At 47.6% G+C, this 1,153,433-nt stretch overlaps 2 protein-coding genes across 6 annotated transcripts in view; both read right to left on the bottom strand.

Annotated features, from left to right (window-relative positions):
• Window positions 1-291,428: 291,428 nt before the first annotated feature.
• On the bottom strand, window positions 291,429-786,763 carry TCAIM (T cell activation inhibitor, mitochondrial). 5 transcript variants are annotated; one of them, XM_086942095.1, is made up of 13 exons: window positions 786,685-786,742; window positions 778,478-778,556; window positions 777,690-777,786; window positions 749,356-749,411; window positions 734,306-734,426; window positions 658,756-658,909; window positions 629,432-629,684; window positions 622,639-622,761; window positions 509,425-509,522; window positions 476,546-476,637; window positions 475,821-476,053; window positions 437,380-437,511; window positions 291,429-292,436 (listed from the first exon to the last, which is right to left on the bottom strand). In XM_086942095.1, the coding sequence occupies exons 4-13, from the start codon at window positions 749,382-749,384 to the stop codon at window positions 292,211-292,213; spliced, it is 1,461 nt and encodes a 486-aa protein (XP_086798221.1). In that variant the 5' UTR covers window positions 749,385-749,411; window positions 777,690-777,786; window positions 778,478-778,556; window positions 786,685-786,742; the 3' UTR covers window positions 291,429-292,210. The 5 variants fall into 5 exon arrangements, with proteins under 5 accessions (XP_086798221.1, XP_086798220.1, XP_086798222.1 ...); XM_086942094.1 differs by lacking the exon at window positions 777,690-777,786 and having other exon boundaries at window positions 786,685-786,752; XM_086942096.1 differs by lacking the exon at window positions 777,690-777,786 and having other exon boundaries at window positions 749,356-749,430; window positions 786,685-786,740.
• Window positions 786,764-1,060,242: 273,479 nt separating this feature from the next.
• Window positions 1,060,243-1,153,433, bottom strand: part of TOPAZ1 (testis and ovary specific TOPAZ 1) — a 1,918,280-nt gene continuing 1,825,089 nt past the window's right edge. The window contains exons 19-20 of the mRNA XM_086942092.1: window positions 1,076,424-1,076,607; window positions 1,060,243-1,060,549 (exon numbers count right to left, since the gene is read on the bottom strand). Coding sequence (XP_086798218.1) covers window positions 1,060,339-1,060,549; window positions 1,076,424-1,076,607 — 395 coding nt within the window. The 3' untranslated portion in view covers window positions 1,060,243-1,060,338. The remainder of the gene's footprint in view (window positions 1,060,550-1,076,423; window positions 1,076,608-1,153,433) is intronic.

Raw genomic sequence — 1,153,433 nt, 5'->3', positions numbered from 1 at the left:
TGAACGGTCAGCTCGTCCCTCTTCCGTTGTCGCTCCCTGTTTTCGGCTGAGGAGATGGAGATAAATTCCCCTCGGAGGACTGCCTTCAATGCCGCCCACTGTGTCGCCTGGGAGGTGTCGGTGTTGTTATTGTGAATCAAATAGTCCTGAATGACCTCCCCAATGCGTTTCACTACAGACTTTTTGTGCAAAAGGGTATCTCGAAGGCGCCAGACCCCCCGAGAGGGAGAGGCCGCCGGCCACTTGAAAACGCCAGCGACTGGTGCATGGTCAGACAGGGACAGGACCCCAATGTACGCCGCTGTAGCGGCAGCGTGCATCGGACCACTCACTAGGAGATAGTCCAGCCGTGCATAAGTGCGGTGTGCGTGTGAAAAGTAGGAGTAGTCCTTATCAGAGGGGTGCATGGAGCGCCAAAGGTCGTGCAAGTCCATTTCCGCAATCCGGACCTTCACAGCCTGGGACAGTTCCCCCGTCTGCGGAAAGCGCTGCGCCGACCTGTCCATCACCGAGTCGAAGACAATATTAAGGTCACCCCCCAAGATGACATGGCAGTCGGGCGAGGCAGTGACGTCCACCAACACGGAGTCCAAGAAACGTTCTTGGTGGTCATTTGAGCTGTAAACAGAGCCAACCGTGAACGCTATGCCTCCTAAGCGCATGCGATAGGCAAGAAGCCTCCCCTTCTGTTCAGCGTACTTATACAAAACCTCCCCCCTAAAGGAGCTCGCTAGAAGAATGGCCACCCCCGCGGTCTTGTTCGCAGCCGAGGAGAAGAACTGGGTGGGGAACTTGGCAGAGCGCAGCCTATGGCAATCCCGGGACAATAAGTGGGTCTCCTGCAGGAGGCAGATGTCCGCCTGCGTCCCCTCCAGCAAAGATAAGATCGCTCTGCGCTTCACAGGGTTATTCAGGCCCTTAACGTTAAGGGTCACTACTTTTAGAGATGACATTCTTCTCGGGGATCAGGGACGCTATGCACAGGGCAAGGGATCAGCGGGAGGGGCGCGCGGGGCAGCAGCGCAGGAGAAGCCAAGACAGACGCAGCGCGGGCACAGACAACTTCAGACGGGACCCCCTTAACAACAGAACAACCCTTACACCCACCCCAAACACAACCATGGCAACTAGCCAAATGTAAACTTAAACACCCCATTGTCTCAGTCTGGCCCCAGAAAGGGCAAGTCCGTAGAAAGAAAAAGCAAAGTGGGCGTTCAGCCACTCACCTCCATCCCCTCCCTCCCGACCTCCCCGACCCGAACCAAGCATCAAAGAAGCTGAGAGTATCTCCCCCCGGAGTAAGTGTTAGGCCGCCATGGCCACCTCGGGGGAGCCGGCCGAGCCCCCAGCAGCTGCCCTCAAAGCGTCGGCCATGTCCGCCCTGATGGTAGGGGAGTCCGGGCGTCCTGCGCTGGCCGCAGATTGTCTCCTCGTCGACCGTCGCCGGCTCCGTCGCTCTGAGCGCCTCCATGACGGTGTAGCTCCTTCCTCCTCCTTCGCCGCAAGCCCCAGGACCCCACAGACGTCCTGCAAGGAGCGCAGCTGATGCAGCACCCCATTCCACCGGAAGATCAGGCGGAAGGGATGTCCCCAAGAATATGGCATCTCGTGTTCGCGCAGAAAGTCAGTGGCAATCCGGAAGGACCTGCGTTTCTGCAGCGTGATGGCGGATAGGTCCTGATAGAGCGCCACAGGCCGGTCCCGGAGAGTCAGGGGCTGTTTCCTGCGGGCCTCAGTCATGATGCGTTCCTTCAGCGGGAAGTCGGGCAGGAAAGCCAAAATGTCCGGTGGGGGCGCCGATGACTGGCGCTGTCGGCCATCCCTGTGTGCCCTATCGATGCGAATAGGGAAGTCCGCCGCTTCCCCCAGGATCTCCCGGAACAGGCCTTGCAGATAACCCACCAAGTCGGTCCCCTCGTCCGCGGGCGGCACACCACGTACCCGAATGTTATTCCTCCGTGACCTGTTCTCAAGGTCCTCGGAGTGGGCTTGGAGCTCAACACACTGCTCCCGGAGGCGGAGAACGTCCTGTTGCAGATGGACTATCTCTTCGTCCCGGCGCTGGGCCGCCGTTCCCACCGTTTCAACTCGCTCGCCGAGGCCCTCCACCTCCCTACGCACTTCACGGACCTCACTGGCCACTTCCCGCTTCAGCGTTTGGAAGTCCTCTTTGAGGGAGCTAAACAGTTCTTCCATAAAGGACCACGTGACCGGTGGCTCCCCTCCATTCGCATCCGCCGAGGCCCGGGAGGATCCCGGCGACGGCTGTGTCCTGTCTCGCAGTTGTTGGGCCCTGCCAAGCATGTCCGGCAGGGTGCGGTCCCCCTTCCTCGAACCGCCTCTTCCAGCCATCGCAATCGTAGGAACCGATGAATGGGCACAGGGTCAGCCGCCTCGGGGATGTCCAGCCGCCGGCAAGCGCCCAATGCGAGGATCTCCTGGCAGGCAAAGTCGCTGCGCCACAAGCGACAAAATGGCGGATCAGTCCGGGCACTGCCAGCCGCGGCGCCTCAGCCGAGACGGCAACGGAGAGCCAAAGCAGGGGGTCCCCCACCAACACGCCCCACAGAGAGGGAGCCCAGCAGCGGGCACAGACTCCCGTAGCAAGGGGTTGCAGTGGAGGCCGGCGATACTGATCCCTCGGGGACAAAATGGCGGCAGGGCGGGGCAGGGCAGAACGGCCAGGTCCGGCGACCCCACCGGGGGTCCCCCAGAATCACAGCAATCGGAGAAGTACCACAGCCAGTGTTCGTGCAGTCACACAAAAGGGCCCAAATGGTCCGTCCTTGGCAATAAGTCCGCAAAGCTTCGCCTACTGGGGCCGGGCCCACACAGCGTGGGGCACCGCCGACACAAGTCCGGGCGCCAAAGCACACGACCAAAGTCCACCGTGCCGCGAGGGCCCTGCCCGCAGCGTTCCTTTATTCTCCGTCGAGCTACGGGTCCGGCTCCTTCCCGATCGTCAGCTTTCAGCACCAGGCCCAGCCAAGGCGTCCGGACAGCTCTCCACTTCGCTCCGCCTCCCAGGCTCTACGTCGCTCTTCGATCTCGATCGGGTTTTTGAGATACTTTTCCCGAGGCGATCAGGGCCAAAGTGACATCAACGTGTGCGCCTGGTGCTCCGCTACTCTCCTCTCACACGCTGAGCATCAGCGGGGGGAGATAAGCGTAAGAAAAGGGCTCGAGCTCAGTCGGGCGGGAGGAAGCGTCCGCTCACCCCGCCATCTTGGCCACGCCCCCCTTCTTTTATTTTAATCCAGGTTGTGGAACCTATTAATAAAGTTTTGTTTGGTATCCCCAAACCAGTTTTAAACACTTCCCAATTAACTGCACGTGTTGTACACCAGTACGAGTCACAGGGTGACGTTCACTGAACACTTTCTGTTGTGTATATATGTTATTTGGTCTTTTATTGTTTGGTCTTTTATGTAACCCCCTCCCTTATGCTCCGTCCAGAGTGTGGCTACACCTGGGCGTATTGTAAGCAGACCCGATGATGAAGCAGGTCACACACTTCGGTGTGTGAGTGAGGGCAGTATTTTCAAAACAGTTATATTTTTTCTGTTTTGTGATGTTATATGCGGCATTTTTTTAGTCTCTCCACCCCTTTATGTGTGTATGACTGTGGTTCAGGGGGTTCAGGGTGGTAGAGTTGTAGATACAGTTGACCCTCTTCCCTTATTTGTGTTGAATGAGTTCTCTTTTAGCTGCAGCAGCCCACAGAACAAATTACAATGATTTAAAGTTAGCCAAGGTGCGGGCACTCGGCGACAGCAGCTCTCTCTTAGCTGCGTCGACCCACAGGACAAATCACGATGATGCAAAGTTGTCCAAGGTGTGGGGACTCAGCGGCAGAAGCTCTCCCTTAGCTGCGGTGGCCCACAAGACAAAGGATGATCTCGACCAGGCTGGCACAACGGTGGGCACTCAGCGGCTACAGCTCTCTCTTATCTGCGGCGGCCCACACAGATTCCGCGAAGGTTCCGAAGGTTCAAATGAAGGCGGGCTCTCAGCGGCGGCAGCTCTCTCTTAGCTGCAGCGGCCCACACAGATTCAGCGAAGGTTCTGAAGGTTCAAATTAAGGCGAGCTCTCAGCGGCGGCAGCTCTCTCTGCAGCGGTCCACACAGATTCAGCGAAGGTTCTGTAGGTTCAAATTAGGGCAGTTCTCTTGTAGCTGCAGCGGTTCACACAGATTCAGCGAAGGGTTACCAGTCCGTGTTCCTCACAGTAGAACTAGAGGCTCCGGATTACTCGACGGAGGCCTCACCTGCAAGTAGAATTCCTCTCACAGGAACTCCAATGGCTGACGGGGTGAAGTCTAATGTCCCTGGGACTTCAGAAGGAGGCGCTCTCGATTCAGGCGTTCTGGTAGTTTCTTCAGCAAGCTTGGTGAAAGTTTCAAAGTCCTTTCCTCTGTTCACTCCGACAGAGTTTCGTTTTGACATCCAGTAGGAAAACACTTGAAAAAGGTTTTAGCGCAGCGTTTTATACCAAAAAAGTATTTGTTCTCTAAAGTCACAAATCAGTAAATCGAGCCAGAACCAGTTTGGTGGGGTCGGGGAGCACTTGGTTTACGAGGTGACATCCTGCCCTTTCAGAATGAGGGGGGTCTGCTATCAGACGCACCGTGGGAGGTGGAGCCATCATTCACCTTGCCAGGCACAGCCCAGCTCAGATCTCTCTCTCCAGCCAGGTCGGACCCAGCTGGTCCTGCTGCTCCAAAACCAGACGGCCAATACACATACTAGCAAAGCCTACAGGAAAGCTTAGGAAAGAAAATACCTTGTTTCCAGAAGAGGCATTTTCGAACAATGGATATATAAATGGTCCTTACTAAAAGGTGCATCTCACTGTCCTGAGCTCAAACATATAAAATTCGAATTTCCTATCAGGTTCCTGGGGTAAGATAGGATTATGGAAGCTAATCTTCAGCCTGCCTATTCCGGCCTATGAGATCGGATAGCTTCACAATAGTAAACAGTGAAATGGAGGGTGACTCGCTATTAGAACATGCTACACAGACCTAGGCATCATGGTTATCCTAATTCATACAGTCATCTTTACACAGGGAGCATTCGCGCTGTGGCACAGATTAGCAGTGGCATACTGCCCAGAGCACCTAAATCCAGGCAACATAAAAGATAGGAAGCAAAAAGAGGAAGGGAGACCCACACCAATGATGCCAGGTCTAACAAAGGTTATATCAGAGAATCCATGAAAGAAAGTCCCAGATTATCTTAGACAGATACCTGAAGAAGCAAATTTTAAAAGGGAATTAAAGACATTTTTATTCAGATGTTAGCAAGGAACGATGGCTTCTATCCCGGTGCTCTCTCCTTTGGGCATACCGAACAACAACAGGACACTCTTTATGAGTTGCTGTTCGCTTTAGAAATGTGCAATTCAATACAATTTTATTCAATATATATATATATATATATATATATATATATATATATATAGGTCACTGTACATGGAAGAGGCCTTTTTACAATTGAATAATGTTTTGTGCTATAAACAAAGCAATCTACAAATTGTAAAAGCTTCTTGGTTGAATTATTATGGTAGATTGGTTGCATGGAAAAGTGGTGGTTTAATCAGCAATGATGAATATCTTTTTTTAAGGAATGCCCATCTGATATTTCCATCTTTATACTTTCTGCCAAAAGTCCATAAAAATAATCAGAGGCCACCTGGATGGCCAATCATTTCTGCAATAGGTAGTATTATGGAAAATACATCAAAGTATGTGGATTACTTTTTGCAGGAATGGGTTACATCTCTACCGTCCTATCTAAGGTATACCACAGATTTTTTGCGTAAAATTCAGGACATACAGTGGGGGAGTGATTTAATTCTCATTACCATGGATGTTACCTCTCTATAAACCTCTATTGGGCATCTTGATGGGGTTAAAGCAGTTGAACACTATTTAAACCGCAGACCTGCATGTTTTTCACTGCACAATAAGATGCTTATTGACATGGTTAAAATGTGTCTAGAACACAATTAGTTTTGCTTTGATAATACTATCTATCAACAGATAAGGGGAGTTGCGATGGGGGCCTGCTTATCCCCCAGTTATGCTTGTTTGCATATGGGACTGCGGGAAGAGCAGGTCCTCTAACAGCAACATGAGGATATCTTAAACAGGCATGTACCCCTATGGCTAAGATATAAAGACGACCTTTTCATTATTTGGAAGTGGTCGGAAGAACTAGCCAAACAATTTATCGAGCAGTTGAATATTAACCTTTTGAATCTGGAATTCACCGCTCACATGAGTAAGGAATCAGTTGTCTTTTTAGATACGGAGGTCTTTATATCTAATGGTACCCTATCTACAAGACTTTATTGTAAGGCCTCTGCTGGTAATTCACTGCTGCATGCGTTTATTCACCATCCGCAGCACTTGATCCAGAGCATCCCCTACGGGGAGATGCTCAGGGTAAAACGCATTTGCAGTAGTGATAAAGAATGCAAACTAGCTCAGGAAGCTTGCAAGAAGAGATTCCTTTTGAGAGGTTACAAAGCATCAGTTATTGATAAGGCAATGAACAAGACTAGATCTCTCACTAGAGAACAGACACTAATCCCGAAGGAAGCAAATCCAGGTAATACAGATATAGAGTCATCTAAAGTTAGAGTCATCCTGACCATTAATAAACAGCATGGGGCTATCAGGAAGATTCTTAAACGACATTGGAATTTGCTCCTCAGGGATCCAGTAATCGGTGAGGACCTAACAAAGCATAACCGTTTGCCCCAGTTGACGTTCAGAAAAGCTAGGTCTATGGGCAATTGTCTTGTTAGAAGTAGCCCCGAGATCAAGTTGCCATCCAACTGGTTATCTAAACAAAAGGGATTCTACAAATGCCTTATCTGCAAAGCGTGTAAACATGCGAAAAATGTACAATACTCCATTTTTACCTCGGTTAGTGAAAATGAAAAAATAAATCACCTGCAAAACCGAATACTTAGTATATGTTTTAGAATGCCCATGTGCACTAGGTTATGTGGGCAGCACAAAACTGCCTGTGCATAGAAGAGTCCTTCAACACATACGAGCAATTGTCAACAAAGATCAAACATATCCTTTTGCGAGGCACTTTAATGCAGTTCATGGCAGTGACCCGGCCCATTTAAGTTATTCTGCTATAGACTGCATACCGTTATCCCGTAGGGGGGTAATCGGGAAAGTGCACTCCGTATACTTGAGACCAAGTACATATTAGAGCTAAATACAAAGTCCCCTTTTGGATTGAATGCAACTGAGGATTTATATACATGTTTATGAGTTAGTTTTAATCAATGATCATTTGTAATTTTAGCTCTAATGAAATTTGACCGCTAGGCAGATCGTGATCTCTTTTTATGAAACTTCGTCATAACTGTGTACTATGAACTCGTGAGATTGTAATTTGAGATATTGTTTTTCCTTTTTCACTTTAACTTAATTTAACTTAATTTTTAGCAAGTACCCCTTTTGCCATTGGCTAAGGGTTTTCTTTGCAAGTTCAGCCAGTGCTTTCGAAAAGCTAAACTTAGCATACTGTGCTTGCCCACTTGGGCACTATTGAGAGATCTTGATAAGATATGGTTATTTCCAATTTTTGATAGACTGTAATGCAAATGAATGCATGGCAAATTTAAAACGTGGTTAATGTGAACACTTGGCGAAATGTTGGTTGGTGTTTCTATTCTGAGGCATCCAGCCTTTGATATTTCTCATTCTAATATGTACATATATTTGAGAGTTTTCAAATTGGACATCGCCTAGTTTTACCGCTTGTACATTTGAATAGTGGTTATACATGTTTATTTAACTGTAATTTTATAAATTTTTCTAGAAATATATTTATAATTGTATACACATATATACCCTTTTATATCTATGTACCATGTTTATGCCAGATATTATGCATTTTAAGCAATTATTTATTGGTTCTTTTATAACTATTTATACATGAATTTAAATGTGATATTATTGAGCATTCAAGCCGATATTACACATGTATAGTCTGTTTTTCCTTACAATCATGGCACAGCACAGCTGAATGTAATTTGAGTTGCACTAGCACTTTAAAAGGTCTTTTCACTGCACGTAACGCGTCATGTGATCAAGGTCCAGGAGGGACCGAAGCGCGTCATGGCGGCATTGATGCAGGGTGTTTGAAATAAACTGCACGAAGAACTTTGGGTCCGCGTGTTCATCCTTTTTCTAACTGCATGAGAAAAGTTTGGGTGGAGAACGACTATATATATATATATATATATATATATAGATATATATATATATATATATATTCACAGAAAAAAACAAAGGTTCCAGGGAAGTTATAGTTAGGCTTAAACTTCACTTGTACAAAACCAGGGAAATTCAGCAGTTATAGTTACTTGAGCTAACAATAACTTGTGCCCCCGCAACTCACTGCTTATGACCTCACATATTACATCACTCATGACAAGATCAGTAATATCACTTATGACATCACTGATGACATCCTTCAGTGATTCTGAGTGTTTTCTAAAGGTTTATGAGTGTTAAACATACATACTAAGGTACTCCAAAAGTTAAATTACTATACAAGTGAACTACTAATGAGTGATACTACTTCCAACAAATATTATGTGAGTGGTTGTGTGACTATGTGTGAGTGGATGTCTGAGTGGCTGTATAGGTTTGTTAGTGACTGTATGGGTGAATAAGTGGGTGTGGTTTCATGTCTCTTAAGATAGTCTCATCGATGTATACCCCATTTTACATACATTATCACATCCACATGACTAACGATTCTAAACAGATGACCTTTTACCTATTAGCTTGCTCCTGTCTCTCAATCTTCTATCTGAATCCCTGTACCTGACATACATAAACATGTTCACAGGCACTGTAGATTTATTCTGTATAAGGGTCACCACTTTTTTCATCCTTGGCCAACAGCCAGCTTAGCATGATCACACTTGTTTAGAAAAGCATTGGTGATTGTTTTCAAAACATTTATGATTATTTTCAAAACATCCATGGTAGTTTTAAAAACATATCAATTCTAGAAAAACCCCTGGAGTGACCTGTTTAGTATAAAAGACCCTCGCTCCCTCCTGCAAATTAGAGGAGAATTCCTTCCAAGCTGAGACGGGGGTCCCGCATGCCGAATCTCTGACAAGCAGCGGTCGGACAGCCCTTGCGGGTTGTCATCCTCAACGCAGAGACGAGCTCCTTCATTCCAAACCATCAGGTGTGGGGGCTGGTTCATCCCTGGGGGTTTCTTGGCTACAGATACACATAGCCATACGAACATACACCTACACATCCAGGTTAGGCTAGGTACATTTTAGCAAAATTACTTCGGGCGCGCATTTTTGGAATGTGCAAGTGCTACTGTTTTTATCTGAACTGTTTCTGTTCACCTTATTTGCACTATGGTAGAAATGTACGCTACTGTTTATGATATTGGTATTAGCAATCTCTTTCATATGCTTCAGTCTCCTGATTGTCTCAGCACATATGTTTTACACAAGGCTGTGACTGGCCCACTAAATACTGATTGAAAAGTCCTAATCGTCGTCCTGTGTATTTTCTGAGAGCAAGCAAGCACAAGTGTCTGAGCGAAACATACCGTACTGTTTTCCACGATCCCGGAGGAATCAGGGTTGTCATGTTCAGTGGTTGCCAGAAACTACGTACACCACCGTAGAATACAGGGGGTGGTAGTGGCCCTGTAGAGCTAGTTGGTCTAATGGCTGACATATCATGTGGGGGAGTCCGGAAATAGTTGGGACAACAAGCCCTCAGTTTAGGTCATTCAAAACGCGCATATTCTGGGGGACTCCTAGGAACTACACAACATGGCGCCGCCAACGTTGGTTTGGTTCTTATATTAACAGTAAAATCTGAGTAGTTCAGTCGTACTTTCTCAGGAAGCCCCACTCACACCTTTTCAGAGACGTCTGAAGCGTGGAGGGAATCTGCCTCAGCTGAGCAGATATACTCTGTGTATTGGCTGAAGGTTTAGCAAACTTGTAAGGATAAACAATCCACATAGTGCAAAACCCTACCTCTTAACTTTCTCTTCTCCTTCAAAAATGACTGAGCCCGCGAGTAGCTCGGAAAGATGTATTGGCTAACGCTCCTAACATCACAGAAAACTGCAGACATGCAGTGACTATGAAATTGTTAAAACACGCCATACCCTTAACACGTGGCTGTGTTACCTTCTTTATTGAGGCACACGAGGCGTTCTATTCCTGGGTTCAGCTCCCACCTGCAGATTCAGTGACTAAATTGTTCCACACATACATTGTCGTTGAATCACCTGATCAATACATTCCATACGAAGCCACTGAAGTACCATTAATGTACCAGCAACACAGGAACTGGTTTAAAGGCGCCCTCACACCACAACATCTGTTATGAGACTCAGTCCGCTCAGCATGGAAAGAGCGACATGGCAGGTCTTAGTGAGATATACTCAACATCCTGAGATAAACTATCAGTGGACAAAGTATGTCCAATATACAAAGACACAGTCAGGCTTTACAGACACATTGTCCAGTTTGCCATGCGAACATTGATAGTCCAACCTACGAGACATGCTCCAGCTGGTCCACATTACGCAATACCTATAAATAACTCACAGACACTAAAATCAGTTATAGGAATAATACCTTCCAAACAGGAGCCGATTCCGTTCTCGATAGCACAAAAAGTTACCCAGCTGGAAGCAGTGTTTCGCCTTACAGGCCTGCAGGCAAAACATAGAATGCTAACTATTTGCTTGCCAATGGGGATGGTTCCCTCGATTAAGGATTGTACCACTTGTGGAACAGTTTGGGCTGAAGTTTACATCAGAGTACACAGTACCCCTTCCTTAGCAGTTGTTCCTGATGTATTAAAACAAATACAGAATGAGTAGGGGGGTATACAACGTTTAGCACGCATTTTTTACAACGCACTACCATTACAACGCAGGCATTACCACGCATACCATTACAACGCATTGCGCTGGGGGGGCGCTCTAGGATAGGGAATAAGTTTAATTTTATATCCAACACCTTCCCTAGTGTCCATGGGGACTGGAGTTGGAATATAAAATTATACTTACCACTATCCAGCACCTCAAAGCACTATGCGTTGTAACGGTATTCGTTGTAAATACCGCGTTGTAAAGGTATGCGTGGTAATAGTATGTGTGCTAACGTCATACATCCGAGTAGGGGCAGGACCTGCCCTGGACTTGGGAATGAAACTGATGGGTAATTTTGCTCAAGTCTCTGCAATCATGCTGTGCAATATAAAGGGGAGGCAGCAGTAGCAGTGGCCATACACAGCCGCCTAAGGGAAACAGCTCCTATCAATAGGGAGCGAGAATTACCAAAAATTATCGAAGAAACCTATGCTGCATTAGGTAGAGATAATTTGAGAACCAAAGCCGGGAAGCCACAAATGGCAGATAGTCTCGACAAGAACAACTCGAAGCAAGCACCGGAAAACCAAAATTCTAAAAATAATAATTTCGATAAGAATTCAGGATCAAGAGGTGGGTCTCCCCAAAGGGAGTCCTCTGAAAAGAGTTACAACCTTAGGAATTGTGATAATATTAGGAAACCTGACAGGTATCAGGACACTGATACATGTTCCTTTCGTTCCTTCCAGGGTTCATCAAAAAACTCGGAGAGGGACGCGCGATCAGAGCAAAACAAAGACAAAAAGGGAAACATATCGCATGTAGAGGAGTTGGCCTAAAGGCTAGGGAGGTCGGCCTTCGAGCTGGGGAACCAGGTTTAGGTTTCACAGGGACACGCAACATCCTGTGATTCTGGGCAAATCACTTAATCTCCCTGTGCCTAACAAAAAGGAAGGTGTCCTCATGTAACCGAACTAGTGCTAGTCTAAAGCGCTCTGATACCAGATACCTTCCGGTCAAGTTTGCGCTATATAAAACTCTGTTAAAATAAAAATAAAACTTCAGATTACATTATCAAACAGGAAGAAGAACCTAAAGCAAAACCTCAGTTCAAAAAGAAGAAAGTAGCTAGCTTGAAAATTTGACATGCCCAGGTTACTGCGGGAGAAGTAACAATAGCTCGCCAGAACCTGAAGGATTTTCTGGTGACAGCAGTATTGAATGAACATATCACAGTGGAAACACCTGATACCAGAGAGAGTGTCTCGCACAGATTATAAAAAATTACACTCACTCCAAATAGAGGGGGACATCTCAAGAAAACTTTTGGGGAGAATTTGACATTTGGATATGATATCCAAAAAGATTGGCCACCAGAATTTGTGATGGTTGGCCCAAAAGGAGAAAGGAGAAAGCGTAATTTTGCCTGCTTTTCTCCGACCTCGTCCCAGAATCTTTAAAATATTCATACGCGCAGGAGTGGACGCAAGCGCTAGCTCCTGCATTATACCGCAACCATGGAGGGTGGGACGTGGAGTCTACCCACCACGAAATCCCATTAAAATCTACTCTAAATCCACAGAGACAACCCTATAAATAATGATGCAAAAAGACAGGTCAAAGAAATTCTAGACCAAATCGAATACCAAGGTGTAATTGAGACTTGCACCTGCACAATGAATAATACTTTGTTTCCAGTAATGAAACCTGACAATTCATATCATTAGCTTTAGATTACCGACATTTGAACACATGCACACACACACATTTGCAGTTCAAAATGCACACAGTGCTGCATTAATAAATAACATTATGCTTTAAAAATACAAAACAACATTAGATATCACGAAGGGATTCTTCTGCCAGAATATAGCTCCAGAAAGCAGATATCTGACAGCATTTTCTGCGCTTGGCACTCAGCAAAATTTATGTTGTTTGCCTCAAGGGAATAAGAACAGCCGAAGCTATTCTCAGCAAGTGTCAGAAATATTACAGACATGTGATGAGGAGGCAATGTCCTATGTAGATGACATCTATCTGACGGACGATGAATTACTTGAACACTTGTGCAGGGTGAACAACAAAATTGTGGGATTCACCAATTTGAGCTACAAATTTAATTTAAAAAAATCTAAAATTGCCCATCTTAATGTCCTAATTTTGGGTTATGAGCTTTCAAGTGAAATCAAGAGCTTGGCAGCCAACATTTTAGAAAAGTGTGCGCTGCTCCAACCTCCAAAGACTCTCAGAGGTTTGCAATCCAAATTAGGATTTCAAAATCTTGGCAGAACATACATTCTAGATTACGTAGAAAGAGTAAAACATTTCTACAATTTAGTCAGACCTGATTTCACACCACATCAGTGGACGCAGCAACACACAGATACTCGCTGTTCAGTTTAGGCTGACACAATAGCATCTAAACACTTGCACACTAGTGTAAATTCTACAAACTTGGTGATCCGGGTCGTCCCCAGATTCATAGGATATGCTTACCTCACTTTCAACGAATGCGAGACAGTTCCAATTGCATACAAATCACATTTATACACAAATGCTGAAATGTGATTTGAGGCAACAGAAAAAATATTGACCGCAGTACAGACTGCTGTAGTGACAGAAAGAGCACTAGCACAGGCGAAACGCAGGATCATTGGTATCCCGGTACCAACTTTAGATACGATTCTACATTAAAAACACAAGCACTCCTGCAGAACGAAGACGATTACCCTCTCCCGAATGAAATCTGGCCTCTAGAGAAAAATGAATACATCATTTACACTGATGGATCTGCTCGGCCTGCCATAGGAAGTAAACAGCAATATAGCACAGCATGAGCGATAGTAAAGGGACGTACGCAGGACAGTAAATTCCATCCCAGCAATAAGACTACGCAATCTTTAGGAGATTGTACAGCACAATTGGCAGAGCTAAAAGCCCTGATACTGGCACTACAGTATATGGATCGGGAATTCCCCACACTGATAGTGTGAAATTAGTTTTACTGTGTGCAGTCTTACAACGAATATCTTCATTACTGGAGACACAATGGGGTTTGAGTCTTCAAGGGTTGCACAATTAAACATAAATTGTAATGGGAACAAGCGGCAAAGCTGAAAGCATGCCTGTCCTGGGCTCAAGTTATTCACACATTGAGTCACCAGTGTGTTGGCATACACGTTGAAGGGAATTCACTGCCTGATGAAGTTGCCAAGGCGACAATGTGAACTGCTACTGTTGCTGCAATCACTCGTTCCAGCACGAGGATACATGGAGACATACTGATAGCTGTCAAATAACGGCTAGAACGTTCCAAAGGGCTTTCCACTCAAATATATTCCTATAAATTAGATGCGCAAAACACACTGTATGCTCAAACACCAGGAGTGGGGGATAGAGTTATACCAAACACTGATCGCAGATTAGGTTTAAAACTAGCTGCACACGAGGGTCTGGGCTCAGCACAGACAGGAGTCACTGCTACAGTTTTGTTACTAATGCACAAGTTACTACTTGTGTAACGATATATCTGTAAGAGACATTAGTTAGTGATAGATTCCTTACCTTAGAATATCCCCAGGCGCCAGACTGGATCCGGAAACTTTTGCGTAGCAGTACCCTTGCGTGGCAGTAGGCGTCGTCTGCGGCTCCGCGTCCGACGTCGGCGCTGTGATGATGTCGTCGGAGTACTTAGACGCCGCCTCCGCGTGCTGACGTCAGTTCTTAGACACAGCTTTTCCGCGCCAGAAGCGCAGAGCCATGCCAAAAACCAACACTGGTGCCATGAAACTAGGGCCCTGAAAGGGGATGACCTTAACCCTAGATATCGGTTCGCAGAACAGGGAGGATGGGCGGTAAGGAATCTATCATTAACTAATGTCTCTTACAGATATATTGTTACACAAGTAGTAACTTGTGCATCTGAAAGAGACACGTTAGTGATAGATTCTTTACCTTACAATAGATACCCCAGCAATACTAACCCCGTGGTGGTGGGTCTGCGAACCAATAATCACACCAGAAAGTCCTGGAGGACAGAACGGCCAAAGTAGCCATCAATTCGGACTTGACTGTCCAGGCAATAATGTTGCGCAAACGTGTGCAGCGAGGCCCATGTAGCCGCCTGGCAAATGTCCTGCAAGGGCACACCTCGGCCCAAGGCAGTTGTAGTTGCTGTGGCTTGAGTAGAGTGAGCCCTCAGCCCAACAGGGGGTTCCTTCTTAGCCAAGGAGTAACACGCCTGAATACACAAGATGATCCACCGGGAGATGGTCCGCTTGTGCACCGCTTTCCCCTTCTTAGCGCCCGTGTATCCAACAAAGAGTTGATCATCCACCCGGAACTGTTGTGTGCGATTCAGATAAAATGAGGGGGCACGTTTTGGGTCCAGACGGTGGAGGCGGAAAGAAGGTGGGCAGGGTGATGGATTGCCCAATGTGGAAGGCCGTGACTACCTTGGGTAGGAAGGAGGGCCTCGTTCGTAACACAACCTTGTTCGGATGGACTGAAAGGAAAGGAGACTTACAAGATAGAGCCTGGAGCTCACTCACTCTCCTGGCAGAGGTGATGGCTACCAGGAAGGCAGTCTTCAAAGAAAGAAGGCGAAGGACAGTTGTGAAGTGGCTCAAAGGGAGAGCACATCAGAAACGTAAGAACCAGGTTCAAGTCCCACTGAGGCATCACGAAGGGAACAGGAGGAAACGTATGAGTGATGCCCTTCAGGAATCGATTAACGATAGGGGACTTGAACAAAGAAGGTTGATCAGGCAGCCTCAGAAAGGCTGAAAGAGCTGAGAGATAGCCCTTGACAGTGCCCAGAGCAGAGCCCTGCTGGGCAAGGGAGAGAAGAAAGAGGAGAACCTCCGAAAGAGGGGCATTAAGGGGATCCACAGCCTTTGCTGTGCACCATGCCACAAACTTATTCCACCTGCAGGCGTATACCGACTTTGTGGAGGGAAGCCTGGCTGCCAGAATGATGTTACAGACTTCAGGAGGCAAGTCAAATGGCCTCAACTGTCGCCGCTCAATCTCCAAGCATGGAGGTGGAGACTGGACAGGTTCGGGTGGAGGACCTCCCCTGCTGCTGCGACAGAAGGTCCTCCTGAAGAGGCAGAAGAACCGGGGGATCGACTGACATACTGAGTAGCTCGGGATACCAGTACCTTCGTGCCCAGTCCGGAGCCACAAGGATGACTTGTGCCCGGTCGCGCTTGATCTTCTTCAGCACTCTGGGCAGAAGTGGTATAGGCGGAAAGGCGTACAACAGACCGCAACTCCACTCGCGACGAAAAGCATCTCCGAGCGAGTGCCGCCTTGGAAATTCCAACGAGCAGAACTGATGACATTTCGCATTCTCTTCGGTGGCGAATAGATCTAACCAAGGCTCTCCCCACTGCAGAAAGAGACCTTGCGCCACGTCGGAGTTCAGACGCCATTCGTGATCCACCAGAGCCTGTATATCCCGAACCCGCTGGTCGGGCGGGTAAACCCGAAACTGCGCTGAGTCGAGAACCGCTCCGATGAAAAGGAGCTTCTGAGAGGGACACAGGTGTGACTTCGGCACATTGATGGAGAACCCCAGCTGGTGCAGGAGATCCGCCGTAGTCTGGAGGTGGCTGACGACCGTCTGGGGCGAGCCCGCCTTCAACAACCAGTCGTCGAGGTAGGGGAAGACTGAGACCCCTAACCTGCGCAGATGAGCTGCGACCACCGCCATCACCTTCGTGAACACCCGTGGGGCGCTGGTAAGGCCGAAGGGGAGCACGGTAAACAGAAAGTGCTCGTGGCCTACCGTGAACCGCAGGTAACGCCGATGGGCCGGCAGGACCGGGATGTGGAAATACGCGTCCTGCAAGTCCAACGCTACCATCCAGTCTCCTGGGTCTAGGGCAGCTAAGACCTGAGCCAGAGTCAGCATTTTGAACTTCTCCTTCCGGAGGAAGCCGTTGACGTTCCTCAGATCCAAGATAGGGCGTAGGGCCCCTTTGCCCTTCTTGGGCACCAGAAAGTAGTGGGAGTAGCAACCACGTCCTACTTCTGGCCCAGGAACGCGCTTGATGGCCCCCTTGGCCAAGAGGGCCGAAACTTCCTCCTGCAGGAGCCGCAAGTGATCCCCCGATACGCGGTGGTGGTGCGGTGGCATGGCTTGAGGAGTCGTCTCGAAGGGGAGGGAGTAGCCCCTCCGGACCATCTGCAGCACCTACCTGTCCGAAGTGACAGTGCGCCAGTGAGAGTGGTGATGGCGAACCCTGCCTCCCACTGGCGTCACATGGGCCGAAAAGCACGGACTAGGAGGGTTTAGAGGCGGATGCTGCGGGGGAAGGTGAGGACTGACCTCGCCTGTTTCCCCGACTGCCACCACAGCGGTTTCCACGGCCGCCGCCGCCGCGCTGGATGTTAGTCTGCAGCGAGTGGCTGGCGGCACGTGTGGGGACGCCCCTTCCCTGGCCACGAAAGGAGCGAAAGGCACCCGTTTGCTGGCGCGGGGCCGAGAGGCCCAAGGACTTGGCCGTAGCCCTGGAGTCCTTAAAGCGCTCAAGCGCGTGGTCTGCCTTGTCGCCAAAGAGGCGACGGCCATCGAACGGCATGTCCATCAGAGTGTTCTGGACATCTGCCGAAAAATTGGCGGATCTCAGCCAGGCGTGGCATCTCACCGCCACTGTCGTAGCCATTGCTCTGCCTGGTATCCAGCCCACACCTGATCGAATACTTGGCTGCATCCCGGCCCTCCACAAGGGCTTGGCCGAGTTTGGCCCGTACCGCCAATGGGCACTCTGGCAGCACCTCCGCCACCGTCTCCCACAGAGAGTGGGTGTAGCGGTCCAAGAGGCATGCGGTGTTGGAAGACCGCAGTCCCAAACTAAGGGGGGAGAATATCTTTTTACCATAATTCTCATACCTCTCGGATTCCCTGTCCGGCGGGGCCGTCGGGAATGCGGTCTGGGAATTAGAGGCCTGGATAACCAGACTCTCGGGGGTGAGGTGGGAGGACAGGAAACATGGGTCACCCGGAGCCGGGCGGTGGCGTCTGGCCACGTTCCTATCTACGGGCGAACCCGTAGCGGGCCTGGACCAAGTGCCCAAAGGAACGTCGGTCAAGGCCTCATTAAAGGGCAGCAGAGGCTCAGCCGAGCATGACTGCGGTTTAAGGACCTCTGTGAGGAGGTTAGTCCTCACGGCCGCGATGGGGAGCTCAAGGCCCAAGGCCTTGGCAGCCCTCGTCAACACCACACCATAGGTAGCCCCCCCTCCGAAGCCACGGAGGAGGAGAGACAAAACCAGTGTATGGAGAGGTGTCCAGGCCACTAGCCTCCCCAAGGTCTCCTGCCCAATCCTCATGAGACTGACACTCCTTGGTCAGAGGGTCCTCAGACCCCTCCCAATCCTCCTCTTCACCCATCTCCTGAGACTCAGGGTTGTAATTGAATGAGGTCGGTTCATAGAAGTGGAAATCTCCAAACGGCGTCATGTGCGGCGCCCATTGGTGCCGCTCCGACGTCGGAACCGAAGCAAATGAGGTATCGAGGTGACACCTGACGGACCGACGCTGGGGGGGTCGTAAGGTCCACCGGTGACGATCCAGAGCCCGAGGAAGGCCCAGCGGCGTACCGCGGCACCGGGCCCGAAGGCGCCGGAGCCGCTGTTCCCTGGCGGTGTCGGGATCGTGGGGCCCTGCGGCGCCGGGCCCGGCGGCCTCGGGGCCGAAGCACCCGACGGCGTCGGGGTGGAAGCCCCCGACCCGCTAGGGCCCCTAGACGGGTCTGCTGGGCCCGAAGGCGCCGCTGAGCCCGTCGGAGGAGAAAGGGAACTCATGGCCATGAGGAAGCGCTCAATCTTTTCCGGTGTCGCGTCCTGCCCAGGGACCGGAGGGTGTGGGGCGGGATGAGACGCCCGCGACTCAGAAGGAGCCGCGTGGGCGGTGTCACCCGAACCCCCGGACGCATCGCGCGAGCATCGGGGGAGTCAGAAGAGCGATGACGTCTCTTCGACTTCTTGTGCTTCTTACCTGACGACTTGGACCCGGAGGAGTGGTGCTGACTCCCGGAGCTGTGACAGCTCCGTCCCCGCGACCTGTCCCTCGACCTTCCATGGGACCGGGATCTCACTCGGCGCTGGGCCAACTGCTGGAGTTCGAGCTGCCTGCGGGACCGCTCCCGCCTAGCTTTCCTCAAGAGGGCCCGACAGTCGGGGCAGGCCTTGTCGTCGTGGTCGATGCCTAGACAAGTTAGGCACAGGCGGTGAGGATCCGTGACCGACATGGTGCGGTCGCAATCATCACAATGCTTGAAACCAGGCATCCCTACGGCACCGATCGGAGTCGCAAGACTTCGAGAAGGATCAAAAAGAGATCTCAAAAAAGTCAGTCAAAAATTGACTGGGTTACTGCTTTTTCCAGATCTGCGCTGGCTGGCGCGTAAAAAAGAAGAACTAACGTCAGCACGCGGAGTCGGCGTCTAAGTACTCCGACGACGTCATCACGGCGCCCACGACGCCGACGACGGACGCGAAGCCGCAGACGACGCCTACCGACGCGCAAGGGTACTGCTACGCAAAAGTTTCCAGATCCAGTCTGACGCCTGGGGATATTCTAAGGTAAGGAATCTATCACTAACGTGCCTCTTTCAGATGCAGCGATACTGGTGGCCAAGTTTGTCTAAACAAACAAAGGCTTGTGTCTTAAATTACGACATCTGTCAGCAGATGAAAGGTTCCACCGAAGTACGGCCACCATGAACACCATTACTCATTTCAGACAGACCTCTCGCATGTGTTTTTTTGGATCACTGCGGCCCCTTAAATTCAGACAGGGCTTATAAGTACATCTTGGTGGCAGTGGATTCATGCTCCAGATTTCTATGGGTTTGGCCTCAGCGCAATTGGCACGTTACATTAAAACTGTGGCCCTACGTTTAGCTCTCGGACTTTCAAGGAAGCCATGAAAAGTATGGGCGTGTCCTTGAGGTACTCCTCCCCCTACCGTCCGGAGGGAAATTCGGTGGTGGAGAGGATAAACCGGGACCTAAAGCAATCCTTAACAGCAAGGGTATTAGGTGCGGACAGTAGTTGGGTGGGCGGTAGTTCGGTCAATCACCTATATGGGGTCCAGAGGACACTGAATAATATAATAAGAAAATCCTTGGAAGGACGTACCCCCTTTGAGATACTGGGTGGGACAAGAATGTTGGTACCTGACCTCGATTGTGCCAGCACATTGGCTGATGTAAAACCATTTGAATTGAATGATCGTTTGGCTGTTTTACAGGAACTCAATGAATGCCTGCCACTACAAAGCAACATCCAAGTAAACGCACCGCCAGTGGGGAAGTGAAACCGGTTCCGGCAAGACCTGTCTGGGTCCAAACAGTTGGGGACCTGAGAAAAGATTGTGGACAAGAAGGAGTTTGGGCCATCTTACAGAAGACCTGTACCTGTCCTGGTGGTTCAAGGAACAAGAACAGTACTTCTTCCGCCTCTTGCCGAGAGAAAAGAAAAGAGATTAGTCTCCATTGATCTAATCAAACGATACTATGTAGCTGATTCTCAACAGCAGGCCGCGTGGAGTCCTGAGTAGCCGCCTATCTCCTCTCGCTACTATACAGGAGGCTAAGATGGAAAGACTAATATCGTTCTAAGACTCCTCTGCGTAAGATGCGGGAGTAGCCAATAATGGACAACGAATTACACCTGTTGAAACTGAACATTCAAAGGAAAATGAAACAAAAATTGCAATTCAGCCCAATAATGAACTTTACATCAACATGCCTTCAAAACAGGCAACATTCAGTTCTACAAATACTGCTAAGCTACCAAAGATAGATTGAACTGCGTCTGGCTAATTCGTCTACTTCGATGACTTCTCTTCAGATCCAAGTGAACCTGAAAAAACGCCACCCATTTCCAAGAAAGAACAATTTTGACAAATCTATCTCTGTCTGAAAAATACTTTGTTTGTGTCCCCTTGGCTGCATCTTTGGTTTGCATTAGGGATCCTGTTAATTTGGACTGGTACAGTAACTGTCTTTATCCTACTACTGAATGGACATTACCTCTCACAACGCTCTGCAGTACAACCTGTGAACTTGGTCTTGAAACCACATACATCATCACACCATGAACAAATAGACTTGTCCCTAGTGAACATGTCAGCAGTTCTAGTACCGGATGGTATAGTTTGGGATAGAGTTTCATATGATGTATTTGATCCTACGGAACATTTAAAAATTCCACACGTGTTTAAAATTTCAATAAATTATTTCATTGCCCCGAGTACACTCTCTGATGATTAGGACATTGAGACTGTAAATACTATGCTTTCAGATTTGGAACAATCTGCTACATTTTCTTACAGGGAATTGGATGAAGATACACCTGACTACGCTAGTATGTTTTGTTACCAGCATTATGGTCACCACGTTTTGCACACAGCTGAAGTTCCACGTGTTGTAAACACTTACCACCAACAAGAACATTGCCCGACACCACCTAAAGGTAGTTCTGCCATAATATTTAACAACAAGGGGTGGTGATGGACAGAGTTTCTGAATTAAGCAGAATACTCTCACCCAGTCAAGAGATCAGGGCTAGATCCAACACCGTTTTTTAGCTCACTGCACCATCCCAGCTCAGAACCTGGCTATATGCAAATTAGTCTGTTCCTGTCCCAGTGCATGATGGGAACAGGGCAAACCAAACTACCAAGCCAATTCTTACACTGGGAAGGAAACAAGCTTCCGGAGACCGGTTTCTGGCATTTCAGCCGTCGTCGGCCCGGCTTGCTTGAATCCTGATGGTGCAATGAGCAAGGGACTCACATCTGAGTATACCCTTCCACGCTTAGGGTGGACAAAATATTTAACAACAAGGGGTGGTGAAGGACAGAGTTTCTGAATTAAGCAGAATACTCTCACCCAGTCAAGAGATCAGGGCTAGATCCAACACCGTTTTTTAGCTCACTGCACCATCCCAGCTCAGAACCTGGCTATATGCAAATTAGTCTGTTCCTGTCCCAGTGCATGATGGGAACAGGGCAAACCAAACTACCAAGCCAATTCTTACACTGGGAAGGAAACAAGCTTCCGGAGACCGGTTTCTGGCATTTCAGCCGTCGTCGGCCCGGCTTGCTTGAATCCTGATGGTGCAATGAGCAAGGGACTCACATCTGAGTATACCCTTCCACGCTTAGGGTGGACAAAATATTTAACAACAAGGGGTGGTGATGGACAGAGTTTCTGAATTAAGCAGAATACTCTCACCCAGTCAAGAGATCAGGGCTAGATCCAACACCGTTTTTTAGCTCACTGCACCATCCCAGCTCAGAACCTGGCTATATGCAAATTAGTCTGTTCCTGTCCCAGTGCATGATGGGAACAGGGCAAACCAAACTACCAAGCCAATTCCTACACTGGGAAGGAAACAAGCTTCCGGGGACCGGTTTCTGGCACTTCAGCCGTCGTCGGCCCGGCTTGCTTGAATCCTGATGGTGCAATGAGCAAGGGACTCACATCTGAGTATACCCTTCCACGCTTAGGGTGGACAAAATATTTAACAACAAGGGGTGGTGATGGACAGAGTTTCTGAATTAAGCAGAATACTCTCACCCAGTCAAGAGATCAGGGCTAGATCCAACACCGTTTTTTAGCTCACTGCACCATCCCAGCTCAGAACCTGGCTATATGCAAATTAGTCTGTTCCTGTCCCAGTGCATGATGGGAACAGGGCAAACCAAACTACCAAGCCAATTCTTACACTGGGAAGGAAACAAGCTTCCGGGGACACAAGCCAAACAGTAGCAGAAGCACATTGCTGGCCCGCGCTTACCTCTGTTGGATACTGTGAGGATCGTGAGGAGCAGCTGTTAAATCTCGCCGCACCCGCTCCGCGGGTGCCGCATCGCCGACCATCGTGTGGAGGAGGAGCTGAGCGAGAGCTCATCAGGGGACGAGAAACTACTCACGGCAGAGGGCTGCAGGGCTGCGAGCGTACCAGGGACTCCAAATCCCAGGAGTCCCTGATAGACCGTTGACAACATCCGGTCCGCCCACCGCCCACTGGAGGGCTTTTTAAATCCTGTGCTGCATAAGCCTAATTGGGACACAAGCCAAACAGTAGCAGAAGCGCATTGCTGGCCCGCGCTTACCTCTGTTGGATACTGTGAGGATCGTGAGGAGCAGCTGTTAAATCTCGCCGCACCCGCTCCGCGGGTGCCGCATCGCCGACCATCGTGTGGAGGAGGAGCTGAGCGAGAGCTCATCAGGGGACGAGAAACTACTCACGGCAGAGGGCTGCAGGGCTGCGAGCGTACCAGGGACTCCAAATCCCAGGAGTCCCTGATAGACCGTTGACAACATCCGGTCCGCTCTCCCTGCCGGCCCGCCCACCGCCCACTGGAGGGCTTTTTAAATCCTGTGCTGCATAAGCCTAATTGGGACACAAGCCAAACAGTAGCAGAAGCGCATTGCTGGCCCGCGCTTACCTCTGTTGGATACTGTGAGGATCGTGAGGAGCAGCTGTTAAATCTCGCCGCACCCGCTCCGCGGGTGCCGCATCGCCGACCATCGTGTGGAGGAGGAGCTGATCGAGAGCTCATCAGGGGACGAGAAACTACTCACGGCAGAGGGCTGCAGGGCTGCGAGCGTACCAGGGACTCCAAATCCCAGGAGTCCCTGATAGACCGTTGACAACATCCGGTCCGCTCTCCCTGCCGGCCCGCCCACCGCCCACTGGAGGGCTTTTTAAATCCTGTGCTGCATAAGCCTAATTGGGACACAAGCCAAACAGTAGCAGAAGCGCATTGCTGGCCCGCGCTTACCTCTGTTGGATACTGTGAGGATCGTGAGGAGCAGCTTTTAAATCTCGCCGCACCCGCTCCGCGGGTGCCGCATCGCCGACCATCGTGTGGAGGTGGAGTGAGCGAGAGCTCATGAGGGGACGAGAAACTACTCACGGCAGAGGGCTGCAGGGCTGCGAGCGTACCAGGGACTCCAAATCCCAGGAGTCCCTGATAGACCGTTGACAACATCCGGTCCGCTCTCCCTGCCGGCCCGCCCACCGCCCACTGGAGGGCTTTTTAAATCCTGTGCTGCATAAGCCTAATTGGGACACAAGCCAAACAGTAGCAGAAGCGCATTGCTGGCCCGCGCTTACCTCTGTTGGATACTGTGAGGATCGTGAGGAGCAGCTGTTAAATCTCGCCGCACCCGCTCCGCGGGTGCCGCATCGCCGACCATCGTGTGGAGGAGGAGCTGATCGAGAGCTCATCAGGGGACGAGAAACTACTCACGGCAGAGGGCTGCAGGGCTGCGAGCGTACCAGGGACTCCAAATCCCAGGAGTCCCTGATAGACCGTTGACAACATCCGGTCCGCTCTCCCTGCCGGCCCGCCTACCGCCCTCAGACACTATCACTACTATATCTGGGGCAATCCCTCCCGCAGCGCGGGACGCAGCCCGGAGCAAAGACCGGGCTAAGACCGGGCTAAGACCGGGCTAAGACCGGGCTAAGACCGGGCTAAGACCGGGCTAAGACCGGGCTAAGACCGGGCTAAGACCGGGCTAGGACCGGGCTAGGACCGGGCTAAGACCGGGCTAAGACCGGGCTAGGACCGGGCTAAGACCGGGCTAAGACCGGGCTAAGACCGGGCTAAGACCGGGCTAAGACCGGGCTAAGAGCGGGCCGTTTGAGGCCGTTCGAGGACGGCAGAGGACGGCCCCGGCCCACAATCCTTGGCTTGCTGTGACATAAGTAAGATAGGTGATATTGTGACCCAGAGCTGGTTTGGGCATTAGAGACTCTGTACTGACTGACAGTGGGGACAATTAAGTTATTATCCCATTTGTGTAAAGAGCGTGTCTAGTTCTGATTACTGAAGTTGGTGCAATTCTGAAATCATGGTTTTAAGATCTGGTAAAACACGCAATGTCCAAATTCAAACACCCACAGGAGTGGTATCAGGTCCATTGGACGCTTTTATTACACGTGCCGCGGGTATCCTGGAAAAGGAAATAGCAATGGTGGAAAAGCGTCTTTCCATTGACTTAGTCAGCGGAAAACGCTCTTCACTAGGTAGGCTGGCCAAGATTCCTAGTCCCGTGTCTCCTGCACAAGCACATGCAGCTTTTAATTGTATACACTTAGACACTACGGAAGCCATAGTTCATATGGATAGTGAGGGGACTGATCCCCCTGTTCACACTACACTTTTTCCTAAACACCCCCTGGACGACCACGAAGTAACAGGGGAAATTGAAACTCAGGATGGCCAAAACTCCGAACACAGTTCGGAATCTGTTGACTCATACCTTGACTCACCCAAAGTAGATTCTAACGACCCAGTCCACACAGATTCCATAGGTATAGACAAGGTTTCGAGGAAGAGAAAACAAGATACTAGTTATAAGGGAGGGAGAGAATGCAAGATGCCTAAACTAAAAGACACCGTTGGTAATCCTACATCGGGATTAGGCCATCCCAGCGAAAAACAATGTACTAACACACTGACTAATGCCTTATGCCCCTCCCTCATCTCCTTAGGTTCCTCGAACCCATGCCCAACATGCCTAAGCAGCGATGATTCCCTGTTGGCAAAGATTGAGGCTTTAATGAAAAACCTCTTATCACCTGTCTTGGAGCGGACTAGATTAATGACATTGAAAATAAATTCTCTGGAGGCTGTAGTTAATGCGAATTCTGCCATATTATTGTCTTTATCCGATATAAATTCAGGGGTGGTCAAACCCCCACTTTCGGCCCCAAAAACATCTAATATTCCAACTAGTCTCATTGATAACCCCAGCAGTCACAAACCCCCAGGGCCAGTAATTGATAGATCAAACAGAGGTGGTGCTCACAAAAATATTCCTAGCAAGGTACCAGAGGCCCCGCCCCAACGCACTCACACGATGAAGCCCATGAATAAACCGGTTAGATCAACCCCCGTTAGACGCCAAACAACCAAACCACCCCCTCAGGCAAAACCTAGTAGAGTCACCCATAGCCTTCCTCCCCATGGGCCCCCAGTAAACCACCAAAATACCCTAAATCCTTTGGTAAGGAAACAACCCAGGCATCCAACGCCCCGGGTTGACATCCCCATAGAGGCTACACCATATACCATGGTGTTGACTGGTGTAGCCCCACTGCAATCTGGTAAAAGGGAGACTCATGGTGACCTGCGTAACAAGGTCATTTTCTGGTTGAATAAAAACAGACCCCTACCTCCATCCTCGCCAACAGAAATCTTATTTGTAAGAAGGGTTGACTGGGTGGGCCAGGGTATTAAAGATTTGGAGGGTGACTGCATTCTAATATCCTTCAGGGATTCCTGGGTGGTGGACACAATTTGTAGAGAAGCTAGGTTTGCCAGGCAGGGGGACGTCCAGACACTAGACCTTTCATATTTTTATCCTCAAAGACAGGCTTATACCCTGCAGGCCCCCAAACAGGGACGATCCACCATTAGGAGCTACCCCATGATAAGGACACCGCAACTACCGATATTCCCACCTCTATTCAATCATTTTGGCCCCATGTCTGATCTGGAGGCCATTGATTGACTTCAAAAACCTTCTCAAACACCAGAATCCGTAGAAAATGCTGACCCCGGGGTAGGGAGCAAGAGGCAGGGCCGGGCGTCCCCCCAGCCCACAACCATGGCAGAGGAGTGTAAGAGGGTCCCAGCACCAACAGGGAGGGACGCACCATCTTCGAGGGCAGGGGGAACTTCCTTGTCGCTGATTGAAAACAGTCTCGTTGGGAGATCTGAAAATGGGCTGGATGTTGGGGCTGGACAGGACAAGTTTGTAGCTTCAGAGGTGGTGGCCCCCACCGTGGTACCTACATCGGAAACTCTTGCCCTAGTGTCCTGGAATATTGCTGGGGTTAAAAGTTGTATCCATTCTGGAGACTGGCTCGAGTTCATGGACAAATTTGATATCATCTTACTCCAGGAAACTTGGGCTGTTGATCCAATATTTAGGCGGGGCTATGTAAATTTTCACAAAGCTGCCACTCGAAGCGCTATTGGAAACGCCAAAGGGAGAGCCTCAGGGGGGCTACTGATCTGGGTGAAACAATCCCTGGGATATTATATTACGGAGATATGTGTACAAAACCCGGACCTCCTCATTGTTAGGCTGAGCAAGACTGGCTATCGGGACCTGATCCTGTTTAACATATATGCACGAGGTCTGCCGGGTGGCCGTACGCCACCCTTGTTGGAGGTACTGGATTCTATTCTGGCAGCCCTTGTTAACAACAACGTCATTCTTCTTGCTGGGGACCTAAATTGCTGCTTCAAACCTTTATTAGACCCAGGGGACTGTTGGGGTTCCGTGGAGGATGCAGTATGGGGCATACCCGACCTGCTGCCCGTCAAACCGGTACCCGCCACAGAGGCAGCGGTGAATTGGATGGCCTTTTGTTTAAACAGTGGCTTTCGGGCCTGCAACGGTCGAACAAAATCAGACCAGGAAGCCAACTGCACATTTGATAATGGGTTAAGAAGAAGCCGCATTGACTATATCCTGTTGAAAGTAGGAGACTGGTCCCTGTTGGTGGATATGGAGGTAACTTCCCGTCCAGAAAGTGACCATAACCCCTTGACCTTGCAACTAAGGTTGCCAGGACTTGCGAGACTAGCGGAACCCGGTACCTCTCAGACGGGGGACACCTATCTAACATACGATAGGAAGAGGGTAAAATGGTCAAAAATTGAGGGGGATGAAATATTGAGGAATAAGGTTATTAGCGTGGTTAAATAATACTTATAACGAAATGCTGACCCACGCTGAGTTGGGGGACAACCCCGAAACAGCTGACCTTATTATAAATCTTCATAATCGTTGTTTTGACGATTTAAAATCTCTGCTTTCGCAACCTCGCCGGCAGGGAAACAATACAGCATCTATTCGCCCTCATAAATGGTACAATAAAAAATGTAGGGAAGCACACACCGACCTGGTTAAAGCAGTTAAGTCTCGGAATATGGGTTTAGTGAAAGCGGCCAGATTAACCTATAGGAAAATACAAGGGGAAGCTAAACTGGAGTGGGAGGATAAGTACTGGTTAGACCTCTTGGAAGCCTCCCTGTCCAATAACCCCATTAAATTTTGGGAAATAGTTAAGTGGGGGAAGGACCCGGACGCACGCATCCCCACAAACCATGTGCCCCCCAATGACTGGGTGACTTTCTACTCAACCCAGTTCTGTGCTGTGAATTCCATGCCACCTAGTACTTTGGAAATGACATCCCACCCCACCACCCAAAGCGAGACTATCATCTTCACAGAAGGAGAGGTCGAGCTGGCATTAAATCTTACCATGCGAGGGAAAGCGCCAGGTATGGATCTTATACCCGCCGATCTGTTTAAAGCAAATCCCGCCCTGTGGATACCATACATTATCACGGTGGCAAACTCCATAGCTGCAGGTGCAAGAATACCCAAATCTTGGAAGGGGGCGGAGATCCTACCGATTTACAAAAAGGGCAATAGGTCTAACCCGGGTAACTACCGCCCGATTAGTCTTATTGACTCTATGCAAAAACTCATCGCTCGCATGGTTCTGGGCAGGGTCCAAGGCTGGATCGAGATGGAGGACATTCTATCTCCAATGCAGGCGGGCTTCAGATCGGGAACCAGCACCATCGACCAGGTGTTCAGATTTTGTCTGATCTACTGGAAGGTGGTGCAGCTTGGCGGCGGTACCATCTTCGCAGCGTTCATCGATCTGAAGTCCGCCTTCGATCTAGTACCGAGGGAAAAACTGTGGGGAGTCTTGAAGAACCTAGGAATGCCAGTAGAACTGCTCGATTTGATAATCAAATTGCATGAGGAGAATTTTGCGAGGGTAAGATGGGGAGGACAGGGCCAAGTGACAGAACCCTTCCCAGTCACCCGAGGTGTTCGCCAGGGTTGCGTACTGGCACCCACTCTTTTCTTATTGTTCATTGACCAAGTGGTAAAATTCTTTGAATCGACCCCAACAGATGCCCCTATGCTGGCAGGACAGCGTTTCCCAATGCTCATCTTTGCTGATGACACCTTACTCCTCTCCAGAACATGCAGCGGATTACAGCAGGCCCTGGACCGCTTTGAGGAGTTCTGTGCCATCAACGATCTTAAGGTGAACGTGGGGAAAACCAAATTTATGGTGCTAACTAAGAACTGCCCTGTCCGGAGTTCAGTTAGTATGGGTGGTGTCAAACTGGACCAAGTAGAGAATATGACATACTTGGGGGTTATGCTAGATAGTCGCCTGAAATGGAAAACACAAGTTGATGCCCAACATCTTAAGCTTGCCCGACTCACTGGCTGCCTCCTCAGTGAGCAAAGGAAATCCATCACCAAGCGGGTTACACCAGCTCTTAAAATCTATGATGCAAAAATCAATCCTGCGATTCTATATGGTGCAGATCTGTGGGGCCATATGGATCTTACGGGCCTGTTTAAAATACAGTGTAAATTCCTCCGCAATTTGGTAGGCTTGCCACAGTCGTCCCCCTCCATTCCCCTTTGTTTGGACTTAGGATGTCCTCCAATTAACGAGATGGCCAGATTTAGACTGGTTGCCTTTTGGAGGCGCCTATGGACCTCGCCCGACCTTATCCTATTTGCAAACGGGGTAGTAGAAGTTAGGTCAATTAGGGGATCGGAGAAAATCCCCTGGTTCCGAATGGTAAAATCCATCCTGATGGATATGGGTCTAGAGCAGCTTTGGATATCCCCTGCCACTAGTACCTTTCCAACTAAATTGGCATTTAAAGAATTGTACTGGTCCACGCTTCGTCTGAACAGAATCAATGCCTCCAGTTCTACCAACCTCACTGGTAGGTTCCTCTGCTTTAAGTTGGACCCCACACGTGAACAATATTGGGACACGGTTTCTAAATCCCTAGACAGGAAACTTTTCCACCAGTTCCGGGTGGGCTCATTGCCGTTGAATTCCTTTACGAAAAATTGGTCATCAAGCACCACGGATCATTGTAAATGGTGCCCAGGCCATAAGGAAACAGAGGGCCATTTTCTGTTTGCTTGCCCAAGATACCATGCACCAAGGGCCAAATGGCTAAAACCACTTTTCCAGTGCCTGCCCATAAGAAAATCAGTAGAGGCCATCCATGTATTAAAAACTAACACACTAGAAATGATTACAGTGTGCATAGCCAAATACCTGGGCTGGGCCTGGATACTCAGGGCAAAACAATAGTTTAACCTTGGATTGTATTAACATACTGATGGCTCGTGTACCCTCCTTTTTGTAAGCTTGCACACTTGTTCCTGCTACTGAATACTTTTGATCTATTAAATATTACTGTTTGGAATTTATTTGTAATCCTACTCCCTCCAAGGAAAACTTGTTTCAGGACTGTCTTTAAACTGTTTAATTCCTTCTTACTGTCAATGTATGTGTATTTATTGTCAATTAATTAATGTTTGTTATTAATTGTCTTTTATGATTTCTTTTTAAATCGAAATAAAGACTTTAAAACCTGAACCTGAATATTTAACAACAAGGAGTGGTGATGGACAGAGTTTCTGAATTAAGCAGAATACTCTCACCCAGTCAAGAGATCAGGGCTAGATCCAACACCGTTTTTTAGCTCACTGCACCATCCCAGCTCAGAACCTGGCTATATGCAAATTAGTCTGTTCCTGTCCCAGTGCATGATGGGAACAGGGCAAACCAAACTACCAAGCCAATTCTTACACTGGGAAGGAAACAAGCTTCCGGGGACCGGTTTCTGGCATTTCAGCCGTCGTCGACCCGGCTTGCTTGAATCCTGATGGTGCAATGAGCAAGGGACTCACATCTGAGTATACCCTTCCACGCTTAGGGTGGACAAAATATTTAACAACAAGGGGTGGTGATGGACAGAGTTTCTGAATTAAGCAGAATACTCTCACCCAGTCAAGAGATCAGGGCTAGATCCAACACCGTTTTTTAGCTCACTGCACCATCCCAGCTCAGAACCTGGCTATATGCAAATTAGTCTGTTCCTGTCCCAGTGCATGATGGGAACAGGGCAAACCAAACTACCAAGCCAATTCTTACACTGGGAAGGAAACAAGCTTCCGGGGACCGGTTTCTGGCATTTCAGCCGTCGTCGGCCCGGCTTGCTTGAATCCTGATGGTGCAATGAGCAAGGGACTCACATCTGAGTATACCCTTCCACGCTTAGGGTGGACAAAATATTTAACAACAAGGGGTGGTGAAGGACAGAGTTTCTGAATTAAGCAGAATACTCTCACCCAGTCAAGAGATCAGGGCTAGATCCAACACCGTTTTTTAGCTCACTGCACCATCCCAGCTCAGAACCTGGCTATATGCAAATTAGTCTGTTCCTGTCCCAGTGCATGATGGGAACAGGGCAAACCAAACTACCAAGCCAATTCTTACACTGGGAAGGAAACAAGCTTCCGGGGACCGGTTTCTGGCATTTCAGCCGTCGTCTGCCCGGCTTGCTTGAATCCTGATGGTGCAATGAGCAAGGGACTCAAATCTGAGTATACCCTTCCACGCTTAGGGTGGACAAAATATTTAACAACAAGGGGTGGTGATGGACAGAGTTCCTGAATTAAGCAGAATACTCTCACCCACTCAAGAGATCAGGGCTAGATCCAACATCGTTTTTTAGCTCACTGCACCATCCCAGCTCAGAACCTGGCTATATGCAAATTAGTCTGTTCCTGTCCCAGTGCATGATGGGAACAGGGCAAACCAAACTACCAAGCCAATTCTTACTCTGGGAAGGAAACAAGCTTCCGGGGACCGGTTCCTGGCATTTCAGCCGTCGTCGGCCCGGCTTGCTTGAATCCTGATGGTGCAATGAGCAAGGGACTCACATCTGAGTATACCCTTCCACGCTTAGGGTGGACAAAATATTTAACAACAAGGGGTGGTGATGGACAGAGTTTCTGAATTAAGCAGAATACTCTCACCCAGTCAAGAGATCAGGGCTAGATCCAACACCGTTTTTTAGCTCACTGCACCATCCCAGCTCAGAACCTGGCTATATGCAAATTAGTCTGTTCCTGTCCCAGTGCATGATGGGAACAGGGCAAACCAAACTACCAAGCCAATTCTTACACTGGGAAGGAAACAAGCTTCCGGGGACCGGTTTCTGGCATTTCAGCCGTCGTCGGCCCGGCTTGCTTGAATCCTGATGGTGCAATGAGCAAGGGACTCACATCTGAGTATACCCTTCCACGCTTAGGGTGGACAAAATATTTAACAACAAGGGGTGGTGATGGACAGAGTTTCTGAATTAAGCAGAATACTCTCACCCAGTCAAGAGATCAGGGCTAGATCCAACACCGTTGTTTAGCTCACTGCACTATCCCAGCTCAGAACCTGGCTATATGCAAATTAGTCTGTTCCTGTCCCAGTGCATGATGGGAACAGGGCAAACCAAACTACCAAGCCAATTCTTATACTGGGAAGGAAACAAGCTTCCGGGGACCGGTTTCTGGCATTTCAGCCGTCGTCGGCCCGGCTTGCTTGAATCCTGATGGTGCAATGAGCAAGGGACTCACATCTGAGTATACCCTTCCACGCTTAGGGTGGACAAAATATTTAACAACAAGGGGTGGTGATGGACAGAGTTTCTGAATTAAGCAGAATACTCTCACCCAGTCAAGAGATCAGGGCTAGATCCAACACCGTTTTTTAGCTCACTGCACCATCCCAGCTCAGAACCTGGCTATATGCAAATTAGTCTGTTCCTGTCCCAGTGCATGATGGGAACAGGGCAAACCAAACTACCCAGCCAATTCTTACACTGGGAAGGAAACAAGCTTCCGGGGACTGGTTTCTGGCATTTCAGCCGTCGTCGGACCGGCTTGCTTGAATCCTGATGGTGCAATGAGCACATAAATTTGCATACTTTTCAGGGTTCAATATATCAGACCCAATGTCATACTATTATAGGTTAGTACAGACTAATGCACCTACGAAGAAAGAAATTATGCTGACAAACACCAAGCTCATATATTCAGCACCATTCATCTCCCAACTGTCTATACAAGGCTTGGACTACTGGAGGGAAAGGATATACTCAAACTCCATCTGGGGGACGAAAGATTGGCAAGTTCAAGGAACAGAGGCTTTATTTAGAGCTTTCCTCATACAGTTACAGATAATATTCCTGAACAGAACAGTGCAACAAACTACCTGCTACGAGTTTGCAAAAATTAAAGACCTGAAAACGCCGCACATCCCCTCGCCCATACCTATTGAAAGTATATCGAATGACACTCTGATTAGTGAGGAGATACCGGGTACAATGATACTGAATAGCACATCCAATTCTTCCTCTCCCTATTGGAAGGGATGGTTGGTTTGGACTTTCGACACAAATAGGTGTCAAGCGAGATTCAAGGGTAACACTAGAGGGTTTAGTATCCATAGGCCCGAACCCCGCTATGTACCCACAGACGACCCAAGAGTAGTGACTTCTTATAGTGTTGGGGAGTTGTGCCTAGAATGTCTAAAAAACTCAACACTACAACACGTGAAACAACACTTGTCCCTTCTATCATACAACATGGATCTTAGGGGTTTCTTGTAAGGTCCCAAGAAACCGCATAAGAAACTCTTCTTTTATACCATCTACAATGAACAGTGGAAAGTGTCCCAACAGGATGCTGCTGAGAGATTCAGTGAATTTGATAGGAGTAACCTAGAAAAGGCCCTGACTGTGGTAGACAATGGTATGACCACATTCTCTTCATGTATTTATTCACTGGGCAACATTATGTCCTGGGTAATCAACATAATGGGACAAGATTTGTCTATTTTACAACATGGGCAATCTCAATTGAGCTTCATTATGCTTTTTTTTGGTTTAAGATTTCTTTTATTGATTTCAAAGACAGAGAAAACAACGAACAAACCAATTTGCTTTACGGTCATCGGGATAAAACCCGGCACATACAATCAAGGTTGGCCAAGTGGAGAACAAAAGTAACAAAGAGGAGAACACCCAACCTACCGCCAGATGCGGATTGTGCTTCAGGAGATGGTGACAATCAGGTCAATCCAGGGAAGACCCTTAGGAAGAAATGTGTGTGGTCACGGTTGGTGACCTGTGGGGATCTGCAAGTCTCAGGAGTCGCAAATATTTGGGACAAGTAAGCTCCGTGTAGTCAGACTTTTTTAGGAGCGTGAGGAAAGGTTCCCATAGGTCATGAAGGGAGGCCCAGGATGAGTCAAGGAGAGTGAAATCCTTTCCATTCCCAAGATGCCCCACAGCCTATGGAGCCATTCCAGCCAGATTGGCACTGTTTTAGTGCCCCAGTGACCGAGGAGATTCTAGACCGCCGCTCCCACTGCAAGTGCCATATGTTTACCCCTTCGGGATTTGAGGGAAAAGGTAATAGGGTCAGGGAGGCCCAGAAGGACATACACCAGGAATCAAGGACCTGCTGGCAATACGTCCCCAGGGAAGCGCAATCCCAGAGCAAGTAAGTGAGGGTTCATAACTGATCATAGGCTGGCCAACATTGCAGGCTACTCGAGGGGTTGCCTCTATGAAGTGTACGGGAGTGAGGTACCAATAAGTGGCTACTCTAGTAGCCGTCTCAACGGAAGACATATTACGGGCGGTGCAGCGAGCCCTAAAATAGATGTCATTCCACTCTTTCTGCGTTAGGGCCCAGAGTCCGAGGCGCTCCTAGTAAACTTGTATAAGTCCAAAGTCAGATGTGCAACAGTATGGCGTGTAAGAAGCCACCTCTCGAAAGGAGTAAGGTGTCTCTCCGCGCCCTCCCGTACATAGCCATGCAACACCCAAAGATGAACCTAGAAATAGCGGTAACGCTCTGATTCGGAGATCAGTAAAAGAGCGGGGACCAGAGAGATCAAAAAGGTGCCTGACGGAGCAACATGACTCTTTGGTCCAGTGTCGCAAAGTCTCAGAGTTGAGGCCTAGTGTAAAATCGGGGTTATGAACAATTGGCTTGATCGGGGAAGGTCATTAGCCCTTGAGGGGCCTTGACCTTGTCCCATGCTAGCAGGCAAGGTCGAGTCACCTCAGAGAGGTATAGGTTTCGAGGCCATCCCGCGCGAGAAAGGAAGGGAACACCCCACAGAGGCTGACCAGCCAGCGACCTATCCATAAATAACCAATGTTTCTTGGACTCCGGACGAGACCACTCCACCAGAGCTCGCATCTGGGCTGCCCGCCAATAAGGAAGGAGATCAGGGAACACGAGGCCCCCATCAACAGGGTCTCTGGAAGTGTACTCCCGACATAGCCGAGCTATTTGGTCACGCCAGATTAAGTGTTCTATGTCCCGTTGCAGTGAATGTATAATGCCAGGCGGAGGGACAAGTGGCAATGTGTGGTCCAGGAGAGAGTGCGGTATCAAGCGCAAGATGGCAGAAATGACTTCCTCTAGACGGATAGGGGCCGCAAGCTCCTCCGCCTAACTAGGCAGGAGTTTGGATGTGGCAATCTCTTGCAGATAGCGGATTGTCTCTTCTTCAGGCAGAGCCTGGGCTGTATATAAAGTCTCATAAAAGTGGCAAAACTCCACAATATCTTTGATCAGTAGTGCTGTCCTTCCCCTGTTGGCCCTGGATCGGTGTGACTCGGGACGCCTGTCGCTGCGCACGTAATCGATGGGCAAAAAGCCACCTACATCTATCTCCCCTACATAGAAAGCGTGTTTCAGGCGAAGGGCTGAGTATTCAGCCCGGACAAGATCCACTCCCGCTAGCTGCGCTCTAGCTGCCTTGAGCTGTTTCCAAACTCTAGGCGCCCCTGTCCTCTGGTGGATGTGTTCTAGTTCAGACACTTCCCTGGACAAACGCTCCCTTTTCTCTCTCCTGTCCTTATTGTCTTCTGCTGCTGCTATGCCCAGGAATTCCCCTCTAACCACCGCTTTCAGTGCCTCCCAGAGGTTGTTGTTGAGATGGGGGTGGAGTCATTGAGGTCTAAGTAGTTAGTTATGCATTGTTGGATTTGCTATGCCTCAAAGAGGCGTTACAGCATGGTCATGCGTAGGCGCCAGAACCGCCTGGGCCGGCTTTGATGTAGGGATGAAGAGATCCACACCGCTGATTGATCTGATAGGGGCCAGGGAAATATTTCAACATCTTGGGCATGTTGGGTCAAGGTGTCAGAGGTGAGCATGTAATCAATTCTAGCATACGTCTTGTGAGGGTGGGAGTAGAAAGTGAATTCCCTTGACCCTGGGTGGTGCAGCCGCCAAATGTTTGTGAGCCCAACCTCTGTCAGGAGTCGTCTCCCATCCTCAGAAAGAGCCCTAGTCTGTCCCCGCCTGGGAAGCTGCCCCTGATTTCTGTACGCTGAAGCCAGGAGTCAGTTTCCCGAAGCAGCAGGAAAATTTCCGTACGCGGTTGAAGCCGCGAGTCATTTCCCGAAGCAGCAGGAACGGCCAAACATTTTCTTACACGGTAGAAGCGGCGAGTCATCTCCCGAAGTGGCAGGAGCCGCCAAACATTTCCGCACGTGGCTGAAGCCGCGAGCCAGTTCCCCGAAGTGGCAGGAGCCGCAAAACATTTTCTTATGCGGCTGAAGCCACGAGTCAGGTCCTAAAGCGGTAGGAGCCGCCAAAAACTTTTCCGTACGCGGCTAAATGCTGCGAGTCCGTTTTCCACAGTGGCAGGAGCCGCAAAGCAATCCTCACACAGCTGAAGCCGCGAAAACATTTCTCTGCAACAGCAGAGGTCGCAAGTGAATTCCTCACCACGGCAGGAGTCGCAAGTTCAGTACCGCAACTGTGGTAGTTTTATCTATTCTTTTTCCAAGAGGCGCACAGCAGGAGCCGGCAGCATCGCCTCCTACGTGAGGGCCCTGTTTGTTTTATTTGTGGTTTTGTGTTCAGTCAGGAACGACAGACAAAAAGAGTTGCCAGCACTTTTGCTCAGTGACACCTCCCCTGAGTTGGAGCTCTTTCTTGGACAAGCTGCCGAGAGATTTCCTGGAGCCTCCCTAGTGTCCCTGGTGTCCCGGAACTGCACTAGAGGCTCTGTGCTCCAAGCTAAACCACAAAGCCATAAAGTGAGCTGAGTCCTGGGTCCTGGAATCGCGGGACCGCGAGTGCGGCTGTCGTTAGAGGCAGCTGCCAAGTAAGAGCCGGGGGGCGGTGAGCCAGGCAGGGCTGACTAGGTCCAACTCTGCCCGAGGCCCGCTCCTGTGCGCTCTGCTCGCTTTTTACTTTGTTTTTGCGGTCTACCAGCGTCCCCTCCATTAGAAGGGCCCAGGTCCCCCACAAAAGCTCCTTTTCAAAGCGCCCAAGCACTAGAATATTAGAAATCAACAGAAATCACCAAAACTGCGGGCAGCAACAATATTTCAACTTCCTAACATTTCCTAATTCTTCCAACAACTAGAAGCAGCACCGGTTCCCTCTTTACTTTGCTACGATGCGCACTAGGAGCAGTCTTCAACTGCAAAATACCCACCGTCCCCATAAGTCCGCCAAGCACCAGAAGTCTAAGCTGCTATATCCTCAAGAGGCAGGCAGGGGCCCTCAATCTTCTCCCGGCCAATTGCACCTTGAGCGAACAGAAGAGGTGGACAAGAGCCTCCCAAAGCCCTCCCGGGACTCTTAAAGGGCGATAAAATGCTTATCAATCATACGCAATCTGCTAGTCTCCAATACCCTTCAAAAATCAAAAACAATAGCTCCGCCGATATCAGAGAGCACTTTTTTCGGATCAGCAAACTAAATCAATCCGCCCCTCATCTCCAATGCGACACGAATGCAAAATTTCCCCAACAACCAACAACCTCACCAGCTTCCCCCAACCTGATTTCGTTTTATCTCAAAATAATTATCCAATGCAAGACCTCAACCATTCCTACTGCCTTTGAGCTGGAAAAACCACCATCAAGACACCTCCCCCCTGATTCGACACCACCCCTGTTTCCCCTCGAGTTCCAATCACTACAGTTGAGCATCATCAAATCACCTGAAAATCTACGCTCTTTGGCAGTCCAAGCTCTCTTTGCTCTGCCGCCCCCCCAAGAGCCTATCCAGCGTCTCTGAGTCTGAGAAAGAACGTCCAACTCCCAAGTTGCTAAACGGAAATTGTAAATACAAAGACGAAAGCACTGCACGTGGCAATGACGACGCGACAAATTCATTGAAGGGCCCTTTGAACGACTCTCCTCAAACACACAGCTTCGATCTCCCGTCACAAACATTTTCTCCGTTTCTCAGCGGGGTACCAGACTTCGCCTTCTCCAGAGACAATGATCTGCTCGAGGCGGCGATCAAAGCAAGCCCATTAAAAGTGCCATCAGTAACCAGCAGTAGCCACAACGCTGGCACCAAAGACTGTAGTTTTACCTTAAGTCCAAACAAAAACTATCCAAAGGAACAAAATAACACATTTATCAACTCACCCCCGGACCATAATTATCCTACTGGAAAAAATCTCCTCGCAATGGATCCTGGGCAAGAGGTCTCCCAATCCAACCCAGGAATGCTCAAAATCGAAGCACTTCTGGCAGTCACCAATAGAGCCCTGAGTGCCATGAACAGTGTTGCTCACATGTATGCCGATAAACTCGACACCCAGATACCCATTTTACAACTAGTTGCCGACTCTATAATGGGAATGGATTCAAAATTAGATCAACTAAATTCGCTAATACGAAGTGGCCCAAAATCACACCCTTGACGGGATTGCGAGCTTGGAACCAACTACAAATGCAGCCGCTCAACTAAATCATGTCCAAAGCAGCTGCATATATGAGCCTCTACTAAAAAACTTGAAACACTACCCGAAATAATGTCTACACTAATAGAAGACCTGAGGCTAAAGACCCAATCCAGATCACTGAGTCTTAGCACTCCCCCCATCTAATTCCGAATTTTGGAAACCCAAGATCACTAGAACCAACCTCTAACAATTCAAACCGCTTTAATAACAATAATATCAGTCTAAAATTGGAACAGCCTCCGCTCAAAGTCGCACTAAATAACCATCTGGAACAGCCTTCCCTAGTACTTCCGGACTCTGCCATCAATCCCCCTCACAAACACTGAACGTTGCAAAAACAACTACGCAACCCAATACTGAAGTATGTCCACCTACCTCACCAAGCCACCATATTCCTATAACTAAGACCAATCAAGATCCAAAGGCAGAATTCTTCCTGTCCAGAAAGAACAAGAAGAAACTGAAGAAACTAAACAAAGCAAAACAAAAGGGCAACGCGCTAACACAATGGCTTGGAACAAATACGGGCGAGTCACCCACTGACCTGACTAACCAGGCCGAAAAACCAGCAGCACCTCAAAAAGATAAAACTGAAAATCCGGAAACCGCATTAACTTATGAGCAGCCATTAGCAGATCACAAGTCTCCCGGCAATCGCCCGAAGCAATATGACAACCCCATCAAACTTCTTGATAAAAGCCCCCTTCTCACAGTTGTTGAAATACACAATTCTGCTACTCAAGAGCTAGGTCTAAAAGCAAGAACAGCCACTGAAGAAACTTCATTGCAACGATTAGAAGAGGAAGAGAATCACTACAAAGCAACTACGGATGCGGCTAGTACTGGCAAAAAGATGCCCTCCCCCTGAGGTTCCGTGACAATTGTAAGTGGTGTTTTCGACTCACACGAATATGGTCGAGTCTGGTATCTATGAACCGCAAATGACGAGTTTAGTGGGTGTACGCGTTTTCGCTGTGCTAACCTAAACCGTTCGTTTGTTTCGTGGGTTTCTTCATCTGAACCCACGGGTTCCATTTTAGATACGGCATCCATTTTGTTTCTTGCCCTCAAGTAGCCAGCGAACGGACGCTGTCCGCTTCGCGATCCTGGGATTCCCAAACTCTTGCGGAAGACACGTTTCCTTTGAAGGTGTCTTTATGATGAGGGGGATGACACTGTAAGGCAGATGGCCCCGCTCGAGGCCCATCTTGCCGTGCTGGTCTATTGTCTTAGTTGTGCATTCATTAGGCACGTCCCCTTTGATGCCTGCAACTCGTGTTTCCTGATACCACCCCTTTTTACACCCTCTTCGATCTGTTCACTGTTCTCGTCTTCCTCTGCACCTGTTTCTGTCTCTTCCTCGATTCGTTTACAACTGAACGGAATGTACTCATGGTGGGAAGATGTACTTTTACAGTTGGGAACTGCCAAATGTTACTGTAATTATGTTCCGGGCCCTGAATACATGAAAGCGACCCCCTATGACCTTTACGATGGGAACCAAGTTGTAATCTTTTGTGTACCATGTTATCCTATGCTCAAAAACTGTATAAGAAGAGCGATCCACAGATACAATTTGAAACAGACTCCTCGAACCTGCACACGTTGTACTTCCTGTGACTTCTGTGTTCCCTGCAGTAATAAACCTTGAATCTTTGACGCCGAAGGAAGTGTCCCGTGTCTCTGTCATTTGTACGCCGGAACAGGTTACCCACGAAGGTTTTAGGTGTTATCCCTGGCACCGCTGGGCATTAGAAAAGCCCAGTCCTTCAGTTGGCGCCCAATGTGGGGCTGCATCAGCGGTACCGGTTTAAAGCCCGACGATCGTGAGGAACTTCGTGTGAAATCTCCGAGGGAAGGTGCACCCCGCTTCATCGATCCTGTTGTCGAAACAAGTGGCCCGACGACTTTTCCCGCAAAGATCCCCGCCTCCTGACGGCTGCGACGGACTGCTGCCCTGACTGTAGACCTGTTTTGGCGCCTGGCGTAGACCTTGGTACAGCGAGACGATTGACGGGCCTTCCTGGTGACGCCATTGATCTTTGAGTTAAGTATTTGTGGGTCGCTCCCAGAGTCCTTTGTTGTGGGTGCTTAGTTGTTGCATGGTTCCATTGCATTTGTGGTTCTTGGTATTTTGTTCTTTGTTGTGATATTTGACGTCTGCAGTCGCCAAAAACCGAGGGGTTTTGCTCTTTGCAGGGACATTGTAATCCTATAACCCTTGACGTTTGTGAAACTCGGCTAGTGTGCACGATGCCTGGCCGTAGTACTTTGTTCAGTTGCTTTAGAGGTTGTGGTGCGGATTCCCGACTGGAGGACTCGTGTCCGATACCTCCGGTTGGAACTCCAAATTATGAGTTGTATAGTCGACACGGTTTGGGTCCTATTACATTCAATGAGTGTTGGGTTCGTTACACTAAAAAAGACGGTGTCCTTAGTTGGCCACCTCATGGTAGTTTTGAGGCCCCGATATTAGATAATCTTGAAGCTAAGTTGTTCCAAAGAAAAGCAAGGCCGGCCATGTTTGATTCCTTTAGGTTGTGGCGGAAAGAAGCCAAGCAGAAAGAAATCAAGCAGCTTAAACGTGATAAGAGAGAAGGTATCGCTTCAACGGAGAAAAATGCAGAGCAGCTTCAGCGTGATAAGGAGGAAAAGGAAAAGGAAGTTTTTGATAGGTTGCAACGAATGACTGTCGATAAATGTTATCCCGCTTTACTGACGGGTACGGATAAGAAGGGAGAGGAAGCAGTAGAGGACTCTTTGTTGTCTTATCTCTTGAAGTCACCACCTCCGTATGCACAGGGTACCGCAGTTCCTGTGGTTCCCCCTGTTCCTGTTCCTCAACCTGCTCCTGTTCCTGTTCCCCAACCTGTTCCCGTTCCTCCACCTGTTCCTGCTCCCTTACCTGCTCCCGTCCCTACTGCTCCCCCACTTGTACTTCCTCATACTCCTGCTCCCGCTGCTCCTACTGTTCTGGTTACTCCTGCTGTTCCTTCTGTCTCTGACACTTCTATTGTTACCCCCTTGCTTCTCTCTTCTTCCTCGCCTGTTGGGCGGCGTATTCCTCATATTGCTGCTAACTTCTTCTCTTCTCTTGGACCAGTTCTTGGGTCCGCTGGTTCTAATGCTCCCCAACTACGGAGTCAGCTTCCTCGCGGTAGGGAGCGTGATACTCTGATTAATATGGCGACAAGCTGGATTAAATACCCCCTTAGGAATCCTCCACGTGTGGTTGCTGACACATTCTCTCAATTCAATGAGCCGACACAAAGATTCGTGTTTGAAGAAATGTGTAAGTTCTTACGCGATGTGATATCGGCTGATGCACCTGACGATGTATTGACTGCTCTGACTGACCTTCAGCTTCAGTTTTCGAGCGGAATAATGGTGGGTAGCAATGTTCGATGTGCTGTCGAACAGCTACTGTCTTTCCGTCCCACTATGACGCCTCGGGCATTGTTTTTAGAAGACATTGAGGAACCGCCAGCAGCGCCTGGTCAGTATCCCATGCGCGAAGTTCCACCGGTGTGGATGCCTGGCGATCCCAATGCTAATCCCATTATTCCGCCATATTTCCAGAGAGTGTGGATACATCTTCCGTGGAAACGATCGGAAGTTTTGCAGGTTAAGCAGACTTTGCCCGACCCTCGCAAAAATCCTGCTGGGTACTATAAAGAATTGTCTCAGCTAGTGGATGCGACGGTGATGAATCTTGCCGACATTGATATGTTGTTTGGCAATGTCGTACCGCAACCAGTCTGGGCAAAGATTCGTCAGGAACATCATGCGGCAGAATTAGGCGGTGACTGGGCTGCACTTCTTGCTGCGGATGCCTTGCAAGTTGGTGGGGCTAAGCCCGAACAGCTGATTGCTAATCTCCCTCAGAGAATAATAACTCTTATGAAGACGCTTATGCCAGCTATGAAGGTGAACTGGGACAAGTTGTCCGCTTGCAAGCAAAAGAAGGATGAGAGTGTCTCTGATTTCTTTACGAGATTTGAGGAGGCATTCATTGATCATAGTGGTCAAGATATGGGTACGGAGGGAGGCCAGAGATTGTTCGTGGACAAATTCGTGTCGAATTTGTTGCGGGACCTTAGTAACAAATTAAGGAATTCAGAGAGTGCGTGGGCTGTTTCCACTTCTGCTCAGATATTGGCTACGGCCCAATATTACGAGAATAGGGAGAAAGAGGAAAGTGATTGTGCGGATAAAAAGACGAAAGAGCTCAAAACGAAAGTGTTGTTTTAACAAGCGTATCCTCCACGTTCGAATCAGAATGATTCGCAACAGCGGAATCGATCGCAGTCTCAGTCGAATAGGTCGCAATCACGAAATGACTCCTCTTCGCAGAAATCTATGTTGGGGTACAATCAGTGTGCCTATTGCAGAAACGAGGGTCATTTGAAATTCGATTGTCCAGTTTTGCGTGATCGAAATAGTGGTAATTCATCTAGAGGAGGTCGTAGCGGTCCTCAACAAGCATCACGTGGTAGAGGTCGCGGTGCTCAAAATGATCGTTCTGATAATTCTTCCGATTCTAATAATTGTTTCGATCAGCGTGGATCGTCGCAAGGCAGATCTGCACAGTACAATGTTGTCGATCAGAACGCTGACGACGGTAATTACTAGGACAGCCATGGACAAGGAGAGGGAGTAGTATCAGTTCCGGTTGATCAGAGAGGGCCTTACGTCGCAGTTGCCACCTCGGGCGTCGTTGAGCCTTTTCTGTTGGACACTGGTGCAGCGAAAAGTTCCATCATGCATTCGAAACTCCCTGGCGCACCTTTGTCTGGCTTAACAAATGTTTCCGTTGGATTCTCTGGCGCCCCTGTTAGCAATCCGGTTTCGCGCCCTTTGCCCCTTACAATTGGGCCTCGTGAGCTGAAAGCTCCTTTGATTTTGACTACTGGTTGTGGTGAAAATCTTTTGGGCCTGGATTTGCTAAAACGTCTGTATGCGACTTTGTATTGTTCTCCTGCGGGAGTGAAGCTTACGTTGGGTGAGAGAGTTATCTCTCCTATGTACTTGTCCATCGATAAGCTTCCACCGGAATTGAGTTCTCTTCCTGCATCTTTGTGGGCAACAGGTCCCAATGACGTGGGCCTGCTTGACATCTCCCCTTATGTTGTTCACCTGAAATCTAATGTGCGTTTGCCACGTATTCCCCAGTATCGTATCTCCCTTGATGGTGAGCGAGCGCTGTTAGCGATCATCTACGATTTGATTGAGAAAGATGTTATCGAGGAGACTCGGGGAAACGTGTGCAATAGCCCTGTGCTGCCCATTCTGAAGCGCACTGATCCATCAAAGCCTCCTGTTTATCGTTTTGTCATCGATTTACGAGAGGTGAATAAAATTGTGATTCCTCAGTTCCCTGTGGTGCCCGACATTACGGCGCTACTCACTCTGATTCCAGCCTCTGCATCTTGGTTCTCAGTGATCGATCTGAAGAATGCTTTCTTCAGCATTCCGATTGCTGAGGAGAGTAGGGACCTTTTCGGTTTCTCTCTTGGTGGCCGCAGCTTTAGGTTTAAACGCGCTCCTCAGGGCTACTGTGAGAGTCCATCGATATAAAGTCAAGCCTTGAAGAGTCAACATGATGCGTTTGCGTTGCCGGCCGGTGCGGCCTTGATCCAATATGTCGACGACTTATTGGTGGCTGCGGACACTCAGGACATTTGCAAAATTGCCACGGTGTCGTTGTTGCAGCATCTCTGTGACTTACATCACAAGGTGTTACCTTCTAAACTGCAATATTGTTGCCAAGAAGTAACCTATCAGGTCACTTATTGTCAAAGGAGGGAAGAAGGTTGACCCCAGAGAGAATTGCAGCGATTGCTCGAATGACTGTGCCAACAACTTAGAGAGATGTGCGTGCCTTTTTAGGTATCACGTCATACTGCAGGCAATGGATTCCAAATTTTTCATTGCTAGCGAAACCATTGGTGGCTCTTACGTGCAAGGATGTTCCAACTCCTTTGCCATGGACGGAAGAATGTCAGAAAAGTTTTTCTGAACTGCGTGACGCGTTGTGTTCGGCCCCTGTGTTAGGTACCCCTGACTACAGTAAGCCGTTTACACTATACGTTCACGAGAGGGAAGGTTGTGCGTTGAGTGTTTTGACGCAACAATTCGGTGGTAAGCAGCGTCCATGTGCATATTTTTCCTCGACCTTGGACCCAGTAGCTAGAGCATTGCCGAGTTGTTTGAGAGCAACAGCGGCAGCTGCGGTGTCCATCCGGCAATCTGCAGGATTGGTCATGGATAATATGCTTACGGTGATGGTTCCGCATGCAGTTGACACTCTCTTGAATCGTACGAAAACTCAACACCTGACGAGTGCAAGGTTGTCTGGGTATGAGCTGACGCTTTTGGCAAGTCACATTCAAATAAAACGTTGTAATGTTCTGAACCCGGCGACTTTGTTGCCAATCAGTATGGAATCAGATGAGGTAGCACCCCACGACTGCTACTTACGAACTGAGGAGGAAACAAAAGGTCGTGTGGGGTCCTGAAAAACACTCCATTGGAAAACCCCGATGGTACCCTGTATGTGGATGGTTCGTGTTTTAAGTTGCCGAATGGTGATGTGACGACTGCGTATGCTGTGGTAACGTTGAGTACGGTTGTGGAGACTGCGAGATTGAATCTGAATTCTGCACAGGCGGCAGAGCTGATTGCCTTGACTAGAGCGCGTGTGTTGTCGAAAGGGAAACGGGTGAATGTGTTTACGGACAGCCAGTATGCATTTGGTGTTGCGCATAGCTTCGGACGTTTGTGGAGAGAGAGAGGTTTCATGACGTCGCATGGTACAAAGATTCAGCATGGACAACTTGTGAATGATCTTTTGGATGCACTTACATTGCCCGAGCAGGTGGCGATTATTAAATGTAGTGCACACCGTAAGGTGACGGATGATGTTGGTTGTGGCAATGCGTTTGCGGATGAGATTGCTAAGGAGACTGCCCGGAACCTTAGCACTAAAAAGTATGTGACGAGTTCGGTAAGGTGGCCTGCAGAAACTGGTATGTGTGAGGACACTATCGAGAGTGTGAAAGCGATTCAGAACGAGGCCACCGAGACTGAAAAGGCGAAGTGGAAAGAGAATACGGGAAAGTTGGATGCGAATGGCTGCTGGATTGATTTGTCGGAGAATAAAAGGTGGATGTTGCCGGATGCATATGTGCTAGCTGTTGTGACGATGGCACACGGCTTGGCACATATTAGTGCGAAAGGTATCTGCAAGTTGTTGTCCCCTGTATGGAAGAATGATGGTATTGCTAAGTGTGCTGAGAGATTGGTTAAGAATTGTATATGTATGATGTACAATCCTGGTAAGGGAACTCCTACACCCCCTGGCCATTTTGCTCCCCCTTCATGTCCCTTTGAGGTAATTCAGTTAGACTTCATCCATATGGAGCGATGCAATAACTTGAAGTACGTTTTAGTTGTGGTTTGCGTGCTCTCCCGATGGATTGAAGCCTACCCTCTCAAAGACAACACTGCTCTGTCCACTGCAAAAATCCTACTGAAGGAATACTTTCCTCGGTACGGAATGCCACGGATTGTATGGTCAGATAACGGAAGTGAGTTTGTGGGGAGTGTGATGAAGAATGTGTGCAAGGGCCTTGGAATTACACAAAAATTCCACAGCGCCAATCATCCCCAGTCAGCAGGTTTAGTCGAAGGGTATAATGGCACCCTTAAATTGAAACTAGCGAAGATTCAGGCTACGACTGGTCTCTCGTGGCCTGACGCTTTGCCCTTAGCTCTTCTGTCAACTAGGGCGACTGTACACTCCCGAGTAGGGCTCAGTCCCTAGGAGATTGTGTTCGGCCGCCCTGCCAATGTTTGGGGGGTCCCCAGACCCAGTGTGTTCTCTGATCTTGATTACCCAATGTTGATCGATTATCTTCATGATCTGACTGCTAAACTGAGGTTAATTCATCAACAGGTCTTTGAAGCACTGCCGACGCAGACGGAGGGTCCAGGCCACCAGCTCCAGCCCGGAGACTGGGTCGTGACGAGGAATTTTGGCCGAAAGTGCAACCTTGAGCCTCGTTTCACCGGACCCTACCAGGTGCTCCTTGCCACGAGGACTGCTGTTCGTTTGGAAGGGCGTAAGCACTGGGTGCATGCCACCCATACAAAAAAGGTACCTATACCTTTACCAGCGGACTCGTGGGTAAGGAAGGGCATCGCCTCGTCTGAAGTTGAGACTGTGCCGAACTTTGTTCCATTCAGCGACGCTCAGCCTGTCGGAGATACCTCAGTGCAGCAGAACGATATTGTTGAACATTTGTCATCACAAAACTCAAGATCTGAACAATTGACTGGTCAACAGAACTCTGTGTCATCATCGGACCAATTATTTGACGAACAGACTCGTCCTAGGAGAAGCCGATATTTTCTTCGCTCCAATACTAGAGACTAATAAAAATCTTTGCTTTCTTCCCTGACATCCACGTTACCCCATTGCCACTATCCAGTCTGAACGCACTTGCATAATTGTGATTTTGTAAATTTTGAGTCTTTTTCCACGTATGTGTTTTTGCTTCCACAGCTAGGAGATTTTGTATATATTGTCGATTAAAAATACCTTACATCCGGGTGGACCGTAGGGCCGCGCGGGTACTTCCTTCTGGTTAGTAGGTCTCGACACTAGGTCAGAGACCGTCGATTCCTAGGAACTCCTGGGGATTGACTACTGCTACACAGAACGAAGTGTGTCAAGAACGTAGCGGACGGTTTTAGAGGATGGCTTTCTCGAAGCTGTCGGACTTGGAAAAGGCTCAGGCCCAAAGATTCGAGATACGAAGAATTACACGTACAAAATGCTTCATGTTTCAGGTGTTCCTCCTATTCCTAACTGTTTCTTCGTTATTGTGGGTGGGGTGTATTACATGATACAGTCATTGTTGCCTTCTGCCTCACCTACCCCTTCTTCTGAGCCTGAACTTACCTCCACTGTCTCTCCTCATTCCTTCCACATCTTACCCCAACACGAGCAGGTTAGACGTGCGGAATTCATGAACAATTCTTTCGTTCAGCTCCTTCATCAGCATCAGTTGGTGATGAACACTACCAATTGTTGGGTGTGTGGTTTAATGCCACATACCACCGATAAGGGAATTCCGTACTTGGTCCTTCCTTATAGTTCCCAGGGTTTAGCTCGAGCATTCCAAACAATGTTTCGAAGCGCACTAGATTCTTACCCCAATCGAGAGCCACGTTCTCCACACTTTGGTCCCGGTCCGTACCATAAGTCTCTGGCAATAGCGATTGCTGATTTAGATAGGGATATCTATGAGCCGTCGCTCATCCCAGAGGAAGAGGTGCGAGCCTATAGGGATCTGAGTGAGGCTGAATATAGTGTGCTCGTGGGCGATAGACAGCTTAGAAGCTCATCTCCAATATGGATTGTACCCCACCTTGGTAATTTCTGTCTGAAAGGCCGTGGCCGAAGCCCGAGAGCTCACCTCGGGGAGAGTGCTTGCTCTGAGACGTACGTTTTACCAATGCTCTCTTCCCCTGTTCTCCTGACTGCCAAGGGTACGTACTTTGTCTGTTACGACCGTGCATATACATGGTTGCCCCTTGACTTAGCGGGCACCTGTTATATTGCAAACTTGTTGCCACCGACTTTTACAGTCGCCTCCGATTATCACAAGACCAGAGTTGTGAGGGGCGTGATTAGCAAAGAGGACACTGCCGGTCAAGAGGCAGGAGACTTTTTCAAGGGTTTCTTGCCGTTTTGGGGGCCTATGATTAATAGTAGGAACCTGAGACAGTTGACTCGAGTGGTGGAATCGACAGCTAATATCACTGCCAGTGCCCTTGGTAATATCACAGCAGAGCTTCAGGCGGATAGGCTTATGACGTTACAAAATCGTATGGTTTTAGACGTTGTCTTAGCAGATCGAGGTGGAGTATGTAAAGTGATCCATTCGAGTTGTTGTATATTCATTCCAGACAACGCTCCGACTGTCTATCAAGCCATCTCGAAGTTGCATAAGATCTCTGAGTCCATACACGTGGACGTAGGGGATTGGACGCTTCTTGGGTGGTTTTGGGGCCTAATGTCGACTTGGGGTTGGAAGATTCTGATGATCATTGGGGTTGTTGTAGCATTTCTGTTCACGTGTTGCCTTTGTGTGCAGTGTGGTCCTGCCTTATGTGGCCTCTGTGCTACGACGTGTATAAGACAGCCGCCTGTTACCAAAGGAACTCTGATGGATAGAATTATGTTGCAGCAGCATCTAGATGGTCTGATGAATATCGAGATCAATTCTGATTCCGACTAGTGCTTGCCTACATGAGGGCAAAAGGAGCGTCTGAGGTTCCGTGACAATTGTAAGTGGTGTTTTCGACTCGCACGAATATGGTCGAGTCTGGTATCTATGAACCGCAAATGACGAGTTTAGTGGGTGTACGCGTTTTCGCTGTGCTAACCTAAACCGTTCGTTTGTTTCGTGGGTTTCTTCATCTGAACCCACGGGTTCCATTTTAGATACGGCATCCATTTTGTTTCTTGCCCTCAAGTAGCCAGCGAACGGACGCTGTCCGCTTCGCGACCCTGGGATTCCCAAACTCTTGCGAAAGACACGTTTCCTTTGAAGGTGTCTTTATGATGAGGGGGATGACACTGTAAGGCAGATGGCCCCGCTCGAGGCCCATCTTGCCGTGCCGGTCTATTGTCTTAGTTGTGCATTCATTAGGCACGTCCCCTTTGATGCCTGCAACTCGTGTTTCCTGATACCACCCCTTTTTACACCCTCTTCGATCTGTTCACTGTTCTCGTCTTCCTCTGCACCTGTTTCTGTCTCTTCCTCGATTCGTTTACAACTGAACGGAATGTACTCATGGTGGGAAGATGTACTTTTACAGTTGGGAACTGCCAAATGTTACTGTAATTATGTTCCGGGCCCTGAATACATGAAAGCGACCCCCTATGACCTTTACGATGGGAACCAAGTTGTAATCTTTTGTGTACCATGTTATCCTATGCTCAAAAACTGTATAAGAAGAGCGATCCACAGATACAATTTGAAACAGACTCCTTGAACCTGCACACGTTGTACTTCCTGTGACTTCTGTGTTCCCTGCAGTAATAAACCTTGAATCTTTGACGCCGAAGGAAGTGTCCCGTGTCTCTGTCATTTGTACGCCGGAACAGGTTACCCACGAAGGTTTTAGGTGTTATCCCTGGCACCGCTGGGCATTAGAAAAGCCCAGTCCTTCACCCCCAAGAACCTCTAAAGGGAAGTGATCCATTTAGAAGGGCATGCCCACTTATTACAAAACCGAGTACACAAGACAACTCGGAGTTCCCGGGCAATGACTCTGTTGTACCCAGTGTAGGAGAGTAGGGTCTGCAATCCTATGGTCACCCCCGATTTTTGCTTTTTGCTTCACTGGTTTACGACTTTCCATGGCTGTGGGCCTGCTATTCAGACCCACAGCTTAGCTGTTCTCCCTCTAAATTGACAACCATGTACCTTAGGTGCATTTACCAATTGGTACTGGGCCACCTTATCAGTCCCTGTACAGTGTACTATAGGTATCCACGGCATAGGTGTACCCAGGGCCTACCAGGGGCTGAAGCATGTATTATGCCACCCCTGGCTGGCCATCTACACCGACACAACTGGCTGCACGACAGCTGGGACAAGGTGGTGTAATCACCTTTTGCTTTAGATATAGTTACCTATATCTAAACCTAAAATGGACACATATATTCCTATCAGTCACTCCTATGGCAGGCCTTATCAATCCTGGAGGCAGAGTGCTTGGAATTATGTGAGATGGTGCTCTGGCATGAGCTGAGCCCGTTTGCAGCTTGCGGAACCAAGTCCTAATAGCTGTTCCATGATAACACTATACCATTTACTCTTAAGTGCATTATAATCCTCGCGGTTAAATGCTAACTTTGATATAGCATTATCAAAACATGTCGAGTAAGGTGTCATACGAATTGGAATACTACCCCCTCGCCAATTCTGGCGACGGGGTAGCATTCCACCCTTCTAGAGGGACACGACATGTATGTAACTGTGAACCCCGGTTGAAGTTAACTCGAGCCTCAGCATCACAAAATGGATGCTGCCACCACAGACACAAGTCTGACCTCCTGCTGCTGGGAGTCCTTCGAGCGAGGGAGGCTTGGACAAAGGGTTTCCTGCCTTGGGAGGTGCTAGCACCACCCCAGACAGGATTTTGTGTATTAGGTAGGACAGGGCTGAAAGGAATGAGACATGCCTGGGTGTCCCTGTGCATACTCTGGTCTAAACCAGTTCCTGGGGCACTCCAGCCCCAGAGCTGGCGCAAGACCGGACAAAGGATAGGGGGTGTAACCACCCCCCTTCCTGGTCCCACCCAGAGGAGGGACCTAGTCGTTGTACAGCCCCCTTTAGCCGGATAAAGGTAGGATCTAGTCCCATTCCAAATTAGATTATCCTGATCAACTTTACAAGAAGAAACTCTGGACATCGACGTTCTGCTCCACAGAAGACTGAAGAAAATCTCCCTTGTGGGCAAGGAGTGTCCACCCTGCAGAAGCAGGCACCATCAGCGTACAGCGGCTTCCCTTTGTCGTCTTCCTGCAAGGATCCAAACTTCAGAGCCCAACGAGACCCGGACTCCCAGACTTCTCCGACCTCTACCCACATCTGCAGCACAGCTGAGACCCGTGGGTGCGACGAGGCACGTGGGACCGGCCATCTTGAAAGAAGCAGCACTTCGCTCCAGCACAACTTCAGAGGCATCCTCGTCCAAGTGCTTTGGGGACTGAGAAGCCCCGACCCCGAGCAGCTCCTGCATCGAAGACCAGCCCTCCAGCCTCCACGAGATCTGCGTGGGGCCCTTCTGCCTGTTTGCTGCTCGACGCGTTGTCTGGTCACTTGCCGGCTGGCTAGTAACCTCCTAGACGACGAACTCCGACAACTTCACTGCTGGTCTGGTTGCTCCAGACTGGCCCGTGCTCCCTTCCAAAAGAGGAGCACCCCGGACCCTCCTGGTCCACTCCAGATGCCGTTTCCACTCACCGCGTGGGTTGCCTTTGCCAAGGCCTGTTGAACCCGAATCCGGATACGACACCGCCGACAGCGAGAGCCTGCGTGGGACAGCTCGTGCCTCCATCCTGGTCGTCGAAGACACCACCTGGTCCACGTGGCTGCAGAGACAAGCGTCCACCTTCACCTGATCGCGACAACGACATCTGGTTCCACTCCTGGTTCCACTCCAGTCACTGGCTAGTGACTTTGAACATTGTCCCCTCTGCTTTCAGGTTCTTCTCTTCACTGATCCTTGGATCACACCGGACATCTTCCTCCTGACCGCCTGCAGCATCTTTTCCTCCAGGCTCCATAGACTTCAACGCTGGAACCCGACACGACTTGGCACCTATGCACCCGCAGCCTGTGGGTGAGGTAACACGAGCATCTCGGTGCTCAAGGGTAGCTTGGCTCTCCTAGTGTCCAGTTCCACAGTCGTTTTTGTCCTATCTAGTCAGGGACGTCCGTACTCACCTTTTCTTAAAACTGTACTGTCCATAGACGTTGGTACGCATCTCGCGTGTGAGTTCACACTCTGCACACGCGTTCCGTGGGCCTCCTAGTACTTACCTCAAGTTAGTATATAGCGTGGTCCCAGCGATCCTACAGCCTCTGGAAAGCTCCATTCCTTTGATTGACTTTCACATTCCACTTACTTAGTATATGGTTTGTCGTGCCCCTAGGGCACCATTGTAAATCGTGCAACTTAAACGTATTTTTCCTAAGAGTTTGTCATGTGCTCAGCCCTCTGACCTCATAAAGAGTTCAGAGGTGTATGTTAGTTAATAAATACTTGTTTATTTTCATAACAACCTGTGTGGTGTCCTTTCACTTGGTATTCAAGGGCTTATATGTGGTAAAACAGCTGGCTCCACATGCCAAAAGAGTTTAGCCTAAGACTGCTTTGTCCATGCTACCACTAGGATAGCTGGTTTATAAGGTTGACTTACAACCAATCACCATAAGGGTTGTTTGGACTGATACAAGGTGATCACTAGAACTAGTGAGCATCATATATCAGGCCAACTTCTCACACCCAGTACTAACCAGGCTCTACTGCATCAAGAGCCTCGCCCGGACAACAACAGTACAGAAAAATACTGCTACACCCAGAGTACGAATCGCAGGGACAATGGGACATCTTAAATAGAGGTAATATCTTAAAGTTATGTCTACATCTGCCAGGCTTAGAAAGCGTGAATTCAACTGACATTGAGACAGTGGCCTTCATAGACCCCGTTTTGGGACACAGAAATGAGTCCACATTGGTAACCTTCAATCCAGAACGGGGAGCAACGTTGAGGAAGACCATAAAACAATTGAATGAATGGAGCATTCAGGCTAGCCCCTATACCCTCACTAACTACCCGTTCTTTTTAAAAAGCTCTCCTGACACCCTAATGACCGTCAAAATCAGACCAGACTTAAAACAAGAAAAGCATTCAACAGCCATCCCCGATGCTGCGGGGCCTCCGACAGGAGCCAAAAACAGCTTCATTGATCGAGAATCCACTTCAAGTAATTACCTCTACAGCAGGAGGACCATGCAAATGCATACTAATACTGCACAAATCCGAAGACTGGTCTTGGCTCTCCCAGGCGTTAGGGTAGTGTGACGAGACCCACGCATGATAACAAATCTACTCACGAGACGGTTCATCATTTAAACATATGCTCTTGGAACATCCGGGGTCTAACAAAGGAGAAAACAGAACGATTACCTTCAGGCCTGTAGAAGACCATGACATCTTCTCTATCCAAGAGACTTGGGCCTTGGAAAACACCATCTGGGAAGACTTTACCGTAATAGAATCTACTACTACTCCATCTAAAGTAGGCGGTCATGCATCCGGGGGTGTGCTGATCGCCGTGAAGAACTCACTGATTGCGAAGCTAGAAACTCTCCACGGCAGAGTCGGCGATTTTATCTTCATTAGCATAGAGATCGAGAGGCAAGTAAAGGGGAACTCAAAGCAAAAAATTATCCTTGGATGCGTCTATTTACATCCAACAAAAACGAGACGAGAGTCTACTTTGAGTAATATACTACCACTAATAAATAATCTCGAAATGTTATACCCAAATGATCTGTGGTTAATAATGGGCGACTTTAATGCAAACTTAATGGATCTCACCCAATCCTCCCAAATAACATCATTTAATGTAATGTGGGCAATCCCGGAGATAAAATCCCAGTACTACCGAAATCATGTGAATGGAATGAAACTGGCAACAAAACTGAATCATCTTGGTCTGCGCATCCTCAACGGAAGGATTGCTACAGATCAACCGGCCGCATATTCCCATGTATCCCCTTCCCGAATGGCCACTCTAGATTATATATGGATATCGCTTACGGCCTTCCATCTGGTATGCCAATTCTTGGTAACACCATCTCCCGATAGCGATCATGCCATTTTAACATGCAGTATTGCTCTTGGGCCACTACATCGCCCGAACACAAATCCGATAGGGACAGCTTCAAGTCTACAGAATGTAAGGAAACTCCGATGGTCAGAAAGTAACCGGGATGTAATTGAAAAGGAGGTGGACAAGCTTTTGACCAGATGGCCCCGGGCTGGTATTAGTCACGTGACGGCTCCCATTTGGGAAACTATACTGACCAATTTTAGATATCACTTCATCTCAAAACCTATAAACAACCTTTCGAAGGACATTCCAACTACGACAACTCTGTCAGTGCGAAAACAACACATAATTACTGTAAAGAGTAAATTAAATAAGCTACAACGAACAAACCTCAATAATGAGAGTGAACATAAACTTTTGAAGGAGGCCATCATGGCTGCGGGAAAAGCCTATACGAAGGCCCGTTTTTCCCTAAAGAAACTGGAAGAAGAGCAGCACTGGGCAACAGCTTTCGAGATTATAAAAACTAAAGACCAAAGGAAATTTTGGAACTTGGTTAACAAGGCCAGCAAAGCTACTAAGCCCCCTACCGCAACTAACATTACCCCCACGGATTGGGAGACCTATGTAAAACTGCTCTCTACAGCACCGTATGGTCAGATCACCAATAGTACGGCCATCCTTGATCAACTAGTTTACCAGGACGGAACCACCCCCACCGCCAATATATCAACAGGAGACATAACAGGTATAATAAACAATATGCGCTCAAGCGGCGCCTTGGTCCCAACGGAATTCCGACTCAAGTATTTAAAGCCTCTGCTGGAAAATGAGCTCAGATACTGACACCTCTTTTTGAAGCCGCAAAACTGGGCGGCACCATCCCGGCTTCTTGGCAAGGATCACTTCTCGTCCCCTTCCATAAGAAAGGCTCGAGCTCTAATCCCGATAACTATCGGAAGATAGCCCTCCTAGATGTGGACGGGAAGGCATACGCCATCACTCTTAACTGCACTCACTAAGTGGGCGGAAACCAACAACCTAGTCCCCTTCACCCAAACCGGCTTTCAAAAAGGGTGCCACATCGAAGACAATTTGATTTGTATTGCTCACCTGATGGAAACCACCCTAGTTGCAAAAGGTAAATCGTTACACCTTGGATTCATCAACTTTTGTAAAGCTTTTGACAGCGTAAGCCGGCCAAAACTATGGGAAAAACTCGCAAGATGGGGCATTCCGCAGTCGCTACTGAAAAGCACTAATTGCCTTACACACTGACACCCGGGTTAAAGTGAGAGTTACATCAAGATAGTCCACCTCTAAAACTATACGACCAGAGGTTTAAAACAAGGGTGCACCCTTGCACCTATGCTTTTTAACCTGTATCTTGCAGACCTCCCCGAATGGCTATCACGTACCCGTGCTTTCCCTCCGGGAATTGAATCAAGAAAGATTCAAACTGCAATATGCGGACGACACCATTCTGCTAGATCAAACCCAGGTGGGCCTCCAAAGACTGTTTGATTCCCTCGATCAGTACTGCAACATGAACATGCTCGAATTAAATGTCACCAAAACCAAAGCAATGATAATATCCCCTGGAAAAACCAAAAAGAACACGTGGTTTATCGAAGGGAAGAGACTGGAAACTGTCACTGCTTACAAGTACTTGGGCGTGTGGATCGATCACAAAGGGAGATCCTCTGCGCACATTACCGAAATGCAGGCTGTTGCTCGTAGCCTACAAGGGGCCTTCATAAGAACGAAAAGCACTTTGCACTCCCAGGATTTAGTACCATTAATAAAACTGATCAGTGCAAAACTACTCCCTACAATCTCCTTTGTCGCAATAATCTTTAAGGATAAAATGAACATTTGGCTGGACAGAGCGCAATCGTCTTGCTATCGTAGGGTTTTCCGTCTGCCTAATTCAACCGTCCATGCCCAATTCAGAAAATAATTCTTGCTATCCTCCCAGCGATGGGTTATGAGTGCACGCTTCATCAGCTATTGTTTAAAAACTAAACAAGCCAGCCCTCATACCTTAAAGAGCTGCTTATGGTTAGTCTTCATTAACCCAAAAACATCGTGGAATAAATATTTGATGTCATGCCTCGATTCCCTCAAAGCAAAAGACATATGGCTATCCCCGTTGCCCATCAAGGCGAAAACAAAACTCTTATCCAAGCATGCAAAAATTCTATCAAATGACCTTGATGAGCAACGGGTCATCCAGCTCTTCCACGGTTCCTGGGCCTCTAAATGATACACCCCGAAAACCCTTCCGTCCTACCTTGCATCTTCTGTGAAAGTCCACATAAAACTCCAACTAATGAGACTCCATTTCGGTTTAATCCCATTGATGGCATACAAGTTTGGCCAAGGATACAGGAAAGAGGCATCCTCCCAATGTCGCTTCTGCAAACAGGACGAGGAAAATCTTATCCATATCCTGTGCATCTGCCGAAAACTCCGAGCCCAAAGAAACTTCTGGCTGCGCCCAATCTGGCTCCTTCTTAACATCAGGACTTGCCAGGAAGCACCAGACGCATGTTGGCGGCACGTTTTGTTAAGCTTATTACAGAAATCAATTCTCCAAATCTGCCCTCTGTCAAAGCTTGAGTTCCTTTTCCCCCCAGTGACATTCTTTCGCCCTTCTTAATTCAATTTGCAACCTCTTTGTTTCTAATTGATTTTTATATTGCCTTTACTTTTTAATCTTTTACTCCTCAAGGTTATTCCTGAGTGTGTATCTTGCAATGATTTTAATTAATTGTGTAAATAAAATTTACTGTTTACTGTCCCTGCCGCTGTCCCGACCTGTCCATCGAGCTGTCAAAAGCCAAGTTAAAATCCCCCCTAAGAGCACAGTCTGTCAGGGAGGTGTGTGAGCTCATGTACTACAGTTCAGGTGAATCCCTCCTGACAACTGTTGGGAACATATACAGTCTCTACCGTGAGAGTGTATGTGCCCAGGGTGAAGGAATGTGCCAGGAACCTGCCTTTGATCTCGGCTTGTTTGCGACCAAGCAGACCCGGGAACCGAGCTGAGAACAGATCGCCACCCCTGCAGTTTTAGAGGAATAAGAAGAAAATAATTGAATGGGAAAGGCCCTGGACCTCAGCCTATGCGTATCAGTCAAGAGAAGGTGTGTTTCTTGGAGCAGGCAGATGTGCGCTTCAGAGTGTTTGAGGAAGGACAAGACTGCTCGTCGTTTGATGGGGTTGTTGAGCCCCTTCACGTTAAGGGACAGAATGTTTATATCAGACGGCATAAGAGAAGACCCTAGAGTGGGCTGCTATCAGTCGCCCCTGGGCCTGGTGGGGAGGGCACAAGGGACCAATTGCAAAAACCATCAATCCATCGTGGCTAGGAGGAGGAATGTACCCCAAAACCCATAACGAAGAGCTTACAACTGAGAACATAGTCCATGAAGTCCACAAGTGTCCCGGGCGAAAAGCCCTTTGGAGTGACGTGAGATGAGAGCAGGAGCTCCCCGCCGCCCCAACCCTGCACACACAACACCCAGCCAGACAAATCAAGGTGGATCCCAAAGTGTCATAATTAGTGGTACCAAAGGCAGCACAGTTCAAACTGCAGCATGAGATTCGTCTGGCAAAGATTGAAGCTCAGCCGTGTATTTTGTGGAGGTGGTCCCCAGGGCCCAACGGCAATGAAATCAGGATGAAACTCAGGCACATGTGAAGGAACGCCCTCGCCGCCAACACTCGTCAATCTGCAGGGTTCAAATCTTCTGACAAGGATTGCAAAACGGCAGAGCGTTCCTTAGCTATGGTATCGGGGTCCGGGTGCAACCCCTGTGGGGGGGTCCCAACCCTTTGCCACCGCTTGGGGTCGGCTCTGCGTTCCATCTGGGAAGCCCGCTCCGGGGCAGCGTGGTCGACCTGCAGGAGATGTAAGAGCGATGAGGCCTCCTCGAAAGAGCGAACCTGGTGGAGCCTGACCTCCCATTTAAAAATAAGTCTGAATGGGCGGCCCCAAGAGTAAGAAATGTCCTTTGAGCATAGAAAAGCTGTGACGGGACGGAACTTCCGCCATTTCTGCAGAGTAGATGAGGCTAGGTCTTGAAAAAGAAGGAGTCTGCAAGAATGGAATTCAATAGGGTGCTTATCCTGTGTCTCCCGCAGAATGTGCTCTGTAAGCTTAAAGTCATGGACGCATGTGAGGATATCGGGGGGGGGCAGTCGCTGATCTTCTGAGTCCCATGCTTTGTGTCTGATCAAGTTGGATCTCTTGATCTGGAGGGCCGCCTAGAATATGGCAGAACAAGTCCGCGACGAAGGCCTCAATGTCCTGCTCCTCTGTTCCCTGAGGCACCGCCCGGATCCCGATATGGTTTCGGTGGAAGCAGTTCTCCAAATCCACCGCGTGAGCCTGGAGATTCAGTTGCTGGTCTGGGAGTCTCAGGACCTCCTGTTGAAGCTGGGACAACTCTTATTCTTGGGCGGACATTTGGTTCTCCAACTCGTCGACCCTCTTCCCCCACCAACTCTATATCTCTGCGCAGCTCCCGGATCACTGTGGTCAGGTCCTTCTTCATGGCGTGAAATTCTCACATGAGATCCGCAAAGAGAGATTCAAGGATGGTGCGTGTGACAGGCCCCTCCGGATCGTCCAAGCCGCGTTTCGCCATCGCATCACTCTGCACCGGCATAGCCTCAGCACCCCCAGCTCCAGACTTGAGCAGAAGTTCCTTGTGGAGAGATCCTTCCTCGATTTGTTGATGGCCATTTGAAGCTGCTACTTCTTTGTGTCGTCCAGCAGAGGTGGCGGGGCACCTGGTGAGGGGGCTTGCACTGGAAGCCCCCAAGTCCCCCACTTGGGTAGGTCCTTTGGTCGTCGCCACCTAGTGTGCTCCCCAGCGCCTGGGACCAATGGCCAGGTGGGCCGTCAATGGCAGCAAGGCATCTGGCCTGTAACTTTGGTGATGTGCACACAGGGCGCCACCTTCAGCGTCCCTGGTATGTGCACCTCAGCAAGAACTCCCACAAATCTCAAGCACTCCCTGATGTGGCCGCCGGTGGAGGTGTGTTGGAGTAGGGATGCAGCAACTCTCCCAGAAGGATGGTGCAAGGGTGTTGCGTGACTATGCCCCTCTCAGCAGGGCCGTACTCCCAATGAGCACATAGTTCGTCATTACCCGCGCTGACGATAGGGCCTCCACGCGGGGCGGAACAACAGCTGGAGAGCCAGGCACAGGACCGGCAGTCCGATGCCCCCTCTGGAGAGCTCCCAGGTCCAGGAGCAATGCAGGCTGTGTATGCGTCTCGCCGCAGTGCTGGGGGCAAAGTTGCGTTGTTGCTCCCCGAGGCCGATCTCTGCTGCCAAGCGGCTCACCTGTGCCAACTGTCGGCCCCGCTCCTCTGCCGAACCCAGGCCCGCGCCACCCCGCAGCTGCAGTAGCTGAGGCTGCACTCCACCACTTTCAGGCACTTGTTGTCCGCTGGGGCTTGGTCCACTCAAACCCCTGCCCCAGGTGTCAGCGCACGGGGGGAGGCCTCCGGTAAGCGCCCCGCGAGGCTCGGCCACTCTTGCTCTCTTCACAGCACGTCCACGAAGCAGGACACAGGTCGCACCCGGCCCGGAACTCCACCACCCCAGGCACTGGATAACCGCCGGGGGGGGGCAGGTCCACTCAACCCCCCCGCCCCAGGTGTCAGCACACAGGAAGGGGGGGGACTCCGGCAACCACCTGCGATGCTCGGCCACTCTTGCTCTCCTCACAACGCGGCCACGAGGCAGAGGGGGCCGTTGGCAAGAGAGCAGCTCTGCAGCGGGTCCCGGGTTCAAATGGGGACTGTGCCTGCGTTTAAGGATTGTCTATATGCCGCTGTGCAGGCAGGGCCCGGGCATAGGAGTCGGAGCAACAGGTAGGCACGTCCTACGCAGTCGCTACCTTGGCCACACCCCTTTCATTATGCTTTTAAGCTGGACGTTGAAATGATTGCGTTCAGGCCAAGTGCCATGGAAATACATTAACAGCACAAGTTTGCTCTTGGCTTACAATCTGACGACAGACAGTTGACTATGGCATGCAGAGTTGCGAAGTAAACCATGCTGCCCATTGAGAAATTAGAGACGTTACCTTTCACTGTAGCAGAGTCACCATCTCCAGAATGGTTAATTCATGGCTATATCACACTGCCAATCACAACATTTCAATTCCAATACTGACTTAGAAACATCCAAGCTGGCAGGTATGAAGCATTGGGTTAAGGGTACATACAGGAAACCTGGGAATTACTGTATAGATATAGGTGCAGAAATAGGGACACTGAAGTTGTCTTAAGTAGTAAAGACTGTGGGAGGCTTTAAGTGGGTCATTAGTCTGCAAAGTAGTGTTGCTTCAAGGAAAGTGTAATGCGCTAAAAAGCGAACTTATCATGCTACTTGAAAGGCTTCCCAGCTGCCGTGATTCACCCAGTTTTTTAATTACTTTTCAATGCAAGTTATTTAGTGCTGAATGATCAAGGCTGCTGTGGAATTGCACCAGGCATCACATATCTAGTCACAGTAAACTTCAGGGTTGTTTGCTGTCAGCAAGTATTGTTTCCCCTGGCACGCACAGTTAAAGAAGCACCACTGTGGCCTTCATTGAATATTTCCAGTATACAGTTTGATTAGCTGAGCAGACTGAAAGCCTTGTTGTTTCAACAAAATGGGGAAACAGCTGTTACAACGTGGTTTTTACCACAATGTACCTTTACCACACATTTTTTTACTATGCCTGTTTTTAGAACGCATATGCTTTTACAACGTATGCCTTTACCATGCATTTAAGGTAAGTGGTGGGCTGTGGGGGGGTTCTCCACCCACAAATACATTGTATTTATATATAAATATGTATATAAACAATGTGTGGTAAAGACATACGTTGAAAAAGCATATGAGTTTCAAATCCATGCGGGGTAAAAATGCACGATGAAGGTATGCAGAGTAACTTCAGCCCGAGAGACTTTTGATCGCCAGGTTGCAAGGTCTTCAGCAGAGATACAGGCCCTGGTCCGTACAAACTCCCCCATCCATTTCTGAGAAATGGTTCATCGTATCTTTAACATGTCTGAAACGAGTGGGATCATACACTTATTTAAGCGACTTGGATCAGGTCTCTTCACCAACTTTCAGACCATCTTCGGACTAATCTTAGCCTTCATACACTCCATACTTGGAAGCGTTTATAGAGGGCTTCCTTTGGTCCTGCTTTCGGTAGCGGGCATCCTGATTTTAATACTCTTGCTTCGCAATGGACGTCGTAATCCCTTCAAGAAATGGAGAGAACACTGTAAGAACAACATTGTCATGACACATGGTGTTATACCGGACGATGCCTCGGCTTCGAGAGCTGAGTGGGCATTGGTTCCTGTATTTTATATTGGTCTTGCTAGATTGTGTCCTGCCTGTGTTCCGTTGCCTCTTCGGCGGATTTGGCTGCGTGCTGGACCTGTGTCTGACACTTCCATTGGTTGCTCCGCTAGAAATAGAAGCGCTACTGACGCATTTGCATGCCCACACGTGCAGTTGTCCATGTTGATGACAGCATTTCTAGAGCCTCCAAGGGATGCTTCCGCTCCTGTTGGAAGGTATATCGGCTCTGCTCAGAAGGACATGCATCGGCTTTAGGAGTGCAGGCATCCAACTCTTCCCCAGCGGCTGTCGTGGGAACCAGAGATGACCATCTTTGCTCACTGGATATGATACTGGAAGTTCTTGAGGGGCTGCAACCTGTGGATACTAAGTTCAGCGATGTTGAGTCTTCAGTGCAGGAGTCAAACAATTTGGCCTCTCCTGCGCTGGGAACTGTTGGGCAACTTTTTAACATTTACCAAATTGAAGTTCCAGTGTGACTTTGTTTTTTGTTTTCTCTCTTCTCTGCTCTAACTGAGCTTCATGGCTTTAAAGGTCCTCAGTGCAATAATCACAATATGTACAAGTTTAGAGGACCTTTTGAAAAGTTTGTTTAGGGAAAAATTACTTTCTTTTATAGACAATTTTGCAAGGCTTTTAAAGATGCTTTTTAGTATGTTTATAATAAGTGATTTTTTTGCCTTTTAATAATGTTAGCTTTATCATTACCTCGCTGACCTTGTTGACATTTTCACGAAGAGCGGGTGTCATGTCTTTTAGGATAGTCTCATTGATGTATATCCCATTTTACATACATTATCCCATCCACACGACTATAACGATTCTGAACAGGTAACTTTTTTCTTGATAGCTTGCTCCTGTCTCTTCGACACCAGGCTCTCAATCTTCTAACTGAATCCCTGTACCTGAAGTACATAAACATGTCCCCAGGCACAGCAGATGTATTCTGTTTAAGGGTAACCACTTTTTTTCATCCTTGGCCAACAGCCAGCTGTGCATGATCACACTTGTTTAGAAAAGCATTGGTGATTGTTTTCAAAACATTTATGATTGTTTTCAAAACATCCATGGTTGTTTTAAAAAAATGATCGATTCTAGAAAAAACCCTGGTGTGACCACTTTAGCATATAAGACCCTTACTCCCCCCTACTAATTAGAGGAGAAGTCTTCCCAAGCTGAGACAGGGGTCCTGCATACCGAATCTCTGACAAGCAGCAGTCATACATCCCTTGCGGGTTGTCATCTTCGACACAGAGACAGGGTCCTTCATTCCAAACCATCAGGTGTGGGGGCTGCTTCATCCCTGGGGGATTCTTGGCTACAGATACACATAGCCATACGCACATACACCTACACATCCATGTTAGGCTAGGTAAATTTTAGTACAATTGCATGGGCGCGCATTTTAGGAATATGCAAGTGCTACTGTTTTTATCTGAATTGTTTCTTACAGTTTTTACGATATTGGTACTAGCAATCTCTTTTGTATGCTTCTGTCTCCTGATTGTCGCAGCACATATGTTTTACATGAGGCTGTCACTGGACCAATAAATATTATTGAAACGTCCTAATCATCATCCTGTGTATTTTGTGAGAGCAAGCAAGCACAAGTGTTTGCGAGAAACCTACTGTACTGTTTTCCACGATCCCTGAGGAATCAGGGTTGCCATGTTCAGTGGTTGCCAGAAACTACCTACACCACTGTAGAAAACAGGGGGTGGTAGTGGCTCTTTAGAGCTAGCTGGTCTAATGGCTGATATATTCTGGGTGAAGTCTGGAAGCGGTTGGGACACCAAGCCCTCAGTTTATGTCATCCAAAACGTGCAGGTCCTGAGGGACCCCTAGGAACTACACAACAGTGTGAGTACCTGTATGGGTGAATAGGTGGGTGTGTGAGTGGCTATATGGATGAGTGAGTGAGTTTGCGAGTGTCTGTATTGGTGTATGAGTGGCTGTATCGGTCTGTGTGTGGATATGTGGGTGACTATTTCAGTGACTAAGTGGCTGTATTGGTGAATGACTGTGTGTCTAAGTGGGTGTTTGGGGGGGATTTAAGATACTATGGGCCCGATTAAGACGTTGGATGGAAAGCCTCCGGCCAGCTGTGAGAGGCTCTCCGTCCGACATCGTAGGTTTCAGTCCAACTGCTATATTAGGATGACGGCTGTTAGAAATGGCGATTTCCGGTTGGCTGAGGCTTGCGCTAAAGCCAGACAGAAACCACCACTCTACGTCAGGGCAAGGAAGTAGAGAAGTGTGGCTCAATGATTAGAGCGGCATACCCTGATGCAGAGGTCTGGCCCGGGACCAGAGTTCAATTCCCGACGCGGCAGGGTCTTGGCTCAATGTCCGCGGACTCGATAATTCTCACCTCGGTGCCTACTCTAATCATGGGTCCCACTCTGCAACTCTGGACAATATCTTGCTTAATCTCCACAACGGCCCCAATAGCGCTGGGGATGCCTGGCTTCACCTTGGGGGTGCCCAGTAGGGAGCATCTCACAGGGAAAGCCAGGAAGGGTTCCACAGCGGTATACAGCGCCAGGATGTCCTGAGATGGGGCGGCAGTGCGCTTTACAAGTATACCTACATTTACAAGTCACCCGCCAAAGATAACCCCTGCTCAGCCTCTTGGTAGCTTGGCACGAGCAGTCAGGCTTATCTCAGAGGCGATGGTAAAGCATTTGCGCACGCACCAACCAGCAACAAACCCCCAGGCCCCCCACAAAAGGAACTCCACACAAGGGTATATCAAAAATAGCCTTTGTGTTATACCAAACATTTAAGATAATAGACACACAATTTACGGGCGGAATTTACAGGGGATTATGTACATAAAACAGGGCCACATGCACCACTGTCAGGATTAAGCACTTGGTAGAACTAGCACTTAGAACATAGAACAATTGTAGCACCAAATAGCAAATGTAGCACACAACTAGTAACCACTGGTAAAAGGTAAGTACACCCCACGCAGTCCTGAACACTTTAGGCAAATATCACGCAGGGAACCATGAACTCCCTAGTAGGACCTATACTAGGAAAAAGAACCTCCTGAGCATGAAAACACATTCCGAGGTATAGGCAAGAAGCTTTGCACACGATGCATAAAAACACATTCAGAGGTATAGGCAAGCAGCTTGGCACATGATGCATGAAAACACATTCAGAGGTATAGGCAAGCAGCTTGGCACATGATGCATGAAAACACATTCAGAGGTATAGGTAAGCAGCTTGGCACATGATGCATAAAAACACATTCAGAGGTATAGGCAAGCAGCTTGGCACATGATGCATAAGAACAATTGTTACATACCTGCAAACAGGTGGTTCCCAGTATTGGTGTCTTTCATAGATTCACATGCTTGAATATTCCCCGTCGTCGAAGTGGGAGTCCCACGGTAAATAAAATAGCAATAACATACCAATAACATATGTATGTAATACATAACACATGAAATAGTAGTAGTAAATACATAATAAAGGCTCAAAAACCAATTCCTACATAGGAATACATGAGAGAGAAAAAACACTTGTAATTCCTGTCATTATGTTAGTCCAAACTACAGCCAATCAGGCGCCAGCACCCTTCCAGAACCTTCTCCTCAGAGCTCAGACCCTCAGATTTTCGTAGTACAAGAGTGACAAAAGAGTTGATGAGGAGAAGCGAGCCTCTGAGGGGAGGAGGGTGGGTCGCATGTGAATCTATGAAAGACACCAATACTGGAGAACCACCTGTTTACAGGTAAGTAACAATTGTTCTTCTCCAGTATTAGGGTGTCTTTCATAGATTCACATGCTTGGATAGAATAGAGAGCAGTAACATCCGAAGAGGCCCGATTGCTATGGAACAGCATGGAGAAAACTAAAGAGACAGTAATAATACAGTCATGTAAGTACTGATAGCAATCATAAAAACCATAGCGGAGGAGGGAAGACAGAGGCTCACCTTAGTTAAAAAGATGACGAAGGACAGCCTGTCCCACTGCTGTATCCGCCTAGTTGATGGCATCCAAGCAGTAGTGCTTTGTGAATGTTTGCCTGCTGGACCACGTGGCTGCTCGGCAGATCTGATGAAGTGGCACACCAGCAAACAGGGCGGTAGAGGAGGACATCGCCCTGGTGGAATGAGCCCTCACTGTAAATCGTAGAGGCTTGCCGGCCTGCTGATGGCAGAAGACAATGGCTGAAGAAATCCAACGTGCAATAGTTGGCTTGGAAACAGGGCGCCCTTTACGCAAGCGTCCGTAGGCAAAGAACAGTTATCGGACCGGCGAAAAGGGGCAGTCCTGCTGATGTAAAATTTAAGGCATCGTTTGATGTCCAAAGAGTGCAATCGTTGCTCTGCCGGAGATTGAGGAATCGGCAAGGAAAACAGGCTCATTTACATGGAAATCCGTAGGCACCTTCCGCAGAAAAGTTGGGTTGGTGCGAAGCACCACACAGTCAGGTGTAAATTGAAGAAAAGGAGGTTTGACAGTGAAAGCGTGAAGATCACTCACGCGACGAGATGATGTCAGAGCAAGGAGAAGGGCTACCTTCCAGGTTAGAAACTTTAAGTCCGCCCTATGGGTAGGCTCGAAGGGCGCCTTCATTAGTTGGGCTAAGACAACATTGAGATGCCAAGTGGGAGGAGGACGCCGAAGAGGTGGGAACTTCCGGAACAGTCCTTTGAAAAACTGACAAATAACTCTGGAAGAGCAGAGAGAGGAGAAGCAATCCTGCCCGAAACGAGAGATTGCCGCCAAGAAAACTCTCAAAGTAGCATGGGAAAGCCCGGATTGAGCCAGGTCCAGAAAGAACGGTAGTAGCTGCTCCGGAGTGGAATGGATAGGATGGATATTCGTAGCCACACACCAATGGCAGAACCTCTTCCATTTGAGCTTGTAAGTCTTAATGGTAGACGGAGCTCTGGCCTGAGCGAGAATGCCTCGGCATTCCAGCGAGATATTTAAATGCGCAAATTCAAGGTGCTCAGGTTCCAGGCCGACAATTGTAGAGAGGAGGGGTTCCGATGGGAAATGTGACCCTTGTCCATCGTCAGGAGGTTCGGTCAAGGATGCAGGAGGATGGGCTCGCACTGGGACAGAAGGAGCAACTCCGAGACCCATGCCTGACGGGGCCATCTGGGAGCCATCAGGAGAATGTGGCAGGGCTGCCTCCGCATCTTCCACAGCACACGAGGCACCAACGGAATCGGAGGAAAAGCGTAGGCGAATAGATCGCACCAATTCATCAAAAGGGCATGCCCGCACGACCCGTGGTGGGGATGCAAACTTGCGTAAGATGGGCATTTCCGGTTATCCGGCGTTGCAAAGAGATCCAGAGACGGACGACCCCATCGTTGAAAAACGAGGTCGAGAGTCGGTTGATGAACTCCCAATCGTGGCCTGATGACGTGGACCTGCTGAGGGAATCCGCTAGGATGTTGGAGACGCCCGACAGGTGCACAGCCGTTAGGGAAACTTGATGACGGATTGCCCAATCCCAGATCGACTGAGCCAGCCGAGACAAGAGGGGAGACCTGGTTCCGCCCTGCTTGTTGACATAGTGCATAATGGTGGTATTGTCCGTCTGAATGAACACTGATTCCCCTTGAATCACAAGAAGGAACGACTTGAGCGCCAGGAAAATTGCCATCAGCTCCAGCCTGTTGATGTGCCAGGAACGATGAAGCGGAGACCATTTGCCTTTGATGGAAAGGCCTTGAAGGTGAGCGCTCCAGCCTTCTAATGAGGCGTCTGTTGTGAGCGTGAGTTCTGAAGTGGTGGAGAGGAAAGAAGTTCCTGTCGCAAGGTAGGATGGTTGCGCCCACCAGTGGAGAGCTGATCTCATGCGAGCGGTGACGTGCACAAGGTCGTTGAAAGAACCGGGGACCTGACGCCACTGTACGTCCAACTCCTCCTGAATGGGGCGAGTCCGAAGTCTGCAATTTGGGATCAGTGCAATACAAGACGAAGCCATCCCCAGAAAAGACTTCAAGATCCGGACAGAAACGGATAGTCTTGCTTGAATCAGAGACTCCAACCGAAGGATCTTTTGTTGACGCTCTTGGGACACGAATGCCTTTGAAAGCACTGTGTCCAATGTTGCTCCCAGAAAATTTCTGCTTTGAGCCGGTTCGACCTGAGACTTTTTGACATTGATGGTTAGGCCGAGAGATCGAAACAAGTCCTGACAAAGACGGGTGTGTTGAAGCAGCTGTTTGCGAGAATGTGACTTGAGGAGGCAGTCGTCCAGATATGGAAAGATTTGGACGCCTCAGAGACGCAGGTAAGCCACTACTGGAGTCAATACTTTCGAGAAGACACGAGGGGCGGATCAGAGGCCGAAAGGCAACACCCTGAACTGGAAGTCTCTCCGTCCCACCCAGAAGCGCAAGTCCTTCCGATGCTTTTGAAGAATTGGAACATGGAAGTAGGCATCCTGTAGGTCGATGGTGGCCATGAAATCGCCCATGGAGAGCAGACGCAGGATCTCTACCAGTGTAAGCATACAGAAGGATTGGCTCTTGAGGTACCTGTTGAGCACTCGCAAATCCAGAATTGGTAGCCAGTCTCCCGTTTTCTTGAGTATTAGGAAAAAACGGGAATAGAAACCCTTTCCTCTCTGAGACTTGGGAACCACTTCGACGGCACCTTTCTGAATTAGAAGACAAACTTGATGGAAAAGCTCCTTGAGGTGGGGAGGAGACGGGCCAGACGGTGCAGTGGGAGGAGGAATCTTGATGAACACTAGGGCATGGCCCTTTTTGACAATGTCCAGAACCCAGCGGTCCGAGGTGATGGAGGACCACTGGGAAAAGAACAGAAAGATTCGACCTCCAACGCTGGGGGAGTACAAAAGTCATTGACGTTTGGGAGTGGATCCTCTATATGAGGACTTTCCCCTGTAGGATTTTGATGACTGCTGTCGGGAGGACGGCTGCTGGTTGGAAGAGTAACGTTGGTTACCTTGATGGTAGGAGCGGTATTGAGAGTTTTCTCCACGAAAAGTTGAGGAGGTGCTGCGTCCGCGAGCACCACAAAATGGCTGCTTTCGAAAATGTAAAGTCCCCAAAGAGCGAGCAGTGTCAGTGTCCTTTTTAATGGCCTGCAAAGCGTTGTCTATGTGCGCTCCAAAAAGCGAATCACCGCCGTATGGCATATCCAGAATCTTGGATTGAACTTCCTGGCGGAAAGAGGTGGACCGTAACCAGCCCTGTCGTCGTAAGACCGCTGCACTAGCAAGCTGACGAAAGCCAGTACACACAATGTCAACCGCACAATCAATGAATTCCTCTGACGTCCTCTCTCCGTCCTGCAGGATTTGCAAAGCTTCAGCCTTGGAAGTGTCAGGGATGAGGTTCACCAGGGCAGACAAGTCCGACCACATCTGGCGGTCGTAGCGGCCTAAGATGGCTAAAGCATTAGCCGCCCTCACCGTAGTGGATGCAATCGTGGAGAACTTGCGTCCAGGCGCCGACCCTCCCTATCTGGAGGAGCTGAAATTGGCAATGCCGGATTAAGGGACGACGTTGTGCTGCTTGAGTGACCACTGAGTTGGGTTTTGAATGAGCGACAAGGCACGCTGGAGATCCTACGGGCGCCTTATATTTTTTCTCAAGGCAAGGCAGTTGAGCCGGCAGTGAATTTGGTGTTTGCATGAGCTTCACCCCTTCAGCTCATATAAAGTCTATGATGGGTATAGTGTGGACTTGTTTGAGTGGCTGATTTTTGAAATCATAGAGGAAACAATCCTCCTCTCTCTGGACTCTAGGCAATTTGAAACGTTGGGCCACTCTATCCATCAGCTGATGGAAACTCGCAATGTCCACCGGAGGCGAATCCCCGGGCTCTACCGGGGGAGGGGAAGACGTCTGGATCCGGTAGTCGTCCCACTCAGCCATGTGGGTGGCTGCGTCATCATCATCATCATGGACTTCACCATATTCCCGTTCGGGAGCGACGTCATCATCGTCAACGGGGTACACAGTAGTGTGGATCTTCACGGACGTCTGGATCTGTGGTGAAGGTGTTGGTGGCAAAGGTGGCGGAACAGAGACAGGAGCCGCCGCATTCGCAGACACATGAGGCATAGGCATACCCTGCGGAGAAGGCGGGAAGCGCTGGTTGTAGTCATCCAACATATGTTGGGGATTTAAGATGAGCGACAATGGCAATGTCGCAGCAGGAACTTGTAAGGAGTGCTCTTCTGCTTGAGTTTACTGGTCGTCGTCCTCATCATCATCATCACCGTAATCTTGGCACTTAATAACCAAATCCGACGGACTGCGTGCCACTCTGAACGAATCACCCTCATCATGATCAGAGTCAGAATCCGGCTCAGAGCCTGTGGCGAACATGGGCGAGGGAGGCTGTGGATCCGGTAAGAGATAGTTGGTCAACTGGCCGTTGATGACGAAGGTGCAACGGGTCGGCGGTGAAAGAGCCAGACCCAGTGGAAGACAAAGGCACCAAAGGTAATGAGGCAAATGACGAAGGAACCACCGTCGTGGGGTCGTCGACGGTGCCAACGACGACGTTGGTAAAGGCGTCGACGAAGTAGTTGATGAAAAATCCGTCGTCGCGATGGAGAAACCAACGTCAACAGAGTTGATGTTGACTGAGCCCTCGTCGACAGGACCGTCGACGAAGAAGACTTCTTGTGAGCAATAGGTATCGTCGACGATAAAGTCTTGAAGCTGAGTGATACCTTAGTCAACATGGACAACGTCGACGTAGCCGTCGTCAACGATCGGAGGCTGATGTCGTCACTGTCGCCGACCCGGAGACGGCTGATCTCATCGTCTGGACGATCGTCGACGACAAAACATGTTTCGGAGCAGAAACATGATGGGAGGCAGCATAAGACGCCTGAGAGCTAGGTCTTGTGGGCGTAGCAGTAGTAGGAGGTGGTGAAGACACCGCAGGAGCCACAGACATGGAAAGTTTTTTCCTTTTCAGAAAAGGTGAAGGCATATCCTGCACACTACTACGCTTGAAAGCTGCATGAGATGGTCCATAGTGCAAACTATCTGCATCTGACAAAGCCGAATCCTTATCCTTAAGACGTTGGAGCCAAATGAGGAGACGGTCTTCTCTGTCCTTAAGGGTCTTTGTAGAGAAAGTCCTGCAATATTTACAGCTACCATCTTCATGGTCGGGATAAAGGCAATAAATGCACTTTTTGTGGGGGTCTTCAGAGTAAAGACGCAGTTTCCCACCAGAAGAGCAAGGTCTAAATAAAGACTTCTTAGTTGACATGATGAGAAGACAGGAAAAACTTGAAGAAATAGAGAAAACTGAGCAGAACTCAGTGAGACTCCCTTCGCACGAAGTGCGGTAGAAAATCTGAGGGTCTGAGCTCTGAGGAGAAGGTTCTGGAAGGGTGCTGGTGCCTGATTGGCTGTAGTTTGGACTAACATAATGACAGGAATTACAAGTGTTTTTTCTCTCTATCATGTATTCCCATGTAGGAATTGGTTTTTGAGCCTTTATTATGTATTTACTACTACTATTTAATGTGTTATGTATTACATACATATGTTATTGGTATGTTATTGCTATTTTATTTACCGTGGGACTCTTCAACGACAGGGAATATTCAAGCATGTGAATCTATGAAAGACACCCTAATACTGGAGAAAAACACATTCAGAGCAGCTTGGCACAAGAGGCATAAAAGCACATTCAGAGGTATAGGCAAGCAGCTTAGCACATGATGCATAAAATCACATTGTAAATGTAAATAAATAAATTGATACTTATATAGCGCACTACTCACCCGCAAGGGTCTCAAGGCGCTTGTACGAATACCGCTGTGGAACCCATCCTGGCTTTCTCTGTGAGGCGTCCACTCCTGGGCACCCCCAAGGTGGAGGCCAGGCATCCTTAGCGTTGTGGGGGCAGTTGTGGAGATTAAGCAAGCTATTGCCCAGAGTTGCAGAGAGGGACTCCATGTTTGGACTAGGCACCGAGGCGAGAATTATCAGGTCCGTGGAATTTTGAGCCCAAGACCTGCCGAGGCGGGGAATTGAACCCTGGTCCAGGGCTAGTCCTCTGCATCAGGGTCTGCCGCTCTAACCATTGAGCCGCACTTCTCAGACGTATAGGCAAGCATCTTGGCACATGATGCATGAAAACACATTCAGAGGTATAGGTAAGCAGCTTGGCACATGATGCATGAAAACACATTCAGATGTATAGGCAAGCAGCTTGGCACATGATGCATAAAAACACATTCAGAAGTATCAGAACACAGGGTGAGCAAAACATACTACACACAGTACATTTCCTAACACCCAAAAAGCAATAGCACATGAATCATAACCGCACATAAATCATATTAGGGTCCAGGTTGCGCCACTGCGCCAAAACCTAAACGTAGCAGCTTCCCACTACTTGCTGGGCAGCTGAGGACAAGAACAGGGCCTAAAAACGCTGCAGCTGGCACTAAGTGCTGCGCAGCTGGGGAAGGCCAAGATAGGGCGGAGTCCAGAGAACACATGTCCCTAGAGTAAACCTAAACGGTGCAGCTGCCCACTACTTGCTGGGCAGCTGGAAATGATAACTACGACCGGGCCCTCACTGGCCCTAGGACAAAGACTGCCACATGTTGGAGCCTTCTAGGCTCTAGCAATAAACAAAGGGGCCCTGATTTGGAGCCCCACCAGGGCTCTGGAATCAGCTCTGCCCCTGGGAAGAACTGTGGGGGAAACATGGGCCCCTCAGGATATACTGCGCCACACAGCCATCTGGCTCTGAAAATAAAGCGGGGGGGCTTTGTTGGAGCCACGAGGCTCAGCACGTCACTAATAACACACATGGCCCCCTGGAGCACTCTGGCTCCCTAAATAACCAGCATTGGCCCCTCTGGGCCGAGGCAGACAGGTATGGCCAGACGTTCGAGCCACGTCTCAATCAAAACATGCCCTAACTCGTTGGAGCCCTCGGGCTCGGAGAATCACTGGGGCTTGACACTGCCCCTGGCCCCACTTAGGTGAAGAAAGGCCCCAACCGTTGGAGCCATCCGAGGCTCGGGGAAGTCCTACATGCACTCCTGACGCTGTTCCTTACACAGGCACCGTTAAAATGGAGAGGCCCGACTTACCGGTCTCTCCTGGAGGCCGCGATCTCCTGTTCTGCCCAGTGCGGCGGTAGCGCTTTGCGGGGCTCTCTCACCACATGAGAGCCCGCCTTCACAAGGCACCCGGCCCACTTCACCTGGTCCCCATCTCAGGACCGGGACATTGAAAATGTCTGCGACGTCTCGAGGAGGCGGGGTCTTTCTGGCGGCCTCCCCACGCAGCATCAGCTCCTTTTTGGGCGGCAGGCAGCATCTCCTGTCTCCCTCTCGACCCGAGAGACCGGCAAGGCGGCAATAGTTTCCCCCAGGCACGAGGGAGCGGAAGTGACATCTTCCAGGCCCCGCCCACAATCAGGCGGGCTCTGGCCTGGCTTCTGGTTTTGCCGTGGCGACGGCACCGGCATTTTCTTTCTCGGGGGGATACGAGGGGTAGAATCCCTCGTTATTAAAGTAGGAAGTAGAAACAGGGTGGGCACCCGTAATTAAATAAATAAAACAGCTAAGAGATGCAGGGTGGGCACCTGCAATTGCGGCAAATTCAGGGGAATCCCTACACCGGGGATTCCCTCAGGGCAAAGGGTAGCTAAGCGCTGCCAGGCTAAAATAAAGCGCTCCCGAGGCGCTGGGGGCACCACAAACACACAAAGGTCCCAGGAATGGCCCCTTAAGAAAACAGGCCCCAGCAACAAGGTCCTCCTAGGTGCAGAGGACAGGAGGGTCCAAAAGAAATCCTCCAGGGCATCCAGGGGATGGGCAGGGCCCAGGGTGACAAGCCTTCCCCTGGGCCCCAGCAGCAGCACGCCCCTGGTAGATTCCAGTCAGAAACAAGAACCTCTAGCATGAGGTCACAGCCTCTTTTTATACGCAAAATCCCTTTGTCTCCAGGGTGTAGGGTGGGGAAAAAACCAGACGCCGCTGGTTTTGGAGCACTCTGTTGTACTCAGTCCCTCTTTCCATTCACTGGCCAGGCTAGGGTCATCAGTCGCACCACAGTGGCGGAGCCAGCATTGTGTAGGAAAAGCCCTGCCCTATTCAGGTCCCAGGTGCACTCCTCCCTCACATCATTCATGCAGTTCTCTCCACTCACGACCGGGGCAGACCCATCCAGACTCCTGGAGCCAGGCTCACCAGCCAGATCCAGCCAATCACAAGCCAGACAGCCAATTCACATAAACTACACAGACATGCCAACTTCTAGAAGTGGCACTTCCACACTAGGTACATTCACGCCGCACACATCATCGTACAGCATTTAACCGCAGGAGTCCGCACATACCAAACTCGCACCTGCACTCCCCACGCATCAGGAACTATAAGTGACACATACATTCCTCATGCATTCCTACGGGAGGGCAAGCCAACCTCACTACACGCACGCACTTTACCCTGGGACACAGTGGTAAAGTGTGCAGAAGCCAAAAATAACTAACACCAGGTCACAATTAAAAGCAAAAAGTTCAGGGGTGAACCTGCCAGAAGGGCCAAGTCCAACACAACCCCCTTTCAGCCAAAACGCAGGGCAGACCAATCACAACTGTGATGGGCTACCCTGCTTAGGGCAATATAACACGGACGCAGGCCCGCACTGCAGGGACACCCGCCGGTTCTACGCCATGTTGATCCATAAACAAGCACACTTAAAAAAAATTCAGCCCCAATTAGGCTACCCCACTGGTACTCCTTAGTGGTCCACGGCTAGGACCAGGCCCTAGGCCACCCAGATACTACTGGTCCTTGCCAATCCACAGAGTGGAGGGTAGTAACCCCTGGCATACAATAGCCATTCTCCACCCTCCTTCTCAGTGTAGTTCCAAACTACCATTGATCCTTCAACCTAGGGTCCGTACCCTCAGGCTGACCAGAGGTCACGGGCAAGAATGCCCCAACCTACCTCTACTTCTGGGGTTGCGCACTCTCCCAGGAGAAGCACCCTCCGGTACACAACTCTCCCCCCAGTTTAGGACCTCTCTCCCTCAACTGGTCCCCCACCTGGGATCCAAATTCACCGGATGCAATGGGGTCAGACTCCCTCTGACCCCCTACCAGAGTTCTGCACCCTTCCAACTGGAGCGGTACTGCCAGACAGCAGAACTACTAGAGCCCTGCTTACAGGCGCTCCACGTTTTCTACACCCTGGGAGACCCTCCTCAAATGGCCTATTAGTACAGCCTAGGCCCGACCTGATTTTCCCTTAAGAAACAATCCAGGCCCTGAGACTAGGTTTCGGGCACCTGGAGACACGCAGTCCCACCCACTCCTTCTCCTCAGAGACAGGACGTGGGCCCCTACACCGGGACCTAGCTGGGCTACTCTGAACCTCTTCCACCACGCTGGGCTGGAAAACACCTCAGCCACTCCTTTTGGAATCACTCCACCTCTATGTCTCTCCCTTCAAAGAACCTTACCAACTCCAACATACTGTATCTAAACAGACCACAGAAATTAAAAGCAGGCTCCATTTTGGCAGACGTTCTCTAGAAAAGTTTAACACAAGGAACATAGGTGTCTGAGCAAAAACAAGAGTACACAACAAAGTATTCAGCAAGCTCCGTATCCCAGAGAACTCACACCCAATTATTCAGCAAGCTCCCCATCAAAGAGAACTCACACCAATGTCCAGTGCAACACACCATTCATCCACACACAACCCCCCTCGGAGTGGTAAGACAGTTTCTACCGCCCTTGATTTCTCAACCTGACCACCACGTGACACAGGTACCATTACTCCAGGAACGGGACAGGGAACACATGCACTGGAAACAGTTTCGCTGCCACCACTGGATCCCACCCTACTGGATCCCACCCTAATGGTGAACCCAGAAAACTCACACTGCACTTAGGGGATGATCTACACTCCCGAGCTAGGAAAACCTAACTCACAGTGCACAAGAAACACATTTCAAAAGAAATGACATTTAGAACAAACTTAGAAACAATAATACCTTTCCATGTGACTATCTAAAATGCTGAGTTTTGTAGTGAGGCCAGTTGCAGCTGTGCAACTGGCAAACACAAGTCCATTTCCCACTGCTGGCCACCAATGTTGGAAATGGCGATTTCCGGTTGGCTGAGGCTTGCGCCAAAGCCAGACAGTAACCACTCTACGTCAGGGCAAGGAGGTCACCCGCCAAAGATAACCCCTGCACACCCTCTCGGTAGCTTGGCACGAGCAGTCAGGCTTATCTCAGAGGCGATGTGTAAAGCATTTGCGCACGCACCAACCAGCAACAACACCCCAGGCCCCCCGCAAAAAGAACTCCACACAAGGTTATATTAAAAATAGCCTTTGTATTATACCAAACACATTAGATAATAAACACACAATTTACACTGTGCCACTGGCACGGGCGGAATTTACAGGGGAGTATGTACATACGACAGGGCCACATGGATTACTGTCAGGAATAATCACTTGGTAGAACTAGCGCTTAGAACATAGAACAATTGTAGCACCAAATAGCAAATGTAGCACACAACCAGTAACCACTAGTAAAAGGTAAATACACCCCACGCAGTCCTAAACCCTTTAGGCAAATATCACGCAGGGAACAATGAACTCCCTAGAAGAACCTATACTAGGAAAAACAACCTCCTAAGCATGAAAACACATTCCGAGGTATAGGCAAGAAGCTTTGTACATGATGCATGAAAACACGTTCAAAGTTATAGGCAAGCACCTTGGCACATGATGCATAAAAACACAATCAGAGGTATAGGCAAGCAGCTTGGCACATGATGCATAAAAACACATTCAGAGGTATAGGCAAGCAGCTTGGCACATGATGCATGAAAACACATTCAGAGGTATAGGCAAACAGCTTGGCACATGATGCATAAAAACACATTCAGAGGTATAGGCAAGCAGCTTGGCACATAATGCATGAAAACACATTCAGAGGTGTAGGCAAGCAGCTTGGCACATGATGCATAAAAACACATTCAGAGGTATCAGAACACAAGGTGAGCAAAACGACTACACACAGTACATTTCCTAACACCCAAAAAGCAATAGCACATGAATCAAGTCAAGTCAAAAAATATGTTTATTTAGATCATAATCTTTAAACAGGTGCAAAGGCATAGCTACTAGTTTAAAATATTCTACAGAAGAAAAAATAATTGCAGATAAAAATGTTCCACTACAGCATGGGTACTCACAAACTTTCTGTCGGGGGCCAAAATTACAGTGTGGTTTGTGGCCGAGGGCCGCACCAGAAGGGGCGGGGTCAGTGGGGGCGGGGCTAGAGTAAAACAAATGCTGTATTTCAAAAGCAGATGTAACTACAAAGAGCACATTTTGACAATAAATTTTTTAGCAGACAATAGCAATCTTAAGAGGCATTGCAAAGCTTCATACACACTTTGACCCCAATTCCATCACAGACTCTCTCTCACTCTGTCAGTCAGTCTCTCTCTCTCTCTTTCTCTTTCTCCGTCAGTCAGACTCTCTCTCAGCCAGTCAGTCAGTCTCTCCGTCTGTCAGTTTCTTTCTCTCTCTCTCTTTGTCTCTCTCCTTCTGTCTCTCTGTCAGTCTCTCTCCCTCCGTCCATCTCTCTCTCTGTCAGTATCTCTGTCAGACAGTCACTCTCTCAGTCACAGTCACTCTCTCAGTCACAGTCACTCTCTCAGTCACAGTCACTCTCTCAGTGTCAGTCACTCTCTCAGTGTCAGGCACTCTCTCAGTCACTCTCTCAGTCAGTCACTCTCTCAGTCACAGTCACTCACTGTCAGTCTCTCTCTCTCTGTCAGTCTCAGTCAGTCTCTCTCTCTCTGTCAGTCTCAGTCAGTCTCTCTCTCTCAGTCTAAGTCAGTCTTTCTCTCTCTGTCAGTCTCAGTCAGTCTCTCTCTCTCTCTCTGTCAGTCTCAGTCAGTCTTTCTCTCTCTCTGTCAGTCTCAGTCAGTCTCTCTCTCTCAGTCAGTCAGTCTCTCTGTGTCAGTCAGTCTCTCTGTGTCAGTCAGTCTCTCTGTGTCAGTCAGTCTCTCTCTGTCTCTCATAGTCCGTCTCTCTCACTCTCTCCCTCAGTCAGTCTCTCTCTCTTTCAGTCAGTCTCTCTCACTCTGTCAGTCAGTCTCTCTCCCTCTGTCAGTCAGTCTCGCTCTCTCTTTAAATAGCAGTATTTCTCTACTATAAACAGACACGCAACAAAACCTAAACATAGATTTTTAGATCGAACTCGGGCGATGTATACGCATAACTGACACGGATCGCCTGGGCACAGGTCTTTAAGTGGGATGAAAAACTTGGAGGTTCTCTAAAAGGGCCATGACCGATAAAATTAAGGGCATGGCTTAAAAACATGTAAACAAAACATGTGCTTAGCATCGTGTGCCACCCTACAGGTATTTTGCTGTTTGTCATGATATATCAGATACAAACAGTAACATTATACCTGCAACAAGTCGGGACTATTGGCTTTGCCAATGGTTGTTAGTTGCATAACATAAATAAGCAACAACTATGGCTTTGTTGTATATATAAATTATAATATTGAAAATGCTTCAGCTCTGAAAAGATGAGACAGTGAAAGAACTAAAACTAGTATAGTTGAAATTACATCAAAATCTTTGTGCAATGATGCTAACTGAGATTTTTTTTTTGTTCACTATGAGGGCGAAAATGGAGACCCTGATAGTTAGTTGCATAAGATAAATAAGCAACAACTATGACTTTGTTGTACATAATATAGAACATTTAAAATGCTTCAGTTCTGAAATGATGAAACTGTGAACAAACTTAAACGAGCCTATTTGGAATTACATCAAAGGCTTTGTGCTGCTGTCGAATTGAGATTTATCTAAGGGACCTAAAATGGAGACCCAAGTGGTTGTTAGTTGCATAAGATAAATATATAAAAATTATGGCTTTGTTGTATATAATTGAAAACGCTTGAGGTCTGAAATGATGAGACTGAAAGAATGAAAACAGTCGATTTGAACTGACAAAGGTTTTCTGAGCAGTAGTTGCTGCCGAGTTGATACTTATATTTTTTCACCCTGAAGGCAAAAATGGAGCCCCAATAGCTATCGTGTCAGCACCTGCTTTGAAGCACCTGGCCCACTAAAAACCCCTGCCTGTTATCTCGGGGAGAACTAACTCACATAAAAAGTCAATATCAGCTGATGATAAATTGGTCACAGATAGCAGCAACAGCGCCATCTACTGTCACGTTAATCTAAATTAATATGTAAAACCTAACCACTCGCAATGAATCAAAGATAAATACATACATATCTCTGCCCAATTTTAAGCCCCCTCGAAAACCACAAAGGATATCTTTACTTTTTGTGTCGGTGCATGAACAAGGAGTTTTGCAACAGAAAACCACAAAATATGGGCCCAGCAATAACAATGATGGCATTGGCTTAACTTACTGCTTTCAGAGGCGAGGATGCTGCAATTAGTGCCAGGGGCCTGTGAATCTCGGCTCCATTTCAGCTGGGCACACACTGCTTCTACCGGCGCTGGGGTGAGCATGTGAGACACTTTGACCTTTTCCTGGCAAATGCGCCCCCGACGAATTACAACAGCAGGAATGGCCGAGTCCCCTGACTGTTGTTGTTTTCAATGGGGGCCTCAAGGGAAGGTCTGGGGGGCCGCATGGGAAGGTCTGGCGGGCCGCAACTGGCCCGCGGGCCGTACTATGAGTACCGCCGCACTACAGGTTTAAAAATCTTACACACACTGTATAGATATCTTAAAAGCACGCACCAGTAAAATACCACTTTCTTAAGCAAGTCCTTACCCTTTAAAAATTATTATTACATTAAAAACAGCCTTTTCTCTTAGACAAGTTATATAATTCATTTGTTTTAAAATTTCTAAAAATTACTCCTGGCTTATTTGGAATCTCTGGACTACCTTCATGTACTTCCCTAGAACAATAGCAATTTCGATAGAGAGCATTTCTGTTAGAAGATTGACCGCTTGTGCCCTTGTTCTTATATTGTATTTTAAAAATATTGGGTGCAGCCACAATTTACGCTGTTCTAATATTGTTAGGCAGTCAAGAAGGATGTGCACTAGATCTCCTTTGGTGCCCAAGCTACACCTACATGGTCTAACATTTTCGATTTAAGATCTTTATTTATCAACCACAGATTGATCCCAATTCGCATCCTTAGGATCTCCTGCCTATACCAGCGGTTTGGTAGGATATCTACATAAGGGAACCAGTTTTCCTTTGACCAAGAGTGCATCATAAATTCTACAGATTTTTTCTTAGCCAGGTATCCCATGTCAGTCCTTCTAGATACTTCTTGCCCATTAAATTTCAGATCACTCTTAGTACAGACTATTTGTTGGATTTCTTGGCACATCTCCATCTTTAGCCCCTCACAGGCCTGCACCATTCTTTCCCTACAAGCTTTTGCCCATTTTAGGTTACTGGTTTGGATCTCTTTCCTACACCATTGTGCAACTTTTTGGCCTTTTTTATTTTCCAATCGTTTCCAAAATCTGATTACCGCTGTTTGTACTTGTACCCCCCAAGACTTGGTTCCTATTTCCGTTCTTATTGCTTGGGCCATTGATGATTGGAGGAGGGATAAAAGGCTTTTCAGGCATTTCCCTTCCTCCAGGTCCCAGACTCCCTTACCGTTCAAATAAAGGATTTTTGCGCCGTAGAGAACTTGCGGGGGTATCATTGCACTAAAAGCTTTTAGTAATGGACGGTGAGACATATCCCCGTAATCCCGGTTAAACATTTGTAGAACAAAGATTGATGTGTGTGCTTTTGCTTTTTGGGCTTCCAAATGAGTATGCCAGTTTAGTGTCTTATCGATCCACATCCCTAGGTAACGATATTCATTAACCGTTTCCAGTTTAAGATCGCCTAAAAGCCAATTAAACTTAATTGCCTTTTTACCAAAACATAACATTTTTTTCTTGTCTAAGTTTACTATTAAAAATTTCCTAGCACAGTATTCATTTAAATATTTCAGCTTTCTTTGGAGGCCTGTGTCAGTCTGGTCTACTATTACCAGGTCGTCTGCATATAAAAGGCAGGGCACCTTTTTTCCGTCCATTCTGGGGCTTGCACTACCCTCAACCTCTAGATAGGTGGGTAGATCTGACAGGAATATAGAGAATAACTGTGGGGCCAGAACACAGCCCTGTCTCAGGCCATTTGCGAAAGGTATTTTTTGTGTTAAAGACCCTTCAGTATCCCTAATTACTTGGGCCCAATTATCTCAGAGTAGTTCTTTTATTATAGTCAGTAGGTCTTTGGGGATATTTTTCTTCGTGAGAGTTTCCCATAAGCAGTCCCGATCTACTGAGTCGAACGCTGCTCGGAAGTCAACGAAACAACAGCAAAGCTTGCCATTTTGTTCCGTTGACTTCCTTGCCATTGCCCACAGTGCAAAGCAGTGATCTATCGTGGAGTGCCCCTCTCTGAATCCTCCCTGTTCAATGGGTACGATTGAGAACTCGACCCATGTATTTAGTCGATTTAACACAATTTTTGAGAATACCTTCTCTCCTACATTTAAAAGGTTAATCGGTCTGTAATTTTGTGGTGCGTCCATGCTACCTTTTTTATGGATCGGCCTGATTACAGCACCCTTCCAATTCAGTGGCATTATGCCTTCTGATAGTATTAAATGGAACATCTGGGCGAAGAGTCTTGCCCACCACTTTAGCTCTGACTATAATATTATTGCTGGGAGATTATCAGGGCCTGCCGCACGAGTTTGCTTCAGTTCTCTTATTATGTTTTCTACTTGCTGTTCGTTGAAATCTAGTTTGAGATCTTCCGATATTTCCTGCCACGTTTGGGGCTCTATGTGTCCTTGGGGATCTCGTGCCCCATACAATTCCCTTAAGTACTTCTCCCAGGCTGCCTCACTAACAACACATTTCATTTCTCCATCTGTTGGAGCGGACGCTGCTTTTACCATTTTCCAGAATTGTCTTAGGTTTTTATCTGCAATTGATTCTAACAAGTTTAACCACCATTTCTCTTTGTATGACGTTTTTGCATCAGTAACCATTTTTTTTAATTCAGCTTTCAGCTTATTTAAATATTTTTGTCTCTCTTGGTTAATTTTTTCCTTTGACTTCTTAATACTGCCCGTATCTCCCTTTTTTTAGATTGGCAGTTGACAGAAAACCATTTCACTCGGCTAACCGGGATTTTTGTACTATTTCTTTTGTCCTTTTTTAGTTCTATCCTTAGGCACTTAACTACTTGGGCTATCTTCTCTATAACCATTCCAAGTTTTTACTCCCAAGATCTTCTGGTTCAATTTTAAGTTGAAATGCCTTTAGTCTTTCCTGATACTCCTCAGTTAGTCTTGTTGTCACATGTTTGGGGTAATCAACTTCTTGTGGAATCACTTTATCTCTGGGCACCTTCCTTCCCCCAAATATCGTTAGGTGCAGTGGATTATGGTCACTAATTTCACTTTGATGTATCTTGAATTCCCATACTAGAGGGAAATTCCAGGCTAGCATAAACATGTAGTCAATTGGACAATTTTGTGAACCTATTTTGAAGGTCTTCCCCGCCGGGCAGTCTGTTTTAACTCTGCCATTTAAGCAGAGAAGACCCCTTCCTCCTAGAAAGTTTACTAGTTCCATATCCTGTTTCGAGGGATCACATACTGGGGAACTAGCGTAATTTATTCCATACACATCCAACAATTCTCTATTCCAGAGATCGGCCTTCTTTCGGTATAGCTTATAGTTAAAATCCCCCATGATTATCAGTACATCTAAGACATATTTTTCTAATACGCAATCAATGTCCTCTTTAAAATTCCCCACCTCAATAACATACTCTGCCGCATTATCCCACTGCATATATACATTTATAACAATCAACATTTTGTATTTCTTTTCCAAGGTCAGTAGGTATAATCTACAAGCCAATAGCCATTTACATTTCATTTTTAACGGTGTTACTTCTCTTAGTACTTTTGTTGAAACAAGGGTCATTATCCCCCCCGATTGGCGACCGAATGTTTTTCTCTTGGCCGGTCGATTTAGTTGTAGGTAACCCTCGATGAATGGGGTTTTGTCGCATATCCAAGTAGGCAGGCAATTTCCACTTTATTTACTACTTCCTTTATATACTCTTGTTTTATCTCATTGCCTAAGCCATTTACATTCCATGTCAAGAGACTTAGACTGTGCGACACCCCTCCATCCTATTCTACCTCACTTAGGCCACCATCTTCTGCCCTTTCCTCCATGTCTCTCTCGGATGGTTCTCCCACGTAACTTCTTTGGCTCCAGTTATCCCATGAGTCATTCTTTCCTGTATTATTTACCACTATATTCAGGCGGCTACCATCTTCTTCGTTATCTCTTAGTAACTTCACTTGTCTCCTCCCTAGACCGGCATGGCACTTTAGAAAGCTACTTCCTGAGAGGCCATTTACTTCCGTCTCTGGTATTATCCTTATTCCTACTTGGGTTATCTCACTAGTAGCTTTTATAATTGCCATTTTTACCAGGTCCGAGTGAAGTAATACTTTTGTTATTTCCTTACCATTTTTATTCTCGATTAAGCCCACTTGCCTCCAGTCTTTTGTGCCAATCCCACTCAGGCTTCTGCATTTGGCAAAGGAGGTCAAAATCTGTACCCTATTAAGTGGGTTAATTTTCCTCAATTTCTTTCCCCTCTGCCCCGCTTGCACCGATTCCAGGTACAACTATTTATTGTTATCCACCTCTAATACTTTCTTGGAGGTTTCGGGTTTTATCTGACTTCCCTTTAACCTCCCTGGAAGCCTCATTTTACTTTCCACTCCTACTAGATCTTGGAGTTGTGAGCTATCAGATCTTTGGGGTTGTTCCCCTGGGGATGCGTTTACTCTCTGATTTACAAAGTGGATTTTTGGGGGTTTCTCATTTAAACCCTTACTACTCTGGCTCTTCCTGGTGCCTTTGGAGTGTTTTATGTTTTAATCTCGGATCGCGGGGGTCTAATCGGTACATAGGTCAGGGCAGAGGAATTTAGGCTTGACTGTACCTCGCCCTCCGGTTTCTTCCCTTTTCCCTTTATTGTTGTTTAAGGAACCCGCTTCTTGCCTGCCTTACTTTTAGTGAGAACCCTTACATGTTCACAACGCCTTTTTATCAGCATTGGGTGTTTGGAGATATATACATTATCTAATGCCTCAACAGATTCACTCACTATACTTTGTTCTGTGGGCTAGGGGGTAGCTACTGGTCTTAACTTGTGTGGCATTTGGCTCTTAATTCCCACTAACTCCTCTTCAATCTTTTTTAAGAACAATTTTTGTGCTTTTAAAACTCCATTATTCAATAATGTTACTTCTAGAATTCCTTGCAGTGTTTTCTGTAACATCAATAGTAAGTCCATCATGGAGGATGTGGGTGTTGCGGAAAGGTCAGTGTCCTGTAGATTATTTCTTTCCGAGGTCGCTTGGCTTCCAGTTCTTACAATGTCCTGCTGGGTTATATTTTTTTGGCCATTTAGATGTTGTAGAACTTGGTCGGGTGCAGCCCCCAGACAAAATTTGGGCTCTGACTTCCATTTCCCAATTGCCCTTCATTTTCTGAGGTTTGCAGAGAGAACAGTTTTGGAGATGATGAGCGACGTGGTGCTGCTATTTGAAGATTTTGGCTCAGAAGGGTGAGGTTTATCAGTATGGGGTCCCCCAATTCTTCTTCAATTTCTTCTTCTGGGGGCACTCCCATATCTTTCCCTGTCTGACTCTCCTCCTCAACCCCGAGTTTCTTCCGTTCTCAGCGCGGTACTCCTCCTCATTTTCCAAATTTATTACAGGCGGCTCTGTAGTTTTGTAGTGTTTCCCTACAAAGTCCTTTATAGATTTAGAGGCTGCAGTGCTAGCTAGATGTTGATCTGCAAACCCTTTTGGCTAGCGGGACGTATTTAGTGACCCTTTTAACTTTCCTCTTCTTATGTCGTCCCTTACTATTGTCCATGGCGGAGGCCTGGCTTTCCTGGCTCTCTTCCAGGGACTTTAATCCTTCCATTAACTCACTCCTACCTAGGCTTTCTTCAAAAGCTTCCCTGCACAGTTTTTGCCTTCTTTTCGGGGCCATCTTTCTTGCTGCAGTTGTTCCCTATATACTCCCAATTCACAAGTTTATAGTTGTCGGGTGGTGGGTTTACTGTACATATACTAATTCTTTTTCCTCATGCATTCACTTACCTCTGTTGTGCCTTTTGTCTGCCAGCCTGCCTTGCCGCACTTTTAAAACACTTTTCCTGGGCGCCTTCCCTGGGACACTTTTCTGGGCTCTCAGCAGATAGTCTCCTTCGAGGTGCAGTGCTGATGGTCTAAGGATTTATTGCCCTGAGTGTGATTGCCCGCGATTTTGCTCTTGGCTCCTTATCTCTTGGCTCCTTAGCTCCTCGGGTACCACCTCACTGTTGGTGCTCCTGGGCCTGTCTCCACCCCCCTTCCCCCCCCGGCCGAACCGCTATTACGCGCCCGGTAGGGTCGGGCAACGCAGCAGTTCCCGGCAGGCTCTGAGAGAGCTCTTGTGCTTCTCGGGGGCTAGGGAGGGTTTTTAAACGTCTTCCGAATTTCTACCGCAGGCTTCTACCGCGGTTCTGCAGCCGTTTTGACTGCCGTTGCATCCGAGGTCTTTACACGACAATCCCCTCTGCGCTCGACTATCGGGGCTGCGCTTCTCTGCTCTCCTCCTTCGTCCTCGCGTCCTCACGTCGGCTGGGCTGGCTAGGCAACAACAGAGTCATGAATCATAACAGCACATAAATCATATTAGGGTTCAGGTTGCGCCACTGCGCCAAAACATAAACGTAGCAGCTGCCCACTACTTGCTGGGCAGCTGAGGACAAGAACAGGGCCTAAAAACACTGCAGCTGGCACTAAGTGCTGTGCAGCTGGGGAAGGCCAAGAAAGGGCGAAGGAATTCGACTCACTCCATGAGTCCAGAGAACACATGTCCCTAGAGAGAAAACCTAATCGGTGCAGCTGCCCACTACTTCCTGGGCAGCTGTAAACGATAACTGCGACCGGGGCCCTCACTGGCCCTAGGACAAAGCCTGCCACACGTGGGAGCCTTCTAGGCTCTAGAAATAAACAAAGGTGCCCCGCGTTGGAGCCCCACCTGGGCTCTGGAATCAGCACGGCCCCTGAGAAGAACTGTGGGGGCAACATGGGCCCCTCAGGACAAACTGCGCCACACTGAGCCATCTGGCTCTGAAAATAAAGCGGGGGGGCTTTGTTGGAGCCATGGGGCTCAGCACGTCACTAATAACACACATGGCCCCCTGGAGCACTCAGGCTCCCTAAAAAAACAGCATTGGCCCCTCTGGGTCCAGGTAGACAGGTATGGCCCGACGTTGGAGCCACGGCTCAAACAAAACATGCCCCAACAAGTTGGAGCCCTCGAGCTCTGAGAATCACTGGGGCTTGACACTGTCCCTGGCCCCATTTAGGTGAAGAAAGGCCCCGACCATTGGAGCCATCCGAGGCTCGGGGAAGTCATTAACAAAACGTTGGGGCGGCCCACTGCCACCCGGGGCCGCCCTACATGCACCCCTGACGCTATGCCTTACACAGGCCCCGTTAAAATGGAGAGGCCCGACTTACCGGTCTCTCCTGGAGGCCACGATCTCCTGTTCTGCCCAGTGCGGTGGTAGCGCTTTGCGGGGCTCTCTCACCACATGAGAGCCCCGCCTTCACAAGGCGCCCGGCCCGCTTCACCTGGTCCCCCATCTCGGGACCGGGACTTTTAAAATGGAGCCCGCAAGGCTCCACGACGTCTTGCTGCAACTCGGGGAGGCGGTGTGGGCTTCCGGCCTCCCCACGCAGCACCAGCTCCTTTTTGGGCGGCGGGCAGCATCTCCGGTCTCCCTCTCGACCCGGGAGACCGGCAAGGCAGCAATGGCTTCCCCCAGGCAGGGGGAAGCGGAAGTGACATCATCCAGGCCCCGCCAACAGTCAGGCGGGCGTGGGCCTGGCTTCCGGTTTTGCCGCCGCGGCAGCACCGGCATTTTCTTTCTGGGGGTGGAGGGGAGGGGATACGAGGGGTAGGCTCCCTCGCTATTGAAGTAGAAAGTAGAAACGGGGTGAGCACCGGTAATTAATTAAATAAATAAAATAGCGGAGTGATGCAGGGTGGGCACTTGCAATTACGGCAAATTCGGGCGAATCCCTACACCGGGGATTCCCTCAGGGCAAAGGGCAGCTCAGCGTTGCCAGGCTAAAATAAAGCACTCCCCGGGGCGCTGGGGGCACCACAAACACCCAAAGGTCCCAAGAATGGCCCCTTAAGAAAACAGAGCCCCAGCAACAAGGTCCTCCTAGTTGCAGAGGGCAGGAGGGTTCAAAAGAAGTCCTCCAGGGCAAGCCTTCCCCTGGGCCCCAGCAGCAGCATGCCCCTGGTAGATTCCAGTCAGAAACAAGAACCTCTAGCATGAGGTCACAGGCTCTTTTTATACGCAAAATCCCTTTGTCTCCAGGGTGTAGGGTGGGGGAAAACCAAACGACGCTGGTTTTGGAGCACTCTGTTGTGCTCAGCCCCTCTTTCCATTCAGTGGCCAGGCTAGGGTCATCAGTTGCACCACAGGGGGCGGAGCCAGCATTGTGTGGGGAAAGTCCAGCCTATTCAGGACCCAGGTGCACTCCTCCCTCACATCAATCATGCAGATGTCCCCACTCACCACTGGGGCAGACCCAACCTGACTCCTGGAGCCAGGCTCACCAGCCAGCTCCAGCCAATCACAAGCCAGAAAGCCAATTCACATAAATTACACAGACATGCCAACTTCTAGAAGTGGCACTTCCACACTAGGTACATTCACGCCGCACACATCATCGCGCAGCATTTAACCACACGAGTTTGCACATACCAAACTCGCACCTGCAGTCCCCACGCATCAGGAACTACCAGGGACACATACATTCCCCACGCATTCCTATGGGAGGGCAGGTCAACCTCACTACACGCACGCACTTTACCCTGGGACGCAGTGGTAAAGTGCGCAGAAGCCAAAAGTAACTAACACCAGGTCACAATTAAAAGCAAAAAGTTTAGGGGTGAACCTGCCAGAAGGGCCAAGTCCAACAACGGCAGTTGAGCTGAAACCTGCGGGGGGATTCCAAGGGGCTCAAGGAGCCGGTCAGAGCGTCAGAAGCCAACAAAATCCCCTAATGACGGCGGAACCAGGCTCAGCTCAGCTGTCTGGATTATGATGGCACTTGCCGACAGCCTTTTCATGTCAGACTTTCTGACATTGAAAGGCTGTTGACAAGTGTCTTTGGGGGCCCCTGGCAGGGCCCCCACTCCCTGGCCCACCGCTATGGGTCCTGGGCAGCACCTATGGGCCTTTTCCACCCACCGCACAAGCTGCCATTATAAAATGGATGTTTCTAAGAACCCATAGGGCGGTCGCATTCTATTACTGAGGTCGGAATCGCTGACCTAAGATTGGGCGGCTCCAAAACGGTACGTCCACCCGACATTGTAATGAGCCCCTATATTGGGTAACTGCAGATACTCTACTTATGTGGGAAGTTGGCTGTTTAATGATTTAATTAGTTGTGTTACATGCGTTTACTTGATGTAGATAATGAATGAGCTTAATGATATATTTGAATGCTTTTTTTTTGTGGTCATAACAATTTTATGTTATCTGGGCTTATGCAATATTTAATAGCGTATGTAATCTTTTTATATACCTCAGAGTAAGTTCTTGTATGTGTGGTTGTATGGGTAAGTGGGTATGTGAGTAGGTATATGGGAAGTGAGTGGCTGTATGGGTGAGTGTGTGAGTAGCTCTATGGATCAGTGAGTAGGTATGTGATCAGATAACTATAACTTTTGAAATTCACTGGTCTTGTATGAGTGAAATCTGAGCCTAACTATAACATCCCTTTCACCTTTTTCTGTGAATTTCTAACGTTTTTTTAATTCTGTTTCCCAGCAATAACGTCCCTATAACCTTTGGTTTTTTTTCAGTGAATTTCGAAGGTGTTTTTATTCAATTTCCTAACTATAACGTCCCTGTAACCTTTTCTTGTGAATTTCTAAAGTTTTGAAATGTTATTTCCTAACTAGAATGTCTGTAACCTTTTGATTTTTTTAGTGAATTATAAAGTTTTTTTAAAAATTGTATTTCCTAAGTGTAGGGTGTCACCTTTGAGAGTAGGTGTGAGAGTGGCTGTATAGGTCAGTGAGTTGGTAAGTGTCTGAGTGGATCTGTGAGCTGCACTCTTTGTCTGTGAGCAGGTGTGTGGGTCTGCAAGTGGGTTCATGAGTGGATCTGTGACAGGGTGTATGAGTGTCTTAGTAGTTCTGTGAGTGGGTGCATCAGTGTCTGAGTGGGTCTGTGAGTGCATGCATGCCTGTTTGAGAGGCACTCTAAGTGGGTGCATCAATGTCTGAGTGGGTGCATGAGTTAGTGAATCTCACTGGGTGTATGAGTGATGAGTGTCAGAGAGAGTATGTTAGTAGGTGTGTTAGTGTTTTAGTGTGTCTGTGAGTGGGTGCATCAGTATCTAAATGGAACCGGTACCTGTACCCTGACCCCTTATACCACTGTTCTTTATTTTCAGCTCCGGGAAACATGTCCCGTTACTTAAAATGGCGGCACAAACTTTCTGCTCAGGGTGCATTCCTGTTAGCGCCATTTGCGATTCGTCGTGAATTAGGTGCTACCCTAGATATACAAATATGAATTTCCTTTAATGTTTTGAAAACTAATTAATGGATTTACATCAAATAACTAAGAGCATGCTTTCTAGACCAAGAGCTACCTTTCTGCCAAATGTGGTGTCATTCGGCCAAGAGGTTAGGGCTGGAGTCATGTTCAAAATCCCTATAGGAATTAACAATGGAAACACACTTTTTTTGTAAACCCTCCCCCGTTTTTATTGGCCCCCGCTTGATGGATCTCCCTGAAACTTTCCATGTACAACAACACCCCAGAGGACACTTTTTGGGGGGGGAAATGTCATGAAGTTTGTCAAACTGCGCCAAAGATATAACCAAGTCAAAAACTGCTTTTCCTGTGAGAACTAGGTCCTAACTATAACTAACTACTGGCGACCCCCAGTAGGATATTATATATGTGTCCTGTTCAGCGTTCCGTCTTCCCAACACTTCATGCAGCGGCACAGTCCAAGAAAGACAGCATTCAGGTGATGAGTTCTATATTTGTTTTTTTATTATTCCATTTATCTAGACGCAAAAATAATACACAGTTCTTTGAAAAATGTATTTCTCTCAGACCGACGTGTTTTGGCTGACACTTTCTACTGGTACTCGCTGGCCTACATGGTGTGCATGATTTTATTCTTGGTCCTTTTTCTACTTCAGTGATCCCTGAATGTCTAGAGCAGCGATTTTCAAATAATAAAGAGGCCTATTTCTTCCCCCATGTTCCTATTTACAAGTTTCTATGTGCAACCAACACTCTACCATGGCATTTTTACCAGTGACAAACATTTTCAAATAGAGTTGTATTCTGCTTTAATGACAAATATATTATCAAAAGTGTCTCAAATTCAAAATTAATTCCCGATCCCATCACTGAATCAAGTTGTAAACATCAACGTATCCGTTTTTAAGGGGGTGATACTTAACTTCATGGATAATAAATATATCCTCTTTTCATAACGGTATGCACCTTATGAGATGTACTCCTCCAAATCAAGAGAGGTTCATGATCTTTCATCTTCACGAGTCCTCCAAGACTATGTAAGGACGCGTCCTCTTATTTCTTACGTAAATATTTTTAACTACCTATGAAGTGCACACTGCCGAGTATAGTTGCCTCAAGAGAGATTCTAATCCCTAGCATAATACTGCAGGTGTCATTGCATTGTATTATATTGTAATTGCATTTATATGGCGCTTACTACCCCTGACGAGGCGTTGAATCACTTTTTCAGCGAGTAGCGCGCTACCCCGGAACCCATAAAGGATTAGTGGTAAATTAGTATAGTAAAAATATGAAAAAAAGGTTTGGATTCATACAGAGCTTGCTACCCTTGATGGGGTGTTGAAGGGTTTTCTGGGTTAGTAGCACGCGACTTCTGAAACACATATATCATAAATGTGAATTAGTATAGTGAAAATATGAAAGTAATTTGAGTGGCGGATACGTTAGTCAGTTATTTGGATTAAGAAGGATAGCGGAGGAATAGAGAACGGAAAAAGGCCTGCATTTATATAGCACTTGCTTCCCCATATGGGGTTCTGAAGTGCTTATTCGTCGAGTAGCATGCTACACCGGAACCCATAAAGGATTAGTGGTGAATTAGTATAGTGAAATATGAAATTAATTTGAGTGGTGGACTTGTTAGTCTATTATTTGGAGTGAAAAGGATAGTGGAGGGATAGAAAGGAAGAATTTCGAATTAGCTTCTTTGTTTTGGAGGTCATAGCAGTAGGAGGTTTGGGATGAGTAAAAGGGAGGTGGAGGGGAATTAGTAAAAGGGGGGTGGAGGGGGGAGAGTCAGAGGGAGGGTTTAGGAAAGCTTGTTTTGGAGGATCGGAATAGTAAAATGAGGTATGAAAATGATGCAAGATGGGGGGAGTAGGGAAGAATCTCGAAAGGGTTATTTTCGGGATCATAGTAGTGGTATGGGATGAATGAGAGAGTGAAGGTAATGGATATATTAAAAGAGGTATAGGGTGAGAAAAAGGGTAGTGCATTGGAAAGAGTAGAAGAAAGAGGTTTGAGCTGAGTCAGAAAGTTAAGAGGATATATTGAGAGGTATATGGTGAAAAATAGGGCAGTGCATTGGATTTGCTGAATTAGAAGACAAGTAATAAATAAGTATCATGCCTTTCTAATACCCCTTACAAATACAAAATAATGGCCCTATTTCATCCTCTTATTTACATAAAGCGCATAACCATACTTCTTGCAAAAAATGTATTAACTGCAATTAAAGTGCATGTTGCTTTGTGCATGATGCAATTACCTCAAAATCAATTCTTAATTCTTCACTTTCAAGAATGTTTAGTTTGCATATAGTGCAATATGTTATACATTAAGTGCATAGGTCAATGTAAATAATGCAACCTTTGTTATATCTTATGTTAAAATACAACCAACTCTTAAAGTGTCACATATATAAACTGCTGCGTTCCACAATTGAAATTATATCGTTATTTCAAATCTTTTTAATCTATTACCCTCAAAGGTCCATCTTTAGAGGACACTCATGAACAAGTAATTCAATAAAAAGGACATTATGTCCCAAGTCGAGAGAGGAGAGGGATGAAAGAGGACATATTATCACAATTATAAAAGTTATAAAGAGTATATAGGAATATAATGAAATCTCAGTTCGGGACATCTCTAGAGAGAAGGGGATTCATGTTTTTTTTAACCATCTATATATAGGGCATATATATATATGACTTAAAGATAGGCACCTTGATCGATAGCCATTTTGTAGTATTAGTAATCTAGCAATCAACAAAGCAATCATAAATTACTGTTGCAATACAGTGCTATTGCTAGGTTGTGAAATAATTCCCAACAAAGATTTTGACTATTAAATCTGATATTTGATCACAAAAATAATGTTAATACGGACAGGTAAAGCATATATGCAAACCGTCACTATTACACATCTAAAGCACGCCACTGAAAGTGCAGGATACAACTTATGGATATGATGTGCAGTGTAATATAAAATCCACTTACTGAAAATGAAAACACTTCTTTAATTCATAGCACGGATGTCTCAATGGGCAATTTTTTTATACAATACCCAAAAATGTTGATTGATTGTACAATTTGCGGTAGCGCCAATGGTATCTAGAAGGGAGGTATCACTTCATCCAGTTTCTAGTGCAGCAGATGATACCAACTGCCTATACCTTTGAGTCAGGTTACAAGTAGGCTTTAATAATGCTTTCTGCTAATGTACCACATACCTGTCCACTCGCTCAAAGAAAATTTCATATTTTTAAATATGTGAACCACCAATTAGGAGCAATTTCAGGGTGATTATTGAGTAGCTGTTGCCATGATATTACTGAACTGGCTACAGTAAAATCTACAAGCTTAGGACACCCCTAAGGATTACCATTGTGTATTTTTTTCTTCTCTCTCTCTCTCTCCCTCTCTATTTCTACCCCCCTATTATTATGAGGACCAGCCACTGCCCATAATGAAGTGTGTATTTACTATTTTAACTCCATGCACACTTTCATAGTAGGGTAGGTTATAAAGCAGGCAGAGACAAATATACCTACACTTGTAGTTTTTCGATACACTCACTCGAAAGTTCCTCCTAACACGCCGTTCCTCACAGATAGAGTTTGTCTGCTTCTGTCAGGGTTTACACACGCTACACAGATCCGGTCCTCACAGCATAGGTTATGCATGCCCACACACACCCTTCCTCCCGCCCTCTTAGCCCAAGTTTAGTGTGGCTGAAAACTTTTGCCATCTTGAAAATGCCCATATTGGGTAGGATTGTCCCTGTGAATGTTATTCTATTGGTTAGAGCATGCCTAGTAGCCATTCTCACCCACTAGCTAGTGGCAGGCATAAATGCGGCACCTCCAGGCACCCACTTCAAAGCACTTCTAGGACCTACAGAAGACTGGAACAGCTGTCTGGCCAGAGAGGAGCCCTAAAGGACTGGGGATGCTACTCATCGTATTTCATCACAAAAATAATGTTGATACGGACAGGTAAAGCATATATGCAAACAGTCGCTATTACACATCTAAAGCACGCCACTGAAAGTGCAGGATACAACTTATGGATATGATGTGCAGTGTAATATAAAATCCACTTACTGAAAATGGAAACACTTCTTTAATTCATAGCACGGATGTCTCAATGGGCAACTTTTTTATACAATACCCAAAAATGTTGATTGATTGTACAATTTGTGGTAGCGCCAATGGTATCTAGAAGGGAGGTATCACTTTTTCTAGTTTCTAGTGCAGCAGATGATACCAACTGCCTATACCTTTGAGACAGGTTACAAGTAGGCTTTTATAATGCTCTCTGCTAACTTACCAGATACCTATCCACTCTCTCAAAGAAAATTTCTAATTATTAAATATGTGAACCACCAATTAGGAGCAATTTCAGGGTGATTATTAAGTAGCTGTTTCCATGATATTACTGAACTGGCTACAGTTAAATCTACAAGCTTAGGACACCCCTAAGGATTATTTCCTCTCTCTCTATTTCTACCCCCCTATTATTATGAGGACCAGCCACTGACCATAATGACGTGTGTATTTACTATTTTAACTCCATGCTTTTATAGTAGGGTAGGTTATAAAGCAGACTGAGACAAATATACCTACACTTGTAGTTTTTCAATACATTCACTCGAAAGTTCCTACTAACACACAGTTCCTCGCAGATAGTGTTTGTCTGCTTCTGTCAGGGTTTACACACGCTAGGAGGGCCGATCCAGTCCTCACAGTATGGGTTATACACACCCTCCCCCAGCCCCCTTAGCCCAAGTTTAGTGTGGCTGAAAACTTTTGCCATCTTGAAAATGCCCAAATTGGGTAGGATTGGCCATGTGAATGTTATTCTATTGGTTAGAGCATGCCTAGTAGCCATTCTCACCCACTAGCTAGTGCCAGGCGTAAATGCGGCACCTCCAGGCACTCACTTCAAAGCACTTCTAGGACCTACAGAAGACTGGAACAGCTGTCTCTGACCAGAGAGGAGCCCTAAAGGACTGAGGATGCTCCTTATCGTACCCAGGACAAAGAATTTGACACCAAGAGTTATAAAGCTGACATCCTGATCAAGTTACGAAATACAAAAAGCTACAAGCGGTCTTTTCTGCAACTGCCCAGCTCACCAGTAAGCAACTGGAGCTGGGTGATTACCTACTGTTGGCCTCTGCCTGACACACTGTGAGTCTCTAGGTGTCTCCCCTGAAGTCCTATGAAGCATTAGAAGGCTACTCATGTGGTGGACGGGGGCTGAAAGAAATATATTAGAAGGTAACATCTTTGACCAGGAAAACTATGGTTGGTTTATCTGACTTGCACTCTATTCTGGCCATTCTCAACTTGTACCAACGTCCTGGTGTACTGAGACCATTGACCATTGGCGCTTTGTGGCACTATTCCTACTTAAAACCTTTAAAATTTGTATCTCTGGATCTTAGCCCTGTCTCCTAGGTTACTCTGCTTCACAGCCAGAGGGTAACCAGGTTCACAAGGTGGGTTAATGCCAGACGCCAGACCGCGGCCAAGCCGAGCACAGCAGAGCAGAGCAGAGTGGCGCGCAGAGACCCAGCCTTCTGCCTAGCAGCTCCGCCCATCGCCAAACCTTTTCACCCCGTTTCAGGCGTTCTTCTTCTCGGGCTGACCCCCGGCTCGCAGCTCCGCCGCCCCGTTTTCGGTGCCAGAGCCGGGGCGACATGGAGTAGCAAATAGCAGGATAGAGCTCCAGCCCCCTGCGACTCAGCCGCCTCGTTTTCGGGGCCTGGGAGGCGTGGAACAGCTGAACAGCACGGAACAGTACGGTACCTACAGGCGGAGAGGAGCATTGGCAGCAAGGTGGCAGGAGGAAAAAGCAGACGGCAGGAGGTAAGGAGGGCAGTGAGCGCTGCCACCATTAGTAGGTGGCGGCGGAGTGCGTACCCGGCGGACCCATAGAAGTGACCCAACTAGGTTGGGCACAGCTTGCAGAGACAGTCTGAGAGACCTGCTCACCTTCCCCCCTCTCCCTATCCCTCTCTCTCCCAGTGACTGTACACCCCCCCCCCCTCCAAAGTGATCTCTGGAGCCGGTTCCCAGGTCCTGGCGAAGGAGATTGGTGGAAGGATGTGGGAGTCCGAAGGTACTATAGAGAGTTCCACGACATGGTGGAAGCAAGCACAAAAGCGAGGAGCGGCAGGTCGCTAAGTCACCGTGGAGAATCGTATTCTGGTCTCCCCTCCCCTCTATCTACGTCATAAGACTGTCACAAGTCCTTGCAGCACCATCAGAACTGGCCCCCTGCTGCGAAGAGCTTCCAGGAGGACCGGGCGCCAGCAGGACTCAGCACTCCAGGCTATCTGAATCCAAAATTCAAAATCAAGGATACTTAAGGAACACAACAGCAATGAGATCAGGGAAAGAGAGACGGTCAGTTACAACTATACTCAGTAAGAGGAAAAGGAAGAGCAAAGGCCTCAGTGAGATCTCCAGCAACGAGAAGCAGGTTATGGAAGAGAGCACAACGCACCAGAGACTGGTGGAGCTGGATGACACCCAGACTCAGAACCGGCAGAGGCGGCTTTCAGCCTAAGATCTATTCAAAGTTCTCATTCTAAAAGGACACAGGGGCAGTGCTAAATCTCAATAACGAAAGCCTGAGCGACCTTCCTTCCCCACTCTGCCCAGTGACAGCAACTCACTCAAATCATTGTTATTCAGTAAAGAGAGAACATGAAGAGGCGAGGGTGAGAAAGGAGGATTAACTGTCTCATGCCTGGATGGCCCCCAAGAAGGGCCAACTTTAAACGAAGGCCGGCACATTTAACAAAGACCTTCTGACTCCCCTAATATCCAACTTGAGAGGCACATATGTCGGTATAATCCAGGCTGCTCCAAGAGTCTTAGACGCGACGCCGGAGTCAAGAATAGGTCAACTACTTGAACCCTCGGTCATAGTATTGACAGGAAGAGAAGATACAAACTCTAAGCACTCACAGAATTTCAAGGAGGGGCACACGATTATAGCCACAGTCACTTCTTCTTCAACCACAGAGGTCATCAACACTTCACAAGAGATTACAGTACAGTGCACCACGACAAGAGATGAACAAATATCAACAGCCGAAGAGCCTATTTTTTCGCCAGGGGTACAGGGAACCTCAGAACAAACTTACTCCATCTTGGAGTCAGACTTGGTCGCCCTGTGGCTTTCAGGTAGTCCTGGAGGAGAGGGGGAAGAATGAGGTGAAGCAAAAAGAGGAACTCAGCGCTACGGGCCAGATGCCAAAACATACTCTATAACTGAATCCTCAGGCATTGAGTCCAACCGATCTCCTGAAAGACCAACAGGAATTATTCCGGCACAAGATTGGGGAGAATTCAAAATTTGCAAACATACGTCACAAGAATTTTCAATTCTATTAAGGACAAGGAGGCGAGGATTATGCTATTCTCATTTCTTTAATGAAATGCCCAGCAGCCAAAGAAACAAATAAAAAACCACAATACCCATGAACACTTGGGTAACAACCATAGAGTCAGCAGTATATAAGGCCATATAGAGAGTCACACTTCCTCTTTCTTTTGTGAAAACAGATCCAGTAAACCAGAAAAATCCAACATGGAAAGTCAAGTAAGGCAAACACCATCACCAAACTAGGAAGTCCAAGGAACATCCAGAATGCAAACGACTGAAGAGTACTGGAGCCACAATCCCCGAAGGAGCAGGCAGGAAAATCCAGGCATCCTTGAAAAGTCTTCATTTGGGATCAGATCCTGAAAAGAGACATAGAGCCGTAATACACATGCCATGCAAAACATGAGCATAGAAAGAAGGGGGGGGGGGTATAAAAACCAAGGCAGGTGCATCAAGTCTACAATAAGCATAAAGCCAACATGTTTACAGCTGTAATGAATGCATACATCAATGGTTGGGATAATCCTCTCCTTGTCCTTAATAAAATTGAAAATTCTTGTCACGTATGTTTGCAAATTTTCAATTCTATGTCAGGACAGGAGGCTCAGATTATGCTTGTTTAAAGCTGATCCACCACTACAGAAGCAACACGAGCAGTAGATTTAAAGTAAAACGTTTTAAAAACAGAATCAGAAGACCAATCAGCGTCCTTCATAATATCAAACAAAGTGACACCCATCGAGAAAGCTTTAGAAGCCATTGCCCCTCGAGCGGAATGTGCCCTAAATACAGAAACATCAATACCCGCTTCCGCCATGAGCCAGCGTACCCACCGAGCCAAAGTAGCCGGGGTAACGGGACGAAAGAAGGGTAAGTAATGGACGCAGTATTCGTCTTAGTACGCCTAGAGAGTTGAAACGTGACGCCCTCAGGCGTAAAACTGCGACCGGCCAAATCCAGAGCACGGACATCAGAAATCCTCTTGCAGGAGACAAGACACAACAACATAGTCAGTTTGGCCGATAGTTGTTTACGGGACAGTAAAGAATTGGCAGGCCAGGCTTCCAGAAAACATAACACAACCGACACGTCCCATAAAGAGACGTATTTAGGACATGGAGGATTTGTGAGGCGGATACCCTTGAGCAATTTAGCAATTAAAGGGTGTTCACCCGCCGCCCTTCCATCCACCTGGAGATGGCCCGCGGAAATGGCAGAACGGAAATTGTTCACTGTACGATAAGCCAAACCAGACTAAGCAAGGGAGGCCAAAAAATTAACCATCACAGAGACATCTGCTGAAGTGGGATCAACTTTGCGTTGAACACACCAGTCACACCAACGCTTCCAGGATCCCCTGTAGCGTGTTAGGAATTAAGTACACTTAGGTTCTGTATGCACTCTGAGTAATTTCAGTTAGGCAATGTCTTAATTGTCAGGTTTTATTTTGTTGTTGGACACTTGGTATCAAAAATAGTGATTACTGTATAATACTTTTATATTTGCACAATTGTATTGGCCAATGCTTATTTAAATCCTGTTTCCAGTCAAACCTTTGAACACAAGTTGATTTAGCCGCACGTGTAAACAGTTTTTCAGGTTACGATTGCAGCATGTGTTTTCAGAAAGCCGGCAAGTATAAAAGCCAGCTTGCAATGCACGAAGATGCTTTGCTTCATCTGAGCGTCGCTACGAGAGCAGCTGGCAACTTCCTCCGCCCTCTGCCCTTCCGCCCTTCCGTCGAGACTGGTTCAAGGAAATCTCCGTTCATCGAGATTTAGAAAAGCCGGTGTGCAGTGTTTCAACTTACCTGAGTTTCTTTCCTCTCCGAGTTCTGGAATATCTTCCGGTCATTTCCGCTTCCCTTCAGCATCGCGTCACCTCCGGCCTCCGGCTACTGTGTATAGTAAGATTAACCCTTTCATCTCCTGATAGAAGAAACGATCGTAGAGACTTGGTAATTATTGAAACCTGGAAATCATAGGAATTTGAGATCGTTTTGAGACTATAAAGCATTTACTTTTGAAAACCTCATGTCAGCAATATAAACATTGGTTTTGCATGATAAAGGAATGAGAATAATCATTTTCTGACGAGATCTTTTGAGAAACCAAACATTGATACAACCAAATTAAACAAACTGATTTAGGGCCCGATGTAGGTAGGCCGTTACCGATCGGTAACGTCCGAAAATACCGATTTTCGGCCCTTACCGATCGGTATCCAGCCATCGAGATGTAGGGCAATGAAAATCGTCCAAATCGGTATATATACCGATTCGGAATGGCTACCGAATCGGAAATAATCCGAATCGGAAATACCCCGAATCGGTAAGAGAACGAATCGGTAACATACCGATTCGATAAAAATACCGATTCGGTACATGTACCGAATCGGTAGTGACACCGAATCGGAAAAAATACCGATTCGGTCCATGTATCGAATCGGTAGAGACAGCGAATCAGAAAAATTCCGATTCGGATAACCTACCGATTCGGTAGAGTTACCAAATCTGTAAATCTCCGATTCGGACAGAGAGAGAGATGTAGGGAAGCATAGAAATACCGATTTTGGCTCAAAATCGGTATTTGAAAATCGGTATTTACCATGGATTCCAATCAGGTGGTAACCAACTTCAACCTATAAAAATAGACCCAAAATGCATTGCAACTTGCAGGATGGCTGCTTTTTATGTCATTGCAAGGCGGCTACGGCTACAGCAGGAAGGAGAGAGGGAATGGCAAAGAGAGGAACAGGTTTACAGACAGAGGATCACCCTGTTCATGCTCACAGAGGCAGAGATCCTACAGAGGTACAGGCTGGACTCAGACACCATTCTGGAGCTCATCAGGGACCTCAAATCACTGTTGGACCACCCCACCCCAAGGGCACACGCCATCCCAGCGCACGTGCAGGTGCTATGCTGCCTACACCTGCTTGCGTCTGGCAGCTATCAAAGTGGAGTAGCTGCGGTAGGAGGGGTGACCCAGAGCAGCCTGTCAAGGTTTTTCCACAAATTTCTTGACGCCATGATACAGAGGATGAACCAATACATCTCTTTCCCTGCAACCCACGAGGAACTGGTACAAACAAAAGCTGACTTTTACCAGATGCAAAAACAACAGGTGATGGACCGAATGTGGATCAATGTCACACACTCAACCCAGTCCAAAGATCTGGGCCCAAATCCATCGTTTTTTTGCACTCCACATCACCCCGGGTTAGACAATGGCGATATGCAAATCAGCTCTGACCCTGTGCCCCATGGGAACAGTCCAGTCCGAACTACAAAAGCCATGTCCTTCCCAGAACGGAATCAAGCATCCGAGGACCGGACCGGTTTCAAGGTAACACCTCTCATCAGCCCGGCTAGCTTGACTCCAGTGGTGTGGAGTGCCTGGGACCCACGTCTGGGCATCCCCAGCGCACTTAAGGGCGAAATTTGCAAAAACAACAGGTGATGGACCGAATGTGGATCAATGTCACACACTCAACCCAGTCCAAAGATCTTGGCCCAAATCCATCGTTTTTTTGCACTCCACACCACCCCGGGTTAGACAATGGCGATATGCAAATCAGCTCTGACCCTGTGCCCCATGGGAACAGTCCAGTCCGAACTACAAAAGCCATGTCCTTCCCAGAACGGAATCAAGCATCCGAGGACCGGACCGGTTTCGAGATAACACCTTTCATCAGCCCGGCTAGCTTGACTCCAGTGGTGTGGAGTGCCTGGGACCCACGTCTGGGCATCCCCAGCGCACTTAGGGCGGAATTTGCAAAAACAACAGGTGATGGACCGAATGTGGATCAATGTCACACACTCAACCCAGTCCAAAGATCTGGGCCCAAATCCATCGTTTTTTTTGCACTCCACACCAGCCCGGGTTAGACAATGGCGATATGCAAATCAGCTCTGACCCTGTGCCCCATGGGAACAGTCCAGTCCGAACTACAAAAGCCATGTCCTTCCCAGAACGGAATCAAGCATCCGAGGACCGGACCGGTTTCAAGGTAACACCTCTCATCAGCCCGGCTAGCTTGACTCCAGTGGTGTGGAGTGCCTGGGACCCACGTCTGGGCATCCCCAGCGCACTTAGGGCGGAATTTGCAAAAACAACAGGTGATGGACCGAATGTGGATCAATAACACACACTCAACCCAGTCCAAAGATCTGGGCCCAAATCCATCGTTTTTTTGCACTCCACACCACCCCGGGTTAGACAATGGCGATATGCAAATCAGCTCTGACCCTGTGCCCCATGGGAACAGTCCAGTCCGAACTACAAAAGCCATGTCCTTCCCAGAACGGAATCAAGCATCCGAGGACCGGACCGGTTTCGAGGTAACACCTCTCATCAGCCCGGCTAGCTTGACTCCAGTGGTGTGGAGTGCCTGGGACCCACGTCTGGGCATCCCCAGCGCACTTAGGGCGGAATTTGTAAAAACAACAGGTGATGGACCGAATGTGGATCAATGTCACACACTCAACCCAGTCCAAAGATCTGGGCCCAAATCCATCGTTTTTTTGCACTCCACACCACCACGGGTTAGACAATGGCGATATGCAAATCAGCTCTGACCCTGTGCCCCATGGGAACAGTCCAGTCCGAACTACAAAAGCCATGTCCTTCCCAGAACGGAATCAAGCATCCGAGGACCGGACCGGTTTCAAGGTAACACCTCTCATCAGCCCGGCTAGCTTGACTCCAGTGGTGTGGAGTGCCTGGGACCCACGTCTGGGCATCCCCAGCGCACTTAGGGCGGAATTTGCAAAAACAACAGGTGATGGACCGAATGTGGATCAATGTCACACACTCAACCCAGTCCAAAGATCTTGGCCCAAATCCATCGTTTTTTTGCACTCCACACCACCCCGGGTTAGACAATGGCGATATGCAAATCAGCTCTGACCCTGTGCCCCATGGGAACAGTCCAGTCCGAACTACAAAAGCCATGTCCTTCCTAGAACGGAATCAAGCATCCGAGGACCGGACCGGTTTCGAGATAACACCTCTCATCAGCCCGGCTAGCTTGACTCCAGTGGTGTGGAGTGCCTGGGACCCACGTCTGGGCATCCCCAACGCACTTAGGGCGGAATTTGCAAAAACAACAGGTGATGGACCGAATGTGGATCAATGTCACACACTCAACCCAGTCCAAAGATCTGGGCCCAAATCCATCGTTTTTTTTGCACTCCACACCAGCCCGGGTTAGACAATGGCGATATGCAAATCAGCTCTGACCCTGTGCCCCATGGGAACAGTCCAGTCCGAACTACAAAAGCCATGTCCTTCCCAGAACGGAATCAAGCATCCGAGGACCGGACCGGTTTCAAGGTAACACCTCTCATCAGCCCGGCTAGCTTGACTCCAGTGGTGTGGAGTGCCTGGGACCCACGTCTGGGCATCCCCAGCGCACTTATGGCGGAATTTGCAAAAACAACAGGTGATGGACCGAATGTGGATCAATAACACACACTCAACCCAGTCCAAAGATCTGGGCCCAAATCCATCGTTTTTTTGCACTCCACACCACCCCGGGTAAGACAATGGCGATATGCAAATCAGCTCTGACCCTGTGCCCCATGGGAACAGTCCAGTCCGAACTACAAAAGCCATGTCCTTCCCAGAACGGAATCAAGCATCCGAGGACCGGACCGGTTTCGAGGTAGCACCTCTCATCAGCCCGGCTAGCTTGACTCCAGTGGTGTGGAGTGCCTGGGACCCACGTCTGGGCATCCCCAGCGCACTTAGGGCGGAATTTGTAAAAACAACAGGTGATGGACCGAATGTGGATCAATGTCACACACTCAACCCAGTCCAAAGATCTGGGCCCAAATCCATCGTTTTTTTGCACTCCACACCACCCCGGGTTAGACAATGGCGATATGCAAATCAGCTCTGACCCTGTGCCCCATGGGAACAGTCCAGTCCGAACTACAAAAGCCATGTCCTTCCCAGAACGGAATCAAGCATCCGAGGACCGGACCGGTTTCGAGGTAACACCTCTCATCAGCCCGGCTAGCCTGACTCCAGTGGTGTGGAATGCCTGGGACCCACGTCTGGGCATCCCCAGCGCACTTAGGGCGGAATTTGCAAAAACAACAGGTGATGGACCGAATGTGGATCAATGTCACACACTCAACCCAGTCCAAAGATCTGGGCCCAAATCCATCGTTTTTTTGCACTCCACACCACCCCGGGTTAGACAATGGCGATATGCAATTCAGCTCTGACCCTGTGCCCCATGGGAACAGTCCAGTCCGAACTACAAAAGCCATGTCCTTCCCAGAACGGAATCAAGCATCCGAGGACCGGACCGGTTTCGAGGTAACACCTCTCATCAGCCCGGATAGCTTGACTCCAGTGGTGTGGAGTGCCTGGGACCCACGTCTGGGCATCCCCAGCGCACTTAGGGCGGAATTTGCAAAAACAACAGGTGATGGACCGAATGTGGATCAATGTCACACACTCAACCCAGTCCAAAGATCTGGGCCCAAATCCATCGTTTTTTTGCACTCCACACCACCCCGGGTTAGACAATGGCGATATGCAAATCAGCTCTGACCCTGTGCCCCATGGGAACAGTCCAGTCCGAACTACAAAAGCCATGTCCTTCCCAGAACGGAATCAAGCATCCGAGGACCGGACCGGTTTCGAGGTAACACCTCTCATCAGCCCGGCTAGCTTGACTCCAGTGGTGTGGAGTGCCTGGGACCCACGTCTGGGCATCCCCAGCGCACTTAGGGCGGAATTTGCTAAAACAACAGGTGATGGACCGAATGTGGATCAATGTCACATACTCAACCCAGTCCAAAGATCTGGGCCCAAATCCATCGTTTTTTTGCACTCCACACCACCCCGGGTTAGACAATGGCGATATGCAAATCAGCTCTGACCCTGTGCCCCATGGGAACAGTCCAGTCCGAACTACAAAAGCCATGTCCTTCCCAGAACGGAATCAAGCATCCGAGGACCGGACCGGTTTCGAAGTAACACCTCTCATCAGCCCGGCTAGCTTGACTCCTGTGGTGTGGAGTGCCTGGGACCCACATCTGGGCATCCCCAGCGCACTTAGGGCGGAATTTGCAAAAACAACAGGTGATGGACCGAATGTGGATCAATGTCACACACTCAACCCAGTCCAAAGATCTGGGCCCAAATCCATTGTTTTTTTGCACTCCACACCACCCCGGGTTAGACAATGGCGATATGCAAATCAGCTCTGACCCTGTGCCCCATGGGAACAGTCCAGTCCGAACTACAAAAGCCATGTCCTTCCCAGAACGGAATCAAGCATCCGAGGACCGGACCGGTTTCGAGGTAACACCTCTCATCAGCCTGGCTAGTTTGACTCCAGTGGTGTGGAGTGCCTGGGACCCACCTCGGATGCTTGATTCCGTTCTGGGAAGGACATGGCTTTTGTAGTTCGGACTGGACTGTTCCCATGGGGCACAGGGTCAGAGCTGATTTGCATATCGCCATTGTCTATCCCAGGCTGGTGTGGAGTGCAAAGAAACGATGGATTTGGGCCCAGATCTTTGGACTGGGGTGAGTGTGTGACATTGATCCACATTCGGTCCATCATCTGTTTTGTTTGCAAATTCCGCCCTAAGTGCGCTGGATATGCCCAGACGTGGGTCCCAGGCACTCCACACCACTGGAGTCAAGCTAGCCGGGCTGATGAGAGGTGTTACCTCGAAACCGGTCCGGTCCTCGGATGCTTGATTCCGTTCTGGGAAGGACATGGCTTTTGTAGTTCGGACTGGACTGTTCCCATGGGGCACAGGGTCAGAGCTGATTTGCATATCACCATTGTCTAACCCAGGGTGGTGTGGAGTGCAAAAAAACGATGGATTTGGGCCCAGATCTTTGGACTGGGGTGAGTGTGTGACATTGATCCACCTTCGGTCCATCACCTGTTTTGTTTGCAAATTCCGCCCTAAGTGCGCTGGGGATGCCCAGACGTGGGTCCCAGGCACTCCACACCACTGGAGTCAAGCTAGCCGGGCTGATGAGAGGTGTTACCTCGAAACCGGTCCGGTCCTTGGATGCTTAATTCAGTTCTGGGAAGGACATGGCTTTTGTAGTTCGGACTGGACTGTTCCCATGGGGCACAGGGTCAGAGCTGATTTGCATATCGCCATTGTCTAACCCAGGGTGGTGTGGAGTGCAAAAAAACGATGGATTTGGGCCCAGATCTTTGGACTGGGGTGAGTGTGTGACATTGATCCACATTCGGTCCATCACCTGTTTTGTTTGCAAATTCCGCCCTAAGTGCGCTGGGGATGCCCAGACGTGGAACCCAGGCACTCCACACCACTGGAGTCAAGCTAGCCGGGCTGATGAGAGGTGTTACCTCGAAACCGGTCCGGTCCTCGGATGCTTGATTCCGTTCTGGGAAGGACATGGCTTTTGTAGTTCGGACTGGACTGTTCCCATGGGGCACAGGGTCAGAGCTGATTTGCATATCGCCATTGTCTAACCCAGGGTGGTGTGGAGTGCAAAAAAACGATGGATTTGGGCCCAGATCTTTGAACTGGGGTGAGTGTGTGACATTGATCCACATTCGGTCCATCACCTGTTTTGTTTGCAAATTCCGCCCTAAGTGCGCTGGAGATGCCCAGACGTGGGTCCCAGGCACTCCACACCACTGGAGTCAAGCTAGCCGGGCTGATGAGAGGTGTTACCTCGAAACCGGTCCGGTCCTCGGATGCTTGATTCCGTTCTGGGAAGGACATGGCTTTTGTAGTTCGGACTGGACTGTTCCCATGGGGCACAGGGTCAGAGCTGATTTGCATATCGCCATTGTCTAACCCAGGGTGGTGTGGAGTGCAAAAAAACGATGGACTTGGGCCCAGATCTTTGGACTGGGGTGAGTGTGTGACATTGATCCACATTCGGTCCATCACCTGTTTTGTTTGCGACTTTTACCAGATGGCACAATTTCCCCAAATCATCGGCTGTATAGATGGCACGCACATTCCGATTTGCCCCCCTGCTGACACAGAATACATACACTGCAATAGGAAGTCTACGCACACCATCAATGTTCAGGTGATCTGCAATGCGAAGTGCACCATCACAGACCTGGTCGCAAAATTCCCAGGGAGTACCCACGACTCCTACATTTTTCAACAGAGCGGCATCTATGCACGGCTGACGGCTGGCGAATTTGGTGAAGGATACCTCCTAGGTGAGACACATCATCAGTAATGTTACCCCTTTTCCTTCTAGGCGACAGTGCATATGCCCTCCGCTCATTCATACTCACCCCCTACCTCAACCCCTCTACACCCAGCCAAAGGAGGTATAACCGGGCCCACAAAAGCACAAGGAATGTAGTTGAACGGACCTTTGGCATCTGGAAAAGCAGATTCAGATGCTTGCACAAGAGTGGAGGTGCAAGGCAGTATACCCCCATAACCTGCTGCAAGATCATAGCTGTCTGTGCAATGTTGCACAACCTTGCGGTGAAGAAGGGCACTGAGGTGGAGTTGTCAGACTACGAGGACCATGACGACGACGTTGCTGTGCCACAAACACAACCTGCTGGGGTGTCTACGCCAAGTGATGGCAGACACAGACGTGAGGAGATTACAGAAAACTATTTCTGAGTGAGTACAGATGCACAGACAGGTCAATGGATGTTAGGAAATGAAATATTTAATAATGTTGCAACACTGTTACTGCACTGATGTGCAACAAAAGAAAATGTGAACAAAAAGTGGTTAAATGTCAATTGTCCGGGTTGCCTCACCCGCCCTGGCAGTCTTATTTTTTGCTGCGCTTAGCAGCCCCACTGGGATGTGCCTCTCCCCCTTCTGCATGTCCAGCAGCTTCAGCAGAGAGCCTGCTGCTCCGGCGCGGCTCTGACACTGCACTGGCCGGGCTGCTGCGGCTGCTGCTGTCCCCAGCCTCGCCCAGGTCCAGGGCTGGATTGACAACAGTGTTCGAAATTATAAGTGCCTCCATGGCGGTCGTAATGCGGGCCGTGCCCCTGGTGACCTCTGCCGTGTTCTGGGTCAGGCTGGCCTCCATATTTGCCCCACGTTGGCATAGCTGGGCGGTAGCAGCAGCAAGGCGGTTGATTGACCTATTATGCATGCAGGCATCCCTGCGGCGAGAGAGCTCGTGCTCATCCAGTTTTGTACATAGCTGCGTGATGGCAGTGGTCATACGGCCAAGACCTGTAGCAATGTCCTTATTGCTTTCTACAAATGTCTTAAACCCCATCTGCAGGTTATGCAGCCGCAACTGGCGCTGGCAGGCCAAGATGGATTTAGCCTGCATCCGCTGGATCTTTACCATACTGCCCTCCAGCCCTTGAAACACGCTGCCCTCCCGTGCTGGAAGTGCACTGCTGGATGTTCTTCGCCTCCGGGGATTGCTGCTGCCCTGCTGTGTGGGCTGGGGTGCCACAGGTGTAACTGTGTTGCTAGCTGGGGCCTGACCCGCTGCTCCCTCGATGGGGTTTAATGGAGCTACAACAATACTCCTGGCAGGAGATGTGGCAGGTGCAGGGTGGCTCTGTGGTGGTGAGTTCTCTGGGGAAAACTGCAATGGGGGCATGCCAGATAGTCGGGGGGAGTGTAGAAATGTGAGGGAATGTCCAAGGTCTTCCTCATTTCCCAGGGCACTGGTGTTCTCATCCTCCTCCTCCTCCTGTGCTGGTTGACTGGTGCTTGGCCCTGCCACCACACTGGCAGATGGTGCTGGTGCTGGTGCTTGAGTAGCTCCTGCTCCTCCGCCTGATGGTGCCCCTAGGTATAAAGAAGCATTTGTGAATTGAGTGCTAATGTATTACAGTCACTACAATTAAAGCATTGCACATATAATTTCAAATACTTTGATTCAGTTTCACAGTTCTTTTAATTATGCTTCTGCACTGGCATTTATTCCTAGTTCTGCTGACTACATTTACCATGATGCATTTCTCATGTCTGTTGGTAGCAGTACTGGGCTGGGGTTTGGCTGTGCATTGGGTCTAAAGGGGAGGTGTCTGGTAGGGTGTGTCATGATGCGCATGCTTCTTACCTTTAGCTGTAGCACTGGCTGAGCTATCCAGGTCCCCAACTCCAACCACACTCTCCCTCTCGATGGTAGTCGCCACTAGTTCCTCCAGGTCAGTGAGGGGTGGCGCCGGGTTCCTGCCTCCACCAGAAAGTCCTGCTTGCCTCTGCAGCTCTGCCAGTTTCCGCTTTGTTAGGCTGCGGATATCGTAGAACCTCTTCTTGAGGTCGTTAAGGCTCCTGGGGGTGACACCAACCGCGTTTACTTTCTCCCCTATATCGCTCCACAGCCTCCTCTTAGTGCTCTCAGGTACAGTGAGGGACAGCCTCCCAAACAGCTGCCTGTGTACCCTCACCACCTCCTCCACCAACACTTGCAGCTCCATGGTGCTGAATTTTGGTTTCCTCTTGTGCACAGCCTTCTGGCTCTCAGTGATGCTAGCCATCTTTCACAGTGCTCTGGATCCTGCTTCCACTGCTGCTCACTGTGAATGCTCAGCTCAGGCTGCCTCTCCAGAAAGTTCTTAATGAGCTGCACCTGCCTGGGTAGCCACTCCCTGCTAGGGTGGGGGAGGGTGGTTCCACCTCATTGGCTGTTGTCTTTGGTTTCAGTTTGACTAGCTTGCTGAATCGGCATTCACCGATTCGGTATTTACCGAATCGGATTTTACCGATTCGGTAAATCCCGATTCGGTATTTACAATGCGTTCCTATGGGCCTTTTAGCCATGGGGGTGTATTGCGATTACCGATTCGGTATTTGCCGAATCGGTTGTAGCCAAATCGGTAAATTCCGATTCGGTGAATGCCGATTCGGTACGTATCGAATCACAATACCGATTACTACCGAATCGGTATTTTTCCGATTTTTTTTATCTACATCTCATTTTCCGATTTCAAAATACCGATTCGGTGCAATTCGGTATTTTAAAATCGGAAAATGCGTTTTACCTACATCGGGCCCTTAGTCTTTTGTTAAGGCTGTATGTAAAAACGCTTGGTTTTTTGAGTTATTGGCATATAGTTTAATGTTGTAAAGTAGATAAAAACAAGCATTGGTAAGGCACAGAGAGTGCTATGATTAGGATGCTTGGTATTTTCTTGTTTTCTACTTTTCAGATCAGAACCCCATTATCTACCTCTTGACAACAATTGATCAGGTATGAAACAGTAGGTGATGTTGATTTAAATCCAAAACTAATAATACTAACTCATTGTGTGAATCATTTACTAAATAATGCAAATAAGTATAGTGAATTAAGATTCATGCTGTGTATTTTATTTTAAAGGCTCAGTCTCAATAAAAGGAGCTTTGATAGTTGTTAAAGTGTAAGCCAGAGCCAGAAATTAAGAGGTATGTTCATTACACTCATGTTAAATAATTGTATAAGGAAGGTTTAACTGATTACAGCGTTTACAATGATTATTGTTTGCATCGCAGCAACAGTCAATATCGAAGGACCGGCACACTTACTCTGAGAAACATGGCTGGATCAAAGGAAGCAGTGTTTGTTTTTGTTTCTCACTCCACTTCCCCTTTCCCTTGCAGAAAAATCAGAGTAGTCAAGAGTTTTTTAAAACCTTGGGGCATATTACCAAGCAATAGCGATAATTATCGCTATTGCTTGGTTAGAGACAAAAATTTACAGCTGAGCTGCGGCGATTTTTATCGCAGATAAACCTTGATATTACCAAAGTTTATCGCAAATGCGATAAAAATCGGCCGCAATGCATGAATATCGCTGAAAAGTCCGCGATATTCATGCATTACCGAGCTAATGCTCTTAGCCATGTTATCCACCTCCCTTTGAATAACATGGCTAAGAACTGCTCAGGGCAGGTGTTAGCTTTTGGAGATATTCGCGCTTAGCGCAAATATCTCCAAAAGTTGGGAATAGGAGATAGCGATGTTAGCGACTGTTTCCAGTCGCTAACATCTTGGCACGCCCACTTTGCATGTCATTAGTGATAAATATCACTGACATGCAAAGTGGGGCCCAAGATGGTTGCTATCTCCTACTAGCTGTCGCTAACTGGTGTTAGCGACAGCTAGGTAATAGGGTGATAATTTTATCTCCGCTTTCTTGGCTTTTAAAGCCAAAAAAGCAGCGATAAAGCCCCTTGATAATATGCCCCCTTGTTACCTGGTCAGTCCAAAAGGGAGTTGGGAGTTTGCAGCTATAAAAGAAACAAACTCAGCAGCCTCGTGGTGAAAGCTCAACATAGCGTTTGTGGGTACTTGGAGACCAGGTGTCACTAATGAATTTGGAAGCGTCCGCAGAAAGTCCTGAGACCGACCAACGTTCCCCGAAATCCGCCACGCCAGTAGAAGGAGAGGTCCTGACAGAATCAGGGGATGTGGATTGCGAAGAGGATCTAGCAGGAGATTCCACTTCTGGGGAAGAAGGAGCGGCACTGCACAACTCATTTCCAGGAGAACCGGGAACCACGCTTGAACTCGCCACAGAGGAGCAATCAAGATCAGCTCCGACTGATAACGTTTCACGCAGGCCGGAACCCTGGGTAACATCATGAAAGGGGGAAAGGCATAACACAGAGTCGTTGGCCACTGTTGAAGAAAGGCATCCGTTGCAAGAGCCTCCGGATCCGGTCTCCAACTGAAGAACAAAGGGAGCTGAGCGTTGATGCGAGAGGCGAACAGGTCTATCTGACACTGGCCCCATGACCGGAGAAGAGCACGGAACACGCGGGGATGAAGCCTCCAATCGCTGAAGTCCCTCAGGTGTCTGGAGTGCCAATCCGCAATCTGATTGTCGCGGCCGGGGAGATACTCTGCAATAACTGTGATCTTCTGTTGCAGACAAAAGTGCCAAAAATCTTTGGCAATCTCCGCCAGTAACTTCGAGCGAGTACCGCCCAATTTGTTGATGTAAAGGACCGCCGACGCGTTGTCCATGCGGAGAAAAATACAACAATTGGGTCGAAGGGGAGAGAAGCACCTGATCGCAAAGGATCCTGCTAGGAGCTCCAGGCTGTTGATGTGCAGAGAGAGCTCCTGGGGAGACCACCGACTCCTCGTCGAGACGGAGCCGCACTGGGCTCCCCAGCCCCACCGACTGGCATCCGATTCGATCACCAGCTCCGGCAAGGAGCCGAACAGGGCTCGGCCATTCCAAGCCTCCATGTGATCCAACCACCACTGCATCTCCCACCTCGCCTCCCCTGAGAGCGGGATCTGGTCCGAATACCGGAGACCTTTCTGGAGACGACGTATCTTCAGGCGTTGTAACGCTCTGTAATGCAGAGGGGCCGGGAAGATCGCCTGAATGGAAGAGGCCAACAGACCGACAACTCGTGCCAATGACCTCAACGACACAGTCGGTTTGGAAATAACTGAAGTTAACTCCCTCCTGATGTACCGAATTTTCTGATTGGGTAACAGAAGTTGACACGTAAGAGAATTGACCTGGAATCCCAAGAAGTCTATTACTTGCGACGGAACTAAAACCGATTTCTGGACGTTCACCAGAAAACCCAGGGATTGCAAGAGATCGATGGACCATTCCAGGTGAGTCAATACCTGGAGTGGAGACTCCGCCAAAATGAGGATGTCGTCCAGATAAATGATGAGACTAACACCCCGAGTGCGCAAAGATTCCACGACTGGCCTCAGAAGTTTTGTGCTGACGAGAGGCCAAACGGGAGAACTTGCTATTCGTACAACGCCCCTGCCAATGGAACTGAAGGAACCGCCGATGAGGGGGAAAGATCGGGACGGACAAGTAAGCGTCCTTGAGATCGAGACGAACCATCCAGTCCTTCTCTCTCAGACGGTCCCGCAACAGATGGATGCCTTCCATCTTGAAATGCCTGTAAACTACCCCCCCCCCGTTGAACTCCTTTAGATTGAGCACCAATCGGGAGCCTCCTCCTTTCTTTTCCACCAGGAAAACCGCGCTGACGAACCCCTGAGGATGGCGCACTGTCGGAACAATCGCAACAATGAACTCTTGTTCCTGAAGGGAAAAGCAAAGAGGAGAGGGAGGATGAGACTGTCGCGGGGTCTGATAAAACTCTATTTTGTAACCCCGGACTGTCTCCAGTACCCAAGCATCGCTGGAGATCAATCGCCAATTTTCTAGGAAAAACCGTATCCTGCCCCCCAGAACCACACTGCATGCAGGAATTAGGCTCACCTGAAGTATTGGAGTCCTTGTATCCACCATAGGCTCCTCCGGAACGTGCTATCTGGTACTGACCTCGACCTTTTTTAGAAGGATATAATTTTGATTTCTGGGAATATCCGGTATCTTGCTGGCTGCCTCTGAGGGACTGGTTTCCCCTTTGGTTGGATTGACCACGGCCGAACTGGCGAAAACCGTACAAAACGCCCGCCGTAGCGAGGCTTGAACTTTGTCTAGTCCACTGAATGTATTTACAAACTTGGTGAGTTCTTTTAAGAACGGCTGACCGAAGAGGAGACCCTGAGCCTCAGGACCAGACTCCGACGTGCAAAGCTCAGCAAGCTTTGGGTCAAGCTTCAGGAGGATCGACCGGCGTCTTTCGCTTTGAAATAGCACAATTCGCATTTCCAAGCTGGCAAATGTCTCTTTGAGCCCATTCTATGAGCTCATCTAGATCTACCAACGCCGATGACTCTTTGGCCATAAAGCTAAGATCCAGAATCTTTGTGAGTGGACCTAGCAAATCAAGAACCTTGTCCTGGCAGGACCACCAAAACCGGTCCAAACCCTTTTTGGGATCCTTTGTGTATTTGCGAAGGTAAGTAAGCATCGTGGGATCCACCTCAGGGGTGTCCTCCAGGTGATCAGATACATCAGGTCTAGGACATTCCGACCGAAGTCGAGCCCGTACGTCTTTGTCGAAGGGCTGACTGATATGAACTTGCACATACTCTGCGACCGCTGGGGACGGGAGTAAGCATGGGCGGAAAATCCGTTCCGCTCGCGGATTTTCGGTAAATTCGCAATCCGCGAACTCTCGCGAATTTACCAAAAATCCGCAAATTCGCACGCAGCGGATGTTTTTTCTTGGTGATACAATATTGCGGCGTGCGGCGTTCACTTACCGTCATTCAGCGTTTGCCGAGTTGTTTTTCTCGATATTTTGCGAGTGCTGCGCCATTTTGGATCTTGCTGCGGGATCCCGCTGGAGTTTGGCGACCGCGATTACGTAATCACAGCTTGCCACCTTGCACAGCACGCATCGCGAGAGTTCGCAATTACAAACACGTAGATGCGGCGGGCAGCAACAATCTCGCACTCGCGAAATGCAGAATTTGCAATTCTGCACAAGAAATCCACCAGCAAGCAGCATAAACCTTCTGAAAATGATGATTTTTATCAGAATAACTCCTCAGGTTGACATTCGCCTGCACTTTTTTTTGCAAGGAGTCCATTTTGGGGGGGGGGGGGAAGTAAGGAAGTGCCCCACAGTCTCCAACTTCCTGTTCCTGTCCAGCAGGCTCCTCCCAGTGCTTTCTTCATGTGCTGGTCACTTTCATTCGGATCTTGACCTGGAAGGATTACTTTTTGTGGATGCTGCTGGATATTTGGATTTGAGGCCTTTTTGACTTTCTTTGGATCACTTTTGGATGAGAAATTTCACAAGTAAGTTTGTTTGGGGCATTACAGTCGCTGCAACTACAATTTTGGAATTTTCGATTTTTGGGCTGTTGTTGGGGCCTTTTGACCAGGGGTAGTGAGTGGTGCACGGGCCTAGTCTTTCTGTGGGGTGTCTTGAATTTAAACATCATGGAGGGCATGGATGGCATGGGATTGTGCTGATTTTTCAGTGTTTTTCGTTTTTTGGGCTGTTGTTGGGGCCTTTTGACCAGGGGTAGTGAGTGGTGCATGGGCCTAGTCTTTCTGTGGGGTGTCTTGAATTTAAACATCATGGCAGGCATGGGATTGTGCTGATTTTTCTGTGTTTTTCGATTTTCTGGGGTGTTCATGGGGACTGGCCATGTGGGTGGGGGCCATTTTGAGTGCTGGTACAGGCAGGCCCTGGCCATGTGCTGGGAGGCAAGGGGCCATTTTGAATGCAGGCAGTGTTCTCAGGCCTGCACCCATTTTCCCTAGCTTTCATACATTAGGCCCAGGGGTAGTGAGTGGTGCATGGGCCTAGTCTTTCTGTGGGGTGTCTTGAATTTAAACATCATGGAGGGCATGGATGGCATGGGATTGTGCTGATTTTTCAGTGTTTTTCGATTTTTTGGGCTGTTGTTGGGGCCTTTTGACCAGGGGTAGTGAGTGGTGCATGGGCCTAGTCTTTCTGTGGGGTGTCTTGAATTTAAACATCATGTAGGGCATGGATGGCATGGGATTGTGCTGATTTTTCTGTGTTTTTCGATTTTTTGGGGTGTTCATGGGGACAGGCCATGTGGGTGGGGGCCATATTGAGTGCTGGTACAGGCAGGCCCTGGGCATGTGCTGGGAGGCAAGGGGCCATTTTGAATGCAGGCAGTGTTCTCAGGCCTGCACCCATTTTGCCTAGCTTTCATACATTAGGCCCTGGGGTAGTGAGTGGTGCATGGGCCTAGTCTTTTTGTGGGGTGCCTTGAATTTAAACATCATGGAGGCATGGATGGCATGGGATTGTGCTGATTTTTCAGTGTTTTTCGATTTTTGGGCTGTTCTTGGGGCCTTTTGACCAGGGGTAGTGAGTGGTGCATGGGCCTAGTCTTTCTGTGGGGTGTCTTGAATTTAAACATCATGGAGAGCATGGATGGCATGGGATTGTGCTGATTTTTCAGTGTTTTTCGATTTTTTGGGCTGTTGTTGGGGCCTTTTGACCAGGGGCAGTGAGTGGTGCATGGGCCTAGTCTTTCTGTGGGATGTCTTGAATTTAAACATCATGGAGGGCATGGATGGCATGGGATTGTGCTGATTTTTCAGTGTTTTTCGATTTATTGGGCTGTTGTTGGGGCCTTTTGACCAGGGGTAGTGAGTGGTGCATGGGCCTAGTCTTTATGTGGGGTGTCTTGAATTTAAACATCATGTAGGGCATGGATGGCATGGGATTGTGCTGATTTTTCAGTGTTTTTCGATTTTTTGGGGTGTTCATGGGGACAGGCCATGTGGGTGGGGGCCATTTTGAGTGCTGGTACAGGCAGGCCCTGGGCCTGTGCTGGGAGGCAAGGGGCCATTTTGAATGCAGGCAGTGTTCTCAGGCCTGCACCCATTTTGCCTAGCTTTCATACATTAGGCCCAGGAGTAGTGAGTGGTGCATGGGCCTAGTCTTTCTGTGGTGTGTCTTGAATTTAAACATCATGGAGGGCTTGGATGGCATGGGATTGTGCTGATTTGATTGTGGTTTTCGAGTTTTTGGGGTGTATAACTGAACTGATGTTCCTCTGTCTTCCATTGCTTTTAGGTGCACAAGACTCAAGAGAACCACCAGTGCCAGGAAGAAGTCCTGCAGCGGTGTGTGTGTGTGCAGCATAACATCACGCGACGTCACGTCTGGCCACAGACAACTCTGCAACTCGTGCAACTGCGGCCTGCTGTTCTGACCTCTGAAGAAGATGGCCCCAAAAAAAGTTTCCCGTAGCTCCTCTAGCAAGAAAGTTGCCAGTAAGGAGCAGAAGAAGCAAGTTACCAAGGAGACTGGTGTGCCGCCCGCCACATTTTTTGGGAGCAAAAAAAATACGTACGCCTGCAGCAGCAGCGGGATCTGCTGGGGACCAAGCTGGGAGCAGCACCTCCGCACCATTGGGCTCAATGCCACCACCACCACGCCAACTTAAGTCCAAGCCCTCGAGTGCTGCAGATGCACTTAGTCTAGTTGTTCAATCACCATCGACCAGTGATGTTGGCTCATCGCAAGAAAGTAGCAGCAATGTCCCTCAATCAACACAGGTTGTTGTAACTCATCTGACGAGTTTTGAACAACCACAGCCACAACAACAACCACATGCAAGTACAAGCCCAAGTACATGTGGAAGGAGAGGCAGCGCAAGGAGATGCGCATGGAGGGTCACAAGTGCCCACAATAGTTGTTCCTCCCGAAGTAGGGGCACATCAGGAAATCGACAATCAAGCCACTCCTCCTGATGATCATTCATTGTCTTCCACATCCCTAGCAAGGAAAAGATCAAGGGTGGTGTCTACATCTTCTTCAAGCCCACCTCAGTCTGATGATATGGATCAAAATTGGGAACCACCAGCACTGCCGTCTGAGTGAGGCACACCATGATCTGACAAAGGTAGCTAAGCGTAAAAGGAAGGTCTCCGAAAGTCTCGTACTTATGGAGTGTGATGATGACGCTCAACAAGAAGTGGCGTATACTCCTGCTGATGAAGACTCTCACGACGACGACGCAGTCATCATACACGTCACTCCAGGCTCAGCGGGCATGCAGCAAACAGACATTTTGACCCTAGCCCGAAAAGCTGCTGAGCGTGATGATGTTGTCGACGAGGAGGCAATGGCAACAGCACAATCATTGGAGTTAACTAGTACACCACCATCAACCACTTCCATATTTCTTCCTCGCCAGAAGGGACCTCCATCCACCTCGACCTCAATTAGTGGTGGTGAAAGTGCACAACGTAGTAAAGTTCGGCAATACACATCCTCCACTTCATCTGGCATTAGCAGCATGACCACCACCAGTATCGCCTCCTCCCGCCCCCACAGACATTTCAAGTCCGCAGTTTGGGACTTCTTTAGTGTTTGCCCAAAAAAGGAAAACTTCGCCATTTGTAGCATTTGTAAGCTTGCAGTTAGTCGTGGTAAGTTTGGTACCAACTATGGTACCGGAGGCCAGAGAGGTCATCTTAAGAGACAGCACGCTGTCCAATGGTTTGCGCACCTAAAGGAGATCAAGGAAGCCCAAATTGCAAGTCAAGAAAACGTTGATGTTTCATCTGATGATGACGAGGAGGAAGAAGTGTCAAACACTTCACTTACACCCAGTACCCCTGTCAGCAGCACACCCCCTGTGAGCCACACTAAGAGTGTGGGAGAGAGTGAGACACCAATGCGAAAAAGTTCATCAGCGAGCGTAACTGGGTCGAAGAAGTCATCATCATCATCATCCCGTAAAAGCATGGTCCAGGCCAACATTAGAACCATGTTGTTTTCAGAAGCGCCATATGATCGCAACCACCCACTGAGGCGTCTGTATAACACTAAGCTGGCTAAAATGCTAGCTCTGGACCTTCTCCCTTTTTCTTTTGTAGAAGGGGTTGGTTTTCTAGAATTAGTGGCAGCGCTCAGCCCTAAGTGGAAGGTTCCTAGCCGGTTCTATTTTGCCAGAGTTGCGGTTCCAGCACTACATGAAGATGTGCTGGAGGTGATTGTGGCAGTTTTGCAGAAGAGTGCTGTTCACACTATACATCTGACAACAGACATGTGGACCAGTGGCGCAGGCGCTGATTACATGTGCATCACTGCACACTGGGTCTCTTTTTCAGGGATTAAAGCAAAGCTAAACGCAGGTGTTGACCCGGACCAAGTTTTTAAAGCTGCTCGGAAACATGCAACACTAGCCATGTTTGGCTTGGAGAAACGTCATACAGCAGAAAACATTTTGAATGAGTTTAACACAAAGGTCTTTCACTGGCTGTCCCCAAAAAAACGCCAGATTGGTTATGTTTCCACGGATAATGGCACCAATGTAGTTAAGGCCATGGATCTGGGTCACTATTTCAGAGTGCCGAGTTTGGCGCACTGTATAAACCTGGTTGTTAAAAAATTCTTGAGTGAAGACAGTCCAGCGTGCGAGTTAGTGGCCACCTGCCAAAGAATGTGCAACCATTTAAGCCATTCTTTTAAGGTCCGGAAGCATCTGAGGAGCCTGCTACATGAACGTCGAATGCCAGAGAAAGCACTCATCCAGGAGGTGCCAACACGTTGGAACTCAACCTTCTACATGCTTGAGCGTCTGTATGAGCAGTGTACGGTACTCGATCACTATTTCTTAACACTGGGTACAGCTCAGAAGGACCTGAGGCTAGATGCGGCGCAATAGAAGCTAGTTAAAAGCCTGACCGACATGCTTCGTCCTTTTGAGGTCTTCACGCGTGCAGTCAGCAGGGAGGACTGTAATTTGGGAAAAGCTATCACATTGTTGCGCATGCTGGAGCACCAACTGAAGGCGGTGTCTTCTATGTTTCAAAAAGATAAAGAAAAGAAAGACGCTTTTGTTTTGGCGGAGAAATTATTAGAGCGCCTATTTGGCGATGAACGTCTTAAAATGATCCACTCAGAACAGCATTACATTTGTGCTACTATTCTGGATCCACGCTACAAAAAGGCGCTGGCAGGCCGAGCATTCTTTCCTTTTGATGATGAAGATGTTACAAAGTACAAAGGTTGGCTAGCCTTGTCAGCCATGAGGTTTGAAAGAGAACTGCAGAAAATTGAAGGAAAAGGCAGTACATCAGCATCAGCAGGCCATCCCCTGTCAAAAGAATCCACTTCTGCACCTGTGGCTGTGGCAGAAGTGACCTCTCAGCCGTTAAAGACACCGGCAACCGGATTATCTGCACCAGACACAACAGTACCATTGGGTGAAGAAGAGGATTGGCTAACTCTGCTTGGGTTTGGTTCTCAAAAGGTCCCAGCAAAAAGTAAGCAAAGTGGAGGAACCTTGGAGAACCTTGAGTCGATGGTGCAGGACTATCTGAATGACTCAACAGAGGTCTATGTTAATGCTGACCCATTGGCGTATTGGCATGGGAAAAAAGAATTGTGGGCACAGATCTCCAACCTGGCTATAAACTACTTGTCTTGCCCACTCGCAAGCGTGTCTTCTGAACGTGTTTTAAGTGCTGCTGGTGGCATTGTAACTTCCAAACGGACCCGCCTCTCGCCCAAAAATGTGGAGAGGTTAACAATGATCAAGATGAATCAGCACCTCATACCACCAGATTACAAAGTACGAGAACACACGCCGGATGAAGACGAGGAGGACAGCAACTTAGATGAGGGAATTTCTTCTCTGTTAGGTGACACTGACCTACTCCTACCTGAATTCGCAGAGTATGAGGACGAACTCTTATTCTTATTCCCTGACACCGAGCCCAGAAAATGAACGAATGAATCAATAACTTTCTTTTTCGTCCTTATTTCACTTTTATTCCTGTGTGTCTGTCTTTCTTTGTTTTGCATAGTTAATATGACTAAAACTTTAATCACCTAATCACAAAAACAAGCCCATCAGCAGAACTGTCTTCACTTGTTTGCTTATTGATTTGAAGGTGCCGCAGTCTGCATTCCTCAGGTTCACAAGTTCACAAGAACATGCTCCTCTATCCTCCTCCTCCAGACTCCTATTTCCCTCAAGGGCTGGATTACGCCCAATGAAGAAAGACTCTGCACTTGTGGGGGTGTTCTACTTCTTTGTGGGTGAGTTGGCGGGTCTTGGGGCATTGCTGGGAAGCTCTAATACCGGATAAAAGTGGTTTGGACCAAATCGGAGGCAAAATTATTTTTGCGTTTTTGCTGACTTGCTTGCCTTTGAGGTGCTCTTTGGGGGGGTTCCGGGTGTTTGTGGGTGGGTTTTGGGGTCTGGGAGCACTGCTGGGACAGTCTAATTTTTATTGCATTTGCTTTTCAGGAAATCCGTGGTGGAAAACGGGAGTTATGAACTAGCTGCACAGCGCGTTTGGACCGAAGGCTGATAAATATTGTAAGTATGAGATTTTCCTTTTTGGCTGTTTGGGGGTGTTGTGCTTTTTTGCGGGTGGGTTGGCGGGTCTTGGGGTATTGCTGGGAAGGTCTAATACCGGATAAAACAGGTTTGGAGAAAATACATGCGGAAAAGCCTTTTGGCACTTTTTGTAACTTAGGGTTCGTTAGGGTTAGCCCTAGCAGCAGGATTGCATGTGTTTCGGGATGTTCTAGATTTTTGCAACTGAGTTCTGGGGTCTTAGAGCACTCGTGGGAATGTGTAAATTCCACATAGCATGGATAGTGGGAGGCTCAGGGGTTTCGAGGAAGGAACGTACCACATGATCTCTGATACTTTTCGATTTCTTGAAGGAATGCATCGGTAGTTGATTATAATTCCTTGTTGTTTTTAACCCGGCTGGGTAATGTTTGGATGCTATTTTCATCGTTGGCACATAATATGTACTTCACATTTGTGGGTGACGTGATTCCAAATTCTAATCTAGAACTCAATTGATAGTAACCTACCTTTTGTAGGTTGACGCTCTCCTTGTTCTCCGGAGCCTTCGGGCCCTCCGCACGTTCATAGAAGGGGCCACGCCTATTCAAGTGGCTTTTAGGTAATTATTTCGGACACAGGTAGCACCATTTTATTAGTCTGTAATGTCTTCCCCTGTCTAAAACATCCCGTTTTTAATCACAGGTACCCGCCCAAACCCTTCACCACCCTGTCCCCACTGGTCCTGATGAAGACCCCGCAGTAGGGCAAGAATCAGCCTACAACCTTGGGGTCGAAACGTCGACACAATCCTACTGTCGCCTAGCCAATAACAACAGCTCATTTTTTGGTTGTGTTAATTTGTTGGTATAGGACTATGAAAGCTGAGAGTAATTATTTGTTTGGCAATATGAATATGCCTCTGTGGTATAATTTCTAAAATGTATAAATGACCACCCATGATTTCTTTTGCAACTTGTCTATACCCGCACTACCTGCACTACCTTCCCCCCTGTCCCTCTTTCACCTTGCCCCCCCTTGGGCACCGAGGACACCTGTATTATTTTGAGAAATGTATGTGTAACCAATCTATAATCGAGGATGTGAATTAAAAACATCTCTCTTGCAATACAATACCGATTTTCTTGATTTTTTCAAAAGTATTTTTTTCTTTGTGTACTAAATTCTGTTCCAACTGGGACCCCTATGTATGTAACACTTTTGCACTACACAGCGTACATACCTTATATTTATCAGTGGTGTTCTAATATCACTTCCTGTTTTTCCATCAATAATTACAGGCCGGGTTTCAGTCTGTGCAATGGGAAAAAAAGGATGAAGTCAGGCTTCACATTAGCGAGCCGCAATTCAGCATCCGCCAGGCAGGCAGTGGACAGGGTGTCTTCTGGTCACCAACATTGATGGATGAAGCGTCAGCTGGAATGGAGGAGTGCCGCTAATAAGAGGAATGGTTTGATGCGTGCAACTTACTTACCAAATTCAACAGGACAACTACAACAACATACAGATACAGTATCCATTCTTTTCAAATTATTTTTTAAGTAATGTTATTGCTGTGAACTTCTATGAGTGTGACTCTGCATTTCTTGGATCTCTCTCTGCTTCTAAATTGATCCCTACAGCCATTCTATAGGTTTTACTTCGGCTAGTTTTTAAACCTAATTTAATGTAAGAAGTGTTTCTCTGAGTGCAGAGATAGGCAAGTGAAAACGCTGCAGCCCTGTACTGTCGCATTCTGTCATTCACGGTTGTCGAAAGTACTACTTACTTTTCAGTAACAATGCATGCAGTAGTGCATGCACTTCCTTTATGTCACTTAAAAGTTTTATGATCAGCTTTGTACCCAAAGATTTCTTTATCTTCAATTATTGTTTGTCCATGCTGTGCTTTGATTTTCTTCTCTCAACAAAACTTACTCAAAAAAAAACCCCATTCCCATTCATTTTCCAAACCCTAACCCTCTTCCCCCAGGCTGTGTGGTTTTGATTGATGTGTGACTAAATAACAGCAATAATTCCACACACTTGCTGGGGAGGATAAGGTCATAGCAATAGGCCGGTGAAATAATCCGAGGATATATTCTAGACTTACTCAGCTTAAGTTCTATTTCTTGTAGTAGTAGCCAATGTCAAAGAAATTCAACGCAAGTACTAGTTATACTTTCAATACTTTACCATTTGTTAGGCTACATTGTGGCACTGTTCTAGTGTACTGTCACCTGCTATATTCTCTATCGTACCGTTCTAATGCTACGGTAAGGACAAACAAGGTTTCATTTTGTTTTTTTTCAGATGCTGCAACTGCCACTGTGTAACACCACTAGTACCAACGCAATGATGACATTTCATCCGCCCAGGATTGCCATATCGCCATTTGACGTGCAGCCAGCCCTGTGCCTAGCCCTATTTTCAAACACAAATTACAGGTAAGATAAGCGATTGGGGGGAGGAAGTATAATGGAGTATTAGGAGAAACGAGAGACTGACGCTAGTACTAGTAAAGTCCTAGGACTATTGAATTCACTTACTCTGTGAGAGGCACTTAGTTTTGAAAACATTTGGGCAATTAATTACACAACTTGAATCAAGATGCCACTTAAGTGTCACCAAAACAAAGTTACTGTTAAACCCCCACCCACCAGCCTCAAAAGCAGTAAAAAAAACATGTATGCTAAGATAAAGTTTAAAGTATATTTCTATCCCTGACAAAAATAATCTCCCACAAGACCCAACCCACCCCCACTCCCTAACCCCAACGAATGTCCGTGAAAAGTCCAAAAAAGTGAAAAAACCCAACTCCCAATTCCCACCCCCCAGAAGTCTTTAAAAAAGGGGCAAGGGACAGTCTCCTCCTACTGCTGGCTGCTGCTGTTGAATTTCCGGGCCAGGTCGGAATGCTCCTTGCGGAGGGTCTCGAGCAGGGTTTTGGTGTTGAGCAGCTCCTGCTCGAGGTAGGAAACCCTCAGGGAAAGGCGGTGCATACGTTTCTTGCAACTGCTGTGGGGGGCAGCTGATTTCTTTGCTCGGCGGTGGCGGGTGGCTGCGGTACCCCGGCTCCGTACCGCTGGAGACCTGCGCCGTCTGGGTGACCCATGGAGCGCGGAGGAGGATGCAGCTGTCCCGGTAGATGTTGTCGTAGACTGCGTGTCCCCCTCCTCCTGGGCCACCAGCCGCCGATATTCAGCGACAGTGGCCTCCAGCCTCCATTGCCGGGCCCGTCTAGCTAGCCCCTTCCGGGTTGGTTTGGAAGGAGCATCTATATGAAGAAAGAAAGACATAGTATGTAACCAATGCTCTTTAAGATTAACAAAAAATGATTCAGCAGAAAGTTGCGTCACAGTAGAACTAGCAACTTGCAAGTGCAGTACATAACTATTGTGGCCAGTATCTATCTAACCTCCCACTTCTTCACCCTTGCTCTAACATTAGTGGGAGTTTAAGGAATCAAATCTACGAGCACTATGGACTCACTCCATTAGAGTCGACTATGACAGTACACCAGTCTTCTTCTTCTTCTTCTCTCTTGTTTAGCAAAATTGGTACGTTAACTTCTGCAAGCCGGCATAATGCCAGCGCAGTCAACTTGTACCGAGGAAAACAGACGCCCGCCATGATGAGTGAGACAGACTTGCGTTACTGTACCAGTCCAGTACATACAGGTGGTGATGCTCTTATTTTTCTATTACGGGTGGCACTGAGAATACACTGTTACAAGGGCTACTGCTTAATTAATTTAAGTTTCACCCTACAGAGCCAATGAATACTAGAAAAGGAAAATGAATAAGATAAATAATCTGATTATCTATCACTGCACATGGTATGTATTTACTTACATATGGGATGACTTTAGGTGCTTTGCTTTTTATTGAGTGAACAGTGATACATCCACACACGAAAGACCGAGTTCTACTAAACTTATTAACAGAGGTAGTGAGTGGCCATCGTAATAGCCGGATATATGCTGTGCTTGCAATACAAACTACTGCTACTATGCATGGTAGTATTCGGACAAAATTACAACTTCTTTTCCTTGCCTTTCCTACACTGGGACAGACGTGCGGGTGCGGTGTTACATGCTCTTCAAAGTAACACTTAGTTCATCCAGTGACCTTCTACTCTCTCTAGATACACATATGCTATCTAAGAGTCAGATAGTACCATGATCCAGGCATCCATCCATTCAAACTATGGCGCAGATTAGGATTGCGGATTTCCCGCATCCTCCAGGCCGGCGGAATCCACAGCGGACTGAAAAAGACCCCCCGCCAGATTAGGATGGCTGGGGGATCGTTTTTCAGTCCGCAGCTTTTCCGCCATGGTCGCCTCCCGTCCGCGCAGGAAAAGCACTAACATGGCTGGTGGTGTCTATCAGACACCGCCAGCCATATTAGGATGTCTGGAGGAACACATGCCTTTACACGGCGGCATTTCCGACGTGCAAAGGCATACAGATTTTTGTTTGGGGGCCCGTTGCGGGCCCCCAGAGGTGAAGGGGGTGTGGGGGGTGCACATGGGGGGTACCTATGGTACCCCCGTACATTTGCCTGCACAAAGCGGCAGGCACCACGCAGTGCCTGCCGCTTTGTGCATGCAAATGCACAACTTACATTTTTATCATTGCGGCGGCAATGATAAAAATACAGGATGCGACCGTCAGGGTGGCGGTCACATCCTAATTACCACGGAGGGACCGCCACTGCCCCTGCGGACGGTCCCTCCTACTCTATGGTGGCGGACAGACTCAGGTCCGTCCGCCATCATAATAGGCCCCTAAATGTCAATCATTCTTCTTCATGTCTCTCATCTGGACAAACCTTACGTTTTCTCACGGGGAGCAGCAGACTATGCAGTCTGCAATTTCAATAAGTAAGGAATAAAAGAGCTTACCACTGCCCGCCACTACCATGGCAACCCGAACAGCAGTTTGGTCCGGCACTTGCACCGCCTCCTCCCCAGAGCATTCCTCCTCCACCTCCGCGCTGGGCCCAGCACCAGATGTTCCACCTACAAAGTACATTTAAGAATGTTAGATTTCATAGACATACACCACTCACTAGAATTTTGTCTAGGAATGAAGAAATGTGAATACAGAAACCAATCTAATAATTTGTGACTGTCTACTCTAAAGTAAAATTTTCCAGTGAAGGGTCCTGTCTTGCTGCACTTTTTGGCACAACTGATGAATGCTTGCTTTTTAACACGCACCATTTTTCTCATAACAGACAGAAGCTTCACTTTTAAGAAAAAATCATCATCACCACCACTAGGACAGAGGGACCAACGATTCATCACCAAAAAGAAAAATTAAAGTTCAAACCAGGTGAGGGCTCGGCTCGCCCACATTAAATGTGTGAAATAAATCACTATTAGCACTTTTCCATTTTTAATCAACCGTTTCTGTTTTATGACAAGCTTGATTTTAATAAATATTTTTACTTTTAATAAAGCTTTAAAACTTAAATAGACTCTGTGGTTTTTGGTCATGAGTGAATGAGCAAAAGGTTTTGCAATTTGCAAGCATGAGCCCGTGCCTCTGACACTTCTGGACTCTGACTCCGTACTCTTGTCCTGCGTTGGATAATCATCATTGGGGATCAATCATCGATGAATTCGGGAGCTAAATGACTCTGCCACACTATCTAGTCAGTAAGGAGATTGGGGGTTCTTCAAAGTCTGATATCACTGAGGTATGTGGAAAGTCTACCTGCACCTATTATAATTGATAAACAATGCACTATTTAGTGTCCATAGTTCTGTTTGTGCAGATTTGTCCCTGCAACCTTAGTAGAATGGATTGTCCTCCTATCCAAACCAAAAGTAAAGTAGTATCTTATTCTTTCTTGGTGGTCAGTCACCTTTTTATTGTTGGCAATTGTCAAAGCATAAACATTTAGAAGACTTGAAAAGACATTATGGACAATCCCAGAGGACTGCACTCAGTGCATAGAGCTATTTCTGACTAGAATGGGAGTCCAATGGAATTGCCAAATGTGCAATCTTACTTAGCTACACAGACAGACTAATAAGAATAATATAGTAATACCACAGGGAGTCATAGTCGAGGCAGGATAAGAATTTAGATACAGTCTACAAGAAGATCAAAGATGATTTAGAAAAAATCGAATGAGGAACGCTAGGAAAAAATAGGTACTCTATATTAAAATTAAAACTTACCAGGGCCAGCAAAGAGCCCTCGCCTGACCGATCCTGTTCAGCAGCAGCAGCAGCCTCCTCCAATGCCATCTTGCCCCTAGGGGGAGCTGATGTACAACATGAAAGAAAGAAAGACCAGAAAACATGGATGATATTTGTCAACCAAATCAAACATTTCAAAAGAACAATAACAAAATATTTTGGCGAAATAGCAAATGGACAACTATTCCACGGGATATATTGACCAATCTCATGTGGTCTACTACGTTATTAGTATTGCTTGATTTGCGGACCGTCAACTTGGAAAGTTCTTATGTAACTCACTAAACAAACTACTAAAAAGGTTCGCCTAGGACTGGCAGGCAGCAGTCCGCAGCACGCGAAGTGACAGACAAAGTCCATCGTGATTGCAGATCAGCGACAACACTAAAAAGTTTCCTACTACATTAACCAGTCATTAAAATACTCAAACTATCAATCCACCACCACTATTTCTTCTTATCGCCATGTGTACAAAGGAGGGACTGGACTTGAGTCTGTAGGGGCTGATTTAGAAGCCCCTTGCGGCTCTTTTGCTCCATTGTTGCGTGACTTTTGTGACGCAGCGGCAGAACAAAAGAGGCGCCATGGTGCGGCGTATATTAACAACGTGACGCATATGGGAGATGCATCACGTTGTAAAGCCCTGCGCCATCAGGGGGCATTCCGGCGCAAGGGAGGGCGTTCCTGCGCAGGAACGCATCCTAAAAGTGGCTGAGGGAAATCTACAAGATTTCAATCAGTCACTTTGAGGACAATGATGCGTGACTCAAACCCTGCGCCTGCTTGAAGCAGACGTACGGCTTGACGCAGCATTGGGGAGATAGGGCACCCCAGAGCATTGCTGGAGCTGCGCCATCGTTGCGACGGAACTCCAGCAATGCGCCGCCTTTACGGCACAGATGCGTAACGCTTTGGTGACGTTTTGGGCCCATGGTGCGCCACATTGTAAATACGGCGCACCATGGGTGGTGGTGGTGGCGTGGCACACAATTACTGGCGCATCCCTGCTACTTTGCAGGGATGCGCCGGTAATTAAAAATCTGACCCTTAGTGTCTAGCATTACGCAGTTCTTTAAACTACACTCATACATAATTTCACAGGCCAATGAAATGAACACAAAATCGAAAACAAATAAGCATAGTAGCAACGCTACTGAGAAGGAGAGCAGTGCACCTGAAATGCACAGAAGATTTTTAAATATAATTTACCTACAATGTAATCAGCAGCATTAATGCTCTTGGTAAAAAACAAAAATTTGCAATATAATAACACACAGAGCAGGAGAAAACAGAGTAGTAAAGAAATAGCTACTACTACTCACCAAGCCCGGGGATCTCAAGGCCGAGCAGGTCGAGCAGATCGCGTTCCCGGTCCAGGAGATCCGTCTAACAGTGGGTGGCCTGGTTGTAGGTGCGCCGGACCCGAGAGTGTTGGTACATGGTACTTCTCCCACCGCTTCCGGCGCACCTGGATCTCGTACCCGCTAGCGATCTTGCCGCCTGCCATGATGGTCCTGGGGAGGCGGCGTTGAATATAAAAAATTAGTGCGGCACCTCCTCTGCGCTGAAGATCTCCCGGGCTATGACTGTCTCCCCCCTCAAACGCCCGCACGGGAGCCGGGCACGGGGTGCGGGACCCTTCCCCTTCTCAGGATGATTCCCGGCTCCCTTTACCATGGCCTGGTCAGAAAGGAAGCTAAATAATAAAGAAGAAATGGAATAGGGAAGAAGAAAAGAAAAGAGTTTACAAAAGTAGTTTAAAATTAACCAAAAGTAGCAGAAAACACAAAAATATAGAGCTAGAAAAATAGAGGGATAGATAATAAGTAAAATAGATTAAAAAAAACTTCAAACAAGCAAAGGATGGCAGAGATTCAGAGAGGATACAAAAAGCATGCCCAGAACCATAGCAATGAATGAGAAACAAGATGGCCGCGCCCGTTCACGACCGCGGTGGTAAGTTCGCGTGAGATTTTCCTCGCGATCACACGCGAAATTGTACTAGCGAGCCGCACACTTTGCGAGATTACACATCGCGCCCGGAAACGAAAATACGTCATGCAAACAAGATGGCCGCGCCCGTGAACGACCGTGAGGGTAACTTCGCGCCGTTGCGCTACAAGCGGCTCGCTAAAACGCACAAAACCTTGCGAACTAACACGCCGCAAAAACAAATTGCATATTCGCACGAATTCGCGGCTTCCGAATTTGATCTCGCACAAGTTTGCGCCAAGCGAATCCTGCGAAATTGCAGAAAAACGAGTTTTGCAAAACTGAAAGCACTCAGGCAGGTGCAAAAGTTCAAACTCATCATTAGTAACCATTCCCTGTAGTGCTTCCTGAGGGGCCAATCCAGAGTTCAGTTGCCTACTTGCAACTATTCTATGACCCTGCTCTGACCCTCAGAGCAGGCTCATAGAATAGCTACAAGTAGGCCACAAAAGTCCTGGAAAAAAAATTGCACTGCAACAGAAAGCAAATTACAGATAAGGAAGCAGGTGCCAGACTGGAATTTTAAAACAGTGACACATTAATAAATCAACCCCAAATTAATTCATGTCAGTTGAAGCAGGGCAGGTGTGCTTGCTTCCCCCCCCCCCATAATCTACAGGGATGAACCAGAGGGTGGCATTGATGTACCAGAGGGTGGCATGGGTGAAACAGAGGGTGGCAGTGGTGAAACGGAGGGTGCTGTGAACCTGTGATGATGAACCAGACGCAGAAACAACATAGTCGCGACCGTTGCAAGCAGACAAGTAAGTCCGCAATTGCGAACTGGTACAAAACCCTCGCAAACTGGCAGAAACCCTTGCGAACACACAAAAAAAAACATCCGCAAATTTGCGAGAATTCGCGGATTGAGAGTTCGCAAATACGCAAATTCGCGAACGCCAGATTCGCAAAATTCACCCATGCTTAGACGGAAGCCAAGACGAGGAATTGGGATGGACAATATCCGAGGGATCAAAAGTAGGGACAGGGGGATGAGTGGGCGCATCTACGAAATGCTCTTTACAGGATTTCTTCTTAGGGGGAGGATCCGTATGATCAGATGAGGAGGAGGAATGCTGGTCGTCTGCATCATCTGGAGGAGCAGACGACGCACTCACCGAGGGCTTGGGAGTGACAGAGTTTTAGCCAACCTTTGAAAGTCTGAAGAATGAGGATTCTTAGGAGTGGCTGAAGTCGAACGGGAAGTAGGCACCCATCCCTGTTGCTTTGCATACTAAATGACGCTTCAGAGGCGTTATGGCTCTCACCAGAGCCTTATTCACGGAATGTTGCACTCCCCGATCAAGAGCTTCCGCCAGACCCTGCTCTAGGGACTCAGAGGCGTCCTCCTCATCATAATAGTCATCTTCACAGTAATATTCACTCATAATTGACACTGTGTGTCAAACGATATGCCCACTAGATGACTGAAATCAGCAATGCCAAAGGCAAAAGTCAGGGGGAAGTGTAAAAACCCCACAGCAAACCAAGAGGCGTAGAAAAGACTGCTAAACAGTTCAAACGTGGAGGGAGGGCTAGCTGTCAACAAAAAAACACTCTAGGCAAAGCCTATGCAATATTATCCAGCCTAAAGCACTTTCCTGCGCAAAAGGCGTCACAAGGGGTTAATTCTGTGGCTTGTCTGCGTATACGCTATGGAAAGACGTCCCTCAGAGGCTCCGGTGAGGTGAAGAGAGCCGGGTGCCGGAAATTGCAGCCGCGCATGCGCGAAAAGCACCGGTAGCCAACAGAACCAGAGAGGAGCTCGCGCCGTAGCGCGCGAGTCCTCTAAACCCCTGACTCCCACTCCACCAGAGCACAGACACGGGTGCTGCGCGCCCGGTCGACAGGGAGGTCGAACACACGCTCCCACAATGATTACCGAAGTCGGAAGAATAAATCGACAAAAGCAAGCTGGCAACACGCACACACAGCAGCGCTAGAGCGCGTTTGAAATAAACGACAAGCAAGTAGCCAGCAAAGCACAATAGGACATGCAAGAACAGTAAGGTAAGAATAATATGCACTTAACTGGCTGTGGAGCAGCAAAGAAAGAGGAAGTGTGACTCTCTATATGGCCTTATATACTGCAGACTCTATGGTTGTTACCCAAGTGTTCATGGGTATTGTGTTTTTTTATTTGTTTCTTTGGCTGCTGGGCATTTCATTAAAGAAATGAGAATAGCATAATCGGAGCCTCCTGTCCTGACATAGAATCAGAAGTGCCATACTCTGAGCCCGATAACAGTGGGCTTGACATGCGGTCCGAACAAGAGTGGCACGATCCATTAAACATTTCTTGCATCAGGCAGCCTGAGATGCCAAGCAGGCATCGAACCCGTCCCAAGGAATTGGATGGGCTAGAAACAGGTAGGCAGTGGTCGTCCCTACTGGATTACATGCAGCTGTCCATCAAGACAATGCAATTTCACTTGGACAAAATGGACATCCAACTAACTATTCTTAATTCAGTCGCTAATCATGTCGCAAATATCGACCACAGACTCAGGAACAAGGCCAAATTGATCCACAGGGTGCAGGAAGGAACACAACTAATGCAAACACAGAGTACCTTCTATACCGTAGTGGACAAACTGTCCACACTCCAAGCAGCAATGGGGGAACTGGTGAGTGACATCAGGTACCTAACGAACAATGCCAGGACAAACCCCCAAGAAACCTTCAAAAAAGACAATACAGAGGTAATCACTAGTGGAGAAATAGCTCCAGAGGACAAGGATAGGGGCAATACCCCCTTAAAGGCTTCTACCAAGGATGATGGATCTACTATCTGCCCAAGACCCAGCCGGCTTAATACATCAAATGTCGCAGAGGGCCAGCTAATAGAGTTACCCTAGGCGGAAAGGTTAAGCAGGTATGACGATAAAGCAAAAGAAGCGAGTGGCAATCTAGAACAAAGCGATCGCATACAACAGTCAGAAGGGGAATTAACAATAATACAAGCCACTATCCCTCAAGGCCTGGAAAACGGACAAGGCAAGGCGAAGCAGACTCAAAACCGCAAGAAAAGGAGGAAAGGGAGAAACAGGAAGAAGATTATAACAGACTACTTTCCTTTAGAAAGAGCATAAGATAAAAAAGCTGCTCGATATCGTTAGTTCTGAATCCTTGCCGTCAAAGACAGAAAACAAAGTGGGCCATTTAACTATGATAACTCCCGGGGGCGCTAGAGGGCGCACAAACAGAATGGCCGCCTAACGGTTAGGCTCCTGTTCCCTGGAACATACATCCTCTAATAATCCTACCTTACTGGTGAATTGAAAGTCTCAAAAGCAATTTTTCCTACATCACATCTCGAGACCCAGACTCGGTCTGAATCTGGTGAAGCTTTGTGCAGCGGTGCCCGAGAAAACTGCCCTGCAAATCCTCCCCGGAGCTGACGCCGGATCTGCTGAGAGGTGGAAGGCGGGTGGCGAACTCTACGCCAGGCTTGGGACTGCCACGAGGGAGAAGGCCCTGACCGCCGGATTCCACTGCAGACGCTGCGGCGCTTTTGTCAAGAGCCGAGACAGAGGTACAGATCCCCCCCCCCCCCCCCAAGATCCCCCTCAAATGGTCGACACCCCGGGGGCGGCGCGGGAACTGCGGCAATTCAACCAGGCATGATCGGGGGCCGTCGGGACACCCAGGGCGGCCCGCGACCATTACAAGGGAACAGATGCATAGCTCCCGAGGGTCTGAGTGCTGAAGCCCGCGGAAAGGCACAGCGTAGCCAATGCAAGCACGCAGACTTCAACGGGTACAAGCGGCGCCCTGTTGAGGAGACGAGAGAAGGGCCTCGCTGTGACAGGACTGAGGTTGTGGCGCATGTAAACGATTGCTGCAGCAACTCACAATCTGCGATCTTTTGCGCCACGTCGATGGGCATGTTACAGCTGAGCATGCTGGACAGAGAACTAGCCTGTGAGGCTGCTATTAAGTAAATCGGCGATTAGCAGACGATTGGGCTCAGCTACATTGTACTGATCAGGGGAAGTCACCATCGTCCTGCCTGACACGAAGCTTACCTGCTACTGGTTGGTGCTGGTGATTAGAGACTTCCAACTGCAATTGCTAAGGTGCCTATCGCAATAACTCTGCTCGCGCACGGAGGCTCTAATGTTGCATGGCGCGGGGCTGCTACTATCTCAACTGACATATAGGTAGCACATACTGCTGGGGGACGGACGACGGGCTGGGTCAGCCTTAAACCTTTGATGGTAGTGGCCAGCGAGAATCACCTGATACGCGGGAACCCCCCCATCGGCATCCACGCCTTGGCCCGGCAGTGCACAGTGCTGCTTTTACGTCCGCGCCGAGTTCATTGGCCGGGGGATGAGCGCGACACAGATCTAGAAGAGTACATGGAATACCGGTATACTAGCAGCCGCCGTACCACCCCATTTAGCTGAAGGGAGAGCACTGCAGTGCCTTTTGGCCCCAAGGTGGCGGGTAGCGAGAGGCGTAGAAACACGATGGTGCGCCCAGACAACCGCCAAACCAAAATATCCTTTGAAAACGCGAAAAAAGGGTCGAAGACGGTACCGGTTGAATCGGGGCCCAGCGGGGCAGACCCTGCCACCACGGCCTCCCATCCTAAAGAACTGGACATACACCGTTTCTTACAGGAGATGCGACAAGGCTTTGCTACCGTGGTGGAGAAAGTGGACAGCATGTCTTCCAGGCTAGACGCCCTTGTGCACAAAGTGGATCGGCATGAGGAGCGAATAACGTCGAAAGAACAATGCATCTCGGATAATGATGACGTCAATGCCTCCCATACATCTCAACTTGCCCGCATGGACAATCTACTACGGGTCATAGCTGCCAAAAATGAGGATTTGGAAGCCCGAAGTAGACGCAACAACATCCGCGTTACGGGCATTCCGGAGTCCACGGACACAGGCAGGTTGGAACTATACGTGGAGAAACTCCTCCGGGCCTCGGTGGGAGAAGATGCCTTCTCACCCCAGTTCATTGTCGAAAGGGCACATAGATCTCTTGCTCCTGTGCCTAAGCCTGGAACTCCGCCAAGGCCTATTATTGCTCGACTGTTGAACTATCGGGATCCAGACGTTGCTCTGAGGGCGGCTCGGACCAAGCAGAACCTGAACTACAATGGCATTACCTTCTCAATCTATCCGGACTTCACTCCTATGGTGCAGGAGGAGAGACGCAAAATCCTGCCCATCAAAAAAAAGAATTGCGCGAAGCCCAGATAGACTATGCATTGCTTTACCCGGCGAAGCTGCGTGTGACACACCAAGGAAAGCAGCAGTTCTTCACGAACCCGCAAAAAGCAGAAGATTACCTGAAAATGATTCGCAAAGCGCAAAGAGGCGACAGGGGCAACCATCCAGACCCCGAGGATGACCCACCGATAGCGGATGATGAGAACTGATGCTGTAGGCCTACAATAGACCAGACTTCTCGGAACCCCATCCTTGCCGGCTGGAATCTGGCACAATTGTATACGTCTGATCAGATGCCATGCCGAAGTTGGGGACTATTGAACTCATCCAGTGGTAAAGTATTCCAGGGACCACTATCCCTGCCTTGACCTCCACCAAGGGCTGTACAGACCAGGAGGTCGGCGTAGGGAGAAGTGGCTGTGCGTCCCATTTATGGAAATAAGTTGTGGAAGTTACGGGGAGTTGGAGGGAGGGGCGGGTTGGGAAAGGATGGCTGCTGGCATGATTGGGATGCAGTAGTGGGAGGGGGGGGAAATACTGTTGTTATGGAAGCTGAGGTTTACAGCGTGGGATGGCGATTGTTGGAACTTTGAGGTAATCCACATCACCTGAGAAGAGATGGTTCTACAGAGACTGCTAATGCATGTTGCAATTTGATTATTTTTTTTAGTTTATAGCGGGATCGGGTACTGAGGCGCAATTGAATTGTATGTCATGGAATATTAGGGGACTTAACAATGCTAAGAAATTTAGAAATGTGATTGCATACTTGGACCGTCATCATGTCCAGGTCGCCATGTTGCATGAAAGGATTAGTTACTTACCAGTAATCCTAGTTCTCTTCCAGGGGTATACTCATCAAAGTCATAAGCACTGAATAGTCCCGCCCTCGTGCGGGACCCCGGAGCAATAGCCAATAATATGCATATATCTATATATATATATATACATAAATACGCATAAAATAACTATGTATATATATATATATATATATATATATATATCCTCTGTTCCTGTGCCGACTTGACCTTTGGTCTGACTCGGAAGTGGTGTGTGGAGTCTTCGTGCATATATATATATATAGATAATATGCATATACATATACATATGCAACCCAATATAACCATACTAGGCTCAAAAAACTGCCTCCAACCCCCAAATGCCTGTAAAATCTTTACATTTGTTAAATAAAGACATATAAATTACATTATATGAAAATGCAAAGTAGAAAGCACTGCCTTTGTTGTCTTTGAAACACACAACCTTTATTTTCAAAGGTAAAAACAGTCAGGATCATAGAGGCAGCTTTAGCCTAGATAGGCTGCATTGTAATAACAGAAAAAAACTGGCGCCGTGCCTTTAAGACCTCTGTGAGCCTCCAGGCTCCCATCATGCACCACAGGTGAAAATTAGGTCAGTTCTTTTGGATGGCGTATAACAGTGTGATTACAGCATGGGCAATATGTAAAATAGCCAGTTCTGGTATTCGCACGGGGAGGAGGATGGGTGTGCTTATGACTTTGATGAGTATACTCCAGGAAGAGAACTAGGATTACAGGTAAGTAACTAATCCTTCTCTTCCAGGGGATACTCATCAATAGTCATAAGCACTGAATAGAGTAGCAAGCCTATCCCATACCCTGCGGACGAATACCAGACCCTCTAGACAGTACACTACTATATGTATTACCTAAACAAATTCCTCAGGGATGCCTGACCAACTTGGGCATCCGCCTGAGTATCAGAATCAAGGCAGTAATGGCTGGCAAAGGTGTGAACAGACCGCCACGTAGCTGCCTTACAAATTTCATGTACAGGAACATTTTTAAGCATTGCTATAGTAGCAGCCTTTCCTCTAGTGGAGTGCGCTCTCGGTCTACCCGGGAGCTGTTTTTGTGCCAACTGATAACATAACAAAATGCATGACACAATCCATCTAGAAATGGACCTCTTAGAAGCAGGCAAGCCCGTATTCAGAGGACCGTAGTTCACAAACAGATGATCAGTCTTTCTAACACTTTTAGTTTTATCAAGGTAAAACTTCAAAACTCTTTTCAAATCCAAAGAGTGCAGAGCTTTTTCTGCTGAAGAGCTCAGATTAGCAAAAAACGTAGGTAGTGTCACTGACTGGTTAATGTGAAAATCTGAGATTACCTTAGGAAGGAATCTTGGATGAGTCCGAAGCACCACTCTATTCGCATGGAAAACGAGATAGGGTTCTGTTGCACAAAAAGCCTGAATCTCGCTCACCCTGCGCGCAGAAGTGATAGCTATAAGGAAGGACACCTTCCACGACAGATGTTGAAGGGAGGCTTTATGTATAGGTTCGAATGGGGGACCCATCAATTTAGACAAAACCACATTAAGCTCCCAAGGAGGTGAGGGAGCCCTCACAGGAGGATACACCTTCCTGAGACCCTCTAGAAAATCCTTCACAACTGGCATTTGAAAGAAAGAAACCTGAGTAGGGGACTTTCGATATGCTGTTATTGCTGCCAGGTGGACCTTAATACATGAATACTGTAAACCTGCTTTAGCCAAAGAAAGAAAGTATTGTAACAGTACCTGTTCCTGACCTCGAATCGGGTCATGGCCCTTAGCAGCACACCACATGAAAAACCGCTTCCACTTGAAAGCATATGTCTTTCTTGTAGAAGCTCTCCTTGCCTCTCTTAAAATGTGCATACAGTCCTGCGAGAGACCTAGATGACCATACTGGACGAACTCAGGAACCATACCGCTAGCTTCAGGGACGGCAGGTTGGGATGGAACACCCTGCCGTTCTCTCTCGTCAGCAGATCCGGACAGCACGGAAGCCTCCTGTGCGGCACTTTGCAGGAGATCCGGGTACCACCATTGGCGAGGCCAATCCGGAGCCAGCAGAATCATGTCTGTCTTGGACTTGTACAACTTCTTGATCACCAAGGGAATGAGTGGAATCTGATAGTCTCTCCTCCGAAGGATGCGCTTTTGCGTCCTTTGAATCCAGAAGTGCGCCCTGATAGTGTATCCTCTGCGTGGGATTGAGGATAGACTTTTTGAAGTTCACGTGTAGGCCTAGTCTCCGCAGCTGATATATACAGAACGTGAGATGTTGCTGAAGAAGAATCGGAGAGGCACTCTTTAGCAGCCAATCGTCTAGATAGGGATAGACGAAAATATGTCTCTTCCGTAGGAAAGCCGCTACGACTGCCATGCACTTTGAAAAGGTGCGAGGAGCTGACTTTAGCCCGAAGGGCAAGACTGCGAACTGGTAATGACTGGTTTGTATGCAGAACCTTAGAAATTTTCGATGCTTTGGGGCAATGGGGATGTGAAAATACGCATCTTGAAGATCTATGGAGCACATCCAGTCCCTTTGATGCAGAAGTGGAATTATTTGATGTAACGCCAGCATTCTGAACTTTTCTCGCCGAATGAACTGATTGAGGCGCCTGAGATCTAGTATGGGCCTGAACTCCTTGTTTGGACCTTTCTTTTGAACTAGAAAGTATCAGGAGTAAATGCCTTGCCGACGCTGTGTCCTCGGGACCTCCTCAATGGCTTTCTTTAGGAGTAACACAGACACCTCCTGCTTCAAAAGATGAAGTCGATGGAATACAGTCTTTTGAGGAAGAATGGAAGGAGGAGGAGACTTGAATCTGATTGCATATCCATTTTGCACAATATTCAGCACCCATTTGTCGTTTGTGATGTTTTTCCACTCCTCCAGGTAAAAAACGCACACTTCCCCCCCACCGGAGTGGTCAACGGGCTCAGGGGAAGCAAACACTCACTGCTTTTGTTGTTGCTGCTTGTTTCCAGGAGCAGACTGTCTGGATATGCCGCCTCTTCCTCTACCAGGACGACGCTGGGAGAACTGAGATCTTCCCTGATTTTGTTGTGACGACCATTGAGGGGTTTGAACCCTCTGCTGGCTCTGTCTCCGATCATAAGGACGGTATTTCTTCTTAAAGTTGTCCTTTCTCTTTTCGAGACCAACAGCTCTCACAGTATCCAGCTCCGTCTTCATTTGTGACATCTCATCGTCAGCATGAGACCCAAAGAGCGATTTACCATTAAACTGCAGATTTAGAATTCGGTGTTGGGCTTCAGGTTTAAGACCCGTAAGCCTTAGCCAAGCTGAGCGCCTTGCACAAAGACCATGAGCATAAACATGCGTAGACAGATCGGAAGCATCCGTAGCTGCACTAAACCTGATTAGCCACTAGCCCACCTTCATGAAGGATTTCCAGAAAATCATTCTTGTCTTCTTTTGGAATTTTTTCAGCGAACCGGGATAAGGAATCCCATAGTGCGCGGTCATAGCGACCCAATAAAGCGGAGGCGCTGGCGACCTTCATGCAGGAAGCAGAAGTGGCACACATTCTCTTCCCCACCGAATCCATAGTTTTGCTGTCTTTGTCCGGAGGAACAGAGGATGACGTCGCTCCTGTCTGATTTTTACGTGCCGCTGAGACGATGACCGAATCAGGTTGTGGCTCGGTGATATCCTACTTGGAGGAGTTGATGACAGCGTCGGTGAGTAATGCCTCTTCGAATCTGTAGACCTTGTCGAAGATCTCGCATCACGTCTCTTGGATGAACGGTGATGTGAAGACCTCGGAGAGGGTGAAGTCCGTCTCCTCACTGATGGAGACTTCCTCGGCGGAGTACGGTCACGCCTTCTTGGAGAATGGACCACTCGTATAAGAGGTGACCTTGATCTCGAAACAGGTCTTTTCGACACAGGAGACCTGGACTTAGACCTTGGAAGGTTGATTCTTCTTATCTTCCAGTCTCGGAGTTCTTCCAGCCATCGTGGTGAGATATTAGCCCCTGTAGGTGAAGGCGCTCTTGAGGGCTCTGGAGAGATTTCTACAATCTTCAGCCCAGGGGAGGAAGAACTCCCAGAAGACACCACAGAAACCTTAGATCGATCTTTGGGCACCGTTCTAGGCCTCTTAGCTGCAGGAGACGTCGACGACAGACTCCTCAACGTCGATCTTTCCAACGGCGATCCTCTCGACGACGTTCTTCTCGACGACGACGATCTTCTCGACGGCGACCTCCTCGATGGCGATCTCCTCGGCGACGACCTTCTTGGCGACGACCTCCTCGGCGTCGACTTCCTCGGCGGCGACCTCCTCGGCGTCGAGTGTCTCTTCGGCGTTGACATCATGCGCCTCGACGGCGATGATTTTCTCGGCGTCGTGTGCCTCAACGCCACATGACTTGGGCTCTTCGACGTCGAAACCTCCACTGCCCGGTTCGAAGTCGACGTCATAGCGCCTCTCGACGGCGACCTTGACTGATCTTTCGAGCCTCTCGGCGGTTACCGTCGACGTCGATGAGACGACGTCGAGTCCCGTCCTCTCATAGTCGTAGGAGAGCCAGACTTGGATCGCCTACGCTCATGACGCTTCTCACCTCTCATCGACGGCGAATTCTTCTTCGACGGCGACTTCGACGGATGTCGTGACGCCGATTTCGACGATTTTGAACATACCGGAACTTTAGAAGAAGATCTGTCCCTCGAAGTTGAAGGGGAACGAGGTTTTCTCTTCTCCCCTCTTTCCTTACGCTCTTTTTGCTGAGAAGAAGGTTTCCTGGAGTGAAAATCTTCTCTGCCACTCACTGTTTCTCCTCTGTCATGCAGGGACTGAAGCCTGCTCTTCTCTCTCTCTCTCAAAGTTCTGTTTGACAACTTGCTGCAATGGTAGCAGAGTTCTGGCTTGTGTGTAGATGGAAGACAAGCCACACAGACCGGATGTGGGTCTGTCTTGGACATTTTTTACCACAGGCCGGGCACTTAATAAATAAGGCCGGCATTGTGACTGGAAAAAAGGCCAAAAAACCACAATTTTTTTTTGATTTAGTCAGATAATGACTAATGACGTCGAGTAAAGACGAAAAATTTGAAGAACTACCAGAAGAAAGTGAAAAAATATCACCAACTGGCGAGCTCAATGCTCCAGGATCCTTACAGAAGGAGCCGGAAAAAAGAACTGACCTAACTGTCACCTGTGGTGCATGATGGGAGCCTGGAGGCTCACAGAGGTCTTAAAGGCACGGCACCAGTTTTTTTCTGTTATTACAATGCAGCCTATCTAGGCTAAAGCTGCCTCTATGATCCTGCCTGTTTTTTCCTTTGAAAATAAAGGTTGTGTGTTTCAAAGACAACAAAGGCAGTGCTTTCTTCTTTGCATTTTCATATAATGTAATTTATATGCCTTTATTTAACAAATGCAAAGATTTTACAAGCCCTTGGGGCAGTTTTTTAGCCTAGTATGGTTATATTGGGCTGCATATTTATATGTATATTATATATATATATATATATATATATATATATATAATATATATATATATATATATATATATATATATGCATATTATTGGCTATTGCTCTGGGGTCCCGCACGAGGGCGGGACTATTCAGTGCTTATGACTATTGATGAGTATCCCCTGGAAGAGAACACACATATCACCGCAAGCACGCACAAACTTCGCAAACAAATGGGCAAATGCTCGTGTATTTTCCTCCTACTCCTCCTATGAAAGGGGAGTTGCCATCCTGATTAGGCGAAATGTGCCATTCCAAGTGTGTGGCGAATTGTTGGATGCGGAGGGTAGATATGCTCTGATGTGGGGACGTCTTGGACGCGATACCATCACGTTGGTGAACTGTTATGCACCTAATGTAGATACCCCTACTTTCTTTACTACATTATGGGGCTAAATTCTGGATGCAGGTTCCCGACATATTATCTGGGGTGGCGACTTCAACTTAGCTCTGATTTCCCACCTAGATAGGGCAGATGGGGTGACACATTTCAAGCCAAGGTCCAGGGAGGCTCTGATGGGTGTTATATTGGAGAGTAATTTAGTGGACAGCTGGCGTTACTTGCACCCCTCTCGGAAAGAGGGCACACACTTTACATCACTGACGGGCACATGGGCACAACTAGATTATTTCCTTATGTCCAGAGAGATTAGCGCTGGGATTACCGGTATGGCGCACCTCTCTAGGACATACTCGGATCAGAGCCCAATCCTGGTGCACCTACAGGTACCTGGATGGGACAACCCCAGACCACATTGGAGGCTACAGCCGGCGTCCCCTACTCCGTTTATCCTTCAACTGGCAGTGGAGGACTGGATAGCGAACCCCCTTCCCCTCAATGGGCTCATACACTGCCCTGTGACGTCCATAGAGACACCACATACTTCCGTCACATGCACAATGGACGCCTGGCACCGCATCGCAAGGAGGTTGGAATGCACCTTGCCGTATTCCCCACGGCTGCCGCTGGCATACCACCCTAAGCTTGAACTCCTACAGGAGCATGGTTTTAGATTGCTCTGTCATCGCCTGCGTATCACTTGCTGGGGTGACCTCTTCTCTAATGGCCAATTCAATTCTGCAGATCTGTTTTGCACCTCTCACGAACCTACTCCACTCGATATGTTTTATTACATGCAACTGCGTCAGGGGATGAGGGACATACTGCCCGATTTTCCCAATGAACCCGAAGTCCTATCTACGCTGCACTTTATGTTGTGCTCACAGGATGGCGCACATCTTGTGTCGGGCATGTACCTGGCGCAATAGGATGTGCGGCCCGTATACAATGGGCAGCTGACCTGGCCACAGAAGTCACTGACGAACAATGGCTATATTGTTGTAACCTAACGGCCCGTATATCGGCGAGTAGTAGGCTCAAGATGATCCACTATAAGTTCTTGCAGCGGATGTACTATACGCCGGTCAAAAAATACAAGCTCCGTCTGTCTAGCGACGATAGGTGTGAACGCTGCCGTGCGGAGTGCGCTGGTTTCTTGCACCTCGCCTGGGAATGCCCCATGGTCTACGCCTACTGGCAGCAGGTGCATGGTGCTCGAGTCAATGCTTGGGGAATCCATAAATCCTGATCCATTACTTATGCTTCTGGGACACACACCACACATCCCGAAAACCCACAGGAAATTCCTAGACATAGCTCTGCTTCTCGCAAAGCGGCGCATTGAGTGTAGATGGGGCCGTGGCAGGGCACCAAAGTTTAAGGAATGGCTTGCAGATATGTCCCACTGCCAAGAACAGCATGCGTCCTTCGCTGAAACGCTTCCAATATCTAGTAGGCTGAGCAACATCTGGGGTCCTCTAGTTGAATATCTGCTGGCTCAGGGAGACGGGGATGAAGGTTCGAGCAGCAGAGAGACTCGGACCGGTGTTGACAGTCAAAAGTGATGTGTTGTGCTGCCCACGAATGGCGTCGAACTGGGCGCTTGTACTACGTAAGCGTCCATTTGGCCTAACAACTAACATAATCTCTCAATGCTTCACCGCTGTCATGTAATAAAGACTGCTCAGTACTATCTGGAACCCTAAAATGGCAAACTGTAACATGACGTTCCCGTAATGTACAATGACAATCAGAAACTGTTCCATGCTTGACATACACTGTACCTACCCTGTTTTGACCGCCTATCACTGTATGAAGATGCTGAATTGCTATGTGCTGTCTATACTGTACGATCCAGGTGTTAATACTGTAAACCACAATACCAACCCTTGTACTGCTTTAGGTTTAAAAACTCAATAAACAAAGTTTAAAAATTTTTTTTTTTTTTTTTAAACTATGATAACTCTCCAGGAGACGCCCCTCGAGTCATCTCAGGAGACGGCAGAACCAGAGGCGGAAGCCGCCCGAAGTAGAACGGCCGAGGCAAAATCGCTCCACGGGAGGCAAAAGCATACCGACCGTCAGCAACAGCAACCCGGTTTGCATAATTAACAACACACAGACACACTCATATGCCTCTTCTAAAACATCTGACAGATACAAGCAGGCTGCCGGGAGTACAGCCAGCCCTACAAATCTCCCCCCTCTAACAGGCCAGTTAAACCAGAACAAGTATATTATGCCCAATAATACCTTGAACCAGAAAAGCAGCTCAATTCTATTCATTCCTGAATTTAAATCAAGAGGCCAGGGGGGATATCCTCAATAGAGGGAATATCTTGCGTCTGATCCAATAAATCAGGAGCCGGGCAAACATTAATTCAGCGGATCTTGAAGGAATTGAGTTCAAAATCAAGAAAGAACTCTCAAGAAGAGAGATGACCAAGGCAACTTGGGCCTCAGAGGAAACTACAAGGAGGATCCTCATGGAGGATGCCCAACTAAAAGCCTGGGGAATCAAAATACTCTTACACCAACAACCGGGTTATTCCTAACCTCTTATACTCAACAGGCTGGATCAATCAGACCATCCACATGCCAAGAACGTCCAATCAGTCCTCAAAGGAGTGCGTAGCACGGGACGTACAACCCCCGGGAGGGAAAAGTCAGGACGGAGTAACTCCGCAGGACGACTGAGCCTAGTTAGCCAGAACAATAAACCCACAAGGAGAGGGTACTTGACTGAGCTCTACACAAGCTCCTGAGGGTGGCCTGCAACTCCAAATCTGCTTGTGCAATGTATATGGCGTAGAAAGCAAGGCATCGGACACAGAATTTCTCTCCTATATCCAAGGTTCTGACTTAATCTTAATGCAGGAGACTTGGTTGGAAGAACCTCAGCACCTACAAAACCCATCACCTCCCAGCAACCAAAGGAGTCAAATTTGGATACCTGAAGGGCGGCCTATCTATCTACTCATCAATAAGCACCATAAGGGGGGCAAGAGTAGTTGATTCCAAGGAAGGGTAATCTCGTCTCCTTGCAGCGAAGAGCTGGAATAAGCTACCGCTAGAGCTCCGCATGGAACCATCGGAGGTCAGGTTTAGAGGAAAGCTCAAAATGCATCAATTTGTGCAATAACTTGGTGCAGTGAGCACTCTGGGGGGCATGTCTGTTCAACTCATCACAGCGCGGGGACACGCCGGTGTGCGTAACCAGGCGCTTTATAAGATTCCCTAGTATTATTATTATTATTATTATTATTATTGTATGATGCGAAGACAGATCAAATCGCAAGATTCTGGCGAACAATATACAACTTAGGTAATGCCAACGTGCAAGGTATCAACTCTCACATAACGGAAGAAACTTGGGTATGCAACCTCCTGGAACATTTCAACTCAAAGGAAGAAAGCCCTGCTACAGCATAACCGGGGTCCGGTCAGCCTGACAAGCTGAGCCCCTATGGAAACACCAGCAGAAGGCCAACAAGCGACCGTCACTTCACGATTTTGCAGATTAAAAACTGAGTAGCCAAAGGCAGGCCAGAGGGCGCACCGGGCCCCAACGGGATCACCCCAATTTTATTCAAAACTGACCTGGACTATTGGGCGGTCGCGCTTCTATCAGTGTTCAAAAACATAGGAGTAGGGGGCATTATTCCAGACTGCTGGAAAGGGTCTATAATATCCCAATTTACAAGAAGGGAGATAAGAAGAAAGCAACCAGCTACAGACTCGTAACCTTAATTGACGTTGAGGCAAAAAACTATGCCGGTCTCCTCCTGATGAATTAACAGCATGGGCAAATAAAAAAGCCCTCATTCCCATCAACCAGACAGGCTTCTGTAAAGGCACAGGGACCATCACAAATCTACTCGCCCTGATGCTACTGATGGATGCGTCAAAGTAGCAAATTTCCCCCTTTTCCTTTGCTTAATTGATTATTCTGCTGCTTTTGACAGTATAGACAGGAACAAATTGTGGACTAAACTAGAGAAGACGGAAAAACCAGAAGCACTATTAATGCAGATAATCCTCCTACCAACCAACACGTGGGTTCAAGTAAAGCTAGGAACCGTTACTGTATGCAGACGACGTTGTGCTGATCAGCTGAACTCCATTCGGACTTTAGCACCTGCTAAACACAACTATAAATCACGCAGCATCTAATGGTCTAACTATCAACCAAGAGAAGTCGAAGGGCATGCGCTTCAACCCGAAAAAGAACACAACTGGGTTTCGCTGGTACCTTGGTGGCGCACCTATGGAAGTCGTGGCTGAATACAAGTACCTAGGGGTGATATTTGACCAGAAAGGTACTTTTAAACCACACAAATAAGCCATAAAATGGAGAGGAAACTCAATAGCGGTAGCTCCAAAAATATCTTAAACTTAAAACTGCCAGGCCAAGCTTTAACTCACTAGTACAGGTTTTACAAGCAAAGTTAATCCCAGCTATCACTTACCGGAGCAAGTGCCTCAAGGGAAGAGATGGGGATACTTTGGAGCAAACCGTGTCGAGATCAGCAAGAATAATCTTCAGCCTCCCAAATTATGTCTCTCCGCTGGAGTTTGGTTTACAATCGCAAAAAATATCTCGAAACAGCGCCTCCATGAAATGCTGGTATAGGATCAGAAGGTTCAAACTAAGGGGCCGATTACGATGGCGGGAAATCCGTGACCGCCAGGCCGGCGGTGAGGGCCGCCAGCTCGGCGGTCGCGGATTTCCCGCCATCTTCCTGAATATTCCCACCCCAAATTAGGATGGCGGTGGGAATGGGAAAGGTACCGCGGAAGACGGAAAGACCGTCCGCCGGGTTCCCGCAAGGCGGTCCCTTTCCCCCCACCTTGCAGGACCCGTTACTATGGGGCTATGGAGGCGTGCCGTACAGGCACCGCCGTGGGCATTATGATGCCTGTCTTTTGGGGCGGAGTTCCCGCTGCAAAAAGACAGGTGGAAAATGCCTTTGGGGCCCGTTGCGGGACCCCAGGAGGGTAGGGGGGTGGGGTGCTGCACGTGGGGGGTACCTATGGTACCCCACTACATTTGCATGTACAAGGTGGCAGGCACCACATGGTGCGTGCAACGTTGTACATGCAAATGTAAAACATATTTTTACATTGTGGCGGGTGCTGTCACACGCCACAATGTAAACATACAGGGTACCCCCGCCAGTGTGGCAGGCGCATCCGAATTAGTTTTGCGGGACCGCCGCACCTATGATCCCCATTATAAAATCAGCTATACAATGCTACTAATCTAGTAATTTTTTTAAAATACATGTAATCCATAGGATCCATTTTAGTCATGTATTTACTTGACACAGCCCCTTTAGACTGTCTTATGGGGAGATTAAGGTCCGCCCTAAGCACATCAGACAAACAGATACTCCGTCGGAGCACGGCACAAGCCAACTGAACCGAAAACGTTGGGTTAACTCAAATTACCCCACAGTTCTTTTTTATTGTTGGACTCCATAAATGATGAAATTGCAGTTTTATTTGTTGATCTCTCGCCTCGAGCAATTTCTTTTTGTAAAGGTTTTAATTAACGTATACAATAAAATGTACTTACTTATCTCTGGATCACCTTATTGGATTTTTGTCATTTTTCGTCTCATATTATTTATTAAATGTTACTCTATTTTTCTAACTCCGTTTGGGATTTCTATTGTTTTGCATTCTGACTTTATTACTGTTTGGTACTGTACAAATACTTTACACTGCATTTTTAGGTCTGTCTACTCTGTATCAGCTACAAGGAGATTGAACTGAGGTTAATTTAGTGATGTTGAGGGTTCAACCTGACAAGGGTTGTGAGTGTTCCTTAAGGCAAATTATTCATCAAATTTGTTATAGGAATTATTCTATTACAAACAAATATGAAAGACTGCAAAATCGTCAAATTAGTTGTTGTTCTCTGTCTTGTACCAAATAGGTTATTTTCCTTTCTTTTGAACATGCATCAGATGTATTTTTAGGTCTCGCGCCTAGCGCTGCAGTGCGCAGCACTGCAAGACCTCTTGTACAGGTTTTAGAAAGCTACCCACACACTCGGGCGTGTGGTTTGTTTTTCCCGTCTGCCATTGGCTTTCGTGTGCTTTAAAAAAAAAAAAAATGGCACGCTATTGGGCAAAGGCGGGCACATGTCACGCCTTTGCTCCGCCCATTCCGTCCGTGTCTAGGATGCGCATCAGCATGCGGTACAGACGACAGGCTCCCTCGCACCCCCGCTCCTCTGTGGTGCGCACGCACAACTAGTTTCGATTTTGGCCCTTGTTTGCTTTCTTCGTTTAAGTAGGCCTCTCCCGCTTTTTTTATCTGAATATTTTTTATTTACATTGTTACCTTCCTTCCGCGTCGCAGTTTGTTTTCATCGCGCTGCCCCTCCTTGTTGTATTTGCGGTCAGCTCTGTCCAGACGTTTTTCCGTTCTCCCCCCGCTCATATGCATGCGCAGATCAGAGGCCGCTGCCCGCAATCCAATGCCATTCGCCCGCTGATGCCTACAAAATCCATTGGGAAGAGGCCTCATCAACCCTCCCCCCGCTTCTCATAGCTGACCCCCATTTCTAATCGGGCAGTGCCCCTTAAGCTAGGAAAAAGTTACAGAGTGAGCCAAGAGCACAGCCCTCCCACATCGCTATTGCTAGCTGCAGTCTTAGCCCGGCCGCCAGCATCCAAATCTTGGCTTCGTTGACACAGTTAGGCTGGGTGCCAACGCACGCACAGGCTAGTTCAGCAGTTAACCCAATACATCCCGTCCTCCACAGATCCAGTGGCAGCAGGGGCTTCCGCCACAGAACACCCAGTACAGGATGGCACAGAGGTGGTTTACACCTTGATTTTTACTCTCTGCAAGCAGCAGTCCTACGCCCCACCCTCTCTCTGGGTGAGTCGGACATTGGAGAGGCCTGCAGGGCATCACCTTCCTCTTCCTCCACCCTGGCTTTCTCTATCCTTCCCGTCTCGTGCACAAACACACAGTGTAGTAACCATGCTTGTTCCGGTGTTGTGCTCAGATGTTGCACATGATCTTTTGGTTGGAATGGGCGGCTTGGTGCCGAGGACACCCGGGGATGAATGGGGCCCTGAAACCCGGGTGTTGTAAATATCTTGCGAGCACTGAATTGCAGCACTGCTGGTTGGCAATGCTTTAAGTGGGCTAAAAAAGTTTTTTGTTCCCAAAACCTTTATTGATGACAAATAAAGAGTACACAGCTTCTCGCCTACAACCTGAAAGATCAGGCCGGCAGCAACATCAGTGTCATTAATGTAAACTACTTGCTGGAAAGGAACATATAGCTAACACAGCATGCCGCCTACAACCTATATGCGGTACAAAAGGGGGTGGTGATGGACGGAGCATCTGAATCAATCAAACACTCGCACCCAGTCAAAAGATCTGGGTTTAATCCATCACCATTCTTTAGCCCACTCTGCCACCCCAGTTCAGACATGGCGATATGCAAATCAGTCCAGCCCGAACTGCCAAGCCATGTCTTCCCTGGACCGGAAACAAGCTACCGAGGACCGGTTTCTGGCATTCCAGCCGTCTTCAGCCCGGCTTGCTTGAATCCAGTGGCAAAGTGAGCAAGAGACTCACGTCTGAGCATACCCTGCCACACTTATAACGGCCAAAAGAGGTACAAAAGGGGGTGGTGATGGACGGAGCATCTGAATCAATCAGCCGAGTGCAGTGTCGTCAAGATAAGTATTTAAATTGATCGGATGGTTCTCTGGGAAGTGTAAAGTGTAGTGTAGTGGTCAGTAAGGACCCAGAGTTGTTCTCGTAGGTCCCTCTGTGGCACATTCTGTTCATCTAGCAGGGTGGCAATATAGTTGTGATACCGAAGGGGAATAACAGCGGACGCCAGTGCCCTGCCCGGTCTGTCGCCCTCACCATATCTACGCGCAGTGTGTGTTTTACCTAGGAACCTACATTCTTTCGCTGCCACCTCAGCATATTCATTCAGTTTCTCCTGGAGTTGGGCCTTGATTACGTGGCCGCGTGTGGTGTGGTTAATACCACGTTCCAATTGACGTAGCTCTGATTCCAGCTTGCGCAGTTCGTCCCGTAGGGATTTGAGGACTCCTCCCCCTTTAGCTATGCACCACCCCCTCACAGTGACCTTAAATGCTTCCCAGACTGTTGTGAGGCTGGACACTGACGATATGTTACGTTCAAAGAAGTCTTTTATGTCATGTTCAAATTCCGCCCTAAAGGCCGAGTCAGTAAGGTGTGCAGGATTGAGACGCCAGCCTAAATAGGGGGAAACATCTAGAGGGATGCGCAATGACAGGAGTACCGGTGAGTGGTCAGAGAAGGTACGGGCAAGGTGTGAGGCCTTTGCCAGCCAAGGAGCAAGGCCCGCTGTCAAAAATACATAGTCAAGACGTGCCGAGGTGGAGTGAATTGCAGAGAAGTGAGTGCCCTCTTTGAACGAGGGATGTGCGTGCCTCCAAGCGTCAATCAAATGGTGTTCCTCCACAATGTCCAATATGGTACGTTGAGTGTGCGTATAGTGTGTCGCCTGTGGGTGAGATCTATCCATGCTTGGCCGAAGTGCGGGATTAAAGTCACCTCCCAGAATGATATGAGCAATACCCAATGATTGAATTTTGCCCTAAAGTGTAAGGAGTGCGGTCGGATCGTCCGTGTTGGGTCCGTAGTAGCATGCAAAGAGGACTGTATATGAGTGAAGTCTGCCTCACACCATGCAATACCTACCACTCGCATCAGCTTCAGTCCCGCCGGTATAAAATGCACACCCCGCCTGACCAAGACCGACACACCCCTAGAGTAATTCGAATAAGATGAAAAAACTCTACATGAGGCACAGCGAGATGCGAATAAAGGGGGGTTGCCTGACATTAAGTGCGTTTCTTGGAGCATGGCAATGGACACTCCCTGTCTGTCTAGGTAACCTAGAATCTGCCTTTTTTTCCTCGGGTTGTTAAGCCCGCGTACATTCCATGAGATCAGCTGTAGTTGTTGGGCTGATTGCGTGTCTGTTACGTCACCCATTCCCAAAGATACAGAAAGTTGTGGCATGTAAGCATGGCATCAAAGTTCACATAATAAACATCGTCATCTGTGCACCCAAAAATCCCGCTGCCCTCCCTGGCAATCCCAACCCACTTGAGCGCTATTGATGCTTCAACAATCACAGTAGTGAGTCGGAAAAACCTCCCTCCCACACCAGCAACCCCAACCCGCCGGGCAGATAATACCCACCCAACCACCCTAAGCCAAAGTAAAACAAAACAACATGCTACATATGCCCCTACCCTATGGAGGGAGAGTTTGCAAAGGGGCTCGCCCGTTGGGGAACCGTATCTAGGGGCGCCCGACCTGCCCTCCACCTCCTTACTCACACCCATAAGACACCTGGGAGCAACCCGGTCGTCTATCATGGGACGGAGGTGGGCGACGGAGCACAAAATGTTACATAGACCAGTGAGTAGTAAGTCAGTAAAAGTACCTCACCGGGGACACAGTGCATCGTGGCCGATCATGATCAGCGATAAGGGTTATATGTAACCAGTCAGTTTCTACACCATTTTCAGTCTTGCTGCTGCTTCGGTGAGCGCGATCTGGAGCGGCGTCCCTCCGCATCTCCCCCGGCCCGGTCTCTCTTATGTTGTTTGAGAAAGTCCTCCACTTGTTGTGGATTTGCAAACAAGTGATGTTTGCCTTGATAAGAGACCTTTAATTTCGCAGGGTAAAGCATGGCGTATGGGATTTCCTGGGCTTGTAGCTTCTTTTTGACCGCCACAAATTTACGCCTGGCCTCCTGTACTGAAGGGGTAAAATCTGGGAAAAAGGATAATGTTGTGTTGCCGTAGCCGACCGTGCCAATCTCTCGCGCACGTCGTAGTACAGCGTCGCGGTCCCTGTAGTTGAGAAAGCGTGCAACGATGGGCCTTGGTGGTGCCCCTGGAGGAGGGCGAGCGGCAAGGGATCTATGGGCTCTCTCCAAAATGAGGTGTGAGGAGAAGGATAATTTCCCAAACAGTTCAGTCACTAGGTTCTCCACAAAGGGCTCCATTTTCCCCGTGTTTGTAGATTCTGCCAGGCCCAAAATGCGGACGTTGTTCCGGCGGGACCTAGCTTCCAAATCCTCATTCTTTTCTGCAATTATCTTGAGGATCCTGTCCATTTACGTCACTTGACGGTTGGTAGAAGTGGTCCCATCTTTCAGTTCGGAGATCCTGTCCTCAGTCTCATTGATACGGGTATCGGGTTGGTCCAGTTTCGCACCGACGCCATCCATGCGGGCATTTATGGTGTCAATCTTGGAATCGATTGTCGAGAGGCTTTGTTTCATGCCTAGAAGTAGGGTCTTCCAATCCTCCTCTGGGGGGACCGACGTGGTAGGGCTCCCCTCCAGCCCCAGCATCGTTCTGGGAGTCTTCCTGGTCTCAAACGGTATTTTGGACTGTTTGGCGTCGCCGCGGCCCATGACGCGCATCGGCGTCCGCGATGTCGCGGCCGTAGGGTCCGCCAGATCCGTGGTAGTCTTAGACCGGGGGTGGCTTCGGGCCCAGTGGGGCGGATGGGGTTGTGTGCAATCCGCTCGGCAACCCAGGTAGCAAGTAATTGGTTGTTCAGGACCCCGCAGTATGTCGTCGTAAGCTATAGGTTGGGACGTGAGGTTGAATTCTCGAGCCTCTGGAGTGACTCAAGCACCTTTGGTGGTCTCGTTTGTGCAATATAGCTGAACCGGGGTGGACCACCTTCCAGGGCAGCACGCGGGTAGTAGCCCAGGTTCCCAGGGGGATCTGAAGAGGTCCGGAGAGACGGATAGTGCACTGCCAACACTGTGCGGGTGGGAGAGGGCCGTTGTTGAGGGCGTCTGACCGCAGAGCTTCAGATATAAGCGGTGTCGCCAATATTACAGGCCTTGAACAAGCGCTGGTGGCGCAGGCAGAGGCACACGATGGGGGTGCAATAGCCCGATGGAGGAAACGTGGCAAGGAGGATAGGTCGTGGTGAGGCGCCGTGGCAGTCAGTCCGCGCCACACGTCGCCTCAATCTTAACGGGGGCAATGCGATGTCGCTCCGGGCCTACACCAATATGGCCGCGAAGGTGGTGCAAGGTATCCCCAGGGTGGCGGCACACGTGGCAGGAGTCGCAATGGGTGCATAATCGCCGGTTGTGGGCTGCGGCGGCTCAGGGAGTACAGGCAACATGTGTTGGACATCAGCTTGGGATAGCGAGGACCGTCACGGGCACGCTGATAGTCCGGGCAATATGCCACGTGGGGAGCCGGGGCGGCCTTGTTCCATTTACCCCTGTGTCTGTCCCCCCGTAGGGCACCGGGGCCGGCGTTAACGTGGGACCCTGGAGTAGCGGTGTGCGCTGAGTGGTGGAGGCCAAACAGGAGCGGCAGCCTCGAGGCACGGCCTAGTGGCGGGCCTGGGCCGGTATCTCCCAGCGAGCCCCAGCAGGAGAAGGAGGGCCTCCCGGGCCAAGGAGGAACCGGTCGTCAGCAACGTGTTGGCAAGGGGCCTCTCACCTCTTCATTCGGCCGCTTCTATGAGTCCCACAGCCGCAGGAGAACTTGAGCGCCACAGCCGCAGGGGACACAGTAAACTCTGCCCATGCCTCAGATCCTTGGCCTCTCCCAGCGGGCTTCCCAGGCGGAGAGGCACCTCGGGGTAGCGATGGGAGCCGCTCGCGGGAAACGGGGCAGATTACTCCGTCATCCGATGGGTCCCACAGGAGATGCAGGTATCGCCGTCTGCCCCACGATAAGGCGGTTCAGGGCGTGATAAAGATAATGCGCCTACTCAGGTCAGGATGGTATTAGAGGATGAAATGGAGCTCGGCCAGGCGAGAGCTTCACTCAGGTGCAGCCATCTTGGTCCGGCGCCACCTAGCGCCCCCTAAGTGGGCTAAAAAAGTTGGCGGGTCGATAAAAGGGCCATGGCCAAAAAAGCATAATTACAATTGCCACATATGCGTCCATCGCTCCGCAGAGAGGCCAAGATGTGGATGGGCATGTACTATGTACACGTTTGTGACCCACTGACTAGTACTATGAAAACTGACTGCTGCCTCAGCTTCAGAGCTCTCAATTGTGAACCAATATAAACACCTGTGCTAACCTGAAATTACTCGGAAACATGTCGACTCAGTATAGTATTTGTAGGAGAGTAGGGTCTGCTTCCTATGGTCACCCCCACCTTTTGCTTTGCTTTACTGGTTTTCGACTTTAGTGTGGCTGTGGGCCTGCTGATCAGACCTACAACCCAGCTGTTCTCTCTCTAAATTCAAACCATGTACTTTAGGTACATATCCAATTTGGAATTGGGTCACCTTTGTGTGCCCCTGTATAGTGTACCTTAGGTACCCAGGGCATAAGTGCATCCAAGGCCTACCAGGGGCTGCAGCATGTATTATACCACCCCTGGCTGGCTATCCACATTGACACAACTGGCTGATTACTCAGCTGGGGCAAGGTCGTGTAATCACCCCTTGCTTAGATATAGTATTCCTATATCTAACCTTATATATAGACACATATGCACCTGTAAGTCACTACTATGGAAGGCCTTAACAATCCTGAAGGTAGAGTGCTTGGTTTTATGTGAGATGAGACTCTAGCATGAGCGGAGTCTGTCTGCAGCTTTTGGAACCATGTCCTTATAGCTGTTCTATGATATAGCCATACCATATACTCTTAAGTGCATTATAATCCTCGCGGTTATGCTAACTTTGGTTTGGCTTTATCAAAACATGTTGTGTAAGGTATCATACGCTTTGAAATACTACCTGCTCGCCAGTGCTGGCGACGGGGGTAGCATTCCACTCTTCTAGAGGGAGAAGACATGTTGTTCCTGTTAATCCCGGTTAAAGTTAACCAGAGGCTCAGCATCACAAAATGGATGCTGCTGCCACAGACACAAGTCTGACCTCCTGCTGCTGAGAGTCCTTCCAGCGAGGGAGGCTTGGACAATAGGTTTCCTGTCTTGGGAGGTGCTAGCACCACCCCAGACAGGCCATAGTGTATTGGGGCAGGGAGGGCTGAATGAAATGAGACACTGCCTGGGGCACACAAGGTGCTCCATGCATAGTCCGGTTGAAACCAGTTGCTGGGGCACCCCAGCCCCAGCTCTGGCGAGAAACTGGACAAAGGGAAAGGGGTGTAACCACCCCCTTCCCTGGTCCCACCCATAAGAGGGACCTAGCAGGTGATCCAGCCCCTTCAATTTGTATAAAGCTAGGAGCTGAGTCTAGAGACTTTAGATTTATCATGAACTGAAACTTGAAACGAAACTCTGGACCTTTGACATTCTACTGCAACTAGAAGACTGAAGAATCTCCCTTGTGGTCAAGGAGTGACCACCTAGTACAAACAGGCACCATCCAGCGATCTGCGGTTTGCTTTCTCGACGCTCCCGCCAGAGCACAGAGCCCGACAAGAACTGGACTTACAGACTTCTTTGACCCCGATCCACAGCCACAGCAAAGCAGAGACCCGTGGAGGCGACGAGAGACGTGGGACCGGCCATCTTGGAAAACTTGCTCATTGCTACTTGTGCAGTTTGCTTCTGAGGCACCCTCGAAGTTGTGCATTGGAGATTGAGAAGCCCCAGCCCAGAGCACCTTCTGCACCGATGCACAGCCCTCCACGAGTGCCGCTTGGGGCCTGCTGGTACTTTTGTGCTCGACGCGTCTGTCCGGTCCCTTGCCCGTTGGCTAGTGGCCTCTGTGACGACGAACCTTTGAACTTACACTGCTTGCCTGGTTGCTCCAGGCTGGCCTGGCTTCCCTGAAAAGGAAAAGCCCCCCAGACCTTGCTGGTCTGCAACAGAAGCCATCTTCGATTCCTGCATGGGTTGCCTTTGCCAAGGCTTGTTGACTCCAATCCGGAAACCAACGCTGCCAACAGCGAGATCCTTCGTGGGACAGTCCGTATCCAGCTCCTGGTAGTCATCGACGCCTCCTGGTCCACGTGGCTGCAGAGACAAGCTTCACAACATCACCTGATTGCTTCACGACATCGCCTGGTTCCTTCCTGGTCACTGGCTAGTGACCCAGACTCTGTCCCCTCTACTTTCAGGTACTCTTCATCCTCGATCCAACCGGACACTTCTCTCCTGGTCGCCTACAACATCTTTTCACAGGTCTCCATAGGATTCAGCGACAAAACCCGACAGAACTGGACACCTATGCACCCGGCTCCTGTGGGTGAGGTACCGCGAGTACTCCGGTGCTCCAGTGGGTATTGACTATCCAAGTGTCCTAGTTTTCAGTAGTTTTCTCCTAGTCCATCCGGAAGTGTACTAAATCAACTAGTTTCTAACTTCTATGTTCCCATTGTATCCCTATGGTAACTCGTGTGTGTGTTAAGACACTGCACACGCTTCCCGTGGGCCTCCTGCTTCCTAACCTTTGGTAGTTCAGTGTAGACCCAGCGATTCCCTAGGCCCTAGGTCTACTCCTTGTTCGTGACGTGGTTCTTATACCACTATTTTAGTATATGGTTTGCAACGCCCCTAGGGCTCGACTGTATTTTGTGCAACTTATTGTATGATAATAAGTATCTTGTTATGTGCTTGTGTCTCTGATCTCATAAAGAGTTCAGAGGGGTTGTGTTAGTAATAAATACATATATTTTATATATAACCTGTGTGGTGTCCTTTCATTTGGTATCAAGGGGCTACATATGGTAAAACAGCTGACTTCACATGCTCTCTGAAGTTTTAGCCTAAGACTGCTTTGTCCATGCTACCACTAGGATAGCTGGTCTATAAGGTTGACTTTACAACCATCACCATAAGGGTTGTTTGGACTGATACAGGGTGCCCACTAGAATAGTAGACATCACACATCAGGCCAACTTCTCACATTGGTGTGCAGCAGTTGGGATAAGAGCTTGCTGTTGTTTTACCAATTGTAATCTTAAGATATCATTTGAAAGATCACATTACGTACCTATAGGTACATATAACAAGTCTTATAATACTTAAGTTCTACTGAACTTAGTTGTTGTAGAGCAAAGGGCTTAGCACACCCTGACTACAACCCCTAGAGAGGTTCTAGTAGGAAACACTTAGTGTAGGTAGGTGCACACACCACACCTCACTAGATCATGTCTCTGAGAGCAGAACCAAGTGGTTCTCTCCCAGTGGAGGTAGATCCTGTAAGGATACCTTCCAGATATGATACCCTAACTTTCCATGATTTAAGGTACTTGTGCACTTCAAGAAAGTTAAAACAGGGTTCCAACCCTACCCTCAAGCACCTGATAGAGCTTATGGAAGAATATGATGCTCAGAAAGCCTCTAACCCAGGCCCCTGAGGTAATACAGATGCGAACCTACCCTCAACAGATGATGCCCCTGACCCTACTGTCATAGAAGATGAGGAAGAGGTGGAGGAGGAAGATTCTGGGGAGGAAGTAGACAGCCAGGTCCTAGTTAGAAGACTTAGCCAGGCTAACCTAAGCCTACATGGGGATGGAGACGGGCTAGCCCCATACAGGCCCCTAAGTGGACTTAACCAGAGGTATAGGAGGGGAAGATTCGACTCTAGGGAACTTCTCCACTCTAATGCTTCAAGAGGCTCTAATGCCTCTGCTCAGATGGGAGTGACTTCTCCTCAGAGAAGAGAGAATCAGGCCAGATTGAAAGAAGTCAATCTGAGGATTGAGAGGGAAGAACTTGCCCTCGCCAAAGAGAGACTTGCTCTTGCAAGAGAGCAAAAGTTGAGTGGGTTAGAACCCACTGGTGGAAGCAATATCTCTAAGGATAAAAATAGGTCCTATGATAATAGAAACCTAAGCAAGATTGTCCCATCCTACAAAGATGGGGATGATATCCACAAATGGATAACTGCTTTGGAGAGGGCCTGCAAAGTACAGCATGTACCCCAAAGTCAGTGGGCGGCAATCTTATGGCTCTCCTTTTCAGAAAAAAAGGTAGAGATAAGCTCCTCACAGTTAGAGATGAGGATGCTAATAACTACAAAGTCCTGAAGAGTGCTCTGATTGATGGGTTTGGCTTAACCACTGAGCAATATAGGTTGCTGTTCAGGGATACCCAGAAGAGACAGACTCAGGACTGGACTGATTTTGTAGACTGTGCTACTAAGGATCTTGAGGGCTGGTTATTGGGCAGCAAAGTACATGACTATACAGGATTGTATAATTTGATTATGAGGGAGCAGATCCTTAGTAATTGTCAAAACCAGCTCCTAAACCAGCACCTGGTGGACTCTGATCTGACCTCTCCACAAGAATTGGGTAAGAGGGCAGACAAATGGGTCAGAACCAGGATTAGGCCCAAAAATCAGGGTGGTGACCAGAAGAAAGATTCTACCAAGCCTCAAGAGAAAGGTGGGGATATATCCAAGGACAAGTCCCCTACAGGGCCCCAAAACTCCACTGGTGGGTCCCATAAAACTTCCTTTAACCCTAAGAAACATTATAGCCATGTCTGTAGACAACCTGGCCACTGGAAAACTGACAGCAGTTGCCCAAAAGCCAACAATAAGGAAAATGTTCCCCCAAGCAATACTCCCAGACCTCCTGTTACTATTAGTAGTAATCCCTCAGGTGGTGGGAGTGCCCCCAATAATTTGGCTGGGTTTACTTTGGGAACCTGTGGCCAAAACCAAGAGGTGGATGGTCCTGGTGTCAGAGCAGTGGATTTGACTTACTTTTACCCTAGGCCTGCTGTTAACTTTTTCAGGCCTGTCACTAGGGAGACTTGCTACGGCCCTAGTGGAGGCCCACGCTGTTCTGTGGCGCCCCAGTTCTATCCTCAAGCTGGGTGGCCGGAGACGGCCTGGGGCTCCAGGAGCTATTGACTTGAGGGCAAGGGTGGGATGGTAGAGGGGAAGTTGAGAGAGTCTTCACCCTCTACCATAGTGCAGTCCTTATCCCCATCCCCAATCAAAACCCATTCTATACTACCCGATGTCGGGGAATGGTAGAGACCCATGAAACTACTGGTGTAAGTGGAATATCGGTGGACCCGCAAGGGGCGGCCCCCTGTCATGACCTTGTATCCGGTAGCGTCCCAGCTGTGACGGACCCAGTCTTTAAGGTCTTCAGCTGGAACGTTGCTGGAATTTCAAGGAAGCTGACACTGCCCGACTGGAATGCATTGGTGGACGAGCATTCCATATGCATTTTCCAGGAGACATGGAGCACGGAGCCCACTCATAAGGCGGGTTATTCGGTCTATTCTATCCCAGCAGTATGCTCAGAATCGGGGAGGGGACGCCCCTCTGGTGGCCTCCTCATCTGGGTTGCTGGTTCATTGAATTGTAGGATAGTGGAGCACCAGACCGGTTGCCTGGACCTCCTTAATATTACCCTGAAGGACTCCAGGGGCCGTGCTATTTTAAATATTTACAATATTTATGCACGAGGTACTAAGGGGGGAAGGCAGTCCCCAACAATTGCACTTCTGGAGGGCCTCTTAAGATCAACCCCATACAAGGCTTGCACCCTGGTTGCTGGTGATGTCAATTGCACGTTCGAGCCCTTAGGCTCGGACGTCTCCCTGGACCAGGATGAAGAGGATGCTAGGAGGGGGATTCCCGCTTTAGAGATAGCTCCCATCAAGAGGTGGACAGAGGTGGCCTTGCAGGTGTATACCCTCAGTATAGAGTACAACTTGAGGGCCCTAAACGGGAGGTCAGAATCGGACAAGGGGGGAGCCCACACTTACAACAGGCCCAATCACACATCAAGAATTGACTACATCTTGCTTGATGTGTGTTTGTGGAACTCGGTGAGGGACATGGTTGTGGTCCCCTCAGTAGAGAGTGATCACAACTTACTTTCCCTCACTCTAGTCTCCTGGTGGTTAGCCGGCAGGGGAGGATCTGCTCCCTCCTCCACAACAGATCTGGGTGAGTCGCAAGTATCACTTTGTGGGAGGCGAATGAAGTGGACGAAACTCGCCCTCTCTGTGGAGAAGGTTGCAGCAATAACCCATCTCCTAGCCCAAGCACAACTAAATCTGGGGACCACTACGGGAGGGGTGGGGGCGGCCTGTGGGGTTTTTTGTGACCTTACCGAGGCCCCAACTAATCTGTTCACTGCTCACCCAAGTAGATCAGGGACCAAAGAAAGGCAAGTGAAAGTTAAGGGATGGTACACCCACACATGTAGGGTGATGAAGACTAGACTGGTAGAGGCAGTCAAATCCAAATCGCAAATTAAGACCAGGGAGGCCAGAAAGGCTTACTCCAGGACCCTCCAAATTGCTAAGAAGGAATGGGAGGTGGGCTCCCGTAACAGACCCGACGAGACCATGAGGACATGTAACATCCCTCCCCAGAGCTGGTCAAAACACTTTGGGGCCTTATACTCACCGGTAGAAGGACCCCTAAATGACCCAGCACCATTCACGTTCTCGCTATGGGATGTCACTCTTGACCTTTTTACGGCACGGGAGGTAGGGAAGGTTATCAAGTGGGTGGCACCACGGAAAGCTGCAGGACCGGATGGGCTTCCAGGAGACCTTTTGCGTGCATATCCATCTGACTGGAGCATTGTAATTTCTGCGCTTCTAAATGACATCTTGAAGGGTGGCCCAGTACCAGACTCATGGAGAGGGGCGGTGGTCGTTCCCATTTATAAAAAGGGTTGCAGAGATAGCCCAGGGAATTATAGGCCAATTAGCCTGATCGACTCCACGCAAAAGGTGGCAGGAAAGGCAATTCTGGGAAGGATTCTCCACTGGGTGGACGAGGACAGAGTGCTATCTGATTTCCAGGCCGGATTCCGCTCAGGAACGGGCACCATTGAGCAGGTTTTCATGCTAGCACTCTTAAACTGGAAGGTCGTGGAACTAGGCAAGGGCAGTCTTTACCCGGCCTTTATTGACCTTAAGACTGCCTTTGACCTGGTCCCTAGTGAGGAACTCTGGAGGGTACTACAGGGCCTGGGGCTGCCCCCCTACATTTTGTCCCTACTCATTAAACTTCACACCAGCAACTATGCCCAGGTCCGTTGGGGGAAAAATGGGGAAACAACGGATAGGATTCCGGTCGGTAGGGGTGTCAGACAGGGTTGCGTGCTAGCTCCCACACTCTTCTCGTTGTACGTCAACGGTGTGGTTGAGCATCACCAGCAAGAACCAGCGGACGCACCCTGTCTGGGGGGTGTACGGATTCCTACTCTGCTTTTTGCAGATGATACTCTCCTCATTTCAAAGACTCCCCAGGGGCTACAGAAGCTATTGACCCGCTTCCAGGACTTTTGTTCATCCAGAGGATTGGTAATCAATGTGGATAAAACTAAATACCTGATTTTGCATCCTCCAAGGAAACTAGGACACCCGCCTGCTTTGAACACCGTCCCCTTGGAGAAAGTTTCCGAATTTGATTACCTGGGGCTACGCATAACTGACAATATGAGTTGGTCCTCCCTTACTTGACAAGATGGTCCTGAATCACAAAAAGGTAGGGGGTGCTCTGCTTAGGGAATTTCGAGCATCACCCAAACATTTCGTGAGACCTGCAATCGAGATTTACAAGGCCAGAGGCGTAACATCAGCATTGTATGGGGCAGAGTTGTGGGGCCACTGCAATTTGGAGTCCCGATCCAAGGCTGAGAGCAAGTTTTTGAAGGACCTCCTAGCTCTCCCCTCGAGCACCCCGACAGTCCCGGTGCTCTTGGACGTGGGTTGCAAGAGCATTAAAGACCAGGCTCGCCTTCGACCACTGCTCTTATGGTCCCGCATATGAAGGGTCCCGGAGTTAAAATCTTATGCTGACGGCTTGGCGGAGGTAATGAGCATGGGAGGCTGGGCCAAGATAAAGTGGCTGAGGGACACCAAACATCTTTTGGGGGAGCTGGGCCTGGGGGACTGTTGGACTACAAAATCTGCTCCACCAAAGGCTGTCCTCAAAAAACTCTACTGGGACTGGGTCTCTGGCCAACTTATCGGGAATCCAAACCACTGTAACTCGACTGCAGTATTTTTGAAAATAAAGGATGTGGTAGCCTACGAACCCTACCTGGACTTAATCACCTTGCCAGTTGATAGGACTCTGTACTTTAAGCTCAGGGTAGGCACCCTCCCGATCGGGGCCTTTGTGTCAAAATGGAAATCCGGTGCTCATTTATCGCCCTTCTGTGCCCTTTGTCCATCTAGGCTTGAAACGGTAGCACACATTTTCTTTGAGTGCACGGACTATATTAATTCTAGGAGATACTGGCTCAAACCTCTACTTAGACGCCTGGGAACAGGTAGGCATTTTCTTGCACTACGTATTTTATTGACTGATACCTCCCCTCCAATTGTTTGCAATGTCTCCAAATTCTTAAAACGTTCATGGTTGATTCGCTGCAAGAGATTGTCAATTTCAATTTAATTCACTTTTTAGCTAATTTATCTAGGGTTAAATCCTATTTTATTGTCTTAGTATCTAAATGTTGACATATCTATTTACTGTTTTGAAATGCTGTTTTTATATGTATGTATGCTTTCAAGATATCTTGCATATCAAATAAAAGCTTTTCAACCTACTTTGGGAACTCAGGTGGACTCTGGCCTAACCAGGTCCCCTACCATAGCCACTCTTGTCTGTGAAAATGGCATGGGGTTTGCCAACTTCACTGCTTGCCCCAACACTTTGGGCAAGTACAGACAGGCGCCCCTCATCAATGGCCAGAAAGTTGAAGCCTATAGAGACACAGGGGCTAGCATTAGCATGGCGACTAACAGTCCAGTCAGGACAACCTTAGCCTGGGGTCACCTATCAGGTGGTCAACATTGATGGAGTGCAGACAGATCATCCCATGGGAGTAGTACATTTCAGCTGGGGAGGTGTCACTGGCCCCAAGAGAGTGGCAGTGTCTACAAACTTGCCTGTAGATTGTCTACTGGGAAATGATCTAGAGATCTCAGCCTGGGCTGGGGTAGAACAAGAAACCCATTCCAAAATGGTAGGCCTTCCAGAAAAGGTCAGTGGGGCTGTGATGGCCACAGCCCCAGCTCAAGCAGAATTCCTTCCTAAAGAGGTTGGAAGGGCTGTGATGGTCACATCCCAAGCTCAGGCAGACTTCCCTGAAAAGGTTGGCAGGGCTGTGATGGTCACAGCCCAAACCCAAACAGATTTTAGTGTGTTGTGAAGCCTGAAACTATGGATCACTCCACTCAGACAGAGGTACAAAAGATGTTGGAGCTGGGAGTTATTGAGCCCTCAGAGAGCCCCTAAGCCAGTCCAGTAGTCCTTGTGCCAAAACCTCACACCACAGATGTTAAGAGAGAGATGAGGTTTGTGTGGAATACAGAGGTCTCAATGCTTTCACCAGGACATATGCCCACCCAATTCCCAGGGCAGATGAGCTCATAGACAGATTGGCTTCTGCCACGTTTTGAGCACATTTGACCTGACAGCAGGCTACTGGCAGATCAGACTAGCTGATGATGCAAAAGCCAAAACAGCATTCTCAACCCCAGGAGGTCATTACCAATTTGTGGTGATGCCCTTTGGCTTGAAGAATGCACCTGCCACTTTCCAAAGGTTGGTGAACCAAGTTCTCTCTGGGTTGGATGACTTTTGTGCAGCTTATCTTGATGATATTGCTGTCTTCAGCTTCACCTAGGAGGATCACCTGATCCACCTGAAGAAAGTTTTGGGGGCCCTGCAGAAGGCAGGCCTGACTATCAAGGCTACTAAGTGCCAGATACGGCAGAGTACGGTTGTGTACCTGGGCCACCTTGTAGGTGGGGGTCAGGTTCAACCACTGGAGAGCAAGATCCAGACCATCAAGGACTGGGCTCCTCCAACCACCCAGACACATGTCAGAGCTTTCTTGGGTCTGTCTGGTTACTACAGAAAGTTTGTTAAGAATTATGGGTCCATTGTGACACCACTTAATGACTTTACCTCAAAGAAAGTTCAGTGGACAGTCAGCTGTCAGAAGGCATTTGATGACCTGAATCAGGCCATGTGCTCTGCACCTATTCTGCAAAGTCCAGATTACTCCAAAGAATTCATTGTCCAAACAGATGCTTTTGAGTTGGGTGTGGGAGCTGTTCTTTCACAATTAAATAAAGATGGTCAAGACCAGCCCATTGCTTTTATTAGCAGAAGGCTGACCCCTAGAGAGAAATGTTGCTCAGCTATTGAGAGGGAGGCCTTTGCTGTGGTTTGGGCCCTGAAGAAGCCGAGGCCAAACTTGTTTGGTACTCACTTCAAGATTCAGACAGACCATACGCCCCTCTTGTGGCTTATTCAGATGAAGGGTGAAAATCCCAAACTGCTTAGGTGGTCCATTTCCCTACAGGGGATGGACTTTACAGTGGAACATAGACCTGGGACTGACCATGCCAATGCAGATGGACTCTCTAGATATTTCCACTTAGAACATGAAGACTCAACTGGTCAAGGTTAGTTTAATGTCCCTACGTTTGGGGGGTTGTGTAGGAGACTAGGGTCTGCTTCCTATGGTCACCCCCACTTTTTGCTTTGCGCTACTGGTTTTTCGACTTTAGTGTGGCTGTGGGCCTGCTGATCAGACCCACAGCCCAGCTGTTCTCTCTCTAAATTCATACCATGTACTTTAGGTACATATCCAATTGGGAATTGGGTCACCTCTGTGAGCCCCTGTATAGTGTACCTTAGGTACCCAGGGCATAAGTGCATCTAAGGCCTACCAGGGGCTGCCATTAACAAAATGGGGTGACCCAAAAAAGTCATAGACCTGGGTATAGTACGGTATTGAAAACAGTGGTCCGTGACCCTTTCCTTCGTAAAACTGAGTCAATCAGTACATAGTCAATATTTCTATACCATTTCAGGGTGTGTCCCTTAGATCAACCCTAATCAATAAATGCACAAAGTTCACAAAAAGAAAATGCAACAGTGATAATTACAAAACCGGAGACAATTTTAATTCATTGAATCTCCATTAAATGCGAAAAAATCATAATTATCCAATGATAGAAGCATATAGGTTGCCCCAAGGGAGCGTGCAAAGAGCAAAGGGTGATTGGGACAGTGTAAGGTGATTAGGGAAGGAAGAATTCAGATAAGGACATAAAATTATTAACAAAAATACTGTACACAGGACCGGTTACACAGTTCACCGTCCTACAATGACCTGGACTCAAATATCCATTCTATACACATTTTTCAACAAGCATTTGCAATGCAATAGGTCTCGCATTATTAAAGTTTGAGCTATTGGTGTTGCATTATTTAGCAATGCCAATAGCCCAAACTTTAATAATGCGAGACCTATTGCATTGCAAATGCTTGTTCTCCTTAGTCTTAAGAAACACATTAAAAAAGCATTTGCAATGCAATAGGTCTCGCAGTAAGGAGAGTTTAAGCTATTGGCATTGTAAATAACAATGCCTTTTATTTATGTTTTTTAAAAAAGAAAACAAAAAAAAGGCACTGTTATTTGCAATGTCAATAGCTCAAACTCGCGTCAATGTGAGACCTATTGCATTGCAAATGCTTGTTTTTGTTCCGTTGGGAGCTGAAGCTCACTATGTAAATCTTGTGGCGAGGAAGACTTATGAGGAGGTAAAAAGTGTTACACGTGAGTAGTGAGCGGTGTTACAGGAGTAGTGAGAGGCGAGTAGTGGTAAGCGTTACATGTGAGCAGTGTTACACATGACCACTCAGGCCCTGGGCGGGTGATCAGTTAATATTCCGAACTCTGCTGTTGTTCGAGGTCGGAGCCTCGTCACACAAGTAGTGTCCAAAACCCTCATGTGCTGCGCTTTTCACGATTATTACTTTACCACATAAATCGTGCATACTGTAAGCTGTGCAGGTTCACGGCTGCCAATCAATGTGAATTCCGGCGTTCGGTTTGGTTGTGAAAGTGAGAATAACCAGGTGCTCAAGAGGTTTCTTTGCACTAACTTCTCGCTCGGCACTACTGTCCTCCTCACAGGAAGAATTGTGCAGACCTCGTCCCCCTTGCTCGGGAGGGTTCCTGGGTGCAATGGGTAGGGGGGTGGGGCAGGAGGCAAAGAGCCAGTATTCTCTGGAACAATATTGTGTAATATTCTACTACCATGCGCCTCCCTCCAGGTGTCAGGTCTCTCAGCACTATTCAGCTGCCGGACAGCGCGGCAAGGGCGGGAGGGATAGATGGGGCTGGGGTTGCGCCAAAGGGACCCAGGGACAAGAGTGCACTCCACCCCCACCACAATTCAGACAACAAGCGTAAACCATGCGTTTCTGCAAGTGTAAACTCTGCAAAAATAAACTCGAAAAACAACACCGCCAGAAAGAAATGTTTTAGAGAAATACAGTCATGCTATTTTTACCATGACCTGGTTTTAACTACAAATAAGTACAACCTTCAACAGTGACAACAAATTAGACATATTTTGATTTCAGAAATAGTAAAAATAGAAAAAACAAAACAAAAAATCACAAAAGATTTTTTTTTTTAACTCGAACATGAGACCTACTTGTCCAAAGACACATTTAATAATGTAAAACAAAAGTAGATCATCATTTAGTAGGGCGCTCTACTTACGTCGTATTTCTTTACTAACTCATACTTGGGACAGTCATGAGAGCGGCAGAAGCAAGGAGTATTCCGATCGGCGTCTGCAGATCTTGACCCGAGGAATAAGTAGCACTGAGAAGCAGCAGCAAGACACCCAGATTGCAGTTCATTTTGTTTTCAGGCACAACTAAATAGCATGCAAGCACCAGCTCGGGTTTCTACAGAGCAGCAACAACAAAATGCCTATTAGTTAGTTGCTCTGTGCTGAATTTATAGGTTCCCTCCTCCGATGGTTGTATAATCAGGGAAAGGGTTCTACGCACTCATGCGTACCATATTTCAACAGTATACCAAACATTGAAACATTCCATTGTATATGAGGTGCGCAAGTCATATTTTGCATGAAATACATCTGCATGTGACTTTCATGCTTTTACTGTGAGTAAAAGCTCATTCAACCCTCGGGAAACATGGCTTGTTTATGTGAGATTACCAACCTTGTGGTAGGCAAGGCTAGAGCCCATGCAGGAATGGGAAAAACCTACCTAGACCTTCCACCAAGGACACCATTTCAAAATAGATGAGAGGCTTCTGAGTCGGAAGTGATCACTTCAGCAGTCTGCAGCATTTCCAGCAGTAGGAGAGCAGAAGCGGCAGTGGTTCTCATCAGCTGAGTGGTTGGTGTACGGAAACAAAACTTGGCTCCTTTACTCCAGTCAGTGCCCGTCTTTGTTTAATACTCAAGGAGCTGGTCGCTCTCCTCCCTGTACACCCAGTTTTAAATGATGCCCAGGCCTTTGAGAGAGGGCTGTGTGCAGGCGTCTCCAACCAGTATTCTTTAAAAATGTCAGTGTAGGAAGGTAGCTCTAGCTAAAGGCACTGTGCGACTAAAGAAAGTTTGTTTACACACAGCATGTGCTTGAAAATGCAAGCTCTCAAAGCATGCGCCGAGGTCATGATCTTAAAGCATTAAAAACAATTACACATTAAACATGGTACCCGTCAATGAAGCGGGTAGCGTGCAACAAAATAAAATTTGTTTAAACACGCTATTTGTTTGGAAATGTATGCCCTGCAACAACTGAAAGTTTGTTTGCACACAGCATTTGTTGGAGAATTCAAGCACGCTACGCATGTGACGCGGTCATGATCGTAAAACATTATAAACAAGAACAAAACAGAGCTGCTCCAGCAACAGGAAGGAGGGGGCCACTCAGCGAAGCTTTTATCGGCGCCGCGCGCCTCTCTGCAGACTCCCCCTGCATTCCAGAGAGGCGCGCGACGCGATCCGGTCTGCCATGCCATGGAGACAAGACCTGGCCGCGCGCACAACGTTATCCTATGGGGAACGCTGCGCGCGGCCAGGTCTTGTCTCCCTTCGTCGTTCTCAGACTGCTGAGACGCCGACTATAGTTCTCGCTGCGAGAACGCGCTTTCAGCGCGTTCGTCGTAGGTGAGACCTAATAAAGGACATGGCTTCCAAAATTATTTGCACATGATAAAGTGTCATAGAATCCAGGTTTCAAAGAAAGAGCGTTGACGTTTCGACTCGTCTTAGGGCCTTTAGGTAAGTTGGACCTGGGCCATGCGAGTCTTCATCAGGACTAAAACAGAGGGCAACCCATGGATCTTGATGACCCTGAAAGGAGGGAGAATAAAAATTCAGGCTGTTGCACTAGATTGCGACTAAAATCAATCTCGCAAAAGGGGGATTGAAATGCTTACCCTAAAATGGGGGGACCAAGTGGCGTATCTTCACTAGTTGTCCCAAAGCTAATGTTAACACCTAAAAGACAAAAAGGTGTAATCAGAGACGAGTCATCATCCCCGTAACCTCAGGGACAATTTGCGATTTGGCCAATTTCTGAGGTTACGGAGAAATTGTACCAAAAAGGAGAACTATTTTCACGAGTCCTCTCTCTTGATCGCGAGATTGAGTGAACGGGGTTATCCCCTGCAAGTTTTAAAAAAGGCTCGGAAGCGAGCATGGCATAATCACCGGGAACATCTGCTTATCCCAAAACCTAAAAAAGAGAGCGAAGACCGGTTGGTGTGTGTTACTACATTTAACACAAAAAGCCCAGGTCCAGCTTACCTATAGGCCCTAAGACTAGTCGAAACGTTGACGCTCTTTCTTTGAAACCTGGATCCTATGACACTTTATCATGTGCAAATAATTTTAGAAGCCATGTCCTTTTTTGAAAAATGTGTATAGAATTGTGATTTTTTCGCATTTAATGGAGATACAATGCATTAAAATTGTCTCCGGTTTTGTAATCATCGCTGTTGCATTTTCTTTTTGTGAACTTTGTGCATTTATTGATTAGGGTTGATCTAAGGGACACACCCTTAAATGGTATGTAAATATTGACTATGTAATGATTGACTCAGTTTTTCGAAGGAAAGGGTCACGGACCACTGTTTTCAATACCCTACCAGGGGCTGCAGCATGTATTATGCCACCCCTGGCTGGCCATCCACATTGACACAACTGGCTAATCACTCAGCTGGGGCAAGGTCTTGTAATCACCCCTTGCTTAGATATAGTATTCCTATATCTAACATTATATATAGACACATATGCACCTATAAATCACTCCTATGGCAGGCCTTAACAGTCCTGAAGGCAGAGTGCTTGATTTAATGTGAGATGAGGCTCTAGCATGAGCTGAGCCTGTCTGCAGCTTTCGGCACCATGTCCTTATAGCTGTTCTATGATATAGCCATACCATAAAATCTTAAGTGCATTATAATCCTCGCGGTTAATGCTAACTTTGGTTTGGCTTTATCAAAACATGTCGTGCATGGTGTCATACGCTTTGGAATACTACCACCTCGCCCGTTCTGGCGACGGGGGTAGCATTCCACCCTTCTAGAGGGAAAAGACATGTTGTTCCTGTTAATCACAGTTAAAGTTAACCAGAGCCTCAGCATCACAAAATGGATGCTGCTGCCACAGACACAAGTCTGACCTCCTGCTGCTGGGAGTCCTTCCAGTGAGGGAGGCTTGGACAATAGGTTTCCTGTCTTGGGAGGTGCTAGCGCCACCCCAGACAGGCCAAAGTGTATTGGGGCAGGGAGGGCTGAATGAAATGAGACACTGCCTGGGGCACACAAGGTGTTCCATGCATAGTCCGGTTGAAACCAGTTGCTGGGGCACCCAAGCCCCAGCACTGGTGCGAAACTGGACAAAGGGAAAGGGGTGTAACCACCCCCTTCCCTATTCCCATCCATAGGAGGGACCTAGCAGGTAATCCAGCCCATTTAATTCGTATAAATCTAGGAGCTGAGTCTAGAGACTTTAGATTTTTCCTGAACTGACACTTGAAAACGAAACTCTGGACCTTCAACATTATACTGCAACTAGAAGACTGAAGAATCTCCCTTGTGGTCAAGGAGTGACCATCCTGTGCAAACAGGCACCATCCAGCGATCTGCGGTTTGCTTTGTCGACGCTCCCGCTGGAGCCCGAGCACAGAGCCCGACAAGAACTGACTTTCAGACTTCTTTGACCCCGATCCATAGCCACAGCAAAGCTGAGACCCGTGGAGGTGACGAGAGACGTGGGACCGGCCGTCTTGGAAAACTTGCTCATTGCAACTTGTGCAGCTTCTGAGGCACCCTCGAAGTTGTGCATTGGGGATTGAGAAGCCCGAGCACCATCTGCACCGACGCACAGCCCTTTACACTCCACGAGTGCCGCGTGGAGCCTGCTGGTACTTTTGTGCTCGACGTATCTGTCCGGTCACATGCCCGTTGGCTAGTGGCCTCTGTGACGACGAACCTTTGAACTTACACTACTTTCCTGGTTGCTCCAGGCTGGCCCTGGCTTTCCTGAAAAGGAGAAGCCCCCCAGACCTTGCTGGTCTGCAACAGAAGCCATCTTCGATTCCTGCGTGGGTTGCCTTCGCCAAGACTTGTTGACTCCAATCCGGAAGCCGACGCGCCAACAGCGAGATCCTTCATGGGACAGTCCGTATCCAGCTCCTGGTCGTCGCCGACGCCTCCTGGTACACGTGGCTGCAGAGACAAGCTTCACGACATCACCTGATTGCTTCACGACATCGCCTGGTTCCTTCCTGGTCACTGGCTAGTGACCCAGACTCTGTCCCCTCTGCTTTCAGGTACTCTTCATCCTCGATCCAACCTTTGATCCAACCGGACACTTCTATCCTGGTTGCCTGCAGCATCTTTTCACAGGTCTCCATAGGATTCAGCGACGAAACCCGACACAATGGACACCTATGCACCCGGCTCCTGTGGGTGAGGTAACGCGAGTACTCCGGTGCTCCAGTGGGTATTGACTATCCAAGTGTCCTAGTTTTCAGTAGCTTTATCCTAGTCCATCCGGAAGTGTCCTAAATCAACTAGTTTCTAACTTCTACGTTCCCATTGTATCCCTATGGTAACTCGCGTGTGTGACACTGCACACGCTTCCCGTGGGCCTCCTGCTTCCTAAACTTTGGTAGTTCAGTGTAGACCCAGCGATTCCCTAGGCCCTAGGTCTACTCCTTGTTTGTGACGTGGTTCTTATACCACTATTTTAGTATATGGTTTGCAACGCCCCTAGGGCTCGACTGTATTTTGTGCTACTTATTGTATGATAATAAGTATCTTGTTCATGGTATTTAGTTTTAAGCTGTATTATGGTTTTATTTTAGAATCCTGCAAACATGTATTGTGAGTTTATGGCAGATTAATTGTTTTGTTTTTAAATTGATGTATACTTTTATGATTTCCTTGTGGAATCGAAATAAAGTTATTTGAATCGATTGAATCGTATCTTGTTATGTGCTTGTGCCTCTGACCTCATAAAGAGTTCAGAGGGGTTGTGTTGTAATAAATACATATATATTTTATATATAACCTGTGTGGTGTCCTTTCATTTGGTGTTCAAGGGCTTACATATGGTAAAACAGCTGGCTACACATGCTCTCTGAAGTTTTAGCCTAAGACTGCTTTGTCCATGCTACCACTAAGATAGCTGGTCTATAAGGTTGACTTTACAACCATCACCATAAGGGTTGTTTGGACTGATACAGGGTGCCCACTAGAATAGTGGACATCACACATCAGGCCAACTTCTCACAGTATTCACTATGCGAGAGTCATGTGTTGCATGAGCAAATACAGGAACACATCTTGGGGAGGGAAACGGGGGGCAAATACGCTTACGGAAATCCAGAAGAAGCAAAACGTGAAATGTAAATGGGGATCGGTGATGTGGAGTCCCGCAGGGTTCTTTTTACAGTCATTGTGGAGAAATCGATCAGTCTTTTTGCCAGTAAAGTACATGAGTGTACAGACAGGTTCAGACCAGTTTCGAATTGAGATTTTAATTTGATCTGGCAGGAGCCGACACTCCAGAATTGAGCTGATAAAACCCTTATATTCATTGTGAAGCTTTGTGTGACTCCCTCAATTAAAGCCTGTCCTGGATTCCAAGCAGTCTTTCCTTTTAGTGGTTCACCTCTTGCACATATTTTTATTTCTTTTGAGTAGCAAGCCCCCTTGCTAGAAGTCTCTTTTCTTCATTTGCTGTCTGCCTTCCTTTGGCTTCACCATAGGAGACCCCCCACCTTCGCTTTCAGCTGGAACACCTCAGGGTCGTCATTAACGGTCCCGGGATATTTTTTTATTTAACAAAAATGATGGCCACTGTTTTGTAAAATTAATAAACATTGCACAAGGGTTGCTGACTTTGGCAATGGTGGGAGCAGGTTCGAGTCTGACATTGGCTCAACATCTCGTGATTCTGTGCAAATCAAATCACTTAATCTCCCCATGCTTGCCAAAAATTAACGTGTCCTTGTGTAACATTACTGGTGCTCATGTGAAGCCAGGGCTTTAAGTGGAGCGGGTCTTGCCAGTGCTTAGCACCGGCAGTTCTAAAAAGTAGGTGCCGACATGGGTCCCTATCGGGTTGTCAATTTTCACCCTCACCCTCCATGAACAGATATATCTTAACTCTGCGGCAGTGTCACTGCTCACTGCCTTTAAGATAACTTCTAAGAGACTCGTTCTAGTTCTTTCACAGTCTCATAATTTGAAAATGGAAGCATTTTCAATATTCTGTATGCAACAAAGCCATAGTTGCTGCTTATTTATCTTATACAGCTAACAACCATTGGCAAAGCCAATAGTCCGGTCTTGTTGCTGTAGTATATATCTGGATGCAAGGATAGAAACAGAAAAATCCCAAACGGGAGGCACACTATGATTAGCACAGATTTTTGCGTGTGTATGTTTAAGCCACGCCCTTAATTACATTGTCCACGCCCCAGAAACCCTCCACAGTTTTTTCATGGCACTTAAAGCACTGTGTAAAGCTCTCCAATACTTTCAGGTCGAGTTCACGCTATATAAAACTGCAACAACAAAAAAAATAATTGTGCATATACAATGCTTGCTGACAAGGCCTGGCTTTAAGTGCTGTAGTAGCAGATGCCGCATCGGAGACGCTGCTATTTACACAAATCAATTGTACGGTAGAAGTGAAAGGTTGAGCCAGCCGTGGCAGAGCCTGAGGCCTGTACTAAAAACACACAGCACTGCAGCATGTGCACAAACTCTCTGAAGGTCCTTACTCCATGTCAGTATGTGGGCTAAAAAAAAGCATTTGCAATGCAATATGTCTTGCTTACTGAATGTTTGAGCTATTGGTGTTGCAATATTATTAGCAATGCCAATAGCTCAAACTTTAATAATGCGAAACCTATTGGATTTCAAATGCTTGTTTTTACAAAAGGTTACGGAATCGTTTCAAACTCAATCACTGTTCAGTTGTAAATTCACATCTACCGAAGTACCATATTGGATGATTGAGTCGCCTTCTTTATCGAATCAGACAGTTATAATTGCATTGGATGCACAGTTGCTGTTTTCTTGGAGAAAAAAACAGGCTTAGATCAATCAAAGGCTTTTTTTTTTTTACTTATGACATGGTATGTTACACCGGTTTGCCCTCTACTGTGGCAACCTTTATTTTCGACACGATTATTCCCTTCTTTGTTGTTCGTGACAAAAAATGACCGATTTAAATCTGTGCACGTAAGGGATTGTTGTTGTCAGGGTTCCTTTTGTATGCTATATAAGTAGAATTTGATCTTTAAGTAGTGTGTGTGTTAAATTACTAACGTTCGCTATAAACTGCATGCTTTATTAGTACGTAGTGCTCGGATAAAAAAGAAAAGAAAAAAGCAAATCAACTCCTCTGGTGCAAAAAAAGAACGCGCATATACGAAAAGATTAAAATTAAAAGGCATTTGTAAAGTATGCCATTTTACAACAGCACGTAGAAGAGAGAGGATCTAGCGTCATGGCCACAACTCTCGACCTGGGATCTCGGTTAAACATCCTGTGAGGATTCTAGGCAAATCACTCAATCTCCTCGTAAGAAAAATTAATGTAATCTTGTATAATGTAAGGAGCTCTAAAAACCAACGAGTCGTGTAACTCGCGTTCGCTCTAAATAAAACTGCAAAAAATGTTTTAAAAAAGTTAACCGAGCCACCATCGAGAAGCCGTGAAATAAACAAAATAGGATACATATTGAGTGTATACGTAGCAGATACCGCATTTCTGTGATTTGTTTTGAAAGTCAATAAATGTGGTTGATGTTGCATTTACTAATTTCAATATTGTTTTTAAACTAGTGTTTTCGTGTCCTGAAATAAGGCAGTTCATTTGGGATGAGAGGATGTCACGAGATCAAAGGCCCCGAAGCACTTCCCCTGAACTTAGCGAGTCTTTAATTGATCCGATGTTGCAAGGAAGGGTCAGGCGTTTTCTTTTCCCTCTTGTCCCTCCCCCCTAGGGTTTGTCCTCATCAGCTCTGCTATGATTAGGGGGAAGGGGAACAAATCTGAAACCTCATTAACATATTTGCATTGGAATTCCCTACATTCCTTCAAGGAGGAATGCAAGGAATGGAATGGGGCGGGGGGTCATAAGGAACATTAAAGTCCCCCTTCCGGCTATTATGTACCGGGCCACACACGTGAACGGCAACCAACACGTGTTACCAGTGAACTCGCGAGCACTTCTAAATGTTGCTTCAACTTATTAGAGGCGTTGAATTTAGAGTCCGTAGTAAAACAATAATGAAGATTTTCTCTTCCGAGACATCTTAAAAAAACTGGTTAAAAAAGAATCGATTTTACATACTAAAGTTTAGAGTGTTCTCATTTTAAATGTATACAAATAAATGTAGTTTATTTGTAAACACCAACTGATGCCACCAATCCCGTAAAACAGCGCCGTACAAGAAAGTGTGACCGACCCGCACAAGCTCTACAAAAAATGTCCAAAATAAATATACAAATATATTAAAAAAATTATTTAGGTTCCTGTTGCACTGCACCCACTCAGACAAACGATCTTCAATCCCAATTTAAGAAAAGTTGAATTTGTGACCTTCATTTCTAGCTGTCAAAATACACTGAACGAAGAGATTGTTAACGCATAGTTTTTTAGCTTAGAACAGCGGAATGACAACGCGACAACTGTACACTTTACGGACCTATATTTTGTCATAAATGTGCGTTTTATTTCGGAACGCATTGTGAGAGAAAATTAACTAAACATAAGAATTCGTATAGGTGATATGTAGAGAGCAAATGCCGCCGCGCCGGGAGGCTTGTTCAAAATCGCCGTCGAAAAATATACCAAACATATATTATACGTTTTTCCATTAAGTCTTTTTGTGTTTATACGGAACACACTTATTTATACCTACCTGTACGAGTATCGGACCCGCGCTGCCACTGATAAACCGTTGACGAACGTTCGCGCCCCCCAGTCCAAGACTACGCCCTCTTAGCCCTCGAGCCGGGAGCGCGCGCTCCCACCACGTGATCCCACACCCCTGTCTTTTACCGCGGGTCTGGCCACCATTTTGACTTTAGCGACATTGCTGCGCAAAACTGTTACTGTGGCGTGTTTCTTATAGGTTGTAACGCGCAGTATGGGCCGACAATGAGCTTGGTACGCGGTGTCTGTTGCAACCCAAAACTTTTGTTCAAATGAAGAAAATGGTTAGGATGAAACAAAAAATTGGGCCGACGTTGCCGAACATGGGCGTGAATGCTTACAAGACACAAACACGTTTATACCGTAATTTATTTTTTTCGTTTCCTTTTGTGCGTTTTAAATAATAATGTGAGGAAAAATGCAGCAGTAAAAAATAGTACACACATAGTAGAGAGTGGCATGAAAACATAGCCGCCAAGAGAGCTACATTATACATGCCAACATTTCAAGAGAGAAAAGTGGGAGATTAAAACAAAAAAAATCGGGAGATTGGGACTTTGAATCGGGTTACTGGCATGTATGGGCTTTGGAAGTGGCTGCTGCAGGATCGGACACTTGAAACGTAAATGCACGTTTTTTTCTTACCTTTCAGAAGCATGGAGCGCAATGGCAGGCAGAGAGGGTGATGCAAGTGTTGGGCCCTGGCCTGGCAGGTTGTTGGCAGTGCATGCACCCCCCACCCCACTGTGGCAGCCCAGGCTGAAACAGTCCCCCCCCACCCCCCAGTACTATGCAGGTCTTTAAAAGACGATTCCCTTGTTAATGACGCTTTGTTGGTTTTTCACCCCTTCGAGAGCCCCTGCATCGCCACTCTTTGCTGGAAGAATTAGCACTTTACACAATACCAAGCCCTGTCAGCTGAAACCCCAGAGGAATCGGGTTTTTGCTTGTAGGAATCGGGAGGCGGGAGACTAGCCTTCAAATCGGTAGTCCCACGCCTGAATCGGGAGGGTTGGCATGTCTGCAACATTGTGGCGCTCACCTCAAACAGACACCCAGTTACGCTGCTGCTAACTAGGGAGTTGCCTCAAGCGGTCACCCCGCCTTTTATCCCCTTGGTCCGCACCAGCTCTGCGGGTGGAAGTTTGTGCCAGCTCTCCGGGTGGAAGTGTGCAGCAAATTATAGTAGATGCCGGGTGGCAGAGACTCTACATCCTTGCCAAATTGTATTAACAAAGACTCATCTCTTCTTTATTCACATCCTGCATACATAATCTCTTAGTCTATAATTTGGTGTGGGATTTGGATGAAGTCCATACTTCTGGCTTTGGCTTCCATCTTCTTCCTCTCTGGTCATGGGGGTGGTCGCATTGGCTGCCCTGGTACCAGTCTCAATGCATGGAGGGGCCGTTGCACTCATGGGTCCACCAACCCCGATATGGCTCCAGAGTTCTCAGAGCATCTTTGGTTGTACCCTTCGTGGTGGCTGGGTGTCACCGTCTCTTCCCACTGCATTTCATCCAAACCCTCTGGGTCATCATCTCGTTCCCTTGCCAGAGGAGGTGGGGGGCAGCAACTCGCTTGAACTACAAAACATTTCTGGCCACAGTTGTGTGACACCGCTGGACAGTGATCATCGTCCCTTGAATGTTCACAACGTTCCATATCTCTTTCTCAAACGTTGTGCAGAATTTCCATCCAGGGAGTCGATCCATCATGATGATTTGATCACCAACCAACAGGTCAGGACTCACCACTCGCTCACCGGACCTGACCCGCTTGTGTATCTAGGGTAACAGGCTTCCAGCTACGCCCTTCAGGGATGCAGTCTCTACTAGGTCTTCTCAGCAGCAGATCCATCGGGCCACAGTTTGTGGTGCTATGCTGCATCTGCCGGTATGCCCGCAGGAATGTGTGAAGGCAGCATTCAGCAACCTCACCCTGCTCAACTACTATCCAGAGTGCTCTGTTCAGCACATGTATACGGCGCTCTTTCTCCCCATTAGCTTGGGACTATTGCAGAGTCACTTTCCTGTGTCTCATGTTGAGAAGCAGTAGGTACTCTTTAAACTCTTGCCCCTGGAATGGGGCCCATTGTTGGTCTTCACCTCCTCTGGTAGCCCAAGCACGGTGAACACCTCCTCCAGGACTGGTTTTACTTTTGAAAATGCTGTAGACTGCACCAGTTCAACTGTCGAAAATTGGTATGACCGTCCACTAATACTGCTGTGAGCCAGCCACCTGGGAAACTCCCAAAGTCCATACTTACCCGGGACCACAGTTTTAAGCACAGTTCCTTCGTGATCACTGGTGCTGATGGTGGTTCCCTGCAGGAGATCATGCAGGATTGGCAGCCCATACCTTCTCATCTACCAATGGGTCCATTCCAGGGAACCATACTTTTTCTCTTAGTATTGCTTTGAGCTTTACTACGGCTTGGTGACCTTGATGAGTCAGATCGCCAACCTGGGCCCAGAGACCTTGGGGTATCACAATCTGCCTCCCCTTAAGCAGCAGCCCTCACCGCTGGTGCTCAGCTCAAACCGGACCCTCTAGAGTTAGCCCTGCGTCATTTGCTCAGTGGACTCTTAACGACTTGGCTCCATCCAGGAAGTTGCACCATTGCTTCCTTATCAGCGCCTTTCTTGGTCTTTGACAGATTCGCTTTAGTCATTACCACTTCCTTGACCTCCTGGGGTTATGCATCATGCACAACTATCCTCACAAACTCTTTGGCCCCTTCATCTTCCTCAGCCTCCCCAGGGTGGGTTGCATTTGTGGATGTTGCCACAAGTAGTCTGCTGGGTTGTTCAGTCCAGTGGCAGTACACTACATCAAATGAGTACGGCTGCAGCTGCACTGCCACAGCTTGATGCAGGAAGGAGCGTGCCAAGATGTCCACACAACCAGTGGGACCAGTAGCTTGTGATCCATAATGACTCTGAATTGCTGCTCACAAAGGTAGAGATGAGAATGGCGGAAGGCCAATCTGACCACCAGCGCCTCATGCTCAATTTGAGCATATCAAGCTTCTGTGTCTGACAATGCTCTGTTTGCATAAGCAATGGGAACCCATGAGCCTTCACTCTTCTCCTGCAAGAGGACTTTCCCTAGTCCTACAGGACTCGCATCAACCACCAGTTCTGTCTGGTGCCTCGGGTTGAAATTTGCCATGGTGACATCCGCGAACAGCGCCTCCTTCACTTGGTGAAACGCCAGGTCAGTGTGCGAGTCCCATCCCCATGGGATGTCAGTCCTTGTTAAGGATTTCAGTGGCTCAATAGGGTGGCCAGGTTCGGCATGAACCAGCCGCACTATGTTGCCATTCAAAGGAAACTACTCACTCTAGTGGCATATTGGGAGATCAAAACTTTCCTTATTTCTTCCACTTTTTCTATGCACAGTCCTTCTCTTGAGAACACATACCCAAATAACTCAACCAAGGTCTCATAGAATGAACACTTCTGCCTGTGTAGTGTCAACCCACAGACCGATAGCCGCCTCAGGTTTGGTCGGAGCCACACATGGTGCTCCACAAAAGTGTTGGACAAAATGGTTTGGGGTTATGCACAATTACCAGAGGTGAGATCTAGGGAGTGGGGCCAGTGACCATCTTGATCATCCCTTGTTTCTCCAGGTTCCTAAGCTTTTCTTTTCACCATTGGCCACTTCGGTTATGGAGCGCCGTGGGCCTCACGGTATCGTTGATGTGCAGCCACATCTTGATGCCCTTCAGTCTCCCAAGCCCCTCAGACTGCTGGGAAAATTCCTGCATGATGGCAGCAGCATGTGACTTGTGGATCTGCCTTGCATACAAAATGAGCCCCAGGTCCTTCGCTAAATGGCAGCCTAGAAGGGTGCCGGTGTCCACTTTTGTGACATGCAACTGGGCTAGTAACAACCTTCTTTCCCTCACTACCATGGCCTCCACTACCTCCTATCAATGGCTACGGCTCCGTATCACCGCAGGTGTATATTCTTGCCCTGGTGGGAGCTAGCTTAGGGTGTGGTGTTATCCTGTTGAACTGAGCGAAGTCCATAATCTTGACAGAGGCACCAGTGTCTATCAGTGCTTTCACAAACGTGCCTCCGATCTCCACAGTGCACTTTGGTTGTGGTCATTTCCAGCTGCCCTCCTTACCAGCAAACACCTTGTTGTCATCATCAGCATAGGCCCTCTGATTATCTCCTGCTGAGGGGCCCTCTGTCACTTCCCCAATGATCGACAGCTTTGCTCTTGTACCCTATTCTTGGCCCCTGCCATTCACTCCAGAACACTATAGGGAATTGGTTCATTAATAAACATCGGGAGCACGAACGCCTTCAAGCGGGGAAGACATTCGGTGCTCTAGGTCGCAGTTGCTGCCTCTTCCTTCAAGCAGATTTTGCATGTTGGCGGTACAGGGGCAAGCAGGCTGTCTCTGAATGGCATCCACCTGCTCTGCCTTCAGCTTAACGATATAGGTACCCCATCCAGGGCATGCATAGAACACGTCAACCAAATCATCTTGTCTGTCGCAGCTTAAATCACCGATAGTCTGGGTTGAGCTGAGGGTTGAAATGCCAGTTCCGAGCCGCCACTATGGCATCATAGTGAGTGTCCCTGTCTGTGTTGAGAAGGTGCTCAAACAGGTTGTATAGTTCTGCCTCTCCAAAATGAAGCAACAGTGACCTCTTTATCGCTCCATCCGTTTTGCTGGTGGCACAAAAGTAATGTTGCAGGCATCCAACATATGAGCACCAACATGGTGCTGCCATGGCTTGGTCCACTAGCTTGCTGAACAGCGGCAACGCCGTAACCGATGAGTGGACACAGGGAGAGGATCTCTACCGGGATTCTGTTGTTGCTCTGACAATACGTTTACCTCGTGATCTGCGGATAACTTCTGACTCTAGGCATCTAGGTCACTGCGCGGGGAAGCACGAAGCTGCGCGAGGTGGCGGTGTGCCTCCTGAAGGCCCTCCTCACCCCGGTGCAAAACAGTTCAGGTGCAGCCCTGCAGGTGGTATGCTGAGAACTTCCAAATAACCACCGGGGTGGCACCTGGCTCTGAGATGGTCTTGACACTCCTCAGTGGTGTAACGAAACTTGAGGGGGCCCCCCTGCAAACTACATGGAGGCCCGACCCCCCCATTCTCCGTGCCATTCTAGAGCTCTCAGGCCAACGACCCGCCATACTGCAGGGGATGCGAGGCTATTGTTACGCCACTGTCACCAATACAGCTGTTATAAGTAACACTGGTAAGTAACACTGGATGGTAGAGTTACAGGTTGGGCTTAGTCTGCCAGCAGGCTGTCATAGGTGGTGGTCTATTCATTACAGGGTCCCTACCATCAGTAGGCCAGGGAAGTTTGCCCAATTTTAGGTGGGTGTCCCTATGCAGACTCCTGTCATGATATACAACATTGGGCCCACTCATCGTTCAGTTTTGACAAAAGTGCATCCACTGCTCCTTCTCGTTTTAAAGCATTAGAAAATGCGACAATGCAGTATTTCAAAAGCAGATGTAACTACAAAGAGAACATTTTGATAATACATTTTTATTAGTAGACAATAGCATTGCATAGCTTCATACACACTTTGACCCCAATTCCATCACAGTCTCTCTTTCTCTCTCAGTCAGTCTCTCTCCAAGTCAGTCAGTCTCTCTCTCTCTCAGTCAGTCAGTCAGTCTATCTCTCTCTGTCATTCAGTCTCTCTTAGTCTGTCAGTCAGTCAGTCTCTCTCTCTCTCTCTCTGTCAGTCTGTTAGTCAGTCGGTCTCTCTCTCTCTGTCAGTCTCCCTATCTCTCTCTTTCTGTCAGTCTCTCTCACTCAGTCAGTCTCTCTCTCTCTCAGTCAGTCAGTCTCTCCCAGTCAGTCTCTCTCTCTCTCTCTCTCTCTCTCTCTCTCTCTGTCAGTCAGTCGGTCTCTCTCTCTGTCAGTCTCTCTCAGTCAGTACCTCTCTCTGTCAGTCTCTCTCAGTCAGTCTCTCTCCCTGTCAGTCCCTCTGTCTGTCAGTCTCTCTCTCTGTCAGTCTTTCTATCTCTCTCTTTCTGTCAGTCTCTCTCAGTCAGTCTCTCTCTTTCTGTCAGTCAGTCTCTCCCTTTCTGTCAGTCAGTCTCTCACAGTCTCTCTCTGTCAGTTTCTCTCAGCCAGTCAGTCTCTCTTAGTCAGCCAGTCTCTCTCTCTCTCAGTATGTCTCTCTCTCTCTCTCTCTCTCTGTCAGTCTCTCTCTGTCATCCTCTCTCTCTCTTATTCTCTCTCTCTCTCAGTCAGTCTCTCTCTCTGTCAGTCAGTCTCTCTCTCTGAGTCCCAGTCTTTCTCTCTCTCTGTCAGTCTCTCTCTGTCAGCCAGTCTCTCTCTCAGTCAGTCTCTCAATCAGTCTCTCTCTCTCAATCAGTCTCTCAGTCAGTCAGTCTCTCTCTCTCAGTCAGTCTCTCTCTTTGTCATTCCCTCTCTCTGTCAGTCTCTCTCTCTGTCAGTCTCTCTCCCTGTCAGTCCCTCTCTCTGTTAGTCTCACTGTCAGCCTCTCTCTCAGTCTCTCTCTCTCAGTCAGTCAGTCTTCCAGACAGTCTCTCTTTCTCCCTGTGTCAGCCTCTCTCAGTCGGTCATTCTCTCTCTCACAGTCAGCCAGTCTCTCTCAGCCAGTCTCTTTCTCTCTCAGTCAGTGACTCTCTCTGTCAGTCTCTCTCTCTGTCAGTCAGTCTCTCTCTGTGAGTCTCTCTCTCTCAGTCAGTCAGTCTCTCTCTGTCAGTCAGTCAGTCTCTCTCTCTGTCGGCCAGTCTCTCTTTCTCTGTCAGTCTCTCAGTATCTCTCTCTCTCTCTCTCTCTCTCTCTCTGTCAGTCTCTCTCAGTCAGTCTCTCTCTCTCTCTCTCTCTCTCTCTGTGAGTCTCTCTCTCAGCCAGTCAGTCTCTCAGTCTCTCTCTCTCTTAGTCTCTCTCTCTCTCCATTCCTGACCTCACTGCACACAGTTCGAATAGTCTCTATTTGGCCACATTCCGATCACACAGCCCACTCCGCTCTTCCTGCTGCACCAGCCACATTTTGGCCTTGAAATGGGTGGCAGAGAATGGTGCAAGGCATCCATCTGCCTGTAGGGGTGTTGCCTCGCATTCCTCTGCTGCATTAGGTTTCCTGCACTGTCCACCTGTGCCACTGGTAGGTCCTCCATTGCCTCCGGCACCTCACCCGCCTCCTTCAGATGGCCGGCCGGCGCGGGAGGGACCACTCCTCTCCTGATATTCATCGTGGCCTGCCAGGCAGAAGACATGCAGGCAGGTTACCGCAGGGGAGGTGTAGCTCACCTTCCCTTGTGAAGCAGGGGTGGCCTGCAAGGTTGAGATGGAAAGCCCTGCAGCCGGTCGACTGCCGTGAGGAGGGGGTCACTGTTATATTTATATCAGCACATGCATTGCTCGCCTCTGGCTGCTGGGCTCGTGGCATGGGACGTAGCTAGGTTCTATGTATCCTTGCTGGGCTCGATTGTGTGGCAGTTGAAAGCAGGCGGTTTTCCCTGGCTCTTGTGGTCGGTTGTCCGTGCTGTCTCCTAAAATAAATATACTTCCAGTTATTACAAAGAAGTCTCTCCTCTTCATTTACAACATTTTTGTCGACAATCTCGATCGAAGAGAGACAGCGGGAGACAGCATCACGGATCCTCTTGCCAGAAGGCGAACCCACGTGTGCTGCTCCACCCTAAGACGATTTCCATCTGTGGGAGCGCAAAATTCACGTTAACTACATACGCCAGCGGTGGTAATTCTGTTTACTTTCTACAAACAGAAGGTACGTTTGCCTGCTTGAAGTTCTTATTGACTCCGGTGTACCCTCAACGCGTCAGGTTGGCACTCTTACTGCTGCTTCCTATGCGCAGTAACTTTCCGCCTTGCAGTTCCTGATAGAGGCGGGGCTAGTTCAGGCTGCTGTGTACGGATTGGAGTCTCCTCTGAGGCGGTATTTAAAGGTGCAGCATTCCCTGCTACAAGCGCGTGACTGGCTGTGTGGCATCTTCTGGTACTGCAAGAGGCAGAGCGTGTTACCAGCTTCCAGAGGCAGAGTGTGCAGCCTTTTGACATTGTTACGCTGGCTTATCAGCTGGTGTACCCTCCGCCTCGTTTATTGTAACAGTGTGTTGCCATTGGTTACAGCCTAAGCTGTGTCACGCACACCCTTTAAATTTGTCCACCGCATGTCATAAGCCATTTGGAATGATACGCTGCGGTGATATGCACACCAGAGCCAGAATTTAATTATTGTTGGGAGTTACAGCGGTGACTTGCACACCTGTGTTTTTTTTTAGCAAGATGCAAGTCCATACTTAGTAGCCAATGTGAATGTAGCGGTGACACGCACCCCAGATAATTGTACAAATAGCGTGTCACAAGTTACTAAGATATACAGTAGTCTTACACTGAGTTAATTACTGTGCATTTGTACCTGTTTGTTTAAGGTTTACTACTGGTCATTGGTATATTTGTTAAAATGAATATTGCAAATACAATTACTGCACCACCTCCATTTTCAGTCTCTGCTGGTGAACCGTCAATGGAATGGGAGAATTGGTGCGATTGCTTTGAGAATTATCTGGCGGCGCTAGATGGTGCAAAATTTTCTTCAGTACGTAAAAATGCATTATTACTAGGGGCATTAGGAAAAGAGGGTCAACACATCTTCAAATACCTTCCAGCTGTAGCAGAAGTAGATGATGGTTACAAAGATGCTATTATCAGATTACGCACTAGATTTGCTAAACAGGAGAATATTGTGATACGAAGACACAAATTCTATACACAACCTCAAAAAGTTAATGAAAGTGTAGATGAATTTGTATCTAGGCTAGAGGAGCTGTCTACCAAGTGCCCATTTGGTCCCATGCAAGATAATATGATTAGGGATCATCTAATTGTTCAATGTTACAGTATAAAGGCTCAGGAGAGGTTTTTAGCGGCTAGCAATCCTACATTAAACGAAGCCATTACAATTGCTAAGGTGGTGGAAGAGTCGGAAAAGTGTATGCGAGATATGAAAGTCATCCAACAAGACAAAGGTTTGGAAGTAGCTACTTTACATAGGGAGTTGGAGGATGTTAATGTGGTACGTAGTAAATAAAGTAAAGGGAGTGCCACTAGTGGAAAATTCAAGCATGGGAATTTTTTTTACTTGGTATGACAAAGAGGTTCAAGTCGTATTTGTCATAGATGCTGCAGTACTTTTCATTTGGCGGATTCCAAAAATTGTTTTTCAATAGGTAAAGAATGCCTTAAGTGTCGGAAGAAAGGACATGCCCGCATGTGCAAAGCCTCAGGGAAGAAAGTTGCACTGGTGGAGGAAGAGGATGAAAATGAAGTCAAAATGATGGTTCTTAAGGGAGAAGGGAACGATTCCAATGGTTAACGTAAGAACAGAATTTGCCCTAAAGCTGATTTCTTAATCAGTGGGCACATGCTGTCGCTTATGGTGGATACTGGATCACTGAATAATATCATTCAAAAATCCCTTTTTGATGTGTCTCGAAAGGTGTTAACTTGTTCCCTTCTGATGTTGTTTTGGAGGGTTATGAAGAGTCTGCCGCCTCTAACCAGTGACCAGTAGTGTGGCTCACTGGTTAGAGGCGGCAGACCCGAGAGCAGAGGACGGCCCGGGACCAGGGTTCGATTCCCGGCGCGGCAGGTTTCTGGACCAGGGTCAGCGGACTCGATAATTCTCTCGCCTCGGTGCCCACTCTGATCAGCGATCACACTCGGCAACTCTGGGCATTAGCTTGCCTCATCTTCACTAACGGCCCCACCAGACCGCCGGTGATGCCTGGTCTCACCCTGGAGATACCCATTAAGGGACCATCTCTCAGGAAGGGTTTCGCAGCGGTCGAAGCGCCTTGGGACCCTACGGGTAAGTAGTGCGCTATATAAATGCCTATACATTTACACACCAACATTAGTGTTCTGGGTTATATGGAAACAAGGATTACATTCCAGGACAGGCCACTGATGGGAAGGTTTATGTTGCCCTGAAAGGTCCAGCCATTTTAGAGTGGCAGCACCAGTACGATCTAAACATTAGAGTTGATCTGAGAGCTGAACAAAGGGTGATGTGCATTCATGATGATCGCGTTCAAAGTATTTTGCAACGGCATGAAACGTTTTTAACATGGCCTTGGGGGAGGCGGTTGGATTTCAATACAAGATAAGCTTAAGAAAGGATGCCATACCTGTCAAACATATTGTCAGAAGGGTTCCTTTGGCTGCTAGGGCTCAAGTTAAGGATATTATCAAACAAATGTTGGCTAAAAAGGTCATTGAAGTTGTGGAAGCGGCTGAATGGTTCTCTCCCGTTGTCACCTTGAACCAGGATGGTTCTCTTCGTTTTTGTGTGGATTTGAAGACTTTAAACAAGGCTGATATCATAGATAATTTTCCTCTTCCAAACATCAACGAGATCATCTTGAGTCTGGCTGGTGGTCATGTTGTCTCTAAATTAGACTTATGCAGTGCGTACCATCAGATCAAACTCCACATGGACTCAAGAAAGTATACATCTTTTATTACAACTGAAGCCAGTTTAATAGACTCCTGTTTGGTCTTTGCTCAACAGCCAGCGTTTTTCAATGTATCATCACAGAGATTTTGAAGGGGATTGATCGTGTAGTATGTTTTTCAAGATGACATTTTAATACATGGTCAAGATGCTAAAGATCACAATATCATCTTAGATCAAGTCCTATCTCGGTTGACCAATGCTGGCTTCATATTACACAAAGACAAGTGTGTTTTTGGAGTTGGTGAAGTTGACTATTGGAGTTATCATATCACACAAGATGGCATCCAACCCAAGCATGATTTGGTCAGTGCTATAGTTAATGTGAAAGTATCGGATGACAGAGACACATTGAGATCATTCTTAGGCATGGTGGAATATTATGCAAAATTTGTTCAAGACTTTGCACACAAAGTAGAGCCATTGAGGGAGTTATTGAGAAAGGGCAAGAAATTTGCTTGGGGTGCTGAACAAGAAAATGCTTTTAATGTTGTCAAAGAGAGCATTGTTAACGCTAATATCCTGGTACCATTCACCCCTGGGTTGCCCACTATTTTGACTGTTGATGCTAGTTCCGTAGGTCTTGGTGCAGTATTAGCTCAAAAACATGATGGACAAGAAAGAGCTGTAGCTTTTGCTTCGCGTTCTTTGACCAACACCGAAAGGAACTACTCGGTCATAGAGTGGAAAGTGTTAGCCTCTGCCTGGGCCACTAGACATTTCAGGGTAGTCTTATGGGGTGTCACCTTTACACTTCGCACTGATCACAAACCACTTTTAAAGATGTTTGGTCCTGATGGCACAAGGAATTGCTCTGCCAGGTTAGCTCATCTGGCTGTCAGATTACAGGATTTCATGTGTAGAGTAGAGCATGTTCTGTGTTGGAGTAATAGTGTAGCTGACTGTTCGTACAGGCTATTTATTTATTTATTTATTTATGTGATCAATTTTTAGAGCGCGCAAATACCTCAAGGGTGTCTCAGCGCTAAAGTTGCAGAACTTCCAATGGATCGGAGGGAGTAATCAGGCTGAGAACAACCATGTTTTTAGTTGTTTCCTGAATTTAAGGAGTGTGGGCGCAGTTTTAATGTGGAGGGGGAGCATGTTCCACAGCCTGGCTGTAGCGACAGAAAAGCGTTTATCTCCCCACTTAGCTCTTCGTGTTCGAGGGACTCTGAATAGATGAGCTGTAGATGAACGTAAAGTTCTGAGGTGTTCAAGTGGCTGAAACGCTTGTTTTAGGAATAGAGGGCCTTGGTTGTGGATAGCTTTATATGCTATACATAGAGCCTTAAATTTAATTCTACTCCTCACTGGTAACCAATGCAATTGTTTGATGTAGGGGGAGGTAGGTGCAAACTTAGGGATGGATAGCAGTGTCCTGGCTGCAACATTTTGCACCGTTTGCAGTCTATTAAGAACCCTCTGTTGTGCGTTCAGTAGGAGGGCATTGCAATAGTCTATTTTGGAAAAGACTAGTGTGCTGACTAAAGTTTTGCCTGCTGATGGAGGGAGATAAGGGATTATTTTTTAAAATCTTTTTTAAAGTGTAAAAAGAAGAGGAAACCACTGCATTCGCATGATGCTGGAAGGACATCTTTGTATCAAAGATGACGCCTAGGTTTCGTACCTTGCTCACAGGTTCTGGAGGTTGTCCCATTTGAGCAGGCCACCATTGCGGAGACCATGTGGGTTGCAGCCTCCCGAATGTCATCACTTCTGTTTTATCAGAATTCAGTTTTAAGCAGTTGGATGACATCCAGGAGCTTATTGCATTCATTCCTTTTTGGAAATTGGCTGCTACAGAGGCGCCGTCATTATATACGGACAACACTAATTGTGTGTCGTCAGCATATGTAGTCAGTGAGATTCCGTGGGATTTTATGACCCTCGCCAAGTCCGACACATATATATTGAAAAGTGTCGGGCTTAACGAGGATCCCTGCGGTACTCCACAGGGTAGGGAAAACGTCTGGGAGGTATAGTTGCCCATCTTCACTGTTTGTGGACGGTTGGATAGAAATTAGGCAAGAAGATCTTTAGCCTTGTCCTTTATTCCTATGGCCGCGACACGGTCGATCAGAGTGACGTGATCGACCGTGTCGAATGCTGCGGAGAGATCTAGGAGTATCAGAATTGCTGAGCCTCCATTGTCCATAGTGGACCTTATCTCATCCGCTGCTTTTAGGAGCGCAGTCTCTGTTCCGTGGCCCTGTCGAAACCCAAACTGGGTGTCGTCCAGCAAGTTGTTATTATGTATGTAGGTTGACAACTGGATGTTCATGATTTTTTCAAAAATCTTAGCAGGGAACGGGAGACATGCGATGGGCCTGTAGCTAGCAGGAAGAAGGGGGTCTAGGGTAGGTTTTTTCAAAAGAGGTTTGATGGTAGCCTCCTTCCATACAGAAGGGTAAATGCCCGTTGTAAACATTGCATTGCAGATGGTGGATAGTGACGGTGCAATGGCTTCAGAGATAAGATTGCAAACGCCCGGAGGACAAGGATCAAAAGGTGATCCTGATTTGGTTTGGGCTATTAAGGATTGAACAAGTTCCTGCGTGGTAGCTTGAAAAAATGAAAAAACTGGGTCGGTTTCAGTGGTCTCTTGCCGAGTGATGGTAAGTGATGGATCGGGAGAGAAAGTAGTGAAGATAGTTCTAACTTTATTTTCAAAAAAATTGGCCAAGGCATCTGAGAGAGTCTGTGATCCTTCTGGGCGAGGTGCAAGGGGGTTGGAGAGGTAGTTAACTACCTGAAATCGTTTGCCTGTACTATTTTTAGCCTGATTGATTTGGTTAGTGTAGTAGATGGTTTTCTCAGCTATTATAAGTTTTTTGTAATTTGATAAAGCATTTTTGTATATGGTCTTTTCGCCGGGATTGAAGTGGCGACGCCACTGCCTTTCTAGATTCCTGCAGTATTGTCTCTGCAGTCGGAGAGGCTCGGTGAACCAAGGAGACGATGGGACTTTTCTATTTCTGTGAGAAATTTTGCTAGGTGCTAGCTCATTGCAGGCTGTCTTTAGTTTGTTAAGGTAGGTAGCAGAGGCTATCACGGGATCTTGTTCATTCGGCGTGTGGCTATCTCGCATTATTTGTGCGAGAAGGTCCAGATTTATGTTTTTCCAATCTCTGAAATTCATGGGTGTAGATGGTATGAACAGAGGATTGTTAGAGATTGTTGGAATGGAAAAGCATACAGCCGCGTGATCTGTCCAGGCTAGAGGAATGACCTTGCTGATGGCAATCTGTAAGTTACTGGTAAATAGTCCGTCCAGAGTGTGTCCTGCTTTATGTGTTGGCTCTTTGACCGGATACTAAAGTGGTAGTGTTGGATTTATTTACTGAAGAGGTTGTGGCTACTCTGGAGGATATCACGGAGGATGTTGGCAAGGCCATTTCTAGGCAGGATTGAGTGTAAGGGATGCATACGGATATTATCCTGGTTGGTGTAGTGAAAGAGAGCACTGTCTCACCTGGTCTTAGACCCTTCGTTCCAGATGAACTTTCCATTAAGAGTGATTTTATTGTGACGAGGGGCAAAAGATTAATTCCTCCTGAATCTGTCAGGGTGATTGGTTTAGCACATGAGGGACACCTAGGCCAAACCCTTACTGCTAGGCGCTTAAAAGAAAGATTTTGGTGGCATGGAATGGATAGTCAGGTCAAGGCATGGGTAAAAAATTGTACTGGTTGTAAAGAATCTGAGAAAAGGTTACGTGTTGGCTTAGATAAACCTGTTGCTTCGCAACATATCATTGGTTTAGAAGGTGTTTGGCAAAAAGTGTGTATGGATTTTATTGGTCCCTTCAATGAATTGCATGGTTGTGAAAGGTTTGCTTTGGTTTTAGTGGATTCCACTTCAAGGTGGGTGGAGGTGGGCTTTATGAGAAATATTACCACTGAGTCGACTATCAAGGTTCTCAATAAGGTGTTCAGACGGGAAGGTATACCTGCTATGTTGCTTACAGACAATGATACACAATTTACCTCTAAAGAGATGTTGGATTATTATGGTGGGATTGGTTTGAGGTACTTGTGTACTTCTGTTTTTAGTCCTCAAGGTAATGGACTTTGCAAGAGGGTGAATAGACTTGTTAAAGGCAGCATGCAATTAGCTTTATCATCTAATGTTTCAGTTCAACAAGAAATCAAAGAAATGTAGTGGGCGAATCGAACCACAATTCATCAGGGCATTGACAAGTTTCCCTTTGAATTAATGAGGGGCAGGTAAGCTGGCACAAAGTTAGTTCCAACTTGGTTACTCAAGAATGATACTGGTTCTCGCGCAACCTCGTCTTGTGATAACAGGATGCGGACTGCAAGAAATATCCAACCTGGTGACTTGGTAAAGGTCAAACCTGGTGGTGTTAATAAAGGTTTCAACAAGTTTAGGGGTCCTTTTCAGGTAAAGTCGACAGGTGGATGTTGGGTCAAATTACACAATCGGCAAACTTGGAACCTTAGGAGGGTGGCTTTGTACCAGAAAAAAACTAAGCTTTTGCAGAATTTCTTAACCTCTGAGGTTTTGGGTGGACCTAAAGTCAATGATGGGTCTGTTACTTCCTTTGCTTAGGTTGGTGTTCCTGAGGGAAGAGTTGTGAGGGTACGCAAGACGGCTGAGTATCTAAAAGACTTTGTTTGTGATTAAGCTGTTAAGGAAGGGAGTGGGGAGTTGTATTATTGTAATACTGTTCACTTTCATATTAGTGTACATTCCACCACTTCCTCATTGTATGTACCATGCCAGCAAGAGAGCCATCTGGTTCACCGACAAGCTGCAGACCTCCAAACGCGTATGCCGGAAACTGGAGAAGATATGGCTCCACGAAGGCATACCGGACAACCACACAGCCCACAAGGATGCCACCTGCAGACATCACCACCTCATCAGATTAGCCAAGAGATCCTCCTTCAAAGACCGCTTGGATAACAATGCACACGACAGCAAAGAGCTCTTCAGCATAGTAAAGGAACTCTCCAACCCCAGCGCCAACACCAGCGACATACCGCCCTCACAAGAACTGTGCAACTCACTAGTCATCTTCTTCCACCGCAAGATCGCTGGCATCCATGACAGCTTCAACACCATGATCGCCACGACTACGCCGGACCCCACCTCCACTGTGAACAGCGCCAACTGCCTGACATTCTGGTCCAACGCCAACGAAGACGAGACACGCAAGGTCATGAAATCCATCCACTCAGGCTCTCCATCAGACCCGTGCCCACACCACGTATTCAACAAAGCAGATGCTGCCATCGCACCCCAACTACGGAAGGTCATCAACATCTCCTTCGAAACAGCGACATTCCCGGAAAGCTAGAAACACGCCGAAATCAACGCCCTCCTCAAGAATCCCAAGGCGGACCCCAAGGACCTCAAGAACTTCCAGCCCATCACCCTGCTCCCGTTCCCTGCTAAGGACATCGAGAAAATCATCAACATGCAACTGGCCCGCCGCCTGGAAGACAACATCATCTTGGACCTGCCCAGTCTGGGTTCAGACGAAACCACAACACCGAGAAAGCCCTCATCGCTGCCACAGATGACATCAGGCGCCAACTAGACAACGGCGAAACATCAGCCCTCATCCTCCTGGACCTGTCAGCCGCCTTCGACACGGTCTGCCATCGCACTCTAAAGACACGCCTCCTACAAGCCGGAATCCAAGAGAAGGCCCTTGACTGGACCACGTCCTTACACTCCGGCAGAACCCAGAGCGTCCACCTCCCGTCCTCCCGAGCCGAGGCCACCGACATCATCTGCGGCGTGCCCCAGGGCTCATCCCTCAGCCCGACGCTGTTCAATGTCTACATGGCCCCCCTCGCACAAGTGGCCCGCCAACACGACCTCAACATCATCTCCTACGCCGACGACACCCAGCTCATCGTCTCCCTCACCAAGGACCTGCACACTGCCAAAACCAACCTCCACGAGGGAATGAAGGCCGTCGCCGACTGGATGAGGAACAGCCGTCTGAAGCTGAACTCGGACAAGACGGAGGTACTCATCCTGGGACCCACCCCCTCAGCCTGGTGAGGAAATATAAATTTTATGGTCAAGAAATGTTCCCTAACGTGTACCCCACCATCTCCATGTACAAGCTTAAAGTGCATGTAACTTCCCTCCTGTGCCAGCTATGAAGACGCAAATACATTTGCGTCCAACGTTAACATGTCCTCTTTCAGACCCACCCTGAATGGGTTGGATATTCCGTTCCTAAGTATGCCTTGCCAACGTCTTTATGTGATGTACTTTACACGTTTTCCAGCCCAGGCGAAGTAGGCCCTGAATTCTGCCTTCGAGCCTTTTCCTGCCTTCTGACTCTGAATGCCTCAGCCTGGGCCTGCCTCTGTATCTGTGACCTCTACCCTACTCCCTGTGCGGCTAACGGCGCTTAGCTCAGCCTGTTGCCTGCCAAGACTGTATTCAACCTTCAAATTATCTGCTCCGCTCCTCAAAAATACATTCCTGCCTACTAGTTCAGGTAAACATCCTTCCAGCTGCAGAGCAAAGGGCCCGGCCTCACTGTCTCCATGCAAGTAATTCATAGCTCCTGTTACCATGGTAGGCCCATGCCCCCTCGCATCTCATGCAGACACGTAGACGCTTATACACGCACTCACAGTCAGTATAGAATAGCCTCTGCCCAAGAGACCTTTCCTTCTAGATAATATGGTTCCCAAACATCAGATATCAGATATGATATAGGAACGAGTTGATCTGACATGCCAGACTTCTGTCTCTTTCCTCTAGTGTAAATGTCAAGTCCCCTGCACCCTCTAGCTTCACGTCAATCACACGTCATGCAGCTGCGCGCGCATCCAAATCTCAGATTTCTGCTGACATTGCAAGATTCTGCTATGTACCCACCTACTTGTGACACTTTCATGTGACGTTTCTAGCACACACCCCTATGTTCACGCCTAGTTCACGCCTTTTGATTACGTATTGCTAACACGTGTATGCTTTTATCTTGTTTCTCTCAGCTGTTACGCCTACTGTATTGGTTTCCATTATATGATTTAAGTATAAAAGTTATGTCTTGTCAATAAAGTATGCTCTATCCCTTCCTGAACCCCAGTGGTGTCAGGAACCCGATATCCGGTTCAAGAACCATTCCTTTTTAAGGAATAAAACCCCTAAGAACTCTAACACCACGGACTCTGCGTCTTTCTTTCCGATTGAGTTATTCTATTTTTAGTACTTACCTGCATAGAAATTAAGACGGTAATTAAATATTTACCACATTATTTTGGCGCCCGAACAGGGACCCCTCCCCCACCTTACGCGCCGGTTGGTGCGTTGCAACCTTTGCCCCCTGCCTTAAGTCAAGACGGACAATTACGCGTACCCGCAGGATTTCCTGTATCTCCCTCAGGCCTACGGAGGTGACGGAGACTGCTATCAGCACCCAGACGAGGCGGTGAGGAGTGCGGAGGATCCCGACCAGAGCCTAGCCGAAAGAAGCAAGGTCCGAGGTGTCAAGAGGCCCACCAGTTCCGAAGTATTCACGTATCGAGCCGAGTCGAGTCCAGTCCGGTCCAGTCCAGTCGAGTTTTCCGAGGCCTTCTGTTCCGTGCTTCCCGGTGAGTACCATTGCTGGGGACGCATCTAGACGGGTGCATTATTATGTATCCGGTAAAGACGGGTTTGGGTACACAAACACGGTCTGCACTGTTTTAGACAGTGTATCTGTGCTGTTTAGCAGTACATCAGTCATTCAAGTTCTTGCACTGTTCTCAACAGTGTATCTGTGCTGTTTAGCAGTACATCTAGTATCAAGGGTAGTCATGTGTGTTCAAAATGTTTTCATGTAATTAATGTCGTGGTATGAGTGATTGTTTGATGTACATTACTGTGTTCAGGTACAGATACCGACTCCACAGACACACCATGCTCAAGCCTCCGTCTCAGGAGGTGCGACAGGGGGTCTACAGACTCCGCCATCAACACACAGATTGAACTTTAGGGACATAATGAAGCAACGTACACCGCAAACACCACGTTTAGACATGCTTAAAGAACCCCTTCCAATTTGCAGATACGATCCAGTACCCGGTAAAGACGACAGAATGTTGTTAGCATCACTACGCTTACGAAAAGTCGCAGATTACCTAGTGTTATTTCCAGGAATGACTGAACACCTAGATAGAATATATCATTTTATCCAGACTGGGGAAAATCCTGAAAGTATTAAAGAGGCCCTGGCTCACCAGAAAGTTGACACTCAAGGTTGTATATTACGTTTCTTCATAAATTGCTTAATAAGAGAACGAGACAGGCCTGGAGTAGACCAGGAAGAGATGGAAGCACTAAACAGGTGGGGTCAAAATATAGCCGACGGAAACCATGATAAACTGAATTGTATAGCAAGCATGTACAAGAAAATAAGAAAAACAGTAATAGAAATACACGAAAAAGAAAAGGAAAAAGAAAGTGACAGGAATGACTCCTCCGAGGAGGAAGGACCTGAAGAACATGACACGGCTAAAGAAATGATAGCATATGTGGGTAAGGGAAATTACCTTAGGAAAGGCATTCGCCCAGAAAGCAAGAGAGTTTTTCTCTCTGGCATATCAAAACCGAGTTCTCGTGAATATCTCTTTCAGGGTACCGATAAAATTCTTCAAGAACAAATGGGGTACCATGTACTCAATTCTATTGATGAACAAGAACTAGCCCGGTCAGCAGTGCTATGGGCTGACAATTCTAGCACATACAATGATGATACAGTAGCACAGACATTTCTGAACCTTTCTCCAGACGAGCAGAAATTAGCTGGTGTATACATGATTCAGCATCTCATCACGCTATACAGACAACAACATTCTGATCCAGGTCCCTTACCTGATACATTAGAAGCGCTACTTATGAATAGATGGAGAGGCCTAAGTACCAGATTAATTCAAATAATTCTAGAACAACGACGCAAATATAACGCTTTCTTAGGCCCACAATATGTTTCAGCTCCGCCCCCAGAAAGAAAAATGTTTCATTTTGACAGGCAGAATCCTTTACGAGAAGTACACCCAGTTATGAATGCCAATCATGCCTTGGAACGTGTGTTTGTGTACACACCTTTAACAAAGTTGGAATTGTTAGAAATGAAGAAACTAGTACCCTGTCATGATAAAGACCCTGCAGGTTTTCACCGAGAACTTAAAGACATGTTACTCATGGGAGATTACACGTATACGGATATTATGAAATTGTTAAAAGTACTGCTGCCCACCGACATTTACGAGAAACTAAAGGAAAAAGAATGGGAGGTGGGAGATAAAAAGATTATCTGGACTGAAATAGAAGACGAGGAAAAAGGTCGTACCCCAGGGCTAGGCCTTGGGGACAAAGCTAAAGCATTACCAGGTTTAATAGTACAGGTTTTGCCAAGATTATTGACAACTAAAAAGGAAGACTGGGACGCAATCTCAGCCTGTAAACAGAAACACGATGAAGATACTAGTGACTTCTATTCAAGATTCGAGAAATGTTTCATTATTAATAGTGGCCTGAAACCAGGTAGCGAGTCATATCCACATCTTTTTGTAACAAAACTAGTCGAGAATTCCCTGACACAAGTGAAGAACCGTGTGTATAAGGTTGAAAGTACATGGCAAGCAAATACGCCATCCCAGATGTTACAAATGTTACAATACCACCAGAACAGAATTAGAGAAGAACAGGATCACGAACAGAGACATATGAAAGACACGAAAATGAAAATGTTAGTGGCCCAGTCGGTTCCAGCCGACGGTCAGAGAAAGGGTGCGACCCAGACAGGTAATTCCGCAGCTCCCGTTAAAGGGACATGCAACTATTGCAAACAGCCAGGTCACTACGTACATGAATGTCCAGTCCTGAAACACAATATATCAACAGGTAAAACTAAAGAAAGACCGCGTCAGCCTAGACAAGACCAGGTTCAGCAACAGACTTCACAGAATTCACAGCCTATGCATGCTCCACCACATACAGCACAGACCGCAGCGGTATCACAGTCACAGCCACAGCCCATTGCCGCGACGCAGCAAGTTTCACGGCAGATGAACCAGTATGCCCAATCTGATTATCCCGATTATCAGCGATACACATGAAACAGCCTAGAGAGGGAGGTTGGCTTGCCTCTTATTGAGATTCCTGTAGATCAAGAGGGTCCTTATGTACACAGTCAAGTATTGGGAAAAGACAGAAAGTTTTTAATTGACACAGGGGCAAGCCGCACAACAATAAGCCATGATGAAGTCCCAGGGGCACCCCTCTCAGGCTCACAGAATGTTTCCCTTGGTTTTTCAGGACAGCCTATTGTAAATGAAGTATCGAAACCAGTCCCCCTAGCAGTAGGTCCATTATCACGCGTTACAGACTTGTTACTCACGAAATCATGTCCAGAAAACTTGTTAGGTATCAAAACATTGAAGGCTCTAGGAGCTGTGATATGTTGTTCTCCGGAAGGAGTTAGACTTTTTCTGCGTGACTTTAAGGGTCACTATGTATTACGAGAGTTTGATGTCAGATTGAAAAATGTACCGAAACACCTGTGGGCACAAGGCCCAACCGATGTAGGTTGCATGCACATCACACCATACCGTGTTACACTTAAACCAGGAGTTGTTTTACCACGAATCAGACAATACAAGTTACCACCCGATGCTGTAGTGGCTTTACTGGAAATCGTTGAAGAGCTCATTGCCCAAGGAGTGGTCGTAGAGACCGACTCCAATATCTGTAATTCTCCTATCATTCCGATTCTTAAACGTACTGATCCCAATGCACCGCCAGTATATCGGCTGGTGATTGATTTACGAGAACTGAATAAATGCATTGTTCCACAGTACCCTGTGGTTCCCGACATCTCATCCTTATTGACTGCTATTGATTCAGAAGCAGCGTTCTTTACCGTAATTGACCTCAAGAACGCCTTCTTCAGTGTACCCATTGATCCAGAGAGCCAATATGTCTTCGGATTCAGTTTAAATGGACGAAGTTTCAAATTTTCACGCGCACCTCAAGGATTCACAGAAAGCCCCAGCATCTATAGCCAAGCACTGAAAAGACAACTTGACTGTATCCAAATGCCAGTTAACACTGCCTTACTACAGTACGTCGATGATCTGCTGATCACCGCACGAAGTGAACCCGAATGTGAACAAGCATCACTGACAGTTTTACATTTTCTGGCCGACAAGGGACACAAGGTGTCTCCTTCGAAGCTACAATTCTGTGTTCAGCAAGTTGTGTACCTGGGTCACTTGCTGTCCAAAGTGGGGAGACAGCTCACTCCTGACCGCATCCAGTTAATTGTAAACATGCCACAACCCCAGACACAAAAGGAAGTGCGGGCCTTTATAGGCCTCACCTCGTACTGCAGACAATGGATTCCTCAGTATGCATTTCTAGCTAAACCACTCATTCAGTTGACAACACAGGAGGCAGCGACTTCGACTGCCCTCCCTTGGACTCAGGAACATACACAGGCTTTTGAGGAATTAAAGAAAGCTTTATGTCAAGCACCAGTTTTAGCGACACCATGTTACAGCAAACCTTTTACACTTTTTGTTACAGAACGTGATGGTACAGCGTTGTCTGTCCTCACACAAGATCAAGCAGGTTCACATAAGCCTTGTGCTTATTTTTCAAGTACATTGGATTCAGTGGCCCAGGCTTTAAAATCAGTAGCAGCAACAGCTCTAGCAATCAGACAAAGTGATTCAATAGTATTAGGACATCCATTAACAGTACAAGTTCCACATTCTGTAGAGGTCCTTCTAAACCGAACACAGACTCAACACCTGACTATAGCACGACTGACAGGTTATGAATTAACGCTATTCCAGCCACACATAGAAATCAGACGCTGTAACATTCTAAATCCTGCAACATTGTTACCTTCGATTATGACAGATTCAGCCCCGCATGATTGTATAGAGATCATTAATGCAGTAACAAAGCCCCGACGAGACTTAACAGATGTTCCACTGACAAATCCAGACCTGACACTTTACGTGGACGGTTCATGTATGAGAACAAACACAGGAGAATTAGTGGCCGCGTATGCCGTGACCACCGAGACTGAAGTCAAAGAAACACATCGTATAGATACACTGTCCGCTCAAGCAGCAGAGCTTATTGCTCTGAGCCGAGCCTGTATACTAGCCAAGAACAGAAATGTTAACATATACACTGATTCACGTTATGCTTTCGGAGTCGTACACGACTTCGGAGTGTTATGGAAAGAACGAGGTTTCTTGACCTCTCACGGTGCCAAGATTCATCACGGTCCTCTTATTCAAGCACTGTTAGAAGCAATACATCTGCCTTCAGGCATATCCATCATGAAGTGTAAAGCACATACTAAAGTTACAGATTCTATTTCCCAGGGTAACGACCTGGCAGACCAAACAGCAAAACATACAGCATTGACTCACGCCCAGACAACTGATGTGACAAAGATCATAGTGCCGACACATTGTATGACAGTTAGGGATCCCACACTAGACGTAATCGACATTCAGACACATGCTACTCCAGATGAAATCAAGAAATGGACTGAATTAGGAGGGATCCAGACAGATCAGGGATGGATGACGAAGGGAAAATATACATGGTTTCTCCCCGATTCTATGGTTCAAGTCATAATAAATACAGCACATAGTCCTGCACATTTAGGAGAAAAAGCTATGTTGGACAGTTTACAGAATCTCTGGTACAACAAACATTTGCGAGCAGCCGCAAAACAGAAAGTGCGTACTTGCATGATCTGTTGTCAGTTCAATCCAGGTAAAAGCGTCCCTGTAGAGCAAGGTGGATTTCATCCTCCCGATCACCCTTTTGAAGTCCTCCAGATGGATTATATCCAGATGGACCGTTGTCAAGGATTCAAGTACGTCCTCGTAGTTGTTTGTGCACTTTCCCGTTGGACCGAAGCATATCCAGTCCCAGATTACACTGCCCCGACCACTGCCAAGCAGCTGGTTCGTGAATTCTTCCCACGGTACGGCTTGCCTCGTATCGTGTACTCAGATAACGGACAGCCATTCTCATCCGAGCTCATGAAGCAGGTTTCACTTCTGTTGGGATACCAGTGGAAATTCCATTGCGTCCGACATCCCGAGGCAGCTGGCCTTGTAGAAAGACACAATCAGACACTGAAGACACGTCTCGCCAAAATATGTAAAGAGAAAGGGGTCGACTGGATAGTCGCCCTGCCAGTTGCACTATTCTACATGAGAATGGTCCCCCATTCGAGATCAGGACTATCCCCGTATGAAGTGGTCTTTGGCCGACCACCAAATATGTGGGGGACGCCCATGCCTAAGAAAATAACCGATGTTGACTGTAATATGCTGACAGATTACCTTGCCTCCTTGATGTCTGCACTCCAATCATGTCGTTCACAGGTTGCCGCAGCCTTTCCCGACAACACTGATGTGAAGCCACACGATGTCCGTCCTGGTGATACTGTCCTGATACGAAATTTCGATAGGAGGAGTCCGCTGGAGCCCCGTTGGCAGGAGCCGAAGCTCGTCCTTCTGACCACGAGGACTGCAATCAAGGTGGAGGGCCGAAAGGGGTGGATCCATACGAGTCACATTAAAAAGTGTAATGAACTGTTGCCAGAGACTGACTCTTCCACCCCCTCAAAGGACTGCCCCGATTCTAGTGACTTTAAAGTTCCCAAGAGAGAGAAAACTCCGCAAGAGGAGTATAAATTAAAATTGCGGTCTAGCAAGTCAGACAGTTTAATTGTTTAAGTCCTCCCCTAGGTGAATCGGTTAAATTAGTTTCTGACATGTATCCCCTAGACCGAGATAGAGAGAGAGAGAGAGAGACAACTCAAGAAACATGCATATTGTAAATCACTTCGTAGTCACTGTATAGTGACATTATTGGTTATGTTTTTTCTAAGTCTTCTGACGATTGCTGCCAGTATATTGCTGCATATATATTACCCTATCTTCAAGCATACCCAATCTGCTTACAATGTCACTGCCGAACATTCTTTTAGCGAATTACCCCCTCACGAGTTATCTTACAGACTTGCGCTGCGCAACAATACATTCATTAGTATGTTACATCACTCCCATCAGACTAATAATGCTACAAACTGTTGGATATGTGGCCGACTCCCTCCCTATCAGAAATACAAGGGAGTTCTGCCTCTCTTTCCATACCCGTTCACTCACAATGGCTCATGTGGAGCATGGTTTAGATTAATTAATTCTTTAGATTCTGATATTGCTGTTTTCAAAGGGAATTGGGTTTGGGGAAACCTGAACTTAGTTTTGCTTAAAGCCTGTTACCCTGACAAGAAGGGACTTCCCACTAGGACAGGAACTGATCTAGAAAATGAAGTATATGGATTAGGTAATTACACAATTAACCTCATGATTCTTACTGTTGAATCCGAAGCTGCACCAGTTCTCCCTGCTATGTCAGTATTACCAGTCACGGGTGAATTATGTGTCAGGAAGAAGGGTTCACTACACTTAGGTCATAGTAAATGTACTACTGTGGTCGAATTCAGTGATCAAGGCAAGTCTACATTCAGAGCTACTCGCCATTCCTACTTTGTTTGTGGCCATACCGCATACATACGCTTACCTCCAGGTTGGGATGGTACCTGTTACATTGCCTTCCTTCTGCCACCTGTTTTCCTAGCCCCTCCTGATTATCACAGAAATACAAATCTAGTAACCAGTAGACTCCGAAGAGATCTCCCGATTGTCGACTATACTGAAACGGCATGGGAGCAATACACAGATTTCAATAAAGGTTTCTTCCCCTACTTAGGTACTGTCTTTAATAGTAAACTGATACGAAAATTAACTAGAACCCTCGAAGCAGTAGTGAATGAAACTACTTCCGCTCTAGGCAACTTAACAGAGGAGCAATCTGCCATGCGGGTTGTTGTTCTTCAAAATCGTCTTGTTATTGACGTCATCCTAGCAGATAGGGGCGGAGCCTGTAAGGTCATCGGGTCGAGTTGCTGTGTTTTCATTCCAGAAAACGCGCCAACAGTATATAAGGCTATTACACGTCTTCATAAAATTGCAAGTTTGATACATCAGAATCCAGGCACCTGGACTTGGTCCAGTTGGTTCTGGACAACGTTGACCGCTTGGGGATGGAAGATCTTATCCTTCCTAGGCATTGCCCTTCTCATAGTATTCAGTTGCTGCCTGTGCCTACAATGTGGGCCAGCGATTTGTGGTCTGTGCGCCACATCATGTATTCCGCATTCAAGTTTCCACTCAAAACGCGAAAAGAAGAAAGAAGAACAAATGATGTTACATGAACAGACTGATCGGTTCATGAGGATCGATATATCATGAAGGGTCCGTAGGGAACAAGGAGGGAATGAGGAAATATAAATTTTATGGTCAAGAAATGTTCCCTAACGTGTACCCCACCGTCTCCATGTACAAGCTTAAAGTGCATGTAACTTCCCTCCTGTGCCAGCTAACGCGTCCAACGTTAACATGTCCTCTTTCAGACCCACCCTGAATGGGTTGGATATTCCGTTCCTAAGTATGCCTTGCCAACGTCTTTATGTGATGTACTTTACACGTTTTCCAGCCCAGGCGAAGTAGGCCCTGAATTCTGCCTTCGAGCCTTTTCCTGCCTTCTGACTCTGAATGCCTCAGCCTGGGCCTGCCTCTGTATCTGTGACCTCTACCCTACTCCCTGTGCGGCTAACGGCGCTTAGCTCAGCCTGTTGCCTGCCAAGACTGTATTCAACCTTCAAATTATCTGCTCCGCTCCTCAAAAATACATTCCTGCCTACTAGTTCAGGTAAACATCCTTCCAGCTGCAGAGCAAAGGGCCCGGTCTCACTGTCTCCATGCAAGTAATTCATAGCTCCTGTTACCATGGTAGGCCCATGCCCCCTCGCATCTCATGCAGACACGTAGACGCTTATACACGCACTCACAGTCAGTATAGAATAGCCTCTGCCCAAGAGACCTTTCCTTCTAGATAATATGGTTCCCAAACATCAGATATCAGATATGATATAGGAACGAGTTGATCTGACATGCCAGACTTCTGTCTCTTTCCTCTAGTGTAAATGTCAAGTCCCCTGCACCCTCTAGCTTCACGTCAATCACACGTCATGCAGCTGCGCGCGCATCCAAATCTCAGATTTCTGCTGACATTGCAAGATTCTGCTATGTACCCACCTACTTGTGACACTTTCATGTGACGTTTCTAGCACACACCCCTATGTTCACGCCTAGTTCACGCCTTTTGATTACGTATTGCTAACACGTGTATGCTTTTATCTTGTTTCTCTCAGCTGTTACGCCTACTGTATTGGTTTCCATTATATGATTTAAGTATAAAAGTTATGTCTTGTCAATAAAGTATGCTCTATCCCTTCCTGAACCCCAGTGGTGTCAGGAACCCGATATCCGGTTCAAGAACCATTCCTTTTTAAGGAATAAAACCCCTAAGAACTCTAACACCACGGACTCTGCGTCTTTCTTTCCGATTGAGTTATTCTATTTTTAGTACTTACCTGCATAGAAATTAAGACGGTAATTAAATATTTACCACACTGGGACGACTCCTGGTGGCCGACCACACTGGGAACAGCACCGACACCAACCGACCATGCACACAACCTAGGATTCATCCTCGACTGTCATGTCTAAACAGGTCAACGCCGTCTCCTCCTCCTGCTGCTGCTACAACACCCTCCGCATGCTCACACATGAACCCGACCGAAACAAGAAGAACGGTGACACAAGCCCTCGTCATCAGCAGACTGGACTACGGCAACGCACTCTACGCAGGAATCCCAGCCAAACACCTACGACAACTACAATGCATCCAAAACACCTCCGACCGACTGATCGTCAACGTCCCCCGCCGCAGCCACATCCCCCCCACCTGAGAGACCTACACTGTCTCGCCGTCAACAAGAGGATCACCTTCAAACTCCTCACCCACGCACACAAAGCACTCCACAACGCCGGACCAGCCTACCTGAACAGCAGACTTCTACACCCCAACCTACCAACTCCGCTCCGCCAGCCTCGCCCTCTCTGCTGTCCCCCGCATCCAACGAACAACCTCCAGTGGCAGATCGTTCTCCTACCTCGCCGCCAAGACCTGGAACACCCTCCCTACCCACCTATGGCAGACCCAAGACCTACTCGCCTTCAGAAGACTCCTCAAGACATGGCTCTTCGAGCAGTAGCGGCACCCCCTCAGCGCCTTGAGACCCTCACGGGTAAGTAGCGCGCTTTACAAGTACTCTGATTGATTGATTGATTGATTGTAGATAATTATAGTGTCTTCTTTCTATTGTTTTTATTTGTTTTACTTTTTCTTTTATGTTTTGCATTATCCCCTTAAAGGGAAGGAGATGTGTTATATTTATATCGGCGCATGCATTGCTTGCCTCTGGCTACCGGGCTCGTGGCATGGGAAGTCGCTAAGTTCTATGTCTCCGTGCCGGGCTCGATTGTGCGGCAGTTGGAAGTGGGCAGTTTTTTCTGGCTCTTGTGGTCGGGTGTCTGCACTGTCTCCTAAAATAAATATACTTTCAGTTATTACAAAGAAGTCTCTCCTCTTCATTTACAACAGTTACAGTGTCAATGGCATCCACATCTGCTTACTCATGCTGGCTGGGCAGTGACAGCGGCACTCACAGGCTGCTACCGGCCTCATCGCCAGTGTGGTGTCCGCCTCACTCGGACACCCAGGTACACAAGCACTGCAAATTACTGACGTGCACGCTGGTTTATACTGCTTGTATCTGCAGCGTGGCATCGAGAGGCCACAACGCCCTTTATTTATCCCCTTGGCCATCATACGGCCCTCGGGGTGGAAGTGTGCTACAAATTATAGTAGAGGCCGGGTGGCACACTAAAAGCATGACAAAACCAGTCCTGTTTTTAGCCTAATAGGCCGTGGCATGTTTTTATTTTTTTAAGCTTAAATAATGACAAACACAAAACGAACATTTCCAGAATTGAAAGTGTTGTTTGCTTAGATGCAACATCTGTTTGAACATGGCACTGCAATGTAATTATGTAGAAATTAAAACATGGAGTTAGCTATCAGAAAATAATGAATTCAGATATACTAAAGGCTAACGCCACCATAAAAAAACTAAGCGCTGAACCTGGCCTGGATGTTTGTAGGCTAAATGTAGAAAATTGAAGCACTGTAATCTGCACTATTGTACCAGAGGTTCGCAGGCGCATTAAGTGCATGCAAGCCAATAGACCCGATTCAAGCAGAGACCAATATTTTTGTAGCAAAAAAGGCTTCATTTTAGGTGCCTCCCACCTGAATTTGCCTCTGCTTTAATAGAAGTCAATAGGAGAAATACATTATCCAGATTATTTTTCCTCCTCAGTCTGAATTGTTGGCATGTGTACTAGATACCACATTTCAGTAGTTAAAATGTATTTTCCTGGCAAATCAATTAAGTTGTTTGATGATGCTTTTTGTGACATGTCTAATCTCAATATTTTTTCAAAAGAGTGTTTGTTTTCAGTTGGTATTTTTAATTAGCCTGTATACCGTCTGTTGTCTATTTCTCTAGTGAAATGTAATCCATTGTTAAAAAAAATCTAATGCAGTTGAATCCCTGTAACCAAACAATCCCTGTAATTTAGAGCTGCCAGTATTAAAAGTCATTGTAGGTTCTCTAGGGTAATGGGGATGTGATGGCAGCTCACAGTTGACTCAAGTTAGAAGCATAACAACTGTCTGCTTAGGTCCTAACAATTGGTGGCAAAAGTTATTCAGGGTACACACAAGCACTGCCACATTACATACAAGCCTTTTATACTGGTGAGAATTGAAACATTAATTATCCAGGCCACAAAAAAGAGTGTTCAGTGGGCCTCATTAGCAGACTGGTGCCCTGATTACGAGGTGGGAGGGAATTCTGATCCTTAGTTAAACAGGCGGCCGAATGAGTGTTCCAGTTTTCTAGGTCTTGGCCTAGCATACACTGCGCAGCAGTGTCGCGCAGCAGAGATTTTAGGTTTACAAGTATGGGGGCTTGAACTCGCCCCTCCTCTCCATTGGCTGGCTTCCTAAATGGAGTCCAGCCATTGGAGGAGAGGGGCGTCACTCTGTTCAAGCCCTGTCTTTTTTGGATTCGGGGGCGTGTTTTTTGCAGTTTTTAACTCCGTGACGTCATCCGTCACTCAACAGCAAAAACCACGCCCCAAATGCGAAAATGGCGACGCTTTTCTGACACCATTTCTGCCCGACCGCCGCCGGAAGAAGTCGAGAAGCTGCCGAGTCCTCTGGTGAGTGCTCGCTTTTCTTGCCTCTCTTCCCTGATTGTGCCCGTGTTTTAGCCTCTGTCCCCTCTGTTGTGCGTCTGCCCCCTCGTTGTGCTTGCTCTCCTGCCCCTGCCCCCTCGTTGGTTCTGCTTGCTCTCCTGCCCCCGTTGGATCTGCTTGCTCTCCTGCCTCTGCCCCCTCGTTGCTTGTGCTTGCTCTCCTGCCCCCTCATTGCTTGTGCTTGCTCTTCTGCCCCCTCATTGCTTGTGCTTGCTCTCCTGCCCCTGCCCCCTCGTTGCTTGTTGTGCCTCTTTGCCCTGCTTGTGATCCGTTTTCTGTGCCTCTGTGCCCTGCTTGTGATCTGGTTTTTGTGCCTCTGTGCCCCCTGCCCCCTCGTTGCTTGTGCTTGCTGCCCCCTCGGTGCTTGTGCTTGCTCTCCTGCACCTGCCCCCTCATTGTTTGTTGTGCCTCTGTGCCCTGCTTGTGATCCGTTTTCTGTGCCTCTGTGCCCTGCTTGTGATACGGTTTTTGTGCCTCTGTGCCCTGTTCGTGCATCTGTTCCCTGCTTGTGCCTCTGTGCGCTGTTTGTGCCTCTGTGCCCTGCTTGTGATCTGGTTTTTGTGCCTCTGTGCCCCCCTGCCCACTCGTTGCTTGTGCTTGCTGCCCCCTCGTTGCTTGTGCTTACTCTCCTGCCCCTTCGTTGCTTGTTGTGCCTCTGTGCCCTGCTTGTGATCCGGTTTTTGTGCCTCTGTGCCCTGTTCGTGCCTCTGTTCACTGCGTGTGCCTCTGTGCCCTGTTCGTGCCTCTGTGCCCTGCTTGTGATCCGGTTTTTGTGCCTCTGTGCCCTGCTTGTGATCCGGGTTTTGTGCCTCTGGGTTCCCTGCTTGTGATCCGTTTTTTGTGCCTCTGTGCCCCCCTGCCCCCTTGTTCCTTGTGCTTGCTGCCCCCTCATTGCTTGTGCTTGCTCTCCTGCCCCTGCCCCCTCGTTGCTTGTTGTGCCTCTGTGCCCTGCTTGTAACCCGGTTTTTGTGTCTCTGTTCCCTGCTTTTGATCCTTTTTTTGTGCCTCTGTGCCCTGTTCGTGTCTCTGTTCCCTGCTTGTGCCTCTGTTCCCTGTTCGTGCCTCTGTTCCCTGCTTGTGTCTCTGTGCCCTGCTTGTGATCAGGTGTTTGTGCCTATATGCCTTGCTTGTGCCTCTGTTCCCTGTCCTGCTTGTGATCCGGTTTTTGTGCCTCTGTGCCCTGCTTGTGATCCGGTTTCTGTGCCTCTGTGCCCTGCTTGTGATCCGGTTTTTGTGCCTCTCTGCCCTACTTGTGATCCGGTTTTTGTGCCTCTGTACCCTGCTTGTGATCCGGTTGTTGTGCCTCTGTGTCCCCCCTGCCCCCTTGTTGCTTGTGCTTGCTGCCCCCTCATTGCTTGTGCTTGCTCTCCTGCCCCTGCCCCCTCTTTGCTTGTTGTGCCTCTGTGCCCTGCTTGTGAACCAGTTTTTGTGCCTCTGTGCCCTGTTCGTGCAGACTCTGTTCACTGCTTGTGCTTCTGTGCCCTGTTTGTGCCTCTGTGCCCTGCTTGTGATCCGGTTTTTGTGCCTCTGTGCCCTAGTTTTTGTGCCTCTGTGCCCCCCTTCCCCCTCGTTGCTTGTGCTTGCTGCCCCCTCATTGCCCCTGCCTCGGCCCCCTCGTTGCTTGTTGTGCCTCTGTGCCCTGCTTGTGATCCGGTTTTTGTGCCTCTGTGGCCTGCTTGTGATCCGTTTTTTGTGCCTCTGTGCCCTGCTTGTGATCCAGTTTTCGTGCCTCTGTGCCCTGCTTGTGATCCGGTTTTCGTGCCTCTGTGCCCTGTTCGTGCCTCTGTTCCCTGCTTGTGCCTCTGTTCCCTGCTTGTGATCCCTGTTCGTGGCTCGGTTCCCTGTTCGTGCCTCTTTTCCCTGCTTGTGCCTCTGTTCCCTGCTTGTGATCAGGTTTTTGTGCCTCTGTGCCCTGCTTGTGCCTCTGTTCCCTGCCCTGCCTGTGATCCGGTTTTTGTGCCTCTCTGCCCTGCTTGTGCCTCTGTTCCCTGCCCTGCTTGTGATCCAGTTTTTGTGCCTCTGTGCCCTGCTTGTAATCCGTTTTTTGTGCCCTGGTTTTCGTGCTTCTGTGCCCTGCTCGTGCCTCTGTTCCCTGCTTGTGCCCTGTTCGTGCCTCTGTTCCCTGCTTGTGCCTCTATTCCCTGCTTGTGCCTCTGTTGCCTGCTTATGATCACTTTTCGTGCCTCTGTTCCCTGTTCGTGCCTCTGTTCCCTGCTTGAGCCTCTGTTCCCTACTTGTGATCAGGTTTTTGTGCCTCTGTGCCCTGCTTGTGCCTCTGTTCCCTGCCCTGCTTGTGATCTAGTTTTGTGTGACTCTGTGCCCTGCTTGTGATCCGGTTTTCGTGGTCTGTGCCCTGATTGTGATCCGGATTTCTTGCCTCTGTGCCCTGCTTGTGATCCGGATTTCTTGCCTCTGTGCCCTGCTTGTGATCGATTCTCGTGCCTCTGTGCCCTGCTTGTGATCCGGTTTTCGTGCCTCTGTGCCCTGTCCATGCCTTTGTTCCCTGCTTGTGCTCTGTTCGTGCCTCTGTTCCCTGCTTGTGCCTCTGTTCCCTGCTTGCGATCCCCGTTCGTGCCTCTGTTCCCTGTTCGTGCCTCTGTTCCCTGCCTGTGCATCTGTTCCCTGCCTGTGCCTCTGTTCCCTGCTTGTGCCTCTGTTCCCTGCTTGTGATCCGGTTTTTCGCGCCTCTGTTCCCTAGGGCGTTACTGGGCAGAGAGCTGTGTGTGCGGCTCTGTCTGTGTGTGTGGCTCTGTCTGTGTGGCTCTGTCTGTGTGTGTGTGGCTCTGTCTGTGCGTGTGGCTCTTTGTGTGTGTGCGGGTCTGTCTATGTGTGGCTCTGTGTGTGTGTGGCTCTGTGTGTGTGGCTCTGTGTGTGTGTGGGGGTGCGTGTGGCTCTGTGGGTGGCTCTGTGTGTGTGTGTGGGTGCAAATGCAATAGATCTCGCATTTGCGAGAGATTAAGCTATTGGCATTGTAAATAACAATGCCATTTATTTATATGTTTTAAAAACAAAAATAATGTCATGAGCAATGCCAATAGCTCTAACTTTAACAAGGACGAGACAATTACATTGTAAATGCTTGTTGTATATTGTATGGTATTTGTGGTAGCAGTAGGGAGTAGGAAAGTAATTGCTATTATATTGATTCCAGTTAGGTATTTATTTTATTCTGCCTGGGAATAGAGCTTGTTTTTAAATTCTTGGTGTCACAGGCAGAGAGTGGAAAATCAAGTCCCCTCTAATTTACATCTGGTCTGACATGGCAGGAAAAGTGACTTTATAAAAAAGTAACTTCCCTCTTGGGATGCCAGTAACATGAAGAAAAGCGTAAATAAATCAAAGTTAATTAAAAATAAATACCTATAGTCTAATGTTCTACTAAGTGGATACAAATGACACTAGTCCCACTGGATAGAAAATATACTCCCAGGCCTCCCAACACGGCCATGTTTACTCCAGTGTTCACTGTTTCCGAATTATCCTTTTACCAACTCCTAATGCTAGCCTTGACTGCACACTATCTATACTACTATAATAAAGGAAGAACTTTGCACCTTTGAGGCGTGTAAACTCGGGAACCACAGCGCCAATCCACACACCCGATACATCATTGTAATCGTCAGGGTGTGCAGATGGACATAGGCTATTTAAATAAAAAAAATATACGTTATTTAAAGAATTGACGATAAAAAAAGTAGTCCCTTGCAAGTAGCACCGGCCGTGACCTGCGTGGTGACATCATGAGCGAGGGGAGGGGCAGCGTGCAGGAGCGGAAGAGGAGCGGCGGACATGGCGCGGGGGAGGAGCAGTGATGAACGGCGGAATGGCGGAGATGACCAGCGGACAGGCCAGAGGAGCGGTAAGCGGCGAGGAGCGGCGGAGCAGTGAAATGAGGAGCGCGGGGGAGGAGCGGCGGCTAAGGTAAGGCTCCGGGCAGGCGGGGGTCGGGGCAGGGGGGGTACGGGGAGGGCAGGGGCCTGAGCTGCTTGACAATGTCAGGGCGGGCGGGGTCCGGGCTGCTGCACAATGTCGGGGCAGGCGGGGGTCCAGGAAGCTTGATTGCTCCAGGGGGACGGGGCGGGCAGGGGCCCGAGCTGCTTGACAATGTCAGGGCGGGCAGGGGGCCGGGCTGCTGCACAATGTCGGGGCGGGCGGGGGTCCGGGAAGCCTGATTGCTCCCGGACAAGGTCGGGACGGGCTGCTAGTTGTACAGTAAAGCAGAGAGTGAGAGTAAGTTAGATATCCAGTTGGAAATAAATAATAAACAGTATCCACCATATACTTTGCCCAGTAACCACAGAGAAGGCCACCTAATTCCCTTCTGCCTTTACTCTCTGGGTTCTCAAAGAAAAAGGCTCAATTTAGGCAGAGGGTGTAGTAACAAAAACCTTGACAAGACCTTCAATATGGTTGGCAATTCACTGAGTAGGTAGGCAGTCCCACAACCCCTACCACTAGAGTAGTTCCAGTGGGCAGGTTTTAGTATCGAACCAAGAGACGTGACATCCAATCCTAGATTTGCTACTTCACCAAACAGCCTTGTAATAAGCCCTGTATTAAAAACCTGGGCAGGCCCCCTGAAGCAGTGTCAACAAAGACTTTACCTCTGGGCTCCCCAAATGTCAGCTTTGTCAATTTGCCATGTTTAGGAACCTCCCCTGAGGCGTGAGTGTTTTATTGAACCTTGCAAGCTTGCCATTCAATACCTAGGACTTCACTGCCCTTATATGACCTAAAACACTTTCACTGTCTGGCTAATTGTCCTTAAGTCATTTGGTTGATGTCCACAAAGAAGCAAAGCAGAAAGTTATTTTTTTAAATATACATTACACTTTTACACAGGACCATTAGCAATAATACATTTTGTGAGACCCATGCAGATTTCATAGCTCTCTACAAATAATGATAACTCTACGTTCATCCCACGGGTTATGCCTGCAGTTCCTTCTTGACACAAAAATCAATGCATGGGGAGATTGCTTTAAGAAGCTAAGTGCTCTTAAAGATAAGAAGGAAAAACTCCTGGGCCGTGCCGGAAAATTGACGGGTAAAACCCCGCTTTGGGTGGGTGATCCTTTAAGCGAAGTTGCTGCGCTGACGGGCTTTAAAGGATGGAAATTGATAGGTATAGCATATCTGGGGGATGTATGGAAGGGGGATTCACCCCTTACGTTCGAAGATCTCCGAAAAGAGTATAACTTACACCAATCGCAGAGGTACCCACATCTGAGACTCTTACATGCTCTGCGCACATATATACAAGGTGGGGTTTCACTTCCAGACTACTCCCCGTTAGAAGATAGGATACTATTAGATCCCATCACGGAGAAACCAACCTCCACGATATACCGTAAATTGATAAATAACATACCAGACCCCTGATTGCTTTTAGAGAAGCCTGGGTCAAGGATCTTGGGACCATAGTCAACAAGGAGTGGAAGGTGGCGGTTCAGAGCCCTAGAGAAGTTGCAATACGCTCCAGATTTCGCCTAGTGCAGCTTGAGATTCTACATTGCACGTATTATCCTCGCTCTCACTTATCTATACAAGGCACTTTGGAAACACACTCAGCATTTGCTCTTGGCCCTGTGCTCTAGCCCCTCATGCAACCCCCTCGCCTGCCTCAATACGGGACGCGGGAACACTTTCCCCAACTCCTAAGCACTCCAGCCACAAGACCCCAGTCCGATCAACAACCCCCAGAGACTCTCCCCATACCACACTGCACCACAAGGGCAGGTGTGCAGCTTGAGTTCCCACCTCTCCATGCTAAAGCAGTGTTTACAGTATTCTTCCACAAACTCGTTTTCTGTGATAAACAGGCCTTTAAATCTTGTTCTTATCTCGTCACATTTGCTGGGCACTTAAAGACTGAGATCAAAAGTTAAGCTTTACATCATTATATGTATTAGAGAGCGTGAATGATGCAATGAATATGAGTTGTAATAAACTAGGTCTGACATGAGAGACACATGATTGATAAAGGGGACTTTGACATTATGTGTAAATAAACGTAAGAGTGATTTGACCTACACTTCAACTAGCAGTATAATAGTGCGGCGTCACTTATGTTACGGTTATGGAAAGAACATGAGTGGGAATTAGGAACATTTTGTTTTTTTGCTTAGGATGTAGTTATGGATAGGAATGGCAAGGTTTATGATGCAACATTGGTGCGTGTTGCTATCTCATAGTATTTATACAGTCCTTGATGATATGATATGATCACATGTATAAATATATGTATATATATTACCTACTGACGATCGCCAGTAGGTATATATAGTTAGGACCTAGTTTCCATAGGAAATCCACAACATTCTATTGGGAATAACTTTGGCGTCGATTGAGGAAATTGCGTGAAATTTTCAAAAATGTTGGCCAGCTCAGTTCTGCTCCTTCACTGAAAGTTTTGGGGGGATTCGTCAAGTGGGGGCCGAGAAAAAAGGGGGGTCCCAAAACGTGTTTTCCCCATGTTAATTTCCATAGGACGTTCAGACACGGCTACAGCCCGAACCACTTAATGGAATTACACCAAACTTAGCAAAATTGTAGGGACTGGTACGCAGAAGTGTCTTTTCTATACTTTGGTGAAAATTGCTCCAGTGGTTTTTATGAAAATTAACTTAAAAAACACATACATATCTATATGCGCGCTTCGAGCGCTTACCTGTATGCGTACCGGGGAGCGCACCCGGCGCACCACGGAAGTGCGCGAGCGGAAAGCTGATTGGCTCTCGGGTGTCTGTGAACATTCCAAACGGTCCGGAAAGTCCGCCATCTTGTGTCTCGGTATAACCGAGACACAAGAGGTGAAAAACAAAAGGGGAAAACTATAAAAGGGGGCAGGGTAGAGACCCCCTGACCCCTTAGGTTTTCTCAGGGGGGCAGAGGAGGACCCCGAAGGGCAAAAAACCTATTTTTTATTTTTTTTTATTTTGCGGAGTACGCGCTGGGTGCGATGCCATGTACACTTACAGGTACGCGTACCCTGAGCGTACTACGGGGAAAACCAAAAAAAAACAAAAAAAATTTGGGCCTGGGGGGTCCTTGTGGGACCCCCTGAGCAGGCCTTGGGGGTCAGGGTGCTTCTACCCTGCCCCTTTGCGTGTTTTGCACCTTTGTTTCACTGCTTTCATTTGCCTTGGTTCTACCGAGGCACAAGATGGCTGCCAACACTTCCTGGTTTGGAGTGTTGACAGACAGTGGCAGCCAATCAGTATGCCTTTCACAGGAAAGCAGCATGCTCATTGGCTGTCAACACTTCTAACCAGGAATGTTGGCATTCATCTTGTGCTAGGTAGACCGAGGCACAAAAGAAGCAGAAAAACAAACGTGTAGAATGCAAAAAGGGGGCAGGGTAGAAACCACCTGACCCCCTAGGGCTGCTCAGGTGGTCCCACAAGGATATTAACATATTTAAACGTTATCCGCTAATAGAATTAGCATTTAAAAAACCTTGTGAATTCAATGACAACACCATAGGTTTCAGGCCTTATATAGTTAGGAATTAGCATTAAAAAAACCTTCCAAATTCACTGAAAAAAACATAGGTTTCAGGCCTTATATAGTTAGGAATTAGCATATAAAGAACCTTTGAAATTCACTGAAAAAACCTTAGGTTTCAGGCCTTATATAGTTAGGATTAAGGGGTGGGTCACGCCGCGGACATGCCACAATGGGATTACCTTATTGCATCATGGTAAATGTAGTTTTCAAAGTTGCTTGCTTCAGATAAGTTTATCAAGTTTCATGGCCAGTGCCCGTATCCCTATACACGTGTTTCGAGATTCTTCTCTCTTCTGTAGGGAAAAAAGTTCATAGGTTCCTGTGCATGCTGCCGTCATCTTATCAGGGATATTACCACTCTCAGCATGCGTTGCGCGCCCCTGAGCTCGTCAGCTCGTGGCCCGTGGGAGCCATTTTAAACAGTCAGGGAGGGTGGGGCACGCCGCGGACATGCACAACGGGATTACCTTATTGCATCATGGTAATTGTAGTTTTCAAAGTTGCTTGCTTCAGATAAGTTTATCAAGTTTCATGGCCAGTGCCCGTATCCCTATACACGTGTTTCGAGATTCTTCTCTCGTCAGTAGGGAAAAAAGTTCATAGGTTCCTGTGCATGTCCGCAGCATGCCCCACCCTCCCTGAATGTTATCCATACAGTCACTCACACAATCATTGAGTCTTATGTCTACTTACTTATATACAACAACTGACACATACACTGCCTTTTATTTTTCTAGTATTTTTCTAGTTTGTTGGACATGTACCATTGAGAAATATATTTGCTCATCACCACACCCAAAAAGAGATTCACTCATCCAAACTGTTAGAACATGTAGTTTTAACTTCATGTATCTACTGAATCAACTATTCACACCTCTTTGGACAGTCAAACACCCCCCACCGAACCACATACACTTTCACACTCCCATACAAATACTCAGTTAACTAATCAATAACTAATATAGACTTTCACATAGCTAGTAACCAACTGTAGAATCAGTTTACACAACAACTGACAAAGTGATACAGATATTCACACAGTTTAGTCACTATCCACTATATTTAGTGAGACACTATAAATTGGTCAAGTAAACAGTCAATTACACTGCTACTAAATCCTACATCCAAATATTTATTTATATATATCCACTCATTCTTCAATGCAAATTGCTATATATATAATGCATATTTAAATAACAAAGCAAACCACATTCACTGGATGATGTCATCAGTGATGTCATTTGAGATGTCATCAGTGATGTCACTGACCATGTTATGAATGATCTAATATGTGACATCATCAGCAGTGGATTGCGGGTGCGCGAAATATAGTTAGTACAACTAACTATATAGGAGCAATTTCCAATTTCATTGGTTTTTTAAATGCTAATTCCTAACTATATAAGGCCTGAAACCTATGTTTTTTTCAGTGAATATATATATATATATATATATATATATATATATATATATATATATATATATATGTATATATATATATATAATTTACAGATAGTATACTTGGAAGACTTTGGAGAATTTTGACTGTGATTTGGGTTGACAGCCACGTTGATGAATACAGTAAGGAGCTGACCCTTATGGGGCTTACAGTGGACTAGAACTCTGCCTAACCTTGAAGCACTAATGACATTACTCTATCCATTTAGGACATTGAAAGGCAGTATACGTTACTGTGTGCTTGTAACAACAGTACCATTACAATAGAAATAATAGGTAAGTAGGTGTGAAATGGTATCAGTTTGTTATGGCTGATCTTGGAGTTCGAACACAACATAGTGGAAGTGTGGCACAACTTGAATTTTGATGATAGAGTTTATGAGGCTCTCCTCCACCTTTCCTTTTTCTATTTATTTTCTCTTCTTTTTATTTCTGCTCAGCACAAATATTTTGTTAACTACAGATAACAGGATTCTTTTTTTTGGGGGTGTAACCGTGGTACTAAAATATGGTCACACTGGATGTTTTATGGCAATTTCTATATACTACTCTCGGCTTGGAGTCTACACACTCTTCGCTAATGGTTATCATCATTTTGTTGATAATTTTGGATTAGAACAATGATGTGACAAACTAAGGATGGTTATGATTTATCTTGTAGCCCTGATAAAGTCATTGTTATACCTACCATAAACGAAACATGTGTAACTACATTTCGTTATGGATGTTTTGGATGCATATGAAGATTGAAAATAAAGAGAAGAACATAGCCACATCAATTTGTTGTGGAAACTCTTTGATTTGAACATTGGTGTTCAGGATTATATTGATTGTGGTTGGTGACAGTCTTGTCGCCTATGTAAAAGCATGGAGTAGCCGCTTCACATCCTTGGAACATCATTTTGGACTTTGTGCGTTAAATATTTAACACGATTGTGCGCAGAAATTACCCTGCTACATCATTTTCGTATAGTTGAACCTCCATAACAAGTCACTAACACATTCATCTGAGTAGTACAACACCCCTACCAATCCCAAATGATCCATATGGACTAACTTGTATCACGCAAGAAACACTGACATGGGTTAAGAAATCCAACATCCAAATCTCCACTGAGAGCACCACTCAAGTAAGTCAACCAAACACTCCATATTCTCAGAGGTTAGGTTAGGTCACTAAACCCATCTTCCCGTATGGAGCACCTCCAAAAGAATAACCACACAGTCCAAGCCACTCACCAGAACAGGGCTCTGAATGGGTTACCTCCGGAAAAGGCCAACTTTAGGAATAAGAACTGCAAGCAGAAGTGTGTGAAAAGCAACAGGAAGCAATATAATTCCTAAAGGCTGACAGAAACTCACCATAAGACATCAACTGAGGTCAGAGGTCTGCTGTATATGTTCAGAAAACAGTATTAACACTATATTTTCAACCATGCCTTTCTTCCCTGACTACAAGCCTGACTCATCATAGCCATTGTAGGAAAGTAGGATCTGCTTTCATGGTCACCCCTACTTTCTGCTGGTGTCATTATATTTTACTGACTCGTCTGACTGGGATCCTGCTAATTAGGACCCACATCTCTGTGCTTCCTCCCTAAATTGGACATAGTGAATACTTAGATACCCACCAAATTGGCTACTGATGTTCCCTTATAAGTCCCTAGTATATGATACTAAGGTACCCAGTGGTCTCCCATGGGCTGTAGCATATATTATGCGGCCTATAGGAGACCGCTCAAATTGTGACTCCAGGCCATTGCAGCCTGTGTAAGCTGGAGTTAGCACCACATACGACAGATATAGGGTTTCCTATATCTGAGGTCACTACACTTAAAACCTATAAGTGACCCCTAAGGGCAGCCTTTCAATCCTACAGGCAGGGTGGATGGTTCTAAGTGCGAGGGTGCCCCTGATTGAGCAGGCCACCCCTACAACCTTCGGAGTCCATTCTCCCGGGATGTAAGTGAATCAGCTATTAAGATACATAGAGTGGCCATGCGTCATTATGTGATGGCTATCTCTAAACTTGCTGGAACAAACCCTGTCATGTTTGGTACAACTGCCGGAGGCCCTCAGTGCTCCCGGTACCAGTCCTCTAGACCCAGACAGCAAGGCTGCTGCTGACCAGAGACATAATTCTGCCCTCCTGCTGCTGAGCCAAGCTTAAGCAGGGGAAGACAGAACAATAGGTATCCTGTCACAGAGAGGAGTGACCACCTCCCAGAAATAATTTCGTGTATTGGGAAAGGGTGGGGGTTCTTGCCAGCGCCACTAGACTGCTTTGAAGGGCACATTTGGTGCCCTCCTTGCAAACTCCAGTTGAAACCAGTTCAGGGAGCTGTTGGCTCCCGCTCTTTCGCAAAACTGGGGGAAGGACATGGGAGTATACGCCAAAGGGCGATGGACAGAGGATGGCGGAGAGATTCCAAGGTGGGATGATTGCTATTGGCGAGTGGATGGCAAGGAATTGCCTGAAGCTTAACTCCGATAAAACGGAGGTGGTTATCTTTGGCAATCTCTCCCCAGTCTGGTCGGCAACCTGGTGGCCATCGGCCCTGGGCACTCCTCCCCGCCCCACGGTCAAAGTCAGAAACCTAGGTGTTACCTTCGACGACCAGCTCAACTTCATGGCCCATGCAAACAAGGTGGCAGCCAACGCCCATTTCAAGCTACGAATGGTAAGAAAAATTATTCCTTACTTAGCAGCAAAAACATTAGTCACCTCTCTAGTGCTTTCCTCATTAGACTACTGCAACGGTCTGTTGCTTAATGCCCAGAACAGAGTCACCAAAAAATTACAGACCGTGCAGAATGCTGCTGCCCGCGTACTCTCAAAAAAACCTAGATTTGCACCCATCTCGGACACGCTTAAAAAATACCACTGGCTGTCCATCCACAACAGGGTCAAATTTAAATCTCTGTGCACAGTCTTCAAATCATTACAGGATCAAGGACCTCGATTCCTTAAAAAGCAACTGATTCCTTATAACCCTCCAAGAACGCTCAGATCCACCTCCCTTAACCAACTAGTGGTTCAACGCAGCCGAACAGCCTCCTGGGGCGATCGCCGCTTCTCAATCGCGGCCCCTAGACTCTGGAATTCCCTTCCTAGTCATATAAGAACTAGCCCCACTCTTTTTCAGTTCAGAAAAAAACTGAAAACATGGCTATTCAATCAGTAACCCACATCTCTGCACTTCCTGATTAGGGTGAGACTTCAATGCAATTTCAGCGCCGAGACGCCTAAGGGTAATTGTACGCGCTGTACAAATGGCATTAATAATACAGTCATGGCCCCTCCTCTAGGAGGGACCCCCTAAATCATCCCAACCTTTTCCTTAGGGTACTTAAAGGCTTACCTGTGGATGGGTCCCTAGATCAATTGTGGGACAAGATTCAGATCCAACGCCTCTTCAACTTCAACCGTCTGGGTACTCTGGACTTTGCTTTGTGAACAGAGACTGCAACAGGGAAGACTCCTGCTGCTCCTGGTCTCGTCGCCCTGCCAGTCTTCTGCAACGTCTGACCCTGTGCTCCATAGAGGTTCTTCACCAGGCCTGTGGACATCCAAGACACCAAAAGGAATCCCCCCTGGAGGGAAGGAGTCACTCCCCTGCATCTGCAGGCACTGCAATGCAGCTGACTGTTCCGCTGGTCCTGGGTTCCCACGGACTCTGAAAGGATCAGCAACACAGGTGGTGGTTCTGCAACTCCCTTGAGGCCTACACTTTCTTCTCACCAAGTTGGAGGGCAGTATCCCTCATCAAAACTGCTGGAACAGAATCCCTGTGCACCACGTTGACTTGCCGTTGCCAAAGCTTGTTGACTCTCTCCTCCAGAGATATTCGGGCTCCAAGAAGCTCCAATCTCAAGCATCTCCTGCAACCAAGACCTTTGCCCTCACCGTATCCTCTGCACCTTGGGCCTCCTTCATTGGTGAGCTGCTCGAGGGCCTCTGGAGACTCCTGTGCCTCCACCCTGTGGGTCCTCTTGAGGGTCTTCTTTGATTCCAGTGGGCTCCCATGCTTGCTCGGGCCTGCTCTGACTTACCTGATCATGGTGAGTCACTTGGCCGTTGCTGGTCCCGACACTGCACCTTTTTTGATGACTACGTTGATTGCTGTTGTCAAGGCTTGTTGGTGCCCCTGCCGGACACTGACCGCCTTGCTCCCAACATTTAACATGGAACAGCTCATGAACAGCTCCTGGTCTTCCACAGCATTGTCCGCACAGCTGCACCTTCAAGGGCACTGTCAACTCTCCTGCATCTACCAACGTCGGTGGGCATTCGTCTTACATGCCTCCTGGTCACTGCTGAGTGGCATATACTCTCTCCGCTCTGCTTGCAGGTTCCCCTCATCTTGAATCCACATTTGGGTTCCACCGGACTCCTTCGTCTTCTTCTCCAGTGACATCTTTCCTGAAATCCTCCATTATGATCTGTGGCGGTTTCCGAATTCACTTTGCACCTATGCACCAGGCTTCCCTGGTGTAGCTATCCTGGTTCCTGGGGTATCCCTGTGTGGGGTGACTCTTCAACCTTTCATGGAGTTCTTTTAGGGTCTGCTGGGAAGGGTCCCTTTTCTTTAAAACTGCAACCGCGACTTACCTATTGACTTACGTTGAGCACGCATTTGTCTTCCCACTCTGAACACGACCTCCGTGGGGTTCCTAGATATTCACCTTGGGTGGTTCCTTGAGTCCTCGGCTCTTCTTTCGTCTTCTGGGTCCAGTCTCGACTTAAGTCATGGTTCGCATTCTACTATTTTAGCATATGGTCTGGTCTCTTCCTGGAAACCACTGTGTATTTGAGTTACTTACGTGTTCTATTTTCAAATTATTTGTATGCATTGTGTGTATATATCTCCACATAGGAGATATTGCAATGTGTTAGTGAGTGTTTATAATAAACACATATTTTTATACCTACACTGTGTGGTTCTTTTTCACTTAACCTATACCATAAGATTAAGTACTGGTAAATCAAGCTGCTTTACACTCCTTCTGGACTAAGCCTGAAAGCTGCTTGTCACAGCTACCACTTAGAGACCTTTCTAAGGTTGTTTAAGACCACTAAAATCACCATAAGGGTTTTCTGGATTAGTGCAGGGTGCTTCACTTAGATAAGTGTGCACCATATATTAAGCCAGCCTCTCACAGCCACCCAACATTCAGCATAACGGTAACAATGGGTGGTGGCAAGCTTGACAGAAGATAGTATCTGGCATATCTGAACATAGGTTTATTAGTAATTAGAGACACACAACATGATATTGCAGTCAACTTCTCCTTAAAGGTTCTCCCCAAATATGATGGCAAATTGCTACAGACCTATCTTCTTCAGACTCTGAGCCCCTCCCCTGCCAATGCATAGGCACTGCCTTGCATTCAGGAGCATAAAATGTGTGAAATGTGCTTTTCCTGACACATCCAGAGACTGGAGTTACCGTATTATGTCGCATCGTATTATGAGTATACACATATTTGTAAACCGCCTTTAGGTAACTAAAAGTGCTAAGGGCCTGATTCAGAAACTGCACTTTAGAGTATGTAATCTAGCATTGCAATTGCACCACTCGCATACTACAAAATGCAATTCATAAACCTAGGGCTGGAGACAACTGCCTCTCTTGAGCACACAGCTTATACAAATTAATAGTAAAAGTGAGCTAGGCAAGGAAAACGGGGAAAAATGACTCCAAAATAGGAGGAGTTTTAGGAAATGTGAGAAGGGGGTTAGGAGAGACATGCTAATACAAAATACATATCCACAAAAGAGTTTGACAATTGCAATTCATAATAGAGGCGTCTACAATTATTACAGCCTCAAAGGCATCAAAACAGGTGTAAATGTGCTTCAGGCCAGTCTTATAGTAAATCATGCACCTGGCCCATGGCCAACCACTGGTACTGCAACACACTCCAATAGAGTCATAGAATTAAAATAACACCCAGTAGGACCAAATGTTAAATTACATTAGTGTTCAACATAAATGTTATATATGTGTGTGTGTGTGTGTGTGTGTGTATATATATATATATCCACCTCACAAACTGCTCCCCCGTTGAAGCGCCCACACAGCGTGATTCATTACACCATATTTATTCAGCCGGCAGTAGCGAAAAAACAGCATACTGGGTCAAACACATTATCTTCAAGCCTTTTGCCGACACGTTTCTGGACTTCATCGTCCCTTAGTCATGGCTGGCTCCGGAGGGAAGAAATGGCTGACTTGTATTTAGGTGCTATTTAAAGTGCAATGTCCCGCCCCCTTGGGCGTGCCTTAGTGTGGCATTCTGGTTCTCGTAGTCAGGTAAGTTAATCCGTAGTGGTTACAGCCATCAGTTTATTTTGGAAGGGTGGGAGATGGCTGTAACCACTACGGATTAACTTACCTGACTACGAGAACCAGAATGCCACACTAAGGCACGCCCAAGGGGGCGGGACATTGTACTTTAAATAGCACGTAAATACAAGCCAGCCATTTCTTCCCTCCGGAGCCAGCCATGATTAAGGGACGATGAAGTCCAGAAACGCGTCGGCAAAAGGCTTGAAGATAATGTGTTTGACCCAGTGTGCTGTTTTTCACTACTGCCGGCTGAATAAATATGGTGTAATGAATCACGCTGTGTGGGCGCTTCAACAGGTGAGCAGTTTGTGAGGTGGATAGTATGTGGCCCGCGTGGTCACGAAGCAGCCCCACTGCTGAGAAAGCGGGTCCGGTTGATAAAAGATGCAAACAACCACGAAGGAGCAGCGCGGCCTATCCAGGTCGGCACAAGTTGAGTGGTGAAAACGGCAGTTTGTGGATCATGCAGCCTGATGGACAGTTTATTTTGGAAGGGTGGGAGATGGCTGTAACCACTACGGATTAACTTACCTGACTACGAGAACCAGAATGCCACACTAAGGCACGCCCAAGGGGGCGGGACATTGTACTTTAAATAGCATGTAAACACAAGCCAGCCATTTCTTCCCTCCGGAGCCAGCCATGATTAAGGGACGATGAAGTCCAGAAACGCGTCGGCAAAAGGCTTGAAGATAATGTGTTTGACCCAGTGTGCTGGTTTTCACTACTGCGGGTATATATATATATATATATATATGAATACATTCTTCACCAGAAAAGAAGGAATCCAGTCACACCAACAGGGCTATTTAACAAGGTATCAACGGAAATTGTGTATATATATATATATATATATATATATATATATATATATATATATATATATATATATATATATATATATTATATATATATATATATATATATATATATATATATATATGTATATATATATATATTTATATTATATATATATATAATATATATATATGTTTATAAACCTTTTACATTTTATGAAGTTGAACATACATTTTTGAAATTCTTTATAAACGGAAATCATAACAATTATCTATATTGTTATATATATAACAATAACATTATAGATAATTGTTATGATTTTTTATGTTCGTTAAGGATTTCAAAAAGGTACATTAAACTTTATGAAAAGTAAATGATTTTTAAACATATACAGGCAGATGCATCAAAGAAAATACCGGGAGCAAACGGGGGCGATTCTTAGAATCTGGCCGTTTGCTCCCGGTATTTTTGCATTTGGGATGCATCATCCCAAATGCAGAAATCGCAATTTAAGGAATCTCTAAATAGCGATTCCTTAAATTGCTTTTGCATTTAAGGAATCCCAAAATGAGATTCCTTAAATCCAATGCATGATACCCAAAAAAATAGCGATTTCGCTAATAGGGGGAGCAAATGACCATGAAGTTGAACTTCGTGGTAATTTGCTAAAACTTTGAAAAATGCACTTTTGTGCATTTTTCAAAGTTACATGTTGCGCACACACATGCCCTTAGGGCATGTGTGTGTGTAACATTTGTGCACAGGTCCATTTCAGGGGTGCAACAGGGTGTCCTTTGGACACCCTGGCACCCTTGAAATAGTGGAACATTAGCGATTCGGTAATAGCTAATCGCTAATAAGGAATGGCTTTCCCATTCATTCCTACGGGCCCATTGGAATGAATGGGAAAGTCATTCCTTATTATCGATTAACTATTACCGAATCGCAAATAAGGAATCTGTGTGTGTAACATTTGTGCACAGGTCCATTTCAGAGGTGCAACAGGGTGTCCTTTGGACACCCTGGCACCCTTGAAATAGTGGAACATTAGCGATTCGGTAATAGCTAATCGCTAATAAGGAATGGCTTTCCCATTCATTCCTATGGGCCCATTGGAATGAATGGGAAAGTCATTCCTTATTAGCGATTAACTATTACCGAATCGCAAATAAGGAATCTGTAGGAATCGCTAATAACATTGCGATTCCTGCATGCATCCCGTTTTGCGCGTCTTTAATAGCGGTTCCTTAAAATTCGCTATTAAGGACTCGCAAAACATAACTTTGATGCATCTGCCAGCTAGATATATAATATAAAAACAAATCAGAAAATTATAGATAGTTATAATTTTTTGTTTCATAAAGAATTAAAAAATAAACATTAAACGTTATGAAATGTAAAACCGTTTTTAAACTAATTAACTATCGAAACATTGAACCAAGTTTACTGACTATTAAATAATAATGTAAAATGTTGATATTGTTGTTTATAAATGTAATTCATATATTTAAATTATGTTATTATTTAATACACATTTAATGTGAGACTTTAAAGTTCTGTAAAATATTACTTTATTACTTATAGGTTAATATTCATTTTAGTAATGAAGTTATATTATACATTAAAATACATATATTTTTGAATAATCTATATTAACTTTTCTTTCCCTATATTTTCTCATGTAGTAACCTTACGGTTGTATTTGTAAATACAATGGAAGAAACTCGAGCTTCTCCTTGAAGGAAGTGGAAGCGTGTAAGTATACCCAGAGATGTAAATCTCCACTCGGAAACGGTAAATATTCACGTCTATATTCGCTTTAGTGACTAGACCTTACATGTTTTCCATTCCCACTCCCACAGGCAAGACATCGTTCTAATATCGAAATGTATGATTCAAGTCATGTCAAATGCTGCCCTCTTGTGGAGATCTTTGAGAATAACGTGATTATTTTTCATTCAACATGACCTATAATAATTTATTTGGGACACACTAACATTATTAAGGTAACACAAATGGCATATGCTTCCTTTATAAGTACACACTGTACGGTAAGTATTAGAACAAGAATCCTGCCGCTTGACAGACAAAAGCCAATTTTTTCTCTTGGAATTTCACTACAACAGTAATCATTCTAAGAGCATAAAAGGGGGCAAATCACTATATACAAATGGCGCACTCTTCCTGACTTACAACAGTAAGCTTACATTAATGAGCTTGTGGAAAGCCAGTATGAGTTCAAAAACCACACCGAACCACCACACCGAATAGTCATCACACTTGTCAGGCATTAGTATAGTTCTCTGCCTACACTGTCTTAGTTTCCCCCTCACATTTTCTACATTTGCTCTCAAAACCTCTCCAGTTTACTTCTTATAATTTGTCTTTATTCACTACCCCTCTTTGTGAGTTCCATACCATTCCATCCATAGTTTTGACCACTCTGCTCGCTCTTTCTCTTTCACTTGAATAGGATTAAAGAATCTATCATTCCCTCTTGCATCAAAGCAGGTAAGTCTCTTTGGGACACAACAGCCTACTTTCACTCCACCTGCCTGTCTGCTCACCTAGAAACCACTCTTCTCTAGGAGGCCCTCATGACTGGAGTACACTAATGGGGTTTATCTTGGACTGATGGAGTCTTTTAAAAAGCATCCAAAGGAGGTGACCAAACTGGTATCGGGATCTGACCGGGGTGCCTGTTGCCGCTGTTTGGTAGTGGTACATCCTTGAGTTGGAACCATGTCTTCTGACTCTCAATCGTCATAGATGACTAGCCTCCCTGCATTACACGAGTCACACATTATACTGGAATCAATAAGGTGAAGTAGAAACGGTGGCAACCGCTACCCCTCCCCCACCCAAAAAAAGAATGCACTGTTTAATCTTTCGACTTGTTTCTTCAGCGTTATCAAGCTGATTAGTTAGCGGACTACAACACCTGATGCTCCAGGGGCTTAGGTCGACCAGTACAAAAGTTGTGAGCTGTAGTTAATGTCGGATATTGGGCGAGGACCCCAAAAAAGATGTTGTACTTTGTACATGAAGACTCTGGTAGCCAGGTTGTAAGTTTCTAAAGTCTTCTTTATTAATCCATGTCTTGTAGTATCAAACAGGGATCAGCCATGTAACAGCTCTTAACGGTGCTCGAATATCTCCTATGTCCCAGGATTCTTGTTCTAATACTTACCGTACAGTGTGTACTTATAAAGGAAGCATATGCCATTTGTGTTATCTTAATATAAGTGTGTCCCAAATAAATGATTATAGGTCATATTGAATGAAAAATAATCACGTTATTCTCAAAGTTCTCCACAACAGGGCAGGAATTTGTGTGTGTGGTTGTGGTTGTGTGTGTGTGGTTTTGTGTGTGTGTGTGTGGTTCTATGGTTGTTGTGTGTGTGTGGCTTTGGGTGTGGTTGTGTATGTGTTTGTGTGTGGTTGTGTGTGTGTGTGATTGTGTGCGTGGTTGTGTGTGTGTGGTTGTGTGTGTTTGTGTGTGTGGTTGTGTGTGTTTGTGTGTGTGGTAGGGTGTGGTTGTGTGTTGTGGTTGTGTGTGTGGTTGTGGTTGTGTGTGTGGTTGTGTGTGTTTGTGTGTGGTTGTGCTGTGTGGTTGTGTGTGTGTGGTAGTGTGTGTATGTGGTTGTATGTATGGTTGTGGTTGTGTTTGTGGCTGTGGTTGTGTGTGTCATTGTGTGTGTGGTTGTGTGTCTGTGTGTGTTGTGTGTGTGGTTGTGTGTGTGTGGTTGTATGTGTGGTTGTGTGTGTGGTTGTGTGTGTGTGGTTGTGTGTGTTTGGTTGTGTGTGTGGTTGCATGTGTGTGTTTGTGGTTGTGTGTGTGGTTGTGTGTGTGTTTGTGGTTGTGTGGTTTGTTGTGGGGTTGTGTGTTTGTGTGGTTGGGTGTGGTGTGGTTGTTTGTGTGTTTATGTGTGTGTTGTTGTGTGTGTGGTTGGGTGTGGTTGTGGGGTGTGTGTGTGGATGAATGTGTGTGTGGTGTGTGTGGTTGTATGTGGTGTTGTGTGTGTGGTTGTGTGTGTTTATGTGTGTGGTTGTGTGTGTGTGTGGTTGTGTGTGGGGTTGTGTGATTGTGTGTGTGTGGTTGTGTGTGGTTGTGTGTGTGTGTGTGTGGTTGTGAGTGTGGTTGTGTGTGTGGTCAGGTGTGGTTGTGTGTGTGTGGTTGTGTGTGTGTGGGTGTGTGGTTGTGTGTGTGGTTGTGGTTGTGTGTAGTAGTGTGTGTGTGTGGTTGTGTGTGTGGTTGTGTTTGTGGCTTTGGTTGTGTGTGTGTGGCTGTGTGTCTGTGTGGTTGTGTGTGTGATTGTGTGTGTGGTTGTGTGTGTGTGGTTGTGTGTATGTGGTTGTGTGTGGTTGTGTGTGGTTGTATGTGTGGTTGTGTGTGTGTGGTTGTGTGTTTGGCTGCAGGTGTGGTCGTGTGTGTGTTTGTTGTTGTGTGTGTGGTTGTGTGTGTGGTTGTGTTTGTGTCTGTGGGTGTTTATGTGTGTGGTTGTGTGTGTGGTTGTTGGGTTGTGTGTTTGTGTGGTTGGGTGTGGTTGTGGGGTTGTGTGTGTTTATGAGTGTGTGGTTGTGTGTGGTTGTGTGTGTGTGGATGAATGTGTGTGTGGTGTGTGTGGTTGCATGTATGTGGTTGTGTGTGGTTGTGTGTGTATGTGTGTGGTTGTGTGTGTGGTTGTGTGTGTGGTTCTGTGTGTGCGGCTGTGGTTGTGTGTCTGGTTGTGTGATTGTGTGTGTGGTTATGTGTGTGTGGTTGTGAGTGTGGTTGTGTGTGTGGTCAGGTGTGGTTGTGTGTGGTTGTGTGTGTGGTTGTGGTTGTGTGTGTGTGTGGTTGTGTGTGGTTGTGTGTGTGTGGATGAATGTGTATGTGGTGTGTGTGGTTGCATGTATGTAGTTGTGTGTGGTTGTGTGTGTATGTGTGTGGTTGTGTGTGTGGTTGTGTGTGTGGTTCTGTGTGTGCGGCTGTGGTTGTGTGTCTAGTTGTGTGATTGTGTGTGTGGTTATGTGTGTGTGGTTGTGAGTGTGGTTGTGTGTGTGGTCAGGTGTGGTTGTGTGTGGTTGTGTGTGTGGTTGTGGTTGTGTGTGTGTGTGGTTGTGTGTGTGGTTGTGTGGTTGTGTGTGTGGTTGTGTGTGTGGTTGTGCGTGTGGTTGTGATTGTGTGTGTGTGGTTGTTTGTGTGTGTGTGGTTGTGTGTGTGTGTGTGTGTGGTTGTGCATGTGGTTGTGGTTATGCGTGTGGTTGTGGTTGTGTGTGTGTGTGGTTGTTGTGTGTGGTTGTGTGTGTGTGGTTGTGTGTGTGGTTGTAGATGTGTGTGTGTGTGTGGGGGGGGGTTGTGTGTGTGTGGTTGTGTGTGTGGTTGTGTGTTTGTAGCTGTGGTCGTGTGTGTGTATGTGCGTGGTTGTATGTGTGTGTGGTTGTATGTGTGTGTGTGGTTGTGTGTGTGGTTGTGTGTGTGATTGTGAGGTTGTTGTGTGTGTGGCTATGGGTGTGGTTGTGTGTGTGTGTGTTTGTGTGTGGTTGTGTGTGCATGTGTGCTTTTGTGTGTGTGTGGTTGTGTGTGTGTTTGTGTGTGTGTGGTCAGGTGTGGTTGTGTGTTGTGTGTGTGGTTGTGTGTGTGGTTGTGTGTGTAGTTGTGGTTGTGTGTGTGTATGTGCATGGTTGTGTGTGTATGTGCGTGGTTGTATGTGTGTGTGGTTGTGTGTGTGTGTGGGTGTGTGTGTGGTTGTGTGTTTGTAGCTGTGGTTGTGTGTGTGTATGTGCGTGGTTGTATGTGTGTGTGGTTGTATGTGTGTGTGTGGTTGTGTGTGGTTGTGTGTGTGTGTGGTTGTGTGTGTGGTTGTGTGTGTGATTGTGAGGTTGTTGTGTGTGTGGCTATGGGTGTGGTTGTATGTGTGTTTGTGTGTGGTTGTGTGTGCATGTGTGCTTTTGTGTGTGTGTGGTCAGGTGTGGTTGTGTGTGGTTGTGCTGTGTGTTTGGTTGTGTGTGTGGTTGTGTGGTTGGTTGTGGTGTGTGTGGTTGTTTGTGTGGATGAATGTGTATGTGGTGTGTGTGGTTGTATGTGTGTGATTGTGCGTGGTTGTGTTTGTGTTTATGTGTGTGGTTGTGTGTGTGTGGTGTGTGTGGTTGTGTGTGTGGTTGTGTGTGTGGTTGTGTGTGTCATGTGTGTGTGTGGTTGTGTGTGTGTGTGTGGTTGTAGTTATGTGTGGTTGTGTTTGTGGTTGTGTGTGTGGTTGTGCGTGTTTATGTGTGTGTGGTTGTGTGTGTTTATGTGTGTGTGGTTGTGGATGTGTGTTTGTGTGTGTGGCTGTGGTCGTGTGTATGTGTGTGGTTGTATGTGTGTGTGGTTGTATATGTATGTGGTTATGTGTGTGTGGTTGTGTGTGCGGTTGGCTGGTTGTGTGGTTGTTGTGTGTCTGTGGCTTTGGGTGTGGTTGTGTGTGTGTGTTTGTGTGTGGTTGTGTGCGCATGTGTGTGATTGTGTGTGTGTGTGTGGTTGTGTGTGTGATCGGGTGTGGTTGTGTGTTGTGTGTGTGTGGTTGTGGTTGTGTGTGTGGTTGTGTGTGTGTGGTTGTATGTGTGGTTGTGTGTGTGTGGTTGTCTGTGTGTGGTTGTGTGTGTGGTTGTATGTGTGGTTGTATGTATGGTTGTGTGTGTGTGTGGTTGTGTGTGTGGTTGTGTGGGTTGTGTGTGTCGTTGTGTGTGTGTGGATGTGTGTGGTTGTGTGTGGTTGTGTGGTTGTGTTTGTTGTTGTGTGTGTGGTTGTGCGTGTTTATGTGCATGTGGTAGTGTGTGTTTATGTGTGTGTGGTTGTGTGTGGTTGTGTGTGTGGTTGTGTTTGTAGTTGTGTGTGTGGTTGTGTGTGTTTATGTGTGTGTGGCTGTGTGTGTTTATGTGTGTGTGTGGTTGTGTGGTTGGGTGTTTGTGTGGTTGTTTGTGGTTGGGTGTTTGTGTGGTTGTGTGTGGTTGTGTGTGTGGTTGTATGTGTGGTTGTATGTGTGGTTGTGTGTGTGTGTGGTTGTGTGTGTGTGTGGTTGTGTGTGTGGTTGTGTGTGTGGTTGTGTGTGTGTGTGTGGGGGTTGTGTGTGGTTGTGTGTGTGTGGTTGTGTTTGTTGTTGTGTGTGTGGTTGTGATTGTTTATGTGCGTGTGGTTGTGTGTGTTTATGTGTGTGTGGTAGTGTGTGGTTGTGTGTGTGGTTGTGTTTGTGGTTGTGTGTGTGGTTGTGTGTGTTTATGTGTGTGTGGCTGTGTGTGTTTATCTGTGTGTGTGGTTGTGTGGTTGGGTGTTTGTGTGGTTGTTTGTGGTTGGGTGTTTGTGTGGTTGTCTGTGGTTGTGTGTGTGGATGAATGTGTGTGTGGTTGCATGTGTGTGGTTGTGTGTGGTTGTGTGTGTGGTTGTGTGTGCGGTTGTATGTGTGTGCTGTGTGTGATTGTGTGTGTGTGGTTGTGTGTGTGGTCAGTTGTGGTTGTGTGTGTGGTTGTGGTTGTGTGTGTGGTTGTGTGTGTGGTTGTGTGTGGATGTGTGTGTGGTTGTAGCTGTGTGTGTGTGGGGTTGTGCATGTGGTTGTGTGTGGTTGTGTGTGTGGCTGTGGTTGTGTGTGTGTGTATAAGTATGTGTGTGTATGTGTATGTGTGTGGGTGTATGTGTGTGTGTGGTTGTATGTGTGTGTGTGTGGTTGTGTGTGTGTGGTTGTGAGTGTGTGTGTAGTTGTGTGGTTGTTGTGTGTGTGTGGCTTTGGGTGTGGTTGTGTGTGGGTGTGTGTGATTGTGTGGGTGTGGTTGTGTATGTGTGGTTGTGTGTGTGGTTGGTGTGGTTGTGTGTTGTGTGTGTGGTTGTGTGTGTGTGGTTGTGTGTGTGCGTGTATGTGGTTGTTATTTAAAATTTGTAAAGCGCACATACGCCCAGGAGCTTCTTGGCGCTGAAGAGAAATAAAAAACATAACAAAGGATATACCAACAAGAGTCACTATTTCAAATAGGCCTGTGTGAAAAGGTGGGTCTTGAATGCCTTTCTAAAAGCAAGGAGATCCTTGCTCTGTCTGAGGGTCAAAGGTAAAGAATTCCACAAGGTGGCTGCTAAAAAGTGAAAACAGCTGCCTCCCTGTCGCTGTTTCTTGAACCGTGGTACCTCAAGTAAATCTTTATGGGCTGATCTCAAGCTACGTGAGGGGATGTATCTTCCAATCAATTGCCTGATGAACAGGGGGCCCTTACCTTGCAATGCCTTGAAGATGATGCACCCGGCTTTGAATGCGGCTCGTTGAGCTCTTTGAGCTACAGGTAGAGGGTTGTTGTTGTGCTGAGTGGTTGTGTTTGTGTGGTTGCGTATTGCCTTATGCCCACCTGCTCCATAAGTCGGCCCTTGCAGACCTGGGGAGGATCATTCTAGATTTACCAGTTGAATTGTTAATCCTAGGAAGAGACTTTAAAATGACACTAGATGAATGTATAGATTGGCAGCCAGCGTACACCCCAGCCCGAAACACTACATTCCTCTTAGAATTTTCTCAGCGCTATGGGCCTAACGGATGTATGGCGTAATTTTAACCCCCAAGCTTCCCAATTCACTTTCTTCTCGGGTGCCCATAATAGCCTCTCTCCTATAGATTATATTATAACACACACAGCAGACATAGGCAATTACATGCAGGGAACTGTGCTGCCTCGCACGTGACGTGTCAGACCACTCCCCTGTCTGGGCCACATTTACCCTCAACAAACATCGACATACACCCAATATAACACTTAAACCAAGGCTTCTCAAAATTCCTTGCACAAAAGATAACCTGATACAATATACGGACTACTATTTCAAAGAAAAGATAGGCTTGATAGAATCCGCGCAAACGCTGTGGGAGGCCTTCAAAACAGTGCTAAAAGGCCACGCAGTAGCAGTCAAGGTGGGATACATCAGGAAGCAGAGGGAAAAGGCAGAACAACTCGAGAACGAGCTCCAGAACAGTGAAATGGAGTACGTGCAGACTTCAAATGAAGCCAATAAACCCAAATTAAATATTAAGCAACTCGAGTACAAAGCCTTAGTGACAGAGATGGCCAAAGCTAAGTATATGACAGTCCAACATAAACTATATTCCTAATTGGGGGATAGGGCAGGTAAACTTCTGGCCTGGCTGGAAAAAAGGGAGCAAGCTGCGCGTTGGGTCCCCAAACTATACATAAACGGCGCTGGCATCATTACAGACCCACAAGAGATTGCAGGGGCCTTTGCCGATCACTTTGAGGGGCTATTCACCCCAGTAGTCACCACCACGTCAGAAGACTCACAACAACTACTTGCAGACATTCCTTTACTAACCCTGTCCCCCAAAGACAGAGGCTCGCTTGAAGGAGACCTTTCTTTGGAGGAAATCTGCTCAACAATTAGCAGTATACAATCCGGAAAAGCAATGGGGCCTAAGGGTCTCCCTATCGAATTTCTCGAACTAACAGCATCGCAGGTCACGCCATACCTACGGGATATGTACCTTGAGAGTAACGAGAAGAACAATAGTAGTCATACATAAGAAGGAGAAACCTGCTGAAAGTTGTGGCTCCTACCGACCTTTCTTTAATAAATGCTGAGGCCAAAATTCTAGGCAAAATACTAGCCTCCGGACTTGCCTCCATCATCACTAAAATAGTACACGCGGCTCAATCCGGTTTTATGCCCGGCCGAAACATGGCCTTAAACATCCGTCGACTGCATAACGTCCTGGGTAGGAAACATGTAATAGCAGAGGATGCTGCAATACTCTCGTTGGATGCCAAAATGGCATTCAACACAATTGAATGGCCGTATCTCTTCGAGGTTCTGCTCCGACTTGGCTTTGGCCCAAAGTTCTTGGGGTGGGTCAAGCTCCTATACACAGACCTTAAGGGTCAAGCTAGCCTGGCTAATGAGGGGTGATACCCAAAAACCGGTCCCAAGATGCTTGTTTTCGTCCCAGGGTGGACCTGGCCTTGCAGTTCTGGCTGGACTGTTCCCGTGAGGAGCGGGGTCAGGACTGATTTGCATATGACTGGCTCCAAACTGTGGTGACGTTGTGGGAAAAAGAATGATGGCTTAAACCCATATCTCTTGACTGGGGGCGAGTGGTTGAAAAGTTTCAGCACTCCGTCCATCACATTAGCACAATGGCTAAAACTGCCCACTTCCATCTGAGCTATCTTAGAAAACTTAAACCTTTAATTTCTACATCAGACCTCAAAACGGCAGTCCAGGCACTGGTCATCTTAAGGATTGAGTACGGATAGACGACTTTATCAGGTCTACCCAAATTTCAAAAGCTCCACTACAAGCCTGTCTCAATGCGGCCACAAGACTCACAACACGCTCCAGAAAGTTTGACCACATCACCCCACACCTGAAAGCGCTTAACTGGCTTCCTTACGAAGCAAGAATCCAGCTAAAGATGGCTTGTATCTCACACAAAGCAATACACTACAAAACCCCACTATACCTAGCCCAGAAAATCACATTGTCAGGAGGCAGCAGATGCTCTTGGAGCAATGAAGACCTCTTACTGAAACTTGCCCTCTTCCATAAGAAGAGAGCATATGGCAGAGCATCCTCTGGCGTGGCACAAAGAATCTGGAACTCACTCCCCCCGAGCATCAGAAAGATCTCGTCCACATCAGTTTTCAAAAAAGAAGCGAAGAGCTTTCTTATGGGCAAATTACCTACCATAAATAAAAAAAGTCCAGACACTATTATGATACCTTTCAGATCACAGTCTGTTTCCACGGATCACTGACAAAATATCGACCAAGAAAATATGGACCTATAGGAATATCGATGCAGAAATATCGTAGGCAAGAATATCGACATCCTATCTACAACATGGTAAGTACAAAAATATCGAGAAAAAAAATATTGATGTTAAAAATATCAAAAATATAAATGTAAAATAAAGTACATTACACTAATAAATAAAATAAACATAGTTAAAAATATCTAATGTTTAAAATTAATAAATAATATATATATAATAATACATTAATTAAACATATACAGAAAAAATATAATATATACTTTATTAACAATAAGTTGTAATAATTATTTTAATAATTTATAAATTAATAAAAATATTATAAATTACAAATACATTTACAAACATAAAACAAAAACAAATAAAAAATAAAGAACTATGTTTAATAAATTTAAAAAAAATACTTGTAATATTTTTTTAATTTATTATATACTACATTATCTAAATGTATACAAAAAAATTAATAGCTAAATAAATAAAAATATTATTCAAAATCCATAAGGAAAAAAAATACAGTAATAAAAATGTTGGATAGCATAGAACTTAAAATTACCATTCCCACTCCACAGAGTGCAACAGTGGAGAAACCATTGGATAGCGTAGGGGTACAAATTACTATTCCAACTCCAGACAGTGCCACAGTAGGGAAAGCGTTGGATAGCGTAGGGGTAAAAATTACTATTCCCACTCCAGAGAGTGCAACAGTAGGGAAAACATTGGATAGCGTAGAGGTATAAATTACTATTCCCACTCCAGAGAGTGCAACAGTAGGGAAAGCGTTGGATAGCATAGGGGTAAAAATTACTATTTCCACTCCAGAGAGTGCAACAGTAGGGAAAGCGTTGGATAGCGTAGGGGTAAAAATTACTATTCCCACTCCAAAGAGTACAACAGTAGGGAAAGCGTTGGATAGCGTAGGGGTAAAAATTACTATTCCCACTTCAGAGAGTGCAACAGTAGGGAAAGTGTTGGATAGCGTAGGGGTAAAAATTACTATTCCCACTCCAGAGAGTGCAACAGTAGGGAAAGCATTAGATAGTGTAGAAGTTAAATATAACATACTTATAAATAATTGTTGTAAATAAAATAATTAAAATTTAAATTTTTAAATACCCATTAATACCCAATAATTAATATTTACTAAAACATAATTACAATGGAATAATTAATTAACAATAAAATAATTAATTAACAACAAAATAATAAATAACAATAATATTAAATAATAAATATAAATTACCAAACAATTACCAATTCAAAATATGAATTACCAATTAAAAAAATGTAATTACCAATAAAAAAAATTAATCACCAATAAAAATGTAATTGCCAATTACAAACCTTAATTTCCAATTAAAATTTTTTATTACCAATTAATAATTAAGTAGAAAAAAAATAATTATCAATACCAGTAAAAAATAAAGAATTACTTAATTACAATTAAATTACTTCCGACCCAATTCCCCTATAAACCCACAACCCGCAACGGAACTTAAACTCAAAAATGAATACAAATTAATTTACAATTACTAAAAATTAATAATTAATTTAAATTATTAAATTACTTCCCACCCTATTCCCCTATAAACCCACAACCCGCTCCAGTACTAAAACATAAAATTAAATTTAAAATAACATTTTTAATATATAAAAAATAGTACACCTATAATTTAAAACAAATAAAATACTTAACAAAAAACAAATATCGATATTAGTAACATAGAAATTAGGGACATCGATATATTTGATATCGATATTACTAACTTCGATATTACTTACACCGATATAAAAAAAATAGATATTACTTACCTTAGGGTCTATATTCTGTCCAACGATATTCTTGACTTCGATATTCTTCACCTTCGATATTTTGGACTCGATTTTACTGTAGGTCGATAATAGGGAATCAATATTTTGACTGTGCACCGTTTCCACAGATAGATCTTTAGTAATTGTTAGGAATTGTATGTATGCTATAGTAAGCACAATTGCCCAATCTGATTATTTACGTTTGTTAAAGTTTTCATCTGATTATTTACCTTTGTTAATGTTAGCTTAAAGGTTTGTGCCAAACCGGTCATCGAAAGTTTCTTGGTTACGGAATTGTGAAGCGCTCTGATACCCTGATAGGATCATGTCCACACTATATAAAACTCTAAATAAATAAATAAAACCTTCTAATAAATCTCATTACTTGTGGGTGGTCTGCTGCATATATCTACTGCTTGTGCCTTGCAGTGTCTTTGCATTAGCAATCTCTTTACTGAAGTGTTGTGACTTAGGCCTTTCTCTCCATAAAATTGCGCAATTTGCTATGCAGAAGTGTCCACTAAATTAGGGCCAGTGATACTAAAGCATTTGCTGTTGCAAACCCTGCAACTTACAAAATCACAGGTTGTGCAACCACAAAATGTTATGGTAACCCCTGTACTAGGTCATTTTTAGGTTTCACCAATAGGGCACAAGCGCTGCCATTGAAAGTTATTGTAATAATTTTAAAAAGCTTAAAAACGGGACTAGACAGCCCATTACATACAGATACTTACCATTGGTTGCCTTCCACTTCACTCTGGCTTCCTTGCTTCTTACTGGTCATGGCTCCCACCAGCTGCTCACCTCCTCCTGCAGTCTTCTCCAGGCTTCTGTACATGCCGTGGAGCATGGACCAAGCATAGTTTCCTGTTCACGGCTAGTGTCCTCTCACTAACCACGTGTTTCTCCAGGTACTTAAAACAAATATTTTGTCTATGCAACCGCTGGCTTTCCCACACCCATCCACGTCTGTTTACCTCAAACCCCCTACTGTCCATTTTGCCCTATAACTCCCAGCTGTCCATTTTGTTTTCAACTGCCCTCCTCCCTCTCCCCCGTTTTGTTTTTACACATATTGCACAGCAGCATGCAACAGTGACAAAACCAATAGATCTCACAAAGGCAAACCCTATTGGCTTTGCCAATGCTTGTTGTAATTCGAAAAAACCTTTCTGAATTGGAAAAGGGGTTTTGTAACTCATTCTAAATTGTAATTAAGAGGGGGCATGAAAGGACATTGGACCGCTTCCCCCTTGGGAATTGTTTGGGGTGACTTCGGGGAATGAGGTGGGGGTGGCAGTGGTCCTGTCAAGAAGACACCAGCCTGCTCCCTCTGATGTTTTCCCAAACAGGATTTTTTTTTTTAAAAGCAGCGCCAGTTAATTTAACTCCTTCGACGCTCATGACGAGCTCAGCTCGTCATGAGTTACGCCTGTCGTATGCTCATGACGAGCTGAGCTCGTCATGAACCGCGCGCATGGTGTTAAGGAACATGGGCAGCTTGGAAAAAAAACCGTTTTGGTATTTGGGACTGTGAATGCAGGGACGTTATTATTATTATTATTATTAAATGGGTTTTATTAAGCGCAGACTACCCGGAGGCCTCGTAGCGCTGAGTGTGACTGGGGGGCAAGTGAGGGTAGTGTGATTTACGTGAAAAGGATGGTTTTTAATTCCTTCCGGAATTTTAGGAGATTAGGCTCACCGCGCAGGGAGACTGGCAGAGAATTCCATGCCTTGGCCGCATTCCAGGAAAAGGAGCGGCCCCCCCATCTGGCACGTTTGACTTTGTTCTCAGTGGCCAGAAAGGCTGTACTGGAGCGCAGCGACCTGCGGGGGAGATATGGAGTAGCCAGCGAGCAGATCATTGCTGGCGCTTCCTTCCACATAGCCCTATGCATAAAGCACATTGATTTAAACAGTATTCTAGCCTTAATGGGTAGCCAATGGAGTCTTTTTAGAGCAGCAGTCCCTGAATCCCGCCTGTTGAGGCCCAGCAGGAGGCGGGCTGCTGCGTTTTGCGTGACCTGGAGCTTCTTTGTTGTAGTGGCTGGAGCCCCTAGGTACAACGCATTCCCGTAATCTAAACGGGACAGAATAATGGCTTGCACCATGATCCTGCGGGCTTGTGGGGGGAGAAGTGGTAATACTTTTCTAAGCATACGCATCATGCCGAAGCAGGTGGCAGATACGATCGTTGCTTGATGATTGAAATTAAGATTAGCATCAAGCCAGATGCCCAGGCTCTTTATTTGGGGTTTGGACTGAGGCTGGGTGCCCATGCATGGGGGCCAGTTCGGTAGCGGGCAGGGGATGTTTGGGTTCCCAAGAATCATGAGCTCCGTTTTATCACCATTGAGTTTTAGGTGGGAGCTGGCAATCCATTTATTAACTGCCACTAAACAATTCCTAAGATTAGGCGAGGAGGTGATAGTTTGGTTCAAGGAGACGATCAATTGAGTATCGTCAGCATATGTGACTAACTCCAGGCCAAATGAGTGGACAATGTCTGCCAAGGGGAGCATATATATGTTAAAAAGGGTGGGGCTCAGGGACGAGCCCTGAGGCACACCCTGATCGAGAGGCCAAGTCCTGGATTGCGTAGTGCCCTCAACTACTCGGAAAGAGCGATTTTCTAGGAAGGATTGTAGCCATCGAATGGCTATTCCTGATACTCCTATTTGCTTAAGACGGTGGATGAGGATGGTGGTATTTACAGTGTCGAAAGCGGCACTAAGATCAAGCAAAATAATTGCTGTAGTGCCGCCTAAGTCCATCTGTTTCCTGGCTAACTCGGTCACTGTCAGAAGGGCCGCTTCCGTTCCCAACCTGGGGCGGAAGCCTGCTTGGGAATCGTGAAGTATACTGTTTGATTCCAGGTACTGAGTGAGAGATGTATTGATGTGTCTTTCGAGCAGTTTGCTAACCCAGGGGAGCAGGGATATTGGGCAATAATTGGCCATGTTGTCTGGATCTAAGGTGGGTTTTTTCAAAAGAGCTCGTACTTGAGCTTTCTTCCAGGCCGTAGGGACTATGCCAGTAGTGATGGAATTGTTAAGGATGTTAAGAATAACTGGCAGTATTGTGTCTGTGATCTTTTTTAAGTGGCATGGAGGTGCGGGATCGCTTGGGGATCCAGATTTAACTTTTTTCATAATGTGCTCCAGAGCGTCAGCTCCTACTGAGGGGAACTCTACTAGTCTGTGGGGTGTGATGCCGGGTGGCATGGTTCCTTCCAGGTCAGCTAGATTTGGTGCGACAAAGGCCGATGAGATTGTTTGTATTTTTTTATAAAAATATTCCGCTTGATTATTGCATCGGAATTGTGCTTTGCTGGGATCCGGAGGGGTGGACGGGGTGTCAATTAGAGATTTTGCAATTTGGAATATTTCTCTGGGACAGTTATGGGCGTTATTGATTTTGTCTTCAAAGAAACGGGCCTTGGTTGAATTAATCTCTGCTTTGTATTCTTTTATGGCATCATGATGGTTTACTTTAGCTGAGCTGCTGCGAGATGCCCTCCAGGTTCTTTCTAGCTTCCTACAATGTCTTTTCATTTCTTTAAGTTTGGGAGTGTACCATGGTGATTCCTTGGAGCAAGAATGAAGATGGGGGAGGACTGATATTGTCTGTTTAGAGCTGTGGTCAGTAACTGAGAGTGAGCCACAGGATACCTAGGAATAACCATGAGCAGAACCTACCTGTAGAATAAAAACAGTTTGTAAAGTAAATATAAATACAATAATACCAGTAATGTAGAGGGAGCAATACCAGACAATATCACATCCGAGAAAACATGTGCCCTGTACTGCACAGCGTATGTAGTGACACCTCGTCTTACACCAGAATTACAATAAGTGTGAATCAGGCAGGGACATGCCCAAAACATATATCATTCAAGAAGAGAAATTATGCATCAATGTCACTGATATTGATGTGATGTCCTTAATTAGAGAAAATGCCAATAAAAATGATTTTATAAAAAGAAATGAAATTATGCATCCATACACCAAGAAGTAATGGAAGTCGAGGAGATAACAGAAGGTAAGCGAGCAAGACTGCCAATCATGCATAATAATATAATTACAACAAAAGATATGAACTGAGCTATACTTTGGATGTGCGCAACCCATCTTGAGACAGAGTCAGCCACTGAGAATAAGCACAAAGACCAGGATAGGAACCATTGGGTAGAAATGAAGATTGGACTGGATCCCAACTGAGCAGGAGCACTTTTAAGGTAGGTGAGAGACCAGGTAGAGATTCTGAGTCCATCCGAGATTCGGATTGATTATCAAGGAAGGCTGAGAGGTCAGCTGGTTAATGAAAGATTTGTGGATGACCCTTGAATTTTGAAGGGCCTAAGAAGGAATATGGGATTCCCATATCAATAAGTCTCTTTCGCAGGTTAAGGAACCCCTTCCGGTGAATTACAGTATCTCTGACATTGTCCCAAGAGATAAAGAATTTGTGACCTTACCACAATGTGGGTGTGTGAATGGTAATTCCGGGGCTCTGGGTATGGTTCAGTACATGAAATGTGCAAATGAATTTGTCTCTGTTACAGTGTGGGGTGTAGGTGGTCCCTGATGGGACTTAGACATCCTGTATGTAATGTAGTTTGGCTTCCATGAAATCTGACCTCACCTGCACCTGTTCGGACACCTCCATTTGGCATTCTGACACATAGCATTTGAATACAATGCGTGCCTCTGTGGCGTGTTGTGAGCCAGCTGTGGTGGCGGGTGCTTCCTGCTGTGTGGTCTGTGCAGGGGCTGGGGTTTCCTCTATGTAGCTTGGCTGCCCTGCTCCTGGGGGAGGGTTGCCTGAGATGTCCATGAGCTGTTGTGGTGCGTCGGTGTCGAGGGTGTGGGGTCGTCTCAAGCATCACTGATGGATTGTCTGGTCTACTTGCTGGAGGTGTTGTTTGTCCCTCTGCAATGTGAAGGGGAGACATTCTGTTGACATGTTTGCTGGCGTATTTTTCTTGTTGACATACAGACTGTATGACAACGTACATTGTGACTGTTTGGGCGGTGCTGGCAACTTGATGCGGGACAGTGGACATTTGGACTACGTGATGGATGTGAAGGTGTACACATACATATGAATCTCACAGTTTCCTGCTCTGTGATGTGATTGGCCTGTTTCTGCGCATGAGCAGACCCAGTTGTGTCCCCTGTTCTGCAGTATCTGTGTTGCACTTTGTACCACATTGTCGTGGAATGTGCTGTGATTGCTATGTGTGTGTGCTGCAGTGTGTCACAGGGATCAGGGACATGATCCAGGGTCAATGTGGGTGTGCAGTGTGCTACACGTCATTGTGCATGTGTGTCATTGTGCCCATCTCCCCCGTACCCCCAGTCTCTGGTCGTTACTCACCCTGTTGATGTAGTGTCAGATCCTATTGAGCTGTGTCCGTACTTGCACCTCCTTGCACCATCTCCACACTGATGACTGTAGCCTCCATTCCCTCCAGCTCCTCATGTGGAGCAGGACTTCATCCTCCTGTCACCATTGCTGTCTTTCTGTTGGCAGCGGGTTTGTGCTTGGTGTGGCTTTTCACGTTATGCCAGCGCTTCTTGACTTCCTTGACCCTCGGACTGCATTCACATTAGTCTCATTGTTGGTCAGTTGATGGTAGTGTACTGTCACCTCCGTGACGCTGATCTGGTATTGCTGCAGACTGCACCCCGTCTTCCTCTTCTCCTTGGTCTTCCCTGACCCCGAAGTTCCTTGCTGGTGGTCTGTGGGGCTTATTGGGTTCACGTTCACTTTAGCACTCGTTCAGGGTGCATCCATGTTGCTCCGCACTTTGAAATGTTTTTGGTGTGTTTTTTCGGTTGCTTTTATAGTGCATGTTCCCACCAGACATGTGGGATTTGCAGGCCTGTCGCTGCTTTTTGTATCGCGATTGGCCTCATCGCAACTTTTTTTGTGTTTGTGTTTCCCATTTTTGTGGCTTCGCGTTGGCATTTCGTGAACATTTGACGCGATGTTGGAGGTCTATCGTATGGTGTCTCCGTGTTGTGAATACTTAGTTAACACGGCGTCATTTTCCCACAATAGACTGCGATGTTGAAAGTTGCGTTAAGCTAATTTTGCAATGGTTATCACACGTTCTTGAGAATATCCCCCTTTGTGTTTAGATGACAACTATACATAGAACAGGGTGTAGTCTTTTAAGTTGTTCAGGAACACCCTGTTGCCTGTGTTTGTTATATAGACTCCGTCTTTTCAATATACTCCATCCATGTTGAAGAGTACATTGTTATGGTATATAAAGCCCATGTTGAAGTCTTGGAGAAATGCATAAACAGCTTTACTGACATGTTTCCTGTTTTTATTTATTTGCGGCCAAAATTGGGTTGACCACTGATACTTTTGCCTTTGGCATATATTGGAGAACACCAAGGCAGTATGTGGGAAAAGTGTCATTATTTACCAAAAGGTATGCTTCGTTAGGATTTCAAGTCCTACCCCAGTAATTGTACCTAGGTCACTGCCACCACAGTGCACAATCATGAGGTCTGGATGTTGCCAATCCACAATGCTTTCTACCAAAGACAGCAATTGATGCCACTTTAACCATCTTGGGCAACCCAAGTAATGCCTACATTATATAAAGCTAGGTCCCTGTTAATGCCACTCTTTCTAGAACTCTCTCTAGCAGAAACCAAAAAATTATGACCCACAATCCAGATTCTGACCATTTTGCAGAGTAGGAGTAGCACACAGGGATGGGCTGTAGTAAAATGAGGCAGTTTTGAAGATGAAAGGCCACCTAAAGCAGAACGCGCCATGAGGGGAATGGCTTGTGGAGACTTCTGGGCCAGCACCACTTCCCCTACCGTCTCGCGCCGTGAGGGCAACGGCTACCGGACACACCACACTGGAGCAGCGGGAACTACATCCCCCAGCTGCCCCGGCCGGCGCAAGACCCGTGACGCCATACCAGCGCCCGGAGGCGCTACAAGTGAGCGAGGAGCCTCCCGCTCCGCGGGATGCGCGCGGATGGCGCCGGGCTGAGCCCGGGCAGAGGGCGGGCCGTCTGAGGCCGTCAGAGGCCTGAGGAGACTGGGCTGGGCCAGTTACCCTGGTCCTTTTGAACTGACCCTAATTTTGCAACTATCAAGTGAGCCTTTTCTTAACCTTCATAATTACTGTGTTCATATTGCCACATATTTTGAATTACGTTTTGCCCTATCAGTGTCACATGATGTCTAAATCTAAAAACGACAAACCTGCCACTGGCTCTGGTACCATTGATAATTATATGGTCAGAAAGGTTTCCCAACTCAACAATGAACGACGGGCATCGCTGGGGAAGGGGAGTACCGCAATATGTGCGGCTGAGCCCCCGCAGGCAGTGGGGGAAGCTGTGATAGAAGCCAACTGCAAGGTGGTGAAGTGCCTCTAACACCCATTGTGGTTAGGGCGGAGGTATATTCAGACCATCATGATGTTTCTAGTGAAGAGCGGGAGGAAGTTCCATCTAGTACAAGGCCAGTAAGGACCTGTAGGAAAGTATTGTCAAAAAGGGGGGGGAAGCAGAAAAAGAACGGTGGTGTTGCAGAACCAAAAACTAATACTGCCCCAGGGATTAATCCCTTTGTATTCACGGGGAATAAGGACGGTAGCTCTAATTTGAACATAAATTTTGAACAGTTTACTACTCTTATTAAAAACCTGGAGTCTAAACTGGAGACAAAGTTAGAAGAGTCACTCAGACCACTGGTTGCCAAGATAGACACCCTGGCTACGGAAGTGGCTAAGCTTAGTAGCCTGGTCTCCCCTCAACAAAGGGCAACGACAGGTATAGGGGCAAAACCGGGGGAAGGAAGGCAGGCAGCGGTAGTGCAAGGCAAAAACCAGCAGAATACCAGCAATGCTGTGGTAGCGGCCAAAACCGTTAGTAGCAGGCCTTCAATAACACTAATTACCCCAGTTCAACTGGAATCCTCAAATCTGCAGTCACAACCGAATCCAACTGTTTGTAATAGAGGGGATTCTAGAACTCAAAGAAGTAACCAAAGAAGCAATCGTTACCTTAACCTACCACCGGATTGTGTGCCATTTGTGGTAGTTCTGACCAATGTTCCACCTGCTGGTACCCATCCTGCTTCACCGTATGGTGAGTCGCACACCTCGCTTAAAAATAAAACAGTGTCCTGGCTGAATAAAAACTGTGGCTTTCCGATTGTGTACTCAGACCAGGTAATGGCGGTAAGGAGGGTGAACTGGGTGGGACCGCCTAAAAAAGTAGGCAGTGGAGATTGTATCGTGGTGAACTTTAAACATCCCCAACATGTGGCCACAGTACTTCTAAGAGCATCTTCTTTAATATACAATGAGGATAGCATATGTGTACGCCCGCTAGGGTATTTCTACGCACATCTGTGCAATAACCGCCCCCAACAAAGGCTTGCGATACCCTTGTGCGATTTTCAGACCCCGGTCAATGATACGCGCTTTATGTATAATATTGTAAATTCATGTGGATCTGGGAATGTTACAAATACTCATAACAGACCTTATTTCACTGGGAACTATCAGCAGGGATTTAATGTCAACACACAGAACAGGTATGAGCTTTTATCAGGCCTAGAGATGTGTGATTGACATGAGACACCTGTGGGTCAGGACATGGTAACCTTAGATGGTCTAGTACCCACTATGGACTCACAGGACAAAGGTGGACGCAGGAATGTTGTTTCATGGAATGTGGCGGGGTTGGCTGCAAAAATGGCAGATGTAAACTGGCTCACCTATATCAAACAATTTGAGGTCATTTGTCTCCAGGAAACATGGCTGGTAGAGTGTGATTTGTTTTTAGAAGGGTACAAGGCTTTTTATGTACCTGCTACTCCATCAATTAGAGGCAGGCCAAAGGGTGGCTTGGTGACATTTGTCTCTATTCTGGTCACCTCGAAAATTAAAAAAATGTATGTATATCAATCAGGCGTGCAGGGTATAGTCCTAAATGGCAAAAACAGGAGGGTTGGTCTGGTAATTTTTTATAATGCTACTAATGATATTACGATTTACAAAAAGGGGGTGGTGATGAACAGAGTGTCTGAGTTAAACAGACCACTCTTACCCAGTCCAAAGATCAGGGCTTGATCCATCACCGTTATTTATCTCACTGCCCCATCCCAGCTCAGAACCTGGCTATATGCAAATCAGTCTGTCCCTGGCCCAGTGCATCATGGGAACAGGGCAGACTAAACTACCAAGCCAATTCTTCACCAGAAAGGAGACAAGCTACCGGGGACCGGTTTCTGGCATTTCAGCCTTCTTCGGCCCGGCTTGCTTGAATCCTGATGGAGCAGTGAGAAAGGGACTCATGTCTGAGTATACCCTGCCACACCTATAGTGGCCAAAAACGATTTACAAAAAGGGGGTGGTGATGAACAGAGTGTCTGAGTTAAACAGACCACTCTTACCCAGTCCAAAGATCAGGGCTTGATCCATCACTGTTATTTATCTCACTGCCCCATCCCAGCTCAGAACCTGGCTATATGCAAATCAGTCTGTCCCTGGCCCAGTGCATCATGGGAACAGGGCAGACTAAACTACCAAGCCAATTCTTCACCAGAAAGGAGACAAGCTACCGGGGACCGGTTTCTGGCATTTCAGCCTTCTTCGGCCCGGCTTGCTTGAATCCTGATGGAGCAGTGAGAAAGGGACTCATATCTGAGTATACCCTGCCACACCTATAGTGGCCAAAAACGATTTACAAAAAGGGGGGTGGTGATGAACAGAGTGTCTGAGTTAAAAAGACCACTCTTACCCAGTCCAAAGATCAGGGCTTGATCCATCACCGTTATTTATCTCACTGCCCCATCCCAGCTCAGAACCTGGCTATATGCAAATCAGTCTGTCCCTGGCCCAGTGCATCATGGGAACAGGGCAGACTAAACTACCAAGCCAATTCTTCACCAGAAAGGAGACAAGCTACCGGGGACCAAGTAGATACCCAGTCAATAGATCAAGCCCTGATCTATTGACTGGGTATGAGTGTTCTGTTTAATTCAGATACTCTGTCCATCACCACCCCCTTTTTTGAATACTAATGATATTACAGCATCTAATCAACTTCTTGCACTTCATGCTTTTATTACTACTTCTATGAAGGATTTTAGTCATAACCTAATGATTATGGGAGATTTTAATGTGCATTTGTGTGGCGATCCACTTAAGAAATGTATAGCGGACCTGCACTGTGAGCGTATTAATGGTCTACATCTAGAACACAAAGTGGACGGGGAACTGTGCAATGCTTTACTAGATAATTTTGATCTGTCTTTGGCAATGATACTTAGGGATCCCCTAAGAAGTTTTGAAACTCCCACATTTAAGGGGCACGGCAGGGGCACATTCATTGACCATATGTTACTATCACAGACAATGTTGCCCTTCATGGAATCTTTCGATATTGAGAAAAACGAATTTAGTGATCACAACCCTCTTGTAATTTATTTGAAGGGATTGGGGATAGCCAATGAAATGCAGACGAGTACTGCCGGGAGGCTGAATACCACAGATGGGAGGCGGCGACTTAAATGGTCAATGGTTACCCCGGATCTTCTGTATAAAAACATTGAGGAAAATTTTACAGAGGATATTATTAACTGTACTCAGAAGGGGGCAGAGCCACGGGAGGTTTTAACTGCTTACCAAGATCTGTCGCGGAAGGTGTCAGACCTGCTGACGGTCCCAGTTAAAAAGAGTATGGGGAAAGGTGGGCCAAGGTGGTTTAACCACGACTGCTCTAAAGCGGCCCGGAATCTTAGGCTAGCATTGTCAGCTTCCCCAAGAATCCAGGAGAATATTAGAGTATGCCGCAAAGTATATAAGTCTGTCCTTAAAACCCATAAGGAGTTTTTGAGAGAAGAGGCATGGTGTGAGATACTGGACCCATCCACTCTAAATTGCAGCTCCAGGTTCTGGGCATTATTTAAAAAAACGTTCCTGGCTGAAGAGCCAGGTGACGGCCTGGATGGCAGCATAACTAAGGAGGAATGGGAGCAGCATTTTAAAAAACTGTATCGTTCAGAGGGAACTGTAATAGTGGAGTCAGCCACTGCTGGTAGAGGAGGAACTATTGAATTTGACATTAGGGAGGTGTTGGAGGCCATAGAAGGACTGACAGCAAGAATGGCTCCCGGACCGGATGGGATTCCCCCAGACTTGTTCAAGTCTAAACCAAGTTTTTGGGCGCCTATTTTGGTGGGAGTCTTTAATGCTGCTGCCAAGGCAGGTTGTCCGCTGGCTTGGGGACTATCGACTATTGTGCCAGTATTTAAAAAAGGTGATAAGGGTAGTCCCCATTGTTAGAGGCCAATCTCATTAATTGACTCGATGGTTAAAATTATCGGGAGAATTCTGTTGCAGAGATTAACATGCTGGGCGACCGACAATAACATCATGTCTATCTCCCAGTATGGCTTTTGTGTGGGGAGTTCCACCACAACCCAGTGTCTTAACTTGTTTCTCGTCCTGAGTAAATACACGGTGGCTCAGAGGGGAACTGTCCATCTCGCATTCATGGACCTGTCATCAGCCTTCGACTGTGTTAACAGGGGAAGGCTGTGGCAGTACATGAGGGAGAGAGGAGTGGACACAGGGACTGTTGACTTCCTGGTGGACATGCACAGTCACACTAGTGCTAATGTCAGATATTCTGCAAATGGCGACACTACTGGCAAGTTTGATATTAAAAAGGGAGTGCGACAGGGATGTATTCTCGCTCCATTTCTTTTTAATTTTTATATAAATGAATTAGATGCTACTTTACAGAAGGTACAGGCAGACTGTCCTAGAGTGGGCAGGCGGGGCATTCCAGTTCTTTTATACGCAGATGATGCGGTTTTAATTTCAAGAACGGAGAGGGGACTCCAGGTGCTTTTAAATGCTTTTAATGTTTTTATGACCAACAGGGAGTTACTGGTCAACAATTCGAAATCATATATTATGCATGTGGCCGGCAACCAAAAAAGAATTTTGTGTTTAAACTTGATGATGTGCCAATTCCGGTTACAGAAACGTTTTCTTATCTTGGCGTTTATTTGACACTACACTCAGCTGGGGCCCTCACTTGGCCAAGAAAAAGGGAGAAATGGCGAGGGTCAACGCATCCATTTTCAATTTTGCCACGAAACTGGGGAAGAAACCAGTTAGTGCAATGGTCAAGTTATATAACGCCAAATCAGTAGCTACAGCAGTATATGGTAGCGAGCTATGGGGCTATGCAACAGGAGAACAGTTACAGGTCGCTGAAAATAATTTCCTAAAACGTCTCCTATGTGTGCCCGACAGTACCTCTAATCTGGCAGTCCATGAAGAACTAGGACACAGTATTTATGTGACAACTTTGCTCTAAGGCCGTTGACCTGTTGGCTTAACCTGTGGTTAAATTAGGATATACCTCTTACTCATCAGATTGTAATAGATCTTGTATCTCAGGACAGTTCTATGTGTATCCCCTGGTTAAAATATTTAAAATCCTGCTTTGAAAGGCTGGGACGCCCAGAACTGTTTGACCATCCTAGTGGGATTGTAAAGGGTGATGTAGCAGCCATTAAATACGCATTCTGTAATGACAGGCTTGCCCAAAGAGAACGTGAGCAATTGTTGAAGCCTAGTGTTAGGAACTATGTGATGTTAAAGACCTGTGACAGCATGGAACCTTATTTAGCAGGATCGTTTACCTCACATGAAAAATTTCTGTTGTCAAGGTTCAGATTTATCATTTTTCATCATCTTTTAATCAGACCCAAGTCAGATACTTTTAATAAGTTTGCAGCGCCCTGTGGCTGCGACGGAAAGTCTCCACAGGATATGCTGCATTTTATGTTTTTATGTAAATTTTATGAATATCCCCGCCAACGTTATCTTGTTGCCCTCCTAAGAAGACTTCATTTTAACCAAATCAGACCAGCTCTTATTTATCTGCAACTCTTGCACAGTGACAGTGTTCTCCAAATAATAGCGTTTTTAAAACTAGCTGTTAGACTGAGACTCTGTCTGGACCAATGACCGCTCTACTTCGTCTGACTAATTGGCTAGTTCATGGATTATATAAACTTTGCCCTCTGCACTTTACTTTGCACTCTTGCACTTTTCAGCCATCCCGTTCATCTATTGTTACTGAGACATGTGTAATATGACTTTTTATTGTGGATATAATCTGTGGAAATAATGTGAACAATGTCTTTTTAATTGTATTGATTATATGTGTACTTTTATGGTTTGAAATATAACCGAAATAAAGTCTCTTTTGATTTGATTTGATTTGAAGATGAAAGGCAGTTAAAATGGAGGACAGTAAGTAAATTATAAAACAAAATATTTGATTGGATAGTGGAGATGTGCAGGGAACTAAAATTAGGTAGTGACTTTAACAAAAAAAAGTAACTACCTTTGTGAATGGCTTTAGAAAAATAAAAAAAAGTTATGTTTTTTGGGATACGCTTGGTATTACTAATAGTCAACCACACCTGCTACAGTTAATGTGAAGCTAGTATGCTGTTAAAAGAAGGTCTTTAAATCTTTTCGCTTACTAGTAGGAAAAGACATGGTTACTATGGAAACAGAGGTATAAAAGAATGGGGTGGAGGGAACAAAAGAGACTGCAATGTGACACTGAAAAGCAGACTGGTGTACACAAGATGCTCAGTAGGGAGTGTATGTTTTGTAATTGACAATATTTAACAAAATGAAACATAAATAAAAAGCATTAACTGGAGATTGTCGAATGGTTTTAAAGGCTATCATGTGGTTCTGAGAATCCACCAAGGATTTACACAGGGGCCGTACTGAGTGCTGCAGATTGGCGAAAAACCCACCAAATTGGTCCTTTTTACAGGAAACATGGAAAGGATTAAAAAATGGCGACTATTTAGGAGTGGTATAACAGAAATAAAAGATTAACAGAAAATCTGTGATTTGCTGAGTACAGGAGTATGAGTAAGAGCACATGGGGAACAGTAGATATTTTAGGTGCTTTTCTACTGAGCGTGGAGGAGGATTGTCATAGTTCTGACTTGAGACTTGCTGGGAAAACAGATCTTAACAGATTACAATAAAAGTTGGACAACATCAAAGTAATTTTACAGGTCTATTACATAGGTTGCATTATTAAAAAGCATATTAAAAAAAAACTGAGTGTATATATGCTGGAAGAAAATGTGTAGCTTCTAAATACTACAGTAAAAGGCAAAATAGAAGGGAGCTTAGATGAGAACATTACCAAAAATATAGAGAGCAGCAAAGGAGGAAGAGGACTTGCTATATTGAAAATATAGTTATTTTATTAAGAAAGTATGAATGAATGTGTTAGAAATTAGATGTGGGTGCTTGCTTATAGTAAAGTAAAGTAAATAAACTTTATTGTATAGTTAGTAAAAACCATTACAAAAAGTAGAAACAGGGGCATTGGTTAAAATGAATTATCAATGTGCATTCATGATTTAGACTTAGTAGCATTAAAAAACAAGATGACATACAAGGAACGTCAAGTGCCAAGGCAATTCAATTATATATTGTCCATTTACTTATTGTGGAACGGTGAGTGAAACTCATCTTCCATTGACTGGCAAAGAAGAAACAGCAGGTGCAAATCTTACGTAACATTAAAAAAGAGAAAACTAAATCTTGTTTACTCTAAAATTAACGGCATATCTAAAATAATTTCAATCTTGTGCAGTAATACCTCTTTTGTTCTCAAAGTTCATGACAAATTTGACTAATCTGCAGATTAATTGTGGATCCGCTGTACACAAGGCTTGTTTGACAGCAGAGCGACAGGTACGTACTCTATATTCAATAAACTTTGTCTTTAACCAGTACCGTCGTTCCTGATCCAGTGCAGGACAGATGCAGAGTAGGTGGATAAAGTCTTGTTTTGCATCGCCACACAGATCACACTCCTTAGTGTCTGGTTTCCTCCAATCCGGTTTGTCTGCATTTGTCGGCAGATTACCCATCCTTAAATTAAGGTATTTCGTTTTGATATATGAGGAAAAGGAAAGCCCAAGATAGGCTGCAGGTTTAAGCACTTTGTATGATTGGATTATCATCCAGGCATGCGCTCGGTAACTGAGGGTTAACTTGTCATTGATTAGCGAGTGCCTGTTTGCAGCCTTTTTAATCGCTAGCTTGAATGATGATACCAGTAACTTAGTTTGCCACAAGGATGTAAGTTCAGTAGTGTCGAGGGATAGTTTTAGATACTTAGCGTACTGAGAGTTGGGATTTTTTTGCATTGCTTCCCACGTGGCTTGGTGGATTCCTGTTTCCCTGTTCATCCAAATATCGTACCAGAATTTAATGGTCTCGTACTTTTTTGCAGGTCTTGGGATTGCAGGCCGAACTCCAGTCAGACCTGCGCAGGTGAAGCATTGGACGACACACTAAAAACCCGTATGTAATTTAATAATATATAAATTGCACTCACTCACACAGTCAGACAGGCACTAACTTACCCAGTCACACTCCCACAAAAACACTTACGTACCCACCACTCATATAGCAAGACAGTGACTGATATACTCAGTTGTGACCCAATAAACCAATTCACCCATCCATTTACTCACCTATACATCCACTTACATAGTCATTCACACACCCATACAGGCACTGTTACACCCACTCAGACACCTATACAGCTATTCATATAGCCATCCCTCAGACAGTCAGTTACACACCAAGTTATACACTCAGGCACCCACCCATACAGCCACTCATACCTATTTACAAAACCATATATCCACTCGCACACCCAGTCAGACGGTGACAGAGGCACTTATATATACATTCACAAACCCACCACTATTACACACAGTTACACACCCTAACACACACTAATGCAGCCAGTTACCAATCCATACAGCCACTTACATACCCATTTAGACACCCGTGGTCACTAACACACTCAGTACCACACCAGCACTGCTACTTACACATCCAGTGACACAACCACATAGGCACTATACACTCACTCACATAACCACTCAACCACTCACTGAGGTTCTGTAATTCTCGAGACTGACTCCATTTTATATTGTGCCACCATTTTGTGTTGCCCTCACGTAGGCCTGTGAAGGTAGCCTGGCGAACAAAGTGGCCTGGCCTTCTTAGTCCATGTATACATTAACTAGGTTTCTTTCTGACTCTGGAATGAACTGTAAGAAACTGACCTCTTCACCTGAAACTGACCTCGCAAAGCCAATTTCCCTGATCGATCTTTGTCTGAGATTGCCAATCAATGTTCAGGACATCGTTAACTTTTAGTTTCCTTGCACATGCCATATCTTGTTCATCATCTGTTACTGTTTCTTTTTTATGTTTCTTCATTACATGGGTTATGCTTTCAATTATAGGTTTGTCCGGCTTTTGGAGGTTGAATTTGGGACATTCTTAATGATTAACTTTTGGGTTGGGATACTGTACATGTAATCATGCCATGCCCTGCAGTGCCATCTAAATCAGATTAACCTTTGTGAACTATGTAATTATAATGTTTGTCCCATATCCTGCTAAAACTCCAAAGGCTACTAACCTGCTGACCCTCCAGATTTTCCATTTGTTTAGGAATGTAATTGGTACAACTCCCTTACATGCCTGGGGCAGGATAAAGAGTATATAAGACGTGAAGTAAGACCATTCTAACAGACTACCTCATTCAGTTGCTAAGGCTTCTGTGTGACATAGTCTCACTCATTTGAGGTTAATAAAAATGTACTTTTATATTCCAGCTTCTGTGTCAAGTTCTTCTTTGTGAGTTTAAAAGGACTAAGTATCAGTGGAACCCCTGAGAAGTGGATTTTTGATTTCTACAAATGGCGCGGCCAACGCGGGCTTCATCAGAGAAGTGGCTATCTGAGGGAGTGATCTTGTCAGAAGACAGAAATCTACTGATGAGGACAGGACTCTACTAAGGAGGTACTCTGTGCACAGAGGTTCTGGGGATTCTTTGTCTCTGCAGCCCAGTATATTTCTGATCTTCCTGATTTTGATCCTCCACATGATGTCACTCCTGAATGAGAACCTTTTTGGCGTGAGTATTTAAAAAAAAAAGACCGCTAGGTCATTTAGAACTTGGCAGTTAGAATTTGAACAACCATTTGTTTGGTATAGCTTTGGAATTTTGGAATTTGTGTTGGCCAACTTTTGGATTTGTATAGGTTTGTATATGCGAATTGCAATTTGTATAGGCAGGTAATGAGGATATTTTTCTCTATCTGGTTTTGTTGAACGGTGCAACGTACAAAGAGTACCTTAAGCACTACTTTGATTATAATATTGCATATTCTGCATTTTTGGCATGGCTGTTTTCAAAGCTCACATTGAAGAATGTGTTGCTTTTTCTTGGAGGTACCATAGTGTGATGTGAAGTAAATTAGCCGGTTCCCCTAGAGGGAATACCTAAATAGGTTTAGGTATAAAAACATATTTCTTCCTTGGTGATTCTGTATCCCCAGGGAATTAAAATATGACAAAATACAAACAAGGATCCTTTGTTCTGTGCAATTTTATGAATGGAGATATGCAGAGCGATTTTTTTTGGTGTTCTGCCAGCCAAAGCTAGTGAATTGAGTGTATCTTGGCTTCTTAGAAATAAAGGTCTGTGGCGCTGTTTTTGCAGTCTTTTGGAACCCTATTAAGAAGCGTTTCTTGTAAATATGACTTACAACTAGTATTTACAAATGGTTTGGTTTCAGTACAGTCTGTGGGCTGTCTTTTGTGTCAGTCCTGTTGAGTGTTGATCTGTGGGTTAAATGTGTGTTTAAATGTTTATGTGGTTTTCCCATTAGTGCAACTTCTGTAAGTAAATAGCGATGGCGCTATTTATGACATGAATGGCTAAAGCGAGCCGCATTGTGTGTCCTGAGTGTTTGACCCCTTTCTGTTTGTCTGAAATGAGCTCAATATGTGTTTGTGGTCTTTCTTGTTGTCTTCAGTCTGTAATGCAAAATGTTAGTTAATTAATATTAATTAGAAATTAAATAAAAATCCTGAAATGAACATTGTGATATGCTAAAATAGCTATATGTTGCTATATAATTTATAGAGTAAGCAATTACACACATGTACAAACTGTTAAATGCTTAAAAAAAATAAAATTAACATTCACTAGGAATAAAAAAGCCCTCAAAAACGAAATTGTGTGTTTTGCAAAAAATAAACTTACAGCATTTTCCTTAGATACATTGTATTAGATATTACCAGGCAATAACATCATCTGAATACATTGGATTTTGCTGTATTGCACACACATTTTGAAACTTGAAATGTCTAAGTTTTAGTTTTAAATAGACAGCCACCGTGCCCACGTTTTCAACACTAAGAAACAGCTGTTGCTACTGCTAAGAAAGCAACACGAAGCAATCACGAATAGACAGGAATGTTTACTCAGGCAGGACTTTCAGAATGTTGTTTTAAAAAGGTTCCAAAACTAAGGTTCATTATTTTGTATTGCAGGAAGACATTTTATTTAAGGGTTTCCTCTCTTTAAGCATTTTTATAAGAATATTCTTGGTTCTAATGTTAAAATAATTGTCCTTCTTAAAAAATAAAAAGTGGCGCAAAAATGTGTCATGTTTCAATTTAGGCTTATGTGCTTAGGCTTGTGAATGAATGGGTCTAAAATGATAGGCAAGGGATGCAGCTTGCTTTTATATGTGGAATTATCAAAAATGATTGGGTTTATTAAAAAAAATTATTAATTATGAAAAATAATAATTAAAAATAAGTGCTTCTAAATTCGTTTTTTACTATTTATAAAGCCTAATACTCATACTGTGACCTCCTAGCATTATAATTTAATTTAAGTTGTGTTGTACTCCATAATGAGGACATTTGCATATGGAATTTCACTTGGCGCAGGTGTAAAAAACTCATTTTTCTAAGGATTTACATGAGATATGTCTAATGTCCAATCTCTGCAATCTGTAAAGAACATTCTGAGGATGATTAATATGTAGCACAATTATAAGATATTTATTTTTAAGTGCCCCAGGTGGCAAAGTCGAAATTGGGTGAGGGCACTATGTAGGCAGCATTTTTTTTCATTTAGAGTAGCTTTTAAAGTGCCTTAGGCTTCAGTAAATGCATACATTTAGGTATAATACAAATTTGCAGGTTGTTCTTATTTGGGGTTGCTTTTAGTGGCTCAGTGAGCCAATGTGCCCGGTGCAGAGGTTTGAGTTTAATATCAGGGGTGGAGGTTTTAACTCTAGCTGGACCTACTGAGACGTTCATCCATTTAAGGTTGGTGAAATGAGTACCATTGCATAGGGTGGTAACAAGCATTTGTTCTAAAGCTGGTATGTTGTGTTGTGTTCTGTGAATTATTCACAGTAGATGTTTTTGAGTCTGGGAATAGGAGTGAATTGTGGCCATTAAAGGGAGTAATATATATGGTATGTGGTTTGGGATAGGGTTGGTTATTGCACGTTAGAAAGAGTTAGGAAGGCTTTTTGTCTTTGACAGCTTCAGGGCGAAGAGAGAGAGGGCTGAGGAGAGGCAAATTTTGACCTTGAGGTCAGTAAGGTGGGGGTTAGCAGTATGTTGAAAACAAGATGAGTTTTTGTATGACTCCTTTGAAGAAAAAGTGTTTGTGTGTTTTTCACGTTTTTGCATTTTGTCCTTCTATGAATTGTTCCTGCTGGTCCTGTGTGTCAGAAGCGACACAGTAAGTTGTATTTGACAGCTGATCACCACTAACTGTTGACCAGTTGTCAAAAGGAGGGTGCGGAAAGTAAAAGAAAGTGTACTTTTAATTTTAAGCCAGACAAATTAAGTAGGCCCGAATATTGGGTTTTGGGCTGCATGAAGTGCGTGCGTCACCGCTCATTTACATGTGCTATTGTAATTTGTCTATGCTTTTTGTGCTTGGTATACAGCACGTATATCTGATGGCTTGACATGTGTGTTTTTTTATTTGATGTATGTTTTTGTTTCATGTTGTTGCTTCTGATACTATTACAAGTTTTCCTGTGTTGTGAGGGGATGTCATGAGGATGTACATCTTTGAGCAACAGTTGGTTGAACTTGCTCTGATACAAAATTTCACAGATATGATATTTTCATACTGTGAACAAGACAGACAACACTTCACCAGTGCCTCATGTCTATTTGGCTATAATGGTATTAAAGAAAAATAAAAGAGATATACAGGATCAAAGTGTGTCACCTGCAGTTAGTCACATTACTGCCCCTTCCCTCAAGGAACAGGCAGCCCTAGATTTATGTTTCCTTGATTGGACCTAAGGATAAAATTATAGATCTGTGACTTTTGTACAAGGTAACTTAATTTCTATATTGCATTAGTTAATCATATTCTGCTTCCTAAGTACCAGGTTTCATTTTCACCGGGGAAGGAACTGGAACAGTAGGCAAGATTACCTTATATGGTGTAGCGGCCAGCGGTAGAGTTAAAATTTGTGTAACTTTGGCCTTTTGTGTATCACCCGTACTCTTGGTGTTGTGTCACATGCCTGACTATCACCCAAGTAATTTCTTGTCCTTCCTATAGATTTTTCGTTTGCCGCTTCTCCCCTGATCAATGTCACATTGTGCCTAGTTATTGGGGATTTTAGTTGTGTCCTAGTCCCATTTCCCTTTTCCGTATTCCTTTCACCAGTCAGCCCATTTATTATTGTTGGTGTATTGTTCAGGTTCACACTTCCAGACTGCAGTGATGTACCAGGGACCCCCATATTATGTATAATTCCCTTTTGTATGACCAGATGGGTTTTTCAAGAATTTTACTTCATGCCTACTTGGATGTTTTTTTTATATAGTCTGACTGTCAGATTAGTGATGGAATGCACAGTTATTAAAGGGAGGTATGTCAAGTCCCTGATAATCTGTATCATATGCTTTCTCTTTTGAGGGGTTCTAGATAAGCAATTTAGGAACACCTAGACTTAATCATTGAGGAAAATATGTTTTCCCCCATTAGACAATGCAACTACGTGTGAGGACATCCATTCAGATAGAATTCCCATGTAACTATCTACCCCTAGATGGTAGAGGATATGCTCTCACATTGAAGCCACTCCTTTGAAGATTGCAAGCCTAATTCCCATGAGTGACAGCTACAGATGAGGGCCAGAGGTCTTGGCCCTACAGTCCCAGCACCCAGAAAAGTAGCAAGGCTGGACAGTGATCGCCAGCGCACCATCAATGGTATCTCCAAAGCATCGTGCTTGCTTCATCAGAAGGCGTTGAACATCAGAAAAGAAGGAGGAGCTGTTGATGGCAGGGTTGATTTGAGCCTTGAGTTTTCTACCTGTCATGTGCTGGTAATCTCTGACAGTGTGCAGTCCCTTGAACCCCTTGGCCTGAGTTTTGGCCACCCCCCCCCCTTTTCTTTGCTCCAATGGAAGGGCAGTGCACCGGAGGATCCAAGATTGACAAAAGGCACTACATTATGGTACCCATGAAAGAGCAGCCTGAGCATCCTCTGACACTGAATAATGAGTGTTGGAGCATGAGAATGTAGACCCGGGTTCCCATGACCAATGAAGAGCACAATATTTGTAGTGTCTGCCGCAGAAGAGAGACACTGGTGCACTGCCTTGAGACATTGAGACTTTCGAGTGAGCTGTGAATGTTTGCCAGGAGGGCACTCCAACTAAGCAGTACAATTTTCATGAAGACGCCTGAATCGAGAGGCCCAATGTGGAAGAAGACAATGGAAGAAGATTTGATGGACGATAGAAGCCTGCCAGAGAGGCTTTGAACAGACTTTGGGCACAGTTGTACAAGCGATTCCAGTGCAATTGTATAAAGTAAATGTTAATTAAGTTCTCATTTGACTGAATTGCCATGGAAGAGGAAGTGGCTCCGCCTCTAGCATCCAAAAATGGTCCACCAGAAGTGAGTCATTGTGCTACTATGTGTGTTCAGAGACCTGTCCCGAGAGAAGTAGAGAATAATAAGATGATGTTACAGCAACACCTTGACGACCTTATGAATATCGATATAGACCTAGATTCAGATTAACATGAGTCTTAGGTTATTGCCTACGTAATGGCAAAAGGAGGGTCTGAGGTTCTGTAATTCTCGAGACTGACTCCATTTTATATTGTGCCACCATTTTGTGTTGCCCTCACGTAGGCCTGTGAAGGTAGCCTGGCGAACAAAGTGGCCTGGCCTTCTTAGTCCATGTATACATTAACTAGGTTTCTTTCTGACTCTGGAATGAACTGTTAGAAACTGACCTCTTCACCTGAAACTGACCTCGCAAAGCCAATTTCCCTGATCGATCTTTGTCTGAGATTGCCAATTAATGTTCAGGACATTGTTAACTTTTAGTTTCCTTGCACATGCCTTATCTTGTTCATCATCTTTTACTGTTTCTTTTTTATGTTTCTTCATTACATGGGTTATGCTTTCAATTATAGGTTTGTCCGGCTTTTGGAGGTTGAATTTGGGACATTCTTAATGATTAACTTTTGGGTTTGGATACTGTACATGTAATCATGCCATGCCCTGCAGTGCCATCTAAATCAGATTAACCTTTGTGAACTATGTAATTATAATGTTTTGCCCATATCCTGCTAAAACCCCAAAGGCTACTCACCTACTGAGCCACCAGATTTTCCATTTGTTTAGGAATGTAATTGGTACAACTCCCTTACATGCCTGGGGCAGGATAAAGAGTATATAAGAAGTGAAATAAGACCATTTTAACAGACTGCCTCATTCAGTTGCTAAAGCTTCTGTGTGACGTAGTCTTACTCATTTGAGGTTAATAAAAATGTACTTTTATATTCCAGCTTCTGTGTCAAGTTCTTCTTTGTGAGTTTAAAAGGACTAAGTATCAGTGGAACCCCTGAGAAGTGGATTTTTGATTTCTACATCACACATCCAGTTAGCTACCCGTGCAGCCACTCATATGCCCATTTATAGACCCATACCAGATACTCACACAGCCTTATGCACGCTGACATAACCACTTATGTAGCTGCGCACTTGTTTATAGTATGTAATCTAATAGTATGTAATATCAAGTTAAATGTATTTTATATTTGCTTTTCAGATTTCTACTTGTGTTTAAGGAGCAATGAAAGATGAGGTGATAAAAATATTAGGAATTATGCTTCTTGAAAGCATCCATAAAACTGGGTAACAGATGACATATTTAGTTCAACTGGCATATGGCGTTTGACATAATGAGTAATCATGTCTTGCAGTTTTGAAGAAACAGCGGGTTGGTAAGTATCTAGTCAGGTGGTAAGGGTCCCACAGATTGTCCAACTGCTTTTGATATTGCAACACCTTCCCTCTTTCTTATCATTCTCTGATATATCCTTGTATGTATGGTTTTCAGATGTTTCCAAACAGAAGATGTGCTCTGTGAACACTTCTTCACAGTACCTCTGACAGTTTTTTGCTGCTTAGACTGTATTGGAAAATGTTGCACGAACTTCGTTCTCTTCTAAAGTGATAGAGAAACTGATTTACTGTATGGTTTTCAATGTGGATTGGAGGACACATTCATGGTGGCATTGAAGCAGAGCCGCAGATCCATAAAATCAATAGAACACAAAGAAAGACTTTGTGTTTTGTATTTTTAAAAAGTTTAATGTATGTTCATTTATTAATTGTTTGTTTAAAAATGTATAATAATAACAGCGTAAATAAAATGTATTCATAAATTTGTAAAAATGTATATTATTAAATTGAACTTACAGGTAAAATGGTAGTACAATTTATATTTTTAAAAAACAGGTGAAATAGTCTCAAAAAACAAAGGTTAAAGGGACGTTATAGTTAGGAAATAGCATAGAAAAGGTAGAAATTCACACACAAAAAATTGCTGGGACATAATAGTTAGAAAATAGAATCATGAAAAGGTTAGAAAATCACAGAAAAACCAAAGGCTACAGGGGCATAATAGTTAGGTTTAGATTTTACACTCAACACCATAGAAATTTAGCAGTTATAGCTATCCAAGGTAACTATAACTTACACCCCTGCAATGCACTGCTTATAACCTCACATATTACATAACAAATTACATGGTAAATTACATCACTGATGACGTCACTGTTGACACCTAAAATGACATCACTGATGACATCATCTAGCAAAGTAAACTTGAATATACTTCATGAAATACCACTTACATTTTTTAAAAGTAAGAAGACGACATAGGTCAGAGATGTGCAGCTCAGAGCTAGATGTAACCTTATCAAACACGACACTCACTTATCACATAAGAAACAGATCTCAGCGGATAGTTCTGTTTTTTCTAAACCACTACTGTAAAAACTAATGAGCAAAATAAAACGTCTACCTGTATAGGCTAGTCTATTGCAAACTACACCACCACCAATCATGAACCTGAAAAGAGGTTTTAGTGCAAATGTTAGATTTACACAAAGCACTACAACATACGACTAGTAGTGAGGTGTTAGCAGACAGGTTAATGTGTCACAAACCACTAGTAAAATGATCCATTATCATGGAGAAAGGCGTGAGCAGAAAGGTGCGTCTGTTGTAAATGTCTACTACACTGAGCCACCCCCCTAGAGAAAGGTCTTAGTGAACAGATGAATTCATTGTAATCTACTACTACCGGAGGCGGCTGGTCCATAGGGAGCACTGAAGCGGCACCCCACTAGCATCTACAGAAAAAGAAACTGCTTGTTGCAGTTCGGGCCACAGGGAAAAACAAGGGAACCCTACTCCCTACGGAGTGTTGCAGTTCGGGCAGCAGGAATGTAAGCAGACAAATTGACAGCTTTCACAATTCATCAGTTTACTTTTCAAGGCCTCGCTTCACACAGCTGGAAGTTAGCATGTCAATGCACAAGGCAGGAGAATGATGAACTGTCTATTTTAGGTTTAAACCTATAATAACTGATAAAAAACCACTGAAAGAGAAATAGCCCTCTCCAGTGAAAACATATAAACACTAAAAAAACACCTGCACTACCACAAACTAAATTCCATTCAAAGAAATAAAAAAGAGAGTGAAAGTCATTTTTTTCTTCCTGAAGGGGCCAATACAATGTAACTTTGTTGTACAAGCTAGCAGCAAAAAAAGACTGGGCTAACATTATTCTGCTTGAGTTTTGTTGCTTAGGGATGCCACTAAAAAATTGTTTGTTCTTCCCTTTACTTTTTTTTCAGTTTTGTGGTCTTTGGCCTAAAGATACAGGGTTTAAAAGCATGTTTTGGGTCTTCAGGAAATATCAAAATGATACTTGATATTTTGGCTGCGCTTGATTCTTTCACTGATAGGTAAAATAGTTGCGACTCTTTCCCAATATGTGTCATGACATTTACCCACAGAGATTGGGTAAAAACCCTTTATACATCAGCCCCCAGTTTCTAGTGAGTCAGTATTGGTAGTAAGTGAATTGCCAACACCTCAGGCTTAAAACATTCAATGCAAGATAAAGTGACAAGTAAATGTGAAAAAGTGCTATCACCAAGCATCTGGGATAGTGGTGAAAACATGACACCAGAAGTTTGGAAAACAGCGTGGAATGCAGTGTCACTTTCAATGCTCTACAAAAAGGTTCTTTCCAAGTTCAACAAATATTGGAGTGATGTTGTTTGTATTTGCAGTGATTCAGCTACATTATGAAAAAGTTGTGTGATAACCTGTCAAAATCAATACCTGAGCCGAAGTTCTTCCATGCAAGAGATCCTTGCCCTTGTTAGATGGTATGCTGAAAGCAACTTTACAATCTTCAGAGTTAATGAAGAATGCTATTGACAATTTAGTCCATTCTGGTGCACTGTTTTCTCATGCAGAGGAACTAAAATGCAAATATTTCTAATTTCGTGCTTTGTGTGGCATCAAAGACAGAGTCATTCCAACTGTGTCACTTAGATGATGGTTGTCAGTCCGAGGGGCTATGAATGCTATATGTCCAAGGGGCTATGAATGCTATATTATCCATGTGGCAACCGGTTACAGATGTTTTGCTGAGTGATGATGCCAAAGGCAAGAAATGTGAGGATCTTTTGTTGCATATTGATAGTAATGTGAAAAAAGTACACTCTACGGCAGTGGTTCTCAAACTTTTCACTCCTGAGAACCCCCATTGAGTCACCACTGGAAGCCGGGGACCCCTAAGCAATTTGTATGATTTAAATTATAACAAATATTAAAACAGTAATTAGAAAAAAACACGTGTGCACACAAAACAAATACTCAAATTACAAAGAATTTTGGAGCCAGATGTATGACCATTTCATTTTGTGCCTCACAATTGGTGACACATTGAAAGTGGCAAATTGCGAGTAGCTAAATGAAATGTACAAAAGTGTGTTTAACAATTGTTGGACACGGCCCCGTGGCGTGGTCCCACTCCTCCCGCATGGCGAGCCCTGGACGACATCGTCCCCTGTCCTCCGGCCGGACGATACCCCCACCAACCTTCACAAGAGCCGCCACCCATGGCAACCACCGGCTCTCCCCCTCCAGAACATGGCGACCCCTACTCGCCCCACGCTACGGGTCCGACCCTTGTCCCGGACCACCCTCTCCGGCCCCGACTCCATCTTGGACCTTCCATGTCCAGGCCCCGTGGCCTCGGCCTGACCTCAGCCGCGGCCCCAGCCAAGCCCCGACATCGATGCACCACGATCCGACCAGGTGGTAAAGTGGCCACTTGTCCAATCAAGGAGGAAAAGAGTTTAGATGGCCCTCCAGCCGTCCTCGGACGCCTGGTTTCGATGGCCCTCCGGCCTCCCTGGGCGCGGGCTCCACCCCCCTGCTGGTTGTCTGGACCCTCTCATCCCGTCCCCTCTGACCCCAGGCGTGAGGGTCCGGACATCAAAGGACTCCAGACCTATATCTGGGGCAACTCTGGAATAGGACAGTAGTTGTATCCTGGAGTCGAGAGACCCTGAGACGAACTCGCCTACTTCAACCCCCAAAACCATCTTTGGAGCCCTGCTGGCGCTGCCGCGGCTCAACCTCGCTGAAACCATCTTCGGAGCCCTGCTGGCGCTGCTGCGGCTCGACCTCGCTGAAACCACCTTCGGAGCCCTGCTGGCGCTGCCGTGGCCCGACCTCGCTGAAACCATCTTCGGAGCCCTGCTGGCGCTGCCGCGGCTCGACCTCGCTGAAACCACCTTCGGAGCCCTGCTGGCGCTGCCGCGGCCCGACCTCGCTGAAACCATCTTCGGAGCCCTGCTGGCGCTGCTGCGGACCGACCTCGCTGAGACCACCTACGAGCCCTGCTGGCGCTGCCGCGGCCCGACTCCGAGGAACCCCCCAGCTCGAGGATTGAGAGCTGAGCGCCGGGTATCCCTGTACCAGGCTGGTACCAAGACTGTCCCGCTACCCCCTTCCCTCCGTTACTAAGACTTTAAGGATCCCTCGATCCCTCTTGTACATATTCTACCGAGATACTTGCTTGATTACTGATAAAGACGTTAAGAATCTATCCTTGTGTGGTGTCCATCTGTAATGCTGTGATTACTCGCCTGTACGATCTTAGGAGAGGAACCTCGCCCGGAGGTGTCTCGGCAGAGCTCGGCCAGTCTCATAGGAGAGGTGGGTCTCGGGGTGGTCGGCCAGATAGTCTCTGCCTCCCCCCAGAGATCCCCTTTCTAACATTGGTGGCAGGCGGTGCGATCCGAGCCAACGCAAATCGTACAGAGAGTGACTCACCCACTACTGACAGAAACACACTACGACCATGACTACCAAAGAAACCAGACCGACCGCGGAGTTCCAGAAGGAACGGTTAGAAGACTATAACCACAAAGAATTGAAACAATTCTGCAAGGACCTGGGCATCGCTACCACTGGACTAAGCACCAAGGACGATTTTAAGCAGGCCCTACAAACATGGGTAGAGACCGGAGCAACGTCACCCCAGAACGAAGATAGCACCATCCCTTATAGGCAACCGGGAACGATCACGACCACAGCAGAAGAAAGAAATACCAACGGCAACACAGGCCTCTTCCACCAAGACGCCCAAGAGCGAGAAAGGAGCCGGCTCCACGAATTGGAGCTGGCCCGACTCCGTCTGGATGGAGAACTACAGCTGGCCGAGAGAAAGATAGCCCTTGAGCAACTACGGCTACAAGGGGACCTGGAGGAGAAACGAAGGCAGAGGGACTTAGAGGAGAAGAAGCTCACGTACGAACACGAACGTGGTTTAAAAGAACTTGAGATCAAGGCTAAAAACGGGGGGGCCAGCACCCCCGGGGACCGGAACCCCCCTCCTCCTGCCGACGCAAAAGTCCACATCCCCAAAGATGTCGTCAAAGAATATTACAAAAACAACGACATCCAACAATGGTTTAAGGCCTTCGAGGTGGCCATGACCTCGCACCGGGTGCCGCAAAAAGACTGGGGTGCCAGCTTGTGGGGAAAGTTCGTCAACGAGGGGAGAGATGCCCTACTACAGCTCCCAGACGCCAAAATGACCTCTTTTGAACACATGAAAGCAGCCCTCCTTACCTGCTATGGACTCACCCCCGAGATGTACCGGCAGCGATTCCGAGACTGTAAGAGAATTCCCGGTACTACCTGGGTGGAGTATGTGAACTACTATAGTAGAGCCTTGGAGGGGTGGATCAAGGGCAGCCAAGTAACCACCTACGAGCAGCTGTTCAACCTTATTGTATGGGAGCACCTCTCCAACAACTGCTTTGTTGAACTCAGGCAGCATCTCCTCGACAGTAAGCTGACGGAACCACGTAAACTCGCCATTGAAGCCGATCGATGGGAAAGCACCTGGGTCTCCCGGAACTCAATGGGAGACTCCGGCCGAGCTACCCACGGGCCCCACCGTCCGCGAGGCGGCGGAGGAGGTCAGAACCGGAACCGGGACACCCCCGTGGTGCCTCCCCCGACCAACACTTCGCCCTCCTTGGCCAGAAGAGCTGCCCCCCCAGCACGGCCGGGGCCCCGCTCGAACGTTATTTGCCACCGATGCCAGCGACCCGGTCACTACGCCAATGACCCCAATTGCCCAATGAACCAGCGAGCCAGCAACACTGTTCAGCCCAACTGCCAGATCGCCGCCGCCTCCCTGGGAGAGGAGGGGGGGCAAAGAAGAGGGCTATGACCAGGACCAGACTGAGTGGGAGCCCGCCGTCATGTCCCTGGTCTGTCTGGGAAAGAGAGACATGGTCCCCCGGGCCACGATCCCGGCCAACACTCAGAAGTACAGCCAGTGGGTCACCATCAATGGACACCGGGCCGAAGCCCTCCGCGACATGGGAGCCATTTTCACAGCCGTCCGTTGCCACCTAGTGACCCCTGACCAGATCCTGCCCAATGTACTGTGCCCAGTGCGGTCACGGACAATTCAGAGAGCCTGTGCCAGATGGCCTGAGTCCCCTTTGAGTGGGGAGGAGTGTCGGGCATGCTGAGAGTGACCGTCAGGGACGATGCCCCCGTAGACTGCCTCCTCGGGAACAACCTGGAAAGTTCCCCCTGGGCCGACGTCGAGCAGAGGGAGCATCTGGGGATGCTAGGGCTCCCTGAGTGGGTCTGTGCCACCACCCGATCCATGGCCGCCCGGGCCACCACCCCAACCGAAGAACCTGAGAGGCCCGAGCCTCCGCCGCCCGCCGTCTCCGAAGACTCCGACACGGAGCCCGGCCCCCGGGGACCAAACCATGAAGAGATTGCCCCACTCAGCGACCTTCCGAAACTGGTCCAATGGCGCCAAGACGGTGGCCCCACGCAAGAACAGTTCCGACAAGAACAGAAAACTTGCCCCTCCCTCGAAGGGGTCCGGCAGCAAGCTGCCGCTCAAGCCGCCGGAGACACCTCGGGGTCCCACTGGGTCTATTGGGACCACGATCTCCTCTACAGTGAACAAAAGATTGCCGAGTTGGGGGCCAGTCGGGTACTGGTAGTCCCCCTCCGGTACAGAGACTTCCTCCTGAATCTGGCACACGATGTGCCCCTCGCCGGGCACCTGGGGCAGGACAAGACATACAGCCGCCTGGTGACCCACTTCTTCTGGCCCAAGATGAGGAAGGATGTAGGCAATCACTGCCGGACCTGCCCCACCTGCCAAGCCAGTGGGAAAAGCGGCGGGAAGCACAAGGTCCCCCTGCAACCATTCCCAGTCGTCAACACCCCCTTCGAACGGGTGGGGATCGACATCGTGGGACCGCTGGAGCCCCGAACCTCCCAAGGTCACCATTTTATTCTCGTCCTGGTGGACTATGCCACCCGTTATCCCGAAGCCATTCCTCTCCAGACCGTGACGGCTCCCGTGGTGGGCCAAGCACTAATGGGGATCTTTTCCCGAGTAGGTTTCCCCCGGGAAGTCGTCAGTGACCGGGGTACGAACTTCATTTCTCGCTACATGAAGTCCCTGTGGCAACAATGTGGGGTCACGTACAAATTCACGACCCCCTACCACCCCTAAGGGAACAGGCTGGTGGAGCGCTTTAATCGAACACTAAAAGGGATGATCATGGGCCTGGAAGAACCCCTATGACGCCAATGGGATGTGCTGCTGCCCTGCCTCCTCTTCGCCTATCAGGAGGTCCCCCAGAAATCCCTGGGGTTCAGCCCCTTCGAACTGTTGTACGGGCACCGCGTCCGGGGTCCCCTAAGCCTGGTCAAGGAGGGCTGGGAGGTGGCCACCTCGGGTACTCCCCCAGACGTATACCGGTACCTCTTGACCCTCCACAACCAGACCCGGCAGTTCCGGGAACTTGCCAAGAACAACCTCGAAGCCAGCCAAGAGGAGATGAAACGCTGGTATGATCAAAACGCCTCTTCCATTGAGTTCGAGCCGGGCCAGCAGGTCTGGGTCATATCACCGGTCGAACCCTGCGCCCTCCAGGACAAATGGACTGGGCCCTTCAAGGTGGTGGAGCGCAAGGGCCCTGTCACATACCTGGTGGACATGGAGTCCCCCAGGAACCCCCTCCGGGTCCTCCACGCCAACCGGCTCAAACCCCACTTTGTCCGGACAGAACTTAGCCTCCTGATGGCCACTGACAGCGGGGCCGAAGACGACTCTGAGCCCCTACCGGACCTCCTGAGCACCTCCGAGAAAGACGGCTCAGTGGAGGGAGTCAACCTCTCCTCCGCCCTGACCCCAGAACAACGCAGAGACTGCCAAGAGCTGTTGGGACAATTTGCAGACTTGTTTTCTCTCACCCCCGGAGTCACCCCGTGGTGCGTCCACGATGTAGACACTGGGGACAGTACACCGGTGCGACACCGGGCCTACCGAGTTCCCGATCGAGTCCAGACCTGCATCCAATCGGAGGTCTCCAAGATGCTGACTCTGGGGGTGGTCGAACCCTCTGACAGTCCATGGGCCAGCCCTGTCGTCCTGGTCCCCAAAGCCGCCGCCCCTGGTGCTCCTCCTGAATTGAGGTTTTGTGTATACTACCGGGGATTGAATGCTGTCACTCGGACCGATGCACACCCCATTCCCCGGGCTCATGAACTGATCGACCGCCTGGGGGCGGCCCGCTACTTGAGCACATTCGACCTAACCTCCGGGTACTGGCAACTAGGACTCACACCAGGCGCCCAAGAGCGCTCAGCTTTCTTAACCCCCGATGGCCACTACCACTTCAGGGTGATGCCCTTCGGGATGAAAAACGCCCCCGCAATGTTCCATCGGCTGGTAAATGAGGTGCTGGCGGGACTCGAAGAGTTCAGCGCCGCCTACCTGAATGATATCGCGGTGTACAGCCTCCAATGGACCGAACACCTCCAGCATCTCCGGGAGGTCTTGGCGGCCCTCCGCCGGACCGGTTTGACCATAAAAGCAAGCAAATGTCAGATCGGCCAAGGTTCCATGACCTATCTGGGACACCAAGTGGGGAGCGGCCAGGTGGCCCCTCTCCAACCCAAGATCGACGCCATCTTGGCCTGGGAACCCCCGGTCACCCAGACAGCAGTTCGAGCCTTCCTGGGCTCACTGGGTACTACCGACGCTTTGTGAAGAACTATGGCAGCATTGTGGGCCCCCTCACTGAACTCACTTCTAAGAAGCAGCCACCGAAGGAGCACTGGACACCCGAGTGCCAGGCCGCCTTTAAAACCCTAAAGACAGCAATGTGTACCGCCCCCGTGCTCCAAGCCCCCAACTACAGCCGGGAATTCGTGGTCCAAACGGATGCCTCCGAGCACGGTGTCGGGCTGTCTTGTCCCAAATCAACGCGGAAGGAGTTGACCAGCCGGTGGCCTTCATCAGCCGACGTCTGCTGGCCCGAGAGCAACGCTGGAGCACCATTGAACGAGAGGCCTTCGCCGTGGTGTGGGCCCTCAAGAAACTCTGACCCTATCTCTTTGGCACCCACTTCCGGGTGCAAACGGATCACCGACCCCTGCGGTGGTTGATGCAGATGCGAGGGGAGAACCCTAAGTTGCTACGCTGGTCCATCTCCCTCCAGGGGATGGACTTCACTATGAAGCATCGCCCCGGCAGCGACCACGCCAACGCTGATGGCCTATTCCGCTTCTTCCGCCTCGGCGAGGAGGACCCCCAAGAAGATGGGTGACTCTCCCTGCCTTCAGCTGGGGGGGGGACGCGTGTTGGACACGGCCTCGTGGCGTGGTCCCACTCCTCCCGCATGGCGAGCCCCGGACGACATCGTCCCCTGTCCTCCGGCCGGACGATACCCCCACCAACCTTCACGAGAGCCGCCAACCATGGCAACCACCGGCTCTCCCCCTCCAGAACATGGCAACCCCTACTCGCCCCACGCTACGGGTCCGACCCTTGTCCCGGACCACCCTCTCCGGCCCGACTCCATCTTGGGCCTTCCATGTCCAGGCCTTGTGGCCTCGGCCCGACCTCAGCCGCGGCCCCAGCCAAGCCCAGACATCGAGGCACCACGATCCGACCAGGTGGTAAAGTGGCCAGTTGTCCAATCAAGGAGGAAGAGAGTTTCGATGACCCTCCAGCCGTCCTCGGACGCCTGGTTTTGATGGCCCTCCGGTCTCCCTGGGTGCTGGCTCCACCCCCCTGCTGGGTGTCTGGACCCTCTCATCCCGTCCCCTCTGACCCCCAGGCGTGAGGGTCCAGACATCAAAGGACTCCAGACCTATATCTGGGGCAACTCTGGAATGGGACGGTAGTTGTATCCTGGAGTCGAGAGACCCTGAGACAAACTCGCCTACTTCGACCCCCAAAACCATCTTCGGAGCCCTGCTGGCGCTGCCGCGGCTCAACCTCGCTGAAACCATCTTCGGAGCCCTGCTGGCGCTGCCGCGGCTCGACCTCGCTGAAACCACCTTCGGAGCCCTGCTGGCGCTGCCGCGGCCCGACCTCGCTGAAACCATCTTCGGAGCCCTGCTGGCGCTGCCGCGGCTCGACCTCGCTGAAACCACCTTCGGAGCCCTGCTGGCGCTGCCGCGGCCCGACTTCACTGAAACCATCTTCAGAGCCCTGCTGGTGCTGCCGCGGCCGGACTCCGAGGAACCCCCCAGCTCGAGGATTGAGAGCTGAGCGCCGGGTATCCCTGTACCAGGCTTGTACCAAGACTGTCCTGCTACCCCCTTCCCTCCGTTACTAAGACTTTAAGGATCCCTCGATCCCTCTTGTACATATTCTACCGAGATACTTGCTTGATTACTGATAAAGACGTTAAGAATCTATCCTTGTGTGGTGTCCATCTGTAGATCGTACTCGCCTGTACGATCTTAGGAGAGGAACCTCGCCCGGAGGTCTCTCGGCAGAGCTCGGCCAGTCTCATAGGAGAGGTGGGTCTCGGGGTCGTCGGCCAGATAGTCTCTGCCTCCCCCCCGGAGATCACCTTTCTAACAACAATGTTTTGGATTCCCAATGGGATCGCAAATTGACAGGCTCATTAATATTACCGAGCCTCTCGCAATTTGCAAGCCCATTGGGAATGCCAAACCTCCCAGGGATGGTGGCCTGCTGGACTCTGCAGACCACCATGTCTGGGACTTCTTTTAAATAAAGCAGTTTTTGAAAAGAAAATGCAGCCAGTTTTCCATGCATTTAAAACAAAGAAAATGAATCTTTTTTGTTTAAATTTTTAAGGGCAGGCAGTGGTCCTTGGGATCACTGCTTGCCCTTAAAAAATAAATTTGCATGCATTTGCAAAGGTAAGGGGTCTTCAGTGGATGGCGTGGACAGGCCGAGCCGTGCTATCTGGTAATATAAAGGCAGGTCGTCAGGTGCCTTGCACCAAGTACAGAGGCACCATACTTACGTTCCGGGCATAGTCAGACGAGTGCTCACAGAAATCACTTCATGATTACTCAGATACTGATTAAAATTGTTTTTGAAAACATGGTTTGCAAGTCGGCAAATTTGTATAACTCTTTTACTGGTATTAAATTGTTTCCTTAGTAACAGCCTTGCAGCTCTTCGATTTTAGAGACACAAGCCGGCCTTTACTCGTCAGATTGCTCAGAGTCCCAGAGTTGTGACTTCGTGCATAATGGCATATAATGGGTGTAATTGTTTTTGGTGCCTTGTGATTTCAGACATAACAGCTCTAAGAGTGCCCAAGATACTAATTTCACTAGTCCTCGTCCATTTCATTACTGAAAGAGCCCTTTGAAGCTAAAACACACGATCTATAAATTGCCTCCTGAAATGTTTTATTTTGTAGAGGTATGAATCTACCATAGGGGTAGGAGGGAAGGGGCAGCTATACATCTTGCATGGAAATTGCAGGCCCTGGAAAGCAGGGAGTTCAGTATTTTTATGGAGAGACATAGATTGCCTTATCTGAGCAGATTTGCTTTCAGATTAGATCTGTCCAGCTCTGATCTTTCTATAACGCACTGGAGGTGCAGGGAGATATGCTCCTGCCTGGCACCATATAGTAGCGCAGAGGGTTAACATGCCTGCACCAAAGAACGTGTACCTTGCCATCACCGAACTGTATTTTATGTAGAGAGCTCAGTGGGTTATTGCTCTTGCCACAGAGATCCTTTTGGAGGGGATGCTGTGCTTAGACATAACATTTGGGTGTAAAAGCTCCTGCTGGAGAGTTACTTGTCTAGTAGCAGTTTTGACTCACCCTAAAGTAGCGCACATGGTTAAAATACATGCTGCAAAGATCACTTGCTTTGAACATGTTTCAAGATCTTCTTAGAGTGTCTAGTTGCTCAAATGGGTGTAATTGTTTATACTTATGTTTTCCCAGTCTTAATTGCTTGATTTTTTTCAAGAGAAAGTGTCGCTCATAGTCGTTGAAATGTCACTCATAATTACACTGAAATTATGAAAATGTCACACATAGAATCTGAAACTTTGGCAGCTATGCAAAATGTGCCCCATTGAGCTTTTCAAACGTGATGCTCTGATGTTTCACAAGCTAAGTAGAGGGAAGGGGATAGGTCTTTAACAGTGACACAATACTGATCAGTGGCCTCTGGTCACAGTGATAATTTCTCATTCTAAGTCCTCTAGACAGTGCTACAGCTGCTTCTCTGGTCCCAGTGGTAATTCCTCATTCTTAGTCCTCTAGGCAGTGCTGCTATGTCTCTGTTCTCAGTGGTAATGCCTTGTTCTTTTTCCTCTAGGCAGTGCTACTAGCTGCTTCTCTGGTCCTGTCGGTAATTCCCCATTATAATTTCTCTTGGCAGTTCTGCAAGCTGCTACTCTGTTCTCCGTGGTAATTCCTCGTTCAGAGTCTTCCAGACAGTACTGCTAGCTCCTACCTGGTCCCGTTGGTAATTCCTCCTTTTAAGTCTTACAGACAGTGCTGCTAGCTGCTACTCTGGTCCGGTCGGAAATACCCACATTTTAAGTCCTCTAGGCAGTGCTGCTACCTGGTTCTCATTGGTAATTCCTCATTCTAAGTCCTCTAGGTAGTGCTGCAGCTGTGTCTCTGTTCATACATCCACTACACTCCAAACCAAAACACACAGGTAAAAAGACATTTTCATTTACACCAATAGCCTTTTTTTTATTAATTGGGGATGCAAGGCCCCCTGCCCCAAGCCTTATCTGGTCCTTGGGACCCATTCCCTTAGGGCCCTTTTTAAATAAGGGGGAGGAGGGGCAGCGGGTCCCTCTTCCCGAACCTTGTTAAACCCTGGGGACCCTATCTCCAAGGGCCATTACTAAAAATTAAGGGGGGGCACGCAATCCCCCTTCCCGAGCCTGGTTAGGCCATGGAGACCCATCCCCATGGCAATTTTCTAAAATTAAAAGGGGAGTGGAGACACATTGCCCTCCTCCCTGAGCCTTGTTAGGTCCTGGAGACCCCATCACCAGGGCCATTACTAAAAATAAAGGGGAGGGGACCGCACAGTCCCCCTCCCTCATCCTCATTAGGTCCTGGGTCCCTGTCTCCCCTGGCTGTTATTTTCAGTAAAAGGGGAGGTGGGCCATGTGGCCCCACTACCCGAGCCTTTTTAGGCCCAGAGGACCCCATCCCCCTGGGCAGTTTTCATTTATTGAAAGGGGGGGGGGCTGTGTGGCAGGGGTTGGCCACAGGGCCTGGCCTGAGGCCAACACCCCAAAGGCAGCCAACCTCAGTGCACACAGCCTGGGCCTTGTGAACCACGTTCCCCAGGGCCCTTTTATTTTTTTAAAGGGGAGGGGGCTTTGTGGTCCCCCTCCCCGAACATATTAAGGCCTTGGGGACCCCATCCCCCCAGGGCCATACAGATTGTAAAGAGGAGGAAGGCTGCATGGACCCCCTCTCTGAGCCCCATTAGGGCTTCGGGACCCCATCCCCCAATGCCTTTTTTTTTTATTAAGGAGGAGGGACTGCTAAAAATTAAGAGGAGGGGGCCACGTAATACCTCTCCTGAGCCTGGTTAGGCCAAGGGGACACCTCCCCCAGGGCTGTTCTTTTTTTTAAATAAGAAGAGCCACGTGGCCTCCTCCCCAAGCCTTTATTATGTCCTGGGGACCCCATTACACAGAACCATTACTAAAAACAAGCATCTGCAATGCAATAGGTCTCGCATTAGTAAAGTTTGAGCTATTGGTATTGTAAATGACGCATCTTTTATTTATGTGTTGGTTTAGAAAATAGCGAAATTATTAGCTTTGTCATTTACAATGCCAATAGTTTTAACTTTCGCAAACGTGACACCTTTAGCATTTGTAATGATATATGTGTTGTATTTACGTGACTTAGATGTATTGATATTACAAATAACAATGGATTTTAATTTTTTTAAATAATTAATACTTAAATAAAAGTTATTATAATTTATAATGGCAATAGCTTAAACTTTTGTAAATAACTTTTGTGAAGATTATGTTCATGGTATTTTTATTGTGACAAAAATCCAAGAACAAAAGTGAAATATTAACATCTTTTTGTGACATTTGTAATAAAGCTTGAAACATTGACAGAACATATTTGAACCAGTTGTTGTTGAATGGTTGCACAGATTGATGCTGTGGTGGCGCTGAGTGATTTTGTGGTGGTGACGAGTGATATTGTGGCGTTCAGTCATGCTGTAGTAGTGCATAGTGATGCTGTGGTGGTGCTGAGTGATGCTGTGGTGATGCGATAGAGTGAGGGCGATAGATGGATGGAGTGAGGGCGATAGATGGATGGAGTGAGGGCGATAGATTGATGGAGTGAGGGCGATAGATGGATAGTGGGGACACGTCCAGTCAGAGGATGAAGTGTGAAGGGGGTGTGAGGAAAAGGGGGAGACGTCAGGGTAGGAGAGGATGAGTGGGATATGGGAGATGTAGGAGAGTAGGGTCTGCAATCCTATGATCACCCAGATTTTTTGCTTTCGTTTCACTGGTTTACGACTTTCTCTGGCTGTGGGCCTGCCAATCAGACCCACAGCCTGGCTGTTCTCTCTCTAAATTACGACATGTACCCTAGGTGCATTTACCAATTGGTACTGGGCCACCTTCTCAGACCCTGTAACTCAGGGCATAGGTGTACCCAGGGCCTACCAGGGGCTGAAGCATGTATTATGCCACCCCTGGCTGGCCTCCTAAATCTGACACAACTGGCTGCCTGACAGCTGGGGCAAAGTCGTGTACTCACCCTTTGCTGTAGATATAGTATACCTATATCTAACCCTAAAAATGGACACACAGATTCCTATCAGTCACTCCTATGGCAGGCCTTAACAATCCTGAAGGCAGAGTGCAGGGAATCGTGTGAAATGGTGCTCTGGCATGAGCTGAGCCCGTTTGCAGCTTGCGGAACCAAGTCCTAATAGCTGTTCCATGATAACGCATACCATATACTCTTAAGTGCATTATAATCCTCGCGGTTAAATGCTATCTTTGGTATTGCTTTATCAAAACATGTCGAGTAAGGTGTCATACGAATTGGAATACTAACCCCTCGCCAATTCTGGCGACGGGGTTAGCTTTCCACCCTTCTAGAGGGAAACAACATGTATGTAACTGTGAACCCCGGTTAAAGTTAACTGAAGCCTCAGCTCCACAAAATGGATGCTGCCACCACAGACACAAGTCTGACCTCCTGCTGCTGGGAGTCCTTCCAGCGAGGAGAGCCTGGACAAAGGGTTTCCTGTCCGGGGCGGTGCTAGCACCATCCCAGACAGAGTTTTGTGTATCCTGGGTAGGCAGGGCTTTACAGGAAGGTGACTGCTGAGTGGCACCCCGGTGCTCACTACGCATAGGCCGGCCAGAACCAGTTCCAGGGGCACACCAGCCCCTGGCCTGGGGAAGTCCGGCATGGGAGAGGGGTGTAACCACCCCCTCCTAGTCCCACCCATAGGCAGGACCTAGTCACCGGGTCAGCCCCTTTTCTTAGTATAAAGATAGGAGCGGGCCCCCTGTTCAAATTAGATCATCTTTGGAATCAAGACACGACTTTCTGCGAAAGGACTTCAAGATTTCTTCTTCAAGATTCTCCCTTGTGACTAAGGAGTAGTCACCCTGCATCCGCAGGCACCATCTTAAGAACACTGCGGTCTGCTGCAAGTCCTTCCTCCGGAATCCGACTGCCCAGCTCGACGAGAACCGGCTTCCCTGGCACCTCTGACCTCTACTCACCTCTACAGCCAAGCTGAGAACCGTGAGTGCGACGAGACCTCGAGGGACCGGCCATCTTCAAGACTGCACAACTTCTTTCCAGCACGACCGCCGAGGGATCCTCTGGTGAGTGCTTTGGGGTCCGAGAAGCCCCGACCCTGAGCAGCTCCAGCACCGAAGTACAGCCTCCCAGCATCTCCACGATCTGCGTGGGGCCCTTCTGCTTTTTGCTGCTCACCGCGTTGTTTGGCTACTAGCCCGCTGGCTTGTGGCCTTCTTAACGGCGCCCGACGACATCACTGCTGCTGGTCTGGTTGCTCCAGACTGGCCCTTGCTCCCTTCCAAAAGAAGAGCACCCCGGACCCTCCTGGTCCACTCAAGACGCCATTTTAGGTCCACCGCGTGGGCTTGAATTAGCCAAGGCTTTGTTGCCCAATCCTGGGTCCAGCGACGCCGACAGCTTCATCCATCGTGGGACAGCTCGCTCCTCCATGCTGGTCGCCGACAACGCCTCCAGGTCCGTGAGATCTGCAGAGCCCAGCGTCGCCCACTCACCTAGTCGAGGTGACTACCATCCGGTGCCCTCCTGGTGCCACCTGATACTGGCTAGTAGTCACGAACTTGGTCCCCTCTGCTTTCAGGTATCGTCCATCTTCAAGATCCAGGCTTGGATCACTTCGAACTCTCTTCACTGGTCGCCTGCCAGCATCTTTCTTCCAGGCTCCTGGTCCGTCTACGAGGATTCCCGACGTCTTTTGAGACCTATGCAGCTGCAGCCCCTGGGCTAGGTAACTTCGGCATTTCGGTGCCCCAGCATAGCCTCACTATCCAAGGGTCAGAATCCACTTTCGTTTTCCTCCTACCAGGTCGGGTTCACCCGAGAACACTAACTTTGCTTTTACTAGCTACCATAGACTTTGTCCCGCATCACGCGTGAGAGTGCACACTCTGCACCCGAGTCCCCTGGGCCTCCTAGAAGTAATCTAACGATTCTATAGTCAAGTCCTAGCGATTCCAAAGCCTATTAGTACTGTACTTACCTGCTAGTAATTTCGCATTCCACTTCTAGAGTATATGGTTTTCCGTGCCCCTCGGGCATTTGTATATACTGTGCTAACTTAAGTATTTTCGTAAGAGTTTTGTGCTTAGTACCCTGTCCTCATAAAGAGTACAGGGCAGTTGTGATTCTAATAAATACATTGTTTATTTTCATAACACTTGTGTGGTGTCCTTTCACTTGGTGTTCAAGGGATATATGTGATGGTATAACAGCTGGCTTAACACGCCCTCTCGAGTCTTTAGCCTTAGACTGCTCGTATCCACGCTACTAGGATAGCTGGTCTATAAGGTTGACTTACAACCAATCATCAATAAGGGTTGTCTGGACTGATACATAGTGTTCACTAGAATAGTGAGCACTGCATATCAGGCCAACTTCTCACATTGGTGAGCAGCGGTTGGGATTTGAGCTTGCTGTTGTTTTACCACACGTATCCTAAGAATATCTTGTGAAAGATCACATAAGTACTTCAGGTACATATAACTTAGCTTAGAATACTCTGAGTTCTACTGAACCAGCTGTTGTAGCTCCTCAAGGCTTAGCACACCTTGGCTACAACTCTTAGCAAGGGATCAGTAGGCAAACACATAGTGTAGGTAGGTGCATCACTTACACCACCCTAGAATCAGCATGTCAGACAAAGGAGGAAACAATGAGTCTCCCCTTGTGTCAGTCGACCCTCCACAGGTCACTTCCAGATATGCTGCTCTTAGCTTCCAGGAGATGAGACAAGTGTGTACCTCCAGGAAACTAAAACAGGGGTCTAACCCCACAATTCCCTTTCTGATTGGTCTCTTAGAGACTTATGATGCCAGGAGGGCTGGTAACCCAGACCCTTCTAATCCAGATGGGAACATGCCTCCCCTAGAGGGAACCTCAGGTGACCCAGACCTTATCCATCTCTCTGCAGAAGGTGAAGAGGAGGATGAGGATCTGGAGCCATCTGATGATGAGGCAGACAAAGGTCCAGAAGTAGTTAGCCAGCTAACTAGGGACAACTTAAGCAGGCATGAGAATGGTACTAGGAGACCCCTGGGACCCCTCTCAGGCCAGCTTAACATTGGGAGTGGACGAGTTAGGTCTCTATCAAGAGGCTCTAGCAGATCCATTCAAACCAATGGCTCTCAGGCCTCTGCTCTGAGGAGGATGACCTCCCCTCAGAGGAGAATCTATGAAGCCAAGGAAAGGGAAGTCAATCTGAGGATTGAAAGGGAAGAACTTGCCCTGGCCAAAGAAAGACTTGCCTTTGCTAGAGAGCAAGAATTGAGTGGGTCAAAACCCACTGGTGGCAGCATTATACCTAGCAATAGGGAAAGGAGTTTTGATACAAAGCACCTGAATAAGATAGTGCCCCCCTTTAAACAAGGGGATGACATCCACAAATGGATTACTGCTTTGGAGAGGGCCTGCACTGTACAGTGTGTCCCCCAGAGTCAGTGGGAAGCTATCTTGTGGCTCTCCTTTGAAGGTAAAGGTAGAGATAAGCTCCTCACTACTAGAGTGGAGGATGCTAACAATTACCAAGTCCTGAAGAATACACTGATTGATGGGTTTGGCCTAACCACTGAGCAGTACAGGTTGCTGTTCAGGGATACCCAGAAAACTCAGTCTCAGGATTGGTCTGATTTTGTAGATTGTGCCACTAAGGCTTTGGAGGGCTGGTTGCTGGGCAGTAAGGTTACTGATTACACAGGATTGTATAATTTGATCATGAGAGAACAAATTTTAAACAATTGTCAGAACCAGTTGTTGCATCAGCATCTTGTTGACTCAGATCTGACCTCTCCCCAAGAATTGGGAATGAAGGCAGACAGATGGGTCAGACCAAGAGTTAAGCAGAACCAGGGCCAGAATCATGGTGGTCAGAAGAAAGCAGACCAGAAGGGTAAAGAGTCTAAGGGTGAACAAAGTGACCAGAAGTCTTCAACAGGTCCCCAACAACCCAAAGAGGGTGGGGGTCAGGCTCCCCAGAAAAAGAAGAATCAAGAAGGCCAATCTAAAAGGTGGTGCCAATACTGCAAAAGTAAAACTCACTGGTTTAGTGAGTGCACCAAGAAAGGAGGAGGGCAGACTCCTGCCACTGCAGCCCCTAAGGCACCTGTGCCCCCTAGTACAGTCAGCAGTGGTAGTGCATCTCCTAAGGGTTTAGTTGGGTTAACCCTGGGTTCTGAGGGGTATGACAACTTAGTTAGCACACTCACTCAGGCTGTCCTTGTCTGTACAGGGGATGTGGATATATCCCCTGATGTCAGTCCCAATACTTTGGGCAAATACAGGCAGACACCTTTCATTAATGGAAAAATGGCTCAGGCCTATAGGGACACTTGTGCCAGTGTCACCATGGTGACACCTAACTTTGTGGACCCTGGACAGATCATGCCAGGTACAGATTTCCTGGTGACCAATGCAAGCAATGTCACTACCAGTCATAGTATGGCAATTGTAGCTTTCTGCTGGGGAGGGGTAACTGGCCAAAAGAAGGTTGTAGTTAGTTCAGACCTCCCAGTGGATTGTTTGTTGGGCAATGATTTGGAGTCATCACATTGGACAGAAGTGGAGCACAGGACTCACATGGAGATGTTAGGCTTGCCAGCACATGTGCTTGCTGTGACTAGGTCACAGGCCAGAAGATGCCCCACTGAACAGGTGCTGGATCCTGGAACAATGGACCAGACACCTTCCAAGAAGAAGAGCAGTAGGGTTAAGGCATTGCCTTCGCCCTTGCCCCAGGTTGTGGATCAAGTCTCAGAGGAGGCTGACCTACAGGAATTGAGGGAAACTGAGCCTAAAGAGTTCGAACTTGATCAAGTTGAATTTCTGGGTTCAGGTGGCCCCTCAAGGGAAGACCTGGGGAAGGACCAGTTAGACTGCCCTTCCCTTGAACCCCTCAGACAGCAGGCTGCTGCTGAGGCTGCTGGGAACGCCACAGGTACCCACAAGGTATACTGGGAAGATGGACTCCTGTACACTGAGGCAAGAGACCCCAAGCCTGGCATGACCAGGAGGCTGGTTATCCCCTTGTCTCAGAGAGGTTTCCTCCTTACCTTGGCCCATGAGATTCCCTTAGCAGGTCACTTAGGCCAGACAAAGACTTGGGACAGGCTTGTCTCACACTTTCACTGGCCTCACATGAATGAGGATACCAAGGAGTTTTGTCGCTCCTGTGTCACTTGCCAAGCCAGTGGTAAGTCAGGTGGCACAACAAAGGCCCCCCTTATACCAATGCCTGTGGTGGGGGTGCCCTTTGAAAGAGTGGGGATTGACATTGTTGGTCCAATGGAACCCCAGACAGCATCAGGGCACAAGTTTATACTGGTGGTAGTGGATCATGCCACCAGGTATCCTGAAGCTATTCCACTTAGGACCACTACAGCACCTATAGTGGCAAGGGCCCTAGTTGGAGTGTTCTCCAGAGTGGGCTTCCCTAAGGAGGTTGTCTCTGACAGAGGTGCAAACCTCATGTCAAGCTACTTAACTGCTATGTGGAAGGAATGTGGTGTTAACTACAAGTTCACCACACCCTATCACCCACAGTGCAATGGGCTTGTTGAAAGGTTCAACAGGACCCTAAAGGGGATGATTCATGGACTACCTGAAAAGCTCAGGCGTAGATGGGATGTCCTGATTCCCTGCCTTCTGTTTGCTTACAGCGAGGTCCCACAGAAGGGGGTTGGCTTCAGCCCTTTTGAACTTTTGTATGGGCATCCTGTAAGAGGACCCCTGTGCTTGGTGAAGGAAGGATGGGAGAGACCTCTCAAAAAGCCTGCAACCAGCATAGTGGACTATGTACTTGGTCTCCGCTCCAGGATGGCTGAGTATATGGAGAAGGCATCTGAAAACCTTAAGGCCAGTCAAGAACTCCAAAAAGCTTGGCATGACCAAAAGGCTGTCCTGACTGTTTATCAGCCTGGACAGAAGGTGTGGGTGTTGGAGCCAGTGGCCCCAGCAGCACTCAAAGACAAATGGTCTGGGCCCCACACAATTCTTGAGCAAAAGGGAGAGGTCACCTACCTGGTGGACCTTGGAACTCCCAGGAGCCCCCACAGGGTGCTCCATGTCAACAGGCTCAAAGCATATGTCGACAGGAAGGACATGAGCTTGCTCATGGCCATAGATGAGGGACAGGAGGAAGAGAGTGACCCTCTCCCAGACCTGCTCACTCAGAATCCTGATGATGGGTCAGTAGATGGTGTTGTCTTTTGTGGCAGCCTCTCTGAGCATCAACAGAAAGACTGTAAACAGGTTCTTCAGTCTTTCAGACATATGTTCTCTCTGACACCCAGTCAGACCAATTGGTGTACCCATGAGGTTGACACTGGTGACAGCTTGCCAGTCAAGAGTAAAATCTACAGGCAGCCTGGTCATGTTAGAGACTGCATCAAAACTGAAGTGCAGAAAATGTTGGAGTTGGGAGTCATTGAACCCTCAGATAGCCCTTGGGCTAGCCCAGTAGTTCTAGTGCCAAAACCTCACACCCAGGGTGGTAAGAAAGAGATGAGGTTCTGCGTAGACTACAGGGGTCTCAATGCAGTCACTAAGACTGATGCCCACCCAATACCAAGGGCAGATGAACTTATAGATAGATTGGCTTCTGCCAACTACTTAAGTACATTTGACCTGACAGCTGGGTATTGGCAAATCAAGTTAGCTGAGGATGCCAAGCCCAAGACAGCATTTTCAACCCCTGGTTGACATTATCAGTTTGTGGTAATGCCCTTTTGTCTGAAAAATGCACCTGCCACCTTCCAAAGGTTGGTGAATCGTGTTCTCACTGGGCTGGATGACTTCTGTGCAGCATATCTTGATGATATTGCTGTCTTTAGCTCCACCTGGGAGGATCACCTGGTCCACCTGAGGAAAGTGTTAGAGGCTCTGCAAGCAGCAGGCTTCACTATCAAGGCCACCAAGTGCCAGATAGGGCAGACACAGGTTGTGTACCTGGGCCACCTTGTAGGTGGAGGCCAGGTTCAGCCACTGGAGAGCAAAATACAGTCAATCAGGGACTGGGCTCCTCCAACCACCCAGACTCAGGTTCGAGCTTTCTTGGGCCTGACTGGTTACTACAGAAAGTTTGTCAGGAACTATGGATCAATTGTGACTCCATTAAATGAACTGACAAGTAAGAAAATGCCAAAAAAGGTTCAGTGGACAGCAGGCTGTCAAAAAGCATTCGATGACCTAAAGCAGGCCATGTGCACAGCACCTATCCTCAAGAGTCCAGACTACTCCAAACCATTCATTGTCCAAACAGATGCTTCTGAGTTGGGTGTGGGAGCTGTTCTATCTCAACTGAATTTTGATGGTCAAGACCAGCCCATTGCTTTTATAAGCAGAAGGCTGACCCCCAGAGAGAAGAATTGGTCAGCTATTGAGAGGGAGGCCTTTGCTGTGGTTTGGGCCCTGAAGAAGCTGAGGCCATACTTGTTTGGCACTCACTTCAAGATTCAGACCGACCATAAGCCCCTCTTGTGGCTAAATCAGAAGAAGGGTGAAAACCCCAAACTGCTTAGGTGGTCCATTTCCCTACAGGGGATGGACTTTACAGTGGAACATAGACCTGGTACTGATCATGGCAATGCCGATGGGCTCTCCAGATATTTCCACTTAGAACAAGAAGACTCACCTGGTCAAGGTTAGCTTATTGTCCCAAACTTTGGGGGGGGTCATGTAGGAGAGTAGGGTCTGCAATCCTATGATCACCCAGATTTTTTGCTTTTGTTTCACTGGTTTACGACTTTCTCTGGCTGTGGGCCTGCCTATCAGACCCACAGCCTGGCTGTTCTCTCTCTAAATTACGACATGTACCCTAGGTGCATTTACCAATTGGTACTGGGCCACCTTATCAGACCCTGTAACTCAGGGCATAGGTGTACCCAGGGCCTACCAGGGGCTGAAGCATGTATTATGCCACCCCTGGCTGGCCTCCTAAATCTGACACAACTGGCTGCCTGACAGCTGGGGCAAAGTCGTGTACTCACCCTTTGCTGTAGATATAGTATAACTATATCTAACCCTAAAAATGGACACACAGATTCCTATCAGTCACTCCTATGGCAGGCCTTAACAATCCTGAAGGCAGAGTGCAGGGAATCATGTGAAATGGTGCTCTGGCATGAGCTGAGCCCGTTTGCAGCTTGCGGAACCAAGTCCTAATAGCTGTTCCATGATAACGCATACCATATACTCTTAAGTGCATTATAATCCTCACAGTTAAATGCTATCTTTGGTATTGCTTTATCAAAACATGTCGAGTAAGGTGTCATACGAATTGGAATACTAACCCCTCGCCAATTCTGGCGACGGGGTTAGCATTCCACCCTTCTAGAGGGACACGACATGTATGTAACTGTGAACCCCGGTTAAAGTTAACTGAAGCCTCAGCTCCACAAAATGGATGCTGCCACCACAGACACGAGTCTGACCTCCTGCTGCTGGGAGTCCTTCCAGCGAGGAGAGCCTGGACAAAGGGTTTCCTGTCCGGGGCGGTGCTAGCACCATCCCAGACAGAGTTTTGTGTATCCTGGGTAGGCAGGGCTTTACAGGAAGGTGACTGCTGAGTGGCACCCCGGTGCTCACTACGCATAGGCCGGCCAGAACCAGTTCCAGGGGCACACCAGCCCCTGGCCTGGGGAAGTCCGGCATGGGAGAGGGGTATAACCACCCCCCTCCTAGTCCCACCCATAGGCAGGACCTAGTCACCGGGTCAGCCCCTTTTCTTAGTATAAAGATAGGAGCGGGCCCCCTGTTCAAATTAGATCATCTTTGGAATCAAGACACGACTTTCTGCGAAAGGACTTCAAGATTTCTTCTTCAAGATTCTCCCTTGTGACTAAGGAGTAGTCACCCTGCATCCGCAGGCACCATCTTAAGAACACTGCGGTCTGCTGCAAGTCCTTCCTCCGGAATCCGATTGCCCAGCTCGACGAGAACCGGCTTCCCTGGCACCTCTGACCTCTACTCACCTCTACAGCCAAGCTGAGAACCGTGAGTGCGACGAGACCTCGAGGGACCGGCCATCTTCAAGACTGCACGACTCATTTCCAGCACGACCGCCGAGGGATCCTCTGGTGAGTGCTTTGGGGTCCGAGAAGCCCCGACCCTGAGCAGCTCCAGCACCGAAGTACAGCCTCCCAGCATCTCCACGATCTGCGTGGGGCCCTTCTGCTTTTTGCTGCTCACCGCGTTGTTTGGCTACTAGCCCGCTGGCTTCTGGCCTTCTTAACGACGCCCGACGACATCACTGCTGCTGGTCTGGTTGCTCCAGACTGGCCCTTGCTCCCTTCCAAAAGAAGAGCACCCCGGACCCTTCAGGTCCACTCAAGACGCCATTTTAGGTCCACCGCGTGGGCTTGAATTAGCCAAGGCTTTGTTGCCCAATCCTGGGTCCAGCGACGCCGACAGCTTCATCCATCGTGGGACAGCTCGCTCCTCCATCCTGGTCACCGACAACGCCTCCTGGTCTGTGAGATCTGCAGAGCCCAGCGTCGCCCACTCACCTAGTCGAGGTGACTACCATCCGGTGCCCTCCTGGTGCCACCTGACTACTGGCTAGTAGTCACGAACTTGGTCCCCTCTGCTTTCAGGTATCGTCCATCTTCAAGATCCAGGCTTGGATCACTTCGAACTCTCTTCACTGGTCGCCTGCCAGCATCTTTCTTCCAGGCTCCTGGTCCGTCTACGAGGATTCCCGACGTCTTTTGAGACCTATGCAGCTGCAGCCCCTGGGCTAGGTAACTTCGGCATTTCGGTGCCCCAGCATAGCTTCACTATCCAAGGGTCAGAATCCACTTTCGTTTTCCTCCTACCAGGTCGGGTTCGCCCGAGAACACTAACTTTGCTTTTACTAGCTACCATAGACTTTGTCCCGCATCACGCGTGAGAGTGCACACTCTGCACCCGAGTCCCCTGGGCCTCCTAGAAGTAATCTAACGATTCTATAGTCAAGTCCTAGCGATTCCAAAGCCTATTAGTACTGTACTTACCTGCTAGTAATTTCGCATTCCACTTCTAGAGTATATGGTTTTCCGTGCCCCTCGGGCATTTGTATATACTGTGCTAACTTAAGTATTTTCGTAAGAGTTTTGTTTTGTGCTTAGTACCCTGTCCTCATAAAGAGTACAGGGCTTTTGTGATTCTAATAAATACATTGTTTATTTTCATAACACTTGTGTGGTGTCCTTTCACTTGGTGTTCAAGGGATATATGTGATGGTATAACAGCTGGCTTAACACGCCCTCTCGAGTCTTTAGCCTTAGACTGCTCGTATCCACGCTACTAGGATAGCTGGTCTATAAGGTTGACTTACAACCAATCATCAATAAGGGTTGTCTGGACTGATACATAGTGTTCACTAGAATAGTGAGCACTGCATATCAGGCCAACTTCTCACAGGAGAGGCGGGGGGATCGAGGGATGAGGTGCGTAACAGAAGTAGAGGCTAGAGGACAACGTAGAAACTGTAAAATGCAGAAGGGCGAGGGGACAGAAATATGAAAGAAAATAGCAAAGAGGTGAATGGAAAAATAGGAATGAGCAGCAGGATAGAGGAGTGGTGGTGAAGAGGCAAAAATGGATGAGACGGCCTGAAAGGAGAAGGGGAATGAAAATAAAGGAAACAAGCCTGACCAAAAAAGGGCCAGATTGAAAAAGATGTCAAACAGCGTTCCGTATTCTACAGATCCCTTCAACATTTTGAGCCCCAGTTTAGCATCATATGAAGAATGCAACACATTTCACAGATGTTCCCGTTTCCAGAAGTAACCTGCCCACTAGGGGTGAGTTTTATGTACCATTAATGCTGCAGATCAGGGCTAAACACCCAGCCCATGTGTACATATTGACGGTTACATACTCACTATCATCATATTTATTCATGTATTTTATTCATGACTATCAAAAAGCACACTGTCACCTCGAGCGGTAGCAGGGGTTCTGTGTACTAAAACTCCTGCAGTTGTACGAAAAAGTGTTACATTTGACCACAAATTAAAGTGCAATAAAACTATAATCAAAAGATTAGAAGCAAAATGCAATACAAAAACCCTAAAAATATCACTTCGAAAATAACATCTGACAAATAGTTGTTACAGGTTAACAAAATCTGAGATGTTCTAGGCCGGAGATGAACAGAATAGGAGAAAAACACTGTTAGAAGCCTAGGTCTGGCCCTGGGGATTTCTAATTTAGACAGCGTCTGACTGCGAGCCAACCTAGACGGATCCTCCGGATAGGTAGAGTTTTGGGGATAAACAAGCATGTGGTTTTTGTGGGCAAGAACTTGTATGTTATCCATGTACATTTAAATTGGGAAGGGAAGTGCAAAGCCAATGGCGAAAAATAATTAAAAAAGAGTGTCGAGATTAAATCTCTAGAGAGCAACAGGGTGAAAACCGGTTTCAGAGGCTAGAGGGGGACAAAAAAGGACCTACAAAAAGTGCATTAGCATTGTCCAGCAAAGAAATAACTGCAGCTGAGACAGCATAAAAAAGTTATTTGTGAAAAGAAAAGGCGTGATACTTGCAGTGTTCTGCAGTTCCCAAGTTCAGATCCCGCCAAGGTGGACACAGGCCTCCATCCTTCCAGGGTCGGTAAATTGAATACCATTGTAGTGAATAAAAGTAGCACCTGTCTTAAACAGCGCATCAAAATGACCGAAGTGTGATATGAAGCACTATCTAACCCAAAAAGTCAGTTGCTTGCGGGACAAATTCTAACAGCCACATAGTAAGGATGTTGGCTGGACTCCCTTAACTCCACGTTCCCCAAATGGTCTGTCTGGCGGGCAACAGAGCTTCATGACTGATGGTGGCAGAGATAGGGCTGGGCGACACATCCCTTTGTGAGCTCCTCTGTCTGCCGGCCCTGGAACAGAAACACGGCTGGTATGTGTATAAAAGACTGTCAAGAAGAACAAGCATTCTGGGAGGAGGGGGAGAAGCGCGAGTGGTGCGCACGCACGCGTGGCGGCAAAAGTGAAAGCCGCTGCACGTGTAAGGGTTGCTGTAAGGCACGGACTGTAGCTGGAAGAGGCTTGCGTCCGTCACTTTATAAAACAAGCATTGGCTACAATATGTGGTGGGGGAGGGGGAGAAGCGCGAGTATAATATTTTGACTACAGCGCTTCTGATTTACCGCTACCATTAATTATTTAAATCAGGATGGTTGGTCGAAGGATGCACGCCTGCCTGCTCGATTTGTTTAAACATACAACTGTGCCGCGACTTTAAACAAGCCCTCACCCAAATGAAAACAAGCCACAAAAGTGAAAGTTAAAGTGATCGGATAGAGGCAGAGGGGAAAGCAACTTAATGACCTGTGACGGAGGAGACAGATGGCGGCTGCGCGTGCATGCACACATGCACTCATGCTTCAGGCCAGCTAAACTCTGGTAGGTAGCACTTTTTTGCCCTTTACAAAAGATCGAGCAAGCAGCACATGCGCTGTTGTAGGCTCGACCTAAAAACAATTCGCTTTAGAAACATCACTTCCAGGCGAGGGAGCGAGCCAGAGATGATAAAAGGCTTCCGTGTGAACCAAACAGGCATGCTTCAGAAAAGAGAACAGATTTTTACAGTTCAGTGTGGCTCCCATGATTGAACACAGGGCTCCAGGGTGTTTATTTACTGCAACAACTTGAAGAAAGGTCAGCATAACAATCCTCACACACGGACATGTGGTTCTGTACGTAGGCAAACAAATACCTATAATGAGGTGTATAAACTCTGTCACGTGTCCTAAGAAGATGGAGGTATTGTGCATAAGAACCCATCATGATGACATGAAACTAAAAAGAACAGCGCTGTTTATGCAATCGAGAGAATTTAAAGACATGACAGGCTATTAAGATGGCTCGTTTAGTCCAGAACAGGAGGCCGCCTACCACCCGGGTGTGCCAGTCGAGGCACTTAATATCACAGCTTGTGAACAACTGAGGAGAAACGTCTAATCCATTCACGAGCCACGATGCAGTCTTTAGCGCCCATAGCCTGTAAACAAAGAACAAGTTGGCAGTTTGGGAGATGTGGCATAATTAACAGAACACTCAGTAGTGCTGGCACTGCTGCTCCTACGGCTCGGGATGAACTGGTTGATATACTTGGGCATCGGGCAGTGTTAACTGGGCGGGGTTTGGCATTGGCGCATATTTATTTAAAGAAAAGAACATGAATGACGTGTTTGAAAAAAAAATAGCGTCAACGGATCGCAGCAATGAAAATAACCAGCGTGTTTATCAAATAAAACCAGTTACGTCGTACTCCTGCCTGCAAGTCGTTGGTACCAGCCGTGGCGGCAGAAGCCACATAAATCACAAAGAAACCAATTCCCAATCGGGAAGGAGGTGGCACACCCGTATCAGCCAAGGAAATGTATTTAAACAAAAACGGGTTTCAGCCGCACAGGCCTTTGTCGCGTTAAGAAACACTCACAGTTGAAGCCATTAAAAGCTCTAGCGTGTATGGAAAAAGATGAAATACTACAAAATCATGGTATCGTCAAATTGTTAAGAATATCGAAAAAAAATCAAAACAACATTTAGGGTGGTTCCGCATTATCCATATCACTGGCACAGTTTCACATTATCGCATCATGTTTTATCAATAAAGTTCATTGAAAATCATAGCGAACGCCTTTACTAACGGCCTGTATGAGTAGAAAGTGACATGGCGTTAACTCCTTCATAGATATGCATGAAAGACCTAGAATGAACGTGATTGAACCAGGATCCATACGATTGTAAAGACACTGCTACCTTGTAATAAGGTCGGAAAGAAACACTTTCATTTCGATTAATACAATTCGTGTGCAATTACATAAACGGGCTACATTCAGCATGATGTAAAGATTAAATACCTTTTGCCTAATTTGTGACCAATAAATAAATTTGGAAACTGAACTGAGAGACAAATTAATAATCCGAACATTTAGGCTGTCATGTACTCCAATATTAAAGTTTGCGAGGCCGGGTAATCAGAAAAAGAGTAGGTGTGTGCTGGGCCAGCCTTAAAAAGATATGGACACTGTTGTAATGAATTCCTATATGCACAGTGCATCGCTTGGAAATGGCCAACTGGTGTGTGTCTGGGTCGATACTTTATCTGTGATATAATAACACCATAAATGAATTAAGGAAAAAAGTGTGAATAAGAAAACTATGTGAGTGAATGCATGGGTGTGGTGCTGACTGTTGTCTCTGCATATTAATACAATGCGGACAGAAGCCATACAGATGGCATCAGTAGTTTACTAATGTTGAATGTACTCCTCTATTTGGTACACGTGACTGTACAATTGTACATATCTGACCAGAATCCCTATTGGGCATGTGTCCATACTGGTTTGTATAACTACTGTCAGCTATCTTACATCATAGTATGTGGGCCCACACAACACACATAAATGACAAGTGGTGCGTTGTTTTTGTTTAAATACATTTCCTTGGCTGATACAGGTGTGCCGCCTCCTTCCCGATTGGGAATTGGTTTGTTTGTGATATATATATAGAGCATGTTTACAAACACAGTAATTTTAGAATAACATGCACTTTAAACATTGCTCTTAAACGTGCTGAGTTGCATGCCCAAATTATGCAGTTGTAACTGAAAAGTGTTTAGTGTTTCTCTCTCTAGATCTGAACGCACAAAGGTGATGCACTTGTACTTTGGTTGCCAGATACACAACATTGTTAATAACGTCTTACAAATTTAATCAAAAGTCCACTTAGTTTTAAAGTAGACGTGAACACAATTGTGAATTGATGTCTGTCAATTACCTGAAAAGTAAAACAAGATTTTCCCTTTTCGGTTATCTTGACAGTGTGGCAGACCTGTGTTGCCATTTTGATGTTTTATCAATGCGTGTAATAAAATTCCAATTTGAAAAGAGCGAAGGAGAGAAAAGTCGCCGCCGAAAGAAGCTTTTAGGGGCGGGACTGCGGATACCTTTGAAGCACGGCCTCATGGCCGTGAACAGGGATGTAATTAGGGGGGAGAAGGTGGGAGGAGAAGTGGATAAGTGAGACCGAGCAACAGATGCCTTTGAAGTGGACGCGCTCGAGGCAGGCGGATGGAAAGCGCGTGCAGCAGGGGGCGGAGCGGATCCCTTTGAAGTGACGGTTAGAGTTGCATCAGGAAAGCTAAACCAGCAGGCGGATGCACGTTCACGATCAAATGCACTTGTGGAAATCCGCCGGCTGGTTTAGCTTTCCTGATGCAACACTAAAATTCTCCCCTATCCATTCCTGCGGAATGGGATAGGCTCGACCTAATAAAGAGGAGGGGACCACACAGTTTCCCTCCCGGAGCCTTAATGAGTTCTAGGCACCCTGTCCCCCAGGACTGTTATTTTCGATTAAAGGGGAGGAGGGCCATGTGCCCCCTCCCCCTCCCGAGCCTTATTAGGCCTTGGGGACACCATTCCTTAGGGGCACTACCTAAAATAAAGGGGAGAGGGCCCACAAGGCCCACTCCCCGAGTCTTAATAGGCCCTGAGGACCCCATCTTGTTTTTATTTTATTAAAGGGGAGGGGTGCTGCGTGGCCCCCCTCCCAACCCTTCTTAGGCCTCGGAGACCCAACCCTCTGGGACATTTTTTATTTAAAGGGGAGGGGTGGGGCAGCGTGGCCCCTCTCCCTGAGTCTTGTTAGGCCCTGGGGACCCCAACCCCCAGAGCCATTACTAAAAATTAAGGGGATGTCTTCAGGTCCGCTATCCAAGCCCTGACAGGCCCTGGGTACCACATCTCCCAGGGCCCTCTTTTATTTTATAATTAAAGGTGAGGGGGGGAGCTTGCGTGGACCCTTCCCCAAGCCTCGGTAGGTCCTGGGGACTCCATCACCCATGGCCATTAATTTTATTAAAATAGGAGGGGGGCCACATGGTCACCCCTCTCCAAGCCTTCTTAGGACCTGGGGGCTCCATCCCAATTACTAAAAATTAAGAGGAGGGGGTTGTGTGGCCCTCCTCCCTGAGCATTTATCGCAACGGGTACCCCATCCCGTGGGTCCGGACTTCTTAAAGGTGGGTGTCCTGGTGCCTTCCCAGGGCACCCACCATATACTAATTGGTCCCGCTGGCTCAGCCAGCTACCTGCATGCAGCGAGAGCTGGCATTGCTCCTCCCAGGAGGGAAAAGCTACTAATGCTGCTTCCTCCGGGCAGGAGCAATATTTTAATCTGTTTTCCTGCCCGCGTAAGTGCAGGCAGAGAAACAGCAAAAGTCTGCTCCTAAGCGGCAGGAGCAGAGTTCGTGTTTTCTCCCAATTGGCAGGAGTTTTGAAAATGCTCCTGCCAAGCGGAAACAAACAAAGGTTTCACTGCCCATGCCGGTGCAGGCAAAGAAACCGCTTTGTCCTGAGGTGGGCTTCCCAGAACAAAGCATGTGAGCCGGCCCCAGCAGGTAAGAGCAGGGAAGGGCACTGCCCTAAAACTCGTTCCGCTGGGTGTGGATCGGCACCCCCCCCCCCCCCCCCCCCCCCCACCTTGCCACCCCACTGAATCAATTACACCAGTGTAAATCAGTGTCTGGGAAACCTTACATAAGACAGACTGGGGATAAAATCATAACACTCTAACCTATACCATGCAGTTTTCATTCAGCTCCTTGATGACAGTTAATTGCTCACTGTTCTACATTAGGATTTTAACTTATAAACTGCAAGTAACAATAGGATGTCTCTGACAAAAGCAGTAACCTACTGACTTACTTATATTATATGCTCTTTGTGATGTGCATTGTACACATTCTTTGCAGCAAGCATATTAACCCTCTGTGCTACCTTATGATGAATCAAAAACTTCCACTTGACAAAGATCGGATCTCTCTCTCCAGAAAGAAGAACAATTGTTACTTACCTGTAAACAGGTGGTTCTCCAGTATTGGTGTCTTTCGTAGATTCACATGCTTGAATATTCCCCGTCATTCCCCGTCATCGAAGTGTGAGTCCCACGGTAATAAAATGAATCCCAATAAAGTATGTATATAAAAACATATCACATAAATTGCAACACCAGAAATACTTATAAGTACCTAGTTAGCATAACCACATAGAAATACATGGAGAAAAGGAAAACGTGTATAACATATCCATGTCATTATGTTAGTCCAAACTACGGCCAATCAGGCGCAAGCATCCATCCAGAAACTTCTCCTCAGAGGCTCAGGCCCTTAGATGTTTGTAGCACAGGAGTGACAAAAGAGTCTAGGAGGAGAAGAGAGCCTCTGAGGGGAGGCGGGTGGGTCGCATGTGAATCTATGAAAGACACCAATACTGGAGAACCACCTGTTTACAGGTAAGTAACAATTGTTCTTCTCCAGTATTAGGGTGTATTTCATAGATTCACATGCTTGAATAGAATAGTGAGCAGTAATATCTGGCTGTAAGAGCAAAATCAGCAATGCATAGGTATGAAAAATGCAAAGATAACATAACATAGCCAGGTAGCGATGATAAAAGATAACAATAATAACAATATCATCACATAAACCATATAGGTGGAGGGAAGAAAGCAGAGGCTCACCTTAGTTAAAAAGATTGCGAAGCACCGCTTGGCTCACTGCCGTATAGGCTTCGTTGATCGTTTCAACGTAGTAATATCTCGTGAAAGTGTGCCTGCTGGACCACGTAGCTGCTCAGCATATTTGGTGAATCGGTGCTCCAGCAAACAGGGCAGTAGAGGAGGACATCGCCCTGGTGGAATGAGCTCTCACTGATGATTAAAGTGGCTTGCCAACTTTTTGATGACAGAAGGAAATTGCTGAAGAAATCCAACAAGCAATAGTTGTCTTGGTAACAGAACGCCCCTTGCGCATGCGTCCGTAAGCAACGAACAGCTGATCAGATTTGCGAAAGGGTGCCGTCCTGTCGATGTAAAATTTCAGGCATCGTTTAACGTCCAGTGAATGCAAATGTTGCGCCGCTGGAGACTGAGGATTAGGAAAGAAAGTCTTTAAGAAAACAGGTTCATTGAGGTGAAAGTCCGTGGACACCTTAGGCATGAAAGCCGGGTTGGTGCGAAGCACAACACAGTCCGATTTAAATTGGATGAAAGGAGGTTTAACGGTAAAGGCGTGAATATCACTGATGCGACGTGAAGATGTTAAAGCAATAAGAAGAGCCACCTTCCAAGTCAAAAACTTTAAATCCGCTTTGTAGATATGCTCGAATGGCGCCTTCATCAATTGCGCCAAAACAATATTGAGATGCCAAGTAGGAGCTGGACGACGAATGGGCGGGAACTTCTTGAACAGTCCCTTGAAAAATTGATGAATGATTCTGGAGGAACAGAGAGAGAAGGAGCCATCCTGCTGGAAGCGAGAGATTGCCGCCAAGAAAACCTTCAAAGTGGAGTGGCAGTAACTTAGATGGAGTGGAATGAACGGGGTGGATGTTGGCAGCTGCGCACCAGTGACAGAATCTTTTCCACTTTAGCTTGTAGGTTTTTATCGTGGACGGAGCCCTGGCATTGGCAAGAATGTCCCTGCATGCTGGCGAAATGTTCAATTGGGCAAATTCAAGGTGCTCAAGTTCCAGGCCGCAAATTTGAGAGAGGAGGGGTCCGGATGACAGATCTGACCCTGGTCCACTGTGAGGAGATCCGCTCGAGGATGAAGGAGAATGGGTTTGCACTGTGAGAGAAGCAGCAGTTCCAAGAACCACGCTTGGCGAGGCCATCTGGGAGCGATCAGGAGAATGTGGCACGGCTGTCTCCTCATCTTCCATAACACTTGAGGAACTAGTGGAATCTGTGGAAAAGCGTAGGCTAATAATAGCTCGCACCAGTCCATCAAAAGGGCATTCCCGGACGATTCTGGATGGGGAAGCCAGCTTGCAAAGGAAGGGCATTTCCGGTTCACAGGGCTCGCAAAGAGATCCATGTGCGGATGACCCCAACGCCGAAAGAGGAAGTCTAGAGTCGGCTGATGCAGCTCCCACTCGTGAGTCGAGGATGCGGACCTGCTGAGGGAATCCGCCAGGATGTTGGAGACGCCTGGTAGGTGAACTGCTGTCAGGGTAATGTGGTGCCGAAGTGCCCAATCCCAAATACTCTGTGCCAGATGAGACAGGAGAGGAGATTTGGTGCAGCCCTGCTTGTTCACATAGTGCATACTGGTGGTATTGTCGGTTTGGATGAGCACAGATTCTCCTTGAATCAGAAGATGGAATGATTTGAGCGCCAGGAAGACAGCCATTAACTCCAGCCTGTTGATGTGCCAGGAGCGTTGAGACAGAGTCCACTTGCCCTTTACGGACAGCCCTTGAAGGTGTGCGCCCCATCCTTCCAAGGAGGCGTCATTCGTCAGAATGAGATCCGGAGCGGTGGTGAGGAAAGGAGTCCTGGCGGCAACGTTGGGCGGTTGCGCCTACCACTGGAGAGCCGACCTCATCCGGGCGGTCACTAGGACCAGATCGTTGAAAGAGCCGGTGACCTGACGCCACAGTCTGTCCAATTCTTCCTGAATGGGGCGACTCTTGAGCCTGCAATTCGAGATCAGAGAAATGCAGGAGGACGCCATCCCCAGAAATGACTTCAATAGATGAACTGAAACGGACTCTTTTGAACAGATAACAGCCACCAAGTGTAGAATTCGTAGCTGACGCTCGTGCGATACGAATGCCTTGGCTAGTGATGTATCCAGAGTGGCGCCTAGAAACGTTCTGCAAGGAGCTGGGTCGACCTGAGACTTCTCGGTGTTGATGGAAAGACTGAGGGAGCGAAATAAGGTCTGACAGAGTCGAGAGTCCTGGGACAGCTGTCTGCGAGATTGCGACTTGATAAGACAATCGTCCAGATATGGACAAATTTGCACTCCTTGTAGACGGTGGTAAGCCACCACTGAAGCCAAGATCTTTGTGAAGACACGAGGCGCGGAGCACAGGCAGAAAGAAAGCACTCTGAACTGAAAGTCTCTCCGCGCAAAAACTTCCAGTGCCGTGGAAGAATTGGCACGTGAAAATAAGCGTCCTGGAGGTCGATGGTAGTCATGAAGTTGTCCTTGGAGAGAAGACGTAGGATCTCCACGAGCGTGAGCGTGAGCATGCGGAAGGATTGGCACTTTAGATATTTGTTCAGTGCCCGTAAATCGAGGATTGGACGCCAGTCGTCTGTCTTTTTGAGGATAAGGAAATATCAGGAATAGAATCCCACCCCTTTTTGAGACTTGGGAACCACTTTGATGGCACCTTTTTGGATCATGATGCGAATGTGTTGGAAAAGTTCTTTGAGGTGCGCTGGAGGTGGATCAGCTGGAGGAGTGTGAGGAGGAATCTTGACGAACTCCAGGGCATGGCTCCTTGATACAATGTCCAGCACCCAACGGTCCGAGGTGACTGAGGACCATTGAGAAAAGAACAGGGAGATTCGACCTCCAACTCCAACTTTGAGTGGGGAAAGCAAGTCATTGTCTATAGGAAGACTTTCCTCCGTACGGTCTGAAAGACTGCTGGTGAGAGGACTGTTGCGACTGTGAGGAGTACCGCTGATTTTCTTGACCGTAGGAACGGTACTGATTGGCTCCGCCACGAAAAGAGGAAGAGGTGGTGCTGCATCCGCACACACCACGAAAAGGCTGTTTGCGGAACTGTAAAGTGCCTAAGGAACAAGCTGTTTCTGTATCCTTTTTTATCGTCTGCAATGCTTCATCGACGTGCTGACCGAAGAGCGATTCGCAGTCATACGGCATGTCCAGGATTTTTGCCTGAACCTCCTGGCGGAAAGAGGTAGAACGAAGCCAGCCCTGACGCCGCAGAACAGCTGCCCCTGCGAGCTGACGGAAGCCAGTGCAGGCGATATCCACTGAGCAGTCAATGATCTCTTCTGACGCTCTCTCCCCCTCCTGAAGAATTTTTAGAGCCTCTGCTCTGGAGGACTCAGGAATGGGAGCAACAAAGGCAGACATGTCAGACCACATCTGGCGGTCGTAGCGTCCTAGTATGGCCAGAGAATTTGCAGCCCTAACAGTAGTGGAAGCCATAGTAGAACATTTTCACCCAATGGCATCAAGGCGATCAGGAGGAGACGTAATTGGAGAAGAGTGGTTTCTGGAACGGCGATGGGCAGCCTGTGTGACCACGGAATCTGGTTTAGGCTGCGCAACCAGGCAAGCTGGAGAACCATGGCGCCCCTTATACTTCTCCGAATGAGGTAACTGTGCCGGGATGGAATTCGGCGTTTGCATCAACTTGACACCCTCGTTCCAAATAAAATCGATGATGGGGATTGTCCGGACCTGTTTGAAAGGTCGACGCTCTAGCACACACAATTAAGGGAGGCAACCGATCCTGTAGGTATGAATATTTAAGCATTTCCAGGAAAGGCCAAGAAAGATTTTACCTTGATGTGTGACCTTTATGACAAAAAATAGTGTCTGTTTTCCTGTCTCTCTCTCTCTTTTTCTTTTTCCTGTTGTTAGGTGCATTTAATCCAGATTTGTGGCAATCAATTTGTTTCTTTGTTTTACAAAACCTGTGTTTTGGATCAAAAAGTCTGTTAGATATATGTAATTTGAAGTGTACACATATTCAAATTTGAAGTATATGTTTTTATGATTATGCATTTTTAAGATTGATTTGTGTAATATTGATGACCTTGTTTTTAATCAAAAAAATAAAAGATTTATTTTAATTAGTCATCCTGAAATCTATGGTGTGAATATGAGATGTTTGTTCTAATACATGGGAAACATTTATTGTGAGTGGCGACAGTAGTTTTGTTTACCAAGGGATCTTTTTCTTGTACTTAATAGGGGTGGGGGACAGTTTTGTTACTGGGCGGCAGTTTTGCAGTAGTGCTGAAATATCGGCCCCCAGTATCAAAAGCAGCAGTGCTTCACACTTGCGACCCCCATCCCCTACAAAACGGACAGGGCAGCTTTGAGTTCCCAGTCTGGTGCTGTTGGAAGCCTTCCACTTGGAACGTACCATCGCTCAGACAATACTTCGGCCAAGGAAGCTGCAACAGTGCGTGCTGTGCCGCTGTCGTATGTTCCATACAATATTTACTCTTTTTTCTTTTGGACTTATTTTCACACATGGGACTTTCAATACCAGACCACACATTCTTTCAACAATGTGCATTTCAAATAGGTTCCACGATTTCCACAGTGCAGCACAGCTGTCATTCTTTATCAAACAGGCCTGATGAAACAAGGACAGTCCTTTTCCTTGCTTCAGAGGTCCCTTGATGGGAGTGCAGTAACGTTTCAAGGACCAGACGTCGCCTTGCCTGCTTGAGCTGAAAGATTCAACCCATTGTGCAGGAGGGAAAGCTAGAAGGAAAAGCAACTGGGTCATTGGGAATGGTATGTTTTATCGTTAATGCTCTGCACTATATTCTTCCAAGGTAAGACATGGTCATTTACCAAATCTAACAGTTTAATACGAATTAAACATTAAATGGACTAACAGTATGTCCCGTACTGGGTTGTACAGTGGAATTCTAATATAAATCATTCAATGCTCTACTCGATTAAATTATTTTACATTGTCAAGTTAGATATAGAAGATAGAAACTTTTTTTATTGTATTTGTTAACTGTTTATTGAACAAACAATTACAACACCTTTCTTCCTTTTTATAGGTTTGGTAGTGACAGCAGCTGGTAACCACTGTACGAAAACATACAATTCTGTACTTAAATAACTATAATACTGCAGATAAATATATTAGCTCTTTTTTATATACATGAAAACATTTTTGTTGTATTTGTAGATCATTTTCGGGTCCTCTTTTTTAGACGGGGTATAACATATACGTTTTATTCACCAGTTAACTAAATACTTGAAAGAAAAACTGACCAGAAATGCACAACACTGTTCAAACTGCCAAGAAGTCAATAGCCAAGGTCCTTAGCAGCATCAACAAGAGCAGGGTGCTATTCAACACTGAAATGTGGACGCAGACTTGTAAAACCCCCTATAAAAACTCAAAGGACCTGAATACAAGTACAGGTGCTATTTACCACAGCTGGTAAATAACCTGGGGTTTATTTATCAGGTGCAATAAATAGCACCTATTACAAGTTATTTGGGGAATAATATGCTTAAGACACCAACATACGCATGGTACAGAAAATACCGCACATATTTCCCTTGTTCTATTACGCCAGGTTCGACCTGCCAAAATGTAAAGAATGTTGGGTTATTTAACACATCTGACAATTATTGGATGCGTTAAATAAAACCAAACGTATAACTCCGTCCTGGGCGTAAACAGGGGCTTATGTACGGGACAGTATTAAATGCCCAACTTGAATTCAGGACCATAGTACTAACATATAAACCCTCCAACGACCTCATGTTCATCCCAGGGCTCCTCTCAGCTCTTCCAGTTCCAAGGAATGCAGAGGTCCCCATCCTGCAGCACAGAGTAAAAGCGGGACACACAGAGGTGCATGCCCTGCAGGTGAGGCAAGGACTCCTTCAGAAGCCTGCTACAACAGTCTATCATCTGTGTGTTGGAGACCCCTGTTTCCTTGTGGAGTCTTCGCAGTGAGAATTTCTCAATGCACAAATTGTTCAACTCTCGCTCCATCACCTTCAGCCTAAAACATAAAAAGTAACATTATCAGTACTTTACCTAGGTGAACACAATAAAGTACAATAGCGCAATGTTTTTTTTATCCTCAGATGAGAAAATAAAGTTGAGAAGGTTTTTAAACAGTCATGCTTTCTGTTAACTACAGTCCAGCCTTGTTTATAAGAATGACTCTCTATTGTTAAACATTTCAGGGGATTACTAAAGTGGCAATTATCATGATCCACACATCACACGTGAACTCAGAAAGGCCTATGAACCTTTACACTGGGGATACATGCATAGAGCCAAGACAGGACAACGCATCTCTGACTCTTGTGCAGTTGACAGGAGTACCCACAGAGGCTGCCCTCATGTACCTTTACTATTTGCCATCCAGCAGCTCAATTATGACTCCTGGGAGCGCGTGGGGAGTGCCACTATACAGGGCTACACTCTCAGTATCAATATATGACATCATTATCCTTTTGTACAGGGGACATACCAGACCTCTCAGATATCATGCAAACGTCAGATAATTTTGCACGACTCCCTTTGTGTAAACTGGACAGAATCCGGTGTTTTCCCTCTGGACGCTGCGGGCCAGTTACCGTGGCAGTGGGTTTTGGATGGTAGACTCTCATGGGTGCAAATTGGCTTAGAAAGGGTTTTTTTCTAAAAAGGGCGCACTGCTTAGGGATTTGCACAATAGTATCAGTTAACTCTCTGTTGGATGTGAGGTGCAACAAAAAGGGGTGAGGGGAAAGCCCTAGAACCCCTCCAGGGAGTGTCGACCGAGGCCGGCATTGCGTACGAAAGAAGCTAGAATACCCCTGCACACTCTAGAAAATGTATACAGTCATGTTAGTGTTGACATTAGAAAGCAAGGACAAAGCCTATCAGCTGGACATGAATAATTGATGTCTCTTTGAATCATCGTTGGTAAGTGGTGTCTTTAATGTTCGTAACAAGAAAACCAGCCGACACATGTTTCGTCGCGTGTGGGACAATCTTCCCGTGGCTCCTCAGGGCTATTGAGGCTGTAGAGAAGTAGTGGAAGTCGCTCTGTCTGTGATAATTCCGACCCGACTGGGCCCTGGACTCGTAGATGGATGTGGAGAAGTCGGTATGTAAAACTGTGGGACACTCTCGGATGCGTCGAGTAGTTGCTGTATTATCAAACTGTGGAAAAACGTGTAGTCCGTTCGGCCATAGAGAGCGATAGTAGAAAGGTCCTGAGATAACCATATAGATTTAAGCTCGAAAACTGGAGGTGCGGGTGTGCACGATGTAGCGTAATGGGCTAATATTTTCGGAATACTGCGTGAAAATCCTATTTCTATCCAACATCGTTTTCTGTGTGGCCGAACGGACTACACGTTTTTCTCAAACTTGATAATACAGCAACTACTCAACGCATCCGAGAGTGTCCCACAGTTTTACACACAATTTCGGCACGATTTACATACCGACTTCTCCACATCCACCTACGAGTCCAGGGCCCTGTCGGGTCGGAATTATCACCGATAGAGCGACTTCCACTACTTCTCTACAGCGTCAATAGCCCTGAGGAGTCGCGGGAAGATTGTCCCACACGTGACAAAACACCTGTCAGCTGGTTTTCTTGTTACCAACATTAAAGACACTACTTGCCAACGAATGATTCAAAGAGACATCAATTATTCATGTCCAGCTGATAGGCTTTGTCCTTGCTTTCTAATGTCAACACTAACATGACTGTATATATTTTCTAGAGTGTGCAGGGGTATTCTAGCGACTCTCATGGGTGGCTGTAGCGCTTCGATACTTCACAGTGAACGTCTACCCCTTTGCAAATGACTTACGAGATGGCACCCTAGGAAGGGCAGTCCACTCACTTTGCTGTGATGTGGACTTTACTGCCACTTGCGGTTGTGAGTCATGAAGCGCTTATAGATGGAAGTGCTTCCAGGGCTTCTATAATATTTTACCAACATTCATATTGTCCTCCCCGTTCCTTCTGCAATTAATAAACCTTTATTTAGTTCATTAAAATCATAAAAGGGGTAAATTTTACCAACACACAACAGCAAACACTTCCTGAAATTCTGATTGTAATTTGTGCATTTTTAAAGGACCAATGTAATCCGCCTAAGAAAGGCAGACCTACACAATCAGATAAGATAAGAATAGTGTGAGAACCAGAGAGGGTGGCATGGTTGAAAACTTCAAGAATACAAGATCGCATGGCAGGTAGCAACAAGCAGGCAGGCCTGAACCTCCTAAAATGGAACATTCGGGGACAGGGGAACCCGCGAAAGAAACAACACCTCCTACACTCCCTAGATAGACACAACATACATATAGCCCTTTTGCAGGAAATGCACACGGCCCTGGCGACTGCTCCCACATTTGCTTCACGATGGGTAATGCTTCCTCCTATTTCTCCTTCAGGAGAGGAACAGCCATCCTTGCATAGGAACAGGCCCCCTATGTAGCGGAGGGGGCCATAAACGACCCACAAGGGAGGTATAACATAATTTGGGGAAGACTGGTCTCCCACTCAATTACATTAATTCATTGCTATGGACCCAACACGGATGATGAGAGGCTGTTCACTACTTTGTGGGGGCTGGGCGCCGGTATTGGTTCCTCCTACATTATCTGGGACGGGGACTTCAACCTCACTCTACAACCAACCTTTGATCGTTCTCATACCCAGGCACAGCACTACACAAGGCCTCATCGCCAATTACAGTCAATCATGGAGGAGCATTGCCTGCTTGATGTCTGGCGCTAGGCTCATTGGACGCATAGGGGGGGGTTATGTGCTACTCCACAGCTCACTCCAGCTGGTCCAGACTGGACTTCTGGTTGGTATCCAGGGGAATTGGATCACTCCCACTCAACATCTAGCCAGAACGTACTCGGACCACTCTCCGGTTTGTCGGAGGCTGTGCCCACCGGGAAACCTTGCCACCCACATGTCCTGGAGGCTCCCTACACAGTAGCTATTGGACACCCCCTTTAGATCAGAACTGGGGCAGGACCTTAGGAATTCCTCAAACATAATATAGATGTTTTGCCTGCCTTGGCGAAGGTCTGGGAGACCCTGAAGGTTACTATACGGGACATAAGTATTGCTAAATAGGGGGGGTATCTTAAAAGACATCAGAAACACCTTGAGGGACCTGGAGAGGAAATTAGGGATTTAGAAGCTGAATTAGCTGCTACTGGGGCACAGAAGGCATGCGCTGGTATCAGGGAAACACTTAGAGCCGGGGTCTCCAACCGGTCGATCGCGAGCTACCTGTAGCTCGCAGAGACCCCGGGAGTAGCTCGCCTAGTCCTTCGCTCAGATTGGAGCAAATCTGTGGATGGGGCGGGCGAAGAGGATGACGTGACGCAATGACGCTCCTCTCCTGGAGCTGCAGACTCCTCTCGTGAGAGTCTGACGTCATTGTGTACTCAAACCGCACTGGCATCGCACTGTCTGCCATTGTGCGATGGGTGCCGGTGCGGAGCAGGAAGAGACGTGACTTCACCGCCTTAAGCAGCAAGGAGACGGCCAGGAGACGAGCCTTCCACTGCAGGTAAGCAGCGCTTATTTACTTCTGGGTTGGGGTGGGATCACTTGTCTCGGTTGCTTAGTGCAAGTTATTTCAACTTGGGGGTATTCTAATTTTCTGGTTACACCCTCGCTCAATGGGGCCTTCGAGGCGCCCTCGTCTCTAGTTTCCATTTACCGATCACCCCCCTCTCTCAACTCCCGCAACTCCCAAACAAGTCAGTGTTCCCACGTCTGTACCGGAGCCATCTCCCGCATGCTCTCGACACTTGCCTCCCTCCCCTGATCCCTCCGTCGCCCCATCCACCCTCTCTTTGCTCCCAGCAGCAGCATGCCATGACCCCAGCTGCCCCCGCAGATGCCACCAGAACACCGAAAACTGCTCTGACTCACTCGCGCGTTCCCGGTCCTGCAGAAAGAGGTGACTCTCCCTACCCTCTCCTCACCCCCACCCGAGCTTTCTTATCACTTTTTAACTATGAAAGATGTGTGACTGCAATACTGACTCAGAGGCTCAATATGATCAGTGCATTATCCCGCACATCCTGCTTTCCTCCTCACAGAGGTGTGTGGGAATTCACAACAATCATAAATAAAATAATTAAAAGGGCAGTGATGGAGGTGGGCATTTAAAACCTGTGGCCACTGAGGTCACGCTGCCCAATCAATCATAACGTGCAAAGATCAGATAAAAAATCATCTGAAATTAGGAGGGTCGAAATTGTAACATACAGCCACTAAAATACTGAGTATGTGCAAAGACACGTGTATGCACAGACTGCCTATGTTTTACCGACAAACCACACACTTTACATATTGTGCACCTGCTTCTTGTGAAGCCTCTGGCTGGAGTTTGGTGGCACATGTAAAGTGACTCGGGAATGAAGGCACACCAGAAATACTTGGAATAGGTCAAATTGTTGCTTGTGTTTCCTGTTGGATGAGCTGCCGCCTCTGGCACATAACCGGGAATAATTAAATCACGACAGCAGTTCCTTTCTCCTCCCCGCGCCTCTATTAATGATTTAATACTAAACATCTACAAAATACGCTGGCCAATTGGAATTTGAGTTTAATGGTTCTTTAATCCTGTGATTGGGCATGTTTGAGACAATTTCAAATATTGTCAAATGAAGCAAAGGAGCTGCAGAGTAATGGATTGGTGAGGCCAGGGTGACACGGTCAGAGCGAATCGTATTGCCGCGATTCCATCTCAATGACAATGTTACATCTGGGCCAGGATTTCCATTTGATGATCTGATGTTTTGTCATTAAAGCGCCTCGACTGCTCCTCAGTACGTGCTACTCTTCCCACCGTCTAACCCGCCCAAAAACAAGGCGAGCACTTGGGGCCTTCAGATGAAAATCCAAGATTAAAGTGGGTCTCTACAGCAGATGCATTCGCCCACTGAGCTATCTCTCCAGAATTCTAACATGCCACATATAAGTTCCACAGAGATTTGTGCACCAGGTGCATGAATTGACTGAGCTTTAGGGCAGATTTTGCTTTCATCTATATTGCTCCTGCTAATGAGAAGGGTGAAACGAAAACGTTTCAACAGCAACAGAATATACTTTATTTACATAATAAACGTTAGGTGATGGTGCACTGGGTTCTGAAAAACAGAATCTTTGTGGGTGTAGGGAAGCAGGTAATACAGTGTATTTACCCACCTAATTACTCACGCGCACTCTGTACCCGGAAACAGTGAGAACATTCCTTTGAACATATATGTACCCACCACAAAGTGAAGATTAAAAAAACATTAGGGAAACAGGTTTAAAGACGATAATAAGACCTTTAAATAAGGTTCTTTTTCACCTGTATGAAAAGCCTCACTTCTTTCCTTTTTCCTTCATTATGTAAGAAATGTTGTCTATTAACAGTATCACTTGAAAATAAAAATAGGCACAACCATGGTGTACACAAAGAACATAATTGTGAACATGAATGGTCCTAAAATAGATGCATTTTTTTTAACTAAGTCTCATGAGGAACATAGCTATTCAACCTATTTTATGGAACATTTCAAGTCAAGGGAACAATTGCATTGCTCTTAACAAGATAATGAGTATGGGGGCGTGTCTTGAAAGCCAATCATGGCTGTTTGTATTCTGAGGGGTCTCCGCGTCATGGGCACCACTGCACTTAGTCACCGTTGTGCGGGGTTCCTTCTACCTCAACGGCTGTATCTTTGTCAGAAGCAATAAGGGTAGTACAAGAACAATGCAATGTGTACTGCAGGCCTGTATTACAAACACAATAAAATGTAGCTGGAGAGAAGAATCTTGAGCACGTTTCCAAATGATTATTTGCAGCATTAGAATAAATCAGTTCCACATTGAAGGTAAGATCGCTTTTCATGTATGTTTGTTAATTGAACCGCATTGCAAGGATTATTTCAATGACAACTAATACTGGAAGGTCTTAATTTTGGACCTATTAATTGAAATGTCACAAATCCAAAGTCATTCCTTTTGGTGTTCTAGGGAAATCTTAAATCAGGCCTGTCTTGTGTATTTTGTTCAAACCACAGTATGGGCTCTGATGAAATTAGGCTTAAAGTCAATGAAACTGGGCGTGGGGCGTCTCTCGGAAAAATGCGCGAGTTGATTCGGGTTCAGTAGCTCACGACGATTTTCACTGGCCAGAAGTAGCTCTGACTACACAAAAGGTTGGAGACCCCTGACTTAGAGTATCAAAATACAACTGAACGTGAGGGTCTACGTCGACGTAAATATAACAGAGCTAGGAAATATGGAGAAGGGGAGAGGCCATGGAAAGCGCTAGCAGAGATGAGTAAACCCCATTTATTCCAATTTTATCATGGAGATCCGAAGTGCAGACGGGACCTCCCACAAAAACACTGAGGAGATACTGCAAGCTTTTTTGGTGCATTACTCCTCGCTTTACACAACGCGGAGATCTGGCACCTTAGACATAAATCCTTATTTAGAAACAGTAGAGCTGGGATGGCTGAGTGACAACCAACGTGAATTTCTCACAGCTGGCTTTGAGGATGACGAAATAAGAGTCGCCATTATGCAACTGGGGTCGAGCAAGGCTTCTGGGCCTGACGGGCTGCTGGCAGAATTTTATAAAACATACATAGACACACTAGCTCCATTTCTGAAACAACTATACGAGGAGGCACTACAGCTTGTAACTCTCCTGCATACCATGAAAGAGGCCTTCATTATATCTCTTCCAAAGCCAGGCAAGCCCGCAGATAACGCAGACTCCTAAAGGCCCTTGTCTTTAATAAATTGCGATGTAAAAATATTGGCTAAATTATTGCCAAACCGCCTCAGCCTGCTGATGGACGGGCTTGTACGGCCAGACCTCGCGGAATTCATCCCGAGGAGGGCCACCTCATATAATCTAAGCACCCTGTTCTCAATTATACAATACACAGACCCAGAGCTCAACACAGTGGCGGTCTTCCTTGACGTCACCAAGGCTGTTAACTCTCTAGAGTGGGACTATTTGCTGTCTGTTTTGCAGCGTATGGGCTTTCCCTCAAGATTCTGCACATGGGTATGGTTATTATATCACAAACCTATGGCAAAACTGCTTATTAATTAAGCGCTCTCCCCTTTGTTTGATACAACCTGAGGCACCAGGCAGGGCTGCCCATTGTCCCGCTCCTATTTACCCTTGCAGTGGAGCCGTGGGAGGCCATTCTCTGGCAACACCACCGGGAATGTGCATTGAGATATCCTACCAGACAAATGTTGGTGTCACTTTATACGGATGACATTACGCTGTATGTCAGGGACCACCAGGAAAATCTCAATGGGGTGCTACGGAGGGTTATCATATTCAGAGATTACTCAGGCGTCCCAATAAATTGGGAGAAATCTCATATCTTCCCTCTCACCTCTAATACCCCGCCCTGTCACTCGGATTATCCACTCTGCTGGAATGCATCGGAGTTGAAATATTCGGACATAGTTGTCACTCAAAACAGAGAGGAACTACTGAGAGCGAATTATGGCAAGGTGTGAGACTGCATAACCAACTCCATTACCTCATGGATTGCTATGTCCCTCTCCATGGGAGGACGCATAGCGCTCATGAAAATGATAACTCTACAGCGACTGCTGTACCCATTTATAAACATCCCCTACAACCCCGGGTGCCAATTTTTCAGGACCCTGATCCAGAACTTTACTACCTGTATGCACAAGCACACTATGTGCTGTACTGCTTCACCCTCCACCATTTATGCCACATCTTGCAGTGGAGCAGGGGTACATGTCTCTCACGTCACTGACTGGATTCGTTGGGGTAGACTGGAAGAGGGCGGTGGTAGGGATTCCACTGTGGCCTGCTCGAAAGAAGTGTAGAAGTGCAGTGCACAGAGATTGAGGGCTCCTATGATGTACTCCCATACATTACCATTAGACTATCATAGCAATCCCCTGTAACCCACAAGGGAATCTGCCACCGCATGCTGTGCCGTTATGCTATATGCACATGGGGGGATCTGTATCTCAATGGTAAATTCTGTGACAGAGGACAGTTCTTTTGGGGGCGCGAACCCTCTCCGATGGAGCTGTTCCTGTACATTAGGCTGAGGCAGGATGATGCAGCATCCACCCCTGCTTTCCCGAAGGAGCCGCCAACTTTAGCTCCATTGCACGTTATGCTTAAGGCTGCTAGCCTTTCGCATGCGGTGGTGCGACTGTACCGAAGTGCGCTCGCTACATGGGAGCAGCCCCAGGACAGAATTTCGAAAGAAGGGGACCCCTACTATTGGTGGACTCACTAAATGTAGGGAATATTAAGAACTATATTTGTAACGTACCTAATAGTGAGCTGATTAAATATGCCAAAAACGACCTAGGAAACTAGTCTGATACGTGACTGATTCTAATCATACATAAACAAAGATCATAACTATAGTGATTATGTAAAAATATATTTTTGTTTTATTTTGATCATTTTCTTGTGTTCTGATACATATTTCATATTTATCTATTCATATTCATTTAGAATGACAAACATATGTGAATATAACAATAGTGTAAAAAAACAACTAATCAATAGTGAAACATGAATGGAAAAAGCTAATAACAGACAAAACAGGAAAACCAAATATTCAAATGACATTGATGGTACGCAGGGCTATTGGAGTAAGCAAAGCGGTGGATGGAATCTCTACGCGCGTTTCGGCATTTGCCTTCTTCAGGAGTCCGTCATTTGCAATAGGACATATACATAACAAAGAAAAGGTGGGCGTGAATCTCTTCTATAATTGATATTCTGGTTAGCTAGTGCAACTAATAGATATTTGTTTTACGCTGCTCTGTAGGGTTATGACGAATACCCTTGTGGAGATAAATTTATCTTTTATGTCTGCGCATAATCAGCAAGACACCGACGAATCTGATCCAGTAAGTACGATAGTAAAACGCTTAGCAAATAGTGGATGTTTCTTATTGTTGTTAAATCTTGTAAATCTGCAACACTCTCAGTAAGATGTTCACTCAACCTGATATAATGGCATGGATGTCTGTATCCAGCTGAGGAGGCACAGAAGGTCGCCACACGAGCCTAACGATTGTACCCTTATTTATAAAACTGCAATGTATTCAGTAATTAGGTCCTTCACGAAAGGCGCGTTAGGACGAAATAATGATGGTCGGCTGTTGCACTTAGTTTGTAACATATGCCAAAACTCGGGCGGGGTTCTCAAAAACGTAACTCCTCATTGTCGCGCTAGATGGAGCCAGCTCGTAGCATTTGTAGAATAAACAGATAGGTTGTTCTTAGCGAATGCGCATGATAGGCGATTCGTGCCGGATTGCGTTTGGGGTTCTGGGAAGCGTCCCTTCTCGTGTTGGTGTTGGGTGAAAACAGCTAAGTGTTTTGCCCTGTTTAAATAGTCAGCCCCAGGACAGGCCACAGGAAAACTGGGAGGCAGAACTAGGCTTCTCGCTGGAAGATGCACAGTGGGCATACTGCGGTCAGTAGACTGGAAAGATAACCGCGAGCAGCAGGTTACAGATCATTCATTATAAATATCTGCATTGGATGTATTATACCCCAGCACAAATGTGTAGGTACGGCCTGAGACCCACAGATCGCTGTGAAAGATGTGGTGCAGAGGGAGAGGATTTCCTCCATCTGGCCTGGTCTTGTAGACTATTTCTCAACTATTGGGAGGAGGTTAGGAAAGCTATATCCCAAATGGTGGGAACGCATATAAGCCTTACCCCACTCAACGCATTGCTTGGCTACACGTATTACATAGAGGCATCTGTCAGAAGATTGTTGGCCCTAGGTTTGTTACTAGCCAAGCAAAGGTTTGCGTTTAGATGGGGGCCAGAGAAGGGCCCCTCAATGCAAAGAATGGATGCATGATCTGGTATATTGTTAGGAACAATTAATCACATACTCAGAACAATTGCCACTTAGCTCCAGACCTCAAGACATATGGGAGCCGCTAAAGATATACTTAATGCACACCCCACAAGTAGGAGGCACTGTAGGGGCCCCATATGCATCACATCAGGCCAATGCTACCTATCTCCCATTGGGACACTTCTGATAGGACGATGAGAACTCTCAATTCAGTTGTTATGTTACCTGGATGTAAAACGCCATATTACATTGCAATGGTTGTGAAGAAAACAGTCTGGTTAAAATTGTTTATTGGTGCTCTTACACTATGACAAGGGTATTTGCCTGCAACACTGAGAAGACAATACTGTGGAATTGCTGTGTGTATGTTAACCGAAACTTCAATAAAAAGAATTATAAAAAAAACAATGTAATCTGCTTAAAGGTAGTTGCAAAACATTATAAAACAATAAATAACTGTACAATAAAGGTTAAAATCTCACAATACATCACAATTACACAATTCAATGCACCTTAAGATAACTGTGTGAAAGCCTTGTATAAAATGATTAAGACTCTATAACACCCTCTAAAATGAATTCATTAAGATATAAACCATTTGCTATTTAAGTTCACTACTGAAAAATAGTAGTCCGATTTATATTAAATTAATGTAGGTAAAATCCGTCCTACTTTGCAGTTACCGATTTGATTATGTGTTGCATAAATTTGATTAGAGTATATGACAGGAAGGCTGGTCACACCTCCAGGGTGAGCAGCTTGATCTGTACACCTAAAGTTAAATTATGTCTTCTTAGGAGAGCAGAATAGTGGGCTCTCTGTAGAAAAGATGACCTAAACCACTGGATCTGGTCACCTCAGGGGTGCACTAGCTGCAGGGACTAGCTGCCCATTGCCTACTAGCTCCCACAAAACCAACTCTCCTAAATCTAGGATTTAAGGCACCCCCTCACACCAAAACCTCAGTTCTGAACCATCTACTTCAAAGAAGGAACAAGAGGAGACTTGTGCCACTGACAACAGGACTTTGCCCAACAGCACAAAGCAAAAGAGGAACATTGTGCCTCTGAGGCAACAGACTTGGAACTGAGTGAACGACCCTTGTCCTTGGCTAAAACTAAACCCTACTGAAGTGAGGGACCCTTGTGATATCCAGAAGCACCCTCAGACTGCCCTGGATTGGTTGGACCAGTCCCTTGCAAAGTGCAGGTAAAACAACGCTCTGCTATTAAAGAATCGCTGGCAATCAGGCCCTCTGAAGGATCGCCCAAAAGTAAATAGTGAAGTGCATTCTGGTGATTGTAGCCTGTTTTTCACCATAGTTACATGCTGCTATCGCACTTCCCTGGACCACAAGACCTTGAAGTTCCTTTTCGTTACTTTTACCGCTACCATGGCTTGTTGGTTACCAGTCAGGTAACTGACCCCTTAACTCGACGGAACATTTTAAGAGGTCTCTTCAAAACACTTGCAACTGATGTGAGCAATGACCTTGCTCTTGTGTATTTGCATCCCCTTTCTGATGGTGGTGTCCCTATGGCAAAAGCAGCTTGGGCGTGACTCCTGTTTAAAGATCACGGACAGCCGTGGCAACCACTGCACCTGAACACCAAGGGCCCGCTAAAATTGAACTGACTTTGGGCCCTGGTCCAGGGACCCCCCTCCCCAAGACTTCTACCCTGCAAGAGTACAATGGAACTTGAGTCTTGTCAATTACTTACGAACCCTTATGGTACTGTAAAATAATTAACACATGTTCCTCTAGTAATGCCTGAGCAGTAATGCCACACTACCATGACAGAGCTAAGTATTATTGTTGTTAATCCAGCGATAATCTTTGCGGAATTGTGATATTACATAATCAGGGTAATAACCCAAACCACATAATATTCTACTTTTCTACTCTGGCATTCTCGGAAAAGCCAAGAAGCCATATACCAGTGATGGCAGGTACTTTGCACTATAACCATAACTAAAGGTTTTAAAGATGGTTTATTGACAATCATAAACGTATCTGCTTTAGAGTTAAATAGTCAAAATGCTGTCCAGGTGAGCCTTTGTCATCAATTAGACTCCTAATTATTGGTACAACCTTTATCTTGCTGCAAACTGATCCCCGATAGCCCACCGGATTATCCTGTAGTGACTCCTGTTGAACACTAGTACAGCACACTTGCTAGAGTTCAAGCTTAGATCATTAAAAACATTGTAAGGGTTTAGAGCACTGAGGGTTTTTGGAGTCCTGTTCGAGTGTGATCCAAAATCACTGTGTCATCTGCATACAACAGAGACTGCAGTTGCAGTGAGGCTAATTTAGGTGCGCAATTCCCGGCTTCTGGCAGATCTGATATATAAAGATTGAAGAGCAGTGGGGCCAGCATGCTCCCTGTTTAAGCCCTCTGTCAGTTTTGATCTTATTTGAAGTATGCCTGTTATCGGTCAATTTCATTGCACCCAGGTATTTCAGTATCAAGACTATGGCTCTCAAAAGCGCTGTCGCAATACGATAATCTATGAAGCAGGCGAACAAACTGGTTTGTTTTTACCTTTTCAGACTCCTGTATAACCAGCGAGAGGCTGGGACTTTTATCTACAGTGCTGCTTGCTCCCCTGAAAACAGTTTGTGAATGAGAGATTAGGTTAGTAATTCAACCCAGGATTTTAATTCTTTTAAAAGTATTTTAGCATAGAATTTAGCCTCTTCATCAAGCAGGGCAAGTATCCTATAATTTCCAGGAATGTTGGGATCACCCTTCTATAGATCAGGTGTAAGATGGGCCCCTTCCATGAGTTAGGAACGCACTGGATTTCGGAAGCATAGGATGCTAAATTTGTTAAAACTGGGAACCCATTAGTCAAGTTGTATTTACACAAACTAGTTGGCAGGCCATTGTGACCCACAGCACTGTTCGATTTGGAGCCCTTGATTATCTGTCTTAACACTTTAGCCTTCACAGGGGAAGGGGCATGAGTTGGTTTGATGGGCAAAGGAATTAAACATCTCTGATCAGCATATATTGCCTCTATGTGGGGAGCCAGAGTACCATTGGCCGTTGCCCAGTGGAGATGTCCTATGCAGCTATAGAGGAGTCTGGTTCTGGTACACCCCCTCAGCCGTTACCTACCCAGGCGGACATCGGACATTGTTTGTAATGATTCTTCACTGTTTGGGCTGTCTTTCACTTTGACTACTTTGTTCCCCCTGAAGTACTTTCACCTTACTGGTCTGCCTGACTATCTACATTCCTTTCCACTGTTTACCTTTCCCCCTCTACCTTCCATTCCCCATAAGACGTCTATCTTGGCTATGCAACAACCTAATAACTTTTGTTATTGTATTATCTCATGTTTTTCTCCTATGTCTTTACTTGTAATGGTACTTGTAACTGATGTAACTTTTGAAATCCTGTAACTCACTGATCCTCATGTAAAGCGCTCCGATGCCACCGGGTCTAGCCAGGGCTATATAAAACTCTGCAAATAAATAAATAAATAAATAAATAAAATGTCCATACTGGTTCGGAGATGGTGATGCCATGCTTTAGAGAGGGATGGAAACCAACTCTGTTTATAAATACCCAGAACTCCCTTATTGAACCTGTTCTACTAATTTCCGCAATCTTTACCCACTGTGATTTTTGTAAACCCTCTTTGTCTCCCATATCTTTTGCTTACATTCTTTGCATAATGTTTACTGCATAATGTTTATTAGTCGGATTCGTAGCTAGTACCTCAGCTTATTTTGCTACCTTTTTAGTTGTCTAAGATCATGAATGAACCACACATTCTGGGTTGTGACTCCTTGGGTGAAGCAGCATCTACGTCTTGGGTTATGTGAGAAAGTGTGCATAAACGTGTTTGCCAAATGAGACCAAATTTGTGATAAGCTTTAACAGAGAAAAGTTGGGTCACGATCATCTGTAGGTGGTCTTGAGTGGTATTATTCCCAAACCCTATGTCTCACTTAGTGTTTATGACAGGGGCCCAGCTGATTCGCCTCAGAAGTTGTGAGTCAGAAGGAGTCCAACTGTCTGGTGAATTGAATGCCGTGTCAGACAATATATTCAAAATAATAATAAAAATAATGCAAAGAGAAAGATCAGCTGCTTGGTGAGTTGATATGGGCTTGCGGCATTGTTGGATAGGCTTCTCCACTCTAAGATTACCAGTAGAAGCAGGGAGTCTTTGTCTTCCTGATTTTGAGTGCTACTACTTGGCAACACAGCTGCGACACGTCCCCAGTAGGCTAGATGACCGTAATTTAGCTGATGCAGACCTTCCTCAAGATGGCTTCATTGATGACTCCTTACACTGTCTGAAGTTCCTATGAAGTGTCTTTTGATTCCTCCTCCGACCTTGCTCTGTTCAGCCATGTCCCATTTGAAACAAAGTTGTAGGACTGCAAAACCTCAACTCCATGTGCACCAGCAATTCCACTTCTTGGCATCCCCACACAGACAGGATGATTACCTACGCATCAGATCTATTCATGGGCCGAACTGGGACTCAACAGACTTGGTAATTTATTCAGTAAAACTGAATTAATTGATTTTCTGACTTTAATGTCTGGCTATAACATCTGACCAGGACAATTCTTCAAATACAGGCACATTAAAAACATACTACAGGATTTATTTCACGTTCAGTCCTCTGAACCCTCCACAAATGAAGTGCTACAAGTGTTGTATACTATGGGTGTTAGAAATAAACGAATTTGTTGGTTACATAAAGCTTATGTACAACACTGTGGGCCAGATGTAGGATGGCAAATACTGGTCGGTAATGGACGATTTCGGCCGTTGCCGACCGGTATTTGCTGTTTGACATGTAGGGGACCTTATAGTTACAGAATCGGTATATTTACCGATTCGGTAAATTTACTAATTCTGTAAAATACCGAATCGGTAAATACAGATATAGGTGGCACTTTAAACAGTGCCACAGGCCCTTACCGATTCGTTATTTACCACCAAATAGTATTTGGTGGTAAATAACGAATACCTGTGTACATGCACATCTGTGCATGTACACATGTGGCACACAGACATGCCCTAAGGACATGTATGTGTGTCACATGGCACACAAGCCTGAATCAGGGGTGCAACAGGGTGTCAAAGTGACACCCTGTCCCCCTTGCAAAATCGGTAATTTTACCGAATCGGTATTTACCCATTCGGTAATTGACATTGATTCCTATGGGCCTCAAGGCCCATAGCAATCAATAGCAATTACCGAATCAGTAAATACCGATTCGGTAATTACCAAATCATACAGATTCGGTAAAAAATACTGATTTTTTACCTACATCTGAATTACCGAATCTAGAATACCGAATCGGTAAAATTCGGTATTCTCTAGTCAGTAAATCAGATTTACCTACATCGGGCCCTAGATCTGTAACGGTCTACCCTGCACATCTCTTGGGAGACTGATCTTGTAAGACTCTGGCATGACTCATAGTGGACACAATCAGAGAACAAGACTACTGCCTAGATCTGGTAAATATACGGGCTCATTTAGAGTCCCAAACTTTAAGAAGTTAGTCCGAAGCTCACTAGAACAAAATTATTTTAACATCAAAAGGCCCCAGCGATATTAGAAAAAAGATTTCATTTTTTATTGTATTTTTCAAATTTTCAGTTCAAATATCACATTGAAAAAATCATTGTATATCCATAATAAATAATCGCAACATTCAAACAACGTCCCACACATCCCTTCCAACAATCATGCTAAAACACACATACATCAACAAGTTTCATTCATCCTTCTCAAAACACAATCAAATTGCCAACTGATGTAGATGACTGTATGTGTGTTTTAGCATGATTGTTGGAAGGGATGTGTGGGACGTTGTTTGAATGTTGTGATTATTTATTATGGATATACAATGATTTTTTCAACCTGATATTTGAACTGAAAATTTGAAAACTAAAATAAAAATGAAATCTTTTTTCTAAGACCGCTGTGGCCTTTTGATGTTAAAATAATTTTGTTCTAGTGAGCTTCGGACTAACTTCATAAAGTTTGGGACTCTGTATGAGCCCGTATATTTACCAGATCTAGGCAGTAGTCTTGTTCTCTGATTGTGTCTTTGATTCCCCTACCCTCCTGCCTAGTATCAGTTGTTTAAGTGGTTATGACGCATAGTGGAAGAAGATATAGAAATATCTGCAAAAGTGATCCTGCATCGCAGGGTTTAAATATATATTCAAATTAATATACTAAATAGGGTATATTTGACAACTAAGTATATTAGCAGAATTTAGGCTGGTCCTGATTCAAGGTATCCTCAGCTCTAGATGATGATCTTTCATACATGTTATAGTCCTGCAAATTCTCTTTTTGCATACAGGTCACAAGTGTTAGAAACACTTTCTAGCACAACCAGACGAGAGCTATGCTAGTCTTTAGGGACCACTATACTGGGCCTCTCTCCTTGTCTGAAGCTGAGAAAAGAAAGCTTCTAAGAATGTACAGACCATGAATTGCTTCTGGCCAGACAAGTATAGCTATTGTTTGGAAAAGTACATTTCCCACTTCAGTAGAGAGATGAAATAAGTTCTGCTTCTATGCTCAGGTCAAAGAGTGCGCACATGCTTAGAGTATCTCACAGACATTGGATATCCTTTTGGAGGAGTTAAAATCCCAGAGTAAAGCTGACGATCGTCCTTCTTAGATTTCGCTTCCTGCTGATTCACAAATTAGGTTTCTGTTGATGGCATAAAGCTTGATATTTTCGTTTGTACAGCGGTTTATTGACTAAACGTGTTATAATGCTTTAACTATTAAATGATGGTACAAGATATAAATGATTTCAGAACAGTATGAAGGGATTCCAGAATATTCTTAGGTATTTGGGGATTTATTTGTTTTACTGACCGGCCTGTCGGAAAGGGGTGGGACAGTGGGAGTTATTGTTATATTTAAATTAGAACACTGATCTTAAGCACAGCTTGGTTCCAATGTTAATGTATTCAGTAATATAGCTACTTCTGCTGACTTTGCCCTCTGTTATCTTGCAACATTAATTGTGCTAATAAGAAAGACTTAACAAAAATAGTATGATACACACAATAAAGAACATTAGGGGCAGATTATTAGTATTTAATAGGACAAAGGTACTTCTGTAAAACAGTATCTTTACATCATACTTGAGGGGGTTCTTTATATAAGAAAATCACAACAGTGGTCTGCTTTTGAAGCATAAGGGGAATTTGCAGAACAGCATTGTTGATACTGACATTGATGTGCTGAAATGTGTATTGCAACATGAAAGTTGCTATTGATAATCACAAAGGCACCATATTTAATGGATTTCTGACCATGGTACGGATAGTGCTCCACATGCACAAAGTGCAATGGAACTTTACTTATATAGCATTACAAAGGGACTAGTAGTGTATGATGTATATACTGGGGAAAAGTTGATACTGGTATGGCTCACTGAAATTCTGGGCACACAAGGATATCAAACGTGAATTACATACTGGTGGCACACTGGCAAGATGGCAATGGAACTTTATTTAGATTGAAAATCATGGCAATGACTCCTTTAATGCTTGGGGGATGTGGGAATTAAATACTTTTACTTACTAAAGGAAATGTTGCTAACACATGAATGAAGACAAAGTTCCTAACATGCTTTCGGAATACTGGCATTATGGCAGTAGGGCAGTGCAGATTGGGGTTATGTAGATGCTTGTATGACACTGGAGCTTTATATACTGTAGCAAAGAAGAACCCAAAATATATTATTTTTTTGAGCTTGTTATAGCACCAACTAGATCCAAGGGCATTAGAGTGTTTTAGAAGAATTACATAAAGATTGAATACAAGAGCTATAACCATAGGATTCGGCTTTACAAGAATTACATGTGCACCGTTTACATTGTTTACAGTAGGCATAGCAAAGAGTTATACAATATAGGGAGAGAAAAGTCATACAAAATAGGCCATGAAGTATGAAAACAGCGCTTGTTTACAGGGTAAGGATAAAGGAGGAGAGAACATATTAGTACACTATATGGCGGTGGTGGGGTATCCAGAGGAGGGGTTGAGATAGAGTTCAGAGTGATCAGTGAGTTTGTTTAACAGGGTACATGGTAGGTCAGGCAGGGTAGTTTAGGTGGATTAGTTTAGGAATGTATTGAGGAGAGACAGTTTAAAGTTTTTCATGAAGTGAAGGTAGGATTGATTGTAACACTGTTCTTTAGGAAGGGCATTCCAAACTCGTAGGGCATTACCAGGGAAGGATTGAGTGAGGGACTTGGTTTTCTTGAATTTGGGAGGGATGAGGAGTAAGTTTGTTAGCGAGGTAGGTGCGATTACCAGATTAGAGAATTTTTATGTGTAATCCAGGCTGTTTTGAATACATTCTCGCTTCCATTGGTAGTCAGTTGAGTTTCTGGAGAGTGAGAGTCTGGCTGCTGCATTGAGTGTGGACTTCATTGGCAGAAGCTGGGTTTTTAGAATGCAATGATTGTTGCGTTGCCGTAGTCCAGCTTGGACAGGACAAGGGAATGGATTAGTCTTCAAGTCATCAGAGGGGATAAAAGGTTTGATTTCTTTGATGTGTTTTAGGGTATAGATGGCACTTTTTGCAGCGGTGTAGTGATGTTCTTTCATATTCAGGCTTATGTCAAGTGTAATTACGAGTGATGTGACGGAGTTCGATGTAGAAAGTTTGCAGTTTAGTGCTGTTAGTCTGTCAAGCCAGTGGTGGAAGGTCTGGGGATTGTTTTTAGGCTGGAAGAGAAGTTTGGTTTTGTTGGGGTTTACTTTTAGGTGGTTGTTGTTGAGTCAGGTGAGAATCAGGGAGAGAGTGTTGTTGAGATGTTGGATGTCTTTGAGTGAAGCAATTTTTTTTTTTAATTGTTTTTATTGAACATAATTAACAGTTACAACAAACAAGACTATCATGCCATGGACATCTGCAATACAGTTTCGGTGAATCTGTGTTCCAGCAGTACAGAATCATGCAGGAGTTTCAAAACTGGGCTCATGGTGCCCCAATGTCCTCACTTATTGGATCAGTTTCTGGTGGTATGCAAATATCACCTCAGTAGGCATTCCAGAGATCCCATATCCTCCCCCATTTGCGGGGTCTCCCTCTGGCCACATGCACAGCTCTCTCCCGAAACATACACCAATCAAGGTCATCCATCCATTTCCCGACCTGGGGGGCTCGGCCGGCACCCCATAGGTGTGCGATATTTCGATTGGCAATCATACAGACAAGTGTTACCCAGAGCCTGCCGTGGCTTGTAAGGTCAGAAGGCTCCCATACATTAAGCAAACAGCGGCGTGCCTCTAGCACAATCTGCACACCCCACACCTCACTCATTTTCTCGTGAATCTTGGTCCAATAGTTATGGATTTCTGGGCATTCCCACAAAATGTGCATAAAGGTACCAGTCATACCACAACCCCTTCGACAGTCTGCGTTTGATGCAAGCCCCATTCGGCACAACCCTGGGCCCGTGGTGTAGGACCGGTGGAGGATCCTAAGCTGCACCAACCAAAGTCTCATGGGGATCGCCACACTTCCCGGGGGAGGACACTGCCTCCACCCAATCCTCATCATCCAAGACCAAACCATCCACAACCCATTGCTCCCGAACTTTCACCAGGGGATCTTCTGTGTGGTTGACCAGTTTCTTGTAAACCAGTGAGATCGCTCTGGTGGGAAGATACCCATCCAGGATTCGATCTTCCAGCGGGGAGGCCTCCGGCGGCGTCATATCGCGAGGGATAGCCGCCGCCAAAGTATGTTTAATTTGCAAATAGCGGTATCTCTCACTTTTATTCAGATGGTGTCTAGACTGCAGTTCCTCAAAAGTCAATATCCCGTTCTTGCCCTATATATCTTGGACCTGGGAGACACCGATCAAATCCCAACGATCGAAACCCTTCGACTTCCACAGGCTACCCAAGGCTTCAGAGTTCCATAATGGCGTAGCCATAGTTATCTTGCCCTCCCATTTGAGAGCATGATTGGCATCATGCCACGCTCTTGCCGAAGCCGACGCGGGACCCAATAAAGGGAACCTGCCTCGCCTGGCGTACAATATCCGGGTATACTCACCCCCCGGCGACTGGCCACGATCCATGGCGAACCCGGGGTCAGCCGGGGAGCCATAGATCGCATGATTGATAGGGGCCAGTTGGGAAGCCCAGTAGTATTTCCTAATGCTGGGCAGTCCAATCCCGCAGTCGTACCAGGGTAACATCAGTTTAGCCTCCCAACCCAAAGAAGCTGACACTGTAGCGATTCTATCTCGTTGAAATAGGAGGGAGGCACGGGATCAAAGAAGTTCTGTAATGCATATAAAAACCGTGGGAGCGCCATCATTTTAAACAGAACCGCCCGACCCAATAGGGAGAGCGGCAGTTCCTTCCATTTTGCAATATCCCGGCGGAGTCTGGCCAGGGAGGGAGTCAAATTAGCCTTGAAACGTGTTTTAGGATCCCGAGAGATGTAGATACCAAGATGGCGAAAACCCCCCTGTTCTACCTTTACCGGACAACTCTCTGGCAATTTGGGGGGGTCACCGCTCAACACAAATAGGACCGATTTCTTCCAATTGATGGCGAACCCCGAATATCTAACATATATCGCCAAAATATCCATGAAAACAATGAGGGACTGCAGTGGGAGGTCAAATACATAAGGATATCATCCGCGTATAGCGAAAGTTTTCCTCCCACTCCGGAGTCCAGCGTAACCCTTTGATCGATCTATCCCATCGTACCCAAGCCGCAAGCGGCTCCAAAGCCAGGGCAAACAAAAGTGGCGAGAGGGGACATCCCTGTCGGGTGCCCCTCCCAAGCTGAAAGTCACGGGACTTATCGTTGTTCACCACTACCCCGGCCAGCGGAGCAGAATGCAGGAGACGGATCCATCGTATAAATTCCGGGCCGAACCCAAATTTCTCCAGCACCGTAAATAGATAGGGCCATTCCACTCTGTCGAACGCCATAGTGGCTTCCAACGACAAGAGCACCGTTGATTCATGGATGCGAGCTGAACCCGCCACCACCCCGTGGAGTCTACGAAGGTTAAGGGCGGTGTTGCGGCGCGGCATGAAGCCGGACGGGTCCGGGTGTACCAGTTCAGTTATGATTTTCACCAACCAATTCGCGAGTAGCTTAGCCAGAATCTTGGGCTCCGCATTTAAGAGAGAAATTGGGCGGTAGGAAGAACTGTCCAAACGAGGCTTACCATCCTTATAAATAATAACGATATTGGCAATACTTTGGTCATAAGGAAGTACGCCATTTTCCCTGCTCTCAAGATACATGGCCTTGCAAGAAGTTTATAGAGTTCAACGGGAATACCGTTCGGACCCGAGGCTTTCCCGGAGTGTACCCCCCGGATAGCCATCGCGACCTCGTCATTTGTTATAACAGAATCCATAAACTCCCGATTCTCGGCCGATAAAACAGGCATTGGGATATCTCGGATGACCTCCGCATTCTCTTCCACTGTATGTAGCCCCGCCGAGGCGTAGACCTCCTCATAATAACGGGCAAACTCATCTACTATGAGCTGTGGATCCGTTGTGACCCCCGAGCCCGCAATCTGCAGCTCTGGGACCAGACGCGACCCCCAGTCACCCTTCTCCAACCACGCGATAAGCTTCCCGGCCTTATCTCCGTGTTCGTAAATTCTGCTTTGAGTGTTAGCGTGTTGTTCCCTCGCCCCCTCTCGCGCTAAGTGTTTGAATTTGTCCCGAAGAAGACCGAGGCGGTATACATCCCTCGGGTCCCCAGTAGAGGAGACCTCTCTCTCCGCGGCCGATCGCTCTGCCTCAACCCTGTCAATTTCCGCCCTACTCTTCTTCTTCTGCCCAGAGATTAAGGAGAGAGCCTCCCCCCTGACAACAGTTTTGTAAGCCTCCCAGAGAGAGCAGTCAGAGTCAACTGTCCCTGCGTTCTCACTATAGTAGCTATCAGTGACACACACCAGCTCTTTTTTGGTAGCGGGGTCTCTCAACCGCCAAGCGCTAATTGGGGCAACCCAAGCCACATTGTCCGGTCCAACTTTCAACTGCAGCCAAATCGGAGAGTGGTCAGACACCCAACTGGCCAAATGACGCACTTCCTGAACGAGCACCGTCTGCGACACAGGCAACAACACATAATCAATTCTGGAGAAAAGAGTGGTGCGCTGCGGACGCATGCGTTTACTCCAAATCACCAGGGTGTCGGAGCCTCCACCCATCCACCATACCTGTACCAGTAACAAAATCCGACAACCATCTACTAGAGGGCAATACCACACGGGAGGGGTACCTATCCAATTCTCCATCCATAACCGCATTAAAATCGCCCCCTATTACCATGATGCCAATGGGTAGCGGCAAAAACACCCTACTCAGATCACGAAAGGTATCTGTCTGCAATGCGGGGGGAACATATACTGAAAGGAACGTGATTATTCTACCCTCCCAAAGCCCCGAAATGCCAACATATCGGCCACGATTATCAGACCAGGCAGCCTGTATGGTGAGCGGGAAGGAATTTTTAACTAGTATTCCCACCCCCCTGGAGCCCGAGGTAAAACCGGCATGGGCGACCAGCTTATTCCCTCCTCTGTGTAGCGCCATACATCTCTTTCCCATAAGATGAGTCTCCTGGAGTAAGACCACATCTGGTGCCCGGCGTCTGATCAGCTGTCCCACCATTGCACGTTTGATCTTGTCTCCCAAACCATTCACGTTCCAACTGAGGATGGACACACCCAAACCCCATCTAGCTGAAGCCATGTTCGTCCCCCGAAAATTCCAAAGCGTTACGCGACATCCATTGCAAGCATTGGTCATAAACAAAACATAAATCAATGAACAAAAGCCCCCACAACCCAACCCCCCAACCTGCACCCCTGCATGCAACTTTTGCACATCCCCAACTAGCAGTGTGCCTGTCACCCCGGAACTAACTAAGAGATCTAAGCGTAGAAAACGGAAGAGGACCTTACAACAGCCCACCAGCCTCCACCATCCCAACCCGCATACAACCCCCCATTGATACAAGAAAAACCAAGATATTAACAATGTCTGTGGGGATTAAAAGATCGCCCGATCAAACCAGCTCCCATGCCACTATGGTCAACTGCTACGATCAACACAGGATCATTGTTCCTCATTGTCCATCGGTATGTCCCCTTCGGTGTCCGGCCCCGGGACCCGGTCCAACCAGTCCGCTGCGGCATCTGGATGATCAAAAAACCAAGCTTTGCCGTCGCGTTCTATCCGGAGGCAGGCAGGGAACAGCATAGATTATTTCATTTCCGAGGCGCGCAGCCTTCTCTTGATGTTTATGAAACCCTGCCTTTGTTTCTGGACTGCCTGGGTAAAGTCAGGGAAAAAAAGCAAGGACGTGTTTTCGTATGCCAAAGGTCCAGAGGATCTTGCAGTCTGCAGGATAGTGTCTCGGACCCGAAAGTTCAAAATGCGAGCAATCATGGGGCGAGGAGGCGCCCCCGTCTTCGGGCGTCCACCAGGGACTCTGTGGGCCCTCTCCACGGTGAAAAAATTACTGAGGCCCTTGGGTTTTAGATGTTTCAGGATAAGGTCCTTCACGAACAGATCCGGGGCCTGTCCCTCTGATCTCTACAGTATGCCAAGGATGCGGACGTTATTGCGCCTCGCCCGTCCTTGATACTCGTCCAGCTTACGGGCAAATTGGGTCCGAGATGCCTTCAAGTCTCTCACCTCTCGCTGGAGGTCCGACAGATCATCCGTGAGACTCAATGTTTTGACCACGAGTGATTTGCCTTTTCCGAGGTTTTAGTCAGGTCAGCTCGGATTAAGCCCACCTCGATGGTCACTGTGTCCAACTTGGAGACCATCTTGCCGAGGGACAACTGGATCCCAGTGATCGCTGCCATCAAGTCTTTCAGTGTCGGGTCCGCCCCAAACGGGCCATCCTCATAGCCACTCACTTGAGCGCGTTTCTCATCCACCGGGGACCCCTTGGAGAAACTATACTTTTCCAGTCTGTTGGACTGGACCGGTTTAGTATTCCTCAATGTTTTCGGGGGTAGCTTCTCGGGATCCCCCCTCGCCGCCATCTTCAACTTCTGTACGGTCACCAACTCCGCCAACCAAGCGAACCACTATTTCGTAAAGGCAATCGGTGCAGCCTCAGGTCGTTCCTTATTGGCGAGGGTGCGCTGAGTCAAATGGCATTGAGATGGGGACCCGGGAGCCACTATGATTGGACGCGACTTCCGTGGAACAAGTGCCACCGCGCACTTCCGGTTCCACTCACCGCGGGCAGTGCCACACGCTGGGTCCCGGTGGCGCTCCCTAAAGGCCCCAAAAGTTCCAGACGATGGATTCAAGTCATCCGAGCGCCCAAATCATTCGGAATTTCGCCCAGTGGCTCAGGCGCCGGTCCCCCACCAAATGGTAGGGACGGGGTTCAGGATAGTGTGCCGGATGGCAAGTCAGGATGTGTCGGCCGGCGGAGCCGATGCTCAAGCGGCCATCTTGGTCGCTGGCGCGGCTCCTCCAAGTGAAGCGATTTTTTAATATATTTGGGAGTCATCTGCATAGAGATGGTAGGCAAATCTGGCTTGTATCAGGATCTGTGCATGAGGTTCCATGTAGACGTTGAAGAGGGTAGGGGATAGAATTTAACAATAGGGGACTCCTTGGGTGACTGGTGTTACTGTCGATGTGGATTTGTTTATTTTGATTGGGTTCAATCTTTCGTTCAGGTATGATGAGAACCATTGTAGGAGGGTGCTGCTGATTCCTGCCCGCTGTGCGAGGATGATGAGAAGAGTGTTGTGGTTGACGGTGTCAAAAGCCGCTTTAGTGTCATTGGGATCATTTAGGTTCAAGTTTAGGTCTCCTAGGATGATGTCTGTGGAGTCTTTCAAGGAGTTTAGAGTTATGAGGTCCACTAATTCTTCTAGGAATCAACACTTATCACCTGGAGGGTGATCAATGGTATGTAGTTTCACTGTGTTAGGGCAACTCCTAAATATTCGAAGGCTAAGTATTCATTTGTGTGGAAAGGTGTAAGGTGGAGGTTGCTTTTGTGTATGATCACTGAACCGCCACCGGAGTGATCTTTGCGGTCACCACGGATGAATGAGAAACCAGCTGGGTTGAGGAGATCCAAGGTGACTGATGAGTAATAGTTTTGCCACGTTTCCGTCAGAAAACATAGGTTGATTTTAAGAAGTAGGATGGTTTCTCCACTTTCAGTGGTCTGCTTCGATACTGACCGACAGTTTAGAAGCATGCAGTTTAATATGGTTGATGCTTTAATTTCTGGTTGTGTGAGTTGGATGGAGGTGAGTTGGGCTGGTGGTCTAAGCGGGCGGTTGGTGATAGAGAGCCAGTTTGTGCTGAGCATGACTGGGATTTTGGTGGCAGATGATTTGCTGGTGGCAATGGTTGTGATGATTTGTTGGTGGCTTCCACTTCAGTATTGAACAATTCAGGTGTAGCATGTCTCGGTTTGAGATGATGTTGTTTGAAAGGAATGGTCTGCCAGGGAGTAGAGTGGAAAGTGGCCGATGGTGGGGTTAGGGTAAACAAATCAAGAGGTGAGCTGGGGTCGGATGTGAGGTTCTTACGTAATGCAGTGATTTCGTCTAGTATGGCGTTCATTTTAAGTTCCAAGCGGGAGATTACAGTGATCATCTGAGCTGTGGTTAGATCAGGGTGAGACGGCGGGGGGGACTGGAGGCCATCGTAGGCTGGGGTGGGGATAGGGATTGGGACTAGTCTGATGTTGTGGGCTTAAGGAACCTGTGTGGATGGTGAGTGGGTCATTAGTGTAGACGTTTAGGGGTTTAGTGGGGTGGAGGTGGATCATGAGTGGAGCTGCAGTATTTAGAGGGATTAGTGGGGGTGTCAGGTGTAGGGGTGAGTGGAGGGTGAAATGGGAATTGGGGGGAGTTGGGTGGAGGGAACGTGTGTGGCTGGTTGGGGAAGGGCTGGTGGGGAGGGTGGTGGGTTTGAGGTTGGGGAACAGGGCATTGAGGAGGGAGGGGAAGAGACCATCAAAGATGGAAAGGTTGTGTTCAGTGACTTGGATGAGGATATTTCCATTTTTGTAGATAGTTATGAACAGTTGAGCCACAAACGTTTGAGAAGGGGCAATAGAGAGTTTGGATCCATATGGGATGTTGGAGACATTGGTTACATGTAGGTTCTGTATGAAGTTGGTTCTTCATTTGACAGGTGTTTTGGAGCAAAAGATGAGGTCTGTTATGAGGCCACCATGTGTTGCGCTGGGATATGTGTCTGTTATTAGTGTTTCTGGGTGTTTTTTGAGGAGCTTGTGTTTGTAGATTTTAGCAGCATACTTGGGATGGTTTGACTGTAACTGAATGCGGAAGGAGTTAGGACCATGACTTTTCAAGGGACTGGTAAATGAGACAATGGTAGGTTGTGGAGACAATGGTAGGTTGTGGGGACATTGACGGGTCTCAGGGAGGGGGTTGGGTAAGGGGGAATAGGGACTGAGCAGAGAATGGGGACAAGGAATTAGGGATAATGAGAACGTGTGTAACTCAGTTAGATCATGGCAATGTGTGTACGGATGTGGGGGCATCATTGGGAGTGGTGGTGGCCAGTACTTAGGAAAAATAGAGGGTCAGAGGCGTGATGAGGATGGGTTCACAGAATGATCTATATGGAAAAAACTAGAAATACTGGACAATGCGCATCAAGGCTCACACATTCGGTTAGTGGGTCTGACCCTGGTACCGAGGTGGAAACATCCAGGAAATGGTATTTGGTGTTAAAAACTCTGATGAAGGATCAGGTAGGCGGGGCTAGGCGTTTCACCTAATAAAGTCTTTAGGCTTCCCAATAAGACTCTGGCAGGCAAGGAAAGGGTCAGAGGATCTGTGACATTTTCCAATCAGAACTCCAGCGACAGTGAAAGGGTGCTTAAGGAGGTGATACTATCTACATATTTTTCATTTGAGGGAAGAGGGTTTTTCTATTTCGTGACCTAAACCCAGCAACCTCTTCAGGAGAAATGTAGCTAGTTGGACATTAAAAAAGAGCTGCTTAAGTTTGAAGTCATAGAAATCGTCAGCCTAGTTGAGAGTTGTGTACGAGGAGAAATTATATGTATTTATACACGATGAATCAGCAAGGTCTTACCTGCACAGCATTATAAAAAAACAAAGAAGAGACATCAGAATCTCTCACTCAGTCAAAGGTCTTAGGGCACCAACTTGCATCTGGGAATCCAGACAATGAGCCTGTCATTGCTCGTTCCTCTTGATGTAGAACACCAGTTTGGTCAGGGAAACCTACTTTATACATCTATTATCCACCTTTACTAGTACGCAACCACAATACTCGACTCCCTTTTTCTCTCCTTCAACCTAGAGATACGGGGAGAATAGCTTTTGAGGCATAGAATGTCATAATTGATCACAAGGTTACATTACTTTCAAGTATTTTTTAGGGAGAGGTTATAATGAAAAATGGATTGGTTTTACTGTTAGGTTCATGATACATTTGTATTCTATTTGGAATCAATTCTCACTATATTGCCTATAAAAAAGCTTCAAATCATGAAAAGATTTCATTGTGAATAGCTGAAACCCGTGTCAAATCAGATGGATGACTAACAGCAGAGATGCAGACAAGTAGAACTAAGAGGCCGAGCTGTCCTCTTGAGTACCACAAATGTATTTGCTTGTGGTCAGTGAATGCAGGCCAAGGGAGGAGCTAAGAGTCTAGGTTCAGCAACGAGCAGAGGCCCACAGAACTCTGAGGTGCGGCTGTGACAGCTGGGGGGGTAAGGACTTGATAGTGCCCAAGAGAAGAAATCGGGCCAACTGAAAAGCGTTAATCATTGAAGAAGGCTACACAGTGCTGTCAGGTTATGCACAGCGACATAGGGACAGAAGTATACACACACACAAAACTGAGCGTGATAGATTGGATGAAGAACAGAACGATTACTAGATTATGAGAAAGATTGTTTGCCAGATGCAGCAGACAGTGAATGTCTGAGCACAGACACAACAAATCCCTAATACGGAGGTTTAAAAGTAGATCTCCGTGAGATTAAAAGACAAAAGGGTTCTATAGTATGCATTTCACCTGGCTGAACTGTGCTACCCCTTATGGCCTTGTCAATGTCCAGACGCAGTAGAAGTCGTTCTTCAGTACCCGAGTAAAGGGTGGTTCCTCTCAGTAGCCACAGTATCCCACTGCATTAAGTTTCATGTGCAAAACTTTAAGTGTCGCCTTTGGAGAGTCCTAAAAAACTGAGGGAAAAGCCCACAGGAAAAAAAAACCTCTTTGGTATTAAAGATATCTCTGACTGAAGGAGAAGCCCAAAATAAACTATGCCCCAAACCACATTGAAACAAAGTGAGAAAGATCCTTAAAGGTACAGAAGTACAGAAAAATTCACCAAGTTCTAAAGAAAAACTAAGGACAACAAGCATTTGCAATGCAATAGGTCTCGCATTAGGAAGGTTTGAGCTATTGGTATTGTAAATGACACATTTTTTATTCGTGTGTTGGCTTTAAAAATCGCGAAAATAATAGCTTTGTCATTTACAATGCAAATAGTTATAACTTTCGCAAATGTGACACCTATAGCATTTGTAATGCAATATGTGTTGTATTTACGTGACTTAGATGTATTGATATTACAAATACCAATGGCTTTTAATTTTTTAAAATAATTAATACTTAAATAAAAGTTATTGTAATTTATAATAGCAATAGCTTAAACTTTTGTAAATAACTTTTTCTGAAGATTATGTTCAGTGTATTTTATTGTGACGAAAATCCAAGAACAGAAGTGAAATATTAACAGTTAAAAGTACCTAGAAGTGGTCAACTTCATATTGTTGCCCACAGAAATAAAAACAAAACCACCAGTTCACTTGTAGATATGAAGCACAAAAAGTGATATTTGCCAAAAATACATTGTATAATCAGCTGAACATGTACTGGCTTCTGTAGGTCAAGGAAGGCCACTCACACATGAGCATGCTATTACAGATATAGGCGAGTTTCTCCAGTTTTTAGTGCACAATGCATAATGTGCACATCAGGCAAGCAGAATGCCATGGGTAGGGTGACCAGATGTCCCGGATTTGCCAGAACAATGCAGGGCTTTCACCATCTGTCCTAGCAAATGTTACAAAATTCAGCACATATTCTGTTTTTTAAAGAGGATCAATACAACAAAGAAAGAGAGGTGCAAGCTTTTATGTGCTACAGTGCAGGATTTACCACCATCCTTTTCAGAAAACAATGTAATAAACTCAGATGATGCTTTGAGTAAAAGTAGCATTTAATGTATTCCCCTCAGTGCCTGGTCGTTTGTACAGTGTCTTGAGTCATTCTGTCCCCCATAGTTGATGTATAACTGTAGTCCTACTTCTATGTTTGTGAAATGTTTTGTTTTTCAAATTCTGATCACCCTAGCCATGGGTCAGTAGAGTAGGGAACTGCTGGACATCTTCAACTAGGCTATCCCCAAAGGGTACCCACAAACCGTGCGGCGAACACAGAAGCTCTACTCAACACACATGTTGAAAACCACAGCTATACAACTCTGGCTTCACAAATCAAGCCTTGTGATGCCTTGTAGTTGTTCTCTTCAAAGAGCATTTTACGGACGTTTCACACATCATTTGCTTTGCATAAATTATCCCGAAACCCCAACTGAGGCTGACGTATAAGTAAGGCAAAAATAGCAATCAAGCGTCCCGTTCAAAACAAGCGCTCCAGGCAACTAATAAATGTAAGACATCCAAACGTGATCAAGCCCTTATCAACATCAGCTTTTCATTAAGCATCAACCCGCCTGAACAAAGCCGCCTAGCCCGCGGCACCCGGGAAGCACGGCTAATGGCAGCGCGCATACACTAGGTATGACAATTCCCTTCGCTTGTTCTCCAAGGAACTTAAAGCTCAAAAACTAAAGTTACGCCACCTAGAACGCAACTGGAGACGGGGTTACTCCAAGGAGGACCGCGCAGAGTTTGTGAGGGCCCGCAATGAATATAAAAACGCTATCACAAAAGCTAAGGCATCACATATCTCAGAAAGAATTGACTCAGCTCGCAACAAATCCAAAGAAATCTTTAAAATCATGAATGATTTCTCATCGGATCACAGAGTACTTCCCTTTCAGGCCCCAACCCAAGACACCTGTGATGCGCTCAACACTTATTTTATTCAGAAAATCGCAGACATCAAGAATGCGATCTCTCCTTCCATTTTCCTTAGTCCGTTAGACTCCTCCCCTCTCAACCCTTGTTCCTTCACCCAGTTCCCTGCTATCACCCCCAGTACTCTCGCTGAGCTCACTACTCGTATTAAATCAGGTTCTCACAAGGACTGTTGTCCACCTCCCGTCCTTAGGGCAGTCTTCTCAGCTTTACCCGACAGCATTCTCCCACTTTTGAACACTTCCCTAAGCACTGGTACGGTTCCCTCCGTGTTCAAGCAGGCCATACTAGTTCCCCTTCTAAAAAAAGCCGGAGCTGATCCCGTCAACTCTGCCAATTATAGGCCCATCTCCCTCTTGCCTTACACCTCTAAACTTCTGGAGGCCCATGTGACAACTTGCCTGTCGGCATTTATAGAGAGTTCTGGCTTCTTGGAACCTAACCAAGCCGGCTTCAGACCAGCTCACTCTACTGAGGCAGTTATTCTAAAAGTCATTGATACTCTCCGGGAGAATGCCGACAGAGGGTCCCCACAGGCATTGGTCCTTTTGGATCTCTCGGCCGCGTTCGACACGGTGGACCATGACATCCTTCTCCACCGTGTCGGACAGGCGGGCATCCAGGGCCTTGCACGGGAATGGATTAAGTCCTTCCTCTCGGGCAGAGTGCAAACAGTCCATCTAGGCCCTTTTACTGCTACCCAGGTACCCACCACCTGTGGAGTCCCTCAGGGATCCTCCCTCTCACCATTACTTTTTAATTTATACCTCCGACCGTTAATTCATTCACTAAGTAACTGGAACTGCACTGTCCTCAATTATGCAGATGACATGCAGATTATTTTTCCATTGGACACCCTTGATGCCGCATCAAACTTCCCGGCAGTAATGCTACACATCCAACAATGGATGATTTCCAACCAGCTCAAATTAAATCCGGAGAAAACGGAACTCATCCTGCCTGGCACTCGCTCGGCACACTGGGGGCCACAATTTTGGCCAAACGAGCTGGGCACTCCTCCCACTCCGTCGAGTGCGGTAAAAAGTCTGGGCGTTACTATTGACAATGACTTATCTCTTAAAACCCATGTCGGTGCTATTATCTCAGCCAGCATGTTCCAGCTACGAAAAATCCGTAAAATTTCTCACCTGCTTTCCCATGAGGCCTTGGTACAAATCGTCATTTCTCTTGTTCTCTCCCGCCTCGACTTCTCCAACTCTCTTTACTGGGGCCTACCCAGGTCCCTGCTCCATCGCCTCCAGATGGTGCAGAACCAGGCAGCAAGACTCATCTGCAAAGCCCCTAAATGGCAATCTGCTAGACCCCTTTTGTCCAAGCTGCACTGGCTGCCTATTGAACAAAGGGCTGCCTTCAAAATCGGCTGCCTAATCTACAAGGCCCGGCAGACCAAGTGCCCGGCCTTCCTGAAATCCCTCATCAACCCACACTGCCCGGCTCGTAACCTCCGCTCTGGCCATCTTCACCTGCTCACCATCCCGGCAGTCAAGTTAAAAAAACTGGGTGGCCGTAGATTCAGCTTCCTGGCACCCAAGCTGTGGAATTCTCCCCCCCTACAAATTAAAACTTCTGACACTCTGTTGAGTTTCAGAAAGAGCTTAAAGACCTGGCTCTTCTCGAACTCCCACTAGCTCTCAGTCTTACCCCAATCACAATCTCAGCGCCAGGAAACCTCCGGTGTCAGTGCGCTTTATAAATTCAGCTTAACATTAACATTAACATTAACATTTGCTGGATGATTACAGGGCTGTAATTTCAACAGCTTGAGGTTATGGAATCTGCCCGTTGTTTTCATTTGCAGAACTTTCACACATGCAGGTGAGCGCGTAAGAATATTTGCTGCTCAAATAAGATGGTTAATGGGGGGCAGAATGTAAACAAAGCAACATGTTTAATTCTTTTCACAAATTCACTGGTGAAGCGACATATGCATTTGAACTTTAATAAATGGAAAAATTCACACAAAAACAAGCTGGTAGTGCGCCAATTTTTGAGACAAACTACACACAAAACCATCTGTCAATCAATAAATGTTGCCATGTTCCACGCAGCGCAACAACTAAACACCGCAGAGTGGGACGGCAGCAGGTGCAAACTTCTTACCGATGGTGAAGCTAAAGCCATCGATGCTGAACGTGGCGCTGCGGCACTTCTTGAAGCATTCCTTCCTGCTGCTCGGCTCCGTCATGTTGGTGCCCACCATGCCCTGCGACGGCAGTGACTGTCCTCTTCTCTGCGCGGGGCTGGCAGTCAGCAGGAGCCCTGCGGGCGGCTGCGCCCACTCTCCAAATCGTGCATCTCCGGAGCTGTGAAGCGCGCATTAGCTGCGAGTCCTCCACCCCGAGCCGAGTCTGTCACCGACTGCCACCCGCAGGGAAGCCGGAGTTCAGCAACTGCTCGGGGACCCCAGGAAAATGCGCTTGGATGGCAATTAGTGCAGCGTGCACAATGTGATCGGGGCAACCATTCGGTGCGTGTGCTCCTCCGTTCTGATGGAGCGGGAGTAGGCTGCTCGAGCGTATGTTATTTGACAAACACAGCCCATGCCTTCTTAGTAAGTAGACACATGGAACACTTCAGGCATTAGGCCACATCGCTTCCCAGTTAGAAGGCAGGCTAAATATAAACACCCTAAATACGGCCATTGCACGTCGCGATCAAACACTGCAGAGGCCGTCATTGATGTTTTCTACACAATTTCACAAGCATTATTCAGAACCAACAAAAGGCCATTACGCGAGCCAACAGTACAACTTCGTGGCTTTGCGATGTATTTTTCATATTTATTATACAACAGCACAGTCTCGTGCACACAGGTACAATAGAATGAAAAACCAGGCAGGCGACAACGGGGGCTCATACATTCACAAATGAGCCAGCGCTGAGGGGCGCTCAGCCAATGGCGGGTTAGCAGGGCGCAGTCCCGGAGGCGGCCGAAGGGCAGGGGCTACGAATCCTGCGCAGCCACCGTCCTGTCCCACCCGTGCACCGCAGCCGCCGTTCCCGCAGCACACCACAGGTCCCGCCGGAGCAGCAGAAAGTTAGCAGGCTGGAAGTTGTCAGCCTGTCCCTGCTCGGGAGCCCCTGGCCGTGTCGCCCTGCCCGCCCATCCATCGGGAGCCGAGGACCCGGCGATTGTCCCCAACAGCAGAGGTGAGGAGCGTGTGTGTGTGTGCGTGTGCATGCATGCGTGAGTGTGGCTGTTGCGTACGTGTGTGTGTGTGTGTGTGTGTGTGCATGCGTGAGTGTGGCTGTGTGTGTGTATGTGTTGAACAAGTTACTTACCTTCGGTAACGATAAATCTGTAAGAAACAGTAGTTAGTATTAGATTCCTTACCTTAGAATATCCCCAGGCGTCAGTCTGGATCCGGAAACTTTTGCGTAGCAGTACCCCTGCGCGTCGGTAGGCGTCGTCTGCAGGCGTCCCCTGCGGCTCCGCGTCCGTCGTTGGCGTCGTGCGCCGTGATGACGTCGCTGGAGTATATAGACGCTGCCTCCGCGCGCTGACGTCAGTTCTTTGCACACAGCTTTTCCGCGCCAGAACACGCAGAGCCATGTGAGAACCAACACTGGTGCCATTTGAAACTAGGGCCCTGAAAGGGATGTCCTTAACCCTAGGTATCAGTTCGCAGAACGGGGAGGATGGGTGGGGCGGTAAGGAATCTAATACTAACTACTGTTTCTTACAGATATATCGTTACCGAAGGTAAGTAACTTGTTCATCTGAAAGAAACAGGTTCGTATTAGATTCCTTACCTTAGAATAGATACCCCAGCAATACCAACCCCGGTGGTGGGTCTGCGAACCAATACAATCCTACACCAGAAAGTCCTGGAGGACAGAACGGCCAAAGAAGCCATCCCTCCGGACTTGACTGTCCAGGCAGTAGTGCCTCGCAAAAGTGTGCAGCGAGGCCCACGTAGCCGCCTGGCAAATGTCCTGCAAGGGGACTCCCCGGCCCAGGGCAGTAGTAGCCGCCGTGGCCCGAGTGGAATGGGCCCTCAGCCCAACAGGAGGCTCCTTCTGAGCCAAAGAGTAGCACGCTTTGATGCACAGAACGACCCACCGAGAGATGGTCCGTTTATGCACCGCCCGACCCTTCTTCGCACCCACGTAGCCAACAAACAGTTGGTCATCCACCCGGGACTGCCGTGTGCGATCCATATAAAATGAAAGCGCACGTTTTGGGTCCAGACGATGGAGCCGCTCTTCATCCTTTGAAGGATGCGGAGGCGGGAAGAAGGAGGGTAAGGTGATGGACTGCCCGATGTAAAAAGCAGAGACTACTTTGGGCAGGAAAGAAGGTCTAGTTCTCAAAACCACCTTGTCTGGATGAATGGACATGAAAGGAGGTTTGACAGAAAGAGCCTGGAGCTCACTCACTCTCCTGGCAGAGGTGATGGCAACCAGGAAGGCTGTCTTTAAAGTCAGGAGACGGAGAGGACAGGAATGAAGTGGCTCAAAGGGAGCACACATCAAGAAGGTTAGAACCAGGTTCAAGTCCCACTGAGGCATCACAAACGGAACAGGTGGATACATGTGTGTGATGCCCTTCAAGAACCTTGTTACAATAGGGAACTTGAACAAAGAAGGTTGATCAGGCAGCCTCAGAAAGGCCGAAAGGGCAGAAAGGTAGCCCTTGATAGTGCCCAGAGCAGAGCCCTGCTGGGCAAGAGAGAGAAGAAATAGGAGAACCTCGGAAAGAGGGGCAGAAAGAGGATCCACAGCCTTTACTGTGCACCATGCCACAAATTTGTTCCACCGGCAGGCGTATACCGACTTTGTGGAGGAACGCCTGGCTGCCAGAATCACATCACAGACTTCAGGAGGCAAGTCAAATGGCCTCAACTGTCGCCGCTCAATCTCCACGCATGGAGGTGGAGGCTGGACAGGTTTGGGTGGAGGACCGTCCCCTGCTGCTGCGACAGAAGGTCCTCCTGAAGGGGCAAGCGGATCGGGGGACCGACTGACATGCTGAGTAGCTCGGGATACCAGTACCTTCGAGCCCAGTCCGGAGCCACCTGATCTTCTTCAGCACTCTGGGCAGAAGTGGTATAGGCGCAAAGGCGTATAACAGACCGCAACTCCACTCGCGCCGAAAGGCGTCGCCGTGCGAGTGCCGTCTTGGAAACTCCAACGCGCAGAACTGATGACATTGCGCGTTCTCTTCTGTGGCGAATAGATCTAACCAAGGCTCTCCCCATTGCAGAAAGAGGCCTTGCACCACGTCCGAGTTCAGACGCCATTCGTGATCCATCGAGCACCGACGACTGAGTTCATCCGCCCTGGCGTTCAGAGAGCCTACCAGGTGTTGAACCACCAGGGTCACATCCTGATGTTCCAGCCACTGCCAGAGGCGCAGAGCCTCCAGGCAAAGGGTCCACGACCCCACCCCGCCCAGTTTGTTGCAGTACCACATGGCGGTGGTGTTGTCCGTGAACACCTGCACTACACTCCCGCTGACAAAGGGGAGGAATGCCTTCAGTGCCAGACGAATCGCCCGTAGCTCCAACAAATTGATATGGAGCCGGGACTCCGCCGGAGACCAGATGCCTCTGATCTCTGCCTCTCCCAAGTGGCCTCCCCAGCCCTGGAGGGACGCGTCCGTCACAACAACGTGCTCCGGTAGGGTAAGGGAGAGGGATCTGCCTCTGACCCAATCGCGGTCCGTAAGCCACCACTGCAGTTGTCTTGCAGTGCCCTCGGAGATCAAGACATGGTCGGACAAGTTGCCCTGATGCTGGGCCCACTGAAACTTCAGGTCCCACTGCAGAGCCCGCATCCGCCACCGGGCGTGATGCACCAGAAGGATGCAGGAAGCCATCAGCCCCAGAAGCCGCAGCGTCAACCTGACCGAAACCCGGGATAACGGCTGGAAGATGGGAATCAAAGCCTGTATATCCTGGACTCGCCGTTCCGGAGGATAAACCCGAAACTGCGCCGAGTCGAGAACCGCTCCGATGAAAAGGAGCTTTTGAGAGGGACACAGGTGTGATTTTGGCACATTGATGGAAAACCCCAGCTCGTGCAGGAGGTCTGCCGTCATCTGAAGGTGGTGGACGACTGTCTGGGGCGAGCCCGCCTTCAACAACCAGTCGTCTAGGTAGGGGAAGACTGAAACCCCTAACCTGCGCAGATGGGCTGCGACCACCGCCATCACCTTTGTGAACACCCGTGGGGCGCTGGTAAGGCCGAAGGGGAGCACGATAAACTGAAAGTGCTCGTGGCCTACCGTGAACCGCAGGTAACGCCGGTGGGCCGGCAGGACGGGAATGTGAAAATACGCATCCTGCAAGTCCAACGCTACCATCCAGTCTTGCGGGTCTAGAGCAGCCAAGACCTGAGCCAAGGTCAACATCTTGAACTTCTCCTTCCGGAGGAAGTCGTTGACGTTCCTTAGGTCCAAGATAGGACGTAGGCCCCCTTTGTCCTTCTTGGGTACCAGAAAGTAGTGGGAATAGCAACCACGCCCTACTTCTGGCCCAGGAACGCGCTCGATGGCCCCCTTGGCCAAAAGGGCTGTAACTTCCTCCCGCAGAAGTGTCAAGTGGTCCCCCGACACACGGTGGTTCTGCGGTGGCATGGCTGGAGGAGTGGTCTCGAAGGGGAGGGAGTAGGCTCTTTGGACGATCTGCAGCACCCACCTGTCCGAGGTGATGGTGCACCAGTGGGAGTGGTGATGGCGAACCCTGCCACCCACCGGCGTCACATGGGCCTGAAAGCACGGACTGGGAGGACTTTGAGGCGGATGCTGCAGGGGGAGGTGTGGTCTGACCTCGCCGTTGTCCCCGACCGCCTCCACGGCGGTTTCCACGGCCGCCACCGCGTTGATAATGTTGTTGCGGCGCGTGGCTGGCAGCACGTGTGGGACCGTCCCTTCCCTGGCCACAAAAGGAGCGAAACAAACCCGTTTGCTGGCGCTGGGTCGAGAGACCCAAGGACTTGGCCGTGACCCTGGAGTCCTTGAAGCAATCCAGCGCGTGGTCCGCTTTGTCGCCACACAGGGGACTGCCATCAAACGGCATGTCCATCAAGGCATTCTGGACATCTGCCGAAAAGTTGGCGGATCTCAGCCAGGCGTGGCGACGAATCGCCACCGTCGTGGACATCGCTCTGCCCAGCGAGTCGGGCGTATCAAGACCACACCTGATGGAGTATTTCGCTGCGTCTCGGCCTTCAATCATAGCTTTGCCGAGTTTTGCCGGTACCTCCGGTGGGCATTCCGGCAGCAATTCTGCGACCGTATCCCACAGAGAGTGGGTGTAGCGGCCCAAGAGGCATGCGGTGTTGCAAGACTGCAGTCCCAGACTCAGGGATGAGAAGACCTTTTTTCCATACTGGATTCCCTGTCGGGCGGGGCCGACGGGAATGCGGTCTGGGAAGTCGAGGCCTGGATCACCAGACTCTCAGGGGTGGGATGGGTGGACAGGAACTTGGGGTCATCCGTACACGGACGGTGGCGTCTGGCCACGTTCCTATCAACAGGCGAACCTGAAGCGGGCCTGGACCACGTGCCCAAAAGAACGTCAGACAAGGCCTCGTTGAACGGCAGCAGCGGCTCCTGTGGGCATGACTGCGGTTTGAGGACCTCAGTGAGGATGTTAGTCCTCACGGCCGCGACGGGGAGCTCAAGGTTTAAGGCCTTGGCAGCCCTCATCAACACCACTGAATAAGCTGCCCCCTCCTCCGAAGCCACGGTAGGAGGCGAGACAAAGCCAGAGTTAGGGGATTCATCTAGACCACTGGCGTCACCCAAGTCACCTGCCCAGTTCACATTGTACTGACACTCACGTGTCAGAGGGTCCTCAGACCCCTCCCAATCCTCTCCGTAATCTACCTCCTCATCATATTCGGGATCAACATAGTAGACCGGCTCCTCGGGGTTCACAGGCCCCATCGGCGTCGGACGACGCCGCTCCGGCTCCGTGACCGGAGTCGGAGAGGGTATGGGGGCGGCGCTGCCCGGAGCCAGCGCCGGAGGACCGGCGCCGCACGGGGACGGCGTCGGGGGCAGCCCCGATGGAATCGGCGCCGGAGAGGTCGGCTGGCCAGCCGGCGTCGATCCGGAAGGCCCCTGCGGCGCCGGGACCGGTGCCGTCGGCGGCGGCGGGGCCGGGGCACCCGGCGGCGTCGAGGCAGGAGCACCCGACCCGCTAGGGCCCTCGGACGGGGGCACAGGGCCCGAAGGCGCCGTAGGCCCCGTCGGAGGAGACAGATTCCTCATGGCCATGAGGAACTCCTCTATCTCCTCGGGAGTCCCGCCTTGCCCAGGGACCGTAGGGTATGGAGCAGGCCGCGCCGGCGACTCATGCGGAGCCGCGGGGGTGGGGCCACCCGAACCCCCGGCCGCATTGCGTGAGTGTCGGGGGGAGTCGGGGGTACGATGACGACGCCCCGACTTCTTGTGTTTCCTACCTGAGGAACCAGAGGAATGGTGACGACTCCCGGAGCGTTCGTGACGGCTCCGCGACCGCTCCCTCCACCGCTCCCTCGACCTCCGGCCGGACCGGGACCTCTCTCGACGCAGGGCCGACACCCGCAGCTCGAGTAGCTTGCGGGACCGCTCCCGCCTAGCTTTACTCGTCAAGGCCCGGCAATCGACACAGGCGTCCACGTCGTGGTCGGGGCCCAGGCACCGGAGGCAGAGTCGGTGATGGTCCGTGACCGACATCGTGCGGTCGCAGTCATCACAGTTCTTAAAACCAGGCATCCTACCGGCACCGTAGGAAGATATCAAAAAAGATCCAAAACTTTGGTCAAAGACCGGAGTACTGCTCTTCTCGGATCTGCGCTAACCGGCTCGGAAAAAAGAAGAACTGACGTCAGCGCGCGGAGGCGGCGTCTATATACTCCAGCGACGTCATCACGGCGCACGACGCCAACGACGGACGCGGAGCCGCCTGCAGACGACGCCTACCGACGCGCAGGGGTACTGCTACGCAAAAGTTTCCGGATCCAGACTGACGCCTGGGGATATTCTAAGGTAAGGAATCTAATACTAACCTGTTTCTTTCAGATATTCACTTGCTGTGAATGTTGAACAGGAGATGTGCATGGCGCCGGGCTGGGTGTGCGCGCCCACAAGGTGAAATCGGAGAGGAAAAGCGCGTGCACATCCCCTGTCCAACATTCCCGGCAAGTCCACAACAAAAGGTCTTTCGCTGGATGCAGCGCTTCGCGCTGCTAACACCAGCGACACCTAAAAAATGACAAGCGGCGATGAACGAAACAAAAAAATGGGCTTTGAATGAGTTGCATCCAACAAGAGAATCAGCTTCCTATACACAGGAAGTGGAATTACAATGAAAAAGCTGTTCAGAGTGAAAATGGAGGACATTGCGAGAGGAATGGCAGCCATCTTGAATTGGGTTATACATGTGGCTTATCACGCCCCTTCTTTGCTGCTGCTGAGAAACATGATAAGGACATGATAGGCTAATGTTCTGCAACCCCTGCAACAAAAGAACCTGGCAAGGAAAATCTTGTGGGCCGCCACAGGTCTCAAAGCAGTGGGGCAGGGCTGCAGGGAGATGGAGGAATCCTCTAAAATGTGGCAAGCTGCGCCCTTTAAAGACATGCTTTTGACCATGCAGTTTTCACACAAGCTGTTTCCACCCACCAACATCACTGCCACAGAGGAAAACTATTGTCTCACAACATCAGAAGTCGGCACGTGGCGAGGATGGGAGCTGTCGTTCACAACAGGGCTGCTGCTGAGGAAGCACACTTTGAAGTTCAAGGCTACACGTGAAGTGCTACGTAAGTGCTACGTAACGAGGCAGGAAAGACTATCATAGGTATCCAATTGCTCAGCAAGACAACAACTCATGGGTATCCCTAAATAAGCATCCCTAAATAAGCATTTTCAACGAAAAGTAAGGACCCGGAGGCACAAGGTGACAGCTGAGTTGTGACAGCTATCCACTGATTACATTTGAAGTCCTTGTCAGAAGGTCAGTGACAGAGGGTACAGTTATTGGGAAGCTGCAGTAGCAGGGGTGCTACCACCATCATTTGATGAGGGAACAGAATGGTAGGGACCGAGGCATTCATGCACAACACAACGTGGACAGCGTTCTCTCATCCACATCACCACCACTACATAGTGAAATGATGATTGCATTCAGAATAAATAGTTGTCTCACATAGGTGAAACAGCTGGAATGCTTTCAAAGTGTAAAGTCGGAAGTGCTGCAGAACATAGACAAGCTAAAACATAGCCTCAGCCAGTCAATTAAGGAAACACAGAAATAATTACAATAATTGGTTGATGAACAACTATTAATGAATTGGTGACTGAAGACCAGGTGACCATAAAGGAACAGGAGCAAGTACAACGTCCTTGAAAACTGGTCCAAGCTAGACAACATACACATCTGGCAAAAGTGCAATTCTATATTATTTGTTTAGCTACTAAAAGCCATTACAACTAGCCAACCGTGATAAAAAAGTAAAGGACAGGCAGGAGTTCAATGTGCAAAATACAATTACAATGGTTAATAAGGTCTTTGCCTATGAATAAAATAAAACAAAATTACTAACATGATCAGTCAAGGGAAGAAGGCAGTCATAGTTTATTTAAGGTGCTGTATGCAAAAAGAGAAAAACAGAAGGAGTAGTTTATGTCCTGTAACTCCAGTTCTGTAGTAGGGGTATCTCTGTTATAGTCATAATCTAGTGAATAGTCCCGCCCATGTGCGTGGACCCTGGAGCAATCAAAAATAATCTCTTAAGTTGTCAAAAAATGCAGAACTGCAAAGATATTTAAGAGAGAATTTAAAGACAGATAATGCAGCCTATATCCACAGGTTACACTGTCCAGTACTTCAACTAGAAATTCCACCAAAACAACCACACAAACAGCACAGCCTGCCCAGTTTCCTCACAGAGAAAACTTGCCTCTACCAGCAAAAGCCTCTGGAATGATAGAGGAAGGTATGGACAGACAAGCCCCATAGGCTGCCATTATGTGGCTCAAATAGGATACTGTGCCTTTAAGAAAACTTTCCAGAACTCTCTCAGTATCCCAGAATGCACAGCAGGTCCCTTTTACTTTTAGTTCTTTTTGAAGGCGTAACACGCTAGACCTGTAGCATTCCTTACATGAATATCTTTCTCCACCGGGGAGGAGGGCGGGCGCTTATGACTATAACAGAGATACCCCTACTACAGAACTGGAGTTACAGGACAGAAACTACTCCTTCTGTAGTAGGGGATCTCTGTGTACAGTCATAATCTAGTGAATAGAATGGCAAGTCCATCCCCACACCAAAGCAGCGGTGGAGAAAAAGACATAAAACCACTATTGTGCGAACAGATTTCGCAGCGAAGCCTGCCCAACCTGACCGTCTGTCCTGGCATCAGTGTCCAGACAGTAATGCTTAGCAAATGTATGGACCGACTTCCAAGTGGCCACCTTGCAGATTTCTGCAATTGGAACATTACGTAGCAAAGCAGTCGTGGCAGCTTTGCCCCTGGTGGAATGAGCCTTAGGTTTACCCTCTAAGGTCTTATTAGCCTTTTGGTAACACAATTGTATACAGGACACAATCCACCTAGAGATGGACTGCTTGGAGGTAGCAAGACCGGTCCTGACTGATCCATAATTGATAAACAATTGGTCTAACCTACGAATATCTTCGGTTTTATCCAGATAAAATTTCAACACCCTCCTAACATCCAGGGAATGTAAAGACCTTTCCGCTGGAGATGAAGGATTCTGAAAAAACGTAGGCAAAGTTATAGTCTGGTTGACATGAAAATCAGAAATAACCTTGGGAAGAAATTTAGGGTGAGTACGCATAACAACCTTAGCAGCATGAAATACAGTATAAGGTTCTTGGCAACACAACGCCTGAATTTCACTCACCCTGCGGGCCGATGTAATGGCCACGAGGAACGCCGCCTTCCAGGACAGGCGCTGCAACAAAGCCTTATGAATAGGTTCAAAAGGCTCCTTCATCAATCTGGACAGCACCACATTCAATTCCCATGAAGGCGAAGGAAGCCGGACAGGAGGGAACACTTTCTTCAAGCCTTCCAAAAAATCTTTGATCACAGGGATCTGGAAGAAGGAAGTCTGTGAAGGGGATTTCCTGTAGGCAGTCAATGCAGCGAGATGAACCTTAATGAAATGAAAATTAAGGCCAGACTGCGCCAAATGTAGAAGATAAGGAAGGATGACATCCTCCTTACACGTCGTAGGGTCATAGTTCTTGGACTTGCACCAGATTCTGAATCTTTTCCACTTGTAAGCATAAGAAGTCCTAGTGGAAGTTCGCTTAGCCTCCTTCATTATGTCCATACAATCTATGGGTAGATTCAAATGGTTATATTGCACTATCTCAGGAGCCATGCCGCCAAACTCAAAGACGAGATGTTCGGGTGCACCATCTGTCCCCCGAACTTCGTGAGAAGGTCCGGCCTGCACGGCAACCGTATGTGAGGAAGGAGAGACCGGTGAAGCAGGTCTGTGAACCACCACTGTCTGGGCCATTCCAGGGTGATCAATATCATCCGCTCCCTGGACCGGGACAGCTTGATGAGCACCGCCGGAATCATGGGAATGGGTGGAAAACCGTACAGAAAGCTGTTCGACCAGTCGATCCATAGGGGATTTGACAACGTCCCCTGTTGGTAGAACCTGGAGGTGAAGTCTTAGCATTTGCTGTTTTTGGCGGTGGCGAACAGATCTATGTCTTCTCCTAGTACTTCGTCGTTTATGACCCATTCGTGGTTTTCCTGAATCAGTCTGCTCAGTGCGTCCGCCTAAACATTCTGCACACCTGGCAGATGGGTAGCAGTTATCGTCAGTCCTCTGGCCAGAAGCCAGTGCCAGATCGCCTGCGCCTCCTGCGACAGAGTGCAAGATCTCGAGCCCCCCTGCTTGTTGAGGTAATACATCGTGGTCGTATTGTCCATCTGTACAAGCAGAGAGTTGGTCTGAAAGGACGGATGAAAGGCCTTCAGTGCCAAGTGAACAGCTCTGAGTTCCAGGAAATTGATGTGATACGTGGACTCCGACGGAGACCACGTCCCTTGAATCTGTAAGTCTCCGGAGTGCGCTTCCCAGCCGTGGAGAGACGCATCCGTCACGATCGTCTGAGTGGGAATGTCCTTGTGAAAGGGAACCCCTCTGAGGAGATTCTCCGCTGAACACCACCACTTCAGAGACTGAAGAGCATGCAGAGACAGTCGTATTGTGTCGTCGCAAGAACCAGTCCTCTGATCCCACTGGTCCTCCAAACACTCCTGCAGAGGTCTCATATGCAGCCGTGCGTGAGGCGTAAGGAAGATACAAGAGGCCATCGACCCCATTAGAGAAGACACCGTCCTCACTGTTGTAGATGGAGCGGTCATAAGAGCCTGAGCCTTCCGATGGAGTGATAACCGTCGCTCCTCCGAAGGAGACACGCTTGCTGACAGCGTATTGATGGAGGCTCCCAAGTACTTTATGCATTGGACTGGAGTCGGGGCAGACTTGGACATTCAATTCAATTCAATTCTTTATTATGATTTGGAACTCCGAGGAGATCCACATAAAAACCATACACAATACAAGACCCATTCAATGCAAGAAAGACATCTACAATGTTTACAAAAAATACAGAATAATCAGATTCACATACCACAAAAGCCATCAATAAATAGCTAAAAACATTTAAAAAAGTTAAAAATATTAAAACAGAAATTTTCATTTGGGGGATTATACAGTGCAAGAAAGAAAGAGTTAGCATTTAAAATACCCAATTGCAAACATACATATCTTAACCACTTACGCCGAAATGGGCGAAATACAGGGCATATGAAGAGAACATGCAAGCGATCCTGGGTGGACAAGTTGCAAAAATTACAAATTGTAGGGGCACCATACCACTTTGCCAATAGATTGTTTAATGGCAACAAATCCTGTCTTAGGAGAAACCAAAATCGCCGAATGCCATGTGGTAGATTCCAGGCGACATAAGTTTGCATAGCTTTCCTAACAAATGAGTCAGTAAGATGGTTAGCTCCCTTCTTAAAATAAATAGCCTCCTTGTCCATTTTAAAGCTAAGATCCCAAGATGCCTCTTTCACAAGTGATTTTAACTGTGCAGCGGAAACAGTAAAAAGAGTGCTCTCTTCCAATTGGAGAAGGGCGGCCGCCTTTCTGAAATTCTTAACAATTTGTGAGTACTCCTTTAAGCTGCCCAACAGTTCCACCTTTATAAGATTTCTTAATGAACCCATTTCTCCTCTAGCCAAACTGGCAACCCACCGTACTACAGCTGCTAGGCACTGCACCCAGCTACTGCGAACGCCATATTCAAGCCTGCAGGCAGCAGCTGAGCAAGCGGTGTTAAGAGAGGATATAGATCTTAACAACTTCCCTTCTACAGAATGTAAAAAATCCCATTGCCTTAAATCAACCAGTTCCATTCCATACAAAAGGGAAGATGGGATTTTTGCCCTAAAGACTTCCAGTAGGCAATCGAAATGTCTTCTCCCCGTGGCTGAGTATAATGCACTCAAGCCTTTTCCCTGAGACAAAGCTTTGCAGGTGTTGTTATCGGTGTGGGGCTTGTCACTCAAATTATTGGAAATGATTTTTCCTAAAAAGACATAAGTCTTTACCACCTCCAATTTATGGCCACCCACTGTCCAAACAAAGTTCTTATACTTTAACTTTTTTCTCCCTGTGATACACATAATTTAGCTTTTTGTTGCATTTATCCTCAAGTAATGGGCTTCGGCAAAAAGATGTAATGCACGAAGACAATTGGCCAACCCTTTAGGTGTTAAATCCAGTATTATAATATCATCTGCATATAACAAGCAGGAAATAGGGGTTCCCCCTACAACCGGGGCTATAACATCACTTGAGGAAAGAGATGCAGGAAGATCCGCAATATACAGGGAAAAGAGCAGTGGAGCAAGAAGACAACCCTGTTTTAATCCATTAATTGACGGAATTACACGTGATAACCCCCTTTCTCCACCTTGCAGGACACAACACCATGTATCAGTATGTAAAACCTGCACCAGATCTAGCAAGTGGGGAGGCATGCCCTTGGCAGATAGCTTTCTCCACAGCAGGGGACGATCCACTTTATCGAATGCTGTGGAGAAGTCTATAAATGCCGCATACACATATCCCCCACGAACCCTTACATATTTATCAGAAATGATCTGAAGTGCGGTAAGGTTATAAAGGGTGCCGTGCCCTTTGCGGAAGCCAGTCTGTTCTAGGGGTAAAATGTGGTTCGCATCAACCCAGTCATTAATTAAGGATAACAAACATTTTGTGAAAACTTTTCCAATTGCGTCAAGGAGGGCTATTTGACGATAGTTCTTCGGTATATCTCTATCGCCCTTCTCGAACAGTGGCACCAGTATGCTCCCTTTCCAAGAGGAAGGGACAATTTTCTTAATGAAGCAAAATCTGAAAACAAGAAACAGTATTTTGCTCCATAAAACTGGTTCCTGTTTCAAGACAGACATTGGGAGTTCATCTGGCCCCATGGCTCCTGAAGTACGCATGTCCATAATCGCCTGTTCAATAGTTCTTTCTGAAGGGGGCTCTATTGGGGAATCAATCTTAATACTAAGGCCCCTGAGCTCAACCAACTGCCCATTCATAGCGTATAAAGTGGATATATAATTGACCCATAACGATTCAGGAATAGGAATTGGGAGGGGACCAACTCTTGCACCACAACCCTCCCCAATAAGAGACCAAAACTGTCTAACTTTGCCATGAACCACTGCCTCCCGTAGACTTATCCATAGCGAATCTTCTTTTTCTTTTTTTATCTTTTTCTTAATCCTAGTTCTCCTTCTTTTTAAACGATCAATTTTGTGGAGTCTTTCAGTTGATGTGCACAAGTATTGCTCCCGCACTAGCTTATTTATTTCCTTATTGAGGAGAATAATCGATCTTGGGAGGAAGATCTTTTTTGGCACCAAATTAGATTTTTTAACATCCAAAATGATCTTCTTCATAAGATCCTCAAAGTGGATTAATTCAGACCCTTTCCAATTATTTAACTCTAATATAGTTTTATCAAGGATACACCCCAAGACAGACTTGAACATGTTGATGTGCAACCCCAGCTTGTTCAATAGAACGCACGTCTTCTGGAAGTGTGCTTGAGCTTCCGACAAGGAGTAGGCCTTGAACAACCAGACATCCAGGTACGGGTAGACAAACACCTTGTTCTTCCGCAGGTGTGCCGCTACAACTGCCATGCACTTCGCGAACGTCCTGGGCGCAGACTTCAGCCCGAATGGCAGTACTGTGTATTGATAATGATTGGACTTGGAATCGCAGGAACTTCCTGTGTTTCTGTGCAATGGGCACATGGAAGTGCGCATCCTGTAGGTCTATAGCACAAAGCCAGTCTCCCTGCTGCAGCTGAGGGTAAATCTGCTGCAACGACAGAATGCAAAATGTCTCTATGCGAATCCGCTTGTTTGCTTGCCGCAAGTCCAGAATGGGCCTGAACTCGTTCTTGTCCTTCTTGCGGACAAGAAAGAACCTTGAGTACAGACCTCTTCCCCTTTGAGGCCGAGGTACGTCTTCTATCGCCCTTTTCCTTAATAAGATGTCGGCCTCTGCCTGGAGCTCTCGCAGCTGAAACTGTGAGCTCACCGGCGGAATAGCTGGAGGCGGGTTGGTGAATCGAAGACTGTATCCATTGCAAACAATATTCAGCACCCACTTGTCCTGAGTAATTTTTCTCCACTCTGCCAGAAAAAATTGAACGCTTCCCCACACCGGAGTAGGTAACGGATGTGGGGGAAGTAGACTCTCAGGGCATAGACCCGGCCGCGCCTTTGGTCGCTGTTGCGGACTGTTGGTTTCCTCTGCCCCTCTGGCGCTTCTGGAAGGGCTTCCGGAATCGCTGCTGTTGTTGTTGCTGCTGTCCGGAAGTCTGTCCCCGCCCTCTGCCTGAGTTTCCGTACCGTCTCTGAAACGGGCGGTAGTTCTTCTTCTTCTCAGGCTTCTCTAACCCGACAACCGTCAGGGTTTCGGCTTCTGCCTTCATACGGGCCATTTCATCGTCCGCATGTTTGCCGAACAGGGTTTCCCCCGAGAAAGGCAAGTTGGCCACCCGCTGTTGCGCCTCCAGTTTGAGTGAGTTGAGGTGAAGACAAGCGTGGCGCCGTTGATTGATGCCGTGGCAGTATCAGTGCTCCGCCAGAAAAGATACGTCAGCAGCCGCGCTGATAATCTGGTTAGACACCATCATCCCCTCGTTTAATATCTCCAGAAAGTCCTCTTTCTTGTCACGAGGGAGGAGCTCAGCGTACTACTGGAGGGACTCCCATAGGGCACAATCATATCGCCCCAGCAGAGCCCCGGCACTTGCAGCCTTCATGGTGGTAGATGCCGTCCCACAGACCTTTCTGCCCGCCGAATCCAGCCACCGGCTGTTCTTATAGGGCGGCACTGTCTAAGAAGGAGTGGTGGCATGCTGCTTCTTAGCCACTGTCACAATAACGGAGTCTGGTGTTGGGTCCATTCGAAGGAAAGCCGGGTCAGATTCCAGAGCCCGGTATTTCTTGAGGAGCCTGGAGGGGGCTGCCTTCGTCAACGCCGGAGTGAGGAACAACTCCTTGGCGGGCTCCTCCAATCCGGGTACGAACGGCAGCAGCGGTCGAGACAAATGTTTTTTGTGAAGTGTCTCGAGAATCACGGACGTCGTAGGTGTTGGCACAGTCACCGTGATTCCTAGCTTAGTTGCACTCCTCAACAGCACTTCCTGGAAGGAGACGATATCGTCATCGGGCGACACCCTCGTCCCTGAAGACTCCAACAGCGTCCGTGAATAATCCCTGGTGGAAGAGCCTGTGTTGGATCTGGATCTGCGCCTCCTGTGGCGTTGTCTAGATTGAGATGACGACCGTCCACGGCTCCGCGATCTCCCTCTCCGGTCGGAGCGGGAGCGCGACCTTCTCGGCCTCGGTCGATCCGCAGGCTTCGAAAGAACAGCAGGCGATGTCGGCCTGGCCGGGGTCCTCGGCCGAGCTGAGGCGGCGGTGACTGACGAGGAGCCGGCCCACGAGGCGGCGGTGGTGGAGGAGGCAGGGTGGGGTTCCGTGGAGGCGGACCCTTCGGCAAAGGAGGAGGAGTAGGTGTCCTAGGTTTAGTAGGCATATACACCACTGAGTACACCGAGCCCGGTGACTGTGTCTTCTTCCTTGGCGACGATGGCGAGCCAATCGGCGACCTCCTAGCGTCAGGACTCCTCCTGCGCTTCCATGGCGTCAAAGAACGCCTTCTCGACGTCGAGGAACCTCTTCGCGACGTCGACCTATAGCGCCTCCTCGACGTCGACCGGTGACGCCTCCTCGACGACGAACGCCTCCACGACGGCGAACGCCTCCTCGACGGCGAACGCGCTGATCTTCTCTTCTTCACCGACGGCGAACGGCGGTGTTGCCTTGACGGCGAGCGCCGACGCCAGGCCTTTCCATGACGTCGATGACTCGACGATGACGTCGACGATGGTCTGTTTAGCTCCTTCGACGTCGAACGTCGACGTCGCTTCTCCCCAAAGCCCCGGGGAGATGGGGAACAGACCGTTGTCATCCCCCTCGACGCCGCAGTCGACGCTGGCGGAGAATGGGGATGCTTGCTGGAATTCCTGCCCCTGGGGAGCCCCCCAGAGGCCTCAGCATGGGCAGATGAAGCATGCCCTGACCCACCTTGTGCCTTCTGACATCTTTCCTCGAGGCCTTGGAGCCTGATCTTCATCCTCTGTCTCAGGGTCCTGGCAGAGAGGGTCTTGCGGATTTCACACTCCTCTGGGAGGTGAGAAGAAGGGAGGCAGACGATGCACACTCCATGTGGGTCGGATTTGGCCTTTTTTTCTATCACACTCTGGGCAATTGTCAAATAAGCCAGGCATTTTGACAATATAGTGAAGAAAAAGGGGCTTAGTACTTAACAACAAGCACTACACACAAGAAAAGTGAAAAAAATCACCAATTAAACCCTTGCAAGGGAGAGCTTAATGCTCCAGGGTCCTGCAAGCAGGAGCCGGAAAAAAGAACTGAAAGTGAAAGGGACCTGCTGTGCATTCTGGGATACTGAGAGAGTTCTGGAAAGTTTTCTTAAAGGCACAGTATCCTATTTGAGCCACATAATGGCAGCCTATGGGGCTTGTCTGTCCATACCTTCCTCTCTATCATTCCAGAGGCTTTTGCTGGTAGAGACAAGTTTCTCTGTGAGGAAACTGGGCAGGCTGTGCTGTTTGTGTGGTTGTTTTGGTGGAATTTCTAGTTGAAGTACTGGACAGTGTAGCCTGTGGATATAGGCTGCATTATCGGTCTTTAAATTCTCTCTTAAGTGTCTTTGCAGTTCTGCATTTTTTGACAACTTAAGAGATTATTTTTGATTGCTCCGGGGTCCACGCACATGGGCAGGACTATTCACTAGATTATGACTATACATAGAGATCCCCTACTACAGAAGTAAGTATAAAATGCAGTGGTTAATAAAGACTTTAGCAATGGCTAAGGATCAGTGCGTGGCTGGGGCAATCACAATGCAAATTACTAATAGAAAATAACCACAGAAGGTTCAAAGTTACCGGAATGCAACAGAGTAAGAACATTTTGTAAAATATTGTGATAGAAAAGTCAGAACTACTGAAAAACTTCTCAAGGCTATTAGGAGTCATAAACATTGCGATGCTGCTCTTAGCAAATGCCCTGGCTGTTTCGCAGCATGTGCTGTTATTAAAGTCTGTCCATGTTTCCGATAGGTTTCTGTTGCCTCTGCTTGAGAGAGCTGATGCCTTAAAATGTACACACATTTAACACTGCTCGCCAACACGGAGGGGTCATGTTATTAAAACAAATATAAGGTGACAGGATTCAGTAGCGGCCCCCCTCAGCCAAGAATACCGGTTTAAGCAAAAGTCTCCTTTGATAATCCAGGGCAGGGCAGCTACATGACAGGTATGCCCATGATTCTTGTTTGTTGTGGCACAGCCTGCAGGCACTGATGTCTGTAGGCCCTGCCCAGGCTGGGTTGAAATCCTTTATTGGTAGAGCTAGTAATCTCATGTAAAAAATCTGCCCTTGTGTTTCCGCATTGATGTCCATAAAATAAGACTGTGGTTTCCCCACGAGGTAGGAGTCATTCAAAGGCTGTACCGGCGCAGAGTTATCACAACATGCTTAGGAGGGCTTTTCAGAGGCTCTTCTAAGAGCGGATTTAAGAAAAGATATGACTATAATTAAAGACTAAATGGTTCTGTAGAGCGGGAGCACAATGAAGAAACTTGGAAATCCCAGAAGTATTTTGGTTAAATTTCATTCCTTTGTGGTCAAATAAAATGTAGAGAGCGTATTGGTCCCATTGATTCTGTTAACATTGTAAAAGGAGTAGGAGCAATGACAGTGGGTTGTGACTATGGCCCTACTGCAGATGACCCGCTTATAACTGGATCAGCACATTATCATTCTCTGGTGCTTTCAAGAGGGGATTTTAATGTTGCTTTTTAAGAGAATAAAAGGAAATCCACACACAGCCCTTTCTCTGGCTATGTCTAGTGGATATTTGGCAAGAATTGCACGTCAGTGTCTTGGGCTTCGCCTATTGTATTAAATATTATAAAAATCATGTCCAAATTAAGTATTTTCTCGTGTGCATTACACAAAGGCTCAAGGCGAAGATTATTCCTCTGGTTCTCTCAGATCATGCAATAATTTCCATCAAATATACAAAGATTAGCCAGAGAGAAAATGTATTTAAAATAGAATGTAAACCAGCAGGATGTCTTAGGATGTCTTCCAAAAGTATTTTTAAGACGATGAGGGAGATTCTTGGACTGGGAAGTTACAACAACCAACAACCAACACAAACAGAGTGATGAACATGCAGTGGCACAAATCGTGTATTTAGAAACTTGCCCTCACTCACACACAAATGTGTGTGACATGCTTCATCATCGGGCCTGCTAACAAAACATCCTGGCGTAGCCACAGACAGGATGGAGCATAGGGAGGGGGAAACACAAACAACACAAAAGTGACAAACAGTGATAACAAAGTGTGTGTTACCCTGTGACTGGGTACAGTGATAGAAAAAAGTGCAGCGATGAAAAGTGCTTAAAACTGGCTCATGGATACCCTTCCAGAACCCTTTATTCGTGGGTCCCACGGCCAGGATTAAAATAGTGAAGGATGGGAAGTGTTATAGAGAATGTCAGGTTCCCAAAACACGCCTCCTTAAACTGCCAATGCCAACATGTTTCGACCGATTTATTGTGCCCCCACTGAAAAGGTCACGCCGGTCTTCCTCGGGACTTCTACCAGTCCCAGTCCACTTTCCCACCTTACCTCAGTCTGGTTGGTAGATGGGGTGTAAGAATCAGTATTGATCAGAAACGTGTGGAGGTAATTCCCGCCATCACGGGATACAAATACTGTAAAAAACACAATAAATATACATAGGCTATGAATATAAAGCACACTAAATGGAGCATCAAGTCCAATAGGCTTGTTTCATTGTAAATGCCCTAGTATATTATATTTTTAGCGTTTTAATAAAAACCCCCTCGATAAGCATATGTATTGTAAATACCCTAGTATACTTATATAGCTATCTTATTAAATACCCCCTCAAGGGGTTTCTGATCTGCCCCTCGGAGAACCCAAGTGGTATCAAATTTGTCAGGAAGTAGTACCAGAAAGTTTGCAGTGATTCTCTTAAAGTTCCACCAAGACCAATATAGAGAACAGTTCTAACCATTTGCTAATGAGATGGATACATTTTAAGGGTGGACGTAACTTGGGTAATTGAATGTAGCGTAATGACACTGAATTACCCAAAGATTCTGCAAGATTACACATACTTACATTAGAAAAGTAATTATGTGCTTAGCACTATTTCTTAAAGCAAAAGTATCCCCATGTGTCCAAAATGGGTACAAACGGGAAGTGCAACCTGCTGCTCGCGCTCGCTAAATGTGCTTTTCACCCATTTTAGCCCCTGTATTTAGCCCTATTTTCTTATTGCAAAATGCCCCCGACCCTTGCATCTAAAATAGGTGTGAGAAGGCATTTTGCACTAAGAAGTTGTGCTAAATGTGCTGTTCAGGTAGAATTTCCCCTCCAACTCTCACCTGGAATCTAGCATTATTAACTTAGCACTTAATGCATCCTCATGTCCTAAATGGATGCGAGGATGCATTTTATATTAAGAAACAAAGCTAAATGCAGTAGAACACAAATAATGAGCACAAACGCCTGCTCACACTTGCTAAATTGCTCATAATCATGTGAGCAATCGTAATGGCTTTATTATCGGTAATTCCGTGTCAAAGAGCAATGCGGAATTACGGAAATTACTCCGATTACACCACCGTAATTAAAATAACGCCCGGGCCTAACAACTTTTTTAAGTAAGCTCGTATGGATGCAATGACCCCTGAAGAACAGGCGATATTAAGCAATCCTTTTACTGAGGAAGAAATTAGGGAAGCAATTAACCCCTTCGATGCTGATGACGAGCTCAGCTCGTCATCAGCCACGGGGGGCGTGTGCGGATGACGAGCTGAGCTCGTCATCTAACGCGGCTTTTAGAAAAAAGCAGCGTAGCGCGAAAATAACCGCCGCAGCGATGCGGATAAATCTGTTATTGCCACCAAGGCCCCAGGTGATGGATTCCAGAGCAATATATATATATATATATATATATATACACACACACAGTTTGGCAAGCTGCTGAACATGCAGTTACAGTGTGCATTAAACATTAGTTGTTTATTAGTGTAGGAAGTAGGCGTGGGCGGAAAATCCGTTCCGCTCGCGGATTTTGCGGATTTTCGGGAAATCCGCAATCCGCGAGATTTGCGAATTTCCCGCAAAATCCGCAAATCCGCGAGCAGCGGATTTTGCTCGCACTGCTCGCACTGTTCGCGTGAGTTCGCGCCCCGCGAATAAGTGCAAAATTGCAGAAATACGATTTTAGCAAAACTGAAAGTAACTACTTACCAGGTTCAAAAGTTCAGGCTCATCATTAGTAGCCATTTCCTGGAGTGCTTCCTGAGGGGCCCCTCCAGAGTTCAGTTGCCAGTTGAAACTAGTATGTGACCCTGCTCTGAACCTCAGAATAGTTACACATATGCCACAAAGGTCCTGAATTACAGCTAAGGGAGACAAGCAGGAGCCAGGCTGGAAGTTAAAATCCATTAATCAGCCCCTAATTCATTATTGTCAGTTGGGGCAGGGCAGGTGTTGTAACTAATTTTGCAACAATGAAAGCACTTAGCAAGTGCAAAAGATCACTAATCAGGGCGCACTAAGGAAGCAGGTGCCAGCTAAAAAAATATTCTGTGACACATGAATCAGCCCCAAATTAATTCAGGTCACTTGAGGCAGGGAAGGTGTGCTTTGCTTTGCCGAAAATAATGTACACTGGACAACCAGAGGGTGTGGTGATGAAACAGAGGGTGGCATGGGTGGGCCAGAGGGTGGCATGAGTAGTCAGAGAGTGGCAGTGGTGACAGAGAGTGGCAGTGATGAAGAAGAGTGTCCCAAACAGGCTGGACACGTAGAAACAACAAGTTCGCGAAACTTGCGACCCGACAGGTAAGTTCGCAATTTGCGAAAGTGTACAAAACCCTCGCGAACTGGCAGAAACACGGGCGAACACAAAAAAAAAAAAAATCCGCAAATTCGCGGGAATTCGCGGATTTTGCGGATTGCGAATCCGCAAATCCGCAAAATTCGCGAACGCGAGATCCGCAAAATTCGCTCATGCTTAGTAGGAAGGTGGATATCGGACTATGGTTACCCCCAACTTTTTGCCTAGTGTTTAGCTGGTTTTCGACTTAGTTGGCCTGGGAATCTGCTATTCAGGACCCCAGGCTTCCTGCTCTCTCTGTTAAAATGGACTCCATGTACCTTAGGTACATATCTAATTGGTATTGGGTCACTCTTGTAAGTCCTTGTACAGTGTACCATAGGTACCCAAGGCATAAGTGAACCCAAGGCCTACCAGGGGCTGCAGCATGTATTATGCCACCTCTGGCTGGCCATCCAAATTTGACACAACTGGCTAATCAATCAGCTGGGGCAAGGTGGTGTAGTCAACATTTGCTTTAGATATAGTATACCTATATCTAAACCTAAAATGGACACATATACTCCTATAAGTCACTCCTATGGCAGGCCTTAACAATCCTGGAGGCAGAGTGCTTGGAATTATGTGAGATAGTGCTCTGGCATGAGCTGAGCCTGTCTGCAGCTTTCGGAACCAAGTCCTTTAGCTGTTTCCATGATAACGCTATACCATATACTCTTAAGTGCATTATAATCCTCGTGGTTATTGCTAACTTTGGCATAGCATTATCAAAACATGTTGAGTAAGGTGTCATACGAATTGGAATACTACCCGCTCACCAATTCTGGCGACAGGGGTAGCATTCCACCCTTCTAGAGGGACACGACATGTATGTAACTGTGAAACCCGGTTAAAGTTAACTCGAGCCTCAGCATCACAAAATGGATGCTGCCACCACATACACAAGTCTGACCTCCTGCTGCTGGGAGTCCTTCCAGCGAGGGAGGCTTGGACAAAGGGTTTCCTGCCTTGGGAGGTGCTAGCACCACCCCAGACAGGATTTTGTGTATTAGGTAGGACAGGCCTGAAAGGAATGAGACATGCCTGGGGCACACAAGGTGCCCTGTGCATACACCGGCTCAAACCAGTTGCTGGGGCACTCCAACCCCAGCTCTGGAGAGAAACCGGACAAAGGATAGGGGGTGTAACCAACCCCCTTCCTGGTCCCACCAATAGGAAGGACCTAGTCGTAGTGCAGCCCCCTTTAGGAGAATAAAGGTAGGAGCTGGTCCCATTCCAAACTAGATTAATCCTGATTTGAAACTCTTCAAGAAGAAACTCTGGACTTCGACGTTCTGCTCCACAGAAGACTGAAGAAATCTCCCTTGTGGCCAAGGAGTGACCACCCTGCACAAGCAGGCACCATCAAGCGTTCCAGCGGTTCACTTTGTCGTCTTCCCGAGTGGATCCAGACTTCAGAGCCCGACGAGACCCGGACTTCCAGACCTCTCCGACCTCTACCTACATCTGCAGCTCAGCTGAGATCCGTGGGTGAGACGAGACACGTGGGACCGGCCATCTTGGAGAAACTGCACTTCGCTTCCAGCACGACTTCAGAGGCAACCTCGACGAAGTGCTTGGGGGATTGAGAAGCCCCAGCCCCGAGCAGCTCCTGCACAGAAGATCAGCCCTCCAGCATCCACGAGATCTGCGTGGGGCCCTTTTGCTTGATTGCTGCTCGACGCGTTGTCTGGTCACTTGCCGGCTGGCTAGTGGCCTCCTAGACGACGATCCTTGAAATCCACACCGCTGGTCTGGTTGCACCAGACTGGCCCTTGCTTCCCTGCAGAGGAGAAGCACCCCGGACCCTCCTGGTCCGCACCAGACGCCTTTTCCACTCACCACGTGGGTTGCCTTTGCCAAGGCCTGTTGACACTGAATCCGGACCCAACACCGCCGACAGCGAGAGCCTGCGTGGGACAGCTCGTGCCTCCATCCTGGTCATCCAAGACACCTCCTGGTCCACGTGGCTGCAGAGTCAAGCGTCCACTCTTCACCTGAATGCGAGGACAGCATCTAGTTCCGTCCTGGTTCCACTCCAGTCACTGGCTAGTGACTGTGAACATTGTCCCCTCTGCTTTCAGGTCTTCATCTTCCTCGATCCACATCGGACATCTTCCTTCTGGCCGCCTGCAGCATCTTTTCTTCCAGGCTCCATAGACTTCAACGCGGAAACCCGACACACCTATGCACCCGCAGCCCGTGGGTGAGGTAACAAGAGCATTTCAGTGCTCAAGGGTAGATTGACTCTCCTAGTGTCCAGATTTCCAGTCGTTTTAGTCCTAGCTAGTCGGAACTGTCTAATACTTACCTTTTCGTAATTTGTACTGTCCATTGACTTTGTTACGCATCTCGCGTGTGAGTTCACACTCTGCACACGCGTCCCGTGGGCCTCCTATTACTTACCTCAGGTTAGGATAGTGTAGTCCCAGAGATCCTACAGCCTCTGGACAGCTCCATTCCTTGTAACGATTTCCTTATACCATTTACTTAGTATATGGTTTGTCGTGCCCCTAGGGCACCATTGTAATTTGTGCAACTTAACGTATTTTTCTTAAGAGTCTTATCATGTGCTTAGCCCTCTGATCTCATAAAGAGTTCAGAGGTGTATGTTAGTTAATAAATATCTTGTTTATTTTCATAACTACCTGTGCGGTGTCCTTTCATTTGGTATTCAAGGGGTTATATGTGGTAAAACAGCTGGCTTCACATGCCAAAAGAGTTTAGCCTAAGACTGCTTTGTCCATGCTACCATTAGGATAGCTGATCTATAAGGTTGACTTAGAACCAATCACCATAAGGGTTGTTTGGACTGATACAAGGTGATCACTAGAAGTAGTGAGCATCATATATCAGGCCAACTTCTCACAATTAGGTCCCTGCTACAGACAACTTTAGCTGGTAGACCTTGTGTTTCCAATGTAAAACACATATTTAGAGAAGGCTTTGGGTCATACCCTTGCTCATGATTGTACAACTTAGTTGTGTCATCTCAGCTGTGGCTTTCTTCTAATTCCAGTGTGTTGGACCTAGGGTATCCAAGTCTACATATGGTAGCCTGGCACAGTAGTGGTTACAGCTAAACTCAAGGCGTTGGTTAAGTGCTTACAAGACCCACTCACAGTAACTCAGTGATGAACCACTAAAATAAAAGACACAACACCAAACTTAGGAAAATACCAGTACCTTTTATAAAAATAATATACTTTCTTGTTCTTGTTTTAAATAAAAGCAGTACACAAATAATTTACACTTTTCTCGTAGCTCTTAAATGACATCTAATACTTTTCCTAGTCAGTAAATAAGAATCAAAGGTACATTGCATTTGGAAATTGCTTATAGTTAACTCTACCAGTCTACTCCTTTAATCACTGGTTACAGAAGGGTAAATTCACATTAGAGATTCAGTGTGCCACTTGCAGTGATATTAGCCTGCTTCAGTAGCTATTTTCAATAAGACATTGCATCAGACTCCAGCATCACCACTCTGCATTCAATTCTGAAAATACCCTGAGATATAAAACTAGACCTCAGCCTTAATTGACTTTAAATTCTGTAATATGCTCTTATTCCTCCTTTCCACAGCTGAGATTATTAATCAGAGCAAAGTTACCCCCAGTTCTCAGAACTTCCCAGGGGCCCCTCTTCCCTACTCCTTACTTTAGCTTGGGGACGATGTTGTCCCAGTCCCCACGCGTCACCGCTGCCTTAAGGCTCCCTCTGGTTTCAAGATCTCACTGTCTCTTCCTCCCGCCGAGCCAGCTGCTTGCTTGGGGCTGGGGCAGTGGAACGACGGTGATCACAATTCCCCCCTTCCTGCTCGCGTCAGCTTCTTTCCGTGACACTCGAGCGGGGGGGTAAAGACGAAGCCACGCCTTGGCCTCCTTTCTGCTCCTCACCGGGAAGGATGTCCTCAAGCAGCGCCCTCTGCGCGGCGGTCCACTCGACGATCCGGAGACGCTCCCTCGGCGCCTCTCCTCAGGCCAAACACTTCCTCACCGGGCATGCGCGGAAGCGCTCGCTCTTCTCCCGCCTCCTCCGGCGGCCGCTCACAGGAAGGACGCTACTCGCCTGGACCTGCTCGGTTCCCGGCCCCTCTTGCCTACAGGAGCGGACGTGCTCCGGTCATGCGCGGAAGCGCCTCTGCACTCTCCAAGCCTTGGGGTGATATTGACGCGGCCGGTGCCCCCGGGGTCCCGCAGACGATCGGAGCAGCGCCGCTGCTCTCCCTCAGTCACTTCCCTCACCGGCTCCAGGGGAAGGATGTTCTCAAGCAGCGCCCTCGCTCCTCAGGACGTTTATGGCTCCACAGACCCACGACTTCACCAGGGCACGACAAGGAACTCCAGCCACGTCACGGGGCTCACAGCGGTTCCCCCACGCTGGTAGGTGCAGCGCTGGGCATTGGCAATTAGGGAAACCCTCTACTCAGAGCGACCTGTCAGGATTCGTTGGGGCTCAGTCTTAGAAGGGTCTTCCTTCACACGTAGCTTATTCTGATTCTCAGCAGTTGATGTTTGGGGAGGGATTGGTCAGAGGTTGAAGGGGGAACGTCTCTCTGTTATGACTGTCTGCCTCAAAGACAAACTAGCTGCTCCCAGTGCGTCCACCTCCTCTCACCACTGCCTCACTCCTCCACTCTTGGGTCAGCACAAAATGGCTGCTGGTCACTGGCCTTTTATAGGGTGGCCTGAGACCTGCAGAAGTCACTAGATGATTCCGGAAAGTTCCTCATGTAAGCCTATGGGCCTGTCCTCCAGTAGTGTCCGTTATGGCAGTTGGTGGACACCATTTTAGGTTTCTGGATGTCCCTAGATTTTCAAGGGGCCTGACTAGGCCTCACAGGTTATGAGGGAAAAATGGCGTCATAGCCAAGGAACACCTAGCCCCCTGACAGCACTGAAAAATCCTGATGGACATATATATAAAAATAAAAAATAGAAACTCTGGGAGGCTAAGGGGGACAAAAATAAATAATAATGGTTAGAACATCCCCAGAAGCAGACAGGTCTAACACACGTCCCCCCCAGCTGAAAGTGGGGAGAACTACCCAACCCCTTGGGAGTCCTCATCACTAAGGCGGAAATACCTGGATAGACCGTCTGCATTGGCATGGTCCGTCCCAGGTCGGTGTTCCACCCTAAAGTCCATTCCCTGTAGGGAGATGGACCACCTTAGCAACTTGGGATTCTCCCCCTTCATTTGCATCAGCCAACGAAGGGGGCGGTGGTCAGTCTGAACTAGGAAGTGCGAGCCAAACAAGTATGGCCGCAGCTTCTTCAGAGCCCAAACCACCGCAAAGGCTTCTCTCTCAATTGTACTCCACCTCCTTTCCCTGGGGAGTAGCCTCCTGGACAGGAAGACCACGGGTTGATCCAAGCCCTCATCATTTAGCTGCGATAACACTGCCCCAATGCCATGTTCTGACGCATCTGTTTGGACCATGAATTCTCTAGCAAAATCAGGGGCCTTGAGAATGGGAGCGGAACACAATGCTTGTTTCAAGGTCATGAAGGCTCGCTGGCAAGCCTCCGTCCAGACTACCCGTCGGGGTTGTTTCTTGGAAGTAAGTTCAGTGAGGGGTGCCACAATAGTGCCATACCCCTTCACGAAGCGACGGTAGTATCCAGTGAGGCCCAGGAAGGCTCGGACCTCAGTTTGAGTCTTGGGGGGCTCCCAGGCGATGATAGCCTCAATCTTTGCCTGGAGGGGCTGCACCGTCCCTCTGCCCACCAAGCGACCTAGGTACACCACCGACCCCTGTCCGATCTGACACTTGCTGGCCTTGATTGTCAAGCCAGCCCGTTGCAGGGCATGAAGAACAGCTTGCAGGTGCTGCAAATGGTCCTCCCAGCTGCTACTGAAGACAGCAATGTTGTCCAGGTAAGCAGCAGAAAAAGCTTCCATTCCAGAAAGGACCCTGTTCACCAGCCGCTGAAAAGTGGCAGGGGCGTTCTTGAGCCCAAAGGGCATCACACGAAATTGGTAGTGTCCCTGAGGTGTAGAGAAGGCTGACCTTTCCTTCGCCTCCTCGGTAAGGGAAATCTGCCAGTACCCTGAAGTTAGGTCAAAGGTACTTAAGTATTGGGCAGCTCCCAGCCGGTCAATAAGCTCATCCGCCCGTGGGATGGGATGTGCGTCAGTTTTGGTTACTGAATTTAAGCCTCGGTAGTCCACACAGAATCTCAATTCAGGTGTGGTGCCTGGTGGGGCAGCTTTTGGTACCAAAACCACCGGGCTAGACCAAGGGCTACCAGAAGGTTCAATCACTCCTAGCTCCAGCATCTTGGCGACTTCACTTTTGATGCTGGCCTTCACCTTGTCCGACAGCCGGTAGATTTTAGACTTCACAGGTGGGCTGTCTCCGGTGTCCACGTCGTGGGTACACAGGTGGGTCCTACCTGGGACAAGGGAGAACAGAGAAGAAAATTGCTCCAGGATCTGGCGGCAATCACTCTGCTGTTCAGGAGTCAGGGATGGCGAGAGAATCACTCCCTCCACCGACCCATCCTTTTCTTGGGACGAGAGAAGATCAGGGAGAGGTTCACTTTCCTCTTCCTCTGCTCCATCGGTTACCATCATTAAGACAACCTCGGGCCTCTCATGATGTGGCTTGAGGCGATTGGCATGCAGCACCCTGTGGGGCTGCCTCGGGGTCTTAAGATCCACCAAATAGGTGGACTTCCCCTTTTTCTCCAAAACCTCAAAGGGGCCTGTCCAACGGTCCTGGAGGGCATTTAGCTCTCCAGGTTCCATTACCCACACTTTCTGTCCAGGCTCCAGTTCCACTGGGTGAGCGTTGTGGTCATACCACTCTTTCATAACTGCTTGGCTGGCCTCCAAGTTGTCTGAAGCTTGCTTCCACAACTTAGCCATTTGGCTCCCCATACAGGGTGCCCGTACAAAAGTTCGAAGGGGCTGAAGCCCATTCCCTTCTGTGGCACTTCCCTGTAGGAAAACAAGAGACAGGGTAGGAGGACGTCCCATTTCCTCCGCAGGCTCTCAGGTAGACTCCGTATCATACCTTTCAAGGTTTTGTTAAACCTTTCCACAAGACCATTGGTTTGTGGGTGATAAGGAGTGGTAAACCGATAGGTAACGCCGCACTCCTTCCACATAGCCCGCATGTATGCTGAAAGGAAGTTAGTCCCCCTGTCGGACACAACCTCCTTGGGGAAACCCACTCGGGTGAAGATCCCCATCAGGGCCCTTGCCACTGCAGGTGCAGTGATGGTCCTCAGAGGTATTGCCTCTGGGTACCGTGTGGCATGATCCACCAAAACCAGTATGAACCGGTGACCAGCTGAAGTTGGTGGATCCAATGGCCCTACAATGTCGATGCCCACCCTCTCAAAGGGGGTGCTAACGACAGGTAGTGGTTCCAGGGGAGCTTTTAGCTTCACCCCTGTTTTCCCACTGGCTTGGCAAGACACACACGTCCGACAATATGTATCAGACGCCACTTTCATTCGAGGCCAGTAGAAGTGGGGGACAAGTCGGGCAAAGGTCTTGTCCTGTCCTAGGTGTCCTGCCAATGGTATCTCATGAGCCAGTTCCAGAAGAAGGCTCTAAAGCATTGAGGGACCACCAAGGCCCTGGATGAACCATGTCCAGGTGCCTTGGGCTCACTGTAGAGGAGTCCATCCTCCCAGTAAATCCGGTAGCTCCCTACAATGTTTCCTGCTGCCTGGGCTTTGGCCTGTTGCCGCAGCCCCTCGAGAGTAGGACACTCTTTCTGAGCTTTGCAGAACTCTTCCCTGGAAGGACCTCCCTCCACATGCCATTCAGTAGGGATGGGTAGGTTTTCCAGGGAAGCAACATTCTCCCCTGTGGACTCCAGATCCACCTCCGCAGGTGGCCCGTCTGTCTCACGAGGTGGAGATGTCGAGGCAGGGTCCTCCGGCCTCCTGTCCTTCTCCTCTCTGGCAGCCGGCTGGGCCATTGTTCCAGGCTCCAGCGTAAGTGAACTCCCCCTTCGGGCAGTCGCGGACCTTGTGCTGACACAAGTCCAGTCAGGGGGTCCCAGCATCTCAGAGTGAGTCTGGTACTCCACCCTCCTCCAAGCATTGTGCTCCATATCATTCCCTAACAGGCAGTCAAACAGGCACGGCAGGGCTTACGGCAACTCGAAGTGGACCTGCAACCCCTCCCCACTCAAAGGGATCCTCAGCCACAGGGTAGTGGCCCAATCTGCCGTCAGCCATTACGGCGGGATGGAGTACATCTGGGATGACCTGCTCTGGAGACACCAGCTGACTCCTTACCATAGTCATGCTGGCTCCTGTATCTCTCAGAGCCTCCCCTCTACGGCCATTGATGGTGACCCACTGCTCATACTTAGTAGTATTAGAGGGCAGTTGGGTCTTTGGAACCATCTCCTTATCTCCCAGGGACACTAAAGTGACACCCGCCCGCTCCCCTCCGTTACCCAAAGGCATCTCCTCCCCGAGCACTACACTAGTTATTCCCGGGGCTTTTCCTCCAGTGGGAGGGGGTGGTCTTTTTGGGCATCTCACATCTCCCTTATAGTGTCCCACACCACCACACTCAAAACAATGAACAACCCTTGGCTGCTGGCTTTGGCCAGGGGTAGGGTTGCGAGGGGGGTTACTCTTAGGGATGAATCCTCTGCCCCTTCCTTGCGAAGTATTTTGTGGCCCTTTTGAGAACTCCCTCTTATTTTCCCCTCCCTCTTTCTTCTGGGGGGCGCCCTGTCCATGCTTCTGGGAATCCCCTCCAGTCCCCTTAGTCGACACCCGGGTACTAACCCAGATGTCCGCCTCCTCAGCAAGCTTCCTGGGGCTGGTCAGCTTGCTGTCCACCAGATGCTGTCGTAGTTCGGGAAGACATTTCTCGAGTAGGTGTTCCTTGAGTATGAGGTCATATAGTCCCTCATAGTCCCCTACCTCGCTGCCTCTCACCCAACCCTCCAGGGCCTTCCTGGAGTAATCCAAAAAGTCTACCCAGTTCTGCGTGCCTAGTTTGTGGCTGCCCCAGAACTTTTGCCTATACTTCTCAGGGGTCAACCCAAACTTTCTTAGCAGCGCTGACTTCATAGCCGGGTAGTAGGTCTGTTCACTTTGATCTAGGGCCAACAAGGTATCCCTGCCAGTGGGGGGCATGTATTTATATAACCCACCCCCCCAGTGGGCTTCCAAGATCCCATGGGCCCTCAGTGAGACCTCGTAGGCGGCTAGCCATTTGGCAATGTCATCACTGGGTACATAGCATGCCATAATATCTTTTGGTAGGTAAGGTCCGGGTTCCCTGATGTTGGTCTGGGTATCGCTGCCACCATTCTCTGATTTGGGGGTTCTTAGGTTTAGGGCTTGTAAATCCATCTCTTTGATGGTCCGCTCATGCGCCAACCTCTTGTCCTCCCTTTCCATGTCCATCCTGGCTAGTTCTATTCTCATCCTCCTCTCCTCCCTCCTATCCTCTAACTCGGCGTCGGTCAAACCCCTCTCCGAGACACTACTGCCCACTCTGGAAGGTGTCCTAGGGCCTGTTAAAAGGTTCCCCCCTCCCGCCTGGTACAGTGTTGCGGTCTCCAGGACAGTGTCCCTGTCACTCCCCTCAGGATCTACTTCCTCCCCGGAATGAGCCTCCACCCATGCCCGGATACTGGTCAGCAGCTCAACTTTCCTGGCGCCTTTCTTAAAAAACACCCCCTGCTGCTGACACCATTCCTTCAATTGGGTCACGGTATAATTTTCCAGCTCTTCCACATTTATCTCCATTTCTATTTAGAGTATAAACTTTTACACAGGAGGAATCCAAAAAGTGACCTGGGGTCAACCTCCACCCACCACCAGTAGTTAATTTAGAAAAAGCAAAATTTAGATTAGGAGGGCCGCAGGGAGAAAACTCCAGGTGAGGTCCCGTGGTAGGCACTGCGTTACTACTAAGTGAGTGTAAGCACAAATCCGTAATCCCACCGCTGAAACACCAATTATGTTGGACCTAGGGTATCCAAGTCTACATATGGTAGCCTGGCACAGTAGTGGTTACAGCTAAACTCAAGGCGTTGGTTAAGTGCTTACAAGACCCACTCACAGTAACTCAGTGATGAACCACTAAAATAAAAGACACAACACCAAACTTAGGAAAATACCAGTACCTTTTATAAAAATAATATACTTTCTTGTTCTTGTTTTAAATAAAAGCAGTACACAAATAATTTACACTTTTCTCATAGCTCTTAAATGACATCTAATACTTTTCCTAGTCAGTAAATAAGAAACAAAGGTACATTGCATTTGGAAATTGCTTATAGTTAACTCTACCAGTCTACTCCTTTAATCACTGGTTACAGAAGGGTAAATTCACATTAGAGATTCAGTGTGCCACTTGCAGTGATATTAGCCTGCTTCAGTAGCTATTTTCAATAAGACATTGCATCAGACTCCAGCATCACCACTCTGCATTCAATTCTGAAAATACCCTGAGATATAAAACTAGACCTCAGCCTTAATTGACTTTAAATTCTGTAATATGCTCTTATTCCTCCTTTCCACAGCTGAGATTATTAATCAGAGCAAAGTTACCCCCAGTTCTCAGAACTTCCCAGGGGCCCCTCTTCCCTACTCCTTACTTTAGCGTGGGGACGATGTTGTCCCAGTCCCCACGCGTCACCGCTGCCTTAAGGCTCCCTCTGGTTTCAAGATCTCACTGTCTCTTCCTCCCGCCGAGCCAGCTGCTTGCTTGGGGCTGGGGCGGTGGAACGACGGTGATCACAATTCCCCCCTTCCTGCTCGCGTCAGCTTCTTTCCGTGACACTCGAGCGGGGGGGTAAAGACGAAGCCACGCCTTGGCCTCCTTTCTGCTCCTCACCGGGAAGGATGTCCTCAAGCAGCGCCCTCTGCGCGGCGGTCCACTCGACGATCCGGAGACGCTCCCTCGGCGCCTCTCCTCAGGCCAAACACTTCCTCACCGGGCATGCGTGGAAGCGCTCGCTCTTCTCCCGCCTCCTCCGGCGGCCGCTCACAGGAAGGACGCTACTCGCCTGGACCTGCTCGGTTCCCGGCCCCTCTTGCCTTCAGGAGCGGACGTGCTCCGGGCATGCGCGGAAGCGCCTCTGCACTCTCCAAGCCTTGGGGTGATATTGACGCGGCCGGTGCCCCCGGGGTCCCGCAGACGATCGGAGCAGCGCCGCTGCTCTCCCTCAGTCACTTCCCTCACCGGCTCCAGGGGAAGGATGTTCTCAAGCAGCGCCCTCGCTCCTCAGGACGTTTATGGCTCCACAGACCCACGACTTCACCAGGGCACGACAAGGAACTCCAGCCACGTCACGGGGCTCACAGCGGTTCCCCCACGCTGGTAGGTGCAGCGCTGGGCATTGGCAATTAGGGAAACCCTCTACTCAGAGCGACCTGTCAGGATTCGTTGGGGCTCAGTCTTAGAAGGGTCTTCCTTCACACGTAGCTTATTCTGATTCTCAGCAGTTGATGTTTGGGGAGGGATTGGTCAGAGGTTGAAGGGGGAACGTCTCTCTGTAGTGACTGTCTGCCTCAAAGACAAACTAGCTGCTCCCAGTGCGTCCACCTCCTCTCACCACTGCCTCACTCCTCCACTCTTGGGTCAGCACAAATGGCTGCTGGTCACTGGCCTTTTATAGGGTGGCCTGAGACCTGCAGAAGTCACTAGATGATTCCGGAAAGTTCCTCATGTAAGCCTATGGGCCTGTCCTCCAGTAGTGTCCGTTATGGCAGTTGGTGGACACCATTTTAGGTTTCTGGATGTCCCTAGATTTTCAAGGGGCCTGACTAGGCCTCACAGGTTATGAGGGAAAAATGGCGTCATAGCCAAGGAACACCTAGCCCCCTGACAGCACTGAAAAATCCTGATGGACATATATATAAATATAAAAAATAGAAACTCTGGGAGGCTAAGGGGGACAAAAATAAATAATAATGGTTAGAACATCCCCAGAAGCAGACAGGTCTAACACAGTGCTTGTCATGCCCAGGAGCATTTCGATCTCACTATATTCTAATTGGATCAGTTCCATCACTCCACTGCTTACCTGATGCAACACTTGTATTACTAATGCATGAGAGACTATAATACATCTAAGAGGTATACCCATTCACCACACATTGAACTTTTCTTCACATGTATTCATGCTGTAGGTAAAGCCATCATTTCTTTTACCTTTTTCAAGCAGGAGGCATCCTATTTAATTGTTTTTTTAGCACTCAAGTGCTTGCCTGACTCTTAGATGGACACTCCATCAAACAATTTCAAAACGGGCAACTCAAGACCTACAGTTTCACATAATTCAGCGACAGCATCACATGTGCTACTTGAAATAGGGGAATCCTTTGACAAAATGGTGGTGCACAGAGGTTCACAAGAGCAAGATTATACAGTTTTATAATTTTTCCTTCAAGTGGTTTCATTTTCCTTCATGCAGCTGATGGAACGATGAATTTAAAAAATAACACATAGCTTGACCAAATCTTCAAGCCAAAACTTGTTTCGTCATATGCATATGGCCAATCAGGACTTTCCCAAGGCTAATCCTCATTCCACTGAGTGGTGGACGGGTTACCACCCTGATGCATATGCGAGATACTCTTTTCAGAGGGAGTTGGATTAATTATATTGCTGGGCTAACGGTACATTTTGGTCTTGTCGAGATAAGGCGTTGATAGTACACATGGACTTTCTAATTTCTTTTATACATGTATTTTGAAGGACAACAATCTGGACATTACACAGTGCCCACACGTATTTTAGTGTTTGCATAACATAGTAGTGGAAAGAAATAATGTAACACATAGTTACGGTAAGTAGATACGTAGTAGCAATAATATATCGAGATTATTTCTTTCTATATTAGAAGCTTATTTTTTATTATGTGCCCATAACTCTTTAGGGATGAAAACACGTTTGTAACTTCTGTATACATTTTGTGTAACAATTCTCAAGGGATAGGAAATATATCTTTGTGGAGTGTAACTGATATACAATTCATGTAGATGGTTAAAACAAAGTATTTTTGGGGGGACAGAAATAAATGTGAAAGACTGACTAGACTAACTGAAGTGTAAAGGTGATTGTCATAAATAAAACTAGGTGTAAAAAAGGGTGTATTACTCATGGTGATTTTGCGCATATTGTAATTGTGTATGTTGCAATATTTTTTGGTTTTGTGAACAATTTGTAATTGTTTATTTGATGTTGCTTTTTCACCTTATGGACGTCCTGAAAATTTTGGTTAAAAAAAATTCAACCTGCATGCAACTTCATCCATCAATGGTATGAAAGAAAATGGAACTGTATATATGATGTTGAAGGAATCAATAAATGAATGGTTTAGTGGGCATTATAAGTGCTGCTAAAATCCGTAATAATTAGGAGGTACAATTAGAGGAGGTAAAAAAGTACACTATTAGTTTTTCACTTTGTAGACTGTGTCAACCTAACATGGTGATGCAACCTTGCATGTCTTTTTTTTTTTTTTTTGAAATATATTTTTATTGCAGGAATCAGTAAAACAATACAGTAGCGACCAGCATTGTATTATGAACAACATATACAGAATAAAGCCCACTGACCCCCTTCCATAACGTTTGTATACAGCTAATCAGCCCATATCCCTGGGGTTGGGCGGCAAATACAGTTGGGGTCAGTAGGATGCTGGAGCTGGTCCGGATAACACACTGTCCGTCCTCTGCTTTTCTAAACAAACCCAAAACCCCTAACATAAATCCCCCCCTCGAAATTCCCAGTAACTGTGAAACCCCCCCTCCCCCCCCCCCCCCCCCCCCCCACCATCAGCACCAGGGAGCTCATCAACCTAGAATCCACTGCTTGACCCACGGGGAAGGTAATAGTGCTGTCAATGCTAATGTTTAACGGGACTCGGGGCGAGTTACTTCTTCACTTTCGGAGTCGCTAGGGGTACAACGATCCCTGAGGGCCTGCACCAGCGTTTCCCACTCCAACGCGGCCTCCTGTGTCTTCTCATTACCCTGCCTCCAAGCCAGCTGATATCTTAGCGCGCTCTCACCCGCCGCCCATTTCAAAAGCTCACTGTGCCATCTGCTGCCTGCAGGACCAGCTCGTGCCTTCCAGTTCCTGGTCACCTCTCGCTTAGCAAGTAGGAGCCCCAGGTCAATAAATTTACTGGAGATTTTATTCCGGGGGGTATGGGGGAACCAGTGCAAGAGCCCTACCGCCACATCGAATGATAAGTGCCTCCCTGTCACCTCCTCCAAAGTCGTCGCCACCTCCTGCCAGTAGGACGTCAGTCCTGGACAGGCCCATAGCATGTGTAGGAGGTCCGCCTCCTGAGCCGGGCACCTAGGGCATTCCGCTGAAGCCGTGGCAAAATAACGCCTGATCTTTACCGGGGTCAGGTACGCTCTATGGAGGACATAGTAGTGGACCAGTTGGAAACGGGCGCTACGTGTACCCTTCCAGGCGCGCCTCACCAACTGGGACCAGGTCGTCTCCGGGATCTCCCTACCAATGTCTTCTTCCCAGCGGGACTTCAGTGTGGTGAGAGGAACCAACCCCTCGGTAATCAGCCTGCCATAGAGGCAAGTGACCGCCTTCACCGTGCCCGCCGACATCATTACATACTGGCACACCTGAGACAATTGAGGTTCCTCTAGCCCGTTCTGCCAGTGCGCCTGGATCGCTCGCACAATGGCCGAGTGCAGCAGAAAGTCGCCCCGGGGAATCCCAAAGCGGTCAATGAGATCCTGAAAGGACAGGAGCGCTCCGTCCTCGTACAGGTCCCCGACGAGCTGTAAACCGGAATCCTCCCAGTCCGCCAATCGTGACCAATCCCCTCCGTGGGGGAGGGCCGTCAGCATCCCCAACGGTATTTCAGGCGCATATGGCGTCCGTAGGTGGCCTCTGTTGTGAGCCCGATTCCAACATAGTCGGATAGTCCGCTCCTCCATCGACAAGTCCCGTAGGACCAAGCGTTGTCGCAGCGCGATAAAGGAGAGGACGTGCCTGGCCATACCCGTCCCTCTACTATCTTCCGGGCCTCTGAATTCCCTGGCTATCTCCTGGGTGTAGGTCTGGAGCTGCGCCGCCAGATAGTACTTCTCGAAATCCGGCACAGCGAGCCCCCCCTCGTCCTTCGGCCTCATCAGGGTATTAAGGGCCACCCGCCGCCGGCCCGTTCCCCAGAGGAACCCGACCACCATAGAACGCAGGCGACGAAACGTGGCCGGTGGGACCCAGATCGGCAAAGTTCGGAAGTAATACAATAGTCGGGGGAGCGCCACCATTTTGAGTAGGGCGATGCGTCCCGCCACTGAGAGCGGCAGCGTGGCCCAAAAGTCCATGCAACCTCGGAGTGCTCGAACGCAACGGGCAATGTTCCCATCCAGGAGGTCGGGTTGGTCGTGGTACACAAATACCCCAAGGTATTTAAAGCAGTCGGGCTCCCATCTGATCTCCTTACGTAGCGCAGGAGTGGAGGTACCCCTACGCATCGGGAAGAGGCAGGTCTTAGACCAATTCACTCGGAGGCCTGAGACCGCTCCGAACTCCGTTAACGCTAATTCCGCTCCCCGCAAAGCGTCGACCGGATCCTCCAGGAAGAGCAACAGGTCGTCCGCATAGAGCGAGACATAATGTGGGCCCGCCGCCGTCCATAAGCCCGTATAGTGGGCTCCCGAGCGAAGATGCATCGCCAGCGGCTCCACCGCTAGTGCAAAAAGAAGCGGGGATAAGGAGCACCCCTGCCGCGTGCCACGCTCCACCGGATATCGCGATGAAATCAAAGGGCCCGATCTAACCCTGGCCGAAGCGGAAGCGTAGAGGACTGCAGTCCATTTGACAAATCCCTCCCCGAGGCCGAATTTCCGTAATACCGTGCACAGGTAGTCCCACTCTAGGCTATCAAAAGCCTTCTCCAGGTCCACCGACAGGACTACCGGGGCCGGGGCATCCACGAATGGTTCCCCAAGCAAGCGGAACAACCTTCGGATGTTCATAGTCGTATTCCGCCGTGGGATGAAACCGGCTTGGTCCTCATGCACTAGGGAATTCATATGTCCCAGCAGCCTCGAGGCCAAGATGCTGCTCAATATTTTGTAGTCCACCGTCAACATTGAAAGGGGACGGTAGGACCCCGGGTCAGATGAGTCTCGGCCAGGTTTGAGGAGAGGAACCACCAACGCCTCACACATCGAGCCAGGGAGACGACCCAACCTCTTCGCCTCCCTGTAGACCACCAGTAATCGAGGGGCCAAGAGGTCAGCGTAAGCTGCATAGAACTCCACCGGAAGGCCATCTAGGCCCGGGGTCTTGTTCCTCGCCATCCGTTTGATGGCCCCGCGGATCTCCCCCAAGTCGATATCAGCACCCAGGGTTTCCGCCACTTCCTGTCCTACTGTGCGGAGTTCCAGTGGGCTAAGATAGTTATCAAGCCGGTCTGGGTCACGTGCGGAGCGACTGCGGTATAAACTTTCGTAGTAATGCCGGAAGCAACTAAGAATCTCCGGTTGGGTGCACACCTCGGTCCCATCTGCCCTACGCATATTTGTCGTCGTTTGGGACTGGCGCGTAGGGTTGGCCAACCACGCCAGCAACGCACTCGACCTGTCTCCCTCCGCAATAGACCGGACCGTATAGGCCTTATAATCGAAACAGCGGAGCCGTTCGACCTCCACCGCCACCTTCTCCCTCGCCTCTACCGTTTGTGTTTGCAATTCCGGGTGTCCGGGGCGGCTAACTTCGAGCTCGCGGAGTGCCCGGTCCGCTGCGTCCAAATCAGCTAGGATAACACGCCGCATGCCCACCTTCTTAGAGATACAGTAGCCCCTCACCACCACCTTAAAAGCGTCCCATTCGAACGCCCTAGTACTCGCGGAGCCGCCGTTGGACGCAAAATAATCCGTGATTCTCTCCCCTAGGTCCGCCTTGAAGACACTGTCCTCGAGGATCTCAGGGCGCATCTTCCAGGTGGGTACTGCCGGCGTCCCGGGGAACCAGCGAATGTCCAGCAGGAGGGGGTTGTGGTCCGAGATGGTCCGCGATAAATACTCTGAACGGACCGCTGCCGAAACTAGTTCGGACGAACCAAGAAAGCCATCTAGCCTGACATGCAGCTCATGAAGGCCCGAGAAGTATGAATAATCTCTGGACGCGGGGTGATGCGCCCTCCAAATGTCCGTCAAACCCCAGCGGGTCTGCCAATCTTGACGACCCTTAGCCGTCCGCCGGACCGGGGAATCGGGGAGCGGGGGATGCGAGCGGTCTATGTCCACATCCACTACGGAGTTAAAGTCTCCCCCCAGCAGGAGGGGCCCGGCGAAAAAGTGGGCCAGCGAGCCCGATAACCTGGAAAGGAAGGCAGTCTGGTCTACATTAGGAGCATACACACAGCAAACGTTCAGGTCCCTCCCTCCTAGAGTGCCTGAGATGGCCACGAAACGCCCCTCTGGGTCTAACACTGTCCTCGTGACCTGGAAGGGGACTCCCGCCCTAATCCATATTAGCGCCCCCCTGGCATAAGCAGAGTACGCCGTGGAAAAGACCTGCCCTCGCCACCTACGCTGAAGCGCCGCCCCTTCCGCCTTGTTCAGATGCGTTTCCTGCAGCAGCGCCATTTGCACTCCCCTACGCACTAAATAAGCATGGACCTTGTGACGCCTGGACATAGTGTGAAGCCCCCTCACGTTCCAAGTAACACATTTCAAGTTAGCAACATCAGCCATTGTCCCAGAGTGTTCTTGCACAGTCTCCCCGTTCGGGTCTCCACAAAGAAAAAGCATCAATCCTCCCAGCGCTGATGGCGGCCATTTTCCCCAACCAGAACCAAACCACCCAAAAACCAACAAGACCCCCCCCCAACCACCCCAGAACAGGACCCAAACTGCACCATCTAGATCCCATCCAAACCTCGATGTATATCAACCCCAAAACCCCCACTAGTCCTACGGTCGCCACCGTAGGAAGGCCTTATGGGCCAGGTGCGGGCTGGGCGGAGGCAGTGGGCCCTCGTCGCCCAGGCTACCAGGACTATAGCAAGCCCCCCCAGGTGTCAGAACCTTCCGGGGCAAGAGCAGGAGCCCCCCAACCCTCTCTCCTTCGTTGTCAGCAAGAAAGAACGGCAACCGCCTCCCCCCTGCCGGGCCCCCACCCAAAACAAGGCAGCATACCCCGTTACCCTTGTCCGTCCAGAAGGTCCTCCACCGATTTCGGTGTGATCACCGGTGTATGGGTACTGTCTGCCACTGAATCCTCCGAGTCCGATGGTGCCCCCTGAGCACCCGGGTTTTCTTCCTCCTCCTCGACGACTTCGCCTCTTGCTCCCGACAGTTCCGACAGAGCTTCCAACACTCCCCTCCGCTCCGATGATGTCTCCGCAGTCGAGGGCCCTCCCGTGCGGCCGCGTCGATTCCTGACCCTCTTGGATCGCCTCCTTTGTTCCGGCTCATCCGCCTGATGGGTCGAGGCGCCAAAACCATCTTTCCCTGTCCGATACAGTTCGAGCCAGTCACAGACCTCCTCTGGGGTGTCGAAGAACTGGGTTTTGTCGTCGACAATGACGCGGAGCCTTGCGGGAAATAGGAGTGAATATTGGATGCCCTCACTCCTGAGTTCACGCTTAACCGCCAGGAAGGAGAACCGCTTGCGCTGCGTCTCGTAGGTGTAGTCAGGGAAGATGTTCACCTGACTGTTCGCAACCTGGAACGGGCCATTGTGCCTGGCGGCATTTAGGATCAGGTCTCTGTCCCGAAAATGTAGCAACCGCGCCACCACCGGCCTTGGGGTACGTCCCTGCTGTGGGGGCCGTGCTGGGACTCTGTGGGCCCGTTCTAGAGTGTAAAAGGAGGACAGACCCTCCGGGACCACCGTGTCTCGGAGCCAGGTCTCCAAGTATCGCACCATATCGCCATCCTCGATTTTTTCCGGCAGGCCCACCACTCGAATGTTATTCCTCCTGTTGCGGCCTTCCGCATCCTCCGCCCTCCGTTCGAGGGTCTCAATTCGGGATAAGGCATCCTTTATCGTCGCAGCCAGGGTTCTCTGCGCCGGTTCTAAAGTTTTCACTGTGCCCTCCACCTCCTTGACCCGATCTGAAAGTTTACCATGGTCTGCCCTAAGGAGGCCCAGGCCCGTCGCCACCTGAGCAATGTCCTGTTGGAGGGCCGACCGAGTTGCCTCTATCGCCTCCAGTACACGGTCAAATTGTTGCTGCAGTGGTGCGCCACCAGGTCTTTTTGGGTCTCCATGCTCTTCCTTGTCCTGGGCTTCAGAGTCCGAGGTGGTCTGGTTGGAACCCTTGGCTCCTTTAGGTTTCCCCATGCTGCCAGGCACTCTCCGTAAGGGTCCCGGAGTAGGCGTCTTCGTGTACAGGTGTCCAGCACGACCTTCTCGGGAGTTCGTTCTCACGTCGGGTATGGGCGATCTCCTTCTCCAGAGCCTGTGGAGACTCCGCCGCTTCGGCTCACGCCACCGCCACGGCGTCTGAGGGCACCGATGAGGGGGCGGAGACAACCGTCGCCGGGTCGGGCAGGCCCGTTCACCCACTATAGCTCCGGGGTGAGGGCCACCAACTCCCTCGGTTGATCTGTGGCGCCAGAGTGTCGCGCCTCCCATGTAGTTGGACTGGCCAGGAAATCGTGGCTAGTTGCGGAGTCGCGATGCAGACCACCGCCTGGATCAGAGGGCACCCGCACCCGGTGCCCTCTAGTGCGTGGGCACCCGCCCGGTCGTCCAATCGAGTATGAACCCGTTGCAGAAGGTCCGAGCCTGCTAATGTCCAATGTCTAAAACAAGCGAGGATGGTGAAGCCGGGTGCCAGTCGACATCCGCGAGACCTCTTCAACTTCGTAGTTTCGATCAAGGGGACAAAGGAGTCCGGGCGCCATGTTGGGTCGCACTCCGCAACTCCGCAAACTTTGGCGGTTCTTCGTAGCCACCCCCGTCCAAACTCCACCAAGGCCCCCGGCAGGGTGTCGTCGCCTCGCTCAACCGAATGAGGGGTCTGGGGCGCCCCTCAGCCTCCGATGTTCAGGATAATCTCGGGCTTAGTCCCGGAGCCGAGCTCTCAGGCGACCATCGCCATCGGCGCCCAAGCCACGCCCCCAACCTTGCATGTCTTGTGATCCAATCGCTGTTTTCCTTGGTCTTTCTAGTATCTCCAAACGTATTAGACAAAAAGTATATGTCTCCCTTTTCCATGACCTAATGGTCCTGTGAGTTTCTTTTGTTTCCATACCCACTTCAGTGCTCACCTTCAATTTCCTGCAACCCATCATACTTTATAAATCATTGCTCATGCTGTAAATAGCATACCTTTCTATGAACCTTTGAATGATACTTAATTTACTACCTCTACGAGATGGCAGGAATCAAAATTGTGACTTGCAGCTCTCTCATGCCTTAGGGCAGAACATTTAAGCCACTTAGCTGTCCTGGCAGAAACAGCACGTGTGTTTTTCCGATAATCATTTGAATAACAAGACATTGTATTGTCTGACAGTGGGCAGATTGTTTTTTTTCCTTTCCATGTCAATGGATGCACATCAAGGCTCGTCTTTATTAAATCCCTTTCACAAGTCCAGAATGCTTTCCAGGGGCAGCTCCTCCGCTAAGGCAGAGGAGCGTCGCCCCACTGCTCTGAGAGAATAAGGAAAAATAAAATGATAATAACACCGTTATTATCATGTTATTTTTTGAGGCCACAGGGCTGAGTTATGGCGGGACGGGGCTGGGGTCACAGGGGGAGGAGTGGCTCATGCACTTAAGTGCGCAAGACGCTTTGGCCAGCTGTCTTGTGCCAGCCAAACAGTCATGCACACTTAGCATGTTCTGCACCGTGCTGCAATACCCAGCTTGGGTGGAGTACATGTACAGGATTCCAGTGCCCGTCTGAGAGCCAAACCAAGGCACTCAGGCCAATCATGACACTGATGTCATGGTGAAAGCTGCATCATTATTGGCTATGGGGAGTGTAAGGAGTACAGTGGTGAGACAGACCGGAAGTGGCAGAAGGACGGTTGGGACGCGCGGACCCTAGCGGAAGACCTGCCCAGTCTAGTGGCTGACGGACGATCTGAGGAGGAGCAGCTGACGTCATCAGGAGCGGACGGCAGAAAAGGCATCGAGCAGGAGAGAAGAGCGGAGAGCCCGGTGAAGGAAGAGAACACCCCGGGTCGTGGCTTAAGGCAAGTACCGGATCGTTTTGGTGGGGGTGGTGGGGTAGCACAGGGAAATGAGTCACGCATGTGTTTGTTTTAAATAGATGCACAGCGGAATCCACTCACTTACCCCCCACCCTTTTCACTTCACAGTGTCTGGTGGTGGTTGCACACATAACAGAGCAGTCAGCCAAGCTGTAATAGTATGTATATAGAACGTTGGTGTTGACTTGCTGCCTTTCTCTATGTTTGTATACTTTCGAATAGTTCTAGAGTTCCTGGCTCGTGGTTCTCTGTCTGTCTTGCAGTTGCCGAAGGGAACTCAGGACGCAGTTGTGTTGTGGGTGAATAACTTGAGAATAAACTTCTTCTATTATTATCTGAAGTTTACAGTGTTCCTGTTTATTACATATTGTCGACGATTGGGACTAATTTTATTCACCCACCGACCCACGTGTCTTCGAAATGTTTGAAAATGCAAGAGGTGTATGAAGGAAGACTCTAAACTACGGCAGAATTGGTGAATTATTACCTACGACAGTATTGATGTCCAGTTTTGGTTATATCGGATTACGGTAGTTTCAGCTATATTTGCCTACGTGGGAGTGTTGTCTTCCCTCATCTTTGTCTACGGTCACAGGATTTACATTGACTGTTAGCTTCGTGTTTTTATCTAACCGAAGTGACATTACTTGTCTTTTTGGAATTTCTATTGCTTTTATGCACCTTAAGGATTTTTACGAGAGCTGTTTGCTGGAGCTGGTTTAACGGTGATAGAATCTGCATCATTCAAGTTTGTCACCTTATCTCGCTCTGGGCATTCATCGTGACGCTGGTGTTCTGTGTTCACGAGCTTCGACGCTGGTCCCTGTCGACGCAATGAAGCTGACGAAGGCGTTCGGTGGTGTGTATCGACGTTCTGAAGGTGACATACGGCGTTCAGCAGCTTCTGTGACACGTTTATGCACAGGGAAACCATCCGGCAGTGCGTCGTCTACGTGACTCCATTTATTTTTTCAATTAGAAGAGGAGAATCGGAGATCAGTTTCTTTTGTTCTTCAAACATTTTGAACTTTGGATTTGCGTGGTGAATATCCGTTTTACAGATTTAACAGTTTTTCAATATTTGGTAAAAACTTCGAGACTGTTTTGTTATTCATTTAAAAAAAAAAAGTGAAGTGATTATTAGTATTTTTTACAGGTTTCACTTGTGTGGGGTTTTTCTTAGTTGCATTTCTGTCAATTTGGGGGATTTGTAAACATGTCCTCTGTGAAAGATATTACGCAACCCCCACCTTTCCTGGACAAGCCAGGTAAACCTTCTCTTTTATGGCCGGAATGGTTGGGTTTGTTTTAAAATCATTTGGTGGCTATAGATGCACTTGAGTATTCTCCTCCTCGCAAATTTGCCTTATTATTTGGCAGTTTAGGCCTTGCGGCTCAACGTATTTTTAACAGTCTTACACCTATTCCTCCTCCAGTGGGTCAGTCTGGGGACAGAGTGTGGAATGTGTATTTAGAAGCTCTAGCCAGATTGAAGAAACAGTTTGATGAATCCCCTAATATCATGCTAGAACGGCATAATTTCTATAAACAAAAGCAAAAAGAGGATGAAAAAATTGAGGAGTATGTGGCAGCTTTAAGGGTTTTAGCTGTTTCTTGTGATTTTGGTCCTCTTTTAGGCAATTATATGAGGGACTATTTAGTGTTTAATTGCGTCTCTGTCAAAATCAAAGAAAGAATTCTTAGCTGTAAGAACCCTTCCTTGTCAGAGGTGATTGATTTATTTTTAAGCATTGAAAGATCAGTCTTATCAACTAAAGCTGTGTCTTTAGATTCTTGCCCTAAAATTAACGTGGTTTCGGAAGGATTTGAGGAGGATGGTTTATATGCTGTGAGTAATAAGGATAAAACAAAACCTTTTCAGAATAAAGGATAGAACTTTTGTTTTAGATGTGGTTCTAAATTCCACATAGGAAATTTTAAAGGCAGTCCTGCTTTGGGTAAGCGTTGTGCAACCTGTAAAAGTGTAGGTCATTTTCAGAAAGTGTGTAAGTTTCAGAAGAAAAATGTTAAAATTAACAATGTGGATTGGGAGGACTGTTGTGAACCTATGGACAATTTACTACTAATGTTGGATATGGGGGATGAAGAAATTAAAGGTCCTTTGTGTTCTTCCACGGTTGATGGGATCCATCTTCAGTTAATGGCGGATTCGGGATCACCCATCACAATTCTGCGAGATTCCACATTCTACGAGAAATGGGGCAAAGAGACTGTTCTTACAGAGTCTGATGTTATCCCCAAGGCTTTCGGGGAAAAAGATATCGATATGCTGTTGTTCTTCATGGGGAAGGTTGAAATTTTGGAAAGGTCTATTTGTACTAAAGTTTACGCAGCTATAAAGGGGAAAAACATTGTAGGGTGGAAAGATCTTGCCAGGATGGGATTGTATTTGGTTCCAGGTGATGAACATCCCATTAAGGCAAGGGATCTACCTATTTGCTCTGTGGAGGATATGATGATTAACCGTAGTGACCTTGTGAAAGAATTTAAAGGTGTTTTTAGTAATAAGGTGGGTCTGGTGAAGGGTGTGGAACATAAGATCAGACTCCTCCCTAACGCTTCACCAGTTGCTCACAAGGTTCGCAATGTTTCTTTGAGTGTGAGGGCGGAACTGAAAAAAATGTTGGACGATTTATGTGAACAAAGGATTATACAACCGACCGAGTCTTCACAATGGGTCGCCCCCATTGTGGTCGCTCGAAAAAAAAATAACGAGATCAGATTGTGTGCGGATCTCAGGGGTTTGAATAAAAATATCAAGGTGGATTGTCATCCCCTCCCAAAAATTCAGGAGTTGTTGGCAAATTTGGGGGGGGGCTAAATGGTTCTCTTTAATTGACCTGAAATCCGCATACCATCAGGTGCCTTTATGAAGGGATTCTCAGGAGTTGACCATGTTTGTCACCCCATTCCGGGCGTTCACATTTTTGAGACTACCCTTCGGGCTGGCGTCTGCAGCCAGCGTTTTTCAGAGATTAATGGATGCCCTATTTAGGAATTTGAAGGGGGTCCAAGCTTATTTGGACGATATTCTTATTTTTGCAAACAGTCTTGATGAACATAATATCTTGTTGAGAAAAGTTCTCTCTTTACTAGGAGAGCGCGGGATGACCATCCGGGAGGATAAGTGTAAGTTTGGTGTTCAAGAGCTGGAATATCTGGGACATACTATATCAGCGTCTGGTATCAAGCCCAAATTCTCAGTGATTAATGCTTTAAAAGAGGCAAAGGCCCCCACAGATAAGGATTCTCTGCGTTCATTCCTGGGATTAGCAGAGTATTATGCCAGGTTTGTGAGTAATTATGCTCAAGTGGTGGAACCTCTAAGGACATTACTTAAAAAAGGACAGAAATTTTTATGGTCTAAAGATTTGGAAATGGTTTTTATTAAGGTAAAGGAGTTGATTGTGGCAGCTCACCCTCTTCATGCGTTTCGGGATGATTGTATTTCTACTATTGCTGTGGATGCAAGTATGAGTGGTTTAGGGGCGATTCTAAGTCAGGAGGTGGATGATGTGGAATAAACTGTAGCTTTTTCTTCAAGATCCTTGAAGGAGTATGAGAAGCGGTATAGCACCATCGAGCGTGAGGCTTTGGCCTGCGTTTGGGATGCGCAGAAATTTAAAATGTATATATGGGGAAGAAGATTTTTGATGTTATCTGACCACAAGCCACTTTCTTTCATTTTTAGTAGGTTTCGGAGAATAATAATTTATCTCCCAGGTTGACAAGACTGGCGTCAAAGCTGCAGGAGTACAATTTTGAGTTGAGGCATATTCCGGGAGGTAGAAACTTTTGGGCTGATTGTTTGTCTAGGATGTCACTTGACAAAGAGGAGGAGGAGGATTTAGTGAATGATGATGTGGAGTGCGTAACTTTTGTTGACGCAGTTGAAGATTTCAATCTCCCGGTGGCTGAAAAGGATTGGTTGAGAGCTAAGGAGAAAGATTTGGTTCTGTCCAAGGCTATGGAGTTTGCTTCTGGGAAATGGCCTGATGTAAGGAATTTCTCTGGTGATCTTAGAGTCTTGGCACAGGTAGCTGATGAGTTGTCAGTTAAAGGCGATGTTTTATTGAGGGGCGATAAGGTGGTTCCACCTGCAGATTTAAGGACGGAAATTGTTAGGTTGGCTCATGTGGGGCATTTAGGTGTGTCTAAGACTTGCATGAGAATAAGGGCGTACTATTGGTGGCCTGGTTTGGATGCACAGGTGAGGTCTCTTGTAAATGATTGTGAAGAGTGTTTGCTCTCCGATAAACACTGGAAGTTACCCTCTGTTCGTTTGCATCCAACGGTTTTTCCTGAATCTGCTTGGGAGAAAGTAGGTTTAGATTTCTCGGGTCCTTATAATATTTTACCAGATGGTATGAGATTTTTAATTTTGGCTGTGGATTACTTTTTAAAGTGGTTATATTATACATTTGTGGATGCTCCTAATTCGGACAATACAGTAAAGTTTTAAGAAAAGCTTTTCATGTTGGAGGGGGCACCCACATTTTTGGTAAAGGATAATGGAACGCACTTTGTCTCTGAGAAGATTTGTAAGTTCTTAAATGCGCAGGATGTGAAACATCTCAGAGTGGCGCTCTATTCGCCAGCCTCAAATGGTTTAGTGGAACGTTGCAAGAAAGTTGTTAAGGAGGGTATCCAAACTGCCATTGCTTCTGGTTTGGATGTTGGTTCTTTTATTGAAGAAAAGGTTTGGAGTTGCAATACATCTCCTCATTGTACTACGGAGGTTACGCTTTTGAGTTATTAAGGGGAGGGAAGGTGCACTCGGCTCTGTTCCCTGCTTGGTTAGAAAAAAAATGTCCAGATTCTGCTGTGGTGAATAGAAATGGTAATTTAGCTGAGGTGGTCAGGAGTAAGCAGGTTTCTATGAAGAAAAATTTTGACGGAAAGAGGTGTTCAGAGGCCCAGGGTTTTGTGGTAGGTGATTGGGTGATGATTAGGAAGCCTTTCAGGGTGTTGAAGGGGACGTCGATTTTTTTCTAATCCAGTAAAAGTGGTTAAAGTTAGTAGGGGAGCTGTTTTCCTTGGAGATAAGGGTTGGTGGAACATGAGGCAATTGGTTAAGATGTCTGAGGATCAAGCTCAGGTGGTTAATAGAGCCAAAAGTAGAGGTTCTTTAAATCATTGTGGGTGGGCTCATTGGATTTCTCCTGACACGTCTGTTTCTAATCTACGCACCAGTTCATTGAATCTCAATACTTCTTCTTTGGGTCAGACTTCTTCTTCCTCTGCTTCTTCTTCTGCAGTCACCAGGAGTGGGAGGTTGACTAAGACCCCTGCTAGATTTAATGATTTTATTAAATTTTAGGAGTATGATCTATTTATTTATTTACTTTGTTTTTGTTTTGTGTTTTATTTTTGATAAGGGGAAGGTGATGTAATAGTATGTATATAGAACGTTGGTGTTGACTTGCTGCCTTTCTCTATGTTTGTATACTTTCGAATCGTTCTAGAGATCCTGGCTCGTGGTTCTCTGTCTGTCTTGCAGTTGCTGAAGGGAACTCAGAGAGCCAGGACGCAGTTGTATTGTGGGTGAATAACTTGAGAATAAACTTCTTCTATTATTATCTGAAGTTTACAGCGTTCCTGCTTATTACACAAGCCCAGTGGTAACCCCCTCGCTTGTTACTTTTCTTCTTTTCCCACACCCTGGAGCCAAGAGCAAAGAAAAAGAGAGACGCCAAGAGCACCTACTGTGGCAAGACCCGAGGCATAAAAGAATTAGCTGGGAAGAACAGTGGAGGACATCTATATATTATTTTTGTGTTTACTTTCATTTGAGCATATTTTTCAAGAAAAGGACAAAGAAGGGAAAGAAAAGGATCAATAAAAAAAAACTTAATCCACCTTTCTTTGTGTCCCGTGTCCCCTTTCAACCCGTAATCCTGCAGCCCCCTCACAAATTTGGTGTCAGAAGTGGGATTTTCAGCGCACCCCAACGTGTTGAATAATGACAAAACCCATGTCCATGGGAAGCATAATAACCCAACTTGCTCACTACCAACCAGTAGGTGCAGGACACCGCTATTTTACGACTCACAGGTGCCATTGTGAGTACCAAGGTGTGTCACAATATCCCAGGAACAGTGCTACAGAAATTTCAGGAGGGAGACGATCCTGATGATTTCTTTATTAACTTTGAACATGTGTCCACCATAGCAGCCGCGCCCCAAGAAAGGTGGGGCCAGTACATCGCTCCCGGCTTGTCAGGTGAACTACAGGCGGCCTATCAGGCCGCCAACCCAGATGGTAACACAACATATGAGGATATAAAGAAGGCTATTCTTGAACGTCTGGGTTGTGACCAGGAACATTATAGAACCAGATTTCGTAAAGAAAAATGGACTGCAGGGGACAATCCCCGTGCCCTATAATTTCGAATCAGGGATCTAGGTAACAGGTGGCTAGCCCCCCACACATAAACAGTGGAAGAAGTTACTGAAAAAGCTTATTTGGAACAATTCTTAGATGCTCTGCACTCCACCACCCGGTCGTGGGTGAAACAACACTCCAACCTAACCTCTATGATGGCGGTGGAGTTGGCCTCTACTTTTCACAGATCTCCTGATTTCAGAGCTTGCCCGACATGACCCCCATTAAGCCCTTCCCCGAGAAAAGCTCCCCGACCAGAAATTAAGGCCCCAGTAACTCCCTGCCTAGGCCTCCTTCTCCTTTCCCGGGTCCAAAGGAGCAAGGACCTCAGTGTTATCACTGCGCAGAATGGGGACATATGGCCTCATCTTAATACCGAAGTAGAACCCATGGAGGTGGGGTACTCCAGATATATGTGACAGGGTAGGGCCCCTATCAGTATAGAAAGGAAGTTTTGTTTAACGGGAAGAAACAGCAGGCACTACTGGACACCGAATGTCATGTCAATTTAGTGGATCATGCTTTGGTTTCTCGACCTCAGTTGAGGGAGAAAGAACACGTGAACGTTACCTGTGTTCACTGAGACACCAAAGCATATTCAGTGGCGGAAGTCCGAGGCCGTCATAATAGGAACTGATCACTCCAGATTCAAACAATACTTAGACAAAACAAAGGGGAATACGAAGGCCTGGTTACAAGAAGCACCTTTTAGCAGGAGTGAGACAGAGACAAAGGAACCAAGGTGAAAAAGTGCAGACAAGAAAAACGCAGAGAAAAGAGAGGTTTCACCCTGTCACAGCAGTCACACCCTGCTATTCCTCCCTCCCTCACAGACTCGGACAAGACAGCGCCACTTAGCTTCCAAACAGCCCCACAGGAAGACAGGTCCCTTACACATGACTGGGAACAAGTCCAAAGCAGGTACAAGAACAGGTATGATTGAATGCGCATCAAGCCCGAGGTCACGGTGATACAGACCCGCGGTCGATCAGCAAGAGGACGCGATCATACGAAGCGTTCGTTTCTGTGAGGTTGGCGGTATGCAGCAGTAACGCAACCGGAAGGTCCTGGTATAAATTCCATTTGAAAACAATGATCTGGATCCCTAGCCCTGACGAAGTTGCTTTAAATTGATCATAGCAACGAAACATGTTGGCTAGTTATTAGTAATTGTTGACTTGATATGAGTCAATTTTAACGTGGAAAGGCTTACAGCAAGGAATAAAGATTATGGGTGGCAAGTAAGCTTTACCAATTTTTACTGGCGAGAATTACGTCTTTGGTTCTCACGGGATCCTTGAACACATGCACGATTTCTGCACACATAGGAAGTACAGTCACATTCAGGTTGTTACTTCTTAGTTCTGTTTTTTGTTTTCACTGGGTTGTGGATTTGTTGCACTATACATACACATTTTCCCACTGGAAAGAAGGTAACCGATGATGAGAAGCGGGTCACTGGCGAGTACCAGTCAGTGTTTTCCTCTTTGGTGTTGCTACCGTGAGGTGCCTTCTTTCCTTCTCACATTTTTTCTGTGATGAAAGGTGTGTGGATGGTGGTTTATTTCTTTTTAGTAATAGGATACACTGCAGCCTAATGACCAACTGATTTCATTGGTTTATATAAAATGATGTCTTAAATTGATTTGACACTTTTTGGACTGCTAATTGAAACACTTTTCATGGTGTATTCCTGTAGGGACAGCTAATTATTGACATTAACTCATTGAGTGGGGGGCTGGCTGTTCTGGTATTCCCCTTGACACTCCCGTTGTATTAACAAGAACAGGTAGGACCTTATTTCCTGTTGAAAAGGGGGTTGTTATACAGAGCTATGAAGGGGGGTCGCAAAATACGACATAGCTGCTTGTCCCCGCTCCTTTTCGCGAAACATGTCCTACAGTTAGCCCACAATCAGATAGGGGAGGGCACTATGGTAAAGAAAACACCTTATAGTATTTATTAGAAAGATTCTACTGGCCGGGAGTGTACAGGGAGCAAGACATTGTGCCGCATATGTGCGCTGCCACCATGTAAACCCAGGAGGAGTAAAGAAAGCCCCCTTCAGCTGTTGCCCATAATTGACATCCTATTTAAACGGGTGGGGATTGATCTCGTACGACCATTACCTCCCTCAGCCAGGGGACACCGGTACATTTTGGTCATAGTGGACTACGCCAGTCGATACCCTGAGGCCTTTCCCTTGTCCAGTATGACCACCCCTACCATCGCTCAGGCCATGATATCTTTTTTTTTTTAGGGTGGGATTTCCCCTCCGAGAGCCTAACGGACCAAGGGACCCCTCTCATGTCACGTCTTATGGCGCAAATTTATGCCGTACTGGGTGTGGACAGGATCAGAACATCAGTATACCATCCTCAAACAGATGGTATTGTAGAGCGCTATAACAAGACCATTAAAACTATGCTCCACAAGATCATCTCCGAAACTAGAAGGGATTGGGACCAAAAGTTACCTTTGGTCCTTTTTGCTATACGGTCACATGAGCAAAGGTCCACTGGTTTTTCCCCTTTTGAGTTGGTGTTTGGAAGAAAACCCCGAAAACCCTTGGACATGGCTGCAGAACATTGGGAGGGTGAGGATGAAGAAGGGAAACCCCTGTTACGTTATGCCTCAGACCTTAAAACCATGTTAACTCGAATATGGGGTCTAGTACACAACCATATGGAGGAGGCTCAAGGAATACAAAAAAAATATATCACGATCGGAATAGTCATCTGAGAGAGTATGTTCCCGGTGAGAAGGTTCTCCTCTTGCTGCCTTCTACTGAAGACAAATTGCTCATCCAATGGCAGGGCCCCTTATACCATAAAAAAGCAAGGTGACCCCGGTTACTTATAAATGTATAGGCATTTATATAGCGCACTACTTACCCGTAGGGTCCCAAGGCGCTTCGACCGCTGCGAAACCCTTCCTGGCTTCCCTGTGAGATGGTCCCTTAATGGGTATCTCCAGGGTGAGACCAGGCATCCCCGGCGGTCTGGTGGGGCCGTTAGTGAAGATGAGGCAAGGTAATGCCCAGAGTTGCCGAGTGTGATCGCTGATCAGAGTGGGCACCGAGGCGAGAGAATTATCGAGTCCGCTGACCCTGGTCCAGAAACGTCCGTCCTACTACTACGTCGTGCTGGGGGGAAAACATTTATCATGTGAACCTCCTAAAAAAATGGGAGGAGCCTTGTCACAACAGACAGAAATAAATTCAATTCATCTTGTGTGTACTGATAGGCGACTAGAAATACCTTTGCCACCTGTTCAAGAATACCAAGAAGAAGTGGTACCCAGTGGGGACATCATAACACCCGCCCAGAGGACCCAAAAACTGGCATTACTAGAGTCCTCACCCAGGTCTTTTTTCCACCTCCCCAGGACTCACACAACATGGTACAACACAATATAGTATCCCTAGAAGAGAGAGTTATAAAACAAAAACCCTACCATATTCCGGCAGCACGTAGGGGTCTGCAATGTTAGTCTAAAATCATCGAACCTTCCCGAAGCAACTGGTGTTCCCCGGTGGTGCTTGTGCCAAAAACCTGACGGTAGTCTGGGTTTCTGCATATACTTTAGGCAGGTAAATGCAATCACCTAGTTTGACACATATCCCATGCACCGGATCGATGAACTGATTGAGAAGCTAGGGAAAGCCAGGTGTATGTCATCCTTCGATCTCACTAAAGAGTATTGGCAAATTCCCTTAACTCTCCAAGCCAAATAAAAAACAGCGTAGGCAACACTCTCCGGTCTCTATTATTTTCGGGTGCTCCCCTTTGGATTGCATGGGGCAGCGGTAACTTTTCAACAATTGATGGACCAAATCTTAAAATCCCATAGTGAGTATGCTGCTGCATACCTTGATGACATTGTTGTTTATAGCCCGACATGGGGGGGGGGTACATTTAGAACATCTAACAGCTGTTTTTTCCGCGATCCAAGCAGCGGGTCTCACAATAAACCCAAAGAAGCCCCTTCGAGTCACGAACACGATCCAGTACTTGGGTTACTCTATTCAGGAAGGCATCTAAAACCCCAAGTTAGTAAAGTGGAGGCAATCAAAGCAATCCCTATACCCACCACCAAACAAGACATACGTTCCTTCTTGGGGTTTATAGGGTACTACCGTAGGTTCATCCCTCACTTCTCCTCCCTGGCCAGCCCTCTTTCTGATCTATTAACAAAGAAATACCCCTCCTTTTTATCCACATGGACGACCGCACATGAGAACAGTTTTGCCGCCCTAAAATATTCCATATGCACAGCGCTAGTATTGCACTGTCCTGACTTTCACCAGACATTTGTTCTTCAAACGGAAACCTCTGGCCTCGGTCTGGAGGCCGTGTTGTGCCAACCTGATTCAAACAATGACCTAAAAGCACAAGTTACTACTTGTGCAACGATATATCTGTAAGAGACCTTAGTTAGTGATAGATTCCTTACCTTAGAATATCCCCAGGCGTCAGACTGGATCCGGAAACTTTTGCATAGCAGTACCCCTGCGCGTCGGTAGGCGTCGTCTGCGGCTCCGCGTCTGTCGTCGGCGTCGTGGGTGCCGTGATGACGTCGTCGGAGTACTTAGACGCGCCTCCGTGTGCTGACGACAGTTCTTAGACACAGCTTTTCCGCGCCAGAAACGCAGAGCAATGCTAAAAACCAACACTGGTGCCTTGAAACTAGGGCCCTGAAAGGGGATGACCTTAACCCTAGATATCGGTTCGCAGAACCCGGAGGATGGGTGGGTCGGTAAGGAATCTATCACTTACTAATGTCTCTTACAGATATATCGTTACACAAGTAGTAACTTGTGCATCTGAAAGAGACACGTTAGTGATAGATTCCTTACCTTAGAATAGATACCCCAGCAATACCAACCCCGGTGGTGAGTCTGCGAACCAATAATCACACCAGAAAGTCCTGGAGGACGGAACGGCCAAAGAAGCCATCCCTCCGGACTTGGCTGTCCAGTCAATAGTGCCTGGCAAACGTGTGCAGCAAGGCCCACGTAGCTGCCTGGCAAATGTCCTGCAAGGGCACTCCTTGGCCCAAGGAAGTTGTAGTCGCTGTGGCCAGAGTGGAATGAGCCCTCAGCCTAACAGGGGATTCCTTCTTAGCCAAGGAGTAACATGCCTGGATACACAAGATGATCCACCGCGAGATGGTCCGCTTGTGCACCGCTTTCCCCTTCTTAGCGCCCACGTAACCAACAAAGAGTTGGTCATTCACCCGGAACTGGCGTGTGCGATCCAGCGCACGTTTTGGGTCCAGACGGTGGAGCCTCTCTTCCTCTCTCAAGGGATGCGGAGGCAGAAAGAAGGTGGGCAGGGTGATGGATTGCCCAATGTGGAAGGCTGTGACTACCTTGGGCAGGAAAGAGGGCCTGTTCCTTAATACAACCTTGTTCGGATGGACCGAAAGGAAAGGAGAATTACAGGATAGAGCCTGGAGCTCACTCACTATACTGGCAGAGGTGATGGCTACCAGGAAGGCTGTCTTCAACGTAAGGAGGCAGAGAGGACAGTTGTGAAGTGGCTCAAAGGGAGCGCACATCAGAAAAGTAAGAACCAGGTTCAAGTCTCACTGAGGCATCACAAAGGGAACAGGAGGGAACGTATGTGTGATGCCTTTTTAAGAATCGATTAACAATAGGGGACTTGAACAAAGAAGGTTGATCAGGCAGCCTCAAGAAGGCTGAAAGAGCTGTAAGGTAGCCCTTGATAGTGCCCAGAGCAGAGCCCTGATGGGCAAGAGAAAGAAGGAAGAGAAGAACCTCAGAAAGAGGGGCAGAAAGAGGATCCACAGCCTTTGCTGTGCACCATGCCACAAATCTGTTCCACCTGCAGACAATTACCAACTTTGTGGAGCGATGCCTGGCTGCCAGAATGATGTTACAGACTTCAGGAGGCAGGTCAAATGGCCTCAACTGCCGCCGCTCAATCTCCAAGCATGGAGGTGGAGACTGGACAGGTTCGGGTGGAGGACCGTCCCCTGCTGCTGCGACAGAAGGTCCTCCTGAAGAGGCAGACGAACCGGGGGATCGACTGACATACCGAGTAGCTCGGGATACCAGTACCTTCGTGCCCAGTCCAGAGCCACAAGGATGACTTGTGCCTGATCTTCTTCAGCACTCTGGGCAGAAGTGGTATAGGCGGAAAGGCGTACAACAGACCGCAACTCCATTTGCGACGAAAAGCGTCTCCGAGCGCGTGCCGCCTTGGAAATTCCAACGCGCAGAACTGATGACATTGCGCGTTCTCTTCGGTGGCGAATAGATCTAACCAAGGCTCTCCCCACTGCTGAAAAAGGCCTTGCGCCACGTCCGAGTTCAGACGCCATTCGTGATCCATCATGCACCGGCGGCTGAGTTCGTCCGCCCTGGCGTTCAGAGGACCTGCCAGGTGTTGAACCACCAGGGTCACGCCCTGATGTTCCAGCCATTGCCAGAGGCGTAGAGCCTCCTGGCAGAGGGTCCATGACCCCACCCCGCCCTGTTTGTTGCAGTACCACATGGCGGTGGTGTTGTCCGTGAACACCTGCACTACACTCCCCCGGACAGAGGGGAGGAATGCCTTCAGTGCTAAACGAATCGCCCACAGCTCCAAAAGGGTGATATGGAGCCAGGACTCCGCCGGAGAACAGTGGCCTCTGATCTCTGCCTCTCCCATGTGGCCTCCCCAGCCCAGGAGGGACGCGTCCGTCACAAGTACGTGCTCCGGTAGGGGAAGGGAAAGGGATCTGCCGCTGACCCTTTCGTGGTCCGTGAGCCATCACTGGAGCTGTCTCGCAGTGCCCTCCGAGATCTGGACATGGTCGGACAGGTTGCCCTGATGCTGGGCCCACTGAAACTTCAGGTCCCACTGCAGAGCCCGCATCCGCCAACGGACGTGATGCACCAGAAGGATGCAGGAGGCCATCAGCCCCAGAAGCCGCAGCGTCAACCTGACCGAAACTTGGGATAAAGGCTGAAATATCGGAATCAGAGCCTGTATATCCCAAACCTGCTGTTCGGGTGGGTAAACCCGAAACTGCGCCGAGTAGAGAACCGCTCCGATGAAAAGGAGCTTCTGAGAGGGGCACAGGTGTGACTTCGGCACATTGATGGAGAACCCCAGCTGGTGCAAGAGGTCTGCCGTCGTCTGGAGGTGGCTGACGACCGTCCCAGGCGAGCCCGCCTTCAACAACCAGTCGTCGAGGTAGGGGAAGACTGAAACCTCTAACCTGCGCAGATGAGCTGCGACCACCGCAATCACCTTCGTGAACACCCGTGGGGCGCTGGTAAGGCCGAAGGGGAGCACGGTAAACTGAAAGTGCTCGTGGCCTACCGTGAACCGCAGGTAGCGCCGGAGGGCCGGCAGGACGGGGATATGGAAATAAGCGTCCTGCAAGTCCAACGCTACCATCCAGTCTCCCGGGTCCAGGGCAGCCAAAACCTGAGCCAGAGTCAGCATTTTGAACTTCTCCTTCCGGAGGAAGCCGTTGACGTTCCGTAGGTCCAAGATAGGCAGAAAGTAGTGGGAGTAGCAACCACGTCCTACTTCTGGCCCAGGAACGCGCTCGATGGCCCCCTTGGCCAAGAGGGCCGAAACTTCCTCCTGGAGAAGCCGCAAATGATCCCCCCGATACGCGATGGTTCTGCGGTGGCATGGCTTGAGGAGTCGTCTCGAAGAAGAGGGTGTAGCCCCTTCGGACGATCTGCAGCACCCACCTGTCCGAAGTGACAGTGCGCCAGTGAGAGTGGTAATGGCGAACCCAGCCCCCCACTGGCGTCACATGGGCCGATAAGCACGGACTAGGAGGGTTTAGAGGCGAATGCTGCGGGGGAGGGTGTGGACTGGCCTCGCCGTTGTCCCCGACCGCCTCCATGGCGATTTCCACGGCCGCCACCGCGCTGGATGGTAGTCTGCGGCATGTGGCTGGCAGCACGTGTGGGGGCGCCCCTTCCTTGGCCACGAAAGGAGTGAAAGGCACCCGTTTGCTGGCACGGGGCCGAGAGGCCCAAGGACTTGGCCGTAGCCCTGGAGTCCATAAAGCGCTCAAGCGCATGGTCTGCCTTGTCGCCAAAAAGGCGACGGTCATCAAACGGCATGTCCATCAAGGTGTTTTGGACATCAGCCGAAAAGTTGGCGGACCTCAACCAGGCGTGGCGTCTAATTGCCACCATCGTTGCCATCGCTCTACCTAGTGAGTCAGTGGTATCCAGCCCACACCTGATAGAATATCTGGCTGCAACCCGGCCCTCCACAAGGGCTTGGCCCAGTTTGGCCCGTACCTCCAACGGACACTCTGGCAGCAATTCCGCGACCGTATCCCACAGAGAAAGGGTGTAGCGGCCCAAGAGGCAAGCAGTGTTGGGAGACAGCAGTCCCAGACTAAGGGAGGGGAAGACCTTTTTACCGTACATCTCGTACCTCTTGGATTCCCTGTCCGGCGGAGCCGACGGGAATGCGGTCTGGGAAGTGGACACCTGGATGACCAGGCTCTCGGAGGTGGGCTGGGTGGACAGGAAAACTGGGTCGCCCGGGGCCGGGCGGTGGCATCTGGCCACGTTCCTATCTACGGGCGAACTCGTAGCGGGCTTGGACCAAGTGCCCAAAAGAACGTCGGTCAAGGCCTCATTAAACGGCAGCAGAGGCTCTGTTGGGCATGACTGCGGCTTAAGGACCTCAGTGAGGAGGTTAGTCCTCACGGCCGCGACGGGGAGCTCAAGGCCCAAGGCCTTGGCAGCCCTCATCAACACCACACTGTAGGTTGCCCCCTCCTCCGAAGCCACGGTAGGAGGCGAGACAAAACCAGTGTCTGGAGAGCTGTCCAGACCACTGGCATCCCCAAGGTCACCTGTCCAGTCTTCTAGAGGCTGATACTCTCGGGTCAGAGGGTCCTCAGACCTCTCCCAATACTCCTCATCACCCATCTCCTGAAATTCAGGGTTTTCAACCAATGGGGCCGGTTCATTGAAGTAAAACTCCCCAAGCGCCGTCGAGAGCGGCGCCCAGCGGCGCCGCTCCGACGTTGGAACCGGAGCGAGGGAGGCATCGGGGATGGCGCCGCCCGAGGACGGCGCCGGAGGTGACACCTGACGGACCGACGCCGAGGGGGTCGTAAGGTCCACCGGCGACGACCCAGATCCCGAAGCGGGTCCAGTGGGGTCCCGAAGGCGCCAGCGGCGTCAGGACCGTTGGGCCCTGCGGCGCGGGCCGGAAGGCGCCGGCGGCGTCATAACCGTGGGGCCCTGCGGCGCCGGGCCCGAAGGCATCGGCGGCGTCAGGGCCGAAGCACTCAACGGCGTCGGGACCGAATCCCCTGACCCGCTAGGGGCCCCAGACGGGTCCGCTGGGCCCGAAGGCGCCGTGGAACCCATCGAGGAAGAGAGGTTTCTCATGGCCATGAGGAAGCGCTCCATCCCCCCCGGCGTGGCGTCTTGCCCAGGGACCGGAAGGTGTGGAGCAGGGCACGACGCCCGCGACTCCGGCGGAGCCGCGTGGGCGGTGTCACCCGAACCCCCGGCAGCGGCGCGCGAGCGTCGGGGGAGGGGGGGGGGGTGGGGAGTCAGAAGAGCGATGACGCCTCTTCGACTTCTTGACCTGGCTGCCAAACAACAAAGACACAAATCCTCGCATCCTTCGTTGGTTTCTAGCTTTACAACCTTTTTCTTTTCAGAACATGCATATACCTGGGGAAAAGCAGATCAGTGCCGATTATATGTCCCGAAACTCTGAATGGCCCCAACGTCCATTCCTGAGGGGCGAGATGTGTGAGGAGGACAGCCGTGAGATGGAACGGAAGTGGCAGGAGGACGGTTGGGACGTGCGACCCATATCGGAAGACCCACGCGGTCTAGTGGCTGACGGATGATCTGAGGAGGAGCAGCTGACGTCATCGGCAGCGGACAGAAGAAAAGGTATCGGGCAGCAGAAAGGCGCTGTGGAGTACACCGAGAAGAGCGGAGACGGAGACAAAGGCGAACAGCGGAGAACAAGGCGAGAACAAGGAAAGAAACAGAAGACCGGAAGCAGAGGAGTGTGTTGCATACACTGCGCTAGAGCCCGGCGGCCCGGAGAAGGAAGGGAACGCCCCGGGTCCCAACGCCACATCCCTAGACACGGATCGTGGCTTAAGGCAAGTACCGGAAGGGAGATCGTTTTGGTGGGGGTGGCGGGGTAGCACGGGGAAATGAGTCACACATGTGTTTCTTTTAAATAGATGCACAGCAGAATCCCCTCAACCCGCCCCCTTTTCACTTCACAGTGTCTGGTGGTGGCTGCACACATAATAGAGCAGTCAGCCAAGCCCAATGGTAACCCCCTCGCTTGTTATTTTTCTTCTTTTCCTACACCCTGGACCTGAGAGCAAAGAAAAAGAGAGACGCCAAGAACCCTTGCTGTGGCAAGATCCGAGGTATAAAAGAAGGAGCTGGGAAGAACAGTGGAGGACATCTTTATATTATTTTTGTGTTTACTTTCATTTGAGCATATTTTCAAGAAAAGGACAAAGAAGAAAAAGAAAAGGATCAATAAAAAACCCTTAATCCACCTTTCTTCGTGTCCCCTTTCACACCGTAATCCCGCAGCCGCCTCACAGGGAGCCTGTGTGCTTCCTGGAGTCGTCAGAAAGAGAAGCATGATGGAAGAGTGACTGCGGCTTGAAGAGGTAAGTCTTTTTTTTAATTTAGTTTTTTCAAACCCCCGCCAGACCACCGCTGTTCCCTGCCAGCTGCCACTGCTCCTTTATCCATTCCATCAAAGGAGAAAGTAAATGCAATAAGTTCTGTTCTTCAGTGACTCGCATCCCTTACCATCCTACATATACAGGCCAAGTTTGAAAACTCAATTAAGAGGTGCTTCTAGCGGACCTCCGCACTGGTATTATTTCTGTGATCCCAAAGCTTGAGCAGGACTTCAGTAAATGCCATTCGTACAGACCAATCTCACTTATTCACATGGAGGACAACATGCTTGATAAGGCCCTGCACCAGACTGGTTCAAAAAATGACAACAATAATTATCCTGATCAGGGGCGTGGCCAGCGAACCAAACATGGCGGACGCTAATTACTAGAGCTCAGCTTGAGAACCCCTAATTATCCTGCAAAACTGAATTATTCCCCGCCACTCAGACACACTCGAGCCGCGGAGTTGAGCCTGTGCTACTGTGCTACTGTGCACCGCTCATGCACCCTGTCTTGTGTGAGCAGACTGCTGCTGACTGGAACCACGGGTGCTGAGGGCCTAACCGGAGAGACGTCCTTTGGGAGGCTCTCAGCTGCGGAGTAACACCGGACTCCCCCGTCCGCGATGGTGGTGCAGCCGCTGCAAGTGGGAGCAAGCCTCCGGACCTTCTGGAGGTCACGCCCTGAGGCCCACAGGTGCGTGCCGCACGCTCATGTCCTCTCCGGGGTACTGTGCCCCGGGCTAGCCTGCCCTGATTGAGCCCGCCAAAACTGCACTCACCGAGACCTGCCGGAGCAACCCTTCAACTGCTGGTCAGATCAGCACCCCTACACTCCTACATCGTGGCTGACGTGGCTGGGCTACCCTCTGCCCCACATAGCGCTGTGATTGCTGCCACAACAGAGGGAAGGCTGACGGCCATGAAACTGGATCGCGGGTGCCCCCCGCCTTTTTGAAGCCTGCTAATCCTACATGACACTTCTACATAGAGAGGCGCTGCAGTATATGCATTGTCCCACTGAAGCTCCGGGGATAGCAGACTGGCGGCCGCGCTCGTGAAGACCCCCTGTCCTGGGAAGAGCAACAGAAGCAGGTGAGCAGAAGGCCTCAGGGGCCGGTGGGCAAACACAGGAGAGTTCCAGGTGACTGTTGCTCCAAACAACGCCCCCCGGGCTGATCCCATGCGCATGGGGACAGGGGGGAATCCATCTCTGCCACCTGACACTGGGAAGAGCGGCCCTGCTGTGTCTCGGGCCTGGGGGCAGGATTGGGCCTAGCTGTGACTGGGCGAACAGTGAAGCCGGGGGCCTCGCCTGCTCTCCGCGGGGCAGGATTGAGCAGTCACTGCGTCTTGTGTAGACTTTTTGGCAGTTCCTGCCTGCTGCCTCCCCTCAACACTACTCTGCTTCCAGGGGGCCATCTCGCTCTGCTATACCGCCTCATCCCTCTGGCTGCAGGTGAGGTACCGGAGGCGATCCCCCTCTCACCCTTCTCCCAACCTGACTTACTGACAGCGATTACTCTCTATCACCTGCGCTGCACCAAGGGACAAACGAGTCCACACGTGGACAGCAGGCCCTCACTAGAAGGTGACTGATGAGCACACCGGCCTCAGCATCTGTAAAGAACGGCAGAAGGTCGCAATACTTGTTATCACACTGCAGGAGAGACGCTCAGGGGATAGACTGCTGGTGCGAACAGGACTGCGTGCCCACTTACACGGTCGGCCGCCTGTCGACACGCGGGACTTTGCACAAGTGAGACCCTCTTTGTCTTGCCGCAATCCCAAACACAGATCGGAAGCCTGGTACTGCACTTCCAGCCCTCAGCGGCAGCTGGTCACCTCGTGGCAACGCAGTCGGAGCCCCGCCACAGAACTGTACTAGGTGGCAGCTGTATAAGTTCTGAGACACGGACCTCACCTGTGACTCTTCTTTCCCCCTAGACTGATACAACTGGGGTGAGACTAACTGCGGCAGATTCCCGATACCGGGCACCTCTGGTTGGCAGGACAGACCTGTCCCCTCTCCACGATGCTGGGAACGACCGTCAGTTCATCTTAGGCAGTGGCTGCATCGCGAGGTAGCGTAGAGCTGGGCACTCCAAATTCACCGGGGATCTCCGAGGGACACGCCCGACCAATTATAGAACGCCAAAGCCCACAGCAGAAGATACCGGTCTTCACCTGAGGGGCACATACGTAAGCAAATCGGACGTCTAGACCTGCTCACACAGCCACATACCGGATGCTAACGGCGCAACAGCTGGTGATGGGTCGCCTACGCGCTACCAACCAGCACCCCAATGTGCGTAATAACAGTGCAGATCAGTCAATTACACAAGGAGGAGCAGCAGCTGAAACGTCACACGCCGCTTTAGCCACCAAACTAGACTCAGTGCTGGCTGCAGTAGAAAAGATAGGATCCTCACTGGACCAGACCCGCACTTCGCTTGAGTCCAAAATTAATAAAGTCACATCAGACTTTACCTTGCTGCGTGCCGACCACCAAAAGCTCGAAGACAGAGTGTGCTTGCAGGAGCAGTCAATTGCGGAACTGAAACCAATTACTCAAAGTCATGCGGCCACCTTGCAAGACCTTATTTACCATGTACATGACCTAGAAGACAAAGTGGAGGATGCGGAAGGGCACTCCCGCCGCAATAACATCCGTGTGGTGGGTCTGGCGGAGGGCAAAGAGGGGCGAAACCCTGAAGAATACGCCAAAAAACTGGATTAAGGAACTACACCCAGATGGTGCACTATCTGCCCACTTTGTAATCGAAAGAGCTCACTGAGTCCCTGCACAGAAACCACCGTCGGGCGCCCGCCCACGCCCCTTCCTATTCAAAGTCCTCAACTACAGGGACAGAGACTCAATCCTCCTGTAAACCCGCAAACAGGCAGACATAACAGTAGACAATAGCCGCAGCATGTTCTTCCCAGACTTCACTACACAAGTGAAATGCAGCAGAAGTGCATACACTGCGGTGAAGAAACAGCTGCATGAACTGGGTCTCAACGATTCACTCCTTTTTCCAGCTAAACTGCGGGTGGTCGCGAACGGAACAGCACGCTTCTTTGACTCCCCCTCTGACACCTGGAACTGGTTGGAGGAAACAGGTCTAATGTCTGGACCAAGGCCTTCCTTCCGGGGCAGACGAACTAAGGATGTCGGGCAGGAGGCGACGTAGACGCGGCGGGCGGAACAGACCTCGGACAGGAGCCATGGCAGCCTCCACCTACCCCAACTTGGCACAGATACAGGCTGAGCGACAGGAGGCTATCCACATGGCGGCGTTGTTGGGACCAACAAGTTCCAACTCTTATTGTCTTCATAGTCCATCGAGACTCTCCGACACTGGCGACTCATCGTCATCCAGGATGGACGGATCCGAGGAATGTCCAATGTCAGAAGTCACCCCGCAAACGGCGGACGGAATTATATGACTCTTAATGACCTCTTGTAGCCCAGACACATACACTGCAAGTATCTGCAGCACCAGCACTGTATTGTACTACGCCTGACACTCTAATCAGTCACTTACCCCCTACAGGCAGCAGAGGTTGTCGCACGTACCATGCGGATCGCAGCGAGCAGCCACCACTGCACCTCAGGCAACAAACGGCGCACACTGCTCAACATCACAAATTGGCTCGGGAAATACTGGGTTACGCCCTGACACCAAGGGGAAACTCGACGCCTACCATATGCGTGCCACCAGTATCCACACTAGATGTCACTTGACCATTGAGTTTTTCCTCTCTATCTTTAGCCTCTGGTTGGGCCACACAGTTTGGACGAGCATCACTTTGGTGCTTGCCCCCACAGTTAAGCGCAATTTCACTTGTTTTCCATTTTCTCCCGTTTTTAATGTTGCTGGGTTGGAATAAGTGGCCACGCCACACACACACCAATATGCCCCACCTCTCCTGCTCAGTCTTGTCTGCCAAACAGCTACACCATGGTACAGATCAATATAATCACATGGAATGTATGCGGTATACACACACCAACACGCAGATATTCCATTTATGCCTATTTGCGGCGCAGAGCTATTGACATTGCATTCCTCCAAGAGACGCACATATCACATATAGAGCTCGGGAGACTGCGAGGTAGATGGAGGGGTCACATATACGGCACACTCTACTTGGTCCATGCCCGGGTTGTTTTTGTCTGGGTAAGAGCTGGAGTCCCATTTGTAAGTGAACAGACGCTAGTTGATCCGGAGGGCAGGTACGCATTTGTTAGCGGGAGGCTCAACTGTCAGCCAATTCTCCTGGGTTCCGTTTATAGCCCCAATGTCAACCAGTCTTCCTTTTTAGACAGCCTCACAGGGAAACCTGCCAATTGGAACGTGGTTCCCTGGTTCATCGGAGGAGACTTTAACACAGTGTTAGATGTCGAACTTGATATATCGTTTCCGCCTCTCATGGGCACCACCGCAGCGTCCAACATGCGGGCCCTCGCAGACTGGCTGACTTCCTGGGCACTAATAGACATATGGCGTGCCACTAATCCTACTACTCGGGTCTACTCTTATTACTCGGCAGCACACAAGTTGCACGTGCGATTAGATAGGATTGTGGGGTCCCTAGCACTGCTCCCGCAGATATACCATATAGAATACCTAGGCCGTACACACTCAGACCACAACCCCCTGGTCTTACAACTTAACTGGGAACCTGGGCGCCCTCCCATTCCCATCTGGAGATTACAAACAGCGGCACTTGAGGATCAGTCCTTTCGTTCGTCGCTGGGGATGGCCATCCTTGACTACTTTGAACTTAATGAGGGTACCACCGGGGACAGGTTAGTGGAGTGGGAGGCCTTCAAGGTCACAATGCGTGGACATTGTCTGGGCACGACCTGGAACATACACAAGACTTTGCAGAATGAACTAACTAAAATAGAAACACAACTACAACGATACGAGGCGCATGGTGAAGACAGGGGTAGAGACCACCGTCACCTAGAGACACTACGCACACAACACTCTGAATTGCTGGAGCGCCTCTGCTGCCATAACTTTGCAGCACACACAGCCCTCATGCATGCCACCGCTGAACACGCGGGCGACTCTTAGCCTAGGTCATAAGGCAGGAACATACCCATGCGCCAATAAGCGTCCTACGGGCTGACACTGGGCTACTAGTGCATACACAACGTGAAATTCACACAGCTCGGACACATCACTATAAGCAATGATATCAGTCCCACAAGCTACAAGACTCAAATGCCCTTGCATCCTTTCTCGACCGGGTACAGCTGCCCGAGACGTCGCCGGAACACACAGAGCTCCTAGACGTTAGGATATCCTTAGAGGAAATCAGGGAGGCAATTTTGTCTCTGGCAACGGGCAAAACTCCGGGGCCTGATGGCTTCCTGGCCGAATATTGCAAAGCGTATCATGTAACATTAGTGTCGCGCCTGCATACTCTTTTTACAGCCTCTGTAGATGCGGGACACCTTCCCCCCTCCCACCTCATCTCTTTACCTAAACCTGACAGAGATCATATTCGAATTTCAGGAATTCATAAAAGCACATATATATTTATACAATCCATAAAAAATAAATAACAATTGATAATATTAAATCAGTCAACAATGGTACAAATTTAGCCATTTTCCATCATTTTGCGAGCATGGACTGCAGTTTTTAGAAAAGTGCAAGTGCGACAAATTATCTCCTCATTGTCTAGTGCAAGTAACAGCTGGTACGATTGATCCAGAGTAATAGGTCTAAGTTTTAAAAAAAAAGAGAATTAAAAGCAATTTGGTAAATTTCAGATAAAAATTACAAAAAAAGAAAAAGTGCAAGTCACTTTGAGTACTTAGCCCATTGCAGGAGCTAGAATGGTGATCCAGGGGAAAGTTTAACAAATATTTAACAGAGCCAGCCCTTAATCGAAACAGCAGGCTCCTTTCCCATTGAGTCATAGATAGGGTTAAGTACAGAGCTAAGGGATGTCTAGGTAGATCCATATTCAAATACCTGGCGACTGTGGGTTTACTAGATTACGCCGTAAGTCTATTTGTTGAGTAAAGTGCGTATAGTGCCTCCTTTAATTCAGATTTCTTCACCATATTAACATTACTAGGATTGGAGAATATAGTGTCTTTCCCTATTTTACACAAACTATTCGGAACATAGGAAAGCCATGGAATCTTCATCCCCCTATCACAACTTAGGCAATCAGTAATTATATCTTGTTTCAAAGTGGCCAAATTGTTGTTCCATACAGAGTGCCAAAATGGCACCGGTCGTGCGCTAATAAAATCTGACACAAAATGTAAGTTTAGTTCGGTGTGCATAATATGGTTGGAAGTAGAGATTGGCGTACTTAATAGTTTCCTACAGAATCGATTTTCCTCCTGCTGTATAAGGCTACTGTTTCCAATTCCCCATACTTCAGTCCCGTAGGTTGCTACAGGCACGCATTGCAGCTTAAAGATCTTAACAATTGCTTTAGTAACACCTGATCTTTTAGGTCTGGGGACGCCATTCGCAGCAAAGGCCACCCCCAGATACGGAAAAATATGAGTTGCAGAAAGCCTATTTTCCCCAACCTGTATAGAGTTCAGCTGTCTCTTCCCTGGGCCGCATGACATTATAAAAGATTTATTAAAATTGACCCTCAAGTCCAACTCATCCATAAATTGTGTACTAAAATACGCAGCGAATTCGGTGTACGTCCCATTAATACTGCATCGTCTGCGTAAAGAAGGGCGGGTAGGGGTTTGCCATTTATTATAGGTACGTCTGGGGTGGAGTTTATTAAATGGTCACTAAGGCCATTGATATAGATGATTAAAAGCAGGGGTGCTAAAACGTACCCCTGCCTGACTACCCTACCTATTTCAATTGATCCAGATAATTCCAGATAATTCCCCGCCCATTCCTATTCTCACTCTTGACTTTAAATCAGTATGTAAAAAAGCTAAAAAGTGGACCAAAGTGGCATCTAACCCATAACCCAATAAAATAGACCAAAGCTTGGACCTGTTTACTAAGTCAAAAGCGGATGACAGGTCCATAAATGCTAAATAGACCGGGGCGTAGCGAGCAATGTTATATTTGTCAATAATCAATTTAAGGTTGAGACATTGTTCTACTGATCCGACCCTACTTCTGAATCCCAGTTGACAGGGAGATAAGATTTCGCTTTCTTCTGTCCACATGGTAATCCTGTTGTAGATAACGCGACCCAGAATCTTTAAAGTGTTATCTAACAACGAGATAGGTCTGTAATTTACCGGTTCTGACCTATCTCCCTTCTTGTATATGAGGACTATTATACTAGTACCCCAGGTTTCAGGCATCGCTGCTTGAGGTAGACTATTAAAAACATTTTCGAGGATTGGGGCCCAGAGGTCGGGGTTCCATTTAAAAAGATCTATGAGTAACCCGTCGGGTCCGGGTGCCTTGTTGCCCAGACTCTGGGCAATTGCCTCTTTCACTTCCCCTAAAGTTATCCCTAGATTATTAGCCTGTTCGGGTGTGGCATAAACAATATTATTTGGTGGTGGGGCATAAATTGCTGCAAAATGTGATTCCCAGGCACTACTAGCAATGGTGCAGCTAATAGGTGTCAATTGCTGGCCCATATTCCGGAGTTCTTTTACCGCGGGCCAAACGAAGTTGCTGCATTTGCCTCCTGCAGTTTCAGTGAGGATGTCCCAGCGTTCACCGAGGAGCATGCCTCTCTGATTATCAAATGCTAGTTTGTAGGTTTTCCTTGCCCTGCTAACGTTCGCCCTAACTCGGGGGGGGTCTCTGTGAGGGCCTTACGCAAGCTCCTATTTGCCACTGTGCACTGATGATCAAACCATTTCGGATCTTTTGGGCCACTAGGCACTGGCACTGATAACAAAGTTCTAACTGTAGAGCAAATTTTGATAAAATGTGTAATAATTTCGTGGCCACTTGTTAATGTGTTTACACATAAATCAATTGACATCTGCTCTTCCCTTAACAGGGACTTCGTGATTTCTGCTTTGTCTATGCCTTTCCATTTCAGCCTAAGTCTGTCTGTGCTTACGCATATATCCTTTGCCAACTGCATGGTGCTGTAAATAGGTCGAGGGGCTGAGCCTAAAGTACCTCACTTAATTTGCGCCGCTTCTTTCGAGTGGCGACCTACTCCACATGCGAATGGCCGCGGGCGGGCTGCCTCATACTTGACCTTGAAAAGGCTTTCGACTCCCTCGAATGGGACTACATGTTTGCGACCCTTGAGCGGTACTAGTTAGGCCCCACATTTTTGCAGCTGACCCAATTACTTTACACAAACTCGACAATGAGAGTGAGGGTGGGCCCCCTACATTTCTGAGGCCATCCCAGTGCGACGGGGCACGAGGCAGGGCTGCCTGTTGTCTCCTATTCTCAACGCACTGGCGATGGAGCCACTTGCGGAGTCATTGAGAACTCAACTGCAGGATGGCATCCCACTAGGCGACGAGGTGCACATGGTGTCGTTATACGCCGATGACCTGTTGATATATTGCAGGGATATCAGTCAGATTCCGGAAGACCCAGCCCGTGTTCTGGGAGAGTTTTCAACCATATCCGGTCTAAGGGTTAATGCCGCTAAGTCCAAACTGTATGCCTTTGGAGTGGGAGTCACAGATCCAGGATTTGTGCTCAATGGGGTGCGAGTGCAATGCAGTGCAGACACATTTCGTTACTTAGGACTACGAGTCTATCGGCAGCCGCAGGACCTCTTTGACGGCAACTTAGGCAGGGCGCTAACAGCCATTCGCTCTCAGAAGCGATTCTGGAACACACTTCCCCTGGCAGTCAAGGGCAGAGTGGCACTGGTGAAAATGGTGGCCTTACCAAGGTTCCTGTACTACTTTGTCAACCTGCCTAACTATGTACCAGCCTCCTTCTTTACCAAGCTAGAACAGACAATCAGGGACTTTATCTGGGGCCCCAACCGGCACAGGGTAGCGATCAAAAAACTATTTTTGCCCACAGATCAGGGGGGTCTAGCGGCTCCTTGCTTTGAGCACTACTAACTCGCGGCTATGCTCCAATGGATCGCCAGTGCGTTTGCAGACCGTCAGCGCAGCGACACTGCATCACCCCGTCCACCATACACATTGCTACAGATCCTTACGCTCTTCCATCCTGGTACCCGCACACACCTTCCGAAACCCTTATATTTGAATGTGGCCTATAGGTGTTATCGACGGAGTCTCTACCTAACACAACATATCACATCTTATGCCCACGCCCTTCATTTGGAAGGCACCCCCAGAGGTTCGGCGGTGTACACAGCTGCCGACTTGCACCATCGGCATGAAGCTGGGATACGGACCTTAGGTGGTCTCTATCATGAGGGCTCACTGATTCATTTTGCAACACTAGCAGCAAACGAGGAATTTCCAGCAGGACAATTCCTCCTACATTGCTCACTGGTGGCCACCCTTACAGAGAAATGGGGAGATCTAGGCACTGAACCACAGATGCACCTCACTATCCAATACCTCCATGTCATGGGATGGGGCAGACACCTGATATGTTGGTTCGCCGCTTCACTGCGTCATTACGCGGCTATCAACCTAGATCCTCTCAGACGCAAGTGGGACTTGGGACGCCAATTCTCAGATAAAACCTGGACACAGATATTGGCCAGCCCGACCCGTATCCCACGAAACATGCGACTCAGGCAAATACAATACTTCATTACGCAGCGTGCATACTTAACACCAGCTAACATTAACAGATACTTCCATCGAGCCGACTCTGCCTGCCCCCGCTGTGCGACTCTTGATGCAGACCTAGTGCACATGCTCTGAGACTGTTCCAACCTCAGCGCCTCCTGGAGAGACGTAGCGGATGCACTCCATACCTGTACGGAAAGAGGGCTACCCTTTGAGTGGCAAACATACATGATACATGTCTTCCGTAGGACACGCAATACTAAGGTCACCTCCTGGTTCCTAGACCTGGGCATAGCCACTGCCAAACGGCTAATTACAAAACGATGGAAAGCGTCAGACCCCCACAAATACAGGCCTGGAAACGTTCCACCATTGCGTGGGCCAGAGCAGAAGGCATAGCGAGCAAGCAAGAAGAACTAGTGGGTCTCAGGAAAGTATCTATAGCTGAAAGCTGGGACGCGATCCTGGCAACACTGCAGCAATCCACAGACCTGCCAACCCAGTCTCATCAGTCTAAACAGCCAACACCGCACACGTGGCCCTCACTCATCGACTCAAATTTCCGCAAACGATCATGTGCCGCAATCTAAACTATGCTACGTTGATGCACTAGCGCATCTTAACCTTATGGCAATGGCGTTGCTAAGGGGCACCCTCGGAGGCATAAATACAGCATTCTACATATTCAAACCTGCGTGAGCATTCCAACCCTACTCCAAGTTTAATACCCCATATACACAATTATTGCCACATGAACAGCTCAACCAGTCTATCTACACCAAATTGACTATTAAACATAACATGCTCCACAACATGTACAAATACACCAGATGTATGGATTGTAGAAAATACTATACTATAAGCAACCATAAATTAAAATACTGTGTTGAAAACAGCTATTAAAGTCACACTGTTGTATTAATGTATATTGATGTCTAGTGACGCACACCATCTAATGTTGTTACAAACTGCTGAAAAGAATGAAACAACTGCTCATGTATTTGTTTATTAAAATGCTAATTGTAGGAGAGTAGGGTCTGCAATCCTATGATCACCCAGATTTTTTTGCTTTTGTTTCACTGGTTTACGACTTTCTCTGGCTGTGGGCCTGCCAATCAGACCCACAGCCTGGCTGTTCTCTTTCTGAATTACCTCATGTACCCTAGGTGCATCTACCAATTGGTACTGGGCCACCTTATCAGACCCTGTAACTCAGGGCATAGGTGTACCCAGGGCTACCAGGGGCTGCAGCACGTATTGTGCCACCCCTGGCTGGCCTCCTAAATTTGACACAACTGGCTGCATGACAGCTGGGGCAAAGTCGTGTAATCACCCTTTGCTGTAGGTGTAGTATACCTATACCTAACCCTAAAATGGACACACAGATTCCTATCAGTCACTCCTATGGCAGGCCTTGACAATCCTGAAGGCAGAGTGCTTGGAATCGTGTGAGATGGTGCTCTGGCATGAGCTGAGCCTGTCTGCAGCTTGCGGAATCAAGTCCTAATAGCTGCTCCATGATATCGCATACCATATACTCTTAAGTGCATTATAATCCTCGCGGTTAAATGCTATCTTTGGTATTGCTTTATCAAAACATGTCGAGTAAGGTGTCATACGAATTGGAATACTAACCCCTCGCCAATTCTGGCGACGGGGTTAGCATTCCACCCTTCTAGAGGGACACGACATGTATGTAACTGTGAACCCCGGTTAAAGTTAACTGAAGCCTCAGCTCCACAAAATGGATGCTGCCACCACAGACACGAGTCTGACCCCCTACAGCTGGGAGTCCTTCCAGCGAGGGGAGCCTGGACAAAGGGTTTCCTGTCAGGGGCGGTGCTAGCACCGTCCCAGACATGGTTTTGTGTATCCTGGGTAGGCAGGGCTTTACAGGAAGGTGACTGCTGAGTGGCACCCCGGTGCTCACTACGCATAGGCCGGTCTGAACCAGTTCCAGGGGCACACCAGCCCCTGGCCTGGGGAAGTCCGGCATGGCTGAGGGGTGTAACCACCCCCCACCTAGTCCCACCCATAGGCAGGACCTAGTCACCGGGTCAGCCCCCTTTTTTAGTATAAAGATGGGAGCGGGGCCCCTGTTAAAATTAGATCATCTTTGGAATCAAGATACCACTTTCTTCGAAAGGACTTCACGATTTCTTCTTCAAGATTCTCCCTTGTGGCTAAGGAGTAGTCACCCTGCATCCGCAGGCACCATCCTAAAGAACACTGCGGTCTGCTGCAAGTCCTTCATCACGAATCCGACGACCCAGCACGACGAGACCCGGCTTCCCTGGCACCTCTGACCTCTACTCACCTCTACAGCAAAGCTGAGAACCGTGAGTGCGACGAGACCTCAAGGGACCGACGATCGCCAAGACTGCACGACATCTTTATTGCAAGCCCACCGAGTCTTCCACTGGTGAGTGCTTTGGGGTCCGAGAAGCCCCAACCCTGCGCAGCTCCAGCACCCAAGATCAGCCTCCCTGCATCTCCACGATCGGCGTGGGGCCCTTCTGCTGTTTGCTGTGCACCGCGTTGTTTGGCTACTAGCCGGCTGGCTTGTGGCCTTCTGAACGACGCCCGACGACAACTCTTCTGCTGGTCTGGTTGCTCCAGGCTGGCCCTTGCTTCCTTCTTCAAGAGAGGCACCCCGGACCCTCCTGGTCCACTCCAGACGCCATTTTAGGTCCACCGCGTGGGCTTGAATTTGCCAAGGCTTTGTTGCCCAATCCTGGGTCCAGCGACGCCGACAGCTTCTATCTTCGTGGGACAGCTCGATCCTCCATCCTGGTCGCCGACAACGCCTCCTGGTCCGTGAGATCTTCGAGTCAAGCGTCACCCACTCACCTTGTCGAGGTGGCTACCATCCGGTGCCCTCCTGGTGCCCACTGACTACTGGCTAGTAGTCTCGAACTTGGTCCCCTCTGCTTTCAGGTGTCATCTATCTTCGAGATCCAGGCTTGGATCCAACTGAACTTTCTTCACTGGTCACCGGCCAGCATCTTTTCTTCCGGCTCCTGGTCCGTCTACGAGGATTCCCGACGTCTTTTCAGACCTATGCAGCTGCAGCCCCTGGGCTAGGTAACTTCGGCATTTCGGTGCCCCAGCATAGCCTCACTATCCAAGGGTCAGAATCTACTTTCGTTTTCTCCCTACCAGGTCGGGTTCGCCCGAGAACACTAACTTTCTATTTCCTAGCTACCATAGACTTTTGTCCCGCATCTCGCGTGAGAGTGCACACACTGCACCCGAGTCCCCTAGGCCTCCTAGACGTAATCTAACGATTCCCTAGTCAAGTCCTAGCGATTCCAAAAGCTATTAGTACTGTACTTACCTGCTAGGAATTTCGCATTCCACTTTCAGAGTATATGGTTTTCCGTGCCCCTCGGGCATTTGTATATACTGTGCTAACTTAAGTATTTTTGTAAGAGTTTTGGTTTGTGCTTAGTACCCTGTCCTCATAAAGAGTACAGGGCTGTTGTGATCTTTAAATAAATAACTGTTTATTTTCATAACACTTGTGTGGTGTCCTTTCACTTGGTATTCAAGGGGTATATGTGTGGTAAACAGCTGGCTTAACGCGCCCTCTCGAGTCTTTAGCCTTAGACTGCTCGTATCCACGCTACTAGGATAGCTGGTCTATAAGGTTGACTTACAACCAATCATCAATAAGGGTTGCTGGACTGATACATAGTGTTCACTAGAATAGTGAGCACTGCATATCAGGCCACCTTCTCACATTGGTGAGCAGCGGTTGGGATTTGAGCTTGCTGTTGTTTTACCACACGTATCCTAAGAATATCTTGTTGAAAGATCACATAAGTACTGTTAGGTACATATAACTAAAGCTTAGAATACTCTGAGTTCTACTGAACCAGCTGTTGTAGCTCCTCAAGGCTTAGCACACCTTGGCTGCAACTCTTAGCAAGGGATCAGTAGGTAAACACATAGTGTAGGTAGGTGCATCACTTACACCACACTAGAAACAGTATGTCGGACAAAGGAGGAAACACTGAGGTTCCCCTTGTGTCAGTTGACCCTCCACAGGTCATCCCTTCAAGATATACTGCGCTTAGCTTCCATGAGTTACGACAAGTGTGTACCTCTAGGAAGATTAAGCAGGGGTCTAACCCCACAACTGCCTTTCTGATTGGTCTCTTAGAGACTCATGATGCAAGGAGGGCTGGTAACCCAGACCCTTCTAATTCAGATGGCAACATGCCCTCCTTACAGGGTCCCTTTGATGCCCAGGACCATCCTCTTCAGGAAGCAGATGATGCTGATGATGAGGATGATGATTTGGTATCAGGGGATGAGGCAGAAAAGGAACAGGTAGAAGTCAGCAGACTAACCAGGTCCAACTTAAGCAGACATGAGATGGGCACTAGGGGACCCTTGGGGCCACTCTCAGGTCAGCTTAACATTGGGAATGGACGAGATAGATCTCTATCAAGAGGCTCTATCAGATCCCTTCATACCAATGGCTCTCAACGTTCCTCTCAAAGGGGAATGACATCTCCCCAGAGGAGAATGTATGAAGCTAAGGAAAAGGCAGCCAATCTGAGGATTGAAAGGGAAGAACTTGCCCTGGCCAAAGAGAGGCTTGCCTTTGCTAGAGAGCAACAATTGAGTGGGACAGTCCCCACTGGTGGCAGCATTGTACCTAGCAATAGGGAAAGGAGTTTTGATACAAAACACCTTGGTAAGATAGTGCCCCCCTTTAAACAAGGGGATGACATCCACAAATGGATTACTGCTTTGGAGAGGGCCTGCACTGTGCAAGGCGTTCCCCCAAGTCAGTGGGCAGCTATCTTGTGGCTCTCCTTTGAGGGTAAAGGAAGAGACAAGCTCCTCACCACAAGGGTGGAGGATGCTAATGATTACCAAGTCTTGAAAAATGCACTGGTTGATGGGTTTGGCCTAACCACTGAGCAGTACAGGGTGCTGTTCAGGGATACCCAGAAAACTCAGTCTCAAGATTGGGCTGACTTTGTAGATTGTGCCACTAAGGCTTTTGAAGGCTGGTTGCTGGGCAGTAAGGTTACTGATTATAAAGGATTGTACAATTTGATGATGAGAGAGCAAATTTTAAACAATTGTCAGAACCAGTTGTTGCATCAGCATCTTGTTGACTCAGATCTGACCTCTCCCCAAGAATTGGGAAAGAAGGCAGACAGATGGGTTAGAACAAGAGTTAAACAGAACCAGGGCCAGAATCAAGGTGGTCAGAAGAAAGCAGACCAGAAGGGTAAGGATTCGAAAGGGGAACAAAATGACCAGAAGTCTTCGACAGGTCCCCAACAACCCAAAGAGGGTGGGGGTCAGGCTCCCCAAAAGAAGAAAGAAGGCCAGTCTAAAAGGTGGTGCCAATACTGCAAAAGTAAAACTCACTGGTTTAGTGAGTGCACCAAGAAAGGAGGAGGGCAGACTCCTGCCACTGCAGCCCCTAAGGCACCTGTGCCCCCTAGTACAGCCAGCAGTGGTAGTGCACCTCCCAAGGGTTTAGTAGGGTTAACCCTGGGTTCTGAGGGGAGTGACAACTTAGTTGGCACCCTCACTCAGGCTGTCCTTGTCAGTACAGGGGATATGGATATGTCCCCTGACATAAGTCCCAATACTTTGGGCAAATACAGACAGACACCTTTTATTAATGGAAAAATGGCTCAGGCCTATAGGGACACTTGTGCCAGTGTCACAATGGTGACACCTAGCTTTGTGGACCCTGGACAGATCATGCCAGGTACAGAATTCCTGGTGACCAATGCAAGCAATGTCACTACCAATCATAGTATGGCAATTGTAGCTTTCTCCTGGGGAGGGGTAACTGGCCAAAAGAAGGTTGTAGTTAGTTCAGACCTCCCAGTGGATTGTTTGTTGGGCAATGATTTGGAGTCATCACAATGGTCAGAAGTGGAGCAGAGGACTCATCTGGAAATGTTAGGTTTGCCAGCACATGTGTTTGCTGTGACTAGGTCACAGGCCAGAAGATGCCCCACTGAACAGGTGCTGGATCCTGGAACAATGGACCAGACACCTTCCAAGAAAAAGAGCAGTAGGGTTAAGGCTGTGCCTTCCCCCTTGCCCCAGGTTGTGGATCAAGTCTCAGAGGAGGCTGACCTGCAGGAATTGAGGGAAACTGAGCCTAGAGAGTTTGAACTTGATCAAGTTGAATTCTTGGGTTCAGGGGGACCCTCAAGGGAAGACCTGGGGAAGGACCAGTTAGGCTGCCCTTCTCTTGAACCCCTCAGACAGCAGGCTGCTGCTGAGGCTGCTGGGAACGCCACAGGTACCCACAAGGTATACTGGGAAAATGGACTCCTGTACACTGAGTCAAGAGACCCCAAGCCTGGCATGACCAGGAGGCTGGTTGTACCCTTGTCTCAGAGAGGTTTCCTACTTACCTTGGCCCATGAGATTCCCTTAGCAGGTCACTTAGGCCAGACAAAGACTTGGGACAGGCTTGTCTCACACTTTCACTGGCCTCACATGAATGAGGATACCAAGGAGTTTTGTCGCTCCTGTGTCACTTGCCAAGCCAGTGGTAAGTCAGGTGGCACCACAAAGGCCCCCCTTATACCAATGCCTGTGGTGGGGGTGCCCTTTGAAAGAGTGGGGATTGACATTGTTGGTCCAATGGAACCCCAGACAGCATCAGGGCACAAGTTTATACTGGTGGTAGTGGATCATGCCACCAGGTATCCTGAAGCTATTCCACTTAGGACCACCACAGCCCCTGTGGTGGCAAGGGCCCTAGTTGGAGTGTTCTCCAGAGTGGGCTTCCCTAAGGAGGTTGTCTCTGACAGAGGTGCAAACTTCATGTCAAGCTATTTAACTGCTATGTGGAAGGAGTGTGGTGTCAATTACAAATTCACTACACCCTATCATCCACAATGCAATGGGCTTGTTGAAAGGTTCAACAGGACCCTAAAAGGGATGATTCATGGACTACCTGAAACACTCAGGCGTAGATGGGATGTCCTGATGCCCTGCCTTCTGTTTGCTTACAGAGAGGTCCCACAAAAGGGGGTTGGCTACAGCCCTTTTGAACTTTTGTATGGGCACCCTGTGAGAGGCCCCTTGTGTTTGGTGAAGGAAGGATGGGAGAGACCTCTCAAAAAGCCTGCAACCAACATAATGGACTATGTACTTGGTCTCCGCTCCAGGATGGCTGAGTATATGGAGAAGGCATCAGAAAACCTTAAGGCCAGTCAAGAACTTCAAAAAGCTTGGCATGACCAAAAGGCTGTCCTGACTGTTTATCAGCCTGGACAGAAGGTGTGGGTGTTGGAGCCAGTGGCCCCAGCAGCACTCAAAGACAAATGGTCTGGGCCCCACACAATCCTTGAGCAAAAGGGAGAGGTCACCTACCTGGTGGACCTTGGAACTCCCAGGAGTCCCCACAGGGTACTCCATGTCAACAGGCTCAAAGCATATGTCGACAGGAAGGACATGAGCTTGCTCATGGCCATAGATGAGGGACAGGAGGAAGAGAGTGACCCTCTCCCAGACCTGCTCACTCAGAATCCTGATGATGGGTCAGTAGATGGTGTTGTCTTTTGTGGCAGCCTCTCTGAACGTCAGCAGAAAGACTGTAAACAGGTTCTTCAGTCTTTCAGACATATGTTCTCTCTGACACCCAGTCAGACCAATTGGTGTACCCATGAGGTTGACACTGGTGACAGCCTGCCAGTCAAGAGTAAAATCTACAGGCAGCCTGATCATGTTAGAGACTGCATAAAAACTGAAGTGCAGAAAATGTTGGAATTGGGAGTCATTGAACCCTCAGATAGCCCTTGGGCTAGTCCAGTAGTTCTAGTGCCAAAGCCTCACACCCAAGATGGTAAGAGAGAGATGAGGTTTTGCGTAGACTACAGGGGTCTCAATGCAGTCACTAAGACTGATGCCCATCCAATACCAAGGGCAGATGAACTTATAGATAGATTGGCTTCTGCCAACTACTTAAGTACATTTGACTTAACAGCTGGGTATTGGCAAATCAGGTTAGCTGAGGATGCCAAACCCAAAACAGCATTTTCAACCCCTGGTGGGCATTATCAATTTGTGGTAATGCCCTTTGGTCTGAAAAATGCACCTGCCACCTTCCAAAGGTTGGTGAATCAAGTCCTTACTGGGCTGGATGACTTCTGTGCAGCATATCTAGATGATATTGCTGTCTTTAGCTCCACCTGGGAGGATCACCTGGTCCACCTGAGGAAAGTGTTAGAGGCTCTGCAAGCAGCAGGCCTCACTATCAAGGCCACCAAGTGCCAGATAGGGCAGACACAGGTTGTATACCTGGGCCACCTTGTAGGTGGAGGCCAGGTTCAGCCACTGGAGAGCAAAATACAGTCAATCAGGGACTGGGCTCCTCCAACCACCCAGACTCAGGTTCGAGCTTTCTTGGGCCTGACTGGATACTACAGAAAATTTGTCAGGAACTATGGTTCCATTGTGACACCATTAAATGAACTGACAAGTAAGAAAATGCCAAAAAAGGTTCAGTGGACAGCAGGCTGTCAAAAAGCATTCGATGACCTAAAGCAGGCCATGTGCACAGCACCTATCCTTAAGAGTCCAGACTACTCCAAACCATTCATTGTCCAAACAGATGCTTCTGAGTTGGGTGTGGGAGCTGTTCTTTCTCAACTGAATTTTGATGGTCAGGATCAGCCCATTGCTTTTATAAGCAGAAGGCTGACCCCCAGAGAGAAGAATTGGTCAGCTATTGAGAGGGAGGCCTTTGCTGTGGTTTGGGCCCTGAAGAAGCTGAGGCCATACTTGTTTGGCACTCACTTCAAGATTCAGACCGACCATAAGCCCCTCTTGTGGCTAAATCAGATGAAGGGTGAAAACCCCAAACTGCTTAGGTGGTCCATTTCCCTACAGGGGATGGACTTTACAGTGGAACATAGACCTGGTACTGATCATGGCAATGCCGATGGGCTCTCCAGATATTTCCACTTAGAACAAGAAGACTCACCTGGTCAAGGTTAGCTTATTGTCCCAAAGTTTGGGGGGGGGTCATGTAGGAGAGTAGGGTCTGCAATCCTATGATCACCCAGATTTTTTTGCTTTTGTTTCACTGGTTTACGACTTTCTCTGGCTGTGGGCCTGCCAATCAGACCCACAGCCTGGCTGTTCTCTTTCTGAATTACCTCATGTACCCTAGGTGCATCTACCAATTGGTACTGGGCCACCTTATCAGACCCTGTAACTCAGGGCATAGGTGTACCCAGGGCTACCAGGGGCTGCAGCACGTATTGTGCCACCCCTGGCTGGCCTCCTAAATTTGACACAACTGGCTGCATGACAGCTGGGGCAAAGTCGTGTAATCACCCTTTGCTGTAGGTGTAGTATACCTATACCTAACCCTAAAATGGACACACAGATTCCTATCAGTCACTCCTATGGCAGGCCTTGACAATCCTGAAGGCAGAGTGCTTGGAATCGTGTGAGATGGTGCTCTGGCATGAGCTGAGCCTGTCTGCAGCTTGCGGAATCAAGTCCTAATAGCTGCTCCATGATATCGCATACCATATACTCTTAAGTGCATTATAATCCTCGCGGTTAAATGCTATCTTTGGTATTGCTTTATCAAAACATGTCGAGTAAGGTGTCATACGAATTGGAATACTAACCCCTCGCCAATTCTGGCGACGGGGTTAGCATTCCACCCTTCTAGAGGGACACGACATGTATGTAACTGTGAACCCCGGTTAAAGTTAACTGAAGCCTCAGCTCCACAAAATGGATGCTGCCACCACAGACACGAGTCTGACCCCCTACAGCTGGGAGTCCTTCCAGCGAGGGGAGCCTGGACAAAGGGTTTCCTGTCAGGGGCGGTGCTAGCACCGTCCCAGACATGGTTTTGTGTATCCTGGGTAGGCAGGGCTTTACAGGAAGGTGACTGCTGAGTGGCACCCCGGTGCTCACTACGCATAGGCCGGTCTGAACCAGTTCCAGGGGCACACCAGCCCCTGGCCTGGGGAAGTCCGGCATGGCTGAGGGGTGTAACCACCCCCCACCTAGTCCCACCCATAGGCAGGACCTAGTCACCGGGTCAGCCCCCTTTTTTAGTATAAAGATGGGAGCGGGGCCCCTGTTAAAATTAGATCATCTTTGGAATCAAGATACCACTTTCTTCGAAAGGACTTCACGATTTCTTCTTCAAGATTCTCCCTTGTGGCTAAGGAGTAGTCACCCTGCATCCGCAGGCACCATCCTAAAGAACACTGCGGTCTGCTGCAAGTCCTTCATCACGAATCCGACGACCCAGCACGACGAGACCCGGCTTCCCTGGCACCTCTGACCTCTACTCACCTCTACAGCAAAGCTGAGAACCGTGAGTGCGACGAGACCTCAAGGGACCGACGATCGCCAAGACTGCACGACATCTTTATTGCAAGCCCACCGAGTCTTCCACTGGTGAGTGCTTTGGGGTCCGAGAAGCCCCAACCCTGCGCAGCTCCAGCACCCAAGATCAGCCTCCCTGCATCTCCACGATCGGCGTGGGGCCCTTCTGCTGTTTGCTGTGCACCGCGTTGTTTGGCTACTAGCCGGCTGGCTTGTGGCCTTCTGAACGACGCCCGACGACAACTCTTCTGCTGGTCTGGTTGCTCCAGGCTGGCCCTTGCTTCCTTCTTCAAGAGAGGCACCCCGGACCCTCCTGGTCCACTCCAGACGCCATTTTAGGTCCACCGCGTGGGCTTGAATTTGCCAAGGCTTTGTTGCCCAATCCTGGGTCCAGCGACGCCGACAGCTTCTATCTTCGTGGGACAGCTCGATCCTCCATCCTGGTCGCCGACAACGCCTCCTGGTCCGTGAGATCTTCGAGTCAAGCGTCACCCACTCACCTTGTCGAGGTGGCTACCATCCGGTGCCCTCCTGGTGCCCACTGACTACTGGCTAGTAGTCTCGAACTTGGTCCCCTCTGCTTTCAGGTGTCATCTATCTTCGAGATCCAGGCTTGGATCCAACTGAACTTTCTTCACTGGTCACCGGCCAGCATCTTTTCTTCCGGCTCCTGGTCCGTCTACGAGGATTCCCGACGTCTTTTCAGACCTATGCAGCTGCAGCCCCTGGGCTAGGTAACTTCGGCATTTCGGTGCCCCAGCATAGCCTCACTATCCAAGGGTCAGAATCTACTTTCGTTTTCTCCCTACCAGGTCGGGTTCGCCCGAGAACACTAACTTTCTATTTCCTAGCTACCATAGACTTTTGTCCCGCATCTCGCGTGAGAGTGCACACACTGCACCCGAGTCCCCTAGGCCTCCTAGACGTAATCTAACGATTCCCTAGTCAAGTCCTAGCGATTCCAAAAGCTATTAGTACTGTACTTACCTGCTAGGAATTTCGCATTCCACTTTCAGAGTATATGGTTTTCCGTGCCCCTCGGGCATTTGTATATACTGTGCTAACTTAAGTATTTTTGTAAGAGTTTTGGTTTGTGCTTAGTACCCTGTCCTCATAAAGAGTACAGGGCTGTTGTGATCTTTAAATAAATAACTGTTTATTTTCATAACACTTGTGTGGTGTCCTTTCACTTGGTATTCAAGGGGTATATGTGTGGTAAACAGCTGGCTTAACGCGCCCTCTCGAGTCTTTAGCCTTAGACTGCTCGTATCCACGCTACTAGGATAGCTGGTCTATAAGGTTGACTTACAACCAATCATCAATAAGGGTTGCTGGACTGATACATAGTGTTCACTAGAATAGTGAGCACTGCATATCAGGCCACCTTCTCACACTAATAAAAACAGATTTTATAAAACAAAAAAAAACTATCCTGATCAGAATAGCTTCCTACCTCACCGATCTACCAGACACAACCCAATCTAACAGATACAACCTGCAAAGAGTCAACCGAGTATTTACACACAAACTACTAGAACCAGCATCTTCTCCTTTCAACAGATTTCAAGGAGGCCATTGATTCTGTAGCCTAGAATGACCTTTTCCCAATCATGCAAAGAATGAACTCAGGTAATCGATTTCTGTCATATATTGAACTTCTGTATGGTGAACCCCTAACTAGAGTAGGAGTCAATGGTGCAATGTCCCTTCTGTTTGAACAAGATGAATAATAGGGATGTACTCTTTTATTAACTTTAACCAATGAACCTCTTGTGACAAATCTGTAATACACTTCTTATTGTATGGGTCAGTGGCAGCCATCTGGCAATCTTAATTAAAGACAGCTGGCAGCATCTTTAAATACCTGGGGAAGTTCAGTATCACAAGCCTCCAGGTAAGTTATGATTTCAATCTGGAGCCTCTGCTGAGTTGAATGTGAAAAGACTTGTCCAATTACCACTGTCAATGTTGGATAAGATTGTGTTTTCTAAAATTAACATTATGCCCTGCGGATTATATACCGTTCAAAACTATTTATATGAGATATCTGCTTTCTTTTTTAAGTAAATTCAAAAAGGCTTGTGAACATTTGTGTGAGCTGGAAAGAACCCATAGAGACAGTCTTTGACAAATGTGCCCATTTCGTATATGATGGAGGATTGGTGATGCAGATGTTAGGCTAGACTACTGAGCACCCTATCTAATTATGATTAATGATTGGCTACTCTAGGCGCGAAGTGATTAGGTCACAGCTTAGCACTCTAAGGCTCTTCTGAAATCAATCAAAGTTCTGTGTTTTTCAAATATCTCCAGGTGCAACACACTCTAGAAGTTCAAAAACGGGGCCCTGATCCACTTCCAGAATTCAACCCTTTTTTGACAAATTACCAGTACAAAACATAACAAAATAAACAAGTATTTCAAATATACATATTCATATTCGCATTTAAAAAAGAGAAAAGTGTGGCTAATCATGTAGTGCGGGCTGCCCTACCTCGTGAAACCAAACCCACATTAAGAAGCATGTTGGGGTTACCCCCAATAGTAGGACATCATAAGTGTGGAAATTGTGCATGTTGTGCCCAAACGGAGGAAGGTGCAGTGTTCAGCTTTGACGGAATTCACTGGAAACACGACAAATTCACTAATTGCCAGACAAGGAATGTGGTATACTGGATCATGTGCCCGTGCCCAAAATTATATATTGGTAAAACCACACAGGAGGCACGTCAGCGGATCACGCAGCACAAATCCCGTATAAGAAGAGAAGTACCCAACGCACCATTGGTCCAACACTGGATATCAAAAAGACACAAAGAGGAGGATCTACGCTGGACCATTATCTCAAAAATTGACCAGGGCCCTCGAGGGGGGGACATGGAGCTGAGGCTGGGACAGCGGGAGGCATTGCTAATAATGAAGTATAATACTGCCCTAAATGGCCTGAATGAGATTTCTGAAATCTTCAGAGCTATTCCCTAAGACAGTGAACCCATGACATTTGCAACCTGTCCGCCTCACAATGGTTATGGGGGATGGACGACACAGCCTGTGAGGGCTATAACAAGTGATAAAGCAGACGGTGAGGTTCTTTGAATCAGGTGGCCCTAGAGTGAGCACTAAAACCCTAGCGATATTCTCTAGACAGCGCATTAGACCGCACACGACTTGTTTTATGATTTGCATCAATCGGTGTGTTAAAGGCAGGCTTTTTTAAAAAGACTCAGTAGCCTGCCAACCCAAGCGCTAGAAACCCGGGTTTTTGATTGAGTTTAGAAATAATGATTCTTTTAGATCATTTGTGGCCACGCCGATGGCGAGAGTGACAGTACAATTATCCAAAGAGGTTGGGCACACACTGTTAGTCATTTTTATAAAAGAGACGCTTCTCTAATGGTCGATCCACTTATGTAAAATAGTGTCAAAGAATGTGTGTTAACGCACACATCTTTGACTTTCAATAAAGTTGCATCAAGTTCACCAGGCGCTGTTCCTTTAAGGAAAACTTGAACACGTGGCCAGAACTGAGCGTGAAATACGTAGAAGCCGGCTGTGTACGGCAAACTTCCGGACTTGTTCACGGAGAGCGCATCGGATATAAATGTAAGTCCATACAGAAGCTTTTCCAGTTTCCCCGCTTTTTCGGTATTTTAAATGTTCTAACTTAGTCCCCCCTTTTCTGTCCGTAGAATCGTATAACATTCAATCATCGGCAGTTGTTCTGACCGACTTTTTCGGCCCTCTTTGGAGGGAGAATGATTGAAGATGACTCCAGCCTATTACCCTCCTAGTACAGGGATTAGAACTATAAACAGGACCTATTCATAAGGCACAGTAGTGCATTTTCGTACCCTTTTCCTTAGATCAGGGCTTATAAAACTTAAGTTAGTGGATAGATTCATTAGTATTAGTGATAATCTGTCCTTTTGCAAGAGTGTTAGTATACCTTCTATGGAGTTATGCTTATTTCGGGCCTTGTAGGCCTCAAACGGGAGAGACTCCATCTTGCTTTCTGCCCGGCAGCTTGAGAGGCTTTTAGGTCAAGTGTAATGTTTTAGTTTCGAAGTGTTGTCCGCTTGGAGAGAACCGGTTCAGGCTGGCCCTTATCGAAAGACTGTATTTTTCTCCACTCCAAAGACACAACTTCAGGCCGGCCGGCTGGGAACGTGTCCTTGGTACGGGGAGGTACAAGAATTTGGTGGGCGGCAGGTTACTGGCCGTAACTTTCCATGCAAGGACAGGCTTCCATATTAGCGAAAGTGTTAGGCAGTGAGTCAGTCAGTCCGTAGGCGGCAGCTAGCCGTTAGCATCAATGCCATTAATTATTTCCAGGCCGACAGTCGCCATTTTGAAGTCTGAGAAAGATCATGAAACTGAGACTCTCTGAGAAAGACTGAAGGAGAAGGAGAAGTAGCGCAGAGCAATCAGAGACCGAGAGAGACAGCAGCTAATACCGAGGAAGGTTTCAGTGACTTGGAGGGAAGCAGAGGAGATAGAGCATAGCGGTGCAGACGTGTACTCGTGACTGCTAAGGTGTGATTCCGAGACGAGCCAAGGCACAGAAGAGACGGGAATCTAGATGACTGCTGAACCCAGACTCCACATTACTAAGGTGATGCCGACCCTTTCCCCTATAGTGTGCACATTCTAACTTTTCACTTTTCTTTGCAGAATATATGTTATCGTATAGTATTGTGTTTATAATCATTGTAATAAAATACCCCAGTTCTTAGTGAACCGACATGTGCCTTGTATTCTTGTTCAATCAGGGTAACCTGGTCTTCTAGTCAGACATTGTTTGCATGAACGGATGTGAATCCCGGTCAGGTAAGAGGTGACTGAACAATGAGGGAGAGAGGGAACATTTGATGTCAAGAGCAGAAGGTACATATTTCAATTTGGAAAGCCGTTCTAACTCCTATTATTGTAGTATCATCCCGAGTAGACAATGAGAGATTTCTTCCACAGGTGTTCATAGGAAAGTGATCGTCGTTGGTACGCGGCGTTAATGAGAGCACCGGAGATAGACGGTGTGTAGATCCGCCGGATTGTGGATCATGTTGTGAGTGAGCACCGGGAGGATACGGTGTATAGGTCCGCCGGATTGTGGACCATGTTGTAAGTGAGTGAGCACCGGGAGGACACGGTGTGTAGGTCCGCCAGATTGTGGACCGCATAAAAGAGAGAGAGCACTGGGACTGCAGCCCCGTGTGTAGACACGCCGGATTGCGTGTCGAGTGAACACTGGGGGAGATCAGTGTGTAAGGGTACATAATCAGACCTGCCCCAGGGTAGATTAGTCTGGGCCTAAGTGGCCGTGAGACTAGTTGGTATGAATAGGATATTGAAGAAAACCTATGCATGTTTATTGCTATTTTCCCCATCCTTAGGTACGAGATGTACATACATATATCTATACCCATTGTAAATACGTTCTAAGGAGGGAGGTGATTACGTTCCGACTGGGTTAGAGGGGCTCCTAGGAGCTGATTCCATCTGGTCCGAAAATCCGGTCATTACATCTGGCGTCACGAACTGTTTACGAAGCCTGTGTGCGCTGTATTGTTTTGATCTTGTTGGTTTGCGCTCGGCTCGTACGTATTTTCTTTGTTGATAATTGTGTATATATTTTTTGTGTGTCAAAATGTTTTCGCGAAAGTCGAAATCTACTTTCAAATTGCCTGTTGAAATTCCCGGCTGGGAATCAACGCCTTACGAGGCCTTGGCCCGTGAGTGGGCCGATTCTACTGGTTTGAGTGAGAATTGGACTTCTTGTTTGGAGCAGGCAGAGCCTGCTGATGTGGTTTCTTGCTTGCAAAAAGCACCAGTAGTGAAGGGTGATGAGCTTCCTATTTTAGGACGCAGAGGTTGGATTGTGCTGACTGCATATAGAATGCTTCATGAGAAATTTGTTAAATTGCAGAAGCGTTTTGTGGACATGGAAGAAAAGTTTGTTGAAGTGCAGAATGCGCATACTCTTTTGCGATGTCAGAATAAATTGCTTGCCGACAAACTTGAGACTTATCAGACTATAGCCGAAAGGGCTGTGGTGCGCATTGCAAAATATAAATACAGACACCGTCGTGGTCATGTTTCTACACGGAAGGTACGTCTGGTCGTGGCGAAAGCCGGACTGGATTGGAACCCCGATGAGTGGGATGGTAATATCTGGGATTCTAATGATTCTGGCTCCTCGGCTGAGGAGGGTGACAAGCGCGAGTCTTCTCGCTCTGGACGTGACTGTAAATCTGCTTCTTGTGACAAAGACTATGTTTCTAGCGACCGTGGTCGCTCTTCCCGTTCTGATGACGTATCTCGTCCTGATTGTTCCTTTGAATCTAAGGTTCGGGCTTCTTCGGAGGCTCTTCCGGAGGTTTCTGCTCACCCGGTTTTTCGACGCAAATTGCAACAGGCCCCTGGTATGCCGAATGGTATCCATTTGGATAGTATTGAAGATTTTACTCAACAGGAGGTTAGTGACATCTTACAACGATTTCGACAACGGCCTGGTGAGATTCTGCTTACGTGGATGGTGCGCCTTTATGAATTAGGTGCTGCAGGTATCATGTCAGATGCAGGTGATTGTTTACTATTTTGCTCTTTGAGTTCCGATTCTACTGTTCAAGATCATTTTCGGAATTATAATGGTGCTGGTCAAATTAGTCTACTCCAGCTTGCAAATGATGGCTGTAATCATAAATACCCTACTGAATCTGATTGGCCTGTCAATGACAAGCCGTGGTACACTTTGCGCGATGCGTCGCAACGTTTGAAAGAGGAAGTAATGAAAACAGAGATTTTCCTCAGTACTTCTGACAGGTTGTTGGATGGGCTGTTAACATCTTCTGTGCGGAATCGCATTATCCGTTCTTCCCCTGTTGCTTATAAGCAGGTTATGATGACTTTGTTAATAAATCAGACTGGCAATCCTTTGTCTATGGTGCTTGAATCTGTTCGTCAGCTTGGTGAGTTGGGTGAATGGTTTAAACCTGAGAGACAGTCCAGACCCGAAGCTCGTACTCCTGGTGAGTATAAATTCTCTAGACGTGATATGTTTCTTGCACGTTTGGCTGATGGTGTGAAAAGGGAGGACATTGATGGTGAGCCTAATAATCGCTTATGGGAGATCTTTCGTAAGCGTGGTTTGGATCGGAAGGAGGGTGCACGTCGTGTGCGAAAGAATGACTGTGATCGTGGTTATTCTGATGACAGTGGTGATGAGAAGCGTCGTGTGGATTCTGATCGCCGTGATGATCGGCGCTATGAACGTGATGTGTCCCCTCGTCGTGAAAAAGTTAGAATGAGAGAGGGAGACAGAGAAAGGGGGAGAGATGATCGTGCTTCCAACAGACATAGAGATGACAGGGATTATTCCCCTGAGTTGAGGAGAAGGGAGGATCGTCACAGGCTTTCTGATCGTAATTCACAGTACTATGAAAATGACAAAAATCCATTTCGTAATGGAGATGGATATGAACAGGACATTTTGATACCCAAGAAGCCTGAGAGTATTTACCATGATTTGTCTTGGTTGACGGAACGCAGTAAAAATGACTAGGAAATAGGTCAAGCTCCAGTACGCAGGTGGGCTCACAGAGATAACAGACCCTATGTAGATATTGAAATTTTTTGGAAACATTGTAATATCCAAAGGGCCCGAGCATTGGTAGATACAGGAGCGGAGGCCACTTTAATTCATGGTAAATCAAAGAAATTCAAAGGACAGTTTTTCACAATTACTGGTTTAGGTGGAAAAGAAACCCCTGCAGTGCAAACTACACTTGGGATGAAAATAGGTAGAATTCCCCGTAAAGAATATTCTGTGTTAGTTGTACCGCTTTTAGAGTATATAATTGGAATTGATATTTTGAAAGGAATGACTTTGCACTTGGATGATGGTTGTTATCAATTTGGAAATAAGAACTACATATCGTCCAGACCCGTACGGGTTGGTCGTTTACGAATGCCCCCCATAAAAATTCCCCAGGCTACAAAAGTGGTTTCTCAGAAACAATATCGTATTCCAGGTGGTCATGAAGAGATCAGTGCCACAATACAGGATTTGGTTGACGCAGGAGTTATAACTCCGGTTACTTCTGCTTGGAATAATCCCGTTTGGCCTGTGCGCAAAAGTGATAATTCTTGGCGCATGACCGTTGATTATCGAGAACTTAACAAACACAGACCCCGTTTGGCTGTTGAAGTACCAGACATTGTTACTTTAGTTCAAAGAATTCAAAAGCATCCAGGTACATGGTATGCGTCTATTGATATTGCTAATGCTTTCTTTTCAATTCCGATTGCCCCCGAGTGTCAGGAACAATTCAGTTTTACCTGGAATGGACGTCAAATGACGTTTAGAAGTCTTCCTCAAGGTTATGTACATAGTCCTACGATCTGTCACCGGCTGGTGGCGGAGCATTTGTCCGAAGTAACTGTACACCTGCACATTCAAGTATGCCATTACATTGATGACATTTTAATTCAAGGTGAGACACAAGATCAGGTCCAGACCCAATTAGATCAGATTCTTGACTGCTTGCGTGAAAAAGGTTGGGAAATTAATCCTGATAAGTTACAAGGTCCATCCCAAAATGTCAAGTTTTTAGGCATCAATTGGCATGAAGGTCACAGAGAAGTGATCCCGCAGGTTAAACGAAAAATTTTAGACTTTGCAGTTCCGAGAAATAGAAAAGAAGCTCAGAGTTTTATTGGCTTGTTTAGTTTTTGGCGTCAACACATTCCCCATTTGAGTCAGATATTGGCTCCCTTATATCGAGTCACTCGCAAAAAGAATGCGTTAGAATGGGGTGAACCACAACAGAATGCATTTAATTTGGCAAAAGAAGCGATTCAGTACGCCTTGGATCTGTGGCCTGTGGGCGAGGGTGATGTGGATTTGAATGTGTCTGTACAAGGTCAGTACGCAAATTGGAGTCTGTGGCAAAAGCAAGGCAGACAAAAAGTGCCATTAGGTTTTTGGACTAAAAAGGTACCCGAGGCTGGTGTGCGTTATACACCTTTTGAGAAACAGTTGCTTGCGTGCTATTGGGCTCTGGTGGATACCGAGCAATTGACTTTAGGCCATGCTGTAATTTTGAGACCTGAAATTCCTATCATGCAGTGGGTTTTGAGTTCGCCGAAAACTCATCGAATTGGACATGTTCAAGAGGCAAGCGTGATTAAATGGAAATGGTACATTCAGGACAGGGCTCGTGTGGGTCCGAAAGGTGTGGCAGTATTACATGAGCGAGTGGCGCAGGCGCCATCGAACGAGACTGGAAGTGATTGCTCCGTACCTGTAGTGCAGGAATCTCCTGTCAAGTGGGGTAAGCCATTTGATGATTTGTCCGCGGAGGCCAGAAGACATGTGTGGTTTACGGATGGTTCAGCGAGGTTCATTGGAGAGAAGCGACATTGGAAGGCAGTGTCCTATAATCCGGTCACGCAGAAATTACTGAGTACAACTGGTGAGGGAAAGAGTAGTCAATATGCTGAATTATATGCAGTTTACCAAGTTTTCAAACAGGAACTACCTGTCATATTTTCACTGATTCCTGGTCCACAGCTAATGGACTGGCGGTATGGTTGCCAACATGGCATTCTCATAATTGGGAATTGCATTCAAAGGAATTGTGGGGTAAAGAATTATGGCAAGACATTTGGGAAATGCTCCCACAGAGTACTGTGACAATCTTTCATGTGGATGCTCATACCCCGATAGACTCCCTTGACAAATTCTTTCATAACATTGCAGATGAAAAATCTAAAATTGCTGAGGCAGTGGTGGACATGCAAGATTCTGATTTGGCGGGATTGGCGAAATGGGCCCACCAGAAAGCAGGACATTTTGGAGAGAGAGCCACAAGCAGGTAGGCTGCCGATCGAGGAATTTATATTCCTTTAAATTACATTAAAGATATCATTCTGCATTGTCCAATCTGTCAACATTCTAGAAAGCGGAAAGTACCACACATTGTTAAAGGCCATTTGCATCGAGGAAAACTGCCCGCTCAGATTTGGCAAATTGATTATATTGGCCCGCTCCCTATGAGCAAAAATTGTCAATATGTTTGTACAGTTGTCGATACCTATAGTGGCCTTTTAGTGGCCTTCCCTTGCAAACAAGCTACCCAAATCAATACCATTAAAACATTGGAATTAATCATATTATATTATGGTGTTCCATTTCAAGTTCAATCTGATAACGCATCCCATTTCCGTGGAAGATTGGTACAGGAATTTTGTGTGGAAAATAATAATGAATGGGTGTTTCATATTCCTTATTATCCACAGGCATCAGGCCTGATTGAACGAATGAATGGTTTGCTAAAGGAACAACTGCGAAAGTTAACTGATGAACATTACAAGAACTGGAGAGATTTTCTACTCCAAGCATTGTTGATCCTGAATAATCGTCCCTTATTGCATGCTGAGTCTCCTTTGATGCGTTTGTTTCCTCCAAATGTTGATGCAAAGCCCAACACCATTGGTAATACTGTAATGTATTGGGAAATTACCCCCGGAGCTTTGGCTCCATGCAGAGCAACCCCAGGTTCCGCAGGTTTGGACCTGCATGCCATGAATGATACTATTCTCAAAAGCAGGGACCGAATAATTGTTGAAACAGGCGTTGGTGTCTGTATACCAGCTGGAAGTTTTGGACTGATTGCCCCTAGATCGGGCCTTGCCTTAAAAGGTGTTCAAGTACTCGGAGGAGTGATTGACAGTAATTATCAGGGAGAGATTAAGGTTATCCTGCTGAACAGCAGTGAAGTTGATTTATCGATTCAAAAAACTGACCGTATTGCTCAATTGCTGATTATGCCTGTTTTCAGTGGCGAGATTAAAAAAGGCACTGCCCCTACTTTGTTAACTGTGCGAGGCCAAAAAGGCTTCGGCTCTACAGACAACCCTGGAGCGAAAATATGGGTACAGTCGCCTAAACATCCCCCTGAACAGGCTGAAGTTATTGCAACCGGTCATGACAATACCATTTTGGTAATGAGACCAGGGAAAGATAGCTGGGAAGCTGTCCCGGCTGACAAATGTTATTTACGAGAATGAATAATGCCTGTATTTGATTTTCTTTCAGATCATTCTCTGGATTGCTACTGCAGGATGTGCCGGCGCTGGACTCCTTTTGGTCTGCTACGCCGGGAGAGGAGGGAACCCACAGACTTCGGTTGATTGGAGAACCCGAGTTCCGCGTTCCTTCGCTGCGTGGGATTCCTCATCAAACTTTTGGATCACCCTGGCTAAGCGGGTTACTAATTCCCCGCATTTTTGTCTGACCCCTAAGCGTTCTGTAACTGACATCTTAGCGACCTGCTTGGTTGCCGTCCCTGCCTCCACTGAAACTTTACAGCAGATTTTCAATATATCGAGTGCCCGACCCAACATTATTCTGGGCGATTTCGCGGCCCATGAATTTTGCCCATTGTGTACTGTGCTTTCAGAGTCAATTCCCCCCATTCATTCCCAGATTACGACTTATAACATTACGCAAGGTGATTTATGCTTTATCTTGACTTGTGATCCTAAAGCAATTACTGAATGTGTAAAATTGAAGTTGAAAGCTGCCACTTCTTTTTCGGCTCATGAACGTTTGCTATGCTTACGAAGACTCCCGAATTCATGTGTTTCTGTTAAAAATAACATGACTTGCAAACGTATATTAGTTGCTCCTAGCCATTACCGTACTATGCTGTTACCCTCTGGTTGGTTATTTTCCTGCGGGAATTCCTCTTGGCCCTATATTCCTGCAAATATTTCCGGAGGTCCATGTGCCATCACCAGACTGAGTTTATTAATGTTTTCTTCACATCCCAATACCTATTCCCGTGTAGTGCATGATTCTATGATGTTACATGAGGACTGTGATTCTTCCCTTCATCTTTATTCCAAATCTGAATACCTTAGTTTAGCTATCTCCATTATTGGTGTCCCGGCGTTGGCAGTTTACAACGCCAAGTCCATTGGGAAAATGGCTTGCTGGATGGTGAAATCGATTAACCAAACTTCTACTATTTTATCTAACATGTTATTAGATGCCCAAGGTGAACGTAGAGTGATTCTGCAGAATCGCGCAGCCATTGACTACCTTCTGTTAAAACATGGACATGATTGTTCTGACTTTGAGGGTCTTTGCTGTTTTAATTTGTCTGACCACTCCAAATCAATCCAAGCCCTTATTGACAAACTTCATGACTTGACTGCAGAAGTTAGAAAACATATTGATCAGGGCTGGTTTGACTGGCTCTTCAATTGGTTACCTGACTTACATTCTCTACGACAGATATTAGGGGGTATTGTGATTTCTATTTGTATTTAGTAGCCATTTGCTGCTTTATTCAGTGCATTCCTTCTCTACTTCAATATTGTAGATTTAGCAAGAGGAATAGATCAGTTAATTTTGTTTCCTATTATTCTTCCACGGATGTTAGTTCCATATAGAACATGGTTAATAGACTGGAGTCAAGGGTGAAGTGTTCTGACCGACTTTTTCGGCCCTCTTTGGAGGGAGAATGATTGAAGATGACTCCAGCCTATTACCCTCCCAGTACAGGGATTAGAACTATAAACAGGACCTATTCATAAGGCACAGTAGTGCATTTTCGTACCCTTTTCCTTAGATCAGGGCTTATAAAACTTAAGTTAGTGGATAGATTTATTAGTATTAGTGATAATCTGTCCTTTTGCAAGAGTGTTAGTATACCTTCTATGGAGTTATGCTTATTTCGGGCCTTGAAGGCCTCAAACGGGAGAGACCCCATCTTGCTTTCTGCCCGGCAGCTTGAGAGGCTTTTAGGTCAAGTGTAATGTTTTAGTTACGAAGTGTTGTTCGCTTGGAGAGAACCGGTTCAGGCTGGCCCTTATCGAAAGACTGTATTTTTCTCCACTCCGAAGACACAACTTCAGGCCGGCCGTCCTTGGTACGGGGAGGTACAAGAATTTGGTGGGCGGCAGGTTACTGGCCGTAACTTTCCATGCAAGGACAGGCTTCCATATTAGCGAAAGTGTTAGGCAGTGAGTCAGTCAGTCCGTAGGCGGCAGCTAGCCGTTAGCATCAATGCCATTAATTATTTCCAGGCCGACAGTCGCCATTTTGAAGTCTGAGAAAGATCATGAAACTGAGACTCTCTGAGAAAGACTGAAGGAGAAGTAGCGCAGAGCGATCAGAGACAGAGAGAGACAGCAGCTAATACCAAGGAAGGTTCCAGTGACTTGGAGGGAAGCAGAGGAGATAGAGCATAGCGGTGCAGACGTGTACTCGTGACTGCTAAGGTGTGATTCCGAGACGAGCCAAGGCACAGACAAGACGGGAATCTAGATGACTGCTGAACCCAGACTCCACATTACTAAGGTGATGCCGACCCTTTCCCCTATAGTGTGCACATTCTAACCTTTCACTTTTCTTTGCAAAATATAAGTTATCGTAAAGTATTGTGTTTATAATCATTGTAATAAAATACCCCAGTTCTTAGTGAACCGACATGTGCCTTGTATTCTTGTTCAATCAGGGTAACCTGGTCTTCTAGTCAGACATTGTTTGCATGAACGGATGTGAATCCCGGTCAGGTAAGAGGTGACTGAACAATGAGGGAGAGAGGGAACATTTGATGTCAAGAGCAGAAGGTACATATTTCAATTTGGAAAGCCGTTCTAACTCCTATTATTGTAGTATCATCCCGAGTAGACAATGAGAGATTTCTTCCACAGGTGTTCATAGGAAAGTGATCGTCGTTGGTACGCGGCATTAATGAGAGCACCGGAGATAGACGGTGTGTAGATGCGCCGGATTGTGGATCATGTTGTGAGTGAGCACCGGGAGGATACGGTGTATAGGTCCGCCGGATTGTGGACCAAGTTGTAAGTGAGTGAGCACCGGGAGGACACGGTGTGTAGGTCCGCCAGATTGTGGACCGGATAAAAGAGAGAGAGCACTGGGACTGCAGCCCCGTGTGTAGACACGCCGGATTGCGTGTCAAGTGAGCACTGAGGGAGATCAGTGTGTAAGGGTACATAATCAGACCTGCTCCAGGGTAGATTAGTCTGGGCCTAAGTGGCCGTGAGACTAGTTGGTATGAATAGGATATTGTAGAAAACCTATGCATGTTTATTGCTATTTTCCCCATCCTTAGGTACGAGATGTACATACATATATCTATACCCATTGTAAATACGTTCTAAGGAGGGAGGTGATTACGTTCCGACTGGGTTAGAGGGGCTCCTAGGAGCTGATTCCATCTGGTCCGAAAATCCGGTCGTTACAGCAGTAATCTTCCTACCGGTGTGGATGCACCGCAAAGGAGACCGGGTAAGTCTAACCGTTTTAGACTTCCATGCTTCTAATAAACTATGATCAACCACGGCGGTTTTGGATAGTAATTTTCGGCCACGTTCTTCTTCTTTTTTTTCTTAGGCTCCACAAGCCATTCCCACACTTAATTAAGGTCAGTTTTGACTTTAGTAACTCTGCAACTGCTCTAGTTGACCTCCTCCTCCATTAATGTCTAGCGAATTTTTTTTTTTCTTCATTTAGTGCCACCGCTCTTTACACCGTGAATAAGGTGAGCACCAGAGACCGTTGCTCCACGAGTTGTTTCCATTTTCACAAACATCTGGGGCTTGCTTCTTGCGTATAATAAATGTCTCTTTGTAATTGTTTTTTTGTCCAGAACATTGTGACTACACCACATGACCTCCTAAGGGACTACAATTCCTTTAGAAATAAGGTAGGCGGAATTGAGCCGGGTGGCGGCTGTATGTTGAGATAAAAAGGCAGTTTCACGGAATAGGTGACTTAATCTGGCACATTTGTCTTTTGTTTTTCGTAGAGCTTTATGGTCCTGAGGAGAACCCCGCAATCAGAGGGTTCGAAACGCGTCGACCTTACTTGGCCCTGTGCCAATAGCAAAGCTAGAAGAACTGTGTTAGGATACTAAGAAATTAGGTTTTAACTGTATATTTCTATGTAATATCGTCACACTGAGGTATCTATTAGGGTACATAAATTGTACGTCTAACTATTTCTGTTGGCAAAGGGCCATACTCTATAGTTTCGTGCTATATGCATGTGTGTGTTTGATTGTAGGATGAATGGACTAGTCAAAGTTTGGAGCGGATGAGTTGTAAATATGTATAGTGAATATATGTCATTGTAATTGATTGGTTTTTATTGTACATTTTGTATATGCACAAAAAAGTGGTTCTGAGAAACAAAAAAGAAAAAACAAAAAAAGTGACTAGTGAAATAAAGAAATAAATAAACTAGTGACCTTCTGCTAACTTGGCACAAAAGCAATCGGGCTTAATTGAAACAGTAATAAAGTGAAACAGCCATAGAAAAATCCCACACAAAATTCGAGAAATAGAGTAACATTTAATACATTATTAGACACCAAAACAAGAACAAAAAAATCTGTAGAACTAGAGATATGTAATTTTTAATGTTTTGAAGAAATCAAATGCTAAGGAACAAAAAGCACCAACGACGATGGTGGTCGCAGTAGACTGGATCCAAATCACAATGTCAGGTCGACCGCGATGGAGCAAGGGCCGGATACAGGACTGAGTTCAGTCTGCTTAAAAGTACCTTGTGTCCTAGGCGTCATGAGGCAGAGTCCTTGTGTTGAGCTGAGTGGGCCAGCATGAGGGAGTTGTCGACAAGGACCTGCGATGCACTGGACCGGCACTGAGATGCGATGCACATCAGTAGAATCAATGAAGTTAACAGCGGGAGCTTGTGATAAGTTACCCTGCGTCATCGTCGAGGAAGCTGTGAACATGAGCTTGCAAGGACTTGCACGGTTCTGCGTCGCCAATGAAGACAAGATACATCGTGCTGGGTCGATGCTAGCATTGAGCTACGTTGTTGCTTAAGAAGCCGTCTGGGCTTGTGGGGCCATGATTGGCGCAAAGGATGGGATCTGTCGCGCTGGGTCGGCATCAGTGGTGAGCTGCTTCGGGATGCGAGGAGTTGCGTCGATGCTGGAGAAGCCACTTATGTCCCTGATGCTTTGAACAGGGGGTCAGCCGACTGACCCTTGGAGGTTTCCTAAAGTCATGATCCAGCAGGGAAGCTCATGGCAGCAGAAGCAGGCCCTTGGCAGCAATGCAGTCCTGGTTCAGCAAAGCAGAGTTTGAGCAGCCAGCCAGACTTCCCAGCTGGGCAGTTCTTCTTTCTGTCCATGAGTAATACACAAAGACCAGCATACCTAGTCATGTGACCCAAGATATAGGCTGCAGACAACAAATGGTTAGGACAAGAAAATGCAACTTTCTAAAAGTGACCTTTTCGGAATTGTGACTTAAAATCTGACTTTACCTTTAAAGAGGGGATCAAATTCAAATTATTTAGGGACCAAACTCGACTTTCCAATCTGCTCCCAACTGAAAGTTATCCATTATTATATGTAATAAGGCAACCCAATGTTATCCTATAAAAGAGGCAGGCCTCGCAGTAGTAGAAAATTAATTTAAAGTTTTTCACTACCAGGACATGTAAAAGTTAAAAGTAAATGCCTAACTTTTTAAATACACTGCACACTGCCCTATGTGGAGTCTTGTATGTATTAAAAAGGAAGGTTTAGGCCTGGTAAAAAGGTTTTTTTGCCAGGTCGAAAAGCCAGTTTAAAACTACACACACACAGACTGCCATGGCAAGACTGAGAAAGTAGGGAAGGGAAGCGTAGGGAAGATTTCTGGAAGGATTTGAGATTTTACAGATTTCATCCTCCTTGGTAGAGGTGAAATCTGTGAAAGCGACCAAAGGAAAAGGAGGGGCTAAGAAGAGATCACATAGAAGATGACATGCGCTCTCAAAGACAGTTAGTTTTTATTAATGAAGGACAGCAGGTTATTACATAGATCCTTTGAGAGGGCATGACCTTTGTTGGGGGTACCCTATTTCTGTGTAGACACAGAAAAGTTATTTGGTTAAGTTTTTGTTTTCTGAGATGTGAGCCTGGAAATACTTCTCTTTGTCCAAATGCAAGCTAATCTATAGCTAGAATGTACCTTACAGGCATTCAAATCAGCAGTTTTGATTTGTTCCATCATCTTTCAAATGCTCTTCCCCACCGATTTGGGAGGTGCAGGTCACCACTGAAGTCTTTATTACTCTGCGGGTTCAGCTTTTGTATTAAGAGGGGAGCCATATAATCCAGCATTGTGTCTGCATCTCTAGGGGGGCTAAAAGGTCATTAGTAAAAACCAAAAGATAACTAGGAATATTTCAGAGTGATGGGGTAAACTCCTGAGATTACTGGTTATTTAGATTCCATTAGGAGTTTCTGGTGTCTGGGAGAGAACTATGATGTTGCTTTTTTACAAAGCTCATCCTTCAAGGTGAAACTAATTAGACTATGGTCAGACACAGGAAATTTGGATGGTCCGTTCCTGGATGATTAGGTTGGGAACAGTTGAGACAATGACTTCTAGAGGGTGCAGTGGAGACAATGGCCTCTAGAGTGTGTAGTGCCATTAACCAGTACCGAGAATATCCGTATCTGTGAAGTTTAGAAAGAAAGGTATTGAAGGCATGTTTAAAGGGCTACTTAAGTTGCTCACACATCAGTGTTGTAGGCCCACTAGTATCATTAATTTACAGGTCCTGGGAAGATGTAGTACTACTTTACTGAGGGAAGAGCCCCCTCAAGCTGACAAGTCTAACAATCTGCAATTACCATTTGTAATGCCTTCACATTATGTATAACTTGATGATGTCTAAATGTTTAAACACTGATCAAATCTTATAATAAAAAAGTTCTGTTCTTCGGCTTTTTTTATTGGCTTCTGTGTGAGTTTTATTTTCGAATCCTTCCCACTTGTGCTTGAATATTTATTTTGCATATGGATGGAAAGATAAGTGGAGAATTGACTTCAGGTTTACTATAAAAGCTAAAACTATTTCAATAAAGATATGACTCATCAAAATGACTGTGTATCCATCTCTTCCGTCTTCTACCCTCTTCTACTTCCTTGTATCTTAATGTCAGTCGTCCCTATCCTTTATACTGTTACCTTTCAAGCTGCATTTTGTTCCGCCCTCCTAATGTATTTATTTCTTTTTTTAGGGAAGTTATAAAGTGCAGCAAGTCACCATATTAGACTCAGAGCACTAATTGTTTAATTACAGGTCCCAAACCACATATCAGAATAATAGCAGATGGTAAAGTCAAAGAAAGGGAAAGACGCTAGTAGACCCGATAAGGTGATGGGTCTGGTTTTGGGCACCTAATCACTCCTGGTCAAATATAGGTGGCTTCAACATTGAGAGTTAACTATATGATTGTTTGAATAGGTGAGCCTTTAGCAGTTTTATGAATCTGCTCGAGTTAGGTTAAAGTCTTAGATGCATTGGGAGGGAGTTCAATAGGGATTATCCGCACATGAGAAGAGTCATGATGTATCGGTATAGTCGGATGGATAGTAAGTTGTGGTTGGGAGATCTTAGGGTTCTGGATGAGACATAGGGGAGGAAACACTTAGATACACAGTCTGTTGAACTGCCATGCAGAAACTTGTGGATAAAGCATAGGGATTTGTAGTTAGCTAATTTCTTAATGGCAGCCAAGGGAGAGATAGTAGTGAGGGTAGGATATGGTCACAACTCAGCTCATCTTTCCTCTTAACACCAAGGACTCTGTGGTAGAATTTCAAAACACCATGTCCCACATTCTGAGTTGGATGAGCTGCAATCATCTGAAACTTAACCCAGGCAAGACCGAACTGGTCTTGCCTGGACAGAGTATACATAGTTGGAACCCCAGCTTCTGGCCCTCCTGCATGGGTGCCCCTCCATCTAAGTCACCCTCGGTCAAAAGTCTGGGCATCTACATCAGTGAAGACCTTTCCTTGAAAAAACAGGTGGGAGCAGTTGTATCCTCCAGTTTTTTCCAGCTGAAAAAAATCAAAAAAATTGCATGTTTCTTTTCTTCTGCCGCTCTCACTCAGATCGTTATCTCCTTGGTCCTATCCAGATTGGACTTCTCCAATAGTCTCTATCTTGGGCTCCAAAAAGGAGAGCTTAGACACCTCCAGTTGGTTCAGAATCAAGCAGCCAGACTGCTTCTGAACATCCCCAGAAGGCAATCAGTCAGACCTGGCTTGAAACATTTACACTGGTTGCCGGTGGAGCAACGCGTGGCCTTTAAAGTGGGCTGCATTTTATTCAAATCCCTACATGACATTGGCCCCCAATTCATTGGAGATCTATTCCAAAGATACAGCCCGCCCTGCTATCTCCGGTCCACTCATAAATCCCTTTTGATTGTTCCTCCGTACAAAAGGAAACGTCTCGGAGGCAGCTGCTTTGACCATCTTGCAGCTGCCTTCTGGAACTCTCTCCCCCCTCATCTAAAACTAAGTGACAATCTCCTTAGTTTCAGACATCTTCTGAAGACCTGGCTCTTTTCTCAGGCACATCATTGAGCTGCTTCCTACTATCAAACGACTGACGCGCCCTGTTCCTTCCTACAGCGCCATGAAGCCTCCGGGCGTACGAGCGCTCAATAAATGACAGTTAACATTAACATTAACATTAACAACACTTCAGGACAAAAATGATTGGCAACAAAGCTTTGGACCTACTGAAGCATCTATAAAGTCTTGTCAGGGAGGCCGGTGTACAGGCTGTTACAATGGTCGCTGTGGTATGGCACAAGTAATATGAAGAATTTCTGCGTGAGGTGGAGGAAAGGAAGAACAAATTGGACTAGGCAAAGATGGTGGAAAGCAGTTTTTGTATCAGTGTTTATTTGAGAAATCAAGTAGAGAGTGCTGTTGAGACAGCACATCCAGGTTCTAGGTTGCAGGCTTTTTTTAAATTGGCTGTGGGTGGGTACCCAAGTACTCTGGCCAGGGAAAGGGAAGAGGAGTCTTAGAGACAATTTGCATAAGCAGGATTTTGTTTCTATCACTGTTCAGGGTTAACCAGTTATTTATGCATCTATTAGTGGAGCGGCAATAAGCAGTGTAAGACATTAGAAGAGTTGCCAAAGCTGCCTTTAAGCTTTATTTGCTGTGGGGTATCATCAGCGAACATATAATATCTTAGGATATTGGAGTCAAAGATCTTGGTGAGAGGGAACAATCTAGACATTGAGCTCTATGGGTGATACGAAATAAGCCTTGTGCGACTACCCAGGTCATTGACGAATACCCTGAAATATCACTGCTGGAAGTTCAGAAATTATTTTCTGATATTAAAAGTGGAAGCCCGGCTGACTTACTACCAGCCAGACTTATGGGTCCGCTGGGGAGTTTACTAGGTCCTGATGTGCAGAGACTGGTAAACCTATCACTTGCATCTGGAGTGGTCCCATTGGCCTGGAAAAAAGCCCTAGTTAGACCTATTAGGAAGAATACATCTATTCCCTGGTCTAACATGTCCAACTTGAGGCCTATTTCCCTTTTACCTTTCCTAGGGAAAATCATTGAAAAGCACACCAATAAGCACCTATCTACCTACCTAGAACACTCTGGTAGTCTCGTTCCCTCGCAGTCAGGTTTCAGACCTAAATTTAGTACTGAAACAGCTTTAATGTCGGTAACTGACGATCTACGGTTATACCAGGACAGAGGCTATTCTGTTGTCCTGGTGTTACTGGATTTATCGGCAGCGTTCGATACTATTTCCCACACCATCTTGATCGAACGACTGTCTGCGAGTGGAATCGGCGGAAGGGCACTGGACTGGATCAGAAGCTTTCTCTCCAATCGCACCCAATCTGTCACCATGGGTGACTTTAAATCGGAGGAAGTTAGCATTTCCAAGGGGGTTCCACAGGGCTCATGTTTGAGCCCAAAGCTATTTAACACCTATGTGGCCCCCTTGGCGGATGTTACTAGAGCTTTTGGTTTTTGTCCAGTGTCCTACGCAGATGATACGCAACTGCTCTTCCCTTTTAAAACTCTTACCCCGGATATTTTACAATCTTTTTCCGATGGGATGAAGGCAGTTGCAAGGTGGATGTCATCCAACTTTTTACAATGCAATGTTGGAAAGACAGAGGTGATGCTCTTTGGTGAAGCCAGGATCCAATGGTCCCCTGAATGGTGGCCCTCTGAATTGGGGCCGGTCCCTGTGCCAAAAACTATAGTCAAGAACTTGGGTGTCAGACTTGAACCAGAGCTAACCATGAAGCAAAACGTTAACATCACTGTAGGAGCGTGCTTTCATGTGATTGGCCTTCTTCGTAAAATCTTCCCTTTCCTCCCTGATTCTCATAGGAAAACTCTGGTTCAGGCTCTGATCATTAGTCGGCTTGACTATTGTAACGGGCTTCTGGTAGGTGCAAACGAGGAGGTTTTGGACCGTTTGCAGGTGGTGCAAAACACGGCAGCTAGGCTGGTGCTAAATGCACCCCCTAGATCTCCCTCCAGACCGTTACTTCATGAGCTTCACTGGTTGCCAATACGTCAACGAGTGAAGTTTAAAACTTGCTGTACTATACACAAGGGCCTCAACCAATTGGGACCTGAGTATTTGGCGAACAAATTTATTCCTTATGTTCCCATCCGTGCCCTTAGATCTAGTGACCAATTGCTACTAAATGTTCCTAAGATCACGAAAACCAGGTTGGGTGGAAGAGCATTATCTGTTGCGGGTCCCAAATTGTGGAACTCACTTCCGCTGTCATTAAGGCAATGTAATGACCACTGTCAATTCAGAAAACATTTAAAAACGTTTTTGTTTGGTTCATTTTAAATTGTTCCTTGTTCACAGTACTTTTAACTATGTGCTCCCTTTTTCAGCTCTGCACCGGCAGTTACAGCGCGGAGATACTCCCTTGGGAGTTTATTCATGGCGCTATATAAGCCCATAAATAAATAAATAAATAAATAAATAAATAAATTGCAACAAATCAGGAGAATAAAGAGCCCAGTTTGACCTGATGGATGCAGTTTAGGAGGAAAGACCAATATAGTGGTTTCATTTCTGCAGGTTTAGAGTTTCAAATCTTCGAGGAGTATTTGATTGTAGATGGTATCAAACATTATGCAGAGATCCAAAAGGATTAAGGCAAAAGGTATGACTTGATTTAGCAAGTAAGGAGTTTTACCCCGATGTTTAGACACATAGATTCTGTGCTTCTTTGTAGTCTGAAGCCAGACTGAAAGCCTCTGGTGATTCCAAGGGCTACTAGAAGAGAGGCGAGCTGGTGTGCGACTACTGTTTCGAGGGCCTTGACACTGCAGGACATCCTGGAGATTGTTCTATTGTTAGAATCCAAGTATGGTTTCTTCAGGACAGGTGTAATGATGAAATGCTTTAGTGATTGAGGGTTGAGACCACTGTAGAAGAATGTATTGATTAGCTACTTGATTGGTGGGACAAAAGTTGGGAGGCCATGTTGATGGCCTTGGTGTTACAGACATCCCAGTGTAGGAAAGATTTCTGGAAGGATTTGAGATTTTACAGATTTCATCCTCCGTGGTAGAGGTGAACTCTGTGAAAGTGACCAAGGGATAGGGAGGCGCTAAGAAAAGATTACATAGAAGATGACATGCGCTCCCAAAGACAGTTTTTATTTATGAAGGATAGCAGGTTATTACATAGATCCTTTGAGAGTGCATGACCTTTGTTGGGGGTACCCTATTTCTGTGTAGACACAGAAAAGTTATTTGGTTACATTTTTGGTCTCTGAGGTGTGAGCCTGGAAATACTTCTCTTTGTCCAAATGCAAGCTAATCTATAGACTCTAGAATGTACCTTACAGGCATTCAAATCATCAGTTTTGATTTGTTCCAGCATCTTTCAAATGCTCTTCCCCACCGATTAGGGAGGTGCAGGTCATCATTGAAGCATTTATTACTCTGTGGGTTCAGCTTTTGTATTAAGAGGGGAGCAATATAATCCAGCACGGTGTCGGCATCTCTAGGGGGACTAGGAGGTCATTAGTGAAAGCCGAAAGATAACTAGGAATATTTCAGAGTGATTGTGTAAACTCCTGAGATTACGGGTTATTTAGATTCCTTTAGGAGTTTCTGGTGGCTGGGAGAGAACTATGATGTTGCTTTTTACAAAGCTCATTCTCCTAGGTGAAACTAATTAGGCTATGGTCAGACCCAGGACATCTGGATGGTCCGTTCCTGGATGATTAGGTTGGGAACAGTTGAGACAATGGCGTTGAGGAGGGAACCCCAATAGTATTAACAAGAAAGGATGGGAGGTTAGGGGTGGAATGTATGGTGGAAATAGAGGGTGGGAAATAATTACCTGAAGTGGTGGCAGGAGAGATGTAGTAAGTAGCCTGAGATGGTCTGCTTCCAATTTATGGGGATTGTATTGGTTGCTTTGAATCATTAACTTTCCATTGTTGTTGATATTTAAAGTAAGAGTGAAGTATGGGACATTTAGAGGGGTGGAAAGAAGTGTTCTACTCTTGGGTGATGGAGCTGCGGAGGAAAGGTAAGGGAGATAATCATGTGCTGATGTTAAGAGGGTGGAAAATGAGGTGTTTAATGATTTCCCTGCAGGACAGGGCTGAGAGTAAGGGGGACGTTTGATTTGAACTTCATTTTCCCTAGTTCTGATGTTATTTGGAGCGCATGGCTACACAATGTTTTCCCAGCTCTGGAGAGTGCTGGACTGGGTGACTATGCCTGATAAGAGGTTACTGGGAAATACCCAGGTCTTGAGTTTTTGGAGTTTAGTTAAGGAGCATGGGTGGGTTACAGTGTTGTAAGAGGGGCCATGTTTGGAGAGACAATCTTTGAGGGTCAAAACTGCAGCCATGGTGATGAGTGAAATGTTAGAGCTGTTGTCGAACACCTTACTCAAGCTGATATACAAAAGTGGGCTGGTAGTAGGATGAGTCTGAGAATTAGGTGGGGTGAACAGGCAAGTCTTGGGGAACGAGTCTGCTGCAGGGAAGAAGTAGTGAGAGTGATGTGTTGTAAGACAGAGATAACAAGTAGGTTGTGTGGTTCCAGTGGTTTCGGAGAGGGACCAATAAACCCAAGGAAGGCAGGTACTTGTCTTCAGCTGCAGTGTTAGCCATCAAAAGTCGGCGGAGAAGATTCATTTACATAGACGATACTGAAGGAATTAGTTACTTACCTGTACACTATAGTTCTCCAGTATTATCTTTCATAGATTCACATGCTTGTATCTTCCCCGTCGTCATGGTGGGAGTCTCACGGTAACAGAATGACCAAAGCAGTATCATAGAGAAGAAAAACTGCATAGAAAAGCCCAAAGGGTCTGTATTATTTGGTAACCAGACCTCCTAATTGTTTGGTCCAAAATTCAGCCAATCAGCAATACTGCCCTGACCTCACACTCCCCAGCAGAACCTTCCTGCCTCAAATTTCCAGACCCAAGTGTGAGACATGGATAAATACCGAGATAACAGGTTCTACCTGAGAAACGGGGAGGTGGGCGGGCGCATGTGAATCTGTGAAAGATAATACTGGAGAACCTTAGTGTGCAGGTAAGTAACTAATTCCTTCTCCAGTATTACATCTTTCATAGATTCACATGCTTGTATCAGAGTAGCAAGTAGTACCCAGAACCTGGAGCGTTTCCATGGTAGAATTCAGTAGTATGGTTCTGCTGCGTAGAAACCTTAAAAACATAATCTAAATATACGCAGAGCAGAAAATAAGAAAACGGAACAACATTAGAAGAGTAAATGACAAGTTCTACACCAAAAGACTTATTAAACCATATATAATAAAAAATTTATATACTGTACATAATACCAACACAGAGTAAAGAATACCTTATTGGAACAGATGTCTCAGAACAGCGTGTCCCACTGCTGTATCCTCCTTCCACGCAGTGTCCAGACAGTAGTGCCTGGTAAATGAATGCACACTCCTCCACGTTGCCGCTCTGCAGATATCCGGCAGAGACACTCCTGCAAACAATGCCATAGATATCGCCATCTTTCTTGTGGAGTGAGCATTCACCCTGGAACATAGCGGCTTTCCAGCTTTTTCATGACATTTAATGATTGCCGACGATATCCACCTGGCAATACTCAGTTATGACAGAGGCAGTCCTTTCCTCTGACCCTCAAATGCAACAAGTAATTGTTTTGATTTCCGAAATGTCTTTGTTAGCTCAATGTAGAATTTCAAACATCTGGATATATCTAAGGAATGCAGAGCCCTTTCTGCATCGGAAGAAGGATTGCTGAAAAAAGTAGGTAAAACAATTGGTTCATTTAGATGGAACAAAGTAGGAATCTTGGGTATAAATTTCGGGTTTGTCCTTAGTATCACTCTGTCTTTTCGAAATTGGAGAAAAGGCTCTTCCACTGAGAAGGCCTGAATCTCGCTAACTCTCCTTGCCGAGTTGAGTGCTAGAAGCAGAGCTGTCTTCCATGAGATAAATTGCAAGTCTACCTTGTGTATGGGCTCGAATGGTGGTCTCATAAGTTGTGCCAGAACTGTGTTGAGTTGCCATGGTATTGGCGGCCGTTGAATGGGTGGAAAAGCTCTAAAGAGCCCCTTGACAAATTCCTTGATCAGTCTATGAGACCAAAGAGACGGCTCACCCGGCGTCCTCCTGAATCTTGATATTGCCTCCAAATGCACCTTTACTGAAGCATGAGAGAGACCTGCTTTTGATAATGACAGCAAGTAAGGTAGAATACTTTCAGGCGGTACTATAAGCGGGTGAAGATCTTTACTGGCGCACCAGTGACAGAAACGTGTCCATTTCTCTGTGTACGCCTTGTTCGTAGACATAGCCCTAGATTGCGATAATACGTCCCTGCAATCTTGCGGTATAATCATGGCCTGGAATTCTCGCTCATGAGGTTTCATGCTGACAATTTTAGCGATGTCAGGTCTGGATGTAGAATCTGGCCGCTGTTCATTGATATGAGGTTCTGGTACCTCGGGAACTGCAACCTGTCGCCCTTTGAAAGGTGTAGCAGGTCTGAAAATCATGCTTGTCTCGGCCAAGCTGGTGCCACCAGAATTATCTGACATGGTTCCGATCTTATCTCGCGAAGCACTCTTGAAATTAAAGGAAATGGTGAGAACACGTAAGCGAACATTCCCGTCCAGTTCAGAGGGAACGCATTTCCCTTTGAATCTTTTTGAGGGTACCTGGACGCAAACTGTTCGCACTTTGAGTTGTCCCGAGTCGCGAACAAATCTAACGTTGGTGTGCCCCATTTTTTAAACACTCTGTGAAGCTGGGTGTTGTCCAGCTCCCACTCGTGCGACGCATTCTTCGTGCGACTTAGCACATCTGCTCTTGTATTGAGAATGCCCTGAATATGTTGTACTTGGATAGAGATGTCGTGTCTTACAAACCACTTCCAAATCCTTTGCGCTAGTATGGAAAGCTGTTTGGACCGTGTTCCCCCTTGTTTGAGGAGATAAAAAATTGTCGTGGTGCTGTCTGTCTGCACACGCACCGACGATCCCTGAATTCTGGGGAGAAAAGCTTCAAGCCCCAGAAACACCGCTTTGAGTTCCAACATATTTATGTGAAGTTGCGCTTCCCATTCCGACCAGAGACCCTGGATTTCCAGCTCCTGAAGATGCGCACCCCATCCTTGCAACAAAGCATCTGACGTCATTACGTGTTTGTGGCTCTGGAGTTCGAAAGACAGACCCTGATTCAAGTTCTCCCGAACCTTCCACCATGACATAGCCACTTTCATTCGATGAGATATGATGATCCGATCTTCGAATGTTCCTTTCGACTGAACCCACTGCTCGTCTAACTGTTCCTGTAAAGGTCTCATCCGTAGACGGCAGTTTGGAACCAGTGGAATGCAAGATGATATCATTCCCAACAAGTATTTGTATAACCTCACTGAAGTGAACCTTTTTGCTTGCAGAAAGGTTGCTAGGCCTATAATTTTCCTGATCCTTTCCTCCGAAGGATATGCTGTCGCTTCCTTTGTGCATATCCATGCTCCTAGGAATTGAATGCCTTGTGCTGGGACCAGAGATGACTTTTCTAAGTTGGTCCGCAGACCTAACCGTTGAAACAGGCTGATGCAGCAATGCAGGGATGTCTTGGCCTTCTGGAAGGATGGACCTGTCACAAGCCAATCGTCGAGATATGGGTAAATGCAGTGACCCTTCAACCTTAAGTGGGCCGCCACGGAGGCCATGCATTTCGTAAATACCCTCGGGCCGATTTGAGGCCGAATGGCAACACCTTGAACTGAAAATGGCGACTCTCCACAACAAATCTCAGATACTTTCTGTGCTTTCGATGAACTGGAACATGGAAGTAAGCATCCATGAGATCCAACGAAGCCATGAAGTCCTTTCTCTTCAGCATAAGAAGGATCTCTTGCAGCGAGAGCATCCGAAAGGGAATTTTCTTTATATATTGATTTAGATCCCTCAAATCCAATACCGGTCTCCATTTTGTTGTTTGTTTCTTTTTGATGAGGAAGAAATGTGAATAAAAGCCTTTCCCTCTGTGATGTCGAGGTACATCCTCTATAGTCCCCTTTTGTAGGAGTGAAAGGACCTCCTTTTGCAACTCCTGCGCATGTTGATGGTGCTTGAACACCGGGGGGGGGGGGGGGGGGGGGGGTGATCTGGTAGTATTTGCACAAATTCTAGGGTATGGCCCTTGTTTATCACGTCCAAAACCCACTTGTCCGATGTGATGGACAGCCAATTATTGAAGAATAGAGACAGATAGTGGTCGTTTTGGGGAACTTGCTGAGTGGAGAGCGCCATCATGGGATCATTGTCGTCTATTAGACTGTTGATTCTTTCCTCTGCTGGATGACTTGCCTCTGGGCTGCTGCTGAAAGAAGAGTTTGAAGATCTATATTGATGACCCTTGTTGTATTGCCTATAGCTCTGCTGGTTATAGGCTTGATATCTGTTGGATTGGTAAACAGATCGCTGATTGAATTGGCCTCTCGTACCTCGTCTGCGAAAGGACTGAAACCTTCCTTGTTGAAGGGACCCCAGTGCCTTGGCGGTATCTGTATCCGACTTGATGCCCTGCAGGGCCTCATCCACATGTTTGTCAAATAGATTTTTGCCATCAAAGGCCATGTCGATAATCTTCGCCTGCACCTCCGGCCGGAACGAGGTTGCCTTCAACCAACCCAGTCTTCTGAGAGAAACCGCTCCCTCCATCTGCCTAAAAGCCATAGAGGAGACATCCATTGCAACGTCAATAAATTCCGAGGCTGATTTCGCTCTATCATGAAGGATAGCAGCTGCTTCTTCCTTCTTGTCTTCCGGGAGTGCAGCTAAAATGGGCGCCAAATCCGACCACATTTGTCTGTTAAATCGGCTGAGTAGGGCCATAGCGTTGGCTGCTTTGATAGTAGAGGCTGCCATCACTGCAAACCTCTTTCCAGCTCCGTCCATTCTCCTTCCGTCCTTGTCTGGCGGCACCATAGAAGTAGAAACTGGGTTTTTGGAGTTCCTTTGTGCCGCTTGTGCAACCACCGACTCTGGTTTAGGGTGTCCTATCAGGCAGGCCGGAGAAGACTCTGGAGCTCTGTACTTCTTTTCGATTCTAGGAACCCAAACCGCAATGGAAGCCGGCGTCTTCAAAATTTTTAGACCCTCATCCCAAATATGTTGGATAATTGGGATTGAGCGAGAGGTCTTCCTAGCATCGTCTTTGAAGTCGTATAAGAAACATTCGGTTTCTTGAACCTCCATCTCTAGATTGAATCTTTTAGCTGCTTTCTCTATAATGTTGTGGAATCCTCCAATATCTTGAGGAGGAGAAGTGGATGGCGCCGGGGTAGGCGAGGGAGCTGACGGCAAAACATACTCATGCCATTCCTGGCCTCCCGAAGTATCCTGTGTGAGCTCACCTTCTTCAGGTTTATCATCATCATCATCTGTATCCGTCAAGTCATCTCTGATTGTCACTACTGGTGGTGAACGTAGCGACTTCGTTGGCTGTGTATTTTGAGCCCTCGGAGTTTGGGGTGCAGGTGCCGGTGTACATGACAGAGGCGCATTTGCCTCTGGAAAACGACGATAATAGTCATTAATCATACAGCATCTGTTACAGCAGCGGTCAAGCAGAGGTGGTGTATGTCGAAAGTAGTGTCAGACAGTGGGCATCAGTAGGCGTGCTTCCTACATGTGGGTGAGACCTGACTACTAGACTCTCCAAGGCAGACCAATAGGACATCACTGAACAGATCCAGAGCTGCCCGGAGTTCCCCAATCAATCAAACAGAGCATTTGTAAAGCGCGCTACTCACCAGTGAGGGTCTCAAGGTGGCGGGGAGAGGCAGGGAGGAGTGCTGCTACTGCTAGAATAGCCAGGTCTTGAGTAGTCTACTGAAGGTTAGCAGGTCCTGGGTCTGCTCCCCACCAGTCTGCAGAGAGGAGGCACTAGCTATGGGTGCACCAAGAGCGGGCACTAACCACTGGCACACAGAAGGCAGGCACTCACCAATGCAGGGTGCAAGTCAGCATACTAAGCACATGGATGAAGGAGATTGCTGACATGGTGGATTTAAGCAGTTCGGTCTCAGGAGGAGGTGTATAAGCTGGCTTCAGTTGCCCACAATCAGAGTCCGCATGGAGCTCCAACATTGGGCTCCCACACCACCACATCCACCATCATGGTTGGAGTTTAGGAGGGTGTGCCACCTAATGTTTCCTTCTAACCCTTATTGTTGGTATATGCCTCTGTGCACTTATCTTTGTACATGTGCCCTTGATGCCCCACCCTCTTAATGTCTCTCTATAAGCACTGGCAATGCCAATATATCTTCCATTGACAGGCTAGATCTAGTGGCTTTGCAATGATTGTATTTACAAAGCCAGGCAAGTACTCAAAAGTGATAACATTTTTCAATTCCATACTAAGGGGCTCATTAGGATCGTGGACGGACTTGAGTCCGTCTGCGACCCCAGAGTAGGAGGGAACGTCCGTATGGGCAGCGGCGTTCCCTCCGTGCAGATTAGGATGTGACTGCCAGGGTGGCGGTCACATCCTCTATCTTTAAAATTGCGGCGGGTGCAGCTTCAAGCTGCACCCGCCGCAATGTAAAAAATGCATACATTGCATTTGTATGCAGAAAGCGGCAGGCACCGCGCGGTGCCTGCCGATTTCTGCATACAAATGCAGGGGGGTACCATGGGTACCCCCCATGTGCACCCCCCACCCCCCCTTCACCCAGGGGCCCGCAACGGGCCCCCAAAGTCAAATTCTGTATGCTTTTCCACGGCGGAAAAGCCGCCGTGGAAAAACATCTCTTTTACTCTATTCAGACACCGCCAGCCATGTTACAGCTTTTCCGCTGCAGTTGTAAGTCAACCGCGGCGGAAAAGCGGCGGACTGAAACCAGGAACCACCAGCCATCCTAATGTGGCGGTGGGTCTTTGGTGGGTCCGCAGAGGATTTTCCGCATTCTCCGGAAAATCCTCCATCCTAATCAGCCCCAAAGTATGGTCTGAGATTAGGTTTTCTAGATCCTCTCGTAAAAGTGCAGGATTGATGCCAAATTACCAACTAGAGACAGAAAACCCAGTGGACTGTAGCCCATGAACCAAATGAGGATGGTGCGCTCTGGGTAATGGTCAGTCCTGTGAAACTCTCAGGATTATTTGTTGTAGTGGGTTCTGAATCGCTCATCACCATGAACAGACATACTCAAGATTACACACAAGCAATATATTTTTAGGATATTATTAAAATCAACGTCCTATCCTAGTAAAAATAATGTCCATATTTGTAACTATAAAAATGAAAACAGTGGCAATAAGAAAATAAACTGAAATACTATACAAATTGCCACATTATAACGGTAGTGTAGAATTGTCGTTCGAGTATTGATGTACTAGGACTGTTTTCCATCCCTTCCCTTCTTCCCTTCAGCTAAGCTGTCTTAGCACCAAAAAGGCTTGCACACGTTTCTAAGGTTTCACCTGCATACCTTAGTTGAACAACATAAGTGTTTTCTGTATTAAGAGGTTGAGAGTCTGTCTTTGCACTCAATAGTTATGGCATCCCAACAAACTGATACGGTCAGATGTGCCCCAAGAAGCCTACCTATGGACTTCATGAACTTCTGGTTGTTCAATGTGGTCTCCAAGGAAGTCAACAATTCCTCTCTGCCTTGCACCCATCAGTACTCAACTTAAATACACTTTTCTATTTATTTTGAAAAGAGCAAGACTCGCATTGAATTATGGTTAATAAATACCCGATAAAATCTAAATCATGTGAATAATTGCTGAACTATCAAACTATAATAAAGCATATGTTATACGTAAACATGCAAACATTACTAAATGTAATATATGTTTATAAATAAAAGATGAGCACTTAAAAAATTAATCCATCAAATATATGAAATGCAATGGGGGAACATGAGCAGAAATTGAGAGCTTTTGTCAGAAGCCTGCAGAAAATAAAATAAAATAAAAAATAGATTATAAGGTCTTTACACTAGCTTTTTCAATAAATTGGGTGAGATTGATTTATAGGCTTATAAATCCTAACCAGACCAGCCTCACCCCAGACATCTCCTGGTGGCCAATATTATTGGAAGCCAGGGACTACGCAGCAAAATAATAAGAATTATTAGATATATGCTTGTTAGATGCAGACAGGGATTTGAGCTTGTGAACTGGCAGTATGGAAGAGTAAAGATACCGGTTGATGCACATAATTACAGCAGGAACTCTTTCAGACTGCCTTCCATTTGAAAAGCTCAAGCTAAAATTCACACAGACTAGACACCTCTTACCTGCTAATTTTCTGGTAACAATGCCTTGACCAAGGGCACGAGACTGACGTTCATAGGCACTAGACGGAGTTGGGACTGAGTACAGGATACCTCCTCAGGAGCTGTAGAGACTGCACAGGCCGATATCTTTAAGTAACATTTGGTTTAGCATGGATTGGTATGTCTCAAAGTTCCATAAGGTAGTATTAAAGGTCAGTCAGGATGAAAAAAATAGCTATTGCCTAATTGAATAGCAGTAGAAGGGACTGTCTATGGAAGTGCCTTAAGCAGGTAAAACCTTATACCTGGGAGAAGGAGTGCTTTGATTATAACTGGGCAAACCTGTGATAGGATCTCAACGGCTGAAGGACCAAATATCTTCTTATAAGGTGTTGCTTATATAAAAATATGCACTATCGTCCTAAAAAACACACTGTATAATGCCTTAGGGAAAATGTAGGGAATCTAGTTGTACATGGGGATTTACCAGCAATGCGTTGCCAAGGACAATCCCAATTTACCTTGGCCTACCCACCTTAAGGTATTCTAAATGTTTGCATACTTGAAATACAGTTCTTTAGGAGCACTTTAAGATACACTTTCAAGACCTCTGAACCAAAAAGAACCCACACTAACCCCCAACCCTACGTGCAGTACAGAATGGATGGGGATTAATGTCTGAAAAAATGCGGGAGAGGGTGAGAGTCGGGACAAGGATTTGTTAAAAAGAATAAATAAGCTTTGGTGAATCATATATGCAGTCTTTAATTATATTTAAATGATATTATATTAATACAAATCATACCAATATTCAAATACAAAAAAGACTTTATTGCTGAGGATGTCCAGGTAAATGTCTTATAAAAAAGGCTCTGACTAATGTGGGAGAAAAAAATACATAAAACAGTACTTTTTATTTTATGGTCCTAGAGAAGGCAGGAGCTCTTCTTAATAAGAAACAGCAACCCTTTGGGGAATGCCAAAGATGATGAACATTCCAACTGAGTGAGACGGATGAGCAACAATCAAATGGTAGTTATCAAACACTGCTTCAATTTTTTGGCACTACACTGGGCTACTTTATTAGAGGCCCTTGTGCCACATGCTTTGTAACAAAAACGGACAACCTCTAGTTCAAGTTACTGTAGTGAAATCTGTTATTCCATGTCTCTTATTATATTATCTGTAATGCTTCCTTAGTAAAACTGAACAAAAGTGAGATATTGATAGAAATCTAACAAGATGGAACCCAAAAGTTAAAAACATAAATAATCCAGTAGGAATACTTACTCATCTTTTCTCTTCAGATTCTCCTTTGCTTGTGGTGCTTTGGTGAGAATAAACCACTGGAGTGAGACGAGGTCGCAGTTGGTTGGTACGATGAAGTGTCCCAGTTCATGCAGCTGTGGGCTGTGCCGATCACTGAAATGATACAAGCATGTTATGTTATGTGCTTAAAGGGACATTATAGGTTAAATACCACTCAAATGCTACTCCCTTTAGTACTGTGCAAAAATCTGAACTGTGAAAATATGTTTTTGTTTCTTAGTAGGATTGAACTAAAAGCTTATGCACTTTAATAACATTGTGTGTAGTTTACTGTTTTGGCTTAAGCTCACCCTTGTGAGCCAAAATACTTCTTTTAAAGTTTAAAATTGTGCATGCTATAGATTCAGCAGCTCCTGTAATGTCCAAGTGGCTCATGGATACTGAAGCCTTTCCCTTCTCACTCCTTTTGATATAATGTGATCATTCATGTAGATCACACCACAGACTGAATTGACACTTGGAGTTTCCATTGGTATTATTACTCCACACAATGGTACTTCACTGAGCTTGCTAACACCCCCCGTCCCCCTCCTTGTTTGTTTACTCTTGGAGGTTAGCCGTGACAAGTATTTCAGGAGTAAACTGGTGTTTCTTTAAGTCACTCCTGTTAGGGTTCAAATGTCATTATCTACTATAGCATTTGGACTACTCCTTTTTGAGCATTGTCTGATCCCACACGTGTATCTCAATCTCAGTTTCTCAATTCAGAACCCATACAACCAATGCTTTGTTTTTACCATTGTTATATATGTTTTTCACATGTTTTGTATCACAGTGCCACAGTACCATCTCTCCTCTCTTCCATGTAGGATCCTCATATGAATAAAATCCAATATTTTACAGATTTGTTAAGTACAATATACTGAAAAGAAAGGTTGCAGGTATTTTGTACGTAATGTGCAATATTGTGCAGTGAACCATATCAATATAATTTCCTCAACTAGTACATACACATTCAGAGAATTAATTTACTAATCCCAACTTACTAAAAGATTTACATAAATGCCCTGTTCTTTTACATAGAATAGTGTGTTGAAGGTAAAGGAAACACTTGATGCTCTGAATACTGCAGCAGTAGTTATCCTCAATCAACTTATTGGAACCCTAAAGGTAAAAAGTGATCACCTTGTGGAAAATGAACCATAAAAGGCTGACAACCAAACCATAATTAAGAGGAAGAACAGGACAGTTAACAAATTATAGCACTCTAGTGGGAACATTGGTCAGGTCTTGTGTGATGCAAGAAACTCCCTTAATTTTTGGTGCAACCTTTAGTTATCCCCAATGGGTTGAGTAGAAAAAGCCAAGATGTAATTGCTTCCTTGGGTCCTCTATTACTTTCCAGTCCGGTAGATGCTGTTGCCGATGTGATTTTTTACAGAACTCACAATTCTCCTTACACAAATGATAAGGCACAAGGATAAGAGGAGGGTGGCACTCGGCAAACCTCTGGGCCCACTGAATGGGGGTAGTCTGGGAAGCCTGAATTACGAAGCCTACAACTTGTAGCTCAATTCCAGTGGCCAATGAGTTGGATGACTTCAGGGCAGGAAGCTAGGCACACGGAGCTTATGAGGATGTTCAATCCTGTCTCACTTTATGAGGCAGCCCTTTGGAATGGTGACTTTGCCTAATAAGGGATGCCCGCAGGCTATGCATGGGGCTCGGCAATGCTGGCAGCGCTTGAAGAATCATCTGCGATATTGTGAATTGTATCCTCCAGAGATTCCAAGGTAATGAGTCAGCATAATCATTGAGTGTCGACTGAAGTAGGGATATTGACAGTGGGGGACCTATGCTCTCATAGCACCGTACTTTTGTATGTCAGTCTGGCAGATGCCAGAGAGCAGGCTATGGCCACTTTCTTACATATGATGCTCTTTGGACAGTAATTAGGAACACATGGGGGGGAAGGTGAGATCAAGTCACCCACATGTGACATTCATCGCAGCATAGTCGCTCATGAGATGAAGAGAAGGGCCTTTACACGTCTATATGTTACAATCTCAACTGTGTTGTACACAGACCTGGGAGCCATTATGGTCCTCTGGGAAGGTGTTCTAGAGAGAGACTGTGCAGATACGGAATGGGACAGGATCCTGCAATACACTAAGACGGTTAGCAGAAACCCATGCTTTAAGTGAAAGCAATTTAATTATTTGTATCAGGCATATCAGACTCCTTACAAGACAGTGAGGATGTATCCTTGTTCTACGGATGAATGCCCTAGGTGTTGGACACCAGGTGCAAACCTTTTTACATGTGCTGTGGACTTGTCATGTAATTTCAGCATATTGTGGCCAAATTTATTGAACCTCATTGAAGTATCATGTAGAACTGTCACTCAAGTCATTCTGTCCTGTATGTTGGGACAGATTCCCCATCTAAAAGCCCACAGAAAAGTATGAGGCTCATAGACCTAGGTCTAGAGCTAGCCAAACGGGCTATAGCAATGTTGTGAAGAGCCAGGCGGTCACCTAACATTAAGGTGTGGCTAACAGTGGTTAAAAAATGTGTCAGAGCCAAGATAATAGTTTTGAAAGATGTTAATAGCGGATTGTGAGGGGAAGCTGGAATAACACAATTGGGCTCTCTATTGTTAGCAGTGCAGGCCAAAACGGGTGAGAGGCCACTTTAGAATCCACAAATAAATAGTTTGTTATTTTGACAAGGGTGGAGGTGACTTTGGTCGTGGTTGGGACTCCAGTGTACGTGTGTGAAGTGATGTTGGACGGGCTGACCCCAAACTTCTTTTCGATAGTTATGCTGCAACTTCTTTTTCCTTCTCAAGTGACTTTCAGGACATGATGGGGAGCCCATAGTCCATGAAGAAGGATTGAATTCATGATACTGCCTTCCCCACTCCCAATTTAATGCCTTGAATCAGCAAATTGTTTGTAATCCTTTGCGTGAAGGCCTCAAAGAGAGAGAAATGAAGAGCGTGGACAGCTCTTCCTGGAATGCTCAGTCCTGCCTTTTCAGCATCCAACGAGAGTAAGATAGCATCTTTATTGTGTAGCGCCTTCTTTGAATTGCCTCCCTTGTTTTATTTCTCCTAAGGAACCCTGCTTGGTTTGGGTGCATCAAAGTTAGCATGAACCTATCTAGTCTATTCACTAAATTGTTCATGAAGCCTCGAGTGTATACATTAAAGAGGAAGGCTGGTATACAGGATCTGCAGGCCTTGAGGCTGCGAATAGCAACCAGTACTTCCTCTATGGAGGTCAAGTCTAAATGCTTTTCGCTCCTCTAGTGGCAATTGGAGCACAGACCCCACATATCATGTCCTGGCATTCTCCTGTGTGTTGCACACTGCACAAAGTTTGATGGTAGGCTTTCAGCATTCCAGTTTCTCAGTCTCCCTGCATTTGCAAACCACCTCCATAGCTCTCATTTTCTGTGATGAAGCACTGTGTCTGTAGTGCTCATAACATATTAGCTTGAGGTTGCACAGATTTGTTTCCTCCTTCATTATATTGCATACAGAGCCTCAAAAGAATGTAATTTGCTCTATTACCCTCTAATGTGTTGATTTTCCTCATAGTGCCACCACATTGTGCCAGAGTACTTGCAACTGTGTCAGTTTATGTTCTGAATTCAGCGTTAGTCAATTCATCCTTCAACTTCTGTAAGAATGCTTCCTCACTGCTTATTACAGAGGACAGGGCAATCCTACACCATATTTCTCAGACCCCGCTTTGTTATTAAGGGAGAAATAATTCTTAATTTGTTGACTGATGGTGCTGACAACAGTGGGGCCTTTTAACAATGAGTTACTCAATCTCCAACCGCCCGTAGGATATCTCTCCACTATCCCTTCCCATTCAATCACCATCAGTGAATGGTCAATGATCAGAATAACAGTGGCCCCTGTTCAACATCAAACCCACCGCAATCTGCTTTTTATTTAACAATAAGTAATTGAACCAGTAAGATGTGCTGTGGCCCACTGAATGAGAATAGTCTATCTTGAGAGTGAACCTATGTCTCCAGGTGTTAACTTACCATATCACTTTCAGCCACATTACCCAAGTCCCTGAAACCTGTGCTGCAACATATGCTGTTGGCCACATACCACAAGGTTGAGGTAGTTTAATAACACGGGCCACAAGCAATATCCCAACCACTGCCACCCTCTTGAAGACTGAGTGCAAGAACTATCTTGCAAAGAATTTTGAGTCGAGCATACGGTGGCTGTCATTCACCAATCACTAGCTCATGGAGAATGCCATGGTGTATGACCAGCCCAGTATGGTTTTGGTAAATTGTTACAGTGAACCCAAACTACTCCTTTGGTTTTGAGATTGCTCTGGTTACCTGCCCCAAACACCACTTCCATCTTGCTTTCTTGGATCTCTGCCATATCTGCAGTACTCTTGTGGTGGTGCCTACACCTTTTGAATCGCCCCAAGCCTCTGTAATAATGCCTAGAAAGATGCAGACTTCTTGCAGTGACTTGGTGGAATGAACTTTCTTTTTATCTATAAGAAAATGCATCACTAGCTTAATAGCTTGGTGTTTTGCCATAGTTGCGGGTAGAGGATTCTTGCTGAGATTTAGAGAAGATACCTTGTGGACTCTGTCAAGTTTATCGGTCTTCTCCCGATTGGTCCTGCATAGCGCTGAAGAGACACTTAATGAAATATGCCACACACTATCCTCTCCGGTTTCTTTTGGATCTTCTAGAATCTGGAAAATTGGTTTGTTTGGTTCGGGTTTTCTAAATCTTCACACTTTTCTTAACCCCTTCCATGCTCATGACGGAACGGTTCCGTCATGAGCGTCGGTTGAGCTGTGCTCATGACGGAACCGTTTCGTCATGAGCCGATAGGCTCATTAGAACCTTCAGCACAGCGCGAAAATTCGCGCCGCGCTGAAGGGGTTAAAGAAGAAATATTATTCTAGCTAGTCATAGCATCCATTCCTGGAGCTTTTCTCGGTCCAATGTGTTAACTCGGTCTATAAGTTCACAGATGTCTTTACACAATTCCTTTGGATTCAGCTTTAGTTTGGTCTACCAAAAACATCTCCTTCAGCTATTTAGGTTTATTCTTTGAAGAGTGTACAGGTTTTTTGCCTGCATCCGCTGGCCGGCAAAGAAAGGGAGTGGGGAGGGGCTAGAGAAGGGGATAACATTACATTCTTCAACTGAAAACATCAAGAGAGTCAATAAGCAAACCATGCCATGTACGTGTGCGATGAAAAAATGCCTAGGCTGTCCCGGAGCCCACTATGTGACAGTTGAAGCATCTGGTTGCGCACATGCCATGAGGCGCAGAATACGCAGGTATATAGGGTAGATGAATTCCCAAAAGGTGTTAAATAGGAATTCTAGACATGGGCCCCATGTCTTCTCAAACTTATGAAGGGTTTGGCTTGCTATTGCTGTTAGTTTCTCCATACTCAGCAGGTTCCAGAGTTTGTGTGTCCATTCTAAGTGTGTGGGAGCAGTGTCAGTACACCATTTTGATAGCAGGATTTGCTTTGCTGCACAGAGGGCTAATGTCATAGCCCTCCCCTTAGGGGAGCGTACGGGGTATGTGAGTGCATTAGGAAGACCATGTAGAATGTAGCTGGAAAAGCAGGTTAGCTCAGTGTCGAACATTTGATCAATGTCTGCAAGCACTTCTGGCCAATAACGGTGTAGTTTGGGTCAATGCCACAGCAAATGAGATAGCGTACCGGAATGGCTACAGTGGCGCCAACACCTATCGTCAGCCCCCTCCTTCCCCTTGATCAAGGGGCTGGGTGTATAATACCAATAGTGTACTAGCTTAAGGAGTGGTACTTCAGGCTTGACATGCGGGCCCTATGCAGAATGTCCGTCCATTCCTTATCTGTTAATTTTCATTCACATTCTGCCTCCCACATTGTCCTAGCTGGCGAAAGCAGGGAATTGGCGGAAGTGTTTAAAAAAGTATCGATATTTGACAGCAGGCATCGGTCATTCTTCCGGGACAGAGCCAGCGCTCAAATGGCATGAGCGGTCTGCCTGCGTGTGGTCGCACCATTGGCTGGGTTACCAAGTGGCAGATCACTGCATACCTCCACTGCTCTTCGTAAGCTGATTTATGCATTGCAGGGAGGAAGTCTGTATTTCCTGTGATTGGCGTAAAGGGGGGGGGGGGGGGACACACCAGGATGGGGAGACCTCTAGGGACATTCAATCTGTCCCAGGCCCTAACCATGGCCCTGACCACGGGAGATATGTACACCCCCTGGGGGGATTCTTACGTGAGAGCCAGGGTATCTTTCAAATATGGATGCCGGCTACCGGCTGATCGAGCGAGCACCAGTGCTTCTCCGTGAGGGGCAGCTGTCATTCTACTAGGAATCTCAACTGTGCTGCTTGATAACAGCGCACTAGTTGATGTATACCCAGCCCACTCTTGGCTAGTGGAAGATATACGCGCTCCTTAGCCATTCTGGCTTTCTTGCCACCCCCATATAAAGGACTCTAGAGTGGATTATAGTTTCTTCAACATGGAAGGGGGTGGTTGTAGCGGGACTGCCTGCATTAAATATAGAATCTTGGGCATGAAAGATATTTTCACAGCCTCCATGCGCCCCTACCAAGAGATGGGACCCCGTGCCAAGACTGGATAAGTGCGTGCACCATAGACAGTAGAGAGGAGTAATTGTGTGACAATGACCTTTAAATAGTGAGGAATAAGAGGACACCTAAATATGAGATACCCTGTGTAGCCCATGTAAAACAGGTGTGCCTGCTCGTCTTGCGGAATATTGAGGTTGAGGGCTTGAGATTTGGTGGCATGCATCTTGAACCTCGATGCCTCCTCAAATGCCACAAGCTCTTCCAACAATGGGGGCAGCAACTGGCGTGGTTTAGTGACAGTAAGAAACAAATCATCTGCGTATAACGCTATTTTGTGTGCCTGTCCAACCATCCAAACACCCTCAGTGAGTGGGTGCCTCCGTATACGCTAAGCCAGTGGCTCTATGTAGAGCGCGAGTAGGAGTGGGGATAGGGAGAATCCCTGTCACATGCACCTCGAGATTGGGAAAGGAGTGACTGTGCACCGTTGACCTGGATTAAAGCTTTTGGGCCTGAATAGCTAGCTCAAACCCATTGGTGGAAACGGAGGCCCGGACCCACGGCCTCCATCACTGTCCACAGAAAGAACAAGTTCATACCTTCGGTAACTCTTTTTCTGGTGGATACATTTTCTGCCTGTGGATTCCTCACCTTGTGAATATCCCCTGCGCCAGCAGCATTCGGAAACATTTGTAGCTCTCCATGCCGACGAGGACGCGGACGATGTCACAAGGGCACGGCTTCGCTCGCGACCTCGCTGGCGTCAGTGGATCCATAAGAGAGCCTCGTCGGCGTGATGACGTCAGTTCCACACTTTTTTCTGTGCTCCCGAGGCACACGGACGGACCGACATAAATAGGTACAGTATACACAGTACACAGTATTCAAATCAACACACACAGAGTAAAATCAATGCAAAAAGCAAGAAGTAATAAACATTTCCATTAAAAGATATAACCATAAAATAATCATTATACAGGCATAGAAGAGTGGACAACGGGGAGGCGGGTGGGTCAGTGAGGAATCCACAGGCAGATACTGTATCCACCAGAAAAAGCGTTACCGAAGGTAAGTAACTTGTTCTTCTGATGGATACATCTGCCAGTGGATTCCTAACCTTGTGAATAGAATCCCACAGCAGTCCCCACTCCCGGAGGAGGGTGTCCACTTTTCTTTACCAAGAAATCCTGTAGGACAGAGCATGCAAAGTGGCCATCCCTCCTCACTTCGGAATCTAAGCAGTAATGCTTCGCGAAAGTGTGGAGAGAGGCCCAAGTTGCCGCTCTACAAATGTCCTCAACAGGAACACCTCTAGATAAGGCAGACGAAGAAGACTTTGCCCTGGTAGAATGAGCTCTTAAACCCTCTGGAGGTTCCTTACCGGCCAAAGAGTAACAAATCTTGATGCACAAGACAATCCATCTGGAAAGTATGCGCTTGTGCACCGCTCTGCCTTTTCTGCAGCCAATAAAGCCCACGAAAAGCTAGTCATTCACACAAAAGTCTTTAGTTCTATCGAGGTAGAAGCTCACCGCCCTCTTTGGGTCCAAGCGAAGAAGCCTCTCCTCCTCCTTGGAAGGGTGAGGGGAGGATAGAAGGAAGGAAGGAAGGGTAATGGACTGCCCCAGGTGGAAGGGAGTTACCACCTTAGGCAGAAAAGCAGCCCTGGTCCTGAGTACCATTCTTTCAGCATGAATGGTCAAGAATGGGGGTTTTGAACTCAGAGCTTGAAGCTCACTTACCCTCCTTGCCGAGGTAATAGCAATTAGAAAGACAGTTTTAAAAGACAACAGTCTCAGGGGACACTTGTGCAAGGGCTCAAAGGGAGAACCCTTCAAGTAGGTTAAGACAAGATTTAAGTCCCATTGAGGCACAATAAATGGAGTGGGCGGAAATTTGTTGGTAAGGCCCTTAATAAAACATAACACAATAGGAGATTTAAACAAGGATGGCTGATCCGGCAAACATAGGAATGCTGACAAAGCTGATAAATAGCCCTTCACACTAGCCACTGCAAAGCCCTGCTGGGCTAAAGAAAGAGCAAACTGAAGGATGTTGGATAAACGGGCCCTTAAGGGGTCAATAGACTTCTCTCCACACCATGAGACAAATTTTGTCCACCTATAGGAATAATAGACTTGGTGGAGTGGCTGAAAGAATCACAACCACCACGTCAGGCGGGAGAGAAAAAAAATTCAGATTGCCCCGTTCAATCGCCAGGCATGAAGGTGTAAGCTCTGGAGGTGGGAGTGTAGAACCTGCCCCTGCGACTGTGAGAGGAGATCTGCCCTGAGAGGGAGAAGGAGTGGAGGGCACGAGGAGAGGTGTACCACACCCTTTGCCAATCTGGGACGATCAATATGACTTGGGCCCGGTCTTGGCGAATCTTCCTCAGAACCCAAGGAATCAAGTATATGGGAGGAAATGCGTTAAGGAGTTGTGAGCCCCAACTCAACTGAAACGCGCCTCCCAGAGCTCCCTGCATCGGATACTGGAGACAAGAGAATGATGGGCAATGAGAATTCTTGTGAGTGGCAAACAGGTCCACCCGAGGAGTTCCCCACTCCCGGAAGACGTGACGAACCACCTCCAGATGAAGCCTCCACTCGTGATCGGCTGAAAACTGCCGACTGAGACTGTCTGCCCATACTTTCAGAACTCCGGCTAGATGATTTGCCATCAGACAAATCTGATGGTCCCGAACCCAGAGATGCAGAGCCTCTCTGCAGAGTCAATGCAACCCCACTCCTCTCCGTTTGTTGACATACCACATTGCGGTAGTGTTGTCCGTTAGGACCTAAACCGGCTGACCGCGAAGGGAAGGGAGGAAGGCCTTGAGCGCCAAACGTATCGCCCGCAACTCTAGAAGGTTGATGTGAAGCAACCTTTTCTCTGGAGACCAAAGACCTTTGATCTCCAGATCCCCCAGATGAGCACCCCACCCTAGAGTGGATGCATCCGTTATCACTGAGGCCACCGATGGAGGGAGATGGAAGGGCTTTCCCTGAGTCAGATTGCCCTCCACGCTCCACCAAGAAAGATCCGCTGCAGCTTCTCTGGAGATCCTCACAGACTTCCTAAGATCTCATTTGTGCTGATACCACTGCCTGCGGAGGCACCACTGGATCGCCCTCATGTGCCAGCGTGCATGGTTGACCAACAGAATGCAGGAAGCAAACAGACCGAGCAGGCGAATGACCTTCAGGAGTGGAACGACCGCTCCATTGTAAAACAAAGGAATAATTTCCTGAATGTCGAGAATCCTTTGCGGAGGAGGGAATGCTCGACAGACAGTAGTGTCCAGTAGTGACACTATGAACAGGTTGTGCTGAGAGGGCACCAGGAGAGACTTGGGCACGTTTATCGAAAACCCCAGCTGAGTTGTCACCTGCAGATATTGAAGCACCTTCTCTGGTGACTCCGCTTTGATCAGCCAGTCGTCAAGATAGGGGAAAACTGGCATCAGCGACCTCCTGAGATGGGCTGCCACCACTGCCATCACCTTGGTGAAGACTCGAGGTACAGTAGTAAGTCTAAACGGGAGGACGGCAAACTGATAATGTTGCGACCCCACCGTGAAATGGAGATACTTCCTGTGCGACTTCAGGTTCGGAATATGAAAATACGCGTCCTGCAAGTCGATCAACACCATCCAGTCCTCTTGCTGCAGCGCTTGACGAAACTGCGCTAGGGTGAGCATCTTGAACTTTTCTTGCTTCAGAAAAAGATTCAAGATCCTGAGATCCAGGATTGGACGTAACCTGCCATCCTTCTTGGGTATCAGAAAATACCGGGAGTAGCATCCCTGACCCCTTTCCTGCTCTGGCACCACCTCTATCGCACCTTTTTTTCATAAAACTAGAACTTCCTCCTGTAGAAGAAGAAGATGGTCCTCCGTGCAAACCCCTTGACAAGGAGGGTAATTTGGAGGGAATTCCCGAAAAGGAAGAGCATACCCATTCTCTACAAGATTGAGAACCCAAAGGTCTGTAGTGACCGATTCCCAATCTTGTAAAAAATGAGTAAGCCGACCCCCCACAGGACCAACATGATCCAGAATGGCGGATCTAGGGCTGCTTTGCTGTGGTAAGAGGGGGAGAGGTAGAGGAGGAGGAGGAGGGCTGACAACCTTGTGGGCGATCTCTGTTCCTGCCCCTATATAACTAATATAGGGTGTTCTGCTGCTGCTGCTACTGCTGAGGCTGTTTGTATGTCCGAAAGGACGATCTTCCAAAGCCCCTGAACTTCCTATAAGAAGAACCCCTAGGCTATTTCTGCAGACCCAGACACTTGGCTTTCTTTAAATCTTTCCAAAGCTGCATCTGCATTTTTCCCAAAAAGTCCAGAACCATCAAATGGGAGGTCCAAAAGAGTCACCTGGGCATCCTGAGAGAATTCCGAATACTTAAGCCAGGCACGCCTCCTAGATGCAACCGAAGATCCCATTATCCTGGCTACGGAGTCCGCTGTATCAAGGCCACTCTGGATCAAGTCAAGTCAAGATCACCTGTCTTGCAGCCGCCTGAGTGTCAGACAAGACCTCATCAAAGTTCTTTCTGTCCTCCTCCGATAACTTTGGGGCCAGTTGTTTAGCAGAATCCATTAAGGCATGGATGTTCCTGCCCAAAAGGCAAGTGGCATTTATAGCCATAGAAGCTGATGAAAACACCTTTTTTGCAGCCTGATCCAGTCTCTTAGACTCTCTGTCACTCGGAGTCTGTGGAAATGCTGCAGTCGATTTCTTTGAGCATGCGGCTTCAATAACTAAGCTCTCAGGTGCAGGATGTGAGGATAGAAACACCGGATCTCCTGGAGCCGTCCTAAAATCTTGTGGCAACTGATCTTGAGACTGCCGGAGCCGAAAAGGGATTTTGCCAAACCTCCAAAGTTGGCTCAGTGATAGCGTCATTGAATGGAAGTAAAGGATCAATTACTGCAGAAGGAGAATGAAGTACCTCTGTCAGAATGTTGGATTTAAATTCCGTTGTCGGGAGTTGTAAATCCAAAAGATCAGCAGCCTCACAAATCACAGTGTGGTAAGGAACCACATCTTTAGACGGAACCTCAGAAGGAGGAGAGAGTTGCCATTCAGGTGATAATTCCAAACCACTTGCCACTCTTAAATCTTCAAAAAATTTCTCTGACTCCTGAAGTTCATCTTCTTCTATCTCATCCTCCCTATATTGTTGCTCCTCCAGCAATCTCTGTGCATCCCATCTGGACCTAATCTTCAGGGCCAACTGAGTCATACACGGATCCAACGGATTCGGAACTGGCGTCGAACCCGGATCCAGGGGCACATTCAAAGTCGACAGAGGTCGAGCTGACAGCGCCGGAGATGGTGGAATCGATGTCCGCGCCGGTGTCGACGTCCTCGGCGCCGGGAAATGCCAGTACGGAGCCGCAGGAAGAAAAGGCATAAAGGGAGCTGGTGCATATGCTTGAGTAACTCCCAATTTGAATGCCATGGGACCCATGGGACCCGAAGGTGCACCAGAGGGGTACATTGCCCTCGCAAAGACACCATACATGGCATTAAGATAATGCGATGGGTCTTGCCTTGGACCAGGAAAAGGAGGGAACTCGCCTGGAATACGCTCAGGCATAGGCATCACCGGACTCGGGCCTGCCAGCGCCGACGGTGGATTCACTGGAGTCGATGACCCTTCAGGTACTGGTACCTCTTCTTCCGGAGCCGGAGAATGTTTCGGAGATGGAGAAGAATTCGGCGCCGGTGAAGTCACAGGAGATGTCGCTTTCTCTGGAGAAGGAGAAGGAGATATATAGTCCTCACGATGCCAATGGGCTTTCGAGGTCGATGACTGAGCTTCTTCCTTTTCCGAATGGTGTAGAGAGTCATGCCTCTTCTTCTTTTTATGCTTCTTGGATTTCGAAGCATGACCCGACGTCGACTTCGAGTCCGACCTCGACCTAGATTTGGACCTCGATCTCCCCCGGCCTCTCTTTTCCTTACGCATCTTTGCCATAAACAGCTTGGCTTCCCATTCTTTCAGAGCCTTCGGGTTCATTTTCCTGCAGGAAACACAATCCTCGACATGATGGTCCGATGATAAACACCATACGCAATCGTCATGTGGAACCGTTATGGACATGTGTTCACCGCACTCCCTGCAGGGCTTGAATCCTGATTTTCTTGATGACATCTTCGAAAAGAGAAAATAAGAGAGAACAGGATACAATCTAGAAAACACAAAGTAGCAAACTACGGAGAGTCCCAAAAAAACATTAGCGTCGACGGCGCAGAAAAAAAGGAACTGACATCATCACGCCAAAGAGGCTCTCTTATGGATCCACTGACGTCAGCGAGGTCGCGAGCGAAGCCGTACCTCTGTGATGTCCGCGTCGTCGGCGTGGAGAGCTACAAAAGTTTACGAATGCTGCTGGCACAGGTGATATTCACAAGGTGAGGAATCCACTGGCAGATGTATCCATCAGAAAGGCCAATGCACGCGGTTGAATGCTTTTTCAGCATCTATTGATAAGAGTAGTGTGGGTGTCTGAGTGGGTGGTTTTGTAGATTAGATTAAATTTTTGCTTTGTGTTGTCCCCACATGTGCGTCCCAGAATGAAACCTGATTGGTCTGGATCCACCATGCCGGGCATGTACCTTCCCAAACTGTTGGCGAGAATCCCAGTAAATATTTTAGCGTCCACGTTGAGCAGGAACATGGGTCAGTAGGAAGCGCATTGCTGCAGGTCTTTCCGCGTTTTTGGTAGAACTGTTATAATGGCTGTATTCATGGTCTCTGTGAGGGTACCCATAGAACTAAAGGAGTTATATAGCCAGGCTAAAATGGGGGAAATTTCTTCACAAACGTTTTATAAAACCCAGCCGTTAATCCATCCTCCTTCAGCTCATTAAAAAAGAATGTCCTCATAATGCACTTACAGTCTTTTCACGTGGGAGATGACCGTTCTTTGCAGCAGTTGGATCTGCATCCTGATGGGTATAGTGCTGCAGTTTGCCTTCACCAAGCTCCCTATTGAAACATGTCTGATGGCATGATCATTTAGCTTCTCCCTCGCAGCCAAACAAATTGCATTCCTTACACCACTACTATATGAGCCCTCTGGAATTTGCAGCCATTCTCCATGTGGAAATTCACAGAGTTTTTATTCGCTCCCCGACAGCTACCGTCTGCTTTAGTCTATGGTGTTTCCTGAATCTAGACATTCCACCTTGTGCAGTGCTCACTATTCTAGTGAACACTATGTATCAGTCCAGCAACCCTTATTGATGATTGGTTGTAAGTCAACCTTATAGACCAGCTATCCTAGTAGCATGGATACGAGCAGTCTAAGGCTAAAGACTCGAGAGGGCGTGTTAAGCCAGCTGTTTACCACACATATACCCCTTGAATACCCAGTGAAAGGACACCACACAAGTGTTATGAAAATAAACAAGATATTTATTAAGAATCACAACAGCCCTGTACTCTTTATGAGGACAGGGTACTAAGCACAAAACAAAACTCTTACGAAAATACTTAAGTTAGCACAGTATATACAAATGCCCGAGGGGCACGGAAAACCATATACTCTGAAAGTGGAATGCGAAATTACTAGCAGGTAAGTACAGTACTAATAGGCTTTGGAATCGCTAGATCTTGACTATAGAATCTTCAGATTACTTCTAGGAGACCCAGGGGACTCGGGTGCAGAGTGTGCACTCTCACGCGTGATGCGGGACAAAGTCTATGGTAGCTAGTAAAGACAAAGTTAGTGTTCTCGGGCGAACCCGACCTGGTAGGAGGAAAACGAAAGTGGATTCTGACCCTTGGATAGTGAGGCTATGCTGGGGCACCGAAATGCCGAAGTTACCTAGCCCAGGGGCTGCAGCTGCATAGGTCTCAAAAGACGTCGGGAATCCTCGTAGACGGACCAGGAGCCTGGAAGAAAGAAGTTGCTGGCAGGCGACCAGTGAAGAAAGTTCGATGGATCTAAGCCTGGATCGAAGGAAGATGACACCTGAAAGCAGAGGGGACCAAGTTCGAGACTACTAGCCAGTAGTCAGGTGGCACCAGGAGGGCACCGGATGGTAGTCACCTCGACTAGGTGAGTGGGTGACGCTGTGCTCTGCAGATCTCACGGACCAGGAGGCGTTGTCGGCGACCAGGATGGAGGAGCGAGCTGTCCCACGATGGATGAAGCGGTCGGCGTCGCTGGACCCAGGATTGGGCAACAAAGCCTTGGCAAATTCAAGCCCACGCGGTGGACTCAAAATGGCGTCTGGAGTGGACCAGGAGGGTCCGGGGTGCCTCTCTTGAAGAAGGAAGCAAGGGCCAGTCTGGAGCAACCAGACCAGCAGCAGTGATGTCGTCGGGCGTCGTGAAGAAGGCCACAAGCCAGCCGGCTAGTAGCCACACAGCGCGGTGAGCAGGCAAAAGCAGAAGGGCCCCATGCAGATCGTGGAGATGCTGGAGGGCTGATCTTCGGTGCTGGAGCTGCTCAGGGTTGGGGCTTCTCGGACCCCAAAGCACTCACCAGTGGAGCACACGGTGGGCTTGTTGCAAAGAAGTCGTGCAGTCTTGGCGATCGTCGGTCCCTCGAGGTCTCGTCGCACTCACAGTTCTCAGCTTTGCTGTAGAGGTGAGTAGAGGTCAGAGGTGCCAGGGAAGCCGGGTCTCGTCGAGCTGGGTCGTCGGATTCGTGAAGAAGGACTTGCAGCAGACCGCAGTGTTCTTAGGATGGTGCCCGCTTGATGCAGGGTGACTACTCCTTAGCCACAAGGGAGAATCTTGAAGAAGGAAATCTTGAGGTCTTTCGCAGAAAGTCGTGTCTTGATTCCAAAGATGATCTCATTTGAACAGGGGGCCCGCTCCTATCTTTATACTAAAAAAGGGGGCTGACCCGGTGACTAGGTCCTGCCTATGGGTGGGACTAGGAGGGGGGTGGTTACACCCCTCTCCCATGCCGGACTTCCCCCAGGCCAGGGGCTGGTGTGCCCCTGGAACTGGTTCTGACCGGCCTATGCGTAGTGAGCACCGGGGTGCCACTCAGCAGTCACCTTCCTGTAAAGCCCTGCCTACCCAGGATACACAAAACCCTGTCTGGGACGGTGCTGGCACTTCCCTCGACAGGAAACCCTTTGTCCAGGCTCCCCTCGCTGGAAGGACTCCCAGCTGCAGGGGGTCAGACTCGTGTCTGTGGTGGCAGCATCCATTTTGTGGAGCTGAGGCTTCGTTTAACTTTAACCGGGGTTCACAGTTACATACATGTCGTGTCCCTCTAGAAGGGTGGAATGCTAACCCCGTCGCCAGAATTGGCGAGGGGTTAGTATTCCAATTCGTATGACACCTTACTCGACATGTTTTGATAAAGCAATACCAAAGATAGCATTTAACCGCGAGGATTATAATGCACTTAAGAGTATATGGTATGCGATATCATGGAACAGCTATTAGGACTTGGTTCCGCAAGCTGCAGACAGGCTCAGCTCATGCCAGAGCACCATCTCACACGATTCCAAGCACTCTGCCTTCAGGATTGTCAAGGCCTGCCATAGGAGTGACTGATAGGAATCTGTGTGTCCATTTTAGGGTTAGATATAGGGATACTATATCTACAGCAAAGAGTGGTTACACGACTTTGCCCCAGCTGTCATGCAGCCAGTTGTGTCAAATTTAGGAGGCCAGCCAGGGGTGGCATAATACATGCTTCAGCCCCTGGTAGGCCCTGGGTACACCTATTCCCTGAGTTACAGGGTCTGATAAGGTGGCCCAGTACCAATTGGAAATGTTCCTAGGGTACATGGAATCCATTTTACAGAGAGAGCAGTAGGCCTGGGGTCCTGATTGGCAGGGTCCCAGGCCAACTATGTCGTAAACAAGCTAAAACACAGGGCAAAAAGTTGGGGGCAACCATAGTCAGGAGGTACCTTCCTACAGTACCCATAGAACTAAAGGGGTTATATAGCCAGGCTAAAATGGGGGAAATTTCTTCACAAACGTTTTATAAAACCCAGCCGTTAATCCATCCTCCTTCAGCTCATTAAAAAAGAATGTCCTCATAATGCACTTACAGTCTTTTCACGTGGGAGATGACCGTTCTTTGCAGCAGTTGGATCTGCATCCTGATGGGTATAGTGCTGCAGTTTGCCTTCACCAAGCTCCCTATTGAAACATGTCTGATGGCATGATCATTTAGCTTCTCCCTCGCAGCCAAACAAATTGCATTCCTTACACCACTACTATATGAGCCCTCTGGAATTTGCAGCCATTCTCCATGTGGAAATTCACAAAGTTTTTATTCGCTCCCCGACAGCTACCGTCTGCTCTAGTCTATGGTGTTTCCTGAATCTAGACATTCCACCTTGTGGTTGCAATGGTGGTACGTTCCCCGGAACTACTGCTTTCATAGTGCAGTCCAGGTATTCTCTTGATGATTAGCGAGTTGTGTCATCATTGCCTACCACACTCATTACTCACTAGGTGGCTAGTCAATACTAAGCCTGTTGTCCACATTGGCTGCCAAATTCTGCCTCCAATGAGTTCCTCTGTGAGGCATGGTCAGGAAAAACAAGCTGTCTCCATTTGTGACCTTACCCACATGGTCTGGGGATCCTTCTCCTACCCCCTAGCAACATACAGCACCTGAGTTGGTCCCTTTCCCTCTGAGCATGCAATGCTCACCGTGTCCTCAAGCCTTTTACCCTAGTCTCCTGTCTTCCTACTGTTCAGGTCAGTGAATAGTACAGTATCAGCATTGTTCTCTAATGAGTCAGCTGCAGTCTGACTCAACTCACTCCATGCACACAAGGAGCCTACTTCTCTTGCATTTGTATTTTAGACTCTTTGCCCTTTTTCAATCACCAGAATTCTCCCTGCATAAGGCCCCTTCCTCTGCCACATTCACTCCTTGGTGCCTTATGGAATGTTCACCTAGGCTGCTATCTTACCTGACTTTTAAGATGGCTACTTCCCTTGCCTCTGCATTTTAGGACCATGGTCCTCCATCAGTTGCCATCAGTTTCCCTGCTAAATGTCCCATCACCTGCTCTTTGACACTTTGCAGGTTTCTCTTTGACTGGTACCTTCCTCGGTACTGGCTTCTCACTGCAGAGGCCCCAGAAGGCTGTGTGCAGCTCTCATTGCAGATCATGTTTCTGATAGCCCCCTCAATCTTGTGGCTTAGCTGGGGGCAGACCACCATGGTGCCTATAGCTTCAGCCTCCTTTCAGGGCAGCATGCCCTGTCAAGGTCTTGCCCTTGCTGGGATCTACTTCAGCACACATCTAGCTTTAAACTACTGGCACTCTCTCATATCACCCAGGCAGGCATTTTGTGAGGCTCAATGCAAAAGGGATTTGACTTTCTTATGAGAGTGGAGTGACAAGTGCCCTTTGTTTTGGGTAGAAGAGTATTTCAATCACCTCCATATAAACACTCACATCTCCCGCCACTTCCATCTGTGGGTCCACACTTACAAATTGCTCTTAATAAATGTGGAAATCAAAGTTTCCTGGTTTGTATATTACAACTTCAAGTACACCTGAACGGCAAGATAGTTCCTGAGCTGAATGGTCTTTTTTCCTTCCCACTGAGAACCACCAGAAGAGCCCCTATGCAACAGAAAATTAAATCATAGAGAAAAGGACCTTCAAGTCAGGTAAAACCCTCCTAGCCTTGCATGATCAAGCTACAATTTCTAAATTTGGATAACTGGGAAGAAAAAAAAGCTCACACTGCCCAACAGTAGGTTTTCCACTCACAGAACTCGCAGAATTGTGGTCTAATAAGGGAAATAACATCAAATAACGTTTTTAAACTAACAAACATCCTACTTTGAAAATCTGCCTTAAACTGAACGTGCAAAGAGGAAAGTCAAATGTTGTTGTAGATTCAGATCAATTGTAGGTCTCACAAGAGCCCTTAGGCAGTAATATCACCAGCAAATCTAATCAAGATTTGAAAATCCTAATTTAGTGCATCACAAATACGTTTTCAATTTAAGCTGCTCAAACAGCATCACCCCTCAAATTTTCATGCATACATTTTGAGAACGCAATGAACATTACCAAACCTTTGGAGCAGACATTAGTGTTTTTATACATTTATATAAATATATATATATATATATATATATATATATATATATATATATATATATATATATATACATATACATATGCACCAAACAATTCCCACCACTTCCGGCGTGCGGCGACGAAGGAACTCAGACCACCACAACGATTCAGGCAAAGAAGATGGTTTATTTGTGTTTCACCAGCCTGCAACGACGCGTTTCGGGCTACGAGAGCCCTTGATCACATTCAGCAAACATTGCGACCAACATGTTTTTTTATACTTTTTTTACATCAATTGTGCACACCCCCTACACTGAGTGGACTATAAGTCACATGATTAATAGGCATGAAAAAAAGACTACCGAGTGGATCTTCGTCTTACGGGGTAATTTACAAAAATAGAAAAATAACCGCATAAATGCAAGTTAAAAGTTTGTATCACATTGATCTTTCATTAAATTTAAGGCAAGTTGATATTCATTATTCGAATATAGTTTTGTATAACAGGATAAATCCTTGTGTCAAGTATCTACAATATTATACCCATAGCAGTTGTACTATGGTTCAAACTATAAAGCCTAAAACAAATACCACTTTGATCAATTAATGTATATCATGATAAATATATATATATATATATATCATATTCAATTTGAAAGACACACAAACACACACACCTCTTTACTCACATAATAAATTAGTAACATCAATCTTCTGATTCAAATTAGAGACATGATATTCTTTACAGTCACATTTTGTTATTCCCCAACTTTCTTGCCTCATAAAAACAAAGTGTGCGATTCACATATCGGGCCACGTGTATCAATTTATTTAGCATTACCAAACGGTGCGAATTGCTAAATTTAACCATTTATGAATGCAAAATAGCCTTTCAAGTTATATGAAAGGCTTTAGCAGTGCATTTTAGGTAATAGCAATTTTTTGTGATTACCTAGAATTCCAACTACAAATAGGGCAGCGCAATTTGCAATTCTCTAAGCACATGTATCAAGCATTTTCTAAATGCAAACTGTGCATTTAGGAAATGCTAAATGCAATTACCATTGATTCCAAGTCGATGGGAACCATGTGCCATTTTTTTAATTGCACATAAAATGCACTTTTTCAAAGTGCCATGTAGCACACTCCTGTTGCTAGAGATGTGTGAGCTTCACATGTGGACATTTGTTTGAGGGGGGCACTTCAGGGGGGCCTTAGGCCCTTGGGCACCCTTGCTTTTGCTTTACTAATTTGTGATTACTAATTAGGTAATCGCGAATTAGGTAACGAAAAAACCTTCACAACTATGTGCCTTTATGAACAAATGGAGTATTATTACTGAATAGCGATTACCTAATTGCGATTGAGACTCTGTGGAAATGGCTATTAGGCAATCGCTATTTTCTTACATACCATTTTAGATTCCTTATATAGCGATTACATAAAATTCGCTATTTAGGGAATGCAAAATTGATTTTTGATACACATGGCCGTTAGTCCTTAAATCTCAGCTGACATGTGTCTCATTCCCCAGACTTTTTCAGGTTTCCGTCATTCTCACTTGAATACTGAAGAAGTAATCATATGGTACATGAAAGGACAGTAATACTGATGCTTTAAAGGAGCTAGCCAGTTCATCTATTATATAAAATGATATTGGGTCTGTTGTCGATGTACCCCTTAAAAGGCATCATATTACTTGCAGAGTGCTGAGTAATGATGGTGATATTAGTAAGAACGAACTCTTCAAGCAGCAGTTTACCAAACCTAACACTGGGATTGGCATCCTAACACATGTCCTTGAAGAATATCATGTGTATAGTTTAAACCAAAAGATTGATATTACAGATTATTATGAGTCAACATGCACTTGGCAGTACCAAAGATCTAGGATTATAAAAGCTTCACATGACGACAAATGACTGTGTAAGTAACACACGGACTACCTCTTAGCATCATCAGGGGAGCGCACTCCTTTGTGGTAAGAGATGAAACTGGTTAGCTACTGTAGGAGAGTAGGATCTGCAATCCTAAAATCACCCCAGATTTTTGCTTTTTGCTTCACTGGTTTATGACTTCCCTGGCTGTAGGGCTGCTAATCAGACCAACAGCCTAGCTGTTCTCTCACTAAATTGACACGTGTACCTTAGGTGCATATACCAATTGGTACTGGGCCACCTTATCAGTCCCTGTACCCAGGGCATAGGTGTACCCAGGGCCTACCAGGAGCTGCAGCATGTATTATGCCACCGCTGGCTGGCCATCTAAATCTGACACAACTGGCTGCACGACAGCTGGGGCAAGGTGGTGTAGTCACCCTTTGCTTTAGATATAGTATACCTATATCTAACCCTAAAATGGACACATGTATTCCTATCAGTCACTCCTATGGCAGGCCTTAACAATCCTGAAGGCAGAGTGCTTGGAATCATGTGAGATGGTGCTCTGGCATGAGCTGAGCCCGTTTGCAGCTTGCGGAACCAAGTCCTAATAGCTGTTCCATGATAACGCATACCATATACTCTTAAGTGCATTATAATCCTCGCGGTTATTTGCCAACTCTGGTATCGCTTTATAAAAACATGTCGAGTAAGGTGTCATACGAATTGGAATACTAACCCCTCGCCAATTCTGGCGACGGGGTTAGCATTCCACCCTTCTAGAGGGACACGACATATGTGTAACTGTGAACCCCGGTTAAAGTTAACTCGAGCCTCAGCATCACAAAATGGATGCTGCCACCACAGACACAAGTCTGACCTCCTGCTGCTGGGAGTCCTTCCAGCGAGGAGAGCTTGGACAAGGGGTTTCCTGTCAGGGGCGGTGCTAGCACCATCCCAGACAGGGTTTTGTGTATCCCAGGTAGGCAGGGCTCAGAGGAAGGTGACTGCAAGTGGCACCCCGGTGCTCACTGTGCATATGCCGGCTTGAACCAGTTCCAGGGGCACACCAGCCCCTGAGCTGGGGAAAGTCCGGACAAAGGGAAAGGGGTGTAACCACCCCCCTTCCTGGTCCCACCCAAGGGCAGGACCTAGTCACGTACCAGCCCCTTTCTTTAGAATAAAGGTAGGAGCGGGGACCCTTCCAAATCAGATCATCTTTGAATCCTGAAACTACTTTCTACGAAAGGAACTCTCGACTTCTTCTCAAGATTTCTCCCTTGTGACTAAGGAGTAGTCACCCTGCATCAGCAGGCACCAACTAAGTATCTTGCGGTTTGCTGCACGTCCTTCCTCCGGAACTAGACCGGCCAGCAAGACGAGACCCGGACTCCCTTCCCTCTCTGACCTCTACCTGCCTCTACAGCACAGCTGAGAACCGTGGGTGCGACGAGACCAGAGGACCCGGCGATCATCAGAACCAGCACAACACTGATCCAGCACGACCACCGAGGGACCCTCGAGTGGGTGCACTGGGGTAAGAGAAGCCCCAACCCCAAGCAGCACGAGCACCAAAGTCCAGGCCCCCAGCATCCACCAGATCTGCGTGGGGCCCTTTTGCTTCTGTGTCGCTTGCCACGTTGTCCGGTCACTTGCCCGTTGGCTAGTGACCCTCCAGACGACGTCCTACATTTGTTTCACCGCTGGTCTAGCTCCTCTAGACTGGCCCTTGTTTCCTCTTGAAAGGGAACTTCCTGGGACCCTCCTGGTCCACTCCAGACGCCATTTTGTGTCGCCACGTGGGCTTGCCTTAGCCAAGGCTTGTTGCCTCCTTCACCGGATCCAGCATCGCCAGCAGCAGACATCCGACGTGGGACAGCTCGCAGACCTCCAGCCTGGTCGACATCAGCGCCCTGGTCCGTGCAGCAGCAGAATCCAGTGTCACCTCTTCACCTGGCTGAGTGACCTCGACCGGTGCCATCCTGGTGCCCACCTAATCGCTGGCTAGTGATTCAGAACTCGGTCCCCTCTGCTTACAGGTATCCTCCTTCACTGATCCATCCTTGGATCAGCCCGGAACATCTTCACTGGTCGCCTGCCAGCAACTTCCACTTCAGGCTCCTGGTTCGTCAACGAGGATTCCCGACGACACTTGAAGCCTATGCAGCCGCAGCCCCTGGGCTAGGTAAACCGAGTACCACGGTGCTCCAGCGTAGAACCACTCTCTAAGTGTCTAGATCCACTTTCGTTTTTGACCTACCTAGTCGGGTTCGCCCGAGAACCCTAACTTTGCATTTATTAGCCTCCATAGACTTTGTCCCGCATTGCGCGTGAGAGTTTCCATTCTGCACACGACGTCCCTAGGCCTCCTGCTTCTAATCTAAGGGTTCAGCATTGTAGGCCCAGCGGTTCTAAAGCCTCTGAGAATAGTTACTTACCTGCTAGTAATTTGCATTCCACTTTTGTAGTATATCAGTCAGTCAGTCAAAAAGGCTTTATTTCGACATATAACAATATCTTAAAAAGCGTACATACAATTAAAATTCATTTCAATGCATTTAAAGATAAAAACTACAAATTTTTACTGTAAATAAATTTCCTAAAATAAGCATGGATTTTAAGCAGACCATAATAAAAAACGTAATTAAACAATTTGTCTGAGTCTTTTTGACCGAATTCGCCATGCCCACCCAAGGTACTTCGAGGTGGCACATGCGTAAAAGGTACGAGTGTCTGAAAGAAGAATCCTTAGAGCCACATTACAATGCCTAGTGCCCAGTGTGCGGCACATGGGTTTTAGCCATTTTGACCGTGGGACTTTATATGCAGGACACTCAAATAAAAGGTGGGGGACAGATTCTTGGCGCTGTGGGCAGAAGGGACACCACGGAGCAGTCTGGTATGGAATTTTCCAATGACTAGTAAATTCCATTACGGGGAGAAGACCAGTTCTAAATTTAAAATACAGGGACCTTTCCCAAGGGGCTGAGATAATGTCCAAATACAGTTCTCTAAAGGGGATATCTTTGGACTCCATGAAGTTTCTGGTCGACTTGCAAATCGAGGTGGAAGAATTCCTTCTATTTGTCACCCAGTTCCAATAAAGATGTTTTATCGTTGATTTGGGCGGGGCTGTCTGTTGGTACCATGCTTCTTCCATCCCCAGATTGGTGAGTAATGCTTTGATATCCGTTAGCCACTTTATTTTCGCCCAACCTGTCGATCTTAATATCTCCCGCAGTCCATCCGCATAACTTGAGAGTTCGGGGACTCTCCAGATGCGGGCCCACAGAAGCAGAGGGCTTAACTTTGCTAGATCTTCAATCGCCCGACAGCCCATGTCCAACTGCAGAGGCAAGATGGGGACAGAAGGGCCGAGGGACATCAGGCTTCTCAAGAAGATGTTCTCAGCTCGAGTAAGGTCTTTCAAGTTCGACATTCCCCACAGTTCCGCCCCGTACAAAGCGGCACTTACTCCTCTAGCCGAGTAGATGTCCAAAACTGCAGCTATGGGTTTAGTTGAGGATGCTCTCTGCTCTTTCAGCAGGATACCGGTTACTCTTTTTAGGTTTAACAGCATTTTAGTCAGATGCTGGTCCCATTTCATGGAATCCACCAGCCTGATACCCAGATAATCGAAGGTCTTAGTCCTGTCCAGTGCCACGGAGCCCAATGTTGGCGGAGGGCCAAGTTTTTGCGGAGGGTTCAAGATGAGATACTTTGTTTTGTCTGTGTTTATACAGAGACCTCTTTGTTTACAAAAATCGTCAAAGCCCGAAAGAAGCTGTTGTAGGCCCATTGGCGATTTTGACAAGAGCAAAGTATCATCCGCAAAAAGCAGGGTGGGAATAGAACGACCTGCCAGGCGAGGGGCATCTGCTGGTATCCTTGACAAGTGGTCCACCACCCCATTAACATAGAGCGAAAAGAGTGTTGGGGCAAGAACACACCCTTGCCGCACTCCTCTATTCACATCTATTCTTCGGGTCTTTTGACCATTAGGACCCCAGCGGATTTGGGCATAGTTGTTTTCGTGAAACTTCATGATCAAGTGAAGCAGGTAAGGTGGCAGGCCAAGATCACTAAGGACCTTCCATAAGTTGTTTCTGGGGACCAAATCGAAGGCCGCCCGGAGGTCGATAAAAGCAAGATATAATGTGCCCTTCCCAATCGTAACGACCTTCCAGTGAATCATAAATAGCCTTAACGATTGTTCAATTGTTCCTGTGCCAGTTCGGAACCCTGCCTGGAGATCCGAGAGTATCCTGTTTTCATCTGCCCATTGCTGTATTCTAGTTAGGAGGACCTTGCCTGCTACTTTTTGTGAGCAGTCTATCAGGCTAATTGGCCTGTAGTTCGCTGGGTCTTCTCTTGAACCTTTTTTGTGCAGGGGGACCACTTCGGCGGCCATCCAGGAGGCAGGCAGAGGAGCGCCCGCCATGGCAGCGTTCAATACAGATGAAATCAACGTACTCCAATCGTCTAGGTCAACCCGGAGCAGGTCACCCGGAAGACCATCGGGGCCAGCCGCCTTGCGCGGGACGAGAGATTTTATTGCACCTTCCGCTTCTTTCTTAGTAAACAGACTTTCCTCAGGACTCTCCTCCACTCGAGAGGGCTGTGGTAATGCGAAATCCATCGCTTCAGCTGCGGTTGCTGTATACAATTTCGAAAAATGTGTGTACCATAGGTCCTCGGTTATGTTACAGGTAATAACTGTATCAAGGGGTCTGTTTTTCTTGTGTACTAGGTCCCAGAAACCTTTTGCGTTTTTTCCGGCGCTGGCAATTCGTAGATCCTGCCAAAATTTATCTTCCCAGTCTCTTCTTGCTGTTTTAAGCTCCGTTTTATAGCTCTTCCGTTTGGTGGCTATTAGGGTAGCATCTCCACTTTTTACAGCCGATATCAGAGCTCTCTTCGTAGCACGACACTCCTTCGAGTACCATCCTGGTTTGCCCTGCCGGTTATCACGGTTAGGGTTTCCCTTTTTTACTTTAGCCTTGAAAAGGTCCCCAATTGACAGCGAGACCTCACAGAACAACGCTGTAATCTGATTTGGGCAAATAGGCTCACTTTCTAAAATGGCACAGGCTGTGGAAGTAACTGCTCTGATACATGCCAATTTCTCCTCATCTATTGCCACTTTGTCCCATTTCAGACGTCTTAAGCAGTTTGATGGAACCACCCCTCCCAATGGGCCTATCGCTAGTGTATCATGGTTTCCACTTGCTGGGTTAATCTCTTTCCACCAGTTTGATAGGGTCAAAGAAAGAGCATTATGGTCACTATCCAGGGAGGGTAGGACTGTCATATCCTTCATATGTGCCCACAAAGAAAAGTTTAAAAGGATATAATCAATCCGGGATGAATGACCGACCCTATTATATGTGTGAGCCCCCGCTAAGTCTGATGGTGTCCTCCCATTGGCTGCTCTTAAGCCGTGCTCCAGAGTGAGGGAATTTAGCTGGATGATTCTGGGGGTCCAACTGTTTATGATGGGAAGATCAAGTAACGGGACACCTCTCCTAGAATCTTCATCGTGTAAATCCAGGGATTCATCGGGCAACAAAGGCTCGAATGTACAATTGAAGTCCCCCATAACCAAAATTAAAGAATCGCTACTACACTCACCCAGGGCTACCTCCAGGTCCGAGAGCGTTGGTGACAAGGCTCTCCCAGAGGCCCCTCGTGTGTAGATGTTAATAATCTCCAGTTTTTCAGCTCTCCTCGGACAAGTTACAGTGAGGCGCATCAAATCTGGAGATTTTTGGGGGTGATGGCGTACCCTCCATCCCAAAGAAATGTCTACCCAAACTAAGAGACCTCCATAGGGGCGACCTCTTCCCGAAGTTGGGATTTCTGCCGGGACAAAGAAGGTGGCATGACCCACTCGGTACCTTGGTTCTACGCACCACGTCTCTTGGAATGCACAGACTGAGTGGGGTTCGATGAGCGCCACCCAGTCCGGGACATCTAACTTGCTGTTTAAGCCTGCCACATTCCAACTAATGGTTTTCAGGAATGCATGATGCTGGGGCTCATTGCAACCGCCATTCCCACCCTGTGGACCTGGAGTTTGAGTTCCAACCACTAACTCAATTTTATCTGACCCGTCGCTTAAAACAACGGGCAGAATTGAGGTAGGCGGCGATTGGGGCACTACATTATTGGACAAGGGTACCTCCCCAACTATACATATTGTATTGACCCTGGGGGGGGAGACATTGATTGCCACTAAATTATCAAGTCACCAGCCCCAACCCTGTGGAGTGGCTGATTGAGTAGGAGTCCATACCCTTGCTCTGGGGTCCAAGGTTGGATAATGAGGGAACCATGCTCCTCTGCCCCCATCTTGAAGGGATTTGTTAGGCCCCATTAAAGGAGGGGGGTGATAGAAGTACCCCAAATCCCTAGTTTGTATGTCGCAGAAATTGTGATACGACTGCTGGCTACAGATCATACCAGCTGCTCTGGGATCATTGAAGTTGATCAACACACAGTCCCCGGTAATAACCTTACGTCTGTTGCCAATCCAACCCACGCGTCGGACGAAGGCTATTCTACCATCTATGTGCCCTGGGAGGGGTCTATTAGCTTTTAGCCAGGAGAGCGTCTTGTGTTTAAGGTCAGAATAGGACTCACAAGAACCCTCTTCAAGCTCGGGGACCCCTGTTAAAATTACCACATAAGGCTTACAGCCAGGGGGAAGGCTAGCATTTGGCGTGTGCCGTTTTACCCTGTCTTTAGCCGGAGATTTTACCGTGGTTTTTGCTGGAGGTTTGGGCACGGCCTGTGTAACAGGAGTTGGAGGAGATGGGGTTGTAACACCCTTACTTGCGGTCACTGTGTTTCCAGATACCTTAGTGTTAGAGACTATAGGCTTGGGATTTGCAGCAAATTTGACCTTAAGTGCCTTGGGAGCCTGGGTGCTAGATTTGTTCATTGGACGGGCCAAACTAGACTCAGGAGTAGAAGTAGGTGGGGGGGGGTATGGTTCCAGTGTTGGATTGCTGCGATTGGGGAACCTTTGCCATGGCGAGCGTTTTTTGGCAAGATGTGGGCTCAGGGAGGGCTGTGGAAATAGAGGGAACTAATGGGACAGCACCACTCCTTAGCCCTCCATTTTCTTCAACCTGGGACTTAGCGTGAAATTTGACTAACGATTTCACTGCATAAAAGTTGTCCAGCATTGACTGCTCAAGTGAGGCTAGTTTGCGAGTGAGGCCGTCAATCTTATCTACGAGAGGCATCACCACAGACTTAATGATGCTCTCGACTTGAGGGAAAATGCTAGTATCTATAGGAGCCATTTGACCAGGAATGCCCTCCAATGCAGGATCTCCGGTGTGGGATGCGTGAGGTTTAGAGTAAGGAACCTGATTCGAAATGATGCCCCCTTTTGATGCAATGTTCCTACTTACTTTACTGTGGGGTTTTAAAGATCCTCCCCTACGGGGGCTAGCGGGACGCTTTCTCTTCTTTTGTGGGACTGTGCCTAGGGCTGGGTTCCCTGCAGGTGCAGTTTGGGGGGCTACTACTCTAAGAGTGTTGGTATCGGTATGTCCTGCAGTGGATGGGGAATTCACAGCTTCACTAATAGGCACAGGGGGGCTAGGGACGTCAAGGATTTCGGGATTGCAATCTAGAGTCTGACCCCCTGGTGATGGGATACTAGGAACGGAGGAAATGGAGTGTGTCGGGTCAAGTACAATACTTGGTGCTGTGGTAGTTACCCTTTCTAAACTAGCCCTAATCCGACTCACTCTCTCGTCGATAGTTGGGGAATCAATTATCAACAAAGGAGTTAGGGGAATATGACCAGGGCTATCAGCTAGGGCAATGGCGCCCAGAGATGAGCGCTTGTTAGACATACTCAAAGAATCCCGGGATAACCTTCGTTCTGCCAAGATTATCTCCTTCTCAACTATGGAAACTGCTCGGGTTATGAACTGGTCCATAGTACCTAACACAACGTCTCCTGCAGATTTCTTTGTCTTACAGGATCGAGTACCTGAAGCCATTGTCCTGGTTGCTGGATATCCGCTTTACGGAGCCAAGGGATGTGGCCCAGCCCGGCCTCCTCCGGCCCCGGACGGCCACAGACGGTCCCGCCCTTGTCCCGGGCTTCTCCCGGCGCGCTCCCGCGCAGCGGGGGCGACTCTCTCCTTTTAAGTCTACAACTGTTAGTACAAGAGGTGACAGGCGGGGGGCGTGGCCAGCGGGGAGAGCAGCCCAGGTGTTGCAGGTTGGGCGCGCAGGGGCTCCTGGATGCTGGAGTCCCTGCCTGTGCTCGCAGCCCCGCTGGTCGACTCGCCTTTCCCCGCGCTCCTCCTCAGCAACCAGCAGTCACCAGCAGCAGATGGCGCGCTGCGGGACCCGCGGAGCGGGTCCGGCGAGGTGTTGGTCGGGAGGTGATGAGGGTCCGTTTCCCGCAAAGGACAGCAGAGAGTCCACACTCCTTCGAAATCCGGGTGAGATTGAGAAAGAGGAACAGCTTCCAAGGGTCCCACAGGGGCGAGAGTGAAGCCCGGTTTTCACTCTGTTGGCGGTGGGCGTGGCCAGCGGGGAGAGCAGCCCAGGTGTTGCAGGTTGGGCGCGCAGGGGCTCCTGGATGCTGGAGTCCCTGCCTGTGCTCGCAGCCCCGCTGGTCGACTCGCCTTTCCCCGCGCTCCTCCTCAGCAACCAGCAGTCACCAGCAGCAGATGGCGCGCTGCGGGACCCGCGGAGCGGGTCCGGCGAGGTGTTGGTCGGGAGGTGATGAGGGTCCGTTTCCCGCAAAGGACAGCAGAGAGTCCACACTCCTTCGAAATCCGGGTGAGATTGAGAAAGAGGAACAGCTTCCAAGGGGTTTGTAGTATATGGTTTTTCGTGCCCCTCGGGCATTTGTGTAAATTGTGCGACTTTCAGTATTTCTTTAAGAGTTTTGTATTGTGCTTAGCACCCTGTCCTCATAAAGAGTCCAGGGTTGTTGTGTTATAAATAAATATCCTTTTATTTTCATAACAACTTGTGTGGTGTCCTTTCACTTGGTGTTCAAGGGGTATATGTGATGGTATAACAGCTGGCTTAACACGCCCTCTAGAGTTTAGCCTAAAGACTGCTCTTGTCCATGCTACTAGGATAGCTGGTCTATACGGTTGACTTACAACCAATCATCAATGAGGGTCGTTTGGACTGATACATAGTGATCACTAGAATAGTGAGCACTGCATATCAGGCCAACTTCTCACAGCTACCGCACACGTTGCAATGGGGGCTCTCTTATTAGGGGCTATCATTCTACCAACCACATAGAGAAAGCTACAAACACCTCTGTTTTATCTGAGATCAGTTTGAAGGTGCTGAGGGACATCTAAACCTTTCTTATAGACATGTATTTTTATATCTGAATCAGAGTGGCATAAGAGTTACTTCTGAGATGAGCAATCGGTTGTGTACGAAAATAAAATAGTATCACATGAACAAATTATGTTGGTCAGAGGAGCAACATAAATATTGAAAAGGAAACCCATGTTACTTCATGGAGTAAAACCTTGAAATAAGAATGACATATAGGAACAAAATGAGAATCATCAGACAAGGAAGACCTGAGCCAGTCTATAGCACAATCGCTAACTGCCAGACCTGTAAAAACAGTCCAGAAGGATGAGAGATTATGCTGAAGGCTTCTGAGATTTCATCCAGCACAGAAACAGGAACTGATTCAATTTCAAGGTCTGTTCTAAACTGAACCTTCGCAGCATTTAAGATAGCATTTTCTTTTATTTAGGATAACATTTTCTTTTATTTAAGATAGTATTTTCATATATTTAAGAAAGCATTTTCTTTTATCGAAGAAAGCATTTTCTTTTATAAAGTCACTCATTGATAATACCCTGCACCATTCTAACCAAAGAAGGTAGTAAAAAGCCAAATGGTCCGCAGTGACCTATTTCAGCAGAGGTGAGAAAACTGCTTGTTTCTAGGCATCAGAAGAAAACAAGTTACTTACCTCTAACTTTGGTTCCCCAGTATTGGTAACTTTCATAGATTCCCATGCTTTTGTATCATTCCCCGTTGTCGGAATGGGAGTCTCTGTAACAAAAATACCATAGTAGTAGGTACAAAAGAGAAAGGAAAGGCCTAGGCCCCATTCCCTTTTGTAGCATATCAGCCTCTTTTTGTAAAAGAGACCAAATTTTAGGCATCAGCCAATCAGAAGAGCCTCACTCCTGGAACCTTCCCGAAGGAACCTCAGAGCCTCAGATTTTCGTAGCCGTTGTGTGCTAGACACCATACTTGCTGAAGGCTGAGCTTTCCCTGGGGAGGTGGGTGGGCGCATGGGAATCTATGAAAGTTACCAATACTGGGGAACCAAAGTTACAGGTAAGTAACTTGTTTTCTTGCCCCAGTATTGGAACTTTCATAGATTCCAATGCTTTTGTATCAGAATAGCAAGCAGTAAATCATCATAAACACATTTTGTAAATAAGTACCTTATAACATTAAAAATGAAACCACAAAATGTGGTACCAATGGAAGGTGGGATAGAAAGGAAAGCTCACCAATCACTTGAAGAGGTTCCTCAAGACAGCCTGGCCCACCGCCGCCTCATCCTGCTGCAATGACTCTAAGCAGTAATGCTTAGTGAAAGTGTGCACGCTGCTCCAGGTAGCAGCCCTGCAAATGTCCTTTATATGTACCCCCGCAAAGAGGGCTGTTGAAGATGCCACTGATCTCGTTGAGTGAGTACGGATCCTGCCCACCAGAGGTTTTCCTGCTATGTTGTGGCAATGCAGAATAGCACTCGAAATCCATCTTGAGAGCCCCTGTTTGGACAGAGGGAGACCTTTGCTTGGACCACCAAAGGCAATGAACAATTGCGAAGTCTTTCTAAATTCCTTGGTACGGTCGAAGTAGAATTTTAGACATTGTTGTAAATCTAGAGTGTGCAATGTCTTCTCCGCTGGAGTGACTGGGTTTGGAAAAAATGTCTTTAGAATTACTGGTTCATTTAAGTGAAAGTCTGTAGGAACTTTAGGAATTAATTTTGGGTTCGTCCGCAAGATGACCGTGTTCCTTTTGAACTGTAAAAACGGCTCTTGGATAGTAAGGGCCTGCAACTCCCCCACTCGCCTAGCCGAGGTCAGAGCTAAGAGTAGAGCCAATTTCCATGACAAGTATTTCAAGTCTGAGCAGTGAATCGGCTCAAATGGTTTCTTCATCAGTTGAGCCAGGACTAAGTTTAAATGCCAAGTTGGAGGAGGAGGTCGCACTGGTGGATAGACCCTGAACAGGCCTTTGAGGAATTGCTTGACAATTCTTGAAGACCATAATGAAGGACCAGAGTCAGATCTCCTGAATCTTGAAATTGTCGCCAAATGGACCTTGATCATAGAATGGGTCAGATTAGACTTTGCTAGCGAGAGTAGATAAGGCAGGAGTTGATGAGGTTTCGAAGTAAAAGGATCAACCTTTTCCTTTTTACACCAAATACAAAACCTTTTTCCATTTTAATCTGTATGTCTTGTTTGTTGAAGGTGCTCTTGCTTGGGAAAGGATGTCCTTGATCTCCTTGGACAGAGGGACATTCATGAATTCTCGCTGGTCAGGAGCCGTGCAGTCAGGTGTAATGATTTTTGGTCTGGATGCCAAACCTGTCCTCCGGACATTGTCAGAAGATCCGGAACCTCCTCCAGCAGCCATGGAGGAACTAGCGACAGCAGATGTAGCTCTGTGTACCAAAATTGTCTCGGCCATTCTGGGGCTATTAGGATTATTTTGCATGGTTCCGTCTTCATCTTCCTGATGAGGCGTGGAATCAGGGGAATTGGTGAAAACGCATAAAGAAACCTCCCCGTCCAGGCTATTGACAGGGCATTGCCCAATGAGCCTTGATGGTGGAACCTGCTGGCGTATGACCGGCATTTCTTGTTGGTTGGAGTTGCAAATAGGTCCACCTCCGGTGTGCCCCATGTCTGAAATAGTAGATCCAGAACCTGCTGTTTTAGTTCCCACTCGTGACTGACTGAGGATAACCTGCTCAGTCTGTCGGCGCCTTCGTTCAGCACTCCTGGTAAGTGCTCCGCCTTTAGTGAAATTCTCTGAAGAATTGACCATTCCCATATCTGTTGAGCTTCTCGCGACAAGAGGAGTGATCTTGTTCCTCCTTCTTTGTTCACATAATGCATGTGGTGTTGTCCGTCCTGATGAGCACTTGTGAACCCTGGAGTCGCGAAAGAAAGGCTTGAAGAGCTAGCCTGATCGCTCTCAGCTCCAACAGATTGATATGCAGTTTTTGCTCGTGAGGAGACCAATGGCCGCTGACCTGCAGATCCTGCATCACTGCTCCCCATCCCTCCAATGACGCATCCGTCGTTAATATTTGAGGCGATGGTACGCTTGCGAAGGATAGACCTTGGCACAAATTGTCTTGATGTGACCACCAAGTCACTGACTCTTTCATCTCCCGAGTGACAACCACCTTGTCCTCGAACGATCCGTGCACTTGATTCCACTGGAGGTCCAGTTGTTCCTGCAGGGGACGCATCCGCAGTCTGCAGTGTGGAATTAAGGGAATACATGATGACATCACCCCTAGCAGCGACTTGTAGCTGCGTACAGAAAGACACCTTTTTTCCCGAAGGTTTCGTGCCAACCGTTGTAGTTTCTCTATCCTCTCTTGAGTAGGAAACGCCCTCGAGAGCCTTGAATCGAACACTGCTCTTAGGAACCGTGCTCTTCTTGAGGGCATCAGCGTGGATTTTTCTCTGTTCAAAGTGAGCCCTAGATTCTGGAACAGATTGGTGCAAGCCTGCACAGCGTCCTGCGCTAACCTTCTGGACGGGGCCTTCAGTAACCAATCGTCCAGATAAGGGAAGACCTGGAAGTGGTTCTTTCACAGAAATGCTGCCACCGGTGCCAGCACCTTCGTGAAGATCCTTGGGGCAGAGCGAAGACCGAACGGCAGAACTCTGAACTGAAAATGGCTCTCGGCTACTGTGAAGCGTAGGAACCTTCTGTGTGCTGGGTGAATCGGGACATGGAAGTACGCGTCCTCCAGATCGAGCGTGGCCATGAAATCCCCGGACTGATCATCTTCAATATGTCCTGTAGGGATACCATCTGGAAGGATAGGGAGACGAGATAGGTATTTAGCTCCCTGAGGTCCAAGATGGGGCGCCATTTTTCCAGCGTCTTTCTCACCAGGAAGAACCTGGAATAGAAACCTTGGCCCTGTTGTTTGGAGGGGACCGGCTCTATCGCCCCTTTGCGGAGCATTTGTTGTACCTCGAGCCATAGGAGACGCAGATGTTTCGATGGAATGGCTGCCGGGGGCCTGGGTGGAGGGACTTCCATAAATTCCAAAGTATGTCCTCGCTTTATGATGTTGATCACCCAACGGACCGATGTTATTTTGGACCAATTTTGAAGGAATTTTGACACCCTGCCTCCAACTGATGATTTCACGGAGGAGGGAACAGTAGGCAGAGCCAGGAGGCCGCTATTGGCGCTTGGACGTGTCCCGTCCACTGGCAGCCTGCTTGCCCTTGTTGTAAGGCCTCGAGTAACCCGAAGATTGGCCCTGTCTTTGTTGGTATGGCTGGCGGTTTTGCTGGTATCCTGAGCTGTTTGAAGAATAGCGTTGCTGCTGTTGTTGGTATGAACCTCTATAACCACCTCCTCTGCCTCTCGAACCTCTGATGGGAGATTTGCGATACTGGAGGGTACCTAGCGACCTGGCTGTTTCTGTGTCTTTTTTGATCTCTTGAAGAGTATCATCTATTAACTTCCCGAATAGGGCCTCGCCATCGAAGGGCAGATCAAGGACCTTGTTCTGAATTTCCGGTCTAAACCAAGTCGCCTTCAGCCACCCTTGGCGTCTTAACACTGTCGCTCCTGCCAACGCCCGAAAGGACGTTGTGGCAATGTCCATGGCACAGTCTATGATTTCCATAGAGACCGCCTCACCCTCTTGTAAAGTCTTCTTTGCTTCCGCCACTGACTCCGGTGGAAGCTGTTCCAGAAATGGAGCTATATCACACCATAATTGGCGATCATATCGTCCTAATATCGCCAAAGCATTGGCGGCACGTATTAGCAGGCTAGCCATCGATGAAAACCGCTTGCCTGTGTTATCAAGTCGTCGTCCATCCTTGTCAGGAGGGGCCGTTAAGGGAGCAGAGGGGTTCCGCGACTTCCACTGCGCTGCCTGTGAGATGACAGAGTCAGGTTTTGGATGGCCCGTTAGCGCTGCAGGTCCATCATCTGGTGCTTTATACTTTTTATCCAGACGCGGTAGCACAGGGACCACCGTCGCTGGGTTTTTCATAGCTTTCAAACCTTCCTCCCACAAATGATCCACAATTGGAATCGACCTTGTTGTCTTGCGGTGTGTTTCTTTGAAATCATATAAGAAACAGTCCGTGGTTTGAGCGGGCATTACCAGTTTAAATCTTCCAGCTGCACATTCCATCAGCTGGTGAAAACTGCCGACGTCAGCAGGAGGTGAATCTACCAAGTCTTGATGAGGCGAAGTTTGGTCTGGGATGATGTATTCATCATATTCATCCCCATCATGATCCGACTCTTGGTTACCATTGGATGATTCATCGTCATCATCCCCATCCGGGTCATCGGCTGGCTCTGACGGAGCCTGAGGCACCGGCCGGTGAGGTTGAGGTGGCGTCTGTATCGGAAGTACCGGAGGGACTAGAGATGAGGGGTTCCTCACTGGTGTCGAAGGAGCAGACCTATGTGGTGTTGGTCTTTCTGCTTTTGACTTATAGTCCTGCAGCATCTTGTGGAGGTCATGCAGGAATGTTGTAGGAACTGAAATCATGTCTTGTGGCTCATAGGCCATTTGATGATATTTTCATTCCCCATGGTCATATGCCCCTTCTGAATCTGTCTCTTGACTCTTGATTAGTAGTTGAGACGGGCTATTGGCATAGTCATAAGCCTCCTGTCCGTCTTCCTCAGATTCTCCCTGGTCCAACAACAAAGTTGGCGGTAAAGGGGTCACCCTTCTCGGGGACGTCATCTCAGGAGTGATTCTTGTTAAAGAAACCGTCACTCGTCTCTCCGTAGCCACTATCGTCGATGGTTCCGTCGACGCCGGAGATATCCTCGTCAACGAGCCCGCCGACGTTGTAGATATTGTCGTCGTCGTCGATGCACTCGTCGACGACACCACCATCGTCGGTACCGTCGTCGACGCCGTCGCCGTCACTGCCGTCAACGATGATGGTTTCCTCGTCGACGATGTTAATGAAGCCGTCGACGACGTCTTCGTCGGCGATGTCGTCGGCACATCCCCCATCGACGCTGCCGTCGACGATACCTTCTTCGACGACGACGACGAAGCTTTCGTCGACGATTCTCCCGCCGACGAGCCCGTCGACGGGACCAATTGGATTTTGGGCTTCATTGTCTTCGTCGACGGACCCACCGTTGATGATGTCTTTGTCGTAGAGGACTTAGAATTCCTCTCTGAAGAATGTGAGGAGGGTTTTTTGAAGGCTGGGTCTGTCTTCTCACCCTTAGGAGGCGAAACCAGTTCTGCCTTATCCTTCCCACTGCGGTGGGGGGAACTTCCTGAACCCCGGCTATCAGACTCTCTAGGGGTCTTTTTAGAAGCCTTTGAGGGGCGCCCAACAGAGGAAGATGCGGAACCTCTACCCCTTTTCACTGACCTTTTTGAGGAAGCAAATGAAGACGATTCCTCCTCATCACTGGAAACTTCATGTTTCCTCTCCTTCTGCCTCTGTAGCCATGTAAGCAGTCTTCCAGCACGATCTCTCAAGGTCTTGGTGGAGAGAGTGCGGCAAATTTTGCAGTCCTCTGCCTTGTGATCCGGATAAAGGCAGTTAATGCAATTCTTGTGTTTGTCCTCCACAAACAGCCTTTTCTTTCCGCAGGTGGAACAGGGCTTGAAAAGGGCTTTCTTTTTCTCAACTTCAGACAGCCTGATGAAAAGGAGAGATTTCTGAAGAAAACTGAAGAAATCCTGAAGAAAAAACTGTAGAAATCTACTTGAAAGAGTTGAAAATAGAGCAGAGCTCAATGGAGACTCCCTAGCACAACGTGCGGTAGAAAATCTGAGGCTCCTTCGGGAAGGTTCCAGGGGTGAGGCTCTTCTGATTGGCTGATGCCTAAAATTTGGTCTCTTTTACAAAAAGAGGCTGATATGCTACAAAAGGGAATGAGGCCTAGGCCTTTTTTTTCTCTTTTGTACCTACTACTATGGTATTTTTGTTACCGAGACTCACATTCCGACGACGGGGAATGATACAAAAGCATGGGAATCTATGAAAGTTCCAATACTGGGGCAAACAGATTATAGACAGCTTTACAAGAGGCAATGACTGCTTCTATGGCTACTATAGCAACCTTCACAGGAATGGGAAATGATCTTGGGATAGGCCTGATTTCATAAGAGCCCGTATGGCCTTATGAGTTTCCTCTGAGAGATCTTGAGATGTTATATAGTGCATGGCTACGCGAAGGCTTGAGATTGAAGCAAGGTGGAAGGCAGGTTTACCGGAGGCGGACTCTAGAACTGTAGCAGGATCAAACAATGAACTGGGAGCTCTGTTTAGAGACAAAAGACATCTTAAGTAGGGCAATTTCATCAAAGATGTAATTAGATATCGGAGTACAGAGCTGTAATGTAGGAGGAGCAGTTGAAGAGCAGCCTGAAGGAACCACGAGATTTTTTAATAACACGAGAGCCCTTTCTATGTGTTTGTGATAGAATTGGGTATGGGTTTCACTCACCTATGTTCTATGATGTTTTCATATTAAGCTTTGATGGTGATATCACAGTAATTGCTGAAAAACAGCTTTTGAGTTCTGTTGCATATTATCTTGTTTCGGACTAACTCCTGAGGCCATCATATGTCCACAGGAATGGTGCTGTGAGGAGTAAGGTCTTTGAAAGCTGCCACAGTCAACAAAAAAACTATTAAAACTGACCCGACCTGAAAAGGTATCATATGATAATAGGAGTTTCAATTTAGATAGCAAAGCTTTGAGATTATCAAACGGACTTTGAACTAGGCCCTGCCCAGTCAAATGACTCTTAACCAGAAGCAACTGAGGCGAAGAAGAAATGGCAAGCAAAGTGGTTTGTCAGGAGAAAAGGAAAAGCAGTAATGACTGGACTTCGGTCTAAAGAGTTGAAAATCCGTTTCAAGGCAGAACGTAAATGCCTTCCACTGTCAATCATCATTTTCTGAGGCAAATAAAACATTGGTCTAAAAGGCACTTTTCAATTAAAACAGCCCAGTGCTTTGCATTTTAATCTCTAATACCACATCTCATTCTACACAGTATTGTTTGGGGGCACATACCATGTAATAAGTACCCTCACAAATGGAAAAAAAAACATTTATAAACTTACAAACTGTCATTACAATGACAGTTTCTAAAAAAACAACTACTAAACCCTCACCAAATGTAAAACAGACGTGTATTATTTTTCTGATTATTAATATTCCCTAAGCCCTAAGGCTACACAACTTGAAAAGAAAAGTAGTTTAGAACTCCAGTTTTCTGTTCCTGATTTGGTGGTCTACTTGATGTCAACTGTCAGAAGAAATGTTCATAATTCACCCATTTGTATTCTAATTAATATAACACATCGTAAAATAGGAATGTCACTTGTCTGGGGCTCAAATATTCTGAAACAAACTTATATATTTCTGAATAGTGCTAAAGATATACACTAAACAAAAAGCTCAGGTTAGTCAATATACCTCAATGGTTGACTAAAAATTAAATCTAGCTAGTGGTAGTAAAACTCATGTGTGCATTGTCTTCTGTTGGCCACTGGAAAACTTCACAATTAAGGCTTAACATTGGATGTTTCTGAGGATCTGCTAGAGTGCAGTGGCACATCTGAACAAAAGGCACTGTTGACCACATTACATTCACTTACTTCTGCAGGACCATCTGCAAGCCATGCAGACTCCTGGGGTGGAATGGTAGCCTGCTGCTTAGCAGCTTGTTGCAGAAGGCATCAAGAAGCGCATAATACTCTTCAAGGCTTAGCAGCGGCTGCAGTTCCTCTGTGTGCAGTAACTGCATGCCACCTAGAAGATGGCTGACCCGGTCTTCCAACAACACAAGCTTCCGTTGAAGGCTATAATAGCTTGGCAGCCTCTCAAAAAGCTATAGTAACACAAACGAGAAGTTTATAACACATGCATCCAATGACGCCAATCACATATTAGACAAATGTACTTCATGCTGAAACTTCAGGGCGTATTTATGCCACAATGATATTCAAATTCATGTAAAGCAAGGTATACATATCAAATGTGTAAAAGGACATATTATTTTAAACCAACACCCAACATGTTACTTCTAGACCAGAGAGATGCACCTGGGCCATAACAGCCCCATACCTTTTCTACATGAAGAATCTCAACAGAACCCAAGTCAGAAGCTCAATGGCCTCGAGGATTCTCCTCCTTTTCAAGCTACATCCCAGCGGCCAGGAGCTCTGCCAGTGCACTCAGCACTTAGTCACAGAGGTTTTTCAAAGATCAGCTAAGCTCAAATTAGCTAAATCAATAGATCTGGGGCTAGGACCTTGTTATAAGACTGACTAATTAAGCAGACATGCATAGGTGAGGGCAGGGAAATAAAATATGATCTTACTTTTGTCCAGTGATGGTGAACATCCATGGTTCCTAGCATTATGTGGCCTGCTGCACTCATTGCAGAGCAATCTGAAAATATGACTGTGCGTCCTGAGGGAACAAAAGAGTAAACATGTTCTACTTAAGTTCATCACTTAATCAGCAGTCATGCAATCTGACACATTCAGTTACCATGCCGACAGCTACAGTCAACCTTCACATGCTGATCCCCTCTCCGTTTCACCCAAACCCATAGAAATGTGGTCAACATTAGAGGACTCTTTACAGAAACAGAGGCCACAGGCACCTGAATATTTTTATTTACCGTATTTAATAATCTTTGATAAGAATGGACAATGTCATTCAGACAGCAGAGCAATCTAAAGGAACAAATCATTCACACGTTTTAATCTTCGTCATGTGAATGCAGCAAATTAATGATGCACATTTCTGGGACTCCCATTTAGACAACTGGTAAACAAAAGTACGCAGACCGGTTATGCATCTTTACCAGCCAGCATCACCTTCAAACCGGTAAGAGTATTCGAAGCAAGGTCCTCAACCCACCCTGTAAGTCATGAAGAAACGTAAGCACTGTGACCACAGATATGTAAAACTCTTCTCTTACAGCCCCATAAAAAACGCAAGCCAAAGGCACGTATGACTAGTAAATACTATCAGAAGTACCAAAGTGCCAGGGAACTTTAGTTCTTAGCTTAATATAAACACAGTATATTAAGGTTACGTATAAAAACATCAGTAAGATAAATCATTGACTTGGGCACCTGTCAGAGACTTGAAGGTCCCTGGTTTAAAATCCAGCAGTGTTAACTCATCCTATCAAAGTTGATAAATTAAATATTACCGAATCGCCTTCAAAGATACCGCCTTCAAACAATTAATTTCACATGTTGTTTATTTATTACTATATGTTTTTAAAATTCAATCTTAATGTGCAAAATTTCATTTTGCTTTATCATTTTCTAATAATACCAAAATATCTTCCTCATTAATGAACTCAGGGGCAAATGTATTACAGCTTTTTGAGGTCGCAAACGGGAATTCGGCCCGCTTGCGACCGAAAAATTCGGTCTGCCCTATGCACATAATATATTTTGCGAGTCGGTAACCTATTACCGACTCGCAAAATATGATTTGCGACTCGCTATTAGGAAGGGGCGTGCCAAGGGTGTCCCTTTCTAATAGTGAGTCTCACAGCAATGTATGATTGTTTACGATCGCGTTTACCACCTACTTCAAGTAGGTGGTTAGTCACTCGCAAACGGTAAGGGGTTCCCAGGGGAACCCTTCCCCCTTGTGAATGGGTGCGAAAATATTTTTTTCTCAGTATCTTTTTATTGGTTTTAAAGATAGTGAAATGCACAGATATGCAAAAATAACATGTAGAGGCAGGAGACCCCAATGTACAATAACAGCTGAACAGTACAGTAAGCAAATAGATCAGACACAGTTTGTGAACTAGCAATCGCCCATTTCCAAAGAGTATGAACATTCAACAACCGGCTATCACCCAACCCCCAACCCCCCCAAACAATTAAACATAAAAAATTTAAATAGGATGTCAACATCAATATAAAAATAGCCTAAATAGTTGCTGTACAAGGGCATGGATAAGCCACCGGAGCCCCCCTCCGTCCAAAACTGCCCTTGCGGAACTCGAGGGTGGTAGTGGGAGTTCTAGACATGGACGAAATGCAGCGCTCGTAGCCTCGGGCCGCATGCAATCAGGGGTAAGCCCTCAGATAAATATTCAACTAGGGGGTCCCACACATAGTCAAATCCCTTGCGGGCGTCTTCTACAATGTCAGCCATTCTCTCCATTGCCAATGCCCGCCATAATCTAGCGTGCCATTGCGTGAGGGAAGGAGCCTCTGATTTCTTCAAAGCCGAGGCCCCTGCCATCTTGGCCGCTCTAAGGCAGAGCCACATTATCGAGCGGTCTTCCTACATCTGGCGGTTTAACTTGGTGTCCTGGATCCCCAGGAGTGTGTGTTCAAGCATGTCTGGTAGCATGTCTGGTAGCGGGTAACATAGGATGTGTTTGATTTGAGCTAGAATCTCCTTCCAAAAGGGCTTGATGTGGGGCCAGTCCCACCAGATGTGCCTATTTATTTATTATTATTATTATTGACATTTGTTAAGCGCACGGCTACCCCCGACTGGGGTGTCCCGGCGCTAAGATTGCAGATTTAGGAGAGAGTTAACAAGGGAGAGTTAACAGCCAGAGAATAGGAAGGTCTTTAGTTTACCCCTGAATTGGGATTCGATGTCGATGAGACGGAGGCTAATAGGGAGGGCGTTCCATAATTTTGAAGCAGTTACAGCAAAAGCTCTACCACCTTTCCTTACCCGTCGAAATCTGGGAGGGAGTAGGAGACGGAGGTGGTTGGATCTGAGATTGAGAGAAGAGTGGACTGGTTTTAGTCTGTGTCTGAAAACAAGTACCAGGGCCTTGAATTTAACGCGAGCAGAGATCAGAAGCCAATGTAGTTTTCTCAAGAAGGGTGAGATGGAATGATGAAAGGGGACTTCACAAATCAGTCTGGCCGCGGCATTCTGCACGATCTGCAGCCGATGCAGGAGGTATGCCTGAAGTCCCACATATAGGCTATTCGCATAGTCCAAGTGCGAAGTGATTAAAGCGTGCGTCACTGTCTTCAGTGATTCCGTAGGGAGAAAGGGAGCAATTTTTTTTAACATGTGGAGCTTACCAAAACATGCTGAGGTGACTTTCTGGATCTGAGGTTTAAAAGAGAGTTTGTTGTCGAATTGAACTCCCAGGTTGCGTGCTACCGTGACTGGGGAAGGCGCTGGGTTGCGTTCCGAGGGCCACCAGGTGGTCGAAGACATGGGACTCATTTAATTAAAAAACAGCACCTCAGTTTTGTCCGTATTGAGTTTTAACGCATTACGGGTCATACAGGCTACAATATTGGCAAGACAAGTTCTAAAATTTGTAAAACCAAGGGGCGAGTGATCTTTAAAAGAGAAAATCAGCTGAGTATTGTCAGCGTAGGAGAGCACTCTCACCCCGGATGACTCAATCAATTTCGCGAGAGGGGCAACGTAAACGTTAAAAAACAGAGGACTGAGGGCAGATCCTTGGGGCACCCCGCAACCAAGCGGTTTCTTGTCTTTAGACCAGAATGGGCGACATCATACTTGTTGTGTCCGATCCGTTAGGAACGAGGTGATTCAGGCTAACTGGGTGTCACAGATCCCCAACTCTCAGAGTCTTGTCAGGAGGATGCCGTGGGAGACCGTGTCGAAGGCCTCGGACAGGTCGAGGAGCACAAGCATGGCTGTCTCACCCCTGTCCACAGCCTCCCGCACGGTCTCCGACACCTCCAAGAGTGCTGTCTCCGTGCTGTACCCGGTCCTAAAGCCGGATTGCGAGTCATGCAGGAGATCATTGCTTTCAAAATAGTCCGTGAGTTGTTCTTGGACTATTTTTTCCAGAATTTTAACTGGTTTGGGTAACAATGATATCGGACGGAAATTGCTGAGAACAGCAGGGTCTGCCTCAGATTTTTTCAGAAGGGGGATAAGGATGGCCTGCTTCCAAGTCTCCGGAAACTGGCCTGAAAGGAGGGAGGAATTCCAGATTGATAGAAGAGGAGGTAGAATCGCTGGAGCCACTACGAAAAATACATGAGTGGGCATGGGGTCTAGAGGAGAGCCTGATTTACAAAGCTTAAGTTTATTGAGAGCGGTGTCCAGGGTGATAGGTTTAAACGCATTTAACCTTATGTCCTTAGAAATCAGATGTGACATAGATGTAGCCTCTACGTCAGAGCTGTCAACTGCCTTAAAAGAAGCATAGATTAGGTTGATCTTATCATAGAAGAAATTAGATAGATTATCACACAGTTCTTGGCAGGGCTCTGGCTTGTGCATGAGGGCGGCGGGGTCAGTGAAGTCTTTCACAATTTGAAAAAGCGTCTTAGTTGAATTATCCGCATCTTTAATTTTACTTGCAAAATACTCCCTCATGGTGTTTTGTTTGATCTTGTGGAAGTTTTTTAATGCCGCTCTATAGGTTGTTTTAGCAACTGGGTCATAGGTCCGACGCCAGAGGCGTTCTAGTCTTTTGCATTTGCTTTTTTCTTCTCGCAGCAGCTGGGAGAACCAGGGTGCAGAGGGTTTGGTTCTGGCCGACGAGAGAACGGTGAGGAGAGCTAAGTCCTCGATAACCGTGGTGAGGTGTTGGTTTATGTTTGCTACGTCCTCATTTATGTTAGTGGAAGGCTGCCAGTTGAACTTGGCTAAAGCAGGTGCAAACTCTTCCAACGTTACCTTAAACCACTTTCTTCCCAGCCTCTCTGTCCTACAGACAGAGCGTCTGATGGGAGGAATTGTGATGTTAAAAGGAATGATGAAATGATCAGACCATATCACCGGGCGTGGAGTAAGGACAGAGAGGCCAGAAGAGTTAGTAAAAATAAGGTCGAGGGTGTGACCGGCAGTGTTGGGTTGGGCCAATGACTTTCTGAGTGAGATTCATGCCCTCCATGGTTTCTATTAAGGAGCACGCCTTTGCACAGTTACTGTTGTCTACATGCAGGTTAAAGTCTCCAAGGACCGTAAAGTAATAATAATAATAATAATAATAAAACATTTATAAAGCGCATGGCTGCACAGACTGTGTATCCCCGCGCTGACTGCCAACAAAACTAACAGAGGGAGAAGGACGGTAGAGGAACATAAATGTATTATTGGGGGAAGAGGTGAGTTTTTAATTTGGCTCTGAATAGAGTTTCTGAGGGTTCCATTCGCAAATGAACAGGGAGGGCATTCCAGTGTTTTACTCCAAGGTAGCGAAAGGAACGACCCCCCATTTTTGCTCTGTGGATACGGGGAAGTTTGAATTGTGTCATTCCCGAAGATCTAAGGTCTCTGATCGGACGATGGATAGTAAGAAGGTTTCTTAGATAGATAGGTCCTTTTGTTGTGGGCAATCTTATGGGCGTAGCAAAGGCTTTTAAATCTAATTCTTTCCCTAACAGGGAGCCAGTGAAGTTTGGACAAAGCCGCTTTGGAAGATGTTCTTCTGGGAAGACCCAGTACCATGCGGGCGGCTGCATTTTGAATGCATTGAAGCTGGTGTAGCTGCTTTTGGTTCAGACCTAATAGGAGAACGTTTCCGTAGTCCAAGTGGGGTGTTATGAGCGCGTGTACAATTGTTTTTCTGGCTTCAGTAGGGATGAGATCAATGATTTTTCGCAGGATTTTTAGCGTGCCAATGCACTTACCTATTATTTTGCTGACTTGGGATTTTCCCGAAAAATCCGAGTCAATCATAATCCCTAGATTTTTGACCTTCTCTACAGTGCGGGGGAAGTCGCCCAGAGCTGTAGGCCACCATGCCTGGGACCATATTAAAGTTTTGTTCCCTACCACCAACACCTCCGTTTTGTCTCCATTTAAACGGAGGCAGTTGTTGTCCATCCAGGTGGCGACAGCAGCCATGCAGCCAGAGAAATTGGTGGCAGATTTCTCGCTATCTGGAGTGAGCTTAAACATAAGCTGGGTGTCGTCACCGTAGCTAAGTGAGGATGTTTTAGAGAAAGGTCGGCTAAGATTGTGAATAAGTCCGTGATATGAGTAAGGTGGGTGTTGGGAGGATTATAGATTAACACTCCAGCACAGATGAGGAGAGCGGCCTCGGAAATGCTGAAATACATGGCTTCAATGGGACCGAGATTATCAAGTTTTCTGGAGACAATTTTCCATTGGGGTCTAAGAATAATAGCTATTCCTCCCCCTGTTTTGGGTCCAGATCTGTTTAGCCCAGCATATTGGTAGTCTGGAGGGATTGCCAGGGCAATATCAGGGTTGGAGGCGTCCTTTATCCAAGTTTCCGTAAGGAACATTAAGTCCCAGTCGTTTGATGTGAGCGAGAGCCAGATCTCACTTGTGTGTTTCGGTAGAGATTAGCAGTTGACAAGGCATGCCTGCAGTTCACGTTGAGGGTGGGGGGAGGGACGACTCTCACTTATGTCCCTGCCCAAGTTAGATGGAGAGAAGTGGAGAACATACTGGAATTTTGAAAAGATATAGCGTTCCAGCGAAGAGACCGGGTCAAACCTAGTATGACTATCTGATAGTGAAGGTCTTAAATCTAGGAGACTGTCCCTAGACCATCTGCAACAGTTTGTCAGATCGGTTTGCGCATAGTGGCCAGCGCTGGGCGCGGGCCAGGCGGGGACGGGTTTGCATTAGGCACGCCTTCGGCGCACCACCGGCACGCCCGCTGCGCACGTCCGCTGCGCTTCCTGGGCCAGGGTGTCATTTTATACAGGCAGGGGCGGGCGGGGTGGAGCACTGGACTGCTCGCCCAACTCGTCTCCCTCACCCAAGATGGCAGGACCGGAGGGGCGATGTCACGGAGTTCGAGCCCTACAATGTGCAAGTAAGCAGTGTCTAAAAGCACATAATACACACAAATGTTAAAAATGAAATAGCAGCAGTGAGAAGGAAAACAAATTAAAAGTCCCGGCTTCCGCCTCAGGACTGTGAACCCTCACTAGCAATCAGCGGGGGAAGTGAATGACAGCGGTTTTTATACAGGCATGGGCGGGCAGTACGAATAGTAACATTAGAAGGAAAACAAATGAAAATTGTCCCGGCTTCCGCCTCAGGACTGTGAACCCTCGCTAGCAAGTGCTTAAAATCACCCAGCTGCCCGCAACCCCTCCAACAACCTGTTGGAAGTGCTAGGGAAAATAGAGTGCAACCTTTGGGGGTGGAGATACCAGTCGAACATAATTTTATAATGGGCCTCACGTAAAAACATTGAGTGGTTAAACTTGGGAATATTCCTATATAGCGTGGTCCATTGTTTCTCGTGTAGAGGGATGTCCAGTAGCGTATCCCAAAACCGTCGATGTCTCAGGGTGTGCGAAGAGCACCGCTTCTGTAGAAGGAAGTAAAGAAAGGAGATAGTTCCCTTTGAAGAGGCCCTGGACAAGGCAAATTTCTCAATAGGGAGGAACCCCCGGGTGCGACCAGCTACATTTGCGGTTGCAGAGCCCAGTGTTTAAGTTGTAAATAATGAAATTCCTCACTAGGAGGTAGCTGAACATCCTTGGAGCATTCAGTGAAGGAGAGTAGTTCCCCCTCTTTAAACAGGTGAAAGAGTGCAAGGCAGCCCCCCTCCTGCCACACGTCAAAAGGACCTTAAATTTGGATTAAAGTGCATGGGCGTGAACGGGGAAGGAAAGGTGGTGAGAGGAGTGGTCCTGTTCAGGACGTCTCAGACCCCCAAGGTGGTCGTCGTAGGCGTGCTAATGTAGGCGGTGCGCGATCGATGTTGTTTGCGGTGCCACAGTAAGTCCCAAATCATTCTTCCCGTTATTTGTCGGTCATATGGAGCCATAGCTTATCCGATTCACAAAGGGACCACTCTGTGATCTCCCGCAATTGGGCTGTCCTATAATAGCCCATAAATTCTGGAAAAACCACCGACTCCCTAGTCGCATCAGCAATCGGTTGGAGAGTCTAGCCCTCTGTCCCTGCCAAACTAAACTTAGTGATCATTGTTTTTAATTCGGAGAACAGCGCTCTTTCCACTAGGATCAGAAGGCCCTGGAAGAGATACAATAGCCGTGGAAAGATATTCATTTTTATAGCCTTTATCCTTCCGATCCACGAAAGGTAGGCCATTCGCCATCTGGCAAAGTCAGCTTTAAGTTGGCGTAACAGTGGGGGAAGTTTTCCCTATAGAGATGTGCCAGCTTGGGGGTAAGTTTAATGCCCAGGTAGGTGATGTCTTTGTGAGTAGAACGGAAGGGAGTCATGCCCTCAATAACCCTCATAGCATCGTTAGGCATTGTGAGGTCCAGTAAAAAAGATTTTGAGTGATTCACCTTAAAGCCCGAGGCCCGCTCATATGCAGTAAGCTCTGCCAGGACCGCCGGGAAGGGAGGATTGCGGTTGCGTGACCTGGAGGAGCACATCATCTACGAAGAGTGATATCTTGTGCTCGTCCAAGCCAAATGGGACACCTCCTATGTCCGGGTTGGAACAAATGCACTTCGCAAAGGGTTTGATGCTGAGTGCAAACAAGAGCGGGGATAAAGGGCATCCCTGACCAGTACCCCGGGAAAGAAGGAAAGACTCCGATGCCACTAGGACCTTAGAGCGCGGAGCATAGTAATTTGCCTGAACCATCCCAATAAAAGACTCCGCGAAATCGAACTTACGAAGAGTGCGGGTCAGAAAGGGCAAGTCGACCTGATCAAAGGCCTTCTCCGCGTCCAGAGCGAGAAGGACCGTGGGAATCGCCTTCCGCTGTGCTTTCACATTGATATGACCTAACCTATCTTAGGTTATCATGGGTTTGTCTCCACTTAATAAAGCCTGCCTGATCGGCCTGCACCAAGAAGAACATAATGTTTTCCAGGCGAGTGGCCCGAATTTTTGAGTAGAGTTTGGCCTTCAAATTAAGCCTGTAAGAGACGCAATGGGAGGGATCTTTTCCGAGTTTGGGGATGACGGAGATCAGGGCTTCGCCCTTCGAGGGGGTCACCCGCCGCGAGGTAGCAATGTCGTTGAAAAGGGTCACCAGGCGAAGAACTAGATCCAGAGTGCTTGTACGATAGAAGTCGGCGTTGAGGCCATCAGGGCCGGGTGCTTTTTGCAGTTTAAGCGAGTCAATCGCCTTCTGAACTTCCTCAGCTTTGAAGGAGCTACTCAACGCTTCGTTTGTGGGAGCTGGTACCTTGGGCAAGCTGAGGCTCTCTAAGTATTGTTCTTCGGCCCCCGAGTCTGGGTTGGTTCGCCGTATACAAAGCGCGATAAAAGTCCCCGAAAGCTTTGGCCTTGTCCGGTTCACTCTGGTGGAGGACCCCTTCACTATCTTTTATATGTTTGATGTAGTTCCTCTCCTGCCGTATGCGGAGCTGGTGTGCCAACAGTGAACCTACCTTGTTCCCTCCCTCATAACTGCGTGCCTGGAGGCGTAAAAGAGTATTTTCGGGCCCATTAGTGTAGATCGCTTGGTGTTTCCCTTTAACCTTGGAGACTTTACGGAGAGTTTGTACCGAGGGTGAAGCCTTGTGGGTGTCCTCCGCGGAGCTAAGTTTTCTCTCGAGGAGGCATTCTCCTTTACGTTGTGTCTTAAGTTTGGCCTCTAATTCAATACATTTGCCTCGAATAAACCGCCTTAAAGGCATCCCACGTATTAGCTAATGAAGTGTGATCCAGGTAATTGAGGTCAAATGAATCTTTAATTGCTTTACGCATTTCGTCTCGGAGGAGTCTATCTATGCATAGGTAATTGGGAAAGAAGGGGCGCTAGGTGGCGCACGAGCAAGCTGGCCGCACTGATGTGAGGTTCCTGCTGCTCGATACACCAATCCGTTCAAATATCCTTTCCAAGAGGTCCTAACGCGTCTTTCGCCAAACAGACAGAAGACCTAGTTCCAGTGACCAGACGTTGTGAATATGGAGCTGCTGGCACTTTGCTAAATACCGCTACAACTCCTTCCTGATGACACCTCTAGAGCTGCCGATAAGCCTGAAACCCCTGCAGGGCAGACCGAGGTACGCGAGAGCCGCGGCACCCATGTGGCAGCTGGGCCCATCTCCTGGCGCAGCTGATACTCTCCAAAAGGGGTGAGTGCACAACATTCTGGCTACTGCAGGCGCTGCCGGCTTACAATCCTGATCACCGTGCGAACTAGAGGCCAAAGAAGCCTTCATTCCCCTCCTCGCAGCTCCTGCCTCCCCACCGCGGTGCACCACGGGCCCCCATCATAAACTACCAATCCCTTGCAGACGCATTGGACCCTTGGGTGGTATGCGGCTGGGCTAAGATGCAATGGGGACCCCATACCCACGCTGCACACAGCCTTAATCGCCGAAATTTGGCAGAGCCTGGGACATTGACATGGCTGCACTGCCATATTGCCGCAGGAGTCGCCTACGGTGTGGCGGACTAAATCCACTCCACAAGAATAGTTCCCTTTGACTCCTGAACTAGCTCTGATCTGGCGACCCTTAACAACCACGACTGCATGACAGCGCTGTCTATCCCCAGCCAAGCTTGCAATTTTGAGGGCCACCTGTGACTTGAAGCCTCTCAGAATACCGGCGCACTGAATGAACCTCCTCTGCTTCGCCCGTTGGGCTGACTCCCCACCCCTGCCGAAACTGGTGAATATGAGACTTTATTTATTTATTATTACAATTTGTAAAGCGCAGCGATTGCCCGTGGGCGTCTTGATGCTATGACTTCAGTTAGTGTCTCAGAGAAGAAACGGGAGGAATTCTGTCTGTGATAATTGGAAACGAGAAGGTTACTGGTCAAACAACCAGGTCTTCAGCAATTTCCTGAATTGAAGAAGAGAGGGAGTTGATCTAATCACTAGCGGAAGTGAGTTCCAGAGTCTAGCAGCTGTAACCGTGAAACGTCTGTCTCCCCAGGTGACAGTCCTGGTCCGCGGTACCACTAGTTGATGCAGTGTTGTGGATCTTAGCTGTCTAGTAGGACAGTATGCTAGACTTGGCTTATGAAATTTACCACAGCTTTGAAAACTGGGCAAACTGCGTACACTCAACTGAGTGAGGCTCCGCCTCGCGATAGCATGAAATAGTGAGCGGCTGCGGTGATCATCGCATTTCGCCAACCTGGCACACTGCACTTCGCCTCCGCCAATCCTTTCACGGCGTTCGTCCTCACGGACTACAGACTCTCTCAGTTGTCTCCCACAAGTAAACTAGTCTGCCAAAAAGCCCTCATTACCTTGGTATTTAATCTTCGAACTCCTCGAAGTTTGTCATTTGCAATAAAAATCTGTGCTGACCACCGCAGTTGGAACCCTTTTTCACATTCGCCAGCTTTCCAAGCCATGCCTCATTGCTATGGACCATACTGTCTGGTGGCGCTCATAGTACTCAGAACTCATCTCCCTCTCGCGCCTGGGGCTACATGGAAATAAAATTTCTCTGTCTGTGCTTCTCTCACAGCCACTTCCAACCTCACGCCTACCCACTGGCATTGCTATAACTGGCACCACATCCTAATCATGGGCAAGGCAGACAATAAGCAAACCCGGCAGACTTTCAAAGCCAAGAAGAGTATCCGCCAACAGCAAGACAATCCAGATATCGCTAGGGAGGAACCTGCACAGGGGTTGCCTTCCTCAACAGACGGCAAAGCTTAACTTCCATAGCGGATTAAATGGACGCCATAAACAACCGGATGGATGCCATCGGCCATAAGTTAGATGGGCATGACAAATGCATCAAAGAAAAAAAAACGCCGCATCGAAGATTCTGAAGACACCACATTCTCATATCCAGACGCAGGTGCCGCAAATGGACAAGCTACTTAAAATCATTGCTGCGAAAAATAAATGAAGCTCTTGAAGCGCGCAGTAGGAGGAATAACATACGAGTCCTTGGCATTCCCAAGAGTACAAACACAGGCAAGATGGAGGAGTACATCGAGAAACTGTGACGGGACACAATCGGTGCAGGATCCTTCTCTTCCCAATTCATAGTAGAAAGAGCACATCGCACGCTCGAGCCCAGACCACCACCTGGCAGCACGATGCGCCCCATCATAGCCTGGTTACTGAATTACCGAGATGTGGCCTTCAAGGCAGCCCGGGAGAAAAGTCAACTTACATTCGATGGGTACACGTTCACCCTCAAACATGACTTTACGGCGACTGTGCAAGAGGAACTACATAAGTTTATGCCCGCTAAACAAAAGCTTCGTCAAGCACAAATCGACTACGCACTCATATAACCTGCCCGCGAGTCACACATTAGGGCAAGCAATACTTCTTCACTAATCTGCAACAAGTGGAGGACTTCCTGAAACGTATCAAGCATCAAAACAATTTCCACTCCACAAAAGATTCACCATTCAAAACAACCTCCCCGGAGGCGGACTAACTGGTACTTGAGGTATATGGTGGGCACTTCTTGAGGAGGCTAAGAAATCGAACCATCACAGCGTCACATAAACATAGACGTATTGTTTCAGCAGACTGAGATATCGGTCACTTCGCACCAGCTAAGTAACCTACTGGGACTACATGACACCAGGTATCGAGCCCCCTTGCCCTCGTTGAGTGTGGCCTTTCCACCGCCTTGATACTCCGAGGGCAGGGAGTAATCATGCATGAGCCTAGGAGTTCCCCCCGAGGGCGCTCCCCCCCCCTTGCTTCTTGCTGCAGACTAGTATACAGACAGTCTTTAGTTTTGTTGGGGTATTTTTTGGGGGTGGGAATGTTTCTTCTGGCATGTTTGGGATGCTTCAGTGGGTGGAGGTGGGAATGGGATCGATTTTGAAGTTTCACACAGCACGAGAGATGCAACATGTAAGACAGATACATTGTCACTACTCCATCCCAATTACAGAGGTATTTAGACCACTGTGCTCTACATCATGTACCACCATGCCAAAGTCTGACATCTCACCATAATTTGCATATTCCTTAAGTCGAACATTAGAGGGTTAGGTGACCCAATAAAGTCACACCCTGAACTAATAGCCTGCGATGAGATTAGGGAGTCACTTGTGATCCAGTTCACGCAAGCGTAGCCCATGCGAGAAGGGTGGAAGCTGTCTCAGAGGCCCCCTCCAAGGGCGTTGGGTGGCCATTAAGTCCGGGATGGGTTTCAGGAGCGCAATGACCCTAGCTACGAGGTGCAGCGCAGGCGCCTGACCGCTGCCATCATAGGGTCAGGCACAGTGGAAAAAGTTCTTTAGTCAAGGCGGGACCGGCTGTCGCCCAAGAGCCTTTCCCCCCCGCTGCACCCTGGCCACTGGGCTCATATGCACCCCGCTTTCCTCACTCCAGTCTTCAGAATCATTGGAGGCAGCACGCAAGTTCCCTCGTGGAGGGCTCCGAGAGAGCCGAGCGTCGACAGTTCATCAAAGATCTCCGCTCCCGGGGGTTTAGGTGTGCGAAATCTCCTTAGGCTTCGGTCCACTCATTATTCGCGGGGGCCATTGCTGCGCTCACCGCTGTGGCGGATGTCCCTGTGGCCGAGCGAAGAGGGAGCAGTGATTTTGTCGAGCCCCGCAAACCTCCTCGCAGTGAAAATCCTTTTCCTCACACCATACCAGGAGGGCGATCTTTCAGCTTGTCAACCTTTTCGGCCCCTTTTTGGTTTTAGGAAGGTAGGCAGCCTGGATTAGGGCCTTCGATGAGCTCTATGCAACCATTTCAGCAGGGCCTGGAGTGGAGCCGAACGAAGTTACATCCGGACGGCCATGTAGGTTGGCCACGCCCCCGAAAATATTTTTACGTCCCTGGGACCACTGCCTGCCCTTAAAAATTCAACTGAAAAGTTTCATTTTTCTTTTTTAAATGTATCCCGTTTTCCTTTAAGGAAAACCGGCTGCATTTAAAAAAAAACACTGCTGTGAGTGCTAGCCATTCCCAATGGGGTCGCAAACTGCGCTTGCATCATAAATATTGATGAGGCATGCAATTTGCGACCCCATTGAGAATAGCAAACAGTGTCTTAGACACTGTTGAACATTCACTTTAGCGAGTCGCAAATTGCGAGTCTCAATTCGGTGCAATTTGCAAATCGCTAAAGTGAATGGTGGTACATCTGGCCCTCAGTGCCTTATGAATGTATATACAGGCCCTATAAATGTTGGGCTTTTCTGACACAGGGTATATCACACAGGCGGGAGACAGAGTTTGTGCAATTAGGGTTAGGTCAAATTTTTTACTGCAATTGTATTTTTTGTTTTGCTAATAAGCCCTGAACTTACCAATGACAAATGTGCATTCACCTTGGCTTCTTCATAGTAACTTTCATGCACATCCGTCAAGCAGGGGCCAATAAAAAACGAGCATTGGTAATGCATCGGATTAGGCTATGTGATGAATAAAGTAGTGTTTTTTATCAATTATTATCCGGGAGAAGGAAAGAGCACCTTGACAAATAACACTGGAGTGTAGAGGATGTGGTGCTGCGGCCAAGGCTGCTGACTCGAGAGCTGTGGAGCCCAGTTCGAGTCTCGGCGGCAGCAACATCCTGTGATTCTATACAAATCACTTAATCTCCCCGGTGAGAAATTGTTATATAAATATGCTGCAAGAGTAAAAAGCAAAAAGAGGAAAAACTGTATGACAACCTAGTTCCACAAAAGCGGATGTTAACAGTTTATCTGTGAGGGAAACCTGATAAGAGAAGCAGACGAGGAACAAGCTTTGGTAGATGTAGGAAAATATGCTGCAGCCAATAGAAATGGAGGAAAGGTAAGTAATGCACAGGAACCAATGAAAAGCCAGGAAAAAAAGGAGGCGGGATTGAAGTCACTTTTAAGTTGATATTAAAAACAATAGATTTCTCAAGAACAGCACAAGCAGTCTGATGCAGGGGTGCAGGGTGGGGGGTATGTTGGGAAGAGTTATCTTGTTTGCTGTTTTTTTCTTTCTTTCCTCTGTCTGGCAATGGGTCACTTATGCTCCTGAACTGTATTTGAGATTGGTGTCTTCTGGGACTGGGTGGGGCGGGCTGCGGGGTGATGGGGGGTAGGAAGTTAAGAATTCTCAGTTGGAATGTCAACGGGTTGGGTGACCGGGTCAAGAGAGGGGTGGTGATACAGCTGATCAAACGTCACATGCCTGATATTGTCCTCCTTCAAGAGACACATCTGGTGGGTAACACGTGTAAATCTTTGAATCGCAAAGGCTACAAAATGGTGGCTCATTCGGGGTTCTCTTCCGGATCCCGGGGGGCGGGTATCCTTATGCGCGCGTCCCTTCCCCTAGAGATAGATGTCACCATGATTGACGACAGGGGGCGTTACGCTGCCGTGGCGGGTAGATGGGAAGGGCGTTCCCTTTCGTTGTTTTCTGTATACGTCCCCCCGGGGTTGCAATCCAGTACCTTTCAGGACCTTGGTGGTGCCATTTTGTCTATGCCGGATGGCCTGTTAATAGTGGGGGGTGACTTTAACTCAGTTTGCTCTGGTTTGCTCGATCGCCAACCGTCTCGGGACCTCCGCAACTCACAGATGTGGCTTCCCTCCTTTCTTGAGTCCATGGGCCTGGTGGACGGCTGGCGCCTTCTCCATCCGACACTCCGTCAATTTTCCTTTCTCTCGGGTGCGCATGGAAGTCTCTCCCGCATTGACTATATCCTTACACTGGCGTCGCACGCATCAGCCGTTTCCGAAGCCCGTTTCTTAGCGCGGGGCATTTCTGACCACTCCCCTTTGTGGGTCTCCTTTGACTTTGGCGTGGTCTTGTCGGAGCGACCGGCGACGGTCAATCCGTGGTATTTCCGCAACATCAAGACCCGCTCCCTCCTGGCCAAAGCCATCGACCTTTATTTTGCTGAAAACGTGGGCTCGGTCGGTTCGGCCGTTACGTTGTGGGAGGCCTTTAAGACAGTGCTCCGGGGCGAGGCCCAGGCGCTCATTGCGGAGGCCCGTCGGACTAGAGATGCCGACTTGCTGACTATTGAGCAAGAGGTCTTAAGTCTCGAGTCCCAGCTGGGGCCCGAGCCGGACCCCTCGGTTTTGCATACCCTCTCACTGAAGCAAGCGGAATACCACGATCTTGCCACGAATGCTGCACTCACTCTGGCTAAAGAGCAGCAGGGCCGTATCTATGATGTAGGCGACAAGGCGGGGAAGCTGCTGGCTTGGTTAGACAGGAGGGAGATGGCCAGCCGAGTGGTGCCTGAACTCTTGGAAGATGACGGGGTGGTCCTTACGGACCCGAGTGCCATTGTTGACTCCTTCGCTGGTTACTTTCGGGGGGTCTATGAGTCCGCTTCGGATTTCTCTGAGGCGGACTCGTCAGCTTTCCTCTCGGGTATTGAACTTCCCTGCCTTTCCGAGGACGAAAGCGCGGATTTAGACAGAGAAATCACCGCTGACGAGATTGCCTTGGCGATCCGTTCATTACGCACCGGTAAGGCCTCGGGACCTAACGGCATCCCGGTCGAACTATATAAAATCCGCCCAGACGCGGTGTCTCCGCACCTGCGGAAAATGTTCCTGGAATCCTTTGAGAGAGGCCGCCTCCCCCTGGATCAAAGGTTGGCCACTATTGTGGTCATCCACAAGGAGGGTAAACCAAGAGACGTCTGCCGCTCGTACCGTCCTATCTCTCTCCTGAATGTGGAACCCAAGGTCCTCGCCAAGTTGCTCGCCAACCGGCTGATTGGTGTCATTGGCGACCTTGTACACCCTGATCAGTCGGGCTTCATCCCCCACCGGAATACCGCCCTTAATCTACGCCGCCTTCACGGTGTCATGGCTAGAGCCCACACCCTCGAAGAGCCAGCTGTCCTCGCGTCCCTTGATGCCACGATGGCTTTCGATTCTCTCGAGTGGCCATACCTCTGGGCAGTTCTGTCCAAACTCGGATTTGGGCCGGTCTTTATGAGCTGGGTGAAGCTGCTGTACGCTGAACCAATGGCCAACGTCACGGTCAACGGTCGCCTGTCGGCGCCATTCCCCTTACATCGGGGTACCAGACAGGGTTGTCCCCTGTCGCCCCTTCTGTTCGCCTTGGCCCTTGAACCGCTCGCAGCCCTACTGCGTACGCATCCTGATTTACACGGTATTACTTGGGCCCCTGGTTTTGAAGACAGGGTATCCTTGTATGCCGATGACATCTTACTTTATTTGACCTCCCCCTGCAAGTCCCTCATCGTGGCCTGTGACGTACTCAGACTCTTCGGACGTTATTCTGGCCTGATTATAAACTGGGCCAAGTCGTCCTTGTACGTCCTTAAAGGGGATACTCCACGACTCCCCAGGGGCTGCAACATTCAGATTGCCGTACGTGGCTTCAAGTACCTGGGCATTTACATCTCCGGTAATCCCAAGTTGCGGTACGACCTCAACTTACTCCCTCCTCTCCAGCGTCTACAACGCGATGTGGACAGCTGGCGTAAACTCCCGCTTTCCCTCCTTGGCCGTGCTGCGTTGTTTAAGATGATGTCCCTGCCCAGGTTCTTATACGCCCTGCAGAACGCCCAGGATCCGGTTCCGGCGCGCTATTTCCGAGACCTTGAAGGGCTCCTACGGAATCTTCTCTGGGACGGTCGACCTCGTGTTGCCATCCATAAACTCACGCTTCCATGGTACGACGGCGGCATCGCCCTTCCGGACGTGCGCCGCTACTACTGGTCCTCACAACTTGCTGCCCTCAACCACGGGTTCTACGGCCCCGTGGATAGTCCCGGCTACGCCCTGGATAGATGGCTCTTGGGTGACGGCAACTACTATCGGGCCCTGTATTCTAAGTCCTTTGACCGACGGTTGACGGGTCCTACACGGACGGCGATCCGCGTTTGGCGGACGGTCACCAAGGCACAAGGCTGGCAAGGTAGACTGACTAGGTTCACCCCCCTCTTTGATTCGGACATCCTGGGTAGACTGTGGCACACCAAGGGGTTTGATAAATGGGACCTCATCGGTATCAGCAGAGTCGATGACATGCTTTCCAGGGGCACGATTAAGACCTTCCCCCAGCTGCAGACCGAGTACCAACTGGGTGCGATGGAGTTTTTCCGTTACGCCCAGCTGAGGCACGCGCTGCTCTCGGCCACACCGCCGGACGGCGACATTCCTGAAAGCTCCCCCCTGGAGGATAGGATATTGGATGGGCACATGCCGGACAGCGCGATTTCCCTATCATACAAGAAATTGATAAACGTGCGCACAGATCTCCTCCTTGGCTTGCGGGACCAGTGGGTGGCGGATGGCCTGGAACTCGACGATGAGGATTGGCAGAGCGCAATTTCCTCCCCTAAGGAGGTCGCAATTTCCTCTCGTCTCCGCCTCGTGCAGTTCAAGATCTTGCACCGGGTGTACGTGACGGGGCCCCGATTGATGCGCATGGGATATTCGCCTGACGGGCTCTGCCGCAGAGGTTGTGGGGCCCTCGCCACTTTCCTACACATCCTCTGGGAATGCCCCGTAATAGCCTCCTACTGGAGGAGGGTGCACCGAATCATGGAAGAAGTAACTGGCGTGACTGCTCACGCGGAAGCTCGTAGGTGCCTCCTGAACGTATGGGAACCTTCTGATCACAGTGCAGCGCAGACTAGGTGGGTGACCCTGGGGAACATGGTGGCCAAAAGAGACATAGCTCAGAAATGGGGCGCGTCCACAGCCCCCCTGGTGGTACAATGGAAAGCCAATATGGACTGGTGCATGTTCCGGGAGAAGACAGTCTATGTGGCAAGAGGGAGACCCCGGACATGGAATAAAGTGTGGGGGGCCTGGAATGAATATAGAGGAGACGTGTGCTTGCCACCTGAACCAGTCTCTCTGGACGAACATGTGTCGCCCTGACCTGTAACACCAACTGAGTTTTGATGTACTGCATTCTCCTGTTGTCCTTCCCCCCCCTCATTCCCGTTCTGATGTCCTCTCCTGATGATCGCTTCCCTGCCTTTCCTCCCCTACCCGTCCCCTGACGCCCTGATTCCTATTGACTCTATTGCCACCTTTTCGCGCCCTCGGGCGCTCTTTTGTTGAGTTCTTCATCTTAATATAAAATTAACCTTCGATGATTATGTTTGGATCTTTTTGCACTACTGCTCTACTATTACCCATGCTGCCTTGCCTCCGGGATGTCAGGCTGAATAGCTGTGTGCTCTGCTCTGAATAAAGGTTTTCAAAAATAAAAAAAATAAAAAAAGAACAGCACAAGCAAAACCTAAGAAAGCTATGGGTGTCTCTTAAAAGACATTTGAAATGTAAACTCCCATAAGATTCTTTGCTCCTCGATACAGCAAATAAAATGAAAGCACATTCAACATGGTAGACAGAAGTATTGACTTTTGACAGAAGCATTGACTTCTCTGTTTAACACTTTTCCTAGGGGCTGCTTGAATACCTGAAAGATGTAAGGGTGTGCTTCTTACACCAAAATGGAAGAAGAAAGATTAGAATGACTCATAAGATTATTGATGATTGCCTATGCTTTGCCCACCAGTCATGCTTGGAGAAGCTTGAAACATTGTGGGAAGTTAACAGAGTTCTTCCATTTACACAAACAAGCTTATCAAGGGGAACAGTGCCTTTGCACGGCGCAGCAGCATTATCGCTTCTGGCGAGTAAGGAACTTGCTGCAGTGCTGCACTGTGCTTTTGTTGACAACCTTTGATCAGCAAAACACACAAGATGATGGACGGAATGTTGCACAATGGCAAAACATTCACCCCCAGTCACAGATCTGGGTTTAATCCATCGTTATTTTCTCACCAAGCCACCCCAGTTCAGACATGGCCATATGCAAATCAGTCTTGACCCGGTGCCTCATGCGAACAGTCCAGACCGAACTGCCAAGACGTGTCTACCCTGGGCCGGAATCAAGCATCCTAGAACCGGTTTCTGGCTATCAGCCAGGATAGCTTGAATCCAGTGGCTTAGTGAGCACGGGACCCACGTCTGGGCATACCCTTCCCACATAGGGTGAACAGCAAAACACACAAGATGATGGACGGAATGTTGCGCAATGGCAAAACATTCACCCCCAGTCACAGACAACCTTTGATCGGCAAAACTTTTCATCATTTAGATGGAGCTTTGTGGTGGATGAACCCTAGTAAATGATTTCCTAATTACATTTCACATTTTGAGTGGTTCAAATTTTACCTGGGTTCAGTTTAGTAACCCTGCCAGTCCGACATACTTCCCTTTTTTTTTAATATATATTTTTATTGAATGAAGAAACGAGAGGAAATATTACACACATCAGGTGTCTTACAGTGAAATACATTGCAACGGTGAGTAGGCGAATAAGCCAATACAGTAAAATCAGTGTACAGGAGAGTAGGGCGTCAACATGAACAGGTATATAAAAATAGAGTAACAATAGGATCCAAAACCCCATTAAGCTGACGTCAGCAGATTCCGTCCAACTCACGATTCAGGATAATTAAGACCAAAGCAGACACCCAGATTATGTGAAAGAGATCGACTCAGGATAAGCAACCCGCCTCTCGTAAAAAGGGAGAAAAGAAAAGAAAAAGGCCATAGAACTAAACAAAGACAAAATAAAAAAAACCTCCCCCGTTCCCCTCACCCTGCACCCCTGCAATGGCTACGGCCTAACCCCACTAGCAGCGTGCCTGTCGCCCCACAACTAAAGCCTAAAAGAAGGTAAAGAGTGGAGGAGGAGATATCATACAGGCTCCCGGCCCCACTCCCTCACTGCCAGAAGCGAACCACCCCGTATTATGGTCAAAGCACTGTGAAGCAGCAATTACAAAACAACCGGGGGAGTTTGTGAAGACCACCCGACTCCCGCTTCATTGTAGGCTACCAGTCACGTATCTAATAAAGCCGTGTTATCAGACCCATACAATCAGACTCAACCCTGGCCACTCCGATTTTTCGTGCGAGCTCTCTCAGCTCGAACCGCCATCCCAACAGGAGAATCAAAACGTTCAAGAAAGTCAAAGTCAGTGAGGTACTATCGAATCCTACGTGTTAGTACTTGAAGACCACAAATCAAAGGAGATACCTGTCCACCAACAGTAAGGCACTAGAATGTAATTGAGTCAACTGGGAGAAAAAGAATGATGAATCGATCCGATAGTGACTGATAAAATTATCCAGGAGTATAAAATCAGCAGAGTCCATCTTGGGCGGTATTGGCATTGAGTATGCTGAGTTATTGATAGTTCCAGGCTCGCTAGCTGTTGTTCGGGAGCCGACAGAAAACAGCAGATCAGGTTTCCACTCGGGGTCCTCTATCTCAGGCATGCCCTGCATCGCGGGTAACACAACGTGTTCCAAAGCTATTGAAGAGTTGTGATCCGGTCCCAGACACATACTCTCTGCTGTTACGTCCATTTTGTGGATGATGGCGGTGACCTGCAAGTGAAGCGCCCCAATGGCGGCCATTACGGTCTGCAACGACGGCGTACATTCCGCCCGCTCCATATCCTCTCGCAAAGCGACAGATCAGACCTTTGGCCCCGGAGGTCGACTACTCCAGGGTACCCGGTACAAGCGGGTCCGACATTAACGGAAGGCACCCGTCATTATCGCGGTCTAGACATCATCGCCACAAGCGAGAATCCATGCCCGTCGACCCCGGGAGGTCAGCAGGGTCTTCGGGGTACGGACTCCCATCCACAGCAACCGGTGCGTCTTACCGCTGTATCCTTAGAATCCACCTGACCACCCTAACACCATCCAAGCCGGTCAGGATGTTCTCCACTTCGGGAGACCGGACGCCACCCAGGTCCCGCGGCCGATGTTGTTAAACTCCAGATGGGCTAGAAATCGAGGCCCCGGCTTCCACGCTGGGTTAGGCCGAGAATGAAAACACGGCGTAGCTCCATCATTCGAGGAGATGGAAATCTCGGGATTACACCTTTAAGCTCAGCAACACTCGAGCCACACGGGAGTCAGGAGCGATTTCAGGATCAATATCAGGATTCATGAGCTACTGGCGGCAGTTGGCGGAGCCGGGAGCTTACACGGCCATCTTGGTTGCAAGCGTAGCTCCTCCTCCCATACTTCCCTTTTTTAAAGTACACTTGTGTATTAGAAACTTACATCTTGTGAGAGTCAATAACCACAACTACTTGGCAATCATCTTTGTTGATGTATTGTCTTGGGATCAAAGAAAAGTTCAGTGATCTCCATCACTAAAGTTCCTTGAGGTTCAAATAACCTTGGTGTCCATGCCCTTTGAAAACTACTTAAGTTGTAGGAGGGCAAGAGCAGTCAAATCTGACTTAAGAGACTCCATTAGGTTACCCTTGGCGAAAAGGCCAGCAAACAGTATATCTATTATAAGCAAGTGGGGCTTTGATGTACCACTCCACTAGCGTTGATCCTACTAGAGACTGGCTTAAACTGCAATTGGGTATGACCCTTAAACTTAACATCATTCCTTGCTACGGAGAAAAGCGGTGGGATACCCACTCATGGTTTCTCGCATGCCGAGGGCGCCTCTGTAATCATAACCCCCTCACTGCCTCGCCTCTCCTGTGTCGGTCGGCAGAGAGCCCCCCCCATTGTCTGCACCCTGCGAATGCTGACCTGTCCTGCCTCGGGGGAGCGGATCATTTCTCCAGGCGCCGGCTCTGCCTGAAATCGCTGTAGGCTCGATGGTGGGATCACGAGAGGCGCCTCCTCTGTGGTAATGGCGGGTGGCGCCCTGGCTTCTGCCCGACAGTTTCGGCTTGCATCTACTTGGGGAGCTGGCTTGCCTGAAGAGGCTCAGGCCACGGAGGTAATGGAGGAACGCTCTCAAGTTACCCTCGCCTCTGTTTTCCTGGCTCTAACTGAACTGCGGTGTGAATGGCGCACGTACTTGCTACAGCTGGAGGAGAAGGTCGATGGCTGCCTGTCTGGATCGGACTACATCCTGCCCATCCTCTCTCCCTGCTCTGCTGAACAGCCTCCGCTGATCCCGGTCAGTGAAACATTGTTGCCGGGGACGTGTGGAACTACTCAACAACTTCGCGGTGTTCAGGAGAACGAGCTACAATGTTCCCGCTTGTGTATCGCTACAGTGTCTCTCTCCCCAACGCGGAGAGCAACCCCTCCCACGGAGTTCCAGGGACTGCTGCTACGACGTCTGCCTATCCTGCCTGACTGTGCTTCTCTTGTGAGGACTTCATTGTCTACCGTGCTGTGTGGTATTGTGACTTTCATCATGCTGCTTTATTTAAGTACTGACTTTGGTTGGGACTGGCGAATTTTACTTAGTCCTCGGACTTTTCTCCATTGCCGAGTGTGGCCATTTTGTCCCTTTGTTCTTGTGGGGGTGGGCTCTCCCCTTCTTCTTGCATGTGCAGGCTTTTCGGGGTGGGCGGGCGCAGGGGGACGTCCCAAATCGGGCCAGGGCTAGGCTTTACTTAATGTGGTGGATGCATGGGCGGGCGGGGATCGGGTTGGGACTGTTCCGGCTTCCTTTGCCTGTTCCATCAGAATTGTTCCTCCCCTTCCGCATGACGCTGATCATTTATTTCACAAGGCGATAGGGTTGCAAGTGGCTGGGAGTCCGGGAGATCGGTTACTGTGTGGGCTCCTCCCCGCCTCCTTCTTTTGGGAGTGGTAGATCAGCTTGTTCTTTTCTTCCTCCCTATATTCAAGAGTGACAATTTTTCATTTCTTTTTGTCTTCCTTTTCCTTCTTTCTATATTCTCTTGCTGTCTCTTCCCCTTTCTTCCGGCTTCTCTTTCTTACTATATTTCGGGTTTATAGGGCGACAGGCACGCTGCTAGGGGGGGGTAGGCCATAGCCTCTGCATGTGTGTAGGGTGGGGGGTTATATTTCATTTTTGTTAGTTTCTATGGGACCTGTTTTTTGTTTCTTCTATGATTTTACCTTCTCTTGTCCATGTTCAGGCGTGCTGGGTGATGGGTGACAGTGGAGATATGATTTGGCTGTGGGTGCTACTTTGTAGCGTAGATATTGTGAGACCATCCTGCCTGGCGGGGACTTGCTTATCGATATACGAATTGCTTTGATACAGTAGCCAATGTCGTGTCCCACCTGCATGGACCTTGTTCTTAATTTCTTATTTTATTAGTACGGAACATTACGATCTGAACTCGATAGTTGCATAAAAAACTTAAAATTTAACCTTCATTCCTCCTGTGCCACGGTATTGCTACGTTTTCTAGTTTTCCTTCTGCTGAATGTCCGCGGTTCTGCTGCATTACTGTGTCGCCATAATGTAAGCTGTAGTGCTAACTGAGAGTTCGTGGCCGGCCGGATGGTTGTAGGCCCGTATTTGTTATTTACTTCATGCACAATAAAGGTTTTCAAAAATTTAAAAAAAAAAAAAAAAACTTAACATCATTATACTTCATACAGGTTAAAAAGGACCCAACAATACATGTTTATTTTGGATATGGTTGGAGCTGTCTCACAAACCCCCCATCAATAACAGTATTATGCTGATTTTTTTAAGATAACTAGATTATTTTCTTGAGATTGGAAGACTATTGTCTACTTCTTCTGATGTGGCACTCAAAAATGAACAAAATTATTGCAAGGCCGAAACACCTATCAAAGAAATTACTTTTTCTATATGGGTATGCCTTCCTTAAAGAACTACTAACTGATACACATTTTTGGGTGGAAGTAATGAAGAGGATCAGATTACGTTGTTTTTTTCTTTGGGAGATTGTTGTTTTTTTATACAATGTGACAATCAAAAATGGAAGGTGTAGACTGTATACGGGGCATTGAAACAGTCAACTTCTTTATTAACTGGGGACTAAATAATCAGAATTCTTCACATACAACGGTTCTAATAGAATCACTTTATTACTCCAGGAGATTATGACTTTAAAGGACAGCCAATGGATTATCAAGTAGATTATTGTGATAATTTTACTGACCTATTTTTAAATTATATGCCTTGATTTTGTCTCTAAGTATGGTATTAAATGTGGGTACTATATTGTTTTTCCTTTTGGATATATGTTGGAACACTGGTTTATGTGGTCTTTTATAAACTAAGTACAAATGCATACATACATTTCATGTTTTATTACCTTGGCCTTCTCTTTTCCTCAGTTATCAATGTGCAGCCCAGAGCTGCAGCATCACCTTCTCACCACCTCAGAAGGCAAACCCTTCCCCTTCCAGCAAGCATTTCACTTTTGAAGCATTACTCTCCCATAAACTGCACTTCCTTTGTAAATATGCATTTTGTAATTATCACCTTATCTTTCGTTGGAGCTTTTTTGCATGATTACATCATCAGTTTCACTTTGTTGTTGTAATTACAGTGTACATCCTATATAACACATTTAAATGACTAGGGTCAGCACTACAAATAATGCATCTTGACATTTTGCTGAGCTAAATATTTAGTAAACAATTATGTTCTGAGGGATTACTGCCCTAAGAGCTTGCACGATGTTGGCAGTGGGTTATTTGTGGCCTATCTAAAAGGTATGAAATACATATCATTTTTTGTGCCTCAGAAACTTCTTGAACAATCAAATAGTAGAGGAAGCATTGCTGTCCTTCCAAAGGAAGGTGCTCTTCTCAAAAACGTACATGCAGAGCAGCCCAATGGGATAATCTTTGTGCTTTTTGCAAGGCTATTCTTTATATGCATACCCCAGATAAAGATACACTTTATTCCTATAATTATGCTCCATAATCTATGTGCCTGATGCTTGGTGAGCATGTGCTATCTCCCCACTCGAAGAAAGGGAGATCAGCCTACCAGCCAAAAGGAAAATAACTTTCAGGTGGTTCTTGTACTTTTCTTCTATGGTCTACTTCCTTTACAACACATGCTTACCTAATCTGTTAAAAATAGGTTTTGCTTCAACCATTCCATCCAAAAAAGTTGACAAGATTAGAGTGATTACGGCTCTAGTCACAATGTTAGGGGAAGGTCAGTGATCTTTATTTTTGATGACTAGTTTTGAGAACTATGGAATACTTCTTTGTCCAAGGACTTTAAATACACTGCTCGATTAGAAACATTTGAGCTGTTTATCACACACTGCTACCTCTACGGTTTTTATCTCCAATATTTTTATATTATAAGGAAAAAAACTAATGACTAAAGGGCATAAGTCGCTGTAATAGAGGAGAGAGGATGAACGAGCCTGAATGGAGTAACTACTTCTGTAAAGACATGCGGAAAACCTCTATGGGGTGCAACCATGAAAGCTCTTCAGCAAATCTCTTCTAAGAAAAAAAGCTTTGGTGTGCATTACAGTGGGTGTACCATGAACCCATTATCAACTCTTCCTCTGAATTTGTATGAAATGACTGCTAAAGTGCACAACAATGAAAAAGAATAGAATCCTTATTAGGGTATAAATTCATTGTAAAATCGGAAGGTGGTTCTACTAGAAAACGATTAACAACTTTGGGAGCATTCTTCTGGTGGGTGCTCTTATTGCAGATTCCGCACCTAAGAATACTCCCCAGGCACCTGACTGGAGTTGGGAAACATTTCCATTGAAGTGCTTCTCAGCGTCGCTGGGTGGCAGTTGCACCTCAGCGCTGATTCCACACTGCACGGGAAGATACAGAGTATGCACAATTGTTGGTGCCACTGTGCTGAATGCTAAGTTGAGACCTTTTTAGATGTTAAAAAGAAGCCACTCAGCAGAAAGGGAGATGGAAGGTCAGTGAGAAATCTACAGTTAATCAGAGTATCTACCAGAAAGAGCATTACCTGAGGTTAATAATCTTGATCTTCTGATAGATACTTCACAAAATCCTCAGCTTAGCACCAAAGCAGTAATTCTCCAAGGTGGAAGGTCTATGGAGTGGACTTAGAACAAAAAGTTTAGCAGGACCAAGCAGCTAAGATGTAATTGCCTGGCTGTCAAGGCTGTAGTACTTCGGGAATGTATGCATTCCTGCTCATGCTGCAGCCGGGCAGATGTCAAGAACAGGCATTAGGCGTGCCAATGCAGTGATATCAGCCTTAGTCCTGATGGAATTGACTCTCAGACCTTTTAGAGGCAGCTGCTTAACTAGGTGGAGCAGAATTTAATATAGAGGACTATCCAGCTCTATACAGCCTTCTGTTTCTTTGCTCTGGAGAACTCCACCAAAAGGTAATAGCAATATAAAAGCTTAAATCCCTGTTGAGGTTCAGCTGATGAGGTGTCACCAACTCTATCCTCTATCGAAAGGCCAGGGTGAGCAAAGCACAATAGACGAGTGATAGACTACCCAACATGGAAGGGAGTCAAGACTTGGCAAGAATACCACTCAACTCCTCGGCGCTAACTTGCCTGGGAAAAAGGTGGTGTAGGTGCAGCTGCACCAAAAGTACCATAAGGTCACTTACGCGATGAGCTGAGGTAATTGCAATGAGGAAGACAATCTTTAAAGTCAGGAGACATAGAGACCAGCTATGCATGGAAGTATGGATGGGAAATGCCAAGACCAAGTGAATGTGCCACTGTGGCCTCACAAACAACTTGGAAGGAAATGTGGGTCAAACCTATTATAAATCTCATCACAACAGGTGGTTTGAACAAGGTCGGCCAGACATAGAAAGGGACAAAAATAACCTTTAATAGTGCCCATTGCAAGGCCTTGCTGGGCCAAAGGTAAAACAAAAGAACGATCGATAGCTTCGCATGTAAAGACCCAGTCGTGTGAACACCATACCAGGCCAGAAATGTGTCCCAGCTCCCAGCATAAATGGATTTTGTGGAAGGGCACCTGGAGGCAAGGATGCAATCCACCATTCAGATGCCAGATCAAATGCAGTCAACAGCTAGCACTGAATCTATACGAATATAGGTGCACAGATTCGGGTGGAGGACCCTGCCCTGTTGCTGAAATAGAAGGACCATGTAAAATGGCAGCCCGATTGGTTGACAGATACTGATGCTCAGAAGGTCCAATTACCACACGTCTGACCCAATACGGAGCCAACAGAATGACTTGAGTTTGGTTGTTTCTGGTCTTCTTCAGACAGAGGCAGAGACATGGGTGGAAAGGCAGATAGGAGTCCCAGGGCCGTTCCAGTAGGAATGCATTGCTTATCAAGTGTTCTTATGGAAACACAAAACACAAAACTGTTGACAGAGCATGTTTCAGCGGTGGTAAACAGATCTAGCCAGTGTTCTCCCCACTATTATATAACGTCCTGCACTACCTAAGGAAGTAGATATCACTTGTGATCCGCCAGACACTGCCTGCTCAGTTTGTCCACTCTGGCTTTCAAGGAGCCTGCTAGTCGGTTCACGATCAAGAAAATGCCTTGAAATTCGAGCCACCTCCTAAGGCGCCACAAAGTATCTTTTTACTTAAACGAATCTTCAGGCATCTGTGCTTACTCTCCCTTTCACCAGGCTCATGCCCGGACACTCCTCGGAGTATCTGTGCGCGCTACAAGTGCAAATAACATGACACAAGATCCAGTGCCTCACTCTGCCCCACTAGTTTCAGTACACTTTTGTGCCTAGCCCCTGGAAGCAAGCAAACGTTATTCCTCTCCTCAAGAAACCTTCTATGGACTCCTCCAAGTCAGAAGACTTCTGGCCCATCTCCCTCTTTCTCCTCCTGGCTAAGGTCATAGAACGTTATGTAAACAGTACTTTAACTAAATTCCTAGAAGATAACCATATCTTGAATGCTTCCCAGAAAGGATTTCAGACTGTTCACAGCACATAATCTGCTCTCCTTGGTGTTTCTGAACATCTTCATAGCACTGTGGATGAGGGCAGATCCTCAGCCCTGATTCTGCTCGACCTAAGTGCCACATTCGATACAGTGCCTCACCACATTTTACTTGAGTGCTAACTAGAAATTGGCACAGGAGGAGTTGCACTCTGCTAGATTGTCTCTTTTCTTTCTGAGCGTTCTTTTGAGGTTATCTCTCCCCTTAAAGTTCACAATCTCACATGCTTAAGTACGGCTTCTCTCAGGGCTGGTCCTGAAGCACTACCTTGTTTGACATATGCATCCTGCCCTTTGCTCGGGTTGTAGATTCTTTTGGGCTTAAGCTGGTATCATATGCTGACAATACTCAGCTTGTACTTTCATTTTCGGACACTCCATCATTTGACATGGACAATTTACAGAAAGGCATGCTGGAAATGGCAGAGTGGATAACTAATACCTGCCTACGCCTGACTGCTAACAACACAGAGATTCTTCTTATTGTCAAACATAGCCCTATTTAGGATGACCACTGGCGGGCCACCTCCCTTTGACCCCCCTTCAACCAAAGCAGTCTATAAAAAATGTAGGAATTTGGATGGACAATACTCTGGCCTTTGAGGTTCAAGCTAAATCTGTTGCCGGTGCATGCTTCGGTTTCCTGCAAAGTCTTAAACCGATTCTGCGGTTTTTGACCCTCATATTCATCAAATTATAATCCAGGCAGCCATTTTGTCTAGGTTTGACTATCTTAACAGTTTATACTTCTGCGCCAATTGTTCTGTTTGGAACAGACTCCAGCTAGCCCAAGATGCAGCTGCTCTTTTCTCTTCCCAGGTTTTGCTCCGCCTCATGCCTTTTGCAGAGGTTACATTTGCTCCCAGTGGAGAAACACATTCATATCAAGACCCTTTGTCTCGTCCATAAGATTCTACATTCCCAGGGGCCCCCTATTCTGAGGCAGCTTCTTTCATTTTACCAGCCCACATGGTCCCTGCATTCTGCCAACCAGAACTTGACTATAGTTCCCAAGTTAGGAGAGTCAGAGAGGGGGTCGCTCTTTTCGTACTCTGGCTCCCTCCCTCTGGAATGCTCTTTCACTCTCTTATCAGAAACACTTATAACCACCTTCTGTTCAGGAAATCCCTCAAGACTTGGCTTTTCTTAATCTAGCCTCTTCCCCTCTTTTGGGGTGGCTGTCAGTGGAAGGTGTGTGTTCGTAGGCCTAGCGCTCTGAAGCCCCACTGTTGGAGAAACCATGCGCTCTATAAATCCTGCAAAATACCATAATATATACCTTTGGCTGTGGTGTTTTCCAGGAGATCCTGCACTGGCCTCTCTGTGATCGTGAGTGGGAAGGCCTTCAGAACTAGACGAATGGCCTGAGTTCTAGCGGACTGATGTGGAGCCAGCCCTCAACCACAAACCCGAGTTCCCTGAGCTCCTCCTCTTTCACATTACCTCCACAGCCCAGCAAAGATGCTTCCATCACCACCATCAGCTAGCTATAGGTGTGGAAAGGAGAGGGGTCTATTGCTAGACCAATTGTGTTTGAGCAGCAACCACTGCATATCCTGACCATTCTCCTCCGAGACCTGGGTGACTGGTGACATTGCCTTGATGCTGGACCCATTGGAACTTCATGATCTATTACAAAGCCTGAATATACCACTTGGCATAGCAGACAAGGAGGATGCAGGAGGCTAAGGGCATTAATCAGGGCTGTCAGATCCTAATCAGAAGGCGGGGAGCGGACTAAGTGAAGCAGTGTGGCGGAACTTCTGATCAATGTGTACCTATGAAGGCTACCACCCCTCCCTTTAACCGAATATAAGCCATCCCGTCTAATTGAGGGCGCATGATGAGCTACACATAATACTGTCTCAGGTAGGCCTCCATTGGGCACTCCTTATGTGCACCCCTTTTCCCTGGTACAGTAGGACGTAGGGGACACCACCTTTATGTTTACCTTATGGATCTGACAGCCCTGATGAATGCCCCAGACCTAAATGGCTCTTTGCGTAGGCAGAAACATGTTGGCAGTTGAATAGATGGATCAGAGACATTACTCTCTATAGGGTCCATCGACTACCTTTTGTTTTTAACGTACCTCAGGTCGTCACTAATAAAGGTAATAACCGAGTAACGTGAGGCACTTTTAATTGAACTGGATCCCGTTTTATCCTGTAAGATTTATGCAAAAGCCAAAAAGTCTTCGCAGAGGTTGAGTCCGCCCTGGTAGTACCTTCTTACCAGGGTGGGGAGAGGATATCTATGATGAAGCATGACACAATATTGTGTGTGAGACATCCTCTTCCATTAAGGATGGTCTTCTAGACCTCCTTAATAGTCTCACAAAAGTCTTATTATCTCTGGATCGCGGGTGTGAAACGCCTTTCTCACTTCTTTTATAGATTATGGGCTACCTACTTCTTTTGTCTTTGTTTGTTTTGAGTCGGGACAGCAGGTTAGCCGGTAATCCCCCTGACTCTCTCTTGCTTGTGGTTTACATAAATCTGTATAAGGCATCATCTGTAATGGGGCCTTAATCATAAACATCTTGGGGTGCCTCCCGCTTAGGCATGAGATCAGAATCAGAACCAAAAAGATAATGGAGACTCTTCTGCTAGGTGCGACATGGCAGCAGTAGTGGGTTAAGGCCAGGTTATAAGATGACTGGTTGCACATTTGTTATTTCGGCGCACCACATTGGTCGGTGCCTGTGCGCCTTCTCTTACGAGTTGTAGTGCAAGATTGGGATCCAGTCACACTCTGCTTTCTTATGCCTGGGCATACTACAGGACTTTGAGTGCAAAGCTGAGTTGGTGGAGGAGTAGCCTTGGTACTGTGCCTGTGCCTGCTTTGGATCAGGACTTATGCGATGAATGTGAACTCTTTTTGTGTTCAACGGCATACAACTTCGCCTCCTGGTATCAGATCAGCAACAAGTGCATGAAGGCGCACTTATAGTATGACTTAGAGTTGTGGTTTGAGTCCAGACACCAAAGACAACCTTGTGCGGGTCTGTGACCTACATCTGCTTCCTGCTGCAGCAGTGTGCTTCAAACCTGTTGATTTGGATGGGGACATAATTTCCCAGCACTATGGTTAAAATTGTTTAGAAGTCGTTGGAAAACTTACTAAGTTGGAAGAGAAGCTATGGATCTGAATCAGAAGGCTTGGAATTGATGTCAGTGGGCAGGGGTTGCATTTATATGCAGTACCTTTCCATCACTTTCAGGACAGTGTGGAGTCACTGTGGAGCCACATGGTACCTCCTACAGGCAAGCAAGAGCAATTCTATGGAAAGTTTTCTGGTTCTAGTCTGGCGCTAGGGGAGTATTCTGAGGTTAGGAACCTGCGATCGGAATCTTTCATCAGAAAAAAACTTTAGGAATGGTAAATTTGTAGTGGGTACCGGAAGGTTAGAAGATGTGGATTCCCTCCTGCTAGCATTGGAGAATATGGTCAAGTCACAGCCTGACTCAGAAAATGTGTATATTCTCATCATGTAATATATGTAGAGGGCAGCGGAATAACGCACGTTAGTACTCACACTTTATCTTTCAACAAAAACTTGAAATCTAATGCAGTAAACATTATATCTGTAGAGCTAAGGTAAGTGGTAGAGCTGAACGGAACACTGAAGTGGAAGCCTGTTGCTCATTTCACCACTGTCAGAGTGGCACATAATATTTTCCCACAGATGATCCAGTCATTGATATCTTATTTCTTTGTATACCACCCAGAGCATAACTTAATTTATTCTTGGTGAGAAGAGAGATCAGTGTAAGGGACATAACATGCAGTAAACGCTTTTGGGAAGTGGTGGACGGTCTAGAAGCATTAGATTTATTTTCTGAATGCACGCAGGTTGATCAAACAAGCGTGAGATAGAATATGCCCTTTGTGATCAAACTCTAGATGTAGGATACACAGCAATACAATTCTTGGTCAAGTGCCCTCTAGCAGTATGTTAGTTTAAAGCCTAGCTTCAGCCTAAGTCTCCTTGAACTCACTTTTACTTTGCTATTAATGGGTCTCCTTTTAGAGGAAATGGAAAGCAGATACAACATTGTGGTGACTTTTTATGCACTCTTCCATGGTATGAGCACCCATAATTCATTCCGGATCAGCTTAAAAACACGGCCTATGTGCTGGACAGTAAACCGTACGAAAAGACCTCAATGTGCAGAATATGCATGAGAGGGGTCAAAGTCTTGGCCGATAGAAGGATGAGAATGCACCGCTTCAACTGTGTAACATTACTGGGTACTTAACTGGTGCACATCATGCTTACATTTTTGAAGCAATGGGGCAGCTGTTCTCTCACTACTTAGGAATATAAGTGAGTAGGATTTCTGTCTACTGAAGAATTGGGGCAGCAGCCCTAGATAGGTCATACATGGTTTGTTTGCCCATGCTGCCAATGATACCCACTACCCTTAGATTAATATAAAAGGAACATTTAAACCACCTTTCCTTAACAAAAAAAGCCACTGCTTTTTTTTCAAATAAGTCAATGTTGTGTTTACAGAGTATAACTTTACTCTCCATGTCCTTGCAGTAAGCACAATGGAGCTTTACAAACTGACAAAGGCACTACAAAATAGGTTTCAAACTATGATAAGTAATTTTTTCTCACACACAGACTCGATTATGAACCAAGTGGTTCTTAAAATAATACTCTCACTGGTGCATTTAACCTCTTTCTTAATAAATATGACTTTTTTTGTGTTTGTAGGCATCTTTATGCCGCAAAATGTACATTAAAGTACAAGTTACAAGATGCCTACCTTTAACGTTGAGTAGTGTTTCAGGGCTTTGCTGAGATAAACGACTTAAACTGTGTAGCTGACTACAGCGATGAGCAATCCCCCAGCTTCTCTGCCACCTATGAAAATTGAAATTAGAGAGTTGGGTACGGTTATTGTTTATATTATCTAGTAGGTACAAGACTTTATATCATGCATTATAAATGTAATGATTTTTTATTGGGTGTTGGCAAAACCAAAACATTTACAGCACTGAAGATAGCAAGTGAATGGATGGTAACATATAACATCTTCGAGGAAAGTACCTTCAAACTATTCCCCAACCCCAACATGCTCCAACTTGAAGATTGAAATCTTGAGATTTACACATTTTTATTAACTATGATAAACAGTTCACACTTAATACTCATGCACTTTTGTGCCTTTGCTGCACCTACTGTGTGTCAACATTTTTGTTTCCACAGCTGTATGGTTTTATGCCAATACACTGAGATCTCAACACCAGGAGTCACTAAATCAGAAGTACCATTGCATTGCAAGAGTCATTAGATCTTCGATTTATAAAGGTATATATATTTTTTATTTCCAGTGAAAAAAACAAAGGTGACAGCGACGTGTTATAAAGATGAAAGACTGAGGCGTCTGATAAGACACTGTCTTTATTCTTCACTGCTCCGCTCTCCAGCAATAACTCTCGCCTCACATAAACATTCTAAGGGCAGCTTCACAGGAAGCTACCAAGTGCACTATCAACACGGGGGTGGCTGGAACATACCAAGATGAACACATTGTAAATAGATGTACAGAATAATAACACAGAAGATTGTAACAGGACGTTATAGTTAGGAAATAGATTTTTAAAAAACGTTAGAAATTCATTGAAAAAACAGAGTTACAGGGATGTTATAGTTAGGCTCAGATTTCACTGGTACAAAACCAGTGAAATTAAATTCAGAAGTTAGTTACCAAAGCTAACAATACCCCTCCCACGCAATTCACTGCTTGGGAAACATCACTCATGACATGGTCAGTGACGTCACTCATGACATTTCAGATGACATCACTGATAACCTCACCCAGTAGCGAGCCAGGAGGCCCTTTCGCAAAGTGGTTAAGAAAGGGGGTGGGGCCTCTGACAAGGCCTGAGCAATCCCACTGTGGTGGACTTATTTGAGGCAACAAAAGGGGTTCTTGGCCCCCAACCCTCAGCAGTCAAGGGAACTTCAACCCGTGGTATACTGAGGAGTTGCGTCTCCAACGTCAGTATTGTAGAAATTTAGAAAGGCGCTGGAGAAAGCACTATAGCCCCTCTGCTAAGCAAGTTTATAAAAATGCTTTAGCGATATACAAGAAAGCTGTCAACACGCAAAAGAATGTCTTTTTTACTGGTCAAATTGAGCATGCACAGAATTCAGCTAGGATGCTGTTTCAAGTGGTGAGCTCTCTCTCTAACCCTCCTGCTGGACCCGTGATTGAGAAATCTCAGGAACTTTGTAGTTCACTGGCCACATTCTTCACCACTAAGGTGATGGATATCTATTCCACTTTTATCCAAGAACCGTTAGGAAGAACCATTGATCAATCCACTAATTTGGCTCTTACTCACCCTCCCCTTTCTCATTTTCAGTCAGTCACTGAAGAGCAGGTCAGCAAGCTTGTTGCTAAGATTAAATCAGGTTCTCCGCTCGATCCATGTCCTCCTACCATAATAAATTAATTAAATAATACCATCACTCAGCCGCTCACCGATATTTGTAATTCCATCTTCAAAACCGGTGTCTACCTTGAGATTTGGAAGAAGGCCATTGTCAAACCTTTGCTTAACAAGCCTTCTTTAGACCCCACCATTACGGCCAACTACAGACCTATTGCATGCCTTCCCTTCCCGGCTAAAATCGTAGAGGCCATTATGAACCAGCAGCTCTCAGAGTTTATTGAACAACATAAACTCTTGGATGATACGCAGTTCGGGTTCCGGAGGGGACACGGAACTGAGACAGCACTGATAAAGGCCTCCGATGAAATCAGAGACATCATGGATTCGGGAGGAGCAGCAGTGCTTATTCTGTTGGACCTGTCGGCGGCCTTTGACACGGTCGACCACACCATCTTGGTCGACCGTGTCGCAGCCCTTGGGATTAACCATCTGGCCAAAGATCTTATAGCCTCTTTTTTAGCTAATCGCAAGCAGGCAGTCAAACTGGGTAACTATTACTCACCGATCTCTGAACTGCCATGCGGGGTCCCTCAAGGATCCTCGCTAAGTCCTACGCTTTTTAACATTTATGTCGCAGACTTGGCGAGGGTCATCAAATCGCATGGGATGCATTTAACTACCTACGCTGATGACACCCAGCTTGTGCTGGCGGTGCATAAGAACGGCCCAGTGGTAGCAGCTAAACTTCAGGAGGGGCTACTGGATGTACAATCTTGGATGCACTGTAACTGTTTAAAACTTAATGCGGAGAAAACTGAGGTTATGACCTTTGGTAATATTTCCCCAGAATGGTCCCCTACATGGTGGCCCAGTCAGATGGGCCCTCCCCCGGTCCCAGCTACCAAGGTCAGTAATCTGGGAGTGATCTTCGATAACAAGCTATCTTTTAGACATCACGTAAACAAGGTAGTTTCAGCTGCATTCTTTATGCTGAAAAAGATTAAAAAAACTCCTGCCGTATTTACCAGCATCAGCAGGAAAAACACTGATTACCACCCTAGTGTTTTCCAAGCTTGACTATGGAAATGCTCTCTTTTACAACACGCATAAATACATCCTGAATAAGCTTCAATCTGTCCAAAATATGGCAGCACGGATCCTGCTCAACATTCCCAGGCGCCACTCCACTTCGGCAGCCATACGCCATCTCCATTGGCTAAGAGTTGAGAGCAGGATCAAATTCAAAGCTTTATGTATCGCCTATAAGGCCATCCATCACACTGGACCGAAGTTCTTAAAAGAGGCATTTCAGGTGTACACCCCTAAAAGGAATTTAAGATCAGCAGCAAGCTGTCTACTGTCTGTACCCCGTACAAGAACGGCTACTTGGGGTGACAGACGATTTTTGGTAGCAACTCCCATATTGTGGAACTCACTCCCCTCAGACATTAAATCTGCACCAACCCTCATTGGCTTCCGTAAGGCTTTGAAGACCTGGCTCTTCAATCAATAAGTTCATGTCCTGACTACTGTATTTTAGAGTATCTCACTACGCCTAGACACCTTAGGGTAGTAGCTGCGCACTAAAAATCCCATAAATAAATAAATAAATAAATAAACCCCCAACCAGTAGTGCGCCAGGAGGCCCCTTTGCAGAGCGATTGAGAAATGAGCCTCCTGGCTCACTGTGAGGTCCGAGCAGACCCTCTGTGAAGGACTTACTTGTGGCAACAATAGAGGTTCTGGGCCCCCAATGACCCTCAGAAACCAAGGGGACTTCATCCCCCAATGAGTACTACGCCAGGAGGCCCAATTGCGAGTGGTTGAGAAAGGGGGCGGGGCCTCCTACGAAGTTCGAGCAATCCTGCTGTGGGGGACTTACCTGTGATAACAATAGGGGTTCTTGGCCCCAATGACCCTCAGCAGCCAACAGGACTTAATCCCCCAAATAGTACTGCGCCAGGAGGTCCCTTTGCAGAGGGGTTAAGAAAGGGGGCAGCGACTCGGATGAGGCCTGAGCAATCCAGATGTTACTTCAGGGTGTTATTTAGGCCCGGAGGGGTGGTGGTCCCCAGGGCTCAATGAGTCTCATAAGGGGAACCTCGTTCACCCCCCTACTTTTTTCAAAAAATGCCCCGGGAACATAACCCATAGCTGTATTCAAAACAGGTCCGGGAGCCCGCGCTTGAGGTTTTTTTTTGCCACGTATTCATGGTTCCATCACATTTTCGCAACAAACTTCTTTGGGCCCTGTCGGGGTCCTCTGGGACCCCATGATCAGAGCTAAGGGGTCAGGGTATGCCTACCCTGCCCCATTTTCTTTTTTATAACATCTTTCCTGGGACTCAGCTTCAGAAGGCTGCCACCACTTCCTGGTGGAAGCCAATCAGATTTCAGCACAAGATTGGAAGTGTTCACGGAGCCTTCACGTTCCTATATATCCAAATTAGAAATTCCTTGAATAGCTCCAAAACCACTGAACGGATTTACACCGAATCACAAAAAGGTCGCTTTCTGGACCAACAGCCACTTCTCTGTTAAATTTGCTATTATTTTGTTCAGCGTTTTGGGCTGTAGTCATGTCTAAAATTCCTATGGGAATTAACATGGAAAACACACTTTTTTGACCAGCCCCTTTTTCTCGGCCCCCGCTTGACGGATGACCAAATCTAATGAGGATGACCTCACAATGTTTATATCAATAGGTAACAACACCTAAGAGTACAATATAAATAAATAACATTCATAAAACAGGGTTTCACACTTTCTTTCTGAATAATTTTTGTGGCACTTTAAGCCTAACTGAGTATTGTTTGTATTATACACATATATACATACACATGTCCTTTCCCATCCAATGACTTTACAGGAATTACGGCAGGACTCCCTCAACTTTAGCTTATTAATCACATCAAGATTACACAGATGAATGCCATAACAAGGCTGATGCGTTTCGGCTCTGCCTTCTACTGGACCATATATCTATATGTTTAGATTTGTATTATATATACATATACTCACACACACTCACATATATGTATATATACATTTATAGAAGTATCTTGAGTTCCACCATAGCTGCTGCTCATCACAAAGTGGATGCCATCAGGATCTACACACGAAAACTAGCCACGCAGTTTCCCTGAGGGAACAAATTGTCGGCGACTCACAGGGGTTTTCTTAATCTTGATTTTCAAAGAAATACGTGCTTCAACTTCTCACATTTATCAAATATATATATATATATATCATTGTTTTACGGGGAGGCTAGTCTGCCCACTCACCCCCCAAAAACATTACGTCTTACTTATTTTCAGGTAAACCCCAAAATCACATATATATATATATATATATATATATATATATATATATATATATATATATATATATATATATATATATATTACCTACTGGGGGTCGCCAGTAGGTAGTTATAGCTAGGACCTATTTTCCATAGGAAATTACCAACATTCTATTCCCAATAACTTTGGTGCCGATAAACGAATCTTCGCGAAATATTCAAAACTCATGGGGCGCTCTGGTCCGCTTCTATTTTGAACGTTTTGGGGTGATTTGTCAAGCGGGGCCGAGAAAAAAGGGGGATCCCAAAACATGTTTTCCCCATGCAATTTGCCATAGGAAACTTTAGACACGGATACAGCCCGAACGCAATTACACCAAATTTGGCAAAAGATAGCCAATGGTTCAGAAAGAACCCTTTTTGTTCAATGGTGTAAATCGGTTTAGTAGTTGCGGAGAAAATCAAAATTAAAAAAGTTTTGATATCTATGGCCGCGGAAGATCTGTGCACACTCCGTGCACCCTCCCGATCACGAGCTTTATGCTAATTGGCTGTCAACACTCCAAACAAGGAAGTGTTGGCAGCCATCTTGTGCCTCTGTAGAATTGAGGCACAAGAAATCAGTCAAACAAGTGCGCAAAACGTAAAAAGGGGTCAGGGTAGAAACACCCTGAACCCCTAGCCCTTATTAGGGGCTCCCACAAGGACCCTCAGGGCCCCAACATTTTTTTTTTGTAATCGGCAAAACCAGCAAGAAAATAAAAATCGAAGTGCTGGCTCCCGCGCTTTGTTATTAATTAGCCCCCAGGGGGCCAAATCCCAGGGGCAATATATGTATTGTAATGGGGGGCCCAAAGGGGCCCGCCAGCCCCGGGGACCGCCACACCCAGGGGATACTAAAATAAATGGGTGGGGGGGGCTCAAAGGCCTCCCCAAGCCCTGGGGACCGCCACCCCCCAGAGCTTTATGAAATTATTTGCGGGGGGCTCATAGCCCCCAGAGCCCCGGGGACCGCCAAACCCCAGGGCTTCAAAAATACATGGTGGGGGGGCTCAAAGGCCCCCCCCAAGCCCCGGGGACCGCAACCCCCAGGGCTTTAAGACAATATTTGCGGGGGCTCACCGCCCCCACCCCCGCAGCACCGGGGACGGCCATCCCCGGGGCTTTTTATAAAAATAAATAATCCTGTGTGGGGGGCTTGTGCCCACCCCACACGCCCCGGGGACCGCCACCTCCCCGGGGCACTAAGTATTCTCTCTTCCAAAAACCAAAGACGATTACTTTTCCACATGGGGAGCAGCATCTTAGCAGCGCCCCATGTGGAAAAGCAATGCCGGCTCCCGCGGGGAGCCAGTGGGACCGTGGGGGGATTGGGGACCCCCCCATGGTCCCCAACAGAGAGGGCCAGCACTGGGGGATGGGATCCCCAGGGCTAGAAGTGGCCCGGGAGGGGGGCCACGCTGCCCCCCTCCCCAATGATAAAAATATTTTTTTTTTTTTAAAAAGGAAAGGCTGGCCCCATGGGATGGGGTCCCTGGGGCCATAAATGAGTAATGAAAACAAAATTAAATGGCCATGCCCAGGGGGATAGGGTCCCCGGGGCCAATTATGGCTTTGGGAGGGGGGCCACGCGGCCCCCTTCCAAATTTTTAGTGAAAAAAAATAAAAAATGGGTCAGGCCCTGGGGGATGGGGTCCCCAGGGCCAAAAAATAAGGAAAAGAAGGGGGGCCAAATAGCCCCCTTCTTAAAAATAAAAAATGAAAAAAATGACTGGCATTGCGCTTGAGGCCCCGCCACCTCCCTGCAGTACTATGCAAACGCGCCCCCTGGCGCGTTTGCAGTTGGGGAACTAATTTCTCTTGACTACTGGGGGTCCCTGGGGGCCAACTAGCCTACCGGGAACCTCCAGTATGCGCCGGGGAGCTGCGTTGCAGAGAGGTGTTCTGAGGCCATGCCCCTTTTTACACCTCTCTGTAACGCAGCTCTGTGGTGCTTAATGGAGGTACCTGGTGGGCTAGTTGGACCCCAGGGACCCTCAGGATTTAATGGGACTTAATCCACCAACTTAAAATGCGCCACAGGGCGCGTTTGCACAGTGGTGAAGGGAGGGGAGGGGCGGGGCCTGAGGTGACGGGTGCAAACACGCCCTGTGGCGTGTTTTTTAAGTTGGGCAATTAATTCCCCTTCAATCCTGAGGGCCCCTGGGGGCCAACTAGCCTACCAGGTGCTTCCAGTAAGCACCACTGCGCTGCGTTGCAGAGAGGTGGTCCAGGCTGTGCTCCTTTTTACACCTCTCTGCAACGCAGCTCTGTGGCGCTTACTGGAAGTACCTATTGGGCTAGTTGGACCTTAGGGACCCTCAGGATTCAAGGGGACTAAGGGCCTTATGTATCAAGTAACCATTTTGCGATTCTGAAATTGCGATTTTTACCAAAATCGCAATTTCTGAATCGCAAAATGGCATGTATGAAAGAAATTGAAAATAAATAGCGAATCTGTAAAAATCGCTATTTACATTGCGAGATCCCCAAATGCGATTCCCTAACCTAAGAAATCGCAATTTTGCGATTCCTTAACGGAAAAAATTGCAATATTGCGAATTTCTCGAATCTGCCAATCGGAAACTCAGGTGCAGCTTGATGACATCACAACCAGGAAGTGTGACTACCCATTCTGCACCTGAGTAGTTGATTCACAGCCAGAGTGAGGAGTGTTGAAGATTGAACTCAGCAGTTTTGAACAGAATGGCAGAAAGTGGAGACATGGCCAGCCAGGAAACACAGCAGCAACAGCAGGCTGAAGTGCAGAGGAAGAGAAAGCAGAAATTCTCTGAGGCAGAGTTGGCGGTTTTAATACAAGAAAACAATGCTCCTTGATAGGAACAGTTCCATTTTCCATTATCTTGTCTCCTATAGTGATAACTTGCTACAAATCAAATCCAAGAAATTGTTTGTAACAGTGGAATTCGAATCTCCACAAGTAAGTTTGACTTCGTGTAGAGATAGTAATAATAATGGGATTGCGGTAGTATCAGTAGATCTCGCCCATAATCAAGCATTGTATGCACTATATGACACTTGGCTGTACATAGCACAGACATATAATTGTCCGCTCAATTATCAACCGAACAGTTGTTGTTTCTGTAATGAAGTGTTTTCTCTGTAACAAAATGTTTTCTATGCAATTAAATGCTTTCAATTAAATGTCTTGATTAAAATAGCATAGTCGCCACACCGGCCCTGCTAATATTGAGTGACAAATAACTGACACTAATTCCTTCCATTACCTTGTTTTATCTAGAGTTGTGATGTAAGCAGTGACTGATGTAAATGCTTAACCTGTTAATTATGTTGCAACACAGAATGTATATCATCATTGACTGATTAATGATGTTATCTTTTAGGGGTCATCGGCTCATATCTATAAATTTGTCCTGATGATGGTCTTTTAAATAATTCAGACAAGACCGAAACGTCGGCCTTCACGTCCACTTCTGCTATCATTGACACGCTGCGTTCAGTACCTCACTGAAAATTTAGCAGTAGTCATTGTATTATATGTAATAGCTGGGACGTATTCTTTTGTACTGTTGGATCAATTGATGTTTTCCTTGTACATCTGAATCCTTTATGTTTTATTCTGTAAACTGATGAAATAACCCTTACAATCTTCTAAAAATAATAACAATTTTGATATATAATTACTTTGTGTTGCATCTTCTTTTCACTGTTTGGCTAGTGTGGTAGCTTCACAGTTTTGACTCTTGCGCTGTCCAAAACAGTTGGACTGTCTAATATAATACAGCTACTGATGATTTATTTATTTATTTATTTTTGGAATTTATAGAGCGCACGGCTACCCCAGAAGGGGTGTCCCGGCGCTGACAACCAATGAGCTCAAGGACAAGAGGGGGAGCAGGGAATCAAGAGGAGAACAACCAAGTCTTTAGTTTGCGGCGAAAGATGGATTCAGTGGGGGTAAATCTTAGCTCCAAAGGAAGCTTATTCCATAATCTGGCTGCAGCCACTCCAAAACCTCTGCCGCCTACTCTAGATAGGCGGAAGCGCGGAACAACCAGAAGACGCAGACTATTAGAGCGTAAGGATCTCACAGAGTGTGATAGAGCAATCCTTTTTTTCAGATAGCCTGGGCCGAGGTTGTTCAAGGCTCGGAAAGTAAGTATCAGTATCTTGAACTGGATACGTTTAGTGATAGGGAGCCAGTGCAGTTGTTTACGATAGAGTGCTACGGATTGACGGTAAGGAATGTTACCAATCAATCTGGCCGCGGCATTCTGCACGATTTGTAGGCGTTCAATCTGATAAAGGGGAGCACCTACGCAGAGACTGTTGGCATAGTCTAAGTGAGATGTAATCAGAGATTGAACCACAGTTCTGCGAGCATTCAAAGGGAGGAAAGGCAGAATTTTTTTAATCATACCCAGTTTTGCAAAACAGGCAGATGTGGTTTTGTAAATGTGAGGAGCACAGGAGAGGGTATTGTCGAACTGGAAACCCAAGTTACGAACAGTAGTGGCTGGAATCGGGGGGGGATCAAGGACCGTTGGCCACCAAAGGCTAGAGGGAATGGACGTTTTCTGATTGAAAAACATTACCTCTGTTTTATCAGTATTAAGCCTGAGGTGGTTAGTGGTCATCCAGTTACAAATGTTATTAAGGCACTGGCGAAAGTTGGCAAACGAGGTGTCAGAGTGATCCCTAAAAGAAAACACTAGCTGAGTATCATCAGCGTAGGAGATCACTCTGACTCCCCAAGATTCTACCACTTTGGCCAGGGGGGCAAGATACACATTAAATAATAAAGGGCTCAGAGCCGAGCCCTGGGGAACACCACAGAGAAGGGGTTTCTCAGCAGATGTAAAAGGTCTTAAAAAGACCCTCTGAGTACGATCCTTCAAAAAAGAACTGATCCATGCCAACACAGTACCTCCTAAGCCCACCTGGCTCAGGCGATCTAGAAGGATCGTATGAGAAACCGTGTCAAAGGCGGCGGATAGGTCGAGGAGGACCAACATGGCCTCCTCGCCCCTATCCACACACTCTCTGACAGTTTCGGAGACTTCCAGCAGAGCCGTCTCCGTACTGAAGCCTGCTCTAAAACCCGACTGGGAATCATGAAGGAGTAAATTAGATTCCAAAAATTCAGCCAGCTGCAGTTGAACTGCTTTCTCAAGGATCTTAGCCGACTGAGGGAGGAGGGAGATGGGCCGATAGTTAGGAAAAAGGCCAGGATCTGAATTCGCCTTTTTAAGGATCGGGACCAGCATGGCCTCCTTCCAGATAGAGGGGAACTGGCCCGAACCAAGAGAGCAGTTCCAGATATCAAGGAGAGGCTCAATCAATATAGGGGCCAAAATGCCCAACATTGTGGCCGGGATCAGGTCAAGGGGGGAACCAGATTTGCATTGGGTAATTAATCTCTGAGCCGATTCAATAGTCATCTCCTGGAAAGATTCTAGGAGAGGATTTACCTCGTCAGTCTCCCTAGGAGGTGATGAAATACCTACTACAGGGAAGGAAGACCTGATGGTCACGATCTTCTCCTGAAAATATTCCGAGAGACCATTACAAAGTGCCTGACTAGCTGGAATCTGGGAAGATAAGGCAGCAGGATGCGAAAAATCCTTTACAATTTTAAAAAGAGCTTTAGAAGAGTTCTTAGACTTCTCAATTTGAAGAGAGAAGAAGTCTCTCATAGTTGACCGTTTTAAGGAGAGAAATTTTCTCAAAGCGGCTTTGTAAATGGATTTAGCCTCTGGATCGTAATTTTTACGCCATAGACGCTCAAGTTTTTTACAACGGCTCTTCTCCTCCCTAAGAGTCGAACAGAACCAGGGAGAGGAAGGACGGGATCTAGCAGACATGACAGATTGAAGGGGTGCAATAGCATCAATGGCGCTCAGGAGAGTAGCGTTAAGCTTAGACACCCTTTCGTCAACAGTGTTACATGACGAGGGTTCATCGCCGTAGAGCAGGAGAGGACCTAGAGTGGCACAGGTAACTTTGTGCCATTTTCTCCCATGCTCCTTATTGAGTGCAATAGGTGAAGGTGCCAAGGTGAGGGTGAGATCAAAGGGCAAGAGATAATGGTCCGACCAGATAAGCGGGAGGGGAGGGTGAAGCATAATGTCCAAGTGCCTTGAAAAAATAAGATCCAAGGTATGGCCGGCTTTATGCGTGGGGCCCTGAACTATTTGAGATAAATTTAGGCCTTTCAAGGAGTCCAGGAATTGGGTGGCCGGGGCACATAGAGGATCATCCACATGTAAATTAAAATCCCCGAGCACAATAAAATTTGAGTGTTTAAGGGACAGATCTGCAATCAGATGTACCAGCGAAGAGAGAGAGCTAGACGAGGCAGTAGGTGGATTATAAACCAAAATCCCGGCTAAAATGACAGCCGCAGAATCTGCCAGGGTGAAGTGCAACGCTTCTATTTTTCCAATATTTTCAAGTTTAGTGGTAGTCACCTTGAAATGGGCCTTGGCTATAATAGCAATGCCACCACCCATTTGTCCACCTACACGATGACAACCTTTAAAAAGGTAGCCCGGAGGCGTAGCCAGAAGGATATCAGGGTTCGAAGAATCCTTCAGCCAGGTCTCAGTGAGAAACAGTACATCCCAAGCATCAGAAGTAAGGGAAGACCAGATCTCCCCAGCATGGCGTGGCATTGAGCGGCAGTTGAGTAACGCAATTTTAAGCGGAGAAGCTCGTATATGCCGCTTATTCAGATTACCATGCTGAGAAACAAGTTTTCTAGCAGGTAGCAATCTGAAAGTACATAGCGGACATTCAAACGAGGATTCAGTCAGGATCTAGAACCCTATTGATTAGAGATCCTACTTGCTGCATATAATAGTGTGAAACAAATCCCTTGCTGGCATCTTTTTGTGATACATTATCTACCCAAGCCCGCAAAGGTTTATTGGGTTACCCACCCTCCTTCCTACTGAAACACGCAAGAGGCGCATCTGGACTGACATTCAGCAGAAAGTAAATGCTGTTGGGGTGACACACAGGAGTGTTGACGATCTAAGAAAGCGATGGTATGACCTGCGCCAGCGCTCTAAGGAGAAGGTGGCTGCCAGGCTGGAGCAGTCCAGGACAACCGGTGGAGGAACCGCCACAGCCACTGACAGCACACCTCTGGAGGAACTGGAGGAGGGGACCCTGCTACCTGAAGGTGTAATGGGCGTGGCTGACCTAGACAGCTCCGAGCACCAGGGACCAGGACCAGGTAAGAAGAATGCCATCACACCCCTGACACCGCCCAAACTCCCCCCAGCAGCGAGCCAGGGGCAGGACAAATTCCAGGGAATGTACCCAAGCACACACAGCAATGCATTATGGGAGATGTAGTCACATGTACATAACAGTGGTGCATGTACACCCAGCCAGTCCCCAATAGAATGTGCACCTCAGGAAAGGCAAATACAAGACACATGTAATACCAAACAGTGATATTTAATAATTGTCAAGTGTAAGTCAGAACAGTTAATAAATGTGTGCTTTTACATCCACACCACCATCTGGAGCACAGCCTACAGGCAGTGGGAGACAGGCAGGTTCCCCAAACATAGAAGCAGAAGGGCAAGAGGAGGACACAGAGGAGGAGAACAGCCCTGTCAACCCTCCAAAACAACAAAGGAGACATGTTGTCCGACCACTACAAGACAGCAGACAAAATACTGGTGGAGATCCAGGTCTTAGAGGGCCAGATTAGAACAACCATTTCATCGAGTAAAGTATTCTCTAAACATCAAGAGGATGGCAACAAATCTAGTAAAGAGTTCAGGGACTCAATACTATTTACTAAACTAAAGAAATTTAAAAAAGATTTGGCCAAATTTGCGATGGATAAGGTTTATCCGTACACTAGTGATGATTTCTCTCCCACTAACCTAAAGGATGGACACAAGGGAGGATCCTATTATGGGAGCTCCAGCTCTGATGGAGCTTCCAGTGATTCAGATGGATCAAACACCAGCCAGTCATCATTTAAACAGAGAGGAAGGGGAGGGAATAGGAGAGGGTGGAGAGGGTACAATCAAGCCTTTGCCCAACCACAAGTTCCACCTTGGTGGCAGCCCTCACCGTGGGGACCACCCCCTTTCCACCGATGATGAACCCCTATGGCCCGCCACAATTTTATGGAGACTACAACCAACAGTCTTTTTTAGGGGGGGGGCAGGAAAAGCCGGGGCCGCCAAAGAACTCCCCGTCAAGGACAGGTCCGCTGGAACCTACCACCCCAGACCATGGATCTGAGGAGTGGGAAGAAGATCCCACAAGATCAAACAGCAACCTCAGCGGGACCAGTTTAGTTATCAATCTGAGCTCACAACAAATCACAGAGACTCAGGAACAGGTACTAAACAAAAACCTAGGCTTCGTTTCCACGAACCGAACCGACCCTTTTCAGGCGCAAATTGAAATGAGTAAATTCTAAAGGAAGATCAGACTCCACTACTTGTTTGCAAACAAGACAACTGAGATGGCACATACCAGTCCTATTGTAAACACAGGGTTGAAAAAACCTTCAACATTCAATCCTACCACTTTGGGTCTGCCCCCGAAGGATCTCACCTTCGAGGAGGCCGTAAATCATGACATGCGGGAACTCTTTGAAACCAGGCAGAAGATCTTCTATAACTTATCCAGAAATGAGCAAGACGCCATCAAGGAATTGACAGGGAATCCCCTTATTGTAATTAAACCTGCAGATAAGGGGGGAGCAGAGGTCATCCTAGATGTAGAAACTTACCGCAATGAGTGCTTGCGTCAACTCAATGACACAAGATCCTATAAAAAAACTCAAAGAAGATCCTACCGAGAGACTAACGAACATCATAGGACACATTGTTGAGGAAGCGCTTGCGGAAGGATGGATAACTCCAAAAGAGGGACAATACCTTCGTACATCGAACCCTGTCACACCTTACTTTTACCAACTACCAAAAATTCACAAGGCCCAACGCCCACCACCGGGTCATCCCATAATATCAAGGATAGGTTCACTTCTGGAACCTCTGTCGACTTTTGTCGATGTTTTTTTACAACCGATGGTACAGGAAATGCCGACGTTTTTAAAGGACACCAAAGACGTCCTAAGACTACTACCCGACATCGAATATGACACCCAAACGGATATTCTAGTGTCATTCGATGTTGAAGGTTTGTACACTTCCATACCTCAGACAGAGACATTACAAGTCATAGAGGAGTTATTACTTGTAAGAGACTTGAAATCCATAACTCCGGTTAGACTCATTATGACGCTAGCTACACTGGCCATGACAGAGAATTTTTTCGCCTTTGAGGATTCCCTATATTTGCAGATTAGCGGGACTAGTATGGGCAGTGTTTTTGCCCCTAGTCTCGCGAATCTGTACGTGCACAAATTCGAACAGGAGCACGTGCTCGCAGACACCAACCCCCATCTTAGGTGTCTGCGAGCATGGAAACGCTACATAGACGATATATTCGTCGTGTGGCGTGGAGATGAGATCCAGCTTAAAGAGTTCCATGAGTGGCTTAATAAGAGGAATCGATTCCTAAAGTTCACCATGGAATACGATACCTGTAAATTGGCCTTTCTGGACTTATTGATTTTGAGCACACCCAACGGCCTTATTTCTGAGCTCTACCGTAAACCAATGGCCCGTAATTCATTGCTTAATTATCATAGCTGCCATCCGAAATCCTTACGAGATAATTTGCCTTATGGGCAATTTTTGCGTATTCAAAGGAATTGTACCACTGGAACTTCATTTGAGACACATGCAAAAAGTCTAACGCGAGATTTACTAAACAAGGACTATCCTAAAAAACTAATACATCAGTCCAAAAAACGAGCGGCGAATAATAACAGAGCCAGCCTATTGGAAATGTTGCCCCCCAAAGAGAAAGTTGAACGCATGACATGCGTCACAACGTTTGGCATACTGTCCAATCAAATTTCCAAAATCATTAAAAAACACTGGGGTATCCTCAACACTGGCAAGGACACACTGCCTCCTCCCCTTTTTGCGTTTAAAAGGGGACAAAATTTAAAGGACAAGCTAGTCCATACAAGACCAAGAGTGGAAATTCCAAGAGCCATAGGCACCTTATGGGAGATGCCTGCAGTCACTGGTCACCACCCATGTGGACAATGTGAAGCATGCCCCCAAACCTCTAAATCTACCAGGATCGAAATTGGTACAGAACGACCATGGGAGCAACGTAGGTTCACGAATTGCAACAGTATGAACCTAATTTATCTAATCAGTTGCCCCTGTGAGAAAAGATATGTAGGCATGACCACCAGGAAAGTAAAGATAAGAATATCGGAGCATAAGAGCTCGATACGTTGTAACAAACAAGCTACGAGACTTACCAACCACTTCCTAGCAGCCCACCATTCTACAATGGACTTACACTGGACTGTGTTAGAACAACCAGTGATACCAAAACATATTTCTGATATCGGTACCTTCCTACATAGAAGAGAACAGAGGTGGGTGTATGAACTACAGACTGACAAAACGGGCTTAAATGAAGACATTCCGTGGATGTCCCTGTAGTCCTCCACCAATTACATGGCATTACATCCTTTTGGCTATTGGGTGGTCTTGTCCTGAGCACTAATTGTATGTGACCCAGCATCAAGTAAAATTGGGGCTACTGAGATTAAGGTGATCCGATAGATGTATGATTACTGTAGATGAAGACCCTATAGAGGAGATAATCCCCATTTTGTACAGTTCCAACAAACATTACAGTATATTTGTATGATGGTGGGACCAAGTTTTATAAATTTCCTGCCTCCCAGCGGTAAATGTTCGAAGTAAACTCTTTCGGCCAATATGCCTGCATCATTTCCAACATAATCCAATGAGCGGCGTTTTTAAACTGTTGGCACAGCGCTCTCCTGATGTGGCTTGGAGCGAATTTTTGAATTTTTAAATTTTAAATTACACTCGCTCAAACCGCATTATAATTACCGGAGAGTGATCTTGTTTAAAAAATTTTAAAATGTAAAAAATCTTCGTAATAGCAGTGGTTCTAATACATAGATTCAAGGCTCGAAAATCATTGCAGTCTGTTTTCCATAGTATTGGCTGTTGTAGTGACAAACACGCATAAATACTACAACTCCCATCAGCCCCATGCGCGTGTGACGCGCAGCCCTCGCGCGATCACATGATCTTCACCGTAGCCCTTTAGAAAGGTTTATATGGCCGCTTCCTGTCCATCTAGGCACCTCCCACTAAGACAGCCAAGACGGATGTCCGGAGTACCGATGGACAGGTAAGCGGGCCAGGGCAATACGGGCTAACCATGCTTTTGGAGTTAGAGGTCCCCGTAGGAAGGAAATGTGTATTGTGTGTTACATACACTGAAATTATTCAAAAATCAATAAAGCAAAAAAAAATTGTTGGCAAATATCAGATTGGCATATATTATTTAATGACCAATACTTCGTGATTGTCAAGTGCAATACAAAAATCATATAAATTGAAGGCCCCAATGTCGTAATTTGACAATGACCGAGTTAGCGCTTAGCTGTTGCTACACGTTTCCTGCTTAACTTAGCTATATTTGGAAGCGCCATCTTGTGTGTTACGGCGGCCATCTTAGATCATGAGCGGCCTCGTGGCCAGCGTGCCCTTTAGTCCGTTGTCCGTACCACTGACCACTCGAGTTTGCCCAGCAACAGGCTATTTTTAGCAACGGTCAAGCCTGTACATGCGCAGTCCCAACTGACCAGTCACCCCTCAGGAATGTGCCGCCAAACTGACCAGCGGGGTTGTAACCCCTCCAATGAGCTGGCTGTGTTCCAAAAATGACCATATATGTACATACTGCTCTGTAACTTTGTACCGCCTATCTTTTATTACCTGCATATTGTATAAAAGAACGGGTCACACCGATGTTCGGTGTGATACTTCTTGCATTACCGAAGGGTGCTGTAGGAATGTACCACCACCCCATGGGGTCTTAATAAACTTGTTCTTTGAATTTTTCAGTTTCTGTGCCAACAGTTCTTGAATGTAAGTGGGTTATCTTCGGAGCATTTAGGCCTTGGGAACCCGATACTACAAATTGGCGACCACGAAGGGACTCATCGGCGAATCGGATGCCCGAAGGAGAGGTCGTGACGAAGGTTTGGAAACTCGCCATGGACGCGTACGCTGCCACCGAGTGACCCGAGTCTTGGCACCCGCGGTGTTTCTTCCTTTCCTTCTGATCTGACCTTCCAGGTGGCGCCGGTCTCCGACTGAGTTCTCGATCGTCTGCGTTGCTGGATAAAGTGCCGTTTGGCTGATTCGATTAAAAGACCTTGGCAGTTGGAATCTGGACCTTTGAGACTTTGGGTAAGATCTGTGATCGGTAAGGTAGTCTGCGGACGCTTACTGAAGTTCTATGATTTGTGATCGGTAAGGTAGTCCTCGGACGCTTGCCGAAGTTCTATGACCTATGATTTTGATTTGAGTTAGCTAACATTTGTGAATTTGTGAAAATTGAATCTATATGTGTAGTGCACTTCACATAGGCAGGCATGTAGAGATGTTTCTCTAATTTTGTTTTTTTCCCTTTGAGCGGCACGTTTGTGTGAAGTACTGTAAGTGCCATTTTATATGGTATCGCGCTTTCGTGATACTTTTTGAACATGCCTGTTTTAAGCACACTCCGAGGGATGTGCTGTCTTGGAAATGGTTAACTTGAAAAAGAAGGTGTGGGTCACGCACTCCTCGGTGTAGGGAAGTTAATGATTTGGGGTGTGCTGCAGAGATATCACCCCCTGACAGGAAGGTGTGGAAATCACTGAATGGTTGGTGGCACCTAGGGTAGATGCCAACTCTCAGCGCACAACCTCTGTTGAAACAAACAAGTTTCTTAGATAGATTCTTCCAAATGTTATCAAAAAATTAGACCAAGTTCATCATCATATTCTCCATGTTTAATTCCACATGAGTTTCTCTTCAGAATTAATGAAATTTCACATCATAGATATATCCAAAATCAAAGTGTATGGATGGGCATCATTTCCCAATGCATTTCGGATACTAGATCCTTCATCAGGGGAATCCTAAAACATAATGAAATAAACTAAGTATGATCCACGGCGGCAGAAAAGTATCTACATAAATTACCACTTTAGTGAATGTCTATTCTAAATAAAGTGCGCAAAATATAAAAAAACACAAAAACCTTCAACCAGTGCTGAATCTTCCACCCTCTCTGAGGTTCCTTTTTTAGAGGAAGGCCCGGGAGAAAGAGACGACCCAGGAGGAGCCAGGTCAAAAGAAAAAGAGAAAGAAAGAGAGAGAGAGAGGGAGAGAGAATTGAGAAGCACCACGCTGAACCAGAGGGTGGACAAACCGAAGAAGAAGACAACCTAGTGATTAACATATCTTCACACACTCTGTCTGACCAGGAAATAAAGGTATTGCAGAAAGGTACCTCATTTATCCCTACCAGCCACACTAATGAGCTAGAACTTGAGGTCAGCTTATTTAAATTCATGCGCAATTTACGCTTAAGGCATTTCTTTGAAAATGTTTTACCTCCACAAGATACTAACCATGAAGATCAACTAAGAGGATTACGGGCCAAAAGTTCTTTTATGGCACCTATCAGTCATAAATCATTCGATATTTTTGAAAACCTGGTCAAAAATGACATCAGCAGCATCAATTTTTCCAAAAGGACCAAACACACAAATTTGACCAAAAAAGAATATTCGCTACTGAACAATCTAGCTAAAAGGAAAGAGATCACATATCAAACTGCTGACAAGGGGGGTGCACTTGTCCTAATGGACACCACATTCTACAATGAACAAGTTCGTCAACATCTGTCAGACACAAACACATATGGTCTCATCCACTTCAACCCAACTAGTCAATATGGAGAAGTTCTGATCAATATCCTCACCATGGCTGAGGAAAATGGAACCATAGACACTAAAACCAAGAAGTTTCTAACTCCTGTCAACCCTAGGACTCCAAGCATGTATATGCTGCCGAAAGTTCATAAAAACATCACTGAACCCCCGTTTAGACCCATTGTGTCTACGCGTGGCAGCATCCATGAGAACACAGGCAAATTCATTGATCGATATCTCCAACCTCTAATCCAGCAATCTCGGACCTACTTAAGGGACACTACACACTTTTTACAGAAGATCATTGGCATCCGATTTGATGAAGACAATACCATCTATCTGTGCTCCATTGACGTTAAATCTTTATACACAAGCATCCCTCATGATCTTGGTATGGAAGCAGTGGAAAACATCCTACTACACTCTGATCTTTCTAATGGCTTTCAAATTTTTTTGATGCAACTGATGCATTTCACTCTGTACCAGAGTTATTTCTCTTGGAACGACCAATGCTATGCACAGTTGTCCGGGACTTCCATGGGCAATTGTGCTGCTCCTGTCTATGCCAACGCATTCATGATTTATTTTGAGGAGAACCACATCTTGAATCAGACACCTTGGACCACACATGCCATGGCATTCTTGCGATACATTGATGACATTTTCGTGTTATGGAAAGGAGATCATGAATCTCTGGACAAAGCAGTAATGGATTTGAATCATATCAATGACCGCATACAATTCACTCATGAAATCAATCAAAACTCCATCACATTTCTTGATGTGCGAGTGACAAGGGTTCTGGATCATTTGGAAACTGATCTATACAGGAAACACACAGACAAGAACAACACCCTTCACTACAATTCTTACCATCAAAAATCACTCAAAAATCATCTCCCATTTTCACAACTTCTCCGTGTTAAACGGATTGCATCTGACACCAACAAATACGAGGAACAAGCTTCCAACATGTTGATACGCTTTGCTAAAAGGGGATATCCTCAAACCATCTTGGCCCACGCCAAAGAACGTTGCGACAGAATCAACGAGAGGAAGCACTAGCAACACAACAAAAAAGTGAAAAGAGAAGACCTGTAGTCGTATCTAAATACTCTGAGGCCTCTAGGGCTTACAAAACTGCTATCTTGAAACACTGGCCAATCATTAGCCGAGAACAGGACTTCAATGGAATCTTTAATGAACAACCCTTATTCGACTACAAAAGAGGAAATAACCTAAAGGGACTCATAAAAAACCCCAAATCCACACCTAACATCAACTACAAAGGAAATCAACCTTGTTTGAATTGTCAGAATTGCAATAATATGATCAAAGGCCCCGTGCTAAAACATCCCATGAAGGGCACAGATGTGAGATTAAAATTGAATGCTACTTGTGACACTGAAAATGTTATATACATCATCAAATGCCCTTGTGGGCTGATGTACACTGGCAAAACCACACGCAAATTGAAAGTAAGAATAAATGAACACAAGAGCAATATAAGAACAGCCAACATCAAATCGAACCTGGCACTACATTTTAAGGAAAGCAGACACAACATCAGTCAGCTCAGGTTCGCTGCTGTAGAAGTGGTTAACAAGCGAGACGACAGAGACAACAACAATTTTTTACTGCAGCGTGAAAACCACTGGATTAAATTCCTTCAAACCATGAAACCATCTGGTCTTAACGATCGGATGGAGTTTCAATGTTATCTGTAAAGCAACTACTTTAACTGATGTGTTATTTATCATGCATTTACCATTGAACATTTCTTTATATGTTATTTTTTCATTTATTTTTTATTTTTTTACTTATATTTTGTTTAGCTATAAGCTTGAAATACAGAGAGTGTGTTGATTACGTCTTGATTTCACCCGGTTCACATCTTTCAACCTTTCACACATTGACTGGACACCACACGTCTATTCACCACTCTAATATGGCCGCCACGCTTATAGTCCCTCTTCTATTTTTCTTGCCACTCTTGTTATACTTCCGCATACACGGAACGCTTGGTTCCCAATCTGATGGCGAAGGGCGCAAGCAGCAGGACGCGTGTTCTTGCTTCTAGTCTACCGTAAGTGTGTTCCAGACCACGTTTAACGCTGATTCTTATGTGTGATTGTTGTTTTAACTTGGGGAGATAACGGACTTTACTTTAGTTTGCACGAAGCACTAATAGGTATGCGAGCTTTCCTTTAACGTTCAACTCACCCCGCACCATGTGGCATTTTGTTTGTATTCCACAACTTTATTCTTTATTTTTTCACTCAAACACGGGTAAAACACGTTTTCCTCGGGTGCATTTGTGTTTTTTTATATTTTGCGCACTTTATTTAGAATAGACATTCACTAAAGTGGTAATTTATGTAGATACTTTTCTGCCGCCGTGGATCATACTTAGTTTATTTCATTATGTTTTAGGATTCCCCTGATGAAGGATCTAGTATCCGAAATGCATTGGGAAATGATGCCCATCCATACACTTTGATTTTGGATATATCTATGATGTGAAATTTCATTAATTCTGAAGAGAAACTCATGTGGAATTAAACATGGAGAATATGATGATGAACTTGGTCTAATTTTTTGATAACATTTGGAAGAATCTATCTAAGAAACTTGTTTGTTTCAACAGAGGTTGTGCGCTGAGAGTTGGCATCTACCCTAGGTGCCACCAACCATTCAGTCTTGGAAATGGTACCACAATTAGGTTAGCGGAAGCACAGCCGGCTCCCCCAGAAGGAACACCAAATCGTGAAATGTATATCAAATTTGGCCTTCCCCCTATAATGTACAGCAAATTATGGAATAAGTATACTAAATCGGATCCCGAATTGCAATGGCCTCTACATGGGTCGTTCGATTTGCGTAAAGTACAGTTTGTGGAGCAATGTTTGTTTCAACGAAGGTCTAGACAAAATATGTTTGATTGTGTACGAATGTGGGAGAAAGCGGTGCGTGAGCGAATGAAACGTGAAGTTGCCTTGGTGGACAAAGAGCAGCGCAAGGCTGCTCGTGATAAGGCTTTACAGCTTGAGGAGAAGGAGGCTCAGGAGAAGAAAGAAAGGGAGGAACGGGAACGTAAATTGCAAACGACTGGTCAATTCCCTATTCGCCGACCGCTTTATCCTGGCCTTAATAATGAAATTGATGATTTTTCATTGCTAGATCGATCACCGCCTCCGTACGTTTCGCCTACGGCTCCAACTGCAGATTCGGATGATGACGGACAGGATAAGCCGGGAAAGAAGGGTACATCTGGTGTCAGGTTTTCTGCGGAGAGATCCGCACATTTACGTAGTTGGGCTCGTAAAGTGAATACGAATTTTGTTTCCCAGTCTGAAGTTGTTACTGAGAGGGGTAATTGGACAGAACAAGAATTATTGTATTTTTTGGCTACTTTGGCAAATGAAGTTGTTATCGCATATCGTCAACTTTCAGATACGCTAGAACCTAAGGTTGTGTCAGTTCACCGTGAGAATTTGGATAAAGGTATATTTGATCTTGCAGATGTCGATGCCCTTTACAAGCAACTGATCCAGCTGCGAGATGAGACTACCAGATTGCGGGACGAGCGGAAAAAGAATAAGGAGTCCGGGCCGGAGTCTAATGGGCAGTCTAAGGAGTGTTCTCTCCGGGGTTCAGATAAGAGTTCTGCAATGCATGTTATGCCTATGCGTGAAGCCGCACCTTTGTATGTTCCACCAAAAGGGGAAGGTACAGATGATGATAAATTGTCAAAGGATGCGAAGGGGTATTTTATATATAACTGGGTGTATACGCCTTGGAATAGAGCAGATGTTATGGCGTTGAAAAATTCTTTACCTGATCTTCGTAAAAATCCGGCAGCATTCTATGAAGGGGTGGAAGGGGCTATTTCGTCTTGTGTGATGACTCTTGTCGATATAGATCTGTTTTTTGGGTTAATTCTTCCGCCTGATATGTGGAGACAAATTCGTAAAAATAATGATGAAACAATACTTGGGGGAACATGGAAAGAAATAAATGCAGCTGATTTAGATAGGGAACCGGCGTGTAAGCCCTGCCAGTTGATTTTAGACCTCCCGGCGGCTATTTTGAATAAATTAAAAACGCTCGTACCTTCTAAAAAGATCGATTGGACTATGTTAGCTTCGTGCAAACAAAAGCCAGATGAAACGGTTTCAGATTTCTTTACACGCTTCGAAGAAGCGTTTCACGATTACAGTGGTCAATCGTTAACAGACGATACGGGTAGGCATTTGTTTGTAGATAAGTATGTGGCTAATCTCTTACCGGAGATTGCAAAGCGATTGAAATCGAGTGAGAGCTCCTGGGCCACGGCGACCCCTGCGTCTTTGTTAACTATGGCTCAGTATTATGAGCGGCAGGAGTTGGAGGCTAAAGAAAGTGTTGATAAAAAGCGAAAGAATTAAAAACGAAGGTGATGTTGGCACAGGTTCGTGGAACACAGGGTAGAGGGAATGATAGAGGTAGACGAGGTGGAGGCAATACGTCGTATGGTCGTACGGATATAGCGGAGGATCAATGTGCGTATTGTAAAGAGTTTGGGCATTGGGCTGACGATTGTCCGGTACTTCGTGAACAACGTAGTCAGCGTGGTCGTGGAGGTGGTAGGTCGAGAGGAAGTTATACGGGAGCAAGAGGTGGTGGAGGTGATCGTGGAAGGGCTGAGGAGAGGGGACGTGGCCAGGATGAACGAAATACTTTTGATAGACGAAACCAATATCAGATATCGGAGGGTGAGAATGTGGAGCACCAGGATTACGTGCATGCATAGGACTGCGTAGGATGGGGTACGGAATCAATTGAAGTGCCGGTAGATCAGAAGGGTCCATATGTAACAGCGGGCATTTTGGGTTCTACTGATCAATTTCTAGTCGACACAGGAGCTACTCATAGCGCTTTGTCAAAAAACTTGGTTCCGAGGGCTCCCCTGTCTGGCGAAATGATAACATGTGTAGGGTTTGATGGCACACCCTCCCCTAGCCCATTGTCAAAACCCCTTGCACTTTGCCTTGATAAATTTTTCAGTTTTGGTCAATTTTTGCTATCGCCCCATACACCAGATAATATCCTGGGCATTGATTTGCTTAAATATTTTCGAGCAACGATACGGTGCGCTCCTGAGGGAGTGCGGGTTATCCTGAATGACAATTATCCTGATTCAGATAGGTTTTGCACTATACTAGACATTCCAGCTTTAGCCTCTCTCCCGCACACGTTATGGGTGACCTCAGACACGGATGTGGGAGAGATGCGTATTCCACCTATTCATATTACTGTTAAGGAGGGGGCCTTTCTGCCACGGGTACCACAGTATAAGATTTCGAGGGAAGGTGTAATTGCTCTGACACATATTGTTCAAAATTTGATAACTGCAGGAGTGGTGGAGGAGGTTCCCTATAATGTTTGTAACAGCCCTATTCTTCCGATCCTTAAGAGAGATACTGACGACAAAGTCTATCGGTTTATTATTGACTTGAGAGAAATTAACAAAATTGTCATTCCCCAATACCCGGTGGTGTCCGATATTACGACCTTGCTTACACTGGTGCCACCAACGGCAACGACCTTTAGTGTAATTGACTTGAAAAATGCGTTCTTTTCCATCCCTGTCCATCCTGATAGCAGATATTAGTTTGGCTTCACGTTAAATAATAAATCGTATAGATTTTGTCGTGTTCCTCAAGGTTACACTGAGAGCCCGAGTATCTACAGCCAGGCTCTGAAAAGACAGCTTGATTACTTTGAGTTACAGTCTGGGGTTGTCCTTATCCAGTATGTGGATGACCTTTTGCTTGCTGCAGATTCTTATGCACAATGTGAGGAGAGTACGATTGCGTTGCTTTCTTTTCTGGCACAGAATAATCACAAGGTTTCTAAGAAAAAACTTCAATACTGTAGACCCAAGGTGACCTACCTCGGTCATCTTTTGTCTAAGGAGGGGCGGGCATTAACATCAGATCGAATTCAGGCGATTTTAGATACGCCAGTCCCCCGCACACAGAGAGATGTACGCGCCTTCATAGGGTTAACGTCCTTTTGTAGGCAGTGGATCATGGGGTTTTCGCACATTATAAAACCCTTGCTAGCGTTACTGTCCAAAGCTACACCAATGCCCCTTGAATGGACAGATGAATGTCAAAATGCTTTTGAACAATTGAGACAGGCCCTCTGCTCTGCCCCCGTATTAGGTACACCAGATTACACGAAGATTTTCACATTGTACGTGCACGAGAAAGATGGGTGCGCGTTATCAGTGTTAGTGCAAGCACACGGGGATAAGCAGAGGCCATGTGCGTATTTTTCAGCCATTCTTGATCCTGTAGCACGAGGGTTGCCCGGGTGTTTTCGAGCAGTGGCAGCAACAGCAGTAGCTATAAGGCAGAGTGAGGGAATAGTGTTATCGCACAAATTGTTGGTGTTAGTTCCCCACGCAGTAGATGCTCTGCTAAATCAAACAAAGACCCAATATCTCACGAGTGCACGGTTAACAGGATATGAGCTTACACTGTTGGCGCCACATATCACGCTGAAAAGATGTGCTACCCTGAACCCTGCCACGTTATTGCCCTATCCGGTCGAGGAGGGTCAGGAAGAAAAACATCATGACTGTGTTTTTCTGACCGAGGAACAGACAAAGGGTCGTGTCGACCTACAGGATATGCCACTTCCAGATGTGGATGGGGAACTGTGGGTTGATGGATCGTGTTTGAGGCTGCCAGATGGCATGACTTCCGCAGCCTATGCGATCACGACACTTAAGACAGTGGTGGAAACAGCTAGAATACCACAGAAATCGGCTCAGGCAGCAGAGCTGATAGCCTTGACAAGAGCCTGCGAATTGAGTGCTGGCCTATGTGTGAATATATACACAGCCGGTACGCCTTCGGAGTAGCACATGACTTCGGGCTACTCTGGAGAGAGCGTGGGTTTTTGACTTCACATGGAGTACATATTATGCACGGAGAGCTAGTGCGTGATCTCCTAAAAGCGTTACTTTGCCCAAAGAAAGTAGCGATAATAAAATGTAGTGCCCATAAAAAGATCACTGATAAAGTGGGTCAGGGAAATGCCTTTGCGGACAGCATAGCGAGACAAACGGCTATGTCCCGAACTGACTCCCCCATGTACGTGACACAATCACAGGCTGAGCGATGGTATGATGCTAGAGCAGAGATATTAGATATTCAGAAATCAGCTACTGAATCCGAACTTGCGGCATGGGCAGCAGATGGGGTGCTAGATGATGAAGGTTGTTGGAGAAGCAAAGACATGGAAAGATGGAAATTACCTGCAGCTTACTTGCAAGCGATGGTTCAGATGACACATGGGTTGGCGCACGTGGGGGCTCTTGCAATCACTCGACTGTTAACACGAGTTTGGGAGCATCCCGAGATTGGAAATACTGCCAAGAGAGTAGTGCAGACCTGCCTGATATGTTTGCAGCACAATCCTGCAAAGGGGACCCATACTCCGAAAGGAGGGTTCGTTCCACCTTCTGCACCATTCGAGGTACTCCAAATGGATTATATCCAGCTTGAGCATTGCAACAACCTGAAGTATGTCTTAGTGGTGGTATGTGCTTTTAGCAAATGGGTAGAGGCTTTCCCCACGAAAGACAATACAGCTCTGACAACAGCTAAGGTGTTGCTTAAGGAGTTTTTCCCTCAATTTGGAGTTTGTAAATTTTTGTGGAGCGATAATGGGCCTCATTTTGTCGGGAAGATTGTGGAGTATGTGCTGAAGGGGCCGGGGATTCAGCAGAAGTTTCACGCTGTGTTCCACCCTCAGTCGGCCGGTCTCGTTGAACGGTACAATGCCACGTTGAAACTCAAACTGGCTAAGATTGTGGCGTCTACGTCATTGAAGTGGCCGGATGCTTTGCCGTTAGCATTACTCTCTCTCAGATCAGTGCCCCACTCTCGAACTGGCCTCACACCATATGAAGTGGTGTTTGGAAGGCCGATGAACATCTGGGTAGTGCCTAAGCCGCGATTGATACATGATGTGCCTTGTATATTGATGAACGATTATTTGGCACGATTAACAAATGATTTGCTTTCTATTCATCAACAGGTTCGAGAAGCGCTCCCTGACAACTCTACTGGAGAGGCCCACAATCTTCATCCTGGCGACTTTGTGATGATAAAGTCGTTTGAGAGGGCGAACAGCTTGGAACCGAGGTGGCGTGGCCCCGAGCAGGTTCTCCTGGCGACTCGAACAGCTGTACGAGTGACCAATAGGAAGCGTGGGTGCATTCAACTCACTGCCGTCGTGTCTCTCCTGATCTGGTGAATCCTTCTGTGTTGACTGACTACAAAGAGATTCTGGAGAAAGAAAAGAGCCCAGCTGTGACGTCGGCCGAAGTTGAGGGAGCCTTCCCGGACCATACTGTTTCTGGACGAGAGCGCTATAATCTGCGGCCAAGATAAGAAGATTTTTTTTGGTTTTCGAGACTGGTTGGTTACCGCTCTGGGGTTTGTGAAACGGAAACCGGGAATCTCAAGGGGGGGGGGAATCAGTTCTGCCAAGAGTAGCGACACCCGTCTTGACCCCGGAGAAGAAAACAACGGCTACCTCGGAGCTCAGCACCGTATTTTTCTTTTTTAGGTATATACATATGTATATTTGAGACTTTGTGAACAATTTGAACTATCTGAGACATTAAGAACTTTTTGAACTATGGCGTCTTCTGCATCACGAGACAAAAGAATACTTGGTGCCATCCTTTTTGTCTTGACAAATGTGGTAATAGCTGTGATAGCCTGGGTAGTTGAACTCGTGGTGCCTGCACGTGAACGTTTGCTGCCGACTACCCCGGCTCCATCTGGACATTTTCACTTCACATTACCCTATCATGAAGAACGGCACCGACAGACTTATTTGAACAATAGCTTCATTCAGATTCTGCATCATACGCATAACATGACAAATACGTCTAATTGTTGGGTGTGTGGAATGTTGCCTGGGCACCAGAAGAAAGGGGGCACTCCACTTATTCCTCTCCCGTTTTCACATAATGGATCCTGTAATGCTTGGTACACTCTTCTCTTCACTTTGAGATGGCCAACAAAAGGGGGGGTGCTTTTCCGTTTGAATAAAATTTGTTATCACGACAGGGATGGGTATCCACGAGCTGAGGGTACTCGATTTGAATGGGAGGAGTACCGCCCCGATAATGCATCTGCCCCACGTGTATACAGCAATCAACGGAACATCAATGTATCTAGCTCACATGTTATTAATGTCATTGCTACTAAAGCTGATCTGTGTATACGCAATAAAGGTACAATTCCGGTGGGGAAAAGTGTATGCAACACCACACTTACCTTTGACAGCCCGAATGGCATATCGTTTGTAGCATCTCGCAACACTTATTTCATTTGTGGAACGAAAGGTTATCATCAGCTTCCGTTGGGATGGTTAGGCACTTGTTATGTATCTTTTGTATTACCCCCTGTATTCATCGCCCCGCCCATGTATCATAATGATTATATTTTGTATCATGACTTCGTTTTGAATCGTGTTAAACGGACTGTTGTTCTGGATGATATCGACCAGACTGATACTGCCTTACAACAATATGTGGACTTTAATTTGGGACTGTTTTCCTTTGTGGGGGCCGCTCTGAATAGTCGGAAAATACGACGATTGACCCGTGTTGTTGAGGCTGTGGCCAATGATACTGCTATTGCACTTGGAAATATTACGGAAGAACTCCAGATTTCTAGGATTGTTACGCTCCAAAATAGAATGGTTTTAGATGTAGTTCTAGCTGACCGTGGGGGGGCGTGTAGAATTATCGGAAGCAGCTGCTGTGTATACGTACCTGACAATTCTCCATCTGTTTATGATGCTATTTCTAAATTGCATAAGATAGCTGCTGAAATACACCCGGACAATGGAACTTGGACTCTTTCAGGGTGGTTCTGGTCCATGCTTACCACTTGGGGTTGGAAACTGCTAACAATTTTATGCATCATTGTGGGGATACTGTTCTTTGTATGCTTATGTATTCAATGTGGCCCAGCTTTGTGTTCTATGTGCTTATCGGCTTGCATACCATCAAGACGAGCTCTTGCTCACGACAAAATGATGCTTCATAAAGAAGTAACTCAAATAATGCTAATTGATATTGAAGATGAACACCCTGACTATGTTCACTATGAGGTAGCTTCAGCTAAACGCTAAAAGGGTCGTCTGTCGTAATTTGACAATGGCCGAGTTAGCGCTTAGCTGTTGCTACACGTTTCCTGCTTAACTTAGCTATATTTGGAAGCGCCATCTTGTGTGTTACGGTGGCCATCTTAGATCATGAGCGGCCTCGTGGCCAGCGTGCCCTTTAGTCCGTTGTCCGTACCACTGACCACTCGAGTTTGCCCAGCAACAGGCTATTTTTAGCAACGGTCAAGCCTGTACATGCGCAGTCCCAACTGACCAGTCACCCCTCAGGAATGTGCCGCCAAACTGACCAGCGGGGTTGTAACCCCTCCAATGAGCTGGCTGTGTTCCAAAAATGACCATATATGTACATACTGCTCTGTAACTTTGTACCGCCTATCTTTTATTACCTGCATATTGTATAAAAGAACGGGTCACACCGATGTTCGGTGTGATACTTCTTGCATTACCGAAGGGTGCTGTAGGAATGTACCACCACCCCATGGGGTCTTAATAAACTTGTTCTTTGAATTTTTCAGTTTCCGTGCCAACAGTTCTTGAATGTAAGTGGGTTATCTTCGGAGCATGTAGGCCTTGGGAACCCGATACTACACCAAGGGGGGGAGGAACGAAGGAAGGAGGGGTAGTGCTCAAGGAGGTGTAGAAGGGTAATGACACAGTATAAAGAGGTAACAATACAAATTGACGACGATAATCAAAAATAATCAAAATACATAAAGTCCCAATTCAGGACGACAAACTATAGAACACATGTAAAAGTTACAATTCAACGGTCACATCTAATTATTAGAGCATTAAGGGGTGTGCCGGAAAGACAAAATAAAGAGAACAGTCGACGTTTCGACCCCTATCTATAGGCCAATTGGAGTCCTTTCACGGGGTCTTCATCAGGACGTCAAATAGGGGAAGGAAGGTGGGGCCATTCTGTATAAAAGAATATATAAAGAAGTATTTAACTACAATTCATAGTGAGGATGAAGGTCATCATCCTATCTACAAGTTAGACACAGATAATTTTAATTAATTAAATCTGATTTACCATGGTTCGGAGACCCAGAAGGGTTCAGAACAGAGGAACCACGCTTGACGTCGTGGGCAGTCTGATGGGGTGGACGACTAAACTAAAGAGGAGAACAGACATTCCGTAAGATTTAGAAAGAAAGTACTTATTGTATTCTCCAGTTAACTCCAAAGAGGATGACAACAGTTAAACTGAAAATACACCTTGTCAACGGTCCTATAGTCCGATACAACTTGAAAATTAAAACACATATTCAGAAAGACTACATCAAATCCGGGCTACATGGAGAATTTATGATTTAAAACAGTACCTATAGGTCGCTGTGATTAAGACCATCAGATGGTGGTGAGTGTAAAATCGGCTTCTATGCTTGATATACCTTAGTTAATCAAAAAAGAATGGATAATAGTTACCAATTGCGTGGGTAAATTCAATAAATGACCATTTGGTTGTAATGGTAGCAGGTAAGTATGTACTCACAATTTGAGGTGCGTAATTTCACCGTCTATAATTGGGCAGAGACTGTACGAAGTGTGGTTCCAAATTACCAATCACAACAGGATAAGGTGTTGGATTTCAACCTGGTGAACAAAGGATGTTTTAACAACCAGGAGTGAATTATAAATTGCAATCGATCTCAGTAGGAATCACAGTCTTACTTGCAAAGATACCGAATCTTCTATGCTCGAAAGCTCAGAGCAGCAGTTATGTGGATGCGGCGCCTGTCCGCGAAATCAGGAAGGCAAGGTGCAGCGTAGGCAACCTCGAGTCGGTTTTGTCTCAACGGTCAGGTTTTAAATCTACGGAAAGATAAGGATAGTTTACCTAAAAGCGGGACTCGAATGTTAAAGAGTTAATGAGTTAAAGGCCCAGTAAACTTGCAAAGTACTTACAAATTAAGGCACCAGAACTGACACCGACTTGGGTCCCGAGCGCGAACTCCGCAGTGTGTACACCGCGGAGTTTGGGGCGGAGCTAAATGAAAGCTCCGTGCGGACAACATGGAAGAGTTACTTCCAGGAGCCTCTAAGCTTCATCCAATCGGGTACAGTAATTTGTAAGTACTTTGCAAGTTTACTGGGCCTTTAACTCATTAACTCTTTAACATTCGAGTCCCGCTTTTAGGTAAACTATCCTTATCTTTCCGTAGATTTAAAACCTGACCGTTGAGACAAAACCGACTCGAGGTTGCCTACGCTGCACTTTGCCTTCCTGATTTTACAGACAGGCGCCGCATCCACATAACTGCCGCTCTGAGCTTTCGAGCATAGAAGATTCGGTATCTTTGCAAGTAAGACTGTGATTCCTACTGAGATCGATTGCAATTTATAATTCACTCCTGGTTGTTAAAACATCCTTTGTTCACCAGGTTGAAATCCAACACCTTATCCTGTTGTGATTGGTAATTTGGAACCACACTTCGTACAGTCTCTGCCCCATTATAGACGGTGAAATTACGCACCTCAAATTGTGAGTACATACTTACCTGCTACCATTGCAACCAAATGGTCATTTATTGAATTTACCCACGCAATTGGTAACTATTATCCATTCTTTTTTGATTAACTAAGGTATATCAAGCATAGAAGCCGATTTTACACTCACCACCATCTGATGGTCTTAATCACAGCGACCTATAGATACTGTTTTAAATCATAAATTCTCCATGTAGCCCGTATTTGATGTAGTCTTTCTGAATATGTGTTTTAATTTTCAAGTTGTATCGGACTATAGGACCGTTGACAAGGTGTATTTTCAGTTTAACTGTTGTCATCCTCTTTGGAGTTAACTGGAGAATACAATAAGTACTTTCTTTCTAAATCTTACGGAATGTCTGTTCTCCTCTTTAGTTTAGTCGTCCACCCCATCAGACTGACCACGACGTCAAGCGTGGTTCCTCTGTTCTGAACCCTTCTGGGTCTTCGAACCATGGTAAATCAGATTTAATTAATTAAAATTATCTGTGTCTAACTTGTAGATAGGATGATGATCTTCATCCTCACTATGAATTGTAGTTAAATACTTCTTTATATATTCTTTTATACAGAATGGCCCCACCTTCCTTCCCCTATTTGACGTCCTGATGAAGACCCCGTGAAAGGACTCCAATTGGCCTATAGATAGGGGTCGAAACGTCGACTGTTCTCTTTATTTTGTCTTTCCGGCACACCCCTTAATGCTCTAATAATTAGATGTGACCGTTGAATTGTAACTTTTACATGTGTTCTATAGTTTGTCGTCCTGAATTGGGACTTTTTGTATTTTGATTATTTTTGATTATCGTCGTCAATTTGTATTGTTACCTCTTTATACTGTGTCATTGCCCTTCTACACCTCCTTGAGCACTACTCCTCCTTCCTTCCTTCCTCCCCCCCCTTGGGGCCTTCAATTTATATGATTTTTGTATTGCACTTGACAATCACGAAGTATTGGTCATTAAATAATATATGCCAATCTGATATTTGCCAACAAAAATGTTTTGCTTTATTGATTTTTGAATAATTTCAGTGTATGTAACACACAATACACATTTCCTTCCTACGGGGACCCCTTTTATATGTATCACATAGTGCCCAGGTCCCCATGATTGCATGGGTTCAACCCCCCTCTTTGTAACGTTTGGAGTTAGAGGGACTCATAGCGTACATTGGGCTGGAAGCTTCCCTGGTTCTAGATTCTTTATATACCTCACTCTGTATTGCGGCAGAATTCCTCTAATATAACACGATATCCAGGAGAGTGTAAATGCATCTTTTGAGAACAAGCCCAGACTTCCTTTTGGTCGTCCAAGGTTGTTAAATGTGCTTATGACATAGTTTCCTTAGCAACTAAAGTACATGCGAAATCAAACTCATATATTGCCAACTAGCTTATAACGCGTATTCTATACTACCGGTAGTAGCGATGTGACTGCTATGTAACACGGTCCCTCTACTTTTAAGCTGGCCTTGAATATGACGAAACAGCTGACATACACAGAAACTTAATGCTTCAAGTTGCGCAAAAATTGGTAGGCGCATATGAATGTTGCAGAATGCCATGCTGCATCGTCATACAGAATACTAATGACTGTTGAGATATTGTGTGTCTAGCGAAACTCTCTAGTTCTTCCTTTATTTATAGCCTTCCCTTTTCTCTTCTAATAGAGCGGTGCTCCATTTCTACCTGAGCTGTAGCCGGGTGAGGTGGAGAGTGAATTCCCCATACAGTGGGTGAGTGGATACAGTGATATCCGTTGGCTTTTCACATCAATATGTTGATTCGATTAAATGGGTTGACTAATAAGCAACCGCTGACTAATGATTCATTGGCATATGTAATTCTTCACAAGAAATGTGTCCTTCACTGTAAGCTATCGTTACTAACTGTGTACTCTTTGTGTGTTTGTTTGTCCAATGTGATTGTTTGACCATCTGGATCATCTGCATGGGCGCCTTCCAGGTGATATGATTTTTGTTTATTCTTTATATCACTACAGTTCACAAATTAGCAGTAGCGTTTTTGTTAAGGTCCTGATGAAGCAGGAAGGGATCATTTGACCCTGTTCCACTGCAGAAACATGTCGACCTCGATTCCATCTAAGTAGTCATTTGTTACATACTACTTTGCACTGTTTTTATTCTTGGGTGTGGATAGGATCTTATTAAAATTTACCTTCCATTTCCGCAACCCAATCTTAAATTTATTCACTTATTTGGCACACAGCACTTTCACCAATTTCGTTGCACTGCTAGTCAGTTTACCCCCTGATACCACTTTTCTCTCATCACATCTGTGTATCCTTCAAAGAGGTTAGGCTACAATCTACCTAATCCACAGTGGATACGCATCCACTTCCTTCGGGTGAAGGATCCCACATGATGTAGGGCGGTACAGGATGGGTATCTGATGGGAACACAATTTTTTCACCACGAATTACTTGGATTTCGTGATTGTATCCTGATGTGAATGCACAGTTCCTATAGATAGCTTTATTCATTTCTGACCCATTGCTATTATTTGTTTTTTATAGTATCCAGGGATTGTAGCAATGCTAGGTCAATAATATTTCCCCTAAACACCCTTCCTATTGTTTAAACGTGTCCGACCACTACCCCCATTTGAGGACGAGGGCCAGGACAGCGATGACAATGTGCCCCCTGAGGTAACACAGCGACAAGAAGTTGCACGTGCTGATGCAATACCACAAGTCACAAGCAGGCGCAGGTCACGTACATCCAGCAGTGGTGCAGATCCTGGGGAGGAAACAGTCTTTGCCGGCCTGGAGATGCACATGTTGCAAGTACAACGCCTGCAAGCAAAAAACATTAAAGCATTACAGAGGGAAGTGAGGGCAGGCTTCAGAGGCATGACAGGTGCCCTGGAGGCACTCTGTGAAGAAATGAAGGCTGACCGTGCTGCTAGGCGCAGAGAGATGCAGTGCCTGGACCTATACACACGTGCGGTGAGCCGCTTGTCCTCTACCACCAATGTCCTATCCAGGCGCAGCATCTGAATGCAGCGCGAAGTGGCCCACGACAGCCAGGACTTTGCTGGGGCACTGGTGCAAATCACATCAGCAGTAGACGAGCTGCGGGCAGTTCTCACCACTGGGCCTGGTATCCTGACTCCCACTGAAGAGAACGCACTATCAGTGAGGAGCAACGCCAGCCCCCCACCCACCATGGATAGGCGCCGTAGTGCCCCTAACACTAGGCCTACTGGCCCAACTGAGGAGGGCTCTGTGCAACCCCAAACAGGGGCTTCCTCACGACAGCGCCGCATGTGAGGTGCAGCGGATGTGATCACTGGATGGGTGCAGCAACCCACTGTACTTACACTATTGCTCCTGTTAAAATTTAGCACTGTGACAATAACATGTGCTGGACATTGGTAGAGACATTGGGTGTCATTCAGGCAGTGTGACATAATTAATCCTGCAGTTAAGGAATAAAACACAGTTGCACTAATGGGATCTAGCATTGTGTCTTATTTACTTACCTAGAAATAGTTGCGTGTAATTTCTTCTCGCCTCTGGCGCCTAGCATTAGTTACCTAGAAATAGTTGCGCATAATTTCATCTCGCCTCTGGCGCTTAGCAGCTGCACCAGCTACACGGCTGGCATACGTCCTGGGCCAGGCCCCTCCACGTCAGATGAATCGGATTCACTGAGCTCCACCGGTGTGCCTTTCCTGGTGGCGATGTTGTACAGCATGGCACATGCTACCACTATCTTGCAACAGGTCTGGGGGCTGTATTGTAGTGCCCCTCCGCTCTTGTGGAGGCATCTGAATCTGCTCTTGAGTATCCCGAATGTGCGATCAATGGTGCCTCTGGTTGCTATGTGTGCTCTGTTGTATCGCCGCCCCCCAGCGTTGGCAGGATTCAGGTAGGGCGTCAGTATGAAGTCCCGGACCGCATGCGCACTGTCACCTGTGAGGTGGGATGGATATGGTTACACAGTTCTGCACATGCTAGTCTTACAAAATGTGGCCTCTGTTCAAATGCATTTACCTAGTAAATATCCCTCGCCAAGCTCCCCACTTGTGAGTCTACAGTGTATCCCACTGTGACAAAAGATGAAATCATTGTGCGTGCTGCCTGGGTATTTTGCAACAATGTCTGCGATGATGTGTTTGGCATCACACACCACCGGTATGTTCAGGGAATGGTAGCGTTTGCGATTCCTGAACACGTACTCAGTCTGGGAGGGAGGGGAGATTGCAACATCTGTTCCATCTATGCATCCTATGACGTGGGGGAATTGGGCAATCTGATAGAAGTCCTGCTTGGTCTGGGCTAGTGCCTGTGGTGTGCTTGGGAAGTGAATGTGGTGATGCAGCCTGTGTACCATGGCATCAAGGAATAAGTGGAAAAAGCGCGAAAGTGCACTTTGTGACAGCCCTCCTGCTGAGGTTATCACCCCCTGGAAACTACCTGATGCCAAGAGGGGCAGTGAGCACAGGACCTGGATGTGGGCGGGGCTGGATTGTGTCCTGCGTATGGGGTGTTGAAGGAAGGGTTTGAGTTCCTCAATTAAATCAAAGATACTCTCTTCATCCAGTCTGTAGTGTGTGTAGATGTCCTCCTCTGTGCGCTGGAAGATGGAAATGCGCGCACGGAATATCCTCTCCTGGCGTCTCCTCCTCTGTGCAGCAGCTCTGAGTCGCAGCCTCCTGGCTATCACGTACAGCCCAGCCATTGTGGAGAGAAGGCTGTTGCATTCTGGGACTCCTTAAATAGTTTGCACCTAGTTACCACCTGCTCCTACTTGGTGGTAATTGCGATTCTCTAAATTGCGATATTCTGTGAATTCGCAATTAGCAAATTTTTTATACATACCATTGCGATTCCTTACTTTGCGATTCCCCGTTTGCGAATTTCGCTAACTGAGAAATCTCAAAATTAGAAATCGCAAGGAAATTTGCAGATTTTTGGCTTTCGCAATGTAAGGAATCGCAATTTTTGCGATTTCTCATTTTGCGAGGCTCTTTGGCTTCATACATTGGAAATAGCAAATTTTTATTCGCAAACGCTGTTTTTTGCGAATCGCGTTTGCAAATGAAAATTGGCTTGATAGATATGGCCCTTAATCTCCCAACTTAAAACGGCCACAGGGCGCGTTTACACAGTGGTAAAAGGAGGGGACGGGGCCTGAGGCGACGTGTGTAAACACGCCCTGTGGCGTGTTGTAAGTTGGGGAAATAATTCCCCTTCAATCCTGAGGGCCCCTGGTGGCCAACTAGCCCACCAGGTGCATCCAGTTAGAGCCACTGCGCTGCATTTCAGAGAGGTGGTCCAGGCAGTGCCCCTTTTTTATACCTCTCTGCAACGCTGCTCTGTGGCGCTTACTGGAGGTACCTAGTGGGCTACTTGGACCCTAGGGAACCTCAGGATTCAAGGGGACCTAATCTTCCAAATTAATACGGCCACAGGGTGCGTTTACACAGTGGTGAAGGGAGGGGACGGGGCCTGAGGTGACGTGTGCAAACACGCCCTGTGGCATGTTTTAAGTTGGGGAAATAATTCCCTTTCAATCCTGAGGGCCCCTTGGGCCAACTAGCCCACCAGATGCTTCCAGTAAGTGCACTGTGCTGCGTTGCAGAGAGGTGGATTAGGCCATGCCCCTTTTTACACCTCTCTGCAACGCATCTCTGTGGCGCTTACTGGAGGTACCTAGTGGGCCAGTTGAACCCTAGGGACCCTCAAGATTAAAGGGGACTTTATCCCCCAACTTAAAACGCCCACAGGTCGTATTTGCACACACGTCATCACAGGCCCCCCCCCCCCCTCCCTTCACCAGTGTGCAAACCCACCCAGTGGCACGTTTTAAGAGGTAGTTTTATTCACCCTGCCCTATTATATACTAGGGACTTACAGAGGAGGTCATGCTAATCACAGGGGGACCCCAATGAATAGTGTTCCCTAGTGTATGTAGGTGTTTTAACTGTATTCTAAGTGTCTTTTAACATAGCACAGGATGATTTTGCAACAAGGCTTCTTTCTGCTCCTCTGTTTGTTCTTTCTGCACGTTTCCTTCTTCCTGAACTTTTCTTCGTCTTTGAGGACTTCTGTTGCTCCTTTCTGTATTTCTTTTTTTTCTTTCTGTGCGTTTTTTCTTTTTTCTTCATATGTCCTACCTCTGTAGGCATAGTTAGAAACTAGCATTTAAAAAACCTTTGAAATTCACTTAAAAAACTATAGGTTTCAGGCATGTTAAAGTTAGAAATTATCATTTAAAAAACCTTAGAAATTCACTGAATAAACATAGGTTTCAGGGGCGTTATAGTTAGCTGGACATTTCACTAGTACAAAACCCTTGAAATTCCGCTGTTCTAGTTAGTTCAGCTAACTATAACTCGCGCGCCTGCAATGCACTGCTGATGACGTCACATTTTACATCACTCATGACATCTCAAATGACATCACTGATGACATCATCCTTGTGATAGAGTGGCAGACCTCCTCTCACCATAATATAACCTTTGATACACACATTCAAAAATAGAAACTAAAATTTCCAAAACAATGGACATACAAATACCAGTTACAACAACCTATTCAGTAATTCCAAGATCTACATACACATCCACTCATTCACCAACAGTCCTATATAGTCACTCACACATGTACACACTCATCATATGTACTCATACACCTATACATCCTGTAACACATCACCACTCATCCATAGTTACTCACACACAGTCACTCATGCTAATAAAGAATCAAACATCCATTTACTTGCATATAAAGTTATACACACACCACCACACTTACTTCTACAGAAACTTACAAATACTTACTCTTCCACCCATACTGTCCTGCAGACATATTGTCTTCAAAACATACAGTGACTCACTCATTCATGCATCTATGCACTATGTAATACCCCCCCTGAACCATACAGACACTCAGACACTCATACTGATACTCAAAAAAACAAGTAATAACCCATATAGACACTCATGTAGCTACTCACCAACCCATGCTTCACTTATACACAAAGTGAGAGACTGATACAGATATTTACATTTTTAAACATTACTCACTAACCCATGTATTCACTAAGATACACTTAATCAGTCCGCTATACAATCAATTTTACAAAAAAGAATTCATCCATTTAGACACTTATATACCCATTTATTCTTCCATCGACCTTGAGATATACATATATAAAACATATTTAATTTTCAGAAAAACACACATTCTCTGGATGATGTCATTTGAGATGTCATGAGTGATGTCACTGACCATGTCATGAGTGATGTAATAGGTGACGTCATCAGCAGTGCATTGCAGGCGCGCGAGTAATAGTTAGCTGAACTAACTATAAAGGGGGAATTTCAATGGTTTTGTACAAGTGAAAATGTCCCGCTAACAAACTATAACGCCCCTGAAGGATTAATTACTTACCTGTAATCCTAGTTCTCTTCCAGGGGTATCCTCATCAAAGTCATTAGCATTAGAATATTCCCGCCCATGCGCGGGACCCCGGAAACACTATAATATATGTGCCCCACATATATATACTCATATATGTATATAAAAACAAGCAATAGCAGCCAAATACACAATAGAGCTGGATTATGCTGTAAAGAATTTCCCCCATACATGAAACATATGCATTAGAAACATGAAAAACAACACCAAAGATTGCTTTGAAACTGTTTTAATGCTGAAAAAGCAGTAGAAATTCTTATCATATCCTGAAAGCATAGAAAACTCCCAGGCTGCATTGCAAACACACATTCTAAAAAGACTGAAAAGCTAACCTGTAGCTGCATGCTACAAAAAACTGACACCGTGCCTTTAAGGCACTCATGACCCCCAGTATCCCATCATGCCTCAGGGGTGACAGTTGGGTCAGTTCTTTTCGGAGACTGAAAAACCATAGAAACAAATAGGTTAACAATATCTCCAAGTTAATAAAGATCCTTTGCCCGGGGAGGCGGGAGGATTGCTTATGACTTTGATGAGGATACCCCTGGAAGAGAACTAGGATTACAGGTAAGTAACTAATGCTTCTCTTCCAGGGGATCCTCATCAACAGTCATAAGCATTAGAATAGAATAGTGAACCTCACCTCATCTCCCTGCGAGCAAAGGAGTAACAATACAGTAATAACCATACTAAGCCCAGAAACAACTAAGCTTGTACAGGCCGCAGGCTACCCAAATAGATTCCTCAAAGAGGCTTGTCCTACTTGAGTATCAGCCCTGGAATCAGATTCTAGACAGTAATGCCTTGTAAAGGTATGAACTGATCTCCAGGTTGCAGCCTTGCAAATCTCCGACATAGGGACATCATGCAGGAAAGCTACTATGGCCGCTTTCCCCCTAGTAGAGTGCGCTTTAGGTGACAAAAGTAAGGGCTTGCCTGCAAGCTGATAAGCCAATTTAATACAGGAGACGATCCATCTGGAGATGGATCTCTTGGCAGCTGGAAAGCCCGTTCTCAGTGGACCATAGTTGATAAACAATTGGTCCGTCTTCCTACTCTCTTTGGTCTTTTTCAAATAAAATTTAAGGACCCTTTAGAGATCTAAAGAGTGCAGCGACTGCTCAGCCGGAGTCGTAGGGTTTGGAAAAAAAGAAGGAAGAGAAATGGACTGATTTATATGAAAATCAGAGACAACCTTAGGTAAAAATGATGGATGTGCCCTTAAGACTACTCTGTTGTGATGGAAAACAGTGTAGGGTTTCTTTGTACACAGCGCTTGTATTTCACTTACTCTGCACGCTGATGTAATTCCAACTAGAAAAGCGGCCTTTCACGATAGGTGTTGCAAGGAAGCTCTGTGGATGGGTTCAAAGGGGGGACCCATCAACGTAGACAACATTAGGTTTAATTCCCACGGTGGAGAAGGGTTTCTAACAGGGTGGTACACTTTCTTCAACCCCTGTAAGAAGTCCTTGACCACCTCCATCTGGAAGAAGGAGGGCTGAGTAGGAGACTTCCTATAAGCCGTAATGGAAGAGAGGTGCACCTTGATCGAAGCATATTTAAGACCAGATCTTGCTATGTACAGCAGTAAGGTAGAATTACATCCTCTTGTGCTGATGAGGGATCAAAGTGACGTTCTCTGCACCAAAGAAAAAACCTCTTCCACTTAAACGCATAAGACGTTCTTGTGGAGGGTCGTTTTGCTTCCTTTAAAAGGTGCATACAATCAGGTGACAAATTTAAATGTCCGTATTGTAGGACCTCAGGAGCCATGCTGTTAGGTGCAGTGAGGGAGGGTTGGGATGAAGAATCCTTCCCCCCCATCTAGGACAGCAGGTCCGGCCTGAAGGGCAGTCTCCTGGGTGGAAGCACCGACAGCTGTAGAAGGTCCGGGTACCACCACTGCCGGGTCCAGTCTGGGGCTACTAGGATCATGTTCATGCTGGATCTGATGAGTTTGGACACCACCTTCAGAATCAGGGGCAGAGGAGGAAATGCGTAAGCAAATGTCCCTGACGAGTCCATCAAAGGGGCATTCCCCCTTGTCCCTGGACGGTGGAATCTGGACGCGAAGGTGTGGCATTTTGAGTTTTCGTCGCCCGCGAACAGATCTATTTCTGTTCGACCCCAGCGATGGAATAGGTCTGCCACCACCTCGTTGTACAGCACCCAGTCTGGCTGATCTTCGAAGTGCCTGCTGAGTGCGTCTGCCTTGATATTTAGCTCTCCTGGGAGATGCACCGCTACTACTGTGAGGTTTTGGGCGAGCAGCCAGTGCCATATGGCTTGTGCCTCTAGAGAGAGAGGACGCGACCGAGTTCCGCCCTGCTTGTTCAGGTAGAACATGGTCGTCGTGTTGTCCTTTTGGATAAGAACTGAGTGTGATTTGAGTGCAGGAAGGAAGGACTTCAGAGCCAGATGGACTGCTCGAAGCTCCAGCATGTTGATATGGTAGGACTTCTCTTTTGCTGACCACCTTCCTTGAATCTGCAGACACCCCATGTGTGCTCCCCAGCCTTGGAGAGACGTGTCTGTGACTATAGACTGTGTCAGGAGAGGCTGGTGAAAAGGCACTCCCACCAGAAGGTTGCGAGGGGGAGTTCACCATTTGATGCAGGTCTTCGCCACCTTGGAAAGATAGATCCGGTCTTCCCAGAGCCCTGTCGACTGATTCCATTGATCCTCCAGAGCCTGTTGCAAAGGTCGCATCCTCAGCCTGGCGTGAGGAATCAGGAAGTTGCAGGACGCCATGGAACCCAGCAGAGACGCTATTTGCCGTGCTGTTGGATTCTGGGACTGTAGTAGAACTCTGCACTTCTGCTGCACAGAAAATACTCTCTTCTCCGAAGGATACGCTTTTCCCAATTTTGTATCCAGAACGGAGCCCAGGATGTGTATGGATTGGGTTGGTAGTTGTACTGACTTCTCCATGTTGACGTGGAGGCCGAGTCTGTGCAATTGTAGCAGGCAAAAGTGGAAGTCGTTCTCTACCTGTTGAGGAGATGGGCCTTTTAGGAGCCAGTCGTCTAGGTAGGGATAGACGAAAAGTCCTTTTTTGTGCAGGAAGGCTGCCACCACTGCCATGCATTTGGTGAAGACTCTTGGCGCTGACTTTAGCCCGAAAAGCAGGACCCTGTACTGGTAGTGTTTGCTGCCCACCAGAAACCTTAAGAACTTCTGATGTTGCATGGCAATTGGAATGTGGAAGTAGGCATCTTGCAAGTCCATCGAACACATCCAATCTCCTACTTGCAGATGAGGACATATTTGGTGAAGAGCAAGCATGCGAAACTTATCCTTCACTATGTTCTTGTTCAGAACACTAAGATCCAGGATGGGCCGGAACTTGTTTTCCTGATCCTTTTTGGGGACAAGAAAGTATCTGGAGTAGACTCCTTTCCCCTTTGAGAGGGAGGCACCTCTTCTATAGCTCGTTTTTGTAGAAGAGCCTTCACCTCTTTTCGGAGCAGATCGAGTTGGTGCAGACGAGATTTCTTTGGGAGAATGTCCTGTTGAGGAGCACGGAAATGAAGAACATATCCATTGCGCGGTGTATTCAGCACCCACTGATCGTTCGTGATGTTGCCCCACTCTGCTAGATGTTTTAAAACACTTCCTCCCACTGGAGTGGACAACGGCGCTACAGGAATTCAGTGCTCATTGTTTTCCTCCTCACATCGAAGTAGAGGACTGCTGGTGACCTCCTCTACCTTGGTTGGCTTTACCACCCCGAAACTGGGTCTTGCCCTGGGATTTGTTTTGGGACCACTGAGGGGTTTGAACCCTCTGTTGAGCCCCTCTGCCTTTGTTGGTCTTGAAACGGCGTTTAAACTCTTTCTTTTTTCCAGGCCGACTACCTTGACGGTGTCGAGCTCGACTTTCATCCGACTCATTTCGTCATCCGTGTGCTGGCCAAAGAGAGATGTGCCGGTAAACGGGAGGCACATACCCCATGGGCATAGATATGTCCCGCCAGTATTGCTCCATCTGCAGCATTGCTAATTATCTGATTAGCCACCAGACTTCCTTCCGTCAGGGTCTCCTCGAAGTCTTGCTGGTCCTCCTCAGGCAATTTTGATTTAAAACGCTCCATTGAGTCCCATAAGGCTCTATCGTACCTGCCTAAAAGAGCAGCCACGCTAGAAACCTTCAGCGTCGAAGCGGCAGAACTGCAGACCTTGCGGCCCCACGAGTCTTGCAACTTGCTGTCCTTATCAGGAGGAGTTGAGGAGGAGAGAGAGACTGAGTGTTTTTTAACGAGCTGCCGCCACAACTACTGAGTTGGCGGGAGGGTCCGCTTTCACAAAGATCGGATCAGAGGGTGCGGCCTTATACTTCTTCTGGATGCGAGCCGGCACCGCTTTTACTGATGCTGGAGCCAGGAACACATCATTGACAGGATCCATGATCCCTGGGACCAACGGTAGCACTGGACGAGACCCTGACCTTTGGTGAAGAGTCTCAAAGATCACTGTCGTGGAGACCTGAGGCACAGATAGCTCGATGTTTAATTTCAGTGCACCCCTCTGTAGAACATCATGGTAGGTGTTGATATCGTCCACCGGGGAAACCCTAGAGACAGGGCTATCAACCAAGGTGGGGGAGTAATCGCGTATGGAAGAGCGGGTAGAAGAGGTAGGAGAAGTAGCTGGTGCTCGAGCTCTTCTCTCGCGAGATCTTCTGGCTGGTACCTTCTGTCTAGGGAAACAATTGCGTCTCCTCTTGTGAGACCTCCCTGAACGCTCTTCTCGTGCAGGGGAACTAGATGCAGCTTGTCTCACAGGCGATCTTTCTCTGCACCTGGGAGGGCTGCGTCTATCCACTTCCTCGACCAGTCTTTGCAGTGGAGATCTGTGCACTGGGCTGACATATTCCTGCAGCCCTTGTGGCCCCTGAGTCTCGCCAATTGTGTAGAGGCCTAATCCATCTGGGAGACAACTGCACACCCTCAGTGGGAGGTCTGCGGGCAGGACTTCTAGATCTGCGGGCAGGACTTCTGGATCTTGAGTGGGATCTGGAAGAGCCCAAAGAGTGACAGGAGGCTGATTCAGTCACTAGGATCACTGAACCATCCCTGGATCTCGTAGCCGAGCGTTCAGCTCGTTCACAGTGTCTCGACGTCGATCTGGACCGTTCATGGTGCCTCAACGTCGAATGCTCCGAAGGCGCATGCCTCGACTCCGATCGATGATGACCTCTCGACATTGACCGGCGCTGCTCCGCCGTCGACTAGGTTCTTTCCTTCGACGCCGACTCTCTCTGTGGCGCCGGTGGATCAGGCAATCTCGACATCGTATGCCTCAACGGAGAACAGCGTGAGGAATGATGGTCTCTCGACGCCGAGCGGCGTTGTGTGGCCGACGATGGAGCTTCCTCTCTTGACATCGAATGTCTACGTGACGTCGGCAGAGGGGTATTGGTCGCCCTCGACGCCGAACGTCAACGTTGACGAAGATCTCCTCCTTGACGCCGATCGACGCCTGGTTGTCGACGGCGGAGGACTTGGGGCTCTCGACGTCGGTTGCTTAGCTTGCGCTGACAGAGGTGAGCCAGCTCTCGACGCCGAACGTCGTGACGACGACGAAGGCGGAGGCTCCTTACCCCTCGACGCTGAACGTCGCCTGGTTGACGTCAGCGGAGGGGTTTTATCTCTGACGCCGATCGTCGCCGAGTTGACTATGGCGGAGGGTCTGGACATCTCGACGACGACATACCTGATCTTCTTGATGGCGATCCTGGCGTCGACTGTGATAAACGTCGTTTTTTCGAAGAATGACCCACCGGTTGCTCCTTCCTCAGCGCCAAGCCCGACGCTGAAGCTGCAGGACGAGAAGACTCGCCCTTTGAAGGTTCTCTGGACCTCTTGGAGCTCTTCTTGGCTGGGGACCTCCCTCTAGAAGACCTATGGGCTAGGCAATAGACATGAATCCTCTCCCTGTCTTTTAAAGTTCTTGATGACAGAGACTCACAGTGAGGGCAGGTCCTTGGGTCATGGTCTTCAGGTAAGCACAGAATGCATACCTCATGGCTGTCCGTCTTTGCCTTCTTCTTGACACAAGAAGGGCATTTGTCAAAAAGGGAAGGCATTTTAAGATGAAAAAGCCAACCAACAAGAGAAAACCTACTTGACTAGATGAAAAACGTCGAAGTAAGGTCAAAAAAGTAGAAAACTGAGAGACTTTTCTGTCAGAAAACAGAAAAAGAGTGGAGTTGTGTAACCAGGATCCTTCCTGAAGGAGCCGGAAAGAACAACTGACCTACTGTCACCCCTGAGGCATGATGGGATACTGGGGGTCATGAGTGCCTTAAAGGAACGGTGTCAGTTTTTTGTAGCATGCAGCTACAGGTTAGCTTCTCAGTCTTTTTAGACTGTGTGTTTGCAATGCAGCCTGGGAGCTTTCTATGCTTTCAGGATATGATAAGAATTTCTACTGCTTTTTCAGCATTAAAACAGTTTCAAAACAATCGTTGGTGTTGTTTTTCATGTTTCTAATGCATATGTTTCCTGTATGGTGGAAATTCTTTACAGCATAATCCAGCTCTATTGTGTATTTGGCTGCTATTGCATATATATATATATATATATATATATATATATTCTCCAAAGTTTTGCCACTGTTTGAGAGCGCGCACAATGATACAGCAGGACTCCGCTTTATTCTTCACTTCGTCCTTTTATTGCGGCCATCAGCAGGAAAGCATCTTGTTACATTTAAAACCCTACGCGTTTCGGAGCCCTCTTGCTCCTTGATCACGGGCGATGCATGTCAGCTGGGCAGGCCGAGGTGAAGGTAAGAGTTATTACGTCCATTTTATTCCTCCAATGAAAACCTTCCGGTGGGTGTGGCTCTTCTCATTCAGTGAAGTCTGGGACTTGTAGTACCTTCCTCTTGAATCCAACCCTCCAGTGGGTGCTTGCCGAGCTGATCTAAATTAATGCCGATTTTTGGCTCTCCAGTGAGCTGCAAGGTGTTCGCCTCCTGATTCATTGCTATGCCGAACTGTTCATTCTGCCCGTTGTGCTTTAAGCCCAGTCTCAGTGCACATGGCAGTCCACCTTCCCTTTTCTTTTTGTGGTGGCGCAGCTCTCCCGACCGGACCGGCCGGTATGTATTCTCCAAAGTTTTGCCACTGTTTGAGAGCGCGCACAATGATACAGCAGGACTCCGCTTTATTCTTCACTTCGTCCTTTTATTGCGGCCATCAGCAGGAAAACATCTTGTTACATTTAAAACCCTACGCGTTTCGGAGCCCTCTTGCTCCTTGATCACGGGCGATGCATGTCAGCTGGGCAGGCCGAGGTGAAGGTAAGAGTTATTACGTCCATTTTATTCCTCCAATGAAAACCTTCCGGTGGGTGTGGCTCTTCTCATTCAGTGAAGTCTGGGACTTGTAGTACCTTCCTCTTGAATCCAACCCTCCAGTGGGTGCTTGCCGAGCTGATCTAAATTAATGCCGATTTTTGGCTCTCCAGTGAGCTGCAAGGTGTTCGCCTCCTGATTCATTGCTATGCCGAACTGTTCATTCTGCCCGTTGTGCTTTAAGCCCAGTCTCAGTGCACATGGCAGTCCACCTTCCCTTTTCTTTTTGTGGTGGCGCAGCTCTCCCGACCGGACCGGCCGGTATGTATTCTCCAAAGTTTTGCCACTGTTTGAGAGCGCGCACAATGATACAGCAGGACTCCGCTTTATTCTTCACTTCGTCCTTTTATTGCGGCCATCAGCAGGAAAACATCTTGTTACATTTAAAACCCTACGCGTTTCGGAGCCCTCTTGCTCCTTGATCACGGGCGATGCATGTCAGCTGGGCAGGCCGAGGTGAAGGTAAGAGTTATTACGTCCATTTTATTCCTCCAATGAAAACCTTCCGGTGGGTGTGGCTCTTCTCATTCAGTGAAGTCTGGGACTTGTAGTACCTTCCTCTTGAATCCAACCCTCCAGTGGGTGCTTGCCGAGCTGATCTAAATTAATGCCGATTTTTGGCTCTCCAGTGAGCTGCAAGGTGTTCGCCTCCTGATTCATTGCTATGCCGAACTGTTCATTCTGCCCGTTGTGCTTTAAGCCCAGTCTCAGTGCACATGGCAGTCCACCTTCCCTTTTCTTTTTGTGGTGGCGCAGCTCTCCCGACCGGACCGGCCGGTATGTATTCTCCAAAGTTTTGCCACTGTTTGAGAGCGCGCACAATGATACAGCAGGACTCCGCTTTATTCTTCACTTCGTCCTTTTGTTGCGCGCTCTCAAACAGTGGCAAAACTTTGGAGAATACATACCGGCCGGTCCGGTCGGGAGAGCTGCGCCACCACAAAAAGAAAAGGGAAGGTGGACTGCCATGTGCACTGAGACTGGGCTTAAAGCACAACGGGCAGAATGAACAGTTCGGCATAGCAATGAATCAGGAGGCGAACACCTTGCAGCTCACTGGAGAGCCAAAAATCGGCATTAATTTAGATCAGCTCGGCAAGCACCCACTGGAGGGTTGGATTCAAGAGGAAGGTACTACAAGTCCCAGACTTCACTGAATGAGAAGAGCCACACCCACCGGAAGGTTTTCATTGGAGGAATAAAATGGACGTAATAACTCTTACCTTCACCTCGGCCTGCCCAGCTGACATGCATCGCCCGTGATCAAGGAGCAAGAGGGCTCCGAAACGCGTAGGGTTTTAAATGTAACAAGATGTTTTCCTGCTGATGGCCGCAATAAAAGGACGAAGTGAAGAATAAAGCGGAGTCCTGCTGTATCATTGTGCGCGCTCTCAAACAGTGGCAAAACTTTGGAGAATACATACCGGCCGGTCCGGTCGGGAGAGCTGCGCCACCACAAAAAGAAAAGGGAAGGTGGACTGCCATGTGCACTGAGACTGGGCTTTAAGCACAACGAGCAGAATGAACAGTTCGGCATAGCAATGAATCAGGAGGCGAACACCTTGCAGCTCACTGGAGAGCCAAAAATCGGCATTAATTTAGATCAGCTCGGCAAGCACCCACTGGAGGGTTGGATTCAAGAGGAAGGTACTACAAGTCCCAGACTTCACTGAATGAGAAGAGCCACACCCACCGGAAGGTTTTCATTGGAGGAATAAAATGGACGTAATAACTCTTACCTTCACCTCGGCCTGCCCAGCTGACATGCATCGCCCGTGATCAAGGAGCAAGAGGGCTCCGAAACGCGTAGGGTTTTAAATGTAACAAGATGTTTTCCTGCTGATGGCCGCAATAAAAGGACGAAGTGAAGAATAAAGCGGAGTCCTGCTGTATCATTGTGCGCGCTCTCAAACAGTGGCAAAACTTTGGAGAATACATACCGGCCGGTCCGGTCGGGAGAGCTGCGCCACCACAAAAAGAAAAGGGAAGGTGGACTGCCATGTGCACTGAGACTGGGCTTAAAGCACAACGGGCAGAATGAACAGTTCGGCATAGCAATGAATCAGGAGGCGAACACCTTGCAGCTCACTGGAGAGCCAAAAATCGGCATTAATTTAGATCAGCTCGGCAAGCACCCACTGGAGGGTTGGATTCAAGAGGAAGGTACTACAAGTCCCAGACTTCACTGAATGAGAAGAGCCACACCCACCGGAAGGTTTTCATTGGAGGAATAAAATGAACGTAATAACTCTTACCTTCACCTCGGCCTGCCCAGCTGACATGCATCGCCCGTGATCAAGGAGCAAGAGGGCTCCGAAACGCGTAGGGTTTTAAATGTAACAAGATGTTTTCCTGCTGATGGCCGCAATAAAAGGACGAAGTGAAGAATAAAGCGGAGTCCTGCTGTATCATTGTGCGCGCTCTCAAACAGTGGCAAAACTTTGGAGAATACATACCGGCCGGTCCGGTCGGGAGAGCTGCGCCACCACAAAAAGAAAAGGGAAGGTGGACTGCCATGTGCACTGAGACTGGGCTTAAAGCACAACGGGCAGAATGAACAGTTCGGCATAGCAATGAATCAGGAGGCGAACACCTTGCAGCTCACTGGAGAGCCAAAAATCGGCATTAATTTAGATCAGCTCGGCAAGCACCCACTGGAGGGTTGGATTCAAGAGGAAGGTACTACAAGTCCCAGACTTCACTGAATGAGAAGAGCCACACCCACCGGAAGGTTTTCATTGGAGGAATAAAATGGACGTAATAACTCTTACCTTCACCTCGGCCTGCCCAGCTGACATGCATCGCCCGTGATCAAGGAGCAAGAGGGCTCCGAAACGCGTAGGGTTTTAAATGTAACAAGATGTTTTCCTGCTGATGGCCGCAATAAAAGGACGAAGTGAAGAATAAAGCGGAGTCCTGCTTTATCATTGTGCGCGCTCTCAAACAGTGGCAAAACTTTGGAGAATATATATATATATATATATATATATATATATATATATATATATATATATATATATATATATATATATATATATATATATATATATATATATATGGGGCACATATAATATAGTGGTTCTGGGGCCCCGCGCATGGGTGGGAATATTCTAATGCTTATGACTTTGATGAGGATCCCCTGGAAGAGAACCTATAGTTTTTTCAGTGAATATATATATATATATATATATATATATATATATAGATATACAGACCGACCCTGTTTTGCCTCTTTGTGAACGGGGTGATTGCCCACCTGACCAGGATTCCCAACACTGTTGCCCCAAAATTGACTGGCAGCAGGGTGCCCGCAATTATGTTTGCTGATGACACCCTGCTGCTGTCTAAATCCCCAATGGGCATACAAGGTGTCTTGGACGGGTTTATGCAGTTCTGCTCAGAGCGGGGACTCGAAATTAACCCACAGAAAACTAAATATATGATTCTCAATCCCAAGCCCCATAACTGCCCAAGCTAGGAACAGTTCAACTGGAACGGATGCACACAATTGAATATTTAGGGATTACTCTCAATGAAAATCTAACATGGTCGGCCCACCAGTCAAAAGTAAACATCAAACTGGCACAGTTGGTGGGTGGCACTATGAGACTAGTGAACAAATCTCCCTACCGGCCACTTACCCCTAATATTCACATTTACAAAGCACAGGCCCGGGGGGGTGTTACATACGGGGGCGAGCTGTGGGGCCATATTCCATCATCTAAATTACTAACTATTGAGAACAAATTCCTGAGACAGATTGTTGCTCTTCCACAGAGCACTCCATTACTCCCTCTCAGGCTCGATATGGGCCTTCAGCCCATAACGGAGGAGCTGGGGCTCAAACCTTTAGCATTTTGGCGGCGTCTATGGAGCAGTCGAGACCTTTCAAATTACAGAGCTGAATTGCAGGAATTTTTACAGTTACCCAACGCCATAAGAACACCTTGGCTGACTTACATCAAGAGAACTTTTGAGGCAATTGGTCTCCCTGAACTATGGTTGGACCCAGTAAACACTAGTATTAAGATCCCTAAAAAGGTACTCGCGAGAGCTTACTACGAACACATGCTCTCCAGAGTTGCCAAAGGCAGCAGTGATGGATCATTATCCAACCAGTTCATAAAAATTAAAGATTCTTGTCAACTAGAAAGTGTCCTAGATGCCATGACTCCGGCATTAACCAGAAAATTATTCCTCCAATGGAGATATGGAACTCTTCCTCTGGCATCATTCACAGCATCATGGTCTTGTCGCTCCTCCTCAGAAACTTGCCCGGCATGTGCCCAACCAAAGGAGAACGATGTCCATGTGGTTTTCTTTTGCCGGGCCTATGAGAGGAGCAGGAAATATTGGCTAGTCCCCCTGCTCAGAAATTTGGGGTTAAGAACTTTTTCACCTGCTTACAGAATTTTAAAGACAGATCTAGCTCCTACTACAGTTTTTGCACTATCCAAATTTTTAACTGCAATGTGGTACGCCCGAACCCGTTGTATAAAGAGACTTGGAGACTCGGGACAGATTTGAACTATTGGCACATCTATTTTCCTTACTTCTTTTTAACAAACTTTGATCACCAATGTTGTTTAATGCGTTTTTAAAACTTTTTATATATGATGTAATGTATATCTTTTATGATCATGTGATCGAAATAAAGATTTTTCGAATCGAATCTATATATATATATATATATATATCCAACACTACAGGAACCCAATTCGAATGGAGGCCACAAGAAATAGCCGATAGGCGTGGCCATCCGCCTGAGTCACACATCAACCCACTTGGGATTTATTTTGCAGAACTTTGTTGTTGGTTATGCACACCCACTGTGGAACATTTTTTCTTCACACACTACATGCCCCACAAGGCCAGAGTGATGGCCACGCCTATCGGCTGAGGTATAATTATCAGGTGCATGTGAACATGGTGCTTTCCAACTTCATGAAGGGATGCTGCTGACGAAGGGATCACTCCCGAAACACGTTTGGCGTCTTCATTTATTGCTGTGTACTGGGATTGTGAACCTGCTTGCAAGCTGCCGAATTGAATAAACGAAGCCTATGTTATTTCTTGTGGCCTCCATTCGAATTGGGTTCCTGTAGTGTTGGGTGTATATATATATAAAAAAGAAAAGGAAAAAATCACGGCGCATTTTCGAACCCACTGGAGGGTAATAATTAATAAGGGAACCACAAGGACCAGCCTGCACCGAGAGTAAACGGCTAAAAAGAAAAAAGAAGCCCATTGGAGGGCATTTAAAAGGACAAAAATGTCGGAGTTTCCCTTTCCGTCAATGTGACCCGTTCCAAAGCCTGTGAACAAGGAGATAGGCATCTCCGAAACGCGTTAGGCACTACAAATCAACCTGGATGTGGAATGCCGGTATGCCTAATAAAAATTCAAGTTTGAATAACTGCTGCTGAGTGGCGTCTTCATGCACGGGCGTTCTAGGAGAAATGTGTTACCGGCGGGTCCGAGCCGGGAGGATTGCACCGCTCCTACAAAAGAGAAGGAGACCGCAGGGGCACAGGACAGTCTATCGCCTCTAAATGCGGAGCAACAGTTCTTACTGTAAAATGACCGGCACAAGCATTTGGGCGACCCACTGGAGGGTTTAAAGAAAAGGAAAAAATCACGGCGCATTTTCGAACCCACTGGAGGGTAATAATTAATAAGGGAACCACAAGGACCAGCCTGCACCGAGAGTAAACGGCTAAAAAGAAAAAAGAAGCCCATTGGAGGGCATTTAAAAGGACAAAAATGTCGGAGTTTCCCTTTCCGTCAATGTGACCCGTTCCAAAGCCTGTGAACAAGGAGATAGGCATCTCCGAAACGCGTTAGGCACTACAAATCAACCTGGATGTGGAATGCCGGTATGCCTAATAAAAATTCAAGTTTGAATAACTGCTGCTGAGTGGCGTCTTCATGCACGGGCGTTCTAGGAGAAATATATATATATATATATATATTTCCGCTCCGTTGCACCAAAATCCGGGTCACTCACAGGCGGGTGCCTCTCGTGGCGGCGCCCCACGTGATAAATCACAGCTCAGGTTTCTTTCGCATCCCATGGAAAGAAATTACGGCACTCACAGGGGAAGTGTTCAGTATGTTTAATCGCTCAGCAGACAAACGCGTTTCGGTATTCCTTCGTCAGTGTCTACCATTGACACGGAAGGAAGCGTGTTTAAGAAGTTTTCATCACGTTTGTGCATGCACATAGAAAGAGGACTGACGTTTTACCTCCGTGAGAAACGCTGTTTACAGCGTTTCTCACGGAGGTAAAACGTCACTTCCCCTGTGAGTGCCGTAATTTCTTTCCATGGGATGCGAAAGAAACCTGAGCTGTGATATATATATATATATATATATATATATATATACACACATACACTGTGTAGTCGTCTGCCACGACTTGCAACACAGCGGCACAAAACTCGTCGGACACTGTCATCCTTAAGTTGCCTAATTCTTTATTCAATCACCATTTAGTGTAGTTCCAAAGGGTAACAGTAATTTAAAGTGCAAAAACTAGCAATTAAAGAAATCTCCCAGCCCAATGCGTTTCCGCTCCCGCCTTCTACTGGGCGTAAAGTCACACCACAGTGACTTTGAACTCTCCTTATCTATTGTCTTTCTACTATTACCATGCCCAGTTGAGCGCTAGTGCGCAAACTCGCTACTATTAGGTTCCATTCCACCCTCCATTTCACACGATGTTAGTTTTCTCATTTCATTATGCCCCGATGTTTGTCGAATCTCATTATTACATACATTTCTAAAAACCGTAATGTATCAACCATGACAGTTTTTCGTCCCCCTAAAAAGTTGTAACAACATGTACTCAATTGCTGTTATTTTCTTATTGTCGTGGGCCAATCTTTCTTTGCTTATTATCAATAACTTAGCAACTTGGTCACTGCATAGTTAACTGCCCCATAAACTCTCTGTCCCTCTTGATATTGTTATTCCCTTAAAATTCCATTGCCATAATTGGTTATATAACCCAGGTTTCACAATATAAGACCTTTTAGTTTATCCTCTTCCTATGATCAAAAAAGTGATTTGTGCTAAAGTGCTCCTCATTGATCTTCCTTCTTAGACTTTTTCTAAATGCTGGACAATTACCCTCCTTCCGTTCTTATCCTATGCCCCACTGTAACTCTTGCAAATCCAAATATTACCCATAGTGTATGATAAAGTACCCTTAATAAAGTGCTAGTGCCTATAATAGGTTGAAGCTTCTTTTTGCATTTTTAAGTATAAACATTATCGAATTGTTATTCATAAGGTGACTCATGCTGAAGTCCTCATAAACACTTTGTCCTCCAACTGTACATTTGCTTGCTATCTTTTTTCAAATTTCTCGCTATACTTCTTTTCCTGTCCATCTATTGCATAGACCAAATTAAAATACATACAAAAGTTATGGTTAAGTCCAATAATTGATCACTTAAAATAAGCATCTCTAAACATCAAATTATTTCTCGCCCTTCCAACAATCTAAAAGTACAGGGTAAAATACAGAAGTTTGCGTCTCTCAAAGATGTATGTGCTAAAGGATGGAAAATGGTATTTGTGGGTATCAGTATTTCACATCCTATTTCTTAAGATATGCTCCACGACATAGTCACGTCTTTTACTTGTTACTGAGTTCCCTTGGCGTGGTGAGACCCATTAAGCATCAAGAGGGTAATTACTCTTTGCTGAGATGCAATTATTCTCTAAAGGTGAACATACAATTCAGCATCAATGTTATGCCCCATTGGGATCTCCGTGCCCATCAAGATAATCAGTTTTGATTCCTCCCTTCTCAGGTCCCTCTCCCTTTTGCCTCCTCTCGGATGCTTAGGTACATGTTTCAGACCAAGGACACCAAATCCTGTCTGGGAGCAATTGTGTTCACTTTCAAAGTGATTGACGTTGGGTAACTTGCATCACCATTTCTAAAGGCTTTGACGTGATGCAATATTCGTAGCTTCAGTTTATTAATGGTACTGCCCAGATAGTACTTATTGCAATCACATTTTAGTGCACCACAAACTCCATCTCACTCGTTATTCTATCATGTATAGCCCTCTGTTGTCCGCCCACTGTTGGCAATGCTTTCTGATTGATTACATACTGCCATGCTCTACATGAGCTGCACTTCCTAAAACCATTTGTGATGTTTGTCAGCAATTACTTTCTCTAATGGGTTCCAAATGGCTCCTCATTAAAATGTCCCCAAGGATTTTTTTTAGCAGTTATTTTAGGACTTTGATCCACCACGTCTTCTGTAAAATGTTCTTTATAGCTGATTGTGCAGAGTTGTACTCCAGAAAGAGTTGCTTAGTGTTATCCTTCTTTTGTTGCTCATTGGTTGGGTAGAATACTTGTTCTCTTGTTTTCTTTCTGACTCTCTTTAGCTTAAGGGATATCCTTGTTGGAGGAACCTTTCTGTCATCTAAGTTAATTCCTTTTCAAGTTGTTCTTCATTGAGCAGATTATTTTGGCTCGTAGCATTTGGCTATACGGGATATTCCATTTCAGGGCCATGGGTGTCCACTGCTGGTATGTAATAAGGAATTAGTTACCATCGCCTTCCTATGAATGGTGGAGACCAATTCATTCTCTTCGACATTCAAGTTGACATCGAAAAACTCACAGTGTGTTTTGCTTGCTGATGCCGTAAACCAAATATTTACTTCATTACTGTTTAATTTCCAGATAAAATCCTCCAGCATTGACATTTCTCCATCCCAGAGGATGAATAGATCATCTATGAATCGACACCAGAGCACAACCTTCTCCATGTAGGTGTTGTTGTCCTCAGCCCAGGCCACCTCCTTCTCCCACCACCCCATGAATACATTTGTGTAGGTGGGGGCAAAGGAGGTGCCCATGGCCATGCCCTGTAATTGGATGTAAAATTGTCAGTTGAGAGTGAACACATTGTGCGTTAGGCCATATTCCAACATCTCAATCACCATTTGGGTGTGCTCCATAACCTCAATTAGTCTGTGTCTCAAGAAGTATTTGTATGCAGCTATACCATCCTTGTGGTTGACTGTGGTGCAAAGTGAGATTACATCAAGAGCCAGTATGATGTACTCAGTTTTCCATGATATCCCTTCCAATTTTTGTAAAAAAATCTGTCAAGTCCCTTAGGCACGAAGGTAAACATGTTACATATGGTTGTAAGTACAGGTCAAGGAAAAGTGAACAGTTCTTGCCATATCTGGAGCTTCAAGTGAAGTTGCCTTTCATGGTGTTTCTTGGGAGGTGTTGGTAATGGCTGTGTTGGTAAGCCATCTTGTCGCCTCTTTCAGGTATAGATTCCGATCCATTAATACTATATTTTCTTCCTTATCAGATTGTTTTATGATAAGGGAGGGATCTTTCTTCAACACTAAATTTACTGCCAATCCTTGGGAGAAAAGTTGCTTTGGTACCTATTGTGGCACCATTCATGTCATAGTGTATTTAGATCGATCATCAACACCGAGTTTGTGAAAGAGATCAATTTTGTTGCCCGGAGGAAACTGGGGACAAAATTTGGACTTCATCCTGCATCCACTCGAGATCGATTCATCCGTAACGAATCCCATTTGATTCAACTTCTCAGTATTGGTTATCATACCCTCGTTCACCATTCCTGTATCATTTATCTAATCTAATCATTTAAAGAAGTATTATCCTGATGAGTTATGGTTGCAAGTACCATGGCTGAAGTATTTGTTGATCTTGAATTTTGAATTTTCAATAGCTCTGGTATATCTCTTAGCTCAAATGTCAAAGGTTTCTGAGTTTGAGTGCTCATGGTTACATCTCTTTTTCATCTCATTTGAAAGTACGCATGTAATTTTAACTTTCTAGTATATTCATATAATTCAATTTGTGTGTTGGTATTTCTGGTGTCACATTGGAACAATACGAAAGGCCTAGATTCAAAATTCTTCCCTACTTGGGGCTGCGGGTTGTTTTTGACACATTTATGACAGTAGATTTCATACTCTGTATATGAGTTATCTTAATGTCCGTCTCCTTGGAGCATATTATTAAGTTCTCCCTCTTCCTCTCCTCTTCCTTTTCCCCTCTTTGTTCTACTCCACCTTGTTTGCCTTGTGTGCCTTGGTTCCCTCCTCCTTGTCGTGTAGACATGCGTAGTGTTAGAAATGGGAATTTCTGGTGGGCTAAGGCTTGCGCCAAAGCCAGGCAGAAACCACCATTCTAGTCAGGGCAAGGAAGTCAGCCACCAAGATAACCACTGCTCACCCTCTCGGTAGCTTGGCACGAGCAGTCAGGCTTATCTCAGAGGCGATGTGTAAAGCATTTGCGCACGCACCCACCATCAACAACATCCCAAGCCCCCCACAAAAGGAACTCCACACAAGGTATATGTAAAAACAGCCTTTGTATTACAAAACACATTAGATAGTAAACACACACTTTACAATGTGCCAGAGGCGCGGGCAGTATTTACATGGGTTTATGTACATGGGACAGGGCCACGTGGACCACTGACAGGAATAAGCACTTGGTAGAACTAGCACTTAAAACATAGAACAAGCAGAAGTTTCACACATGATGCATAAGAACACATTCAGCGTTGTAGGGAAGACACAGGACGCATAAAAACACATTCAGTGGTGTCAGTAAGACACATGACGCATAAAAACACATTCAGCGGTGTAGGGAAAACACATGCCGCATAAAAACACATTCAGCGGTGTAGGGAAGACACATGATGCATAAAAACACATTCAGCGGTGTCAGAACACAGGGTGCGCAAAACATACTACACACAGTACATTTCCTAACACCCAAGCATTAGCGCATAAATCATAAATCACATTAGCGCAGAAATCACATGTAGCACATACTCACATCAAAGTCCAGGTTGCGCCACTGCGCCAAAACCTAAACGTAGCAGCTGCCCACCACTTGCTGGGCAGCTGGGGACAGGGACAGAACAGGGCCTAAACGCTGCAGCTGGCAACAAGTGCTGCTCAGCTGGGGAAGGCCAAGGTAGGGATGAAGGAGTGTGACTCACTCCTAAGTCAAAGTACATGTCGCTAGGGAGGAAAAACCTAAACAGTGCAGCTGCCCACTACTTGCTGGGCAGCTGGAGAATCAGGACTGCGACATGGGCTCTGACCGGCCCTAGGACAAGAGTGTGCACGTGGGAGCCTTCTAGGCTCTAGAACATAAATTGTGCAAAAGGTGAAGCCGTCTAGTCTCTAAACAAAAACTAGTAACTGGGGGGAGCGGCCCGCTGCCAACCGGGGCCGCTGTACCCTTCAAAAATGCCCCTGCAAACATGTGGGCGTAGGTAGGAGCCTCCCGTGGGCTCGGAATACCATGAGACCCCCGGTGTCGTGGGAGCCTCTCGGGCTCGAGGTAGAACATGGCCGCAATCGTTGGAGTCCCTCTCGGGGGACTCTAAATCAATCAATACCCACAACGCTGGAGTCCCCCCTCTGGGGACTCGGGAATTATGCGGCCCAAAATGCGGGAGAGCCACAGGGGAGCGGCCCGCTGCCAAGAGGGGCTGCTCTACCCTCAGACCGGAGACCCCCGAGACGCCCACACTCACCGTTGGCCCGGGAGGCGGCGTCTCGCTGGGCTCCTCTGCTCCGTTCCGCGGGGACTTAGGCTGTGGGGCTCTCCTTCACCGGGGCTCCCTCCTCTGCATGGGAGCCCCGCAACTCTGGTGTGGCGTTCTACTGGCGGCCCCGGGGCTCTCCCTAATTCACGGGAGCCCCGGGCAACCGGAGGCCATGACTCGGCCACGCTGCTCTTCTCGTCTCTCCAGCCAGGCGGGCAGCCAATCGCAGCGCGGCGGTGGGCGGGACTTCCTGAAGCAAGCGGAAGTCCCGCCCTGCTCCAGGCGCCCGGTCGCCTGACTTCCTGTCTGTGGCCCGGCTGCGGCGGTGATTTTAACGGGGGCATAATGAGGGGTGAGCACCTTCGGTTTAAAAAATAAACGTAGAAGCGGGTGGGCACCCGCTAAGGCTCCTGCAAATGAACAATAAGCTAGGTGAGCACTCGCGCCAAGATTGAGCCACGGGGGGTGGATCCCCACGCCGGGAAATCCCTCGGGGACAAGGGCAGCATGGCGCTGCCAAGAATAGTTGCAGCAAAGAGGGGTAGGCTCCCTCAATGACAGAGCATTTTAGAAATAAAGCGCTTCCAGGCGCTAAAGGAGACAGAAACCCTGGCCCAACCAAGCAACTGGGACAAAAGGGGTTTCAGCCAGTCCTGGGCATAAAGAAGAGGAGCAACCAGCTCCTCAGCGCAGGGAAGTCCTCCAGTCCCCCAGGCAAGGCAGAGGGGTCCCAGCACCAAGTCCATCAGCAAACCAGGGACTGGGCAGGGCCCAGGGAGGCAAGCCTTCCCCTGGGCCCCAGCAGCAGCACGCCCAGGGTAGATTCTAGTCAGGAAAACAAGAACATTTTACAAGAGGTCACAGCCTCTTTTTATACAGAGAAATCCTTTGTTGTCAAAGGTGCAGGCAAGGGGCAAACCAGATGCAACTGGTTCCTGAGCACTTTGTTTTGCTCAGCCCCTCTGCCTATTTGCCTATTCACAGAATGGGCTAGGGTCATCAGTCGCACCACAGGGGGCGGAGCCAGCATTGTGTGGGGAAAGCCCAGCCCTATTCAGGTCCCAGGTGCACTCCTCACCAGCCATCAACATGCAGATCTCCCATTCACCACCGGGGCAGACCCATCCTGACTCCAGGAGCCTGGCACACCAGCCAACCCCAGCCAATCACAAGCCAGCACATTCACTGCACAGACAGGCCAACTTCTAGAAGTGGCACTTCCACACTAGACACATGAACGCTGCACACATCATCGGCCAGCATTCAATCTCACGAGTTCGCACATACCAAACTCGAGCTTGCACTCCCCACGAATCAGGAATTACCATGGACACACACATTCGCCATGCATTCCAATAGGTGGGCAGGCCAATCTCACACACGCGCTCAGAAAGCGCACGCACTTTACACTGCACCACAGTGCTAAAGTGTGCAAAGACCAGAAATCATTATAATTATGTAACACTAAAAGGCAAAAAGTTCAGGGGTGAACCTGCCAGAAGGGCCAAGTCCAACACGTAGTAATCGTAGTTACAGGTGAAAATCCAGTTGTTCTACAGGGGCCTCATCAGCACTTGATCCCGCATCCGAGCCTTCACTTTCACTTTATCTATCTTCTTGGGGTTCTCCACCTTCTCTTTCATTCTGAAATGATCACATTTATTTGTGAAAGTGAATATTCAGCCATGTTGATAATCTAGTCTGTCCCTGGTAATTTATGAGCTTTTATCTCTGTGATTTCTTCCTAATAATTTTGCAATTTCTCTTCCAATTTTTGCAACAAATCCTTTGTAGATGTATCATTTTTATAAATTTCCATTTCCTCCATAATCCTGTCAATGATCGCTCTTTTCTGAGCCATCTCTATGAGATGATGCAAGGAGGGGTAGAGTAGGGAAGAGTCTAGGAGGGGTTATTTTGGGGGGGTCATAGTAGCGTTATGGGGTTTGGGATGAATGAGAGAGTGGAGGTATAGAGTGAGAAATAGGGTAGTGCATTGAAAGTGCTGAATTAGAAGAAAAGTAATACATATATAGATACACAAGTACATGGAAGATATATATATGCACAAGGAAGGTAGTATATGTAGATTAAAGATGTATTCGATAAACTCTGGCTTTCAAGTGTTGTTATACTAATTCAATAGTGAAGCAATTGTAGATAGGTAAGATAAAAGATTTACTTATTTATGCAGTCACTTATATACATGTTAAAAACATAGAATAATGCACCTATCAGTAATATGTACATTTGCTAAGCAGAATTAGTAAATATCTATATTTTTAAAAACAATTATTATACACGCTTATACAAGGCAATACACATATATAGGTGGATATCTATAGCGCAAATAAATGCTTATATACAGAGGGATATGCTGTATATTTATGCATGCGTATGGTGGTTATGTGGGGAAGAGCCAATTCTTAAGTAGTTTTCTGAAGATATGGTGGTTATACATGGATCTTATGCTGGGGGGGATAGAGTTCCATAGTTTGGCTGCTTGAACAGGGAAGGATGTGCCACCCATGGTTTTTCCTTGTACTTTGGGATTTTGACTCGAGGTGCCACTCTAGAGTGCAGGTTCCTTTGTTGAATGTTTTTGATGATTTTATTCCTGATAAAGAGCAGTCCAGTTCCACGTATTGTTTTGTGGGTGATACAAAGCAGCTTGAACGTGGATCTTCTGGAAACCGGTAACCAATGCAAGGCTTTCAAGGCAGGGTAGATGTGGTATTATGGCTTTATATGTAAGAATAGTCGAGCAGCTGAGTTCTGAATCAGTTTCAGTCTTTTCATATTCGTTAATCGTGATCCGTGATAGAGGCTATTGGCGTAGTTGAGTTTGGTCAGAACAAGAGAGATGGTAGCCTGGACCTTATCTGGAAATTCCAAATTGAAGATTTGACGCAGAGTTTTTATAGTAACAGAACTTGACCTTGCTGGTTTGTCCACTTGGGCATTCGTTGATAGCTTGGAGTCCATGGTCATTTCAAGGTTTCTTACATCCTTTGATACTTTAGGCGGTGTTCTAGGATCATCAGGTGGCGAGTGGGTCATAATTTTTCCAATCGCCACACGCAAGTATTTCCGTTTTGGAAGCCTTCAATTTGAGATGGCTCCACGTCATCCACGACCTTTAGACAACTGAAAATAGGTGACTTTCCAATGTCTTTGGGGCATTCCAGTTGAAGGAATATTTGAGTGTCATCTGCATAGTTATAGCATGTGAGGTGAAATTGATTGATCAGTGCCGGTAATAACTTCATGTAGATGTTAAAAAGCATGGGCAAGGTGATAGAGCCTTGCGGGACAGCTGCTTTTGGGAAGTACAGGTTTTTCAAAAAACATATCTGTATTGACATTTTGAGTTTAAACATTGTAAAACACACATATGGAGCATATTTCCCAATTACTTGTCGAACATCTTACATGGGGTAACCTTGTACAAGTGTCATACTGGTTCTGTATTTTAGCTTATCAACTTTACTCTGTCAAACAACATTACAGTATTCTAACCATTCACTATATACATGTCTTCAAGTCATAGTTACACAGGTTTCACGGGAAAACTCGCTTTCTAGGCCCCCACCCCTTCAGGCAGTATCCTCCCTGGATCAGGTCATATCGATGTCTCTTATACATAAGGATAGGTTTCATGAATCAAACTATTAACAACAATTAAGAGAAAATGAAAAGAGGAGAAAATGAAAAGAGGAGAAAAAAGAATAAAGGGCTTATGCGGTGTGGGATTGGGTCAGAATGGTCAGGCAGGGTAGGTGGGAGTGGCTTGGGGAGGGTGGGAGGGAGAGGCTCAGGGAGGGTGGGAGGGAGAGGTTCAGGCAGGGGGGAGAGAGAGGGTCTCGGGCAAGCACATGACATTGGTGGGAGTGAAGGGCTCAGGCAAGCTGGCGACAATGGAGGGTGCGAGGGAAGGGCTGGAGCAAGCAGGCGACAACGGAGAGTGGGAAGGATGGGAAGCAAGCAGACGACAACAGATGCAGGCTGACAGGGTAGGGTGGGAGGAAGGGGCTGGCGCAAGCTGACAACACAGGGTGGGAGAGGGGCTGGGGCAAGCTGACGACAAAGGAGGGCAGGAGAGGCTGGAGCAAGCTAAAGACAACAAAGGGAAGGCGGGAGGGGCGGGGCAAGCTGAGGCCAACAGAGGGTGGGAGGGAGGGCCAGGGCAAGCTGACGACAACAGAGGGTGAAGGTAGAGGTGGGGCAAGCTGATGACAACAGAGGGTGGGAGGGAGTGGCGGGAAGGGTTTCAGGTAGGATGAGAGCAAGAGGCCTTGGCAGGGTGGGAGGGAGGGGCACAGGCAAGCTGACGACAACAGAGGGTGGGAGGGAGGGTATCTGGCAAGTTGACAACAGAGCATGGGAGAGAGGGGCTGGGGCAAACTGACAACAATAGAGGGTGGGAGTGAGGGGCTGGGGCAAGCTGATGACAAAGGAGGGGAGAGGGAGGAGCAAGGGTAAGAGGATGCCAAAAGAGGGTAGAGGGAGGGTCATGGGCAAGCTGATAACAGAGGAGCAAGCTTGAGGCAACGCAGGGTGGGGTGGCGCAAGCTGAAGGCAATGAAGGGTGGGAGGATGGAGTGGGGGAAGCTGAAGGCAACGTAGGGTGGGGGCAAGCTGAAGGCAACAAACGGTGGGAGGGTGAGGTTGGGGCAAGCTGAAGGCAACAAAGGGTGGGAGGGTGGGGGCTAGCTGAAGGTAACAAAGGTTGGGGCAAGCTGAAGGTAACACAGGGTGGGGGTGGGGGCAAGCTGAAGGTAACAAAGGGTGGGGGTGGGGGCAAGCTGAAGGTAACAAAGGGTGGGGTGGGGGCAAACTGAAGGCAACCCACTGGGGCAAGCTAAAGGCAACATCTGGGGCAAGCTGAAGGCAAAGAAGGGTGGGAGGGTGGTCTTGAGCAAGCTGAAGGCAACGAAGGGTGAGAGGGTGGATGCAAGCTGAAGGCAACGAAGGGTGGGGTAATCTGAAGGCAACAAAGGGTGGGAGGGTGGGGGCAAGCTGAAGGTAACAAAGGGTGGGGGGAGGGGCAAGCTGAAGGTAACAAAGGGTGGGAGGGTGGGGTGGGGGCAAGCTGAATGTAATAAAGAGTGGGAGGGTGGGGTGGGGGCAAGCTGAAGGTAACAAAGGGTGGGGTGGGGCAAACTGAAGGCAACCCACTGGGGCAAGCTAAAGGCAACATCTGGGGCAAGCTGAAGGCAAAGAAGGGTGGGAGGGTGGTCTTGAGCAAGCTGAAGGCAACGAAGGGTGAGAGGGTGGATGCAAGCTGAAGGCAACGAAGGGTGGGGTAATCTGAAGGCAACGAAGGGTGGGAGGGTGGGGGCAAGCTGAAGGCAACGAAGGGTGGGAGGGTGAGGGCAAGCTGAAGACAACAAAGGGTGGGAGGATGGGGTGGGGGAAGCTGAAGGCAACGTAGGGTGGGGGCAAGCTGAAGGCAACAAAGGGTGGGAGGGTGGGGTTGGGGCAAGCTGAAGGCAACAAAGGGTGGGAGGGAAGGATTGGCAATCTTAAGGCAACCAAAGGTGAGAGGGTGGGATGGGACAAGCTGAAGGCAATGAGTGGTGGGATGGGGTGGGGGCATGCTGAAGGCAACGAAGGGTCGGAGGGTGGGGGCATGCTTAAGGCAACGAAGGGTTAGAGGGTGGGGTGGGGGCATGCTGAAGGCAATAAAGGGGGAGTGGTGGCAAGCTGAAGGCAACGAAGGGTTGGGCAAGCTGAAGGCAAAGAAGGGTGGGAGGATGGGGGAAAACTGTAGGCAAAAAAGGGTGGGGGCAAACTGAAGGTAATGAAGGGTGGGGTGGTTGCAAGCTGATGGCGAAGGGTGGGTGGGGTGGGTGCAAGCTGATGGTGAAGGGTGGGAGGTGGGGTGGGTGCAAGCTGATGGTGAAGGGTGGGAGGTGGGGTGGGTGCAAGCTGATGGCGAAGGGTGGGAGGTGGGGTGGGTGCAAGCTGATGACGAACAGTGGGAGGGTGGGGTGGGGACAAGCTGATGTAACAAAGGGTGAAGGGTGGGGTGGGGTAAGCTGAAGGTAACGAAGGGTGGGGGCAAGCTGAAAGTAACGAAGGGTGGGGGAAAGCTGAAGGTAACGAAGGGTGGGAGGGTGGGGCAAGCTGAAGGTAACGAAGGATGGGGGCAAGCTGAAGGTAAAGGGTGGGGGCAAGCTGAAGGTAACAAGGGGTGGGGGCAAGCTGAAGGTAACAAAGGGTGAGGGGGTGGAGGCAAGCTGAAGGTAACAAAGGGTGGGGTGGGGGCAAGCTGAAGGCAACCCACTGGGGCAAGCTAAAGGCAACATCTGGGGCAAGCTGAAGGCAAAGAAGGGTGGGAGGGTGGTCTTGAGCAAGCTGAAGGCAACGAAGGGTGAGAGGGTGGATGCAAGCTGAAGGCAACGAAGGGTGGGGTAATCTGAAGGCAACGAAGGGTGGGAGGGTGGGGGCAAGCTGAAGGTAACAAAGGGTGGGGGGAGGGGCAAGCTGAAGGTAACAAAGGGTGGGAGGGTGGGGTGGGGGCAAGCTGAATGTAATAAAGAGTGGGAGGGTGGGGTGGGGGCAAGCTGAAGGTAACAAAGGGTGGGGTGGGGCAAACTGAAGGCAACCCACTGGGGCAAGCTAAAGGCAACATCTGGGGCAAGCTGAAGGCAAAGAAGGGTGGGAGGGTGGTCTTGAGCAAGCTGAAGGCAACGAAGGGTGAGAGGGTGGATGCAAGCTGAAGGCAACGAAGGGTGGGGTAATCTGAAGGCAACGAAGGGTGGGAGGGTGGGGGCAAGCTGAAGGCAACGAAGGGTGGGAGGGTGAGGGCAAGCTGAAGACAACAAAGGGTGGGAGGATGGGGTGGGGGAAGCTGAAGGCAACGTAGGGTGGGGGCAAGCTGAAGGCAACAAAGGGTGGGAGGGTGGGGTTGGGGCAAGCTGAAGGCAACAAAGGGTGGGAGGGTGGGGTTGGGGCAAGCTGAAGGCAACAAAGGGTGGGAGGGAAGGATTGGCAATCTTAAGGCAACCAAAGGTGAGAGGGTGGGATGGGACAAGCTGAAGGCAATGAGTGGTGGGATGGGGTGGGGGCATGCTGAAGGCAACGAAGGGTCGGAGGGTGGGGGCATGCTTAAGGCAACGAAGGGTTAGAGGGTGGGGTGGGGGCATGCTGAAGGCAATAAAGGGGGAGTGGTGGCAAGCTGAAGGCAACGAAGGGTTGGGCAAGCTGAAGGCAAAGAAGGGTGGGAGGATGGGGGAAAACTGTAGGCAAAAAAGGGTGGGGGCAAACTGAAGGTAATGAAGGGTGGGGTGGTTGCAAGCTGATGGCGAAGGGTGGGTGGGGTGGGTGCAAGCTGATGGTGAAGGGTGGGAGGTGGGGTGGGTGCAAGCTGATGGTGAAGGGTGGGAGGTGGGGTGGGTGCAAGCTGATGGCGAAGGGTGGGAGGTGGGGTGGGTGCAAGCTGATGACGAACGGTGGGAGGGTGGGGTGGGGACAAGCTGATGTAACAAAGGGTGAAGGGTGGGGTGGGGTAAGCTGAAGGTAACGAAGGGTGGGGGCAAGCTGAAAGTAACGAAGGGTGGGGGAAAGCTGAAGGTAACGAAGGGTGGGAGGGTGGGGCAAGCTGAAGGTAACGAAGGATGGGGGCAAGCTGAAGGTAACAAAGGGTGGGGGCAAGCTGAAGGTAACAAGGGGTGGGGGCAAGCTGAAGGTAACAAAGGGTGAGGGGGTGGAGGCAAGCTGAAGGTAACAAAGGGTGGGGTGGGGGCAAGCTGAAGGTAACAAAGGGTGGGAGGGTGGGGTGGGGGCAAACTGAAGGTAACAAAGGGTGGGAGCGTGGGGTGGGGGCAAACTGAAGGTAACATAGGATGGGATGGGGGCAAGCTGAAGGCAACACACTGGGGCAAGCTAAAGGCAACATCTGGGGCAAGCTGAAGGCAAAGAAGGGTGGGAGGGTGGTCCGGAGCAAGCTGAAGGCAACAAAGGGTGGGAGCACGCTGAAGGCAAAAAAGGGTGGGAGGGCGGGGGCAAGCTGAAGGCAACGAAGTGTGGGAGGGCGGGGGCAAGCTGAAGGCAACGAAGGGTGAGAGGGTGAGGGCAAGCTGAAGGCAACAAAGGGTGGGAGGGTGGGGGAAAGCTGAAGGCAACAAATTGCAAGCTGAAGGAAAGGAAGGGTGGGAAGGTGGGGGCAAGCTGAAGTCAACGAATCGTGGGAGGGTGGGGGCGAGCTGAAGACATCGAAGGGTGTAAGGGTGGGGGATAGTGGAAGGCATCGAAGGGTGGGAGAGTGGGGGCTAGTGGAAGGTAACGAAGGGTGGGAGTCAGGTGTAGGGGCTAGTGGAAGACAACGTAGGGTGGGTGGGAGGGGTTGGGGCTAGCGGAAGACAATGAAGTGTGGGAGGGAAGGCGAGTGCAAGCTGAAGACCATGAAGGGTGGGAGGGAGGGGCTGGAGGAAAGCTGACGACAAACAAGGATGGGAGGGAGGGGCTGGGCAAACAGACAACGGCTGGAGGGATTGGTTGTGGGCAATCAGATGTACAGGGGAGTGTCAGGGACGGGACAAACATGGAGGTGGGTGTACACAAGAGAGACAGCACAAAAAGACACACTCTGGTAGAGTGCTTCAAAACAAGTAAAAAAGTCACACCTAAAAAAATGAGCTGCAGAAATGCACAAGTAATGAGTTCATGTTCCAGGGGAGGACAACCACACAAAGAAGAAAGAAGTCTATGGCAGCCGACCAATAAAAAGAACAAAATTAGAGTGACATTGAAGCCAACCAATGGAAAATAATGGGCAGCCTCCTAGCCCACAGTTAGAAAACAATATGTCTCAAAGGCGAGATTTAAAAACACATACGAACTGTAATACCGACAACGTCATCTATATGATCACCTGTCCCTGTTCCTTAAGATACATCGGGTACACCACTCGCAAAATTAAATTGAGAATTGGGGAACACAGTAGTACTATCAGATGTCGCAAACAGGCCACTAAATTAACCAACCATTTCTTAGATCACAGACACACGGCTGACGAAATGAAGTGGGTTATCCTTGAACAGCCATATATTCCCCCTCACATTAGTGATGTGTCTAAATTTCTATTTAAGAAGGAACAGAAGTGGGTGTTTCTTTTGAAGAGCCACATCCAGGGCCTTAATGACGACATACCGTGGACATCGCTGTAAACAACTAGTCTCGGTATATCGTTGTTCATTATTGTCCAGTATTAAAATATAAAACCTCTTGTGATTCAGAACTTTGTACTTTCACACTATATGAGTCGATCTAACATCTCTCAGAATGAATTACATACACCGCTCTTAGCTTGTCGCCCCTAGTGTAGTGCTGCATGATCAATCATTTCACGGCGCATGCGTGGAGTTAATACACATGCTAAACTCATGGCACACGCATGCGCAGTTGATATAACATCTCACACGGCGCAAGCGCACACCAGCGATAGCGTTTTCTTTTTGACCTTGCGCAAATGTCCATTAACAACACCTGCTACAGCTATAGTCAATTATCCTATCATTAGGGGTATAAAAGGACATGCGCGTTCATTAGCCAGTTACCTCCACTCCCTCTCGGATGTTGGTGTAGAGGTACCGACGGACAGGTAGGGCACCTCATTTCATTTTGTTGCCCCCCCTTTTTCCGTAGTCATCATACTGCCACGCCGAGCTTCTTCTAGCTTTGACCTCTTCTTAATCTTTCCCTGCATGGTCTTAGTCATTAGCCCAATTGAGGTCGAGTCTCTTTTTTATACAACTAGTTTTTGTTAGTTGACTTTTGGAAATATGTAATTACATGCATGTAAATACCTCTGATATTTCTCTGAGGTTGTTTATTACATTTCCACCCTAACAGAGCGGGGCCTCCTTCTTCCCGAGTGGGTGCCGGGTGAGGAGAGGCATACTCCCACACAACGCTGGGTAAGTCTATATGTGTATACATTTTTAGTGATTGTAGATGCACTAAAACCGGTATTGTTTACTGTGTTAGCGGGGAGATAATCTCTCCACCGTACTGTTCGTGTGCTTATTGTTTGTTTCTTGTATCCTTGATACCGTTAGACACTAATTTCTTTTCTGTTGTACACTTTTTCTTTTTCTCTTTAGGAAAGACCACAAGATCTGGATTACCACCAGTATACATCTGGGCTCAGAGGAGCTGGTAGGACTTATCCAACATATAGTGTACACAATCACTTTTTGTTTTTGCAGTCGCAGTTTTCACTTGGTCCTGAAGAAAGCTTGGACCAAATAGTCCATCTAGCTGAAACATGTCGACCTTCACAAACTCTGCCTTTACATAGTTATTATTTAAAACTATTTTGGCATTTTTAATTTTGACCATAGTACCATACTTATTAAACTTATTTTTGGTCCTAGGAGTCAATTTTATCCTCACTTTTTCCTCACACTTCTTTTCACTTGCACTGCACCCCATTAGCATCACCAGTGAAGCACTGTGGTTTGAGTTTACATCACTGTAATCCATCTCCGCATCATCAATAGGTGCATTGGTTGAGATCTGGATTGATGATACATCTCCCAAGTGACGATCCTCCACCAAATGGGTGGGCTGATGGGAATTTTTTCCAGCCCAGTGCTATCACTCTAGTGCTACTAATGGTGTCAGGGTTCTAGACTCAATACGGCACACCTACAGTCACTTAGACCAGGCTATTTCTTCTTTTTTGCTAGTTATAGTAAGGGCACAAATCGCTCTGGTCGTTAAACATGCCCTGTTGACCCTCCCTACAATATTTTTCCGAGATTTAAAAACACCATACTCCCGAAATGTTATGGACCTATATTTTGGCAAAATACTTTTTTTTTTTTAAAAGCAAAGTCACTGAAAGATGAGATGGATTTAAAGATAAACGGTTTCAGTATTTTTATCTTAGCAGTTGTTTCTTTGGAGACACATTATGATGGATTGTTCATGTGTATCAGACGTAATTTTCTTTGAAATGCAGATGTTAATGGCAATAGCAGGACGGCATTCCTTGTGTGCTCAGTCCACGACAAAGCAAAATGATCTTCTGAGTGCTAACCGCCTTGCTACAAGGCATATTCAAGATCTTAAATATGCGACAGACCGCATGTGCAAAGCCAACCAGATCTTACAAGTTTTTCAGAGCAAATGAGGTTTGCTACCTTTATTTGTTTAGCCTAGGGAGAAGCACCCATGGACATATCTTTATTTTAATAAATTTTTTAAAACTTTTTATTGGCATTTTGAATTAAACACAAACATACAGCATGATTAGTAGATACTTGATATTACAGCATTTTGGAGACACAACACTTGGATTACAGTAGCATGGGATATGTACGTTACAGTATCTAGCATTATCACTCAGTTGATCAAGTGACTGATTGTGTTTCGCTCCTTACCCCTATTATGCTGCGTCTGACACTCCTAGTCTCATGCTCGCTTCAGACTGTGTACCTGGATTTCAAGCAAAGTTTTATTCTTGGTTTTGGGGGTTCCACTGTGGTTCTATCCCTTGGGGACTCTTGGCGCAGCGCTTCATTCCTGTCCTTGTGTGAGAGGGTGAGGGTAGGGGAAGTTATGGGGGAGGGGGTTTGCCCTGTCTGGATGAGTTAATAAATATCCCTAGGGGGGGGTCCCAAATGTCTTTTGGTCTGCTGGACACTAGGAAGAGTTCCACGTATATTAGTGTCTGTTCTTGACAGAATATAAGATTGCGAACCCACTCCTTAAATTTGGGTGCTCTCCCTCTGCCCCATCTGCATGCCACTCTGTGCTTGGCCAGCAGTAGCCCTAATGCCACATATTGCTTGTATACTGAGGGTATGTCTGCTATGTACCCTAATAATGTAATCACAGGCGATTCGATCAGTGTTAACATAGTCATTTCTGATAAGGCTGCGAAGACCTGGCTCCAGTAAGATCGCACAGCTGTGCATTCCCATGCAATGTGCAGGAACCATGCTGCCTCCTGTCCGCATTGGTCACAAGCATCATTATCTCGTAGTTTATATTTGAACATTTTGGCTGGGGTATAGTAGGTCCTGTGGAGATTTTTGAAGTGTATGATGCGTAGTCGGCTGCTAGCTGATATATTTCAAGTTTGTGCTCCATTTATCATCATCAATGGCCTCGCCCAGTTCCTCCTCCGATTGCAGTCTAATTGACCCCCGGCCGCTTAAGTAGCTGTCTGTGTGCTGTGGTAAATGATGGATACAACCCTTTTGGGGTCCGTGCTTTGCAGTATGCGGTGTAGTGGGATTAATGTGAGTGGTTTGTTGAGGAAATCTGGCGTGGCAGCCCTCACACTCTGCAGCAGTCTTACATACATAAATAGATCCATTGCCGTAGGGACTGTGTGTGAAAAGAACTGTTCCTTGGTGCGGAACACCCCATTTATGTAGCGATCTCCCCATTGTCCAATACCACTTTTTACCAATGGTTGGCAACACTGGACTTCTCGGGTGACCTCTAGATCTGGATGGACAGTCACTGGTAGAAGGGGTGACCCTTGGCAAGGACATATCTACAGAGAGTTAAAAGATTCTCTTTGAGGAAGGCCACACTACTGATGATAAGAATCAGTATAGGGGTCATGCTGGAGCACTAATAGTTTTAGTCTTGTCCGCAGTCTAAGGACCTGATTTAGATCTTGGCGGATGGGTTACACCGTCACAACTGTGATGGATATACTGTCCGCCAAAATATAAATCCCATTATATCCTAAGGGATTTATATTTTGTCGAACAGGATATCCGTTATTGTTCTGACGGAGTAACCCATCTGCCAAGATCTAAATCAGGACCATAATTTGGTCTCGACCAATTTGATATAAATTGGGGTTAGACACTATTCTCGATTTGTTTGTTTCTTATAACCAGTAACAGGTTTATTTAGCTCAATGTGTGTATAGAGCATGCCCTGGAATTTGGCTACCTAAGGGTTCAACCTGATCACCACTCATATTTAACATCTAAATGGTCCACTTGGTGAAGATCATAGCGGCCCTTGCCTTTCGCTGTGAAATGTACACCAACAGGGTCTATGTCGTACTGAATCCCCACGAAGGACCCAGTGCTACAAAGCATCTAGCATCATATTAAGTATTGGTAAAAAAGATAAGGGGCCTATTCACAAAAGCTATTTTGTAGTATGTAAAATAATAACTGCCACATGCATCAACAGAAGGAATTGCGATTCCTAAATAGCGATTTTTAAGGAATCGCTATTTAGGAATCGCAAAAGCCTATGCATGTAGGAATCGCTATAAAAATAGCGATTCCTAAACATTCCTTAATTGCTACTCGCAAATTGTTAGTCGCAATTAAGGAATGCTGTCCCATTCATTCCTATGGGCCTTCTGGCCCATAGGAATGAATTGGAGATTGCATGAGCAATTTGCGAGTACCAATAGGTACTCGCAAATTGCTCATGCAATTTCAAGGGTACATGGGTGTCAAAACGACACCCTGGTGCACCCCTGAAATTGATCTGTGCTAAGGGCATGTGTGCGCGCAACATGAAACTTTGAAAAATGCACAAAAGTGCATTTTTCAATTTGCAAATTACCATGAAGTTCAACTTCATGGTAATTTGCTATTCCTAATAGCGAATCGCTAATTTTTTTACTTTCATGCATTGCATTTAAGGAATCTCAATTTGGGATTCCTTAAATGCAATCGCAATTTAAGGAATCGCAATTTAGAGATTCCTTCAATTGCGATTTTGCATTTGGGATGATGCATCCTAAATGCCAAAATACCGGTCGCAAAGGGGCAGAATCTAGGAATCTGCCCGTTGGCGACCGGTTTTCCCTTTGATGCATGTGCCTGTAAGACTTTACATACTCTAAAATTAAATTATTGGGGGCGTGGCCAAAATAGCAAACGAGTAGGACACGGATCCCGGCCTCTCCGTCCTCTGTCCTGCTCGGCCTTCCCCATCAGCCTGAATAGCTGAAGCAGAGACATAGTGAGCAGTACGAGAAGCCACAGGCAACACCCTGAAACCCCCATTTAATCTGAGGGGGGGAGGGGCGGGGAGGCAGCCGCGGACTGAGAAAGACGGGGATCGGAGAAGCTAGGCCCAGTGTGTCGGGCCTAGTCAGTGCGGTTCCCGGCATGCGTTGGGGGACTACCCTTCCCCTGAGGTGAGGTCTAGAGCCCTAGGCGGCACTGTGAGCTTGAAGGAGAGTGAACTTAATGGGGATAAGCTACTACACGCCACCAGCAGCGATTGGAGCATCAATGGGCCTACGAGAAGGAAAGCCCCAAGGTAGAGAGAGTGACGAGGCCTGCATGAGGGGACCCGTGCGCTATCCGGGGAGTGATGGGAGCTTAGGCGCAGCTCAGTGGTGCGGGGGGGCACAGGAGGGCTGCAGCTGGAGGAGGCTGCGGTGGGGAGAAAAAGCGTTGTCCTAGAAAGCCGCTATAGGTGCCTTAGAGAACTGCAGCGGGCCCTGATCCTCTGAAGAAGCACGGGTCAGTCAGGAGCGGGAAGCAGGCCGGGCCCCCTAACGAACATGAGGACATAAATACAGGCCTGCGTGGAGGACTCCAGTACACCTGTCCGTGGGGAGGACAGCAGTGGGCCCAGTGTGGGAGAAGCGCAGCCCCAGACTCAGGGGAAGTGGGTTGCAGCCCTCGGACAATACTCAGGGGAAGTGGGGCGGACCTCCCACGCAGCCCTAAAAATAATGGCAATGTGAGGATTGGGGGTCGCTCTGGTTGGTGGTGATTGCACAGAGAGAGAAGGAGGTAGAACTACAGGAGCCACACCAGAGTTTCAAGTGGCAGGGCTGGTTTTGGAAGAACAAGGCCTTACACAGAGCACATTGGCCTGGGGGGACTCAACCACTGCGCACCAATTTTGGGTGAGGCCAAAATAGCAGACAGACTCTAGGAGAGAACTCAGAGGTAGGGAGCTCCCCCCGACATATCACTATTGGTCCCGCTGCGCCTGGAAGAAGGGGGAATAAAGTGACACAGTGGCAGGAGTAGAACACCGGTGGAGGGATGACAGAGACTGGAGATATATGCCCCAAGGGGGGTCCAACCTGAGAGAGTTATTGGAGAAGGATCCCACATTGGCACTCGGGAGGGACAACCCACGAGGCGACAACATAAAAACGTGTGTGCCCTCCGGCTGCCTGAACGATACAGCTAAACCAAAGACCAGAAGTAGTGAGTTGCCCTACTACGAGTCGAGGGTGAAGGCATATTCATGGTGTCAGTAAGAGCCAAAAAAAGAGGTACACTGAAGGATGTTTGCAAACCCAGAGGTCACCCAAGACGGGGAGAGACAACAGGGCATGAGCAGAGCAACCTCACCAACTGGAGAGGAGGGCGAGGCCCCAGTCACACGTTCCTAAATGGAGGCTCTCTTCTCCGCTCTGCGAGAGGACTTGCAACAAGTCAAGAGAGACCTTGCGGGTGAGCTGCAATCCATCCAGAAAGAGGTGACTGATAGAGACAGAGTAGACGTTTTGGAGCCGCGAGAAAGGATGCAATGAGGAATTTGAGCAATTGCAACAGGAGATCCTTAGACTTACAGATCAGCAAAAAGACCTTCAGGCGCATTCAGAAGATCATGAGAATCACCCTAGACGGAACAACATTCTGATTAGGGGGGAGTGGGCAGCCACTGGAGGCGTGTCCCCCTGAAGGAACGGAAATTGAGAGCGACAAGGGGCTCATCTCCAATAAACTTTAGGGGTCACACCTTGCAATTGTTCCAGGATCTAGCAGCATTCACCCTCCAGAAGAGGAGAGAGATTCACCCGGTGACGGCCTACTTGAGAGAGAAGAAGGTCTCCTGCACATAGGGGTATCCTTTCAGTTGACTTTCCGAGATAGACTTCTCCACCTCCGCTCTCTGGTCAAAGCAAAACTGCTACAGATCGACACCCGAGATTTAGAGCCAGAGGGTCCGAAGAGGCAGAATGCCCAGGAGAGTGAGAGAGAGCGCTGGAGATGAGTGCCATCCAGGCGGGGCGGGAGGACTAAACCAGACTCAGAGGCTATCACATCACAGAGAAAGGCCCTGCTAGAGGAGCTGTCGGAGGATTCTGGGACACGGGGTCCCGCCTGAAGATAAGCAAAGGGCGGCTGCGGGGGCCATGGGTGCTCGGGTGGGGGTGATTGCGGGAGAGAATGGTGAAGGAAGCCATGGTCCTCCAACTTCACTTTTTCTACTAGCTAGGGCTAGGTCTATACCCAACTCCTCGCTCCAAGGACAATGGTTACTTTCTACTGTTGTTTAATGGAGTTTTGTTATACTGTGTGCTCAATAGAGCTTCATGATCTCACAGCTTTATGGATGTAATAATGGGGGCTCATCAGGGAGACGTGGCGGGGGAACGCCGGGTGGGGGAGAGAAGGAGCAGTGGGGGAAGGGATAGTTGGGGTCCCCTAAGGCTTTTACTGCAGGGGGAAAAGGATCTTGACCCTTAATGTCAAAGGGCTTAATAACCGGGTCAAGAGACGGGCCATTATATCATATTTGGGACACACACTGGCCGACATCTGCTTACTTCAGGAAACCCACCTTCAAAGTAGAGAGTGCCATAGACTTAGAACTAGGGCATTCCCACAACAGTTCTTTTCTTCTTAGCCTTGTAAGGCGGCAGGCGTGGCAGTACTCTTTTCATGCACCTTTAGAGAAAAGGTGGGGCAAAAGGTTGCAGAGATCAGGGGCTGCCTTTTGGGGTTTCGGGTCCATTTGGTCCAACATTCCCTCATTATAGGCTCTATTTACATACCGAATGAGGGACAGGAACAATTCTTACATAATGCGGCTGAAATCATGTCGACTGGAGATTTGTTTGGGTGGTTTTTTGGGGAGACCGTAATCTTGTGTTTCATAACCAGCTAGACCGCTCATCACAGTGACTGGGGGGGCGTGAGCGATCGCTACAAAAGGAAGCTAGTTGGCTACACAAGCTTGGCTTGAAGGACCTATGGAGAGAACGACACCTAGATATGCAAGACTACACATTTGACTCCCATGCACGTCTTACGCTAGCCTCGATTATTTCCTGAGCTCACACGAGGTCTCAGATGCAGTGGTCTCCATCAAGATAGAACCCCGAGCCCTGTATGACCATTCAACGGTCCTACTGGACCTGTCTCTCCCAAGGGGCGACCTTTCGCCTCCCAGTTGGAGGCTGTGATAGTCTCTGCTTGGTAGACCAGAAATGACCAAGCAAATCAGGGACTCAATAGCAAATTACTTGGCGGTCAATGACATACCGGAGGTGAGTTTCGCAATGGTTTGGGATGCAATGAAGGCAGTGCTGTGCGGGGGAATTTATCTCTGCAGCAGATATTAAGATGCAGAAGGAACATCTAAGGCAGCACCAAAAACAGGTGCGGGAATTCAAACACCCCCCTTTTGTACCGCTTTTGGCCGCCATAAGTGTGGCAGGGTATGCTCAGACATGAGTCCCTTGCTCACTTTGCCACTGGATTCAAGCAAGCCGGGCTGAAGTAGGCTGGAATGCCAGAAACCTGTCCTCGGAAGCTTGTTTCCGGTCCAGGGAACACATGGCTTGGCAGTTCGGGTTGAACTGTTCACATGAGGCACAGGGTCAGACTGATTCGCATTAAGCCATGTCTGAACTGGGTTGGCAGAGTGGGCTAAAGAACGGTGATGGATTAAACTAGATCTTTTGACTGGGTGTGAGTGTTTGATTGATTCAGATGCACCGTCCATCACCACCCCCTTTTGTACCGTTCATAGCAGTGTAGCATTTCTGGTCCCCCATCTCTAGTGTAATAAAATTGTCAGTCCCCACCGTTGATATGTACCGCCATAGACTACCATCCCAGAACTCCTCCGGGACCTTGTGCACTGTTTGGGGCACTTCATAGGCTGCAAACCACTTGTCCACACCATTCCCCCGACACATAGCTAGGCACCAAATCCTTGGGTATTCTGACACTTGACTTATGTGAAGACACAGCAGGTATGCTGCCACCACTACTGTTGCTGGACCATACTCGCAGGACTGATATCCAGCTCTCTGAGGTTGAGCTCATGGAAAGCTTCTTCTACTCCATGGTCACCTCCTTTCTTCATGAGCCTGCTCCAACTTGGCAAACTCTAACTTAAATTTTCTCTCCTCCCTCCTGATTCAAACTACTCTGGGACAGGTTCTTTGAGGAGACACTGCTTCCTGCTCTGGTAACCAGTACTGCTCTTGGCAAGTTGTTGGCCCCCTCCAGAAGCAGTTCCAGAGCCATTTCAGACTCCAAAATCAGGTCACCCTCCTCCTCAGGAATCTTCTGCTCCTTCTCTAAGGTGTCATCCCCTGCACCATAGGTCTCCGCCCAGGACCTCTAAGCTTTCTGCAGTGACAATATACTTGTAAAGCCCCTTGTAGAAACTTGAAAGTTCTTGCAGAAACGTTCAGCTACTGCATAGTGTAGGATTCTAACAAGGCCAGCTCAAACTCACTTCCTGTAAGTGCAGGTTTGACAAGAGTGATATCAAATTTTGAAAAGAATCAAAAGGGCAATCGGGCAGAATTGAAAAATATTATAGAGCTGTGGTGAGCAATGAGTTATTATATGGTATTGCACAAACACAAATCCTATCTTCACTGCTGATCACCATTGTTAGAAATGGGATTCCTGGTTGGCTGAGGTATGCACCAAGGCCAGGCAGGAACCACCAATCTTAGCCAGGGTGAGCTAGATACACTCTAAAGGATAACCTGTGCTCACCCTCTGGTAGTTTGGAACAGAGCAGTCAGGCTTATTTAAAGAAGCGATGTGTAAAGTATTTGTGCAACACGCACTCTAACAAAATGAATACATCACAAAAAGACTTCACACAGGTTTATGGAAATAGATGCTTATATTATAGACAAAACAAGAACAAAATGACATAGTTCCAATGTATAGAAGTTTATATTGAATTTTAAAAGAATAAATGCAATAAAGCGCTTGAAAGCAAGTAGCGCTAAATGTTTACTTTAGGTTGCACTGAACTAGGGCAAAGTCAAAGTTTGGGCCAACCTCATGGAAGTGCACGCCAGCTACAGGACCCACGCAGGCCCTGGTGAACAAAGTAAATTTCCTGGTGGCAAGCAACGAGATGCATCGATATTCTCTACACAGGGAAGGCAATGAGTCAGTTCCAATTATGGGTGCCAGAGTCCAGAGGCGTTGATAGATGCTCTAGTTTTTTGTCAGCAGTCGAGAGGATGTGTCAACCTCACCAAGCTGCTGTAGCAGCGATACACTGTTCCATGCGTCTATCTCCAGAGGCAAAACGCCGGTTAAAATGCAATGCGCTGATTTTACTCCAGCAACTCGGTCAATGCGCTGGTTCTGATACACAAAGACAGGAGATAATTTGAAATTCATGTTGCAAGTATCTGGGCCACTTCCTGTGAGTCGGGCACAGGAGCATGTATAGTGATTTTGATTTCTCTGACTCTCAAGCATCAAGAGGCAAGCCAACAAGCCCTTAGAGATCACTTGGAGTGAAGGCAGAGTCCCTCTCTCTTTCAGCAGAGTTGGGGAGAGCAGCAGATTGCAGGGCAACACATAAGAAAGGAAGGCCTTCCAAGTCTGCAGTCCAAAGAGGAGCTTTTTAAGCAGCACAGCAGCCCTTCTGACAAAGACAAAGGTTCAGTTCAACATCCACTAAATCCAGACACATCTGGGGCAGATACCCAGTACTTATATCCAAAGGTGCCTCCAATGTGGGGACTGACATCAAAGCAGTTCTCTAAAGTGCACAGGTTTCCTTTTCAGCCCAGTACTGTCTGCCAGGCTATGTATGGGGGGTAAATCAACCCTTTGATAGGGACAGGACACCACCTATTCAAGTGAAGTATTAGCCCCTTCCTTCCCAGACAAGGCCATTACAATGCAGATGTATGTAGATGGGTACTCATACAAACCTATCCTTCCTGTGTTGTGGCTGTCTAGAGGGAATGCACAAAGTGTAGTTGTCACCTGGTATGTAACTGTTACCACAGATTTTTTACAACGCATACCATTACCACGGATTTTTTACAACGCAGGTCATTTTACAACGGATTCCTTTACAACGCAATACACTACAATGCAGATACTATTACAACGCATACCATTACAACGTAAGTATAATTATAGGTAAGTTTATCTTTTTTTAAAAACATTTATTAGTGGTATTTTGTTATGGGGTACAGGGGTATTTTTAGGTTCTAGTGTTAGGTTTTAGGGCTGGGTTTGTGTTTTGGGGTACAGGGGTATTTTTAGGTTTTAGGGCTGGGTTTGGGTTTTGGGGTACAGGGGTATTTTTAGGTTTTAGGGCTGGGTTTGGGTTTTGGGGTACAGGGGTATTTTTAGGTTTTAGGGCTGGGTTTGGATTTTGGAGTACAGGGGTATTTTTAGGTTTTAGGGCTGGGTTTGGGTTTTGGGGTACAGGGGTATTTTTAGGTTTTAGGGCTGTGTTTGGGTTTTGAGGTACAGGGGTATTTTTAGGTTTTAGGGCTGTGTTTGTGTTTTGGGGTACAGAGGTATTTTTAGGTTTTAGGGCTGGGTTTGGGTTTTGGGGTACAGGGGTATTTTTAGGTTTTAGGGCTGGGTTTGGGTTTTGGGGCACAGGGGTATTTTTAGGTTTTAGGGCTGGGTTTGGGTTTTGGGGTACAGGGGTATTTTTAGGTTTTAGGGCTGGGTTTGAGTTTTGGGGTTCAGGGGTATTTTTAATATATATTTACAAATAATAAAATTAAAATAAATTTTTATTAATAAAATTATTTAATAATTAAATAATGAATAATTAAATTAAATATTACAAAAATAATTATTTAAAATATATATTAATATTATATACTTACCTATACTTACGTTGTAATGGTGTGCGTTGTAATAGTATCTGCGTTGTAATGTATTGCGTTGTAAAATGACGTGCGTTGTAAAAAATCCGTGGTAATGGTATGCGTGCTAAAAGTACGCGTTGTGTAACATTATATATCCTTGTCACCCACCAGTAAGTGCAGAGAAATATCCACTTTCTCAAAATGGCATTTCTGAAAAAGTAATGTTAAATCTGATCTCACCAGTAAGTAGGATTTATCAATACCATTCCAAACATATGAAACATAAAACATCTCATTCTCTATGAGCAGGAATGATAGCTTAAAAGTGTATTGTGGAATTCCCAATGCTAGCCTATGAGAGGAGAATTCCTCATTATACTGAAAAAAAAATATGCTGTTTGTTACTACCAGGACATGCAAAACATATAAGTACATAGCATACCGTTTACTTACATAGCACCTGCTCTTAGGGCTACATAGGGCCTAACTTAGAGATGACATATATGTAATACAAGGGGAGTTTAAGGCTTGGGAAGTTGATGTAGATGCCTCGTCGAAGTCGCTGTAAACTGCACCCACAGGCACTCGAGTGGCAGACCAAAGACAGATTTGAAAGGCTACTTCTGTTGGTACACATTCAGTGCTTTGGCCCACTAGTAGCATTTAACTTACAGGCCCTGGGTATATGGTATACCACCTTATGAGGGACTTACAAGTAAATTAAACATGTCAATCAGGTATACACCAATTACACACATGTTTAGGGAAGAAGCACATTCACTTTAGCACCGTTTAGCAGCAGTAAAGTGCTCAGAGTCCTAAGGCCAACAAAAAGATTCAGCAGAATGTGGAGGCAAAAAGCAAAAAAATTGGGGGAAGATCACTCTAAGACAGACAGGTCTAACACACAGTAACCTCTGTTTTCACTAATCTCCACTATCTGGAATTAAGCAACTAAGGTACCTTACCTAAAAACCTATTGACGAGTCAGTGACACTGGCAAACAATTGAAAAAACTCTCTTCTGCTACTTCCAGTCAAACTTGTGGAGATTGTGGTAAATGATGAATTTGCCACATCTGTGGTAAGTAAGATTTCAGACTCTGCCCAACCTAGGTGCAAACCCACAAATGGCACAGAACTGGTTCAAGGTCCGATACTCAATTACCTTAAAATGACTCTGAAAAGGAGCGGCTTGCCCATCTGTAAATTATCCCTCACGGAGTTCCTGGTGAAACCATCTGTTTTGGCACCTCTAGAGCAACAGTTGAATGTGATTTCTACCAGGAATTTAATAACCATATTATATAATGCCTCTCAGAAGGGACGGGCGGCCAATCCTCGAGCAGCAAAAGTAGGCTGGGAGGGGAAGCTGGGACGAGAGATCATTGACTAAATATGGCTATTTGTCTGTAGTCAGACGGGCATGGTATCCTCCAGTAGCCAGCTCTGCATTATACACTATAAAATATTGCAAAGAGCATACTACACGCTGGTCTCACTTCATATATTTGGCCTCAGAGGGGATGCAATCTGTGACAGATGTAACTGTCCAGATGTGGGTTTTCTTCACCTGGCCTGGTCCTGCGCTGCTGTTTATGGGAACTGGACTGAGGTATTATCCACCCTGTGTGACATGGTGGATTACAGGGTACCGACAGATCCTGTTACTGCATTGCTGGGATATTCAGCGGAATTGGATACTCCCCATACATGGTTTCTATCTTTAGCCCACTTATTGGTGAAGCGATGCGTAGAATGTTGATAGGGCAGAGGCCGACCCTTCAAACTTAAGTTGCTTACGTGACAGGAGATATTGCAATGAACAGCTATAGCTTTATTCTATTTGCTCCCAGATGACTCTGGACCCTAAGATGTTTGGGGCCCTCTCAAATCATATCTGCTTACTCATGATGAGGGGATGGACCATGGCCCCATGGATATTAATAAGAAATGGTGATGCCCCTGGTTGTAGCGGCCCTCCCTGGGAATGAGCAGTGACTCTGAATATGGGACTTGTGAATTTTGATGTACTCATGCAAGTCTTGACATGCCTATATTATACGCTTGCAATATGAATAAAGAGAAATGGTTGCTGCACAGGTATATGAATTGACTTACGTTGATGTTAATATGCTACTCTTATGGATTGTGGGAGAGAAATGCATGAACCCCAATCCCCCAGCTGTGCTATCCATGACTGCATGTGCTAAATATGACACAGGTTTCTCACCCAGTCCCCATGTATGATGTATCACTGTACTGTACTTCTTGACAAGATAAATTATTTGTTTTTTTAAACACGGCTTGGCAGCACTGGTGCAGCTGGATCTGCTATGTACCTTTGCCATGGGATCTAATTCCTCCTTCCTTGATCTTCTACTCAAGGCCCTTAAATCTGTGAGAGTCTTTCTTGAACACCTGTGTATAAGCAGTTCCTTTCCTTGATTTCCATCCATCTTACAAGTCGATACAATGTGAGTATCCCTAACAGACACCCCAATCACCACCTTTTTCAACATTAATTTGCCCACTTTTGCTTCCCTCATCAACATCGACATTGGTCATTTCCAGCTTAATGATAACCTATGCTTTCAAGCTCAATCTGGGGAAGACAGGAGTGCCCATTGTGCGGGCGGAATCTTACCTACTTTCTCCAGCCAAGTGGTGATACCCCGTCATAACCCTACCAAACAGAAGCAGTCCTCCGACTCTCTCTCCTGCTATTTATATAATTGGTTTAATTAATTTTCAACTGTACTTGATCATTAAAACTTCAAATCAAGCAGATCATATCTACGGGTCCCAGTTTTCAGTTCTTACTGATTTTTTTACAGAAAACTACAGACAGAAAACAATTTGTTTCCGGTCTGTTTTTATTTTTAAAAGCAGAAAAATACAGAAAATTGTACTTTTTGGGAGTGACTTTCGAATTTCAAGCCAATATCTGAGCAGAGAGGCAGGTTGGGAAATTAAAAAACAGAATAGGATTTACTTAAATGTAGGCATATGTTAACATGTATTTGTTTATATTGCTAATATTTACATGTGAATGTAGTTTCCTGCTATAATGGCTGTTTAATTTTCTAAACCGCAAAAGGCATTAAAGTATGAGTTCATATTTACCAGTTAAATAAATGTTGAAACACACCATGTTTAGACTTCGTTTATTATTAAAAGAAAAAACATACTAATAAAAAAAAGATATGGATAAATATAGATGGAAATGTTGAACAAATAAATACCATAAAATCGGGAGCTCAAATTCATTTCATACCATATTTGGGTGGATTCTTAAAAAAAATCTCCAAGAAGAAACTATGTAATTAAAAACACAGGACCTAGATAATGCCCGTCCCTTGTACCATGTGTAAATATCTTAACCATTTTGATATATGTTTTTATTAGTGATGTATGTTCACCATTGTAATGATTTTTATTAATCAAACAATAAAGTATTTCCACTGCCACTAGTATCATACCATTTAATACCACCTAGACTTTGGCAAATAGCTGTACTTTGGCCATTGAAAATGTGCAGTGTCTTGGATGTAACTAATCCACAGTTGTGCAGCTTGCCTTACTTTAGGTCTCAAATGCCACGCATTTGGTTTTTCTCCACTCGCTTCCAATAGCAAAGTGCTATTGGAAGCGAGTTCCATTCTTCAACTACATTTTGTTACTCAGGTGCTTAGATCCACAGCTTCTGTAAGCAGTTAAAAATCTGTTCTCCATCAAGGTTTTGCACTAACCCTCTGTTCCACTCAGGATAGGACACCTTTCTTTGTGTAGTAGTTGAGCTATAAATAATTGTTTTGTTCAAGTATTTACAGTGTCACGCTAAATCTGAGTTTTTAACCCCCTCTAACTTCTAAAGCAAGCCTTGGCTGTTTGTCATCAATGCCTTGCAAGAGTCAAGTACCTAATGGAAGTAACCATGCTATCCAATTGAAAGGCACCTTTATTGTGGATCTGGAAACTCAGTGGTCAAATAAAGTAACCACACAGAATAATGCCCAGTAACAAATGACTGTGCCAGAACCTCAAGAAAAGGCTTCAATTCCGACCCTTGTATTTAACTCCCTTGATTCAATGTCTGTAAGGACACAGGAGGTGCTCCTGATTTTGTTTCCTCCATAGCACATCCTTGGTGGATGTGAGGAAATTGTCAGACTGGATCCAGACATTTTTCAGCAGTACTTTTGCACGCAGCTCTGCTCTGAAAATGACAGGCAGGCCTACATAGCGCTGACGTCAGTTGCTTTTGAGACTGTCCGTGCCCCCAGATGCACAGCCCCAAAAGTGAATTGTTAGAAAGTGTACAGATTCCTATACTTGGAATCTTATTAATGGATAACGTCCAATCACAAAACGGGGAGGATCAGTGAGGAACTTGCGGCTAGATACAGTCTCTACCAGAAAGAGCATTAGCAAAGAGAAGTAACTTGTTCTGATCGAGACTTCTAGCCGCAGATTCCTCACCTTTTGAATAGATACCAAAGCAATACCCATTCGGAGGTAGGTCTGAGAATGTAAATAAACCAAGAGGTCCTGAAGGACTGAGTGTGGGAAATTCCCCTCCCAGAGAACCTGATGATCCAGGCAATAGTGCTTTGTGAACGTATGATGGGATTCCCACATAGCTGCCTGGCAAATCTCTAGGACAGGGACTGCACGTGCTAACGCAGTGGTAGCAGCATTGGCCCTGGTAAAATGAGCACGCAGTTCTTCTGGAGGCTGCATATTGGCCAGTGCGTAGCAGATTTTAATGCAAAGCACAATTCTTTAGGAGATGCTTTCCTTCTGCACTTTCCTGCCTTTTTTCCCTCCAGAGAACCCCAAAAAGAGTGACTTGTCCATCTGGTGGTCTTTGGTACTATCTATATAGAAGATCAGCGCTATGTTGGGGTGCAAGCGATTGAGTCTCTCCTTTTCCGTAGAGGGGGTGTGGTGGAGCCTAGAACACCAGCTGGGTAGTGGTTTAACTGATGTGGGACAGCATCATGACTTTTCACAGAAAGGAAGCCTGTGTCCACAGAACAAATTTGTCTGGGAATATAGTAGTATACGGTGGAGTTACACAAAGTGCCTGAAGCTCACTCACAGGCCATGTCAAGGTGATGGCGATGAGGAACACAGTCTTAATGGGAAGGAGCTGCAAGGGAGAATTGAGAAGCAGCTCGAATGATGTGCACATCATATAAGTAAGAACCAGATTAAGATCCCTTTGGGGCATTACAAAAGGAGAAGGGGAAGCACGCATTGTAACCTTTTCAGTAATCGCATTGTAACTGGTGACTTAAGCAATGAAGTCTGATCAGGCAACCGTGAGTAGTCTAAAATGGCCAAGGGGTAACCCATAACGATCTCCAAGCAAAACCTTGCTGGGCACTAGGCAAAACAAACAAGAGAACGTCAGATAACTTGGTCTGGAGGTGGAAATCCAATGTTTGCAAATTTGTCCCAACACGAAGTGTATACAGTTTTATTGAGGGAAGCCTGGCAGCCAAGAGGACATAACCCACCCCTGGAGGAAGGTCAAATGATGTCACTGCTCAATCTTCAAGCAAGAAGGTGGAGATTGTCAAGGCACGGGAGCAGGACCTGCCCTGTTGCTGCAACAGCTGCTCCTCCTGGAAGTGCAGACTGATCAGGGAACAAATGCTTATGCTCAGGAGTTCTGCATACCATACTCTCCTAGTCTGTCCTGATCTTCTTAAGAACTCAGGGCAGGATTGGTATTGGCGGAAATGCATACGGGAGGCCCAAGATCCACTCGAGGCAGAACACATCTCTGAGACGCATTGGAAACTCCAACACACAGAAGTGTTGACACTGCATGTTCTCTGCCCCAACCTTGTTTTCCCTGACTTGCCTCTTTATCTCGAAGGGGGCTGCCACTCCAGGTCCATGGTATCAGAGTGTAGTCCTCTTTCTTTGTTACCGTTTGTTATGCTGTTGTGTCCCCTCCCCCTACACAGACTTTTCACCAATAATGGAGTCTCTATTAAATCACCTTAGGTTTAAGGTAATCGTTCACTGTTTTAAATACCCCTTTGTTCGTTTTCCCCTGGCTGAACCACAATTACTGCATAAAACGCATTCTGCTAACCTGTAACTCTGGGTCCTTGGTATCAGAGCATACTCCGCCTCTTTGTTCACCATTTATCCTGGCTGAAATGTAACCAGTTTACTGTGGTTTAATGGCAGAGATGCCCCTTTCACTCATGGTTGGTTTCTCCTCTTGGGATATGGTCCACCATCACCACGAGCCCCAGGCACTGCGGGTCGTCGCAGCTTATTTATTTTCACTCTTTATTTCTCCCCCGCTCAGTGGTAGTTCAGTTATGTTACTTCCCTCGGGGTATTTTGTTTAAACCTGCCCTCTCTATGCTTTGCCCTGGTCCTTACCTTGAATTGTTTTGTCCACTGCAATTTGCCCTTATTCATACAGGTCTTTTTGGACTAGAGCTTCAACCTGGTGAAATTGGTGAATGGAACCTGAGGCAAGTCCTATAACAGAGGTATCCAACATTGGTTTACATTTTTGGAACTGTAACAAACTTTCAAGCCAGGATTAATTTACATACAATGAATGTAAATCAAAATCATATATACAAGGGGCGGGGCTAGCGGCCGAACAAGATGTTTGCCTAGTTGTGAGGCTCCGGGGGGGGGGGGGGGGGGGGGGGGGGGGTTTGGGGGGGGGAGGGGGTGGTGGTAGCGTAGCCCTTTCCAAAGATCCGATCACTGATCCCTACGAGTAAGGTGCTCCAGATGCTGGATCCGACGTTGGGGACGAGCGGCGACAACCAGAGGAACTCCGGTAAAAATCCGAGGCCGGGAAGTAACAAAAACAGCGGGTGACCTGAAGTGGCCTATCAAGGGGCTGAGAACGGGGCCTCGAGTAGATAATAGCCGGAGCCCGGAGGCGAATAACGAGGGCAAAGGAGAACGACGAGCGGTGGAAGGGTGGCGGCGGGAGCAATCACTGGCATAACAGACGGGAGCCCCTTTGACAGCCGGGGGCGGGCGAAGCAGCGGATGCAGAAACGCTGAGCCAGGCAACAGAAAGGAGAGATTATGGGGACAACAAAAGAAGAGATAAGATTAATAAAGCGGCACCCGGACGCCCGGGATTCACTGGGCTACCGGGCTGCTTGAATTGTCGAGACCTGGACCAAGTGGCACCGCGGAGTAACTACGGTACGAGTGTGGATTGCCGACATCCCCCGCTTCCCTCCGGAAATGAGGAAATGATTCACAACTATATAACAAAGTACGGTGGGCAATCGGTGGCGCAGAGCGCAATCAGTGGCATTAAACGCCCCCTGCTTCGGATATGCGGAAAGAAGAAGACGGTGCACAGAGACACCCAGACCAACATAAGTGAGGACACCCGCGAGTAGTGGGGCTGGACTGATCAACGAGTAATTGGTGGCGGCCTTTAACAAGGGAGCGACGGTGAGAGAAGCAACACGAAACAGCGCGATTCAGGGGAGATATACCAGTAGATAGTGTGTGCCCTGAACAGACAGCAGATTGGGGGCTGCGGGGTGCTGAGGCACGAGATCCATACCAGCTGAGAGAGTTACCTGTGCTAAGGAGGGAAGGAGAAATTAGGGACCCCATCCCCCCCCTCCCCAGAGGAACTAAGCCTGTCTGCACGACATCCTAGAAGGTGGAGCTGCACCTTGGGAACACCGGGGGAAAACGACTGGAATTAGGACAAGCGACCGCACCGTGAGACAAGTATATAGAACATCACTGATCTAGAATCTGGGACAGGGGGAGATTCATACCGACGGCCACCTCCCCAGCTAGACAGGGCTTGAATATGGAAAACGTTATAATATAGTGAGTTATTCAACATATCTGAACGGCGCCATGTCAGGCAGGGGCCCTAGAACTCAAGCAGCACAGGCCAAACTGGACAAATTTGCTTATCATCAGGGAAAGGAGCAGATAGTGACGGAACGACGAAGAAGGTTACGCTGGAGGATATTATGAAGGCGCTATCGAATGTCCAAACTACGGTGGGCACGATATCCACAGACGTCTCCCTATTACGGGCAGACTTCCACAAAATGGCGGACAGGATCAAGGAGGTGGAAATAGTCACTAAATCTCTAGTAACGGATACATCAGAATTACAGACAGCTGTCTCCCGCCTTGAAACAGAGAACAAACTACCATCGGAGAAGCTTGATGACCAGGAAGGGCGCTCAAGACGGAACAATATATGCATTCTTGGTGTTCCGGAGAATGAAGGGACACGGGCGATGGACCAATATGTGGAGGATTTGGTGAAAACCAGACTACAACCCAAAGGACTCTCCAGCTTCTTCTCGGTTGAGCGAGTCCGCAGGGTGCCCGGTGGCCGTCCTAAACCGGGGGCATCCCCGAGATCAGTAAATTCTCGACTGTTTAACTTTAGAGACAGAGACGTAATCCTACAAACAGCGAGAGTCTCTCTGCCAATTGAAGTTCAAAACTCCACGATCACCTTTTTCCCGGACTACACAGCAGCAGTGTCTAAACGTAGGTGCAGGTTTCTGGAAGTTAAGAAAGCGTTACGAGAACAGGAATTACCTTACTCCATGCTCTTCCCTGCGAGACTAAGAGTGGTAGCTGAAGACCGGACATGGTTCTTTGAGACGCCGGAGGCGGCATATGACTGGCTAGAAGGATGGCGAACCGTGGGTAACACCAATCGTGGGAACAGGAACCACCGCCGACGAGAGGAAGAAGGCAGCCCGGGAAGTCAAACATCAAAACGTATTGATCAAGAACACTCACCAGATCCGGTAACGGAGGGGGAAGGCTAGAAACAGCGGAGACACCTGAATGGACCCTGGCGAAACACACAGTTGCTTAGAACCTGCGGTTGAGCTGGCTATGAACACTGGACTGAGGCGAGCCTTGGAGGGTAGGAAGGGTTAGCGCTTCCAACAGACCCTCTACCCCTAACAAGCAAGTACTATGGTTTGGGAGGGGAAGAAGCACTCTGCTGAGTTGGGGCGGCGGGCAGTTGTAGGTCCGTTGAGCAGGGAGGCAGGGAGGGTGGGGGGAACCAGGGAGGGGAAGTTGTTACTTTGTTGGATTTTTTGGGATTTCTAGTGGCAATGAGGGCAGGGAGAAGCAGCGTTCAAATGCCAGATCCTTACGGGAGTTCGAAGGGCACATATTCAAGACATGGAGAGGTATACTTGGCGGCAAGTTTCACAACTGGAATAATAAGCCCGGGTTCAGATCATTGGGCAAAAATACTGGGGAGTCCAGAGAGCAAAGGCCCCCCCCCACAGAAACACTACACTCATGGCGGTAGAATCGCAACCTAACCACTGTGGCGAAACCCCACGGGCAGTCCCGGTAGCCCCCCTAAGATTTGTAACGTGGAATGTTCGGGGGTTAGGGGATAAGATAAAGAGGTGACTGGTGCTACAAGCCTTAAAACGACATGGCCCAGCGATAACGCTCAAGAGACACACCTCACGGGAGCAGCGTGTAAAGCAATGGACCGTTGGGGGTACAAAATGATAATACATTCAGAATTTTCATCAGGCTCCAGGGGGACAAGGATCCTAATAAGAAAGGCATCTCCTTTCATAGTTATGCAAACTACGACAGATGACCAAGGACGATTTGCAGCAGTACAGGGACAATGATAGGGTAAACTCCTGGTAATAGTTTCAGAATATATACCACCCGCACTTCAATCGGTGGCGCTTCCGGCACTTGGCGATTTCCTCCTTACCCTTCCAGAGGGGGACCTCATAGTGGGGGGAGATTTCAACTCTACAGTAGACTCCAACATAGACAGATTTCCTGCACGTTAGCAACCATCTAACTCCCGGTTCGGCGGCTTCCTAGAGGCTATGGGACTGATGGATGTCTGGAGACACACGCACCCCAATGCTCGTCAATACACATTCCACTCCAAAGTACACAATAGTCTGTCCTGGATAGATTACTTTCTGATGTTGGGCAACGGACTACATAACGTTGAAGAAGTGGAGATAAAGCCCAGGGGCATCTCGGATCACTACATAGTGATACTTACCCTCTCTTGTCGGGAGAAGTCCTGCCGTCAAATATACCCTATTTACCCTAATTATCTCAAAGTTCCCGGCATCAAGAAGGAACTCACAAAAACCACAAAGCACTATTTTGAGGAAAATACGACATCAGTAGAATTGCCTATAATAGTATGGGAGGCACACAAGAAGGTCCTTAGAGGGCAAGCAATGGCCTCTATAACTGGGCATAAACAGGCACAACAGAAAGAACTGGCAGAACTAGAATTGGCTCTACAAACAGCTGACACAGCACATGCAATAAACCCATCGCCTGACACGACACACACCCTGCGCCTCCGGCAGCAGCAGTATAGGGACTATTTACAAAGACGGACGGTTGATAACAACACAGCGGTTAGACATAAAATCTACGACATAGGAGACAAAGCTAGTAAAATGCTGGCTTCATTAGATAGACGGGCCTGACAAGGAACCCACTACACTGACCCGGAAAAGGAGAAAAGAAAAGGCCTAGGAAAGATAAGAAGAGAAAAAGGCCATAGAAACAAAGAAAAAACAAAACTCCCATCCCTCACCCCCCCACCCTGCACCCCTGCAGATGACTACGGCCTACCCCCCTAGCAGCGTGCCTGTCGCCCAAAAACCGAAACACGAAATATAGAAGAAGCAGAGAAAAAAGGAGAAGAAAGTAAACCCCACCCGAAGAGGGGAAATGGAGGAGGGCTTTATACAACGCACTCCCGGTCTCCCGCCCACACCAACCCCGCCCCGGACTCCGTTAGTTCAATAAAACAATCCCATTAACCATAATACCACCGTGAACCACCCAGAAAACAATCTCAGCCTTGGCCCCATCGATGAAATGTGCTAAGTCCGTAAGGGGAAGAAAGCCCCGTCCTTAAAATGTCGAATAGTACACAGAAATTGGTAGAACTGGGGTCCACAGATGAAAAAAGAACTGCAGGTCGCAAGGTAGTCGGCTGGTACCAACGATGCCCCTCCCCGTCTCCGAAGCCATACTTCGTCCCATCCACGATCTTGATAGACCGATTGGGGAGGGGGGTTGACACAGTCCAAAACAGTTCACAGTCCCAATTAAAAGGAACCGAAGTGGGGCCAGCATTCAAGTGTTCCGACAGTTGCAAAACCGGGGATCCCAACGGATTATTTGAATCACAGAGCACAGTATTTTCGGGTAGCTCCACTGCGATGGGGGCAAATACAGCTTCCAGCGCCGGGGCTAAGTACGCCACCGGGGCGTCAATCGAAAAGCGAGCTGGCCGCCGGGTCTCGGGCGTCAAGTCAGGATCCGGTCTCAATCCTTTGATTACATCCGCCGCCAACAACAGGCTGCAGGTCTGAGCTTTAACCGTCTCCTGAAGTGTCACAAGGGCCACTTTGAGCCTGTTCCGTCAGCCTCCATTTTCCTTCGGGCATGGTGGTCCCCACGGAGAGGCGCCTTCTCCGGGGCAAGATTAGGCGGAGCAGGTATTAGCCATGAGGGACAGACTGTTAGCGTGCAGTAGCGCGTAACGAGATTCCAACCCAAGGGGCACCGGCGGTATGAATGCCGGACCCCCGGACTGGGACCCCCGCAACCCAGCACCGTGCGTCCTCGTCACCTCACCTCCTATAGAGCACGAGCAGCAGATGGTAGCAAAGCAATCCCGAAATTCTGAATGTTCCATAGACCGGACCCAACCGCTTCCAGCAGTCCGTTGTTGTTCAACTCGGACCCGGCAAGGCCAGCACTCGAGACCCCGGCTTCTCGGCTGGGTTAGGCCTCAAATCGATCCTCGATGTTACTTCGCTTCACGATGTCGGAGAAACTCCGGGAGCACCTCATTGGAGTGCAAATCGGGTCACACACACGGATCCGGGGCAGGAAATCAGGATAGGTGGCAGGATATTAGAGCATAGGACGGAGGTCAGCGGAGCTGGGAGACTATGCGGCCATCTTGGTTGGTGTCGTGGCTCCTCCGGAAATGACATTATTAACTCTGTCATCATGGCCAGAAGGGTCAGCTGGGTAGGCCGCTATCCTAAAAATATCCCTGGCGATTGTGTGGTTGTTAATTTTAATGCCCACAAGAGCCCTCAGAGGCTATTTTGGGACAACTCAGATCTGGATTATCAGGGTATTAGACCTTTACCGCTTGGATTCTTCTATCCCCCAGTTAGGCCTATTAACTTTCCCCGGCAAGTTAAGAGGCAACATTCCTACATGGCCCACAAGCGTACTCAATCAGAAAGGGGATGGGGGATTTTCCAACCTAGATATCCAAAAGGGGTGACAGGGAGAGTCGTGAATGCACCCATAACATCAGCCCCTATGTCAGGGTGTCAACCAATGGAGGGTATAAGTGTTACAAATCGTTTCTCTCCCCTGTCCCAGTTGGATGCAAATGATTGACTACCTGAGGTCATTCTTAGCCCAGGGAAGCTGTCAGGTGACTCTAGTGAAGACCCTCATGTAAACTGTTAAGTTGGAATGTGGCAGGTACAAGAACAAAATGGTCAGATCCGAATTGGATTACTTTCATAAGGTACTACGATATCCTGGCACTCCAAGAAACATGGGAACTCTCACATAGCCTTAGTCTGGATGGATATTGTAGTTTTGTTACACCGGCAGTATCAGGAACAGTAGGCAGACCTAGGGGTGGTCTTCTCTTCTTAATCTCACTAAAGCTTGCGGGTACCTTTAAAAAACTTGATACCGCCTCGCCCAACTATCTTATTATTGAACGGATTGTCTCCGATCAGCCTCCCTTTTTGTTAATACATTTTTATAATGCCAGGGAAGGTGACAGCTATATGGCGCATATTAGCTCCCTGGATCAATTTTTTGTCAGTCCAAAAGTTAAACCAGACCCATGTATCCGAGGTGATCCTTATGGGTGATTTTAACATACATCCCTGCCCGTGGGACTGTTACGGGGAGGATCAGGAAGGGTTACCGAGGGGGGGGGGGGGTTGCCTCATTTTGAGCACAGTAAACAGGGTGAAGCTCTGGAGGAGGCGCTATCTAACTTAAATTTACTTGAACCAGGTAGGGAAGGAGGGCAAGAAAGGGATCCCACTTTTATAGGTCGTGGATCCAATACAGTGATTGACTATATTTTTGCCTCCTCTCTAATCCTGGATAGGTCCATAGGTTACAGAGTAGTCAAGTCAGCATTCAGTGACCATAACCCGGTCTTGTTGGAGATCGAGCCGGGGGGTTGTTTGCTATCACTGAGGGAGGTGGGGCTCCATGCGGATTATCTACAAAAGATCAAGGTAGGCGCATTAAATGGGACTTTGTTGTCCCGGAAACTTTTTTTGAAGACTTGGCACTCATAGCGGAGGCTAATTTTGCCACTTGCCTGGATGACTCTGTTCCAGCTGGGGAAAATATTATAGCTTATGAAGCCCTTTGTAAGCAGGTAGCAGGGAAATTACAGGATTACAAGCAGATAGTAGATCTAACACAAAGAAACCCTATAAATGGTTTGATCATTCCTGTATTAGGACTCACAAGGCGCTTTTGGAAGCTCTTAAGATGAGTCCAAGAGACAAGGGCCTGGTTGCGTCATTACGTAAAGAGTACAAACTGGCCATTAGTGTGCGTAAACGCACAATTAAAGAGGAAGCGTGGAGTAATCTTCAAGCGGTCGATGTTTTAAGGGACAGCAAAATGTTCTGGTCTATAATCAATCAGCCCTTCTTTAAAGAAAGTGAAATTAGAGATACAGATTGTGTAATTCCTGACGACATTTGGCTTAAACATTTTAAGAATATCTACGGCGACACTGACAACATAGAGCCTACCCCAAGGAGTGTTACCACTGCTGAGCCCTCTGCTCCGCTTGTCTTTAACGTAGCAGATGTAGAAAGGGCAATTAGAGAAATGGCCAATAATAAGGTGCCTGGTTCTGATGGGGTGCCCGCAGACCTTTATATGCTGTATCCCCAGTTTTGGGCAAAAGTTTTGACAAATGTTTACAACGCGTCAGTCTCTGCAGGCTTCCCATCCTCCTGGTCCACTTCGGTCATAGTCCCGATTTTTAAAAAAGGGAGCAGAGGGGACCCGGCCTGTTATAGGCCAATCTCCCTGATAGACTCTGCAGTTAAAATCATGGGCAGAGTCATTTAAAAAAATTAGGGGATTGGCTTACCAGTAAAGGTGTACTCTCTAACCTTCAATATGGTTTCCGAAAGCACAGAAGTGCTATGGATCAATGTCTTAACTTGTATCTTCTGACAGGGAAATATACAATAGCAAAACCTGGCCATTTATACCTAGGTTTTATGGATTTGTCTTCGGCATTCGACCTGGTTAATCGGTCGAAACTATGGTCTACCCTTCGAGATATGGGGATGGAAGCACCTTTGATTAATTTTCTTAGTGACCTCCACCAGGACCTTTCTGCCAAAGTGAGGACTATGTCAGATGGCCGATACACTGGACACTTTAGCTCTCGGAGAGGGGTCAGACAAGGTTGCATTTTGGCCCCTTTCCTTTTTACCTTGTACATTAACGCCCTGGAAGACTCTTTAGTTAAGTCTACAGTAGACGTCCCGCGTATAGGAGGAAAGGGAATTCCGGCTCTCCTATACGCGGATGACGCTGTCCTACTTGCACAGACAGGAACGGGCCTACAGAGGCTGCTAGATAACTTTTGCAGCTTCATGCAGTCCCTTGATTTAAAAGTTAATAGCACAAAATCACATGTGATGGTAGCGGGAGTCACAAGGAAGAAGCTAAAGGTCAGACGTTTTACATGTATAGGTGCGGAGGTTACGAGGGTACCAATATTCACCTATCTGGGGGTACTCTTTGATGAGAAGGGTAACTGGGGGCCTCAATTGAAACAGAAATGCAACGCTGTCATTAGAGCAACATCAGCACTTCTCAGTTTTTCGAAGAGGTTGGGTGCGAGGCCCATGGAGGCTTTGCTTAAATTATATACATCTAAGTGCCTAGCGATTGCCTCATTTGGGGCCGATGTCTGGGGATATGTTCCTATGAACACTATACAAGTGGTAGAAAACAAGTTTCTTAGAGCCCTGTTGGTGGTTCCCTAATCTACCCCCACTTCATCCTTGCATGCTGAACTAGGTATTGGATACATTGCAGATAAATTAAATATGGCCCCGGTGACCTGTTGGGTGAAGACATGGATCAATGAGGAGACCACCCTTAATCATTTAATCCTAAAAGACTGCCTAGCCCTGGACAAGGCAGAAAGGATTCCCTGGCTGGCTTACGTTAGAGCGGCGTGCGTCAGACTGGGTCGTCCAGAATGGTTTACTTGCCCAGAAGAGCTAGGAAAAAATGATTTGGTATGGATCAAAAACAATTTTATGAATCTGGCGCAGCAAAACAGGGAAGAGCAGGAAGTTAGAAAGCCAGGAGTCAGAAGAATGTATATTCTGCAGACCTCCTTATTCATTGAACCCTATCTGAAGATAGTCACCAACCAGTTTCATCGTTTCCTGTTGGTTAGATTTAGGTTTAACCTAATTCATCTCACTCTGGGTGTCTTTCCGCAGTGGGGGAAACCTGAAGAAAGTGCCCCGTGTTCATGTGATAGGTTTTCGACACAGGACACTCTCCATCTTGTAATGTTTTCTGAGAAGTTTGCGGATGCACGGGAAATATTTTTACTACCAATTCTTCGAGAAGCTGGCTTCGTTCAAGTGAGGCCTGCCCTTATGCTCTTACAAATGTTGGGCTCCGTACGCATTATTTTTAGCGTAGCCAACTTCTTGGTGGCTGCGGCTCGGATTAATAAAATTAGAACGAATCTGCTAGCAATTACATAGGAGGTTTTACTCATTTTTACTGTACATATGAATTTTAACGTGGAGCTCCAAACAAAGACACTCGTTGTGGCACCTCAAAGACTAAAATGTGACTCAAGACAAATATATGGTAGGGCCTTAATTTCTGAATGTACATAATGATGAAATCAGTTTTATATTTTTACTTGTTTGTTTTTTATATGTCTTTTTACCCGAATACTGAATTTTAGAATATTTTTAATAAGGTAATGTAGTGGATGTATGTATTGTTTCTTCTTTTTATGATTTTAATTAATCGAAATAAAGATTGTTTGACTGACTGACTTGACTACTCAATAACCTACCGGCCCTCACAGCGGCACTGCGAGGGAAATGGGTGGCAGAGGTGGGAGAAATGGATGATTCAGAATGGCTAGAAGCTCTGGCGTCACCCAAGGAGGTGGGAATCTCTACCAAACTTCGGTTAGTGCAGCTTAAAATCCTGCATTGCATACACTACACTAGAACCACCTTACATAAACTACAGAGGGCCCAACACCCATATTGCCTTAGGGGTTGCGGGGAAGAGGGTACCTTTCTCCACACAATATGGGAATGCCCGGCGATAGTTGACTTTTGGCGTCAGGTCTTACGCACAGTATCACAAACAATGGGGACGTCACTTACACCAGAACCACGACAATGTTTACTAAATGTGTGGGAGCCTAATTTTCTTTTTTTTTCTTTTCGTAAGACGTTTATTAGCAGTAGTAAGCAGTACACAATGCGGTGCCTACAACCCTGGGGGCCCGGTGCAACACTTCAATTTATAAAAAATAGAAAGTATACATAACTCTTCTGACAATAATATCAGATCCATTGGCATAGAAATGCATCATGTATGCTCACAGTTCGTATTTACATTCAAATGACGTCTTGTTTTTCCATTTTATAACTAAAGAAATTAACTCTGTAAACTCAACAGTTCTTATCCGTTTTCCTCATAAATTTCGTAGTATCGTCGGGGTAATGTTCCGGTATCCGCTGTACTGATACTCATGGTTGTCGTTGTCAGACCCTATAACTGTTTTATGTGGATAGAATTCGCTGGTACACGTATTCATTCTATCTGTACAATAATGTACATCGCCTACATAAAACGGTAAACATTTTCCGATTATCAATGGGATATTGTAACACAGATAAATAGTATAGCCCAATTGTGTGCTGAGGAAGTCAACTTATGTCAGGTCTTGTGGCAATGAGGCTTGAGCAGCTCAGCTCTGTGATATTGCAGCATTGTGCTAGTCATCTTTACCCCCGTCTGTAGGGCTATGTGTTCTCAGGATATTGTGTATTGGCGTCCTATGGGAGGTGGCATGTAAGTGTGTCCCTTACGTGTGTCCACCTCATTTCCAGTTGACATTGTGTGGTATCATTCAGTATGTTGTATAGCCCGGGATATCGCGCAAGGTGTGTGTCCAGACCCCTTGATTAATACATTCAGTATCGTAGCGTGTATGGCAGTTTTAACCCGCCAGATCAATTTCCTAAACCAAGTCCAATCGGGGAACAAAGAACCCAAAAAGGTAATCATCCATGGAGTAACAGTACGGATGCGTCAAGTGCCTCTATGTGCATCCCGAGTGAAACGAGGAAGGAAGAAAAGGCAGAATAACTTTTTTTTTTAAAAGGGTGTTATGCGGAAGAACAAGGGGGGGAGAGTGCATAGGGGGAGTGGGGTTGTGGGAAGAGTCAGGAGATTATTTTGTTGTGTCGTGTACTGTTGGACCGCTGCGTGGGTGGGTGCCCGGACCCGCAGCTAGTGTGTCAGAAGTTTGTTACAATCTTTGGTCGATTTGGCAGGGGGGCTGAGCCTCTTCTAATCTGTAGGCACCTCACCACCAGCCTCCTGGTCTTGCAGGCGTCGGGGGGGATATTGTTGCTTGAGACCTTAGTGTCGCCACACCTTCCCTACATGTGTCTCCCTTAATGTGGTAGTATCTAAGTGAGCCCTCTGGTCGTGCCCTCCCACTGGAGGGAGCCCAATGTGTCATCCCAGAGTTGTGCAATTGGGAATTTTCTTAAGCCCGCTATTTCTTCCCGATGTAATGCAACGCTTTCCGCCCTAGCCCAGTTAATAAAGGAAGCATACCAGTATTTAGTAAGCGGTGGCTCCTTCGTTTTCCAGTGTTTAGTAAGCATCCGCTTGGCAGTAATAAGACCTAAGTCCCAGAACCTGGTCTGTATTCTATTCAATTTGTTCCTTTTATATAACCCTAGAATGCAAGCCTCCCATGTGTGGGGTAGACCTGTGCCAGCGCTGTGTGTCAAAAGAGATGTCACCACGTTCCAATACGCGGCAAGAGTGGGGCAATGCCAGAGCATGTGTAAAATGTCTGCGCCTTTCAGGTCGCACCGGGGACAGGTAGTGGTATTGACCATGAAATACCTATTGATTTTATCTGGCGATAAATATGCTTGATGCAATATGTAAAATTGTATTATTTTGAAATGGGAATTGCGTGGGATATTCACTGGGCTAGCTAGGACCATGGTCAATTCATTGTCTGTCCATTCCCTCCCTCGGAGGGCCGCCCATTTATCTCGCAGTGGCTGTGTGGATCGCTGCGTATGCATGAGGAGGGCCTGCGCCAGCCAGTGGATAATATGGGAACCGTTGCCCATTACATGCAGGTATTGCACAAGGTGGTGTGTCGGCAGTTCCTCCTGTATGTCACCCCAGGACTCTGTGTACGCGCGTAGAATGGACACATGGAGAAGGAATTGCCCGTCTGGCAGGCCCGTGTCCTCCACCAGTTCTGCAAATGGGAGCATGGCTCCATCCGCATAGAGGTCGCCCATGGTTTCCACCCCAGCCGTATTCCAGCTCTCCTGCATGCACAGTGTCACCATTCCGCCCCTCCTGGGAGTACCCAGCAGGGGGAGCGCGGGGGCATAAGGTTTTACTTCTCGGGTCAATTTTAGGCTACGCAGGAAGCATTTGCGAGACACTGTCACATGTAGTGGTAACGGGCGAGGCCCCTTAGTCAAAGGGTGGAACAGCGTGCATATTTGCGCATGAGTCCATATGGAGACGGCAGTAGCAGTGTCATCTAAGTGTGTGCCGCTCAGCCAGTGTGTCACCCATTGCAGCTGTGCCGCCAGATAATACAGCTCTAGATTGGGAACCGCTAACCCCCCTTCTGCAGTGCGCGAATAGAGTTTAGCCAGTGCTACTCGAGGGCACCCAGTATTCCAAATCAGGTTCCGGATCATGGATTCTAGGTCGCGGAACATCCTGGCAGGGACATACAGCGGGATGTTGGCGAAGTGATAAAGCAGTCTCGGCAACACTATCATTTTGGATAGCGCTATCCTGCTGGGTACGTTCAGGGGCAGTGTCTTCCAGAAGGCCATCTGGGCACGCAACGAGGAAATAGCACGCATCAGGTTACCCTCCAGTATGCTCGGTGGTTCTCTATAGACGTGCATCCCGAGGTATTTAAATGTGGTGGGATACCAAGTAAGCCTGACACCTCCGAGGTGCATGTCGCACTCCTGTGTGTCAGGACTGAACGAGTACACTCCGGACTTAGCCCAGTTGACCCTAAGACCCGATACCTCTTCAAACATCCGAATATATCCGACAATAAACCCGGCACATGGTCGAGGTCATGTACATACAGAAGCAGGTCGTCTGCATAAAGCGAGACTACATGTGTGCCGTCAGCCAGTGGTATCCCCCATCCCGCTCCTCTCGTCCGCAATAGTGCCGCCAGGGGCTCTATGGCCAGTGAGAAGAGAAGGGGCAACAGGGGACAACCCTGTTGAGTCCCTCTGCACACCTGCACTGTCTCTGAGAGCAATCGCCTGTTCGCACTCTCACACTGGGCCTTTGATAGAGTAACCCAACCATGTCTACATATGCATCGCCCAGGTCAAATTTTTCTAGTACCACCCTGAGGTAGGGCCATTCCACAGAATCAAAGGCTTTTTCAAGGTCCAGTACCAGGCATCCCGATCTCGGCCAGTGCATCATGGCGGTTTCCTGTATTCGGAAGAGGCGACGGATATTGCGAGAGGTGCTTCATGCAGGTACAAAGCCATTTTGGTCACTATGGACCAGAGCCGGGACCACGGTAGCTAGACGCCGGGCCAATAGAGAGGTGAAGATTTTATAATCGGTGTTTAACAGGGCCAATGGTCTGTAGGAGCCCATACATGTCTCTTCCCTACCGGGTTTCAGGAGCGAGACCAGGGTACCTTCATTGAGTGTGGCCGGGAGCCCCGAGTCATCTATTGCGGCATTGTTAGCTTTGAATAATTCCAGGACTAGGGTTTCTGAGCAAGTTTTGAAAAATTGGCTTACCAGTAAAGGTGTACTCTCTAACCTTCAATATGGTTTCCGAAAGCACAGAAGTGCTATGGATCAATGTCTTAACTTGTATCTTCTGACAGGGAAATATACAATAGCAAAACCTGGCCATTTATACCTAGGTTTTATGGATTTGTCTTCGGCATTCGACCTGGTTAATCGGTCGAAACTATGGTCTACCCTTCGAGATATGGGGATGGAAGCACCTTTGATTAATTTTCTTAGTGACCTCCACCAGGACCTTTCTGCCAAAGTGAGGACTATGTCAGATGGCCGATACACTGGACACTTTAGCTCTAGGAGAGGGGTCAGACAAGGTTGCATTTTGGCCCCTTTCCTTTTTACCTTGTACATTAACGCCCTGGAAGACTCTTTAGTTAAGTCTACAGTAGACGTCCCGCGTATAGGAGGAAAGGGAATTCCGGCTCTCCTATACGCGGATGACGCTGTCCTACTTGCACGGACAGGAACGGGCCTACAGAGGCTGCTAGATAACTTTTGCAGCTTCATGCAGTCCCTTGATTTAAAAGTTAATAGCACAAAATCACATGTGATGGTAGCGGGAGTCACAAGGAAGAAGCTAAAGGTCAGACGTTTTACATGTATAGGTGCGGAGGTTACGAGGGTACCAATATTCACCTATCTGGGGGTACTCTTTGATGAGAAGGGTAACTGGGGGCCTCAATTGAAACAGAAATGCAACGCTGTCATTAGAGCAACATCAGCACTTCTCAGTTTTTCGAAGAGGTTGGGTGCAAGGCCCATGGAGGCTTTGCTTAAATTATATACATCTAAGTGCCTAGCGATTGCCTCATATGGGGCCGATGTCTGGGGATATGTTCCTATGAACACTATACAAGTGGTAGAAAACAAGTTTCTTAGAGCCCTGTTGGCGGTTCCCTAATCTACCCCCACTTTATCCTTGCATGCTGAACTAGGTATTGGATACATTGCAGATAAATTAAATATGGCCCCGGTGACCTGTTGGGTGAAGACATGGATCAATGAGGAGACCACCCTTAATCATTTAATCCTAAAAGACTGCCTAGCCCTGGACAAGGCAGAAAGGATTCCCTGGCTGGCTTACGTTAGAGCGGCGTGCGTCAGACTGGGTCGTCCAGAATTGTTTACTTGCCCAGAAGAGCTAGGAAAAAATGATTTGGTATGGATCAAAAACAGTTTTATGAATCTGGCGCAGCAAAACAGGGAAGAGCAGGAAGTTAGAAAGCCAGGAGTCAGAAGAATGTATATTCTGCAGACCTCCTTATTCATTGAACCCTATCTGAAGATAGTCACCAACCAGTTTCATCGTTTCCTGTTGGTTAGATTTAGGTTTAACCTAATTCATCTCACTCTGGGTGTCTTTCCGCAGTGGGGGAAACCTGAAGAAAGTGCCCCGTGTTCATGTGATAGGTTTTCGACACAGGACACTCTCCATCTTGTAATGTTTTCTGAGAAGTTTGCGGATGCACGGAAAATATTTTTACTACCAATTCTTCGAGAAGCTGGCTTCGTTCAAGTGAGGCCTGCCCTTATGCTCTTACAAATGTTGGGCTCCGTACGCATTATTTTTAGCGTAGCCAACTTCTTGGTGGCTGCGGCTCGGATTAATAAAATTAGAACGAATCTGTTAGCAATTACATAGGAGGTTTTACTCATTTTTACTGTACATATGAATTTTAACGTGGAGCTCTAAACAAAGACACTCGTTGTGGCACCTCAAAGACTAAAATGTGACTCAAGACAAATATATGGTAGGGCCTTAATTTCTGAATGTACATAATGATGAAATCAGTTTTATATTTTTACTTGTTTGTTTTTTATATGTCTTTTTACCCGAATACTGAATTTTAGAATATTTTTAATAAGGTAATGTAGTGGATGTATGCATTGTTTCTTCTTTTTATGATTTTAATTAATCGAAATAAAGATTGTTTGACTGACTGACTGACTACTCAATAACCTACCGGCCCTCACAGCGGCACTGCGAGGGAAATGGGTGGCAGAGGTGGGAGAAATGGATGATTCAGAATGGCTAGAAGCTCTGGCGTCACCTAAGGAGGTGGGAATCTCTACCAAACTTCGGTTAGTGCAGCTTAAAATCCTGCATTGCATACACTACACTAGAACCACCTTACATAAACTACAGAGGGCCCAACACCCATATTGCCTTAGGGGTTGCGGGGAAGAGGGTACCTTTCTCCACACAATATGGGAATGCCCGGCGATAGTTGACTTTTGGCGTCAGGTCTTACGCACAGTATCACAAACAATGGGGACGTCACTTACACCAGAACCACGACGATGTTTACTAAATGTGTGGGAGCCTAATTTTCTTTTTTTTTCTTTTCGTAAGACGTTTATTAGCAGTAGTAAGCAGTACACAATGCGGTGCCTACAACCCTGGGGGCCCGGTGCAACACTTCAATTTATAAAAAATAGAAAGTATACATAACTCTTCTGACAATAACATCAGATCCATTGGCATAGAAATGCATCATGTATGCTCACAGTTCGTATTTACATTCAAATGACGTCTTGTTTTTCCATTTTATAACTAAAGAAATTAACTCTGTAAACTCAACAGTTCTTATCCGTTTTCCTCATAAATTTCGTAGTATCGTCGGGGTAATGTTCCGGCATCCGCTGTACTGATACTCATGGTTGTCGTTGTCAGACCCTATAACTGTTTTATGTGGATAGAATTCGCTGGTACACGTATTCATTCTATCTGTACAATAATGTACATCGCCTACATAAAACGGTAAACATTTTCCGATTATCAATGCATTAGGGATATTGTAACACAGATAAATAGTATAGCCCAATTGTGTGCTGAGGAAGTCAACTTATGTCAGGTCTTGTGGCAATGAGGCTTGAGCAGCTCAGCTCTGTGATATTGCAGCATTGTGCTAGTCATCTTTACCCCCGTCTGTAGGGCTATGTGTTCTCAGGATATTGTGTATTGGCGTCCTATGGGAGGTGGCATGTAAGTGTGTCCCTTACGTGTGTCCACCTCATTTCCAGTTGACATTGTGTGGTATCATTCAGTATGTTGTATAGCCCGGGATATCGCGCAAGGTGTGTGTCCAGACCCCTTGATTAATACATTCAGTATCGTAGCGTGTATGGCAGTTTTAACCCGCCAGATCAATTTCCTAAACCAGGTCCAATCGGGGAACAAAGAACCCAAAAAGGTAATCATCCATGGAGTAACAGTACGGATGCGTCAAGTGCCTCTATGTGCATCCCGAGTGAAACGAGGAAGGAAGAAAAGGCAGAATAACTTTTTTTTTTTTAAAAAGGGTGTTATGCGGAAGAACAAGGGGGGGAGAGTGCATAGGGGGAGTGGGGTTGTGGGAAGAGTCAGGAGATTATTGTGTTGTGTCGTGTACTGTTGGACCGCCGCGTGGGTGGGTGCCCGGACCCGCAGCTAGTGTGTCAGAAGTTTGTTACAATCTTTGGTCGATTTGGCAGGGGGGCTGAGCCTCTTCTAATCTGTAGGCACCTCACCACCAGCCTCCTGGTCTTGCAGGCGTCGGGGGGGATATTGTTGCTTGAGACCTTAGTGTCGCCACACCTTCCCTACATGTGTCTCCCCAAATGTGGTAGTATCTAAGTGAGCCCTCTGGTCGTGCCCTCCCACTGGAGGGAGCCCAATGTGTCATCCCAGAGTTGTGCAATTGGGAATTTTCTTAAGCCCGCTATTTCTTCCCGATGTAATGCAACGCTTTCCGCCCTAGCCCAGTTAATAAAGGAAGCATACCAGTATTTAGTAAGCGGTGGCTCCTTCTTTTTCCAGTGTTTAGTAAGCATCCGCTTGGCAGTAATAAGACCTAAGTCCCAGAACCTGGTCTGTATTCTATTCAATTTGTTCCTTTTATATAACCCTAGAATGAAAGCCTCCCATGTGTGGGGTAGACCTGTGCTAGCGCTGTGTGTCAAAAGAGATGTCACCACGTTCCAATACACGGCAAGAGTGGGGCAATGCCAGAGCATGTGTAAAATGTCTGCGCCTTTCAGGTCGCACCGGGGACAGGTAGTGGTATTGACCATGAAATACCTATTGATTTTATCTGGCGATAAATATGCTTGATGCAATATGTAAAATTGTATTATTTTGAAACGGGAATTGCGTGGGATATTCACTGGGCTAGCTAGGATCATGGTCAATTCATTGTCCGTCCATTCCCTCCCTCGGAGGGCCGCCCATTTATCTCGCAGTGGCTGTGTGGATCGCTGCGTATGCATGAGGAGGGCCTGCGCCAGCCAGTGGATAATATGGGAACCGTTGCCCATTACATGCAGGTATTGCACAAGGTGGTGTGTCGGCAGTTCCTCCTGTATGTCACCCCAGGACTCTGTGTACGCGCGTAGAATGGACACATGGAGAAGGAATTGCCCGTCTGGCAGGCCCGCGTCCTCCACCAGTTCTGCAAATGGGAGCATGGCTCCATCCGCATAGAGGTCGCCCATGGTTTCCACCCCAGCCGTATTCCAGCTCTCCTGCATGCACAGTGTCACCATTCCGCCCCTCCTGGGAGTACCCAGCAGGGGGAGCGCGGGGGCATAAGGTTTTACTTCTCGGGTCAATTTTAGGCTACGCAGGAAGCATTTGCGAGACACTGTCACATGTAGTGGTAACGGGCGAGGCCCCTTAGTCAAAGGGTGGAACAGCGTGCATATTTGCGCATGAGTCCATATGGAGACGGCAGTAGCAGTGTCATCTAAGTGTGTGCCGCTCAGCCAGTGTGTCACCCATTGCAGCTGTGCCGCCAGATAATACAGCTCTAGATTGGGAACCGCTAACCCCCCTTCTGCAGTGCGCGAATAGAGTTTAGCCAGTGCTACTCGAGGGCACCCAGTATTCCAAATCAGGTTCCGGATCATGGATTCTAGGTCGCGGAACATCCTGGCAGGGACATACAGCGGGATTTTGGCGAAGTGATAAAGCAGTCTCGGCAACACTATCATTTTGGATAGCGCTATCCTGCTGGGTACGTTCAGGGGCAGTGTCTTCCAGAAGGCCATCTGGGCACGCAACGAGGAAATAGCACGCATCAGGTTACCCTCCAGTATGCTCGGTGGATCTCTATAGACGTGCATCCCGAGGTATTTAAATGTGGTGGGATACCAAGTAATCCTGACACCTCCGAGGTGCATGTCGCACTCCTGTGTGTCAGGAGTGAACGAGTACACTCCGGACTTGGCCCAGTTGACCCTAAGACCCGATACCTCTTCAAACATCCGAATATATCCGACAATAAACCCGGCACATGGTCGAGGTCATGTACATACAGAAGCAGGTCGTCTGCATAAAGCGAGACTACATGTGTGCCGTCAGCCAGTGGTATCCCCCATCCCGCTCCTCTCGTCCGCAATAGTGCCGCCAGGGGCTCTATGGCCAGTGAGAAGAGAAGGGGCAACAGGGGGCAACCCTGTTGAGTCCCTCTGCACACCTGCACTGTCTCTGAGAGCAATCGCCTGTTCGCACTCTCACACTGGGCCTTTGATAGAGTAACCCAACCATGTCTACATATGCATCGCCCAGGTCGAATTTTTCTAGTACCACCCTGAGGTAGGGCCATTCCACAGAATCAAAGGCTTTTTCAAGGTCCAGTACCAGGCATCCCGATCTCGGCCAGTGCATCGTGGCGGTTTCCTGTATTCGGAAGAGGCGACGGATATTGCGAGAGGTGCTTCATGCAGGTACAAAGCCATTTTGGTCACTATGGACCAGAGCCGGGACCACGGTAGCTAGACGCCGGGCCAATAGAGAGGTGAAGATTTTATAATCGGTGTTTAACAGGGCCAATGGTCTGTAGGAGCCCATACATGTCTCTTCCCTACCGGGTTTCAGGAGCGAGACCAGGGTAGCTTCATTGAGTGTGGCCGGGAGCCCCGAGTCATCTATTGCGGCATTGTTAGCTTTGAATAATTCCAGGACTAGGGTTTCTGAGCAAGTTTTGAAAAATTCGGCGGGTAGGCCATCTGGGCCAGGTGATTTGCTGTTAGAAAGAGCGAAAATAGCTTCGCGCATCTCTTCCGGCGTGAACGGCACCTCTAGGTCCCCTTGCTGTGCATTCGTGAGGGATGGCAGCTGAATATTTGTGAGATAGTCTGAGATAGTCTCTGATGTGACACTCAGCTGCGACCTGTACAGGACTTGGTAGTGTTGCACAAAGGCTTGATGTATTTTGCTCTGAGTATACACCACCCCCTCCTCAGCCGTTCGAATGGCAGACACCGGTGCAGTGCGGTTCTCTTGTTTGACTAGCCAGGCCAATAATTTCCCGGGTTTGTCGCTGTATTGATGTACACGCGCTGAGTGGGCTGCGTAATTAAGGTGACGTAGCCGCTCCAGTAGTGCCGTGTGTTCCTCACGGGCCTCGCGCAGTTGGTCATCTGCCCTTGCCACTGCTTCCTGCTCTCGGCGGAGCAAGTCCGTCTCCACCCGGCACAGGTCAACCTCCAGCTTTTTCTGCATGTTCCCCTGTGTGCCCAGACAGTGTCCCCTGACTACAACTTTGAAGGCGTCCCATTCAATCTGCGGGGAGGACGCTGTACCTGAGTTTTCTGTGAAGTATTGTGCTACGCAGGCTTGTAGGGAGTCTCTGAAAGGGACATCTAAGTAACAGGGCAGGTTGTAAACGCCAAGTGGGGATGAACGGGTGTGGGCGTTCCCAAGCTATATCCAGTGTGTGTGGATTGTGGTCTGAGTGCGTTCGGCCAAGGTATTGTGTGTCCGTGATGTGCGGTAACAGTTCCGATGACACAATGTATCTGTCTAGGCGTACATGTAATGTGTGTGCTACTGAATAGTAGGAGTACACTTTAGTGTTGGGATTATGGGTGCGCCAGGCATCTTGTAAGTCCCATTGCGTCGCCCACTGAATGAGTGTCCTCATTTCTCCAAAAGATGATGCATCACGCCGGGGTGGGGCCGAACGGTCTAGTGTTGCGTCTAATATGCTATTGTAATCACCCCCGAGTATCCAGGGGACTCCATGCCAAGGCGCCAGTTTCTCTGAGAGGTGTGCAAGGAAGCCCCCCTGATCTATGCTGGGAGAGTAGATGGATGCCAGAACCACGGGTTGCCCATCAATGCGGCCGTGTACAAGCACATATCTGCCCTCCTGGTCGGTGTGGGAGTGAGTCATCGTAAAGGGAGTGCCTGGTTTCACACACAGTAGCGCCCCGCGGGCATATGAGGAGTACTCGGAGGCATACAGTTGCCCCCTCCATCGGCGGCGCAGCGCAATTACTTCTGCCTTGTTCAAGTGCGTTTCCTGCAATAGTGCAATTTGGATCTGGTATTTTTTGAGGTATGTGAATATTTGATAACGGCGTGCTGGCGTGTACATGCCTCTGATGTTCCAGGTGCAGATTTTTATCGCAGACATTTTATCAATACAGGTAGCCTCCCCCCCTCTCCATACACATCAGCCGGTCCCGGGTCCATTGCATCCCCCCACAAAGTACATCCACGACCATTTCCACTGATACACTCATCACAACCCAGAAATACGTAAAAGGGGGGGTAAACAATTAACAAAGGTGACCAACTGTGGGTGAACCATATATGAATGCCAAAAGGGCAGTAGCGAAACGTGCCACCGTCCATACTCTTGATTGAGAGGGACAACAGTTCAAGTCTAGGGGGTGTCATGTGCTAGACACAGTCTTAGCGGTATATCTATCTTGATAGAGAAGGAAATCGATGTTCCTCCCTGGGCCATATGATATATGCGTCTTGCAGCCAAAGTCATTGTGCAGGGATCTGGCGCAGCCTGCTGTGCAGGGGCCCCAGTCTAGCCAGCCATGTAGAGGTAAAGTAAAGTAGGTCGCACATCCCAAGCCGCAAGCATAGTTAGTCCCCTGCGTGTCAGGCAGAGGGAGGAGGGGGGGAGGGTTACAGGGTGGCCCCGCCATTACAGCACTGTATCAGCGTCTATGTGACTGGGGCAATACTCACTGCGTCTGTACTCCACCGTCCATCTCAGGGGCAAGGGAGACGCCTCCGGTGTCACCACACTCCAGCGGCGCCACACCGTCCATCCAGCCTCCATCACTGTCCCCGCCATTCCAGCAGGTTCTGCCAGTACACTTCGTGCAGTTTCAATGAAGAAGGTCAGCTGTCTGTGGTGTGATATCCGGCAAGTCCACCGAAAGCTGAGAGTCCGGTATTCCGTAGATGGCTTCATCATCGCTTGGGACAATCCGAGGGCTGGCGCCCGGTACGACGTCCGATGTCGGGGAGCTGCTCAGCTGAGAGACCCTGCAAAGTGCATCCCGTTGCTCCTGAAGAATTTGATCTGCTGGCGGGGAGTGGCGTGCCGTTTCTTCCGGGCGACGGGCCTGATGTTCCCTGTTCCTACGACGACGTCTCGGTCCACGTGCCCGTGGTCTCGTCTCATAGCCCTGTGGTTGCCTGGGCGCCTTGTCAGTGCCGCCGTCGAGCCAAGCGTTTACTTCTTCAGGGTTATTAAAGAAGTAGGTTTTATCCTGCACCACCACTCTTAGCTTTGCGGGAAAGAGGAGGGAATATTTGAGGCCTGGTGTGCGGAGCCTTCGTTTTACCTCCAGAAAGGAATGTCTTTGACGTTGCACTTGGATAGTGTTGTCTGGGAAGAACATTACTGTGGCATTGTCTATGCGAATCTCTCCAAGCCTTCTAGCTTCCCGCAGGACCGAATCTCTGTCCCGGTAGTTCAGTATCCTAAAGAGCAGTGGTCTCGGGTTAGAGCCCATGGGGAGTGGTCTCGTGGGTACTCAGTGCGCCCGTTCCACCACAAAGTAGGGCGAAAGTGTGTCTTCTGGCAGTATGTCCCTCAGCCAGTCTTCTACGTGTTGGGCTGGGTTGTTGCCCTCCCATTTTTCTGGGATCCCCACGAGTCTGATGGTATTTCGGCGTGCCCGCCCTTCCGCATCCTCGGCACGGTCAGGAACTCTACCCTGTTCAGGAGGTCCTGTACTTGTTTATCTGTTTGTGTGACTCGGGGTTCAAGTTCCGCCACAGTTCCCTCTAGGGTTTTGGTTCGATCTGCCAGTTTCTTGTGATCGTCCCTTAGGTGGGTGAGATCTATAGCGACGCTGTCGATTTTGGTCTCCAGTGAAGTTCTAGTCGATTGGAGCGACTCTTCCAAGCGTTCCATGGCAGCGAGCACGCTATCCAGTCTCGTGGTCACCTGGTCGGCATCCATCTTCTTTAGCGTCTTATCAGTTTTCCCTTTCGGTGGGGCACCTCCAGTTCTGGTGCGCGTCCTTACCCCTCCGGACATGGGCAGAGCTACTCGGCTATCAATCCTGTTGAGTTTACAGGCGGCTCCAGTAGTGAGGTGGCTTTTGGCTCGTGATCGTGTGGAGGTTTGGTGATTTCCAAGATCAGCGGGGCGATAGGGTGTATGATGGCCCCAACTCGGTCAGCCAGGCGGCGTCACACGTGCCAGCAGTGGCGTTCCTCTGATCAGGCAGGTGTGGTCACGTAATGCAGCAGGTGCCAGTCATCGACTCCGCCTCAGCATGCGTATCGGGCAGTCAGCAGTCCTTGCGGCTTCAGGGCAACTATGGTAGACGGGGGGTCCGTACCGGGTCCCCGGTGTCTTCGCTCTGTGATTTGCCTCAGGGGGACCAGGCTCTTACCGGTGTCAGGGACGGCGTCCCAGTGTTGTTCTGTTCATGCGAGGCGTTCTATTCCCCACCAGGTCCGAGGCCTTCTCTCAGCGTCCCGTGCGGTTGCAGCGATTCCAGTCCCTCAGCGGAGGCTCATCCAAATGATTCCTCCCGTCAGTCGACCGTGAAAGGCCCAGGGGGGCCCGCGTTGACTGGCGTCAGGCAGTGTCTCCGTCGGCTAAGTTCGTGCCCCACTTCTGGGATAGCGCTTTCGTGGGCCTCTAGCGCCTTCTCGGTGTGTGTATTGGCGCCCAATTCAGGCTCTCCGCAGGGTTCCCCGCTTGCAACGGTTTCTTTTGCGGGTATAGAAAGGCCTCGCCGCGTGTTCGTGGCTGCTCGGCGAGTCCCGGTGGGGGGCCCCTCTCCTCCGGGGTTTCAGTCCCCACCGACGCGCTTCTGGCAGTGGTCTAGGGGCGCCGTGGCGCCGCTGGCCACGGCATTCAGCAGCCGGGCGGCAGCTCCCCTGGCCGGGCCCTTACCTGCGCATCGGGTGGTTTCAGCAGATCTGGTCCCCGGTCCTTGTTCCAAGTTTAGTCCTTCCACAACTTCCCGGAGACACCGCTGACCCTGACTCGGGGCAGCTAGAGGGTTTCCCGGTTCCGTTTTCGGCTGGCGTGGAGGCAGAGTCTATCAATTGGTAGGCCGCGTGTGTGGGCCTGTTCGGCAGTCCAGACCACGGCCTCGCGTTGCTACCTACGCCGCCCAAGCTGCAGGGAGTCCCGCAGGAGGTCTCTAGGAAAGGCAGGTGCAGACCGGATCGGTCCCTCTTAACAAAAGTCAGCCAGCGGGACGGTGTTGGCTCTACAATGCTCCGCCTGCAATTTCAGGCGGCTGCGAGGAGAAATAACGGAGAAGCAGCCCAATGAAGGGGAGCTCGGCTCGGAGCTCTACCCGAGTGCGACCGCCGCCATTGCGTGCCTAGCCACGCCCCCATGTGTGGGAGCCTAATGACCTCCCACGGCATGGACAAACATGGGTCATATTGGGGCTCTTAATAGCTAATCGAGATATAGCGCAGAAATGGGGAGCTGCAGAGACACCATCCTTAGCAGCATGGTGCAGGAACATGGATCTTACTATGATCACCAAGCGCACAGTGTATGCTACTAGAGGAAGCCTACGCAAATGGAATAAAATATGGGCGGCATGGAACGCTTACCGAGGGGACATTTGTGATACACTGCCAGAGTCTGACTGTGATAGTTTGGACGAGGACTGAATGGATGGGAGGGGACAGGAATGGAAACAAGGGTAATGTAGATAATGATCACCAAAGAGAAATGTAACATTGCATGTCGAAAGTATTTAGGTTGGAATGTATGTAACTCCACCAAACAAGGAGCTAATCTGCAAAATGTCTGTATTGCCACTTTGATATCTGACGGTATTGAAAATAATTTTTTTTTTTAACAATAAAAAAAATCATATATACAATAAGTAGAAATTCTTAAAAATGTGCATGTCTAGTCTGCTCGCAGACCAACAGTGGTCACCTGTATCTTAGACCGACACAGTATTTTCAACTGGTCTGTAACCTGTTGGATGTGGCACAGAGGGAGTTAGAACAAAAGTTTATCGACCTAGAAGTAGTGCCACCCACTTCAAAGCTCCTCAGATCACCTCACAGATGACACATACTAGAATTTACAGTTCATTCATTGGATGTTTCAATGTTTTTTTGGTTTTTGAGACCTATAAATATACTTCAAACTCTCATCCTCTTTTGACTGAAAACTTGAAGGCCATGTGGTATTCTGCACTCATCACCTGTTTGTAAATCTATACTACCTGAGAAGTTGTTCTTTTCAGTTCTGAGAACGCACTGTTGTGCTACACTAGATCCACAAGCAAAGCTGGAAAAACTGACGAATCTGTCAGCATATTCAGAGGCAAGAAGAACCAATTGTCTCAGATGCCAACTGCAATTCAGAGCAGTTTGGTCAAACATGTAGGCAGCTTAGTGCAGATTTGCAGAAAACTGGTGGAAAGCATGAAAATGTTTACAATGCTGTGAAGGTACCTTAAGAATAGTGCTTTTCCACAAACAAATGTACAAAATGTAATTCACAGAGAACAACACTACTTGGGCTTCTTTTTAAAGGAAGCACAAATTGCCCAACAGCCTGCTCGCATGTGTACTAAAGGGGAAAAGGTCTCTTGAACATGAGCCCCTGCATGGTGAGACTCTTATGAGAGCAGCGATCTTGACCCAGAGGCGCCTGTGTAATGGGTGAGGGGCTCGAACGGTCTTTGAAATCTGTAATCCCAAGAAACTGTGGAAGGGACAGGAAAGCCAGCAAAAGCACCTAGAAAACAGTGATCAGAAGCAAAGAGATGTGATAGAGAGGCCTGCACCAAAAGACATTAAGAAAAAGTGTAAACCACAGTGAGCTCATCTAGGCCGATATATAGCGAATCTGAAGTGCTCCAGGTGGAGGCTGGCAGGCCGCAACAGCATTCTGAAAACCAACTGAGGAAACCTTAAAGGTAATGAAAACCCCACAGGAACAAGACACAGGGGACCCAGAGCCAAGAAGAAAGCCTCCATTAAGGACATTTGGCTCAACCAGCAGCAAAGAGAGGTCGGAACAATGGACACACAATGTATCCCTCAATTGACACAATCCCCCTTGGCTCTGGAATTATCATGCAGGAATACCTGGATGGTTTTGAAAAACATTCCACGTATACCTGCGTGACATGCTTTGAAGTGGGCACCATCAGTTATAATGTCATGTTCTGGGGGAAGTAGCAAAATTGGAAGGGGGGGGGGAGTTGATGACCAGCGGCAACTGGTCGATGACCAGTTGAGGGAGCACGCCCAGGTTAGATCTAAAGAACTGGAGGAAGAAAACATTGAATTGGAAAGTAAATTCAGAAGATCATCAAGAACCGCTACTAAAGAAACACTGAAACTAAGCTATAACCTGCTGAGGAGCTCATAACAAGGGCAAAACCGGTCCTGGTTTCCTTGCGCTCCGGTTCAGGGAGGACATGGTTTGGCAGTTCAGGCTGGACTGTTCCCTTTGGAGCAGGGTCAAGACTGATTTGCATATAGCTAGATCAAACTGAGGTGACATAGTGTGCAAAATAATGATGGATTGGGATGCGGTCCGACTAATTACCAGTGGCTGCAAATAATTCAAGAATTCCATCCATCACTTTTAGTATACTAAAGAATACCCAACATAAGAGTCTGAGAGGTCGCAATGGGACCACAGAAGATAATACCCAAGAACTTGTCAGAGATCTGCTTCATTCCATATGCAATTTCCCAAATAATTTGCCAATCAAACTAGATGCATCTATAGGGTGCAGAGGCTTGGGATGCAAGCAAACATACCATCTGACATCCTGACAAGGGTGCACTTCTTTGAGTATAAAGAGCTTATAATGCAACATATCAGATGCAAGATACAGTGGTGTTGCATGGGCATCAATGACAGATTTTCCAAGGCATGTTCTTTATTATGAAACAAAAATGCAGATACTTTTGCCCCGTCAAAGACTTTGAAGCATGAGGGGAATTCTGGGTTTCTTTATTCCGGCAGAACCAGCAACTGTGATTCTAGTGCTTTGATATGACTCTATAGAAGAGATGAGCCCGCACCAGTGTTCCTGCTTCTCCACAAGCTGGGAGCGGCAAAGCAATGAACTGCTTTATTCTGGGAAATGTGAGAATCTCCTCCATTATCCCTGTGGTTTCACAGACTCTAGCAACTCCAAGAACTGCAATTGCTTACACACTATATACACCGGGCAAAACACAAATCAGAGCAAAATGACTCCATCTATATGATACTTCAACAAGTTAGAGTTTTCATCTCCATTATTAAGGGCCATCTAATTGCTTTGCCTTTTACCCAGCCAGCGAGCTGACAACTAATTCCAGATTACTTGGGAAACCTACAAGTAGCATGGAGCAGGCATGTCAGTCGAAGAAAGCCCTATGGGATAGAGATGGTAGGAAATTCTGATTTTCTCACTTAGTCCTAAGAAAACCCTCCAGCAGAGTGGAGGGATAAGGATTTTGAAGGGATATCTACCTAAAGATGTTTTGGTTTCTTTCTATGAGCTGAGTTATGTACAACAACCGGCTATTTTAAAAACGTTTACATCTAAAATAAATAAATAAAGATAATTAACCCCTTCTGTGCTGCCCGAATTTTGCTCCGGTGCTGAACGTTCCATTGGGCCTATGGAACCATGACGGAACGGTTTCGTCATAAGCACAGGCCACCTTACTCTCATGACGGAACCGTTCCGTCATGAGCATGGAAGGGGTTAAGTAAAGAAAATACACTTGCTGAAATAGTTAATATGTTTCCAGGTCAAGATGTTATGCTATGGGTCACACTCATCGGTGTGCCAAGTATCAGTTAGACTAAGAGTAGATAACTATCAAAAATTCTTTACAGGAGAAGGTGAACCCTGGTCAGATTTTCAGGATAACTGCACAAAGGAGTCCCATTTGAAACTATTATACGCAAATGTATCTTATGTTGACGTTCAGAGGACCTGGCCTCAATAAAACCTGTTTTGGATAATCGTGACTACACTACTAGCTAGTGCCTCGCCATGAACATGGGTTATGTTATTTGGCAAGCCTTACCGGATGTCAGAAAGACACAGGTGATGAATGAGATCAGCCTTCAGCCGCTTCATCTCATCTCGGAGTGGAAAACTGTTCTTCAGCTTCTTAGCAGCCATTTCTCCGCTGCTATCCAACCACGAGCTGGAAGGAGAAAACATGAAACAAGCCTTGTAGCCATTACCTTCTTAAAAGCTGCAAACATGTACACTGCCAAGATGTACTTACTTCTTTGAATTCAGATAATGCATTGAGTTCTGCAAGTTATTCTTGACATCCCAGAGGCATGGCAAGTACTGGACTCCATTTGTCTGGTGTGTTAACTGGTCATTCTTTCCACAGTTTGAGATGTGCACCTATTCTGTACAGCAAGTATTAGTTGTCTTTTTGATCGATGAGTAGCAAACTAAGCAAACTGAGCAGGCAGAGTTATCACAAGTCAAGTACGACTTATATTTGACTGACATTGCTGCAGCCTACACTGGTCTATTGTTTAATATAGCCTGGTGAGTTAATGTATCTGCTTTACAGATTATGATTTTGTTTGCAGGAGTCAGATAGTTTGTTATGTTAATGTGCCTGTAGTAGAGTACAAATACCCTAACTAGCAGTAGTATGAAGCTGAACTGAGCCAATATATCCTACCATGTCACAAAGGGCTGCTGTAATAAACTATAAACCATGCCAGGGTAAACACACAAAGACTACATCTCTTTGAACACAATGTGGGAAACATAATCAGGGCATTTGAGAATGACAGTATTTGTATTATAATTGACCTCTCAAGACATCCCTGCAGGACATCAACTAACATTTTCAGATTTTTCTATATTGTAATTTAAGATATGTGTAGTATGAATCCGCTTTTGAAATGTATGGACTCTTTTCAAATTCTACTTTATCTTTATCTCATTTCGCACCCTAGCAAATTCATTTGCTGTTTTGAGGTCCTATGTAATTAATGTGCCTAATACATATTATTTGGTGAACATTTAGGGTGGTGATTATATTGGGAGAAGTGTGGGAACGCTAGATGGTAGGAATTTTATGGATCTTCAGAGATTCTGAAACTTTCCTTCACAGAAACATGAGGATAATCTGTGATTTAGCTAAAGTTTGGTGGCTGCAGGGCATTCTGGTTATGAAACAGTATCGGGACCCACATTTACACTACCTCAGACTTCACTAGGTACCTTGTTTTCTGAAATGTCTGGGCCTGGAAGGCTTCCCTCAGTGCCGACTGAGCTCTGGCCTAAACACCAAAGATACCCATATCACCAGAACTGGTCAATTTGGAAGGCAAACTCTTGATCTTTCCTTGTGTACTAGGGAGCCTGTCCTTTCATGGGCGATAGGTCAGTCACCAGTGGTGGCTGGCATCAACCGAGAGTGTTGAGGTGTGCAAATGGGTGGTGGGTGTCTGCATGCACGGGGACACAGTAATGACAGTGTTCACAAAGTGTTCACAAAGGGCAGCAGTGTACTGCTGCCACTTTTTCTCTCATACAAATAAGCCACCGAGCGCCTACACTGAGGTGTTTTCTTGTGGGCAATACATTGTTTTCTATCCCAAATGCATGTTTTAGCCACTGAATTAAAACACTCATCCCTGAGGGAAGCAAACAATAGTTTGGTGGCTGGGCTTCTCTGAAATTCACTGACGAGGAGCTGGAGCAAGATTACGACAAGCATGAATGGCACGTGGCAATCATTACCAAGTCAGGAATCACAAACCTATGGATCGCAATATGCAAATCACAAATTAGTATACAAACTACATATAAGGTGCCTATAAAAATAAAAAAATAATAAATCGCTTACCTTACTTGCTACACAACATATACAGTGTTGTTCTTCGCTTGTCCAGGTTCCAACTCGAGCCCCAGCCAACTCCCTTATCCAATCCTTGTGCTGCTCTCATGCTATTAACCAGCATGAGAGAAGTGTCAGGATTGGAGGGAGCAATCTCTCTCTGCACTCCCAAGGGAGCTGAAGGCCTCTGCTTGCTCTCAACCCAGCTGCCTTAAGACAGCTAGGTTAGAGAGGTTCAAAGTGTGGATGTTTGGCTGGCAGTCGCATGACAGCCGGCCAAAGCGGCATGCACTCTTTAAACTTAAGTGCACAGGCAGCCCACCACTACTCCCTACTGCTGCCAATCTGCAGCCCTGCCCTGTCCTGATATTCGGTTCGGAATGGGTTAAGGAAAATAAAATGGTAATAAATTACCTTGATTGATTGATTACCACTTTATTTTCACCTCTGGGACTTTTATGGGGGCATTTTAGTTGGTGGGGCAAACCTCCTGTGCTCTAATGGAGCAGCCACCCCTGTCAGTCACATAAGCAGTTGCTATTATTATCAGGAGATGTGTAGGAATACTGTGTGATGGGACATTTGTTGATCCCTGCAGCTTCCATAATCGTGATCTGCTGTCGCATTTGTTTTGCGGTGTAATACCAGTTCGCTATAAAGCTTGGGTATTGTGGTAAACATTTTTCTTGCATGTCAACTTTGATTTTGGGAAATAAAACATTTCTAGAGTTTTTACCAGATGCAGTTTCTTTTTCAGTACTGTTGATGACCCATTGAAGTCCGCCGCACTTTGAAAGTATTGTGGTGGATGTAAACGAGTCATCCTCTGCCCTAAAGCAGTTAAAACCTACCAAATCCATGCAGCCTGATTTCCTGCCAAACAAGAATTGACAACTAGCTGCAGAGATATGATGACCACACTGCACTAACTTCTTTGTTCCATGATTGTAGGGGACTTCTCCAGATTTAAGAGCACCCCGGATGCTAGGCTTCAGGGGCTGGAGAACAGCGAAAAGCACTGTTGTCATGGAAACGTGGCAATGCTGCGCATGGCCATGAATAGCTAAGAGAAAGTTTTCGTTGTCATACATGGTCTATATAGAAGAGGGTTGGGGAGAGAATAAACAATATTGAGACATACAAAGAAGATAGAAGTGAAGATAGAGAGAAGAAGTTCTAGAAAAGAAGAGAAAATGAAGAGAAAAATCAAGACAGAGCATGAGAGACTGGAATGGGAAGAGATGCAACAGCAAACAGAAATGGATAGTGTGGAAATGGTTGGAAGAGGAAGCGGGGGCAGAGATTGGGAGTGAATAGAGAAAGAAGAAGAAAGCCTTAAACAGCAAATGTAGAGCTAGGTATATGTTGAGAAATGGTGATTGGTATTTTTAATTGGAATTTATAGCCTATAAGTTGGCTAATACAATTGTTCCGATGAAATTTCGAATCAACATTTTGCACTTTACTTTCTAAGAGGGGTCTTAGTGTAAGATCCAAAATCAACCTTGCATAGTGGTCTTTAAAATCCTAATAAGTTCCAACCATTGTTACTTCATCCACATTGCTTTCTGCAAATTGCTTAACAATGGAACCTACTTGTAATTTGAGACTATATGCTCTTGGTGAGAACTGCTGAAATCTTCTCCTTTAATGCATTTCAGCCATGTCTACATTTCCGGGTATAGTCGCTAGAGAGTATAACCCCTTGCTGAGAAGTTAAAGATCTATTAAGGAAGTGATTTTGCTTTCTAGTATATATTTAAAGATGGCAGCCTCTTAACTGTTTTCATAACATGAACTTGACTTTAATCTGGTATGTAACTGTTACCACGGATTTTTTACAACGCATACCATTACAACGCATACTATTACAACGCAGGTCATTTTACAACGGATACCTTTACAACGCATTACACTACATCGCACATACTATTACAACGCATACCATTACAACGTAAGTATAATTATAGGTAAGTTTATTTTTTTTAATAAACATTTATTAGTGGTATTTTGTTAAGGGGTACAGGGGTATTTTTAGGTTTTAGGGTTGGGTTTGGGTTTTGGGGTACAGGGGTATTTTTAGGTTTTAGGGTTGGGTTTGGGTTTTGGGGTACAGGGGTATTTTTAGGTTTTAGGGTTGGGTTTGGGTTTTGGGGTACAGGGGTATTTTTAGGTTTTAGGGTTGGGTTTGGGTTTTGGGGTACAGGGGTATTTTTAGGTTTTAGGGATGGGTTTGGGTTTTGGGGTACAGGGATATTTTTAGGTTTTAGGGCTGGGTTTGGGTTTTGGGGTACAGGGGTATTTTTAGGTTTTAGGGTTGGGTTTGGGTTTTTGGGTACAGGGGTATTTTTAGGTTTTAGGGTTGGGTTTGGGTTTTGGGGTACACAGGTATTTTTAGGTTTTAGGGTTGGGTTTGGGTTTTGGGGTACAGGGGTATTTTTAGGTTTTAGGGCTGGGTTTGGGTTTTGGGGTACAGGGGTAATTTTAGGTTTTAGGGTTGGGTTTGGGTTTTGGGGTACAGGGGTATTTTTAGGTTTTAGGGTTGGGTTTGGGTTTTGGGGTACAGGGGTATTTTTAGGTTTTAGGGTTGGGTTTTGGGGTACAGGGGTACAGGGGTATTTTTAGGTTTTAGGGTTGGGTTTTGGGGTACAGGGGTATTTTTAGGTTTTAGGGTTGGGTTTGGGTTTTGGGGTACAGGGGTATTTTTAGGTTTTAGGGCTGGGTTTGGGTTTTGGGGTACAGGGGTATTTTTAGGTTTTAGGGCTGGGTTTGGGTTTTGGGGTACAGGGGTATTTTTAGGTTTTAGGGCTAGGTTTGGTTTTTGGGGTACAGGGGTATTTTTAGGTTTTAGGGATGGGTTTGGGTTTTGGGGTACAGGGGTATTTTTAGGTTTTAGGGTTGGGTTTGGGTTTTGGGGTAGAGGGGTATTTTTAACATATATTTTCAAAAAATAAAATTAAAATTAATTTAATTTATAATTTTAATTAAAAATTATATTACAAATAATTATTTACATTATATTTTAAAATTATATATTAATATTATATACTTACCTATACTTACGTTGTAATGGTATGCGTTGTAATAGTACCTGCGTTGTAGTGTTTTGCGTTGTAATGGTATCCGTTGTAAAATGACCTGCGTTGTAAAAAATCCGTTGTAATGGTATGCGTGCTAAAAGTACGCGTTGTAACATCATATATCCGTTTAATCTGCACCTGTAGCAATGCTTAATAATCCCTCTGCAAGGAAATAATTTCTATTTCTAATACACATGGCAGGCTAACATGCTTTCTATATTCACCCTCATAAATGTCCATGGCATCCAAGCATTGTTAGCCACATAGAGGTGCCACCGTGAGGATTCCATGCAAGGAGTTTACTACATGTTAAAGTATAGAACATTTCCATAATTCCAGAAATGGAGGACTCTGCACCATCCAAATGGGAGATATTATGCAAGTAGCATTAAACCAAGATGTTACAGTGTCCTTGTAGCAAACTGTGAAACCACCACTCAGAGCATTAGAGACAATGCTGCAGCTAGTGTCCATAGCCAGGCCTCAGTCCTCAAATTAATTCATTCCGGGATCTCACAATCATCTATACTTACCATGCCCACCCGTCTTGTGGTTGATTTCTAACAAAGGTCTCCTTTTGTATTACACTTTTTGCACAACCTGCCTGTAACTATGAGGGGAGTATGCCTATGTTGGAGCCTGCTTCAAGACCATGCAGTCTTGATTGATGCTTTTGATGAAAGGTAATTGAATCATACATCTTTTGTCACAACCTTACACTGAAATTCATATTGAAACATTCCCAACTTCCCCTGGAAAATGACATTTAAATTCCATTACATTTTCAACTTTGTTGCATCCCTTAAATGTTTAAGACACATTGTTTGCCACTAATTTCTCAACTCCGTGTAAGGTTATTTTAAATTAGTGGCGAGTCAAATTAAATCGTCACTTACTAAGTTAGTCAGAATTATGAAACTCCATGCTTTAGGATTCACATAAAGTTTCCTAGAAGGGTTTATCCTTTTGGGCCTTCCGGGTGTGCTGATTTGCAGAGGCAAAATGTTCCAGGAAGACAATCTTTCAGCAAAATGTTTTGAGTGTGGAGGCTGGACATTCACCACCTGAACATAAAGGTGTGGGAGGGAGGGTTCTAAGCTGAGGCAATCTTATTTTTACAAAACAAAGGGCCTGATGAGCTTTAAATCGCATAAAGCTTGCACACTTTATAAAATCCACAGTTGTGAGTCAGCCTACTTTACATTCTTCTAATTTAAATCGCATCTAATTAATAGGATTTAAAGTGGGATTGTTAAAAGTTGATTTAGTGTGCTTTAACATGTGCCTTAGAAAATCCACACATTCCTTCCCCATAGACTCACACAGTGTGCACCTTAATATAGAAACCAGAATACACATAGCACAGAATATCAAGGACAGAATATTGAATCCAAAATATTGACAGGTAACTATAGTATGTCTATACCTTACTTGACATACATGTATCTAGGTTATATTTATATACCATCAATATATGTAGATGTGGGTTTAGGAGTAGTAAATCTATACTTCCCTACAGACACTAACCTTTACACTTTCTGTCTTTGATATTCGTGAATGCCGATATTCAAGGGGTCGGTATTTAGTAGTGCAACCAGTATTTGGGATGGGATGCACTTATAGAGAATAACTTTAATGTTTGGACGAATCTGGGGCCAGGCCCCCCTAAAAAGTTCCTTCTGGCTACGGGCCTGGTTGTGCTACATACAGAACCTCTCCTGCTTTTAAGCACTTAACAATGGATGATACTATTAGCTTACTGAGTTGCTGTCTTATATATTGACAGATCTTTCTCAGTTTGTCTGTACTTCTGCTGAACACGTAACCAGAAGACTACAATGTGCAGTTTACACAGTGATAAGAAGTGCCATACAGTCAATATTCATAATCAAAGATTACATTGAGGAAAGGCCACTTCATACCTTAAAGTCGTTTCCATTCTTTGGGCTTGCTCCAGTTCCTCCTCAGGGTCCTTGAATCCAGTGAACGAATAGTATGTCTTGTCCCATTTAATGGGCCTGTAGAATGCATTTTTTGCTTCCTGGTGAGGTTGTGGGTCCACATTACAACTGAAGCCTTTCATATGCTCTGTGGGTAAACTGCAAGATTTGAGAATATCCAGAACTGCACTGAGCAGGTCTCTGGTGTGCAGGGTAAAACATACAGCTCGAAACCCTGTGAAAAACAAACAACCCCATGTCACATACTGTAAAATTGATACCTGTATTGCATCCCACACTGGTTGGAAATGAAACACACAATGCCTTTAATATGAAAAATTAAAGTGCTTAACAACAGGCCTGAAATCACAAATTTATTTTTATAACATTCAAACACATCCCACCAATGATGCCTTTTGCAGGACCCTGTATTTTGCTGGCTTCCGACATCTGCGCACTTTACCCCTGCTAACCAGTAGTAAAGTGCCTATACTCTTCTTTTCAACATGATGAAATTGGCATACTCTGAATTGGTAAATGTAACGTACACAAATGTCCCTAGTATTTGGTACAAAATGTATCCAGAGGCTGTAACTTAAGTGTCATTAGTCCACCACAGTGACAGTGTAAAACATGGCTTCAAGCCTACCACTATAGCCTGACCATAGATGTGCAAAAACCTAAATTTAACCAGTCAAAATAAATCCCATTACCAGGTCAAAACCTCGCCTTTAAATATTTATATGCAACCCTATGTAGGCCTGGTCACAACAAGCCAGAGTGAATGGTATTTAAAATTAGGACACATAGGAATTTAATGTTAACATGCCCTTGCAGTGACTAGCACAAAAAAGCTATGTTTCTACTGTGGCAGGCCTCACTGTCCTACATAGTAATCCAGAGTATAGAATAAAGAATATGTTACTTATGTTCGGTAACGCCATTAACTGGTAGAGACAGGATCTAGCCGCAAATTCCTCATCTTAGAATTCTCCACAGGCTCCAGCCTGGATCTGGATTTTTTTCACAGCAGTACCTCTGCACGTCGTCCTCCGGATGTTACGTCGATGGAGTCCATATAAGATGTGACTAACTTTCATGTCAACAAAATTTTTGGAGCCACTTATAGAAACTGCATATGGAAACAGTGTGCAAAAACGAGACATCTTTGTGTCAAACAATAACAAAGTCCTAAAGACAGGCAGAAGAATGCAAAACAATTGATCTTGTAGGCAACAGGACAAGCAGTTTGCAGAGCAGGGAGGATAGGTGGATCGTAAAGGAATATGCGGCTAGATCTTGTCTCTACCAGATAAGGCGTTACCGAAGGTAAGTAACTTCTGATAAAAGTCATATAGCCTCAAAATCCTTATCTTAGAATTAGATACCCAAGCAACACCAACCACAAGGAGCGTTTGCAAAGTGAACTCACAAAAGATCCCTGAATAGGACTAGCTGATTTGTGATTAAATAAAATGATCAAGCTGTCTTAAGAATATAGGTGAGGCAAAGAAAATGCTCCACCAGAAGGACTGTGGTAAGCCCGTAGGAAGCTGAAGTATGCAAGACTGTGAGAAGCATGTGGAAAACAATACCCACAGCAGAGGGATAAGAAAGTGTTCGAGAAAACACTTAATGGAAACAATAATACTATGCAGCCCTGACAAGAGTATTATACCCATGACTGAACAAGGCTAAAGGACAACATAATAATCACAAAGGAGTAACAGTTCCTAAAGAAAAGGTGAGCTGGCCTATTTCGGCGGCTGTGAGAGAAGGTGAGAAACTGACTCAAAGGGTAGGTTGGAAATTGAGTTGTGTGGAGGTGGGGAAATTCCTTCTTTTTGAAGAAGTGCCCTCACACATCCATGTGGGTGTCATGCTTCATCATCGGGCGAGCTCCACGTGGGGGTGGCATTGCAGTCCTCAACTGGGGCCCCGTGAGAGGGTTCTTTGTCGGAGTTCTTTTCTGGAGTAACGCTGTAGTGGTGAGTGTGGGTGTGTGGGAGGGAGGGAGGGAAAAGGAAGGTGAGTGAATAAAATTACCACAATGGTACCCTAAAGAACCTTTATTCAGCAGTCCATGTGGTAAAGAAAAAATTGGTGACAACGAAGGTCTCAAGAAAAATAATACCTGAGGGGTGAATATTTTTCTTCTGTTCTGTTGTCAGCAAGTGAAAAGTGGTAATGGTGAGTGAGTGCGTTAGGTCGACATGTTTCATACCTTCAGCGGGTCCCTAACGGATCCTGTGGCGTTTCTTCAGGGCCATGGTAGAAGTGTAAAGAAGTTAAAAATAGGAATCTGAGACGGCGACACCCAGTATCCCTATAGTACCTATATTCAGGTTCTTAAGTAGGTGTCAATGCACCTTAAGGAACATCCTCCATGAGTTCCTCAATCCAACCTATAAAGAGAGAGAGATAAAATGGAAAGAGAAACAAAACGACATTTTTTGAAAAAAGGAAGTAGCACTTACTGTCATAGTAGTACAATAGTGCATATGTTACAATCTGTATGGGCAAGGAGGCATGCTATTCCGGAAAACCGTCAGTGCAGTGCTCATTCACATCGCATCCGGGAAGCCGAATGCATTTGCTTGCTGCAAGTTTTTAAAAGCACCTCTACACATAGAAACTGTGTGAAAGAGGCAACATGCTGGTGTTTGCACAATACCAAACGTGTATCTACAACCAAATTGACACACATCTGTGATGTCTATCAAAAAAGGCGTGAGAGCCATGATAAGTGATGCATTCCGTAAAGATATGTTTGTTCGTTCACACATCAGGTGAAGGGTTACTCTGCTGTGAGTACCCACTTATGGTCGAGTCATGCGGTACACATACAGACACACATAACAGATCTCCTACCCCACCAGTAGTAAAGGCTGGCGGATCGGCGTTTGCAGCGTGGTATGGAAAAGGATATCTGCAAGTGACATTGTCAGAGTGATCAGAATGCGCTTGTGATCAAGATATTACCTTCTCTGAAGTAAAGAGCCAGAAGGAAAATATTCCTGGTGCCTCTTACCGGAATACAGCCTATTACCTGCCTGTCGCTACTCAAACGCCGGTGCGGGGCAGTCGGTGCAGTGTCCAAATATGTACTCTGCCCTGTCGTCAACCCGGAAGACCGAGTGATGAGGGGGGGAGGGGGGAGAGCGAAGTTACACACACGAAGACATGCAGATGTCAACGAATGAGGCGGCCATCTTGGGAGGCGAGCATGCTGATGTATTGTGTATGGGAACGCGAAGTCTCGAATGAGAAAGCCTCAATACAGTGGTCGAAGTGGGGAAAAAAAAGTAGGGGAACTGGGGGAGGAGAATCAGGGGGCGGGAATAACCGAAGATTGAATCAGTGGGCGGAGTCAGGGGTGTGGCTAGAAATAGCACAACATACCAATTTTTTGTACGTTTAGCATTTCACTGACCAGTTACAGCTTATAACGATATTTAATTAAAACAATGGATAAACATGTTTATTTGAGGTTTAATTCAGGAAAAAGCAGACACTCCTAGGGAATACAGTTTATGTAAAGTGTGCGAAATATAAGAAGGAACAACATGTTTCCTTAATGCTTTTACTCTCATTGTTCAGAAAGCCATGATTATTTTTTGTCTCAAACACTGAGGACATGAATACAGGGTTCCTCCTGTACACATGTGTTAAGCAGGGCTCAGAAGAGAAAGGGACTCTTCAGGAGAATCTAGACTCACGGAAACCCACAAAGGCTCCTTCATATTCATGTCAACTAGCTAGCTGTTCAATCATAATATAGCAAAAAGAACAACTGGTGGACAGAATGCAGAACAATGTCATACATTCACCCTAGTACAGAGATCTGGGCCTAAATCCATTGTTTCTTTGCTCACCATGCCATTCCAGTTTGGAGCTAGCCATATGCAAATCAGTCTTGATCCTGCACCCAATGGGAACAGTCCAGCCCAAACTGCCAGGCCAGGTCCTCCCTGGACTGGAAACAAGCATCCTAGGACCGGTTTCGGGCTTTCAGCCCTCATCAGCCAGGATAGCTTGATTCCAGTGGCATGGAGAGCACGGGACTCATGTCTGAGCATACCTGTCCCACTCTGGGTGACAAATGCAAAAAGAACAATTGAGGGACAGTAAGTAAGTAAGTAAGTAAGTAAATGCTTTATTGTACAGTTAATAAAAACCAATACAAATAGCTATTAGTAATAAAAGAAAATGATCAGTTAAAGGAAAACAGTTAAAAAGGTCGGTCTAATACCATTAAAAATGGGACAATGATCATCCAGCAATAAATACAGGTAAATTTCTGTTTTAGATAAAAAATTGTGTGTATGTCCGAGCGCATGCTTTCGACAAGTGGGTTTTTCTATATCCTCCGCTCCCCTTCTGACCGGCTTCTCCCAGAGTGTTTGTGCTTCATGGGGAAGGTACTTTAATGTTCTTGGTCAATATGGGTCTCTTACCCGGTCTGAGGACTGGAGTGGAGGCGGATGATGTTATGTAGGTGATGTCAATGTCGCTTGTGCTCTCGTCATTTTAAGCCTGGTGTCTGCCAATCGTAGGTATTTTACCAGTCGGCAGGCCATTTGCACGTCGTCTCCTCTCAAACAGCTCAAGACTGCTTCTCTGCAAGACCTGATTCCTTTGTTTATAAACAAGGGTCTCAATAGGTTCTTCCGCTCTTGCTGCAGCTCTTTGCAGATGGTTATGAGATGTGTGATATTTTCCTCATGCATTCCGCACAGGCGGCATTTTGCTGGTTTTGATGGTCGCAGCCATGGGGCCATGTGGCCCGCTGCTGGTAACACTCCTAGTCGTAGTTTTAAAAAGGATTCTTTTGTTGTTTTGGAGAAACTGTTCACTAGGTACGCCTGAGGAGTAAGTTTGTTGTATGTTTGCACAGTCAGCCAGCCATGTGCTCTCTTGGCTAATGAGGCTTTGTCTTGCAAGAGGGATTCTTTCTTGACTATTTTATTAATAGTTTTTTTGAAACCTGACAGGCTCCCTTGAAGGTCCCATAGCTGCCTTGCCCCAAGATGATTGATGGCATCCTCCAGGAAATGTCTTGCAGGACAGTCATTTTTGCTTTGTAGATCTTTCCAGAGGAGAGCGTTAAGGGTATTTTCTTCTCTTCTGCTTATCTTGTGCCAGGTCTTAAGGTAAGTTCCCTTTCGTGCAAGTTCTTCTTTGGCCAACCCAAATTCTAGGCGGATCTGCGCCGGTGAAGTGTATTTCGGAAGACTGAACATGATCCGCATTGCTTTTGAGGCTACTCTGTTCAGGGTTCCCGTATCCCTCCCTCTCATTGCTTCACTTCCATTTGTAATTGATGGAATCAGCTTGGCTTGGATCACTTGTAGGAGCGGAGCAAGGTTTGGGCCAACGATTTTATTTTTGAGGTTCCTAAGTGATACTGCTATCATTAGGCCTCTCCTCTTGATCTCCTCCAGTTGTGGTTTGAAGCTACCCCTTTCGTCTATTGTCACTCCCAGGTAGCAATATTTGTTTGTGATTTCCAATTTGTTCAAGCCCAAGTACCATCTGAATGGTAGTTTTTGCTTGCGATAATTAAGGGGCATGATTTTTGTTTTACTGTAGTTGATGGAGAGTTTATTAGCTTTAGAGTATTCCGCAGTGATGTTGAGGAGCCGCTGTAGCCCAATCTGGGTCCGACTGATCAGCACCAGGTCGTCGGCGTAGAATAGGCAGGAAAGCTGTTTGCCCCCTAATTTTGGAGCGTGCAAATTGTTAGCGTTAAGTTTTGTACAAAGGTCGGCCATAAAGAGGTTAAATAGGGTTGGCGCTAACACACAGCCTTGTTTTACTCCTGTGTAGGTTTGAATTTTCTTAGTTAGGTACTCTCCAGGGCCTAGTTTGACCTGGACCCACGTGTCGCTGTGTAGGAGAATTAGTTGGTTCAGTAGATCATCTGGGATGTTCATTCTTTTCAGTTTTTTCCACAACAGATTTCTGTCTACCCGGTCGAATGCAGCACTATAGTCTATGAAGCAGAGGTACAAGGGATAGTTTTCCTCTTGGGCTGAGTCGATCAGTAGTGACAAGGCTAGGATGTTGGTAGATGTCCCCATGTTTTTCCTGAAGCCGGTTTGGTTAAACGGGATTGTTGAGGTTTCTTCTGCCCATAGAATTAGTTCCTGAAGTAGGAGGCCTGCGTAGTACTTTGCCTCATTGTCTAGAAGGGCTATTAACCGGTAACTTTTTGGATCTTTTCTATCTCCTCTTTTGTAGATTGGGGATATTATTGCCCCCCTCCATGATTGTGGGATTGTAGATGATTGCCAGATTTTTTCGAACATTGGTTTGAGGTTAGTTGCCTAGTATTTTGGGTCCTGCTTAAATACTATTGGTGGTATTCCATTTGGGCCAGGGGCTCCATCTCTTCTACCTTTTGTGATCCTTTGAATTATTTGTTCCGTCGTGATTATTACAGCCTCATTCGTTCTCAGGTATTCTTGATGTAGGGGCAGATGTTCATCCATCTTTCCATTATCGGTGCCTATTTCTTTCCCCCGTTCTTTAGTCTCGCTGAAGTGAGTGCTGAAGTGGATTATCCAGTCGTCTTCTGTCACCTGAGAATCAATCCCTCGGTTTTTCCCATTGGTCTGAGCATTGATCTTTTGCCAGAACTGAGCGCTGCGATTTGTTTTGGCGTCATGTAGGAGTTTTCCCCGAAATGCCTCTTCTTCTTCCCTTTTTTGCTGCCATATTAATTTCTTACGCTCTCCTTTTAACTGTCTAAGCTCTTGGTCAGGGACGGATCTGTTTTTACTCTTCGTAGAGTCCGGTTAATCGCTGTCTTCAGTATTTTTAGTTTTCTGTTGTTTCGGAAGTAATTGCATCTTTTCTGTTTCGTGTTGCAACTATTTCTTGTTCGTGTTACAGGGTCTTTTCTCTGCGCGTTGTCTCTCATCCGTTTTACAAACGCTTCCCAGCTTGTTATCGGGTTATGCGTGGTGCGTTGAGCTTCATTGAGTGTGCGTATCGCTTGCTCTAGTAGTTTTTCTGGGTTGGAGACTTTGCATTGTACCCGTCTTTCATTTGATGTAAAGTCTGTGCCTACGTTATTTGAACTGGGAGGCTTAAGTGTCGCTGATGTATTCATTACTGTTTCCTGAGGCAGGTGATCGCTGCAATCAGTGAGACCGATTCTAAAGTCTACAACCCTTTGGTATACACTACGGGATACAAAAGTAAAGTCAATGGTGGAGCTTGCCTGGGTACTGTGGAAAGTTGCTGACTGCGGTTGATCCCCTGGAAATCTACCGTTAAGTGCTCCAAGTCCTAGCTCCTCTAATGTAGCCAGCAGGGTCCTTGTGGTTTTTGTGCTTCTGCCCCCCGAGGTACGGTCTTGGCGATTGGGTTCCCAGGCAAATGGGTCCTCGTCGTATTTGGTGCCCGTGGCTGCTTCGCTCAGCAAATTTAGATTGAAATCCCCTGAGATAATGATGTTATTCGTGTGCTCGGCCTTCACCAGTTTCACAAGTTCTTCCTTCAATTGTCGCACTCCCTTCTTTTTCTCCCTGGGTTGCAGGTAGAGGTTTATGAAGATTATATCCTCAGTTGGATTTTGCACACGAGGTGACAGTCGTAGAGCTAGCATTGCATTTGGGGCAGGTAAGTTGTAGTCTAACTGTTCTGCTTTTAGTATTGCTATTAATGCACTATAAGTGGCAAGGCCTCCTTTCTTGTGGCCAAAAAGCGAGCTCTGGGTAGGCGGTAGGAAGTTCAGTGTATACCCTGACAGAATTGGAGGTGATTCAGTCCAAGTTTCTTGTAAGGCGATGATGTCAAATTTTGTCAGGTGGTTGCATAGGTCAATGTCTGAAACCTTATCGCCGGTGCCATTGATGTTCCATGAACATATACTTAAGGTGTTAAGTTTGTTGACTCTTTTTGGTTTTGTTTGTCATTGGCTTGTCTCTTTCGCATTTAGGGACTTTGCGAGCCAGCTCCAGTTGGGGGAAGCCCTCTTGTCATTAGTCAGTGATCTTGTTTCTTCCAGACTCAAGTGCGATTGTCTCTCTGGCGTTTTACTTCGGGCTCCTCTTAAGACAGTTCTTTTAAGAGTCGTCTCCTTGGGCTTCTTTTGGAGACTTTCATGTAAGAGGGGCTCCGGGTATCTTGTGGGCAAGAGAGTTTGTAGTTCTATCCCCCAAGAGTCAAATCTTTCCTTTTCTTTTAATATTCTCTCCGGGAATTCTCCTGTTGTCCAGATGGTTTTTGTCGACTCTACCCCGGGGTGGCTCCGAGATTCAATAAATTCGACGGATTCCAGGTCTGCCGATGTGATAGTTTTGAGGCTCTCTACTGTATTTAATAGCCGCAAGATGTTTCCCCTGTTTAAAAAGTCCATTGAACCTCTAGAGTGGTATTCGGGATGGAATATTACGGTCGTTGTTGAGCCTTCTGGCCCACTCTCTCTTGACTTAGTGTTTTCTTTGTCAGCAGGTTTGGTTTCCCCTTGACTGGGGGTTATCTTTGGTACAGTTTTTTTGGGTTGGTCAATATTTTCGGTGCTTTCTCGACAGTTCCGGCCTGAGAGATTTAGCCTTGTTGTTATGATCAACTTGGGGCTTCCTGGGATTTGCGTTTCATCCCGGTTTTCAGGGCAATTTTTGGTGAGATGTGACGCACTCTGTTTTGTTCTTTCTTGTGTATCTCTGTCAGGTGAATCTGAAGTTATTTGTGAGTTATGCCCCTTGTCGTTCTCCGCGGGCCCTATATTTTTTCCCCCTTTTGGTGTGCTCAATATGTCTTTCTGGGTTTTGGGTGCTGGGCAAGTGGTTGAACCACTGGGTAGGGCAGGGCCGCATCCAGATTTATCCACTGGGCCGGTGTTTTCACTGTTGGTGGTCATGGTGTTTATTTCTTCCCTCTCCCTTGTTGCACTTGCTTGTGAGGTGTTGCTTGCTGTTTGATCACTGTTGCGGGCCTCGCCCCAGGCTAGGCACCCTGTCAATTTCCTTTGATTTCTTCCCTTCCTTTTCTGTTTTCTTCCCACTTTTCCTTGCGATGGTTGGTGGGAGATTGCTCCCCCATTTGGGTTACTTTTGTCTAAGTCTGGTATGGATGCTGCAGAGTTTTGCTCTCGATCAGTTTGATGACTACTGGTGATCAGTGCCTTCATTTGAATTATTTTGTCCATTGTCGGGTGTGAGTTGGTAGGCGTCTTTGGGGGCTCTTGCTGTATTGTTTGTGGATCGTCTTGCCCGGTAGTTGTGTTTAATTGCTTAACCTCAAGTTGCTTGAGGGGATGGCTATTTTTAACTACTGTCCTGAAATCAGATAGAAGGTTTCCCAGTGCTGTTGGTAGTGTTGCTAGTTTGTCCACTATGGTGATGCAAGAGCAGTTAGATGCTATCAGCTGTGTCTCTGCTTGCGCCCTTTTTATCAGGTCATTCAGGTCTGCTAGCTTGCCATCAATGTTTGCCACGTATGTGGCCAGAGTGTTGAGGACAGAAATTTGCAGATCCATCTTGTCGGATTGGTACTGGATGGCGTTTACTGAGGATTGCATTGTCTGCAGGAGGGATGCCCAGATGTCTGCATTCTTCTTAGATTTTTCTTTTTCCGGCCTATCGCTTGAGCCGTTTCTTTGCTTTCCCTGCTCTGGTTCCACTGGATATGATGCTACCAGGTCTTCCCACTCTTCCGGCGTGAGGTACGAGGTGAGCAGGTCGAGCGGCATAGGAACTATGAGTCCTGTTCTATGCGGTGAGGACGTGTCTAGTTGAGACCAAGTTTTTATGCCTGGGAGTTTTGATGCTGGATCTCCCCCCGCCTTTTTTGGGTTGATTTCCTCAAGTTGTTCCAGGTCAGTGATGTGGGGGGGGGGGGTGTGATCATAGTCCCGTTGCTCCTGAGTAGTTTTATCCTTTACTTGCCAGGCCTTGTCAGCAACGTCGACAACGTCTGCTGTTCTTGGGCCATGCTTGTCGCCAGGGGCTATGTTCGCTTGTGGCCCCGTTGCCAGTTTCCACATGTACTTGGGTGGTGATGATTCTGTTTGTCCCACTTGTGCTTTTATTGTTTGGGCTTTATTTGTCCTTTCCCTTTTTTTTGCTTGGTCTGCCATTGTGTCTGCCGTTGTGTCTGGGCCGCCACTATCCTCGCAAATTCCCTTTGGTTCCTGGGAATTCAACTGGAGTGCTGGTGGATCGCATTTCTCACCCTCCTTCCCGTTATGGTTATCTCTTGATCTTGCTGGACTTTGGAGGGTTGTGTGGCTTGTGTTGTGACGCTCCTCGGTTCCTATTGCTTCGTGGTTTACAATTCGGTCCCCCCCCGGGGTCTCCGAATTCATCGGGTTCTCTATTGGGACCACCGTTGGGCCCTCCTTGTCTTCGTTTTTTTGATTAATATGCGCTTCTTCCGTTATGGTGGCTTCTTGGTTCCTCCTCTCTGGATTTCTTCTGTTCTCTAGTGCTAGTTCTAGATCCGATTGACTTTCCTGGAATCCCGGGATTGGTTCTAGAGATCCCGGAGAGGCCCCTTTTCTTGAGTTCTGGATATAACTCGCCTCTGATACTGCGCTTTCTGGCCCATGCTCGGTGGGGGTCAACTTGTGTGGTTTGATTGGGTTGAGTGGGCTTGGTAGATTGGTTTTATTAGCATTGTTGTTCAGGTAGAGGAGCATACTGGGATCTTTAATAAATGCGAATTTTGTGTAGATTTTTGGTTGTACAGACGGTTTGCTAATAGTTTGGCTATGTCGGTGTCCTTGCACCTCTGAGCCTTCTGGGCTGACGAGTCCGGGGAGCAGAGGAAACAACTGAGAGGGTACTTCCTCTCCTTTATTCTCTTCCCTGTCCCCCCTGCTCTCCCAGCTTGCGTCACTCGTGTCCTTCTTTTGCTTCTTTTTTATCTGCCTGGGCTTTCTCGTATGTTTCTGGGGTGCTATATGGCCCGTGTTGTCCCTTTGCCTCCCTGACCTCATCCTGTGCCCCCTCCGCTTTCTTTTTTGAAGGGAGGGCGATTTGGAGATCCTGTGGTAGCAGGCAGGGAAGTGAGGTACAGTGGGTACCGAAGGTACAGTGGGGGAACGGTGAGAGGGCTGTGAGTGGGCTATGAGGGTGGCTAGAGGGGGGGGCTGAAAGGGGCTGGAAGCAAACCCTTAGAAACAGCTGGTAGTGAGCGGAGCGCTGGGGGGGACCTTTGGGCAAGATCGGACCTAGTCAGATCTGCCTGGGTCAGACCCCCGGCTCTTACTTGGCGGCTGCCTCTATCGGCAGCCACGCTCACGTCCTTCATCCTGCCCTCTGCAGCAGCCTGCAACAGCCTCGCCTCGCTCACCTCCTATGTGTTGGTAATCCGATGATCCGATCCCGACGCTGGAGCCGGTGCGCTGAGGACGGACGGCAGATGGCGCTCCAGCTGCTTGGTCCGAAAATGCAGAGATGTGCGGAGAATCCCTCCGCGCTAATGCTGAAGCCGATGCTGGTGCCTGCCGGTGCCGGTGCCTGCCAATGAGTGTAGAAGAACTGCAGCCTTCTCTCTACCTCACCTCAGCAACGGCCGCGGCTTTCTCCGGCTTCCCAAGGTGTCCCTTGACTCATTCAGCATTTGGCCCCTTCGACCTTCAGCAGCTCTGCGTAAGTGCAGCATAGTCAGTTTTCCGCTCTCCTCCTCCTCTTCCGGTCAACACCGGCTTCTCTTGGTTTTCGCGGCTTCTCCCGGTTTTTCGCGGCTTCTCCCGGTGCCGGTGGCCGATAACCAAAGCCCAGTGCCCTCCGAGGCTTAGAGCCTGAAGACCGGGCTCACTGGGGATCACGGCTTGTTCGCGGCTTTTTCCGGCACACACGACTTGCATCTACACCGAGGCTATCTTCGGTGGTGCTCCGGCGATTCTGGTGAATGACTGACGATTCAGCTCTCTGGCACCATCTAGCGGATGTGGTCTAGCAAAATACTTAGAGGGTGAAATGTGTTTGTGTTTACTAACCCGTTATTGCTGTCCCCTTGCACACAGACAAGGCATTGAGGGACAGAATGCAGAAAAATGTCATACATTCACCCCAGTACAGAGATCTAGGCCTAAATTCATTGTTTTTTTGCTCACCATGCCATTCCAGTTTGGACCCAGCTGTATGTCAAGTCATTCTTGATCCTGCGCCCAATGTGAACTGTCCAGCCCGAACTGCCAGGCCATATGTATTCAAGTGTCCTTTCATTCGGGAAGTGAACACAAAGCAGTACCCACTGAACTATGCACATAACATATTGCTCTTTGATATGCATGGTACATGTTCTTTGCAGCAAGCATATTACCCCTCTGCGCTACCTTAGATGAGTAAAACAGCCACTAGACAAAACATGCTCCCCTCTCTATTCAGCAGGTACATTGATCACCAACGTTATCTTGGCACTTGTATTGTTGACCGAAACCTGCTGAATACACAAAGAACTTTGCAGTGTTTTTAAAACTCCTGCACTTGTACAAAACCGGTCCCCCACAAACTAAACTGGCCCCTACCCTTTCAGTCGCCCGGGGAAACGCCTGCTCCTGCCCTTTCACTGCTCCTGTCCAGTCAGTACTCCTGCTCATGCTCGATCAACACTCCTGCTTCGTCAATTCCACTGCCCCCTCCCTTCTCATGGCCCGTCACTTCTCCTGGCCCGTCACTTCTCCTGCCCGTCACTGCTCCTGCCCCGTTCACTGCTCCTGCCCCGTTCACTGCTCCTGCCCCGTTCACTGCTCCTGCCCCGTTCACTGCTCCTGCCCCGTTCACTGCTCCTGCCCCGTTCACTGCTCCTGCCCCGTTCACTGCTCCTACCCCGTTCACTGCTCCTGCCCGTTCACCGCTACTACCCGGTTACCACTCCTGCTCATGCCTAATTACCGCTCCTGCCCCATTACTTCTACTGCTTCGTCACTTCTCCTGCCCCGTCACCTCTCCTACCCATCACATCACCTGCCTGTCATGTCACCTGCCCATCACTTCTTGTGCCCTGTCACCTCTCCTGCCCTGTTGCCTCTCCTTCCACGTCGCCTCTCCTGCCCTGTCGCCTCTCCTTCCCCGTCACTGCTCCTGCCCCGTTCACTGCTCCTGCCCCGTTCACTGCTCCTGCCCCGTTCACTGCTCCTGCCCCGTTCACTGCTCCTGCCCCGTTCACTGCTCCTGCCCCGTTCACTGCTCCTGCCCCGTTCACTGCTCCTGCCCCGTTCACTGCTCCTGCCCCGATCACTGTTACAGCCCCGATCACTGTTACAGCCCCGTTGAATGCTCCAGCCCCGTTCACGGCTCCAGCCCCGTTCACTGCTCCAGCCCCGTTTACTGCTCCTGTCCCGTTCACCGCTCCTGTCCTTTCACCGCTCCTGTCCTTTCACCGCTCTTGCCCGGTTACCGCTCTAGCTCATGTCACCTTTCCTGCCCTGTCACCTCTCCTGCCCCGTCACCTCTCCTGCCCCGTCACCTCTCCTGCCCCATCACCTCTCCTGCCCCATCACCTCTCCTGCCCCATCACCTCTCCTGCCCCGTCACCTCTCCTGCCCCGTCACCTCTCCTGCCCCGTCACCTCTCCTGCCCCGTCACCTCTCCTGCCCCGTCACCTCTCCTGCCCCGTCACCTCTCCTGCCCCGTCACCTCTCCTGCCCCGTCACCTCTCTTGCCCCGTCACCTCTCCTGCCCCATCACCTCTCCTGCCCCGTCACCCCTCCTGCCCCGACACCCCTCCTGCCCCGTCACCTCTCCTGCCCCGTCACCTCTCCTGCCCGTCACCTCTCCTGCCCCGTCACCTCTCCTGCCCAGTCACCTCTCCTGCCCAGTCACCTCTCCTGCCCCGTCACCTCACCTGCCCGTCACCTCACCTGCCCGTCACCTCACCTACCCGTCACCTCACCTGCCCCATCATCTCTTCTGCCCCGTCATCTCTTCTGCCCCGTCACTTCTCCTGCCCCGTCACTTCTCCTGCCCCGTCACTTCTCCTGCCTGTCACTTCTCCTGCCCGGTCACCTCTCCTGCCCGGTCACCTCTCCTGCCCGGTCACCTCTCCTGCCCGGTCACCTCTCCTGCCCAGTTACCTCTCCTGCCCAGTCACCTCTCCTTTCATGTTGCCTCTCCTGCCCAGTCACTGCTCCTGGCCCGTCACTTTTCCTGCCTCATCCCATTTCCTACCCGTCACTTTTCCTGCCTGTCACCGCTCCTGCCGATTCACTGCTCCTGTCCGGTCAGCACTCCTGCCCGATCACCGCTCCAGCCCCATCTTTTCTCTTGTTCCATCACTTCTCCTACCCTGTTCACTGCTCTTATCCGTTCACTGCCCCTATCTGTTCACTGCTCCTGCCGGTTACCGCTCCTGCCTAATCACCGCTCCTGCCCCTTCACTTCTCATGCCCCGTCACCTCTCCTTTCATGTCACCTCTCCTGTCCCGTCACTGCGCCTGACACGTCAACTCTCCTGGCCCGTCAATTCTCCTGCCCGTCACTTCTCCTGCCCTGTCACTTCTCCTGCCTCAGGATTCTTCCCGAGGTATTGACGGAGAGGGCGGTGCCTCCCCTTGACCTGAGTCAGTGCCAGGTGAGGTGAGGTTTGTTACCTCACACTGGATAGGTATGAATAACCTATCATCCGGTGTAGAGGTATTGTGATTAATCACTTGTAATTACATTGTGGTTTTCCTTTGGTTGTTCTGTTTTCACTGTTTCAAAACTTACACCTAAATGCAGTAGCTTTTACAACTAGGTCCTGAAGAAAGCCGGGGTCCTTATGCCCATCACGGCTGAAACTAGTAGACCGTTCTTTCGGTAGATTAATTCAAAACCGACACTGTGCTTTTTAATAAGCTCACCAGTGGTCACTAATAAATATATTTTGGACTACTGTTGAACTTTTTTAATCCACTTATATTCACAATTCTATCTCTGCACTGCTTCTGTTGACTAGTCTGGTCAGTATACTTCTTTGAGATACTCAGCCTATCATTTGTTTATCATTGGCCTTACATCACGCCTAGTTCACTAGGGTTTGGCTTGCTGCCAGATGAGCTGAGGTGACAGGGGCACTTTTGGAGTTCCAAATGATGACACTGGCCACGAAGGGCAGTTGATGGAAATCCTTATTTTCTGTTTCCCCTCCTCAGGGTTTCTTCTGTTATGAAGTTGTTCTTATGTCAGGATCATCTCACCACGATTAGCTGTCATATAAGTATATGATTTGCCACTACCCTGTTCTGTGACCTTTTTTCCTTTTTTCTTTGTTAGACCACCAGTTTTTTCTTGTGTTGTTTACTTCTCCTGCCCTGTCACTTCTTCTTCCCGTTACTTCTCCTGCCTGTTAATTCTCCAGCCCGGTCATGTCTCCTGCCCTAGTACCTCTCCTTTCCTGTCGCCTCTTCTGTCCGGTCACTGCTCCTGCCCACTCTGTGTAGAACATTGACAAATTACACAAGGTGTCAAATTCCCCACAGTACACTGTCTGAGGAAAGCTCCTCTGTAATCACCAACTCCGATCTCACTGGCACTTGATATGCTAAAGGCAGAGGGCGGGCGCATTGTCATTCGAAAGGGAATAATCTGCCTCAATCGGAATGACAATCGGCCTGCCCTCAGTTTGTGCGAGCTCATGGAGGGGCTGCTGCAGCCTCTGGACAGAGAAGTGCGAGCAGCCCCTGGAAGCTGAATGAAAAAGTTATTGTTTGCCGTCCCAGGATGATATTTTGAAAGAAAGAAGTAGGGGAACGGACTGAAATAATTTTTAGAAGTAGGGGCATGCCGTGCCCTTCTGTCCCCGCCCACTTTTACCACTGCCTCAATATTGAATTTAGCTCGATTGTTGGGGCATGTCCAGAATGTGAATGGATGATCTGGGTAGTTGTCCTGTGGAAAAATGTAATTGGACAAGCTGAATGTGGTAATCTGATTAATCACGGGAGTGTGGCAGTGTATTTCCCCAAGTAAAAATGTGTACTGCCCGGTGTTAGGTCATAACAGTGAAGGTATATGTGTGGATGCTGTCCTTAATGGGATATGAATATTGAAAGCAGTTGGAACGTATGGCCTTATGGTGTATTGGGCACCCATCGCATTGAAGAATTATATTTTTTTAAAGAAGATGAAAAAGTAAAAATCTACGTATATAAATAAAAAGACTGGATACAGTAGAAAAAGGAAGCTTGCAGTGGAACTGGATTTTTTTATGGGCTTCAATATCTAATTGTTAATATTGTTGCTACATTGGCGCTCCTTCTATATGGTGGTTCATATTGTATCTTCAGTGGCTTAACAGTGGGCCACGAGGAGTTGAGCGCAGGAAGGCCTAAGTGAAAATGGTTAGAACCATAAAATAACTCACTGAGAGCACGGGTCTTTCCCTCATTGTTCAAGAGGTATTGAATTATTATAAGGAGAGTGCAGCACGCGAGTATTGTAATATATTGAAATTATGGATGATGATTTGGAGAAATGGGCAGCTGAAATATTTCAGCAGACTAAAACAACTGATACTGGGGCAAAGAAAGGCTCAGAAAATAACAGTCTAAGGAACAAATTCTTGAAATTAGAGAGACTGAAAAATTCTAAATTATCAAAATGGTGCGACGGGATGACATAAAAAAATTACATAGACCAGAATAGAGTACCAAGGGGACTTTGAATTTTAATTTTTCCGACTTTTGATGATCTTGACGAGGACCTTCTCAAAGAATGGTAAGAGAATTTATATGCCTCATCTTTCACAATGATGCATATCTTATTTAAAAATTCGGAAAGGAAGGTGGAAGGCTGTGGAGTGTAAGTTTAATACATTTTGTGAATGTCTTCTTGAAGAATTATATTTTTTAAAAAGAAGATGAATAAGCGTGGGAGCACATGGAGGAGACTGTGAGCAAGCGGCGGTACTAAGCTAATTGTTAACAGAATGTTGGCTATCTGTTAGGAAGTAATAAAAAGGTTCTACAAAGAACTAGTAGTGTTAATATAGATGAAAAATGTTGAGTCACAACCGAACAAGTTTAAATAAACAAGCGTTGTTAGAGCCACCCCCCGTGGGAGCACAGGGAGGAGACTGCGAGCGAGCGGCAGAGCTGGCACAGACGGACGAAAAAACAGCCCTGGAAAAAAAAAAAAGGAAACACCCACAATGGCCCACCTTTACATGATGGCAAAAAGGGGCGGGGCTTAAAAAAGACAGAAACGCCCACGAATCTGCTCCAAGACTAATTGACATCATTCTCTTCCAATGGCTAGCCTCCATTTATGGAGCTAGCCAATGGAAGAGAGAGGCGGGTTCAACCCCAGTACTGAAAAACAAAATTTCTCGAGCTGCGCGACACTGCTGCTCAGTGTACGCCAGACGAGACCTAAAAAGTAAAAATCTACGTATATCAATAAAAAGACTGGATACAGTAGAAAAAAGGAAGCTTGCAGTGGAACTGGATTTTTTATGGACTTCAATATCTAATTGTTGATGTTGTTGCTACATTGGCACTCCTTCTATATGGTGGTTTTCTTGTAGATCAATTCTGATTGGACTCGATGATAGTCCACTTCAAGCTGTCTGGTGTATGGCCAGTCTCAGAGAAATGACTCCGCATCCCAGTGTTAGTTTTTTTACATCAAGTAGTGCTTCTATGTTTACTCATGCAAATTTTTACTGGTCTCATTGTCATACCCACATACCGCAGATTGCAGGGACAGGTCATTAAGTACACACAATTCTTGGTGTTGCAGTTCATATGTTTTTTTCTGGCGCCAAGGTGTTCTGAGGCACAGATCTATGTGTTCCGTTGCAGTCGTTAGATGGCATACAGCGCACGGCACACAAGAGGAAGGCTCTTCTACTGGGGGTAGGGCCCATAAAGTAGGTTGTCTCGTCATTTGTGGTTTTGGGAGAGTGTGAACAAGTAGATCCCTCAAATTCTGGGCGTGTTTAAAGGAGAAAAGGGGCGTTGGTCCGGGGAGAAACTGCCTGTTCCAAGGATGCCCCAGTGTTTTTGTATTACTTACTGTATTCGGTTAGAGCTAGGTGTAAATGTGGTGACACACTTCAGGGTGTTTGTAGGTATTTTTGTCCTGTTTTTCAAGAGACTCTCTCTATGATTATTCCTGGCTCTCTTATATGCTTGGTATATCACTTTTTTGGATAATGTTTCTCTGTGGGGTTGGTGGTCAGAATCGCAGTTTGGTTGTCATACTCTGCCATAGGCATAGGAGGCGAAGGAACTGTCCCACAGGAAGGTTATCATTCAGGGTTTTTGGTGGTGGCTGTCATAAAGTAAGAAACTTTAGTAACAATGGGGTAACCCAGTATCCCTCAGAACCTCGGCAGTCATATACAAAGATACAGTTGGTTCTGTTGGGTAGGTATTTCTTCAGGCACATTGTATCAATCTAGACATTATTCAAAATAGAAACAAATCAATCATAATAAATATAAACAAGACCATTGAAACCATATAGGGTATTATTCAGAAATTTTATAAATTGCATCATTTATAATTACCCAAATAACATTTGTAAGGCTGTCAAATGGTGAAATATAGCAAGTGACAAGGTGAAATATAGTGCTCAGTGATTAAGTGACTGGGTAAGTGCTTTGTTGAGCATGTCCAGTTAAATCATGAATACACATGGCAAAAGGTTTTAATGAATGCTCCCATTTTACCCGCAGCCTTATTTAGGAGGTTGTACCCATTGAAGAATCAGTTTGGCCACTGCTAAGATACCACGCCGGCCTGAGCTAGATACCAGCCACAAGACTCACAAATAATATTGGGATACTATCTGAGCCCGCCTGAGCCCTCTTAGGTGAGTCAGTACCCATGTGTGTACCAATTTACCAAGTACAGCACCACACAAACCTTACCATTGATTCTCGTACCTACAGGCTGTCCATGTCCTTGTCCCAGTCCTGATGAAGACCCGCACTGACCTTTTAGTAGTGCAGACATTGGGTTGAAACGTCGACACACTAATCCCAGGAACAGTTGAAGAATTCTGTGAGGAAACTCATTCACTCAGTTTGCAGTCTTACCTGGAATACTTGCATTTCTAGCCATCCTCCCCATGTTTCATCCCCCTGAGAAAACCATTTTGTATATATTACACACCATCACTAAATCACCGACTGTATCTTTGTCATAAAATAAGAGGCTGCTCCTATCAGTGGGTTTTCTTTAGTTCGTTGTTAGTAAACCCCCATTCTGGATGGAGATCAGCAGATCGAGAAACGGGATTCTGTTCTCTGACTTAGTGCTTGAGAATTTCAGGAATGGGTCAAGAGTGTTGACCCAGTCACACAATGTCTCATACTTGTTAGCCTCACCCGTCCAAAACACCAAAATGTCATCTATGTAGCGCTGCCACATTAGTATGTTTTCCAGATAGGGGTTGCTTTTATGTAGGATGAACTTCTTTCCAAAAGCAGCCATGTACAGGCAGGCCAGACTGAGAGCAAAGGTACTACCCATGCTGGTCCCCTGGACTTGGTGGAAAAGTTGGTTCTGAAATGCAAAGAAGTTTTCCTTCAAGGCCACGTTTGCACACTCCAAGATAAACGGGATAGAAATCTTGTGAGGCCAAGGTTCAGTTTCATGTAATATGGTCTCAAGGCCCTCAAGTGTGACGTCCTGGGGGATGTTAGTATATAACGCATCCACGTCCAGGGCGACTAGGAGACTAATCCTGTCTTGTTCGGGACAGTCTTCAATTGGGTTAATGACTTCTGTGGTATCTCTAAGGTAGGTAGGTGTATTCATCACAATGGGTCGAAGGAAGAAGTAGCAAAGTTTGCTTAAAGGTTCAAGCAGGGATTCAATGCCCGAGACTACAGGTCGTCCCGGTGGCGGGTTGACTCCTATGTGAATTTTCAGGAGGGTGTAAATTATGGGATCCGTGGTTGGTCGCGGATAAGAAATTCTGCTTCATGTGAGGTGATCCAGCCTTCCATTTCTGCTTCTGTAAGCAAGATTATGATTCCGGTGGTGAGGAGTCCAGTCGGGTCTTCCTCAATAGGGAGGTAGTACCGGGTGTTGTTGAGTTGGCGGTGACACTCTTCATTGTATGTGCTAACGTCCCGGACGACGATGGCACGGGCAGGCTGCAAGGTTAGGCGAGGGGGGCAGGGGCTTGCTTTATTGTCTGGTTAGGAGTAGTAAGCGCTATACCCGAGGATGAAGGTGGCTAGAAGGTGATGGTGGATGAGATTGAAGTGGGGATTTTATAGTTGTGCAGTGGGCGAGCTGGGGGGGGGGGCTGGAAGGGTGATGGATGGAAGAGAGAGACGGTCATACTTTAGAAGTGGAAAGAGATGGGTCGAACTAGCAGGTCGAACGAGTGGGTGATAAAAAGTGAATGGTGGCCAGACAGAGATGGTGAGATGAAGTGAGATGGGGAAGCGAAGATCGTAATTCAAGACAGATGGAAATAGGGCGAGGGGCAAAAAAAATAGGACGTGCAAATGTGTACTGATGGGGTGGGTGGCAGATAAGACCCAGAGGTAGAAAGTATTGTGGTGTATAGAACGCGCTGAAGCAGGCAAAGTGGGAAGGACAGAGGCGTGAGATGAAGGGGAGGCGGGAAGGGGGTGGCCACGAGGTGCGCGGAGGTGGGGACAGGTAGAGACTCGAGTGAATCGGGGAGAGGGCGAGTAAAGTGGATGGAGATGGAACAATGGGGGCAGAGAGCCAGGGAGAGGGCGGAGAAGGAAAACAGAAAACAACCGCTTCGGCGGGATGTAAATGAATGTGGAAGGGTAACATGGAATTCTGAGGGGTCATCCTTAGGCGCTGCAACAGCCAGTCTTCCAGATTCCCCCTTAAGAGGAGAGAGGGCCACACCAGGATGCATGGCGCTCTTCTGTAGCAGTAAGACGGGGGCCTGTAACTTAAGACACCAACGGAAGCCAAGTGTTCACAAAACAGAAAAACACAAAGAAAACATCTTCGGCATGACAATGACCCCTCTTTGACCCACGCGCCGTTGGCTTCTGGGATCCCAGGGTTTTTATCCCTGTCGGAGACGCCACCAGCTCTGGGCCCCGGGGTGAGGCAGCAGCGGAATTGTTTTTATACACTTTAATTTGAAAAACTCTGCTGGACTTTAATTATAATGGGAGACACAGATTTCTTCACTTGAAAGGTTGAAGCCAATCATCTGTGAATGACGGCAAGTGAGGTGGGGGAGGAGACGCAGCGAGGAGGGGCTGGGACGGAGGGGAGAAAGAAGACTACAATCCACACAGACTCCATCTTCTGCTCCCGTCTTTAAACACAATTTCTGATTGGGATTCAAGGAGCTGGTGAACAGCGGAGCTAAGAGGGCGTTCGCCTCCCATCAATTAACTCTCCCCAAAATATAATCATCAGCCTTGTGTGCTGCCCGGAATCTTAATCTGCCTACCGGAGACTGACCCCCACCTCCTCAGCCACAGCGCGAGCTGCCTAATTGAATAAATAAACAAGGGCAAAAGGACCCACGGCCTCATTTAAAACAAGCGGCAAATACGAACAGCGGAGCTACGTCTGCATTCGCCTTCCATCTAACTGAGTAACTAATAAAGCAACAACAAGCCAGGCGGGAGTCCGTCTGATAGCGAGCAGATTGAAAAGGTGCCCAACTGTCGGGGAGAGGGGTGGAGGTGTGGGGCAAGTTTTCACCACATTACAAACACACAGTATTACCCGGTCAAATGCTATGCCACTGGCAGCAAGCTGTACTACAGCAGCAAAGAAGGAACACTGCAGAGCCACTCTGGTATGCTGAGAGCGAGAGCACTTGCTTTACGCACAGCCGCTAAAATGTGCTAGGAAAGTGAAAGCGCACCATGTGCGCTGTGCGTGCCTGCAGAGTGGAAAACTCATCAAACTCAGTACACGCCCCCCTAAAGATAACAAATAGCTTCACGACAGCCATAAAGCTAACGGCCCAGTCCGGATGGGCTGTCCACAAGGGAGACAGGGCGGTAACTAAAGAGCATCTTTTTCAATAGGAAGCCAACATTTAGCATAAACGCTGACGCGACCCAATGAAAATGATGGGGGGTGCTTCAAGTCCCCTTCTTAAATCTCCTGATCATATTAGCTCTCGCAGAGCGAGCAGCGCATGCGTGCTGCAACGCTAGGCGAGACCTAAAAAGAGGATAAGACCCAAGTCTCCCACAGGAAAAGGGGGCGAAAAAGAGAAAAGATTCCTTATAGCAGAAGGAATTCACAAAATAAGGTGGAAGTGGTATAACTGACCTTTGAGGGATAGAGTCCTTATCACATCCAATGCTTACAAAGAAGAACCATCAGGAAAAGGATGCTAGGGAGACCCCCAGCCTCTTTGGAAACCCATCCTCAAACATAATGTCGAAGGGACACATGTTCCAGAAGTAAAAGTGAAGATGAACATTAGCCAAAACACAGACAAAAGGGGTGAGATGGTGACATCTGAATAATAACCACTACGGTAAGCAAATGTTGTGAGTGTGATCTAAACTGGCAAATAAATAATGCTTATGGGAACAAGCATTTGCAATGCAATAGGTCTCGCATTTGCAAGAGATTGAGCTCTTGGCATTGTAAATGAGAATGCCTTTTATTTATGTGTTTTGAAAACCTACAAGCAATGAGTAAACATTCAATTTGTACTTATAGTTGCTCCTTACGAGAAGCAAGGCTGGCAGTAAAAGATCTGCAGTTAGATGGTCATGTGCTTACATAAACACTTATGGCAGTCAGTCTGTTCCAACAAAGAAATGTTTTAAAAGTGGAGAAAAATCAAAGCGGAAATGATCTAATCCTGCAGTGCCACAGTGGAAGTTACGAGCGATGAAGGGGTGGCACTTCAGTGTACGTGTGGAAAGATGGGTATTTCCTAGAGAAGAATGCTCATTTACCCTGTGGATTTCCTAAATGCATAAGACAACTCAAGTTCTACACTAGCACAATGATGACTGTAAGAGGGAGGGATGTGCAGTTGTGCAGCTGCAAATCCACGCAACTGATCCACTCAGGTTCAGTTTATAGGCAAGAACATTTAAGGTTCGATTTGAGGAGGAAATACATTTTGAAAGGAAGTTAACTATTACTTCCATAGGTAAATACTCGACTACCAGAAGACTACCATAGGGAAAAGCTCCTCCTAACTATTTTAGGATGTGGCAATGCATGAGGCTTGCACAATCAAGGCGGCAAGATACTCAGTGTAAATAATTGCATTTCGAGCTTATATGGCCAACACTGGAGTCGCCGGTATAAAATGTATGAATTACTTGTGAACAATAAGAACCATTGACTTAGTGAATAGAATTGGGCAACTAAGCTGAAATGAATGCACAATCTATGCAAGTAGCCTGAAAATGTAAAGATTAATATCTTATCATGTCTGGGTCTAAGGCAGATGCACTAACAGCTGGTGTCGCTCATTAACTGTCTTTGTATCCTGTTGCGGTTCGTTTGAAACAAATGGAGAAAGGTTGGGGACGGAGAAGGCTGCTGCGTGTGTGGCTAATCTAACACGAAGATGTCGTCCTCTCATGGGCAGGTTGTCAAGTTCCACCTAAGCAATTTGAGATAACGCTTGAGACTGCTGTAAACAAGCGGCTGCCATTGCCGGCGTCCCACGAATGCTGTGTGGGGGGCAACCACAGTGAAACCACAGGGCACGCTGCTGATACATAGAAGCGGCTGCCATTGCTGGTGTCCCACAAGTGCTGGGGAAGGAAGCCACAGTGAAAGCGCGCATGGCGTGCTGCTAATACCTAGAACCGGCCGCCATTGCAGGCATTCCGCGAGTGCTGTGCAGGTGGCGGCTGCCACAGTGAAAGGGTGCATGGCGCACTGCTAATCATGGAAGCACCAACCATTGATGGCATCCCACAAGTGCTGTGTGGGGGGGCAGCCACAGTGAAAGCACATGGTGCGCTGCTAATACATAGAAGCGCCCGCCATAGCCAGCGTCCCGCGAGTGCTGTGTGGGGAGGTGGCAGCCACAGTGAAAGCCCATGACACGCTGCTAATACACAGAAGCGGCCACCAGTGGAGAAGTGTGGCTCACTGATTAGAGCGGCAGACCCTGATGCAGAGGTCTGGCCCGGGACCAGGGTTCAATTCCCGACGCGGCAGGGTCCTGAGCCCAAAATGTCCACGGACTCGATAATTCTCGCCTCGGTGCCTATTCTAATCATGGGGTCCCACGCTGCAACTCTGGGCAATAGCTTGCTTAATCTCCACTACGGTGGCCCACCCGCTGCGGGATGCCTGGCTTTCACCTTGGGGATGCCCAGTAGGGGTTATCTCACAGGGAAAAAGCCAGGACGGGTTCCCAAGGCAAGCGCCTTGATGCCTTCGGGTGATACGTGCGCTATATAAGTCACAATACATTTACATTTACATTGCCGGCATCCTGCGAGTGCTGTGTGGAGGGTCACGACATTGAAAGCGCGTATCGCTCTGCCTCCATTGCTGGTGTCCTGTGAGTCCTGTGTATATTAATTAAGTAAATAGTTCTCCAAACTTCTGATGAAAGGTCCCGAGTTACGACACATGTAAAAGGGCTAGTCCTCATGGGAGGTAACAACAGAAGACAGGAATGTACTAAGGAGGGACTAATACGTCTATCAAAAAATCAGAAGCCATCAATGACACAAGCCAATGAAAAATATGGGAGGAGACCGGGCGGAGCTTTAAGTCCATACCAGAGTACAGCATGCTTGGCAGAGCAGCACCTGCGCTGCCCAGGCTTGACCTAAAAAAGGGTACAAGGCATTCCAGAATGCTACAAGTGAAAACATCCTCTCCAGAGGTGAAGCTGAGAAAAGGCAGCAAGGTCGGTGGCACAGGACCAAGGTAATCTTGCAGCAGTGGTGGGATCTGAACCAATGCATTATAGGGGCCTTTGATACCCAACGCACCACTGGGCTATAGCCTAACAAGGAACCAAAAGATCAGTGGCAGGAAGCATTCTTGCCAATACATAGTGAGAGTAAACAATAAGAAGTGCCAAAGCACTAATAAAGAACCTAAGTGGGAACACGGTCTTAAGCCAGAGCTGGAAATCTACCCAGGCCAAGGATCATGCCACTCGTTCCACTGCTTCGGCTAAGGCTAGAAGGATAAACTTATATGGGTGGAGGGGGGTTGGACACTGGTGCAAGACAGAACTCACATGCACCATGTTTTCTGAGGCAGATAAACTGAGTTTAATTATTAAGGGATAACAGTGCAGAACAGGTGGAGGAGAAGATATGCCTGTCACACGCATCAAGCGAAAAGATTCGATATTTTGGGTGGCCAAAGCAGACTGTACCACAAAACTATGATGAGTAAGATGTCTTAGGAAACATGCTTCATCTCCAGGGGCCGGACAGTGTTTGTGAGGAATAGAGTGATCCACATGGCCCCTGTATCAGGTTTAGCCAAATCCACCAACAAAATGTCAAACAGAGCCTCACTATAAGAAAGCACTGGCTCTACCCCCATTGACCTTGATGGCAAGTAAGGCATCTGTCGTCATTTCCACAGAAAGTGTCATATTCGTTCAGTTTATTTAGTTTACTTAGGATATACTTCTCTTGACCATGGTGAATTATCTTTGACCCTACACTGCCGATGGAGCGCATAGGCGAACTTTGAAGTAAGTTGTAATGCCCTAATATAAAGTAGAACATACACGTATAACTGGTATAATGACGTACTTGTTTGTTTGCATCCCTAGAGTGGTGTATTATGAATTAAATGAATTAAAGCATAAGGAACACATTTGTTTTGTGATAATGATAAGTGTTATTAATTAACACGTGTTGGGTCTGACTGAGTTCTTTCCAACGAAACTCCAAGAGTGTTAGGCTACATATATATAAATGGTTAGAGTGCTTTTTAACACTTAGTGGATGAAAATAATACAAATTGTGAAATCGGGGGCATTTGATTTCGCAATGTCACATAAAGGCTTAGATGTGCAAACTGTTCAAGTTATACATTTGTCTTTTGTTTAATGTCTGAAATAGTAGACCCCACAAGTGTGTAAATATGTTTATTATTTTGTTTACAGATTTACTGGCTTTTAAATCAATGTGTACAGATTCATGAATTAGAACTAACAAAAACAAATTAAGGTATGTCCTTTGGTATGGAGAAATAACTCCATTTGGGAAATAAGATAGAAATAAAACAGTTTTGCATTTATATTTCAATGAAACTATGATGATCATCGCTATTACAAATTAAGCAATATGTAGTTTTAAAATTGTTGAGGTCTTCTAAATTCTTCTCACTCCAGTTACAGAGTAAATGTTGTGTTTTAATAAAACTTTATTGCAAGTATGTTTTCCCTAGGCAAATACACGGGTACAAGAAGTATTGTGGATAGGCATCTCTATAAGAATCTGTTTTTTAAAATATTTTTTTAAATGTTTGTCTACATTATTGTAAATAGTATTTTTTGTTTTGTGTATTTTCATAGCCCTGAAGAAGTCCTATAGCGGACGAAACACGTTGGCTTTTCCTTTCACAAGAATTCGAATAAAGAAAAAAATTTAAATTTCAGGAGCTTTTGACTGACTTCACTTGGGAAAACAACTGAACAGCTTTTAACTATCTATAATGTGGATTCTGTTAAAAGTACTGTATAAGACTCCACATTGAGATACATATTTGTGTCAGTACCATTTGAAGGGTGCGGAGCTATTTTGTGCACAGTAATCAACATTTGAATAGGTGTCAAATTCTTCCCAGAGGCAAACAATAGGCTGACAGGAATGGGCAGCGATGACTTCTCTGACCCTGAGGGAAGACGAAGCGTAAAGCTGTGGGTATCCTTTTTGACATTCAGTGTCAAATCCTGTTCGAATGTTAAATCTTGCATGAGAGGTCCACTTGATTTACATATAACACGGGGTGCACTTGAAAGAAATGGAAACAGGATGCCATTAACACTCAATGTCTGGTTGCTGGCAAACCTGGTTTGTTCTACCAGATGTCTGTCTCTGAGTTTATTAGGTATACAGTGAATGCCCCAAACTAGATTTACGTGTTAGATGTAGGGGAACACTAGGATTAACATAGTACACCCCTGCACACTACCCACAGCCCTCAGAGCCCAAGTTTAGTACGGCTGAAGACCTTTGGCATCTTAAAATGCCCTAGGTGGGTAGAGTTGGCCTAGGGGGCTTTTACCCCATTGATATAGGTGTGCTCAAGACTCATTCCCACCCACTAGGTTGTTCCAGGCATAAATGTGGCATCTCCAGGCATTTGTTTAAGAACATTCCTGTACCTGAGGCAATTTAGAAGAGGACTGAACCTGCTGAAATGGCACAGCAAAATATTTCCATAGGACCATCATTTTAAAATAACAGCATAGGAGTTCAAGCCATCATTTACTAGGGAAAAAAGTCTATTTAATTTATCTAGAGTACCTCAAAAATCAGAGTTACGTAGCGTCTAATCCCTCGTTCTCCTGGAAGAAATAACCACGGAGAGTGATCCAACAGTGCTGAAGGAAAATAATGTATTGATGGGTGGAATGCTTGAACTACTCTTAGCCCTGTAATTACTCTGGGCTGCAATCAAATGCATCATTATTTGCCCAACGTGCCACATCAGACAGGAACGAGTCATTAAAAATCAGTCCTGGTCCTGCTCTAATAGCAAGGCTCCAACCTGAAATGCCAGATTAGGTCCCCTTTAAACAGGAACACAAATACCCCAGAACAGTTTCAGCAGTTTCAGTGGGTTGCTGCACAAGTGGTATGGCAAGAATGAGAATGAAGCCTACTTTTGGGCATATTTTTTGCCCATGGTGCCATCTCAGACAGGAACAAGCAAAATGAGAATCAGGCTTGGCCGTGGTGTAAGAGGAGCAGTCCAGTCCGAACTGCCAAGTCAGCCACGCTCTCAATTGGGAAAACAAGCTAGCCCCAAATGGTTTCAGTCTATCTGGGCTTTGTTAGTAGAGTGCAGCTTGAGTTATATGGCACAGCGAGCCTGGGACCCACAGCAGGGCATATCTGATGCACAAAGCTTCAAGCTCTTACAGTACACTAGGTCCATAATTTAGGTTTCATGCTGTCAGAACACCATGTCTCCAGTTCTGGGATTTGATTTGAAATCCTAATTCATTCTGGGTGTTGCCATTGTGGATAGATTCTATTGATGCAATTGGACTAATATATGCTCTAACAGAAATCTGACTGCAGATTGATTACTACAATAGACTATATCTCAATGCACATCAATCTGTACTAAATAACCTGCAGGTGCTGCAGAATGCAGCAATTCGTCTTTTGTTTTAAAATCCCCAAATACCAGTCTGTCTCTGGCTTCGTTAAAGAATTGCCCTGACTTCCGGTCCGGCAGACAATTGTCTTTAAAGCACTTTTCATCACATTTAAAGCTTTATATGGTCAAGGGCCATAACATTCCATTCAAAATTTAAGAAGGAGGCTCAGATCTTCCTAATGGGAAAATTCCTACCATAACTCTTTACAAAGAATCAACTAATTCGTCTGTCGATCGATTCATCTTTCCGTTCGCTACAGATTTATAATCAGAGGGCCCTTCAATGACTTCCTTGATCGATATGTATTGGGATCTACACAGTCTTTTTCCTGGGTCCCCTATCTCGTTAAGCTACTGAGACGAGCGCTCAGCTAAACTTTGAACTCTGAGTCTTTTGATGGTAAAAGATAATTGGTAATTTGACGTATTTGGTCAGTCTCAGATATTATTGTAAGTACTGAGAACTTTTACTGTCCACTGTTTTATACTGTTTTATATTATTCTTCATGCATAAGTTTATGTTGCTTGCTTTTGGTCGCATTCGGGACCTCTATATCTCTATTAAGGGCTATGTGACCCTAACAGGTCACATTCGAGCTATATAAAACGCAAAAAAAAAAATAAGGACCAGCCTATCTTAAGAATAATTTCAACTGAGATACCACCCTAGGTCCCTCCATTCAGCCTCTGCCAAACTTGTGCATGTACCTAGGTTTCCTCACATGTCCTGGGGATTGCAGGTGCTTTGTGGTGGGAGCGGCTAAGGCCTGGAATATGCTTCCTTTGCTTAGCGTTTCGTAAGCCTTTGAAAACTTGGGTTTTCTTGGCTTAATATTTCCTTACAGTGTGGAGCATCTTTCTCCTTTTTGTTGGCATACTGCGAGCGCCAAGACGCTCTTTGGGTATTCGAGCGCTTTACAAAAATCATAACATAACTTTTGTAACAGAAAAGATGAAGTCTTAAAACATGGCGCCCTGACAACAGAGGTAAATGGCAAGTTTAGACAACATTGGTGGAATACTGAAAGGTGTAGAGTGACAGACCAATATCAAAATCAACCTCAGTGCACATTGAAAAGAAACATTAAATCACCTGGTGAGCCAACAGTATCCTGAACCTCTACTGACGTCTGATCTGTCTCTCGAACATAGAAGGTGAGTGGAGTTGGTTTGTGGGTCCTATGTCCCGGCTTCTGCAAGTTTTCCAAATAGCCATTCAATCTCTTTAGGGAATTTTCATTGATTTCCTTGGATACAAACAGATAAATCCAATTAATGGTAAGACCAAATCTCCAGCAGTTTAGAATATGGAAGCCTCAAAAAATCCTGCCAAATGTTTTTGTGCCTTGACTGAATTATAAAAAAAAACTGCAAGTATACATATTAGGTTTAGTACCTGAAGCAGTGCATGTAGGCCTATGTCTGTTATCCATTTAAATTCTGTCAACCAGCTAATATTTTTTTATTTTTTTATATTAGCATTTTCAAAGACATACAATGTCTAACATATAAACAACATGCCGACCATAGTACAACAACATCCATCATCCAGTATATTGCAATTTGACAATGTCACCTTAAGATATCTCCTGACATAGTATAGCTATTATGCACAGTTAATCAACTTGGTACGTATATAAATAGTCAACCAGGTATTTCCAGTAGTCTCTGGGTTTGGAGCCTGTGGGCAATTCCTCATCATACGTTTGAAAGCGTTCTTGCAGTACGTCATATCTTGAATCCACTGTTTGCTTTTTGGAACCTTTCTACTTACTCAACATAGCGATATTCTGCTTTTACCTAGGAGCAAAGCAATGATGCAAAATTTACGCTTAGTAGCATGCTCACCTGGAACAATTCCTAGTAAACAAGTATAAATATTGCACATAAGGTTAAATTCCAACATAGCGCTCAGCATCTCGACAATTTTTACCCAATACTCATGTACTGGTGCACAGTACCATGCTAAATGTATAAAATCTGCCATATCAGCTTTACAGTGTTGACACTTTGCATTTGTGCGCAGGCCGTATTTATACAGCCTTGTCGGGGTATAGTATGTTTGATGCAGTTACTTATAGTACACCATACGTAGGTTTCCATTGGGTGTTAGCATACCAGTTAGTGAACCTACAGTCCATTCCTCCTTGTGAGTGATTCGTCTAATACCTCATTCCATTACCTTAACGCTTTATGTGTGGTGTCAGCTATATCTACTTGCAATGTAGCATAAAGTTTAGAGACCAGGTTCGTTTTGCCAGGTTCGGTAAGAATCAGCTGTTGCGCCGACAAATGTGATGGCTCCGCAGGATGCGACGGGTATAATTTCTTGATCGCACCCTGCAGTCTGTAATATGTGAAGCGAAACAGCAGTGTCTGATTGCTAATGTATGCGAGTTCATCAGGTGTTCTAAAAGTGCCATCATGGTACAGTTCACCTATGGTGTCAATTCCCACCTGTTTCAGCAGACCCATGACTACCTCTTACTGGGTAACTGAGAGGTTTGGATAATGGTGTAATGGTAATGTAGGGGCATATAGCGGGAGTTTATGTGCCAATTTACCCATCTTGCGCCAGGCTGCATTGGTCGTATCTATAGTATTGATATCACGACAATGCAATGGGGGTCTACCATGTGTTATGACAGCAGTCAGTGGTATTGGGAGTGCATCCCCTTCCTCAATGGCTACGTGAGTGAGATAAGGAACTGGGTGATACCAGTAATGCGCGTATTGCACTCGCGCACATAAAAAATACAAAAGAAAATCCCGGACTTTAAAGCCCCCGCGTGAATAAGGTAATGTAAGAGCACGCAATTCAATACGGGCCTGCTTGCCTGCCCATATTAGTCGATTCACCATTGCAGATAGCCTGTGAAATACCGCGGCTAGGGGAGTTATGGGCATATTGTTAAAAAGATACAGAAATTTGGGTAAAATGACCATCTTGACAATGGCCAGCTGATCAGCCAACGTTAAGGGTAATTGAATCCAACGCCCTATTTTGTCCTCCATGATACTAATCGCCCTGCCATAGTTTGTGCGAATCACTACTTCTGGGTCCCGATGATACCACACCCCTAAGTACTTTACAGGTTATGATTGCCATTCTAGTGGGAACTCAGTCGGTGTGGGTGTGTTGTGTCTTTCAATGGTATGATGATAGACTTGGACCAATTAATTTGAAGACCAGATTGACGTCCGAATTTAATATATTCCCTAAGTAGGGGGGCCAAGTGAGTCTCAGTATTCTGCACGTATAGCATCATATCATCCACATATAGAGATATATGCAGTGGTCTCTGCGGAAATTGAAATGCTGAATAGTGATGCTTTTGTCGGATCTTGCATGCAAGCGGTTCAAGGGCTATCGCAAATAACAAGGGGGACAGTGGGCCTTGTACCCCTCGAAATTGGTATGGCCTCAGATATGTAGTTGTTAACCTTAATATGCGCAGTAGGTTCAGTATATAGAATTTTCACCCATTGCAAGAAGATGGGTGGAAAGCCCATCCGTCGTAAAACAGTGTGGAGATATGACCATTCAATAGTATCAAATGCTTTTGCATCATCTAATGCAACTGCTTTTATGTTTGGGGTGAAATAATGTGATAATGCGAATAGTGTTCTGGTGTTATGATTTGTCGCCCGGAAAGGTATGAACCCAGATTGATCCGGTAAGATGAGATTAGTCATCAGCGGTTGTAGTTGAACCGCAAGGATTTTGGCCCACATTTTTGTATCTACGTTAATTTGGGACAGCGGTCGATAAGATTCGCAACATTCTGGGTCCTTGTTGGGCTTTAAAAGGGTGATTAACATGGCTTCTCTCAAGGTGGGCGGTAATATTTGCTGGTCATGGGCATCACCATACATTTGAACCAAAATGGGGCACTAACTGGTCTGCAAATGCTTTATAAAATTCACAGGTGAAGTAGTCCGGGTCTGGCGCTTTACCGTTCGGAAGCAATTTGATAATTTCAGTTACCTCTTCCACTGTAACTGGTAGGGACAAGTAGTTTCTTTGCGTGTCTGAGAGCCATGCTATTGTCACATCTTCCAGATATTCCATGATTTTAGAGGGTTGTGCAGTGGGTTGTGACGTATATAGTTCACTATATGTTTTCATGAATTCGTGCAGTATCCCCTGTGCGTCACGCTGTACCTCCCCATTGGCATCTCTGACTGCCAGAACCGTTTGTGGTGGATGACTCATACAAATTTCGGAAGCTAATACCCTACCTGGTCGGCCCCCCTCACCATAGGACCATCTGTCATTCTGAGCTATATTTAAGCTCATCCTCTGCAAATGGCTGATATTCGGACATTACAACCCTTATGTTACCCAATATCTTTGCGTCTTGTGTGCGCTCGTATTCACGCTTCAGGTTGTTTAGTGTGGCCTCCTGCATGCTGAGTTGCCTGCGTATGTCCTTTAATATACCCGCATTGGTGCTTATACATACTCCCCTAATGGTAGCCTTAAAGGCTTCCCAGAGTATGCCGGAGTCCTCAGTGGTGGGTTCATTTAATTCAAAGTACTCAGTGATGACCTGACTAATAGCCTCAGTGTACGCCTGATCTAATAACGCTTTTGCATTGAATCCCTAGATATAGGGGAGCGGTACATAATGTGGTACTATTATGGACAGTAATACAGGATTATGATCCGATAATGTTTTGGGTAGATGGCATATATTTCGTGTCCAAAGCTCTACATCTTTGGTAACCAACCAGTAGTCTATATGAGACCAACTATTGTGCACCGCCGAAGAATGCGTAGCCTCCATACGCCCCGGATTACGTGCTCTCCAAATGTCATGGATGTGTGTTTCAGACATAATGTCCTGTATCATTCCTACTGCCTTCCAGTGTGGTTCTGTTGTAGTACCTGATCTGTCTAGATTGTCATTCAGTGCAACATTGAAATCACCCCCCCAGATTACAGTCATGTCAGATAAGCCATTGATTTTACGCCAAAATGTATGATAGAACTCTGGGTTGTCTATGTTGGGGCCATAGACATTGATCAACGCTAGTCGCTGCCCCCTAAGTTTCCCCGTGATAAAAATATAGCGCCCCTGGTAATCTGTGATAATATTGTCTACATGAAACTGCGTCCCTTTTTGACCAAAATCATTACCCCCCTAGAGTATGAGGAGTATGACGAACTGTACATGGACTCCGCCCATTTATGCCCAATGTTACTTTTGCAAGTAGGTGCAAAGTGTGTTTCCTGGAGGAGGGCAATATCGATATGGTGCCTGTCGAAGTACGTAAATATTTGACAAATTGTTTTGGGTTTGCTAAGCCCCCTGACATTCCAAGTGATTACATTTAGATGTAATGGACATAGTTTAGTAGTAGCCATACTTAGTTATTAACATACAGTGTGATATATTGCTATCTACGTGATTTGTGCATATAGCGTTCCGTAATAGAAGTCCAGGAACATTAAACATTGTGGTGTGAATCTGGATATCCACGATGTCTCTCAAGTACCACAGCCTGCACAACATTGTCCAACCTTTTCCCTCCCACACCCACCCACTTCAGCATCCCAACCATGCCAAAGCCATACCCTTACTTGAAAGAACAGTATAACAAAAACCTTTCTAGGGGAACTCCTGCCTAGGGGGTCCGCCAGGTGCACCCAACTACGTCCATCGTAGTGGATGTGGTCAGGTAAGGTATACATTAGGAATGCAGATCTAATATTACCAAAACAAAACAATTTTGGCATAACCTGTGCATATAATACGCACATCTGGGTAGTGTATGAAAGTAGGAAGCGCAGGTTCCCCCCGCCTATGTCATACAGTATAACAAACCATTCAACGTGAGGGCCTACAAAGAGAAGAATGCCAAAAGGTTATAACCAACTTCCCCCGCTAGTTGATACCAATAGAGCAGCAATAGAATTCTTAGTGCATTTTTCTTCCCCTAGTATCAATACGTTCCTACCCGATACAGAGGGCTTGCGTCTAACACATCAAGATCCAATGACATAACAACTACTGTCTACAGAGTTCAGTAAATAAGGCTCTCTGGCATTGATGTACAGCAACTCAGCGTCTATGGTCGCCTCTACAGGACAATATATGCGTAGTACATGCATTACCACCTTGTGTAGTCTGCGTTGCCACACATTATCTTCAAGTTGCTACTCAGACACATGTCTGCCATGCATTCACATTGGTCCATACGTGGAATAGACAGCGTGCATTCCCGACCGTAATCTCTCGTGGCCAACCAACTACTTCTAGTTCTATGTACATAATAGGCGGCATGAGTGTTCCAACGGTGTTGTACGTTGCCATAGGTGAAAAATATCTCCCAACAGTCCATAGTAAGAATAACACACGGATTGTCTAATATCCAAATCCAATTCACTCTGAATCCTGCTGTTGTTCAGTCCTCTGTTGCTCTTTACGCTTGCTGGCTATTTTCTAAGGAAGTCTTGTGCCACGTTTGGTGTCTGGAGGATGGCAGAATGACCATCCCATGTTACCTTCAGCCTGGCTCGGTAGAGCATTGCATAGTCAATACCTAGGTAACAAAGTTTATTTTTGGCAGGGTTGAAGTCCTTTTGTGCTAGCTGGACTGACAAGGTAAAATCCGGGTAGAATGCTAGCGTGTTGCCCTGGTAGCTGACTTGCTGCTTCTCTCTCGCCATCTTCAATACTGCGTCATGATCCCTATAATTGAGGATACGAGTGACAATAGGTCTCGGAGCGGCGCCTGGTGGGGGTCTTGGAGCCAAGGATCTATGTGCACGCTCCACTATCAGGACCGACAGAAAGTTATTGGAGCCAAATACTTCAGGAAGCATGTCCTCTACGTAGGTTTCCATCCGCCCGTTGTTTGTGGACTCAGGGACTCCTGTAATTCTGATGTTATTACGACGGGATTTGGCTTCCAAATCCTCCACCTTGTTTTTAATTACCTCCAGTATTTTTGCCATGTCTGCATACTTACTCGTAGTAGCATGTTATTCGTCCTCGATTTCAGTTACCCGGTTCTCTGCCTCATCCAGAGGTTCACCCTGTTTGTCTAGTTTTGCTGACATGTTGTCAACTCGCTGAGCAAGGGAATCTAGATTCTCATTGATATCTTGCAGACTTTGCTGTATGGCTTGAAGAATATTTTCCATGGAGTTACCTGTTACAGTTTCTGCTTCTAATTCAGTATCAGAGTGCGCAGTTGCATCCTTAGTCTGTCGTTTTGTTTCAATGGTCAGTTTTGGTTGCTGTCTATCTGGCTTGCCCATTTTTACATTTGACGATACTGCAGAATTAGTGTGGCGTGCTGTGGGTATGTCGTGTACCCCGGAGCAGCACAGGTTCCGCCCTGGTACCGCCACCAGTCCAATAGGGCCAACTCCACTGTGCGGGGCACATCCAGCCGGTAGAGATAATAGAAGACAGCACACAATATTTTATTATTGCAGGTCTGTTCAGTCGCTTCGTGGATGCAGAGTATCGAACAAGTACACTATATACGCTCCCTCACATTGCCTGCACACCATATGCTCTGTTATCTTCACTGCAATCATACCAGACTGCCAGTTATTACATCTTTGCGGAGCGTATCGCATTCGGTGCAGTTAGAATGATCACTGAGATATATCACACAACATGGGCTTCATTTTGCTTCATTACCAAGTACTATTGATCACAGCACCTTTCACATCTTAGGAAAAGTATGTGTATGCACGGCAGCATGCCGCAGTATAGGTGATTGTCGCCAAGCCTCGTAGTCAGACTGCACTTCCACAGCACATCGCCGCTAGATTCTGACGCGCGGTAACACCACAATCCGTAGCCAGCGTTGAATACACAATTACACGGTTGGTACTGTATAGCAAAGTTCACTGGCGAGCTGACCAATATTTTAGAGAAGCACTGTTACTTACACGCATTTAGGAGCTGGGGAGTTTAGCAAAAAGTGTCCTTCGTCATTCCTCCGTTACTGCGGTCCGCCATTTTGTAGGTGTATACCATACATCTAGCTGATTTTGCCTTAGGATGCATTTGCCAGCACATATGGAGCACTACAGTGGGGGGTACAGCCATCCAATGTTCTGGGGAGCAAATTGTAAGCACAATTTACCGCATTGTATGCTCTGTGGTGCAATATCGCGGCCCGCTCACGCTCCGAACGCTGCAGTCTCAGGGCGCCACCATCTTGCACGGTCCGGACCTCATCAGTCACAATCTTTCAAAGTGGATTTTCTGGCTACAGCAGCGGGTTACAGGTCATCCGTTGTAGTCATCTTGGGGACTGGTCGTTCCGATTAGCATAAAAGTCGACAGAATTCCATTTGAGGTCCGCATTGAGGGTTTTATTGCCAGTAGTTCAACCTGACCGGCGGAGGCGTCTCATGAGCCAGCCATCCCGCAGTGCACCCTCTAGCGCCCCCCCACCCACCTATTATTTAAATTTGATCAGTGGCTTCCTCTCAACTAGCCACTTAGTAATCTTTAGAACCAGGATGGAGGCCCAGAACAGAATGTGTAAACAAATACTTTGTTAAATTCTCCCACTAACCTGTGTGCACATTTGTATTGGCAAAGAACAAGTGGATCGATTCATAAATTAAAAGCCTAGGCTGGTGCTATCAAAGCAAAAGCTTGAGAGGACCTTAAGGATACACGGCAGAGAGTCAAACAAACAGACTTAGATTAGGGAACTTAATTCTGGTGGTGTTGTGCTAGAGAACTACAGTAGAGCACGTCTAGATTTACTCCACAGAAGTTAAACAAGCATTTGCAATGCAATAGGTCTCGTATTAGGAAAGATAGAGCTATTGGTATTGTAAATGACATTTTTTAATTAAGTTTTTTGGGGGAAAATTGCGAAATTAATAGCTTTGTCATTTACAATGCCAATAGTTCTAACTCTCGCAAATGTGACACCTATAGCATTTGTAATGCAATATGTGTTGTATTTACGTGACTTACATGTATTGATATTACAAATAACAATGTTTTTTAATTTTTTTAAATAATTAATACTTAAATAAAAGTTATTGTAATTTATAATGGCAATAGCTTAAACTTTTGTAAATAACATTTGTGAAGATTATGTTCAGTGTATTATTATGGAATGCTTTGTTTTGCTATGCTAAGCTATGCTATGTTGTGTTGGTATGCTATGCTGTGTTGGTATGCTATGCTGTGTTTTGCTATGTTATTATGTTTTGTTATGTTTTGTTCAGCCATGCTGTTTTGTTTTGTTAAGCTATGCTGTTTTGTTGTGTTTTGTTATGCTATGTTTTGTTTTGTTATGCTATGTTTTGTTATGTTATGCTATGTTTTGTTATGTTATGCTACGTTTTGTTATGTTATGCTATGTTTTGCTATCCTATGCTTTATTTTGTTATGCTATGCTATGTTTAGTTTTGCTATCCTATGCTTTGTTTTGTTATGCTATGTTTTGTTGTGTTTTCTTATGCTATGCTATGTTTTGTTGTGTTTTGCTAGGCTATGTTTTGTTATGCTATGCTATGTTTTGCTCTGCTAAGCTTTGTTATGCTATGTTTTTTTATGCTATGTTATGCTTTGTTGTGTTTTATTATGCTATGCTTTGTTTTGCTATGCTATGTTTTGTTATGCTATGCTATGTTTTGCTGTGTTTGGTATGCTATGCTGTGTTTTGCTATGCTATATGTTTTGTTATGTTTTGTTAAGCCATGCTATGTTTTGTTATGCTATGTGTTGTTGTATTTTGTTATGCTATGCTTTGTTATGTAATGCTATGTTTTGTTATGCTATGCTATGCTTTGCTGTGTTTTGTTATGCTATGCTATGTTTTGTTATGTATGCTATGGTTTGTTGTGTTTTACTATGTTTTGTTATGCTATGTTTTGTTATGCTATGCTTTGTTGTGTTTTGCTATGTTTTGTTTTGCTATGCTATGCTTTGTTATACTATTCTATGTTTTGTTTTGCTATGCTTTGTTTTGTTATGCTATGTTTTGTCTATGTTTTGTTATGCTATGCTATGCTTTGCTGTGTTTTGTTATGCTTTGTTGTGTTTTGTTATGCTATGCTATGTTTTGTTATGTATGCTATGGTTTGTTGTGTTTTACTATGTTTTGTTCTGCTATGTTTTGTTCTGCTATATTTTGTTATGCTATGCTATGCTTTGTTATACTATTCTATGTTTTGTTTTGCTATGCTATGTTTTGTTATGCTATGTTTTGTTATGCTATGGTATGTTTTGTTGTGTTTTGTTATGCTATGCTTTGTTATGCTATGCTATGTTATGTTTTCCTATCCTATGCTTTGTTTTGTTATGCTATGCTATGTTTTGTTATGCTATGCTGGTGAGGGTGGGTGGGTGAGGGTGGGTGAGGGTGGGTGAGTGAGTGAGGGTGGGTGGGTGAGTGAGGGTGAGTGTGTTAGAGCGAGGGTGAGGGTGAGAGGTTTGTAATGTTGTGTAACTTATGCTTTTTTTGTTATGCCATGCTATGTTTTGTTATGCTATGCTGATGAGGGTGAGTGAGGGTGAGTGTGAGGGTGAGGGTGTGATGGTGTGTGAGGGTGAGAGGGTTGGGAGGGTGAGGGGGTGTGAGTGTGATATTCTCCCAAACCCTGATGTGCTGACTTCCTGATTAACACTCGAAAATGAGTGGCGGAAAAGTGAATCAACCAATATGTGCACCATGTGCAGGAAACAAAATTGTAAAAGTGCCAATATAAGAACGGTCAACAACAGTCCTAGTGCTACAATATGGCAGTGAACCATATCAAATCAGTCAACTCAACATGGCCTTGTATGTAATAATGTGACCAAAACCCAGTGTCACAATAAACAAAACTAGCACGGGAGAAGAAGGGAAGATGTGGCAGCGGTGCAGGGGGGGATAAAAGGTAGTACAACTACTTAAATCTCTTTGCATATGAATTGCTTTATCATAGGACCTCTCCAATAAATCCAGAGACATACCCTTAGCACCCCTCCCCCTGAAACTCGAAATCGTGCAGGATTTGTGAGACCGACACGTAGCAAAGGGAGCGCATGCGGTTACAACTTAAGGTCAGGGTTCTCATACAGTCTCTGGTCTCTCCAGGAATGTTGCCCTTCAAGGAATGCCACTACTGCGATGGCTGGAGAGAACACCTGAACCTCCCCCCATTTTGCAACACTCTGAACCTCCTCCATGTGCCCCTCTTGTTCATCTTTTTCTTAATCTGAGGGACCGGTTTCGTCAGTTGCATCACGTGACATACATCCGGAAAAACATGAATTGTTGTAATGGCTGCATTTCTATTTAAGTTGAATATGTATTGTTAATGTTTTGTTAATGGTTGTGCAACTTGGAATGTTAATGATTGCGCAACTTGGAATGTATTCCTGTTGCAGAATGTTGTTCTTTAAATGTATGAAGTCGTCTTCAGTCTGGTGTTCGATGGGTTTCTTCAGTTGTCTGTTGGACTCCGGACTGAAGAGGTACTTCTCCTGTGGGTGAATCGCCTATGGAATAAAACTACTTCATTCAATTATAATGAGACTCCTGGATTGATCTTCTACAATTGTGCTCCCTTTTCATGCCATTTGTCTTGGCGGCGCTCGTAGACCGCACTTTTCTGTGTCAAACGCTGACCAGGCCTGCAATACTATGTCATGGGGGCCTCTGTTAACGATTATCGTTGCCCTATACGTCCCGCAGTAGAGGAGGGGTGACTGCAAAGATTTATTTATGGAGGAGGTCAAGGACATAGCCTTAATGTCCTCGTTCTCTGCAGTAGGCACTCACTCTTTTACCGGTATGATTTATTTTGACCACCTTGAAATTATGAAAGAACAAGAGTTCCCCCCCCTCCCCAATTCCACTTCTTCAATGTGTTTTTCCACTTTCCCTGTACACCGGTGCCGGTGCTCGTAGTCTCCCGCTGCAGGCGGGATCACACTATAGCGCCTTGCGGTTAGATAGTTTGTCAGCGTGTGTTGTAGCGCTGCCCTTCCTTGCCTCTTGGGTTTAATCGCTTATCTTCCCGCTGTGCCCCCTCCGACCTCCACCCCTTCTCTTAGAGACGATAAACACATTAAAGCCTTAGACTTGCCTCTAATCCACCCATAGAGGAGTGAGGGAGGGAGGGCATGAGTGTGCAGGCCCCGACTACCCGGCGTGGAGTTCCTTGTTGCCACGGAGACAGCAGCAGATATGTATGCAACGCGCCTCGCGCCCGCAGGCCGTCAGCGCCGGCCCTATTGACTTTGCCGCGGCGTGACGTCAGGATGGGATTGACCAATGAGCGCTCGATTCCGGTTGTATTGCTAGCGGAGCCCTGGAAACAGGCGCGAGCTGGCGCGCGCACTCCGAACGCACCCCGGCGAGGTGCCGTCTGGGAAAGCAGGCACTTAATATTTTATGTGCCTGAACAGTAGGACTGCTGCTTCTGCACGTATGCTGGCATCGGCGCAGGCCTTTGTGTGCAGAGGTGTTTTATGTAGCTCTATTATAGCACTGCTATGCCGCCTCATAGTGCTCAGAGACATCAACGTGCTGAGATACTAAACAAGTAGCGGCTCACACCAGGGAGGGGGGCACCCGGCACCAGCGAGCGACCCCGCCCCCCTCCGGGATGGGAGACAGCCGAGGTGAGCTGCGGCAGCGCGCGGGGCACTGTGGGAGCTGGGGGGAGCTATGTGACCCCCTCAGGGGAAGGGGGGGAATGCCTGTATGTGTGCGTGTGTGTGTGCGACTGTGGAGGGGTGGGGGGGACATCTCCCCGTGCGTGTATGTGCGCTTGTGTATGTGTGTGGTGCTGTGTGCGCATGCGTGCAGGGGGAGGTGTGCCTGTGTATGTATGCACTTCCCTGGAGACAGACACGGCGAGCGCGTGGCCTGCGCCGATCGCCTTTTGCGACATGCGCGCGGCCGGCACTGTCTCCTGGGAAGCAGAGTCAGCAACAAAAGATCTCTGGCGAGACACAGCGCTAACGCGCTGTGTTTTCGCTACGAGACCTAAAAAGAGACAGGTATACTAAGTACAGCCCTACACACCATATCTAAGTGGTGGGAAATACATGGATGTGTTTATCTGTGTGAGTTTTATTTGTATGGAACTAGAAAAGAAAGCTTGAGTGATCCTTTGGATGCATTGAGAGTAGGTAGCTGGATCTGATGAAGGGGGGTATAGGATGAATTTAGATGCTCTTGTGGTCGGTGGTGCAGTGCAGGGTTACCTGGAGATTGTTCTATAGGCGGACACATATCACAAAAGGAAAACAAATGCTGGATCTGGTGGTATGGAAACAGAGAGGTTTAATGAAAGATTGTGAAAGTGACAATGGTTGATATGTTAAATTAGAGGATCTATATAAATATTGGGGGTGGGGGGACATGCAAACAACATGAAATTGATTTATTTTGCTTATTTAGCTCAGGACATGGTCAAACACTTTGACGACCTTTGGTTGAGATAAAAACAAATATTATCATACTTCAATAATAAGTTGGTTTGAAATAAGCAATGTGAATGTATGGTGTCATTCACATCTAAATTAGATATAGCCTTATCCAATGAAAGACAGATACATACATGCATATACAAAAATTGATATAAGCATAGACTAATACATACCACAACATACATATAATTTATATTAATATGTATACTATTTCCAAGAAGTTAATGATGAAGGAAAAGCCACAGAATCAAAGAAAAACTAATTATCACATGCATTCCTCCAGTTTGGACACCGTTACAACATATCATGGAGCATGCTCCCTGATAAATGCTGCACATTCTTGAACGATTGGTGCTACATAGTGTTTTACTCAATCATAACACACCAGTGAAGAACCGGTACTGGCTAAGCTATTATGCGTGCACATATTATTTGTTGTAATTAGGTAGAAGAAAGAATGCAGATTACAGGAGTTACCAAACCCTTTGCATTGGAGCTGGAGGGATGGCTGTTTTAAAAGCATATTCACACAGTAAGTGTTTAATATGAAACTGGCATTTCTTTCCACCAGTAATTTTAAAATTTGAGTAATATGTACAGTTTAAATGCTTGTTTTACACTTGTTCATTAAGTTGATGCTGTTCTAGGCTTCTGATTGAAGTTATTGAAGCCTGAGTGAGAGGTCTTATTAAAGATGTGCGGACTCACAGAGGGGACAATACACTGACAGAAGGCCGCTAGTGGGGTTGCGTGGTGTATAGGTCATTTATGTCACCCTACAGATTCTGCCATTATGGCAGCTTCCTTATTTCATATGTCAACAAAAGGAGAGGTAGGGAGTGGTATGAGACACTCTTATTCCCCGTTATATTCAGTAAGCAAAAAAACAGTGTCATATGGTTTCAACGGAACCACACGAAGGAGCAACAACAAAAGAGGGGGACGGCCTCACTCAGGACGTTTTAGGAAAGCCCTCACTCACCACCTGGTGATGGCATGCTTCATCATTGGGCCCCACTGAAGAGGCCGAATGCCTCTTCAGTGTGCTTCGACGCCAGATCTACTGCAGAGCAGGATATGTGAGTTCAAGGCATGCAGTGAAAAATAAACTAAATAGTGGTGAGGGGATTAAAAATGTCTTTAGTGTATCAAAAATGATTTATTTAGGCGATCACTTAGGACATATTATTAACATTAATTGTAGGAAAGCAGTCCACAATTAAATGTGTGGTATTTCCTTAATTGTCAGTCAACATGTTTCTGCCTCTGAAACGGTGTAAAGTTACCAGGCATTCATCAGGACTCTATAGGTGTACTAAACCCTGGCGGTATGGGCACGCTAAGGCCCACCCTTGCCTAGGGACGTGAAAGTGAAAAAGGAAAAGTGAATAAAGTGCGAAAAATAGGAAGAAAGGCTGTCTTCCTAACAACTCCTGGTTTAGGAGGCTTCCTTCATTAAGGTTTCTGCACTTTTGTGGTGTAACAGGGGTACACCATGGGTCACAGGAGAGGAGTGGTAGCGTAATTGGCACACCGCCCTCGAGGCTAGGCACCCTCAGTATACCTGCATTACCCTCAGATTGGATCTTCGGGGTCGTGTCGAGTGCGGCCTCCTTGCGCACTCGGTGCGCGATTGCCATGTGACCTTAAAAAAAAGCATTTGATTGGTTCATAACATTTCCCATTGTAACAGTTGGACGACCCCACCCATTTTACTAATTCTCTCAACAGCGTTTGATGAGAGACACCTCTTCTGCTTAGAAAGCTTTTTTGAAAAGTGTTTTCCTGTATACACATATCTTATACTACACACAATATGCAACGATCATCTTGATCAATATTCATGCTCTGTACATAAGCCTTACATGTGTGATTGCCATGCATCTCAAACGTTCCATCAAAAAACAATCACACGATGGCCATGGGGTGTGTTTGTGTGTGTGTGTGTGCACATTATTGTGCTCCCTTTCGGGCTGGGTATTCGTGGCTCTAATAAGTATCAGGAGCCGCGGGCAGAGTGCACATCCTAGATCACATGTGACAAACAGTAAACAGCAATGTGTAGATTTCTTTTGCTGTACGCTCTGTTGTCAGGCTTTACCAATATAGTAGTGTGTTATAAGTGAGACTTTCAGATTCACATTTGACATGCATTGCTTGACTGTAATGAGTGTTATCACTGTTTATGACGTACCCTCACTGCTCATCCTCACTCCATCCGAGCACATTCTCATGTGTACGCTTCGCGATAGCAACACTTTCAATAATACCGCACACCATTGACATGCATATCTGCGTATATCCACAACCTTGACAATGACATGAAATGTTCACCATTCAATCTTTTGAAATACAACCTCATTAACAATAGTTTCGGCCCTTCTGACACATGCTACACTAATCTAAATTGCACACTCTGCGAAGTCAAAACTACAAAAGAAACACACATAAGTACACTTTCTGGCCAGACAGGAACTGAACGACGCCAGGTCCTACTCCAACGCTGGCCTGGCGTACGCAAGCTCAGCCCACTTTGCGTACGTATAAATAGGATAACGATGACGCCACATGTCCCAGTTCTTCTACACTGCCTCAGGTGATATGGCCGCATCCACCTCGCATATCACAATGCGCAATAAAAATGGACCGATGAGGTGTACACCATCCTGGCAATCAACGCGGGATCTAAATTGTGAGCCCTACTGCCCGTCGTCTACGAATGGGATCCATGAGGAGTACACTATCCTGCAATCAACACTCCATCTGAATTGTTAGCACTGCTGCCCACAGTGTTTGCTCACACAACAATGACAGCAGGTAAGCAGAGCGGCCTGGGTGCACAGGGGCACCAATTGAGCGCGGTGCGGCGGGACGGGTGGGGTGCGTCACCCTGGCTGCGCACCTGCGAACAAATGATATTGCTGTGTGTAATGATGTGATCTCGGACCTCATTCAGTCTCATCTCTGTCTCATTTTAAAGACCTGCTGGACCGGGCCGAAGACGGCTGTAATGCCAGAAACCGGTCCCCGGGAGCTTGTTTCCTTCCCAGTGTAAGAATTGGCTTTTGTAGTTTGGTTTGCCCTGTTCCCATCATGCACTGGGACAGGAACAGACTAATTTGCATACAGCCAGGTTCTGAAACTGGGATGGTGCAGTGAGCTAAAAAACGGTGTTGGATCTAGCCCTGATCTCTTGACTGGGTGAGAGCTTTCTGCTTAATTCAGAGACTCTGTCCCTCACCACCCCTTGTTGTAAATATTTTTGTCCACCCTAAGCGTGGAAGGGTATTCTCAGATGTGAGACCCTTGCTCATTGCACCATCAGGATTCAAGCAAACCGGGCCGAAGACGGCTGTAATGCCAGAAACCGGTCCCCGGGAGCTTGTTTCCTTCCCAGTGTAAGAATTGGCTTTTGTAGTTTGGTTTGCCCTGTTCCCATCATGCACTGGGACAGGAACAGACTAATTTGCATACAGCCAGGTTCTGAAACTGGGATGGTGCAGTGAGCTAAAAAACGGTGTTGGATCTAGCCCTGATCTCTTGACTGGGTGAGAGCTTTCTGCTTAATTCAGAGACTCTGTCCCTCACCACCCCTTGTTGTAAATATTTTTGTCCACCCTAAGCGTGGAAGGGTATTCTCAGATGTGAGACCCTTGCTCATTGCACCATCAGGATTCAAGCAAACCGGGCCGAAGACGGCTGTAATGCCAGAAACCGGTCCCCGGGAGCTTGTTTCCTTCCCAGTGTAAGAATTGGCTTTTGTAGTTTGGTTTGCCCTGTTCCCATCATGCACTGGGACAGGAACAGACTAATTTGCATACAGCCAGGTTCTGAAACTGGGATGGTGCAGTGAGCTAAAAAACGGTGTTGGATCTAGCCCTGATCTCTTGACTGGGTGAGAGCTTTCTGCTTAATTCAGAGACTCTGTCCCTCACCACCCCTTGTTGTAAATATGGACCGTACTGTAGGCCTGAGCCAGCGGGCAGCGCTGCTCTACAGACACCTCGAGCATGGTGCTGCAGGAGGGGTGTGATGCATCAGCTTGAGTGCTCACGTGCGAATAAGCGATGTTGCTGTGTGTAATGATGTGATCTCTGACCTCATTCAGTCACATTTCTGTCTCATTTTAAATACCTGCTGTACAATACTGTAGGCCTGAGCCTATGGCAGCCCTGCCCTACAGACACCTGTTGAGCGCGATGCTGCAGGTGGGGTTCATCACCATGAGAGCACACGTGCGAAAAAGCGATGTTGCCGTGCGTAATGATGTGACCTCTGACCTCATTCAGTCACATCTGTCTCATTTTAAGGACCTGCTGGACCGTACTGTAGGCCTGAGCCAGCGCTGCCCTACAGACACGTGGTGGCTATAATGGGTTTGATTATATGCCACTGTGAATTCCCATAGAAGCCAAGGTTCACACCAGAACCTGGGCTTCTATGGGAATTCACAAGGGCATATTATCAACCCCTTATCGCCGCTTTAGGGGCTGTTTCCTGCTGCTAAAGCAGCGATAATGTTATCGCCGTTCCTTGATAATATGGCCCATAATCTCTGGCCTCATGTGTTTCATTTTAAGGACTTGCTAAACCACACTCTTTCTAGCGAACCCCAGCGTCCTAGAGAAACGGGTGACTGGAGGGTAAAAACTAACGGCTGGGTGCAGTAGGCAGAAGCTCTGCTCCTCCTCCCTCTCTTCTTTTGAATCTCCCTCCCCTTCTCCCTTCCACCCACTTCCCCTACCTTCCATTCTCACTATCGTCCTTTCATTCCGACGACATTTTTTTACCTCTTCCACATAGCACACATACTCATGTTTCATTTTTGTCTTGCAGGTTTCCTACGCTGCTTCCACTGGAGTCCAACCCACGTTTTTTTTATTATACTGTTTCTTCTATTAAAGTTACATTTCTATTTATTTGTGTTTTAATAAAGGTTACTTTTTTTCAAAATAAATAACTGAGTATATAGGTCGTCTTTTTCTGACAACACTTGTCTATTATTTAATGGGAAATTCATCTGTTTATAGGAGATATTAAGGACAAACTTATCTAATATTAGAGTGCACCTACCAAACATAATCTAATTGACTATTAGACAAATGAAGCCTGTGTAATTGTACACCTGTAAGAGTTCTATGAGTGTATCACTTTATAACACCTCAAGTACTGCCCGTGTGATTCTCGAACAAATAAGGCACTGCCTAGGACCACTGAGGCTTCAGGGACTGCCAAGGCCCACCCTGCATATTTAATAAAGCCCCGGAATGTGGCGAACCCCGGACTTCAGTTGGCCTCAAACCCCCGAACAATTAGTAAACAATAGCCAGGAAAGTGGCGGTCCCCGAGGCTGCAAAACCTCTCTGTGCCCTTCTGCGCCTAATTTACATGTGACATTAAGATCCCCAGTCTACAGAGACCCCACAATATAATAATTGGATTGGCCACGGAACATTACCCACCAGGGGCCTCATTTAAAGAAAGGGTGAGCGCCCGCTTTTTTTTTTGTTTCTTTTTTCTCTCCATTTTTACCATCCGCATCCCCTCTATTAGAACGATACAAGGTTTTCCTCCTCTCGCTTCAAGTAGTCAAACAAGTATTTGCTATCACAGGGTGAAAGCCATGCACCAGCCCTCTAATAGCAAACACAAATGTCCAGCGAATGCACACCCCGGGACATTGTATGACCTGAGCCTGACATGTCGCCTACCCTAGGACCATGATGCATTTGTTAGTATAAACGCATACTAACACTACTTATACTACTTATACACATGTTGTACAGCGACCAGAATGTAGTGAAGAAGCAGAGGAAGCGCAAAATATAAATCCTACCAGAAGTCGGATGACAGTTCAATGAGCCGACGACCCTGGCATGAGTAGAAACAGCTACACAAAGAAAACGGGTCTTCCCCACAACGCAAGCAATTTTGAAATATTGGTGAGTGGTGCTTTCTTTTTACGTTCTCCCGCTCATTGCCAAATTTATGTAGTGAAGAGGCAGACAGCAGTGGATCCAATAAGTAGATTTATTACAAGAAAAAAAGGCACCTGAAACAACCACCAACAGGAGCATACAGCAAGGCAACTGTCTTCTCCAGCATTGTGTACAAACTCTGCAAAGTTCCCCTCATTACAGCCCAATCATTCTAAAATTACATACTTAGATTGTAGTAAAATGCCATACTAACATTCTACTATGACTTACATTGGAATACTACACAGAGCACATGACTTTACAGCAATGAGCTCATGGTTTCATCCACGAGTTATGAGACCGTTAGGGGTAAGTATTTCACCCTATATTGTATAAACGTAAACTAACACTTCTTCCACAGGTATGCTACAGCGCCCTGAGCACATCAATTTACAGCAATGACCTCACAATTTAGGCTCGTGGTATACTCCCACAGTCTTCACACCAGTAGGGGTGAGTAGTTTGCTTCCCCCTCACTATATATTATAAAGCATACTAACACTACTTACACACATAGACTACAGCGGCTAGTATCCTACAGCGCCCAGAGTCCATCACTTTACAGCAATCAGCTCGGTTTGATCCCCAAGTTTTCACCCCGGTAGGCTGGAGTACTTCGCTTCCCACTTCCGGTATAGTATAAACGCATGGTACCTGTCAGTAGTTCGCTTCCCACTACCTGTATGGTATAAACGCCTACTAACACTACTTACACACGTAAACTACAGCGCCCAGAGCCCATCCTTTTACAGCAATCACCTCGATTTCATCCCCAAGACTTCACACCGGTAGGCATAACTACTTCGCTGCCCGCTTCCGGTATACTATCAACACAAAGTAGCGGTAAGTAGTTTGCTTCCCACTCCCTGTATGGTATAAACGCCTACTAACTCTACTTGCACACGCATGCTACAAACACCAGACTACATCACTTTACAGCAATGACCTCACGGTTTAGACTCTCGGTTTCATACCCGAGTGTAGCACCATGTCCCTCTGAGCAACACCGCACTTTCAGACCGGTAACAGTGACTACTTCGCTTCGCACTCCCCCCCCAAAATGTACAGTGCTCCTACCCTCCTTTCCTACTTTTTTCGCCCCCCCCACCCTCCCCCCCCTAATCGCTTCAACGGAATCACAAAATGGCGGCCAACACTTCCTAGTTGCAACACCATCACAGCCAATAAGCAGCAAGCTCCTGCTTGTAACGTCTCAGCCAATCAGATGGAAGAATTCCCAAATAACGATATCTGTAAATTTCGATACTACAAAACTACTGAACGGATTTAAAAAAGCATTCTACACCAAGACCCGTCTCCCTGCCAAATTTGGGGTAATTCCGTTCACCCATTCGACCTGTAGCCTTGTCTAAACTTTCCTATGGAAATTAACATGGAGAAAACACGTTTTGGGACCCCCTTTTATCTCGGCCCCCTCTTGACGAATCACCCCCAAACTTTCAACATAGGAGACGATGTGAAAAAATTATTTGTTTTCAAAATTTTATGAAGATTCATCAAATGACGCCAAAGTTCTAAGCAAAACAAAAAATGTTCTTCCTATGGAAACTCAGTCCTAACTCTATAACTACCTACTGGCGACCACCAGTATGTAATAAAGAACAAATTAGTATAGTTCCTTTATTCTCTTAGCTTTCAAAACTTTTCTCTATTACTGTTTTCCATATAAACAATTTTATTAATATTCAAGTACACATAGAAGTCAGAAATTCAACGTATTCTATCAACACACTTTCTAAAACATTCTACAACACGTGGCGGTTAAAAGTTAATCAATTTTTTTAAACCTAACGATATTTTTTTGCAACATTTTCTCGAACATTTAACGGCACGTGCAGGTTAAAAGTTCATGATTGTTTTAAGTTCGAACAGTGCCTTCCAAATGCAAGTAGCAGGTGTGGTTGAGTTGAGCAAATTTTATCCTATAAAATGTACTCCACGTTCGAACTGCTTTTTCTTAACCAATCACAAGAATGCTTTTTCACAAAACGTATGTGCACCCTACTTTTAAAAAACAATGCTTTTCATCTCCCAACCAGGTACAGTTTTGTATGCGAAAAGAAACTAGCGCCCCATCTTTAAACATATCTCTTATTCTACAAAGGAACTACATGAGCTACAGACATCTTTCCATACCTTCAAAATGCTAGTGTGGATCGTAGGACATAGCTATGTTTTCTGGTGCAAGAGGTATGCAGAACAGAGACGAATTGACTTAGACCTAGGTTTACAAAATGTGGATATTAAATGGTGTGGACAGAGAGGATTGAAGTGGCACCAATTGTTGCCTTTGGTTAAAACCTGTTTGCATCTCCAACACCCTGACCTCATGATTGTGCACTGTGGTGTAAACGATGTAGGCACATTGACTGGGGTAGGTTTGGAAATGCTTATGAAGGACACCTTTGGACAATTGATGTTACTTTTGCCTCAAACTATCTTAGTATATTCCAATATATGCCAAAGACAAAAGTGGAAATGGTCCAAACAATTTTGTCCTCAGACTGAAAAATCTCAGAAGAAAGTCAACAAAGCTGTGTCTGCATACCTCAGAGACCACAAAATGGGCTCCGTCTACAACAACAACATCTGTTTTGATATGGCGGATATATACAGAAGTGATGGAGTACACTTCCCTGATCAGGGAAACTGAGTTTTCCGGAATAACTTGAAGCTGTGCATCCGCACTTATATGTAGCTCCAACTAATGAACACAAGGGCTCATTTTAGAGCCACCCTATAACTTACAACTTAAGCCCGCTATTTTAGGGCCACATAACGGCAACTCCCAGACCCTCGCCAAAATGTATTCTCCACACAGCTGTGGCGCAGCAGCCAGACCATCTCACTTTGCAGCACATACCTCTCGCTTTGATCCTACTCTCTACTCACCCATAAGGGTAAGTAGTTTGCGCTTTACAAATACCGTATTGATTTACCTTCGAACTCCCTATACAACACCACCTAAGCACCATATACAAGTTAAACACGTGTGCAAAAGTATAGCACAGACATTTTAGGCTCACGGTTTCATCCCCGAGTCCAGCAGCAACTCAATTTAGCACCATGACACTCTAGGCAATACCTCACTTAATTTCCGTACAAAGCACTTTCAGACCGGTAGGGGTCAGTAGTTCAACGGCTTTACCCCGATTCCGTCAGCATCTCAGCTTACGCCCCCAGCGCCATCAGATCCGTAGGAGTGAGTAGTTAGCACTTCACAAATACCGAATTGATTTGATACGCGCAAACTTACATTCGCACTCCCTCTATAACGCCCCCTAAGCACCATACACAAACTACAATGTTCAAAACAAAAGTTCATACAAATAGCTATAACTACATGCTGACACTACTTGGACAGATGTGGCACAGCGGCCAGAGCACATGACTTCACAGAATATGACACACAGTTTGAAATCACGCTTTCATCCCCGTGTCCGGCAGCAGCTCACCTTAGCAGCATGAGACTCTAGACAGTATCTCACATATTTTCCGCACCCCAGGACTTTCAGACCAGTACGGGTCAGTAGTTCCTCCTAGTAGTTATAAACACAGGCTGACACTACTTACACAAGTGTAGTGCAGTGGCAATGGCACATGACTTCACAGCATAAGACACACAATTTGGGCTCACGCTTTAATCCCCGAGTCCCGCACAAGCTCACCTTAGAAGCATCAGACTCTAGGCAATACCTCACTTAATTTCCATAGCCCACCACTTTCACACCGGTAGGGGTGAATACTTTGCTTTGCACTCCTCTATAGCACACCCTAAACACCCCACAGAGGTTACAGTGCTCCTACCCTTCTCTTTCCCGCTTTTTTTTACCCTTTTTTACCCTTACTCACTTCAACAGATTAACAAAACGGTGGCTGTTAGACCTGGCACCTTGGCGTGAGTCTCCCTTCCACTTTTTGCTGATGTGCCTCCGATGTTTTGCTGGTTTTCCGATACTCAGGGCACTGCGCCACGGCTGACCCGTGCCGCAGTGCAAGTGCTCCCTACTGTAAATTGTACATGCGATTGGTATCCATGATTGGTTCATTGGATTTACTGTTAGTCCCCAGTAAAGCGCACTAGAGAGTGCCGGGGCTTGTAGATGCCAATACTGCTGGTGGGCCTGCAGCGCTGGTTGCGCCACCCACCGAAGCAGCCGTAAAGATGTGTCTGGGAACTGCGACCGCAGAACCCGCGTGCGGTCTCGTACCGTCACGTTAGCTGGGCAAGTGCCCCCACTTGCCAGCACCGACCCTTCCCTTGACTACATATTAGTCACCCCTATGGTAGGCCTGCGGGCAGGGTGCGTTGTAGGTGTAAGGTAGGACAAGCCCTGATGTGCGTGGCATGTCCTAGTAGTGACTTACAACCAAGACCGTATTTCACTATTGAAGGCTACCTGCTCCATTAGGCCAGACTGAGCTGCGAGAATTATTACACCCTATAATCCCCGCAGGCTCAAGGAGCATGGTAGCGAGTCATGTTTAGTATGCCTGAACTCAGGATGATAAAATATTTCTTGTAGTCAAGTTTATTTTAGTATCCTGGGTTTGCAAATGCTACTTTTAGAAAGTTAGCATTTGCTTGCTTAACCATTTCGGCCCGCCTCTGCTGGTATGTGTATCTGACTGTCTGGGATGTGTGAGTGACAGGGCTGGAGGGATGACAGGTGGTGAATGCGCAGATTACACCTTAGTGGGAGGTAGGAGTGCCTCTTGACTCGAACTGTAGCTGTGCTCGGCCACCACAATGCTGGCTCCACCCTCCTGGGGAGCGGCGGATGACTCTGCCGACGCCTGGCCCAGGAAGGGCGAAGCCCCCATCAACAAGGTACTCTGGCCACCCCTGTCCGCACAATGCTGGCTCCACCTCCTGTGGGGCGTCTGATGCGCCTGCCCCTCACACTGAAAGCAGAAGCCGGAGTACACCCACCGGGGTACTCAAGGACTGAGAGTGGCTATGCAAAGGCCCCCCTGGCCTGCGAGAACAAAAGAATTGGCCTATAAAAGAAGGAGCCCTGCTCCTTGAAAATTAGATCCTGTTTGGGCCACAGAAGGACTCTGCCCTACGAGAAGGACCGTGAGAGACAAGGAAGGGTGCTGACTCTTGCCTGTGTCTGGTGCCTTGCTGCTGAAGGAGAGGAAGAAGAAAAGACTACGAGAAGACTTTTGCTTTACTTTGTGCCAAACTCCGCTAAAGAGATCTCCAAGGGCTTGCAACTGAACTTGCCCCCTGACCAGCGTCCTAGGACCAGTGGACGCTACCCCCTTGGAAGAAAGCGACTGCGGGTGCTGGCCATCGCCGCAGCACCGACGGAGGAATCTCCTCCAAGGCAACGACATCCACCTGACCACCGTGACCGGGGCCCAACGCAACAGCGAGAGCAAAGTAAGGACCAGCCGCCGCTGGCCCGAACACAGTGACCGCAACTGCACCGGGAGCCCGAGAGCAAAGCGAAGCAGGACCCGTCCGGTCCGAGCTCTCGAGGTGACTGCATAACGAGCAGCCACTCACCTGCAAAGACGGACGGTTGCCCTGTGAGAATCCGCAAGGTCGGTAGTCTGCCCGACAGCCCAGCTGTGAGTCCACAGCTGCACCGGCACTTGGCTGGGTACGTCCTGCACTTGGGGACCGTACTGCCACTTGCCACCGCCGCGCAGCCGCCGCCTCCAGGGTCGGAGCGGACGACGAGGAGAGGACCCTGCCGCCACAGAACACCGCTGCCCCGGATGACCAGTGACCTGCTCGGCTGAAGAGCCGCAACGATCAGTGACCCCGGGAAGGCAACGCGACGTGAGACAGATCCCCTGGACGCCGCCGGCTCCACAAGAACTTTGGTTAACACCGGCCTACGGGCCCTCAGAGAACTGCTATAAGAACTGTGGTAACCTGAACTGAGTAAATTTGCAACCGTTATCATAAAGTACGTTGACTGTATTCGCAAGCCTGCTTAAAAATCTATATAAAGATATATATTTTTACAGAATACAGTCTGGTCTCGTTGTGTGGTGGGTTGGTTGTAAAGGTGTACTATTGCAAGTGTTTAACCCTATGTGCCCCAAAGATTAGCCTACGACTGCTTAAGCCACACTACCTAGAGGGTAAGCAGAGGTTGTCTGGAAGGTAACCCTCAGCCCTGACGAGGAAGAGAGAGTCCCTGCTTGTCGCTAGTGTTGCACTGCGCCAACTAGAGCCTCCCCCTTCCTACATTGGTGGCAGCGGTGGGATTTCGAATTTACACTTGCGATATCTATACCTGAGCTTCTGACCACTACACAAGGATTACGGTCCAGTTACTTAGCCACAGACTTTGCTTTTTGAATTTTGCCGAAAGAAGATTCCGAGTGCGAAAGCCATGCCGGGCACAAAGAGCCTGGATGGAGCGGAGTCCACGACCTCCGAGGTGTTGGAGGTGGAGTGGGACGCCGCAAAGCTGGATAAGTACTCCAAAACTGAACTGAAGTTTTTCTGTAGGAAACTCAAGGTTCCGCACGCTGGTTGCAAGAACAAGACAGAGCTCTACAAGGCCCTGAAAGCCTGGGTGGAGTCCAGAAAGACCCCGGAGGATCAAGACGCCCTCGCCGAGCAGAATGCAACGGAGGAGCAGAATGCACTTGGGGATCTGATTGACCTCGAAAGGCAAGACAGCGTGCACAGCTTTGGTAAAGGCCTGTCGCCAGAGGAGCTGGCGGACAGGAAGGAAACGAGGAATCACGAAAGAAAGCTGGCAGAATTGAAAATCCAACTGGAGCTTGAAACGAAAAGAATGGCGCTGGAAGAGCGAAAGCACCAAATGGATTATGAAGTAAAAATGAGGGAGATAAGTCTCAAGGAGAGAGACTTGGATCGTCCTCCCTCTGGTGGCAGCACATCGCCAGTGCAGGTAGAGTCAAGAGTGCACATCCCGAAGGACGTAGTTAAAGAGTTCTTTAAGGGGGATGACATAGGACAGTGGTTTAGGGCATACGAGGTAGCCATGTCCTCCCACCGGGTCCCTGACAAGGATTGGGGAGCGGGGTTGTGGGGAAGGTTCCTTAGCGAAGGGAGAGATACCTTGCTAGATTTGCCCGTTGAGAATCAGAGATCCTATGCCCACATGAAAGAAGCTTTAATGAACAGGTACGGGCTTACCCCTGAAATGTATAGACAAAAGTTTAGGGGATGTACTAAGCGGCCTGGGAATACGTATGTGGAGTATGTGACTTACTTTTGCAGAGCACTGGATGGTTGGGTGAAGGGTAGCAAAGTTAATGATTTTCAAGGTCTCTTTGATTTAATTGCATGGGAGCACTTGTCTGATCACTGTTTTCCTGAGTTACGCCAACACCTGATCGATAGCAAGCTGTCCAACCCGAGGAAGCTTGCTGAGGAGGAGGACCGCTGGCTCAGCACCAGGGTCCACAAGGGTCCCGTGGGAGACTCCGCCAAGAGTGGGCAGGGTCCCCAGCAGAAGAGTGGGGGGGACAAAGGGGGAAAACAGAAAGGGTTCCAAAAAGGCCCCCAAAGTAGTTCCCAAGGGAGCCCGCAGCAGGGTTCTCAGCCTCCCCCACCTCCGAAGCAGAATGGGGCCCCGACAGGTAAACCTGTTCCAAAGGGGCCCTTCAATTGTTTCAAATGTGGCGAGCCTGGGCACATATCCAGTGACCCCAAGTGTCGCCTGTTTGGAAAACCCGCACCCACTGGTGCTCCGCCCCGACAAGTGACTAGCGTTCACCTGGGAGAAGAAATGATGGTCCCGGGGGGTGGAGATCCCGTTCACATGACCCTAGTCTCGCTAGGAGACAGTGAGATGATCCCTACGAACTACCTGCCCTCTAACACTAAGAAATATGGGCAGGTGGTGATCATCAATGGTAAGGAAGCTGAGGCTCTTAGAGACACAGGAGCCAGTGTGACTGCAGTGAGGCAGCACCTGGTGTCTCAAGAGCAGGTTGTACCCCATGCCTACTGTAGGGTTATCAACGCTGATAATTCAGAGAGTCAGTGTCCGCTGGCTCATGTTCCCTTCGAGTGGGGGGGGGTCTCTGGTACTCTGCAGGTCTGTGTAAGAAAAACCATGCCTGTTGACTGTTTGCTAGGGAATGACTTGGAGCACTCCCCTTGGGAAAAGGTGGAGAAGACGACTCACCTGCGGATGGTGGGTCTGCCTGACTGGGCGTGCGTGACCACCCGGTCGATGGCAGCCAGTAGGGGTGATCAAGAGGTCCTGGGGCCTGAAGGAGAGGCCCAGGAACCGGCCTTAGGGAGAAGGCGCGGGAAACCGGCTCCTGAAGTTCCCACGGTCCAGGAGGAAGCAGACCTTGAGGGGGATGCCCTGGAGCCTACAGGGGAACAGATCGCCGAACTGGGGGACCTGCCTGAGCTGACCCATTGGCAGCAAGAAGGAGGACCCTCCAGGGAAGAATTCTGCAAGGAGCAGAAAGAATGCCCTTCTCTCGTGGGTATGCGGCAGCAGGCTGCAGACCAGGCCAATGGTGTTCAGGCCAAAACACATTACGTGTACTGGGAGAACGACCTCCTGTATTCAGAGCCTAAGGCTGCTGAACCTGGGTCAGCCCGTGTGCTGGTGGTACCCCAGAAGTTCAGAGCCTTCCTACTGGGTCTGGCTCACGATGTGCCTTTAGCAGGACATTTGGGGATGGACAAGACCTATGACAGGCTTGTCACCCACTTTTACTGGCCCCAAATGCATAAGAGTTCAGACGCTCATTGCAGAACCTGTCCGACTTGCCAGGCAAGTGGGAAGACCGGAGGGAAGAACAAGGCTCCCCTCCAACCCTTCCTTGTGGTCGGTACGCCATTCCAGCGAGTGGGTATTGACATCGTTGGGCCTCTGGACCCCAAGACAGCCATGGGCAACAGGTTCATCCTGGTCTTGGTGGACCATGCCACCCGGTACCCTGAAGCCATCCCTCTGAGGACAGTGACGGCCCCCGTGGTGGGACGTGCACTGATGGGAATTTTCTCACGAGTGGGATTCCCTCTAGAGGTGGTGAGCGACAGGGGGACCAATTTCATATCGAAGTATATGAAGTCCCTTTGGGAAGAGTGTGGCGTAACGTATAAGTTCACCACGCCTTACCATCCCCAAGGTAACGGGTTGGTTGAGAGATTCAACCGAACCCTAAAAGGCATGATCATGGGCCTGAAAGGTCCGATGAGGCGTAAGTGGGACGTCCTCTTGCCATGCCTACTCTTTGCATATCGCGAGGTGCCACAGAAGTCCCTAGGGTTCAGCCCCTTTGAACTACTGTACGGCCACCCCGTGAGAGGACCACTGAGTTTGGTAAAGGAAGGCTGGGAGCAATCTCCCAGGAAACCTCCCCAGAATGTATATAGCTACATGCTGGCCTTCAGAAACCAAACCAGACGCTTCAGACAACTTGCCGAGGCAAATCTGGAAGCGAGCCAGGAAGAAATGAAGCGGTGGTACGATCAGAATGCCACTCTGGTCGAGCTTCAACCTGGACAAAAGGTGTATGTCCTGGCCCCAGTGGAGCCCTGTGCCCTCCAAGATAAGTGGACAGGCCCATTTGAGGTTGTGGAGCGCAAGAGCCCCGTGACATACTTGGTGGACATGAAGACGCCCAGGAACCCTTTGCGGGTCCTACATGTCAACCGCCTCAAGCCCCACTTGCGAAGGTCCGAAGTGGGCATGTTGTTGGCAACTGATGACGGAATGGAGGAGGAGTCGGAGCCTCTTCCTGACCTCTTGGTGGCCTGTGAGAAAGATGGGTCAGTGGATGGAGTTAACCTCTCACCCGCCCTGACCGCCGAACAACAGGAGGACTGCCGCCAGTTGCTGGGGCAGTTTCCAGACCTGTTCTCCCTGGTTCCGAGTGTCACAGATTGGTGCGTCCATGATGTGGACACTGGAGACAGCTTACCTTTGAAGCATAAGGCTTACAGGGTGACTGACAGGGTCCGGGCCTGCATCAAGGAGGAGGTCTCCAAGATGCTTGCCCTCGGGGTGGTTGAGTCTTCCAGCAGTCCTTGGTCCAGCCCCGTGGTCTTGGTCCCGAAGGCTGCTGCGCCGGGAGCCACACCCGAACTCCGGTTCTGTGTGGACTACAGAGGACTCAATTCAGTCACGAAGACTGACGCGCACCCCATCCCCAGAGCTGATGAGCTCATTGATCGGCTGGGGGCTGCTAGGTTCCTTAGTACGTTTGATTTAACGTCTGGGTACTGGCAGATCGCCTTGACCGATGGGGCAAAGGAGAGGTCGGCATTCTCTACACCAGATGGGCATTTCCAGTTCCGGGTTATGCCATTTGGAATGAAGAATGCCCCTGCCACCTTTCAGAGATTGGTCAACCAGGTGTTGGCTGGACTGGACGAGTTCAGTGCCGCCTACCTGGATGACATCGCGGTGTTCAGTGGCACCTGGCCAGAACACCTGCGACACCTCTGGGAAGTGTTGATGGCCCTGCGCAGAGCAGGCCTCACAATCAAGGCAAGCAAGTGCCAGATTGGGCAGGGTTCAGTGGTGTACTTGGGACACCAAGTTGGGAGTGGCAAGGTAGCACCCTTGCAGCCCAAAATCGAGACCATCCTGGCTTGGGAACCCCCCAAGACCCAGACTGCAGTGAGAGCTTTCCTGGGGCTCACTGGGTATTACAGGAGGTTTGTCAAGGGCTATGGCACGATCGTGACCCCCTTGACAGAGCTGACTTCGAAGAAGCAGCCCAGGAATGTGATTTGGACTGACACCTGTCAGAAGGCTTTTGACACCCTGAAGACTGCCATGTGCACGGCGCCCGTGCTCCTGGCTCCTGATTTCTCCAAGGAATTCATAGTGCAAACAGACGCTTCAGAGCATGGTGTAGGGGCTGTTCTTTCACAGATGACTGAGGAGGGCTTTGACCAACCCGTAGCCTTCATAAGTAGGAGGTTACTTCCACGGGAAAGTAGGTGGAGTGCAATAGAGCGTGAAGCATTTGCTGTGGTCTGGGCGCTGAAGAAGCTAAGACCCTACTTGTTTGGGTCTCACTTCCGAGTTCAGACGGACCACAGGCCCCTCAGATGGTTGATGCAAATGAGGGGTGAGAACCCGAAACTGTTGAGGTGGTCCATTTCTCTACAGAGTATGGACTTTACGGTGGAACACCGCCCTGGCACCGATCACGCCAACGCTGACGGTCTGTCCAGATTTTTCCGCCTTAGTGATGTGGAACTCCCTGGGGAAGGGTAGTTCCCCCCACATTTCAGCTGGAGGGGACACATGTTAGACCTGGCACCTTGGCGTGAGTCTCCCTTCCACTTTTTGCTGATGTGCCTCCGATGTTTTGCTGGTTTTCCGATACTCAGGGCACTGCGCCACGGCTGACCCGTGCCGCAGTGCAAGTGCTCCCTACTGTAAATTGTACATGCGATTGGTATCCATGAATGGTTCATTGGATTTACTGTTAGTCCCCAGTAAAGCGCACTAGAGAGTGCCGGGGCTTGTAGATGCCAATACTGCTGGTGGGCCTGCAGCGCTGGTTGCGCCACCCACCGAAGCAGCCGTAAAGATGTGTCTGGGAACTGCGACCGCAGAACCCGCGTGCGGTCTCGTACCGTCACGTTAGCTGGGCAAGTGCCCCCACTTGCCAGCACCGACCCTTCCCTTGACTACATATTAGTCACCCCTATGGTAGGCCTGCGGGCAGGGTGCGTTGTAGGTGTAAGGTAGGACAAGCCCTGATGTGCGTGGCATGTCCTAGTAGTGACTTACAACCAAGACCGTATTTCACTATTGAAGGCTACCTGCTCCATTAGGCCAGACTGAGCTGCGAGAATTATTACACCCTATAATCCCCGCAGGCTCAAGGAGCATGGTAGCGAGTCATGTTTAGTATGCCTGAACTCAGGATGATAAAATATTTCTTGTAGTCAAGTTTATTTTAGTATCCTGGGTTTGCAAATGCTACTTTTAGAAAGTTAGCATTTGCTTGCTTAACCATTTCGGCCCGCCTCTGCTGGTATGTGTATCTGACTGTCTGGGATGTGTGAGTGACAGGGCTGGAGGGATGACAGGTGGTGAATGCGCAGATTACACCTTAGTGGGAGGTAGGAGTGCCTCTTGACTCGAACTGTAGCTGTGCTCGGCCACCACAATGCTGGCTCCACCCTCCTGGGGAGCGGCGGATGACTCTGCCGACGCCTGGCCCAGGAAGGGCGAAGCCCCCATCAACAAGGTACTCTGGCCACCCCTGTCCGCACAATGCTGGCTCCACCTCCTGTGGGGCGTCTGATGCGCCTGCCCCTCACACTGAAAGCAGAAGCCGGAGTACACCCACCGGGGTACTCAAGGACTGAGAGTGGCTATGCAAAGGCCCCCCTGGCCTGCGAGAACAAAAGAATTGGCCTATAAAAGAAGGAGCCCTGCTCCTTGAAAATTAGATCCTGTTTGGGCCACAGAAGGACTCTGCCCTACGAGAAGGACCGTGAGAGACAAGGAAGGGTGCTGACTCTTGCCTGTGTCTGGTGCCTTGCTGCTGAAGGAGAGGAAGAAGAAAAGACTACGAGAAGACTTTTGCTTTACTTTGTGCCAAACTCCGCTAAAGAGATCTCCAAGGGCTTGCAACTGAACTTGCCCCCTGACCAGCGTCCTAGGACCAGTGGACGCTACCCCCTTGGAAGAAAGCGACTGCGGGTGCTGGCCATCGCCGCAGCACCGACGGAGGAATCTCCTCCAAGGCAACGACATCCACCTGACCACCGTGACCGGGGCCCAACGCAACAGCGAGAGCAAAGTAAGGACAAGCCGCCGCTGGCCCGAACACAGTGACCGCAACTGCACCGGGAGCCCGAGAGCAAAGCGAAGGAGGACCCGTCCGGTCCGAGCTCTCGAGGTGACTGCATAACGAGCAGCCACTCACCTGCAAAGACGGACGGTTGCCCTGTGAGAATCCGCAAGGTCGGTAGTCTGCCCGACAGCCCAGCTGTGAGTCCACAGCTGCACCGGCACTTGGCTGGGTACGTCCTGCACTTGGGGACCGTACTGCCACTTGCCACCGCCGCACAGCCGCCGCCTCCAGGGTCGGAGCGGACGACGAGGAGAGGACCCTGCCGCCACAGAACACCGCTGCCCCGGATGACCAGTGACCTGCTCGGCTGAAGAGCCGCAACGATCAGTGACCCCGGGAAGGCAACGCGACGTGGGACAGATCCCCTGGACGCCGCCGGCTCCACAAGAACTTTGGTTAACACCGGCCTACGGGCCCTCAGAGAACTGCTATAAGAACTGTGGTAACCTGAACTGAGTAAATTTGCAACCGTTATCATAAAGTACGTTGACTGTATTCGCAAGCCTGCTTAAAAATCTATATAAAGATATATATTTTTACAGAATACAGTCTGGTCTCGTTGTGTGGTGGGTTGGTTGTAAAGGTGTACTATTGCAAGTGTTTAACCCTATGTGCCCCAAAGATTAGCCTACGACTGCTTAAGCCACACTACCTAGAGGGTAAGCAGAGGTTGTCTGGAAGGTAACCCTCAGCCCTGACGAGGAAGAGAGAGTCCCTGCTTGTTGCTAGTGTTGCACTGCGCCAACTAGAGCCTCCCCCTTCCTACAGTGGCCAAAACTTCCTAGTTGCAACCGCTCGCAGCCGATCAGCAGCAAGCTCATGCTCGTAACGCCTCAGCCAATCAGATGGCAGAATTCCAAAATATTGACATCTGTAAATTTCAATATTTCTCAAAAACTACTGAACAAATTTACACCAAATAAACAAAAGCGTGCTTTCTAGACCAAGACCCTTCTCCCTGCCAAATTTGGGGTAATTCCGTTCACCCGTTCGACCTATAGCCTTGTCTAAAGTTTCCTATGGAAATTAACATGGAGAGAACATGTTTTGGGACCCCCCTTTTTTCTCGGCCACCCCTAACGAATCACCCCCAAACTTTCAACATAAGAGCTGATATCAACAAAGAATTCGTTTTGAGAACTTCGCGAAGATTCGTCAATCGGCGCCAAAGTTATTGGGAATAGAATGTTGCCCTTTTCCTATGGTAACTAGGCCCTAACTATAACTATCTACTGGCGACCGCCAGTAGGTAATATATATCGTACTGGCGGTCGCCAGTAGGTAGTTCTAGTTAGGACCTAGTTTCCAAAGGAAAAGCGTTTTTTTGATTTGCCTATAACTTTGGTGCAGTTTGACTAATCTTCCAGAAATTGGGACGCTTTGCTGATTAGAGAGCACTCTGCCGGGGACTTACTTGTCTTGCCTGTTATCCCACAGCTCGCGGAACCCGCTCCGCGGGCCCCGCATCGCGCTGTGTGAACTTCTGCAGCCTGGAGATTGGAGGGTCAGCTGGGGGAGTTTACTGACGGGGCTGCGAGCGGCGTGCGCTCAGGAGGGACTTCAACTCCCAGGAGCGCCTGCCAGCCCGGAGGACCAACACCTGGGCCGCTCTCCCCGACCCCTCCCACCCTTCCACCGACCGTTTTTAAGCAGCATTTTCCCTGTAAGCGAGTGGGACGCTTTGCTGATTAGAGAGCACTCTGCCGGGGACTTACTTGTCTTGCCTGTTATCCCACAGCTCGCGGAACCCGCTCCGCGGGCCCCGCATCGCGCTGTGTGAACTTCTGCAGCCTGGAGATTGGAGGGTCAGCTGGGGGAGTTTACTGACGGGGCTGCGAGCGGCGTGCGCTCAGGAGGGACTTCAACTCCCAGGAGCGCCTGCCAGCCCGGAGGACCAACACCTGGGCCGCTCTCCCCGACCCCTCCCACCCTTCCACCGACCGTTTTTAAGCAGCATTTTCCCTGTAAGCGAGTGGGACGCTTTGCTGATTAGAGAGCACTCTGCCGGGGACTTACTTGTCTTGCCTGTTATCCCACAGCTCGCGGAACCCGCTCCGCGGGCCCCGCATCGCGCTGTGTGAACTTCTGCAGCCTGGAGATTGGAGGGTCAGCTGGGGGAGTTTACTGACGGGGCTGCGAGCGGCGTGCGCTCAGGAGGGACTTCAACTCCCAGGAGCGCCTGCCAGCCCGGAGGACCAACACCTGGGCCGCTCTCCCCGACCCCTCCCACCCCTTCCACCTCTTTCTACATTAATCCAATACTACTCCCGCAGCGCGGGAGAGCGCGCGGGAGAAGCCCGGGACAAGGGCGGGACCGTCTGTGGCCGTCCGGGGCCGCAGGAGGCCGGGCAGGGCCACCCATCTAACATTCATTCTTTCCTAAACTGTGGTTTTTTATTTTGTTTTAATATTTGGTATTTTTTATCTTGAGGTATATATCATGTATATTCATTAATTGTTTATTGAGACCCGTGAAACCTTAGACTCTTGTAAATCCCTTTACAAACATGCCCCTAAGGTCGGGTAAAGAAAGACAGGTTCAGGTTTCCACTTCAAATGGCACTTTTACCGGGACTATTGATCAATTTTTCACACGATCTACTGCCGTTCTGGAAAAGGAGATAGCCTTGGTTGAAAAGCGTCTTTCGCTTGATATCATCACGGGCAAACGTTCCTCCCTTGGTAAAATTAGCGCGGACGTCCCCCCAGTCCCACTTACATTGTTGAACACAAATAGTAACGATATCAATGCGGAGTCGTTATTGTTAACTGCTCCTGATAACTATTCTGTGGAGGTAGTGGGGACAAACCAAGAAAGTGTATTTAACACTGCACAAGGCAACCTATCGAATGGTGGGACTACTGTTTTAGACCTGGTTAGTGAGAAATCTGGCCTTTCAGATTCGCCTAATCTTAATGTCAGTACTGAACATATGGATTCCACTTTTAGCTCACAACATATATCTCCCCATAACCGTGGGAAGCGTAAAAGGGTAGATTCACCTGACATAGATGTACACACTGAGGGTGCGGGAAACTTTATTTCATCTCCCTCGCAGCCACCTAATACTAATCTGACTGTCCATCCTGAGGAAGGTAATCCTACAATTAGTATCTCAGAAGAAATTTTCCTGGCCAGGACTGAGTTACTACTCAAATCACTTCTTTTACCACTTTTCGAAAGGACTAGATTGTTAAACGATAAAATGGATGCCTTAGACAAATTGGTTAAAGATAATATAGTGTCATCGAATAAAATCCTTGCTGGCTTAGTACCAAAAGGATTGAATCCCCTCGCCCCTCCCACTAATTTGCCTACTACTATGGCCAATAATAATATTGGGGCCAATAATAATCATGGTAATAAAAGCAAAAATACCTCCAAAGCGGGGTTATCTATTTCCAAATCAGCACAAAATATAACAGTACCAGTTCCCAAAAAAGTAACCATGGAGAACTCAACTGGGCTAAAGTCTGCTGTAAACCCGCAGAATCAGAGAAACCCAACTTCTACACAGAATAAGGCTTTAAGTCATCACCCCAAATTTATCCCAAGGAAGCAGTGTGTGAATCTCCCCCCGGAATCAGTGCCGTATACTATTATTCTAACTGGAGTGGCTCCCCTTAGTAGTGGCACGAGAGAAACACACAAGGATCTTTACAATAAGGTCATATTTTGGCTTAATAAAAACCGTCCGCTTCCCCCTGATTTAAAACCTGAAATCCTTAATGTAAGGAGGGTGGACTGGGTAGGCTTTGAGAAAAAAGACCTTGAGGGTGACTGTGTGGTTATTAGTTTTAGAGAACCATGGGTATCTGAATTTATCAGTAGGGAAGCAAGATTTGGAAGAGTTGGAGATGTGCAAACACTATCACTGCATTATTTTTATCCTACCTTATACGCTACTAGACCCCAATCTCCAATCCAACACAAAAGAAGGGATAGGTTTAGAGGCAGATTTCAACCTGAAACTCCGATCTACCCAATGTTTTATCCTCGCCTTGCAAATCGATTTGCACCATTGTCAGGGCTAGAAGGTGTAGATTGACAAGATGCCGAATCTTTAGATATTGGGGTACCTGAAGTTGTAGTAACCCAGCCCCTAAATAATTTGAAAACCCCTGAAATGGAGATTGCTTTAGGGTCCATCAATGTAATACAGAGGGAGGTAGAAAGGGATATACACCCTAACTGTACACCTAGCCTTTTGAATATAGTAGAAACTATGAGTCCAATGGTATCTTTGGGAGAGAAACCACCTCACATTCTGACAGTCTTATCATGGAATGTAGCGGGATTGAGGGGGAAAATGTCAGAGGCTGAGTGGTGTTCCTTTATAGATTTACACGATATAATTGTTCTGCAGGAAAGTTGGTCAACAGAGCCTATCTATCGAGTTGGCTATCTTAACTATTATAAACCAGCCTGCAAAGGACTGAAGGGACGTCCGTCGGGTGGCCTGGTCATCTGGATAAAACAATCTTTAGCCTTTGTGATAACAGACCTCCCTACTGTGAGTAACGATGTTCTGGCCCTGAAATTATGTGGTGTAAATAAACAGGTTTTTTTCCTTATTAATATTTATGCAAGAGGGCTTCCAGGAGGGAAGCCCGCGAGTGTGATAGCTGAACTGGATTCTGTATTGAATAGTATTAGTAGAGATAAATGTGTTATGGTGGCAGGTGATTTTAATTGTTCTTTTGAACCTTTTCCTAGCCTTGTTGATGGGGGTTATGGGGAGATTGACCAGTTATGGAATATCCCTCATTTAACTATTCCACCAGTTAAAAAAGTGACTGAGGCTGCTATGCAGTGGTTAGGTCTGTGCCTTGATTGGAATTTGCGTGCAGCCAATGGCAGGACCAAATCAGATACAATGGGAATGGTTACATTTGATAATTCCCTGCACTCGAGTCGCATTGACTATTTTTTGTTAAGATTAGAATATTGGAAATTATTGGAGGATATGGCGGTGGTCACGAGACCTGAAAGCGATCACAATCCCCTGGCCGTAAAGCTATTATTGCAGGAGGGTTTGTTTTTGGATCCTGCAACCAGCATCTACACTGCAGATGCTGGTCTTACGAATGATTGTAGAAGGGTAAGATGGGCCAGGTTACTAGATAACCCCTCTATTATCAATAAAGTTGCCGATGAGGTCATAACTGCAACAAACCTGATAGTACCCTTATTTGATGAAGGAATCTCACCTGATCAAATTGGGATGATTCACGAGTCTCTTTTTAATAAAATTAAATCTTTTTTTATTGAACCAGTTAAAGGAAGGATAATAGTGCAATCTAAGTCTAAGTGGTACGACAAGTCTTGTCGTGCCGCCCATAGCTCTTTGTTATCTGCTATTAAATCTAAAATAGCCAGGGATATAAGGTTGGCCAGGGCAAACTACAGGAAAGTACTTAAAGAGGCAAAAACCAGATGGGATGACCAGCGTTGGTTGGATTTATATCAGGCAAGCACCTCATCCAACCAACAAAAATTCTGGGAGGTTGTTAAATGGGGTGGGACGGGTAATATGCATGTTCCTGTTAATTATGTTCCAGTTGAGCAATGGGTCAAGCATTTTGAGGCACAGTTTAGTGTCGCGGAACGGATCTCCCTTAACAATAGGGAAGATGCCAGCGTACAGTTTCCTGTGCCATCTCATGATCACATTGTCTTTACTAAATCAGAAGCGATCACCGCCCTAAATCAAGTGCAGAACGGTAAAGCCCCTGGGATGGACTGCATCCCTGCGGACCTTTTTAAGTATGATCAATTGCATTGGGTCCCGTATATAACACTTTTGGCAAATGCAATAGCTAGAGGGACTGAGATCCCCATCTCATGGAAAGGGGCAGAGATTCTGCCCGTGTATAAAAAAGGGGACAGAACTGATGCAGGGAACTATAGACCCATCAGTCTTATTGATGCCCTTCAAAAGGTTGTAGCTCGAATGTTGTTAGGAAAAATTCACTCATGGATGTCTGAAGTTGACATTCTGTCTCCTATGCAGGCGGGTTTTAGGGAATACACTAGCACAGTTGACCAGATATTGAGATTTGTTATGATTTTCTGGAAAATCGTATTCCTGAGAGGTGGCACGATATATGCTGCATTTGTGGACCTCAAATCAGCATTTGATTTGGTCCCAAGAGCAAAGATGTGGTCAGCCCTGAGAAGGATGGGTGTGCCTGCTGCACTCCTTGATCTCACAATCAGGATGCATGAGGGAAATTTTGCCAGAGTTAGATGGGGGCGGCAGGGTCAGGTCACAGACACCTTCCCCGTGACACGTGGAGTGAGGCAGGGCTGTGTCCTGGCTCCTACCCTGTTTATACTCTTTATTAACCAGGTGGTGAAATTTCTCACAGACACCCCGTCCGATGCCCCTTCTTTGGGTGGGACTAAATTCCCTCTTTTAATATTTGCTGACGACACACTTATACTGGCTAAAACTCAGAAGGGTCTGCAAGTGGCTATAAATAAATTTGTGGACTTCTGTAATGAGAATGACCTGGAAATTAACATCAATAAAACTAAGTTCATGGTCTTGACAAAAAATAAACCGAAGAGGGGGTATGTTACCATGAATGGGTCTAGTTTGGAGCAGGTTGAAGCTATGACATACCTTGGGGTTTCAATAGACTATAGATTAAGATGGAAAGAACAAGTGGCTGCGCTCAGTTTGAAATTTGCTCGCTTGTCCGGTTGTTTAGTGAAGGAGCAGCGATGCTCTCTCACTAAAAGAGTTTTACCGGCTCTTAAAATCTATAGTGCCAAAATTAGTTCAGCTATTTTATATGGAGCCGATATTTGGGGCTGTGTGGACCTGTCTGTCTTAGATAGGATTCAGAGCAAATTCCTTCGAAACCTTGTCAGCCTGCCCCCTTCAACACCAGTCCTACCATTATTAATGGATATGGGCTTGTATTCCATCAAACTTCAAGCCCTTTACAGGATGGTAGCTCTATGGAGGCGTATATGGTCTACTCCAGAACTTGCCATGTTTGCCCGAGAAATACAGGATGTGAGAATGCAGCAGGGGGCCGGTGACATACCGTGGTTTAAGCAAATTAAGACCGCTCTGATCAAAATGGGTCTTCCTTTGCTCTGGTCTGAGCCGGGTTCTAATACTTTCCCTACAAAAAAAGACTTCAAGCTACTTTTCTGGTCAACGGTAAAGGTAGAACATGTTCTTCTAACGGAGAAACAGAACTTGACAGGACAGTTTCTGCTTCATAAAATAGTCCCTCACATAGAGAACTATTGGGATGTTATTCCTAAAACATTAGATAGAAAATTATACCATCAGTTTCGTGTAGGAACACTTCCATTGAGGGCTTTTACTAATGGTTGGCAGAAGACAGAATCACCCTTTTGCCCCTGTTGTACCGTTTGCAGAGAAACATTAGGTCACTTTTTATTTGTATGTACTGCTTACAGTGCCCCACGATGTAAATGGTTGAAACCAGTATGCTCCAGACTTAATACCCGAGTGAGTAGCGAAGCTTTGTACATTCTGAGAACAAATACTGCTGAATGGCTATCCATTGGAATGGCTAAATTTCTTGGATGGGCTTGGCTAATCAGGATCAAGTCAGTTCGAAACTTATCGTCATGAATAATTTTGAATAGTATGCTTTTGCATTATACTATGGTTTGTCCAGAATTGATGTCCAGTTTTCTTTCATATACAAATGTATATTTGTAAGTTTTTCTTTTTATATTTCTAGTAATTTTTTTCTTCTTGACGTCTATAAATGTATGTTTAATTGGAAATTTTTATCTAACTAATTATTGTTACTTTTTATTTGCTTGTTAGTATTGCTTTGATATTTTAAGATTCTGTTAAATTAATTTGTACTGTTTGTTTTGTATGTGTGTCTTTCATGAATAACAATTCGCAATAAAGACGTTAAAAACTGAAACTGGAATCACCCCCAAACTTTCAACATAAGAGCTGATATCAACAAAGAATTCGTTTTGAGAACTTCGCGAAGATTCGTCAATCGGCGCCAAAGTTATTGGGAATAGAATGTTGCCCTTTTCCTATGGTAACTAGGCCCTAACTATAACTATCTACTGGCGACCGCCAGTAGGTAATATATATCGTACTGGCGGTCGCCAGTAGGTAGTTCTAGTTAGGACCTAGTTTCCAAAGGAAAAGCGTTTTTTTGATTTGCCTATAACTTTGGTGCAGTTTGACTAATCTTCCAGAAATTTTCCAAATTAATGGCCCACTCACTTTAGCTGTTGTGTTGAAAGTTTCGGGGTAATCTGTCAAGCAGGGGCCGAGAAAAGGCCCAAAATGCGTTTTCTTCATGTTCATTTTAGTAGGAAACTTAAGAAATGGGTACAACCCGAACTGCTGAACAGAATGACTCCAAATTTGGCAAAAATGTAGTTATTCATTCAGAAAGTACTCTATTTGTTAAATGGTGTAAATCAGTTCATTAGTTCCTGAGAAATTTAAACATTTCTCAGATACACAACTGTAGCTGTGGAGGATCTGAGAACACTCCTGATCTTGAGCCTGCGATCTGATTGGCTGATGACACATCGAGTGTTGGCAGCCATACTGTGATCCGAGTCACAAGAGAAAAGGTTAAAAACGTTAAAAAACAAGAAAAGGGGTAAGGTAGCAACACCCTGACCCCCCTAGGCCTGCTTAGGGGTCCCACAGGGCCAAACAAAAGCATTTTTTATTAAATTTTGGCGCGAGTCGCGGTGGATCCGCATATCCCGCTAATACACACACAAAAAAAATGAAGCGCCGGTTACAGCGATTCGTTTAATTAGGCCCCCAGGGTGGGCCAGGTCCCGGGGGCAATTGAAATAATAATGCGGGGACGTTCAGTCCCCGGGGCTGCAGGGGCCCACCACCTCACCGGGGTTAAATATAGTGTGAAATGCAGAAGAGCCACCACCCTCTCCGCAGCCCTGGAGACTGCCATCTCCCCGGGGCTAAATACAGTGTGAAATGCGGGGCCATGCTGCCCTGGGGACCACCACCTCCTTTACAATAATGTAAATTATTATTATATAAATGTTACAATAATGCATGGGGTGGCTCTTGCCCCCCCACAGCCCCGGCGACCCCCACCTCCCTGGGGCTATTTTAAAGATGGAAGGCCGTAAATGGCCCGGGGGACTGCCACCCCCCCAGGGCCGGCTCCAGCAATGTCCCGGGGTGCACGCAGTGATGGACCATGGAGGCACCTTTCACACCTACTGCCTCCATGGTCTATCACTGCAATATATGCCACAAGTACAAAAGGGGAACTCATAAATAAATAGTATATTCACCCATAACAGTAACGAGTCTCTAATATAATCATGGCGACCACCTCCGCCATCTGCGTATGTAACAACTATATATGTAACTTTCTCATTGGTCGTATCGCAAGGGCCTCGAATGAATACTACATGATATATGCAAACTGCATCTTGACCCTGCTGCCAGTGTCGGTTTTTCCCTTGATTATGATATTTTAAACTGTATTAATCACAAGTCTGGGCAAACTACTGTAAGTATACGAATATGGGAGGTCTATACATATGGATGCCTCAGTGGTCACACCTGAACCCGCCCCCGGTGACTTTTCACTAATGTAATTGCATTATCCAGGTCATTTACATGCGCTGAAATACTTTTGTAACAAGACACATATGGAGCACCTATATATATGATTGTCTATGTAATTATTTCTGTATCCGTGCATCTTGACGTTGTCACTTATTTTGGTTATTATGTTATTTTAATTCATGCCTTTTGTACCCTTACGTTTTAACTAGCCTTAAATGTGCTCCTTGCCTGATCCTACATATAAGGTGCCAACCACCTATCCATACCTTACTAATTTATTTTTTCTGTCCGACCCTACCCTTAACATGGCCGACTACCAGCTGTCTGCCTCTTTCCTTAACACTACTGATAACGGGATACTCCGTGCAGCGGCAACCTCTCCTCTGCCTGCGCACGTCTTCTGGTCTCACTCACTTCCTAAACCCATGTGCACGTCAGCGTGGTGTCATTGTACAGCGACAAATGAACTAAGCAGTTTGCCGACTACACGCATCCTTCGTGTATGGTGGAAAGATGATCCTTATAGGTAAGAAACCACCGAGTCTTCTCACGTAGTAGCCTTGCCCTATGGCCGCCGAGTGTTCACTAACGTACCAGCTCCTTCCTTAAAGGAATTGGTTTAATAACTGAAGCGGTTATTCAGCCATTCTTGGCCAACTCTCTTCACTACTCACAACTCTGTGACTTCCATTCCGGTAAGATAGTAGAGAACTGTATTACCCGGACACATAACAGTTGTGGTCTTCTCATTGGTTAAAACCTTGCTACTAAGCACGAACGCTATTCTACCTCTCCACAGAGGTTCCGCCCCAGATCTGACCTACATTTCATCCTCATCGTGACCGTCACTCCTTTACTCCACACAGGAGTAAGGGCACAGAACATCCATGCATAGTCACACAGAATGCCCCTCGCTCTCTGCTAATTCTAATTACTTTGCCTTTCATTACACCACAGAACCCGGCTGGGTATCCCTGTAAGTACGCCTTCCTTTTTATTCACGGTTGCACCTCTACTTCACCTTTCTTTCCACGAGTACTATGCGGTCAATAACCCAGGTAGTTCCTATACCGATACCAAATAATAGTGCATTATCTTATGGTCCACTTCAAATTCTTTACCCTATTTTCACTCCTTTTCTCAGATGTTCCAACTATCATAGGTCCGGATGAGAACCCGCATCCTATAAAGGGTCGAAACGCCGTCAACATTTTTGAAAAAGAACCATTATCACAGCACTTGTTATTGTATAAAGTGGCTGTATAATTTGAGGAAATATTACTTTTGGTCGTTTTCATTGTAAAAAATATGTGAAACCTTGTAAATATTATAACATTTTTGTCACTCAACTGTTAGGTTCATGCTACACTTGGGACACTTTTGCATAAATGCTTTTGTATAGTAATGTTGATATACATTGTGTAAATAATATAAACGTACATGTGTAAACTCTTAGTGTGTCTGGTACCTCTTTCTATGACATCATTTCAACCGCTTTTTATTGCGATTGCACATAAATATTATCACCCATAGTTACATGTTTCCCACAGGAACCACTGTTTCCTTGTTATCATGTCAAGAGCAGACATGTCTCAATCCCCAATGAAATATTGTATTCACATGTCCCAACTGTCCAATTTAACCAGGACAAATCTAACTCCCAATGCTGCCCAAGTGGGTTAATCATCAGATACCGCCTGGCCAGTGCCAGAACAGTAACTACAGAGTTGTGTATAGAATGAATGTAAAACTACAATCAGTCCTGACAAATTAGCAACATGATATCTTTCTCTCTGTCCTAGTGGTCAATTCCCGTAATCTTAGTCACAAGGTGATGCATATACGGCTGCATGGGTCAACCTGTACAAAACATATAAGAAACATAAAAACAAACGTGACTATTAACCTCCTTGAAAAAGGCGGTTGACGAAACGTGCCTATGTGCCCTGAGTCCGTTCTAATAAATTTAAGGAACTCGCCCCAGTGAGTGCTGTCTTCCTTGTTGGGTATGATTACTCGGTGGAGATTGGTTTCGGTTATAATTATGCGGGAGCATCCCCACATTGTCAGCACCCGCCCGTGAGTGGAGTGCACTGAGCTGGTGAATCTGGAGCTGATATATATATATATGCACTTTACATGCTTCAGAACTCAGATTGGTACTGCCACTTTACTTACAGGATTCAGAAAAGGGGGTGGTGATGAACAGAGTGTCTGAATTAAGCAGACCACTCTTACCCAGTCCAAAGATCAGGGCTTGATCCATCACCGTTATTTATCTCACTGCACCATCCCAGTTCAGAACCTGGCTATATGCAAATCAGTCTGTCCCTGGACTTACAGAGCAGCTACAATATTTGTACCGCGATATATGTTGCCCGCTTAGCGTATTTGCACATTATAGAATTCTTTTTTGCACAATTAGCGTATGAGCACATTTCAAAAGCCCTTTTCCCATTGCATTTTGCACATATTGACATGAACTTTGCAAAGTATATATTTTTATCTATCGTTAATGCTAAAATGTGTATATGATTTATGAATTGAAGTTTGCACTAGGCACTTTCATGTATATAATCAAGCACGAAAATAAGCTAATGATTTGGGAAAAAATAGTGCAATGAACAAGTTACTTACCTTCGGTAACGCTTTTTCTGGTAGATACTATATCTGCCTGTGGATTCCTCACCTTGTGAATATCCCCCTTGCGTCAGCAACGTTCGGAAATTTTCTTCGTAGCACGCCGTCGTGGGCGACGTCACAGGAGCACGGCATCGCGCGCGACTCCGTCTGACGTCACCGACTCCATATTAGGCCCACGCCGGCGTGATGACGTCAGTTCCGCCCTTTTTTCCGTGCCTTCGAGGCACACGGACGGACCAACGATAGCAAATATGCAAATATACAATGTACACAGTACAAATAGAACCAAATCAATACAACAGTATTTTAATCATATATACAAAAAGACCAGGTATAGCAGAGTAGACAAACGGGGAGGCGGGTGGGTCAGTGAGGAATCCACAGGCAGATATAGTATCTACCAGAAAAAGCGTTACCGAAGGTAAGTAACTTGTTCTTCTGATAGATACATCTGCCGTGTGGATTCCTCACCTTGTGAATAGATTCCCACAGCAGTCCCCACTCCCGGAGGAGGGTGTCCACTCTGCTACACCAGGAAGTCTTGGAGGACAGAACGCGCGAAGTGGCCATCCCTCCTCACCTCGGTATCTAAGCAGTAATGCTTCGCGAAAGTGTGGAGGGAGGCCCAAGTCGCGGCCCTGCAAATATCCTCAACAGGCACACCCCTAGACAAAGCAGATGTTGCAGACTTTGCTCTAGTTGAATGAGCTCTAATACCCTCAGGAGGGTCCTTACCCGCAAGGGAGTAGCAGATCTTGATGCACAGGATTATCCATCTGGAAAGAGTGTGCTTGTGCACCGCTCTGCCCTTCTTGCAGCCAGCAAAGCCAACAAACAGCTGGTCGTCCATCCGGAAGTCCTTAGTCCTGTCCAGATAGAAGGACACCGCCCGCTTAGGGTCCAGGCGATGCAGTCTCTCTTCCTCCTTAGACGGGTGAGGGGGAGGATAGAAGGTAGGAAGGGTAATGGACTGCCCAAGATGGAAAGGAGTCACCACCTTAGGCAGAAAAGCAGCCCTGGTCCTAAGAACCATCCTTTCTGCATGAATGGTCAGGAACGGGGGTTTGGAACTTAGAGCTTGAAGCTCACTTACCCTCCTTGCCGAGGTGATTGCAACGAGGAAAATAGTTTTAAAAGAGAGAAGCCTCAATGGACACTTGTGCAAGGGTTCGAAGGGAGAACCCATTAAAAAGGTCAGCACAAGATTCAAATCCCACTGAGGAATAATAAAAGGGGTAGGAGGAAACATATTCACAAGACCCCTCAAGAATCTCACAACCACCGGAGACTTAAAGAGAGAAGGCTGATCCGGCAAACATAGAAACGCCGATAAGGCCGAAAGATAGCCCTTGACCGTGGACACAGCCAAACCTTGCCGCGCCAGATAAAGGGCAAACTGTAAAATATTAGACAAATGAGCCCTCAAAGGGTCAATATCCCTCTCCCTGCACCAAGAAACAAATTTTGTCCACCTATAGGAGTAAATGGACTTAGTGGTGTCACGCCTGGCAGAGAGAATGACATCCACCACCTCGTGTGGGAGAGAAAAAGAACTCAAGTTGCCCCGTTCAATCTCCAGGCATGAAGGTGTAATGTCTGGAGGTGGGGGTGTAGAACCTGCCCCTCCAACTGAGAGAGGAGGTCTGCCCTGTGAGGGAGACGGAGCGGCTGGTGAGAGGATAGGTGGAGTAGGTCCGAATACCACACCCTTCTCGGCCAATCCGGGGCGACCAAAATGACTTGGGCCCGGTCTTGACGAATCTTCCTCAGAACCCGAGGAATCAAAGGTATGGGGGGAAACGCGTAAAGGAGTCGACCTTCCCAACTCAACTGAAACGCGTCCCCCAATGCTCCTTGCATCGGATACTGGAGACTGCAGAATGAAGGGCAGTGAGCATTCTCGCGAGTGGCGAAAAGATCCACCCGAGGAGTCCCCCACATCCGAAAGATGTTGCGAACAACCTCCGGGTGAAGCCTCCACTCGTGGTCGGCAGAAAACTGCCGACTGAGACTGTCCGCACGCACGTTCAGAACCCCGGCCAGATGATTTGCCACCAGACAAATCTGATGGTCCTGAACCCAGGACCAGAGACGCAGAGCCTCTCTGCAGAGACACTGCGACCCTACTCCTCCCTGCTTGTTGATGTACCACATCGCAGTCGTGTTGTCCGTTAGGACCTGGACCGAACGACCGCGAAGGGAAGGGAGGAAGGCCTTGAGCGCCAAACGTATCGCCCTCAATTCCAGAAGGTTGATGTGAAACAACCTTTTTTCCGGAGACCAAAGACCCTAGACCTCCAGGTCTCCCAGATGAGCACCCCACCCGAGAGTGGATGCATCCGATATCACTGTGGCCACTGATGGAGGTAGCTGAAAAGGCTTTCCCTGTGACAGATTGCCTTCCACGCCCCACCAGGACAGGTCCGCTGCAGTTTCTCTGGAGATCCTCACAGACTCCCTGAGATCTCCGTTGTGCTGATACCACTGCCTGCGGAGGCACCACTGGAGCGCCCTCATGTGCCAGCGTGCATGACTGACCAACAGAATGCAAGAAGCCATCAGACCGAGCAGACGAAGGACCTTCAGGACTGGAACGACCGCTCCAGGGTAAAACAAAGGAATCATTTCCTGTATGTCGCGAATCCTTTGAGGTGGAGGGAATGCACGACATACAGAAGTGTCCAGTACTGCACCTATGAACAGGTTGCGCTGGGAGGGCACCAGGTGAGATTTGGGTACGTTTATCGAAAAACCCAACCTGTGTAACAACTGAGTTGTCTCCTGCAGATGATGGAGCACCATCTCCGGCGACTCCGCTTTGATCAGCCAGTCGTCTAGATAAGGGAATACAGGAATCCCTGACCTCCTGAGATGCGCCGCCACCACTGCCATCACCTTGGTGAAAACTCGAGGCGCAGTAGTAAGTCCAAACGGGAGGACCGCAAACTGATAGTGCTGCGATCCCACCGTAAAACGGAGATACTTCCTGTGCGACTTCAGGATTGGGATGTGAAAATACGCATCCTGCAAGTCGATCGACACCATCCAGTCTTCTTCCATCAGCGCCAGAAGAACCTGAGCAAGGGTGAGCATTTTGAACTTCTCCTGTTTGAGATAGAGGTTCAAAACCCTGAGATCCAGGATAGGCCGAAGCCTGCCATCCTTCTTGGGAATCAAGAAATACCGGGAGTAGCACCCTTGACCCCTCTCCTGCTCTGGAACCACCTCTATCGCTCCCTTTCGAAACAGAGCCAGGACTTCCTCCTGCAGGAGAAGCAGGTGGTCCTCCGAGCAATAACCTTGGCAAGGAGGGTAATTGGGAGGGAACTCCTGAAAAGGAAGTGCATACCCATTCTCTACGAGATTGAGAACCCAAAGATCTGATGTAACCGATTCCCAATCTCGTAGAAAGTGAGTAAGCCGACCCCCTACTGGCCCTACATGATCCAGAATGGTGGATCTAGGGCTGCTTTGCTGATGCGGGTGGGGGTTGGGCATTATTGGAGGAAGTGGAGGAAGAGGAGACTTGACGTCCACGACCACGACCCCTCTGTCTACCTCTATAGGACTTATATAGAGGGTTCTGCTGCTGCTGCTGTTGTTGGCCCTGCTTGAAGGGACGAAAAGAAGATTTTCCAAAACCCTTGAATTTTCTGGCTGCAGACCCTCTCATCTGCAGACCCAACGATCTCGCAGTGGCACGGCTGTCTTTAAACCTTTCCAAGGCCACATCTGCCTTCTTACCAAAAAGGCCAGATCCTTCAAAGGGTAAGTCCAACAAAGTAGATTGTACATCCGCTGAGAAATCAGATGATTTTAACCATGCGGCTCTCCTAGTTGCAATGGATGAGCCCATAATTCTGGCAACTGAATCCACAGTGTCCATGCCGCTTTGGATGACCATGCGGGCCGCAGCCTGAGTGTCAGAGATGACTTCATTAAAGTTTTTTCTATCCTCCTCAGGAAGTTTTGGTGACAACTGCTTCACTGAGTCCATCAGCGTGTGCACATATCTACCTAGAAGGCAAGTGGCATTTGACGACTTTAGAGCCATGCTCCCAGAAGAGAAAGTCTTCTTCGCAGCCTGATCCACTTTTTTTGACTCTTTGTCAGCAGGCACTTGAGGGAAGGAGCCTGCCGCCCTATTAGAACAAGCCGCCTGAACCACAAGACTTTCCGGAGACGGATGCGTAGAAAGAAATGCAGGGTCATCAGGAGCCACCCTATAGCGCCTTGCAATAACCCTTGAAACTGCAGGAGCAGACAACGGCCTCTTCCAAATTTCCTTAATTGGATCTGACAAGGCATCAGTAAACGGCAAAGTTGGCTCCACAATTGAGGATGGAGAATGCAGGACTTCCGTGAGAATGTTGGGCTTGTACTCCACCGTGGGCAGCTTTAAGTTAAGAAGCTCAGCAGCCTTCCTAATAACCACGTGATAAGGAGCCACGTCCCTTGATGGTGCATCAGAAGTCGAAGGCAGACCCCACTCGGGAGAGAGTTCCAGACCACTAGCATCCCGAAGCTCTTCGAAGTCATCACCATGATCAGGAAGCTCACCTTCCTCCACATCTGAACTCTCATCATCCTTTTGCTCGAGAAGACGCTGAGCTCTTCGCCTCGACCACTCCATTCGAATCGAAGTCGACGGATCCGGTAACGACTCCGACGGAGCCGGTTCCGACGTCGCTCGAGGAACCGAAGCAGGAGGACGAGAGTCAAGAACAGGTGTGGCACCTCGATCTCGACTGCGAGGTCGATCCGGAGTCGGCGAAGCCGCATGCGGAGTCGAGGACCTCGGTGGAGCCGTACCGAGCCAAGGTGAAACAGGCGCCGGCATGAAAGGCATAAATGGAGCAGGGGCATACGACTGAGGAATACCCAGGTTGTACGATAACGGACCCATGGGGCCACCAGGCGCTCCAGCGGGGTACATCGCCCTAGAATAAACTCCAAACATCGCATTGAGAAAATGCGAGGGATCCTGTCCAGGTCCAGGGAAGGAAGGGTACGGACCTACCGGATGTTGCAATGGAGGCCGACCCGACACATCCTCACCCTGACCTTCTGGATTCACAGGAGTCTCCGCCGAAGCCGGTTCTTGAGCCACCTCCTCTTCTTCATGCTCCGAGGAAACCGGCTCCGGGTCCGGCTCCGGCGCCGGAGAACCCACTCTTGACATAGCAGGTGAAGGAGAGACAAAGTCCTTACGGTGTTTGTGAGACTTTCTCTTCGAGTCAGAGGAATCCTTCCCCGAATGATGTCTCGAACTGTGCTTCCTCCTCTTATGTTTTCTCCTCGAAGAGCTCGAAGCATGCCCGGAAGCCGACTTAGATCTAGACCTAGACCTTTCTCTGGACTTCGACTTCGCCTTGGACCTCGAATCGTCTCCAGACCTCGAACCCGCTCTGGACCTCGACGCCGATCTCGCCCGAGACCTTTGCTTCGACTTCGATCTCCGTGACGTAGATCTCGAAAGTCGCCCAGAGTCCTTTTTCACCTTCGCCAAGAGCAACTTTGCTTCACGCTCCCGAAGCGCCTTCGGATTCATCTTGAAACAGGACTCGCAGTTCTTGACGTCGTGGCCCGATCCAAGACACCACAAACAATCCTTATGCGGGTCCGTGATAGACATCATGCGGGCACAAGACCTACATGGCTTAAAGCCTGTTTTCCTCGACGACATCTCCGGAGAAGAACAAAGTCGCAAGAGAGAAACAGTGACAAATAATAGTCAGAAAGATACTAGGTATCGCTGAAGATCCCGAAAACCGTTAGCGTCGGAAAAGCGGAAAAAAGGGAACTGACGTCATCACGCCGGCGTGGGCCTAATATGGAGTCGGTGACGTCAGACGGAGTCGCGCGCGATGCCGTGCTCCTGTGACGTCGCCCACGACGGCGTGCTACGAAGAAAATTTCCGAACGTTGCTGACGCAAGGGGGATATTCACAAGGTGAGGAATCCACACGGCAGATGTATCTATCAGAAATGGCGGTATATGTGAATACTGTTATATGGGCCAAGCAAGGCAGAAAAGAACGCTAATGGTGTAATGGATGTTTAACGATACCATGGCATTTGTACACATATTTTATGTATATATAACAGATGCAATTGTGGCATGATTTTATATATTGTATGTTAAGATATTGCTCTTTACTGTGATACATTGATGCAGGAATGTATAGTATTTTGTTTATGTTTATCAGTGCCGACTGCGTCACAGGAAGCACCACTTTCCCTTTAAATTCCCATTTCTGACCTGTTTGTCATGTGTTCAAGGACACAGTCTTGTGTCCGAAACGCGTCAGAGACAGCACCATTCTAATTTATCAAATAAATAAGGATCTGGCACCAACTATACATCGAGTCTGTGTCCCTGCTTATGCATGAAAGCACTTGGGAGTCTTTTGTCTGATATATATATATATATATATACACCAAGGTGTATTGAAGAATGAGTGGGTGTATGAGTCTCTGTATGGATGATTCAGTGGGTGCGTGACTGACTAAGTGAGCGATTATATGTGTCTCAGTGAATGTATGGGTGAGTGACTAATCTGTGTGAATGTCTGTATCAGTCTGTTAGTTGGTGTGTAAGTGGCTGCATGGATTGGTGAGTAGGTACATAAGTGTCTATATGGGTTATTGCTTAGTTGTCCGAGTACCTGTATGGGTGCCTGAGAGTCTGTGTGGGTGGGTGAGGGAGTATGTGACTCCTTGCATGGCTGTGGGAGTGTGTGAATCACTGGGTGTATGGGTTCTTGAGTGCACCTGCGAGGGGCTGTATGGGTGAGTGAGTGTGTATATGGCTGAGTCGCTGAGTGAATGCATGTCTCAGTGGTAAATGGGTGAATAACTGCATATGTGAAAGGCTGTATATGCGAGTGTTGGAGTATATAAGTGACTGTATGTGTGAGTGATTGTGAGAGTGGCTGTATGGATGAGCGTGTGCTTGTGTCAGTCACTGTATAGGGAAGTAAGTATGTGTTAGTATCTGGATGAATAAGTGAGGTGATGTGTGTATAACTGTATAGGTTAGGAAGTTGCAGTGTGATTGACTCTTTGGGTGAGTGACTAGGTGTGTGAGTAGATCTATGGGTGACTGACAGTGTATGAATGGCGATATGGGTGTATGAGTGAATATACCAGTGGCTGTATTGGTGAGTGACTGGGTGTATGAGTGGCTGTATGGGTGAGTGAGTGGATGTGTATGTAGTCCTATGAATCAGTGAGTGGGTATGTACATACTGGTATTGGTGTGTCAATGGTTTCAAGAATGCTAGTCTGAAATTTGGAGTGGGTGTATGAAAGGTTATATTGGGGTGCGAGTAGGTGCATCAGTGATTATGTGGATGATGCCAGCAGTGATGTCACTGACCAAGTCATGAGTGATGTAATATATGACGTCATCAGCAGTGCATAGCGGGGGCGCAAGTTATAGTTACCTCAGCTAACTAGAACGGCTGAATTTCTCTTGTTTTGTACGAGTGAAATGTCAGCCTAACTATAACGTCTATGTAACCTTTGCATGTTTCCCTGAATATATATACATACACATACATGTACATGTACACATATATATATATACCCAAACCCCTCCTCTCAACTGAACAAAGAGCGGAGGCCAAACGGGGGACAGCTTGGGAAACGCTTTATTTCAAGATCGAGCGGCATAATGCATTTCGGCCTCTAGTTGGCCTTCCTCATATATATATATACATATACTTTTTATATAGCAAACTAAAAAGAGGTATACTGTGCAAAGAGTCCAAGTATTCCCTTACAAGTGGGCAGGGGCTTGCTCTACCAATCCCAAGGTGCCCCTTTAGGGGGTAGTGTGGTCAAGCAGCCTTAGGCTGCTCAGAGAGGAGTCTTAGCCATCTGTAAATACACACATAGCCAATAAATGAAGCCAAAGTCAAAGTCAAAAGTTTGCTTTATTCGGTTAAAACTTTAAAACCATCAAATCACAGCATAGTGTTACCTCATACAATTATACATGATTACATACTAACATATAACACCGCTAAATACATTTTGATGCAATTAATATACAATAAAATTGGCTATAAAAAGTTAAAAACAGTTTGTTACCCAATGTTTAGTCATATCTTAAAAAGTTATCCATATTATAAAAAAATTACTCTTCAGGAAAGGGCTCACACAAGAAAAAAAAATTACGGTTGCTGCAATTTATTTCTACTCCTAATGGACCCTGTAATGTAACTCGCCAGTCCAAAACACACCACAGCGGACCCAAGCATTTGTAGATAAGCCATAGCTGGTCTGTCTTGCTCAAAATTGCAGACCCTTAATAATGGCAAGATAAATTTCTTGCGGGGCAAAACATAAAACTTACAGAAAAAAATCATATGGAGCATATTTTGCTCAGAATAGTTATCGCATGGGCATGGCCCTTAAGTCCCCTTTTTAGTAAAGCCTTTTGGGAAGGATAACAACCAAGGTAATATGTTGTGTTGAAATCTTAACAACACAAACAAATGGAACGGTTTACTTATGTAAGTCAAGTACGGCTGGATGTCTCTCCCTATACTTAACATTACGAAGTTTCTAACTGATGGTTTTAACAATTCCTCTTCTTCCCTTTGTAGCTTTAATCTATTCAGGAATTGGGACTCTATGGCCTTAATGGCCGTTTTGCTTAGCGGTCTGGGATTCGTGAACAGGTCAGGACAGCCCATAAGATCAGTTTGAGATTTAATATAACGAATCCAAGGTATTACAAGGGCCTTATCTAAGGATAAACAATCTTGAATGATTAGTTGATTTAAATTTGGCGGTTGTTGTGCCCATATTCTCAGCCACCCTAACAACGGGGCCACAGCGATCTTATCACAAATATAGCCCACCCCCAAATCTTCATGAACATTAAAAGAAGATACAGATTGAGGGAGCGACAACACTTTTCTACAAAAGACATTTTCCGTAAGTTGGATCTCCTTCACATCGGTATACCCATACAATACCATGGGTACACATTTTGCGTTATAGATTTTCATAAGAGCCGGTAGAGGCTTGCATCCCAAACGTTTTGCAAACCCTAACAGGGCACTTGAGGCTATCGCTAGTGTGTTCTTTTTCAATGCACGTTGCATAACCCATGACCTTCTGTCATCAAAGACAATCCCCAAGTACGGGACGGTTGGTACTTTACTTTGCAGAAGAATAATGCCTTTTTAGCACACCCTCCACCACTTGACATGGCATGTGATTTTTTAAAGTTAGTCATCAGATCTAAGGAATCCATAAATTTAATAAAACAATCTAATAGGGATTGTAACCCTCTTGCCGTTCTCGCTATCAAGACAGTATCATCGCAATACAACAATGCCGGAATCTTTTCTTGGCCAACTGTCGGAATGTCCTTACATGCCCTGATTAGTGTGTCCCCCAGATTATTAATATAAAGCGTAAACAACAAGAGTGCAAGTATGCACCCTTGTCTTACCCCTCGCTTTACTGGCCATGCATCTGTCAAGCTCCCATTCTTATCATAACGGACTGCTGCACTGGTATTCTCATGCATATCAGCAAGAAAGGAAATCAACACTGGGTCCAGCCCCAAGTGTAACAGGGAAGTCTACAGTTTTTGTCGGTTAACGAGGTCAAACGCAGTGGACAAATCCATGAATGCTAAATGTATGTCCCCCTGCTTTGCCACTGTGTAATTCCCTATGACCAGATGTAAATTGAGGCATTGGCCTACAGTGCCTCTTCCCTTTCTAAACCCGTACTGCAAGTCCGAGATGATAGAGTTATTTTCTAATCAGTCTGTCAGCCGCTGTAATACCACTTTCCCCATTATTTTTGCGGGCGAGTCCAAGAGCGAGATCTGCCGATAACATGCCGGATCCTCTCTTGAACCTTTCTTAAATATTGGGAGGATGACAGCTTTGCCCCAAGATGCTGGAGGGCCAATTTTGGAAGCCACATTAAAGACAGAAGTTAACACCTTTGCCCAGTAACCTGGATCGGCCCTATACAAGTCCGCCGGGACCCCGTCCGGGCCGGAGCTTTCCCCTTAGCAGTGGACTCAATAGCCTCCAGAACTTCCTCCTCTGTAAAGTTGATTTTTTCAGGACACTCATCTTGGACAGTTCCTCCAATGCCCAATCTTTTAATTCGTTTTTCCTCAGTTTGATAGTTTTTTTATATGTTCTTCTAGCCTCAGCCATGATGCATATGACTCAATAAGGAGATCCATGCCAATTTATAAAAATAACACATATATTTATATATATTTAGGCACCAGAATCAATACGATCAGGTAAGTACGTTTCGAGTCAGAAATACTTTTTGTTTTAAAAAGTTGAAAGTGCAATTTTCAGAGGCTGCAATGTTATCCTATGGGAGGAAAAACAAATCCGGCATACAAGTTATTTGCAGCAACGTACAGCACCAGTCATCAGGACTTAAGGTGGGTACAGGTCAAGTACCAAGGCAGCACCAGCAGGTCACCTCCAGTGGCTCAAGGACAGCCGGGAGAAGTGGAGCAATACAGCATCAGGTGCTCAATGTTATCCTACGGGGTAAAAATATGTACTGCATTAGGGCACTTAACAGCAACTTACGGGACCAATCTCCTGGACTTAAGGTAAGTATGGGGTATGATCCAAGGTAGCACCAACACGTCAATTCAGTCGGCACTGGTGCGGCCAGGTGCAGAGGCGCTTTTCAGCATCAGGTACCCAATGTTAGTCAATGAGGATTGATCTGGTCAAAAAGAGGCGCAGGCTTGGACTAGGAAACCAGTCAGGCTGAACCAACAGGAGGGCTTAGGTCTCACGATGCTCGAGGACGTAGTCCGCTTTGGCTAGGGCCAGGGGCGACGAGTGCAGAGGTGTCATGAGGTGTCAGGTTTTTCACAGCCGAGCCACTCACGGTCGGGGGCTGCACACAAAGGCTGCATGCAGCATCGAGGTGTCCCTTCCTGGCAAACCAAAGGTGGGCTTCTTCTCTGGAACACTAGGAGGCCACACTGCACCATTGGCACACTTCAACTTAGGATTGGAGCGACGGGTGCAGTGGTGCTGGCCAGTATTGGGTTTTACGTGCCCCGAGTTCCCATAGCTCTTTCTTTGGTACCTGTAGAGTGCAGGGACGCAGCTCTGCTGCTCCACTGGAGTTCCAGAGTCTTGGCAGAAGTGCTGGCAGTCCTTCAAGGCTTTTGGAGGCACAGCAGCTTACAGGGTGAGTCGACGTTGGCGCAATTGTCGGGGACAGCGAACAGGCCAGAAGAGTTGGTGCATAGTCAGTTGCTCCATCCACAGTTCTTACTTTTTTGCAACTCTTCATTCCTTCTTCTTTTTGTTCGGCAGTGTAGGAGGCTGGCTCAGTATATGCTGTCCACTTATGGTGAGGCATTGTGCATTGAGTCCAGGCAACCCTTAGTGATAGTGTTTAGGTCACTGAAAACCAAAGTCTCAAGGGGTAGCTGTGTAGAGCAGCTAAGGCTTATTCAGGAGGGTGTAAAGCAGGTGCATTTACCATATAATCAGTCAGCAAGCTTTCACACAAGAAGGAACCACACCAGTGATAATAAAAAAAATATTATTAAAGAACACTAAGAACTAACTTGGTATATCTCCTATCAAATACATATGAAATACTTCAAAAACAGGTAACCAGCATAGAAAAACACATGGGCCCTCTGGGGGTGGATGGGCAAATCATATACTAAGAAAGTGGTATCAGAGGTAAGTACCCAAATGAGACTAACACCCAAGGATGGAGAAGCTCAGGGGAAGCAAGGAACCACCATAGCTGAGTAGCTAGGGACCCCAAGGCGCCCGGGTGCAGAGTGGTTACACCGGGTAAAAAGTCCATAGGCTAACAAAGGGTAAGGAGCGGTTGGTAATTTCTTGTTTCAGGACCCTTCACAAAGGGCCCCGAAGACACCAATTGCATCAAGGGAGGTTGGAAAGCCACCCCACCCATACATACCCAGGGAACCAGGATACCTACACCAGAGAGCTTGGTTGCATAGGTGCGAAGAGGTGTCAGAACCGCACATACGAGCCAAGGGAGGATCTTGGTAGTCAGACAGCTGCAGCAACTCGTGGACCATGATGGTGGAACCCAAACATGGATTCTGGACAAGAAGTACCTGAAAGCAGAGGTACTTGCTGTGGCACAATGGTCTTGATGAAGCAGCTGTGGAGCCCAGGCAACGATGCAGGAGCACAGTTGCCATCCACAAGCTGCCCCTCGACAAATGAAGAGTGCAGGAAGATCAGTTGTTGGTAGGACCACCAATAAGCCTTAGCAACCACAACAATCGGGTCAAATGAAAAGATACTTGGATGCAGACCAGCAAGGTCTGTGGAACTAACACAGCAAGGGTAAGTCAAAGCCGGCCCTCAGAACCAGGCACAGGGAGTCGCAGGGAAGCCTCAGCAGCACACAGAAGATGGAGGCCTAGCTGCAGAAAATGCAGGCAGGATGTTGTTCATGGAGCTATGCGATGCTGAAAGCTGGGGCTTCTTGCAGCTTGTTGATCTTCTGGGAGGAGAGTCGGCAAGCCTTGGTAATGACAACAAGACGCTGCGCACAGGGATGTGGTAAAAGACGGCTGGAGAGGGAGTGCAGTCTTCCAAGCTGCTGGGAAGACTGGTCAGGCTTCTGGAGAGCCAACAAACTACAGACAGGTCTTGACAAAGTTCCGGACAGATCTAAGGACCCACCCTCAGGGGAGCCCTTAAGTAACCCAAAAAGGGGGAAGGACATTTTCTGCAGCAACCCACCAATGGAGGGGTGGGGGAGAGGATGTCAGGGACGCTTATCAGCTGGCCTAGCCAGTCAGATGCTCCCAGGGGCCAAGATTCAAAATAGCAGAAACAAGTGGCCACCTGGTGGAGCTCTGGCCACCTCCCTAGGGAGGACCCAGACAGGGGAGTGGACACTCCCCTGTCCTTTGTGTAGATTCCCACCAGAGCAGAAGCCATGGGCTCCTGAAATAGGCATGACTAGTTTATGTAAGGAGTGCACCAAATGTCCCCTTCAATGCAGTCTGGTGGCGCTCGGAAGAGCCCACACCCTACCTAATTCCTAAGAAGAGGTGGTCACACTTCTCCTTCGCAGGAAATCCTTTGTTCAACTTCCTCTGCCCGAGTTAGCCTCATCATGCAGGGGGTCAGAACAGTCTCTGAGGCTGGCAGCAGTGCGAGCTGGTAGGCAGACCCTGTAAGGCTACACATGTAGGTATTGGGGGCTTCTCTAATGAACCCCCATACATGGTAATAACAATGGAATCGGTGTCATTGCATGATTCCAACATGTTTGATACCAAACATGACCAGGTTCGGAGCAGCCATTATGTAGTTGGACATCTCGACCTGCCAGTGCCCACTACATACCTCATTATGGCTGCCCAGCACTTACAAAGCCCCAAGAATGGAGTCTGGATTTTGTAGGGATACCTCTCCTCATGCAGAGGTACTCACACACTTAGAACCATGCACCCTGCCCTTGGACTGTAGGGTCTGCCTTAAGGGTGACTTATAAGTTAAAAGTGCAGTGGCCAGTATACAAGGGAAACCTCATACCTAAAGTGAAAGGTGAAGCAACATATCACGCAGACTGCCATGGCAGATCTGCAGACATGGTTTGAAAGGGGTCCCATGGTGGCATAATACATGCTGCAGCCCATGGGAGACTCTTGGTGTACCAATGCCCTGGGAACCTCAGTACCATATACTAGTGACTAATAATGGTACCTCAGTATGACAATTGCAGGGTGTACAAAGAACTTACCAGCAAATTAGAGGAGGTAGCACTGCCACTGCGGTCTTGGTTAGCAGGATCCCAGTGAACGACAGTCAAAACACACTGAGACCAGGCAAAAAGTGGGGGTATCTATGCCAGAGAGACCCTAATTTCCTACAGGAAGGATCTGATTTCCTGGTGCCAGGTGCTCCCATAAAAAACAGATTTAGGGGCATTATGGGAGTGATCAGTATCCCTAGGGTCACTACAACCCCTATATGACCACTTCCTATGGGTAATGGGCATAACCCTGTCCCAGAGTTCCTAAGATTGCAATCATAAAGATGGCACACTCTAAAATTTCACTTCACATAGCCCACCGTAGGGGTGGAGCTAGCCTGAGTTTGAAGACCTCTCTCTGACTACTAATTTTCCCACCTGCCTAGGCCTCCAATTGGGCCCTGGACAGGGGGTACAGCATCCTCTCTTGTGGGGGAAGCAAGATTCTCATAATAAAGGCAGTGGGCTCTTTGAAGCTCCCCGACTTGGAATGCTAATTTGCAGATCATCCTGTGGGAGGGAATGTAAACACCGTCTGCCCTAGCAGGTTTTGTTTCTGACCTCCTGAGAGCAAAAGTTTGCACCACTGTGGGTCAGAAACTCGTCTGTGGTGGCAGGCTGGCTAGGACCAGTCAGTCAGCACACCAGAAGGTGGTAGGTTTCTGGGTGCATGTGTTAATAAATCCATCACTGGAATCAGTGTGGACTTATTAATACAAGATGTTTGATACCAAACATCTTTGGTTTCAGTAAAGCAATCATGTAGCCGTGGAACTCATTTTTGACCAGTACCCAGCAAATATACTTAAAATGGCTTCCCTGATAACTTGCACTGGCAGCAATTGGACTAACTAGCACAGGGACATATCTGCTCATGCAAATATGCCCATACGTGTAATATAATGCACCTTGCCTTAGGGCTGTAAAGAATGCTGTATGGGTGACTTACCTATAATATGTGCAGTGTTTGCAGACATGGCACACAGTGCAGTGTGCCATGTTGTGTTTTCACTTTTGTCTACACCAAGACGCGCACCCTGCAGTGGCAGTCTGTATGTGTTTGGTGGGGGGTCCCTTAGGGTGGCACAATACATGCTGCAGCCCTTAGGGACCATCTTTAGCCTCCTTGCCCTAGGTACTAGGGGTACCACATACTAGGGACTTACTAGGAGTGCTAAAGGTATTGCCAATTGGGGAAACAATTGTACAGTTTTTTGGAAGGAGTCCTGGCAGTGGGGACCTGGTTAGCAGGAACCCAGTGCACTTCCATGTCAAAATTGCATCAAATACCACGCATGTCTTTCTAGCGTCAGGATTTTCATATTAGGGTTTCTGACAGGGGGACATTTTCAGACCTGTAATGGGAGAGGTGACGGACACCTGTAAGGAGAAGTGTGTTATAGTCTATTCATGCTTAGTATTACTGTGGAGATCTGTGGTGATTCTCTTAATAGAATCTCACTGTCTCTTAGCAACATGTTAAATAAACATTGCAAGGAAAGCGGTTGATGTGAGAGGCTGTGTAGCCTTAATAAATCTACAGATAAATCTACCAGTATCCAGCGTGATTACTACAAATTTATTGGCGATGACTTAAGGCTACATTTTCCCACGCGTGTGACTTTAATCAAAAAAGAAGTATTTTTCTATCAAGAATAACTTCTCATCTAATAGAAATTTCATTTTCCAAGCTTCAAGACTATGCTTCATCACTGAAAATTACTCTACTCTTGAACATTCCTGTGGTCCATCGGAGACACAGTATCCTAGGATTTTCATATTTTCAACTGGAAACGGTAGGCATTTTACTTCCTCAATCTTCCTATCTTTGAAGCGCCACAAGACAAGAACTATTTCTTTTGTAATAATTGTCTCTCAGAGAGGAAGGTGTATGCCTGCTTGTTTGAGTTTGACTAACTTAAAGCTTTTCTTCGTCTTTATTGGAAGAAGAGGACGGAACAGCGTTTAATATATTTATCAACAGCTTGCACTTACTTTTTGGAGAGGAAGGTGTATGCTTGTTTGCATGACTCTTCCAAGTTTCAAACGTGAATTTGTCAAGTTTATACCATTTTCTTTGTTTTTATCTTAAAAATATAAGTCGGAGCATTTTTTAAAAATAATTTTACAACTGTGGCATTCACTTCAGAGCGTGTACCTCCAAACGTTCTTCTGTGTTGGCATTCTCTCCTCGTACCCACAGCCTCGTTTTGATTTTGCCTAAGCCTCTTTTTGATGTCCTACGTCATCACGTCAACGTAGAGGCCATCTTGGATCAGTTCCATATATCTTCAAACGCTTAGTCCTTTCAATGCAAGCTGTTATTTCAATAGGTCTTAAACGCGTGTTACTTTAGTGACACACACACTTTTTTGTAAGCGCGTGTTACTTCAGTGACATGCACACTGTGTGTGTTATTTCAGTGACATGCACACTGTTTGTAAATGCGTGTTTTTTCAGTGACACGCACACTGTTCGCATTCTGAGTTCACTTTAATCTTCTTGTTTACATTGTTTCAGTGATACGCACACTTTTATTTTTGTTATGTGCGTGTTGTCTCAGCGATACGCACACTTCATTTATATTGTTTCAAAATCGATTTCTTTTCAACATGCCATTTGAGTAAAATCTTTTTCACAGCATTATTTGCGTGTTGCTCAGTGACACACCTATTTAATTGTATTGTGTTGTAACAATCTACTACCTGTTATATATTGTTAAGTTACATTATTTCGTTTTAATGTTTAATTCAGTGACACGCACATTGTATTATCTCAAGGTTTTTCATATTGTCAATATCAAGCGTGTTTCTGCATTTTTCTTTTAAAAAAAGAGGAAATGTTGTAAGTTGTGTTTCTTTGTATTATCCAAGATATCCACTTACCGTTACATTGTATTTTTACTTCTGCTTGTTATTTTTACAGCTCCAATTTCAACTTACTTCTCTGCATTTATTTTAACGTCATCTGCCCAATCTATTAATCCTCCACCGTACTTTTCGGATTCTCCAGGTGATCCTCAAATTCGTTGGGAAATTTGGCACGATGTCTTCGAAATCTATTTAGGCGCCATTGGAGCTTCTCGTTTTGCAGCTGAGAGAAAAAAATGTTTACTGCTGCATTCTCTAGGTTTTGAAGCTAGATCTATTTTTAAACATTTACCATCTTTGACTCAAGATGAATCTCAAGACTTAGATGAATATCAACAAGCTGTTTTAAGACTTAACACAGATTTGATAAACAACCCAGTCTCATGGTGTTACGTCATAAATTTTTCAATAGGAAAACTCTGAGGACGTTAATACCTATATTTCCACTTTACGAAGACTTGATGCCAATTCGAAAACTTTACTGACCAATTGATCAGAGATCAATTTGTGTGCCATTGTAAAGACAAAAATATCAGGCAAAAACTCCTAAGTTTATCGTATTCAACTTTAGTGGTTACATGTGAGAATAATCTAGAAGGTAAAAGTTCCAATGTTGTTATTGAAGGTGATCCAGCTTCGTGTAGAGATCCTATTGTTGACATTACTATTGGTTCACACACTATCAAACTTCTTGTTGATTCTGGAGCTAAAATAACAATGATAACTCAGAGACTTTTCGAGGATGTTTGGGAAGGGTCACATTCGTTATTACCTCCTAACAGGTCACCTATGTCCTATGAAGGGCGAAAGATTGACCTTTAAGGATTTTTTTAAGGCAAACTGGTCTTTAAAGACAGAACAATTAGAGGTAAAATTTAAGTTGCAGTCAAAGGACTCAACATTCTAGGATGGTTTCATCAGGGCCTTTTCGGCATAATGCTTAAACCTGGTGCGGAAGAACAGGTTCTTGTGGTCAGTAATGATGATGAGTGTCAAAAATGGAAGAACAAATTTCCTAAAATTTTTTAACAAAAAGTTGGTAAAATCAAAGGGTTTAAACATAAGATTTTGGTTAAGGAAGGGGCTATTCTTGTTAAACACAAACTCAGAGGAGTTCCTTTTAGTGTTAGAAATGATTTAGAATATAAACTACAAAATCTTTGTTCCAATGGTATCTTTGAACCCACTGAGTCCTCTCCCTGGTTGTCTCCCTTAGTGGTAGCCAGAAAGAGGAGTGAAGATCTTCTGGATAGATTCACATCCTTTACCCAAGATTAATGATCTTCTGGCTTCCACTAAGGGAGCGTGTTATTTCACGAAGTTGGATTTGGCCAGTGCATATCACCAGGTGGAATTAGATCCGGAGTCTCGTCACTTGACCACTTTTGTTTCTCATTTAGGTACATTCAGGTATTGTCGCATGCCTTTTGGACTGGCGTCCACTGCTTCTGTTTTTCAGAGAATCATAGGAAACATGCTTAAGGAGGTGGAAGACATTTTGGTTTTCCAGGACTACGTATTAGTGTTTGGGAAAGATCTGAACTCTCATAACATGACGCTGCACTAAGTTCTTTCTCTCTTTGAGGAAAATAGCGTGTCTTTAAAAGAAGAAAAGTGTGAATTTCTCAAATCCAGTGTGGAATATTTAGGCCATGTTGTTTCAAAGGATGGTGTGAGCCCTAAGTCTGGTTTGCTTTCAGCCATCATGGACGCTCCTTCCCCTAAGGATAAGGCTGGTATTAAATCGCTGTTGGGTCTTTGCGAGTATTATTCCAGATTTATCTCTAACTTTGCTACTATTGTTAGACCTATCAGCAATCTTCTTAAAAAAAATGTCAAGTTTTTTTGGGTGTGAGGAATGTGAAGGTGCCATTAACAAAATTAAATCTTCTCTTAGTATGGATTCGTTTCTTAAACCATTTGACAGTAACCTTCCTTGTTGCATCACGGTTGATGCAAGTCAGGTAGGTTTGGGTGGCATGCTAACTCAAATTGACAGAGGTGCTGAAAACACTGTCGGATTTGCTTCCAGGGTTTTAAAATCGGCTGAACTTCAATACTCTGTCATAGAGAAAGAATTATTAGCGTGCACATGGGCGATAGAGAAGTTTCGCTCTTATGTATGGGTTAAGAGGTTTTTACTACAAACTGACCATAAGCCTCCAGTGTCCATTGTGAGTGGAGGTTTGAGTAAGTGCTCTACTCCCAGAATTTTACGCATGGTTTCGAAACTTCTTCAACACCAGTTTGATGTTCAGTACGTACCAGGTGGAAAAAATGGTCGAGCTGACTTTTTGTCCAGGTTTCCAGTTAAGTCCATAGCTTCTGATAGAATTAATTTACGGGAGTTGTGAGAAGAAGATTGTGAAGATTGCTTAGATGCAGCTTTAGAAGTTTCTAGTTTGAATTTATGTTCAGAATTTGAATGGTTAAAGGCCATAGAGTCTGATTGTGTTCTCAAAGAAATGATATCTCATGCAATTTAAGGTTGACCTAGAGAAAAAGCGGTCATTGCTCTTATTCCCTTTCCGGAAAGTTCAAGATGAACTTACTTTGGAAGATGGGTTACTTCTTAGGGGTGACAAATTTGTCCCTCCTCAAGTCTTCCGTCCTGAAATTATACGAAGGCTCACGAAGGACATCGAATATGCTACTTACCAGTATGCATCTGTTCTTGGCATGTAGGGCTGCTGACATTCATATCTGTGCATAGATCGCCGCATAGTTTTGGGTCCGGATGATTGCACATTGTTGTCCTGGAAGAGTCTTCGAAGTATCACGAGATAGGTGGCTGCTCCCCTGGACTACAGTGCGCATGGGCATCCTCTGCATCCTCAGATTGTTTTTCGCCATTGTGGCAGAGATGGAGTGTAATACAGTGAGTGATGTCCATGCTACATAGTAATTTTGAATACTACAGCTGTTACAGGCGCCAGGGAGGAGGGTGGGCGATATGAATGTCAGCAGCCCTACATGCCAAGAACAGATGCATAATGGTAGGTAGCATATTCGGTTCGAGGCATGTGGGCTGCTGAATTCATATTTGTGCATAGATTACATAGTAGTCCCTCTTGTTAGCGGCGGCTGCCCGTGCCACCTGCAGCAGTCTGAAAAAGAGTTTTGAGAACAGCCTGTCCTACAGCTGCCTGCTGTCTTGAATGTACATCTACGCAGTAGTGTTTCGTAAATGTATGTGTAGTGGACCATGTGGCTGCTTTACATATCTCTTCTAAAGGAATATTCCCCAGGAAAGCCATGGATGCTCCTAACTTACGTGTGGAGTGTGCTCTTGGAGGAATGGTTAGTGTGCGTTTAGCCTTTGCGTAGCAAATCTGTATACACTTAACGATCCATCTGGCTATTCCTGCTTTGGAAATGGGGTTGCCTTTGTGCTGTGGAGAAAAGGCAACAAACAGTTGTTTTGTTTTCCTGAAATCCTTTGTTCTGTCTATATAGTACATAAGAGTTCTCTTGACATCTAATGTGTGCAGAGATCTCTCTGCGACATTTTCCGGATTAGGATAGAAAACAGGCAGTTCTATGGTTTGGCTCATGTGGAACTGCGAAATCACCTTAGGCATGAATGTAGGGTTGGTGCGTAGTACAACTCTATTTGCGTGAACCTGTATGAATGGCTCTGGAATGGTTAGAGCCTGGAGTTCACTAACTCTTCTTAGTGAGGTAATGGCTACTAGGAAAGCAACTTTCCATGTCAGAAATTGAATCTCACAAGAGTGTAGAGGTTCAAAAGGTGGTCCCATCAGTCTGGTGAGGACCACATTCAGGTTCCAGACTGGTGAAGGTGGGTGTCTGGGAGGGATCACTCTTTTGAGTCCCTCCAGAAAAGCTTTATTGGCAGGCACTCTGAATAGTGAGAGGTGCTGCCTGTTCTGAAGATAAGCTGCTATTGCGGATAAATGTATACGAATTGAACTGTATGCCAGATTACATCTGTATAAGTGCCACAAATAACTGATAATGTTTTGAATAAATGCATCCAGTGGGTTAATGTCATTATTGTTACAATATATGACAAGACTTTTCCATTTAGCCGCATAACATGCTCTGGTTGTGGGTCTTCTTGCCTCCTTGAGGATGTTCATACATTCTGGTGGCAAGTTGAGGTAGCCAAATTCTAAGACTTCAGGAGCCAGATCGAGCTGTTGCGGATCTGGGTGTTGAATTTCGCCATGGCTCTGCGTTAAAAGTCTGGGTGTTAGCCGCAGTCTTTGATGCGGTACCACGGAAAGTTCTACTAGCGTGGTGTACCATGGCTGGCGTGCCCACGTTGGAGCAACCAGGATGAGTGTCATCGAGTGTTGCTTCAGCTTGCGTGCCACCAGCGGTATTAGAGGCGCTGGGGGAAAAGCGTACGCAAACCTGCCTGACCAGTTCATCCATATCGCATTGCCCTGTGACTGCGGATGTGGGAACCTGGCGGCGAAGCTTTGGCATTTTGCGTTTTCCCTTGTGGCGAATAGGTCTATCTCTGGATGACCCGACTGCTGGAAGTACGGTCGGAGTACTGATGGATGTATCTCCCACTCGTGCATCTGGTGGCTGTGTCTGCTGAGCAGATCCGCCATCTGGTTGTCCTTGCACGGGAGGTGTTCCGCAATGAGGAAGATGTTCCACTGAATGGCCCACTTCCACATGCTCTGAGCCAGATGAGATAACTGTGGAGAGTGTGTTCCTCCCTGCTTCTGTATGTAGTACATGGCAGTCATGTTGTCCGTCCGGATCAACGCGACCTTGTTGCACAAGTGTACTTTGAAGCTTTCATTGCCATGAAGATTGCCATCAATTCCAGAAGGTTGATATGCATCTTCTTCTGCTGTGTCGTCCATAGTCCCTGCACTGTGTAATGGAGTACATGAGCTCCCCATCGTTGGAGAGATGCGTCCGTCGTCAGTATTATTTGTGGTACAGGCTCTTGGAACGGTCGGCCCTTGCAAAGGTTTTGTGGGTTCCACCAATGCAGAGAGTTGTATGCCCGACCGCTCACCAACACTAGGTCTTTCCATTGTCCTTGAGCCTGATTCCACTGACGTGCCAAGCGCTCCTGAAGCGGGCGCATATGTAGTCTCGCGTGCGGGTCTATGAAGATGCAGGAGGCCATCATGCCTATCAACTGCATGAACACTCTTGCTGGAAGCGAGTGTTGGGGTCTGAATTTCTGTATCAGCAATTGCATGCTGTTTATCCTCACTGAATTTGGCTGAGCTTTGGCTGCCAGAGTGTCTATTGTCGCGCCCAGGTACTGTCGCACGTGGGCGGGCTGGAGATGTGACTTTGGATAATTCAGCAAGAATCTCAGACTGTGAAGAAGATGAATGGTGTGGGACATGTGGCTGGCACACTGCTGGGCCGTCTTTGCTTGAATAAGCCAGTCGTCCAGATAAGGGTAAACATGTATGTGCTGTCTCCTTAGGTGTGCTGCTACTGTCGCCAGGCACTTTGTGAACACCCTAGGTGCCGTCGTTACTCCGAAAGGGAGGACTTTGAACTGATCATGTTGGTCTTGAATAGTAAACATGAGATACTTTCTGTGTGATGGGTGTATGGGTATATGGAAATACGCATCTTTTAGATCTAGTGTTGCGAGGAAGTCTCCCTGACTGAGTAAAGGTAGAACCTGCTGTAAGGTGAGCATATGAAAATGCTCTGACAGAATGTATCTGTTTAGAGGCCTTAGGTCCAGTATGGGTCTGAGAGACCCGTCCTTTTTGGGTATTAACACCCCTGAGCCTTGGTCTTCTACAGGCATGAGCTCTATGGCTCATTTTTGCAGCATGCTGACGACTTCCTGCTGCAATAAGTGTAAGTGCTCTGCGGAAATAGGACGGTGTCTTGGTGGTATGTTGGGTGGAGTGGATGTCAGCTCTACCCGTACTGGACAATGTCTCTCACCCACCTGTCTGTGGTGATAGATTTCCAGACCGGCAGGAACTGTTGCAGCCGCCCTGTGTCAGGTGTTATATGGTGTGGGGCAGTGACAGGGCGTCACTGTTTGTTATTGGCAGAGGATCTGGAATTGTTGTTTCCTCTTCCTCTGCCCTTGATGTTGTTTCCACGATATCTACCCCTGTTGTGTTTATTGTAGGTGGTTTGTGTACCTCCTTTATTATACTGTGTTTGCTGTGTGTTTTGGCCTCTTGAAGGTCCTCTATTATTGGAGCGACGAAAGGAGCCACCCCGAAACTACTGTGACTGGAGAGCCCCCATAGACTTTGCAGTCTTGGTGTCTTTTTGAATCTTTTCAAGGGTGATGTCCAACTCAGGTCCAAATAAGTAGTCCGGTTTAACTGGCTGATTGAGGATAGTAGTTTGTATCTCTGAATCCCGAGATTCTTAACCAGGCATGTCTCCTTAACATGACGCTAGTGTTAATGGCTCTGGCTGCAGTGTCAGCTGCGTCTAGCGCGCACTTGATGGAAGCATTGGTTATAAGCTTCCCTTCTTGGATTAGTAGCTCCGCTCCCTCCTTGTACTGATCTGGTAGGTGTTGCAACAGTGTCTCAAGGGTATCATAATGGGCCCTGTCATATCTGGCTAAGAGTGCCTGAGTGTTGGCAATGCGCTAGATGTTAGCTGCCTGCACTGCCACCCTTTTTCTCGAAGTTTCCAGTACTTTCGACTCCTTGTCAGGAGGAGGAGCATCACCTGCAGTCTGGGAGTTTGCTCTCTTACGTGCATTAGAAACAACTAATAAGTCCAATGGCAACTGTCCTCTTATATAAGTAGGGTCCACAGGTGCTGGCCTATATTTTTTTCAATTCTAGGGTTTAACATCCTTGCTCTGGTGGTCTCCTTAAAAATGTCATCAGCATGCTTAAAGACCCCTTTCAGCATGGGCAGAGTCTTGACGGTTCTTTCCGAAGTGGAAAAGGTGTCGACCAGAAAATCTTCCTCAATAGGGTAAGCATGCAGTTGCACATCATGGTTACCCGCCGCTCTTTCAATAAGGGCGTTAAAGGCAGTAGTGTCCTCTGTAGGAGAAGTTTTTACATTGTATGTATGTGTGTCAGGGGCATTCTGTGGATCCCTTGGCTCAGCTGGGTCAGCCCATGGTTGGTTCTGATCGTCGGGATCAGTGTCCACATGATAAGTGGCATCCTCATTATCGTCATCCCCTGCATCCACATCTAAGTATGTGGGTGAAAAAGACTCAGGTTCTTGTCCATAGGACTGCAGAGGTTCCACAAGAACTGGTGATGTGGTTGAAACCCTCTTCTTCTTTAATGGAATCTTATATGATTCCATGGGTGTTTCTGGTATTATTTTCCTCTTATACATGGATAGTCTACCAGTGTCCGAGTCGATGAACTGCCTCGACTCCAGTTCTTCAGGCTCTTCTGTAGTCCCTAGTCCCAACGACACTCCTTTAATAGCTCCGATACCTTTTTTCGGTTCGAACATTTTCGGTCGCACCATCGGTGGCAACCCGAATTTCATTGGTGTCGATGCGGTCTGAATTTTTCCGACCAACTTCGGTGTTGGGGCCTTCTTTGGTCCGACCGCTGCAGCCTTTTCTTTGATGCGTTGGAGGGACTCCGACACCTGTTTGGATACGAATGGGGTCGGCTGCGTCGACTTGACAGGGTCCTTGGAGCCAGTCTTTGTCTTGGTCTTGGGCCTTGTCCGAGAATCGACCCCCTCTCTCGGTTCAAGCCTTTTGTCTGCGTCGACTCTTTTTGGCGCCGACTTCTTTGGTTCGACAGCCTTGACCTTGGTTTCCGGTGCCCCAATCTTCGGCTCGATGACCTTTTTGAACTTTTCGGTATCAATGGCCTTCTTCTGTTCTTCGGCTCCGAGGGGTTTGAGGCCTTGAAACCGACCAGAGTTAGCTGCACTTTTGGTTTAGTTTTTGGTAGTGATGCTTTCGGTTTCGATTTCTTTGGATCGACCGATGGCACTTTCGATACCGATGGCTCTTTATATATGTCCATAGCCGGGCCTTTATGCGGGCTGTAGAACGATTTGATAGATCTTGGGTAAGGCCTTGTGGCGATCCCTCGACCTGAGCCTCATCGAGTGCTTCATCGTCGGCCCCCGTATCAACAGTTGGGCCTAGCTCCTCGCCTGAGCCATCTTCTACGGCCCCAAGGGCCTCAGCGTCGTCTCCTACCTCATCAACGACGTTTTCTTCTTCTTCCAATATCTCTTCATCTTCGGCTTCATACTCGGAGTCATGCTCCGAAACAGGATCCGAGTGTTCTTCCCGATCCTCCAGATCAATGACCTCTTCGTCTTCGGTCCCGAAGATGTTTTCTGGATTAGGCGCTGATCTCTGCGACTCTAATCAAGCCGCGCGTCGAATCCGAAGAGTTTTCTTTGACCTGAACCGGGCACAGGCCATACAGTTGGCTATTTGTGATCCGGGGACATGCACTTGTTGCACACCGGGTGGACATCGATGTGCGGGTATTTTGCATTGCAAAGTGGACACCTCTTTAATGGGCTTCTTTCCATCGTAGATCGAAGATCGGGTCGAGTGTGGAAAGAAAAACCGTCTGATTCCTCGATGTCCTCTCTAAGCATAGTTACCGGTACCAAACGGAACGATACCGACGCTGTCGAAAGCCTTTTGGCTTTGTAGAAAGTTTTCCTAACTTGAGCTAAGATAGTAACATCCGAACCCAATGGCGGAAAAAAACAATCTGAGGATGGAGAGGATGCCCATGCGCACTGTAGTCCAGGGGAGGAGTAACCTATCTCGTGATACTTCGAAGACTCTTCCAGAACAACAATGTGCAATCATCCGGACCCAACACTAGGCGGCGCTCTATGCACAGATATGAATTCAGCAGCCCACATGCCTCGAACCTTGGGGTTACTCTCACGAAACGTCATGTGAGGGACACTTATTGGTGGCCCAGGATGGATGCTGAAATTCAAGATACTGTATCTAATTGTCATATTTGTGGAGCTTCTGACAAAGCTTTCAAATTATCTGTGCCTCCCCTTTTACCTATATAGTGTCCGGATAAGCCTTGGTTAAAATTAGGGATAGATGTTATGGGTCCCTATGACAATCTGCAAGATGGATTACGTTTTGTATTAGTTCTTATAGTCTATACGTCTAGATGGCCTGAGGTTAAACTAGTCAGAGATGCTAATACTAAAATCATTATTTCTTTTGTTAAAGAGATATGGTTGAGAGAAGGTTGTCCTGAAACTCTTATTTCAGATAACGGTACACAATTTATAAGTCATGAGTTTCAGGGTTTTCTTTCAGAATCAGGTGTAAAACATTGCAAAACCTCGCTATATCACCCGCAATCCAATGGATTGGTGGAAAGAATGAATAGGGTGATTGGAGTGCATAAGATGAGCAAGATCTGGAAACCATGACGTTCAGAAAGCAGTTAATAGTCTGATTTGGTCTTACAGGACCACACCTCATTCTTCCACTAAAGTTAGTCCTTTTGATTTGCTTAGAGGAAGAAAGGCCATTAGCAATTTTAGACCAGGTTGGATGAGTAAATGGATAAAGTTTGATTCTGATGTCAATAAACTAATGCCTGCTGTGTTAGAAAATGTAAATAAATCCCAAATCAAACAAAAAAAATGGTTTGATGTAAAGAAAGCTACCAAACTGGTTCCTCTTGTGGTTGGAGACATGGTTAGAATTAAGTCTCCTGTGTTCACTAAGAAAGGTGCTTCTTAATTTAGTGAACCTTTTCAAGTTCTCAAGATTGTAAGAAATGCAGTTAAAGTGTGGACATTGGTGGAATCTTAATAGAGTTGTGAAGGTTCGTGCCAATGTTCATCTTAGTCTTAATCAATTTTCTGGAAATTCTAGACCTATTCGTTCAGATCCTAATGTTGTCAGACGAACTTGCAGAGAAATTATTAAACCTGCAAGATATAGAGACTAGTTTTGTTTTTTAGAAATGTTATTTTTTGTCTTTTGTTATTTTTTTTTTTTTGCGTTACTATAAATTTACATTTTGCATTGTTTGGGAAAGAGGGAAGATATGTTATATTCTATTCATGCTTTGTATTACTGTGGGGATCTGTGGTGATTCTCTTAATAGAATCTCACTGTCTCCTAGCAACATGTTAAATGAACATTGCAAGGAAAGCAGTTGAAGTGAGAGGCTGTGTCCACCTGTTCTCATGTAGCCTTAATAAATCTACAGTTAAATCTACCAGTATCCAGCGTGATTACTACAAAGTGTGTGCCTGTTCACTGATGTAAAGGTGTACTCTATATATCGTTGCCTTACTAGTGATGGATGCTACTACAGGTGACAGCTGTAGCACTTTAACATCAACGATAAAGAGTCCTGCTTACTGTTGCAATGAATCTCTCCTCAGTGATGACGGGCTCAGCTGAAGAGATTGTCTACTCAAGTGTGACTGAAATCAGAAATTGTGTCCTGCCATGTCATTTATTTATTTTATGGCTTATATAGCGCTAGACTCGACTCCCAAAGGAGTATCTCTGCGCTCAATTCACCCTGCAGGTAGAAGAACAATCCTCTCAAGAACTTAAAGAGAAGGAGGCGCTATATTTGAAACTGAAAAGTCTTCAGCAGTTTCCTGAAGGCCAGAAGATTAGTACAGAGCCTGAGGGTAGCAGGCAGTTTGTTCCAAAGGCTAGGACCCAAAAATGAAAGAGCCTTTCCGCCCAGTCTCGCCCTTTTAATAGAGGGAATTTGTAGAAGGGATTGGTTGCTGGAGCAGAGGGTACGTGCGGGATTGTAAGGAACAAACTTCTCAGCCAAATACAGAGGGCCTAGGCCATAAATACCCTTATGGATGATACAACAGGTTTTGAATTTAACCAGTTGTCGAATCGGAAGCCAGTGAAGCTTTTCCAGTAGGGGGCGAGTAGGGGTTCTAGGCGGGGCATTAAGAACCAGTCTTGCGGCAGCATTCTGAGCCACCTGGAGTCTACTTAGCAAGTTGTCATTTGCTGATATTAGTAGCCCATTACAGTAGTCCAGGCGGCTGAGCACTAGAGCCTGAACGAGAGTCTTTCTGAATGAGTCAGGCAATAATGGGAACACTCTTCTAAGTAATCCAATTAAATGGAAGCAGGACCCAGCTGTTTGATTGACATGCTTCTTTAAAGACAGCCCTTGGTCCAACCGAACACCCAGGTTTTTTACTACCTGCTTGGGACAGGGGACAGGGGACGGGGCCCAGATCTAAGTCCGGGGACCACAGTAGTGGGGCCTTCCCAAAAAGCATAACCTCTGTTTTCCCTACATTACACTGCAGGAGGAAATTTGAGGCCATCCATCGGGACACAGCCCTCATACCCTCAGAGAAGGACTGTTTAACTGCCGCAGTCAGGGTCTGGAAAGGGAAGAGCAGCTGAGTATCATCAGCGTACGACACAGGAATGAATCCATAAGATCTCATAAGGTCAGCCAGGGGGGCCACATACACGTTAAAAAGTGTTGAACTTAAACATGAGCCCGGTGGCACACCTTTGGTGAGTTCCACAGATGCCGAACGGAAAGAACCCAAACTAACACTCTGCGAGCGGCCAGATAGAAAGCTCTTCATCCAGGACAGAGCCGTGTCCCTGACCCCTACCTCCTGCAAACTACTGAGCAAGATTTCATGCGATATCGTGTCGAAAGCTGCGGACAGGTCCAACAGCACCAGAATCACAGAGCTCCCCTTATCCTGTGACATTCTGATGGTATCAGTCACAGAAAGGAGCGCCGATTCTGTGCTAAAGTTGGGCCTGAATCCGGACTGGGAATGATCTAAACCTCCAGTTTGCTCGATGAAATTCGACAGATGGATATTGATATGCTTTTCCGTTATCTTGCTCAGGTATGGGAGGAGAGATATGGGGCGGAGGTTGGATAAATCAGTCCAAAGCAGTGTAGAGTTTTTACGTATGGGATTTACAAGAGCCTTCTTCCACTCCTGTGGTACCTGATACTCAGCAAGAGAGAGATTCATCAAGGTCTGGATCATGGGACCAAGAGAATTGCCTAAGGAAGAGACAGTTCTGGCAGGAATAAGGTCTAAAGGGGATCCTGTCTTGATTTGGCCTATTAGTGTCTTTATATCACCCTGACTAACTGCTGGGAAGGCAGTAAGTGTGGTGGAATTGATGGCCTGGAAGTAATGTGGTGGTGTGGGGGGGGCAGTCCATAGAGTTTGTAGTCTTGATGATTTTATCAAATATCATCTCTATTTTATTACTGAAAAAAAGAGAGATGTCATCACATAATGATTGTGAGAATAAGTCAAGACTTTCACAAGCCGTAGGTTTATTAAAGGATTGTAGAATCCAATATAATACCTTGGAAGAATTACCTGCCTCAGTTAGTTGCGAGCCAATATAGTTTTTCCGGGCCAATCTAATGTTTTTATGATATGTAGACAGGGCAGTATGAAAACCATTTTTATCTTCCTCAGAATGTGTTTGTCTCCAGGCTTTTTCTAACTTTCTACAAGCCTGTTTGTCAGACCGTAGTTGGTCAGTATACCACGCCTCTTGACGGGAAGCAGGGCGCTGTTTACAAAGTTTCATGGGGGCCAGAGAGTCAACTGCAGTTGAAATGGCAGAATTGAACTTAGATAAGGCCAATTCAATGTTGTCAGAGACTGTAATAAGGGGCTCGACTAGTGCCTTCTGAAAATCGTCTGGTGACACTTTGTACCATTGTCTACGCCACAAAGAAGGAGCGGGAGACCGTTTACTAGGTTTGTCCAGGCCCAGTAGGGAAAATTCAATAATAAAATGGTCTGACCAATTCACCTGAATGGGGGGACGACATACAATCTTGGAAGAGTTAGAAAAGATCATGTCCAATGTGTGGCCTGCTAGGTGAGTTGGACCTTTGTCATGCTGTATAAGTCCTAATATGGATAGGTCCGCCAGAAAAGACAAAGTCTCAGGATTATTAGGAAGGTCGCCATGCACATTAAAATCCCCTAGAAGTAAAAGTTGTTCCCGGTTTCAAAATGCGGAGCCAATATTTCAACTAGGGAGAGGGCAAAATTAGCACTCGGGCATGGAGGACGATAGACCAGAGCCCCCTTCCAGTGGGTTTTAGAGGGAGTGTTGATTCTGAAGATCATAATTTCCATAGTGGGGGTGCTCCTTTGATCCAAAATGGAGACAATAATCCCTTCTTTATGAATTATAGCAATGCCACCACCCATTTTAACAGGTCTATCTAGCCTTATCGTTTTATAACGCTCAGGAATACCCATGGTAATTGCAGGGACCGAGTGAGGTTTCAGCCAAGTCTTAGTCAGGAAACATAGCTCAGGCTGGGCGGTGGAAATGAGATCCCAAATTTCTATGTGGTGTTTAGGTAGGGAACGAGTGTTACATAACAAACTCTTCCACCCATTCAGCGAGTGTGTTTCTTCCCTGTTGCACCCAATCGATGCTTGTACATGAGAGGCCTGAAACCGGCAATGCCTACACGAAAAAGGACCTTCCAAACATGGCCAAGTGTCACATACGCAACCTTGCAAAGGGGCTAACTGTAGGCTTAATAATTCCTGAGCTGAGTAGCTAACACGACTTTCTACTTCAAGGTCTCTACTAACCTGGACAGGGTCCATGGCCCCTGGCCCCGTCCAGGTGCAGACGGGCTACTCTTTCGCTTCTCTTCGATGCCATTCTGCGCGCGAACGCTGCTCGCTCGTCGATACACGAGGGCTAAATAGCCCTGGAGTTCCTGCGACTAGAGCGCTAACCACTCCAGTGGAAGGTCGGAAGTTCCTGGCTCTCTCGGACCTGCCCCCCGCGCAACGGTACCGGCTATCGCGTCGGACCGGGGCGGGCAGGAGTAGTGACTGAGCCCAGGCATCCTGTTGGTGTCCGGTAAGTACCAAGCCCGCCTTAGAATTCCCAAATGGCACAGATAGAGTATTATTAAAATACGAAAAAAGTTGCAGTCAGTATTGCACAAAACACAATTGAAATTTCACAATTAAAATACACATTTTAAAATTAGCGTCAGCAAGAGGAGCACTGGAATTCTACCTGTGGCAAGGAGCGGATCGGGGGAGACACTGCCACCGTCCTCCCTACCGCAGCGCACCCGCAGATACACTCTGCCTAAATATAAATGTAAAATGTAAATGTAAAACCCTGCTACTGAGGAGGATGTAGTGTCCTCAATAATAAAGTGGCCTGGGGTTATTGAGGTCTGCAGTAATTGTCTTCTCAGTAGCAAAAAACACTTCTGCAGGTGAGAATATTTATGTAAACATTCTAAAATTGGAAGCACTCCCATGACATGACACCCCTGGCCCTCACCCAGATAATATACAGCGGACTACTGCAAATATATAAATAATCAACAGGTAGGGAGGAGGATTAGGAGTCCATTCGTTTCCCCAGTCTCAGTCAAACAATCATCAAGGAGGAGAATGGACACTTGTAACTACTTAACCATAGGTTAAGATGAGACACCCTCATAAACGCAGTGTCTGAAGTGCGGTGTATATCTTTTATCCGCCCCACACTCGCGTTACGACATTGTCATTGGGTGTTCCAAAACATGCTATATGCCAGCCTCATCCAGAGGCAACCCCTGGTTTCGGTAGTAGTGTCCAGAGATAAAATAGGGAGCACCCCAGAACGGAAAGTAAAAAACAAAAACTTCACCGCTAATGAATTTTAATAGAAAAGGTGAGGTTATGTTATTAAAAGTGTTCTCGGTATAACTTGAGGTCAAGTTATCGGATCTCCTTATACCATAAATTTAACAAAGTCAACATGTTTCTGATCCATACTGCCCAGCCGGGTCTACGGAGCATTCGTCAGGACAAACATCACAAACATCAAATAGGTTATTTACACAACTTGTGTAGTAATTCAAAAAAACGAGTCTGTTTTTTGGTTTTATGCTTGTTTAGGATTTCTCAATTCCGAAAAACTGAAGCTTCAACAGGGGACACTGGGACTCACTGGTCCCGAGCAACACGTGGAGAAATTCCGCGTCTTGTGCTTGCTCTGCCCCTGAATCCTGGATAACTTGACCTCAAGTTATACCGAGAACACTTTTAATAACATAACCTCACCTTTTCTATTAAAATTCATTAGCGGTGAAGTTTTTGTTTTTTACTTTCCGTTCTGGGGTACCTCCCTATTTTATCTCTGGACACTATACCGAAACCAGGGGTTGCCTCTGGATGAGGCTGGCATATAGCACGTTTTGGAACACCCAATGACAATGCCGTAACGCGAGTGTGGGGCGAATAAAAGATATACACCGCACTTCAGACACTGCGTTTAAGAGGGTGTCTCATCTTAACCTATGGTTAAGTAGTTACAAGTGTCCATTCTCCTCCTTGATGATAGTTTTACTGCAAATATATGTCACATTACCCGTTCACCTGTGTGCCTTATGCGGCCACAGACTCCTTGTCGAAGACTGGTTCTCACAGAGTCAGTAGGATGGTTCAATGACACTTAAGGGAGCTCAAACATTTGAATCCCGGCAAGGCTCTTTCAGCCTTCTACCATTCAAACAGTACAAATGCAAAATGAAGCAATATAGTTATTACTACAAAAGATATTCCAAATACAAGCTTGATGCTTACCCGCTCTTTGGGATGTTGGCCAAAGAAATCGGGATGAACAGCGAAATAGAAGGGTCTAAGAGCATTGACAGCGTCAGCCCCCGATAGGGCTCTCATCTGAAACACTTCATGCAAACACCACCTAAGGAAATGCAGAAATACAAATACATGAGCTGTAAATTGGCAGATACATTTTTGCCGAATTATATGTCAGGACCGGAGGCTCAGATTATGCTTTGTCTTTCTCTGCTTTATTAACATCCCATATTTCATAGCAGCCAGAAAGACATATTTAATTGAAACTTGTATGAATCATAAGTAAAACATGAGTAAAAAACATCAACTCCCATGACACCGAGGGAGGTCTCCCACACAATAGTCCTTTCATAGTGGTCCACAAACAGTACATAGTCCTTTCACTCTGTTGGTTCCTCCTCTTTCTTTGCTGTTTCGCAGCCAGTTAAGTCAACCTTTTCTTATCTGTCGTGTTTGTTGGTAGATATTTCAGTGTTACTGCCTGTTAATTGTGGTATTTTTCCCCCGTGGTGAAATGCGCTCTGCGTTGCCCCGTGGCCGGATTATTTACCGGTGTATGCGCGTCTTGTTTCCTTTTTCGGTTTCAGATTCTCTCCGGCCGCTGAAGCATTTCGCGCTCCTTACTCGGCCAGTGCCATATTATCTGTGGTGCTTTGAAGGCCCGCTAGGGGGACTCGCTCGTCTCGCAGGTCCTGCATCGCGGTTCCTCAGAGCAGGGACCGCGCAGCAGGAGACGTGTTCGGGCGACCCTTGTCCTCGCTGCCTACACAGTACGCCCGGTCAGGGTCTGTATTTTCTCCAGCATATTTAACGTTGACGCCCCGGCAGGAGTCTGTATTGTGGGCTGATCCCGCAGTGACGCCTGCGGGCGAATTATTGCACAAATTCATTGTTCCCTTCACAGCGCGCTGTGAGGCAGCCAGGCCCGGTCGGGTTTTCCTGAGGGCTTTCGCGTGCTGAGGAGGGTGCAAGCCTCGACCACCCTCATACCCAATGTTGAATCCTAGTCACCTACGGGATTGATTTTTCAATTGAGCCTTACGCTGTCTGTGTTCTTTCAAGAAACTATGGTTCGAAACAGGATCAGTGATGGATTAGCGTAATCCAACGTAACGGAGGAACCAACAGAGTGAAAGTACTATGTACTGCTTATGGACACTATGGAAGAACTATTGTGTTGGAGACCTCCCTCAGTGTCATGGGAGTTGATGTTTTTTACTCATGTTTTACTTTTGACTCATACAAGTTTCTATTAAATATGTCTTTCTGGCTGCTATGCAATTTGGTATGTTAATAAAGCGGAGAAAGACAAAGCATATCCTCGCCTCCAAGTCCTTAATGGTATTTGTTGGACTTGGCCCTTTTGGCCAGATCACCACTGAATTTTTTGCCTGTTAATATGACATGATGTTAGTTGATTTGTGGCCTCTGCGCACTTTGGCACTGTGGGACAGTGGAAAGTGCGTGTGCTCTCTGAGTGCGTGTGGTGAGATTGGCCTGCCCTCCCATAGGAATGCATGGGGCATATGTGTGTCCATGGTAGTTCCTGATGTGAGAGGAGTGCAGGGTGCAGGGGCGAGTTTGGTATGTGTGAACTTCTGATTTAATGTGTCTAGTGTAGAAGTGCCACTTTTAGAAGTTGGCATTTCTGTGTGCAGTGAATGTGAATTGACTGTCTGGCTTGTGAGTGACAGGGGCTGGCTAGTGTGCTTGGCTCCAGGAGCCAGGAAGGGTCTGCCCGGTGGTGAATAGGGAGATCAGCATGTAGATGGGAGGGAGGAGTTGCACCTGGGAGCTGAATAGGGCTGGGCCTTCCCTCCACAATGCTGGTTCCACCCCCTGTGGTGCATCTGCTGTCCCTGGCCTGTCCTGTGAATAGAGAAGAGGAGCTGAGCAAAATAAAGTGCTCAGGTGCTCCTGAACCAGTTGTAACTGGTACCCTCCTAATCCTGTGCTGTGTCACAAAGGGAGTGTTGTGTATAAAAGAATGGGTTGTGACCCCATGAAAATGTTCTTGTTCTGGACTTGAATCTACCAGGGGCGTGCTGCTGCTGGGGCCCAGGGGAAGGCTTGCCTCCCTGGGCCCTGCCTAGCCCCTGGAGCCTGGAGGACTTCTTGGGAACCTTCTTGCTGGCACAGCTATGCCCTAGGACCATTTTGCTCTATTTTTCCCTTTGGTGGCCCTGTAAGAGGGAATACCCAGCGCAGGGATTCCCCCCGTGGCCCCTTCATTGCAGGTGCCCACCCTGCATCATGTCAGCCAATTTTGTGCCTTTCTTAAGCAGGTGCCTACCCTGCATTATGGCCGCCGTTCTGATATTTATTTAAATTGCGCGGGTGCCCACACTGCGACTTTGCCTGTATTTCTATCTTTCATCCGAGCGGGTGCCCACCCCGCTTATCAGAGCCAATGTGGGTGCCCACCCCGCTTCAACATATATTTTTACCACCGAGGGAGCCTACCCCTCGTTTTTCTGCGATTAAGCATCACCGCCGCTGCCCTGTTCGGCCGACCCGGAAGCCAGGCACTCCTGCCGGTGACAGGGGCGGGGACTGCTGCCGGGCCGGAAGAGGTGCAAGAGTTGCAGGGCTCCCATGAGCTGTGGGGAGCCCCGGAAGCAGAGTGCAGCTGCGGTGTCCGAGAGCCCCGGGTAAAGTGAGGAGAAGTTCGGGGCCTCGCAACACCTACCTCGAAGCCCCGGTCCCAGGAAAGGGACCGGCACTATGCCTGACACAGCGGGGCTCGTGTGTGAGAGAGAGCCCAGCATCATCCCGCCACACTCGAAGGAGGCTGAGAGGTGAGTGGAGTCCAACGAGGCCCCGGTGAGTACGGCGGATGCCTACATTGTTTAGGGGGGTTGGAGTCGGGGCACATGATCGGTGCCCGCCCCCTTGACCCATTACAGTGCTTTGGCCCCCTGAGCGGACCCGCTTGCTAGAGGGCCACTCCAATGTTTTGCTAATCATGTAAAGAGCTAGATGGCTCCAACGTGCCCACCATTTATTTAAAGTCCCTGTGTGGGGAGCTTGGGGGTACCATTTGGTTACGGCTGCAACGCTGGGGGCAGGTGTTTTCCTCTATATTGGCCGCATTATTTTCAGAGCCTATGGCTCCATCATGGGCACATTTGTTTAAAGCACCAGCGCTCCTCAGTGTTTGGGGGCCAGTTCTTTCACTAGTTGGCGCATAATCAGTTCAGGAGCCAGAGTGCTCCAAGACACATGTTTTCTTTTAGAGCCTAGATGGCTCCAACGTTTGGCACATTTTGTCCTAAGGGCTACTGAGAGCCCCTGCCGCATTTGCTAACTCTTCCAGATGCCCAGCAAGTAGTGGGCAGCTGAACCGTTTAGGTGCAATTCGAGTTGAGTCCCTGAGAGGGACAGAAGTGGCACAGAGGTGCCAGGCCTTCCACAGCTGCGCAGCACTTAGTGCCAGCTGCATGGTTTAGGCCATCCTGTTATTGTTCTCAGCTGCCCAGCAAGTAGTGGGCAGCTGCAACGATTAGGTTTTGCGCAGTGGTGCAACCTTGACCTTCGCTGCTTAGGCAGCAGCCCTGACTTTATGGACATAGGGTGTTTGAGCACTCTTTCTGAGATGGCCAGGGGGATGATTCCATTTATAGGGCACCAGGCCCTAATGTGATTTATGTGCTAATGCTTTTGGTGCTAGGAAATGTATGGTGTGTAATATGTTATGTGCACCCTATTTGATACCTCTAGATATGGTTTACGATTATGATGTTGTTTTACCTATTTTGGTTTATGTTAGGGAGATTATACTTCCCTGTGTGATTTACGCCCCTAGTGTGAGTTATACTTAGGTGGTTAGGGTCTAATGTATTTAGACTTGTGGGATACTGTGCATAATGTAGTTTATGTCACAGACTGATGCAAAGTACAGTGATTACCAGTGTTTACTTGTGGTACATTTTAGGACCTATTTTACTTTTACCAAGTTCACCTTGTGATGATTCTGACAGCTGTCCAGGTGGCCCTGTCAGGTGTACATAATCCCTTGCAAATATTGCCCAGTGCCAGTTGGCACAGCGTACAGCATGTGTTTACTATTCTAATGTGTTTTGAGAATACAAAGGCTATTTTTGATATAACCTTGTGTGGGGTTCCTTTTGTGGTGTGCCTGGGATGTTGTTACTGTTGTGTGCGTGTGCAAATGCTTTACACATTGCCTCCGGGATAAGCCTGACTGCTCGTTGGAGTGTAACTCCCTTGCCCTAACTAGAGTGGCGGTCTCTGCCTAGCTTTGGCGCAAGCCTCAGTCAACCAGAGATCCCCAATTCTAGCATTGTTGGTGAGCAGTATTGAAACTTACCCTTTACGGTGCTAGGCACATTTCTATTCACCTGTACTGGATATGGCCTTTGGTCTCACCTACATAGATTCTAATTTTACTTTTACAATCATAGAATGTGTTTAAGGAATACATTCAGCTTTTCGTCCTTCTGAGGTTGATATAGCAAGTAGCATTACATTGGTGAATCGTAAAACCTTATATCTACAAGGCTCATGAATGGCAAAATTGTGTTTAGTGCTATAAAATAAAGGTTTGTTATTCATACAGGACCAGAACTTACACATCTCTTACTATTAGGTGTATGACATAGTGACCCTTTGATAATTATGCCTGAAATGCATAATTTATTGACAGATGAAACAGCACAACAACTAGAGGCCTTATGTAGGGATGGAGCTACAGTGCAAGATTTTTAGTGATATCGCTGCTGAGGAATGCAATTTCCTACTAAAGGAAGTACACAATTTGGGTTAGCATGTCGATTGATTGCCTTTTTGTATTTATTTCAAATTAGGCCAAACATATTAACAATTGCAAAAAGGAAATACATGTATGCTGCCCTCCCTGCAAACAACTCTAACTATCATTTTAATTGCATCAATATTTTAAAGGAACTTGTCATTACTCCAAACAAACATATTGTTTCTCTACACCTTCGCACAGTTCGGAGATGGGAATGGGAAGAGATGTATAATAAAGGATAGAGTTGTAGAGAAGTAGAGAGATGGAAAAGAAAGGAGACAGGCAATGGAAGGAGTAAATAGGTAAAGCAACTAATCCAATTGAAGGTTCATTCAATAAGTTGTTCTCAGTATTTTGCTCCCCTTGAATATCCGCAGTAGAGGCTTATCAAACTGGAACAATTGTTCTTGCATTACCTGAAATCACTAAATTTCACGAGTCTTCATCCTAATTCAGTGAGAGTTCTTTCCATTCTTGCCATCCTCTGGAAAGGTCTGCACAGTCTTTAAGGTCTTACACTGCCAGATTTATTTATTTGAATTTTATATAGCGCTGGCTAGACCTGTAGCTATCAGAGTGCTTTACATAAGGAAACCGCGTGTGACAAGTTACAAAAATATTCACAATTAATTACAGAATGATTACATATTCAATACAGGAGTTATTAGCAAACACAAAAATCAAGATCCGAAAAGGCCAGAGAGAGCAGGGAGTCCACATGAAGGAGACTGCAGCAGAGAATGACTTAGAGCATTTTAGACTGCAAGATAACTTTGAGCCTTTCCCTCCCCCCACAGTCTCATCAAAAGAGTCAGAGTGTCTGAGGCTGGACTGGCATGTTCCTAAGGCCCCTGCAATGGCCCGCACACCACAAGTCATACTGGATTTCTCAGGTGGAACAAAGACTCTGAATTATAAAGATCAAGGATCACCTCATCCCGTAGTGTTCTTTCCTGCTCTCCACTGCTGTAGCCAGGGCCAACCCCTGCTTCTTCGAGCTTGCCGTCGCCTCTACACCTCTCGATTCCACCGCCGGCGTCGGGGATGGCACTTCGACACCTAGAATAACCGCTGACTCTTCTAATACTGTTCAGTGATAGTTCTTGTTGTCCAGTGTAAAAGCAAAACCAAAGGGATAAATACAGCGATATTTCACCTTGCGGACTCTTAGTGCTGTAGTGACAGGTCGGAACTGCTGGTGCCGAGCAAGTGTGGCTTGGGCTACATCTTGGTATAGCGAACACGTTGCATTCTGGAATGACACTTTGTCGAGGACCCGCGCCTTCTGGAGGACCAACTTCTTGATTTTAACAGAGCTGAATTTTGCCAGCACTTCTCTGGGTTTTCTGGAATCTCATGGAGCACGTGGCCCCACCCTGTGAACCCGCTCCAGACGAACCTACGGCTCTAACCCTTGGTGATGACATCGCTTGGATGTACATGTACAACTCCTTTTTAAGCCCATTACTATTTTCTTTCTCATCTGTCTCATGTCTTAGACCGCACAACACACAACAGAGCAGACCAGGTCTAGGGATGGTGTATAACTATGCTAGTAACTGTAAGACAGTTGGATGTACGTGTGCGAAAGCTGTTGAGAAACTTGCGCTAGAACCAGACCCATCAGCCCAACCTTTTCGCTGGAGTTTACGTCATGTGGGGGTTTTCTGGTCATTCAACACCACGACCGGACCATACAGTGTCGGTGCGGGAATGAATGTCAGTACTCTAGCCATGTAGCTCATCGTGAAATGGTCGTTGACAAAGTGCAGTGCTCAAGTGGTAGTGATGGATAAAATTGACTACACAGACTCAGCACAAAGGTTTGAAAGGAAGTCGATGTGTCAAAGTTAAAAACACGCCCAGTAGTAAGACTACCCTATGGCGCTGTGCAGGACGGTCGACATGTTTCAGCCTATTGGGGGGTTACCCCGGCTTTCTTCAGGACCTTAGACAGTTGGGGAGCGAGTAGACAGGTCGTGAAATATTCCCCTTGACCCTCCACACACATTTTTTGTTTTATTAGTATCATACCTTAGACCCTCAACATACCATTACTTCTACCCTATATCCAAATTCTTTCTACTTTACCTTCACTCTACTGTCTGTGTTGATAGGTTTTTAAAAGTGATACCAAGTATCTCCTTGTTTCAAGATTCCTCCCTCTACTGGCACCTTGAGGGGACGGTTGAAGGTCTTCTCTTTGTACAGAGAGATCTGGAGCTGCATAGATTAAGAACTGAATTCATCACATGGTCAAACAAGCACTGGCGTTGCCAATAGGTCTCGCAGTAGGAAAGTTGGAGCTATTACAATTGCAAATAACAATGCCTTTTATTTTGCATGTTAAAAACATAAAGGGCTTTGTCATTTAAAAAACCAATATCTCCAACTTTCCTACTGCGAGACCTATTGTGCACTGCACAGTGTGTGTGAAAGTGGCACTGCGTGGCTGAGTGGCGTTGCGTGGCTGAGTGGCGTTGCGTGGCTGAGTGGCGTTGCGTGGCTGAGTGGCGTTGCGTAGTTGCGTGGCGTTGCGTAGTTGAGTGGCGTTGCGTAGTTGAGTGGCGTCGCGTAGTTGAGTGGCGTTGCGTGGTTGAGTGGCGTTGCGTGGTTGAGTGGCGTTGCGTGGTTGAGTGGCGTTGCGTGGTTGAGTGGTGTTGCGTGGTTGAGTGGTGTTGCGTGGTTGAGTGGCGTTGCATGTGTGCGTAGTTGAGTGGCGTTGCGTAGTTGAGTGGCGTTGCGTAGTTGAGTGGCGTTGCGTAGTTGAGTGGCGTTGCGTAGTTGAGTGGCGTTGCGTAGTTGAGTGGCGTTGCGTGGTTGAGTGGCGTTGCGTAGTTGAGTGGCGTTGCGTAGTTGAGTGGCGTTGCGTGGTTGAGTGGCGTTGCGTAGATGAGTGGCGTTGCGTAGATGAGTGGCGTTGCGTAGATGAGTGGCGTTGCGTAGTTGAGTGGCGTTGCGTAGTTGAGTGGCGTTGCGTAGTTGAGTGGCGTTGCGTAGTTGAGTGGCGTTGCGTAGTTGAGTGGCGTTGCATGTGTGAGTGGCGTTGCGTAGATGAGTGGCGTTGCGTAGTTGAGTGGCGTTGCGTAGTTGAGTGGCGTTGCGTAGTTGAGTGGCGTTGCGTAGTTGCGTGGCGTTGCGTAGTTGCGTGGCGTTGCGTAGTTGCGTGGCGTTGCGTAGTTGCGTGGCGTTGCGTAGTTGCGTGGCGTTGCGTGGCGTTGCGTAGTTGCGTGGCGTTGCGTAGTTGCGTGGCGTTGCGTAGTTGCGTGGCGTTGCGTGGCGTTGCGTGGCGTTGCGTAGTTGAGTGGCGTTGCGTAGTTGCGTGGCGTTGCGTAGTTGCGTGGCGTTGCGTAGTTCAGTGGCGTTGCGTAGTTGAGTGGCGTTGCGTAGTTGAGTGGCGTTGCGTAGTTGTGGCGTTGCGTGGCGTTGCGTAGTTGAGTGGCGTTGCGTAGTTGAGTGGCGTTGCGTAGTTGAGTGGCGTTGCGTAGTTGAGTGGCGTTGCGTAGTTGAGTGGCGTTGCGTAGTTGAGTGGCGTTGCGTCGTTGCGTGGCGTTGCGTAGTTGCGTGTAGTTGCGTGGCGTTGCGTAGTTGCGTGGCGTTGCATAGTTGAGTGGCGTTGCATAGTTGAGTGGCGTTGCGTAGTTGAGTGGCGTTGCGTAGTTGAGTGGCGTTGCGTAGTTGAGTGGCGTTGCGTGGCGTTGCGTCGTTGCGTGGCGTTGCGTAGTTGCGTGGCGTTGCGTAGTTGAGTGGCGTTGCGTAGTTGAGTGGCGTTGCGTGGTTGAGTGGCGTTGCGTGGTTGAGTGGCGTTGCGTGGTTGAGTGGCGTTGCATGTGTGAGTGGCGTTGCGTAGTTGCGTGGCGTTGCGTAGTTGCGTGTAGTTGCGTGGCGTTGCGTAGTTGCGTGTAGTTGCGTGGCGTTGCGTAGTTGAGTGGCGTTGCGTAGTTGCGTGGCGTTGCATAGTTGCGTGGCGTTGCGTAGTTGAGTGGCGTTGCGTAGTTGAGTGGCGTTGCGTAGTTGAGTGGCGTTGCGTAGTTGTGGCGTTGCGTGGCGTTGCGTAGTTGAGTGGCGTTGCGTAGTTGAGTGGCGTTGCGTAGTTGAGTGGCGTTGCGTAGTTGAGTGGCGTTGCGTCGTTGCGTGGCGTTGCGTCATTGCGTGGCGTTGCGTCGTTGCGTGGCGTTGCGTAGTTGCGTGTAGTTGCGTGGCGTTGCGTAGTTGCGTGGCGTTGTTGAGTGGCGTTGCGTAGTTGAGTGGCGTTGCGTAGTTGAGTGGCGTTGCGTAGTTGAGTGGCGTTGCGTGGCATTGCGTTGTTGCGTGGCATTGCGTAGTTGCGTGGCGTTGCGTAGTTGCGTGGCGTTGCGTAGTTGCGTGGCGTTGCGTAGTTGCGTGGCGTTGCGTAGTTGCGTGGCGTTGCGTAGTTGCGTGGCGTTGCGTAGTTGAGTGGCGTTGCGTAGTTGAGTGGCGTTGCGTAGTTGAGTGGCGTTGCGTGGTTGAGTGGCGTTGCGTGGTTGAGTGGCGTTGCGTGGTTGAGTGGCGTTGCGTGGTTGAGTGGCGTTGCGTGGTTGAGTGGCGTTGCGTAGTTGAGTGGCGTTGCGTAGTTGAGTGGCGTTGCGTAATTGAGTGGCGTGCGTAGTTGAGTGACGTTGCGTAGTTGAGTGACGTTGCGTAGTTGAGTGGCGTTGCGTAGTTGAGTGGCGTTGCGTAGTTGCGTGGCGTTGCGTAGTTGCGTGGCGTTGCGTAGTTGCGTGGCGTAGTTGAGTGGAGTTGCGTGGTTGAGTGGCGTTGCGTGGTTGAGTGGCGTTGCGTGGTTGAGTGGCGTTGCGTGGTTGAGTGGCGTTGCGTGGTTGCGTGGCGTTGCATGTGTCAGAGGCTAAATGTAGCACAGGGAGACCTCCAGCGGTAAGACAATCAAAAACAACTTTGAAAACATTTCACAGTATGAAGAGATCAAACTCATGAACGAGCGTGATAGACCTCAGCTAAAAATCATGATAAATAACACACATTAGAAGTGAAACTGCAAGTACAGAAGGACCAGCTTTGCTTGTTTAAAACTCCCACTTCAGGCAGATGAGTGTAATGTGTAAAGCGTCTTGTGCACATGAGCAGATCGGAGTCTGGAAGCAAATACAAAGAAGAGGAATGACTGAGGCGCATTGGTGTGAAGCACATCAAAGGGCTTCTCCTCCCCTAATTAGGTGAGGAGAAGCCGTTCCGGTCAACTGAAAGTACGGCCGGCCTGCGGCCGGCCATGAATAATTAGGGGAGGAGAAGCCCTTTGATGTGCTGGGTTGGCTGGCCCTGAATGCGCGTGCATGTTATCACGTGGTTCACGTGAACAGCATGAAAACCGCGGGGCTGAAAGCCCTTTGGTTTGAAGCTGTTTTCGCCACATGAATTCTCGCTCCGCTGGATGCGCTTGCGCACATCGATAGGTCGCGAGACCTAAAAATGAGGTCACCTTCTTCAGCATGGATGCCAAATATGTTGATGCTTGCTGCTTTGGCCTGGTTGTCCAGCACTCCACCTCCAGATCTTGCTGGTACATATTGTGTGGTGCACACTGTTCCCAAGAAGTGCACTCTCCCATACAACAATTTATTTTTTTACTGTATATGTGTAATCCTAGTAGAGATATCAGCCTTCCTGTGCAGTGCCCACAACACCCTTAGCCACTTGTTAGTGTAGCCATTGCTTCAGCTTTCCTCTTATCATCCACCTCCCTGAGCATCTGGATCTGTAAGAGGATTTCTATTTGAGAATGTGATGTGTGTACTTCTGCTCCCTTTGATCTGTTTTTCAGACATTTTTTCCATTATAAGCCTCATCATGTGAGGTCGAATAGGTCACTCCACTGCATGTTCCAGCATTTAGCACACAAATATCTGATATACTCATTCTTGACCCTGGTTTTCTTCAGAAAATGGTTGAAAGAGCCTTGATTAAGAGATGCACAGCAGAGACTTTTCTGCTGAGTCCAACGGTAAAAACGAGGCTTCAGATATCGCAGACCAGGCCTGCAATTCTTTGTATAGCGTAGGAGTACATTATAAATGCAGTTTAAACCACATGGCATAAATGTTGTAGTGTAATAGACATAAAACAATGCGTACTCTTACAGCTGCTAGTCTCGTCTCTCTCCAAAGGTTGTTTACAGTTTGCATCTGCTGCAGCTGCCATGGACCAGGCTCAAGGGCTGAGTCAACTCCATTGTTCCTCTGTATACTTTGCACAAGAGGAGTTGATCTCTGTGATATTTCGCACTGTTACGAATCTTACGCATTGTTGTTGCTGGCACTATTGTGAAGTCTTGTCTGTTTCTTTCTCTTGTGGGAACATGTGGTGCTCGTCCTAGTCCCCTCCCATCTCAGATATTGAAGCAGATTTAGTCTCAGTAGAACATGATCTCTTGGTTGTTCACCAAGCTTGGACCTGAAATATACTGTTTAGCAGCACCAGAGTGGGTATGATCTGTTGGGGATATTCTGACAGTGGCCAAAAAGCTAGCAAATGCCCCCGATGCAGCCCATAGCTTGCAGACTGCACAGCGCCGCCACAAGGAATATCTGACGGAATTGGCCAGACAACAACTGACAAGCACACAACATAAAATGTATGACGTTGGGGACAAGGCAGGTAAACTGCTGGCATGGCTGGACAAACGGGATAGGATAGCGCAGCTTGCAATGGAGGGAGGGCAACCCACTACGGAACCAAACACAATAGTAAGCATGTTAGCACGACACTTCCTGAAAATATACTCCTCAGACTCGACGATCTCGGAGGAGGAAGCACTGTCATACATAAAAGACCTCAAAATGCCCAAATTAACCCCTGAAGAAGCGCAATTATTAGAAGGTGACCTCACGACGGAGGAGGTGGCAATAGCTATTAAGGCATTACAACCGGGCAAGGCGGTAGGGCCCAATGACATACCGGTCGAATTATATAAAAAAATGACTGACTCACTTGCGCCACACCTGCTAAATATGTTTGCTGAAAGTCTGGAGACAGGAGAACTCCCACCGGACCAGCGCACGGCCACCATAGTAGCCATTTTAAAGCCTGGGAAACCGGCGGATCAATGCACATCATATCGGCATATTTCTCTCATGAATGCTGAGGCCAAAATCCTCGCCAAATTATTAGCGCTTCGATTTACGCCACACGTGTCTAAGCTCATACATCGGGACCAATCGGGCTTTATGCCTGGCAGAAACACAGCACTAAATTTAAGAAGACTACATGGGGTGATGGCACGTGCAGTCTATCTGCAGGAGCCGGCCGTGATACTCTCAGATGCACATATGGCGTTCGACATGGTCCATTGGCCCTTTCTCTTTGCGGTGCTGTGCCATTTGGGATTCGGTCCTTAGTTTTGTGCCTGGGTCCGACTACTTTACACTAAACCCATGGCGCAGGTCACAGCTAATGGCCATATATCGGCAGACTTTACCTTGGCCAGGGGCACGCGCCAAGGAAGCCTGCTGTCGCCACTATTGTTTGCCCTGGTTTTGGATCCTCTGGCGGAGTGGATACGATGGGAACCGACTATCAGGGGCCTCAAATGGGCAGATAATTGAGAGGATAAAACCTCTCTCTACGCCGACGATATCCTGCTATATTTCACTTCCACTAGGCGTTCTATAATCACCCTTTTGGATGTCTGCACAGCTTATGGGCGGGCATCCGGCTATTCTATTAACTGGTCTAAATCCACAATGTGCGTACTCCACGGTCCGACACTGTGCCTGCCGGACGGCTGTCCGTTGCAGACAGCAGAAAGCACGTTTAAATACTTAGGGGTTTATATCACAGCCAATTCTGACGAATTCTACAAGCTGAATTTGCAGCCGCAGCTCAAACGTCTCAAGCAAGACATATGACACTGGGAGTCACTACCGCTGACCCTGCTGGGAACGGCACGCTTTTTAAGATGATGGCTCTGCCTCGTTTTCTATATATTTAAGAAAACACGCTCTATCCAGTGCAAGCCTCCTATTTTAAAACAATGCAGCTCAGGTCTCTGTTCTACTGTGGGGCCATAAGCCCGCGCGTAAAGCACAGACCAAGCTGGTACGCAGCTGGTACGATGGTGGTATAGAGCTTCCAGACATATACCTTTATTACTGGGCAGCACATTTAAAAGTAATTAATCAATTCATACATTTTCCGCAATCGGAACCGGCGCTAAAGGAGGACAGAGAGCAATTAGGATTGTCTGGTATGCTGGCTCCCCTTTACAATAAAAAATTATCTCTAACAAAGTTTGGACCACTACGACACACACTTACACTATGGCATGCGGCGCAAGCAAAGTTGGGGTGGCAGGGGGTATTGACTCAGCTTACTCCACTGTGGAACACAAAGCGGCTAGGGAAACTTAGAGGCACCAAGGGTTTCGATAGCTGGGATGATATAGGAATATCGACGATTGGGGATATGTGGCAGAAAGGAGAAGTACTTTCCTTTGACACACTAAGACAGCAATACGACTTAGCCCCCTCTGAACAGTGCAGATACGTACAGATACGACACACATTAACAACAGCACTAACACCTGACACGGAGGCGTCCTCTCTGGAGGACAGGTTAAATAACTGACTTCATGCCAAAGAGGGCGACCTTCCTAATTTACCGTAAATTGGTGAATAATTTGCCTGATACAACGGGAACCCTACGGGAGAAATGGTCTCATGATTGTGGGGAGATTGATGAATCAGAAGGGCAGGAGGCACTAGCATCCCCGAAGGAGGTGGGCATTCCCTCGAGTCTCCGTTTGGTACAATTGCGCATATTACACCGCTCCTACTACACTAGAAGCACTTTACATAAGATAGGAAGGATAGATCATCCCTACTGACTGAGGGGACGTGGTGAAGAGGGGACCTTATATCACACCATATGGGATTGCCCCAGAATAGCTGAATACTGGACACAGGTATTAAGAACCATGTCTCAATCAGAGGGAGTCTCACTGCTACCGGAACTCAGGCATTGCCTTCTAAATATCTTACACATTCAGGACAGAGCTGGGCGACACTGGGTATAATGATGGCTAAGAGAAATATAGCGCAGAGATGGGGTGGAGCAGATAAACCTACCTTAGCGGCATGGAGGGGAGATATGGATGCGGCCATGATAACGGAAAGGGCGGTGTTCAGCAGCAGGGGCTGCCCCAAAAAATGGAATAAAATTTGGGGGGCGTGGAATGCCTACAGAGGTAATATCTGTGAACCACCATTAGATAATGAGGATGCACGTTCAGACTCTGAATAGGCCCACGGACACACGACTAGCTGAGAAATTTCTGATCTCAACTGTTGGAATACTGTATATTTGTGACTGTATAATACTTGAAAATGTTTCTGGTGGAAGGATACTGTGCAAAGTTTATTGTGTATGCTTAAAACGGTTACGCAGTAATATTCAAAAAACGAATACAAATATTTTAAAAATACATTTAAAAAAGCTAGCAAATGATTGAAAGACCTGCTGCCAGGTTGACCAAATGTGAACTATTTTAATGAACAGTGAATGACAGACCTCATTGCCTCTTCAGGCACACATCAATGGCACTGCTGGAAGCATCCTGGAAATGCTGCCTGCCAGACTGGTGTTTGGCACAATAAGACCAGGATTAACTCTCCGTAGGAAGTATGGGTATAGAACACACGTTTTAAAGAAACATTTAAGGTAGCAAAATTCAGATGTAAGTATGGTGTTGGTGGATGCCCCACAAACATTATAACCATAACATATCACTCAGAAACCAGACTTACGCCACTAAAGCAGGAACATAAAATCTCCCCCTGTGAGTGGTCATAAGAGAGTGAATGGCGGTCACTAGTAATGCTTAGTGGAAGACCAAACTGAACACCAGCACATTTTCCAAAATGATAGGCAATCATGTTGAAAGAATTTTCAACAATTGTCATTCCCTGGCTTTAATTTTTACCTTTAAGAGTAACATTAATTCCATGCAAGTGGATGTAAAATCAAGAAATCACATAGTTTGGCATTCCAAATACTGTATTGTATCATGGAGACTTCATTATATTCATGAAAGAGATGCTTTCGAGGGTAGGAGCTAAACTAATAACTACAGGAGTTATATTAAATAATATTGAAAAGTGCATGTATATGTACAGTCAACTATCCTGCAACAATAAATAAGTAAATAAATAAATAAACACAGCAAGTAAATTATGTAAACATTGTTAGCAGACACACCTAGAAAACTGAATACATTCAGCAATCTCACCTCTTGATGGTTCTTGAGAAGCAAAACATATCTGTACATTGATCCCACTGACCAGCCTGTAGAATGAAGAGAAATCTTTAAAGAAACAAGAAATAAGGCAAAATCAAGAACAGAAAATACTAGATTCATGAAGGTACCTAGAAAGACAGAACTGTTGAGGCATCAAACCTATATGTGCTGTGGATTATGACTAAATCATCCAAACTTCGCAGAAGCATTAAAACAGCATATCACTACAGAGGAGCACTGAGTGCCTTGTATATCGGTTTGCAAATGTCTAGCAAAATATGTGCAAATTCAGAATGTAAAGAGAAGCTTTCAGGTAGGGCTCGAGTCGGGGGTCCACGCGGGTGGACAGCGTCCTCCCACTTCTTTCACAGGGTGGATGCCGTCCACCCTGCCAAGAAGTTGGGCCCCACTAAAAAAGATGCTGAATTCGTCCTGGTGTAATTTCCAAACACCGGGACACTTTCAGCAGCGCCTGCGCGTTGTTGTCTGCTTTCAATCACAACAACGTGCAGGTGGGGACGGGGCTCTCTTATTTCTGATTCCTGCTGGGATACTCGGCCATAACAAAGGCCGAGTCTCAAGGGTCTTCAAGCCTCCTTTTGTTGGAGTTTCCTGGCTGACAGCAGTAAGGCGCCTCACACCTGATGCAAATGCAGCAGAGGGGAAACAAAGGCTCACACCTTGTTAGCACTTCACACATACTTAAGAAAGGCAGCTTTTCACTTCGTTCAGGCTCTGTTTAGGAGATTTGCATGCACTGTTAGACCGTCATATGTGTTGGTCTTTCCCAGTATTTGCACAAAATAAATTGTATTTATATACACTTCTTACCCTTGAGGAGGCCTTGTAATAATTTAAATATCACTATTTCTTTAAAAGCACTATGGCTAGAAAAAGCTTAATGCTGACAAAAGGTAACATTGTTTTATATGTAGCGTACAAAAGTTTGAATCTTCTGCCTAAATCAGGAGGGTTTGCAAGTATACTCGAAAAGTTCTCAAATGTACTCATGAAACACCTGCTAAACATATATGTGAGGGCTTAAGATCTGATATTACTTCTTGTGATGCCAGTTCCTGTAATGTCACGCACCGTGATGTCACATGCCATGCGCTGCGATGCCCCTTGCATACTGATTAACTAGGTTAGTCCCCCCACTTCTTTTTTAGGTCTCGGCTGGCGCAGGCACATGCGCAATCTCACTGGCGAGATTTAATGATAGAGAGAATATCACTAGCGAGGTTAAGCCCCGCCCCTCTACTCCATTGGCTGGCCTCCTAAAAGGTGGCGAGCCAGTGGAGAAGAGGTCCTAGTGACGTTCTTCTTTCTCTTTAAGCCCCGTCCTTTTCAGATTGGGTTCCTTGACTTACTGCTGAAGAAAAAGGTTTCTTATCTTCTTTAAGGGTCCAGATATCCCCATAAAGAAGATAAAGAACCTTTTATGCCAGCAGAAAGTCCGGTTGCCCAGTCTGAAAAGGACGGGGCTTACAGACAAAGGCTGTGTCATGGCGAGCGCTTGTTCCTTCAGCTGCACCCTCGGGCCAAGCAGCCCGTGTGCTTTCGCAAGTCAGAACATTTCTGCTGCGTTAGAAAATTTCTACCCTAGTTTACAGAATTTAGAGTACTTTTAATTTTTGCCAAACTATTTCAGAAACGGGGTTAGTAATATAATAAACATTACTCTTGCAGAAGTTACACGCTCCCAACCAAAGTCTTGGAGGGATGGATTAGGAATAATTATATGACGTTCTATATTCTATCTGCACCTCTCTGCTGGCCGCAGGGCTCAACTGAATCTGCGGCTGAAGTAAACAGATAGCATTGTGAGGAGTTGCACCCAAGAAACTAAAGGTAAGAGCGTAGGTGTCATGAACCTGGACTATGTGCATGACAGCAAGGCGAAGTGTATGTGCCAGTATTGACCTTTGGGACAGAGAGAGATATATTTTGACAGTTTACAGTAGAGTTGACTGTGGGCGTGGGCGATACACTCAAAGTGATATGGACGTTTTTTATTTCACAAATCATATGTTGGTCTTACTAACGCATTTAATGCAAACTAAACTACGCTTCCCAGAATGCACTGGTAACCGAATCTTCTCGTTGTTACTTTGCTCAGGAGGATTCCTGTTCTGCACGTGTGATAACACAGGGAGGTGCATTCACAAAAATCTGTCCCAGAACAAGAATATCTCCATGAACAAATTTACATTGTAAAGAATGAGACTCGGGAGGTATAAAGCGTATTGTTTTAATCAAGGATTGCAATAAAAAGTATAAAACCCCACACAATGTAAGTATCGCAAAATGTCAAAAGAAACTTCTAAAATGATAGTATTCTAAAACCATGACATACAAGAGACCGGCATCTATGCGGGTAGACTCACGGCGTACACTTTGGAATATGAGCATAATCTTGAAATCACATAGTTAATAATTAGTGGATCTGATCTAAAAATGTCTTTAAAAAAGTATGTAATTTCTTAAATTCAGTTTCAACACGCGAGGTAAATTAACATCCACTGATACGCTGAAGGGGGTACATTACAAACCATGAGGATCCTCAAGACTACAACTACATTCCCCAGAGCTCCCCTTTCCCATGTCCATGCGCCAGTAGCTTATCAAATCCAGGTCTGTATTTTGCAGTCTAGATCTTGGAATCCTGATTTTACAATGGGACAAATATCACTACACATCTCAAAATACACCAGAGAGTTCAGAACTCTGGGTCTGTAGAGCGTGGGTGAACACCTGCCAATAGGGAGATATGTGATAAATTGGTCAGTCAACGGTTGGGTGTGTAAGTGATAGATGAATGTCCATATGTGGCAACAGCAGAAGTACATTAATATAGCATTTTGCTACCATTGACTTGGCTGTGGAGCACACCAAAGTAGATACAAGCTTGAACTTGCATGACTGGTCACTTTTTCTGGCGTAATGCAAGTTGTGACTAGTGCGGCAAGTAGCCTTCTCCTGAGGCCGGAATTTTTCTGGGATTCTGGGCAAATCACGCAACCTCCCCTTGCCTAACAAAAATTAATGTGTCCTCATAAACGCAACTGGAGTTTGTGTAAAGCGCTCTGATACTCGATACCTTCGGATCAAATTTGCGCTATATAAACTCTGTAATAAAATAAGCAGCACTGACAAAATAGTATTTTCTCTTGAAATTTCCATAGGAATCTTTTGAGGTGAGAACAGACATTAGGGGCATTAGGCACAGAGCATGGCCAGTGTCACACCTTGTTTTCTGCAAGCACTGTGGTTAGGGCTACTGAGCGCAGGAAGAGGTTGAAGGACACGGCACATGCTGCATAGTTGGCTGGAGGCGCAGCTGGGTTGTGACCCGTTCAGCTGCCTCGAGGAGCAGGCCTTCCCAGCAAACAAAGAGGCTGGAGCGAGGCACAGCATCCCGTGCGCAGTGTGACCTGTGATACAGCCACCTTGGCTAGCCGCGGCCTGCAGGCAGAGCTGGGCATGGAGGCCGGGCGGCGTGGGCACTCGGGGCACGGCAGGCCCTCGAGAACATGACAGCCCACATGCCTGTGTGTGTGTTGGGCTCTGAGTGTGTGTGTGTGTGTGTGTGTGTGTGTGTGTGTGTGGCTCTGTGTGAATGTTTGTGTGTGGCTCTGTGTGTGTGGCTCTGTGTGTGTGTGTGTGTGTCTGGGTGTGTGTCTGTGTGGGGGGGCTCTGCGTGTGTGTGTGTGTGGGGGGGGGGGCTGTGTGTGTGTGGGGCTCTGTGTGTGTGGGTCTGTGTGTGTGGGGGGCTCTGTGTGTGGGGGGTTCTGTGTGTGGGGGGCTCTGTGGGGCTCTGTGTGTGGGCCTGTGTGTTTGTGTGTGGGTCTGTGTGTTTGTGTGTGGGTCTGTGTTTAGTGTGTGGCTGTGTGTGTGGCTCTGTGTGTGTGGGGCTCTGTGTGTGGGGCATTTGCGAAAGATTGAGCTATTGGCATTGTAAATAACAATGCCATTTATTTATCTGTTTTCAAAACCAACACATAAATAAAAATGTTGTCATTTACAATGCCAATAGCTCTAACTTTGGCAAAGGCGATACCGCTGCATCGTAATGACTTGTGCCCTGCTTTCAGGGAAGAACAAGGTGAATGTTCAAGATAATGCAGTGGGAACAAACATGAATCCCCCAGAAGTGTGTTAAAATGCAGAATTTGCAGACTTAACTGAACTGTCGAAATTGCGTTTAGCTGAATAAAGGTGCTTAGCTCTGGCTAAGTAATTCAACCCATATTTTAAGTCAAAGGTGGCATTTGGAGCAGGCATAGTGCAATGTTCTTTGTCAGAAGAGACGGTCCTTACTCATTCACACAACAAAAAGGAAAACATGAATTTAATATTTTAGACACTCGACGCAAAGCCAGGACCCGTTATGATGTGTTACACGGAAGTCAGGACTGAACATGGCCTCAGCCTCCCACATTAACCCACCACCAGGCCTTTAAGTGGGATGAAAAAACTGGGAGGGGTCTCTCAAAGGGGCGTGGCCAATGTAATTAGGGGCGTGACATAAAACACGTAGCTAAAAATCTGTGCTTAGCATGGTGTGCCGCCAGACTTGTACTTTGCTGCTTCTGTCATTGCATCCAGATATATGATACAAGTAACAATATCTACAAGAAGTCAGGAACAGTGGTTTTATCAACCGTTGTTAGTTGCATAGGATAAATAAGAAGCAACTATGGCTTGTATATAATATTGACAAAGGTGCCACTTAAAGCCCTGGTGATACCACGACAATGTCGTGACGGTATGCGCATGTCACTCCTTTTAACCTGTCTGCAGCTTCGCAAGAGGTCAGTGTACACACAGTTTTACTTTGGGCGTTGGAGTGCGTGCTAGCCAAGTACTGTACCTGTCTGTTTCAATCCCCGCCGCGCTCTTCCATCCTGTGACTCTCTCACTCTGGTGTCATTGTACCGATTACTGCTGCTTCTGTGACTTGCATCCTTCAGGTGGGGCACACGCAGCACACACACACACACACACACACTCATTCTGCCTGCGATCTAAAGCACGATCGACTTCAGTGAAAATGGCTCAATTCTTCTCGTTTCTTCTCTTTTCATTTGGACCCATAATGCGCTCTGATAACCTTTTGTAAAGCGCTCTGATAACCTTTGGGTTCTTGTTAGCGCTATATAAAACTTTATAAATAAAAATTATACTCCCAAGTCAAAAATTGAGGTTGCAGCATAGCCCAGATTTCAGATCCCACTAAAACATACACAGACTCATATGCCAATGCTTGTTTTTCTCAGCTTGGCCTGAGTATTACCCGATCCTGATTGTCTGCCATTTTAGCCCCGCCCCTATTGATTAACATTAGCCACGCCTCTTCATTTGCCAGGCTTGCCCCCCCCCTGGAAAAATTTCTGCGGACGCCCATGGACCCATTGTTATTGCACAAAGCAGATTTACCTACTGTTCATCTTCTCAAGTTACACATATGGAACTGTGAGTTATTCAACAGCGAATGCTCCTCCCTCCGGACTTCCACAAACGCCCCCTGGATTTGATGCACTGAATTCATCATTCTATGTTTGAATGTGGCTCCCGGATGCGCCACATAGGTTTCGCAGTGCAAAGGAGACCCGTCTCTGCCACACGAAAAGCGAAACGAAGACTTTCTAAATGTGTTTGACTTTTCTTGTGAACGGGAAAAATGTTACTAAGGTGCATTGTTTAGGGTCTGAAGGACAGGCAACGTCAAACGTGCCTAGGACAGGAGCCCTTCAAGGGGCGAGAGAGACAGGGGTAAGTTCACACCACTGGAAGGCGACTCTGAATGTGTTGATGAGCTGCTGGCAGCATTAAGTGCTTTAGCAAACAATGTAGGTTTGAAAATGAAATGGAGAGGGATCAGTTCATTCTATACTTAACAGCGACAGATTTCACGGGAGATTGTGGACGATGGGAGCCCCATCTTCAAATGAAGTAATGCCTGGATAGCTCCATAAGAGAATAAACCATGATGAACTTGTTAAAACCGGTGTGCGAGTCACCATCTCAATTTCTTGTATGAACAGTCATCCTACTTGACTCAGCACCCGCAAAAAAGTGGAATTTCGAAGAATGATGAAAACGCATGAACTTTAATTACATACACTTTGAAATCTGTATATTGCAACACTGGATATAATGATGCATCTTGAAATGTTTCACTCATTTGATTTTGTTTAAATATTTTGTATATCTATTAGTTTGTGCCGAGTAAACATCTATTGCGTAAACAGAGTAGCGTTAAAACATTAGAGGGTAGGGCGGGGCAAAGAGTGGTGACCGAAGGTGGTTGGATCATGGTATGACGTGAGTTTGTAGGGATACAATGAGGCGAGGAACATTTGGTAGATGGGCAGGTTTCAACCCTGTGAGGAATGACGCGGTCAACAAAATGTGAATAATGTGGGCGGGATTAAGATGTTAAAAACTAGAGACGAAACTAGAGAAGGACCTGAACAGGAAGTGGGGGAGAAGATTCAGAGCGTTATGTTCGTAGTTGACTAGCGAAGAAAGGTACGTCAATATACCACATGTTTATCGGCCGCATATCGGCAGTATAGACCGTTTATTGTAAAGCTAGAAGTATAGAGGGCATAATGTATGAAAACATCTAAGTAACTCATGTAGACGGAATTTTTGCTTATAGCGGGAAAACGCTGGTTATGGGAGGTACAACATGACATACAACGGGGCACGAAAAACCGCCTGATAACTTTAATTGATACGTGAATACAAGTTTAAGATGCTAATGGCAATATATTTGATTTTAACTTTACAGATAGAAACCCCTGACGAAGGGCCAGAAAGGCTTGAAATGCATTGGGTTAAACATTATCACATTTCCTTGGAGCAAGGGATTTTACATGCTGTATTAAAGGCGATTGGGCATTATGCACGCATTTGAAAATTGAAATCACCTTGGTTTGAACATATCGACAAACGAACAATAAACTGTGTTAAATATGGAACATAAAAAGTGGTCTGTGGATTAATGGGTTTACGAGGAAGGTTACCCAACCTGTACAACGTGATGCATCCTGGAACTGATAGTACTTTGTATATCAGTGCTCCGTTTCGATTTACATGTCTTGCGCTTTTTGGATGAAGCGATCACCAGGATAGCTCCATAAGAGAATAAACCATGATGAACTTGTTAAAACCGGTGTGCGAGTCACCATCTCAATTTCTTGTAATGCCAACTACAACATCTGGGGAGCAGTTGCCAAACTGAGGCAAAACTATAAAAAGAAGAAAAGAGGAGGTGTGCGGGGCTGTTACCAAAGAAGGCACATCGAGTGGCATGCAAGTGAAAATGAGTGCAATGCACAGGATAGGCTACGGGCGTGGCAGTGGTTTTCATACTGTACCCTTTCAAGGTTATCCTGCCATTGGACTGTATGAGGCAGAGATGTATGCCAAAATTAAAATATCAAATTACTTTGAACACGCAAACGGTGATGGGAGGATGCTTGCAATTTGTCTGACCTCTGGCGATCGCTCGGGGTAGCATTCTAACCCAACCCTCTTTTGTCCGACTGGACAACAACGCACACAACAGCAAGGAACTCTTCAACATCGTTAAAGAGCTCTCCAACCCCAACGCCGGAAACAACGACATCACCCCTTCACAAGACCTCTGCAACTCCCTCGCCTCCTACTTCCACAACAAGATCGTGGACATACACAACAGCTTCAGCACTCAACCGACGCACGCCACGACCGAACCCCCGCCCCCCACCACCACCCTCCGCGCCTGGACCCCGATCAGGACTGAAGACACCGTCCGCACGATGAACACCATCCACTCCGGATCTCCGACCGACCCCTGCCCTCACCACGTCTTCAACAAGGCCGACGCTGTCATCGCACCCCACCTGCGGGACATCATCAACACCTCCTTCAACACCGCCATCTTCCCGGAGAGCTGGAAGCATGCCAAACTCAGCGCTCTACTAAAGAAGCCATCAGCCGACCCCACCAACCTCAAGAACTACCGCCCCATTTCACTGCTCCCGTTTCCTGCAAAAGTCATCGAGAAGACCGTCAACAAGCAGCTGGCCGCCTTCGAACGGATCCCTCGACCTCTCGCAGTCTGGCTTCCGGGCCAGCCACAGCACCGAGACCGCCCTGATCGCAGCCACCGATGACATCCGAGCCCTGCTCGACAACGGAGAAACAGCGGCCCTCATCCTCCTAGACCTCTCCGCGGCCTTCGACACTGTCTGCCACCGCACCCTAGTGCAGCGCCTCAGCAACGTCGGAATCCAGGAGAAGGCACTGGAGTGGATCATCTCCTTCCTCGCCGGAAGGACACAGAGTCTGCCTCCCCCCGTTCAGATCGGAGGCCACCGAAGTCATCTGCGGCGTTCCTCAAGGCTCCTCGCTCAGTCCAACCCTCTTCAACGTCTACATGAGCCCCCTCGCAGCCATCACACGCCAGCACAACCTCAACATCATCTCCTACGCCGATGACACCCAGCTGATCCTCTCCATCACCAACGACCCCGCCACTGCCAGAGCCAACCTACACGAAGGGATGATAGACGTAGCCAAGTGGATGATGAACAGCCGCCTGAAACTGAACTCGGACAAGACGGAAGTCCTCATCCTGGGATCTTCACCCTCTGCCTGGGACGACTCCTGGTGGCCCCCCGCCCTAGGCAGCGCACCCAAACCAACAGACCACGCACGCAACCTGGGCTTCATCCTGGACTCCTCCCTCTCCATGACCAGACAAGTCAACGCCGTCTCCTCGTCATGCTTCAACATCCTACGCATGCTACGTAAGATCTTCCGATGGATCTCCACCGAGACCAGGAAGACGGTCACCCAGGCCCTCGTCACCAGCAGTCTGGACTACGGCAACTCCCTCTACGCCGGAACCACCGCCAAACTCCAGAAGAGACTCCAGCGGATCCAGAACGCCTCAGCACGACTCATCCTGGACATCCCCCGTCGCAGTCACATCTCCGGACACCTGAAAGACCTGCACTGACTCCCGGTCAACAAGAGAATCACCTTCCGGCTCCTCACCCACGCACACAAAGCCCTACACAACCAAGGCCCAGGATCCCTCAACAGCCGCCTCAACTTCTACGCTCCCAAACGCCAGCTTCGATCGACCGGCCACGCCCTCGCCGCCGTCCCCCGCATCCGAAGAGCCACCACAGGGGGAAGATCCTTCTCCTACCTGGCCGCCAAGACTTGGAACTCCCTCCCGACCCACCTCCACCTGACCCAGGACCACCTCGCCTTCAGGAAGCAGCTCAAGACCTGGTTGTTCGAGCAGTAGCGGACCCCCTCCCCTAGCGCCTTGAGACCCTCCGGGTGAGTAGTGCGCTATATAAATGCATTGATTGATTGATTGCCCACCAAGCCACCTCAGTTTGAACCCAGCCATAAGTTTCACCCTGATTGGGCTCTTCAGGTGTAGCTTGGTTCCAGTGGCACAGTGAGCATTAGACCTACATCTGTGCATACCCTTGTCACTTAAGGCGGTACATGAAACACACAAAAGGGGACAGGAGGAATGCTTGCAACTTGTCTGACTACGGGCAAAGGCTCAGGGTAGCATCCCAACCCATCGCACTAGTCTTCTTGTTCGTGGTTTGCTTGTCTTTAGTTTCATGGAGGACCAAGCCTGGCAGTTTCGGCTAGACTGTTCCGATTTCAATCAAGACTGATTTGATATGGCTGAGTCTATTTGGAGGTGGTGTGGTGGGCAAAAGAGCGATGGGCTGCAATGCTACCTGAGCGACTGCCAGTGGTCAGACACATTACATGCACTCCTCCCGTCACCTTTTGAGTGTTTAAAATCAGATTATTGACACGGATGATGACCACAGTAAAAACTGCAAAAGTGAACGGATGTACATTTCAGAGGAATGGTGAAGCAGTGCATCATGTGATGCTGTCAAAGAATTACCAGCGAACAAAAGGTTCTCATTTGTCCTGTCATTATTCAGCAGTAAGCAATAGAAATCTCAATATACTATTTCTAAGAACTATTGGTAAACGGTGCAAGCATAAAATTAAACAAATGCGTTCCCCTGGTGTCAGTCTGGAGGCATTTAATAGACGTAATTTCAACTTACTGGTATGTTTTATGACATAGCTACAATTCAAAAGCAGAAACTCAATAGTCATAGCAAATATTTTGGGGAAAGGTTGTGGCATAACAACCAGAGCTGCCGACTTTGGGACTGGGGAACCAGATTAGAGTCTTGGCGTCAGCTCAAAATCCTGTGAATCTGAGCAAATCACTTCCTCTCCCCTGCCTCCAAAAAATGAATGTGTCCTTATGTAAGGTAACTTGTACTCATGTAAAGCGCTCCAATAGCTTAGGGTCGAGTACACGCTATATAAAAAAAAGGACGCATCAAACAAAGGACGCATCAGATAAAGCTAGGATTGTGCGATTTCCCAATATCCATCTGCATAAGAAGTGATATCACTGGTTTCTCTCCAAAACTGTTTTCACTTAATGGATGCAGCAGCACGGACATGCAGCGGACTTGCTCAGTGGGTGGGCATCTGGTGCAAATATACGCCAAAGGAAAGCCCGTCTGCACCTGTCCGCCCCCGCCCAGCACCAGAACCTCTGGCCCTTTTTTTTGATTATCAATTTTATTGTTTTGAAAAGCAAACATCAAATCAGCATTAGACACGGAAATTGATGAATCATTACCATTTACAGGAGCATAACATCTCATGAGTCCCGATCTCTGAAGGTATACACAGATACAGTAACTAAATAGAGTACTTTGATTATTCCACAGTACCCAGCCATTTTCCCCACACCCTACGGTACTTCTTGGGACATCCTTGTGCCGCATACAGGGTTTTTTCTAGGGTCGCACGCCAGTCTACCCCCCTCCGCCACTTCTCAGGGCAAGGTGGGTCCAGACATTTCCACACTGCCGCTATATCACGTTTGGCTACAATCATGGCTGTGTTAAAAAATAATTTTTCATTTCAGGACCCATCCAGTCCATCTGTGATCCCCAATAGGGAGTGACGTGGATCATGGGGGACCACCCAACCCAGGACTTCTGTGAGCTCCTCCTCGATATCTTCCCAAAATCGTGCCTAGCGGAGGCATGACCAGACCAAATGGAAAAAGTCGGCTTGGGCATAGCCACACCTCGCACAGGATGCATCTGGGCACAAGCATGCCCGGTGAAGGCGCAAGGGGGTGAGATATGCAGCGTGCAATTAGTATAGTTGGATCAACCAGAGTTTGGCAGACCCGGTGACCATCTTGGGCGCCATGAGGGCATTGCGAAAGTCTTCCTCATCAAGGGGACGCACCCATTTTTCCGATTGGTCTCTTAACTTGTCCAGTGTAGTGGGGGTGTTGTTGAGCAAAGTTTGGTAAATGCGTTAAATACCCCCTCTGCCTAAGTCACCCAGCATAGTCTGTGCCTCATGAGGGCTATACTCGGGGAGCCTAGTATCGTCTGTGATATGAGTGTGGTGGGCATGCCTCAGCTGCAAGTATTTGTAGAATTGGGATGGGTGGAGGAAGTAACGGGTCTGGAGGTCTTGAAATGAACGTATGTGGCTGCTAGCCCACACATCCCCAAATTGTGAGATTACCAATGAGGTCCCACAATTTAAAACCTTGCAGCCCACTAACCCCTCGAGCCAAGTAGCCTGCCAGAGGGGTGTACATTGGGTCAGCTTGCGCGTCTAGTGAATGTGACGCAATGAGGCCCGCTAGGCCAACAGCACGTAGCGCGTTGCATCCGGTAGTTGAGATGGAATGGACCGCCCGTACATAAGTGATTGGATTTTGGGTAGACTCAGTTCGCTCAGCTCGAGTCGGTAAGCAGGGTCGGACCAACCCCCGTTGAACCAATCATGGATAACTAGGATATAGAGGTGTGTCATCCCCATACCCCCGTCAAAGGAGGGGATCTGACATAGGGTCAAGGCCAAAATGTCCCCCCCCCCCACCCCCCGGGATATTTGGTGGCTAGAAACCAGGCCCTAGGAAAGCAGAAGGGGGCGTTCTGGAGGACGTAAAGGAATCTGAGGAGAATCATCATTTTGAACAAGGCGACCCTCCCCAGGGGATTCAGAGGCAGCGTCTTCCACTTCTGAAGATCCGCTTTAGCCCTCTTCACCAATGGGGTGACGTTGAGGTACCAGCCCAGTTCAGGAAGGAGATTGACCCATATCCCCAAATATTTGAACGATTGGCGCTGAAGTGGTATGGTGGACTGCCAATTCTAACAGTCCCTGGATAGGTGCAGTGGGACCAGTACCGACTTCCCCAGGTTCAGCGGGAGACCGGATGCTTGCCCGAATGACTGCTGGATCTGAAGGCAGTGTGGTCCCGACAAGGCGGGTTCAGCCAAGAAGAGCAGAACATCGTCGGCATATAAAGCGATCTTGTCCGCCTCTGTGTTGGGCAGACCTCTGATCCTTAAACCACTCAAACCGCATTGCTACTTCGCTGCGAACCTCCATGCCCTGAACCCCGGACCCATCTTCTAGGGCTGCTTCCGCGCATTATCACCCAACACTAAAGATGCGTTCTCCTGCGCCACCTGCAATTTCACATGCACCCTCCCTCACCCACACACTTCCCCTACGCACCTCACACACTCAACACACACCTGACCCCTACTATACCACAGCCCTCCTGGTCCTGCATACAGCCCAATCGCACACTAAACATGCCACAGAAATTTGGGATCTGCTAAACACCTCTCACCAGACCTGCTCTTCCTAATCGAAACCTGGCTGACTCCCTCGTCAGCTCCAGTCATCGCCACCCAATACTCCCCGGATACAATATCGCAAGACAGGAAAGAACAAGACCCAAAGGCAAAATCACTATCATCTTCAAAGATTCCATCCAATGCTCCCCCACCTTGGAAAGTACCATCAGCAAGATAAAACACTTGACTTTCAAACTCCTCATCATCGCCATCTACACCCTGAGGCACACCATTGTCTACTGCCCTCCCAGATCATGTGCCAACTCTGGTAGTAGCATTGCAGACTTTGTCGCCCCATGATCCTTGATTCCAGTGACTTCATCCTCCTTGATGATCTCAACTACCACCTGGAGGACATCACCGATCCCATCACTTCCAACCTCAAGTTGGACTAGCTTGGACTCATCCTGTGAGTAGAAGGCCCCACACACACCACTGTACACCTACTGGACCCCATTTTCAACAGCTTCATCAACATCACAGTAGACAAGCCACAAACACACACTTATCAACTTCAGCATTCCCATCCCAGACCACCGAAGAAACGCCATCACCAAATCTTCACAACAGGATTGGAACAAAATCTCAGTAGCAAACTGGTCTACCAAACTCCTACACCACCAACCTCGACACAACAACAACCTCTCCGAATCCGTCTCCAACTTCAATACCTGGATAACCGCCTGCGCAGATACCCTAGCTACTCTCAAAGCCACAAGAACCAGACCACATGCAAGCCATTACACAAAAGAGCTTAGGCTCACCAAGCACCACCGCAAGCAACTTGAATGCAGATGGAAACAAAGTCAGAACAACACCGGCAAGAGCATCTAAAAGTTCGCCCTCACCTAATTATCCTCTGCTCAGGTGCTAACATCAGCAAATCAGGGACACCAAATGCTCCGCGCTCACTGACTGGATCAAACGCAGCACCAACAGTGCCAAGATTTCACTTCTCTGGCAGCAAGTTCCACCAGCATAACGCTCTCTCAGGACCTCTGCACCCAGCTGTCCCCATTCTACAGCAACAAGATCAACAGGACTTACAAAAACTTCGAGCACCAACCAGACCATTCCACTCTTAGAGATCCTCCTGTCTACCTCAACCAACACCCAGAGGACCACCCTAACCACCTGGCCGACCAATAACACTAAAGAAATCACAACAACCATGCAGTTCATACACTCTGAAGCACAGTAGAACCCCTGCCATCAACCCAATCCTGAATGACACAATCATCACAGCAACCTACCCAGATGGTTGGAACATATGCAGCGAATATCCCATTGTTGGGAATACCCACGCCACAGGGCAGGCTCACACGAACTAGACTCCAGGATTGGACGGATAGCGGGATAGAGACTGTTGGCTCTTTCTTTGGGGATGAGACGCTCCTAGATCATGATACATTCCTGCAGATCACGGGCGCTCCACCTCGCTTATATCTGCTACATGCAATGGTAGCACACTTTATTAGGACCACCTCGGCACAACAACGAATTAAACCCACGCAACATGAACTAGTGCACCTATTATACTACATGGGACCGGGAGGGCACTTGGTCCATTGGCTCTATACTGGGATAAGGACACATGCAGCGATCCCGCTCGAGGCTTTGAGAGCTAGATGGGCAGATGACACAAACGCAGAGATTACAAATTGTTGGGGGGCAGCTAAGATATGCAGTGTATGCAGATTGTGGTTGAGTTGCGCTGTACAGGTACAATGATTGTAATTTGCTGCAATTGACCGATCTGAGATTGGGGAGGAAAAGCGAAAATGACTGGCGATTTTTATCATTGATCTGTATTTTTCTCCTGCTCCTGTTACAGTCGATAATAAAGTGTGTTAAAAAAAAAATACCCAGATGGTTGGAAACAACCCACAGTACCCCATTTCCCCCTCAAGAAACTCTCAGCAGATCCAAAGACACTAGCCATCTACCGGCTTATCTTCCTGCTATCCTGCCAGGCAACAGTCATGGAAAAGATGATAAGCAAACGCCTAGCCACCCACCTCACTGACAACCACCTCCTCAACGACCGCTAAATCCAGATTCAGGTCCAACCACAGTACAGAGACTGCCCTCATTGCCACCACAGATGACATCCAGATGGTTATGGACACAGATTTTACCGTGGCCCTCATCATACTGAGTCTTTCTGCAGCCATCAACACTGTCTCCCACCTCATCCATAACAAACAACTGTACTGAGCCGACTCCAAGGGAACAGTCCAGCCCGAACTTCCAGGCCAGGTACTCCCTGAACGAGAACACCAGCAACCCAGCACTGGTTTTGCCCTAGCTACGGCTCAACAGCCTGATATAGCTTAACTCCAGTGACACTGGACCTACAGCTGTTCATACCCATCCCACACAGACTGACACACTAAAGTATACAAAAAAGTGATGGATGGAAATCTTGAATTAAACTCAGCCACTGGTAATTACTCGTGCCGCATCCCAGTCCGTTGTTATTTTGCACACCCTGCCCCCTCGGGGTGAAGCTTGTGTTCCGCTTCAGGGACTTCAGGGAGGAACTGGCCTGGCAGTTCAGGCTGGATTGTTCCCACTGAGCAGGGTCAAGACGGATTTGTATATGGCAGGCTCCAAATTGAGGTGGCATGGTGTGCAAAATAACGGTGGACTGGGATGTGACCCCAAATAATTTCCAGTGACTACGATTAATTCAAGCGTTCAATCCATCACTTTTTTGAATGCTCATGCTCAACACAGACAAGACGGAAGTAGTAATCTTCGACAAAGAATCTGTCCTATTTCACTTCCAACGACCCATGCAAAGAACCTCGGAGTAGTAAACGACAATCAACTCCCCATGACCGGCCAAGTGCCGTCTCCGACTTCCACACACTCAAGATGCTCAAGAAGATCTTAAAATAAATCCACCTCTCTATACTTGCAGAACCGTCACCTGAGCCATCATCACAAGGAAACTGGATTACAGCAATGCACTCTATGCTGGAATCAGAGATCAACTGACCAGAAGACTACAGACCACACAAACCTCAAGTCACCATGCTCACACTCAACCTCCCACCCTACACTCACATCACCCCACACCTCAAAGAGGTATACTGACTTCCAATGCACAAACAATCACTGTTCAAAGGACTCACGCACACCTACAAAGCCTTACGCAACATTGGCCCCATGTCCCTCGACAACCTCATAAACTTTAAAAAAAATACCAGACACTTCTGCTCAGCCGGATTCCTACTCACACACACCGCCTGCATATGCAGAACCAGATACTGTAGTTGTGCCTTCTCCTATCTTGCTCCTAAAGCCTGGCATCTGCACATCCGAGCCACCTCCTCAATTCAAGAACTCTACAAGAAACTGAAGACCTGTCTCTTCGTCTTGCCCTGACTCAGCCCATATAGTGCCTGCTTCAACACTGGGATACCCTCCTGGGTCAGTTGTGTGCAATACAAATACACATAACACATGAACATGTTTTGGTGGTACCAGATTTAAAGTGTAATGTCATGCAATAATTTCCTTGTGTAATTGATTAATAGTTGTGAAAATTACAAGGTTAGAGGAAACTAAGAAAGATGCTCAACCTAATAAATACATGTTATAAGGACTACCAATAAGCCTATGTAAAGATGGTATTATCAAAGATATAGATAAATCTGAATGGATTCTGCTAGTGGATCTGGCCCGAAAAGAGGGTGTAACTTTTTGTCAATGTAGCAACCTTAGAGAATTAAATGCTAACTTTGTTGATTTAGAGCCGGTTCCCAAAACCAGAAAACTAGTGAGCATGTAGGAGGGTTTGGCAGTGTTTCTACTAAATTTATGAAATAAATGTAATTATGTTCTGAGCCTAAACATTTTACACATTCTATCACACTTCTAGCATATTCCAATACAAGAGGATGTCTTTTGGCTTCACTTTATCAACTATCCAGTGGCAGCTGACACAGATAAATACCGGCAGGGAGAGTAGAGGTGGCGGGCTGAGGGGAAGCATGTGGGGTTAATAATTTTTTATTTATTGAAGTTTTGTATAGCGCCAGCTGGACCCGAGGGTATCAGAGCGTCTCACAGCATGTACAATTATGAGCAAACAAGTTATGTACGGAAAGCGAGAGCAGAGAAGAAAAAAGAAGCAAAAAAAAATAAAAATAACCTTCAGTATACCAACTCAAGGGCAATATGTAAACAGTTGCGGAACATATCTCCAGGTGGAGGGGTTTCAAGAAGTGGAGTTAGTAATACTTCCCAAAGTCCTTTCTGGATTACTCTTTACGACCGGATGCGCTCTAGGAAGAGGGCTTTAAGAAGTGTCTTGAATTTCGGGAAGGAGGTGGTCATTCTGAGGTGGGATGGAGTTCCAAATCTTGGGCGCATTACCCACAAAGGATGTGTTTGCGGTTTTGAGTTTCCGAGAATTCAGTGGGATGCGTAGAAGCGTGTTGGAGCTTCTGAGGTTCCTGGACTAACCGGCTCTTGTGAGTTTGGCGGCCAGATATTCAGGTTTGCCTGTGTGCAAGGCTTTATGCGTGAGACAGGCTGTGCGGAAGCTGGCTCGTTGATCAATAGGAAGACACTTCAGTTCCCGGAGTGCCGGAGAGATGTGCTCAAATTTCTTCGTTCCTGTGACCATTCTTGCTGCGGCGTTGAGGGTAGTGGTCAGGGGACCTAGATGAGATTTTGCTGATCCGGTTAATGCTGCGATTCCATAGTCAATTCTGGAAAGCACCAATGCCTGCGTGGCCTGTTTAAGATCTTTTTGGGGGAGGAAGGGTTTTATTCTGTACAGCAGCTTCAGGTTTAGGAACGCGCTTTTTGCGGCTTTTGAGATGTGTTTTTCATGTCCAGCTTGGGGTTGAGGGTAATCCCTTGGGATTTCACAGAGTCCGTTGGCGCAAGGGCCCCATTGAGGGTGTCTATGGCTTTGAGCCATTCTTCGATTTGAGGGTTTTTGTCTCTATTAGAGATGAGGAGAACTTCTGTTTTCTCTTGGTTGAGTTTGAGGTGGTTCATTAAGAGCCACTGTTTGACCTCTTTGAGCGTGACAATTAGTCTGAGGATGTCTTCGATCGAGGTGGTTTCCAGATAAAGTTGTGTATCGTCCGCATAGAGGAGTTCCTTAGCAGTGTGGTGAGGGATTCCATGTAGATGTTGAAAAGTTGTGGATAGAGTACTGACCCTTGTGGAACTCCTCTACTGACGGGAAGGGGGTCAGACTCAAAGTTGTTGATTTTTATTCTTTGTGTGCGGTTGTGAAAGAAGGAGGAGAACCATTTTAGTACTGTCCTTTCAATGCCTGCTCTCTCCTGGAGGACGTTGAGGAGCAGGGTGTGGTCAACTGTATCGAACGCGGCCGAAAGGTCAAGTAGGATGAGAAGGCTACATTGGTCTGAGTCAAGTGACATGTGAAGTTCGTCTAGGACATTTAGGATTGCGGTTTCGGTGCTGCATCCCTTTCTGAATCCTGATTGGTGTGGGTCTAGTAGTTTGATGTTCTCTAGGTGTTGGGTTAACTGTGGGAGAACACATCTTTCAAGAATTTTGGATAAAAGAGGAAGGTTTGATATCAGTCTGAAGTTGTTCATATCCTCTGTGTCAAGGCCTGTTTTTTTAAGTAACGGAGTGACTTGACCTACTTTGAGGCAGTCAGGAATGAATCCCGTGCTCAGTGAACTGTTGATGATCTTGCACCAGATTGGGGCTAGGGTAAGCTTCAGGTCTTTCGCCAGGCTCGAGGGTAGCTGATCTAGGGATTGGGATGAGGGTTTAGCGGCGGCTATCAGCTTAATAATCTCTTCCTCCTGGATGGGGCGAAAGGAGGACAAAAGCGTAGGAGTGATCACTGGGGAGTAGCTTATTGTTGCTAGTGTCGTGGTCACCGTGAGGATGGAAGGGTAGGTGCTGAGTGATAGATCTGTTTTGGTGATTTTTTCGTTGAAAAAGCTGGCAAAGTTGTCAGAGCGTTTTTGATGCCACCATGTTGGTTGTCGACGGTTTGGATGTTTGGCTCCTAATGATGTTAAAGAGTTCATTGGGGCAGTTTTTTGCGTTGTCTAGGGCAGAGCAGAAGAAAGATGTCTTTTTGTTCTTGATGTGCTTGTTGTAGTTTTTGCGTGCTGCCTTGAGTTGATCACGATGAAGGGAGGAGGGATTATTCCTCCAAGCTCTCAACGGTTCTGAGGTGTCTTCTTTCCTCATTGATGTCAGTGGTGAGCCAGGACCTAGAGGGGGTGCTTCTTGGTTTTTTTAGTTTCAGGGGTGCCAGCCAGTCCAAGGTGAGCGACAAATTAGAGTGGTAGAGCAAGGTAAGTTCTGTGGTTGAGAGGTGCTCCGATTTGATTGGGAGGAGCATGCTTAGCCCAAAAAACAATACAAAAGTAAAATACTTACCGAGCTTCCGGCCGAATCGCGCTCCTCTGCTTTCAGTTCCTACCATTGAGGACTCTTCATCCAATCCCTGTGCTGCTCTCAAAAATGAGAACAGCGTGGGGATTGGCCTGAGTGGACTGCATTAATACTCGCTCAGGCACAGGGAATCTGTGCTGTTTTTCCAACCCAGCTGTGCAATAAAGCCCGGACAGAGAAACATAAGTGCGCATGTCAAATTGGCCAGCATAAGACAGCCGGCCAAACTAACATCGGCACTTAAAAGTGCACATCTGAAACTCCTCCTCCTCCCTCCCATGGCCCGGCCCGGCCCGCCCCTCCCAGCACACGCTGGCTCTGAGCCACTAGCTGAATAATAAAACAATAGTAAAATATAGTTTTCTTTTTCAGCAGCTGGCTCTGAGCCAGTGAGGAAACACTCCTTCGCCATTGTGGAGGAGCCGCCGCTGCAACCATCCATTTCTAAAGAGAGATATATAATTTATTCAAAGACGCTGAATGAAAGAACACACTTTTCCCCGATGATATTTTGGTGTATACTGAGGATGAAACAACTCATAAGGCTATTCTGTATGAATTCTATTAGTAAGAGTGCAAAAGAAAGTATTCATCCTGAAGGAATGGGAAGCATGTGATAATGTGGTTTATACCATTTTGTAAAAAAGGATAAGATCACAAGTACTCTTGAGTAAACACCACATAACAACATATTCCATGTCCATATTTCAGGACTGTATTAAGTTTGCTATATGTATTGCTAATAAAAAATGCCTATCTTGAGAAAGCCATTATGTGTAAAAGTATGTATACTCTCAGGTGCAAAGTTACGAATTATTACAATTAAAAAGGCATCCATGGAGGCACCTACTTTGAAGCCATTTTATATTGGTAAATTGTATCATGTTATATTGTTTATAGAGATTTGCATAACTGTGTTAGTATGGCCTCAAAGCACTGTTGGAGTTCAGCTACCATCACCCCCGGTCTCAGGGATCGTGTTGCAGCCCAGAGTCAGTTTTCTGTTGTTTTGAGTTGGATTATCCGTAGAGTAGGTATTTAACATAATAGCCCCAGTCAGCACCATGCACATGTATTATGCGCAGTTATTGAACTATTTTCCACATTTTATTAATTTAGGTAAAACGGTTTATCATGCCTGTAGGAAGGTGGATATCGGACTATGGTTGCCCCCAACGTTTTGCCTAGTGTTTTGCTGGTTTTTGACAGTTGGCCTGGGATCCTGCTATTCAGGACCCCAGGCTTCCTGCTCTCTCTGTTAAAATGGACTCCATGTACCTTAGGTACATATCTAATTGGTATTGGGTCACTCTTGTAAGTCCTTGTACAGTGTACCATAGGTACCCAGGGTATAAGTGCACCCAAGGCCTACCAAGCGCTGCAGCATGTATTATGCCACCCCTGGCTGGCCATTTAAATCTGACACAACTGGCTGATCAATCAGCTGGGGCAAGGTGATGTAATCACCCTTTGCTTTAGATATAGTATACCTATATCTAAACCTAAAATGGACACATATACTCCTATAAGTCACTCCTATGGCAGGCCTTAACAATCCTAGAGGCAGAGTGCTTGGAATTATGTGAGATGGTGCTCTAGCATGAGCTGAGCCTGTCTGCAGCTTTCAGAACCAAGTCCTTTAGCTGTTTCCATGATAACGCTATACCATATACTCTTAAGTGCATTATAATCCGCGCGGTTATTGCTAACTTTGGAATACTCCCCTGAGTTCTGGGCAGAATATTTAACACCACTTTTTAACTTGATTTATAGTCAAAACAAAATGCCCAAGTCCTGGAAAGGGAATATTATACATTCGATTTTTAAGCAGGGTGACCATAATGAGCCGGGAAACTCCAGGCTGATATCGCTGATTGATGTGGAGGCGAAATTATACGGATCATGCTTGTTGCTGCACCTCCAAGATTGGATGGAGGAAACAAACATAATTCCCATGTTCCAAACGGGTTTCAGGCCAAGGACAGGCACATTAACAAATTTGACAACCTTGGCACTCCTAAAGGAAAAAGCAGAAACAAAGAAGACCAGATTCTTTGCTTGTTTCATAGATCTGCGAGCAGCTTTTGACAGGGTGAATCCAAATCAATTATGGGAAAAATGAAGATCATGGGGGCTACCGAAGAACCTATTGGAGGCAATAATAGGCTTGTACAGTGACACCTGGGCAAGAGTCAAACTGGGAGACGGATGTAGCATCCCTGCCGAAATCAGCACGCAACACGGCTTAAAACAAGGCTGAATCCTGGTCCCTAGCTTATTTAATCTTTACATGGCAGATATTGTCAAACATATGCAGGTAGGGGAAGGACATCCACCGAATCTGGCAAACACTCCGATTCCTTTTTTACAATATGCTGACGATATTGTCGTGCTGAGCCAAACCCCAATAGGGCTTCAAAGAATGATTAATAACCTTGTTACTTACCTGGAGCAAGAAAGTTTGGAATTGAATAAAGAGAATACTAAGGTGGTCCGCTAAGTAGACCCCCCAAAAAAATCGACCTTTAGATGGTATGCAAATGGAACCCAAATAAAGGAGGAAGAGTCTTACAAATATTTAGGTCTAAAATTGGGGCGAGGACCGACCCACAAAGAACACAAAATAGACCTAAAGGTGAAAACACATTCCTTGATCTATGCACACAGGTTATTATACAAAAAATTGAGTTGCCCAAACTACACCCATCTCTTAAAGGTGATGGAATCACAGACCTTATCCACCTTGTCATAGCACTGGTCACCTGGTGTGGCAAAGAGGCGGGGCTGTTAAACAATCTACAAACAAAGGTATACAAAGCGATTTTAAACCTCCCAAAATCAGCCTCACCAGCACAGGTTCGTCTAGAATTTGGCCTGCAGAACCAGAATTTTCGTGGCATGAGTAGTTTCGTGAAACTTTGCCACAAAATACGTCTGTCAGAAGAAGGTTCACTGGACAGCCTGTGTTGGAAAGAAATTGAAAACCAGCTGAAACAAACCACTCTAAGCGGTTGGGGAGATTTCTTGATCAAATCCTTGAGGGGGTTAGGAATTCAAATCGACATGGGATTCTATCCCAGGCAAAACCAGCTTTGACAAAATAACAAATAATGCTGCTAAATGGAAATCCTTTCTGGAAGACAAATCAATAACTTCCAAACGTCGACATGGGTGGACAGTGATAAATTCATACTCCTTGATAAAGCCCCAGCCTTATTTAGAAAGTCACTTTAACATGACACTAAAGCAGAGATATATAGAACATCGGCTGGGCTTACACCTTTCGAAGGATCTGCAACCATCCTGGAAAGGCAGTTATACGGACCTTCAGTGTAGCCTATGTGGTTACCAAAATGAAACGCTATCCCACCTGCTGTGCGTTTGCCCAGCTCTTATGGACCTAAGGAGATGGCTTTTTAGGTTTAAATCATTTTTATTGTAGCAACACAAAGAAACAAAACATACATTGCATAGAAGCTGCAAATCCGCGACGGCCAGAAGCGCCTGTGGTGCTCTAAAGTTCTCCAGTTGATATTCCAAAATGAGACCAGCCAGCCGATTTACATAGATATAGGAAGTGTTGCGAAACTGAATTAAACACCCCCCCGAAGACCCTCCCCCCCAACCTCCCAACTCCCTGGACCCTCCCTTTCCCCCCACCCTCCGTCCAGTGCTTAGGTCTACCTTACCCCGTCCGTCCGTGCCACCCTCCTGTGAAGATGTCTCATCAGAAGTCCATTCAAGAACCCGGCCCCTCAGGTGCGGTGAGCCGTAAGAGGCGAAGATATCTCGGGCAGGTGATTTCCCTAAATTCAGTGATCAGCAGGGAGTGGAACGGCTGCCAAAGTTCATCAAACTGATCTATATCGCCCGCTAGAGTAAGTGACAGCTTCTCCATCCCCAGCACATGCCACAGCCTATGTAACCACCCTGTGAGGGAGGGGATCAGGGTAGTGCGCCAGTGAGTAAGGATATTCTGTACCGCAGAGCCTAGAGCAATACCAATCTGACGCCCCCTGCGGGAGCGCAAGGGGTATGTTAATCGATTCGGGAGCCCCAGTAGAATGTATGCGGGGAAGCGAGGCAGTTCGGTCTTAAAATGAGTGTCTATGTCATCTATCACCTGTTTCCAGTAGGAGTGCAGGAGCGGGCAGTCCCATAAGATGTGCGACAATGTGCCTATTTGCCCACATTCCTTCCAACAGGTGTTGGTCTTGCTGCGGTCCATTTCGTGTATTCGTTCCGGGGTATAATACCAGTAGGTAGAGTCCTTGGTTAGTGTTTCGGTAAGTCCTGTGTGATATGCGGAGTGGCGAGCCCTGTGTGAAATCTGATCCCATTCCTTATGGCTCAGTGTCCTACCCAGTTCCCGTTCCCAGCGCTCCCTACCCGGGTTGTGGAGATGCATGGATGGTGGTTGCAAAAATGTATAAAGGTCAGATATCAGCTTCGCGGCTGAGGTGCGAGTTAAAAGCCACTGTTCGTATGGAAGAAGTTTCCCATCAGCCGCTTCCCTCACTTGTGGGTGTAGTGCCCAGTGGCGTACCTGCATGTAGTGCAACCGCTCTGTCTCCAGTAACTTGTATTCCTGCCTAAAAAGTGTGAAGGGAATAACCCCGTCTGGACCATATATGTGGGATAGGGTATGACACCCTGCGGGCCGCCAGTGTGTAAAGACTCCCCTCTCCATCCCCAGAGTGAAGTCTGGATTATCAATCAGTGGTGTAAGCAGCGAAGGGAAGGTGGTGAGTCCGTGTACGGTGTTAGTGGCGTCCCATGCTTGCAAAGGAACTCTCGTGACAAAGGAAGCATACATATTAGCTGGTCGATGGGCTTTACGCAGAAAGGGTATTTCCTGCAGGGGGCGTCCAGCTACCCCCTGGTCCTGGAAGAGCCAGTGCTTGTCTGACTCCCACCTGCTCCATTCCACCAAGTAGCGCAGCTGAGCTGCCTGAAAGTATTTACGTAGGTCTGATACCCCCAGCACCCCGGCCTCCGGGGCTAGCGTGGACAGTGCCCTCCTCATTCTAGGTTTCCGACCTTGCCAAATAAAGCGCAAAAGGTCTATCTGCGTTTGCTGGATCCAGCCCGTAGGTGGCTGTAGCGGTAGTGCCCTAAAGAGATAGAGAATTTGGGGCAAGACGGTCATTTTAACCGCCGCTTTTCTACCCAGCCAGGAAAGGGTACCGCGCCTCCAACGTCCCAACTCCTCTCGGATCTTCCCGCCCAGTATGGCATAGTTGGCATTCACCATGGCCGGCAAAGACGGGGCCAGCTGAATCCCCAAGTACGGCACGAGGTCGGACGACCATTGCAGGGGGAAGAGGTCTTGTAAGTGAGCTTTGGTGGCAGGAGTGAGAGATAAATCCAGGGCTACCTATTTATCCATGTTCATCTTGAATCCCGCAACTCTTGCAAAGGTGTCCAACTCCACAATGCAGGCCGGAAGGGCCGTTTGCGGGTTCTCCAACGACAGTATGACATCGTCCGTGTAGAGACTGACTGTGTGAGTGAAGCCGCCAAACCTCACCCCGGTCGCTGCAGGAGCCTGACGTATCCTCTGGGCAAATGGCTCCATATATAAGGCGAAGAGCAGGGTGACAGCGGGCACCCCTGTCTCGTACCTCTCTCGATGCGAAAGCTCTGAGAGCTATACCCATTCATGCGTACCACCGCCGTGGGGAATTTGTAGCAGTTAAATATGAGGGAGCGGAATTTCTCTCCAATACCGACTTTCGTTAGGACTCGTTCTAGGTACGGCCAGTGTACTCGGTCAAACGCCTTTTCGGCGTCCACCGCTAGCATCATTCTCTCTCCGGGAATCCGGGAGGCTTTTTCGAGGAGGTGGACAATTCTTTTGGTATTATCCAGTCTGTCTGTCTTCCGGGGACAAAACCTGCTTGGTCCGATTCCACGAGTCCCGGCAGATGGAGGGCCAGTCGAGCTGCTAGGATCCCAGTATATAACTTAGGATCCACGTTTAGAAGAGAGATCGGCCTGTAGGAGCCGGACTTGGTCCTATCTTTTCTCGGCTTGGGGATGACCGTAAGGGACGCACGCAGAAGGTCAGGTGGGATAGTGCCCGGTTCTGAAAATGAGTTGAAAAGGCGGGTGAGGATCGGCGCCAGCGTCATCCAAAATGTCTTGCAAAAAAAGGGACGTATAGCCGTTTGGCCCTGGAGCCTTACCGTGCTTGAGTTTGGCAATGGCGGAGATCACCTCCTCGATGCGAATGTCCCTATCCAGGGTTTCCGCCTGTGAGGGGCCAACAGCTGGGAGAGTGACCGAGTCAAGGTATGCCACTGCGGCGGAGTCGTCCAGCGGGCTACCAGTGTAGAGAGCTGCATAGAAGCTGCGGAAAGTAGCATCTTCTGTGACTAAGTCTCCATCAGGACTGGAGATCTCCTTTACCAACTGCTGTTGGCGTACAACCCAGAGCCTATTCGCCAGGAGTCGGCCACATTTGTCCCCTCCTGTATAGTAGGTGTGTCTCAAACGCAGTGCCGCGTACTCCGCTCGGTCCATATCCAGGGCCGCTAGGAGCTGTCTCGCTACTTTGAGTTGCTTCCAGATTCTGGGAGCCCCCGTCCGTTGATGCATTTGTTCGAGTTCGTGCACCCGTTGGGTGAGTTCATCTCTCTTGCATTGCCGATCCTTATTGTCCGCAGCGGAAAGGGCCAGGAACTCCCCCCTAATTCCAGCCTTCATGGCCGCCCATTGCGTCGCCACAGAGGTGTCGGTGTTGTGGGATTGATAGTCGCGGATAGTGTCCACAATACACGTCAACACTGCCTTCTTGTGCAATAAGGTGTCCCTGAGCCGCCAGACCCTGGCGGGGTTGGACAGGACTGGAGTGGGGTGGATTGGAGTGGGGAAGGCTGGATTGATTGGAGTACAGTGGGGTGGGGTGGGCAGGATGGATTGGAGTAGAGTAGGGTGGATTGGAATACAGTGGAGCGGGGTAGATTGGAGTGCGGTGGACTGGATGAAGTGGATTAGACTGGGGTGAAGTGGATTAGACTGGGGTGAGGTGGATTGGACTGGAGAGAGGAAGGTTGGATTTGGGATGGGGTGGAATGGAGTCGGGTGGGGTGGAATGGAGTGGGGTAAATTGGAGTGGAGAAGGGTGAACTGGAGTGGAGAAGGGTTAACTGGAGTGGATTAGATTGGAGTGCAGTGGGGTGAATAAGAGTGATGGTGGATTGGGGTGGATTGAAGGGGAATTGGGATGGGGTGGATTGGAGTAGGGTGGATTTGGCTGGATTGGATTGGAGTGTGGTGGATTGGATTGAGGTGAATTGGACTGGATTTGAGAGAGGGTGTATTGTTTTGGATTGGAGTGGGGCAGAACAGAGTAGATTGTTTTGGATTGGAGTGGGAAAGTTTGTAGTGGGGCAGATTGTTTTGGATTTGCGTGGGGCAGATTGTTTTGGATTAGAGTGCGGTGTATTGTGGTGGACTGGATTGGAGTGCGGTGGATTGGATTGAGGAGGGAATGTGATGGATTGAATTAGGGCTATTATGGCGAGCTGTATTTTGGTGAGGTGGATTGGATTAGAGTAGGGTAGATTGGATTAGAGTAGGGTAGATTGGATTGGGGTGGATTAGATTGGTGTGGGTGGATTGGAGTGGGGTGAACTGTGGTGAATTGGAGTGGGGTTACCAGGGATGGAGTGGGTAGACTGGAGTGGGGCAGATTAGTGTGGGGCGGATACAGTGGTGTAGCAAAGAGGTGTGGGGGGCGGTCCGCCCAGGGTGGCCACCTCTTACCTGCGGCCGTCACGAGGCAGTAAACACAGGAATCGGCATCACACACTCATCGCTCCCCCCACTCTTAGATGCGGCTGCTGCGGGATGGCAAACGCAGGGCCTGCCACAGGTGGTCAAAGGTCCAGCTACGCTGCTGGGTGGATAGATTTGAATTGGAGTGGGGTGGAATGTTTTGGATTGGAGTTGAGAAGATTGGAGTGGGATGGATTGGAGTAGGGCCGATGTTTTTGGATTGGAGTGGGATGATTGTTTTGTATTAGAATGAGGCGGATTCGAGTGCGGCGGATTCGAGTGCGGCGGATTCGAGTGTAGCGGATTAGAGTGTGGCGGATTAGAGTGTGGCGGATTAGAGTGTGGCGGATTAGAGTGGGGCAGACTGGAGTGGGGCAGACTGGAGTGGGGCAGACTGGAGTGGGGCAGACTGGAGTGGGGCAGACTGGAGTGGGGCAGACTGGAGTGGGGCAGACTGGAGTGGGGCAGACTGGAGTGGGTCAAACTGGAGTGGGGCAGACTGGAGTGGGGCAGACTGGAGTGGGGCAGACTGGGGTGGGGCAGATTGTTTTGGACTGGAGTGGGCAGATTATTTTGGATTAAGTGGGGCAGATTGAAGTGAGGCAGATTGTTTTGGATTTAGTGGGGCAGGCTGTTTTGTATTGGAATGGGACAAACTGGATTTGGAGCAGATTATTTTGGATTGGAGTGGGCCAGATTGATTGGAGTGGAGGAGACCGTTTTGGATTGGAGTGGGGAACATTCTTTTAGATTGGAGTGGGTCAGATTGTTTGAGATTGGAGTGGGTCACATTGTTTTCGATTGGAGTGGGTCAGATTGTTTTCGATTGGAGTAGGTCAGATTGTTTTCGATTCGAGTGGGGCAGACTCCTTTTGAGTAAGGCAGATTGTTTTGGATTGGAGTGGGGCAGATAATTTTTTATTGGAGTGGGGCGAATTGGAGTGGGGAAGATTGGTGTGGGATAAGTTGGGAGGATTGGCGTGTGGTGGACTGAATCGGGGCGAGTGGTTTGGATTGGTTTGTCTGGGGGTATTGGACTGAGTGGAACGGATTGGTCTGGGGTGAGGTGGGGTAGATTGGCGTGGATTTGAGTGGGGTGGATTGGTGTGTACTGCACAATTATGTTTTAAAGCATCATTTCAGAAATTACACATAAGAAAGAAACAATGCAATAAAATTATCCTCATCTTTTGAGAACAGCGCCCACAAGCAACATAAAAAAAACATGAGTGCAAAGTGAGAAAAGAAGACTTGGCAGAATAAAAGAAAGTTAACTGTATTATATAAAACTTTGTAATTTGGTTTGTCCTGCTGGGCACGTTTTTATCAGTCACACACCTTCTGTTTGCAGGGCACTGGAAGGTAAAAAGAAGAAAATAGTACCTCAATCACGCAGGGAGAAGCGGCCAGGCACTAATTAAGTTGAGTCAGTCAGTGCTTGGTCCCTGCGCCACAGAAAGGAACCGAAATGGTGTTAGGCCTGAAATGACAAATTAGGAGGCTGTTAAGAAGAGTGCCATGAATGCCAACAAATGTGTAAGCAATGGGTGGGCTTCAAGCACCTTTTGGATACATGAGTACCTTGCAAGCCAGGCTCAGGAGCTAGAGCATGCTCTTGCAGGCTCAACACTAAAAAGTAGTACCTTAAATTAAAGTGGAAGTACATAAATCAGCCATTCAAAAGGATCATAAAGAGGCGATATTACAAGGGAGAGAAAACCAGAATAAGAGGAAAGCAGAAATTGAATAAGAAGCAAGCAACTGAAAGTGACAATAAAGCCACCCGATGGGAGGGATGTATGCTCGCAATAGATCTTTCGAAATCAGACAGCGAATGTCTGGAAAGGACCAACCTAAAAAGGAGCAAACTGATAAATACACCAGGTATCTCAGAGAGGTATGGTAATAGCTTACACAAATAGGCAACATATAAATTCCTTTGAATGTAATGATATCATACTGCTTCAATATGATTTGAGGAATGGAATAATGACCTTAGTGAATACTCTCAATTTCCATACCTAATATCATCTCATCTAGGCACTTGCATAACAGTCGCAGATCACCCCTCAGTCCCTTTCAATCTGCATTTCTTCTGTTAGTCTATTCGTCCAATAAGCAACCAACCCAATCTTTTTTCTTATGACAGTTCTTTATGACAATCAACTGACCTTTCAATGGACTTGTCTTTTCAAATGTTGAATCAATCTTTTTGGAGATAGTGCGGATTACCAGGTGATACTGTACAATCTGGTCCAAGAAATGTCCACAAAACACAATGTATATTAATATCACAAACAACATTGATTTACTCATTAACAGTCTGCTGACTTTCCCTGTAATGTTAGTAAATCATATGCTACTCCGTTACACATTGACTATTTTAGCACATCTCTCCTTCACCTTGCTGACAGATTACTTAAAAATATTTACATATATATATATATGGCGAAATCGTGTGAATAAACTTGAGAAAATTTCATCTTTGCGCTGTGGAGTGGTTTGTACCTGTGGCATCCGGTGTGGCAGATAGGATCTTGGTCCTGATTTGAGGCAGCGCAACAGGACTGTGAATTGCATATATATATATATATATATATATATATATATATATATATATATATATATATATATATATATATATATATATATATATATATATATATTTCCTACAACATAAGCAGTCAGAAACAATTTATTGCCTTTGAGATGTCAAATAGTTTAAAATAACGGCACACTTCCTACTAGTCGGTAACTGGTCTCCTTTTATACGTTTTTGGCAAGTGTGTCTCTCTGTTATGATCATAGAAGCAATGCTGTAGGAAACATTTAGCTAGAGGTTGAAGAGAGGAGACTGAAAATATTAATGGTAATGGGGAGTGTCCCAAACTACATGTGGTAGTTATTACCAGATGAAAAATCCGATTGGCTGCACTCTGCCTTCTGGGACTTGTGTTTTTCATTTATTTCCATCATAAGTCGAGGCTCCCAAGTTCCTGTCTGCTGAGTATTTTTTGGTAATAAGCCAGAATTCTATTGCAGGACAGGAGGCTCCGATTATGCTTAGTCTCATTTCTTTATTGAAATGCTCAGCAGCCAAGTAAAAAACCACATTACCCAGAAACACTTGGGTAATAACCATAGAGTCTTGTTAGTATAAATAGGTGTACAGACAATCCCACTTCCTCTTTCTTTGCTGCTCCGCAGCCAGTTAAGTGCTTCTTACCTTATTGTTGTTATTTGCCTTGCACTTTGTATTGCTTAAGCGGCGACTGTTTAGCATATCTGCCGCTTTGTTTTCCGCGCGTATCGCGCTGCTTGCGCTTGCCTTCGCCATTCCGTTCGCGTTGCGTTTCGGTGGCGGCGCGGTTGGGTGCGAGGCATCTCCACCCTGAAGTCGGGCGCTTTGTGCCTGGGTTCTTTCATTATTGTGGAGTGGTTTATAGGGTTCAGGGCTGCCTCGCGCGAGCTGCTCTCCTTCCTGTTCAGGCGGCCGGTTTAACGCGCATGCGCGTTTTGGTATTTCCGGCGCTCCGTGTTGTTTCCTCACCGGAGCTTCTCAGAAGGTCGTCCCCTGCGGCGTACACGCCCACAAGCCTCCAGGATTGACCCTGTCGACGCCGGTGTCTAAAATAGGACGCTGGTTGTAAAATTTTGCATAGGCTTTGCCTAGGGTGGCGTTTTTTGGTGACAGTAAGCCTTCCCTCCACTCTCTACATATTTTCACCTGTAGTCTCTACAGCTTTGGCTTGCTGTGAGGGTTTTTTCACCCCCCTTAATTGAGCCTTTGGCTTGTTTATACTTGCATTCCTCATTTGTGGGCATATCTTTTCACATCTATTGTGAATCATGAGTGAATATTTTTATGAGGATGAGGAAGAGTTTGATGAGGAGGCTCCGGACTCCATGGAGCAACATTTGGTGGAAGCTTTGGACCGGGGAGTCCAACACTCAATGAATAGAGCACTAGTGCGTGCTATCACGCCTCTCAAAAGGCACTTGACTAAATATGCTGAACAGCAGGGTTGGGTCCCTGCGGCTAAGAAGTCGTCGTCTTCTCCTGCCAACCCACATTCTTCTGTCTTCAAAAAATTGGCGCTGTCCTTATCCTCTGCCAAGTCAGACTTTGTTGTTGAAGAAGGTGAGAGCGATGACCTGCAGTCATCGTCTTCCTCGGACCCCGCTCCTCCCCCTCCCAAGAAAAAGAAATGCAAGGAGCATTTTGTTGATGTGTCTTCGCATCCGCCAGTCCTGACTTTTGAGCCGGAGGACATTATCCACCCCCAGTCCACGGCTTGGCTTCCTTCCCAGGCTGTGACGGAGTACGTCCAGCAGCACATACGCCAACCCTTTGAAAAGGAGGTACGTGCCCGTCTCCGATCTGAGTGCCCGCGACCAGACTTGGCTGATCATCTGGCGGAGACTCCTGAGATTGATCCAACTATGACAACGTACCTCCGCAAGTTTGCGAAAGACCCCAAAAAGGGTCTGGATAGGTCCTGGCGGGCTTGCCAGGACAAGGTGTTAGATCTCCTGGGTCCCCTCACCAAAATGTTGGACCTTGGTTTCCTGGCTAAAAGTACTAACCGGATGGTGGATCCGGATGAGCTGATTAATTGGGCTCAACGCGCCATTTGCCAGTTGGGTAATGCCAACTGTGCGCTCTCTGCTGAGAGGCGCAGGTCCATTTTGCTGAAGCTTGATCCTAAGTTGCAAGAATTGGCTACTTCTGAGTCGGGTCCTGCGGCTCAGGGTCTTCTTTTTGGGCAACCATTTTTGAAGGAGCTGACCAACTTTGTAAATACATTCAGCGGTCTGGATAAGGCTCAAGCGTCTCTCCGCCGGACCCTTCGTCCGGTTTTCAACAGGGCCGGGAGAAGTAGAGGACGTTCCTCCGGCCGTGGTCAGCAACAGTCCTCCCAGAAGGGGTACCAGTCCCAGAGAGGAAGTCAGCAGGACTCGGGTTATACCCCTCGTTCAAACTTCTACCCCTCAAGAAAAGGACGTGGCCAGTTCAAAAAAGGACGTGCTGGTGGATCCGCCGGCGGCTACCACGACTCCGCCACTTCAGGTGAGCATTCTTCCTGCATGCAGTGTTGTTCTGGGGGGCAGGATTCGCCTTTTCCTAGAGAACTGGCGATCAATCTCCAGCGATGCATGGGTGCTGGAGACAGTTCAGGGTTTCAAACTGGAATTTTATCATCCTGTGCGTCAGTCCCGTCTTCCTTTTCCTCTCCATTTCTCAAACCAAAGTCGAGAGTTCATCACAGAAGAACTCAGGTCTCTGGAAGCCAAAGGGGCGATTGTGCCGACGGTGCGCCACCCTCAGGGCTTTGTCAGCTCAATCTTCCTTGTGGAGAAGAAGGGAGGGGGTGCGAGGTTGGTCCTCAACCTGAAGGACTTCAATGCGGGAGTGGTTTACCGCCACTTCAAGATGGAGGGGATCCATCTGTTGAGGGATCTCCTGAGGGAACGGGATTGGATGGTCCGTCTAGACCTCAAGGATGCATACCTCTCGGTTCCGATTTTTCCGCCCCATTGCCGCTTTCTTCAATTCCAGTGGCTGGGGATGTGGTATCAATATCAGGTTCTTCCATTCGGCCTTTCGTCAGCACCATGGTGCTTCACGAAACTGTTACGTCCGGTCGTGGAATCTCTCCGCAGTCGAGGAGTTCGCTTGATCATTTATTTGGACGACATCCTCCTGTTAGCGGATTGTCCGATAAAGCTGATGTCTCACCTGACGTGGACTGTAGACCTGCTCCAGTCTCTGGGGTTTTTGGTGAATGTTCCCAAGTCTGTACTTCAACCTACTCAGGTAATAGATTTCTTGGGATTTCAAATCAATTCCCTTTCTTGTCAACTTCTGCTACCTCGTCAGAAAGTTTGTTACATCAAACGGGAATTGAAGTCTGTTGTCTCGAGTCCGACGGTGTCGTTGAGATCATTAGCTCGAGTTGTAGGGCTTTTAGCGTCTTCTCTACAGGCGATATTTCCGGCCCCACTGCATTACCGTGCGTTGCAACGTTTGAAGATCCAGCATCTTCAGAGAGGCCTTCGCTATTCCGATCGCATCCCTCTGTCGGAGGAGGCGAAGTCGGAGATGACGTGGTGGTTGAATCACATGGAGGCCTGGAACGGCAGGGCCCTCTTCGGATCCTCTCCGGAGATTGTGATCGAGTCGGATGCCAGTCAATGGGGCTGGGGAGCACGCTGCGGTCCGGTCACAACAGGGGGGCGTTGGTCCCCCCAGGAACGCTGTCTCCACATCAATTGTCTGGAGTTGCTGGCGGGATCGTTCGCGATCAAATGTCTGTCTCCTCTTCAGTCCCGCTGCTGTATACTTCTCCGAATGGACAATGTATCAGCGGTCCGTTATATCAACAAGCTCGGAGGGACTCGTTCGAGGTTGTTGGCGGAAATAGCCAAGGAGTTTTGGCATTACTGTCTGCACAACGGGATCACAGTTATTGCGGAATACCTTCCGGGTTGTCGCAATGTGGTGGCGGATTGGAATTCCAGGTACCTGAGGGATTTCAGCGACTGGAGACTCCATCCGCGGGTATTTCGACAACTTCTACGGACCTGGGGCCCTTGTCAGATCGACCTCTTTGCGTCCCGGCTCAATGCACAACTTCCCCGGTTCTTCAGCTGGAGACCGGACCCGGAGGCTCTGGCGACGGATGCATTCCTTCAACCGTGGCCGACCTCCCTGTGTTATGCGTTTCCCCCGTTTATGATGATCCCCAGGGTTCTGGCATATGTGAAACGTTTTCAGGCGGAGCTGATTCTGATCACTCCTCTGTGGCGAGCTCAGCCTTGGTTCCCTGTTCTATTGGAAATGACTTGCGCATTGCCGTTTCTTCTGCCTCAGAAGCGGAATCTCCTGTTAGATCCGCTTCAGAATCCGCATCCCCTAGTTCAGTCAGGCTCTCTCCTTCTCCTGGCGTGGCGAATTTCGGGGAACGGTGGGCTGTGTCAGGCCTTTCTTCGGACGCTACCAGACTCCTCAGCAACGCCTGGGCACCAAATACCCACAAGCGTTACAGAGGTTCCTGGAACCGTTGGAGTGACTGGTGTGCTCAACGGCAAGCTGATCCAACATCTGCAGATGTTTCTTTAATTGTCAATTTTCTGGCCTCACTGTATTCGGCTTCGGGTCTGGCGTACCGTACTATCAATAATTTCCACTCTGCTATTTCGGCAGGTCATGTTCCGATTGACGGTAAGCCTGTAGGAGAACATCCTTTAGTGTCCAAGGTCCTTAAGGGCGTTCGTATGGCTGTTCCTCCGCGTCCCAAATATGTGGCCTCATGGGACGTTTCGGTTGTTTTGCGGTTTTTAGAGGCCTGGCCGGTTAATTCCTTGCTTTCACGCAAACAACTTTCGGCCAAGCTTACCATGTTGTTATGTTTGCTTTCTTGCAAACGGATTTCTGACGTTCACGCATTGGATCTTGCTGGTCGGAGTTTTACTCCTGAAGGGTTACATTTCGCCTTTCCCGGCGCACCAAGACTGATACTGAGATTATCTCTTACCCTTCTTTTCCGGCGCGTCCCAACCTTTGTGTGGTCCAATGCCTAAAAGCTTATGAGGTGAGTACTTCTCTTATTCGTTCTGATATGCAGGGTCAACTGTTAATTGCATTGCTGAAGCCTTTCCGCCCTGTTACTACAGCTACGTTGGCTCGCTGGGTACGGTGGCTTATGGGAGAGGCAGGGATTGATGTTTCTGTTTTTGGAGCTCATTCTGCTCGTGGTGCCATGGCCTCTAAGGCTTTTTCACTGGGGGTCACATTGGGGGACCTTATGAAAGCTGCTGATTGGTCAACAGATTCAGTGTTTAAGACTTTTTACTTTAAGCCTGTGCCTACGGTTGCATCTGTGGTGTTGGATGAGCTTTGAACAAGCATAATCGGAGCCTCCTGTCCTGCAATAGAATTCAAAATTTGCAAACATTCGTGACAAGAATTTTCAATTCTATTAAGGACTAGGAGGTGAGGATTATCCCACCCATAGATTATACATTGTATTACTGACAATTGATTTGCATTACTTTGTTACAACAGTATATTTTGCATTGTCTTCTTTTCCCACCCTTACTTCGAGTTATGTATGATGTTTGGGATGGCTATTACGGCTTTGTATCTTTTTCAGGTTCTGATCCCAAGTGATGCGCCTCCAGTTCCTCGTAGGAGCGCCTGTTTTCTTCTCTAAAGAAGTCTCCTGGTTTTCTGCCTTCGGCTGTTTGGGATGTCTCCCTTTGTTGCCTTCAATGGACTGTTCTTGGCTGTTGCATTGACTTTTGGATTGTTTGCTGTTTTCCTGGACTCTCCTCACCAAAGAAAGAGGAAGTGGGATTGTCTGTACACCTATTTATACTAACAAGACTCTATGGTTATTACCCAAGTGTTTCTGGGTAATGTGGTTTTTTACTTGGCTGCTGAGCATTTCAATAAAGAAATGAGACTAAGCATAATCCTCGCCTCCTAGTCCTTAATAGAATTGAAAATTCTTGTCACGAATGTTTGCAAATTTTGAATTGTCTGGGGTATCACACGTGAAATTACCCTCTATGCAGATATGTGGCCGACCGACAGTTCCTTAACCCTAATGACCTTTCAGAGTTAGGAGAGGCAGTCACACATGCAGAAAATACAAATGATATTATTAGCAACTCAAGTTAGCTACGAATTGCTAAGTGAATACACTAGTTACTAGAATTATACCCAAATAACAGCATTGTGTTTCACGACGTTTCTTTCAGAGTGATTTGCACCTTCTGAACACGCTAAAAATAAATACACACAAAATAGGTGCGCGACAGGACACAGCTAGATCCCCAAAGGGTCCAGGCCAGCATAATGTCTGCAAGGCAAAGCTCACTATCACTGGAAAACTTGTTTGACACGTGCATTGGGTAAAAGGGTCAAACAAGGAATACACCTTCTAGGGGCGAGTGGTTGAGGAGATGATATTAATGCAGCAGGACGAACTGGGGCAGACAAATGCAGCACTGCAGTACCATTAAACTGACAGATGCCCATGTTTCTTTGCCTTTGATGTCCCACCTCGCTCCTTTCCCTTTCCCTGGATTGAGACTCCTACAAGTCTCGCTGGATGCTCTGACCTCTGGTTTGCTCTCAGAATCCAATGTTGTAAACAAATAGATTTATACATCGTACTTCAATTTATTGACTCTCATGTTTTGTTATGCGAGTAATTTAATCTGAACGTTTTAGTTTAGTATTTTAAGTTCTAAAACGAGTTATGACTACTAAGAATTTCTGCAGTTTTAGGTTTTTCAATCCAAATGAGCTATGCAAATCTTCAATATTAAAGTCATATTTACGATTACTTTGCACGGAGTGCTTTTTTTTTTTTACTTTGACCTATCGTAAGCACAAAGTGTGATAACCTAGGACCTTTGCCTGCTGACCAGCTGTTTAGATTTATTTCTGCATGTTTAGATCGAATGGACTTAGTCGGAAAGATGTCGATAAAATCAATTCGGCATACATACAAAAAATTCACCAAAACATTTAAATATCTTCATTGCAATGGAATACATTCAGCTTCTCTTTCCATAAAAGTACATGTTCCGGTTATTCACAAACTACACAAACGCAGCCAATTAGTGGCTAACATAAAAAATATATATATTAGCGCATAAGCTTTATGAAACGGTCACTTCTGGTTTGTTATTGATATGTATACACGGTTAATACATACATCACACAAAATACGTTTAGCATCCCCGGTATATTACTCTAATAAATAGTGACTTTAAAAATGTCAATACAAACAATGGCGCATCGCAGACACATGTGCATTGCTTTTGTTTCCCTTGGCCATCTGTTCTCTCCAATGTGTCTTTTAAGCACCCTGTTGCTGCTGGTGCAGCTGTTGCAGAACACTGGCTCATAAATGTGGGATGAGCCAAATGGGCCTCTCTGATTGGATGCTGCTCTGAGGCGAGGACACGGGCTAAGCTATTCACAATGTCAACCAGCTTTCAAGTCCCACCCTGTTGCAAGTCTGGCTAGCACAGTGTTAATCAGCAACAAGAACTCGTAACTGCCTCTGACAGCAAAGAAAACACATTCTAGGTCAAGTGTCAGAAGGGCAACGCACTGAATCCTTTCCTTGTCTCTTGAGCTGAGTGTATAATTCATGCACGAGTATAGTGTGCATGTATATTTTGACAGATACTTCTGGCTTTCCTTTAGTGAAATGCTACGCAGTTTACCACACTGTATAAGACATTAATTTTTATGCACGCAAAATAATTATATACAATTACTTAAGGTGTGTTGTGGAACATTTGCCCTCCACTCAACTTAAAAGGGCCCGGGACCTGCCTGTGCTGCATAACTAACCTTGTTCTCTGCAGCCCTCAGTCCCTGCGCAGCTCACACTGTCCTCAGCTGCGGCTGTTGTTGATCCCTGGCACTGATAGGCACCAACAGAAGCACTGAGAGGAGACATAGAGAAGGGACTAAAAAGGTAGCTCCATGGAAACAAGAAGAGATCGTTAAACTGTCGTCTTCAGAAATAAAAAGAGGACAACAGAAACAAAACCACGTAGGCAGCCATTTTGGACTGGGAATATCCCTTCTCAAAAAGTATCCCGTAAAAAAAGTTTTGTAGCCATCTTGGAATAGGAGAGTTTCTTTTCATTATCAGAAACACGGGCTCCTCTACGTACGCCTATTTCATTGTACATTGCATTACTTAAATAAGTATTATAACGGGAGGAGGAGGGAACAACTGAACCAATGTGGCAAACTAGTTCATTTATAGTAATGTTTATGTGGATTTTACTGAAAGCAAAACCTAGAATATGATGAACTCAAGCTCCTGTTTGCCCCGTATTTCAGCCTACGAATTTCAGCTGATTGGCCTGAGAGTTGGCGTTCGAAGAACCCTGCTGGGGGAAAATTCAAAATTTGCAAAAATTTGTGACAAGAATTTTCAATTCTATTAAGGACTAGGAGGCGAGGATTATGCTAGTCTCATTTCTTTATTTAGGAATGCCCCGCAGCCATGTAAAAAACTACATTACCCAGAAACACTTGGGTCATAACCATAGAGTCTGTACTATAAATAGTCATGTAGGCAATCCAACTTCCTCTTTCTTTGGTGAGAAGGAATTCCAGGAGAGCAGAAAACAGTACATGAAAGTCAATGCAAAAGCAAACCCCAGTCCAGGGCAACGAAGGAGAGTTCAACACAGCAATCGCCGAAGGGAAAACAGGAAAACAATCTTCAAAGAAGAAGGCAGGAACATCCACGCCGCACCGTAGGGACATCATTTGGGATCAGATCCTGAAAAAAGATACGTTATGTTATTATGTTATGTTATTAAATCATTTATTAAGCGCACTAACACTGATTAGTTTCTTGGCGCTTAAAATTGACAGTAACACAATCGGAGGTGAGGAGAAAAGTAGGTTAAAAAGCTTGTCTAAAAAGCCAGGTTTTCAGCGCTTTTCGAAAAGGTAGCAGATCTTGGCAGAACCTGATTTCCAAAGGAAAGGCGTTCCATAAGCAGGGGGCAAGTATTGCAAACCTACGTCCACCAGAGCGTTTAAGTTTGAAGAGGGGGGTCTGGAGAAGGCCTAGGTGGAGTGAGCGAAGGTTGCGGGAGGGAACGTATCTGGTGATTAATTGATTAATGAATTTAGGACTTTTGCCATGCAGCGACTTAAAAATCATGCAGCCTGCTTTGAAGGCACAGCGTTGCATGACCGGAAGCCAGTGCAGTTTGATGAGAAGGGGAGTCGCTGCCTGCCACCTTGGTTGCTTCATATGTTTCTTTGTGGGACGTTTCAGTTGTCTTACGTTTCTTGGACGCCTGGCCGGTCAATTCTTTGTTAAATCGAAACACACGAGGGTGGAGTCTCCAGTCGCTGAAGTCCTTCAGATACCTGGAGTTCCAATCCGCCACAAGATTGCGACAACCAGAAAGGTACTCCGCAATAACTGTGATCTTGTGCTGAAGACAATAGTGCCAAAACTCCTTGGCAATCTCCGCCAACAACCTCAACCGAGTCCCTCCCAGTTTGTTGATGTATCGTACTGCTGATACATTGTCCATCCGGAGAAGTATGCAGCAGTGGGACTGAAGAGGCGACAGGCACTTGATCGCGAATGACCCCGCCAGCAATTCCAAACAATTTATGTGGAGTGAAAGTTCCTGAGGAGACCACCGTCCCCCTGTCGAGATCGGGCCGCAGCGGGACCCCCAGCCCCAACGACTGGAATCCGACTCGATCACAATCTCCGGAGAGGATCTGAAAAGAGCCCAGCCGTTCCAGGCGTCCATATGATCCAGCCACCATTGCAGTTCCGATTTCGCCTCCTCCGAAAGAGGAATCTGATCGGAATATCGGAGGCCTTGTTGAAGATGTTGAATCTTCAGACGCTGCAATGCACGGTAGTGCAGCGGAGCCGGGAAGATCGCTTGCAGGGAAGACGCTAAGAGACCGACAACTCGTGCTAACTATCTCAATGACACAGTCTGACTCGAGATAACGGAAGTCAATTCCCGTTTGATGTAACAAATCTTCTGATGGGGCAACAGAAGCTGACAAGTGAGGGAGTTGACCCTGAACCCCAAGAAATCTATCACTTGAGTAGGATGTAGTACAGACTTGGGAACATTCACCAGAAAACCGAGGGACTGAAGAAGGTCGATAGTCCACTCCAGATGGGACATTAGTTTGACAGGACAATCCGCCAGAAGGAGGATGTCGTCCAAATAGATGATTAAGCGAACCCAGCGACTGCGGAGCGACTCCACAACCGGACGTAACAGCTTCGTGAAGCACCAAGGTGCTGACGAAAGGCCGAAGGGTAGAACCGGATACTGATACCAAGTCCCCAGCCACTGAAACTGCAGAAAGCGGCGGTGGGGACGGAAGATCGGAACAGAGAGGTAAGCATCTTTGAGGCCCAGACGAACCATCCAATCCCGTTCCCGCAGGAGATCCCTCAGTAGATGGATGCCCTCCATCTTGAAGTGACGGTAAACCACTCAGGCATTGAACTCTTTCAGATTGAGAACTAACCTCGATCCCCCTCCCTTCTTCTCCACCAGGAAGACTGAGCTGGCAAAACCCTGAGGGTGGCGCACTGTCGGCACAATTGCCCCTTTCAATTCCAGAGACTTGAGTTCCTCTGTGATGAACTCTTGATTTTGCTTTGAGAAATGAAGGGGAAAAGGAGGATGTGACTGACGCAAGTATGATAGAACTCGATTTTGAATCCCTGAACCGTCTCCAGTACCCATGCATCGCTGGCGATTGAGCGCCAATTGTCTAGAAAAAGGCAAATCCTGCCCCCCAGAACAACACTGCATGCAGGAAGAAGTCTCACTTGAAGTGGCGGAATCCTGATATCCTCCGGAAGCGCCACCGGAACGTCCCTTCTTATATTGGCCACGTCCTTTTCTGGAAGGGTAGACATTGGAACGTTGGGCATAGCCCGAATCTTGCTGGCCTCCTCTATAGGCCTGATACCCTTGCTGATTGGGTGGTTGTTGACCACGGCCGGACGAGCGTCCCCTGTATCGTCCGGCCCTGTTGAAAACCGGACGCATGGCCTGCTTCAAAGATGCCTGGGCTTTGTCAATGCTGCTAAAAGTACTGACAAAATGAGTGAGCTCCTTCAAAAAAGGTTGGCCGAAAAGGAGGCCCTGAGCCGCAGCCCCTGCCTCGGAAGCCGAAAGCTCGGCCAATTTCGGGTCCAACTTGAGGAGAATGGACCGCCGACACTCACTAGAGTGTCCCCTTTCTTGCCCCTTTCTTAGGCAAGAACTAACAAGCATCTATAACAAATAACTAACACGACTCAAAAAAACGAGTGTTGTGCAACAATTGATGTGTCGTGATATCTCCTTTCATTTGTGACTTTGTTTATTACTGTGAAAAGAAGTTTTCATTCTCTGATTTTTGTGACTTTTTCTAAAATTGATGTTATGCTTTGTTGTGTATAGTAGATATATTTGTGATTTTTTCTTTTTGTATGTTTAAAATTTATGTCAATTCCTTGGTGTTCTTTGTCTGACATGAAATGTACTTAATTCTCTAAATTAACTGTTGAATTCAAGGTTTAAATAAACATACCGAACATATCTAATCCGAGTGGATGTGTTGCTCATAATTAAGAGCAGTTCTGAAAAAACAAGTGGGGGGCACTTTTTCTTTTCAAATACTTCAATTAAGGTCCAGCCTCTCTACTTTCTAAGGACCTAACTCCTTCACTTTAACAAGACACTCACTAGAGAGCGCACAGTTGGCATTTCCCAGCTGACAAATCGCCCGCTGCGCCCATTCAATCAACTCATCAGGATCAACTGTGGAGGAGGATTCCTTGGCCATGAAACCTAAATCTAAGATCTTAGTAAAAGGTCCCAGGAGATCCAAGACCTTGTCCTGACAAGCCCGCCAGGACCGATCCAGACCCTTCTTGGGGTCCTTTGCAAACTTCTTTAAGTAGGTCAGTATGGTAGGGTCGACCTCAGGCGTGTCCGCTAGGTTATCTGCCAAATCAGGCCGCGGACATTCTGAGCGGAGACGCGCACGAACGTCTTTATCAAATGGTTGACGAATATGTTGCTGAACATATTCCGCCACAGCCGGGGAAGGGAGCCACGCAGTGGAATGAGGATGCACAATGTCTGCAGGCTCGAAAGTCAAAACAGGAGGATGACTAGGGGCATCAACAAAATGTTCCTTACATTTTCTTTTCTTTGGCGGTGGAGGAAGAACCGCAGAGGAGGAGGAGGAAGAGTGCTGGTCATCACTGTCAACTTCCACCGAAATAGCCTTAGACTTGGAAGAGGATAAGGTCTGCGCCAGCCTGCGAAAATCAGAGGTATGGGGATTGCCAGGAGAAGCAGTGGATTTCTTGGAAGGCACCCAACCCTGTTGCTGCGCATATTTTGTCAAATGGCGCTTAAGGGGTGTAATGGCGCGTACAAGTGCTCTATTCATGGAATGTTGAACCCCTTTGTCCAGGGCCTCAACCAGGTCCTGCTCAAGGAACTCGGTCCCCTCTTCCTCATAGTCACCTTCCTCCTCATAGTAATAGGAATCACTCATGGCACACTGGTAGTGTGTAATCAAAATGCCCACTTGGTGACTAGAATATCCTGTATGCCAGTGGCAAAGTCTGAGGGAGTGAAAAAAACCTCGCAGCAAGCAAGACAAGGCAGAAAAAACTGCGTCTAAAAACTGTTAGAGGGTGGAGGGAGGCTTGGTGACAACTCAAAAATGCTCACTCTCGGCAAAGCCTATGCAAATTATACAACCAGGACTCTATTGAATTGAATTGAAGATAATTTGTACCGCGCAACTAAAACCCTAAGGTGTCAAGGCGCCTATCAAAATAAATCAGAAAAGATGGCAGATCAGACTATGCATATGCGAGCGCGAAGAGACGGGTCTTCAGGGCTTTTCTGAAAAGCTGCAGAGTGGGGAGGGACCTCAATTCCATGGGAAGACCGTTCCACCACTTGGGTGCAAGATTGGAGAAGGCTTTACCTCCCCATCGAGCTTTTCTGATACGCGGGACTGATAGACGAGCCTGATTAGAGGAACGTAAGTTCCTGCAAGGACTATAGCAGGACAGGATAGATCCGATTTCTATGGAGCTATTTTTTGCTAAGGTCCTATACATTAAGCACAGGGTTTTGAACAGAATGCGGTCCTCCATTGGGAGCCAATGGAGCCGTTTCCTGGCCAGCGTGGCCGAGGTGCCCCGAGGCAGATCCAGAGCGAACCTGGCCGCTGCATTCTGGACCACCTGCAAGCGCTGCAGCAGGCTTTTATTCAGTCCCGCGTACAGCGCATTGCAGTAGTCCCGACGAGAGCCCACTAGGGCCACTGCCAGTTGTTTCCTAGCCTGCTGTGAAAGGTAGTGCCTAATCTTCCTCAGTATGCGTAGAACGCCCCAGCAGGTGGCAATAGTCCTGTTTACCTGTTGACACATACTGAGGGAAGGATCGATCACCACCCCAAGATTTTTAGCAGATGACGCAGGGACAGGACATGCTCCAAGTGAGTCCGGCCACCAGTCAGTTGACCATACCTCCTCCTTGCCTCCAAACACCATCACCTCAGTCTTCTCCCCATTCAGTTTCAGTGAATTGTGAATCATCCACTGTCCAACCGCCTCCATACAAGATCTAAAATTGGAGGCAGTCGTAGTAACTGACCGGGAGAGAGAGACGAGGATCTGGGTGTCATCCGCATAGGAAACTACCTCCATCCCAAAAGATCTAATAAGTCTGGCAAGGGGGGTCACATAGATGTTAAAAAGGGTTGGGCTAAGCGCCGACCCCTGAGGGACCCCACATTGCACAGACAGGGATGGAGATAGAAACCTACCCAGATTCACTCTTTGCTCTCGCTTGTCGAGGAAAGGAGTGAGTAGAGCCAGTGCCTCCCCCTGAACCCCAATCTCCCTCAGGCGAGATGTTAGCACTGAGGGAGAGAGGGTATCGAAGGCGGCAGTAAGGTCTAAGAGGATCAGGAGGGAGGTCTGCCCCCCATCCACACACATGCGGATATTATCCAGTACTATGGTGAGGGCAGACTCTGTACTATGTTCCCTCCTGAATCCATGCTGGGAAGGGTCCAAACAGCCAGAATTTTCCACGAAGGCAGCAAGATGTTTATTCAGATGGATTTCTAGCATCTTCGCGGGGGCTGGGAGCAGTGAGATGGGGCGGAAATTCTTTAGCACCCCAGGGTCTATCCGAAGCTCCGGTGTCAAAGGGGGTCAGCTGTGAGGTCGTGGGCGTGTGCATCCTTCTGCCGAACTCTGAAAGCCGGCGCTGCACTGTAAACAAATACCAGCGCGAGAGGAAGGCAAGCCGCGCATGCGCGGTAACCGGCTGGCCTCACAGCCCGGGAACAGCTCGCGCAAGACGCACGCAAGGCAACTCCACCCCAAACACTCCACTCCACAATGAAACGGTACACAGGCGGCACGCGCCCTGACCCTGGGAGGTGACACACGCTCCCTGCCGCGAGCGCCGGTCGAGCAGAGAAGACGCGACGAAAGGCAACAACAGCGCGGGATAAGCGCACAACAGTGCGGCAGACAGCGCGAGCAAAGCGCTAACAAAACACATGCAATTCAACAAGTAAGGAAGTAATAAAAGATGAAAGCACTTAACTGGCTGCGGAGCAGCAAAGAAAGAGGAGGTGGGATTGTCTACATGACTATTTATAGTATAGACTCTATGGTTATGACCCAAGTGTTTCTGGGTAATGTAGTTTTTAGGGCTCGGCCTTCGCAACACGAAGTGGGGCGGAGCTTCGAGCTCCTAATGTTAAAGAAAAAAAAAAGTATCTCTAGGGCTCTGGCCAGACACATTCCTTAGTGTTTTATGGCATGTGCCTAGTGATTCGTCTTCACTGTGCTGTCTATGTAGTAGCCTTGACGTGATAGGCTATATTTACTTTTTGTCCGTCATTGACGTTAGTTTCATGGCATATTCTGTGCGCGAACGAGCACGGCAGAGTGATTAATCTTAATTAGGAGCTGTCAGAGTGCCCGTGTAATGCAATCCAGATGGTGCGAGCGCGTTCACCATTGCATTGCATCTATCATGCGCGCGTTTAACATTTATCTTTCGTGCACGGCAGTCCATTCATTTTAATTAGGAGCTGTCAGGGTGCCGCGTTCACGGCGGAGATAATGGAAAGAAGTTTCCTGTAGCTTCAAGGGCAGGCAAAGTATTTTTTAAGAAACCTCGCATACAAGCACCCTTGCCTTGCCAATCCGCGTGTCTTCTAAAATAAAAGTGCGCAGTCGGTCAAGATTTCTGAAAAGATATTTCTGTTGTTGCACGAACATTTGCCTCTTCTCTGCGAGACGTGATTTCCGTAGCTGTTTTCTCCTCCCTTCAATATGGTAGAGTTTAACAGAGATTGTCGCAATAAACAAAAACACCTATGTAGATTGCGGCGTGTTTTATTTGCCATCACCTTGTTTTTCTAAGTCTACGGTGCCTTGTTAACCACTCGTCAGCATCAAACACAGAGCGCAAAGGATGCCCATGTGTGGTTCCCAGACAAGCGTGTGATTCCCAAATGACATCATATTACAGCTGGACATGGTTCGATGTTCGAGTCACACTTGTCCGCTGTGTTTATTTATTGCACTGCAACCCTCTGGGTCCCCGTGCAGTGCTTTATAAATGAGATCGGCTGCTCATCTGATGCATTCCATGCCCATGAAACTGCTGAGTCTCTTAAACTGTTTATTACAGAGCAGTTTGTCCACAATATGGTGATGCCTATATTGTGAATGCCGTTCGAGCAGTTGTCGTGGGAAGCGCAGCGCATAATGCAGAGGTTGCTGCAGTCAGTGTGCTGAGTTTCTGGCTGCCACACTGCCTGCACGGCAGGTCATCTCACCAGTGAGGAGCAGTGATATTAGTGCAGGGAACTTCTCCCTCGATGTGAAAATATGTTGACTTCGAGCTGTTAACAATGTTGGACTGAGACCGCCTTTTCCTTTTAAGAAGAAAGCCAGTGGGCTGCTGTCTGTTTCTCAATGTAAGGCTTATATCTTGGTTGAATGGGCAGTTTGAAATGACTCTTGCTGCACTTCTTAGAAGTTGGTATTTTTTTCGTCCATGTACTTTTTAGGTCTCGCCTGTCGATGCGCATGCGCATCGAGCAAGCGAGACTATGGGGGCTTATCCACTGCAAGGAATCGTGGCGATTCCTTGCAGTGCCCGTGACTTTTAAGCTCAATGCGCATGCGCATTGAGCTTAAAAGCGCGTGCACGTCCGTCTTGTTTTACCCGCTCCGCCCCCTCCCCTTCCCGCCGTGAGGCATTTCTCCTCCCCCCTCCCCTCTCCTCCGTCCGTCTTGTTTGTTTAATTTAACCCGCTCCGCCCCCTCCCCTTCCCGCCGTGTCGCATTTCTCCTCCCCCCTCCCCTCTCTTCCCTCCGTCTCGTTTGTTTATTTTACCCGCTCCGCCCCCTCCCCTGCCCGCCGTGTCGCATTTTTTTTTATTCAAAGCCTAGTGTTTGAGCTGCTTCTCCTCCTCACCGGACTGGAGTCCAAGAGCACTTGCTGCTGGTCCGGGCTGGCCATCGGCCCTCTTTAAGGGGACGGAGAGGGCAAGGATGTGTTTTATAAAACCATGGCAGCCTCTACAATGACGTGTAAGGCAACCCCCTATTTACATACCCATATAATAAAAGGCAATCTATTAAACCAGCTGTGTTTGTTTAATTTAACCCGCTCCGCCCCCTCCCCTTCTCGCCGTGTCGCATTTCTCCTCCCCCCTCCCCTCTCTTCCCTCCGTCTCGTTTGTTTATTTTACCCGCTCCGCCCCCTCCCCTGCCCGCCGTGTCGCATTTTTTTTTATTCGAAGCCTTGTGTTTGAGCTGCTTCTCCTCCTCACCGGACTGGAGTCCAAGAGCACTTGCTGCTGGTCCGGGCTGGCCATCGGCCCTCTTTAAGGGGACGGAGAGGGCAAGGATGTGTTTTATAAAACCATGGCAGCCTCTACAATGACGTGTAAGGCAACCCCCTATTTACATACCCATATAATAAAAGGCAATCTATTAAACCAGCTGCTGTGTCTGCAACGTCATTTCAATGAGTAGTAATAACATGGCACTGCCGTGTCTATTGCTGTCTGGTTTGCTGTGAGAAACAATGCACTGTGTTCTCGAATACAATAACGTCCGTGGACGAACTAAATAAAATGTACGTATGTGAGAGGTAGCATACACTTCCAGAGCCCTGCATACCCTTTTATGTTTCACGGTGTGGGCGACTCTTCCTTACGGATGCCTGTTTTTAGCGCTGTGAGGGCTTTTATTCATTTAAATTCAGGCGCAGCCTTATTTTTCCATGCTCTATTTTACGAGCCCCACAGAAAAAAATATTTGTTTTTACCCTAGAAAAGTGAAGAATTTGTTTTTGTATCAATATTCATTTGCTGCAACTGCTAGAATCTGTCACACGCTTGTAAACGCACCCTAAACGTAAGTTCGATTTTAAAATATTAATTTGAAGTGCACTTTACCAAGTAGACTTATAACTCGCAAAGATATGGGTAGCAAAGAACTCGCACAGTGCAGTTCGTTCAGCTGTTTTGTAACTGAACAATTCTTGCCCCCTTTTGTTTGGAAAAAAAAGTTTAGAATACAGTTATCTCGCACCGTCTTTAACTGAGTTCTTGCATTGCCTTACTTCTGGGGCACTTTAAAATAGAATTAATGGATGACTCCCAGGGTAGAAACTATATTCATTTTGCCTTCTGGTTTGATGAGCATTCTTTGCAGAGATGGCGTACTTACTCCTGCCTAGCGCCAAGGTGACATGTCTGGGAGCACTATTTCGAATTACTGATTCAATTCCCTCTGTTCCAACCCAGCCTCACCTCCTTCGGAGGGCCCAACAAGTAGGGTTGAGTTTGACATAGTAAGGGGCCTTGTAAAGCTCCAGTACGCTTTATAGAAATATAATCTTCGCAGGGCCTGATACACTTTCTCTGACTGTCGCAACTGTTCACCCATTTATCTACGCCCGCTGCATACTTCCTGTAAGACAACTGGAGTTCAGTTTTCGAGTGAATGCTGGGCTCACATTGGCAGGTGATCTTCCTCACTCTCACTCATCTTCACTCACCCTCAACCCCTCACCCTCACTCACCCTCACTCACCCTCACCCTCACCCTCACTCACCCTCAACCCCTCACCCTCACTCACTCACCCTCACTCACCCTCAACCCCTCCCCCTCGACCCCTCCCCCCCACACCCTCACTCACCCTCCCTCACCCTCAACCCCTCACCCTCAAACCCTCACTCACCCTCAACCCCTCACCCTCAACCCCTCACTCACCCTCAACCCCTCACCCTCACTCACCCTCAACCCCTCACCCTCACTCACTCACCCTCAACCCCTCACCCTCAACCCCTCACTCACCCTCACTCTCACTCACCCTCACTCAGCCTCAACTACTCCCCCTCACCCACCCAAAACCCCTCACCCTCACTCACCCTCACCCTCACTCACCCTCACCCTCACTCACCCTCAACACCTCACTCACCCTCACCCTCACCCTCACTCACCTTCACTCACCCTCAACACCTCACCCTCAACCTCAACCCCTCACCCTCACTCACCCTCAACCCCTCACCCTCACTCACCCTCACTCACCCTCACCCTCACTCACCCTCACCCTCACACAGTGCAATAGTTCTCAGACCATTTCAGTTAGAGCTTTTAGAAATGTTTATGGCTTTTTTTATTTGTAATACTTTAGCATTGGCTACAGGAAACAAAAATGCTAAACATTTACAAAAAAAACCATAAACAATTCTAAAAGCACTAACTCTAATGGTGCGAGACCTATTGCATTTCCAATGCTTGTTTTTTCTTTTCGCTTTAACGCGTTGCACTTTCGCTGGACCTGGCTGCTGAATCGACTAAATGCACCCGCATCCGTAATCAGTGTTTTACCCCGAGGGTACGGTTTGAATCCTGGCGTGTCCTCTCACCTCAGTAAAATGGGTACCATTGAGTGGGGATAACAACGAACAGCTGTTATATTATGCCAAGATGCTCCAGTGGGGTGAACATTACACAGGTTTTGTTTAAAACCGAATGGACGCAATGAACTACCGACGTAATGAACTACCGAGTTGTATTTTCGAACTGTTGTAGGCATGCTACCGCATTTTAAGGTGTTATCAACTTATGTTGATACTCGGATCTGTATGTCACTGCACTTTAAAACCCATATCTCTGTCATCTTGAATAGTGGCATGAAAGTGACACAGTAAAGCAGTCTGTTACAGTTGATGCTTGTACTTGTGGTTTGCGCAGACCTGTTCTGGTTTCACGCCTTTTCTTGACATTTTTTCCGTGAAATGTATTGTGAAAGACAAAAGGTGTTTATCAACTGTGCCTGGGAGAGCTGCAATCTGAGCCTGGCACATCTCGCCACATGCAATTTCCCAGATAGAAAAAATGCGTTAGCCTGAAATTCAACACTTCTCTTCAACCCCCTCCGTTTGTGTACATGTCTGTGCTGCCGTCTTACGGCTGGAGCAGCCAATTTAAATGGGAGCATCAGAACATGTGTTTTTGAGAGATTTCCGGTGCCGAGATTTCTTTTTAGTGAAAAGGCGACAATATTTTTTTTGCAAATTGGTTAAAAGACAACCTGTCATGCTGCATTGTAAATGTCACATAGATGGAGCAATTACTTGGACGTAACTGTATATAGACCTGTGCAGACGGGTAATAACATCGGTGGCACACGAAATTGCTACAATAAATTGATTTGTCCAAACCTTCCCTTCTATTCCAGAAGGCACCCTTAACATCAAGTACCATTTTAATGCAGCGCTCTCTGCGTGCTTGTAATCGTATTGTTTGCCATATAGTTAGAGGTGCGTGCATCGTTAAGTCTTACATCCCCACTCTCCTGGTGCTAAAGTTCTCGATATTTAACACATACACGCCTTACGTTTTCAGAACCCATGGCTGGCGTTTCCTGTGTCAAACAATCATTTTGTGAGTCAGTCGGGAGCACCGACTTGTGAATTTCTCTCATCTCTACCTGATCTGTTTGATGAAGGATTTTAACATTTCGCCATATACTTTGAAGTATATGGCTACCTCCCCATGAGGCACGCATGGGTGACTATAATTACTGGTGCTGGATGGGTATGCTACTCTGTGATTTCAACTCTTGACCATTTTAATGGAGGTCCTAGTAAACCTGGTTCAAGGTTCGGGAACCTCTGCTCACACCAGGTACTTCTGGGTTTCGAAGTGCAGGCTTAATACCCAGAACCATATGTTAGCAATCCAATGTTTAAGTGCACTTCACAGAGGCTCAAGAACGTTTTGGGGTCGGTTGAGGAAGGGGTCATTACTAGATGTTTACTTGTCAGGTATTGCCTCGTCAGTTTTTGCAGTATCTTATCCATCATAAAATTACACAGTTTCTGTTAGCTGGTGACACTCAGGAACGATCTTTTGGCATGGTTACCTCATTGATTTTTGTAGTGGGCTTGCATCCATTAGTAGCATTTAACAGTGCCACGTAACATGTATTTTGCATCCACTGCCCCATCCTTTACAGTGATTGCCCCCAGTCACACATAGTGTAGTTAATAGCCATTGCAAAGAAATTGTGCACGAGTTGCTTTACACAAGGTGTTATTTTTAGCTTTTGAGTAGAGTAGTGAGTAGTGAGTGGAGTAGTGAGTAGAGTAGTGAGTGCAGAGTAGTGAGTAGAGTAGTGAGTAGAGTAGTAGAGTAGTGAGTAGAGTAGTGAGTAGAGTAGTGAGTAGTGGGTGCAGAGTAGTGAGTAGAGTAGTGAGTAGAGTAGTGAGTAGAGTAGTGAGTAGAGTAGTGAGTAGTGAGTAGAGTAGTGAGAGTAGAGTAGTGAGTAGTGAGTAGAGTAGTGAGTGCAGAGTAGTGAGTAGTGAGTAGAGTAGTGAGTAGTGAGTGCAGAGTAGTGAGTAGAGTAGTGAGTGCAGAGTAGTGAGTAGAGTAGTGAGTGCAGAGTAGTGAGTGCCGAGTAGTGAGTAGAGTAGTGAGTAGAGTAGTGAGTAGAGTAGTGAGTAGAGTAGTGAGTAGTGAGTAGAGTAGTGAGAGTAGAGTAGTGAGTAGTGAGTAGAGTAGTGAGTGCAGAGTAGTGAGTAGTGAGTAGAGTAGTGAGTAGTGAGTGCAGAGTAGTGAGTAGAGTAGTGAGTGCAGAGTAGTGAGTAGAGTAGTGAGTGCAGAGTAGTGAGTGCCGAGTAGTGAGTAGAGTAGTGAGTAGAGTAGTGAGTAGAGTAGTGAGGAGGACATCACAGGCAGCAGCTGTGCAAGCTTCTTACACTCACAAGGAGACCACAGGCAGCTGAGGTGCAATCTTCTCCCACTCACAAGAACGACATCACAGGCAGCAGCAGTGCAAGCTTCTTACACTCACAAGGAGACCACAGGCAGCAGAGGTGCAAGCTTCTCACACTCACAGGAAGGACATCACAGGCAGTAACGGTGCAATATTCTCACACTCACAAGGAGATCACTGGCAGTACACATCACATGAACACACTCCATAACACATAGCAACAATACATTGGCATTTACAATGCCATTAGCTCAAACTCAAATAAATCCGAGCCCGATTGCATTTCTAATGCTTGTTTACATGGCTGCTGGGCATTTTTAAATAAAAAAATGAGACTAGCATAATCGGAGACTCCTGCCCTGAAATAGAATTGAGTTGTTCCTAGCCCTGGTGTCAGAAAGGCTAGATTTTAATAAAGACATGGAGGCCAGTATTATGATTTCTTTCATTGCTTTTTTTAGGTCTCGGCTAGCATGGCTGCGCACATGCGTAGCTCGCTCAGCAAGATTTAATGATTTAGTGTAACTTCTGTAAAGGGCTTTAAGCTCCACCCCTCTTTTCCATTAGCTGGCGCCACGTCACCGTTTATGCTAAATGGTGACCAACCACTGGAAAAGAGCTTTTTATGACGTGTACTTTTGGCTTTTTCAGACAGCCCACTTGGACGGGCTCGCCTGCTTTCTTTTTGTCGCAAAAGGTTTCTTATCTTTATTGTATTGTATTGCATTGTAATTGCATTTATATAGCGCTTACTACTCCTGACGAGGCGTCAAAGCGCTTTTTCGGCGAGTAGCACGCTACTCCGGGACCCATAGAGGATTAGTGTTGAATTAGTATAGTGAAACATGCAAGTACATTTTAAGTGGTGGATAGGTTAGTCAGTTATTTGGATTTGGAATGATAGCAGAAGGATAGAGAAGGACAAAGGTTTGTATTTATATAGCGCTTGTTGACGCACGCTATTCAGGAAGCCTATAAAGGATTAGTGGTGAATTAATATGGTGAAATGTGAAGTAATTTCAGTGGTGGATATTAGTCAGTTGCTTTGAGTGAGAAGAGTAGCAGAGGGATAAAAGGGGAAGAAAGATTTTCATTCATATAGCACTTGTTCCCCTGATTGGTGTTGAAGCGCTTTTCTGGGGAGTAGCACCCCACTCCGGAACCCATAAAGGATTAGTGTTGAAAATTAGTATAGTATAAATATGAAGTAATTTGAGTAGTGGATATGTTATTCAGTTATTTGGGTTGTATATTAATATAGTTGAGTATGGAATTTGAGAAGTGAACATGTTAGTCTGTTAATATTGATTGAAAAGGATAGTGGAGGGATATAAGAGTGAAGGATTTTTTTTTTGACGATCATAGTAGTGGTATGGGGTTTGGGATAAATGAGAGAGTGGATGTAGAGGATGTATTGATAGATGTATGGAACGAGAGATAGGGTAGTGCATTGGAAGGAGTAGTAGAAAGAAGTTTGAGATGAGTCGGAAGGTTGGGCTAGTAGATATATTGAGCGAAGTATAGGCTGAGAAATGTGGTAGTGCATTGGAAATGCTAAATTTGAAGAAAGTGATAAATATATAGTTCCATAAGTACATTGAAAGTATATAGATACATAAAGGAGGTAAGTATATGTAGATTAAAGATATTGATAGAGGCACAGGATGAGAAATAGGGTACTGCATTGGATATGCTTTTTCAGGAGAAAAGTAACAGACACACAGATCCAAGTACATGGAAGGTACATAGATGCACAATGGAAGTGTGTACATGTAGACCAAAGATGATTTTAATGATTTATTATTATTTTTTCTCTTAACATAATATTATTTTACATGTTTATACAAAGTAATACACAAAGATAGGTACATATCTATAGTGAAAACAAATGCTTCTATACAGAGGGATATGCTGTAAATTTCTGTTTGCGTATGGAGCTTACATAATGGAAGAGCCAAATCTTGAGTAGTTTTCTGAAGATAAGGTGGTTGTCGGTGGACCTTATATTGGGGGGTAAAGAGTTTCATAGGTTGGCTGCTTGAACAGAGAAGGATGTGCCACCCATGGTTTTTTTCTTGTATGGTGGGATTTTGAGGCGAGATGCTCCTTTAGAGCGGTGGTTCCTTTGTTGAATGTGTTTGGTGATTTTATTCCTGATGAAGAGTGGTCCTATTCCGTGTATTGCTTTGTGGGTGATACAAAGCAGCTTGAACGTGGATCTTCTGGCAACTGGTAACCAATGCAGGGTTTTCAAGGCAGGGGAGATGTGGTCTTGCGGTTTGATATGCAAGACAGCGGCGGCTGCTCTATGGGGGCGTTTGGGCGCCGCCCCCTGCTTTCCCGCTGCGCAGAAGTTCCTGGTTGGGGGTGGGCGGAGTTGCTCGAGGGCAGGGGGGAGTGGCTTGCCCACTGTTCTTCATACTGACTGCTTGGGCAGCCTGAGTCCGCCCAAATAGACAGTATTAACAACAGTGGGAAAGCCGCTCCCCCCTGACCTCGAGCAACTCCGCCCACTCTCGCGGTTCTCTCTGTATGCTGCAGCATACTGAGAGAAAATGACGCGGGTGGGGCAGTGGCCGGACCAATCAACAACGCAGCGGGGGAGGGAGGCTGCCTGCCGCCTTCTCAATGATGTGCACAGTGCTGCAGGAATTCAAAACTAGGACGGCGGGATTCGGGAGTCTCGGCAGTGACAGTAAGTTTACTTTATTTTATATATATTTCCATTAAACCCCTCCCGCCTCCCCACCATCCCTTCCGCAGCGCAACCCCCCACCCGCCCGTAATGCCGGCCTCCTCCACAGCCCCACGTGACCTTCCAAATCTACATATAAATCTGCTGCGTTATCTTGCACAGTATACCTAGATGCAATAATTATTTATATACACATTGGCCGCGTGCTTGCACCTTTACCTCGGAGTGCTAGGAGTGTTGCTGCACGTGTCGCTATTTATGCAAAACCAGTTCTGAGACATTGAGAGACAGGGTGTGGTAAAAAGCGAGCCAGACTCTGCTATGGATTGCTATTGAATAAGTGCAGGCTGACAACATATTTCGCCCAATACATTAGATGGCAAAACTTTCCTTCTTCATGAGACCGGACGCCAATGACGCACTGTAAGGCCGGAGTGGTTTAGGATTTTAGGGTGCCAAGACAGCGGTGCGGAAGGAGGGGGGCGGGGGAGGCCCCTTATTCAACCTTCGGAAGCGGAATGCACAGGTTGTCATTCATTCCGGCGCATATCGCGTAGGAATAGGACTTCTCTGCACTTTTGTGTCTGTAATTGGCACGGCTGAGCTCATTCTGGGGACAAGAAGGAGCTGGTTACAGCAACTGACAACCCCCCACCCTCTTGCCCGCCCCCATACACAGGCACTACTCGTATCCTATTTCCAAGAAGAAGAAAAAGGTACTACGGCGAGCTCATCTGAGGCGCTGCACCTTACCCGCCCCCACGACGACCATGTTCACTAATGACCTCGACAGGCCGGGTGCGCAGCGGCGGGAGACCGGCTTGGAGTGGAGTGTCCACTGGTGTTGGGTGTACTTTGGCCCCTTATGGGAGGTTGGTGGGCGTGGAGAGTGAGGCTGAAAGACGCAGTGAAACATGGTGCAGTGAATGACTCTGCGCGTAAGTGTACATTTTGCAAAGAGAACTCTTGTCTTATAGCATCTTTGATACGTTACAGAGTCAAACATTGAATGTAAGTGTAGAGCACCAATAGTTGTCAGGATTTTTGATCTGTATCGCACTTCGCAGACTAGAGATAAAAAAATATTATTAATGCGGCAAGAAAACGTGCTTCGTGTGGTGTGTGCTATGTAAATGGTTACTTTTATGACTGAACTAGTCTTTTTTGGTGCCCAAATCTGCTTAGCCAACTGTTATGCCCCTCCCTCCCTCCCCCAATAGTCACCATCCTTTCGAGCTGGGGCCTGGATCTCGTTACGCACAGAAGAGGAAGGCTCTAGCATTTTGTATTTGCAGGACTCAAAGCCCTCTAATGACAGGGTCATGTAATAAAAGTATTTAGGGTCGAACTCGCTCGCTAGATTGCATTGCCGTGACTTTTACGCCACACCTCTTTCAAATGTCACCAGCCGCCACTGATGCAAGAGTAGTCTTGGCAGCCGAGTTCTGAATCCGTTGTAGTCTTTTCATGGTCGTTAAAGGTGATCTGTGGAAGAGGCTATTGGGGTAATCGAGTTTGGACAGAACAAGGGAGATGGTAGCTTGGACCTTGTGTGGAAATCCCAAAAGAGTGAAAATTTGTCACAGCGTTTTTATAGTAGCAAAGCTTGATTTAGCTAGTTTATCCACTTGGGCATTCATCGACAGCTTGGAGTCCATGGTCATTCCGAGGTTTCTTACTTCCTTTGATACTTTAGGGAGTGATCCCAGTTCATCAGGCCATGCGGCAAGCGGGTTGTAATGTTTCCAATTGCCACACGTGAGTATTTCAGTTTTTGAAGCATTTAATTTGAGATGGCTCCAAGTCATCCACTGATCCACGGCTCTGAGACAGCTGAAAATTGGTGATTTTCCAATGTCTTTGGGGCATTCCAGTTGAAGGAGTATTTGCGTGTCATCTGCATAGTTATAGCACGTGAGGTGAAATGTATTGATCAGCACTGGTAATGACTTCATGTAGATGTTGAAAAGCATGGGCGAGGTGATAGAACCTTGAGGGACCCCTGCTTTTTTGGAGTACGGTTTGGACCAGAAAGGTGGGGTATGGCTAGGGTGACCAGAATTTTAAAGCCAAAAACCAGGATATTTCACAAAAATAGAAGAAGGACTATAATTTTACTTCAAGCGATGAACGTGCTCCTCAGCAGAGAATTACAGAACAGGCAGTAAGAACATACATAAAATGCAATTTTTAAGCCCAGTAGCTTGCCTGTTAATTGGATTGCTTTCTTGAAACAACTGCTAACAATCCCTGCTTTGTAAAACATAAAAAACACCTCCCACCGTTTTCAATAGACCCTCTCGAAAAACCGGGACGTTGGCTAAATTGCTTGAAATTTGCTGGGACAGCTGGTTAAAAACAGGGACCGTCCTGGCAAAATGGGGACGCCTGGTCACCCTAGGTATGGATGACATTAGTTCTGTTTCGAAGGTAGGACGCGATCCAGTCTAGAGCAGTTCCCTCTATGCCGGCTTCATAAAGTCTTTGTTTCAGAGTGTCATGGTCAACCGTGTCAAAGGCAGCTGAGAGGTCAAAGAGAAGTAGCGCAGCAACCCCGTTGCCGTCAACTGTATTCTTTAGGTTATCCCAGATGGCAAGGAGTTCAAGTTCAAGAATTTATATAGCGCACTACTCACCCAGAGGGTCTCAAGGCGCTTGGGGAGAGGGGATTATTATTTATCGAATAGCCAGGTTTTAAGTTCTTTTCTGAAGGAGATGTGGTTCTGTGTAAGGCGGAGGTGAGTGGGGAGTGAGTTCCAGGTCTTGGCCGCCAAGTAGGAGAAGGATCTACCTCCCATCGTGGATCTTTGGATGCGCGGAACAGCGGCGAGGCCTTGATTGGAGGATCTTAGTTGGCGGGTGGGTGTGTAGAAGGATAGTCGAATGTTGAGGCATTCGGGCCCTATTTTGTAGAGGGCCTTGTGTGCGTGGGTGAGGAGACGGAACGTTATTCTCTTGTTGACGGGGAGCCAGTGGAGGTCTTTCAGGTGGCCGGTAATGTGATCTTGGCGAGGGATGTCCAAAATGAGTCTCGCTGATGCGTTTTGGATGCGTTGGAGTTTTTTCTGTAATTTGGCTGTAATTCCAGCGTAGAGGGTGTTTCCGTAGTATAGTCGACTCGGAACCAGTGCGTGGATGACAGTCTTTCTTGTTTCGGCGGGGATCCAATGGAAGATTTTTTTGAGCATACGAAGTACGTTGAAGCAGGAGGATGAGATGGCGTTGACTTGTCTGGTCATCGAGAGTGAGGAGTCTAAGATAAAGCCAAGGTTACGTGCGTGGTCTGTGGGTATGGGTGCTGAGCCCAGATCCGAAGGCCACCATGAGTCGTCCCAGGCAGAGGGGGATGATCCTAGGATGAGCACTTCCGTTTTGTCTGAGTTAAGTTTTAGGCGGCTGTTTTTCATCCATACGGCTACCTATTTCATGCCTTCGTGAAGATTGGTTTTGGCAGTGTTGGGGTCATTGGTGAGGGAAAGGATCAGCTGGGTGTCGTCAGCGTAGGAGATGATGTTAAGGTTGTGTTGACGCGCGATGGAAGCGAGTGGACTCATGTAAACGTTGAAGAGGGTGGGACTGAGTGATGATCCTTGTGGTACACCGCAGATGACTTCGGTGGCCTCCGATTTGAACGGGGGAAGTCGGACTCTCTGAGTCCTCCCCGCAAGGAACGAGATGATCCAGTCCAAGGCTTTTCCTTCTATGCCGATGTTGCTGAGGCGTTGTATGAGGGTGCTGTGACAGACAGTGTCGAAGGCGGCGGAGAGGTCGAGTAGAATGAGGGCTACTGTTTCTCCGTTGTCCAGTAGTGTTCGAATGTCGTCTGTTGCTGCGATGAGGGCGGTTTCGGTACTGTGTTTGGCTCGAAAGCCGGACTGTGAGGGATCGAGGGAGTTGTTGGATTCGAGGAAGGCGGCGAGTTGGCTATTGACGGCTTTCTCAATGACTTTGGCCGGGAATGGGAGGAGGGATATGGGGCGGTAGTTTTTAAGTTCAGAGGGGTCTGCAGTGGGTTTCTTCAGGAGGGCGCTGACTTCGGCATGTTTCCAGCTTTCTGGGAAGGTAGCAGAGTTGAAGGAGCAGTTGATGACATCACGGAGATGGGGTGCGATGATGGAGTCAGCTTTGTTGAAGATGTGGTGGGGGCATGGATCTGTTGGCGAGCCAGAATGGATGGAGTTCATTAGGCGGAAGGTGTCTTCAGTGGTGATTGGGTTCCAGGCGCTGAGGTTGTTAGAGGGCTGTTTAGGTTCAGAGGGGGGTGGCGAGGATTGTTCGTTGGAGCTGTTTTAGAAACTGTTATGTATGTCTGCAATTTTGTTGTAGAAGAAGCAGGATAACGAATCGCAGAGGTCTTGGGAGGGAGTGATGTCGTTTGAGGCTGCGGTGGGGTTGGTGAATTCTTTGACGATGTTGAATAGTTCCTTGCTGTTATGGGTGTTGTTGTCGAGTCGATTCTTGAATGCTGATTTCTTGGTGGATCGAATCAGCTGGTGGTGTTTGCGGGTGGCTGCCTTGAAGGTGGTCATGTTGCCGGTGGTTGGGTTTTTTCTCCATGTTTTCTCGAGATTACGGCATAGCTTCTTGGATTTCTTAAGGTCATCGTTGAACCAGGGGGCCTTTTTGCTGTCTTGTTTGGTGTGATGGTTTTTCAAGGGTGCTAATTCGTCAGCTCTGTGAGTGATCCATTGTTTGAATTTGATGGCCGCTTGGTTAGGGTCCGAAGAGAGGGCGGGTGGGTTTTGGTTGAGCGATGTGAGGAGTTGGTCGGTGGTGATTTTGTTCCATTTTCTTCTGGGAATCGGTTGAGGGGGGTTGTGGGTCGAGGTGGTTTTGTAGCTGAAGTGAACACAGCTGTGGTCCGTCCAATGAAGAGCTGTGGTGTGATCAAAGGAGATGTGTTTGCTGGAAGTGAAGATTGGGTCGAGCGTATGTCCGGCTACATGGGTGGGGGTGTCAACAAGTTGTTTGAGGCCGAGATTAGCCAGGTTGTCAAGAAGGGTGGTGTTGCTGTCGTTTTTCTTTTCCAAGTGGAAGTTGAGGTCTCCTAGTAGAATGTAGTTCTCGGAGGCGAGGGCATGTGGACTGATGAAGTCAGTGATGTCTTCGCTGAATTGATTACGGGTTCCTGGAGGCCTGTAGATGAGGGTGCCTCTGAGTGTGGTCCTAGGGTCGGTGTGGATCTGGAAGTGGAGGTGTTCGGCGGTTGTAAGTATATCGTCGGAGCTGGTCGTGATTTTGATGGTGTTTTTATGGACGATGGCGATGCCTCCTCCTGTTTGGACGGTGCGGTCTTTTCGGATGATCTTGTAGTTGTCCGGGATGGCTATGGTGATGTCGGGTGTTGATGATGCGTTCATCCATGTTTCAGTAAGGAAGGCGACGTCCGGTGATGTAGTGTCCAGTAGATCCCAGAGTTCAGATGCGTGTCTGTGGACCGAGCAGGTGTTTAGCAGGATGCATTTCAGGTGGTTGGAGTCGGAGCTGTTTTTGGGGTTGGTGGATTTGGTGTGGGTCTTGATGTTGGTAAATTTGCAGGAGTGGCAAGTGAAGGGACCGTGGGTACGTCCTGGGGCCGCTTCGTAGCATTGCGGTGTGCGTCCGGGGTTGAGGGCTAGAAGGGTGGCGGCGTCGTACGTTATGCGGGTGGAGTGGGGTTTGTGTGGACCAGGGGGTCTGGCGCTGGGCGCGGGCCAGGCGCGGACGGGCGCAGACGAGCTTACCTTTGGCGCACCTTCGGCGCGGATGGGGCACGACCGCTGCGCGTGAGCGCTGCGCGAAAATGCATCTGTCATATGCGGATAGTGTAGGGGAGAGGGGCAAGGGAGGGTCAGCTGGGAGGCGGGAGTGGGGTGGAGATCCGGTCAGGGAGGCACAACAACAACAGAAATGAAAACAAAATGGCAGCACGCCAAGAGCGAAGCAGGGTTCTAATCAATTTCGCAGGCAGCGCGGCACAATAATGAATCTAGTTTAAGCGCACTTGGGCAGTCCAGCGCTCCTAATACAAAAACGAACAGTAAATTAATTATTAAATATGCACTGAGGCAATCCTGCGCTACGATACGAAATGATGAATAAATTAAATAAATTAAATGGTGAATATGCAATCTCGCTCTACGACTGAGATGCGCTGTTAATTTAGACAGTGGCAGCTGTGTGAGCGAGGCAGCAAGCAGCAGACTGGCGCTACGATACCAATGGAGGCAGGCAGACCGGGGAGCAGCGTCAGGAGCGACCGCTTCTGAGAGACACAGAAGCGCAGATTCAGTGCCTCTTCCCGGACGGAATCCTGTTTGGAAGTCTGAAAGTATGTCATTCTCTTCAATGAATTGTGACATCTGGGTGAACACTGCTCTTTCTATCAGTTTGCCCAGGAAAGGTCAATTTGTAATGGGTCTGTAGTTATCAGGGCTCAGCGGGTCCAAGTTTGTTTTCTTCAATAAAGGGCGCATGTATGACTTTTTGAGTTCTTCTGTAAATATTCCGGTAGTTAAGGAATCGTTGATGATTCTTCTTACTGGAGTGGCAGCAGAGGTTGTTAAAAGAATTGCCTTGAAAGTTTGTGGCGGACAGGGGTCAGAAGGGCTGCCGGCAGGCCTGCTTGCTTTGACCAGGTCCATAAATTCATCGTGTGAGATGTGTTGGAAGGAACGGAGAGGCTTGATTAGAACATTCTTGGATTGTTGTTTTGTACAAGGGTTAGTGCTGGTGCTTTGTTTCTGTTTTAAGTACGAGTCCAACGTGTCTGCTTTATCTGTGTAATGATTTGCCAGTTTGTCTGTGAAATCTTGAGTAACAGGATGAGTTCCTTCTAGGCAATTTGGTTTGCGAAATTCATTGAGTATTTTATAGAATTCTTTATTTGCACATTTAGCGTTTTGAATTCTATCTGAATAGTACCTTTTCTTAGCTTTTTTGATAGCCGACTTGTATAATCTGTTAATTTTCTGTAGGTGAAGTTTGTCTTGTTTTGGCGTTTGTTTTGAGCCGGGTACATTGCAGCTTTTTAATTTGTTGCTTTATGTCTTTTATTTCTGTTTCTCCAAGGCGCTTTTTTTCTTATGTTCTGTTGTATGGTTTTGAGTGGTATTAGGATGTCAAAAGCTTCCTATAGCGACTCATACAGATTTTGAACATAATTTATGGTTTTCAGATTAGTACTGGATGTTAGTTGTGTTTCCAAGTGTTCCAAATTGATTTTGTTCCACGGCCGATAGGTGGATGGATGTAAGGTAGTTTTAGGTGAGTCGCTTAGCGTTGTTTTATGTTGGAAAGCAAGCAAGTAGTGGTCTGACCATGTGACTGGAGTTATAGTTTGAAAGGTAACTAGTTCAGTATTAGCAAAAATGGCATCTAGGATATGTCCAGTGGTGTGTGTTGGATTGTGGACAATCTGATGCAGGTTCAATGCGTCTAGGCCGGTGATTATTGTTTTTGGATGGGTCATATTGGGTTTACCAAACCAAATGTTAAGGTCACCCAGAACGTATAGGTTGGAATGTATTGTTATCAGGTTTGAGACTGTGTCTAGAAGTGCTTCTGGGAATCTTGCCTTGCAAGGTGTATTATTGCATCTTGTTATAAGAGCCTCACAATTCTTTATGGAGATGTCAATTTTAGTGATATGTATTGTTTGCCTGAATACAACAGCTAGACCAGCTCCTTTTTGGCTATACAATTTTGGGTGATTATTTGATAGCCAAGAGGAATGGCTTCATGCAGGACTGGAGCCATATCCTCTCCCAACCATGATTCGGTTATGAATAGTATGTCTGGTTTTGCATCGGTGAGAAGGTCGTAGATGTGATGCTTGTTTTTAGAGAGGGATCAAGCATTTATTAGTAGACAGTTTAGTGAGTGGCCTTTGGTAAATAGTGGGACTTTGTTTTGTATAAGAGTGATCAGTATTGTGTGGGTTTGTAGCAGGTGTGTTTTTAGTGCTGGTATTAGCTGTATTAGGATAGCAATCGTGTAGCTGTTCTGTATCGTGTTCCTCATCCAGCATGCTAAGAAGGTATTTTGATGGGTCTGCATGTGTATGAGTTGGAGATGGTGTTTGAGAGGGAGTCGGAGTGCTGTGTTGCTTTTGTGGTGTAACATTGTTGTGAAGTAGACATGGGGAAGCAAAGTTGTGAGGTGTGGAATGTTGCTTATATTTTTTGTGTGTGTTTAAGGCAGAAGGTATGTGAGTCAAGGGAGGTGATGCAGCATGTGGGTCATGTAGTAGTGTTCTAAATTGTCCAATGGATGAGAGGCGGTTAAAAGAGAGGTGCTGTATTGCTGTATGTGTTAGGTGTGATGGAAGATTGAAAGCTTGGCATTGGAGTGTGTTCCTTTGTGTGGTTTGAAATGTGGATATATGTTTGTATTTTATGATGGTAAGTATTATGAGGTGTTGCTCTTTGGAGATCCTGTTGTGCTGGTGTGTGTGATATGTTTTGCTTTTGAGGAGTAGTGAAAAGGGGTGCTGATGTATATGTTTCATGCAATGGATTTGGTTGTATAGTATTGTTTGTGAGAGGAGGTTGTGACGCAGAGGGGGTGATGATGTGTTTATGAGTAGAGTGTATGTTGTGTTTGAGGAGGGAATGAAGTAGAGGTGAGAGTGTTTATCTTAGATTGGTATGTTGCAAGAGGTACAAAGTGTGGCGGTGTGCAGTGTGTGTGTTGTGCGTTAGTGTTATTATGGTAGAAGGGAGAGGAGGGTGTTTGTTGAACAACTGATGGAAGGATGATTATATGTTTGTTAGTGATAGAAGGTGGTCTGTTAGGTGTAATTACAGTAGGGAGAGTGTGTGTGAATGGGATGTAGTTATGTATGGTGTTGATTGGTGTTGTGTTTGTGATGAGTGTATTGGTTAGTGGTATAGGATAGAGTTGTGTACTGTTTGTAGGTGATGGTGGATATGTGTGGTAGGTGGGATAGTAGGGTGTCTAGATGTGGTTTGGCTGGGTTTGTGGTGCATGCTGGTACGTTAATCTGTGCGTAGTGTTGTGCGTGCTGTACATTTGGTGTGAGTGTGTTGCTCTGTTTGTGGATGTGGATGGTGTGGGGTGGGTATTGCTAAATATGAAAAAGGGCATCATTTCTGGCCCTAGTCCCGACTAGTCTCAAACAGGCAACTGCCCTTGTCCTCTCCACCCTTAATAGACTCAAACAGGCAACTGCCCTTGTCCTCTCTGCCCTTAACAGGCTCAAACAGGCAACTGCCCTCGTCCTCTCTGCCCTTAGCCTCGACGCCCGGGCTGAGACGCCGTAAGCCTGGCCTCTTATTGCCCTAGTAATCAGGTGACCCATTCAGCCAATGGGAACCCTAGCCCTAACACTATCCAATCACAATACTAGCCCTAAAATCTCGAAGCAATAGGAGACCAGGACCGTACAGCCAATTTTAGCCCTAGTCCAAGCACCCAATAAGTTCAAAAACCCTGATCTCAACATCCAATAAAGGCCCTAGCCCTACCAGTAGTCCCAACCCAAATCGTAGTAACAAATGGCACAGGAAGCCCTAGTCCCTACTTCCAATAGAAAGCCTAACCCTACTCTTAGTCCCAAAACTAGTCGAGCAACCAATCACACCAGAAGCCCTAGTCGCTACTTCCAATTAAAGGTCTAACCTTAGCCTTAGTCCCAACCCTACAATGATTGAATCACAGACCCAGAAATCAATAAGAACCCTCAAATACCCAACCAATGAGGACATCAACCCTAATCCAATAGAAACACCAGATACAACCACCAATCAGTGTACACATGTACCAACCACTAGCAGACCATATAATGTCCCAGACACCTCAGACAAGGTTTGCTGGCCAGTGAGTTGGAAGCTGCTTTTCCTGTTTAGAATCTCCTAGGAGACAGACAGGCTCAATCCACACTTTGGACTACTGCAGGTAAAGGCCTCACTAACTTGTAATCTAACAATACTGTTTGAATAACACTTTGCTCCCTCTGCTGGCCAAAAAACGAATTGCACAGGCCCTAGTAAACACAGTTTAAACAGCTCACAGAAGCACCCTCTGATGTAGAATATCCCTGTTGCTGGGGGTGGGGAGGGGGAGGTAGGGGGCTGGTTTCACTGGCTGGTGAACACAAAATGGTGGCTGGGGGTGCACTGTTTTAACATACAGTTCTTAGCACACAGCAAAGGAGAACTTTTGAGGGAAAACAGATTTGTCGGCAAGGAATGAGAGGGATAAACTACAGAGGTTGGACTTCAAATCCCCCAATTCAACACGTTAAATGGGAGCTATTATGGGCAGGGAAAAACCACAAGTTTAAAGCACAAAACAGGTGATAAAATAAGCAATCAAAGGCAGGTCACAGCTGCAGTTTTGAACTGTAACAACCACAGGCAAAGACAGTAATCACAGAAAGGGAAAATCGTTTTTTAAACAACTTTTTGTTTTGGGAAGAGACAGCACTAATCTGTCTCCTCACCGCTTCCTGGACTCTGCTCGCTGCAGTCTGGGGCACAGGTAGGCTGCAACTTACAAGATGGAGGAGAATGATTTGGGGTGCACCCAGCAAGGACTAAAGGGGCCTGGGCAGGTGTGAGAGGAGGGCTCAGACTTGCCTAGTAGCTGACTAGCCAATGGTCTGCTGGCCTGGGTGTGGGGAGCTGCTTTTCCTGTTCAGAATCTCCTAGGAGACAGACAGGCTCAATCCACACCTTGGACTACTGCAGGTAAAGGCCTCACTAACTTTAAATCTAACAATACTATTTGAATAACACTTTACTCCCTCTGCTGGCCAAAAAACAGAGTGCACAGGCCCTAGTAAACACAGTTTAAACAGCTCACAGAAGCACCCTCTGATGTAGAATATCCCTGTTTCTGGTTTCACTGGCTTGTGAACACAAAATGGTGGCATGGGAAGGCTGTCCAGTTTAGGACCCCTTTGCTGAGACACTTGTGACTGGGAACACGATGAAACATTAGTTGTGAAAGCAGGCGTGCTGGATAGATTTTGACGCTGTAGGTCATTCCCTTTTATATGTAAATTGATTAAACAGAGTCACATTACCCCTTCACCATTTCTCATCTTTGTGCCCTGACTTTGTTTCTACTTTGTTCCTCTCTCCCTAGTCTCCTCTCCTTTTCTTTCAGGCTATGTTACAATTTTGAAAACACATCCAACTATCCCAGAATATTACATGGAAGCATATTTAGAATTTGGACCAGTGTGCCTCTGCAGTGTTGGTGACCTGGCCAAAAAGGACATGAAAAAGCTGAAATTGGATCATAAATCCAAAGCTGGTCAAATCAGGGCCCCGGAAATCGGTTTGGCCCTGGCACTCAAAATTCTTAAGATTTCCTTGGGCATTTGTTAAAGTTTTCATGTTAATCGCAGCACCCATCATGAGCTGCAATTAACACAAAAACCTTAACAAATGCACACAATTACCCCGCAGCCCAACCGTATTAAAAAAAGAAATGCAGCAACATAGCTGCCAAGGTTTCAAATTGCAATTTGTGATGTTTTCATAATTTCATTGTAATTATTAGCGCCATTTGAACAGGGCCGGCTTTCGTGCTGGTGGTGCCTGCTGTGCCAATGTTTGTTGGCACCCCATTGACCACCTCAGCCAAAGATACTCTCATTACCAACCTTTAACAGTGACCCAAAAGACTCCAAAACCCCGCTCTTTCATTTTTATTTTGTTTAATAGCGCCACTCATACCAGTGTAAGATGTTAAGCACTTTACATCGGATACATATTACACAGAGACACTGAATGATAGTGTGTACATCAATGTATAGGAAATGTTACATCAGACAGAGGAATACAATGTCTCTTCTTAACAGAGCTCGGCTTCTTGGGTTTTAAGCATACGGTTGTAGTGATATTTGGTTCTGCACACACACGCGGTGTGGTTCCTGGCGCACATAGCCACGGCTGAAGCGCACAGAGACCCTACACTGAATCACACAGAGGAAAAAAATTAGAGGGAACATTGCTCTCTACTATTCACTCTCTACTACACTCTACTCACTACTACTCCCTCTCTACTACTCTCTCTCTCTCTACTACTCTGTACTACTTTCTACTACTCACTCTACTACTCTCTCTACTACTTTCTACTACTCTCTCTTCTACTCACTCTCTACTACTCTCAACTCGCTCTCTACTACTCGCTCTCTACTACTCACTCTCTACTATTCACTCACTCTCTACTACTCACTCTCTACTACTCACTACTACTCTCCAATCACTGTACTACTCACTCTCTACTACTCTCCACTACTCACGTTCTACTACTCACTCTACTACTCTCTACTCACTCTCTACTAATCTCTACTACTCACTCTACTCCTCTCTATACCTCTCTCTACTACTCTCTACCTCTACCTCTCTCTACGTGCACACATACGCACTATATATATATATATATATATATATATATATATATATATAAAAACACAGGCTCCTCCTTGGATTTCGCAGCGTTTCAGGCAGCAGCGCACGCCAGCAAACGAGGGAGACGGACCACAGGAATCAGCAAAGATGGTTTATTGTTGCAAACACACAGAGAATATATAAATATGGCGACTGCTCAATAAATCACTTGGAAGAAAACGGGTCCACTCTTGCCTTTTTTCGAGCGGAATAGAAAAATTGGGCAAGCGCGCCGATATATATATATATATGTGTGTGTATATATATATATATATATGACGAAAAGACCACCCAGTGCTCAGTGATCAAAGGACACAGCAGGGATTGTTGAGGGAGCCTTTTATTCATTGAAGGTTGCGCAGCATAATGCATTTCGGCGTTTCCGCCTTCCTCAGACGCCGCTTACAACAGGTAAGGTGCCTTCTCCCTCCTTGAAAGTTCTACGGTGCTTCCTGTGTAGGAAGCACAGCTGACCCTGCTTAATTGGATACAGCTGTAGTCAGGTCCGAGACTACAGCTCCCAAAATGCAGTATCCTGACGATTTCAAAGACAGGGTTCCACAATGTGCGCTGTAAATACCAAGTCAAGGGGGGCCAAATAGCGGCAGGCAGCTTACCAAAATTGCAATGTCCGGGTTCCCTCAAGTCCCCACACGCCCCATCCACGATTGCAGGACACGTTGGGCCATGGAGAGGTCTGTGTTCAGTCTTCTCCCCCGTGTAGTTCACGGTCCGCACCCGGCAGAAACACCCTGTGTGTCCCGGTCTCATGGAGGTCCTGGGTATTCAATACCTTGATAAAGCAGAGTTCGGTGCCAGACAGCTCCCAGGGCACTTTGGAGGGGCGGGTCCTAGTACCGCGTTCTTCTGGCTGCACGCGGAATAAATGACGAAAAGACCACCCAGTGCTCAGTGATCAAAGGACACACCAGGGATTGTTGAGGGAGCCTTTTATTCATTGAAGGTTGCGCAGCATAATGCATTTCGGCGTTTCCGCCTTCCTCAGACGCCGCTTACAACAGGTAAGGTGCCTTCTCCCTCCTTGAAAGTTCTACGGTGCTTCCTGTGTAGGAAGCACAGCTGACCCTGCTTAATTGGATACAGCTGTAGTCAGGTCCGAGACTACAGCTCCCAAAATGCAGTATCCTGACGATTTCAAAGACAGGGTTCCACAATGTGCGCTGTAAATACCAAGTCAAGGGGGGCCAAATAGCGGCAGGCAGCTTACCAAAATTGCAATGTCCGGGTTCCCTCAAGTCCCCACACGCCCCATCCACGATTGCAGGACACGTTGGGCCATGGAGAGGTCTGTGTTCAGTCTTCTCCCCCGTGTAGTTCACGGTCCGCACCCGGCAGAAACACCCTGTGTGTCCCGGTCTCATGGAGGTCCTGGGTATTCAATACCTTGATAAAGCAGAGTTCGGTGCCAGACAGCTCCCAGGGCACTTTGGAGGGGCGGGTCCTAGTACCGCGTTCTTCTGGCTGCACGCGGAATAAATGACGAAAAGACCACCCAGTGCTCAGTGATCAAAGGACACAGCAGGGATTGTTGAGGGAGCCTTTTATTCATTGAAGGTTGCGCAGCATAATGCATTTCGGCGTTTCCGCCTTCCTCAGACGCCGCTTACAACAGGTAAGGTGCCTTCTCCCTCCTTGAAAGTTCTACGGTGCTTCCTGTGTAGGAAGCACAGCTGACCCTGCTTAATTGGATACAGCTGTAGTCAGGTCCGAGACTACAGCTCCCAAAATGCAGTATCCTGACGATTTCAAAGACAGGGTTCCACAATGTGCGCTGTAAATACCAAGTCAAGGGGGGCCAAATAGCGGCAGGCAGCTTACCAAAATTGCAATGTCCGGGTTCCCTCAAGTCCCCACACGCCCCATCCACGATTGCAGGACACGTTGGGCCATGGAGAGGTCTGTGTTCAGTCTTCTCCCCCGTGTAGTTCACGGTCCGCACCCGGCAGAAACACCCTGTGTGTCCCGGTCTCATGGACATTTATGGACATATGCATTTATATATAAGTACGTGTATATATCTATACATACATATGTATATAAACTTATATATACATCTGCATATCTATATAAATACAAATATAAATGCACGCATACATATACACATACATATATGCATACATATGCATGTTATGTATGTGAGAAGTTGGCCTGATATATAATGTTCACTATTCTAGTGAGCACTTTGTATCAGTCCAAACAACCCTTATGGTGATTGGTTGTAAGTCAGTCAGTCAGTCAAATTAACTTTATTCGATTTGTTAAAATCATACAAAGTACATAAAAACAGTATTATTTACAATTTAAAAAGGAATTAAACAGTTTCATTTATGAGCAAGTTAATGAGACGAAAAATCGGTAAGTTAAAATATTTAAGAAACACATTATGTACATCAGATTTCCAAATTCATGCCCCTTCTGGCTCTGGTTGCTGCCACAAGGAAATTGGCCATGGCGAAAGTGATACAGATGTTACCCAGTGATTTTAAATATAACATGGCTGGTCTCACCTGGGAGAAGCCCGCTTCTCTTAAGACTGGTAACAGATATTTTTTCCTTTGGTCGGAGAAGAAATCGCAAAACATAACAAAATGTAAACTGTCCTGAACAGAGAAATTGTCACAAGTGCAGGGGGGAGCTAACTCAGGTTTCATCCAGGTATTAAAGTGGCCCAAATAAAAATGAATAGTGTTAAATCTGAATTTTGTTAGCAAAAATCTATGGAACGGATTAGTGACAAAACATAAATAGGGTTCAATTGCAGGTGACTGAAGTGACAAATAATGCATTCGAACAGATGGTTTTGATAATTCGACGACTTCTCGCAACATGTATGCCCTAAACATAAACTGTTTTTTTATAAGACTCACATCCTGCTTTGTGATACACGAGGGGGAGGTGAATAAATCTGGACGTCCTAGTTCATTAAAAGATTTGTGCAAATACGCCATCCATGGTATCTTGTGACTGTACTCTAAACTCATCACATCCCTCATGATCGTGTGATTTAACAGAAGTTCAGGGTTTAACCAGGTCTTAAGCCAGTATATTAATGGGGCCAATCTCAGTTTGTCCTGGATGTAATCCAAACCAAGTTCTGTATGAATGGAGAAAACCGGGGAGGATTGGGGGAGGGACAGGACTGAACGTAAAAAACTATTTTCGGCTACCTGGATTTCTTCTAGTCGTGCGTAACCCCATAGGGAGGCACCATACAGAGCCACGGGAAGGGATTTACTGTTGTAAACCTGGATGATTGCCTTCATGGGTCTATGTCCCAGCCTTTTAGCAAAACTTAAGATGGCCCTAGATGTTCTTGTAACCGCTAGGCTTTTTGCACGTATCTGTGGGCCCCAGGTGCCCCTGCTATCAAAAAGCACTCCCAGGTATGGAAACACGGGAACTCCTGACACAATCTCCCCTTTACAAAAGAAGGTTTTGGTTCCTCTCTTGCCACTTTTCCCTTGTGTCCCTACAACCATGGTGTGCGATTTGGATGCATTAACCTTCAGGTCCAACCGGTCCATAAAAGTCCCAAAAGCATCCAACAGTTTTTGGAGACATACCCCTGTGCGTGCAATGAGTACAGCATCGTCCGCGTATAGGAGAGCAGGGATCTTAACTTCTCCTACACGCGGTACGTCACATGCTGCCTCGAGTAAATGCTTGCCTAGGTCATTTATATAGATAGTAAACAACAGGGGGGCCAATATGCATCCCTGCCTAACGCCCCGTAGAGATCTAAAACTTGACGTGCATCTTCCCTCTTTGGTTACTCTTACAGCAGCGAATAAATCCTGATGCATAGAAGCTATAAAAGCCACCAAGTCGGCGTCGATTCCCATATTAGTTAGGATTTCCCAAAGTTTCGATCTGTTGACCAAGTCGAAGGCCGAGGAGAGGTCCATAAATGCTAAATACAAGGTCCCCTCCTTGGCCACCGTATACTTAGAAATCAGAAGGTGCAGGTTTGAGCACTGTTCTAGCGTGCCCCTTTTTTCCCTAAAGCCATACTGTATGTCAGCCAGGCCACCGCAATCCTCCAGGCTATCTCTTAATCTCACTAAAAGGACTCTGCCCAGGATCTTAATAGCAGAGTCCAGGAGAGAAATGGGCCGGTAGCACCCTGGGTCATCCCTTCTGCCCTTTTTAAATATAGGCACTATGGTGGACGTAGCCCATGTATTTGGGGGGGGCGTGGTGTTTGCAGCTGTGAACACATTAGCCAGGATACCAGCCCAGAATTTGGGGGAGTGTAAATAAAAGTCAGCTGGTACCCCGTCTGGGCCGGGGGCTTTATTCTTTGTTGTGGCACAGATTGCTTTTTCCACTTCCCCGCTGTTGAATTGTATAGGTGTGGCCACAGAACCTGCACACTTTTGTGGCAGCGAACAGTCACCAGACTCACCATAAACAGAGCTGAAGTGGGCCAGCCACTTCTCATCGGGTATTACACAATCGGTATCTAGATTTGGAGAATCTGAAAAATAAGGGTGATTTACTACAGCCCAGAATTGCCTGCTGTCTCTCAAGATGTTAATGTCGTTTAGTTGGTCCCATGCCTCCTGCTTGATGCTATCCCTTCTGGACTTTGTGGCGGCCCTATACTCTTTTCTCAATACTGAAACCAAAGCCCTGTCCCTAGGTTGTGCTTTAAGGGCCATTTTTAAGTCTCTAAGGGCCCTGGTGCAAGCAGAATCAAACCATTTATGCAGCTTTTGTTCACCCCTACCCCTTGATACCGTAAGATTCTCAGCCACTATATGACATATTGATTGAAAGGCGGCCATGGTGTCATTACCTGGCACAGTCGGATCTTGGCAGATTTTGATGTGCTCTTCAATCTTTTGACCGATATTAGTGTAAAACTCATCTGCCACCACATTCCCCCATTTCAAACGCCTGCCTTGGTCTGTTGTGCGAAGGGTGAAGCCCTGTTTAGAATGCCCTGGCATGGGTCCCAAAGCACCCCCCCAGCGGATGGACAAGAAAACAGGATTATGATCACTAAAAGGCGAAAACACAGTACAATAGGAAATAATACATTTAAAAATGGCAGAGGTCACGAAAATATAGTCAATAATAGAACCCATGGGGGAGCCCTTGAACGTTGATGCTCTAGGTACCGCCTCTCCTGCTGTAAATTCAAGGAGGTTAAATTTGGCCAGAAAATCCTCCAGATCCTCACCACGCCTGGTATGTTCGAAGTGTGGACCCTCCTGTTCCCAAGCCTCCGTAACTCCTAGGATGGTGCAACCCAGATTACAGGGGTGAATATTAAAATCTCCCATTAACACCAGTTCATGACTGAAGGGGGAATTTTGGATAAAAGCAGTTAAAAATGCGTCCAGTTGGGTGATGTTATTGCCCCCAAATTCCTTATTGACAGAGTTGTAGAAATTGATGAACAGAATGCTTTTTAATGGGGAGATTTGCCTTTCCACAATTAGACAATTTGGGGAAACATAATCAATTTTTTTCAGCGTGCCCGAGAGGTCTAAAGAAAAAAAGGTCGAGAGACCTCCCCTCGCTCTGCCTGCAGCACTGGGGCGGGCCGCGACTGAGAAGCCTACAAAACCGTCCAACCATTGATTGGAAGACAAGTCCCAAGTTTCTTGTAGGGCGATGACGTCGTGACTTGCGACGAAGGTGACCCACTCGTTGTCGCTCCTTTTTGTACTAATTCCGGCGATGTTCCAGCTAATAATTTTACAGCCTGTTTCTTCCTTCGAAATAAGTGTCATAGGAGAACTGGGGTGTGTAGTGGGCTTATGTGACGCCCTGCCCCCATTGGCCTGGTTAATGGTAATAGCATTTGATGGACCTGGTGGATCATTGAGCGGATACCCCTGGGTACAGCCTGTTGTTAAATTACTGATTGCGTCAGGAGTTCTTTTGTCAGCGCAGGGCAAGGGGATGGGGTTACCGATAGGTGGTTGTCAGTCGCAGTCATCTAAATTAGAGAATGCAGAAAAACGATTTTCCAGCCCCAAGCCCCAATCCACAGACGCAACATCCTTCCTCCCTCTTTTAGTCACAATGTTCCATTTGGTTCTTAGGATGCTTGCGTTTGGGCCACTACCCTTTCTGGGATAGAAGAAATCCAGAGTCAATGGAACTATAGAGGTTGATCTCCTTTGTGGTGGTAGGATGTTAGGTAGGATGTTAGGCAGAACCCCAGGGTCAGAGAAGTGTAGAACGACGCACTCCCCCTGAAACTTTTTCACCCTGTCCCCAATCCACTGGACCCTTCTAGCTTTGACGAGCTCTTGGGAGAGTTGCTGTTTTCCCCATGGAGTGATGTTGTTGGTTAGCCATGATAAAGATTTATTAATTAGAGAAGATGTTGTTTCCCGCTCTCCTTGAGCCAAAGGAGGAACATTGGCAAGGACAAGTACCAGTGGGGAAGCTTCAACCACAAGCTCGAAAGTCCCTTTTTCTGTAGATGGATCATCAGCAACAGCAGCAGAGATCGGTGCAAACAGGGGGGCGCCAGGAGGGGTGCTATTAGTAATGTTATTTGTTGGTGGTGGGTTTGAAACGGGGGTAGGGATGAGACCGCTGATGGCTGTGGATACCGATTTATTTAAAGATTCCTCTATCTTAGCAGCGACGTTATCAGGGAGTTTTCCTATCTCACCCATGGTTTGTTGTAATAGACCTTCCAGTCGGTTGACCTCAGATGTTAGCTTGTCTATTTTACTGACCAGAGGCTTAACCACACCTTTGATTTTAGAGTCCATCAGGGCCAGTAATTTATTAAATTGGGCGTTTGTGAGTGTGAAATAAGCTTCACTGGACAAGTCTAGCTCGTCTTCCTCAGAATGCTTCCTCGGGAGGTTAGCCACTTTATTTTTAGCTGATCTTAGACATTCCCGTTTTCCCGGAGTAGGTACTAGTGGGGAAATATGACGCTCAAGACTAGTAGTTGACTCTAGCGCTGCCTCCTGCGCGCTACGCTCTTCAAGACCAGCGACAGTGCCACTAGGCTGAATAATAATGGTATCCGGAAATGGGTTAGATGTATCATTGTTTGTACTAAAAGTGCTCACAAGACCAAAGGGATCCTCTGACTCAATGTCTATAAAAGGGGATTGAGTGGATGAATCTATGCCCAGCGAAGCTCTCCTGTCGCAGTTGATTTTTTCAACGACTTGTACCAGGTAGTTCTCTATAGAGTTGCTGGGTGTAGGTAACTTTTTAGAAGGCATTATGCTGTTGACACACGACCAAAGTTAAGCAAACACTTACGTGAAAGTACACAGAGACCTCGATCTCGGGGCAGGTAACCAAGGGACCAGGCCCAACCCAACCGTGGCCAACCTCGGACGGCCTCAGACGGCCCGCCCTTTGCCCGGGCTTAGCCCGGCGCCTGCCCGCGCGCGTCCCGCGACGCGGGAAGGGATGCCCCTTTTTGTGCGCCTCCTGGCGCGCTCAGCCTCGACGCGACTTCCGTCCAGGTCGCGGAGGCTTCTGGGGCTTGTGGTCTCAACTCCCCCGCTCGGCGGCAGCACTGGTGGTCAGAGGCTGCAGCGGGGGGAGGAGACCGGCGATGTCAGGGCAGCGTGCTGGGCGCTACAGGCAGGTCCCGCGGCGGTGAAGGAAAGCCCAGCAGACGACAGCAGCGGACAACTAGGAGCTCCACACAGCGGCAACAGCAGGTGACCGGCAAAGTCAACCTTATGGACCAGCTATCCTAGTAGCGTGGATACGAGCAGTCTTCGGGCTAAACTCTAGAGGGCGTGTTAAGCCAGCTGTTATACCATCACATATACCCCTTGAACACCAAGTGAAAGGACACCACACAAGTGTTATGAAAATAAACAGTGTATTTATTTAGATCACAACAGCCCTGTACTCTTTATGAGGACAGGGTACTAAGCACACAACAAAACTCTTATGAAAATACTTCAAGTTGCACAATTTACACAAATGCCCGAGGGGCACGAAAAACCATATACTCTGAAAGTGGAATGCAAAATTACTAGCAGGTAAGTACTGTACTAATAGGCTTTGGAATCGCTAGGACTACGTTACTGAACCTTCAGATTACTAGTAGGAGGCCTAGGGGACTCGGGTGCAGAGTGTGCACTCTCACGCTGGATGCGGGACAAAGTCTATGGGAGCTAGTAAAGACAAAGTTAGTGTTCTCGGGCGAACCCGATAAGGTAGGTCGAAAACGACAGTGGATCCTGACCCTTGGATAGTGAGGCTATGCTGGGGCCCTGAAATGCCGAAGTTACCTAGCCCAGGGGCTGCAGCTGCATAGGTCTCAAAAGACGTCGGGAATCCTCGTAGACGAACCAGGAGCCTGAAGAAAGAAGTTGCTGGCAGGCGACCAGTGAAGTTAGTTCGAGTTGATCCAAGCCTGGATCGAAGATGGATGACACCTGAAAGCAGAGGGGACCAAGTTTGTGACTACTAGCCAGTAGTCAGGTGGCACCAGGAGGGCACCGGATGGTAGTCACCTCGACTAGGTGAGTGGGCGACGCTGTGCTCTGCAGATCTCACGGACCAGGAGACGTTGTAGGCGACCAGGATGGAGGAGCGAGCTGTCCCACGATGGATGAAGCTGTCGACGTCGCTGGACCCAGGATTGGGGCAACAAGTCTTGGCAAATTCAAGCCCACGCGGTGGACTCAAAATGGCGTCTGGAGTGGACCAGGAGGGTCCGGGGTGCTCCTCTTTTGGAAGGGAGCAAGGGCCAGTCTGGAGCAACCAGACCAGCAGCAGTGATGTCGTCGGGCGTCGTTAGGAAGGCCACAAGCCAGCGGGCTAGTAGCCAAACAACGCGGTGAGCAGCAAAAAGCAGAAGGGCCCCACGCAGATCGTGGAGATGCTGGGAGGCTGGACTTCGGTGCTGGAGCTGCTCAGGGTCGGGGCTTCTCGGACCCCAAAGCACTCACCAGAGGATCCCTCGGCGGTCGTGCTGGATAGAAGTCGTGCAGTTCTGATGATGGCCGGTCCCTCGAGGTCTCGTCGCACCTACGGTTCTCAGCTTAGCTGTAGAGGTAGGTAGAGGTCAGAGGTGCCAGGGAAGCCGGGTCTCGTCGTGCTGGTCAGTCGGATTCCTGAGGAAGGACGTGCAGCAAACCGCAGAGTTCTTAGATGGTGCCTGCGGATGCAGGGTGACTACTCCTTAGTCACAAGGGAGAAATCTTGAGAAGAAGTCGTGAGTTCCTTTCGTAGAAAGTAGTTTCAGGATTCAAAGATGATCTAATTTGGAAGGGTCCCCGCTCCTGCCTTTATCCTAAAGAAAGGGGTGGGTAGGCGACTAGGTCCTGCCCTAGGGGTGGGACCAGGAAGGGGGGTGGTTACACCCCTCTCCCATGCCGGACTTTCCCCAGGCCAGGGGCTGGTGTGCCCCTGGAACTGGTTCTAGCCGGCAGATGCGTAGTGAGCACCGGGGTGCCACTCAGCAGTAACCTTCCTGTAAAGCCCTGCCTACCCAGGATACACAAAACCCTGTTTGGGATGGTGCTAGCACCGCCCCTGACAGGAAACCCTTTGTCCAAGTTCTCCTCGCTGGAAGGACTCCCAGTAGCAGGAGGTCAGACTCGTGTCTGTGGTGGCAGCATCCATTTTGTGGAGCTGAGGCTTCGTTTAACTTTAACCGGGGTTCATAGTTACATGCATGTCGTGTCCCTCTAGAAGGGTGGAATGCTAACCCCGTCGCCAGAATTGGCGAGGGGTTAGTATTCCAATTCGTATGACACCTTACTCGACATGTTTTGATAAAGCAATACCAAAGATAGCATTTAACCGCGAGGATTATAATGCACTTAAGAGTATATGGTATGCGTTATCATGGAACAGCTATTAGGACTTGGTTCCGCAAGCTGCAAACGGGCTCCGCTCATGCCAGAGCACCATTTCACACGATTCCAAGCACTCTGCCTTCAGGATTGTCAAGGCCTGCCATAGGAGTGACTGATAGGAATCTGTGTGTCCATTTTTAGGGTTAGACATAGGTATACTATATCTAAAGCAAAGGGTGAGTACACCACCTTGCCCCAGCTGTCGTGCAGCCAGTTGTGTCAGATTTAGATGGCCATCCAGGGGTGGCATAATACATGCTTCAGCCCCTGGTAGGCCCTGGGTACACCTATGCACTGAGTTACAGGGTCTGATAAGGTGGCCCAGTTCCAATTGGATAATGCACCTAAGGTACACATGTCAATTTAGTGAGAGAACAGCTAGGCTGTGGGTCTGATTGGCAGGCCCACAGCCAGGGAAAGTCGTAAACCAGTGAAACAAAAGCAAAAAATCTGGGTGATCATAGGATTGCAGACCCTACTCTCCTACAATGTACATGAAAGTTTAAAAAGCACTAATAAAAGCAAAGCTAAAAAGCCACCAAATTACAAACAGACTTGAACTTAAATGAGGACGAGACCTATTGCATTTTCAATGCTTGTTTTAACAGCAGCCAAGAGAAATAAAAAATACATTATCCAGAAAACCCTGGGGAAAAAACCCATTTTACTTCACAATAGAGCAACCAATAGGAACCCGTGTACAGCTATAACTTTCTTGACTGAGAACAACAAATCCTCTTTTCTTGCCAAGAGTCAGTCAAAATGAGAGCCATAACAGAACTAAAAATTAGAAGGACAGCCACCAAATCCTTGAGAAGATCCAAAACGAGCTGGGAAACAGAGGTCCGTAAGGATGGCCTGGGATTGAGCGGATTCCACATCAGTGTTGTCAAATTTTTTCACAAATTTCAAGCCCAAAAGCAACCGCAAACTAGCCCAATGCTGCCACTCCATTAACGTACCTGTAGCCGGACTACAACATTCAAAAATATACTTCTATTTCAAGGATTATATGTTTAGTATCCACATCAATCAGATTGCCTATATTTTGTACAATAAAATCAAAGTTGGTCTGTCAGGAAAACTGTCACTCACTTGATATTGCATGAAGTGGGGCAAGCTGCCCAAATATTTTCTGGGTCCAATGTTGGAGACTGCAATCGCGGAAATGTTCTTCAGGGGAAAGAAACTCTTCAGCAAGAAGTTCCTTTTGCATACTCACATCAGGCCTCCCAGAGTAACGGGAATATAGGCCAATGCTCCATGTTTGCTCACACTTGTTTTAATGCTTCAAGAGCAATGCTGAACATCTTTTTACTTGAGCAAGATACGTATGTTTCATACTTTTTGGTACTCATCAGAAGAGACCAGTCCATTGCATGGGGCGCAGAGCTTCCTACTGATGTTCCCATGAGCTAATACCTGATAAAGTGCAAGTGCATTCTGCAGACTCACAGAAGAATCTCCATCCCTTGTTCATTGCCAGGCAACAGTATGGTGGATCCTTCGGTGTTCAGGCAATGGAAAGTTCTATTGTGCCAAAAAGTTCTTTTGGGCCTGGCACTGTCCAGAGTAGCAACATTCTTCAGAGTCTGGCAGTGCAGGTTAAGGTGTGCAAAATGCTTCTGGCAGTGCAAAATGTAGCAGCATCCTTCAGAGTGTCAGAGACAGGTTGAGGTGGGCAACATTTCTCTAACTGGTTATGGTAAAAAACATCTTCTTGGCCAGGCAGTGCCAATATTACCAACAGCCTTCAGAGTCTGGATATGGCACTGCCAGGGGCAGCAGTATCCTTCAAAGTAGGAGAGTGGCACTGTGAAGACTAGCAGCATCCCAGAGTCTGGTAGTGGCACTGCCAAAAATAGCAGCGTCCTTAAGGGTCTGGCAGTGGCAGGTTAAGGTGTGCAAACTACATCTGGCAGTGCAAAATGTAGCAGAATCTTACACGGTCTGGCAGTGGCAGGTTGAAGTGGGCAAAATTGTTCTGACTAGTTAAGGTACACAAACGTCTTCTTCTGGGCAGTGGCACTACATTTAAGATATGCTGATTTATGATTCATTTCTTTTGCTGGACTTCCAATGCAGTCTTTATGAGGTCCCTTTTGCAATTTATCTGAGTACTTTTGTCTCGGATTATACAAATTATTTGAACTGGGTGCACTCTTAATAATGCACTTGTCTTGATGATGACCTTGAAAACCTTATAGGTCGAAACGCCGTTGACGCCTGTCTTTGGCACATACGTATGAGGAAGCATTGATTGCGATCTTCTATTCTTGTTATTTGTTGGCCTTTTTTTGTTTTAAAATGTTGTCTCCCTCTGCTATTGTTTTTGTTGACACTGTACATTAGGTCTTTAGTGATGTCCCCTGACTAACTATGTGAGCACCTTTTATGTATTCTTCAACTGTTTTGTAATTGCTGTGCTCTATTTGCTGTTTTACTAAAAATATGTGTTTGTATAAACCTTTGTCTCAATGCTGGGTACCTTTTTAGGATTTCCTCCTAAGACAATTTTTTCTGTGTTTTCATGCATAAGTATTTTTTATTTGTTAATAATTTCCTCGAACCAAGGCAGCTATAACACTGCCAAGAATAGCAGCATCTTTCAGAGTCTGGCAGTGGGACCGCCAGGAGCAGCAGTATCCTTCAAAGCCTGGCAGTGGTAGGGTAGGGCAAGAGGACAATGCAGCAGCAGTGAGTCGTTTGGAACCATTGTGGCAAGTTATGTGCTGTGGAGGGATTTGCATTTGGAGCTGGTATTTGCACATATAAAAACCCTGATAATGTGTAATACACTCTGTTGCCCAATTTGGTATGTAAAGTGTTCAGTTTCAGGGATGCTGTTAGCGAACAAAGGTTAGGATAAGCTGCTGCTCAGCAAGGCAGTAAAACAAATTAATTGTAGATACTGCGGTTGAACTTTGCCACCAGTTCAGGAGAGAGCTTGAACGAAGATGAATTAAGACCATTGAGCTTTATGGTTTAAATGTTTTTATTGAGTTTAAACACGTAAAGACTTCCATTTACAGCCAGGTATCATCAATTAAAATCTAAGCGCAGTACAGCTCGCCCACGCCGCAAGGCTGAAGCCCAGGCTCTCAATCAGAGAAATGGAATACCAACATAGGAAGAAAACCAAAAAAGAAATAACCAGACAAAAGAAGCATCCCCCTCCCCAACCTTACAACCCCCCGTCCAGTGCCCCGGGTCATCCAGCAAGCCCTCTACACACCTCCCAAATCACGCTAAGCCTCCAGGGTCCACCCTACCATCCGCCTTCTGTGGCTCCGTGAGGCGTAACAATCTCTAATATCTGGGACATGTGATTTCCCTAAATTCGGAGGATAGGATAGACAGAAATGGTTGCCACAAATCATCAAATTTAGATCCCTCCCCCGCCATAGTGAGCGACAACTTCTCCATCCCCAGCACCTGCCACAGGCAACCCACAAAGGAGGGGACTGCGGGAGTGCGCCAGTGCACTAGTATGTTTTGCATTGTAGAGCCTAATGCGATGACCATCAGTCTGCCCCTACGAGACTTCAATGGGTAGGTCAGGGGATTAGGGGGACCTAATAGTACATAAGCCGGGAAGCGTGGGACGTCTGTCTCGAAGTGTTTGTCTACCTCATCCAGCACTTGAGCTCAGTAAGGTTGGATATGCACGCATTCCCACAATATATGCACCAGGTTGCCTACCTGGCCGCAGCCACGCCAGCACGCAGTGTCTCGGTCACGGTCCATCTCATGCAGCCCCTCTGGGGTGTAATATCAATACGTCACCACTTTTGTGAGTGTCTCCGTGAGCCCCATGTGGTACGAAGAGTGTCGGGCGCTATGATATATCCCCTCCCATTCTTTCCGAGTGAGTCTCCTACCTAGCTCTCTCTCCCAACGCTCCCTGCCGGGGTTGTGTGTGTATGTCAGAGTGCCCTGCATCATCTTGTAGAGGTCGGAGATTAGTTTGGAGTCTGTCGTGCGAGTGATGAGCCATCGCTCATAAGCTGGGAGGTGCCTATTTGCGCAACTGCGGACCTGCGGTTGCAATGCCCAATGCTGCACCTGTAAGTATTGCATTCTCTCAGACTCCAGGAACCCGAAATCTTGCCTAAACTGGGGAAAGGGCAAAATACCCTCCGGGCCATATTTGTGATACAAGAACCGACAACCGGCCGCCTTCCAGTGCGCGAAGGCCGTGTCCACAACTCCCGGTGTGAAATCCGGATTGTCGACCAATGAAGTGAGGGGAGACGAGAAAGTCGTAAAATCGTTGCTGATGTTAGTAGCATCCCCCACTTCAAGGGGAACTCTCGTTATGTGAGAGGCGTACAAGTTAGGGGGTCTGTGAAACTTGTGCAGAAAGGGGATTTCCTGTAGGGTCCTTGCCGCAACCGCCTGGTCCTGGAACAGCCAATGCTTTTCCGATTCCCATCTGCTCCACTCGACCAGGTATCGTAGTTGTGCCGCCTGATAATACACTTTAAGATCAGGAACTCCCAGTCCCCCCATTTCCGGAAAGAGTGTTGTTAGTGTACTGCGCATTCTCGGCTTCCTACCATTTCAGATAAACTGGGCCAGGTCAGATGGCATCTGCCGGATCCACCTACCCGGTGGCCAGAGAGGGGGAGCACTGAAGAGATAAAGGATCTGTGGCAAAATCGTCATCTTATCTGCCACGATTCTCCCTAACCAGGAAAGGGGATAGTGCTTCCACTGCCCGATCTCGCGAAGAATAGCATAGTTGGTAGCGGCCATAACAGAAAGGGAGGGAGCCAGCTGTATTCCCAGGTACGGAATAGTGTCCGTCGCCCACTGCACGGGAAACAAACTCTGCAGGTGATCCCTTGTAGAGGGGGTCAGCGAGAGGTCCAAAGTCATGGGCTTATCTGCATTCACCTTGAATATAGCCACCCTGGTGAAAGTGTCTAAGTCCGCCAAACAGGCTGGTAGCGCTGTCCGCGGGCTTACAAGGGAGATCAGCACATCATCCGCATATAAGCTTATTTTGTGAACGTAGGCCCCAAACTTGCTCCTCTCAACCGCCGGATTCTGTATTATTTTTTGGGCCAAAGGCTCCATACAGAGGGTGAAGAGGGACACCCCTGCCTCGTGCCCCTGCCGATACGGAAACTGGAAGAGGTGTAGCCATTCACTCTGACCGTTGCTGTCGGGAATTTGTAGCAATTAAAAATAAAAGTACAGAACTTCTCCCGCACCCCCACCCTCGCTAACACTTGCTCTAAATAGGGCCAATGGGCGCGGTCAAACGCCTTTTCGGTTTCTATAGCCAACATCATATACTCCCCGGGAACCCGGCCGGCCTTTTCTATAAGATGAAGAATCCGCTTGGTGTTATCTGACATCTGACGTTTGGGTATAAAACCCGCCTGATCTGGCTCAATGAGACCGGGCATGAGAGGAGAGAGGCGGGCGGCCAAGATCCCTGTATACAATTTAAGGTCAACATTAAGGAGGGATATCGGGCGGTATGCCCGCATTTCGTCTTATCTTTCCCAGGTTTAGGAATCACTGCGATAGAAGCCCCTAAAAGATCAGGTGGAATCGCACCCAGTTCAGCAAAGGAATTAAACAATTGAGTAAGAAGGGGGGGCAAGCACCGTACAAAACCTCTTGTAGAAAATAGCGGGGAACCCGTCCGGCCCCGGAGCTTTCGCTAACTTGAGGCGGGATATGGCAGCTATGACCCCCTCCTTTTGGATGTTTTTATCAAGGTGCTCGGCCTGAGCCGTCATCAATTAGGACAGGGAAACCGAATCCAGACAGGCAATCCCTTCTGAGCTATCAGACAGATCCTCCGTATACAAGGCAGCATAAAAGTCGCAGAACGTTTATGCTATTCCAGCATCTTCCGATGTGCTGGTTCCATCTGGCCTAACAATCTCCCTAACCCCTTGTCGTTGACGCCCCTCCCTCAACCTGTTAGCCAGCAGTCTCCCACACCTATCCCCCCAGTATAATAAGCGTGACTAAGTCTCAAGGCCGAGTACTCTGCCCGATCCTGGTCAAGTGCAGTCAGTTGAAGGCGCATGGCCTTAAGTTGTCGTCACACCCTCGGGCCCTCGTCCTCTGGTGCATCTGTTCTAATTCACGGACGCGTTGAGTGAGTTCCTCGCCTTTACGTTGGCGCTCCTTATTGTCCGCCGTCGAGAGCGCAATTAATTCCCCTCTTACTACAGCCTTCAGCGCAGCCCATTGCGTTGCCAGAGATGTCTCAGAATTCACATTATGTGAGAGGTAATCAGTGATGGTGGCCTGTATGTGTTTAACAATGTCAGCTCTATGTAACAGAGCATCCCGAAGGTGCCACACCCTGCAGGGGCGCGAGGCCGGCAGGAGAGTAAAAGTGGCGAGGACCGGGGCGTGATCAGATAGGGAGGCCACCCCAATTTCGACAGTGGTCTCAAGCGCACGCATTGGTGCTGAACCCAGCAGATGATCTAATCGTGCATAAGTCTTATGTGCATTCGAATAATAGGAGTATTCCCTGTCTGAGGGATAAAAACTACGCCAGAGGTCATGCAGGTCTAGATCGCCCAGTCTCCTCCGTCCTTCTGCAGAGATCGCCCCTACCTGGTGCGTGCGCTGACAGGATCTATCTAGAAGGTTGTCAAACATTAAGTTCAGGTCGCCCCCCAAAAGGATATTACGATCCGACGTGGCTGTAGCCTCAGTAAGTGCGGCGTGTAGGAACTTCTCCTGGCCCTCGTTCGGGGCATACATAGAGCCAACAGTAAAGGTCATTCCACCCAGAGCAAAGCGATAAGTCAGCAGCCGACCCTTAAGCTAAAAAATAACAGTTGATGGACAGAATGCGAAACAAGGTCATACATTCACCCCAGTACAGAGATCTGGGCCTAAATCCAACGTTTGTTTGCACAACACACCACCCCAATTCAGATATGGCGTATGCAAATCAGCCTTGACCCTGTGCCTCATGGGAACAGTCCAGCCCGTACTGCCAAGTCATGTCTTTCCTGGACCGGAATCAAGCATCCTAGGACCGGTTTCTGGCTATCAGCCGTCTTCAGCCAGGATAGCTTGACTCCAGTGGTGTGTAGAGCATGGGACTCACGTCTGAGCATACCCATCCCACTCGGGGTGACAATTGCAAAAATAACAGTTGATGGACAGAATGCAGAACAATGTCATACATTCACCCCAGTACAGAGATCTGGGCCTAAATCCATCTTTTTTTGCACTCCACACCACCCCAGTTCAGACATGGCCATATGCAAATCAGCCTTGACCCTGTGCCTCATGGGAACAGTCCAGCCCGAACTGCCATGCCATGTCTTTCCTGGACCGGAATCAAGCATCCTAGGACCGGTTTCTGGCTATCACCCATCTTCAGCCAGGATAGCTTGACTCCAGTGGTGTGGAGAGCATGGGACTCACGTCTGAGCATACTCATCCCACTCGGGGTGACAAATGCGGAAATAACAGTTGATGGACAGAATGCAGAGCAATGTCATACATTCACCTCAGTACAGAGATCTGGGCCTAAATCCATCTTTTTTTGCACTCTACACCACCCCAGTTCAGTCATGGCCATATGCAAATCAGCCTTGACCCTGTGCCTCATGGGAACAGTCCAGCCCGAACTGCCAAGCCATGTCTTTCCTGGACCGGAATCAAGCATCCTAGGACCGGTTTCTGGATATCAGCCGTCTTCAGCCAGGATAGCTTGACTCCAGTGGTGTGGAGAGCATGGGACTCACGTCTGAGCATACCCATCCCACTCGGGGTGACAAATGCAAAAACAACAGTTGATGGACAGAATGCAGAACAATGTCATACATTCACCCCAGTACAGAGATCTGGCCCTAAATCCATCTTTCTTTGCACTCCACACCACCCCAGTTCAGACATGGCCATATGCAAATCAGCCTTGACCCTGTGCCTCATGGGAACAGTCCAGCCCGATCTGCCAAGCCATGTCTTTCCTGGACCGGAATCAAGCATCCTAGGACCGGTTTCTGGCTATCAGCCATCTTCAGCCAGTCCCTTGCTCACTTTGCCACTGGATTCAAGCAAGCCAGGCTGAAGACGGCTGAAATGCCAGAAACCGGTCCTCGGAAGCTTGTTTCCGGTCCAGGGAAGGCATGGCTTGGCAGTTCGGGCTGGACTGTTCCAATGAGGCACAGGGTCAGGCTGATTTGCATATGGCCATGTCTGAACTGGGGTGGCTGAGTGGGCTAAAGAACGGTGGTGGATTAGACCCAGATCTGTTGACTGGGTGTGAGTATTTGATTGGTTCGGATGCTCCGTCCATCACCACCCCCTTTTGTACCTCTTTGTTCGCCATAAGTTGGCAGGGTATGCTCAGACGTGAGTCCCTTGCTCACTTTGCCACTGGATTCAAGCAAGCCGGGCTGAAGACGGCTGCAATGCCAGAAACCGGTCCTCGGAAGCTTGTTTCCGGTCCAGGCAAGGCATGGCTTGGCAGTTCGGGCTGGACTGTTCCCATGAGGCACAGGGTCAGGTTGATTTGTATATGGCCATGTCTGAACTGCGGTGGCGGAGTGGGCTAAAGAACGGTGGTGGATTAGACCCAGATCTGTTGACTGGGTGTGAGTATTTGATTGGTTTGGATGCTCCGTCCATCACCACCCCCTTTTGTACCGCTTTGTTCGCCATAAGTTGGCAGGGTATGCTCAGACGTGAGTCCCTTGCTCACTTTGCCACTGGATTCAAGCAAGCTGGGCTGAAGACGGCTGAAATGCCAGAAACCAGTCCTCGGAAGCTTGTTTCTGGTCCAGGGAAGCCATGGCTTGGCAGTTCGGGCTGGACTGTTACCATGAGGCACAGGGTCAGGCTGATTTGCATATGGCCATGTCTGAACTGGGGTGGCGGAGTGGGCTAAAGAACGGTGGTGGATTAGACCCAGATCTGTTGACTGGGTGTGAGTATTTGATTGGTTCGGATGCACCGTCATCACCACCCCCTTTTGTGACCCTTAAGCTCAGCACCTTTGTGTAGTACCTCCCCCTTGAATCACTGCGCATCCAGTATTGCCACTCCAGCTGTCTTACTAGAACAGGAAGAGAAGAACTGAGTGGGAAATCTACGGGACCTGAGCCTATGACAGTCGTGCGCCAGCAAATTAGTTTCCTGGAGCAAGCAGATGTCTGCTTGTGTGTTCTCCTAGCACGACAATATCTCCCTGCACTTCACTGGATTATTAAGACCCCTCACATTGAGGGTGAGGATCCTAAGAGTAGCAGCAGGCATGACCAAAAGGTACTAGGATAAAGATTACCCCCTGGGGATCATAAGCGGCTTCGCCAGAGTAATGGACCACCAAAGGGAACGTGACAACTCGGCCATGGGAGGCCACTCTGGAGCTAAGAAAAGTTCGGACGTGGAGCACTGGACACCCTCCCCCTACCCCACCACCCATTCCCAAACTGCCAAACACAATAAAAAAACACAACAGGTCAAAAACATACAGTCCATCAACCATGGTTGATTAGTGAAAGATATCCGGGTAAATCACCAACATGAGAGCCCCCTCTCTCCACCAACGGCCTAGGCCGTAGAAAATCAAACAATCGGTCTCCTACAGAGTCAATAGTCAACCATGCGGAGTGTTGGGGGACTCTGCAGAAACTGCCTCCAGAGCCGACTTTCTCCCCTCCATGACTTCTGCCGCGCGGGGCTTCCCGGGGGCGCCGCCTGCGGCCCTTTAGACGCCATCGGGGTTTGGAATCCTCAACCTCTTCTTTGGAATCTTCCCCCCCCCTCCGATTCCGGCAGTTTCACACCTAGCAGTCTGCTGCCCTCCGACAACGAACGTAGCTGGTACAGTTTGTTGTCCATGCAGAATACCAGTCTAAACGGGTGACCCCAGCTATAGGCAATATTGTATTGCTGCAGGTGCACAGTGATAGGCCTGAAGGACCTCCTCTTCTGCAAGGTCAGGGCGGATAAGTTCTGATAGAGAACCGGGGACTGTCCTCGAAACTGCAGAGGTTGCATCTGTCATGCCTTTTAGAGGATGGTTTCTTTGGTGCGATAATCCTGGACACAGACTAGTATGTCCTGTGGGGAAGCAGTCAGGGCCCTCGAGGGAGCCACCATGTGCGCGCAGTCCAGTCGCAGCTCAGTCTCCAAGGGCCAGGCCAGGATGTGGTTAAAAAGCTCCCTGGCGTAGACAAACAGGTCCTTCGAATCTTCACCCATTTGCACTCCCCTAATGCGAATGTTGTGGCGCCGGGACCTGTTTTTCAGGTCCTCGACATGTGTTTGAAGATCTACTTGCTGTCCATGGATTCCGAGTATCTCCTGCTGCAAGGCCGCTATTTCGGTGTCCCTTCCATTGCTCTTACCCTCCAGATCAGCAATCCTCTCACCAATTCCATCCATTTCCCGACGGACTTCGCGAATTTTTGAGGTAAATTCTTGCTTGAGGGTGTGGATGTCGTCCCGGAGAGCGGTGAACCTGGACTCAAGGAACGCCTTGGTAATGGGCTCAGCTCCATCGTCCTTGCTGGGCCCCCACCCAGAGGTACTAGCCATCGCTGTAGAGGTCATTGTAGCCGGCTGCGCCTTAACAAATAAGTCTTTGATGGTCCTGTCCTTCCTGTTTCTGGAAGAGGACATAGCCCTCCCTGGAGCTGAACAAGTAAAGCACAAAGGTTCCCCCGCACGTCGCAATTACCAGATCCTGCCCCACAAGTGGCCACAAAGAACAGGCACCAGGCACTCTGGGGCGGTATTCTCCGGTGACTCGCCAGCTGGCGCGGGGAGTGCGTTGCTTTCTGCCCGATCCTCTAGTCGTCGCAGTCTCACCGGATCTGGCACACCGGGCCTCGCTACTGCCAAACACCACACTGCTGTCTGCCTCTCTCTGCACCTATTCAAGTCCGGCCGCCCCCTCTGACGACGGCCCGCCACCACCAAGCTCACCGAGACCTTCCGCACCGATGATCCACTGGGCAGTCTCTGTCACAAGGGGCCCTCTGCCATGCCGCCCCTCACTCACCGGCAGTGGCTCCAGGCTCCCCACCAGGGCCCGCCGCGTCTGCGCCATCCTCCTGTCGCTAGCAGCCACCACCTCTCCTAAAATAGATTCCCGGGCCAGCCTTCCATCACCACCACAATGTCCAAGGCTAACCTTGTCCCCCGCAGCCGTCCCGCTCACCTCTGTGGCCCACATTCAGGCCTGCACCGACTCCCCAGTCTCTGCCGCAGCCCAGTGCCTCCAGCCAAGCTCTGCACCACTCACCGGTGCCACTGCAAGCCCCCGTGGCCGACCTCCTCATCCGACCTCGGGCCCCACCAACCAGACTGCGCGGCGGGCCTCCACAGGCCAGAACCCCGGGCCTCACACACACCCTGATGTCAGCCGAGCGGTCATTCCTCACGGCGGGGTCCGGCCGCCCCACAGGCACAGTAAGCCCAGTCGACTCGTTTACTGGCAGTTCCGCCAGGGCCCGCGCGCGTCTCCGCCGCCGTCTATCCGCTGTGGGCTCGTCCTAAGATGGCGGCCCCACCTCACAGCTCCAGCGCCAACTACCGGGAACCACCACTAACCTCGGGCCGCTCAGAGACTCTGACCGCCTCACAGCCTGAGATCGCCTTTCGGGAACCGCCTGCCAGCTCTCAGCTGCCTCCCCCGATTCCGGGACAAAATCCGCACCGGGATCTGGACCGACTGTGGCTATGACGGCCTGCGAGCCGTTGCTGGTGAAGGCCATCGGCGGGAGCTCCGGAGAAGAACGTCTGCTCATGCCGCCATCTTGGCCATGCCCCCGACCATTGAGCTTTAGTCCAAATTTTATGTTTAGTATATTTGCTAGCAGTTTCAGTCCCATTCAGTTACAGTTCTCATTTTTAAGCAGGATCATTTGTGAGAACACTCTTTCCACTTGTGCATTTGATATGGGTAGGGTCAGAAGTTTAATGGCACCCATGGCCAACTCCTGAAACTGACGATTCCCAGCTGCATCTGTATACCAGATGAGTTATTGAATGAACATGAAGTCACTGTTCCCCGCAGCGTTTCTAAGATGTGTGTTGGGTCTGCAAAAAACTCTTTTGGCAAGACAGTAACCAGAGGTTTAGAATCTGAAAGCACATTTTGTGGCTTCAAAAGTCCCAAATGTCTTAGGAGGCTCAGCGAATCTGGCAAGCGCATCTGATATTTTGCTGCCAGAACTTTAACAAAGTTTGTGCACCGTTTTTCTATGCAGTCCTTGGCAGCAGTTTTCTTTTTTGGAGCATTTTGTGGAAGTCAAGGCCACGTTCAACATCCTCCTGAGCAAGATAAATGGCACTACCTTGAAGAAATTACGCAACTGCTGTTCACTATTGGTACTGAGGACACTTGGCTTTAGAATTCTTCTGAGAGTTGACCTATATAAAGTTTGCTAATCCCGAAATATGTGGAGGACATCACCAGATTCAAGCAGAAATGCTTTGTTCACTGCCTTAATTTCCTGCAACATGGGGTTAAGGAAAATGAGATAGAGATCATTTGTATCGTCATTGTACATTTCTTGCAGCATTCTAGCTGCATTGCAATGCTCTACACATGATGCATTGCAAAAGTGCAGCTTTAGAACATCATACTGCTCCAGAAAATGCTCCACACAATCCAGCATGATGAGCCACTTCGTTTTACATGGCGAAATAAGCTTCCGTGGCATTCCTCTATCCAAGGTTTGATATACAACTGTGTAGACTGCCTGGCGCTTTGGAGAATGTGCAAACCAGTTGTAGGATTCTCGCACCATGAGCTCCACATTGCTCGTCAAACTCCGCTTTGCTTTTCTAGCAACAATGTTGAGCGTGTGGCAGATGCAATATACAAGCTGCAAAGTAGGCTGCTTTTCTCTCAACTAAGTGTATGTGGAGTGGTTTTTGCTACACATCACACTTGCGCCATCTGTACCAACCCCTACCAAACTCTCAATTGGAAGCCTGCTGTCTCTGAGGAACTTCAGAAGTGCATTTGCAACGTCTTGTGCACATGCCTCTTGCAGTTCTATCATCTAAAGGTAGCTACTCACAATTCTGCTACTTTTCTGACTGAAGTATTTTACGCAGATGCAGAGTAGTTTCTTTACGGAAATGTCAGTAGATTCATCAATGATCAAAGAGTAAGGTGAACTGGCCATATCTTGAAGGAGCTCCCCTTTGAAATAGGGGCCTAAAAGTCAATTAAAATCTGTGCACTTTGTCAGGTGCATACGTAAAGGAGGAACTTCGTCACTTAACATTTCTCCCAATCTGTCAATGTTGTTAATTGATGTGCTACTTAAAAAAAAACACTTTTTTGCTGTTTTCAAAGTGCCATGTGGCACACATACATACCCTTAGGGCATGTACGTACTCCACATGTGTGAAAAATAACAACCTAGGCAATCTACCGTTTGCTTGTCTTATCTAGTAACAGAGAGGAAAAAGAAACTAATAACAATTAAAGTTCTGCTTTTTATTAACTCAATCAATATAAAAATACACGTTGCACATTTCAGGGGTGCAACAGGGTGTCCTTTTGAAACCCTTGTACCCTTGAAATTGTGTGCACAGTTTGCGAGAACCTATTGGGTACTTGCAATTTGCGCACGCAATTTCAATTCATTCCTATGGGCTTCTTGGCCCACAGGAAGGAATGGGAAGGGATTCCTTAATTGCGACTCGCAATTTGCAAGGCGCAATTAAGGAATATGAAGGAATCGCAAAATATTTGTGATTTTTTAATTAAATATCATTTTGTAATTCTCAAATAGCAATTCTCTAAAAATCGCTATTTAGAAATCACAAAACCTTTCATTGATACATATGCCCTTTAGTTGGTAGCTTCTTGGGACCTGATAGAGGACTGTAAAATCTTGTGTGTGTGGTAGGGCAAGTATCTGCAATTGGAAGAGACAGAATATCCATCAACATCCCTGGTTCAATAAAGTTAGCCAAAAATCATATCATCACTTAATCCAAAGCGTCTGTTTAGCAGTAAGGAGCTTAACCCTGTTTTTGGTCTGATGCATGGTGTCATGCATTAATCACCCAAAAAAACCCATAAAGAAGGCCAAAGTAAAATCATAATTGAACCCTAAATATACATTGCACAAATCACCCATGCCTCATGTACTAGGCATCTGCCTTGCGCTCTAGCTCAATTGATCGCTCATCCCAATAAGTAATGCAAAGTAACCTACAACTTATCTCCACCTGTGTTTGCCTTTGTAAATATTTGGTCATAGGTTTGGCCAATGGAATTGTTAGACTGCGAGGCAGAGGCATTTTTCCGCATAATTATAGATTTGATGCATTTGCTGTAATTCGATCTACTGCATAATCTGCAGATTTACCCAAATTAATTGTGTCCATCTGAAACAGATCAAAAGGTACCAAAAACAGAGCCAGCTGTTGCCACGCAGTTACAGGCCCATTGCGATGGTTGACCCGTCAGATTTCTGTTGCTTACTGCTAGCTTGGGGTGTTAAACTGGTTCTAATGGAGGTGCAAATACCCAAATACAGTTAAGAATGCAAAAATTACAATATGGCACATCATATGATATAGTCTGCTTAGCTGGTTACTAAACCGGGCTGCCATCTGAAATTTGTGTATAATTGTGTTCCTGAGCTGGCCTGCTTGGAGAGATCTGTTGGGGAGGACATTCTCAACATCAGCCCATATTGGAGTATTTTTGTGAGTTGTAAAGAACACATTCTTTAGGGAGTTCGCAGGCTATAGTGCCCAGCCCTATTGCAAGCAGTCTGGGGAAAATAGGGCCAAAGATCTGTTTCACTCTGGTCACAGTCTGTCAGTCTGAAGCGCCAGGATACCCGTAGGGTGACAGTATGCGCTATATAAGATCTAAATCAAATCAAATCAACAGGAATAATAATAATTAAGGTACGCAAGTCTGCAAGAAAGCTCATGTTCACATTTGACTTAATTTGCTTCCCTAATAGCATTTCTTTTTTTTAACCACCACATTGCTTGCCTGCAGGTTTTTTTTCATACTGTGCATTAATCTTGCGCTGTGGCCTTGTTGCTCGCCGGTATCTCTGAGTTATGTTACTTGTTACTTAGTTTTTTGAGCGCACAGCTGCCTCAGCAAAGGGGCGTCCCGGCGCTATAACTGAAGAGGCAACATAACTAACAGAATAAAGGAGGTCAGAAAGTACTAATAAGATAGGGGGAAGAGATGCGTTTTAACCGCCTTCCTAAAAACCAAAAGGTCTTCCAAGGCTCGAATGTGCAGAGGGAGCGCATTCCAAAGCTTGGTAGCCAACACAGAAAAAGAACGACCACCTAGTCTACTTTTTTTAAATCTCGGAACAAGTGCTAGATTTTGACTAGCGGAGCGAAGGCTGCGAGATGGCGTGTACAAGGTCAGAAGATGCTGGAGGATAGTAGGGGTGTCGGTTTTAAGAATTTTGAATGCGAAGCATAGCGTCTTAAACTCTATACGCCTGATTACTGGCAGCCAATGTAGTTTACAAATTGTACTGCGAGCTGAACAGAACCGTGGCAGGCCTACCAGAGCTCTGGCAGCCGCGTTCTGCACCCGTTGGAGTCGCAGGACCTCCGCCTGATTGGCACCTAAGAACAGTGAACTTGCGTAATCAAGCCTTGATGCAATGCTGGCTTGAATCACCAACTGGCGAGTGGGGGCATCAAAAAATTTGAGGATAGGCCTCAATCCACGCAAGATGCCAAAGCATGTAGATGCCACTTTCTTAGTATGCCACGAGAAGGAAAGTTTGGAATCCAGCCACACGCCAAGGTTTTTAAGTTCGGAGACCGGTTTAGGCGGGGGACCCAGCTAGTTTGGCCACCAGCTCGCGTCCCACAGATCTGGATGTCTCCCTAACACCATCACCTCGGTTTTGAGGGCGTTGAGCTGAAGACAATTGGTGGTAAGCCAGCCAGCAACAGCCCTCAAACCATCCGCAAAGTTAGATGCCAGCTGGTCAGAGTCCCCATTGAGAGCCACTGCCAGCTGGGTATCATCGGCGTAAGATACCAAAGTGAGACCCCAACTCTTCGCAACCGCCGCCAAAGGTTGGACGTATAAGTTGAAAAGAGTGGGGCTCAGCGCCGAACCTTGCGGAACTCCTTGAGTAATGAGTTCAATATTAACAGAACCAAAGTCTCTTTAGGGAACTGAGAAGCAAGACAGTCATGTACACGATGTGGATGGCCCGTATTATGATAGTGAGACATTATAGCCTATTAAATTAAATACAATAGGTTTTCATAAACCAAATATTCTGAAATCATATTTAAAAATACCTGCATACACGATAATAAAGACAAAAGCTTTGGTAACAAAATATTTGCCTAAGATCACACAATTTCAGCAGAAAGCTGTGATTTATCCAGGCATTCTAGTTGCACTTTGTACAGGGGCATTTTTTGCCGGCTTTGTTTAGTGTGAACTGACACAGAAGGTATTGAAACGCTTTACATGAGCAGCAGTTTAATTACACAAGGGCAAATTAATGTTTGCAGGCACCAGGAACACTAAAATATACTTCTATGCGCTAATAAGATGACACCCCATCAATTTCAGAACCACTGGTCCACTATACAAGGGCAAACATTAGACAACACTTGATGGAACATACTGGGTAGATAGTAGAGATACATATAGTATAGTAGGGAGAGAAGCCTATTATAAGGCATTGGACAGCAGGTATCTACAGCCGTATAAATCATGAGCACATTTAATGCATTTACCCACAAATGAAACCCTTGTAGGCCGAAATAACAACTGCCATGAAAACAATATAAAGTAACCCACTCCCAATGAAGATGGGCGTCTAACCTGGGCTGAGACCCCTCTGTTGAAACATCAAACTGCGGCCGGTGGACGGCTAATGTGGAATTGCCAGGCAGTGGTGATAAACACTCTGGCAGCTTATTTGGAAAAGGAAAACTGCCCCCTGTCGACACACTGGTACTTAAGACGGTGGAATACTTTAGGAATGGAATGCGTTTCAAAAACAGTCACTGTTATAAATGGAGACTGAATCCATGGGTCATCCTTTGCTTGATTACCCTGCCACATATTACAGAACTATAAAGTAATAGAACCACATCCTTATCCTTGTCTTTTATGCTGTTTGGGGGGATTCAGATATTATGACCTTAAACAGGATGTATTTTGTAACTGACTGCATGAACCACTTGGCTTAGTGCAACCTATAGAAATGTATGGTTCATCATGCTGTTCAAATGAAAATCAATAGTTATTAAAAAAAAAAGCTTGAACATTTAACGAAGATGCACACACAGGATGAAGACTACAGACAAAGGTGGGACCATGTAAAATAATGTAAAGGTGGCACTGAGATGATTGTGCTAATGTAAAGGACACATTGGGTCAGCTTCGGGAAGGTTTGTTTGCAGTGAAGAAGACTTCTTTGTGTTCATGAAAGCCTGAACAGCTTCAAGGCACATTCCTGGTTCGCGCCACGCCTTGTATGCACATTTCTGAGCCTGCTATGTTCCTTTTGCTCTTCCCTTCTATCCTGTAACGCTGTGCTGCTCTGAAAGTAGCTGCTGTGCCCTGAGGGCAGGTCAGGACACTGAGCACCACTTCTCATCGCTCAGGCGACTTCCCTGCTGTTCCACCACCTACAGCAGATGGTGTGACAGATAACTCAGTAGGTTGAGCTCATATGGACAATACTGTGTAATCTGCAAGCCCACATTCAGGCAGTTCCACACCAACTTTTTAGGTTAATGAAAAGCTTACTGTTGGTTTACTTGATAATAGCAGCTCTTAATAGTTCAGTTTGTCGTGTGCATTGCACATTCATTTTCTTTAGATAAAGTGTCCTGAGAGGCATATCTACAAAGGAATCTTTTCTACAGCTATTTAGCAAAATTAAAGGTTGGCTACATAGTGGCACATATGGATTTTTTTAAGTGTCTTCAGGAACCCCAGGTAAGTCGAAAGTAAGCGATGGGTGATTTTAAAACTATTATTATAGATAGATACCCATGTCACCAGCATCACTTCCTGAAACAGACCAATGTCTTAAGGCATCTGCTCTACAAGTAAAACGTTTATCCTTTCGTGATAAAAAAAAAACAACCACCGAGCTGATCATCAGTGACATCCCTATTTGGTCTTCTATGTAGTGGAGAGTACAATTATATGAACAAAGGCAAAGAATGTATTATCCTCAGAGTAGGGATATTGCTGACGTGTTCTGAACAGCCTGTGGCCCCTGTGCTGTCGGCAACCCACCCAGAAGTGGTGTCCGAATTACCACATCTCCACCATGCCTCTGAGTCAGAGGGCCCATCTTACTGGCCCGATGCTGGGGACTAACTTGTTCTCACTGAAGTGCCAACATTTGAATACGTTTTTCTCCTGAATCTCGAGGAACCTCAAGAAATTGCACTTTGTCACATCTCCCCCTAATTATTGCTGGTCAAATTGCAGCTGAATATTCACCCTTGCAGATCGTGTGCAGTCTCCTCTGAGATCTGAGTGGCACCTTCTAGGTTTCCTTGGTGCTGGGTCCATTGGAACTTTTGGCTCATTGCAGAGCCCGTTTATGCCACCTGGCTTAGTCAATAAGGAGAACGCAGGAGGCTAAACGGCTGAAAAAAGGCTCAGAGCAGCTCTCAGCGAGACCAAGGACAGAGGCTGAAATATTGGGATGATATCCTGAAGATCCTGGACCTGTTGCACAGGAGGGAATGCCCTGACCTGTATAATATCCATGACAGCTTCAATGAAAAGAAGTTCTTGTGAAAGAGAGATGTAAAAGTTTGGATCATTGACCAAACGCCAACGATGTCAGGAAGTTTGTTGCCCTCTGGAGGTGATCAATGACTGACCATGATGAGTCTGTATTCATAAGCCAATTGTTGATATAGATGAAATCTAATATCTCTGACCTCCAAAGGTTGGCAGCGACCAACACCATTTCTTTTGTAAATAGCACTGAGCCACTGGTGAGGCCAAGGTGGAGCACGGCAAGATGAAAATGCTCCTAGCCTACCTTGAACCGCAGGTAACGTTTGTGGGACTGCAGGACAGGGTATACAAATATGCTTCCTGCAGGTCCAAGGACAACATTCAGTCGCTCGGGTCGAAGACACAGGATCTGGGCCAGTATGAGTACTTTGAATTTGTCCATGAGCAAGAAGGTATTTAGAAACTGAAGATCTAAACAGGGCTTAAGGCATCTATCCCTCTTCAGCACAAGGAAATACCAAAAGTAGCAACCCTCCCTGATTTTCGAGTATGGAACCCTCTCAATGGCTCTTACGGAAAGTAAAACTCGCACCTCTTGCAACAGAATGGGCAGCTCTCCCCCTGAGATTCACTCGGAAGTGAGAGGAAGGGTTCGCAGAGCAGAATAAAAGTTTACAGCATTACCATGCTGAACAATTTTATAGGAGCTTTCTTTGAAATGTTCCAAGGCATAATCACTTTTATTATGCAAAACAGTTGTAAGCCTTGAAAGACAGATTCATGAGAGTTTATCATGTCTTCAGAAAATCCAGCGGAGCACCACACTAGTGTCAACTGTCATTCCCAGGCAATCAGTTGTGTCAAGGCTAGCACAAATCACACTTATTTGGCCACATCCTAACCATTCTGAATGCTATGAGCCACTGAGGCCCAAAGATCTTCCGAGACCACTGCCATGATGCCTCAGAGGGCATGCGTGTTTCAGGCCAATAATAATAATTGACAGATCTCAGTGCTAAGCTGGACACAGAGAGCATTCATTTTCCAAACCCCTAATTCCTCTTAGTCTCCCTATAAGGAGGAGTAGTGTGCAATGAATTGTGTTCACCTTGCTGGTTGAAACTCTCTGGAGTAGAATGTTTATTGAGGACTTGAGGGTCGCCAGACAGATGTCTAGCTGCCTGCCTATTCACAGGGCTTTGACCAGGTGCCCATGAAAGGGTCTATATACTGCCCCACTGAGAGGGACAAGGGCTCAGATTTGGCTGTAATATTTCCATAAGGACATTAGTCTTAGTCATAATAGAGGGTAGCTGTAGGTCAAAGACCTGAGCTGCTGGTCGGATTACTACTGCAAATGATACACAATCCTCTATTGGAGGTTCTAATGACAAGTTCAACCCTGTATCAGGGGAAATATCAAGACATTCATCCTCTTGTAAGTCAGTGTAAAAATTGTCTTCACAATATGGGGGGGGGTGGGGAGGATGGGGGGGGGGTTAAATCATCCCCACCATGATCATCTCTGGGTGATGGCAAGCTTTGATCCGAACTGGACCCAGAAAGATAATGGACCCGCCGATGGGGCGTCCGTCCTAGTAGAGGCATATGATCGGAGACAGGGTGTATGGTGACCAGTTGTGCACTTGTAATTATCTAGCGTCACATTGCTTGGGATCGAGCTGAAGTCGATTCGGGTTAGACATCACAACCAGCACCGGATTCTCCCCTCTGTGCTGGCAGCATTGGTACCGGTATCGACAAGGGTGGAACCAATGTAGGTTGTAGAGGCAGCTCTCATTCAATGTGAACCTCACTGACACCTTAATATATACCTGGTCAAAGCAGTGTTCTTGCAGTTTTATACGATTTCACAGAAAAATGATGTAATAGAATATCATTACTGAAAAACCATTTCACCGAAGCTGTTTAATGGACATGTGCAGGATGAACTGCAGTTACAATTGAACTGAAACCAATTTATGGAATGTCTTTTTGTTTAGCTTTTGAATGTTTATTTTTTAAGATGTAAATGGAATGGTTGCAGGTCTAACTTTCAGAAAACAATTTTGTCAGACGTATTTATTTTTGTGATTTACTTCAGGAAATATTACTTTTGAATTATTCCTTTTACATTGTCAAACAATTACCTTTGATGCTTTTAATTCACTGACCCCATGCCTGGCCCCCTCATAATACCTGAAAACCATCCTTCCTTGCTTCCTAGATCCTCTCACCACACTCAAACTCCACCCATCCCTGACTCCTAAACTCTACCCATCACAGAACACTAAACACCCTTCTTAGCTCTATACTTGACCCATCACTGAATTGTAACAGCCCTTTCTATTACCAAACTCTACCCATCGCTGAAATCTAAAACCCCTCTACAACTGTACTGCAACCATTTCCAAAACCAACCACCTCTAATCTCTACCCATCACTGAACCTTAAAACCTCCTCAACTCTGCCCATCTAGGGGCGTGACTGGCAAGATGACCACCAAGCGCGGTATGCAACTGTTACCACAGATTTTTTACAACGCATACCATTACCACACATACTATTACAACGCAGGTCATTTTACAACGATTACCTTTACAACGCATTACACTACAACGCACATACTATTACAACGCATACCATTACAACGCAAGTATAATTATAGTTAAGTTTATCTTACATTTTTTAGTGGTATTTGGTTATGGGGTAAGGGGTATTTTTAGGTTTTAGGGTTGGGTTTGGGTTTTGGGGTACAGGGGTATTTTTAGGTTTTAGGGCTGGGTTTGGGTTTTGGGGTACAGGGTTATTTTTAGGTTTTAGGGTTGGGTTTGGGATTTGGGGTACAGGGGTATTTTTAGGTTTTAGGGCTGGGTTTGGGTTTTGGGGTACAGGGGTATTTTTAGGTTTTAGGGTTGGGTTTGGGTTTTGGGGTACAGGGGTATTTTTAGGTTTTAGGGCTGGGTTTGGGTTTTGGGGTACAGGGGTATTTTTAGGTTTTAGGGCTGGGTTTGGGTTTTGGGGTACAGGGATATTTTTAGGTTTTAGGGCTGGGTTTGGGTTTTGGGGTACAGGGGTATTTTTAGGTTTTAGGGTTGGGTTTGGGTTTTGGGGTACAGGGGTATTTTTAGGTTTTAGGGCTGGGTTTGGGTTTGGAGGTACAGGGGTATTTTTAGGTTTTAGGGATGGGTTTGGGTTTTGGGGTACAGGGGTACAGGGGTATTTTTAACAAATTTACAAATAATAAAATTAAAATTAATGTTATTAATAAAATTATTTAATAATTAAATAAAAAAATTAAATTAAATAATACAAAAATAATTATTTACATTATATATTGTTATTATATACTTACCTATACTTACGTTGTACTGGTATGCGTTGTAATAGTATTTGCGTTGTAGTGTATTGCGTTGTAAAGGTTTCCGTTCTAAAATGACCTGCGTTGTAAAAAATGCGTGGTAATGGTATGCGTGCTAAAAGTACGCGTGGTAACATCATATATCCCTTAAGCGCTGGCTCCCGACCCTCTGCTACAAATCCTCAGGCATCCTGTCCTTAGGAGTTTCCTAGGTCGTCATTAATGCGCGCATTACACTCCCCAAAGCCGGGCCAACCAGACAAGGCTCCTGTTTTAACCCCCCCACCCCTCCCCCTCCTGGCAGAAGTGAAAACACTTTATCCTGAGACTTGTGGCATTTGCAACATGGCGCCCGGCCCGGAGACGGGGAGTCGAGGGTGAGAGCTGGCATGCCTGGTTAGCCCCTATGAGCCTCTTTGGGAAACTGTGTAGGGCAAGTCGGATCCAGAGAGAGAAGAGGTGAGATGACTGGGGTGAGCTTGGACCCCCCGTGCTTCTGCTCTTCCGCCGGGCCACAGAAGCTTCTGTATCAACCTGAGGCCGTATTATGTCAGCCCTGTAGCCCCAGTCATGGGGCTGCTTTAAAGCAGAGACTGCGGCCAAGGCAGAGTGATGGCTGCTACCCTGTGACACAAGAGGCCTGAGAAGCCTGGGCCCTTACGGGCCTGCCCGTGTACTACCTGGCGTTAAGTGCCAGCTGATCCAATCACCTGTGCCAACATCTTGCTGGAGGGGCCTCCCAGAGTACGGAGGAGGCTCCTGTTGGAGAGGGGGTGACCCTGCCCTGCTGCTTGGGCTCAGAGCACCGGAGATCATAGGGGGGGGGGGGGGGTGCCAGAGGGCTAGTCTGCTTCCTGGGCACTGTGGATCTCCAGTGGTGGGATGACCGGACTGCCCATATCATCACACTGATTTCCCCCGCCAGCTCACAGCTCTCCTGGACAATGTAGTGATGACAGGGCCTTGCTGCAGGGAACCTGCTTTTTGAGCCCAGGTCAACTTGGACACTGAGCCCTGGAGGAAACCCGGGGGTTCCCCTCCTGACAAGCACCGCTTGGGGGACTGGCCCTGTTGAGTTGAGATATTTGAGGTTACTACAACCAGGGCGAACCCTGGTAAAGATAGGCAATTTAGGAGTACCCAGCAGACAAAAATGGACAATTACATGGCTCCTGGCCCAGACAGGGGCGGCCCGCTCTTTTCGCCTGGGGGAGAGCGGGGGGGAGGTGGGACACAGGGGCAGCTTTGATGGATGCTACTGGAACCCAAGTCCTTGCGGCAATTAAATGTTCCTGCACAACACTTTAAATAAAAATTCCACCATTCCTCTGAATGACAACCTCATACGGAGAGACCTTCATAAGAGCGTCAAAAAGTCTCAGGAAACGGAGCAAACGGTGTAGCTGTTCGTAGAGGAGGTGTGAAATCTAAGGGCCTCGGTGTCCGAACTCTCAGAAACCTCCAGGCACCTAGAAGACCGCACTGAGGCTGCTGAAGACCACTCACGGCGTGGAAACCTATGGTTTGTGAGGTTCCGTAAAGGGGTGGAGCTGGCGGAGCTGCAGCTCTTCCTTGAAAACTGGATCCAGATGGGGTGAACTGGAGTGACTTGTCAGCATTTGTTGTTTAAATGGTGCACAGGGCCCTGGCCCCGCACTGAGGGGCACCCCTGAGGGAGATGATAGCAAACCTGTTAACCTAACGCTACAAGGATGTGATTTTGAAGACAGTCCGCAGGGCAGGTGATCCCAAATTTGACAACCATGTCATCCTTGTTCCCCTGATTGTACCCTGAAAGTGCAGTACCTATGAAAAATATTCACAGCAGTTAAGCGACACCAACGGGCTAAGGGCCTACACTACATGCTGTGTTTTCCAGTGCGCCTTAAGCTCTTCCAGAGAAAAACCAAAGGGGATGATTATTTTATTATTTATTTATTTATTTAAAGTTTTGAAGAGCGCGTAGTCACCCGGTGGGTATCCCAGCGCTAAAACCTTTTTACTCACGAAGGGGTGTAGTCCGGAAAAGTGACAGATTAGGGGAAGAGAAGAGTTTTGAGGGCTTTTCTGAACCGGAGGTGGACGGAGCGTTGACAATACAAACACTCACCCCCAGTCAACTGATCTGGGTTTAATCCATCACTGTTCTTTAGCTCACTCTGCCACCCCAGTTCAGACATGGCCATATGCAAATCAGTCTGACCCTGTGCCTCATGGGAACAGTCCAGCCCTAACTGCCAACCCATGTCTTCCCTGGACCGGAATCAAGCTTCCCAGTACCGGTTTCTGGCATTATAGCCGTCTTCAGCTGGGCTTGCTTGAATCCAGTGGCAAAGTGAGCAAGGGACTCACGTCTGAGCATACCCTGACAACTTAGGGCGAACAAAGAAAAACCAAAGAGGATGATGGACGGAGCGTTGACAATACAAACACTCACCCCCAGTCAACTGATCTGGGTTTAATCCATCACCGTTCTTTAGCTCACTCCGCCACCCCAGTTCAGACATGGCCATATGCAAATCAGTCTGACCCTGTGCCTCATGGGAACAGTCCAGCCCAAACTGCCAAGCCATGTCTTCCCTGGACCGGAATCAAGCTTCACAGGACCGGTTTCTGGCATTACAGCCGTTTTCAGCCGGGCTTGCTTGAATCCAGTGGCAAAGTGAGCAAGGGACTCACGTCTGAGCATACCCTGCAAACTTAGGGCATACAAAGAAAAACCAAAGGGGATGATGGACGGAGCGTTGACAATACAAACACTCATCCCCAGTCAACTGATCTTGGTGTAATCCATCACCGTTCTTTAGCTCACTCCGCCACCCCAGTCCAGACATGGCCATATGCAAATCAGTCTGACCCTGTGCCTCATGGGAACAATCCAGCCCGAACTGCTAAGCCATGTCTTCCCTGGACCGGAATCAAGCTTCCCAGGACCGGTTTCTGGCATTACAGCCGTCTTCAGCCGGGCTTGCTTGAATCAAGTGGCAAAGTGAGCAAGGGACTCACGTCTGAGCATACCCTGCCAACATAGGGCTGTTAGAACTGGCTATTTCTGGCTGGCTAAGGCCGACGCCAAAGCCAGGTAGAAACCACCATTCTAGTCAGGGCAAGGGAGTCACACGCCAAGATAATCCCTGCTAACCCCCCTTGGTAGCTTGGCACGAGCAGACAGGCTTATCCCGGAGGCAATGTGTAAAGCATTTGCGCAAGCACACACCAGCAACAACATCCTAGGCACACCAAAAAAAGGAATTCCACACAAGGTTATATAAAAATAACTTCTGTATTGTCAAAACACATCAGATAGAAATCACACATGTACATTGTGCCTACTGGCACGGGCAATATTCACAAGGGATTATTTACACCAGGACAGGGCCACATGTGCTACTGTCGGAATCAGCACTTAGTAGAAATAGCACTTCTAGAACCTAGAATGAGTATAGCACAAAATAACAGTTATAAATCACAACCAGTAACTACTGGTAACAGGTAAGTACTACCTACGCAACCCTAACCACCTTAGGAGAATGTCACGCAGGGAACCAGGACCTCACTAGGACCACCTGTGCTAGAAAGAACAACCACCTAAGTATCACTTCCAGGCGCTTTAGGCTATAATAAGCCCTGGCAACAGCAAGAAAAAGTTCCCAGGAGTCTGCAAGCAGGGGACCACAGGCAAACGTCCCTAGGGAAAGTCCATCAGTCTCCTAGTCCCTCAGGTGTCCAGGACCTAAGGTGGAGCACAGCAGCTCCCAGAAAAGGAAAGTCCATCAGATATCCAGGGGCTGGGCAGGGCCCAGGGATTCCCCTGGGCCCAAGCAGCAGCACGCCCCTGGTAGGATTCAAGTCAGAAACAAGAACATTTTTAGAGTGTCACAGCACCCTTTTTATACCCAAAATCATTCGTCTAAACGGTGCAGGCAGTGTGAGAACCAGCTAGAACTGGTTATAGGGAATTCCTTTCACTGGCCAGGCTAGGGACATCAGACGCGCCCCAGGGGGTGGAGCCAGCATTGTGTGGGGAAAACCCAGCCTCATTCAGGACCCTCAAACCAGACGGTCAATCCACAAGCAGGCCCAGGCTCACTCTTCCCCTCACATCAGCATGCTAAACACTCCATTCACCACCGGGGTAGACCCTCCCAGACTCTTGGAGCCAGGCTCACCAGCCAGCCTCAGCCAATCACACGCCAGACACAAATTACACAAATATGCCAACTTCTAGAAGTGGCACTTCTACACTAGACACAAGCATACCACATATACCATTGCGCAGCATTTAATCTCACGAGTTCGCACATACCAAACTCGCCCCTGCACTCCCCACACATCAGGAACTACCATGGGCATACATATTCCCCATTTATTCCTATGGGAAGGCAGGTCACTCACCACACCTACACAGAGAGCTCACACACTTTAAAATGTTCCACAGTGAAAAAGTGTGCAGAGGCCTAAAATCACGAACACTAGTTCACAGAAACAGGCTAGGAAAAAGCAAAAAGTCTTGGGGTGAACCTGCCAAAAGGGTGGGTCCAACACAACCCCCTTCCAGCCAAAACGCAGGGTAGACCAATCACTCCACTGATGGGCTTCCCTGCTTTGGGCGCCAAAACACGGTCTCGCACGGCAGGGACACCTTCCGGTTTTTCGCCATTCTGAACCCAATTGGTTACCTCCAAACCGGAACTCTCTGACCCAACTAGGATACCCCACTGGTACTCTCTAGTCATCCACGGCCAAGACCAGGCCCTAGGCCATCCAAATGTTACAGGTCCTGTCCAATCCACAAAGTGGGGGGCAGTAACCCCTGGCACAAAATTGCCATTCTCCACTCTCCCTCTCAGTGTAGCTACAACTACCACTGATCCTTCAACCTAGGGACCATACCCTCAGGCTGACCAGAGGTCACGGGCAAGAATGCCCCACCCTACCTCTACTTCTGGGTTTCCGCACCCTCACAGGGAAGCACCCACCAGAACACAATTCTCCTACCAGATCAGGACCTCACTCCATCACTGGTCTACCACCTGGAAACTATTTCACTTCTGAGGTACAAAGCACACAGCACAGTTCCTCTTCAAGCAGGTGGGGGGACACAGCACACAGCAAAGTCCCCTTTCCTCTACCTTAGTGGAAACAACAAACTGCAGGTGAGCCCCAGATCACACAGCAAGGGCAGCCCCCTCAGTCTCTTCAGCTGATCCACTTTGGTAGAGATTCCTCTTGACCTGGAAGCTTCCTAATCTCCCAACCTAGGATCTAAACCCTCAGGTTGCACCGGGGTCAGAAGTACACCGTCCCTCTGCACCCCCTTCCAGAGTTCTGCACCCTCCTACCTTGGAGCGGTACCCCAGGAAGCCAAAAACCGGTCAGGACACTGATTACAGATGCCCTTCCCTCCAGGTCAGGCTGAACCTGAACCTGGCCTCCCCCCTCCTCGGGGAACGACCTCCAGAGGCCCCACAAATGGTCAAGTACTCTAGACGGTCAAATGCTCAGGGAGCTAGGACTTCTGCACCCTCCACTAGGAGTGGTACTGCCCAACACCAGGACCGCCGGAGTTCTGGTTACAGACACTCCCCGTCCTCTAGACATAGGAAGATCCTCTTCAAATGACCAGTAAGTACAGCCTAGGCCCCTGACCTGGCGCTCCCTTAGGGAACCCTCCAGGCCCTGAGACAGGGTTTCAGGCCAACGTGGGACACACCGTCCCACACTCACTCCGCCTCCACTGGGACAGGACACCCCTATCATCCTACTGGGACCAAGCTGGATTACACATGAACCTCTTCCCCTACACAGGATCATCAGATACACAAGCCACTACTTTTAGAATCACTCCCTAATGCCTCTGCAAGACATCTAGCACACCGCCAGATGTCCACCTTCTTGTCCAGTGCCTCTGCAGGACCTCCTGCACACCACCAGAGGGGCACCTCCTGTGCAAGCTCCTTTTATTACAAAAAAAACTCACACCAACTCCTCCAGTTCAACACACCACTCATCCACACACTCCCCCTCCAGACTGGTGAGACAGTTCCTCACTGCCCGATTCTCAACCTGTACCCCTCTTACTGAGCACCATGCACCATACTCTGGGAACTGGGAATGGGACTTCACACACTGGACACATTTTAGCTGCCACCACTGGATCTTACCATACTGCGGAATCCAGACACACACACACTACACTCAGGGGATAACCACCCTCCCGAGCAGGCCATTCCTCCTCCACACTCCCTCTCTTCCATCTACCCACACAGGGACAGGAACACGGATTGGGCACTGAACCCAGCAAGGGATTCCTGATCTATGGGAACCTCCCCCTCTACTGGCGACCCGCCCTGTCATTTTCTCTCATCTGCCACTAAACATAAAGCGCAGGAACACATTTGAAAATGACACTCTTGAGGAAAAACAAAAATCAAAAACAATAATACCAAACATGTGACTATCTATAAACTGCAGAGTTTTGTAATGTAGCCAGCTGTCGCTGTGGCACTGTGCAAACACAAGTCCTAATCCCACCGCTGCCACCAATGTTAGAACTGGCTATTTCTGGCTGGCTAAGGCGGACGCCAAAGCCAGGTAGAAACCACCATTCTAGTCAGGGCAAGGGAGTCACACACCAAGATAACCCCTGCTCACCCCCCTTGGTAGCTTGGCACGAGCCGACAGGCTTATCCCAGAGGCAACATCCTAGGCACACCACAAAAGGAACTCCACACAAGGTTATATAAAAATAACTTCTGTATTGTCAAAACACATCAGATAGAAATCACACATGTACATTGTGCCTACTGGCACGGGCAATATTCACAAGGGATTATTTACACCAGGACAGGGCCACATGGGCCACTATCGGAATCAGCACTTAGTAGAAATAGCACTTCTAGAACTTAGAATAAGTATAGCACAAAATAACAGTTATAAATCACAACCAGTAACTACTGGTAACAGGTAAGTACCACCTACGCAACCCTAACCAACTTAGGATAATGTCACGCAGGGAACCAGGACCTCACTAGGACCACCTGTACTAGAAAGAACAACCACCTAAGTATCACAATACAATTAGGGGTATAGGCAAGAACACAGTACACATGATGCATCACAACATTCAGAGGTGTAGGGAAGGAAAACACATGATGCATAAAACACACATTCAGCTGTGTAGAACATGGCACATGATGCATCCAAAAACACATTCAGAGGTGCAGGGAAGGAAAAACACATGATGCATAAACCAACACATTCAGAGGTGTAAAATCAAGGAAGACACATGATGCATAAAAACATTCAGAGGTGCCAGAACATAACTCAATAGCGCAAAAAAACACATGATGCCCAAAAACATTCAGAGGTGTAAGATCAAGGTGCGTAATATTATTAAATGCATTACATTTCCCAGCACCACATCACATTGCGCAAAACTGACATTAGGCAATTACCATCACATAGATAATCACATTGCGCCTAAATAAAATCACATACCAGCCCCCATCTAATAAAGGGACTAAAGAGCCCTGTGTCCAGAATGTCAGGGCGCGCTGCCAATGCAGCGCCAGTCAGGGGTGCGCCACCGGCGCAAAACCTAAACGTTGCAGGTGCCCACTACTTGCTGGGCACCTGGGAACATCACAAGACCTAAACGGTGCAGCTGCCCACTAATTGCTGGGCAGCTGGGAAACAAACTGCGACAGGGCCTGTCACTAGCCCCTAGAATAAATCTGTGCCCTCTGTTGGAACCTCACAGGCTCTGAACTGCGCACGTTGGAGCCACACAGGCTCTGACACTACACAGGGTCAAACGTTGGAGCCACTCAGGCTCTAAAACAAATATTCTCCATGGAGCCCTCAGGCTCTGCAAATAACTTTGCCCCCTAAGAGCCCTCTCTGGGCTCGCAAAACAACAAGGGGGGCAGGGAGCCTCTCTGGGCTCTACACCAAGAAATGCCCCCGAGCCTCTCTGGGCTCTAATCAAACAATGATGCAGCCTCACTGGGCAGTGGGGTCCCTCACGGAGGACCCGGGAACACCTGGTGCGCCTTGGTTGGAGTCCTCCCCTCTTGGGGACTCGAGATGCTGCAAATGCCCCTTGAGCCTCTCAGGCTCGCAAAACAAGTGGGGCGCCTGGAGCCTTCTTGGGGCTCCGAATAATCAAAACTGGCCAAAAGAAATGCCCCTTGAAGCCCTCGTGGCTTCATACTAACAACGAGCGCGAGATCGCGCTACCGGGGGGGGGCGGACTCCGACAATGTGTCCCGGCGCCCCCCCTTCTCCTCTGCCCCACTCACCGGGTCTGGCGGCAGCTCTGCTTCTTCTCCTGGACTGCGGGACTGGCAGCGCTTCCCATTGGCAGACGCCGACATCCTCCCTCTCACGGCCAACATTTCCGGTCTCCCTCTCCACCCGGGAGACCGGCAACGAAGCAAAAGCAGGCTTCCCCCGGGCAGGGGGAAGCGGAAGTGACCGCCTCGAGGCCCCGCCCACTGCTTGCCTGGCTTCCTGTGCTGAGGGCCGCCAATGGCAGCGCGGCCCTTGGCAGGGAGGTGGGCGCAGCGCCTCGGTATCGATCTCCGGGCCAGCGGCGGTGATTCAAAGGGGCACAACGAGGTGTGGGCACCCTCGGTTGCAAAATTAAAAGTAGAAACGGGGTGAGCACCCGTTAGACAAGTAAATAAATGGGGTGGCACCCATCAATAAAAATAATTAGATAAAGGCGCCGGGTGGGCACCGGCACTCACACATAAAGTACTCCCAAGCGCTAAAGGAAAATCCACAGCGCCTCTAGCGCTAGAACAGCAAACAAAGCGCTTCCAGGCGCTTTAGGCTATAATAAGCCCTGGCAACAGCAAGAAAAAGTTCCCAGGAGTCTGCAAGTAGGGGATCACAGGCAAAGGTCCCTAGGGAAAGTCCATCAGTCTCCAAGTCCCTCAGGTGTCCAGGACCTAAGGTGGAGCACAGCAGTTCCCAGAAAAGGAAAGATATCCAGGGGCTGGGCAGGGCCCAGGGATTCCCCTGGGCCCAAGCAGCAGCACGCCCCTGGTAGGATTCAAGTCAGAAACAAGAACATTTTTAGAGTGTCACAGCACCCTTTTTATACCCAAAATCCTTTGTCTAAAGGGTGCAGGCAGTGTGAGAACCAGCTAGAACTGGTTATAGGGAATTCCTTTCACTGGCCAGGCTAGGGACACCAAATGCACCCCAGGGGGTGGGGCCCAACAAGGGCGAACAAAGAAAAACCAAAGGGGATGATGGACGGAGCGTTGACAATACAAACACTCACCCCCAGTCAACTGATCTGGGTTTAATCCATCACCATTCTTTAGCTCACTCCGCCACCCCAGTTCAGACATGGCCATATGCAAATCAGTCTGACCCTGTGCCTCATGGGAAAAGTCCAGCCCGAACTGCCAAGCCATGTCTTCCCTGACCGGAATCAAGTTTCCCAGGACCGGTTTCTGGCATTACAGCAGTCTTCAGCAGGGCTTGTTTGATCCAGTGGCGGAAGCTTGTTTCCGGTCCAGGGAAGACATGGATTGGCAGTTCGGGCTGGACTGTTCCCATGAGGCACAGGGTCAGAGTGATTTGCATATAGCCATGTCTGAACTGGGGTGGCAGAGTGGGCTAAAGAACGGTGATGGATTAAACCCAGATCGTTTGACTGGGTGTGAGTGTTTGATTGATTCAGTAGCTCCGTCCATCACCACCCCCTTTTGTACCACTTTAAGCTCTTCCAGGGCGGCCGGGCCCAATTCTTTGATACACCTGACGAGGGTTAGACATAGATGGCGTTACACTTGAATGAGGGGGCTCTGCCTGGGGAGGGGGAGTTGTCTGGAGGATGGGGGTGGGTCGAAAGCCGCAATCACAATGTGCAGTGACGTCGGTGGCTACTGAGGGTTCGGCCACCCCATCGAAAAGTTGACTGCCAAGCATGCACCCTGAAACTGCTTGACAGGCACCATGTGCCAAACCGGCTGCTATGGTATGCTTTGACTGCTGGGACTGTTAGATGGATGGTCGGCAGTTGTCCACAGGGTCCCTGCACTAGGTATTCTGCCCTAGGAGGGGTCTATGGTCTCTCACTTTGCACTTGGATTGAGCGAAGCAGACGCTGCAGGGATGTGAAACTCAGAAGTGGCAAGTTGTAGGCGCACCTGCATCCTGGGGGGTGAGTGCCTGAGGGGGGTTTACTTGCATTCTCGGAGGGAGAGTGGAAAGGACGTTCGGTTATTGTTTGGTAGCTGCATATGGGAAGAGCCGAGCTGATGTGTTTGAGTGAGTGAGGTTGGTGGGGAGGTGAAAGGTGGGGTAAGGGAAGCGATGGGCCCTCTAGGGCATGTGGGTGGACGTCCCCAAAGCTGCGATATAGTGCAGGATCTCAATATGTTTGCTAAGCGCTACAAGGATCACACCTCTGTGCTGAGTGAGTGTGTGGGTGTGATTGTCAGTGATTACTTACAATGCAAGGCGGTGTTACTTTTCACGCTGATTCCCTGCCATGGTTTATTATCATTTTATTTATTACGTTTTGCAGCTGCTGCTGCTGGCAGGGGGCGACGCTCCTCCACCATAGAGGAGGAGCCACCCCTGAATGCTTTACACATTGCCTCTGTGATAAGCGCGACTGCTCAGTGTCAAACTATACAAGGGTGACTGCATGTTATACAGTAAGTGTAATCACCCGCCCCTGACGGGAGTGTTAGGTTCTACCCGGCTAGGGTGCGTCTAAGCCAACCAGAACATAACAGTTCCAATAGAGGGTAAGTAACTTTTTCATCTTATAGATCTATCTAATCGTAGATTCCTTACCTTTGAATAGATACCCAAGCAATGCTATCCCCGGAGGAGGGACTGCGGACACATTTTCTCTAGGAAATCCTGCAGGATGGAGTGGTTCAAATAGCCATCGCTGCAGACGTGAGTATCCAAGCAGTAATGTTTGGTGAACGTGTGCAGGGATGCCCACATTGCTGCCTGACAGATGTCCAGGACTGGTAATCTACATTGTAAAGCATTGGTAGCAGCCTTAGCTCCAGTGGAATTAGCCCTTAAGCCTTCAAGAGGCTGGTTCTTTGCCAGAGCATACAACATTTTGATGTAGAGGACGACTCACCAGGAGATGCTCCTCTTCTGCATTGCACAATCTTTCTATGCTCCCAAGTACCCCACGAAGAGTTGGTCGTAGACCCGGAACTCTTTTGTGCAGTCAAGGTAGAACGAAAATGCTCTTTTTGGGTCCAGGCGTGGAGTCGCTCCTCTTCTTTAGAGAAATGCTGAGGAGTATACAAAGTGGGCACAGTGCCAGATTGCCCCACATATAATGGAGTTACCACTTTCAGAAGGAAAGAGGCCCTAGTGCGAAGCACCAATTTGACTGGGAATATCGCCAGAAAGGGGGCATTGACGGGAGATCCTACAGCTCGCTCACCACCCTGGCAGATGTAATTGCCACTAAGAAGGCTGTGTTGATGGTGAGCAGCCGGAGGGGGCAAATATGCAGGGGCTAGAAAGGAACGCACATTAGGAAAGTGAGAACCATATTAATGGCCCACTGAGGCGTAATAAAAGGGGCAGGAGGAAACATATGTACAAGGCATTTTTAAAAATGTATATACAATAGCATATTTAAATATGGAAGCGTGATCTAACAAAGGTGAACCAAGCCGAAAGATGCCCTTTCAAAAGGTGCACACAGCAGAGTTCTTCTAGGCAAGGGACAAAATAAAAGCAGAATATCAGAAAAGGAAGCAGAAAGAGGTTCAAAAGACTTTTCTGAAAAAATATTACAAATTTTTTCCCCCGGCAGCCATATACCGTCTTAGTGGAGGGACACTTGGCTACCAGAATTAAATTGCAGACTTCCGGAGGAAGGTCAAAAGCTGTAAACTGTTGGTCAATCTCCACGCAAGAAGGTGCAGAGTTGACCGGTTTGGGTGGAGGACCCTCCCATTGTGCTGCAACAGAAGATCCTCCCGAAGTAGCAGCCTGTTCAGAAGATCGATGCTCATCTGCAGAAGCACGATGGCTGCCCCATTCTAGGAGTGTCTCATCTGTCACTATTGTGAGATCTGGTTTGGAAAGGGAGAGGGGTCTGCCACTGTCTCAATTGTGGTTGGTCAGCCACAACTGCAGGTCTTGTGGAGTTCCCTCCAAGACCTGGACCATGTTGGAGAGATTGCCCATATATTATTTATTTACGAAGTTTTGTATAGCGCTAGCCTGACCCGAGGGTATTGGAGCGCTTCACAGCAATTGCATAGCAAAACATGCGAGAGCACAACATATTACAATAAAGCGAGCAAAAGAGAGCAGAACAAATAGCAAAACAGTGAGATAGTCCGGGTGGGAGTCGTAGTAAAGAAGATGTTGAGTGGGTCCATTACAAGGACTTTTTATCCCACAGCCGGGTGGGGTAAAGTGTCATTTTCAGCACTCCGATTGATCCTATCTGATCGCTGGAAAACGATTGAGGAAGAGGATTTTGAGCTGACTTTTGAATTTAGCGAAGGAGGGAATAGTTCTGATGTATGTGGGGGGGGGGGGATAGAGTTCCATATTTTGGGTGCATTGCCGGCGAAAGATCTGGCCGTGGTTTTTTGTTTTTGAGGTTTTAGCGGGATAAGCAGTAAGGTATTGGAGCTTCTGAGGTCCCTGTTCTGATCTGCTTTTTTGAGTTTAGATGCCAGATATTGGGGTTTGCCTGTGTGGAGGGCTTTGTGGGTGAGGCAGGCCGTCCAGAAGTTCGCCCTGAATCTCTATGGGTAGCCACTTGAGTTCTTTGAGGGCAGGAGAGATGTGGTCAAATTTCTTTAATCACGTTACCATTCTGGCAGCCGTATTAAGGGTTGTTTTTAGCGGAGCAAGGTGTGTTTTCGCTATTCCAGAGAGGACCGTGTTTCTATAGTCCAGTCTTGACAGCACCAATGCTTGAGTGGCTTGTTTGAGATCTTTGGGTGGAATGAAAGATTTTATTTTGTTTAGTAGCTTCAGATTATGGAAGGCGCTCTTAACCGAAATCTTAATGTGTTTGGTCATGTCCAGTTTTGATTCTAGCATGTTGCCTAATGATTTAACAGAATCGGCCAGGGAGAGGTTCCCGTTGAGCACATCGATCTCCTTTAGCCACTCAACCACTTGAGGGTTCTCTTCTTTGTTCGAGATGAGGAGTAGTTCGTTTTGTCCGGGTTCAGTTTTAAATGGTTGCTTGATAGCCAACGTTGCGCATCTCTACGTGTTTCATTGAGTCTTTCTATGTCTTTGGCAGAGGAAATAGTAATAATAGTAATAATTTTATTTCGCATAGTTACTTAAAACCATTGCAATACAAGAATGGGTTAAGAACAGGGAATAATAAAAGTACAATTCTAATAAAAGAGAAAAAAACATTCACATTTCCTTAGTTCGAATGTGCACGCAGCAACTTCGTAAGCAGTAAGTTTTTTTTTTTAAAGTTCAGCTTTATAATTATAAAATATTTCCACTTTCCTGAGATCCCCATGAACTTCTTTGAGTCAGTAATGTCATTCGACAAAGCGGTAATAGATCAATAGTACAGGGACCGTTATAGATTTATTTCAGGCATCTTTTTTTCCACCGCCTTCATAAATTTTACGAAGCAACAGCTCAAGCGGGAGTCATGGGGAGCAAAGCAAGCCAGAACTGCCTTCCTTCGTGTGCGGATTCCTTGCCGATTGAAGTGTTGTTTCAACAAGTATTTCCGTTCATCATGTAATTTCTCACAAGAACATATCAAGTGCATGTCCTCTTGCCCCAAGCCACATAGACGACAAAGGGGATCAGCTTTTATTTTGACCCAGCGCGGGAGATTTTGAATACAGGGTAGCAAGCCCAGCCTATGCTTTAAGAAACGCATTTTGACGGATTTGGAGTATCCCTCGCCAAGGTAGCACTGTGGTGCCTTAGTAGTGTACGAGTTTAGGGTCATCCAACCATGCGCTTTTTTGGCAGAGGAGATTTCCAGGTAGATTTGGGTGTCGTCAGCATATAGGTGAAAAGGGATGATAGCTTTTCTGAGTAAGGCGGCGAGGGGTTCCATGTAAATGTTAAAGAGTAGGGGGAGAGCACTGATCCTTGGGGGGACTCCCCTCAAGACTGGTTGCAGGTCGGATTCGAAGCATCTGATTTTGATTTTCTGGGAACGGTTGAGTAGAAATGAGGAGAACCATTTAAGGACCCCTCGTTTAAACCAGCTCTTTCTTCGAGAGCTTTGAAGAGAAGTTTGTGGTCAACTGTATTAAATGCTGCCAATGGGTCTAGGAGAATAAGGAGGCAGCATTGGTCTGAGTCCAGTGATTTGTGAATATCATCAATTATGTTGAGGATTGCGGTTTCAGTGCTGCATCCTTTCCTGAAACCCGACTGATGGCAGTCAAGGAGGTTGGTATTGTCCAGGTGTTGAGTTAATTGTTGGAGTACGCATCTTTCCAGGATTTTGGATGATGGCCAAGCCTCCACCTCGTTGGTCTAATCTATCTTTGTTGATGATGGAGAAACCTGGGGGTACCAGCATATCAAAACAGGGATGGGAGTTCTCGTTCAGCCATGTCTCTGTGATGAACGCAATATCTAAATCTTGAGAGAGGATGGCTTCTGCTAATACCGTTGCATGCTTGGGGGCTGATCTACAGTTAAAGAGCATGCAGTTAGTGGATAATTTCCTATTGCTCGGGTACTCTCCTGATGGGGCCCTTGGAATTGAGTAAAGGGAGGGTGGAGGTCTTGTGCTTTTTGCAGGGGGGGTGGTCTCTTCTATAGCCTGTGATCACTTGAATATTAGAATTCAGGGAAGCTGAGAGAGGAGAGACAAAGGTGGAGGCTAGGTCCGAAGCTTCTTCATCAAACATGGCTCCTTTAGTTCTGGAAGGTCTTTGTGACTGGGTCTCAGCCTTCTTACTAGGAGGGATCTGTACCCTAGATGCGGGGGCTTTGATTCTTACGGGAGGCTGAAACGGGATCTCAGCATCTCTCCTGATAGGATTCTGCTGCTGGATCTAGTGGGCGGATGAGGGCCCGAGATGCGGGTTTAGAAGGATAGGGTCTGTTTGGGAAGAGGACCTGGGTGGGGATTGCTGGGGCTTTCGAACTTCGTCTAGATTGATTAGGATTTCCTCAAGGCCCCTGACTATTATTTCTAGCTGTCTTTCTAGTAGGGTTAGCCGTAGCGCCAAATTCTTCGGGGCTGGGGGAGAGCGGTTTTGGGTCGGGACATCTCGCAGGGTGGGGAGCAGGGATGAGATGGGAGGCCTATTGGTACGTTGGTCTTCCCAGCTGTCTCTGCTAGCGACATTCGGTGGGGGGCCTAATCGAGGGCTCTGCCTCGGTGAGTCTGCAGGCGTGGTAGAGAGGTCAGTAGGTCTAGCCCATGGGATGGAGGAGTGGTGATGACGCGGATGAGTTTGAGGGGGTGGAGGGACCTGATCTACCCCAGCAGAATGAAGTTCACAATTCAAGGGGGCCGAAGAGGGGGAGGAGCTGTGCACAATGAAACTTCAGTTCCCACTTCAGAGCCCGCTTATGCCATCTGGCATGTTTCACTAGCAGGATGCAAGGGGCCATGAGGCCTAGCAGTCTCAGTCATTCTCACTGACATCCAGGATGGAAGCTGAAACTTGGGTATTGTAGCATAAATATTCTGGACTCACCATTAGGGAGAATAATCCAGAAACTTCACTGTATCCAGATGAAGGGGAGCATCTGAGAGGGAGTCCGGTGTGACTTCGGCAATCAATCAATCATTTGAAAAGCGCACTACATACCTGCGAGGGTCTCAAGGCACGGAGGTGGGGCTACTGATTGCACAGCCAGGTCTTGAGTATCCTCCTGAAGGTCAGCAGGTCTTGGGTCTGTCATAGGCTCAGTGGGAGTGTGTTCCATGTCTTGGCAGCGAGGTGGGAGAAGGATCTCCCACCGGTGGTTGTTCTTTGGATGTGTGGCGAGTGAGAGGTCGGCGGAGCGTAGCTGGCTGTTGGGGATGTAGAAGCAGAGCCGTCTGTTGAGGTAGGCTGGTCTGGTCTTGTGGAGTGCCTTGTGTGCGTGGGTGAGGAGCTTGTAGGATATCCTCTTGTTGACGGGGAGCCAGTGCAGGTTTCTCAGGTGGGGGGGGGGGGGGGGTGTTGTGGCGGTGGCGTGGTACATCGAGGATCAGTTGTACCAAGGCGCATTGGATTAGTTGTAGTCGTTTGATGAGCTTGGTCGGGGCTCCCGCGTAGAGGGAGTTTCCGTAGTAGAGTCTGCTGCTGACGAGGGCCTGGGTGACTGTCTTTCTTGTATCTGTCGGGATCCATCTGGAGATCTTACGGAGCAGGCGGAGGTGGTTGAAGCAGGAGGAGGAGACGGCGTTGACTTGCTTGGTCATTGAGAGCGTTGAGTTTAGGATGATTCCCAGGTTGCGTGCGTGGTCCGTGGGTGTCGGGGCTGCCCCCAGTGCCATCGGCCATCAGGAGTCGTCCCAGGCTGAAGGGTTGCAGCCGAGAATGAGGACCTCTGTCTTGTCCGAGTTCAGCTTCAGACGGCTAGTCTTCATCCAGTCGGCGACGGCCTTCATTCCTTCGTGGAGGTTGGCTTTGGCGGTGATGGGTTCCTTGGTGAGGAAGAGGATCAGCTGAGTGTCGTCGGCGTGTTCACTGTGGCATTTCTTCTCTAGTTTCCGGCAGGCTTGCTTGGAGGCTAGGAGTTCGGGGGTTGAACCAGCTGGCCCTCTTGCTGGTGTCTCTGTGGGGGGTTTTCTCCAGCGGGGCGAGGGTGTTGGCGCAGTCCTTGATCTAGCATCTGAGGCTGTGGGCAGCGTTGTCGGTGTTGGAGGGTTCGGTGGGTGGGCTGAGAACGAGGTTTGCGTGTAGTTGGTCTTCGGTGATTTTGCTCCAGCAGCGGCGGGGGATCTGTTGGGTGCGGTGGTGTGTGGTGTGTGGTGGGCTTCTGGAAGGCGAAGTGGATGCAGCGGTGGTCGGTCCAGAGGAGTTCGGTTGTGTGGCTGACGGACACGAGCGGGCTTGAAGAGAAGACGGGGTCGAGCGTGTGGCAGGGGGAGTGGGTGGGCGTTGTGACGAGTTGCTTCAGTCCGAGGTTGGCGAGGTTATCAATCAGAGTTGTGGAGTTGTTGTCGTTGTCGTTCTCAAGTTGAAAGTTCAGGTCTCCGATGAGGATGTAGTCGGTGAAGGTCAAGGCGTGCATGCTGATCAAGTCGGCGATAAAGTCGCTAAACTCTGGGCGGGGTTCAGGGGGTCGGTAGATGAGGGTGCCTCTGATGGTGGAGTTAGGGTCTGTTTGGATCTGGAAATGCATGTGTTCTGCGATGCTGAGCGTGTCGTCGGTGCTAGTTGAGACCCTGATGCTGTTCTTGTGGACTATGGCGATTCCACCTCTGACTCACTTGGTGCGGTCTCTGCGGGTGATCTTGTAGCCGTCTGGGATGGCTATGGCGATGCGTGGGTGCGGAGGAGTTGTTAAACCAGGTCTCTGTCAGGAAGGCGACGTCCAGGGTTGTTGTGTCAAGCAGGTCCCAGAGCTCGAGGGCATGCTTGCGTGCTGAGCGGGTGTTCAGTAGTATGCATTGGAGGTGGTTGGGGTCATTCTTGGCGGGTAGTTCGTCGGCTCTGAGGCTGGTGTAGCTGCAGTTCTGGCAGGTGAAGGGGCCGTGTGTGCATTTCGGGGCGGCCTTGAAGCAGGTGTGGCTCCGTCCGGAGTTGAGAGCGTGCAGAGTGCTGGCATCGTAGTGGCGGCGGTCGTCGTGGCGGGTGCAGGAGCCAGGGGTTCTGGTGCTTGGCGCGGTCCAGTTGCGGGCGGGCGCAGACGGGCTTGCCTTAGGCACGCAAACTGTGCAACCGCGCAGCGGCCGGCATATATGGGGAGGTGGGAGGGAGGAGCAGCTGGGAGGTGGGGGCAGCGAATGGGCAGTAGGCCGTCAGGGAGGCGGGGACGCAGCAGCGAGGGCGGTGAGGGACAACGAAGGTAACGGAAGGAAAAAGAGGCACAAAATATCGAGGGAAAAACGAGTGGCATAGAAGGCAAAAAGGGACAAAAAACGAGTGGAACAGAGGGCATAAGGGCACAAAAACCAGTGGAACAGAGGGCATAAAAGCACAAAAAACGAGTAGAACAGAAGGCAAAAGGGGCACAAAAACAAGGGAAAAACGAGTGACACAAAAGGCAGAAGGGCACATATAACGAGTGGAACAAAAGGCAAAAGGAGGACAAAAACGATGGAAAAACGAGTGACACAGAGGGAAGAAGGCCACAAAAAAACGAGTGGTACAGAGGGCAGAAAAACTAGCGGAATAAAAGGCAAAAGGGGCACAAAACAAGGGAAAAACGAGTGGCACAGAGGGCAGAAGGGCACACAAATCGAGTGGAACAGAGGGCATAAGGGCACAAAAAACGAGTGGAACAGAGGGCATAAAAGCACAAAAAACGAGTGGAACAGAAGGCAAAAGGGGCACAAAAACAAGGGAAAAACGAGTGTCACAAAAGGCAGAAGGGCACAAAAAACTCGTGGAACAAAAGGCAATGGAGGACAAAAACGATGGAAAAACGAGTGACACAGAGGGCAGAAGGGCACAAAAAAACGAGTGGAACAGAGGGCCCAAAAAACGAGTGGAACAGAAGGTAAAAGGGGCACAAAAACGAGAGATAAAAATGAGTGGCACAGAATGCAAAAGGGCACAGAAATACCGGAAAAACGAGTGGCACAGACGCAAAATACAGAACACAGAAGGCAGAACAGATAGAGAGGCGCAGGGGCAGCGAGGGGAACAGAAGGGAAAACCTGGCAGAGACACGGGGGCAGCGAGGGGTACAGAAGGAAAGACCGGGCAGAGAGAGCACGGGGACAGCGAGGGGGAACAGAGGGAAGAAAATGGGGCACTGACCACGTACAGGCAGCGGGAGAAGACAGACAACAGCAGTCACAGACACAACAATGAAAATATAGGCAATACAATAAAAGCAATAAAGCGGAGGATGAACAAACCTACCTACAGCCTACCACTGGCCACCAGGGATACGGTGCAGGTGGTACCCTGCGGGTGGTGGAGGGCCTCAGACTTCCTCAGCAGTGGCAGCTGGGGCAGGGAGACACAGGGGGTGCTGTGCGGAGGGGGAGCGACCTACCTTGTTGGGTCAAGGGTCGCTGATAGTATACCCCAACGAGTGCAGGAGGTTCACCATAGTCTGGAGGTGGGAAACAACAGCCTGGGGCGAGCCCGCCTTCAGCAGCCAGTTGTCGAGATAGGGGAAGACTGGTGCCCTGTGGGCAGGTGAGCTGTGACCACCGCCATCACCTTGGTGAACACCAGAGGGGTCAAAGGGGAGCATGCTAAATTGAAAATGCTTGTGGCCTACCGTAAACCACAGGTAGCACTAATTGGCAGGCTGGACAGGAATATGGAAATAGGCGCCCTGAAAGTCCAACGCTAACATCCAGTCTCCTGGGTCCAAGGCAGACATGGCCAGAGCTAGAGTGAGCATCTTGAATTTTTCCTTTTTGAGGAAGCAGTTGAGGGCTCGTAGATCTAGGATAGTACGAAGGAACTTGTCCTTTTTCAGGACCAGAAAGTAGCGGGAGTAACAACCACAGCCTACTTCTGGCTAAGTGGGCCATGACTTCCTCGGGGAGTAAAATCAAATGATTCTCCGTCAGCCGGTTGTATGATGGAGGTAGTGGTGGTCTCGATGGGGAGGGAGTCACCCCTTTGGACTATCTGGAGGATCCACTTGTCCGACTTAATTGTCCGCCAATGGCAGAGGTGATAGCTGATCCTGCCACCACCTGGATGCCCATGGTCAGGAAGGGCGAGACTAGGAGGGCTTGGTGGCTGAAGCTGACGGGGAAGGGGGTGGTGGTGGACTGACCTGACCTCTGGCCACCCAAACCACATGGTCAGCATGAACTGCGCCTGTGGCTGGGGCGTGGCTGGCACGGCTAAAAACCCCTTTCGAAGCCATGGGGACCTGTGGCCACTGAGTGGCCCAAGGACTTGGCCGTAGCCCTTGAGTCCTTAAAAAGCTGAAGCACCGGGTCTACCTTGTCTCAGAAAAGACTGGTGCCATTTAAGGGCATTTCCATGAGATAAGACTGGACAGCCCCTAAAGAAACCCAGATGGTCTCAGCCACGCATGGAATCTGACAGCCACCGTTGAGGAAATCGTTCTGCTCAGAGAGTCGGTTGTGTCGAGACTACAACTGATGAAGAACGTGTCTGCATCTCTTCCATCTGACACTGCTTGGGAGAGGATAGCCAAGCCTTCTCCGGGACCTGTCACAAGGAAAAACAAGGGAACCCTACTCACGGAGGAACCAGGGTGCGTACTTTATATAGGGAAACAACGGTTCCAGTGGAGCATTGTATGTACGGTCATAAATCAGTACATAGCCTAATAGCAATCACATATTTGAGGGCTTTAAGAGGGATGTCAGAGGGAAAAACAAGGCTCAAAACATCAGAGTTTGTTGCATCAATGATGGCTTTGTATTCCTTTCAAAGAGGACATTAATCATGCGTATACATTGTACACATAGTATTTGTGAATAAGTGCAAGGGTGTCCCAAGTGTATTATGTGAACCTAAACAACAGTTCAGTGACACAAGGTGAATTATATACAAGGTTTCTGTGAGGGGTATTTACAAGGAAAAAGGAAAAACGACCACAAAAGCAAGGGTTTGATAATGGTTACAATGACTATCTTGAATCATAGACACTGATTGAATGGTTCATTTCCATATGGCGTTGACGGCGTTTCGACCCGGAGATGGATGGCGGGTCTCGTCAGGACCAGGGGGATGTGGGACATCTAAGAGGGTGAGAACAGTATTAAGTACAAGTACTATGTGTGGGATAAACATGAAATGGTTAGAGAGGACCGCTGAAGGGTATAGGTACCTGGGTAGCGCGAGCTCAATAATCGGTGGTGAATGCCAACCATGCGTGAGAATTAGATGAGGTACTTACAGTGGACCCTGTTAAAAGATTAAAAGGAGAGAAATTGGGGTCAGGGGGGTATGTGTTGAATGACAATGACCCATTGCACAGTGCCATTATAGTGTGGACACTTACCACTGGGGGTCATGTTGGCACGGGTGTGGACAAGCTGCTCTGGTGCCCTTCGAGGTGCAGAGTCTTAGCCAGGGGAAGTCAATCGGGTATTCAAGGTCTTCGGGGCGCGTAGTTGCGGGATGATTACCAAGTAGGACGATGCCTGAGGAAGTAAAGGATAGGACGGTATAACAGTGGTACTGGAAATACCCAGTCCGGAATGGTGGGCAGAAGAGCAGGGAGGCGTATTATTACCTGAAGAAGTGTACATGCATCTTTAAAAGAACACAAAGCCATCTTTGATGCAACAAACTCTGATGTTTTGAGCCTTGTCTTTCTCTCTGACATCCCTCTTAAAACCCTCAAATGTGTGATTGCTATTAGGCTATGTACTGATTTATGACCGTACATTCAATGATCCACTGGAACCGTTGTTTCCCTATATAATATTCTCCGGGACCTGTGGCAGCACTTGTCCTACTGTTTCCCAAACAGTGTGGGAAAAATGGCCCAATAAGTTTGAGGTTTTCACAAAGAAAGGCTGGGGGAAGAAAAAAGTTTCTTGCTCCAGCTATCCAGCATCATGGATTCCCTATTCAGGGGAGCAGAAAGGAACATGCCTTGGACTACCAAGCTCTCTGGGATAGGGACGGTAGTGAGGAAGCAGGATTCCAAAGAGGAAATTCCCAGCTGCAGCACCCCCGTCAGGACTTATTTATTTGAAGAGTTTTATAAAGCACGAACATGACCCTTACGGGTATCAGAGCACTGTACATAGTGGTGAAAGCACGAATAAACCAACATAATGACACAATTGATGTAGTTAAGTCAACACACTGTCAAACAAAGGGGGGAAACAATCAAGGTCCGGGGCTGGGGAGTCGGCCCGACCAGTACAGTTTCAGAAGGACCATAGAACTAGATAAAAATTACACAGACAGGCATAACAGAAATCGAAACAACAGTGTCAAATAAGTATCAAATCTGTAGATAGGGGGCTTGAGAAGGAGTACAGGTTGGTGCTGTTAATGTTCACTCAAGAGAAGCCATTTGACACATTTATTGAATGATGCAGTGGAAGGTTTGGACCTGATTTCGGGAGGAAGAGCGTTCCAAATTCTTGGAGCAAGTCCGGAGAAGGTACGGTTGTAAGTTCTTCTCTTTTTGGACTTCGGAGGTTACAAAAGTAGGGTGGACGTACTTCTTAGGATCCGAGCTGAGCCAGATAGTTCAAGATTTTTCACCAAGTAGACAGGGGTGTTGTAATTTATGGCTTTATGCGTCAAACAAGCTATCTTGAAACGTATTCTAGATCGATAGCCAATTTAGTTGTATAAGTTTGGGGGAAATGTGGTCATGCTTTCCGGATCCAGTGATGAGCCTGGCTGATGAGTTTAGAGTGGCTCTGAGAGGGGCCAGGATAGCTTTGGGAAGCCCAGCAAGGGTCACCAAACCATATTACAGTTGAGAGATACCCAGGGATTGTATTGCAGGCCGTATGTCTTCAGGGGGAAGGAAAGGCTTGATTTTCTGAAGGGTGTTGAGTTGAAAGTTGGCTTGTAGTGTAGTTCCTATATTCCCAATAGGCTCTGCGCATTGGAATAATATATCCTATATATTTGACGTAGGACTTAGGTCGACTAGGTCTCTATTGAATATATTAGACTTAATTGTGAGTGCCAGCTAGCTCAGAGGTCACTAGAAACGTTCTCGAATACACAAGAAGGGATTAGTTTCTGACAACCGCATAAACATGAAAACTTTTTTCTCCAAGAATAAAACAATAGATAGATATTTTACTCAGTCATTCGTGCATGCTCGGTTTCATCAGAGGTGCAGAGAAATAGAGAGACAGGCATTTTCAATAAAAGGGTTTATTGAACTGTCTTCTTTCTCCGATAAGTAAAATGAACTGCTACAATCGTAATACTGGTTGCAAAGTATAATGCGTACAGTAAGAAGAGTATTATAAAATAATACTGTAAAAGCATTGTATGGTTCCTAGACCATAGATAAATACATACATAAATAACAAAGGCTAAAATGTACTCAACTGGTGCTTCTAAAATACGCCTACCCCGATGTACCTAACCTAAGTCTAATACGAGGGAAGAAGTAAGTGAGGTGTAGCATAGGTTTAGTTTGTCTTTGCCAAGAATCTAACCAAGATTTCTCTTAGGTCTAATCAGCTCCGTACCTTGGTTTTAGAATGAAGGGGGTCTGGTATCTCTGTCTCGGGACTCGATTTCCCAACACCCCGCGAGGGGAGCTTGGAAACACTGGAGCTCGATTCTCAGCAAGAGAAAGGCAGCCTCTCTGTCAGAGCGTCAGCTGGAGGGTCGGCTTCCTTCGGCACTTGCTGTAGCGAGCTGCGTCGGGCAAGTAGATAGTCGAGCTGCTCCGAACCACCGTGTGTTTGCTAGGGCAAGTGTAGGCATATTTATACCTTGAAGGTGCCTAGTTTGACGTAAAGTCGGACATAATAATGTCACAAATAATCCCAAGGGAATGGTAGTTCTTTGAAAACGCCATGATTTCTAGGACAAATCAATATTCAAGTAAGGGTATGTCCCTGACTGCTGAAGCAGAGTTTTCCAAGAAATCGTTGTGGCTTTTTGGAACTAGTGGAAGTAGCCATGCCTGTATTTGGACTGGATGGGTTATGTCTAAACATGGGCATGATTTTTATGCCTATATAAGGGCAATGTGAATTATACCTATCTAAGGGCATGAATCAGTAAATTACGCTTAATTCTAAAATGCTTCACAACAGGCTCCCATAATAGTTGCACTGATGTGCCATTGCATCTCACCCGTGAGGGTCTCAAGGCGGGGGGGTCCTCAGATATGTTTAGCCGCAGAACCAAGTCTTGAGGGTCTTCCTGATGGTGTTCAGGGAGGGGGCGTGTCTGATGTCTGCCGGTAGCTCGTTCCAGGTCTTGGCTGCAATGTGAGAGAAGGAACTTCCGCCTGCTCTGGCTCTGTGGATGCGTGGGGTTTCGGCCAGTGCAAGGTTGGAAGATCGGAAGTTTCTTTTGGGTATGTGGAAGTTGATTCTGTCATCGAGGTATTGGGGTCTGTTGTTGTAGCATTTGTAGGCATGAGTGAGGATTTTGAACGTGACTATTTTCTCCACAGGGAGCCAGTGGAGACTTCATAGGTGTTGGCTGATGTGTGCGTTTCCATAGTCCAGTCTGCTGGTGATGAGTGGGTGAGTGACTGTCTTCCTTGACTGAGGAGGGGATCCACTTGAAGGTCTTGCGGAGGATGCAGAGGGTGTTGAAGCAGCTGGAGGTGATGGTGTTAACCTGTCGGTTCATGGTGAGTGATAAGTTGAGTACAATGCTGAGGTTCTTGGTGTGGCTGAGGGGGTAGGTGGGCTTCCGAGGGTCGTGGGCCATCAGGTGCTGTTCCATGCAGAAGGGGTGGTACCGAGGTAGAGGACTTCTGTCTTCTTGGCGTTGAGCTTGAGGAAGCTGTTGGTCATCCAGAATGCAATGTCTTGCATTCCTTTCTGGAAGGTGAGTTTGGCAGTGTTGGGTTCTTTGGTGAGGGAGAGGATGAGCTGGGTGTCGTCGGCGTAGGATATGATGTTGAGGCCGTGTTGTCGGACGATGGCTGCGAGGGGGGCCATGTAGATGTTGAAGAGCATGGGGCTCAGTGATGAACCCTGTGGGACACCGCAGGTGATTTTCTTGGGGTCGGAGAGGAAGGGTGGGAGTCTGATCCTTTGGCTTCTTTTCGGTGAGGAATGATTGGTTCCAGTCCAGGGCTGTTCCTTGTATGCCTGCGTTGTGTAGCCTGGCGACTAGTGTGCGGTGGGAGAAGTGTGCGGTGGGAGACGGTGTCGAAGGCTGCTGTTAGGTAGAGTAAGATGAGGGCTGCAGAGTGGCCTTGGTCCAAGAGGGTGCAAATGTCTGTGGCGGCGAGTAGGGCGGTCTCTGTGCTGTGGTTGCTTCGGAATCCGGATTAGGACGGGTTGAGGAGGGCGTTCTCTTCAATGAATCGTGTCAGTTTCCTGTTGACTGTTTTCTCTGCAACTTTGCCTGCGAAGGGGAGGAGTGAGATGGGCCTAATGATTTAGCAGAGTCAATCACATGAGGGGTGCGGCTAAGAGCGGAGAGTTGTTTGAGGCAGTCAAGGGTAGGTGCAATCAGAAGGAATTCGGTTTACGGAGTATTTAACAAAAGATGGTTCTGGGCTAACCATTGTTGAGTTTGTGAGTTGTTAATGTTTTTATGTCCTCTGGAGAGGAGATCTTCATGTACAGTTGCATGTCATCCGCGTACATGTGGTAATGAATGTTAGAATGGATCAGAATGTCAGTGAGTGGTTCCAAAACAAGGTTGAAAAGAGTGGGTGAGAGTACGGAATCTTGAGGAACTCCAATCGTGACAGGGGTACTGGTTGCCAGGGGATGGATAACTTTGATTCTTTGGGTGCGGTTATGTAAGAAAGAGGCAAACCAATTTAAGACCGGGCCAGAGAGACCCATCCCACGTTGAAGAAGAGCAATCAAGTTATCATGTTTGATGGTGTCAAATACTGAGGACAGGTCAAGAAGGATCAGAAGACAAGGGACATTTTGGTCAACGGAACCCAGGACATCATCCACAATGTGCGTTAGTGCAGTTTCAGTACTATGCCCTGTTATGAAACCCGATTAATAGAGGTCAAGGAGTCATGATGCTGGTGATAGGCCGGAAGTTGCTAGGATCAGATAAATCAGAGTTGGGCTTGTTAGGGATGGGAGTGACTTGCCCAGTCTTGAGGCAATCAGGGATCCTCCCCTGCAGGAAATATTCTTGAATGATCTGGGACCAAAGAGGAAGAATGGCCAAATTGAGATCTTTAAAAAACTTAGCCAGTAGTGGAACGCTGAACTGGTTAGAAGGTTTTAAGGATGCCATAGCGTGGAGCACCTCTGTGATATCTGGCGCTAGAAAGGAATTCCAAGAGGCGTCATTTTTGGGAGAATAACCAAAGGTTAAAGACACAACCGACGGTTTCGCAGGCTCAGCTAATGATGCGGAGTAGTTCAAGTTGCAGCTCGAGTTCAATTTTTCTTGATTTTCTCAGAGAAGTGCACTGAGAGGTCCTCCCAACTTGTAAGTGAGGTCATGGGAGTAAAGATAGGGTTGGAAGTGTGGTTACCTTTTTGCTTGATGATTCCAAAGAGCTTCTTGGATCTAATTTTAGCGTTGTCCAGCTGAGCTCTGAAATGGTTGGTTTTAGCAATGCGGAAGTGTTTTATTAATTAATTAATTTATTTATAAAGTTTTATATAGCGCGAACATGATCCCGAAGGATATCAGAGCTCTTCACAATTAAGGATGGTCAGGGTTAGGCAGGCATCAAATAAATAGCAAAGGTTACAACACAGCAGTACAATAGTTGAAGAAAAAAAAAATATATATATAGCGGGACTGGAGGGGAAGAAAAGATTTGGTCAGGGGATATAAAACAACAGTATAAGAGATGAGGGTATAAGTCCAGTATCTTCAAGAAAATGATAAGAGCCTAATTGGGGTGAGAACTTGCACATAAGGAAACGTTTTACTTCCATTTTGAAGGCAACCGTGGAGGTGAGTCTGCTACTTTTAGGAGGGAGAGTTTTCCAGATCCGTGGAGCGGAGCCAGAGAAGGCTCTTTGACATGTTCTCTTTTTCTGAAATATCTGTGGTTTAAGAAGGAAGGTGTTCGCTCTTCTTGAGGGTCTACCACCTCCAGATAGTTCTAGCTTTTGGCATAGGTACTTGGGGGTTTTGAGATGGAGAGCTTTGTTAGTCAAGCAGGTGATCTTTAGCTGTATTCTTGCTTCAAAAGGCAGCCAATTTATAGATTTGAGAACTGGGGAAATGTGAGCAGATCTTTTTGTGCAAGTGGTCAGTCTGTCCACCGCATTCAATAGAGTTAAGGGGTGTGAGGGTATATTTCGGGAGGCCACATAGTGTTGCACTGCCATAGTCTAGCCTCGGCAAAACCAGCGCTTGAACCACCTGCTTGAAGTCAGCTTGTGGGAGGAAAGGTTTGAGATTCCGGAGTAGTCTCATCTGGTGATTCGCACCCTTACAAACCTTACTAATGTGGTTCTTCAAATTTAAGTGTTGTATGTATTTCTCAACTTCCTTAGCTGAAAGAGGCTTGTGGTGGAGGACGCGTTTATCCAAAGCCTCTCAGAGAGCCTACATTTGCGACGTTCATCATTTAAGGCACCATTAAACCAAGGGTTGGTTTGTTTGACTGGAACCCTTATTTGTTGCTTTGGCACAATAGTGTCGAAAATATTAACCACAGTGCTAATGCAGTGATCAGAGAGATCGTCAAGGTTGGTCAAGTTAGGAGGAGGATGGAGCCTATTCTTGGTGATAGAAGTTAGAACATTGATGTTGATGTCTCTCAGATTTTGAGTCAGTTGTTTAGTTCTAAGAGGTTGGCCCTGTCTGCACGAGACCTTTTCCTGGATGAGCAAGGAAATTTGATGATGATCCGACCAGTCACAGGGTAAAATGTCACCCAGTTGTGTGATATTGTGTCATATGGATACTTCGTTACATATATTGTGTTAAGTTAGCATGAGTGCATTACATGTTTAAACAGCCTTTTTTCCTTCGGCTTCAGTTTTGCACACGACACATACTTGTTGTTGTCGCCTTCACCCTAGAAGCGGTGAGGTGGTTTATTTGAGAATAATATGTTATTTCTATGCTATCAGCTTTGCCTGATACACTTGGTACAACTGTCTGCACACTGAGAGCTGTACACTCTAAAATTAACCTAACACAAGGTTGCTGGGAGGCTTGATCCTCGCACCACATTAGACATAACACAAATAATGTTGATGCCAACATTTTGGGCTCTACGCGGGTTTAAGATAGAGTTACACGGAATGAACGTAGACACTTGGTGCTGCGCATGAAGAGAGCTGGTAGCTGTTGATGTGAACTGCTCCTACTGACATTGAGAGGTATGGGGCCGCCCTGCTAAAGCCCAAATGAGACCTTCTTAGATATAATATAATATGCTAGATAGGGTGCGCGAAATATAGGTGATATAGATTTCTATAGAAATTGCATTATAACATGCTAGCACCTTTTGCTTACTATGGATTAGTGACTATGCTGCTGACTCTGATTTTTATAATCTGCATTTTGGTATTATACAAGATACTGCGTTTGAGAACTTTGCATTGAATAATAAATATTTCAAACTTGCACTTGTGTTCTTTGACTCTCAGTTTTGGTTTGAAATGATTATATAACGAAAGAGTGTTCATGTGTTCCACGACTCCTGAGGTATTCTAAAGATCATGTTCTGGTTTGTCTAAGACATGGATCATTCCATAATGATCCATGAGACACTGTAGCTAGCTAGGTAAGGAGATTTCTGACACTGAGATGAGTTTTTGGATCATCCTAACTCACTGAGGTTCTAGATCTCTATGCACAGTTCTGTGGGAGAACGGAAACCCTGCTACATGGCGCCCAACGGTTTGGTTGGCCGTATTTCATGACACTCGAGTAGTATATCATTCAAACCTTAACACCTTCATTCCCGTTTCCGGTAAACGGTGGTGTCGGAAAAACCTACCTATTTTTGAAATAGGTCTTTTCAAGCTTGAATTCTTCTGAGAACGGTTTCTTTGAATTACTACCCAGTTGTGCTACAAACTGTTCTTTGTCTCTTTTAACTTCCTGTGCTAACATGGCCGTGGACATTGCGCAGCATAGCCGAGTCGCGGTACGCGACCACTTGTGGGCATATAATGTACCTGCGGAAGGCTTGGCTGTGGTTCTAGTGGTGAGTGCGGAACATGCGTACCCGTACGAATTGTTTTATTCCTGGGTAACATTTCCGGGTGTGGACGCTAATTCGGGTGTCTTCCATTCATACACTGCCACGGATGTACCGGCGGCTTATGCTCCGTACAGGGCACTGGAAGTACCTATTGACGCTTGGCAGCACGGAGTTTGGTTTGGTGGCGCCCTACCCCATTCTTTAACGGCTCCGAGGTTAGGTCCTTTGTCCATTCCGGGCACAAATTGGCCCGCTTTGGGTGGATTTACTCCTCATCCTAATCGCGCCACTTGTAACGTGGGTGACCTGCGGCGTCTTCATGAGGTCGCGGTTGGAGTGATTAGAGCGCTTGTTCATTACATTGGTCGTAATATTCATGGCGCAGCCCCCGCAGGTGCGCAGCTTCGGGCAGAACAGGCTGGTTTGAAAATCAGTCCTGTCTTGGTGAATTCCGTTATGGGCAGAAAGCCAGAGAATAAGGATGATTTTCCTTACTGGCTTGCCGAGAAATTCGACCAGCTGGAGGCTGTGTTTCCTAATACGACTCTGGGTGAAAAACACCGGATTCTTACGCTTAGTTTACCGAAAGATTTAGCCCCTGAACTTGCTGACTGTGAAACATGGGGTAAGACTTTTGCAGCGGTTTACTCGAGGTGCTATGGCACCCCGTCAGTGTCAAACCTTTCTGAGGTCCTTAAACGTGTTCAGGATGATCACGGACCGGAGTCGGCGGTCGAATTGGGTATGCGCCTGAGCGGCTCATTTGAGACGGTTTGCGGTCTTATCCTTGCAAATGTCAAGGGGGATGCAGTGAACTTTCAGGTGGCCAATGCTCTGGCGTTAATTCCCGAGGCCGAGAAACCCCGTCAGCTGGCAAGAATTATTGTGGCGGCTTATAAAATGGTTGGCCGCACTTCTAAGGGTTTAAAAGCTTTTTCTGAAAAAGAGAGGAAGCAGCCCCAGGGACAGTCTTCGGAAATGGGTGGACAGCCCAAGTCCAAAAAACAAAATTGGCCTAAAAAGCAGAAGCAGGGTAAGCAACAACAACAGCAGACACAGGTTTCTGGTCCTGCACCTTCGCAGCCTGCGCAGTCAGATCGAGTTTATGATTTGCGCGATCGCGCGATGATTAAAACGCCAGAGAGATATCAGGCTTCTGACCAACGCTCTCCTCGTTCCTTTCAGGACTCATCGGCTCCGTCAACCGGTGGTGGAGGGGGCGGCAGGGGCAGGGGTGGCCAGCAAGGACGTGGCCAGCCCCGCACGCGAAGTGAAGGGGATCAGCGGGACGACTCTACGCCTAAGAGACCGCAGTTTGCCAAGAAGAAAGTCGCTGCCTTAACGGCTCATCGATATGCCCCAGATAGTGAGAACGCGGCTTCGGAATCTGACGTGGGCTCTGACCTTGCTGGACAGCGCGGCGGAGATTACCATAGTGAGAGAGGCCCTCCGTCCACTGTTGAAGGTGACAGCGACTGAGACTTTTATTGTGATTGAAACAGCAGATACGCATGTTGCTCCCCCTGAAAGACTTTTTGAAATTGTCCTGTTAATTGAAGGTGACATGCAGCGAACTGTAAAAGGGGTATTTTGGGAGAATCTTTCGGATACGTATGACATTTTGCTTTCGGAGGCTGACTGGCCCCCACCTTTTGTTCTCGCAGCTCCGCGAGGGGAGGAGGTAATCCTCCCCAGTTTCGCGCACACTGTACCGAGAGTGGAAGCGCTGCATTTTGCAGAAGAGTGGGCTCTGGCGCTTGCGCCGGCTGTGTACCGAAATCAGTGTGGCTGGGATAAATTGTCCCCTAGCCATGAGATTCCTTTACGGTCACAGCCGCAGCCACAACCCCAGTATCCCATACGGCGTGAAGCTAAAGCTTCGGTCGCAGCTATCCTTGAACAATTGGAATATCAAGGTGTAATTGAAACGTGTGTGTCACCAATGAATAATCCCTTTTTTACTGTTAACAAACCGGACGGCTCGTATCGTCTAGTTTTGGATTACCGGCATTTGAACTCGCATTGCCGTAACTGTGCAGTACAGAATACTCACGGCTCTGCCCTAGTAAATAGTCTTGAGCGTAAACGGTTCAAAACCACGCTTGACATTTCCAATGGTTTTTATGCACATAGATTAGATGGTCTAAGTTCCCAATGGACCAGTTTTACGTGCGGCGGCGTACAAAAAATGTTTAAACGACTCCCAATGGGATATAAAAATAGTCCTGGAGTGTTTTCCGCCCGCATAGTCTCTCTTTTGGAGAGTTTCGATCCAGTTGCATGTTCGTATGTGGATGACATTTATCTCACAGACGACGAACTTTGGGTGCATCTGTGTCGAGTAAACAGCATAATTTGTAACTTTGCAGACATGGGTTACAAGTTTAACTTTGCAAAATCACACATTGCGGAGTACACAGTGTTGTTTCTAGGTTATGAACTTAACCATGAAGGAAAGGGATTGGCTCCTCACTTCCTGGAGAAGTGCGCGCAGTTGCGCTCTCCGACAACGCTGAAAAAATTACAGTCTTTGCTGGGTTTTTTAAATTTCGGGAGGACATACATTCCGGAATATGCCCAGCGTATCAAGCCTTTATATGCCTTGGTACAACCATCTTTTTCCAAATCATGCTGGCTGCCTGAGCATTCAGCCATTCTGCAGTCTTTGCAGGCTGATTTGCTCACTTCTGACTACTTACAGACCCGTGATAACCAGACCAACCTGGTGATAAGAATTATCCCTGGGACGGTGGGTTTCACGTACCTTACTTTTAATGAGGGGGATACTGTACCTATTGCTTACAAGTCACACTTGTACACTTCGGCTGAACTGCGTTTTTCCACTGTGGAGAAAGTTTTAACGGCTGTGCAGATGGCAATTCTTAAAGAACGTGCCCTGTCGCAGGGAAAGCGCATGTTGGTTGTTACCCCGTGTCCTGCCTTGGAGGCGGTCACGAAAGCCAGTGTACCGAATTCTAAAGCTTTGCACCCTCGGTGGATTCAGTGGGCTACATCCTTGACATCTCAGGATGTCACGTTTATTTTTGACGCCGCTTTACGGTCGCAGGAGTATTTACAGTATGAATTTGTTCATCCTGCTCCTTTAGCAATGCGGCCGTTGGAGGATTTCCACTGTATCATTTACACGGATGGTTCGGCGCAGGTTGCGCATGGCTCTAAACATGCCTACGTTTCCGCTTGCGCCATTGTGGTCGGTGCCATGGTGAACGATGAGTTCAAGTCCAGCGTCGTGCACACGCAGACGCTTGGGGACTGCACCGCACAATTAGCTGAGCTGCGTGCTCTGATGCTTGCATTGGAGTACGCTGATCCTTGTGTGACGACTTTAATCGTAAGTGATTCTTACTATTGTGTCCAGTCTTACAATGAGAACTTGTTCTTTTGGATTCAGAATGATTTTCATGATTCCAAGGGTAGCACAATAAAACATGAAATGATCTGGGTCCGAGTGGCAGAACTTAAAGAGAAACTGCCGCTCGTGTTTGTGATTCATACTCTCGGCCACCAGCGCGTGGGGGTCCACGCTGTTGGCAACTCGCTTGCTGATGAAGCAGCGAAGTCAGCGGTATCAAAATACTTAGTTGCAGCAGTCACGAGGTCCAAAAGCAAAATAGATGATGACATCTTGGCAGCTGTTGCTGCCACGGAGAAGGGAGGTAAATATCCTGCGGGGTTCCCTTCGAAGTACACATACCACTTAAGTCCCGATAAGGTTCCTTATGTGAAAATTCCTGAAGTTGGAGAGCGTCTAGTTCCCAACTCGGATCGCAGAGCGTCTCTGATTACAGCGGCTCATGAAGGTGTGGCGTCTGCGCATGCGGGCGTCTCAGCCACTGTATCTCAGCTACAACAGAGGTTCTGGTGGCGGGGACTGTACAAACAGACGCGCGATTATGTCCTTATGTGTGACATTTGTCAGCAGATTAAGCCTTCTACTGCTGCGCGTCCGCCTCAGACACAGTTGTACATCTCTAATAAACCACTTGGTTGTGTTTATTTGGATCACTGCGGTCCTTTTTCTTCTGATACTGCGTATAAATACATCTTAGTAGCAGTTGACTCATGCACACGCTTTGTATGGGTATGGCCGCATCGAAGCGCTGATTCGCGAACTGTCATTAAGGATTTGCGTGTCTTTGTGGGAATCTTTGCTTGTGGTGCTTTCCATTCGGACCAGGGTCCGGCTTTCGCCTCTAAGGCGTATAAGGATGCTATGGTTTCGTTGGGAGTACAGGTGAAGTTTTCAAGTCCCTACAGGCCTGAGGGCAATTCTGTAGTAGAAAGAATGAACCGCGACTTAAAGCAATCTTTGACAGCCCGTGTTATAGGCACTGGTAGAAACTGGCTGACCCACCTCTATGGCGTGCAGCGTGCGCTTAATAATCTCCCTAGAAGGTCTCTGGGTGGGCGGACCCCATACGAAATGCTCTTTGGTATCAAGATGTACGTCCCTGACCTTGATGGTGCAGACTGCCAGGCCCAGGCCGCGGCCTTTGACGTAGATGAACATTGCAATGTTTTACAGGATCTACAAAAGACCAGAGACAGTCTTGCAAAGGAACACTTGCCCTCCACGTCGGATGATGCGTTGCAAATCCCGGTAGTTGGCTGGCTACCCCAAGTTGGAGAACTGGTTCGAGAGAAGATCGATAACAAGAAAGAGTTTGGTCCCTCGTATCGAGCGCCGGTTCGAGTCCTTGGAGTGAAGGGCACAAGAACAGTCATTTTACCACCACTTCCAGGTCGTAAGGAAAACAGATTTATTTCTATTGACAATGTCAAGACACACAGGGTGGCCGATTCTTCATAGCATGACACCGGCTGTATCCTGTCCTTCCATGGTGAGGCACTCTGTGCTGGCTATTACATCTGGTGCAGATCAGGAGGTGTCCCTCGAGATGCCTGCCATATCCAGTCCTTTATTAAATACTATTCCTGTTACTAACATTGATGAAGTGACATATGCAGATCCTGCTGATTTATCTATGTCCGATTTACATGCTCGTTTGGCTAACTAGTCCAGATTCTCTTTTGACTCTGATTCGGAACTTTCAAAGAAACCATCGACTATTGCAAAATATGCCACGTTGTTTAAAAAACATTTTTTAATTCCACCTTGGACATACATTTGGCTGATACTATTTTCATTTTATCTTTTTATGTCAATTGGTTTTGTGTTTTATTTTTTCCGCCTGATCGATGGCCATTATGTGAAAGAAAGAACAGGAATTCTGTACCTTAATGGAACATTGGCCCCTCTTTCCTCCTCACATTCAGCACACAGACTAAAAAGAGACTTAAATACAGTAGAGATTACTGCTTGACCTGTCCTTGATGGGATTGTGTGGGATGCGGTTAGGTTTCAGATACATGGCCCCACAGAAGTTATTAATGTTCCTAATGTGCTTAGAGTAAACATGGGAGATGTGATTAAGCAAAATATTCGTTCTGATGATTGGGATCTTCAGGCCGTAGAAGCATTGTTCTCTGATTTGAAATATTATGCGGCCTTTGATGATGAGGATTTGTATTTAGATTCTGTCAATTATGGTGATTTGTTTTGTTACCAACATTATGGAAATCATTTCTTGCACAAGACAAGTTCCAGGAGGGTTCCTGTGAATTACACTCAGTGGGAACATTGCCCTACTCCTTTACAGGGGAGCTCAAGTACATTTCTGGGAAAATACTCTTACTTTACAGATTTTAATCAATCAAATCCTGAGTCGTTTTATTTTAAAGTGAACCAGAAATTCATGCCCAAAGTTAGACTAACTGATACAAAATTGCTGTATTCAAAGTCCTTTCTAGAAAGGTTATCTGTGGATGGCTATGAGTTATGGAAGGATGCTATTGACCTTAAATCGGTTTGGGGTACCAAAGATTGGCAGGTACAAGGCACTGAGGCTTTGCATCGTGCATGTCTCATCCCGAATCACATGTTGTTTTTAAATTCTACTATTTCCCAAACAACATGTTTTGGATTGGCTACATCTAAAAAATTAAATACCCCTACTATCCCTGATTTGGAAGAATATTCAGGTTGGAGTAATTTCACTACATTATCCATCAGTGGGATACAAGCACTTTTGCAGAATTCCTCCTTTAATATTTCCAGTTTTGATCCAGATGGGTGGCTTTTATGGCAAAGAAGCTCTGATTCTTGCCAACGTCGTTTTATGGGTTTGTCTGAAGGTTTTACACACATCAGGCCAGATCCCAGGTTTGACACAGATCACACTGTTACAACTTATTCAGTAGGCAAATTGTGTCAGAACTGGTTACAACATTCCACTTTAGCTGCAGTTAAACTGCATCTGTCCCAGTTGAATGAGAATATAGAGCTAAATGATTTTATAAAAGGCCCGACTATGGGTAGGTCTAAACGCTTTATTTATGCTGTTTACAATGAAATTTGGAAATTTTCACAAGTCGAAGCAGCTAAACGCCTGAGGGCTATTGATCAAGCAAATTTGGAAAAAGTGCTTGCAGTGGTCGATAACAGTATTAACATGCTTTCTTCCAGAATTTACACATTGGATAATATTGTTTCTTCTGTTGTTGATATTGTACATGATGAAGTATCCACGTTATACCATGGTCAAAATCAATTGCGTTCTGTAATGCAGTTTGCCTGGACTCTACAGACAATTAAGGCTGGTCGAGTTCCCTGGACCTCATTGAACGTTTCATCCCTTTTCGCCCCTTTTAATCTTACTGAAAAACAGCGCATGCTTTCAATGCGTGATGCATCATTTTCTATGTTACATATTGAGAAGCTAGAATCCTTGCCTTTTTCTGTTGCTGAAACCACTACTGCCACGTGGCTTATTCATGGTTTAATTACATTACCATTTCCTTTATATAAATTTACTAACTGTATGCGGTATATTGCTATAGGACGATATGAACCACTAGGCAATGCATTCCTACATGAGGCATGGTCATTACCATACACATACAGATGTCTGAAGGATGGGAAAGAAGTGAATCTTAATGGTGAGGAATGCACACAGTCACCTGACCATTCATTAATATGCAGACACATTCAGTTACACGGTTCTTGTAATCAGGACCACCCAAATTTAGCATGTGTTTTAAAAGGCACGCCAGTTCCAGCAGTGGTTCCCACATTCACATTATTAGCTAATGGTAGTTATTTGCTTTTAAACAACGAATTATGTTGTGGTTTATTAATTGGTGTGGCTTATGTGGTAACTGTATCAGAGCGTGTGGTGTGCTGCAAGAATGTTCTATACCCACCCACGCATGGGTCTTTAGATGTCTCCATCTGGCCACAGATTCCAACCTTGGAAGCAAAGTTCAATGGTTTAAGCAGAATAAGGGCCCTTTTGTCTCAAAAACAAGTGACCCTGAGTTCGGCCCGGGAAACTTATGTCCTTCACATAGCTAACACCCGCACGGAGGTGCAGGCGCTTTTAAATACTGATTTGCCGTTTCATTTCTGCGAGCTGGTACACCAGATTTTTAATGCTTCTTCAACGACTGGGCTTGCACATTTTTTTAAGTTAGTAAGCAGTGGCCTCGTGACTACGTTTGAAAAAGTTTTTGGTATCATTCCCACGTTTTTCCACACTATTTTTTCGAGTTTGTTTGGTGGACTACCTGTGTTGCTGGCTGTAGCCGCAGGCATTCTGTTGGTGTTTTTCTTCATAAAACATGGATGCCCATCCTGCGCAAGACGCCGTTCAACGCCTCCTGACACTGTGCCGTAATCGGATGCTCAATTACTATGGAACATTGCCGCTTGCAGCATTAAGCACGGCCTATAGATTGTCATTTCGGTTCACCGACTTCACTGTGTCCAACCTGTGTTTCACTGCCTGAGCTGCGAGTTCGATTGGGCCATTGATTTGTGCCTATGCTTGAGGACTGCTCCTGACGTCGATTTTGATCAACTAATGCGTCCCGTGGTGGCTCATGAGCTGATCTGTTCTGGCGGAAGAGTTATGGCCTTGGCAGCGATAAATGGAGTTCTGGGCCAATGGGAGATCTCTGCAGCGGCGGATGCCTTTCTGACACACAGCGATCTGGTGAACCCACCGAGTTGTCCTCTGGCGTTACAGGAGGATCCGATGCTGGAGGAGCACGTATGTTCTTTCCCATTGCTGAATTGGGTTGCTGAACTATTTTCGGATGATGGCAGTGATTTCATACTGGAGGCTGTTGCAACTTTCTTTGCATATACTTTCCATTCATGACATGCCTGGGAGGAGTGCTTTGTTGTGAAATATGACTTTCCCCTCGCTGACTTGGAGAGATGGAGTGTGTTCAGCTGATGGAGAATTCAATCACGTGATGTCGCTGAGGATAACGTCATTGTGGCACATGACTTTGGATATCGGATAAGTGCCTTGTTTTTTCTCTTACAGACATTTGGATTGATGCGGCCTGGTCCTACTTTCATATTTTTGAGACCTGGCGAATAACTTTTGGTTCGAAAGTTTTGTTTTTATTTTTAGACTTGGGGCCACTGTAGGCATTCATACATATTCATTCATACATATTTTTAGCTTATTTTAGCTCAAGATTATTGAAATTTGCTTTCAAATTTTGTATCTGATTTAGTATTGCCTTTTCCCTTATGTTTGACAGTGCTCGGACCAATGGGGGGGTGTCATATGGATACTTCGTTACATATATTGCGTTAAGTTAGCATGAGTGCATTACATGTTTAAACAGCCTTTTTTCCTTCGGCTTCAGTTTTGCACACGACACATACTTGTTGTTGTCGCCTTCACCCTAGAAGCGGTGAGGTGGTTTATTTGAGAATAATATGTTATTTCTATGCTATCAGCTTTGCTTGGTACACTTGGTACAACTGTCTGCACACTGAGAGCTGTACACTCTAAAATTAACCTAACACAAGGTTGCTGGGAGGCTTGATCCTCGCACCACATTAGACATAACACAAATAATGTTGATGCCAACATTTTGGGCTCTACGCGGGTTTAAGATAGAGTTACACGGAATGAACGTAGACACTTGGTGCTGCGCATGAAGAGAGCTGGTAGCTGTTGATGTGAACTGCTCCTACTGACATTGAGAGGTATGGGGCCGCCCTGCTAAAGCCCAAATGAGACCTTCTTAGATATAATATAATATGCTAGATAGGGTGCGCGAAATATAGGTGATATAGATTTCTATAGAAATTGCATTATAACATGCTAGCACCTTTTGCTTACTATGGATTAGTGACTATGCTGCTGACTCTGATTTTTATAATCTGCATTTTGGTATTATACAAGATACTGCGTTTGAGAACTTTGCATTGAATAATAAATATTTCAAACTTGCACTTGTGTTCTTTGACTCTCAGTTTTGGTTTGAAATGATTATATAACGAAAGAGTGTTCATGTGTTCCACGACTCCTGAGGTATTCTAAAGATCATGTTCTGGTTTGTCTAAGACATGGATCATTCCATAATGATCCATGAGACACTGTAGCTAGCTAGGTAAGGAGATTTCTGACACTGAGATGAGTTTTTGGATCATCCTAACTCACTGAGGTTCTAGATCTCTATGCACAGTTCTGTGGGAGAACGGAAACCCTGCTACAATTGTCTTTAGCTATGGTAAGGTTGAGAGTGGCGCACTTGTTGTGGGTAGGACCTTAAATACCGGTGAAGTTCAGATCGTAGAGGAACGCCTTAAAGGAGCCGATTAAAGGATCATTTGTGTTATTCCAATGGATGTTAAAGTCTCTGAGGAAGATATGGCAGAGTTGGTCAGACCACGAGATAATGACCTCCATGATTTGCTCAATGAAGAGCAGATTGTCACCCGGTGGATGGTAGATCGTGTGAAGCACACAGACAATCTTGCCCTTTTTCCACATTTCAGTGACCAGTTGCTCACATGAAGACAGCAAAGCAATTTCATATTGCTTTTTTGTGAGGCTGGATCGATGAATGCAGGCAATGCCCCCTCCCATTTTGACCATAGTCAGGATGGCTTAAGATGTCAAGAACAGGGGTGGAGGCATTATTGAGCCAGATTTCAGTCAGAATCAATAGGTCCAAATCTTGTGAGATGAGGAGTTTAGAAATATCAGCTGCATGTTTCATAGCCGATCTGCAGTTGAGCAGCATTGATTTGATGTGAGGGTTGGTAGTGACCCCTTCATGATGAGAGGTAGTTATTTGAAGTAGGTTTTCCTTATTGACCCATCTGAGGATGTTATGGTTGACTGCCACTGAAGGAAGCTGAAGGCCAAGGACCTCAGCGACCCTTCCCATCACCATTGCATAAGACACACCCTCCTCCACAGCTACTGTAGGGGCGAGAAAGCATGCCAGTATCTGGAAAAGTATCCAGTCCGCTGACTTCACCCAATTCCGTAATACCAGTCCATTTCCTCTTCAGGCTGGTCTTCTAAAGGGTCCTGTGTCCCCTCCCAATCTTCTCCCGCTCCTAGCCCTTCAGAATAATACTCAGGAAATGACCTACGACATGTGGGTCCTGTCAATGCTGGATTAGATGTTAAGTGACGTTATACTGGCTCAGAGTTGGGATTACAATGGAGCTGGCATCAGGAGCATAAACGTCAGGAGTGGCATTGTGGAAGGTCTCAGTGGCACGACTGTTGCCAGTCTGGATCAAGGACCCGATGGAGCCCCCTTTGACCATGCGAGCCCAAAGGCACGCCAGAGGGTCAGGCTGCCCAAATATGAGGCGCCTGGCCTCATAAAATTCTTTGAGTTGGGCAGGAATCGCTCTGTCTCCTGGAAAAATGGGGAGGCGCAGAGCAGACCCAGGCAAAGGTTCCAAAGAACGAGGCCTTGAACACCGAGGCTCCTCCGTTGCGTCATCCGACGGATGGGGAGAAGTCGAAGCAAGCTCAGACGTTTTGTGCTTCTTATGCCTCTTACCTGAATTTCATGCTAATTTTGAATGGGATAAAGAGAACTTAGGACTCCTGAAGCGGTGCCAATGAAAGGCACAGAAGTGATCAGAAAGCGACCTGGCAGATAAAAGGATAAACCAATTTGCAGAGCAGGAAGGATGGGTGAGTCATTAAGGAGTCTTGGGCAGATCCTGTCTCTACCAGATAAGGCATTACAGATTCCTTAACTTTGAATTAGATAGCCAAGCAATATCATCCCCAGAGGTTGGTCTGCTAACGGATCCCACTAAAGGTCCCAGATTAGGATTAGCTGTTCTATTATAAGAGCAAGTGAGTCACTGGCTGTCAGGAAGGTAGGTGAGGAAGAAGACATCCCACCCGAAATATTGTGGAAAATCTGTATGGAGGTGAAGCCTGTAATCATGGCAAAACATGGGAAGACACCCATGGTAGAAAGATAAAAAAGGTGTTGGAAAGAACACTTCAATAACCATAATACAAAATATTTCCTCCAATGGTATCCGGACCATTAGTGGATGGGGCTGAAGGCAAAGGACAATAGCCAATACCACTGAGTCAAGCTCTTTACCATAGAAACAAGTGATGAAGAGAAAACCAATCAATGCTTTTAGATAAGCAGTGGGAACAATAACAACAACAACATGGGCTTTGACTACTTGTAGTCAAATGAAACACTTCGAAAGAGAAGCAAGCCCTCTGGGACTATTCAACATAGAGCCCACAAACGAGGAAGGGGTAGCCATTGGAAAGCAACAAACAGGTAAAGGTCCTAGCACAGGAGGAAAAACGCAGCAACGTAAGCAACAACCCGCTATCTCCTAAGAAATCCAGCTTAACAGGTCTGTCTATAGAGAACCTATATAAAATAATGAATACAATATATATATATATATATATATATATATATATATATATATATATATACACATTGTGCTTCCTGCAGATGACCGCCTCTGCTGCTGACATCACTGCAGTCACGGGTAGGAGGGGCGCTGGCGACGCTGTCACTGCTTGCAGCAGCCCCCCAGATCACACCCGCAAGGGTACCTGGAGGACTCGCCTTTCACGTGGACCGAAGGCCGCCTGATTCCCCAGTTAAAGTAATTGCTGTGCTTCTCTACCTGTATTCAGGAATGTGTGGTTGTGGGAATAGGAGGGGACGTGGCTTCTCCAAGACTGTAAGGCGGTGTGTGGTGGTTGCTGGCGTACCTGGCGCTCGAGGTTAACAGCAGCGGGGTGTGAGGGGACTAATTACTAAACACTCGGTTACCATAGGGAAAAAAATCAATCACGGGGTCATAGTACATAGAAACAGTGGCTATGGTGGACAGTGGACTAACACAAATTGATGCCCCCTCCCTAGAAAGTGAGGAAGAGTCCCCGAGTCTATCAGATCTCACAAATATTCATTGGCCTGGATGGGGGGTCCCTGAAGAGGGTGGGGGCTGCCCCGCAGCTGAGCTGCCTGTGATAGGCTGTGGTGGGGTTACTTGCTGCAGAGCAGGGATTTATAGATTCAGTGCATGCCTGTGTGTGTGGGGGGGGGGGGGGGGGCGGGGGCGCGGTCGTGGTGGAGGGTGCTCCTGGAAAGTGTAGCTAGGGGCAGACTGCAGAGTCATCACAGGGCAGGATAGGGTCACATCCTCGAATAGGAGGTGGGCAGTGGGCGAATACAGGACAGGGGCTAACGCCGTTTTGTCGGTCTGTCTCCCTACAGCTCGGTCCTGTGAAGGGGTGCCCTTTGCTCGCCTGGGGCACCAAGCTACTCTTCACGGCGCCAGCACTCCCTTCCTCCTGATTTTATCATGTCAGGTGAGTGAGTCACTGTTTGCTCTTTCTAGGGACTTGAACCACCATGCCCGTGTCGTAATACAATATTTTGTGCACACTAATTAATCCAAGTGACCGGCATTTTCTGCAGCCTTAATCCGGCACGAGGGAGATATAATCGCCTTGTTTAGTTGCCGAGGCTCTGCGGGCCCGTTGCACTGTATTGAGTGGCGCTGCCTTCAAGGAAAACTTGGGGCGCAGCTTGTTTTCAAGCTATTTCGCCCTGCGGTTGCGCTTGTTTCCCAATGGGCGGACACACGGCGCGCGCCAGGAGCCCGTACCCACCGTGCAGCGTCAGAGGCTCGTGCTCCTGTCGGGCTGGTATCGGCCACCGGGGCTGGACACGTAGCCGCTCCCTCCTGCCATGATGCTGGACGACACGCTGCTGTTTGACCCCCGCCTGCTGCTCGACTGCTGTTGCCCACGGCTGCTGCTGCTGGACTGGAGCCTGAACACGGTGTCCTTCTGGCGCATCGAGGAGGTGGTGGTGAGCGACGAGTGCCGCGGCCGCCAGCTGGGCAAGGGTGTGTGTGTGTGTGCGCGGCGGTGGCGGGGTGGGTTCTCTATGTGTGTGTGTGTGCGTGTGTGTATGCGCGGCAGGGGGGGGTTCTGTATGTGTGTGTGTGTGCGCGTGCATGTGTGTCTGCTTTTCAAGGAGCCATGGGAGACAGGAAACGCGCGCGACCTGATCCGTTACATCTCTTGTCTCCTCTCTCCCTTGGCTCGTTGTATGCAGAAATGATTGCAATAGAGTCTCGCAGCGACGATCGCTTGGCGATCCGTTCGCAGTGTGAGACCTAAAAAGGGGAACCTGCAGAAGCAGCGGATAAAAGACAGAGTAAATAGTTGTGGAAGACCAAAAGCCACAAGTGGAGGTCCAATACCAAGGATAAGTATAAGGAGCATACTAACTGATGGAATGGCAGTGTATACAGCATTAAATTACACAGAGGAATAGGAGAAGGAGTCTGGTGTAAAGAAAACACCCCTCTCTGGAAAACGCAAGCTTTGTTCAAACTGCCCTCACCCAATAGAAAGTGGCATGCTTCATCATAGGGCTGCGACAACATCCCTGCGTAGACCAACTCATGGGATGGAGCAAGGAAAAGGGAGGACAACACAAACATATGTAGGTATCTACTTAGCAAACTACTTATAAACAGACAATAGCAGTACAAATGTAAAACCATCTCAGGAATACCCTTTAAAGTCTTTAATCATGGGTTTCCTGGATAGGATAAAAAAAATTAAAAAATGGAGATGGTTAACGGGATAATTAGGACCCCATTGTCTCTCCTTACTGCTTTAGTGTCAACATGTTTTGGCCCCTTTTAACGCCCACTAAGGGTCGCCTTCCTCAGGACTAGTGATCCTGTTCTCATAAATCTCCTTTCCAAGCACTATCCTGGTTTTCAAAGAGATATAGGTTTAAAAGACTCATTTTTATAATGACCTTACTTTTCACTTTGTGTATACACACACGGATATTCTGAAATGACCAACACTACACACAATTACACCAACTGTTTTCCCCACACACAGATATATTTCTCCATAAGGGGCTATACTTTGTATATATACACATATGTGTATTGTTTGCAGGAAGGGAAACTGTCCCTCCAATCTACATCATCACAGGTACGTCATCTATTTTATGGCCTCACAATAATCAATTAATGAGTGTGCTGACACCACTTCACAGCAGTGATAATCAAGAAGAAAGAAAAGTGGAACTATGCGTAAGGGGAACAAATCAAATTGAGATGTCTCTTACCAAGTTTGAAACGCGTCAGGCTATTGATTTCCTACCGGAAGATTGAGGCGATCTGATTTAGAACACTGGATGGTGGGCAAGGTGTTGATTGCCTCCTCTGAGCTCACTGGCATTTGTTTGAGAAAAATATATATATATAAATAGTTATATATAAACTGGCAGTATCCAAGTGTAGTCGCGCACACAGCAGAATCACGGACACAATGTTAGCTGGTTGCCGATATGAAAAAGCTTGTTTATTTAAACCATAAGGTGCAAGTCATAAGACGCGTTTCGGACACAGACTGTGTCATTGGTCACTATATATTTAAAGTTCTCTGCTGCCATTAGGATTGCTATATGTAGTCCCCGATTCTCACTAGCTTTCCCCGACTTAAAGCAAATGGTCACACACAAAAACTGCTGCAAAATGGTTTGGAGGGATGCCCATCTAAATGTACAGCACTTACTTTGTCAAGGGTTGGATGCCACTTAGTCGTGCCTCTCACCACCCCATGTAGGTGTCTTCTCGTTGTACTCACTGCCTTAAATGCGGTTGAAGAAATCCTGAGTCACCACTTCCGCCTGGGTGTGTTCTGGCCCAACATGGAGGCCGTAACTGACATTTCCTATGGGTGAATCGGGAAAAGCACCAGAATGCTAACCATCGGTTATTTTCTCGCCTGCTCACTAGGTATTATTTGTATTTACATGGGCATCTATGCGCCCCATTCACGTGTGTCTGCTACCTTTGTAACAATTGGCACTTTAGTGCTGGCCACTAGGTTATTTGTCTTGGCCTGGTCCCCCAGAGATGCTACTGAGCAAAGCTCAACATAGATCATTGGCATCACCAAATGCATTATGTGGAATGAAAATATTATTTCTATACTTATAAGTATTAAAGGTGACTTACCCGCCACTAGAAGTCTTGCCTCTCTCTATTAGCTGTACTACAGGTGAAGTTGCAGGTTCTGGCTATAGAAAATCCTATTCGGATGTGTATCCATGGCTGGACCCCTATAAAAGATGTCCTTCTGGTTGAGTGCAGAGGAGTCATAATTAACAACACAGATATATGGGCATTCTATTGGGCAATCGTCTTAAGGACGGTGTATGAAGTACTATTAGGGATACACCCCGGTTGCATACCATGCCACCTCAACTTTATACCTATAGGTATTGTCGTTCTGTCAAGAGGAACATGTAGGGTGGGGAGATGTCTCTGTATTTTTCTAATGTTCCAACTAACGAATGGAGGAGGATATGTGTTCTCTGCCCAAACCCACTGTGCAACAACCTGATCTCTTATGTATCTCCATTAAAGATTCGTCAGCTAATGCCATGGGATCTTATCACGGAGACCGTTTATATATTGCTACGGATCCTATATATCGATTTCTGTTCCCACTACAGGAGAAAAATATAAATATCTCTAACATTCTGGTGGGCATTGCTGAGATAGTTTTACGTTTTCACTGTTATTGCCTGTTTATATGTAGTTTACTGTGTGGATCCCTACATATATGTTTGTGTTGTCTGTAGGAAGGTGGATACCTGACTATGGTTGCCCCCAACTTTTTGCCTGGTGTTTTGCTGGTTTTCCGACTTAGTTGACCTGGGACCCTGCTATTCAAGGCCCCAGGCCTCCTGCTCTCTCTGTAAAATGGATTCCATGTACCTTAGGTACATATCTAATTGGTACTGGGCCACCTTATCAGACCCTGTAACTCATGTGTACCCAGGGCCTACCAGGGGCTGCAGCATGTATTATGCCACCCCTGGCTGGCCATCTAAATCTGACACAACTGGCTGCACGACAGCTGGGGCAAGGTGGGGTAATCACCCTTTGCTTTAGATATAGTATACCTATATCTAACCCTAAAATGGACACCCGTATTCCTATCAGTCACTCCTATGGCAGGCCTTAACAATCCTGAAGGCAGAGTGCTTGGAATCGTGTGAGATGGTGCTCTGGCATGAGCTGAGCCCGTTTGCAGCTTGCGGAACCAAGTCCTAATAGCTGTTCCATGATAACGCATACCATATACTCTTAAGTGCATTATAATCCTTGCGGTTATATGCCAACTCTGGTATCGCTTTATCAAAACATGTCGAGTAAGGTGTCATACGAATTGGAATACTAACCCCTCGCTAATTCTGGCAACGGGGTTAGCATTCCACCCTTCTAGAGGGACACGACATGTATGTAACTGTGAACCCCGGTTAAAGTTAACTCGAGCCTCAGCATCACAAAATGGATGCTGCCACCACAGACACAAGTCTGACCTCCTGCTGCTGGGAGTACTTCCAGCGAGGGAGGCTTGGGCAAAGGGTTTCCTGTTAGGGGTGGTGCTAGCACCATCCCAGACAGGGTTTTGTGTATCCTGGGTAGGCAGGGCTTTAGAGGAAGGTGACTGCAAGTGGCACCCCGGTGCTCACTATGCATCTGCCGGCTAGAACCAGTTCCAGGGGCACACCAGCCCCTGAGCTGGGGAAAATCCGGCATGGGAGAGGGGTGTAACCACCCCCCTTCCTGGTCCCACCCATGGGCAGGACCTAGTCCCGTACCAGCCCCTTTCTTTAGTATAAAGGTGGGAGCGGGGACCCCTTCCAAATTAGATAATTCCGAATCTTGATGACTTTCCACGAAAGAACTCTTGAACCTTTCAGAAGACTCTCCCTTGTGGCTAAGGAGTAGCCACCCTGCACCCGCAGGCACCATCCAAGCATCGCGGTTTGCTGTAAGTCTCTCCTCCGGATCAAGACTGCCCAGCTCGACGAGAACTGGCTTCCCTGGCACCTCTGACCTCAACCTGCATCATCCGCCCAGCTGAGATTCGTGGGTGTGACAAGACCTCGAGGGACCGGCCATCTTCAGGACTGCACGACGCTTGCCCAGCACGACCGCCGAGGGATCCTCGAGTGAGTGCTTTGGGGTTTGAGAAGCCCCAACCCTGAGCAGCTCCAGCACCGAAGTTCAGCCTCCCAGCATCCACGAGATCTGCGTGGGGCCCTTCTGCTCTTTGCTGCTCACCGCGTTGTCTGGCTACTAGCCTGTTGGCTTGTGACCTTCCCGACGACGAACGACGACATTTCCAACACTGGTCTGGTTGCTCCAGACTGGCCCTTGCTCCCCTCCAACAGAGGAGCACCCCGGACCCTCCTGGTCCACACCAGACGCCATTTTAAGTCCACCGCGTGGGCTTGCATTTGCCAAGACTTGTTGCCCCAATCCTGGGTCCAGCGACGTCGACAGCAGATACCATCGTGGGACAGCTCGCACCGCCATCCTGGTCGCCGACAACGCCTCCTGGTCCGTGAGACTGAAGAGCCCAGCGTCGCCCACTCACCTGGTCGAGGTGACTCCATCCGGTGCCATCCTGGTGCCCATCTAATCACTGGCTAGTGATTCAGAACTTGGTCCCCTCTGCTTACAGGTGTCTTCCATCTTCGATCCAGGCTTGGATCACATCGAACTTCAACACTGGTCGCCTGCCAGCAACTTCTTCTTTCAGGCTCCATAGACTGCAACGAGGATTCCCGACGTCTTTCCAGACCTATGCATCCGCAGCCCCTGGGCTAGGTAAACTCAGCATTTCGGTGCTCCAGCATAGCTTTGCTATCCAAAGGTCCAGATCCTTTTTCGTTTCAGCTCTACCTAGTCGGATTCGTCCGATAACACTAACTTTACGAAATCTAGCATCCATAGACTTTGTCCCGCATCCCGTGTGAGAGTGCACACTCTGCACCCGATCTCCCTAGGCCTCCTGCTAGTAATCTGAAGGTTCAGTAGTCAAGTCCTAGCGATCCTAAAGTCTAATAGAGTAGTACTTACCTGCTAGTAATTTCGCATTCCACTTTTGTAGTATATGGTTTTTCGTGCCCCTCAGGCATTTGTGTAAATTGTGCGATTTGAGTATTTTCCTAAGAGCTTTGTATTGTGCTTAGCGCCCTGTCCTCATAAAGAGTCCAGGGCTGTTGTGTTCTAAATAAATATACTTTATTTTCATAACAACTTGTGTGGTGTCCTTTCACCTGGTGTTCAAGGGGTATATTTGATGGTATAACAGCTGGCTTAACACACCCTCTAGAGTTTAGCCTAAAGACTGCTCTTGTCCATGCTACTAGGATAGCTGGTCTAACGGTTGACTTACAACCAATCATCAATAAGGGTCGTTTGGAATGATACACAGTGATCACTAGAATAGTGAGCACTACATATCAGGCCAACTTCTCACATTGTCGTCCCCATTCCCTTGCCCCATCACAGGCGTTGAGTGTTTTCTTCACACCAGCCTCTTCCTCCTTTTCCTCTTTTTGTGGGCAATTTAATTCATGTTAGGGAGGATGGAAAAGGAGTAGTACCTCTCTCCCCTTCCTTGATATGTGATGAAATAGTGCATACACCATAACAAGTGTGGAGGCCATATAATAAAAGTCTTAATAGGAGACAGGACCTATAAAATGGATGGAAGGTATAACCTAAACACAACAGAAACCTTTAGTATATCAAGGCCATGGAGGCGAAAGAACCCTACCTCTTCCAAGGAAAGAGAAGGGAGAGACAAAGAAAAATCTGCAAGCAAAAAGAAATCTCCAGTATCCTCTGGACAACCTGTGCCCAGTAAACAATTTCTGTGACATCCTGAGTGAGGATCCTGGCGTCACCCAAGTGCATCATTGTTCATACTCATTAGTTCAAGGGATAACTAACATCCAAGGGGTTGGAACCCTATCCGCGCTTGTGAGAAGCGAAGGAAACTCTCCGGAAAAGAATCCGAAAGGATCACCAAACCTCCTTACGAACAAAACCCAAGAGAGGGCGGTCAAGGAATACATTTTCGAGAAGAAACATAAGATGAAAAATTGCCATAAATACCTAAGAGGGGAAAAAGGCAACATCTGAAGAACAACCAGTCAGTAACCAAATGTTGGGGTTGGTATCAGAAGTATCATGGAAATGTTTCCATAAAGCACAAAAACATTTCCTTTAAGTGAAAAGCAACCAGAGCTTTGCACATGGCCGAAGCAGATGAAAACGATTCCATGCAGGAGCATAGAAGAGAAACAATTGGCAGAGTGGTCCATCCATGCTAAGAGACAGACAAGGCATGTCCAAAAGGAGCCTCGAGAGTAATAGCAATGGTAAGAGTTCTTCTTGCCCGTGCCTAACTACCACAACAAGTGCTAAGGCCCGAAAGAGACTAAAGTAAGAAAACCGCTTAGGCCAGGATCAGACAATGTACCCTAGGCTAAGAACTAGACCCTCTTCACTTGCGTCTAGTAGCAAAGAAAGAGCACCAGATAGAGAGTACAAGGAAAAAAACCTGATTAGTGAGGAGAATACACGCCCCTTGCACCATCTTACCAAAGCACACAATTTGAAGTCCTCTACAAGGGGTAATAAAGTGACAGAAAAATAATGCCTGTAAGCCATACAGATGAAGTACCGTGTAGGACAGGGAACCAGGCTACTGTGCATTAGCACAATACAAGCAAACTACCCCAGCCAGAACCTGGGTAGAAAAGTAAAAGAACAACAGGTACTGAAGCCCAACAGGGCGCAAAAGGAATAAGCGTCCCAAAAAACGGGGACTATAACCGCTCATTGAAGGTGAAAGAAATAATAAAAAATACCTGCAGGAGGCAGGAAAAGCTCTCCGGGTGGCACCCGTAGGTGAAGTCTGAAAGAAAAGGCCATATGGGCACTGCCCTAGAACAGCTGATATATGAAAGAAATCAAGAAGCCCTGACCCCATACAAGCTTAGTACAGAAGGAAGAAGATAAGCAGATGGTACAGCAAACGGAGTGTAAGAGACTCCTCTACCTAGACGGTTCCGAAAACAGCGTAAAGCAGATTCAGCATGAGTGCTGAACAGATGCTGACCATCAAAAGGCATATTCACCAAGGCAGATTGAACAGCCTCCAAAAAAACAGGTGCGTAGCCAGGCACGCAGACGAAGTGCCACTGAAAGAGCCATGGCTCACCCGACAGAATCTGATGTACCCATGGCACATAGAATCAGCAACCTACCTGCCTGTCGGCCATCATAAAGAAACTGAATAAGAGCATTCCTGGACTCATCCAGGAGCGAGAGGAGAATCCCACAACCCGTGATAAACCAGGCATAGAACACAAGCAGCATTAAGTGACTGCAAAGCGGAACTGGTGGCAGAAAAGATATATCAACCAAACGTATTGAGACCCTTAGACTTCCTGTCCGGAGGAATGTCAGGAAGGGCGCTGATGTCAGGGGAGACTGTAGCAGCTCCACTGAAGGCGAGCACAGGTGAGCACAGGCTCAACCCCCGTTTGGCCCTGGTCAAGCACCACAATGAAGGGGTCAATAGCAAACTCCACAGAAGGGAACTGCAGCTCCAGAACCACAGTTACCCTCCTCAGAAGCTTAGCAAAAGCAGAGCTAGCCTCAGTAGCGAGGCTGAGAGAAAACACGCATGAGGAAAGGGAAGAATCAAGGTCACTAGCCTCACCTGTAGGAAAGTGGGTTTCTGTTGCAGTACCCCCCCTCCACTACTTCCTGCCTGACTGATGCATTTTTGACCAAGTGTGAACTGGGTTTCTGCTAACCAAATTCCCAGTGCCAGAGTTCTTTTCCTTTATTTCTACAGTTGGCATTCCTCTGGCTCACATTTAAGTCCCTTATAAAAGGTTCCAGTCGTAGCAAGGGCCTTGTGACCAGGGAGAGTCTCTGAGGACTGCAGCCTATAATGTGCTACCCTACGAGACCCCTTACCACATGCACACAGCCACTGCAGCCTGAATTATTTTGGTGCAGATAAAAGTGAGGAGTCGACTTGGCACCCATCCCTGTCTGCCAGGCCTACCAGCACTGCAAGAGTAATAGGTAAGTCCTAAGGTAGAGTGCACTATACCTCATTTGAGGGAATAACTGCATGAGCAGATATGCCCTTATAGTGTCTAAGTCCATTCTTAGACATTTTAAGTCCACAGTGAGGCCAGTCTGAGTGCATGAGCTGGGAGCTTGTCAATACGAGTTCCACAGCTCCATGATGGCTTCACCGAATCCCAAGATGTTTAGTACCAAACATCTCAGAATAATGAGCCCACACTAATGCTAGTGTTCGATTCATGAATAAATGCACTCAGAGGGCCCCTCTGAGGTGCCCCCTGAAAATCTACTGACCTACTAGTGTACCTGCACCAGCCTGCCACTTCGAGACATCTTTCTGACCCCCTGAGGTTGGAGCCTTTTGCTCTCGTGGGTCAGAAACCATGCTTGCTCTGGGTGGAGGTGCTTCACATTTACCCCCTAGCAGGAACATCTTTGAAGGGCAGTGAACCTCAAAGGCTTCCCGTCCTTTGTTAAGCTGACCAGGGCTTCTCCGGCTAGTGGAGCTGCCCGCCCACCCCCCCCCCCCCTCCCCCCCCCCCCTCACCAAGCACCACTTTCGGTGGCAAGGTCGGCGGGAAAATTAGTAAGCAGGAGGTGTCCCCCTTCTTAGCCAGGACCACCACTAAGGTGTTCTGAGCTAAACTGAACCTCTCCTTTCAAAGTCCACTATATTGTTTTGGAGGAGTTTAGCCAATAGAGACCCCTGAACCTTAATCCTTAGTTCCTGGCGACCTACGAAGGAAGAGCACAACCCGGAGCCATTCAGCAGAAGACGACTAAAGACATCCACTGACTTGGTCCCATCCATACCAGCCTGCTTGGCGTCATCAAAAATTCTTTGAAAAACAATGACTCATCCTGCAACCTAGTAACCTCCAAATGCCTTCAGAAGGACTGCTGCCTTCAACAAAGACAAGTGCTCCTGAGAACAGCAGCCCTGTTCAACAAGAAACTTCAAAAAAAGCATCTGTGACCTGGAGAATTCCGAAACCCAGCTTCCAGATCCACCACTGCATCTGACACCTCTGGCCTGAGTCCCATTGGCCACTGGTCCCAGCAAGGTTTGCAAGCGATCTAGAGACCGAGTCAACCATTGGCTGACCCCTTGCTGGACTCCACGTTGACGCCTGCAGCCTCAACACAAAGGTCCACCTAACCGCGACCAGCCATGGTAAGGCTTTTCCAACATCAAAGGACATCCCTGTACCCGCAGCCCCATGCCTTGGGGAGCCCAACCGATGATGTCCCGGTGTTCCTCAATATGCAAACTTACCTCCACAGATACTGGTTTCCTTTATCCAACTTCCTGGTCCAAGCCTGCAGACTTTGTTTGAAACTGCAGTCCCCCAATGATTTGTATTGGGCGGCTGACGCTGAGTTGGCACTCTGCACCCGGCTCCTCTTTTGCTACAGAGGGTGTATGTTTTGTGCTGCATCGTGGCCACCCCTCCAATGCTCGTCTTAACCCACAGAGGTTGACCTCCAACTCCACCTTACTTACATGTAAGTTGCATTAGTTAAAGTGCCCTAGTCTCCATTGGTTAACATTGGGCACCCGAATCTGAATTTGACCTCTGCACCCGGCCGCCCCAGAACCGCTGGTCGTGCAGTATTGGTGCTCACTTGAACCTTGTCATATGCTGATCTAAAAACCCGAAGCCTGGGTTTGTAAGTAAAATACTTACCCACAAAATTGCATTCTTGTTTTCCTCCCATAGGACAGCACTGCTCAATTGAAATATTGCACTAAGTGTACATTTTTCTGCATTGAAAAGTATTGCTATTTCTAAAACTGCATCTACCTTGCTGAACTGAAGTCTTGCATTAAGTATTCATTTTCTGCATTGAAAAGTATAGTCAATTTCAAAACTGTAGTTACCTGCAACAAAGATTCTTTGGTTCCAGTGATAAAGTAACAAAGTATATTTTTACAAACAATTGGTCTCGGATTTAGTCATTGAGTCTGTGTAATCATTTCTTTCCTGTGTTTGTACAACAAATGCTTAGCACTGCCCTCCTATAAGCCTAACTGCACACCATACCTTACTTTGGCATAGTATATACAGAGCCAGCTTCCTACATCAAATCAAATATCCAAGAAATCTTCAGAGGACAATGAGCAGTATAAGTCATGGTTGGAATAAACCCCATTTCATCTCCAGCCCCACCCAAACACTTGTCTCCTGAAGGAGGAACAGTAGGGAGCTCCTCCAAAGAAAGAATGTAGCCCAGATGAACCGCTCTGCAGACGTCGCCCCAACGACATCCAAGACCAGGTATCTCGACAGAAGAAGCAGTTCTCCAGCAGATCCTCCCACTTTGTCTGCGTTTCAATAGATTCCTATGCTAAAGATGATCCAAAGATGCTGTGGATGTGATGTGGTCGAGGGGAGTCTTCCTGCAGAAGTTCCTCAGTCCGCAAAGATGGTGAGGGCGGTCCTGGTTACAGGGTCGGTGTTCAACGAAGTCCTTTACAGTCTAGCCGAAGTGCAGACACCCCTTAACTACCAATCACCCATTGTTGCTGTCACAGGCCAATGCTGGGTCAATCACTTCCCTTCTGAGGGACCCAGCAACTCTCCAACAGCACTCCTGGTCTCATTGAACTCGGGTCAACTCTGTGCATTGGGTCTTAGTCCTCAGTGATGCATGTCAGCAGTGCTATCAACTTGAAGACTTTGGGCTACACACGTGCCCCAGCAGGCTTCTTCAGCTGTTGTGTCCCTGTGCTGCAAACTGTGGGCCAGTCAGATGGCCCTTGGAGTTTTCGTGGCTTGACTGGGCCCTGGAGACAGCTTCTCCTTGAGCAGGATAAAGCAGGCAGTCCCTCTCTTTACTAGCCAGAAGGTGCAGTCCTTGTCGTGCAGCTTCTCTTTGCTGGTCCCTCGGTGCAGCAGGGCAGTACTTTTTTGGTCCCTCTTCCAAGTCGGTCAAGATCTGATTTCTGGGTACCCTATTTATCTTTAAATGCCCTCAGGGTAGAATGTGGTTGGTAGCCAAGTGGCCTCCCTCCTGATAACCACTTTGGGAAATGTGGCAGCTGGCTATCACAGGATGCGCCATTCTACCCACACACAACTTGCCAAAGCCCCTTTCTTGACACTCAGAGCTCCCTAGCCCAAGGTGTGGCTACCAAGGAGGTACACGCCCTTAGAAAAAATGGTTTGGCAACTGGCTTCTCCACTCCTGCCCCCAGTGGCAGCATGTCCGCCTTAAAAATAGAGCAGTCCCTCTCCCAAGTATTACCCATTTGCCCTTCAAAGGAGGCTTCCCATTTGAAGCTAGCCTTTTGGACGAGCACCCGTGTGGCTTCCTGCAGGAGAGATAACACTTCTCTCCCATGCAGGCCCGGATTGTGTCCCTTTCTTGGTGTCGTTAGTTCCAAGAGGGCAGAAAGCTGTCTGCAGGTCAAGCCCTGTGTACATCAGTACACAGGCACTGGAAACCATGGGCAAAGTGGTAAGTTGCAATTTGCCCACCAGTGACAATAAACTCAACGTAACCATTAAATTGGAGTTCATGCACTGACTCTTGTGATACCAAAGAGTACCAACCTTAGTAGTCCCATTCAAAAGTTAGCAGGGCCGGTGTGCCATCCTCTAACGCTGTACTTACCAATGGGGCCTTACCACAGTCAAAATGACAAATTGGGGCTTTTACTGCTGAAACGTGTAAAAGTACATAGGTGCAAGCCAATTAAACATGCACCATTTTAGGGTCAGAGCACATGCACGGAGTCCTGTTTAGCAGAGCTCATGGTATTTCAAGGCCATTACACCTGCATCTAGTTGTCGAAATGGGGGAAAAAAGTCAGGGTAAACTTGCAAAAAGTTGGTTACCTTATAAGCATGCTCAGACATTCACTGGCGGATAATCTAATCACAGCATGTACAGCTGTAGATACACAAGTTGTGCATATACTGTAAAGCAGTCCTCCCTTAAGTGGTGGCTAGCCCAAGGATGTTGCAGAGGACTAAAAAAAGCATACGTAACACAGCCTGACCAACTCTAGCTTGTTGGCAGGCTAAAACATCCAAACAGTATTGTTTAGTAAAAGTGTAGGAGATAGACTAAGTATACGTTTTACAGATTTCAGCTATAGGAATATTACCCAAGAAAGTAATAGAAGTTCTTTTCTTATGGATTGAGAGGGGTCTGGAAGGAAGAGGCAAAAGCCTTTTGGCTTTGGTGTAACATATTTGTATGCATTTGACCAACCATTGTGCTATACATGCTTTGGATAGTGAATGGCCTTTGTGTGGTTTGGATAAAGAAACAAAGAGCAGTTGTATCTTTCAGAATAGGCATAGTCCTGTCAATGTAATACATAAGCACCATTTTACATTTATTTATTTATTTATTTATTTATGAAGCTTGTAAAGCGCACGGCTACCCCCAGAGGGGGTGTCCCGGCGCTGTAGACTGCCGACTTGGAAAAGAGAAGCACTTTAAGAGATGGAGAACAACCAAGTTTTCAATTTACTACGAAAGAGAGATTCAGAGGGAATAAACCTAAGATCTAGTGGGAGGCTGTTCCAGAGTTTAGCAGTCATTACAGTGAATGCTCTACCGCCCATTCTGGAGCGGCGGAAGCGAGGAACAATCAAGAGACGTAGGTTGTTCGACCGCAAGGATCTGACCGATTGGGATAATACAAGTCTCTTTCTCAAGTATCCCGGGCCCGACCCATTAAGGGCCCGAAAAGCAAGAGTCAGCATCTTGAACTGAATGCAACGGGAGATAGGAAGCCAATGTAGCTTCTTACAGTAGGATGCGACCGACTGACGGTAAGGGATATTGCCTATCAGTCTCGCCGCCGCATTCTGAACGATCTGTAGACGTTCAATTTGGTACAAGGGGGCACCGGCATAGAGACTGTTGGCATAATCCAAATGTGACGTGATCAGGGCGTGGATGACAGTTCTACGGGCATCCAGAGGAAGGTACGGAAAGATCTTTCTAATCATACGCAGTTTCCCGAAACATGCTGCCGTGACCTTATTAATTTGAGCTTTACAGGAAAGAGCGTTGTCGAATTGAAAGCCCAGATTACGAGCTGTTTGGACAGGAGTAGGAGGAGGATTGAGCACAGTCGGCCACCACAAAATAGCAGGTAGGGTAGTTTTCTGATTAAAAAATAAGACCTCTGTCTTATCAGTGTTGAGCCTGAGATGATTAGAGGTCATCCAGGAGCATATGTTGCCAAGACAATGGCGAAAACTGGCAAAGCTGGAGTCAGAGTGATCTCTAAAGGAAAACACAAGCTGAGTATCATCAGCATAAGAGATCACTCTGACCCCCCAGGACTCCACCACCTTAGCCAATGGGGCAAGATACACGTTAAAAAACAGGGGGCTCAGCGCAGAGCCCTGAGGCACGCCACAAAGGAGGGGTTTACCCTCTGATTCGAAAGGTTTGAGAAGAACCTTCTGAGTTCGACCTTTGAGAAAGGAGCCAATCCAAGACAGAACGGCCCCACCCAATCCAATCTGCCTCAGACGATCCAATAGTATCTCGTGGGATACCGTATCAAAAGCGGCGGATAGGTCGAGGAGGACCAGCATGGCCTCCTCGCCACTATCCACACACTCCCGGATCGTTTCAGAGACCTCTAAAAGAACAGTCTCAGTACTAAAACCAGTTCTAAATCCCGACTGCGAATCGTGTAGCAGTGAATTGGTTTCTAAATAATCCGCCAGTTGTAACTGCACAGCCTTTTCCAGGATTTTCGCCGGTTTAGGGAGAAGGGCGATAATTACAAAATTGCGCCGGGTCCGCATCCACTTTCTTCAGAATGGGGACTAACATGGCCTCCTTCCAAACAGTCGGAAATTGGCCCGTGCGCAATGATGAGTTCCAAATTGAAAGAAGTGGTCTGACCAAAAGGGGAGCCAGGTTGCCCATGACCTTAGCAGGGACCGGGTCTAAAGGGGAGCCAGATTTGCACTGGGTAAACAGATTCAGTGCAGACTCAGTAGTAAGCTCTTTAAAAGAAACCAATGATGCTTTCACAGGGTCCCTGGCACAGGAAACAGGGGGGGGGGTCAAAACAGAAGAAAAAGAAGACGTAATGTTGTCAATTTTGTCTTGAAAGTACACCGACAAACCATTACATAAAGCCTGGCTAGAGGAATTCTGAGGCACAATAGCGGGAGGCTTAACAAAGTCCTTTACAATATTGAAAATAGTTTTTGAGGAGTTATCTGCATTCTTGATTTGTAAGGCAAAGAAGTCTCTCATCGTAGACCTTTTTAATTTTAGAAAGTTTTTTAAAGCAGACTTGTAAATAATTTTAGACTCTGAATCATAAGTTTGCCGCCATTTGCGTTCTAATTTTTTGCAGCGGCTCTTTTCCTCACGCAGGGCAGGAGAGAACCACAGGGCAGATGGTCGGGAACTTGCGGAGGTGATAGGTTGTAGGGGTGCGATGGCATCAATGGCAAGCAACAGAGCAGAATTGAGCTGAGCCACGCTTGCGTCAATATCATTAGACAGTGGGTCTGGTTGATAAGAGAATAAGGGATCTAAGGCAGTACAGGTAACTTTATGCCATTTTCTCCCGTACTCCCTACCAAGCGCTACCGGGCTAGGTACCGAGGGAAGCGTGAGGTCAAAAGGGAGAAGGTAATGGTCTGACCAAGTGAGGGAGAGGGAGGGGTGTACTGTGATACCGGGATGATTAGAAAATATTAAATCAAGAGTATGGCCCGCTACGTGAGTCGGGCCCTGAACTAATTGGTTCAAGTTCAGGCCCTGCAAAGTCTCTAATAGTTGAGTAGCCTGAGAGCATGAAGAGTTTTCAGCATGAAAATTGAAATCACCAAGCACTATAAAGTACGGATGTTTGAGGGAAAGATCCGCTATCAAGTGTACTAGTAGCATTAAGGAGGGGGCTGAAGCGTTGGGGGGGTTATACACTAGAATACCAGCCAAAAAAACAGCAGCCGAGTCTGAGATGGTGAAGTACATGGCTTCGATCAGCCCGATATTCGTAAGTTTCCTGATAGTCAAATGAAGATGAGATTTCAAGATGATAGCAAGACCTCCCCCAGTTTTTCCACCCTCTCGATTAATATCCATCAAGAGATAGCCAGGGGGAGTAGCTAGATGGATATCAGGTTTGGAAGTGTCTTTTATCCAGGACTCAGTGAGAAACAGGATATCCCAGGCATGAGAGACAAGTGATGTACATTTCATGTATGAAGAGCTTGTGCTGCTACTGACTCTTGGTGTGGGAAGAACACTGGGCATACTAAAGTTTGAATAGGGTGGAAACAAGATACCACCTTTGAAAGGAACATGGGGTTTATCCTGAAGACTACCCTATTGAGGTGAACTTTGAAAAAAAGGTTCTTCTAATGTAAGAGCTTGAAGCTCACTGACACTTCTGAGGGAATGGATCGCTATTAGGAAAGGAAAGCTGACTTCCTGGAAAAGAACTGTAAGGTGCTCAAAGGAAAGGCACATAAGCATTGTTAGAACAATGTTACGGTTCCACTCTCGGGCTGGTGGCACCCTTGGTGGGGTAACCCATTTGAGTCCCTTCACAATAGCTTTCATGATGAAAACCCTGAAAACAGGAGTATGTTCTGTTTTGAAGGGAAGCAGTGTCAGTCACCAAATTAAGTGATGGAAGTGTAATGAAGGCCAGACAAGTGAAGCAGATAACAGACAATATCTTGGACTGCTGCTTGAAGAGGGGCAATGTGTCTAAGAAGGACAATAGTGCACAACCCTTTTCTATTTAGTTACCTAGCAAGCTCTGGTTGTGGGCCTGCTAGCCTCTTTAAGGACAGCCGTACATTCTGAAGGTAGGTTGAGATACCGAAACTCTAGGTCTTTAGGAGCCAAATGGCAGGATTGAGCTGCTGAGGGCTGGGATGCGTAAGTGTACCTTGATTCTGTGAGAGAAGATCCAGCAGATTGGGATGAGCTTCTCATGAGGCACTAAAGAGAGTTTGAGGAAAGTAGTAAATAAGGGCTTTCTGTCCCAGGTTGAGGTTACTAAGAAAGTGAGGGATGTTTGCTGAAGCATGCGAACCTCGAATGGAAGAAGCGGAGGAGGTGGAAAAGCATAAGCAAATATCCTTGACCAGTTCCTCCATAGTGCATTGCCCATGAACTGTGGGTGTGTAAACCTGGAGGGTAAGTTTGGGCATTCTGCGTTTTCTGTGGTGGCAAACAGGTCAATGTGGGGAAACCCTCAACATTGAAATTACGGGAATAGGAGTTCGGGGTGGGGTTCCCACTCATGAACTTGTTGCTGCATCCTGCTGAGCAGGTGAGCAAAATTGTCACCCCTCGTGGGTATGTACTCTATCAGTAGATGGGCTCTATGATGTATTCCCACTGCCAAATGACCTTTGCTAGAACAGACAACCATAGGGCGTGCGTGCCACCCTGTTTCTGCAAGTAAAACAGGTCAGTTGGGTTTTTCGGTCTTAACTAGTATCACCTTGAATTGTGTGTGAAGGAGGAATGCTTTGAGGGCTAATTGGATGGCTAGCAACCCCAGTTGGTTGATGCAGAAAACGTGTTGGTCCGGCGTCCAAATTCCTTGCACGGTCAGCTCTTGTAAATGCACCCCTCAGCCAGAAAGGGAGATGTCCATTATGATGGTCATCTGCTGAACTGGGTACGCCGAGGGATGAATACAGCCCAGATCAAGACCAGATCCTTCCAACCATCCTCTGCTTTTGACCATTGTGCTGCTAGACACTCCGGTAAGGGTGGTGTTAGTGTTGTTCTAGGCAATACCCTTCTGCTATGATGTCAAGACCCCAATGGTCCGAGGTGATCACTGTCAGGCTGGACAGAAACCCATGCAGTCTTCTCCCCGACAGGTATTAAATGGTTGGACGGTAGGGTAAGGGAGTTACTGTTTCAAAGGTGGGGCCTGCACATTTTCTAAGGCCTCTGCCATCGCTGTTTTTATACCTTTCTCTATAGTATCCCCGGAGTGTATTTGCTGCTGCTGCCCGGTGAAGGAATTGGATGCCTCGGGGTGGGGGGGGGGGGGGGGGGGGTATTAGCCCCTCCATGATATGTGCAGTAAAAGGAAACCTGGGCAGATGGTGTCTGCAGGCCACCCATGGCTTTGGCTGTTTACGTATCCTCCTTAATTCTTTCCAGTATCTGGTCAATTTGTCGGCCAAACAGATGATCCCGTCTAGTCCAGAGTTTTAATACAGCGTTAGGCTACCCGCAGGCCTCCCAGCGCGGCAAAGGTCACTGAAGATGATAGGGCTACAAAGGAATCAGTCACAGAAAAGCCCAGACTACAGTGCCTTACGAAAAAGGGAGTTCAGAATCCATTGAGCACCGGCTCTAGAGGCAGAGCGTACCAGAATTAAGGAGCCAAGAACAAGTTGGAGCGACCGCCCCATCAGGATCTTTTGATCCTGGGAACTCTCTAGGTTCGGGCAGAAGACGATCTAAGGGTTTTCCTTTGTACATATGGAGAGCCCAACGGTCTCAGCAGCGAGGGCCCTTTGCTGTTGAGAGCCATATGCAGAATGCAGTGTCGAAAGGAAGTTGACCAAATGGTGCTGGGTCAACTTAAAACAGCTTAAAACAGGAAACAAGTAGCAAGGTGTGTCTGTGGAGGACGATATTGGAATTTACCCCTTGAGCAGCTGTGTCTGCTGTGTATAGTGCGCAATGAAGGTTCATGTTTGATATGATCTTTCCCTTAGCTATCAATTGCTGGCCTCTCTTCTTAAACTGGTCCGAGGTGCTGCAGTAACTCCTCCATATCATCTCAGTGGGCCGGATTGTACCAGGATAGTAAGCCTACAGAATAGATGATATGCCAATGTGCAGCACGCTGGACAGTGATGTGTTTTCCTGCCCCATCCATCTTCTTACTCTATTTGGGAAGGGGTTATCATCTGTGCCCTGGGAATGTGCATATTTCCTAGCTGTGTGCACAGCCAGGAAGTCAGGTGCAGTTGACCCCTGATATAGGGAGGGGAGAAGAAAACGTTTTATACTTCTTGTCGACCATAGGCATGATTAATTGGCCCTTGATTGGCTCATTAAAGGGATCAGTGGCTGGTTTGAAAATCTCACGAAGCATAAGCACGTATTGCATGGACCTGTGTGTGGTGGAGTGTCTCCATTAGGAAGTCTTCAGGTTGTCTGAGCAGCTGCACTTTGTGGAATGTAGCTGCCCTTTGCAAAACCTTGTGGTATGCCGTAGTGTTGTCGGTGGGTAGGGCTTGATCGGACAGAGGCCCGGGTCTCCATTGCCTGAGGGCTCTACATCATACCAAAAATCAGGAAGAGGCAGAGAGAAGCCTCTTGTGCATTTCCATGAAATAGCTGCCCAGTCTTGTCTTGCAGGATGATTCGTGGGGGATTGTGAACCCATAAGCCCTTTGGTGCAGCATTGGCCCAAAGGTATTCAGTCATAATCAGTCCGTGTATAGCAGTTTTCTATTTGTTCTTTTTTGTCATTAGTTGGAGAATCCCAATCATTGGTTTGGACAAGTGTTTCGTTGCGTTCTGCATCCTGGAGTGGCGAAGGGCCTGAAAAGATGGCATTGATTTAGTCAGCAGTTTAGCTCAGTCCTTGGTTTACAGTCATTTTTTGAAGTCAGTAAGCCTATATTGGGATGAGGTCAAGTATAGACACTTGATCTCCTTTCAAGTGTTATATCAAAGGTATCCACTCATACGGACAGGGGACATTTTCTCCTGTCGTGAGCTTTCTGTGAGATACTCAAGAATCTTCCTACAAGACATCACGTTTAGTAAAGACTGGGCAGGTAATTCATGGAAATGCACAAGAGACCTCAACATAAAAACAGCACCAAGACTAGCAAAGGCATTGACCATTAAAATTCAAACCAGTGAGGCAAAACTGAAGACCTTGATACATATTTCTGTCTACAAAAAAGATTAGAGGAAATCAACAGAGAAATTAATTAAACCAAAGAATTCATTACCCAAAGCAAAATCGAAAAGCTGAGTGAAGATATGAAACGTTTCTCACAAGAAAAGATGTATCCATACACCAAAGAAGATTACACACCATTAATAGACAACAGTGACAATCACTCCACAGGAGGGAGTACATCATACAACTCAGACTGGAGTAGTGGGGACACAAACCAGCACCAACAAAGAGGACGAGGCAGGAGACTACACAGGAACGATACCCCACCTGGAGAATGTCACAATTTGAGGAAAAAGCACACCCTTCCTTCCAACCGTATGCATCTCTATACATGGAACAGATCAATCTCTTCCAACAAGGCCCTCACAACAACCTCTCCACTTACAGACCACCTTTTTTATAGAGCGTTCAGAACCCCTCACGCCAAAAGAAAAAAGGAGGGAGATGGGACGACGAAGATCAGCTAATTATAACCAGGAACATGTCACTGGACCAGGAACATGCAACACATATTGTTAGTCTTTCACCTTATGGACATCAATCTGACGGAAGATAAATATCAACTCCTGAATAAAGGATTCAGCTTTGTCCCCACACAACCTGTGGACAAATTCAAGCTCCACTGTGAAGTTGCTGAATTTTGCCGCAAAATAAAACTTAAGGCATTTTTCCAAAATACAACAGACATACCAACAAAAGAAATTGAGTGTCTGGACACTACCAACAAGCCATTTGCCAATATAACAAAAAAAATAACATAGCACTGGATCAACTAAAAGAAGACAACAACCTAATCATAAACAAGCATTTACAATGCAATGGTCTCGGCAATATTATAGGTAGAGCTATTGGTATTGCTCATTATTTTTTCTATCTTTTTTGTATCCCTAAATAAATGGCATTGTCATTTCTATTGGCATTAGCTTTTTTTTGCATATATGATCCCTATTGCATTAGCAGAGAGAGAGAGTGAGGTATTGAAATAGTGAGAGAGTGAGGTAGATAGAGTGAGGTAGTGAGAAAGAGAGAGTGAGGTAGTGAAAGAGTGAGGTAGTGAGGGAGAGGGATGTTGTGAGGTAGTGAGATATAAGCAGAGTGTGATGTTGTGATGTAGTGAGATAGAGAGAGGTAGTGAAAGAGAGAGTGAAAATGAGTTAGGGAGATAGAAAGAGTGAGGTAGTGAGAGAGTGATTGAGGTAGTGAGTTAGAGAGAGTGAAGTTGTGAGGTTGTGAGCTAGAGAGTGAGGTAGTGAGGTAGTGAGGTTTTGAGAGAGAGAAGTTGTGAGATAGAGAGGTAGTGAGATAGATAGAGTGGAGTAGTGAGGTAGAGAGAGTTATGTAGTGAGAGAGGTAGATAGAGAGTGAGGTAGTGAGAGACAGAGAGAGTGAGGTAGTGAAAGAGTGAGGTAGTGAGGGAGAGGGATGTTCTGAGGTAGTGAGATGGAAACAGTGAGTGAGTTTGTGAGGTAGAGAGAGTGAGGTAGTGAAAGAGAGTGAAAGTGACTTAGTGAGATAGAGAGAGAGAGTGAGTTAGTGAGTTAGAGAGAGAGTGAAGTTGTGAGGTAGTGAGATAGAGTGAGTTAGTGCGAGAGTGATGTAGTGAATTTTTGAGGGAGTGAGTCGTGATATAGTGAGGTAGTGAGAGTGAGCTTGAAATAGATAGAGTGAGGTAGTGAGATAGAGAGAGAGTAAAGTTGTGAGGTAGTGTGTTAGAGAGTGATGTAGTGAGATAGTGATGTATGTAGAGATAGTGATGTAATGTGGTATTGAAAGAGTTATTTAGTGAGGTAGTGAGATATTCCATTGCAATTAAAAGTATGTGGTTAAGGAGTGATGTAGTTTGCCTGGTTAATCAAAATAAGTTGAAAGCCCTGAGAGCAATGCATGTTTGCATGCTTGGAGGCATAAGAGAGGGCCTGCGGAGCATAAAATAAACATCTAGAACACAGATTGTATTCACTATTCAAACAAAGGGAAGGAAGCCCAGTGGATAAGCAATGTGGCTCAGCACTACAGGGAATCAGATACAGTTTTCATTTGAATTAAATTAAGAATTCTTTCGGATAACCTAGACTTAAATAAGAAAAAATCATTTTTGATGCACCACATTTTTCAATTATGTTATTGACATTGGAATTCTCTACTCCTTCTGTCAGGAACGGATTACTGAGACGTATGCGATGGGATAACAGAGAGAGAATTCTGTCGCAACCGATCTACTTATAAGCAAGGCATTTGCTCGATTACGTACCATCACGTGGGAAATTCTTACTCTTATAGGTTGAAGTGTTCACACATGTTGAGATCAGAAAGGGCAGTATGTGCTGCAAAGTTATTCCGGCTATGAACCAAAAAAATATGTGTCACATTGCACCTTGGGGTGAATGATGGAGGTGTAGGAGGCTCGCGAAAAACGCGAGTTTTTCTACTTATCTTCATGTTCATTGGACAACTGCCAGACCTCTGAGGTGCAACTGTGAGGAGTTGTTCGAACCCAGCTGTCATTGGGACATGTAGGGTATATATCTGTTCTGTTTTTCAAAGAAGCGCACTGTAAACGTGTTAAAATTAAAACGTTCAGTTAAGCTCAATGGCATTTCTGCTTTTCAAGAACAGTGTATTATGTCGCAATCGCAGGCGAGGGCACAGTTACTTCACAAACACCCTTTTCTCTTAATGAGTGAGCTTGAAAAAAGAAGTGAAAATCAATGATCCAAAAAAGTCGAGTTGAAACGTGACCTTAACTCGGGGACCTAGCGCCATCACATTTAGACAGGGAGTGCATGGGGTAAGCCTCGTGTACTCATAACCACACATAGTTTATGACCACTCATGAAGAAGAAAAACAAATACGATTTATTTCAACAACTTCGGGCAAAGGCAGTCCGTTGCAAATCATAGGTTATGGTAAATTAACAGTTTCTGCTATGTTGCATCTTAAAACGAGTGGTTTAATACTTTGTTATTGGTAGCGAAAATCAGTGCTGTGTGTCCAAAAAGAAGGCATGGAAGGGCCTACATCCACAAAAGTTTGCAATCCTGCCAGTGTAAATCGCACCACTTGGACAATTTCCACAGGGCACTGATCCAGATGTATCCATCAGCATGCAGTTGTAAACCCCCATCACCCCCATTTTGCTAACAGAAAGAGTTTGCAATTATGTACGGATACACGATATCCCTGCTGATTAGCAGCAGAGTCATGTGTGCATTACATATATCTAAATTGCAGCGTTTGGATAATCAAAGTTGAAAATCTCTCAGCGACCAAAGGAGACGCACTCCCATCCCTATGCTTGTTACTGCCATTGCTGTATGCGCAGTCTGCAACACTGAACAGAGCTTCTGCAAAAACGGACGCCCTAAAAAGGTGCGATAAGGGAGAGGCGATGTTGCGCGTACACTGGACACAGGTTCGGTGCTCATGCAAAAGTACAGAATGAGAAGGGCCAGCAGTATTATTTAAATAATGCTTTTCATAGACAGCATTTACAAACATCCAATACTTTTGGTGAAACAACAGTGATGTGCATGTACTAGGCGCAGCTTAGGGTGCAAAACAAATCCAAAATTGCAACCAAAACATCATTCGACTAGTCAATGGAAATTTGCACACATAAATGATAAAATTACTGAGAGCCAGGGACGTTGATTCACTGGACAGAACATCACAGAAGGGGGATTCCCCAGCTTTTCATAGTAGCTGCAGGATAACTCTAGCTTTCTTACCGACGCCCACCCCTTGCTTACCTGCTCTTCTGCATCCTGCTCCCTGCTGATCCGCTGTCTCACCTCGGTCATTTTGGACCCTCAGTGCACAGAAAGGAAAATACAGAGATTTGCACTTCCTGCACCAACCCTGCTCCTTCAGCAGTAAGCATCCAATGCTCGGTTTCTACTCTGCGGCTGCTCAAAACAACATTGTGATGTCCTTCAAATTTCCTAAGGGGGTCGGGTGGTGGGAGAGATAGACACTGAAGACAGACTGAAAGCTCTGCGAACCGGCCATCTTCACAAGGACGAAGGCGGCATAGCTCATCACATTGACGGTTTACTATCGTTTCTGCAATGCAGCTGGCACGGCTATATAAAAACATCAAGACCTATTTGCGATATTTTTTAGGTGCGGCAGCCTCCGTCCAGCGGATGCCCCAGCAGCAGCGCAGGTGTTGCAACTCACTAGGAATATATTGTTTAAAGCAGCCTAGTTCTCGGTTGCTGCCTCACATGGTTACCCAACTGTTCATAACGCTCCCGGCATCAATCTAACGCCTCCCTTACCGCTCGTGCGAAAAAGAGGCATAAACAAGCAGGTGGTGACGCGTCGATCTTTCGACCAATCCCAGCGCGGCATGGACGGGCCCCGCCTCAGTGTTGGTGAGAGGGCTCGTCTCCGTCCACCAATCAGTGCGCAGCCCCTTCGTTCTGGAAGCGGAGCCTTCGCACCGAGGCAGAGATATCGGGCAATGAATGGAAGGCTGCAACTAGGATTTCCGACCGGCCAAAGGGAACAGCCAGCCCCGGCAGCAAGGGGGCCGTCGAAAGGGAGGAGACACAGGGAGAAGCACTGGCAGGCAGAGGAGATGGGCAAAAATGGCGGCTGAAAGCTCGAAGATTTTTCGGATTTGGGGGCGTGTTCCTGCTGTTCAAAAGAGGCGTGGAAAAAAGTGGAAAGAACAGCAAGGAACACACCTCCAAATCCGAAAAGGACGGAGCCTATTTGGAGGGATGGCTCTCTCCTGCAATGGCTGGCCTCCATTTAGGAAGCCAGCCAATGGAGAACGAGCAAAAAGAGGGAGGGATAAATGCAGCACTCTAAGAATCATTAATTCTCCGACTTCCGGTTTCTGCCTTACGGCAGAACCGATAGTCCTCGACCTAAAAAGGCGTATAAAGGCAGCAGCATAAAAACCAGAAAATTACAATCAACAATGTATCATCCTTCTGTTTGATGAGAAAGCCTACAGAATTTTACCCACGGATCCCACCACAAGACAAAAAACACTATCAATATAATGGTGGAAGTAGCACAAACTAAATCATGGATTTCTAAGAAAGAATCAGACTTCTTACGAGCAAAAAAACCAAGAACTCCATACTTCTATTCTTTACCGAAGATGCACAAAAATAGAACCTCCTTCTCCTGGGTTTCCAATCGTGTGTGGGATCACCTCAATCCTAGAACCCCAGTCACAATGCAAAATACCCCTACTTACCCCAAGGATACCCAAGACCTACTGAGCCAACCTAAATACATTGAATATGAGCTCGAAACAGAACTACTAGTGAGCTTGAATGTAGAAAATCTTTACACCAGCCTTCCACAAGAAGCCACTAAAAAACCATTGAGGAAATTCTTTTAAAGAAAACTGGACTTTTTAAACCCCTAAGCATTTCATTCTTAAATGCTGTTGCCTTGCTCTCACAGAAAATGTCTTTCTGAGTATGAAGTTACACTATATCTACAAACCCACAGGATTTCTATGGGCAGTAACTTTGCCCCAAGTCTGGCAGAATTATACGTTAGTACTTTCGAAGAAAAATTTGTCCTTAACAATCTCAACCCACACAGATGTCGGATACTATTCTGGAAAAGGTACATAGACAATGTCATTATGATCTGGAAAAGCCCAGAAGAAAGCTTATCAGATTTCCAAACTTGGCTCAATTCATGTGACGAATTTTTGAAAGTCAACCATACCACCTTGGACTTCTTAGACATCAACATCTTCGCTGAAGATAATCTGAAAACCAAAACCTATTACAAACCTACAGATAAAAACAGCCTATTATCTTTCAACAGTTTCCATCCCTGCCCTCTAAGAAAAAATCTTCCCTACAGCCAATTTCTCCGCATTAAGAGAAATTGAAGTGAAAAAGAAGACTGCAAGCAGCAGGAACAAGCCCTCAGCATAAAACTGAGAGAAACTACCCAGACAAAATAATATGCAAATGTAAAAAAAGAGCCCTCAATCAGAACCATGATATCCTCCTAGAAACATTTACAAAAACCCACGAAAAAGACGTCCTTACTTGTGTAACCACATATAACGGCTGCACAAATCGAGTAATTCGCCAACAGAAGAAGTAAAAATATCTGTGACCTACTAGTTCACACTAGACCTTGATGGAAAAAGAAAGTTGGAGAAAATGTGCTTTAACATTTTACCAACATATAAAAGGCAAAACTTCTGTATTTGTATTTTCAAGGACACCAACATATTGTGATAAACCTATCGGTGGCTCCTACAAACGCATTTTAACAAGGAACTGTACCACATAAAAAGATAAGTTACAACTAACGTTCAGTAATAAACATCTCATATCATAGGTTGTTTAATCAAACCCTTGTTCATGAATGCTGATTGAAATATGAACAATTTATTTTTAGGAAATTCCACGTTTTTTTTTCACAAAATCAACCATAAGAACGTTTCCTATCTGAATCGTACAGGGGATGCATTGATACATTTTAATAGGTAGGTTTCGATAAGAAAGGATCATGTGGGGTTTTGTACTCATGGTTTTTATTACATGAGTTTAGTATCGTGGGCATGTAATGATGCAGTGAAACTTTTCTACAGTGAAACTTTTCTGCGCCACAATGCGGAGCCACAACAAAAATTGCGACAGTATAGGAAGTGTGTCAAAAAAGAGCAAAAACCTTTGAAAGCAACAATGATAAAAACATCATAGAATGAGAAACCACCATGTTGAAAGAATACTCAAGATATGTAGGGACCAAAGTGGGCGAACAGAGCACTCGCCCCATCAAAAGTCCCATCAAAGCGAAAAGCTGTGCCCCACCCCTCCCCCACCCACCAAAGAGGCAACGGAGTGGAAACGAAAGGCATGACCAAGAACAGTTTGCAACCACAGGATGGAACTGTATGAAAAACAGACTAACCACAGGATGGAATTGTAAAGTACCACAAGACCGGAACCACATGACGCATGAAAAGTGACCAGAAGGGAACAACCACATAGAACGTTCACCACACCCCCCCACAGTGACTAATGAACTGTAGCATTGTCAAATAGAATCTCGGCCCAATCAACTGTAGCATAGACAAGGAGACCCCAAAGAAAGGGGGGCAGAAACAGACGGGGCGGAGGGAGGGTAAACAAACATGAGAATCTCCACGCTGAAGGACCCGAGGCAGAGCACCATTGAAAAGCACAAAACCTAGCCACCCAAAAACAAGAATGGGGGGAGGGCCAATGCCACACAACAGAATGACACACCCTGCCCCAGAGATAGGTGACGAAAGAAAGCACACCTCAGGAAGACCAAGGCCATCTGTAAGGAGGCGAGGTGGTAGAAACCCCACCTGGAAAGGTCCTCGTAGAACGGGGAGGATGGGTGGGCGTTAAGGAATCTGCGCCTAGACTGTGTCTCTACCAGATACATCGTTACCGAAGGTAAGTAACTTGTTCATCTGATAGAGACATCTAGCCGCAGATTCCTTAACTTAGAATAGATACCAAAACCATACCCCATTGGAGGAGGGTCTTCAACTAAAACCCACCAAGTTCCAGAGAACGTATCCATTAATAACAGAGTCTACGCATGGTGGCAACAGCAGTACCAGCGCGACTGACACCAGACCTATGAAGCCCTGGAAGTGAGCATGAACAAGGGGAGGCAAAGGCACCACAATCCATCAAAGGGCAGTACGAGAAATCCCTCGGCCAGACAGGGAAGAAAAGAGAGAGAAGAAAGGAAGTTGCAGAATGGAAGAAAGTTCATAAACAACTACAAAAAGAGGGTACCTGAGCACCGGAAAGCTTGGATCTGCCAGAGACCGAGTCCCAGAAATAGGAGAAAATAGAGGGGACAGATATCACCAAAGCGCAACAACATCCCCCCTGACAGGGACGGAACTGTGGTCCCTCACGAGACCGTCAGGGACACTGACCACCACACTCCCAAGGAAGGAGTGCGAAAAACACAGACAGAGGTCTGTCAGAAAAAGGGTAGAAACAGTCCCATACAGACACTGTATAAGGACAACGAGTATCCTGAAGAAGAATACTTGCACCGTAACCTACACAAAAGAAAGCAACAGTGCCATTAGTTATGACTGGTGTTAGACGGGGACCTGGAGGGTCGGCCGAGGACAAGGGGAGAGGCCTCCGGTGAGGGCCGTCTCCAGCAATCGTACAGGCAAGTAACTCCCCCCCCCACAGATGGACACCACACGAGTATAAGGTCAACACTCTTTATATAAGATTCTTGAAGCAAGGATATCAACGATACAGTGAGATCGGGACACGAGGGTCCTCTCAATTCTAGTCTCTGGTGGGAAAAGGGGTAGCGGGACAGTCTTCGTACCGATCTGGTACAGAGGTGGTAGGAAGGATAGCTCACAATCCTCGAGCTCGGAGTTCTGGAAGGTCGGGCCGCGGCAGCGCCAGCAGGCTCGGATGGTAGTTCACACAAGGATGGGCCGCGGCAGCGCCAGCAGGTCCCGACGAGGTTGTAAGTTACAGAGGGCCGCGGCAGCGCCAGCAGGTCCCGACGAAGATGTAGGTTGCAGAGGGCCGCGGCAGCGCCAGCAGGTCCCGACGAAGATGTAGGTTGCAGAGGGCCGCGGCAGCGCCAGCAGGTCCCGACGAAGAAGTAGGGTGCAGAGGGCCGCGGCAGCGCCAGCAGGCAGGAACGATGATTCACAAGGCAGGGCTGCGGCAGCGCCAGTAGTCCGTCAAGGATGAGTTCTTCTAGGTGTCTCTCGACTCCAGGATACAACTGCCTTCCTGCTCTGGAGCTGCCCCAGTTATAGGTCTGGCCTCCTTTGATGTCCGGACCCTCGCTCTTGGAGGTCGGGAGGTCCGGGATGAGGAAGTCCAGACATCCAGCAGGGGGGTGGAGCCAGCGCCCGGGGAGGCTGGGGGCGATCGGCACCTGGCGGGGGAGAGCCATTGACACTCCTCTCTCCCATTGACCTGCCAAGTGATCCGTTCACCTCCTGGGTGGATGGTGGTGCCTCGATGTCGGGGCCTGACCAGGCCCTGGGTTGGGGTCGAGCTGAGGCCACGCGGCCTCGTGGTGCCGTGTCCAAGATGGCGGCTGGGCCCGGGCAATGGTGCTGACGGTGGCTCGGGTCAGCCGATGCTGGAATGTTCGGGAGCAGGCGTCCCGTGGGAGGACGGGTTGCGGGTGGTTTCTGCGGGTTGCCGGGGTGGTTCTTCTGGTGACACCGGGAGAGCCGGTGTTCGGGCCCTGTCCTGCGGGGAGGGAGCGAGCCTTTCACGAGGCCTGTCCAACATGCGTCCCCCCCAGCTGAAGGTGGGGAGAGTCACCCATCCTCTTGGGTACTCTCCTCGTCGAGGCGGAAAAAGCGTGACAGGCCGTCCGCGTTGGCGTGGTCCTGGCCTGGTCGATGCTCCACAGTGAAGTCCATCCCCTGCAGGGAGATGGACCATCGCAGCAGTTTTGGATTCTCCCCCCGCATCTGCATCAACCACTGCAGGGGTCTATGATCTGTTTGTACCCGGAAATGGGTACCGAAGAGGTAGGGCCGGAGCTTTTTGAGGGCCCACACTACGGCGAAGGCCTCCCGCTCGATAGTGCTCCAGCGCTGTTCTCGAGCTAGCAGGCGTCGGCTGATGAAGGCCACTGGCTGGTCGACCCCTTCGGCGTTGACTTGGGAGAGGACTGCCCCAATGCCATGATCTGAGGCGTCCGTCTGGACGATGAACTCCCGGCTGTAGTCGGGGGCTTGGAGCACAGGGGCGGTGCACATGGCGGCCTTCAGCTTCTCGAAGGCCGCTTGACAGTCCAGGGTCCAGTTGACTGTTTTGGGGTTTTTCTTGGATGTGAGTTCTGTGAGGGGCCCCACAATGCTGCCATAGTCCTTCACAAACCGCCGGTAGTATCCGGTGAGCCCCAAGAAGGCTCGGACCTCGGTTTGGGTGACGGGTGGCTGCCAGGGCTGGATGGCAGCGATCTTGAGCTGGAGGGGGGCCACCAGACCGCTCCCCACTTGGTGTCCCAGGTAGGTCACGGACCCCTGGCCAATCTGGCATTTGCTGGCCTTGATGGTAAGGCCGGCCTGTTGGAGGGCTTGCAGGACTTCTCGGAGGTGGTGGAGGTGGTCTGCCCAGTGGCGGCTGTATACAGCGATGTCGTCCAGGTAGGCGGCGCTGAACTCTTCGAGGCCCGCCAATACCTGGTTCACGAGTCGTTGAAAAGTGGCTGGAGCGTTTTTCATGCCGAATGGCATTACTTTGAAATGGTAGTGACCATCCGGGGTCGAGAAGGCGGATCGTTCTTGAGCTCTGGGGGTGAGGCCGATCTGCCAGTAGCCCGCTGTCAGATCGAAGATGCTCAGGTAGCGGGCAGCCCCCATACGGTCAACCAGTTAATCTGCCCGGGGAATGGGGTGAGCGTCGGTTCGGGTGACAGCGTTCAGGCCCCGATAGTCTACACAGAACCGGAGCTCGGGGGTGGTGCCCGGGGCGGCAGCTTTGGGGACCAGTACGACTGGGCTGGCCCAGGGGCTGTCGGATGGCTCGATGACTCCGAGTGCGAGCATTTTAGAGACTTCATCCTGGATGCAGGCGCGCACCCGGTCCGGCACTCGGTACGCCCTGTGTCGAATAGGGGGACTATCCCCAGTGTCCACGTCGTGGAGGCACTAGGGGGTGACCCCCGGGGTGAGCGAGAACAGGTTCGCAAATTGCAGTAGGAGAGCCCGACAGTCTTGGCATTGTCCCGGTGTCAGGGCATCGGAGAGTCGGACCCCGTCTACTGAGCCATCTTTCTCACGGGTCCTCAGTAGGTCAGGGAGGGGCTCGGAGACTTCTTCCGCCCCACTATCGGTTGCCATTAGTAGGCTGAGTTCCGAGCGTACGAAGTGTGGTTTGAGTCTGTTGGCGTGGAGGACCCGGAGGGGGTTCCGGGGGGATTCCATGTCTATCAGGTAGGTGACGGGGCTCTTGCGCTCAATCACCTTGAAGGGCCCCGTCCATTTGTCCTGCAGGGCGCAAGGTTTGACTGGAGACATCACCCATACTTGCTGACCGGGCTCGAACTCAATGGAGGAGGCATGTTGATCGTACCATTTCTTCATGTCCTCCTGACTGGCCGCAAGATTGGCCTTGGCGAGTTCCCTGAATCGCCGGGTCTGGTTGCGGAGGGTCAGGAGGTACTTATACACGTCCGGGGGGGTCTTCTGGGGGGTCATCTCCCATTCTTCTTTAACCAGGCTGAGGGGCCCCCGGACAGGGTGCCGCTACAGGAGCTCGAAGGGGCTGAAACCGAGGGATTTCTGGGGAACCTCTCGGTAGGCGAAGAGGAGGCACGGGAGTAGCACGTCCCATTGGCGACGTAGGGGTTCCTCCAGGCCCATGATCATCCCCTTGAGAGTGCGGTTAAACCGTTCGACCAGTCCGTTTCCTTGCGGGTGATAGGGGGTCGTGAACCGGTAGGTAACCCCGCACTGCTGCCATAGAGATTTCATATATTTGGAGATAAAGTTCGTGCCCCTGTCGCTGACGACTTCCCGGGGAAAGCCCACTCGAGAGAAGATCCCCATTAAGGCTCGGCCTACCACTGGTGCTGTTACGGTCCGAAGAGGAATGGCCTCGGGATAGCGGGTGGCGTGGTCCACCAGGACCAGGATGAACCGATGCCCCTGTGCTGTTCGGGGGTCCAGGGGCCCCACAATGTCTATTCCCACCCGTTCGAACGGGGTGGTGATGACGGGGAATGGTTGCAAGGATGCTTTGATTTTTCGGCCACTCTTCCCGCTGGCCTGGCAGGTGGGGCAGGCCCGGCAGTGGTTGGAGACATCATTACGCATTTTGGGCCAGTAAAAGTGTGTTACCAGGCGGTTGTAAGTTTTGTCTTGTCCCAAGTGCCCGGCAAGGGGGACATCGTGTGCTAAGTTCAAAAGGAAGTCTATGAAGCGGAGGGGCACCACCAGCCGCCGACTGGCCCCCAATTCAGCAATCCTTTGTTCGCTGTACAGTAGGTCATTGTCCCAATAGATCCAGTGTGCCCCTGCGGTGTCTCCTGTGCTCTGGGCGAGGGCTTGCTGTCGGAGTCCCTCGAGGGAGGGACAGGTCTTCTGTTCTTGCCGGAATTGTTCCTGGGTGGGTCCACCCTCTTGGCGCCACTGGGCCAGTTCTGGAAGATCCTGGAGCTGAGGGGGCCCTTCTAGGCTTTGTTCTGGAGGATCAGTGCGGAGGGCGTCTCCCTCTGGGATGATCGGGGGAGGAGGTGCCGGCCATTCGGGTTCTTCGGAACTGGGGATGGTGCGGGCGGCCATGGACCGGGTCGTTACGCAGGCCCAGTCCGGGAGGCCCAGCATCCCCAGGTGCTCTCTTCTCTCAACGGCTGCCCAGGGGGAACTTTCGAGGTCGTTTCCCAGGAGGCAGTCCACCGGGGCATCATCGCGGACAGTCACCTTTAGCATTCCGGACACTCCTCCCCATTCGAAGGGGACACAGGCCATCCGACACAGGCTCTCCGAATTGTCTGCTGATCAGACGGGGCAAAGAACGTTTGGCAAAATCTGTTCGGGGGTTACCAGATGACATCGGACTGCCGTCACACTGGCCCCGGTGTCACGCAGGGCTTCGGCCTTGCGCCCATTAATGCTCACCCACTGGCTGTATTTCCTCGTGTTGGCGGGTAGGGGAGCCCGCGGAATCATGTCTCTTTCCCCTAGGCAAGTCAGGATCATGGCGGCGGGTTCCCACTCGGGCTGTTCCGGTTCGTACTCATAGTCTTCGGGAGCTTGCTCCTCTCCCAGGGCGGCGGCAGCGACCTGGCGGGGTATGGGACTTTGGTTCTTCGGGCAGTTAGGGTCGTTGGCATAGTGGCCGGTCCGCTGGCACCGGTTGCAAGTAACGTTGGCTCGGAACCCTGGGCGCATCGGGGGGTTTCCCCTACCGGCCGGGGGCGGGGTGTTGCTGGCGGGAGCTACCGGGACGGTTTCTCTGCCCCGGCCCTGGCCTCCTCCTCCTCGGGGGCGATGGGGACCTTGGTTGGTTCTGTTTGGTTCACTTGGCCCACTCCGGGCAACTCGAGTGCTTTCCCATCGGTCAGCTTCGGCGGCGAGCTGCCGAGGTTCAGTCAGTTTACTGTCGAGGAGGTGCTGCCTGAGCTCGACAAAGCAATTGTTGGAGAGGTGCTCCCACACAATGAGGTTAAAGAGTTGCTCGTAGGTGGTTACGTGGCTGCCCTTGATCCATCCCTCGAAGGCTCGGCTGAAATAGTTCACATACTCTACCCAAGTTGTACCCGGGATCCGCTTGCAGTCGCGGAACCTCTGGCGGTACATCTCGGGCGTGAGTCCATATCGAGTGAGGAGGGCGGCCTTCATGTGGTCATAGGATGTCATTTGATGGTCCGGGAGCTGCAGCAGGGCGTCGCGCCCTTCATTGACGAACCTCCCCCATAGCCCGGCTCCCCAGTCATTTTTATCAATCCGGTGGGAGGTCATGGCGATCTCGTAGGCCTTGAACCACTGCTGGATATCGTCGTTTCGATAATATTCTCTGACGACATCCTTGGGGATGTGGACTTTTGGTTCGGCAGTGCCCGGGGTGTGCGGGCGTTCGGGCACCCCGAGATCTTTATTCTGTTTCCGCATTTCTATCTCTGCTAGCTTGCGTTCGTGTTCGTATGCCAGTTTTTTCTCTTCGAGTTCTCTCTGCCTTTGTTTCTCTTCCTGCTCCTCCCGGAGCCGCAAGTGTTCTAATGTTATTTTTTGTTCCGCCAATTTCAGCTCTACGTCCAACCGGAGCCGTGCCAACTCTAATTCATGGAGTCTGCTTTTCTCTCGTTCTTGGATCTCTTCCATGGAGAGACCCGATCTCCTTCCTTCTGTCGGAGGGGTGTTAGTTTCTGGCGCCTCGAGGTTTTGGGTCTGGGGTACGGCCGTACCCGTTTCTGCCCAAGATTCTAGGGCGTGTTTGAAGTCCTCTTTCGTGCTCAGCCCGGTGGTAGCAATGCCTAGTTCCATGCAAAATTGCTTTAGCTCTCGATGGTTGTACTCTTCTAGTTTCTCCATCTGGAATTTCTCTGTGGATCCGCTCTCTTTGGTTGTCATTGTGGTTGAGTCGTGGGGTGAGTTACTCTCTGTACGATTACGCGTTGGTTGGGATCGTGCCGCTGGCCACCAATGTTAGACGGGGACCTGGAGGGTCGGCCGAGGACAAGGGGAGAGGCCTCCGGTGAGGGCCGTCTCCAGCAATCGTACAGGCAAGTAACCCCCCCCCCCACAGATGGACACCACACGAGTATAAGGTCAACACTCTTTATATAAGATTCTTGAAGCAAGGATATCAACGATACAGTGAGATCGGGACACGAGGGTCCTCTCAATTCTAGTCTCTGGTGGGAAAAGGGGTAGCGGGACAGTCTTGGTACCGATCTGGTACAGAGGTGGTAGGAAGGATAGCTCACAATCCTCGAGCTCGGAGTTCTGGAAGGTCGGGCCGCGGCAGCGCCAGCAGGCTCGGATGGTAGTTCACACAAGGATGGGCCGCTGCAGCGCCAGCAGGTCCCGACGAGGTTGTAAGTTGCAGAGGGCCGCGGCAGCGCCAGCAGGTCCCGACGAAGATGTAGGTTGCAGAGGGCCGCGGCAGCGCCAGCAGGTCCCGACGAACATGTAGGTTGCAGAGGGCCGCGGCAGCGCCAGCAGGTCCCGACGAAGAAGTAGGGTGCAGAGGGCCGCGGCAGCGCCAGCAGGCAGGAACGATGATTCACAAGGCAGGGCTGCGGCAGCGCCAGCAGTCCGTCAAGGATGAGTTCTTCTAGGTGTCTCTCGACTCCAGGATACAACTGCCTTCCTGCTCTGGAGCTGCCCCAGTTATAGGTCTGGCCTCCTTTGATGTCCGGACCCTCGCTCTTGGAGGTCGGGAGGTCCGGGATGAGGAAGTCCAGACACCCAGCAAGGGGGTGGAGCCAGCACCCGGGGAGGCTGGGGGCGATCGGCACCTGGCGGGGGAGAGCCATCGACACTCCTCTCTCCCATTGACCTGCCAAGTGGTCCGTTCACCTCCTGGGTGGATGGTGGTGCCTCGATGTCGGGGTCTGGCCAGGCCCAGGGTTGGGGTCGAGCTGAGGCCACGCGGCCTCGTGGTGCCGTGTCCAAGATGGCGGCTGGGCCCGGGCAATGGTGCTGACGGTGGCTCGGGTCAGCCGATGCTGGAATGTTCGGGAGCAGGCGTCCCGTGGGAGGACGGGTTGCGGGTGATTTCTGCGGGTTGCCGGGGTGGTTCTTCTGGTGACACCGGGAGAGCCGGTGTTCGGGCCCTGTCCTGCGGGGAGGGAGTGAGCCTTTCACGAGGCCTGTCCAACAACTGGCAACTCACAACCAGTGAAATACCTGGAGCGGAACACAGAGCCTTGGAAATAGAGTGACAGCACTGAACCATTAGGCAATAGTGAATCAGAAAACATTCACTGATTCCAGGAGCGGAAGGACCTGAATCCCTGCGTGTAAGAAGCAAAGATAACACGCAGCAGAAACGTAGCCAGTGGAAACTCCACTGCCCATAGGCAAAAGCTCTACAGGGCCTCAGCCATGAGAGAAGATGCACTTCCCCACACTAAAAAGTGAGAGTAAAACGCAGTCAAGACAGGGGCAGAAGGTACACCGCTGGCACTCTGTGAGCGAACATAACCTGTATGTACACACAGAGTGTCTCCATAGAGACCGGTAAGACTACCGACCAACCGTAGACTACAACACAAAAGAGAGAAACGCACCAACCCCGCGGGTCTCACTAGAGGGGATGTCCTACAACGGCAGGAAGAGCGTTGACAAAAGAGAAGTAGCCGAATATGACTCTGCAAGAGCCATTGAAACTTCCCATGCCAGTAGAGCAGCTACACAATAGCCAACAAGTACCCCACATAGGGTATGGCGCATCCCTATAAAAGCAAAGGACACCTCTTTGAGCAAAGCTCTTAGACAGAGGACTAAAAAGAAATACAGAAACAGCTGACCAGCTGCAACAAGACAAGGGCAAATCGGCGAAAAGCTGCACAGTCCGTCTGGGCAAAAACAAAGGACACCTCTTGAGACAAGCTCATAGGCAGAGGTAAAAAAGAACCACAAACAGGTGACCCAGCTGCTCCAAAGGAAGGAACAACCTGGCTAAACAGCCATACAGTCTGTCTGGGGAGAAATCTTTTGAGCCCAGAGACGTAATCAGGAAATTAAACAACACCGTCACTCGAAAAGACAAATCCACCATAGGGGACTTAAAACCAGGAAATCCGGAGAGGAGACGCCAGACCGCCGAGTCAGCATGCTCATCAAACAGAAGGGTCCTATCAAAGGGCAAATCCCTGAGTCGCTCCCGAACATTCTCAGGAAACATGCCATTTCGTAGCCACGCATGGCGACGCAAGGCAACTAAGCTGGCCATAGCTCGATCCACGGAATCAGTGGTGTCCATTGTCGATCGGATGGAAAACTGCACCATGCCGCAGCCATTCCGAGCAGGTTAGCACGAGGACCCTCCGGTAAAGAGGGAAGGAGTAGATTTACAGGGTCCCAAAGAGAAGAAGTAGCAAGAGCAAACACACAGGTTATGTTCAGGGAACGAAGACCGGAGCTGGTGGAGGCAAAAACATTGCAGCCACACAACTCCAACCACCTAGACTCCTGAGTGGGAGGAAACAAGGGTGGAGGAGAGGAAGGAAACGCAGTCTGGACTACCAGTCCTTGAGCCCTAGTATGAAGGGAGAAACAGGCAGGGTCATCTGGAGCTGGCCGGTGGCGATGCGCAACAGTACGGGTCACAGGGTCACAGAATGAGGGTCTGACCCAAGTCCACAGAAGGACATCATACAAGGACGTGTCAAAGGGCAGCAGAGGCTCCACATCCACCGTGCCCTGGTGAAGGAGATCCAACAAAGGATCCGAAGGAAGGGAGACAGATGGTGGCTGCATTCATAAGATATGTGCAGCCCTATTAACTGCCCTCGCCAAGTCTACACTCGCCTCCGTGGCCATGCGAGGGGGGAGACAGCAAGTCATCGTTTGGGGACGGCTGCAGACTAATCCGTCCACTCAATGACAAAGGCCCTGCAGAAAAATGAGCCGGCCAGTAAACCATGGACCCCAGCTCTGTAGAGCATGAAAAAAGCCCTGTGGCAGTGAGCCCACTGGGGTCAGGTACTCCAGTAGAGGAACAGCCGAGGACCGAACTGGCGTCGCCCGACATTGGGACGGTGTCGGCTCGACACAGACAACCTCTGTAGGGGAATCGTCCACCAGGCGTCAACTCGACCTCCACGGAGACAGGAGCCTGCGGGGAGGAACAAAGTCGACTTGGAGTCGAACTCCGCGATGCAGCCACATCCAGAGACAACAAAGGGAGACCCGCAGGACTGTGTGAAGACGCGTCAGGAGGGTTAGACGTCAGAGTGGGACGCCCATCCGGGCCCTGTTCCGACGTAACAGTGACCCCCGAATCGGAGTCACGGCACTCGGTCAGCACAGAGGGCGAACCCCGACATGAATTCCTACCCTCACTGTGGGGCCCGAAGGCACGCCAGGGAGAGGGGGTGACCCAAAGAAGGCCTGCAGAGCCCTGGAATAGGCCTCTATCTGGGTCCAAGTCGCCCCAGCAAAAGGAAATTGGGGATGGGCGGGGGTCAACTCCTGAGGGCTCGAGGCCGGTGAGAACCAGGAGCGGCGGCCCTCGATGTCAAGCTTGTGCATGGTCGATGACCTCCCTGACTTCTTCTGGTGTTTACGAGGCAGGCGAATGACATCTACGGGAATGACTCCGGGATCTGCCTTGAGCAAAGACCTCAGCGTAGGAGGAAGAATTGTGCCGTTTGGATCCTTCAGCCGGAGACAGGAGCTGGCGCCGCAAGGTCTCTGACCGGGACACCCAGGCAGACAACAGCTTTATCCGACGTTCCCAGTAGGGACTTCGGCTTAAGCTGCCGGCAGGCGTCGCACTCGGCAGAGTCGTGGTGCTCGCCCAAGCACCACATACAGATCTTGTGTGGATCCGTCACCGACATCTCCTGCGAACAGGATGCACACGATTTGAAGCCCACAGGCATCTACACTGTTCCAGACGTGAAAGGCATTGTGAAGACCTGAACAAAAACAGGCCAGAGAAACCGCTAAAATCCGGATCCGCATTGGGAAGCGGGAAAGAAGAAAAACAGACGCCGGGGGGGCTTATATGGTGTGCAGAGGTACTGCTGGGGAAAAAGTTTTCTGGATCCAGTCTGAAAGCCTGGGGATATTCTAAGTTAAGGAATCTGCAGCAAGCAGTCTCTAACAGATATATGTGTATTTTAACACTTCCTATATCAACATTAAGAGCTATCTTGGCCCTTGGCAGACATCAAGAACGATTGTTGCTGAGCACTATTAGCCATAGAAAATTATGACCAATCAGACAACATGTGGGAGAGCAAACAACAAAGTCCTGCTCGCCGAATCTATTTCCTGTTCCAGGGCAAACAGAACGTCTTACGAATCCCACATGGCAGGATTACAAGCCGCAGTGCCTGCCTCATGGAACTGAAATGCTCACATAGATTCCAGGTAAAAGTAACCAAATCTTTTGGGAAAAAAAATCTTTTTTTATTAATAAAATACAAAGAAAAAAGGTGACAGTTGAAGCTCTAGCAAAGTGTCATCATTATATTCCATATGTCCAAAATAAATGATACAAAATAGCGAAAATGGATCAAGGGGATGCGTGCGCCTCCACTTCCTCTGGGCATATCGGGGGTACACAGACATCTCCACTGTAATGATTCCAAGCCTCCCAGACCTTCCCCCACTTCTCAGGACACCTCCGAGCCACGTACACTGATCGTTCCCTGAACATGCACCAATCCAGGTTCTCCACCCACTTCTCAATCCGGGGTGGCTTTGCTATCATGCATGCCAACGTCACCCATTGCTACCTATATGCATTCAGATCCGTGGGCTCCCAAACATTCAAGATACATCTGCGGGCCTCTGGCCGCATCTCCACACCCAGGATGTCCCGTAACATGTGGATCTTCCCCCAGTACGTCTATATGTATAAACGTTCAGAGTTCCCTGCACTCCCTCCTGCACTCCCCACCCTCCGAGCGACCCATACGGACCAGACACGGCCCCATGACATACGACCTGTGTAGAATCTTTAATTGTACCAATCTGAGCTTCATCTGTATCGCAACAACCCTGCGGAGAGGAAACCGCCTCCCGCCAATCCTCATCATCTAACTCCAGCCCATCATCATTCCAGTGCGATTTTATGAGTACCAACGGGTCCTCCATATTGTTTATAAGCTTCCTGTATATTAGTGAGATAGTCTTCTTAGGGAGATGACCATCCAACACCCGGTCCTCGAGGGGGGGGAAGCGTCGGGAAGTATTGTGCCCCTGTGGATGTGTGTAAGCAATGCGTGGCTAATCTGAAGGTAACTGTCTTGTTCACGGTCGTGAAGGTGGTATGGGTGCTTAAGGGATTGAAATGTGTGGACTGTGCCCCCTCCCCAGACATCCTTAACTGGAATAATCCCAATGAGGCCCCATTTGTCAAAGCCTTTAGACTTCCATAGACTTCCCAGCTTCTCTGAACTCCACAGCGGGTTGGCAAGTGTGAGCTTCCCCTCCCACTTAAGATGTCTATTGGCTGCATGCCACACCTGAACGGCGTGTGCCGTGGGTCTCGCAGGGCAAACTGACGAGGCCTGGCATAGAGCGCTCTAGTGAAGTCGCCCCCTGGCACCTGTCCATGACGTACCCAGGGTGCCCGGGGGGGTCCGTATACAGCGTGATTCACCGCCGCCAACTGAGAAGCCCAGTAGTATTTTCGTAGATCCGGCAGTCTTATACCCCCGTCATACCAGGGAAGAGTGATTTTAGAGAACGATATGCGGGCCTTACCGTCCCAGAGAAGCTGCCTCTGTAGGGCCTCAACGTCCCTGAAGTAGGAAGTCGGAACCTGATCCATTGCATTCTGAAGAGCGTACAAAACCGGGGAAGGGCCATCATTTTAAAAAGCCCCGCTCTACCCAGAAGGAAGAGCGGGAGCGCCTTCCAACGCGCCATATCTCCCCTAAATCGGGTCAGGGGAGGCCCAGATTATTAGCAAATCGTAATTTCGGGTCAAGCGTAACATAAATGCCGAGGTACTTAAACCCTACCGGCTCAATTCTTATCGGGCAAGTATGCTGGACTACCGGCGGGTCACCTCTGAGAATGAAAAGGACCGATTTTGATCAATGGATTGCAAAGCATGAGTACCTCCAAAAAATGGCAAGCACGTCCAGAAAACATATCAGGGATCCCCTCGGGTAGATAAGATGAAGCAGGATATTGTCAGCATTTAAAGAAATGTTATTCTTCCATTCCAACGTCCAGCGCAAGTCACGTATCGAATGGTTCTAATGAACCCAAGCCACCAGCGGCTCTAGGGCCAAGGCATAAAGGAGCGAGGACAGGGGACATCATACCCCTGCCAAGGAGAAAGTCAGAGAACTTTCGGTTGTTTACGACAACTCTGGCCAAGGGAGTTGCATATAAGAGGCGCACCCAGTTAAACTCTGGAACAAAACCCAGCTTCCCCAACACCATTCGATCCTATCAAAAGCCATAGTGGCGTCCAAGGACACCACAACCGCCGGTTCCTGAATCCTCGGGGTCCTGCCTAGTACCCCATGCAGCCGGCGCAGATTGAGGGCCGTATTTCGATGCAGCATAAACAACCGGATTGATCCGCTTGTATCAAGGAGGTGATAACTTTGGCCAATCTTATCGCCAAAGCTTCGCCAGGACCTTAGGCTTGGCGTTCAGTAATGAGATAGGTCTGTAAGATGAACAACACGTCTTGGGTTTGCCAACTTTATGAATGACCACAATGTTTGCCACTCGCTGGTCATACGGAAGCTGTCCCTTCTCCCTGCTTTCCTCAAACATGGAGCGGAGGAATGGAGTAAGCCTGTTGGCGCTCAGCTTATACAGTTCTATGGGAATTCCGTTCGGACCCGTGGCCTTCCCTGAGTGCACACTTCTTATGGCCTGTGCCACCTCGTCGTAAGTGAGTGTGGATTCCAAATATTCCTGGTTGTCTTCCGAGAGTGTGGGTAGTTGGATTTCCTTGCAGTATTATCTGCCTCTGTACACACCCCAGCAGAGGGATACACCCCACTATAATGCTCCGCAGAACTATCTGCCACCGCCTGTGGGTCTGTGATTTTACTGGAGTTCTCCCCCTGCAACTCCGGCACTAGCCGCGATGCCCACTCTCCCTTTTCAAGCCATGCTATCAGCTTCCCGGCCTTATCTCCGTGCTCATACACCCTGCTCTGTGTCTCCTCATTCTGCTCTTTAGCCATGTCCCTAGCGAGGCCCCTAAACTCATCCTGTCGCAGTTTTAGCCAGAGTAGTCCCTCCGGTGTCGCCGCCTGAGCTACCTCCCTTTCCATCTCATCACTTCCTCCTCCGTCTTCTCCAATTCCGCCTGCCATTATTCTTTTTCTTGACGATCAGGCCACCCCTGGAAGAGTTTTATATGCCTCCCACAGGGTCTGTGTCGATTCTACCGTACCCTTATTCTCCTGAATGTACCGGGCCGTAACCGTAACTATTTCTTTCTTAGTGGCGGGGACTCTCAGGTGCCAAGCGCTAATAGGGGCAACCATGCCTACATTGAAATATTCAATCTCTAACCGGAGCCAAACCGGCGAGAGGTCAGAGATGCCTGTCCCGAAGTGTTGTGCTTCCCGAACAGTGTAGGCCTGAGCCCCTGGTACCAGCACGTAATCTATCCTAGACAGGCTATGTTGTGCGGCGGACACATGTGTATAATGCACCCCACTCGGTTTGCGCACCCTCCCACCCTCCCACCATCCACAAGCCCTGTCGTTTCTAGGAAATCAGGGAGCCACCTCTGTGCCGGTCTCAGCGCCCGAGCGGGATGCCGATCGACCTCACCGTCCATTACCGCATTAAAGTCACCTCCCATCACCAGGAGGCCCAAAGGTAAAGTTAGGAAGATAGAACCCAGATCGTGGAATTTGTCAGATTGGAGGCCAGGCGGGACATAGATGGAAACAAAAGTGACCGTCTTCCCCTCCCATTGCCCTGGTACTCCAATGTATCTACAGAGCTTGTCAGACCAAGTAGCCTGAGAAGTCAGGGGAAAGGAATTTTTCAACAAGACACCAACCCTCCTCGACCCCGAAGTGAACCCTGCGGGCGCCACCAACTTATAGCCACCTTTATGCAGGGCCAGGCAACGATCCCCCATAAGATGTGTCTCCTGTAGCAGCACGATGTCCGGGCAGTGCTGTCGAACTGGCTAACTATTCCTTTCTTAATCTTGTCCCCCAGGCCGTTTACATTCCAACTAAGCACATTTATCCCCGATCCTTGTCTAACATTTGACATTGTGTTGGTATGGAAACAATACAATCACATCCTGGTCACCTGATGTTAATGAAACCAAACAGATTGCAAACAATCCCTCGTACAACAAAATCCCAAGGCCCTTCCAACCCCCCCCCCCCCCCCCTCCCTACACCCCTGCTCATGGCTTCCGCCCATCCCGAACTGGCAGTGTACCTGTCGTCCCATAATCTAAACTACTGACTAACTAAAGGAGAAAAGAGGAGTAAGCCAGGACCACGTCCCCCCCACCTCCTTGAAGAATGACCCCCACCCTGTGTCTGTGACAGCCCGCGGTTAAGGGATCAAAACAGATGAAATACACGTGGGTCAGACCCACTACCTGACAGTTCCCAATAGTCCCAAATATTCTGCGGTCTCCGTCAATCCTGCTCCTGTAGTCCGCCACCTCCATCACGGTCTTGCCCCTCAGGCCCGCTCGAGGGACGACTGTCTAACCAGTTCAATGCCACCTCTGGATTATCAAAAACCGAGACCCTCCCCTCGGCCTCCACCCTCAACCGGGCTGGGAACATCATTGCATACTTCAGACCTCCGTCTCTGAGCTTCTTCTTCACTCTGAGGAAACTTTGGCACTGTTTCTGGACAGTTTGCGTGAAGTCTGTGAAAAAGGAAAGAGTAGTGTTTTCATATCAATGGGGGCCTCTCTATTGGGAAGCCTGCAGGATAGCGTCTCTGTCCCTGAAGTTCAACACCCTTGCAATCATCGGGCGAGGGGGCGCTCCAGGCCTGGGTCGCCTCCCCGGCACCCTGTGTGCTCGTTCGATCGTAAAGAAGATACCCAGTCCCTTGGGCTTAAGATAGTTAAGGATCATGTCCTCGACAAACAGGTCCGGGTCCGAGCCTTCGGCCTTCTCGGGAACACCAATAATTCGAACATTATTACGTCGCGCTCTTCCCTCGTATTCATCCAGTTTACAATTGGTCAGGTCACGAGAGGCCTTGAGGTCCCGCACCCCCTGCTGGAGCAACGCCACGCGTCTGTTAAGCTGGCGGTCTTAATGTCTAAAGATTTTACTTTTTCACTTGCCTTAGTGAGGTCTGCCCGAATAAGATTTACCTCAATGGCAACGGTGTCCAGTTTGTAATCCAGCGTCTCCATCTTTTAACCCAGGGAAGACTTGACACCATCAATAGCCGCCATCACGTCGGCTCAGCCGGCGGACCAGAAGAGTCCCCCCCGACCGACTGAATCCGCCTCGACTCTCTGGGCATCGTGTGGCGGTCCAGCTTGTTGGTCTGGATCTGTCTAGACCCCTTGGTGGTTCTGGACTGCTGCTTGTCAACTTCAGGTTTAGTCGCCATCTTGAATGCCGCCTCGATGGCCCCCGGCCTCTCCGCTTCACCAAGCACAGCGATGTCACACAGACTACCCAGACAGGGCAGCGATGGGCAACTGATTAGCGCACCCAACCGGCCGGAGCCCGAGCACGAGTCGCCGACAAGCCCGGCCACGAAGGCTGTGATCACTTAAAATCAGCTGGACCTTCGGGGTACAGATCATCCAGGACCGGCCACAGGGTCCGAAGGTCACACCCACACCACTATGGGACAGCCGCTTTGAGGGCAAAGATGAGAGTGCCAGCCCGAAAACTTGTATCCCCAATCGTCCAAGCCCCCCAGGGCCAATTGGAAGCACACCACCAGCGTCAAGAAGTCAGCCAATCCGGCTCCCCGGACGGGGGCTCTCCGCCTCTTCCAACCAACGATGCACTGGCACCCCCGCAATATGTTTCCCACTGGAGGAGACAGCCCTGTGATCTGGAGGCTCAAGGGGAATGGCACAGCAGGGGGCACTCCTCCACACAACAAGCCACTGGAAGACAGCACTGCACCGCAACCGCCTCCTGCATAGACACATGCCACTACTCAGAGGCGTAACAACATGGGCACCCAGCCGGGTCCGTGACTAGAGAGCGGGGCAGACCCCACGTACGGGAGTCCCAGCTGCCAACAGAAGGTATTCAACCAGGGCGGGCCCCCCAGGCAGCAGCTCCCCCTCCAGAGTCAAGGTGTCTCGTGACTGATGGTCGCCCAGCCAGGGCAATGCGATTGGGCACTTTCAACAGTCCGTTCACGCCAGGAGCAGCCAATACCTCTGTCCACCGGCCGCTTCCCTGACTCCGGTCGCGCTCCCTCTGCCCACCGTCACTCCTCCGCCGGCAATCCGCACCGGCAATCCGCACCCTGTCTTCAGGGCGGGGGGCCACACAGTAGCTCACCTCACTGCCGCTCCTCCTCTCGCGGCCGCCAGCAGCAGTTCGTCGGCACCGGGGCCCGACCGGCGGCTTCCGGTTTTTGGCCCTGGTGTTTTTGCATTTGCGGTCGGCTCCCCCTCCAAATCGAGCCCCAGGCACCGGGCAGCGGACAGGCCTCAAAAGACGAGAAGCGTAGCTCCGGCCCTCGATGTCGCAGTGATGTCGGAGTCACAGGAATGTGCACCGCACACCTTCCGCAGACTGGCGGCAGGGTCAACAAGCAGGATTACAGGATATTAGGGCTGGGGGACAGGTCCAGCGGAGCTGAGCTTTCTCGCGGCCATCCTGGACCGGTGCGTAGCTCCTCCTCCCCAAATCTATTTTTACTAAAGCTCTCTCACTTTCACCTTTATCCTCAAAGAGGCGCACACATGCACCTTTGGTAATTTTCCAGAAACACACCATATGTCAGCTTTTCTGCACATTTTCTCATCTTTTAAAACCTGGAAGTTCACTCTGGCTTGTGATACTTTACGTCTATTGACAACAGAAAGCCAGCACTGCGAAATGTTTTACATCTAAATCACATTAAGCAAGAAATAGAACTTTTTAACATTTGTTTCGATAAAGTGTAAGCCCATATATATTTTTGTCTTTGCATAAGTAAGCCTTTAACTCTTTCCTTATTTTCTCTTTCTTCTCCACAGCAATATACCAAAGTAAGGCCTATTACCACATGTACATAACCGGCATTAAATTCAACCTGTTGCCCTAATAGGGTGAGCGAATCCACTCGCCTTACATGAGACGGCTGTATCCTTTGGTCCTGAAGAAAGCCATCTGACCCTTTTGGGCAACACAGGCTGAAACATGTCGACCAACCATGTTCCAGGTGCTTTGGACCTATAATTATCCAATTAAGCACAAACCACTTTTTTAACCTTATCCCTCCCCTGTGAAAATAAAAAAATAAACAGGAGAAAATATTTTTAATATTCCAAAATCCTTCCCACTCACGACTGTCACACACTAGACAGTCTACCTCCTAGTAAAGGGTGATAAACACTTGGAGAATGGGACACTCAGGTACCAAGACCCTGAGTGTCTTGGTACCTATGATGATTCATCTCACTTAATCAAATACGCGGAGAACCAAGATACACCGCTGCAGTGACAGCGTGGCTTAGGGTACCCAAAAGAAATTTTCCAAGAGACTCTGGAAAACGACCTAAGGGATGCATTCTTTTTGATTATTTAGGCTCTACATCATAAACATCCCAAGGGTTGGTATGGGGCTGTGGGTCATAAGGGGCTTAGGGAGACCTTGGGCTTTCATCACCAAACCTCGAAATGGGGGACCTTGAGGGGATTCTGGCGATGGGTTGACTGGTAGTAGTCGGGAGGGTGGGTGTGAAGGTGACGGAGAGGAAGGCAAATGATTAATGTGAGAAAAGCGAGGAAGAGGTAATCATGGCAAAGGTGGTGGTGGAGAGGTGCCTTTGTCATAGCATCATGGTTCCTTGGGCGCCCGCTGCAAGGGTGGATTCAGGGCATCCTCAAAAGGCAGTTTCCTCTTTGGAGTAATATGGTCCTTTGCCTGAAAAGCGGGATTGGCTACACTTCGTCCAGTCTCAGGATGAATGTGAGCTCTTCTTGAGAATTGGTTGATCTTGATTCACAGAAGTGGTAGAGAATGGCTTCCTGGACACCGGTTTTCTTAGGGCAGAGGATGTCCTTTGTTCTGCCTGCGTCAAGCCTGATTTCGGCTACGAAGGTTTGGACTCAGAGGACAGCTTCACAGGTATCTTGGAGGCAAAGCTGAAGAGCCGACTGAATTGAAGGACATGGCTTGGAGAATGGCTTCAATGCCAAGAGCTGTGCGTGAGTCAGGCAGCAGTTCGGTGCTAACCATGGCCTTGCAGCAGAGGCAGACTGTAGGCCTCATGACGGGCCTGCAAGCTCAATACTTGACCCCTTTGAGGGAGACACTCATCTCAGAGTGGTGTCAAGTAGGGGGAGGTGAGAATTCAGTACTCACTGCAGTCCTTCTTGGTGCTCTACGCTGTGCACTTTGAAGTCAGAGTCCTCCTCTATCTCCAACACCTCAGCCTCTGCGCCGGGAGCCTCTGGCTGGTGCTCACTCTGTCTCCTTTCTCCGAACAGGTCTGGAGTATCATCTGTTCAGTAGAGCGCCATCCCAGTAGTACTGTAATGTTTTCTTGTTTTGGACGGTCAGGCACTACGAGCAGGAGGTCTCTTAGTGGTTCGGGAACAGAGTTTGCACACCTGATGGAGGTCTGTCCTTGGGTACTTCTTTTGGCACTTTAGGCAGTAGCGGAATTAAGTTATTTCCATTATGGGTACATTCCTTGGAGCTGAGAAATCGATGGAGACCTGAAGGGGCAAGGCCCTGTATAGGGTGGGTCAAAGTTGTTTGACTTCAGAGGTTCAGCTAAAGGTAAGGCTTAGAACGTACGCTGAGATACACTGTTAATTTGTCTGACAAGCAGCATTGAACCAGAGCTTGAAGGACACATCTGAACTTGAAGGTAGAGTAAAAACAATGTAACAATGGAGCCAATGCCCATTAGCAGTAATGGGTGGAGTCACTATACCTCATGATTCTAAGGACTTCTCGAAGAAAACAACTTGCACACATCTGAGCCAAACACTAGATGCAGGGGTATGCACAGCATGTGTATCTACATCTACACATGAATATATATATGGAAAATGCTACTTACCAGTATGCATCTGTTCTTGGCATGTAGAGTTGAAGATACGCATACTTTTGCATAGATCGCCATCTGGTGTTGGGCTTGGATATTTGCACTTTGTTATTGTAGAAGTCTTTGTAGTCATGAGATAGGTGACTCCTCCTTTTGTTAGTAGTGCGCATGGGCATCGACTCCATCTCCAAATTGTTTTCGCAATAAAGCGTGATGATGGAGTTAGTTAGAACTAGAAAAGATGTTCATGTGTAATGTATCTACGTAAGATAGTACTGTAACACATATAGGTGTCCGGGGAGGCGGGTGGGCGTATGTGGATCTACACCTCTACATGCCAAGAACAGATGCATACTGGTAAGTAGCATTTTTCTTTCGAGGCATACGAGCTGTAGATCACATACTTTTGCATAGACTATACAGCAATTACCCTGTTAGTGGTGGCGACCCGTATGTGTTGCAGTAGTTTGAAAAAGTGTTCTTAGTACAGCCTGGCACACAATAGCTTGTTGTTTTGCCTGCACATCGACACAGTAGTGTTTTGTGAAAGTGTGCGGTGTAGACCATGTTGCAGCTTTGCAAATGTCATCCATGGGGATGTTTCCTAAGAATGCCATGGATGCCCCTATTTTGCCTGTGGAATGCGCTCTAGGGGGAATGGATAACGTACGCTTTGCTTGTTGGTAGCATATTTGAATGCATTTAACAATCCACCTGGCAATTCCAGCTTTTGATGTAGGATTGCCCTTATATGGTGGTGAGAAAGCTACGAAAAGTTGTTTAGTTTTCCTGAAACTTTTTATCCTTTCAATGTAGTAAAGAATAGCTCTTTTGACGTCAAGCGTACGAAGAGGCCGTTCAGCTACTGAGTTTGGGTGAGGGAAAAATACTGGGAGTTCAACAGACTGGTTAAGATGGAAAGCTGAAACTACTTTAGGTAAGAATTTAGGGTTTGCCCTAAGAACCACTTTGTTGCGATGTATTTGCAAAAATGGTTCTTGTATGGTTAATGCCTGGAGATCACTTACTTTTCTGCGAGATGTGATGGCCACAAGGTAAGCCACTTTCCATGTGAGGAATTGCAACTCACATTTATGTACAGGTTCAAATGGGGGACCCATGAGCTTAGTAAGGACAACGTTTAGATACCATACTGGAGAGGGTCGAATTCTGGGAGGAATTATCCTTTTAAGGCCTTCCATGAATGCTTTGATAGGAGGTACCCTAAACAATGACAAGTGTTGTCTGTTATGCAAGTAAGCTGCTATAGCAGCAAGCTGTAATCATATGGATGTGTATGTCAGCTTACATCTTTGCAGATGCAGGAGATAACAGATAATGTTTTAAGTTGGAGCATCTAGTGGATTGATTGTGTTGTTATTGCAGTAAATAACAAATCGTTTCCATTTAGCTGCAAAGCATGCCCTAATGGTAGGACGTCTAGCCTCTTCAATGACGTTCATACAGTCTGGTGGGAGATTGAGGTAACCAAACTATAAGACTTGAGGAGCCAGATTGCTAGGTTTAGTTGAGCTGGTTCTCGATGTCTTATCACTCCATGGTTCTGTGTGAGAAGCTTTGGGGAAAGGTGCAGCTTTTGGTGCAGAACTACTGAAAGTTCTAGCAGTGTTTGTGAACCATGGTTGTCGGGTCCATGTTGGAGCAACCAGGATCATTGAGAGGCTGTTGTTGGAGTTTGCGCACCAGTAACAGAATGAGCGGGTGAGGCGGAAAAGCGTACGCAAATCTGCCTGACCAGTTCATCCATATCACATTGCCTTTGGACAATGGGTGTGGATACCTGGAGGCGAAGTTTGGGCATGTTGTGTTTAAATGTGTGGCAAACAGATCTATGTTTGGGTGGCTCCACATTTGAAAAAACAGAAGAAGAACTTGCAGATGAAGTTCCCATTCGTGAATCTGCTGTTCTTGACGACTGAGCAGATCCGCAATTTGATTGTGTATCCCAGGTAGATGCTCTGATAAGAGGTATATCTTTTGAGGAATGGCCCATCTCCAAATGATCTGTGCTAGGTGTGAAAGCTGTAGAGTGTGTGTCCCCCCCTGTTTTTGTATATAGTACATTGCTGTCATGTTGTCCGTCCGGACGAGGACAGTTTTGCCAAGGAGATATTTCTGAAAAGACTTTAGGGAGAGAATTATGGCCAGTAACTCCAGGTGATTGATGTGGAGTTTTTTGTTGAGAGGTCCACATACCTTGAATGGTGTGGTTCAAGAGATGAGCTCCCCAGCCATTGAGCGATGCGTCCCTTGACCTTGCTGGTAGGTAGCTCCCCCACCACACAGCTCCGCCTGTGTGTCCTGACCCTGCCCCAGCTGCCGCTGCTGTAGAAGTTGAGGCCCTCCTCCACCTGCAGGCTACCACCTGCACCTCATCCCTGGTGGCCAGTGGTAGGCGTTAGGTTTGTATCACTGTCTGTCTGTCTTCCCTGTACTGCCCATACTGTCTTCTGGTGTCTGTGACCGCTGTTGCGTGTCACCACACCTGCTTCCAGGCCGCCCCGAAATGGGCCCACGGACCCTTCTCCTGCCACACCTGCAGCTTCATCTGCGACAGAACCACCAAACCTCCAAGGACTGAACCCAACCACCTCTGCTGCATACTCAACACCCGCTCCGCACGTAAACACACCGTCGAGCTCTGGGATCTGCTCGACACCTCCGCCCCAGACGTGGTCTTTCTGACTGAGACCTGGTGGAACGACTCCTCGGCGCTCGACATTGCCTTAGCCATCCTGGACAGCTACAAGATCACCCGCAGGGATCGCACCAATGGAATCGGAGGAGGAATAGCCATCGTCCACAAGTCTACCCTCAAGGTCGCCACCCACGCAGACGACACACTCAACACCGCCGAACACCTGCACTTCCGGATCCACACCGACCCAAACACCACCATCAGAGAAACACTCATCTACAGACCCCCCCCGGACCCCAGGCTCAGTTCAGCGACGCCATCACCGGCCTTGCCAGCACCAACGCACTCGCCTCCACGGACTACATCCCCCTCGGGGACCTGAACTTCCACCTCGAGAACAACAACGACTCCAACTCCGCCACCTTGATCTCCAACCTGGGCCTCAGACAACTCGTCACCGCACCCACGCCGCCGCCGGCCACACGCTGGATCCCGTCGTCTCCACAGGCTCCCGGGTCGCCTTCGACCACACCACCGAACTCCACTGGACCGACCACCGCTGTATTCAATTCACCTTCAAGAAACCAACCACGCCAACAAGAGAGTCATCTGGTTCACCGACAAGCTCCAGACCTCTATACGTGCATGCCCGAAACTGGAGAAGACATGGCTCCACGAACGCACACCGTACAACCACGCAGCCCCACAAGGACGCCACCACCTCATCAGGTTAGCCAAGAGATCCTCCTTCAAAGACCGCTTGGATAACAACACACACAACAGCAAAGAGCTCTTCAGCATCGTAAAGGAAATCTCCAACCCCAGCGTTAACGACATCCCGCCCTCACAAGAACTGTGCGACTCACTAGCCATCTTCTTCCACCGCAAGATCGCTGACATCCACGACAGCTTCAACACCACGACCACCCCGACTACGCCAGACTCCACCTCCCATGTGAACACCACCAGCGCCAACCGCCTGACCTCCTGGTCCAACGTCAACGAGACACGCAAGGTCATGAACTCCATCCACTAAGGATCTCCGACTGACCCGTGTCCACACCACGTATTCAACAAAGCAGACGCAGCAATCGCACCTCAACTATGGAAGGTCATCAACATCGTCTTCGAAACAGCAACATTCCCGGAAAGCGGGAAGCACGCCGAAATCAACGCCATACTCAAGAAGCCCAAAGCGGACCCCAAGGACCACAAGAACTTCCGACTCATCTCCCTGCTCCCGTTCCCGGCAAAGGTCATCGAGAAAATCGTCAACATGCAACTGGCCCGCCACCTGGAAGAACAACATCTTGGACCCGTCCCAGTCCGGATTCAGATGTAACCACAGCACCCAGACAGCCCTCATCGCCGCCACAGACGACATCAGGCGCCAACTAGACAACAGCGAAACATCAGCCCTCATCCTCCTGGACCTGTCAGCCGCCTTCGACACGGTCTGCCATCGTACCCCAAAGACACGCCTCCTAAAAGCCGGAATCCAAGAGAAGGCTCTTGACTGGACCACGTCCTTCCTCTCCGGAAGAACTCAGAGCGTCCGCCTCCCACTCTTCCGATGCGAAGCCACGGACATCATCTGCGGCGTCCCCCAGGGCTCATCCCTCAGCCCAACGCTGTTCAACGTCTACTTGGCCCCCCTCGCACAAGTGGCCCGCCATCACAACCTCAACATCATCTCCTAGGCTGGCGACACCCAGCTCATCCTCTTCCTCACCAAGGACCCACACACCGCCAAAGCCAACCTCCACGAGGGAATGAAGGCCGTCGCCGATTGGATGAGGAGCAGTCGTCTGAAGCTGAACTCGGACAAGACGGAGGTCCTCATCCTCGGACCCACCCCCTCAGCCTGGGACGACTCCTGGTGGTCGACCACACTGGGAACAGCACCAACACCCACCGATCATGCATGCAATCTAGGATTCATCCTCAACTCCTCCCTCTCCATGTCTAAGCAGGTCAACGCCGTCTCCTCCTCCTGCTACAACACCCTCCGCATGCTCCGCAGGATCTACAAGTGGATCCCGACTGAAACAAGAAGAACGGTGACACAGGCCCTCGTCAGCAGCAGATTGGACTACGGCAACGCACTCTACGCAGGAATCCCATCTAAACACCTACGACGACTACAACGCATCCAAAACGCCTCCGCCCGACTGATCGTCAACGTCCTCCGCCGCAGCCACATCACACCCCACCTCTGAGACCTACACTGGCTCCCCGTTGACAAGAGGATCACCTTCAAGCTCCTCACCCACGCACACAAAGCACTCCACAACGCCGGACCAGCCTACCTGAACAAGACTCAGCTTCCACACCCCCACCTGCCAGCTCCGTTCCACCAGCCTCGCCTTCGCCGCTGTCCCCCGCATCCAACGAACGCCCTGGGGCGGCAGATTCTTCTCCTACCTCGCCGCCAAGAAATGGAACACCCTCCCTACCCACATACGGCAGACCCAAGACCTACTCGCCTTCAGAAGACTCAAGACCTGGCTCTTCGAGCAGTAGCAGCACCCCCTCTCCCCTCAGCGCCTTGGGACCCTCACGGGTAAGTAGCGCGCTTTACAAGTTCTCTGATTGATTGATTGATGTGTCCGCTGTTAGTACTATTTGTGGGACCGGGTGGTAAGAACGGCCGGCCTTTGGAAAGATTTTGTGTGCTCCACCATTGCAGAGAGCGATATGTGCGGCTGTCAACCAACACCAGATCTGTAAGATGACCTTGAGCTTGGTTCTCTTGTGTAAGGGACAGTTAAGATGAAAGAGGCCATCATCCCTTTTAACTGCATGAGCACTCGAGCTGGTAGTGAGTGTTGCCGATTAAATTTTGCTATTAGGGCTTGCATACTGGCTGGAATGGAGTATGCTAGGGCTTTGGAAGTATCTATTGTTGCACCTAGATACTGTTGGGTGTGGGACGCTTAGAGATGTGACTTGGCTTCTGGAAAGCGGTCAACGCCCCCTTTTTGAATAATAGAGAGACAAACATCATAGATATGGCCATTACTGGTGACATGTGGGTTGACTTTTTCTCAGGGCTCTACACGGATGAGACCACAGATGCCAATGTGATAGAGACAGCTGTATGGAGAACAAATGATATTATTGACCAAGGACCATTTCCCCTAGATATCCAGTTTACCCTTGAGGAGGTAACCAAGGCAATTAATGATAGTGCTTCAAGGAAAGCACCAGGGCCAGATGGCATTTCGGTGGATGTTTACAAGTCCAATATAGGGCTATGGGCCCCGCTTTTAACTAATGTTCTAACTAGTTGCATCCGTCATGGATTTCCTCCAACTTGGACGGATGCCATAGTGATACCCATATTCAAGAAAGGGAAAAGAAACAAACCTAAATGTTATCGCCCGATATCCTTATTAGATGCCTTTATGAAAATAGCGGGGAGGGTTATTTTAAATAAACTTGAAACCTGGGTCGAAGAGACAGGTGTTTTATCAGTTTTCCAATACGGTTTTCGACCAGGTTTAGGCACCATTGAACAGGGATTAAATCTGTCCTTGATCATTGATAAATATACAAAAGCTAAGAATGGGAAACTTTTTCTCACTTTTGTGGACATAAGCTCCACCTTTGATCGCGTCAAACACGTCATGCTGTGGGAAACCCTTAAAGATCTAGCGCTGGACCTACCCTGTTGCTGTTTATAAAGGAATTATATAGGGGGGCCGGGGCGAGGGTACGGTATGGCAAACAGGGAGTATGCTCAGCCAAGTTCCCCATAAAAAGGGGGGTACGGCAGGGGTGCCTTCTTGCCCCCTTGTTTTTTTCTCTATATAAATAGTGTGGGACAGTACATGAGCGCTTTCCAACAGGATCATCCGATCATTAGGGACACCCCCTTTCCCATATTATTATACGCGGATGACGCTGTCATAATGTCACGGATACAGCTGGGCTTGCAAAGGTCGGTCTCAAATTTTTCTACTTGCATGACGGAGCGGGGCCTAAAGGTAAATGTCGCAAAAACATTCACCATGAGCTGTGGAACAAGAACAAAGAAAGACATACAACATCTACATTGATAATAAAAGAATCTTGAGTACGGATAGCTTCTCCTATTTAGGCATAACCTTTGATAGAAAGGGCTTGTGGAAAGCGGCCATAAACAGTAGGAAGCTGACTGTCTCGAGAGCCATAGGAGCGCTTCCTAATTTTTCTAAAAAACTAGATGGAAGACCTGTCCCTGAGTTGCTGTCAATTTATAAATCTAAATGCACCTCGACAGGGACATATGGGGCTGGCATATGGGGTATTGAACATGTTGAACATCTACAATGCTGTGAAAACGCTTGTAGGAAGGTGGATATCTGACTATGGTTGCCCCCAACTTTTTGCCTGGTGTTTTGCTGGTTTTTCGACTTAGTTGACCTGGGGCCCTGCTATTCAGGACCCCAGGCCCACTGCTCTCTCTGTAAAATGGATTCCATGTACTCTAGGTACATATCTAATTGGATGCTGAGTCACCTTATCAGACCCTGTACAGTTTACCTTAGGTACCCAGGGCATAGGCGCACCCAGGGCCTACCAGGGGCTGCAGCATGTATTATGCCACCCCTGGCTGGCCACCCGAATCTGACACAACTGGCTGCACGACAGCTGGGGCAAGGTGGTGTAATCACCCTTTGCGTTAGATATAGAATTCCTATATCTAACCCTAAAATGGACACATATACTCCTATCAGTCACTCCTATGGCAGGCCTTATCAATCCTGAAGGCAGAGTGCTTGTAATTATGTGAGATGGTGCTCTGGCATGAGCTGAGCCCGTTTGCAGCTTGCGGAACCAAGTCCTAATAGCTGTTCCATGATAACGCTATACCATATACTCTTAAGTGCATTATGAACCTCGCGGTCAAATGCTAACTTTGGCATAGCATTATCAAAACATGTCGAGTAAGGTGTCATACGAATTGGAATACTAACCCCTCGCCAATTCTGGCGACGGGGTTAGCATTCCATCCTTCTAGAGGGACACGACATGTATGTAACTGTGAACCCCGGTTAAAGTTAACTCGAGCCTCAGCATCACAAAATGGATGCTGCCACCACAGACACAGGTCTGACCTCCTGCTGCTGGGAGTCCTTCCAGCGAGGGGGGCTCGGACAAGGGGTTTCCTGCCTTGGGAGGTGCTAGCACCACCCCAGACAGGATTTTGTGTATTCCAGGTAGGCAGGGCTGAGAGGAAGGTGACTGCAAGTGGCACCCCGGTGCTCACTGTGCATATGCCGGCTCAAACCAGTTCCAGGGGCACACCAGCCCCTGAGCTGGGGAGAGACCGGACAAAGGAAAGGGGTGTAACCACTCCCCTCCTGGTCCCACCCATGGGCAGGACCTAGTCGCGTGCCAGCCCCTTTTCTTAGAATAAAGGTAGGAGCGGGCACCCTTCCCAAATTGGATAATCTTGAATCTTGAACTACTTTCCACGAAAGGAACTCTTGACTTTCTCTGAAGACTCTCCCTTGTGGCTAAGGAGTAGCCACCCTGCACCAGCAGGCACCATCTAAGCGCTTGCGGTTTGCTGCACGTCCATCCTCCGGATCAAGACTGACCAGCTCGACGAGACCCGGATTCCCTGCCATCTCTGACCTCTACCTGCATCATCAGCCCAGCTGAGATTCGTGGGTGTGACGAGACCCGAGGGACCGGCTATCTTCAAGACCTGCACGACGCTTAACCAGCACGACTGCCGAGGGATCCTCGAGTGAGTGCACTGGGGTTTGAGAAGCCCCAACCCTGAGCAGCTCCAGCACCGAAGTCCAGCCCCCCAGCATCCACGAGATCTGCGTGGGGCCCTTCTGCTCTTTGCTGCTTGCCACGTTATCCGGTCACTTGCCCGTTGGCTAGTGACCCTCCTGACGACGTACCACGACGTTCTTCACCGCTGGTCTAGATCCCCTAGACTGGCCCTTGCTCCTTGATCAATAAGAAGCGCCCTGGACCCTCCTGGTCCACTCCAGACGCCATCTTGACTCAACCGCGTGGGCTTGCCTTTGCCAAGGGTTGTTGCCCCAATCCAGGGTCCAGCATCGCCGACAGCAGACACCACCGTGGGACAGCTCGCACCTCCAGCCTGGCCGTTCACAACGCCTCCTGGTCCGTGTGGCTGCAGAGTACAGTGTCACCCACTCACCTGATCGCGGTGACTTCATCCGGTGCCATCCTGGTGCCCACACAATCACTGGCTAGTGATTAAGAACTGAGTCCCCTCTGCTTTCAGGTCGTCTCCTTCACTGATCCAGCCTTGGATCACACCGAACATCTTCACTGGTCGCCTGCCAACAACATCTTCTTTCAGGCTCCATAGACTACAACGAGGATTCCCGACGTCTTTTGAACCCTATGCAGCCGCAGCCCCTGGGCTAGGTAACCCGAGCATTTCGGTGCTCCAGCACAGGTCCACTATCCTAGTGTCCAGATCCTTTTTCGTTTTTAGTCTACCTAGTCGGATTCGTCCGGAAACAGTAACTTTAGAATTACTAGCACCCATAGACTTTGTCCCGCATCCCGCGTAAGAGTTCCCACTCTGCACCCGGGTTCCCTAGGCCTCCTGCTCCTAACCTGAGGGTTCAGTAAGGTAGTCCTAGCGGTCCTGAAGTCTCTGGATCGTATTACTTACCTGCTAGTATTTCGCATTCCACTTTTAGAGTATATGGTTTTTCGTGCCCCTTGGGCATTTGTGTTATTAGTGCAACTTGCAGTATTTTCTTAAGAGTTTTGTATTGTGCTTAGCTCCCTGACTCATAAACAGTTCAGGGTAGTCTTGTTATTAATAAATATCCTTTATTTTTATAACAACTTGTGTGGTGTCCTTTCACTTGCTGTTCAAGGGGTACATGTGATGGTAAAACAGCTGGCTTAACACGCTCTCTAGAGTTTAGCCTAAAGACTGCTCTTGTCCATGCTACTAGGATAGCTGGTCTATAAGGTTGACTTACAACCAATCATCAATAAGGGTCGTTTGGAATGATACACAGTGATCACTAGAATAGTGAACACTATATATCAGGCCAACTTCTCACATTGGTGAGCAGCGGTTGGGATTTGAGCTTGCTGTTGTTTTACCACACACGTATCCTAAGAATATCATTTGAAAGATCACATAAGTACCAAGGTACATATAACTTAGCTTTGAATACTCTGAGTTCTACTGAACCAGCTGTTGTAGTGTAACAGGGCTTAGCACACCCTAACTACAACTCTAGCAAGGGATCAGTAGGTAAACCCATAGTGTAGGCAGGTGCATCACTTACACCTCACTAGAAGCATGTCTACCCATGGAGAGTCTTCAGAGACTCCCCTTGTGGTTGTTGACCCTCCACAGGTCACTTCCAGATATGCAGCTCTTAGCTTCCAGGAGATGAGACAATTGTGTACCTCCAGGAAACTAAAACAGGGTTCTAACCCTACCACTCCTTTTCTGATAGGTCTCTTAGAGACATATAATGCCAGAAGGGCTTCTAATACAGGCCCCTCTAATCCAGATGGGAGCATGCCCCCCTTAGAGGGAACCCTTGGTGATCCTGACCTTAACCTCCATGGAGCAGAAAGTGGAGAGGAGGAAGAGGAAGAGGAATTATCAGCGGACGAGGCAGACAAAGGTCCAGTAGTAGTCAGTAGGCTCACCAGGACCAACTTAAGCAGGCATGAGAATGGAACTGGGGGACCCCCAGGCCCACTCTCAGGCAGGCTTAACATTGGGAATAGACGAGTTAGGTCTCACTCCAGAGGCTCTAACAGATCTATTCACACCCATGTCTCCCAGGCATCTTCTCAGAGAGGGATGACATCCCCTCAGAGAAGAGAGCATGAAGCTAAAATGAGGGAAGTCAATCTGAGGATTGAGAGGGAAGACTTGCCCTTGCCAAGGAAAGACTTGCCTTTGCCAGAGAGCAGAAATTGAGTGGGGCAGACCCCACTGGTGGCAGCATTATCATTAGAGATAAAGACAGGAGTTTTGATACTAGACACCTGAGTAAAATAGTGCCCCCCTTTAAACAAGGGGATGACATCCACAAATGGATGACTGCTTTGGAGAGGGCCTGCACTGTCCAGTGCATCCCCCAGAGTCAGTGGGCAGCTATACTGTGGCTCTCCTTTGAAGGTAAAGGTAGAGATAAGCTCCTCACTACTAGAGCTGAGGATGCTAACAATTACCAAGTCCTGAAGAATACACTGATTGATGGGTTTGGCTTAACAACTGAGCAGTACAGGTTGCTGTTCAGAGACACCCAGAAAACTCAGTCTCAGGATTGGGCTGACTTTGTTGATTGTGCCACTAAGGCTTTTGAAGGCTGGCTACTGGGAAGTAAGGTTACTGATTTCAAAGGATTGTATAATCTAATTATGAGAGAGCAAGTCTTAAATAATTGTCAGAACCAGTTATTACACCAGCACCTGGTAGACTCTGATCTGACCTCTCCACAAGAATTGGGTAAGAGGGCAGACAAATGGGTCAGAACCAGGGTTAGGCCTAAGAACCAAGGTGGTGACCAAAAGAAGGAATCAACCAAGCCTCAAGAGAAGGGTGGGAATAAATCTTCTGATCAAACCACATCAGGGCCCCAAATATCCTCTGAAAAGGGTGGGTCCCAAAATCCTTCCAATACCCAAAAGAAACCTTATTGTCATACCTGCAAACAGGTAGGCCATTACAAAACTGACAGCAGTTGCCCAAGGGCCAACGACAATAAGGAGAACATACCCCCAAGTAACACTTCCAAGCCTCCTGTTACTACTAGTAGTAATCCCCCAGGTGGTGGGAGTGCCCCCAAGAATTTGGGTGCATTCACTTTGGGAGTTCCTGGGGACTCTGGCCTAACCAGGTCCCCTGACTTAGATACTCTTGTCTGTGAGACGCATGGGGTTTGCCAACTTCACAGCTTGTCCCAACACTTTGGAAAAGTACAGACAGGAGCCCCTCATCAATGGTTCAAAAGTTGAGGCCTACAGAGACACAGGGGCTAGCATCACCATGGTGACTGAAAGCCTAGTCCCCTCAAGGCAACTTATACCTGGAGCCACATACCAGGTGACCAACATTGATGGAGTGCAGAGAGATCATCCCATAGCAGTGGTCAATCTCAGCTGGGGAGGTGTCACTGGCCCCAAGAGAGTGGCAGTGTCCTCAAACTTGTCTGTAGATTGCCTACTGAGGAAGGATTTAGAGATCTCAGCCTGGGCTGAGGTAGAGCAAGAAACCCATTTTAAAATGGTAAACCTCCATGGTAAGGTTAGTGGGGCAGTGATAGCCACAGCCCCAGTCCAAGATGTCCTCCCTGAACAGGCCAGGAGGGCTGTGCCAGTCACAGCCCAATCTCAGATAGATTCCTTCCCTGAACAGGTTGGCAAGGCTGTGATGGTAACAGCCCATACCCAAACTGAGTCCCTTCCTGAAAAGGGTGGTGGAGTTGTGATGGCCACAGCTCAAACTCAAAAAGATAATAGTGTTTTGAAGCCTGAAACTATGGATCACTCCACTCAGACAGAGAGCATTGAGGAGGAAGAGAATTCTCCCTCCCACCAGACTTTAGGAAAGGATCAGCCTCCTCAGGGAACTGATCTGACCCCTTGTGAAGAAACTGCCCCAGAGGTAGTCAGGCCTAGCCTGGCAGAACCCCTGATGTCAGTGGACCCTTCCAAGGTGGGACCCAGTCTGGAGCAGGTAACCTGCCCCTCTCTACCCTGCCTCAGTCAGCCCAGGGCTGTAGAGGTCAAGGAGGCCAGTGGTGGACCCCAAAGGGCCCCTGTCCAAAATAACTCCACAATCAACAGATTAAGGGCACTGAAGCTAGTAGTCCTAGCCAAGTGAAAATAAAACAAACTCCTGAGGGATCCCCCTTAAAATTAGCTAGGGACCTCCTACAGATGGACACTGTTGGGCACAGCCAAACCCGGGACCTGAGGGCCCCAAACCTGACCTGTCCCTCCAGTAAGCCAAACAGAGGGACCCAGCCTCCAGCTTTAGGTAGCCAGAGGTTGACCCTGAGAGCACACTGCAACTCAGTCCTGGAAAGAAAGGCATATATGGTGGATAGTGATTGGAGGAAGTTGAGCCCAAAATTAGTGGAGTCTCACTTCAGTACTGTGAGAAGTTGGCCTGATATATGATGCTCACTAGTTCTAGTGATCACCTTGTATCAGTCCAAGCAACCCTTATGGTGATTGGTTGTAAGTCAACCTTATAGACCAGCTATCCTAGTAGCGTGGACAATAGCAGTCTTTAGGCTAAACTCTGAATGGCATGTGAAGCCAGCTGTTTTACCACATATAACCCCTTGAATACCAAGTGAAAGGACACCACACAGGTTGTTATGAAAATAAACAGATATTTATTAACTAACATACACCTCTGAACTCTTTATGAGGTCAGAGGGCTAAGCACATGACAATACTTGAAAGGAAATACGAGTTCGCACAATATTTACAAGAACGCCTGAGGGGCGTAACAAACCATATACTAAATAAATGGAATGCGAAAGTCAATCAAAGGAATGGAGCTGTCCAGAGGTTGTAGGATCGCTGGGACCACGCTATACTAACTTGAGGTAGGTAATAGGAGGCCCACGGAGCGCGTGTGCAGAGTGTGAACTCACACGCGAGATGCGTACAATCGTCTATGGACAGTACAGTTTAAAGAAAAGGTGAGTACGGACGTCCCTGACTAGATAGGACTAAAACGACTGTGGAACTGGACACTAGGAGAGTCAAGCTACCCTTGAGCACCGAAATGCTCGTGTTACCTCACCCACAGGCTGCGGGTGCATAGGTGCCAAGTCGTGTCGGGTTCCGGCGTTGAAGTCTATGGAGCCTGGAGGAAAAGATGCTGCAGGCGGTCAGGAGGAAGATGTCCGGTGTGATCCAAGGGTGGATCGGTGAAGAGTAGAACCTGAAAGCAGAGGGGACAATGTTTAAAGTCACTAGCCAGTGACTGGAGTGGAACCAGGAGTGGAACCAGATGTCGTCGTCGCAATCAGGTGAAGGTGGACGCTTGTCTCTGCATCCGCGTGGGCCAGGTGGTGTCTTCGACGACCAGGATGGAGGCACGAGCTGTCCCACGCAGGCTCTCGCTGTCGGCGGTGTCGTCTCCGGATTCAGGTTCAACAGGCCTTGGCAAAGGCAACCCACGCGGTGAGTGGAAACGGCGTCTGGTGTGGACCAGGAGGGTCCGGGGAGCTCCTCTTTTGGAAGGGAGCAAGGGCCAGTCTGGAGCAACCAGACCAGCAGCAAAGTTGTCGGAGTTCGTCGTCTAGGAGGTCACAAGCCAGCCGGCAAGTGACCAGACAACGCGTCGAGCAGCAACAGGCAGAAGGGCCCCACGCAGATCTCATGGATGCTGGAGGGCTGATCTTTGATGCAGGAGCTGCTCGGGGTCGGGGCTTCTCAGTCCCCAAAGCACTTGGACGAGGATGCCTCTGAAGTCGTGCTGGAGCGAAGTGCTGCTTCTTCCAAGATGGCCGGTCCCACGTGTCTCGTCGCACCCACAGGTCTCAGCTGTGCTGCAGATGTGGGTAGAGGTCGGAGAAGTCTAGGAATCCGGGTCTCGTCAGGCTCTGAAGTCTGGATCCTTGCAGGAAGACGACAAAGGGAAGCCGCTGTACGCTGAGGGTGCCTGCTGGTGCAGGGTGGACACTCCTTGCCCACAAGGGAGATATCTTCAGTCTTCTGTGGAGCAGAACGTCGAAGTCCAGAGTTTCTTCTTGGGAAGTTGTTCAGGATAATCTGATTTGGAATGGGACCAGCTCCTACCTTTATTCGGCTAAAGGGGGCTGCACTACGACTAGGTCCCTCCTCTGGGTGGGACCAGGAAGGGGGGTGGTTACACCCCCTTTCCTTTGTCCGGTCTTGCGCCAGCTCTGGGGCTGGAGTGCCCCAGGAACTGGTTCTGACCAGTGTATGCACAGGGACACCTTGTGTGCCCCAGGCATGTCTCATTCCATTGAGCCCTGTCCTACCTAATACACAAAATCCTGTCTGGGGTGGTGCTAGCACCTCCCAAGGCAGGAAACCCTTTGTCCAAGCCGCCCTCGCTGGAAGGACTCCCAGCAGTAGGAGGTCAGACTTGTGTCTGTGGTGGCAGCATCCATTTTGTGATGCTGAGGCTTGAGTTAACTTTAACCGGGGTTTAAAAGGTGGATATCTGACTATGGTTGCCCCCAACTTTTTTCCTGGTGTTTTGCTGGTTGCTCCGGATCAAGACTGACCAGCTCGACGAGACCCGGATTCCCTGCCATCTCTGACCTCTACCTGCATCATCAGCCCAGCTGAGATTCGTGGGTGTGACGAGACCCGAGGGACCGGCTATCTTCAAGACCTGCACGGCGCTCAACCAGCACGACAGCACGACCGCCGAGGGATCCTCGAGTGAGTGCACTGGGGTTTGAGAAGCCCCAACCCTGAGCAGCTCCAGCACCAAAGTCCAGCCCCCCAGCATCCACGAGATCTACGTGGGGCCCTTCTGCTCTTTGCTGCTTGCCACGTTGTCCGGTCACTTGCCCGTTGGCTAGTGACCATCCTGACGACGTACCACGACGTTCTTCACCGCTGGTCTAGATCCCCTAGACTGGCCCTTGCTCCTTGCTCCTTGATCAATAAGAAGCGCCCTGGACTCTCCTGGTCCACTCCAGACGCCATCTTGACTCAACCGCGTGGGCTTGCCTTTGCCAAGGGTTGTTGCCCCAATCCTGGGTCCAGCATCGCCAACAGCAGACACCACCGTGGGACAGCTCGCTCCCCCAGCCTGGCCGTCGACAACGCCTCCTGGTCCGTGTGGCTGCAGAGTACAGCGTCACCCACTCACCTGATCGCGGTGACTTCATCCGGTGCCATCCTGGTGCCCACACAATCACTGGCTAGGGATTAAGAACTGAGTCCCCTCTGCTTTCAGGTCGTCTCCTTCACTGATCCAGCCTTGGATCACACCGAACATCTTCACTGGTCGCCTGCCAGCAACATCTTCTTTCAGGCTCCATAGACTACAACGAGGATTCCCGACGTCTTTTGAACCCTATGCAGCCGCAGCCCCTGGGCTAGGTAACCCGAGCATTTCGGTGCTCCAACACAGGTCCACTATCCTAGTGTCCAGATCCTTTTTCGTTTTTAGTCTACCTAGTCGGATTCGTCCGGAAACAGTAACTTTAGAATTACTAGCATCCATAGACTTTGTCCCGCATCCCGCGTAAGAGTTCCCACTCTGCACCCGGGTTCCCTAGGCCTCCTGCTCCTAACCTGAGGGTTCAGTAAGGTAGTCCTAGCGGTCCTGAAGCCTCTGGATCGTATTACTTACCTACTAATATTTCGCATTCCACTTTTAGAGTATATGGTTTTTCGTGCCCCTCGGGCATTTGTGTTATTAGTGCAACTTGCAGTATTTTCTTAAGAGTTTTGTATTGTGCTTAGCTCCCTGACTCATAAAGAGTTCAGGGTAGTCTTGTTATTAATAAATATCCTTTATTTTTATAACAACTTGTGTGGTGTCCTTTTACTTGGTGTTCAAGGGGTACATGTGATGGTAAAACAGCTGGCTTAACACGCCCTCTAGAGTTTAGCCTAAAGACTGCGCTTGTCCATGCTACTAGGATAGCTGGTCTATAAGGTTGACTTACAACCAATCATCAATAAGGGTCGTTTGGAATGATACACAGTGATCACTAGAATAGTGAACACTATATATCAGGCCAACTTCTCACAACGCTTTTTTGCGTTATTTACTGGCGGTTCAAAGTTCAACTGCCAATTATTGCTGTCATAGAGAACTTGGCCTTGTACATATTTCAGACACCATAAAGATTATTCCTCTTCTTCTATGGCACAAGGTATGGGTGTAGTTAGAGATGGGCTTTAACAGGGACGTAATTAAAGATTGCCTAAAACTGGATGGGGTGGCAAGTCTGCCTTGGATTAGTTATATAAAAAGCATGACACACGATTTAGGCCACCCAGAATATTTTTATAATCCCAGCAGTTTGGAATCTGTTTCTAGAAAATCCCTTAGGACACACTGCCTTAAATACCTACAGGTTGAACGCTGGTTTATTGAAAGATAAAAGAAATCGGTTATGGCAAATCACTTGATGTCCACTTCCCCAGGTATGCAACCCTACTTAACATTGGTACAGTGTAGCTATTCCTGTATGCTTCTGGCCCGCTTTCGCAGCGGGTCTTTCTTTAGGATAGTCACTTTCCCTGATGTCAATGATTACTCAGAACATCATCCTACCTGTCCATGCGACGATACCTCTAAACTGACCACAATGCACTGCACCTTATTTTGTAAATAATATGTTGTTCCGAGGAAACATTTTTTACTGCCCATCTTTAGAAGCTGGATTTTAAAACAATGCAGAATAGCCTTTTTAAGAATACAAATGTTGGAAAATGAATTCATCGTTGCAGCTACCTCCTCCTTCCTAAACGCTGTCATAAGGTTCAGGCACTCTATATGAATCTATTGGGAATGTCTGGCGTTATGTTTACCCTTTCTTGTATATACATGGAATTCTGATATGTATCTATGATCTTTTAAATGGATTGTATTTTTTTAAATTATACCGCTGTATGTGGGAAATGGGAATTGTTTTAAATTACTGTTTTTATATTGTGCTTTTATGATTTAATGACATGAAATCGAATAAAGCTGACTTTGACTTTGACTTGGTGAGGTTTATTGTGAATCCCAAGTTGTGCAGCAGCTGGATTGTGTTGTGTGTTTGTTGTACACAATTGCTGTGTGACTTGGCTTTTATGAGCCAGTCGCACAAGTTACTTACCTTAGGTAACGATATATCTGTAAGAAACAGTAGTTAGTATTAGATTCCTTACCTTAGAATATCCCCAGGCGTCAGACTGGATCTGGAAACTTTTGCGTAGCAGTACCCTTGCGTGTCGGTAGGCGTCGTTTGCTGCCCCGCGTCCGTCGTCGGTGCTGGGATGACGTCGCCGGAGTACGTAGACGCCGTCCTCGCGCGCTGACGTCAGTTCTTATACACAGCTTTTCCGCGCCAGTAACGCAGAGCTATGATAAAAACCAACACTGGTGCCTGAAACTAGGGCCCTGAAGCACAAGTTACTACTTGTGTAACTATATATCTGTAAGAGACATTAGTTAGTGATAGATTCCTTACCTTAGAATATCCCCATGCGTCAGACTGGTTTCGGAAACTTTGTGCGTAGCAATACCCCTGCGCGTCGGCAGGCGTCGTCTGCGGCTCCGCGTCCGTCGTCGGCAGCGCCGGAATGACGTCGCCGGAGTACTTAGACGCCGCCCATGCGCGCTGACGTCAGCTCTGATACACAGCTTTTCCGCGCCAGATACGCAGAGCCATGATAGAACCAACACTGGTGCCATGAAACTAGGGCCCTGAAAGGGGATGACCTTAACCCTAGATATCAGTTCGCAGAACGGGGAGGATGGGTGGGTCGGTAAGGAATCTATCACTAACTAATGTCTCTTACAGATATATCGTTATACAAGTAGTAACTTGTGCATCTGAAAGACACGTTAGTGATAGATTCCTTACCTTAGAATAGATACCCCAGCAATACCAACCCCAGAGGTGGGTCTGCGAACCAATATCACGCCAGAAAGTCCTGGAGGACGGAACGGCCAAAGAAGCCATCCCTTCGGACTTGACTGTCCAGGCAGTAGTGCCTTGCGAACGTGAGCAGCAAGGCCCACGTCGCTGCCAGGCAAATGTCCTGCAAGGGGACCCCTCGGCCCAGGGCAATTGTTGTCGCCGTGGCACGAGTGGAATGAGCCCGCAATCCAGCAGGGGGCTCCTTTTTGGCCATGGAGTAACATGCCTGAATACACAAGATGATCCACCGCGAAATGGTTCTCTTGTGTACTGCCTTTCCCTTCTTAGCGCCCACGTAACCAACAAAGAGTTGGTCATCCACCCGGAATTGGCGTGTGCGGTCTAGGTAGTAGGAGAGCGCACGTTTTGGATCCAGGCGGTGGAGCCTCTTTTCCTCTTTCGAGGGATGCGGAGGCGGAAAGAAGGTGGGCAAAGTAATGGACTGCCCGATGTGGAAGGCCGTGACAACCTTGGGCAGAAAGGAAGGTCGGTTACGCAACACCACCTTATCCGGATGAACGGATAGGAAAGGTGGAGTAGAAGAAAGAGCCTGGAGCTCACTCACCCTCCTGGCAGAGGTGATGGCGACCAGGAAAGCAGTCTTCAATGTGAGAAGACGGAGAGGACAGTTATGGCGCGGCTCAAAGGGAGCACACATCAGATAAGTGAGAACAAGATTCAAGTCCCACTGGGGCATCACGAAGGGAACAGGAGGGAACATGTGTGTGATGCCCTTCAGAAATCTATTTACAATGGGGGACTTGAATAAGGAAGGCTGATCAGGTAGCCTTAAGAAGGCGGAAAGAGCAGAAAGGTACCCTTTAAGAGTGCCCAGAGCAGAGCCCTGCTGGGCAAGGGAAAGAAGGAAGAGCAGCACTTCTGAAAGGGGTGCAGAGAGAGGATCCACAGCCTTTGCTGTGCACCATGCCACAAATCTGTTCCACCTGCAGGCGTATACCGACTTTGTGGAGGGACACCTGGCTGCCAGAATAATATCACAGACTTCAGGAGGCAAGTCAAATGGCCTCAACTGTCGCCGCTCAATCTCCAAGCTTGTAGGTGGAGACTGGACAGGTTTGGGTGCAGCACCGTCCCCTGCTGCTGCGACAGAAGGTTCTCCCGAAGAGGCAGACGAATCGGGGGATCGACTGACATGCTGAGTAGCTCGGGATACCAGTACCTTCATGCCCAGTCCGGAGCCACAAGGATAACCTGGGCCCGGTCGCGCCTGATCTTCTTCAGCACTCTGGGCAGAAGTGGTATAGGCGGAAAGGTGTACAAAAGACCGCAACTCCACTCGCAACGAAAAGCGTCTCCGAGCGAGTGCCGCCTTGGAAATTCCAACGCGCAGAACTGATGACATTGCGCGTTCTCTTCTGTGGCGAATAAATCTAACCAAGGCTCTCCACACTGCCGAAAGAGACCTTGCGCCACGTCAGAGTTCAGACGCCATTCGTGATCCATCAAGCACCGACGGCTGAGTTCGTCCGCCCTGGCATTCAGAGAGCCTGCCAGGTGTTGAACCACCAGGGTCACGCCCTGAAGTTCCAGCCATCGCCAGAGGCGCAGAGCCTCCTGGCACAGGGTCCACGACCCCACTCCACCTTGTTTGTTGCAGTACCACATGGCGGTGGTGTTGTCGGTGAACACTTGCACCACACTCCCCTGGACAGAGGGGAGGAATGCCTTCAGTGCTAGACGAATCGCCCGCAGCTCCAACATGTTGATATGGAGCCGGGACTCCGCCAGAGACCAGAGCCTCTGATCTCCGCCTCTCCCATATGGCCTCCCCAGCCCTGGAGGGACGCGTCCGTCACAACCACGTGCTCCGGGTGGGGTAGGGAGAGGGATCTGCCACTGACCCAGTCGCGGTCCGTGAGCCGCCACTCCAGTTGTTTTGCAGTGCCCTCCGAGATCAAGACATGATCGGAAAGGTTGCCCTGATGCTGGGCCCACTGAAACTTCAGGTCCCACTGCAGAGCCCGCATCCGCCACCTGGTGTGATGCACCAAAAGGATGCAGGAGGCCATCAGCCCCAGAAGCCGCAGCGTCAACCTGACCGAGACTCGGGGTAACGGCTGGAAGATGGGAATCAGAGCCTGTATATCCCGAACCCGTTGTTCGGGCGGATAAACCCGAAACTGTGCCGAGTCGAGAACCGCTCCGATGAAGAGGAGCTTCTGAGAGGGACACAGGTGTGACTTCGGCACATTGATGGAAAACCCCAGCAGTCGCAGGAGGTCGGCCGTAGTCTGGAGGTGGTTGATGACTGTCTGGGGCGAGCCCGCCTTCAACAACCAGTCGTCTAGGTAGGGAAAGACTGACACCCCTAACCTGCGCAGATGAGCTGCGACCACCGCCATCACCTTCGTGAACACCCGTGGGGCGCTGGTAAGGCCGAAGGGGAGCACGGTAAACTGAAAGTGCTCGTGGCCTACTGTGAACCGTAGGTAACGCTGGTGGGCCGGCAGGACGGGGATATGGAAATAGGCGTCCTGCAAGTCCAACGCTACCATCCAGTCTCCCGGGTCCAGGGCAGCTAAGACATGAGCCAAAGTCAGCATCTTGAACTTCTCCTTCCAGAGGTCCAAGATAGGGTGTAGGCCCCCTTTGCCCTTCTTGGGAACCAGAAAGTAGTGGGAGTAGCAACTGTGAGAAGATGGCCTGATATGCAGTGCTCACTATTCTAGTGATCACTATGTATCATTCCAAACGATCCTTATTGATGATTGGTTGTAAGTCAACCTTATAGACCAGCTATCCTAGTAGCATGGACAAGAGCAGTCTTTAGGCTAAACTCTAGAGGGCGTGTTAAGCCAGCTGTTATACCATCACATATACCACTTGTAGGAGGGTGGGCTATGGTTACCCCCAACTTTTTGCCTGGTGTTTTGCTGGTTTTCCGACTTAGTTGACCTGGGACCCTGCTATTCAGGGCCCAAGGCCTACTGCTCTCTCTGTAAAATGGATTCCATGTACCTTAGGTGCATATACCAATTGGTACTGGGCCACCTTATCAGACCCTGTAACTTAGGGCATAGGTGTACCCAGGGCCTACCAGGGGCTGCAGCATGTATTATGCCGCCCCTGGCTGGCCATCTAAATCTGACACAACTGGCTGCACGACAGCTGGGGCAAGGTGGTGTAATCACCCTTTGCTTTAGATATAGTATTCCTATATCTAACCCTAAAATGGACACATATATTCCTATCAGTCACTCCTATGGCAGGCCTTATCAATCCTGAAGGCAGAATGCTTGGAAATATGTGAGATGGTGCTCTGGCATGAGCTGAGCCTGTCTGCAGCTTGCGGAACCAAGTCCTATTAGCTGTTGACAGGGTTTTGTGTATCCCAGGTAGGCAGGGCTTTAGAGGAAGGTGACTGCCAGTGGCACCCCGGTGCTCACTGTGCATATGCCGGCTCAAACCAGTTCCAGGGGCACACCAGCCCCTGAGCTGGGGGAAGTCCGGCAAGGGAGAGGGGTGTAACCACCCCCTTCCTGGTCCCACCCATGGGCAGGACCTAGTCGCGTACCAGCCCCTTTCTTTAGAATAAAGGTAGGAGCGGGGACCCTTCCAAATTAGATCATCTTTGAATCCTGAAACTACTTTCTACGAAAGGAACTCAAGACTTCTTCCTAAGATTTCTCCCTTGTGACTAAGGAGTAGTCACCCTGCATCTGCGGGCACCAAATAAGAACACTGCGGTTTGCTGCACGTCCGTCCTCCGGAATCCGACCGACCAGCACGACGAGACCCGGCTTCCCTGGCACCTCTGACCTCTACCTACATCATCAGCCCAGCTGAGATTCGTGGGTGTGACGAGACCTCGAGGGACCGGCCATCTTCAGAACTGCACTACGCTTATCCAGCACGACCGCCGGGGGATCCTCGAGTGAGTGCTTTGGGGTTTGAGAAGCCCTAACCCTGAGCAGCTCCAGCACCGAAGTCCAGCCCCCCAGCATCCACAAGATCTGCGTGGGGCCCTTCTGCTCTTTGCTGCTCACCGCTTTGTCCGGTTACTTGCCTGCTGGCTTGTAGCCCTCTTGACGACGCACCCCGACGACAACACCGCTGGTCTGGTTGCTCCAGACTGGCCCTTGCTCCCCTCCAACAGAGGAGCACCCCGGACCCTCCTGGTCCACTCCAGACGCCATCTTGTGTCCACCGCGTGGGCTTGCATTTGCCAAGAGTTGTTGCCCCAATCCTGGGTCCAGCGACGTCGACAGCAGACACCTTCGTGGGACAGCTCGCACCTCCATCCTGGTCGCCGACAACGCCTCCTGGTCCGTGAGACTGCAGAGCCCAGCGTCGCCCACTCACCTGGTCGAGGTGACTTCGTCCGGTGCCAACCTGGTGCCCATCTAATCACTGGCTAGTGATTCAGAACTTGGTCCCCTCTGCTTACAGATATCCTTCTTCACCGATCCAGGCTTGGATCCCATCGAACTTCATCACTGGTCGCCTGCCAGCAACAACTTCTTTCAGGCTCCATAGACTGCAACGAGGATTCCCGACGTCTTTCCAGCCCTATGCAGCCGCAGCCCCTGGGCTAGGTAACCTGAGCATTTCGGTGCTCCAGCATAGTCTAACTATCCAAGGGTCCAGATCCCTTTTCGTTTTAGCTCTACCTAGTCGGATTCGTCCGATAACACTAACTTTACGAAATCTAGCATCCATAGACTTTGTTCCGCATCCAGCGTGAGAGTGCACACTCTGCACCCGATCCCCCTAGGCCTCCTGCTAGTAATCTGAAGGTTCAGTAGTCCAGTCCTAGCGATCCCAAAGCCTATGAGAGTAGTATTTACCTGCTAGTAATTTCGCATTCCACTTCCAGAGTATATGGTTTTTCGTGCCCCTCGGGCATTTGTGTAAATTGTGCGACTTTTAGTATTTTCATAAGAGCTTTGTATTGTGCTTAGCACCCTGTCCTCATAAAGAGTCCAGGGTTGTTGTGTTCTAAATAAATATCTGTTTATTTTCATAACAACTTGTGTGGTGTCCTTTCACTTGGTGTTCAAGGAGTATATGTGATGGTAAAACAGCTGGCTTAACATGCCCTCCAGAGTTTAGCCTTAGACTGCTCGTATCCACGCTACTAGGATAGCTGGTCTATAAGGTTGACTTACAACCAATCATCAATAAGGGTCGTTTGGATTGATACACAGTGATCACTAGAATAGTGAGCACTATATATCAGGCCAACTTCTCACATTGGTGAGCAGCGGTTGGGATTTGAGCTTGCTGTTGTTTTACCACACGTATCCTAAGAATATCATTTGAAAGATCACATAAGTACCCAGGTACATATAACTTAGCTTAGAATACTCTGAGTTCTACTGAACCAGCTGTTGTAGTTCAACAGGGCCTAGCACACCCTGACTACAACTCTTAGCAAGGGATCAGTAGGCAAACAAATAGTGTAGGTAGGTGCATCACTTACACCACACTAGAAGCATGTCTAACCACGGAGAGTCTTCAGAGACCCCTCTTGTGGTTGTGGACCCTCCACAGGCCACTTCCAGATATGCTGCTCTTAGCTTCCAGGAGATGAGACAAGTGTGTACCTCCAGGAAACTAAAACAGGGTTCCAACCCTACAATCCCATTTCTGATTGGTTTCTTAGAGACTTATGATGCCAGGAGGACTGCTAACACAGACCCTTCTAATCCAGATGGGAACATGCCTCCCTTAGAGGGAACCACTGGTGACCCTGACCTCCACCTCAATGGAACAGTTAGTGAAGGAGAGGAGGAGGATCAGGAGTTATCAGGGGATGAGGCAGACAAAGGACAGGTAGAAGTCAGTAGACTCACCAGGTCCAACTTAAGCAGGCATGGAAATGGAACTGGGGGACCCCCAGGCCCACTCTCAGGCAGGCTTAACCTTGGGAATGGACGAGTTAGGTCTCTATCCAGAGGCTCTAACAGATCCATTCGAACCAATGGCTCTCAGGCCTCTTCTCACAGAGGGATGACATCCCCTCAGAGGAGAGAGCATGAAGCTAAGATGAGGGAAGTCAACCTGAGGATTGAAAGGGAAGAACTTGCCCTGGCCAAAGAAAGACTTGCCTTTGCTAGAGAGCAGAAATTGAGTGGGACAGATCCCACTGGTGGCAGCATTTTACCTAGAGAAAAGGACGGGAGTTTAGACACTAGACACCTGAGTAAGAATGTGCCCCCCTTTAAACAAGGGGATGACATCCACAAATGGATGACTGCTTTGGAGAGGGCCTGCACTGTACACTGTGTCCCCCAGAGTCAGTGGGCAGCTATCTTGTGGCTCTCCTTTGAAGGCAGAGGTAGAGATAAGCTCCTCACTACTAGAGCTGAGGATGCTAACAATTACCAAGTCCTGAAGAATACACTGATTGATGGGTTTGGCTTAACAACTGAGCAGTACAGGTTGCTGTTCAGAGACACCCAGAAAACTCAGTCTCAGGATTGGACTGACTTTGTTGATTGTGCCACTAAGGCTTTTGAAGGCTGGCTACTGGGAAGTAAGGTTACTGATTTCAAAGGATTGTACAATCTAATTATGAGAGAGCAAGTCTTAAATAATTGTCAGAACCAGTTATTACACCAGCACCTGGTAGACTCTGATCTGACCTCTCCACAAGAATTGGGCAAGAGGGCAGACAAATGGGTCAGAACCAGGGTGAAGCCTAAGAACCAGGGTGGTGACCAAAAGAAGGAATCAACCAAGCCTCAAGAGAAGGGTGGGAATAAATCTTCTGATCAAACCCCAGGGCCCCAAAACTCCTCTGAAAAGGGTGGGTCCCAAAATCCTTTCAATACCCAGAAGAAACCTTATTGTCATACCTGCAAACAGGTAGGCCATTACAAAAGTGACAGCAGTTGCCCAAAGGCCAACAACAACAAGGAGAACATACCCCCAGGTAAAACTTCCCAGCCTCCTGTTACTACTAGTAGTAATCCCCCAGGTGGTGGGAGTGCCCCCAAGAATCTGGGTGCATTTACTTTGGGAGTTCCTGGGGACTCTGGCCTAACCAGGTCCCCAAACTTAGATACTCTTGTCTGTGAGACTGGCATGGGGCTTGCCAACTTCACAACTTGTCCCAACACTTTGGGCAAGTACAGACAGGAGCCCCTCATCAATGGTTCAAAAGTTGAAGCCTACAGAGACACAGGGGCTAGCATCACTATGGTGGCTGAGAGCCTAGTCCCCTCAAAGCAACTTATATCTGGTGCCATATACCAGGTAACAAACATTGATGGAGTGCAGAGAGATCATCCCATAGCAGTGGTAAATCTCAGCTGGGGAGGTGTCACTGGTCACAAGAGAGTGGCAGTGTCACCAAACTTGCCTGTGGATTGCCTACTGGGGAATGATTTAGAGATCTCAGCCTGGGCTGAGGTAGAGCAAGAAACCCATTTTAAAATGGTAAATCTCCATGGTAAGGTTAGTGGGACAGTGATAGCCACAGCCCCGGTCCAAGATGTCCTCCCTGAACAGGTCAGGAGGGCTGTGCCAGTCACAGCCCTATCCCAGAAAGATGCATTTCCTGAACAGGTTGGCAAGGCTGTGATGGTCACAGCCCATACCCAAACTGAGTCCCTTCCTGAAAAGGTTGGTGGAGTTGTGATGGCCACAGCTCAAACTCAGACAGATAATAGTGTTGTGAAGCCTGAAACTATGGATCACTCCACTCAGATAGAGAGCATTAAGGAGGAAGAGAAATCTCCCTCCCACCAGACTTTAGGAAAGGATCAGCCTCCTCAGGGAACTGATCTGACCCCTTGTGAAGGAACTGCCCCAGAGGTAGTCAGGCCTTGCCTGGCAGAGCCCCTGATGTCAGTGGACCCTTCCAAGGTGGGACCCAGTCTGGAGCAGGAAACCTGCCCCTCTCTACCCTGCCTCAGTCAGCCCAGGGCTGTGGAGGTCAGAGAGGCCAGTGGTGGACCCCAAAGGGCCCCCTGTCCAAAAGAACTTCCCAGTCAGCAGATTAAGGGCACGGAAGCTAGTAATCCTAGCCCAGTGAAAATAAAACAAACTCCTGAGGGATCCCCCTTAAAATTAGCTAGGGACCTCCCACAGATGGACACTGTTGGGCACAGCCAAACCTGGGGCCTAAAAACCCCAAACCTGACCTGTCCCTCCAGTAAGCCAAACAGAGGGACTCAGCCTCCAGCTTTAGGTAGCCAGAGGTTGACCCCGAGAGCTCACAGCAACTCAGTCCTGGAAAGAAAGGCACACATGGTGGATGGTGATTGGAGGAAGCTGAGCCCAACCTTAGTGGAGTCTCACTTCAGTACTCCATCCCAGCACCAGCCTTTTACTTTGCCAAAGCACACCACAGGTAGAGATTCCCTATGGTGGAGACCCTCAGATACCCTTAGGGTGAGGGGTTGCTTAGTGGACCATGACATAGGGGGTAACCATGCCAGTGCATGTACCACCTCATATGGCCACTCAGGCAATATAGGCTTACCTGGTCAAGGATAGCCTTATCTCCTTTCGTTTGGGGGGGGGTGGGGGGTTGTGTAGGAGGGTGGATACCTGACTATGGTTACCCCCAACTTTTTGCCTGGTGTTTTGCTGGTTGTCCGACTTAGTTGACCTGGGACCCTGCTATTCAGGGCCCCAGGCCTAGTGCCCTCTCTGTAAAATGGATTCCATGTACCTTAGGTGCATATACCAATTGGTACTGGGCCACCTTATCAGACCCTGTAACTCAGGGCATAGGTGTACCCAGGGCCTACCAGGGGCTGCAGCATGTTTTATGCCACCCCTGGCTGGCCATCTAAATCTGACACAACTGGCTGCACGACAGCTGGGGCAAGGTGGTGTAATCACCCTTTGCTTTAGATATAGTATTCCTATATCTAACCCTAAAATGGACACATATATTCCTATCAGTCACTCCTATGGCAGGCCTTATCAATCCTGAAGGCAGAATGCTTGGAAATATGTGAGATGGTGCTCTGGCATGAGCTGAGCCTGTCTGCAGCTTGCGGAACCAAGTCCTAATAGCTGTTCCAGGATAACGCGTACCATGTACTCTTAAGTGCATTATAATCCTCGCGGTTGTATGCCAACTTTGGTATCGCTTTATCAAAACATGTTGAGTAAGGTGTCATACGAATTGGAATACTAACCCCTCGCCAATTCTGGCGACGGGTTAGCATTCCACCCTTCTAGAGGGACACGACATGTATGTAACTGTGAACCCCGGTTAAAGTTAACTCGAGCCTCAGCATCACAAAATGGATGCTGCCACCACAGACACAAGTCTGACCTCCTGCTGCTGGGAGTCCTTCCAGCGAGGGAGGCTTGGACAAAGGGTTTCCTGTCAGGGGCGGTGCTAGCACCATCCCAGACAGGGTTTTGTGTATCCCAGGTAGGCAGGGCTTTAGAGGAAGGTGACTGCCAGTGGCACCCCGGTGCTCACTGTGCATATGCCGGCTCAAACCAGTTCCAGGGGCACACCAGCCCCTGAGCTGGGGGAAATCCGGCAAGGGAGAGGGGTGTAACCACCCCCTTCCTGGTCCCACCCATGGGCAGGACCTAGTCGCGTACCAGCCCCTTTCTTTAGAATAAAGGTAGGAGCGGGGACCCTTCCAAATTAGATCATCTTTGAATCCTGAAACTACTTTCTACGAAAGGAACTCAAGACTTCTTCCTAAGATTTCTCCCTTGTGACTAAGGAGTAGTCACCCTGCATCTGCGGGCACCAAATAAGAACACTGCGGTTTGCTGCACGTCCGTCCTCCGGAATCCGACCGACCAGCACGACGAGACCCGGCTTCCCTGGCACCTCTGACCTCTACCTACATCATCAGCCCAGCTGAGATTCGTGGGTGTGACGAGACCTCGAGGGACCGGCCATCTTCAGAACTGCACTACGCTTATCCAGCACGACCGCCGGGGGATCCTCGAGTGAGTGCTTTGGGGTTTGAGAAGCCCTAACCCTGAGCAGCTCCAGCACCGAAGTCCAGCCCCCCAGCATCCACAAGATCTGCGTGGGGCCCTTCTGCTCTTTGCTGCTCACCGCTTTGTCCGGTTACTTGCCTGCTGGCTTGTAGCCCTCTTGACGACGCACCCCGACGACAACACCGCTGGTCTGGTTGCTCCAGACTGGCCCTTGCTCCCCTCCAACAGAGGAGCACCCCGGACCCTCCTGGTCCACTCCAGACGCCATCTTGTGTCCACCACGTGGGCTTGCATTTGCCAAGAGTTGTTGCCCCAATCCTGGGTCCAGCGACGTCGACAGCAGACACCTTCGTGGGACAGCTCGCACCTCCATCCTGGTCGCCGACAACGCCTCCTGGTCCGTGAGACTGCAGAGCCCAGCGTCGCCCACTCACCTGGTCGAGGTGACTTCGTCCGGTGCCAACCTGGTGCCCATCTAATCACTGGCTAGTGATTCAGAACTTGGTCCCCTCTGCTTACAGATATCCTTCTTCACCGATCCAGGCTTGGATCCCATCGAACTTCATCACTGGTCGCCTGCCAGCAACAACTTCTTTCAGGCTCCATAGACTGCAACGAGGATTCCCGACGTCTTTCCAGCCCTATGCAGCCGCAGCCCCTGGGCTAGGTAACCTGAGCATTTCGGTGCTCCAGCATAGTCTAACTATCCAAGGGTCCAGATCCCTTTTCGTTTCAGCTCTACCTAGTCGGATTCGTCCGATAACACTAACTTTACGAAATCTAGCATCCATAGACTTTGTTCCGCATCCAGCGTGAGAGTGCACACTCTGCACCCGATCCCCCTAGGCCTCCTGCTAGTAATCTGAAGGTTCAGTAGTCCAGTCCTAGCGATCCAAAAGCCTATGAGAGTAGTATTTACCTGCTAGTAATTTCGCATTCCACTTCCAGAGTATATGGTTTTTCGTGCCCCTCGGGCATTTGTGTAAATTGTGCGACTTTTAGTATTTTCATAAGAGCTTTGTATTGTGCTTAGCACCCTGTCCTCATAAAGAGTCCAGGGTTGTTGTGTTCTAAATAAATATCTGTTTATTTTCATAACAACTTGTGTGGTGTCCTTTCACTTGGTGTTCAAGGAGTATATGTGATGGTAAAACAGCTGGCTTAACATGCCCTCCAGAGTTTAGCCTTAGACTGCTCGTATCCACGCTACTAGGATAGCTGGTCTATAAGGTTGACTTACAACCAATCATCAATAAGGGTCGTTTGGATTGATACACAGTGATCACTAGAATAGTGAGCACTATATATCAGGCCAACTTCTCACATTGGTGAGCAGCGGTTGGGATTTGAGCTTGCTGTTGTTTTACCACACGTATCCTAAGAATATCATTTGAAAGATCACATAAGTACCCAGGTACATATAACTTAGCTTAGAATACTCTGAGTTCTACTGAACCAGCTGTTGTAGTTCAACAGGGCCTAGCACACCCTGACTACAACTCTTAGCAAGGGATCAGTAGGCAAACAAATAGTGTAGGTAGGTGCATCACTTACACCACACTAGAAGCATGTCTAACCACGGAGAGTCTTCAGAGACCCCTCTTGTGGTTGTGGACCCTCCACAGGCCACTTCCAGATATGCTGCTCTTAGCTTCCAGGAGATGAGACAAGTGTGTACCTCCAGGAAACTAAAACAGGGTTCCAACCCTACAATCCCATTTCTGATTGGTTTCTTAGAGACTTATGATGCCAGGAGGACTGCTAACACAGACCCTTCTAATCCAGATGGGAACATGCCTCCCTTAGAGGGAACCACTGGTGACCCTGACCTCCACCTCAATGGAACAGTTAGTGAAGGAGAGGAGGAGGATCAGGAGTTATCAGGGGATGAGGCAGACAAAGGACAGGTAGAAGTCAGTAGACTCACCAGGTCCAACTTAAGCAGGCATGGAAATGGAACTGGGGGACCCCCAGGCCCACTCTCAGGCAGGCTTAACCTTGGGAATGGACGAGTTAGGTCTCTATCCAGAGGCTCTAACAGATCCATTCGAACCAATGGCTCTCAGGCCTCTTCTCACAGAGGGATGACATCCCCTCAGAGGAGAGAGCATGAAGCTAAGATGAGGGAAGTCAACCTGAGGATTGAAAGGGAAGAACTTGCCCTGGCCAAAGAAAGACTTGCCTTTGCTAGAGAGCAGAAATTGAGTGGGACAGATCCCACTGGTGGCAGCATTTTACCTAGAGAAAAGGACGGGAGTTTAGACACTAGACACCTGAGTAAGAATGTGCCCCCCTTTAAACAAGGGGATGACATCCACAAATGGATGACTGCTTTGGAGAGGGCCTGCACTGTACACTGTGTCCCCCAGAGTCAGTGGGCAGCTATCTTGTGGCTCTCCTTTGAAGGCAGAGGTAGAGATAAGCTCCTCACTACTAGAGCTGAGGATGCTAACAATTACCAAGTCCTGAAGAATACACTGATTGATGGGTTTGGCTTAACAACTGAGCAGTACAGGTTGCTGTTCAGAGACACCCAGAAAACTCAGTCTCAGGATTGGACTGACTTTGTTGATTGTGCCACTAAGGCTTTTGAAGGCTGGCTACTGGGAAGTAAGGTTACTGATTTCAAAGGATTGTACAATCTAATTATGAGAGAGCAAGTCTTAAATAATTGTCAGAACCAGTTATTACACCAGCACCTGGTAGACTCTGATCTGACCTCTCCACAAGAATTGGGCAAGAGGGCAGACAAATGGGTCAGAACCAGGGTGAAGCCTAAGAACCAGGGTGGTGACCAAAAGAAGGAATCAACCAAGCCTCAAGAGAAGGGTGGGAATAAATCTTCTGATCAAACCCCAGGGCCCCAAAACTCCTCTGAAAAGGGTGGGTCCCAAAATCCTTTCAATACCCAGAAGAAACCTTATTGTCATACCTGCAAACAGGTAGGCCATTACAAAAGTGACAGCAGTTGCCCAAAGGCCAACAACAACAAGGAGAACATACCCCCAGGTAAAACTTCCCAGCCTCCTGTTACTACTAGTAGTAATCCCCCAGGTGGTGGGAGTGCCCCCAAGAATCTGGGTGCATTTACTTTGGGAGTTCCTGGGGACTCTGGCCTAACCAGGTCCCCAAACTTAGATACTCTTGTCTGTGAGACTGGCATGGGGCTTGCCAACTTCACAACTTGTCCCAACACTTTGGGCAAGTACAGACAGGAGCCCCTCATCAATGGTTCAAAAGTTGAAGCCTACAGAGACACAGGGGCTAGCATCACTATGGTGGCTGAGAGCCTAGTCCCCTCAAAGCAACTTATATCTGGTGCCATATACCAGGTAACAAACATTGATGGAGTGCAGAGAGATCATCCCATAGCAGTGGTAAATCTCAGCTGGGGAGGTGTCACTGGTCACAAGAGAGTGGCAGTGTCACCAAACTTGCCTGTGGATTGCCTACTGGGGAATGATTTAGAGATCTCAGCCTGGGCTGAGGTAGAGCAAGAAACCCATTTTAAAATGGTAAATCTCCATGGTAAGGTTAGTGGGGCAGTGATAGCCACAGCCCCGGTCCAAGATGTCCTCCCTGAACAGGTCAGGAGGGCTGTGCCAGTCACAGCCCTATCCCAAAAAGATGCATTTCCTGAACAGGTTGGCAAGGCTATGATGGTCACAGCCCATACCCAAACTGAGTCCCTTCCTGAAAAGGTTGGTGGAGTTGTGATGGCCACAGCTCAAACTCAGACAGATAATAGTGTTGTGAAGCCTGAAACTATGGATCACTCCACTCAGATAGAGAGCATTAAGGAGGAAGAGAAATCTCCCTCCCACCAGACTTTAGGAAAGGATCAGCCTCCTCAGGGAACTGATCTGTCCCCTTGTGAAGGAACTGCCCCAGAGGTAGTCAGGCCTTGCCTGGCAGAGCCCCTGATGTCAGTGGACCCTTCCAAGGTGGGACCCAGTCTGGAGCAGGAAACCTGCCCCTCTCTACCCTGCCTCAGTCAGCCCAGGGCTGTGGAGGTCAGAGAGGCCAGCGGTGGACCCCAAAGGGCCCCCTGTCCAAAAGAACTTCCCAGTCAGCAGATTAAGGGCACTGAAGCTAGTAATCCTAGCCCAGTGAAAATAAAACAAACTCCTGAGGGATCCCCCTTAAAATTAGCTAGGGACCTCCCACAGATGGACACTGTTGGGCACAGCCAAACCTGGGGCCTAAAAACCCCAAACCTGACCTGTCCCTCCAGTAAGCCAAACAGAGGGACTCAGCCTCCAGCTTTAGGTAGCCAGAGGTTGACCCCGAGAGCTCACAGCAACTCAGTCCTGGAAAGAAAGGCACACATGGTGGATGGTGATTGGAGGAAGCTGAGCCCAACCTTAGTGGAGTCTCACTTCAGTACTCCATCCCAGCACCAGCCTTTTACTTTGCCAAAGCACACCACAGGTAGAGATTCCCTATGGTGGAGACCCTCAGATACCCTTAGGGTGAGGGGTTGCTTAGTGGACCATGACATAGGGGGTAACCATGCCAGTGCATGTACCACCTCATATGGCCACTCAGGCAATATAGGCTTACCTGGTCAAGGATAGCCTTATCTCCTTTCGTTTGGGGGGGGGTGGGGGGGTTGTGTAGGAGGGTGGATACCTGACTATGGTTACCCCCAACTTTTTGCCTGGTGTTTTGCTGGTTGTCCGACTTAGTTGACCTGGGACCCTGCTATTCAGGGCCCCAGGCCTACTGCCCTCTCTGTAAAATGGATTCCATGTACCTTAGGTGCATATACCAATTGGTACTGGGCCACCTTATCAGACCCTGTAACTCAGGGCATAGGTGTACCCAGGGCCTACCAGGGGCTGCAGCATGTTTTATGCCACCCCTGGCTGGCCATCTAAATCTGACACAACTGGCTGCACGACAGCTGGGGCAAGGTGGTGTAATCACCCTTTGCTTTAGATATAGTATTCCTATATCTAACCCTAAAATGGACACATATATTCCTATCAGTCACTCCTATGGCAGGCCTTATCAATCCTGAAGGCAGAATGCTTGGAAATATGTGAGATGGTGCTCTGGCATGAGCTGAGCCTGTCTGCAGCTTGCGGAACCAAGTCCTAATAGCTGTTCCAGGATAACGCGTACCATGTACTCTTAAGTGCATTATAATCCTCGCGGTTGTATGCCAACTTTGGTATCGCTTTATCAAAACATGTTGAGTAAGGTGTCATACGAATTGGAATACTAACCCCTCGCCAATTCTGGCGACGGGTTAGCATTCCACCCTTCTAGAGGGACACGACATGTATGTAACTGTGAACCCCGGTTAAAGTTAACTCGAGCCTCAGCATCACAAAATGGATGCTGCCACCACAGACACAAGTCTGACCTCCTGCTGCTGGGAGTCCTTCCAGCGAGGGAGGCTTGGACAAAGGGTTTCCTGTCAGGGGCGGTGCTAGCACCATCCCAGACAGGGTTTTGTGTATCCCAGGTAGGCAGGGCTTTAGAGGAAGGTGACTGCCAGTGGCACCCCGGTGCTCACTGTGCATATGCCGGCTCAAACCAGTTCCAGGGGCATTCCAGCCCCTGAGCTGGGGGAAGTCCGGCAAGGGAGAGGGGTGTAACCACCCCCCTTCCTGGTCCCACTCATGGGCAGGACCTAGTCGCGTACCAGCCCCTTTCTTTAGAATAAAGGTAGGAGCGGGGACTCTTCCAAATGAGGTCATCTTTGAATCCTGAAACTACTTTCTACGAAAGGAACTCAAGACTTCTTCCTAAGATTTCTCCCTTGTGACTAAGGAGTAGTCACCCTGCATCTGCAGGCACCAACTAAGAACACTGCGGTTTGCTGCACATCCGTCCTCCGGAATCCGACCGACCAGCACGACGAGACACGGCTTCCCTGGCACCTCTGACCTCTACCTACATCATCAGCCCAGCTGAGATTCGTGGGTGTGACGAGACCTCGAGGGACCGGCCATCTTCAGAACTGCACTACTTTATCCAGCACGACCGCCGAGGGATCCTCGAGTGAGTGCTTTGGGGTTTGAGAAGCCCTAACCCTGAGCAGCTCCAGCACTGAAGTCCAGCCCCCCAGCATCCACGAGATTTGCGTGGGGCCCTTCTGCTCTTTGCTGCTCACTGCGTTGTCCGGTTACTTGCCTGCTGGCTTGTAGCCCTCTTGACGACGCACCCCGACGACAACACCGCTGGTCTGGTTGCTCCAGACTGGCCCTTGCTCCCCTCCAACAGAGGAGCACCCCGGACCCTCCTGGTCCACTCCAGACGCCATCTTGTGTCCACCGCGTGGGCTTGCATTTGCCAAGAGTTGTTGCCCCAATCCTGGGTCCAGCGACGTCGACAGCAGACACCTTCGTGGAACAGCTCGCACCTCCATCCTGGTCGCCGACAACGCCTCCTGGTCCGTGAGACTGCAGAGCCCAGCGTCGCCCACTCACCTGGTCGAGGTGACTTCGTCCGGTGCCAACCTGGTGTCGTAATTTGACGATGGCTGGGTTAGCGCTTAGCTTTGCTGCACGTTATTACCCTTATCTTGGCCTTACTTGAAAACGCCATTTTGTATGTTACGGCAGCCATTTCAGAGAATGAGCCGCCTCGTGGTCAGCGTGCCCTTTAGTCCGTTGTCCGTGCCACTGACCATTCGAGTTTGCCCAGCAACAGGCTATTTTTAGTAACGGTCAAGCTTGTACATGCGCAGTTCCGATTGACCAGTCACCCCTCAGGAATGTTTCGCCAAACTGACCAGTGGTGTTGTAACCCCTCCCATGAGTTGGCTGTGTTCCAAAAATGACCATATATGTACCTAAAACTCTGTAACCATGTACCGCCTACCTTTCTTATGTTTGAAACCTGTATAAAAGAAGGACTCGCACCGATGTTCGGTGTGATACTTCTTGCATTGCCGAAGGGTGCTGTAGGAATGTACCACCACCCCATGGGGTCTTAATAAACTTGTCCTTTGCATTTTCCAGTTTCCGTGCCAACAGTTCTTATGGTGTAGAGGGTATTTCTGCGGAATATGTAGGCCTGGAGAACCAGACACCACAAATTGGCGACCACGAAGGGACTCATCGGCGACTCGGATGCCCGAAGGAGAGGTCGTGACGAAGGATGGGAAACTCGCCATGGACGCGTACGCTGCCTCTGAGTGACCCGAGTCTTGGCACCCACGGTGTTTTCTTCCCTTCCTTCTGATCTGACCTTCCAGGTGGCACCGGTCTCCGACTGAGATCCTGCTCGTCTGCGTTGCTGTACAGTGCCCGTTTGGCTGATTCGATCAAAGACCTTGGCAGTTGGAATCTGGATATTTGAGATTTGGGTAAGATTTGTGATCGGTAAGGTAGTCTGCGGACGCTTACTGAAGTTCTATGAATGTGACTATGATTTGAGTTAGCTAACATTTTGACTTTGTGAATTTGAAATACATATGTGCAGTGCACTTCACATAGGCAGGCATGTAGAGATGTTTCTCTAACCTTGTTTGTACTCTGAGCGGCACATTTGTGTGAAGTATCGTAAGTGCCATTTGTTACGGTATCACGTTTTCGTGGTACTTTTTGAACATGCCTGTTTTAAGCACACTCCGAGGGATGTGCTGTCTTGGAAATAATACCACCTATAGGTTAAATGAATCTCAGCCGGCCCCCCCCAGAGGGTACCCCTCATCGCGATATGTATGTGAAATTTGGCCTTCCCCCTATACTGTACAGTAAATTATGGAATAAATATACTAAATCTGATCCCGAGTTGCAATGGCCACTACATGGGTCGTTTGATTTACGAAAGGTTCAGTTTGTGGAGCAATGTTTGTTTCAGCGCAGGTCTAGACAGGATATGTTTGATTGTGTGCGAATGTGGGAGAAAGCGGTGCGCGAACGTATGAAGCGTGAGATTGCCTTGGCGGACAAAGAGCAGCGCAAGGCTGCTCCAGATAAAGCTTTACAGCTGGAGGAGAAGGAGTCGCAGGAGAAGAAAGAGAGGGAGAAACGGGAACGTAATTTGCAAACGACCGGTCAATTTCCTATTCGACGTCCGCTTTATCCTGTCCTTACTAATGAGATTGATGATTTTTCATTACTAGATCGATCTCCGCCTCCGTATGTTCAGCCTACGGCCCCGTCCGAGGATTCCGGTGATGAAGGTCTGGATAAGACGAGTACGAGGTTAACAGCTGAGAGAGCCGCGGAATTGCATGGTTTAGCCAGGAAATTGAATTTGAATAGAATAACTATGTCAGAAGTTATAGCTGAAAAGGATAAATGGTCGGAACGAGAATTGATGTGTTTTTTAAATACCTTTGCAGATGAAGTTATTGATCGATTCCGTAAGAATTCAGTGGATTTAGAACCCAAGGATATGTCAGTCCATCATGAGAATATGCGTAAAGGTTTATTTGTTCTTGCAGATGCAGATGGGTTTTTCCAACGATTGGTCCAGCTACGGGATGAGGCGTCCAGATTGCGGGAAGCACAAAAAGCCGCGGAGGAGTCCTTGCCAGGGTCGACGGGATCCACCAAAGAGTGTTCTATCTTTGGAGCAGATAAGAATTCTAAAGTGCATGTTATGCCTATGCGTGAAGCTGCACCTTTGTATGTTCCTCCTAAAGGGCAAGGTACAGACGATGATAAAACGTCCGCAAATGCGAAGGGGTACTTTATATATAATTGGGTGTATACGCCTTGGAACAGAGCGGATGTTATGGCATTGAAAAATGCTTTACCTGATCCCCGTAAAAATCCGGCAGCTTTTTATGAAGGGGTGGAGGGGGCCATTTCCTCTTGTGTTATGACTCTTGTTGATATAGACCTTTTCTTTGGATTAATTCTTCCCCCTGATATGTGGAGAGCGATTCGTAAGTTTGATGATCAAGCAATGTTTGGGGCAACGTGGAGGGATATAGGCCAGGAGCCTGCATGCAAACCATGTCGGTTGATTTTAGATCTTCCAACAGCTATTTTGAATAAATTAAAAACGCTTGTTCCCCCTAAAAAGATCGATTGGACTATGCTAGCCTCGTGCAAACAGAAGCAAGACGAATCGGTTTCTGACTTTTTCACACGTTTTGAAGAAGCATTTCATGATTACAGTGGGCAATCGTTAACAGATGATACGGGTAGGCATCTGTTTGTAGATAAGTATGTGGCTAATCTCCTACCGGAGATTGCAAAGCGGTTGAAAACAAGTGAAAGTTCCTGGACCACGGCGACCCCTGCGTCTTTGTTAACTATGGCTCAGTATTACGAGCGGCAGGAATTAGAGGCTAAAGAAAGTGTTGATAAGAAAGCGAAGGAATTGAAAACAAAGGTGATGTTGGCACAGGTTCGCGGTGCGCAATCTAGAGGGAATGATAGAGGCAGGCGAGGAGGGGGTAATGCGTCGTATGGTCGTACTGATATTGCTGAGGACCAATGCGCATATTGTAAAGAGTTTGGGCATTGGGCTGAACATTGTCCGGTGCTTCGTGAACAACGTAGTCAGCGTGGTCGAGGAGGTGGAAGGTCCCGGAATAGTTACTCGGGAGCGAGGGGTGGCGTAGGTGATCGTGGTAGGTTTGAAGCGAGGGGTCGTGGTCAGGATGAACGAAACACTTTTGATCGGCGAAATCAGTATCAGATATCGGAGGGTGAGAATGTGGAAAGTCAGGATTATGTGCATGCATAGAATTGCGTAGGATGGGGTGTGGAATCGGTTGAAGTGCCAGTAGATCAAAGAGGTCCATATGTATCAGCGGGCATTTTGGGTTCTACTGATCAGTTCTTAGTTGACACAGGAGCTACTCGTAGTGCTTTGTCTAAAAACTTGGTTCCAAGGGCTCCCCTGTCTGGCGAAACGATAACATGTATAGAGTTCGATGGCACACCCTCTCCAAGCCCATTATCACAACCTCTTGCATTTTGTATTGACAATTTTTTTAGTTTTTGTCCATTTTTGTTGTCGCCCCACACTCTAGATAACATTATGGGCATTGATTTGCTCAAATATTTTCGAGCAACGATACGCTGCGCTCCTGAAGGAGTGCGCGTTATTTTGAATGACAATTACCCAGATTCAGGCAGATTTTGTACCATGAAGGAAATTGAAGCATTAGCCTCTCTCCCACACACATTATGGCCGACCTCGGATACGGATGTGGGACAGATGCTCATCCCGCCTATTCGAATTACTGTCAAGGAGGGAGTACTTTTGCCACGTGTACCGCAGTACAAGATATCTAGGGAAGGTGAAATTGCCCTGACGCACATCGTTCAGGATTTGATTATTGCAGGAGTAGTGGAGGAAGTTCCTTACAATGTCTGTAACAGCCCTATTCTTCCGATCCTTAAAAAAAGACACTGACAAAGTCTATCGATTTATTATTGATTTGAGAGAGATTAACAAAATTGTCATTCCCCAGTACCCGGTGGTGTCTGACATCACAACATTACTTAACTTGGTCCCCCCCACTGCAACGACTTTTTCTGTTATTGACCTTAAAAACGCGTTCTTTTCCATTCCCATTCATCCTGACAGCAGATACCTATTTGGCTTCACGTTAAATAATAAATCGTATAGATTTTGTCGTGTTCCTCAAGGTTACACAGAGAGCCCTAGCATTTATAGCCAGGCTTTAAAAAGACAGCTCGATTAATTTGAATTGCAATCTGGAGTAGCCCTTATCCAATATGTTGATGACCTCCTGTTAGCTGCAGATACCTATGCACAATGTGAGGAAAGTACACTTGCTTTGCTCTCCTTTTTGGCTCAGAATAATCAAAGTTTCTAAGAAAAAGCTGCAATACTGTAGACCAAAGGTGACCTACCTCGGTCATCTTTTGTCTAAGGAGGGGCGTGCATTAACATCTGATCGAATTCAAGCGATTTTAGATACACCAGTCCCCCGCACTCAGAGAGATGTACGCGCCTTCATAGGATTAACGTCCTTTTGTAGACAGTGGATCATGGGGTTTTCGCACATTATCAAACCTTTGTTAGCGTTATTGTCCAAAACTACACCAATGCCTCTTGAATGGACAGATGAATGTCAGACTGCTTTTGATCAATTGAGACAGGCCCTTTGCTCTGCACCCGTGTTAGGTACACCAGATTACACAAAGATTTTCACGTTGTACGTGCACGAGAAAGATGGGTGCGCGTTATCAGTGTTAGTGCAGACACACGGGGATAAGCAGAGGCCATGTGCATATTTCTCAGCCATCCTTGATCCTGTAGCGCGAGGGTTACCTGGGTGTTTTCGAGCGGTTGCAGCAACAGCAGTAGCTATACGGCAGAGTGAGGGAATAGTTTTGTCGCACAAATTGTTGGTGCTAGTTCCCCATGCAGTAGATGCTCTGTTAAATCAAACGAAAACACAGTATCTTACGAGCGCACGTTTAACAGGATATGAGCTCACACTTCTGGCGCCACATATCACACTGAAAAGATGCGCTACCCTGAACCCTGCCACTTTATTGCCATATCCGGTTGATGAGGGCCAAGAGGAAAAGCACCATGATTGTGTTTTTCTGACCGAAGAACAAACAAAGGGTCGTGTCGACTTACAGGACATGCCACTTCCAGATGTGGATGGGGAACTGTGGGTTGATGGATCGTGTTTGAGGCTGCCAGATGGCACAACTTCTGCAGCATATGCGATCACGACACTTAAGACGGTGGTAGAAACAGCATGAATTCCCCAGAAATCGGCCCAAGCAGCGGAGCTGATAGCTTTGACAAGAGCCTGCGAACTGAGTGCTGGCTTATGTGTGAACATCTACACAGACAGCAGGTACGCCTTCGGAGTAGCGCATGACTTCGGCCTACTCTGGAGAGAGCGTGGGTTTTTGACATCGCATGGAGTACACATTATGCACGGAGAACTAGTGCGTGATCTCCTAAACGCGTTGCTTTGTCCAAAGAAAGTGGCGATAATCAAATGTAGTGCACATAAAAAGATCACTGACAAAGTGGGACAAGGTAATGCCTTTGCAGACAGTATAGCAAGACAAACAGCTATGTCACGAAACGACTCCCCCATGTATGTAGTGAAGTCGCAGGCCGAGCGATGGCATGATGCTAGAGCAGAGATATTAGACATTCAGAAATCAGCGACTGAAGCAGAACTTGTAACATGGGCAGCAGAGGGGGTGCTGGATGACGAGGGTTGTTGGAGGAGCAAGGATATGGAACGATGGAAATTGCCTGCAGCTTACTTGCAAGCGATGGTCCAGATGACACATGGGTTGGCACATGTTGGAGCTCTTGCGATTACTCGATTGTTAACACGAGTTTGGGAGCATTCTGAGATTGCCAACACTGCCAAGAGAGTAGTACAGAACTGTTTGATATGTTTGCAGCACAATCCTGCAAAAGGGACGCATACTCCGAAAGGAGGGTTCGTTCCACCTTCTGCACCATTCGAGGTACTTCAAATGGATTACATCCAGCTTGAGCGTTGCAATAACCTTAAGTATGTCTTGGTGGTGGTATGTGCTTTTAGCAAATGGGTTGAGGCCTTCCCCACGAAAGATAATACAGCTTTGAAAACGGCTAAGGTTTTGCTCAAAGAGTACTTCCCTCGATATGGAGTTTGCAAATTTTTGTGGAGTGATAATGGTCCTCATTTTGTTGGGAAAATTGTGGAATATGTGTTGAAGGGATTGGGGATTCAGCAAAAGTTTCACGCTGTGTTCCACCCTCAGTCAGCAGGTCTTGTCGAACGGTACAATGCCACTTTGAAACTAAAGTTGGCTAAGATTGTGGCATCCACGTCTTTGAAGTGGCCGGATGCTTTGCCGTTAGCGTTACTCTCTATTAGATCAGTACCCCACTCTCGAACTGGTCTCACACCTTATGAAGTGGTGTTTGGAAGACCAATGAATATATGGGGAGTTCCTAAGCCGCGATTGTTACATGATGTGCCTTGTATAATGATGAACGATTATTTGGCATGATTAACAAATGATTTACTTTCTATTCACCAACAGGTTCGAGAAGCGCTCCCTGACAATTCCATTGGAGAGGCTCACAATCTTCGTCCTGGCGACTTTGTGATGGTCAAATCGTTTGAGAGAGCGAACAGCTTGGAACCGAGGTGGCGTGGCCCCGAGCAAGTCCTGCTTGCAACTCGAACGGCTGTGCGAGTGACCAACAGGAAGCGGTGGGTGCATTCAACTCACTGCCGCCGTGTCTCTCCGGACCTGGTGAATCCTACTGTGCTATCTGATTACAGTGATATCTTGGACGAGGAAAAGAGCCCAGCTGTGACGTCGGCCGAATCTGAGGGAGCCTTCCCGGACCACACTGTCTCTGGACGACAACGATACAATCTGCGGCCACGATAGGAGGAAGATTTTTTTTTTGGTGCGAGACTGGTTGAGTTACCGCTCTGGGGTTTGTGAAACGGAAGCCGGGAATCTCAAGGGGGGGGATCAGTTCTGCCAAGAGTAGTGACACCCGTCTTGACCCCGGAGAAGAAAACAACGGCTACCTCGGAGCTCAGCACTCACATTTTTTATTTTTAGTTGTATATTTGAGACACTGTGAACTCTTTTGAACTATGGCGTCTTCTGCATCACGAGACAAAAGAATTCTTGGTGCTATATTGTTTGTACTGACAATTGTGGTGATAGCTGTGATAGCCTGGGTAGTAGAACTTGTGGTACCTGCACGAGAACATTTGCTGCCGACTACCCCGGCTCCATCTGAACATTTTCATTTCACCTTACCCTATCATGAAGAACGGCACCGACAGACTTACTTGAACAATAGCTTCATTCAAATTTTGCATCATACTCACAATATGACGAACACTTCTAACTGTTGGGTATGTGGGATGTTGCCTGGACATCAGAAGAAAGGAGGCACACCGCTTATCCCGCTCCCTTTTTCCCATAATGGTTCTTGCAATGCCTGGTATACTCTTCTGTTCACTTTGCGATGGCCAACAAAAGGGGGGTGCTTTTCCGTTTGAATAAGATATGTTATCATGATCGGGATGGTTATCCACAAGCTGAGGGTACTCGATTCGAATGGGAGGAGTACCGCCCTGACAACGTATCTGCACCCCGAATTTACAGCAACCAACGGAACATTAACATGTCCAACTCTCGGGGAGGAGCTTCGCGGGCAACCAAGATGGCCGCGTAAGCTCGGAGCTCCGCGGACCTTCCGATCCTCCTCATATATCCTGTCTGAAATCCTGATCCACGCGGGTGGATTCTTATTGCTGATGGTCTACTGAGACGGGAGCTGCCTTCCGCCTCCGAATCAGTGGTTCCTACGCAGAGCTACGTCGAATGGAACTCCGTGCCAGGGCTGTGCCATTGTCTCTCCGGTCTCCGCCACTCCGCACGATTGGACTGCGTAGTGACTGTCTGCTGTCCCTACTGGCGGAGTGCTAGTGCCTACAGTGGGTTCTATCATCGAACTGGTCTGACTGCCTAGCTCGGATTCACTTCTTGGCTCGCTGGGCTCGGGCTTGGTTGGTGTAGCCTTTGTCCTCGTTGGAACCAACATGGTGGGCAGAGGGGACCCAGACAAGACGTCGAACAAAGGCGTCCGCGGAAGAGCGCAGTCGCAACAGAGTAAAATTGAGCGATATGTCCAGCCGAAGACGCCGCCTGCCACGGGATCTTCTGCCAAGAGCCTTCCAGCTACAGGCTCACCTGATGGCTCCGAGCCTACCCTGAGCGACATCATGGGTGCCATTACCAGTTTCAGGGCTGACATGCAACAGCAACATGAGATCTTAACCCACAAGGTGGACACTATGGCTGTTGATCTTACTCTCATTTGAGCCGACTTGGGCAAGACTAATGATCGAGTGAAGTCATTGGACATTAAGACCTCCAGCCTAACGGCCGACGTCTCGGACCTACAAACCGAGGTCCGGAACCTGTGGATGACTGCGGACCAATTCTCAAGGAGACTGGAGGACTTTGAGGGACGTGCCAGATGGCAGAACGTCCGCATAGTTGGTGTTCCGGAGGGATCGGAGGAAGCGGCTACGGACCTCTTTGTGGAGGATCTGATCAAGACCCATTTGACACCGTCTGGTCTCAGTGACTTTTTCTCCGTGGAGCGTGCCCACCGGGTGCCGGGCGGCCCGCCGAAAACGGGCGTGGCGCCGAGACCCATCGTAGCACGGCTTCTCAACTTTCGGGACCGAGACGCGATCCTGCAGGCATCCAGACGGCAAGGGCCGCTTAAGTACCAGAACGCTGAAATACACTTCTACCCGGACTTTACCAGGGCTGTTCAACGACAACGCCAGAGCTACGCGGGCGTAAAGCGGCGCCTGCGAGACATGGGATACAAGTACTCTATGATGTTCCCTGCCAAACTCCGGGTTGAACATGAGGGCCGTGCCCTGTTCTTTGACTTCGCTGAGAATGTGAGTGAATGGTTGGACACTTTGTCGCCGTGTCGGGACGCTCAAGATGAACACGAAGGAGGTGCGGCTGGTGGCTTGGATCCATAAGACTTGGCTATATTGTGTGCCACAGGCGATTGGTGACCCCGCTTCATGAGACTGTCGCTACTGTTTTTCAGGGACCCTGTTGACTTTCCTGTTGTTTCATGGAGGGTGGCGGGAGGTGTTCGCGGAGATTCCTTTCTCCTCTGGGACTTTTTGTAGAGTAGTTTATGGGGCGACAGGCACACTGCTGGTTGGGGGGGCTTTTTAGTCTGGTGCAGGGTGGGGGGTTCGTTTGCTCAAGTTTATCTGTTTGTTTGTTCTTTCTCTCTTCTTTCCTCTAGGCAATGGGTCATGCTTACTGATGTTTTTCACTTGCTGGTTGGGTTGGCTGGGGTTGGATGGGACGGGTTGTGGGACAATGGGGGGTAGGAAACTAAAAGTGATCAGTTGGAATGTCAATGGGTTGGGTGACCGTGTTAAGAGAGGGGTGGTGATCCAACTGCTTAAAAGACATATGCCCGATATTGTACTCCTACAAGAGACGCATCTGATTGGAAACTCTTGCAAAGCTCTTAACCGTAAAGGCTACAAGATGGTGGCCCACTCTGGGTTCTCCTCGGGTTCCCGGGGGGCGGGAATCCTGGTGCGTGCGTCTCTTCCCCTTGAGATAGACGTCACGGTGATTGATGAGAGGGGGCGCTACGCTGCAGTGGCGGGTAGATGGGAAGGGCGTTCCCTCGCGCTACTTTCGGTTTATGTTCCCCCCGGCCTACAATCCAGTACTTTCCAGGACCTTGGTGGCGCCATTTTGTCTTTGCCTGATGGTCTTTTGGTAGTGGGGGGTGACTTCAACTCAGTCTGCTCTGGCTCCCTGGACCGCCAACCGCAGAGGGATCTCCGCAGTTCCCAACTGTGGTTGCCCTCCTTTATTGACTCCATGGGTTTGGTGGACGGTTGGCGACTATTGCATCCTGCGCTTCGCCATTTCTCCTTTCTTTCGAGTGCCCATGGTAGTCTCTCCCGTATAGACTACGTTTTTACCTTAGCTGCGCATGCATCTGCCGTTTCCGAGGCCCGTTTTTTGGCACAGGGTATTTCCGACCACTCCCCGTTGTGGGTCTCGTTTGATTTTAACATCGTCCTGTCTGACCGGCCGGTGGCGGTTAACCCATGGTATTTCCGTAATTTCAAGACTCGTGCGCTCCTTGCTAAGGCCATCGACCTCTACTTCTCGGAGAATGTAGGTTCGGTTGGCTCGTCTATTACTTTGTGGGAGGCATTCAAGACTGTGTTACGGGGTGAGGCTCTTGCTCTCATTGCGGAGACTAGGCGAGTCAGAGATGCCGACCTCACATGCATTGAAGACGAGGTTTTGCGCCTCGAGTCCCGACTGGGACCTGAGCCCGACCCTTCTCTTTTACATGCCCTCTCCCTTAAACAGACGGAATACCATGATCTCGCCACGAATGCAGCCCTTACCCTGGCCAAGGAACAACAAGGTCGTATTTACGACGTTGGGGATAAAGCTGGGAAACTGCTGGCTTGGCTGGACAGGCGCGAGATGGCTAGCCGCGTGGTGCCTGAGGTTTTGGGCGACGATGGGGTTGCCGTCACGGACCCAAGTGCTCTTGCCGAGTCTTTTGCTGATTATTTCCGGGGTGTCTACACTTCCACCTCAGACCGCTCCGAGGCTGACTCGGCTGCGTTCCTCTCAACGATTGACCTTCCCTGTCTTTCTGAAGAGGACCGTGCTGACCTAGATCGAGACATATCCGCTGACGAGATCGCCTTGGCGATCCGTGCATTGCGATCGGGTAAAGCGACTGGCCCCAACGGTATTCCGGTCGAGTTATACAAAATCCGACCGGATGTGGTCTCCACGCACTTGCGGACTATGTTTTTGAAGGCACTTGATGAGGGCCTCTTCCCCTTAGATCAGAGGCTGGCCACCATTGTGGTTATTCACAAAGAGGGGAAACCGAGAGATGTGTGCCGCTCCTATCGCTCTATCTCTCTCCTAAATGTGGAGACTAAGATCCTGGCCAAACTGCTTGCTAACAGATTGGTAGGAATCATCGGTGATTTGGTGCACCCGGACCAGTCGGGTTTCATTCCCCACCGTAACACTGCCCTTAACCTACGTCGGCTCCATGGTGTTATGGCCAGAGCTCACACCCTTGAGGAACCGGCGGTGCTCGCTTCTCTTGACGCCACGATGGCTTTTGACTCTCTTGAGTGGAGTTATCTCTGGGCGGTGCTGGCGAAGCTTGGATTTGGACCGGTCTTTGTGAGTTGGGTGCAACTCCTTTACGCTTCTCCGCTGGCTAATGTCACGGTCAACGGCCGTGTCTCGGTGTCCTTTGCCCTTCACCGTGGTACTAGGCAGGGTTGCCCCCTGTCGCCTCTCCTGTTTGCCCTGGCTCTTGAACCGCTTGCGGCCATGCTACGTACGCACCCGGACTTACATGGCATAACTTGGGCCCCAGGCTTTGAAGATAGAATTTCCCTGTACGCGGATGATATTCTGTTATACCTTACTTCCCCCTGCAAGTCGCTTATTGTGGCATGCGACGTGCTCAGGCTTTTTGGACGCCACTCTGGCCTGGTCATCAATTGGGCCAAGTCTTCTCTTTACATTCTTAAGGGGGACACACCGCGCCTCCCCAGAGGCTGCAATATCCAGATGGCCGGACAGGGCTTCAAGTACCTGGGAATATACATTTCCGGTAGCTCTAAGGCGAGATATGACCACAACCTGCTCCCCCCTCTCCAGCGGCTGCGGAGAGATGTGGATAGCTGGCGCAAGCTCCCGCTCTCTCTTCTGGGCCGGGCAGCATTGTTCAAAATGATGTCCTTGTCCAGATTCCTGTATGCCTTACAGAACACTCAGGACCCGGTTCCGGCCCGCTATTTCCGGGAGATTGAGGGCTTGCAACGGGCCTTGCTCTGGGATGGTCGGCCCCGTGTCGCCATCCAGAAGCTCACGCTACCGTGGTACGACGGTGGCATAGCCCTACCGGATTTACTTCGGTACTATTGGTCCTCTCAGCTCACTGCTTTTAACCACGGGTTGTATGGCCCTGTTGATAGCCCAGGCTTGCTCAATGGACAGGTGGCTCTTACGCGGTGGCAACTACTATCGCGCTCTGTATTCTAGATCCTTCGATCGGCGCCTGTCCGGCCCGACCAAGGCAGCGGTTCATATTTGGAGGACGATCACTAAAGCGCAGGGTTGGCAGGGCAGACTGACCAGATTTACCCCGCTGTACGACTCGGATATCTTGGGCAGGCTGTGGCACACCAAGGGCTTCGACAAATGGGATCTCTATCTCCAGAGTGAACGACATGGTTATTAAGGGCGAAGTCAAGACTTTTCCTCAACTGCAGGCCGAATACCGTTTGGGCGCTTCAGAGTTTTTCCGCTACGCCCAGCTGAGACACGCGTTGCTCTCTGCCAAGCCGACGGAGGGAGAGATCCCTGAAAGCTCCCCCCTGGAGGACAGGATACTGGATGGCCATATGCCTGACAGCGCTATTTCCCTGTCATATAAGAAATTGATTAATGTTCGAACTGATCTTCTCCTGTGCTTGCGAGACCAATGGACGGCAGACGGCCTGGAGCTTGACGATGAGGACTGGCAGAGTGCAGTGTCCTCCCCTAAGGAGGTCGCTATTTCCTCACGTCTCCGCCTGGTGCAATTTAAAATCCTTCATCGGGTGTATGTTACCGGCCCTCGGCTTTTGCATATGGGCTTCTCGCCCAATGGCCTTTGTTGTCGAGGTTGTGGTGCTCTCGCGACCTTTTTACATATTCTGTGGGAATGCCCCGTTATTGCCCCCTACTGGGCGAGAGTGCACAGGATTATGGGTGAGGTGACTGGTGTAGTGTTGGCTGCAGAGGCGCGGAGGTGTCTCCTTAACGTTTGGGAACCGACTGACCACAACACGGCGCAGACTCGCTGGGTGACATTGGGCAATATGGTTGCCAAACGTGACATTGCTCAAAAGTGGGGTGCTGCTACAGCCCCCCTGGTGGTGCAATGGAAAGCCAACATGGATTGGTGCATGTTCCGAGAGAAGACGGTCTATGTAGCCAGGGGAAGGCCTCAGACATGGAATAAAGTGTGGGGGGCATGGAATGCGTACAGGGGCGATGTGTGCCTGCCGCCGGAACCTGTCACCTTGGACGAACGCTCATCACCGTAACCTGTGACACCAACTGTTTTATACTATTTGTACTTCTCCTGTTTTTCCTCCCCCCCTCCCCATCCTACCATTCATTCTTTTTATCGATTCTTTACCTGTCCTCCTCTGCCCTTTGCCGACTCCTTGATGACTATTGCTCCATTGCCTCTTTCACGCGCCTTTTGGCGTTTCTTTTCTTGGTTTAGTTCTCTTTCTTTAAAAAAAATAAAAAACAACCTTCAATGTACTGCTGTAAATAACCTTGCACTTTTCCCTCCTGGTACTATGCTGCCTTGCCTCCGGGATGTTAGGCTGAATAGCTGTGTGCTCTTCTATAATAAAGGTTTTAAAAATTAAAAAAAAAAAAAACATGTCCAACTCTCATGTTATTAATGTTATAGATACTAAGGCTGATCTCTGTATACGTAATAAAGGTACAATCCCGGTTGGCAAAAGTGAATGTAACACCACACTTACCTTTGACAGTCCGAATGGCATTTCGTTTGTAGCATCCCGAAATACATACTTCATCTGTGGCAATAAAGGTTATCATCGTCTCCCATTAGGATGGTTAGGCACGTGCTATATCTCTTTTGTATTGCCCCCTGTATTTATCGCCCCACCAATGTACCATAATGATTATGTCTTACACCATGATTTTGTGCTGAACAGAGTTAAAAGAGCTGTAGTCCTTGAAGACATTGACCAAACCGATACTGCGCTGCAACAATATGTGGATTTTAATTTGGGTTTGTTTTCCTTTGTGGGAGCTGCTCTAAACAGCCGAAAGATACGACGATTGACCCGTGTTGTTGAGGCCGTTGCCAATGATACTGCTTTTGCATTGGGGAATATGACTGAAGAACTTCAAATATCTAGAATTGTAACGCTCCAGATCCGGATGGTTCTAGACGTAGTTCTAGCCGATCGAGGGGGGGGGGGGGGCATGCCGAATTATCGGAAGTAGCTGCTGCGTTTACGTGCCAGACAATTCACCATCTGTATATGATGCCATATCCAAATTACATAAAATTGCTGCTGAGATACATCCGGACAATGGTACATGGACCTTTTCGGGGTGGTTCTGGTCAATGCTTAGTACATGGGGCTGGAAGCTACTGACAATCTTATGTATCATAGTTGGGATATTATTTTTCTTATGTTTATGTATACAATGTGGCCCTGCATTATGTTCTATGTGTTTATCAGCTTGTATTCCATCTAGACGAGCTTTCACCCAAAATGAATTAATGCTTCATAAAGAAGTGGCCCAAATTATGTCGATCGATATAGAGGATGAGTATCCTGACTATGTTCACTATGAGGTAGCTTCAGCTAAACGCTAAAAGGGTCATCTGTCGTAATTTGACGATGGCTGGGTTAGCGCTTAGCTTTGCTACACGTTGTTACCCTTATCTTGGCCTTACTTGAAAACGCCATTTTGTATGTTACGGCGGCCATTTCAGAGAATGAGCCGCCTCGTGGTCAGCGTGCCCTTTAGTCCGTTGTCTGTGCCACTGACCATTCGAGTTTGCCCAGCAACAGGCTATTTTTAGTAACGGTCAAGCTTGTACATGCGCAGTTCCGATTGACCAGTCACCCCTCAGGAATGTTTCGCCAAACTGACCAGTGGTGTTGTAACCCCTCCCATGAGTTGGCTGTGTTCCAACAATGACCATATATGTACCTAAAACTCTGTAACCATGTACCGCCTACCTTTCTTATGTTTGAAACCTGTATAAAAGAAGGACTCGCACCGATGTTCGGTGTGATACTTCTTGCATTGCCGAAGGGTGCTGTAGGAATGTACCACCACCGCATGGGGTCTTAATAAACTTGTCGTTTGCATTTTCCAGTTTCCGTGCCAACAGTTCTTATGGTGTAGAGGGTATTTCTGCGGAATATGTAGGCCTGGAGAACCAGACACCACACTGGTGCCCATCTAATCACTGGCTAGTGATTCAAAACTTGGTCCCCTCTGCTTACAGATATCCTTCTTCACCGATCCAGGCTTGGATCCCATTGAACTTCATCACTGGTCGCCTGCCAGCAACAACTTCTTTCAGGCTCCATAGACTGCAACGAGGATTCCCGACGTCTTTCCAGCCCTATGCAGCCGCAGCCCCTGGGCTAGGTAACCTGAGCATTTCGGTGCTCCAGCATAGTCTAACTATCCAAAGGTCCAGATCCTTTTTCGTTTCAGCTCTACCTAGTCGGATTCGTCCGATAACACTAACTTTACGAAATCTAGCATCCATAGACTTTGTTCCGCATCCCGCGTGAGAGTGCACACTCTGCACTCGATCCCCCTAGGCCTCCTGCTAGTAATCTGAAGGTTCAGTAGTCCAGTCCTAGCGATCCCAAAGCCTATGAGAGTAGTATTTACCTGCTAGTAATTTCGCATTCCACTTCCAGAGTATATGGTTTTTCGTGCCCCTCGGGCATTTGTGTAAATTGTGCGACTTTTAGTATTTTCATAAGAGCTTCGTATTGTGCTTAGCACCCTGTCCTCATAAAGAGTCCAGGGTTGTTGTGTTCTAAATAAATATCTGTTTATTTTCATAACAACTTATGTGGTGTCCTTTCACTTGGTGTTCAAGGGGTATATGTGATGGTAAAACAGCTGGCTTAACACGCCCTCCAGAGTTAAGCCTTAGACTGCTCGTATCCACGCTACTAGGATAGCTGGTCTATAAGGTTGACTTACAACCAATCATCAATAAGGGTCGTTTGGAATGATACACAGTGATCACTAGAATAGTGAGCACTATATATCAGGCCAACTTCTCACACCCCTTGAACACCAAGTGAAAGGACACCACACAAGTTGTTATGAAAATAAAAGGATATTTATTTATAACACAACAACCCTGGACTCTTTATGAGGACAGGGTGCTAAGCACAATACAAAACTCTTAAAGAAATACTGAAAGTCGCGCAATTTACACAAATGCCCGAGGGGCACGAAAAACCATATACTACAAAAGTGGAATGCGAATTACTAGCAGGCAAGGAACTATTCTCAGAGGCTTTAGGATCGCTAGGACTGTAGGAGAATATTGTCTGCAATCCTATGATCACCCCAGATTTTTGCTTTTTGCTTCACTGGTTTACGACTTCTTTGGCTGTGGGCCTGCTAATCAGACCCACAGCCTTGCTGTTCTCTCACTAAATTGACACGTGTACCTTAGGTGCATTTACCAATTGGTACTGGGCCACCTTATCAGACCCTGTACCTCAGGGCATAGGTGTACCCAGGGCCTACCAGGGGCTGCAGCATGTATTATGCCACCCCTGGCTGGCCATCTAAATCTGACACAACTGGCTGCACGACAGCTGGGGCAAGGTGGTGTAATCACCCTTTGCTTTAGATATAGTATACCTATATCTAACCCTAAAATGGACACATAGATTCCTATCAGTCACTCCTATGGCAGGCCTTAACAATCCTGAAGGCAGAGTGCTTGGAATTATGTGAGATGGTGCTCTGGCATGAGCTGAGCCTGTTTGCAGCTTGCGGAACCAAGTCCTAATAGCTGTTCCATGATAACGCATACCATATACTCTTAAGTGCATTATAATCCTCGCGGTTATATGCCAACTCTGGTATCGCTTTATCAAAACATGTCGAGTAAGGTGTCATACGAATTGGAATACTAACCCCTCGCCAATTCTGGCGACGGGGTTAGCATTCCACCCTTCTAGAGGGACACGACATGTATGTAACTGTGAACCCCGGTTAAAGTTAACTCGAGCCTCAGCATCACAAAATGGATGCTGCCACCACAGACACAAGTCTGACCCCCTACAGCTGGGAGTCCTTCCAGCGAGGGGAGCTTGGACAAAGGGTTTCCTGTCAGGGGCGGTGCTAGCACCATCCCAGACAGGGTTTTGTGTATCCTGGGTAGGCAGGGCTTTAGAGGAAGGTGACTGCAAGTGGCACCCCGGTGCTCACTATGCATAGGCCGGCTAGAACCAGTTCCAGGGACACACCAGCCCCTGGCCTGGGGAAAGTCCGGTATGGGAGAGGGGTGTAACCACCCCCCTTCCTGGTCCCACCCATAGGCAGGACCTAGTCGAGTGCCAGACCCTTTTTCTTGTATAAAGATAGGAGCGGGCCCCCTTCCAAATTAGATCATCTTTGAATCCTGAAACTACTTTCTACGAAAGGAACTCTCGACTTCTTCTCAAGATTTCTCCCTTGTGACTAAGGAGTAGTCACCCTGCACCCGCAGGCACCATCTAAGAACACTGCGGTTTGCTGTACCTCCTTCCTCCGGAATCCGACCGACCAGCACGACGAGACCCGGCTTCCCTGGCACCTCTGACCTCTACCTACCTCTACAGCTAAGCTGAGAACCGTAGGTGCGACGAGACCTCGAGGGACCGGCCATCATCAGAACTGCACGACTTCTATCCAGCACAACCGCCGAGGGATCCTCGAGTGAGTGCTTTGGGGTCCTAGAAGCCCCAATCCTGAGCAGCTCCAGCACCGAAGTTCCGCCCCCCAGCCTCCACGAGATCTGCGTGGGGCCCTTCTGCTTTTTGCTGCTCACCGCGTTGTCTGGCTACTAGCCCGCTGGCTTGTGGCCTTCCCGACGAGGAACGACTACATCAACACTGCTGGTCTGGTTGCTCCAGACTGGCCCTTGCTCCCCTCCAACAGAGGAGCACCCCGGACACTCCTGGTCCACTCCAGACGCCATTTTAAGTCCACCGCGTGGGCTTGCATTTGCCAAGACTTGTTGCCCCAATCCTGGGTCCAGCGACGTCGACAGCAGCAACCATCGTGGGACAGCTCGCACCTCCATCCTGGTCGCCGACAACGCCGCCTGGTCCGTGAGACTGCAGAGCCCAGCGTCGCCCACTCACCGGATCGAGGTGACTTCGCCCGGTGCCATCCTGGTGCCCACACAATCACTGGCTAGTGATTAAGAACTTGGTCCCCTCTGCTTTCAGGTGTCTTCCATCTTCGATCCAGGCTTGGATCACTTCGAACTTCAACACTGGTCGCCTGCCAGCAACTTCTTTCTTCAGGCTCCATAGACTGCAACGAGGATTCCCGACGTCTTTCCAGACCTATGCATCCGCAGCCCCTGGGCTAGGTAACTTCGGCATTTCGGTGCCCCAGCATAGCCTCACTATCTAAGGGTCCAGATCCTTTTTCCTTTCAGCTCTACCTAGTCGGGTTCGCCCGAGAACACTATCTTTGTAAATTCTAGCATCCATAGACTTTGTCCCGCATCCCGCGTGAGAGTGCACACTCTGCACCCGAGTCCCCTAGGCCTCCTGCTAGTAATCTGAAGGTTCAGTAGTCCAGTCCTAGCGATTCCAAACCCTATGAGATTAGTACTTACCTGCTAGTAATTTCGCATTCCACTTTTAGAGTATATGGTTTTCCGTGCCCCTCGGGCATTTGTGTAAATTGTGCAACTTAAAGTATTTTCGTAAGAGTTTGGTTGTGTGCTTAGTACCCTGTCCTCATAAGGCGTCCAGGGCTGTTGTGATCTAAATAAATACACTGTTTATTTTCATAACACTTGTGTGGTGTCCTTTCACTTGGTGTTCAAGGGGTATATGTGATGGTATAACAGCTGGCTTAACACGCCCTCTAGAGTTTAGCCCGAAGACTGCTCGTATCCATACTACTAGGATAGCTGGTCTATAAGGTTGACTTACAACCAATCATCAATAAGGGTTGTTTGGACTGATACATAGTGATCACTAGAATAGTGAGCACTGCATATCAGGCCAACTTCTCACATTGGTGAGCAGAGGTTGGGATTTGAGCTTGCTGTTGTTTTACCACACGTATCCTAAGAATATCATTGTGAAAGATCACATAAGTATTAAGGTACATATAACTTAGCTTAGAATACTCTGAGTTCTACTGAACCAGCTGTTGTAGTTCAACAAGGCTTAGCACACCTTGACTACAACTCTTAGCAAGGGATCAGTAGGCAAACAAATAGTGTAGGTAGGTGCATCACTTACACCACACTAGAAGCATGTCAGACAAAGGAGGAAACTCTGAGACTCCCCTTGTGTCAGTTGACCCTCCACAGGTCACTTCCAGATATGCTGCTCTTAGCTTCCAGGAGATGAGACAAATCTGTACATCCAGGAAGCTAAAACAGGGTTCTAACCCTACCATTCCCTTTCTGATTGGTCTCTTAGAGACTTATGATGCCAGGAGGACTGCTAACACAGACCCTTCTCATCCAGATGGGAACATGCCTCCCTTAGAGGGAACCACTGGTGACCCTGACCTCCACCTCCAGGCAGCAGATGATGCTGAGGAGGAGGAAGAAGAGTTATCAGAGGATGAGGCAGACAAAGGTCAGGTAGAAGTCAGTAGACTCACAAGGACCAACTTAAGTAGGCATGAGAATGGATTTGGGGGACCCCCAGGACCACTCTCAGGCAGGCTTAACATGGGGAATGGACGAGTTAGGTCTCTATCCAGAGGCTCTAACAGATCCATTCGAACCAATGGCTCTCAGACCTCTTCCCATAGAGGGATGTCATCCCCTAAGAGAAGGGAGCATGAAGCTAAGATGAGGGAAGCCAATCTAAGGATTGAAAGGGAAGAACTTGCCCTGGCCAAATAGAGGCTTGCCTTTGCTAGAGAGCAAACGTTAAGTGGAATAGACTCCACTGGTGGCAGCATTCTCCCAAGAGAAAAAGACAGGGGTTTAGACACTAGACACCTGAGTAAGATAGTGCCCCCCTTTAAACAAGGGGATGATATCCACAAATGGATAACTGCTTTGGAGAGGGCCTGCACTGTCCAGTGCGTCCCCCGGAGTCAGTGGGCAGCTGTCTTGTGGCTCTCCTTTGAAGGCAAAGGTAGAGATAAGCTCCTCACTACTAGAGCTGAGGTTGCTAACAATTACCAAGTCCTGAAGAATACACTGATAGATGGGTTTGTACTAACCACTGAGCAGTACAGGTTGCTGTTCAGGGATACCCAGAAAACTCAGTCTCAGGATTGGTCTGATTTTGTAGATTGTGCCACTAAGGCTTTGGAGGGCTGGTTGCTGGGCAGTAAGGTTACTGATTATACAGGATTGTACAATCTGATCATGAGGGAACAGATTTTAAATAATTGTCAGAACCAGTTGTTGCATCAGCACCTTGTTAACTCAGATCTGACCTCTCCCCAAGAATTGGGAAAGAAGGCAGACAGATGGGTCAGAACAAGGGTTAAGCAGAACCAGGGCAAGAACCAGGGTGGTCAAAAGAAAGCAGACCAGAAGGGTAATAATACCAAAGGTGAACAAAATGACCAGAAGTCTTCGACAGGTCCCCAACAACCCAAAGAGGGTGGGGGTCAGGCTTCCCAGAAGAAGAAGACTCAAGAAGGCCAGTCTGAAAGGTGGTGCCAATACTGCAAAAGTAAAACTCACTGGTTTAGTGAGTGCACCAAGAAAGGAGGACAAACTCCTGCCACTACAGCCCCTAAGGCACCTGCACCCCCTAGTACAGTCAGTAGTGGTAGTGTACCTCCCAAGGGATTAGTTGGGTTAACCTTGGGTTCTGATGGGTATGACAACTTAGTTGGCACACTCACTCAGGCTGTCCTTGTCTGTACAGGGGATGTGGATATATCCCCTGTCAGTCCCAATACTTTGGGCAAATACAGGCAGACACCTTTGATAAATGGCAAAATGGCTCAGGCCTATAGGGACACTTGTGCCAGTGTCACCATGGTGACACCTAACTTTGTGGACCCTGGACAGATCATGCCAGGTACAGATTTCCTGGTGACCAATGCCAGCAACGTCACTACCAGTCATAGTATGGCGATTGTTGCTTTCTCCTGGGGAGGGGTAAATGGCCCAAAGAAGGTTGTAGTTAGTTCAGACCTCCCAGTGGATTGTTTGTTGGGCAATGATTTGGAGTCATCACAATGGTCAGAAGTGGAGCAGAGGACTCACATGGAGATGTTAGGCTTGCCAGCACATGTGCTTGCTGTGACTAGGTCACAGGCCAGTAGATGCCCCACTGAACAGGTGCTGGATCCTGGCACAATGGACCAGACACCTTCCAAGAAGAAGAGCAGTAGGGTTAAGGCATTGCCTTCCCCCTTGCCCCAGGTTGTGGATCAAGTCTCAGAGGAGGCTGACCTCAAAGAGCTGAGGGAAACTGAGCCTAAAGAACTTGAACCTGATCAGGTTGAGTTTCTGGGTTCAGGGGGACCCTCCAGAGAAGACCCGGGGAAGGCACAGTTAGACTGCCCTTCCCTTGAACCCCTCAGACAGCAGGCTGCTGCTGAGGCTGCAGGGAACGCCACAGGTGCCCACAGGGTATACTGGGAAGATGGACTCCTGTACTCTGAGTCAAGAGACCCCAAACCTGGTGTAACCAGGAGGCTGGTCATCCCCTTGTCTCTGAGAGGTTTCCTTCTCACCTTGGCCCATGAGATTCCCTTAGCAGGACACTTAGGCCAGAATAAGACTTGGGACAGGATTGTCTCACACTTTCACTGGCCTCACATGAATGAAGATACCAAGGAGTTTTGTCGCTCCTGTGTCACTTGCCAAGCCAGTGGTAAGTCAGGTGGCACAACAAAGGCCCCCCCTTATACCAATGCCAGTGGTGGGGTACCCTTTGAAAGAGTGGGGATTGACATTGTTGGTCCAATAGAACCCCAGACAGCATCAGGGCACACGTTTATACTGGTGGACCATGCCACCAGGTATCCTGAAGCTATTCCACTTAGGACCACTACAGCACCTGTAGTGGCAAGGGCCCTAGTTGGAGTGTTCTCCAGAGTGGGCTTCCCTAAGGAGGTTGTTTCTGACAGAGGTGCAAACTTCATGTCAAGCTATCTAACTGCTATGTGGAAGGAATGTGGTGTCAACTACAAGTTCACTACACCCTATCATCCATAATGCAATGGGCTTGTTGAAAGGTTCAACAGGACCCTGAAAGGGATGATTCATGGACTACCTGAAAAGCTCAGCCGTAGATGGGATGTCCTGATACCCTGCCTTTTGTTTGCTTACAGAGAGGTCCCACAGAAGGGGGTAAGCTTCAGCCCTTTTGAACTTCTGTATGGGCATCCTGTAAGAGGACCCCTGTGTTTGGTGAAGGAAGGATGGGAGAGACCTCTCAAAAAGCCTGCAACCAACATAGTGGACTATGTACTTGGTCTCCGCTCCAGGATGGCTGAGTACATGGAAAAGGCTTCTAAAAACCTTGAGGCAAGCCAAGAACTCCAAAAAGCTTGGCATGACCAAAAGGCAGTCCTGACTGTGTACCAGCCTGGACAGAAGGTGTGGGTGTTGGAGCCAGTGGCCCCAGCAGCACTCAAAGACAAATGGTCTGGGCCCCACACAATCCTTGAGCAAAAGGGAGCGGTCACCTACCTGGTGGACCTTGGAACTCCCAGGAGCCCCCACAGGGTGCTCCACGTGAATAGGCTCAAAGCATATGTCGACAGGAAGGACATGAGCTTGCTCATGGCCACAGATGAGGGACAGGAGGAGGAGAGTGACCCTCTCCCAGACCTGCTCACTCAGAATCCTGATGATGGATCAGTAGATGGTGTTGTCTTTTGTGGCAGCCTCTCTGACCATCAACAGAAGGATTGTAAACAAGTTCTTCAATCCTTCAGACATATGTTCTCTCTGACACCCAGTCAAACCAATTGGTGTACCCATGAGATTGACACTGGTGACAGCCTGCCAGTCAAGAGTAAAATCTACAGGCAGCCTGATCATGTTAGAGACTGCATCAAAACTGAAGTGCAGAAAATGTTGGAGCTGGGAGTCATTGAGCCCTCAGATAGCCCTTGGGCTAGTCCAGTAGTTCTAGTGCCAAAGCCTCACACCCAGGGTGGTAAGAAAGAGATGAGGTTTTGCGTAGACTACAGAGGCCTCAATGCAGTCACTAAGACTGATGCCCACCCAATACCAAGGGCAGATGAACTTATAGATAGATTGGCTTCTGCCAACTACTTAAGTACATTTGACCTGACAGCTGGGTATTGGCAAATCAGGTTAGCTGAGGAAGCCAAACCCAAAACAGCATTTCCTACCCCTGGTGGGCCTTATCAATTTGTGGTAATGCCCTTTGGTTTGAAAAATGCACCTGCCACCTTCCAAAGGCTGGTGAATCAAGTTCTCACTGGGCTGGATGACTTCTGTGCAGCATATCTTGATGATATAGCTATCTTTAGTTCCACCTGGGAGGATCACCTGGTCCACCTGAGGAAAGTGTTAGAGGCACTGCAAGCAGCAGGTCTCACTATCAAGGCCACAAAGTGCTAGATAGGGCAGACACAGGTTGTATACCTGGGCCACCTTGTAGGTGGAGGCCAGGTTCAGCCACTGGAGAGCAAGATACAATCCATCAAGGATTGGGCTCCTCCAACCACCCAGACTCAGGTTTGAGCTTTCTTGGGCCTGACTGGTTACTATAGGAAATTTGTCTGAAATTATGGATCAATTGTGACTCCACTTAATGAACTGACAAGTAAAAAGATGGCAAAGAAAGTTCAGTGGACAGCAGGCTGTCAAAAAGCATTTGATGACCTAAAGCAGGCCATGTGCACAGCACCTATCCTAAAGAGTCCAGACTACTCCAAACCATTCATTGTCCAAACAGATGCTTCTGAGTTGGGTGTGGGAGCTGTTCTATCTCAGCTGAATTTTGATGGTCATGACCAGCCCATTGCTTTTATAAGCAGAAGGCTGACCCCCAGAGAGAAAAATTGGTCAGCTATTGAGAGGGAGGCCTTTGCTGTGGTTTGGGCCCTGAAGAAACTGAGGCCATATTTGTTTGGCACTCATTTCAAGATTCAGACCGACCATAAGCCCCTCTTGTGGCTAAATCAGATGAAGGGTGAAAACCCCAAACTGCTTAGGTGGTCCATTTCCCTACAGGGGATGGATTTTACAGTGGAGCATAGACCTGGCACTGATCATGGCAATGCAGATGGGCTCTCCAGGTATTTCCACTTAGAGCAAGAAGACTCACCTGGTCAAGGTTAGTTTATTGTCCCAAAGTTTGGGGGGGGGGGGGTCATGTAGGAGAGTAGGGTCTGCAATCCTATGATCACCCCAGATTTTTGCTTTTTGCTTCACTGATTTACGACTTCTCTGGCTGTGGGCCTGCTAATCAGACCCACAGCCTTGCTGTTCTCTCACTAAATTGACACGTGTACCTTAGGTGCATTTACCAATTGGTACTGGGCGACCTTATCAGACCCTGTAACTCAGGGCATAGGTGTACCCAGGGCCTACCAGGGGCTGCAGCATGTATTATGCCACCCCTGGCTGGCCATCTAAATCTGACACAACTGGCTGCACGACAGCTGGGGCAAAGTGGTGTAATCACCCTTTGCTTTAGATATAGTATACCTATATCTAACCCTAAAATGGACACATAGATTCCTATCAGTCACTCCTATGGCAGGCCTTAACAATCCTGAAGGCAGAGTGCTTGGAATTATGTGAGATGGTGCTCTGGCATGAGCTGAGCCCGTTTGAAGCTTGCGGAACCAAGTCCTAATAGCTGTTCCATGATAACGCATACCATATACTCTTAAGTGCATTATAATCCTCGCGGTTATATGCCAACTCTGTTATCGCTTTATCAAAACATGTCGAGTAAGGTGTCATACGAATTGGAATACTAACCCCTCGCCAATTCTGGCGACGGGGTTAGCATTCCACCCTTCTAGAGGGACACGACATGTATGTAACTGTGAACCCCGGTTAAAGTTAACTCGAGCCTCAGCATCACAAAATGGATGCTGCCACCACAGACACAAGTCTGACCCCCTACAGCTGGGAGTCCTTCCAGCGAGGGGAGCTTGGACAAAGGGTTTCCTGTCAGGGGCGGTGCTAGCACCATCCCAGACAGGGTTTTGTGTATCCTGGGTAGGCAGGGCTTTAGAGGAAGGTGACTGCAAGTGGCACCCCGGTGCTCACTATGCATAGGCCGGCTAGAACCAGTTCCAGGGACACACCAGCCCCTAGCCTGGGGAAAGTCCGGCATGGGAGAGGGATGTAACCACCCCCCTTCCTGGCCCCACCCATAGGCAGGACCTAGTCGCGTGCCAGCCCCTTTTTTTTGTATAAAGATAGGAGCGGGCCCCCTTCCAAATTAGATCATCTTTGAATCCTGAAACTACTTTCTACGAAAGGAACTCTCGACTTCTTCTCAAGATTTCTCCCTTGTGACTAAGGAGTAGTCACCCTGCACCCGCAGGCACCATCTAAGAACACTGCGGTTAGCTGCACGTCCTTCCTCCGGAATCCGACCGACCAGCACGACGAGACCCGGCTTCCCTGGCACCTCTGACCTCTACCTACCTCTACAGTTAAGCTGAGAACCGTAGGTGCGACGAGACCTCGAGGGACCGGCCATCATCAGAACTGCACGACTTCTATCCAGCACGACCGCCAAGGGATCCTCGAGTGAGTGCTTTGGGGTCCTAGAAGCCCCAATCCTGAGCAGCTCCAGCACCGAAGTTCCGCCCCCCAGCCTCCACGAGATCTGCGTGGGGCCCTTCTGCTTTTTGCTGCTCACCCCGTTGTCTGGCTACTAGCCCGCTGGCTTGTGGCCTTCCCGACGACGAACGACGACATCAACACTGCTGGTCTGGTTGCTCCAGACTGGCCCTTGCTCCCCTCCAACAGAGGAGCACCCCGGACCCTCCTGGTCCACTCCAGACGCCATTTTAAGTCCACCGCGTGGGCTTGCATTTGCCAAGACTTGTTGCCCCAATCCTGGGTCCAGCGACGTCGACAGCAACAACCATCGTGGGACAGCTCGCACCTCCATCCTGGTCGCCGACAACGCCGCCTGGTCCGTGAGACTGCAGAGCCCAGCATCGCCCACTCACCGGGTCGAGGTGACTTCGCCCGGTGCCATCCTGGTGCCCACACAATCACTGGCTAGTGATTAAGAACTTGGTCCCCTCTGCTTTCAGGTGTCTTCCATCTTCGATCCAGGCTTGGATCACTTCGAACTTCAACACTGGTCGCCTGCCAGCAACTTCTTTCTTCAGGCTCCATAGACTGCAACGAGGATTCCCGACGTCTTTCCAGACCTATGCATCTGCAGCCCCTGGGCTAGGTAACTTCGGCATTTCGGTGCCCCAGCATAGCCTCACTATCCAAGGGTCCAGATCCTTTTTCGTTTCAGCTCTACCTAGTCGGGTTCGCCCGAGAACACTATCTTTGTAAATTCTAGCATCCATAGACTTTGTCCCGCATCCCGCGTGAGAGTGCACACTCTGCACCCGAGTCCCCTAGGCCTCCTGCTAGTAATCTGAAGGTTCAGTAGTCCAGTCCTAGCGATTCCAAACCCTATGAGATTAGTACTTACCTGCTAGTAATTTCGCATTCCACTTTTAGAGTATATGGTTTTCCGTGCCCCTCAGGCATTTGTGTAAATTGTGCACCTTAAAGTATTTTCGTAAGAGTTTGGTTGTGTGCTTAGTACCCTGTCCTCATAAGGAGTCCAGGGCTGTTGTGATCTAAATAAATACACTGTTTATTTTCATAACACTTGTGTGGTGTCCTTTCACTTGGTGTTCAAGGGGTATATGTGATGGTATAACAGCTGGCTTAACACGCCCTCTAGAGTTTAGCCCGAAGACTGCTCGTATCCATGCTACTAGGATAGCTGGTCTATAAGGTTGACTTACAACCAATCATCAATAAGGGTTGTTTGGACTGATACATAGTGATCACTAGAATAGTGAGCACTGCATATCAGGCCAACTTCTCACATTGGTGAGCAGCGGTTGGGATTTGAGCTTGCTGTTGTTTTACCACACGTATCCTAAGAATATCATTGTGAAAGATCACATAAGTATTAAGGTACATATAACTTAGCTTAGAATACTCTGAGTTCTACTGAACCAGCTGTTGTTGTTCAACAAGGCTTAGCACACCTTGACTACAACTCTTAGCAAGGGATCAGTAGGCAAACAAATAGTGTAGGTAGGTGCATCACTTACACCACACTAGAAGCATGTCAGACAAAGGAGGAAACTCTGAGTCTCCCCTTGTGTCAGTTGACACTCCACAGGTCACTTCCAGATATGCTGCTCTTAGCTTCCAGGAGATGAGACAAATCTGTACATCCAGGAAGCTAAAACAGGGTTCTAACCCTACCATTCCCTTTCTGATTGGTCTCTTAGAGACTTATGATGCCAGGAGGACTGCTAACACAGACCCTTCTCATCCAGATGGGAACATGCCTCCCTTAGAGGGAACCACTGGTGACCCTGACCTCCACCTCCAGGCAGCAGATGATGCTGAGGAGGAGGAAGAAGAGTTATCAGAGGATGAGGCAGACAAAGGTCAGGTAGAAGTCAGTAGACTCACTAGGACCAACTTAAGTAGGCATGAGAATGGATTTGGGGGACCCCCAGGACCACTCTCAGGCAGGCTTAACATGGGGAATGGACGAGTTAGGTCTCTATCCAGAGGCTCTAACAGATCCATTCGAACCAATGGCTCTCAGACCTCTTCTCATAGAGGGATGTCATCCCCTAAGAGAAGGGAGCATGAAGCTAAGATGAGGGAAGCCAATCTAAGGATTGAAAGGGAAGAACTTGCCCTGGCCAAAGAGAGGCTTGCCTTTGCTGGAGAGCAAAAGTTAAGTGGACTAGATTCCACTGGTGGCAGCATTCTACCAAGAGAAAAAGACAGGGGTTTAGACACTAGACACCTGAGTAAGATAGTGCCCGCCTTTAAACAAGGGTATGATATCCACAAATGGATAACTGCTTTGGAGAGGGCCTGCACTGTCCAGTGCGTCCCCCAGAGTCAGTGGGCAGCTGTCTTGTGGCTCTCCTTTGAAGGCAAAGGTAGAGATAAGCTCCTCACTACTAGAGCTGAGGATGCTAACAATTACCAAGTCCTGAAGAATACACTGATAGATGGGTTTGGCCTAACCACTGAGCAGTACAGGTTGCTGTTCAGGGATACCCAGAAAACTCAGTCTCAGGATTGGTCTGATTTTGTAGATTGTGCCACTAAGGCTTTGGAGGGCTGGTTGCTGGGCAGTAAGGTTACTGATTATACAGGATTGTACAATCTGATCATGAGGGAACAGATGTTAAATAATTGTCAGAACCAGTTGTTGCATCAGCACCTTGTTGACTCAGATCTGACCTCTCCCCAAGAATTGGGAAAGAAAGCAGATAGATGGGTCAGAACAAGGGTTAAGCAGAACCAGGGCCAGAACCAGGGTGGTCAGAAGAAAGCAGACCAGAAGGGTAATAATACCAAAGGTGAACAAAATGACCAGAAGTCTTCGACAGGTCCCCAACAACCCAAAGAGGGTGGGGGTCAGGCTTCCCAGAAAAAGAAGACTCAAGAAGGCCAGTCTAAAAGGTGGTGCCAATACTGCAAAAGTAAAACTCACTGGTTTAGTGAGTGCACCAAGAAAGGAGGACAAACTCCTGCCACTACAGCCCCTAAGGCACCTGCACCCCCTAGTACAGTCAGTAGTGGTAGTGTACCTCCCAAGGGATTAGTTGGGTTAACCTTGGGTTCTGAGGGGTATGACAACTTAGTTGGCACACTCACTCAGGCTGTCCTTGTCTGTACAGGGGATGTGGATATATCCCCTGATGTCAGTCCCAATACTTTGGGCAAATACAGGCAGACACCTTTGATAAATGGCAAAATGGCTCAGGCCTATAGGGACACTTGTGCCAGTGTCACCATGGTGACACCTAACTTTGTGGACCCTGGACAGATCATGCCAGGTACAGATTTCCTGGTGACATATGCCAGCAACGTCACTACCAGTCATAGTATGGCGATTGTTGCTTTCTCCTGGGGAGGGGTAAATGGCCCAAAGAAGGTTGTAGTTAGTTCAGACCTCCCAGTGGATTGTTTGTTGGGCAATGATTTGGAGTCATCACAATGGTCAGAAGTGGAGCAGAGGACTCACATGGAGATGTTAGGCTTGCCAGCACATGTGCTTGCTGTGACTAGGTCACAGGCCAGAAGATGCCCCACTGAACAGGTGCTGGATCCTGGAACAATGGACCAGACACCCATCTGCGCCCGTCCGCGGCAGGCCGGGGCAAGGGGCATGTTACTCTGCTCCCCCCCTTACCTACACTCGCTCAGCCCTTGTCTCGGTCCACGACCCCGCCCTCCCCCCCCCCCCATCCGTCCCTAAACTGCTACTTCACAACCTGTTCACAACCAGAACTACCTTCCCGGAAATCCTTCCTTCCTTCCCCGACCAATGTACTCTCACTCCGCACCCTTTGGCCCGGACCCCATCATTCCCTTGCTCCTCTTCCTCCCCACTGTCCGTGATGTACCTCAACACCCGCTCTCTGGTCCACCACCGATCAGAAATCTTCTACCTTCTGGATTCAGAACAGCCGGACGTTTTGTTCCTGACTGAGACCTGGCTTACAGATGATTCGTCTCCAGACATCTTGGCAGCCATCCCCCCAGGTTATTACATTCTGCAGACCAATCGCCCTACTGGTAAAGCGGGCGGCGGGGTTGCAGCTATCATCAGACACCTTATCAGGTTTTCCCTAGTACCCTTTCTCAGCATCTCCTCGACAGACTGTCTCGTACTAAGACTGGAGCAGCCTGGGTTTTCGCTCATCTGTGTGCTGATCTACCGTCCCCCTCAACCCATGCCTGACTTCTCTATTCAGTTCGGCAACCTGATCACCCAGCTTACCATCAGCAATTCCAACGTGCTGGTCCTAGGCGACTTTAACTACTGGCCGTCAGACACTCACGAAACCCCTGACTCACGCGCCTTCTCTGATCTTATGCTGAGTCTCAACTGTACCCAACACATACATGCACCTACGCATGTTAAAGGCCACACCTTAGATCAAGTCTGGACCACCTCTCTTGCCATTTCTGTTCCCCTCGTCTCTCACCACCTCATTACCTTCTCCTTAGCTATGCCCCTCCCTTTCACTGCTGCACGCCAATCCAATTTCCTGGCACGTAATTGGAATAAAGCTGACCTCAACAAATTTACTGCTCTTCTGAGGTCTTCGTCCCCACCCATCACTGGACCCAATACCTCCACTGACCTTCAGTCCAAAACCCTCACACATTGGCTTATCACTGCAGCCGACTCTGTGGCACCTTTAAAACCTGTCAAGACAAGGCGCAGACATGATGCCCAAAAGTGGTTTACCGCTGAGCTCAGCGCACTCAAACTCAGTCTCCGCCAGGCAGAGAGACACTGGCGCCGGGATTACTCCCCTAAATCTAAAGAGATTTTTTCGCTTCGGCTGAAGGAGTACAAGAAAGCAATTACCGCAGCCAAATCTTGCTATTTTTCAAGCAAAATCTTGAACTCCTCCAACAAATCCAAAGATATTTTTTCCATAGTGGATGAACTATCTAACCCGGAAAGAGTTGCCCTAGCCCCCCTCCCTTCCCAATCCCTGTGCGACTCCCTTAACCAATTTTTTGTTGAGAAAATCACCAAAATTAAAACCAGCATCTCCATTTCTCCACCTGCTCCCACACCTTCTTGTGTTCCTAGTTATTCTCACACTCACACTCTTACTCACATCCCTCTCATTTCAAAGGATAACTTTTCGTCACTCCTACACAAAGTCTCCTCTGGTTCTCCCAGCGATTGTTGCCCCCCCTCGGTTCTCCGAGAAGCCTTCACCTCTTGTCCAGACCCCCCCTTGCCCTTTTGAACAACTCTTTGACCAGAGGGGAGGTTCCTGGACCCTTCAAACAGGCTGAGGTGGTCGCCATTCTAAAGAAACCCTCGGCAGACCCTTCCATCATGAGCAACTATCGCCCAATCTCCCTTCTCCCTTTTCTCAGCAAAGTTCTAGAATCACACGTCACTCAGATTCTCAGTTCTTTCAGGGAAGACTCTGGTGTCCTGGACCCCCAGCAGGCTGGATTTAGACCCGCGCATTCAACAGAAGCCGTCATTCTTTCTGTCATGGAGGAATTGCGCAGGGGAGCGGACGCTAACATCTGCCAGGCTTTGGTCCTCCTGGACCTGTCGGCCGCCTTTGACACGGTCGACCATGATATTTTGGTCGACCGTGTCGGAGAGGCCGGCATCCAGGGTACCGCCCTGGCCTGGGTCCGCTCCTTTCTGACCCAACGCCATCAAGCTGTCAGACTATCCCAGTTCTCTGCTTCCCAGGTCAAACTTACCTGTGGTGTCCCGCAAGGCTCTTCCCAATCCCCCCTCCTTTTTAATTTGTATCTTTCCCCACTTATCCGTGCCCTCCGGCGTTCAATGTCACAGCGTTCAACTACGCTGATAACATACAACTAATTTACAACATTGATTCCTCTGCTGATTCCATCTCTACTTTCCAAAACACCCTCTGCTTTATCAGCAATTGGATGAGCTCAAACCATCTGAAGCTCAACCCCGACAAGACCGAGCTGGTTCTTGTCGGGGGCTCTTCCAACCCCTGGGACTCCTCCTTCTGGCCGGTCAGCCTCGGCAGTCCACCCCGCCCTGCCAACTGTGCCAAAAGTCTGGGAGTCGTCATCAGCAGTGACCTCTCTATGACGCCCCAGATCAGCGCGGTAGTCTCCTCCAGCCATTTTCAATTAAGGAAAATTAGGAAAATCTCCCGGCTACTTACTTTCGAGGCCCTCACCCTAGCCCTGCTAGCGCTAGTAATATCGAGGCTCGACTACGCCAACGCGCTCTATGTTGGCATTCCAGCCTACCAACTTAGGCGGCTTCAGCTGATCCAGAATCAGGCTGCCCGCCTGACTCACTCTCTTCCAAGAGATCAACATGTTCGCCCCCTCCTGAAAAGCCTTCATTGGCTCCCGGTAGCGCCCGTTGTAAGTTCAAGTTGGGCTGCATCATTTTCAAATCCCTTGCCGTACAGGGCCCCCACTTCATCTCTTCCCTCCTTCAACCCTATGTTCCCCCTCGCACTCTCCGGTCTTCCCAACTGGCCCTGTTATCCACTCCCAGATATAAGAGGAAGAAACACGGCGGGCTTAAGTTTTCCTTCCTGGCCCCCACTTTTTGGAATTCCCTCCCTCTGCCTCTCAGACTGACCACTCCGTACCCCAAATTCAGATCTTCTCTCAAAACTTTTCTTTTTACTGAATCTTACCAATAAGCGTCCTCTGTTGCTTCTTCATCTGCTCTCTTCATTATGGCGCCAAGAAACCTAATGGTGTTAGCTGCGCCTTATAAATTTGTTTAACATAACATAACATAACACCTTCCAAGAAGAAGAGCAGTAGGGTTAAGGCATTGCCTTCCCCCTTGCCCCAGGTTGTGGATCAAGTCTCAGAGGAGGCTGACCTCAAAGAGCTGAGGGAAACTGAGCCTAAAGAACTTGAACCTGATCAGGTTGAGTTTCTGGGTTCAGGGGGACCCTCCAGAGAAGACCTGGGGAAGGCACAGTTAGACTGCCCTTCACTTGAACCCCTCAGACAGCAGGCTGCTGCTGAGGCTGCAGGGAACGCCACAGGTGCCCACAGGGTATACTGGGAAGATGGACTCCTGTACTCTGAGTCAAGAGACCCCAAACCTGGTGCAACCAGGAGGCTGGTCATCCCCTTGTCTCTGAGAGGTTTCCTTCTCATCTTGGCCCATGAGATTCCCTTAGCAGGACACTTAGGCCAGAATAAGACTTGGGACAGAATTGTCTCACACTTTCACTGGCCTCACATGAATGAAGATACCAAGGAGTTGTGTCGCTCCTGTGTCACTTGCCAAGCCAGTGGTAAGTCAGGTGGCACAACAAAGGCCCCCCTTATACCAATGCCAGTGGTGGGGGTACCCTTTGAAAGAGTGGGGATTGACATTGTTGGTCCAATGGAACCCCAGACAGCATCAGGGCACAGGTTTATACTGGTGGTGGTGGACCATGCCACCAGGTATCCTGAAGCTATTCCACTTAGGACCACTACAGCACCTGTAGTGGCAAGGGCCCTAGTTGGAGTGTTCTCCAGAGTGGGCTTCCCTAAGGAGGTTGTTTCTGTCAGAGGTGCAAACTTCATGTCAAGCTATCTAACTGCTATGTGCAAGGAATGTGGTGTCAACTACAAGTTCACTACACCCTATCATCCACAATGCAATGGGCTTGTTGAAAGGTTCAACAGGACCCTGAAAGGGATGATTCATGGACTACCTGAAAAGCTCAGGCGTAGATGGGATGTCCTGATACCCTGCCTTTTGTTTGCTTACAGAGAGGTCCCACAGAAGGGGGTTGGCTTCAGCCCTTTTGAACTTCTGTATGGGCATCCTGTAAGAGGACCCCTGTGTTTGGTGAAGGAAGGATGGGAGAGACCTCTCAAAAAGTCTGCAACCAACATAGTGGGCTACGTACTTGGTCTCCGCTCCAGGATGGCTGAGTATATGGAAAAGGCTTCTAAAAACCTTGAGCTTGGCATGACCAAAAGGCTGTCCTGACTGTGTACCAGCCAGGACAGAAGGTGTGGGTGTTGGAGCCAGTGGCCCCAGCAGCACTCAAAGACAAATGGTCTGGGCCCCACACAATCCTTGAGCAAAAGGGAGAGGTCAACTACCTGGTGAACCTTGGAACTCCCAGGAGCCCCCCACAGGGTGCTCCATGTGAATAGGCTCAAAGCATATGTCCACAGGAAGGACATGAGCTTGCTCATGGCCACAGATGAGGGACAGGAGGAGGAGAGTGACCCTCTCCCAGACCTGCTCACTCAGAATCCTGATGATGGATCAGTAGATGGTGTTGTCTTTTGTGGCAGCCTCTCTGACCATCAACAGAAGGATTGTAAACAAGTTCTTCAATCCTTCAGACATATGTTCTGTCTGACACCCAGTCAAACCAATTGGTGTACCCATGAGGTTGACACCGGTGACAGCCTGCCAGTCAAGAGTAAAATCTACAGGCAGCCTGATCATGTTAGAGACTGCATCAAAACTGAAGTGCAGAAAATGTTGGAGCTGGGAGTCATTGAGCCCTCAGATAGCCCTTGGGCTAGTCCAGTAGTTCTAGTGCCAAAGCCTCACACCCAGGGTGGTAAGAAAGAGATGAGGTTTTGCGTAGACTACAGAGGCCTCAATGCAGTCACTAAGACTGATGCCCACCCAATACCAAGGGCAGATGAAGTTATAGATAGATTGGCTTCTGCCAACTACTTAAGTACATTTGACCTGACAGCTGGGTATTGGCAAATCAGGTTAGCTGAGGAAGCCAAACCCAAAACAGCATTTTCTACCCCTGGTGGGCATTATCAATTTGTGGTAATGCCCTTTGGCTTGAAAAATGCACCTGCCACCTTCCAAAGGCTGGTGAATCAAGTTCTCACTGGGCTGGATGACTTCTGTGCAGCATATCTTGATGATATAGCTGTCTTTAGTTTCACCTGGGAGGATCACCTGGTCCACCTGAGGAAAGTGTTAGAGGCACTGCAAGCAGCAGGTCTCACTATCAAGGCCACAAAGTGCCAGATAGGGCAGACACAGGTTGTATACCTGGGCCACCTTGTAGGTGGAGGCCAGGTTCAGCCACTGGAGAGCAAGATACAATCCATCAAGGATTGGGCTCCTCCAACCACCCAGACTCAGGTTCGAGCTTTCTTGGGCCTGACTGGTTACTATAGGAAATTTGTCAGAAATTATGGATCAATTGTGACTCCACTTAATGAACTGACAAGTAAAAAGATGGCAAAGAAAGTTCAGTGGACAGCAGGCTGTCAAAAAGCATTCGATGACCTAAAGCAGGCCATGTGCACAGCACCTATCCTAAAGAGTCCAGACTACTCCAAACCATTCATTGTCCAAACAGATGCTTCTGAGTTGGGTGTGGGAGCTGTTCTATCTCAGCTGAATTTTGATGGTCATGACCAGCCCATTGCTTTTATAATCAGAAGGCTGACCCCCAGAGAGAAAAATTGGTCAGCTATTGAGAGGGAGGCCTTTGCTGTGGTTTGGGCCCTGAAGAAACTGAGGCCATACTTGTTTGGCACTCATTTCAAGATTCAGACCGACCATAAGCCCCTCTTGTGGCTAAATCAGATGAAGGGTGAAAACCCCAAACTGCTTAGGTGGTCCATTTCCCTACAGGGGATGGATTTTACAGTGGAGCATAGACCTGGCACTGATCATGGCAATGCAGATGGGCTCTCCAGGTATTTCCACTTAGAGCAAGAAGACTCACCTGGTCAAGGTTAGTTTATTGTCCCAAAGTTTGGGGGGGGGGGGGGGGTCATGTAGGAGAGTAGGGTCTGCAATCCTATGATCACCCCAGATTTTTGCTTTTTGCTTCACTGGTTTACGACTTCTCTGGCTGTGGGCCTGCTAATCAGACCCACAGCCTTGCTGTTCTCTCACTAAATTGACACGTGTACCTTAGGTGCATTTACCAATTGGTACTGGGCCACCTTGTCAGACCCTGTAACTCAGGGCATAGGTGTACCCAGGGCCTACCAGGGGCTGCAGCATGTATTATGCCACCCCTGGCTGGCCATCTAAATCTGACACAACTGGCTGCACGACAGCTGGGGCAAGGTGGTGTAATCGCCCTTTGCTTTAGATATAGTATACCTATATCTAACCCTAAAATGGACACATAGATTCCTATCAGTCACTCCTATGGCAGGCCTTAACAATCCTGAAGGCAGAGTGCTTGGAATTATGTGAGATGGTGCTCTGGCATGAGCTGAGCCCGTTTGCAGCTTGCAGAACCAAGTCCTTATAGCTGTTCCATGATAACGCATACCATATACTCTTAAGTGCATTATAATCCTCGCGGTTATATGCCAACTCTGGTATCGCTTTATCAAAACATGTCGAGTAAGGTGTCATACGAATTGGAATACTAACCCCTCGCCAATTCTGGCGACGGGGTTAGCATTCCACCCTTCTAGAGGGACACGACATGTATGTAACTGTGAACCCCGGTTAAAGTTAACTCGAGCCTCAGCATCACAAAATGGATGCTGCCACCACAGACACAAGTCTGACCCCCTACAGCTGGGAGTCCTTCCAGCGAGGGGAGCTTGGACAAAGGGTTTCCTGTCAAGGGCGGTGCTAGCACCATCCCAGACAGGGTTTTGTGTATCCTGGGTAGGCAGGGCTTTGGAGGAAGGTGACTACAAGTGGCACCCCGGTGCTCACTATGCATAGGCCGGCTAGAACCAGTTCCAGGGACACACCAGCCCCTGGCCTGGGGAAAGTCCGGCATGGGAGAGGGGTGTAACCGCCCCCCTTCCTGGTCCCACCCATAGGCAGGACCTAGTCGTGTGCCAGCCCCTTTTTCCTCTATAAAAATAGGAGCGGGCCCCCTTCCAAATGAGATCATCTTTGAATCCTGAAACTACTTTCTACGAAAGGAACTCTCGACTTCTTCTCAAGATTTCTCCCTTGTGACTAAGGAGTAGTCACCCTGCACCCGCAGGCACCATCTAAGAACACTGCGGTTTGCTGCACCTCCTTCCTCCGGAATCCGACCGACCAGCACGACGAGACCCGGCTTCCCTGGCACCTCTGACCACTACCTACCTCTACAGCTAAGCTGAGAACCGTAGGTGCGACGAGACCTCGAGGGACCGGCCATCATCAGAACTGCACGACTTCTATCCAGCACGACCGCCGAGGGATCCTCGAGTGAGTGCTTTGGGGTCCGAGAAGCCCCGACCCTGAGTAGCTCCAGCACCGAAGTTCCGCCCCCCAGCCTCCACGAGATCTGCGTGGGGCCCTTCTGCTTTTTGCTGCTCACCCGTTGTCTGGCTACTAGCCCGCTGGCTTGTGGCCTTCCCGACGACGAACGACTACATCAACACTGCTGGTCTGGTTGCTCCAGACTGGCCCTTGCTCCCCTCCAACAGAGGAGCACCCCGGACCCTCCTGGTCCACTCCAGACGCCATTTTAAGTCCACTGCGTGGGCTTGCATTTGCCAAGACTTGTTGCCCCAATCCTGGGTCCAGCGACGTCGACAGCAGCAACCATCGTGGGACAGCTCGCACCTCCATCCTGGTCGCCGACAACGCCTCCTGGTCCGTGAGACTGCAGAGCCCAGTGTGGCCCACTCACCGGGTCGAGGTGACTTCGCCCGGTGCCATTCTGGTGCCCACACAATCACTGGCTAGTGATTAAGAAGTTGGTCCCCTCTGCTTTCAGGTGTCTTCCATCTTCGATCCAGGCTTGGATCACTTCGAACTTCAACACTGGTCGCCTGCCAGCAACTTCTTTCTTCAGGCTCCATAGACTGCAACGAGGATTCCCGACGTCTTTCCAGACCTATGCATCCGCAGCCCCTGGGCTAGGTAACTTCGGCATTTCGGTGCCCCAGCATAGCCTCACTATCCAAGGGTCCAGATCCTTTTTCGTTTCAGCTCTACCTAGTCGGGTTCACCCGAGAACACTATCTTTGTAAATTCGGGCATTTGTGTAAATTGTGCACCTTAAAGTATTTTCGTAAGAGTTTGGTTGTGTGCTTAGTACCCTGTCCTCATAAGGAGTCCAGGGCTGTTGTGATCTAAATAAATACACTGTTTATTTTCATAACACTTGTGTGGTGTCCTTTCACTTGGTGTTCAAGGGGTATATGTGATGGTATAACAGCTGGCTTAACACGCCCTCTAGAGTTTAGCCTAAAGACTGCTCTTGTCCATGCTACTAGGATAGCTGGTCTATAAGGTTGACTTACAACCAATCATCAATAAGGGTTGTTTGGACTGATACATAGTGATCACTAGAATAGTGACCACTGCATATCAGGCCAACTTCTCACAAGGACTACACTACTGAACCTTCAGATTACGAGCAGGAGGCCTAGGGAGATCGGGTGCAGAGTGTGCACTCTCACGCGGGATGCGGGACAAAGTCTATGGATGCTAGTAAATGCAAAGTTAGTGTTCTCGGGCGAACCCGACTAGGTAGGTCAAAAACGAAAGTGGATCTGGACACTTAGAGAGTGGTTCTACGCTGGAGCACCGTGGTACTCGGTTTACCTAGCCCAGGGGCTGCGGCTGCATAGGGTTCAAGTGTCGTCGGGAATCCTCGTTGATGAACCAGGAGCCTGAAGTAAAAGTTGCTGGCAGGCGACCAGTGAAGAGATTCGGAGGGATCCAAGCCTGGATCGATGATGGTGGAAACCTGAAAGAAGAGGGGACTCAGTTCTTAATCACTAGCCAGTGATAAGGTGGGCACCAGGATGGCACCGGATGAAGTCACCTCGACCAGGTGAGTGGGCGACGCTGGGCTCTGCAGTCTCTAGAACCAGGAGGCGTTGTCGGCGACCAGGATGGAGGTGCGAGCTGTCCCACGAAGGTGTCTGCTGTCGGCGATGCTGGACCCAGGGTTGGGGCAACAAACCTTGGCAAAGTCAAGCCCATGCGGTGGACTCAAAATGGCGTCTGGAGTGGACCAGGAGGGTCCGGGGTGCTCCTCTGTTGGAGGGGAGCAGAGGCCAGTCTGGGGCAACCAGACCAGCGGTGTTGTCGTTGTGGTTCGTCGTCAGGAGGGCCACAAGCCAGCAGGCAAGTAGCCGGACAACGCGGTGGGCAGCAAAGAGCAGAAGGGCCCCACGCAGATCTCGTGGATGCTGGGGGGCTGGACTTCGGTGCTGGAGCTGCTCAGGGTTAGGGCTTCTCAAACCCCAAAGCACTCACTCGAGGATCCCTCGGCGGTCGTGCTGGATAAGCGTTGTGCAGTTTTGAAGATGGCCGGTCCCTTCAGGTCTCGTCACACCCACGAATCTCAGCTTGGCTGTAGAGGCAGGTAGAGGTCAGAGATGGCAGGGAATCCGGGTCTCATCGAGCTGGGCAGTCTTGATCCGGAAGAGAGACTTACAGCAAACCGCAGCGCTTAGATGGTGCCCGCTGATGCAGGGTGGCTACTCCTTAGCCACAAGGGAGAGTCTTCAGAAATGTTCAAGAGTTCTTTCGTGGAAAGTAGTCAAGATTCAGAATTATCTAATTTGGGAAGGGGACAAGCTCCTACCTTTATTCTCAGAAAAGGGGCTGGCCCGTGACTAGGTCCTGCCTATGGGTGGGACCAGGAGGGGGGTGGTTACACCCCTCTCCTTTGTCCGGTCTCTCCCCAGCTCAGGGGCTGGGGTGCCCCCGGAACTGGTTTGAGCCGGCCTATGCACAGTGAGCACCGGGGTGCCACTTTGCAGTCACCTTCCTTTCAGCCCTGCCTACCTGGGATACACAAAACCCTGTCTGGGATGGTGCTAGCACCGCCCCTGACAGGAAACCCTTTGTCCAAGCTCTCCTCGCTGGAAGGACTCCCAGCAGCAGGAGGTCAGACTTGTGTCTGTGGTGGCAGCATCCATTTTGTGGAGCTGAGGCTGCGTTAAGCTTTAACCGGGGTTCACAGTTACATACATGTCGTGTCCCTCTAGAAGGGTGGAATGCTAACCCCGTCGCCAGAATTGGCGAGGGGTTAGTATTCCAATTCGTATGACACCTTACTCGACATGTTTTGATAAAGCGATACCAGAGTTGGCATATAACCAACCGCAAGGATTATAATGCACTTAAGAGTATATGGTACGCGTTATCATGGAACAGCTATTAGGACTTGGTTCCGCAACCTGCAGACAGGCTCAGCTCATGCCAGAGCACCATCTCACATAATTCCTAACACTCTGCCTTCAGGATTGATAAGGCCTGCCAAAGGAGTGACTGATAGGAATATATGTGTCCATTTTAGGGTTAGATATAGGAATACTATATCTAAAGCAAAGGGTGATTACACCACCTTGCCCCAGCTGTCGTGCAGCCAGTTGTGTCAGATTTAGATGGCCAGCCAGGGGTGGCATAATACATGTTGCAGCCCCTGGTAGGCCCTGGGTACACCTATGCCCTGTGTACAGGGACTGATAAGGTGGCCCAGTACCAATTGGTGAATGTACCTAAGGCACACGTGTCAATTTAGTGAGAGAACAGCTAGGCTGTGGGTCCGATTAGCAGGCCCACAGCCAGGGAAAGTCGTAAACCAGTGAAGCAAAAAGCAAAAATCTGGGGTGATCATAGGATTGCAGACCCTACTCTCCTACAGCAACCACACCCTACTTCTGGCCCAGGAACGCACTTGATGCCCCCCTTGGCCAAGAGGGACGTAACTTCCTCTCGCTTCAAATGATCCCCCGACACGCAGTGGTATTGCGGTGGCATGGCTAGAAGGGTCGCCTCGAAGGGGAGGGAGTAGCACCTTCGGAAGATTTGCAGCACCAACCTGTCCGACGTGACAGTGTGCCAGTGGAGGAGGTGATGGCGAACCCTGCCCCCCCACTGGCGTCACATGGGCCTGAAAGCTCGGACTGGGAGGGCTGTGAGGCGGATGCTGCAGGGGTGGATGTTGACTGGCCTTGCCGTTGTCCCCGGCACCGCCACGGCGGTTACCACGTCCGCCACCATGCTGGATGTTTGTATGCAGCCCGTGGCTGGCAGGACGTGTGGGGGCGCCCCTTCCTTGGCCACGAAAGGAGCGAAAGGCAGCAGTTTACTGGCGCGGGGCCGACAGGCCCAAGGACTTGGCCGCTGCCCTGTAGTCCTTAAAGCGCTCAAGCGCACTGTCTGACTTGTCACCAAAGAAGCGACGGCCCACAAAAACGGCATGTCCATAAGGTTGTTTTGGACATCAGCCGAAATGTTGGCGGACCTCAGCCAGGCGTGGCGACGAATTGCCACCGTCGTTGCCATCGCCCTGCCAAGCCAGTCCGTTGTATCCAGCCCACATCGGATGGAATACCGTGCTGCATCTCGACCCTCCGCAAGGGCTTGGGCGAGTTTAGTCCGGGCCTCCTCCGGACATTGTGGCAGCACGTCCGCGACCGTGTCCCACAGAGAGTGGGTATAACGGCCCACCAGGCACGCGGTGTTAACTGACCGCAACCCCAAACTCAGTGAGGAGAACATCTTCTTACCATACGGTTTGTACCTCTTGGATTCCCGATCGGGGGGAGCCGTCGGGAATGCGGCCTGGGAGTTAGAGGCCTGTATGACCAGGCTCTCGGGGGTGGGGTGGATGGTCAGGAAGCAAGGGTCGCCCGGAGCCAGGCGGTGGCATCTGGCCACGATCCTATCTACAGGGAGACCTGTAGCGGGCCTGGACCAAGTGCCCACAAGAACGTCAGACAAGGCCTCATTAAACGGCAGCTCTGAAGAGCTTGCTTGCGGTTTAAGGACCTCAGTGAGGAGGTTAGTCCTCATGGCCGCGACGGGGCCCTGCGGCGTCGGGGCCGAAGTGCCCGGCCCGCTTGGGCTCCCAGTCGGGACCGCGGGGCCCGAAGGCACAGTGGAACCCGACAGAGGAGGGAGCGACCTCATGGCCGTGAGGAAGGCATCGATCGATCTCCGACGTCGCGTCCCACCCAGGGACCGGCGGGTATGGAGCAGGCCGCGACTCCTGCGGCTCCAGTGGAGCCGTGTGGGCGGTGTCGCCCAAACCCCCGGCTGCGTCGCGCAAGCAACGGGGGGAGTCAGAAGAGCAATACCGCCTCTTCCACTTCTTGTGCCTCTTACCTGAGGACTTGGAGCCCGAGGGGTGGTGTCGACTCTCCGAGCTGTGATGACTCCGGTCCCTCGACCTCCTTCCAGACCGAGACCTCGAAAGGTGCGGGGCCGACTGCCGGAGCTCGAGGCGCTTGCGGGACCGCTCCTGCCTAGCCTTCGACATCAAGGCCCGGCAGTCGGGGCACGACTTGTCATCTTGGTCAGGCCCCAGGCAATGTAGACACCGGCGATGGGGGTCGGTAACCGACATCAGTCGGCTGTAGTCGACACAGGGCTTGAACCTGGGCATCCATACCGGCACCGTCGGAGTCGTTAGACTTCGAAGAAAAGATAAAAAATTATCGAAAAAGTTTAGTCAAAAATTGACTAAGGGTACCACTTTTTCGGGATCGGCGCTTGCTGGCGCAGAAAATTAGAAGAACTGACAGCAGCGCGCGAGGGCGGCATCTAAGTACTCCGGCGACGTCACCCCGGCGCCAACGACGGAGCCGCAGACGAAGCCTACTGACGTGCAAGGGAACTGCTACGCAAAAGTTTCTGGATCCAGTCTGACGCCTGGGGATATTCTAAGGCAAGGAATCTAATACTAACCTGTTTCTTTCAGATGTCTAGGTAAGGGAACACATGAATGTGTTGTTTTCCTAAGTGGGCTGCTACCACTGCGAGACATATTATGAAGACTCCCGAATGGAAGGACTTTGAATTGGTAATGTTGGCCGTCCACGTTGTCTGTCCACCATGAACCGTATGCATCTCCTGCGAGCAGGGTGAATAGGAATGTGGAAGTAGGAGTCCTTGATGTAGGAGAGTAGGGTCTGCAATCCTATGGTCACCCCAGATTTTTGCTTTTTGCTTCACTGGTTTACGACTTTCCCTGGCTGTGGGCCTGCTAATCAGACCCACAGCCTAGCTGTTCTCTCTCGAAATTGTCATTCATGTACCTTAGGTGCATTTACCAACTGGTATTGGGTCACTCTTGTAAGTCCTTGTACAGTGTACCATAGGTACCCAGGGCATAAGTGAACCCAAGGCCTACCAGGGGCTGCAGCATGTATTATGCCACCCCTGGCAGGCCATCCAAATCTGACACAACTGGCTGATCAATCAGCTGGGGCAAGGTGGTGTAATCACCCTTTGCTTTAGATATAGTATACCTATATCTAAACCTAAAATGGACACATATCCTCCTATAAGTCACTCCTATGGCAGGCCTTAAAAATCCTGGAGGCAGAGTGCTTGGAATTATGTGAGATAGTGCTCTAGCATGAGCTGAGCCTGTCTTCAGCTTTCGGAACCAAGTCCTTTAGCTGTTTCCATGATCACGCTATCCCATATATTCTTAAGTGCATTATAATCCTCGCGGTTATTGCTAACTTTGGCATAGCATTATCAAAACATGTCGAGTAAGGTGTCATACGAATTGGAATACTACCCCCTCGCCAATTCTGGCGACGGGGGTAGCATTCCACCCTTTTAGAGGGACACGACATGTATGTAATTGTGAACCCCGGTTAAAGTTAGCTCGAGCCTCAGCATCACAAAATGGATGCTGCCACCACAGACACGAGTCTGACCTCCTGCTGCTGGGAGTCCTTCCAGCGAGGGAGGCCTGGACAAAGAGTTTCCTGTCTTGGGAGGTGCTAGCACCACCGCAGACAGGATTTTGTGTATTAGGTAGGACAGGCCTGAAAGGAATGAGACATGCCTGGGGCACACAAGGTGCCCTGTGCATACATCGGTTCAAACCAGTTGCTGGGGCACTCCAGCCCCAGCTCTGGCGCGAAATCGGACAAAGGATAGGGGGTGTAACCACCCCCCTTCCTGGTCCCACCCATAGGAGGGACCTAGTCGCAGTACAGCCCCCTTTAGGAGAATAAAGGTAGGAGCTGGTCCCATTCCAAATTAGATTATCCTGAATTGAATCTACAAGAAGAAACTCTGGACTTCGACGTGCTGCTCCCCAGAAAACTGAAGAATCTCCCTTGTGGGCAAGGAGTGTCCACCCTGCAACTGCAGGCACCATCAAGCGTCCTAGCGGTTCACTTTGTCGTCCTTCCTACCGGAACCAGACTTCAGAGCCCGACGAGATCCGGACTTCCAGACCTCTCCGACCTCTACCTACATCTGCAGCACAGCTGAGATCCGTGGGTGCGACGAGACACGTGGGACCGGCCATCTTGGAGAAACTGCACTTCGCTTCCAGCACGACTTCAGAGGCATCCTCGATGAAGTGCTTTGGGGATTGAGAAGCCCCAGCCCCGAGCAGCTCCTGCACAGAAGATCAGCCCTCCAGCACCAACGAGATCTGCGTGGGGCCCTTGTGCTTGATTGCTGCTCGACGCGTTGTCTGGTCACTTGCCGCCTGGCTAGTGGACTCCTAGACGACGATCCACAAAATCTACACCGCTGGTCTGGTTGCTCCAGACTGGCCCTTGCTTCCTTCCAAAAGAGAAGCACCCTGGACCCTCCTGGTCCGCACCAGACGTCTTTTCCACTCACCGCGTGGGTTGCCTTTGCCAAAGACTGTTGACGCCGAATCCGGAACACACACCGCTGACAGCGAGAGCCTGCGTGGGACAGCTTGTGCCTCCATCCTGGTCGTCGAAGACACCACCTGGTCCACGTGGCTGCAGAGTCAAGCGTCCACTCTCCACCTGATCACGACAACAGCATCTGGTTCCCTCCTGGTTCCACTCCGGTCACTGGCTAGTGACTTTGAACATTGTCCTCTCTGCTTTCAGGTCTTCATCTTCCTCGATCCACCCTTGGATCGCTCATGACAGCTTCCTCCTGGTCGCCTGCAGCATCTTTCTTCAAGGCTCCATAGACTTCAACGCGGAAACCCGTCACTTTGACACCTATGCACCCGCAGCCCGTGGGTGAGGTAACAAGAGCATTTCGGTGCTCAAGGGTAGATTGACTCTCCTAGTGTCCATGTATCCAGTCGTTTTAGTCCTAGCTAGTCGGAACTGTCTATTACTTACCTTTTCGTAACTTGTACTGTCCATTGATTTTGTCCCGCATCTCGCGTGTAAGTTCACACTCTGCACACGCGTCCCGTGGGCCTCCTATTACTTACCTAAGGTTAGGATAGTGTAGTCCCAGGGATCCTACAGCCTCTGGACAGCTCCATTCCTTCTATCGATTTTCTTATACCATTTACTTAGTATATGGTTTGTCGTGCCCCTAGGGCACCATTGTAAAATTGTGCAACTTATCGTATTTTTATTGTCATGTTCTTAGCCCTCTGATCTCATAAAGAGTTCAGAGGTGTTATTAATAAATATACTGTTTATTTTCATAACAACCTGTGTGGTGTCCTTTCATCTGGTATTCAAGGGGTTATATGTGGTAAAACAGCTGGCTTCCCATACCAAAAGAGTTTAGCCTAAGACTGCTTTGTCCATGCTACCATTAGGATAGCTGGTCTATAAGGTTGACTTGCAACCACTCACCATAAGGGTTGCTTGGACTGATACAAGGTGATCACTAGAATTAGTGAGCATCATATATCAGGCCAACTTCTCACACTTGAGATCTAGAGTGGCAAGGAAATCGCCTTGTTGGAGCAGTGGGAGGACCTGTTGTAGCGTGACCATGTGGAAGTGGTCGGATTGTATGTACAGGTTTAACAGTCAGAGGTCTAATATTGGCCTGGGAAGCCGTCCTTTTTGGGAATGAGGAAATAAAGGGAGTAAACCCCTGTACCTTGCTGGTGTTGGGGATCCAGTTCTATTGCATGTTTTTGCAAGCAAGAGAGTACCTCCTGCTTTAGAAGCGTTAAATGTTCTGTGGACATTGGCATTGTTTGGGAGGTATGTGGGGAGGGGTAGAAATTCCAAACAGGTAGGAACTGTGATTGTCTTCCCCCGACCGGAGTGGAGTGGTCTGGGGGGAGTGGAGGGAGGTCACTGTAAGAGGAGCAACAAGTCAAGTCAAGTCAAGTCATAAAATTTGTATAGCGCACTACATACCCAGAGGGTTTCAAGGCGCTTAGGAAGAGGAGGAGGATTATTTGTCAAATATCCACGTTTTAAGCTGCCCTCTGAACGCTAGGTGGTTCTGGGCGAGGCGGAGGCAAGCGGGGAGTGAGTTCCATGTCCTAGCAGCCAGGTATGAAAAGGACCTGCCTCCCATGGTGGTCTTGTTGATGCGAGGTACAGTGGCGAGGGCTTGGTCGGAAGAACGTAGTTGGCGGGAGGGGGTGTAGAAGGACAGTCGAGAGTTGAGGCAATCTGGTCCGATGTCGTAAAGTGATTTGTGTGCGTGGGTGAGCAGTCGGAAAGTGATCCTCTTATTGACGGGTAGCCAGTGGAGGTCTTTAAGGTGACCAGAGATGTGTTCGTTGCGTGGGATGTCTAATATGAGCCTGGCTGAGGCGTTTTGGATTCGTTGGAGTTTCTTCTGGAGTTTAGCGGTGGTACCTGCGTAGAGGGTGTTTCCGTAGTCCAGTCGGCTCGTGACCAGAGCGTGGGTGACTGTTTTCCTTGTTTCGGAGGGGATCCAGCGAAATGTTTTTCTGAGCATGCGAAGAATGTTGAAGCAGGAAGAGGATACGGCGCTGACTTGTTTGTTCATTGAGAGTGAAGAATCCAGGATGACGCCAAGGTTCCGTGCGTGGTCTGTCGGGATGGGTGCTTTTCTGAGGGCTTCCGGCCACCAGGAGTCGTCCCAAGCAGAGGGGGATGTGCCTAGGATGAGGACTTCTGTTTTGTCTGAGTTCAGTTTCAGGCGGCTTTGTTTCATCCATTCGGCGACTTCTTTCATTCCTTCGTGCAGGTTAGTTTTGGCGGTGCCGGGGTCATTGGTGAGAGAAAGGATCAGTTGAGTGTCGTCCGCGTAAAAGATGATGTTGAGGTTGTGTTGGCGTGCGATGGCCACGAGGGGGCTCATGTATACGTTGAAGAGGGTGGGACTGAGTGAGGATCCTTGAGGTACGCCGCAGATGACTTCAGAGGCCTCGGACTTGAATGGAGGAAGGCGGACTCTCTGGGTTCTTCCGGTGAGGAATGAGGTGATCCATTCCAGTGCTTTTCCTTGGATTCCGATGTTATTGAGGCGTTGTAGAAGGGTGCTGTGGCAGACTGTATCGAATGCTGCAGAGAGGTCGAGGAGGATGAGGGCGACTGTGTCTCCATTGTCCAGTAGAGTTCGAATGTCATCTGTTGCTGCGATGAGGGCGGTCTCAGTACTATGTTTTGCTCTGAAGCCAGATTGTGAGGGGTCAAGGGATTTGTTGGCTTCGAGGAAGGCGGCGAGCTGGTAGTTGACGGCTTTCTCGATGACTTTGGCCGGGAATGGAAGAAGCGAGATGGGGCGGTAATTTTTGAGTTCGGTGGGGTCCGCTGTTGGTTTTTTCAGAAGGGCGGTGAGTTCAGCGTGTTTCCAGTCTTCAGGGAAGGTAGCGGAGTTGAAGGAGCAGTTGATGACGTCTCGGAGGTGCGGTGCTATGACGGAGTCTGCTTTGTTGAAGATGTGGTGAGGACATGGGTCTGTGGGGGATCCTGAGTGGATGGAGTTCATCAGGCGGATGGTGTCCTCAGTGGAGATTGGCTTCCAGTCGTTAAGGGTGTTCACGGGGGGAGGATGGACAGCAGACGGCAGGGTGGGTTGGTTTCCGGGTTGGTTGTCAAAGCTGTTGTGGATGTCTGCAATCTACTAGTTGTTGCTTGTAGAGCCCCCATGGATTTGGCTGTTTGTGTCCTTTTTCATATTTTCTTAAGATGTGTCCACAGTAGGTCCAAACAAGTGTTCCTGATCCAAGGGTTGATTGAGGATAGTAGACTGTACCTCTTATTTGAAACCAGATATGCGTAGCCATGCATGTCTGCACAGTAATACACGTGTATTAATTGTGCAAGATTCTCTATCTGCTGCATCTAGGGCACATTTAATTGAGGTGTTTGTAATTAATTTCCCCTCTTGTAAAAGATAGTTTACCTTGGTCTTATATTGGTCTGGGAAATGCTGCATGAGCTTTTCAAGCTCATCGTAGTGAGCCCTGTCATACCTGGCTAGTAAGGCTTGTGAGTTGGCGAAACGCCAGAGATTTTCCGCCTGGTGCATCTAGTAGTTTAGACTCTTTGTCTGGCGGAGGTGCCTCACCTTTGGTTTGGGAATTTGCCTGTTTACAGGCATTCGCCACTACCAATGAGTCCAGAGGAAGTTGACTTTTAATGTAAACTGTAATGACTTTGAGCCGGTTTGTATTTTTTCTCAATTCTAGGATTGAGCACCCTAGCTGTGACAGGGTCTTTAAAAACGTCAGGGGCATGTTTAATTATTCCTTTGAGCATAGGGAGAGTGTTTGTTGTCTTTTGAGGCTGTGAGAATGTCTCTAATAAAAAATCCTCTTCCAGGGGTCTGAATGGAGTTGAACCCCATGGTATTGTGCAGCTCTATTTATCAGTTGCGCAAACCCTAAGTTGTTATCTGGAGTGGATGGTCTGGAGGGGTATAATTCTGGCTCAGGTACATCTGGGACATTATAATCTTCCCAAGAGTCATGAGGTGGAATATTGTGGGTGTCATCATCAGTATCTGTATCATGATGTGGTGGGTCTATGTCTTCATCTCCACCCCCTAAAACCTCATCGTCATCTTGTGTTGTGAGTGATAGAGGAGGTATTGGAGAGTGAGCTGGAGAAAGTATAATGGTTGGAAGCTGAGGAGGTGGTGAAAAAGGCCTCATTGGTGAGATGGCTGAGTCTTTTTTCTTTGCAGGTATCTCAGGTGTTTCTGAGGTGTCCAATTTCCTCTTTTGAGGTGGTATAGAGGTGACTTGCCCAGTAATGGGGTCAATATGCAGTATCTTTTGCTTAGAATCCGGTGGATCTGGGTCCTTGTGATGAAATGAGCTGGTTTCCCCCGTTATCCCCTAGGTCCCTCACCCATCATAAAAAACTTCTGAGGGTTAAAGTCAATTTTAATCCAAACAAAAAACAAAGAATTTTACTGAAACGGGTAAATACCCCTAACAATTGGCTCTTCCCCATCTGTAAAGGAAAAAAGACACCAAGCATTCTTGACTATATAGAACTCAGAAACTCCTTTGCCTGAATTTCTGAGAGGAAAAATCTAGTCTGGCCCTGGTGAATTATTTTCAATTTGGAAGGAAAGAGCAGGAAAGCTTGAACACCCATCGATTGAAACAGGACTATTAGCTGGCGGAGCTGCCACCTCCGCTCAACTGTTGCTGGACAAAAATCTGGCCTAAGAACTCACAATCTTTCCCTGCCCTTTTTCTGTCAGGTCTGGCTACATCATAGATCTTCTGCCTCGCCAAGAAATTATTTAAACAAATCAATATTGCCTGAGGCTTATCCCCGGCCAGTCCAGATTTTTGTCTTTGCTTGAAAGAAAAACGGTCAGGGGGTGGGCGGGTTGTAGGGGTTAAGGGTGGTGGTAGTGGTGGGGCTTTCTGGGAGGGATGGTGGGGGGTCACTAAGGTCTTGGACTTATGTTATAGTTGTGGTATTGATATTAGCCTGCTTTGTTATATATATCAGAATGCATGATTAAAAAGTCTAAAGGTTTGCAGTGGAGATCAGATCTTCTTTTAAGTTCTAATGGGACAGAGTAAATTGCGTTTAAGCTCATGGAACATATGTGGTCTAAATGACTGTAAAAAACGAGCCCTGTTTTCTAAAAATTGTTCATACTATGCAACTAGATGTGTTGTGTTTACAAGAGTGGTTGTAACTACCCGGATATGACCTAATCGCTTGTTCTAGGCAGACATCTATGATAAGAGGGGTGTGTATCCTGCTGAAGCGAGGGGTTGGGCTCTGCAAAAAGGTTTGAGAGAATAGTGCTGGTAGATGGGTTTTAGCCGAAATAGTGATCGATAGCAGACCTCTAACTATTTGTACGATATATGGGTCAAATGTAGATGACCAAGAAATGATAAAGAATCTAAATGTAGAATTAGCAGCCTGGCCATATCCAATGTTTGAGTGTGGTGACTTGAATATTATGTTGGCCGGCAATTTTAACTTGGCAGGGGCTCAAAGGTATTCCGGCAGGAAACCCAGGGTTTTTAAGGCTCTCCAGACTCTAGTTGAAGAACATGGTCTGATCGATCGCTGGTATAGGCATAATAAAGAGATTGATGGGTATACATACTATTTCGCCCCCCATAACAAAATGTTCCATCTGGATTCTTTTTTTCTGTAGTATCAGGTGGCAGAAGTGGCCTCTATTTCAGCCTCTCCAAGAATTCTATCAGGCCATAATCCATTGATCCCGTCCAGTTAGAGCTCCTAGGACATGGACATTTGAAAGGAAACTTCTGGTCGATAAGACCTACCAGGACCACATGAGAAAGTGGCTAATCAAATTTTTAAACTTCAATAGGGGTACTGACCCCGACTCTATAGTCTGGGATGCACTAAAGGCTGCGGTGCGTGCGGAGACTAAGAGTTTTGCATCCTTTTGGTGGAAGAATGGGCAGGAGCAGGTTAAGGGCCGTGTGGTGGAGCTTAGGGAGGCAGAGTTGGAATTAACACGCAAAATCAAGGACGGCCTTAAAATAGATGAGCCAGCAGACTGTTGCTATAATTAAGTCTAAACTTCTGGAATTTTTCGGGCAGGATTTGGCCGCCAAGTATTTGCAATATTGTACGATGTTCGGATATGGTGAGAATTTGGGTAGAGTATTAGCTCAGAGGCTCCAACAGAAAAGCTTACAAAATCGTATTACTAGAATTCAGGATCAGCAGGGTGTGGTTCAGGACACACAGGAGGTGGTCATGGATGTGTTTCAAAAGTTTTATATTTTGCTTTATGCTAAAGATAACGCTAGCACTCTGACCGAGTCTTTGGCAGAGGGCTTTTTTCAGGACATTGATACTTCTAAGATCACAATGGAGCAGAATGAGGTTCTATCTGCCCTCATTACGTGGGAGGAGGTTGAGTTGGCAATAAAATCTCTAGCCAACGGAAAGGCTGCTGGTCCCAACGCCATTCCATTAGAATTTTATAGGGTGTTTTGCCCAGAGATCTGCCAGGACATTCTATCAGTTTTCAGGGCAGCTCAGGGGGGTGCTATACCAGATTATCATCTAGACTTGCGAAGATCATTACCCCGCTAGTCTGATTACTCCAGCAAGGGTTTATCCTGGGCAGGGACACAGCCGACCATGCTCGGCAGTTCATTGCCCTATTGGACTGGGCTCAGGCTACTGCTTCTCCCCTGGGTGTGATCCTGTTGAACGCTGAGAAGGCGGTCAATAGGGTCTCCTGGGGGGTTTTATGGGCAGTGCTCTGCTGGAAGGGTTTCAGCACTGAATTTCTTCAGGCCATCCAAGCATTGTATATCCCCCAAGCTGCAACACTGCGTATCTCTGGTCAGGAGTTAGGGCACTTTAACATCAGCAGGCATACCAGGCAAGGGTGCCCCTGCTCACCCCTGCTCTTTGCTCTGTACATCGATCCGTTTCTTAATAAAATCGAAGGAAATCTGGATATACTACCAATTAGGGTCGATGGTACAGAGTAGAAGTCTCTGGTCTATGCGGATGATAGTTGTTTTAACCAGTGATGTCAGCTCTGCCTTAAAGACTTGTGATGAACAATTTGGTCTGTTGTCAGGCTATAAGCTGAATGCGGCAAAAACGCAGGTTATTCAATCAAGCACTATGCGATCTTCTGATGCTCCTGTCTTCACTGAAGCAATATATTTAGGGGTTAAAATCACTGCCTCTGTTGACACCATTCCCGATCTGAATATTCTTCCGGTGGTTGAATTTGTTAATGCTAAGTTAGAAAGACTAGACCACTTGCATCTTTCTCTATATGGTCGCTGTGACGTACTCAAAATGCTGGTTCTCCCAAAGTTTTTATATTTATTTATAACCATTCCATTGGAGCTCTCACGAGTAAGTTTGGCTAGGACCGAAACGGTCTGCTATAGGTTCCTCTGGGGATATCGGCGCTCTCGCAGGGCATCCTAGGTACCTCCCCCTCCGCCTGGGATGACTCTTGGTGGCCAGAGGCCCTTGGAAAAGCACCCATCCCGACGGACCACGCACGGAACCTGGGCGTCATCCTGGACTCCTCACTCTCGATGAACAGACAAGTCAACGCCGTTTCATCATCTTGCTTCAACATTCTCCGCATGCTCAAAAAAACATTTCGCTGGATCCACACCGAAACTAGAAAAACGGTCACCCACGCACTGGTTACAAGCCGCCTGGACTACGGAAACACCCTATACGCCGGTACCACCGCAAAACTTCAGAAAAAACTCCAACGCATCCAGAACGCATCAGCCAGACTCATACTAGACATCCCGCGTAAAGACCACATCTCTAGTCACCTGAAAAACCTCCACTGGCTCCCCGTCAATAAGAGGATAACATTCCGCCTCCTAACCCACGCACACAAAGCACTTTACGAACTTGGACCTGAATGCCTCAACACACGACTTTCCTTCTACACCCCCTCCCGCCAGCTACGCTCCTCCAACCAAGCCCTTGCCGCTGTACCTCGCATCAAAAAAACCACCATGGGAGGAAGATCCTTCTCCTACCTGGCAGCTAAAACCTGGAACTCACTTCACATTCGCCTCACTCAGAACCACCTAGCATTCAGAAAGCAACTTAAAACTTGGATATTCGACAAGTAATTCCCCACCCTTCTTCAAGCGCCTTGAGACCCTCTGGGTATGTAGCGCGCTATATAAATTATTTGACTTGACCTTTAATATACGCCGGCTAAAATTGAAAAATGGGGGGGGCAGGAAGGGCGATCAGAGTGTGAGGTGCCGGTTTCAAGCAGCTGACTCTATACATATGTTTTACTCTTGTCCAAATTTAAGGGGAATTTTTGCATGATGTGGAGTGTTTTTTAATTCTGACGCTCAATATCCCACTCACCATGCCTTTGGAGATGGTGATAATGGGGTTTGAAGGCGCTGTGATTGTTCAAAGAACGAGATATGTCTCTGATTTTTTGTTCATATCAATGTCTATGATTCAGCTTTGTATTACCTCGCAATGGTTAAGCCCAGAAGCCCCCATGTTTGTTAATTGGAGAGCTAGGTTGCTTGCTCTATATAATTTTGAGTCCTCAGTGTTCCTTTTAAGGGGCAGAAGGAGGAGGGAGTTGGCCTGTAAGATATGGGCTCCGTTAGGGGAATGGTTAAAGTAGTGATTTGCTTATTATTGAAAAGTTTCAAAACATAACATTATATGTCTAACTCTTTCTCCATTCCAGTTGCAACGATCTGCCCTTGTTATTTGTGTTGTGTTTTTCAGTTTTTCCCCATCAGGCTGTATAATCGGTTCCCAATGTTCCATGCTGCTCCCTATTTTCTTAATTTTCGCACTGCCCTTCTTATGTTTCTGGTTGTTTCTCTCTCTTTTTTTCTGCTGGGTTTGCATATATTTGTAAATATTGTCTGCCACAACTTGTATTTCTTTTTTTGTTTCTCAAAATATGAAATTACATTTTTTTTTAAAGGATCTAGTAATTCTGGATGGAAAAGGTCCTTCGATGCCTTGTCTGTTTTTGGCGCCGAGGATTTAGGCTCAGAGTGGTGTTTTGGCCTATCTTCCTTAGATTTAGGAGTTTTTGTGTCCTTTTGCTTAGGTGGAGGTTTTGACTCTGAAGATTTCGGCTGTTTTTTGGGATCCGAAGTTTTGGGTGGAGTTTGCTTGGTGCCGACGTTTCTGTTATTTTGGGTTTTTACGGTGCCGAAGGGTCAGGAGTCAACGGTACCTTGGGCTTATGCTTCGGTGCGGAAGAGGGTTTTTTGGCACCGGGATATTGCACGCTTGATCCCGAGCTGCCGGAAGTCTTAGTGGGCTTCGGAGCCAGGCCCGGAGGCGGGGCTTCTGAAGCAGTATCACAGTGTCGACCCAGACCCGAAGGTGAAGGTATTACCGGAGACTTGTGTTTTTTCAGGGCCAGGGCGTCGATGTCAGTACTCACGGTTCGTTGACCTGGAGTAATCAACTGGTCTTCTGAGTAGTATTCGTCGGCTTCAGAGACGCTGACTTGTTTATCTCCGGTCTCCGGTTCTGGATCATTGGGCCTGCTTCGAAGATGTCTTCCGGCCCACAAGACTGTTGATCTGGACATTTCATGACCTCGAGCCCTGTGATCACGTATAGTCTTCTTGCACCTGAAAGAATCGCAGGCCTTGCAGTGTCGACTCTCGTGTTCCGGAGCGAGGCAAAGGTTGCAGACCTTGCCGAGATCTGTGTGTGAGAATTTAGCCCCACACTTGCATTTTTTAAATGGAGTCCTTTCCATATGCTGGTTGATGGCGCTGATCGGCCTAACGGCCCAAATCTACAACCGGACTCGAAAATCTCTTTGGGTAGATGCGCGTCAAGAGAGCGCAAATGAAACAAAACCGTCGAGCGGTGAGAGCTTTGCACGTCGAAGGGGAATCGAACACCACCGACCTGGAGCGCAGCAAATTACATCCGAACCCGATGGCGGAAAAAAACAATCTTGAGATGGAGTCGATGCCCATGATACTACTAACCAAAGGAGGAGTCACCTATCTCGTGACTACAAAGACTTCTACAATGATAAAGTGAAAAGATCCAAGCTCAACACCAGATGGCGATCTATGCAAAAGTATGCAATCTGTTATGTTATGTTATTTTAGTGCTATTTGTATTGCGCACGGCTGCTCCAGCGAAGGAGCGTTCCGGCGCACCGACAAGGTGGCGAACACAACACAACTGGGGAACAGAAATAATTATTAAGAAATTGGGGAGTGAAGGATTTAACAAAGCTCAGAAAAGAAATGAGTTTTAGCGGCCTTGCGGAAGGAGAGCAGGTCACCAAAGGTCCGGAGTTTCAAAGGGAGAGCGTTCCAGAGTGCGGCTGCCCGCACCTTAAAAGAGCGGCCCCCCACCCGACTGAGTTTGAACCGAGGGGCTACCGCTAATTCTTGGTCTAGCGAGCGCAGAGTGCGGCCCGGGATGTAAGGGCGCAAAAGTTGGTGCAGTAAGGGAGGTGATAGGCCCTTCAGAATTTTGAAGGAAAGGCAAAAAACTTTAAAGTGGATCCGCTGTCTAACGGGTAACCAATGCAAGGCTCGCAAAGATGGACCGGCCCAGCAAAACCTAGGAAGACCTATGATCGCTCTGGCCGCAGCGTTCTGCACTCTTTGAAGTCGGGTTAACTCAGCCTGGTTTAATCCTATAAAAAGGGAGCTGGCATAGTCCAACCGTGCCAAAACCGTTGCTTGCACCACCAATTGACGAGTTGCGGCATCGAAGTATTTAAGGGCAGGGCGCAGATTGCGCAGGATGCCGAAACAGCAAGCCGCCGTCCTTTTGGTGTGGCCAACGAAGTTGAGGGAAGGGTCCAGCCAAACACCAAGGTTTTTGATCTCCGCAACCGGAGTGGGGGTCGGCCCCAGCTCAGAGGGCCACCAAGTATCTCCCCATAGGTCCGTCCGCTTCCCAAAGATCATCACCTCCGTTTTTTTGGCGTTTAGTTGGAGACAGTTGGACGTCATCCAACCAGCCACCGCCCTGAGTCCTTCTCTGAATCTTGGGGCACCCACCCCGGAGTCCCCGCTGATCGTGACCGCTAGCTGGATGTCATCTGCGTACGACACCATGGTCATACCACAGAGCTTCACAACCTCAGCCAGCGGCCTCACGTAGATGTTAAACAACGTGGGGCTCAGTGAGGAACCCTGTGGGACCCCAAGAGACAGAGGATGACATTTGGACTGGTAGAGCGGGGACGCCACACAGAAGGAACGATCCCTGAGAAACGAACGGAACCACTGGTGTGCAGTGCCGATCACCCCTATCTCCTCAAGACGTTGCAGGAGAATGTCATGGGAGACCGTGTCAAAGGCGGCGCTTAGGTCTAACAAAACAAGCGCCGCCGTTTGACCTGCATCCAGAACTACCCGAAGGTGCTCGACCATAGATAAGAACAATTGTTACTTACCTGTAAACAGGTGGTTCTCCAGTATTGGTGTCTTTCATAGATTCACATGCTTGAATATTCCCCGTCGTCGGAGTGGGAGTCCCACGGTAAATAAAATAGCAATAAATACTAAATATATATAATAATATATAAGAAATATATATATACATTTTTTTTTTTTTTTTTTAAATTATATTTTTATTGCAGAGTTATAAACCACAGGATAAAATTAAACAGCCAGTACACTTGTGGGCTCCCCCCGTCCAATGACAGTTCACAGTTGTACACAGCCATTCAGCCCGCATCCCGGAGGCCGGGCGGCATATCACATCGCTCGAAAGGAACACAGCACAGTGTACGTCCCATTGGGACCCTGGCGGAAGGTCGTTTTGCGTATCTGCTTTTACCCCCCCACCCACAACAACAGTCCCGTCAGCCATCTCCGTGGGAATCAATGTAATCGCCCCTGCCGGGGCCTGCTCTAGGCTATACGGGCCTTCGTACCAGGCCGTTCCACCCAATCAGTCTATCCACCACTCGATACCCCCTGTCCCAGTAGTTCCAGGGCCTCAACCCGCAACCCTCCAATGGCTTCCGGTCCTCCCCAAACCCCCCTACAACTAACCCCCCCAAAGCCCCCCCCCCGGCAACTGCTAAGGTGTGCGCTTCGCTCTAATGAACTGGATGGGTCCACTACAGTGCGTAGTTCCATACTCCTGTGTCCGCCCCGCGGTGTCCAGCGGCTTAGTTCTCGCCGTCTTCATCCTCAACCAAAGCATCACGCAAAGCCTGTACCACTAACTCCCATGCACGCGCCGCATCCAGTACCTTCTCATTCCCCAACTTTACTGCTTGCTGCATCCGGAGCACGCTCTCGCAGTCAGACCACCGCAGCAACTCATTCTTCCATCTACGCAGTGAGGGACCTCCCCTGGACTTCCAGTGCCACGATATTTCCCTTTGTGCCAATATCAGGCCCAGATCTATGAATTTACTTGTCACCTTGGTGCGCTTAGTATGCGGGAACCAGAGCAATAGGCATGCCGCCATGTCGAAGTCTACCTCCCTGTCAGTCACTTCATTCAGGAGTTCCCCTACCTCCGCCCAATAGGTTCCCAGTTGTGGACACCCCCAAAACAAGTGGTCCATGTCCGCCCCTAGGGACGAACACCGGGGGCAACAGGCATCCGGCACCCGAAAGTACCGCTGTAGTTTCTCTGGAGTTAAGTAGGCCCTGTGGAGCACATAGAAATGGACCTGCTGAAAGCGCGCGTTCCTGGTGCCTTTCCACGTGCGTCGCAGGATATGGCCCCATGCCGTATCCGGTATGGGCCGACCAACGCTCACCTCCCATTTAGCTTTGAGCCCATGGAGTGGTTCCAGCCCTTCGGTCAGCATCCTATTATGGAGGCACGTCACAGCTTTGAATGTACCGGCCGCCATCACCACATACTGGCACGCCATAGTCGTCGTGGGTTCCAGGAGCCCCTCTTTCCAGTGCTTTTGTATGGCAGCCACTACTGCCGCGTGTAGGAGGAAGCCCCCCTCAGGCAGTCCGAACTGGTCCCGGAGCGCGTCGAACGGCGCCAACGCCCCATCTATGTACAAGTCACCCACCACTTGCAACCCCACCTCCTCCCAATCCAACAACGGGGACCAATCTCCTCCGTGCGGCAAAGCCGTCAACATCCCAATCGGAATCTCCGGGGCATAAGGCCGCGATGCCCTCGCTCTCCGAAGGCTCCTTTGCCAGCACAGCCGGAGCGTCCGCTCCTCCATGGTGAGGGCCGTAACTCGAGCCGTTGCTGCATGATGATGTATGACAGCACGTGGCGCTGTATCCCCCGATCCCGGTCTTCCTCCGTCCCCGGAACACCCTGGCTACGTTCTGCGTAAGGACCTGCAACTGCGCCGCTAGATAGTACAGCTCAAGGTCGGGCACGGCCATGCCCCCTTCCAGCTTGGGGCGAAGTAGCGTGCTCAAGGCTATCCTGCGACGGCCATGCCCCCATAGAAAGCCAGTAATCATTGACCGCAGTTCCCTAAACACCCCCTGGGGAATCCAGACAGGTAGCGTTCGGAAATAATAGAGGAAGCGGGGGAGCGCCACCATTTTCAACAGTGCTATCCTGCCCAGGACTGTCAGCGGGAGGGTCGACCAGAAAGACAAGCTACCCCGCAGTGACCGGACACAACGGCCAATGTTACCCTCCAAAAGGTCAGCAGCCGAGTGGTAAATGCGGACACCCAAGTAGGTGATGCAAGAGGGTTCCCATGCCACACCCAAGTCGCTGCTAGGGGCTGGCGATCCCGCTCTCAGCGGAAACACGCAGGTCTTCGCCCAATTGACCGTAAGGCCCGACAGCCGGCCAAACTCGGACAACAGATCCATCGCTCCAGCCAGTGCCCCCGAGGTGTCAGCTAGGTACAGGAGCAGGTCATCCGCATAGAGCGATATATGATGCCATTGCCCCCCACTCACTATTCCCGCGTATCGGTCGCCTGACCTCGCATGGACCGCCAAGGGTTCCATCGCCAGGGCAAACAACAGAGGGGAGAGAGAGCATCCCTGTCGTGTTCCCCTGCCCACCGGATACGCTGCAGATACCAGACCGCCCAATCGAACTCTCGCCGTCGCCGAGTTATATAAGACCCTCGTCCACCTTCGAAACCCGTCGCCCATGCCAAACCTCTCCAGCACTCCATCCAAGAAAGGCCATTCCAAGCTATCGAAGGCCTTCTCGATATCCACGGACAGAACCGCCGGCGCTCCCTCCCCATCCAAGATGGCGTCCATTATTCCCACCAGGCGGCGGATATTCATCGCCGTGCTCCTCGTGGGTATAAACCCGGCCTGATCCCTGTGCACCAGGCCCGTCATGTGCGGGGCCAGTCTAGTGGCCCGGATGCGACTCAGGATCTTATAGTCCACCGTCAGCATGGACAGCGGGCGATAAGACCTCACGTCCGCGGCATCCCGGCCAGGCTTGAGGAGCGGTACTATCAAGGCCTCCCGCATGGAGCCAGGCAAGGCCCCCTTCTCGAAGGCTTCCGTATACACCACCAGCAGCCTGGGCGCCAGAGCGTCCACATAGTGCTGATAGAACTCGATTGGCAATCCGTCCACCCTGGGCGTCTTGTTACGGGCCATATGTTTGATAGCCACTCGAATTTCCGTAAGCGTGATCGGGCTATCCAGGTCCTTCGCGTCTTCCTCGTCCAGGACCGGAAGCGGCCTCTCCCCCAGGTACTCCATGATGTCCTGAACCCCCACTCCCAACTGACTCCGGTACAAGTCCTCATAATAACCCCTGAAGCGGTCCAATACAGCTGCCTGGGAGTACACCATCTCTCCCTGCGCATTAGTAATGCTGAGGATCGGGCAGCCCCTAAGTTCCGGGTTAGCTAGTCTGGCCAAGAGGGTACCCACCTTGTCCCTTTCTGCGTGTGCCCTGATAATGTACTGCCTATAGTCATAACATCTCAAACGTTCCGTCTCCGCGGCTACCACTTCCTTCGCCTCCAATAACTGGGCCTGTAAACCTGGCCTGGTCGGCCTGCGGCGCTCCAAGTCCCTCAAAGTTTCCTCCGCTTTCATTAGATCATTCAGCACAGTCGTTCGAGCATTCGAGAACCTGCCCAAGCACACCCCTCTCACCACCACTTTCATTGCATCCCATTCAGTGGACCTACTCGTCGCCGTTCCTTCATTCACACCGAAATAACTATCAATGCCTAGCCGGACTGCATCGTCGAACACAGAATCCTCTAGCGTCTCCGGCCGAATCCGCCATGTTGGTATTACTGAGCGCTCCCTCTGCCACTGAATATGCACCAATAGGGGGTTATGATCGGATATAGTCCTAGCAAGGTACTCCGCATGGGTAATCAATGGGGCTAGGGAGCTCCCGCAAAGCACCGAATCGATCCTGACATGTAGATCATGGAGAGCGGAATAAAAGGAGTAATCCCTGGTTCCCCTGTGCCTCTCCCTCCAGACATCCAGCAACCCCCACCGTTCTTGCCAGTCCTTCCTGTGCGCGGCCAGCCTGCGCACAGGAGAGTCTACTAGGGGGGGATGGGACCTATCCAGAGCCACATCCGTAATCGAGTTGAAGTCCCCCCCTAGCACTATCGGACCCGCCAGGAGAGAGGCCAAGGACCCCGAAAGGCCATCAAAGTATCGGCCTTGGTCAGTGTTCGTTGCATAAACACAACAGAAAACCACATCCCGTCCATATAATCTCCCCTCCACCGCTACAAACCTGCCATCCGGATCCACTACCTGATTCAGCACTTGAAAGGGTATCCCCGCCCTCACCCAGATCAAGACCCCCCTGGCGTACGCTGAGTAAGTGGTGCCAAAAACCTGGCCCGCCATCTCTTCTGCAAGGCAGCGCACTCTTTTTTGGTGAGATGAGTCTCCTGGAGCATAGCTATCTGAACCCCCCTGCGTACCAGGTATGCATGTACTTTGTGACGTTTCACCATAGTCCGCAGCCCCCGGACATTCCACGTTAGGCATTTCAAATTAGGTAATGTCCCCATTCCAGTCCCGTACAGTCCGAATCAAGGAACAACGGTCCACGACCCCCCCAATGCAGTTGCCCCCCCCAAACAACCCCAAAACTGAAACATTCCCCAAACCCCACACCCCAGGACAGAGCACACGAACCCAATGGCCGCCCCCATCCAAACCTTGATCCAACTTCTCGCACACTTACCCTGTGGTCTCCACCACAGTCGGCCTTAAGGGCCTAGGGGGGGTGAGTCGCCGCCGACCCCAGCTAGCGGAGCCCGCGTCCCGCCCTTCATCCCCTCCGAGACACACAGCTCCCCCACCCGGCAACCCGCCCCCCAGCAACAGGATATCACCCTACCATGAAGTCCCGATCTAGTCCCAAGTCTATCTCAGCCGCAGAAAATATCATCCGAAGTCTGTGGGGTCACTTTCGGCCCCTTCTGGCTCTCCGCCTCCGAAAGTTCCTCTCCTGTTCTGCTGCCTTCCCCTCCCGAGTCCGTTTCGGCCCGTTCACTGTTCTGTTGCGACCCTGTAATGGCCGCCGTCGCTGCGAGTGCATCCCTCTTCTCCGCCGCCATTTGAGCCTCCCGTTTCTCCCGCTGGCGCCTGTTGCGGGACCTGATGCGTTGTGATTGCCGCACCCGGGGCCGCTTGGGCTGGTCTCGCCGACTTTGGTGCGTCCTGTCCGTCCCCGCTCTGTACAACTCAAGCCATTGCCAGACGTCGTCCGGAGTCTGGAAAAAGTGTGTGGTGCCATCCATGATAATCCGCAGCTTGGCCGGGTAAAGCAAGGAGTACTGGATGCCTTCCTCCCTGAGCTCCTTCACAGCAAGGAACGATGCCCTGTCCTTCTGGACCGCCTGCGTATAATCCGGAAAGATCGTTACCTTGCTGTTTTCCACCTCATAAGGGCCCGACATCCTGGCCCGCTAGATGAGGAGATCTCGGTCCTTGTAGTGGAGGAGCCGCACCACCATCGGTCGGGGGGGGGCGGCCAAGCCCCGGCGGGCGAGCGGGCACCCGGTGGGCTCGCTCCAGAGTGAAAAATGGAGTAAGCCCCTCCGGCGCCACCACAGTGCGGAACCAGTTCTCCATGTAGGCCACCGCATCTTCCCCCTCAATCCGTTCCGGCAGGCCTACGACCCGCACGTTGTTCCGCCTATTGCGGCCTTCGGCATCCTCCGCCCTCCGCTCTAGAGTGTCCAGTCGGGCCAAGATGTCCGTGATCCTGTGCTCCGCGGTCACCACCGACGGCTTTAGGTCCAGCAACAGTTGGTCATGATCCTTGACCCGATCCGCCAGCTTCGCGTGATCCGCGCGTAGCAGCCCCAGGCCCGTGGCCACTTGGGCAATGTCATTATGCAACGCCTCCTTAGTGGAGGTGATCGCCTCAAGGATGGCATCCAAGCGCCGGTTCAGCCGCTGTTCCTGGTCAAGCTCCGGGGAGGGACTCTCACTCAGCTGGGTCGATGTCGCCGAGTCCCCCTCGCGGCTCCCGGGCATCGGCCCTCCGATCGCCGCCATGTTAGGGCACTGCGTCACAAGTCCGGTCACCCGTCCTGCCGGCACGCCCGTGGGTCCGTACCGGCCACCGGGCAGTGCTATGTCCCCGCCGACGGTCTCAGGAGCAATGGCCAGGCAGACGAGCTCCGTCCCGTCACCCCCTTTGGGCCTGTATGGGGGAGGATGAGTCTTAGGGCGGTGGCCGACGAGAGCCCCTGATCTTCTGGGTGAATCGGGCAGCGCCCCCCGGTCTCAGGGCGTCGCGCCGCCAATCCTAGTGCGTCGGGCAGCCGGGTGCAGGGTCCCTCGCTACATGGCGACAGCCGGACTCAGGGCTGAGGTTCGGAACCGTCCGACCTCCTCGCCGCCATTTTCTTCACACCCCGGACTACACCTCGGCCGCCTCTTTCCTCGATCTCCTCGGGGCCAGCAGTCCCCCAGCGACTCTCCGATTACGTCCAGCTGTCCCCTTACACTTCAGAGGGCAGGAACGTCGTCTCCGGGTCGCCTAGGGTCCCGAAAAACAGGAGAATTAGCGGGATTCCGCGCGGAGCTGCGAGCTCACGCCGCCATCCCGATCGGCGTCCAAGCCACGCCCCCCAAGAAATATATATATACATAATAAGGAAAAACTCAAAAAATGCATACAAGAAGCATCTGGTACCTAACCAAATAATTCCACATAGGAATGCATGGGAAAAAAGAAGTTCCAATGCAGCCTATCCTTGTCATTATGTTAGTCCAAACTGCAGCCAATCAGGCGCCAGCAGCCCTCTAGAACCTTCTCCTCAGAGCTCAAGCCCTCAGATTTTCGTAGCACAAGAGTGACCACAGAGTCTATGAGGAGAAGAGAGCCTCTGAGGGGAGGATGGGAGGGTCGCATGTGAATCTATGAAAGACACCAATACTGGAGAACCACCTGTTTACAGGTAAGTAACAATTGTTCTTCTCCAGTATTGGGGTGTCTTTCATAGATTCACATGCTTGAATATAGAATAGTTAGCAGTCCGTATCCCAACACAAAGTTTCCAGAATGCAATGTATAAACAAAAGGCTGGAATCAACAGGTGTAAAAACCCATGCCATAGAAGTTATACAATTATATGCATACATAGGGAAGACATGCATTAGACTGGAAACTATTAGGAGGAGGGTAGAACAGAGGCTCACCTTATTGAAAAAGATTACGGAGCACAGCTTGTCCCACTGCGGTATCTCCTTCAGCCATGGCACCCAGATTGTAGTGCTTTGTGAACGTGTGCCTACTGGACCACGTGGCTGCTCTGCAAATCTGATGCAATGGAACTCCGGCAAAGAGTGCAGTCGAAGAGGCCATAGACCTGGTGGAGTGGGCCCGTACTGCAGTCTGTAAAGGCTTTCCCGCTTTCTGATGGCAGAAAGCAATCGCCGAAGCCACCCAGCGAGCTACTGTAGGTTTGGTGACTGGTCGCCCTTTTTGAAAGCGGCCATAGGCTACAAAGAGTTGATCTGATTTTCGGAACTGGGCTGTTTTGCTGATGTAAAACTTTAAACATCTTCTAATGTCCAAAGAGTGCAATCGTTGTTCTGCAGGAGTTTGCGGGTTAGCAAAGAAAGACTTCAATATAACAGGCTCATTAATGTGGAAGTCTGAAGGCACTTTTGGAAGAAAAGTAGGGTTAGTGCGTAAAAGCACAGAATCCGGTTTAAACTGTAGAAATGGTGGTTTGATCGTGAATGCATGCATATCACTCACTCGACGTGAAGACGTCAAGGCAAGTAAAAGCGCGACCTTCCAGGTGACATACTTGAGGTCTGCTTTATGGATTGGTTCAAAAGGTGCAGTCATTAATTGTGATAGGACAATGTTGAGGCGCCACTCGGGAGGGGGACGCCGAACTGGAGGAAAAGTCCGAAGAAGTCCCTTGAAAAATTGACGTATTAACCTGGATGAGCATAGGGAGGCGGAGCCATCATGGCGGAAGCGTGATATTGCCGCCAGAAAAACCCTTAAAGTAGCATGTGACAAACCCGACTGAGCCAGATGGAGAAAGAAAGGGAGGAGCTCAGCGGGCGTGGCACGCAAAGGATGTACTCCGGCGTCTGCACACCAGTGGCAAAAGCGTTTCCATTTCAACTTATAGGTTTTTATAGTTGATGGAGCCCTGGCCTGTGCAAGGATGTTACGACACTCCTGAGGGATGGTCAGATGTGCAAATTCACAGTGCTCAGGTTCCAGGCTGACAAGCTCAGGGAAGAGGGGTCCGGATGGTAGATTTGACTCCTGTTCATGGAGAGAAGATCCATTCGAGGATGAAGAAGAATGGGTTTGCATTGAGATAGGAGTAGCAGCTCCGAGAACCACGCCTGTCGTGGCCACCTGGGAGCAATCAGAAGGATGTGGCAGGGTTCTCTCCGCATCTTCCAAAGTACTCGAGGCACTAGAGGGATCGGAGGAAAAGCGTAGGCGAAGAGATTCGACCAATCCATCAAAAGGGAATTGCCTTGGGATCCTTTGTGGGGATGCCAGCTTGCGTAAGCGGGGCATTTGCGGTTCTCTGGAGTCGCAAATAGGTCGATTTCCGGGAATCCCCAACGGTGAAAGACCATATCGAGTGTTGGCTGGTGGAGTTCCCACTCGTGGTTGGATGATCGGGACCTGCTTAGGGAATCCGCCAGAAGGTTGGACAACCCCGGAAGATGAACTGCGGTGATTTGGATTTGATGATTGATGGACCAGTCCCAAATCGCCTCTGCCAGACGGGATAACACCGGAGACTTTGTTCCGCCCTGCTTGTTTATATAATGCATGCAGGTCGTGTTGTCCGTCTGTATGAGAACTGACTCTCCCTGCAGAACTGGTTGAAATGATTTCAGGGCCAAAAAGATAGCCATAAGCTCCAACTTGTTGATGTGCCAGGTCTTTTGATGCAAAGTCCATTTCCCTTTGACGGAAAGGTCTTGGAGGTGAGCTCCCCAGCCCTCCAGGGAAGCATCCGTCGTTAGAGTCAGATCTGGGGTGTTGAACAGAAAGGACGTGCCTGCCGCTAGCTGGTGTGGTTGTGCCCACCATTTGAGCGCTTTCTTCATGGGAATGGTGATGGAAACCTGATCGTTGAAGGAACCGGTGACTTGACGCCACTGTTTGTCCAGAGCCTGTTGGATAGGTCGTGCTCGTAGTCGGCAATGAGGGACAAGAGCGATGCACGACGAAGCCATCCCTAGAAAGGACTTCAACAAACGGACTGAAACGCACTTCTTTGCCAGAAGAAGCGAAACTAGTCGGAGAATCCTTTGCTGACGTTCCCGGGAGACAAATGCTTTGGCTAGTTTGGTGTCCAGCGTTGCTCCTAGGAAATCCTTGCGAGTTGTTGGCTGCAATTGAGATTTCTCCAGATTGATGGATAGACCCAAGGAACGGAATACTGTCTGACAAACTGCAGTATGGTGTTGAAGTTGTGAGCGGGATTGTGATTTCAGGAGGCAGTTGTCGAGATATGGGAATATCTGTATGCCTTGGAGACGAAGAAAAGCCATGACCGGAGCCAACATCTTTGTAAAGACTCGGGGGGCCGACCGGAGGCCAAATGGAAGGACCTTGAATTGGAAATGAAGGTGCCCCACCTTGAAGCGCAGGAACTTGCGATGACCCGCGAGAATTGGGACATGGAAGTAAGCGTCTCGGAGATCGATGGTTGTCATGAAATCTCCGACTGAGAGCAAACGCAAGATCTCTGTAAGCGTTAGCATACGGAAGGTCTGATCCTTGAGATAGTGATTGAGTGCTCTCAAGTCCAGTATGGGTCTCCATTCTCCGTTCTTTTTGACGACAAGGAAAAAACGGGAATAAAACCCCTTCCCTCTCTGAGACTTTGGTACTACTTCCACCGCACCCTTTTGAATGAGAAGGCGAACTTGATAAAATAGTTCTTTGAGGTGAGGAGGTGGCGGTCCGGAAGGTGGCGTTGGAGGAGGTACCTCGACAAATTCCAATGCATGGCCTCTTTTCACAATGTCGAGTGCCCAACGGTCCGTAGTAATGGAGGACCATTGAGAACCAAACAGAGAGATTTGACCTCCAATTCTTCGTTCGACAGACAAGTCATTGACGTTTGTTGGATTGTCCTCTGAAATTAGACTTTCCTCTGTAAGTTCTGGCAGGTTGCTGGCGGGAAGACTGTTGGCGGTTACCGGTGAAACGTTAGTTACCTTGGTTGAAGGACCGATATTGACTGCTTCCTCCACGAAAAGTGGATGTCGTGCCACGTCCTTGAGCACCCCGAAAGGGCTGCTTCTTAAACTGAAGGGTACCCAAAGCACGTGCAGTGTCCGTGTCCTTTTTTATAGATTGTAGCGCTTCATCGATATGCGCTCCAAATAATGACTCGCCGTCATATGGCATATCCAGGATTCTTGCCTGAACTTCCTGTCGAAATGAAGTTGAGCGAAGCCAACCCTGTCGACGCAGGACGGCCGCTCCAGCGAGTTGGCGAAAACCAGTGCAGGCCACATCCACTGCACAATCAATAAGTTCCTCTGCCGTTCTTTCTCCTTCTTGCAGAATTTTCTGTGCTTCTGCCTTGGAAGCATTCGGGAGTAATGCCACATAGGCGGACATGTCAGCCCACGTCTGACGGTCATAACGACCTAATATAGCCATAGCGTTGGCTACTCGAACTGTTGTAGAGGACATGGAGGAAAATTTACGCCCAATAGCATCTAGGCGACGGCCCTCACGGTCTGGAGGAGCGGTGATTGTAGACGCCGGATTCTTTGAACCTCTTTGAGCTGCCTGCGTGACAACAGAGTCGGGCTTAGGTTGACCTGTAAGGCATGCTGGAGAGCCTACAGGAGCCTTGTATTTCTTTTCCAACCTCGGCAGCTGTGCCGGTAGAGAGTTAGGCGTCTTCATTATTTTTTCCCCTTCAGACCAGATGAAGTCTATAATCGGGACTGTGTGTATCTGTTTCAAGGGCTGGTTCTTGAAATCGTATAGGAAGCAATCTTCCTCTCTGTGTGCTCGTGGTAATTTGAATCGTTGCGCCGCCCTGTCCCTTAACTGGTGGAAGCCTGCGATATCTACTGGAGGAGAATCCCCCGTTGGCACCTGAGAAGGGGATGGTGTTTGAGCACGATAGTCATCCCACTCCGCTAAATGTTCTTCACCATCCTCATCTACTTCAGAAACCTCTCCATCCTCACGCTCTGGAGGATTCTCGTCATCATCATCCTCTGGATAAATTGTTGTGTGCACCCGAACTGATGTAGTTTTGTGAACAGTAACAGGCGACGCGGGTTGAGGAGGAGCCAGAACCGGCTCCGAAACTGGATTCAACACCGATGGGACAGCTGTAACCTGTGGAGTTGGTGGGAAACGCCGATTGTAATCTTCCAACATACTTTGGAGGTTCGATATCATTGATATAGGCAACATCGCAGTTGGAACTTGAGGGTGAGTTGCTTGATGTTGGCCATAGTGATCTTCTTCGTCGTTACTGAATTCTTGGCACTTAATGTTCAGATCTGAAAGACTTTGAGCTTGGTCATCAGACTCTTGATCAGAATCAGTAGCAAACAGCGGAGATGGAGGATTAATCATCTCCCTTTCTGTAAAAGTCTCGAACTGAGTTTTGCTGGACTGTAAAGGCAATAAAGGCATTGAAGCGTGGAAACTGTGCCTTGCGTACGCGTCGACGGCATGACATCAGTCGTCTTCTGCGATGGAATTGTCTTGGATGCCATCGTCGACGAGGAGACCATCGACGGAGTAATCTTCAATCGGCATCGTCGTCGGAGCCATCGTCGACGGAACCTTCACTTTCAATGTCTTCGTCGACGGAGCGGTCGTCGACGGAGCGGTCGTCGACGGAGCAGATGGAACAGGCCCTCTCGTCGACGGGACAGACGTCGGCGGTGCGCTCACCGTCGAGGGCGCAGACGAACCCAGAGTCTTCGATCCTTTCGTCGACGACGACCGGGTCGTCGACGAGTGAACTTTCTTCGTCGACGAAGATGAAATTGGAATCAAAGAAGACACGGTCTTAAAACTGAGAACCACTCTCAAGACGTCGACGCCAAAGCTGACGACGATCCAGAGGCCAGCGTCGTCGTGACCGTCGTCGTCGATTTTGAACCAGAGACAGCCATTCTCGTCGACGGAGCTGAAACTACCGTCGTCGACGACAAATCCGTTTTCTTCACAGAAAAACTGGAAATTGAAGCAGAAGGAGCCTGAGAGCTTTGTCTCGTGGGCCCAGACGTGGTAGGTAAAGGTGAAGACACCGCAGGGGTCAAAGCGAGGGAAAGTTTCCTCTTTTTAAGAAATGGTGAAGGCACCTCCTGCACACTACCACGCTTAGAAGCTGCTTTAGAACGGCCTGACACAAGACTTTCAGCATCAGAAAGTATATTGTCCTTGTCCTTTAGCCTTTGAAGCCAAACAAGTAAACGGCCTTCTCTGTCCTTAAGAGTTTTCTCTGAGAATTTTCTACAGAGCTTACAGGTGCCTACTTCATGGTCCGGGTAAAGGCAGTAAATACACTTACTGTGTGGGTCATCATGAAATAATCTCAGCTTTCCACAGGAGGAACAAGCTCTGAAGAGAGACTTCTTACTTGAAGACATTGTGGAGAGACTGGAAACACTTGAAGAGAAGAAAAACTGAGCAGAGCTCAGGGAGACTCCCTTACACACGACGTGCGGTAGAAAATCTGAGGGCTTGAGCTCTGAGGAGAAGGTTCTAGAGGGCTGCTGGCGCTTGATTGGCTGCAGTTTGGACTAACATAATGACAGGGATAGGCTGCATTGGAACTTCTTTTTTCCCATGCATTCCTATGTGGAATTATTTGGTTAGGTACCAGATGCTTCTTGTATGCATTTTTTGAGTTTTTCCTTATTATGTATATATATATTTCTTATATATTAATATATATATTTAGTATTTATTGCTATTTTATTTACCGTGGGACTCCCACTCCGACGACGGGGAATATTCAAGCATGTGAATCTATGAAAGACACCCCAATACTGGAGAACAGTGCTGTCTCCGTACTGTGGCCAGCCCGAAAACCATTCTGGGTGTCGTCCAGAATGTTGGCACGCGACAGATGACCAGTGAGGGCGGTGTTGACATGCGCCTCCGCGAGTTTGGCTGGCCACGGGAGAAGCGAAATCGGGCGGTAGTTTTCCGATTTTGTAGGGTCGAGAGATGTTTTTTTCAAAATGGGCATTACTACCGCATGCTTCCATTTCAAAGGCACCTGGCCTGATGATAGCGACGTGTTGATTAAGTCGCAAACCGGGCGAGCAAAAACCTGGTCTCTGAACATGGGTGGCTTGAGCGGGTCGTCCGGCGACCCCGACTTAACTCGGAGAGCCAAGGCCGTGTAAGACTCCAAAGAGAGAGAGGGGAGAGAGTCTAGCACCACCTGATCCAGCCGGATGGGAGGCCCCAAACTGGTTTGTGCAGTGGAGGAGGGGAAGGCCCTATATATGGTCTGGACCTTCTCCAGGAAGAAAGCCGCCAGCGCTTCACAATGAGTATTGGAGTTGATGGAGTTACCGGCCGGCTTCCTTGCCACAAGGTCTTTAAGGGCCTTAAAGATGGTTTTAACAGGATTCCCACTATTGCGAAACTCCAGAGCGTAGTATTCAGCCCGGGTTCTACAAGCCGCGCGGTGATAAGACTTGACCGCAGCCATATACAGGGTTTTTTTGCTACATCTCATATGGCTCGAACATATATCTATCTATCTATCTATCTATCACAAGTTTGCCCAAAGGACAAAGCCTGGGAATCCGGGCATATGACAGGCTCTTCCACACATGTTTCTGATAAAAAACCATCCTTGTTCACAGGCTGCCATGTAACAGTGCAACAATCCTTCAAATCAACATATTTACTTTAGTTCAATCAGCGTCTTTTATTGACTTCACATAAGCAGTTCATGCACAGCATTATGGAGCATGTAGTGTGAAATCCATATTTATCCCATGTGGGTGTTACACTGTTAGATAAGTAAAAACATGTCCTTCGCCCATCTGGGCTGTGAGTCTGTCACTAAAATACCTTTCAGAAGCCCCTTCGACGTTCCGCATTGATATAGGATATAGGATAATCAATTCCAATTTGAAAACATATAATCAAACATCGGTCTTAAAGGGAATTCTACATTAAGAAAAACAATACTTGTAAGATAATCTCTAATACCAAGAGGCCTAGGGAACCTACACATGAAAAGAACTGGACTTTCACAAAAGCCCTAAAGAAGCAGTGTGCGCAAAACATGTGTTGGCTGTTTAAGAATGTACTATGCGTATTAATAAAATAATTCAACATAACAGATTCTACTGTCAGTAATATTTCTTTGAGATGTATATATAGTGCGAGGCAAGTAGATGGGAGTTTTTCACAGTTGATGGATTCTAGAGTACATACAAACTTGCAAACAGCAAATAAAAGGGATAACGGAAGCTAGAAACAAAGCACAATGTCGGTTTGTCAACGCTCCGAATACGAATGATGGCAGGCCTCATACAGCGGCATCAACATTAAATGAAAATAACATCAAAGCAAACCTGAGGCAGTTAGAGAAACTAATGAGGGGTGCAAAAGATCAAAGTGGGGGGAAATGTAAATCACTCACCAAATACTTGGAGGTGGGTCGTGCCCCGAGAGGTCTGAGAATTTTAATTGCTCCAACCTTTGAGAATCCAAATCTTCGAATGCTCAAAGAATGGGCTGATCTAATTTGAAAGCATCGGCCCGGTTAGTAAACATCCTAGTCAAGTATGCCGAGTTATACAATTGAGATACAGATGCACATGTCATAACAGGACATAACCAAACGACAACGTGGGGCGATCAAAACTTGGCTAAAGAAACAAGAGGAAGTCATTAAAAACAGAAAAGCATCAAAATTCCAAAACAATAAGGTGGACTACGAACAGGGGCAAATATTTACATTTGCAAAACAGTTTGATGTGTTGAAAAAAAGAAGCTTGACAGAAAGTAAGTGAGCAATGCAAGAAAGGAAGTTACCAGAAACTGGTTCAGATTCTGTTCTGAGATTGAAACAGACACTGACGATGGAAAATAAGGCACTGGAGCAAAGATTGGCCCTAACAAACCTTCCATAATTGAAGAGAAGGATTTTCTCCATGTGGACAGACGCACAAGTTACTTACCTTCGGTAACGATAAATCTGTAAGAAACATTAGTTAGTTAGATTCCTTACTTTAGAATAACCCCCAGGCGTCAGACTGGATCCGGCAAGTTTTCTTCAGCAGTACCCCTGCGCGTCGGTAGGTGTTGTCTGCGGCTCTGCGTCCGTCGTCGGCATCGTGATCGCCGGGAAGACAGAGTACTTTAGACGACACCCTCGCGCGCCGACGTCAGTTCTGTACATAGCTTTCCATGCCAGGAACGCAGAGCCATGCAAGAAACCGAGACTGGTGCAATGAAACTAGGGCCCTGAAAGGGATGACCTTAACCCTAGATATCAGTTCGCAGAATGGGGAGGATAGGTGTGGTGGTAAGGAAACTAACTAACTAATGTTTGTAGGAAGGTGGATATCTGACTATGGTTGCCCCCAACTTTTTGCCTGGTGTTTTGCTGGTTTTCGACTTAGTTGGCCTGGGATCCTGCTATTCAGGACCCCAGGCTTCCTGCTCTCTCTGTAAAATGGACTCCATGTACCTTAGGTACATATCCAATTGGATACTGAGTCACCTTATCAGTCCCTGTACAGTGTACCTTAGGTACCCAGGGCATAGGTGCACTCAGGGCCTACCAGGGCCTGCAGCATGTATTATGCCACCCCTGGCTGGCCATCCAAATCTGACACAACTGGCTGATCAATCAGCTGGGGCAAGGTGGTGTAATCACCCTTTGCTTTAGATATAGTATCCCTATATCTAACCCTAAAATGGACACATATCCTCCTATCAGTCACTCCTATGCAGGCCTTATCAATCCTGAAGGCAGAGTGCTTGGAATTATGTGAGATGGTGCTCTAGCATGAGCTGAGCCTATCTGTAGCTTTCGGTACCAAGCCTTTTAGCTGTTTCCATGATAACGCTATACCATATACTCTTAAGTGCATTATAATTCTCGCGGTTATTGCTAACTTTGGTATAGCATTATCAAAACATGTCGAGTACGGTGTCATACAAATTGGAAAACAACCCCCTCGCCAATTCTGGAGACGGGGGTAGCATTCCACCCTTCTAGAGGGACACAACATGTATGTAACTGTGAACCCCGGTTAAAGTCAACTCGAGCCTCAGCATCACAAAATGGATGTTGCCACCACAGACACAAGTCTGACCTCCTGCTGCTGGGAGTCCTTCCAGCGAGGAAGGCTTGGACAAAGGGTTTCCTGCCTTGGGAGGTGCTAGCACCACCCCAGACAGGATTTTGTGTATTGGGTAGGACAGGGCTGAAAGGAATGAGACATGCCTGGGGCACACAAGGTGTCCCTGTGCATACACCGGTGTAAACCAGTTTCTGGGGCTCCTCAGCCCAGCTCTGGCGCAAGACCGGACAAAGGATAGGGGGTGTAACCACCCCCCTTCCTGGTCCCACCCAGAGGAGGGACCTAGTCGTAGTACAGTCCCCTTTAGCCGGATAAAGGTAGGAGCTGGTCCCATTCCAGATTAGATTATCCTGAACAACTTTACAAGAAGAAACTATGGACTTCGACGTTCTGCTCCACAGAAGACTGAAGAATCTCCCTTGTGGGCAAGGAGTGTCCACCCTGCAACTGCAGGCACCATCAAGCGTCCAGTGGTTTCACTTTGTCGTCCCCCCTCGAGGATCCAGACTTCAGAGCCCGACGAGACCCGGATTCCCAGACCTCTCCGACCTCTACCTACATCTGCAGCACAGCTGAGACCCGTGGGTGCGACGAGACACGTGGGACCGGCCATCTTGAAAGGACCTGCACTTCGCTTCCAGCACGACTTCTGAGGTAACCTCAACAAAGTGCTTTGGGGATTGAGAAGCCCCAGCCCCGAGAAGCTCCTGCACCGAAGATCAGCCCTCCAGCCTCCACGAGATCTGCGTGGGGCCCTTCTGCTTGCCTGCTGCTCGACGCGTTGTCTGGTCACTCGCCGTCTGGCTTGTGACCTCCTAGACGACGAACCTTGAAATCTTCACTGCTGGTCTGGTTGCTCCAGACTGGCCCTTGCTCCCTTCCAAAAGAGGAGCACCCTGGATCCTCCTGGTCCGCACCAGACGCCGTTTCCACTCACCGCGTGGGTTGCCTTTGCCAAGGCCTGTTGATTCCAAATCCGGATCCGACACCGCCGACAGCGAGAGCCTGCGTGGGACAGCTCGTGCCTCCATCGTGGCCGTCCAAGACACCACCTGGTCCACGTGGCTGCAGAGAAAAGCGTCCACTCATCACCTGATCGCGACGACGACATCTGGTTCCACTCCAGTCACTGGCTAGTGACTTTGAACATTGTCCCCTCTGCTTTCAGGTCTTCAACATCTCCGATCCACCCTTGGATCGCACCGGACATCTTCCTCCTGGTCGCCTGCAGCATCTTTCTTCAAGGCTCCATAGACTTTGATGCCGAAACCCGACACACTTTGACACCTATGCACCCGCAGCCCGTGGGTGAGGTAACAAGAGCATTTCGGTGCTCAAGGGTAGCTTGACTCTCCTAGTGTCCAGTTCCATTGTCGTTTTAGTCCTACCTAGTCAGGAACGTCCGAACTCCCCTTTTTCTTAAACTGTACTGTCCATAGACGTTGTTACGCATCTCGCGTGTGAGTTCACACTCTGCACACGCGTTCCGTGGGCCTCCTATTACTTACCTCAAGTTAGTGTAGCGTGGTCCCAGCGATCCTACAGCCTCTGGACAGCTCCATTCCTTCTATCGACTTTCACATTCCACTTACTTAGTATATGGTTTGTCATGCCCCTAGGGCACCATTGTAATTTGTTCAACTTAAACGTATTTTTCCTAAGAGATTGTCATGTGCTTAGCCCTCTGATCTCATAAAGAGTTCAGAGATGTATGTTAGTTAATAAATATATTGTTTATTTTCATAACAACCTGTGTGGTGTCCTTTCACTTGGTATTCAAGGGGTTATATGTGGTAAAACAGCTGGCTTCACATGCCAAAAGAGTTTAGCCTAAGACTGCTTTGCCCATGCTACCATTAGGATAGCTGGTCCATAAGGTTGACTTTACAACCAATCACCATAAGGGTTGTTTGGACTGATACAAGGTGATCACTAGAACTAGTGAGCATCATATATCAGGCCAACTTCTCACAATGTTTCTTACAGATATATCGTTACCGAAGGTAAGTAATTTGTGCATCTGAAAAAAACACGTTAGTTAAGATTCCTTACCTTAGAATAGATACCCCAGAAATACCAACCCCGGTGGTGGTGGGTCTGCGAACCAGGATCACACCAGGATATCCTGGAGAACCGAACGGCCAAAGAAGCCATCCCTCCGGACTTGGCTGTCGAGGCAGTAGTGCCTGGCAAACGTGTGCAGCGAGGCCTACGTAACTGCCTGACAAATGTCCTGCAAAGGGGCTCACTGTCCCAGGGCAGTAGTAGCCGCCGTGCCCCGAGTGGAATGGGCACGCAGCCCCTCAGGAGGATCCTTTTTAGCCAAGGAATAACAGACCTTGATGCACAAAACGACCCACCGAGAGATGGTCCGTTTGTGCACCGCCCGACCCTTCTTAGCGCCCACGCAACCAACAAAATGTTGGTCGTCCACCCGGAACTGTTGTATGCGGTTCAGGTAAAAGGAAAGTGCACGTTTAGGGTCCAGACGGTGGAGCCTCTCTTCCTCTTTCGAAGGATGCGGAGGCGGAAAGAAGGTGGGCAAGGTAATGGTCTGGCCGATGTGAAAGGCAGTAACCACCTTGGGTAGAAAAGAAGGACGAGTCCTCAAAACAACTTTGTCCGGATGGACAGAGAGGAAAGGAGGCTTAGAGGAAAGAGCCTGGAGCTCACTCACTCTTCTGGCAGAGGAGATGGCAACTAGGAAAGCAGTTTTGAGAGTCAGAAGACGAAGAGGACAGTTGTGGAGTGGCTCAAACGGAGCACACATCAGATAGGTCAACACCAGATTCAGGTCCCACTGAGGCATTACGAAAAGAACAGGAGGAAACATGTGAGTAATGCCTTTCAAGAACCTATTTACAACAGGGGACTTAAAGAGAGAAGGCTGGTCAGGAAGCCTCAAGAAGGCTGAAACAGCTGAATGATATCCCTTGATGGTGTCCAGAGCAGAGCCCTGCTGGGCCATGGAAAGAAGAAAGAGGAGAACCTCAGAAAGAGGGGCGGAAAGGGGATCCACAGCCTTTGCTGTGCACTATGCCACAAATTTGTTCCACCTGCAGGCGTATACTCTTTGTGGAGGGACGCCTGGCTGCCAGAATGACATCACAGACTTCAGGAAACAAGTCAAATAGCATCAACTGTCGTCGCTCAATCTCCGTCGCTCAATCTCCACGCATGGAGGTGGAGGCTGGACAGGTTCGGGTGGAGGACCGTCCCCTGCTGCTGCGACAGAAGGTCCTCCTGAAGAGGCAGTCGAATTGGGGGATCGATTTACAGACTGAGTAGCTCGGGATACCAGTATCTTCCTTCCCAATCCGGAGCCACAAGGATGACTTGGGGACGGTCGCGCCTGATCTTCTTCAGTACTCTGGGCAGAAGTGGTATAGGTGGAAAGGCATATAACAGACCGCAACTCCACTCGCGACGAAAAGCATATCCGAGCAAGTGTCGCCTTGGAAACTCCAATGTGCAGAACTGATGACATTGCGCGTTCTCTTCGGAGGCAAGTAGATCTAACCAAGGCTCTCCCCACTGCTGAAAGAGACCTTGCGCCACGTTTGAGTTCAGACGCCACTCGTGCTCCATCATGCACCGACGGCTGAGTTTGTCCGTCCTGGTGTTCAGAGAACCTGCCAGGTGTTGAACCACCAGGGTGATGCCCTGATGTTCCAGCCATGTCCAGAGGTGCAAAGCCTCCTGACAAAGGGTCCACGACCCCACCCCGCCCTGTTGGTTGCAATACCACATGGCGGTGGTGTTGTCCGTGAACACCTGCACTACACTTCCCAGGACAGAGGGAAGGAATGCCTTCAGTGCAAGTCGGATCGCCAGCAGCTCCAGAAGGTTGATATGGAGCCGGGAGCCTCTGATCTCTGCCTCTCCCATGTGGCCCCCCATGCCAGGAGGGATCCATCTGTCACCACTGTGTGCTCCGGTCGGGGAAGGGAGAGGGATCTGCCACTGACCCAATCGCGGTCCTTGAGCCACCACTGCAACTGTCTCACAGTGCCCTCCGAGATCAGGATGTGGTTGGACAGGTTGCCCTGATGTTGTGCCCAATGGAACTTCAGGTCCCACTGCAGAGCCCGCATCCGCCACGTGGCGTGATGCACCAACAGGATGCAGGAGCCCATCAGTCCCAGAAGCCGTAGGGTCAACTGGACCGAAACTCGGGATAAAGGCTGAAAGATCTGAATCAGAGCCTGAATATCCTGAACCCGCTGCCCGGGAGGATAAACCAGAAACTGCGCCGAGTCCAGAACCGCTCCGATGGGAGGGCCAGGTGTGACTTCGGCACGTTGATGGAGAACCCCAGCGAATGCAGGAGGTCGGCCGTAGTCTGGAGGTGGGAGACGACTACTTGGGGCGAGACCGCTTTCGACAACCAGTTGTCCGAGATAGGGGAAGACTTGAACCCCTGATCTGTGCAGATGAGCTGTGACCACTACCATCACTTCCGTGAACACCCAAGGGGCACTGGTGAGGCCGAAGGGGAGCATGGTAAACTGAAAGTGATAGTGGCACACTGTGAACTGCAGGTTACGCCGGTGGGCCGGCAGGACGGGAATGTGGAAATAAGCGTCCTGCAGGTCCAACGCTACCATCCAGTCTCCAGGGTAGCCAAAACCTGGGCTAAAGTCAGCATCTGAGGAAGCCGTTGACGCTCCTAAGGTCCAAGATAGGGCGTAGGCCCCCTTTGCCCTTCTTGGGAACCAGAAAGTAGTGGGAGTAACAACCACGCCTACTTCTGGGCCAGGAACGCGCTCGATGGCCCCCATGGCCAAAAGGGCCGTAACTTCCTCCCGTAGAAGTTGCAAGTGATCCCCTGACATGCGGTGGTACTGCGGTGGTATGGCTGGAGGGGTCGCCTCGAAGGGGAGGGAGTAGCCCCTTCAAATGATTTGCAGCACCCACCTGTCCGAAATGATGAATGTCAGTGGAGCAGGTGATGGCCAACTCTGCCTCCCACTGGCCTGGAATGGGCCTGAAAGCTCGGACTAGGAAGGCTTTGAGGCAGATGCTGGGGGAGCGGATGTGGACTGACCGGCTCTCTGTCCCGGCGGAATGCACCTCTACGACCGCATTGAGGTTGGTTCTGCAGCCTGTGGCTGGACGAACGTGCGGGGGTGCCCCCTTCCGTGGCCACAAAAGGAGCGAAAAGCAGACATTTGCTGGCGCTGGGTCGACAGGCCCAAGGATTTGGGGGTAACCCTGGAGTACTTAAAGTGCACAAAAAAGGGGGGGAAAAAGGAGGTACTAAAGAACAGGCCGTCCTCCTAACGGAATGCATATAAAGAAAGAGCCCAATGTCTGGGTTCAGAGACCTGTCTCGTGTGGTGGCTGACTCTACAGAAATTATCTAAGTGTAGCCAAAAAAGAAAAAAGAAAGAAAAAATATCTTTCTTATAGTCCCCTCACTCACCGGAGTTTCCTCACGGTGACATGCTTCATCATTGGGGTCCTCCCAGTTCTCTACGAAAAGGGGCGTGCTACGACTTGCGAGACTACGTAGGAGCACTGTAGTAGTGAAGGACTATGTGTGGTGTAGGGAAAGTGGAGTGGAGTGGATGGGTGTATGTGAGTTTTAAAAATATCGTGCTAGTGGGCCTCAATGTTTTATTCTGCTCCCAGACCGGTATGTTAAAAAAGGGGGTTTATACTGTGCACCAACCTATAATGTAGCTGGATCAGTATATGGTCAACATGTTTCACGCTACCCCAAGCGTTTCGTCAGGACCATACAGGGGCCAGCCCTGTATTGTGCCACTCCTAAAAAAACCTATAATTAGGATTAGGAATGTTAGTGAAAAAAATTATATACAGTGGTTAACGTTGTTCCTATTTAGTACACGTGTAGTTCAACATACATACGCTAGATTGGGGCGAATGTATTGTTCACTGGTGAACCTGTAAGAGAAATAAAATAGAAACCAATTAAATACACCTCGCCCCTATCTCAACAGAGATCGGGGACATATGCGTCCTTCTACATGTACATTGAAGTTACATGCACATCGATGCACACATTCTATATGGTATCTTTACACCATATTGGTGTGTGCACACTCTCAGGTCCGGTGTCTGCTTGCCAAACTGCACATGAAGTGAAATAAACGTGAAAACTTCATAGACAGACATACGGAAGTGACTTTACAAAAACAGTGAACACACATCTAACACACAACCAGAGAAAGGTCCAAATATTTACTTTTGTAGGTGCTTAATAGCACATCATGGTCTCTTAGGGGGGCGGTATTGCCTCGTTGGAAACAATGCTAGAGGAATATCAGGATCGTAAAAAACACGTGGTTAGTGATCGAGAGTTCTTCGTATTATGGTCAAGGGTTTAGCATTCTTTTCTTTTGCTTCAGGATCGGATTAGTTACACTTACTTCCGAATCAGCAATGCCGCGCTGTCTCACCTAGCTGCTTCCCCTCGGACCGCATCTTACAATGTGGTCCGTGGGTCGGGTATGTGTTTCTTTCGTTTTCCCGGTTTCCGGGTTAGCGCTAGACTGTGTGGTTATGGCGGCCATCTTGGGTGGATGTAATTTCACCCTAGTGTTGGTCTTTCTTCACTTTCAATTAAAAGTTGTTTATACAAACGGATTCCCGAAGGAATCTTTTGAAAGACTCGTTTATTGTAAAGATTTATCGTTCTTTCTAAAAAAGGCAACGGTAATAGACCATAATGCAGGGGGAGAAAAAACATCATCAGAGAACACATCTAGACATTTTTTAATTTATAGTTTGTTCATATTCAAAACACGAATTCATTGACGAGGTCATGAAAAAATTCAGAGTTGTCACATTAGTCATGAGGTTTTTTTAACAGATATTTGAAAGATAGCAGTTCTAGTATGTTATCAGCGAGTGAAGGCACCCCAAGGTATGTCATCATTCAGCCCGTTTTTGTCTGTCTGAAGCCTAAAAACCCAAAGTTGTTCTCTTTCATGAAGGGTTTTTTCAATGTTTTCTTTATTCTTCACACACTCTAGGACTACCCATCTTAGGTCATTTGGTGTGTGATTTCTTTCAATGAAATGGTTAGTCATGCGTGTGGTGGATTTTTTGCAACGTATGTTGCTCCTATGTTCCACAATACGTGTGCTAGCCTTTCGTGAAGTCATGCCCACGTAATGTAAGTTGCAGGTACAGGTGATGAGGTATACCACCCCACTTGTATTGCAATTCGAAAATTGCTTGAGTTGCCATGCTGTATTGTTATTAAAAGTGACTGACTTGGTCACTGCGGTGAGGTGGCAGACACTGCAATTGTTACATGGGAAATGGCCATTTGGTAGTGGTTGGAGTCTGTTGGTGTTAACCACTGGTTTTGGCCGAGTGTGGACTAAGTAGTCCTTAAGGTTCATTGCTCTACGATGGCTGAACATGGGTTTTGGAATGTCTAAATCACCGCTGTTTAGTATAGTCCAATGTTTTCTGACAATCTTGCTGACCTCATTGGAAACCTTGTCAAAAGTAGTAATGCAGATTGGTCTTTCATTGGATGTTGGTTTTTGTACTCTTGGTTCCAGAAGGGCGTCCCTGTTGTTGTTACTTGCTCTTTTACAGGCTACCTTTATTATTTTCTTTGGGTAGTCCCTTTGTTGTAATTTTTTGCTTAGTTCTTCTGCTTGCACCAAATAGTCTGATTTGTTAGAACAGTTTCTTCTCAACCGTAGGAATTGTCCAAACGGGAGATTTTGTTTCAAATGTCTCGGGTGAAAACTATTGTAGGTTAAAAGGCAATTTCTCGAAGTTGGTTTGTGGTGTGTGGTAGTCGATAGGGTTCCTTCTTGTGCCCAAATATTCAAGTCTAAGAACACCAGATGGTCTCGGCTCATGGTGTTTGTAAATTTCAAGAAAGGATCTTGCTCGTTGAGCCAGGAGCAGAAACTTGTGGCCTCCTCCTCATTGCCTTTCCATAACAGCAGGATGTCATCAATATAACGCTTCCACATTATTATGTGGTTGGTATATGGGTTGTTGATGGTAAGGATTTTCTTCTTCTCCAGTTGGTGGACATACAATCCGGCTACGCTCGGCGCAAAAGTACTGCCCATGCTGGTCCCATGTTGTTGGCGGTATAATGTTTCCTCAAATCGGAAAAAAATCTCTGTGAGAGCTAGACGACAACATTCAAGAACTATGTGTCTTGGTGTATGATATGCCCACTCTTCCTCAAATAGTACCTCCTCTAGGATTTCCAATGTTTCTTTGTGCGGTAGGCTAGTATAGAGGCTCTCCACATCTAGACTTATCAAAATGCTAGATGTGGGATCGAAGGTCATATCCTTTAGTAGGCATAGTACGTCCTTAGTGTCTTTGAGGTAAGTATCTGTCTTTTGAACAATTGGGCGGAGGAAAGCATCAGCGTATTTTGACAAAGGCTCTAAAATAGAGCCTATTCCAGAGACTATTGGTCTGCCAGGTGGTTGCTCCATGTTTTTATGGATCTTTGGGATCGTGTAGAAGTAGGGGATTATTGGTTTTGGGTTCACTAGGAAATCAGATTCCTTTTTGTCCATCCAGTTATTAACTGAGCTTTCCTCAATAAGGTGTGCTATGCAGATCCGTAACCTTTCGGTAGGGTCTTCTTTGATGATGCTGTAGTTCCTTGTGTCTGCAAGTCGGCGTAAGCATTCTTGCCTATACTTCTCAGTGTCTTGTAACACAATTGCTCCTCCTTTGTCCGCTGGTTTTATCGTGATCGAGTTGTTATTTGATAAATCTCGGATGGCTTCAAATTCCAACTTGCTGGTATTTTTGAAGACATTGATGGTGTTTGGGTCCAAATCTTTCACATCCTTCATCACAGCTTTTTCAAAAGCTAACAATTCAATCGGTAGGTTGTGAGGTGGTGGGACAAAGGTTGACTTTTTCCTCAGGCCTGTGTCTGTATCTCTCGAGGTTTCTTGGTCCTTATCTTTGAAGAAGACTTGGAGTTTCAGTTTCCTTATGAATTCTTTCAATTCACAGCACAGTTTAAATTTGTCAGTTATTGGGGTGGGGACAAAACCAAGTCCTTTGTTTAGTACTTGGGTCTGTATTTCCGTTAGGGTTACAGAGGACAGGTTGACCACTAAATCTGGTGGCTGCTCGTCGTTGGTTCTGGTGGTCCTTTGCTGCGTGTGTGTCGTCCCGTTGTCTCTACGGGTTGGGCCCATTGTACCTGTTGATTGGTCTTCATACTAGCCTACCGCACAAAGAAACATTGGAAATCCTAGAGGAGGTACTATTTGAGGAAGAGTGGGCATATCATACACCAAGACACATAGTTCTTGAATGTGGTCGTCTAGCTCTCACAGAGAATTTTTTCCGATTTGAGGAAACATTATACCGCCAACAACATGGGACCAGCATGGGCAGTACTTTTGCGCCGAGCGTAGCCGGATTGTATGTCCACCAACTGGAGAAGAAGAAAATCCTTACCATCAACAACCCATATACCAACCACATAATAATGTGGAAGCGTTATATTGATGACATCCTGCTGTTATGGAAAGGCAATGAGGAGGAGGCCACAAGTTTCTGCTCCTGGCTCAACAAGCAAGATCCTTTCTTGAAATTTACAAACACCATGAGCCGAGACCATCTGGTGTTCTTAGACTTGAATATTTGGGCAGAAGAAGGAACCCTATCGACTACCACACACCACAAACCAACTTCGAGAAATTGCCTTTTAACCTACAATAGTTTTCACCCGAGACATTTGAAACAAAATTTCCCGTTTGGACAATTCCTACGGTTGAGAAGAAACTGTTCTAACAAATCAGACTATTTGGTGCAAGCAGAAGAACTAAGCAAAAAATTACAACAAAGGGACTACCCAAAGAAAATAATAAAGGTAGCCTGTAAAAGAGCAAGTAACAACAACAGGGACGCCCTCCTGGAACCAAGAGTACAAAAACCAACATCCAATGAAAGACCAATCTGCATTACTACTTTTGACAAGGTTTCCAATGAGGTCAGCAAGATTGTCAGAAAACATTGGACTATCCTAAACAGCGGTGATTTAGACATTCCAAAACCCATGTTCAGCCATCGTAGAGCAATGAACCTTAAGGACTACTTAGTCCACACTCGGCCAAAACCAGTGGTTAACACCAACAGACTCCAACCACTACCAAATGGCCATTTCCCATGTAACAATTGCAGTGTCTGCCACCTCACCGCAGTGACCAAGTCAGTCACTTTTAATAACAATACAACATGGCAACTCAAGCAATTTTCGAATTGCAATACAAGTGGGGTGGTATACCTCATCACCTGTACCTGCAACTTACATTACGTGGGCATGACTTCACGAAAGGTTAGCACACGTATTGTGGAACATAGGAGCAACATACGTTGCAAAAGATCCACCACACGCATGACTAACCATTTCATTGAAAGAAATCACACACCAAATGACCTAAGATGGGTAGTCCTAGAGTGTGTGAAGAATAAAGAAAACATTGAAAAAACCCTTCATGAAAGAGAACAACGTTGGGTTTTTAGGCTTCAGACAGACAAAAACGGGCTGAATGATGACATACCTTGGGGTGCCTTCACTCGCTGATAACATACTAGAACTGCAATCTTTCAAATATCTGTTAAAAAACCTCATGACTAATGTGACAACTCTGAATTTTTTCATGACCTCGTCAATGAATTCGTGTTTTGAATATGAACAAACTATAAATTAAAAAATGTCTAGATGTGTTCTCTGATGATGTTTTTTCTCCCCCTGCATTATGGTCTATTACCGTTGCCTTTTTTAGAAAGAACGATAAATCTTTACAATAAACGAGTCTTTCAAAAGATTCCTTCGGGAATCCGTTTGTATAAACAACTTTTAATTGAAAGTGAAGAAAGACCAACACTAGGGTGAAATTACATCCACCCAAGATGGCCGCCATAACCACACAGTCTAGCGCTAACCCGGAAACCGGGAAAACGAAAGAAACAAATACCCGACCCACGGACCACATTGTAAGATGCGGTCCGAGGGGAAGCAGCTAGGTGAGACAGCGCGGCATTGCTGATTCGGAAGTAAGTGTAACTAATCCGATCCTGAAGCAAAAGAAAAGAATGCTAAACCCTTGACCATAATACGAAGAACTCTCGATCACTAACCACGTGTTTTTTACGATCCTGATATTCCTCTAGCATTGTTTCCAACGAGGCAATACCACCCCCTAAGAGACCATGATGTGCTATTAAGCACCTACAAAAGTAAATATTTGGACCTTTCTCTGGTTGTGTGTTCACTGTTTTTGTAAAGTCACTTCCGTATGTCTGTCTATGAAGTTTTCACGTTTATTTCACTTCATGTGCAGTTTGGCAAGCAGACACCGGACCTGAGAGTGTGCACACACCAATATGGTGTAAAGATACCATATAGAATGTGTGCATCGATGTGCATGTAACTTCAATGTACATGTAGAAGGACGCATATGTCCCCGATCTCTGTTGAGATAGGGGCGAGGTGTATTTAATTGGTTTCTATTTTATTTCTCTTACAGGTTCACCAGTGAACAATACATTCGCCCCAATCTAGCGTATGTATGTTGAACTACACGTGTACTAAATAGGAACAACGTTAACCACTGTATATAATTTTTTTCACTAACAGATTCCTAATCCTAATTATAGTTTTTTTTAGGAGTGGCACAATACAGGGCTGGCCCCTGTATGGTCCTGACGAAACGCTTGGGGTAGCGTGAAACATGTTGACCATATACTGATCCAGCTACATTATAGGTTGGTGCACAGTATAAACCCCCTTTTTTAACATACCGGTCTAGGAGCAGAATAAAACATTGAGGCCCACTAGCACGGTATTTTTAAAACTCACATACACCCATCCACTCCACTCCACTTTCCCTACACCACACATAGTCCTTCACTACTACAGTGCTCCTACGTAGTCTCGCAAGTCGTAGCACGCCCCTTTTCGTGGAGAACTGGGAGGACCCCAATGATGAAGCATGTCACCGTGAGGAAACTCCGGTGAGTGAGGGGACTATAAGAAAGACATTTTTTCTTTCTTTTTTTGGCTACACTTCGATAATTTCTGTAGAGTCAGCCACCACACGAGACAGGTCTCTGAACCCAGACATTGGGCTCTTTCTTTTTATGTACTTAAAGTGCTCCAGTGCACTATCCGCTTTGTCGCCAAAGAGGCGACGGCCATCAAAAGGCATGTCCATGAGAGTGCTCTGGACATCCCCTCAGAAGTACGTGGCTCTCAGCCAGGCGTGACGACAAATCGCCACCGTCGTTGCCATCGCTCTACCCAGTGAGTCCGTGGTGTCAAGTCCACATCGGGTGGAATACCGTGGTGTATCCCGCCCCTCAGCAAGAGCATGGGCGAGCCGTGCCCTGGCCTCCTCCGGACACTGGGGCAGCATGTCCACCATCGTATCCCACAGAGAGTGGGTGTAACGGTCCAAAAGGCATGCAGTATTAATGCTTCGCAACCCTAGACTAAGGGAGGAAAACCGTTTCTTGCCAATCTGTTCCAGCCTTTTGGATTCCCAGTCCGGTGGTGCGGTCGGGAAGGCGGTCTGGGACGTGGAGGCCTGGATAACCAGACCGTCAGGGGTGGGGTGGGTGGGTGGACAGAAAGCAGGGGTTGCCCGGAGCAGGGCGGTGGCGCTGGGCCACGTTCCGATCCACAGGAGGAACTGTGTTGGGCTTGGACCAAGTGCTCATCAGAACGTCAGTGAGTGCCTCATTGAACTGTAGCAGAGGCTCCGAAGAGCTTACTGGCGGTTGAAAGCACCTCAGTGAGGAGGTTAGTCCTCACGGCCGCTGCAGGGAGCTCAAGGCCCAAGGCCTAGGCCGCCTTGCGCAGCACCACAGCATAGGTTGGTCCCTCCTCCATAGCCACGGAAAGAGGAGAGAGAAAACCAGTGTCAGGCGAAGTGTCAAGACCACTACCCTCCCCTAGCTCATCTGCCCAGTCCTGACTTAACTGGCACTGCTGTGCCAGAGGGTCCTTAGACCCCTCCCAGTCCTCCCCTTTATCCGTGTCCTGATAAACAGGCAGAAATGACGGAGCCGGGGAGTAGAAGAACAATTCACCAGTCGGTGTCGGAGACAGCGCCGATCTGATGCCGGGGCTGAAACCGGGGCCGGCATCGCCCGAGGAGAGCGCTGGAGGTGGCTCAGAGGGGGGTTGGCGCCGGAGTCGTGAGGTCAACCGGCATCAACCGGGATCCGGGCCTGGACCCCAAGGGGTCCAGCGGCGCCCGGACCGTAGTTGTCGGCGGAACCGGCAACACAGGGCTATTACCCCCAGTCAGACCCGCGGGGCCCGAAGGCGCGCCAGCAGCGCCCGACGGCGGAAAGAGTCCACATGGCCACGAGGAAGTCTTGAATCTGCTCCGGAGTAGCATTGAGCTCGGGGACCGGAGGGTGTGGGGCTGGATGCGAGGGTGTGGGGCTGGATGCGACTGCGTAGGCTCCACCGAAGCCGCACATGCGGCGCCACCTGAACCCTCGGCTGAGTCGCGCGACTAGCGAGGGGAAGTCAAAGAAGGATGGTGTTTATTCGACTTCTTCCCATGCCTCGACTTACCGGAGTGCGAGGACTTCGATCCCAACGAACGGTGAGGACTCCGGCTCCGCGACTGGTCCCTCGACCTCCTCCTCGACCTCGAGCAGCCGACTGCCGGATCTCGAGCAACTTACGGGAACGCTCCCACCTAGCCTTCGACGTCAAGGTCCGGCAGTCTGTGCATGACTTATCATCCTGGTCGGCCCCTAGACAGTAGAGACACCGGCGGTGAGAGTCGGTGACAGGCATCCCTACTAGCACCAGGAGTCGATGTTGACTCGAAAAAGATAGACCAAAAAAGTCCAAAAGTTAGTCACAAATGACTAAGGGTACGCTCTTCCCGAAGAACTGACGTCAGTGCGCGAGGGCGGCGTCTAAGTACTCCGACGATGTCATCCCAGCAATAACGACGCCGACGACAGACGCGGAGCCGCAGACGACGCCTACCGAAATGCAGGGGTACTGCTGACAAAAACTTTCTGGATCCAGTCTGACGCCTGGGGGTTATTCTAAGGTAAGGAATCTAACTAACGTATTTCTTTCAGATGCAACACTCTAATGCTGAGAGGACAAAAATACAAGCTTGATGGAGGCAGAAAAAAATTGGAGGAAAAGTAGCAGGAGGAGCAAACCCCAAACAAAAAAAGGAAAAGCAATTAAATATGAGATCACCTACAACAAGTTAATCTCTCAGGGGTACCACTTAGTAAAGCAGACCACCAAAATCTAGCGCTAGGACTGTCATTCAGTCCTGAGAGGTCTTTTAACTATACCCAAACCAGGGTGGACATGTACAAGTACATACGAAAATTAAAACTGGTCATATACCATCAAATCAAAAACAAACAAAGAGTGGCAAATACATTGAAAGTTGCAAGTGAACAAGACAATCTTTCTATTGCAGTCTTAGGGTTAATGCAAGAACTTAGAAGTGAACAGAAATAGGCTTGGCTGAGCCTGTATGCGACAAGGAATCATTAACCTTTAAGGTTTTGATGTTTAGACACAATTTAAACCAGTGTCAACTATGGTACCACAGTCAGGCAGAGAAGGAATTGCCGCATTCAATGATGGTGATTGACTATTGGAAAAAGCTCAATACCAAGGTACAAGAGAAAAATAAGGATAACTTTAAGGAACAAGAGTACCACAAGTTAATACAAAAACCACATCATCATAATGAGATTGTTATTTGCAGCTTGGACAGCGGTGGTAATATAGTACTCTGGCCACTGGTGATGTACAAAGCAGAGGCCCAGCAACAACTGAGCAACACAATGATACATCAAAAGTATTGGCAACAAGTACGTGAAGTGCAAAGAAACAAACTCAATTGTCTCAATGGAAAAGCAGGGGACTACGGAGTCGGGATGAATATCTGTAGACTAAGCATGAACATCCCAAAATGTCAGTTCAAAACTTCATTCCCAAATTTCATAAAAATAACGAGCAACCACCAAGAAGGCCTATAATATGAGCAAAGGACAGTTTATTTGAAAATACTTCAAGATACTTGTTTTTTTCTTGCAAGAACATGTCAAGAACTTACCTTTTATAAAAGATACAGGAGACTTTCTCAAAAGAATTTATGATATTAGCTGGCAAGAGGACTTTCTCTTAATATCCCTGAAGTAACATCTTTGTATACCAGCATTAATCACAGTTATGGGTTGTGTGCTTTTGAACACTTCCTAAGTAGTAGACCACTGAGAATGCATAATCACACCAAAATGTTAAACAGCATGGTGCAATGGTGTCTGGAGAGTAATTTATTCCTTTTTGATAAAGTGGTGTACAGGCAAGTGGGTCGTTCGGCGATGGGCACCTGCTTCGCCTCCAGCTACGCATGCTTGTACATGGGCTGGGGGGAGGAGCAGCAGGTGCTAACCAAGGTACACGGGGAAATATGGAACAACCATGTGATTAGTTGGCTTTGTTTCATCAATGATATCTTTATTGTGTGGAAGGGAACCAAAGAGGCAGCTCAAATATTTGTATCCCAGATAAACTGTAATGAGATGAATTTACACTTTACAGTACGAACAGCAAAGCTGGGAAAATAGAGATCAAGTTACATCGGAAAGCAACGGCAGGGAACTCTAAACTACATGCCAGCAGCTCCCACCCGGAAACTCCTAAGGGTATCGTTCAGTACTGAGGAATGCTTAGATTATAATGGAATTGCAGTGAGCCAAATGAACTGAAAATGTGTCAGGAAGAAACTGTACTTAGAATTTTGGAGAAAGTTTAGTTACAGGAGAGAATATGGAAAAGGCAATAAGTCAATTAGATGCAAGAAGTAGAGAATCAATCCTGTTCAACCACAAGACAAGGATTGAGGAGGAGCAGAAGCTTAGATTAATGTTTATGTACAATAAACATGAAAGACAAGTCAGAGATATCCCTAAAAATCATTGACATCTAGTAAGGGAAGAAGTTGTGCTCGGATCACCAATTATATCCTACAGAAGGGCGATCTCTATGAAAGATGCACTAGTCAAAAGCAGTTGGGAAGTACCAGAGCAGACTCATTGGCTACAACAAAAGGTTTCCTTAAGTGCAGTAGATATAAGGTATGCAGTATAGGAGCAAATACAACAGAGTACCATTCACCATTTATTGAAGAATTAATTAAAATCCAACTATAATAATACGTTAATCTTTGTTTTTTTACCATGAAAAACACCCAAGATTAATGTAACATTATAGTTACATGAAACGTTCGGTAACCACATAACCTTTTCAACTCCAAAAACCACTGAAATTCAGCAGTTAGTTCTCCAGTAACTATAACTTGCGCCCCTGCCACGCAATATTCTCATCAATAATTTCACTGCAAAGGTTGTAGTGATATTATCAATGATGTCATAGAAGATGTCATGAGTGATGTAATATGAAAATTAATTGGCAGTACATGACATGGTAAGGGTTCAAGTTATAGTTACCTTAGGGCAAAAGTTATAGTTACATGAGATAACTATAACTGGTGAATTTCTGTGGTTTTTAGACTTTAAAATGTTATCTTCTTGCTGAACATTTCCACTAACGATTCCATCACTTTAACCTTTGTTTTTTTCAGTGACTTTCTAGGGTTATTTTAACATAAAGTAATATTTATATATACTTAAATCCAATCCCTCGCTACTCCGGCCAACCCTACATGTAGCCAACCCTATGCTTTGAACAGCAGTGCAGCCAGGCGGTCATAAAGGCAGCCAACATCCACACTGCACATGGCCTTCAGTTGAGCATGGTGTGGGATTGCCTGCAAAGCCTGGCCTTTGGGCAGGCCCAGTGGTCAACCCCGGCATGCAGCCAACCCCTAGCTGTTCATAGCCTTTGGCTGTGTGTGGTGGCGAGGTTGGCCACAAGGCTCGATCTCTGTGGCCAATCCCACAAAGGCAGCCAAACCCTTGCTGCACAAGGCCTTTGACCGCGCATCGGGGAGGTTGGCGACAGAGCCCGGCCCCGGGGTCCCATCCCCTAGGGCCTTTTATTTATTGTTTTAAAGGAGAGGGGGGCATGAGGGCTCCCTTCCCAAGCCATTACAGGCCCCAGGGAGTTCACCTAAAGGGCCAAAATGTGTAAAAAATGGGAGGGGGCAGTGTGAACCCTCCCTCCCCGAGTTTCTTTAGGCCCCGAGGACCCCATCACCAGGGCTTTTTGTTTGTTTGAACTAATGGCAGGGGGGCTGGGCAGCCCCTCGTCGCATGCCTTGTTAGGTCCTGGGGATCCCCATTTTGTTTCTTTTAAAGAGGAGGGGGTCCACTTGCGCCCGCAAGCCTAGGTAAACCTTGGAGACCCCATTACACCGTGGCCATTTCTTTTTTTTTTATTAAAGGGGAGGGGACCGCAAGGCCCCCTTCACTAGTCTTATTAGGCCCTGGGGACATTTTTTTCAAATAAAGGGAGTGGGGGGAAACACCCCCCACTCCCTGAGCCTTGTTAGAACCTAGGGACCACATACCCACTCCTTAAAATAAAGGGAGTGGGGCAGCGTGGCCCCCTCCCAGAGCCCAGTTAGGCCATGGGGACCCCATTCACCAGGGCCAGTATTAAAACAAAAAAGGAGGAGGAGGGCCGTGCAGCATGACTCTACCCCCCTATCAATAAAGATGGGTGCCCTGGTGCCCCAAAACTACTAAATGGATTTACACCAAATCACAAATGGACCAGGATCTAGCGTTCTGTCCAATTTGGTGTAAATCCACTCGGCAGTTTAGGTTGTAGCTGTGTCTAAAGTTCCTATGGAAAAAATAAGTGGAGAAAACATGTTTTGGGACCCTTTTTTCTTGGCCCCCGCTTGCGGATCACCCCGAAAATGTAACACTTTTTTGAAGACTCATGAACCAGCTAAAAGTTATTAATTCGCAACACAAAAAATGCATTTCCTTTGGAAATACGATCATAACAATAAGTATCCAGTGGTGACTCCCACTGGGTAATATATATATATATCACACGCACATATACACACAGACACATCTCATATATATGTAGATACACAATTATCCCTCTATCTATGTAACACAATTATCCCTCTATGTATACATGAAGCGTATATAACAGTGTTTAAATGCCAGTCTTTCACAAATAAATACTGGGTAAATACTATATACAGTGAGAACAATTTTTTATTGATTTTTCTTATTCTTGTTTGCAACAGTGATTAGAGTTCAACAATTCAAAAACATCTTAGTGAGAGTAACTTCTTAGACAAGCCAGACTTTGCAAGCCCACTTCATATTTTGCTCCAGCCACTTTATAGCAGTCCAGTGTTCCAAAACATAGACTTCTTCCATTGTGATGTTCATTGTTAAGTGCTTAATGAAAAGTTTTGGCGTAAAAAGGTGAACAGACTGCATAAGTCTCTTAACTGCTGCTTGATAGGCATCCTTGTTGCTCCTTGTGTCCTCCCCAAATCTGAAATAGAACACAATCCACATATGTAACAACTTTTGGTTGATAACAGATAAACGGTTATGCATGTTATAAGAGGCATGAGAAAATAATTACCATGACTGTTGTGGTAGTTTTCGAGGGACCATAAAGAGGGAATTGGTAGATGTGCTATGAAGAGCAATGGATTCTGCCTTCTTCACTTTAATGAGTAAGGAGGAGTCTGCTGACTGAGAAGGATACCTTAGGGAGGTACAGCAAGATAACAGGACACCACTTTCTCTTTGAGGAAAGAGAGTCTGCTTAATAGTTGGGATGAAGATGTTGATGTTGCCAGGTTAGCAGATTTTTTTGGGAAGGGTGGGAGCTGCAAAAAGAAGGCGATGGAGTTGCAGGAAGGAAGCAATAAGCTAGTTGGTGACATGGGCAGGAGTTCTGAGCTATGTGGGAAAGAATCTATTTTGTGTGGACAGGGTATAGCTGAAGGTGGCATGTGACTTTAAGAAGAGTTTAATTTCTGTGTGGGTGCCCCATGACTCCCTCAACTTTTGCACTGCTGGTACTGTACATAGGGAGAAAGGAACTCAGGGGTGGATCAGGAAGACACACATACCTAGGAATTTTCACTTTGGGACGCCACAGGTGGCAGAAAGAATTCCAGCTTTGCTCCAGTTGTCAACGGCAGTCTGATTATTTTGAATGGCTAAGTGAACAACAAATACACTGTGGAAGCCCTAGATCACAAATGTTTTTAATGATGAGTAAATTGCCAAGAAATGGAGTTCTAAGAAGGTAACATTTTGCACTGCTAGGAAAGGGGAGGAGAGCTAGCTATCCCTGGGAAAATAGCTGAGATGCTAGGTTCAAAGACTAGTCTTTGTGGACCATATGTCCCTTCACTACAGTGATCCACCCTTTAGCAACTCCCAGCTCACATTCCAAGCATGTGTTGTATAAAAATGCACCCGATAACAAAATCGCTGTATCAACTGGTCGGGGAGGCTGGTAAGGCCAGTTTGCATGGGAATCTGCACAGGATACCAATGTTGGATAACTACCTTCACATGTAGGTAACTTATTCTTTAACTGCTTTGGATTTTAACAGAATCACCTACCTGATGATGGTAACCTGAAGCTAGCTGTGAGATGGGCAAAGAGTAGCACTGCTTTTCGCATGGCAGTATTTGTCTTTTCATTAACATTCAAGCAGTAAAGCTTGCAGAACGTCCATGACTATATCCAGGAGGCTGCTTTGGTATAGATGGCCATCTTGAACAGGGTGTGATGCATTATAAGTAGACTTGCTAGGGACAGCACTCTGGAGGGTTGTCTAATACCCCTACAGATCTACTAAAGATTTTGGGTGGGGGTGGAGATTTGGTTTTTCCAGGTAACAGCCTGCTACCCACACCAACGAGGGATGTTTGGGCATGTTGTCCATATCAGCTCTATTACTCAATGTGGACTCGGCTTCAGCATTATTAAGAGTCAGAAAAGTAGCTTGTTGGGCTTTACTCCTTGTTGCTGACAACAGACCTTAACCTTTAAACTGCAATGAATAATTACCTAGGCTAGAGAAGAAATCAATAGATCACGGTAATTTCAGCAGAGACATTATGAAGAAAATCAAATGGTAGGAACATTTCTAGCCTGGTCGACCAAAGTAAAGCAGGAAGTTGCATCAATTATTGAACTTTTGGAGCCCAGGACAAGGACCATAGTGTCCAAGAAAGACATGATCGCAAAATGTTTTTTAGACCATTATAATGAGTTATACGCAACTAAATATATGGCCTCGAAAGAAGTAATACATCAATACTTCAACAATATAAATCTCTCACAGATATCAAGTACGCAGGCAGAAGAGATAGCAGCAGATATTTCAGCAGCAGAAATGCAGCAGGCCTTAGCCTCAATGCCTGGAGGGAAGGTCTGCCTTCCAACATAATTTTATAGGCCGTTTTCGGAAGAGTTAGTAAAAATCCTAGGGATGTCAATTCATATAGGCCAATTAGTTTGTAGAATTCAGACTAAAAGCTGGGCAAATCGATTAGTCTCAGTTGAACAGAAGGCCCACAAGCATCAGACTGGGTTTGTGGCAGGCAGGTCAATGTCATCCAATACGGGATATCTGGTCCAAGCACTTGACTTTTATTAATAATAATCAAACACCAGCGCTTATAATGATGGTCGACGCAGAGAAGGCGTCCGATCTGGTGAATTGGGATGCTCTCTTTTATGGGCTTGGAAGGGTTGTGATTCCTCTCTAGAGTATTAACATGATGCAGAATATATATCCAAGTCCCAGGCTCAGGTTTTTATAAATTCCAACCTAGCTGAAACGATCGATATAAACCAGGGAACCCAGCAGGGGTGTCCCATATCCCCCGTACTATTTACCTTTTTTATTGAACCTCTGGCCATTAGGATCCATGATAGATGGGAGATTAAAACACCAATAGCAGGAATGTCAAAATGTAAACTATTTGCAGATTATATTATTTTGTTTCTTAGACCAGAAAAACAAAATACTGATATGACATTGATAGAATTTGCACAGCTTGAATCAATTGGGGAGTAGAAAATCAACCATGTTGGTGATGGAGCCTCTGGCGATGCTCGTCCGACAGGACCCACTTATCCGGGGCTGGGCCTGGGACTCGAGCCAAGTGGACAAGATAGCCCAATACGTGGATGACGTGCTTCTCTATCTAGCGGACCCTGAAAGTTCTGGCCCACGGTGCTTGCAGGTCCTCTCGGATTTCGAGAGGGTCTCTGGACTTCGACTTAACGCGGCGAAGTCCATTCTGGTCCCACTGCACCCCTCCAGAGAGTGTTACGACTGGCAGTCGATTATCCCCCTCAGGAGGCACTCGGTCAAATACCTTGGCGTCTGGATAGCTCTTCTACCGGAGCTTGAATGGGCCCTGAACGTTACACCCTTGGCTGTCAGGATGAAGGCCGACCTCAAGAAGTGGCAGACCCTTCCCCTGAACCCCCTAGGCAGAAGTGTGCTCTTCAAAATTATGGTCCTCCCCCGTTTCCTTTACATACTGCAGAACATCACGGTCCACCTTCCAGGTAGTTGGTTTCATGAGCTCGACAGAGTCCCCACCCGGTTTCTCTGGGGAGGCGGGAGACCACGCGTATCCCTGGCACACTGTCGTATTCCCCCCTTCGACGGGGGTAAAGGGGTGACCAATCTTCACCTCTACTACCTGGCCACGAAACCTATTGTCATCCACGACTGGTATGCGGGCGGATGGTCCGACCCTGCCTATCGTGTGGAACTCACTGCGTTGGACTTTGCACAGGTCCAGGCGCTTCTGTATGGTAGTCCGGTGCCACAAGTGATGGCCCCGGTCACCAGGACGGTGTTTCTGGCCTGGCGCGCGGCCCTACGACACGTGGGATGAGACCGAAAACTCACTCGAGAAAACGCCGCTCTGGCATGGGTCCTAGTTGGGGGCGGTCTCGTCCTTACGGGGGTTTCGTAGGTGGGACCTTATTGGGGTCTCAATGCTCGGGGATGTCTGGGTGGGGGATCACATCCGTTCCTTCGCAGACCTGCAGCAGCGCCACGCTCTTCCCCACTCCCAACTTTATCGATATTTACAACTAAGACACGCCCTCTACATGCATGTCTCACCTCCTGTCTCCCTTCCAGAGTTCAGCCCGTTAGAGGCTCAGTGATGATGGGGGACCTGGGCAGAGGGGGAGTGTTCCGCATATACCGGTCCCTGGTCAATAATGATCCTGCTTCCCTAGATTGGCTTAGGGCCCGCTGGGAGGGTTGGCTGGGCCCCCTGGAGGAGGCAGACTGGAGGGATGCCCACATGGCGCCCAAAACCTTGACCACGTCCTCCAAGCTGCGCCTGGTCCAATTATACTACCTCCATTTGGCATACCTCACCCCGGCACGTCTATTCCAGGCCCGGTTGAGGCCCTCTTCAGCATGCCCACGGTGTGCCTCAGCCCCTGCCGATTTCTACCACATGGTGTGGTGTTGTCTGGTGCTGGCGCCGTTTTGGAGGGGGGTGGAGCTTGAGCTTACGCAGTCCTTGGGATGGGAGGTTCCACGCGATCCAATGCATATGCTGCTAGGGGTCTATGATGGCCTGGATGGCTCCAGGGTGGACAATAGTCTCTTGGGGACAGCTGTGGCGGTGGCCAAATGGGACATAGCAGCGCATTGGTCACAGGCTAAGGCCCCTACTGTGCAGAGATGTAGGAGGGGAGTGGACTGGTGCGGGATCCAGGGGGAGGCCCTATTTGAGGCTCGGGGATGTCCTGATTTATTCAACAAAGTGTGGGGTAAATGGTTTAATATGCTGCCACCATGATGACCTGTCTTTCTGTTAATCTATCTCACAATGTAACCACCATACTGACCGCTGTGTTATACTCTGATGGACCGACCTTATTTCTGTCTTCAATCAACCCTGTCATGTTCCCCTTAATGCTTATTGAACTGTAACCAATGAATTCCTCTGTTCTTATAAAACTAATAAAGCTGATTATAAAAAAAAAAAGAAAGAAAATCAACCATAATAAGACTGAAATTCTGTTGATTAATGTTTCTAGTGATTTTCTTCCAGATAGTCTAGAGCGGCAAACTCTTTCCCCAGACCCGATTTGATATTTGGTGATATATGTCACTAACCAGTACGTGAAATGTATAAATTAAATTATGAGGCGGCTCTGTAGAAAAAAATCAAAGGCCTACTTGATAAATGGTCACTTCTTCCCCTCACAATGATCGGCGCATATCCCTTATAAAGATGTTGATTTTACCTTTATTGATTTTTCTTTTTAGAAATGTTCCGATCAAAATCAGCATGGCTTATTTAAAAGAGTTAGAAACAATTTTTCAACAGCTCATTTGGAACAAAAAGGTGCCAAGGGTAAAATTCCCTGTACTCCAACTTGACATTAATTGTGTGTGTGTGTGAGGGTGGGGGGCGGGGGCAGGGGGGAGCGAGAAGATAAAATAATTCAGGAAGCAGGGTTGCAGATTCCAGATTATATAAAAACAGCAAAACTTCCCCAAAAAATTAGATACAAGACACAACAGGAGTTTTGTATTAGACTTCAGGCATTGTACTCCTTAAAGGCTCATTCTGCAGGGCACGAGTACTTGCAGCTTACCGAATGTAAAAGCTTAGGACTCCAAATTCAGAATAGCCATCTAAGGTTCTGGAAAGCTAATGGTTTTAAAGAACTGGTCTATTTTATAATTGGAGGGAGATGCATTAATTGACAGGAGGTCCAAGCTAGATGTGGAGACCGGAGTAAGCTTTTCTTTTATGGCTATCTTCAGATTATGCATCTATTGAATAAGTACACCTTCTATAGCCGCGCTCTTTAGAACCAAGCTAAGAGGGGTGGGGAATTGGTATTGACTTTTAAGGAGCCAAGGAGAGACCCTTTTGGTTAATAACTTTTTTAGAGAGGATCAAACAAGAAACACAATGTACTTTCTCATATCTTGAGTGGCAAGCTATTTTCAATTATGGCAGCAAGGCATTAAGAGCGGCAACTTTTAAAAGAATGTCCTTTTTATCACGCTGGATGTCGTATTATACTCCAAAAGCGCTCCATAAGATGCATCCAGAAGTTGAAAATAGATGCTTTAGCTGTCACCAATTAGGTGAGGGAGGCTGGCTGGCTTTATTTATTTATTTTATACATGCCTGATGTTAAAACAGTTCTGGGAGAAAGTTAGTGCTGTTCTTAGACTTGGCTTGCAGAGAAGATTGGAACCAAAGGTGGAAATTGCACTTTTTGGCTCAATAAGGCAGAGACAAATTCCGCCAATGTTTAGAGGGGAGGTAATATTTGCAGTTATTACCTCTTTGGTGGCACGCACCCTGATTCTCCAGAACTGGAGGACAACAAAAAGTACCAGCCTACCTAGAATTGCATATGAAAATGATTAGAACGAGAACATTTGAAGAGGCTTAAGCGAAAAGGACCTGAGCCATTAAAAGATATATTTCCATATTGAAATACATGGATTAGATATAGAGTCGGCAAGGGTAAGCGTGTCAAAGTGGTTTTATGTTAATCGATCCAAGCACAATCACACTTTGTTTGGGGAATATTTTGCTGCTAAGGGTTGAATATGAGCTGATGCACTTTATTAAGGGTTAGAACAACCTGGTTGGATGATAGGAAAATGCACTTTATGGGAGTTAAATATACAGCATTGTACTGATAGCATTTTATATTGCTTAAATGCTTTATTCATGCGTATTATCGAATATAAAAGATGGAATCTCAATGATGTTACACTTTAGACAACAATTGAATTGAGAGTAACAGTTTTTTGTTTAGGAAGATTCTAATATTTTTTAAATAATGGTGTTTACTGTGAAGTTGATTTTGTGTATAAGAGGAATGGTTTAATCTGTTTCTGCTCAAATAAAAAAAAAAAGTAAAAAAAAGGCATGTCAGAGCTGCCATTATCGCTAGTTTTTTTTTTTTTAATTCAAATCTTTTTTATTGAAGAACAAAGCTGAAAATAAAGACAATACAATGACTCTTCCAAGGTACAAATGAGCAGAATGATGGCACCAAGACACTTACAGTAATCAAATCAAGTCAAAGAGGAGATAAAAGAAAGATGGGAGAGAAAAGGAGAGGAGGAAAAAGAGAGAAGAGAAGAGAAGAGAGTAGAGAAGAGAGAGGACAGGTGTATCCACAGAGCGGTCATAACCAGTTTACCCAAACCTGGTTCGGCATGCATGTATTAGGAAGTATACAGTAAGCATATATGGTTGAACAGACTAAAATTCAATAACAATTCTATGGAACAAGTTGACCATTGAGATGTGCCTCATGGGGGTTCAAAGTGGCAGGATGACGCATCCAGGGATGACCAGAGTTTGTTGTTCGAAGGCTTCCAAGTGGCTGACTGTAGCGCAGGATTGTCTGCCCCTCTTAGAAAGGAAAGCCATTCCAGCCACATTTTAAAGTTGACTTCAGCAAAATTTTTCCACTTGTAAAGTATGACCTTGCACGCCAATGTTAACATGATATCAAGCAATTGTCTGTCATGATTCTCTGGCAATTGTTCCTCCAGAGGGCCCAGAATGACATATATAAATTCTTGAGTAGGAGTTATTCCAAATATCTGTTGGATATATGAAAATACTTTGTCCCAGAATGGACGCAATAGGGTACAGTTAAAAAGCATGTGTGCCAAGTCACCTGGCGCTTCTTGGCAGTTCCAACAATTAGGCGTGTCCCTCAGATTACATTTAAACAGTTTCTGAGGGGTCCAGAACACTCTGTTCAACAACATATATTTCGTTTGGCATAGGATCGGGGAAACCTTGTTTGTTAGTGCGGTGTTATGTATGACCTCCCAATCGATTACTATTCCCGTGGAGTTAGGCTCTGATTCCCACTTGATTTCGGATAACTTATGTGGCTTCTTGGGCAGGGGGAGGAGCAGTTTATATACTCTAGAAACAAAATGACCAGCATGGTACAGTAACCGGAGGCGGTTCACCAGCCAAGGCGGCTCTGTAGAAAGGAGACGCTTGGAGGTAGCAGCTTTCAATTTCAGGAATTGGTAAAATTCTATGTGAGGCAATTCAAATCTCTCCTGCAATATCGAAAAGGGTAGAGGCCTACCACTTTCATAGAGGTCATTCACTATATGTATACCCTTAGTCGCCCACAATTCCCAATAAAGGGTCTTCCCCTCTATCCTGAGCATAGGGTTATGCCATAATGAGAGTAGAGTAGATCTCTTGATCACCGAAGCAGTCTTATGGGATTGGTCAAGTCGGAGGAGTGCTCTTCTAGTATTTAGTAGAATGTATTTAGAGTGAGGTATGTGGGACAAATCCATGGTGAGGAGAGCCGAGAGGGGTGCACGCGCCATTAACGACTTTTCGATATTTAGCCACACTGGAGTGTAGGATGTATCATCAACTAGCCAAAGGGCCCCTTGTTTACAGAGGAAGGCTGTTTGGTAGTTCCTGAACGAGGGCAGGCCCAGGCCGCCTTTGTCTTTTGCTAACTGCAGCTTTTTTAGTGATATCCTGGCTTTTTTCCCTCGCCACAGGAACTCACCGAACAACCTGTCCACCTTCTTGATGAATTCTTCTGAAAAAGTCATAGGGAGCATGCAGGCTAGATAGTTAACTAGGGGCGTGCACATCATTTTAAGGGTCTCAGCCCTACCCCACCAGGATAGATATTTTGGTGACCAGCTATCTAGCAATGTGGATATCTTTTTTAAAGTTAAGTCCTCATTTAGCTTCAGAGTCGTAATCAAATCCCTTTCAAAGTCTAAGCCCAGATATTTAAAAGCTTTCGGTTGCCAGGTAAGGCCAGAGGAGCCTAGAATGTCTTTACTCCCGATATTGTTTAACAATTTGACTTCTGTTTTGTCCTTATTCAGTTTATATCCTGAAACTCTAGAGAACCCCTCGACTGTGTCCATCAAGGCCGGGATAGCCTCGTCGGCTTTTTCCGTTAAGATCAGCACATCATCGGCGTAGGCCGTCAATTTTACAGTGCAGTCATCAAATGGGATACCAGCGATTGCTTTGTTATGTCTAATATGCCACAAAAAGGGTTCTATTGCCAGTAAGAACAAAGATGGTGATAGTGGGCAACCTTGCCTCGTCCCTTGTTTCAAGCAGAAAGGGGATGAGAAGGAGCCACCTGCTCTGACTTTTGCAGTGGGGCCGGCGTACAGAGCCATTACGAGTTTAGTGAATGTTTCTCCTAAGTTAAAATGGTGTAACACCGCCTTAAGGAAGGACCAGTCCACCTTGTCGAATGCTTTTTCTGCATCCAGCGTGACAGCTACCGTGGGAGTATTCAGAAGTTTTGCTTTTTCTAGGGCATGGGCTAACACCCTGGTGTTATCACTAGACAGTCTATGTTTTAGGAAGCCCGCTTGAGATGGGTGTACAAGAGTGGGGAGGACCTTTTGTAAGCGAGCTGATAGAACCATGGCCAACAATTTACAATCCAAATTAATCAGGGAAATCGGTCTATAGTTTTTTGGTAGCGACGGGTCTTTGCCGTCCTTTGGGAGAACTGCAATAGTCGCTTCTGCTAACGTACCCCTCACTTCCCCCGACTCAGTAAATTCGTGGAAGAGGCTCAGAAGAGGGTCAACCAAGTCTGATTGAAAGGTTTTGTAAAATTTGGCAGTAAAGCCATCCGGGCCCGGTGCCTTCCCACATTTCAGTCCCCTAATTGCCTTTTCCACCTCAGTAGCCGAGATCGGCTCATTAAGACTGAGTTGTTCTTCAGGCTTTAACTTTGGTAATACACACTCCTGAAGATATTCTTGAATTTTGTCTTCATCCACCAATTCGTTTTTGGCGTATAAGTCCTTATAGAAGTCTTTAAAGACTTCGGTTATTTTTTGGGGATCAGAGTGAGTAACTCCCGCCGAGTCCTTGATAACATTAATAGCATTCCTTTGGACCTTAAATTTCAAATATGCCGCTAGGCTCTTGCCGGCTTTATTAGATTCACATAGCTTGAACCTTCGCTTTCTGTCTAGCCACACCCCCGCCCTTTCGCTTACTAGTTTGTTATATTCGTATTTTTTGTTGGTCATGGTATTAAATGTCTCCCGGTCTCTCGTCATTTGGTGTTTGTTCTCTAGGATGGCTATTTCCGTCTCTAACCCTTCTAGCTTTGCATTACAATCTCTGTTCATTGCTGAACGAATTTTGATACACACACCCCTAATTGTACTTTTCAAAGCCTCCCAACGTACTAGGTCCGAAGTGTCCCCTTTCGCATTAATCTCCAAATAAGACCTAATGGCTGATAGAATTTGAGTTCTGTTTTGTTCTTTACTCAAGATTTCCTCATTGAGTCTACAGGACGTTTGTTTAGGGGACGGTTTAATGTTAGTGATGGATAGAGATATGCATGAGTGGTCTGATAGAACCCTAGGTTCAATTGAAGTATCCTCTATCCTTGCAACGCCATTTTGTGTAATGAATATGAAATCAATGCGGGAGAACGAATCGTGAGGGGAAGAGTAGAAAGTATAGTCCCTATCAGTAGGGTTTTGTATTCTCCATGTGTCAATTAAGTGAAATTGTTGGCATAATTTGACAAATGCATTATGTGATCTGCTTGGTTTGAATACACATTTTGAGTCCCTGTCTAAGGCCGGGTCAAATGGAAGATTGAAATCACCCCCAAGGATATGCACCGCCGTATCAGGTATCGTTGCAATCTGTTTGGCTAAGTCTCGCCAAAATTCTAAGTCATTAATATTAGGTGCATAAACGTTAGTGACAAAGAATTCTGTATTATCTTTGGATAGTTTCACTGTGACCCAACGACCCTTTTCATCTGATGAGGAAGACAGTAATTCTACCTTGGACTTTCTTGACAATAGTACCAGAACACCATTCTTTCTTCCAACTGCACCAGAACCGACAACCTCTGAATAAAACTTATTGCGCAGAGTGTAAAATTGTTTAACATCTAGTTTGGTCTCTTGCAGCAGTACAATGTCTCCCTTCTGTCTGCGCACATAGTCTAATATCTTTTGTTTTTTAACGGGCTGATTTAAACCTTTAACATTCATAGACAGAATCTTTAATCGATCAAGTGACGTTGTCCCGAGCGGAGTGGAAAGTGTTGTTACTGACATTTATAGCAGTGTAGGTATCATGAGTGCCCCACGAGAGCCCTGGAAATACATGTTACACAGCGCATAATGGAAGGAACACATTGCTTTGCCCCCTATGGAGTATAACAGGCGGAGACCATGGTCCATCATCTGGGCGCCCAGGGATGGGGCATGGCTAGTCTGGGTACCGGTATACAAATACAACATATGCATGATACAGCTTGTCCAGATAAGAGCAAAGAGACAGGTCAGAGGGGAAAGAAAAAGCAAGGAAAAGAGAAGAGGAAAGGAATAAGAGGGAGAGAGAAAGGAAAGTACAAAAAATGTAAACCATAGAACATAACACCCACCCCCCCCAACACCCCACATCCCCCCACCCCACCCTCCCCAACTGTAATACAGAAGCATGGCGACGTGAGGAAAACCGCAGTAACCCTCCCGTCTAGAACTAGTCATGTATAAACATTTGGAACAGCTATGCACAACGTAGAGTGCCGATAAACATTATGCAACATTATGCAAACAGTGTAATATTGGAGTGATGTGGCAGAACTAACTTAGGTATAGTAACACGCTCCTTCTGCACATTTTTGTTAATTCAGAAACAAACCAATATACCTACATTATATCTGTCAAAGTGGTGCTGTCGAACAGAAATTTGACAATATAGCCACACAGCCTATTGGAAGGTATTATAGCTTCATACCCTCAGCATAGGGCCCCTAATGGTTATTGGTATCTAGGTTTATGCGTCAGCGGTGAAGAACCTAGTCAAAAACGAAAACCTGCCAGTAATCGTTCCTTAAACAAAGAGCCCCAGCACGGCCAGTCCGAAACCAGTCTAATCTGATCAATCCTGCCAATGCACCGGGTTTTGGATTCATTCATACACGACTTAACACATCTTACACCGGTATCTTCCTCATTCTAATCAAACAGGGCAGACCAGCTACAATCAAAAAGTTTAGATCATTAGCAACAGGCCACGTCAGGTACAACCTAGGGAGATAAAGTGAGGAGACTCCAGGACCTTAGTTCAGATCTTCGGGCCACCTTTCAGGCAGCGTAGAGTTCTCGGTGCAACGAGGCATCCGTCAACTTGAAACCTTATAGAACGGTGGACTTGCAATTTGAAAAGCTTGTTGGGCTTTGTGGAATTAACATAGCAGAGATATCCTAGTGAGAGCACTAAACCTCAGATGTGGTCATCTGTAACCTGACGCCGAGGCCGAGGCTGCTTGACCTTCTGGGTTATTAGTTTCCATATCGCGTTCCATGTCCCGTTCTTCCACGTCTTCAAGCATACGTCTGAGTTTCCTGGGGTCCGTGAAGTAGGAAGACGAACCACGTATTGTCACCCTGTACTTTGCTGGGCCCACAAAGCCATATTGATATCCCTTCGTTGACAGTTGTTGGCGTAGCGCAAGGAAGGCCTTCCTTATTTCTACGGTTTCCTTACTGTAGTCTTGAGAAATGTAGACCTTGGTATCCTTCCACAAAATATGATTGTGTTTCCTCACGAAGGCCAGGATTTGCTCAACATGTTGGTAGCGTAACGGTTTACATACGATGGGCCTTGGTCCTCTCTGTGTCTTAGTGATTCTCCCTGGTACTCTGTGTGCCCTATCGAATTCAAGAGGGTTGGTGAAAGTCAGGTTCGTGGCTTTAGTGAACCATGATTCCAAAAATTGAATGCATGAGCCTTCCGACTCCTCGGACCCTTCCGGAATTCCAAAGATGCGTAGGTTCCCCCTCCTATTCCTATCTTCCAACTCGGCCAGTCGTCTAGTTGTCTGGTCACAGGAGATGTGTAGGTGCTTCAGAGCCTTGGTGGTTTCAACCTCTATGTCCTCCAGGCGGCTGATTCGGGATTCGGTTTCTGTTAGGCGCGCATTAGTATCTCTGATGTCTTGACGGATTGCTACCACTTCCTCCTTAGTGGCTTTGGCTAGGTCCTTCACTTCATCTAGCCTATTCAGTATCATGTCAAGTGCGTCCGGGGTAACTTTCTTTGGCTTATTTGGCGATCCCGGGTTCGAGTGATCCGATTTAAGTCTTTTAAGGGTACCCTGGTCTTTGGTATCCATCCTGATTACTAGAGCCTCTTCTGAGTAGCTAATATCGTGGAGTAGAGTATACAACAGAAGTCCATACAAGAGGATAGCCAGCTAGATCTCAGTACACTGGGAGCACGTCATAGATAGAATTTTAGGTACAGGGCACCACATTCATATATTCCAAAGGCGCACGGTGTGTGTACAATGACCTTGGAAACTAACTGCAAGGACAACACTATCATTGAGGGGTACACCACATGTGGGTTGCTGTGTAATAAAAAGAGAGCCGAGTTGTAGGCACTTGACAGCCTTCGAGGCAGTACTGGTATAGTAGGGAGCCGAGTGTCGTTTGGTGGCAAGCAATCCAGGCATTCAGCGCAGCAGCTTCAAACCCCCATCATCAGCTGGCAGCCAGCATGAGCAGAGCACTGATCGAGCGTTTGGTGAGTTCATACAGTCTAATGGCCGATAATGCAGGCATGCATCTTAGTCACATTAGATTCACCTGGCCAAAATAGAAATGAGCGCATATTTTCCTCACTGTAGGGGTGGGTGCCAGAATCGCTCCCCTGGTGTTTTATGCAGGCTAATTTGGGCAGATTTAATGGGTAGAGTCACTTTGCCTCGGTTCCAGAGCATTACCGAGTGGCGGCCGCCATCTTGGTAAAGGCGGAGGAAGCCCCCGGCATGGCTGATCTTACTGTACTCACGCGGCCGGTCATTCTGCCTTCCATTCAGGTGAGCGCTCCTTCGTGGGCTCTTTTCCTTCTGTCCCAGGTCCCTTCGCCATGTCAGGCTCGCTGCATCGCTTGTGCCGGGGTTCACTGCTCGCTCCGCGTTGTCCCCTCACCACGCACTACTGCCATGTGCGTCCGGAGCTCCGTTTGGCACAGTTCACGATCCGCTGCAGCTGCGGACACGCGGGGCAGCTCCTTACATTCAGGAAGTGTTCCGGTTCCTGAATATATGCTCACATCTCCCCTGCAGAGCCGAAAAAGCGTTCCAAAGCTGGTTGTAGAAGCTCGCGACGGGAGGAGAGACGCACTAAGCTGCCATCTCCCTCGGCGTCCAAGCCACGCCCCCATTATCGCTAGTTTTTAATTAGTTTTTGATACAAACCCCGTGAGACTGTGATATGACATACTATTGGAGCACAGGGGAAACAGCATACTTTGAGTATCCTGTATGCTGACACCTATATCTGAAGTGGAATTGCTTTTCACAACATATCGGCACTAAAGGTAGGAATCGTGAGACAAATGTATCATACTTGATCATCAATGGTCAAAAGGCCTTTTTCCTGTTGACTGCTCTTATTGGTTTTGTTGCCAAAAGCCTATTAACTAGGAGTTGAATCGTTCTTTCACATACCTTCTAATGAAAGAGGATAAAGGTCAAATAATGCAAGAGACACATTATTTGGTAGTGGGTGTCATATTCAACTCTACTTTACATTTTTAGTAATGGGTTAAACTAACAAATAAGCATTCCACTTTCTCCATACCAAATACTCAGTGCTTACTTCACGTGTTACAATTAATCTTTTACAACTTAAATACATCATCTTATATTAGATCTTATGGATGTGTACACTGTATATGGTTTGTTGCATATCTTTCTACAACTTTTGACAAATCTTTTGTGTTATAGTTTACCCCCAGTGTTTTCCCTATGTACTCATAAAAAGACATTTCAGAGGATTTTGAAAAGCAGCAATTTCCCTCTTTCTCCCTGCATCAAATACCTCAAATTCCTTGGTTTCCTACCACTCCACATGAATGAGTAACAGATAATTACATGTTTTCTAAGCTCTTGTTTGGGGATTACCACTGAAATAAATACAGCGACCTAGGAATAATATTCATTAATTATGTTGAACCAGTTCCTAGCCATAATATAAACAGAGGTTGCCATTTATTGATAAATGTTTTGATATTTTCATCTGAAGATGGGTAACTTGCCTTAGACATTCCTTGGATCGTAGGAGTTATAAATGGTTTTCAACTTTGGTGAGACGTTATTAAGGGTGGTGAAGGTTTTTTAGGGAGCAGAGTTTTATAGGGAATGAGGGGTCAGGGACGGGTGGAGTGTAGGGATGGTGAGAGAAGTTGGGGTTAGATGTAGTGTGGGGGTGGTGAGGGTTTTTTAGGTGTTAGGGATGGGTGAAGTTTAGTGGTTGTGGGTGACGTTTTGGTGGTGATAGTTTTCAGGGTTAAGGCATAGGGAGAGCTAAGGAGTGGCAAGTGATTTTTAGGGATCAGGGATCAGATTTTAAAGCATCTGAACGACCTGTTTTTTATATATAAATTTGAACTAATGACCCAGACAAAAGAGCACTGTATTAAAATGCCCTGAAAAAAATGAATAGTATCAAATGACACGCAACTACTATGAATATGCCTTGATAACTTATCTTATCCCTTGCTAATCAGCATTCAAGTACTCCCAGGATTGAACTATATGATCATTTATTCCAATTTATTGAGATTTACTTAATATCAGGAGACGGCACCATACATTTCCAGGAACACTAGAACCTCTTTGGTGGTCTAAGCCCGATTCCCAATGTCAATAAGATGCTATCTGCCTATAAGTGTATCTCATGGGATGATCTGCCTAAGAGCATCCCCTCTACCTTGTCAACTCACCTTATTTTCTGTGGTATGCACTCCAATGAAAAGGCTCAAAGGGGAGGGGAAAAGCCCTGATTCTTTCCTCTGATTCGGGAAAAAGCAAACAATCTTTAACTATTTACAAATATCCTAGCCAGATGGTCTGCATAACTGGCCCATCAGTACTTCTGTATTTTTTTATTAGAGTTTTATATAGCTCGAACTTGACCCGAATCGGGGGTCAGAGCGCTTTATATAGCACCAGTTGCATTACATGAGGACACATTCATTTTTGTTAGGCAGGGGGAGATTAAGTGATTTGACCAGAATCACAGGATGTTCAGCGTCACTGCAGAGACTCAAACCCTGTTCCCCAGATTCAAGGTTGACCGCCCTAGCCGTTAGGCCAATTCCTCTCCCCAAATTCCTCTGTGTTAATCATCCGCAGCCTAGTATTTTCATTTTACCTAAGCATTTTTAAAACAATACTGCTTCCTTCATGAACAATAATTACAAATGCAAATACAAAAAAGTGAATCAATAAGAAATAACACCACACAGGATACAAATGCAAACCCTAAAAAAGGTGCAATCCTCACCTTTTCAGGACAAGCTGCAGTTTCTGTCTGGAGCCACTTGGGCTTTGAATGCTGCCAGCATTCGAGACCATAAACATCTCAATGGCCAGAACCATCTCTATCTCGGACATAAATGAGGGAATAAGCAAAATCTTATTATAAAGGTTTCCTTCAGGTGCAGGGTAACACCCCTTCGTTAGGGCATCTAAAAAAAGGATAAATTATTAAAATGGGTCATTCTCTGTTACAAAAATGTATACACAAGAAATAAAAGGTAATCAAATAAATGAACACATTTTTAATAAACATGCACAATACATACCATTTGATTTTCCTAGTCACATGAACATTAGGGGTCAAGTTCATTGTAGTTCGACAGGGGTCAACCAATCAGGACATCACTAGGCCATCATAGTCCCACAACATTGTCAGCAGAGGTCAGACCCGGGACCAGGGTTCAATTCCCGACGCGGCAGGGTCTTGAGCTCAAATGTCCACGGACTCGATAATTCTCGCTTCGGTGCCTGACCTAATCATGGGTTCACACTCTGCAACTCTGGGCATTAAGCTTGCTTAATCTCCACATTGGCCCCCCAAGGCGGGATGCCTGGCTTTCACCTTGGGGATGCACTGTAGGGGCTATCTCACAGGGAAAAGCCAGGACGGGTTCCCAAGGCAAGCGCCGAGATACCTCCCCCAGGTGATCGAGCGCTATATAAGAACATTCAACAACAACAACAACTTTCTTCCTCTTTCTTTTCTGCTCCTTTCATCCACAAGGTAAGGGCAGCATTTGAGCCATTTCTTTATACTGTATTTATTTTCTTTATGTATCTACAAACGTTTGCCTAACAATTTTGCCTTCACGGGCCCCTTTCAGCCCGCGGAGGAGCGCTCGCCCCGAGGGCGCAGGCAGCCGTTAGCGCGTGTGGGAATTCTTCCATTAAGCACTCAGTCACCTCATGCGCAGGGATCATGGCCGGGTCCGGTGCACCCCACTTACCTCGGGCGTCGCCGGCAGGGCCCGGATACGAAAGACCCGCGGTCGGACTGGAGGAAGGTGGGGGCTCGGCTTTGACAGACTCCGCTGCTGCGCCTGGACTGTGTAAGGAGGAAGAGCGGCCCCGCCCGTCAGGCCCGACCCCTTTTATTATAATGAGCCGCCTCTGCCAGTCGCGTAGAAGTAGTAAACTTGCACCGGCCCCTTTCATGAGCGCTGCTGGCCGTACAAACGCTGGAATTAACCGCCACGCCGATAGTCCAAAGTACGCCCACTCTTCGAGCAGTGCCAGCCCGCAAGTAAGTGGGTCTTTCAGCAGGCTGGCGTCCCTAGCCGTGGAGATGGCTCTCAGTGGAAGTGTATCCCTGTCCTTCACCAGCGGCTGCCGTCAGCCTGATGCCCTTGTGGGGCTGCGCCTGTGCACGCAAACAGCAGATTTTCTACTGCCCTCCCTTGGTGCTGTGACTGCGTCCCCCCTCCGACCCCAGTTAATGGAACTCTGCTCTCATGGTTTTTGGGTCCTGACCTGGGTGCATCTTGCCATTTTGAGATGGTTTCAATTGATGCCCATGACCCGGGTCCGCCATTTTGTGGATTCATTCCTTTGGTCCATTGGATTCCATCCTGCCGACCTTCAGTCATTTCTCTTTTGCTAGCCTGCCTTATCTCTTTCTCCCCCTCAGGTCCGCCTCTCTCCTCTCACCATTAGCAAGATGGCCGCAAGGAGGGAGCTACTGGGATAAGCTCCGGGTCAAGGGATCACAGTTAGTGAAAATCCCGAACGGAGCAACCCCCCCGAACCCCCTCCTACGAACGGCACGGCTAGCACCGGGCCCCTCAAGCGATCCTGAACCCTGTAACCCTCACAAAACACGGGGGTAGATGGCATAGGGGTCGGCGCAGCCAACACGGTTGACCAGGTCCCAAACCCACCGGAACCCCCCACGAGAAGGTAACCGGAGCGTCCCCCTTCTTAAAGCAGCCCCACCAAAGGGGGCAACCAAGATTGGCACTCACCTGAGATGGGGAAAGGTGGCAAAGCGACCCGCAGAAGCCGCATTAGGGCTCGCAGCTCCTAGAAAGTCACGAGCTGCGGCGGAACCGGATTCTTTCGCCCAACAACCATCAAAGGCTCAGTGGTGGTAGCAGTCTAAGTGCCGACCTCAATGAGCAGCAGAACCTGAAGAGGAGACCCCTTTGCAAGAAAGCGCTGGCCACATCGTCGGACCTGCGTTGCTACGCTTCTCGCCACTGGGGTTGCCTGCCCCCAAAATGGCCACCCGCTAGCCTCAACCAGACAAAAGTGAGGACATCCAGGCTGGAACTGACCCAAAAGCCGCCAGCCTCGGGTCGAGGACTCACGCGACGACCTAAAGGGGTGCCAAAATCAATGTTACTCCTGAAGACTTCGAGCACCAGCTCGCTTCTCGACAAGTGGGCCGCCTGACCCTAAAAAGGCCGCCGTGCTCAGACATTAACTGCTCAATCAAGGAGCAAAAGTCACGAGCTGCGGCGGAATCGGATCCTTCCGCCCAACAACCAGCGAAGGTTCAGCGGAGGTCGCAGTCAAAGCGCCGACCTCAACGAGGAGCAGAACCTGAAGCGGAGACCCCTTTGCAAGAAAGCGCTGGCCACATCGTTGGTCCTGCATTGCGCTTCTCGCCACAGGGGTTGCCTGCCCCCAAAATGGCCGCCCGCTAGCCTCAACCAGACAAAAGTGAGGACACCCAGGCTAGAACTGACTCAATAGCCGCCAGCCTCGGGTCGAGGAGAAAGGACCTATGCGACGACCTAAAGGGGTGCCAAAATCAATGTTACTCCTGAAGATTTCGAGAACCAGGTCGCTTCTCGGCAAGTGGGCCAACTGACCCTAAAATGGCTGCCATGCTTAGACATTAACTGCTCAATCAAGGAGAACGAGGCTCACTGATGCCCCCCTCTAACGTCTAGGTGGCCAGAGCGACCCCCCCCTCCCGCGTGGCCAGAGCGACCCCCCCGCGTGGCCGAAGCGATCCCCGGGCGACAAGCGAAAGAGGCGTAATCGAGGCACCCCCAAAGGTTACCTAGCCCCAGCTCACACCTCTACGAGGGGGCTGCCTGACCCCAATATGGCAGCCATCTAAAATCAATGACTCCTAAATCGAGGAGATGGGGTCCCAGCCTCTCCGGCGCTCCCACCCCAGTGTCTAGGTGGCCGGACCGAAGACACCCCTGAGGATTCAGAGCCCAAACGCGCATTAATTCAAGGGGGCCGCCTGACCCCAAAAAGGTCGACAACAAAGACTTCATCCCTCAATGCAAAGCATCTTCGTCCTAGGCTCACCGGTGCCCCCTTCATCGTCAAGATGGCTGGAGCGAACCCAATTAACCCAACCAGAAGACCTCCCCTCTGGATGAAACCCCCAAGTGGAACGCTTGCAAGGTGGTGCCCGGCTGAGCGCCCGTTTGGGAAGCTCTGCTAAGGACTGGGACAGCACATGCAGAACAGACCCCGACGACCTAGCATTCCCAGGTTAGTGAGGTCCCTCCTCCTGCTACACACCCACAACTGAGAGAGACGAGGGTTTCTGCACTCTTGGACCACCATCGTCCCGCCCCCAGAGAGGTCCCCTGACCGCACCTCTAACGCCCCCACCCTGGCAATCAGCTTACCCCCCCCCCCGACGCAACACTCTCATTCCTTCGCACAAGTGGGTCCCACAGGAGGACCCCATATCACCTAGCCAATAGACCACGCCACAAGAGAGACCTCATCGCGCTCTACCCCACTACACACCTCATCGAACAGCCCAGCCTCCACCCTACACAACACTCTCCCCCCCTCGCACCTGAGGATTACCTCCTCACCCTGCCCAGGTAAGATGCCTCCGGCCTTGCAATTGGACACTTATCCTTGCCCTACACCTAACTACCTGACAACCCACGGACAGAACACCTTCGCTATAACCTTCCCCCCAGTCTCTCCTTCAAAGCGAAAAAACACTTTAAACACAAATTAATCAGGCAACACCCCGAAACACTAGTTGTTGATACTTACCACTGCTCATCTAGAGGGCAGCAGAAAATGGACTTCATCTTCCATACCAACAGGCTCGACCTCTGGGTCACTATCTTCAACTCTCACCTCCTCGTTTCCAAAACCACCATCACAGCACACAGCCGTAAACTAAAAATCTCCCCCCTGAAACACCAGTCCCTGACCGGAGACATTTCCATTACCATTTTTGAGAACGGCACCATCCTAATTCAGGCTAAAGACGAGAACCTTGAGTTCTTCGACTCCCTCTTCCCCGCACTAAAGAAGGCAACATCTCACACCTTTTGCGGATCCCCCCCCCCCCCCCCCCCCAGTAGCCCCTTACAATCATCAAGCCATTTGATCCCGCCCGCTCTTCGAGCCCATCCCCCCATGTTTCGTGAATCCGCTACCATTGTGTCCCCCTCAACCATAGCTCCACCTATCACCCAACCCCGCCCCCCAATCCATCTCACCCAGGCTCCCAGAACTGAGCCCTCTTCCCAACCACGACTGATCCACAGACCCCCCTCCCCCACCATCCGGATCACTCCTGTAGGAAGGTGGATATCTGACTATGGTTGCCCCCAACTTTTTGCCTGGTGTTTTGCTGGTTTTTCGACTTAGTTGACCTGGGGCCCTGCTATTCAGGACCCCAGGCCCACTGCTCTCTCTGTAAAATGGATTCCATGTACCTTAGTTACATCTCTAATTGGATACTGAGTCACCTTATCAGTCCCTGTACAGCATACCTTAGGTATCCAGGGCATAGGTGTACCCAGGGCCTACCAGGGGCTGCAGCATGTATTATGCCACCCCTGGCTGGCCAACCAAATCTGACACAACTGGCTGTACGACAGCTGGGGCAAGGTGCTGTAATCACCCTTTGCTTTAGATATAGTATTCCTATATCTAACCCTAAAATGGACACATGTATTCCTATCAGTCACTCCTATGGCAGGCCTTATCAATCCTGAAGGCAGAGTGCTTGGAATTATGTGAGATGGTGCTCTGGCATGAGCTGAGCCCGTTTGCAGCTTGCGGAACCAAGTCCTAATAGCTGTTCCATGATAACGCGTACCATATACTCTTAAGTGCATTATAATCCTCGCGGTTATTTGCCAACTTTGGTATCGCTTTATCAAAACATGTCGAGTAAGGTGTCATACGAATTGGAATACTAACCCCTCGCCAATTCTGGCGACGGGGTTAGCATTCCACCCTTCTAGAGGTACACAACATGAATGTAACTGTGAACCCCGGTTAAAGCTTAACACAGCCTCAGCTCCACAAAATGGATGCTGCCACCACAGACACAAGTCTGACCTCCTGCTGCTGGGAGTCCTTCCAGCGAGGAGAGCTCGGACAAAGGGTTTCCTGTCAGGGGCGGTGCTAGCACCATCCCAGACAGGGTTTTGTGTATCCCAGGTAGGCAGGGCTGAGAGGAAGGTGACTGCAAGTGGCACCCCGGTGCTCACTGTGCATATGTCGGCTCAAACCAGTTCCAGGGGCACACCAGCCCCTGAGCTGGGGAGAGACTGGACAAAGGAGAGGGGTGTAACCACCCCCCTCCTGGTCCCACCCATGGGCAGGACCTAGTCGCGTGCCAGCCCCTTTTCTTAGGATAAAGGTAGGAGCAGGCCCCCTTCCCAAATTAGATAATTCTGAATCTTGAACCACTTTCCGCGAAAGGAACTCTTGATCTTCCTGAAGACTCTCCCTTGTGGCTAAGGAGTAGCCACCCTGCATAAGCGGGCACCATCTAAGCGCTTGCGGTTTGCTGTAAGTCCATCCTCCGGATCAAGACTGCCCAGCTCGACGAGACCCGGATTCCCTGCCATCTCTGACCTCTACCTGCATCATCAGCCCAGCTGAAATTCGTGGGTGTGACGAGACCTGAGGGACCGGCCATCTTCAGAACCTGCACAACGCTTATCCAGCACGACCGCCGAGGGATCCTCGAGTGAGTGCTTTGGGGTTTGAGAAGCCCTAACCCTGAGCAGCTCCAGCACCGAAGTCCAGCCCCCCAGCATCCACGAGATCTGCGTGGGGCCCTTCTGCTCTTTGCTGCTCACCGCGTTGTCCGGTCACTTGCCCGTTGGCTAGTGGCCCTCCTGACGACGAACCACGACGATTACACCGCTGGTCTGGTTGCTTCAGACTGGCCCTTGCTCCCTTCTAAGAGAGGAGCACCCGGACCCTCCTGGTCCACTCCAGACGCCATCTTGACTCCACCGCGTGGGCTTGCCTTTGCCAAGGCTTGTTGCTCCAATCCTGGTTTCAGCATCGCCGACAGCAGACACCTTCGTGGGACAGCTCGCACCTCCATCCTGGTCGCCGACAACGCCTCCTGGTCCGAGAGACAGCCGAGTCCAGCGTCGCCCACTCACCTGGTCGAGGTGACTTCATCCGGTGCCATCCTGGTGCCCACCTAATCACTGGCTAGTGATTAAGAACTGAGTCCCCTCTGCTTTCAGGTCTTCTCCATCATCGATCCAGGCTTGGATCCCTCCGAATATCTTCACTGGTCGCCTGCCAGCAACTTCTTCTTTCAGGCTCCATAGACTATAACGAGGATTCCCGACGTCTTTTGAACCCTATGCAGCCGCAGCCCCTGGGCTACGTAACCTGAGCATTTCGGTGCTCCAACGTAGTTTCACTAGCTAAGTGTCCACATCCTTTTTCGTTTTCAGTCTAGCTAGTCGGATTCGTCCGATAACAGTAACTTTACAAATACTAGCACCCATAGACTTCTTCCCTCATCCCGCGTGAGAGTGCACACTCTGCACCCAATCTCCCTAGGCCTCCTGCTCCTAACCTTAGGGTTCAGTAGTGTAGTCCTAGCGATCCTGAAGCCTCTGGATCTTGTTACTTACCTGCTAGTGTTTCGCATTCCACTTTTAGTGTATATGGTTTTTCGTGCCCCTCGCGCATTTGTGTAAATTGTGCAACTTGAAGTATTTTCATAAGAGTTTTGTATTGTGCTTAGCTCCCTGACTCAAAGAGCCAGGGTAGTCTTGTTATACATAAATATCCTTTTATTTTCATAACAACTTGTGTGGTGTCCTTTCACTTGGTGTTCAAGGGGTATATGTGATGGTATAACAGCTGGCTTAACACGCCCTCTCGAGTTTAGCCTAAAGACTGCTATTGTCCATGCTACTAGGATAGCTGGTCTAGAAGGTTGACTTACAACCAATCATCAATAAGGGTCGTTTGGAATGATACAAAGTGATCACTAGAATAGTGAGCACTATATATCAGGCCAACTTCTCACAACTCCCAGAACACAGACATTCGCCCAAAGAGAAGCCCAACTCCCAAGCAAAACAGATTCACAGCCCCCCCGCCAACCCCTACTAAACATGAGCACAGCTACCCCACTGGAGAGGAACACTACTCCTATCCTCAACTGGGTCACAACCCCGCCCACCAGCCTTACCACAGACAAACTCAGTACCCCCTCCTCCTCTGAACCCCTCCAGAAACGACATGGCCTGCAGCCCCTCACCCATAGGGCTCAGCTCCTCCGATCACCCCCTCCTGACCCCCTCACACAAGCTGACGCAAAGCCTTGACCTTCTGGAAGCTCCGCTCGGAACACTGAATCGTGGCCTGAAGGAAACCTTATCCTCCCTAGGGAAAATCCATTTGTCCACCCCTCACTCCGCAACCCCCCCCCCATCCCACCGCAACCCAGAAGGAATGACTCACGCCCCCCCCCCCCCCCCCCCCACCCGGACCCTGGCCCCCCCCAGGATCTTGACCCTCACTCACCAAACCCTGGACTGAGTCACGAGCAGACAGACCCAGAAGAACAAATCCCAACCTCTCCCCCCAGGAAGCGACCACACTCGCCTCATCATATGAGCATCCCACAAACCCTTACCCTAAGCCCGCTCTTCCCTCACAGATAACGATTCCACCCACCCTAGCTCAGGCTCCGCCGTTGAACTCTACTCCCAAATCCTTGATTCAAGTTATTACTGGAAAGGGTAGGGACCTCCCCCCCCCCCGAATCCCCCCTCGAAGAGCCAACAGACCCCCAGCGTACCTATCCTCCATACGTAGAGCCCAGCCTGGCAATCCGAAACCAAAAGAAGAACCTTCCATTAATTGCATGCTCATCAACAGAAGATCTGCTTCTAAACATACAACTGAAATAGCAGAAGCCATCCTCTCCCATGACCTAGATGTAGCTTTCATCACGGAAACCTGGCTGAACACCCTGTCTTACCCCAACATGGACCTGCTGGTGCCGCCCGGTTTCTCAATTATCCACAAAGACAGACCCGAGCACAGAGGTGGCGGCATAGCAATCATTCACAAAAGCGACCTCTCCATCTCAGAAAGTCCCTTGTGCCTTTATAACTCCTTCGAATGCCTATCAGTCAACATCAAATTGCGCACAAAGAGTTCACTACAATGCCATCTCCTGTACAACCCTCCAGGCAATGCCAACGAATTTGGAGCAAAGCTATCGGACCTGATCACCCAATGCGCACTCAGTAACGACAACAGCATAATTCTGGGCGACCTCTACCTAAGATGGAATGAAACAAAAAACCTGCTCATCCAATCTCTCAAGTGCCTCCTGCTAGATAACGGTATGATCCAACATTGCTCAGAAGAAACAAACCACAGAGGAGCGATCCTGGATGCAATCATTTTGGACAGAAAATCATTCACTATTGACTACATCATCCCAGTGGACTGGTCCGACCACCACATCATACTTTTTCATATCAACCAACCGGTCCTATCCCAACCCCCTATTCAGGCCCCTCCTAAATGGGTAAGGAACACAACCCAAGTCCCCCTGGACAAACTAGAAGAAGGGCTAAGCACGCTCCTCCCAAACACGTCGGAGCACCTCTCAACCACTGAACTCACCTGGTTCTACCCCTCCTATTTGTCGCTCACCTTGGACTGCTGGCGCCCCTGAAGCACACGTTACTTACTTTCGGTAACAATATATCTGTAAGAAACAGTAGTTTGTATTAGATTCCTTACCTTAGAATATGCCCAGGCGTCAGATTGGATCCGGAAACTTTTGCGTAGCAGTACCCTTGCACGTCGGTAGGCGTCGTCTGCAGATCAGCCTCCGTTGGCGCCGTGATGACGTCAGAGTACTTAGACGCCACCGTCGCGCGCCGACGTCAGTTCTTATGCATAGCTTTTCCGCGCCAGAAACGCAGAGCCATGATAAAATCCAACACTGGTGCCATGAAACTAGGGCCCTGAAAGGGGATGACCTTAACCCTAGATATCGGTTCGCAAAACGGCGAGGATGGGTGGGGCGGTAAGGAATCTAATACTAACTATTGTTTCTTACAGATATATCGTTACCGAAGGTAAGTAACTTGTGCATCTAAAAGAAACAGGTTAGTATTAGATTCCTTACCTTACAATAGATACCCCAGCAATACCAACCCCGGTGGTGGGTCTGTGAACCAATAAACACGCCAGAAAGTCCTGGAGGACGGAACGGCCAAAGAAGCCATCCCTCCGGACTTGGCTGTCCAGGCAGTAGTGTCTTGCGAACCTGTGCAGCGAGGCCCAAGTAGCTGCCTGACAGATGTCCTGCAAGGGGACTCCCCAGCCCAGGGAAGTAGTAGCCGCCGTGGCCATAGCGGAATGGGCCCTCAGCCCTACAGGAAGCTCCATCTTAGCCAAAGAGTAGCATGCCTAGATGCACAACACGACCCACCGAGAGATGGTCCGTTTGTGCACCGCCCGTCCCTTCTTAGCGCCCACGTAACCAACAAAGAGTTGGTCATCCACCCGGAACTGGCGTGTGCGATCCAGATAGAATGAGAGCGCACGTTTTGGGTCCAGACGGTGGAGCCGCTCTTCCTCTTTAGAGGGATGCGGAGGAGGAAAGAAGGTGGGCAAAGTGATGGACTGCCCGATGTGGAAGGCTGTGACTACCTTGGGCAGGAAAGAAGGTCTTGTTCGCAACACAACCTTGTCCGAATGGACACATAGGAAAGGAGGTTTAGAGGAAAAAGCCTGGAGCTCACTCACTCTCCTGGCAGAGGTGATGGCAACCAGGAAAGCAGTCTTAAGCGTAAGAAGACGGAGAGGACAGTTATGAAGCGCCTCAAAGGGAGCGCACATCAGGTAAGTGAGAACCAGGTTCAAGTCCCACTGGGGCATCACGAAAGGAACAGGGGGAAACATATGAGTGATGCCCTTCAAGAATCTATTTACAATCGGGGACTTGAACAAAGAAGGCTGATCAGGTAGCCGTAAGAAGGCGGAAAAGGCAGAAAGGTAGCCCTTGATAGTGCCCAGAGCAGAGCCCTGCTGGGCAAGAAAAAAAAGGAAGAGGAGAACCTCAGAAAGAGGGGCAGAGAGTGGATCCACAGCCTTTGCTGTGCACCATGCCACAAATCTGTTCCACCTGCAGGCGTATACCGACTTTGTGGAGGGACGCCTGGCTGCCAGAATCACATTACAAACTTCAGGAGGCAGGTCAAATGGCCTCAACTGTCGCCGCTCAATCTCCAAGCATGGAAGTGGAGACTGGACAGGTTCGGGTGGAGGACCGTCCCCTGCTGCTGCAACAGAAGGTCCTCCTGAAGAGGCAGATGGATCGGGGGATCGACTGACATGCTGAGTAGCTCGGGATACCAGTATCTTCGTACCCAGTCTGGAGCCACAAGGATGACTTGGGCCCGGTCGCGCCTGATCTTCTTCAGCACTCTGAGCAGAAGTGGTATAGGCGGAAAGGCGTACAACAAACCGCAGCTCCACTAGCGACGTAAAGCGTCTCCGAGCGAGTGCTGCCTTGGAAATTTGAACGCGCAGAACTGATGACATTGCGTGTTCTCTTCTGTGGCGAATAGATCTAACCAAGGCTCTCCCCACTGCTGAAAGAGGCCTTGTGCCACGTCCGAGTTCAGACGCCATTCGTGATCCATCATGCACCGAAGGCTGAGTTTGCCCGCCCTGGCGTTCAGGGAACCTGCCAGGTGTTGAACCACCAGGGTCACGCCCTGATGTTCCAGCCACTGCCAGAGGCGCAGAGCCTCCTGGCATAGGGTCCACGACCCCACCCTGCCCTGTTTGTTGCAGTTCCACATGGCGGTGGCGTTGTCCGTGAACACCTGCACTACACTCTCCCGGACAGAGGGGAGGAATGCCTTCAGTGCAAGCCGGATCACCCGCAGCTCCAGAAGGTTGATATGGAGCCAGGACTCCGCCGGAGACCAGAGGCCTCTGATCTCCGCCTCTCCCATGTGGCCCCCCCCAGCCCAGGAGGGAAGCGTCCGTCACAACTACGTGCTCCGGTTGGGGTAGGGAGAGGGATCTGCCGCTGACCCAATCGCAGTCCGTGAGCCACCACTGCAACTGTCTTGCAGTGCCCTCCGAGATCAAGACATGGTCGGACAAGTTGCTCTGATGCTGGGCCCACTGAAACTTCAGGTCCCACTGCAGAACCCGCATCCGCCACCTGGCGTGATGCACCAGTCTGTTCGGGAGGATAAACCCAAAACTGCGCTGATGCTAGAACTGCTCTGAGGAAGAGGAGCTTCTGAGAGGGACACAGGTGTGACTTTGGCACATTGATGGAGAACCCCAGCAGGAGCAGGAGGTCGGCCGTAGTCTGGAGGTGGCTGACGACTGTCTGGGGCGAGCCCGCCTTCAACAACCAGTCGTCGAGGTAGGGGAAGACTGAAATCCCTAACCTGCGCGGATTAGCTGCGACCACCGCCATCACTTTCATGAACACCCGTGGGACGCTGGTAAGGCCGAAGGGGAGCACGGTAAACTGAAAGTGTTCGTGGCCTACCGTGAACCGCAGGTAACGCCGGTGGGCGGGCAGGACGGGAATGTGGAAATAAGCGTCCTGCAAGTCCAACGCTACCATCCAGTCTCCCGGGTCCAGGGCAGCTAAGACCTGAGCCAAAGTCAGCATCTTGAACTTCTCCTTCCGGAGAAAGCCGTTGACGTCCCGCAGGTCCATGATAGGGCGTAGGCCCCCTTTGCCCTTCTTGGGTACCAGAAAGTAGTGGGAGTAACAACCACACCCTACTTCTGGCCTAGGAAAGCGCTCGATGGCCCCCTTGGCCAAGAGGGCCATAACTTCCTCTTGTAGAAGTTTCAAGTGATCCCCCGACATGCGGTGGTACTGTGGTGGCATGGCTGGAGGGGTTGCCTCGAAGGGGAGGGAGTAGCCCCTTTGGACGATTTGCAGCACCCACCTGTCCAATGTGACAGTGCGCCAGTGGTGGTGGTGGTGATGGTGAACCCTGCCCCCCACTGGCATCATATGGGCCTGAAAGCTCGGATTAGGAGGTTTTCGAGGCGGATGCTACAGGGGCAGGTGTGGACTGGCCTCGCCGTTGTGCCCGACCACCGTCACGGCGGTTTACACGTCCGCCACCGCGCTGGATGGTAGTATGCGCCTGTGGCTGGCAGGACATGTGGGGGTGCCCCTTCCTTGGCCACAAAAGGAGCGAAAGGCGACCGTTTGCTGGCGCGGGCCGAGAGGCCCAAGGACTTGGCCGCAGCCCTGGAGTCCTTAAAGCAAGGTCTGCCTTGTCGCCAAAGAGGCGACGGCCATCAAATGGCATGTCCATAAGAGTATTCTGGACATCTGCCAAAAAGTTGGCGGACCTCAACCAGGCGTGGCGTCGAATCGCCACCGTCGTTGCCATCGCTCTGCCCAGTGAATCCGTGGTATCCAGCCCACACCGGATGGAATACCGCGCTGCATCTCGACCCTCCGCAAGGGCTTGGGCGAGTTTAGTCCGGACCCCCTCCGGACATTGTTGCAGCACGTCCGCGACAGTGTCCCACAGAGAGTGGGTGTAACGGCCCAAGTGGCACGCGGTGTTGACTGACCGCAACCCCAAACTAATTGAGGAGAAAATCTTTTTACCATACTGTTCGTACCTCTTGGATTCCCGATCGGGGGAGCCGACGGGAATGCGGTCTGGGAGTTGGAGGCCTGGATGACCAGGCTCTCGGGTTGGGGTGGGTGGACAGGAAGCAAGGGTCGCCCAGAGCCGGGCAGTGGCGCCTGGCCACGTTCCTATCTACAGGCGAACCTGTAGCGGGCTTGGACCAAGTGCCCAGAAGAACGTCCGACAAGGCCTCATTAAACTGCAGCAGAGGCTTAGCCGAGCTTGCCTGCGGTTTAAGGACCTCAGTGAGGAGGTTAGTCCTCACGGCCGCAACGGGGAACTCAAGGCCCAAGGCCTTGGCAGCCCGCGTCAGCACCACACTATAGGTAGCCCCCTCCTCCGTAGCCACGGTAGGAGGATAGACAAAACCAGTGTCGGGCGAAGTATCCAGACCACTGGCATCCCAAGCTCACCTACCCAGTCCTGAGAAGACTGGCACTCATGTGCCAGAGGGTCCTCGGACCCCTCCTAATCCCCCATGTCACCCATCACCTGGTACTCAGGTGTAAAGGATGGGGCCGGGTCATGGAAATAAAAATCTCCAAGCGGCGTCGAATACGGCGCCGAGTGGCGCCGCACCGACGTCGGACCCGAAGCGAGGGTGGGATCGGGGACGGCGTCGTCCTGGGGACCGGCGCGGTCGTGAGGTCGACCTGCGACGACCCGGATCCGGATCCAGCGGGACCCTGCGGCGCCAGGACCGAAGTCGCCGGGGCTGAAGCACCCGACGGCGCCGGGGCCGAAGCACCCGATGGCGTAGGGGCCTTAGCACCCAGCACGCGTGGGGACCCAGTCGGGGCCGCGGAACCCGACGGAGGAGTGAGTGACCTCATGGCCGTGAGGAACGCCTCGATCTCCTCCGGCGTCGCGTTCTGCCCAGGGACCGGCGGGTATGGAGCAGGCCGCGGGCGCGGTGTCGCCTGAACCCCCGGCCGCGTCGTGCGAGCGTTGGGGGGGGGGGTCGTCAGAAAAGCGATGATGCCTCTTCGACTTCTTGTGCCTCTTACCTGAGGACTTCGAGCCCGAAGACTGGTGACGACTCCCGGTGCTATAATGACTCCGACCCCGCGACCGGTCCCTCGACCTCCTCGCGGACTGGGACCTCGAGCGGCGCGGGCCGACTGCCGGAGCTCGAGTCGCTTGCGGGACCGCTCCCGTCTAGCTTTGGACATCAAGGCCCGGCAGACGGAACAGGACTGGTCATCGTGTTCGGGGCCCAGACAGTGAAGGCACGGGCGATGGGGGTCGGTAACCGACATCAGTCGGTTGCAGTCGACGCAGGGTTTAAACCTAGGCCTCTCTACCAGCACCGTCGAGTCGATAGACTTCGAGAAAAATTATCAAAAAGGATCGAAAAAGTTAGTCAAAAATTGACTAAGGGTACTATTTTCTCCGGATCGGCGCTTGCTGGCGCGGAAAAAAGAAGAACTGATGTCAGTGCACGAGGGCGGCTTCTAAGTACTCCGACGACGGACGCGGAGCCGCAGACGATGCCTACTGACGTGCACGGGTACTGCTACGCAAAAGTTTCCGGATCCAGTCTGACGCCTGGGGATATTCTAAGGTAAGGAATCTAATACTAACCGGTTTCTTTCAGATACTAAAAAAACCCAGAAGCACCCCCTCTAGGTCCTGGTTCACCACAGACATCAATGAGGAAAGAAGACACCTCAGAACTTTAGAAAGAACCAGGAGGAATAATCCCTCCTCCCTCCATCGTGATCAACTCAAGGCAGCACGCAGAAACTACAATAAACACATCAAGAACAAAAAGACAACTTTCTTCTGCTTAGACAATGCAAAAAACCGCCCAAAAGAACTCTTTAACATCATTAGGAGCCAAACATCCAAACCGTTGACAGCCAACATGGTGGCGTCCAAAACTCACTGCGACAACTTTTTCAATGAAAAATCGCCAAAATTGATCTATCGCTCAGCACTAAGCCCTCCACCCCCACGGAGACCTCGACACCAGCAACATAAAGCAACACCCCAGTGAACACACTTACTCTCTGGTCCTCCTTCCGCCCCATCCAGGAAGAAGAGATAAGCAATCTGATCGCCGCCGCTAAACCTTCACCCCACTCCCTAGATCAGCTACCCACGAGCCTGGCAAAAGACCTGAAGCTTACACTAGCCCCAATTTGGTGCAAGATCATCAATAGTTCACTGAGCACGGGAATCATTCCAGACTGCCTTAAAGTAGGACAAGTCACGCCGCTACAAAAAAAACCTGGCCTTGACCCTGAGGACATGAACAACTTTAGACCGGTATCGAACCTTCCTCTCTTATCCAAAATTCTAGAAAGATGTGTTCTTCCACAGCTAACCCAACACCTAGAGAACATCAAACTACTAGACCCACACCAATCAGGATTCAGAAAGGGATGCAGCACTGAAACCGCAATCTTAAATGTCTTAGACGATCTTCACATGTCACTTGACTCTGACCAATGTAGCCTTCTCATCCTACTAGACTTATTGGCCGTGTTCGACACAGTTGACCACACCCTGCTCCTCAAAGTCCTCCATGAGAGAGCGGGCATTGAAAGGACGGTACTAAAATGGTTCTCCTCCTTTTTTCACAACCGCACACAAAGAATAAAAATCAATAACTTTCAGTCTGACCCCCTTCCCGTTAGCAGAGGAGTTCCACAAGGGTCAGTACTCTCTCCACAACTTTTCAACATCTACATGGAACCCCTCACCACACTTCTAACTCCAACATCCCCTTCCACCTCTATGCGGACGATATACACAACTTTATCTGGAAACCACCTCGATCGAAGACATACACAGATTAAATGTCAAGCTCAAAGAGGTCCAACATTGGCTCTCAAGGAACCACCTCAAACTCAACCAAGAGAAAACAGAAGTTCTCCTCATCTCTAATAGAGACAAAAACCTCAGAGGGAAAATGAAACTCCTTCCCTGTCAGGATGATTCCATGGACAAGGATTCCTTGCTGAGACCTTCTGCAGGGTCTGCATCCACTGAGCTGGACAATGCCAGCAAGGACTTACCTGTCTCATTGCCGGGAGCGTAGTCGCAGTCAGTGTCGCAGTCTTGCTGTGCGGACTTGGATAACGTCTGGGTCTGGTAGGGTGACATCAGCAATACTGGTGACGCTGCTGATGGTTTTTCTTACCGGGAGCACTGCCCTTTGTGTTACTGTGAGGAGGCGCTGAGAACCAGGATGACTGCCTGCCTTCCCGCGGTTGTTGCTCTGCCTGTCACGGACCCGGTTCTACTCCCATCGATTTAGCAGGACTACATCCCCCAGAAGTCTTGGAGGCAACGCCCTACGTCATCTATTAGCGCCAGGAGGCGCTTCAAATCGCGGGCGCCTCCCACGCAGCCCGGGAAGAGCGCAGGCGTGCCCGTCAAAGCCAGGAGAAGGCAGGGCAGGGCCACCCCCCTTACAACGCTGCAGGGCGCCCTCAAAGACTTGGTCAGTAATCCTGGACTCTTATTTTTCCTTTTTATGGTGAACTTGAATTATATCTGTCAGATATCTGGTATATTTACATGCTCGCAGCCAGCAATCACATCCTGAGGGGGATAACCGAAAGTCTGTTGGTTGATATACACCCTGAGGGGTTTATTCTAGTTCAAGTAAACAGGAGGTTACTAGTTCTAAGCCCCAAAAATGGGGAAACTTAAGACCCAGACAAATCAGGGTGAGGTTTTAGGTCACACAAAATCAACCGTGACTACTATGGACGCCTTTTTGACTAGAGCAGGAACGGTGATAGACAGAGAGATTGAGTTGGTAAACAGACGCCTTTCCAGATCACCAATTGCCGGCTCAGCAGTGCTTATGGAGGGTGACAACTCAATTAACTAATAGTACAGATTTTTTGAGTATCACCCATACGCAGGGGTTGGAAAATGGTTTCCTTGATTCGGGTATGCTTCCCCCAGTTTCGGGGATTTTGGAGGTCGAGCAGGCCATTACAGCGACTCCCTTATCTCCGGTTGTTACTGTGATTAATAAGCAGGGGGTTGACCTCCCAGTCCAACTAAATCCAGATGGAACAGGTGTGGGAAAAAGTCAGACTGTTACAACATGTAGTAATACTAAAGATGTCAGTAGGCCTACCCCACTGCAACATTTGGGGGGGGGGGGGGGGGGGGGGTGTGCTGCTTATTGGCAGCACCAAGAGAAAGGGAAAAGAAATGGGTAGTCAAGCGAAAAAGTCTAAATCTATAGTATCAATGACACCAGCTCCTTTAAGTGGGACAGTCCCGCCTGCGCTTGATCTCCCACTAATAGAGGTGTTTAAATCTACCTTATTAAGTATATCGGAGGATAAACTGCGTCCAATCATGATCAAACTGCATAGAATTGAGCAAAGTCTAGCTGACCAGCACAGTATTATGCAATCTCTTCAAAGTCAGGGCTGAAGAGCAGCAACGGTTTCCGTCGTTACAGACTCTGAAGTAACGAAGGCGCATGCCGAGGAGAAGATTGGTGCAACTGCAAGCAACTGTACCCCAAAGGTTACAGACTTGATTACTAGTAATGCAGGGGGGTGGAATGACAAGATTCCGGTTTGCTTGCCTAGAAATGGAAACCGTGTAGCTGAGAAATCTGGTGTAGTAGCAAATGTGGTGGGAAAGAATGGGGGGGGGAAGTCTGTGGATATTACAAACATGGTCCTACATAATTTACCAGTCATTGACCTACCCCCACAATCGACCCCGCTGGTGTTAATATTGGGTAACGTACCATCTCTTCCAGATGGAACAAAGGAGGATTATGGTCAACTCAAAAACAAGGTAACCCATTGGCTGTCCCGCAATACTGTGAAAGGCCCAACCACTATGCATAATGTTATTATGGTCCGCCGTGTTGCCTGGTTGGGAAGCTCCAGGAAATCAAGAAGGGGGGATTGCATTGTGGTAAATTTTAATAACCCATTGCCCGTAGAGAGAATATTTAGGTGGTCAACTCTGGTCCGGCACACAGGGGTCAAGGTATTGAGATACTGCCTTTGGGCTTCTTCTATAGGAAGGACAACCCCTGGCAGAATAATTTGAATCTCGAGCATTACGCCTGGCCTCATAAGCCCATGGAAAAATGTAGGACTGGTATCTTTAACCCATGGGTAGAAAGGGCAAATACATGGGATGATTACCACCTTTCTCCCTTTCCCCAGGGCCAAAATAGATTTGCAGTTCTCTCAGGACTGAATGATTGTGATTGACTAATTGAAAATACAGTCTACTCAGATCCTTTAGCCTACACGCCTCTACCCATTGATACTGTCCTTAAGGACGTAGGGCTTCCTCCCGAAACACCGACAGTGCTGCCAAATCTAGAAGTACTAGACACCATCATAGGAGCAGGGCCAGGGGAACAGGACTCATCAGGAATTTTAATTGCTGATCAACCGTGGGATCTAAACACTGTTTCCCCTGAGGACCATGTTAAAACTCCGGAATATAATGTATTGTCGTGGAATATTGCGGGGTTGGTTGGGAATGTTACAGACCCAATATGGGTGCAGTCTGATAGCCATTTTTCCGTAATATACCTCCAAGAGACATGGCTGGTGAATTGTGATCTCTCTCTGGAGGGGTATAAAGCCTTCCTTGTTCCTGCAATTCCAGTATCTAGTGGCAGAGCAAGGGGTGGCCAGGCCATTTTTACTTCTTTGTCCCTGAAATGCAAAATTAAGGTCATTTCCTCTGACCACAGTGATTTTCAGGCAATCGTTCTGGGGTGAGGAAATGGCAGTCTCTGTTTGAATAATTTGTATAATACAGTACACAAACATGAGGGATGTAAGATAACCGAGTTGAAAAACTTTGTTGAGCAGTGTTGTGGCCCATTCAGAAATAATCTTATGATTGTAGGTGATTTTAATGTTCACCCGTGTGGTGATCTTGAACTCACCGACATGGGTATTCTGGGGTGTCCATTGATTCAGGGACTTCACTTTGAGCATTTCGTACAGGGAGATGTTCTTAATGATATGCTCAACGAATATGATTTGTTCTCAGCCATGAGCTTTGCACCACCGTCCAGTAAACAAAAGGAACCGACCTTTAAATGTCGTAGTGGTGGATCATTCATAAATCACATTTTGATTTCCACAATCGCCCAACCTTTCCTACAGGGCGTCGCAATTTTAGCGAGTGCCTAAAGTGATCATAACCCTGTGTGTGTATACTTGGGAGGGAGTATACTGGAAAAAAAGGATACAGTGATATGTTCAGGCATTTTGTAGCCAACTGATTGTAGGCGCCGTTTGAAATGGACCCAAGTAATCCCATCCCTCTTTCATGAAAAGCTCCAAGAAGTTTGTGCGGTAGAATTCTCATATTGTATGAATCCTGATTCAACCGCTAAGGGTACCCTCAATGCTTTCGATGGGATTGTTTCCAAAGTAGGGCCCTTAATATCTATCCCGGGGCAAAATAGGACAACCGGTGATCCCAAATGGTTTAGTCCATCATGCTCAAAAGCCGCTAGCGATCTAAAGGCTGCATTGAAAGTAAATCCTAGGGATAAATCGCAGATCCGCACTCTTCGTATTAACTATAAAAAAGAGTTGGCCACCCGAAAAATGGAACTGAAGGAGGCCACATGGCGGGAGCTTGTAGATCCTTTGACTCTATTTAGTAGCTCCAGTTTTTGGAGCATTAATAATAGACCACTCTTTATAACGGAAAGAGTTGAGGAATTGGGCACCAACATTACGGAAGAGGAATGGGTGTCTCATTTTAACGCTATTTTTAAAAGTGTATCAATTCTACCGCAGTTGCCAGCAAGAACATTGAATGAGGATGCAGTTGTTTTCACCTTCAGAGAAGTGGAGGATGGTATTAATAATCTATCACGTAAGAAGGCACCAGGTCCGGATGGTATCCCACCGACCTTTTTAAATCTAACCCCGCTCTTTGGGCATCCATCCTGGTGGCGGTGGTCAATGCAGACGCCAAGGAAGGGTGCCCAAAGTCATGGGAAGTCTCTACAATTGTTGCAGTGTTCAAAAAGGGAGACCGAAACTGTACCATGAATTACAGACCAATCTCCCTTATCGATCTGTGGTTAAGGTCGTAGGTGGAGTCGTATTAAATAGATTGACTGCCTGAGCGGAAGAAAACAAGAATATTTCCGATATCCAGTATGGGTTCCGCCCAGGGCACTCGACCATGGCACAATGCCTTAATCTCTATCTAATCCTCGGAAAGTACACCATTGCCCGCCAAGGGACAATCTACATGGCCTTCATGGATCTTTCCCCCGCTTTTGACTGTGTCAACCGGGGAAAGTTGTGGCAGTCCATGAGGGCCATGGGGGTGGAGGCAAACTTGATGGACTTCCTGATGGAATTACATAGAGATACTAGGGCGAATATCAGATATGCTCAGGACCTCAAGGTAACCAGGAATTTTAACACAAAGGGGGGTACGCCAGGGGTGTATTCTAGCCCCTTTCCTTTGCAACCTCTACATTAATGACTTAGATAAGACGTTGTTGGAAACTGGGGCTGATTTCCCGTATGTGGCACGGAGGGGACTGTCCGTCTTGCTATATGCAGACGACGCAGTCCTCCTTGCACCTACCCCCAAAAGTCTACAAACCCTGCTTGACGCTTTTCGTGGGTTTATGGCTGATCGAGATCTGGCCATAAATAATTCTAAATCCTACGCAATGCAGGTAGGGCTGCGCTCCAAAAAGCAGTCCTCCTTTAAGGTGAATGGAGAAAGAGTGCCAATATCCCCAACCTTCTCCTATTTCGGCGTCCTACTGGATGATCACCTGAATTGGGGCGCACTGCTAAAAAAGAAAAGGGGAGAGGTGATCAGGTCCAATGCAGCGATATTTAACTTTGCAGCTAAAATGGGCAATCGCCCAGTGGCTGCAATGTTGAAGATCTATCAAGCTAAGAGTGTATAGATAGCTAGCTACGGGAGCGAATTATGGGGGTATACTGGTCTAGAGGGTATACAGGTGACGGAAAATCACTTTTTAAAGCAGTTGTTGGGGGTTCCTACAGGGACCGCGAACTTAATCGTTCATGAAGAAACTGGCCTTACTTATATATGTGATATTCGGGCTATGCGCCCATTACTTTTTTGGCTCAAATGTTGGTTAAATGAAAATCTAGACCTAACTCAAAAACTATTAAAAGAGACTTTGAGCCTGGACCACTGACATACCGTGGTTAAAGTATTTAAAGGGGTGCTTTAGTGAGCTGGGGCGTCCGGACCTGTTTTTAATACCTGATTGTATTACTAGGGCAGATGTGGCTTTTGTGAAACACTCTTATCATGCGCAAAAAAATGAAAAGAGAGGAGACAGAACTGTTAAAGAATAGTGTCCGTAAGCACATGATGCTTAAGTCAACTCTAGAAATGGAGCCATATTTATTGTGGCCGTTATCTGCCCACGAGCGCTTTTTACTCATCAGGCTTAGAATGGATTATTTCCATCTTTTATTAGCTGTTCCAAAGGGGAGTCACAAAGGCAAATTGCTAGCACCCTGTGGCTGCGACAATATGTCTCCACAGGACCTGCTACACTTTGTGTTCTTTTGTAAATTTTATGAAAACCCAAGGAGGCTCATTTTAAAATCTCTTTGAAAAAAGTTACATTTTAAACAGGTACGCCCCGCTCTCTATTTTTTACAATTATTAAAACCAGAATGTATTCAGTTTGTGGTTGGTTTTCTGAAATGTTCGCTAAGGTATAGAAAATGTTCGGAACCCTAAGGGACCTGGATGATGCATTTTATTAATTAATTTTTTAAACAACTGAATTAATATGATGACTTCCTCCTTTTAATGATTGAATGTATAATGGAATAACTGTACCGTATGTCTGTGAATGTATTTTGTGTCTTGCATATTTTTATAGATGATTTGTAATTTAAAGTTATTAAGCAACTTTTATGGTTTTCTATTATGTGAACCAGATAAAGTTTAATGAAATGAAATGAGACCAAAACCCTCAAATCGAAGAATGGCTCAAAGCCATAGACGCCCTCAATGGTGCCCTTGCTCCAACGGGCTCTGAGAAATCCCTATGGATTACCCTCGACCCCAAACTGGACATGAAAAAACATCTCAAAAGCCGTCAAAAGTGCGTTCCTAAATCTGAAACTGCTTTACAAAATAAAACCCTTCCTCCCCCAAAAGATCTTAAACAGGCCACTCAGGCATTGGGGCTTTCGAGAATTGACTATGGTATCGCAGCACTGACCGGGACAGCAAAATCTCACCTAGATCCCCTGACCACTACCCTCAATGCCGCAGCAGGAATGGTCACAGGAACTAAGAAATATGAGCACATTTTGCCGGCACTCAAGGAACTGAAGTGGATCCCTACTTATCAACGAGCCAGCCTCCGTACAGCCTGTCTCACGCACAAAGCCTTGCACACAAGTAAACCAGAATATCTGGCCGCCAAACTCAAAAGGGCTGGTCAGTCCAGGAACCTCAGAAGTTTCAACACGCTTCTACTCATCCCACTGAAATCAAATAAACACAAAACCGCAAATAAATCAGTTGCGGGAAATGCCCCAAGATTTGGAACTCATGTAATCCTAAATCCTTATGTATCGCAACTGGTTCTTTTGTAAAGCGCTCTGACACCTTCGGGTAATGTTCGCGCTATATAAAATCGCATTAAATAAATATAATAAATAAAAATAAGCTGTGCTTTTGTCAATACAGATGTGTCGGGCTGTGCGGTCCTGTGCCGCTGGGTGGCACTGGCACCTTACGTGTTTCCAGATTTGGCGCGTCCGTATCGCGTTCCTCACAGGAGTGCAATAGGATCGGTTCCCCTCGAGCCCCAGCCCCGGAGTGTTCACGCCCCCAAGTGGGTCTGTATTCCGCCGTTAGCTTCAACGACTACAAGTTTAATCACGCTCTCTGCATTTCATATGCCCTCGGGGTCAGTATCGGAAATGACTCTCTCGCACTCAGGGTCAGTACCAGAGGTTGTTGACTTGGCTCATTTTACCACAAGCTAAGGCTCAGTCTGAGCCCTCCTGAGGTCGCATCAAAACCTCTGGCACGCTGCGCAATCAATTTAGTGGAGATTACAGCCCCTGTTTGCTGACTTGTTGGGAAACCTCACCTGGTCACCATTGCAGTGGTGAAAGCAGGTTTAAAGGCCAGCTGAAACACCCTTCCTGAATTACTTTCGCTCTGAGAATATAAAGGGCTGCTGGAGTCCCTCCATTTTATTGGTGCCTCTCAGGCCCCTCTTATTTCTAATGATAAATAGACCATATTACGTCACTTCTATGAAGGAGATCTGTGACTCCCATACTGAGGAGACAGTTACCGCCCCATAGATGACAACTTCTGTGAGGTCATGGACGCCTCAATCCACTGGGCTGTCTCGGAAGCCTTAGTTCCACATAGACCCGGCAGGATAATTCCAGAGACCCCTTGACCCGAGGGCTGAACCCTGGGGGCCCTAAATCCGATTGGAGACTGAGACACCCCAGCAGACCTGTTTGAAGCGCACTGGCATAGATCTGGATTCTTTTGCTTGCATTTCGCACGCTTTCCTGGATCACAGCTCCTTGGAGCAGGCAGGGCCATCAATCCCACCCCCATTTCTCGTCCTTGACCTAGATCTCCCCTCCCCTGCCCCCAAGACACCTAATGGCGACACATCCCCAGTCTCAGATGCAGACAGGCAGACAGATAGGTCCTAGCGTCCACCCTCAGCCCAATTACTGCTAGATGACGACGGACTAATTCCAGACTTTCTTAATATGGATGATCTCCTACACCCAGGGCTTTAACTGGCCGGGTCTGTCTGGTCTGAGCACTGGCAGTTATTTTTAGGGGGCCTCGAAACGGGTCTCTATCGGGCTCTATTTTTGGCCCTCGCAGAGGTAGTCTATTATCTTTTTCTTGGACTGCAGTGAGTAGAACTGGAAGGTTTACAGCTGTGTTGAAGCGATGGAACGTGAGTAATGTGGTGAAGTTGAGAAAAAGTGGGGAGTGCGTCTGGACTCGAGCTTAGCACGGAATGAATCTTCCGGTGATGTACAATATGCTGATTGAGAACAGCAGGCATCTTTGGCTGGTAAGCAGGTCTGAACGACAGAACGAATGGATCTGCGAAGGAGTGCACATCAAAGGAAGATACCATCAAGGTTGAGCGATTACGTGTGAGGGTATGTTTGTGGTCCTGTGTTGTTTCCAATGGGCATTAAGTAATAGGTAGCTTTAGTTGCATTATTTGCACGCTTAAAATGAATATATTTGCATTCATTGTTTTATTTCCTATGGGTATCATTCAGTATATAGTCTCATTTTGTATTATTTTTCTTAAAGACAGATGTGTTGCATTTTACGTCACCATTCTAGAATAGAGAATACGAATGTATGAACGAAAATGTTCCCCTCCTCAGCAGCTGAAGTTGAGAGCTTGCTCGGGCTGCTGGCAGAGGTACAACTAGAGCCACATTTCGGGTGGGGGAGGGAGGGGGGGGGGGGGGTAATTCTTCCAGCGATAGTCAGAGTGGAGATGCAGGGGCTCTAAGAAGGGGTGAAAAACAACAAAGCCTCGTTAGCAAGTAAAGCACAAGTTACTTACCTTCGGTACTGATATATCTGTAAGAAACAGTAGTTAGTGTTAGATTCCTTACCTTAGAATATCCCCAGGCGTCAGACTGGTTCCGGAAAGTTTTGCATAGCAGTACCCCTGCACGTCGGGAGGCGTCGTCTGCGGCTCCGAATCCGTTGTCGGCGTTGGGATGACGTCGGAGTACTTAAGACGCCGCCCTCGCGTGCTGATGTCAGTTCTTATACACAGCTTTTCTGCGCCAGAAACGCAGAGTGATGATAAAAACCGACACTGGTGCCATGAAACTAGGGCCCTCAAAGGGAAGAACCTTAACCCTAGATATCGGTTTGCAGAACTGGGAGGATGGGTGGGGCGATAAGGAATCTAACACTAACTACTGTTTCTTACAGAAATATTGTTACCGCAGGTAAGAAACTTGTGCATCTGAAAGAGATAGGTTAGTGTTAGATTCCTTACCTTCGAATAGATACCCCAGCAATACCAACCCCGGTGGTGGGTCTGCGAACCAATGATCACACCAGAAAGTCCTGGAGAACAGAACGGCCGAAAAAGCCATCTCTCCGGACTTGGCTGTCCAGGCAGTAGTGTCTAGCGATTGTGTGCAGCGAGGCCCACGTAGCTGTCTGACAGATGTCCTGCAAGGGGACTCCCCGACTCAGGGCAGTAGTAGCCGCCGTGGCCCGAGTGGAATGGGCACGCTGCCCCACAGGAGGCTCCTTTTTAGCCAGTGAATAACTAACCTTTATGCACAAAACAACCCACGAGAAATGGTTCTCTTGGGCACTGCCCATCCCATCATAGCGCCCACGTAACCAACAAAGAGCTGATCGTCCACCCGGAACTGGCGTGTGCGGTCCAGATAGAATGAGAGCGCACGTTTTGGGTCCAGACGGTGGAGCCTCTCTTCCTCTTTCGAGGGATGCGGAGGCAGAAAGAAGGTAGGCAAGGTGATGGACTGCCCGATGTGTAAGGCTGTGACTACTTTGGGTAGGAAAGAGGCACGCGTTCTCAAGACAACTTTGTCTGGATGGACAGAGAGGAAAGGAGGGTGAGAAGAAAGAGCCTGGAGCTCACTCACTCTTCTGGCAGAGGTGATGGCAACCAGGAATGCAGTCTTGAGAGTTAGAAGACGAAGAGGGCAATTATGAAGTGGCTCGAAAGGAGCGCACATCAAATAAGTCAGAACAAGGTTCAAGTCTCACTGAGGCATCACAAAAGGAACAGGAGGAAACAGGTGAGTGATGCCCTTCAAGAATCTATTTACAACAGGGGACTTGAAAAGAGAAGGCTGATCAGGAAGCCTCAAGAAGGATGAAATGGCAGAGAAGTAGCCTTTGATAGTGCCCAGAGCAGAGCCCTGCTGGGCAAGAGAAAGAAGAAAGAGGAGAACCTCTGAAAGGGGGCAGAAAGGGGATCCACAGCCTTTGCTGTGCAATATGCCACAAATTTATTCCACCTGCAGGCGTATACCGATTCTGTGGAGGGAATCCTGGCTGCCAGAATCACATCACAGACTTCAGGAGGCAAGTCAAATTAACTCAACTGTCGCCACTCAATCTCCACGCATAGAGGTGGAGACTGGACAGGTTCGGGTGGAGAACCGTCCCCTGCTGCTGCGACAGAAGGTCCTCCTGAAGAGCCAGACGAATTGGGGGATCCACTGACATGCTGAGTAGCTCGGTATACCAGTATCTTCGTGCCCAGTCCGGAGCCACAAGGATGACTTGGGCCCGGTCGCGCCTAATCTTCTTCAGCACTTTGGGCAGAAGTGGTATAAGCATACAATAGACCGCAGCTCCACTCGCGACGAAAAGCGTCTCAGAGCTAGTGCCGCTTTGGAAATTCCAACGCGCAGAACTGATGACATTGCGTGTTCTCTTTGGTGGCGAATAGATCTAACCAAGGCTCTCCCCATCGCTGAAAGAGGACTTGCGCCACGTCCGAGTTCAGACGCCATTCGGGATCCATCATGCACTGGCGGCTGAGTTTGTCCGCCCTGGCGTTCAGGGAACCTGCCAGGTGTTGAACCACCAGGATGACACCCTGGTGTTCCAGCCATGTCCAGAGGCGCAGAGCCTCCTGACAAAGGTTCTACGACCCCACCCCGCCCTGTTTGTTGCAGTACCACATGGCGGTGGTGTTGTCCGTTAACACCTGCACTACACTTCCCCGGACAGAGGGAAGGAATGCCTTCAGTGCAAGTCGGATTGCCCGCAGCTCCAGAAGGTTGATATAGAGCCGGGACTCCTGTCAACACTATGTGCTCCGGTTGGGGAAGGGAGAGGAATCTGCCGCTGACCCAAACGTGGTCCGTGAGCCACCGCGGCAACTGTCTCGCAGTGCCCTCCGAGATCAAGACGTGGTCGGATAGGTTGCCCTGATGCTGTGCCCACTGAAACTTCAGGTCCCACTGCAGAGCCCGCATCCGCCACCTGACGTGATGCACCAGTAGGATGCAGGAGGCCATCAGCCCCAGGAGTCGCAGCGTCAACCTGACCAAAACTCAGGATAAATGCTGAAAAATCGGAATCAGAGCCTGAATATCCCAAACCCGCTGCTCGGGAGGATAAACCCGAAACTGCGCAGAGTCCAGAACCGCTCAGATAAAAAGGAGCTTCTGAGAGGGAATCAGGTGCGACTTCGGCACGTTGATTGAGAGCCCCTGCAAATGCAGGAGGTCGGCCGTAGTCTGGAGGTGGGAGACGACTGTCTGGGCCGAGCCCGCCTTCAACAACCAGTCGTCAAGATAGGGGAAGACTGGAACCCCTGATCTGCGCGGATGAGCTGCGATCACCGCCATCACTTTCATGAACACCCGAGGGGCACTTGTGAGGCAGACGGGGAGCACGGTAAACTGAAAGTGCTTGTGGCCTACCGTGAACCGCAGTTAACGCCAGTGGGCCGTCAGAACGGGGATGTGGAAATATGCGTCCTGCAAGTCCAACGCTACCATCGAGTCTCCAGGGTCCAGGGCAGCCAGGACCTGAGCTAAAGTCAGCATCTTGAATGCTCCGGAGGTCCAAGATAGGGCGTAGGCCTTCTTTGCCCTTCTTGGGTACCAGAAAGTAGTGGGAGTAGAAACCACATCCTACTTCTGGCCCAGGAACACGCTCGATGGCCCCCTTGGCCAAGAGGGCCGTAACTTCCTCCTGCAGAAGTTGCAAGTGATCACCCGACATGCAGTGGTACTGCGGTGGCATGGCTGGAGGGGTCGCCTCGAAGGGGAGGGAGAAGCCCCTTCCGACGATTTGCAGCACCCACCTGTCCGGAGTAATGGTACGCCAGTGGAGGAGGTGATGGCGGACTCGGGCACCCACTGGCGTAGAATGGGCCTGAAAGCTGGGACAAGGTGGGCTTTGAGGCAGATGCTGCAGGAGTGGATGCGACCGTACCAGGCCTCTGTCCCCCTGCACCGCCACAGCTGTTCCTGCGACCGCGCTGAGCTTGGTTCTGTGGCTGGACGAACGTATGGGGGTGCCCCTTCCTTGGCCACAAAAGGGGCGAAAAGCAGATGTCTGCTGGCCCTGGCCCGACAGGCCCAAGGACTTGGCCGTAGCTCTGGAGTTCTTGAAACGCTCAAGCGCACTGTAGCTTTGTCGCCAAAAAGGCGACGGCCATCGAAGGGCATGTCCATGAGCGTGGACTGGACATCCCCGAAAAATTGGCGGACCTCAGCCAGGCGTGGCAACGGATTACCACCGTCGTGGAAATCGCTCTGCCCAGCAAGTCTGTGGTATCTAGTCCACATCTGATTGAATAGCGTGCTGCATCCCGCCCCTCAGCAAGTGCTTGGGCGAGCCGTGCCTGGGCCTCCTCCGGACACTGGGCAGCACGTCCGCAACCGTGTCCCAAAAGGAGTGGGTGTAATGGCCCAAAAGGCAAGAGGTGTTGATAGACGGCAACCCCAAACTCAGTGAGGAGAACAGTTTCTTCCCAAACTGGTCAAACCTTTTGGATTCCCGATCTGGAGGAGCAGTCGGGAACGCGGTCTGGGACGTGGAGGCCTGGATCACCAGGTTCTCAGGGGTAGGGTGAACGGACAGAAAGCAGGGGGCGCCCAGAGCCGGGCGGTGGCGTCGGGCCACATTCCGATCCACAGGGGGCACTGTGGAGGGCTTGGACCAAGTGCCCATAAGAACGTCCGTGAGGGCTTCATTGAACGGCAGCATAGGCTCCGAAGAGGTTATTGGCGGTTGAAGCACTTCGGTGAGGAGATTAGTCCTCATAGCCGCAGCAGGGAGTTCAAGAGCCAAGGCCTTGGCTGCACTGCATAACACCACACCATAGGTAGCACCCTTCTCCGTAGCCACGGAGGGAGGAGAGATGCATCCAGTGTCAGGCGATGTATCCAGACCACTGTCCTCCTCCAGCTCATCTGCCCAGTCCTGACTTAACCGGCACTGTTGTGCCAGAGGGTTCTCAGACCCCTTTCAGTCCTCCCCTTCATCCGTGTCCTCATAAACAGGCAGAAATGACGGAGCGGGGTCATAGGTGAATTGCTCACCCACCGACACCGAAGACGGCGCCGCTCCGACGCCGGACCCGGACTGAAACCAGGCACGTCGTCGTCCGAAGACGGCACTGTGAGTGACCCCATCGGGGTTGGCGCCAGCAGAGTCGTCGTAAGGTCAAGTGGCGTCAACCGGGATCCAGGCCTGGAACCCCCGGGGCCCTATGGCGCTGGGACCAAGGTTTGACGATGGCGCCGAAGTCGCCGGCCCGAAGTCGGGACCGCAGGACCCGAAGACGCGCCGGTAGGCCTCGACGGAGGGAAGTGAGTCCTCATGGCCACGAGGAAGTCACGTATCTACTCTGGCGTGGCATGCAGTCCAGGGACCGGAGGGTATTGGACCGGATGAGAGGTCCGCGGCTCCGGCAGAGCCACGCAGGTGGTGTCACCCGAACCCTCAGCCGAGTCGGGCGACCGGTGAGGGGAGTCAGAAGAGCGATGTCACCTCTTCGACTTCTTCTTCCTTGACTTACCAGAGGACTTCGAGCCAGACGACTGGTGATGGGGGAACGCTGTCTTTGGCAAAGGGACCCACCATCTTACCGGGCAATTTGGGAGCACTCCTCTTCTTCCCCCGCCGCCGCAGCTCCTCCAAAGCGGCCGCCGAGCGGGGAAGGATTGCAGGACATAGACTACAATTCCCAGCACCCCCTGGACACCGGGGACCGGGACCGCAACATCGCACTTCCTCCCTGATCGCCATAAACTCGAGCAGCTACTCCCGCCTCGCGGGACGCGCCCGGGCAGAGGGGGGGGGGCCGTCTGAGGCCATCCGAGGCAGGGCCGGGCCACCCCCCTATCATCTTCCACGTTATGGGTAAGCGCAAAAATCTTGCAAGCATGGATGCTGGCGGGAAAAAAGCCAAGGTTGCAAGACAGTCGGACTCTAACAACAGCTGTAGGGGCCTTATCCAAAGAAATAGAAAATGCACAGCAAGAACTGGGTCTGATTGCCAACATACCCACTATACCTCAAGCGAGTTTGCACCCAGCCATCCCCTTGGAACCTGCTATAATTATTACAAAACCCATTCCCAACACACACCTAACGCAAGGCTGCACCCCCACAGCCCCGCACCCCGCCCTGCCTCTTGACATTGCCACCCAAGTAAATCCAACGAACAAAAAGAGGAAAAAGCGGGAGGGCGATAAACCTGCTAAGAAAGTGTCTGTGACTGTGGATCCTTTTAAGGAACTCTTGGAAGCACTTTTTGAGGAACGGATTGAACCCCTGTTAGTGGGCATTGCAAAAGACATTATTGATACTATGAACACATGCCTCGAAGGGTTACTAAAGAAATGCGTTCTGATTGACAATTTGCTTAAAAAATTTGATAATTTCCACTCACTCCAGCAATGTGGTTTTTAGGGGGTTGAGGGAACTACTCAAATTTTAGATAAACCTCTGTTGCCTTTACCTACAAATACGCCCACGGTTGCAGATAGTGTAGGGGCAGGCATGGATGACAAGCCCTACCAAAGTTCAGGTCCCACCTACCACCAACCAGGCGAACCAAAGATTCCTTCAGGTGCCGTCACCACAACTGCGGCTCGCACGCCAATACAGTGTAAGGCACACCTAAATCTACCCCCATTGGCTGCTCCTTTTGTGGCAGTCTTTGTAGGGGTACCCACGTTAGCAGAAGGGGAAGCAGAATCAACCACAGCACTTATTCAGAAGGCCAGATTATGGTGTGACGATAACAGAAGTGGAGGACTAAAAATTTCTTCTAGTATAATTTTTGCCAGAAGAGTGGGTTGGGTGGGTCATCGAGCCAAAATGGTGCAGGGTGATTGCGTGGTGGTGAATTTTGAGAACATACAATGCCCAGACAGACTTTTTTGGGATGCCTCAGAAATCCGAGTAAATGACATCCTTAGACCAGTCCCTTTGGGTTTTTTTTACCCCCCTCAAAGGCGAACCACTTTATCTGGGAGAAACTTTAACTTAATCCCGAGAAATGGCCCAGTGAGAAATGAGTGGCAAACAGTACCAAATGGTACAAATCAGCGTAGGACTACCCTCACCAATACTGACACCAACTTGACATTGGAAAATAGATTTTCCCCACTATCAGACCTTGACACTAATGACTGACAACCAGCTCTAGCTCAACTACCCATACGACCATCTTTGGGGGTGGGGGCCTCTAAGCCATGTAAATTTATTAGCTGGAACGTGGCAGGCACAAGAGGTTAAAAGGTCTGACCCTCATTGGGTCAACTTAATTTCCAGATTCCATGTGTTAGCCTTTCAAGAAACTTGGGACACCTCACTGGGATTTTGTCTGGATGGATTCTCAAGTTTCATTGTCCCAGCAACACCAAGTAGCGCAGGGAGAGCGAAAGGGGGCCTCATCTTACTGTTTTCTTTAGACCTGGTGGGGTCTTTTAGGAAGTTAGAGTCCGGTTCCCTCAATATCCGAATAATTGAATGGACAGTCTCACCTGGTTGCATTGTCCTGGTAATTAATTTTTATAACTCATGGGTAAGGGCAACGGACAAAGATCATGTGGACCTTTTGGAATTTTTTTTATATAATTACAGTCAAAATACACATACCCAGTACGAGCTTATTTTAATGGGTGATTTTAGCATTTATCAATGTAAATTACCATGTCACACAGGTTTATTCGAGGGCCATAATGGTCCCGATTCCCCGCATTTCGAACATACGAGATCTGGGGAGGCACTTGAAATTTTCTTAGCCAGCTCAAATTTGTACGAACCGCCGAATTTCGGGGGGCAGCGATATGGTACCCACCTATAAAGGCTCGGCCAATGGGTCGACCATTGATTATATTTTCACCTCCATTGGTCTTATCCCGAGGGTGGGGGAATACAAGGCGATGGTCTCACCCTTTAGTGACCACAATCCTCTGCTAGCTGAGTTAACCTGGAGTGACTTATGGCGCAAACAAGCGGGTTATCCCAAGGTTTGTGCCGCAGCAGTGCCCAGCGACCAGGGCAGACGGCTAAAGTGGGGCAAGGTGGTACAAGAAACCTTTATGGCTAATCTACTACCAAAAATTGAGGGGTCAATGGCCATTTGCTTGGATCAAACTGTTTCCAATCACCAAATTGTTACGGCCTTTGATTCCATTTGCGTACAAATTTCCAGGGATCTTACAGTACCCCAATCACAACTCCCTTCAAAGCCCCATAAATGGTTTGATACCAGTTGTTCACGCACTTACAGATCCTTAAAACGTGCACTAAAGGCTATTCCGAGGGACAAGGCATTAATTTCTAACCTGAGGCGGGAGTATAAATTAGTTATAAAGAGGAGGAAAAATACCATCAAAAACGATGCTTGGTATGATCTCCTCACAATAGATGTCCTTAAAGATAGCAAAAGATTCTGGGACATCATAAAGCACCCGTTCTTTACAGGGGATGATAATACTGCCCTAGATTGTGTTATACCAGATGAAAAGTGGGTACAACATTTCAGTAATGTGTATGGTGGTAAGGGTAGTACAGCTTTAAATACTATGGTAGTGGGCCAGGTCTTACCAGAGGTGGAATTTAATGAGGAGGAGGTCCTAAAGGCAATTATTGAGTCCTCTAAAAACAAGGCGCCGGGACCAGATGGTGTACCGGTGGACTTCTTTAGATACTCTCCATTAGTTTGGTCTCAGGTGCTCACGAGAGTCTTCAGGGGAGCTAATAATAATATAATCCCGGCAACATGGGCAACATCCATCATAGAATGGGCTTATTAAACAACTTTTATCTGTCCCGAAGTCCACTCCAACCCTCCCCACCCATGAGGAAGTTGGTCTGCCCTATATAGCGGATAGGCTTAAGCTGGCTCCATTAATTTTTTGGGCTAAAACATGGATGAACCCCGAACTGACACTCAACCATAGCATTCTGGAGGATGTGATCTCACGGGACCAGGCTATGAAAATTCCATGGCTGAAATATATTAAATCCTCTTTCACGTCACTAGGGAGACCGGAGTTATTTTTAAATCCATATATTAGGAAGGAGGATGTCAAATGGATTAAGCAGGAATTTCTGGCGAGGGCTTGTTTACAGAGAGAGGAGGTGGAATTAAGAAAACCTCTCGTAAGAACTTATTTGATTTTATCTACTACTCCTTCTCTGGAACCTTATTTAAAAATTGTTACTAACCCACTCCACAGATCCCTGTTAACAAAATTTAGAATGAATTTAATCCATTATTCGCTTGGCTGTTTTCATTCGTGGGCTAAACCTGAAAATGCCGCACCCTGTAGCTGTGATAAGTTTTCAAACCAGGACACTCTCCATTTTATGTTTTTTTGTGGGCATTATACTGTTGAGAGGCAAAAATATTTAATCCCAATTTTGAAGGATACCAGTTTTACCCAAGTCAGACCAGCATTAATTTTTTTGCAAACACTGCCTAACACTTTTATAATGTTCAGTGTTGCAAGTTATCTAACAGCTGCTTTTAGATCAAGGTGTAAGAGGGTCCTGCAAACTGTCCCCTTTTAACCTGTTTATACTTTTTATCTACATTTTAACATTTTTAAAGCATTGTTAATATCGATTATGAGATGTAATTATATATATTGTGCATTTTAAATTTGTTGTACTGTGTTTGCCTTTTATGATTTTAAAAAAAATCGAATAAAGTGTATTTTGACTGACTGACTGACTGGTGATGGCTCGATGAGTGTTGATGGCTGCGGCTCCGCGACCGGTCCCTCGACTTCATCCGCGAAAGGTCCTTCGACTTCCTCCTCGACCGAGACCTCGAGCGGCGCGGAGCTGACTGCTGGATCTTGTGGAGCTTGCAGGACTGCTTCCGCCTAGCCTTTGAGGTCAAGGCCCAGCAGTCGGGGCACGACTTGTCATCGTGGTCGGTCCCGAGGAGGTAGAGACACTGGCGGTGGGGGTCGGTCACCGACATCAGGCGGTGACAGGCGTCGCACGGCTTGAATCCAGGCATCCCTACCGGCACCAGGAGTCGAAACTGACTCGAAAAGAATAGCCAAAATAGGCCAAAAAGATAGTCAAAAAATGACTAGGGTACTAGTCCTCCTCGGATCTGCGCTTGCTGGCGCGGAAAAAAGAAGAATTGACGTCAGCGCGCGAGGGCGGTGTCTAAGTACTCCAATGACGTCATCCCGGCGATCACAACACCGACAAGGGCCGCAGGGCCGCAGACGACGCCTACCGACGAGCAAGGGTACTGCTGAAGAAAAACTTTCCGGATCCAGTCTGACGCCTAGGGATATTCTAAGGTAAGGAATCTAACACTAACCTGTTTCTTTCAGATGATGCAGGATAGGGCGAAAGCCTGTGTCCTTTTTAGGGACCAGAAAGTAGCAGGACTAACAACCACTGCCTATTTCTGGTGCTCTCTATGGATCCCTTGGCAAAGAAAGTCATGACTTCCCCATGAGACAAAGTGAGGTGATCCTCCATCAGCAGGTCGGGCGACCGGTGAGGGGAGTCAGAAGAATCAGAAGAGCGATGTCACCTCTTCGACGACTTCTTCCTGGACTTACCAGAGGACTTCGAGCCAGACGACTGGTGATGGCTCGATGAGTGTTGATGGCTGCGGCTCCGCGACCGGTCCCTCAACTTCATCCGCGAACGGTCCCTCAACCTCCTCCTCGACCGAGACCTCGAGCGGCGCGGAGCTGACTGCTGGATCTTGAAGAGCTTGCGGGACTGCTTCCGCCTAGCCTTCGAGGTCAAGGCCCAGCAGTCGGGGCACGACTTGTCATCGTGGTCGGTCCCGAGGAGGTAGAGACACTGGTGGTGGGGGTCGGTCACCGACATCAGGCGGTGACAGGCGTCGCACGGCTTGAATCCAGGCATCCCTACCGGCACCAGGAGTCGAAACCGACTCGAAAAGAATAGCCAAAATAGGCCAAAGAGATAGTCAAAAAATGACTAGGGTACTAGTCCTCCCCGGATCTGCGCCTGCTGGCGCGGAAAAAAGAACTGACGTCAGCGCGCGAGGGCGGTGTCTAAGTACTCCAACGACGTCATCCCGGCGATCACGACACCGACAACAGCCGCAGGGCCGCAGACGACGCCTACCGACGAGCAAGGGTACTGCTGACAAAAAACTTTCCGGATCCAGTCTGACGCCTAGGGATATTCTAAGGTAAGGAATCTAACACTAACCTGTTTCTTTCAGATAATGCAGGATAGGGCGAAAGCCCGTGTCCTTTTTAGGGACCAGAAAGTAGCAGGACTAACAACCACTGCCTATTTCTGGTGCTCTCTTGGATCCCTTGGCAAAGAAAGTCAAGACTTCCCCATGAAACAAAGTGAGGTGATCCTCCATCAGCAGGTTGCAAGTTGGAGGCATGGAGGGAGGGGTAGTCTTGAAGGGGACAGAGTAGCCCCTTCAGACTAGCTGAAGAACCTACCTGTCCAACGTGATGTTTTGCCGGTGGTGGCGATGGCTAATCCTGCCACTGACTGGCCGCTCATGATCTTAAAGGGCTGAACAAGGAGGGTTTAGAGGCTGAAGGTGTGTGTGTGTGGGGGGATGGGGCGGGGGGGGGGGGGGTTGAGAAGTTGGCCTGATATATGATGCTCACTAGTTCTAGTGATCACCTTGTATCAGTCCAAACAACCCTTATTGTGATTGGTTGTAAGTCAACCTTATAGACCCGAGAGCAGAGGACGGCCCGGGACCAGGGTTCGATTCCCGGCGCGGCAGGTTTCTGGACCAGGGTCAGCGGACTCGATAATTCTCTCGCCTCGGTGCCCACTCTGATCAGCGATCACACTCGGCAACTCTGGGCATTAGCTTGCCTCATCTTCACTAACGGCCCCACCAGATCGCCGGGGATGCCTGGTCTCACCCTGGAGATACCCATTAAGGGACCATCTCACAGGGAAGCCAGGAAGGGTTTCGCAGCGGTCGAAGCGCCTTGGGACCCTCCGGGTAAGTAGTGCGCTATATAAATGCCTATACATACTATACATACAGCATGGACAAAGCAGTCTTAGGCTAAACTCTTTTGGCATGTGAAGCCAGCTGTTTTACCACATATAACCCCTTGAATACCAGATGAAAGGACACCACACAGGTTGTTACGAAAATAAACAATATATTTATTACTAACAAACACCTCTGAACTCTTTATGAGATCAGAGGGCTAAGCACATAACAATACTCTTAAGAAAAATACAGTAAGTCGCACAAATTACAATGGTGCCCTAGGGGCACGACAAACCATATACTAAGTAAATGGTATAAGGAGATCGATAGAGGAAATGAAGATGCCCAGAGGCTGTAGGATCGCTGGGACTACACTACCCTGACCTTAGGTAAGGAGCAGGAGGACCACGGGACGCGTGTGCAGAGTGTGAACTCACACGCGAGATGCGGAACAAAGACAATGGGCAGAACAAATTACGAAAAGGTAAGTAAAGGACAGTTCCGACTAAAACGACAGGATACCTGGACACTAGGAGAGTCAATCTACCCTTGAGCACCGACATGCTCTTGTTACCTCACCCACGGGCTGCGGGTGCATAGGTGTGAAAGTGTGTCGGGTTTCCGCATCGAAGTCTATGGAGCCTTGAAGAAAGATGCTGCAGGCGACCAGGAGGAAGATGTCCGGAGCGATCCAAGGGTGGATCGAGGAAGATGGAGCCCTGAAAGCAGAGGGGACAGTGTTCAAAGTCACTAGCCAGTGACCGGAGTGGAACCAGGAAGGAACCAGATGCTGTCGTCGCAATCAGGTGAAGAGTGGACGCTTGACTCTGCAGCCACGTGGACCAGGAGGTGTCTTCAACGACCAGGATGGAGGCACGAACTGTCCCACGCAGGTTCTCGCTGTCGGCGGGGTCTGTTCCGGATTCGGCGTCAACAGGCCTTGGCAAAGGCAACCCACGCGGTGAGTGGATATGGCGTCTGGTGCGGACCAGGAGGGTCTGGGGTGCTTCTCCTTTGCAGGGAAGCAAGGGCCAGTCTGGAGCAACCAGACCAGCGGTGTAGATTTCGTGGATCGTCGTCTAGGAGGTCACTAGCCAGCCGGCAAGTGACCAGACAACGCGTCGAGCAGCAGCCAAGCCAAAGGGCCCCACGCAGATCTCGTGGATGCTGGAGGGCTGGTCTTCGGTGCAGGAGCTGCTCGGGGCTGGGGCTTCTCAATCCCCAAAGCACTTACTCGAGGATGCCTCTGAAGTCGTGCTGGAAGCGAAGTGCAGTTTCTCCAAGATGGCCGGTCCCACATGTCTTGTCGCACCCACGGATCTCAGCTGTGCTGCAGATGTAGGTAGAGGTCGGAGAGGTCTGGAAGTCCGGATCTCGTCGGGCTCTGAAGTCTGGTTCCAGGAGGAAGGACGACAAAGTGAACCGCTAGGACGCTTGATGGTGCCTGCTTGTGCAGGGTGATCACTCCTTTGCCACAAAGGGAGATTTTCTTCAGTCTTCTGTGGAGCAGAACGTCGAAGTCCAGAGTTTCTTCTTTGTAGTTTCGTTCAGGATAATCTAATTTGGAATGGGACCAGCTTCTACCTTTATTCTCCTTAAGGGGGCTGTACTGTGACTAGGTCCCTCCTATGGGTGGGACTAGCAAGGGGGGTGGTTACATCCTCTATCCTTTGTCCGGTTTCGCACCAGAGCTGGGGCTGGAGTGCCCCAGCAACTGGTTTAAACCGGGGTAGGCACAGGGACACCTTGTGTGCCCCAGGCATGTCTCATTCCTTTCAGCCTGTCCTACCTCAATACACAAAATCCTGTCTGGGGTGGTGCTAGCACCTCCCAAGGCAGGAAACCCTTTGTCCCGGCCTCCCTCGCTGGAAGGACTCCCAGCAGCAGGAGGTCAGACTCGTGTCTGTGGTGGCAGCATCCATTTTGTGATGCTGAGGCTCTGTTTAACTTTAACTGGGGTTCTCAGTTACATACATGTTGTGTCCCTCTAAAAGGGTGGAATGCTACCCCCATCGCCAGAACTGGCGAGGGGGTAGTATTCCAATTCGTATGACACCTTACTCGACATGTTTTGATAATGCTATGCCAAAGTTAGCAATAACCGCGAGGATTATAATGCGCTTAAGAGTATATGGTATAGCGTTATCATGGAACAGCTATAAGAACATGGTTCCGAAAGCTGCAGACAGGCTCAGCTCATGCTAGAGCACCATCTCACATAGTTCCAAGCGCTTTGCCTTCAGGATTGATAAGGTCTGCCATAGGAGTGACTTATAGGAGTATATGTGTCCATTTTGGGTTAGATATAGGTATACTATATCTAAAGCAAAGGGTGATTACACCACCTTGCCCCAGCTGATTGATCAGCCAGTTGTGTCAAATAGTAATGCCAGGCCAGGGGTGGCACAATACGTGCTGCAGCCCCTGGTAGGCCTTGGATGCACCTATGCCCTGGGTACCTAGGGTACACTGTACAGGGGCTCACAAGGTGATACAGGTTCCAATTGGTATGTACCTAGAGTACATGGAGTCCATTTTAACAGAGAGAGCAGATAGCCTGGGGTCCTGAATAGCAGGATCCCAGGCCAACTAAGTCGAATACCAGCTAAACACTAGGCAAAAAGTTGGGGGTAACCATAGTCAGATATCCACCTACCTACAGGAAGGGGGGTGGACTGACCTGACCTCTGGCCGCTAAGCCATGGGGTTGGAAAGAGATGCGCAGAGGTAGCTGAAATTGCATGGTCTTGTGGCTGGGGTATGGCTGGCACAGCTGAAAGCCCCTTCCATAACCATGAAGGCAGAAAGCAGACAGGGGGATGGGGGAGGGCGGGGTGTGTGGCCACTGAGAGGTCAAAGAATGTGAATGTGAATAGGCTTTTATAGAGCGCGCTTACACTCCAGGGAGCATCTTGGCGCTAGACATCACTGTCTCGACAGAGAAAGAAAATAGGGCAGCTGCTTGGGTAGATCCTAATTATAGATCCTGATCTATGAGTAAAATGTGGTTTAGATTAACGCTAAGCAGATTGAGTCTTCGGTATTGAAGATCCAGGTTTTGAGCATTTTACGAAACAATTTTTCGGACTGGATCAGGCGCATTTGTGGTGGGAGCTTGTTCCAAGCTTTGGCTCCCAGTACTCCGATGGATTTTCCACCTTTTGTGGTTAGTCTGAATTTGGGGACTGCGAGTAGGTTGAGGTTGGATGATCTGAGTGATCGTGGGGGAGTGTATCTTCCAAACCTTTGGGACAGGTATGTCGGTCCTGACTGGTGGTAGGCTCTGAACGTAATGAGCAGGATTTTAAATAGCACTCTTTTGTGGATGGGCAACCAGTGCAGGGTTTTGAGTGCTTTTGAGGCAGATGATTTCCTGGGTAGTCGTAGCACCAGGCGAGCGGCGGCGTTTTGAACCATCTGCAATTTGTGCAGAACAGCTCTGTTTGAGCCTGCATAGATGCTGTTGCAGTAGTCTAAGCGGGATGTGATGAGGGCTACTGCCACAGTCTTTCTAGCTGTTAGGGGAAGGAAATCAAAGAATCTTCTAAGACTTTTAATGATATTGAAACAGGACCCTGCCACAGTACCTGCTTGTTGCTTAAAGGATAGTGCTTCATCAAACCTTATCCCTAGGTTGCGAGCCGACGTGATGGTATTGGGGGGAACTTCGGCGTCTTGGGGCCACCAATTTGAGGGGGAAAAGAGGTTGTTTTGGCCGAAAGGGAGGATTTCAGTTTTACCTGAATTACATTTGAGGTGGTTCGTTCGCATCCAATCAAAAGTTGCCGTCAGACAGTTTCGTAAGTTTTCCTCTGCTTTGGAGGAGTTGTTATCCAGTACTAGGATAAGCTGGGTGTCGTCAGCGTAAGATATCGTGCTGATGTTAAAGGATGTTATGAGTTCTATCAGGGGGGTCATATAGAGATTGAACAACACCGGGCTCACGCTTGAGCCTTGCGGTACCCCTGTTTTTATGGTTTTTTCATCCGAGCAGTAATTTCCTAGCACGGTTACTTGTCTCCTATGGCTTAGGAAGTTTTTCAGCCATTCGAGGGCGGTTCCTGCTAAGAACTTGTCTGTAGCCCATGAGTCCTTTGAGCCGTACAGGGCCATGTCTGCTTTGTCTCACAAAGAGATGGGTGCCATTAAAGGGTATGTCCTTGAGGGAAGCCTGCAAATCCCCAGAAAAGCCAAAAGTTCTCAGCCAGGCATGGCGTTGAACAGCCACTGTTGAGGAAATCGCTCTGTCCAATGAGTCAGTCGTGTCAAGCCCAGAATAAATGGCGAACTTTGCCGCATCTCTCCTGTTTGCAACTGCTTGGGAGAGGATGGCCCGGACCTCCTCAGGGACCTGAGGCAGCACTTGCGCAACCGTTTCTAAAAGGGAGTGGGAATAATGGCCCAATAGGCATTCAGTGTTCAGCGACCGCAATCCAAGGCTAGCGGAAGAAAAGATTTTCTTACCCCTACTATCCAGCCTCATGGAGTCCCTGTCCGGGATGCGGAAGGGAATGGGCCCTGTGGTGTAGAGGCTTAGACCACCAAGCTCTCTGGGTTAAGGTAATTTGTGAGGAAATTTGGGTCGCCCGGTGCAGGGCTATGGTGGTGGGCGATTGTCCTAGTCGCAGGAGTCCCTGTGCTGCTATTGGACCAGGTTCCCAGTAGGACATCAGTCAAGGCCTCATTAAAAGGCAGGAGAGGTTCCAAGGAGGACACACCTGGCTGCAGGACCTCCGTCAAGATGTTTGTCTTGACTGCTACAAAGGGAGCTGAAGGTGCAGGACCTCAGCTGCCTTTCGCACCACCATAGTGTATAAAGCTCCCTATTCTGTAGCATCGGTAAGCATACAGAATCTGGAGAGGTGTCCAGTCCACTGGCTTCACCCAATTCCTCATACCAGTCCATTTCCAGCTCTGACTGGTCTTGTAAAGGGTCCAGCGACCCCTCCCATTCTTCTCCATGCCTAGCCCTTGAGAATAACGCCAAGGAACTGTCCTAGGACTAAAGGGTTATTTCAGTGCTGTAACTAGATGCCGATCCAGCTGATTGGGGATTAGGAGTCTATGCAGGGTTGCCTCATCAGGGAAGGTCACAATGGCACAACCAGTGTTGGTTCAGATCCATTGCTGGATCAAGGGGGGGTCGTCAGCGCAGGGGTCAGGTCCGCCAACGCAGAACCCGATGTAACCCCCACTGAGCCTCCCTCTGATGCCAGAAGTACATTGGTAGGGTCAGGCTGCCCAAATATGAGGCAGGCCCAGGTTCAGCCGAATGAGTCCTAGAATGCAGAGACTCCTCTATTGCGCCAGTTGGCCGTCGGGGTGTAGTCGACGCACGCTTCAACCTTGTGTGTTTTTAATGCTTCTTACCTGACCGACTCAAAGACTAAGTGGGATGACGAAGATTTAGGGCTCCTGGAGTGGTATCTGGACCCTCCTCTTGACCAGGACGAGAACGAGACCTCCGGGGCGAACGACATGGGGACGAGCGTTGGGCCACAAGTAGCTTTAGGGACCACTCCCTCAAAGCTTTTGGGACCATGGCCCGGCAGTCGGAGAACCACTTCGAGTCGTGGTCATGTTCCAGGCATCAAAGACAAATAAGGTGTGGATCAATTACTGACATGACGTGGTGACAGGCGCCACACGGCTTGAATCCTGAAGTCTTCTTGGATATCCTACACACAAAAAAAAATATTTCACAAAACATCGAAATAAGCCATGTCAAAAAGTGACAGTAGGTAGCTCTCTTCACAGGTCTGAGCTAACTGGCTCAGAAAGAAAAGAACTGATGCCATCAAGCAACAGTGGCGCCTACATAAGTGACGCAGATATGACAACAGTCGCGACGAAGCCAATAATGTCATGCGGAGTCGACTCACGCCACCTACCGGCATGCAAAGGTATTTGCGGAAAGAAAAAATCTTTAGGATCCAGTCTGACGCCTGGGAAATTCAAAGGTAAGGAATCTGCGGCTGGATGTCTCTATCAGATAAGAAAGCCTAATCCTCGCCTCTGTGTCCTAGATAGAATTGAACCTTTCCTTTACGAAAGCTAGTAAACTTTATATTAATCACAATTGTAACATCAGTTACATGTTAATTCTAATTTTTTTAACAGGTTTTAAACAGGTTTTAATAAAAGTCCCCTGAAGACTAAAACTTACTGAAAAAACTAGCAAAACGAACAGAGATGTCCTAACGGCTAAGGTGAAACAGTTCCTTTCTATGGCAAGTAAAGAGAGTTGAACTCATTTAAAGGTCATAGATCTTTTTTAATCTCTGGGTCATGTACCTGTACAGTCATGTACCTGTACAATCAATGGCTACAGATGCTGTGCTGCAGTATCAATGCGTCCTGTAACTTCCTGACATTTCGCTGTAAATAAGCAGCCTCACACACAGTGAAGAAAGTGGAGTACTTTATTAAGAGACCCGTCCACAATTAGGGAATGAAGCAACTGACCGCTAGAATGCTCAGGGCAAGTGAATGAGCATTCTAGTAAACAATTCAAAAATCAACTACATCACAGGGAATCAGTTAGGAATCTGCAGTTAGATAGTCTCTACTAGAAAATGAGCTATCAACGGGAAGTAGCTTGTTCTTCTGACGAAGACCTGTACCAGCAAATTGCACACCTTAGAATTCACACCTAAGCAATACCTCCTGTGAGATGGGTGTGTGAACTGCTAAAACCTGGAAGTCCTGGCGAACCGAACAGGCAAAATGTTCACCTCTATTGACCTGACTGTCCACGCAGTAGTGCTTGGTTAATATGTGGAGGGACGTCCAAATGGCAGCCTGGCAGATGTCCAGGACAGGTAACTTGCATGCTAATACAGTTGTAGCAGCCATGGGCATGTTGGAATGGGTCTGCCAGTCTTAAAGAGGCTATGTCTTAACTAGTGTGTAGCTGATTTTGATGTGGAGTACAATCCATCGAGAGAGGGTTCCTTTCTACACGCCTGTAAATTTTTCACTCCAGCGAACCCAATTAAGAGCTGATCGTCCACCTAGTGTTCTTTAGTGTGATCAATGTAAAGGGAGAGAGGTTTTCTTTGTGTCCAAACAACGGAGTCTCCTCTTGCTTGAAGGATTTGGCGGGCGAAAAGTGCTGGTAATGTGATGCTTTTGCGGACATAAAAAGAAGACCACTTTCAGTAGAAAGAAGGTACGAGTCCGAAGAACTGGTTTGTCCGGGTAGAGCTGGTATAACTGATAGAGCTTTAAGTTCACTAGCCCTTGTGGCTGTATTAATGGACACCAAGAATACAGTCTTAAGGGTCAGTAGCTGCATAGTACAGTTAAGTAGGGGTTCGAATGGGGAACACATAAGGAACGTCAGAACCAGATTGAGGTCCCATTGTAGCATGACAAAAGGGGTAGGAGGGAACAAGTCTTTTAGACCATTGAAGAAACTTATCACAATGGGAACCTCGAACAGGGCGTATTGATCCAGTAGCCACAAAAAAGCAGAAATGGCAGAAAGGTGACCTTTAACGTGCCCAAGTCAAAACCTTGCCAGACTAACAACAGCACCTCCGATAAGTGGATCAACATTACGGGAGGAAAACAATGCCACAAATTTGTCCACAGTAGACGTATACAGTTTTTAATGAGGGACGCTTAGCTGCAAGGATAACATCACAGATATTGGGATGAAGATCAAAAGCGTTCAACTGTGAATGCTCAATCTTCACACGAAGTATGAGCAGGTTTGGATGCAGAACCCTGCCCTATTGCTGTGATAGGAGTTCCTCCTATAATGGCAACCTGATCAAGAACAGCTGCTCATTCTCATGAGTTTGTGATACCCAACTCTCCTTCTCGTAAAATAATGAGCACCTCAGAGGAAGTGGTTAAGGAACTCGACCTGACCCCCTTTCTGTAGCCTAAATATTGGCAGTTAGGGACCCTCTGCAAGAGGTATAAAATTTAAACCGCCTCACACCCTACTACTGCAATACTTCAGAAGCTGTTGGCAGAGTATGAGCAGGCCCATCCCTCGGATGAACTCTCGAACCATAAAAATAAAGGTGGGGAAAAGCGATAGTCATATTTAGGGCTCCCGGTTTTATGGTATTTTTTTGTTGCCATTTCAGTCTGTATTTATCCATATTTATTTTTTGGGCATTATATCTGTATTTATCCACATTTCCCCCCCCACAAGTAAAAGACGACACTGCAGCTAGTATTTTTCCACATTTATTTAAATTGACAGGAAGTGTATTTGTGAGGGGTTGGGGGAATTTTTTTTACAATTTTTGTTGGTGCATTGAAAATGACTTTTCTTGAGAAGCTATCACCAACAGGTTTGTGTGTGGGGGGTGGGGAGGAAGTTCATGGGACTTTATTTCTTGTTTACTTATTTAAAAATGTATCTATTTACAAATTATAAAGACCGTATAATTGTAATTTTAAGTTTGTTTTGCCATGTTGGCATAATATCCAACTTAATTAACTAAACAAACTGCACGCTCAATAAAACATTAATAAATCCTGCTGTAGTGTGAGGAAAAAAAGTAGGGAACACGTATTGGCTTTTCTAGACAAAGTATATATGAGATAAATAATTTTATGTAATGGTTCAGTGTGCATTTGAGATGTAATACAGTCCTGCACTGCAATGCAAGTGATCTATAGGAGGTGGAATGATACAAAATAATAGCCTATGGCCAGAGGTTAGAAGGAAATGGTCTTCTGTGAGCAGCCAGACCCCACTCTGCCTAGATTTTAAATATTTGGTAACAATAGGTGTATAATTGGGTCACTGTTAAGCCGGGCCCAAAAAGAGCATATCTGGGCTTACTAACTGCATAATGTCTTCTGTACATAGGTATGGGTGTCATAGCATAAGCACCTACAGGGATCAGCGTTCATACTTGGGACAAGTAATGAGAACAGAAGGATAATGATAGCTAGGGGTGTCCTTCCCTCAGAACACCTCATCACAGTAGAAACAAGAGACTTTGATACTAATCAAAAATATTGAGAGACTGGCTATGATTGGCACCAGAAACTAAAAGCGCACGAGTGACAATATTTAGGTTATGACCATGCTTCTAAAGAGAAAGCAGTATTATTTCAAGCTCGGGATAGAAGCTGGTGAGGGATCCGGTTGTCGACGTTTCAACCCCACAAACAAGTAGGAGCGGGTTGGCCCTTACGAGAGGGTCTTCATCAGGACACGTGGGGGAGGGGTTGGGCAGAGGATAGTGGGGTTTAGAGTCTCTCACGATGTGTATGAGTTGCTCCTAGTACGGGCAGTATAGACGAAAACATTGAAGTGACTTAAAGGTAAATGAGCGAAGACGTCGCTTCAACAACGGTAGGGGTGCAGTCAGCTACCTGTGTTGTCTGTGTCTTAGTTTCGCGATTCAATCGAGTGCAGCATTTGTCCTTTTATTTTTCCATTCTCAACTATACTCTCTGTATACATCCTGGGACCACTCTTTTTGTACCTATATTTACCCAGGTCCCAGCGATCTCTGGGTGTACCCATTCACGATAACGTAGGGACAAAGAGGAAACCTTTGACCCAAAAATCCCCAAAGGGATTGTCCCCAAATATGTAAAGGGTGGTGAAATCACCAAAAGGTTTACAGCTTTCAAGACAGCCTGTAGAATGAAGAAATTCAGCCAGAAGCATTGGGGCTCTCTCCTTTGGGAACTGTTCTCTGGTAAGTGCAGGGATAGACCCCTGACACTGAACAAAGCATAGGCTGCATCCTACGACCACATGAAGGGTAGCCTGATTGAGTGCTTTGACTCCCCACTGAAGAGTATCAAATCAAGTTCAGGGGGACTCGGAAAACCCAAGAGTCAGTTCTGGGTTGATTTAGCAGATTTTTCAGTAAAAAAAAAAATAAGTTGTTGGCTAAAAGGAAGGCAGGTGCATAACTATGATGGGCTGTATACCTTGATTATGAAACAATATCTGGTGAGTAACTGTTTATGAAAAGTTGCATCAATACTTGGTAGACCTAGGTCCTACTTCTCCCCAAGAATTGGGAAAGAAGGCAGACTACTGGTTCAAGACTAGGGTGACCAATACTACCACTGGTGGGAGCAACCAAAAGAAAGGGGTCACTAAACTTCCCCAAGGGAAAGAGTGTGAACATCCAAAAGATAAAAGTAGTCTCTTCTAAAGCCCCCCAAAAACCTATTCAGGAGGGTGAGTCCCTGAACTCTACACAACCAAAATCTGGGTACCAAGAAAAGAATTGGGATCCCAAAATGGCATGGTTTCACAACTGTAAACGGACTGGACACCAAACTGGAGATTCAGCCTGTCTAAAAAAGAATCCTTCTACTGCCCCTCCAGCTAGCTCTGGTTTGGCAAATCTCCAGGTAGGATCCTTAGTGTGCCCTGAGCAAATCAGAGTGCCCACAGAACCAAACTAGTCTCTGAGGGTGGGGTGGATCTAGCAACCTTAACTGTTTTGCCAACTCATATGGAAAAATACAAACAGCAACCCTCAATAAATGGGATCAGAGTAAAAGCACTGAGAGATACAGGTCCAAGTCTCACCATAGTGAGTGAAAAACTGATATCTCCATGACAATACCTGGCTGGGCAGTCACCAATGCTGATAATGCTACTAATGTTCCTCCTATGACTATGGTGTCCTTAGAATAGTGGTGGGGGTCACTGGCTTGAACCTGGTAGTGGTATTCTTAGCAATTCCTGTTGAATGTTTGCATCTACTAGGAAATAATTTGTAGTCCTCAGCTAGGACTGAGGTCGAGCTTAGGTCCCATACAGACATGCTGGCAATCCCTGAATGGGTGTGCGTAAAAACTCTAGCACAGTGCAAGGCACAGGGCGAAAAAGAAGTGTTGGAGTCTGAATCTTTGGCCCAGCCCTCCAAGACAAAAGGTAAGAAGTCTTGGAAACCAGCTTCTGAGCAGCCACCTGCTCAGGTCCCCTCTCCTCAGGCAGAATACCAGTCAGACCAAAAATTGAGCCCCAGAAACTTGGGCCTTACATGGCAGAACCTCTAGGGAAGAGCTGTGCTGTGCTTTCGAAAACCTGTAACAGCAAGCTGCTGCACAGAAAAAGGGAGATGTCAGAGGCTCCCACCAGACCTATTGGAAGGAGGGGCTCCAGTACACTGCGGCCAAGGACCCCAAACCTGGTGCCACCAGGTGAGTGGTAGTGCCTCAACAGTTCAGAGAGTTTCTCCTCACATTGGCACCTGATATCCCCCTAGCTGAGCATCTTTGCCAGAGCAAAATGTGGAGCAGGCTAGTCAGCCACTTCTACTGGCTAAACATGTCTCAGTAGGTCCCCCATGCCCAGCTTTCCCATGGTGCTGAACCGCTCTTCTTCTTCCCTATTTTTCTGAGTGCTTTCTCCTGCTTTTGCCTTGTTTTTTACTGCTTTCGCCTTCATTTTCCCCTAATTTTTCGGAGTGCTTTCTTGTGCTCTTCCCATGTTTTTCACTACTTCTCCTTGATTTTGTCCTCATTTGCTGCTCCCACCTCCTGCCTGTTTTCCTGCCTACTGCCTAGCACTGACCTTCTCCCAGGACCAATTTAATTGAGGCAGCAGCGTGATCCCATTGAGCAAGTCCCAGGTTCAGTTCTCCTGTGCTGCTTGTTTGTTTTCAGTGCTTTCTCCTGCTTTTCCGTTTTTTAAAAACTATTTTCTCCTTCCTTTCCCTGTTTTTCTGAGTGCTTCATCCTGCTTTTGCCAATTTTTTTGACTCTCTCCTTCATTTTACCCCATTTTTCTGAGTGCTTTCTCCTGCTTTTCCACGTTTTTTTTTACTACTTCTCCTTGTTTTTCCCCCTCATTTGCTGGTCCAGCCTGCTGCCCGTTTCCTGCCTCCTGCCTAGCACCGCCCCTTTCTCCTCCCAAGACCTACTTAATGGGGGCAGCAGAGCAACCCCATAGAGCATCCCCAAGCCCAGCTCAACCATGCTGCTGCATCGCTCTGCTTCCTTCCCATTGTTCTGAGTGCTTTTTCCTACCTCGTTTTCTACTACTTTCTTCTGCCTTACCCTGCGTTTTTTCTGAGTGTATTCTGGTATTGACAATTTTTTTTACTGCTTTTTCCTTTCTTTTCCCCAGTTTTTCTGAGTACTTTCTTCTGCTTTTGCCTCTTTTTACTGCTTTCTCAGCGAAGGAGCTAGCAACTCTAGCACCTGAGACCCTCACAGGTGATTTGATGCACTTTATAAATCCTGATTAATTGACTGCAAAGGTGAAAGAGTTTTGCAACAAGTTTGCCACCAGCCAAGCCAATATGAACAACAACTGAAATTGCATGTGCTGCCAATCCTTTCACTTACTCATTCTATAAAGAACACCTGACCGTTGAACAAATGTTCCTGAGACCAAAAAGTGTCTATTTGATTTTTATTTATTTTGAAAAAGGGGGGAATTATTTTTTATTAAAGTATCCGCAAATTACTTAAATTTTAGGCAAAGTTTTTGACCTTATGTACAACAAACAACTCTTATTTATATCAACACAACAATACTTTTTAAATATAAATCATTTTCAAAACTTTATCGACAACATATAATACAATAACACTCAGTCATACTCCTCACAAACCACACTCTTTACATATCAACAGACAGTACAAAAAAAGAACATATAAGTTATATCTACAATGTAATCGCTTGATTTACAATGAAGCCTTAGAACTTAATTTTATATTTACAAAAGCTGTGCGAAAGTAAGTATTGTCCAATTCTTGGTTTTTTAAGGCTTGAAAAAGTCTACGCGTTTCGAACTCATATGAGTGAATGAGTTCTCATCAGGACCAAGGTCTGTGAAAAGAAGGGGGAAACTTATTGGTAATCTGTTGGAAATATGAAACAACACCTACTGCCCCTATTACTAGCTCCTGTCTCTTACCTCTTAGTCACTTAGAAACCAGCATCACAACTGTGGGTAGTCTGGACACCCAGCTCTCTGTCTTAAAAAAATAATTGAATCCCATCAGTGACTCTCACAATCATGAACATTGCATCACATTCACCCTTCAATCACTTGTATGCTTACATGGTTCAGGGATGAAGGGGGCCAGGCTTGTTGACGGCTCTGGGCGCTCGAGCTGTTTGTGGAGAACAGAGTGTTGTAAATAATAACTCTGGAGATATTGGTTGTGGGGCGGGGGGAATGTGGGGCTTGACGGCGAATTCTCACCTTTGGTCTTGGTGCTGAATATCCAAGCCGCCGGTGTAGTGTCGGATCCAACGAAGGTCCGTGGTACTGGGAATTCAATCTAAAAAACGGGATGGAAAGCTGGGATCAGCATGTGTCCCTTGGATCTGGTTGCGTTCCCTGTTTGTGCAAGCGCATGGCTTACCTGCAAGCAAAGTTCTCCGCGCTGGGCAGCGTTCTGTCCGTGAGTCGTCCTGCTCTTCCGGGTCCGCAAAGGATCCTGGGAGTGTGGGCGGATGTCATTTGCTGTAGTTGGTCTGTCTATAAGCCGCACCGCCCATGTCATGCAGGAAGCGGTATGTCTGGGAAATGTAGTTTCCTACTATTAGTCAGCGGCGGTTTATGCAAATGAGTTCTTTTCACAGACCTTGGTCCTGATGAGAACTCATTCACTCATATGAGTTCGAAACGCGTAGACTTTTTCAAGCCTTAAAAAACCAAGAATTGGACAATACTTACTTTTGCACAGCTTTTGTAAATATAAAATTAAGTTCTAAGGCTTCATTGCAAATCAAGCGATTACATTGTAGATATAACTTATATGTTCTTTTTTTGTACTGTCTGTTGATATGTAAAGAGTGTGGTTTGTGAGGAGTATGACTGAGTGTTATTGTATTATATGTTGTCGATAAAGTTTTGAAAATGATTTATATTTAAAAAGTATTGTTGTGTTGATATAAATAAGAGTTGTTTGTTGTACATAAGGTCAAAAACTTTGCCTAAAATTTAAGTAATTTGCGGATACTTTAATAAAAAATAATTCCCCCCTTTTTCAAAATAAATAAAAATCAAATAGACACTTTTTGGTCTCAGGAACATTTGTTCAACGGTCAGGTGTTCTTTATAGAATGAGTAAGTGAAAGGATTGGCAGCACATGCAATTTCAGTTGTTGTTCATATTGCTTGTGGCAAGCAGTGCTGTTGGGAGCCCGAACGCAGTAGTTTTTGTTTAAGGTTTCACTTGCAGACGGCGGTCTGTGTGGTCCCTCAATCTCTTGAAATTTGAGAGGTTTCAAACTGTTAATAGTTTTTTTGTCTTGTTGTAGACCACTAGACAGTTAGGCTCGCTTGGCTGTGGTGGTAGTCTATTTGTTAGAGTGACCTTTGTCCATTTGTGACTTGAGTGTTGATCAGCGTTTTAGTATGAGTGAAAATGAAACTTTTGCGTATACAGAAGACCATATAAAAAACCTACTAGCCGATCCGCCCCTATTCGCTTCTGCTTCTCTGAGTGTCTCAGCTCAGAATCAGAATGAAATAGATAAACTGACACGCCTAAAAAAGAAACAAATTCGCACCGACCTGCATGGTCATTTTTTGCTTCAGCACTTGAGAGGAGGCACGATCCCTACAGGTTTGCAGATTAAAAACGTCCCTGTAATATTCATAGAAGATCCCATATACAAGAAAGGATACAGCTACATAGAGACAAAATGCAGCCGGGATTTAATGGTGTTAACAATTGAAACAGCTCAACGACTCTCTAAAGCACAATTACAAGAAATAGAGGCATTGGAAACATCAATATCTACTAACCAACTTATTACGGATTCAAAAACATTACTAGAGAAATTACAAAAAGAAATTGGAGAGTTCAAAGATTATACAGTCAACCAAAAAACAGTACAATTTGAAAAAGACAAGAAAAATTTCAATTTAGAAAAGGTATATCCATACTTACAATCTGATTTTTACTCTAAGCCGGATTCGAGAAAACATTTACAAGAATACCAAGGACGATCATACAATAAATTCACAACTTTCTCAGATACATCGTCAGCTAGCGGTAACGAAGGGGACGACCCTACACCAAGACGAAATAACAACAGGAGAGGTGGATTCCAACAAAATCAGGGATTCCAACAACAACATCAGGGACCTTTTTTAGGCAGAGGCCAGCCAACACCACGTGGAAAAACCCACTTTGCCCCCCAAACATGGGAAATGTCAACAAGACGACGCAATTACAAAAACTAATACCGTCACCAATATTCAATTTGTCCAACAAAATTTTGACATCCGAAGAGGAGAAAATTCTAACAAAAGGGCTCACCTTTGTCCCTACTAAACATACAAACTTTGTGAAACTGAAGACTGAGGTAATCGAGTTTTGCCGAAAGATAAGACTAAAAACTTACTTCAGTGAACAGCCTTACCAACCCAAGCTTGAAATAACAGGACTTAGAAATAAATCAACTTTTTGTCCACCCACAAACAAAATACCAAAGGAGGCGATTACTTTTGAACGAACCGTACTGTCAGCAGTAATGGAAATGGAAAAAAAGAAAAAACATCTCAAATTCAATCTATCAAAAGCAGAGTCACAGGCCTTAAATAATCTAAAAATGGACACATCAGTTATCATCAAGCAGGCCGATAAAGGCGGTTCTATTGTAATTTGGGACAAGGAATTGTACAAGACAGAAGTCAAGAGACAATTGAGTGACGAGACATGTTACAGAAAAGTCAATAAAGACCCGACCTTGGAACTTAAAAATGAACTACACAAGATTATAGACGAAGGCTTTGAGAAAGGTTTTCTAGGAGAAAAAGAGTACGAGTACCTAAAAATAAAACACCCTAGGACTCCTCTTTTTTATGTATTACCAAAAATACATAAGAATGAAAAAACGCCCCCAGGACGCCCAATAGTGTCCGGGTGCGATTCCTTGATGGAACCTATTTCGAAATTTGTGGATTTTTTTCTGAAACCCTTCTTGTTGACTGTAAAATCCCATATACAAGACACTACGGACTTTATTAAAAAGCTGATGCCAATAAAGTTCGATAACAATTCCCAAGTGATGGTGACAATGGACATCACCTCACTATATACATCAATCCCGCAGGACGAAGGTATCTATGTCCTAGAAGCAGTCCTTGAAGAAAGACCAAGACCACACCCAATACCAACTGACTTCATCTTAAAACTGGCAGAATTCGCACTCAAAAAGAACTACTTCAACTTTGACGGTGAGTTCTTCTTCCAAATTGGCGGAGTGGCAATGGGTTGCCCATTTGCGCCGGAATTAGCGGTGTTATTCATGGCCAAATACGAGGAGGCTTTCGTCTACAAGAACAATCCCTACATAAAATGGATAACCCATTGGTATTGTTATATCGACGATATTTTTTTCATATGGAGTGGATCAATAGAAGAACTTGAACGCTTCCATGATTGGATCAACAACAGGGTACCAACAATAAAATTCAGTATGGAATATTCATCCGAAAAAATGCCGTTCTTGGACGTAGAAGTTTACCCGTATGAAGGAGAATTAATAACAACATTATACAAGAAATCAACCGATCGCAACAGGGCACTACACTTCCAAAGCAACCACCCACGGAGCTTAAAAGAAAATCTCCCGTATGGACAGTATTTACGGTTGAAGCGTAACTGTCAGTTCAAAAATGAATATTGGAAACATGCGGATAAACTTACAGAGAATCTACTACTGCGTGGCTACCCAAAAAAACTGCTAATAAAATCTGCCAAAAGAGCTTGGTGGACGCCTCGAGAAAGCCTTTTGGAAAGACGAACAAAAAATACCACAGAAAGGTTGGTGTTTGTTTCAACATTTTGCCCAAATTCAAATGATCTAAAAAAGGTGGTAAAACAAAACTGGCATCTTTTGCGGAATCTAGATCAGACTTTTTCTCAAGATCCACTTTTTGCCTTCAGAAAAAACTACAGCGTGGCTAATCAACTGATCAGAGCGGCACTACCCAAACAACCAAATTCGGATTTAAGGACTATGTTCAATTTCCCTCCAATTCAGGGACACCGTAAATGTGGCACATGCACGTGCTGTGACACTACGGTCGAAGGAACGGTTTTCACCTATAATTACATCAGCTGGAAACATGAAAAATTTTTTAATTGCAAAACACGCAATGTGGTGTACGGAATCATCTGCCCATGTAAACTGGCATACATTGGGAAAACGAATCAAGAAGTGCGCCTAAGAATACAACAACATAAGTCTAGAATTCGCAACAATGTGACCACAGCCCCTCTGGTCAATCACTGGAAAGAAAAACAGCATAAAGAGTCAGATGTCATTTGGACAGTGATTGCTAAAGTTGAAAACGACTCCAGAGGAGGCAACCTTGATGCAAAACTCACAAAGATGGAGGCTATGTTAATAGTCAAATTCAATACAGCATTCCATGGGCTAAATGAGATGTCAGAAATGTTTAAGTTATAACCAACGACAGAAACGGAAGACAGCAGTCTCATGTCTCCAACATGACCAGAACATTGACTTTGCCGGACCAGCATTTTCATGTTATTCACACACAACCAACAAAATCACTTAGGATATTGGCATGAACACATTTCGACAAAATTAGGCATTGGCATAACACCACAACTACTCGAGCACTAGTGCACTTCATAAAAATGGCCACACGGACCAATCCAAGAAATATCCCCGGGGTCACCCAGATGAATACTGTAAGTCTGAAACACAGACAAACCAAATTACAACCAGCGGACGTCCCGTGAACTGCTCGATCACCAGTGCAGTGTATACAAATGGCCACACGGACCAGTCAAAGAAACATCCCCCGTGCCACTTAGTTGAATGTTATAAGTCTGAAACACAGACGGACCGCATCTTATCAAGCGGACGCACTCATTTGCATAAACCGCCGCTGACTAATAGTAGGAAACTACATTTCCCAGACATACCGCTTCCTGCATGACATGGGCGGTGCGGCTTATAGACAGACCAACTACAGCAAATGACATCCGCCCACACTCCCAGGATCCTTTGCGGACCCGGAAGAGCAGGACGACTCACGGACAGAACGCTGCCCAGCGCGGAGAACTTTGCCGGCAGGTAAGCCATGCGCTTGCACAAACAGGGAACGCAACCAGATCCAAGGGACACATGCTGATCCCAGCTTTCCATCCCGTTTTTTAGATTGAATTCCCAGTACCACGGACCTTCGTTGGATCCGACACTACACCGGCGGCTTGGATATTCAGCACCAAGACCAAAGGTGAGAATTCGCCGTCAAGCCCCACATTCCCCCCGCCCCACAACCAATATCTCCAGAGTTATTATTTACAACACTCTGTTCTCCACAAACAGCTCGAGCGCCCAGAGCCGTCAACAAGCCTGGCCCCCTTCATCCCTGAACCATGTAAGCATACAAGTGATTGAAGGGTGAATGTGATGCAATTTTCATGATTGTGAGAGTCACTGATGGGATTCAATTATTTTTTTAAGACAGAGAGCTGGGTGTCCAGACTACCCACAGTTGTGATGCTGGTTTCTAAGTGACTAAGAGGTAAGAGACAGGAGCTAGTAATAGGGGCAGTAGGTGTTGTTTCATATTTCCAACAGATTACCAATAAGTTTCCCCCTTCTTTTCACAGACCTTGGTCCTGATGAGAACTCATTCACTCATATGAGTTCGAAACGCGTAGACTTTTTCAAGCCTTAAAAAACCAAGAATTGGACAATACTTACTTTCGCACAGCTTTTGTAAATATAAAATTAAGTTCTAAGGCTTCATTGTAAATCAAGCGATTACATTGTAGATATAACTTATATGTTCTTTTTTTGTACTGTCTGTTGATATGTAAAGAGTGTGGTTTGTGAGGAGTATGACTGAGTGTTATTGTATTATATGTTGTCGATAAAGTTTTGAAAATGATTTATATTTAAAAAGTATTGTTGTGTTGATATAAATAAGAGTTGTTTGTTGTACATAAGGTCAAAAACTTTGCCTAAAATTTAAGTAATTTGCGGATACTTTAATAAAAAATAATTCCCCCCTTTTTCAAAATAAATAAAAATCAAATAGACACTTTTTGGTCTCAGGAACATTTGTTCAACGGTCAGGTGTTCTTTATAGAATGAGTAAGTGAAAGGATTGGCAGCACATGCAATTTCAGTTGTTGTTCATATTGCTTGTGGCAAGCAGTGCTGTTGGGAGCCCGAACGCAGTAGTTTTTGTTTAAGGTTCCACTTGCAGACGGCGGTCTGTGTGGTCTCTCAATCTCTTGAAATTTGAGAGGTTACAAACTGTTAATTGTTTTTTTGTCTTGTTGTAGACCACTAGACAGTTAGGCTCGCTTGGCTGTGGTGGTAGTCTATTTGTTAGAGTGACCTTTGTCCATTTGTGACTTGAGTGTTGATCAGCGTTTTAGTATGAGTGAAAATGAAACTTTTGCGTATACAGAAGACCATATAAAAAACCTACTAGCCGATCCGCCCCTATTCGCTTCTGCTTCTCTGAGTGTCTCAGCTCAGAATCAGAATGAAATAGATAAACTGACACGCCTAAAAAAGAAACAAATTCGCACCGACCTGCATGGTCATTTTTTGCTTCAGCACTTGAGAGGAGGCACGATCCCTACAGGTTTGCAGATTAAAAACGTCCCTGTAATATTCACAGAAGATCCCATATACAAGAAAGGATACAGCTACATAGAGACAAAATGCAGCCGGGATTTAATGGTGTTAACAATTGAAACAGCTCAACGACTCTCTAAAGCACAATTACAAGAAATAGAGGCATTGGAAACATCAATATCTACTAACCAACTTATTACGGATTCAAAAACATTACTAGAGAAATTACAAAAAGAAATTGGAGAGTTCAAAGATTATACAGTCAACCAAAAAACAGTACAATTTGAAAAAGACAAGAAAAATTTCAATTTAGAAAAGGTATATCCATACTTACAATCTGATTTTTACTCTAAGCCGGATTCGAGAAAACATTTACAAGAATACCAAGGACGATCATACAATAAATTCACAACTTTCTCAGATACATCGTCAGCTAGCGGTAACGAAGGGGACGACCCTACACCAAGACGAAATAACAACAGGAGAGGTGGATTCCAACAAAATCAGGGATTCCAACAACAACATCAGGGACCTTTTTTAGGCAGAGGCCAGCCAACACCACGTGGAGAAACCCGCTTTGCCCCCCAAACATGGGAAATGTCAACAAGACGACGCAATTACAAAAACTAATACCGTCACCAATATTCAATTTGTCCAACAAAATTTTGACATCCGAAGAGGAGAAAATTCTAACAAAAGGGCTCACCTTTGTCCCTACTAAACATACAAACTTTGTGAAACTGAAGACTGAGGTAATCGAGTTTTGCCGAAAGATAAGACTAAAAACTTACTTCAGTGAACAGCCTTACCAACCCAAGCTTGAAATAACAGGACTTAGAAATAAATCAACTTTTTGTCCACCCACAAACAAAATACCAAAGGAGGTGATTACTTTTGAACGAACCGTACTGTCAGCAGTAATGGAAATGGAAAAAAAGAAAAAACATCTCAAATTCAATCTATCAAAAGCAGAGTCACAGGCCTTAAATAATCTAAAAATGGACACATCAGTTATCATCAAGCAGGCCGATAAAGGCGGTTCTATTGTAATTTGGGACAAGGAATTGTACAAGACAGAAGTCAAGAGACAATTGAGTGACGAGACATGTTACAGAAAAGTCAATAAAGACCCGACCTTGGAACTTAAAAATGAACTACACAAGATTATAGACGAAGGCTTTGAGAAAGGTTTTCTAGGAGAAAAAGAGTACGAGTACCTAAAAATAAAACACCCTAGGACTCCTCTTTTTTATGTATTACCAAAAATACATAAGAATGAAAAAACGCCCCCAGGACGCCCAATAGTGTCCGGGTGCGATTCCTTGATGGAACCTATTTCGAAATTTGTGGATTTTTTTCTGAAACCCTTCTTGTTGACTGTAAAATCCCATATACAAGACACTACGGACTTTATTAAAAAGCTGATGCCAATAAAGTTCGATAACAATTCCCAAGTGATGGTGACAATGGACATCACCTCACTATATACATCAATCCCGCAGGACGAAGGTATCTATGTCCTAGAAGCAGTCCTTGAAGAAAGACCAAGACCACACCCAATACCAACTGACTTCATCTTAAAACTGGCAGAATTCGCACTCAAAAAGAACTACTTCAACTTTGACGGTGAGTTCTTCTTCCAAATTGGCGGAGTGGCAATGGGTTGCCCATTTGCGCCGGAATTAGCGGTGTTATTCATGGCCAAATACGAGGAGGCTTTCGTCTACAAGAACAATCCCTACATAAAATGGATAACCCATTGGTATCGTTATATCTACGATATTTTTTTCATATGGAGTGGATCAATAGAAGAACTTGAACGCTTCCATGATTGGATCAACAACAGGGTACCAACAATAAAATTCAGTATGGAATATTCATCCGAAAAAATGCCGTTCTTGGACGTAGAAGTTTACCCGTATGAAGGAGAATTAATAACAACATTATACAAGAAATCAACCGATCGCAACAGGGCACTACACTTCCAAAGCAACCACCCACGGAGCTTAAAAGAAAATCTCCCGTATGGACAGTATTTACGGTTGAAGCGTAACTGTCAGTTCAAAAATGAATATTGGAAACATGCGGATAAACTTACAGAGAATCTACTACTGCGAGGCTACCCAAAAAAACTGCTAATAAAATCTGCCAAAAGAGCTTGGTGGACGCCTCGAGAAAGCCTTTTGGAAAGACGAACAAAAAATACCACAGAAAGGTTGGTGTTTGTTTCAACATTTTGCCCAAATTCAAATGATCTAAAAAAGGTGGTAAAACAAAACTGGCATCTTTTGCGGAATCTAGGTCAGACTTTTTCTCAAGATCCACTTTTTGCCTTCAGAAAAAACTACAGCGTGGCTAATCAACTGATCAGAGCGGCACTACCCAAACAACCAAATTCGGATTTAAGGACTATGTTCAATTTCCCTCCAATTCAGGGACACCGTAAATGTGGCACATGCACGTGCTGTGACACTACGGTCGAAGGAACGGTTTTCACCTATAATTACATCAGCTGGAAACATGAAAAATTTTCTAATTGCAAAACACGCAATGTGGTGTACGGAATCATCTGCCCATGTAAACTGGCATACATTGGGAAAACGAATCAAGAAGTGCGCCTAAGAATACAACAACCTAAGTCCAGAATTCGCAACAATGTGACCACAGCCCCTCTGGTCAATCACTGGAAAGAAAAACAGCATAAAGAGTCAGATGTCATTTGGACAGTGATTGCTAAAGTTGAAAACGACTCCAGAGGAGGCAACCTTGATGCAAAACTCACAAAGATGGAGGCTATGTTAATAGTCAAATTCAATACAGCATTCCATGGGCTAAATGAGATGTCAGAAATGTTTAAGTTATAACCAACGACAGAAACGGAAGACAGCAGTCTCATGTCTCCAACATGACCAGAACATTGACTTTGCGGACCAGCATTTTCATGTTATTCACACATAACCAACAAAATCACTTAGGATATTGGCATGAACACATTTCGACAAAATTAGGCATTGGCATAACACCACAACTACTCGAGCACTAGTGCACTTCATAAAAATGGCCACACGGACCAATCCAAGAAATATCCCCGGGGTCACCCAGATGAATACTGTAAGTCTGAAACACAGACGAACCAAATTACAACCAGCGGACGTCCCGTGAACTGCTCGATCACCAGTGCAGTGTATACAAATGGCCACACGGACCAGTCAAAGAAACATCCCCCGTGCCACTTAGTTGAATGTTATAAGTCTGAAACACAGACGGACCGCATCTTATCAAGCGGACGCACTCATTTGCATAAACCGCCGCTGACTAATAGTAGGAAACTACATTTCCCAGACATACCGCTTCCTGCATGACATGGGCGGTGCGGCTTATAGACAGACCAACTACAGCAAATGACATCCGCCCACACTCCCAGGATCCTTTGCGGACCCGGAAGAGCAGGACGACTCACGGACAGAACGCTGCCCAGCGCGGAGAACTTTGCCGGCAGGTAAGCCATGCGCTTGCACAAACAGGGAACGCAACCAGATCCAAGGGACACATGCTGATCCCAGCTTTCCATCCCGTTTTTTAGATTGAATTCCCAGTACCACGGACCTTCGTTGGATCCGACACTACACCGGCGGCTTGGATATTCAGCACCAAGACCAAAGGTGAGAATTCGCCGTCAAGCCCCACATTCCCCCCGCCCCACAACCAATATCTCCAGAGTTATTATTTACAACACTCTGTTCTCCACAAACAGCTCGAGCGCCCAGAGCCGTCAACAAGCCTGGCCCCCTTCATCCCTGAACCATGTAAGCATACAAGTGATTGAAGGGTGAATGTGATGCAATGTTCATGATTGTGAGAGTCACTGATGGGATTCAATTATTTTTTTAAGACAGAGAGCTGGGTGTCCAGACTACCCACAGTTGTGATGCTGGTTTCTAAGTGACTAAGAGGTAAGAGACAGGAGCTAGTAATAGGGGCAGTAGGTGTTGTTTCATATTTCCAACAGATTACCAATAAGTTTCCCCCTTCTTTTCACAGACCTTGGTCCTGATGAGAACTCATTCACTCATATGAGTTCGAAACGCGTAGACTTTTTCAAGCCTTAAAAAAACCAAGAATTGGACAATACTTACTTTCGCACAGCTTTTGTAAATATAAAATTAAGTTCTAAGGCTTCATTGTAAATCAAGCGATTACATTGTAGATATAACTTATATGTTCTTTTTTTGTACTGTCTGTTGATATGTAAAGAGTGTGGTTTGTGAGGAGTATGACAGTGTTATTGTATTATATGTTGTCGATAAAGTTTTGAAAATGATTTATATTTAAAAAGTATTGTTGTGTTGATATAAATAAGAGTTGTTTGTTGTACATAAGGTCAAAAACTTTGCCTAAAATTTAAGTAATTTGCGGATACTTTAATAAAAAATAATTCCCCCCTTTTTCAAAATAAATAAAAATCAAATAGACACTTTTTGGTCTCAGGAACATTTGTTCAACGGTCAGGTGTTCTTTATAGAATGAGTAAGTGAAAGGATTGGCAGCACATGCAATTTCAGTTGTTGTTCATATTGCTTGTGGCAAGCAGTGCTGTTGGGAGCCCGAACCCAGTAGTTTTTGTTTAAGGGACCAGCCAAGCCAATGGCAAAACAAGTTGCCACCCAAAAGCCCCCTTAATTCTACTTCCAGTGGTTGGAGTACCCTTTGAAAGGGTAGGGGTTGACACTGTTGGTCCCCTTGACCTTCCAACTACATTAGGGTACAGATTTATGCTGGCAGTACTTGATCATGCTACCAGATACCCTGAGGCAAATCCCCTTATAACTATTACTGTTCTGGCAGTGGCTAGGGCCCTCATTGGTATCTTTACCAGAGAGGGTTTCCCTAAGAAGGTGGTGTCAGACATGTATGAGGCTGGCTCAGTATATAGTGCCCACCTATGGTGAGGCACTGTGCACTGAGTACAAGAAGCTCTAAGGGATAGTGTTTAGGTCCATGAAAACCAGAGCTCTCAAGAGGTAGCTGTGGAGAGGAGCTAAGGCTTATTCAGGAGGGTGTAAAGCAGGTGCAGTTACCACTATGGTCCGTCAGTAAGCTTTTCACACAAGAAAGGACCACACCAGGTAAGTATAAAAATACTTTGAATTTAGACCCTAACTTGGTATATCTCCTATCCGGAAATATCAACTACGCACAAGAAATACTTCAGAGATAGGTGTGTAGCATAAGAAAACATATAGGGCCCAACCGAAGGGTCGAACAATATGCTAAAATGGTGGGATGCAAAGTACGTACCAACACATGACTAGTACCCAAGGACGGAGGACCCCAGGGGAAACACAGAACCACCCAAGGTGAGTAGCCAGGGACCCCAAGGCACCAGTGCGCAGAGTGGTTACACCAGGTCAAACATCCATTGGATAACATAGGGTAAGTTGCGGTTTGATTTCAGCATTTCTAGGACCTTTTCCAAAGGAGACTGAAGGAACCACTTGGCTCAAGGAAGGTTGGATAGCCACCCAACTGTGGATAACCAAGGAACCAGGGTACCTACAAAGGGAGCCCAGATGAAGTAGTGTCGGAAAAACTCATTGACGTAAATGGAGGTACATGGAAGATCAGCAGCTAAAGAGTCTCATGGACTAGGCCAGTGGAACTAGGACATAAAATCTAGACAGGAAAAACCTGAAAGCAAAGGGGACAGAATCTAAATCACCCGGAGTTGACCAGGAGGCACAGGAACACAATGCCAGCCCTTGTTGATGATTCTTGCTGTAGTAAGGTGAGGTTGAAGCAGCAGCTGTGGACCTCAGGCAATGATGCAGGAGCACAGGAGCGGTACTACGTCAGTGGGCGAGTACAGGAAGGTCAATGGCCGGTAGTGCCACCAAAAAGCCTTGGAAAACGCAAAAAACGGTTTGTGGAAGATGCTGCTGTGTTGCAGACCAGCAAGGCCTGTGGGACTAATCCAGCAAGGGTAAGTCAGGCTCGGCTCTCCGCACACAGGAAAGCCAGAAGGAATCGATAGAGACCCATCAAAGATTCCCTGGCAACAGGCACAGGGAGTCGCAGGGAAGCCTCAGCAGCACACAGAAGAAGGCCCATGATGTTGAGGATGCAGGCAGGACGTCGTTCTTAAAGCTGTGGGATGAAGGAGGTAGGGGATTCTTGGAGCATGAAGATCTTCTGTGAAGAGAGCCAAAAAGCCTTGGTAACACAGAGGGGATGCGGAGGGAGGAGGTTCATGTGGCTGGAGAGACTACAGTGACCCCAGCTGCAGAGAATACTGGTCAGGCCTCTGGTGAGCCAACAAACCACCACCTGTGCTGCAGAGCCGGGTGATGTCCGTGGAACAACAGGATCAGAAACCGGTTGTTGTCGTACAGGTGACTGCGGATGCATGGAAGTGACTCTTTCACTTCAAGGGAGAAGTACGGGGACAAAGAGGCAGCAGGAATCTTCTCACTGAAATCAGTCTGGTCTTTGATCCCGGCTTGAAAAACAGCAGAGTTCCAGTGTCCACCAGCAGAAGAGTCTTTGAACAGTCTTCAGACAACAGGCAGTCGGATCTTGAAGTTGTTGTTGAGACAAATATAAGGACTTACCCTCAGGGGACACCATAAGTAACCCTAAAAAGGAGAAGGACCTCTTTTCTGGTGACCTGACTATCAGATGGGGTCAGGGATGCTACTCAGCTAGCCTAGCCAGTCAGATGCTCCCAGGGGCCAACATTCAGTATAGCAGAATCAAGTGGCTACCTGGAGGAGCTCTGGGCACCTCCCTAGGGAGAAGCTGGGCAGGGGGTCCTTTGTGTAGTTTTAGGCCAGAGCGGGAGCCAAGAGCTCCAGAACTGGGCAAAACTGGTTTATGCAAGGACGGCACCAAAAGTGCCCTTCATCGCAGTCTGGTGAAGGATGGGTAGGGCGTTAAGGAATCTGCGGTTAGACTATGTATCTAACGACAGATTGGGGGGAGTACGGCCCTGACAACAACGCGGAAAAGGAAGGCAATAGGCTTACCCATTACAATTCAACAAAGTAGTAAGGTAGCCAAAACTAAAGGTTCTATTCGAGGGAAGGCAGGTATCTGTTGTATTCCTATTTGATGTCATGTTTAGAACTTATGATGTCTTCTAGAATCCTGAGTGACAGGATTTCATTCTGCTGTGGGTTTCTCTGGTGTTAACTGCTTTATGCCACCTGTGGATGTTAAGTTGTCATTCCTGGAATAAAAGCTGTTTCAATCAAACCTACGCTTGGCCCTCTTCACTACATAATTTCTGGCGACTACTGGGTAACTACAGCTACTCCTACTTCAAGAAAGAGATTGTGGATGACAACGCTCACTTTTCTGCTGAAAATCACGGAAACTGCCTTTGAATTAATTCTACCGACGTTGTTATTATTCAACCTTGAACTTGCCATTTCCGACGAGGTAGCCGCGAGTTTTCTTTACTTATTACACCATTTGGAAAATATTCTACATACCGAGTCTTAGGTTCCGTTAAACGCATCCTTTAAACTGCGTAGAACCTCTGCACCCGCTGTACCTGCACCCGCTGCATCCAGGCAACACGAAAGAACCTTCATCGCGCCTGGCAACGCTGAAGAGCTTCTGTCTTCTCGCCGATTCCGGAAACCAAGTGCATTCTGGGCATTACCCTTTCAACTTCACGACGTCTGACGTCACAACGTGCCGCCATCTTGTTTGTGAATCGGAAAGCAACTTTCACGAAGCTGTGCTACTTTTTGTCATATCTTCATCATTTTAACTCGTTTTTTCACCGGATATGCTGGTTAGTGGTCTACTAACCACAAGGTATTGGAATTCTTACTTTATTTTTATTTTTTTATTTTTTTCAGTTTCTGTCAATTTTACTTACAAATACTACAAACATGTCCAATATCTCTGCTCCACCTCACTTCTTACAAACTGCTGGTGATCCCAATATTGAATGGGATTTATGGCATCCTATGTTCTTAGCCTATGTTGATGTCCTAGAAAAGGATGGGTGTTCTGCTAAACGCAAATTAGCCCTTCTCAGACACTGCCTTGGTGGAGCTGGCATTAAAGAGTTTGACAATCTTCCTTCAATTGATGATGCAGGAGACATGGATGTTTTCGAGAAGGCTTGTGCTCAAATGAAAATTCGCTTTGGAAGAAAGATAAATACTGTTATGGAACGCTTCAAATTTTATTCCCGCGTTCAAAAACAGGATGAATCCATTGAGGATTATGTCTCTGCTTTACGTTCCCTAGCTTGTTCATGTGCCTTTGAAACAATCTCCTACGAACAAGTTCTCAGAGATCAGATAATGATGCGCACCAAAAGCAAGAAAATTCAGGAGAGACTTTGGTTAGGCACAGAATCTTCCTTGAGTTCTGTCATCAATATCGCTAAAGGCATTGATACAGTATCCCCTGATGAGGTAACCATCATCAGTCCTACCGGCCCAAGGGATATCGTTTGCCATTGTCTTTGCAAGAAAACCCAAATACATTCGGAAGATGGGCTGCTAATTAAGTTAGAAGATAAACTTAAAGCTCTGTTAAACCCACTACTAAGTAAACTTGCAGACATTGACACAAGATTGAACATTGAGGCAAAACTACTGATAGAGCCTAGCAGTCTAATAAATGGAGCACTAGTAGCTCCGGGGGGCCTAGCACATGTGCGGTACTTGTATCCAACCAGCCCCCTAATAGAAATGTTGACACCACTAGAACAGGCATACATGCCCCCACACCACACGTTACCGGTACAAACTTTACTCCAAGCTTATCTATCAATAGTGGGAGAGTAATAAGTGGAGAAAATAATGGGGGCTTGAATCAGGGCTGCCTAACTATTGCCCAAAATACTCCATGCAAGGGTTACCTCAACCTGCCCCCGGAATGTACACCATATACTATCGTGCTTTCGAATGTGCCACCCACAGCATCTAATATAGTGGAGCATTGGAGCTCATTAGGAAATAGGGCACTCCACTTATTGGATACCAAGACAGGGCTGGGTAGCTGTTTGTTCCAAGACTTTAAAATGGCCAGAAGGGTCCCCTGGATAGGGACATCATCCAAAACCATCAGAGGGGATTGTATAGTACTGAATTTTGGGTCCCCGGGAATAGTACAAAGTATTCTGGAGAGAGCAGGGACAATGGATATAGACAAGGAAGGGATAAAAATCTTACCATTGGGTTTCTTTAATCGGGTCCCTCTACTCTTGCCTGCATATAGACGCGATCTTCCGGTTATCATGAACAACCAGGGGAGATATGAGTTTAATGTGCCAACATATAATCGGTTTGACATGGCCTTCTCCAACCTGGATGCACAAGAGTGACTGTCAGTTAAGCTGGTAAACCACAAGATACCGGGTGATCTATTATCCATATGCCAAACTGTTAATAATAAGGACCAGTAAGGTCCAGAGGTGTGTAACACGCAACCAACAATCACTGTTGATTATAATGGGCAGGTGGAGGGTGGCACTGGCCAAGTGATAATGGGTGGCGGAACAATAGTTAAGCCATCCGCCATCAGCATTAGAAGCATAACTGATCCAGATCTCAGAATCCTGAGCTGGAATGTCGCTGGTTTAGAATCTAGACTAGCTGACACTGATTGGCTATGCATAGTATCTTCCCATGACATAATAATGTTCCAGGAGACATGGTCCACACAAGATTTGCATATAGAAGGTTTCCACTGTTTTAATTTAGTAGCATCTAAGCCTAACTTTGGTCGCGCAGTTGGGGGTTTATTTATTGGGATAAGTATAGCATCGGGAGGGAGCTTTAAGATAATACATACAAGTAGTCCCAACATACAAGAGATAGAATATAAACGACATGTCCCTTTCTATTTAATACATTTCTATAATAATGATTTCCACTCTGCTCCTAATAAGAACTTTATCATGCTTTTTAAATTTATTTCTAAATTAGAGAAAGTCCTAGACACAGATGAGGGTATGGGGATCCTCCTGGGAGGGGATTTTAATGCTAAATTACCAACAAATACTGGAGGTACAGGCCCACGACAGGCAGACCCAGCTGTACGGAGGGGGTTGGAATTAGATTCCTTTCTCAGGGAATATATTTTTAGTAACGTAATGGACTTAGGCTCACCACCTAATAATCAGTTGGCACCGACATTCAGAGGAAGGGATAGTGCCTCTACCATTGATTTCATATTTTTTACTCCTTGACTTGCAGATTGCCTATTGGCCAAAGAGGTCCTTGTAACAGACTTTGGGGATCACAATCCATGGACAGTGGCACTAAGATTAGCATCACGTCCAGTGCATGTCACGGCACAAGGGGCGAGGGACATAACTCCATCAACAAATAAATTAAGATTAAAATGGGGGGGCGGATAGCGGGGCAATTACTAAGACTTTACTAGAAAAGCACTCGTCTTTAATTGCCTCATGTCAATCGACAAGAGCCCCTTGTCTCAGTATAACCGAAGATTTTACAAAACTCTGTTCGGTGATCAGATCTTTACCATCAGTGCCACCTTGCCAGGGACCAAAGATCCAAGATGGTTTTATCATAATTGTTCGGAGGCTAATAGGAGCCTATGTAAGGCCTTAACAGCTAAACCTAGAGTTAGCGCAGAAATAAGTGCAGCCAGGAAAGTCTATAAAACTGCTATATATGAGCGTATGGGCACTCTCCTGAGTGAACGATGGGAAGCCCTTGTGGAAACAGCTGGGGGGATGTCTGGCAAGCCTTTCTGGTCCGCGGTAAGAGATTTACGCAATATGGGCCAACAGTTAACACCAATTAGCTGTACTATTACCAGTAACTCATGGGAAAATTACTTTTCTAAAATCTATGCCTCACCATCATACAGTCCAGATCAGTATGTAAAGGGCCATTCAGGTAATCTACAAATAACATTAACAGAAGTAGAGGATTCGATTGATCAGAGTCTTGGTAATAAGGCCCCTGGACCTGATGGGTTACCTATAGATATCATAAAGTGGAAGCCGGACCTGTGGGGCCCAGTTTTGTTGAATGTTTTTAACCACATCGCTGCTGTGGTTATTTTTCCCCTGTGCTGGAAATTGCTATTTGGCTTTATTCATGACGAGCTCAGCTCGTCATCAGCACAGCTCAACTGTGCCTCATGACGAGCTGAGCTCGTCATGAGCATGGAAGGGGTTAATAGCCTCCCAGAAGCTCCCATGCCTGACACTTGGGCGACAAGTGTAATCGTCCCATATATAAAAAGGGCGAAAGATCGGAACCGGCCAATTATACACAGATCTGTTTACTAGACAACACCCTAAAAATTCTGGGTCGTGTTATTTATAACAGGATCTCAGACTGAACAGAGGAAAGTGGCATTTTATCCCCGTATCAATTGGGTTTTAGAAGCAGGGTCGGCACAGTAGAACAATGTTTGAATCTTAACTTGGTTATTAACAAATATAATACCGCCCGCTCTTCCCCCATTTATTTAGCATTCATGGACCTATCATCCGCATTTGATTTGGTTAATAGGTCCAAACTTTGGCCTATTTTAATAAATTATGGTTTGGATGAACTTACCCCATTGGGCTAAGTTTGCGCACAATAAGACTCTTTTATTATTATTATTATTATTATTAGTCCACTTTTTAGCATTTTTACATACTGACCTCAAGGCACAGGTACGGATAGGACTAGGTGGGGAGTTATCAGGTCCCATAAAGATAGGAAGGGGAGTCAGACAGGGGTGCGCTTTAGCAACCCTGCTCTTTATTATTTACATAAACGGACTGAATGATCATCTGAAGCACTCAACCCTAGATGTTCCTATAATCAATGGGAAATCGCTGCCCGTACTACTCTACGGTGATGATGCGGTCCTAATGGGCCGCACCCCGAACTCATTGCGTACCCTGGTCAAAAGTTTTGCAGAATATATAGATCGGCTGGATTTACATGTAAATTTCAAAAAGTCATTCATTATGTCATGCGGACCGGGGAAACGTCAGCTTAATTCGATACTTGTAGGGAGCGATAGACTTACTTCCACCCATAACTTCCCGTACCTAGGGATGATCTTTGCTGTGAATGGCTCGTGGACTGGGCATGAGGCCCACTCCACGAGCAAATTCTCAAAGGTCATTACCTCTATCTTAAGTCTTCCGCGACCAAAGAAAATAGGTGCCATTGAGGTGATTTTAAGGATTTTTACATTGCAATCTGTCCCCGTCGCTACTTATGGGGCAGAGATATGGGGTTTGGTGGAGACTAGGTGCATCCAGCAGGAGGAAAATCGGTTCTGCAGAAAGCTGCTGGGAGCACCGATTTCCACTTCCCAATATATCTGTCACAAGGAATTAAGTTTACCATTTATTTGTGATTTCATTAGGACCCGGCCCACTTTATTTTGGCACTCAGTTTGGAGGAATGATTCTGCTACCCGGACCGAAGAAATTATAACTGATTGTCTTAAATGCGAAAGAGGAATGGAGATTCCCTGGCTATCGGGGGTCTATAAAAGTTTGTGCAGTATTGATAAAGGTGGTATTTTCTTAGATCCGGGAACATCTAAATCTGTACATAAGTATGACTTGAAGAAATCACTCTATGCACTTTACAATCGGGATAGGGTCAGGGAGGAATCTAAGAAAACCACGGTCCTTACATACATGGGCAGGGAAATACATAGGTACCCTTTATTATTATACCTCACACTGCCTATGATAAACTGGGAAAGAAGTCTCCTGTTTCGATTGAGGGCTGGGACTATAAGATTTTTGTTAAACTTTCCCTTGGGCTATCGGCCAACAGCTGACAATGTAAGATGCCCCTGCGACGGGGTGAGTGCACAAACTGATTTGCACTTCCTTTTTATTTGTAAACTAGCGGCCCGTCCCGACGTTGTCCGGGTAAAAAAAGGCTAGGCAGCAATGGTTTTAGTATCATTGTACATTCGTCCCACATGATAAGAGACACATTTTGAAGCAGTGTCTCCAAAGGTCCGTTTTTCTGAATAGAGCATATTGAATCCCTTTCAAGGGAAACTGTTAGAGGCAGTTCAAAGGTAGAATGTGCTGTTTTCCCAGCTGTTAGCAAAGTGGCAGCTATTCCAGATGAAGCAACAGCTAGAGCCAAATTCCCAGAAGATCGAACTTTGGCAAGTATGAGGTTGATTAGGTAAGTCTTTCCTGTGCCACCTGGGGCGTCTATGAACAATAGTTTGCCTTGCTTCTTTTCAACACTATCAACTATGGTGTTGTAGGCGAGTTGTTGATGGGGAACTAAGTTAGGCAAGTGTTGAGCAAGGTAGTTATTTAGCTCTGGATTATTGTGTGCGGTAGCGATATTGTGGTATCCAGTTAGGTTAGTTCGGACCGCTGGCGGCAGGCTGAAATCTTGTAAGGACTTCTCGCTTAATAGACAGTGAGTCTTCAATTTCTATAAGTCCTTGGTTTATGATTTCATTGTTGATAGCAGCCCGTGCCAACGTTGTCCGGGTATGAATTGTTGCCGGCCAGTAGTATATTGTTTTGTAGGATTTCGTTTTGATAGCATTTCTTATCTGTGACAGGCCTGTGAAACGCTCCGATTCACAGTGCACTGCTGATGCACTTAAGAGTGCGCGTTCAGTAGTGTGTGAACTCGAGTTTCCCTACTTTATATTTCTTTGCAATATTATATAGCGCAAACTCGACAACATGGCATGAGCACAATTTACATTACAGAAGAACACATTCATTTGTGGTAGGCACGGGGAGACAAAGCGATTTGCCTGGAATCACAGGATGTTGAGCTGATGCCGAGATTCGAACGTAGCTCCCCAGCTCTAAAGTTCGCAATTCTAGAACTTGTGGTGGGAGGTGTGTCTAAAAGTGTATGTCGGTGCTGGCCATCAATGAGAGAGACCTGTGCATTTTTCAAATGGGTGGTTAAAAAATATGAGCATGTTGCTGGAGATGTGGGCCGCCGTGCCACCAATGTACTTACCGGGGTAGGGTAAACACAGATTATTCCGCAACTTTCTTTCCGCATACCATCACTCTGCATTCTTTCATTACGAAAGTACCATGACTCCGCAATGCCATTATAACGCATGGCATTACATTTTATATGCTTTTACTACGCATACATTTACAACGAAATTCGTTGTAAATGCATGAATGGTAAAAGCATGTTTTTTTGTAATGTTTGGATCAGGTAAGTATGGGTATAGGGGTATATGTTTTGGGGTACTGAGGTAAATGTTTTGGGGTATTTGGGTATTTTAAGAGTTCAGATATAGTTTTGGGTTATGGGGTACAGGGGTAGTTTTAGGGTTTAGGGATAGGTATGGGTTTTGGGGTACAGGGGTATTTTTAGGGTTCAGGGCTAGGTTTGGGTTTTGGGGTATAGGGGTATTTTTAGGGTTCAGGGGTAGCTTTGGGTTTTGGGGTACAGGGGTATTTTAAGGGTTCAGGGCTAGGTTTGGGTTTTGGGGTACAGGGGTATTTTTAGGGTTCAGGGCTAGGTTTGGGTTTTGGGGTACAGGGGTATTTTAAGGGTTCAGATATAGTTTTGGGTTTTGGGGTATAGGGGTATTTTTAGGGTTCAGGGGTAGGTTTGAGTTTTGGGGTACAGGGGTATTTTAAGGGTTCAGGGCTAGGTTTGGGTTTTGGGGTACAGGGGTATTTTTAGGGTTCAGGGCTAGGTTTGGGTTTTGGGGTACAGAGGTATTTTAGGGTTCAAGGGTAGGTTTGGGTTTTGGGGTACAGGGGTATTTTTAGGGTTCAGGGCTAGGTTCGGGGTACAGGGGTATTTTTAGGGTTCAGGGGTAGGTTTGGGTTTTGGGGTACAGGGGTATTTTAAGGGTTCAGGGCTAGGTTTGTGTTTTGGTGTACAGGGGTATTTTAGGGTTCAGGGGTAGGTTTGGGTTTTGGGGTACAGTGGTATTTTTAGGGTTCAGGGCTAGGTTTGGGTTTTGGGGTACAGGGGTATTTTTAGGGTTCAGGGGTAGGTTTGGGTTTTGAGGTACAGGGGTATTTATAGGGTTCAGGGCTAGGTTTGGATTTTGGGGTATAGGGGTATTTTTAGGGTTTAGGGCTAGGTTTGGGTTTTGGGGTACAGGGGTATTTTTAGGGTTCAGGGGTAGGTTTGGGTTTTGGGGTACAGGGGTATTTTTAGGGTCCAGGGCTAGGTTTGGGTTTTGGGGTACAGAGGTATTTTAGGGTTCAGGGGTAGGTTTTGGTGTACAGGGGTGTTTTTAGGGTTCAGGGCTAGGTTTGGGTTTTGAGGTACAGGGGTATTTATAGGGTTCAGGGCTAGGTTTGGGTTTTGGGGAATAGGGGTATTTTTAGGCTTTAGGGATAGGTTTGGGTTTTGGGGTACAGGGTATATTTATAGGGTTAAGATGGATTAGTGTTTAAGTGTGTTGGTGTATTTTAAGGAGTAAGGGTGTGTTATGATCATGGGGTGCAGGGGTATTTAAAGGGAGCAGGGTGGGATTAGCACACAATATGAGGCATGGCATGAAGGGTGGAACGTACCACACGCCCCCAGTGTTTGTCACGCCCCCAGCACACGCCCACAGCACAACGCAGACACGCCCACAAGGGACTACTTTGCTGGCACTGTTCTTTTACCTTTTAAATGTATATGGTGGGCGTCTGTATAGCCTATGTCTTTCTGCTGCAACTGCCCTTTCCAACGCTGTATTGGGCGTTGTGATTGGTGCTGTGGTTCCTGAGATTACCCGCCTCAAAGGTTTGGGCTCTCTCTTTATATTATTAGTATGGATATGGATATTATCTTAAATACATAAAATGGCTTTTAATCCCTCTTTTTAAAAAACACAGACCAATTACATGGGGGGAATCTTATCAATTGCTGCTCTCCTTGAACAATGAAGAAATAATTTGTCGCACTAGCACTTTTTTGAGGATTGCTGTCCGAGCACGAAAAATTATGGATAATCCTTGACTTTTTCTCTGTTTAATAATCAGTAATTTTGTTTGATGTCCAATTGATTCAAACACTGTAGGGTTCATTTTAATATTGTCAATTCGTGTGTGCTTTTATGAATTCTTGGAATTCGAATAAAGATTTTTGAACTGAACTGAAAATGTATCTATCAGATAATGTGTTACCGAAGGCAAGTAAATTGTTCCTATGATAGAGACATCTAGAAAACAGATTCCTTAACTTTTAAATTAAATACCATAGCTATACCCACCCGGAGGAGGGTCTGCGAACAAATCCTACAATAATTCTCAAAGATAACCAGCCGGTCAAAATTAATAGACCAGACATAAGTAGGAATTAGATGAAAAAGTGCATGAGCTCCTTATAAAAACAGTGGGAAGGACTAGAGGAATGTTAATAAAAACAACCCTACAGGCATGGAAAAAAACATGTCCCAAGGGCAGCTGAAAATAATGTGTCAGAAGAAAACAGTCAACAGTAGAACAGTAGTATATGACCTCTAAAGGGTGAAATAAGCCTACGGACTATAAGGGCCAAAGGCAATAATAAATGCCCTATAAACTACAGTTCCCTACACCAGTAAGGAGGCATTCAAAAGAACTTGTCCCTAGAAATCCAGAAAAAAGAGCTTCCAGAACTCATCCACATTAGAGCCTAGATGAATAAACGCATTCATCGCAAAGTCGGAAAGACCAAACCAAGTACTAAAACCAATGCAAATTCAATTCTGTGCTTAAAGAAAACATCATTAGATACAATACCACTACAAGGTTCCCACACCGTATGGAACCCGTAGAGACAGAAAGATGGGAATTATACAGATATGAATCTGCCATTAATAATCATCAAAAAATGCCCAAATGTATATAGTCTGTGAACTACGTACTATATACTAGTCACCACAGACCTTTTAATTATCACACGGATTTTAGATCACAGACCTTTTACTCTTTTATTGAGTGTGCACTGCCATAACGCGCATACACGCACACTGCGTTTCATTCCCAGCACTATCAGCTGTTTTAGCTCTCTTTTACTTCATGGCAATCACGGCCTACAATATGGGAGAGTTAGCTATCAGTAGGGGGTTTGCAGCAAGCCTGATATATCGCTTGTTACGCAGGGACTTACTAGTTTGTTCGCACGAAATTGCGTGAACTTTATCCAAGTGAGTTGTAGAGCTTGAACACCGTCATCCATACAGTCTGTTTTTCTCTGCTAAAGAGGTTTGTTTACGATATAGTCTGTTTAATATGTCATTCACAACCGAAATTTGCTGATGGTAGACTATTGCCACTAATTGCAATAAAGCAGCACTTCAGTAAAAGCAAGTCATATGTGGTAAAATGCCTATTCACTATAGGCAAAATGGAAAAAGTACTACCACTGGCACCTGTACACATGGCACTATTTCTAACAGCGCGCTATGTGAACAAGGCTGCATGTCTGGTGGCCGAAACGCGTCATTTGGACAATGATGTTTGAATAAACTACACTTACCTGCATCCTTGCTCACGGAGTCTGTACCCTGGTGTTGCGCCGTTCTGCTCTGGGATTGGAATTATATATATATATATATATATATATATATATATATATATATATATATATATATATATATATATATATATATATAGTGGTGTGGCTCACTGGTTAGAGGTGGCAGACCCGGAAGCTGGAGTCAGTCCGGGGCCAGGGTTCAATTCCCAACGCGGCAGGGTCGTGGACCAGGGTCAGCGGACTCGATAATTCTCGCCTCGGTGCCTACTCTAACCAGGGGTCCCACTCGGCAACTCTGGGCATTAGCTTGCCTAATCTCCACAACGGCCCCATCAACGCCGGGGATGCCTGGCTCCACCTTGGGGACTCCAAGTAGGGACCATCCCACAGGGAAAGCCAGGACGGGTTCCCAAGCGGTATACCGCGCCAGGATACCCCGGTAATAATTGTGCGCGTTACAAAACAGCATATAACATAACATATTATATATATATATATATATCAGCAAAGCATCTCCATTTTACCGGGGCCCCTGGACCTGCAGGGCGAGCTCTCAAAGCCAGGAATGGAGATCCTAGCAACACGGCACTTCCCCCAACACAAACAGAGCCCAACACCGACTGATTGACAAGCTTGACTTTTTATTCGTCATGGAAAGCGGAGAAAAACACCCAATCCTTACGCGTTTCAGCCGTTAGACCTTGGTCACAGGTGAGTGTAATATTCATTTGTAGGCCCCAGTGGTCACATGGCTTGTATTTTAACTGCAAGCCCCAAAATGCAATGTTCTTTTCATTTGAGACACGGCATATTTTCAATGTTGCATAATTTGCGTGCATTCACAATGTCCCAATCATTTTTGTCCACCCTAAGCGTGGAAGGGTATACTCAGATGTGAGTCCCTTGCTCATTGCACCATCAGGATTCAAGCAAGCCGGGCCGAAGAGGCTGAAATGCCAGAAACCGGTCCCCGGTAGCTTGTTTCCTTCCCAGTGTAAGAATTGGTTTTTGTAGTTTGGTTTGCCCTGTTCCCATCATGCACTGGGACAGGAACAGACTAATTTGCATACAGCCAGGTTCTGAAACTGGGATGGTGCAGTGAGCTAAAAAACGGTGTTGGATCTAGCCCTGATCTCTTGACGGGGTGAGAGTATTCTGTTTAATTCAGAGACTCTGTCCCTCACCACCCCTTGTTGTAAATATTTTTGTCCACCCTAAGCGTGGAAGGGTATACTCAGATGTGAGTCCCTTGCTCATTGCACCATCAGGATTCAAGCAAGCCGGGCCGAAGAGGCTGAAATGCCAGAAACCGGTCCCCGGTAGCTTGTTTCCTTCCCAGTGTAAGAATTGGTTTTTGTAGTTTGGTTTGCCCTGTTCCCATCATGCACTGGGACAGGAACAGACTAATTTGCATACAGCCAGGTTCTGAAACTGGGATGGTGCAGTGAGCTAAAAAACGGTGTTGGATCTAGCCCTGATCTCTTGACGGGGTGAGAGTATTCTGTTTAATTCAGAGACTCTGTCCCTCACCACCCCTTGTTGTAAATATTTTTGTCCACCCTAAGCGTGGAAGGGTATACTCAGATGTGAGTCCCTTGCTCATTGCACCATCAGGATTCAAGCAAGCCGGGCCGAAGAGGCTGAAATGCCAGAAACCGGTCCCCGGTAGCTTGTTTCCTTCCCAGTGTAAGAATTGTTTTTTGTAGTTTGGTTTGCCCTGTTCCCATCATGCACTGGGACAGGAACAGACTAATTTGCATACAGCCAGGTTCTGAAACTGGGATGGTGCAGTGAGCTAAAAAACGGTGTTGGATCTAGCCCTGATCTCTTGACGGGGTGAGAGTATTCTGTTTAATTCAGAGACTCTGTCCCTCACCACCCCTTGTTGTAAATATTTTAGCCCTCAGTAAGATGGCCGCTGCCTGACTCTAATACTTGCTTAGTCCCCACTGATGACGGTCATAGGATCGACCGCACCCCCAGGGCAGGCGAGTATAAGTCTCCCAACTAAATAATCGGATAATGTAAACAACAATTGCTTTTGCCTAGTTCGGCGCTAAGGTCGCAGTCAATGCGCTTTTAGCTCAATGCTAGGGGGAGGGAAAGGACACACGGGGAAATAATAAAATCCAATGGAGCAGTAATTTTAAAAAGATCCTCCCGGCTCAAGCCTCAGGAGTAAAGTAGAAGCAGTCTAAAATACCCACGAGCCTTCCCTGATTTTATGCACTCGGTAGCGCGACGTGCAGCGCGAGCCCTCAGTAAGATGGCCGCTGCCTGACTCTAATACTTGCTTAGTCCCCACTGATGACGGTCATAGGATCGACCGCACCCGCACCTCCGTCCCTTGATCACAAGACATGGTCGATCGTACACCCATCCCTCTTAAAGTGCTAGTACACAGTCAGCTGACCCCACAGCCTGTGGAAATAAAAAACATACTTCAGCCTAGTTCAGTAGCGCTTAATTCATAAATTACTTTTTGTTCAATTTCAATAAAGTGCTTAGTGATCCAGAACACATTTTAAGTTTAACCATGCTTTTAAAATAATTTTTATAGAAAACCAAACATTTTAAAAAGAGAGTATCACTCTTCTCTGATCGTTCAGTTCTTACTCCCAATGTTTCCTCATAATTATTTCCTCAAATAAATTGATTAAAATTATTGAACCAATTGAGAAAAATAAATTATTTCTACATAATATATTAAAATCATGTAAAAAAATATATATCTATATATATATATATATACACTTTATACATTCTGTGCAAATTCGCTATCTCTTGTGCAAATTGTGCAAAAAGGAAAAACATCATTATTTAAATGGGAGTACATGGCTTGGTCACAGGTGAGTGTAATATTCATTTGTAGGCCCCAGTGGTCACATGGCTTGTATTTTAACTGCAAGCCCCAAAATGCAATGTTCTTTTCATTTGAGACACAGCATATTTTCAATGTTGCATAATTTGCGTGCATTCACAATGTCCCAATCATTGCACCAAATCCTATCAGCATAGTGCAGGTTTCTCCGCTAACCCAAAATACTTGCTTGTCATGTGGTGCCGTCAGAGGAAGAATAATCCTTCCCTTCTCCCTTTCTCGAGCGGAAAGCTGCCAAATAGCAATGGCTGTCTTTTTGCTGGCGCATCCACGAGCAGTCCATGCCCCTCAATTAATATCAGCAAAGCATCTCCATTTTACCGGGGCCCCCGGACCTGCAGGGCGAGCTCTCAAAGCCAGGAATGGAGATCCTGGCAACACGGTACTTCCTCCAAAACAAACAGAGCCCAACACCGACTGATTGACAAGCTTGACTTTTTATTCGTCATTTAAAGCGGAGAAAAACACCCAATCCTTACGCGTTTCAGCCGTGAGGCCTTGGAGATATATATATATATATACTAGCAGCCCGCTCCGACCTTGTCCAGGAGCAATCAGGCTTAAGGGCCCCCACCCCGACATTGTCTGTGGGTCCCCCGGAGTAGCAGCCCGTCCCGACCTTGGCTTCAGGGCCCCTGCCCGCCCCGACATAGTCCGTGGGTCCCCCGGAGCCTTACTTCATCTGCCCCACCTCCCCGCGCTCCTGAGTTCACCGGTCCGCCGCTCCTCCCCTCTCCTCCCCGCCTGTCCGCCGCTCTTCTACGCTCTTCCCAGCCTGTCCGCGGCTCCTCACCGCTCCTCCCCGCCTGTCCGCCGCTCCTCCCTGCACTCATGTCCGCCGCTCCTCCTCGCGCTCCTGGACGTCACTCCTCCCCGCGCTCCTGATGTCAGCACGCACGTCGCGGCCGGCGCTACTTCCATGGGACTACTTTTTTTTTCCTCGTAAATTTTTTAAATAACGTATATTTTTACATTTTATATAGCCTATGTCCATCTGCACACCCTGACAATTTCAACGATGTATCGGGTGTGTGGATTGGCGCTGTGGTTCCCGAGTTTACCCGCCTCAAAGGTTCAAAGTTCTTCCTTTATAATAGTAGTATAGATATATATATATATTCCAAGGTTTCCACCTGTTGGAGATGCACTCTGACATCCACTGCAGCAACCTTCATGAGGTAAAAGCCAGATCCAGTTTACAGCATGCCTGTCGATTAACGCCTGATCGTTTCATGCTCATTGCAC

Source organism: Lissotriton vulgaris, chromosome 10, assembly GCF_964263255.1.
Source record: "Lissotriton vulgaris chromosome 10, aLisVul1.2, whole genome shotgun sequence".
NCBI lineage: Eukaryota > Metazoa > Chordata > Amphibia > Caudata > Salamandridae > Lissotriton > Lissotriton vulgaris.
This window is presented reverse-complemented; position numbering and strand designations above follow the sequence as displayed.

Coding starts and splice junctions, on each gene's coding strand:
- TCAIM (XM_086942093.1), bottom strand. CDS start 749,384: ATGTTTTGCTTCTCAAGAACCATCAAGAG. Junction 476,054..476,545: donor TTCACCATCACTGGACAAAA/GTAAGATCATAT, acceptor GTGTTACTATAG/CTTTTTGAGAGGCTGCCAAG. Junction 292,437..437,379: donor AATCTGAAGAGAAAAGATGA/GTAAGTATTCCT, acceptor TTTATGTTTTAG/GCTGAAGGTGATGGAGCGAG.